Source organism: Mustela putorius, unplaced genomic scaffold (assembly GCF_011764305.1).
Source record: "Mustela putorius furo isolate JIRA1106 unplaced genomic scaffold, ASM1176430v1.1 tig00003845_pilon_pilon_pilon, whole genome shotgun sequence".
Classification (NCBI taxonomy): Eukaryota; Metazoa; Chordata; class Mammalia; order Carnivora; family Mustelidae; genus Mustela; species Mustela putorius.
This window is the reverse complement of record NW_025421998.1, coordinates 87,383,305-88,530,761: the sequence shown is the minus strand read 5'-3', so window position 1 is coordinate 88,530,761 and position 1,147,457 is coordinate 87,383,305. Positions and strand designations below refer to the sequence as shown.

At 41.8% G+C, this 1,147,457-nt stretch overlaps 4 protein-coding genes, 3 long non-coding RNA genes, 1 other non-coding gene and 1 pseudogene across 15 annotated transcripts; 5 read left to right on the top strand and 4 right to left on the bottom strand.

The window, feature by feature from the left end:
* Positions 1–6,814: 6,814 nt before the first annotated feature.
* LOC123387046 lies at positions 6,815–18,587 on the bottom strand. The gene is made up of 3 exons (XR_006601411.1): positions 18,504–18,587; positions 13,669–13,767; positions 6,815–8,065 (listed from the first exon to the last, which is right to left on the bottom strand). It is a non-coding gene; the product is annotated as an uncharacterized LOC123387046 (long non-coding RNA).
* A 30,884-nt stretch (positions 18,588–49,471) lies between these two features.
* AKR1B1 (aldo-keto reductase family 1 member B) lies at positions 49,472–64,772 on the top strand. Its single transcript, XM_004741734.3, has 10 exons — positions 49,472–49,629; positions 57,610–57,777; positions 58,388–58,504; positions 59,212–59,289; positions 59,578–59,700; positions 60,160–60,266; positions 60,578–60,659; positions 61,224–61,307; positions 62,180–62,262; positions 64,364–64,772. The coding sequence occupies exons 1-10, from the start codon at positions 49,528–49,530 to the stop codon at positions 64,404–64,406; spliced, it is 987 nt and encodes a 328-aa protein (XP_004741791.1). The 5' UTR covers positions 49,472–49,527; the 3' UTR covers positions 64,407–64,772.
* Positions 64,773–171,121: 106,349 nt separating this feature from the next.
* Positions 171,122–211,819, top strand: SLC35B4 (solute carrier family 35 member B4). The gene is made up of 10 exons (XM_004741735.3): positions 171,122–171,484; positions 177,235–177,348; positions 195,267–195,369; positions 196,951–197,000; positions 199,769–199,850; positions 200,068–200,128; positions 201,613–201,722; positions 202,750–202,825; positions 205,586–205,661; positions 206,521–211,819. Exons 1-10 carry the CDS (start codon positions 171,408–171,410, stop codon positions 206,762–206,764), a joined length of 993 nt encoding a protein of 330 aa, XP_004741792.1. The 5' UTR covers positions 171,122–171,407; the 3' UTR covers positions 206,765–211,819.
* Positions 211,820–245,465: 33,646 nt separating this feature from the next.
* LRGUK (leucine rich repeats and guanylate kinase domain containing) lies at positions 245,466–354,782 on the bottom strand. 4 transcript variants are annotated; one of them, XR_006601410.1, is made up of 21 exons: positions 354,222–354,594; positions 346,648–346,755; positions 344,207–344,288; positions 340,593–340,693; positions 336,962–337,043; positions 326,662–326,786; positions 322,479–322,622; positions 317,067–317,147; positions 315,364–315,450; positions 313,894–314,000; positions 308,568–308,687; positions 301,837–301,933; positions 297,489–297,602; positions 294,285–294,486; positions 293,562–293,657; positions 274,525–274,664; positions 262,936–263,024; positions 260,766–260,888; positions 254,231–254,382; positions 248,312–249,833; positions 245,466–247,065 (listed from the first exon to the last, which is right to left on the bottom strand). XR_006601410.1 is itself a non-coding variant. In XM_004741736.3 (20 exons), the coding sequence occupies exons 1-20, from the start codon at positions 354,528–354,530 to the stop codon at positions 249,703–249,705; spliced, it is 2,490 nt and encodes an 829-aa protein (XP_004741793.2). In that variant the 5' UTR covers positions 354,531–354,594; the 3' UTR covers positions 247,760–249,702. The 4 variants fall into 4 exon arrangements, 2 of the variants coding, with proteins under 2 accessions (XP_004741793.2, XP_012905777.2); XM_004741736.3 differs by lacking the exon at positions 245,466–247,065 and having other exon boundaries at positions 247,760–249,833; XR_198647.3 differs by lacking the exons at positions 245,466–247,065; positions 248,312–249,833; positions 262,936–263,024 and having other exon boundaries at positions 254,258–254,382; positions 354,222–354,596.
* A 39,517-nt stretch (positions 354,783–394,299) lies between these two features.
* Positions 394,300–1,124,836, bottom strand: EXOC4 (exocyst complex component 4). Of its 4 annotated transcripts, XM_045062998.1 has the most exons (18): positions 1,124,707–1,124,836; positions 1,098,942–1,099,131; positions 1,087,084–1,087,278; positions 1,067,380–1,067,564; positions 1,056,033–1,056,142; positions 1,037,451–1,037,694; positions 1,017,766–1,017,940; positions 921,924–922,069; positions 917,530–917,618; positions 792,177–792,273; positions 607,504–607,723; positions 549,380–549,516; positions 535,236–535,391; positions 509,310–509,488; positions 464,104–464,245; positions 456,243–456,421; positions 453,441–453,600; positions 394,300–395,819 (listed from the first exon to the last, which is right to left on the bottom strand). In XM_045062998.1, exons 1-18 carry the CDS (start codon positions 1,124,790–1,124,792, stop codon positions 395,582–395,584), a joined length of 2,928 nt encoding a protein of 975 aa, XP_044918933.1. In that variant the 5' UTR covers positions 1,124,793–1,124,836; the 3' UTR covers positions 394,300–395,581. The 4 variants fall into 4 exon arrangements, with proteins under 4 accessions (XP_044918933.1, XP_044918934.1, XP_044918935.1 ...); XM_045062999.1 differs by lacking the exons at positions 394,300–395,819; positions 453,441–453,600; positions 456,243–456,421; ... (3 more) ...; positions 549,380–549,516; positions 607,504–607,723 and adding an exon at positions 757,500–757,629; XM_045063000.1 differs by lacking the exons at positions 394,300–395,819; positions 453,441–453,600; positions 456,243–456,421; ... (4 more) ...; positions 607,504–607,723; positions 792,177–792,273 and adding an exon at positions 911,390–911,412.
* On the bottom strand, positions 401,083–401,216 carry LOC123387065. Its single transcript, XR_006601436.1, has one exon. It is a non-coding gene; the product is annotated as a U4 spliceosomal RNA (small nuclear RNA).
* Positions 460,160–463,693, top strand: LOC106004529. 2 transcript variants are annotated; one of them, XR_001177559.2, is made up of 3 exons: positions 460,160–460,566; positions 461,189–461,265; positions 463,465–463,693. It is a non-coding gene; the product is annotated as an uncharacterized LOC106004529 (long non-coding RNA). The 2 variants fall into 2 exon arrangements; XR_001177557.2 differs by lacking the exon at positions 460,160–460,566 and adding an exon at positions 460,838–461,049.
* LOC106004530 lies at positions 720,743–722,272 on the top strand. The gene is made up of 2 exons (XR_001177560.2): positions 720,743–721,154; positions 721,775–722,272. It is a non-coding gene; the product is annotated as an uncharacterized LOC106004530 (long non-coding RNA).
* LOC123394811 lies at positions 730,030–738,115 on the top strand (annotated as a pseudogene).
* Positions 1,124,837–1,147,457: the final 22,621 nt, after the last annotated feature.

Sequence of the window (1,147,457 nt, the reverse complement as noted above, 5' to 3'; positions counted from 1 at the left end):
TAAGCCTCCTGGAATCCTTTGCTCTTAACTGCCTTGTCAGTCCCCAGTGACAAAGTCAGCTCCCTTGTCTCTCTCCTTCTGGGCAGCCAGGTGCTCCTACAGAATGTTGGAAGGGTCTACACATGACTCAACTCTCCGTCCATAATATGTAACCTTCAGTGGGGACCTCAAGGCTGGTCACCATTCTTCTTTACGTCCTTAGTTAACCTCTTGGGGGGCATTGCTCATGGAAACAATTCTAACCCTGCTTCACTCCCTCAGGCTCCCTGGCCACATTTCAGCTCCCCGATCTCACATCCTCCTTTATCTGAAGGACTGAGACCATCCATCCCGTCCTTCCCCCACAGTCCTCCTCCACTGTAGCCAGAGCACAGGACCCACAGAGGCTTCCATGGGACCTTTCTAGAGGTGGCTCAGGAAGATGTCAGAAATGCCACCCTCTTCCATGCAGAGTAATAAAAGGATATCCTGCATCTCATCTCAGAATCAATGTGCTTCTCTGAAAGATACTTTACTGTCTCGGTCATCTCAGGCTGCCACAACAGAACACGACAGCCTGGCTGGCTTAAATATCAGCATTTATATCTCACAGTTCTGGGGCCTGGGAGGTTCCAGATCAAGGTGCCAGCCAATTTGGTCACTGGGGAGCATGTGCCTGGCTTGCAGAGAACCACCTTCTCTTACACCTTTACAAGGGTCTTTTCCTCAGGCATGCACCTCTCTCTTCCTCTTCTCATCAGGCTGCTGATCCCATCAGGAGGACCTAACCCTGTGAACTACCCCAAGCCCCGTCTCCAAACACCCTCACACATGAATTTGGGAGTGCACAAATATTGAGCCCAGTACAGTTATAAATGTTGATGACTGAAGTCTTCCCTAACTCACAGGAGGAAGCCCCGGGTGGCAAGTTGGACAATTCTCATCTGCAAAGATAATGATTGCAAATGCTTTTACTAAAAAATTAACACACAGACATAAAATAGATTCTCTTCTGGTAAATTTCAATTGGGCTTGTTTCCTCTTCAATGATTTCTGATTCATTTATTCAATCATTGAGTTAATAAATACTTACTGACTTGAGCCGAGACTCCTAACCACTGCTTCTGGCCAAATGCAGAAATGTGTTGATGCAGCACTTTTGCAGCAGATAAAGAGTATTTTAAAAGAAGAATCATTCATCCAGAATCTGTCAGAATCACCCTCCAGCACTATGGGAAGAGAGGTATGTCAGTGTGTCAGCTGTGAGCTCAGATGAAACAATAAAGTGCCTTGGGATGAACTTTTTTATTATCATTACTCCTGATATTCAAGTAGCTTTCAAAGGCTTTTGATCTAATGAAAAGATAACGTGTGGACGGAGACATGTTCTAGTCCGCTTGACGGGCACATCTTGTAGAACAGTGATGTCAACGAGAATTCCATCATTTTTATCAGTTTGTTATGAACTAGATTATTCAGGATCATTGCCGCCCCACCCCCATCACTCCTGAGTGAACTAACAAGAATGAATTTTAAAATCTACACTGCCATAGACTTGACCTTGGCCTCAGAATGATCTCACCAGTTTGCTGACTGGCATCCTCTGAAGTTCAGCCTGATCCTCCTGCTCCTGAAGCTTCCACTCTTAACTTAAAGTCATGTCCATGGGCGCCTGGGTGGCTCAGTGGGTTAAGCCGCTGCCTTTGGCTCAGGTCATGATCTCAGGGTCCTGGGATCGAGTCCCGCATCGGGCTCTCTGCTCAGCAGGGAGCCTGCTTCCCTTCCTCTCTCTCTGCCTGCCTCTGCCTACTTGTGGTCTCTCTCTGTCAAACAAACAAACAAATAAATAAATAAATAACTTAATAAAAAAATAAAAAATAAAGTCATGTCCATGTTAAACTGTATTCAGTGGGTTGAATTAATGCACTGCTTTAATATTAATAAATTAATTTATGGGATTATAAATTGAATTATTTAAATGAATGTAATCATTTTAAATCGTATCAATGGATAAAGGATGTTTACCACAAACAGGTGGGTATAATAACATGGGAACAGAACAGCTATATCAAATATTTAGCAGGTTTGCATGAGGAAAAGGATAAGACCTGTCCTGTGTGGTTAAAGCATATGAATTGAGTACAACAGGTGGAAGATGTAGGAAAGCGCATTTCAGTTTAGCATAACAACCTCTCTAAACACAAGATTTCTCTAGATACTCATGGGGAAAAGGGAATTCCTGGTCATGAGAGGTGGTTGGGAATTTGCCAGCCTCTGGTGTTGAAGACCTGGAAGACTTTCAATGCCCCCTGAGGCCCCGCGGACCCCGATAGTCTATGATCCCCGAAGTCAGCCCTGTCATTTCTGCCGCAGCCGGGGGTGCACAGCTGTATGAAAGCCTTGAGGCCTGCTCGGCTGCCAGCCCTCACTCAGCTTCTCCACCGAAGCAGGACGTGGCCCCAGGGACACACCAACATGGTTGTCAGAGATTAGAGAGCTTGTAGCTGTGAGGGTGCGGCTTTTCTTCTAGTAGCTTCACAATGGAGGATGTTGCAAGGCTGATCATTATGATAAAGCAGGTGTTTAAAATTCTTGTTTGGACTCTTGGCTCCCAGCTTCCAGGTAGAACTGAATTAAGTTATAAGGTGTCAGAACACAATTACAGCAGGCTTGTCCGCTTTAGAATATTACCTGATGGTTTAGAAATAAGTCAAGCAAAGCCGAAAGACAGAAACCACACTCTTACGGGGCTGGGATGGAAGATGAAAAGAGGAGAGGGATTCATTTTCCTGAGATCATTTGTGTTTCTCCCTCTGAAAGCGCAAGCAAAAGTTAAGGAAATTTATTCAGGAGTTCTAGGGCCTTTATAACTAACTTCATAGTGTTGCCAGGAAGTAGAGAGTGTGAGGTCCAGGAAGAGCCTTTTCTGGAGTGACAGCAAGAGAGGGAACTTAATTTTGGTGGATATGGAAATAATACTTCAGCAAGAGTTGTGGGTTCTAAAATATGGGAAGAGCCCAGAGGTGCATCGACAGATGAATGGATAAAGAAGATGTGGTGTGTGTATATAGTGGAATATTACTCAGCCATCAAAAAACGAAATCTTGTCATTGGCAATGCCATGGATGGAACTTGAGGGTATTCTGCTAAGTGGAATAAGTCAGAGAAAGACAAATACCATATGATTCCACTCATACATGGAATTTAAGAAACAAAACAGGGGCGCCTGGGTGGTTCAGTGGGTTAAGCCCCTGCCTTCGGCTCAGGTCATGATCTCAGGGTTCTGGATCGAGCCCCGCATCGGGCTCTCTGCTCAGGGGGAGCCTGCTTCCCCCCTCTATCTCTGCCTGCTGCTCTGTCTACTTGTGATCTCTCACTCTCTCTGTCAAATAAATAAATAAAATCTTGAAAAAGAAAAAGAAACAAAACAGATGAACACATGGGAAGGGAAGGAAAAATAAAATAAGATGAAAACCGAGAGGGAGGCAAACCATAGGAGACTCTTAACTCTAAGAAGCAAACTGAGGGCTGCTGGTGGGAGGTGGTGGGGGGAGGGGGTAACAGGGTGATGGGCCATAAGGAGGGCACTTGCTGTAAAGAGCACTGGGTATTATATGCAACTGATGAATCGCTTACTTATGCCCCTGGAATCATTAATACACTGTATGTTAACTAAATTAAATTTAAATTTAAAAAAAAGTTATGGGTTCTAACTTCACCAATTTACTAACCAATTTCTGGACCTCAATGGAAAATACTTGGTATTTGATTTATTCTGAAGAGATATATAGATCATGTATGTTGCTTTATTATGATAACTTACATCAGGAAAAGAGGTTGTTAAGAGAAAGAATGATCTGGGGTCCTTGGATAATTTTTCATCTTCAGAACCCTGCCCCCTTTGAGATCCACAGCCATCACCTTAGTGGGAGAAAGAGGGAGAACCCTATGTCTTGTGCTGACAGAAGGCAAAAGCCCTCAACCTAAGGACATGAGGAAGATGTATATGCAGAGTCATGGTGTCGGGGAACTCAGCCAGCAGCTTAACAATGGGGAGGATTGTGTTTGGATGTGATGGCACAGACTGCAGAAACCAACACACGTGGAAGACAACAGAACTGCTAAGGAAAAAAACAACAACAAAATGCAGGCTGTTTTTTTTGTTTTTGTTTTTCTTATAGAAACCAAAGAGTAGTCCTTATATATTTATTACATGCTGAATTCTAGGAGATATGTGTAAAAATAATCAATAAATATTAATTTTTTAAAAAATAATAATATGGGTCGCCAGGATGATTCGGTCAGTTAAGCAACTGCCTTTGGCTCAGGGTCCTGGGCACAAGCCCCACATTGAGTTCCCTGTTCAGCAGGGTGACTGCTTCTCCCTCTCCCTCTCCCTCTGCACCCCCTCTGCTCATGTTCTTTCTCAATCTCTCTCTCAAATAAATAAATGAAATCTTAAAAAAAAAAAAAAAAAGAAAAGAAAAGAAACTAGTACAAACCCTGCTATTGCTTCATAAAGGAAGGCCATTGTCTTTCTGTAACCACAAGGAGTGGCCCAGGACAGTGACAAAACTCTTGGCACTCTGTATAAAGTTGACCCCTAAACAATGCAGGGGATAGGGGCATTGACCCTTGGAGCAGTTGAAAATCCACATATACCTTTTGACTTCCCCAATAACCCACTGTTGATGGGAAGCTTTATTAGTAACACACACAGTCAATGAACACAGATTTTGTATGTATATATATTATATGCTGTATTGGAACAAAGCAAGCCAGAGGAAAGAAAATGTTCTCAGGAAAATCATAAGGAAGAGAAAACACATTTGCAGTTAAAAAAAAAAAAATCATATGTAAGTGGACCTTCTTAGTTCAAACCTGGTTTGTTCGGGGGTCAACTGTACTTTAAAAAAATGTGGATTACTGGAGCACCTGGGTGGCTCAGTCAGTTAAGCATCCAACTCTTGATTTTGACTCAGGTCATGCTCTCAGGGCCATGAGATTGAGCCCCACCACAGGCTCTGCATTCAGCACGGAGTCTGCTTGAGATTGTCTCACTCCTTCCCCCTCTGCCCCTCCCCGCCACCGCTTGAAATCTCTAAATAAATAAATAAAATCTTTTTTTTAAATGAATTTTCTTTTTTTTTTTAAAGATTTTATTTATTTATTTGACAGAGAGAAATTACAAGTACACTGAGAGGCAGGCAGAGAGAGAGAGAGAGAAGGAAGCAGGCTCCCCGCTGAGCAGAGAGCCCCACGCGGGACTCGATCCCAGGACCCTAAGATCATGACCTGAGCCGAAGGCAGCGGCTTAACCCACTGAGCCACCCAGGCGCCCCTTAAATGAATTTTCTGAAAGACTATCTGTACACTTTAGCAGGCTAAGAATTCAGATTTCTTTTTTTTCCCCCCCTAAGATTTTATTTATTTATTTGAGAGAGAGAGTGAGACGGAGAGATTGAGAGAATGAGTTGGGGGAAGGGCAGAGGGAGAAGCAGACTCCCTGCAGAGCAGGGACACCCCCCCCCCCCAACGTGGGACTTGATCCCAGGACCCAGGGATTATGACCCAAGCGGAGTGGCAGACACTTAACTGATTGAGCCACCCAGGTGCCCAAATAGATAAAATCCTTAAAAAAAAAAAAGTGAATTATTTTTTCAACACACTGGAGAAATGAATACTCCATTTTTCTGTCCCTGTGGGCTTCAGCTTTTCCATATCTAGACTAATACATGATTAGTCTGACAACCACTCTGACCAATTTTGTAACTGACTCTATCTAATTCAATTCTATTTCCTTCCAGTTAGCAAATTTTCCATTTTTACAAACAGATATCCTAAAGGGAGCAGACCTTTTCATTTTGTTATCATTTGATGTTTTTTGAATACCCAAAGTAAAACAAAATGGATTCTAAAAAAGAATACATGAGATAGTTGTTTTAGAGACACCTGGGTGGCTCAGTTGGTTAAGCATCTGCCTTCAGCTCAGGTCATGATCCCAGGATACTGGGACTGAGTCCCACATCGGGCTCCCTGCTCAGCCCGGAACCTGCTTCTCCCTCTGCCTGCCACTCCCCCTGCTTGTGTGCTCTGTCTCTACCTCTGACAAGTAAATAAATAAAATCTTTTTAAAATTATTTTTTATTATTTTATTTTTTTATAAAATATTTTATTTTTTCATTTGACAGAGAGAGGGATCACAAGTAGGCAGAGCAGCAGGCAGAGAGAGGGGGGAAGCAGGCTCCCTGCTGAGCAGAGATCCTGATGCGGTCTCAACCCCAGAACCCTGAGATCATGACCTGACCCAAAGGCAGAGGCTTTAACCCACTGAGCCACCCAGGCACCCCTAAAATCTTTTTTTAAAAAATCACTTATTTTATATTATGTTAGAAATCCAGCCTGCTTTTCTTATTTTTTTTGACTAGGTAACTAATTATTTCTTTCTTTATTTTTTTCTTTTTTTGGAAATGACTTAATTAATAATTGCAGAAATAGTAGGAAAAGCTCTCCTTTCTGAGTAATTTGCTGACATGATGCCCCATCACTCTTGAATACTTTAGCATGCAATTCTTACATACGAGGACTTACACCTATGATTACATTACAACCATCAAAATGAGGACATTAACTGTAATTTATTAATGATATTTAATTTCAGACCCCATTCAAGGTTTACCAGTTGTCCCAATAATGTCTTTTGTAGCAAAAGAATCCAGTTCAGAATCAAACACCCCATTTATTTCTTGTGTCTTTTTGTATTCTCAATCTCAATCATTTCTCTCCGCCTTTTTTTGAGTTTCATGACTTTGACTATTTTAAAATTAAAGACCACTTATTGTGTCAAATGTCTCTCGTTGTGGTATATATATATATATATATATATATATATACCTAACTATATGAATCTTTAGGTCTTCTGTGCCAGCCTATTTAGAAAACCATGAGTTCACACGAATCCTAATCCCATCCTAATCCCATTCCATGGAGTTCATTCTGGTTTGGGGTCTTTTCATAGTTGTAACCTTTTACAATGAGAAATCTGACTCCATGGCTATGTAATTTGCAGAACCAAATAGAAAATGCAAATGCAGAGTCGTCCCCTGGCAGGAAAAGAATGCTGTTAAAAGTACTAAAACATAAATTTTCTTTTTTTTTTTTTTATGGTCTCTCTCAACCATCATGGGGTTTCTTTTTATTGGTATTTCATGTCATTTTAAATAGGGAAAAATTTAAACTGGAAATTATTAGTATTCACTTTACTGTTCATTTTTATATTGTACAATATCCATTTTAAATGCAAATATGAGAGCACCTAACTCTTATGTAAAATCACCCAGTGTTACACAGCTATATTTTGGAGCTCATACACGCATATATATGTCATTCTCACCACAACAGTGGGAAGACTGCTCAAAACTAACTCAACTGTTTTTATCTCACTTCTTGACATGCATGCATTTTCCCCACATTTGGCTTACAGATGAGTAAGGATGTCCTAAAAGGAAAACGAACTACGGTTTGCCTCATATTTTCCTTTCTTCTAGATCATTTTCAGTGCAAGGGATCGTCTAATAAACAGAAGTAATGCAAGAACTCAAGTGATTAGGTCAGGCCCACCCCAGCGATCTCCCTGTCTTATGGTCTGCTGATTTGGGACCTTCGTTACAGCTGTAAAATCTGCTTTATCATACAATACCACATCAGTATTTTGGGTAATATCTTATCATATTCACAAGTTCCACACTCCAGGAAAGATGATACCAGAGAGGGTCACTGAAGGCTGCCTTAAAAGTCTGCCTTCAACAACTACCATCTTTTAAGATAGATAATGGCTGAAGCCCCCAAGGAAAGTGTTAAATTCGTTTGTTATCATGGAAGTGTTATCATGGCCTCTACCGGGCTTAGCTCTGGAGAAGGAAATAACTTTGTAGGCCAGATGGAGAAAGACCGAGCAGATGTCTTCCCTCATCTCAGGCCACTGGGCTCTTCTGCAGCATGTGTTGTCTTCTGAGGCACAAGGTTCCCGTCAGAGTACAGAGGCTGCCAATGGTCCAGCCTTCATGACACCGCTGAGAAGGCTTCACTTTGGATGAGATAATGCAGGTGGAGAGCCCCGAGAATGGACACAAACAGAAACAAACAGGCCGTTGAGAAAAAAAAAAAAAAAAGGCCTAAATATGACTCAGATGACATTGAGATGCTATTTGAGCTATTTCTTTCTTTCTTTCTTTCCTTCTTTCTTTCTTTCTTTCTTTCTTTCTTTTTTATTTATTTGACAGAGAGAGAGTGAGCACAAGCAGGGGGAGCAGCAGGCAGAGGGAGAGGGAGAAGCAGGTTCGCAGGTGACTCGATGTGCGGCTCCATCCCAGGACCCCGGGATCACGATCTGAGCTGAAGGAAGATGCTTAACCAACTGACCCACCCAGGTGCCCCCTATTTTAGCTATGGGGCTAACAATTTAATATGAAGAGTAAGTTCCGTTCAAGAAAGTGCATAAATGGGGTCCATTTATTCAAGAGATGGGATTAAAGAGCAGAGAGGGTTCAACAACAAACAGAACAGACAAGAAGTCCTGCTCCCATTGAATTTACGTTCTATTGGGAAGAAACAGAGCAAGCAAGCAAACAATAAATGTTAAATGTGATCTATTAGATAAGTAAGTGGTATGGTGGGAAAGAAAATGAAGGGAAAGAAAGTATCAGAGGAGATGGAATCATTTTAAATAAGGTGGTGATGGAAGCCCTCACTGTGAAGACGGTTAGTGAACAAGGATCGGAAGAATATCCGGCAGAGAATCACCCCCATGTCTGACGGGAGCACATCCCAGGCAGTGAGAATAGCGAGGGCAAAGGCCCTGGGGCACAAACCCAGTGGTAAATATGTCCAAATCACCTCTCTTGTGTTCTTTTCAGTGATGGTCTTCTCAAGGTCTCCTTCTTGGTCTCTACCAATTCTCCCCAACTTATCTGGGGGTTGACCTTTTTGAAACCATGAAAGTACTAGCAGACAGCACCATAAAGCTGAAGGGTGAAACACTTCCCTGGAATTTCTGGGAAAACATTTACCCTACTGAAAACAAATGAGGAGCAACAAGCTGGGTAGAATTTAAAATAATATGTGATCAAATTCCACTGGGTAGTACATTCAGAATATTTGTTTTCCGAAGTTGAAAGGCCAATTGAATGAAAATAATTTCAAGCAACAGTGTAGGTGTATGAACTATTTAATTGAGTTGAATCCTTATTTGTTATTTTTTCAAAGGCTTAATAATTCCCTGATTGTAAAAATGAATTTCCCATTGTAGAAAACTTGAAAATTATGTAAAACCATAACAAGAACAAAATTCACTTGTGACTATGTAGGAAAAAGAACTGTGTATATTTCTATCTTTCTAGATAGATTTTTCTTTTATTTTAAACTTTGTTGAATTGATAGTGAAAACAGCTTGTTTTAATTTGTTATTTTTGGGTAGTGGTCTGAACAACACTTCACAGAGGTTACTGGCCAGGTTTTGTGTATCAGTTTTGCTTTCTCTCAAACTTTTCTTACTGATTTTAAAAAGCTCTTTCATCATAAGAAAACCACGAATCCATTTTCAGCCATATTCGTGGTAAATGGTTTTTCCAAGATCCTTTACTGCCCATTATTTTTGCATAATTTTTATGTTCAGAGTTTGCATTTTTATAGTCATACATACTCAATATTACAGCCAAAAAAATACTTATTTCCAACAATGTTCACTAAGAGGGTCTTTTCAAATTTAATTGAAACTTATTTTCTATAGGAGACTCTAATCGGTACTACTTTTGCTCTGCAATGTATGGTGAAATCCCACAATAATGCAATAGGTATGGTCCAAAATTTAAATCGTGTAAAATGCAATTATCACAAGTTTAAGGAAAGACTAAGCTGGCCTGGACAGTTGGGCACTACAGGGTCTAGCCGAGGACTTCCAAGGGCTCTGGGTTCCAACTGTAGTTTGGCATCTGCTGGCCGGTGTTTGCAAGCAGGGGGAGCAGCAGGCAGAGGGGTCAAGTCCCAAGACTTCCTGGGAACTGCAGGACAGCAGCAGTGACTCCTGGAACTCCAGGTTTGCTGGTGCCCCGCTTTCCAGCCTAATCCCAATGGATGGAGGGGAAACGTACTCAGGACGTGAATACCCACCACTTCCCATGATAAGCTCCCTTCATTTTCACAGCCTGCCTTGGATCCCTTCCTCCCCAGCTACTCCCTTTCCCCTCTCTCCATAAGAAAAGACAAGTTCTCTACATACTCATGGAGTATAAAGAGTTCATTTAACACACACCTGTAGTGTATACATGAGACTCTTCATCAGGGTGGGCTCAGGCTTAATTGATGACCACAGAAGCTTTATTTCTAGCCATCCCAAAACAGTGAACAGATAGGGGGATGGATTCATTGTGTTTGTTAGAATTGCAAGATCAGGGACCCTGAGACCTACAAAGTTCTCATTCCTCGAGATGCAAATGTGGAAAATAAAATTGGGAACAGCCAGGAAGTTGCTCTTTGCAGAATACATTCTTTTCTCCGTATCAGCTTACTTATTTACCTCTTTTTAAAGATGTAAATGAAATGAAAATGCCATATAATTCATTACTAGGAATATAATCTTTTTATCTTATAACCTAAGCTTTTTAATTAAGGAAATCATAATCACCTGAAGGGAAAAAAGTTACACTATTTTAAAGGCACACAAAAACAATCCCATAGATTATTTATGGATATGTAAATAAATAGTAAAAATATCAAAACGTGCATGGGGAAGTGTATCTACTCAGGGTCCAGCCAGGAGAACCGAATGCAATCTAAGATTGTTGAACACTGGATATTTAATTCAAAAAATTGGCTACCCAGGGTGTGGAAGGGATATGAAATGGGAGAGGAGCTGGTGAGGTGACTCAGGAGTTAACAGCAGCAGGAAAGGACTCGGTCCTTGGGATGGAGCACATAGGAGTAAGTGATGTTCCTAATACCAGCTGCGGTGTCTTCTGGTGGGCATCAAAGTTGGGGCTGCCTGGCAAGAACTGGGTCCCCAGCACGGAGCTAAGCGCCTTCAAGTATCACCCGCATTTATTCTCACAGCAGCGTGAGGTGGGGAACAATGATAGAACAGTTTGAAGGCTGTTGTGAGCAGCTGATGAGGTAACTGAAATGACCCAAGCAAAGGGCTTAGGATGCCTGCACGTTCTGAGTTCACCCTCAGAAATGTAATGGGTACAGTCATCCCACATTTGTGGATCAAGAAGGCAACTCCGGAAACAGGGGTGGAGGGAGTAGAGTAGCCCGAGGGTGAGAAGACTATAGACCTCTAGAAGACCCATAGTCACACAAGGGCAAAAGCTCTGATGGAGCAGATGTTCCCATTACCATCGTGTGGGGAACTGCCGACCCTTGTTGCTGGGGACCTTCCCCCGGCCACACCCACATTCACTGGAGAGGTTCACATTGCTGTGGCCCGCACTGAGGCTTTAGTAGATAGTTTGTTGAATGACAGCATACACCCAGGCAAGTGCTCAGAATCCAGGCATAGGCTGGTGAATTTCACAAAGCGGACATGGCCATGTGACCACACCTGGAACGAGAAACTGAGCACTCTGGACGAGAGGTTCATGACAAAGGGTTCATGAAACCAAACATTGTGTGTTCTTCTGTGTCTGGCCCCTTTTCGTTGCAGAGCGGGTTTGGAAGGGACCCCTGCGCTGCCGAATGCGGCTGTAGCTTGTTTGTTCCTGTTGGCGTGGAGCGCTCCTCTGTCCGAGAAGCCCACGAGACGTGCAGCCAACTCCTGATGAGCAAGCACGAGGGGTCTTTCCAGGCTGGGGCTCTTATGAAGCAGTGAGGCTTTCTATATTCTTATATGCGTTTTTTGGTGAATCTGTATTCACATTCCCCGTGGCTCCAAGGTTGAGAAATCCTTCTCTAGACTTGAGAGTCGACCAAGCCCCATACAGATGTCTTTCGTAATACGGTCTACCACGCACCGGCACCCACCCCAGCTGCCTTGTTTAAAATGCAGATTTCTGCATCTGCTAAACTAGAATGGCAGCGGAGTGGGGGGGGGTGTCTTTGGGAATCTATGCTGTTAACAACCAGAGCCCACCCAGGTGATTCTGTTTTTTGTTTTTTCGGGTTTTGTTTTGGTTTTTGGTTTGGGGTTTTTTGGGGGGAGAGAAAGAAAGAGAGAAAGAAAGAGACCATGCTGGGGAGGGGAGAGAGACAGAGGGAGAAGCAGGCTCCCCACTGAGCAGGGAGCCCAACACAGGGCTTGATCCTGGAACCCCGAGCAGATGCTCAACGACTGAACCACCCAGGTGCCCCTCCCCCAAGGTGATTCCTTATACCAGAGTTGAAGAAATACTATATTAGGCCACATTGCAAAGATGAAGTCAATCCACACCCAGTAGTATTTCTCCATCCAAAATCTTTTAAAACTGACGAAATGCAGACACGAAAGGGAAGGATGGTTTTTTGCCTTCAGTGAGCACTTCTAGGTGAGAACAACTTCTCTCAAGCATTACTAACTTTGAAAGCTTGCTACAAGAATGGGGACTGTTTAATGAAAAATGTTTACGAACTCAGAGCGCCTGGGTGGCTCAGTCGGTTGAGCGTCCAACTCTTGGTTTTGGCTCAAGTCATGATCTCAGGGTCCTGGGATCAGGCTCCGTGCTTGAATCTGCTTGAGATTCTTCCTCTGCCTCTGCCTGACTCCCTACCCCTGCCCATGTGCTCTTGGGCTCTCTCTCAAATAAATAAATAGATCTTTAAAAAAATATATATTTTTTGCCAACCTTTAACACTTGGGCTCACCAATTCCATTCCCATGTAAAACCCCCTCAGATACGTGAACATATATTCATCCAAAGATACATATGAGGATGTACATATTTTTATAAAATGTTGTCACTCAAGAAAACACTCTGTTGTCGGGTGGCTTATCACTGGGGCTGACAGCATAGTTAAAGGTTCAGTTACTCATAGGATGCGAGAGGTGTGGACCCAAGCTTCTTATCAGGAATGGGTGAAGAGCACGTATCAGCCTTCTGCCTTGAAAGCCTTCCTGACTGCTTCTTTGGGAAACACAAACCCCAGAACTGTCCAGTCTCTCCCTCTGGGGTCCCCACACCCTGAGAACAGGATTCTTCTCTCTCACCTGGTCCTTGCCTGTAAGAATCCAGCCCCCGCCTCACAGTTCCCTGTGTTGCTGGTACCATTGCCTCCAAGCCCAGCATCTTATTCAGATTGGAAAGGACCATGGATCTCTCCAGGACCCCTCCTGCTCATGCAGTTTCTGACTTGGGTTCATTCTTCTCCAGCAACCACCGGCTTTCCTGAGATCCTTCTGGAACCTCCCAGGGCCCATCTCTTCCTCACATAGCCGCTCTGCATCTAAGCTCTTTGGTCTTCCCAACTGAACCCCAGCGTGGGCGCCAGTCCACACCCAAGTTCACTGGCTGTTAGGTTCCACCCCCACAGCAGGGGCCGAGAGTTATGCCCTTTTTGTCCCTGGCCATTTCCTTCTTCTATAAAAATATTCAAAAGTGTATTTTATGACAGCATTGCTAGAAAGACTAGATTTACGATGATACATTTGTTAACATATTCATGTTTTCCTTCTGAGTTTGAAAGATGACAACATCTTTGTGGGTCTCTAAAAGTATCCCGTACCTGCTGGGCTTCCGATGGGTCCTGCGTGGAGCCCTTTTCCGGGTGGGATCCCTCAGCCGTCATCTCCGGGCACGCTTTCCGTGAATAGGCTTTAATTTTCTGCACAGTTTGGGGTTTACAGAAAGTATGGATGCATTATTATTAACTCACATGCACAGTTTTCATTAGGCTCCACTCTGCATTGTACCTTTTCTGTTGCACACACGCGATGACATGTGTTAACCATTAAAATATCATACATGTTTTCACTGACCTAAAAATCCGCTGCGCTAATCATCCCTCCCCCTCATCCCCAGCCTCTGGCAACCGCTGATCTCTTTCCTGTCTCCACAGTTTCTCCTCCAGAGGAGAGTAGGAATCACAAAGAATATAGCCTTTTCAGATTGGTTTCTTGCACTTAGGGATAGGCATTTAGGTTTCCTCCATGTATTTTCATGACTCAGTAGGGTTTTTTCCCTCCCCCTGAGCAGTATCCATTGCAGGGATGAACTACACTTTGCCTTTCCATTAGTCTATGGAAAGACATTTCGGTGGCTCCCCAGTTTGGGCAATTGCAAATAAAGCTGGTGTCGACATTCACATTCAGGTTTTTGCGTAGACACAAATTTTCAGCTCATTTGGATACATACGAAGGAGCACAATTGCACAAATTACCTGGCAGGAGTGGCTCTTGGTTTCTTCTGACCACATGTCTCTACCGAAACCTTGCGTTTATGTTTTATACGCCCAGCGCACCTGTGTCAGGTATCTAAAAACCCACTTGATTTCCTCCGCACTTGTCTCGGAGAAGTGTGTGTTTGCTCCCTGTGGTGGGAGGGCGTCCCATTTCCCCCCCCCCCCCACGACCCGAACCCTCCTTTCCTTCTCCAGCCTGCTGACAAGCCATGGGGCTTCTCACTCCTCAGCGTCTTTATGGCTCTCTGGTGCCAGCTCTTAGCTAATGGAAACAGGGGAGAAGTAAGCCCTTAAATAAGAGCAGGGCCTCTTTCTGTTCAGTCAAGTTTCTGCAAATAGATCTGGGTTAAGTTACAGAGCCCCGGATTACCTGTATAATAGTATAATGGGGAAGTTCTCCAGCTATTATTTCTTTAAACTTTCTGCCCCTTTCTCTTTTTTCTCCTGGAAACCCAATTATTCTAACGTTTGTCCATTTCATTGGGTCCCCTAGATCACGCAGGCTTTCTTCACGCCTTTTCATTCTTTTTGCTTTGTTCTCCTCCGATGGGGTTATTGCACAGTGCCTGTCCTCTACATAACTTGCTCTGTCTTGTGTCTGATCTGCTCTGGAGCAGGGGGTTTCTACTGCATTATTTCGTTCTTTGAATTCTTCAGCTCCAGAACTTTGGTTTGGTTCTTTTTTATGATTTATATTTCTTAAATTTCTCTTTTTTTTCTGATACATATTTTTTTCCAGCTGCCATTGAATCATCTTTCTGTGTTTTCATGCAGCTCATGGAGCTTCCTCAAAATAGCTCATTTTAAATGAAGATCAAAGGATTCTGTGCCTTTGGGCTTGGTTGTTGGAGAATCATTATCACCTTCACGTGTGTGTCATTGATTCTTCATGCTCCTACAGTTTTGCATTGCTGCTTTTGCATTTGACTAGCAGACACCACCTCAGATCTTTACTAGTTGCCTTCAGATAGGGTAGTTGTACTATTACCGTGGGGGTTTTCTCTCTGACTTCATATGGATTGACCTCTCCACACCTCTTGCTCACTCCTAAGCTTTTTTTGTCTCCCCTGCTTCTTAAACTCACCAGCTGGCCACTGGAAACCTCTCTTTCCCTTTGCAGAAGGTGAACTATAGCTCAATGCTGTGGTTTTGTCCTCGCCTGCAGATCCTGGTCTGTTTCTCTGAAAGCACTCTTTTTACTAGACTCTGCCTAGCCGCTGCATTTGGACACATGCACAAGGAGCCAGCTGCCGAGTGGAGATAAGTGGGGGTGACCGGGCCACCCGGCAATCTGAGGGGCCTCTCCTCCCAGCAGCTTGAGGGTGCACCTGCAGTCGTGAGTGCAGTCTGGGCTTTGGTATTTTGTCTGCCCCCTTCCCCATCTCCAGCTACTCCCTAGCCACGGAGGACCCCACCCATACTCTGGGTGCTGCTGGAAAGAAACGGGTTTCTCTAGCAACTTCTGGCACAGCTGGAGCTAGTTCAGTCCCACACTGTGCTGTCTTGGGAAGGGGGTGGTGCTGGCAAAGTGCCTCCTTCCCTCTCCACTGTCTACACTTTTTTTTTCTTCCCGCTCCATAGGCGTGCTGGAATCTCCCCTCCGGAAGGCTGGACTTGCACAAATTCTCTTTCATCCGTGGTTATTTGCCCACGTCAGCATTCCCCAGGTTTCTCCCCGGCCGCAGCCAAGAGAGAGCATGTCCGCCAGCTCTGGTGGTCCAACAGCTGGAACTGAGGTCTATTACAGATGTGCAGGTGGGCCATAGGCCTCTTGGGGCCGGTGGCTCATCGGGCTGGATCCCGCAACTCCCGAAGAGGCATTTTTGGGCATGGACGGATGCTGTCACACAAAGCACGACAAAAGCAGGGATGTCCATGCTGCCATGATGCTGCTGTGAGAACTGTCACCAAAGTCCGAGAAAACTTAGTTCTCCGTTTTACCCCTTTATCCGCACCTTTGAATTCGTGACTTTTAAGTACTTAAAAGGAAAACAGAATAATCTTTAAACAAGGCAGAGAGAATTTCTTTGTAAACTTCAGAGTAAGCTTCAGTTAGGAAATACATTGACTTTTCCTGTTTGCCTGTAATTGCTTTTCACAGATCAGCTCACAGACTCTCCGTCCCCTTTCCGCGGATGCTGCATCGCCTCGCCCGTCCCGCCCCCCGACCCGCCCCCGGACCTTTGAAATAGCTCCTCACTGGTCTCCATGGACCTGCTTTGGTTTCTCCTGACCGGTGGGTTCCCCCAGCATAAGCCCCTGCTCAGGACAGCTCCACCTGCTGTCTTAGCTCGAGAGGCGATAAAAAATACCACAGACCAAGGCGCCTGGGTGGCTCAGTGGGTTAAGCCACTACCTTCGGCTCAGGTCATGATCTCAGGGTCCTGGGATCAAGTCCCCCATCGGGCTCTCTGCTCAGCGGGGAGCCTGCTTCTCTCTCTCTCTCTGCCTGCCTCTCTGTCTACTGTGATCTCTCTCTGTCAAATAAATAAATAAAATCTTTAAAAAAAAAAAAAAAGCCTCTGCCTTTGGCTCAGGTCATGATCACAGGGTCCTGGGATCGAACCCCACATCAAGCTCTCTGCTTGGTGGTGAGCCTGCTTCCCTTACTCTCTCTCTGCCTGCCTCTCTGCCTACTTGTGATCTCTGTCTGTCAAATAAATAAATAAAATCTTAAAAAAACAAAATACCACAGACCAGGGGGCTCAAAACCATGGAAATGATTTCTCACAGCTCTGGAGGCTAAAGGCCAAGATTAAGGTGCTGGCACAGCTGGGTTCTGGGAAGGCTCGCTTCCCGGCTTGCAGACAACTGACTTCTCACTGTGTCCTTACAGGGCGGAGAAAAAGAGAGAGCTCACGTCCTGGTGTCTCTTGCCCTAATCCTGCCATGAGGATCACACCCTCAGGACCTCATCAAAACCTCTAAGTACCTCCTGAAGGCCCCAGACCCTAATACCATCACACTGGAGGTCCGGGCTTCCACACCGGAATCTGGAAGGGACCCAGTTCAGACCTGAGCACTTGCTAGAATAGAACTTGGTAGAATAGCACACTCTTGGGGCCCACCCCAGACCTGCTGACTCAGAAACACTGGATAGGGGGCCCAGCAGTCTGTTTTCACAGGCCTCCCTGTGGTTCTGACACACGCTAGAGACTGAAAACCACTGCTATAAATCATTCTCCAGCCTCCACACGTCTCCAGTGAGAACAGATCATGTTCCTGCCTGCTTCAAAATCTAGTGAGTTCCCACTGCTCTGACAGAAATATACAGACTTCGGAGCCTCCAAGGCCTCTGTTCTCTGCCCCTTGACTGCTTCCCTGACCTCGTCTTGGGCCACATTCCCTTTGCTTATCATGTATCACACTTGTTTGTTATTTCTCAAGGATTCCAAGCTCTTTTGGGTCCCACGGCCTTTGCTGTTGCTTTTCCCTCAGCCTGAGATCACATACTCGCTCTCCGGAGGGCTGATTTCTCTCTTCAGGGCTTACCTCACATGTCTCCCCTGAGCTGACAGGCCTCCTTCCCTGACAGCCCGCGTGAAGAGGCAGGCCTACCCTCTCCCCACAAAGACTCTCTACCTCACATTCAGTGGATTTCTCCCCTCAGCTTATTAGAATCTGCATAAATGTGTGTTCCCAGGTGGCTTTCTTTCTCCCATGGCCACATGAAAACACCACATGGAAGAAATCTTGTCTGTCTTGCTCACCACCATCACCCCACTGCCCGAGCCAGTACCTGGTCCGTAGAAGGTGCTCAAGACATACTTCATGAGTGAACGAACGAAGGAATAAAGGAGGTTCGTGAAAGCCTGAGTCTTCAATGGAGTAGGCTCCAGAGCCTGAAATATTACCTTAAAGTTTAAGTCAGTAGACTTTTTTTTTTTTTTAAGCGGGGTGCCTGGGTGGCTCAGTGGGTTAAGCCTCTGCCTTCTGCTCAGGTCAGGATCCCAGGGTCCTGGGATCGAGCCCCACATCAGGCTCTCTGCTCAGCAGGGAGCCTTCTTCTTCCTCTCTCTCTGCCTGCCTCTCTGTCTACTTGTGATCTCTGTCTGTCAAATAAATAAATAAAATCTTAAAAAAAAAAAAAGTAACCAATAGCAATGTCTTCCTGCTTACTTTGTATCTATTATTTGTCATGTCCTGAGGGAATTACTTACCTGAGGGAATCACTTAGCCCTCTCCCCACAAGCTTGGCCTCCTAGTTCTTCTTTGTAGGCAGCTGCTAATATCCAGGGTGGCTGATAGTGGCAAGTTCCCCGGAGGAGAAATTTGCCATAAAAGCTGAAGGAGGGAGTATCCAAGCAAAAGTCACAACATCCCATTTGACCCCAGTATTTGGCAAACTTCCCATTCAAACAGTTCTGTCTGAGAATGTGCCTTAAGCCAAGGAGCTCCACAAGCACACAAAATCTCACTTTAGTTAAACAAATGGCAGGTGAAAACTGTCCAAGTGTGCTGACTGCACGGAGACCCCCTTTGCTCTTTAAGCAAATATTCAGGGAATGAATGGGCTATAGAATATTGAAGCCATCAGGAAGAAAGGAAGCATTGTCAATCTGGAAAACGTCAGGAAAGCATGACAAAAGGAAAATAAGGTTAGATAACAGATATTTGGTAAAACTCATCTTTATTATAATAGATATAAATATTTTGAGCTCACCTATTAAAAGTCAAAGTAAACTGCTATGTTTACATAGGCAAGGACTCTGTCTTTTTCACCATTTATTATTACGCAGACTAACCCTTACCAAGCGTTTATAATCCTTCTGAAATTGTGCTAATGCTTGTGAGTCACTAAATCTGGCAAAATGATCCTCTGGTATCCCTTGAGGATTATACTTAATAAGTATTTACTGAATGTGTATGATTAATTCAGTGCATGATCAAGGCCTATCAAATTCGGTAAAAACAATCTAAATCTATTTGATATGTTTTTAAGAGACAAACAAGGGTAATAGAGCAATACCTTTCAAAAAGTACGTATCTTTTAAAAATTAAAAAAAGAGCAATACCTTTCACTAGGTTAATGAAGAAACAACAAGGGAGTGATACTTCCTACAAATACTCCTACATAGAAATAAATAACCAAAAAAAAAAAAAAACTGGAAATACAGAGGAGAATTGTATAATTTTTGAAATTATTTGACACAATTCCATTCTAATCCAACTTAACTTGTGACATGTATGTATAGGTTGCTAAAATGTACTTAAAAAGGAATAGGAAACCTAACCATATACGGTATACATAACCGTGGAGAAAATGAGAAAATTGTCCAATAACTATCTCCTTTGCTCCCAGCTCCTAAAAAATGACAAGTCCAAAGGGTTTTATAGGCGAATTCACTTCCAACCTTGAACAAATGGATTAATTCCCCTATGTTTTCATGCTTTCAGCACCATAAAGAGAAGAAAAACTTCAGAGTTTCTCCCAAGAATTCATTGAGACCCTATTACCAAAACCTCACAAAGACGGATCACTAGAAGAAAGCCACAGGCTCTGTTCTACATGGACGGAACTTGAAGGCAACACATGAAGTGAAATATGTCAGACAGAGAAAGATAAATCCTGTACACTCTCACCTACTCGTGGAATCTAAAAAAAAAAAAAAAAAAAAAAAGACAAAAAAACAAAAAAACAAAAAAAACCAAGCTCATAAAAAAAAAAAAAAATCAGATGTGTGTAGTTGCCAGAGGCAGAGGGGAAAGGGTGGAGGGGGAATTGGAGGAAGGTGGGTCAGAGGCTACACATTTTCAGTTATAAGATAAATAAGTCCTGGGCATGTAATTTACAATAAGATGACTAGAGTTAACAATGGTATGGTTAACAATGCCATAGCTAACAATGTTCTTTTTGCAAGTTGCTAAGATAGTCTATCCTAAAAGCACTTGTCATAAGGCAAAACACTGTTTTTGTAACTGTATGAGGTTATAGATGTTAACTAAACCCATTACGGTCATCATTTCACAATATATATGTACGTCAAGTCATTATGCTGTGCACATAAGCTTATGCCAATTATATCTCAATAAAACTGCAAGGGGAGGGGCACCTGGGTTTGCTCAGTCGTTAAGCAGCTGCCTTCAGCTCAGGCCCTGATTCCAGGATCCTGGGATAGAGCCCGCATTGAGCTCCTTGCTCAGCGGGGAGTCTGCTTCTCCCTCTCCACCCCGGCCCCCGCCCCCGCTTGTGTTCCCTCTCTCACGCTCTCTCTCTCTGTCAAATAAATGAATAAATGAAATCTTTTTTTTTTTTAAAGATTATTTATTTATTTATTTGACAGACAGAGATCACAAGTAGGCAGAGAGGCAGGCAGAGAGAGAGGAGGAAGCAGGCTCCCCGCTGAGCAGAGAGCCTGATGTGGGGCTCGATCCCAGGACTCTGGGATCACGACCTGAGCCGAAGGCAGAGGCTTTAACCCACTGAGCCACCCAGGCGCCCCGAATAAATGAAATCTTAAAAAAAAACAATACTGCAAGGGGATAAAAATTATATGTCAGTACACTAATGGATATGGGTGTAAAGGTTTTATGGCATTAAAATGCAGAATCTAACACCCTTTTAGAAGAAGTTTACCTATGATCAGAGGAATCCCATTCTTAGATCGTGTATTAACGGTTCAAGGAGAGAAAAATATATGGTCCGGTGGCGGGGAGGGAAGGGTCTGGAAAGAGTGGCCGGGCCCCACGACAGAGCTCCCAGAGCCCTCCGAGGGCACCGCAGTATTATACAGGGAGTTGGCAACAGGCCTCTTGCGGGCTGGATGCGTGAAGAACTAGGGATCAGCCTTACAGGAGCATGGCATCTCCATACCTAGATGCCGGTGGTTTGGTACATTCCTCCCAAACTCTGCCATCCCAACAGCGTTAACTCTAGAGCTGGGGCCACGTGGCCAGAGGTCAGAAGGAGCCTCCCCTTCGGACTGCGGAAGAGGACTAGGGCGGAGGCTGGGCAATAGAACACCGCTACCGACTCTGTTCTGCCCCCTAGTGGTCAAAGGGTGTCGGTCTTGAAGTCGCCCATCAAGAGCAAGACCTGTTGAGGACGGGTCTCAGAAAGTGGGTACCCCCACCTCACCCCACCCCCGACACTTTTGGTAATAATCAAACATTTTCTTTGCTGAGCATCTGTGTTCAATTAAGGAAAGTCTCTTCTGAAATAAAATAAAGTAGAGCCCTTAGCCCAAAGACTGCCTCCTTTGAAGATGCCAGTCCCCTTGCCCCCTTTACCAATAGTTCTCACCTTGTGAGACCGTAGAGGGACAGGTGTGTGGGCATGGGGGTGTTCTGTAGCAGTCGCTGGTCTCCTACCTGCCAGCCTTCAGATCATCAAATTTCATAGGACTTCCATTTAATCAGATGCTGCTCTTTTCACTGTCAAAGAGGAGGTGCTTAATCATCACTTTTAATAATTTTCAAGGCCAGGAGACACAAGCCTGGTGTGTGCGCACTCCTGCTGGACTCTTCCCCTTCCCTGGACAGGACAGGGGACCAAGGGCCCCACTGGAGGGAAACAAGAAGACTATGTGTGCTGAGCAGGTCCGGGAAGCTCAGAACAGGAACAAGGGGGTGGTCATGTTGGTGGTGCTGGTGCTCATGCGCACCCTCAGACTGGTGAGACCTCGGGAGGCAGAATGTACGATGTACGTTACAGTCTAGGGATTGTGCGTTGGTCAAATGAAAGCATGAATCTAAGGTGTCGTTTTGTTAAGAATCTCAAAAGCAGGCCTTCTTCTGAAATGGTTCAGGGAAAATCTTCCTAAGAGAAGAAGACATTAAGTCAGAAGCAGGTACTTAGGAGAGATTGGACTGCGTTAAGAGACAGTAGACTGCCCACACGACACCAGTCTGCACTGCGTTACTGTCATGGTCATCCCGAGGGCAGTAGGGGCTGGCCCCCAAGGCAAGGCTGTCAGGGAATTTCCAAGGGCATTGTCAGCCCCCTCTGCTCACCTCCCAGACCCAAGAGCACCACATTCACTTTTTTCTCTCTCATAGTTTTGTCCTTATCTTATCCCTTGACCTTGCTCGGGGGACCTGACTCACTTGACATTATCAAGGCTATGCTGGAGTCCAATAGTCAAAGAATGTTGCCTTGCTTTCAACATTCTGCTCAAACACAAAGGACAAAACTTAGCAGATGCAAACCCCCTTATTACACATTTTGCACAAGCACCAACCTTCACCTTGAGTCACAGCATAAAACATGGGATATTTAAGAGAAATTCCTTGGCCATTCCATTACGTAATAAAAACCAATCTATAAAATGTCATGAAACAGAAGGAAAAAACAGTCATGAAGCAAAGCAGTGTATGCTTGGTGATAGGTTTCATGACGAGCTTATCAAAAGAACAGGTTGAGTTTTGCCTTCTCTCCTGCATGAGGAGAATCAAGGTTGCTTCATTCTTCAATAGGCTCCCAATGACCTATGATGATTCTAGGTCATCTACTTCCCCAACTTTCCGTGAATGGCAGGAACACATGCAGACAGTCTCATCAGGTCTGCCTTAGTCTACCCCGCTGATGAACTGGCCCAGACTATATCTCCACAATCTTTCCTATTTTAGCCATCCCCAGTCACTCCAATACAAACATATATACAATGATCCTGCTCTATCTCCCGGCTTCCTCCTCATATCCGAATATAGTTCTTGCACTGTTGACTCTTCCTTTAATATGTTTTCTCTTTTAATCCATACCCTTTGATCCAAACCTCTGCTTCAATTCAGAATGGTATGGAATCACCCAAGGCCATTGCTGTGGTCTTTTGCTTCCCTTTGGCTCATTCTTCCTCTTACCCACTACCATCAGATAGTGTGAGAAGACTTCCGAAAGAGTGGGCTGTGGAATAGCTGTTATGTGAAAACAAACAAACAAACAAAACCAGTGGATGCATTCAAAAAAGATAGAAAATTCTAGGTTAAATGAATTTAAATAGGTCTCTTTTCTACAGGACTTATCAGAGTCTTTAATACACTAAGCATGTGCATTATGAATCTTGAAGAAGAGGTATAATATGTGATTGTTCTAGGACTTTTTGATCATGGAGCATTATCCTTCAGCTCTTAGCCTTCTTTGTCTGTAGATCATCCTCAAGCTACAGAGTACACTGAGAAACAAGACTCAAGAAAACTAGTTTTTCAGAAGGTGTGTTCTAATAATCCAGAGGGCTTTTATGACATTCTCAGAATCTTGCATTATATGGAAATAGAAAGTACTCTTTGATATTTTATTTTAGTTTTAAAATTTATATCATATTTCATACCTACAAAAGAATAAACCCAGGGCCGCCTGCGTGGCTCAACGGGTTAAGCGTCTGACTTTGGCTCAGTTCATGGTCTAGGGGTTCTGGGATGGAGCCCTGCATGGGTGTTCCTGCTCAGCGGGGAGCCTGCTTCTCCCTCTGCCTCTTCCCCTCTCCCATCTTGTTCTCTGTCTTCTTCTCTCTCTCTCTCTTTCTCTCAAATAAATAAAATCTTAAAAAAAAAAATAAACTCAATGTACAAATGAATGTAAAGAAAATTATAAAGGATGCTTTGGGCCTCACCATGCAGCTGATGAACTAAATCGGGGGTGGGAAACTTTTTCTATAAAAAGCCAGAACTTGAGCTGCCTGAGTAGTGCAGTCCGTTAAGACCGGGACTCCTGGTTTCCGCTCAGGTCATGCTCTCAGGGTTGTGAGATCGGGTCCCGCAGGGGGCTCAGTGCTCAACGAGGAGTCGGCTTCGGTGAGGTTCTCTCTCCTTCTCCCACAGCCACCCGCACCCCTCCTTGTGCTCTCTTGCTTGCGCTCTCCCTCTCTCAAGCAAATAAATCAATAAATTTTTAAGAAGTAAATAAATACATACAATAAAAAGCCCAAACTAATCAAAAGAGCAGATTATGCTTGCCCTCTTTCCTGTGAGAAGAACACGACCCGGGGACCCCGCGTGAGGCGGCACGTGCCACCACTGAGCTTCCAGCGCCTTCTGTCCCGCCGTCAGGGCGGCCTGGGGCTCACCACGCTGGGCTCTGGGGGTTGTCACTCTCAGGATGGCTCCGGATGCATCGATCTTCCCTGTCTCCTGGGAGAAGGACTCCCAAGTCGCTCGGCCACACCCACCACCCGGGACACCAGGACCGTGAGGGCCCCTCGCAAGCCGAACCCGCAATCCCGAGAGCTGCCGCGCACGGCCGCGGGTCTGGTATGGACCAGACCAGCAACGCGGACGGAATGGTCCGATCGCCTTTCTGGGACTCACCTGGCCCCCCGCAGTTTCAGGTGCGGCTAAAAACTCCCCTGTCGCCGGGCCGCTGGTGGCGCCGACCGCGCACGCCCGACTCGGCCCAGCAGGGGGCAGCGCATGCCCGCGCTCGCGGCTTTCCCGCCGACCCCGAGCCGGGAGCTCTGAACAAGCCTCCCGGGGCAGGCATGCGGAGAAAGACCTTTGGAGCACGATCTGCACCTCGAGCCCAGGTCCCAGAGCTAGACCAAGGCCATGTTCAGAAGCTGGAAAATGTTGTCTCTGAATCCTCACGGCTTCCTGCGCTGTTCCTCTTTTGCTTCTCAAAGTACGGCTGGGGGAGTGGAGGCATCAGCCAGAACTGGGATTCTGTCGGAGAGGCAGCGCTCCAGGCCCTACCCGGGGCCCACGGAGTCAGAGTCTTCAACAACTTAAGTGCCCGAGCTGTCTGCAACCATGGCTTTTTTTTTTTTCCCCTTTTCTTTTTTAAGATTTTTATTTATTTATTTGACAGAGAGAGACACAGGGAGAAAGGGAACACAAGCAGGGGGAGTGGGAGAGGGAGAAGCAGGCTTCCCAAGGAGCAGGGAGCCCCATGCAGGGCTCGGACCCAGGACCCCAGGATCATGACCTGAGCTGAAGGCTCAATGACTGAGCCACCCAGGAGCCCCCAACCATGGCTTTTTAAATAAAATCTGTGCTTCCCTCAGGACGCAGGCAGCGTCTGAACATCAGTATGGCGTCTCCATGGCTCCCTTGATCACTTTCATAGCCTTAGTCTTATGGGTCCCCATTAGCACACCATGGTCAAACACAGCATGTGTTGTAAAAGAAGCCCCCATGTCCCCTGCCACCGCCCTTCTCCAGGTGGGTGTTACCCAGAGTTCTTTAAAGGAACCACAGAGTGATGCTGGGGCTAGGTGGTGACCTAGAGCCAGACTCTCCTGATGGCCTCCAGACTTGTCAAAGCACTACGTTGTAGTGGGGATTTAAGTGTTCGCTGGGTGTGAAGAGCCCTCTTGGGCGCGCCAGTCACAAGGGAGGCTGAAGCTTCATTGCTAGAATGCCAGATGCTAAGCCCGACTCTCTGATAGCAACCTCAGGACACCCCTGAAAGTGCGGACTGCCACGTCCCCCTCGCTGGTAGGGAGGGGGACAGATCAGCCTGGCTGGCCTACGGAGACACTGTCCCCCAAAGATGACCATGTTCCATTCCCTGGGGATTGTTTAAGATGCAGAATACAGTTTCAAAGCTTGAGCCCACAGCAGCTGTGAGGGATAAGGGGGCAGGAAGGGGAGATGACGTCCTCTGTCCTGCCGGCTGCCTCTGCAGCTCACTGCACCTGCTCCTCGGGTCTGGCTCGGCCCAGTTTGGGAGCAGCTCAGAAAACTGACAGGGGTGAGTGGGAAACCTAGAGTCGAGATTTTAAAACAATCCCGTGTTTATTGCAGAATGAAGAAGCAGCTCATATTCTCTCCCTCGGAAAAGTAAGCAAACATTCAATGCAGCGCATTTCTGTAACTCTAGCCTCTATCTTTAGCTGTCTTTATATAAGCACAGGAATTAGACGAACAAAACTAGATTCAGAGTTGGAGTAAAAATCACTCTATCTCCGTAATATACCACGAAAATTGTATTTGTGCCACTGAGCTAGGGTCTTGGGAATTATTATAGATATTTTATTTTTTTATTTGGAGTTAAGAGGAAAGGATTTGCTTATTTTATTTGCTTTTCTACTTTTTAAAATTTTTATTTATTTATTTGAGAGGAAGAGTGAGAGAGAGCACAAGAAGGGGGGAATGGCAGAGGGAAGTGAGAAGCAGATGCCCCACTGAGCAGGGAGCCTATGTGGGACTGGATCCCAGGACTCCAGGATCACAACCTGAGCCCAGGAGAGATGCTTCACCGACTGAGCTACCCAGGTGCCCCCAGGGTATTTGTTTTCCACAGGCAACCAAGAGAGCGTGGCATTTCACCACTGTTCCCCCCATCCTCGCTTGCTCATGCCATCTTGAACATGGTGGGTAGGTTTGAGCCCCTTTGGAGGAAGAGGTTAGAAGTAAACATTGAAGGTGTTTTGGTGAGAGACTTTGTAAGATTCAGGGCTCATACACTAATGCTTCAGGGCCCAAGTGACAAGTACAAGATAAAGTAGGCAGAGAAGTTCTGTCCACTTCAACATGGAACCTGGCTTCCCTCCGGCTCCTTGAAGACAGATGGCATTGGGAACATTACAAGAGGGCAGGCTTCCGGAGGACATCAGTGAGGTCAGCAAAAGCAGCAAAGTGCCCGTAGGGGGTGCTTTGAAAAGTGGCATTAAGAATATATTTATTTATGGGGCGCCTGGGTGGCTCAGTGGGTTAAGCCGCTGCCTTCGGCTCAGGTCATGATCTCAGAGTCCTGGGATCGAGTCCCACATCGGGCTCTCTGCTCAGCAGGGAGCCTGCTTCCTCCTCTCTCTCTGCCTGCCTCTCTGCCTAACTTGTGATCTCTCTCTCTGTCAAATAAATAAATAAATCTTAAAAAAAAAGAATATATTTATTTATTAAGAAATATATATCATTTTCTGGCTTGCTTCCTTTGATCATGAAAGATGATCCTCGTTTCATTCATGTTCTTGTTAACAGTGATTTTTTTATATTCACTTTGACTTAGTATTCCATGTGTAAGTACACTGCAGTGTATTTTTCCAATCTATTTGGGATACGCATTTGAGTTTCTAGGTTTCTGCTGTTACATCCAATGCTGCTATGAACATCTTTGCATACATAGACACTGGACAGTGTATATGTGAGTAAGATTTCCTCTAGGACAGAAAGTGCTGAGGTGCAAATATAACATGTTTTCAACTTACCAGGATAATAACAAGTCGTTCTCCAAAGTGACTGCACCAATATGCTTTCTCCAGCTGTCTCTGAAAACTTAGGTTGATTACCAACAGTAAATACCACCAGGTTCTTTCATTTTTGCTAATCTGGAAGGTTTGTGATTGTATCTGATTGTGATTTTAATTGGGACTTCATGGATTACTAAAGGGGTTGAGTATTTTTTATTATGTTTACTGGTCACTGGGATCTCTAGTTTTCTTAACTATCTGTTCCAGCCTTAGCCCATTTTCTCTATGTGGTGGTTGTTTTCTCGTGATTAGTAGGAGACCTTTCTATATTCTGGATAATAGTTCTTTGTATGTTTCACAAATATCCTCTAACACTCTGGAAGCCTGGATTTGTGTGCTCTTTATAATATGTTTATATGAAAAGACATTCTTAATTCTAATGTGATCAAATGTACCAATCGTTTCATTTAGTGCTTTTGTATCTTCTCTAAGAAACCCTTCCCTGACATGCAATCAGGAAGATGTTCTCTTTTCTCAGCTTGTGAAACCATATCACCCTGTCTTAATTACTGTAGTTTCATAATAAATCTTAAAATCAGTTGGTTTTAGGACATCTGGCTGACTCAGTGGTTAGAGTGTGGGACTCTTGATCTCAGAGTTGTGAGTTGAGCCCCACAATGGGTGTAGAGATCACTTAAAAAAATTAAAATCTTGGGGCACCTGGGTGGCTCAGTGGGTTAAGCCACTGCCTTCGGCTCAGGTCATGATCTCTGGGTTCTGGGATCCAGTCCCGCATCGGGCTCTCTGCTCAGCGGGGGCCTGTGCTTCCCTTCCTCTCTCTCTGCCTGCCTCTCTGCCTACCTGTGATCTCTGTCTGTCAAATAAATAAATAAAATCTTTTAAAAAAAATTAAAATCTTAAAAAAAAACAAGTGTTAATCCTCCAACTTCATTAGATTTCCAAGTTGTTGGGCCATTCTAGATTTTTCCATGTGAATATTAGACTCAGTTTGTCAAAGTCCACCAGTTTGTTAAAAAATCTGATGGGATTTTGAGTAGGACTCCATCGAACCTAGACATCACACTGGGGAGAAATGGCATCTTAACAATATCGAGACTTCCAACCAGTGAATTTCTTTAATATCTCTCAGCAGTGTTTTATAATTTTCATTGTATAGATCTTGCACATCTTTGGTCAGTTTGGTAGCTAAGTTTTTCACATTGATTGTGGATTTTCAGCATAAAAATTTGAGGTGTTAAAATGACCTGAATGGGACACACATGGCCGTGCTCTCCCACCGTGCACTTGCGAGACACTCTGAAGAGCTTGGACCCTTTGCCTTTGGCAGGTGAGGCACCGAACAATGTCACCTGGAATACCACAAAGCCAAGAGACCTGAAAGTTAACTTAAGATTTCCTGTGAGATAAATTCATCTGACGGCCAGGATAGCTATAAATACACAGTACCTTCAGTGCTTGAAATTAGATCAGGAGGGAAGGTGGATTAAGATAATTTGTTTAATATTTCCTTTGGAGATAAAAGCCAGTAAGAGACTTTCTCACGGTACAGATATTTCAGGCAATTTACCTAAAAGACAGTATGATTATTTCAGGTAATCCTGAAAAGACTGAGACTGCTTCCCACTCCAGCTTTTACCCTTTCCACAAGCCCTGAACCAGTAGGGTCGCCATTACCATCATTATTAAATGTCCTTATTTTATTTTATTTTATTTTAGAGAGGGAGAGAGAGATAGGGAGGGGCAGAGGGAAAGGGAGTCTCTTAAGCAGACTCCACACTCAGCACAGAACCCACTGTGGGGCTCGATCTCATGGCGGGGCTTGATCTCATGATCCTGAGATCATGACCTGAGCCAAAATCAAGACTTGGCTGCTTAACTGACTGAGCCACCCAGGCGCCCCTTAAATGTCTCTGTTTTTACCATAACACCAAATTGTTGCTTGTTCGCTTGCTTTGAAATTTCATACTCCAAGAACGGAAGGAGATAATAATGGAATAAAGTGTTGCCACTTCCGATGTAAGGGAAGATTTAAAAAACTATGATAGGCTAAACTTTGGAACCAAACCCAACACAATGAGGTTTGAAAGGGCATTAGGCTTTAAAGAATCTATTGCGTGAACACTAATTCTTGGAGAAACTCAGAAATAAGGATTTGCCACCAGCAATTCCATAAGACGTAATAGTGCGAAAAATAGAATGACAAAATCAAGGAAGTTGATGGCTTCATTGCACTTGGCTCTGGTTAGATCCTTTCCAGAGAAATTGTCTTTTCTTGTCGTGTTGTGCTGAGCCCATGGAAAACTGAATTACACTAAGGAGAAAATTAGAAACCAGGTCAGACAGAGAATCTTCAAAAGAGCAAGGGATGATGTGCTTGGAAAATAAACTAGGCAACATACGGCACTGTCTTCTGAATTTGAAGAACTGCCACATGAAACTTTAATGACTGCAAGCAAAAGACCAGCAAGAATGGCTTCAGGAGTTCTATGGAGCCCATAGTAAAGACATTATGGTCATTGAGATTGTCTAGCAGATTGTCAAACTGCCTTCCAAATCTCTGACCTCATCAAGAACAGAATTATTTTGTCCTGGGTTATGTGAACCACTATTATGGTTGCTGCAAATGATTTCTCCCTGGCTGGGGAACAATAGTAAAACTTTATGGCAGTGGTTCTCGAACTTTGGTTTCAGGATCCCTTTACAGTCTTAAAAATTATTGAGAACCCCAAAGAGCTTTACTTTAATGGGGACTACATGAACCAATATTTACTGTATTAGAAATAAAAACCATGAAATTTTAAAAAATAGTTATGTGTTCCTTCACTGAAAGATAAGAAAACCCCCACTGCATACAAATAACTTTTTGTTTTGCAAAAATATGACTTTTTTTCCCAAAACAAAAATTTAGTGGGAAGAGTGGCATTTTTTTCACATTTTTACTAAACTCTTCAGTGGAGAGTTTCATAGAAGACACCTGAATTCTCGTGTCTTCCTTTCTCTTTGCTCTGCTGCAATATTGTGTGTGGTGTAGCCTCTTGGAAACTCCACTTTTCGCTCGTGAGAGAATAAGAGTGAAAAAAGAAAACGCCGTCTCAGATTATTATGAACTTGTTTTGGTCCCAAACCCTCTAAAAACATCTTGCATATTCCAGTCATACTTTAACTCTATATGGTTTGATAATATCAACCCAATTTATCAAACAGACACTACTACATGAACAACTCAGGTTCTCTCCCCTTTCAGTGGGAGGATTCTACTTTGGAAGAAAGCATCCACGTATGAATTCATCAAAATCCAAAAAGACTGTCCATTGTTTTTTTCCCATATCAAGATGTAACAAAATTCTTCAACTAGTAGAAGTTCAACATTCTTGATAGCATCGTATCATCAGCTGGTATGAATTTAAATGATTTGCCTGCAAAGAAACTGTCTTGAAAACATTTCCTAACTGGGTCATGTCAACATTGATAGATGTATGAGGAAATTTAAATTTGAAGTTGTTCTAAAAGTAATTACTTGATTCAGAAATCCAAAAGCAATGTTTAATTTACAAGTAATTTTCACTGTTCTCTCAGTTCTGCATAAGCTTTATCATAATTACGCTCAAACATGTTTACAGCTGAAGAGAAAGAAACTCCAACTTGCACTGAATTTTTTAAACTAAATCTAAGCTTACATGTTTTCACAGCACTAAAAATCTTTGGATCATATTTATGAGAACACATTTCTTTCTGCATATTCAAATTTCTATTTTTATAAATTTGCAAACATGTCCTTATATATTATGTGTTAAACATCAGGCAGATTGAAATCAAAATATTGGGCTAATTTGTAAGCAATAAAACCTTATTGACACTGAAACTATTAAACTGACCTGTTTAAATATTTGTTTTGGGGGCGCCTGGGTGGCTCAGTGGTTTGGGCTGCTGCCTTTGGCTCGGGTCATGATCTCAGGGTCCTGGGATCGAGCCCCGCATTGGGCTCTCTGCTCCGCAGGAAGCCTGCTTCCCCCTCTCTCTCTCTCTCTCTCTGCCTGCCTCTCTGCCTACTTGTGATCTCTGTCAAATAAATAAATAAAATCTTTAAAAAATATATATATATTTGTTTTGGTGCTACCATATTATAAAAGGCCAAAATCCAAGCAAAATCCATTTCCCTACATTTTCATACTATGGAGGTATTTCTTTCTTTTTTTTTTTTCTTTTTAAAATATTTAATTTATTTATTTGACAGGCAGAGATCACAAGGAGGCAGAGAGGCAGGCAGAGACAGAGAGGAAGGGAAGCAGGCTCCCTGCTGAGCATAGAGCCAGAGGTGGGGCTCCATTCCAGGACCCTGGGATCATGACCCTAGCGGAAGGCAGAGGCTTTAACCCACTGAGCCACCCAGGCACCCCCTGCTGGGGTATTTCTATTTTTCTTGAAACAAACCAAGTTTATAGCTTAATCCATAGTTTATTCTTAGTAACTGGATAATAATTATAGTATTTGTTTACTTAAAAATGAATCTGTCTTATCATTTTCCAAAAAGATCCAACTCCTTAAACTCATTTGGCTTTTTCTCATGTGTTGCTAACAATTGCCTGATTTGCTAGTTTCTCTATATCTCTCCTGTGCTTTTCTTACCTAGTCATCTGATTTTTTCCTACTATAGTGAGCTAATTTTTAGGTAAGGCTGCCCTTCATTAATGCAATTCTTTAAAGTTTTTTCCACATGAAGTTTTCTAACTCAAACCTTTACAGGTCAGCCAATGTAAGAGAAGAGATTCTTTGGGATGTTGGGTCCCCCAAATCACACCAAACAACCTGCCGGTAAGACTAGGCTTATCAGGGAGGGTTGCCTTTACGGAGTCTTGTTAGCATCTCAGAGGGGAGACAAGGCAAAATCTGGATAGTTCTTGAGATGTTGAGTCTGGTCTTTTGAAGGAGGAAGGAGTGGTGATTGGCACCGATTTAGAATTGGGAGAAAAATGATGACAGAACAGACTAGGTTTGGTGGTTCTCACAAGGTTAAGATTTTAAGGAAAGTTTTCAAAGACTCTTGGGGAAACTGCCATTTGCTGCTTTGTATGAAAGAGTTGGCAGGCCTTTTAGGATGTTGCTGAAATGAACTATACAGTTATCTGCCATTTTTATCTTCCTGGGCAAGAATCTCCCTTGAGACATATATATTTTTTTAAAGATTTTATTTATTTATCTGACAGACAGAGATCACAGGTAGGCAGAGAGGCAGGCTGAGAGAGAGAGGAGGAAGCAGGCTCCCTGCTGAGCAGAGAACCTGATGCGGGACTCGATCCCAGGACCCTGAGATCATGACCTGAGCCGAAGGCAGAGGCTTTAACCCACTGAGCCACCCAGGTGCCCCCCTTCAGGCATATGTTAATGAAGAAAATAAACTCATATGAATGTAAGTTATGTGGTATAGATCATTCTTAGTATGCTTCTCATGAAAAGAACACAACTTTTGTAGAGTAAAGGATGCCTTGTGTATAAATAGTTCTATAAGTTGTTTATTTTGAACATATATCATATAAAATACTATAAAACATAAAAATAAATATACTTATAACTATTTATTGGTGAATGCATGGAAAAACTTCAGGTGGGGAGGAGAAGTTGACCAAGCAGCCCGATTCTGTCCCCCAGGTTCCTCCTTCCTATTGGAGCTCTAATGTTTTATGCCTTTGTCACCTCTGTGCCAGATTTCCCTGAGTACAGTTTATAATTCCAGCCCAAGCTGGAACAAAAATATCCTTTCTTTTCAATTCCCCGGCATAGTTCAGTTAGGCAAGAATTTTAGAAATTATTGCTAGCTACTAAGAAAACACTGAGAGAAGTGAACAAAGAAATTACCCCAACATTCAAACAAAAGAATGGCATCTGTAATAACCAATGGTATGTCTACTTCCAACAATTAGTGCTGAGCAAACAGAACCATCTGTTTACTTAGTACGAATTCCATGGTTGTTTCTTAAAGCAACATTGCTGATACTATCTTGACCGCTGTTTAACCATGTACACACTCTGATTTCCCGAGATAATTCCCACAGCAGTCCGCAAGATGAAGTTAGAGCTCCATTGCTCAACACTCAAGACCTACGCAGTCTGGACCAGTCTACCTTTCCACCACCTTCTCCAGCCCTTCTCTTTCCCTAGCGCCTCCCTGACCATCTGTGCCAAGATACCTGCCATTTCCCAACCCCACATCTTTATTCATGCTCGGGTGCCTTCCTACTTTTTGTAACCACTTCTTAGAACGACCTCCCCCAACACTCTTCATGTTGTTGCCCAACTTCAAGGCCAGGTATAAATAGAACCCCTCCTGTGTAAACTTTCCCATCCTCCTACTTCTGCCTGTCTTTCTTTCTTTCTTTCTTTCTTCTTTTTAAAGATTTTATTTATTTATTTATTTGAAAAAGAGAATGAATGAGAGAGAGGTGAGAGGGGAGAGGGTCCGAGGGAGAAGCAGACTCCCCACTGAGCAGGGAGCCTGAGGTGGACTCGATCCTAGGACTGCAGGATCATCATCTGAGCTGAAGGCAGCTGCTTAACCAACTGAGCCACTCAGGTACCTTCACCTCTGCCTTTCTATTGCCTGTGCCACACCATCTCACAGTTAGTTCTAGACGTCTGCTCTGTGCCAGGCGGTGAGCTCCGTAGGGTCTCACTGGCTGGGGCACAGTACCACACACCTCGGCTGAACTGTATTAATTTGACTTGGTTTGGTTTGATCTAGTTTTATTTAAGCCTGCCACTCTGCACACTTCTATGGCTTTACTGTACTTTCAACCTCTGTGGTGGTTTCCTTATTGCATGACGGGGTGAGCAGACACATGAGAAAAACGGGAGTAAAATAAGGACACTCAAGAAATTGAGCAGTGGGGGGGGCGCCTGGGTGGCTCAGCTGGTTAAGCGGCTGCCTTCAGCTCAGGTCATGATCCCAGCATCCTGGGATCGAGTCCCGCATCGGGCTCCTTGCTCAGCAGGGAGCCTGCTTCTCCCTCTGCCTACACTCTGTCTGCTTGTGCTCACTCTCGCTCCTCTCTCTCTCTGACAAATAAATAAATAAAATCTTAAAAAAAAAAAAAGGAAAGGAAAGAAATTGAGCAGTGGGGATAAAAATACATGTTTATAAAAAAATAAAAAATTAAAAAAAAAAACCTGGCGATTCACAGACCTGTACCCCTGGGGATACAAATACATGTTTATAAAAAAATAAAAAATTTAAAAAAAAAAGAAATTGAGCAGAACTACTCCCTGTTGAAGTTGTTTTTCTCTTGCTTCTGGTTTCAGGCAGGAGGTAAATAGATTCTTATTTAAAATATATATTTTAAAATATGACCTTTTTTTTTTTTCACCTAAAGTATAACTACCTCCCCACCTATAAAAATCAATCCTGGATGTTAGGAATTAATTCAAGGAAGGAGTGAAGATTTCGTGTTATGTGATCTGAGACCCATGAATGGCTCTTTTCCCTTTCCTTCCAGATAGCTGACTGGGGTTGGGAGGGCACATTAGACAAGAAGACTTTGTAGGCTGATCAGAGTGTTTGTTATTGTGGGGGGGAAAAGTGTTTTTTGGCCATGTCTCTCATCATCTTTGAGAACCCCTGCCTGCCTTTCTGGGCTCTTATTTCTAGTGCTTATGACAACCACAGCCCTCAGGCCCCTTAGTTGATACATATATCAAATATCACCCACCATAGTGGCTGCCATATTGGACAGCCCTGAAAGAGGGTTTAGGGGAACAAAGGGAGAAGGATACTTCTAAAGTGGGGACAAAGGGAGGAGGAGACTTTTACAGTGTTTTGTCTTAGCTATGGCAGACATGGGACTGGGGAGAAGGCTCCCCATTGCCCTGCCAACCCGTAGGAAGAAGGACCACTAGACCTACGAGAGACAGGTGGACCTTCATTGGGATCATCTAAGCCTTGAATCCCGGAAAGGATAGAGGCCCTCCCCTACTGAGGCTGAGGGTCTCCATCTTATGTTATCCCCAGTGCCTTCCAAAATGAGAGGGGGAGGATTTGTCCTTGGTCCCATTTCCTACATAGATAGGGAAGCCTGCCATCTGGGTAAGGCAAAAAGCTAAACAATGATCTAGAAAGGAATCTATTGTCTGTGTTGTCTATAACAATTCATACACTGTTGTAGTTGGTCAAGACACACTTCTTTTTACTAAGAAACAAAATAGAACTAAATGAATCTTGAGTACAAAAGGTATCACACATTTTTTTGGTATCACACATTCATATTCATCATTTTTACTTTCACTCATAATACTCTATTTTAATTATTGCATGTATCCAGATCTGATGCTCTCATTTTATCTTTTTAATGGTTGCCTTGATCTCCTTTAATCTTTATTCCACTACTCATGCATTCTGTCAATTTTCAAGGTTTTCCTCCTTTAATAATAACTAGTGGAAAAAAGAAAATCCTGAATTTCTCCTTGCAGATGATAAATAGAAGAGATGACGTCTGCTAAGGGGCTCAGTCATGTCATAAATGCGACTGTTGGCTATGGAAACAGAAAGACCTGTAGATTCTCAGTTTGGCCACACGAAGGCTTGTGGCCTTACTCTGAACCTTCATTTTTTCAGCAGTAAGACGAAGGTAATGAGAAACCTATTTCACAATGGCTTTGTGAGAGCTCCACAAGATGACAGGCATCACACACTCACTCCGACCGCCATTATTAGATTCAGCAACGTGAAACAGACATTTTTATATTTTAAAAAGCTACATTTTGGGATGCCTGGGTGGCTCAGTGGGTTAAGCTGCTGCCTTTGGCTCAGATCATGATCTCAGGGTCCTGGGATCGAGTCCCACATCGGGCTCTCTGCTCAGTGGGGAGCCTGCTTCCCCCTCTCTCTCTGCCTGCCTCTCTGCCTACTTGTGATCTCTGTCTGTCAAATAAATAAATAAAATCTTAAAAAAAAAAGCTACATTTTATAAAATTTTTTATGGTTCTATCTTCAGTTAGCTAGTGAAACCCCAACCCCAATCATCTGGGTCCCGGCCTTTGGCACTTTCCAAACCACGCTAACTTTCATTGCTGGTGAGATTTATTTTTAGAAGGACAAGTGCTGACAGTGGAATTATGAAAGAGCTTAGTACAGGAAATGTGTGAAGAAACCAACTAGCGAGAGTGGGAGAGAAAGAGTAAAAGAACTGGTACTAACTTCTAGATATTACAAATATAATGACTGTCCAGTGATCTTGCCTTTCCTAAGCCCAATGAAGTATATGTGGTGAAGATTCCAGTAAGCTCATCAATGTCATTTGTTAGGGATTGTGATGGTTAATCTCAGATGTTCACTTGTCTGGGCCAGGGGGTGCCTAGACATTTGATCAAACATATTTTTGTCTGTCAATAAGGGTGATTGCTTTTGTATCACTAGACTAAGTAAAGTTGATTGCCCTTCCTGGGTGTGTGGGGGGAAACTCATCCAATCAATTATAGACCTGAAAAATAATTTTTAAAAAAGGCTGAGTAAGAGGGAACTTTGCCTACCTAACTACTGGAGCTGAGACATCAGTCTTCCTTCGCTCTCTAAGCAGAACTTATGTCATCGGCGCTCCTGGGTCTCCATCTTGCGGACTGCTAACTACCGATTCTGTGCAGTCCATAACCACATGAGCCAATTCTTTGTATCTCAGGAGAAAGAGAGTGAAAGATTGCAATATTTATAGTATATCATTATGCATCTATACTCTATATATTACATTCTATTATATATCAACCTATATTTATATTTTGTGTGTATTGGTTCCGTTGTCTGGAGAACCCTAATGCAGGGATGGATACCAAAGGTTCTGTTAAGTCAGTAAAGTTATCTTTAATAATGCATTCTAAAGCTGCCATCCATAATTGTACCTAAAGGATTCTTCAAAGATAATGATGCCGCGGGGTGCCTGGGTGGCTCAGTTGGTTAAGCATCCAACTCTTGGTTTCGGCTCAAGTCATGATCTCAGGGTGGTGAGATCGAGCCCCAAGCGGGACTCCATGCTCAGAGGGGACTTGGCTTGGGATTCTCTCTTTCCATCTCCTTCTGTCCCTCCCTACTCCCCCAAATAAATAAATAAATCTTAAAAAAAAAAAAAAGATAATGGTAATTACTTAGTAGTTGTTGTTGTTTGTTTGTTTGTTTGTTTTTTTAAAGTCTGAGCACGTGAATCCCAGATCTGGCATTAGGCAGCCAGCTCTGTTCTGTCTGTGAAGTCATGACTCAAATCCAAAGGCTTCCTGTGGGTGAAGAGGAATGCATCTCGGATTTCACTGGGGCGGGGTGCTGGACAAGGTTGGAGGTTGGGTGTTAGAAGACCTGCATTTGAATATCAGTTCTGCTCTTTATTGGCTCTAAGAAGTAACCTTTAAAGCTTTGGCTTTCTCACCTGCAAAGCAAGCATAACAATGACTAATTCAAGGGATCTAGGAAACACTTAAGAAGACAATGTGTGGGAACTGCTCTTTGTAACTACATAGTTTAAGCATATTGGTTGCTGGAAGAGATTATTTTATGTTGAAAGGAGCATTGGTTTTGGACCCGTGTACTTAAGTTAGTTAATCTTTTTGAGCCCAAGGATCTTCATGTGCCAAAAATCAAAACATGAAATAGAGAGCAAGAGAGTTTACAGCCTACCTTTGCAAAATCTTGTTAGGATTAAAGGGGGGACAGTGTATGAACAGTCTCTAGTAGAACTAGAACTTCTTTCTGTAAAAGCATAACTCTTTTTTTTTTTTTTTTTGGTAAAGATTTCATTTATTCATTTGACAGAGATCACAAGCAGGCAGAGAAGCAGGCAGAGAGAGGAGGAAGCAGGCTCCCTGCTGAACAGAGAGCCTGATGTGAGGCTCCATCCCAGGACCCTGGGATCATGACCTGAGCTGAAGGCAGAGGCTTTAACCCACTGAGCCACCCAGGCGCCCCAAAGCATAACTCTTGATGAAATTTATCAGCCATTAGTTACTTCAGTGTTATCCTGTGTTTGTTTTTAAATAAATGAAGAAATTAAGGAGCTGCTCACTCCCATGTCCTACCAAGTGATGTTCACGTTCATTTTCCGCTGAGAGTCCTCTCTGTCTCTTCTAGCTAGACAGTGTTTCTCCTCAGTCCTTCTTGGCCCATTGGGAACCGGTAACTGTGTCAGTCAATTAAGAATCTGCCTTTGGTCATGATCTTGGGTTCTGGGATGGAGTCCTGCATCTGGCTCTTCTCCCTCCCCGCTTCTTGTGTGTGCTATCTCAAATAAAATCTTTAAAAAATGAAGAAAAAAAAAAGGAAACCTATAACTTCTATAACTTAAACACAAAGCCTCCAACTTGTATCTCAAAAAAATTTAAGATTTATAACTGACAGATTGGTATTATCTCTGCTAGGTGATACTCAAGAGTATTGCATCGTTATGAATTTTCTGAAGATCTCACAGGAAGAAGAAAACAGAAGATTTCTGCCCTGGATGGTTAAAGGAGCCAGGAAAAGAAATACTAAAGTCACCCTATACACAGAACTCCATCACCAGGGACCTTCTCTATTTACAGACCTTCTAACTCCTCCTACCAGGAAATCTTATGGTGTCATTTAGGGACCGTCATCCCCCTCAACCTGGTTCATGTTCTTAGGTGATGATTTTCTCTTCAGCAGTGAAACAAGGGGAAAAGCGAAGGGGCTTTCTAAAGGTACTTATTCTCCATCCTCCTTTTGGTTTTCTATGGTCTTGGGCAAGCCACCTAACCCCTCTGAGCCATAAAAACTCCCCTCAAAGATAATGCCCACCTACAAGATGAAGTAATAAAACCTGGACATAAACTGGCTGTGGGGGCGGGGGGGGAGGATCCACTTCTGACTAAAGAGTGAATTATATGTGACACTCCTTTAATGAAAGGGGCTCCCTCATCCAAGCTGGCTGTTAGTGACCGCTTGTCATGCACTGGGAATCCCCAGGCAGCGGGATGGGGGGTGGGGGTGGGGGGTGTCTATCTGGGTTCTTCATTACCCATCACCTTGTTGTACGAAACACTTAGCACTTGCCTTTCCCATGAGTCATCTTAGCAGGACCTCTTTGCTCTATTTCTGTAGATTCTAGGACATTCTGCTCCTGGGAACTCCTCAAAGGATAACACGCATTCCTTTTTACCCATCCCCTCGCTTACTCTTCTTTAAGGATGGTAGAATGACTTATTTGGTGACTCTCGGTCTTTTCCTGGATTTGAATTGTGCATGATTGGCACAGCCTTTTCTGGATTTGTGCATACTCTCCCTGTTTTTGGGTTACATGCATTTTCCACCAGGTAAGTGTCCTGCCTCTGAGAGGAAGACCCAGGGGTCCAGCTTTGCCTGATGCCGGTGGGCACATCTGGTCCTAGGGGGCAAGTTCAAACCATATTTTCCAATTCAGGCTTGTTGGAAACAAAGCTGATATTTTGATTTCCATATGCCTGATTTTTTAAAAAGATTTTATTTATTTATTTGACAGAGAGATCACAAGTAGGCAGAGAGGCAGGCAGAGGGTGGGGGGAACAGGCTCCCTGCTAGGCAGAGAGCCCGATGCGGGGCTCAATCCCAGGACCACAAGACTATGACCTGACCTGGAGGCAGAGGCTCAACCCTCTGAGCCACCCAAGCGCCCCCATATGCCTAATTTTTGTGGCTATTACTCAGCGTGTTCTCAACTCAGGAAAAGGAGAGCAATCACTCTCAAACTCCAAAAGAACATGACTGATATGTGTTGACCATTATTTTGACTTTTGTTTGCCCAGAGATTTCCATGCTAGGAACATAAATCTTGACATTTTTCTGAACCTCATATTAATGTGTTTTTGGTTTTGTTATTGTTATTGTTTTTCTTCTTTTTCATTTCATTTCATTTCTTTTTTTTTTTTTTTTTTTTTTTTTTTTTGTCAAGCAAGCTCTGATACTCTTAAAATAGAGAAATCTAACTCTTGTGTATGAGGGCATTAAATCCATTTATGACTTGGGTAGATATAGTTCTAAGTTTTGCTACTAAAGTTACCTCTCTGACATTTGTTGTAATGGAACATGAAGAGAGCTTTTGCAAATATTAGCTTTTGTCTTTGCCTCTAAAATCAATACCCATATATAGTCTTTACTTTGGCAATGCTATAAGGTTGATGCTTCTTCAAAGTCAGATTTAAATCAAGGTGCTTAACTGGGTTTACTTAAATGATTATCTGTTCGTGGGACAAAAGCAACTCATAAGCCTTTACCAGATAATGGTAAAGCTTTTGCTTAAAAGAAAGGAGTTCATCTCTGCTTCTGAGAAAGGCCATATCACAGAGTGCCAGAGAGGGAACCCCCACCCAGACTGGGAGCCCCGTTTTAGACCCAGGTTCCACCCTACTAGCTGTGATGTGTGGCACTTTTCATGGGGTACATGCCTCGATTTCCTCTTTTACAAATGGGGGGGTTGGGAATAACAGTAACTATCTTCAAAGTTTCTGGTGGGGATTATTTAAATTAATACTTTTTTTTAAAAGATTTTATTTATTTATTTGACAGAGAGAGAGATTACAAGTAGGCAGAGAGAGAAGGGGAAGCAGGCTTCCTGTTGAGCAGAGAGCCCGATGCGGGGCTCGATTCCAGGACCCCAAGATCATGACCTGAGCAGAAAGAAGAGGCTTTTAACCCACTGAGCCACCCAGGTGTCCCTAAATTAATACTTCTTAAGTGTTTGGGGAGATGCCTGGTATGGAGGAAGAACACTGGTTCTGGGGCCAGAGTGTCTAACAACGTGCCCCCAACTCAGCCTCTGTGGGTCTTGGCTTCCTCATCTATTAAACCAGTGTAACTGTACATACCACCTCATTGGGTGATTATGATGTGTAAGTGAGGTCATGTATGCAGTTTGTGGCAAGCAGTAGTATCGGTAAGATGGAAGTTCTCTTTCTTTCTTTCTTTTCTTTTCTTTCTATCATGAAAAGGAAGAAGGCAATCCAGGTCTGATACGGCAGTGGCACCATTTAAAGAATCCAGGTTCTTTCTATCCTGTAGCTTTACATGTGTTGTCTCACAGTTCTAACAGGCTGCTTGAGCTCCTGCCATTATATGCACATTCCAGGCAGCACAAAGAAAGAAGAGACAAAGAAAGCTTGTACAGCCCTTTACTAGCCACTAGGTTTACCAAGAAATGTTCTCTTAGGAAACTCAACTCCTTTTGCTTGGTTAGCGTGGAATTAGAACATTTTCTCAACTATAATTTTACTTCCTATAAAACGTGCTAGGGATTTTTCTGCATGAACAATCAGAAGTGATCATATAGTCTCAAAACATATGTTCCTCCAAACAGTATTAAAGATCTGTTGACAGTCTTACTATTCAATTTGGACGGTCACTTAACCATTTGCAGTCTGGATTTATAGTGTGTATTTGTATCATTTACATTTTCTGGAGGCTGCTGTCTGATCATCCTAACTTTTGGGAGCTCAGGAATCCGTATGGGGATCTGAAAGAAAGCTCTGGACTCCTTCCTGGAAAAATAAACATAAATACGCCCTCCAGATTGTGCATTTATGGATTTTTATTGCATTGAAAAGGTATTTCCTTCATAGAACTAATATTTAAAAACACATACAATAATTAATGACTCCTTCATTCTCATAAATGTTCAAGCTTGGCAAATTGTTTTGACAATGGGCTTTCCTTTCTTTTTAACAAAAGAAAAAAAAATGCCTGAAGTTTGATCATGTGGTCCTGGAAGGCCTCTGCAAAGGCAGTGAGTTGGAGTGTGCTCTCATTTCTTGCTAAAATCTTGTGATTCCAGTGGTGATTCAGAGCCCAGATTCTGATGAAACTGATGAGGACTGCAGCGGCAAACAAGACCTCTTTCAAGATTTTCGCAGAGTCCTTGAAATCGCTAAGGAAATGTGGAGCCTCCTCAGAGACCAAAGGAGCCCTTCCCTCACTCCCAAGCACTCTCCACTCAGTTACCCTGTTTTAACTCTTTTCATATTGTTACCACTATGTAGCGTCCAAGTCTCCATTCATTTAATGAATTTATTCCTTTTTAAAATACCGTATTAAAGTCTCATTTGTCTTGATATCTGAGTGTTCCTTGGTGCTGCCTTCAATGTTGAGCCTGAGGACATTTCTTCACTTGAAGCACCCTGATCTTGCCCCCTACCCCAGGCTGGGCAGCTTAAAATAGGTTTGGGGGAGGAGGAGTATTTACCGCACAGAAACTGGACCAGCACTGGAAATCGGAACTCCCCCCTCCCCCGCATTTTAGAACACAGAAATGTTGTTACACATTTATCCACAGATCCTGCCAACAAACCTCTTCTCTGAATGTTCCTTTCACCAACACTTGGTGAAGGACAGCACCCCCCGACCCAAGCTCTCTTAAGAGACAGCGGGTTTGTTTCCTTGTCAATCCTCATGCCCCCACCCAAAACCTAAAAGTGAGGTAAATATCCTCCTTGTATATTGGCTCTCAGTTCATTTCTTCTCTCAAGATCCACATACTCAGGGGCGCCTGGGTGGCTCGGTCGGTTAAGCTCTGCCTTCAGCTCAGGTCATGATCCCTGGGGTCCTGGGTTTGAGTCCCTCATGAGGTTCCCTGCTGGGCAGGAAGCCTGCTTCTCCCTCTGCCTGCTGCTCCCTTGCTTGTGTTGGCTCACTCTCACTCTCTGACAAATAAATAAAATATTAAAAAAAAAAAGATCCAGATACTCAGAAATGCAGAGCATCTCATTATATGCCCCACTGTCCCTTCCACGGAATTCAGGTCATTCTTCCTCCATGGTCAGACATATTATGACGTGCCCCTACCCCCTCTGTAATCATTCGGGGTGACTTACAACATCCTTCTAATTCTTTGTGCTTCCGATATCTGTTTATCAACTCTCTTGCTTGTTAGGAACTTTTTTTCTCTTTTCTGCCATTACCAATACCTCTACTACCATTAAGTCTCAAATTTTAGCATCCTGCCCAGGACCTCTTACCCCGTCTTATTTCCTCTAATATTCATACTTCATCAATTCTTTGACACCATAGAGACCCCTAATTCGCTAACCTCCTCTCATTTCATCATCTTATCACTACTTTCCTAGACAGTCACCAGCTTCTCAGCCTCAATTTCCTCTTTCTCTCTCTTAGATTCCGTGGTCTATCCCAATAATCACTCCTTGCATTTACGGTTTGCTGGCAATGTTTTCTGTTCTCATCAATAAAGAGGATCAGAGACAATTTGCCTTCAGACAGAACAAAAAAGAGTATGTGTTTACAGTTGTGTCCAGGGCTAAGTTAACTGTCTCGTCCTTTGTCATAGTTAAAAAATATCTGGGCTTTCTGGATAGCCCACATTGATCCACTACATCAATGACATTATGTTAATTGGACTGTCTGAGCAAGAAAGAGCTAACAAATTGGAGACTTTGGAAAGAAACATGCCTCCCAGAGGGTGGGAGATGAACTCTACTATACGTCAGTACCCCACCAGTAAAATTTGGGGGGTTCTGGTGGTTGGGGCATTCTGGGGCATTCCAACCAAGTAAAGGAAAGGACAAATTATTGCATCTCGCAACGACCATAATGAGGTTGCCAGCAGACACAGCAAGGGTCCCATTATAAGCTCTGACTATTGCCTAAGTTTGGGGATGCATCTTGTATCTTCTAAAGTGTACATCAGATCATGACATTCCACTCTTAAAAACCTACCAAAGGCTTCTCATCACGTTCAGTATAAAACCAAATTGTTATGTGATGGCCCTTTAAGGTCCTAGGTGTGATCTATGCCTACCTCTCCCACTTCTGCTCCAAGTTCATTTCCTAGGAACCTCCTGCTCACTCTCTCTGCTTTGCCCGTGCAGATGTCCCCGCTTCTCCCACCACGCCCCCTGCACGCACCCCACCCCCAGGTCCCATTCAGACACCACCCAACTCATTCTACCCTCAAGGTCCCTACAGGACTCTTCTTGCCTACTGGAATGTGTCTCTCTGGGTATGCACCGGCCTCATGCTCCCGCTCCGACCTGGTACTCATCTTTGCCCTGTTTGCCTTTGTTCATATCCCTTATCGTTATCAGGCCAGAAATAGCATCGGCTTGTTTTTAGGTATGTTTACTAGCTATCTCTCCCTCTAGAAAGGAAGCTTTATGTGGTCAGAGACTTTGTTCTCTTTATCTCTGTAATCCCAGGCCTTCAAACAGTACATGGCCGAATCGAATACTCTGTAAGTATTTGTTGGACAAATGAATGAATTTGTCGAATGAATACCGGTGCCAAATTTGATAATAACCCACACACTTTGTCTGTACATAGAGATCTTTTCTTCCAGTAGATTCTCCCAGCAAAGCTCTGGATCGGGCCAACACGAATGAAACAGGAGCTGGCAACCGAGAAGTTATGTACGGCCTCATACAAGTCCATGCTGATGGGAATGACCAGCGGCTGTGGGAGCTGCTTGATAATACCAGAGCCTACATTAGCAATTCCATGGTTTCACTGCCATCCACCCCCCCCCCCACTGCCACCCAACCAGGACCCCCGATCATTAAGGAGAGCCTTCCATCTCACCAGTAACCTGTTCCTAGACTGGAGTACAGGAGACTTATTTATTTTCACTGCGAGGTCTATTGCCTCACAACTATGTATATGCACGTCTCTCCTCTTGCCTCCTAGAGCCCTAAGTCCCCTCACTTGGGAAGGAGAAGCCACAGGTACAAGCGGTTCTCAGCCACTGGGTGGCTCAGTGGGTTAAACATCTGACTCTTGATTTCAGCTGTGGTCGTGATCGATCCAGCCCCGCATGGAGCCTCCTTGGGATTCTCTCTACCCCTCCCTACGTCCCCTCCCCTGCTCCTGTTCTCTCTAAAAGAAAAAGAAAGAAACAAACAAAAAAACCACAAAACCCTATCTTAATACAGGATTTTAAAGATCTAAATTAATGCAAGAAGAATCCATCATGAACAAAATACGAACCTTTTAAAGAATGGCTACTCACTAACTTCTTGGGCTTGGGCAAATGAATATTACCAAACCTTGGTTTCTTCAGTCTGAAAAATGGGAAAGATGGAAGGTTATGTCTTTTCTAGGAGTTTATAAGGATAAAGTCAAGCAACATGTTTCAAATGCCTAAGTATGGAAGGCACGGAGAAAATAGTGGACATTATTATTTGCAAGAATGTATTAATTAGCTGTGCTAAAAGTGAAAAATGTTTTTCTTTCTTTTCTCCTTCTTCTGCTTCTCTCCCTTTTTCTTCTTCTTCCATTTCCTCCTCTTCTTCCTCTTTTTTATGTTGTTGTGGTTGCTGTCATTCTCCAGTATCTATGGGGAAGGTTAATGTTGACAATTCTCCCAATGATGTTTGCCATCTAAACTTCAGCTCGCAAACAAACATGAATAAATACTGACACCCTGGAACCAGCTCCTCGGTTGACCAGTCCCTGAGGTTTTTTTTTTTTTTTTTTTTTTTTTTTTTAATTTATTTATTTGACAGACGAAGATCACAAGTAGGCAGAGAAGCAGGCTCCCTGCGGAGCAGAGAGCCCAATGCGGGGCTCGATCCCAGGACCCTGGGACCATGACCTGAGCTGAAGGCAGAGGCTTTAACCCACTGAGCCATCCAGGCGCCCCAGTCCCTGAGGTTTTAAGGCCAATCCCTCTCCCCAGCAGGGGCTGAGACCTCTGTCCTTTTCTTACAGCTTCCACACTTCCTCTTTTGGCTCATTACCTCTCCCGGCTTCTACCTACCAAAGCACTGGTCTCAGTTCTTACCCTACAGTTAGGACTGCTTGGCAGACGGTGCAGAAGGGTGAAGGGGGCAGAGGTGAGAAGAAAGACAGTTTTGCAGGCATGGTAGAAAAGCTCATGCTGTGGATTTCTCCTGGAGCTGACATGTCCCTTGTATGTGGTTGTCATAATTTTGTGCCACTTGAGATAAGGAGTAGTGGCAAGACAGAACAGGTGGAGGGCAGAGGTTTTCTAAACCTTGAGCCACAATCTACTAGCGGGTCATGAAATCATGTATGGTGCAACCAGGAATGAATCATGATTGAAAGCACCACTAAAGTAATCCAGGATATGGGGCACCTGGGTGGCTTGATTGGTTAAATGTCTTCAACTCAGGTCATGACCCCAGGGTCCTGGGATCGAGCCCCACATTGGGTTCCCTGCTCAGCGGGGAGCCTGCTTCCCCCCCCCACCCCCGCCGGCCTCTCTGCCTACTTGTGATCTCTGTCAAATAAATAAAATAAAATCTTTTAAAAAAATAATAGTACCCACTGCAAAGAGTGACTATGAAAATTAAGTGATTTGGTGCATAAAATGCTTATAGACTAGCAAGACCTTCCTATAATGTATGTAAAGTGCCTAAGACAGTGCCTGATATATAATAAAGGCCCAATAGTTGTTTGTCATTGTGGAAGAAACTTCTAGTGCTTACTGTATTCTATTACATTCTGTTCTCCTCTGCTTTGAGACTCTCCAGGGCTCTTTGGCCCCTGAGGCAGAGCCTGAAGATTTGGATCGGGACAGCAGGGAAAGCACAGAAATGTGGTAGAACCTGTAGCCTGGGACCTTGAGTGACTCTGTGAAGCAGGGCCCACTGATGCCCCCTTACCCCCCCGGCCTGTGTTGGACAGACTGCCCGTGACCTTATATATTTGTTTATAACAGCTTTATGGAGATATAATTCACATGCCCTAATATTCACCCCACTGAAGTATATGATTTCGTGGTTTTTCATATATTCACAGTTATACCAGATTTCACAGGACCTTGAATGCCAGGCTGAGGAGTTTAAGTTGTATCCTATGGGAATCAGACAGTTAGTAGGAAAATGTGTTGTAGTTGCAAAACGCATTTAATTCATTAATGATAGTCTGAAAAACAGCATTCCCATTTCCTTTGGCTTCTTCCTAACTTTATGTCACATGTTTTCTTCATGCTTATAATGAGACCATATTTAAAATTTTGTTCTCTACTTTCACCTTTGTAATATTTCAGGTACACTTTTCTCTATTCATCATCTTCATTTCCAATGGCTATATCGCGTCTAGTGCCATAGCGGGACACTTACAGTTTTATGTGGTTAGAACTGTTTCTCTCTCTCTCTCTCTCTCTCTCTGTCACACACACACACACACACACACACACACCCCACACACACAGCAAGTGAAGTGCCTAGGTGTCAAGTTTAAGGAGATGCTCACATCCAGGAGGTATCTGAATGGCACTCACTTCCCTTTTCATCCGGGATCAGGGTGAGGCCATGTGTACACATGCACAAACGCGTTGCTTTTGCCAGGATTCCTTCAGGAGGAGATTACTGGTTCTCATGATGGGATTACTGGTTCGGAAGATCAATATTCTTATTGCTCTTGATATGAAGAGCTGGAATCTTTCTTGGAAGGATCCCACTGAAGTTTTTTCGAAGCATAATTCTGATACATGCCCAATGGCATTTTTCCAAAGTTGACATGCAGTCTCAGTATGGGCCCGTGATCTTACTGTTGTTGCTATCAAAGGTCCCCAGGTATGACTTTCACATTTGCATAACCCACAGACTACTCGCAAGTCACAACTGGAGCTATATACCTTCAGGCACTCAGCTCCATCTTCGATCATCAGAGAAACAGCCAGATCTTCATACTGCGCGCACTTCCCTAACAGAGGACCCCTCTGTGTACACCAACCTGGTCACTGATGGTGTTACCATTTCCCCAAGGGATAGCCCTTTGGACAGCAACCTTTGGATATATTCTATGAACAGAAATCTTAAGAATGAAGAGTGTCAGGCTACCGCTGTTTTATTACCAAGTTCCCAGCTGAAGGTGCTAATTAAAATTCTATTGTTTGAGGGTAAGTAGCATCAGAATTTGCCAATTAACAGGTTTTCATAAAAGTCAAATGGAAAAGTATCTGGGCAAGTCGTTGTGTATAAATTTTTCCTCAGGGGCACCTTTTAGAAGTCATCAAGTGGAAAATCACCAGAAGGGAGTTCAGTGAGGCCTGGTTCCTGAGTCATTGCCCTGCAGATGTAATTCCCAATCTTGCATGATTAGGAAAGATCAGAGGGTGATGGAGCAAAGAAAGCAGGTTTGGGGTAGGACAAAGATCAGGGAGAGAAGTTGTTGAAAAGAAACCAAAACTGTCTTCAAAGCTCTTCCAGCAACTTTCTTTTGGGTCTCTTGGAAAATAATGTCTTCCCTGATAATTAAGGGCGATCAGTTTATTATTTAGCCCATCCTCATTTGAAATACTTGAAACTCCAATATTAAAGTTAACTTTTCTTCTCTGCCTATTCACTCTTCTAGAGAGTTTTGTAAAGTTACATTACCGAAACTTGCTTTGATAGTCTTAAAAATTTTCTGAAGACCGAATGTCTTCCGTGGGTTCTGGACCAAGCTCATCCGAGATTCCTAACCTCAAGAGATGCTGGCTTTTGGAGAAAGGCTTGTTCAACCCCACTCAATGCTACAGACAAAACTCGCACCTAGGGTGGGTGGCCAAGATAGCCCTAAAGCGGCTACACACAGGCTGTAAACGCCAGCCTCCAGTATGTGTTCTGCAACAATACTGCAAGCCACTTGTCTGATAGGCACCTTTCTAAAAGAAAGGTGCGCTGCTAACCTGTACTTGAAGTCAGTAGGATTCCTCCAGATCAAGGAGAGGACATAGGATAGGTCCTATTCTCCAGGAACGTGACTGGGGCTGGATCACAGCCAAATGTATCCTTCGGGGTCCCTTTTGGGAAAAAAAAAAAAAAAAAAAAAAAAAAAAAAAAAAAAAGTAAAGAAAGAAAGAAACCTGAACTCCTTCCCAGTCTACTTATTTATAGGACGTCTAGTACTTTCGCTGAAGCATTCCGATTTCCACGTGCCCCCCCGCCCTCCCCCGCTTGGCGAGGTCTCTACCTCCGCCGCCCGTGGGGCGTGGGCGAGCCAGGGGCGCGGCAGAAATCCGGTCCCTCTGGGACCCAGCGGAAGGCGCATCCTCGAGGAGCCCTCGGGCTGCGGCGCCCCCGCCTCGGCGCGGGCCGGTCAATCAGAAGCCGCCTTTGCGCAGCCGCGCGTCAATCGGACCCGCCCTTTCTGCCGGCCTCTTGGGCTATTTAAAGGCCTGCGCCGGGGCGGAGCGGCATGGTCTTCGGAGGGGGTCTGCGGAGCTCTGCCGTCATGGCCAGCCACCTCGTGCTCTACACCGGCGCCAAGATGCCCATCGTGGGGCTGGGCACCTGGAAGGTACATGCCCTGGGGGGCGCGCCCCACGGCTCTTCTCGGGCTCAGCGCAGCCTGGGGCGGTGGGGACCCGCCGTGACCCAGAGCGGCCCCTGCCGAGGACGCCCGGCCTCCCAAGGAGCCATACTTGGGCTGGCCGGGCCCTGGAGGGACGGGGTGGTCCCCGCGGGGACCCGGGCACCGGCCTGGCGTCCCGGGGGCTCGGGTGGGGGACCGCTGCGGTAGACGCTGGGTGGCTGGGATCCCCAGGCTGCACTTGGAATCCGGTCCCGGCTGGAAAACCACAGAGGGGGGTTTCCTGAGCCCCGGCGCTCGGGCCCCGGGGGCGGGAACCGGGAGGGCCCGGGCGCTGATGGGGCCGAAAGGGGTGTGGGACGCCGCCGATCGCCGTCGTTTCGCGTCTGAACCGCACCTGTGGCACCTGCGTCTTGGTCTCTCTTTTTAAATAGTTTTATTCTTAATGGTTTCCGTTTCTGCTCTCTCAGGAATAAGCACTCAGATTAAGCCCGGAGACTGCAGATAATTAAATTAGCTGCCGCGAGTTGGCCCAGGATGCATCTATCTCCGTGTCCCCAAACAAGCGACGCTGACCTCTTGTAGCCGAGCTTGCCGCTCCGGGTTGAGGGGGTTTGGGGGGCGGTTGTCCTATGCGGGGCAGACCTTCGCAGAGAATCTGGTCACCGATGGTGACCGCCCAGAGAAAACTGTGCCCCGGTCTCCGTATTAAAACTGTCTGAGGAAACCTTAACACCGCTGAAATCTTTCAGCAGCATCCCCAATAAATGGCTAGGAATAAAAAGGCTAGCCTGATGACCTGGAAAGTAGGGAGCACAGAAGGGTGGTATTATAGGCGCTGGGACAAAACCCGGTGTTTTTAAAATAAAAGCTCCGTATAAGTGAGTTTTGGGGCATTGTATATTAACATTCTCCAGCTATGACCCAGGTTTTCCCAGGGACTTTGAATGTGGGCCTGGGCATTGGATATTCACACACTGATAAGGAAACCTGAGACAACAGGATTGGGGGCACCGTTAAATGGTTTGATCTAGAATAGAGGGTGGGGCTTACCTCTACTCTAAAGGCTGAAGATAAGTAAATACAGGAAATAAGAAAAGGGTCATAGAATTGCTTCACACAAAGTCTGTTTCTTGGCCAGAGTAATCAGAGTGTGTGTAATTTGTGTGTCCTTCAAGAAGTCCAGCGATGGCTCTAAGGGTGTAATCAAATTATGACCATGATACCGAGTTAAATTTCAGCTGTTGAGGGTTATTATCTTGGAGTGGCTATGAAAAGACACTTTCTTGGCAATAGTAAATTATTGTAGTTTGTATAATGATGCAGGCACGCACAGATGTAAGCATATAACTGGAACAAAAGATCCACAAAACACTACTTTACTAGGTGGGATGAATTCCAATACTTTATTCTGTTTTGTGCTTTCAAAAATTTGGTTCCTGACCTTGGTTCATCGTTTGACAATTACTGTTCTAGGGTAAATAAGGAATAAAAGTTCTTAAAAAGGTTTAAAATTCTTTTAATTTTTTTCAAAAATTTATTTATTTAGAGAGCATGCAAGCAGGGGCAGAGAAAGAGGGAAAGAATCCTCAAGCAGACTCCCCGTTGAGCTCAGAGCCCAATGTGGGGCTCCATCCCAAGACCCTGCGATCATAATCTGAGCTGAAACAAAGAACCGGACGCTTAACTGACTGAGCCACCCAGGCGCCCCAATTTTTTAATTTTTTACTGAGAGGGCACACATGCAAGTGGGTTGGTGAGGGGGAGAGGGAGAGAGAATCTTAAGCAGGCTCTCCGCCAAGTGCAAACCCTGTTCTCAGGACCCTGAAATCCCGACCTGAGCCAAAATCAAGAGTTGGATGCTTAACCAACTGAGCTACCCAGGTACTCCCTATAGAGAGTTTTAAATCCTGCACTTGCACACTTAATGACCTGAAAAGCCACGTATTCATTTAAAATAACGTTATAAAATCTATACTTAGGTCATTCATTCTAGCAGACTACATTCTTTGAGGGCAAGGGTAGCATTGGTCTCGTTCACAAGTATTTCCAGCATTTCTCACAATGCCTGGTAAATAGTAGGCCCCCAGAGAAATACGTAGATAGGTGTTGAATTAATAGAAAGAAGTAAGATAACTTTGGATGATGGCGGAGGTGAGGAGATGAGGTTTGTACAGAATTGTGTTGAGGTGTGATGGGGAGGTAACAGCGTAACAAGTAGCAGAAGTATGGACTTAAGAGTGGAATCCTTTTTTTTTTTTTTTTTAAGCATAACAGTATAGATCATAGCTGTTCCCCCTTTCCCCATATGTGTGTACATATTTTTTTCACAGATGCTGGACAAAAGAAGGGGTGACCTAAGAAACATTTGCTTATCTTTGTGAGAAGTCGGGGAGGCTCTGCAAGCGGGTACAGTTGCTTGTTCTCCAGGATCTTTCCTGTCCTGGCATCTGTGTTGTACCGTCCAGACCCTTCGCTGGGCTCTAATGGTCTCCGGTCTGCTGTTGCATCAAAGGTCCTCAAATCTGCCCTTCTGTCTTTGGAGGGGAGGCTTTCGGGCAGTTGGGAGAACACCTCTGCCTCCAACCCCATGTGGCTTAGGGAGTGTTTCTCCCCGGCAAGCTGGCCTTCCCTGTTAGACTGGAAGTAAACCCACCAACACTGTTTTGCCAGGAAGCCATTAAAACAGATTTCTTCTGATACGCTCTTGCTAGTAAGTGTTCTGACCTTGTGAAAAATTGTTGGTAGTTTGATCATTGTAACGCACCCAGGTGCTGCAAACGGAGTGGAGTGCAACCGCGGTTCTTAACCTCTTTCCCATGTTCTCCATCCCTGCGCCACGCAGGAACCACTGAGACATTTTTCCCTAATTGCTCCCCATTTAAAAAATTAACATCAGAAATCGACTGTACATCTGTTCATGTCCTGAAGCCCTGCAGAGGGCCACAAACTGTTTTGTAAGCTAAGATTTATTTGGGTTTTTTTGTCCCCACTGACCCAGTTTTTGCCTCTTTAGGGATGATAGCTCCCCCTTGCAGAACACACGAGGTAGAAAATAATGTGCTGAGAAAGATTATCTGTCACAGGTTTATAAGGGCCCCAGGATCCCAGGTTTGGGGAGAGGTGCTGGCATTGGAGCTGAGACAGTAACTTGGTTTTACTGCTCACGTGCTTCCTTTCCCTGCGGGCCTCAACCTCGTCCCTCTTCAAGATCAAAGATCTTTATTTTAAGTAAGTCTTCCCCAAGCAGGGCCAGTCCCAGTCCATTGCCATCTCAACCAAGTGGAGATAAGCGTGTCTTAGAATTTGCAGAGATTGATTCAGGTTTTATTAGTTGGTGTGTGTTTGTTGCCAAGCCTGATTATGAGCTTTGATGCCAAATAGTAGCCAGATTAACTGTTTTCATGTGATAATGCAACTAAAAGGTGTTCAGCACCTTATCATTTGTACGGGGCTGTAAGATGAGGTAGACGGACTGATCATGAGGTTGGTTTATCTGCCCCAGACATTGAAAACGCACTTTCTGTTGACTGTAGATTGGACACGAGAGGTAGCATGGATTCTTCTCTGGACTGTCCCTCATGCTTGGTCTGTTGGAGCCTTAGGAGTACAGCAGACTTTAAGCCTTGTTTACACAAACCACCAAATCCCCAGTCTCCCATTTGTGCTGAGTGGGAGTGTTGAGTGCCCTACAGAGTGAGGAAGCCAGTTTGCTCAGATTTCCCTGAAGTCGATTGAGACTGTGTTGTCCACTGGTTAACACAGAACAGGCATTAACCGCTTTTGGTCACCAAAATACCCATGTTCACTGTCAGAAGACCTCACTGTTTGTTATCATGATGCTGAATTAGACACCAGAAATTTTATTTGTGAATGAGAGTTGGGACAAATCAAGGCTGGGCCTCTTGCCTAATCCCCATTTCTTTGTATGCTCTTCTGCCATGGGAAGGGCTTGGTAAACTACAAGCCGCAGACCATTTTTATAAATAAAGTTTTATTAGAACACCCCCTACGTGTACTCGTTACTTATGACTACTGTGCTGCAGCGACAGAGTGGGGCAGGTGCGACCCACCGTTGAGCCCACAAAGCCTCAAGTATTTCCTGTTTGGCATCTTACAGAAAAAGTTTGCCAGCTTCTTTTTCAAAAGATTCTAAGTGAATTAATCAGAAGTTCGAATACATTTTTAAGAAGTCCCTAATGCCTGTTACACTTGCTTCTGGTTAAAATGACTTAAACACTTAAAATAGAAAATTATATTGTAAGACCACTTGTATGTAAACAAACCTAATAATGAAAAATGAGTTTCTCTTAGACGAAGGTTAAGTTTCTCTAAATAAAAGCTGATTTAATTGGAAGAGGTTAAATCATGTTTGTGGGGACAGCTTTTCTGTGATCATGGTACTTTTAAAGGCTTTAGAGGTTGATGACCGTGTTTCTTTATTAAATCTAAATTCCCATCAGACGTTATGGTTTCCTACTCCTTACTCTAAGATCATCCTTGGCACACTGTTCTCATACATCTTGCCCAGGAATTTTTTTTTCCCCAAGGTAAAGTTTCCTTTGGTCCCATGCTCCCCTCCCCCATTGCAACATAATACCTGCTAACTAGAGAAAATTAAAAAAAAAAATACATCAGAAAGAACACAGTCCCCTGTTTCCAGAAATCCCCATGATTAATTCTCCAAGGGATTCAGCTCTGAAATACTTTTGTTTTATTACCATTGATGCCATTTTATAACCTGGTTGAACCTTGCAGAGGGAGTCGAGGGAGGGTTAGTATTTTACAGTAACAGGTAACAGGTAAGAGCTACATGTAAAGGGGAAGATGATTAGGTTTTAAAAGTGTGTGTGTCGGGGCGCCTGGGTGGCTCAGTGGGTTAAAGCCTCTGCCTTCAGCTCAGGTCATGATCTCAGGGTCCTGGGATCGAGTCCTGCATCGATCGGGCTCTCTGCTCAGCGGGAAGCCTGCTTCCTCCTCTCTCTCTGCCTGCCTCTGCCTACTTCTGATCTGTCTCTGTCAAAGGAATAAATAAAATTAAAAAAAAAATAAAAGTATGTGTGTCTAAAGAGGTGGCCACTAATATGCTCTGAGTTGGTATTAGCTGGCTGCCATAGAGGAGATGGGGAGGTCTATCTTGTGGAGATGGTGGGGGCCTTGGGGGCCGAGAGTTCTCGATGCTGTCAGCGCAGACTGTTGTCAAGTTGCTGTCTGAGCCAGTGCTCTCTGGAGCTCGAAGGTCCAAGAGAGTTGGGCATGCATGGATTTGACCAAGTCACAGGGCAGATTATTGGCAGAATCGAGTCAAAACATGATTTAGTCTGTAGGACTTGTACAGTTGGGTCATCTGTAATTTGAATGTTTCCTATAATCGTTTTCTGTAGATTTCCTGTGAAATGTATGGAAATACACCTTCATGATTTATTTTCTTTTTAAAGTTTCAGTTTGGACCACTCCCCGTGTTTGCATTCATAAATACAGACCTGAAATGGAGAGATGGTGTAATCATGTACTGGCATTGCCAAGTTTATTGTGTCATTTTTCACCATGACTTAAATTGGCTGATTCGTTAGTGGTAAGAGAAGTTTGTGTAGTGTCTTTCTGGGAAGGGTCAGGTTGAGATGATTAGTAGTATAATTCACGGACTCTGGTACATTCTCATTCCAGAGGATGATCTTTCCAAGGCCAGGACACTTATCCTTTCATTGACCAGTGTCTTGTGCCTCTTAGGGCCCACACGGGGGGGTCCGATCTCTAGGCAGAGCATGGCTCTAAGGTCCTTCTGCCGAGGTTGAGTCCTGACATCTTTGACTGACTGTGATCATGGGCCCCTTGCCTTACTTTCCTTCGCTGTAGAGATAATAGCGTCTGCTGGGCTTGGGATAGATTCACCGTATTAATGTATATTAATGTATTGAAGACTGGTAGAAATGAGTCCGTATTTTCATTTTGAGCCTGTATGGGCCAAATACCCCACTCGTCTCTTTCCATTCGATGACATGATCTGCCCCGGCACGAGCCTTCTGGTAACCAGGACGTCTGTTCCAGGGTCAGCCCAGGGGACGGCCATCAGTCACCCAGTGGCAGAGCACGTGGCCCCTTGTGGCCTTCCCCGTGGCTGCAAAATGTTCCCCCCAAAAAGGGAGGCTGGCACACAGCTCCCATTCCCAGGAGTCTTGTCACAAATTGCTACAACTCCTGCACATTGAATTTATAAAATGCCCAACAGTCCTTGCATGTGCTTTTCTTTGCCCTTGGAAAGCAGCGTGGCTGGTGTCCCAGCACGTGACCTGAGCTGATCTCTTGGTCATCTCTGCCCCGTGGCTTCTCTGAAAACATAGCATGAACTTTTTTTCAGTTTTGTGCCACTCTTTTGGCAGCCTTGATGATGCTAGTTTACACTTTCTGGCTCCAAGGAGCTGAATAACCAACTCCTCGTTGGGCAGAATGAGAAGTATGTCTGAGGTGGGGATTCATGGGCCACAGGACGCCCTGGGGCATACTAGCATGGAGGCTGTGTGATGTCGCTAGGAGCAGTCTCTCTTGACCCTCCTGTCTCTCAGCCCCGCTCTCATCAAGTAGCTCCTGGCTCCATTCCCCCAGCACCGTGACCCCAGCAGAATGGGAGCTTGTCTGGGTAGTTCCAGAGACTGAGTCTCACGGGCCTGGTTTGGGTCATGCCACTGCCTTTGCACCATTTGCTGTGACAGATGCAACGTGTGGCCAGGCTGGGCCTGGGGAGTGTGCCCGCCCCCTGCCCCGTCCCTTGACTCTTGAGTGGTGGGGAAGGCTGCTCTCCTAGCTTCCTCGGTCCTCTAGGGAAAAAGGAGGTCAGTCATCTGGAGATGTATCCTCTCTTACGCCTGAGCTTAGCAACCTGCCCCCTGCTCCCTCCTTGGGGGTGAACAAGCTCAGAGGGCCAGCAGGCTCCGCCATACACTTGTTCCCACTGATTCATAATCTACTTCCCCCACCCCTTACCCCCCACCGGGCCTGTTAACAACAGCTGATGTCAGAACAGCCAATGTCTGTTGAGCTGCTCATCGCCCTGGGGAGTTTTCCTCTTCATTCCCTTCTCCCCCAGCTCTCTGGAGGAATGCTCTGTGTTCGTTCCACAGTCGGCTGCACATGTGTGTATTTTTCGCCTCTCCAGTCTGCGTAGGATCAGTGAGGAGATGGAGTAAGTGTCCATGCGGTCAGTCTGGGTGCTGGCGGAGCTTGAAGGCTGTGGAGGGCTCGCACAGCTCATCAGTCTCTGCAGCTCTGCCCGGACATTACCGAAGCCCGTTTCCTCTCTCCTGCCAGCTCCCTTCTGCCTGCGGGCATCCCAGAGCGGCTGTCTCCCACCCCTGCCTCTTAGAGCAGGTTCTCACGTGGTTGCAAAGAAAGCACCTGCCTTTGAGTCCGTATCAGTAAGGTTCTTGACTTAACGATCATCTCCCAAAACTGCTGAAAAACGAGGGATTGCCACTGTCCGCCTCCACACCCAGAAGGAGAGAGTAAAGCATGGGCGTTCAGTGACAGCTCAGAAGCCAAATGGGCATTGGGTGAATATCTCCAGCAGTTATTGAACTACTCTGAGCCATTTGAAGGAAATGGCACCCCTTATTGTCTTGGGAAACTAAATGATTCAGATAGGGTGTTTTTTGTTTGTTTTGTTTTTATACGGTAGTTTGTAAATCTATAGACGTAGAGGAACCAGGAAGACAGCTCTGGCACGTGTTTTTAGGGTGGGCTGCGGCGAAGTGGTCTGAGGATGCTCAGGTCAAGTCTTGTGGCCTTTCATCTGGGTCGCATGCCCCCCCCCCCCCCCCAAGAGCCTATGGAAGCTCTGGGGGAGCGGCTGGCCATCTGCAGCCGTGGGAAAGAGGCGGGAGCTTCAGCAGGAGGCTCACACCGCCCTTCTTTCTTCCTGGGTTGCTTCATTGTTGATTTGAACTCCGTGCCTTCCGGTACCTTTCCATTCAGTCCCCTCCAGGCAAAGTGACCGAGGCTGTGAAGGCAGCGATTGACCTTGGCTACCGTCACATCGACTGCGCTCACGTGTACCAGAACGAGAACGAGGTGGGGCTGGCCCTCCAGGAGAAGCTCAAGGAGCAGGTGGTGAAGCGTGAGGACCTCTTCATCGTCAGCAAGGTGCTGCCCTGCAGGGGAGCCTGGGCCACGGGCCTCTCTCTCCTGTTTGTCCGAGGCCAACGTGGGTGCAGGAGCCGAGACCATCCTCTGGGGAAATGAGTTGACTACGGGCCATAGAGGGTTCCAGAGCTCACCGGTCCACTGTCTCTTGGGTGGTCATTCCGTGTAGAGCCATTGGTTAGAGCCTCTTGTCGGTGAGGCTTAGATTGAGAGATCTCTTTGAGGACAGAACTTGGTTTCCGTCTGGAGGCTGGGTCTCTACGGATGGCTGCCGTCTTTCACCTGGAGGCTGTCGGTGCCCAGAGGAACCCTGGGTGGGAGGGTGAGACTGACCCCACGGACACAGTCCTGTAGGAAAATGGCCGTGGGAGCTCATGTTTAGGGCCCGGGCCTTCCTGACCTGTCCATTCTCATTAGGCCTTCAGTTTGGTCCCTCTGACAGGTCTCCCTGACCCGATGACCTTGCCTTCCTTTGGAAAATTCGGGTCCATGGTGCGCAGTGGAAACTCCCCCACCCCGTTTCCAGCGTCCCAGCGAGAGGGGTGGGTGGTGTCTTGGGGCCGTCTGGCTGCCGGCTGCCGGCTGAGACGTGCTCTCTCGCCGTCCTCAGCTGTGGTGCACGTTCCACGAGAAGAGCATGGTGAAGGGCGCCTGCCAGAAGACGCTCAGCGACCTGAAGCTGGACTACCTGGACCTCTACCTCATTCACTGGCCGACGGGCTTCAAGGTAGGCGGCCGCTGTCGCTCCGTGCAGCCCGGGCTGTGGTAGGCCCTCCCGCTTTAGGGTACAGGTGGGCACATGCCCTATGTGAGTCCTTACTGGCCCGACCACTGTCCTGGGAGCTGTCAGCCCCCAGCCCCCAGCGCCTGCTGAATCCAAACCGTGGGCGACTCGGCTGAACGTTACTGAGTTGGAGGAGCGCTGCGCTGTGTCATTTGCCGGTGGTACCGTTTCAAACTGTGGCCACACACATGGGTCAGGGGGCATTCTGTACGTGGGCCGAAGACCTCTTTGGCTGTCATCTTCTGCCTCCGTGTGTGGGTACGGTCCGGCGTTCCGCACAGAGGCCCCATCCCGTGGAAGCCCGAGTCTCTGCACCAAACACACTCGCGTTATGAGTTCTTTCTAGCCACAGGGTCCGTTTTCTGCTTTGTCAGCCAGAGTGAAGGCATGTGGTTTTTGTCCTCTAGCCCTGTTGTGTTGTGCTGGTTCCATCGGACAGTCCGCTGTAACCCAACTGAAAGGAACAGGGTCTGGGGGCCTCAGGAATTTTCTGCCTGTTAACTTTTCATACTGGCCTGTGGGTTTGCCCTTGATGGTTTTCTGAAAGCTTAGCTATGGGAGTTAAGAGTCATTTTTTTTTTTAGAACTTTGCTTTTAAAGAACTAGGTCTGCAAAGGGCTGTCATTGACCATGTACTCTTGTAACAACAGCATGGGAAGGAGTATTTCCCGCTGGATGGGGAAGGCAAAGTGATTCCCAGCGACACCAATTTTGTGGACACGTGGGAGGTAAGGCAGTTGCTGACTCGGTCTTCTCCCTCCTTGCTGGTATCTCTTTCTCCTGTGAGTGATCCGCTGTGCTGTGTCTTCCCCTGCATTTTGGTGTTTGGTCACCATTTTTGCTCTTCCTGTCTTCTTAAAGCCAGCCGGGCTTTTGTTTTGGTGTCTCTTGGCTAGTTTGCCAGTGCTGGTTAGTAAGGGCAGGGCCCGTTAAACTGATTGGAGTCAGAGCTGCTTTTCTCATTCCTGTCCTGTTCGGCACATGTCAGAAGCAAGCAGCCCCTCTTTCCTTGGTAGGCCATGGAAGAGCTGGTGGAGGAAGGGCTGGTGAAAGCTATTGGAGTCTCCAATTTCAATCATCTCCAAGTCGAGAAGATCTTAAACAAACCTGGCTTAAAATACAAGCCGGCTGTTAACCAGGTAAACATGGTGGAGGGGAGGTGTGTGTGGGAGGCTGTTCAGTTACTCTCTGAACCTGGCAGTCCCTTCCGGTCTGTGTCCCCCAGGGAGCAGCCAGGAGGCGGGTCCCAATTTGGGACTGAGAATGATGATGACCCATCTGGGAGCGCACTTGCAGGAGAGACAGGGTGTGAGCCTGGCTTGTGATGACTCAGGCTCTCCGGGATTATCAGCTTGCGGCCCATCACAGTTGATAAATTGGCCAAAGCCAGAACAAACCCTTAGGGCCCATGGTCGCAGTCGGTGATAACAACATTATTGTTATTCATATCGAAGACACTTGCTGGGAAACAGGGATTGTTGTTCCACATATCTGGGAGCTCAGACGTTGGCTATACATCGTTTTCTGTTGGGGAGGGGGCTGTATGTCCCCACAACTGTGCCCACATGCTACCCCCAGCCCTCTGTTTGCATCTGCAGATTGAGTGCCACCCGTACCTCACTCAGGAGAAGTTAATCCAGTACTGCCAGTCCAAGGGCATTGTGGTGACGGCCTACAGTCCCCTCGGTTCTCCTGACAGGCCTTGGTGAGGTTCCCACTGGATCATGTCCATCGGTGAAGGTTGGAGATGACTAGAAAGAAAAATTGAGCATCAAGGGAAGTGCTTCTGGCGCCACTTTTCAGACCTACCCAGGAGCCTTTCATTGGGTTTCCTGGTTGTTCTTTCTATAGCAAGATGGCCGTTCTTTTTCCCAAGGATTGGCAGTTTGTACTTGAGCTTCAAATCAGGAGGAGCCTGGTGGGCTGCCCTCAAAGACCGATGGGAGTTAGAGCCACGGGCTGTCCCCGAGTGGAAGTGAGGCTGGGCGCTCACACAGGCCGTCTTTCTGTCTGCAGGGCCAAGCCTGAGGACCCTTCCCTGTTGGAGGATCCCAGGATCAAAGCTATCGCAGCCAAGCACAATAAAACCACAGCGCAGGTACCGCCCTCTCCACACGCCCGTGACTATTTCCTGAACTCTCTGCATTCCTATTTCCTGAACTCTCTGCATTCGTAGTGGTCCCCTTCAGTGGGGAGGGAGAGGTGGCCAAACCCAGCCAAGCCCTTCCTGGAAGTGCGGCTTGAGGTCGTGGAGCAGGTGGTAGACGGGGCACACAGACTAGGACCCCAGAAGATGCCCACGTGGTGGGGACGGGGACACCGGCCTCCTACCTCCACAGGCCGCCCCGGGGCCCGCATTTGCTGACGAATGTGGGAAGCTCCTCTCCCCGCTCACAGGAGAGCCCTCAGTTCAGCCGTCTGGGAAATGTTCTTTTTCTCCCAAGTGGTAGGATGGCTTCCTCCTTGTGACCAGGACACCTGGGAGACACAGCAGCACGTGGCGTGACTCGGGGAGACCCTGACCTCTCTGAGCCTCCGTTTCCTTACATGTGACCTTCTGGAATTTCCATCTTTGGGCAGTGGATATAGATGAAGATGAGACTGAGTGACATGATAACATAGGTTATTGGTGTACGTACACACTCGGCCCCTCTGTTCACAGATTCTGATCCGGTTCCCCATTCAGAGGAATTTGGTGGTGATCCCCAAGTCTGTGACACCTGAACGCATTGCTGAGAACTTTCAGGTAAGATCCTGGCTGCTTGGCTGGGGTTTTTACAGCAGAGCAGGACAGAGGGCCTCTCCTCATGCCTGGGCTGTCCGTGTAGGACCCCCACCATCCTGTCACCTCTCAGAGAGCCAGCAGGTGGAGACAGCAGGTGAGCATATTTGCCCACAGAGGTCACCAGCGAGTGTCCAGCAGGCTTGCTTTCTGGACATTCTGACATAAGGGCCTTCCCTGTCCCCACGTGTGCCACCCCTCCCAGGCTCACCGGCTGCTGGCCCCCCCGACGGCTGAGTTCTTCCCCAGCAGCCCGCAGCCCTCATGGGAATGGTTCCCCTCCTGACAGACCTTTCTTGTCCTCTGTCTGTGAGGGGCTGCTTAGGCCCATCTCAGGTACCGCCTCTGACAGCACCCTTCAGCCCCCAGCCGGACTTCGTTCTCAATTTCTCTGGCCCCTGTGAGGGTCGTGTAGCGTCTCCCTCCAGCGTGCTGCCGACCGGTCCTTGTGTGGGAGTAGTTGGTGACCTCTTTCCTTCGCTTCAGTGTAAAGGGAAGCGGAGATGCTTGTGGTCTGTCATTTTCTTCCCACCTGTGCTCGTCACAGAAATGCTCAACACTTTTGTGATTGTGACAGTCACAAAATGAACTAAAAAGTCCCATTTTACTCGGAGGCTCTGGAGGGGAGGGCCTGCCTCGTTCCGGGCAGGATCCCGGCGGCCTGTGGGCCTTCTGTGAAGAAACTGCGCTTCCGTTCCGTGGACCCTTGTCTTCCCGCCCTCCCCACTCCGAGCAGCCTCTCCTCAGCGGCCGCGCCCGGAGCTGTTTGGATACTTTGTATTCTGGGTTTGACCTTTATTTGAAGAATTTACTGGATTTTCTTTTTTTTCTTTTAGGTCTTTGACTTCGAACTGAGCAGCGAGGATATGACCACGTTGCTCAGCTACAACCGGAACTGGCGCGTGTGTGCCTTGGTGAGGTGAGTGTGTGCGGGGAGGGGAGCTAAGGCCGCAGCACGAGGGAAGCTCCCGGAGGCCGTGAGGTCCGCATCCCGTTAGCAGTGGTTCCCACCGGTGCACGTCCCCTTGCTCTCTCACCCGTGCACAGTGGGAGACGCTTGAACCCATGTCCGCCGAACTGCACACAGCCAAGGGGAAAATGCCAACCGATGGTTCTAGATCTCTCCTCCCACCCCAGGGGCACTGTTGGCCTAACCTGCAGCAACTCCACATTTCAGCATTAATTTTCAAATCTTAGCGGCTCTTCTGAAACCAGGTGATCCATGGGGCTCCTGGCCCACCTTCCTGGGAGAATTCGCCTGTGACTCTTACCTCATACTGACGTAATCAGAGGGGTTCAGTAGGAAGACTGTGGTGCTTGAGGCTGAGGCAACCTCTCGACCCCTCCCTGACTGATGGTCACCCAGAGCCCTTCCAGCTGCGAATTCACTGGTTTCTTGTGTTCCCTGCGATTTGTAGTGTGGAAACTGAGGGAGGTGACAAGGAAGGTTGTTGTGTCTCTCCCTCACCCCCCCACCCCCCCTTCTCCTACAGTATAGTAACCAAAGTTTAAAACTCGTTCTCTCTGCGTTGTAAGAAGAAACCTCCGTTCTACAGTGGGGACCAAGAGCTTCCTTTCACACTATGTGTGCGGCCTCTCTTACTCTTCCCCATTTACCAGCAGTTAGTCCTCTGAGCAAGACTTGGCCTTGCCCTGAGGTGTGGGGTCGCGTGCCAGCCTCCTCTTTCCTGCTTCTGCTCCCTCTCCATGTGGTTGGCAGCACTGGTGGCCCCCGCACCCCCACACCTGTCCGCCGGCTCTGCGTCCTGGGCAAGACTCTCTCCTGCGCTTGGGTGTGACTGTGCCTGTGAGCACGTGGCCATCACGGACATCACAGGCCACTAACCGCACTGGCACTGGCACACCAGGCTATTTCTGATGTCCCTGGTTGTGTTAATGCTTAACCTTTAGGCACTAAGATCCTTTTTGAACCAAGTGGGTGAGGGAGAGAAAAGTGAATCATTCAGCAGGTGATGCCTGTTCTCCTGTGAGAGTCTCCGTACCATTCGTTCACTTCCCACTGCTGACACCGCGTATTGGAGCTCTCCGGGCTGACAGACCGCAGTGGTTTTCCGACTGTCCCTTTTCCCTTATACTTACTCCCTCCGCTCCCCAGTGCCACTTCAGAAATAGCTGTCAGATGAGTCTGGGGGCTGCTGATGCTTCAGGGGGACAGGTTGGGGCTGGAGTAGGGAGGGAGAGGCTGTCTCCCACATTCCCAGCTCGCCTAGGCCGCTTTCTCACTACACATACACGTCCATTGCCTCATTTTGGCAGTTCCCGCTCTAGTGAGCCTCTGTTACCGAGGGCGGGGTCCTGTTAGTCAGGCTTGATGGGAGGCCAAAAAAGGGGCAGACTGTGGGCATGTTTTGAATGACTCCAAGTCTTGGAGCGTTCTGGGCCCTGTGCTGGGTTCTCCCTGGGCCATTCACACTATGCCCAGCCAGCCTTTCCGTTGTGAGTGCCAGAACTTGTTCCAGCACGAGCCATTGGCCATGTTCATACATACTCACCCGCCTCTCTCCTCCCCTCTGTCTCCTGTGTCCCACTCTGCACTGCTCTGTGGGGCTCCCTTCAGCTCCCACCGACCCCAGGCAGCTTCTGTGTCCTCAGAGCACTGGCTCTGTCACATGCAGACTCCTGACCCCTCTCTGGTCACCCTCTTACTGTTTCGGACTATGGGATGCTCTGGTCCTGCCAGTTAGCCTGAGTGACCAGAAGCAGGAACTGTGTCTTGGTGCCCCGCTTGCCACAGGCACGATGATGGGCACACGGGGGTGGGTGGTGCGGTCTGTCACACAGGTGCCAACTGATGACAGCCCATGGTAGAGGAGCCTGGAGGGGACTGCGGGGGTCCCCAGCCCAGACCCATGACCTGCAGTCTGGACACTGGCTCGTCTCTGAGGCCTGTATTTCTACCTATAATGAGACCCTCACCATTGCTTTTGGTCATCTCTTATGGGTAGAAATACAATCCCTTCCCTTGTAAAGCTAATGTGTTTCTCCTTTTCTCCCGACAGCTGTGCCTCCCACAAGGACTATCCCTTCAACACGGAGTTTTGAAGTTCTCGGTGCCTCTTCCCCCTCCCGGTGACCTGCTGCTGTGTTCCCCGGGTCACTTTCCCTATATGTAGTATAGTGTGGCCTCTGCCTTTCCTGGTGGGTCAGCGACCTGCAGCCAGGCCAGTGAGGGCTTGGCCCGCTTGGTGTCGGGTCTAAAGAGCAGTATCAGTAGGTTAGAAGCTTCTTCCAGTTCTCTTTGCCCTTCTTCCTGTCCAGCTGGGAAAGTAGGACCTTAGGACTCTTTCCTGACTAAGTTGAATCTACAAAGTTGAAATAGTGCCACTAACATCTGGATTTCGGCTGCCAGGAACTGTTGTAACCTTTTCATCCAGACTTCTTGCCTCAAATAAAAAGTCCTTTTGTGAACTTGTTGCTGTTTGTTTTACTTTGGTTTATCGAAACAGTGTAGCACCCTCTGTCTCACTCAGCCTTCATCCCCTCTGTGACTGTAAAGCAGCCACTCAGCTGAGCAACACAAAGGCGTACCTGACAGCTTTCCCTCTAGTCGGGGACCCCTCACCCCATTACCTTGCTCCTTTAGCTTTAGGGAGGTTGGTCTTACCTGGGTGCACACTTGAGTCACCCGGGGAGCCTTTAATGCTAGGGATGCCTGGATCTCACCCCTGGGGACCCATCTGATTGGCCCAGGGTGTCACCAGGCCCCCCGAGAGTTTGCAGGCTCCCCAGGGGTTCCTACTGCACAGCCAAGGCTGAGAGCCACCGCGTTACAGCTGAGAGGGTCGGGAATCCGTTTGTCACCCGTTTGTCACTTCACAAGTTACTTTGTTTTTCCTCCTGCGCGCGAAGCCCAAAGTCCTATGTTTTCTAAGCAGCGCTCTTCACAAGGAGCCGCTGTCATGAAGCTCATGGTCTAGACGAGAGGGAAGAAGGGAAGCATCAGTGAATGGCATCTGGGTGAGCTCCGGCCACCGGAACAAACCTCATAGACTGAGCGGGCCAAACAGACATTTGTCCCTCCCAGTTCTGGAGGCTGGAAGTCCGATCAGGTTGGCCAGCCGGGTCTGGTTCTGGTGAGAACCTTCTCCCTGGGTTGTAGACGGCCCCCTTCTCACGGTATCTTCGCATGGCTATGAAGGAGGAATGCTTTAAATAGGATTACGCAAGTAAAGGTCTGTTGTTAACGTTTACGAATGCTGTTGCCTATTTTTTATTACATTTCCTTTCCTGGAATTAAATTGACAAAGGCTGGTAAAGGCATGAGCTAGGTAAGAGTTGACTTCAGGGTTCATGGAGTTAATGGCTTGGTTACTGACTTCTTACTGGATGATGGTACGTCCTACAGGTGATGTTCACTGCTGTGCAGGTTACCCACAGATGAAATGTACCCCCGGGGCTTTAGGGAATTGGGCAACAGTGGTTACTGGGCCTCCCCCAGGGACGCAGGAGAGAGCCAGGCCCCTGCATGGCAGGGTTTGGGCCAGGTGGGGGACTCAGAGCCCCACCCGCTCCCTGCCACCCACAGGTTGCTCCTCTTCCAGCCACCTGTTCCTCACAGCGGTCCAGCCCTGCCAGGTCAGCAGGTCCTACTTTACCCCAGGTCAAGCTGCAGACCTCCGTAGTCACCCTCTCAACAAGGGAACACTGTCCTTTTCCTGTAAATTGAGTCAAATTATCTCTGACCTCGTACCGACCCTGTTTCTCCAGTTAGCCCAGAGCTGGTTTGAACACGCTTTGGAAGAACTTCAGGGTGATCACTAGTAAGCGTTCGTACCTGAGGCCAGTGTGCGGGATCCCTGCTTTAGGAACACGAGCAAAATAAGTGAATTTGAAAGTCAGTGGGTTAAGCCTCTGCCTTCCGCTGAGGTCATGATCTCAGGGTCCTGGGGTCGAGCCCCACATCGGGCTCTCTGCTCAGCAAGGAGCCTGCTGCTTCTGCGCCACCCCCCCCCCGCCCCCCGCCACCTGCCTCTCTGCCTGCTTGTGATCTCTGTCTGTCAAATAATAAATAAAATCTTAAAAAAAAAAGATAATTTGAAGGTCAGCAAGAAGCACAAACAAGTTGAAAAAAGGCCCTGTTCTGACCTTGGTCCCTACTTTGTAGCAGAGACTTGGTTCCTATCTAAGAACATGTCCCCGAGAGAGAGAAGGAGTCTTGGCTTGGGGTGGGGTGGGGATGGGGAGGAGAATGAAAGCTTCTTGATTAAAGAACTCCTTCTGCCTTTTAAAGATTCAAAAGAGGTGTGGGGGGCCGTCAGTGACCCGATGCAGGTGAGCGTCCGGCTTGCTGGTGCTGGAATGTGGTGTGAAGGAGCATAGGGGCGGCTGAGCAGACAGACAAGGGGTGGGGGTCCTAGAGAGGGGTGCTGCCTTCCCAGGGCGGGCCCCCTTCTCCCTTCCCATGGTGTAACCAAAACCCCTGACAGCTTTGCTCATTCCCGGGTTTGGGGGGTAGGAGGGGCAGGTTTCCAATCCCACCTTAGCACTCAGGACTTGTCGCCCATGAAGTGACTCTCCAGGGGGCCCAGGCTGTGGGAGTTCTAGAACAGCAGTGCGGGTCCCATCTCTGAGGACCTTTGCCAGGGCCTCCAAACACATTCACAAAATAGTTAGACTTTTACCAAAACGAAGTTCCAGCCAAGGAGTAGAATTGTTAATAAGATAATGAGACCCACTGAAGGACAGAACTAAATCTAACTGAATCACATCGGCGATGAAGCCTGCCCTTGAAAACCTCTCTGAACAATGCAGACTTGATTTCAAACAGGGCAGTTTCTCAAGGACCAGTTTTCGCAGAGCACGGTTTCTCAACACCGTCCTGTTTTGCATCGGTACAGTTGTCGAACAAGCTGCTTTGTGCAATGCCTGGGCTGTCCCCCGGAGGGACCCCGGGAGCTGGCCAGCCAGGAGCAGCATCGTCCGTGCTGGGTCCAACCCCGGAAGTCTACCTCGGAGGGCAACAAGGACTACCCTTGGGGGTTCATGGCTCCCTGGGACCCAGCTCCAGTTTACACCTCGTCTTTCTGTCCCTTGAAGGCATTTTCTAGCTGTGTTCCAAGAAGACCGGGGTCTTCAGGATCCTTAAGGAAGTTCACCTTCCCTCTCCCTTTCCCTCTTCGGAGTTTGGCTACAAGAGGGGGAAGCTACTGATGGCTTCTCAGGTCCTCTTCGACCCAGTGCTCAAGCTGGGCCAGAGGGAACAGAAATCTCTGCTTTCCTTCCCTTTCTGTCTACAGGGCCTACAATGGGGTCAGGGCACAGATTGGGCTCTGTGTGAACAAGTGACCAAATGAACGACGAGCTTTTCTTAGAGCGACGAATTATGACAACCTCCTAGTGTAAAATCAGTGCATTTCTGACCCCAAGAGGGGCTGAAACTGTGGCAGAGGGTTCTACAGACGCAGATGGACCGAGACTTCCTTGCAGCTCTCTTCCTCCGTTTTTTTTTTTAAAGATTTTATTTATTTATTTGACGGACAGAGATCACAAGTAGGAAGAGAGACAGGCCGGGGGTAGGCGGGTGGGAAGCAGGCTCACCGCAGAGCAGAGAGCCCAATGCGGGGCTCGATCCCAGAACCCTGAGATCGCGACCTGAGCCAAAGGCAGAGGCTTTAATCCACTGAGCCACCCAGGCGCTCCAGCTCTCTTCCTCCTCATCCGAGACTCTGGCAAACCGGTTAGCTTTCCGGCCCCAATTCCCCAATCTACAAGATGCCTACCTCCTAGTGGTCATGGGGATTGAACGAGATATATGGAACATAAAACCCACTATCCTGGGCCTCGCCCACATCGCTCAGTACCTGCTTGCCCTTATTCTTACAACAGAACATTGGCAACAGGGGCAAATCCGTCCTGCGGCTGGTGCTGGGGGATGGAGCTCTGCCCAGAGAGCAGCACTTTCTCCGCGGCCTTGACTCTGGCCACGTCACACACAGAAAGGGCAACCCTTGATACACTTCTCAGGGGGCAGTACACTGTGGGCCCTTGTTTCTAATCTCAGGGACAGTATGTCCTTCAAGAAGAGCAGATCCTGAAAAGAATGCTGACAGGCGCCTGTGTGGGTCAGTCAGTTAAGCATTTGATTCTTGATTTTGGCTCAGGTCATGATCTCAGGACTGTGAGATCGAGCCCCGAATCTGGCTTGTGTTAGCCATGGGGCTCTCTTTCCTCCTCCACCCCTGAAAAAAAAAGGAAAGAAAAGAAAAGAAAATGCTGCATATGTGTTTGTAAGAAGTATTTTTTTGTATGGATAGATGAAATCATTGAGTGTTGGAGGTCATCTAATCTAATTTATTTTTGGCTGCAGACTTCTCTCTTTGAAAGAATCCCATATGGATTCTCAATATTTAAACCAGATGGCCAGGCTGCTGTGGTTTAAGTCGTGGAGGAGTCTGGGAACCAAGCCAGTTGACACCCTCACAACCCCCTAACCATGAGGGCCTGAACACGGTTGCAAAGCCTTGGGATCCAACCTTTGTTGTTTACTTTTAAGAGCTATAAAGATTTCTTTCACACAGTTGTTGGAATTCAAGAATTCCAGAGTGGCTTACCTCCTTGTGGATGGGGGCCTCTCTTGAGGGCGCAGCAAATATGGCGGCTGGGATTGCATCCTCTATGGGCTTGACTGGACATAGAGGATCTGATTCCAAAATGGTGCATTCCCTCACAGGCAAGACAGTATTGCTATTGGCAGGAGGCCCCAATGCTCTCACCTCGTGTACCTTTCCACAAGATGGCTGGAGAGCTAGTGACACGGTGGCTGACTCTCCCTGATGGGTGATCCAAGCAATCACAAACTGGAAGCCATAATGTCTTTCATTACCTAACCTCAGAAGTCACACACCATCATTTCCATAGAAAGATCAGCCCTATCCACTGGGTACCCCTTGGAGGCTGGCCACCACAACTTGCAAACCTAGAACAACATTTATTTAGGAAGCATTTCAGAAGTAATTACAAATGTGCAAACAATATTTCAAAAGAATGTATGTTCCAATTGTCATGCCCAGCCAAGGCATGGTTTTATAACCACTTTTATAACCATGGTTTTTATAACCCTGACAGTCAAAGAGGCCAAGGGAGCAGCCAAAACTCACAGAGCAATTTAGTGACAGAAATGGACCTAGAATCCAGGTGTTAAAGTTAAAGCATGCTTAGGAGTCTTGTAATTTAGGAAGTCTTAAAAACCAGTGCTGAAGTAGAATGACTATTACAGATATTTCCACAAATACAAGATAAAGATGGTTTTATAGAGGTGTTGTTGTGTATTATAACATTCTAGGTACAGACAATGTCAATCTGACATAACCTGTTCCAGAAAGCAGAACAAGAGGGAATACTTCCAAAATCGTTTTATGCAGCCAGCACAAATCTGATACTCAAATTACGAGCACAGTTCAAGAAAGGAAAATTACAGGCCAATCTCACTGAAGAACAGATAGGTAAAAATTCAAAATAACATAGACTTAATCACATCCAATAATGTATAAGTGATCAATGCAATTTTATCACAGGAATGCCATGTTGACTTTATATTAGAAAATCATAAACATCATCTACCATATTAATAAATTAAAGGTATATGTAGTATTCAAATAAAAAATGTTTATACTTTAAAATAATTTTATGATAAAATCTTTGGTCAGACTCACAGTAGAAGAAAACTTCTTTAAACTTGGTAAAGGGCATCTCCACAGCCATCTCATAGACCTACTATGACGTATCCTTCTGGTATACGATCTACCACTGTTCGCTTTCACATGAACAAATCTCAACAACAGAATATTGAGGCAAGAAAAGTCAGTCACAGAGAAATACATACAATAAGAGTCTACTACTACAGGGGCACAGTCAGTTAAGTGTCCCATTCTTGGTTTTCCTCAGGTCATGATCTGAGGATTGTGGGATCAAGCTTCGAGTAGGTCTCCATGCTTAGCGGGAAGCCTGGCTCAAGGAGTCTCTCTCTCCCCTGCCCCTCTGCTCACATACTCTGTCTCTCCCTGAAATAAATAAATTAATTAATTTTTAAAAATCACAATGAGATACCACCTCATACCTATTGGAATGGTTATTATAGAAAAGACAAGAGATAATGTGTTGGTGAGGGTGTAGAGAAAGGGAAACCTGCATGGGCTGTTGGTGAGAATGTAAATTGGTGCAGCCATTATGGAAAACAGTATAAACATTCCTCAAAAAATTAAAAACAGAACTATGGCATGGTCTAGCCATCCTACTTTTGGGTATCTATCTAAAGGAGACAAAATCTCTGTCTTGAAGAGATGCCTACATCATTGCAGTGTTATTCATGATAGCCGAGGCATGGAACAATGTAGGTGTCCATTAATGCATAAATGGATAAAGAAGATGTGGCATGTACATAATGGAATTATTCAGCCATGAGAAAGAAGAAAATCTTGCCACTTGCAACAATTTGGACGGACCTTGAGGCATTATGCCAAGTGAGATAAGTCAGAGGAAAACAAATTCTATATAATCTCACCTATGTGTGCAACTAAGAACATCATACTCATAGAAAGAGAGATCAGAGTGGTGCGTGTCAGAATCCGGGGGAGAAGGAGGGGGAAATGGGGAGATGTTGGTCAAAGGACACAAACTTCCGATGATACGATGAGTAAGTTCCGGGAATCTCATGTATAGCATGGCAACTTTAGTTAACAATATTGTATTGTGTTTTTGAAAGTTGCAATGAGAACAGGGCTTTAATGTTCTCACTGTAACAACAGCAAAATAGTAATTATGTGTAAACTAACCTTATTGTGGTTAACATTTCCCAATATATACCTGCAACAAATCTTCACACTGTACAGCTTAAACTTACACAATGCAACCTGTCCATGATATCGCAGTAAAGCTGGAAAAACAAAGACCCCGAACCTGACTGAAGTTACCACCAAAAAAAAAAAAAAAAAAAAAAGGTTGGAGGTCAGGTGAGGTTTGATATAAGAAAGGGTCATGAAAACATTTCTAAGTTACTACTTATTTTTTGCCCTGCATTCTGGGAATATGTGTGTTTGTTTTATTTAGTCCTTTAAACGGGATACAGAGATCTTACACATTTTTTGTATATACATTTCATAAGAAAACATAAATGCTGAAAAAAACAAAGGATCTCATTTGATCCTTGCAACACTCCTGTGAGACCCATGTATCATGATTCTCATTTTACAGATGATGAACTTTGATGAACTTAAATCAAGAAAAGTTTTTTGCTATGCCAAATATCCCACAACTAGTCCACAGTTCTGTCTTCTCATTCTGGAACCTTCCTACTCAATCACACTGAAACTAACTTATATGACTACTTCTTTTATTTTATTTCTCTAAGTTCTATTTATTTAAGTAACTCTACACCCTATATGGGGCTCAAACTCACAACACAGAAGTCAAGAGTCCTGCACTCTACCAACTGAGCTAGTTATGCACCTCTTTATGACTATCTTAACTCTAGACACAGAAAACTCTGAGCACCCAACTGCATGTTATTGAGCAAAATAAAAGACAGGGTTATTTGCTTACTTGTTTGTTTAAAACAAAATGGTCTTTTCTTTTTTTAAGATTTTATTTTGTTTGTTTGTTTGTTTATTTGAGAGAGAGCACAAGCAGAAGCAGCGGCAGAGGGAGAGGGAGAAGCAGAACTACTGAACAGGGAGCCTGACTTGGGACTCGATTCCAGGACCCTGGGATCATGACCTGAGCCAAAGGCAGACACTTCACCAAATGAGCCACCCAAGCGCCCCAGAATTGTGTTTTGAAGACCTGTGTTCTCTCCTACTGTTCCTGGTTTGCTGTGCTGTGTAGTAAGGCAGTAGTTCAGTAGTTCACTAGTGATAAGCGAGATATGCTGATTTGCAAACCAGGAACAGTGACAGTGGCATTAGGAGTGAGAGGGGTGGTCAGACATGAGGCAGCAGATTTTACAAGAGAATTCTCAATGCCTTTCATGTGCATGTTAGGTAATCGGTGCTCAGGAAGGAAGGGTCAGCCTGAAGACTCAGGATAGAAATCAGATAGGTTTTCGTGGAACTGGAACACAGGATCCACGGGACCAGAGCCGGGGGCACTGAAGGTAGGGGGCAGGTTCCTACCCACAGCTCAGTGTAGTGAGGAGGCCACAAGGACCCAGCACAGGACCAGGACAGGGAGAGAGGGCAGAGGAGAGGAGGCTATAAACACATTCCTTTTTTTATTTTCTTAAGATTTTATTTATTTGAGAGAGAGATCCCAAGTAGGGTGAAGGACAGAGGGAGAAACAGGCTCTCCACCAAGCAGGGAGCCCAGTGTGGGGCTCCATCCCAGGACCCTGAGATCATGACCTGAGCCAAAGGGGATGCCTCACCAAGAGCCGACTGAGTCACTCAGGTGCCCCTATGAACACATTTCTGCTGCATATTTCCACCTGAGCCTGCTGTGAGGCTCCCAGCCTGGACCTGGGCACTGAGGGAATTGAGTAGGCTTCCCTCCCCGTCACCATAAATCAGCCAATTTGGACAAAAGCACTGGCTCTGGAAGGGCTCCTTGAGGTCATATGGTTTCAGTTTCTTTGTGTAGGACAGTCCAAGGGACTCTGTCAAGACCAGCTAGCCAATTGGTGGAACAGCCAGGATCAGAACTCAACGTCTTTGGATGTTTTATCCACTGTTCTCTTCCTATAGGTCACCTACGCTGGTGTCGTCTTAGGCTGGACACATCAGTTTGGAAACCTCAACCCCGCAGTTTGTGGCCTCATCTGAACATGAGACTACACTGGTTTGTCATCCATGGGTTTCAAACTGCATTTTTGAGGAAGGTTGGATTTGTGGGTTCCGGCTCAGGGTCAGGAAGGTTGGCACAGGGCTCCTTTTTCCTTCCTCTTCCTGCCTCAACCAGAGTAACTTCCTTTTCATCTGCTTTGTGTGTTGGAAACTGTGAAGACAAACCTTCATTTGTGAAGAAGGTTCTGGCCCTTAAAAGAAAAGATGCAGAAAAACTAAAATCGTTCAATGGAGATCTCTTGGGGGCTCTCTCTCTCTTTCTGCGTTTTAGTACCCCACGTTTTAGTACCTTTCAGTAAACATTCTTGAAGACTGAGTTCCACTCAGTTCCATGGCTAAGGGCCACCCAAAAGGAGATCACTCCATCCTCAAGGTAGAGATCCGTGAATGATTCCTAGGTTCATCAGTCACTTGGCGGAGGGAAGCACTCAACAACAGTTGATCGAATACTTGTTTGACTTGCCTATCTCATGCAGTGTTCCTGCCATCCTACTGAATTAATCTCATTTCTGGAATGTTCCGGGAGAGGACTGATGAAGGATAGGGCAATATGGTCATGACTCCAACAACTTGCTAACTCTCTGCTCTGTAAAACAGGGATGATTTCTCTCTACATGTGCATAGGTCACCCTAGTTCAAAAGCCCTCCAGATTATTCAGCACAGGACAACATAAGGCAATTAGTTCCTCTTCATGGAAGGAGAGGGGACAGGACAGGATGTCCTAGGTTGGACGTTCCTCAGCTGGGCACAGCCAGTGTGAACACTGTTGGTTCCTGGGACTACCTGGAGGGCAGGTGAACTGGTATATAACAAGATAAGTTTAAAGAGGGCGTAAGTGAGGGTAGACTGGGAGGTCCCCATTGTATGCAGAAGCATTCCCAGGACCCAATTATATGGCTCTCTCCAGTCACTGCTTGGCTAGGATGGGGTATGTACAAACAACTGGTCTCTGGCCCTAGCCTGCAGCCTCCTCAGAACATCCTGATGGCACCTTGTGGTCTAGAATGGGGACTAGGCAGCCTTCTGAGCACTGGGGCCAAGCCAAGGTGGCAGGAGGAACCTGGCTCATTGAGTTCATCCTGTGGCGCAGAACGAGCTCTCTCCGTCCACACACACCTGCCTGGTCCTCCTCAGCTGATAGTATGGTGCTTGCTGCCTCCTGCTGGCCACATGTGAGTCAACCCCAGTGCTTTCCTGACTTGCATGGCGCCCTAGTTGACTGCTGGGAAATGGGTCTTCATCGTGACTGCAATAACCAGGAGACTCTTGCTAGAACTCTTTGGGGAAAGCTTATAAAATCATATCAGAGGGGCACCTGGGTGACTCAGTGGGTTAAAGCCGCTGCCTTTGACTCGGGTCATGATCCCAGGGTCCTGGGATCGAGCCCTGCATCGGGCTCTGCTCGGCGGGGAGCCTGCTTCCTCCTCTCTGCCTACCTCTCTGCCTGCTTGTGATCTCTGTCAAATAAATAAATAAAATCTTAAAAAAAAAAATAGGGGCGCCTGGGTGGCTCAGTGGGTTAAAGCCTCTGCCTTCAGCTCAGGTCATGATCTCAGGGTCCTGGGATCGAGCCCCGCATCGGGCTCTCTGCTCTTCAGGGAGCCTGCTTCCTCCCTCTCTCTCTGCCTGACTCTCTGCCTACTTGTGATCTCTGTCTGTCAAATAAATAAATAAAATCTTTTAAAAAAATAATAAAAACACACCAGACACCACACCAAGCTTTGTATACACATCATCTCGTTTAATCCTTGGAGCAATTTTGTGCCATGGGAATTATTACTCCCACTAAACAGGAGAAACCGAGTCTGTTATACAGTTGTACAAAGTCCATGCTGGCAAACGGCCGGGCTTCGGCTGAGACCCAGGTGTGTCAGAATTCAGAGTCCACATTTGGAGCCACTGTGCGAATCCATGTTCCTGGCGGGCTGCACCCTGGATGGGCTATACCCAGCCTACTCTGTCGACAGAGGCAATGACAGACCCACAGTGTCTTTTTGTTCCAACCATCCACGATCTGGCAACCTCTCACATTCTCTTTCTCCTCTACCTCGTGTGCCCATCACCAAACCTACGATCTCTTCTTTTCTTTTGATCTTTGTGCAATTTGCCTCCTTCCGGGTGGGGCAAACATTCACCCTAGTGCAGGGGTTTTGAAAGTGGAGTCCACAAGAGGCCTGAATGGAAGGAATCACGAGGTCTGTGAACCTGGACAGGGAAAGAATTGTATTCTATAACAGAATACAGAAACCAAGTAGAAATACTGTGACTCGGTCACTAATGGAAATCATAGGCATTCTGTATCATGTAGCCATTGTTACAGAGATCTCAAAATATCACTTATGCTCATCACTGCTTTAAAATTACAATAGCTAGCAAACCAGTCACAGATCTGTTAATCACTGATAAAAGTATGTATATTATATCACAAATTCATTTTTTCCAATATTTTGAAATATTGAAATATTTCAGCATTCTCTGAAAGTTATGGAATTCCTCCATAATCCTATACATTTTTAATGTATTGAAAAACTGTGCTTAGAAATAAGTCTATCAGAGAAAGACAATTATCGTACGATCTCACTCAGACATGGAATTTAAGAAAGAAAATAGAGGATCAGAGGGGAAGGGAGGGAATGATAAAACAAGACAAAATCAGAGAGGGAGACAAACCATAAGAGAGTCTTAATCATAGGGAACAAACTGAGGGTTGCTGGCGGGGAGTGGGGTGGGGGATGGGGTCACTGGGTGACAGGCAATAAGGAAGGCACGTGATAGAATGAGCACTGAGCGTTATATGCAACTGACAAATCACTGAATTCTACCTCTAAAACTAATACAGTATATGTTAACTAATTGGATTTAAAAAAAAAAGCAAAACAAAAAAAAAATTATGCTTAAAAGGGGTTCAGAAGATTCTGCAGCCAGCCGAAGGGGTCTTGGCATGAAAAATGAGAGCCACTGCCCTTGATCCCAGGCCAGGCTTTGGTCTTCCAGACCCAGGTCATACAAGCTGCAGGGACCAGCTATGGGAGTATTTGCAGTTCTCCAAAAATGATGACCACATGGTTTCTCTTCCAGACCAGGAGGCTTTTGTATTGAAAGGAGCCACTATTCATGATTACACTGGGACAGCAAGTGTAAGCCTCACCCGACCCAAACAGCATGTACCCTGCAGCCGGAAAAATAAGACAGGAAAATGCCAGGTAATTAATTGTAACTTACAAACATCAACATAAAGACTCTATAAATATGCTGCCAATAAAACTAGATTACCTCCTAAAGTCCAGAGAAAATGAAGTATAACTAAGATAAAGCACAGGCTTCCCCTGCTATCCAAAAGTAGACTGGTCCTTCCTATGAAAACCTTCCTAAGCTGAAAGTGTGTAAATCAAAGGAAAGATTACCGTTAATTTACGTGGAAATTTTCTTGAGCATTCCCAGACCCCTCAAATAACCCCTGCCAAGCTTTTTTGGAACTTGAGGACACACCTTGCTAGTGGATGGACAAAATCAACTGAGATAAAGCAGGTGCTCAAAGAATTCACAGCTTGACACCCAGAGGCTGGATGTCCTTTCCTGGAAGGGGCTCAGGGGCCCCCTGCTCTCTGTGTGGGATTCGCCTTACCTCTATAAAGGCTCACTGAACACTGTTGCTACTCTTAGCCTTTTTTCGTAAAAGCAAAAATCCTCTTTGGCTTTTTTTCCCGTTGAAAACGGTACTAACGCAGGTCTTTTATAAAAGGAAAGCAGTGTAATGAGGACTTTTGAAAAGTGGGGGATACCTGTGCACTGGCTTTGAAGAAATACCTCTGTTAGATAATAATAATATCACTAATGAACCACTTCCATTGGATCAGGTGCTGTCTGTAGTCACAGGAATGTACTATGATTATTTCCATCTTGTAAGTGGGGAGGCTGAGCGGAGTCCCACAGCCACACCTGCGCTTGGGGCTATGGTCTCCAGAGCCTCTTTGAGTCCTAGTAACTGTAGGAATGTTCGTGTTGGGAATGGAGTCCAGCAAGAGGATAGATGAAGCAGAACATGGGTCTGGGTCTCTCCAGCACTGCACAGGTGAGCCACTGCTTTTATTCTCTGTGACTAGCTCCAGAGACGTGAAAAATATTCCCCGGAGAGGAAGGGGAAATCTGGACAGTTCCCATAGAGCGATAGAAGGATTCCTCTGAGACTCCAAAATTTTAAGTAATGGTCCCCAGGCATTCACCTCTTCTCTGACCACAAGCCCCCAGCTCCCCTGTGAGACACGGCATGGGGCAGTGATGCAGAGCTGGGTCTGAAGGTCAAGCCCCGAGCACCCACCTGCCGAGTAACCAGGACGTGGGCAGGTCACATCGCCTCCTGGGACTGACATTTCCTCACCTGCAGAATGCAAATAATAATAAACCTTACAGGTGATGGTGAAGAGTCAATGAACCCAGAAAACAGACAGAATACCTAGTCATGATGATTATTATTATTTTCTAAGTCTCCAACTGATTTATATCCCCAGACGCCGCATTCCTTATTATTCTGAGTACTTCCATGTGTTCAGGAATTGTCAGCGTTGCTTTCTCTTGGTCCTTCTGTGGCTACCTTCGGATGACTGCTAGAGCACTTCCTTCTGTGGCATTTGTGCCCAGTTTGTTGGGGGGATGTTCTCCTGATTACGGCACGTTCTCTGTCTGCCCACACCCTAATAGCATTTGTGCAGGAGCTCCTCATTTGCATTTTGCTGAGCGGATGTGACTTTTTTTTTTTTTTTTAAATAAGTTCAGGGGTGTCCAGAGAACGCTTCGGTAAGAATTGAGTTGACAAAAAATGGGATGGATCATTTATCACCTTTACAGAAACAAGATGAATTTCTGTTTTCAACTGAAATAAGAAATTACAAAAGGACTGCTGGGCCAGGCCGCATGAAAAATTAAAATGGTACAAAAGAAAGATAATTCAATACAAAAAAGGTGAGACGCAGTTTGAGAAATATTTACATCAATATGAAATGAACATAAATATGTTCTTTTAAGACCAACTTTTAAAATTTTGCATAATGACCCAAAACACACTTAAACTGAAACAAAACTTATGCACAAAAAAACACACTATGTGTGAAATTCTATTTTTATGTAATTCTGATAATATCATCAGACTAAGTTTTGTATGTTTTTAGTCTATTCTATTCTAATTTTTAATACTCATTATGAGCCACTTAATTGATTTCTTAATGACTAATGAGCTCTTATTTACAGTTTAAAAAAACAGTGATGTCAAGAGCTCTTATAAATACACTATTGGGGGGCTCCTGGGTGGCTTGGTGAGTTGGGCCTCTGCCTTTGGCTCAAGTCATGATCCCAGGGTCCTGGGATTGAGCCCCACATCGGCTCTCTGCTTGGCGGGGAGCCTGCTTCCTCCTCTCTCTCTCTGCCTGGCTCTCTGCCTACTTGTGATCTCTGTCAAATGAATAAATAAAATCTTAAAAAAAAAACCATTATTGGGTAAAAAATATACATAGGTACTTCAAAATATAACACAATTTTTTACTTTTTCTAAAACATGAAAAAACCACTTTTAAAAGATGGCAAAAATCTCAGCTTCAGTACTCACCCAAGACATACAAATGATAACAAGGATAAAATACAATTGCACTGACTGAATTAGCAAAAAAAGAAAAGCAGTGATGCGGTCTAATGCTGATAACATCATAGCAAAATTTTCCCTTAAGGCGGTTATTTCTGCATACCCCCACTTCAGATCAAAACAGGTTTGAGGTGGCTTTATGTACTGAAATTGCCAAAGACAGTGGGTGGCAGATTCTACTGATGCAATCTTGTTTGGGAAGAAACTGGGTAGTCAGTACATTTGTGGAGTCATAAAAATGTTCATACCCCAAAGTAATTCCACTTCTGGGAATTTATCCCAATGAAGCAGTTCAAAGAAAAAAAAATGCTTTACATAACTTTTTATATCATTACTTAATTGTGACAAATGAAAAGCAGTCTCTACAGCCAAGAATAGCACAATATTTAAATAAGCGATACTATGCTAATTCAAAATATTTTGCAGCCAATAAAATAATTATGGCTATGAAGCAACATGAGAAATGCTCCTGCTAACAAATGCAAGAGTTATAAAACAAAATGCGCTATGTGTTTCAGTTACCACGGCTGTATAAAAATTACCCTAAAACTCAATGGCATGAGACAACCATTTTTTTTTAAGATTTTTATTTATTTACTTGACACAGAGAGTGTGAGCGAGAAAGACAGAGAGCAAGCACAAGAAGGGGGAACAGAGGGCAGGGGAGAAGCAGACTCCCTGCTGGGCAGGGTGGAGCAGAGAGCCTGATGCGGGGCTCGATCCCAGGACCCTGGGACCATGACCTGAGTCAAAGGCAGACGCATAACCAACTGAGCCACCCAGGCACCCCCAAATCAATAATTTTTTATGGATCAGTAATTCAGACAGGACACAAGTGTATGACTTCTCTGGGGCGACAGTGCCTCGGCTGAGCCCGGATCCTCTGAGACTCATTTGCTCAGACGTCTGGCTGTCGATGCTAGCTGTCAGCTGAGACCTCAGCTGGTCCTTTTGGCCAGGACGCCTGTGTGTGGTTTGGGCTTTCTTGAAACCCGGTGGCTGGATGCAAAAGCTGAGAGAGACCCCAGCGGAAGTCAATGCACGTTATAGGACCTAGTCTTAAAAATTATGGGCTATCTCTTCTCTGTGCTTTGAGACAGTCACAAAGTCCCAGGAATTAAAATGACAAAACCTTGGGAATTGATCCCAGGGGAACCCCACTTTCCTGTGTAAAATTCCACTGTTCCCACTTTCAGCTGTCGGTGCTCAAGCCCCTGCATGGGCGACGGCCCTGCCGTTGATGGGAAGTGGGCCTGGGCACACGAGCATCACTCACACATGGCACTGTGTGCCTCCAACCCCATCACCTCCGCAGCTGGGTGGCCTCATCGACAGATGACCTCACTCCACGGTCACTACAGGGAGCAGGAGAGGGGGACATGTCTTGGAGAGAGAGGCCCCTTCCTCCTTCACAGACTCAGTCTGTCCACCTGCTTTCCTGGTCAGTCCTTCTCACGTTCTCCCCAAGACGTCCCGCTCAACCACCGCACCCCGACAGCCTCTCGCTTTCCTAGCACCTGGACCTTCTCTCCTTGGTGGTATCCCTCCTCTCTGCCCAGGTCTTCCACAGGACTGTGCTCGCTACCCCTCCAATCGTCATCGGGGTATTGCCTGCCTCTACCCCACGGACAAGCCCTTCGAAGGACACGCTGACTCCATCTGTTTCCGTCACCCACTCACTCAACACCGGGATCTACCCTGCAGCGCTCTGTCCTGGCATGACTTCCACCTGCTTCTTAAATGTCTCCACACGGTCAAATCTGATGAGCCTGCCTCCACCGTCATGGTCCCTTCTGCTGGCAATGGTGTGGCATTGCTCACCACGGGCTTCCGGAAGCCACGTCTCCAAGCTCTGGGACACCATCGCCCCCCCGCCCCGCCCCCAGGCTTCTGCTCTCACTGCACCCCCATTCCTCAGCGACGGCCGGTTCCTCTCAGAGTACAGACCCCGCCACCGAGCTGAACATGTAACCCACGTTACATCTAGGATGTGCAGGATCCGAACTGCAATTTTCAAATGACCCATGAAGCTTAATCAGGCTGGGTAACGATCAAGACCTTTAGGCATCTGTTCAGCCTTTCTTGCACTAAGAGGCTCAGTCTTTCAGCTGCCATGGCCTTTCTCTGCTAGGAGAAGAGGCCCCTTGCCGTGGGGGTGCTCGTCCAGTCCTCCAGTGGGGTCACTGGCTCTCCAGGGTGATGACCTTGGCCGGCCTCCTGTGTGCCCTGATGGCCTCTGGTCTTGGACCACCTGTGGGGTCTGCCCACTTGGGGCCCAGTCCGGCTGTTAGAGGACAGGGCGCAGTCTTACCTGTTCTTGCTCCTGCCCGCGCGACAGCCACCGTCTCCTTCTCCTCTTCCCTTAAATCTCCCCGCCCAGCCGGCTTCATATATTAACCTCCTTAAGTCACATTATCCTCTTCCCGATTTCTACCTGAGCCTAAAATTCGGGGCTGGGGAGCCTAGCTCTTAAGGAATCAACAGGGAAAGAGGGAAGCAGGGGAATTTGGTGAACCCTCCTTCAAGAAAGCACCCAGGCTTCAAGATTATTGTCCTGCGGCAATCCTATTTTGAATGTCCAAAGTGGAAAGGTCAGCTTAATGATCTGGTTGCCGGAGGCAGACTGTGTGTGAAGGTCACAGACTGGAGAAGACAAAAGAGAAAAATCGTGCGCAATTTCAAACTATTCCCCCAGTTGCAGTCCAATAGTGACATCCATCTAGGCCCCAGTGGCTTTCCTGAGCTCGAGCTTCTAATATCTAACTGCCTATTAGACTTCTGCAAACACCTCTAAAGCCGAACTCAGTATCTTCCCTCCAAAACTTGCTCTTTTTATTATGATCCCGGCATCAGAGTTTAAGGAGGCTGAGGACAAATGGGGTCGCGGCGGGGGATGCGGGAAGAACCCGGAAGACCTAGGACCAGCTGCTTTTCCAGCGCCGGGGGCTCTACCCTTTCATTCCCAGAGATTCTGCGTGAGGCTTGGGCATCTGAGACTTCTCCAAACAAGCCAGATGATTCTGATACCGATGGAAGTGGCGGTGGGGGAACCACGTTTAGAACTCACGCCCCAAGCCCCCGCCACCTGGGAGCCCAACCGGGATGGGGTGGAGCGACGGCCCCTGCAGAGTCCCCACCCCTCCTCCCGGGCTTGCTTAAGGACGTCACCACTTGCCACGTTGCGAAGCCTGCGAAGCCTCTGGCCTCCCCCTCCCTTCTCACTGCCGCCCCTGGACGACCAGTTGAGCCCCGTCCTCCAAGCCGTTCCAGCATCCATACCCTTCCTGGACGCCCCCTGCCAGCACCTGCATGACGCCTGTGCCACGTCCGCGGGATGACTGTGCTGTCCCACAGAGAGGTCTCGTATCCCGCCGGGATACCTTCCAGTCCAATCCACCCTCTCCGCGGGCTCCTGAAAGCTCTTATCAAATGAAACTCTGATCATGCGGCCTCCCCTCGAAGGCCCACGCGGCTGCCATTTCCTCAGACCCTGTTCCCCCAGTGTCGCGTCTACAAAACGGAGGCGATGCCAACAGCTGTGTCTCATAATTGTTTCGAAGATCAGAAACAATTGATCTGAGGCGCCGCCTGGCCCAGCGTGACTTCGGGGCTATCAAAGGCTCTGCGTCGTGGCTCCAGATGGTTCTCCGCTGGGATATGAGCCCCTCTTCTGAGCTGCTTCACTGACAGTCGGTTGCCCTGGCTGCAGGCCCTTCGCTGCCCTTCTCATGCTCTCCCAGGACCAAGATTTCCCGCAGACACAGGCTTGACTAGACAGACACCGGCCTCACCCTGCCCCACAAGCCCCACCTTGGAGACGGACTCATGGTCCCTCCCCCTGGAATGGCCTCCCTTCCTCTTCATTGGACCAAGTTGTGGCCACCATCTCTGGAGCCGGGTCCAGGATGCTCAAGTCTTACTTTGGCTCACAGAGCAACTGCATGTAGAAAGGTACCCAGATCCCAGTCCAGGGCGGAAGCCACGGATCAACCCACGGATGGAGCAAGATCTGGACTTGGGGAGGCTTAGCAGGCAGTTACCTCGCAAATCAAGTTCAGAGTCAAGTGTCAGAGTAGCCCTGAGGAGAGCCAGATGGTTCTAACTGTGAGCCAGACCCCGTGGGGACCTTTGACCAGGAGGAAGCACACTTCTGCCCCGTCATCCCGATCGATGCTCAGTCCTGAGAGCGGGACGCGACCCCTAACACCAGCTGCTTCTGCTCATGGAGAGTCCTGAACACTAGCAGGTAGGTCTCCCGCGAAGGGCTTGGTCAGTAGGCACAGGCCAGAGTGAATTCAGTATCTCTGTGGGTCCAGGGCTACCAGGGGCGTGAGAAGGACAGGTAGTCGGGGACCAGCAGAACGGACTCACAAACAACTATGAGCACTTTCAGCAAAGCTCAGAGAAATGCAGGGCCTGCAGACCACGCAGGCGCAGCCTGGGGACGTGGAACTGTAAGGTCAAGGTAGCCTGGCCTGGATTCACAGGCTGAGGGGACCCTGAGTTACATTCCCTCTGCATTTCTGACTGTGGGAGTAGCTGTAGCAAAGCACCCACCAGCCACCAGAGAACAGAATTTTGGGTATGGCGCTACTTTCCTCTCTTGCCACTACCCCCATGTCACGTTTCAGTTTTTTCTACTCTCTAAAGCCACAGAAGGGCCTGGACTGGCTTCTGAGGTGCCCCACGCCAGGTGGCCAGCTCTGAGCACCTCCCAGCCTGACACCCTGGGGTCATCCTGGGCAAAAACACTTCTGCCAGGAGCATGAGTTGGACCAGGTGGTCAACATGGTTTTTACCAGATCTGTCACTCTGTAATTCTGGGATCCATTTGGAAAGGATCACCGATAAAGGTCCTGCCTAAGCCCTTGGAGATGTGGCCCCTGAAGACTCCTTCTCCAAGACCCAGCCTCAGACATGGCTTCAGGGGAGGTCCAGGGGGCAGCGGAGACCAGCAAGGAAAGACACGGAAGGCCCCAAAGAGGAGTGTTTGTGAGCAGGGCCCCTGTTCAGGGTTGAGAGAAGAGAAGAGATCCCACCAACTCTCTTCCCCCAACTTTGGCCTGCGTTCAGGCCACAGTGGAAATCTACCCTCTAGTGGCATGGGTGGGTATGGGGTTTTTTTTTTCTCCTCATACCTTTGTGCTTTTTTTGGTTTCCTAAGTTTCTGAGAAAAGGTTCCTCTTGGAAAATTCCAACTCAGTCTCAGCTGAACAACAAAAAAAAAATGGGGGTTTTTCCACAAGAGGCTGTGGTGGAAAGGGGGACCCAGAGTCTCCCGCTGATCATTGCCTGAAAGCTGTAAAGAACCAGGAGCTGAGGTCCAGGGGAAGGGCCATCCCGGGAGGACTGGAGCTGAGGGGGGCCTGGGGAACGCCCTGCTCTGCGCTCCCTCCATCCAGTCACCCCCGAGAAGTGCGGTTCTCCCATGCTTCCCATGCTGACGTGTTCTTCTTCTAGGACTCAGCATTTGGGTTCCATTGCGACACACATTACCCACATTTTAATCCAAGGAAGAGGCCGAATGCACTCAGTTGGAATCCCTCCCCCAAAAGGAAAACCCTCAGCCCCGAGTGGGTCCAGCGAGTCTTGGACTGTTCTTTCCCTCCTCTTTACCCCTAAGAGCCTCCTCTGTGACTGCTTTCTCCTTCTCCTTCCTCCTCTTCTTCTGCTTCTGCCTCACCACGTATCTGAATCTTTTTAAAATTGAGATTAATTCACCCAACATAAAATTCTCCATTTTGAAGTGTGCGGTTCAGTGGCTTTTATGATATTCACGATTCCCTGTGACTTCTTATCCCCACTGACTGTCCCTGGGACAGAGGAGAAGGGAGCTGGGGCTGGACAGCTCTGGAAGTTTCCCTGACTTGTTAGCAAGGCACCCCTCTGGCTGCTGAGATGGTAAAGGCCTGTTCCACACGAGTGACACAGTCACACCCCTCTCTGGAATTTCTGGGGGAAATCCTGTCCCCGGAGCTGGAATTCTGCCACTGATGCCACCTGTGGGTTCTTAAGCAGTGTTTTCCATGTGTCACAGCCTCTTACATCAGTGGCACCAGGATCAACCCATAAGGGGTTGGAGAACCTGGACCCCGCGATGAAGTCAAGCCCTGAGGGTGAGGTGAGCAGGTCAGGGCCTCAGGCTGGGGGAGATGATAGGGTCTCAGGACCAGTCATCCTGGAGAAGAGAGCCTTGGGGATACTGGTAGAGTCCTCAGAGTCATATAGCTTAACTCCTTCCTCCAACTAATTGAGGAAACCCAGACCCAGAAACCACAATGTTGAACAGCCCAGCAATGGCAGACCCAAGACCCAAGACCAGAAGCCAAGTCTTCCAACCTTGGAAGTGCCTTGGGCCAGTGCCTTCTGTGCCAGCTAATTCATTCAACAGGCAATGATCATTGAACTTCCCTACTCTGGGCTAGGGACTCCACGGGGTGCTGGACAGGAGTGACCTGGAATTCCACAGAAGGCCACACCCCCCTCCCCAGCTCTAGGCAGCAGACCAGGGAGGACTTCAAGGCAGCCATTCCATGCCCAGGGCTAACCTCGAGAGGAAAGATCCAGAGAGAAAACCCCTTGCACGGCCCAGAAGCTGCCTCAGAAAGCCCTCCCCTGAGAGATTATATTAGACACAAAGGTAATAAATACTCAAAACTCATCACCTCCTAATTATTTTACTATGATCTGTGCTCTTGGGGTTGTTCACCTCTACACAGTAAAATACTATGAGATCCTCTATCTCTCCTGTGTTCAGTGGTGTTAACATCGTGGCTCGAAACGGGCCGCAGTGGGAGTGTGTATGCCACAGAAACAGGCAAATGCTGCACATGAAGGTTTTGTCTTGCTTTTACTTCTATCAGCGACCCAAAGGTCCACAACATCCTCGCATGGGCAGATTGTTTGCACATAACTTCTGAGCCTCCATAGTACAGCTGCTTCCTCCCCATCAGCCACTGTGGAAAAGGACCAAGCAGGACTCAAACCAGAGTTGCCATGGGGTAGGTTGCAGGGACGGACTGGAGAGGAGAAAAAGAAAGAGTGTGTTGAAAGGAGAGGACACACACATCTGCTCAGCCCCCTCCCCCCTCCTCCCTCTCTCCTGCCTTCCTTCCTTCCAATCACCTGCCCCTTCCATTCATCAAACATTTGCAACCTCTATCTGTCAGGCCCCTTCCTGGACTCTGGGAGAAAACGAATACCAAAGTAAGCACTGTTTTCTCTCTCCTTGGAAATAAATACAACCCATCGGGGTCTGGGAGTCCGTCTAATTGAAAGCTTGCAAAGGTTGGGCAAAGCAGATCTCAGTTTGGAGGGAAGAGCTAAAGGTCCCCAAACCAGATGACTCAGGGCTAAAACGCGTGGGAAGGACTTCAGCGTAAGTAGCTTAACTCGTACCTGATTTAGAAAAAAAAAAAAAAAAAAAAGTAAGGGTCTTAAAAATCCTGGGTCCCGCAAACAAAACCCCCACCCGCGTTCACGTATCCGACCGGCTGCAGTGACAGGACCGTGCGCGCGCGCAGGCTCGTGCACCTGCAGTCTAGGGTACGGTGCTCGCCTTTTTTTTGTTTGTTTTTCTCCCTTTAAAAGTAATCATTCTCCTCTGTTCCTTGTCTGGACTTTCTCTTTTTAATAGAATGAGTTCAGGAGACCTTCACGGCTCCTCATTCATTGGCTTCCGTTCACTTTCTGGTCCCAAATTTTAACATTTCCCGGGCTGCCCCCAGATGCTTGTTAAAAGTGCAGACTCTGGGGGCGCCTCGGTGGCTCAGTGGGTTAAAGCCTCTGCCTTCTGCTCAGGTCTTGATCCCAGGATCCTGGGCTCGAGCCCCACCTCGTGCTCTCTGCTGAGCAGGGAGCCTGCTTCCACCTCTCTCTCTCTCTGCCTGCCTTTCTGCCTACTTGTGATCTGTCAAATAAATAAATAAAATCTTGAAAAAAAAAAAAAAAGTGCAGACTCTGAATCGCCAAGCCCGGAGGCTTCTGGCTCGGAGGGTCTGGGATGGGTCCCGGACTCCGCACCTTTATCAGGCTCTGCAGGTGGTCCCGAGGCGGGTCTGGTGGAAGAACAGCGAGTTGCAGAATGCTTCCCTGCGTCACCGACAAGCGCTAAACAATACAATCATGTGCTGGTTTTCCCCCTAGACAGGATTCATTTCCGCGGCTCCATTCCCACTCTCTTGCCTGCTGTCCTCGCTCGCAGTTGTCTGAACTGTGGCCAGCGCCCGCGAGCCAGTGCATCAACCCTACGATGCGCAGAGCCCGGCCTCCGGTCAGGTTGCCAGGTTAGGGAGGTTCAAGAGCAACCCGCGGGTGACTCTGTCATTTTCAGTTTCACCACTTAGTGGCGCCATTGCTCCACTTTCCAATTCCGGTCACTTGGGCGTCCTCAAGAGTTCCTCCTGTTTTGCTGACCGTTTAGAGGGGATTACTGTTGTTCTGGTGTTTTTCATCCTTTGTCACAACTCTGATCCAGATACACAGTGACGCACTGACAAGCCTGGAAAGGGACTGCATTTTGTTTCACAGTCGCCATGGGACTGGGGGACACGTTCTGGATCGATGGAGGGAATATTGGCCCCAAAGCGGGGACAGAGATCGGGACTGGTGACAATGAAGTTGGGAGAGGCTGATCCATTGCCCGGGGTCATGGGGAGTCATTTTTCTGCCTCCCCGCTTGGCCCTAATGCAGAGATTGCATATCGGGTGTAAGGAAGAGACCTAGTGTTTGTTGGTCGCCTCCCGTGTGCCAGGCTCTTCATGGGTCACCCCATTTAATCCTCTCGCTGATCCTGTATGTTGTGTCTCTCTCGGGAGGGAAAATGGCAGGCCCGAGGACGAGGAGACAGAGATCTCTCTAAATCCCATATATTTTCTGTACACAACATGGTCTTTGCTCCTTCTCTGCTCAAACACTGATAACAAAGCAGATTTGCAAGCAATTCTATTTTAGACAAACCAGGGAACCCTCAGGCCTCTGCCTCCGCTCGGGAAGGAAAACACTGAGCCGGCATAGCTGTGGAGCAGTGGACACAGACTGAGTCACTCCTTTGGCCAAGGGTGGAGCAGATTAAAAAATTAATGCAAGGGGGCGCCTGGGTGACTCAGTGGGTTAAGGGAGCATCTGCCTTCAGCTCGGGTCGTGATCCTTACGTCCAGGCATCGAGCCCTGCCTCGTGCTCCCTGCTCAGCGGTGGGGAGTCTGCTTCTCCCTCTGCTCATGTTCTTTCTCTCTCTCTCTTGCTCTCAAATAAACAGGTAAAATCTTTAAAAAGAAATAAATGGAGGGAGGGAAATGAAGTCTTTTCTAATAAACAGGCAAACAGTCCCACCAGCAGCTGAAAATCAATGAAGCAATAATAGCATTTAAGCTAGGATGGAGGCATTCTGGGCCCAGAAGCCCACCTCTCCTTCAGTTTCTTAGGGACATCTCCTGTCCCTCTCACATCTGCAGACTTGGCTACGGCTCCAGAAGCCACTGGAGGGGCGTCCAGCGGAGGCCACTTAAACAGATAACGTCCTGTCTGTACGGACAATGTGAGCACAGGCAGGGCAGGGTTCCACATCAGTAAAAGCACAAATAGAACTTTTAAAGAGCTAAGTTGAGGAATGACATAATGTCATTAGGGGACAGTTAATAGCAGATATGATCTGGTAGGACATGACCGGGTGACACTGAACAAAGTGAGCAAAGAAGTATTGGATACAGCTTTTGATTCTGAGCTGGAGAGCCAGCAATTCTGGAGACCAGATAACCTAAGCAGTTAGGACCATCACGATGCTGCAAAGGCAGTTTCTCCTCACTGGGAAGTCTAGCTTCCAGAATGCACATGGATTTGCTCCGTCTTACAGGGCATTCCCCCAAATGGTCAAGGCTGCAAGCATTCCCCATTAACCTTGGCTGTTGCATAAGCATCTGTCACTTTGGCCTCCGCTTACCAACCACTTTATCTCTTCTCCATTCCTCGCTCCCATTCTTCTCAAATCCAACCCCCTTTCTCCTCCTCCGGCTTTCAAATGACTATTTCAAGTTTAGGCATAAAAGTCCTCAGCCTCTGGTTCCAAGACTTGTGTCCACGTGACACCAGTTTATGGCTGGAGATTATTTCTGTTTTCTGAATCAGCACCTTCCTCTTCTGCCCTTTCTAGGGTGGGCAGCCCCTAGATGCCATGCCTGGTAGACCAGACCAGCCCAGACCAACCCACTGACTGCTCTGGCTTTTATTGGTGAAACCCCCTCCTCCTGGCAGCCTGTGAAGTAGCCATTTCACAGATGGTATCACATGACTTAGCTTCTACAAAGCCAGTGATAAATTGCATCCCTGGAACATCTTTATTTCAGTAGTTGTATTATTTGCATTTTTCACTTATTAATCCTATTAGGAATGTTCCCTCCAGGAGAAGAATAAAGGTAGAACAAAATACAACAAGCAACTGTGAAAAAAACATCCCATTCAAAGTCTCGCTGTTTTCTCTTGGGCACAGATGTATATATTACCTGTGTGCAAAAAGGACATCTGACTTGGTGCAGACATAAGACCATCTGCTGCTCTAAGTATCTCCCGCCCCCCCAAAGAAACCACCTGCCCCCCCCCCCCGCAAAGACGCCAGGAGATCCCAGCCCAAAGAGTCCATTTTTCAAGGAACACTGTATCCAAGCATTTCTTTAAAATTCTGGGGACAGCCCTATCGAATGCTACAAGAAGTGTTGAAAAAATGTTGAAAACAAAATGTGGTTTTAAAAAGAGCCCCGTGGCAGAGCAAGCGAGTGTGGTTTTGTTGGGTTGGCTGGCTGGGGGTCATGTGTGCGATGGCCACATTCGGACCTGATCGCATTAGCAGTGTGGTGAACGTGATTGCCCTCATTGTAGCCCAGGGCTCGGCACGCAGTAAGCCCAGGACCATGAGTTCCTTAGCTTAGCTCCTGGGGTTGTCACCGCTGTCTCATCTGTCCAGGATCCGCGCGAGGGATCAGCACTCCCGCTGCCTCTTTGGCAAAGCCTTCCAGCATCTGTGCCTGCCCTAAACGCCTGACAAACTCTTCTTTTCCTTAATGTGGTGTTCTCTCTGCCTATTTTATGTCCCTTATTGGATGGCTCGCTCTTCCAGAACTACCTTTTGTTTAAACCCCTCCCACGGCATACAGCAGGGGCACAATGAATAAGCGACATGATCACGGAAGTTGACGGGTGCCATATTTGTGTGTGTGTGTGTGTGTGTTGTGGTTCAGTTTCTGCTTCCTGGCTGTTGTATGGTCGCTTCAGACATGAGAGGAAGAGGCAGGGGGAAGTGAAGGGAAATTCTCTTTCTCACTTGCCTTCTTGTTTTAGCCTTCTTGGATTTTGGTCAATTTTTGTAAAAATCAAGAAATGCAACCCATTCTTGGAATATAAGGCAGAGGCGTAACTTCCCAAAGTAGTGATTTTTTCTCCTCTAAGATAATAATTCCTCTTGTAGCCACCTCACAAGACTATGGAGGCTCAAATAAGATAATGTGCATCTGAAAGCTCTTTGCTAGTGGGAAAGCATGATATGGGCATAAGATATTATTATCCCTTTAATCTTTCTAGTCTCATAATGGAGAAAAATTTCCAAAGACAAATTGGGAGCTCATTTCAGGCTCTCAGCTGCCTCCTGCTACATGAGGTCCATGACAATTAAATGCTGCAGGAGAGTCTGGCTGAATTCAAATAAACAGCAATGTGAAATGCGTAGGTCAAGCCTCGAGCGCTATTGCAGACTGGCAGAACTCTCCTTCAGGCCTCTGGGACTCCCCCGGAGGGCTGAGATGCCAATTTGCATAAGACTGCAGATGCCATTCTGGGTAAGACCTTTATTTTATGTGCTCAATGTCCTGCTCTTACCATGCCACCAAGGGTCATTCTGCAGGAGAGTGTGGCTGTGCCTTGTGATCACAGAATGCAGAGCCTCAGGAAATGAATTCTGGGAGCTCTGCCCAGACCCTTCCACCCTTTGGGATTGAGGGACCCATTCCCCCAGCGGATGGGCGTCATGGCAGCTGATGGCTCTGAGTTGAGTCTCAATCGGGTCATTGCCCTAAGCCTAGGAGAGCCCCTTGTTCAAAGCCAGTCCCCTCTCATATCCAGTGACCGGCCAGTGGTGGGGAGGGGTGGTTTCCTTGGCCTGGCTTCTTTGTCTCAAAATGCACCACACTGAAGGGCCATCCCAGCTCCAGAGCTCCCCCATGGCATCTTCTAAGGTCTTGGATTTGGGGCCACTCAACTTTTTCCATTGCCCAGTTCTGTGCCCTTCATCCCTCAAAGTGTTGTTCTCCAAAACACTGCTTGATAAAGCCCCTGTGTGCCAATCTCCAAGAAACTTTACCCATGACACGGCTCAAATGGCGAATGGGTTACTGTTCTGTAGGAATATTGATCCTCTCACCCCTTGGAGAAGGGGGGTCGGTCCCATGTCAGTTCATGCCCACACGTGAGCTGCCTTGGCCATCAGCAGCATCCTCCACTTACTCCGGGTTACCATAAAAGCATTATTTTCTGGGTCCCATGATAAAAGGTTGGGAAGCACTAACGTAATGTGTGGAATACTCAGAAATAATCTATTCTAACACCGTAGGGTTGCCTTTCCAATGCGCATTCCCTCTCTTCCTTACTAGTGGAACCCTGGCTTTAACTCCAGGCAGTAATTTTTTCAGCTGAAAAAACAAAACAAAACAAAACAAAACGCACGTTTCCCAGGCTGCTCTGCAGCCAGGGAGAGCCATGTACTTAGTTCTTGCTCAGTGGAGAGAAGCAGAAATTTATGACTTTCCTAATAAAGGCATCTCCCCCTCCCCCTTCGTGGTCATCCTGCCTGGAACAGGAATGGGAGAGGTGACCAAGAGGAAGCCCATGTGTTGAGTGAATTCATAAAAAAAGTCATAAAAAATTGTCCCCACACTTGGAAACTTTGGACAATCATTGTCTGACAGTTCCTATGGGTGAGAAATCATGGGGACGGGGTCGCTATGATGTATTCTCTTGCTAATGCAGCCCAAATGTGTTATAATATGGAGGGCACTACCCAAGGATATAAATAAATAGTGAGAGGCGGGGATCATTAGGGTCATGATTAGAGGCTGCCTTACCACCATCCAACCTTGGGCCCCAGTGTTGCACATCCATCCATGTGCAAAAGTTACTCTCTGCCTCCACCTGTAGGGGTCTCATCCCATTCCAGAACCACGTCACCTAAGTCAGGTCCAGGTGTGGACGAGGCACCCCAGCAGCTCCCCCAAGACAGTCCCACTCCAACTCACGCGGTCTCTTAGCCTGACACTTTGGTTTCCTGACTTGCACGCGACTGTGTCAGAAAGAAGAGAAAAGAAGGATAATTTGGTAGTTACTTTGACCCGCTGCACACTACACTAGAGTGTGCCTTATGAGCCCGGACATACACACACGCACACTTTCTCCAAAGCACACTGCGACATGTGGCGCTCTAACCACGTACGTAGGCAAGACAAAGAAGACAGCACTCAAGCAGAAATACCAAAGCGGGTGTTTTTGCAGTGAGAACAGCAATGTGATTGGAAATGCCGCTCACATGTGGCCGATTCGGCAGATGCCAACCGGAGATCCAAAGTCGTCTTCTACCATCCCTGTAGCTTGCCATGGAAAGCGGTGACGGAGCAAGAGTGGGCTGGGGCAGGAGATGTGTGGCCAAGTTAGGACGAGGGCAGAGAGCTGGGAGAAGGAAAGGAATAACGGAGAAACGTGTAGGGCAGTGTGCCTGTCTCACTTCACCATTCCAAGGAGGCATGGCTCTGCCGATTCACATCGCTGAGTGAAACAGAGTTTTGCAAAACGAGGGCCACGGAACCCCCCCACCCACCCCCTGGTGAGAATATCTTCAGTTGCTGAATTGCATAACCACGAGCTGAGGTCTCTCATTCCTATCTAGCTGATGGCACATCTTTAGCCTTTGCATTCTTTTCTGATAACCATCCCAGGTGTGGCCAGCTAAGCACTTTCTCCATTGTGCTGTCTGTGTGAAGAGTCACTCTTGAGGGTTCTGGGAGGATGCTTCCAGATACGGATAGAAAAGCCAATCCAGAACACCACTCTACTGGCTTTGCTGTCTATGCAGATGTTTCTAGAGATTCAATCACTCTCTGCTTTTAAAGTTCATTGTACAAAATTAACATTAATAACCAACTGAAACTCACTTTTTTTTTTCCCAACTGAGGCCACCAAACCAGAATTTGAAGTTTAACCCTTTTCATCCTGCACCCAAGTAGGAGAAATTTAAGAACAAAAACCACCTTGGCTATTAGTCCCTATCTGATCTTGGTCTCTTGGTTCCAATAATTCCCCCTGCCTTTTTCCATTTGGCCAAGCCTTTGTCCTGAGCCCCAGTTCCAACTAAATCCTAGCCTTGGTTCCAAGAACTTCAATACATACAAGAACTTCTTTTGTAACCTCTAAGGATTGAAGTCCTATTTTGAACCCAGATTCCTAGAGATGGATGTTCTGGATGTTTCCTGATGAAAGTCTCCCCTAGTGTGTTCCAAACAGATTCTTCTTGTTCCAAACAGATCCTTATTCCTAAACTTGGGAAGCTCCTAAACTTGGGTTTGCTAGAACTCTAAGTGTTCTCATGTCAAGGTTGGTGGCCTTTCTATTATGCCCTTCATTTGTCAGACCACCTATGAGAACATGGCATTCATGGCTGGAAGGGACTTCAAACATCATCACACACCTTGCCTGACGGTAAACTCAGGGAATCATTCATACACACCTCAGATTCAGAGCTCTACCCTTATCATGCTAAATAAGAATGGCCTAAAGTCAAACATTCCATAAAGTTTCTCTCTAGTGCTAAGTAAGGGTCAGGGTTGCCTTGAAGGTCTAGGGACATTATTTTTTAGATCGTTTTAAAAACTGACTGGGAAAAGGGCAGAGGAAGCCTGGCCATGACTGTCAGACACACAGAGCCAAGTTGCATATTGCAAAGAAGGGACAGAGAATGAGAAGGAGGCATCCCCAAGTAGTTCTGACTTAGGGCCATGGCCAGCTGGCCCTCTCTGAGGCTGGATGTGGACACCCTGGTTGGCTCCTAATTCAGTCCCAAGACGAGGCCATCTCAAATACTGTAGATGAGGCTTTTGCCTGAACAAGGAGGAACAACCCTACGGTTTTCAGTTTTTTGGATTGTTGATGATCTAGGAGACTGTGGATCTGAACTGGTCCAGATGGCCCTTTATTATTTTTTAAAAAATTTAATTTAATTTTTTGTGTGTGTTCCAAAATTCATTGTTGAAGCACCACACCCAGTGCTCCATGCAATTCGTGCCCTCCTTAATACCCAGCACCAGGCTCACCCAACCTCCCACCCTGTCCCCCCCAAAATCCTCAGTTTGTTTCTCAGAATCCACAGTCTCTCATGGTTTGTTTCCCCCTCCAATTCCCCCCACTCACTTCTCCTCTCCGTCTCCCCTAGACGGCCCTTTAAAATTAAGAGGATCTTTCCTGGACTCATGGGCAGCTAAGGAGCTCTGGGCAGGCCACGGAAGCACACTCCCATCTCCACCCAGAGCTCTGAAGCTTCTTTGCAAAGCAATTTCTCTCCCACACTACTCCTAGTAGGTTTAGCCCTGTCTAGTCGTATAGCTGCACCCTGGTCCTTGACCCAGTCCTGGTCCATATGTGTCTGAAATTGCACTCTTATAGACCAGCAAGTGCCCAAGACACCCTGACAGGCCAGATGGCTACACACATTAGGGGAAGCTGAGGGTGTGCACACAGTGCTTTTGTAGACATAGAGAATGCCAATCAACTAAATCCGGGAAGCCCCTGAAGTGTGGCAGGTTCTGGGCAAAGATGGAATCAACAGGGACACAAATAATTTAAAAGGTGTCATGCTAGGAAGACCAAAGTTGATGCTGCTGCTTCTCCTTCCTCCTCCCCTTCCTCCTCAACCTCCTTCTCCCTCTCCTTTCTTCCCCTCTTCCCCCTCCTCCTCCTCCTTTTCCCCCAGAGTTTCTAATAGGAGGCTCCTTGACTTTACCTAAGCTCCTGAAGGTCAAGGGCACATTTCCCAGGGTGACAGCCAATGGCTGGGCAGAGGGAGAAAGCCATGGAAGCCCAAGGACTCAGATGCTTTGGCTGCGCCCCTTCTAGATCACTTATGGAAGCAGGTAGTTTGGAGGGAGCTAACCAAATAGCCACGAATTACTTAGTTGTTCAACGAGATGGGGCTCGCCCAGGACTTTTTGAGGGGCTGCGAGGGGCGATGACATTGTGCAACTCTGAGCCTGTGCGTCATGTGTCATGGGTCAGTACGGAGACCCCTGATGTCTGGGGACGAAAATACCAATGGGACCCTGAGCAAGGCCTCTGAGAACCAGGAGCAGAGCTGGCTCCTTCCAGGAGCGCCCAGGCGGGCGTGTGGAATCGATGGGGCGCTCTCCGAGACGCAGAACTTCCCCGGGAAAAGCGATTCCAGGAGGAGAAGGCAGGCCTGATTAATGTGCTGCAGCCTTTGAGAAGATTAATGTGTGGACAAGGGGAAACCAATGAATGTAATTTATTTAGACTTTCCAAAAGGCTCCCTACTAACAGCTATTTTTAAAAGTCACCGTGCGATCGGGGTTTTAAAGGACTAGCTTTTTGAGGTTAATGCCAACGAGGACACCCACATGTTCCTGCTGCCACCACCACAAAATATGGATGACGTGTGACTTGGATCCAGTGTAGTGGCTTCTGAGCAGATTCCCACCACCTCTCGCTCCTCCAAAAGTGACCTTCCATTCTCTCCCCTCTAATTCCCAGCTTGTTCCTCTCTTCCCTAACACTTCCTATCTTGTGTGGAATTTTACGTGTATAGTGCATTCCCTAATAGACGGGAACCCACCCAGGACAGGGACAGGTCTTAGCCATTGTTGGATCCTATGCCCCATTCGGACCAGGATTCCTTGACCTTAAGTCAGAGAACACAGGTGACTTCAGACCCAGGAATCTTAACCACTCCAGTTTACTCCTGGGACTATTGCACGAGTATCTCCAATTCAGCCTGGCCTCCTCTGCCCCTGTCATCCCCTGCTTCCCGTCCACTTGGAAGTGCGACTTCTCTTCATGCCACTGCACCTGGCTTAGCTTAGGCCCTCATGCTCCACCTGTATTATAACACCTCCCAATGGGTCAAACCTTCAGAGGCCCCAAGCCAGGGGGAGGGCTCCTCACGCCCCCTCCTGCTTTCCCCTCCAGCCTCATCCTTTGCACCACCCTTTGTCTGGCCTGCCCCAAGCTAGAGCCACTGCCATGCGGAGCCTCTGCAGGGGCTTCATAGCTATTGCTAACAATCCCACTGTCACCCCCACTTCCCCTCACTTCTTCCAGCTTCTTCCTGTAGTGAAATCCTACTTGTCCTTTACATCTCAACTCAAGGGCTGTCTCCTCTGAGAAGACTTTTCTGAATCTTCAGTCTGGATTTATTGCTTTTCCTATGTGCTCATGTATGCATTCCACAAATATTTCTTGAACAGCTACCATGTGGCAGGTGTTGTGGTAGGCCAGGATGATACAATGATGAACAAGACAGACACCGTCTCTGGTCTCACAGAGCTCAGCATCTAAGGAGGGGCACAGACAATTTTACAAGGAAGTGTAAAATATATAGTAAGTGTTAAAAATAAATGGTCTCTCCTGCCACAGGGCCTTTGCATAGGCTACTCATCCACTGCCCTCCCCAGAACTCTGTCTCCCCTTTGTCTAGTACTCCCTCAGATTTAAACTCAATTAATTCCCCAGGCTAAATCAAATCCCCCTCCTTTATGCTTCCCCCCCCCTACATTTTGTGCTTCTCTATCAAAGCATTTAACACAATATAATGATACATTTACATTTATTTGTATCATTAGCCAATTAATGACCACTAACTCCTCGAGACTGTAAGCTTCATAAATGCAAGGCCGTGTCCATTTTGTTCACCTGGATAAAGCTGGAATAACAGAAGCTCAATAGCTATTTGTTGTATGAAGAAGTGCTAGGGAAATAATAGAAGTACCAAACCTGATTTAAGTGGAGGCTAGACAAAGCTGCCCAGAAGACGTGATGAATTGGAGACCTTGATGGGAGTATAGAAATTAGGCCCTGAGTCAGTGGGCAGTGAAAGTGTTCCAGGCAGCAAACACAGCTATGGGAAGACTGTAGCTAGATGGCCTGATGTTTGTGAGCACAGGTTGTCAAAGTAGGGTGCTTATTCCTGAAGTAGTATGTAAATAATCCATGATGAAGCATCGTAAGTCACCTACTTACGATGAATTCTTAACAGAGTAAGAAATTAAGCTCTATTATTATCTAATAAGTGGGCTGAAGCCAGCAGCTCTCTTAGTGTCAGACGGTCACATGGCATGGGAAGTACATGGTATGTTCTGGAAGCAGAATGGCCATGACCTAATATGCAGCTCATAATGTGTCTGTTACATGAACTCATGGATTTATTGCTTAGTATAAACCTACACAATATAAAGTGTGGTTTAAAGAGGTTTCTGCAGGGGTGCCTGGGTGGCTCAGTGGTTTAAAGCCTCTGCCTTTGGCTCAGGTCAGGATCCTAGAGTCCTGGGATCAAGCCCTGTGTCGGGCTCTCTGCTTAGCAGGGAGCCTGCTTCCTCTTCTCTCTCTGCCTGCCTCTCTGCCTACTTGTGATCTCTGTCTCTCAAATAAATAAATAAAATCTTTTTAAAAAAGAGGTTTCTGCAAAGAAGACACAGATTAAAGGTATGTAAGTAGAAGTTAGCAAGAATTTTCTTCTGACCACTAACTTTCTTATACCATACACAAAAATTAACTCAAAATAGATTAAAGATTTGAATGTAAGACCTAAAGGCATCAATCTCTTAGAAGAAAACACGAATGGTAAACTATTTGACATTGATCTTTGCAATGGATTTTTGGATCTGACTTCAAAAGCAAAATAAAAAAATGGGATCATGTCAAACTAAAAAGCTTCTGCATGGAAAAGGAAACAAAACTCATTAACAAAATGAGAAGACTTACTTACTGGATGGGAGACAATAATGACATATTGATTATATATTCAATATCCAAAATGTACAATTCATAAAACATAATAGCAAAAATGAAACAATCCAATTAAAAAATGGGAGAGAATCTGAACAGATATTTTTCCAAAGGAGACATACGGATGACCAGCAGGCACATGAAAATACGTGATGCTCAAAATCACTCATCATCAGAGAAATGCAAATTAAAACCACAATGAGATATCACCTTACACTGGTTAGAATGGCTATTATCAAAAAAACCCCCCTAAGAAATAGCAATAAAGATGTGGAAGAAAGAGGGCCCTTGTACATCGTTAGTAGGAATGTAAGTTGCTGCAACCACTTGGAAAACAGTATGAAGGTTCCTCAAAATATTAAAAATAGAACACCATATTACCCACCCATTCCTTTTCTGGGTATTTATCTAAAGAAAACAAAAGCATAATTTACAAAGATATATGTACCCCTGTGTTCACTGTAGCATTACTAACAATAGCCAAAATGCAGAGATAACCTAAGTGTCCATCAGTTGATGAATGGATAAAGAAGATGTGGGGTTTATATATGATGGAATACTACTTGGACATAAAAAGAATGAAATCTTGCCATTTGTGACAACATGGATGGATTTTATTTTTTTAACATGGATGGATCTTAAAGGAGTTTTGCTAAGTGAAATAAGTCAAAGACAAATACTATATGATTTCACTTACATGTGGTATCTATAAAACAAAACAAGTGAATAAACAAAACAAAACAAAACAAAACCATAGATACAAAGAACAGAATGGTGGTTGCCAGAGGAGAGGCATGTTGGAAAGTGGATAAAACCCATAAAGAAGGTCAAGAGGTACAAACTGCCAATTATAAAATAAGTAAGTCATGGGGATGTAATGGACAGCATGGTGACTGAAGTCAATAATATTCTTGAGTATACTCGGAATTTACCAAGAGAGTAAATAATAGGGGCGCCTGAGTGGCTCAGTCATTAGGGGTCTTCGGCCAGGGTTGTGATCCCAGGGTCCTGGAACCGAGCCCCACATTGGGCTCTCTGCTCAGCAGGGAGCCTGCTTCTCCCTCTGCTCCTCCCCCTGCTTGTGTTCCCTCTCTTGCTTTGTCTCTGTCAAATAAATAAATAAAATCTTAAAAAAAAATAGTCAAAAAGAGGGTAAATCCTAAAAGCTAAGTTTGTATAATGACGAATGGTAGCTAGACTTACGGTGACCATTTTGCAGTGTATCCAAAAATTGGATCATTACACTGTACATCTGAAACTGATATAATGTTATCTGTTGATTATAACTCAATTAATTTTTTTTGAAGATTTACTTATTTATTTGAAAGAGAGAGAGAGGACAAGTGGGAGGGGCAGAGGGAGAGAGAGAGAGAATTTCAAGCAGACTTTGCATTGAGTGCAAAGCCTGATGCAGGGCTCAATCCCACGACCCTGAGATCACAACCTCATATCACAACCTGAGCTGAAATCAAGAGTCTGATGCTTAACTGACCATGCCACACAGGTAAATTTTAAAAAGATTTTTTTTTTAATTTATTTGAGAGAGAGACAGCAAGAGAGAGCATGAGAGGGGAGAAGGTCAGAGGGAGAAGCAGACTCCCTGTGGAGGTGGGAGTCCGATGCAGGACTTGATCCAGGGACTCCAGGATCATGACCTGAGCCGAAGGCAAGTTACTCAACCTACTGAGCCACCCAGGCGCCCAATCAGATTTTTTTTTTTAAAGAATTTACTTCTGAACTGACACTGCCTCACACAAGTTCTTTGTCAACCATACTATGATATAAAAACAGTTATTTAATCAGATCTGACAAGAAGTCTGCCAAAAGGATACAGAATTATCACGAAGGACTTTTGAAATCTGTATTTGCATCCTCTGTTATCAGTGTCAAATCTTTCCCTATTTATAGTTATCCTTGTCTTGATATATTAGTTAATGGTGATAATATATGTATATAATTTATAAATATACATATCTTGGAGTGTAGTATGTGTGTGTGTGTGTGTGAGTGAACCTGGAAGATTTTTGCTTATTTATCTGTTGTATTCTAATTGTGGTGTACAACCAAGACTTTGGAAACTGCTCCATTAAAGAAAAAAAGTCAGTATAGTAGAACTAAAGAGTAAGGGAAGATAGTTTTTGAGAAACTGCACCGAGGAGGTCAATAGGGAACATATCTCTATATAATATTTATATACTATTTATAATTATTTATTTTAGGGGTTCATAACCTGGAAATTATACCCAATAACTTATGTTTATAAGCATGATGATTCATAACCTTCTTACAATTCCCTAAAGGTTTATATCTTAGTGAATGTTAAGAAATATTGATTTAGTTAATGGTCTGCCTTCCCCACCTAAACTGTGTTCTATTGTCAAAGCCTCTCATCTTTTGGGTCATCATCATGATAGATATGAAACAGGGCCTCGATAATTATTAAATGACTCAGAATCTACCTATTGCTTTCTCTTCCAGTACTGGAAGACAAAGCAGCCAGAAAACCCCATGCCACTAAAAGTTGATTCTTTCATGAAAAGATAATTTTTTATAGATTCTATTCAACATACACTTACATGACACAAACTGTGCACAGATAGAGTCTAAGTCTTTTAGTGATGTAAACTCATTCAGTCCTCATGATGAGTCTGGGAGGAAGGTACAGTCCCTGTCCTGTTTTAGGGATGGGAAGCTGGGATACGGAGAGGTTAAATGGCCAGCCACGAGCGTACACCTGGTGAGTTGGAAGGGCCGGGATCCAACCCACACAATCTGGCTGCAGACTCTGCGCTTGTGACCATTATCCCACAGCATGACCTGCATGTCAGCCCACATGATGACAGGGTCAGTGTCATCAGAAGATGTTCAGTCTAACCTGACAGTTAAGACATTTAACACACCTGCTGTAACCTCCCTCACAACTTGGCCAAAAATGCCCTTCAAAAGCAAAATATCCAAAGGGCTTGCATTCATACAGCTACAAATGATAAGAGTTGAGTGGATAGCTCTACTTTTTAAGACAGCAAAGTGCTCACAAAGGGGTGAGATTTCTTTATGAGAATCCTCAAACATATCTAAAAGTGTAAAGAAAAATACAATGAGCTTCAATTTACCCATCACACATGACCAATCATGTTTCATCCATACTCTCACTTGTTCCCCCACTTTATTCTTTTTAAAGTAAGCTCCTCATATATGATTTCATAATGGGACTTTAAAATACTGTATTACTCACTTAGAAACTGTCTAGGATTGAAATCAGGGAACCTGAGTCTGAGTCTTGCCTCTATAATTTTCATTGGGTAACTTCTCTGAGCCTCAGTTGCAACTTCTGTAAATTATAGATGATAAGGGAAGCAAGGGCAAAAATGAACTATTGGGACTTCATCAAGACAGAAAGCTTTTGCACAACAAAGGAAACAGTTAACAAAACCAAAAGACAACTGACAGAACAGAAGAAGATATTTTCAAATGACATATCAGATAAAGGTCTAGTATCCAAAATTTATAAAGAACTTATCAAACTCAAACCCCAAAGAACAAATAACCCAATTAAAAAATGGGCAGAGGACATGAGAAGACATTTCTCCAAAGAAGACATCCAAATGGCCAACAGACAGATTAAAAAGTACTCCATGTTGCTAGGCATCAGGGAAATACAAATCAAAACCACCCTGAGATACCACCTCGCACCAGTCAGAATGGCTAAAATTAACAAGTCAGGAAACAACAGATGTTGGTGAGGATGTGGAGAAAGGGGAACCCTCCTATGCTGTTGGTGGGGATGCAAGCTGGGGCAGCCACTCTGGAAAACAGTATGGCGGTTCCTCAAAAAGTTGAAAATAGAGCTAGGCTGCAACCAGCAATCGCACTACTGGATATTTACCCAAAAGATTCAAATGTAGTGATCTGAAGGGGCGTTTGCACCCCAATGTTTATAGCAACAATGTCCACAATAGCCAAAGTGTGGATATCATACATGTGTATGATGTCCATCAACAGATGAATGGATAAAGAAGATGTGGTGTGTGTGTATATATATATATACCCACAATAGAATACTATTTCCATCAAAAAAAAAAAAAAGAAATCTTCCCTTTGCAATTATGTGGATGGAACTAGAGGATATTATGCTAAATGAAGTAAGTCAACCAGGGAAAGAATTATTATATGATCTCACTCATATGTGGAATTTAAGAAACGAAACAGAGCATCACAGGGGAAGGGAGGGGAAAAAGAAAATAAGACAGCCAGAAAGAGAGGCAAACCATAAGAGATTCTTAATCTTGGGAAACAAACTGAGCGTTGCTGGAGGGCAGGGGGCTGGGCAGAAGGTGTAACTGGATGATGGACATTCGGAGGACACATTAATGTAATAAGTACTGGGTATTTTATGAGACTGATCAATCACTGAACTCTACCTCTGAAATTAATAATACACTGTATGTTAATTAGTCAAATTTAAAGAAAATAAAAAAATAAAGTTTGGGTAAAACAGTAAATAAACAACAACAAAAAATTATGGATGATAATGCCTATTTTACATATGCTTTTGAGGAATAGAAAAGTCAATGTGTATGAGAGTAATTTTTCAACTGTAAGTCTCCTGACTGAACCTTAGCCTAACTCTGCTTTCATCTTGCTACATACACCACAAGGAGTGTGATGGTTAATTTTAAGTGTCACCTGGACAGGACTATAGTGGCCAGATATTTTGGCCAACACCAGTCTACATATTGCTGCAAATGTATTTTTCAAATGTGAATAACATTCCCTGTCGCTTGATTTTGAAAAAAGCAGATTACCTTCTGTAATCTGGGTGAGCCCCATCCAATCAGTTAAAGATCTTCAGAGCAAAAATCGGTGTTTCCGGAAAAGAAAAACATTCTGCCTCCAGACTGTGGCATGGAAACTCTGCCTGAGTTTTCCACCTTTGGACTCAAGACTGCAACATCAACTCTAACTCAAATTTTCAGTCTGCCCAATTGCCTTTATTTTGGACTTGCCAGCCACGTAGTCACGTCCAGCTTCGAACTGGGGTAAACCGAGTGGCTCTCAGCAGCAGGTGACTGGAGAGGGCAAGGAGAGGGGGGTGTCAGGGTATTTATTCCCATGGCTCTTTCCTGGTAGCTGATGTATGTCCTACCACAGTGGTCCTCTCCCCGTTGCCCGGGTTCAGTGCTACTTTCTTCAGTCCCCTCCAGATGATGGGGTGACGCGTTCCCTGTGTCGTTCCCAGCCCTGAGCGCTGTTTCTTGTGGTTTCCTCACGCTGCCCACGCCACTGCAGTCTTTTCATGAAGCTCCCCGAGTTCCCCAATGTGAGGGCTCCGTCTGTTTCTTTCTGGGACTCCAAGTGATACAGATGCTGGAGAAAGCCATTTAACAGAGACTCCATACTAGGTACGTGGATTAAACATTTCACTAAGAATTCCATTAGGAAAACTTCAAGTGCTCATCAGTATTGCTTTTCCCAAACTGTCGTGTCGTAAGCTGTCCCGCTCTCCGGGACACTCAGCTCATAATGCCTGCCTCCTCCCCGTCCTCCATCCTCTTCCTTACAAAGGTTTCCCCAGCTGGGGGCTGGACTCACTCAGGTCCTTCAAGTCTGCCCCGTGACCTTTCGTGGCATCTCAGCATGGAGGGGCGGGGGAAGGACACAACAGGACAAAGGTCTCCCCTTTCCCATAGTATCCCTTCATCTCCTGCCTTCCACAACACCCGCATCCTCTTTCCTGTCCTCTGAGCCTTGCTCCCTCTTGCAGCCTCTAACCCACAGCGTCTGGAGCCAGCTCAGTCGCAGCTGGTGGTTCCCCCATCTGCCCTAATGATCTATAGGGACCAACCTCACAGGCACATGCAAAATACTTCGGTTATTTGAATTGCTATTGTCACTTTCCTTTTAGACATGGTCGATTCACCAGCTCAGCACTTTCTGCAGCACTGCATGGCTAATTTCCATCGCAAGCTAATTGCATATCTTTCATTTCCTCCACAAGTCCCCAAGTGTGGTTCCCCACCCCTGCCCCCATAAATGCTTACAACTACACCCCAAATATTTACAGTATGTTTTTAAAAAAACACATCCAATTTTACCAGGACTCTTATATTATATTCAAAGTCAGTCACAGCCTTTCCTTCCTTGGCAGCTTATTTTGCAAGCAGGAAAACAACCTTTCTTGTCTCTCTCTCTATATATATTTAAAAAATAATAAAAATAAAAACTTGACTTCTATTCACCAGCTTAACGTTGTGTGGAAATTTTGCTTTAAATAATTAAAAACACTGATAAACTACAAAGTAGCCCTTCTCTGCTGCTATACCGAGAGATGTCCATTTTAATGAGGCATTGATACGATACAGCCATTCTGATGCTTCCCCTGATTCCATTAAAACAGGATTATGTATGGGCGGCTGTGTGTAGCCAGAAGAGCAAACTCGAAGACCAAAAACTACAAAAGCCATTTGAAAGCTAATTAAAATGGCCTCCAGGATTCAGGAGGGACAGATACAGTAAACAGCATCTCTGGGCCAACCACCCCGTCTGCCACGGACATACAGGACATAGTGAGCCAGCCTTTCTGCTTTGGGCTGTATAACTCCGCTGGTTAATGGCCTATGCACGTGAAGATCACCCACCCCGGAGTCACCAGTCTGCTGGGACCTCTTTGACTTCTTTGTCCCCCAAGTCTCCTTGAGAGGCCATGGCTCCTGGCAACGGGGGACCTCCCCTGAGCAAACCCACCCCGCTTATGCAGCCTGGGAAGGATTCTCTACTCAATCGTGAGGAGATGTAGCCCGAGACAAAGCTGAGAGTCTCTGGGAGTCGGACCTTCTGAGGACCAGAGCCCAGATCTGGGCATCTGGGCCCAGCCGGCCCCCACCCCAGCCTCACTGCCCACCCGGAAGAGGAGGCAGCAACCGGAGGGCCCACACGATCCTCACAGCTTCCAAGAGGAGAGTTGGCTTTCCTTGGTCCTTGTGAGTCACCAGCCTCCCTCCTATGGGAACCGCTTGGGAACAGTGGGTGAGGAGTAAAATCTGCCCCAATTTGCCTGTCTCTGGCACATTCCACGACCCTGCTCTCTAATGCTTTCCTTCCTTCACTCTCTCCACCGCGCCCCCCTCCCCACACCCACGCAGACAGAGGGCATCCATCAGCCAGAGGAAGGAAAAGGTTTCACCTGGAAATATTGGTCTTTCCTATTTTGTTTCTAGAACTAAACAGCAAAGTTGTGTGGAAGCACATTCATTGGGATGTTCGGTACTTCCTTAGCGGTTTGTCTTCACGTATCTTCATGAGGCTCCAGGGTTAGGAAGACGTGGTAGCTGGATGACTTCAGGATGGTCCTTGACCTCTCTATGTCTGCAGTTCCTCGTTAGTTGATAGGAAAAACAGTAAGGCCTAATAATGGGACCATGAGAGGATCAACATAGTTAAAGGCACAAAGTATAAAGGAACTTCAGGTAGGACTTGCAATGGATCAGGTCTTCAAGACACCACGTTAGCTGCTCGAATCATTATAGGAGCCCAGAATTCATGCTTTCTTGGAAACCAATAGCTAAGGCTCGTTCTGTATGTAGAAATCGTGACAATTACCAAGAGGGAAACCCCAGCCTGGGAACTCTGAGGGACACACAGAGTAGTTTCACCAAAATGCTAGGCTTCCAACCACTCTCATGAGAATTAAATTCTTCCTCCATTTTTCCTTTCTCTCACCTGCACTGGGAGCCAACCCCTTCTTTTAAATGGACCAGAACCTCAAATGAGGACATGATCCTGTTTCTGGGTCTAGCCAGGACAATTCTTCCCACCAACTTAAATTAGGTCTTCTGGTTCCATTCTTCCTCATGCTACAGTCTATTCTTCTCCCAAACATGAGAGGGATTTTCTTAAAAATAAATTAGGCAGTGACACTGCTCTGCTCACGATCTCCCAAGGGCTCCTCATCTCACTCAGGGTAAAATCCCAGTTCCTCAGTAAGTAAATCCCAGTTCCTGACCAGTAAGGTGCTCTATGACCCCATCAGTAAGGTGCTCCCCACCCTATCTCTACTATCTTTTCAAGCTCACATATGCCAGCTACATTGCCATCAAGCCCACTAAACATAGTCAGCCACAGGGCCTTTGCATGTGCTTCCCTTGACCTGAAAAGTGCCCCCCCCCACAACTAGAAGTCTAAATGATTTGCTTTGTCATTTCTTTTAAGACTTTTCAAACATCACCTCATCAGTGAGGTCATCCCTAACTTTAACCTAAAAAATAAAATAGTTTGTAACACTTACATACTTCTGTACTATGTGTTGCTTTAATATTCTTCACAGTACACATCATCATCTAACATACTATGCATTTTTAAATAAATAGACTTTAATCTAGAGAAGTTTACAGGAAATTTGAGCAGAAAGTAGAGTTTTCATATGCTCTTCCCTACCCAGTTTCCCTGTTACTAACATTTTGCATTAATATGATACATCAGTTACATTTGATGAACCAATACTGACACATTGTTATTAACTGAAGACCACAGTTTATATGAGGATTAACTCTTTGATTATGCAGTTCTTTGGGTTTTGACAAATGGATCACGTCTTGTAACCTCCAACACGGTATCATACAGAATAGTTTCACTGCCCTAAAAACCCTGGGCTCCACTCGTTCTTCCCTTTGCTTCCCCGTAAACCCCTGGCAACCATGAATCTTTTTACTGACTCCATAAGTTGCCTTTTTCAGAATGTCCTATAGCTGGAATCCTATAGTAGTTAGCCTTTTCAGACTGGCTTCTTTCATTTGGCAATGCAAATTTCACTTCCTCTCCCCCATGTCTTTTGTAGCTTAATTGCTCGTTTCTTCCTTTTTTTTTTTTTTTTATGAGACTGAGCGCTACCTACTGCGCTAACGAGGCACCTTCTTTTTTTTTTTTAATCATCGAATAAGATTCTACTGTATGAGGGTATCACAGTTTGTTTACCCATTCGCCTGTGGAAGGATGTTATGATTGCTTCCAATTCTTGGCAATTATTAACAAAGATGCTATAAACATTCATGTGCAGATTTTTATGTGGACATAAGCTTTCAGCTCATTTGGGTAAATGGCAAGAAGCGTGATTACTGGATCACGTAACAAGAATATGATTAGCTTTGTAAGAAACTGCCGAACGTTCTCCAAAGTTGCTGTATCATTTTGCATTCCCACCAGCACTGAGTGAGAATTCCTATCACTCCCCATCCTCACCAGAATTTGGTGTCGTCAGTGTTTGGGATTTTAGCATTCTAACAGATATGTGCGGAAACCTGTTTTCATTTGCAGCTCCCTGCCGGCATTGGGTGTTGAGCGTGCCTTTATATTTTTATTCCGAGTTCATCCTCTCTACAGCATCTTTTAAATGTTTGCAAAACAGATGAATGAATTCATCTTAAGAAGAGCAGGTTTTAGAATTTTTAGTTTTCAGTCACACCCCATGTCCAAGGAAACCCCTAATGTCTTGTGGGGACCAGGCTCCCAGCCACGGACCATTGCAGACGGACTTCGTGGGGCTAAACACAGCTCCAGAGGGGGGTAGGGTGACAAGGGCACGTTCTTATATCTTGGGGACTCTACTGAGCTGAATAATAGCGCCCTAGAGGTGCCCACATCCTCATCCCCAGAACCTGTGAGTATGTTGCCTTACATGATAGAAAGGATTTTGCAGGTGTGATTAAATTAAGCCTCCTGAGGTGGGGAGAGGAGCAGGACTCAGCCAGGTGTATCCAACAGAACCGCAAGGATCCTTATAAGAGGAAGGCAGGCGGGTCCGACTGGGAAGGGGGTCATGTGATGACAGAAGCAGCGGTTGGAGTCTTGCAGAAACAAGCCAAGAAATATTGGCAGGCTCTAGAAGCTGGAAAAGGCAAAGAAATGGATTCTTCCCTGGAGCTTCCAGAAGGAACACAGCTCTGCTGGCTCATTTTCGACTCCTGACCTCCAGAACTGTAAGAGAATAAATTCATGTTGCTGTAAGCCACGAAGTTAGTAGTAATTTGTTTCAGCAGCCATAGTAAACATACAGGGAGCAACAGCATAGAAGAAAAGAGGAAAATGTATGAGAAAGGCTAGAATTGAGACTAATCTCTCTGAAGGACTGATCTCGAAGATGAGGAGAAGCTCCGCCGCCCAGCCATGTGCTCAGAAGGTAAGGAGAAAGAAGGGGTCAGTCCCCTGGAGCCCAGCCCACCAGTGGGGCAGAGGAGGAAGGGTTCTATTCTTGTAGATGGCGTGTTTGTTGCCTCTGTGTGCCCAGAGCCTGGCGTGGCTTCAGGCACAGGTCCGTGCTCAGTGAATGTGTGCGGGAGGAGTGGTGTGACATGGAAGGGAGCAGAAGAGAAAACTAGGACAGAGGCAGAGGGCCTCCCGGAAACTATAGAGATTTCGTAACTGGCAGCTGTTAAGGTGTTGAGGCCCTTCTGAGCCTGCCGAGGCCCCTCCTGAAGAGAGAAGGAAATGGTACTTCAAAGATGGTCAGAGGAGGTGGTCGCTCCATTGGTGGTGTCCATTCCCAGTAGTTCCTAAGCTGGGTCTACCCTGGGCTGCAGACCTAACTGAGCTCACCTTCAGCCCTGATCGGGCACAGCTGCTTGGGGTCCATGTGCATAATCAAGGACCAGATAGGCTGTTCAGGTTTGAATTCAAGGGCAAGAAACCCGGTCTTGCTGTACAGATGGAACTGGTCTATCGCCCCTTCTTTTACCTGTGTCTGTGACCTCTGTTTTGCCCAGAGTGGGCATTTACACCATCAGCCCTATTCCTGGTTTCCATAAGAAACTCAATCGAGGGTGCCTGACTGGCTCAGTGGGCTAAAGCCTCTGCTTTTAGGTCAGGTCATGATCCCAGGTCCTGGGATCGAGCCCCACATTGAGCCGCACATCCGCTCTCTGCTCGGCAGGGAGCCTGCTTCCTCTTCTCTCTGCCTGCCTCTTTTCCTACTTGTGATCTCTGTCTTTCAAATAAATAAATTTAAAAAAAAGGAAACTCAATCGAAGCAAGCATTTTATGCTTTTTAATAGTATTGGCAAAGATGAATCCCACTGTGCAACACATGGTCTCCACCACCCACCTTATTCTTCCTCTGTTTTTATTCTCCTCTTTCCCTTTTCCAAGACAAAATAAAAACATAAATCGTTTGCTTATGCAGAATAACTTTGGCTCTTGCTCTGGAACCTTGGCGCTGGAGAATCGCTGTGCTTCAAAGGAACTGACTACACAAGTGAGCTTATCAAGCCCTTTTTCTCAAAAAGACAAGTCTCTTCCTAGGATAAATTATTCTACTAGCTAGTAAGTGGGTGACCTTTTCGCCATCTCATTATGCCTGGGATCTGTACCTGAGGGCAATAGGCATCTGTCACACAGACCATCTCTTTGGCAAATCAAATCTTAGCTATTTCATCATCCTCTCCATGGGACTCTGAGATCACAAGACACCGCCATATTGGATCTGGCATCTCTGGGTTGGTGGGAGAGTGGGGCTTCAGAAGTGCTTCAGGACAACTCCCTTGCTTAGGTAGATGGCCTTCACATCAGATACCAGCTTGTGGCACCTGAGTGGTGACTGAAGTGGAGAATCCTTGCCCAGGTGTTGTTTTGGAGTTGGCCCAATCTGGTGTCCTCCAATTAACAGGAAATGGAAAGCTGAAAATGCCACTGGGTAGCCAGGATAACTAATGCACAGAGTTCACAGGAGACCCCCTCACCTTCAGGGTGTCTTGGATGCTCCAGGAGGAATTTGAGCACTAAAAAGATTAACTGTCCTGGGTTCTCAGCAGGAGTGACCTATCAGGGGCCTCTCTGTCCAATTTCTGTAACAAATGGGAGATAATCCATGAAACAAAACATGTGCTTTGTTAATTTGTCTTCCATGGCACATAGCAATGTATCTTGTCTTGCTCAAGGTTATTTAAGAATAACTTCCAAGTGTGGAGGAAAGTGAGCTTGGCTTACTGTTCTCCCATCTCCCACTCTCCTTCCTCTCTGAGGGACATGAGTGTGGAGACAGTGGTTCTTTTTGCTCATCCAGGAAAGGACAGAGAACGTTCCATCTCTAATTAAAGATTAGACTCCTCGGATTTTCATAATGATGAAAATTCCTTCATCCTTCATCTTAGCCAGATCTCCCACGTGACTCAGATCATACCTGTGAGCTAAGATCTTGGTGCCTATGGATAAGTGAGGCTGAAGCTACTTCATTAGGTTAGACCTTCTGTTCCCATAAATCCACATCAAGCCAGTGGCTTTACAGCCTGCTGAATCCTATAGTCATTGTCCAGAGTTGAGTTGGAGCCCTTTCTTCCATCTGTGTTGTCATCAATATCCTTCTCAGCTCTTTAAGATGTAAATAGATGAGCCACAAATTGAGGAAGACAAGAAATATACTGGAAAGGAGTTGTCAGGTCAGTGCTGTTGTAAGCTTTACTTGCTGTCAATATCAATTTGTTTCATCCAATGATCTGCATTGGGAAGAAGCATAAAGAGGACAAGAAAGTTGTGTTCATGGTTATAATTCTTGTACTTGAGTTCATCGGTACCAGCAGCTTCCATGGAGACCCTCTTGTCTTGGTGCTCAGAGCCATTTAAGCAATTCCCCTGTGAAACACTGCCTCCAGATAGAGGTCACCCAGGGGCAGCAGCTCCCCCGACCTCATACCATCTACCTCCTCCTCTTAAGCAGGCTCCATGCCCAGCACAGAGCCAGATGCTGGGCTGGATCTTATGACCGTGAGAGCATGACCTGAGCCAAAACCCAGAGTCTTATACTTAAATGACTGAGCCACCCAGGTGACCCTAATATTTTTTATTCTTATTTCTCTGTCTTACATGCATCGACACAGAGTGCCTATACCCAATACTTCATGTCTTAGCGCTCCTTTTCCCTACACAGTTATACACTTCCCATCTCCCTTTCTACTGCCTATAATCACAACCTTAGACTTAAAAGGACCACAGTCTTTTATACCAAGTAAAATTGGCTATTATTTGTTGAGATCCATGGAATCCCTGAACTAGAGATGAGGAACTTGGGAGTCAGAACATTTGAGAAAACTGTGCGGCAGGTAGTAGAGCTGGGACTCACGTCGGGGTCTTTTTGACTCTGGATCATGTTGTCTTAACCCGTGCCCTGGTTCTGGCACTGAGTATTTGACTTCAGTACTGACACTAGCATCTGATTGCTATACCACTCCCCATATATTTCCAGACTCTCCATTTTTTTCTCGTATCATACCTGTATGTTTGGAAGGATTGGGGTGGGGAGGGGGGATCCTTGCCCATTCTGTTCCAGTTTGATATGGCCAGCTCCCCGTGTTCGGGGCTTAATCCCACCTAACAGTTCCCCCAGGCCATGCTTCCATCATCAATCCTTTCATTCGTGGGCCAGGCGAAACACCTTCCTTTATTTCTAGACCCTAGGTATAGAACCTCGGGTCCTTCTAGTGGTCACTTTGGAAATTGTTCATCAGTGGGAGTGTTTATCCTTGACCAGCAAAGTTAAAATTTGAACCTGGCCTTCCCAAACGTCCCAGCCTGAAAGTGAGGAATACTTAAGGACTGAAAATAATCAAAAGGACTTCTAATGACTCACGCATGCAAATTCCTTTTGTGATTAAAATAGATATTTTTGAAATGAATAATGAAATTCACTAAATACCCATGATCCCGTCTGAATAAGATCCAAAGGTATTTTTGTTTTAGGGTTTCACTATTTTTCTGGGCTTGGATCGAGGGGCGCAAGGGCAATTGATTCTCAACCTGTCTTTCTGCGCATTGATTTAGAGGTCTGTGCATCAAAGAGGCAAAAGGATCTAGAGCTGGGACTGAGAAGTTGTGGATTCCAGACTGAGCGCATTTAGTATTTCAATAAAGTACCAGGGTGACGAAGGCTCTTTTTATATTGATGTCTGTCTGCTCTCAAAATAACTTCTATATTGTTTGGATGAATTTAATATTACTAGAATGTTTTCAAAATGATCTTAGCTATTCTCACTTCTTCTCCAGATAAGCTTTATCATTACACCTCTGATTTCTTTAAAAAAAAAACAAACCATCAGAATGTTGACTGGGTCTTTAATAAATAGATATGCTAAACTGGGGAGAATTAACACTTTTTCTGGTATTCGGTCTTATTACCTAGAAGTGTGTGTCCCCATCTTTTTAAGACTTAAATTTATAAGTGGTGAGCATATTTTGCTACTTTACCTCCAAGTTATAGTAACTTTCTGCTTTTAAAGAATGATTTCTGCTTTTACCACTGCCATCTTATTCCTTCTACTTTCTTAAGGTTTGTTTAATTCTTATTATTCTCTTTTTTTCCTCCAATTAAGAACATTGTTTGCATCCATGAGTTTTCCTATTTGTAGAGCTTTGGCTGCTTTCCATTAGACACCATAGGTGACTGATAGAACTTTCCCCTTGTCTTGTAATCAGAGGTTTAATCTTCTGTTTGATTCAACCGTTGGTTAAGAATGTTTTGTTTTATCTTAACAATAGAGTTTAGAGGAGTTTAGGTTAGTTTCTTTAAACTTTTACTATTTGGGGTAAGAAAAGATGTGACCCAAAAATGACAGTTAGTAGTGATACCAATAGCTAACCTGTAGGGAGTGGTTATTACGTGCCAGCCACTATAATAGTAAGCTCTGTAGAAACTCATTTACTCCTCACAATACCCATAGAAGTTAGCTATTCACCATTTTACAGATTAAGGAACCAAGGTTAATAAGCCAGAATGTGACCCCAGAGTTTCTGCATTGCGTCTTCAATCCTTATAATAATTTTCACTCATTTGCATTTGTCAGTGTTATTAGGGCTTGGATAGCCCCCGGTGGAGCCTTTCCTCATTGTCCTCTTACTGCTGACTGTGTCTCCACCAAACTACGAGCTGTAAGAAGGCGGAGAGGTCTGCTCTCTTTGTGTCTTCTGCGTCCAGCACGGTGACCAGGAGCAAGGAGAACATTAGTGGCTCTGTGGGGTGGAGAAGTTTAGGAGATGGCTCTGTGGGTGGGATCCTGCCATGTATGCAGGAAAGAGGAAATCAGAGCTACTTTATGAGGATGAGTTGTAAAGTTCCAAAAACGTCACCACCTTCAAGGGCTCCCAGACTCCTTTACCACTGTGTTTGAAAACTTCCACTTTAGTGTTCTTTGTGAGAACTACTGGTTCCAGAAGGATAAAGCTGAACTGCCCTGATGTTTTCTGGCATAGAGAACCTATTAGCACACATTATTACAATGGTACAAATACAAAGAATTACTAATAGGTGTCTTCTACATTTGCAGAGCCCTTTGACTTATAAATGATGTAAGTTCCTTGAGGGTTTGAACTGTCTTTATGTATGTTTTTGTTTTGTTCCATCCCAGCAAAGTTCCTGAACATAATACGTGCTCAATAAAAGAATGTTGAGTAAATGAATGAATGACTTGCAAACCTGTTATCTCCTTAAATGCTCACCTACAAAACCCAACACCAGGAGAGACCTTGACTACAAACCTCCTGATGTCATTTACTGAAAGGAATGGGCTATTGAGAACCAGAGAGGAGATGACCCAAGATGACACACTTGTCTGATGGGTATGCATGCTCACTCACAAACTGGGGCTGGCAGGAATAAACTTCGTGAAGAGGAAGGACAGTGATGGATTTACATGAGCCCAAAATAGGTGCTGAGATACCTCTTCTGAATCCTGCCGATTCAGCAAGGGGTTAATGGAAGCTTTCAAGCAAGCTAGATAATTAACGGGATTAAACCTCTACCTGTCAATTAAGCCAATATATTTGAGTATAATGCTATTTAATTCTGTACCAGGAACAGTGCAATAAATCAAAGTTTACAGATGTCTTCAGCAAGCCCTTGATGGATGAAACACTGTAACTCAGAGGTGCATAGAAAATCTCAAATAAGATAACCTCCCATGTGATTAATATAGCTGTCTGCATTGGCATTGGCTCCAGAAGGTTCTAATCCAAACATGTTTAACATCACATACTTTATTGTGACAGATTTAGACACCTGAACTAACTAACCAGGCAAATGGTGCTTAATTATACTGACTCATTATGGACCTCAGCAATAAAGCTGGGACACAGAAGTATGTGTTAATTCCTATCTCACACAGTCACATCACAGCATAAGCAGCTCCGTGTCCAGAGGGCTTTACAGGTCTGGTACACAAAGCACAGGGCAGAGAGCTATCTGATTCCTCCAAGGGATGCTTTCCTTCTCTCTGTTCAGTGGTGCTTGTCCACATGCATTGTTTAGACTGACTGGCCAGCAAATGCATATCACTGATCACAGGCGGAAAGAGGCGATGTGTCTATGAACATCTCCCCACTTAAAAACCAAAAGAATTGGGGTTCAAGTCTTTTTTTCATACACAAAGGATGGCACCTATGAAAGTACATGTGCATTTCTGTAGCTTGTGTTTAGGAGGCAAAACCAAATGCTTATCAACCCTCTGCATTGATTCTGGAATGGAATGACCTCCATACAGGTACACAGTTATCAGAAGTGAGCTCAAAACTCCCAGATACAAAATTCAACTTTTCCAATAGGATCAAGTTGTTTGACTCCTTCTGTGCTAATGTCACAGTGGAACCAAGAGGAGTGGGTCTCTGTCATGGCTTGCTGATTGACTAAAAGATCGATAAAGTGTGCCAAATGTGTAAAGATGGTGTTGGACAGAAATGAAGCAGAACAATAGTCTCTGCTCTCAAAACCTACCTGATTTCTTTGGGAAGAGCAGCTCAACTCATACCAAGGATCACAATTATGGTGTTGGCTATACATGAAACAAAAATTCATTGAAGAGAGACTGGCATACGCTGGAATTAGCCAAGAAAGCCTTCATGAAGAAGGTGAGTTTGAGACAAATGTTTGAGGGATTTGGACCAGCAAAGAAGATGGAGTAGAATTCAAGATGAGAGAAACTACCTAGACGTACAGAAGCAGGAGTTGACTTGCTGGGTGAGCGAGGCAGTGAGGGGAGCTATTTAAAGAGTGCAGACTGTCTAGGAGCGGTGAATGGGATTAGCACAACAAAACACCTCTGGAAAAACACCCAGAGATGTCTGAACCCAAGACCAATGACATGAGAAGGACATTAATCATAATTGCATATAGATGTGACAACATGAGAAGAGGATTTTAAGAAACTTGATCAAGGGTGCCTGGGTGGCTCAGTGGGTTAAGCCTCTGCCTTTGGCTCAGGTCCTGATCTCAGGGTCCTGGGATCAAGCCCTGCATCAGGCTCTCTGCTCAGCAGGGAGCCTGCTTCCCCCTCTCTCTTTGCCTGCCTCTATGCCTACTTGTGATCTCTCGCTCTCTCTCTTTGTGCCAAATAAATAAATAAAATTTATTAAAAAAAAAAAAGAAACTTTATCAAGCAGAGGCATATGGACTGAAGAAAAATGAGATGAGCTGGAAGAGGCAGATGAGAAGTTATTGCAAAATTGATGAATAAAAGCGTGAGCACCTTTAGCATCTTTAACATAGTAACATTGGTAGTTTGGGAAGAATCAAGACAAAAGGAATCAACTCAGCAGAACCAAAAGGGAGAAAATGCCCCAGTATGTCTCTTTCTTCGACTGTAAATTGGAAATAGAGCTGATAACTTCTGTGATAGACTCCCCAACACCCATTCTACCCAAACACTCCTTGTCTCAAACCTGCTCTAATAGTTCTAAGTCAATCCTGACAATTCTGTTCTCACCAGTGATGGTTTCAGGATTGCACATGTGACCACTTCAGGCAGATGAGCAGTGGCTTGGGAGAAATCCTTCCTCTCTCTAAGTGAGAAACACAGGATGAGATGATCGATCTTCTCCCTTTGAGCATTGTCTCACGTGGATGTGATGTCTGGAATTGCTACCTAGAAGTCGCAGAAAACTGCCTCGTTATCAGCTTTGGAAAATCTTGAATCCTTGAGCTGCCGAATGACTTAACCCTGAACCCCACAAAATCTCCAGACTTTTAATAATGTGAGATAATTCACATCCTTTCTGTTGCACTAGTTTTGGGTTGGGGGCTTTTGCTATTTGTAGCCAGAAACATCCTAACTGATCAATAGTTGTGTCTTCTTGAATAGAAAATTTTTATAATGCACTCTGCAATGAAAAAGTAGGGGAAAAAGGATGGGGGAGTAATAATTCATAAGTTATAACACAATTTAAGTTGCAACTTGTTTTTAGGTTTTATTTCATGAGTCTATTGCTAAACAAAAGAAAAAGTTACATTATGGCACAAGAAACTGAAATTCTTCTTCAGATCTGCCAAAATCGGTATTTTTCTATTTCCATCAACAGAAGTGCCATTAGCGCACATAGGGATTAGTGTCCTCCTCGTCACCTTATGTGAACAGTTGTTAATGATGGCAATAGGTATTTTTGTTGTTCCTTAAGAATGTTGTGGGATGGTGGCTGGCCATTTAACTTTTAGTATGCTGTGTGATTTCAGTTTGTTTTGAGTGTTGACAAAAGCTATAGTCCGCTAAAAGCACACAGTGTACCAGTTAAGATAAGCTAGATGATGCTGTGGTAATAACACCAATATCTTAGGGGCTTAACAATAAACAGTTTGCTTTGGATCTGGAAAACTCTCCAGGTAGCTCTTTTCCATGTGGTGACTCAGTGATACCAGACACTTGGCTGTTGTGACCTTCTCAACACAGGATTCCATGATCACCATGGCGGGAGAAAAGAGAGCTAGAGTTTCTCACCCCAGCAAGTAAACATTCAGCCCTGATAGGATACCTTATTTGCAGCCCTTTGGCCTGCACTCGTCACACATGGTCAGCCATCGGCAAGGATCACAAGACGTGTAGCCCATCCACATGCCCCTAGGTATGGGTGAGCACCAGAGTCTCTGCCACGCATGTTGTAAACTTCTGAAGGGCGTTACCCAGTCCTGCTGGTTAGAATCTGATGAGAAAAGCAAGACCTTAAAGGGTCATTAAAGAAAATAGACATAAATTGGCAGTCAGAACCACTCCAACAAGGAGGTTCTTGGTGGACTTGCGAAAAACTGCCTTTCCACTATTAAGTCCCCTGGCTTGAACTGTTGTCCCCCATTGATTGTCTTCACTGTGGCTCTTAATTCCTCGAGCTCAGTACCTCATAAGGAAAATAGAATCAGGGAAATAGTAAACACAGATGGAACTGGATCTACCATGAGTAGGGGAGGTATTGGGAATAAATACCCAAGGACACCAGACATCCCACACTCTAAAAAGCTGTACGACATGGAAAACGTCTGAGTCTAGGCAGGCACTGCTCCAGATTCGCCCACTGACAAACTGTGAAACTCTGTCCATTGCTTTGTGAACGGACATGATGTAAGTTGGTAGATTCTCTCCCACATTGCTCAGAATTTGGAGCAAAAGAGCTGTTCAGGAAAAGTCAGCTTCCAGTCCAATGGGCTTCAGACTAGCAGGAAAGCTTCTCTAACCAAATTCTTGCAACACGGCCCTCACAAATGTCATACCCACTTGGTACTCACCAGTATCACATTTTACCCAAATATTTGCATCTCCCTGGCAATCTTTCCTTTACATCGTTAATAAAAATATAGAATAATATCAGCTCTCTGAGGGTTGAGGGATTTCACTTAAAAAAAAAAAAAGATTTTATTTATTTGTCAGGGAGAACAAACAAGAGGAGCAGCAGGCAGAGGGAGAAGCAGGCTCCCCACTGAGCAGGGAGCCTGATGCAGGTCTGGATCCCAGGATCTTGGGATCATGACTTGGACTGAAGGCAGACACTTAACTGACTGAGCCTCCTGGGCATCCCTGGGAGATTTCAGTCATTATACTCCTGCTAGAGTCCAAGGGAGATGTTGCTCAGAAGGGAGTGTGTAGATGGGCAGTGCAGGAAAGGTAGGCGGGATTTCTCTGCCCACCCTGGCATTGTATTTCCACCTCTGATCTCTTTGTGCTCTCCTTCCTAGCTTCTCCTCCCCAAGGCTCGACTGATCAGAGAATAGGACATTCATTGAGTGCATATTGACGGAAGTTAGGATCTGTGCATCTGCAGTCAGTAACCTGGGCTCCACTTTCTCTCCTGCTTCTTGGGGCCTTACCCAACCATCACTAAAGTGAGAAGTGGGTGGAAAAAGAGACCAAAAGTGATCTCTTCTCCCCCTGCAAGTGGCTAGAGTCTACAGAACAGGAAGTAGTTAGAAAACTCCTGAGACAAGCTCCAAGAGACATCTATTCCATATTTAAGGGAAGTTAATCTGCTGAATATGTGGCAAGAATCTCAAGAGGGTGCCTGTCACTTAATAGATGCTCACTAAACATTTCTGAACAAATAACTGAGTACATTAATTGCATCTGGTGATTGTTTTTCTTTCATAATTGAGACAGGCCTTCTGTGAATCTCAGCAGCTCTCCAACTAGCTTTGAGGCCTGGGGCAAGTTATTGAGCCTCTCTGAGATTAGTCTTCTCATTTATCAAATAGAAATTATGATGATAGTTTTAAAACCCCACAGTGTTATTGAGAGGACCAAGTGAGACAAAGTACATAAAATGCCTGAAAACTATAATAATAATTCTACGATAATAATGATAATAAGCCTTAAATGCTCTCTCCAACCTCTTTCCACAATTAATGGATTCGAATGAAGCATTTATTTGGTAGCTCATTTCCAAGTTCCTAATAACAGCGGAGCACTATTGTCATATCGGCAACTGTGAGTTTTCCCCAGGCCCTTTGTCACTAGAATCTCAGTGCTATCATTGGGCATTTGGTAAACTGAGTCAGCTTCCATCTCCATACTATAATTTCCAGTGTTTACTTGAGAGCAGAATCCCAAGAAGAGAACTAGTCTTGTTTTTCATTCTTTTTTTTTTTTTTTACCTTTTTTCTTTTTTTTAGTACATTAACATATACTGTAGTATTTGTTTCAGGGGTGCAGGTCCGTGAATCATCAGTCTTACACAATTCACAGCACTCACCATAGCACATACCGTCCCCAGTGTCCATCACCCCACCCCCCTCTCTCTCCCCCTCCCGGCCCTCCAGCAACCCTCAGTGTGTCTCCTGACATTAAGGGTCTCTTATGGTTTGTCTCCCTCCTGATCCCATCTTGTTTCATTTTTATTTATTATTTTGGTGTAGGCAGTACATAGGGTGACATATCTAAATGAATAAAAAGCCGTACATTGAACAGGCTAACTCTGTCCCTGTTCTCACCTACCCCCTCTCCCCAGCTTTGGGCCCTCTCTGGTAATTATTTATATTTTCTTATATTTTCAGTTTGCTCCTTTCCATACACTAAAGTTAGCATGCTTTATCAAGTGCTCTGAATCTTGCTTTTATCACCTAACAATGCATCGAAGCCTCTTCTATGTGAAAACATACGGAGATACTTAGATGCTCGCCGCCTCTTCTATGTGAAAACATACGGAGATACTTAGATGCTCGCCTCCTTGCTTTTTTCTTTTCTTTCCTTTTCTTCCTTTTGTTCCCTTCCTTTCTTTCTTCTGCATGGGATCCCACTGTATGCATGCACCATGGTTTAATTAACCAAGTGCCCTATTGTAAGCACTTAACGATACTTCCAAACTTTTGTTATTACCAATAATACTGCAATAAACAACTTGATACTTACGTATTTCACGGGTGTGGAGGTGGTAAATTCTCAGAAGTGGTTTTGCTAGTCCAAAGGGTAAGTGTACTTAAGATTTTGATCGATAACTGCCAACGTGGTCTTTACATGAATTCCACCATCTTCCACTCCGAGCAGGGTGAAAGAAGCATGCTTAAACCAATTTAGCAAAGGATAAAAGAAGATTAATAATAAAAGCAAGCATGGGGTGCCGGAGTGGCTCAGTGGGTTAAGCCTCTGCTGCCTTCGGCTCAGATCATGATCCCAGGGTCCTGGGATCGAGCCCTGCATCGGGCTCTCTGTTCAGCAGGGAGCCTGCTTCCCCCCTTTCTCTCTGCCTGCCCTTCTGCCTACTTGTGATCTCTGTCTGTCAAACAAATAAATAAAATCTTTAAAAAAAAATAATAAAAGCAAGCAGAACCATGAGTCAAGAGCTCTCAGGAGTGGTGGTGCCCTCAGGGATTCGGGATCCTATCTCCTTTTCTTTCTCTAGGAGACAGAACCAGCCTTGAGAATCAGATGACATAAAGCTCCATGGGGTCTGCCTGTGGTGCAGATATTTCTACAGAACAAAAATGAAGACTCACTGGAGAGCCATGCTTCATGACCTGCAAATTCCACTTCCGCTGCCCTTAAGCATCTTCTTCTCTTTCTCTTAGGGCTCCAGTCCCTGCACCCCTGGAAGCTGCAGAGAAAGTGGGCTCAATCACGACTGCATCTCGACACACACCAGTTTGTGAATGACCCATGGTCTTTAATGCCTGAGTGTGGAGTCCAGGTGAGCCCTGGGGAGAAAAGACTTGAATGACCCATATTATAATGGATTAATGTTGGCAACTTCAGTATGAATTCATGTTTGTTTAGTATGGGTATAGAAGGATACATATAGAGGTATTTATAGATATGTACATATACATGGGTTGGTATACACACCTATGTGCCCTTGCTCTGTTAGCTAAAAGAACATAGAAGCAAGGACACTGCAGCAGAAATGAGCACATCTAGAAATCGGATTTTGATTTCTAATACCATTCTAGTTAAAAGAAGTAAGGCTCCTTGCAGAAACGGTCAAGTCCAGAACAGGGGCAGGGAATACAGAATGAATCTGAACACCCTGTAGTGCCCAAAGCCATGGAGGTGCTGAAAAAACAGAGGCAGAACCAGAAAACTATAATGATAACTTCCTCAGTGAAAGAGAACGGGGGGGGGGGGTGGTCTTCTGCCAGCTTGCCGTGGCCTCGATCCAGAGTGAGCAGCCAGCTGGTAGATGGCGGGAACCGATGAGGGCATCCGGAGTTAGCATGCGGCTCTGCTCGATGACCATTGTGGGGGTGTTTCCTCAAAATCTGAGCCTACTCTGGAGAGTGTTGAAGAGAGAGCTTTCCCATTTGGCTTGACCAGTGGCTGCATTCTGTGTTAGGGTACAAAGAATTTGCTCCAACAAGAAAACCAATGCGCAGTGGAGTTAATTGTGAAGGAATGTGTTTCTTTGTGACTGCTGGGTCCAGGGTGGGCTGTTGTAGCTGGAGGGGCAGCTCTGTTCCGTCCACCTCCTCCTCGCTTGCTGTCCCACCATGCTCTCTGGCACTGGGTCTGGATGGCCAAAGCCGAGTCGTCTCACCTACCTCCCTGCTTGCAGAAATAGAGGAAAAGGAATTTTTTTTTTTTAAGCAACTGTCACAAATGGTGGGGAGGGATGTTCCATCTGCAGTCTCCACATCCATCTCAGCCAATTACCCTCCATTCCCTTCTCCTTGGTAGTTCCACAGCAAGGGTCAGTGCTACTGGTCAAGGAACGCCAGGAACCCAGAGGACCTGGGGGCAGGTGCACTACCATAAATGGAGGCAGAGTGTAGCATCCACAGTGACCGGCTGTTTTCAATATGCCAGTGAGAACAGAATATAAAGTATACACTTAAAATTCAGTACGGAGACACGTAATTGATAGAAGAAGGGGCTGTGGTAGACGAGGGGTTAAAACATGCCAGCTGTGACCCTGGGAACGGCTCTAGAATCATCTTTCCTGCAGGCCTTCAGAACCTGATCATTTCTGCCTGGAAACCAGAAGCCGGGCAAGGAGAACCCTTGAACTCCCTCCAGATTTATGGTTCTTATTACTGCCGCCCCTAATGGGCTTGTCATCCCCCCGCCTCCCCAGACCAAAAAGCGGGGGGGGGGGGATCAACTTAAAAAATAGTCTGTGTAAAGAGAAATGCTATCTGAGGGGGAAAAAATCAATTCCTAGATAATGCCACCTTTGTGTTAAGGAATTCTGTTCCTTTTATTTTTCTGACTTAAACTATTTGCATGGAAAAGGAATTACAGATGAGCTCCTTTGCTGGTGCCATTTCTCTGTGTGTTCATATTCTTGTCTTCCCTGTGACATGACAATCAGTCACCGTGGAGATGACTACATGTGTCAAGAATAGAGAATTTCATAATTTCAGGGGCAGGATGATGGCTCCATCCTTGGCTGATAGCTTCTCTGATCATTTTGGCTCCTCTGCTGCTCTTGTAAGAGCAAGAAAGATCTCCTTTTGAAAAGAATTCTTCTGATTAATGCTTTAAAACTTATTTAATTCTTTTCTCACTCTGGACTCATAGATTGGTACCCAACTAAAGTCACTGTCACTTTGCTGTTGTGGCAATTCCAAATGTCAACAAAAGCCTGTCCCCCGGTTTTTAGTCTTGCAGAAAATGAGAATATGCATTTGGGAACAAAACATCACCATTTCCCAGGGGCTGTAGGTTAGCAGACATCTGGCAGAAGCCCAAAGGTAACTTATTTCCAGACTCTGGGTAGATCTCTGTCTCTCCCAAAACATATTTCTTCATCACATGAAATTTCAGGATTAAAAATTCCTTCCTTGGATACCTGCTGAAGGGCAAATGTTATCTTAGAGTTCCCGCTACTCACCCAATTACCTGGAAAGGCTACAAAGAGTAGGGACTCTCGGGAAGTAGAATGGGTAGGGAAATACATGAAGCACAGGGAGAGAGAGAGAAGGGGGAAGCTGGGGATACAGAAACCAACATCCCTTTCTTAGAGTTTTCCCTGAAGGCAAGAAGAGCATATGGCAGAAGCTGACAGTGCCCACTCGTCTCTTCTCTGCACCTCAAGTCCTCCGGGAAGCTCAGTGGGAAGTTCCCACACAGGTGATGGCTAAGCCCATCAAACACCCGTTTCTCTTGTGGGTTTCTTCCCGCCTCATACTAGGAGCACACAAAGCGTACTCGTGGGGAGGCCAGATGTGCACCAGAGTTAAAGCCCAGGAGCAAATTCCAAGTCAGCAAGGTAGGAATTGGATGAACCAAAACCTTAGCTTCCAGCTGCCTGAAGTCTTACTCACAGCTGCATCACCGCTCAGCATCAGCCTTCATTGGAATGCTTTCTTCTCTTTGATAAATGCAGGGTTGTTGTTGTTGTTGCTTTTCCCCAGCTTTATTTTTAGATGCTTACCTGTTTGGGCAGTGAGGTCTAACTTTGGACTGAACTTCCTCGTGCTTCATCTAAGACTTGATGTAAGGCTATTTGTGAAGTTTGAATAAAACTCCATTACTCATTTTTCGTTGAGCGTGAAGAAAAAGTCATTGTATGTTTAAAAACTACAATTGTTCATTTTGTGATAAATGATCGATTCCATGATAAAAGAATACTTGGGTGTTCGTCAAGTCTGAGGACCCCATGGGCCGAAGCACCATTTGCCCACGGTGCCAACCCTCTCATTAATGCACCTGCGCTGGCTTTCCCTTACCCGTATCTCTTTCCCACTTGTCCACCATGCTTCCTGAGATCACTTCCTGAATAAACTACTTCTTCCCCTTGCCACACTCAAGGTGTGCTGTGGAGGGAACCCAAACCATGACAGCACATCTTCTCAAACTACAACAACTCATTCATATCCCAGCAGGCCACCCCCCAGCCTACGTCACATCCTCACGAGTCCCTACAGAAAAACATCTGTGTCAGACACACCCTTTCCCTGCTGTCCCGAGTCCCATCTGGACCCACATCCACATCTTTCTTCACACTCTCGGTCTCCCCGGAAGATGATTCCCTGGCTTTTCTCCATGCCTAACTTCTTCAAGACCCATGATGCCTGTCCTTGACGTGTCTGACAAGGTGATTTGCCAACATTGTAAATTCCTGGTGGGTTCCTGTTGTCTACTTTTCCTTGTGACCATTTCTCTGTTTGATGGCCTCATTAGATATAAGTCTGTGCCAAAGAGTCTATCAGAAGGTGCAAGAAAGAAATCCACTCTTGGCTTAATCTGATGACCAATGGCCCCTCTATACCCTCAAATGACAAATGCTAGTAACAAAGACAGCTGCAGAGATAAGCATGATAAAGACGAGGGGATCATACTGGGGGTGGGGGGTGTGTAATACTCTGTGAGAGGAGGCAATAGTGGGTTCTTATTTTCTATCTTAATGAAAAACTGTAAATTTCACACTCTTTCAGAACAAATAGAACTGTGACTTAGGCTTCAAAATTTATGTAATTGATTACTTGGATTTTTGACAGTTCGCTAGTGCTTTCAACAAATACCCCTTTCCTCCCTAGGAAGTTCATCATATGGTGGTAGAGGGGGGTGGTTCAGGGACCCCCGATTATTTTTCTTTCTTTCAACTGCAAGGCAATTACTGCCTAAAACATTTATTTGGCACTTAGCAGAAGCCACGTTGCATTTTTAATTCCTTTTTCTACTCACAAAAGCCCAGCTTCCCCAGGAAGGCATCTTGCCTTGTACTTCTCCTAGGATCTGATCATTGCCAGGCATCTAAAAATAGAAAAATAAAATTTTCTCATTATTGACGAGAATGTTGACACTTTTCTGAAAAGTATTATGAAATTGTCTGCCTTCTTGAAGAGAGACGCCGACAGAACTGGATCTCAGCAAAGGTGCCATGCCCTAATCCGGTTCTACCCTGAGTTTTGATTTTCTGCCTTCTTCCTCAGCATGAGGCCATTAGCCAGCTTTCCCACCCCATAACACCCATTTCGAATACCTCCCCTTCTGCACTGCAGGTCCCTTCCCAGTTCCCAGATTATAATCTGCAGCAATTTAAGAATCCAATATCCCAGGTGGGATTTGGCAAAAGGGGAGAAGTCACCAGGCACCTGTCCTTTGCTCCACAGCTCTGTATGTCCACATGGATGGACATATCCAGTGCTCGCAGATTGTTCCTTTCTTGTTTTCAGGTTGGGGCTGTCGATTGCAGAAGGCCAACATCCCTATGTACATGAGGTCTTGGGCAAGTGCAGACAGTGCCTGGTCAATGTTAAGTAACACAGACAAAGGAATCACTTATGCCCTAAAAGCCAGCATGAAAACCTCCTGTGCATAGCTGTGACTCATGCAATTCCACCCCCACTCTTGGTTTCCAGAACTGAAAAAACAGAAGAGATCTCACGTCCTCAGAATTTGGAAACACTTGTGACCAGCATCAGCTTTGCCCACACAGGACAACCTTCCTCAGTGCTCCCCTCCGTCAACTTGGCCTGTGGCCTGAGAACCTCACTCCTTGCAGACAACCTTGGGCAGCCTGGATCAACCATGGAAATTAACTGCAACCCGTGTCCTTCTTGAGGTGTTATAATAGTATCAAAATGTGCATTCCAGTGGGAAACAATAACAGCAACATAAAATGCATTTTAAAAATGTTCACTAGGGGCGCCTTGGTGGTGCAGTTGGTTGGGTGTCCAACTCTTGGTTTTGACTCAGCATATGATCTCAGGGGCGTTGGATTGCGTCCTGCATCAGGCTCCATGCTCAGTGTGGAGTCTGCTTGAGATTCTCCATCCCTCTCCTTCTGCTCATGCTCTCTCTCTCTCTCTGCCTCTCAAATAAATCCTTAAAAAATAGTTTGCTATCTTTGTCTTTTCTACAGTTGTTTGTTCTAGAGGCAATGTGCCATTGCACACCAATAGAGAGGCCCATCTAGCTGAACAACTGATTGTGTTTGTAATACAAGATCTTGGGAAATTTGAGTTAGCTCATTAGACACTGGGCTTCTCCATTTTAATGGACTTAGCCATCACAACACTGGATGCACACATCCCCTCCCGCAGTATTGAATCCCTACCAGAAAAGCTTGCTCTGGTAGAAAGAGAACCGAGTAGCAGTGTTGGTCTACTTTGATGGAAAATCCCAGAAAGTTCATTCTTCTGGCTATTTTAAGTGTTATACATACCCAGTCAACCAATCTGAGAAGTCTGCTACTACTGTGCTGGTAGTGAGTGTCAGTGGAAAGTTTCTGCAGTTGAATCCAGTCAGCTAAAGAATGTTCCATGTCAATAATGCCTTAGCTGTTGTTGGAAAATAGCAGTGAAACCAGCAATTCCTGGAAAAAATTCACCAGCTTTTTGGTAGTCAAAAAAGCTACGTGTGCAGGTATAAAGAATTCAGTGTTAAGCCAAGGTCTACCTGGATATCCCGTAACTTCAAGGCTGGCCAACAAGCAATATGGCACCTCAAATATACTTTGTGTGGACAAAGATGAGGCCAACCATATCTCACAACCTGCGTAGGTTGTAGGGTAGGTATTTCTTATTTGCATTTTATAAATGAGTCTCAGAAGATTTAAACAATCTGCCTAAGGTCATCCAACTAGTAAAAATTGGGACCAATATTAAAATGTTTGATTTTTCCACTGAAACTACTACACCTTCTGAAGAAGAGGTCTATTCAGAAATGAATCTTTTGGCAAAGCAAATTCTTCTCCTGCGTTGATATTCAAAATACTGACCAAAGCCTATGCCAGGGCATTGACCAACTGGAAGAGACCCAGCAGTTATTGTGTATAACCAGATGGGAGCATGTCCATTAAATATCTGCCCCTCCAAATTAGTCCTTGAATGAGACTCAGAAAAGTGCATGAAAGGTCACTGCCATCAGAATAATTTCAAATGATATTTTTGATGATAGATGTAGGTTGCATAAAATCATAAAATATTTAAAAGTATAAAGGAAAAAAATAAAAATTTTACGTAATTCACACATACAGACCCTTGCTGTAGGTAGGCTCTTGCCTTTTTCACTTATAAACATGTTTTCATGTCATTAAGAAAATCTTCACATTGATAGCTATTTAATTTTAGAGCCATTTAATTTTAGAGGTAACTGATTTCATCCTCTTATGGTAAATTTTGAGGATTTCAAAGCTTTCATTTATCTAAATAATGTGTTGGTAAATATCTTTGTGCAGCTGAATTTTTCTTTGCCTTTAAGTTTATGTCCTTAGGAAAATTCCTAGAACAATTACTGGTAAAGATGATCACAGAACCACCTTTCATTCAAGACAGCTACCATCAATACCAATAATTATCATCCTCATTATTATGATTATTACCTTTATGTGATCTCTCACCTAACCCCATCATGTTGTCTCACATCCCTGCAGGCTCCCCCATCCTGGTTCCCCACTGCTACTAGGATAAGATTCAGTCTCCTGCACATAGTTTACAAGGCCATGCATGAGCTAACCTTGTCTTGCCCTCTCTGTTTCTGTCTCATCTCTTGCTATTTTATTCTTGAACTTCATGTTCTAGCAACATTACACATTTCCTGAGTATACAGGAAGGTCTCCAAAATTTGCATATGTAGGTTTCTTGCCTGGGCCACTTTCTTAACCACCAACCCCCGAATTCACCCTCTGAGTTCTTGCCAATGTCTCCCATGTATGCTTTGGTATTTTCTTTAGTAAAGAAGCCGAGTCACCACATGGCATCTCATCCCAGGACCTCCTCATGCTCCCACCGCCCTGGGTAATGTCCACCCCATCATTTGTCTTCCTGCAGTGTAACTGACTATCTTCCCCACCAAATACTAAGCTCCTTGGGAATAGGAACTGTGTCATGCTGGCTGTTTTGTCCTCAGGCTTTTGCAGGTCTGACCTCTGGTAGGCAGGGAATAGATATTTGTTGAGTGAACAGAACACGATCCATGAGTAAAGTATTGGTTTGCTGCTCTGATTGAACAAATCTGAGAAGGTACTCAAGAGCTGAGCTATTGTGGACCCTCGAAGGGGGTCATTTTCTTGAAGGATTTTTTTCTGATTAGAAAATAATGCATCTCAGCAAAAATGGCAAGAAAGTCAAACCAAATGTGTAAGGCCCTGGTTAGCACAAAGGCACGGAGAGAGGAGGAAGGTGCATCCACCTGTCATCCCACCCTAAGTTTAGATGGTAGGTCTAGATGGTAGGTCTAGATGCTAAGTTCGAATAGGAAATTCCCATTCTCATGAATTGACAGTTCAGGAATGGATGGATGGTTCCTACTTTCAAAAGCCCACAGTATGGAGATCATCATCCTATCATGGCCCGAGGAGCAAACAAAACAAAACAAAACAAAACAAAACAAAAACCATGTCCAGGGAGGTGGCCTCTCACACTTTCCATACCTGCTTTCCAGATACTAAAAGGAAATGTCTTCTCATGTGTACCCAACACCTACGGATGAGCTACCAGAATGAGCTACCAGATTCCAGCACTTTCTAGACTCTTCAGAGGAGACAGGCTTGTGGTGACTCATTCAGCTGTGACCTGCCATTTCTACTCACCCTTGAGCTGATGTGTCAGTACAAATACTTCAGAGCTGGCCAGCCTCCAAGCTATTAGAAAGATGGACAGTGCAGTGGAAGAATACAGAATTGGACATCAAATGACCTGAATTCTGGTCCAAGGTTTGTAAGTAACTTGATTGTATCTATTTCTCTATGTGTCTGTTTCCTCACCTGGAAGTAGAGATATTTGGGTATAGTCCTTCCTGAGATCACCTCCTAACTCACAGAGTTTTCTAACTTGACTCCTACACAACCCTGTGCTTGGCACTGCTGGGAATCATTGAAATATACAATATGATTTCAGTCCCTAGGCAAATTTGGGGGTTGAGGGGAAGACAACCCGGAGTGGTTTACACATTCTTCCATTTCTGTAAATGCTAAATAAAGGGTTATTGTCACACCATTGGACATAAAGGAAAGGCTTCAGGAATGGACGGAATTTGAGCCTATCCTTAAAGTAACCCACTCAGCAAAGGCCCTTGGCAAGAAATAGTCCCTGCCATAAGCCACAGCCAAAGTCCTTATGTCATACAATGGACCCTCCACCAGGGGCCTAGAGGAGCACTAAGAGAGTAGGTGCTCAGTAAAGCTTGTGAGATGCAATAAGACAGGTGTACTCTTGTCCAATCTGCTCTACCACCATACTTGTCTGTAATACCTTATCCAGAGACTGAGTCTCTGTGACCCCCACTATTAATACTTTTATTTATTTTTATTTTTTTAAAAGATTTTATTTATTCATTTGACAGACACAGATCACAAGCAGGCAGAGAGGCAGGCAGAGAGAGAGGAAGGGAAGCAGGCTCCCTGCTGAGCGGAGAGCCCGATGCGGGGCTCGATCCCAGGACCCTGAGATCATGACCTGAGCTGAAGGCAGCGGCTTAACCCACGGAGCCACCCAGGCGCCCCACTATTAATACTTTTAAAGATTGTTTTAGCTTAGCATCGTATGGCATGTCTATATTTCCAAAAGGTGTTGCCATTAGTCCGTGAAAATGGAGTCTTCATCTCTGACCCTTCACTTTGGAGGAAAGAGGGGTTGAGAACAAAAGCTGGGCAGGCCCTAAGTCGGGATTAAACTGCACAGCCCCTCTGTGACTCGTACCTCCCCCACCTCTCTCCCCATTTGGACCTCCTGTTATCCAAATGAGTCATCTCCTACTGCTTAACTCATCTGGTAGGTTAGCGGCCCAACGAACCATGGAACTTTAAAGGCTAAGAAAATTTCCAATGGTTCACCATGCTTCCCGTCCTGCGTTCACCTTTGGATTTTTAAAACGAAAAGGAAATGGTGTGGGGGCACGTAGAAATGGAAGAGAGGGGAAACAAGGGGAGAAGGCGTGTTCTGGAATGTTTATCTGGCTTGGAAGTCGGGGACGGACATGAAACCAGTGGAGGACCATCTCTGTGGCACTCCCACTGGCCCCATGTCCCGCCTACGGCTTCAAGTCTCCATTGTGTACCTGGTCGCTGGAGAAGTAGCAGAGTGATCTGTAAATCATGCGATGTGGATTCACTTTCCTAATTGCATTTTTCATATGCTATTAAAATGAATTTGGACTTGACCTTATTAAACAACAGGGAATTCTCACGGGTTCTTAGTCAAGGGAAATACCTGAACCCAGCAGCTTACATTTTGTGGCAGCCAGTATCATGGGCAGGAAACAAAAGGCACATTCCAAAGGGGTGTTTGATGAAAGCTCACCAGAGGGACAATCGCCGATGATGGGGGTGAATGTAGGGAGGCCAGCAACGGAGAATGCAGGAGACCTTTGTGACTGGATGGAGCTCTAGCTTTGGGAGGCAGACAGCTGCCTGCCAGAAGCTGTTGGTAGAGGATCACAGTGTGGCTGGAAGGGAGGGAGCTGGGGGACTGGCTCTGATGTCCCTTTCCTCTCAACTTCTAGTCCCCCATGAAAGCCTCCTATTGACTGAACACAATGAGGTCCATGGAGAGAGCTGTCCCAGCTGATCCCGGAAGCTGTCCATTCAAGCCAGATTGCCAGCATCACAACACGGTGCAGATGGGAGGGGCCGGGTCTGCAGGGGCCATCAGAGAACACCTAGCCTACCTCTGCGTAGTACATTATGATATCCAGAGACCTAGATCTATAGATAGAGCTCTATTTTGTAATCTTGTTTGGTCCTTACCACAATCCTAAAGGGCTTTCTCATTTTTCAAACAAGGTCACCTTGGCTCTCAGAGATCAAATCACTGACCCATCTAGAAGAGGTGGCAAAGTGAGGACATCAATCCAGATTTTGACTCTTTGAGATGTCCCTCCTGGTCTGTCTTTTCTCATATTCTACTGTCCCCCCTTTCTTTACCTACCCAGGGTTTACTGGGCTTCATGTTTAATTCAAACCTACTTGAATGACGTTGCTCTGTCAATCCTGTTCCTTCTGGTTGGCACTTGGTGGTGGTCAACACCAAAGAATGTAACAGCTGTCCCTGAGTTCCAGAGTCTTCTTAAGATCAAGAGAAGATTCCTTTGGACACAACCTCCATCAGCACTGGGCACATCCTACCGCTCAGCAAACGATCAATAAATACTACCTAAATTTAAATACGCAGCATGGGAAGGTAGTCAGGAAATTGTGTGTGAACAAAAGTACACACACATCTGCCATGGTTCAAAGCAGGACACAGAGTCACTCTGACCGAAAGGGACTGGATAGGAGGAATCAGGCACTCTCATAATTATCGGGTGGGCAGAAGTCAGGGGGCCATCGTTAGGCAACTGGTTTCAAGATCAGATTACTCCAGTTGTTTTCATGGGTCAGGGAGCTGTTGCTACTAATGACACCAACGCTACTCCTCACACTTCCCAAGTGGTGACCAGGCCCTTGGAGTGGAGCGAAACCACCACACACGTTCACCTCTGACTGACCTTCTTCCAACAGCTACCGAGCAGGCAGACAGCCTTGGCTTGCTTCTCCATTACTCATGCAAATTCACTTCACTGGCTCAGCCTGAATTACACGGAGACCCCCTAGCTATAAGAAAGAGTGGGAAGGCAGTTTTTGGCCTCTCCTCCCTTGCAGTATTGAAGGGAGCAGAGAGGGGGGTGGGAATGGATTCTAAGTGCTAACAGACTGCCTGGCTATGAGGTGCAGAAAGACATAGGGCGTCTAGGTGCCGCCATGATCCAGAAACTCAGATGGTATCATGGCGGCTGGATACCTAGGAGGGTCAATAGGCTTGGTACAGATTATTTTGAGGTGTTTTATATTGAGTGCTTTTATTCCATTCTGTGAATTTGGTGGGTCCTTCAAGATCAGCCTTGGAAGGGAAGCACTGTCAAAGAAATAATCTGTAACACGAAGGTGTGGAGGGGAAAGGCAACTAGCCTTCCCTGGGAGCCGGCAGGGGTGTAGAGGAGTGAGGTCAGCATACCTGGTGCTTTTAGGAAGATGAACCTAAGTTTCTTGAGCACCATCAACTCATTCAAAGTTCCCTCTCAAGCCCTCTGCTCCCCTCAGCAGCCAAACCCAGAGCCAATGGGGGTGGGGGGAGGAAGGGGGTGTCACTGTCCTGAGCCTTTCTTGGTCAATGGGGCCCCCTAGTGGTGTAGCCAAAACACTGTGTTTTCTGTAGGGTCACGGCAAGTTAGCTCAGTTTGAACTCTACTTTTAGATGGAAAAAGCCCCCACAAATCTAAGTGAGACCATGAGGAAATCGGATCTGGAACTCTTAACACTTAGGTTACAGCAACAGGGGCAGCATTCACCTCTCCTCCTGATGTAGCAGGCTGACTTTAGCTAGTCATGACTTAGTGGTTCTCAGTGGGGGCTGTTCTGCCCGCCCCCCCCAAAGGCACAAAACGAGGAGACACTTGATTGTCACTACTTAGGAGAGGGTGCTACATCCCATCAAAATGCCAGTAGTCCCTCAGTGGAGAGAAGAGAAGAGTTTTCCCCTCAGGATGTCACCAGGCTCAAACCCTCTGCATTGCTTCCAGTTATCCTCAAACCCAAGGCCCTGAGAGAGATACAAAAAGGAAAGGACTAAAGCCCACAAACTTCCCAGTCATTAGGATGGTAGGATGGCTATTATTTAAAAAAAGGTGGAGGGTGATGCGGAGACAGAGACAAGCATTGGTGAGGACACTGGCAGGAATGTAACATGGCCCAGTTTCTGGGGTAAATGATATAATGTTTCCTCCAAAAGTGCAACATAGAATCACAGGATACAATCCAGGAACCAGCAGACAACCCAAGAGCTGAAAGCAGGGACTCAAACCGACACTTGTACAAACCACTGTTTATGAAAGCGTTACTCACGATGACCCAACGGAGGATACAGCCCAAATGTCCATCAGCAGAGGAATGGGTAAACAAAATATGCTCTCTGCAGACAATGGCATTTTATTCAGGTTTAGGAGGTGATGAAACTCTGAGATCTGCTATAACAGATAAATTTGAAAACAGTAAGTGAACTAAGCCAGACACAAAAGGACAGATATTGTGTGATTCCCTGCTCATATGTGGTACCCGGGAGAGGCAGATTCATAAACACAGAAAGCAGAACTATGGTTGCCAGGGACTGAGAGAGAGAGAAATAGGGAGTTCTTGTTTCATACAGAATTTCTGTTTGGAAAGATGAAATAATTCTGGAAATGGATAGTGGCATTGCTCAAAAACATTAATGCCACTGAATTGCACACTTGAAAATGGTTAAAATAGTAAATTTTATATTATGCATATTTTATCACAATCATCCCCTCCAAACTTGGGTGGGCCACAGCTCTTAGCTCAAATAGCAGCCAAGGTCGGCAGGGTCCCCTGCTTGCCAAGACCCTCTGCCTGACCCACAAAGGCCCAAGCGTGTGTTTGCCAGGACTTAAGCCAGGGCCTGACATATTAACTGAGGATTTGCTGCACATGGCTTTGACTGCCCAGGGCTCAGATTGGATTTTCCGGGGTTGGGGACAGCTGGCAGCAATGCAGCTGCCCCTTTGGTCACCAGGAAGGCATCACTCAAAAGTCTGAAATGGACACACAAGGAGCTTCTCGGAAGGCCTTCTGGCTTCCACTGCGGATTCAGCAGGACCGTCTTTCTGTGGGGAAGAAGATAAGAGAGCAGGGCTGGAAGGAGGGCAGTGCCAAGTCCTTCTGGCGGCCCCCGAGTCTCTGCTGCACCCGTGAGAGGTCAGCTCAGCTCAAGACAAAGCCACTTCACTTCTCTTAGCCCATGGCACTAAGGGGACATCTCAGGCTTTGTGGGCGTGCGTGTGTGCACACCTGGGAGGCTTGTTTCCCATTGTCCTCTGAGTGAATGATCTCGGGCTTTAGAACACAGGAAGGATGATTCTAAGGCTGTGGGTTCAATTCTATTTACAAACCAGATAGCATTACACAGTGAAAACTGCTTTGGGTCTCAGAGAGCACCCTGGTCTCCGACTGGCCCGCTGGCACAAGGAAATCAGTAAAGGAATAGAGAAGAGTCTGGACAAAATATCCACACCCAGCATTGCCCCGGCCCTGCAGGAGACGGAAGCCTTTGTACAGAGGGAGCGGTGCCTAGGGATATGGGTATCTGGCATGGCGCACATGCTGATTTTCACTCAGAGGATGCTGTAGACCCCAAGGATACCCTGCTGGCGGTAGTCAGCACTTCTGGCAGATGAGTTAACTTCATGATTCTCTTTTTGAAGTTGCAGGCAGGATGTGCTGTGTATACCCCCAACTTTTCCCCAATAACCATTTGGGGATCCCCACTGAGAGGAGTCAGTAGCCAGTGAGGGTGGTAGCATGGCGAATGTGGGTCCTCAGCTCTCAGGACTGAGGATGTCTGTATGTCCAGCCCCTGCAGAATCCACAGGCCATGGGGCCACTCTCCTGGTGGAGATCTTGACTGGCAGTGTTAACTGGGTGGCGGGGTTCTCCTCAGACAACCCCAGAAAACCCTTCACCCCGGGACCGAGAATACAGTCACAAAAGCCATGATTCTCTGACACCTGGACGCTAGGGGTAAGGCCACACCGTGGTGCATCCATCAAGCATGTCCCTGTCCATTGCCTACTTGTGCAAAGTTTGTGGCAATATGAGAAACAACCAATCTCTTGATATCTCTTTACCTCTCCACCCAAAATTCAGTGTAGTAATTTCCATCCCTGTGTTGTGTTCGTGTTATTCTCCCTGAGCAGGTTGCCTTCCCATTCTCACTCATTTATTCGATGTCTCCTGGTTTCTACCCATCTTTGTCCGTCCTGTTATTTAAGCAAGCCATCATATAAAACGAGTTTCTTCTGGAACCGATTATGTGCAACTCCAAAGTCTGCCACCAGGTGGCGGCAGCACACCGTGCTTTGCTATCCCGGGTCCCACGGGGAACACGTTTGCCAGGAACCCACCTCGGCCCAGAAGTTCACTTTACCCTACAGTGACCTTAGCTAGGTATTACCACTCCCACTTCACAGATGAGAAGACTGAAATTCTGAGAGGCTAAATAACCAGCCCAAGAACACGTCTGGCTGCTTTAAAAGACCTCAGTGTTTACATTGAGTTGTGCACTCGAGGCAGAGTTTCTTTCTTTTCTTTTTTCTTTTTTTTAATTTTAATTTTTTTTTAATTTCTTTTCAGTGTTCCAGAATTCATTGTTTATGCACCACCGCCAGTGCTCCATGCAATCCGTGCCCTCCTTAATACCCAGCACCAGGCTCACCCAACCCCCCACCTCCCTCCCCTCCCAAACCCTCAGTTTGTTTCTCAGAGTCCACAGTCTCTCATGGTTCGTCTCCCCCTCCGATTTCGCCCAACTCCCTTCTCCTCTCCATCTCCCCATGTCAGAAGCTCCTTACTCTCTGCTGTCTTTCTTGTCCTCGTGTGGGCGGCACACTGTGCATGCAGTCAAGGCCCTCTCTGTTCCCGTCTGGCCCCCGCCCTGGGAACTAGATTCCCACTTTCCATGTTCTGAACCTCCCCCACCTTCCAGGCTCCATGGGACTCCCAGAAAGCCTTCAACCCCTTGTAAGGGCCTGACTGGTGTGACTTTCAGCGTGGGGGGAAGGGGAGGTGGGTGCTTACTAAACTCTAGCTCTGGGGGGTAAAGTCGCCAGGGCTGCGGCGTATCACCTTAAAGAGGAGGAGGGGGGTGAGACTGTGCGGTGGGGGTTCAACCTGTCCGCACCATCCAAGATAGCTGCTGTCCAGCCCCAGGAGTGACCTGAAAACCCACCAACCTCCCCAGCTTCCCTTGGGCACTAGCAGAGGGAGATAGGGTGCTAAGAGAAGTAGCAAGGCTTCTGGTCAGTATCTTGGACGTGAAGAAGACAGTGAGTGTGGCCTCTTCTCAGTCTGGTGGCGATGATCCTCTCATGCTGGAGAGTCTCTTCTTACTTCGCAGTGTCCTTTCCACTAGGGATGACCCTGACCAAGTACTACTTACTCAAATGCCCCCCCCCCCCAAGGAGGGCAGAGTCTGACGGCTGGCCGGGGGCTCCTGCCAAGCTGGTGTGGGATGCTTTTCCCTCAATATCTGGATGATAACAAAAGCAGAGGCAAATGCAGCCAAGAGCCAAGCTCTGAGTGGGGCGTGAAAATGCAGGAGATGGGAGTGGGGAGCTTACAGGGCAAGAAGGGGCAAGAAGCAGAAAGAGAACACAGAGCTGGAACCAGGAAGCCACCGTGAAGGCAGCAGGAGCAGGGTGCGCATGGGAAATAAGGGGAGACCCCGCTTCCAGAAGGTGCTGTTGGCCTCACCTCCCTCTGATGTGGCTCGGGAGGGCGGTTGACAGGGAAAGTCAGCAAAGCACACGAGCTGCGTTGGGCCCCACACATGGAAAGCGAGGTTCTGGAGATTGGCTTCTAACAGCGGTCTCTGAGCCTAAGAAGAAACTCCCAAAGCGGACCCACCCCCCCAAATGCCAGGGCTCCCAGACTCCACCAGAGATAACCCACAGCTCTTGGGCACCATCATTTAAAGTGGTACGTGGTGTGGGCAGCAAAACCACGCAACGCTGGTGTGGCGGGAAAATACCGCAAAAGCTACTGGGGCTTCCAATGTGGCTGAACTGGGATGTGGCTGGAATTTGATGGTGGTGTAAATAGGGACCTCCTCCCCCGCCCCCCTTAAGATTTATTTATTTATTTTAGAGGCAGTAAGAAGGAGAGAGAGAAAGAGAGCACAAGTGGGAGGGGCAGAGGGAGAAGGAGAAGCAGGCTCCCCACCGAGGGCAGAGCCTGATGCCAGGACTTGGTCCCAGGAGCCTGAGATCAGGACCTGAGCTGAAACCAGGAAGCCAAGGGGAAGGTGCCAGAAAGAAGAATACAAACACCAAATAGGACAGATAGACACCAGCTTGCTCCCACCTTATGCCACCTTTGCTGTCAACAAAAGAGACATTCCTTGTGACCCCCCAAACCGACCAGAGTATCTTCTTCCTGCCACTCCCTTAGCCGTCAAACCGCTCTGTCGTAGAGAGAGAATATTTAGCCCCGCTAAGAAGAATCTCTGATAGGAACCCCTACTGTTTGAGCAGCCAGAGTCAAACCATCTTTCTTATATCATTTCAATATTATTAGGAAGCAGAGAAAATCAAGTGTCCAACTGAGCCGTGTGTTACTGTGTGGTTATATCCTGCCCGCAGGCTCCGGAGTCTGGGGGCAGCTGCCGTCTGTCTGTCTCCTGACAGCTCAGGAAGCCCTTTCCCACGTAGAGTCTTGCTTGAGGCTCATAGCGGTGGTGGAGTAAACCAAGGCCTAGGGACTGGAGGTGACCCAGCCCAAGCCACGGAGCTGATGGGTGAGTCAGAACTTGAACCTGGGTCCTTTAATTCCAAATATCACCCCCACCTCATTTCCTCTCTCTCTCTCTCTTTCTTTCTTTCGATAGGTTGGGGACAAGTGATATAAAATAAGATCAGTTTGAGCAGTTTTTAAAAAGCTAAAATTTTCATTTTGGAAGATTGTCCTGTATTCTGTGACAATTTCTTTCCTGCCTTTTTTTTTTTTTTTTTTTTTTTGGCATTGAAATGTCCTTTCTTGACAAAATGATGCTGATTGTGGATGGTAAAGTAACGCTTTTTAAATTCAAGTCTTCCTTGTCAGGATTCAAAAATGACAGCCCTATGTTGGCTTCCAAAATTTGTATTGGAAACTTCTCTGGTGTTTGACATCTGAGAGCCCCAGGGACAGTAGCCTGGGGTACACAATGGTCTCAGACTTCCAGGTGCTTGCAACAGCTGGGAACCCCGCCAAGTCCAAGTTTCCAGACTGTCCCCACTCTAGTCCACGTCAGGGACGCTGCTTTTTTGCCAAGGGAGTGACAGCGCTTCGGCTCCTTGGCTGCTGCCCATGTTAGCCCTGTCGCCACCTCATGGGTGTCAGCAGGTACGGGAAAGGCTCCCCTCAGGTCAAGCAGGTGGTGGATCCTTCCAGGGCCTGCAGTTGCTTGCTGGCTCTTGGGAGAGAAAAGGACCTCGCCGTACGTCTTGAGCAACTTTGTTACCTCAAATATTCTGTTATGCAAAATGGACTCAGTACTGCACCGTTTGGAGGAGGTTTATGAACCACTAGATCTCAGCTGTTACTCGCTTGGGCTGTAACCTTCCAATGTGTCCTCTATGCCTACACATTAAAATGGAAAATCTTAAATTTGGGTCATGCCCAGGCAGAGTTTGGCGCTATTGCCCTTTCCAGGAAACCCCAGCAAAACCCCAGCACTCCCCACCAGCATCCCACAGTAGCCAGGGAAGCCGGCCCATTCTCCAGCGCCCCGACAATTGGTCCCATCCCGCTCCTCACTTGTCATCACAAACTTTTTTTTTTTTTTTTTAAGAGGGAGAGAGGTAGGGAAGGCTAGAGGGAGAGGGGAGACTCTTAAGCAGGCTCCATGGAGCCCAAAGTGGGGCTCAGTCTTGTGACCCTGAGATCATGACCGAAATCAGGAGTTGGACGCTTACCTGACTGAGCCACCCAGGCACCCCCCCAAACGTTTTTTAAAAGTAAGCTTTACACCCAGCATGGGGCTTGAACTCGTGAGCCTAAGATGGAGAGTCTCATGATCCACTGAAGAGCCAGCCAGGCACCCCTACCTTCACAATTTTATGCTGAGTGGGGAGGAAGGATGGAGCTGTAGCTCAATCCCCCATTATCCAAGGATGTCTGCCATGTTGGGAATGTACTCAGCATCTCCCAATTGTGATGCTTGCTATGCAACTGTTTGCCTTTTTTTTTTTTTTTTAAATGACTAAACTCCACCAAACTACCCCCAATCAGATGTCAACATTTCCAGGGACCATTACTAAGAGAGTTGTAAGAGAGGATATTTGTGAATGGAATATGATTTGATTTGCTTTATGTCTAATCTAAAAACTGGGGTGTTGTGTGGGCTCCAGAACTCCCCTGCAATCCACTCTGGCCCCTTAAATAGGTGATACATGCTCATCTAGGCTTGGGGATTTGTTGGCAACCCCTTTGGCTGAAGTCCCTCACACTGGGAATATTATGTGGTCCCTTAATCTGATGACTTCACCTCCCCAAGTCCTTCTGTGCAGTGACACCCCCCATCCCCACCCAGGAGACTGTGTTGGGGAGAGGTCTGCTCTCTAGACTCTTGGTATTTGAAGACAAGGCTCCTTCAGAACCACTCACCTGTGCACCAAAGCTGTGATGCCTCACTGGATCCTTGTGGTACCCACTGTCCTTGCTGAAGGATCAAAGCCACCAAGCTCTTCTCTTTGCTATAAACCTTCTGTGATTATCCTTCCCGCTTCCCGCTGTGGCCAGGGCGGTGGCCTCCCCAGCTCCACTGCTAGGGGAGCTCACTTCCTGCATCCCATGTCTGCTTGAGAAAATGCTGCTGTCCTGTTGAAACTGACCCACCACTATCTTCCCTGAGGGTGGACAGACCCCAGGGAGAATCTTCTCGTTTTTTCTGTCTCAGGCAGATGGGGGAAGAGACCTTGAAATGCTATGTCTCCTGGGACTAGACCTGACTTGGGAGTCAAACAGTGTTGCCTGTCATTCTGAGAACCTCAAAAGGTTGTCCCATGTTTTCACTGTCTCCCATAGGAAAATATGAGCCAGGGCTCCTCCATAGGGAGGCACGGGAACAATCGGCTCAATTCACTTGAAATCGCTTTCCTCAGCCCCACATACGGCAGCTGAACCGAGGTGTCTTGCACCACTAAAATGTGTCCAGATGTACCTTGCTGATACCCACTCCCCATGACGTGCTGTAGAGAACAATGTCCTCTAAAACATCTTCCCCAGAATTACTCAACTCAAGGTTAAGGGCGCCTGAGTCCAAGATGCCAAGTTAAGTCTGCCCAAGATTTCTGGCACCAGCTGCAAGCTTGGGGTTTTCCCAAAACCATCCTCAGTTTTCGTCATTCACTAGAATGATTCACGAAACTCAGGAAAGTGCTATATTTACACTTACAGTCTTTTTTTCATAGCACAGGGAAATAAAACAGAGCCAACCAAAGAAAGATACACAGGGCAAAGTCTGGCAGACTCCCAAATGGGAAGCTCTTGTGTCTTCAGGAACATGTTACCCTCTTGTCCTCAATGTGGACAATACAGTGTCTTGCCAGTGTGCTCATCCAGGTTTCAGTGTCCATAGTTTCCTCCTGTAGACACGACTGACTGAATCTATTGCTATGTGGTTGACCAGAAGTCCAATCCTCTAATCACATGGGTGGCCTCTCTGGTGGGGCTGGTCTCACCCTAATTCATCTGGTTAGCATCAACTATCCAGTAAGACCCAAGGGGCCCACCGTGAATAATAAGACATTCCTATCACTCAAGAAACTCCAAAGATTTTAGCAGCTACCTCCCAGGAGCCTGGACAAAGGCCAGACCTCTGTGTGAATGAAGTAAAATATCCTCTACACACATCTCTAGGACAAAACAAAGTCTCCTGGGGTGGTTTGTTCTAGCATTCCACTGGGTCTCATAGACCAACAGCATAACACTAAACACAGGTCAGATAAGTCATCACACTGAGCAGAGCCCAAAATAATGTGGCCAAAGTGTGAGGTCCATTTTTTTTTTAAAGATTTTATTTATTTATTTGACAGACAGAGATCACAAGTAGGCAGAGAAGCAGGCAAAGAGAGAGAGAAGGGAGCAGGCTCCCTGCTGAGCAGAGCGCCCGATGCGGGGCTCGATCCCAGGACCCTCAGATCATGACCTCTGCCGAAGACAGAGGCTTTAACCCACTGAGACACTCAGGTGCCCCATGAGGGATAAATTAGAGTATTTTACAGGATATCTCCACTGCATGCCCTACGCCCTAGTGGAAAACTTCCAAAAATAGAATTTCTCTCAACTAAGCTTTTGAGAGCTATGGAGCCAAGTTACACTCCCTGATAACCATTGGAGAGCAGGTAGTTCATGTTGTGGCTAAGCATCAAACCATGTGTCTTAAGAGTCTGCTCAGTGGGGTGTGGGAATGACATCCTCTGATAAATGTAGAAAAGCTAGTAAGGATACATTCCTACCTACAAAGACCCTCCCCGCCCCAAATGTGACAAACTTCAGAGTATCCCTAGCTCCTAAATGGATTAAAAATATATCGCTTTCCAAAATGTATGGGATATATCAAATTAGTAGCATTCTTTCTGCCAAAAGAACTTTCCAAATCTATTTTTAAGTGTAACACTTTGGCAAGCAAAGGTATTCAAAACTCTGTAAGCTCAAGGAAACCTTGCAACTGTGCATCAAGTAACTTTTTAAGAAGTTTTGGCAATCAAAACAATATACTTTAATGAATCTCTGAAAGTATCCTATGCAGTTGACAATGGGGGAGACATAGTTACCGTTGGATCCATTTTTAAACAATTGTGTCTATTCCCTGCCATGTCTGATACTTATTTAGGAACCCATTGATTGTGTACAGTCTAAACGGCCCATGGAAAATAGCGTGAGTGTGTCATCACCACAGAACAGGCTTTCAAGCTGGGATCAGAAGACCTCGGTCTTCTATGAAGCAGAATTTATCAAGGTAATAACTGCTCAGGGACCCCCACAAAAGCCAAGAGCCAAGATCATCCTTCTGCTCTTCTTCCCTGTGCCGATGGGTTCCTAGCAAGTTGGCCGCAGTACCCTCCTGACATCTTGTCTTGTCCTAAGAGTGTGGTTGGCTCTAAGGATTCATTATCAGTGGACTTACCTCGTCTTAAGCTTCCCCTAGTCAAGTAAAGAAATGCTCAGGCCAAACTTCTTTCTGGCAAATCAAGAAGCAATGACCACCAAAGGAGTCTTTCCAGACCTTGCCCTGCTTTTGTGTTTCTATGATAATGTGGTACCGTAATGTTTAGCAGCATCACCATGCCACTTTCTAAACCATGCTGGGCATGTCATCGGCAAAGTGCAAGATTCTTTTTATAAATAATTCTCAGTTCACGTTGTGTGAATATTTACATATATCTGGGCTTGGCTATTACCTTGGAAGAACGTAATTACATGTATTCAGCATTCCATAGGACCCAACACTGTGCTTTATGCCAAACAGGTGCATAATAAATGATTCATTAAATCGTGGATGGGTTTTAAGTCAGCACATTATAGACTCCCCCCAGAGCGGGATCCCTAAGAGAACTTCTTGTGATGTTAGAGTTTGGATATATATAGGAAATATTACTGATGCAGTGCACCTGAACTCACTCTGAGAGGAATTTTGAAGGAGATCAAAGGAGATTCATAATGGTGGAAGAAATGAAATCATTTGAATTCCACTTGGCAGTTCCAGAAATGTAAGTTACTCCCACAGTATGTATAGCCCTAGAAGATTCTAGATCTAGCACAACCTTAGAACAAGTTGGCAGATTCCAGTTTTGAGGTAAATCCAGAACATCTCTAGACCCAAGCATGTAAATTACCACGGACCGATCATTCTTGTGCATGCTCCAAAAAATTTTTTTTTGCTATTTTAATCAGCCATTGCTGAAAATTGTTGCTAGTAGCCTAGAAGAGAAATAATATCTTCATGGTACACAGTTTACAAAACACTTTCATGTGCATTGTCTCATCAAATCCCTTCTAATAGCCAGGTTTCCGGACGAGGAAGGGATAGAAATGTTGCACCTTGCTCAAGCTGGGTGGGAAAATTGTGTCTCAGCACCAGGATTTCCACTTCAGAGCAGGCGCTCTCCCCACTCTGCCATGGCTTTAGGCCACCTGACCCCGAAGAACATACTTAAATGGATCAAAAGGATAATGTGGATCCAAACCCAATGACCAAAAATTACTATCTTGCATGTTAGTAATTTCAGTGTATCGTAGGTCTTGTTTTGCACCCTTAATTGCATGTCAAGGGAATTCTGTCCAATTTCCAAAGTTCTCTGGGGGAGGGTTCAATTCATTCATTCTTTACTGATAATTCATTCCCAGTCAGTGATCCTGGTCTCCCTCATCTGTAGTCACAAGATAGTGGAACAAACAAAATGTCCAACCACAGAGGACGTATCACCTCAAATCCACCTCAGTATATTGGCCTCTCTGCTAGAACTTGGAGAACCTCTCTCTCTTTTCTGTTCAGTCACCTGTGACATTCTGGAAGCTGAGGTCCCATTCCCTTCTGGTCTCAGCCTCTCCTTGCCCACCCAGGCTCCGGCAGGAGTCCAAGGGCCACATGAGCACAGAAGTGACAAACTGTCTGCTCAGAAACGCAGCTCGTCACTACCAGATCCCTGGTAGCAGGTGTCACTCCCACCAAATATCAAGGGCTACACGGTGATGTGCTTCTATACAAATTAAATTGTAAAACAGTAAAAAAAAAAAAATCTGCCTTCTTTACTAACTTTATAGACCAAGGCAATCTTTTTTATCCCACCTAAGATTTCCTACACTTTTCCTTTCCTCTTCTCCTACCCCCACCCTACTGTACCTATGTGTTGAGCAAACACACACACATACACGTACACACACACACATATATATATACATACATGCACACACACATATACATACATGCGCTCATTTCGGAGGTCTAGTTCTCACATGACAAGAAGGATTTAAAATGAGAAAAGCAGGAGCGCCTGGGTGGCTCAGTGGGTTAAAGCCTCTCTGCCTTCAGCTCAGGTCATGATCTCAAGGTCCTGGGATCGAGCCCAGCATCAGGCTCTCTGCTCAGCAGGGAACCTGCTTCCTCCTCTCTCTCTGCCTGCCTCTCTGCCTACTTGTGATCTCTGTCTGTCAAATAAGTAAATAAAATCTTAAAAAAAAAAATTCTAGAATGAGAAGAGCTGAGGTTGGGGAGTGGGGTGTGGCAGAGAAAAAGAAACAAGCTCGCTAGATCAACATGCCTCCAAATCTCAGGGGGCCTGGCTAATGTTAGTGCAGCTTGGAGACTGCCTAGTCATTTAATGAAACACAAGGTAGAGAGAGATGCATTTGCTATTCTAAAAAGCCCCAAGTCAGTGAATGCAAATGTGCCCTATTCAAGAAAACCAAATTAAAGGAGCTGCTGGGAATTCTCTGCATAGTTAAGCAGAACAATTTTTCGCCCTTTAAGGCCATGTTTACCCTTCAGAAATCACATACCCTTAAGCACAGAGACCTAGAAATGCATCAATTTTCAGGAAGGATGTGTTGCATTAGCCCAGCCTTGTCCTTCAAAGGAAGAAAGGAAAAATTCATCATTGCCCTGGACGTCTTCTGCCACTCTGCGAAAAGAGAATGGGCCCGAGGGCTCCCGTCTGACTCTGAGGTGACAGGTATCTGGGGCGGTCAGAGCCTTGGCCTTGCTCTAGCCTACGGACATGCTCCAGTGTGAAGACAGGTCCAGAGATTGTAGACTGGGAAAGCACCTTCCAAAGCCAGAGACAAGAAATAGGCCAATGAAAAGGTATGTGAACTTGCACCCCAGTTCCTGAAATTAGTCACTGGGTGACTTGTAATGATTGTTTCGAGATGTATGTTCTTTGCTTAAATGGCTAAGAGAATTTTCTCCCTATTATTCTGTCCTCATCTCCAACCGGCTCATGGTGATTTCCAGTTATGGAAATGCACTCAGCCTGGCCCAGAGCTCAAAGGGGATGGATAGGATGATTCAGAGATCTAGCTCCTGTGCAAAAAAAAAAAAAAAAAAAAAAAAAAAAAAAAAAACCCAGTGTGGGCAGGGACATCTCTGCCTCCCTCTGGGTGTCTGTAGGTCTATGTCTCTCTGTCTCTCCGTCACTGTGTCTGTGTCTCTCTCCTTGCGAGGAGTTTTCCTCTTGCTTTCTCCACATTGTCTTTTCTGGTTGGAAGGTCCTTCCCATAGGGCTTGTCTGCAATGCTGGCAACCAACAGAGACCAATACCAGCTCTGATCCTCAATTCCAGATTCCTAGAAAATAGAAGTTTGTGAGCACAAAGAACATATCCCTTGTCTTTAGGGAACTGTCATGTAATAAAGGGAAAAGGACTCTACTAAAAATAGGCACAGAAATTTCTAAGTTACTAAGTGAGAGGAAGTCGTATGCAAAAATACGGACTGCTGTGGTAGAGAAGAAAGGTTGGGGGAGGCTAGACACTGAATATTTGTGTTTCCCAGAATTCAGGTGTTGAAACTTAATCCCCAAGGTGATGGTATTTGGAGGTGGGAGCTTTGGGAGGTGGATTGGTGTTCTTATACAAGAGACCCCAGAGAGCTCCCTTGCCCCCTTTCCACCATGTGAGGATACAGCAAGAAAGCATCCATCTATGAACCAGAACGTGAGCTCTCACCAGACACAGAATCTGCCAGCACCTTGAACCCGGACTTCCCAGCCTCTAGGGCTGTGAGAAATAGATTTCTCTTGTATAAAAGCCACCCAGTCTTTGGCTTTGTTATAGCGGCCAGAATGGACTATGACGGGAGGATTATATAGACTGGGTGTGCCAAGATGTGCTATCCTGAGGGAATGACATTTAAGCTGAAAAAGAAGTAGGAATTAGCCATTCGAGGCAAAGGGGACTGGGACGAAGAACATTCCAGGCCAGGGAACCACATGAACCAAGCCCCAGGGGCAGGGAGGCGCTGAGCTTATCAGAGGACCTTAGATGCCGGTGTGGTCAGAGGTGGATGAGGTAGAGCGTAAATTGGGATGAACTACAGTGGTCTCAGGTGCTCTGTCATGCAAGGGCTCATGGCCATGTTTGAGATTTTATAGGAAGTACAGTGGGAGGCAATGAAAGAATCTCCAGAAGAGGCATCCCTTTCCTGTTTGTTTTAAAAGATCATTCTGGTGACAGCATGAACTGATCATTGGAAAACAACAGTGGAAGCAGCGAGGCCAGTTAGGAGCCCATCTGAAGGGTCCAGAGGAGAAACGAAGCTGGCTTGTTAGTTCAAGGTTATGACAATAGAGACAGACGAGAAGGAGTTGGAATAAATTTGGGGAATAGAAATAGCAGGTGTTGGGGGTATATTTTATGTGTGTGGGGTAGGGGGCAGCTGACATCAGGGGTAGGACTACGAATGCTCCCCCAGACGTCTGGTGAATGCAGGTGCCAGTACTGAGACCAGAGGTCCTGGAGCAGGAGCAGATGGGGCAGGAGGGGAAACGGTCCTGTTTTGGGCCCATGGTACTTCAGCTGCCTCCGAGACAGCAGAGTAGAGTTGAAGAGTATGTAATTGTGTATATGGATATAATGGTATATATGAGTCGGAAGAGAGATCTGGCCGAGGACAATGCACGTGAGGGCCATCAGGATCAAGGGGGTTTTTACATCATGGGCATGGGGGAGGTCCCGCAGGGAGAAAGTGCAGAGTGAAATGAAAACACGGCCTAGGACCGAGTGTGGGTACCTCCAACATCGGGAGCTTAGGGAGAGAAAAATCAACTCGGAAGTCTGAGAGGAAATAGCTGGAAAGAATGAGGAAAGCTGGGCAAACTGGCTATCACAGAGCAAGGAAGGAGAGGGGGCTATCTCCCCCTTCCAGTCAGTGCCCCAGAAGGTGTTAATTAGCTTTTATACGTAGCTAATGTTGACTCCATCCTTATTTTCCTGCCAGCCCCTTCCTGTTTTACAACTATTCCAAGTAGTCTTTAAACTCTAAATTGTAAGTGTCCAGTCATCCTTCTACTCACCTATTCATCCATCCATCCATCTGTGCATCCATCCATCCATCCATCTGTCCATCTATCCATCCATCCATCCATCTGTCCATCCATCCATCCATCCATCCATTCATCTATCTGTCCATCCATCCATCCATCCATCCATCCATCCATCTGTCCATCCATCCACCCACCTCTTCCATCCATCTACCCAGCCACCTATCCATCCACCCATTTACCTAACCATCCACCTATCCGTCCATCCATCCATCCATCCGACCGTCCGTCCGTCCATCCATCCATCCATCCATCCATCCATTCGCATCCAAATTCACACTAAGGTGCAGGGCATGCAAGAGTCCACAAGGAGGAGCCCTCAGTCTTTTTTGCTTTCACAGTTCCCTTTCCTTCTCTACTGGTTTTTGGTTTCTGGCTCTGAAGGAATTGTGCAAAATTTGCTGCACGTACATATAATGATATCCATTCTGGTAGTTGGTCTTGGGAAAGAGCCTCAGATCTCAGTTTAATTATATGGAGTTAGTAGTAGTAATAATAGCATTAATAGTAACACCGTGATTGGAACAATCTTCCTTCTAATGAAGGCAAGGACTATTTCAGCGTCCATGTTTCCCTCACTGTGTTCGCACACAGTCTAGATTGCTGCTAATGCATTTGAGCCCGCTTTCCCTCTGTTCATTGAGTTTCTTTCGACATTTTTTTTTTTTTCAGCCTGTCAGGGTGAAAAACCCTCACGTAGTGACGTGGTGAGGCCAGCATTGTACCTTCACAAGGGCTGAGAGACGATTTCTTGTTGTGCCACCTCATTCTCCCCACCCCAGCAGAGAGGCCCATCTTGGTTCAGCCAGCATCCTGCCAGTGGCCAGTGTCCTGCCTAACTTCTGCCGCCACGAGAACCCCGAGTGTTCCCATTTTAGTGGGTCTTGTCTTCCTGCCACCACCCAAATTCGCCTTTTATCATTCCTCCATCTGCTCTAGAATGGCGGTTGGACTTCTCCCCAGCTTCCCTACACGGAGCCACATATGCCTTGAGGACCCCTTGTGACACAGATGGTTCTACCAGCCTATCCTCAAATCTTCCACCGTGTCAACATTTGCTTTTTTTTTTTTTTTTAAAGATTTTATTTACTTATTTGACAGACAGAGATCACAAGCAGGCAGAGAGGCAGGCAGAGAGAGAGGGGGAAGCAGACTCCCTGCTGAGCAGAGAGCCCGACCTGGGGCTCCATCCCAGGACCCCGAGATCAGGACCGGAGCTGAAGGCCGAGGCTTTAACCCACTGAGCCACCCAGATTCATGCCTGGTGGCATGCAAATGTCCCTCAGCATTTGCTTTGTGCCAGTTTCTTCTTTCTTTCTCTAGACCGCTTCAGAGCAACTTGCAAACGGTGCTCTCGCTGTGCCCCTCGTCTCTGCGCTCACTGCCTCTTGGCTCCTTCTGAGGCTGCCAAGTCCAGCCTGGATTTTCCCGCGCAGAAGCCCTCCTTGGTCTTAATTTAGGGCAGTATATCACGGAGCCCTCGGCTCTTTTACATTCTCTTTTCCCTAAAGTCTGAGCCAACTCCCTCAGCCTGTTGCCTCACACCCATCTGGGAAGCCGATGGGGACGTAAATCCTCAGAAAAATAGATGCTTGCGCGTGCCCTGGTGGCTGATGAATTAAGGGGATGAAATTTCCAGCGAGCGAGAGCCCTTAACGCTGTCATGGCTCCACCAAGAAGAGGTTTTTGAGTGTCTTTCCCTGGGGGTCTTTCAGAATAAAATGAACCTCCGTCAGATGATTTAGGGGCACAGAGTAGATGCTCTTCAAAATTCCTTCCAGTGCTCAGTTTCCATTGGTCTCTCCCAGACTCCGCGTCCTCGGGTCGGGATGCCCTGGCCCCCGCCGTGCCCACCTGTGTTTTCTGTGGCCCCAGTTTCACTGACGGGGTGAGGTAACGTCTTGTAAATCCATCAGAAACATGTCTGAGGCATGCTCTGGGGCACATAGGAAATCTAGAAACCTGATGTCCTTTCATTTCTGTCTCCAAGAACACTTGGGCATCTATTTCCACACTTGGCCAAGTCTTGGATTTGCCTGTCTGATGATTTTCTCCGCCCGCGCTCATCTTACCAAGTGCTGAGTAAAGGGGCGCTTCTCGGAGCCACTAAGAGTCTCCGAAGAAATCGTTCAAAACGTGGAATGCTTCCCTCAAGAGGTTAACTGTGAGCCCAGATGTGTGCTCCCGTGAAGCCTTTTACATTTAAAAGCCAAAGAGGATTGACTGTCCCCATCTTGCTCCGCTGGGTGCCTTGTACAGATTAGCTGGGTGGCTCGGACTCCAACATTTCACTTGCTACGCAACATTTCTGAGGACCCGCTCCCACCAGGAGCTGCACCCCGGGCTAGGGAGGCTGCACAGCACATCCTACAGGGAGGGAGAGAGCCGGGCAGGGGGAGAGGAGGAGAGCCTGGACTCTGGAGCCAGACACCCTGACCCTTTTCTTTTTTTAAAATCCATTTGATGGAGAGCACAAGCAGGGAAAGCACCAGGCAGAGGGAGAGGGAGAAACAGGCTCTCTCCCACCCAAGCACCCCTGCACCGGAGCTTCTAACCAAACCCAGCCGTACAACTCCACAGCTGTGTCACTTTTCCAGTTCTGCTGGTACCTTGATCTTAGACTTCTCAGCCTCCAGAACAATGAGAAATAGATGTTTGTTGTTTGTTTGTTTATTTATTTATTTATTTATTTGATAGAGAGAGATCACAAGTAGGCAGAGAGGCAGGCAGAGAGAGGGGGAGAAGCAGGCTCCCTGCTGAGCAAAGAGCCTGATGCGGGGCTCCATCCCAGGACCCTGAGATCATGACCTGAGCCGAAGGCAGAGGCTTAGCCCACTGAGCCACCCAGGAGCCCCTGTTGTGTCATTTTTTAAAAGCCTGCTAAGCCTTGGTTTCTTACTCTGCGAAATGGGGCTAAATGTAAGATTACTGCAAGGGTTAGGTGAGCAGATGAACGTGAAATGTTCAAACGGCGTAAACAGTGTGCGGAGCCCATCAAGCACGTATAACTGCTCCCCAGCTCCTGAATTTAGCTCAGCTCTTTGATTGAAGGAACATCTCAGCCCAAGGCTATATGCAAAAGAAATATAATTCTCTCACGGAAGGTTTTTTGTTTTGTTTTGTTTTGTTTTTTAAAGATTTTACTTATTTGACAGAGAGAGATCACAAGTAGGCAGAGAGAGAGAGAGAGGAGGAAGCAGGCTCCCTGCTGAGCAGAGAGCCCGATGCGGGACTCGATCCCAGGACCCTGGGATCATGACCTGAGCCGAAGGCAGTGGCCCAACCCACTGAGCCACCCAGGCGCCCGTCACGGAAGGTTTTGAAAGGTAACATATGCCTTCCCTGAAAGTGTCTCAAGGAGGCAGGAAGAGAATCCCATTACACAATTGCAGGAGAGCTGGGCTCCCCAGCAAGGATCTTTATACGTTTCCCTCCCCTGAGCCCCACGTCTCATCTATGACCCCACCTCTCCACTTTCCTTAATCTCCCTCTCCCAGCCTCCTGGCTCTCGTGCCCTCCCTCTCACTCCTGAACCTCCCCAAGCACACCCCCATTCCTCCTACCCACCACCAGGAAACCTCCTAGAGCATTCTGAGCCAGTTTCAAGCCATGCCAGGCATTTATCAGCATCTCTAAGGACTGTGGAAGCCGTCAGCTCGAGGGAAGTGATTTTTCCCACTTGTGTTAAACAAAACTGGATTTTTTTTTAAATAAAAGATTTTATTTATTTGACAGAGAGACAGCAAGAGAGGGAACACAAGCAGGGGGAGTGGGAGAGGGAGAAGCAGGCTTCCTGCTGAGCAGGAAGCCTAATGTGGGGCTCGAACCCAGGACCCTGAGATCATGACCTGAGCGCAAGGCAGATGCTTAATGACTGAGCCACCCAGGCGCCCCAAAACAAAACTGGATTTTAAAGATAAAATCTCCAGGAGAATCTGAAAGGACAGAGGAGAAAGTAGGAGAAGGTGGAACGCAAAAGTTTTTGTCTGCTTTGCAAGACATAGCGGGCACTTGTCCTTCCAAGCATGGAAGGAATAACTCTATGTTCACCGTGGGAGGAAAGCAGGGTCACCAGTCACGCTGACATGTGGACGGCATTCATTTCCCAGGTTCCAAAGAGCCTCTGCTTACTCCCCACCACCACTGCGAGAGCAGGGCATTCTGCAGAAGCTCCGAGAATGCAGGGGAGCACTCCATGTCTCTCCCCAGGAACCCAGGAAAATGTGCACATTCCCCACCTAGGAAGAAAGCACAAAAGAGATGCGGGTTTGGTGGTGCCACTGGCCACCCAGCTCCCTGTTCCCAGGGACTTCCCCCAGATCACACCCTGTCTCCAATGAGGAACAAGGCTTTAAAGGATCTGGATTCAAAACAAAGTTGGTGTGCAGGGAGCAGCTGCCCAAAGCCCGTCCTGGGGCCCCAAAGGGTGTGTCTCTGGGTGTGATCCGGCCCCTGGACAGTGGGTGTCTGGAGACGCAACAGTTCTCTCATACATGAACAGAGCCATTTCTGTTGACCCTGGCTCTGCATTTAAGTGGATGCATTTTTAAGGCAGATGGAGGGTAAAGAGAGACTGAAATTCACTGAGTATATCCCATGTGCCAGGAGCTTTACATATGGGATTCTGCTGAATTCTTGTTATAATAGGGTTCGTGCTGTGATTCCTTTTTATTGATGAGAAACTGAAGCTGCGGGGTTTTGAATCACTCACATGAGGTCACAACAACTCAAAAGAAGCAGAGTTGGAATTTGACGCCAGATACATCTGATTCCGAAATGGCTACTTTCCCTGTCCCTCTACACGGGTCCCCTTCCTTTAGTGCCTTACATTAAAACAAAAGCCCGTCAAATCTTATAGATCAACTTACACATTCGCAAATTAGGGCTTGATGAAGAGACCCTCAAAAGAATCCTTTTCACAGGAACCAATCGGACATGTCGTGCTCCATTAGAATCATCAATCCACCCATGACTCCAAACACCGCAGGAACCGTGCATTTCCCATCCCCGGATTTATGTCTTTCCTGGGCGTGTTCCAAGTGGACGAGTGACCGTGACTTGTGACATGCAGATCACACAGGATCTCTGTGCAAATGGAGGAGGAACTTCTCTCTTTGAGAACATTAGGGTGTGGGTCTCAGCCCCACGCAGACTCTGAGACCGTTGGAAGACCTGGCTCACAATGAACAATTAGGCATTTAGAGCTGCCAGTCACCATTTCAGGAGCCAAAATAAACCTGCATAATTTTTCCCCCCACAAAATCTAGAGTCAAACTGCAAATGAATCTAATTCCTTCCCTTCAAAGCACATTGCCCACATGGGCTCCCTTTGCTCACCCAGTTAATGAACACTCCTCACTGCCAGGTAAAAGACCAAAAAGAAGGGGGGAAAAGATCTTTGATTAAAAAAAAAAAAAAGAAAAAAGAAGAGGAGGAGTCCTTTAAACATTACCCACCTTGTCTGAAAAGTCTGCTGAGGTGCCTCTATTAACACTTTCTTTTAAAAAAAAAAAAAAAAGAGTACTTCTTAACTGGCACCTGGCTTTTTTGTTCTTACATATCTAATCTGACCTTCACAAATCATATCTGGGTCTCTAAGGAGCTGGGGTGTGGCGTCTCAAAGAGAAGAATTAAGGGAAGTCAATGGGCTCCAGAATTTTTGTTCTTTTATCACTTCTCTGCCCCTCAGAAGTAGGACTGAAAGGTCTGACCTGACTTGCTGAGCTATTGAGCAGAGAGAAACCTGCAGAAATGAAGCAAGCCATGAACCCTTTGAATACTCGAGGACATGGGAGAGGAAAAGCCAAGCCCGAGTGTTCTCTCTGTCACACAGCCCCACTGCACATCCCTGGAAGTCTTGTGTCTGCCGCCTGTCCACCCTGGGTTGCTCTCGGCCACGTCATCACCCCTGAAGCCCTTACTGGGGGAAAAGGGAGTTTCAGCGGCTTCCCACACAGTGGAGAGCGCAGAACGGCCTCAGCCTCATTCCCACTGCTTCGTTCCCCAAGACAACAACGGTTGTCACTTGAGATTCAGCTTCTCAAAGCTCCTGTGACACTCTCCAGGGAGGCTCTGCCCAGGACGGGGTCTGTCCCCTTCCAGCCCCCGTATTGCTATCTGGCACGTTGTTGACTCTGTATTAATGACAAAATAGAAAAGGATGCTGACGCATGCCAACCAAGAACCAGAGCGGGGAGACCTCTGAATCCTCGTGATGCCTCAGCAACTGCAAGTTAAGGACGCTCTGAAAACTTGGGTTGGAAAACACATTACCGGCCCCGTATGCAGCCGTTAAGAATCCGAACCAGAAGGGAGGCAGGACAAGGACAGCGGCGGAGCACCTCTTCCTCTCTGACTACTTGGAACGGCGAGGTGCATCACCTGCTGAATTATATATAGTGCAAACAATGCGTGCCAGAGACTTCAGGTACCGGGAATTAGCGGCAGAGGGGAGTTGGCCCAGATTTATAGATTTCCCTATAATGAGATCATTACTTTCTGCACTTACCAAGTCCATGTGAAGAGTTTCTTTCTAATCTCCTCACGACTTCCTCCAAGTTCATGCAATGCGGGAGGCAGGGAGCTTAGAGACATAGAACTTGGACCCTGGCGGGAGATGATACTCAAGGGCTCCCAAGAACGGTCTGAAAACTCAGGAGCTCCGGGTTTGAACTGGCCTCCTGCGGTGTGAAGGGGTCTCGGGTTATAATGTTGTGCCTCAGTTTCCCCATCAGTAAACCAGGGAGAAGACCACTCGTGGATCCCACAGGACCATTGACAGGATCAGAATTCTAAGAGATTAAAAACAGGCTGCAGACATAAAGCACACAAGCAATTTGTAAGTTTCCCTTATTCTGAGACAATCAAGACTCATTGAGGAAACTCACTTAGGTAACGTTTACTGAGCCTCTGCTGTGGGGGGCCAGGAAGTGATCTGGCTGCTGCAGGTAAGGCAGGAGTGACTAGAACAGCGAAGTCCTTGTCCATAAAAGGCTTACATGCTAGTCTTCTGCCTTTTTTTTTTAATGGGGTTTGAATTGTGTGTACCTCTGAGCATGGCAGCAGGAAGCTTTCTAAGTGGTCCGACTTAACCAAAACAAGACTCGTCCCCACCTCCACTGCCCCTGGGAGGGGGGCCGGCTGCAGAGCCAAGCCAGACCCCCACTCTTTCCCCACCAAGTGCCCATTACCCTCTCACTAAATATTATTTTTGCAAGGGCTTTAGCAAAATTACCAGCCACTTTGCAGTCTGGACGCACCCCCACTGTACTGCGTCTATTATCCTAAGCCATAAAATGTTTTGAGGTTTCCTGGGATGGAATAGGTATAAAATTACAGTCCATTATTGTTATATATTTCTTTTCATTACTCTTTGTTATATTTCTTAAGTCTCACCAAAATAATTCTTGCCCCGCTGACGGTTTACAACCTTCCGATATAAGTAGATGGTCCCCAAGTTCCCCCCCAAGAACATCGTTTCTGGAGCTCTTCCTGTTCAGCTCTTTTAATCTTTCTTCATAAATTCAGTTCTCCTCCATCAGTCCCATTGTTTTTCCCCCAGGGTTCACCCCATTTGTCTGTACCTGGCTGGTAATTAGAGGCTCAGAGCTGTGCATGGCTTTCCAGGTGGGGTCTCCGCAGGGTCGTCTGTTACTCCAAGCGTTGCTTAGCAGATGTGTCTCCGTCTCCTCTTGGGCCCCACACTTCACCCCAGACAGGCTAATATGAAGGGAGCACAAAGGAGAACAACACAAATATTACCCCGACCCAGAAAATGGGTCCTGGGAGGAAGATTACAAAGCTGGACCCTGTTCTGTTTAGAGCCGAGAAGCAGTCCCAGGAAGGCGGTAGAAACAGAGCGGGGATTCATTTTCTCCTTTATCTTCAGTAACGAGAGAGCAGGTTTTACTCCACAGCAGAGACATTTTGTCTTAAATGTTATTAAAACCTGCTTGGGGCTGAGCTGTCAGAGGTTTCTCTCCTTCCAGAAGTCACTAGAAGGTTCCCCTTCAGGGAGATGAGACACAGGGAGGAGCTGCCCGTTCCAGGAGCCTGCTGAGGGCACAACTCAGGATGTCCCTCTTCTCTTCTCCATGCTCCTTCCCTTCTCTCCAAGCACTTTCCTCACCCAAGTCACACAGGGGCAGTTTTCCAGCTGCTCACGGACCGTGACCTGGGACAAATGCATCTTCTCATTCGCAGGTCTAGGTTTAGGGAAGGGGAGAAAACCATGTGGGCAGACAGCTTGCATCGGCTCATATGAGTCGGTCATACCTCTCTGGCCATTTTATCAGCTCAGTTTTCCCTCTTTTTTTTTTTTTTTTTGAAGATTTTATTTATTTGAAAGACAGAGATCACAAGTAGGCAGAGAGGCAGGCAGAGAGAGAGGAGGAAGCAGGCTCCCTGCTGAGCAGAGAGCCCAATGTGGGGCTTGATCCCAGGACCCTGGGATCATGACCTGAGCCGAAGGCAGAGGCTTTAACCCACTGAGCCACCCAGGCGCCCCCGTTTTCCCTCATCTTGTTTGTACACCCCAGCCCGGATCTTAGAGTAGAAATCTGACAGGGGCTGGGCAATGACCACAAGCAGTGGATTAGAACATGGTTTTGTTTTTATTATTTGTTGGTTAGTTTTTTAGAGAGAGAGAGAGAGAGCAGCATGTTTGTGCAAGTGGGGAGGGGGACACAGGGAGAGAGAGAGAGAGAGAGAATCTCACGCAGACCCCTGCAGAGCAGGAAGCCAGACTTGGGGCTCAATCTCATGACTTTGAGGTCATGACCTGACCTGAAATCAAGAGTCTGACACTTAATTAATGAGCCACCCAAGCACCCTAGAATGTGTTTTTAAAGTGGATTACGTTGGGCATATGGCCTCATTCTCCTGTGCCCTATGTGCTTTAGGGCAGGCAGCCTAATCAACCCAAGCCTCAGTTTCCTCACCTGTAAGATAGAAGCGTCTTACAGGGGTTTTGTGAAATGGAAGGGAGCGGGGCGTAGGAAGGCTCTTGATACTTAACAGGCATTTATTCAGTCTTAGTGTTTCTTCCCTGGGAGGGAAACCTATCATGGGGGGCCAGCTTTGGTAGAACTCATGACATCTCAAGCTTACAAAATTTCCGTAATTATCTCTACGTACGGAAAGTTAGTGTTTGGAGGGAAAAAAATTCAAAGAATACAGTTAGTCAAATCCATTAACAAGACAGCTTCGAAGTTCATAACCTAGCTTTGATCTGCAATTTAGAGGAAGGAGTTTCCAAATACTTGAGGGATCATTTTTCCCCCTTGATGTGATGTTGGAATTTAACTCCCATTAACCGTTACAGATATAATGAGTTGGCAGCCAGGGGAAACATACCCTCTAGTGCTTAATGAACACAAAATAAAACATTTCCTTTTATCTTCAACATCCACCAGAGTAATTTGAATGATGATATTCATATTCATGACGCATAAGACCCTTCCATCAGCTCCGTATTGTCACTAAGACTCCTATGGAATGACAATAAGTTTGCTGAGATCTTTTTTGATGATAGCATGGTGTGGTAGCTGCCGCTGAAGATGAATCATGGGGTCCCAGGTCAATAGAAAATAAGAAACATTCCACAGTCGCTGTGTCTTTCTACCCAAACCAATGGATGTTGGTGGCCTTGAAATAATCCCTTCCAAATAGAGCATATATCACCTTTACTGGAGCTCTACCACCTGATGGGATGAAGACAGGGCAGTGGCAATAAAGAAGACCATTCTCCCAAGCATGAGTTTCTGCAGTTTTCCCAGCAAGGACTAGAAAGGATGGACTTGGGAATTTGGAAAGGACCAGGGCTAGGGAGGAAGGCTGTCGGGCTGTGCTCCTGTCTCATACTGAATGTGAGAAAATCTCTGCAGCGAAGACAACACTCTCCTTCACGTATCTGTAGCTCCTTGAGGCACAAGACTACATCTTTCATGTCTTTATTTTCCCCACCTTTCTTAGCACAGGGCCTGGTGTACAGTGGATAATGTTTTTGAAGCCTTCGCTGTGGACCACGCCTTGTGTTGAGCATCTTTCATCATATCAACTTACCTGTTTCTCATTACAAGTCAAGAAGAGAAGAAGATAGTATTATTATTCCCTTTTTATAGGTTAAGAAACTAAGGTCAGTTCAGAGAATTCTAAGAACTTGTTCAAGGACACCCAGTAGATGTCAGAACTGAGACTTGAATCCAGGTCTGTCTGATGCCATCATCATCTGTGGTGAAAGGTGCCCAGTCTGAGGTGCTCAGAGAAATGTTTGTTCAACAGCACTGAAGTCAGTAATGGAGTCAGCATGTGTGAAGGCTCTGTGCCTTTTATGCATGAGTCTGGACACAAACAGTAATTCCAGTATGGGATAAGTCTAGAAGAGGTACAAAACATTCTGTAAAGGGCCATAGAGTTAATATATTTTAGACTTTATCATAACTACTCAGCTTTGCTGTTGCAGCATGGCCAAGGTCCAATAAAACTTTACTGACAAAAACAGGCAGTGGATGGATCTGCATGGCCTCCCCCATCTGGAATTTGCCAATTCTTGGTCTTGCCAACAAAACCAGTGGCTACATTAAGTTGGGGGATAGGGAGCCCCCAAAGAAGATGGAGCACAGTTTGGTGTTGTCTCTTTCAGGATCTCCAAGGGAAATAAGTAGCACAATCAAAGAGTCAACTAAATTGAGTTTTATGGCAGGACTTCCCACAGAATTGTGTACAGAGATAAGAGAACCAATGAAGAATGGTGACGTGCCCAGGGATCCGTAACACTGGGAAGATGTTACCAACCTGGCCCAAAGAGACAAAGGGAAGAACATTATTACTGGAAGATGGCATGAGCTATATTCATGGGAAAGAAGCAATCTGTCAAGGATTGTGGCTCTAGATAGGAAAATGGAGTCCTTGCTTGAACCAGGGCCCAACAGATGAGGGGCAAGGGGAATAAAGACCCAACCTCCCTCTCTCTTCCTGCCCTCTGGTCTCCTGGTCTTCTTTTTGCCAAACTCAACTGGAAACCAGGGAGCAAAGGAGCCTGGGTGATGTGTTCCGGTTGAGCACAGTTCCCAGGGCTCAAATCAGGACAAAAGAGTAGAAAAGGGACCTGAGAAGATAATGGAGAATGACCATCACAGTTTTCTATGATAAAGTTAATCACTGCTTTTCCACTGAGATGCTGACTAGTTTTCTTGAATCAAGCAATATTTGTCTAAACTTCCCTTTCCCCATATCTTTTTGGGCCACGACACTAGAACAATGCATTTCCTGGCAAACTAGTAGTGTCCTACAGAATGTAGCTCTTTTTGGAGAATAACTTTATAGTTCCCTCTCCATACTTGTTGGAAAAGGCTTCTTGTATACAGTTGCCCTGGGCCCCATCTGCTCAGTGCAATTGTGCAACCAGATAAAAACCGAACAATACATACTGGATCAATGAATACCAAAGAAGAGTTAATAACACTATTAAGAAAGGAGATGCTGGAAGGTTGTGATCTCTGGGTGATTTTTTTTTCTTGATAATTATCTGTATTTTCCTTTTATTCTATGGTAAACAGGAAAAAAAAAAACAAAAAAATAAAGAAAGAAGAAGAAGAAAGAAAAGGAAGCTCTGTTCTAATAACACACTTAATTGTTCAGAAAAATGTCAAGATTTACAATTCCAGGCTCTCCCAAGAATGTGTAACTGATGTTACTATCCAGAGTCACTAACTCATTCACTGAATCATTTCACAAGTGTTTATTGAGCAGCTACTATGAACCAATTAGGAAGCTAAGCACAAGGATGCCGGTGCTGAAAAAGATTAGCACAGCCCTGCTTATATGAAAGCACCAGAAATAGATGAATAAGGCACAGGGTCCTTGACCTTGAGGTCTCCCCAATTTGGGTACATTGAGTACCCAAGAGAGTACACAGTATGATCCAGGTAGGTAGAAGAAGCTATAAGTACCTCAAAGGGGCACTTACCCCAGTCAGGTTTAATGGAAAGTTTCCTGGAGTATATAATGCCTAAACTTCTATTGGGAGATACAAAAATTTATGCAGAAGAATAAGGATGGCAAGAGCAGTCCAAGCAGAAGGACAGGCACAGGCAAAATGGTGCAAAAAAGTGGGGGTAGATGGCTCTAGAACAATGCTGTCCAACAGAACTTTCTATAACAATGGAAAAGTCAATAAATCTATTCAAAATGGCAGCCATGGCCACTTCTTTCTGTTGAGTGGCTAATCTGATTAAAGAACTGAGGATTCCATTTTATTTAATTTTAAATATTTTAAACTTGATAGCCACACGGGGCTAGTAGCTTCCAAATTGGTTGCACAATGCAGTTCTAGAACAAAAAAGTTGGGGTAAGGAGTGGTTCACAGCAAGAGGGCCATCAACTGGACCATATTCAATGGGCAATGGGAAACCACTGAAGTATGTTTGGAAATGACCCATGGTCAGTTGTGTTCATGGCAAATCGCAGCATGTAGAGAATGAGACACAGGGCTGAGCAGACCCGAAGCCATGAGCAGACATTTGCCAGGAGGCTCTAAAGGCACCGGAGACCTCGACAGACCAGAGCAACAAAGGTTGTCACGCTCGTGCTCAGGGAGTCCCAGGCGGTTCTCATAACCCAGGTTCTGGTGCACATGGTGGTGGACGTGAGATAAGGCTGGGAAGATGGGGGATGGGGAGCCCTGGAAGGAAGTTTGGGGCTTTTCCTGCAAAGAGATGGGGGTCAATGAAGGATCGTAAGCAGAGAAGCAGATCTTAGGTGTGACCTTGAGTTAACTGTCAATCTATCTGAACGTCTATTGCGTGTTTGGGGAACTGTGAAACGCAGAAAATGAGCCCTCCAACCCCACATGGGTCTGTGTGAAGGTGAAACAGCTTTCCTGCAACAGAGCAGCTGCCTGGCCACCCCGCCAACCGCCAACCACCCCCCCACCCCACTCCCACTCCCCGCCCCCCCGCCACCCCGTTACCACATGACATCTTGGGATGTGCTGCAGCTTCCCCCTTCTCAGCTGTCACTGCCACAGGCTTGACGCTGAGCCATCTGGAACCTCTTTTCAAATCCACCCCCCCACGCCCCCCATAACACCCTACACTGTTCCACGAAATTATAGGTGTTGGCGTGGAGGAGGAAACCAAAGCTGACTCTTGAACAACAACAAAAAGCATCCATATCGTTAGAAGGTTTGTTAATAAAGAAATGCCCCCACTTTTCTTTGTAACAAAAACCCGGACCACCACGTTGGTGCCTCATGGGAAACAATGTTGGGATCAATTCTGAATTGTTTTAATTCTGCATGAAAGAACTGTCTTCCCTCACCCCTTGCCCCAAATACAATCTCAAGGGAATGGGGTAGGCTTGTTAAAGGTGGGGTATGATTATTCAACAGCAGGAGATTGGGGATTGACTCTCCACGTTCCGAGGGTGTGATGTAATGCCAGTAATCAGAGACCAGCCGGTAAGGCTGTTTGAAAAAACCACACTTGGAAAAAACAAAACCCAAAACCACCTGTTGCCACATCATTGAAAACTTTGGAAAGCCTTCTGCGTAGGAATGAGCTTTCCTTGTGTTAGAGACGGGGGCAGGGACACCCCTTCTCTCCCATGGGCTGCTCGGACCACTCTCTTTGTCACTGTTTGCTTAGCTATTATACTTTCTGAGCCATCTGTCGTGCCTGAAAAAAAAAGTGGGGGGATCTGAAGCATCCTGGAGGAAATCTCATCCCGGATAAACAGCTCCCTGGGGTGATCTGACCCTTGTGTGATTGTGTGCGGGTGTTAGGCCTATGCTTGAAAAGCCTCTGATCCGTTCTTCTCTGTCCTATTAGAACTTGTTGAAATGTTACCAGAGCAAAACGAAGGAGAAACTGTCTGCTGCATAAGCTTTGCAGATACAGCCTGTAACCTGCAAGGCAACAAACCCTGGGACAATGAACTTCCAGGACAGAATCCATAGCGGGGGGGTGGGGCGAGGGGAGCTCATCTAGATCCCGGCTCAGCCAAGGAGCCCAGGAGCACCTGTTCCATTTCTCTGAACTTCGGTTTTCTATTCTGTGTCTGTAAAAGGAGAAGAAAATGATATGCTTCTCTCATCGGGGTGTGACCAAGTAACACATGAGATAGCGTAATGTAAAACTTCTGGCAAGATGCCTTGCACAGAGCTGCTGTTCGATACTTATCAATTATCTTCAAGATAATTGCTGTGTAATAAAGTAATTTATTCATTTGGCAAGTATATATTGAGCGCTGCTATGTGCTGGGCACTGTTCTAGTTGCTGGAGGAACATACAAACATGCTGGTTTTCTGGAGTCTACTGTATAGTGGACGACACAGAAATTAAAAGTAAATCTATAAAAAGATAGCTGATATCAAGTTAGGTAATGATAAAATAAAGAAAATAAAGCAGGATACATCCAGAAAGAATGTCAGAGGATATTGTTTCAGAGACGGTGGTCTGGAACGGTCTCTCCGACCAAGTAATTGAAGCACAGAAGACAACAAAATGAGGGACATTGCCGCAGATAAAGCTAGGGGAAGAGTGTTCCAGGCAGAAAGAACAGCAAGGGCAAAGGCCCTGGGGCAGGACTGTGCTCAGCATACTGCAGGGACAGCAGGAACTCAGTGTGGCTGGGGGACAGGTTCATAGGGAAGAGCAGTAGGTGAGTGGAAATGAAGTACCAAGGTGCGGTCAAAAGCTGAAGTGTTTTGAGAAGTGCTGGTAGTTTCATATGTGTTTATCGTGTCTCTCTGATGAAACTGAAAATCTCTTGGGACAGGAGAGCAGAGCAGCTATGATTCTAGTCTCTAGAATCAGATAGATCTGGATGTTAGCCAAGCTTGAAACTTTATGTCACTTTGAAAAGGTCTCTTAATCTCTCTAAGCCCCAATTTCCGCCTCTGTAAAATGGAGATCGTAATAGTGCCTATCCCACTGGATTTTTATGAAGATTAAATGAGATAATTTTAGTAAAATGCCCGGCATTAAGTGCTCCATATGTTAGCTATTATTACTGAGGGCAGCGGAACATTCTCTGCACTTTTCCTTTATCAATCAACAAATACATATTAAGCTCTTACCTTTGCAAGCTCTGTGATATATAATCCCGTACTTCCCACGTGGGCGTTGAGCATATAACTCGACTCTTAATTAATTTTTATAGCCTTACAAGACAGCAATAACTTTCTAACCTAGCAGTCAGCTGACTGATAACTCTATGCAGAACCCAAGAACTAGAAGGAAAATAACGTATGTCTTTGAATTCCCAAAACACCTGTCAGAAAGATTATGCACCAAAGCTATAAACTTGAATCACAGGGACCTCTTCATGCCTTACACGCTTTTCAAGCCAGTCACATGCTCAGTCAGTCGGGCTTCTCAGGTTACAGAGGGTTGGAAGGGACAGTGGCCAGAGGCCAGCACGCTGAATGTACGGAGAGCCACAGTACAAAAGACGAAATTAAAACTGAAATGTGGAGAGAATTCGAACTATTCACTCCCTCCTTTTTTATTTATTCAGACATTCACTCACCTAACAAATATTTATGAGTGACTATTGTAAGTGAGGCACTGTTGGGATCCAGGTACTGGAAAGTACCAAGAACACGATGCTGGTTTGTCCTCACAGGGCTTGCAGCGTGGGGAGAAGAGAGGGACAAGGGATCCATCTCAGTGGCGAGCTAAGCACTAGGCTAGGGTGAGTACCAGACAGCAGAGGGCGCTAGAGGAGCATCCAGCAGTCTTGGGCCACCAGAGACCATTTCCTGGAGGAAATGGGGGACCCTTTCATATCTGGGCTCTCAGGCCATGGTTCATCCAGTGACTCAGTAAGAATCACCACATTGCACTAATGGCTGCTCAGAACCACGATGCTGTGGGCACAAGATAAGGGTAACCAACATTCACTGTGTGGGATTTGATAAGGTGGGGAATTTCATGAAGACATCCATTCAAAATGATTTCAGTACAATTTTTGGTTCACTTTCAATTCTAAAATTCACATTACCTGGAAATTTTGGCTTAATTACCAGGTTGAAATCTTGCTCTTGTGACATTAACATTTATTTCACCAGTGATAGTAGATCTCTGAGAAATTATTGTTAGGCTGCAGTTTTCAGACAATGCATGAGGTATACCATATAATATTTTATATTGTTCATAAGTATTAAGTTACAAATCTACTTTGGTCTTCTTCTTCTTCTTCTTCTTCTTTTTTTAACTGTGTGGCTGTCAGGAGAAGGCTTAAGAAGAAACATTCTTTACTACAGGAGTCCTATGAAAGCTTGGTACTACCAAGCCTGGTGCTTGGTACAATTTTGAATCAGTTATGATTCATGACTAAGTAATGGCCAGTTGTCCTCCTGTTTGGTTTACTCAGAAATACATGCTGTTGATAGTCAGTGCGATGTTGTTTGTTAGAGTAAAAGATTGAGAACAATCTAAAAACCCAACAACAGAGGACTGGTTAAATAAAAGATGGCAGATCCGGGGGGCCTGGGTGGCTCAGTCAGTTAGGCATCTGCCTTCGGCTCAGATCATGATCCCAGGATTCTGGGAGTGAGCCCCACAACAGGCTCCCTGCTCAGCAACGAGCCTGCTTCTCCCTCTACCTTTGCTGCTCCCCCTGCTTGTGCTCTCTCCCTCTCACACTCTCTCAAATAAATAAATGAAATATTTTTTAAAATCCATAAATGGACTATTATGCAGTCATTAAAAAATAAAGATTGTGCTAATATGGAACATTCTCCAAGATATATTGGTAAGGAAAAAATAGCATTTAAACTTTTAAAAAAACATCTATTTTATAACACATGCGAGGATGCACAAAACATTACTGACAATGGTGGTCTCAAAGCAGGGATACTGGGTGACTGGAGTTTAGGAGAGGAAGGGAAATTATTTTACACTGGTAAATTTTTTGTATTACAAATTCAAAAACAAATCTGCAAACAAAATTTTAAATGAAGAAAAAGTAAAAAAAAAAAAAGAAAGAAAACGAAAAAGAAAAAAGTTCCACCAATCCCAAAGGGAGCATGGTGTTGGGGCAAAATGGTGGTACAAACTGAGCAGGAGTCAAGTGAGGGCTCTCTCCTCCATGTCCTGGCACCGTCCTTTGGGGGTATGATCAATGGTCATAAGCCAGCAGTCTGCAGAGAGAATCTTTCTCAAAGATGGGTGTGTTCCATCCTTTAAAAATGTGGGTGCAATGGACTTGGAGTATGCATTTCTCCAAAGACATGTAAGTGGCTAATAAGCACATGAAAAGATGCCCAACATCACTAATAATTAGGGAAATGCAAATCTAAACCACAATGAGATACTGCCTCACATCTATTACGATGGCTACTGTCAAACAAACAAACAAACAAATCACATCTATTACGATGGCTACTGTCAAACAAACAAACAAACAAAACCCCAGAAAATAACAAGAGTTGGGGAGATAAATGGAGAACTCTGGCGCACTGTTGCTGGAAATATAAAATGGTGTGGTTGCTGTGGAAACAGTACACTATTCTTCAAAAAAACTAAATATAGAATTACCATGATCCAGTGGAATGATCTAGCAATTCCACTTCTGGGTACCAACCCAAAAGTATTAAAAACAGTCTCAAAGAGATATTTGCACACCTGGGTTCATAACAGCATGATTGCCAATAGCCAGAAGGTGAGAGTAAACCATATGTCCATTAATAGATGAGTGAATAAAAATGTGGTAGATGGAATATTATCCAGCTTTAAAAAGGAAGGAAATTCTGACGTATACTACAGCAGGAATGAACCTGGAGGACAGTACGCTAAGTGAAATAAGCCTGTCACAAAAAGACAAGTACTGTATCATTCTACTTTCTATCATTCTACTAGTCAAATTTATGGAGCCAAAAAATTAAGATGGTTGCAAAGGGCTGGGGAGAGAGAAGAATAGGGTTCAAAGGGTCCTGGGTTTCAGTTTTGCAAGATTGAAAGAGCTGTGGGAATGGATGGTGGTGTTGGTTGTACAGCCGTGTAAATGTATTTAATACCACCAAACTGTACACTTAAAAAGGATTAAAATGGTAAATTTTATGTTATGTGTACATTAAACAATTTAAAAATTTTTTAAAGATTTTATTTGACAGAGAGAGAGAGAGATCAAAAGTAGGCAGAGAGGCAGGCAGAGAGAGAGGGGGAAGCAGGTTCCCTGCTGAGCAGAGAGCCTGATGCAGGGCTCGATCCCAGGACCTGGAGATCATGACCTGAGCTAAAGGCGATACTTAACCAACTGAGCCACCCAGGGACCCCTAAAAAATTTTTAATGTGAATTTGAGTGTATCCGGACAGACTTTCTAATTCCTTAATAAAATTCTTACGTTCTGCAGCCAGTTTCCCACATTTACCTGAAAAATCGGTTTGGCACATATACCTTACCCACTGGCCCCACATGCATTGAAATTTGTGAGCCTTAGAAAATATATTTAACCTTCTTAACCCTCAAATTTCCTCCCAGGTATAACACTCCCTGTCTACCTTACATAATTGACGGAGGGGTTGATGAGTTACGTGTGGAAGCGTTCCTGGGCTGAAACTGTCAGACCACGTGATGTGCTGTCTTCCCTCCCTCCCTCCCTGCCCCCTGCCTCCCGGAACAGATCAAAGCATGTTTCAGGACGTGGGTTAGTGACAACGTCACACGCACTTAATACCTCAGTTGGGCAAAAGGGAACAGAACCCGTGTAGGGAAATTGAAATTAAATGATCCCACGGGTCAGTTTCCTTCCCTTAAAATCTTCTCTGTCATTGCGGGTTGGGCTGGGAGAGGAGGAAAGCATGGTGCGTGACTCTGAGACATGCCACACTGTGTAGAGAACTTGGTTCTCTGCTATCATGTTTAGTCGAAGTGGTATAACAGTGTCTTTTCCTCATGGTTAGATTATCAGCCTCAATGCAATAATACAATTTAATAAATACCGACTTAAATAGAAATGAAGGAGGAAACTGCAAAGCACACGGGTCATCAGATTCCTGCCATCCTGAGCTGGCCCACGGCCCTAGACACTGAGGACTGGCGCTTCATAGTACTTTCAGCCCCTTTCCTGTTTGTGTATGAGTCCCCTAAAGGGGACTTGAGAGGCAAAGTGGGGGGGACTTGGGGGGTAGGGAAGGAAAAACTGAAACAAGATGGGATCGGGAGGGAGACAAACCATAAGAGACTCTAAATCTCCCAAAACAACCTGAGGGTTGCCACGGGGATGGGGTAGGGAGAGGGGTGGGGTTATGGACATTGGGGAGGGTGTGTGCTATGGTGAGTGCTGCGAAGTGTGTAAGCCTGACGATTCACAGACCTGTACCCCTGGGGCTAATAATACATGTTTATTAAAAAATTTTTAAGAGTCGCTTAAAGGGATGGCTGGGTGGCTCAGTCGGTTAAGTATCTGTCTTCGGCTCAGGTCATGATCCCAGGGTCTTGGGATCGAGTCCCGCATCGGGCTCCCTGCTCAGCGGGGAGCCTGCTTCTCCCTCTGCCTGCCCTGCGCTCGCTCTCTCTCTCTCTCTCTGACAAATAAATCATCTGTTAAAAAAAAAAAGAAAGAAAGAGTTCCCTTAAAAGGAGCTAGTTTTACTAAAGACCCTTCCTTCTCCCGTCCATCCGCCCTGCCTTTTCTGTCGCTCCATCCTCCATTCCTTTTTTTCTTTCCTCCTATGTTCCTTCCTTCCTTTACTAACTAAACATCTGCTCTAAGCCCGACCTATCTAGATGTAGAGGATACTACGGCGAATAAGACAAAGTCCTCAACCTTTGCCACTAGCATTCCGGTCGGGAAGATTGCCTTCCTAGCCCGAACTCCAAAACTCTATGCGTCTTAATGCAGTGCTCTGAGAAAGAAAATCTGTCCTTGAATAACGTCCTTGAAGAAGCTAGAGTGCCTAAATCTATCAACACACTGGGGCATTGCTTGAATCTGACCTCTGAAACAAGCAACAGAAATATTTTGACTTTATAAATAATACCTGAAGCATATTTATAGTGTGTCTTTCCAGGACACAGCTCCAAGCATCTCAAGATTTATGTGATATAGAGAGAAGAAAATCATCCGCATGTAGTACATATGGAAAATAGGTTTAAAAAAAAAATCAAGTGACAAATCTCTGTAGGATGATCAACTTGAGGACACTTGTCAAGCAGTATCCCACAGGAGTCATCGTACTTAATTTTTTTGTCAACAACTTGGTTAAGTGGATTTTATAAGTGATTCAAAATATGTCTGAGTGGCTGGAACTAGAAGCAAAAATGATTTTTAAAACAATCTTGACAGCGCTTCCTGCTGACAATCAAGCGGGCAGAGATGATGAACATTCCCAAAGTGATAGGTCCTTCTTCACCAGGGAAGGGGGTCGTATGAAGGTTGGACTCATTGAGCCCGGCTGCTGTCGAAGAAATCCTATTCACTCAAGGATGCTAGAATTTTGAACTCAGGGGGAAAAGAGAAGAAAAATTCTGGGAGATGTAGGCTTGCCTCCACTGCATACCTCTGGTTTTACGATGAAACAATGAAAATATTGAAGATGAAATGACCCCCAAGACCCCCACCTAAAACTAGGATGTCCCAGTTGTTGATTTACAGCCTCTCAGCTCCATATTCCCTCTTCCTGGCTTCGCAGGGGCAGGGCCTGGAGCTTGATCCTGTGGACATCTGTCCTCTGCCAGGTGACCCAATGGGGAGCTTTGTCACAGGGGGTGCTCTGGGAGCAGAGCGGGAGGAGGTGGTCTGTCTTCCTGGTTCTGGTGTTGTCCCCTCTTCTTGTTCCTGCAGCCCAAGGGATACTCCAAGGCCCTCATCTCGGGGAATTTAGCAGCACCCTTACAGATGGTTACTAGAGAGTTCTGCCAGACCCCAGCCAACTTCCTAGAAAGTACAATATCCCCAAGAAGCTTCCTGATGGGTTGGCCAGCGACCCAGCTGGACCCCAGAGGATGAGTCACAGCAAATTTGATCAGCCGCTGACGGAATGTCTCTGCTGGCCAGAGGGCCCTAACCATACTCTTTCCAGTAAGCCCTGAATCTTAATTTGGCTCTCAAGAAGGCCCTCTTCCAGATTTGTTCCTTCCTTGGGTTACCTGCGTAGGTCCTAGGGAGTAGCTACTTCTCATATCTGCTATTTGTATAATCTTGGGAGTTTCTTAACTCCTTATAGTAATGAAGTCTCTGTTACTAGTTTGTAATTCTATCTTAAACTTTCCCCATTCATTACTGTGTGATTTCTGTTTCTTGACTAGACCTTGTTGAATGTGCTCATAGCCTCCAGAAATGTGTGCTGAAGAGTTTACTAGAAGCAATGTATAACAAATTCCAGAGTAGTACTATTCATAACAGCCAAAATGCCCATTACCAGCAGAAGAGAGAAATAATTTGTGGTATATTCATGGAAAGGAATGCTGGAGAGTGACTGGAATAAATGAACTACAAATATATGTGAAAACACAAACAAACAGAAACAGAATGTTGAGTGAAAGAAGCAGAAACAAAAGAAAATATGCTGTATGATTCCATTTATGTGAAGTCCCAAAACAGGCAAAACAAATTCTGGGGCTAGAAAGAAAGAAAAGTGGTTATTCCTAGAGGGGATTAGTGATTAGGAGGAGAAACAAAGAGCTTCTGGGATGCTGGTAATGTTCTGTTTCTTGGCCAGGGTCTGGGTTATACAGATGATCATTTATGCAAATTAATTGAGCAGTGCCTTTTTGATGTTTACATGTTTGATGTTTAAAAATTAGTCATGCTGAAAATATGTAATATTTAATAAAAGTATTTAATGAAACACACATATTTATTGAATTGATGAGGTACAAATTATTTGACTCCATTAATAAAGGAGAGCGCATTCATTCAACAAAAAATATATGTGCATAGTGTGTATCATATGATGCTAAGAATCAAGAGATGAATTCGTTAGTATTGGTTCTGTCCACAAAGGGGCGTGGTCTCCAGGGGAGACAGACATGAAAATGACAACTACAACACAACATGCTTCACGGATTTGTTCAGGTGGTGTGGATGGGGTGCTACAGATAGAAGAGGGAACCAGGAATGGTGTATTGAAAAGCTACACACAGGAAGGGGGCAGATCTGAGAGGAGACCTTCCCTCTGCACAGTGAGGATGTATCTACCCACTCCACCATCCTCCACTTCCATAAAAGGTTGAGCAGGAGAAAGGGGGGTATTCTGAGCAGGCAGAACGGCATGCACAGAGATGTGAATTTTAAAACTCACTGTAAACTCAGAAAACAGAGTGTTTAATGTCCTAAGAGTCTGGGTAGCACTGGGAAGAATGGCAGGAGATGGAACCACAGAGGGAAACTGAGGCTTGATTGTGCCATGCTTGTATACCTTCTACAAGTGTGAATTTTGCACAAGGTGCCAAAGAAATTCTGCATAGCTAGGCTTTAGAGATGCCCTCCCACCCAATACCCAACGGATGCCCATGTTAGTTCTCTTTCACGGAGAAATCAATGAAACCCATAGAATTTGGTACAAGTGACACTGTGTGACTTCTGAGGCCACTGCAGCTTCTGCTTTGATTTCTTGAAAAACTTGTTCTTGGGGTGTCAGTCATCATATAAGAAGTCCAGCTTGCCTGAGTCCACAGCATCTGTGAGAAAGCACCATGCCTAAGAGAGACTATGTGGAGAGGGTTGTCCCTCTGCCCAGTCAAGCGTTCAGGTGACTCTAACCTCACCTGACATCTGAACACAACTGTGTCAGAAACCCCAGTGGAGAATGGACTCACTCTGTGTTGAATGTGTATGACATAAAGAACTGTAAGAAAGATTTTCTTTTTTGGATCTACACTATATTTTGAATCATGACTCTTCAGAGTGGTCTCTTACGCAGTACTAGACAAGTAGACCAGATACTTTGGTATAGAAATATGACAGAGAGAGTATGAGTTTGTCTTTAGAAACACAGTCTGGAGGGATGTCTCCATCCTCAGTAGGCTCAGTAGGTTAAACCACTGCCTTCGGCTTAGGTCATGATCCTGGGGTCCAGGATCAAGTCCCACATTGGGTCCTTGCTCAACAGGGAGCTTTCTCTCTCTGCCTCTGCCTACCCCTGTGCCTGCTGGTGTTCATTCTCTCTCTCTCTTTCTCTGACAAATAAATAAATTAATTCTTTAAAAAAAATCACAGTCTGGAGACAGCATGGAGGAAGATTTGAAGAAGGCAGATGTTGAAGGTACCAAGACATGTTCAGAGGCTTTCACAGGAGGATATGTTGACGGAGAGGCTAGAATGTAGAGATACTTGTGAGGCATACTTGACAGGGTATCGAGATCAAATAATTATGTGGTGGGAAGGAGAGGAAGACTGGAAATCTTTCAGGTTTCTGCCCAAAGAGAATAGGTGGTAGATAATGTCCTTAATAGAAATTAGAGCCTAGTGGGGCGTCTGGGTGATTCAGTTGGTTAAGTGCCTGTCTTTGGCTCAGGTCATGATCCCAATGTCCTGGGATTGAGCCCCTCATTGGGATTCCTGTTCAGCAAGGAGCTTCTCCCTCTCTCTCTGCCCCTCTCCCTGCTCATGCTCACTCACTCACTCTCTCTCTCAAATAATTAAAATCTGAAAACAAACAAACAAACCCAAGAGCATATATGGAAGGATAGATGAGCTGTGTAGATGCTTAAACTGAAGGGGTTACAAGGATATAATGCTGAAGGAGTCAGATACGCAGTTGGAAGTTTTATTTAAGGCACACAGGAAATTGGGGCCATACATGACATTTATACACATATAGGCTCACAGTTACATATTAGGATGGTTGAAGTTACAGCGATGAGATCACCAATAGAAAGGGTTTAGGGCAGCAAGAAGAGGGAAAAATAATGGAACTTTGGTAGACTTGGGGCAGAGGCGGAAAAGCCCACAAACAAAACTGAAAAAAAAATAGGAGAAGTAGAGAGAGAAAACTGGAGACTCGTGTCTCAGAAGCAGATAGAAAAGAGGAGAATGTCAAGAGTATGGAGACTTTCATTATCAAAAGCCACCGCAAGATGGAGTAGGGTGTGAATGTGGTATATGGTTTTGACAGTTAAGAGGTCGTTAGGAATCTGAATGAGACTACTTTCCGGAATCTGGCTTGATCAGAGTAAAAAGCAAAGACTATGAATTTAGATTGCTCTTTGAAGATACTGGGTGTCCAGAAGAAAAACTAGGGTAAGTTTGAGCAGGATCGTAGGCTATGAGGAAGGAAGAGACTAAGGACAGGTTAGCTGACACAAAGTGCCTTGGCCAGTCAGAGAGGTGGGATAGAGAGGTCTCTAGAGTCATCTGTTTTACAGGCATCTGCTCTTCCAAGTGTGGTCCACGGGCCAGTAGCATCAGAGACACCTGAGAACATGCCAGAAATGCCTAATCTCAGGACACAGCCCAGTTCTAGTGAATCATAACTTGCATTTATTTTATTTTTATTATTATTTATTTATTTGAGAGAGAGAATGAGAGAGAGAGAGAGAGGTCAGGGGAGAAGCAGGGAGTGCTGAGCAGGGAGCCTGATGTGGGACTCAATCCCGGGACTCCGGGATCATGACCTGAGCCGAACGCAATTGCTTAACCAACTGAGCCCATTCAGGCGCCCCATAACTTGCGTTTAAACAAGATCCACAGAACCTGGTAAGATAGGCATTACTGTTTTCATCTCTACCAAGGATGAGACTCAGGCTCATAGAAGTTGACTGACATAGCGGAGCTGATTAGGGACTGAGCCAAGATTCTATCCCAGCATCTAATGATCTTTTCAAGAGGTGGACAGGCGAGTTCACAGGGATTTCTACTTTCACTCAATTCAGGGCAGTTGCTTCAGATGCTAACACCGCCGACAATCCATCACGGGTCTGTAGTTCTAGTGCCGTCCGCTACGAGTTTGTTGGAGTTTGTTGTTACCGCGATGGACGAGTTCCTTTCTGAGCCTTCGGCGCCCTCCCAGGAAACCACATTGACAGCATCGGAACTTCATTTCCCAGCAAGCCCAGCGGCCGCTTTCCGCGCGAGGCATGACGGGCACCTCGGCCCGCGGTCTTCTCTGGCGGAAGAACCTCGAGGAGGGAGGCCACAGAGCCTGACGTGACGGCGCGCAGCATCCTGGGATGTGTAGTCTGGCTCTGTCCGGGACGCCCCCTCGGATGAATGGGGCCCAAGCTGACTGCGAACTACAGATCCTCGGCCGGCTGCGTTGGTGGAGGCCGCGGGGGAAGGGGAGCCGGCGGCGGCGCTGCCGAAGGAGAGCAGCGCTGCGGCACGGAGGGAATGATCTGTGCCGCGGCGGACGCAGCGGCCGGGCTTCTTGGGGAGGCGGTGTAAGCGGGCGCCGCGCCTCTGCGCTCGCCCTCCGTTCCGCGCTCCGGCCATGCGCCCGGCCTTCGCGGTGGGCCTGGTGTTCGCAGGCTGCTGCAGTAATGTGATCTTCCTAGAGCTCCTGGCCCGGTGAGTGACCTCCGCGGGCCGCACCCCTGCTCGCAGCGCGCGGGGCCGCGCCGGGACGGCCTGGGACCCGGCGGAGACGGTTGCTCCGTGGCCCCGCGAGCCGCCCGCTCTCCCGCCCTCCAGGTTGCATCCCTCGGAGGGGAGCGCCGGGGGGTCCTGCTGTCCTCACCCGCTTTCCCCACGCGGCGGGATTGCAGCCTGCAGAGCTTTTCTCTCGTGACCGGTCCAAGGTCGGCGGGGAGCTCGTGGCAGAACCCAGGGCTCCTTCAGCGCTTTCCGCGATCCTGTTAATGCCACACGTCGGACCGGGGCAAAGCCCTACGGCTTCTAACGCAGTCTGATTTTGCACTTGCAGCCAAGAAAGTTTCACTAAATAACCCCCCCCCCCGCCGCCGTCCCCCACCCCAGGCATGTGTTTTCTCGGCCTTCGAGATGGTTCTGAGTGCTTGACCCAAACAGACCTCCCGGTGATGTAGTCCGGTGGAGCCTTACTTACTCAGAAGACCGGCCCCCTTGACCAGAGGGAGGAATTCCAGCTTTTAAGATATCTCAGTCTTTAGATCGAGAAGCGTGCATTTGGAGGCGTAACTTTATAAATTAAGAATGATTATGGCACTTTTTTCCCAAAGGGAAACTAGGTTAGCTTTATTGAGGTGGCTCTCAAATAATGTTGAGCAACGTGCAAAGTTCAGTGGATAGGAGCTGTTGTTACAGAAGACACGACAGGTGGACTAGGAAAGGTCCAGGACCAAAAATCTCAAGTCTTGGTTCGGTCCTCCTTCTCCTTAGCCGCGTTGGGTTCCCTTTTCTGTCTGAAGAATAAACAATGTGTGGTGTTCTCTAGGGCCATATATCTGAATCTACACATCTCCACTGACCATCAGAACAATCTTGTGAACCAAACAGGTCAGGAGTTACTATCTCTTTTGCTGAAAATGAAACAGGGCTCAAGAAGTCAGACGGTCTTCTACTACTTGTAGGTAGCAGAGCCCAAACTAGAATGCAAGATACCTGTATTCTACTCTAGTACCTTTTGCAATCTCCCTGTTGTTTTTGAACTTAAGCAGCCCACGGAATTTTGGTCAGTGCCTCACCTGGAGGTGAGCTCGAAATGTATTTATTTTGTTTCCATGATACCATTGATTAGTCATTCTAAAGCAATCTATTTAAGGTTTGGGTTAATTTTTGCTGTTGCAGAGCTTGAAATCTTATGCAGAAAGTGTTGATAAAGATCTGTCACTTATTTTGGGCATAGTTGGAGAGAGGTTTAAAAATTAAAAAAAGAAAAAATGTACCCACTTGTCAGTCTGGTATACGTCCAAGGAAGGTCATTTGGGAAATAGATTTAAAAATACTAAAAAAGTGAAAAAAAATCAGGCCAGCCATGGAATAATGAGAGAATAATATACTGTATTATAAATATATATAAATATAATAAAAACTTGTGTTGAATGTGCCATTAAATTAAATCCTGCCAAAGGCTATATGGCATCATGATATGCGATCACCTGAGGGCCCTCATTACTAAGTGTGAATTACTTGATCTCCTGAGTCTGTTCTTTGAACTGGGAAAGGCTCTACCAGCTTCACAGGGTTTTGAAGAGTTTCATGAAATGCACATGCAAAGCGCCTGAAGCACACTGACTTCCTTTTTTTTTTTTTTTTTAAAGAGTATTTATTTATTTATTTGATAGAGATAGCGAGAGCGAGGGAGGGGTGGTGAGGGAGAAGAGGGTTGTGAGGCTGCCCCACACTGACTTCCTCTTGTCTCTGACAACTTCGGTTTCGGTGCAGGTAAACGTTGTATTATAAGCTACTCCTGAAAAGTTGTGGATAAATCTAACTTTATGGAATGTTTTTGTGACTTAGAGGAGCTTCTATTTAGAACGCTTTGAAAATTTATACATAGATCTTCCTCGGTTGTCTTTTTTGTAAATCTGACTTTTTGCATAGAGCAGTAGGTTTTCATAAAGTGGTGAGGGGCACAGTTATTAACTTAGTGAGTGGTATACACCAGACCGAAGAGCAGCCTTTTCCTGGTTTGCTGGGGCAGCTCACAACTTACTCTGTAATAGACCAATAAAATAAAAGCAGGTTGGACCAGATGGTCTTTAAGGTCCTTTGTAGTTTTGGCCTCCTCATAATTTTTTACTTTATCTTGGGACATCACAGTGGAAAGCTCATAAATTTTTATAGAGCAGGAACTTGCTTCTTATATGGCTTCCTTGGGACCGTCATGTGCCCTAATACTGTGCCAAGCAGAACACTAGTAGAAATGGAAATGCTAGAGTGACTTGTAGGGAGAAGGAAACATTTTTCTCTGTTTTCCCCAAATTGGAAAACAAACCTAGGTTTCTTCTTTTTGATTTTTATATCTATAATTGGAACCTGTAATAAAATAAAAAGCAGCACACACTGTACAGAACAGACGTGAAGTCACGAATGGATGCCTTGACTTCCCTCCGGAAAGAGTTTGGAAACAGTTTGCACACACATCAACTAACTCACCAAGGTGGTGAGTGTCCTACCTCAGGAAAACAACCTGAAGCTTTTTTTTCCCTATTTTATTTTACAATTAAGTGTATCATGTTGACTCAAGTAAGGAAGTTTCCTAAATCTGGAAGAAGAAAATTAAAAAACTCAAAGTTGCTTGTCTTTGAAGTAAAAATTTGAATGTTTGCTAAAGAGAATTCCAAGTGAGAGATACTGCAGTTGGTGATTATAATTTGTAAGGAGTAAAGTTCAAGAAAACAAGTGATTTAGGGAAGAGGATCCAAGTTTTTACATTGAAGGTTTAAAATCAGTTGTTCAAGTTAAAACAAATAGTTCTATCGGTAGACATACAACAGTGTGTTCCCCCAAAAGCTAAGTTGATTTTGTAAAAAATTTAATTATGCGAGTGCATTAGGGATATTTTAAAATCCTATGGAAATAGAGACAAAATAGGATAGGGTTGTCAAGGGATGGGGGAGGGAGCAACGGAGAGGGACCCTAACATGTATGAAATGTCTTTGGGAAGTACCCTAAAATGGTAATAGCTGCAGAACTCTAAATATAGTAAAAACCACTGAACTGTAAACAGTAATACAAGGGAGTCTGCAAACCTCACTTATTTGCACTGTGCTCTGGGAGACTTCCCTGAGTCAGTACCATGTGGCCCTCAGTGTCTTTAGCAATGAAATAGGCATAAAAATAACCTCTGTAAAATAAAGATAAAATTAAAAATTATTATGCTTTTTAAAAAATCCTGTGAGGAATACACTTGTAAAGTGAATCATTTTTAGAAATAAATGACTTCTTTTTATCTTTCCTACAATATTTTAGGTCATATTGACTTAGAGAGAGGAAGCCTCACATTTGTTCAGCTGCTAGAGTGAAAGCCAGATACTGTGCTCAGAGAGCGAGGCATTAAGATGAATGGGACACCGCTGGTCGTCTTACCTTCCCCGTGTGGCACTGGATTCTTACTGTTTCATAGTCTCCTGTCTGCCTCACTCATTATTTTGTCACCTCCTTAAGGGTTCAGGTCTCCTTCACACTGGGAGCTTGCCAGCACCTAACTTTACCTGTGATAGGTTCTTTAATTGAATTGGCCTAATCCTTTGGTAAAGAAAAAATGGGTGGGAAGCAGGAAGCTTGATAAACCCCATTTGGGCTAAGTCTTGTGTTGGCACTTTACATTTTCTCCTGGGATCATCGCTACAGAATTAAAAATTTATCACTTACACTTTTATAGCTGAGAAAAATTTGTCAAGACGAATGTCTTTAAAAGGGTTACTGTGCTTTAATTGAAGACCTTTTAGTACACAAGGTCCTAATGTTCTAGTCTTTGCCTTTTTCCCCTCTGTGGCACACTTGAAGTGCTTTTCAGGGACGGGCTTATTTACTCTATAATAAACCAGTGAGATAGGCACTAATACTGTTCTGCATTTTCAAGATAAGGAAGCAAGACTTAGATAGGGTAATGAACTTCCACTCTAGAGAACTGGATCCTGCCTGTCATGGTGTAATTTTAACCATCTCGGGTGGTTCTCAGCCCTGTGACAGCATATGGGAATCACTGGCACATCTTACGTAGGTTTGCACACACACTCCCACACACATCTTCTGGCACTTCTCCCAGACCTACACCAGTGGTTCTCAGGTCTGGCTGCACCTAGAAGCAAGCAGAGACCTTTGAAAAGTACAGGGTCTAGGGCCTTATCCCCACAGTAGTCTGAGCAGATCTGGGCGCTGGGAGGACTCCTCTGACTTGTGGGTTTCTAAAGAGCAGCCTGGCCGGAGTTGAAAAGCACTGTGCCAGGAACTGGCTAGAGCTAACGTACCTTCTCCTGTCACTCATCATTAGGCTAATGGTTTTGATTAGCTCTTTGAATGAGGTCAGTGTTTTATGTGATTGTTTATGGCTTCTTGCAGTGTTTTTCCCTTGAACATAAATACTAAAAGAAATGTTGGCTGCAAAATGGTAGTTTTCAAGAACACCTTTGTAGCCACTAGAGCGTAAGGAGTAGCAACAGTTGCATTGCACGTGGTAAGCCTAGCTCTGCACAAGAGTGGCTTATGTTTATAGTTAACCTACTTTTCCCCCGTTGGGTATATTTCAGAACTTGTATACTTGACATTGCTATTTATTAATAATACCACTAGTAGAGAATGGGGTTGTTTTTTTAATAATTAGCAGTGTATTAAGTGTAATAGTACATTTATAATACAATAATCATCCCTCTAATCACTAGCCTCTGGTTAATAAATGTCCTTGAGCAAGATGAGAAAATATGAAGACTGAGAAGTCTGAAAGTTTCAGGGAAACAACGACAAATGGTACTTCTTCCAGTGACTGAGCAGAACCTGATAGGGGCAGACTCCAAACCACGAACATTTTAAGTAACCAGTTTTCCCAGTGTTTCAAGACGGAGGTCAGAAGGACTCTTTCTGCCTCTTAAATGTGTGCCCAGCAGTCACTGTGGAAGATTGCTCAACCCTTCCGTGGATCACTGAAGAGGTTCGATTAAATTCTACCGTTTGTGGAATACCTAGTGTACCTGTGTTCAGGGCTGGGGTCAGTTGATGATCGCAGGGTTCTTCAGCCTTTTCTCCTCGTTCTTGCTTCTTATCTCTCCTTACCCCTGCCGAAGACCCTTTAGCTGTAGACACTTTTTTCCTAATCACCCCTCCACAGATACATTCTGTCCTGGTTCATGGGCCATGTGTATACCCGTGCTTGATACTTCAAAAAAGAGAATGAAACTCCCCAGCCCAAGAACCAGTCGTTGCCCCCAGGGTGACCTTCTCTGAGACGATGTCCTAGTCACCAGCAATGGGTGCATGTCTTCTCTTGCCAGTAGTCTTGGTGGTTCCTGGTCAGGAGGCTGTGTAAACATCCCAGGAGACCAGAGCACATTTCTGTGTTGGGGCTTTGCTGCTGAAGTGACCAGGATTCACTTTAGGTGAAGTGAGTATCCCAAGGACATACGACCAATCACCCACTGCTTACTGGAAAAGTTGTATTGTAGTTCTGAGAATGAGAGTTATCAGAGTTCTTCCTCATGGCCTAGTACAGCTAGGGAAGAGTAAAATACGCTTGACATTTCTTCTCTGTGCGCTCTATTGTTAGACGTGTGTGATCCATGGGATGTGAAATCAGAGATAAAGGACAGTGGGTAAGAGAAATCGGTCCTCCCTGTTATTTTGAACTATTAATATAACAAGTCTTAGTGCCCTTTACCTCAGCTTTTTGTTTTACTACGCAGGAAGCACCCAGGATGCGGGAACATTGTGACATTTGCACAATTTTTATTTATTGCTGTGGAAGGCTTCCTCTTTGAAGCGGATTTGGGAAGGAAGCGGCCAGCTATCCCAATAAGGTATGGCACATTGAAGTCTCTTTTAGCCTTTGTTATTTTTGTTTTGTTTTGTTTTGTTTTGAAGAAGTTCAGGACTTTTCTGGTAACTAGGTAGAAGGAGGAGTATGAGATATCCTCTTGTAAGATCTGTGTCAAAGTTTTTAGGAGAATAATGATAATTTATTTTCTGAATTTAAAATGTTGTGACATTCCAGGGAGCCTGTTTTTCTAATAAAATGCCCACCACAACACAAAATAATTACGATGGAAACAATAATGTGTGTATGTGTATAATATATGATTGGTTAAAGGTTTAGTGTGTTGTGACCACAATGTTTTTTAATAGTTATGTATGCTAGCCTCATGTTGGTAAAGTTAGCCAATACATTAAGAGTGGTATTATTGGTCCTTTTTAAAAATGAATGGGTTTGGGGAATAACCAGAAGTGGTGCTTGTACAGCCTCGTGATACGCTAAGTGCCACCTAACTGTTCACTTTCACATGGTTGATTTTACGTTGTGGGCATTTCCTCCCAATTAAAACGAAGTGAGTGGCAAGCCAAGGCAAAATTGTTGATTCCAGACCTCCACGCATTAGTCCAGATTTGCATAACTGTACTCAGGGGGCCAAAGAGAAAACAAGACAGTTCTAATCAACAGTGTATTGAAAATTCAGTATTCTTGCCCAGACGGACTGGAAATAAAAGTATAATGCATCCCCTTGCAAGAGTGTAGTAAGATCAGGTCATGTAATCCTGTTGATAGGGATTTTCCGATGTCAATGTATCCAAGGGCAGGTCAAGGCTCGTGGTGGTTGTTCTTTTGCAACATTCCCGAATAGCCTGCTATAGAAAATGTGGTTGAATTTTGTTATTAATATTGCGCTTTTAAATTTCCCAACGTGTTGCTAAGTATTCTGAGTAGGTGGTTTTTTTCATTGGCTTTAGTATCTACATAAAACCTTCATTCCCTAGACCAGCATTTACATCATGGTAGACACCCCCACAATTTTTTTTTTAAATCTTTCTATTGTTTTATTTTATCCTATTTTCAAATTTTTATTGAAACTTCAGTTAGTTAACATATGGTGCAATATTGGAGTGGATTTAATGAGTCATCACTTATATGAAACACCCAGCACTCATCACAAGTGCCCTCCTCAATGCCCATGACCCATCTATCCATCCCCGACCCATCTATCCATCCCCTACCCACCTCCCTCCATCACCCCTCAGTTTGCTCTCTGTTGTTAAGAGTCTCCTGTGGTTTGTTTCCCTCTCTCTTTTTTTCCCCCTTCCTATATGTTCATCTGTTTTGTTTCTTAAATTCCATATATAAGTGAGATCGAATGGTATTTATATTTCTTTAGCTGATTTATTTCACTTAGTATAATACACTAGCTCTGTCCACATGGTTGCACATGCTAAGATTTCATTCTTCCTAATGGCCAAGTCCCTTGTACATATATATATATGCCACATCTTTATTCATTCATAAGTTCATGGACACTTGGGCTCTCTCCGTAATTTGGCTCTTGTTGATAATGCTACTCTAAACATCGGGGTGCATTTACCCCTTCACATCTGTATTTTTTTATCCTTTGGGTAAATACCTTTAGTACAATTGCTGGATAGTAGGGTATTTCTATGTTTAAGTTTTTGAGGAGCCTTAGTATTGTTCTCCAGAGTAACTACACCAGTTTGCAGTTCCACCAACAGTGCAAGAGGCTTCCCTTTCTCCATATCCAACACCTGTTCTTTCTTGCGTTGTTAATTTTAGCCATTCTGACAGGTGTGAGGTGGTATCTCATCATGGTTTTGATTGGTATTTCCTCGATAATGATGTTGAGCATCTCCTTATGTGTCTGTTGGCATCTGGATGTATTCTTAAGAAAAGTGTCTATTTTTCTGCCCATTTCTTAACTGGGTTGTTTGGGGTTTGTTTGTACATTGAGTTTGATAAGTTCTTTATAGATTTGGGATACTAAGCCTTTATCAGATATGTCACTTGGAGATATCTTCTAGGCTGCCTTTTAGTTTTGTTGAATGTTTCCTTTGCTGTGCAGAAGTTTTTTTTGTTTTGCTTTTTAAGATTTTATTTATTTGACAGAGAGAAACACAGGGAGAGACAGAATACAAACAGGAGGATAGGAGAGGAAAAGGCAGACTCCCCACTGAGCAGGGAACCTGATATGGGGCTCAATCCCAGGCCCCTGGGATCATGACCTGAGCTGAAGGCAGACACCTAATGATTGAGCCACCCACGCGCCCCTTGTGCAGAAGCTTTTTATCCTGATGAAGTCCCAATAGTTCATTTTTGCTTTTGTTTCCCTTGCCTCTGGTGACGTGTCTAGTAAGAAGTTGCTGTGGCCAAGGTCAGAGAGGTTTATTGCCTATGTTCTCCTCTAGATTTTGATGGCTTTCTGTCTCACATTTAGGTCTTTCATCCACTTTGAATTTATTTTTGTGTATGGTGTAAGGAAATGGTCCAGGTTCATTCTTCTGCACGTCACTGTCCAGTTTCCCCAGCACCATTTGTTGAAGAGACTTTTTCCCCACTGAATATTTTTTCCTGCTTTGTTGAATATTAGTTGATCATACAGTTGTGGGTCCCTTTCTGGGTTCTCTTTTCTGTCCCATTGATCTTTGTGTCCCTAATAGACCAAGCAATCTGGAAAAAGAGAAACGAAACTGGAGGCATCACAATTCCAGATTTCAAGCTGTATTACAAAACTGTGGTCATCAAGACAGTGTGGTGAGACAAGGATCCCCCACATGTTTAATTCCTCTGACCCTCTCCCCCACCCCCACCCTGCGCCATTATGTCTTTCCATTGAGGCTGCCACTAGCACAGTTCAGGAATGCATTCATTCTCACCATTAACTTTTATAATGGTGCCCTAACTGGCTGGCCTCTTGCTTCCCACCCCTCCGTACCTGTATTTCGACTTCCTACTATTGTCTTGTGACACCCCCCCTCACAGGCACTCAGGGGTCACGAGTAGGTTCTGAGGGAAACCCAGCTCCCTAACCTGCCCTTTCAGGCTCCCCGGGATCTTGCCCTAACAATCATACCTCCATGTGTGTCCTGTAGAACTGGCTGTTTTAGTTTCTATCTGTGAAGCTGCAGGCAAAACCTTGACATCATGGGGATGTCATTCATTCCCAGAAGCAATTTCTAGGCCATGCTGCGTAGCCAGCAAGGTGGAATAGTTGGAATTCATTATCCTAAAAGACCTGGATGAACTCTGTCTCCAGATGGCATTGTTTCAAGAGAAGACTAAGAAAATTTGGCAAGAAACCTTGTGTGAAGTCACCAGTAATATTTTAGAATCTGTGAAATAGCTGTTCTCAGTGTTAAAAAAAAAAATTCAGCTGAGTAAATTTGAAGATCTAATGGTTTCATTAAATGATTCATGAATCAGTATCCCATCTAGCAAGAAGAGGGGAGCTCTATTGAGCTAACGAAAGGAAAGACTTTTAAAGGTAGAGGGCATTTAAAAAAGCAGGAAGGAATTTATTAGCCAAATATGCATTGTTTAGGCAAGGTTGCCTTAAAAGGAGAGCAGAAGCCGCGAAGGGGGTGGGGGTGCTTATCAGAAAATTCCCTAGTATTGACCAAGGAGTTCTATGTTGACTGGATAAAGATGACATTCCAGGGAGGGGGGAATTGGTTGAAATTGCACTTGGGTAAGGAGTTAAGTCTTGGTTTACTGACTTGGGTCCTTAAACTTAGTGGCACCATTTTGGGCCTGTGGTTTTCTTTTGAGCAGTTACCCCCTTTTGATCAGACTCTCAGCTTAACTGAGAGATGTGATAAACATTTTTGGTCTTAGCACCACTCTCCCTTACTGCTCGGAAGTTTTCGAAGTTTTTGTCGTTCCTTTGTCTGGTATCCATAGATCATGACCTTTTTGCTTAACCTCTGGTATTTGTAGGTCACAGCCTCAGATTCACACTCCTCTTAAGTGGGTTATTTTCTCTGTTCTGTAAATGTTCCTGTCTTAGGGAGAGCATTTGCTTGATGCATTGTTGCATGTATCTCAAGCTTTCAAAAAGGAGGTTTATTATCATTACGTAAATGGGATAAATCCCAATATTTGGAGTGTACATTAGAGCCATGGTCCCCCAGATTCAAGCTAATCAAAATCAAATAAGCCAAAGAAAGACCCTGTAGAAGGAGTCACCTTCTTAAGCCAAGCGACTTGTTCTGTGACCTTACCTGAGTTTTAGGGGTCACACAGGTAAACTTGGCTTAGTTCAGACACCACCTTCATCAGCCAATAGAGAGTTAAGAGCTCTTCTGTTATCAAGAGACTTTAAGGATATTTGTTGGGCTGCTATTGCTTTAACAGGTTTTGCAGCAATTTTAAGAATTAAGAAGCAGTTCTTTTTTTTTTTTTTTTTTTAAGATTTTTATTATTTTTTTGACAGGGAGATAGAGAGCATAAGTAGGCAGAAGGGCAGGCAGAGGGAGAGGGAGAAGCAGGCTCTCTGCTGAGCAGGGAGCCCGATGCGGGGCTCCATCCCAGCACCCTGGGATCATGACCTGAGCTGAAGGCAGCTGCCCAACCAACTGAGCCACCCAGGCGCCTCAAGAAACAGTTCTTGATCCTAGCCTCATTTACATTTATCTCTAATCAGGGAAATAGGAACATGTGAAAAGGAGTGAATTCAGAATCATGAATGTTTTCCAGTGGGCCCTTAAAAAATTATGTATTTATTTATCTATCTATCTATCTATCTATTTATTTATTTTAGGGTAGTGGGCAGAGGAAGAGGGATAGAATCTCAAGCAGATTCCCCACTGAGTATGGAGCCTCATGTGGGACTCATCGATCTCAGATCCTGAGATCATGACCTGAGCCCAAATCAAGAGTTCAACTTGACTCAATGGCTGAGCCACCCAAGTGCCCCTGGTAGGCCCTTTCCAACTCAACAATGTAAATGTAGGGGACTCAACCAATGAGATGTCTTATTTTGTCTGTGAAAAGTTAGGGGCACAGTTAGATTTTTTTTTTCTGTCCTGAAATAAAACGTTGTCTACATTTCAGAGGTTGCCATGTTACAAGGACATTAGGATGACACAAGTCTGGCAGGGAGGGACTATTTTTGCAGAAGTAGAGTGGACTTTATCCACATGAGCCACAGTCTTACAAATACAGGATAAAGGCTTAGTGTTACTTTATTTTGACAGTGCTTCCCATGTAATTTACATATCAAATAAGCCTGATTCATTTACCAAGTCCTTTGGAATATTTTAGGTCAAAAAGACTTAGGGGAAAAAAAAAGGCTTCACTTAGAATTTGGTTTTAGGAAGTCAGTGAAACATATTTTTTTTTTAAAGATTTTGTGTATTTATTTTAGAGAGAGCGTGCACGAGAGCGAGCGTGAGCAGAGGGAAGGGCGGAGGGAGAGGGAGAAGCAGGCTCCCGCGGAGCAGGGCCTGAGCCCAAGGCAGCCGTGTAACCTACCGAGCCACCCAAATGGCCCAGTCAAAAATATTTTAAAAAAAAGATTTTAAAGCCCTTGCCTACTTTAAATAGGATCACAGATGACTACAAAATCTAATACTTAAAAGGTGAAGAGGTTTTTAGTCTTACCCAAATGACCAAAAGCCCAAGAAAACTTTGTCCTTTTAACAGAGAGAAAAACCAAAATCTAATTTTGCACCCGTTTGCTTTTGATTTTAAAACCCTTTTTTATAGATTTTATTTATTTATTTGTCCGCGAGAGAGTGTGCACACGCCTGCATTGGCAGGCAGAGGCAGAGAGAGAAGCAGGCTCCCTGCTGAGCAAGGAGCCCAGTGGGGGACTCTATCCCAGGACCCTGGGATCATGACCTGAGCTGAAGACAGTGGCTTAACCGACTGAGCCACCCAGGAGTCCGAAAAACCCTTTTTTAAAAACAAATTTGTTTTTTTAAATTTGTTTAATTTAGGTTGCCCGCACATGAAAGTTCCTGTTTGAGAAGATTTTTTTTTCCACAAACCTCCTCCAACTTGTCCCCCTATATTTCAATTTTGTCCTTTGTTTCTTCCCTTTAAACAACCAGCCTCATTTTAGGACAAAATTACTTTTTCTCCCCTTCACAAAAAATGTATTGAAAGAGGATTTTGGCTGCCTCTATTTTGACCTCAGACTTTCTAGTTGGCTTCTTTCCAGCTTGTCTCTTGGCTCAGACTGAAGACCCCTTGGATAAAGCATCCCAGGAGGGGAACTAACACTAACCCCTCAAGCAGTAGGGTCGGCCCTGAGCCAGCGAGCTCCTCCCTCCCATGATTCACTTCAAGACAGTGGTTAATTTGACTTTCACTGCTCACCTGTGCATATCCACCCACCTTTGCTCCGCATTTCTTACATGTTATCCTGGAAGTATTTTTGGTGCCTTGGAGACAGTCTCTCAGGTGCTAGGCCCCTGTCTTCCAGTGTTGGCCTCTGTGAAATAAATTCCTGTTTCTTTCTTCTTTTTTTTTTAAAGATTTTATTTATTTATTTGACAGAGGAGAGAGAGGCAGAGAGGCAGGCAGAGAGAGGGGGAAGCAGGCTCTCCACCGAGGAGAGAGCCCGATTTGGGGCTCGATCCCAGGACCCTGAGATCATGACCTGAGCCGAAGGCAGAGGCTTAACCCACTGAGCCACCCAGGTGCCCCAAATTCCTTGTTTCACCACCACTCCATCTCTGCCTTTGAATTTTGTGAGTGGCCAGTAGCCAAACCTGGTCTGTTTGGGAACCCCAGAGCCAGGTGTCCGTGAGCCCCCAGACCCTGGCCACATTATTTCCATTTCTCACACCTTTTTCTCCTGAAAACACATCCTACTTTCCTGCCATACACAGATATTGTCATTATTTTTAGTAGTTTTAATTACATGTATCAGAGTTCTTAACCCTAAGAAACCTTAATTTCCAGTGAAAACAAAGAAGTAAGCAATTATGAGCCGTGGGTTTTACCAGCATTTTTTTTGAATTTGAATTTTATGAATACATTTCAAAAATTTTAAAAGCATATGCCTTTTTAAATTTGCCAATGAATATTAACATATCCAAATATCTTTTAGTTGCTCTATAATAAGCCAAAAGTTGATCAACTTAGTTTTAGTAATTAATGTTTTAGTATTTTGTCTTTTTGGGAAATGATCTAGATTTTATTTTTATTTTCTTTTTTTAAAAGATTTTATTTAAAGATTTTATTATTTTTTTATTAAGCGCTTATTTAAAGATTTTTTTTTTTTTTTAAGATTTTATTTATTTATTTGTCAGAGAGAAAGCGAGCGAGATCGAGCACAGGCAGACAGAGTGGAAGGCAGAGTCAGAAGGAGAAGCAGGCTCCCTGCGGAGCAAGGAGCCCGATGTGGGACTCGATCCCAGGACGCTGGGATCATGACCTGAGCCGAAGGCAGCTGCTTAACCAACTGAGCCACCCAGGCGTCCCATTTAAAGATTTTTAAAGATTTTATTTATTTGAAAGCAAGTGCACAAGCGGGGGAGCAGCAGGCAGAGGCAGAGGGAGGGGGAGAGGCAGACTCCTTACTGAGTAAAGGAGCCAGATGCTATGCGGGGTTTCAGTCCCAGGACCCTGAGATCATGACCAGAACTGAAGACAGAAGCTTAACGACTGAGCCACTCAGGCGCCCTGATCTAGATTTTTTTTTTTTCAAGTTTTTATTTTACTTCCAGTTAGCTAAATAAAGCGTTATACTAGTTTTACATGTACAATATAGTGATTCAGCACTCAGACATGTCCTGTGCTCATCGTGACAAGGGCACTTACTTAATCCCTGTCACCTACCCCATCTCCCACCCACCTCCCCTCTGGTAACCATCAGTGTGTTCTCTATAGTGAAGAGTCAGTTTCTTGGTTTGTTTCTTTCTTTCTCTCTTTCCTTGGCTCATTTATTTTGTTTCTTAAGTTCGTTCCGTATACGAGTGAGATCATATGGTATTTCTTTCTCTGACTCACTTCACTTAGCATGACGCTCTCTAGCTCCATCCATGTCCTTGCAAACGGCAGGATGTCATTCATTTTTATGGCTGAATAATGTCCTAGTATCTGATCTGTATCTATACACACATCACAGCTTCTTCATCCGTTCCTCAGTCGGTGGGCACCTGGGCTGCTTCCATATCTCGGCTGTTGCAAATAATGCTGCTTTAATCATCCGGCGTGCATTTGTTTCTTTGATCTAGTTTTTGTGTATTCGTTGGGTAAATCCCCAGTAATGTGCTTACTGGATCATTGGGTAATTCTATTTTTAACTTTTTGAGGCCCCTCCAGACTATTTTTCACAGTGGCTGCACCAGTTTGCGTTCCCCAGCAGTGCCAGAGGGTTCCTTTTTCCCTACATCCTCGCCAACACCTGTTGTTTCTTGTGTTGTTGGTTTTAGCCGTCCTGACGTGTGAGGTGGTGTCTCATGTAGTTTTGATTCACATTTCCCTATGATCAGTGATGTTGAGCATGTTTTCCTTGTCTCTTGGCCGTTTGTATGTCTTCCTTGGAAAGATGTTCATGTCCTGCCCATTTTTTAATTGAATTATTTGTTTTTTGGGTGTTGAGTTTTTTAAGTTCTTTATGCATTGGCGGACTAACCCTTCATCAGGTATGTCGTTTACTGATATCTTTTCTCATTCTGTAGGCCGCCTTTTAGTTTCGTTGATTGTTTGCTTCTGTGTGCAGAAGCTTTTTATTTTTATATTGTTCCCATAGTTTATTTTTGCTTTTGTTTCCCTTACCTCAGGGAACCTGTCTAAAAAAAAGTTGCTATAAGCAGTGTCAAAGAAGTTACTGTTTGTGCTCTTTTAGGATTTTTATGGTTTTATATGTCACATTAGGTACTTAATCCATTTTTAATTTTTGTGCATGGTTTAAGAACATGATCGAGGCACCTGAGTCGCTCAAGTCTTTAAGCATTTGCCTTTGGCTCAGGTTATGATCTCAGGGTCCTGGGATCAAGCCCCACATTGGGCTCCCTGCTTGTCGGGAAACCTGCTTCTCCCCCTTCCACTCCCCCGCTTGTGTTCCCTCTCTCGCTATGTCTCTTTCTGTCAAATAAATAAATAAAATCTTAAAAGAAAAAAGTCCGTTTGATTCTTTCGCATGTTGCTGTCCAGTTTTCCCAACACTATTTGTTGAAGACACTGTCTTTTTCCCATTGGGTGTCTTTCTTCCTTTGTCAAAGATTAATTGATCATATTATTGTGGGTTTATTTCTGGGTTTTCTATTCTGTCCCATTGATCTATGTGTCTCTTTTTGTGCCACTACCATACTGTTTTAGATTACTACAGCTTTGTAATAAAACTTAAAGTCTGGAATTGTGAGGCCTCCAGCTTTTTTTTTTTCCCTCCCCAGGATTGTCTTGGCTATTTGGGGTCTTCTGAGTTTCCATAAAAATTTCAGGATTGTTCTAGCTTTGTGAAAAATGTTCATGGTATTTTGATAGGGATTGCATTGAATGTATATGTTGCTTTGGGTGGTATAGATGTTTTAACAATATTTATATTGTTTTTCCAAATCCACGAGCATGGAATGTCTTTCTATTTCTTTGTGTTGTCTTCAAGTTTCTTTCATTAGTGTTTTCTAGTTTTCAGAGTACAGGTTTTTCACCTATTCGTTTAGGTTTTTTCCTAAGTGTCTTACTGCTTTTATTACAGTTGTAAATATAATTGTTTTCTTAATTTCTCTTTCTGTTGCTGCTTCATTATTGGTATGTAGAAATGCAGAGATTTCTGTAGACTGATTTTGTATCCTGCAACTTTAGGGAATTCATGTGTTCTAGCAATTTTTGGTAGACTTTAGGGTAGTTTTTGTGGGTCGTCTTTATGGGTAGTCTTTAAGGTGTGGTGGTCTTTAGGGTTTTCTATACGTAGTATCATGTAATCTGCAAATAATGAGAGTTTTACTTCTTCCTTACCAGTTAGGATGCCTTTATTTCCTTTTCTTGTCTGATTCCTATGGCTAGGACTTCTAATACTATGTTGAATAAAAGTGTTGAGAGTAGACATTCTTGTCTTGTTCCTGATCTTACGGGAAAAGCTCTGATTTTCTCAATTAAGGATCATGTTAGTTGTGGGTTTTTCATATATGATCTTTATTATGTTGAGCTATGTTACCTCTAAACTTTGTTGAAGGTTTTTTTGTCATGAATGGATGTTGTACTTTGTCAAGTGCTTTTTCTGCATCCATTGAAATAATCATATGGTTCTCATACTTTCTTTTTGATGTGATGTATCACATTGATTCATTTGCAAATACTGAATTACCCTTGCAACCCATGAATAAATCGTACTTAATCCTAGTAAATGACGTTTTTAATTTATTGTTGCATTCGGTCTGCTAGTAGTTTGTTGAGGATTTTTGCATCTGTGTTCATTAGAGATACTGGCCTATAGTTTGTTTTTTGTGGAATCTTTATCTGGTTTTGGTATCAGGGTAATGCTGGCCTCATAGAATGCATTTGGAACTTTCCCTTCCTTTTTTGTTTTTTGGAATAGTTTGAGAATAATAGGTATTAACTCTTCTTCAAATGTTTAGCAGAATTCTGTGAAGCCATCTGGTTCTGGATTTTGTTTGTTGGGAGTTTTTTAAATTACTGATTCAACTTCTTTGCTAGTACTGGTCTGTTCAAGTTTTTCTGTTTCTTCCTGTTTCAGTTTTTGTAATTTATAGGTTTCTAGGAATTTATCCATTTCTTCTAGATTGCCCAGTTTGTTGGTGTGTAGTTTTTCATAATATTCTCTTATATTGTAATTCTGTGGTGTTGGTGGTTGTTTTTCCTCTCTTATTTGTAATTTTATGTATTTGGTTCCTTTCTCTTTTTGGTAAGTCTGGCTAGAGATTTATCAGTTTTATTGTTTCAAAGAACCACCTCCTGGTTTCATCAATTGAACTCCAAAAAGACTATTGTCTTTTTAGATTCTGTATCATTTATTTGTGCTCTAATCCTTATTATTTACCTCCTCCTGCTGGCTTTAGGCTTCATGTGTTCCATTTCCAGCTTCTTTAGGTGTAAAGTAAGGTTGTTTATTTGAGATTTTTCTTGCTTCTTGAGGTAGGCTTGTATTGCTATAAACTTCCCTCTTAGAACTTTTGTTACGTACTGAAGGTTTTAAACCATTGTTTTCACTTTCATTTGTTTTTGTGTACTTTTAAATTTCTAATCTTTTTTAAAAAAGATTTTATTTATTTGAGAGAGAAAGACAGTGCAAGAGAGAGAGCATGAGCAGGGAGAGAGGGAGAAGCAGACTCCCAGCTGAGCAGGGTGCTTGACAAGGAACTCGATCCCAGGACTCCGAGATCATGACTTGAGCTGAAGACAGACGCTTACCAACTGAGCCACCTAGGCACCTTTTAATTTCTTCTCTTATTTCCTGACTGACCCATCCATTGTTCAGTAGCATGGTATTTTAACCCCCATGTATTTGTGATCTGTACGGATTTTATTTTTTTCTCATAGTTGACTTCCAGTATCATAGCACTGTGGTCAGAAAAGATGCATGATATGACTTCAGTCTTTTTAAATTTGTTTAGGCTTGTTTTTTGGCCTAATATGTGATCTGTTCTGGAGAATGTTCCATGTGCACTTGAAAAGAATATGTATTCTGCTGTTTTAGGTTGGAATGTTCTGGATACATATGTTAAATCCATGTGTTCCAGTATGTCATTGAAAGCAATTGTTTCCTTATTGATTTACTGTTTAGATGATCTGTCTATTGATGTAAGTGGGGTGTTAAAGTCCCCTACTATTACTGTATTATTATCAATTAGTTCCTTTATATTTGCTATCAACTGTTTTATGTATTTGGGTGATCCCGTGTTGGGTGCATAAATATTTACAGTTTTTATGTCTTGTTGGATTGGCTCTAATATTATTATTATTTTGTGTTTTTGTCTCTTATTACAGCCTAATTTTCTAATTTTTTTTCTAATTTTTTTTTAAAAAATTTTCTAATTTTTTTTACTGTCTTTGTTTTAAAGTTTAGTTTGTCCGATATTAAGTACTTTCAATATCCATTTGCATAAATGTTTCTCCATCCATTCATTTCAGTCTGTGGATGTCTTTAGGTCTAAAGTGAGTCTCTTGTTGGCAACATGTAGATGAGTCTATTTTTTTTTTAACACATTTTATCACCTGATATCTTTTGAGTGTTTAGGCCATTTAAATTCAAAGTAATTATTGATATGTATTTATTGCCATTTTATAACTTGTTTTCTGGTTGTTTCTGAAGATTTTCTCTGATCCTTTGTCTTTCTTTCATGGTTTGCTGGTTTTCTTTAGTGATCATGTGAATTTTTTTCTCTTTTTTCTTTGTGTATTAGTGGATTTTGATTTGTGGTTACCATTAAGTTCATATATATATAACATTTTTTGCATATAATAGTCTATATTAAGTGGATGGTTGTTTAAATTTGAACTTACTCTTTAGTCCTCTCCTCCCCACATTTTAGGTATAGGGTGTCATATATTTACATCCTTTTATTCTCTGAGTTCCTTGACTGCTATTTTACAAAAATATTAGTTTTTTCTGTTTTTGTGTTTCCTACCTTCATATTGTTACTTTTGGTTTTTCCTTTCCACTCAGAGTCCCCATTAATATTTCTTCCAGGGCTGATTGAGTGGTCACAACTCCTTTAGTTTTTGTTCATCTGAGAAACTCTATCTCCTTTTCTATTCTGAGTGATAGCCTTGCTGGATAGAGTATTCTTGACTGCAGATTTATCCCATTCAGCACTTTGAATATATTATTCACTTCTTTCTGGCTCATAATGTTTCTGCTGAAAAATCCCCTGATAACTTTTTGGGGTTTCCCTTTTATGTAACTGTCCTCTCTTGTCTTGCCGCTTTTAAATTTTTTTCTTTATAACTATATGTTTTGCCATTTTAATTATTATATGTGTTGGTGTGGATCTCCTTTTGTTGATGTTGTTGGGATTTTCTGTGCCTCCTGTATCTGGATATCTGTTAACTTCTTCAGATTAGGGAACTTTTCAGTTATTATTTCTGTAACTAAATTTTCTGCCCTCTTTTCTTTCTCCATATGAGAACTCCTATAATGCAAACAGTAGTACTTTCGATGGAATCACTGAGTTCCCTAAGTCTGTTGTCATTTTGCATAATTCTTTTTTCTCTTTTGTTTAGCTTGATTACTTTCCATTACTCTATCCTCTGGGTCATTAATTCATTCCTCTGCTTCTTTCAGCCTGCATTCATTGCATCAAGCATATTTCTCATTTCATTTATTGAGCCCTTTATCTCTGCTATGTTATTTGTTATCTCTTTGTTAAGGGTTCACTCGTGTCTTCCACTTTTTTCTCAAGTCCAGTTAGTATCTTTGTGATCATTACTTTAAATTCTCTATCAAACTTGTTACTTTTATCTGTTTCACTTAGGTCTCTCTCCGTGGCCTTTTCCTGTCCTGTCATTTGGACAGAGTCCTCTGTCTTCTCATTTTGTCTAAGTCTCTATGCCTGTTTCTTTTCTTTTTCTTTTTTTTTTTTTTTTTTAAGATTTTATTTATTTATTTGACAGAGGGACAGAGAGATCGCAAGTAGGCAGAGAGGCAGGCAGAGAGATAGAGGCGAAAGCATGCTCCCTGCTGAGCAGAGAGCCTGATGTAGGGCTCGATCCCAGGACCCTAAGATCATGTCCTGAGCCAAAGGCAGAGGCTTAACCCACTGAGCCACCCAGGCATCCTCTGTGTTTCTGTGTATTAGGAGAATCAGCTACATCTCCTGTTCTTGAGGGTAATGGCCTTATGAAGAAGAGGTCCAGTAGTACCCTGCAGTGTAGTGTCCCCTGTTACCCAGGCCCTGCCACTTCAGGGAGTATCTCTGATGTGTGCAGCATGTGGTCTATTATTGTGTCCTTGCTACTTGATCCTTCAGGCCAGCCATAGAGGCTTTTCTTTGCCTTGTATGGGCAGTGTTTGGTGTCTGGACTGAATGTGGTGCATTTAATAGGTTGTGCTCTGGTCTGCTTATGAAATGAGACCTTTCACTACTGCTGCTGGGGCCGAGGCCCTGCAAAACCCCTGTCAGGAGATGTGCTGTGGGCAGGGGTTTGAGCTGGTCTTCTGGGGGAGGGGGCCTGTCTTGTTGGGTCTGAGGCAAGCATTACTGGGAGGGTAGTTCCAGCAGTGTAAGCAGTTTAGATTGAAAGTGTCAGTGCTGGGCTAGTTCCTGGAGGTGGTTATATGTTTATCTAAGGAGTAGAGGAGGGAAATGGCTCTGCTGGTTCCTTTGTTGTTCCCAGAGGGGTCTCTCTGTGAGCTGCCTCTCTGGAACAGGTCAGAGAGAAGCAACTAACCTCTTCACAGCGTGCCCCAAGCCCTCTCCCAATCCCTGTTTCCATGTTCTGTGTCCCGGACTGTCTGCCTTCCCTTTTCTCCAAGAGCAGCCCCAGTGCCTTGGGGCTTTATCTGAACCAAACCCCCAGACCTTCAGAACCCAGGCTTTAAGCCCCACAAGAACTCACAAAATTTAGCCCCTCTCACTTTCCAAGCCAGTTGCTATGGGCATTTGTTTTCTTCGTGGCTCTCAGGTATGTTAGTCTGTCTCTTGTCCTTCTCTGCAACAGCAGCTCCGGGAGTCCTTTCTCTCCCAAACCATATTTACACTTAACTACCTTCTTCCATGTGGCCCTTCTCTGCCTTTAGTTATGGAGTTTGTTCTGCTAGTCTTCAGATCAATTTCTGGGGTATTTAGGATGATTTGATAGTTCTCTAGTATGAGGTGAGCCTAGGGTCCTCCTACTTCTAGAAATGATTTAGATATTTAATGAATTTAACTTGATTCATCATTTAACCTAATTCAGCAAAACTTTAAAGTTTTTAGGTTCTAAAAAAATTGGGAAATCTGTTTAGATGTAATATTGTTGAAAAGTTCATTTATAAACTTTTATCTTGTTTATATCTAATTTACTTGTCCTTAATAACTATGTTTAGGTAACGTATAAAAACAGTATTAAACATTAGACAAAGTCAGCCATTATCCTAAGCTATTAATTTTTGTTGACAGATCTTGTAACGGACAACACGAACTTATTTGGGGGCTATTAAACTGAAGTAGAATAAAAGTTTTATATTTAGTGTTGGTAACCCCAGAGACCTGTCTTTATAATTAAGCCATCAGCCTTAAAATATCAAATATTTTTTCCAAACCATGTGACCTTGAAAAATATTTGGTTTAGTTTTTTTCAGAGAGTTTTAGAATGCCCAGTCCTTACAGGTGGTTGCCTTAAAACCAGCTAAATAGAGCTCTTGTACAAATTAATTGTAGCAATACCACCCGCAAGTAGAAAATACCACAGAGCGACAACACATAAATATAGACTCACATGAACATACAGAGAGCCCCTATGGCTTTCTATTTTAAATTGCTGCCATGAAGTACATACAGAATTTGCTAGTTGTAAAAGTTAGATCTCAGTTGTTTTTCTGGTAGATATGGAATAAGGTTATCAATCTAGATGGTCAAAGTTCTTTTAGTATTTGTGAAGACACTTGAGATTTGAATTTCTCCTGGCAAATCAAGTTCCAAATAACCTCTCCCCCTTGTGTTTTTCTTGATAAGAATGACCACTCTAAAATTTGTATTTTAAGGAGAGGGACTGGAAAGGATTTCCTGGAGAAGACCAATAGAATCTTGAACATTTACATTTTAAAGACACAGGGAAAGAATGCAAGCTTCTCCTAGAAGGACTCTTGTTCCCTTAAAATCAGAATTTTTACACTTACAATTTTGAGATAGGGGAGATTGGGGGATTGGTAAGGCTTAATCTGATTAACCTTCCATGCATGCGCCTGTCACCCAATCAGGTTTTTGTCCATACGCTCCTCTACCTATCCGGTAGTTCACATGGGAAGGGGTAGCATATAATCCTTTTGAAAGCAGTTTCCTCTTAGGGCAGGAGTGGGGGTGAGGGGTGGGCCTTGTCTTTATTTGTAAAGGAGGGGACAATGTGAATTTTTATTTTCCTTGCTCAGCTGGGCTCAGGAAGTAATGTAGTTACAGACTCTTGAGGATTCTCCCTAGGTTTAGGAAATTATTCACCTACGGACTTTAGTTTGGCCTTGAGCCAAGGAGTGAAGAGTATTGGCTGTAGCCTCAACTGTTCTTCTTCTACAAGTAACTGTGTGCTGGTCTCTTTGGAGTGAAAGGCAGTCCATGGGAGGCTGACTAGGGTGAATACTCAAAGGACAGAGGGGAATAGTAGCCATTATGTCAGTTCTACAGTCTTGTTTTAGGTACCTTTGCTCATTTTCATTAGCTGTTTACAGTGATTGTTTTAGTGAGACTGTTTTGGAATTTTGAACCTTTTAGAGGCTTCTGCCTCTAAACATTTAAAACATTTAAAACAAATATCCCACTCTATCAGTAAATTGCCTAGTACTGACCAGGAAATTCTTTGTTGACTGGTAAAAGGTTGCATTCCTGGGGTGGCAGGAGGAGGGGGGTATTGGTTGTAACTGCAGTTGAGTTAGGAATTAAGTCTTGGTTTGCTGACTTGGGTCTGTAACTTAAGTGGCACCATTTTGGACTTGTGGTTTTCTTTGGAACAGCAGTAATTTTGTGTGTGTCTAATACTCTGTCCTGCGTTCATTGTGAAGCTTCTGAAACTTGATAGACTGTTAATTTCACCCCAGCATGGTTGATGTTTAGGGCTTGTAGGTCCATATCTACCAGCAACATCAGGTTGGTTCTTGTCAAGGAAGATGACTGGACTCTTAGTGCTTTCATTCTTCTGATGTGCCAAGATGAAAAAGGTGGGGGTGATCTGTGCTCAAAGACCTTCACCATTTCCTGAAGGATACGGAACTACTTATTTTCCTTTGTCCCGCATTCTCTAGCCATTTATTTCAGATATTTTTTCTCTTTTTGAATGTTTTCGATTGAATCATAGGAAATTGCTGCTTTTCAACTCTTTTCGACCTCCAAAAAAGTAGCAGTTTTATAGGGTTTAATCTGATATACACGAATGGCATTTTAATATCTTCTAGACAAAAATGGGGCATACAAATCCAAATTTATTTAATTATTTATTCATAATTGTTCATTTATATTTATCCCTTCCCTTAAGTTATTAGGATTACTGAATTTTGGCTTTTGGTTTTTGCTTTATTATTAAAGACCTATAAACTGTCAAAAACAGGGGCCCTGATTTTAAATACAACTCCGTAACAGTCAGATAATATCCTCATTAATTTGGAGGCCACCAGTTCGGAATGTGAGGTAATTTCAGCAGTTGCTAGATTGAAAGTCACCCTTAATTTAGCACATCTTTTCTTTAGAAAGGAATTGTGAAAATTAACAGTAGAAACAAGTATATAGAGGAAATGGTTGGGAGAATTAACCATTACCTACAAAGAAATGATAATGATAATATTATCCATTCACTGAAAAACCTATTGATGTCTATCAGACAACATTTTTTGTTTTTGTTTTTTTGTTGTTTTTTTAAAAAGACTTATTTATTTATTAGAGCACGTGCAAAATACACAAGCAGAGGGAGAGGCCGAGGGAACAGGAGAAGCAGGCTTCCACTGAGTAGGGAGCCTAATGCTGGGCTCGATACCTGGATCCCAGGATTTTGACCTGAACTGAAGGCAGATGCTTAACTGACTGAAACACCCATACACCCCTCAGATAATGTTTTTTGACGTCTAGTTTCAAATTGCTTGAAAAATATTTTGAGTATACTCAAAAGATTAAAATAGTGTTTCTTGAAACATAGCCTATCATTCAGACTTTTTCCTTGTTAGTCTGGTTTTGGATGTATTTTTGTATGTACTTAGTACTGACTTCACATTATCGTAGCGATATAATCTTTTAATCTAGAGGGACTAAAACAAAATACTTTTCTAATTAAGCATAACTATTTCCTTCTATACTTGATTTTCTTGAACTAGTAGATTGTGTATGATGTGCTGTGATCTCTGCACTTCAGGTACTATGCTGTGATGGTGACCATGTTCTTCACGGTCAGCGTGGTGAACAACTATGCCTTGAATCTCAACATCGCCATGCCCCTGCATATGATATTTAGATCTGTAAGTGCTGCCCGCTGACGGGCGTGTGTGCCTCTGGGAAGCCTATGTGGGTCGATCGAACACTTGACAGAAGTAGAAAGGTCTTACAACAAGTAGAGTCCAGCATCTAAGAAAGATCTTCTGGATGTGGGATTAAAGGCTGGCTTTCATCTGAGAGGGGACAGTTGACTTTCATCCCTCTGAGGTTTTCTGGATGATCAATAACAGGAGCTAAAATCTCCCTGGATAACAGATTTCATGTTTAATTTCCTTCGTCTGATCGATTTTATATTCAGACTTGCTATGAATGTTATTTAACTTATTTCTCACCACTTTTGGTTTCTTTCATAAAATTATGTTTACTTCTAGTACATAAAATTGATACTTCCCCTTTTTGGTTTTTTAATTTTTTTAAAGCAAGAGACTTTTGAGACCATTAAGTAAAGGGAAATTCTTATATTTTAAAGTATTTACTTACTTTAGAGAGAGTGTGCGCATGCATGGGTGCAGTGAGGGGCAGAGGGGGAGAATCTCAGGGAGACTCCTCGCTGAGTGTGGAGCCTGACAGGGCTTGATCTCATGACCCTGAGATCAAAACCTGGGCCCCAACCAAAAGTGGGATACTTAACGGACTGAGCCATCCAAGTACTCTAAATAAAGGGAAATTCTTACAGATTTTTATTTATTTATTTGAGAGTGAGAGACAGAGCATGGGGGTGGGAGGGAGCAGCCAGAAGCAGAGGGGGAAGCAGACTCCGCGCTGAGCAGGGAGCCCGATGTGGGGCTCGATCCCAGAACCCTGAGATCATGACCTGAGCTGAAGGCAGACACTTAGCTGACTGAGCCACCAAGGCACCCCAATAAAGGGAAATTCTTGATGAAGATGGGGTTCCTCCCAGAGCAGCAGAGGTTTTTTTCTTCCTCTCACTCTTGGTGGGAGATCTGCATGTAGTTTGTATGTAAGTAAATAAGAACGGAGTGCTCCCTGCAGAGCAGGAAAGACTTCAAGGGGAATGTAGTTAGGATTGCAAAAGAATGCAGAATTGGTGACCATTGGAATTATAACATTTCTGTGTCCTCTGAGATTTCTGGAAGATTAAAGATACTATCCTCAACGGGTCTTTTCAGAGCTAATTATAATTACAAAAGTGACTTTCAAAGTAGGGAGCACATAATAGACTTTCAACAAACTCTTGCTGATTGAGTGACCAGAGAAGAGAATGATCCCAGCACGCCTTCTTTCATTAATTAAAACCGGGGGAGAGGAGAAGCTTAGCAAAAGCTCTCATAGATGGATGGAAAAATTTAACAAAATTAAGTCTACAGTATAATTTATTTCTGGTAGTCTTAGTTTCAGCTCTGACCAATATTTAGAGAATTGGTCATTTTTATTCTCATTGTTATCTTCAGAAGGTGTTATTTACATAACAAATTTGTATGCTTTATACTTGTTGCCATTATAAGAACAAGTGGACCTTACTAATTAATCATCCTAACCACTTCCTTTCTGGCTTTTTTTTGCTTGTCCATGTTCTTACTTATCTCCAGTTATTTTCTTTCCCTGGTGCACTGAAACTCTCTTACTGTTTTCTCTTTTTATAGGGTTCTCTCATTGCCAACATGATCCTAGGAATTATCATTTTGAAGAAAAGGTAAATAATACACTTTCATATTTTGTGTATAGGAAGGATATCCTGAGCCCCATCCCTAGGCTGGATTCCTTTCCTCATAGTGCTGATAAGTTTGCTCTCCATCACCTGGCTTGTTTCTTGGTTTTCTCTCTGCCGGGGCTGTGTATCCCAAGGCCGTGGACCAGGTTAGGGGCCCCATGTGGCTTTGGAACATTTCCTCTGTATAGAACAGAATAGCTCTTGTCATCACTGCATCTTTAGTACCATGACAACCTCCAAAGCCAGCTGATCTAGAACTTTACTGTCCCATGTGGTCTCCACTAACTCCATGGGACTCTTGACATTTAAATTTCAGTTACGTGGGGTGCCTGGGTGGCTCAGTGGGATAAAGCCTCTGCCTTCGGCTCAGGTCATGATCCCAGGGTCCTGGGATCAAGCCCCGTATCAGGCTCTCTGCTCGGCAGGGAGCCTGCTTCCTCCTCTCTCTCTCTGCCTACTTGTGATCTCTGTCTGTTAAATAAATTTAAAAAAAAAAGAATTTCAGTTACTTAAAATTAAATATTTTGTTTCTCACATTTCAAGTGCTCAGTAGCCACACGTGGTTACTGGCGACCATGTTGGAGAACCGAGATAGGGAACATTTTCAGCCCCGTGGAAGTTCTTGGACAGCACTGTCATAGAAGGTGTTTATCAGCACAACATGATGAACTAACAACACCCTTGTTAGAGAGAAAATTCCTAACAAAGACTGAAATGGCCAAGAAATGGGACAGAAACTTTCAGGACTATTCTATGTGGCTGTCACCAGTACCTCTCTCTGGGATATGACTAGAAAATCTCAGAAATACCTGGGATACTTTCTCAAAATATTTGTCTTTCACCTTCGTTCTGAGCCTTACCCCTTACTCCCAAGAAGGAAGGGCACTGGGGAGAGTCAGCGCATTCAGTCCGGAACATTTTTCAGGGGAAGTTCACCTTCACTGTTAAGATCACAATTGTATAAGCTCAGGCCAGCTTTTCTCTGTTTTTAGTAGCTAGCCCCAGGGTTAGAAGTCTCTACCAGCTTAGAAAGTGCTGCCAGTTAAGTTTGGCAACCTAGAGTATTTAAGTAATAAGAGCTGTGTGGTAAGGGCAGTTGTCCTGTCCTGCTAGGCTCCTTATCATGAACCCTTTATCTTTTGAGGCTTAGTTCCCAGATGAGTACGGCTGCAGCTGACTTGTTTTCCAAGTGTCCACATAAGTGTTCATATGTAATGGGTTTGTTACATTGAAGTGACCACTACCCTTCTTGGTAGTGTAGACTTGACGTTGGCGCAGACCTGCAGGCCTTCCAACTGTTGATTTTTCTCATAATAGGACTATAAAAGAACATATTCTCTTTTTTTATGATTTTATTTTTTATTTGACAAATCACAAGTAGGCAGAGAGGTAGGCAGAGAAAGTGGAGGAAGCAGGCCCCCTGCTGTGTAGAGAGCCCGATGCAGGGCTCGATCCCAGGACCCTGGGATCATGACCTGAGCCGATGGCAGAGGCTTTAACCCACTGAGCCACGCAGGTGCCCCAAAAAAACATATTCTAAAAGGAATGTGTTCTCCTGAGGGTGCTCTGAAATATCAGGGCCCTTTCTTAATCATGTCCGTTGCCCTGGAGAACTTGTATTGGGTCTGTCCTCTTGCATCTGTCCAAGTAAGCCCTGTTGACTCTCCTTGCTGTGTATCACCCAGAGAGCAGGAATTTCCCTCAGGTAACCATCTAATATCAGGAATTTGTAAGTTATTATCTCCTACTGTGTATTTTGAGTAGAGCCCCTTAGGTTCACAGTGTGTTCCTCATTCCGGGATTTGAAGACCAAGTCAATACTTATCTCATCCTGCCCTTTGTTCATTTTTCGGCCTGTATTACAAACCTCTCCCTGTCTTGATCTTTCCAGACTCCAGAGTGCCCTTACTTTTCCATCTGCCCCCTCAGGGCCCCTTCATCTCCCTCTCTCCACCAGCAGCTTGCTCTCGGCCCCCGATCTGCTGCTTAGCCAGGCCTGCTGGCCTGCTACGAGGCGATGTGACCAGAACTGTACAAAGTATTTAACTAGAAAACCTTAACTGGTTCATCCTGTAAATTTAATTCCTTTTTGTCCTTGCCTGAGTCCTTCCGCTTTATCAGTATGAGCCCAAGAGGGATATTAATGATGTTGTTTTAGTTAATATGAAATGCCACTGTTCTTACTGCCAGTAGTCCTATTAGTGTAATATTTCTTCCTTTATCCAACTGTGCTGACGTTTAAAAACATTTAGGTCAGTCAGAGGTGTTAAAAAAAAGTCCTCTCCTGACAATGGCCAGTTGACTGATTTTTCCCCCGCCCCCCTGACTGAATCCTGCTACTTGTCCCTTATGATCCGTTCTTCCTCTTGTGTGGTGTGTCTCTGACGCTTGGGTTTGGGTCCCTGAAGACCGGAAGCGCCACAGGTGGCAGTTCAGATGTGTCCACCTTTCCCTGGGACCCGAGCAGGATGGCAGAGCATGTCTGGCCCATGTCTTTTTTTGTTTTTGTGTTCTGACGAAACAGCCTCTCGGTCCACAAACCAACAAACAATTTTAAGCAACACGAGGAAAGGGAGTTGAGTCCCCAGTCAGCGTCCTGCTTCGTTCCTGCCCAGACTTCCGTGTGCGCGAGCCCGTCGTCTGGATTCCGCCGACGGGTCCTCTCACACAGCCTCTGACTGGGAGCATCGCGTGCAAGTTCGTATCTGTGCTTGTCTTCTCCTGACATCTTCTCGTTCTCGTTTTCGCAGATACAGCATTTTCAAATATACCTCCATTGCCCTGGTGTCTGTGGGGATATTTATCTGCACTTTCATGTCAGCAAAGCAGGTGGTAAGGATCGCTTCACAGATCATTTCTCTTCCCTGCTTGCCGTGGGGGCCCCGGGGTGTTTTATGGACGCGGTACATGGTCATGCTTATGCCATGGAAGGATTTGGGTCTCTGCGAGAGAAGAGTGGGGGGAAGAGGGCAACAGATCGTTCCTTCGTACCCGGGCACCTTGCATGTAGTTCTGGTCTCTCTACCTGGTATTTTCCTGTCTTTCCTAGACTTCCCAGTCCAGCTCGAGTGAGAATGATGGATTCCAAGCATTTTTAAGGTGGCTGCTAGGCAAGTACAGTGATTACAATAAAGCTAATTGCCTCTGAAGTTCTGTTTGCTGAGTTTTCTCCCAAGAGACGGGTTTCTTGGCAAGAAGCTTTGGCTAAACAGATTATGCCACAGAAGAGAGAGGCACCCGGGGTCACCTATCTCTGAACTTCGGTGTTCAAAACATGAAAAAAGAAAATATCCGCGTTCAGGGTAATGGGTTCTACAACATGGTTCCACGATTTCCGTGGCTGCCAGTGGTGTGGAGCGAAAAGCGCACATCCGTTTGCCTGTCACTCTCTCTGAGCGAGTGCGTAGAGTGTCCTCTGTTTCTTCTTGGTCTGTCTCCTGAGTAGAAGCAGTCAATTTCCAAGGGACTCATTTCTAAATCTTAGATTCATTTTCTTCATAAGTTAGCTCTTCCGTAATGAGTGTTCCCAGACCCGACTGATCATCAGAGTCTCCTAGGGAATTTTTTAAAATATGAGTATCTCTTTGTGGAACTCATTAGATCACTCCTATAGAGCTCTGGCCTCGTGTTGTCGGCTACGGAGGTGAAACTCTTTCCAAGTGCAGTCCGTGACAGCAGTAACAGAGTGAGAGTAAGCCGAAGAGAAATAGCAACAAAAGAACTAGAATCTCCCTGCTGCTTGGCCTTGAAAATTTATCCCTTTAAGGCTGCTCTTCTTTATGGGAAAAAAAAAAAATCATTGTGAACTGTTAGGAAACACTTAATCCAATAAGAAAAATTTCCAGAGGATATAAACATACAATTCATGGGGAAAAATTAATATCTGATTACTGTGTGTTCAGCCTCAGTACTCTTAGAATCAGAGAGATGCAAATTGAAACCAAAATGTAGTACCTTATTATTTTTGGCCTCTTAAAGTCGCAAGATAGTAAACAATTATCCTCATTGCTGTAGGGGGTGCAGTAAGACAACCATTTTTGTATAAACTGTTTATGGTAGAAATTGACATGGCCTTTCTGGAAAAATTTATATACTGTTTTAAAAATGTCTGCAACTTCTGACTGTAATTTCATTTAGGGAAGTTTACCCTAAGGAAATCATCAACATTTCGTTTAAAGATTTATGTACAAGGATATACATTGATTCCAATGGTGAAATAATTGGAAGTAATCTAATCATTCTCATGTTGTTAGATCTTTACTATGGTCCCTCCACATGATAAAGTCATGGAGCCGTGGGTTCATACTTGAAGGAAAAAAAGAAAAATCCAAAAAAATGATTGTGAAGAAAGCAAGGTGTACATTTGTATATTCATTATAATCCCGTGTTAGCATAAAATATATACATAAATATATAGAGAGAGCAAACTATCAAGGAGTGGGTAGTGATAATGTGGTTATTTTTACTTCTTTAGAAAATTTTGTACATGTTCTATAGCTGGTTTGTAATAAATGTAGAACAGTCAGTGTTCTTTAGGAAAATATGTGGAAATGAGCAAATCCTGTATCTTATCACCTGGTTTTTGTGTTTTCAGGGATTGGGGCACTGACGTTTGCACTTCTGATGTCAGCGCGGATGGGTATTTTCCAGGAGACCTTATACAAACAATTTGGGAAACATTCCAAGGAGGCTTTGTTTTATAATGTAAGCAATTTCTTGAGCCTGAGATAGATTAAAAAGTACTCAGCTGTACTCTGTCATTTCAAACGAAATATGCGTTTTTCTGGTGTAGTTGAAGGACCAAGTATTTTTAATAGGCTACAAGTGTGTATTCTGAGCCACTGTTCTCTGCATGAGCCACTCGTGATCGGTGTGTGGAGCCTAGCATGTCCCGTAACCAGGAACAACATCTGCGGATAAGGACCTTCATCCCCCCCCCCCCCCAGTGTTCCTGTAGATGAAATCGAGTAAAACTACTATGGAAACTTGGAACAGCAAAATAAGTTCCAAAAACCCCATGCAGAGGGGGCCGTGGGCAGGCGGACAAGCATTTGAGGGAAGAGGGGGGACAGCATCCCTCCAGGGAGCCTCTGTACTCAATGGAGAGTTCCGTTAGCTAATTCTCTGTGCTTCTGCTGCTTTTTTGGAAACTGCTAAGCCAGAGCTGCCCCCTCTAACTGTACTCTTCCTCCAGCCTCTCTCCTATGGAGAGAACATCCACAGCACAGCCCCTCAAGGCCCCGGGTGGTAGAGATGCCGCCGGCCTCAGGGTTCAGAGGTTCGTCACTGCCAGCTTTCGTACTGAAGCTGCAGACAATCAGGCTGAGATATTTAACTGGGACTGGAGTGTGTGGCTGGGAATTAAAAAAATAAGGAACAGGCTCTCAGGTTCACGTCTTTTTTTTAGAACAGTACCTGGCACGGGCTGAATGACTATGAGTTTAAGCTTCCCTTTTGCTGAGGGAAGGATGCTGGCTCCATTTTTTTGTTCAGTGCGTGATGATCTCTGACTCCAGTCCGTAAGGGCCAGAGCTGCGGCTTGGGGTCAGTAGCCTGCTGGACAGTGTCACGAGGTCCAAAGCCCTGGATACGTTTAACCTAACAAGTCTGAATTGCTTTTCCTGATCCTGCTTGTCAGAGAGCTTGTAAAACTGGGAGTCATTGTGAAGCTGCCCTGCATATTCTGTACTACGTGTGTATGTAAATTTACATGAGCTCTTTCTTCCCACAGCATGCCCTTCCGCTTCCTGGCTTCATTTTCCTGGCTTCCGACATTTATGACCATGCAGTTCTGTTCAATAAGTCTGGTGAGTGTGGGGTTAGCTGGTGGAATCACCTGGCAGCTTCTGGGGCCACTTCTCAGTTTCGCCATTGACTTGACCACAGCTTTTTTCATGATCTTATCCAAATCACCGCCCTATGGGGAGCCATCCCCACCCCACCTCCCGGGGATACTGTGCTGTTTGTCAGCCGTTGTAGTGGCAAAAGCTTTTCCAGATGCTTCTCAGTTATGTGCAAACAATGTAATAGAGTATCTTCACATTTTCTATTTTGCTTTGGAATTTGTGTGTTTGTGTTTGCATGTGGAATGTTTGATGTTTTGAGAATGCCAAAAAATAGCAGTACCACCCCACAGAGGTGGGACCATGAGAAACTGGGCAGCCATCAGCTCTGCCTGCTCCTGCCCTTCCTTTGCTGCAAAGGCAAAGGCAAAGGCAGACCCACTCACGCACACCCACATACACACACACACACCCACATACACACACACACATAGCTCCCTTGGAGTGAAGGGAAACAACCACAAAGGGGCTTTTTTCCAGGGTAAAGGGAAGGAAATAAAGCAGCAGGAATAAGCAAAATTCATTCAGATGTCTACAGGGTAAGTTAGCTGTTACTTGTTAAAGGGACTGTTTAATCAACTAGCTATAAATTGCCTATCTGATGTGATTGACTAAAAGATGTAGTGTTTATACAGACAAAGGAACACACAGGAACAAATAAACATATGTAAAGTTAAGGCTTTCTCCTTGCTCATATCTAAAATGGTAGGTGTATTTTGTGGAGTGGCGGTATGTGCACCGTAAACTTGTTTGCCCTCAGAACCTGCGTTAGGAAGTTGTGAATGCTTTCTGTTGGAGTTTGCAGTGTTGTCTGTCCCATTCACCCACAGAAAGTGTGTAATGAAGGTAGTGTGTCAAAGGTTTTTTTTTTTTTTTAAGATTTTATGTATTTATTTGACAGACAGAGATCACAAGTAGGCAGAGAGACAGGCAGAGAAAGAGGGGGCAGCAGGCTACCTGCTGAGCAGAGAGCTCGATGTGGGGCTCAATCCCAGGACCCTGAGATCATGACCTGAGCTGAAGGCAGAGACTTAACCCACTGAGCCACCCAGGAGCCCCTGTCAGAAAGTTTTTAGGGTTCTGAATTAATCATTTCTGACTTTTTTTTTTTTTTTTTTGGAGATGTAATTGACACATAGCCACTTTTGACACAATAATTTTTAAGGTCCCTTGAGAGTTTCCACATAGCGATGGACCATTGACATAAAAATATCATCAGATTCCTTGGGATTGATTTTGATTTAGTTACTAGAATGCTGCTTCTAAAAGTCACAGGAATGGTATTTATGTAAAATCTTTACTTTAGAGTATGCCTTCAACTTCTTCAAAATCATCCCTGAGTTAAGTATGTTTTCTTTTCTCCTCTGGCTTGCCTTAGGTTATCTTAGATGAACCTGTTATCCTTGAATTTGTTATGAGAATTGAATATCCACCTAAATATTTGGAGTCCTACTGATTGACTCTTACATAGCAAATTGATACAGTGGATCTCTGAAGCTGTTAAACAGTAATAATGTTACTTGTCTTTTCAGTGTTTCAAAGACAGTTGAATACCACATTATGGGGATTTGCCACTAGTCTAGACAGTTATATTACATACATTACATATATATATATATATATACACACACACACACACACACACACACACACACGGATTTTTATGTTTTGCAAAAGAAAAGTAACATTCCTTTACTAAGGAGATCTCACTGTCACTGTTAGAATTTCCTAAGTTACACAGAATAATTCTACCCCCCCAAACACCTTAGGATCCCAAATACTTGCTATGCAAGCCTCATAACATAAGGATGCATTTAAAGGAAGAAAAGTTACAGTTCTATAGCCTTCGAGGTCAGCTAATTTCATTTTAGCATTTTCTTTCCAGATACTGCTTACATACATTTTTACACAGTCGTCACCCTTGTGTGGATACATTTCATACTTGCTTTTTCACTTGCCTTCTTTTTTGTGTGAGTGTATATAATCTTCATGATTCTTTTTTCATCAAATGTGTCCCGCCTCATTTAGTGGAAGTTCCTCTAAGGCTTACATAGCCATTGAGACTGATTTGGTTTTTCCACATTATAAATAGTACTCCATCAACGGAGAACTTTTTTCTTCTTTTGAATTAATAAGGATTAATTCCTAAGAATGACTGTCAATACTGGTGTGGTCCCTTAATGTGAGCATTATGAAATGGATTTAAAACACACACACACACACACACACACACACCAGTTGATACTACTACCAAATGAGTGGCTGCCAATTCCACTACTGCCTTTCCAGATTAGGATTTTATACATTTTTAATTGCTGTTTTAATAAAGTCTAAAATGGCAGAACCCTGTTTAGTTTTGAATTCTTCGATTACTAGTAGGATCGTGTATATTTCTAAACAGCATTTATTTGTGGGTTGTCTTCACTCTTGGGTCGATTGTCAGGTAAGAGCCTGTCATTTGTAACTTCTCTGTGCCTCTCAGTGTTTCTTTGTAAAGTGGGGTCCTCGTCAGGTGGATGGTGAAGAGTTTATTTTACAGTTGCCATAAGTAATTTAAGAAACCAATGTAATGACTCTTGAGACTGATGTAGCCTGGAATCAAGGGAAGTAAAGCGGCGTACAGTCCAGTTCTGCTTGCGAGGGAAGTAGTGTTGCTGTCTCTGTTACGTTCGGTCTCCCCTCAGCTGTCAGGAATGTGATCGTCTCTCCTCTCCATCTTTGCAGAACTGTATCAAGTTCCGGTCATTGGTGTGACAGTGCCCATCATGTGGTTCTACCTCCTCATGAATGTCATCACTCAGTATCCTTTGCGCTCCTCTGCCATGAGGTCTGCTCTGTGGTCTTTTGACCGAGGAATGTTTATTCTTCTAACGGTATATGACATGAGTTCTGTCTCTGCCTTGAACTATTCTGTACTACCGGAGACAGAGCTGCCCATCCAGTTAGTGCCTTCGTGGGGGGCCAGAGGTTAGCGCTGCAGCAGGTCGGTAAGTCACTGGGCACCATAAAGGGACTGCTCTGGGGGGAGGTGTAGAAATCAGTGGATCACCAAGCAATAGTATAGGACGTGAATGCTCTGTGATTTCTGCCGGAGTTGTTCGGTGGCCTAGGATATGTCTCAGGCTGCCACAAAATTCTGCAAGAAATTTCAAACTAACTAAAACCTAATTTTTTAAATGGTTCCTTGAACAGCCTGAAGTAGGTTATAAAATTGTGAAGGGTCTGAAACCACGAAGCAGGTCGAGATTTGTCTCATTCCTCTGACGTCACCTAGTAGATTGGCCGGCAGAGTTCCTCTCTGGACAAAGAGGTGGAGCCCGGGTCCTTATATAAAGTAGGTTTGCTGACGTTTATTGAAAGTGTTACCTACCTTCTGTCACTACGTGGGAGGGGACCGCCACCGTACACTGTGTGAGGAACTCAGAGCGAGAACAGTGGGCGGTCTCCAGGCAGCTTCAGGGGAGGATTCGCAGATGAGTGGTAGGACGTTCATTCAGTGAGATGTTCTACTGAGGAAGAGCCTCCGAGCAGCCATAACCCACCCATGTCTTCTGGTTCTTAGAATATGAGCATTTAAACCAAGTGCGATGCCAGAATGTTCTGCCTGGTGTTCTCTCTCTAGTCTACCGAAACCACCTTAACCCCACCCCCCCCCCCAGGTACGTGTGCATCCGGGGCGTCTTCATTCTCACCACGGAGTGCGCCTCCCTCACCGTCACCCTTGTCGTGACCCTGCGCAAGTTCGTCAGCCTCATCTTTTCCATCTTGTACTTCCAGAACCCTTTCACTCTGTGGCACTGGCTGGGTACCTTGTTTGTCTTCATTGGCACCCTGATGTACACAGAAGTGTGGAACAACCTAGGGACCACAAAAAGCCAGCTTCAGAAGGACAAGAAGAACTGAGGCCTGCCCGGAGCAGAGACCAGGGTCGTGATGTGCTAGGGTCCGGTGAGGGCTGGCCGCCCTTCCACGTTCGTCAGCGCTGAAGTGTTGAACCAACCATGTACCAGAGAATCCTCAGAAGGAGGGACTTCTCAGATTTCTTAAGGCTGTACAGACAGTGTCTGTGGACTCCAAATGGAAACCCCTCAACCATGAAGTAGAAACAAGAACAGTTCTCTGCTCTTGAACAGCCAGCGCGTTTGTTACTTGTTTACCAAAATATTTAGTACTGTTACTTGTTTATTGAGTTCTGAGTCCCCACAGCTAGTAGTTTTATATCTGTGTTCGGTGGTGGTCTCTTGTTGCCATTCTGATGATTCTCTGCCACACAGTCATTATCATCCTGTGGCCTCGTCCCTTTTTTCTGTCACCTTTCCCCTCCCCCCCCCACCCCCTGCGGCCCTGTCAGCCAGTCAGATGCATCATCATCAGGAAACAGCTGAGCTGAGACACCAGTGACGCTGGGACTGGAAAAGAAGCAGTTGTCCCTGAGCCGAGCCCTGGTCACACTGGAGCAGGGCTGCGGGAATCCTTTTCCACAACTTGCCTTTTTTTTTTCTTTTTTCCTATGCAAAAGTCTGTTGCTTTCTCTGCTTAGAACAGACCTTCAGCGTCTCTCTGAGGCACAGTTAATAAGAAAGAAAGGCTGTGTATGACGTAGGAGAGACGTTTTCTGGCGTGAAGCCCTGTAGCTCCGAGTGGAGATGGTGCTGCCCGGTCGGCTGGGAGCGGCTGGCCCTCGGCGGCTCCGGGCTGGTGCCAGTGGGTGCCTTTCCTGCTGGGAAGGCTGCTTAACCAGAGAGATTGAGCTCTGCCTGTCGGGCTGACAGAGTCGTGGTCAGTCAGGCTAAGGAGGAGACTAGTACGGGGGGAGGGGGTGTATGAATCAGGTCCAGTCGCAACGAAAATGAAGGTGTTTTTTTCCCCCTTCTTTCCTATGAGGTATCTTAGTGTTCTTGATGAGTGTTTACAGGTGGTTGGGAGGTAATGTGTTTTGCTTTGTGTGGAAATATGATGCCCCTTTTGGCTAATCATTTCAGAGGTGTGGTCTTTCCTTGCTCGGTGATTTTGAGAACAAGGAACAGTATTATCAGTATCGTGTGTGTAGGAGTGTGTGTGTGTGTGTGTGTGTGTAGTTTCTGCGATAATATTGGAGGAGAAAAGAACATGAAAGTCTGTTCTTTTATTGCCTCATTTTTCACTCAGTTCCCCCCCACCCCCCATCATTAACCTCACAGGAGTAACCTGCCTCTTTTGCGCACAAAGACCTTCCTTTTGCTTTTGGGCACGGACTGTCTTAAATTGCGGTGTGGTTCTGCACATCTGCTTGGCTCACGCCGTGGTGTGGCAGGTGTCCGCCGCTGCCTGCCTACAGCTGGTCTCTGATGGGGTCCGAGATAAGTCCCAGAGCCTTTGGGTCGCTCTGGGGGAGTAACTTAAGCCGCCTCATTGTCGTCTGCACGTTAATCACGGGTTTTCAGACTCATTTGTTGCTCTAGACGTGGGCAGCTTTCCAGTGCTGATCACTGGTCTGCCCTAAAAGATGCTAAATCTGGCGTGAACCCATTCATGGAATCAAAAGGCATTTTCTTTGAAATATGTAGAGTTCTTCAGACTGATGGTGCTATAAGTAGCATGTGTTAAATATCCTCTTAAAAACAAAAGCTATTTTTTTAAAAATCACTTCATAGAAGAACGTGTCCCTAGGGTCTGTTGGATTGCTGTGTATCTGGAGTCTTAACAGGCTGTCCTAACTCAGTGTCATCCTTTTTATGTTAATGAAAATTTTTAGGAATTGAAATGCTTTGGTGCACACAGACAGCATTTAAATGAGTCTATTAGATTTTAGATTCTGGTTTTAGAAACTACACATTCCTCAGTCTGAACACCTCTACTGGTTTTATTAACAAGAGGTTATATATGGACAGATTATGGCACTTAAGCAAAAAATGAACGTGTAAGAACAGAATGTCTGAAATGCTCTGAGTTGATTTTCGCTCTAGTGGCCAGATGTAAGAAAATATGTCTAATGGACACTAGAACTTTCATTAACAACTTGTTTTTGGACCATTTATTTCCAGAAGATAACTGCTTTTTCAATCCAGGTTGAAACTAATTTCAGCTTTTATGAAATAGGCAAATAAACCATTTTATAAAGGACCAGACCCATGCAACAGAAGGAGAAATGTCTATTAAAATGCTTTTCCTCTTTCTCTGGGTCAAAACTGTGTAACTGTGTACCTCAGAGATAGAGTTTGTTTACAAAAGAGATTGGTGTTTAATAAGACAGCCAAAACTCTACCCTTAGAGCAAAGATCAGATAGCAGATGGCACTAGCCAGAAAGTATAGTGTGTGTGTGTCTGTGTGTGTACATGTGTACACATACCTGTGTACCCACTTAACAGCTTAACCAGTGCCATAGATAAATAGGAGAAAGCGGTGGATATTTTAGTTATATTAATGTAATACCTACATAGTTTACCACAATTCTGTCCTCTCATTGTAAATGCTTTTTCATTTTTTGACTTTTTTCTTGATCTTTTCATTTTGTTTTCCATCTAAAACAATCATTAATATACTTGGTAACCGTCTATCAAGTTTTAAAGTATTTAGACACAATCTGTTCTTCTGGGAAGCTTACATGACATTTTTAAAGCATCCTAATAACTTCAGGTCACTTCTTGAGCACCTGTCCCCCCTTCTGCCTTATTTTGTTCCCCTCCCGAGCCCCACCTCCAGTGTCCTCACCGCACTTCCTGTTCACTTGTGTACGTTTCCACTGAAAAATTGTATAGTTTCCCACACCTGTAATCTTGTATCTGTTTATGCCTCGATTCTCTGGGGCCTCTCAGATGTTTTTGTGGGTTTTTACAAAGTATTGATATCTGTGTAGCATGTATTTTGTTAGACATTGTTGTAAGTATTGGTACTTGGCATGTTAAGATCTGGCCCATAAGTATGAACATGAGGGTGAATGTAAAAATGTTTATATATTTTATTCCCTGGAACTGGGGCTGAAAATCTTGACCACCCTGGCCTGCCCTAGTTGGAAAATAATGTCCTGTTTCCTCCTTTCATCCTGTCTTGAGCTCGGTTTACTCAGCACTGCCGGATGCCTAGGGAGAGGGAAGGTGAAAGACCTCAGGAATTCATCCACGCCAGTGAATTAGCTGTTGGGCTGGAGGACCAATTGGCGGGTCAGAATGAAGGGGAGGAAGAAATTTTCCTGTCCAAGGTTCTTCCAGCTGGATTAGGAGTTAAATTTCCATGAGACAGATTAACAGGAGGAAAAAAAAAAATCAGTTTTATTTTGTACAGAGTCCCGATAATGAAACCGAAACCTAAACAAAAGACCAAAGCAGGCATTTTTAAAAATATACATTTTAAGGCCGTAAACCTGTCAGGAATTGACAGGATAAAGAAAATGGATGTTTGGGAGCTTTAGTAAGGAATTTGGGCTCTGGTAGTAGATTAGTAAAAATGTAACCAGGTTTATTTCTACAACTTCCTTGGCTTTAAATAAAGGTGGTGGGCTTTTTTTCCCCCCCCCTGTTTTCTTAGTGTGGGGAGGGTACCTTTCACAGAGGAGTGTCTGAGTGTCCTAGTACCTGTTGTTTCCCACATGGTTTCAATTCAAAATCCTGAGTATGCCATCGTGGTGCACTCTGGATGGCCTGCCCGGGGCCCCTGCACTTCCCTCCTCTGAAACTTCCCTGGAAGTCTCACACATTAAAAGTTGACAGATTGTTCCATTTCAGTGAACCAGTCTGGGTTCTGACGGGAGGTAGTTACACTCATTTCAGGAGGCGGTGATGTATTCTCAGTCCAATGGTTCAAATCAGGAATGAATAGGCCCATTTCTGTGGAAACAAAAGCAGTGGTTCATGATTGGATCAAATTAGAAACCTGTTTCAGAGTGTAGCCAGTCAAGTGGATTTCTGGATGACAGGCAGTGGCAATCTGATGTATTTTCTGGGTTTGTAAATTGAGTTTTATGGCGATCTTTTTGAATAGCCCATCGAGCAGCGGGCATGGAGATTGTCTGCATCTGAGCTGTTGTGATTTCTCTGACGTTTAAGTTGTTTACGTGCAGTTTGCAGGGCTTCAGGAGAAAGGGCAGTTTTTGGTTATCAAGTTATTCCAAGGAAAAAGGATGGTTAAAAAAACAAACAAACCCAAAAATGTTAGTTGGGGGAGCTGTAGCCAGGCCCTGGAGAAAACCAGAAGAAATCAGGATCTTGTCTAGTTAATGAACCGAATTTGGAAATAGTATTCACAAAGGTATGTTATTGAAACAGTTTTTCTCTTTATTTTCACACTCATTTTTACCAAATATAGCCCAGTTGAGACTAATTGGTTTGCGAAAGAAGCCTAGTTTTTTTAAAACTTGGTTTCAGTGCAGCAAGAATTGTGATTGATCTCATAGGCTCTTTTTATAAGGACTCTCCAGCCTGAACTTTACAGCCTTTCAAGGTTGGCAGCCAAGTCAAATACTTGCGAAAGACTTCAACTGTAACACCTAGAGATTTGGATTCATTCTTTCTCAAGGTCCCAAAAGTATCCCAAGTTTCTTGCATCTGCCAGGAAGCGACCTTCCCTCTTCACTTGGGAACTCTGCTGGGAACTCTGTCAGCAAGACATTAAGGCTCTTTTTTTCAGAGGGCTTCCTTGGTTCCGTATAGTCTACCTTAGTTCCTTAAGCTCTCTGGTAATACCTGACTTTATGCAGGTCTCCCTCAACTAGGCATTCTAGTCAAAACCCCAGTAATATAACCAGTGTTTCCAGTTGTGTCCTGTTACTCTTATTGAAGTTACACAAGTGAATATATTATGAAAATATAAAAATACTGGGAGTTTTTGAGTTCTGAAGGGATCAGGTAGAAGATAAATGTTTTATTTACAGAGGTATATTTTATCAAATTGCTGTAAGTTACAATTACCTTAATTTCTTTAAATCTGGAAAAACAATGTTTCAACAAAAGAAAGTCATAAAAATTATAATCATCTTCAACTCATTCAGTCCCATGGTGTTCTTGTTGTGCTTAAACTAATTCTTACCGAGTTCAGTTGCGTGATCTTATTATCAGAAACCTGTACTCTGATTTCTTTCCATGAGTCTCAGTGCAGATGAAACACATTTGAAGGAGAGCTTGTAAAAGCATCTGAGTATAACTGGAAACAATGAAAGCCTTAAAAGTGGCTGTGGTTAGAGATCTGATTAGAGTTCGTGACCATGCAGGTGACAAGGAAGTTCAGTTATTTCTGTGACACACACCACTTCAAGGTAACATATTAGGATATGCCTGATTTCTAAGAGTTTCATACAGTTTTTAATAACATTTCTACATATAATCCAAGAGGGTTCAGTATCACTCAGTGGACAGAGCTTCCCATGTAAGATAACAAGCCTAATTAGTGTACTCTTTTTATATAGGAGACGAAATATCCATGAGCCCCTGAAATATTTCAGTTAGATTGTGATGATAAGACTATAGAATTTGATTTTGGCAAGTGTGTCAATAAACATCAAAATGTCTGAACATTTTATTAAATAGGATCCCTGAGCCTTTTGGAATATTTAACCAAAGTGACAATAAAAGATTTTAAAGGCAGATACTGAAGGTTACATAATTGTGAGCAAAACTTGGCTCTTTTGATATTGAAGAGTCAGTTTTCCTGAGTGATCAAAGATCTGATGAAGACATAGAATCTGAGGTTATTGGTTTGCTTTTCATCAATTATAAACAAAACTCTTTAATGTTAGAACTTAAATTTATTCTAAGCCATTACTGACTATATATAAAGTCTATAAACCTACAACTTTTTTCACATTCAGATTTTGTTCTAAGTTTTCCCTCAACAAAAATGTCTTTGCATTCCTCCTACCTCTTACTGAAAGCATTTTCCTTGTATACAGAGTTGGTTCCTTTATTGGGGGTATTGTATTATTAATTCAAATTAATCCATTTAATTTGAATTCTTAAGTGAAGTTTGAAGTAGAAAAATCTTGATCTCCCCTTCTCTGAAGGCTGACTGGACAGCTTCTGCACAGCAGAGGATGGAGAGACCCCAGAGAGAATAGAGAAAGAGACAGACGTGGTAACAACTGGGAACCCCCCCCCCACCCCAGCACTATAAACTGAGGGACTGAACAGATTTATCTGCCCTGGGGCGCAAGTAATATTCTAGTTGCCTTTTTAGATCATGGCTTCTTAAAGGATTAGCTTCCCACCAAGCAGTAGGGGGCCTGCTGGAACATTCTCAGGTTAGAGACGTTGCAGCGTGTCCCTGTTTACACTCCTACACCTTGATGGTGTGGAGGTGGATAGGCTCCGGGCTGGCCTGCTGCTTCTGTGAGCCTGGGGCCCCAGCACACACTGGGTAGATCTGGACAGCATTGACTGTGGCTTCAGCTGTAACACAAGGTGACAGGGGCAAAGCATCTCGGGACACTCTAGATGACTTGCCTGGCCGCCCTTACACATACTGCTGTGGGACTTTCCGCCCAGGCTTCCTGTGGCTGCCGCTGTCTTACCAGGATGTCCCCTGCAGAAAAAGCCCCGGATCCCCCAGCTGGCCTTCACTTTCAGCTTCAGCTGTCCTGGTAGAGCGCTCTCCGCAGAGCCCTGGGAGCCCCAGCCCTCGCACCTGCTACAGCTCTGGCCAGGCCCGCAGTCTACACCAGACATCCTTGCACCAGGCAATTTCTTCAAGTTTAGAAAGGAAGTGGCTGATATACCTACTTCTTGGAAATAAATGCAAACACAATGAAGAATGTGCTCTAAGGAAAAGCACGAAACTTCAGGAAAAGAACCAAATGAAATGGAGATCACCAGTCCACCTGATAGACACAAGAGTGGATGAACTCAGAACTTCAACAAAGAAAAAATATAAAAGCCAATCAGAGTGAAAGACTATAGTAACAAATGAAAAATACAGTAGAAAGAATCATCAGCAAATTAGAGGATGCTGAGGAGTGGACCAGTGATCTGAAGCCCGGCTGATGGAGAGCACGCAACCTGAAGAGCAAAAGAATTTTTAATGAGATAAGAGATCGCTGGGACAACAGCAAGCATCTTGACATTCACATTATAGGACTCCCAGAAAGAAGAGAGAAAGAGAAAAGGGCAGAAAACTTATCTAACCTGGGGAAGGAAACAGACATCCAGGTCCAGGGGGCACAGAGAGCCCCAAACAAGATCAAACCAAGGGAGAGCCACAACAAGACACATAATTAAAATGTCAAAGATTAAAGATAGAGAATCTTAAAAGGAGCGCGTGAGAAGCAACTAGGCATGTACAAGGAAACCCCCCATAAAGCTGTATGATTTTTTTTTAGAAATTTTGCAGGCCAGAAAGAAGAGGCATGACACATTCAAAGTGCTGAAAAGAAAAAACCTACAACCAAGAGTTCTTTACCAAGCAAGATGGTCATTCAGAATTGGAGGGAGAAGAAATTTCTCAAACCAAAGGTAAAGGAGTTTATCACCCTCTCAACTGGTCTTAACAAGAACTGTTAAAGGGAATTTTTTAAGTGGAAATGAAAAGCCCATAATTAGAAGCAAATTAGGAAAAGGAAAAAATTTCACAAGTAAAAGCCAATATACAGTCAAAGTAATGTATCAATCACAAAATTAATATGAAGATTAAAAGACTTAAAAGTAATAAAATCGATTATATCTAATAGTTAAATTATATCTAAATAAGGACTAAAAAAATAAAAAGATGTAAAATATATACATAAAGTGAAGGGGTTGTAAAACAAGTTCTTTTAGAATGTGTTCGAACTTGAGCAACAATCAGCAATACAGACTTATGTACTTAGGATCTTATATATGAGCCTCTTAGTAATCACAAACCAGAAATCTATAATCGAGAGACAAAAAGGAAGCCAAGCATAACACTAGAGAAAGTCATCAGTTACAAGGAAAGAAAACTATAACCAGAAAATAACGAACAGAATTGCACTAATACATACTTATTAGTAATTGCCTTAAATATAAATGCTCTAATCAAAAGATATAGGGCTCTCTCTCCCTCTCTCTCATAAATGAATAAAATCTTTAAAAAAAATAAAAATAAAAAGGGGTGCCTCAGTGGCTCAGTTGCTTAAGCAATTGCCCTCAGGTCATGTTCTTGGGGTCCGCACAGAGTCTGTTTGTCCCTCTCCTTCCCTGTCTGCTCCCCGCCCCCCACTTGTACGCTCTCCTTTTCAAATAAATGAATAAAATCTTAAAAACAAAAGACATAGCATAACAAGATAAAACAGACCTACCTATATGCTGCCTACAAGAGATTTACTTCAGACCATTTATGGAGTGAAAGTGAAGAGATGGAAAAAAAGATTTCATGCAAATGAAAGGCCAAAAAATGGGGTAGCAATACTTACACAAAATAGACTTTGAAACAAAGCCATTACATAATGATAATGGGATCAATCTAGTAAGAGGATATAATGATTACAAATATTCACCCACCATTGGAGCACCTAAACACATCAAGGAAATATTAACAGAAGGAGAAATTGACAGTAACAGGAGGGGACTTCAACATCCCACTTGCATCAACAGGATAGATCATCCAGACAGAAAATAAGTAAACAGTGGCTCTGATGGGTTTTACAGATGTCTATAGAACATTTCATCCAAGAGCAACAGAATACACATTCTTTTTAAGTACACATAGAACATTCTCCAGAATGGATCACATGTTAGGCCACCAAACAAGTCTCAATAAATTCAAGAAGATTGAAAGCCTATCAAGCATCTTTTCTGACTACAGTAGTATGAAACTAGAAATTACCAGAATAGGGGGAAAAAAAAAAAAACATAAGCACATGGAGCCTAAACATGTTACTAACTAACCAGTGGGTCAATGAAGAAATCCAAAATGAAAACATAACAATCCAAAAGCTTTAGGACACAAAACACTTCCAAGAGGGAAGTTTCTAGTATTAGAGGCCTACCTCAGGAAACGAGAAAATTTTCAAACAATCTAACATAACATGTAAAGGAACTAGAAAAAAAAGTCAAGAAAGCCCAAAGTTAGTGGAATGAGGGAAATCATAAAAGTCGGAGTAGAAATAAGTGAACCTGAGAGTAAAAGAAAAAAGACCAGGGAAGCCAAGAGCTGGCTCTTTGAGAAAATAAACATAATTGATAAGTCAAGAAAAAAGACTGAAATTAAAATCAGAAATGAAGAAGTGTAACATCTGATATCACAGAATAACAAAGGATACTAAGAAGCTACAAAAAATATAAGCCAAAAAATTGGACAATCTAGAAGAAATGAATAGATTCCTAGAAATATACAGGCTTCCAAAAGTGAATCAGAAAGAAATAAATCTGAACAGATCAATTACTAGTAATGAAATTGAATGGGCAGTCAAAAATGATCAGAAGTCTAGTAACTGATGGCTTCACAGATGAATTCTCTCAAATATTTAAAGAAGAGTTAAGAGACGCCTGGGTGGCTCAGTCAATTAACCGTCCAACTCTTGTCTCAGCTTCGGTCATGATCTTGGGGTTATGAGGTCAAGCCCCATGTAAGGCACCCCCCCTCAGTGGAGAGTCTGCTTCTCTCCCTCCCTCTCTCTCTCTCTAAAATAAATAAATGAATCCTAATTAAGAAAATAAAGAAGAGTTAATTCTTGTATTCCTCAAACTATTCCAAAAAAGGAAGGGGAAGGAAAGCTTCTGAATTCATTTTAGAAGGCCAGCATTATCCTCATACCCAAATCAGACAAAGACTGTATAAGAAAACTACAGGCTAATGTCCCTAATAAACACAGATTCAAAAATCCTCAACAGGGGCTCCTGGGTGGCTCAGTGGATTAAGCCGCTGCCTTTGGCTCAGGTCATGATCTCAGGGTCTTGAGATCGAGCCCCCGCATTGGGCTCTCTGCTCGGCAGGGAGCCTGCTTCCTCCGGACTCTGCCTACTTGTGATCTTTCTTTCTCTGTCAAATAAATAAAATCTTTTTTAAAAAATCCTCAACAAAATATTAACAAACTGAATCCAATAATACATTGGATTAAAAGAATCATTCGTTATCCTGTGGGATTTATTCCAGGGATGCAAGTATGGTTCAATATCTGCAAATCCATCACCGTGATGCATCACATCAACAAAATGAAGGTTAGGGGCACCTACCTGGGTGGCTCTTTTGGTTGAGTGTCCAGCTCTTGATTTTAGCTCAGGTCATGATTGGGGTCCCGGGATTAGTCCCTGTGTTGGGCTCCATGCTCAGCAGGGAGTGTATGTGGGGATTCCCTTTCTCTTTCTCTCTCTCTCTCTCTTAAATAAATCTTAAAAAAAAAAAAAAAAAAAAAAATGAAGGCTAAAAAACATATGACCATCTCCAGAGATGCCGAAAAAGCATTTGATAAGATTTAACACAAACAGGTTTAGAGGAAACCTTTCTCAACATAACAAAGGCCATTATGACAAACACACAGCTAAAATTATACTCGGTCAGGAAAACTTTCAGTTAACAGCTTTACCTGTAAGATCTAAAACAAAACAAGGATGTCAGTCTACTCTTTGGGTAGATTGACATCAAGGATGTCCATCAAACTCACTTTTACTGAACATAGTACTGGAAGTCCTGGCCACAGCAGTCAGGTAAGAGAAAGACGTAAGAGGCATCAAAATTGGTAAGGAAAAAATAAAACTTTCACTGTTTGCAGAAAACATAATACTATATATAAAAACCCTGAGGACACCACCAGAGAACTATTAAGAGCTGATGAATGAATTCAGTAATGTCACAGGATATAAAATTTAGTATACATGAATCTTTTATTTCTGTACATTAATAATGAAATAACAGAAAGAGAAATTAAGAAAGCAATCCTATTTATAATTGTACCAAACGGAATAAAATACCTAGGATTAAACTTAACTAAGGAGGTAAAAAACTGGTACTTGAAAACTATAAAATATTGATTAGAAAAAAAAAAGGTGACACAACAAATGAGTCAGTAAAACCAGGAGTAGCTCACCAAATTTTTATGACGAGTAGCTAAGCCCAAGGAACTAGTTCCACAATATTTCCTCCTGCTAAGCTAAATTTAGAAAGAGAAATAAAGGTTCTTACCCCTCTCATCCCATTGAACTCTGTAGACAGATTCTGGGAGGCTGATGGGGTCGGAAATCTTACCTTCTGCCAGCTCTCTGTCAGATGTCCTAAGATCTCAGAGCTGCAGAATCTTCTTGCCAAGTATCCAGTGGAAGTGTATGCAGCCAACGATGCCAGTTGAAGAGGAGGAAGATATTTTCTTCTTCTGCCCAAGATTCTTCTAGTTGGACTAAGAAATTGACACCAGACAGATTAACAGGAGAAAAATCACCATTTTATTTTGTGTACACGGAGACCAAAAAATGAAACCGAAATAAATGAGCAAGGCAGGCAGTTTTTATACAATTTAGACAAAGAGGCAATAAATCTGTGAGAAATGGACAGGGTAAAGAAATAGATATTTGGGAGCTTTAGTAGGAAATTCTTAGTGGAATTTGGGTTGAGGTAGTAGATTAGTAAAAAAGGAGCAAGGTTTGTTTCTACAGCTTTCTTGGCATTAAAGTCCCTATTTCCAGTAGTAGGGATGTCTTCATAGTTCTTAGTACAGAGAGAGTACCTTTCATATGGGAGATTTATTTTCTGCTTTCAGGAGAAGAGGAGGGTCTGAGTGTCCTCGTACATGTTCCCGAAGTAGCGTCAATTCAAAATAATGAGTATGCCGCTGAGGTATATTATGGGGCCTGGCCTTGGCCCCTGCAGGGGAACATGGCAAAGACCAGGGCAGATGCACAAATACACAGTGAGAAGATCCCTATCAAAGGGACCAGAAATCAAGATCCGACACCACACTTGGTGTAGCTTGTTTCTCTTCGGCTTGGAGTAGATAGGATTATGAGTAACTCTGCCCTTAGAGAAACAAAGCATTTTGGTCTCAAGAACTTTATTTGGAAAAATGGGAGTAGATCTTACCTATGACCGTTCATTCTCAGGTTGAAACAACTATCAATGTAGATAAAATCCATTAACATATTATTACTGATTGAAGTGACATTTCAAAATGAGTGTAAACAATGTTTGTAAGTAGAAGCTAGTTATAAGTGTTGGGATACATTCAGTACACACAGAGCTAGGGCGGAGACTTCGAAGTGTGCTTTCTCTTTCCAGCAGCTTCCTGACAGTAGACACTGCAGAGAAGAGAGGGACCAGGGATCACATCTCACTCTGTTCTGCAGTGCCAGCCACAGCCTAATGTCTGACTCGTGTTAAGGAACTAAGTAAACACTTGCCAAGATTTCTTCTTCCATCAAGTTTCAGAGAAACCTTTCATCGGCTCCTGATAGCTATTTCTGCTCTTCGTTAGCTGGTTAGCAAGAAAGCAAATAAGAAGAAACCTTTCTGAGACTCAATTATAAGATTTCTAACGTTTCTAAGAAGGGATAGACGACACACGCAAGGGATTGCTGGCTAGTCTCGGCGGGCACTGGGGTGGGGAAGAGCCTTCTGTATTTAGCACCGTGTGTCATTTGATGCTTGGGCAAAGAGAGACCTCTCAGGGTAGCATTCAAGATTCTCCATTTCTTAAGCAGGCTGCCCGGGGTGGAGCTTACCTCTTCTGAGCTGGTATTGGCTGATGCCTGGAGCTTACTGTCTGTCTATGCTTAGCAGTACCCTGTTGAGTCACCTCCCCTGAGCTCTGCCTACTTAAATTGCTAACCATTCTACCGAGGATCTTGAATTTGAATCAAGTAAGGCAGGCTGTGAGGGTCCCAGACATCTGGGGGAGGGGAAGCTTGGGCTACACTGAAAAGAACTCAGGTCCATACCTTTTAACCAAAAAAGGTTGTAAAAATCTGTTGGCCTATTGAATTATTTATATCTTTCGAGATGTGAGAAGATGCCCGGGAACCAGGAGCGCAGCAGGGGTGGTTAGCCGGCACTCTGTGCCTCATTTGCACTCGCAAGTCATTTCTGTGCTAGTTGCTCTCGTCCAGGGAATGGCGTCATCCTCCCCAAGAGGGGATGGTTTTTAAAGTGGGATTTCTGAACCAGTTATATGGAGGAGGGGTGGGAAGAGACAGCGGGGATTTGATTTACCCAGCTTCCTGGCTTTTCACTGAGGATCGCGCTTTAAGATCAAAGACCCGGGGAGGAGAAGGCTGGGAAGCTGTAGGATGTATAGAACAGCTAAGATACATTAGCTCATATTCGGGTTTTGAGCCTGTGACTATCCAACACTGGCTTCCAGCCTTCTGAGTTATCTGAGCAGAGAGTTAAGGAGGAAAGGGAAATTTTGTAGAGTAAACTGTTTTGCCACACTGAATGGGTCTTTTTAGCATGATTCTTATAAAGAGTCATTTTCTACGTTCTGAAACAACTGATGAGACACCTGGTTTTTCTCTTGAATTTGTACATTGTTTCTTAATAAAAGTGATAAATTTCTTGCAGGTGTTTCCCATCACCGTTACCTTTCAAGTGCTTGTGTGCTGTTTCAGTAGCTTTCAATTTTTGCCTCGTGTCGTGGTGGTGGTGGTACATTTTACTGCAAACGGTTGTAAGCAGCCTGTCTTCCTGATGCCAGGCAGCTGGATCAATCATAAACCACCTCTCGGGCTATAGGTCTGCTTCTACTCCAGAAATTTAAGGAAGATCAGTCTACTTTTGGACGTTTAAAAGGCTCCTGGCAGTAAGTGGCCGTAACCACTCTCTCAAATCCTCTTTGCTTTACAGGGACACATTGATTTTTGTAATGCTGCAATGGCCAGTTCTCTTTATCTCTGATCTGTTGCTTTTAAATAAATCTTAACCTGAAAGCATCTTTCCAAGAAGTTGGCCACACCTAATCTATTATTAATGTTACTCAGTAAGCCCTCCACCCGGAACACTGAAAGAAAAAACAAAGGGGAGGTTTTGCATTAAATAGAGCATGATTAAAATTGGTCTTCTTAAAAATCCCAGCAAAGCCTTATCAGAAGGATGGGCCCTGATGTTCCCAACTGGCCCTAAGCCTCAGAGGCAATGCTGGACTGGCTCTGGCTACCTCTGAAGCCCCTGCATGCTGAAGTCATACAGGCATAGAGGAGAGGGGATTCTCAGATGGGATGGACTGCAAGCCTACAAAAAGGAAAGAACCCTCTGGGAGACTAAATCATGGCTTAGTTCAACACCTTCGCAAATTGTGTATCTCACCCGTGGAGCGGTCTTCTACAGGCGAGCCTGTGATCCCAGGGCCAGGAGCGAAGTGTAATTGCAGAGAACACAGCAGTGTCTCCATCTGAGATTTCCCTCATTCACAAGGGCTCAAGCACACAGGTGGATGTCAGAAAAGATCCAATTTCCCCGTCTCTGTCTTCTGTGCAGCATTCAGGCAACCAACAAAAAAGCACAGATCGAGGGCGCCTGGGTGGCTCAGTGGGTTGGGCCACTGCCTTCGGCTCAGGTCATGATCTCGAGATCCTGGGATCGAGTCCCGCATCGGGCTCTCTGCTCGGCAGGGAGCTTGCTTCCCTCTCTCTCTCTCTGCCTACTGTGATCTCGCTCTGTCAAATAAATAAATAAAATCTTTAAAAAAAAAAAAAAAAAAAAAAAAAAGCACAGATCGATGAACTGAGTGTGTATTAATGTCAAAACCTCCTAAAAGAAAAAGAAAGCCCATCTGGCCAGGCAAGTATTTGTTAATAGTCACAGCTTTTCAGTGATGTTTTTTTATCTGTAAATTAACTTAATAAAATCATCCCATCATTAAAATTAAGTTATGTTCATGTCTGATTGTTTCTTAATCAGCACGTCAAGAATTTAGCATCTGGCTTCATTATTGCACACGACTCTGGTACACAGATGTGTTCCGAAGCTAAGGGAGCATCTGATGATAATGATTGGAGTTTTATTATTTCCTGTAATGGCTTCAAATGAAGTTTACTGCATGAACATATTCCTTTCATGAAGGCCACACATCTGTGTCAGTTTCCCAGCATCTTTAACATGGTTGCAAGCAGGGATTTCGTTCCAGCAATTAAATGGAGTGACATGGTACTAACAGTATACATATATTTATCATGCGGGAGGCACTTTGCTTTGCCTAATCCTCATGACAAATAGGAGAAGTTGGAAAACTATCCCAGTTTCACAGATAAGGAAACTGAGGCACAGAGGAGCTAATGCCTCAGTTAATTTTAAGTGTTGGACAGAGATTTGAACCCATGAAGACTGATTCCAGAATTTATTGATCACAGTACTATGCCAGCTCTTAACTCTTGGTAAGAGTCCGGTTGGTATAGATCTCTATGCTAAAAATCAGCAATTTTTCTTGAGTTGGTTTTCTTGCTGTGATGTTAACATTTGTCTTCAAATTCAGATCTTATTCTCTACCTTCCTTTTGAGAGCTTATGATCTGTAATGCAAGCAAGAAAAGAAAAACCAGAAAGTCAGTAGCAAAACAGCCCTCTGAAATGGTTCTGGTTCTTAAATGTTCACATTACCTTGTATCTGAATCACATTGCTTTCAGGTTAATCAATAATATCAAATATGCAGTATGGAAACTTGGGAAATTAAATCACAAAGCCTTTATCAACAATTTGCTTAGATAGCTGTAATTTACAGACTATTTAATATATGCACTAACCATTCTTCTAGTTTCTCCGCGTCCTGTCTCCAAAAGCATTTAAATCCTGATATCTCATCTACCTGGATGCATGCCATCCCTGAATTATACTTTGATAATAAACCTTCAACCATTGTACAAGGATCATTACAAGAGCTTTCATTTTCAACGATTCACTATCTTTGGCACAAATGTAGTTTAATGCACTATCCGTTATCCACTGGATTATCTAATAACCCCCTTTCACACAAGAATCAATGTTACAGTATTGCTCAGATTTAGATTCTAGAAAACAGTGGTCTCTGCAGATATGTTTGCATATGTAATTTTATCAGAAAATGAAAACCCAACTGTCATCCTTTTTCTACAGATATTATCAGGATTAACTGCCTGTCACAGAGACCGAAGCCACAGTAACTTAACCTGATGGCTTATTTTTCACAGGAGGTAGGCACACAGGGGTTACTTGAGTCCCGCAAAGTCCTCAGCGAAAGCAATGGAAGCTTCTAAACAATGGCATGCTCGCGGGAGCCACCTGTGTGCCCGCCGTTGCCAGGGGGCCTGTTATAGGCCTCTCATTTCTGCCCCCCACATCACACCAGTACATGCCGTTGGAGAATCTGTCCCCCAAGGCTGCTGGCAAATATTCTGGGGAATATAGATTCCAAGACTCCCCTACCCTCCGGTACAGGGGCGGAGATTCAAATTAGAGGGGCAACCCCGCAGCATCAGCCCCCAAGGCTGCACTATTGAACAACAATATTTAACGTCCAGACAAGTAGTGGAGTGAGACAGCAGGCTTCTGCCAAGTAGATGCCCACGTCTCATCCGAACGCCCCAGCCAGGGCAGCTGCAATTCCCTCTCAGGTCCTGGAGCCTGAAACCAGAAATGAAGGCAACCATCCCGTGTCTTATGTAAAATGAAGAGGGGGAGGGATCAGTTACTCATCATAAAAGTAACTTGCTAATGTTACTAACATATTCATAACAACGCAAGGAAGAAAAGAGGCAGGCTTGGGACCGTCTTCATTTTCACAGCTGTCCGTGAGGCCGAGAGTTGGTGTTCACAACTTCCTTATGTGCCTGCTGTCCTCTGCCTGCTTCTCAACTGCTCAAGGGTCTTTAGCTTGTGGGATGACCCAGACCTTTAATCCTGAAGTCCTTGCTGGACCGGTGGTATTGTCCTCCATTAACTAGAACCTCTGGGCACTTAAGTGCCAGGAAGGGTCCTGAGGGAGTGCCCTGCCTTGCAAACATTTCTTCTCCTCCCAGTATGGCCAGACTCTTGTTTCCCCTTCGTAATCAGGAGCCAAATTCCCCCCAAACAGTGGCCGCGGTCCTTTTCTTTGCCTGTTGCTCCAAGAAGCCAAAACGACCAGGTGGCCATCCCAACTTCTTCCCCACCTGAAGCTTTGTTGCATCCCATGGTACAAAACGTTCCTCCCTTGGAATCTCAGACTCCTAGACCAGCCGCTTTTAAAGTTGTGCGACACAAGAAACCGACATCTTGCAAGTGGGCTTTGTGAGGGTGAGGGTGTGAATCCACTTCACATCCATCCCAATTCTTGGTCCTGTGTTTTCTCTCTGGGGGCAGAAAGGTACCATGTATAGGTCGCTGGTTCCAGCAGAAACAACATCTTGTAGGACCACAGGTTTTATGTTTTGTTATTGTTGTTTTTGATTGTGTTATGTTAGTCACCATAAAATACATCATTAGTTTTGACACAGTGTTCCAAGATTCATTGTTTATGTACAACGCCCAGTAGGACCACAGGTTTTAACGGCTCCTCCAAAAACCTGGAGGCTGAACCAGGCTGTGTCTACTTACCTACAAGTTTTCCTTCTGGCTGCCGCACAGGAGACCCGGCTCAGGTGGTGGTTACGGGGGTAGGCCGACTTGAGTGACGGAGTTGGCCTGGCTCAGTCCGTCTGTCTCCGGCATCTTCGTCCAACACTGCTTAGACACATGCAAATGAACACACACATTCACAGGATTTCTGGTGCGAATCCCGAAAGCTGCGTTTTCTTTTTTTCTCTTGAAGGCTCCCCATCGCCCGCCCCCCACTCTGTCTCTCTTTGGTGGGCGCATTTTAAATGTGTTAAATCTAGGAAAAGATGTCATCAAAGGGAGAAAAACAGGTGGGGAAGAAAGAGATGAAAACACTCTTTGACAGTTCACTTCTGTTTTGCAGCTGTGAGGAGGGCCGCAGATTTGAATCGCGTTACCTCCCTCACCAAGCTAATTAATTCTCCTTTTAAAACAAAACAAAAAACGTCTCCTTCCTTCAATCAGTGTCAACAGCCAATTACAATCTTTCATCACCCAGTGTAATAACACAAATGTTATCGAGGAAGAAAGCAGTTGGACTGACAAGATTAGCAATTCACTCCTTCCTTCTTAATCTTGTAATCACATGGGATGCGGCAGTTTACAATAATATATACCCAAGTTTGCCAGTAAATTACCGCATAAAGGCCATGTGTAAATTCCCCATCGTGTAATGTCTACTTTTGGCACAGAAGCACGTGTCTTCCTGTAGGAGACACGGGATAAATTAAGATCAGCTCCTTAGAGAGCTTTTTCCTCATCCATTAACCACTGCAGAAGGTTGTTAATTATGTAAAGAGGGGCCTACTTGGTCGAATATATAACCATGGGTGGCATTTAGGGGCAACAGAAAATGGAGGCAGCTGACAGCGACAGAAGGTATTTTGCCGGTGATAAGATCAGCACTTTGCCGTCATGTGCTGGAAGACAAAAGGCTTCTTGCCTTGTTGGGATCAAATATTTGTTGATATGATTTGGGTTTTTTCCCTGACATCTGTGGGAAGCCTGACTCTGTTATCAGTGCTGAAAAAACCACACTCCCTACCACGCTAGCAGTTGTGAGGGTCATGGGTATGAATTTTAAACCACAAACTGGATTGTGAAAGCATTGTCACAGAAAATTGATAAAAAGAAATGGATTTAACGGATTCCCAGCCCCCATCCTGTCAGGCTGGTGGGGTCTCATTCTCCGTCTTGGCTATGGCTACCACATCTCGTTGGAGTTGAACAAAGACCCAGGAAGCTTATGTGATATTTAGAGAATGAATGAGGGGGTTCTGATTTCTGTTCGTCCTTGGGTGTTGGGGTTCCTGAAGCCTGGTGACCCTGCAGCTCCAGTGCCTGCCCTGGAAACACTGTCTGGGTTTCACCCTGGCTGTGTTGCTCTCAACGTTTCCCTGGTCCTGCTCAGCTTACCTCAGGCGGGGGAGCAGGGGGCCTGGACAGGTAACTAAAACCACACAAAGGCTTCAATGAAGGAAAGGAATGGAAAGGCAGAGGCAGATCAGGGCTCTGTGGAAGAATGGATCTCGCTTCTCCTACCTTGGGTCTGGCGGAGGAATGGGGGCTTGGCTTAGAGTCTTCTGTGTGCCTCACGTTCTAGAGAGGACTCACCACGACCACCACTTCAGTCAGAGCGGGGTGCAGCTCCTGCCCAGTGTGGTCTCAGCACCCCTCTGCTTCTGCCACTACATCCACACTTGACTCTGGTCCCTGAAGGAGGATTTCTCCTTCCTGGGTAGCTATAGGAATTTTAGATCTTTTCTGAGAGCCATTGGACTTCATTCGGACCCCCTCTATTGAGGAAACCAGAATACATTTCCTACTTTCCCAAAGTTCCTCATCATTTCTGCCAGGAGGACCTGTGATCTCTAACTGAAAAGCCCAGGAAGACATGAAGAAGCAGACCCCACAACTAGCTGCCACTGAGAGTCACACACTTTCCACCCAGGATCAGATCTTAGTTGTGTGAAAGAAACAGCAAAATGGAGTCGGAATCGCCAAGAGAGCGATTTAAGATGGAGCCATTAAGGAAGCAGAGCTTATGCACATCCCCACCTGAAAGATAAACTTTAACATGTAGGTCGCTGCCAAACCACAAGCACCCTGGAGCACCAGCAATGCTGCCGTGTGTCAAGAAAGGAACTTTTTTTCTTCTACTTAGAAACCGACTCTTTGCTTAGTGATAGGTCTTAGCAACCAACCACGTGCAGATAAGAATAGCTTCAGCTTGTCAACACCAATCACAATTCTTGACAAAAAATTTACGTGGCTTTCCTGGGAGTCTCCTCTTGCCTTTATAAGCCCGCCTCTTCTCTCCCTGCTCCTGGAACAAAGTTTTGATTCCTGCTCTTCTGTGTCTCCCAAAGTGCAATTCTCGGGCCCCAGATGAAAGCTTTTCTTTGGTTCGCCTCCCAGTCTTGCTGCATTTCTTGTTCAACAGCAGTCAGCTGGGTGATATGACAAGATCAGAATATTTCTTAATGAAAACATATGTTCCAAATCTCCCAGTCATCCTTAAGTAGCCAAAATGCAATCACCATAGATAATTTATGGGAGCCATTGCAGAGCTCAGCATGCTTAGTGCCTTGTGTTTGACAACCTCCCACCAGAAGTGAATGGAAATATATTTCAAATCAAAGACTCACACACTCTGCATGTTGAGTTCATTTCACACAACTGAGGCATAAATTCCACAAAGACACTTTGTTGTGGCAGACCGCAGGCCATCAAAGGCTGGCCAAGTATGTGTTACGTGCCTCTGAGCTTCTACCATCTCCAGGCCCCAGAATGCCTGTGGGGGATGTGACCCACCAGCCACCCGTCTGCTCGCAGAAATATATGATGATAAATGAAATTTTAGAAGACATGATCAATGATAAGTTGACAGTGGGCTATAAAGGAGTAAGACTTTTTACTGTTTTTTTTTTAAGTGCATTTTCTAATTGTTGAATACCACAGTTCACAAATGCAATGCTAAACTCCTAAGGTAAGAAAAACCTTGGTACTCATTGTAAGGGGTTTCCAGTCTACTGCAGTAGTCCTACTTAACTGGTGATTCCTATCCCATCACCCAAAGACAGGTACTGCAAAATGCTGCTGTATTTCTTTTTTTTTTTTTTTTTAAGATTTTATTTATTTGTTAGAGACAGAGGGAGAGAGAGTGAGTGAGCACAGGCAGACAGAGAGGCAGGCAGAGGCAGAGGGAGAAGCAGGCTTCCTGCCGAGCAAGGAGCCCGATGCGGGACTCGATCCCAGGACCCCGGGATCATGACCCGAGCCGAAGGCAGCTGCTTAACCAACTGAGCCACCCAGGCATCCCAATACTGCTATATTTCTTTCCAGTTTTCTCAATGCCTGCATATCATACACCAAAATTAGGATCATAGTGCACATTCAGTTCTGTGTTCCATGTTACTTACTTAACACTGTTTTGTATGTGTTTTCTATAATCTTTGAAAACACGAGTTTTAATGACATCATGACATTCTTTTGTGGATGTCCCATAACTATTTCAACAAATTCATTATTGTTAAACCTTTCACATTTATGTTTTCAAAGCTACTTATCAATAGTGACTGCGCAAACATCCTTGTATATAAATCTGCCTGCATTGATCAGAATTCCTTCTTAGAATGCATGCCTCGAAGCAGATTTATGGGTCCACAGCCTGTGAACAGCTTTAGATTCTTAAAGATATATGGCCAAATTTTTGTGGATCTATAATTCACATAATTCATTAAGCAAGTATTTTATAAAAACAAGCTACTTGTGTGCCAGGTATGGTGGCCCAGGACAAAGAATATATTAGTGAGCAAAATCAATAGGGTCTCTCTCCTTAGAGAATTTGTAATCCACTGAAACAGAGTTTAGATATAACCTTAGAAGTAAAAACAAGAATCTTTGTAGATTTAATGTTATAGTTCATGCAGAATTAAGAGCTTTGGGGAAAGAAAAACTAGAAACAAAATGAAAATTTTGACTCTCGGAATGCCATTTAGGCATATAATTCTAACAAATGTTGTTAAAATTTTCTGAGCATTATAGCAGCTGTCAAGTTGCCCATAAATGATGCAATTACCCATAAATTGTGTTCAGTCAGTTAAGATTATAGAGGAATATTAGAAATTGGTTTGATTCCAAATGCTACTCAGTGGGAACAATAAAAATTATTTTACTTCTACAATTTAAAAATGAAAATGGATAACTCACATGTCAAGTGAGTTGTCTATTTTTCAAAAAGTTCTCTAGGAAAAACTGCCTTGAATGGTAGGAATGGGAAAATTTAAGAGGCAGAGTCTACCAGGAATTTCTGTCTGATGTGATGGGTTGAGATGATATGGATAGATCCACCTCTTGTTCCTAACCCATAGATATATCGGGGGTAAGAGTAACAAGGAAGGGAGGGAGGAAAAAGGAAAGAAGAAAAAGCAGGGTGCAAATGAGAACATATTTGTAATACATACAACTAACAATGGATTAATATCCAGCATTTATAAAGAACTCTTAAAATCAGTACGGAAAAGACAACTGAAAAGAAGACCAGATGACATGAACAGTATTTCACAGAATAAAATCACCCAGTGGCCCCTAGACATGAAAGGATGGGCAAACTCACTCCTAATAGGGTAATGCATCCTACAAGTGGAGTGACAGATCAGGTTACCTTCATCAGATGGACACTGAAAAGTTAGAAAACAGCAAGTGTGGACAAGGAGTATCAGCAGGAGCTGAAAATCAATATAGCCGACTTGGAAGATAATTTGGCATTATCTTTTGAAAACATGTCTATACGAAGACCAGAAATCACTCCTGGCTGTACCTATAGAGAAACAGAATGCCTTTCCTTGCCTTTACTGTTCTTTTTCTTTCTTTTGTCTGGCTTTCTAAATCATATATTAATTGGGTTTTTAAGAACTTGCCCAATTACAAGTAAGTGGATTTATTATTTAGGTAAAATTAGTGGCCCAAGCAAAATCTTTATTTAGCAGAACTCATGGTTAGAGCAAGAATTTTGCCACAATTTACAAGTACTGCCATTTCAGGAAATATTAGTGATTTTATTTATTTATTTGAGGGGGAGAGAGAGAGAGAGAGAGAATGAGCAGGGGGAGGAGCAGAGGGAGAGGGACAAGCAGACTCTGTGCTGAGCCTGGAGCCCAATGCAGGGCTCGATCCCATGACGCTGAGATCATAATATGAGTGGAAACCAAGAGCCAGATGCTTAACCAACTGAGCCCCCAGGTGTCCCTCAGGAAATATTAGATTCGATCTCTGCACCTAATCTCAGAGATCCAGTAAATATAAAACTTAATAATATTAAGTTAATATTATTTAAAATTAAATAATATTAATATAAAAACTTAATAAATATTCCACAGTGGCAATTGAGGATATTTTTGACTTTGCATTTGGTAGGAATTACTGTTCCTTATAGAGGTATGAATTAGAGAATTAGAGGTATGCATTAGGATAATAGAATTTTCAAGAGAACCTTATAAACTAGGGTGAAATTAGACTTGGGGCTTTAGTGTCTAGGATTCTAATTTAAATGCTGTGGAGTTCACCTAATCAAATTGCTGAACTAATCTCTCACGCCAACAACTGCTGGGGTTCATAAAAAACCGGGAGATTTTCACATATTAATAAATAAGAGAAAATATAGAACAGCAAACCTTTCTCCTCCTTAAATGCAAGCAAGTGGTACGTGACCTTAGCTGGGCCACTGTGATCTGATGGAGGCATTCTAATTAGTGGATCAAATTGCTCTCATTTTTCATAGTTCTTGTTCACAAGACTTGCTGCATATGCTTTTTGAAAAGGCAGTGCACTATACCATAGATTCTGTGTGGTGCTAGGCTGATTATTATACTGAGGAGTTGTTCTTTATGTGTCAATTTCATCATCTTTGTAAACAACTTCATTATCAACACAGTTTGGGATTGGAATGCTTTCATTAATCAGATACTTTAGGTTTTTATGCATAACCACTTTTCAGAAAAGTCTGAAAACAAAGCCATACAGTGCCTATGCATTTGGAGATCAAAGCAGCATATATTCAACTATGCAGTGTCTCACCAACACTGTTATGAGAAATGTTTAATGGGGTTTGGGAGAAGAGGATATCGACAGTTTGATTCATGTCAGGCCAGGGACTGTTATCCTACTGACTATGCCAACTGTCAAGGAGGAAGAATTCCCTCTGCCCTTCAAGGTTCTTCAGCTGGACTAAGAATCAGATTGCCATGAGACAGGTTAATAGGAGAAAATCAGATTTAATTTCATTTTTTTTCTTTTTTAAAGATTCTATTTATTTGTTTGAGAGAGAGACAGTGAGAGCGAGCATGAAAGAGGAGAAGGTCAGAAGGAGAAGCAGACTTCCCGTGGAGCTGGGAGCCCAATGAGGGACTCGATCCCGGTACTCTGGGATCATGACCTGAGCCAAAGGCAGTCACCCAACCAACTGAGCCACCCAGGTGCCCCAGATTTAATTTCTTAAGTATAGGGTATCCACACAGACATGAGATTCCAAAGGCAGTAAGGCAGAATGAGGTATATAGATAACCCTAAACTAAGGAGAAGGGTTACGGATTTGGGATTTTAAAGGCAAGGAATGCAATACATATATAGGAAGATGAAAGAATAAATGTTTGGTAAACACAGGTTTGCTGGGCCACTCATACACAATTAGACATAGAGGACTTCGACCACACTGGTCTTGTTATGTTCCTCCCTGTCTGCCGCACCTAGTTCATATCATAATATACTTCTCCATGGTGATGTCTCTCTTCCTGGAGCAGATCCTTTATCTGAATGATCTTTAGGCAGCTGAGGGAAAGTTAAAGAGTTTTTCCTGAATCGGCTGGGCTTTAATTGCTTTTAATTCAAAAATACTCTTCATGCCAAAGTGGCCCATCTTAGGGTAGCCTCCCCTTGGCCCCAAAAGGAGCCAGGTTATTCTCTGGGTGGTCTCACACCACCCTACTTTTTCCCCACCAGGGATTCTGCTTGGCCCTTGCACTTATGGGAAAGGGTCCTGACCACAAAATTGTTGCTATTCACTGGCTTCCTGTCATGCCCTGGTTTTCATTCCCCCACCCCTATTCTCTTGTAGTCCTTGGTTTGTTTTACTGAGATAAATATATGATGCGTATATATAAATATTTATAAATTTTAAAATATGTATATCATGTACAGAGATATGTACTGCTTTAGTTTTTCTGGATCTGTTTTTATTATTTTATTTTCTATTTATATTCTTATTCTATTTTACAACTTATTTAATCTTTGGATACTTTGTCTTTTTTTTTTTTTTTAAGATTTTATTTATTTATTTGAGAGAGCATGAGTGAGAGAGAGCATGAAAGAGGAGAAGGTCAGAGGGAGAAGCAGACTCCCCAAGAAGCTGGGAGCCCAATGTGGGACTCGATCCTGGAAGTCTGGGATCATGACCTGAGCCGAAGGCAGTCGTTCAACCAGCTGAGTTACCCAGGCACCCTGGATACTTTGTCTTTTAAGATTTATCACTAAATGTCTAAATATAACACTTTAAAAACACTTATTTTGAAATTTTACTTAAAAAGTTCTTTTATGGGTGCCTGGGTAGCTCAGTCAGTTAAATCTTGGTTTTAGCTCAGGTCACTATCTCAGGGTCATGAGACTGAACCCTGCATCACGCTCTGCACTAAGTGCAGAGTCTACTCAAGATTCTTTCCCTCTCCCCTTCCCTCCCCTTCTGCCCGTCCTCCCACTGGCAAATGCATGCAAGCTCTCTCTAAAATAAATAAATAAAATATTTAAAATAAAATATTTAAACATTGTTCTTTTACTATCTCAAATGTTTTTCACCTAACAAGTCCAATATGGTAATTTGTCCACTATGATATTTCTTATTTACTCTTTGTTTTCTATTTGAGTTTTTATTTATTCTTGAGGTCCTGGTTTTGAAATTCTTGTTCTTAAATTTGTAAGTATCTCACTGATTCAATTCCATATCTTTCTATATTTAAATTATCTTATTATTCACATTGTATGAATAGAAATGGAAAAATTGACCCCACATGATCCACATGTAGAGTGATTATATAAATTAGTATCTACACTAGGATGCTTTTGAAAATCAAAGTGTGCCCATTAATAATTTTGATGAGACAACAGGCACAAAGTGGGACAAACCCAAGCTACCCAGGACACTAGATCACTTAACCCATAGGACCAAGTTTTAGGTCTTCCCTTAACTCAACACTCCCAGGCACCATGAAACAGAGTAGTAGTTCTGGTTTTCCATAATAGATCCTTCATATCTTCCAAAACTGTCTTGCTAAAAATACTTATAAAAGTAAAAATAGTTATGTTTATAGAGCATTTACCATTTGACAGACACTTTATGTGGGCAATTCTGGAGGGAACACAGTGCAAACTTTCCCTGAGGGTAGATATAGCCTCTTTCCAAACTGAAATGGTATAGCTATTCAATCTGCCCTTTCCACGCAAGGTGGGTTTTTTGTGTGCTCAAACACAGTAGTCCCTGATGTCCTTGCTGACAATGTGCTACCACATTGTGTGCTACCACACCAGAGTGAAAGGTCAGAGGAAGGATCTGCTGGCAACGATTTCTCAATAGTCCTGGCTGATTTGGCAAAGCAAAACAAAAACCATAACCATAACCGCAACAATAGGGAAATGGCATTGGAGGGGACCTGGGCTGGCTGTCCACTTGCTTTCTACCTTCCTCTGAACACATATTCTTATGTTTATTTGTGGTTTAACTCCCCCACCTTGTTGAAACAAGGAGTTTTCTGGTATATGCAATTCCTTCATTATAAGGAACCTGGAAAAGATGGATAACATAAGCTGTAGCCCTAGTAGGCCTTCTTCATAAAATGGGAGAGCCATATATCTGCTGAACACCTCTGGAAGAATCCTAACTGGACAGCTGCAGCCCTCTTAGACTGCCAGAAGTGTAGAGGGATTCATTCTATCTCCCCAGTAGACCTTGGCTGAGGAAAAGCTGGTCTCTTCCATAATTATCACTACCATATTTTATTAAATCTAAGATATTATAAATTGTAATGTATAGCATCATTTTATATTCCACCAAGAAAGAAAAATAATGCTGCCAATTTGACTATGGCATGCCATCAATTTGAAAATGTGCCTTGATTTAAAGATCTTAAAATGCAAAAAAAGTGCCTCCTAGAATCAATATTTTTTTCCTTCAATTTTCCACCACCTGATTATTCATTTCCTTGTAAGACCCACCACAGGGGATTGGGGACCTGAGGCTGGAGACCTGCAGGCTATGGCACAATACATCCCTTCACCCTGCCCTCACACCACTCCCAGTTCTGTGAAGTGACATCTCCATCGGTCCCTCCAGGACTGAGCCTAGCAGTTGAAGAAACAGATTGTTGAGTAGATTGCCTAAGGTCAGAATGTCTTCACGGGTGGCTACCAAACATTTAAAGAAGAGTTGATAACCTTTCTTCTCAAATTATTCCAAAAAAATAGAAAAGGAAGGAAAGCTTCCAAATTCATTCAATGAGGCAGCATTACCCTGATACCAAAACCAGACAAAGACTCTATTAAAAAAAAGAACACTTCGGGCTGATATCTCTGAGGAACATAGATACGAAAATCCTCAACAAAATATTAGCAAACTCAATCCAACAATACATAAAAAAAATAATAATTCACCACAATCAAGCGGGATTTATTCCAGGGTTGCAGTGGGGGTTCGATATTTGCAAATCAATCAGCACAATTATAAGAAAAAGGATAAAAATCCATATGATCATCTCGGTAGATGCAGAGAATACACTTGACAAGTTACAACATCATTCATTAAAAAAAACCTCAACAAAGTAACATAATAAAGGCTACATCTGAAAAACCCACAGCTAGCATCATTACATGGTAAAAAGATGAACACTTTTCTCCTAACGTCAGAAACAAGACAAGGATATCCACTCTTACCACTTTTATTCAGCATTGTACTTGAAGTTTAATTCAGCATAATACTGGAAGTCCTAGTCATAGCAATTAGACAACAAAAAGAGATAGAAGTCATCTAAATTGGTAAGGAAGAAGTAAACCTTTTACTACTTGGAGATGACGTGATACTATATATAGAAAATGCTAAGAACTTTACCAAGAAGCCACTAGAACCAAAACACGAATTCAATGAAGCAGGATACCAAATTAATATACTTAAGTCTATTGCATTTCTATATAAATAATATAATTATTTATATTATATTATAATAATATAACATAATTATATAATGAAACAGCAAAAATTAAGAAAATAATCCCATTACAATTGAACCAAAAGTAATAAAATACCTAAGAATAAACAAGGAAGTAACAGACCTGTACTCCAAAAACTAGAAAACATCGATGAAGGGCACCTGAGTGGCTCAGATGGTTAAGCATCTGCCTTCACCTCAGGTGGCTCAGGTCATGGGATCGAGACCTACATCAGGCTCCCAGCTCAGTGGGGAGTCTCCTTCTCCCTCCCCCCCTGCTTCTTCCCTTGCCTGTGGGCTCCCTCCTCTCTCTCTAAATGTATAAATAAAATCCTAACAAAATTGATTAAAGAAATTGAAGATGGATATTCCACCTTCATGATTTATAAGAATTAATGTTGTTAAAATGTCCATACTACCCAAAGCAATATACGGATTTAATGCAATCTTTACCAAAATACAAATAACATTTTTTCACAGAGCTAGAACAAATAATAGTAAAACTTGTGGGTGCCTGGGTGGCTCAGTGGGTTAAGCCGCTGCCTTCGGCTCAGGTCATGATCTCAGGGTCCTGGGATTGAGTCCTGCATCGGGCTCTCTGCTCAGCAGGGAGCCTGCTTCCCTCTCTCTCTCTCTCTGCCTGCCTCTCCATCTACTTGTGATTTCTCTCTGTCAAATAAATAAATAAAATCTTTAAAAAAAAATAGTAAAACTTGTTTGGAAACACAAAAGACACCAAATAGTAAAAGCGATCTTGAGAAAGGAAAACAAAGCAGGAGGTATCATAATCCCAAATTTCAAGATATCCTACAATCCTAGAATTTTGATTACTACAGAGTAATCAAAAACAGTATGGTACTGGCACAAAAATAGACATATAGATCAATGGAACAGAATAGTCTACAAAAAAACCTACAAATAAACCCAAATTTCAAGATATCCTACAATCCTAGAATTTTGATTACTACAGAGTAATCAAAAACAGTATGGTACTGGCACAAAAATAGACATATAGATCAATGGAACAGAATAGTCTACAAATAAACCCACAGTTTATGGTCAATTAATCTACAACCATGGAGGCAAGAATACACAAAAGGGGAAAAGATAGTCTCCTTAATAAATGGTGTTGAGAAAAGTGGACAGCTATATGCAAAAGAATGAAACTAGACCACTTTCTTACACCACACACACAAATAAACTCAAAATGGATTAAGGAGGGCACATGGGTGGCTCAGTCAGCTGAGCATCTGCCTTCAGCTCAGTTCATGATCCCAGGGTCCTGGGACCTAGTCCCACATCTGGCTCCCTGCTCAGCAGGGAGTCTGCTTCTCCCTCTCCCTGCTTGTACTCTCTTTCTCTCAAATAAATAATAAATGAAGTCTTCTAAAAATGGATTAAAGATCTAAACATGAGACCTGAAACCATAAAACTTCTAGACGAAAACGTTGGCAGGGATCTCTTTGACTTAGTCAAAAAACGTTAGTCAGAGAAACGTTTTTTTCAAATGTCTCCTTTGGCAAGGGAAACAAAAGCAAAATTAAACTATTGAGGTTACACCAAAATAAAAAGCTTTTGCACAGTGAAGGAAACCATTAACAATATAAAAAGGAAACCTTTTACTGAATGGGAGAAGATATTTGCAATGATATATCTAATAAGGGGTAAATATCCAAAATATATCAAGAATTTATACAACTCAACACCAAAAAGATAATCTGCTTAAAAATAGGTAGAAGACCTGAATAGATATTTTTCCAAAGAAGACACATGGATGGCCAACAGACACATGAACAGATGCTCACCATCACTAATCATTAGGGAAATGCAAATCAAAATTGCAACGAGATACCACTTTACACCTGCCAGAAAGGCTAGCATCAAAAAGATGAGAAATAATTGTTGGTGAGGATATGGAGAAAAAAGAACCCTGGCACACAGTTTGTAAGAATGCAAATTGGTATGTGGAAAACAATATGGAGGTTCCTCAGAAAGTTAAAAAGACAATCCCCATATGATCTAGTAATTCTGCTACTGGGTATTTATTCAAAGAAAATGAAAACACTAAGTCAAAAAGATACATGCAACAAGTTTATTGCAGCATTATTTACAACAGCCAAGATATGGAAGCAGCCCAAGTGTCCACAGTAGATGAATTGATAAAGAAAATGTGGTATGTATACACAATGGAGTATTACTCAGACATAAAGAAGAATGAGATCTTACAATTTTGAATAACATGGGTGGATCTAGAGGATATAATGCTAAGTGAAATAAGTTAGTCGGAGAAAGACAAATACCATATGATTTCCCTCATGCAGAATTTAAGAAACAAAAGAACAAAGAAGAAAAGAGACAAACAAGATAAGAGACAAAAAACAAAAACAAAAACAAACACAAAAAAACACCAGACTCCAATACAGAGATCAAACTGGTGGTTGCTGGAGGGGAGCTGAATGAGGGGATGGTGAAATAGACAAAGGAGATTAAAAGTACACTTATCATGATGAGCACTGAGAAATGTATAGAATTGGTGAATGATTCTATTGAACACCTGAAACTAATATAACCTATATTTTAATTATAATTCAGTAAAAATATTGCATAAGGTCAGACTCTGAGCAAATGGCTGAATCAGAATTTGAACTCGGGAAATCGGATCATAGTCTCACCCCCTCCTACTGTTTAGACAGAGCCTCTAAAAAAATTGCCTTTGTTTGAGGGAAAGAGTGGCATGCAGGGACTGTGATTTTGTATTATATGGTCGATGCTGGAGAACATTACAAGAAATGGCTACATCAAACTCAAAACTATTTAATGCCTATAAGGTAAAGAGGATGTGGTCCACATTTATAGGGTGCCCCCTTTGGGACAACTAGGAACGAGAGTTCTCTGAAGTCTCACTCTGCAGAAAAGCTATACTGTTCCTGGGTAACCGCTGACTTCATCTTAAGGTAACTGTGAATCTTGAAATTGTAGAACTAATCATGCTTCCTTCTCTCCTGGGACTAACCAGGAAGCCTACTTTTGTGACCCACCTCTAAGAATCAGGCTTGCACCTGATATGTGAACCAGTCTTTTCTCTCTTTGCCCTAATATCCTTACTTGTCCATGCTCTGTCCAATTGAACTGCATTTACCACAATTTCATGTCCTCAAACCATTTTTGGAATACAGAGGTATGGCATATATCTAGAAAAGTTAATGTTTCTAGAAATTTAAATGCAGGTGTCCAGGTTAATATGGTGGCATATAAGCAGCTACCTATCCTAACTTCCCATTCAATGAATTCTGAAAGATGCCCCCTGCCATAAAATCCAAACAAACCAACAATAACAAAAGTAACTGGCACCAGGAATAAAATCTAAAGGTCAGACCATATGCCCAAGCCCTGTTCTTACCCACTGAACACAGCATCCTAGGGAGAGCAGAAAGAAAACAACAGAGAATATACCCTGGGAATAGAATAAATGTTAGAAAAATGTTAACAAGTTCAGTCACCTGTCACCTCCCATTTCTTCTATGGAATACAGAAACCAAGCAGATTCTTCCTTAGTATGCAGAACTATTTCTGAAATACTCTCCTTCCTCACTTGCCCTTTGCGCCTTTAGATTAAGACTGTGACCATGAGGAAATCCTCACATATAGTCACTGGTAGTAACCACTGAAAGTACTGAAAAATCCAGAGAGAAGTAAACACTTAATATAAGGCCAAAGCAGCTCTTGAAGATTTATTTGGCAAAAAGAGGAGTAACGTTCTATAAACTGCGTCCTAATTAAATTTGTAATTATGAATATGGGAAAGGATGGGGGAGGGGAATAAAAGCATTTTAAACTCCAGGATACACATCAGAGTACGGAAAAAATATATTTTCCAAATCACTGTGAACGAAAAGAGCAAAATGTGTGGGAAAAGACAAAAGCCAATAATAAATGAAACAGCAAAAAAAAAAAAGTCTCAAACTCACCATAAAACATAAAACAAAGTGACATGACTGAATTCATCTGTATTAAAAAGAAAAAAATGATTTTGCTTCATAACTGAAGTAAAATACAGAGACTCTGAATGAGTTAAAGAACATGCAACTATATGTTTCTTGTAACAGTGAGACCAAAATCAAATTATATAGAAAAAACAAGAATAAAATGTATCAGGCAAATAAAAATAGGAGATGGCACTGATATTATCAAAGAAAAGTACATAGCAAAAAGGATTCAATGAAACAAAAAACATCCTTGCATATTGAAACAAGCCAAAATCTGGGGAGCCTGGGTGGCTCAGTGGGTTAAAGCTTCTGCCTTCGGCTCAGGTCATGGTCTCAGGGTCCTGGGATCAAGTCCCACTTTAGGCTCAGCAGGGAGCCTGCTTCCTCCCCTCTCTCTGCCTGCCTCTCTGCCTACTTGTGATCTCTGTCTGTCAAATAAGTCAAATAATCTAAATAAAAATTTAAAAATAAATTTTTAAATCTTAAAAAAAACAAGAGAAACAAGCCCAAATCCCTAATTATATAGTAGTTTTGAGTATTTACGAGTTGATTAACATAACCTCAAAATTTATGTAGCAATAACTATTTAGTATATAAGAAGAGACAGAAACACAACTAAAGTGACATATTAAAATACCAATATCATCCATGACAGAGCAAGTTAAAAAGAGGATATATCTGTATAGTTTAAATAATGTAATTAGTAAAATTGAATTAGTAAATGTAGCAAAATTTTATGCCATAGACTTTCTTTTCGATTCCATTGAAGATTTTTTAAAATTAAGCTCATGCCAGGACATAAAGAACATGAATAAAATTTACAAAATATAATGACATAAAACATATTTTAATTTCTTCATTATAATTCACTGAAACTAGAACTTATAAGGAAAAAAACCTCTCAAAATAACTGTCAGGCCAATAAAACCCCAAACTGTGATGATAAACCCTTTAGAACTGTCCTTTTCCATATAAGAATCATGAGATAGATACATGTGATTATTTGCATCTAAGTTAATTAAAGTAAAATTAAATATTCAGTTCCTTAATCAAACTAACCACATTTCAGTCTTTGACCATATCTTAGTCATACCATAGCCACAGGAAGCTTGTGGCTGCCGTACTGGACAACGCAGATATTTCTATGCATTTCCATCATTGTAGAAAGCTCCAATGAACAATGTGACTTTTAGAAAATAGAACTTATGATAATAAATGGGGACCAAACAGTTAATACCCAGTAGGTACACATTCACAAGGATGTAAGAGAAAACACTAACATTCCAGGATAAAAATGTAACAGAGACATAAACTAATAATTCATTAGAAGGACATGTTAATCAAAACTAAGTCTATGAAAAATATTAGACATACCATTTCACAACTATCAAATTAGTAGTGAAAAAAATTATAACATGTTTTATACTAATTAGAGTGTGGTGAGTCACCAATAAACTGAAGAAGGTAAATAATAAAAACTTTTGACAAAATCATTCTAGAAAGCCCCACTCATTAGTCATTCTAGAACGCCCCAGTCTAGGAGTTTTGACACCTGTCTATACACTCTGGGGACTTTCAAGAATACACTGTCTGAACCTCCATACCCACAGATCCTTATTTAACTGCCCTCAGATGCAGCCTGGGCATGGGTGTTTTCAAGGTTATGGAGAGTCTGATGTGCAGACCAGATTGAGATCCATGACTCTAGAGTTACAGAGATAGAACTTCGGGGTCTGGGGTACAAAACAAACCTCATTTGAGTGTGGGGCTTTAAGAGCAGGGGCATGTCTGCCTACTGTTTGCCTCCCCTTATAGAGCTGTACCAGGTACCACTGAGTTCCCAACGTACCCATGTGGTGGGAACTCATCAGGGAAAGAAGACTGTGGAGGTCAAGGCAGAGAGGCTGAGTCAGGCCTCTTGTCCCAGAATGACACAAGGAGAAGTTGGTTTATCACGTACTTTCATGAAAAGAACCAAAGTTACATAAAAAAGAGGGTAGGCATACTCGGAGTGGCCAGAATGATATGGATGCAGCAGCAGAGGACATCATATTCATGGGCCCTGGTGAGGAGGCAAGACCCAAGGCTCTCAAGTTAATGTAGACACAGATGCATACCTCCCACCCCCATGTCTCAAAACTCTGTAAACCTCTGGAAGTTGGATGCAATCCCAGGTGAAAAAGCAGGTGAGGAAAGATAGAATTGAGACTGTCCCGAATTGACTGAGAATAAGATAAAATTTCTTTCACTTTGGATTTGAGCTTGAAATTAGAGAGTTTATGGTCTGCGGTATTCTTACTCACTACACATTCATTATCTAGTGTATTCATCACAAGAATTCCAAACAGGCACTCTTGTTGTAATCCTGGCTTTATAGGTGGTAATGCTTTGATTCAGAGAGAAAATAATTTACATTTCTAACACTTTTCACTTTATATACTTGGATGTTATTTGACTCAATTCATAAGGGCTCATGACTGTTATGCCTTAGTAATGAGATGCACCTGGTTTAATGTAAAGGGTGTTTTATGTATCATTTAATGATTTTTGTCCTGATTTCTTACCTTGATTATAATATTATATATTCAACTTGTGTTTTTTATTTGTGTGATGTTACTTTTGATGTTTGTATAAGCATTTCTTTTATGTACCACTAATTTTTTTTCGTCAGCAGGTAATCCAGGAAGGGAAGGAGGGAAGGAAGGAGAGGAAGGAACAGAAACTCACTCACTGTGAGTGACATCTCAGTGTAAGTGAGGAGAGATGGAAGACTTAGGAGATAGCAGATTGTTTGATTATGATGAATATGATTAAATTAATACATACCTCAATTTTTTGTGCCCTATAAAGAAAACCCCTTCTTTTCTATACTTACTCATGGTAAAATTCACAGGGAACCAGGAATTAAATGAAACATTGTTTTCTAAAGAGGTTTATCTGCCGAAAACCTATAGCAAATCTCACATTTATGAGTGAAGCATTAGACATATATATATATATTTTAAATCACAAGTGAGATTAGAAGGCCCACTATAATATCTTCTATTCACCACTGTATTGGAGGTCTCTTCAGGGTAGTTTTTTGGAAAAAAAAATAAAAAGAGAAAAATAATAAGAATAGAAAGGGAAAAAATGGCATCTTTTTAATAATACCTGGATGGAAATTCTGAAATAATCTATGAGTATATTATTAGAGTAAGTATCCATGATTTCTATATTTCAGTCACAGAAAATATAATCAAAGAATATTCCACTTACAATAAACAAAAAAAGCACCTAAGAATAAATCTCAATCATGCTAATGATACCTATGTTCTTTATGGAGAAAATTAGACAAGTTAAAGAAATTAAAGAAATCCTACACAAATGGAGCATGTTTCTAAACAGAGATATCCAATATCATAAAGAAGACAAGCCTCCTCAAAGTTATGAATTCAGTGTAATTCAATCAACTCCAAACAAGGGCATTTGTAGGGCTTGAAAAACAAATTCTAAAATTACTTAGAAAAGCAAACTGTAAAGAACAGCCAAGATAATTTTAAGGAATATGGAAGTACACAACTTGTCGTGCTATGTTGTAAGTCTTATTACAAATATGCTATAAGTAAAGGCCATATGGTCAGTGTAGCTCTCGTTATGTACAATTATGTGCATCTGGCTTTAAGCAGTAGGCGCAATGGAGAGCAGACTTTAGATTGGGAATGGAGATACCTGGATTCAAATCCTGGCAGTCCTGATCATTTGTAAAGCAAACAAAAATTATTTCTTTTTTCTATCAAAACAAAAAACAAAAACAAATACATAGTAAATAAAATAGTGAGTTAGAGGAGAGAGTCTAAAAAGACACCCAAGCATTTATGAAAACAATTTGTGAAAGAAATGGTTTTATAGATTAGAGAGAAAACGGGAAGGGAGAACTGGAGAAAAAATTCAATCCTACCTCATGTCATACACAAAAATCCATTCCAGGAAAAGTATAGACCTAAATTGGAAAAGCAAAATTAAAAAATAAAAGAAATTTAGAAGAATACCTAGGAGATTTTATCCATGACTACGGGATAGAGAAGGAATTCATAAGACATAAAAATAAAAGCTACTAACTATAAATAAAAACACTGACAAATTTAGCCATATTAAAATCTTTTATTCACTCAAAGATACTCTTTTAAAAAGTGAAAAGACAAAACACAGCCTTGGAAAAACACCTGTAATACACACAGTTAACAAAGAATTAATAACCAGAGTTCTGAAATAAAACCTGCAAATTGATAAGAAAAATATAGTAATCCATCGTAAAACTAGGCAAAATATATAAATAAGCAATTCACAGAAGAGGAGCTATAACTGGCCAATAAACTTACAAAAATGTTCAACTTTACTAATGATTAGAGGAATTCAAATTAAATATAAAAACGAGTTTATATTGGGACGCCTGGGTGGCTCAGTTGGTTAAGCGACTGCCTTCGGCTCAGGTCATGATCCCAGCGTCGTGGGATCGAGTCCCGCATCGGGCTCCTTGCTCAGCAGGGAGCCTGCTTCTCCCTCTGCCTCTGCCTGCCATTCTGTCTGCCTGTGCTCTCTCTCCCCCACCCCTCTGATAAATAAATAAAATCTTTAAAAAAAATGAGTTTATATTAACAGCCATTGGAGTAGCAATTAAAGACACTGTCAATCCCAAGATGCAGGAGAATGGGGACTTAGATGTTTGTGAAGGCATGTTAGAGTAACCAAAGTGGGAATGTCTAGTACAGTTAAAGATTAACATACTATAACACAGCAATTCAACTCCTAGACAAGAATGCTTTTTGTTGTTGTTGTTTGTTTGTTTTTTTAAGGCAAGAATGTTTTTAGCTGAATCCTTTGTGATAGAAAGAAAAAGGAAGCAAATTCAGCATTCATCAACAGGGAATTGTATAAACTGTGGTACAGCCTTACTGTGGGATATTACGAGTGAAAAAAAAAAAAACTAAACTAAAACAACATGATCCACATGGATTAATTCCACACACATAATGTGGAGAACAAAGTAAAATGCTGAATATATACAGTATAATATGAAGTTTAAAATCATGGTGAACAAAAGCATATATTGTTCAGGATAAATACGTACATACAGAAGTCTTTATGAAGTTGAGGAAGGCCCCCTCTGTTCCTAGATTTTTATCATGAGAAGGTGCTGGTCTTTGTCGAATACTTTTTCTGCATCAATTGATATGATCATCAATTTTTCTTGTTTAGCCCATTCTTAGAGTGGATTACATTGGCTGCTTTCAACTACTGAACCAACCTTGCCTTCCTGGGATAAACCCATTTGGTCATAGGGTGTAATTCTTTTTATGTATTGCTGAATTTTATTTGTTAATATTTTGTTAAGGAAGGGGGTGGGATTATGGACATTGGGGAGGGTATGTGCTTTGGTGAGTGCTGTGAAGTGTGTAAACCTGGTGATTCACAGACCTGTACCCCTGGGGATAAAAATATGTTTATAAAAAATAAAAAATTAAAAAAAATTAAAAATTAAAAATATTTTGTTAAGGATTTTTACATCTATTCGTAAGTGATATTAGTTTGTAGTTTTCTCTGTATGGGCTGTCTGATTTGGTATCAGGGTAATATTAGCCTCATAAAATCAGCTGGAAACCTTCCTTCCTCTTCTATTTTCTGGAGGAGACTGTATAAAATTGTTATGAATTCTTCTGTAAATCTTTGGTGGAATTCTTCAATGAAAGCATCTGGGCCTGAAGGTTTCTTTTTCAAAATTCAATTATCAATTAAATTCAATTTAATTCTTCAGTTTCTTTAATATATTTATGGGGTTATTCAATAGTGTGTGATCTGTGTTTTATTTTGAGGAATTAGTCCATTTCATTTAAGCTCTCAAATTTATGTCTGTAGAGTTGTTTGTAGTACTCTCTTACTGCACTTTGATGTCTATAGAGTCTGTAGTCTCATCCCCTTTCACTTCCAATATTGCTAATTTATGTCTTCTCTTTTTTCTTTGTCAGTTTTACAAGGGAGGGGTTGGCAATTTTACTGATCTTTTCAAAGAGCCAACTTCTTGTTTTACTAATTTTTCTCTATTGTTTTTCTGTTTTCATTTTCAGTGATCTCTGCTTTCATCTTCATTATTTCCTCCTGCTTACTTTTTTTTTTTTTTTTTGCTCTTTTTCTAGATTCTTGAGGTAGAAGCTTCTTGATTTAAAAACCCTCTGCTTTTCTAATGTATGCACTTAGTGCTATATATATATTTCCCTTTTCAGCACTGACTTGGCTGTATCCCACAAATTTTGATATGGTGTATTTCACTTTCATTTAGTTTAATGTATTTTTAAGTTTCCTTGAGGGTTTCTCATAGACCCACAGGATATATAGAAGTATGTCATTTGTTTTCAGATGTTTGGAGACTTTTCTGTTATCTCCCTGTCACTCCAGTTTGATTCTTTTTTGGTCAAAGGACATGTTTTATGATTTCAATTCTTTAAATTTGTTAAAGTTTCTCTCAATAAGAGGCAATATATCTCTCTGTCTCTGGTAAAAATTTTCACACCAAAGCCTACTTTATCTGATACTAATCACCAACCCTGCTTCCTTTTGATTAATGTTTGCATGGTATATGCAAACACGTTTCTATCCTTTTACTTTTGACCAGTATACCTTGTTAAATCTCAAGTGAGTTTCTTGTAGATAGCATATAATTGGGTCACACTTTAAAATCAAATCTGCCAACCTCTGCCTTTAATTGGTGACCACTTATTCTAATGTTAATTGCTATTATATAAGGGTTTAAGGCTGCTTTTGGTTTTTTGTTTTGTTTTGTGTTTTGGTTCTCTGTTTTCTTTTTCCTGCCTTCTTGTGTGTCACTGAAAAGTTTTTAAAACTCCATTTTTGGGGTATCTGGGTGACTCAGTGGGTTAAAGCCTCTGCCTTCGGCTCAGGTCATGATCCCAGGGTCCTGCGATTGGGCCCCGCATCGGGCTCTCTGCTCAGCAGGGGACCTGCTACCTCCTCTCTCTCTCTCTCTGCCTACTTGTGATCTCTGTCTATCAAATAAATAAATGAAACCTTTATTTAAAAAAAAACTCCATTTTTATTTATCTATAGTATTTCTTGGATGTATCTCACAAAGTAGCTTTGTTAGTGGTATTCTAGGTATTACATTATCCATAGGATTTATCACACAGTCTAGCCGTGTTACTATTTTAACAATTCAACTTCAACAATTCAAAGATTACCTCCCTTTAAGTCCTTTCATTCCTGCTTATAATTGCCTTAAATCATACATAACCTCTACACATACTGAGAATCATATTAGATGCTATGATTTTTCCTCAGTCATGAAACCTAGTTTACAAAACTCAAGATGAGGGTGACTGGGTGGCTCAGTGGGGTAAACCTCTGCCTTTGGCTCAGGTCATGATCCCAGGGTCGTGGGATGGAGGCCCGCATCAGGCTCTCAGCTCATCAGGGAGCCTGCTTCTCCCTCTCTCTCTGCCTACTTGTGATCTGTGTCTGTCAAATAAATAAATAAAATCTTAAAAAAAAAAAAAAAACTCAAGATGAGAAGGAACTTCTATGTATTAGTCTATATTTTTATTTTATTATTCCTTTCCCCTTCCTTTTGTTTCAAATTTCCTTTTTTATCATTTTCATTCTGTTTCAAGAATTTTCTTTAGCCATTCATTTAGGATACAGGTCTGCTGGCAACAGAGTCTGTTTTCCTTCCACCTGAGAATGTCTTGATTTCCCCTTCATTCCTGAAGGACATTTTCACTGAATACAGAATTCTAGATTGACAGGTTTTCTTCTTTTTTTTTTCTTTTAGCACTAGAAAATGTTGGATCTACTTCCATGGTTTCTAGTGGTACCATGATTTCTGATAAGAAATCTACTATCATTTGATTTGTTGTTTCCATATAATGACGATGTTTTCTCGCTCATTGCTTTGGGATATTTTTCTTTGTCTTTAGTTTTCAAAAGTTTAATCACAATGTGTCTTGTTGCAAATTTATTTAACGTGTCTGGGTTTCGTCATCTTCTTGAATTGGTAGATTTTTGGCCTTTGCCAAATTTGGGGAATTTTCAGTCATTATTTGAATACTTTTTCAGCTGCATACTCTTTTTTGCTCTCCTGAACTGCCAATGACATAAACATTAGATCTTTTCCCACAGTCCTACATGTCCCTGGAGCTCATTTTGTCCTTCAGTTTATTTTTTTCTGTTTTTCAGATTGGGTAATTTCAGTTGCTCTACAAGTTCAGACTTTTCCCCACTCTGTCCCATCCATTTCACTACTGAGCCCCCCCAATTTGTTACTGTATTGCTCAGGTATAAAATTTCCATTTCGTTCTTCTTTATATCTTCTATTTATTTGCTAAGATTTTCTTTTACTTTTTTTGTTTTTTTGTCAGTCTTTTACATTTTTTTCAATTGTGTTTATGATTGCTTCTTGATTCAGTTTTATGATAGCTGCTTTATAATCTGTCAGATCATTCCAGCATCTGTTTCACCTTGGCATTGGCATATGTTGATTATCTTTTCTCATTCAAATTGAAGTTTTCCTGATTCTTGATGAGTTTTGTTTTTCTTTAAAAAAAAAAAAAAAAGATTTCTTGGACATTTGGGAAAGTATATTGTGAAAGTCTGGGTCTTATTTAAATCTTCTTAGCGTACTTTCTTCGACACCATGCTAGTGGGGAAGGGACCACTGACCCATTCTTGCCTGGAGGTAGAAATCTAAACCCTTCACTCTCCACTCAGTCTCTCTTGACAGTTACAGTAGGAAAAGGGGGAATGATGCCTTATTGATACTGGGTGGGGTAGAAGTTTAGGGTTCCCCTTAGGCCTTCACTGACATATCTTGGCTCGGATGTTAATTATCCTTTGTCATTCAAGTTAAAGTTTTCCCGATTCTTGATGGATTTTCTTCTTCTTCTTTTTTTTTTTAACTACATCTTGGACAGTTGGGGTAATATGTTATAAGAATATGGATCTTATTTAAATTTTCTGTTCTCCACATGGCCTCCACTGGCCTTGCAAGAAGATAGGTCAGTGGCGAAAGTCCTGGATCTCCACAATTATATGGTTTCATTTACTTGTGGAGCATAAGGAATAACCCGGAGGGCATGGGGAGAGTGAGTTGGGGAAATGGGAGGGGGAGACAAACCATGAGAGACTGTGGACTATAAGAAATAGACTGAGGGTTTTGGAGGGGACAGGAGTGGGAGGTTGGGTGAGCCTGGTGGTGGGTATTAAGGAGGGCACGGATTGCATGGAGCACTGGGTATGGTGCATAAACAATGAATTTTGGAACACTGAAAAAAATTAAATTTAATTAAAAAAGAAGAAGAAGAAGAAGAAGAAGACTGCTTAGTAAGAGTAAAAAAAGACCTTCTCTGACACCACCCTGACGGGAAGGGAAAGAAATGCCTCAATACTCTCAGGTAGGGAATGGAGGTCCAGGTTCCAATGTAGCCTTCAATGACACTGTGGGAGGGGGTTCTCATTAATATTGGGGAGTGTTGCAGGTCCTATTCCTCCACAAGAACTTCCCTGACACTATCCCAGCAGGGAGAAGGAGGAAACCTCATTTTAGCCAGAAAAGCCTTTGCTGACAGGGTAGGGGAAAAGAGTGAAGTCACATTTTCAACCACAAAGACGTGAATGAAAAGTTTTCTGTCTTGCTAGGTTGCCCCTTTCTTAGTTCTTTAGCTAGAAGAAACATGCTTTTGGCTAGAGATGTGTGGTCTTTACTGTCAATGTTTTGGCATTAGAGCTTATCTAGCACCCAGTTCGGGATATCTGAGCCAATAAAGAAACCCAGGGAACTCACCTCTGTGTTGATTCTCAGCTCCCAAGGTCCCCAGCTGGCTTGTCTTCTTCCTTCTACCTCTCCATCTTCTTATGTTTGTTTTAGATATAATTTCTAGGTTTTGACTGTACTTAGTGGAAGAAATAGGGAAGAGTGTATCTCCTCCATGTTGTCTGAAATTGGAACTCTTATTTTTATATCTTCTGGTGTTTCTACAATATTTCAAAATAACTTTTTAAAAGATGAGATAATGCTAGAGAATATTAAAGTATCCCACCCTCTGCCTCCTCATTGCTGTAGAGAGGATTAACTCTCTTTTCCTGCTCAGCCTTGTCCCTTTTTTTCAGTTCCTCCCTTCCATCCCCTTCCACTAGCCCTAAGAAAAGAACTTTAAGCAGCTTCTGTTGAGAATAGGGCTAAGTGGCAGACAGAAGCCAATATAGCAAATCAAGTTACATCCAAATTTGATCATGAGGAAATAGGGCTATTAAAGGGGGTTTTAATATTTTTAAAAGGGAAGTCATTAAAGGGTTTTACTATTTTAAATATTTTAATATTTAACAACTAGTACAGTACGATGTGGAGGCTCTTGCTCCCAAGGATCAGCAGGCAGAGAGGATTCAGAGAAGAGACCATCTACCAATCCAGAGAGATGTGTTTCAATATTTTAAGAACCAGGATAGTCTTACTGGTACATGTCAGCTGAATACCAGCCTTATCTATAACTATCCAATTTTTTTTTTTTCTGCCAACAGTAGGTAGTGAAGCTATAAAGAGGAAGAAAGTTGTTTAGAGATATTTCTAATGACAAGAAGTGCATAATCACAGTCAGGAAAGGGTGAAGTAAAAGAAATATCTGGTAATTCTTATTCCTTCATATTGCTAAAGCAACTCAAGAACCATGAAAAAAATACATGAATTAATTCCTTTTGAGAGCTGCAGTCGAGATCCTTTTGGTCACTAATTAAATGGAACTCTACAGTCCTTTCATAATCAGAAGAACAAAATATTTCAGTCCCCTAGGGTATACACAGATGTTATAAATGGACACATTAAAATTTCAAAAGCAGAATCCCAGTTGGATATATCCAAAAATCACTATGCACACAGTAATGCCGAGATCTTGGGAGGGTTTGCCATCTGATATTTCAGAGCAGGAAGCAGCTGGAAACGTCATTAAGAGCTATGAGAAAAACTGAAATTACATTTCTAAAAGCTAAGAATAACTTACATTCTAAAAAGACACTACTTGAGAATCACAAAAGAAATTGATTGAGAGAATTAAGGCCCATAGAACATTCTTTTGTAGGTAGGTAGTTGAGTGGGAAACAGGATCCATGACCAGGTCAGACAAAGGGATTGGATATTGATCAGAACAAGTTTTGTACATTAAGACCAAATGTGACTCTGGTCTACTTGCGGCCCTGAGGGATTGGAGGGAGGGTGAGTTTGGTGTTGAAGCCTGGGTGGCTGATGACCGAGACCGTGTGTCTTCTGTGTTGGACAGGCACTTTGTCCCATGGAAGTGAGTGTTTATATAGCTCTGTAAAACATTAAGGAAACAAAAGATAGTACATAGAGTTAACCTCTTGGTACACAATACATTTTTTTGTTTACAAAGAAAATAAACATTGCACGATTGTAAGCGCCAGAATATTGTTTATACTTAATTCATAACAAACTGAAGGGAACAAAAGACACCCAGACAAGAAAAACAGGGGATGAGTTTCAAAATACATCATGTGCAGGTTTGGATGAGCCTTAGGTTGTGTGAATTTGTCCAGTGATCAGAAGTTGCAACCCCAAGTAGTTCCCATGCTACTTTTCTATCCTGCTCATACCCTCTGTAACGATGCCTGGCATCATATTCTTTTACAATCATACCTAACCAGACTGAACACACACACACACACACACACACACACACACATCCTAAAGTCTTCCCAAGAAAAGCCTTATCCACTGTGCTCTAAGGTTGGTTTGTTCACCAAGGATGGAGACACCAAAGATGGACCATGGAGCTAGGTTCTATTGGGGACTGTGGGCAGCAAGATGGGTTTGAAAGATTGAGACTGAAGGTAGAGCATGGTGGCCACAGAGGAAGCTGAATTCTCACTGGGGAAAAGCACTGTAGCAGGGACTGAGAAAGTAAGGCAGAAGATTCTACAGAGAATGAGAAAAATGGAGTGACCTATCTGGTAAGATCAGGAAGACTCCGTCTATTGCACAGACAGAAGCAACCTGAATCACTGAAAGGAAAATGGACCTTGTTAAGGTATATTCCGAGCAAGAAGGGCACATTCCGTGAGATGATTTTAACAGAGAAAAAAAGAGAAAGAGGGAAGAAAAGGAAGCGCTCCTCCTTGTTTGCTGCTGCGGCTTCTATCCCCCCCCCCCGCCCCCCCCCCCCCCCCCCCCCCCCCCCCCCCCCCCCCCGCGACGCCCGCCCCTCACCTTGGAGATGTTTTCCAAACTGGAAAGGGTAACAAAAAGGTCCTAAAAGAAGGAAGGCGCTGCAGTAGAAGAGACAGTGGAAGGGTGGGCCTCCTTTCTAAATCAGTTCACGTTTCCACACCCAGGTAAGTTGAATCCCAGCCTGCTGGGGTAAACTACAGAAGTGCTTTCAGAACTGGGTCTTGTAGAGCTCACTGACAGTAAGAAAAGACAAGTAACACTGCTCTTCTTAACATGGGAACAAAGGTTTACAAACCAGTGCACTTGACCTCAAACCTTAGCAAATTCAAGTTTGTGAAAGAAATGGTTTGTGCATTTATAAAACACCAGAGTGAGTGATAAGTGTTGGAAGGAGTTTGCAAATTATGTCAAATTAATTATTTTCAATTAACTCAATTTCCCTTTTCCTTGGGCAGAGGTCAACAAATGTATAGCCCATAGGTGAAATCTGGTCTGTAGTGTGTTTCAGTAAATAAAGTTACTGGAATCCAGGCTATGACCATCAATTTACATATTGTCTATGGCGGCTTTCAGACCACAATGGGAGGGCTGAGTCATCGCAGAAGGGTCTAGCCCTTTACAGAAAACTTGCTGACCTCTGAGTTAGAAAGCACCATTGTTACAGTCTTGTCTTAATTTCCACACGTATCAGAGTTTCTCACATAAAAAGATGCTAGAGAGATGTGAGTAGGAATGACAGGCAAGTGGACTCTCCCTGGAACTGAGTCTCCGAAGACTTGTCACAGGACACTACTGTTGCCCAAGTCCTGGGTCGTATTGTTGGCGGAGACTATGAGAAAGACTTGGGTAGCATACTTGCTGCAGAAACTTATAAAACTGTGAATATGGAGGATGAAACAAAACCCAAAATGATCGAATTAAACTAGAATGTGGTGCTGAAACCAAAATAACAAGAAAAAGAAAATAAAATTTGCCTTCACGTAAGAAGAAAATTAAGTACGTATGTGTTAGATGATGGAAACCTGGTCTGGCAGTTCATGTGCAAAAGACGGGGGAGCTTAACTGACTCGGAGCCAGTCGTGTGACTTACCTCGAAGAAAACCGCCCCTGAGAGACACCGGCAAGATGGCAGACAGGGAAGCTCCGGGCCCTTGCCCCCCTGTGCAAACACTGAACAGTGAGACTAACCGAAGCAACCTTGTAGGAGCTCTGGAAATCAGTGAAAGAGCCCTAGTGACCAAGTGAATGCCCAAACAAGAAAAAGCCACATCAAAAACAGTAGGAAATTTCAAGGTTTTTTTCCACTCATTTTTGCCAACCAGAGAGAGTAGAGCACTGTGCTAACGTGCGCGGGGGCTGCCTGAGCGGTCTGTGTCCCCTAGCTCGGCTTTCAGAGGGCCACAAGTGGCACAGCTGGGGGCCCATACAGCTGAAACTGAAAGCAGTGAGCACCCAGAGCTACGTATGCCTAGGGCGAGACACTGCTAATTGTAGAGGACAAAAGAACATCATCTTCATAAGGCCCCAAGAAGCAGCTGGGGTAAGACTGTTAAGGAAATGGAAGATTTTTGTTGTTGTTGTTGTTAATGGCTGTGTATGCTAGGAAACTGGAAAAAAGCATCCATGCAGGTCCAGAAAAAGTACATGTCCAGACAAGAACTGGAAAGACCTTACGCCTTCATACTTTACTGGTCCTGGGCTCTGGACAAGCTCCGCACCCGGGGCCGCCTGCACGCTTGAAGAGGTGGCTGCTTTTTCAAATGCTCAGTTTTCAACAAAACACCACATGGCACATAAAGAAACCAGAAAACATGACCCATTCAAAGCAACGAAGTAAATCTCCAGAAACCATCCCTGCAGAAAACTATCACTATCTTTGGCTTCTGTGTATACAAATTTATAATCATCATACTTAGTAGGTATCTAGTACCTGACTTCTTTCTTACACCACACCGCATCCTGTACGCTCTAGATGATACCATATGACACTAGAATATGCATACACATACATATTATATATGTGTAATATATGGTGTACAGGATGTTTCTCTATTATTGTAGGACAGGTAACACGCTCAAGGCTCAGACATCATCTGATTTGCCCAAAACTATGCAGTCAGACAATGGCAGAAATGGAGCTAGAACCAGGCCTTTGCATTTTGAGTCCAATGTTCTTTCCACGGGTCACAGCTCCACTTCCGTTCTGGCCGGACTGTTTGGAACGCAGTTCGTGCCTCTAAGCATCCCACTGAAGGAAGGGTAAAAGAGGACAGAACATAAGATAGGAAAGGTCTGGAAACACTGTCCTATGGGACACCAGACCATGATGGGCCTTGGTGACACATTTGGTCCAGGGCTCCTGGAGTTTTGTCCTTAGGCCCCTGAGTGGCAGGTCACGGTCTTGAATGAGTTTCTAGAACACTTCCCACAACCTGTGAGGTGACCAGGAAGTATCTCCTTCAGAATCTGGGATGACTTCCTGGAACCCTGGTCTTGGGACTCTAGTCCTTACTGTCTGTGTTCACTCTCACAAATAATAAAATCCTTGAAAATACTTTCTCTCAGGCTTCATCTGTACAGCTAAAGAGTCCCTGCCCTTGAGTTGGCTAGAAGCTGCCTGTTTAGGAACCCTGCCTTCTGGACATGCCAACTGCTGTGTCTTCTTGTCCCTGGCAAGCTAACAAATCTTTATTCTCTTTCTGGTTTCCCCACGCACCTGAGCAAGGGGGTCCTCACGTCCCCTCTGGGCTCGGGCAGAACTTCGCCACCAGCCCAGGCTACAAATGGTGTCTCCCCGCTAGCCTGCAGGTCCTACCAAGTCCTCCAAGTTACTCATTGTTTTATCCATTGCGCACAGAGCCCCGTCTTCTAGCCCAACACCAGGTTGCTTTCTCCCTTTCTCACTTCACCTCCAGCCCTTCAGTCTCGCAAACCCTGTTCAAGGTCTTTACTCACAGTCATGTGTGAACACCACTAGCTACTATGCCCAGAGACAAAAATGCAATGCCCACCTCGTCGGGGCCTGGAGATATGCATTCACCTGTGTGTTGAGGAGCAAGGGGCATGAAGGGGGTGACCTGGCTAGGCTGGGCCAGATCCTTTTAAATCTAAAACCAGCGGGATTCTGCCAGACTCCCAGAGCAGAAGATGGGCCAGCAACCTGAAACCTTCCAGGCTTCTCTTTACCCTCACTGAATGGAGCCCAAGTCATCTAAGACCCCCTGCAGAGAGCACATGCCCTTGGCCCCAAAAGATCCCTGCAGGCAGAGCAGCTCAGTGGGCCGAACAGCAACCTATTCTAAGCCCACTCTAAGTGGCCTAAGTATGTGACCTTGGGCACATTCCCGACCTTGCTGAACTTTGTTTTTCATCTCTGAGCAATGGGAGACCAAAAAACCCCACCCTATCTCAGAGGAGAGGGATGACTTAAACACTCATTTCATTTTTAAAAAAATCAGAAGCAGTGGGAAATAGATACAGTGAGGTTACTATGCGTATGAGACCCGCACGAAAGAGGACACATACCTTTTAGGGCCTGATCAGCCTCGCCATCACTTACTGCTGATCCCGGGCGGGAATAACTGCTGCCCTCTGGAGGCTGAGAAGACATTTCTTTCGACCATGGATAAGCTTGAAATATTGTAGAGTAGTTCTTGAGAAGGTGGGAATCCTTGCCACTGAAAAGTGAAAAGTAAAGGATACCGTTGGGATGAAAAGCTCCCGAGCACCATACGGTGGAAGCCTGTGACCGCACTGGGGCCCCTCTCCAGAGCCCCGTCTGGGGTGTGTGCACCGCTCTGCTGAGCTCAGGCATTCAGCGCGGTCTGTGGCAGGAGCTACACGGTAGCAGGCAGAGTAAAAGCTGTACATAGGGGCGTACACAACCGACAAAGCAAAGCACCTTGATGGGTACTGGATGGAGCACACACAAGTCGACGGAGTCACGGGTACTAATTCTGAGCACTTCAGAACCAAATGCAACTTACATATGGCAGTTCCTGCTATTTAAGGACAGATGACAAGCAAGCGTCTTAGGAGGCCACACACCGGACATACCTAATGCGGGTTTTGGGGACTGGGATCTTGTTCCCCCTTTAGGATGAGGTTGGGTTGTGATTAGTGTGCCCCAATACCCCTGTGTTTGGCCCAGTGAACTTCCTGCCATCAGGTTACTCTCCTTTGGGATTGACCTGCTTCTTGGCTTCCAAGGGTGGTGGGAGGTGGGGGGGGTGGTCTCCATGGACGGCAGAGGAGGGGTTCATCCTGAAGGGCACCGTGAAGTAAGTGAGCTTTGTTGCTTTGCTCACAGCAAGATTAAACGTTATTTCTTAATTTTTAGGTGCATTTATTTATTATTTAGCTTTTCTCCTGTCATTTATAAACATTTACCTTTGGAGGATTTAACTTCCTGTTTGCCCTATCAGTTTTATGAACTCTTTATTATTTTTATTTTTTATTTTTTTATGAACTCTTTATATATTGAATGTTGACTCATTTGTTACATTTTACATAGTCTGCCGTTTTTCCTTTTACATTTGTTTTGGACCTAGAGAAACTTAAGGTGTTTACATGGTCAAAATGTACTTCTCTTTCCCTCTGTGAGTTTTCTTATTTCTCCAAAAAAAATTTCACTTATGTTTTAAGCAACTCATTACAGTTGACCCTTGAACCACGTGAGGGAGGGGTTTAGGGGTCCTGACCCTCCCTGCAGCCAAAAAGCCACATGTAACTTTTGACTCCACAAAAATTTAACTACTCACAGCTTATTGTTGACGGGAAGCCTCACCGATAACATAAACAATTGATGGACACATATCTTGTATATGTATTAGATACTGTATTCTTACTCTTACAATAAAGGAACATAGAGTAAAGGCTATTAAGAAAATCAAAAGGAAGAGAAAATGCATTTATGGCACATTAGTGCCCTGCACTGTAAATAACCCGCAAATAAATGGACCCGTGCAGCTCCAACCTGTGTTGTTCAAGGGTTAACAGTCTATACATATAATTAAAACCAAGTTCTATTATACAGAAGGGCTCATAATTAAAAAGCAGCAAGCCAAGGCCTACCTCTCCCAATACCACTTTCACTCTCCTGAGAGCTAACCATTATTTATTTATTTATTTGACAGAAAGAGAAAGAGAGAGATCACAAGCTGGCAGAGAGGCAGGCAGAGAGAGAGGGGGAAGCAGGCTCCCCACCAAGCAGAGAGCTTGATGCGGGGCTCGATCCCAGGACCTTGAAATCATGACCCGAGCCGTAGGCAGAGGCCCAACCCACTGAGACACCCAGGCGCCCCAGAGCTAACCATTTTAACCATGTCTGTTTTCAGATATTCTGACAATAATTTTGTTTGTAGATAATACATTACTTTTATTGACTTACCAGTTTTAAAACAATCTTTGGTAGACATGGCTATCTGCTATAATCAGAAAGGATTCAGCTCACTTAATACCACTCCCGCTGTTTTTTCTCCCCCAAAGAGCTCTGCCGCCGTTTTCAGTTCCTCCCTCTGTCAGGCCTACATGGTCATGGAGTGTATCACCAACAACAGATGACGCGTGTTGACTTTCTACCTCTACTTCCTCAACTTTGTCATTAGAGCTCTACTTTTCACTGCCAGTGTTAATTATAGTAAGTTTTGTCATCAGACTGTTGTCTTTTCATGATTTAGCCAAAGATTAATTTAAGATGTTGAAAATTAGGAGGTAATTGTTTACTGCAGAGCCTGGAGGTCGGCTGCGATTACAGGTTCACTGTAGTTTCAACGCAATGACTACTCTCTCAGCAGAGAAGTACATTTCTGGGATCAAATGTCAAATTCAGGTCGACCTCCACTTGTCCACACTCCACATTTAACTTAAGTTCATATCTTTGCAGTAGCAAAGGCTGAAGCAAATTGGGTCTACTCTGGATAAAGCCTGTCATTTAATGAGGGTGTCTCTGTCTACCAAGCTGATATTATGACTGAGCAGAGTGAAAAGGGTAGAAGCAAGTTTTAATGAGGTGTCCCCCGGAGTTCAAGGCCCCATTACAACATTACAAGGAAACACAGTCCAATTAGCTATTTGGGCTTGCCCTTGACCCAAGAGGAAATGTAGGGGGTGATGTAGGCATCTGAGGGGGCACATCCAATATGAAGGCACTCCTGCTGTCTGTGTTATGTCTGAATGGCAAGCAGAGACTGCAGTACTTGGGTCATAGTCCATGGCTGGAATCCAAAATCAGCTCTCCTGGAAAGCTCCCACACTGGGCGTGGACACCTGCTTTCTGCTCAACCTATTAACTACAGCTAGGGCTTGATGGCACCAACATTTTCAGGCAGAGGTAGTCCAGGATGGAGCCATCTCCCTGCAGCTAAGGTTCTGCTTAGAAGATTGGAGGACTTGTAGGGGAGCACCTAGGAGGCTCAGTTGGTCAAGCATCTGCCTTCAGCTCAGGTCAGGAACCCAGGGTTCTGGGATCGAGCCCCGCGTCGGGTTTCCCGCTCAGCAGGGAGTCTGCTTCTCCCTCCGCCTCTCCCTCTCCCCTCCCCTGCTTGTGCTTTCTCTCTCTCTCAAATAAATAAAATCTTAAAAAAAAAAAAAAGGAAGAAGTTTTGAGTACTTATTATCAACAGGTAGAAAGACTGAATTGCTCGTTGGATCGTTGGAAGGAGGGGATCCCTCTTACCAGGTTGGACTGAGTACTTAGGTTTGTCTTTTTTTGTTAGACAACAGTTTTTGGAATCCCTTCACAGAACACTAGCCTGTTCCAGAATGAATACTGTGATCCTAGAAGATTTTGTTTTCCAACCTCTTGCCCCCACATAAGGTAACTGAGCTAAGAACCACTTCCTAAAAAAGTGAGACCAATAACTCCAACTTCTGGATTTCTCTGCAACTGAATAGCTCTTTCCTCTTGCAGTGGGCAAGTGACTTTAGTAACCTTGCTTGCGAGCTTCTCTCTAGAAGTATACTAGACTGAATCTTGTTCTGCTCAATAGAATGTTAGATGCATTTATGTGTTAGGGGCTAGATCTTCTATTCTAAACTACAGCACCATAAAGCTTTATTCCTTCTTTTAGTAAAAACCCACAATAAACCATAGATCTTATGGCCAACCTGTAAAGTAATACCAACATAGTATGTTAAAGAGAGCACAGAAGGAAAATGGCAAGAAAAAAAAATGCCACTGGATTTTTAATACCTACCATATTAGTTTGTTAGGGTTGGTGTAACAAAGTACTGGGAACTGAGTGGCTGAAATTTAGTGTCTCATAGTCCTGGAGTCTACAAGTTCAAGATCAAGGTGTCAGCAGGGTTGGTTCCTTCAGAATGCTGTGGCAGAGGAGCTATCCTAGGCCCTTCCTCTAGCTTCTGGGGTTGGCTGGCAATCTGGTGCTCCCTGGTTTCTACATCACGCCAAGCCCTCTTCTGATGCACATGGCTCGGTCCAAATTTCCCCTTTTTATGTGGACACGAATCGTATTGGTTTAGGGGTCTACCTTACTGTCTTATTCCAGTATGGCCTTATCTTAACTAATTACACCTGCAACAACCTTATCTCCAAATAAGGTCACACTCTGAGGAGACAGGACTCCAGCAAGTGAATTTGGTAGGGGGTAAGTTGGGGAGGGGGTGCACAACTCAACCCATAGCACATGTTCTGGTCTCTTATTTTTGCAAAAGTGTAGGTCTTCATTTAAAACAGACACCCCAAAAAAGTGGGGGGGTTGGATCACAGAGCAAGGTCTTTTAACAATTATTTCTTCCTTTTTATCAAAGAAAATATTACATGAAAATGCTTTGAGAGACTGATGTAAAAAATTGGTGGAGTTGAAAGACACACATGTGTTACCACCAGCGAATGGTCAGACTTGAGAGTAGGTCTGAGCCACCCTTTCACCATGGGGCCAGATGAGGTATAAGCCCAATGTGGCCTATTAAGCATTCTTTTTCTCTGTTATGGTCTGTATATGTCCACACTTTTCCTTCAATTAATACTAATTAGAATACTAACTAGAATACTAGGGTCTCCAGTAGCTAGTGAAATGTGTAGGCTTGAAGGAACCACTTAGAAGGGATGGTTCTTTTTCATCATCAAGGTTAAGGGAGGAAATCCAAGTGTTACAGCAATAAAACTCAGAAATAAAGGAAAACGTTCCTCATTTTTAAAACTGTCCTTATCAAGATACAGGCTCTCCAAAACTATCCCTTTGCTGGGGCAGACTTTAAAAAAATAACTTTTTAAAGTTGCACTAATACTTCAAAAATACTTCACCACTGAAAATATGGGAGAACAAAGAAAAATTGATCATAATCTCATCACTACAAGATAATAACTAATAATATTTTGGTGTATTTTCAGTATTTTTTTCTGTACATACACATGAATAATTTTAGACCTAATTATATCGGCTATACATGTGTATCTCAATTTCCACACTTATTATATTACAGGCATTGGTTCGTCTTTAACGCCTTATAATTTTAACATTTGTTTTAACATGTAGAGTGATATGAGGAACTTAACTAAGAGAATTCTAAAAGAATTTTTTCCATTTATTAAATATTTCAGCAAGTCATCATGGATTCTAAATAGTTTTTTTAGGATATAAAAATTAAGTATAAATTCTAAATTGAAAATTTGAGTAATAAAGTGAGGTTCCTATTTTCAGAAAGTTAGTAAGAACCTGACAAGACCTTAATTATAGCATTTAAAATTTTTCAATTTAGAAATTACAAAAAATGATAAAGAAGAAAATAAAAATAACTGTATTTCTAGAGAAATCTTCCCTGCTAATATTCTAGTGCATTGCATTCCAGTCCTATTTCTTGTCGGTTACATTGCCATGTGTTCAGATAGTGCAGAGACTCTGCCAAACCCACGTGACCCTTTCTGAAAAATTCTCTACTTGGTTCTCTTTCACTGGTCTGGCCACAGATAATCAGATAAATGATGGGTGCTTGATACAGGTGCAACCAATCCACAGACCAGCCTGTTTCCTATGAGGGCTCTGGCTACAGATCTCTATTCAAGAGTGGCACACCTAGTAGACAGTGATTGACCCAACCAGCCAGATCTTTTCTTGGGAAGTTTGGATTCAAGACCTATGTCAGGGGCGCCTGGGTGGCTCAGTGGGTTAAGCCTCTGCCTTCGGCTCAGGTCATGGTCTCAGGGTCTTGGGATCGAGCCCCGCATTGGGCTCTCTGCTCAGCAGGGAGCCTGCTTCCCTCTCTCTCTCTGCTTGCCTCTCTGCCTACTTGTGATCTCTCTCTGTCAAATAAATAAATAAAATCTTTAAAAAAAAAAAAAAAGACCTATGTCAACTGTAGAAGAACACACAGCGCAAGCAGAAACCAAATGTGGCAGATTGCCTACAAAGGCCAAGCACTAAAATCAGTGGTAGAGTGTCAGCTGTGGTCTGTATACGGTCTTCAGCTTAACACACACTCAGCTTTTGAACCACCTTTTGACATAGTAAGCACTGGAACCCTGAAATGTCCTTTTGTGTATTGGACACCAGCTGGTAAACATTTAGAAACACAGCACTATATTAATCAGAGATGTTAATTGCAAATTACAAACACCAACTCTGGCTCATTTCAATACCTAAAAAGGAGTGACTGAAAAGCTATTGTGTCGTTTATAAACTAATGAAAAACTGAAGGATCAGACCTAAAAACTGGGTAGGAATCAAGGTAAGCTAGGTGCCAAGAACAGAGCCAGGTCTCAATATGGGAAGAGATCAGTAGATCATCACAGCTTGCACTCCACAATGGATTCTGGATCCTCCACTACCGGTGTCTGGATGGATCTCTACCTGCTCCTGCATCTTTGTGTCCCCCCCACCCCCACATTCAAAATCCCAGAGAGAAGCTTTTAACTGGATGGACCCAGGATATATGCTTATGTCCTCCCCAGAGGGCCAGGATCTACTCCCTTCAAATTTCATGGTGGAAGGTGGGGTCCTGCTCCCCAGTTTCAGTATTTCTCTGAAGCGTAGGGAGGAGTGCCACGATCTTCACTAATCAGCACAAAATAACTGATTTTATTGCATAAAACTCAACTCACCTCCTCTCAGAATACAGTCCAATGGGAGCTTTAAAATAATCTTCACAAAGCTCAAAATTTTTCTGCAGTTCTGAAGCTGTAAAATAATGTAGACCATTGGTAACAGGTGCTGGCACTGGACCCCTGAAATCAGAAAAAAAGAAAAAAAAAAGAATTTTGTAATGATACCAAGCATAGACACACATAATACCTAAATACTGACTGATATATCCACATAAATGTAAATACCTGTAAGATATATTTGGAATAATGTAATACATCCACTCAAACATTTACTCCAGACTTGTCTTAAAACACTAGCATTAGTACATTCTAATTTGTAGACTAAGGGAATTTATGTTGTTTTAAATCTTCCTTATCTATGAAGTCACCAATATTGGCAAATCATCTTCGTACTGATTAGTATGTATTTTATGTATTCCATTATAAACCCTTGTCCATTTGTTACATAAGTCCAACAATTTATAAACCGCTATAAAAACTGAAATAGATGTTTTCAAATTTTGTTCCTAATCCAATGCTTTGAAATGATACCAGAATAAAGTATTTCTAAAAATTCCAATATTATACTCTCCACTGAACTCCAGTGTAAAATATTCTTTTTTCAACTCTACTAGCCTGTTTTCCCAGAGTGACTTGGAAGAATCATTAACCGTTTTTAGTGAAAAAATCCTGTTGCTATTCACCTCAGACTTGCTAAATAGAGTTGCTGTGTGCAAAGTAGCCCAATTGCATATAAATGCATGCAAATTTGAATCGGCTCTCTGTCCTGGTATGACCCATTTGGGAGCTCATATTTAAAATTGCTTCGGTCCTCTGTCCCTAGCGTTTTAATAAGCTTGGCCCTGCTGCTGATCAGAGTCACACAGACCCTAGCTTTGCTGCTCTAGAAGATACTGTCTATCTCCTGGCCATCACCTTCCTAGCCCTTCAATGGATCTCTGTGTAAGCCACACAGCCTATCTTTTGAATCAGACTATCCAAAGACAGTTTATCAATATGGAGAAAATTCATCACACTTTTTGGATATGGAACAAATAGACAAAACTTGGTTTCCTTTATATTGGTTGAAGATTTTTAACAGGTTAAAATTACAGACAATAAAAATTGAATTTGAATAAAACTTAAGTGGTTTCTTTATTCTGCTTCCTTGAATCTCTGCATTCTAAAAAAGCTTTTTAAAATGCATAATTAAGGTCTTGTCATGTTCTTGCTAACTTTCTGAAAACAGGGACTTCACTTTATTACTCAGATTTTCTAAAATGTGGCACAGGAAAGAGAATTCAGAATATCAAAGCTTGTAGCGTTAATGAGAAAATAAAATGCAAACATTCTGTAGCTATCCTGTGACCTACTTATTCATTCTGAGTAAATATTAAAGCCTAAATGTGCCTCTTGATGTGTAATGATAGTAAAATAATTATTATAGCCACTAACATCAGGAAGCCTTTACTATGCGGAAGGAACTAAGTAAAACCCTTCATATTAAGAATAGAGAATTCACAGATTAATAAAGATACAATGATTCCCACTCTCATGGAATTTACAGTTTAATATGGAAAGGAGGCATTAAACAAATGACTTTGCACATAATAAATTACTATTGTTTTGAGAGTCATGACAGACAAGAGCAAGAAAGTGAACACGATATAATGAACTTTCAGTCATGAACAGCCTTGGTGAAGGCTGATATATATTCAAATTCCACCAGAAATACCATTCCTTATAGTCTTCAAAGAGGGCAAAGAGGGTGCCTGGGTGGCTCAGTGGGTTAAAGCCTCTGCCTTCGGCTCGGGTCATGATCCCAGGGTCCTGGGATCGAGCCCCAAGTTGGGCTCTCTGCCCAGCGGGAAGCCTGCTTCCCCCTCTCTCTCTGCCTGCCTCTCTGCCTACCTGTGATCTCTGTCAAATAAATAAATAACATCTTAAAAAAAAAAAGTGCAAAGGAAAAAAAAAGCCACACATTTTTAATAGCTATGAGCACATTATGTCTTTTTAAAATACATAATAAATGAAAGGAAAATACAACTTCTAGAACTAGGTTTACTACTGAATCACTGGGTCCACTCTAGTACAGAGGCCTCTGTTATGTTGATGATTTAGGATTCATTTGGTATATTTGGATTAATCTAAAGATGCCCCGGTATAAGTAAATGTGATATATCGCTACCTTTGAAACAGGAGTGTGTGATGAGGAGATATCTTTCCCATCAGGGCCTGCCGGGCTGTCTCATATTGTCTCTCTATAGAATCTCTTTCCTAGGCAAGGAATATGATCAGAAAATTATATTGATGTCAAAAATAGGTCAGACGGCGAAAGTAGCTATAATCACTATCTTCTTCTAGAGATTGTCAAATATGTGGAAAGAAAAAGGGGGAAAAGGCCTAAAAAAAACAACTACTGGTTCAGTGGAAAGAACAAAAACTTTATAAATGAAATATTTTTATGAAGACCACAATTTATCAACTTTATTTGACATCTAAACAATAATGTGACAATTTCTTGTTCATGTTTATACATTTTTTATCTTTCCAATGAGATCATCTCTTATTATTGTCTTTTTGTCTTCCCAGATCTTTGCACACAGAATAGTCAAGTTATTGATTATATCCAACAGTATTTCAGTACAACCCTGAAATAGCTCCCCCGTGTCACCAGCACTTCACCATCACTATATACTTAGTAAACATTTGAGGGGGATACAGAGACATAAAAGACACAATCATCACCTTCAAAAGGTTTTTAATCTGGTGGCAAAAGGGGATTTAAAAAGACAGAGAAAAAACCAAGAGAGCACATGCTGTTTTATAAATAGTAAAATGGATATCTGTACATGGATTATGTAATGGAGTGTGATCTGTTTAGAAACTGTCCAAGCGCTGGATTTCCTCACTTTAAGCAAAGCTGACATATAAAATTCTCAATTTACAGAAAAGATAAATCAGCAAGTGCTTATTTGTTTTACATAAAAGTCTCATTTATAAAGGGATTTGTAATAACATTTATTTTTAAACAGCATTCTTTGCTTGCAGTAACTGAATCTGAACTAAAACTCTCTGATTTTAATGTCACTACCAGGCTCGTCTGTAAGTTGATATTTAGTTAAAATCACATAAGAAATGACGACAAACAAGTATGCCAAGAAAAATAAACACCAAAGCTAAGGTTGTGAGCTTGCAACTCCTGGCTAACCGCTTGTTTTAGCCTTGGAGGTTAGCATAGTTTCAAGCGGTTGTGTGTGTTTTAGGGGAATTTTTCAAGAATTAACTTTTAAGGGTTAAGTTGATGTGACTCTAAAGGCATTTTTGCATTACAGAAACTAATCTGCAGTAATGGTTCTACTCTGTGGTGATGCCAAGGTTGGTGCAGTGAACACCTCTGGGAAAGAAGTTGCACCCCAGAGACCAGAAGACCCTTTGGTCACTCCTGTGTTCCCCTGTACACAGCACACACACCTGAGCACGAAGAGGGAGCTTAATCTGTATCTTTAATGTACAACCGTATAAATTTGGGGACACAATATGAAGTGTGAATAGTGTCTAGCGTTCTCTGTGATCTGGAATAAAATTTGCTGTCGACGGTTGCCAGCTTAAGAAATTCTGGGTCAGGCTTTTGAAATTGTTTCTTAGACACCATGACATATGACAGCTAACAACAAAACTCTCAGGTGTCTATCTGGTCACCATAGGCTCTCGGGTGTCTATCTGGTCACCAAGACCATATAACAGTGTCCCTGACCATTAGCTCTGTGATTCTGTCTTAAGCAGGTCAAGAAGAAAGTAGCATTCGACTGGATGGATGGGGTTTGCAATGGGACAAGAGAGGAGGAAAGAAATTCTATGTAAATTTCACTACTTAAAACTATCTGTTTAAATAACCCCTAAATACACCTAAATGATTTCATATTACTACAAAATTACTATATATTGACAAACTCCACTATCGCACTCTCAGGTTAATTTGTTATTCTTGTTCCTCAATTTCTCCAAAGCAGTACACATATTTTCTATTGTGATTTTACTTGATACCATCTTCTTTTTTTTCTATATTGATCCTTGATTTCAATTACATCGTGCCTGGGAGGATGACGTAATAGTGGAAGCACAGTCTGGATCTTTCAGAATTCTCACACAAAAATAGAGCAAGCAATGGCCAAATAAAAAACATACCAAAACATTAACAAGAATACTAGATGAGGAGATACCCCCCTAAATCCCCTCAAACCCCAAATCAGAAGAGGAATCTCCCTCAAAGCCCAAAATACAGATGATCTTAGTGGCACCACCACATGGCACCAGTGACTATGTGAGAGAAAGGCGAAGGAAGCAACAGGGGGACTAAAAGACCCTCGTATTCACTAGGAAGAAAAGCAGCACAAATGGGCACCACAGCTGGAATCCAGGGGGTGCTTCTTTCTACCTTAATAGTGGGTAAGAATAAGGGGTTCACAGTAAGTTCTGAAGCAGCTGGCTCAACTGTGATTTCTTGAATCTGACCCATTATGGCTCTCTTCTAAGACAGAGCCCCACTCTAAAGAAAAGCTAATGGGATTGGAATCAAAATTAATTAGGTGGGACACCTGGGTGGCTCAGTGGGTTAAGCCTCTGCCTCGGGCTCAGGTCATGAGGGGCTCTGCTCGGGAGGGAGCCTGCTTCCCCCTCTCTCTCTGCCTGCCTCTCTGCCTACTTGTGATCTCTGTCTGTCAAATAAATAAAATAAAAATCTTTAAAAAATGGTTCCCTCTCTCTACTCCCCCCCCCCCACTTAAAAAAAAATTAATTAGGACAGCCAACAGAGAAAAAGAGAAAGTCTAGACCAAAGTGGTAGAGGGCAACAGAGCCCAGAAACCCCCAACAAAAACTGAAACCCTCAAAAGAAAACTGCTATAGGGGTGCCTGGGTGGCTCAGTGGGTTAAAGACTCTGCCTTTGGCTCGGGTAATGATCCCAGGGTCCTGGATCAAGCCCTGCATCAGGTTCTCTGCTCAGCAGGGAGCCTGCTTCCCTTCCTCTCTCTCTCTCTCTCTGCCTGCCTCTCTGCCTATTTGTGATATCTGTCAAATAAATAAAAAATAAAAAGAAAAAAAAGAAAACTGCTATATATTTTAACACAATTTGAAAAAACCATGATTCCTTATAAAAGTTTGAAAAAACTAACTTCACATAAGAATGAGAAATTTCCTAGTAAAATCTCAAAATTAGTATTTTAAAAGAGAAGGAGACTAACCCCTTTACATACAGTGAAAGCATTCATTAAACAGATAAAATCTGTCATCTACTATTTCAAAATTAATTAAAAGACATTAAGGAAATGGCACAAAACATTAAGGAACAAATAAATTACTTTTTTTCCCCCAGAGGGAGAGAGCATACAAGTGGGGGGAAGGGCAGAGAGAGAGAGAGGGAGAGAATCTAAGCAGACACCATGCCCAGTGCAGAGCCCCACATGGGGCTTAATCTTATAACCCTGAGATTATGACCTGAGCTGAAATCAAAAGTTGGATGCTTAACTGACTGAGCCACCCAGGGACCCCAATAAATTACAATTTTTAAAACTCCTAAGTGAGGTGACAGAACTCAGGAAAAAAATCAGAAATATAAGGGAAAAAAGTCACTTCAGAAATGAAAACTAAACCAGAAGTAAGAGAAGAGTAAAAAACAACAAATGACTTCAGAGGGATAGAAAGAGAATGGAGGAAATTTTTTTACACTCAAAAAGAAACAAAGAGGTAATAAGAGTCTAGAAAAAATGACAAATATTTAAGATAGACAAAGATGATCCAACATACAAACAATAAGAGCCCTTGATAAACCAAAACAAGCAAACAGGATAGGTCACAAAACCAACAATTTGAGTCTCAAGTATGACAGGCTGTCAACGGCAGGCAAGAACTCAGGATATGCTGCCCCCAGAACACTTCCTGGATCTAGTAGAGAATGTGCCTAGACAACAAAACTACTAGACATTGGCCTGAGGCCTAATGATGAGTATCAAGTGTGTATGTATCTGAGAAGTAAGACAAAAATGAGAGTTAAAAGGGAGCAAGTGTATGACTATGTGCTGAGAGTGTAGCTGTAAAACAATCACAAATAACTGGGTTATTGGAGAACATGTGCAAACAAATTTTTAACTGTTCTCAGTCTTTCTACTGGCACTAATCATATTGGTATTATTATTTGGAGACTCTTCTGGACACAATCTGGATGAAACACATGAGAAGTTTCACAGACATTAAACTACAGTAGACACCATAGTTCTATCATCTCCCATGTCTTTCAGAATCCGGATGCTTGGTGTGAAAGAAAGGTATGTAATAGAGAAGACGCATAAAAATCCTCAAGTCTTGAATCTGAATCAGAAATATTAACTTGAACTCATGAGGTATTTTATCTACAGAAAAAGCCTAGAAGCAATCAGCAACCCAGCAGCAACAAGCACTCCTGGCAACCACATGACCTTGCGCTATCAACTCCCACTTAAAGAAACCAGGGCTCTTTGGAGAAGAGATGGTTTGCGGGTCTGGGGCAGGTAATACACAGAAGAGTGTAGAAGATCTTGTCCTAACAGAGAGCAAGATAGCTACTGAAGTTGACATGGGTCATATTAAAGGACACAGGAGCCACCTAAAGAGGCTCTCAATGGCCTCTTTTGAGTTTCAATAGGATACAAAATGCAGTGGGTAGATACATTCAATATGTAGAAATCAAGAACATAACGATCATCAATGATATTTAAAAATCAATTGGTCACCTCCAAAGAATAATAGGAAACCATATCTTGAGAAAAAAAGCACTTAGACACTATTCAATAATGTGAGGGAGCTCAGCTCAGGGAGCTTGTCCAAGATCACACAACTTAACAATGTCAATTTTAACTCCAAAAGAAAAATGCTTTCTTCTACTCAGATGTAATTTTCAGGACATGACATTCACCAGATGTATTAGCTGCAGTGATACTATAAAGAGATGCTCCTCTCATCTACTGTGTGGCTATCAAGTGGCACAGATCACATTATTGAATAGAGTCGTCCTTAGTAGATATAGGTACCCAATATTTTGTCACCACAGATCCACCTTCTCACTGGCCTTCATACATTCAGGTACTTTGTGGGATTGGACAGGACTAATGTGCCATACACACACATTTGCTAAAGTGGCTTTGAATGAATCAGCCATTCAGCAATTTTTTCTGGAGAACTGGTTTTTGGTAAGCTGGTCTGCCCAGAAGTGAGGGTATCCCCTCAGGAGGTCAGGAAATCTGGTTGAAGAAAAAGATACAATTGAAGTTCAAGTGGAGTTTGAAAATCAATCTTCCTCTGGAAGGCAAAGATCTAGTCACAGTTCCAGAGCAGGAAATCTTCACTAAGCCACCATAGCTTTCATGCATGTCTTCCAGGCAGCCAATCAGGCAAAAAGAGGTTGCAATTAACAGAGAAACTAAAACATAGTGATACCTAACAAAACTCATTAACCCGGACTTCTATAATTAATAGTATATGTGTTGTATAAATAAAAACCTTTTACTGGCTAGTGTTTGTTACATTTTTTTGCAACAGTAAGAAAAGAGCTGTGTATTGTTTTTTTTTGTTTTCTTTTACTCAAAACTAAAAACTGCATTTAAGAAGAAAGGTTGATCAAAATTATATTTACAGTTCTCCAGGAATATTTCAGAAATGTTCAAATTAATATTCTCTGGGAGTCGTTCATCAAAGTAAGTATCTTAAGCTAAGAAGAGAAAAGAAAGCAACAAGGATTGTATAAGCAAGGTATGAGGAAATACACTGGGTACCTATTTAAACTCATATTAAATTATGGTCAAATCCATGGAAAGCATTTGATATTGATAAACTATTAGAGTCACAAGCAAGAAAAATGATGTTAGCGATGTTTTTCCAGACTTGAAGAACAAAGACTACTACTCTTCACATTTCTTCCTAATGGAGACAAGCCATGTGGGTCCTAGTGATCCCAGAGATGAGAAACAAAACACAGCTGTTGGTGTATTAGGCACCAGTAATCCTGAGAATGTCTCCATGCTCCATTAGCCCATTTTCTACTCAAAGAAGCAGTAGTAGAAGGGCTAGAGATACACAGACCTCATCCACCAAAGAGAAGAGACCAGAGGCATCTCTACCAGACTATTCCGTTCAGTAAGGGCAGGATCAGTTCTACTTTGTTCTAGGGTCTAGAACAGGGTCCAGTAAGCAAATACCTGATATCTACTGAAAAGCAAATCTAATCCTTATACACAGTAGGGATTCAACAAATTCAAGACATGTGAGAAGAAGGGAAGATGAATGAGTGAGAAAAAAGAAAGGGAAAGAGTTAAGGAAGGAAAGAGGGGAGAAGGGGAGCCTTCCACATATGGGAATGGACAGGATGGCTAGGAGAGCAAAGGCTCTTCGTAGGACTGCTAACCTACAATGTCAGAATGAACTCATCTTCCAACAAGCCGTCACACAGATTATGAACACTACTTTCCCACATGGCCACACCTCCTGTAGCTCATTATTTCCCTTTTCCCAGATTTATATCCAGGAGGACAGGAAGCGAAGTCTCAGCCCCTAGGAAGCTCGCACCCTACTGTGCTCTACTACTGTGGTCTGAATTCTTAACTGTCTTCCAGTCCTTCAGATTCATCATGTAGTTGTACCTCTGTCTGGTTTTGGTTTCAGCATCACCCTTGGATGAAAACCCTGTAGACCGCCCTTGATTTTTCAAGCTGTGGGAAATCCTACCCAACCCCAGAGAGGTTAAGTAACTCATTGAGGCTTGTCCAGCTAGTGAACAAATGGCACTCCTTTCACTACAGCAGGTGCCCTCCTAAACCCCCAGGTGCCGGCATCCCTTGCGTCCTTTTCAACCTTTACCACCTGCTTCTCTCTCCCGAGGTAAGCAGTCTCCTGGCTGCTATGGTAACCACTCCTTTTTTATACTTTTATCACCCAAATATGCATCCCCAAGTATTATGGTTTAGAATTCCCAATTTTTCATTTATATATTAATAGAATCATATAGCGCACATTCTTTAGATTCAGTCATTCTTTGGTTCAACAGGATGTTTGAGGGAGATAGCCATGGAGCAAAGTTTGCTCATTTTCATTACTATACATATTTTAACTACATGAATATTCAAATTTTCACTTGGCCTATTTATTGCTAGTGGACACCCGAATTTCCAGTTTAAGACCACTACACACAAGGCTACTATGAACATTCTTGCACATACCTTTTGGTGCACATGGCCCCACATTTCCATTGGAATCCCACTGCTGAGTCATGCTCAACTTTAGTGGATAATCCCTTTTATTTTCTCAAGAGTAAAAATTGAACCTCCCACCAACTGTCCTACAAGAGTTTCTACTGTTCACATCCTAACACTCAGCTCATGATTTTAGTGCTTCTAGTGTATGTGTAGCAGCATTTCACTGTGGCTATGATTTGCATTTCCTGATAAAGAGGTTGACTATCTCTTCGCATGACTATTGGCCTTCTGGATATTATCCCTTGTAAAGAGGTTTTTCTGTATATTTTTTCTTACTAATTTAAAAAAAGTTTTTTTTGTTTTTGTTTTTTTAAAGATTTATTTATTTATTTGACACAGAGAGAGAGAGATCACAAGTAGGCAGAGAGGCAGGCAGAGAGAGAGGAGGAAGCAGGCTCCCTGCCGAGCAGAGAGCCCGATGCGGGACTCGATCCCAGGACCCTGAGATCATGACCTGAGCCGAAGGCAGTGGCTTAACCCACTGAGCCACCCACGTGCCCTAAAAAAAAGTTTTTAAATATATTCTAAATAAAAGCATTTTGTTAGTTATATTTATTATAAATATCATCCTGCTCTGTGTGCTTTCTCTTTTTTCCTCTTCAATTCTGTTTTTTTTAATTGACATGTTACTAATCTTAATGTTCCTCAATGTTTTAAATGTTTCCTTCGTAAAAGTGCTCTTTGTATTACATTTAAGGAATCTATACCTGCCTCCAAGTCATAAAAGTCTTCTCTTACATTATCTTCTAGAAGTATTCTTGCTTTGTCTTTTAACATTTATATAGATAATCCACCTTAAATTTTGTAATCACATTTTGACATACATGTAGTTAGAAGCTATGCACAAGTAAAGGGTAGAATATTCAAATTGAGACAGAAAGACCTCATGTGCACAGGGAGTTTGGGGTAGATTGAGCAGAGAAGAAGAATGCTGTCTTCAATTCAATGGGAAGGAGCTTCAGAGAAACAGAACTCAAAAAGCCTAGACGATGGAAATTTCCACCTATCCATTACTGTCAAATGGTTCCCTTGATAGCTTCTAAAAGAAAATATGAATACATTAGACCTACAGTGAAGACACCCAAAAAAAGTGTAAAAATTTCTTCTTTTGGGAGGGAACAATTTAAGATACAGATTTTTGACAGAGGAAGTTGCTATTCCTTTCTTCAATCCACTGAAAGGTTTCAAAAAATACATGGAAATTTATGTTGGGGAAAGTAAAATGAGCAAAACAACATTTTCTCTAAAGGGTTGCAATGAAAGGTACACAAGATGATTTACACAAAAGCCTTTTCCAAATTACAAATGCTGTGTAAAGGCTATTTATGTTCTCTAACATAACATGATAACATCTTTCTAAAGCTTCCGCTGTCATATTGCTCATTTCGTCTTGTTAACAACTACACAAAGGTTAAAATCTGAAAAGTACTTAAAATTTAAAAATAGCATCGAATCCATCATCTTTAAAAGAAAACGAGACACTAAAAATAACCTTAGGCACATTCTGCCCCACATATATGACAGCAGCAATATGACAGCAGCAATTGAGTATTTTGTACCTATTTCTGAAGAATGTATTCTGGTTGTTGGGGATTTGATTTGCTTCTCTATGAAACTGTTGTTACATTGTTTCTCTACCAGCACTGACTGGCAAAGATATCAGAACCTCCAGGCACAAGGTGTTTGAGGATCGTTACCATCAGGGATCCGTCACTGCCAACGCTCTAACAGGTCTAGATGTTCTAGACCAAGCTATGGATTCCCTGGACAACTGGGCTGAACAGTTTTTTGGGAGGTGACTGCCAGGAAGGAGTGACCCATGGAAAAGTTCATGAGACTACTTTGACCCCAAGTGGCCTGCACTACCTTCCCCCTACCCCGTCTACCACCACCAACATGGGGGCCCCTCGTAGGATCACACCGCCTTTTTATCATACCCTTCCCTCTCCAGTTTCTCCAAACTTTTTATTAACCTTATACTGAAATGTTGGTCATGAATTACAGTGAAAAACACATTGTGTGTCTGGGTATTTTTTTTTTTTCTTTCCCCCATTTCTCTTCTTCTGACCTTCTTTTCTCACTCCTAAATACCTGATTGCCCTTAACCAGACAAAATCTGTCTTTAGTCAAGGCTGGAGGTTCTCTAACAGGTGAAATTCAGATTGGTCATATTTAAACACATCATGAGTACCCGCTCACGGGCAGTGGGGCACGGCACATGCATGGTGTGCGTTTCTCATTAGCGTTATGTGAGGTGGTGTAGCAGGACAGCAAAAGTGGGTTGTGAGGGGTTCTGGGTGTCAGGACGCAGACTTCATTATGAAGGAGTAAATGTGTGGCTAAGAATTTGTTCTGGACTTTACGTTGTGGGTCTGCTCTGTCCTGGGGACAGAAAGAAGAACCTGTATTAGCAAGCTAAGTCCCAAGAAGCATAAAGCCATCCCAGCCAAGAAGAGGGTAACGAGTGTAGAGAGAAAGGGGTAGACTGACCGGTAAAGAACAGAGATTTCCCCGGATGGGAAGATAGAGGCTGAGAGGCTCTTCTGGGAGAGAGAGCTCCCTAGGGGCCAGTCCTATGTGAGGGCCTGGTAGCAGAGGATTTGGAGAATACCAGTGCCACTGGCTCAGAGTGGAACTCAGGCCCTTAGACTAGGGCCATCTCCATGGTAACCATGGTTTTCTAGAAGCCAGGGTCTCTTCCTCAATCTTCCAGGAGGGTGTAACCCTCAGGGTTCTTGAACTTGACCCAAAGACTGGGAGTAATCCCAACTCCTCGTGGCTGATATTTGACTTCCCACAGATCCTGGTTGATGGCAACAATTCCAGAATTAATTTATTTTGGATAAATCAATATGATGTTTCCTGCATTGCATACCATGGTACAAATTCGTATTATTGATAAGTGTTCGGCGTGCACGCACCCTCTGTTCCTCCTAGGAAGCCCTGATCCGTACCTGAGCTGTTTACCCTTCTGCAGGGGACTGGACAGTCTCGCATGATCTCTGGGGAAGGGCTTGAAAAGTGCAGCCGGGCCAATTAGATTCTCTTGCCTCCCACAAAACGAATGACAGAGACCGAGAGAAGTGGCCAGGAATTGGGAGCACAGAGCCAAGAGGCCACAGAGAGTCAGGGCTGAGGTGCATGAGAATGGGTTTAAACGATGTGAGAGGGAAGCCTGTGTGCGTGGAGGAGGCCAGCCAGGAGAGACAGGACCACAGAACACTCGACAATCAGGAGCGGAGATGACAGGAAGTTGATGACTCTGGAAGGCAGGGAAACCTGAGCACCTCACTCGTTCCTTCTAGAGCCTGGCAGTTCCTGTGAGGTCTGTACTGCAGCCCTGCTCCTGGTGCACTGGGAATCCACTCGCATGTTTTCTACGCAACTACCTCTTATGTGAACTCACTTGCTCGGGCATCTGCTTCTTGCCCCTTGAACACTGGCGTTGTGGGACTTAATCCAAGTACACTGCACAGCTACACCTGGATATACTACAGCCCAAGACTTTTCATCGGAGGTAACCAGTCTGAGGCTTTCAGACATCACCTACAGTTCTGACTTTAGAGTCTGATGTGATTATTTGCCAACAACAGCCTCACCTTAAGGAACCACCAACGAGGACCTGACAACCAAAAGGCAAGTCCTATCGCATCTGTGGTGACAGCAGTGACTATGAGTTAGGCCTCTTCAAATTCCCAGACCCTCCTACAGAACTATGACAAAAGGAAACTGAGCACAACCTAATCTGCAATCAGAGCTAAGGCTGCACTCAGTCCTCCCACACAGACTGATTTTTCTGGGTGGTCCTGGAACCTGAACTGCAACAAAGTTACAGGAGTGGCTTGAGCTCTGCCAAGTTACAAAACAGGGCCTAGGAGTGGACTCGATTTCAAGTCTCAGCCCAAGAACACTGGACATTTTACCCCAACAGGAAAGCCAGTTTTCTCTTGAAATGCATATTTTACCACGTGAGCGCTGTCAAAGTCCTTTTCTATTCTTGTTAAAGAGAAGAGCTGAGTGTCCAAGTTTTGATTAAGGGCTAGGGAAAGGGACTCACGAAAGCTACGCTGAATATTCTTTGTAGAGCCCAAGTCTATTCGTACAGGTGTAGAAAGAGGCTAAAAATTTGTCTTCAAGACAAACCATAAGAAACTCTCAATCTCACAAAACAAACTAAGGGTTGCTGGGGGGAGGGGGTTGGGAGAGGGGGGTGAGGTTATGGACACTGGGGAGGGTGTGTGCTATGGTGAGTGCTGTGAAGTGTGTAAGACGGATGATTCACAGACCTATACCCCTGGGGCTAATAATACATTATATGTTTATAAATATATATATATATATATATATATATATATATATATAAATAAATTTGGCTTCAGCTCATACCAGTCAGAAAAGAATTTTGGTGAAACTTAGTCTCAAAATACCAGATCCCCTTTTGGTCTGAGCGGAGCAATGCTCGGCTGCAGCTCCGCCCACCCCCACCCCCCCTTACCACTGGGGTTTTTTTGGCTGAAAGTCTGGCCCATAATTTCACAAAGTAGTTTCTGTCTGTAGAATCCAGGAAGTCACATAGATTCAAAGTGGAGAGCTTCCGAGCAGAATCTTCAGATTTCAGCAGAGGCATCTTAGTCCCTGGGAGGGAAGAAGCCAAAGTTTGCAAATGAGAGGCACGACATAGCATCAGGGGACTTTCTGAAGTAAGGAAAATGCTTTGTATCTGGATTGTCCCAAACACAGAAAACTCAATACTTAAAGTCTGTGCATTTCAACTTGAGAGTAACACAACTAAAACTATGTCTGGGTGGCTCAGTCGGTTAACCGTCTGCCTTCAGCTCAGTTCATGATCCCAGGGTCCAGGAATTGAGTTCTGCTTTGGGCTCCCTGCTAGTGAGGAATCTGTTTCTCCCTCTGCCTACTTATGTGTACTCTCTCTAACAAATACCATTATCTTTAAATAAATAAAAATAAAATAAAATAAATAAATTTAAATTTAAAAATATCTTTAAATAAAATAATGTCTTAGAAAACAAGATCATAATTATTACTGATTATAGTAAAGTCAGGCCACAGCACCTAGTAGACATGTCCTGGGAGTACACTTGGTGCTCATCAAGATAGGCTTATAAAGGGAACTGAAGGAAATCTTGGCACATACGATACCTTCCAGATACTTAAACGTCACACTGATAATCACTTTCTGTTTCACAAAATTCTCCTAAAAGACTAGGAAGAAAATAAAACATGCAACACTGAGAAGCAACTTAAAAAAATAATGGAATGGATGATGAGATCACTGTTTGACAGACTTTATTCATAAATAATGCTGAAAGTGTCCTTTAAAACATTATTAGAATGTCCAGAGACCTAGGATATAAAGAATCTAAATTTCTATCACTGCTCATCTACAGAGACCCCTGGTGTAAATGCTTTTGGATATATATGAGCATCAACGATTTCAGGAATATTGCTTTAAAAATGCTAAAGTAAAAAATTTTTAAATGCCAGAATAAATGATCCCCTCATGTTCCACCAGTCAAATGGCTGACTGAGCAGACATGGGAAGCTCTCTTGACCCAAAGATAAGAAAACACTAGATGATATATAACAGAAATGTGTCATACATAGCACAGCTGAGAAAGCAAGAAAGAAAAATTTCCAGGTGCTGGAAGTGAAGGTTCCCAGTCAGAAGAGCGGGAATCGATGCCAAGAAATCCGAGTGCTCCTGCGGCTGAGGTTTCTGGACTGGGAGAGGCCCGTCCCTATGTTCCCGAGGCAGAAGCCCTGGGCTCTTGATACTGTGAGAAGCTGCAAAGCAGGTGTCTGGGAATGGCGGTGCACAGACTAAGGGACTGTGGTTGGACACGGAGTTTCGGTAGAACTGAGGATGGAAGCACCTGTAGGAAATCAGGCCCGTGATCCTGGGTTATGTGCTTGTATGGAGAACCTGAACTCAAGCTCCCACCAGATGGTGTGACGGTCCCGGGCCAGGGAGATAAGGAGAACACTGGTAGGCGAGTCAAAGTATTTAATCCTGTGGGAAAGTCTAAAGCTCCACAAACCAACACCTGCCTTGAGAAAGACAGAGAGACAGAGACAGAGACTCAGAAGATACAAGAAGTAAGTCTGCACCCGAGGAATTCCAGGCAACAGGGCAATCTGAGAAGTGCTGCGGGTAACTACGGTTGTGACAGTCCCAGTGACAATAAGGAATCATCGCATGTGGAGACCTTCTTTGTTAAATCTTCATGATGGAGAAACCACTCAGTCCGTATTTGTTGAGTACCTGCTGTGCCAGCCAGGGCTCTCGATGTTGGAGATTCGGCAATAGATAAAAAGTCCATCCCCTGAGCTATGGGAATTACAGCCTCATGCTGGAGAGAGACGAACTTTGCGTCAGATGCTACAGGCGGTAATTCGAGCAGTGAAGCGATGGGCAGCCAGATAAGGGGACAGAGCAAGAGAGGGCATGGCGGTCAGAGAAGATCTATCTAAGGGGGTGACATCTGAACAGGCAACTACAATCACAAGAAAAGCATTCAACTGTCTGGGACAAAAGCATTATCATGCAGAAAGAGATGCTTTTTTATAAGGACCCAGGAGCATGCTTAACTGAACTATGGGAAAGAATGGATATGGCTGAAGGAAGATTGGGGGGGAGGGGCATAGTGAGATGGAGATGATGGGGACTGTGCTCAAGAAAAAGAAAGAAAGAGGACGCTTGTCACCTTGATGGGACTCTGAGAACCAAAAGCATTGTGAAAAAGAGCAGAAGAATTTGAGAAAAGCTATAAACAATTAAAAGTTATAAAAATTAAAGAAATAGAAGCTATTTGCATTGAGAAAATTTCCACAAAAATTTCCAGTCTATGTGTCAGGGTTCTTTTTTCTACCTTTCTGAGCCATAAGCAATTTGCACCATGGTGTGAACAAGTCAATGTGATGATACAGTGGTAAAGATAATGTGTTTACATTACTATTAAACTACCTTGTAATGCCACCACGTTAATGAGTTGAACTCCTATAATGAAGAGTTTCATACAGTTCTGAAAACAGTTTCTACTGTCTTACTACATCAATGAACAAGGGATTTTGCTTTCAAAAAAAAAAATATATATATATATAATTACCACTGTTACAATAACCTGCAACAAGTTTCTTAACATAATCTTATTCAAAGTATCTACATTAAAGACAACCTTGAGGCAACATTAAAATATACATGTAAATTACAGTCCACAAAAACAACCAAGTTCTTCAGTATAAAAGCTAAATTTATTTAAACACCTACAATGAAGCACAAATGAATTTAATGATGCATGACAGATTTTAAAGTTATTTTATGGATTTATGGATTGTATGCATTATTAAATGCAGGAACATATAAATGAATTAACTGAAACAAGTGGAAGTACATCTTAAATTAATTCTAAGTAGCTTAGATCTTTTATTTAGACTTCTATCCCGTTGTAGTCAAGTGAATTAAAATAATATGCATAAAACATTTTAAAAGAAGCCGCATAGAACCCAACCTAAATAACAATTGCATTATGAGCCATGTACCTGAGAATAAAACATGTTGAGTATATATTTAATATCCTACCCTTACACAGACAAAACAAGGCCTTTTCCTGCATAAAGGAGGGAATACAAAATGTTGATCTGACATTATAGGTATGCAGCCACATAGCCATGTCAATAACTAGTAATAAAATTAGAATTTGAGAATCAGACTGTGAATATTTTGAGAAACAAAAATCCCTATTTGAATAACCAATTTTTCTACATTAATGAGATTAGTTATATAGCAAAGCAACTAAGTCATTTTCCTGTTCAAAAATATGAAACTAAACACTTGTAAATGTATATATTTTTAGCATTAAAAAAAAAACCCTGGGAAAAATCAATCAACTGGAATTTTTCTGTTTCAAAGCCATAGAAAATGTATGATTTGGAAATAGGCTTTAATTTTCAAACAAAAGTTCTCAGATAACTGGATGGTTTCAGAATCATTCATTCCCCCCCCCCATTCAAATGAGGTTAAAAAACAAACACACACATGTTTATGTAGGTAATAGTGAGGTGTTTTTTTTTTTTTTTAAACTAAAGAGAGTAATTTATTTTTACCATGATTAAACACATACACATATAAAATATACAAATACTTGGCAAATCACTATAAAGGAGTCAATAATGAAATATGTAACCATTAAAAAGGATAAAACCAAATTAAGGCACAATAATCTATGATACAATATTTATTTATTTTTAATGATAGTTACATAATTTTAGTTGAAAATTAAGGAAAACTCAATTCATCAGGAAGTATTATCATAAAACTGAAGCTTCTGAAAAAAAGCTATTTTTCTAGGACAGAATTAAATCTTGAAAGTCTTTTCTATCTGTGCTTCCAAGGAAGGAATAAAAGCAACTAAAATTTCACACAATATCCATAATAGTTTTCCATAGTAAAATAAGCTTTTATAGAGGAAAGCTACCAAGACCAAGGAAACAGTAATAATATTTATGTTCTAAATGGTAAAATGAATACACTTATTAAATCCTTCTTACAGTAAAGTGCTCTATTCATAAGTTTCCAATCAAAGAGTAATCAGCTACTTTAAATAGAGAACAGAGTCTTTATCAGGACAAAGGAAAGCATGTGAACGTATATTCTCATACAGAGAGAATGAGGTACACAAAAAAATATTTCTTTCCATTGAACTTCACACTGAAACCTCCTCAATATAGCTGAGCTAATGGGCTCAGTATTTGGTTCCTGCATTTACAATGTCCTAATTTGGACATATAACAGGAATGCCTGGCCAGCTTAGTCAGTGGAGTGTGTGACTCTTGGTCTCAAGGTTGGGAGTTCAAGCCCCATGCTGGGTATAGAGATTACTTAAAAATTAATATAAAAATAAACTTAAAAATAGAATAAAATAAAACATATAACAGTAGTACCCTGAATTTCTTCCTTTTTTAAATGTATGAGTTTATCATGAAATAGTCAATCGATGCTTTGAAGGAGATAAGATATAGGACAGGCAAATTTCAAGATGAGAAACTTAGTATGTAAGATCTGCATATGTCCAGCACTTGGGCAAGAGAAAGAAGCAGCAGAAAAAAGGAGAGAAATCTTCAGGAAGTTTGGATACATATGAAAGCCTTCTTCTAAGTAATATGTTTGATAATAAGGCTGGGGATGAGACTTCCATCCAGTCCTATACTCTCACCTCTAGCAAGCGCAAGGTGCTTCCTAAGGGATCATTCTCCAAGAACAGCTTTTTCAAAGATGGTACATCACTGGTCAACTCCTCTAGGAAAGACTTTTTTTGTTTGTTTGTTTGTTTTGCCTTTTTTTTGCCTCAACACATCACCAAAGGAAAACAGAATGCCTACTATCTGGTAGTTGATTTCTAAGTTAAGGAACTTGACAGTACTTACTATCCAACCAATTTGAAATGCAAAATATAAATGGCTTTGACTTTATCAATAAAGAAAATCATAATAAAATAATAGATAACATTTATTGAGCATGTATTATGTGCCAGCTGCCATGACAAGCCTTTCCCGTGTGTACCACCAGGAGATTTCATAACAACTCTAGAGCTGATGTTTCCCCAACTCAATCTCCAAGCTGCGATGCTGTGTGTGAACGCCCATCAAATAATCTCTTCATCTCTGTCATACACCACTTTACTACAATTTCTTCCCAACATTATCCTAATTCTGTTTAAGCTCCTTAATTCAATCAAGGTCATGAAGTTTTTTATAAAAGGATTTTCAGAGAAGACCATCCTATTTGCCAAATACTTCTATCTAGTTTGAATTGGGTTGTTAGGTTGTTAAATAAGATTAATGATAAAATGCTATCCTTTTTTTTGTGTGGCTTACATGTTAACACTAACATTCATATACAAACTTACTATGTACAGACATTTTCTTTCAATTAACTCATTTACTCCTAACAATAATCTGGAGGTAGGTCATCGTCTCTACTTGAGAACTCTGTAACTTTCCCAAGGTCACACAGCTAGACTATACTAGTGCTGGGATTTCCAATGATTATGTGGACAGTTAGTTATTTGAAATTAAGAATTTCTAAGGTTATAAACTTTTTTAAAAAGCCTCTGACGGGGCGCCTGGGTGGCTCAGTGGGTTAAGCCTCTGCCTTTGGCTCAGGTCATGATCCCAGAGTCCTGGGATTGAGCCCCACTTGGGGCTCTCTGCTCAGCAGGGGATTTGCTTCCTCCTCTCTCTCTGCCTGCCTCTCTGCCTACCTGTGATCTCTGTCAAATAAATTTTTAAAAAGCCTCCGGCTTTTGCTAATCATGCTCACAGTCTCATAATCATCTTGGAGGTGAAAGATTTGGTGGTCTGACATTATTGACCTATCATCAACACAAAGAAATTGCTAGGCTCTTATTATCCTTCTCCCTGAACGCCTCCTCAATAATAATAATAAATAAAAAGTGATTTCTAGAATCACATCTTCCAGATTGAACTGAGAAATTAATTAAATTCAGTTGTGAACATATTGTGCTAGACACTACATAAATAGCACAATTATCTAAAGTGGAGTTTGGAAGATCTTTTATGTTAACAAGATGATTTCAGGGTTGTCATGGAGCAAAAGGAAAGGGAGTCAGCTAAGTCCTTAGTCCTGAAAACACTACTGATCCAAAAAGTTTCAAAGTGGTTTTTTTCTTGCTTTACCTAAGAACTTATTTTTGTGTCTAAGATTTTTGGACATATCTTCTCTGGAGCCCTAGTACTGACAAAGAGTGTAACTGCCAACCCACTGGATCCTTGCTGTTGTCCCAGAAAGGAATTCAGCGTTCAGGTCATTCATGGCCACTCATCCCATCACACATGAACAACCAGCACAGGGAAGCATCTAGTCAAACAGGCCTCCAGGAACACCGCCAGACCAAAGCTCCAGAGAGCTCGGCACAAGGGTTTTCCAATCACAGGTTGCAAACTGAATTGTGGAATCTGCATTTTGTAGGATACGGCCAGCATTTTTAGAAATTGGGATTAAGTAAAACAGAAAACATCTGGGTTTATCACTATAGGAAGGTGTCTCCTACACATATCTGTGTGGGGGGTGATGATATTGTAAAATGTATTCCTAGTTAATGGATTTGGGGTCTGGAAGTTTGAAAGCCACTGTTCTAATGAGCCCTAAGTGCATAGATTTTCTAGTACTAAGCTTTATTTTTAATTAAATAGACTGCTGGATTCTCCATAGCCAGCCTGTAGAGCCTGTTGTAGTAAATGGATTAAATCATAAAAGCAACCTTAAATTTTATCCAGCCCAACTAATCGCCTGACATATGGAAGCTTCTCGTAAGATTTCCAACACAGAGCCTCCAAGATCTAGAGAAAACCTGTTTATTCCTTTGTACGTGACTTCTAACTTTAAGAAAGTTCCTCATTATGCATGCCAAACTGAAAGAGAACATAACATAACATAAGGTTGCGCTTTCACAGGACAGGTTTTCATACATGTGAATTTGATTCTATGTAACCTTTTCCAAATAAAAACAGGTTCATTGTAGAAAATTTGGAAAATACTAAAAACATAAATGAGAAAGTAAAAATTATTCATAATCTGACAACCCAGAACTCACAACTGGAACCATACTGGTTTTACCTCCTTAATCTGTTTTTTCCTTAGTATGTAACAAATATTCTTCTCTATATTCGTCTACAACATGATTATAATGGCAATGTAACATTTTAGCATATGGCTAAACCATAACTTTTCCGTAAGTTATTTTTAAAATCCCATTGGGTGGCTATATTACTTCCAGATTTTATTATAAAGACATTAATGGGAACATCGTTCTATGTCAATTACTTCCTTGGGATAAGTCATAGTTAGAATTACCAGTTTAAACATAGGCAATATTTACAGGCTCTGACGGATATTGCACAACTGTCCCCCCAAAAGTGGTGCCAACTTACTTTCTCAGTGATGACACAGAAAGTGTGTTTCCCCTCAACCTTACCAAGAATAGGCATTAATTTGCTTTCCATCTTTGCCAGTTTGGTACCCCCCAAAATCGAATCCATTTTAATTTACAGAAGTCCTGAAAGCTAAATGCATTTTGACATGTATTTTGGCCATTTTTCTCTCCTCTTTTGTGAATTACCTGATCATGTCCTTTGTCCAATTCTCTTTTGAAGCTTTAAAACAACGGATTTAGCTTTTTAAATATTTGAAGGAGTCTCTTAAGCCCAGTGGAACTATATTATCTCTGTTGATGTGAACACTAGCTGCCAGACTTCCTTTGAAAAGCTAAAGATCACATTAGCTAATAGAGGCACTAAAGTCCTGCAGTGTTTTTTGCTGTCCCATAAAGACCACTTTGCTGAGGAATACAGCAAACGGAAGTGATGTGAACTTTGTAAACGTAGATGGCAAATGACAATTCTTATACAGCTTAAAAGCAGAAGTTTCCGCTATACCAAGAAAATCAATAATAGCAGTAAAATACTCCCACCACAGAGGAGTGAGTGATCTTTGCTATTCCCTTCCTTGGACAACAAACAAAGTATTGACCAGCTGCTCTGAACCCAGGACATTTTTACATGCCATCAAAACACAAACCTTCTACCATCACGAACCCCCGGGAAGGGAGCTAGAGCTTCCTCTAAGTCAAAGGGAAACCTGGCTTTTCACTTCCCTTTAGAACCCTAAGAAAAATGCAATCTTGAATGCCCTAAGGCCTCAGAACCAGTTGCCCAAGGAGGAAACCATGTATTTTTCTAAAGTTCTCACCTAAGTGAGGTATCAGCGCTTCTGAGATGCACCATTCATGGCTCATAAAACAAGGGGTGATTATCCTTATTTTCTTCACATCTGTCCTCCCCAAGCCCCCACCATGTCCCACCCAGATACCTCCTGAATCTGTCTATTCCTGCCACAGTGCCTTATCACAGGCCCTCACCATCTTGTTAGAACTATCGCAATAGCTTCCCAGCCATCCTTCCTACCCCCTGTACTTCCTTAAAGGTATCCTCCATACCAACTCTAGACACATGCCTCTAAGATAAAAATTTAACTATTCAATGGCTCCCCACTGTTAGATCAAGTTTCTAAATTCATTATTAGCACAAAACGCTCTTTGGATCTACAGACACCTGACATCCGGGTCCTCAAAAGAAATGCTGCATCTGCTCTTACGGCCACACTTAGACATATGCTGTTCCCTTTTCCAAGAAACCTTCACTCTCTCCCATCATTCTAATTTTGCAACCTTGATGACTTGGTTGAAAGATAAGCTCCTTTCGGAAGTGTTTTGTGATCTAATTCTCCCATCCCAAGCTAGATTCAGTGTCCTTCCGTATCATCCTCATGACATTCTGGAAAAGTTAATAAATGGGTTTGCCTATTTAATGTTTAAACCTGGCCCAGTGTGCTGTGGGGCTTCCGGCTACCCCAATCACATGGTGTTGTAATGAACTCTCTTATCTGTCTCTCTGGATAAAAAACAGAGCTCCTCATCATCTCACTGTGTACATCTAGCAGCCAGCAGTCTGGCAGCTAGAAGGTGCTCAATCAATGCTTGTTGGATGACTGGACTAATCCATAAATGTAAGTTACGATATGTTAAAAAAAAAATTCACCTTACTATGGTCATCTTTGACAAATCAGATAAATCAAAGGGTAATTATTGGCATAACATACGCTCTTCATTTTACAAGAGGATTCCTGCCTCCTGGATTTTAAAAATGTCAATTTCCACTACTGAACTTGAAATAACATCTGCCATACATACAATTTCGTGGACACATACCTTTTGTATATGATAAGATCCATTTATACAGGCATTTAGTCCTCCATTTTTTCTCTTTTGGAAATACAGGATGCCAAACATAGTTTCCGATGCTGCTATCTATATAGTAAGTACTCAATAAATACCTAGTAACCCTTTAAGAGCCAGATCCCAGGTTAGCTGCTTTGCTCTTAGTCCCTGCTGTCCGGGAATGCAGTTGCCATGTACTCGAGGAGAGGGCACCAATGGTGACATGTATGGGACCCTGTCTCTGGCCAGAGTAGATTAGTTTAAGAATGAACACTTGGCCCAAGCCGGGCCAGTCAATATCTTTCCCTGAATTTTTTTTTTTAATTTTAAGATTAAAGAACATGCAAATTAATCCCTTTCTAGTAGTGGGAGCTGCCAGATGTAAAACCACATATAAGACTTGAGAAGTACTGGTGGCCGTGTTCCCTGCCATGTGCAGAAACTTCTATGGAGTCCGTTGGAACCAAAGATTAAAGAGCCACCATGGAGAAAGAAACAGAGAAATGACAAGAGTGCTGTTGATGACAGAAAATACTGGGGATGACAAGAGTCTGGGTTATGTTCAATAACTGGTCCCCAGTTCTGAGGTAGGCTCAGCTCTACCTCTACCCTCCCCATAATTTTGTTGTGGGAGACTTTCCACTCCCTTCTCGTAGATTCCCGTAAGCTACCTCAGGTCGGACCCCAGTCACTTGTCAGCAAAGGGATCCTGAATGGTATGAGTTAATGAAGGAAAAAGAACTCCGCTCCATCTTCTCCCCACTAACCCTTTTCACTGATTCAGCCAGGTGGTTTAGCATAATGAAGGCACGGGCTAATTTACATGAGATTCCTATTCGGAGAGAGAAGGAAAGTATTCATCCTGAAATAAACATTGAGCAAAAGTAAGTTTCAAGTCATACATGCCAACGCAAACCCGGAGGACTCAGCAATCACAGTGTCATTGTGCAAGGAACGTGTCCCCTGCCCTTCCAAAGACTCCCATGCATTAACTGCGGGTCTGGAACCTTGGCGGGAGTGACCAAGACCCAGAAACTGCAAAGGCTTCCTTTCTCAGAGTTCTCCTTCTGGATCCCTTGATAAGGCAAGAGGCAGGTGAGAATTTTCTCATCCAGAAGTGACTTTTCTTAATGGAGTCAATAAAAACAATGGCAACGTGACATTGCTTCAGCCAGAGTTCGAGCACATATTGGAATTCATACAAGTCTAGACACACGGGCTCCCTGCCGGCATCAGATCTGTTAAGACCAGCTCTACAGCTTGCTGGAGTACCCCACTCGAGGGGCTGCTCTTTGAGGCTACAGTGGCAAACCACAAGAATTTGCACAGACTTGCTGCCTTCTAAGAACCCAAAGGCTGGACAGGGCTGGTGCCCACCCCCTCATGCTTATGCAGGTGGCAGAAGGAAGCTGGGATATGGAGTCATGGTGGCCTGGCCATCACTTTCCTTTCTGTGACAGCACTGCCTCCAAGAGGCACAGATGTTAGAGACCCAGTGACCCAGTGCTCCAAGGGTGGCTCACACCTTGGTGCTCTGACTGCCCCTGGCTCGCAGTCTTCCTTCCCAGCTGTCCCGCTCCTCCGCAGACACGGGACTCTGGGGTGTGGCTGAACTCCTGTCCTTTGATGCTCCCCCATGTTTCCGGCTGTGTTTGTCTCTGGCTTGCTGCCCAGGAGCGCCGTCCCTTTGGACAGAGCTCTCTTTGGTCTGACTGGTCCCCTTCTGGGCTTGCGTACCTTGGACAAGCTGCTGGGTGGAAGCCTGCGCCGGGGAGTCCAAAACAGCCTCTCTCTTCGGAAATCTTCCCCTCTTATGAGCCTCTTCTTTTCTCCTCGGATGTAGCCTAGAAGCAGAATCATCTGGTCTGGACTCTGCAGAGGAAGTTTCACTCTGGAGAGGTCTCCTGGGCAGGGGCTGACCCTCCTGAGTTGGGGGACCACCACTGAGGGCCGCTTTAGCCTCTTGAGACAATCCTCCAGAATTCCTTCTTTTTGAGGATGGTCCTTTTTTGGACACAGTTCCCTTCTGAACCAGGTCATCAGTGGAGAGGCTGGCACCAGCCTTTTTTCTGGAAGAATGTTCCTTTTCCCGCTTCTCTTCTGGTAATTGGGGATCCTTAGCCAATGGTTCAGCATGGGTTGGCTCAGGGATTTCTGGTGCATGGACTCTTCTCCTCTGGTTCCCCTGAGGACTCTGAGGTGGGCTAGGATTAGGGTGGTTGGGAACCTTTGGGGGAGTCATCTTACTCTGGGATTCTGGCTGCAAGGCTGTCTGATGGCCTCTAGGTGCCTTTTTCAGATGCCCTGTCCCTTTAGTTGTCTCTCTTTGGACAGGGAGTTTTTTTTTCCTAGTTCCTATCTGCTGCACTGGCTCTTGGTTTTGGGGTACAGCCTGTACATCTGAAATCTTGTTGGAGGCGTGGCCTGCTTTTGGAGCTTGCCTTCCCTTTGCGGGCCTTGAATCATGGTGAGGCCCTGTGTTCTGAGGCAGCCGCTGTTCAGAGAAGGGAGTGGGAATTTGTGGGAGCCTAACGACCTGAGCCTCCTCTTCCTGGGGCAGATCAGGGGCAGGCTGTGGCATGTGCTCCTGGATGGGGGGGCTGATAAGAGGGAGCTTCACCTCCCCGACCTTTTCTTCTTGGACTTGCTGAGGACTATGGTCTGGATAGGAGCTCGGATTTTGCGGTGGTTTGGAATGGGGAGGGCTGATGGGAGGAAGTTTACTGGGGTCTCCTTCCTGAGCTAGTGGAGGCCTGGGAGGGGAAGTCACAGTTGGATCTGAGGCTGTTCCTAAAGCTTCCTCCCTGCTGGGTGACAGGAGTTTGGGGGTGGGCCTCCGGCTCTGGAGTGGAGCAAGGACCTGAGGCTGGGGCAGCCTGGTGGGAGCCAGGCGGCTTCTGGGGAGCAAAGTCATTGGGTCGTTCTTGTCCTGGGTCTGTTTGATAGCTGCTGAGTCCTGAGGTTGTGGCAATTCTGGGTAAGGAGTGCTAACCCGAACCAATTCTGCTTTGGGGATTTCCTCTTCTAGAGGTTGTTCTGGAGATGGTCCCGGTATTTTGGCCGCATTAGGGTGGGAAGGGTCTCTTGGAGGCTCATAATGGGCACTGTTGGGTGGCAGATCAGCGGACCTGGTTTCCTCATCCTGGGTTCTCTGGGGGCTGAGGGATGTTGGGCCAGACCCCGGGGGAGCCTCAGATGGAGGAAGGCCAGTGGAGGTTACCTTGGCCTCCCCTGATTCCTCATCCTGGTCTGGCTGAGGGCTGCGAGCTGGAGCTGGGTCAGGGTGCTGAGAAGCCTCCTGGGAAGGAACGATGAAAGACTGCCCTATTTTATCTGCTTTTGCCTCAGATGTCTGGAACTCATTTTCAGGGAGCTCCGTCGTTATTATTTTTGAAGAAAGATCTGATTGTTGAACATCCCCTTCCTTCTGGTTTGGGGATAAGTCTTGGGCCTGCTGGGAAATACCAGGTGCTGAGGAGCTGGGCTGTGGAGGGGGCTGTGGAGGAGGCTGAGCACTGACATGGCTACTGGGAGAATGTTCTTCTTGATGGGCTGCTCCCTCCTGGGTCAGCTCTTGGTTCTGGGAGGGGGCCAGGTTCTGATGTTCAGGGACCTGTGCGTGAGTCTGTATTCCAGAGAGATGCTCTGTTATCTGGCCATCTGCTTGCAGTTTCGCCAAGCGCCTTGGGGACGGGACCAGATGTGCTGGCACCCCAGAGGGGGTCTTCTTGCTAGAGGGAGCTCCTGCTTTAATATAAGAAGAAGTTAGCTAAAAATATCTTAACATGTACTATGCAACTAAGTAACTTTTGAAATAACAACAACAAAAAATTGTTTCCTTTCCTGATGCACATAGGCCTTTGAAAAGAATAAAGTTACACATAGAGAAGAATTATAACCTTTCCTTCCCCTTGGGGAGACTAGGTGCCTAGAATTCTCTCATTTAGTAGAATGTAGAAAATCTGAGTCAATGGAAATCATCAACTTCAGCAAATAAACATAAAGAGACTTATTCACAGAACCAAAATTTACATCCGGGTGAGACAGTGACAGCAACACTTTCTAAGTGAATGAAATTTTAAATTTCCACCACTTAGAGAGGTCAGTGCTGCTTTTGATGGTAGAAACGAGAGGGTGGACGTCTAAGCCAGGGGTAGTCCTGCTTGTTGAATGGCAGGCCCCTTCAAGAAACTGGGAGCTCTCTGAGGAATAATCAGCTTACCAAGGGAAGGCAAGGCAAGGCAAGGCATGGGAAATTCAACAGGCACTCAGTAAGTCAGGAGGGAACGGAAGAAAGCAAAAAATGGATTCCATGGAAGCATGAGGTGCCATGGCTCACAGGAGCTGCTCCTGATAGTCCCCCCACCCCCACCACCCCCAGGGCTACTCTTTTCCCTCGGGGTCTACTCCAGGTTTCAGCAATGGTTCTCAGAGGCCACTAGCACATTAACATTGCAGACGGGGACACTTCCTTCGCTCACCATGGGAGCAAGTTCTCCGTGTGATTCTGTTCTCATGGACTCGATCAGTGCAGCAGGCACTTGCTTCTGAGAGAAGTCCATACATATTCTGGTGGCCCACGGGACATCTTCACCTAGGCCTAAGGACATGGCTCTGAAATGCTGTAGTCAAGGGTGGCACACCAGTGTGGAACAGCCTTGAAGAAACTAGTCTCGGCCCACTTTGAGAGAAACCTGATGCTCAGAGACTACAAACCAAGTCAGACCTCCAAAGTGACCCCATGGTGGTCCATCCCCAGAAGCAAACCAGGCTCCTGGCAACAGTCCATTCTCCCCCACAGAGGAAGATGGGCTTGGACTACTCCGGGTCCTCCCTGAACCTCCTCGTCTGGAGAGGTAGCCTGTGCCTCCAGCTGAACTAGACATCTCTGGGGAGGGGTTAGGGAAGAGTGGGGACAAGGAAAATCTTGCCACTTGGTGGGATTTCTGAGGGGATGGCTCTGGTCATCATTCCTATCTCCCTAGTTCATGACAGTAATAGAGTAAATACAAATTTAGTCAAGATGCAAGGCTAAATTAAAATAGAAGAAAAGTAAAAATGTCTAGAAGAGACAAATTCATAGAGACAGAAAGTAGATTAGAGGTTACCAGGGACTAAAGGGGGGGGAGTTACTGCTTAATGGGAATAGAGTTTCTGTGTGGGAGGGATGAATTTGGAAAGAGGTAGCAGGGATGGTTATACGACACTGTGAATGGAGTTAATGCCATTAAGTTGTACACTTAAAATGGCTAAAATGGCTAATTTTATGTTTTTTTTTAATCACATGTGAAAAGAAATTTTGAAAAATAGAAAGGCAGGAGAACCGTAAAACCCAATGCTGAAAGCTCTTTCTCTTTGTAAACCCCCTGTTTCCTAGAATCAGACACACAAGGATTTTTTTCACCCCACTTTTAGAATTTGACAATTCACATCATTTGGCAAATGAAACCCTGCCCTTTAGTAGAGATAAAGACACCACGTGGGACCTAGTAAATTGCTCAATTTCCCCGTTTGACTCATCATCACCATCATTTTCCTCTCTCACTAGTCAGATCTAAATAATGATTTGCAAATATAATTTTATTTTATGATTTCTATAGCAGGAACTCAGGGTGATAGTTGGATCAGCTTTTTAAAAGCTTTATTGGGAGCACCAGATGAGTATTCCAGAAATAGGCTGTAGAGAGACACACAGAAGGTAAAGACATCTCTTACACTGAGTTGTGAACAAAGTGAGTTTTTATTTCATAAAAACTGTACTGTTTGCTCAGGATTTTATTAGTTATTGTGTTTTAGAAATGAATATTACCTAGCATTGCTATAAGGGAAAAAAAAAAGATCATTTGTACCATGGTTGATAAATATTTTTAATTAATGGCATTAATTATAATGGTATGTCTCAGTATTTTGAGGTTTTATAATCACTTTGTACCTAACACTACTATTTTGTATGTGCATTTAATGGAAATTCAATTAGTCTCTCCTCTGGTAAAGGTTTGCATTTCTGGGTCCAGGCTGATGTGCTTGCTATACTGATAGACTTCAGGCTTATTTTTATGATTTTGTTCTAGTTTCATCATTAAGAGTAGAAATTAAAATTGCATTCTCAGTTACAAGTTAGCAACATGAAATTACTGAAGATAAGGCTATGTATTATTACTTCAAATATCTAGTAATACTCAGTTGGCATTGGTACAGGATTCCTGCTTCCATGAAAACAAAGCCATTGGCCACCAGATTTCGGTTTGTACTGAAGCCTAACTTATAGGCAGTCTAATCTAAGGGCAAAAACATCAGCAAATTCCAGAATGTTCCATAATATTATATGTATGGCTTTGTTGTTTAGAAATGGCAGTTCAAAGTGATTTCTCTGATCAAATTAATGATTACTGGTGAAATTTGGAATATGAAACTAAAGCTTCTAATTTCCAGTTCAATTTTCTAATTGGTCTTTCATAGAACATTAAATATTTTTAATTTCAATTTCTTACCTTTGACAGCTCAATTAAATATTAAAAATATTTCAACTATGCTGAAATTACTGATCTTTTCTTTTAGGGGGTCTCATTTATACTTACATAGGTAATGTAAGTCTTTATGTAAACATACAGAACTACAGAACTTAAAATCAGAGGGACCCAGCTCAGAGTGGAAGCAAAAATGCAAAAGCCAGTCAGTCCTGGGGCGGTGACCCTGCTGGGACTCTGGTCCCTTTTCGGGGAGTCACGATGCTCATTTTGGGGTGGTTATGGTTGGGCCCTGCTCACCGGCAGTGAACTCCTGAACATGGGGGCCTGCCCTCCTTGGCATAGACTTCATGCCCTCAAACTCCAAGAGGCCCCTGGCTCTACTCTTGAGCCACTAGAGATCCTTTTAAAGCTTTATTAGTAAGGACCATGCTCATTAGAATTTTTAAATGCTCACTTGAATCACATCTGGCCTCCACAAAGTCACTTTATGTGCAAGTTTATCCTGAAACCATCGACAGAAGACAGTAACGTCCTCCACAGATGGACTACTTAAATAAAATGAGGTGGTTTGGCTTCTTAAGAAAACACATCATTTTCCCAATGGGGTTAGCCAGGAAAACAGGGTTTACGCAGGCCACTGAATTAATGCAATAATTATAAACCTTCCCTCTACTTTTTAAAGCAGAGGTTCCATGAGTCAGTAACCAAATGATCCAGTTTCTGCTATGCAGTGTGTCTGAGAGGAAGAACATTTTAACAAATTCTATAATTCATACTTTCCATTAAATCAGACAGGCCGAACCTAACTGGTCCAAATAAATGAAGTTTCATTTTACCCTTTAAAAACGGGAGTCTGTTTTCCTATGCACACATTATCTGGTCTATTAATTCACCAAATGGCAACTGCACCGAATCGTCAGTGTCCTGGTGGTCGCAGAATATGGAATGATGGAGAGCAGGGGCTCCGCTGGCTGAGATCCAGTTCAAACGCCACAGCTCACAGGTGCCCTCTGTGCAACGGACTGACAAACATGCTTCTCTCCTTTTCTCAGAACTGGTCAGGCTCCAGGGACGGACTCATGCTCATCTAAATCCACAAGGGGCTGATTTAAAAGCCAGAACACCAACTGATTCATTTACAGTGGGAGCCGGGCCCAGCTCAGGGATCAGGGCAGGGTGTTCTAACGTAGGAGCGTGCCCCCTGCGCAACAGCTCCACCCAGGGGATCAAATTAAAGATCAGAAGTTGCCAGGTTAGCAAAGATTGAAAGCAAAGAGAGGCAGATTTCCTCACGAGAGACTTCCATCCAGCTCTCGAAGCCTCATGAGATATGCCATGCCCCCTACCCAGCACGGCTTTCTAAAAAACTGAAGGGAGTTTACCCGTGTGGATCAACACACGGGCATCCTCCTCATCGAATGTCCCCCCTTCGAAGACTGGGCACAGTCCTCCAGTCCTCCATGAAGCCTGTCTGCACATAGGGTACACTTTCTTCCACTCCTCTGCAGGCGGGAAGTCCTACCCCGGTCACCTGTCTTCTAGAAGAAACACATGGAAGGATAGCCTCTCGCTGTGATCTGTTGGTTGCGAACCAGTGTCACAATGACCTTGTTCCAGAGGTCCCTGACCTGAAAAACGTGTGTAAAATTGCTAAAGGGCACCGCCAGTCTCAACTCTGGCAAAACCATGGCCTGGCCTGCCCCAACCCGGCCAGCGAAGTCCTACTGGGCCAAGAGTCACGGAGGCCAAAGCACGCGAATACACAGCAAGCAAGGGTCTCACATCAATGTTTTACAATATGTGATATGTGAGAGCAGTTCAGCCCACTGGAGGGGACCTTCTTTTTCTTCATTCGGGTGTCAAAAACTACACAGAACGTAAAGTCTGTCGTCCCCACCATTTTTAAGTATTCGGCTCAGTAGTGTTACGTATATTCACGTTATTGCGCAAGGAAGCCCATGAGCTCGTTTCATCTTGTAATAGTGAAACTCTGTAGTTGTGAAACAACAACACTCCATTCCTCCCCCCCCCACCCAGCCTCTGGCAACCATCCCATTTTTCCGTCCTTATGGATTCGACGAGTCTAGGTACCTCATAAAAGGGGCATCAGACTGTATTTGTGTTTCTGTGACTGGCTTACTTCACTTTGCAGAACATATCCTCCTTGTGGTGTGTGTCAGACAGAAGCCCCTTCCTTTTTAGGGCTGAATAACATCCCACGGTATTTATCAACCACATTTAGTTGATTCATTTGCCTGTTGACGAACAGTTGGGCTGCTTCCTCCTCTCAGCTGCTGTGAATAATGCAGCAGTTCACTGGGGTACAAGTACCTGTGCAAGTCCCTGTTTTCAGTTCTTCTGGGTAGATATCCTGAGGTGGAATTGCTATAATATATGGTGATTCTATTTCTAATTTTTGAGGAATGACTACACTGTTTTCCATCGGAGCTATACCATTTTACCTTCCCAATCTCTCAACATCCTTGCCAAAGCGAATTTTCTGTCATTTTTTTCATAGTCAGCCATCTGAGTGGGGATGAGGTGGATTGGGGAGAACCTTTAAAATACATCTCAAAATATCCATGTGCCAAAATTCTAAGTTAGGGCTTTAGAATTCCTGGATTCCGAGGAGAAACACTGCTCTACAGTCCATGCTGTTTGCTGTGCATGTTCCATGGGGAATTCACAGGGTTCTCCCTCAATGGAGAGCATCAACTCCATCTAGCACGATAGTCAAGTGAAGTTCTGAACAGCAAAGCAGCTTGCCCAAGGGATGGGAGGGCCACAACCAGGCTCACACCCTCTGACCATGCTCTTCCACTGTCCCCTCTAGTACCAGACATTTGGAGGACTGTGGCAATGCAAAGAAAAGGAGAAAGAAACCTATTGGCTGAAAACAACGCTAAACACAAACTTGCCAAGCAGAATGCCACCTCAGCTCCCTCAGGGAGCCCAACTTCTGGAAGGCTGAGTTCTGAACCAGGAGGCTGGCCCCTATTTACCATAAACACCAAGGAGGCACCGGCCAGCATGTCCTTGAAGGACAGCCCTGTGAGTGCCACTATGGCCACCCGACAAGGAGAGGGACAGGTGCAGGGGGCTGATCACGTAGCTCACTTGTGAAGACAATCACACGGGAGGAAGGAGGGGGATTAAAGCGTTAGAACCAGCTTGAGCCTGGCTGACGAGTACCCACATCGCAATTCAGACTGGTTTCCCAGGCACAAAAAGGGACAGCGTAGTACCTGCAGACGGAGCCAAATTCTTGGATGTTTCCTCAGACAATCCAAGGTATTCTCTGATGAGGTGACTCAGCTTTTGGTAGGCAACTTCCAGATCATCTACAGTAAATGAGAGAAGGTAATTTAAGGCATCAGAATCATACCAAAATACAGCCAATATGCAACTGATGGCGGTATTGATTTTCTAAGCTACATCTAAGTAACGACTATTGTGGTAGGCAGAATTCTGAGACCCTCAAGACACTTCACCCTCAGATAACTGCCTTTCTTCAGTGTGGGCAGAACCTGTGAATGTGAGGGGGTGTTACTCCTGTGATTATGTCATGTTAAATGGCAAAAGGGAGTTCTGCAAATGTAACGAAGGTTACTCATCAGTTGAGTTTGGGCTAGTCAGAAGGGAGACTCTCCAGGTGGGCCTACACAGGATCCCATGAGCCCCGTAAAGGAAGAGTATTGTTTGGTAGAAGAGGAAAGCAGAGACTTGAAGCATGAGGAGAATGTGATGTGCAATCACCAGCCTGAAGACAGAAGGGCCACATGCACACGACCTGGGAGCAGCCTCTAGGACGTAGGGCAACCCCTGGCAGAGAGCTAACAAAAGAAGCAGACACCCAGTTCCATAACCACAAGAAACTTCATCAGCCAACAGTTAAGATGCAGGTTACAGCAGATTTCCCCCCAGTGACAATACACTTCAAAAGCAAAACTTCACTGAAAGTTACCAACCTGCATTGATGATCGCATCAAAATATCCTGGAAATTTCTGATTGGTTTTAATATAAAGGTCCACTCTGGACACAGCAAATTCAATCTCTACACGACTGAATAATCCTTTTCTCCGCAAATATCCTTCATATTTTTCCTTGTCCATGGGCACCACCAGGATATATCGAGGCTCAAAATAGGAAAATTTCAAACTTCTTACACCCTATGTGTTCAAAGAAAAGGTGATAAATTAGAAACAGACACACAATTTAGAAATTATGTTGGAGGGGCGCCTGGGTGGCTCAGTGGGTTAAAGCCTCTGCCTTCAGCTCAGGTCATGATCCCAGTGTCCTGGGATCGAGCCCCACATCAGGCTCTCTGCTCAGCAGGGAGCCTGCTTCCTCCTCTCTCTCTGCTTACTTGTAATCTCTGTCTGTCAAATAAATAAATAAAATCTTTAAAAAAAAAAAAAAAAGAAATTATGTTGGAGACATCTGACTACATAGGTGTAATAAGTAGTCTTATATTATAAGATTTGGGTAATTAGCTATTATTTTCCTGTAAATATCTCAAAGTTGGATTACTTCCCTTTGTCCATCAAATATTGTTATTGGAAATAAAAGAACTACCTGGCCATCCTCTAATTAATTACTCTAATAAACATAATGGTTAAAAAAGAAAACTGCTAGGGGCCCCTGGGTGGCTCAGTGGGTTAAGTGTCCAACTCTTGATTTCGGCTCAGGTCATGATCTCAGGATCATGAGACTGAGACCATTGTTGGGTTGCACACTGGGCATCAGGCCTGCTTGAGATTCTCTCTCCCTCTGTCCCCACTCACATCCTCTTTAAAAAAAATTAAAAAAAAAATAAATTGCTAGATACAAACAGGTACATTCACAGTAGTGCTGTATCTTTAATACTGAAGAGAAATTTCTCTTTTTCTTTTTTCAGATTTTATTTTTAAGGAATCTCTATACCCATTGTGGGGCTTGAACTTATAACACAGAGATCAAGAGTCACATGCTCTACTTAATCAGCCAGGTGCCCCACTGAGAAGTAATTTCAAGTCTACATTTCAAAGAGCATCCTCTGCAGCTGCAGGACATAAAGATCTTACCAGAGAAGAAAAGCTCCTCTGTTCCCCCATTGTCATCTCCTTGGGACTGGCCCTATTCCTAAACCAGCAACCTGGTTGGCTGGTTCCTGCTACATCTCACAGCTTCTACCCAGAGCAAGGGACAACCAAGCTGCCAGGAGCTCACACCCAGAAGCGCGGCTGGGTGGTGGTCTGTGGATCGGGAGGGCTGGGTGGTGACAGACCACAGCTCCCCAGCTACTGCAGACCACGAGCCAATCCCACAATTGCTCCCTGGGCACCAATTTCCTCATAGCGGAAATGCAAGAGTCCTTCCAAATGAACTCTAAAGCCCCTTCCACCTCGAGCCCGTCATCAGTAGTTTAGCTCAATGTTCAAAATCTTTGTTTTAAACATGGGGTGGGGGGATGAGCTACGGGATCTTTTACAAAAGAATTTCTAAATCTGCCAATGACAGGACAACCAGGGACACCAGGCCTGGCTCACGGAGTCAACCTCTTGGAAATGAGTAGGAGAGAGTTCTCAGGGAGGAAGAGGAAGGAGGGAGCCAGCACTCAGAGAGCCGGGGAACCAGAAGAAGGTAAGCACAGGAAGCTGGAGAGTTTCTGCCTTGTCCAAGGAAGATATTTTTGGTGATTAGCATAGAAACCCAGAAAACCTCCTTAGAGAGGCAAATGCAGTCAACTGCAGAAAGAGGAGAATTGTGGGATTTTGAAGTTAGAAAAATTAAAGAGCTGGAACAGGCCCAATTTCACTGCAGTGAGGCAACACACGAATCCGAGGAGCCAAAAAGAAATCAGTCTCCTGTTCTGCCCAATTACAAGTTTTAAAAGAAGTTTCAGAGTCGATAGAAACAGAATATCTGACCAGCCCAGATTTTGTTTTCTGTAAGTTTGATCTAACAGAATCATTTTCCTAACTTATTTTCCTGACTACAAAACTGTTACACCACTCAGTGAAGTTACCTTCCAAAGACAATCAAGTTTCTTTAAAGACTTCACATACTTAATAAAGCTATAAATTTTAAAAACAGTTAAATAGGGGGAGCCTGGGTGGCTCAGTGGGTTAAAGCCTCTGCCTTTGGCTTGGGTCATGATCTCAGGGTCCTGGGATCAAGCCCCACATCGGGCTCTCTGCTCAGCAGGAAGCCTGCTTCCCCCTCTCTCTCTCGCCTGCCTCTCTGCCTACTTGTGATCCGTCTGTCAAATAAACAAATAAAAAATCTTAAAAAAAAAACAATTAAATAGGATAGTCATGGTTTTACTCTGGATCTAGACTGGATCCATATTCTAGTTACAGATTAGAATATGTAATATTCTGCATATTTTAATTATAGAAGATCACTGGGGAAGATGGGATATGGGGGCAGAGACAGAAATCTCCTGAAATTTGCAAGTCTGAATAGCTCCAAGCTGGCATGGACTGCAACCTGCAAGCAGCGGCCGTCTGACAGCACAGCCCACGCATCTCTCGTGAAGAATCAGAGAACAAGGGCGGCTGCACAGAGCGGCCAGGCAGGTCCCGAGGGGACAGTGTACCAGCTCCACAGCCTGTGAGGAGCACCTTTACCTGGATATCACTTCATATAAACAGAGACCACATGCCCTAAACGAGGAATATAGTGAGGAAGTTAACACAGAAAGTGAATCGTGGGGTGGCTCAGTTGGTTAAGCGACTGCCTTAGGCTCAGGTCATGATCATGATACTGGAGTCCTGGGATCAAGTTCCACATCGGGCTTCCTGCTCAGCAGGAAGTCTGCTTCTCCTGCTGACCTCTCTCCTCTAAAGCTCTCTTTTATTGCCTCTCTCTGCTCTCTACCTCTCAAATAAATAAAATATTAAAAAAAAAAAAAGTGAATCGTGAGTAGCACTTCTATTCCTAGTATATGTGCAATCCATGTCTTCTGTCATAACTCCAGTTATTTAACTGTGCATGTTTGGCCACCCCTGTGCCTAGCAGGGTGCTAGGTGCTACCCCCACCTCTTCAACCACAAATATAGATAGATAGATAGATAGATAGATAGACAGATAGATAGATAGATAAATAGATAGATAGATAGATATAGATAGACTCACTTAAACACACACATGCATTTAAAATAAATTGACTGAATGAAAAGACACTTACTTCTATTTCCATGTGAATACAGCTTGCCAAACCATCTCTTGCAATACCTTCTATGGTGTCCCTATTTAATCCATAACTGTGATTACCATAATTAAATGTCAGAATGAATTTCCCCTGAAATTTGAGAAGCACAGAGGTTTTTCATTTAACAGCTGCCATAATGAAACTGAATATAAATAAAACGATTTGATATCTTACTTTTCTATGTTTCCATAAAACTTACAAATAGAAGGCTGACGATGGGTTTATGAAACTTAATATCAAAATGTGGTAGAGAAATTTATTTAGAATTCTCAGCTGGAAAAAAAAAATTGAGTTTTTGGAGATCCCATAATCTGCTGACGAAACACGTGAGGAGAGTGAAGGCACTGAGGAGTGTGAAGCTGCTGGTAGGACCGAGCATTTTGCTCATTTACCTGCTTCCTTGCCCAACGTGCACCATAAACTGTCATTACTGAGAAAGCAAAACCAATGGCCCGCTCTTAGCCTCGGCCGTATTGGCTACGCTGGTAGACCAGGTACCCCAGAAAAAGCTCCCATTCTCGGAAGCCTTGCATTCCCAGATAAGCCTGAAGGCCATGAATTACAGGGACATCTAAAAACCTTCGCATCCTGAGATAAGCCATGAAAAACAGATCCAATTCGGTTTTTCCTTATAAAACACAGCTTCTTATTGATACTGCCCCAAATGTTTTTCAACAGAATTGCCGTGTGCCCTAGAGTGATCTGAGGTTTAAATACTGCCTTCCATCTAATTCCTGGAAGCCCAGTTCTTCCCAAAGCTGTACCCCCTTGCAAAACAGTCCAAGTTAAAACATGCCTCTCAAAACCGACCATTTCTTTGACGCTGTTATATTTATTAAGCTACTAGGTCTCATCTAAACTGGAAAGCTGATGACAAAAGAAGGAATAAAAATACGGATGATCTTGGCAACTGTGGCTCCCCACACACGGGATTTTGAAAGAAATGAAAGCTTGCAAGGCTGAATCCCGTCAATTGAATTGAATCCCACCGGATGGCAGCATCATTAAGAACAGGAGCCGTTAGGAATCCTTTATGCTACCTCTGCCTCCTGGCCCGACATGTTCCGGAGATTTGGGGATGGGGGACTAGGCCATCTGTTGGGGGGGTGCGTGGCATGGCTGTTGGAAGTCCATGAGACACAGAATACCTGTTGTGGCGCGGTGGGTCTCTAGTGAATGTGTCTGCTAGGAGTGATGAGGACAATCACACACTTCATAATCCAAAGGAGTTTATATCACGCATTTTAAAAGTTAAAAACTCTGCAACAAATATCCTAATATTTTATGTCTTCAATGTCATGCCTTCTTTGTTCTTTTTTTTTTTTTTTTTAGATTTTGTTTATTTATTTGACAGAGATCACAAGTAGGCCGAGAGGCAGGCAGAGAGAGAGAGGAAGGGAAGCAGGCTCCCTGCTGAGCAGAGAGCCCAATGCAGAACTCGATCCCAGGACCCTGGGATCATGACCCGAGACGAAGGCAGAGGCTTTAACCCACTGAGCCACCCAGGCACCCCGCCTTCTTTGTTCTTTGAAGCAAATCGTATGACATCTTATATATATACATATATCATATGTACGTATATAATACATATATATATTGCATCTATATAGATGGATAATATCCCTATCTGAATCTCCCACCAGGCATATACTCTATCTTGCTTACTGTGACTCACCCTGTTTTCAAAATGCGGGTTTTTTGTTTTTGTTTTTTTTTTGAAGGTAGGGGTAGAGGGAGAGAGGGAACCTTGTTCCATGCAGGTCTCCATGTCCAATGTGGAGCCTGACCTGGGCCTCGATCTCATACCCCAGAGATCGTGTCCTAAGCTAAACCAACTGATCGTGTCCTAAGCTAAACCACTTAACCAACTGAGCCACCCAGGTGCCCCTCAAAATGTACTTTTGAAACACGTTTCAGATAAATACTGTGCATTTGTTTACTTGTGTGTACAAGGGCCGCCCTCTGTGGAGCCCAAAAATCTCTTCTGGAAGAATGAAGAGTTGGGAGGAATCTGGCATTGTACTTTAGTATATAAAACAGGCTTTGTTATACTTCTTTTAAAAAAAATTTAGAGTAAGTGTCCTCCAGCTCCTGGCTGGTGATAGTCCTTTCACATCTTCCTGCTGGGAGATTTCTTAGTAAACAGCAATAATCCTATTTCAGAAGCCTCCAGGTCTGTGATCTTACTTCCACAAGAGAGGAAGAATATCTTCAGGGAAGTGACTGCACATATGTCCTTAAAAATGGACTGTGTGTCTGGGGCACCTGGGTGGCTCAGTTGGTTAAATTTCTGCCTTCAGCTCAGGTCATGATCCTGGAGTCCCAGGACCGAGTCCCATATCAGTCTCCAGCTCCACGGGGAGTCTGCTTCACCCTCTGACCTTCTCCCCTCTCATGCTTGCTCTCTGTCTCTCTCTCAAATAAATAAACAAAATCTTTTTTAAAAAATTAAAAAAAAAAAAAAGGATTGTGTGTCTGTAGGCACGCAGTGGGGTGACGATCCACATGTAGGTGATGAGGGAATGGAGGAGAGGGTGCCTCCACAGGAGGCATCCGGGGCCTGGGGATGCCAGGGTAGTCTGCCAAGGCGGGGCAGCAGGCTGGCTGGGTGGGGGTTCCGGGGAGCGGGGGTGTGTATACAGGAGGCTGAGTGTGTCGGTGTGACTGGCGAAGCTGATAGTGTGTCATGAGTTACAACCTCTCACGGTTTGCCTCTTCATGAAACAGTCTTGAGCTCATTTTAAGGAAAAGGAGCTCAGAAGCAAAATTCCAGTTGAAGAAAATGACATTATACTGAAGTAATAAAGTTAGCAGAAGCAGTAAAAACGAGCACTACTCACACAGACAAGGATTTTGTAGAGGGAGTCAAACTGTGAAACCAAATATGGAGTGTAAATACAGCGACTTCTTAGACTAGGAATTAAACCAGACTTAGTTACTACGGATCCAGTAAGGTATGGAACGTCAGGGGAGCATATGGGGTACTGAGAACAGATGAACTGAACCAAGAAAAAAAATGCCTCAGACTCTAACAAGAGAAATTAACATGAATTTCAGGAACTAGCTGTTTTTCAACCCTAAGAGTCCTAAAGGAATCCTTCTTACTAATATCAAGATAATGCTTCTTATCTCTGTTAAGGCTTTTAGAAATATAAAAATCCCAAAATACTCTTGATACATTCAGATCAACTACCAGAATACAGCCCTAGGAGAGAAGATTATAAAGAATCTCAAAGATGTTCTTTTGACAAGGTTAGAGGGGAAACGGCCTAGAGATTATAGGACTTTCTCATTTGGGATTCTCTGTGAATGCAAGAGAAAACAGGCACTATGTATAAAGCTGGGCATTCAAAATCAAACTCATAGAAACTGCAGATCCCATGCTTAACTCTACTACAGTTATGCACATTGATGTGTAACATGGAAGCTTAAGGCTACATATGTGTCCAGGACAGGCCAACTGAATGAGACACTGCGTGATGAAATGATGTTTAGGACCACAACAGTTAGAAAGCACCAGTGACGGGTCACCTGGGTAGCTCAGTTGGTTGAGTGTTCAATTCCTGGTTTCAGCTCAGGTCATAAACTTAGGGTCCTGAGATCAAGCCCCACATCAGGCTCCGCACTCCGTGTGAAGTCTGCTTGCCCTCTCCCTCTGCTCTCTCTCATAAATAAATAAAATCTTAAATTAAAAAAAAAAAAAAAAGAAGAAGAAGAAGAAAGCACCAGTGATGGCAAACAGGAGGGGTCTCTGGACAGAACACTCCCACAGCAAGAGAGGCTCAATTCATATCACACATCAGACTGGTCTGGGAGAACTGCCTATGTTGAATAAAGTCTGATTAATAACAGCGGCACATGGGGCACTTGGGTGGCTCAGTGGGTTAAGCCTCTGCCTTCGGCTCAGGTCATAGTCTCCAGGTCCTGGGATCGGGCTCTCTGCTCAGCAGGGAGCCTGCTTTCCCCTCTCTCTCTGCCTGCCTCTGCCTACTTGTGATCTCTGTCATATGAATAAATAAAATCTTTAAAATAATAATAAATAACAGCAGCACATAATAAGCACAAATCACAAGCACTTTACATAGAGGTCTTATTTCCATTTTCTTAAAACATCTACTCACTGAAAATTTACAATATTCTCTCCAAGATCCTAAAATAAAGCTGCACGTCAACAAGGATATACACATGGTTTAAGAAAAAACAACCCCAAAAGAACACTTCTCTCATAACAAACACAAGATTTTCCTCTTTGTTATCACTAGTTCCTAATATTCCTACCAGAGGATGAGTGTTTCTTGTGTAATACAGGGGAGAAGGTTCTTACCATGTTTAGCATTTCATCAAAAACTTCCTGAGAGATAAAATGGTAATCCACTCGATCCCCTTCTCCAAAGTAAGGCGGTCTTGTGGTGTGGCAGGCCCTGAAAGCACAGTAGATAACCGGTCGGCTTCCAGCAGCTTGAGATTGAAAATAGAAAAGGTTTGAGTAAAAGTAGGTTTTAAAAAGTTGAAACCGATCCACGAATCATGAATTGTGAGGTAACGTAGCACTGTGGTTTCGAAGTGCTAGACCACATTCAGCTGCTCCGCTCCTCAAGGGCTCATACAAACGGGATCGTCCACACCAAGTCCGGGTGCGCGGGTGTCCGTCACCTCCTCCCACGTGACTACTTCCGCTCATTACCTGTATATTTCCACCCAAGAGTCTTCGTGTCCTCTCTGCTCTGGGCATTTCCCCGGGCCCCTCCTCATCCCTCACCTGGCTGGCCCACCTGTCTTCCAGGACTCAAGGTAAGTGCCGCGCTCCACTCCCGCCCTCCACCCCCAATCCAAAAGCCTCTCCTGACCCCCTGTGGCTGATGATGCTGCTCTCCATGTGCTCATAGCCTCAGTGTCTGCCACTGGTCTCCACCCAGTTCCTTGCTCAGGATCCCACCTCCTCAGCTCAGCCCGTGCTATCAACACCAGATATAAGCCTCCCAAGAGAAGCCCTGGGTGGAGCTCTCAGGTCAACCAGAGAGACCCTTGCTGATAGCTGCGACAACGGCATCCCCTCCCCGTCTCCACACCCTCCCGCTTACTCCCTGTCACCTGAACGGTCTTCCCTTATCCACATTATCTGGTTGTTCCCTGTCTTCCCCAGCGGGACATACAACTCAGGAGGAAAGGACTTTATCTTGTTCATCTTACTTGCTACTGCATTCCCCATCACCCGCCTCCGTGCAAGCAGTCACCAATTACCTGTAACATGAACCAGTAAAGGGACCCTTGGGTGGCTCAGTCGGTTAAGCGGCTGCCTTCCGCTCAGGTCATGATCCCAGGATCCTGGAATCGAGTCCTCCATTGAGCTCCTTGCTCAACGAGGAGCCTGCTTCTTTCTCTGCCTCTGCCTGCTACTCTGCCTGCCTGTGCATGCTCTCTCTCTCCCTCTCTGACAAATAAATAAATAAATAAATAAAATCTTTAAAAACATGAGCAAGTAAATGACACCTGCAAGGTAGAAAAGAGGCAGGACCAACTCCATTTGGTGGAGGGCAATAAACACAACTAGTCTAAGGCCACAGAGCAGACCAGCATCAGTCCCAGAAATAGACAATGGGGTCCCAACTAGCCCATGACTCTCAATTTCATACCTCATTTCTTAGAGTGGAGCTCTGGGACTGCAGTGCAAACTCATCTTTTGTACTATTCTATGGTTTTCAAGGAGCAGATGAGACTAGCTAGACATCTGACATGGTATTTCAGGTCTTCCTCACAAGCAGCCATGAGGCGAGTGTTGCTGTTCCCATTTCACAGATGAAACTGAGGCACAGCAGTTAGCTGACGAAGCAGCAGTGCCAGGATGACCCCGCGTCAATTCCTCTTACTATCGGTTACGCAGCGTCATAACCTCAAAAGCTTCTCTGTCACAGAGCCCAATTTTTATCATTTCTACCACTGTTCCCCTTCCATTATCATCAAGAATTAACTAGACTAGGAAAGTTAAAGTCTTAACATTCTACTTAAATTACAGACCCAGGAAGGAGAGTATATTCCAAGAAGACACTGTCAAACACCATGGTATTTGTTTTGTGGTGTGACTACTCTGGCATTCCTTCACACACCTTGGCAGGGCCCTGGGACCTCTGTCTAGTGGTGTCCTTGACAGGCAGAAAAGAGAATTCAGTGACTGAGAACCCTGTACTGCACACCCTTCACATAGCCTTACGCGTGGTATTGGATTTGCATTTTCCAACAAAGGAACTGAGCGGCAGGAATTTTTTTCAGAATTTCTAAAAGGAAGACAAAGCCAAGAAGTAATATGAAGCTTCTAGGCAGGTAAATAAAGAGAAGACTTCAGAGAGGAGGAGAATGCAGATGACAGAGCCTGTATCCGCTGCAGAACCTTCTATTACGATTGACCTAAGATGACTTGTGGGTTTTTGAATCCTGTCATCCAATTTTCACATGCAGAAATGTTCGCTGTGGAGTAGGCTGCCCAAATGTGAACATCTTAAAAAAGAAATGCTGCATAGTGAGAGCAGTGTTTCACTAAACTCAGAAAAAAATGATGCCTAATTTTAGACAGAAATCTGCCTGGGCCATCACCTTCAGTGTCCTTTTTCTCCCCAGTCTCAATACAATTCCATTTGTAATTTAGAGTTCCATGAGTTTATTATTTACTAATTAATTGACTAGTTAAGTCATAGTTTGCAATGGGAGCCACACCAAAGAAGAACTGAGTTAGAGATGACCACCAGACTACAACACTGAGCCGGAGAGTCTGAGAGTGAGTTTGGACATTCGAAAGGCCTCTTCATGGGCCAGCTGTCCTGGAGAATCTTAGCAAATCAAGTCCATGGGGAAGAGATGACGATTGGGAGGGGAAGGAATCCACAAGGTCAATGGAATGGCCCAATATCCAGGGAAATGTAATAGGATGAGAAGATGCCGGAGAAGAACTAGCCAGTTGGATGAGGAGTAGAAATGTTTTCAGTTTGATTCAGAAGCATGCAGTTTTAGAATCTCAGTTCTGGACCAGATTGCCTCAGGAAATAACAAACTTCTTGCTACTGGAAATATTTAGGCAGAGGTTTGGCTGTGAGCACATCTAAATTCAAGCCCATGTTGTGATGAGTACAGGGTGTAATGCTAATGAATGGTTGAACACCACATCAAAAACTCATGAGGTACTAGATGCTGGCTAACGGAACATAGTTAAAAAAAAAAAAATCAATCACAAGGGGAAAAAAAGAAATAAGAAAGAAAGAAATTCAAGCCCACGATAGCACACCATCTTGTTAGTAAGGGAACTCTTTCAAAGGCTACCCTCAAAAGCCCAGGTCTTCCTAGGGCATTTGGTAGAAGAATTAAATTAGTCCTAACCCTCAATGCAAATATATGCCAATAACTGCTGAGCAGAAAGAGATCATCAGCATCTAAGATGTTGGCACCACGTCTGAGTATCCTATTCCAGGAAGCCACCACCCCGCCCACTCTCCAGTAACGACACGCCCACTTTCTAACTCACACCATGGTGAGCTGTGACTGTACCCCAGCTGGTCCCCGGGTCTCCGGTCTCCCCTTCCCACCCTCTGCCAAGCCGCCCACAGGGCGCACTTTCTAGAACTGCAGCAGTCCTCAAGACACTCCCTGCTTACAAATCCTTTCTACTGAGACTCCTGTCTGCGACTCTGGTCTTATCTTCTGCCGTCTCCCTGCACACTTCCGGTACTCCAGGCTGTACGTGCAGTTCATCAAACATGCCTGCCCACCCCGAAGGTGCTCCCGCTGGAGTTCCACAGCCCACGTGTCTTCCACATCTTCTATCCTGGAGATCATCGCAGCACCCATCCAACTATCCTGTGAACCAGCACTGACCTGCCTGAGTCCCAGACTAGATGCTAAGCTCCCAGGACAGGGCCCACGTCTGTTTGTTCGGCAGTTCCCTGCCGGCACACGGCTGGTGCCCAATAAACACTGATTAGATGAATAAATGAGCCGTTCTACTGGTTTGTCACATCTGGATAAGCAGGCATTAGGTTAGCCTGCATTAAGGTAGCTGCGGCTCATACAACTCATTTAGCTAAAGAGCTGTGGTCTTTTCCGTGACTGTGCTAGCGTACTAAAAGTAAAGATGTTTAGCAGTCGACATCAAGAAAAAGGTCATAAAGATAGAGACTGCCATAAAATGGAGATCTCAGAAAGAAGACTAAAGTTTTCTTTCATGACTATTCAGATCACTTTCCAGGCCTTAAATGGGGAAGGTGGACAGGTATACTTGTACTGTTTTATGTTTCTCTCATTATCCATCACTCTGCCAGGGAGCCACTGATTTGTGTGGTAATATTAAGGTTGGAAATAGATTTTGAAGGCAGTAAATTCCTATCCCCATGTAGAACTAATACAGGTAAGGAAAGAACCACCAACCTACTTCTAAAACCAAGAACAAATAGAAAAATCAAAACCTAACACGAGGATAAAATCTCTCAGCCATTCTAATGCTTGTTAGACCACCTTGTTATGATTTTAATATTGACATATCTGGATACACAACTTAGTGCATGAGAATTTCATTGAATGTCTCAATCATGGGGCAGTGTAATTTTAAAAGGAAGACAGAATACCACGAGAAAATGAAATAGATGGGAAAGAAAAGATTCAAGGAAAGGGCAGAGAAAGTCCCTTTGTAAATACTTGTATATTTCAAGATGAAACTGTTTTCATGCCTTTTTTCCCCATTTCATTAAAAATCAACAAAAATTATGTTGGATAAGGAATTTAAAAATCTAAACAAGAACAATGGCTTGCCTCTGAAGATGTGCTTTGGTTTCATCATTTGTTTTAATCAGAAAGTTGCTGCATATAAAGTAGTACTTTCTTACCTTCTCCACAGATGAAATTACTAGCTGTCTAAAATCTTTTTTTTTTAATCCAATGATACGATCTTTGAGCCATACCTTGATGGAATTTTTAAAATGATGTGCCACTGAGCAAGTTCTGAACTCTGCGTCCATGGGGACGCCAGTGAATGGTGGGACAATGCTTCGGAGCATGCGAGGGAGGTGGGTGAGTGGGTGTGTACTTGGCAGCAAGACGGTAAGGCGGGTCTTTCCACGCTGGCCGCTAATTCCAGCAGGAGGAGAAAGATAGCAGTAGCAGTAGTAACTGTAGGCACGAAGCTAGTTTTAAGGTTTTGTTTCACTGCCTTGTGCCTCCACACGACACTAATTAAAGGTCTGAGTTCCCCACTAGATTACAAATTCCATTAAGGCAAGGATATTATCAATCTTGTTCTCACTGTATCTTTAGGGCTTAGCACATGGGAGGAATTCAATAAATATTTATTGAAAGAATTGGTAAACAAATGAATGAATCCATCCATCTCTCCATATATCCATCAGTGGCAGTAATGGAAAATCACCTTTATTTCTTATCAGAGTAATTTCCCACGAAATGTGGTATATAATACCCTTAATTCATTCATCCCGTTCACTCAATCTGTCACTTGGTTAACAAGTATTTCTCATGTAGGTATTAAGCGCCTAGTCATCTCCTGAACACCGAGAACCAAATGGTGGGCAAAGGTGACATTGGTCCATACCCTCCTTGGATTTACAGTTGAGTAGACAAACGTTAAATCAGTCACAAGCATGGTGGATAAGCATTCTAATAGGGGAAAAATAGGATTTAATAAAAATGAATAAGAGGAAGGCCATCCAAGTGGGAACAGAGAGGCAGACTATCTCACAATCTTGGTGATTGTAAGACCTCCAAGAACACCTCCGAGAACACACCTGATCCTGCGGGCCTCCATAAACATGTGTCACAAACCATATGATGGACCTGGCGCTCAACGTTTATAACATAATTAAAAGGAATTTTAATCAGAGAAAGCCTTGGTTTCCGGAATTCTGGTTTGCTAAAAGGTTCTGGGTTTACATGTTGGACAATGGTTGGGATACACGGTCTGCCAACTTTCACCTTCCATTCACTGTGTTCTACTTATCTACTTATCTACAGGTTCAGCACCCCTATATAGGTAGGCATAATGGCACTCTATACTTTTTTATTCTAATGTTAAGTTTTAATTTATTTTTGTTACTTCAGGGTACTTAAAATATATTAGTAAATAAATCATTTTATATATTTGGATCCCGGAGTTGTTCAAATGAGGGATGTAATTTTAGATATCTAAATAAATGGACCTGTTTCAAATAGTATTTACATTGTTTGAACATGTACAGCTTAAGGGAAGGCGAGGCATTAGAAAATAATTTGCATTGATTTTTCTTGCTGTCTGAAAAATCTTTGCAGTCCCCTCCTCTGGTCACCAACAGACATTACTAATCTAGAAGTAATTGCTTTGCCATAGGTTAAAAATTAAGAGGAAACCAGTTCAAAAGACCACAGTGGCGGCTCTAAATCGGACTCCCAGAAACCTTTAAAAAGTCTTTCAGATCCCCCCCCCCAAAAAAAAAGTCAAGCCCAGCTGAAGAATTTTTTTAAATGATCCTCATTTGTTTGATATTCTCCTCTATTTTAACCAGACCATGAGGGCAAAATGTCTCCTCCAGAAAACTGGAGTGCCGTGAATGCTAGCCCAAGGGAAAGAAAAGGAAAAGCGTTTGCCGTCATTTCTCTTCCCTTCTCATGAAATGGGCCTCAGAAGAGGCCTCCCCATGTGGAGATGAGGCAGTGGAGGTGCAAGTGGCGGGAGCTGGGGGGGCGGGGAGGCGAGGAAGGGAGCTCCGGGCACCAGGTGCCCCACCCCCATCCTCATCCCTGCTGTCGCAGCCGGCGGCCACAGCACGAGCCTGGCCTCAAACGCCACCATGCTTCACTAAAAATGCACAGACTTTGCAACCCTTGGAGAGTGATGTCAGCGGTCAGTGAATGAAGGTGAACATTTGGGGGAATAAAGGTCGACAACATGCGGGGTCTCTCTCACACTGTGATAAGTGGCAAAGAAACCGATGAGCCTTCTCTGTGCCTTTTCAAGCTTGCTGAGAATTAACAGCCCCAAGCAGCAACAGCCGACATTTTACATCCTTCCCGGCCAGTGAGCACACTTACCCGTACCGGAAGTACGTGCTGAACTGTCTGCAGAGGCGGTGAGCAAGTTCTCGCTTCCCACAGGCTTCAGGACCGGCCAGAACCAACATGGGATACGGGGCGTCCAGGCGGGGGAGAGTGCTGGAATACAGGGCAGGCAGAGACGGCCGGGTCTGGTCACATACACAGCCAGCAGGCCGGGTCTCCATCCCAGTCAGGCCTAAGTCAGGATCTCCAGTCCAGTCAGGCCTAAGTCAGGGCCTACACCCCAGTCAGACCTAAGTCAGGGCCTACACCCCAGTCAGGCCTAAGTCAGGGTCTCTACCCCAGTCAGGCCTAAGTCAGGGTCTCTACCCCAGTCAGGGCTACGTCAGGGCTTCCACCCCAGTCAGGCCTAAGTCAGGATCTCCAGTCCAGTCAGGCCTAAGTCAGGGCCTACACCCCAGTCAGACCTAAGTCAGGGTCTCCACCCCAGTCAGGCCTAAGTCAGGGTCTCCAGCCCAGTCAGGGCTACATCAGGGCCTACACCCCAGTCAGATCTAAGTCAGGGCCTACACCCCAGTCAGGCCTAAGTCAGGGCCTACACCCCAGTCAGGCCTAAGTCAGGATCTCCAGTCCAGTCAGGCCTAAGTCAGGGTCTCCAGCCCAGTCAGGGCTACGTCAGGGCTTCCACCCCAGTCAGGCCTAAATCAGGGCCTACACCCCAGTCAGGCCTAAGCCCGTGACTGAGCACCTGCTACCTGCAGGCACTGGACAGGAGGCTGGTCCTACTTTCCCGAGCAAGTTCGTGATGATAGGTCAAAAATAATATTCAAAGCATAGGTAATAAGTCAAGTCCAAATACATGTAAATTTACTTTACCCACATTTTTAAAAGGAAAAATATGGTAAAATGTGTTAGTTCTTAGTTGATCAAGTATTTCCCTAAGAACTTCAACATGAAAGAAGGAAGACTGCTCTCTGAGAATTAAGTTTTAGTATCTATGCCCACTGAATTAGAACACAGATATGCAATGAAAATGGTAATAATTAAAATCTACCTGAGCAATCAATATGTCCCAGGCACTATTCTAGGAGTCTGATGGGCATTAGCTCATTTAATTACTACAGGAAGTGGATGAAGATGTTTCTGTCATGATCTATCATTACCCCCGTTGGATACACAAAGAAACTGAAGTACAGAGAGGTCAATTAACTTGCTCAAAGGAACAGCTAATGGCTAAGAGCTAATATAGGAATCAAGGCATGGCTTCTGGGCCTGGAAGACTGGACTACGGAGTGAAAACATGCTGGCTGATGTGTGTGAATTCCACTCGTGCCACAACTATAGAAATACAGAATAAGATATATTTTAAGAATACACGCTAAGGTATAGATTCGATGAAGAATGGAGGTGGTGGCGGTATAATTTTTCAATCTCTCAGAACATTCACAGGGGAAAAACACAAAAAAAGGAAAAAGTTAACAGCAAAAGCCCATGGATAACATGTGTAACAAAACCAGATGAAAAAGTTTTTCCATGAACCAAAAGCCCACAGAACCTTGCACATTGCAGGGATCCACGCGGGGGGAAGAAATGGGGCAGCAAGTGACACACCTGAAGACAAGGGAACCCCAGCAGGGCCAAAGGGTATCCACTGGAAAGCAAACAGGCTGAAACTCTACATGAACAAAATCTGTAGATCCGTATTCATAATAGCTGGATTTGTAATAGCCCCAAACAGAATCAGCTCAGAAGCCTTTCGAGAGATGAATAGTTAAACTAATCGTGGTACGTTCACACAAGGAATATGACTCGGCAAAAAAAAAAAAGGGAATGAATTGTTGGTATATCCAACAACTTGGGTGCATCTCCAGGGAATAAGGCTAAGTTAAAAAAAAAAAAAAAGCCAATCCTAAAATGTTATACATGATATGATTGTTTGTATCATATTCTTGAAATGACAACATGATAGACGTGGAGACTGGACCACTGGCTGCCAGGGAGTAGGGGAGTTGAAGAGGAAGGAGGCAACTGTGGTCCTAAAAGGGAAGCGCAGGGATCCTTGTGACAAAACTCTTCTGTGGGGGTGCTCATACGATCTAGATGTGTGGCAACACCACATGTAAGTAAATGCACCCATGAGTACATGCAAAGCTGGTGAAATCTCATCAGGCCGGTGGGTTGTACCAATGTCAAGTTCCTGGTTTTGATATTCTGCTGTAGTTATGCAAGGTATCACTCCTAGAAACATCTAGAAACATCTTGAATTTCTCTGTATTATCTCTTACAGCTGCATGTGAGCCTAAAATTATCTCAAAGTTATACACAACTTATGAATCATTGAACACTATGCCAAACACTAATGATGTCCTATATGTGGGCTAATTGAATTTAAATAAAAACAAATAAAAAATAAAATTATATGAAAGTACAATTTTTAAATGATTAAAGAGGAAAAAATTGAAAGTGACAAATATTGAGTATAGACAAAGGATATCTTCTATCTGAAGGATAAAACCAAAGCAAAGGAACAGAACAAATATTAAAGACCATAATTCAAGAAAACTGTCCTGAAATTAAAAAAATAAATAAATAAAACTATGCATTGAAAGAGTACACAGCATACCTGAGAGTATTAGCCCAGAATGACTAATATTAAGAAAGAAGTCTAGCAAAATGACCTGGCTTTAAAGAAAAAAAAATCACTCAGGTAGAAAAAGAGAACACATGACTTACAAGGGAAAGGTAATTGTTTTTAGATTTTGATAGATGTTTTGCACCGCCCCCCAAAAAAGAGTATCATCTTTTATATATTCAAGGAAAAAGTGTGAGTCATGGATTTTTAAATATAACAAAAATGACTTTCAAGTATAAAGGACAGAGAATATTATCAGCATGTAAGGTAAGGGTTCAAGGGATACTATCCCATAGCACATCCTGAGGAGTCTACAGGAGAACAAGCTTCGCACACCCAATTAACTCAGGAGACATTAATACAAAGGCTGACGGGAAGGCATAAATGTGCAGTTATCCATAGAACTAAGACAAATGACGGCAAAGGGGGAAGTATGGTGGGTGACGGATACACGTTCTGACAATATAAATACGGTACACTATTTTTAAAGTGGGAGATTGATACTTACATAAAATATATACAATAGGTAAGTTCTCAGGGATAGAAAGGAGATACAAAGTCTCCAGGGACCAGGAGTAGTGGTAGGAACTGGGCTGTTACTGCTTAGGGGTTACAGCTTTTGCTGGGGGGTGGAGGGATGAAAAATTTTGGAAACAGGTGGTGATGATGGTTGCCACACAGTGTAAATATGATTAATGCCACATACTTACACACTCTAAAATGGTTAAAATGGCAAATTCTATGTTATAGATACTTTACCACAATAAAAAATGGGGGCGGGGTGATGGGAAGAGCATGGGCAAAATATTATTTCAGTGTTTTCGGCAAGCATGTCAGTGGTAATATTAGGACTGATACTGTTCTGCTGCAATATGGGATTTTAAAAAAGTAATTATGGGATATTCTAAATCCATCTCCCTCTGTGTCTTTGATGTGGGAGGGAAGGAAGACACAATAGACAGGAGGATAAGTAAAAGCTCAACTATCGTCTTGAAATTGAGTTGTATCAGTATGAATTCAGGAGGTATTTTATCATCTACCTATAAATAAATATGGATCTATCTATATAGACTAGATATAAGTGCATTGAATAGATGTAGACAGAGACATATAAGTAGATAAACAGGATAGATAAAATAGACCAGTGGGTGACTGGATAGATGGGTGGATGGTTGGACGAAAGGAAGGAAAGAAATACATTCTTCGGTCTGTCCACTAAAAAGCCTAACGACAATGACCAACTCAGGAGCAATGATTACCTCTAGCAACCAGGTTGTGACTGGGAAGTACCATTTCTCACTGAAACCAACCAGGGCTTCTTGGAGAAGTGGTTAATTCCAGAGTATGGACAGGGCTTGTAGAAGATGAGCCTGGAGGACAGGAGAGCAAGAAAGCTATCAGTGACCACCAGGCCAGAGTCAAGATTCTGCCATGTAATTTTAGTATTGTATCCTCACCCTAGTCGCACCAGAGGAAGGGACAGGGTTCCCCAATAATGCAGCATAAGAGTGCCAAGGTCAAGAGTTAGGGTTCCCTGTAGGGCCAGCCTGGGATGGGCAATGGTAGTCTTGCCCCTGTCTCCATGAGTTTCTCACAACAAACACTGCTTCATTCTGGAGCATCTGGGACTGCTTGGCCATTTTGCTCTTGTCTACTCAGTAACCACAAATGATGATGAAATACGTGTTTTTCAGACAGTGCTGTAAATTTCTTTGATACATATTTTTATATAAATGTACCCTAAAGCATGAAACAACTAGCAATCTCATAAACTAGGAAAGAAATACAACGAAGACATAAATGCCCTTCTTTTAAATCAAATGTGCTTTTCCAGATGTATGCAAATAAATGATAAATCAGTTCACCTAGAGGGTGACCATAAATATATAAAACTGTCAATGTCTATATTATTAAATTACATGTAAAAAATCATGTCCTGGATGCAAAATAAAACATGTGCTCTCTGTGGGAAACCAACCATGTGAAGTACAGGAGCAAATACCACATAAAGAAGGGAAGCCATTTATAACGAAGAGATTTTACAAGTATTTTTAAAATGCCTTTGGGTATTGATAGAATTTCTGCAATATACTTATAGCATAAATGGCCATCTGCTCCAACAGATTGTTTAAAAAGAAACGGAGAAACTGTGGTAAATCTGTCTTTGAACTTAGATGTGAGAGACTCTGTTCATGCGCTCAGCTAAGCTGGGTGACTCACGGGCTCAGTGCAATTGATGTAAAGACGATCTCAAGTTTCCTTTGGGCTGGCTGGGCTTCCTTCTATGGACTCTCTCATAGTTTGCATTCATGCTCTTTGGCAGGGCTATCCAGCACTCACTCACAGCTAAGGAAAAACTTAGAGTGGACGAAATCATCACAATTCTCTGTTCATGAGGCAAAGGTCTATGGTTCTGTCCTATAGCAGGAAAACCGACACATTTTTTAAACATGGCGTTTCGCTGTCTATGTCATAGCTAACCACCATTCAAGGGGCCGGATGGTCAAGGGGAGACGAATCCACTCATCTCCACACCTGGGAAACCACCAGTGAGTGAACCCTGAGCTCAAGCATGTGACGATAACCCTAAAACTGAGACAGTCAAAGAAAGACCCTCCTCTCAGAGAAGGCGAAGAAGGAATGAGTCACAAAACAGAGGGCTGGGGCAGACGACGACGATGTCCTGGGCTCACCACCCTGAGTTCTACCCTGGGGATCCCTCAGGAATACCTGTCAAAGATCCTCTGGGGCTGCATCACGCTGTTGACGACATGGGTCAGGTGATCTTGGGCTGCGACCACTTCAGGGGGAGGGTCATATATATTCACAGCTGCAACCTTTTCCAGAATTAGAAATGCAAGAGGAAAACATGCTTCATTTCTTCAAAGAAGACAAGTCTTAAATTTTCTTGAGCAAAACATTCAAGACAGGTAACCGGGTGTGGAAAATCCCTTAACGCATACTCATGACCTTTGCACTCCATCTTCCTGTCTACTCTAACTTTCCCAAAACCTAAATAAGGAGGGTTATCTTAAAATACCAAGCTGGAGTCCACGGGTCCCCCACTTCTTTCTGGTCTCTGGTTTGGGAGGGAAGAAGCAAACACCAAACCTCTAAAGCCCAAGAGTACTTTTAATATAGTAAACACTCCCACTTTGAGCCTGAGAGGAAGGAATAAAATACTCAGTTCTAGATCCCAGGTCGTCGCTACCACGGGGACGTGTTCCTCATGCCATCTCACCAGGAGCTATTCCAATGATCTCAAATTCTACCCAAACCTCCTCCTCTTTCAGCAGAGCTTCCTGTATTCAAAGATAGGGGTCTTTCCCTCGCAACGCAGACTTCTCTAACCAAATGTCCTTGTCGCCCCTCTACATCCACGATCCTCGTGTACCCCACCTTTACTTAATGCAGGCTTTTGAACTGCACTCCCTTCACAAAACGTTAAAGAGAAAGAGAAATCTAGGAAGTGCCTCTGAGTTTGAGAATAACAAGGCACTACCATCCGTAACTATTTTCATCCGCAATTTCCAAGAGGCATGTATGAAGTGGAATATCTGCCGCTCTACATGCTTATAACTGTTTTCATGCTCACCTCAAATTTGCATTTAGTGTGAGAAATCCTTCGTTAATGGAGATTTCGGCTGTCACCAGTCACTAAAGCAAGACAAAGTCCCACCCCGGTAAGGTAGCAGGGAGGCAGGTGCTAGTGTGTCAGGTCCCATCACTCTGGAACTGTGTGTCCAGGGGGATCATGAATTTAAAAAGTGGAAATAAGGGTTTAAAATACCAGGAGACTGATCTGAGTACTTTTTGATTATATATGTAGAATGACATAATAATACATTTCATTATTAAATGAGTGTTTAGAGCAACACAAACAGAATCACACACCCTCCAGGAATGGTAGTTCTCCAGAATTAACAGACTGCCATCGTGCTGCTGCCTGGAGCCGTGGAGCGCGGCTTCCGACCCCACTGCTGGCCTGTTGACTGTGCAAGAGCAGCACCTTCGCTGCATCCGTGCTGATGCTCAGCTTCGCAGGGGGTTAAGCCACAGAGTAAGGAAACACTCCCTAAATAAGCCGTTACTTCCCATATTGTCACGTGCACCACTTATTGATTACACTGGTCCTGTGGTGGGCAGCAAAGCCCTTGAGCACACTAACTCTCAAACACATGGAATAATGTGATTACATACCTTTTCTTCCACTTTAATTTTCTTCTGGTCTAATTCTGTTAATCGTAGGAGCATAAAAATCACAAAGAACCAATATTCAGATTTTTCCTAGTTAAAATATGAAAAGGATTATTCAGTTGCCTTCCTTTCCCACGTAAGCAAGCACTAGCATGCTACTCCCACAAGTAGGCGTTTCAGCTTCTACCCTGTCGACATACACACACACACACACACACACCCCCCTCAGGGTGTTTGCACTTCCACGGTCACCAGTCCTGTCACATTAACTCACATGCAGACTGTGCCTTGTAGCTTACAAAGCTCTTCGAAGTTGTGATCTTATTAATCTCCCTGTGACATAAGCAGGGCGGGTATGACCATCCTCATTTCTAAAGAGAAACTAACCAAGCCTCAGTGGTGAAGCATTTCACCTAAGAGTCCGTGGCTGGGGATTCAAATCCTGTCCTCTAGCTCCAAAGAGGTTCATTATTGCAAATGATGAACATTATTTATGACGACTTTGTATTTGTTTAGTATTATTTTGAACTTGTACTGTTTGGAATTTATTTTACAATAAATAATATTCACTTATAGAACAAATTCCTTATTACTTCCAACCATCTGCCATGTTGGGATTATCTGGCTTTTAGAAATATAATTAAAGTTTTGTATTAAGAAGCAACATCTTTGAAGAGAAAGGTATTAGTGGATGATGCATTTATAGATAAGAAATTACATGAAATGAACATACAAAAGTACCCTTTTTGTCCTTTGTTGGATGAGTTGGGGGGGGTTGTGTATATAAGTGAGCTAATGCCCAAAGGGTTTGTGGTATTTATGCGCATGCGCAAACACTCCCCATGGCTCTAAAACTGGAACGGGGAGGAGGTTGGTGGCTACTTTGTAAGTCCTGTTCCTTTCTTACCAGAAATGCTTTTAAGTCGGCGGCCACTATTCCCATACCAAGGACTGGATTTATTTTTTAATCTTGTTTTTCATTTTTGCTTGTGCTTTATTTTTTTTTTCTTTTTGTTGGCCAGACATGTTCCTCAAGTTACACACACAGAAAAAGGTACCCGGAGGCACATTTAAATTCAAGAGTCTCTGGAAAGGGAAGGGAAGGGTATAGGTAGCAAAATGGAATGAAGGACAAATGGAAAAAAAGGGAGGGACAGAAGCCAGGACAGAGACTCTATCAAGGGTAGGAAAGACAGAGGCTTAACAAACAGTGGGTTTTTGAATACCAGAGGTGAACAAGCCATAGGAAATAGAGTATTTCTTTCTATAATACTTTTTACAACACCACCAATTTCCCCAGCTATATCCAGACCAATTACTATAGATATCTGAGACCTTTCCCCTCTTACACCACAGGAACCAGTAGCTGTCTACACCTCCGGCATGGTGCCTTGTATGACAGAAAAGGACATTGCTCCAGGGTCAGTGGCTGCGTCAGGTGATTTTTATTACCAGCTGGGATGAGTCACACATGAGCCCCCCAAACCCTCCCCACCCCCACCCCCCCAGCTCCAGACAGGGCACTCCAGGCTCCACTGTGGCCTAGGGCACCAACAGCCTCTCCTTTGCCCAAACCTCCTAATTGTTTCCTTAGAGATGGAGAGTGAACACAGGGCATCACATCCCTGATGCTCCTTATCAAAAGTACCTCTTGAAGAATTCCAAAAAGGTCCCCACCCCCTCTCCCCACATATTCTCTCTCTCACCTGAATTGGATTTCTTAGAAAATTGAGAACCCGGAGGAGAGGTAGATTTTCAATGTATTCTATTTCACCCAGCTCGGCAATCTGTTTAATCAAAGAAACAAAGTATTATCAGTAGACTAACTGTGCAACCCATAATACAAAGTTCTGTGAAAGGAGCTGACTGGGATCGTCTAACATCAACTTCTTTTAGAAACCGCTCTGTTGCGTAGCGCAGCCTTCTAAGGAGTATTCGGATCGCAGAGCACAGGAATGACCGTGTGCCGCCTCACTAAATGGGAACACACACAAGCCATGTTTTCTTTTTTCCTCTCATTTAAAGAACAGTGAGCTGATCCTCCTCTCAGCCATATTTATTTTAAGGCAGAGATAACTTGGTATGCAGAATCAGAGAAATAGGACAAAAAACGCAGATGGGGGCTCCGTGGTTCTCTCTCCTAGGCCCTAATCCTCCTAACCCTCCTGTTCCTCAGTCTCCCTCCCCAGCCTGCCTCTGCTAACCTGGCTATTTGGGACTGGTGAAGACTTCTTACTACGCGTGCATGTGTAGCTCTATTGTTTTTTCAACAAGAGGTAATTATTTTAAGGAAAGATAAAAACAGAAATGATAGGACACAGTTCTTGACATGGGTGTTTGCCTTACAATTTTTTGTTTACACTGTATCCTTATGTTTTATACTCTTTTCTGTGTAGGTTATGTTTCACAACTTTAAAAAAATGAAAAAAGGTTGCTGGTGAGTTCCTTAATCTGACCAACGAGAAAGCTTGGGTTGCAGAAGGCCTGTATTTCCCGCTAAAACACAAACAGTTTTATTTAAATTTCCTGTAGTTAGCATAATTGTAATTTTATTTCAAATGTGGCTATTAACTTTTGCAAAAAAAAATTAATAATCACATCATTTCTATTTCTCCCCAAGTCATTCCCGCGTGCGTTGTGAACACTCTCCAAAGGTAGTCACCAATAATTCCTGAGTTATCTACCACAGAATGCAGCTAAAATTAAACTACTCCCAGAGCTAAATCAGGGGAAGGACATATGCACCATGTTCAAGGGATGCCATTTTCAAAGACGTAATATAAAAGGTAAATTCTGAGTCATCATATAGAACCTGCATTAGTTCTAGATGTTTATTAATAAGCAATCATCTGCTTATACCAATGCTATGCTATCCGACACAGCTCTTTCAACACAATGGCTATATCCATTAGAGTGACATTTAGATCTTCTGCAAGATAAAAGGATCATTTTTTTTTTTTTAAAGATTTTATTTATTTATTTGTCACAGAGAGAGTGAGTGAGAGCGAGCACAGGCAGACAGAGTGGAAGGAAGAGTCAGCGGGAGAAGCAGGCTACCTGCGGAGCAAGGAGCCCGATGTGGGACTCGATCCCAGGACGCTGGGATCATGACCTGAGCCGAAGGCAGCTGCTTAACCAACTGAGCCACCCAGGCGTCCCAAAAGGATCATTTTTTAAATACCATGTGATTCAGGAAAGTGGAATAGTCAACTAGGTTCGCACTGCTTGGTCAGAGCAGTGGGCTGATTTTCCTCTAGCATACAGCCCCTGTGCTTGGGAGCCAACACAGATGCGAGAAGGGGGATGTTTTCCTGCAATGAGCATGTCTCACCACTAAGTCCTGGCCATGTGCCCCGGCACACACTGCTGGTGAGTGTGGAAACTGGCATGTTTTTCCTAAGAGGCAAGCTGATGGGTTTACGTGTACATAAGCTATGAACCAGCGGCCCCATCCTCAAGAGGTTTGCACTGAAGAGATCTCAGACTGGCAAACATTCGATAAAGAACACTGGGCCCAACATTTTTAGTAAAAGCTTAAAAATGCCTCAATTCTGAATAACCCCACCATTAGGTGATTAAATGAGTCATAGCACAGTCCCATAATAGGAACACTACACACCCTTTAGAAGGGTAGAGATATCTCTGATAACTGACATGGAAAGATCTTGAAATGCTGCAAACAACATGAATAGCATGATCACGGACTACATAAAATTAGAACTAAAATGTCAGCTGGGAGCATCTGGTCTTTTGAGAGTCACGTGAGAGGGACCCCGCTCCCTTCCCCACTAGCCCTTCCAAAGGTAGGAAGAGGTTGTTAAGGGGAGAGCAAAGCACGTAAGGGCTAGCCCGGCTTCAAGATCCTACGCCTGCTGACTTAGCCACACTGCACAGACACTGGCTGTCCCTTAAAATTGTATATATGGCTCACAGTGCCCTTGGTCCCTCTCCTGAAGACCTCACCCTACAGCAGACCCATCCTCATGTCTTCTTCTCAAATGCCAAGCCCAGGGCTGTGTGCCTTACAGACTATTCGTTACAGTAGGTGTCGGGGTACAGTGCCCCAAATGACTTGAAGTGAGACATCACCGGAAAGGTTCTTTCCTGGAGGACCTTGAGCGATGTCACACTGGCAGAGCTGATCCCCAGATTCCAGATGCCCCTCTTCTCAAACCTCCTCTGCCCCTGGGGGTTACTCCCGACCCCTAGCAGCTTGGCAACTTCAAATTCCTAGGGAGAATAGTTCAGTTGACTCATGTCGCCGTTTCCTCCTAGGCTATGCTCTCCCAGCCCCAGCATCCACACTTAAAGCCCCCTGTGAAGGCTTTTTTCTTTGATCGATTGGCTGATTGATTTGTGAAATAATGACACTAAAAGAAGGAAAACAGTGTTCTCTGAATAACTCCCCAACCAATGTCTTATTTCTAGAAGAAAGGCCTGAGGTTATCATAGTGTTAACATTTGGGAGATAAGTTTTAAATGGCAGAAATGACATCCACGCTAACAAGGACTATAGAGAGTGATAAGGGCCCCCAAATCACCCAATGATGGGAAATATTTGCAAAGGAACTTAAAAGAGATGATGAAATGATCGTGTGAGTGTACAGCCATGTGCCAGCCGCTAAAAGCAAGTAAATAATACTGACAGAAGTACAAATGATAAAACATCGAATTAATCATATGAGGAACAACAGCTAAGTTATGTTTCTGTAAAATGACAAACTTTCCATCCCTGACATGGTATTCTCAGTAGTACTGGGGAAACCTCTGAGGAAATCTGTGCAAGGCACGAAGAACATTTCAAACTACTGTTGGTTGCTCTCCAACCTGCCCAGTGGGGAGCTGGGGAATTATGTTATTGTTACGGACTCAATTGTTCCCAAAGGATTCCCTGCTTTGGGACACATGGCCACTTTTTCTTTAATAGAGTCTCCTGAACATTTGAAATTTATAAACTCCTTTACTCACTTAATGATACTTTTTTTCCCCTTAAACATTTTCAAATGTAACTTGAAATGCCTCTTGAAATGGAAGAAAATGATATATTTATTCATGAGGTCTTTCTAGAGCAGCACTATCCAGTATGGTAGTTACTAGCCACATGTGGCTACTTAGCACTTGGAGTATGGCTAGCATGAACTGAAATGTGCGTTAAGTACAAAATACACATCAGATGTCAAAAGCTTAGCATGGGCAAGAGGTTATAAAGCTCCTCACCAATGATTTTTTGTTTTTATATTACATGTCGACATGATGATATTTTGGATGTATTGGGCTAAATAAAAGGTATTATTGCAATTATTTTCACATGTTTCTTCTTACTTTTTTATTGTGGCTACTAGAAAACTTAAAATTGTATATATGGCTCACAGTTATGGCTTGCATTATATTTCTATCAGAAAGCACTCTTGGGGGCGCCTGGGCGGCTCAGTGGGTTAAAGCCTCTGCCTTCGGCTCAGGTCATGATCCCAGGGTCCTGGGATCGAGCCCCGCATCTGGCTCTCTGCTCAGCAGGGAGCCTGCTTTACTCCTCTCTCTCTGCCTGCCTCTCTTGTGATCTCTCTGTCAAATAAATAAATAAAATCTTAAAAAAAAAAAAAGAAAGAAAGAAAGAAAGAAAGCACTCTTGTAGAGCATTATACTCTAGGCTTTCCTGAAGGAAGAGTCACCAGCATTTCATTTACTGTATTATGCTTCAGCATCGAGAACACTGAGTCTGGAGGCAAACCATCCTACATTTGCATCCTGGCTCTGCTCTTCGCTAGGCGTAGAATTTGGGGCATGTTACACTTAATTTTTGTGCCCCAGTTTCCTCATCCAGAAAATATGACAATAGTAGGGATATAATAAGGATTAAATGGGACAATGGACATGAAGCGCTTAGAACAGTGCCTTGTGCACGGGTATCAGCAAATATCTCTAGATGATCCTTTGACTGCAATTATTACTATTATTAACATGAATCATTATTCCTTCCCCTGACTTCTGAGATGCATTCAGTTGGGATTTGATGAATGCATTTCACCTTTTCAGTACTCCCTGGATACAGGTGAGAACCATTTTCATGGTAATCTCACAAAAGGACACTAAAACCGTATGAAATAGAGACTATGCTGACTCCATAAGACACGTGGCACAGGGTACAAAAGTTAAATGAACTTTATAAGTTGACAAAACAATTTAATATACAAATCAAGTCAAAATAAGGACTAAGAGTTTTGTCTGTGATTAAAAGTCTCCTTTGTCTGTGATTAAAAGTCCCAGACCTAAAGATGGCCTTTTCTTGATGTTTAGACGAACAGGTGATGCAAATTCATTGGAGAAAGAATCCTCAGACATAACTGATAAGCACCATCGCATCTGAACAGAGAAAGGTCTCCACAGCTGCACATCTCCCCCCAGATAAGACCCATGCCTCTTTCAGGGCCAAAGTTTGCATTTTCAGGAAGAAATAGTCAACTTCCTTAGGATGTCTTTCCAAAAAATGTGCCAAAGTACTCAGAATAAAATTGTTTTGTAGACATTATTGCTTAAGTCATCAATAAACCATGATTACAAGCCCAAATGCTTCACTGAAAATAATGTATAATAAGAGTGAATGCCAATTTTTATAATTTGTGAAACAAAGTTTGTTTTAAACCAGATATGGAAAATTTGAGTTTATCCAATCCCCAACTCCTACAGATTAGGAACATACACTATTGTTACCAACAGAATATTGGACTATGCCTCTTCTCCTTAAATGACAGTCACGGGCAACACCAGCCTGAGGCTCTTCTCATGTTTCTCATTTCCCTGCTCTGACACTTCAGATACTCCCAAGGTTACCTTTCTATACAAAATTTTACATGAACACATCTACTTCAGAAAATCATGTCCACTCGATTGCAGATTAAACCCTGAAAACAATGTATTAGGAATCATAAAATTTTCAAAAATTAAGAATCATATTAATTACAAACAAACAAAACAGTCCTTCTGCAACTATTGCTCCTGGAGATTTTCTAGAATAATTCTAAGCTGGTATTTCAAGTAAGAGCCCTGGAGAAACTAATAATGGGTCCTAATATGTCCTCTTAAGCAGATGCTAAACCAGGACAGATGATGTGTGACGTTACCTTATTATCTTCCAGGTTGATCACCTCCAGGAAGTCATGGTTCTCCAAGCCCTGGAGGCTGCTGATCTGATTGTGGGACAGATCCATGATCTGCAAGGCTTTTAGGTCCTCCAAACCTGTGAGCTTCTCAATCCTGTTACTGCTCTACAATTGGTAAAATACATTCAATATCTTAAAAGCTTCTAGTAGGAAAAAGTGTAAGGCCAAGTTTTCATTCTGGATACTGCCCACATCTCCCAAAATCAACAAGCTATTCTTGTTCCCCTGCCCCCTCCCATTTCCACCAACCACCTCCCTAAACGCATATATGAATACCCCAGAAAGAAATCCTAGTATTTCAGCTGGAAGAATCAGAATGTCATATTTTCACTAAGGTTCATGCAAGATGAATGTTGGAATCAGTAGGACAGACAGAAGCTAGGTAGTATAAGCTTTTAACATTGTTTACCTAAAGCCTGAAGACAGCATGACTCCATGCTTATCTTCAGAAACAACATTTAATGCAAGTCTTTCAGCACCATTGTGTTACACCACTCAAATAGTGTGACTACCACACTAGTTTTTAGGAACATTCTAAATATAATCACTTCATAGCACAATGGCCATGGTAGTCTGATTCATGGCTTGAATTATTCATGTTCTTGTGCAGGTTCCTCCTCTGGAATCTAGGCCAGACCTACGACTTCCCTTAAGCAAAAGAATATGGCAGAAGTATGCCAGCTCCAAGACTAAGAATTAAGAAGGCCTAGTAGTTTCCCTTCTTGTGTCTTGGAGCCCTGTGCTGCCACGTAAGGACTCTACCTACTCTATTAGGAGAGGATTTTTGGAGAGATCGCATGGAGAAGAGGAGGTCACATGGAAAGGGGCCCTGACACTAAAGAGAGGAAAAATCCAGCCATTCCAGCATCCCTGCTGAGCGCAGCCCCCAGTCTGCTGGTTGAATGAAGCAAGAGAAGCAGAAGAACCACCCTGCTGAACCCAGCTCAGATTGCAGAATGGCTAGCCAAAACCATGGTTAGCGAGTAATATTTCTCCATGCACTACACTTGGGGTGGCTTCTTATTCAACAATAGATATCTGTGTTCTTCAATAATTCACACATAAGCATCTTCTCAGACAATGAGCATAAAACAAAGATTCAGAGATTCTCTTTCCCAACCCCCACGGACCATAACCAGAAATGACAGTGGCCACAATAATCTGTATTTTCTTGTGCATTTTCCAACATACAGTTCCTTGGGTTTCTTAGCCTCAAAGTGTAAGAACATGCCACAGTAAATTTACACTTTCAGTTTTAGTTGGGAATCATAAAGACAATTTTGAGGTTTCAATTAATGACATAAAATGCCCATCTTTAAACTTTTAATACTTTTAATAAGCACTTAACTGAAAAATTAAATTACAGCATGCTCTTCCATCTACAGTATTTTTCCTGATATATGATTCCTGGTACATTGTAACAGCAAGAGCTCATTTTCATCCTATCTTTCATAAGATTTCACTTCAGTAATGAGCAAGATTTGTAGTCATTAGTTTAATTCTGTGGCTCTTTAAAATATATTACTAGAATGTTGGTAATCTACAAAGCTGAGTGATAATACATGGGGGTTCATTAAACTATTCCCTTTTTAAAATATGTTTGAACAATTCCATAATCAGAAGGGAAAAATACTCATAACCCCCATTTGCCTAAGTTAAGTCGAATTTCCTACTATTCAGAGTTCAAAAAAGTTCTAAAAAGTGTAATAGGAAAGGAAAAGAAAAAACTGCACTAAAGTTAACATAATATCTATACTAATTTAACTTATTGAAATAAGACCTCAATATCCTATTTAAAATATGCCCATATGTAAAATTTATATACAATACAGTTCTTCCCAAAGGACTTTGAAGTGTTAAAACTGTGGAAGACAGACTGTAATAAATCTTTACAGCGTCTCTGATGGCTTTCAAAGTGGTAGATGCAGAAGAGTAGAGTGAGGCATAGAAGCGTTTAATTAGTTAGCCTATGTTCATAAAGGAAGGCCGAATGGGGAGATATTCAGAATCACAGAATTTCTGAGTTGAAAGTCATCTAGTCAAACCCTTTATCTGATGCTGAAAAACGGACACATTGCCCCTCAAAGTGGACATCCAGTTTCAGCAAGTTCTTTTCTGCTTTTCTTTTTTTGTAAAATCATGATTAGCAGGGAAAAGGAGGCCTATAGAGCAAAGCTATTTTCTTAAACAGATGAAATGGGAAATATTCTTCGTCTCCCTAATTTGGAAAGGAAAATATAAATGGCTCTTAGTAAGACAAAATGAATTTTAAAGTGTTGTCCTCCCTTGCTCAAAGAAGCAGTTGACAGAAAAGCCCATGAATGACCCACACTATCCCCTTCCATTTAGAGAATTAACTGGTGTAAAATTTATATACAATACAGTTCTAGAGAATTAACTGGTTTGTATAGCCAATTATTCTTTTTTCTCTAAAAAAATGTAAAATTATTTACAGTAGTAAAGCAGTTGGTTTTCTAATTCCACACACTAAAACACGAGAGCATTAACTGTTGAAACAAATGTGTATCATTTTATCTTACATATTTCATTAACATTGTGAAAGAAACCCTTACTCTTCTCAAAAATGTTAAGGGAAAATGAATGATGGCATGGTTCATATTTTCTGATTCATCTTGGGTGACTGGGGCAGGGACTGGGAACAATCCCCCTAATTTATTTGTAGAAAAAATATGTCTTTTATGCTTTTTCTAAAAAGCTGCTTGAGATGGGACAATCAACATGGATTACTTGTTTAGTTATTGAAATAAACTCTTGGGATAAAAGTGCTATGTGTTAATCTTCTTAATCATGAGTTCAGTTCTCCTGCCTCTAAGCACACCTCCCTATCTCTCTCTACATACCATGCTCCACTTAAAGTTAAGGGGAGTGCCAGTACAAAGAGACCTCTCCACATCTCCAGTCCATCCTTGGTACTGGAACCAATACTTTGCCCTCACCTAACTCACTGTGAGAAGTGAAGTCTCTTGAAAAAGTGTTTCAAGCTCAGAGAGAGAAAAAGAAATAAGACAGGAATAGTCTATTAGAAATGTCATAAATCTGCAGATAACCCCAAGATGTCATTTCAAAAAGCAGTTCAACAATCTCCCATGGGATAGTTCACATAAGAAATTAATAAGCTACCAGCCTTGTGGCTTAAAATCCTCCCTGCCCACCTGTGACAGATATAATAAAAAACAGCAAAGCCACCCAAAGTTAAGACGTAGGAGAGAGGAGGAAAGGACGAATCTTGAATAATCCACAAGTATATCATCACCTTTTAAATTAGTGAGCTAATCTGTTATTTCAAAAGCACTGTATATATCTTTGGAACTATTATAATTCTGCTGACTTTTTGATAAATTATCTGCATGTTTATTCATAGTTACAGTGCACGTCAGAGCTTAAGGAAAGTTCTATGGGAAAAAAAATTTAAAAATTTCAAGTTTCCGATTGGAATTGCTCCTTTAGTCTCAGCCGCAATTTTGGTTTTCTAAAATGGGAAACTAGCATATATTAATATAAAAGCACTGCCAAAATTCAGATAACATCTTATGGCTCATTTGAGAACAATAATGTGTAAATAACACTAAATATTATGCTTAAATATGCTTAAGTGTTATTTCATCAGTAAGACATTATGAAACGTATTTTTAATAGTTGTTAAAACTATTCTTTTCTTTTTCAGTGTAAAATGTCAATCCTTTAAAAAATTGAATTTGGACGCCAAATTCGAAAATCACTTTACTACAGCAGGAAATACTGATCCTACACATATACGGCACTGAAAGGAGCAAACAAAATGGAAGACAAAAACTTTCATGAAGGAATCAGTTCTTCATCTTGAAAAATCCTGATTTTCATTCAATTATCATTCATATACTTGCTAAAACATTAACTAGTACTTTTCATCAAGAATAACTTTTGGGGGCACCTGGGTGTCTCAGATGGTTAAGCATCTGCCTTCAGCTTGGGTCGTGATCCGGGGGTCCTGGGATCAAGTCCTGCATCAGGCTCCCCGTTCAGCAGGGAACCTGCTTCTCCCTCTCCCTCTGCTGGCTGCTCCCCCTGCTTGCACTCTCTCTCTGGCAAATAAATAAACAAAATCTTAAAAAAAAAAAAAAAAGTAACTTTTGGTTAGACTCACCAGACAAAGGATCTTGATTGGCAGCATGCCTAAGCCGTTAATTGACGTGATCTTGTTCCTGGCCAGACTCAGGTGCGTGAGGCTACTACAGAGCTCTAGCCCACTGATCTCCTCTATCTCGTTGTCTATACACCGTGACTATGTTTAAGGAAAATGTTATGAGAAACATTCTGAAGAGGGGCGCCCAGGTGGCTCAGTCGGTTCAGCATCTGACTCTTGATTTTGGCTCAGATCATGATTTCAGAATTACGAGATAGAGCCCCACATCGGGTTCCACACTCAGCACTGAGTCTGCTTTTCCCTCTCCCTTCTCGCCCTCCACCCCACACGCTCTCTCTCAAATAAAATCTTTAAAAAGAAAAAACATTTTGCAGGAAAAAAAACAGTGTCAGATCATCATTAGAAAAATCAAACGACAGCATTAATAAAGCACTAATACATGCTAATACAGGATGAACACTAAATGTTGAAATATATTGTTTTCATTATAGAAGTTAATACTAAAAAAAGGAAGTTAATACTGGCACTGCTTAAATTATTTTAAAGACCCAGCTTTTGAGTATGCTCAGTTGCATTCTGCATTCTTAAGTGACTCATTCCGTCAGTGAGGAGAAACATCTCAGGGTGCTTCAGAAGCTGCCTCCTTGTCAGTGATTTTCCTCAGTTCCTTAATGGTTTCCACAAGAAACTCCTGTGCTCTCCCCCAGTAGGGACTTCGGCTTCATCATCCTCAGAACCAGGGGAACAGCCTGGGAGATGTCCCCAGTGGCACACAGGTGGCAAAGAACCAATACCTGGACACAGAGAGGAGCAGCCTTTTCTGTCTCTGTTGGTTTCTCTTCTCACTTTCAAATAAATGAGGCCTGGGGCGCCTGGGTGGCTCAGTGGGTAAAAGCCTCTGACTTCAGCTCAGGTCATGATCTCAGGGTCCTGGGCTCAAGCCCCGCATCGGGCTCTCTGCTCAGCAGGGACCCTGTTTCCCTTCCTCTCTCTCTGCCTGCCTCTCTGCCCACTTGTGATCTCTGTCAAATAAATAAATAAAATTTAAAAATCTTTAAAATAAATGAGGCCTAAATTCCATCTTCATTTCCTCATGTTAAGTTTCTAGTCATTTTAAAATTTAAATTGCTTCTTCTATCCTTAAAATCACCTAAGATTGCAGTCCCAAAGTCACCAATTCTATCCCCCTCTCTCCGGTCTCAATGTCTTCAGCAAATTTTCAGGATTTAGTATCATTTGTGCACCACAACTCATTTTCCTTCCCAAGTAACTGAAGATATCACGGTTCTCTCAGCCATTTGTAATCCGCAGGGCACCCAATCAATCAGCAAGAGTTGGCATTTTTTTTTGCTTTAAAACATCTCTTTAATTATTCCCTTCCTCTCAGATCACTCCACTGCCAACTTAATTCAGCTTTAGCACCTATGGGTGCATCTAAGGTCCATTTCTTCTTGCCTCAAGTCACCTGACACACTGTAGTCAGGTTAATTTTTTCAAACTATTGATTAAATATCATGTTGCAATCAAAAAACTCTCACAGGACAAATTCCAAATTCCTCACTCTGGCATCAGAAGCCCCTGATTTTACACAAAGCCTATTTCTCCAGTTTCATCTCCGTTACAACCCAGTGAGAATTCCTTAATTCTGCCAGGTCAGTCTTAGCAGTTCTGGAATGTACCAAGGACTTTCTTACCCAGCAGTGTCTTTTTTATCATACTGCTTTCCTACCCTTCCTAAACCCTGCCCATTCCTCAGGACTTAATTTCAAATTCCATTTCTTTTCTTTCTTTAACATATACATTAAACCAACTTCTTTATGATCTCATTTTGAAAGATAATCTCATATTCTTATTTCTGTTGCTCTTAATTACTTAAGTACTCACAAAGGACAGGCTGGGAGAACATATCTGCAACAGAAATAGTAGATGAAGGATTATTATCTAGAATACATAAAGAATGACAATAACCCAATCCAAAGAAAGAGTAAAGATAGAACCACCCAACAGAAAATGAGAAAGAGTACAGGGAGGAAATTCTCAAGAGCAAACCCAAGGGGCTAAGAAACGTATGAAGTGACTCTGCTTCACCCTTAATCGGGAGAATGCAACTCAAGGCGCCATTCCTCACCTATCAGTTTAGCAAGCATTTTAAAGGGTTCTGAGGAACACATTGTTTCCTATGACTGAGGGTTCATTATGTCGGAGCCAACTTGAAAGCAGCCTGGCAGGGTAAATTTGTCACATCAACTTCAATTCTTGATACCCACTCTGGACAGACCATTTCTTCCTCGAAGCCTTTTCTGGTCAACTTCCAACCTCCTACCTATCTCCTTCCATTAATCATAGAATCAAAGAATTTTTTTTAAAGATTTTATTTATTTTATTTGACAGAGAGAGAGATCACAAGTAGGCAGAGAGGCAGGCAGAGACAGAGGGGGAAGCAGGCTCCCTGCTGAGCAGAGAGCCCGATGTGGGGCTCGATCCCAGGACCCTGAGACCATGACCTGAGCCGAAGGCAGCGGCTTAATCCACTGAGCCACCCAGGCGCCCCAGAATCAAAGAATTTTTTAAAGGGGAAGAAAAGATGATTAAGTATCACAAAAACAGGTATTTTGCCTCATAATTCTCTGTAGATCCCCTAACTCCACTAGTTACTAATTATGTGACTCAACTTCTCTCGGCTCAGATTTTTCACTGGTAGAGTGGGAATAGCAAACAATGGGTTGCTATGAAAACTGAAAGTTTGATCACAGAAAAAAAATAATTGGAATGAAGCTCACAAGCTATAAAGTTCCTCACAATTATAAGGCAGTTATCATTACCCCCATTAAAAGTGCCTGAAGCCAAGGAATCACATCCTCTACCTGTTTGCCAATAGCACAAAATGAAAGATTGAAAGCCAGCATCTATTCTGAAAAGATTTAGGCAAGAAAAAGAGATAAGTTCAGAAACCAGAAGCAGTGAGGATAAAGTACTACCAAATGAACCAGACACTCCTAATTTTTCTCCATTGGTTCCAGATTTGATCCTTGAAAGCATAGTTTCACTTGTCATCAAATATGCATTTTCAAATGTACTTTCATGAAGCTCTCCTGCCAGGAGAGCTCTACAAAGCATTCGTGCTCACCAACACCACACTCTTTCTGCTTCTGTTTCCTCTGGGCTGTTTAAATAATCATTCTCAAACCAGAACGAAGACCAGATCTTTGCTGATACAGACGGTAACAAAGGCCGTGAAATGTGGGAAACAGAGATTAAACTCTCCCACAGCTATAGATGAAATAAAATGTCCTTAGAGTGGCAATCTTTGGCAAGAAAAATTAGGCAAGAAAAATTTCAAATGGCCGTCTGCCTCCAGGTAGCACAGGAAGAAACAGTCCTTAAGTCCTATGTCAGGCGCACTAGTGTCCCGGTAGTTCTGCTCCAACTGATACGAAGATGCTCAATGGGGAAGAGTAAAACAAATGCCTGAGGGCACTGAGTCAGGAAGCTTTCCCATGGGAAGGGGGCAAGGATCAGGAAACAAGGACTTGGGAATCCTGAAACTGTCAAGAGCTAGTGGGAATTGACAAGGCAAGCTTGTTTATTGTGCATGCAATAATTTTCCGAGACATCTGAGGCTAACCCCAGTTCTCTTGGTACATCTGCTTCACTCTCCAGCTTTGACTAGTACAGCAAGTCAGGTTTTATGAAATTCGCCTCGCAAGGGCCAAGGGAAGAGGAATACAGGTGCCTCACTGCATTTGGGGGGCAAAGTTGCCAAGTTTCTGGAGTTGCAAAGGCTTGAGGAACTGACTACACAGTTCTGCTGAGAAATAAGTGCATTTCAGAAAAATTGTCTATTTCCCAAATCTTTACTCCCCTTTAAACTTCAAGGAATTTCAGTCTCTATAAATTAATCACATTCTTGACTGAAGAGTACTCTTTACAATGGCCCGACACCCCACCCCAACCCCCAACTCCACACTCTCAAGGTCACATCATCTGTGACCACGAGTAATGATAAAGGTCAGTATGCAGGAGTGGTCCGTACAGAGTTCTGAGTTCACAGCTCGCTTTCGGGAATACCTTTATCTCCCTCATCCCTCATCTTCTTATTTTAAGAACCTGCATGAAATGTTACCTGTCCTTCCTCTGAACGTTATTCTTTTGCATTCTTTCATATAGGTCTTGGGACTTTCCAACGAGAAGAAATATAATCTGGTAAATCACTAAGCCATTACAACGAATTAGCTTACTGGGTTAACCCTCTTAAGTACATTTTAATTTTCAAAGGCCACTAGCTATCAGAAGAAGGAGACTCAAAGAACTCAAAATCATCATACCGCATTCCAGCTCTAAAGTTTTACATTTCAGTGAATAAATCTTTTACGGTGGAACTTTAGGTCCTCAGAAACTGAGGGACGGAACCCAAAGGCACATAAGTGTAACTTGACAGCGAGGGAAGAGCCCCACAATGTAGTTTTACATCTTGGGTGAGGCTGCCAGCAGTTTGCTGAGCTTGACATGAATTATTCACTAGTTCCGTATTCGCTCTTATTCGTTTGTCTACAATCATAAAATATGGTTCGGGTGTAGAGAAAACAGTTACTGAGAAATAAGTAGGAAATCCATCACAATTCTCTTAGTAGGGAGAACCGCAATGATAGCTTTAATCAAAACCAATCCTGAAAGATCTATATCACCTTACCAGTGAAAAATGTTCTTCACTATAGGAGTGAATCTCTAAAAAATGAAACACACATACACTTTAAATAGCTAGGTGATAAAAGTAGTTATGACTCAATGAATTGCAGCATGGGGAAAACTGGAATTTAGAGGACAAATCTCAGTGCAACCACTGACCAAAGATCCTGGACAGTAAATGAGCCTCCCTGGGTCTTAGGCTCCTCTTTCATAAAAGAACAGTTAGTAGTAAAACATCTCTAAAGTCCAGTCTGGATTTTAAAATTATGTGAATCACTTTTTAAAAGCTCCATGGCTCTATAATCATCTAACAAATTCTAAGGAATAATCAATCTGTCGACACTTACTGGTAAAGAATACAAAGCATTCTTTCTTAAGAATATTCTTTCTTGACTTATCCTTGACAAAGTCTATCAGCTTGTGATTTAGGATGATTATCAATTAATCATCAGTTAGCCACAAATGGAATGACAAAATAGGATAAGATAAACCAAAAACTTGATTTCTTAAACCAGTCCACTTTGAGGCACTAATTTAATCTACAATCACAATGTCAGCATTAACTAGGTCGATTAACGGACTTGTATTTATTTTAAAGAAGTGCTTTTTAACGCTGCTCATTATAATTTTGTTGAATTATATTTTAAACAAAAGTGCACATGTTCCCCTCAAATAGAAAAGATGTATTCATCCACTAAGGAAAGCTTGAACATAAAAAGCACAAAAATGATAACCACCAAACCCCTAAAAAGGACACACGGAATGGCATCAGATTAGGAAAGCGTGCTCTGCGAGGTACGACAGAGGACTGGCTAGCTTAAAGCTGGGGATCTTCAGGTGCACGCCTCAGACTGGCAATATTGGCACCACCTGGGAGCTTGTAAAAATGCAAATTCTCAGGTACCACCCCAGACCTACCCCACCAGAAGTTCTGAGGATGGAGGCCAGCAAGCTTTTTAACAAACCCTCCAGGGGATTCTGCTACAGCTCAAGTTTGAAGCTTGGTAAATAACTATTTTCAAAGACATTAATAATTTTCAGATTTAAAACATTTTTAATAGACACAGGTACAGCATTTGCCCATACACAGCCTGTGTATATTTATTTTTAAAGGGACGCCTGGGTGGCTCAGTTGGTTAAGCAGCTGCCTTCGGCTCAGGTCATGATCCCAGCGTCCTGGGATCGAGTCCCATATCCGGCTCCTTGCTCCGCAGGGAGCCTGCTTCTCCGTCTGACTCTGCCTTCCACTCTGTCTGCCTGTGCTCGCTCTCGCTCACTCTCTCTGACAAATAAAATCTTTGACGCCTGGGTGGCTCAGTTGGTTAAGCAGCTGCCTTCGGCTCAGGTCATGATCCCAGCGTCCTGGGATCGAGTCCCACATCAGGCTCCTTGCTCAGCAGGGAGCCTGTTTCTCCCTCTGCCTCTGCCTGCCATTCTATCTGCCTGTGCTCGCTCTCTCTCCCTCTCTCTCTCACTGATAAATAAATAAAATCTTAAAAAAAAAAATTTTTAATAAAAAAAAATAAATAAATAAAAAATAAAAAAATTAAAAAAAAAATTTTAAAAATCTAGTGAACACTCTGGAAGTGGACCCCACCTTCAGCCCAAGAAGAACACGAACAGTAGCTCACGTCTACCTCACATGCCCCTCCTGTTGCATCCAACGCCTCTCTCTCAGAGATGGCCACCATGCTGAATTGTCTACTTCCTCTTCCCCTTTGGTTTGATACTAAAATTATATTTAGTTTTATTAAGATGTAGCCCTACTGCTCCATGGAGATATATTTCATTCATTTTCCCTACCGTAGAATAGGTTATTATGAGTATAACGTAAGTTGTGCTTTCTCTTACCAATGAGCGTATGGGCTACTTGAACTTTTTGCTTTGACAAGCAGTGTTGCTATGAGCATTCTTATACAAGCCTACATGCTGCTAAACTTCCCATATGTAGGAATGAAAGTGCTGGGCCACAGGGAATTTTGATGTTCATCTTTATAAAAGAGCATAAAATTGCTCTCCAAAGTGGTTGAACTAATTTCATACCCAAAGGAAGAAAAAAAAAAGAGAGAGAGAGAGAGAGATCCTCTTGACCTACATGTTCTCCAACTCTTGGTATTTTTAGATTTCTTAGATGTTGTCACTTGAATGGATGTAACATAGTATATCTCATGTGGTCTTGGGCTGCAGTTCTCTGAATACAAATGAGGCTGACATCTAGTCATGTTACTAGACTTATCGGACTCATTTTCTGTAAAACACTTTTTATACATCTTCTCCCATCTTCCTATCTGGGAACATGGAATAGATTTCTCTTTTAGGTCTTTACTGCTCTTCGATAAAGTTTTATTAGATTCCTCCCACAGGTCTTATTCATTGTTAATAAGATTCATTTTTATTACTCTTGTAAATGGGGTCTCTGTTTTAAGTTGTGCTTTCTAATTGCTTGTTTGTGATGTAGAAAAATGCAATTGATTTCCTTTTATTGAAGTCATATCCAACTACTTTGTTGAGCTCTCAAAACTATCATTTCTAGTAGTTCATTGCAAGTTATTTTTTATATTCCCTATGGACAATCATATCACTTGCAACAACAACAAAAAAGTCTTTTTATCTTCTCATTTCAATTTTTATACTTCCACGTTTTTTTCCTCTGGTTTTTACAGTCCTGGCTAAAACCACCAAAACAGTGATGGATAGAAGGGGCAATGGTAGAGATCTTTGTCTTGTTCCCAATTTAAAAAACATTTAGAACATGTCCCCAGTTAGGACAAAGTTGCTTCAAATATTTTTATAGACCTTTTCAAGTTGAGGAAATTCCCTATAACTAGTTTACTAATAGTTTTTATTGTAAATAAGATTTTAGAAAATTCTATCTATGGAGTTTCTAAACCTATTGATCATATGGTTTATTTCTCTTAATTGGTTAATATAGTTCATGACATTTACTGACCTTCTAATATTAAGCTATCCTAATATTCATGAGATAAACCAAACTTGGTCATGGTATTAACTTTTTCAAACACTGTCAGATTCAGTTTGCCAATACATGGTTAGGATTTTTACATCTAGATCATGGGTGAAAGAAGTCTGTCATTTTCCTTTCTCTTATCATTCCTCATCTGCTTTTGGATATTAAAGTAATCTCATTAGCATAGATTGGGAATATGCCTTCTATTCTCAATCTTTGAAAGATTTTGTTCATTATTATAAGATCTGTTCTTAAAAGTTTGGATCTGGGGGTACCTGGGTGGCTTAGTGGGTTAAAGCCTCTGCCTTTGGCTTGGGTCATGATCCCAGAGTCCTGGGATCGAGCCCCTTGACAGGCTTTCTGCTCAGTGGCGAGCCTGCTTCCTCCTCTCTCTCTCTCTCTCTGCCTCTCTGCCTACTAAAAAAAAAAAAAAAAAAAAAAACCTCAATTAAAAAAATTTGAATCTGGTGGGAGGTTTTTTTTATATGAGCATTTTAATTTAATTTACTTTATATGAATTGTATTTATAAATACAGGACTACTCAGGGTTTCTATTTCCAAATCAGCATATTTTTCTAAGAATTTATCCATTTCATTTAGGTTTTCAAATGTACTGGCAAAAAAAATGTTGTTTAAAAATTCTTATGCAAAGCTTTTCAGTCTTTTCAAAAATCTAATCTAATAACGTAATTATATACAGTATATATGACACTCTAAAACAGAACAAGAGGCATATTCAGTACTATTTAAAAATGAGCCTACTATCTATTCAAAACAGTAAGCTAAGAATTTGTTTCATTAAGAGTTTATGAAGGGTAGCTTGTTTTGGCTCCTTGTGTTTGCATTTTAAAGACCACAGGTGAGGAATGCTGCCATGTTACATTTTAATGATGTGTCCATGTTCTGAATTTCAATTGGTTCTGCTGTAATGAGGACAGCTTTTTATACTTTGGAGAGAAGACTGAGTTGCTACATCTAAAGTCAGGTTAAAAAAAAAACCCCAAAATCCTAGTTTTCTTCATGGTGTTTGACATTTACAAGTCGTAACAGTTTTTCACACAGAAAAATAAATTTATGTAGAACTTAAGTCTTCCGTGTTTTAAACCGCACCCTCTGTTTGGAGTCCAAAATCCTGTGGAGTTGTTTTCTCTGACAGTTCCATGTTATACCAGAAGGGTATTTTTCTGGGAGGCAGAGCCCAGATTGCCACGTGACCACCCCCATTCAGGGTGCCCTAAGCTGGAGCTCTGGATGCTCCCTCCTCTTTTCTGGCTGGTAGGAGTCTCCGGCATGGCTGACTTCTAGACCAGTGCTTCTCAAGCTTTACTGTGTATTTCCCATCACCAGGGGTCTTGTTAAAAATGCAGGTTCTCGTGTCAGGGGTCTGGGGTAGAGTCCCAGAGCCTGCATTTCTAAGAAATTCCAGGCAATGGTGTTGCTGATATCATTAATCTTCCCTGAGCAGTGCTCTTCTAGGTGGTCTGAGTGGACTTCTGAGTCAGGTGGCTTCTGGGTGGTCAGCCTCTACCTCCTTGCAAATTCAATATGTACGATGTCAAGCATCAAGTGAGAAGTTCTACAGACAGGTGCTGCCAACGTGTACTACTTTTAGTTTGCCATCAGAGCATTTCATTTTGATCATTTTCTCATTAGGATACATTTAGGAGAACTTGCTCGCTTCAAGAGCACCAGTTAAATGCCCAATAATGGCACATTCCACATACCAGTTCTAAAGAACATGGCGCTATGTTCGAAGTTTCCCATCATATATGAAAAAGGCTTTTCCCCAATAAAATACACACTCAAGACGATATCCCTTCTGTTCTCCCCACATCTGTCTCATTACAAGTGTAGTGTTCTAACTGCTGCCCTGTCCCTGGAATGAGGCACCCAAGGGCAATCAATTCATTCCCCACTCTACCCTGAAAAATCCTCAGGTGGGCAGAGAGATACCGAGAAAGAGAAGACACTGCTCCCTTAGCACCCAGAACACATCAGCCTCCGGTGTAAAGAGACTCCAGCTCATTAAACTCACAGATTCTCAATTAACCCTTTAGGATCTTGAAGCTGGTGTGTGCATACTTCAAGGTAGATGGTTCTCCATGGGAACCTGACTCATGCAGTGTATATGTTCCTGAAGTTGGCTGCTCATCAAAAGAGGTTTTTTTTTTTTTTTTAAACAAAAGTATATTTTAAATATGCCAGAGGAAATAAATAAATAAATAAATACGGCAGAGAAGCTTGCTATTTAAAGGGCAATTACTATGAATTCTTTGGGAAATTAAAAAAAGAATCACTTATTTTCCTTTTGGTCATATCTGAATTTCCAGATATGGACCTTATTATATAAAACAGGACACAGGTAAATTTCAAGAGTCAATTAAAAATAAGCCCAGGTTTATCAGAAAATGACTGTCTTATATAGCTTTTTCAGGTGGAGGATGCTCTTGGCAAGCTCTGACTTACAATCTTGCTCCTTGGTAAATAAAACATGTTTCTTCATTTTGTGAATATCAATTCTTAATCATTCAAATGAGTCACACATCTCCAGTAAATTGCTTATCTGGTACCACTCCAAGTCATCCAAGAACACAGTTATTAACAGGCCTATTACCCAAATTTCCCCTTTATTCATTCAAAGGATACTGTCCAAAATTAGTTTAGTGAGAGTCTGGTATTCTGACAAATCACGCATTTCAGAAATTTGATTGTAGGAAAAATCCACCTTCTGATGAGAAAAAGAGAACAATAGGTCAAAGTTTATTTCTTGTCCGCTTCACCACTATAATTGCTCGCATAAGAAGATCTTTCTGGCCAGGGGGTTAGAATCCATTACTGAAAATATGCCAAGGCTAAGACAGCCACCCATATCTAATCACGTTCTGTCTGGATCCTTGTCTGCTCAGTCTGGGGGACGGGGGAAGGAGTCCCCCAACCCTGGGCCCAGTGGGACACCCCCACCCCCAAACACTTTCCATTCCTGCTGTTCCTCTCTCCATTTCTGGCAATCACTTCAGGCTTGCTTCATCTTCCCACAGAATTCACCTCAATTCCGCTTTTACACCATTTCCTTCATTTTCTCTGCTGCCCCGCAAGTGGTATTCACTTAGTTCACGTGTTCATCTTTTCTCTGCCTTTTCTCCTCTCTCCATATATTCTCCCGAGTCACTTCTCAAGTGCCAGAAAAAGCTTTCTTATTCATCCCTCAGGCTACATCTCATCCACTTAACGCCCTTTCTCAAAATGGACTATTTTAGGAAAGCCTTTTCAGCAACATGAGTTGTTCTTTCTCCAAAACAGGAGACTAAAGAAAAACATTAAGTAACTTTTAATATTCACCCATGAGCAAAAGATGAACAAAAAGGATTTAAAAAAAAACTTTTTTAAAATGCTACATTGATAACTTGCTGGGCACATGTAATAATTCTCTGGAAAACTCTCAAACAATGTTCTAATGAGCACTAGTGCCCTTTAAAATGGGGTCTCCCTGTACAAAGAATACTTTATCAATGTATTAAGTACTACAAACTTTAAATATTAAAAAGCATGTTAAAAACTCAAGTGCCAAGAGAAGAAAACAGATTAAGTTGATTCCAAGTTAGCAACAGGACCACACTGTCAGTAAAACACAAGTGTGTGAACCATGTGAAGAAACAGTAATGTGCAAACAAAATATTATTAGTTCAAAAAACCCCAAACAATTGGAACACAAAAACTGACGCCAATATAAACTGCAACTATGTCAAACACAGAGCATGGCTGACCTAAAGCATTCAGTCTGATGCGACCGAATGAAGTTTCATATTCATTTTGGTCTTCTATGTAATTGTGACGGACCGGGAGTCAACACAGTGATCTAGGCTTACTTATAATTGACACTTTTTCCATTAATACCTTCTGTTCTTGTGCCACAGTCGTGTCTGTTCCTCTCAAACTCTAGCCCTCTCTTGGCCACATGCCCATACTGTGCCCTCTGGCACCTGTGTTGGTGCTCTGACTCCCCCTAGGAGTTCCACCGGACCCGGAGGCTTGCAGGGAGTCCCAGCCACCAAATGAACCTGCTGGACCTACTAAGAGCAACGCATTCTGGGAAATACAGAGCGTGTGGAAGAACAGGCCCCTGTGTTCAGGAAACGTGAGCCTTCTCTGGCTGGTGGCCCAAGGCTCACAGATAATAAGTGAACAGGATGCAGAGCTTTCTGAGAGGGTGGATGGGATACACAGGCCAGGTTTCCTGGGTAGACGTGGGCTTTGGGTGGCAGACTTTGGGTTCCATCCCAACCCTATTACCTCCCAGCGAAGACGGCATATGTGATTTGCCCTTTCTCTGCTCTGGAGTCCTCATCTGTGAAATGGGACCGTGCCAGCTGCCTCACAGCTTTACAGGGAGGACTAAGGATAATGCCCTGAAAACATCAGCAGGCCTGGGTCATGGCCCCCAGGCTGACGCAGCGCTCCTCGGGGCGGTCTGGCTCTTGGCAGGCACTTCTCTACAGGGACTGACAGATTTGCTCTGAACTCTCTGGGAGCTCAGAACCTTAAAGATGGGTTTCTGCATTGTTTTTGTTCATTGGTGAAGCCTTCTTGGGGGAGAGGGCGGGGAGGGTGAATGGAAGGAATTCCAAGGAAGTTTTTCCCAGGGGAAGGGCTCACGCGGTTGCCTTGACTCCTTACCCTGGGGCTTAGGACAAAGCAGAAAGCAACTCAGGGAGAAAGGAAACAGCTCTGCAAATCCGATTCCCGATCACCTGGAGATCACGGGGCCCCACACCAAGGACAAATAGGCACCTTGTATGGCTTATTTGGACAAAGGAATGTCAGCTTGGCAATAAGTATAATTTCAAAGGAGAAAAAATTGTAACCCAGTACTGAGAAAAAAAAAAAAAAACCGGGGTAAACATAAGAAAATTAAAAGAGCGTCTCACTAGCAGCATGGGTGATGTCAGATTTTGATTTCAAACCAATTTTCCTATTTGTGCAAACCCTACTACTTGGGATCCGAGTTCATTTGGTTTGTAAATAAAACAAAATAGATAATAAAAGGCAATAACTGATGTCCAATCCTAAAAATATTTAATGAAATACATTTGTCTACTCCAACACTAATCCCAAGCTCCCAGCCACGGTTCTCAGATCCGTCAGCACATTAGAGCCACCTGGGGGTCCTTTAAAAAAATTCCACACCTGGGCCTTATCTTGGGCCTCTTGAATCAGACTCTCTGGCAGGAAGATCCGGGTGTGTTTCAAAGTCCCCACGTGACTAAAATGTGCGGAAGAGTCTGAGAACCACGAATCTCTAACCTGTCTGCTTCAGTGTGGCCCACGGACCACCAGCAGTGGCATTCCTTGGAAGGCTGTTAGAAACCACAGTCTCGGGGCACCTGGGTGGCTCAGTGGGTTAAGCTGCTGCCTTCGGCTCAGGTCATGATCCCAGGGTCCTGGGATTGAGCCCCGAGTCAGGCTCTCTGCTCAGCGGGGAGCTTGCTTCCCCCTCACTCTCTGCCTGCCTCTCTGCCTGCTTGTGATCTCCCTCTCTCTGTCAAATAAATAAATAAAATCTTAAAAAAAGAAAAGAAATGAAACCATGGTCTCAGGCCTGACTTCAGAACCTCCAGGGTCAGAATCCCTGGTTTCCGCAAGAACCCCGGGTGACTGTACACACATTAAAGGATGAGACACGGAGGCACCTGGGTGGCTCAGTGGGTTAAAGCCTCTGCCTTAAGTTCAGGTCATGGTCTCAGGGTCCTGGGACCGGAGCCCCGCATCAGGCTCTTTGCTCAGTGGGGAGCCTGCTTCCTCCTCTCTCTCTGCCTGCCTCTCTGCCTACTTGTGATCTCTGTCTGTCAAATAAGTAAATAAAATCTTAAAAAAAAAAAAAAAAGGCACGAGACACTGGGCAGCTGCCCCAGAGCCAGTTGCTCCATCGACTCCCGTTCACATAGTTTGGTTCTGTGTCAGATGCAAAAGCAACTTCAGAGAAGCAAGAAGATTTCTTCAGAAGAAGAAATCACTGTTGGGGGAGTAACATATTTAGCTGTGAGAGAGAGAAGGTAGTTCTTCAGCCTGAACCCTATTAGCAAAGCTACCTAAGATTATCTGCAGACCGACCGTCTTCCCCTCTCATAAATGATACCCAAATCCCTTCTTATTTCATTTCAGACACTTACACTATCTGCTCCCGTATCTCGGGCTGTCTGAATTCCCTATCTGAGCACTGGTTTGCATGTTAATGTACTTTGCAGACCACTTAATGAATGAATGCGATGATCAAGTCTACCTTGAGATTTTTGGGTGGCTTGAAATTGAAGAATGTCGTCAACTTATTGTGAGAAGCATTAAGTTCTAGAAGGTAAGGCATACAACTCACACAAGACAGATCTGGGGGGAGAAACAAATACAGAAATAAGGTAAGCCAATAAAATCAAAATTAGACTAAGTCATTAAAAACAGCTTATGTTACATCAGAGCATTTTCTCCTTTTGCCAGTGGCAAGCACTTCTTAATTATTCCAAGCAAGTGAAATGAATAAAAATAGGAATGCATGAAACACAGGCAGTGTGGAGAACTCTCCACAAGCTCCTACCCTCACCTTCTTCCCCAGGGCCTCCCCTCCTCCTCAACACTTTTCTAACTACTGGTACACCCTCCAGGCCCCAGCCCCAGCTCACTTTCCCATGAGCTACTAACAGCCAAATTCTTAAAAAATACCAGCCTCAGGGTGCTTGGGTGGCTCTGTGGGTTAAAGCCTCTGCCTTTGGCTCAGGTCATGATCCCAGGGTCCTGGGATCGAGCCCCGCATCAAGCTCCCTGCTCTGAGGGAAGCCTGCTTCTCAACCTCTCCCACTCCCCCTGCTTGTGTTCCCTCTCTAGCTGTGTCTCTCTGTCAAATAAATAAACAAAATTTTAAAAAACAAAACAAAACAAAAAACCACCAACCAGCCTTGGAGGAAAGGACGAGAAACTAAAGCCATAGATAATCCCCTTGATAATTAGCCCCTAAGTGACTATATTAAGTCTTTTCACAAAGACTGAAAATGCCACAATGAGAGAAGTTTCTTTGTTATAAATTAAATTTTGTTTTAGTTGGACTTAGCCCTAAATCTCATTAATTATTTGAAGTGATTTAAATTATTGCTGTTATTTTACTTTGGCTCTGGATTGGTTCAGAAGTATGTCCGAGTTTTGCTCTTTATCCCAAGCAAATATTCTAAACCTCGAACACTAAGTAAAGGACAGCTCTGCTCTATTGACAGTAACATATAAAACATAAAAATGGTGAAGTTCTGTGTTGCCCTCCTCTGCCCATCTACAGCAGAGGCACATTTCGAAGCAGCAGGATAAATTAGACAAATACTCAGGAAGAGGATTTACAGCCCTGTCTCCAGCAGGAACTCCAGTCTCCCACCCGAAAACAGTAATCCTAACAGCTTTCCCTCTCTTTCCACTCTAGGTCACAGAAACAGCTATTACGTTCATACCCAGGAAGTCCTCCAGTGGAGCAGCGGGGGCCTTCCCTGGAGTAGGCGGAGAAGGCACCATGAGCACACCGCTCAGCCCACCTCCCCCTCAAACATCTTTCCTGCCAAATTCTACATCATTTCTCTAGTCTAAATCACACCCTTCTTTAGTCTGTCTTTATGGAATTCTTCTAAGATGGACAATACACTGAGGCTTAAACGGTGGGACTTAATGAGTGAATCAAGGAAGGCTGCCTGGAAAAGGAATCTTAAGGTGAAACTGTCATGACTTTACAAGTCTTGCCTATTTGTCCTTCCTGAGCTCAGCTCCATTTCTCTCAGTCAACTCTATTACCATCCAGCGGACCCCATGCCTCCTTAGAGCTGATCTTTCTGTGGGCAGGTAAGTGCTGGACCATGGAGCTGTCCTGAAGCAGAAGCAGCTGCTACCACTGAAAGGGAGCTACGGAAATGGCGAGTACCTCCCAATTCTGTAGATGACCAATCCTTTCAAATCACTCAGAGGAAAAAATGCAGAGTCTGATTGTTGGCCCTCTAACTCTGACCGGCCCGTTAATCCCTACTTGGTGCAGTGACCTCCGTGTCCACCAGATGGCAGGAGCTCCTCGCGTCTACAAGGGTGGTTCTCAAACTGTGGTCCTGGGTCGGGCACGTCGGCTTCCCAGAGGAACTAATTAGAAATGCAAATTCCCACCCCACCCCAGAGCTGCAGAATCAAACTGAGGGCGGGGCCCAGAGTGCTGTGTTTTAACGCCCGCCTGCCCCCCACCCCCCGTGATTCTGATTCAAGTGAAAATCTAGTCTACATCAGAACATGAATTTAAAAAAAAGAAAAAGAAAGAAAAGAAAATATACTGTGCCTTACACATAGGTTCTCAAACACTGGATGCCCTTAAGATTAAAGACTGATCTGAGAAAAGCTCCCTTCCCAACTGGGGAGTCCCAGCTCAAGCTGAGGGGTATGAGGCCACCACTGGGCATTGCTGCCATTTCCAGTCACGCCCAATTCCTTACCCAGGGATAGAAACAAACCTGGGAGTGGTGGCGGGCAGGGTAGCTCCTGCCGGTGACACTGAAAAACATTTCCTGATGACAGGATATCTGGGATTTGATTAAAAATAACCCTAGCGGGGGCACCTACCTCACTCACTCAGTTAAGAGTCTGCCTTCGGCTTAGGGGCTTGGGTCATGTTCTCCCTGTCCTAGGGATGGATCTCCCTGCTCAGTGAGGAGTCTGCTTCTCCCTCTGCCCCTCCCCTCCCTGTGCTTGGGCTTGCTCTAAAATCTTAAAAATAACCCTGGGGGAGGTGGTCAGGGAGGTATAGGTGAAACCAGATAGGCCACGGGCTGTTAAATGTTGAACCTGAAAGTTCATTACAATAGTCCCTTGTGCACATGTTTGTAATTTTCCATTGAAAAAAAAAAAAAAAGATTTCTAAAACTAGAAAAAAATAACTCACAAACAGTAGCATTAGAGGAAAAAATGATGTTGGACTGGTTCTTAGCCACTGAAGAGCACAGCTAGATTTTTTTTTTTTTTTTTAACGGCTGGATTTTAATTACTGCTCTCCTAGGAGGGGAAGAAATCAGAAAGGGGCCAGAGAAAACCACATCAGCAACATTCAACCGTCATGAAAAAGACAGGCTAAAGCCGCCAGTGGAAAGATGATTAGCAAAAAAGCAGGTCGAAAACAACAACTGCTGAGTTCCCTCCAAGTCTAACGAAAAGAAATTGGACACTCTAACTTCAAATAAGATCAGAAAACAAGAATCAAGGTTTGAAGAAAATGTGACTAACTGCATTAAATGTGAGCAAGATTTCACAACAAATACATTACGGAGAACCACAAATGGTGCAGTGGAAGAACCAGCTACATGTAAAGAGACAGTAAAAAAGAAAAAGAAAAAAAAAAGGAAAAATAAATGTGTGGAATCCCTGGGACTCCAGTAAGAAGAAAAGAAGTAGAATTAAAATGTAGATGCAAAAACAAAATTAAAAAAAGAATCTGGTCAAGGAAAAAAACGGTGGGAGGGACGAAGGACTAGTTCATCTGTACTGAATCAACTGAATCAATGGGGGAAAGACAAGGGAATCATCAAATATTCAGGAAGTATGAAAGAAGTAAGGAGGTGTCTCTTACAAGGAAAAAACAAAGCAGACATTTCACGGGATACGCTTCAACACCACTGAACCACTGAACGATTTGAACCACAGACTAGGTTGCATGTCAGCTGACTTTACTCATCACCCATGGTGCCTTTTTTAGATGCAAAGTAGAGCTTCCATATGTAAAGGGATCCATAGTAGCGCTGACACCAAGTTTTGCAGTATTAACCTCTATGACATACTGCACAGCTTTAATTTTGAAATAACTGTATGATCCATCAATCTACTCGAACGAAAATTACATACCTTCAATTTTATTTACTGAAAGATCCAACTTCTGTAGGTGAACATATTCACAGAGAATGCTAATATCAATTAAATCACAACCCTGAGAAGACAAAAGGTAAAAAGACTTTAATGCTGCTTTAACAGGTTAGTACTCTGTCATCTCCTAACATCTGGAAGTAAGAGTGGGCAGAGATCCAGAATTTCTGTAAGTATAGTAATGATAGTACACTTATACTATACTTAGAGTAGAAGTATAGGAAAGATATACTTACTTACAGTAGAAGCACAGTAGTTAAATGAGGGAACTACAGCTGAGGTCTCCTACTAACCGGAGCTCAAAGCAGTGACAAACCCTTTTTAAAAAATGCATTCCTCTGAAGAAAAAAATAGCTTGGAAAATTAGTGATATTAGCAAGAGCAAATACAACATGAAAAGGCAAATTAAAGCAGTGTTGGGTAGACCTTTAGAGTTTTATTATTTTTTTAAAAAGGAGAAGAAAAAGAAAACCCCACATAATAGCAGTAAGGCCAAATCTTTTCTCTTGCAGAAGAAAAGGCAGATGCCTAGAATTTAAATGAAATGCTAAAGAGATCACGTATCACCAGATCGTTAATAACACTGTTACCTACATTTTCACAAGGTCCTGTTCAAAGCTCCCTCACAGTAATCATATCTGACCAAGTAAAACTGAGATCCATAAGGCAGACTAGTCCCAATTTGGTGATGAGGAATAGGAGGGACAGAGAGGGATTGTGAATAACATAAATCACACAGCAAATTAGCAACAGAGAAGCAGATCCAAGTCTCCTAATCCCTCTCCAAGATTCCTTCCATGAAATTGTGGAGGAATGGAGGATGGAGGATGAGGAAGAGAATTTGATCCCTGGGAACAGACGCTTACTGCTGGTTTATGTTACAATGTCCAAATCAGAAAAAGTCAACCAATGAAGTATCATGATAAGCAAGTTCTCAAACACACTGATAAAATGTTTAATGAAGGCCACAAGAATAGTGTAATAAATATGAAAGAAACCCTATCCTGCACAAGCATTGTGCATGATGAGAAACACAGTGCAATGATGGGGTAGAGCTTAACTGTGCCCTTAAGAAACTTGGACTTTGGCAGGAGAGAGGCTATGTATGTAAGTAATAAGAAAAAGTAAAAAATAACATGTAACGTTAGATATAAGGGGGGAAATCACCAAACCAGGCAACCGTAAGAAAGCATATGCAGTAAGACAGGTTATAAAGGCAAAGTAATTCAATATGATATATCTCAAACGTAAGGAGGTCACGGGCAAGGTAAGTTAAGCGTTAATCCGTCTGGCTGAAATAAGATTTAAAGGATTGCTTTTTTTGTTTCTTTTTGCAGATCAATTTAAGGCATAGCCCTACATACATGAGTAGAATATTGATTGAAATGGACTTGTGTGGGGATGAATTGGGTGCTGGCATTCTCTACCATTCCAGGGCCTAATATAGGGCAGTGCACACAGAGGCTCCCGGTGAGTTACTGCTTACCTGGCCAACTCATCCAGAACACGTTGTAATGTAAAAATGGTAAGAGATTACAGCCTTAATATGCTGTCCTCGAAGAATATGCCACGGAACCAGCATGGGTGAAAAGAGCTTAATATTTCTTGGATAGTTTACTAGTTCAAATCCAAGAGAGACCAAGATTATAAATTGTATATGCTCATTATACATACTTCAGCCATATTATAGCACAGTAGCAAAATTTCAGTGTGCTTTTTTTTCCACCTACGTATCTGCCTTTACTGTGTGGCTCTCCAAGGAATATTTAATACTTCATAAAATAAGGAAGCAAAAAGAGTTAAATTATTTTTCTAGGGCTATAGAGAAACAAAAGGAAGAAAGAATCTGAAATACTACGAGTACCTTTCTATTATAGCTTTCCTTAAAAAGTGAAGCCAAGATTATTGCTAGTATTGATATCTTGAAAATTGATGAACAACACATTTTTGTCTTTAATAATGGGTATCTTGGAAAGTGAGCTGTGGCTCAAAGCACTTATTTCTTGATATACTTGGTGGGGGGCAGTCAATACCAAAATACTTTGTTCCCTTGGATTTAGATATTAATTTTAGTTCTGGCACTGATCAGAGAGAAAATTTTTAAAGAGTTTTTGATTGGTTTCACAGAGTCAAATTCAACTTCTGGAAAGAAAGCATTGATTACTATAATACAGATTACTTAAGATGAAAGAAACAGACTGATGGGAATGAAAACAAAGGAATTCAGGGGCTGATTACTGGACTGCCCAGAGCGCTTTGATGCCTCACATAACACAAATAACTCTTATCACCAGTCTCCATCAAATGAAAGACTCTGAGATCTAGGCCCACCACAAAAACTATGAATACCAGAAAAAATAGATATGATCCAACCAGTATTAAGATGTAGCCTAGTAAGCCCATGGTGATCTTATCATACTCACTGTTAAAGCTAGATTGAGATAGACCTGCTCAGTCCCGGAGCCTGAGCGCCCCAGCTGGTGAAGGGCATTGGCCACGACCTCCTCTCTCAGGACCCCATCAAATTTCTCCTGCAAAAAAAACAAAAACAAAAAAAAAAAAACAGGTGGATAAAGGACTTCCATTAGAAAAGAAACAGTCCAGGCGTGCCTGGGTGGCTCAGCTGGTTAAGTGTTGACTCTTGATTTAGGCTCAGGTCATCATCTCATCATCTCAGGGTCATGAGATCAAGCCCCACATCAGGCTCTGCACTCAGTGGGGAGTCTACTGGAGGCTCTTTCTCTTTCTCTCCCTTTGCCCCGCCCCTTGCTCTTGCTCACTCCTGCTCTCTCTCAAATGAACACATAAACCTTAAAAAAAAAAAAAAAAAAAAAGAAAGAAAGAAAGAAAAAAGGAAGGAAAGAAAGAAAAAGAAACAGTCTAACCCCTCATAGCCGGCATTGAGTATATTACATATTCAGGAGCTGACCCTTCCAGAATTTATCAGCCCTAAAGAAAATTCTATGTTGAAGACACATACATAGAACGTATAATCAAATATCTATCAAATAGGTGTTCTTATTGCCACAAAATTGTCGGGTGGTCACTTGCATTAGGTATTCAAAGTGACAACAGCAATGGAAACATCACTATTAGTGGTGAGAGCTACACTGATTGAGTGCTTCTCTGCTCCAGAGAAGAGCTCTTAATGATCAATTCATTGAATCCTCCTGACAACCCAAATGCAGACACTCTTAGTTCCATTTGACAGATGAAGAAACTAAGGCTTACAGGGGTTAACTTGCCTGAAACCCCATAGCTAGTGGTATAATACAAACGATTCTGTCGGACTGCAGGGCAATTCTAACGACTATCCCAGACTGCCGGCCTCTACCCGAAAGGATTGTTGCATCCAAATTAAGGATTACTTTGCTAAATCTGGTATTCTTATTGTGGGGAAAAAGAAAAAACAAAAAAGAAAACAGGTTTTTGCTTCCTATTAGCTAATTTTACTGGATTCATACAATTTACAAGATTTATTAAAAAGGTAATAATCAGGGCGCCTGGGTGGCTCAGTGGGTTAAAGCCTCTGCCTTCGGCTCAGGTCATGATCCCAGGATCCTGGGATTGAGCCCCACATGGGGCTCTCTGCTCAGCGGGGAGCCTGCTTCCCGCGGGCCCCCCCCCCCCGGCCTCTTTGCCTACTTGTGATCTCTGCCAAATAAATAAATAAAATCTTTAAAAAATAAGAAATTAAAAGGTAACAATCACTGCCATAAGGAGATTGGCCCTTGGTATGTAGAAAGCCATGACCAGTGATGCGTCAACATGCCCTTTCCCCAAAAATAAACAGAAGAGACAACAGGTAGATCCATATTAGCTCCGTACTGCCTTCAACCCTATAATGACCAGCACATCAGCACAAGGACACAATACCCAGTAATCCCATCAGTCACACTGATATAATTAACTGTGACTAGCGCCTGCGTATACAATGATGGCAAAATACTCTCTCCAGTTCTATATTAATTCAGGAACCAATGGTGCTGTTTGGGCTGCTGGTAATGAGGGCGAAGTTCATAGGCTTGTGCTAGTAGCCGGAGTTTCTCTGTGCCACCCCTCCACTAGTCCAGGAAAGCAAATATCGCTCATGCATATAGGGGAGATAGGGCACAAGCTGTGAGGCTGCACAGGCTTGGTTTGAACCCCTAATCGGCCATTTTGAATTTGTGACTTTGGGAAGATCAAGTTTTCTTTGAGCCTCTTATTCTTTATCTGCAAATAGGGAATGTTATTACCTTCTCTTAATGGGTTAGGGAGAAGGAAAAACAAAATACTGTAAAGCTCTTAGTGCTTTGCCTAGAACTATAGCAAGTGCTCCCACTGAATGACCGTTGTTTCCACTAACTGATGAAGTTGGAAAGTCTGCATCTTAAGGCTTCATTCTTCCATCCCAATCAACCTGTTTACAAACGGAGGAAAGACACTCACTTTTCTAAACACAGTTCCAACTTCTTACACAATGTCTGGGAAGGATTAGACATGGAGGTGTTACCTTCCTCTCCAAAACTTTCCATCGAAATCTCTCAATTTTTTTTTTAAAGATTTTATTTATTTATTTGACAGAGAGATCACATTAGGCAGAGAGGCAGGCAGGGAGAGAGGGGGGGAAGCAGGCTCCCCGCTGAGCAGAGAGCCTGATGCGGGGCTGATCCTGGGACCCTGAGATCATGACCTGAGCCGAAGGCAGAGGCCTAACCTGCTGAGCCACCCAGGCGCCCCTAAATCTCTGAAGTTTACCTGACCCACACCCTCTATTTCCTGGTGTGAGAAGACATTGCTCCCCTGCTGATAGTAGGTAAATGTCTGCCTTTCAACACAGACATGGATATGGAGCCCAGCCGGTCAGCATTTTCCCAGCTCCCCAAGGCAAGCGTCCCCATGGCAACCCCCTCGCACGTCCCTTGAGGTTCTTGCCCTTTATCAGCATCATGCTTTTCCCTTCTGATCTTTGGTCATTTTCAGACCTTTAAAAGCCCTACTTGATCTTGGGCAGTTTCAGAGCCTAAGGATGGCCCCCGTCCTACTCCCAAGCGCTCACGCGTGCACACACACGTGTTTCTTTTTCAACTCCAGACACTTTAAATTGATCTCTACTCGGCTTCAGCCACTCGTTGCCATGGCCACGCCCCGGACCAAGTCATCATGCTGAACGGTTCCACCTTAGAAACCTCAGACCCTAGCATTCTCCTCTGTGGTCCTACACTAACCTCGCCTTGTAAGGACAACATCTCTAGCCGGTTCATCCTTTCCTCTCTGAGCCTACCTGTCCCCTCTCACTCCCTTCCCTGCTTGGTATCCCCTGGGCCATTTCAATGTCTCTCTACCCTTAAGTCTCGGACTCCTCGTCCTCTGACTCAAACTACTGCACACGTACCCAAACCTGAATCAAGTTCACACTCAACTACTGCGCTGAGGCAGGGACTGTGTCATGCTCGTCATTCATCGGAGACAAACATCTTTACAGCACGCCGGGCACGTGCCAGCCAGTATGCTAGGCTCAGTGGATAGAATTATGAATAAGACATGGTGCCTGTCCTTAAGGGATTTATAGTTCAGTCTGGGAGACAGACAAGCACACAAACAATTTCAAGTCGTTTGATAAATATTACGAGTAAGCAGGGTGCTTTGACCATAAGCAGGGCATCTATTTTTTGCCAGATCTAGGGGGAATTAGGAGGTTGGCAAAGACTTGCTGGGGAAGAAAGCAATGAAGTGAAGACATAAGTAACTAAGTGACTCTTGCTAAGAAGAAGAAAGGGCAGGAGAAGAAGACCAAGAAGTGTACTGCAGACAAAAGGGCCACAGGTACAAAATTCCAAAGGCAAGGCGAGCACGGCCCATTGGGGAAACTAGAGTTCAAGACAGCTGAAGCATAAAATAGGAGGGGGAAGACGGTGCCTGGTACACAGTAGGGGCTCAGACACAGCAGAGTGAATTAGAACCGCCCCTGCCCTTGAGCTACTGAGTGGGCTGGGAGGGGACCCCCAAGCCGTGCACGCTGGTACTGCTCCAGTGTCACCCGTTAGCTGCACCCGCTGCTGTTCCAGGCCCACTGCTGTTCCAGGCCCTCGTTCTTCACCAGCTGCCTTTCAGCTCCCACCCTGGCTGTCAGATCTCCAACCTCTCCTCCAGCCTCCAGGGGCCTCCCCTCCTTTGTCCTCACTCTCAGCAGGTGGACTGCTTCCCCACTTCCCACAGAAGCGACCAGACATCCACCCTGCCAGCATTCTGCACCTGTCCGAACGCCCTTCCTTCAGGTGTCAGAGGCAGACTGCTTCTTTTCCACACTCAGGGGCCCCACTTGCTGTTTCCTCAGGGACCTTGCGCAGGGACATCCATGTAGCTCTCTTGGCCTGCGATGTCAGCCGTCTCTCTCCATCGTTACTCCGCACCCTGTCAATTCTCCAGCGACACAAGTCTGTGAGTCCCTTCCTGTTCCTTCAGCTACAGCTACGGCCTCCCTCAATAACCGAGCTACTGCAGAGTTGCTTTTGCATCCTTTAGGGCCTCCTCGCTCACCTCCCACTCACTCTTCGGGGCACTTCGGTTAGGCTTCCATCTTCAGGACATCACAAAACCACACGGGCCAAGGTCTCCAATCACCCTCAAATGGGGAAAGCTAATGAGCACTGTTTAGGGCCCTTCCCGTTGAACCTACTGGCAGCACAACTCCACATTTTTAAGAATCTTCCTTGCCTTGGCTTTCCCTCACACCATGCTGCTTTCTTCTTCGCTTACCGTTCCCTTCCTGTTGCCTTCCCTGATTTCTCTTCATCTGCTGCACCCCCTTGGGGTACATTCTTCCCTTGGCCTTCCTCTTCTCTTCCTGGATGATCCCACAGACCCCAACGTGGATGATGATCCCAGGTCTCCTATCCTGAGGCCCCCTCCCCTGATTTCCAGAATTATGTGATTCATCGCTCTACTCTTTCCTGTGCAGCCGCACCTGTCCCCTTTGAAACTGTGGTGGAAATTTCCTGTGGTGACTATGCCAGAGACCTAGCAGTCATTCTAGACTTCCAATACTTACTTAGTAACTGTCCCACCTTAAATATTTTACATGTCTTCATCTTTAGCTTCTTTTCCGTTCCCACTTCCACTTCCTTAATCCAGACTCTCGTCTCTCCGCCATAGACATTGCTAGAGGCTTCTCATGATCTGCCTGTCTCCAGTCTCACTATCCTCCAGTCTAACCCCAGTCGGGGCAGCTGCCAGAGGAGCTCCTCACTGCTTAGAGACCCAAGTCCATGGTCTGAAAACAGTGTAAAACCCTCCAAAATCTGGCCCACACTTCACCTGTGTGCCCACACACCCCCACTTCACCCAGACAAGAGTATGCTTCCCTCAAAGTCTGCCATGATTCCTGCAATCCAGCTGTCATCTGTACACACCTAAGTACAACACTTCAGATGCTCAACAGCTGTGATTTACTCACATCCTTAGCTGACCTTGAGCACAGGGGACACCTATGTCCTCAAGAAACTTCTCATTTTCTTCTATCATTACTATTGTTATTATGCATTACCTCTGTAACTTTTGGGAACCTACTCTGTATCAGACACTCTTATCAAGAACTTGAACAGGCTTTTTTTTTTTTTTTATCAGATTTGATGTTTATAACTATCCCATGAGTAGACATTACCCACATTAAGTTACTGGCAGAGTAGTTTCCATGCACAAGACACATGTGATGGGCCCGTGTGGAGTCAGAGTGGCTCCTATATAGTAATCATTCAATGAATATTTGCTCAAAGTCAATGAAATTTACCTAATCACTTAATAAGCTATATGTAGTTAGCAGATAAAAAACACATGTGTTATTATTTGTATCAGTAAAAATAACATATTATGGTAAGTATTTTACTTATGGTTCTCATCTAAGTCTCACAACTCTCCTATGAGATAGGTATCATTAGAATTCCCAGATTACAGAGGAGACACAGAAGTGAAATAACTTACTCAAAATCTCAAAACTAACCAAAGGCAGCATTCTGAACAGCTGGTCCACCTTCCTGGAGTTCACCAGGGGCTTCTGAGACAAATTATGCAGTAGGCACTCAGTAACAACTGTAACCATCATGGCATTATAAACCTTAGCCAGGTGAGGAGATGGACAATAAATATTTGAACATGAAAGTCTAAATTTTTCCTCAATTCCAAGTTTTCAGCTTATTCAGCCTATTAAAATTTATCGGATACCCCAAAAAGCTAAAATAAGATGTAGGAATACAAAATAAATATTAATATTTAGAACATAAGTGGAGGAAAAAAATAAACTTTTCCACACACAACCTACAAGCCAGGGATAACCAGTTCAAGTCAACCCCCCCCCTACGGTTTGTTAATGACATACTGAACACAGGTTAATACCAGCACTAATGAAACCCACAGCCCAAGAGCATGTGTTAATTAGAATAATAAAGTAAACCGGTGATTCATCTGTGAATTCCTTTGGGGTGGAAGCTGGTAGAAACCATACAAACATCTCAAAGTTGTAAAAACACTGCTACAGTTTTGCATTTATCACTGTTAAGGGTAGCAAAGTAAATCAACAAAAGATGAATAACTAAGTAATAACTTTCTATCATCCACTTTAAGAGAAACTAATGTGTAACCAGCCCATATCGAAGGAAGGAGAGGAGGAAATTCAAAATGGGAGAGAAGGGTGGAAAAATGGGCCAAATTTTGAAAGTGGATAGAAGGATGTTACGAAAGAAGGGAACCCAAGTGGGAAAAGAATGTAGGTGGTTAACAGTAAAATCAGAAGAACATAAGATAATGCAAATTACAGACAGGTGAAAATGAATAAACAGGACAAATGAGGAAAGGAGTTTGTGGCGGAGAATAAGACTAGCAAAGAAAATCATATTTGGCCTCAAGGAGAAGAGGGCACTAGGAAAATGCACAAAGATGCAGGGCAGGGAAGCCAAAATATCACAGAACCGGGGTACTGGAAACATTCTACTTTTTTTGTATTATATCTACTTGAGAAATGATTTCGCAGCAGTTTATACCATGAAGGTAGAGGAAAGGAGAGAGAAAAACCCCTAGAGAAAAACTATTAAAATGAAGAAAAATATTGATTCCGAGTTTCCCGGCAGCCAAGACAAAGAGGAAAACCCAACAGTTTATTGAAAGGAAGCGAATCAACTTGTGTTTTTGAAGGAAGGCAAACAATATATTAGAAGCCAAGGGAAGGAAGTGGTTAAGAGATGGAAAGGGACCCAAACCACCCCTGACCCCCAAACCAAAAAACCGGCCGTGGGGTAAAAACAAGGTGATCAGTGTAGGAAAGAGGTGGAATTGGGTGAGGTTTAGAAGATAGATGTACTGCAGAAAAGAGAATTTACAGTAATGTGAAGGCAAAGCCACACCTCAGGGAATACAGATTTCGGGAAGGTAAGAAACATTCTCCACCTGCGAAAACACCACCAGTGCGCCAGCTGTTTGTACGCTGTAAGGGGGTGTGTGTTGTTTGGTATATAATGCCCCCGGGCAGAAGTTTGGGTTAGCCCTTATCAGATTAATTCAGGACAGTAATTCCCCCCCCCCCCCCGGGAGGAAGGAGAATGAAGGGACTGGAAGTGAGGGAGAGCGTTGGGGTCCCTCACAATCACGGAAAAGGGTGCAGGGGCTGCCACGGACGAACTCTGCACGCTCCCAATACCGTCGAGGCACAACTTTTCAAAGCTAAAGCTGTCACTCCCCATACAAATAGGTGGGAACTTTTTCATCAGGACGCTGTGAAACTTGACTCGTAAGACACCCCATGTGCTGGGGACCAAAACAGGAGACACGTGGAAATAAATGCAGGCAAACGGCGAGGGAACGGGAAGAAAGGAGCAGGAGCCTCGGAGCGGCCGGGGAGAGGCGCCCCGGACGGCGAGAGCCCGAGGGCTGCGGAGGGGCGCGTGGTCCGGGAGCTGCCGCCCGAGGAGCAGGGCGCGACACCTGGAGAAGGGAGAGAGGGCGTGGGGGAGGGGGTAAGGCACACCTCCAAATCCTGCATCTCGGACTCTGAGGACTCCTCGGATTCCCCTTCGCCCTCGCCCTCGGCCTCGCCCTCGCCCTCGTATTCCTCTCCGTCCGCGTCCGACTCCTGCGAGCGGTGAATGAGCTGCTGGAGCAGGTAGGAGGAGGCTTTGTGGAAAGTACATTTCGATCTCTGCCCCATGGGAAAAGAAGACCAGCGAGACTGCCGCTCTTTTTCTGAGTGCGGCAGAATCCACTGGGCTCCGGTCGGTGACCGGCTCTGGAGAGGGGAAGACAGCGGCCACTGGGGACCGCTCCCGGCGGCCGCCATTTTTGTTTACCGGGGTTGCCCGGGAGACGGACGCCGGGGGAGGAGGCGCCGCAAGGGATTGTGGGCGGCACTCTCCGCCCCTCCGCGCGTCCTGGTTCCCAGTCTGAGCCGCCGCAGGCTCTCGGCTTTTTCTTTCTTTTCGTCTGACTCGTCTGGGTGTTTTTCCCCTGTCTTTTAGTGCGTTCAGTCGCTGGCTTTACTTTTTACTTATCTTTCTCATTTTCACCTCTTTTCTTCGCACCCCTTTTGTCTCCAATGGGTTTCTCCTAACCTGGAGGTCCCCACCCTAACGCCCCCCGTGCGCCTCCTTCATTCACCTGATTCATTCGCAGAGGCCCTTTCCACAGAGTGTACTTTGAAAGTGTTAGATGTCTCTAATGATCTCCGTCGAAAAGCTAATTAAGACTGAAACTTTGAACGGGCCGCGCGTTGTTAGACCAGGTTGTGCATAAATGAAATAGAAGGCACGGCTCCTGTCTTTATTATTTAATTGCAGATACTAAAGAAAAAGGACCAGAGGAGGACGGGAGCTGATTTGCAATTAATTTACATTTTCCCCTTGAAATGAGAAGCCATGTCCTTGGGGAGAAAAACGGGCAGTGGTCTAACAATCCAAATAGAAGGAAAAAAAAAAAAAAAGTTGTCAAATTGACCCTGTATCAGAAAGCCTCTGAAAAGCTATTAGCATCCCATAAATAATTGTATTAGTCAAGTGACCTGCATTGGTAATTATTTTTATCTTGTTGCATAGGTTCTCTGTGCAGTTAGACACTCTAGCAAGATTACAAAGCATGATTTTATGCTAGTGTGATTTTCTGTGACCCAAATCCCATAGCCTTGGGCTCCACTAAGTAGACTATGGAAAAGCAGAATGAAAATGATAGTAACTATTATTGCCATAGTGATGACAATAGAGACCCTTGCAGGGAAGTGCTCGCATCCTCCTGGCCTTACAGGGCTTTTTCTCCATGCTTCAATGATAGCAGTTGCAAATGCAAAATGATACTATCAATGGCTGTCAGGGGAGAAGAAGAAAAAAATCCTTATGGACACCATCCATTGACTATTATCTTTCTCAGTGCTGGAGGGACCATTAAAACTGACATAAAGCTTTCAGAATTACCTTCCTTCATTATCTTGCTAGTCATAAATGTAAGGGCCACAATGAAAGTATCTCTTTTTGCTGGGCTCCTCTTGCTGCTTGTTTATTTCTTTTTCCTGTGGGTGGAGACTCCTCCAAGGGGTTTTTCCTCATTGTCACCCCCACAGGACCAGGCTCTTGCTAACTAACCTAGGGAAGAAGAAGGGGGCAGAAAGCCTAAATATGGAAACCAGGTGTGGTTTTTGTTTCTTAAAATAACTTAATCAGCATTTCTAGCAAAGCAAGATTTGCCAGTGTGTCTCTTAAGGATAGTGTCTTAAGATGGAGTTAGTTAGGACCTGTCAAAGAATAATTTTCAAAAAATTAAAAACTTGATTCTCATACAAAAATGGAATAAAACACTTGTGAAAGATTTTATTCAACCTATTCATTAATGAGAGAACCAGTAATGTGATAACAGGGCATTCACAGTCCATAAAGAGAGGCATTCTGTTAAAGAGGAAAAAAATGGCTGATGCCCTACAGGACATTAAACTATAGCTTCTGGAGTTATGTATTTCTTGCTTTTTTTTTTTTTTTTTTTTTTTGAAGCTTTATTTATTAGAGAGAGAGCATGCGTGAGCAGGGTCAGGTGCAGAGGGAAAGGGAAAGAAGCAGATTCCCCGCTGAGCACGGAGCCAGAAACAGGCTCAGTCTCACCACCCTGAGATCATGACCTGAGCAAAAATCAAGAGTCTGACGTTTAACTGATGGACCCACCGGGGTACCCCTGGAGATAAATATTTCTAAGTGCTTTCTTTTCACCTTTACATTTATGTTGCGTCTATTCCCCACTTGACAGATGAGGTAACTGAGGCCCAGAGAAGTTAAATAACTGGCCCAAGTTCAAGTGGTGGTGCTGAAATCCAAGCCCAGAATGACCAGTTCTACAGTCCGCCTTTAAGTACCGTTTTTGCAGATGGAAAATATAAGTCAAGATGAAGGTACAGAGAGGTCTCAGGAGAAGGAACATGTATCAGTTAATGTTCTTCAGTAGAAATAAGAGAATTCACTCAGACAATGACCCTTTCATATAGAATTATGGCATGTCAGAACTAGAGAGAACTTAAAAGCTTATCTTATCGAATGTTCCCTTTTATAGGAGAAGAAAGCTGGTGGTCCACCAGAGACAATAACTTGCCCCAAATCACCTGATTTGTTAACAGCTGAGCAGGAATGAAGAGTTTAGACCTCTCATTGCTCAAACTTTGCTCTTGCTAGTTCACCAAAATGCTCCTGGGGCTAGAATTTTATGAATAGAACACTTTGGGGTTCTGGGCATCAAAATGAAAGACATTACCGCCATACAATTATGTTACCAGGAAGAGAAGACAATTAGGCAGAGGGAGAAGAAGTGAGAGGAGGAAATATTTTGTCTAAACTCTTGCTGGCATAAAACATCAACAACTGCTTCCACTTATGCTCTGCTTACAGTAAGCAAGGCTTACCCTAAGTGCCATCTACATATCTCAATGAATTATTCCAACTGCTTGCTGAAATAGGAATCGCCATTTCCATTTTACAAAGGGGAAAAAGGATGCTCCAAAATGCTAAGCGAACTGCCCTGTCACACAGTCTGTGTCCACATCAGAATTCCAACACAAGTCTTAATGGATCCAAAGTCTCTGGTCTTAACCAGTAGTACTCTGTCTTCTTGAGAAGGATGAATTGGTTTTTCAGGAAGTAATTGTGAGGCACAAAGAGCATGCCCATGGTGAGAGCCAGAAAATGTACTATATGTGTGTGCATGCGCGTGTATGTGTTGGGGGCAGGCAGGAAGAGCTCAGGATTCTGGAACCAGGGAAATAGAGTAGGCTGGGCCAGCAGCAGGATATGGTAATCCAGGAGAGCAAGGGCTTCTGGGATAGCCCTGGATCCTTTCCGCCACTGATGATGTCCCCCTCCCACCAAGAAAGTGGAATACTGTCACCATGAAGCTAAGAGCAGCTCTCTTGAGAGGACAAACAGAATAGGCTGTTGGGAGGAGAGTGAAAAAGGGGTCAAGAGCTGTAGTTTGAAAGAAGGTGCTAATTACCAACTTTAGGGACAAGGTAGCTGGGCCTCTGTACAGTACTCTTTATTGTACTCTTGACTTTTTGTGTAGAAGAGGGGTCTTCCCCAATCCGGAGCCAGCACTCTAAGGCAATTGACAATGGGAAGAAAAGGCAGGGACCAACCCTCTATTTCCCGTATTTGGGGAGAGTGGAGTGTGTCCTGGAGTGTGGACCTTGGGCAAAGCAAGGAATGTTTGGCTCCATCCCCTTCATGTACCTATGCCCCAATTTTGTGCAAGGAAAAACAGGTGGGACAATACTTCTCAGGTATGTTGAAATGGCAGCACCTTGAACTTGTGGTATTTTTTTAATGGAATATTTAAAATTTTACAGAGTATCATGAAATGGGAGAACAGATAGGCCATTGAAGGCACTAGTGATGTGAGAGTAACAATGAAAACATAACCATTACTAATAATGTTTAATGGGTATTTACTATTTAAATGGGTATTTGCTATTTACTATGTTTAATGGGTATTTACTATGTGCCAGATACCCTTATAAGTGGTTTACATATATTAACTCATTTTATCCCTATTAGGACCCTATAAAGTAGAAATTAAAATTATCCCTCTATTATAGATGAGCTAAGCATAGGGAGATCATAACCCACTCAACCTACTTTATCACACAGTGGCAAAACAAGGATTCAAACAGAGAAAGCTTGGTTTCCCAGCCCACATCCTTCATCAAAACACTACTTCATGGGGCACTTGGCTAGCTCAGTTGGAAGAGCGTGCCACTCTTGATCTCATGGCTGTGAGTTTAAGCCCCATGTTCGGGATAAAGATTACTCAAGTAAATAAAAACAAACAAACAAACAAAAACAGAACAAAATCTGTACTTCTGTTCAGCCACTTTTGTGAAAGTTTATGAAGGCTGTTAGGGACTGAATTTTTCTGTCCCCCCTCCCGCCAAGTGTCTGTGCTGAAATCTAATCCCCATTGTGATGGGGTAAGGAGGTGGGGCATCTCGGGAGTGATTAGGTCATAAGGATGGAATTCTCACCAATTGGATTATCTGAGGCCAGACAGCTAGCTCCCTCTTTCAGCCCTGTGAGGATACAAGGGGAAGGTGGCAATTTACAAGCTGGAAGTTCTTCCCCAGAACCTGAACCTGGCACCAAGATCTTGGACTTCCAGCCTCCAGAACTGGGAGAAGTAAATTTCTGTTGTCTATAAATCACCCAGTTCACGATATTCTGTTACAGCAGCCAAAATTGACTAAAATAGGGGAGACCCTTAAAGTTGAGATAATCCAATGCATTAATGTCATACCTCATTTACTTTGTTATCCCTTTCTATAAAGATGAGGTCATTCTCCATAAGAAAGTTCATTATCTAATAACAGCCAGTGGGACTGTGGACATTAAACAAAATTATACAATAATCACTTAATTTCAACTGCCATAACGGTTAACAAGGGAAAATATAGGAGCCATGAGACCATGACCTAGGGCCTTGACACAACATGGTATGGAAGGATCCTTCAAAATGTTAAGACAGACACTTGGAGCCTCACAACTATTATCAAACAGGTTGGGAAAGACAATACAACAAACGAGGAACTTCATTTGTTATCTTTATAGAAATCAATTGCATCTAGATTATGGTGGGAGTAATTAATCAGGCTGGTATAACCTGATAAAGTCCTGGCAGGACTTGACTGAGCAACATACTATGTGTTGTAAGTCGGGGTGCCTGGGAGGCTCAGTCGGTTAAGCATCTGCCTTTGGCTCAGGTCAAGATCCCAGGGTCCTGGGATCAAGTCCCACATCAGGGTCATGGCTCAGCAGGAGCCTGCTTCTCCCTCTGCCTGCCACCCCCCCCCCCTTGTGCTCTCTAACAAATAAATGAAATCTTTAAAAAAAAGAAAAAGGTAAACTCTTGATCTCTTTAGTCAAGAAATTTGCATTATAGTTGAGCAGCAAGATACAGAGATTTTAAAATGAGGGGGCACCTGGGTGGCTCAGTGGGTTAAACCTAGGTCATGATCTCAGTGTCCTGGGATGGAGCCCTGCATTGGGCTCTCTGCTCAGCGGGGAGCCTGATTCCCCCTCCCGCTCCGCCTGCCTCTCTGCCTGCCTCTCTGCCTACTTGTGATCTCTCTCTGTCAAATACAGGAAGGGAGTACACAGGAAGGGAGTGCCTGGATAGCTCAGTCAGTTAAGCGTCTGCCTTCAGCTCAGGTTGTGATCCCAGGGTCCTGGGATCCAGCCCCTTGTTGGGTCCCTGCTCAGTGGGGAGTCGTCTTCTCTCCCTCCCTCTACCTGCAGCTCCCCTGCTTGTGTGCTCTCTCTGTCAAATAAATAAAAATCTTAAAAAAAAAAAAAAAAAGGTACATAAGAGGGCATCTGGGTAGCTCAGATGAGTCAGTATCTGCCTTCAGCTCAGACCATGATCTCCAGGTCCTGGGATCAAGCCCCATATAGGGCTCCCAGCTCAGCCAGGAGTCTCCTCCCTCTCCCTCTGCCTCTCCCCTTGCCTGTGCTCTCTCTCTGTCTCTCAAATAAAATCTTTTTATTTTTTATTTTTTAAAAGATTTTATTTATCTTTTTGACCGAGAGAAACACAGCGAGAGACGGAACACAAGCAGGGGTTGTGGGAGAGGGAGAAGCAGGCTTCCTGCCCAGCATGGAGCCCGAAGTGGGGCTCGATCCGAGGACCCTGGGATCATGACCTGACCTGAAGGCAGATGCCTAATGACAGAACCACCCAAGCGCTCAATAAATAAAATCTTGCAAAAACAAAAATAAAAGCACATAAGAAAAGGTAAGTCCCACCTGACAGATCTGGAGGTAGTTTCAGGCCCTCGGGGAGGGAGCAGGTGCAGACGACTCCGGGCAGAGGGCTCACTCCTCCAGGCAGGGGAAGCAGTCCAGTCCACGGGAGCTGTGGGTTGAGAGAAATCTGCCCCCAGATAGGGATGTTCAGAAGCTTCGTGGATGAGGTAAGAGGGGAACGAGGCCTTCAAGGAGGCAGGAGACACGCCGGAGGAGGAGAAGAGCGAGTCCAGCGATGGGAAGCAGCACAAATTGAGGCAGGGAGGCTGGCCCGGACATGTTTTAGGAAGAGGCTCCGAGAAGTAACGGGTCTAGAAATAAAAACTGCTCACGGGAAGTCCGGAAGGAGGGAGGGTGCCGACCTCCTCAAAGAGGAGGGACGTGCCTGAAGGAGCAGGTGAGATTCCGTCGTGTCAAAATATCTTAGAATCTAGGGGATGACAGTAAAGAAAAAGAGGAGAAGAGATGGGCCTCGTAGGCGATTCTGAGAGCCACGCGGAGAAGGCAGGAGCCATACAGCTCTTGGTTTTACGCCCGGTCCCTTACACCCAGATGCTGCTTTCCCGCGGGAGGAATAGGGGCTCCGCTGGTCCCTGACACAGCGTGTCTTTTAGGCACTGGCCACAATTCCCATCCACATCTTGTGGCCAGACTTCCTCCGTTCCCATTCTCCACGGAGGGTCCCTCCTTTCCTTGCTAATGCACCTGGTACATAAGCTTTATGAGAAGTGCTTTATGAACGTGTAGTGACGGTTCAGAAGCTTAGCCTTGTGGTGAGCATACCGAATGCAGCTGCTGCCTCAGTCCTCCTGAATGAGTGTTTGGAATTAACTTAGGAGGACGCCCGTCCCAGCAAGGAGGGCCCGGTCTCTGAAGCCGCCAGAAATCAGAATTCTGACACCAACCAGAATTCCCAAACTCAAAGGAGTTCACAGGACTCCTTTAGATTAGACCTGGGATCTAACCCAAGCCTGTCCTAATGCCTACCTCCCCAGGTTCCAGGGAGAGTTCAGTCAGAGGAATAGGAAACTCGAAACTCGAAACTCGGGGCTTTAGGGTGGTAGTTGGCCAATACAACCGGGGATTCTCCTGTCCCTGTCCGCACACCCCTTGCCACGTGACTTCAGCCCCTCCCACTAAGGGGTGGAGCCTATTTCTCCACTCGGAGTGACACTTGCTTTGGCTCACAGAACAGCTGCACATGTGACAGCAGTAGAGACCGGAAAATGCTTGGGCACTGGGCCCGTCTGCCCACCTGCCTGCCTGCCTCCCTTCCTTCCTCTCTCTTTTTTCTTTCTCTCTTTCTCTCTCTTCTCTTTTTCTTTCCCTTCTTTCCTTTTTTCCCTTTATTTCTGTCTTTCCCTCCTTTCTTTCTTCCTCTCTTTCTTTTCCTTCTTCTCTCCCTTCCTTCCCTCTTTGCATTCGTTCGTTCTTTCCTTCCTTCCTGAGAGAGAGAGAGAGCACGCAAGCAAGGGGAGCCACTGAGCACGGAGACTGATGATGTGGGGCTCCATTCCAGGACACTGGGACTGTGACCTGAGCCAAGGCAGACACTTGACCGACTAGCTGCCCAGGCACCCCTGGACTGTTCCCTCTTGCTGCTCCTAGGAAGATGATAATCACCCTGCAAAGAAGCCAGGACCAGCCAGCAGGATGATGACAGACGCGGGTCTAGCTCCCTGGGGCTTTGGGTCGCTGCCTCCCATTACCAGGCACGTCAACGAAGCCAGCCCAGCTCAACCGACACCAGCCATCCTACCAACTGACTCAAGATTTCTGAGGAACCCAGCAAGAACCAGACCAGAAGAACCGTTCAGTTAACCTAAAGAAGGAGGAACTAAATAAATGGTTGTTTTAAGCCGCTAAGATCTTGGGATGGTCTGAAAGGCAGCAAAAGTGAATTTATACATACAGTGTCTGGATTGCCGATGGTCTCATCTCACTGGTTAGTGACACACTGATGTTAGAATCTTTATCTTCCGACTTCCACTCAAGTGATTTTTCTTCTTTTTTTTTCTTTTTTTGCCCTTTTTTTCTTTTCTTTCTTCTTTCTTTTCTTCTTCACATTGTGTGTGTGTGTGCGTGTGCGCGTGCGTGTGTGCGTGTGTATGATTTTGGAGGCTAGATCTGAAGCTGGCAAGCTGGAGACCTGAGAGAGCCCACGGCCTAAGTTCTGGGAGAAGAGCAGAGGAAGACAGATGTCTCAGCTTAGCAGTCAGACCAGCAGAGTTCCCTCTTACTTGGCCTTTTTGTTCTATTCAGATCTTCAATTTTTTTTTTTTTTTTTAAGATTTTATTTATTTTGAGAGACAGAGTGAGAGAGATCACAAGCGGAGGTAGGCGGAGGGTAAAGGGAGAAGCAGGCCCCTTGCTGATCCGGGACCATGTCAGGACTCGATCCCAGGACTCTGGGATCATGATCTGAGCTGACAGCAGTTGCTTAACTAAATGAGTCAGCTGGGCACCCAGGGTCTTCAGTTTTGATTGCAGGAGGCCTCCCATATTAGGGAGGGCAGTTTGGTTTACTCAGTCTACTGACTCAAATGTTAATCTCACTCAGAAGCGTTGTCACAGATGCACCCAGAACAATGTCTGACCAAATGTTTGGGCACCTCGTGGCTGGGTCTGGTTGATGCGTAAAATTAGCCAGTACAGTACAGCTAACATTTGTGAGTGGTTTCTAAATAAGGGACAGAAACAAAGTCCTTTGGGATCTGTCAAAGGGGAAGAACAAATCTCATACCTTTTCCCATCAGTGTTCCAGTGGCCCCATCAGACCATGCTGGATGCTCTGACCACCATCCTCCATTTCGTGCCCCACCGCCTGGGGGAGCACTCTTGCGTTCCTTAGATCTGGAGGATGTAAGCCATGAAAAATATCAAAAAGTCTAGCGTGGGGGCGCGTGGGTGGCTCAGTGGGTTAAACTTCTGCCTTCTGCTCAGGTCATGATCTCAGGGTCCTGGGATGGAGCCCTGCATCGGGCTCTCTGCTCGGTGGGGAGCCTGCTTCCCTCTCCTCTCTGCCTGCCTCTCTGCCTGCCTGTGCTCTTTCTCTCTCTCTGTCAAATAAATAAATTAAAAAAAAAAAAAGTCTAGGGTGTACATAGGAATAATAAGAATAACAGAGATGATTAAAAAATGGAAAGACCCACACTTACATGAGAAATACAAGTAGACAAGAGGTAGTGCTAGAATTCTATGAAACATTCAAAAGTGGGTAGAGGGGCGCCCGGGTGGTTCAGCTGGTTGAGCGACTGCCTTAGGCTCAGGTCATGATTCCGGACTTCCAAGATTGAGTCCCGCATCGGGTTCCCAGCTCCTTGGGGTGTCTGCTTCTCCCTCTGACCTTCCCCTCTCTTGTGCTCTCTCTCACTCATTCTCTCTCAAGTAAATAAATAAAATCTTAAAAAAAAAAAAAAAGTGGGAGGAGGATGATAAAGAAATCCTACCTGGAGTCATGTCGCAGGGCTTTTCAGAGTCACAGGATACAGGCAACATACATATCTGGAAAACAAAAATCAATAACCATCAGAAGAATAGGACCAGGTCCTGCCCTTGGGCCTCTCACTGCCTTTAGACACCCAGGTGAGCAAATCTGTGTTTGAATTATTTATCTGCTTTGTAAAGAGTCTTGCAGATACCAACAGCTCTGAATATGCTAGTATTTTCATGATAAATAAATAGAGGCTCAGGGTATTTTTCAAAGGTCATTAATTATTGAGGTCCCCTCCAGCAGCTCTTACTCTGTTTCATTTTGATTTTTGTTCCTGACCAAATCAAGTTACTAAAGAGTCCGTCTTGATTGGGAATTCAGTCAGGAAGTGATTTACGGCTTTTATAAAATTCCTTTGCATAAAAATCATGTTGGAGAAACTTGATTTTTGACTATTTCGGTTCTGAGTTGTTCTTCATACTACAGCCTTTTAAAAATGTGGCAAAATACACATACAATTCACCATCATAACCACTTAAAAGTGTGCATACAGTTCAATGATATTAAGTATATTTACACTGCTGTGCAAGGGTCGCCACCATCCATCCCCAGAATTCTTTTCATTGTGCAAACCTGACTCTATACCCATCCGACAATAACTCTTCATTTGCCCTTCACCCCAGCCCCTGGAGATCACCATTCTGTCTTCTGTCTCTATGACTTTGACTAGTCCATGTACTTCATGGAAGTAGAATCATAGAATTCTTGGTGACTGGCTTATTTTATTTAGCATAACATCCTCAAGGTTTATCCATGTTGTAGCACATGTAAAATTTTTCTTCTTAAGTCTGAATAATATTCCACAATATGTCTATACCACATTCTGCTTATCCATTTATCTGTCAGTGGACACTGGGGTTGCTTCCATCTTTTGGCTGTTATGAATAATGCTGCAATGAAGTGCATGGATGGAGACCCTGCTTTCACTTCTTTTGTGTATATGCCTAGAAGTGGCATTACTGGATCAGATGCTAATTCTATTTTTAAATTTTTAATGAACTGCTGTACTGTTTTCCATAGCAGCTGCATCATTTTACATTCCTACTAACAGTGCATAAGGGCTCCAATTTCTCCACATCCTTGCTAACGCTCGGTACTTTCTGGTTTTTGTTTGTTTGTTTTGCTTTGTTTTTGGATGATAGTCATCCCAGTGGGTATAAAGTTGTATCTCCTTGTGGTTTGGGTTTACATTTCTCTAATGGTTAGTGATGTTGAGCATCTTTCTGAGTGTTTATTGGCCATTTGTAGATCTCCTTTGGGGAAATACCTGTCAGTCCTTTGCCCATTTTAAAATCAGGTTGTTTGGGTTTTGTTATTGAGTTGTAGAAGTTCTTTATATATTCTGAATACTAATCTTTTATCAGACATATGACCTGCAGATATTTCACTCATTCCATGGGTTGTGTTTTCACTCTGTTGATTGTGTTGTTTGATGAACAGAAGTTTAAAATTTTTACTTAGTCCAGTTTATCTATTTGTACTGTTGTTCTCTATGCCTTTCCACATTTGAGAAGTGATTGTCATAGTCTGGAAGCTTTTCTCCTATGTTTTCTTCTGACAGTTTTATAGCTTTACCTCTTATGTTTATGCCTTTGACCCATTTTGAGTTAACTTCTATATATGGTTTCAGGCAAGATCCAACTTCATTCTTTGGCATATGGACATCCAATTTCCTCAACATTATTTGTTGAAAGACCCTATTACTTTATTTAACATATAAAATTATCAAAAGAAACAAGGATTACCTCTTTAGGCAGAGAGTATTACCACTGTACAAGATGGGACTAATTATAGGGCAGGCATTATCAAACACATTACCAGGATTAATTTAATAATCTGTAAGGCATAGGCCTTAGTTAGTCTCCATTTCTTCCCTGCCCCATCTCTTCCTCTCTAGCCTCCATATCTCTGGAGGGGCTGACCCCTGCAGGTGATATCATCTGGCTCTCTTGCCTTTTGTCTTTTAATTGATTTTGGCCAAAGCGAAGCCAGGTGAGAGAATGGTCAGAGTTTCCCTTATGCCACCTGCATCGCTCCATGACTATGTTCCGGTCTAGAGAACCCCGTCCATAGCTTTAGTTCTCGCTGGGTTCCATTAGAATATTGTTTGTTTCCCCCGATCCTTCCGTTTCTGCTTCAGCTAGGCCCTGGTATCTCAACATCCTTTGGTGGTTTCCTTAACTCTACCCGTAGTCTCTTTATTAAGTTCTATTCAGAAGCCTACCCAAGTGGGCCTAGTATTTCCTGCTGAGTCCCTCACTGATATAAAAGGTAAGTAAACATGAAGACAGTTTTTTATTTTTTCTTTTTAAGATTTATTTATTTATTTGAGAGAGAGAAAAAGCAAGCATGCATGCGAGTGCATAGAGGGAAGGGGCAGAAGGAGAGACAGTCTTAAACAGACTGAGCTCAGTGCAAACGCTGACCTGGGGTTTGATCTCAAGATCTGGAGACCATGACCTGAGCCACAATCAAGAGTTGGTCACCCAACCAACTGCACCACCCAGGTACACTGAAGACAGCCTTTTTTAAAGGAGCTAGTGAAGCTAATTAGTCTAGTGAGATATTCACCATGGTATTTACATCCTGTTTAGAAGTTGAAGGTTGAGTGAAAGAGGCTCAGGAGTCATCTCTCTTGCTTTTTTCTTTTACTCTTCTTTTTTTTGGATGCAAGGGAAGTCTAGGGCTATACCATCCTGAACATGCCTAATCTCATCCGGATGCAAGGGAATTAGGAAGGGAAGGGAAATCATGAGGTTTTTTTGTTTGTTTGTTTGTTTGTTTTAAACTAAGATTTCAAAGGGAAAACAATGTAAAAGACCAACATGCCTGCTGGGTATAAAGATAGCTATTATAAGCAGACTAGTAGTAGGAATTTATACTACTAGCAAATTAGAGCAGCCTGAAGGGTTTCTTCAGTCTCCCTTAAACTAGTCAGGAAGTTAAATGTTGTTTATATGCCACTCATCGGTAAAGACAGGTTTACTATTTGGGCATAAGAAGTAAACCCAGGGCTGAATTACATTAAGCAATAATTTATATCAGAAGTTAATGAGAGAGCTGGCTTGAATGTGAGTATTCTGTTACTTTTAATCTTGATCCTTTAGTCACATCTCAAAGGCATTGTCTCTTCCCTTGACTCATTTCTCTTCTATGCATGTGAACCTAACTAAAGGACAAACTCAATCCACACCCAAGCCTGCTTCACTTACTAAACCAATCTGACTGTGTCTGGAAGGGACCTCTGCCTGTAGCTGGACTTGAATGGAATCGTTCTGTAAACTACACCCACAATATTGTACCCTAGGGGTGAATCCTGAGAACACACTTCTTACAACCTTCCGGCTACCCCCATTACTGATTCCATCCATAAGAAAATGCTACTGTGTTTGTTTATAAATGTCCCAGCCACCTCCTGGCAGCAGCATTCAGAATGGGAGGCTTATAACCACAGAAGTAAATAATCCAGTGCACAACCTGTGGGGTAGTTTGTAAACCGAACCTCTTCTGAGCATGATAATCATCACAATTTAGAAGGTTACATGGCTAATTCCTAATCCTCTGCCATCTCAAAAATTACCTTTTACCTTAAAACTTCTTTTTAAAAATATTTTATTTATTTGACAGAGATCACAAGTAGGTAGAGCAGCAGGCAGAGAGAGAGGGGGAAGCAGGCTCCCCGCTGAGCAGAGAGCCCGATGTGGGGCTCAATCCCAGGACCCTGTGATCATGACCTGAGCCGAAGACAGAGGCTAAACACACTGAGCCACCTAGGCACCCCTTAAAACTTTTTAAAAAGAAGTAAATAGATTTGGATCACAGTTAAAAATAGGGAGAGATCTTCTCCATGTCCAATCAGCTCATACTTATTCAAATAATGACGAGGAGTTTGGGACAGAGGGCTTCCAATTTGATTCATATCTCCCCATTCAACCATTTCTCAAGGAAACTGCCAAGTCTTCTTAGATAAATCCTAAACAATATTTTATATTTTCATTATGCTTGTTTTTAAAAATGAAAGTAAAAAGACAAAGTATTTTTCACCCTGGCAATAAACCTGCACAGGCAGAGAATTAGATGTCAGAATCTTTAGTAGCAGCCACATTATTTAGCTGATGAATTAATAGGAATTTGTGGAAGAGGAGGTAGGATTTAAAGTCAAAGCTGAATAACAATTAGGTCTTAGTGTCATTAAAATTCTACTTTCAGCCACTACTAATTTTCTTTCTGACCACAAAAGACATTAGTTTTTCTGAGTAAGGAGGAAAAAGATCTATATTGTTTTACGACACTATGCACTGAAGAGACTGCCACTGTAGGAAGAGGTTGTCATTTAAACTGCCTAGACAGGAATAGATGAACAGAAAAGGGGGAGGTAGTGGGGGAGAGCACTGAGAAGCATGTGAGGATCTTGAAAGCATGAGCAAATTCAGTGGTAGAAAACAGATGAGGGAGTGTAAGAAGAAATAGCAGAGGCCAGCATCAGGACCTCTGGCTTGACAAAGCAGGCAGAGAGCACTGGACACCAGGTATCCATTATTGAGAGAAAGATTAGGTGTTTTGAAAGGGAAGGTTGGGGGTGTCACGCAAAGCCAAAGACAAGTCAACGTGTCTCCAAATGATAGTGTAGCTATTCGTGTTAAGCCTTTAGCAAATTTTCATCATTGAGATATTGGTTGGTATCTGGAACTCACTTGGGGGGCAGCACTTAGATTCATAGCATGATTATGCCTTACCACCCCCTCCCACCCCAAACAAATGTTGGTCTACTAAGAGTATCACCGGGAGTATCCACCCCCGTGATTCCTGGTTAGAGACAATTAATATGGAACCTGAAGGCATATCCCTATGAAGCAGGTCCCTTCATCTATTAATTGAGAGTTACAGAGCACTAACCTTTGAATTATGTGATGAAGTACAGAATCTGAGCTGTAGACTGTAAAGACTACAATTCTGAGCCCAACCATTCACAAATGGAATCATCGAAGGTGAGGAAACACAATAGCATCCGTAATAGGTGGAAATCCAAAATAGGAAGGAGATCCTCACTGCCAAACCTCAAGAATGTAAAGCAAATCTGATAAACACACAGCCCCTGGAGAAGAGCAGAAAAAAAAAAAAAAAAAAAGAAAAGAAAAAGAAAAAGCCGATTTCATAAATTCTGAGCTATTCCTACTAGAACAGAGGAACAAGAATCCCCTCTCAAGGAGCAGCAGTTAAGGAGAGCTGCCAAGAGAGGTTGAGATAAGAAAGGAATGACTCAGCAAGAAGATGGCAGCCCTTGACAACTGAAATGTGGGTCAGAGCCTCAGCCCTTCTGAGCCTTTTTGATGGCTCCCCCGAGGGCAGTTCTGTTAACTTTGAAGCCATCCCTGAAAGATGAAAATGAACATCCCATGACCTCATCACAGCACTAAAAGGGGTCACATTCTAGTTAGCAAAGGACAGGCTCTCTTTATAATTTACATGCTAAACAGAAGCTTCTAGATTCCTGGAATTTCCCTTAGGGAGACAAAATAAATAAGAAAATCTGCCTGTGATAACATCCGTGGTGTAGTAGGAGAAACGGAACTAAGTACAGATGATTCCTAAAGATGGGTGGATTTCTAATACAATGTGAGGGATGCTAATGATGGAGCGAGGACCAAGTACTAAGGGAAGGAAGGCAGAGGAGGCTGTGACTAACGGGTCCCATTTGGAACCCATCCTTCCTCACCATCGGAGGCTAGGGAGCAAGTGCAGGACCGAGTCCTAGTGAGGAGAGAAAGGGCACACCAATGTTTTCCCTTTTGTTTGGGTCCCTTAGTTTGCTAGACTGGCTCTAGGTGCCATCTGTCCTCGATATTTATGAAGAATACCTTATTGTACTTATTTTCTCAGAAGACTCTATGGAATTGTAAATCATGTCATAAGTGTCCCCTGAAAACAAATCCAGGATGTCAACGCCCTAGCAAATTACTACACAGCTGGCCTACCCACTACTGCTACTGTTTCTAATACAGATGAAGGGATTTCATAAATAAGACACCTGATATGTGGCATGCACTATGCTTGGCTTTTCTATACTTTCTCTAATATTTTATACTTTCTCTAATATTCACAACAGTAGGAACAATTATCCCATTTTGCAAACCAGAAGACAAGAGTTAGGGGGTCAGGTGACTTGCCTTAAGAGTACATGAGACCGTAGGTAGGTGGTCCAGCACAAAATGTAAACCTAGATCTTCTTGATGTGGGAAACAAAAGCAAAAGAAAAATTAGATTTCCTTACTACAGACAGCCCTTTTACAGGTCCTTAAAACAGGCAGAGTGACATCCCTCTTGGAACTCAGCTGCCTTGATGTTAGTGCTTCACTAAGGGTAAAAGGTCAGCCCAACCCCCAGGATCCTGTAAGTCTACTTTAACATATAAAGAGGGCATATAAACATATAAAGGAACTTTCTTTATCTCTACCTATCCCCTCTTCCTAGATACAGGTTGGCAATCATCCTTCAAGCCCATGACCCACTGATATACATCTGAAGGGTCTCATAACTGTTTACTTAACAATAACAAATGACCTTCTGAATAACAACTACAGGGATCCTGGAAACCTTGCTTGCCAAAAATACCTGGGAGGCTAGTGCTATCCCCAGCCCCCTCCCAGCTTGAAAGTCTAAAATGGGCCACTTTTCAGGACCCCAGTGCAACTCTTTCCGTCTGATGCTGCAATAAAACCACTTTTTTGCACCAAAGATGTCTCAGGAATTCTTTCCTGGCCTTCGGCTTCGAATCCTAATTGCCTATATGCTCTTTCTACCACATCCTGTGCATCCCCCAGAAACCTGAAATACAACCCGCACCAATGAAATCTCTTAGAAGAAAAAAAGTTGAGGCTTCACTGCTTTAACAAGTAGAACTAAAGCATTGGGTCGTGAAATACCCAGGCTGGAGCACATCACTAACCTCTGTAGACCTAACAGCTCTCACCCCCAGCCTCCACCCCACCCCTCCTTCCTCACAGACCCTGCACCTCCTTAGGAACTCTGCTTACAAGCACACAGGTGTTGCCTCCTGGAGCTTGGCCCCACCCAGCGAAGGCTCTGCTGGGGCCTTGATGGATTTCAGTCCAGCGGGGTCCCTTTCCTTGCTGGCGATTGGCTTAGGATGTTCACATGGAACCCATCTGGCCAATGATATGTTTCCACCGAAGGAGCTTCTGCGAATGGGTTCCCACTTCTTTAAAAAAAGGCTTCAAGGGGCGCCTGGGTGGTGCAGTGGGTTAAGCTTCAGCCATGGGCTCAGGTTATGATCTCAGGGTCCTGGGATCCAGCCCCGCATGGAGCCCCGCATTCTGCTTTCTGCTCAGCGGGAAGCCTGCTTCCTCCTTTCTCTCCCTCTGCCTCTCTGCCTACTTGTGATCTCTGTCTGTCAAAGAAATAAATAAAATCTTTTTTAAAAAAGGCAGAGATTGTCTCTTCTTCCATGGTTTGGGGGCACTCACATATAAGCCTCTTAGAACTAGGTCAGCATAAAATCTTCAGCCTTTGTAATCAGTGGGATAGGGACAGAGGGAGCCTGTTTTCTGAAAAATGGCCACCTTTGGCCCAGGTCAGGGACCACCTTGGGTCTTTCATTACTTGCCTTGATCGTGGGAACCATTCATGGATGTTTCCAATGGTTAACTGGTTATTTGAATTAGTTTGCCTTTTTCCTCCCCAAATCTGGAGCGGTTAATCACATCACGTTCATTTCTTTTGTAATTTAGAGAGCTTTTTCTGTGAAATGCAGAGCAATTTCACAGAAGCCATAGGAAACTTCTCTTCCCAGGGTCCCTTATAAGATCAAACAGGTACTGTCAACAAAGGGCAGTCATCCCTGCTAGAGCTCTTTAATGTGATAATGAGATAATGTGGTCTCTGATTTCTCCTGGGCTTCGAAGGGTCTGCACCCCGCCTGCACCTCTTCTGCCAATTCATCCCCTCTCAGCGTCCTCCTCCTACCTCTCTCTCTTAAATGCAAATGAATTTCTCAATATCCTCTCTGTTCTGTACATTCTTAACCCTTTCTCCTTATCACTTTGTACTTACAGGGCACCCCAGATCTTCAACCACACATTCAGGTCAACAAAGGCTTATGGAGTGCCTCCTTGGAGCAAAGCACTGTCATAAACAAAGTGGAAGATAAAAAGCCTGGTGTGCCTGGGTGGCTCAGTTGGTTAAGCAACTGCCTTCAGCTCAGGTCATGATCCAGGGGTCCTGGATCGAGCCCTGCTTCAGGCTCAAGCTCCCCACTTGGTGGGAAGCCTGCTTCTCCTTCTCCCACTCGCCCTGCTTGTGTTCCCTCTCTCACTGTGTCTCTCTCTGTCAAATAAATAAATACAATCTTAAAAAACAAAAAAAACCCTGAGTCAAGTCCCGGCTCCAGCTCCCAGTCCAGCTCCCAGTCAGTTTAGACTCTAGTGGCAGAACTAAGTCCAGGTAAAGTAAGCAGAAAATGCAAACCAGGCTTCAATTTTTGACCAGTGGCTGCCGAAAGGGCCGGTGGAACTGGGGGTATGAGCAGATGGGAGGCACTGGACAGAAGACTGTCAGCTCTGCCTGCCTCACGTCCAGTTTGCAGATGAGCTAGAGGACTGATTACAGATGAAAGATGCTTCTACCCCATCTTCCATCTCACCCTTTCTGGGATCCTTCTTACCCTGGCTGTTGACTCTTTCTGTGCATCCTTACCTTTTCTCTCAAACAAGGAGCTCTCTTCAACTACTTAAGAAAAAAAAAAAAGTACTGTTAGGATTGTCATTACCTTCAGCTTCCTTTTCCTCCTAAATTGCATATTTCCTGGGATCTTTTGAGGCTGGGTGTGAGACAGAGTCAGCTCTGAGATTCAAGGAAGGCACCATTCCTTAGCCTGTGGGGACGAGAGTTCAGTAAGGGGAAAGAGCTGAGGCTTTCCGGGGTGGTGGGCAGCTGGATTAGCCCCCTTCTATAGGTAATGTTCCCTGCCTGAGCACTGCTGTGCTCAGTGGGACAGGCTGCGGGGAAGTTGATGGGGTGTGGGGGTTTGGGGGGGGTTTCAATGACATGTGTGCCTCCATCAAAATGTGGGACAGTCTTGGTGCATCACGTAGGTTGCCTCTGTATAACTCGTTCACTGCAAAGGTAAGGAAACCCACTAAGGAGCACTATTTGTAAAGTTGGCTTTGGTCTGGTGTTACTCAGAACTAAAAGGACCATTATTACTGAAAATTAGGACTTCTTACTGGTCACACCCAACTAGCTGTTCTGGAGCAAGATACTTAGCTTCTTTTATCTCCAGTGTTCTCACTGAAAGCTGTGAGCAATGAACATACAGCCTGGGGTTGGCGTGAGAGTGATGTGGGCTAACGTAGATTTAACCCCTGGCGCAATACACAGCCCAGAGACAGCCCTCCGCGAGCGGTAGTTCTCCTCCAACTCCTCATATCCCTTTCCATAAACATTTCTACTTTGGGCTTAGTACAAAACACTATTTGTGAACTGAGTCCTACGGCCAACCTTTCAACAAGAGGAGATACCATAGAATATTGGAGAAATTTCTAGCAAATTCATCGGTCAAAAATTTCAATGTAAAGAAAAATTATCTATTTTGAAAACGAGGTGGAACCCCCCAGCTGACATGGATGAACAGCTTAGCAAGATGACGTCCCCCTGCTTCAGAAGAGGCAATGCGACACCCTCGAGAAAGGTGGCCACAGGTGGCTGCTAAACCCTTGAAATGTGGCCAGTGTGAACAGAGATGAACTGGGAGCACAGACAGACACTGGATTTTGGAGAGTTCAAAGCCAAAAAATCCCATAAAATACCTCAAACATTTAAAAATTAATTATATGTTGAAATGGTACTATTTTGGACATACTGGGTTAAGTAAGATATTTTATTAAAATGTTATGAGATTTTTATTAACATCAACTTCACCTGTTTTATTTTTTTACCTTTTTAAATGTGGCTGTTAGCAATTATTTAATTACTTGTAGCCCACCTTAGACGTTTACTGGATGGCGATGAGGTAATAAGTAGTTTTGACGACAAGCCACCATGTGGGGTCTTAGTTTTATTGGGCTTAATAAGGTTTGGTGAGGAGAGTGCAGGAGATAGTACTCACTTTTACCGGTCGGGCTTAATAAAGACTTCGGTATAGAAAGAGTTAAGTATGGTTTGCATTCTTCTCCGGAACTTAACCACAGCTTTTATACTCTGCTTTAAAAGAAAGTCGTTTCTCTCATTCTGTTGCAAAAAGCATCCAAGGTCTTCTTTCCAGATGCAGTTTCTTTTGTCTCTCTCTCTCCCTGACGCATCAATTAAGAATACTTTGATGACCAGAGCTTCCTCTGTCAGGGAGCTTGCTCACCAACTAATTAACTCTCCAAAGAAAGCTGAGAGCTTTGCTTTCTTACTCCCTCGGTGTCTTCACTTCCGTTTCCTGCCTTGGCCGGGGGAGCAAAGCGGGGAGATGGCTCTCTGGGGCTGCAGGGCCTCAGGCTTGAGTCCTTGCTTCTGTTTTTCCAGGTGGGGGAGACTTTCCCTGACCAACAGTGTATTTATTTCATTACTTCATCCTCTCACACAGAGACAGAACTTGGCTTTAAAGCAAGTTTCCAGCACTTTTGTCACTGACCAAATCTTTTCTTTTCTTTCTTTTTTTTTTTTTTTTTAGATTTTAAAAAAATTTATTTGACGAGAGAGAGAGAGAGAGAGAGAGAGAGATCACGAATAGGCAGAGAGGCAGGCAGAGAGAGAGGAGGAACCAGGCTCCCTGCTGGGCAGAGAGCCGGATGGGGGGCTCGATCCCTGGACCCTGGGATCATGACCTGAGCTGAAGGCAGAGGCTTAACCCACTGAGCCACCCTGACCTGAGCTGAAGGAAGAGGCTTAACCCACTGAGCCACCCAGGCGCCCCTGACCAAATCCTTTCTTTGTTGATAGTGATGAGGGAGCAGGAGGCTGGCTGAGGACAAAGCAAAAGCTGGCGCCTTGCACCCCCTCTTCACCCATTCCCCTCCATATGTGTAGCATTCCTCAGGTACCCCTGACTGCCATAAAATGATAAATAGTTAACGTGCAGGGATCGCAATCCTGCAGAACAGGAATCTCCCTTGCCCTACAAGATGTCCTAGAGACCTAAACAGGGAGGTTACCTTATCAATAGCACAAATTTCCAGAGGCAAATAACTCTTGGTTCCTGAAGCCCTAATGTCCCCCTTCCACCATAAACTGGAGGAGACTGGAGTAGAAAGGAATGTAAATGATAGCAGGATCATAACACCCCACCAAGAATCCCCCATTATCTTGATGTTAGTGCCTGACCTAAAGACGACATTGATCAAGCCATAAGGGCAAAGACACCCCCCCCCCCGCCCCGGCACCTTGTAGGCCCTCCTTAGTATGTGAGAACTGTGTCGAAATCTCCCATTCCTTCACCACCTTTCCCCAACCGTGGGGTATATAACATGCCACCCCTCACAACCCGGGGCAGCAGCTCTTCCTGCCCACGGGTCCTGTCCCCTTGCTTTAATAAACCACCATTTTGCACCAACGACGTCTTAAGAATTCTTTCTTTAGTCGTCGGCTCCGAACCTCCTCACCCCACCGAACCTGACTTAGGTTCTGGAACTTCATCAATAGTACAAAACAAAACAACAACAACAAAAGCACAACCACGTTTGAATAGATGAGAACAGTTTTAAAGTGGATTACCAGACGGTATTTTCCCCCCATTTCATTTCCTGTTTGCTAGAACTGTTATTGCACAGTTGGCTTCAAAATTTCAATTCTCACGTCAAGGTGAATGATGTCATATTTTCCCTCAAGTTCATTTTCTTCCAAGTTTAACGCCTGCCCCACAGATGACCGCAAAGTGAATGTGTGTGAAGGAATTCTTCAACTCCCTCTACATGGTCCTGCCTTCCTCACTGAACCGGTCAGTGGCACTACTGTCCTCGCAGTCCTCAGGCTCCAAACATTGACAACGTGTAGTCCTGTTCCTCTCTCCCCCTTCCTCTCCGGAGACTCACACATTTGCTCGGTCAACAGATAGTCTCATCACTCATCTTCATCCCCTCTGTTCTGTTGCCATTTTCCTGCTGCAGTCCTAGCTTCTTCCTCTGGGGCCAGCAGCAGCTTCCTGTCTCTCATTTCTCTCGGCAGATGTGCCCAAGTTTATCTTCCTGTAGACACCGACCAAGTCACTTCTTAGAACATAACCTGGTTCCCCACGACTTACAGACTGAAGTCAGACATCTCAAATCACTTCTGGTCAAAGTGGATATAAATAAACACAAAACAAAGGAGAAATAAAATCCCCCAGATAAAAAAAAAAAAAAATTCCTGCCATGCAAAGCTCTGTATTGCCTGTCCCAAAAATACCTTCTCATGGCTCCTGTTCAGCCTCCTGGTTCCAACAAAACTGAGCCGTTGAATGCTCCCGAGATACAAGTCCAACTCTTTTTTTTTTAAAAAAAAGATTTGAGAGAGAGAAGGGGAGGTAGAGAAAAGGATTTCAAGCAGATTCCTTGCTGAGCAGGGAGCCTCGACTGAATGGGGCTCTACTCAGGGCTTGATCTCAACACCCCAAGATCACATCCTGAGCCCAATCAAGAGTCAGACTTGCACCTGACAGAGCCACTCAGGTACCCCACAAGCCCAGTTCTTAACTCAAGAAGCTGGAGCTCTTACCTTCACCCGAGCTTCTCTTTTCCCATGTCTAAAAATATAGTCCTATAAATCCCTATTAGCTTGCTAGGGCCGCCATAACAAAGCACCACAAACTAGGGGGCGGGGGTGCTTAGAACATAAATGTATTGCCTGGCAGTCCCAGCGGCCAGTGAGAGATCAAGGTTTCAGCAGTACCACACCCCCTGCATAAGGCTCCAGGGAAGGATCTGTTCCAGGCCTCTCTGACAGCTTCGAGTTCCTTGGCTTAGAGCAACATAATTCCAGTCTTCGCATGGCATCTTGGGGTGTGTGTGTGTGTGTGTGTGTGTGTGTGTGTGTAAATTTCACTTTTTTTTTTAAGATTTTATTTATTTATTTTACAGAGACCACAAGTAGTCAGAGAGGCAGGCGGCGGGGCGGGGCGGAGGGAAGCAGGCTCCCTGCTGAGCAGAGAGCCCCATGAGGGGCCTGATCCCAAGACCCTGAGATCATGACCTGAGCCGAAGGCAGAGGCTTTACCCCACTGAGCCACCCAGGTGCCCCTAAATTTCCCTTTTTTATAAGAACATCATTGACACTGGATGGACGTCATTGACACTCTGACTTTATCTTAACTGATCACAACTACAATGACCTGATTTCTAAATAAAGTCACAATTCCTTAGCACTAAGATTAGGATTTCAGCAAATGACATTAAAAAAAAATATTTTATTTATTCATTTGAGAGAGAGAAAGCATGAGAGGAGAGAGGTCAGCGGGAGAAGCAGACTCCCTGCCGAGCAGGGAGCCCAATGTGGGACTCCAGGATCATGACCTGAGCCGAAGGCAGTCGCCTAACCAACTGAGCCACCCAGGAGCTCCAGCAAATGACTTTTGAGGGAACACAATTCACCCCATAATACTGTTGTCATAGCCAAGCTCAAATGTCACCTCCTTTTGGAAACACTCCAGAGCCACTGTCCTTCTCCCTATCCCAAACAGGATAGAGCCACTCTCCGTCTTTACCACCTCTGGCCTAAGTAGCCCCTACGACTTTTCTGTGTTTTGTGACCCAAGCACTGGCTTTGTGTCTGGTTTAGGCACTGGGTTGTCACGAGGCTGCTTTTTGAAAGGAATGCTGGGTGGCTCAGTGGGTTAAAGCCTCTGCTTTCTGCTCAGGTCATGATCCCAGGGTCCTGAGATCGAGCCCCGCATTGGGCTCTCTGCTCAGCGGGGAGCCTGCTTCCTCCTCTCTCTCTGCCTGCCTCTCTGCCTACTTGTGATCTCTGTCTGTCAAATAAATAAATAAAATCTTTAAAAAAGGAAAAAAAAAAACGGAATGCCAACCCCACTATAGTAACTCTTAACTTGCACACCCATCCCTCGTCCTGGAAGATGAAGGAGGAAAAGCATAAATGCTTCAGAGGACTCTCCTTGGTCCTGGAAACCCATTGAGTGTGACGAGGAGATGTCCCAGAGGCAACTCCTTGCAGGACAGTTGTCCCCAGAACAAGAGCTGGAGTTCTAAAAATACCTCCGTGGACGATGTCACCGCCAACAGCTAGAGGCTGTGCTTCCAACTGCAACTGTGGACAGAAGCGAGGTTGCTTCGAGCCCTCCCCATCCCTGCCGGCAGCTCTCCCTTCCAGAGCAGTTAATCTGCTATTTAAGATGCAGATCTTGATTTCTTCTCACTGCCTGCTCAGCCACATTTGGAGGTTTTGATTAGGAGATAGCGCCCTGTGTGCAAGAATTGGGTCGGGTCACACCATTTAATAAAGCTATCATGACTGATGTGAGCACTACACACAAAAGGGAACGGGAGTCATACAGCCGTAGTCCTTGTGGCATGAAATCATGCAGCTTCCGCTTGGGTAGGGACCTTTTTGATGTCACAGGGTGAGGGATTAAGTCATAATTATGTAGATCTAAATTACCTTCCAGCAAACCTACTGGCGGTTCTTCATTAACATCCCAGCAGGCTTTAATTCCAGCATAAGACTGATCACCCTTCAGCTGCCCGACATCCAGCCTGCAGAATATGTTTGGAATTAAGCAGGGACTTCGGTGAAAAGAACATCAGGTGCCATTTCTCTACTATGTCTCAGACTCGATTCTGATTAATCAGTGCATGTCTTCCTTTCATGATCTTGCTTGGATGTGTGCTTGCTGGTTTCACACATTTGACTTCACTACCCAAAGTCGTGGCACTGACATCGGAGAACCTAGTGGTGATGAGGGACCTTGGATGTCACTGATCATCTGAGTTTTCACCAGAAGGCAGTACAACTCCAAGTCAGATTTCTTCCAGAAACTTTCACAACTAAGGTGGCCCACTGAACATGAACCTTTGCCAGGCCCAAATTAGATTTAGAGCCACAACATCTTCGACATCTTCATGTCTTTTCTGGAAACACCGAGATAATGAGGAGGAGAGGTTTAGGGAGAAAAGGAATCTGCTAGGAACTTGGATGTTTCCATTCATATCAGGTTGTGGAGGTTGATCCCTGATCAATGGGCGGGACCCCTTACCACTGGTGAGTTGACTCAGCAAGGAACTTATCTCAGCAAGGATGTCTGTGAGCCACAACCATCTCCTCCCTCTTCCACCAGAGTAAATCAGGGAGGTTGCCTCCTAAATGTTAGGTGCGATAAAACAGCCTTGCTTTAGGAGACTTTCCTGCAAGCAGTAGACAGTAATATCTACTTCTCTCTATTAAGGAGGGAGATAGGCTTTCTCATGCTCATCTTCTGGGATTGGTAACCCATAGCCCTTATTTTTTTTTCTATCTGTAATAAGGAATGTTCTTCAGTTAAATCCAGTAATGATTAGGGGTACCTGGGTGGTCAGTCTGAAGCATCTGCCTTCGGCTCAAGTCATGACTTCAGGGTCCTGGGGTCGAGCCCCAAGTTGGGCTCCTTGCTCAGTGAGGAGTCTGCTTCTCCCTCTCCCTCTACCCTCCCCCTCTATGCTTTCCATCTTTCCCATGCACACACACACACTCTCTCTCTCGAATAAGTAAAATCTTTAAAAAAAGGTTAAAAAGTCAGGTAATGTTTAGCCCTAACAAAAGCATACAGAAGATGACAGAGTTGGGAGGGATAATCTGGGCCAGTGATTCTTCAACCAGAATTAGCTAGTGGCCTGAAAAAAGGGAAGATATTGTCAGGTCTCACCACTAGGGGAGGATGTCAACATCTCTAGTGATGGGGAGTGGAATTTTTTTCTTAAGCTGCCACAAAGCTTAATTTTAATTCTAGCAACTGTTCTAAGTCTTCTGTGTGGTTTCTGAACTCTGTTATTTTTATCTTAGCTTGTTTATGGATGTGTCATAATTCTAGACTACTTCAGATTCTTTCTGGAAAACAGATGGTAGTGGTAGTGGTGTGTGTGAAATTATAAGTAAATTTGAAAACAGAGGTCATCCAGAAAAATCTGGTGCCCACTAGAGAAGGAAACCACATTCATCATCTGTGAGAAATGGCCATCCATCCCTGGTTGAAAATTTTAAATGACAGCAGCGCACCACGGTAAAATGTGACTTATTCCACTATAAGCTGCTCTCATCATATAAAGTTCGTCCTCATATTGAAACAAAATTAGCTTCCTGGTAACATTTCTCTATTGATCTTAATTCTTTCCTTTGATTATTTTAAAGGACTTTTGCCTCTCAGTATTTATTAGTTACTATTGCTGAATAACAAATTAGCCCCAAACTTAGCTGCTCAAACGACAGACGCTGATTGTGTGAGATACACAGCTTCGGAGGGTCAGAAATCCAAGACCAAGTTACCTGGATGATTCTAGGTCAGGGGGTCTCATGAAGCAATGACTGAGATATCAGTTGGTGGGGCTACCGTCATCTGAAGGCTTGACGCAAGCTGTAGGATTGGCTTCCAATGTGACCCAACTACATGGTTGTTGATGGGAGGTCTCAGTCCTTTGCCATGTGGCTCTCTCCATTGGGCTGCTCCAGTGTCCTCATGACAAAGCAGCTGGCTGCCCCAGAGCAAGTAATCCAAGAAAGCAAAGAGAAGCATCAGTGTTTTCAGTATCTTATATGGTCACCATCATCATTTCTGCCATACGGTACTCAGTAAGATTACGTTGCTAACTGCAGCCCAACTAAAGGGGTACAAAATTAAGCTCTATTGATAATCTCTATTGATATTCTCTATTTGGTGGGATATTATACTTATGCTTCCATTTAACTCTTCAGATATGGTTTCCTTTAGTTCTGTAAACGTATTTATAGTAACTGATTGAAAGCCTTTATATAGTAAGCCCAGCATCTAGACTTCTTCAGGGACAATTTCTATGGACTGTTTCTTTTCCTGTGTATGGGCCATACTTCCTGTGTCTTTGTGTGTCTCATAATTTTTTGGTTGAAAATCAGACATTAAAAAATTTTACTGAAATACATCACATACCAACCATAACAATATTCACACTTTTGAACCACGCAATGCAATGGATTTAGTATATTCACAAGATTGTACAATCATCACCACTATATAATTCCAGAACATTATCATCAGCCCAAAAAGGAACTCCATACCCATTGAAAACTGGACATTAGAAATAATGTGGCAGTTCTGGAAATCAGACACCTTCCTCCACTAGGGTTCTTGTTGCTGTTTTTGTTTTGTTTGTTTGTTTTGGGGGAGAGAGAGAATCTTAAGCAGGCTCCATGCTGAGCACAGAGCCTGACACAGACCTCAGTCTCATGACCCTGAAATCATGACCTGAGCAGAAATCGAGAGTTAGACACTCAACTGACTGAGCCACCCAGGTGGGCCATTGTTGTTTCATTATTTTTTTTTTTTATAACTTTCCTGGACAGAGTCTGTATACAGATGTATATATGAAATCTGTATACAGATATGTATTCCCTGTCATGTGTGAGAGGGAATACACATCTGTATACAGATATGTATGTTAACTGTGTTCAGTTAACTTAATGGTCAGATGATGACTGAACAGAAGTTTCCATAAATGCTTTGAACCAATTAGTCTCCAGTCTTTCCCAAGAGGCACTGTGTGTGTGTTTATGTGTGTGTGTGTATGTGCTAGGGCACACTTGCAACACTTCTTAAGTATACAACTTCCTGCTTAAGTTTTCAAGTCCAGCGGTGGTGAGAAGTTGCGAATTTCTGTCCCTCTTATGCCTTTCTGGAGTGTTCTTACAGTCCTGCACATGTGTGTGGTGTTCCAGATCCTGTGATAATGTTGGAGCTTTTCAAAGGCTCCTATGAACAACTCATTTCTGAGATCTTCCTCTTAAAAGTTTTGGTCAGGCTTTTGTTGGCCCGAACTGGTGCTCAACCTTGGGTACTCACAATGAGAAACAATTGCTATTTATTGTTCTTGACAAATGCCCTAGGGATTGGGTTCCCTCCTCCCTCCCTACCCCCAATGAGCTCTGAATCAGGTCAAATAATGACAATGTCCTATGACTAGGGCTTTCCATGGAGCTATAAGACAGGTTAAATAGTGATGATTCTATGTGAAAGGGGCTTTTTGAGGGCCTCAAAACTCAATCCAACCCTCCAATGGTCATATGGCTGCTCATTCTAACAGCTACCATGATTCTGAAGCTGCTGGTTTTCATGACGGCAGAGCCGGGGTGAGGGGCACTGGAATAGTGTGAGTTAAAAATAATGCGAGCTACAAAAAAGGAAAATGCTACAACATTTGCTGTTCTCATGGAGATTCAGCAGTTTTTCTAGAATAAGAGCTCTTTGGGTTGTTGGAAGCCTTCGGTTAATTTCCAGTTTTTGGAAATGTTGATTTTGGCAATTTTTACAGGTATTCTTGTTGCTTTTATGGAAGAACGAATTTTCAGAAGTTCTTGCTCCACCATTTTGGAAGTCTCCAAGATCCACCTCTTGAAGAGAAGAGTACCAGAGAATTTGTGGCCATATTTAACACCACCACATAGCATCTGTCCCCAGAACTCAAATCCAAAGTCTCACCTGCCAACCTGGCACAGAGGGGCCATTAGCAGTGATGAGATGTGACAGCAGAATTCAGGGGTGGGGAGACCCATCCTTTGCGTGGATACATTTTTTAGAGCTGAACCAGATGCCTTCCCAGGGTAGCTCATCTTTGACCTCTTGGAAAGCCCGTAACCTTGGAAACCTCTGTAACCACGTGAAAGGTGGGGAGGCATCTACATTCAAAGAAGCCTACCGGAGGCTTTCCTGTTATGAAGATAATCCAAGGGCAGTGCAGACACTCACCTGTGATAAGGAGATCCGCCAGCTTCTTGGGACCTTCTCCCTGATCGACTTTCCCTGTGAGGTCACTCACTGTGCCTGGTAGCTAGCTCTTCTTCTTGCCTGGATGGTGCCCTACCAGTTGGCAGCCATGTTCTCATTTTTGGCCAAGCCCTCTGGCACTTTTTATGTAGTCCATGGTGTCTTGAGATTTTAATACTGTCTTTCATGCTGTCTTGAACACTAACAAGAGACAAGTCTCTTTTCTATTGGACGAATAAGGATGTGACCACAGCTTCTATGGGAGTGTTTTCGAATTATAACTTAGGTCTGTACAGTTGGCTCCTAAGTAGCTGCCTTCACTGTGGCCATTTATATATGGTGGTCGATGTAAGAACTGATCAGTGGAAACTCCACCCTCTTGGCTGAGCCATGCTTCCAGAAATGAACAGCTGAGACCAGGCTGTTTCCTTCTCTTTCACAGTGAAGGGCCTTCCCAGGAGAGCTAGGATAGCAGTTTGCAGGAACCACACAGCCTTGGTTTGCCTCATGTCTAGGTATCAGAATGACATTACAGGAGCTCTTTTTTTGTTTGCTATAATAAGCCTAGTTTTCTGTGGAGAAGGAAGCTGAGAGATTTTTCACTTTGCAATACACTTACAGGGAGGAATTGACACACACAGCAGAGGAGCAGGAGAATAACCAGAATGTACATGCTAGACCTTGCCCTCTTGGTGATCCTGAACTAAGAAATCTGACAAGGGCGCCTGGGTGGCTCAGTTGGTTAAGCGTCTGCCTTCAGCTCAGGTCATGATCCTAGGGTCCCAGGATGGAGCTTTGCATTGGGCTCCCTGGCAGGGAGCCTGTTTCTCCATCTCCCTCTGCCAGCCGCTCCCCCTGCTTGTGCTCTCTCTAATAAAGAAACAAAATCTTAAAAAAGAAAAAGAAAAATATAAAGGAAATGAGACAGATTAAAGATGGCTAAAAATTCTTCAATATTCCTCTGTTTGAGAGGTGGGATCTATTACAACCCATTACCTTTTGACCTTTAGAGTATAGCCAAAGTGATGCCAAGCCAGTTTTAGGGCTAGCTTTAAGAAGAACTGGCAGCTTCTGTTTGGGTGTCTTAGTGTCCTAACCATCATGAAAAAGTGCAGCTACTCTGCTGGAGAGCCCACATGTGGAGACGCTGAGACAATGCAGGGTGGAAGAGGACCCTCAGAGCCATTCCTGCCGAGATGACAGTCACGTGAGTAAAACCATCTCGAATGCTCCGGACTAGCCCAGCTGCCAACTCACTACCACAGCATGACCTTGGTAGATACCACATGGAGCAGAAGAGGTGCCCAGCTAATCTCTGCTCAAATTCGAGATTCAAAGACCCATGAGATCTAATAAAATGATTAGTTCCAACTATGAGTTCGGGTTAGCATGTTACACAGCAGTATGTAACTGGAACAGGCAGCCAGCGCCCTTCTTTGAGAGTATGCCTTAGGCTAAGCAAAGGACCAGAGCTATTATACCCTGGCTTTTCTGCAGCTGCATCCAGAAGGGACCATCACAGACCTTCTTAGGGTGCCGGTGTCGGAGGCAGGCCCCTGGCCAGGGCGGCCTCCGCCATTAAAAGATGGCGCCTGGCTAGTTGCCAGGTTAGGATTGCCTCGTGAGACTAAGCGGAACGCCCAAAGAGGAAGTAAACAGCATTGGTTGCTAGCGAAGTTGTTCGTTTAGGTGCACAGCCTGATTCGCTCCCTCCTGTACCCTGCTCGCTGATTGGTCATGTAAGCGTATATAAGTGTGTAGACTTGCGGAAATAGAGAGAAGAGAGGGAAGATGCATCCGAACCAGGGCGTCTTGTCGTCCTTGCGGGGCGAGGGCGATATGCCGGGACTAAGGGCCTGTCCTGTGCAGCACCGGGTGGAGTTCCTAGTTGCCTGCTGGTGTGCAAGCTGGCCTCGGTGTATCTTGTACTTATCAAGTAAGTATCTAAAAGAGAAACTGTTGCATCACCCAACATGTCCATTTCCAAGCTTTTTGAGACATACTGTCAAATTGTGATTCTGGAAAGGTCCTACCAGTTTCTAGCTCCTTCTATAGTCTGAGATTGCCTGCTTCCTGCCCCCTCAGTGACATGACTATCAGCTGCGGTAGTAAATGTCACCTTACGAGTAACCCCGTCCCTTTGCATGACTTCTTTTTACTCATCTTAGTATCCATTGCGCCTGGCAGAGTGTCTGGAATAAAGCAGGCACACAATAAAGATTTTTTGAATGAATAAAGCCTCAAAAGGCTGCGAAATCTATTCCTCCAACCCAAAGTTCTCTCTTGTCTACTCTTTTTTTTTTTAAATTTTTTAAAGATTTTATGTATTTATTTGACAGAGAGAAATCACAAGCAGATGGAGAGGCAGGCAGAGAGAGAGAGAGGGAAGCAGGCTCTCTGCTGAGCAGAGAGCCTGATGCGGGACTCAATCCCAGGACCCTGAGATCATGACCTGAGCCAAAGGCAGCAGCTTAACCCACTGAGCCACCCAGGCGCCCCTCTCCTGTCTACTCTTTTTTCTCTAGATGTCCCACAGTTGCTTCAAGTTTATCCACTCACTTCTTCACTTCCAACCCCGCTTCTCTCCTCCTCCACGGTGCTCCCGGTCTTACTGACTGGGACCTCACTCCCTCGGGTAACCTAGCCAGAAACCTGGGGACCTTCCTTTGCTCCTTTACCACTTCCTCTTACTTTCTCCCAGCCAACCAGTGATTGTGTCCTGGAATTCTAGTCATTCTTCACCCCTGCATTCATTCTAAAAATATTTCTTGATCATCTAGTATGGCCCAGGGATTGGTCTAGGTGTTGGAAATCCGGAGAACAAAAGATACAAATACCCCAGCCCTCAAAATGTATATCTTAGATGGTGAAAAAAACAAAACAAAAGAAATTAACAACTAAATTCTATGGGATGTCAGATGGTGATCAATGTTATGGAGAAAAATTAACAGAGAAGGGTGACAGGATATGGGAGAGGAACTTCTGCATTAAACACGTAGTCTGTGAAGGGTTCACTTAGGTGAAATCCAAGCAGAGACTGGAAGGAGGTAAGGGAGCCATCACGCGCCGCACCTCCTGAATCTGTCCCCTTCTGTCCATCTGCACAGCCATTGCCCTCGTGCAAGCCACCACCATCTTTCTCCTGGATTATTACTAGTCTCCCTGCCACCCACTTTCTAATTTATTAACCATCTTCCTCCAGGGTGATATTTCTCAAGTCGAAATCTGATCTTAACTCTCTTGCCTAAAACCCTAAACTCTTCGAGGTAAAAACCAAAAATTCATTCCTATCTACAAATCCCCAAGACCTTCTCTAACTTTTTGTTCCCCAGGTGCCCCTTGATAGCCATAGCTACTTACAGTTCCTTCCATAAGCATGGCGCTGAACTTTTAAAAACCTTCTTAAGCTTCTCTTTTCTCATTCCATAAAGAAAGTCGCAGTCCTCTTCTTGGTGTTGACTCCTTTTTATTTGGTTTGGAGATGCATTTCAGAGAGCCTGCCTCCCTTTAAAAGAGCCATTCATTCAGAAAAGGTAGGTTTTGGGGCAGGATGAAACTTTCTAATCAGTAAGGTAAGTGCTAATCATGCAAATGAGGGATGTCTGTAGTGTAATAAGTCAGGGGCGGCAGCTCTGCATTATTAATAAGCTATGGGCTGGTGCCATGGCCCTGGATATTAATAGCATAAGGTAGATGGTGTGATAAGACGCACCAAGCTCTCTACCCTTGGAGGGGGAGCCAGCTGGCGGCAGCAATAGGGGCCAGCTTTGGGGGCTCTGTGTACCAGCTGATGGGGTCTCTGGACCAGACTTCGTGATTGTGGGTGAGTAGGGTGGAGGGCTCAGGAGGTCAGAGAAGTGCCGCATAAAGGGGCCTGGACCTGGCTTTGTTTTGGGTGGGGGGGAACCTCGTCAGTGCCTTTGTGTTCTGAGGCAGACTGGGACTAGATCCTGGGTCCTGCCTGAGAAATTCAAGTTGTAGGTGCCACGGTCATGTGGACCACCCATTGCAAAGTCATGTCCACAACTAGGAAGAAGACCATTAGTAGATGTCCTCATGTGCAACATTAGAGAAATGGATCTGAAGGGTGGGATGTTAATGAGGGGCAGGAAATCCCAAGCATGAGAGGGGTTAGAAGTGGGTGGTAAGATGTGTTCAAGATATACACTTGGCTACGAAGACTGTTGGCTCTTCCACCTTTTCATGAATGAATTTTTAAAAAGGTAAAGCCAGTACCTACAGCTATGGACAGGCTTCAGAGAACTCAGAGAACTCTGTCTCTAGACCTGTCTAGAAGGTGAGTCTGATCCTGCTAACAAAGCATTGTTGTGTTTGCCTTGGAATGAATGTTCTGATAACCTTGGTGGTTGGAGAGCAGGGACAGAGAAGGGGAATTCACTGAACTTGCAGAGCATCTTGAAAGATGACATTCATCCTAGCTAAGAATGTTGCTAGTAAAGGTTGTCTGCGGCCTGCTTACTTTGTCACCTACTACTTGCTAGCAAAGTTGTGGGGAAGAGGTATATCACTCCTTACTTCCTATGGTTGAAGGCTGCTGATGTTTACCAAAGGAACCGGACAAATATCATGTCAAATTGACTTAGCTCCATGCTACGGTCTGAATGTTTGTGTTTTCCCAGAATTTGTATGTTAAAATCCTCATCTCCTACATGATGGTGTTAGGAGGTGCAGCCCTTGGGATACACTTAGGTCATGAGGGTGAAGTTCTCATAATGGGATTAGTTCCCTTAAAGAGCTTCCTGAGAGAAGCTTCCTGACCCCTTCTACACATGAGGACACAGTGAGAAGGTGCCATCTATGAACCACAAAGTGAGCTCCTTCACTACCAAATCTGCCAGTGCTTTGGTCTTGGGACTTCCCAGAACAGTGGGAAGTACATTTCTATTGCTTCTAACCTACCTAGTGTCTGGTATTTCATTATAGGGGCCAAATGGTCTAAGATAATCAGTCCTCAGTGGAGGGGTGGTATGCAGAGCAAATTACGTAGATACTTTTACTTCTATGCTCTGAGTAGGGTCTAGGGCACTGTGCAACCATCTCAGGGGTCTGCTGCGGCAGGACCTGTGCCATGACTTGACTTGCTCTATCTGGGAACATGGAAATAAAAATTCAAGGAAACGGTAATAGTTAATAAACCTGCAAAACTTAAGAATTTCTGTAACTCAATGCTTCCTATCTTGCAGATGAGTGAATTGTGGTGCTTTAAGTACCAAAGACCTAGTGACTTGTGCTTTAATAGTATCTTAAAATTAGCTGAGCTAACAGCATTTCGGTGTTATGTTTCCTCATTTTAAAATCTCAACTTCAGATCTCTTTCATAACCACTAACATTTACTTCCATTGGGACACCAGAGAAATACAAGAAACTCTGAGCTATTGACGAAGATGGTAGAAAAACAGAAAATTGATTTTTTTGCCAGTCTTTTCATGTTTTTGTGAGTGGACCTAGGTTATCAGAGGATAAAAACTCAATTCTAGGGACTGGTATTGAATGGCCCTGTGATGGAAAGCTTCCGAGGTAAAAAGGGTTGATCCAGTGAGATGATTAGACCCCAGAGAAAATTCAGGGGCAGAGATATATGGTCTCTTGTTTAGGCATTTTCAAGCTTTAAAATAGTTAATTGTAATGCTCTTTTTTTTTCTCTGTATGTAGTGGGTGTCTCTAGAAGCTTTCCTATGAATAATCAGAAATACTGAACTGAGAACTGTGTAGATTACCCACCAATACCAGGAGTATCAGGAGATCAAAGATGGGGACAGAAACATTAAAAGACATAAAGTGGGGGGTGGGGGGGGTCCAGGGTCACTCTTTGAGTGAACAACACATCCCTAGTCGTTTCTATCTCTAGCACAAATGTGCTGACAAGCTCTTGATCCTGGCAAGGCACTCTTCTCCCTCATGTCTCTAAATTTGGCTTCTGTTCCCATCACTCCACACAACCAGCTCTCTTTGATGACAATAATTTCACCCTTTTTTTTAAAAAAGGTCCTTGTTCTTTCTGCTCTCATTAGGGTCAGTCTCTTTGTCATGCATATTAGTCAGGACAAGCAAGGCTATGCTGCAGGAACAAACAACCCCTGAATTTTAACAACAAAGATTCATTTCATTCTTATGTCACATGTCAACAGCATGTCCGCTTGGGCTCTGCTCTGCGTTGTCCTCCTTCTGGGACCCAAGCACACTGAATGGTCGCTGTCTGGCACTTGCTGGATGTCATGGGGGGGAGACAATGAGCTCTGGAGGGTTGCACACAGTAATTAAATACTTTAGGAAATGTTACATTTCTACCTACAACTCACTGGCTACCTAATAACATTGTTCCATCCAAACAAAAAGGCGCCAGGAAATACAATCCTACTATATTCCTGGAAGGTGGAGAGCAGGAAATCAGGTATGTTTCCCTGTTCTTTACATGCAGACATGTCATGTCTTTGGAGGCCCGGTCTTGCCTTCTACCACTCTACTCGGCAGCTTACCAGCGTGGGGCACGTGTGGGCTCCCAAAGGCAGGGTCCCTGGGATTGACAGTCAAGAGATCTGGATGTGGTCCTGCCTCAGTCACCAAGTGTCTCTACTCTCTTCTCCTGGAACATCTTACTTGACCATTCAGAAAAGTGAACAGGTGGGGATAAATGCTCTCCAAAGTTTGATTCAGCTCTTACAAATCCACAATAGATTTGTTACTTGAGAAATTGAGGTCATCGCTCCACCCCCAATTAAAATAAAAGGGACATCCCCTCTGTCGGCCGGCCACCTTATGGGAAGTTTATCTGGGGACTCCTCCTGAAGCCCCGGTTCCCTTGACCCCGCCCCAGATGTCCCCTTAATAAACTTCCTGTTTCAGGGCAGAAAAAGAAAAGAAAGGGAAAGGACAGGAAGAGAGACATTTGGGAAACTCCCTTAAACAGACTACTGTCTTGAATGATCCAGGACATCCCCGTGGTGGAAAGAAAAACACACTTTAGCATTTGGTGCAAAGAGGGGAGAACTGTCCCACCTGGAGTGTCAGTCCCCAAAGCTAGGAAGAGACCTGATGTGGATTCCAGGCAGCTCTGGACCTGCACCTAGCTCACAGAGCCCCCAGCAGGCAGGTCCTTGGGTGGGGTGAGTGCAGGGCATGCAGGAGACAGGACTTCCACATCTGGAGCAGCAGAGGGTGTCCGGAGCAGGGGCGGTGAAGTGGTGAGGACACACAGATGACCGTTCTGTCTTCACCATTTTCCGACTGTGCTTTAGCAATGGAACCTTGACACAACCCAAAGGAAGGGAAGCCTCTTCCCTACCTCCTACCAGGAAAATACAACAAATTACTGTGTTTAAGGCAGCTGCTGAGAATATTAAGTGGGAGCTCAGAGCCAGATTTGGTGTACAGGGGAAAAAAAGACGTTTTTCCTGCTCAGTTTCGTAGATCCATTTACGAACTTCTTTTAGAGATCCCTGATCCGACACTGCTCAGCGCAGGCAGGAAGAGTGACCGCAAACTCAAACCTGGGCAGAAGGCTATTCTGTCTGTTAAGGCCTGGTCCCTAATGGGTCCTGGAGCCTTCAGTTTAATGAGATGCGCATCATCGATGGGCAGGCAATGAGATGCAAACTCACTAAAAGCTAAAAGGGAAGCAGACACTGGAGGGCAGGGGTCCTGTGCTGGAGAGGAGACTCAGACAATGCAGTGACAGACTCTGAACTGCTGGGGTCTGGCGGCTTCAGGCTTTAAGTACAAGGAGCAGCATCCGGGCCCTGCCTGGCATGTCCCAGGCCTTTCTGACAATACGCCCTGTCAAGATGGCTGCGCTCCTATGCCACATCCACAGAGCAGGTTTTCTAGGCATTGGGTCAACAGCTCCTCAAAGAAACAGACGAAATATTATTAGAATATTGCTTACGATGCATTTGTCATATTTATCAAATGGTAGAAGCTGAAAACCTTTTACTTTATGCAGAAACTGTGGGATAGGAGCTATCATTATTATTATTATTATCCCATTTCACAGATGAGGAAACTGAAGCTTACAGCATTTAATAGTTTATACAACAGCAAACCAGTTCTATAAGGCTGAGGTGACCTTCTGAGCCAAGGTATAGAGGATTCTAAAACCTAAACATTTAGTCCCCACTGCCCAATACTCCAGAATTTGGTCCAAGTAGGGGTCATCATCAGCCTCCAGGGACCGAAAGTTTTTTTTTGTTTTTTGTTTTTTTTTTTTTGAAATTATTTTATGGAAGCTTTGTGGTTTTTTTCTTTCTTTCTTTCTTTTATTAAAGATTCTATTTATTTAGTAGAGAGCATGCACATGTGAGAGAGTGAGAGAGAGACAGACAGAGAGCAGGAGCGGGGGAGAGGGAGAAGCCGACTCCCCGCCAAGCAGAGAGTCCGATGTGGCGCTCCATCTCGGGACCCTGGGATCATGACCTGAGCCGAAGTCAGATGCCCAACTGAGCCACCCAGGCACGCCTCCCCCCCCCCCCCGAAAGTTCCTGTGTCCAAGAATTTTGTACATATGCTGGCCAGAGGAAGCTGAGCAGCCCCAGAGGAGAGGGGAAAAGGCTGTCTTAAATCCAGTCTGGGAGTGGCTCCCCTTGGCGGCTGTAGGAGAGGATACAGCCGATGAGAAGTCCCTCGAGGCTCAAATACAGCTTGTGAGGGTCTCTCCTTTCTCCCTGCGGATGAGACGAGGCGGGGTGCCAAGCCTGAACTCTGGCGTTGGCATTGTCTGGGCCACGTCTCACTGTGAGCCTTGGTTTCTTTTGCAAAGTAGGGATGATAATAGTAACAGTCTATAGGATTTTTTTGAGGATTCAATGGAATAATGTGGTAGATAGCATTTAGCCCAGTGCTCAAAAAGTGATATCTAAAATACCATGATAGCAATCACAAAAATAATAGCAAAAACCAGGTGCTGACCTCCTGATCGCTTACAGTAAATACATTTGTGAAAGAACGCTCGGCCTGGTAGGTACCTCAGGTTGGAAGTTGGAGAGATGGGCAGTTTTTCTCCTCTTGCACTATGTATTGCAAAGTCAGCAGGAATCTGAGGCCACATTTCTAAGAGGGATGGAATATAATGGGAGCCACACTCACCCAACCGCTCCTAACCTCATGTTTTTCCCCCTCATTTCTAGGGACACACATAAGCTGTCTATATATTAAAAAAAAAAAAACCCATGTGCAGCCTTTACAGGTCCCTGCATTCCCAGGCCCCCAGGGGCTCCCGCTCCAGGTGTGTGACTGTCCCGGCAATACTTTTAATTACAGACACGGAGTCTTCGGCAAGGCTGTCGAAACAACCCCCTCAAACCAGGCACGCATTCCCCAGGCCTCACACCTCGTCCCATTAGCGGAGGCTTCTCCCGGGTTGGCCTCCGAGTTCCCCTTTTAAAGAGATTTCCAACTCAATTCCGGTGGCTTTTGCATCTCATTACACTCGTGATAATTAGCTCTATCTCATTACCGCGGGGCCGCGCTGGAAAAGGATTAGTTGTTTTCAGGGGTAGACCCGTGGTGGGCCTCTTACTACACCTCTTCAAAATTCCAGGCAGGCCGCCGGCCTCCGCCAAACGAGGACAACTCCTTCCAGCTGTGTGCACTTCATTACGACTTCCATTGCAGGGCAAGGCTCTGCTGTATTTCACATCTGGTCACACGTTTATTAATTATGCGCTTCTTATAACAGCCAGGCCTAATTAGGACAGACCTTGGCTGAGCCCAGTCTCTCTTTGTTTTCTTCTTCTTGGTACCTCGTTACCCTCCCTCCAAATTAGGCCCAATTTGTTTTACATCTCTGCCCCATTAAGACAATTGCTCTCAGGTGTGTGAATTTCCGCACCAGCTCTGCTGCTTCTAGCACATTCTGGTTGACTGGGACACTCCTTGTTTTCCTATCCCCTCCTGCTCCGAGGACAGCCACTTTGCCGGGCTTCTCATCACATCTGCCTCTAGTGGAGTGGAGACCAGCTAGGGCTCGTTGAAGCCTGACGGCTGTGTTTTCCTGTGGAAATTCTGCGCCCCGGGTGCTAAGTGGCAGAGAATCGGGAACCCAGTGGCCTCAGGCCGTTCATGGAACCCAGGAGGCACGAATCCATTTGTTCCATCCACACATGATAAAGGGGGGATCTTCTAGGTTCTGACGAGCCAGGAAGGGCCCAGTGAACTGCAAATAAAAACTCGGGGGAGGGCAGGATGAGGGGAAGTTGGTTAACTCTTCGTCAGAGTGGATGTAGAAGCTCCAGGTCCCAAGGGACTGCCCCTCCTGCTTGCCATTACATGAATCCCGTATTACCTGAGCTGTGGAACAGGCAATGGCATCTTCTTGACCGAATGAACGCAGTAGCGCTAAGACATTCATGGATATGACTTGGCAGGAGGATTGTTGGGTTTGGTTGCCAGTTCAGCTTGGCTAGTATTTGCGTTTTTCTCCCCATGCTATTTGAAACATAAATTAATGATGGTCAGGCTGAGCAAACATTCAGGCAAGAATGAGGTCTTGCTTCTATGAATGAAGTCCTCCTGTCTGCATCCATTTGGCCATCCACCGAACAGGACATGGGCTGTCCTGGACCTGTTAAAAAACGAGTGATGTGCCATCCTATAAGGAAATCTGCGCCTTGAATGTCTTGGACAAAGAGGCACAGATCACTTTTTCTGTGCAGAACTGACATTTTTCAATCCTATCATTATTGTAAGCAAAGCAGGGATTCTACTTTTCTAAACGCTCCCCCGCAGCAGCCCATCTGCCATTTTCCTGCTGGTTCTCAGTGTTCTTGGCATTCTACTCACTCCAAATCCATGTCCATTTTCACATCCAATAAAACTATCTTAAAAACTCACCAATTCCACCCCTAGCTCTTCTGGTATCCTTGTAACCACCCCAGAGGTCTATACCTAGAATGAAAGGAAGGAGAAGAAAAGGTACGGAAGCTATGCTGGGAAGCCATGGCCACCTGTAGGCAGCCTCCAGACCAAAGGGGTCAGCTCGAAGTTCCCTCAACTCCCCTCTCCCACCCCAACTTCTTGGGTAGACTACTTTCCCACGATGTTGTTGCTTCCATGGTTTTCTCCTACATGGATTCAACTTCTTTCTGACCAGACTCTGAATCACACAGATTTACAGTATTCCTTCTAGAACCCTCTGGAAGACCATCTTTCAGCTGCCTGCTGAATTCCCACTGTCAGTCCTGATTTCTAACTCAGCCATGAGTGTATATCCATTAGGGTTTTGGTTAGCATTCTGTGTCCACACCCTGTCTTAAAGGTAGACAATGAAGTGCCCTTCCTCATTGTCTAGTATCTGGCTGTAGGCCTGCAGCATTTGGCACACATTAGGAATGTTTGCTGAATAAAGAACTCAAGAAAAACAACACACAGCAGTTATTTCAGCTTCTCAAAAGATTCTTTAATTTCTGCCTTTCCCACAAAGACCAAACCTGTACAAACAGGTGTACAATTTTGGACCATCACAATATGGGGCATCACCATGTATCCTTCCTGCTCTACCCTCCACGTGTTTCCAAGGTGTGTCCCAATCAGTGCATTGCTTTCTCCTGTGACATATCAACCATGGGCAGCAGGAATACTTGGAGACTTGGGGGACAATGGCGGGGTCCAGTGTGCCAGGAGAGGTGAGCAGCCAAACCATCTGGGAACATTTTAGAAATGGCCTCTGCTGGTGGGTACACAGAGGTTGAATGTCATGCCCTCCCATCTTCCGGGCACTCAGCTGAGTGGACCAGGGCAACTTTCTAAGGTGAGGAAGACCTAGGGGCTCACATCGAGAGCAAGTAAGCATCTAAGAACCGCTCACATCCAAACAGTGTTTAACTGAGAATCAAAGTTCTTCACCCACAATTTTCTCTTGGAAAGCAGAGGTTAAAAAATCAAGAGAAGGGCAGACTGCCTTTCATTGTTCCATTTTTGTGATTAATTTGAAGGCTATTGGTTTTGATGCAGCAGCAGTAAAGACAAAAAGGCAATACGCGGACTACATTCTGTGTACAAGCTGCCATACACAGAACTTGCTCAGGGACCGAGATAAAGGACTTTTCCCCCTAGCCCCAGAGAGGTCCTATTTTGGTTAGGAAAACTTGTCGAAAATTACAGCCAGTTGAGAAGCCACTGATCTGAGGTTGGCAATAGAGACGGAAGGCAATGCACATGTGCTCATTTCATTGAACTGTAAACTGACAGGGTCGAGAGAGTCAGAAGCTACTGTCTGTGCAAGAGAACCCTATAAAGTGTTTTAGGAAGGGGCGAAAACTGAGGGAGCCAGTCTGCTTTCCAAAGACGGCTGGTAGCTGTAATTTGTGCACTCATTTTTTTCAGAGTCCAATTTGATAAACCTTCCTCTCACCTCACCCTCGTCACTCTATCCTTTGGAACCGACTGCGCTAGGGAAGACATGAAATCAAAACAGTCTGTACTGCAAACTCCCTTTAGAGTTTATAGGAAAAGCCCAAAGAGACACAAAAAAAATACCCTCACGTCTTCTCTCCACTAAAGCATCAGCATAGAGAAAAGCAAATCCACTCCGAATACACCCAATAAGATACCAGAGAAAGAAGCAAAGAGGACTGAATGAACAAAAATGGTGGCCCCCACCCTGCTCGGCCCCCCGCCCCCCGCTCCCCCTCCCCGCCCCCAGCAGTGCGCCCGATTAAACCGTAGTTATTTTCTTATCCTTGGTGGCCTGCTTGATGGCAGCCTGCTCGCAAATGATCTCCTTGAGCCGCTGCAGCCTCATGTTCTGGGTGGTCTGGTCTCCTACCCCAGTCTGACTGCGGTGCAGCAAGGTCAGGGCGTGGATGTACTCTAGCTCCGTGTACTTCACGCCCTGGTCCACCACCAGGTTCAGGAGTTCGTCGGCCGTGTTGTATAACATCTCGTAATACTGCCTGGGGAAGGAAGAGGGGACACCGTTCACCATCTCCACTGTCAGCCACTTGTGTGGTTTTCGGGGTAATGAACATGCTGTTTAGAAATCACTTATTCCACCGGGATTTGTCGATCACTAGACCTTGTTCTCGGTCCTATGCATATAAAGGAGAACAAGACACACACGATCTCTGTCCTCTTGGAGCTCAGCGGAGCTTTCTTCATGAGAATAAGCCTGAATGAAGGCTCTGGGAGACTTCCCATCTTTCAGGGTCTCCGTTCACTCGAGATTTGGCCTAATGCTATATTGACTTAGCAGGTTCCAAAGAAAAAGAAGTAGGGCCAGCATGGGGAGGGAGAGAAATAATCATCTGGCAGGTGCCGTGAAAGCTGGTTTTGTCTTATTCAACCCTCGTTCATTTACTTATTTGTTGGAGGCTCTGTGAAATGTGTGGTTTTCTCCTCCATAACGTGGGATAATAATGGTACTTACCTCTTCGGGTTATTGGAAGAATTAATTCATCCCTATAAAGCACTCGGAATGGTGCCCTACTAACATACATGGTCTGTAAATATTAGCCATTATTTGAAATAATAATAGTGTATTCATAGCAATGTAAGGATAGTCATGGAAGTATATAATGGCGAGCAAGATACGGCTCTCTCCTCAAATAGCTCAGAGGTAAGTCGGAAAGATAAGGGAAACAGGGAAATAACGGTTGAGTTTCTGTTGACAAGGTTCATTTCCAAGTACTGCGTCTTTTAATCCTCGCTATACTTAGGGAGCCTTTTCTCACATAAGGAAACTGAAGTATACCAAGTTACAGGACTCGCTCAGCGTCCCAAAGAAGGAGGGGCTGTGGCGGGATATGCACCCGAGTTTCTAACTCTCCTTCTTCATGGATACAGACAAAAATAATGCTCCACGTGACATGAAGTCTGTATAAATGTTATAAATTTATAGCAGAGGAAGGAGAAATCCTACCATGCTGAGGGGAAGGCGAAGAATCAAGGAAGACTTCATATGGGGTACGATATTGCCAGGCAGGGCTTCCAGGAAGGAAATTCTAGATTAAGGGAAAAGAGAAGAGCAGAAGCAGAGACTCCTCCTGGGAGGGGGAATGTGGTGGGCCTGGGGAGTGTTGGTGGACAGCAGAGTTGTGGGAAAAGCTAGTAAAAGTCAGAAGGCAGACTGTTTGACATCAGGCTAGTTAAATTAATAAAGACCCTTAGACTTAGTCAAGTCAGTAAAGGACTTCCCTTCCTCACCCCCCAAGGTTCTGTTGAGAACGGAAGCACCATCCAAGTTGTGCTTCTGGAAGATTAAGGTGATAGTGGTACACAGAATGGTCTGGGGGTGGGGGCATTAGCTGTAATTCCAGCAAAAAGTTGCAGACCTGAGATCCATTTGGCTGCAAGGCCACTGGCCTGGGTGAAGGAGAGGAGAATAGTACCCATAAGAGAAGCAAGCATTACAGTGAGTCGCCAGCCGCGGAGAGCAGATGGGGGGTGTGGTCAGGAAAGGAGAAGGCAGCCATTTGCCTTTCCTTTTTTTTTTTTTTTTAAGATTTTATTTATTATTTATTTGACAGAGAGAGAGATCACAAGTAGATGGAGAGGCAGGCAGAGAGAGAGAGAGAGATAGAGGGAAGCAGGCTCCCTGCTGAGCAGAGAGCCCGATGCGGGACTCGATCCCAGGACCCTGAGATCATGACCTGAGCCGAAGGCAGCGGCTTAACCCACTGAGCCACCCAGGCGCCCCGCCTTTTGCCCTTCTTAAAACCAACATGATGCCACCACTAACCCTTCTGGAATCTACACTAACTTGCATATTTACTACAAATTACCCAGGAGGTAAAGTTGAGTACAGGCCCTGTGCCAAGCGATGCTGTCATAGCTGGTTAGGCAAAGAACTGAGAAGCCTTCCCAGGCACAGTTTACTTCCTTCTCTCTTCCTGAAAGGAAAGGCACTTTGCCCCCGTGGAGGGCAGAAAGGCAGAAGGCCTAAGGCAACTCCAGAGAAGAAGGGATCTTGCAGACCTACCAGGATCATTGGACTTGAGTCTTGAATTTGTTTCTTGTTTATCAGGAACATCTTGATAAAAAAGAACATCCTCTGGGAGAAGTAAGTTATCCTTGTAATAAGGAATATATTCTAGGAGCTCATAATTTCAATAATATTTTATAAATTGTTGTTACAATGGGAATATGGTCAGTAATGGTACTGGTGTCTTTTCACATGGCTAGTAATTCCTTTTCCTGCTCTGCTAAACCTCCTTTTCTAATTAATATACTTTTAAAAAAAAAAAAAAGAATATGCTTTCATAAATACTTCCTAAATAGTGGCAGGAATAGTAAATGCTCATTTTATATTGGCAAGTTTATGAGTGATTTCAGGCAGCAAAAGGGTCAACATCCTTGCACAGAGGGTCCTCTTGGGGCTAGTTTTCTGTAAATGAGAGTTCACTTTCACTTCCTAAAACCACATATTTAGAAATCACTGGTCAAAGGTAACCTTGAAGGCAGACAGAGGTACTTCTAATATGAGAGGCAAATTGACTACAGCCTGCAGACTTCCGGGAGCCCAGTATCAGATACGGTCAGGAACCTTTCTGAAGCTTCATGTTCAGCATAAAACCTACACGAATTACCCATACCCCATAATACATCTGTTGGAACTTAAAAATACAAATTTTAAGAAAAACTTGATACTGTAGGAAGATGCATCTTTATCTGATGGCATTGCACATTCCTTGGCACACCATGGTTTCCTCCCTGATACCAGCCCCCGTGAGAAATGAGGCTCTGCATCATCTAATGTGGCGTCTCTCGGATGCACAGGTAAGGGAGAGAGCTGCCCATTTAGGGAACTACCTAAGAACACGTTTTAAAACTTGCTGGAAAAGAACACATATTGAAGTCTAGACTTACCTAACGGAATGACAGAAAATTGGGGGCCCGTGATTCTTTCAAGGTTAGAAGGGGCATGGTGGCTGCAGTTCTCGGCTGGTGGTTCTCCAGCTAGAAAGTGCCTCGGGAGCTTATGAAAAGTACAGATTCCTCAGGACCCACCCCAGCTGTTGTGATTCCCAAAGGACCTGAACCTAGCTGGGATTCTCACCCAGAGTCTCTCTGGTGTGGGAAGAGTTACAGAACCATTCCCATCTCCTTAAGCCAAGGACCTAAAAGCGTTAGGGAGGGAGAAAGAAGCAGCAAGTGGACAGTGATGCTTTTGACTGAGATTAATCCAAAAGAACTGGGTTTCTTTGTATTATGATGTTGATATTTTTATCATTTATCTTAAGTAACATTGAGCCCACCTAGCCAGATGAAATTGGATTTCTTTAGAAAAATCTGATGAATTGTTTCCAGGGATACTGGCTGGTTTTCTACAGAGACCATTGTTCCACGCTGGGAGCAAACAAGAAAACGAAGATGCTTGGATTTCCCGTCAGTCCTGGTTCCACCAGTGTGATACACGATAAACAGTGAGCCACTTAAGTCCTTAACGTTTCAATATCCTCTGTGCAATGAAGAACTTTCTAAATTCCAGAATGACACTCTGAAGTGGACTCAGAGACTAAAAGAGTCCTCAAGAGCCTCAGATGAACAGTGTCCCAGATTTGCAAAGCTGAGTTATTAAACAAAATTGACAGGTAACTGATGGTGTGTCTTCTGTAGTTAGGGAAAAAAAAAATTACCCATAACCATGATGATATATTAGGTCATAAAGAAACATAAATATTTAAAGATGGAATGAAATTCATTCATCTTGCAGACTAGTACCCAGTAGCAGAGACGACGCTAAATCAGCACAGCGATGGTGGTAGCGGGAGGCAGAGGAGGGGGGCGACAAGGTGCCCCAAGGAGAAAATAGGAAAATGCCCCAAACTGTACAATGAGAATGGGCCTCCATGATACACACTGACACGGTGAAATGAAATCATGTAACCCAATTGGGATAAATAATTTACCAGTACTTATCGAGGCTCCAGGAAAATGAAAGCTTGATCTTTATCATCGAGCATTACAATAGCAGCCGTGGCTTCCAGGCATCACGTTTGGTCTGAGATAGCGCTTAGCTGCTTGGATGGGAGCAATGAACACACATTTGATTTAGGCCTTTTCCAGCTCATGACTTGGACAGCAAGTCTCTTCAAAGCCCATGACATTCAGAAGCCAACTGCCAGACGTGGACCAAAGATCCTATTCCAGAAACCAGAGTTCCAGGTCACCCTAATGACCTGCTGACCTGGGTGGAGGTGGTTTCCTCCCATGGTTTCTCTCTTTGAGGTGCACCTTTGTGCAGCGGTTCCCAAAGTGGCCTGAGTGGACAGGGAGGCAGGTGGGGGGGATAGGAGAGAGCAGGGGTGGGGGGTGATGTCACCTTGACTGGTCTCTTGCGCCCAGTCGGGAATATGACCACGTTCGTACTTTGTTCTGGCACAAATTTTTAATTTCTAATTTCTCATACCTTCCTCACCTTCCCTTTTTCAATGGGCTGTTCTTCCCTGTGTGTTTTTCTTCTTACTTTGTTTTAATGGCATTGAACTACACCTCTTTCTCCCCATTGATTGCACTGGCAAATATTTACACTAGTGAGGACAGGAAGGGCATGTTGGTAAGCTGGGCAGGTCTCCTTTTTCAAGTTTTCTTTTCTTTTTTTAAAGATTTTACTTATTTTTGGCAGAGAGAGAGAGATCACAAGTAGGCAGAGAGGCAGGCAGAGAGAGAGGGGGAAGCAGGCTCCCCGCTGAGCTGAGAGCCCGATGCAGGGCTCAATCCCAGGACCCTGAGATCCTGGCCTGAGCCGAAGACAGAGGCTTAATTAACCCACTGAGCTACCCAGGTGCCCCCTTTTTCAAGTTTTCAAATAGAGTTTATTTAATCTTTCTCTGATTGGGAAATTAATATACATGTCATATGGACTATACAGACTCAACCCAAAGATTAAGCAGAAACGAAGATTACTCCTAGAAGTCCGTTATAAAGATGTACCATATTTTCGCATTTCTTTTTAGTTTTTGTTTTGTGTGATGTTCTACCAATTTTCTCTATTACAGTTGAAATATTTGGGTTGACAGACTGTTGGACACTTTGTTTCCAATTTTATCTTACTTATTTGTTTTGGTTTTATTTTATTTTTTTTTTTTTTTTTTTAAAGATTTTATTTATTTATTTGACAGAGAGATCACAAGTCGGCAGAGAGTCAGGCAGAGAGAGAGAGAGAAGCAGGCTCCGCTGAGCAAAGAGCCGGATGCGGGGCTCGATCCCAGGACACTGAGATCATGACCTGAGCCGAAGGCAGCGGCTTAATCCACTGAGCCACCCAGGCGCCCCTTTGTTTTGGTTTTAATTAGCAATAATCGCACCTCGGATAAACCTTATTGGCTACGATACTGCCACTGCGCAAAGCTTTTTGTTTTGTTTTAAAAAAAGATTTCATTTATTTATTTGGAGAGGGAGAGAGCATGAGTAAGGGGGAGGGACAGAGGAGAGGGAGAGGGACACAGAGGTAGAGGAAGAAACAGGCACCCTGCTGAGCGGAACCTGTGTGGACATGGGGCTGGATCCCAGGACCCTGGGCAATCATGACCTGAGCCGAAGGTAGACCCTTAACCAACTGAGCCACCCAGGTGGCCCTTTGTTTCCAATTTTAAACACTTTCTTTCCTGAGGATAGATTTTTAAGGCAGATTTAGTCAAAGGTAAGTACAGTATTTAGGACTTGGGCAATGCTGCCAAACTGCTTCCTAAAAGAGTTGCATTGATTTTTTTCTTCCTACCAACAACATCGGACTGCACCTACCTCCTCATAGTCTTTTAATATTCATGAAGTCAAACCATTTTTCATCTACTTACTGGTTTTTATTTTTATTTATTTATTATTATTATTATTATTATTTTACTTACTGGTTTTTAATGTACATAGATCTGTATGTGTTGTTGTTTTTTCTTAAAAAATTTTATTTATTTATTTGACAGAGATCACAAGTAGGCGGAGAGGCAGGCAGAGAGAGACGGGGCAACAGGCTCGAGACGGGGCAACAGGCTCCCCACCGAGCGGGGCTCAATCCCAGGACCCTGGGATCATGACCTGAGCTGAAGGCAGAGGCCCCAACCCCTGAGCCATCCAGGTACCCCAGGTGTGTATGTTTTAATGTACATAGTCTGTTGATATACCTTTGTATATCTGGAGTATAAGTGCTCTTCTTATTCAAGAACTCTTAAGAAATTTCCACAAACAAGAAGCAAGACCTTTCTAGTCTCTTGTCCCTGGTTCCACCTCCCACTCTACCACACTCATCATAAAAGTTATCACGGCATCTCTGAAAGCTACTGCCAAGTTTTAGCTCTCTTCGTTGTAAATGGAGGAAAGAAAGCCCCAGTAAAACCAGCAATTCCCACACAGCAACTGTCATTCTTGGACCTGCAGGCGGTCCCGAGAGTCTGGGGGTGGGGGTGGACAGAAGGTGCTAACTAGGGGCTGTCCACAGTCCCCGGGGAAAGCTTTGCCCTCTGCCTCCCTTTACAGGGTGGCGTCCAGAGTCCTAAATCCCTGAAGGAAATCTTCCATGGCTACCTAGTTATGTCTCATGCCGGGTGCGAGAATCTGTCTTGATTGAGATACTATTAATAATAATGTCTAGGGGCACCTGGGTGGCTCAGTGGGTTAAGCCTCTGCCTTCAGCTCAGATCATGATCCCAGGGTTCTGGGATCAAGCCCCGCATCAGGCTCTCTGCTCAGCAGGGAGCCTGCTACCTCCTCTCTCTCTGCCTGCCTCTCTGCCTACTTGTGATCTTTGTCTGTCAAATAAATAAATAAAATCTTTAAAAAAAAAAAAAGGTCTAAATTTTAGGTGCACTGGCATACACAACCCTTTGACATAGCTATGGCAAACATCCACACTGCACAAATGAGCACACAGCCATTTGTTGAAGGCCTCACAATCAAGGACTTTGAACTCTGTGTGTCATATAGACTCTACAGACTCAACACAAAGATTAAGCAGAATATGCCATAATATGGACATAATGGAAGCAGTACAAAGTGGAAGTACTAATTGCAAAGAAAAGTTACACAGCAAATTTTAGTCATTCAGGTAATAGGGACAAAATAAAATTCACGTACTAACTCAACTCTGCCTTCCATGGTAATGGAATATGCCAGTATTTCGGTAATTCGAAATTCATTTACACACTTTAATATTTAATATTTGAACAGCACTGGATTCGATTGGGAGTTCAGGGCTCTAAAACGAATAATGAAGTCATGCTGCTGATTCAGCATTCCAGAAGTTACAGAAATGAGTTTTGGCATTTTCATCGAGTCATGTGTTCCTCGCTTTTTGCCCCTCCAAGTGGGTAATGGACAAAGTCACCTTTCTTTCCAAAAGCTGGCTGCCCTTCTGACTGATTACTTCCTTGAGGAAGAGGGATAACTAACCAATGTCATTGTAAAGGCTTTATCATCTACTCCTTCCTGAGATACTGAAAGTAATAATGTCAACAAGACAACTGGGCTCTGAAGTAGACTTCTTATTAAACTTAAGTTGTGAAGGAGCAAAATTTTACCTGAATTTAACTTAGTATCGACAGTACCCCCCACATTCTTTTTAGCCAATAGTTGCAGCATTTTGAGAACTTGAATAAAAAAACCCAGCAGCAGATGGGTCACTAAATTGTTGGGTAAAACATCCAACTCCTGCTCATTCAATGGTATGCCACCCAATGCATGCATGCATGGTGATAAGCAGAGAGATGGAGAAAGAGAAAAGAAAGGAGCGGAATAATCCATAACTAGGTAATCATCCCATAAATAATTAAGAGGTAGTTAGAGCAGAAAGACTTAGAAGACTTAGAGAGAAGTGAATACTCAAGAGATCAACTAAGCTCAGATTCTGGTTAAGTCTTTCACTCCCTGCTAACTCGTTGTGTGACCTTGGGCAAAGGCTGTCGGCTCTTTGGACTTCTGCTTCCCAAACTGAAAACAAAGAGGTCAGAGCAGATGCTATTTAAGCATTTTTGGGTTTTAAAACCTTTATAGCATCCTCTGCTTGCTCCTTTAAAACCACGGGCTTCCATCAGAAGTAGCTGATGCTGATTTTCCCTGAACCGTAGTAGGTGAGATGCTGCAGTGATTGATTTGGAAATATTCTGAACAAGTGTAAACTTAGCTCAGATGTGTACTTTCCAGGCCAATAATAAAATGGATGGTAATCCCGCATGTCAGAAGAATAAATTAGTTTATTAAAAAATATAATATAATTGCTCTCATTTGTCTTCCCCTTCAAAGAGCTTAGAGTTTATTACAGACATGATTGAAAATTCTAATTTGAAATCGTGGAAGTTATTTCCATCGCGGGAATGAGAAAACTCAGGTAGAAAAAAGTGAAATAATTTTCAGAGAGGTATTGGCAGAATTGGATTTATGTTCTCTAGGGATAGTTCTTAGCATTCCTGACAACAGACTGGGGGCGACTTTTCTTCGGATCGGGGCATTCCAGAAGAGAAGCGTGGTCTTTAGAAAAGACAGTGTAGACATTCCCTCAGCGGGTGGCAGGAGAAAATCATTCAAGAGGTAGTCAGAGCCTGAGAATCTGTTGTGCTAGTCCTGTGCAGGCTTGATGGGTCATCTACCTGCATTTTCTTTATAGAAAGTGGCACACACACACACTGCTTTCACGGACAGCACTACCCTTAACCACAGTTACCTGATGGCTGAGTCTGGATAACCAGCACTCGTCAGTAGTACTGGAAGTGGGGGAGGGGGTCTCTTCTGAGGAGATGCTAAAAGCTAAAGTAGGCTGTGTTCATCCTTCTCAGGAACGTAGCCTCATATTTTGACAGCAGGCCCCAGACCCCTGCTTTATTTCTCTTCAGAAAACACAACCATGGGACGCCTGGGTGGCTCAGAGGGTTAAGCCTCTGCCTTCGGCTCAGGTCATGATCTCAGGGTCCTGGGATCGAGTCCCGCATCGGGCTCTCTGCTCAGTGGGGAGCCTGCTTCCTCCTCTCTCTCTGCCTGCTGCTCTGCCTACTTGCAGTCTCTTTCTGTCAAATAAATAAATAAAATTAGGGGAAAAAATTAAAAAAAAAAAAGAAAAAAAAAAAAAACACAACCAGTCCAAACAAAGGAATTCCTCAGAGACCCATCACTTGTGAGATGATGGTCCTCTCCCATGCTCACTTATAGTCCCTGAAATGGGAAGAAAATTTCTTCTGGTTCTCTCAGCTAGAAATTTTGCTCCTCACCTTCGCAATACTTTCTAAATTTATACTATCTGTGGCTGAAATTTCCTCCTCAGGAACTTAAGGATTCATATGTCGCTCTCCGCTCCATCAGATAATTTTTTAAATTAAGTTTTCTGCAGCAGGGCTAGAGGAAGATCTGCATTTTAAATTCAGTACAATTAAAACTGTGTCTCTTTGGTCTGGCACTGCCTTCGGTCAAACCCCATTTGTATGAATAATTATTCAGTCCATTAAGAAGTCTGCTCAACTCCTTCTCCCATTTTGAAGGTTTTAATAAATATTGATCAGGCACACTTCTGTTTGCACTTGCCAAAGCAATTCTGATGGATTCATCTTCTGATGTTATCAAATAATGAAATATGAAAGAGTGAATAGAATTACCCTCTTGTTCTGTGATTTTTTATTTAGGTCCTTCATTTTACTTTCATAATTGTGTTTGTCTCCTACTCCTGTAAACGCTCTTTTGATTATCAAAAGGTGAATCCAGGTTAAGGAGAGTTATGCTGTGCTGAATATCACTTTAGAGAGTTTTTTCAATTAAAAAATAATATATTGAAGATCATAGCTTGATAAAAGGAGATAGTATTACGTACTTTGGTGGTCTCCAAGCCACATATTATTTACCGATTAGCACAGGGCCCTTATACTGAGTATTATCTATATGGCCCAGATTAGCCATTTGGGAAGTGGTGGCTGACATACGCAGAAGAAAAATAATTCAGAGGCCCTATAGCTTTTTCAGTTTTAAGCATTTATCAACTTTTCAATAAATAATGCAAAGGATTTCTTCAAAGGAATATCTAGTGTTATTATCACTAGTACTTAGGAAGCCATAGTAACATCTTAAAAGCTAATATGGTAGTGTCCCCTTATCCACAGTCTTGCTATCTGTGGTTCCAGTTATCCATGGCTGACCACGGTCCACAAGCAGAGGACCCTCCTCTGGACGAATCACTAACAGCAGCCTCGTGCTATGTCACATGCCTATGTCATCCACCTCACTTTATCTCATCACACAAGCATTCGCCATCTCCCGTCATCACAAGAAGGATGTGCACGAGATATTCTGAGACTACATAACTTTTCTTATGATGGATTGTTATGATTGTCCCCCTATTTATTATTAGTTATTGTTGTTGGTCTCTTACTGTGCCTAATTTACAAGTAAACTTTGCCAAAGGTATTACATATAGGAAAAAGATAGTACGTAAGAGGTTGAGTACTATCCGTAGTTTCAGACTTCTGTGACATGGTCTTGGAAGTTATTCCTTGCACATAATGGGGGACTACTGTAGAACAGAGAAAATTATAGATGTAATCTCTTGGTTTCGAGAAGCTTCTTTTATCACCACTTTGAAAAAATACAACCATGACCCAGATCAAAGATATCTAGGACACTAGGTAAAAACTTTATAGTAAAATAAATCTGGGCTTGCCAGGCAGCCTGCCTATTCTGCTCCTCTCTCTTGGTCTGTGGGAAAGAAGAAAAGAGTTGGAGGGCGCTAGACAAAGAACCAAGCCAAGGATAGGATTCTGCTCCTGGGACTACCAATTAGTGATGGATGGAGAAGGGAAGGGGTCACTGGTGTTGGCTTCCCATATTTATAAACCAAAATCCTTTTCTACCTGTAAGTGTTTGGGGACAGAGGTCAGTGAGGGTAGGCATGGACTGCATGGCTTCGATGGAAGAACCTGCCATTAGAATATTAAGACAATGAGGCCAAGGTAATGGATCCATTCTAGTAGCTGCCAGTTCTTTCCTTCAGCCACTGACTCTGCCCTAACCAGATACCCCACAAGCGTGTTTAGACAAGGTCTGGGTGAGGCTGAGTGGGTGGTTCACTGTAAGCCATTATCACTGCTGGGGAGTCTGATACAAGAATTGCTAGTCGGCCATCAGCTGGCTAAGTTACTCAAACCCTTACTGATGACTTTTGGTCTTAGTTAGGGATCCCACCGCACTTCTCGATATTGTTACGGGGGATTTCTCTACTTTGCTGAGACAAAAGAACTATATCTTTTAGGATTGACGGGCCAGAAAGAAAAAAACGGGTTTGGCAGAGGAACAAAAAAAAAAAAATCAGCAGATTATTTGAAAAGCGAGAGCATATGCAAATCAGCAGGTCCTAATGGCAAATACTCCAGGGCGTTATTTACTAAACCCTCAGGTTATTTACAGAAGCAAGAAAACCTAAATAAACCAAAGCTACAAAATGGGCCACCTGAGATTCAAGGACATGTGACTCAGACCCGATGTCAATTAGAAAAATGATAGACTAAATCAGAAAGAGCTAATGGAAATATGTACAATATCCAGCAGGGTTTAATTAAAAACCCAAATACTCTGACAAATGTGATGGATAGCTTTGGGTAGCAATGTGAATTTGGTGGATGGAAACACCACTGTGGCTGATATATATTTGCATGTCAGTGAACCATTTTATCCAGTGCCTCTAAAAAAAATTTAACTAGCAAAACGAATTTATTTTGAATGGCTACCCCTGATGGGACACAGGCTGAAGAACAAACAAAGGGTAATGATAAAGGCAAATCAACAAATTCATAGAGAAAGCATCTAGCGAATGCTGAGGACAATGGCTTATAACTGATCTCACTTAATACCTTAATTAATGTGCGAGCACATACAGGTGCCGCCAAGGGCAAATGTTACTAAATGGGGAAGGGCTGTGAACAGCAACAAAGAAAGAGAAAGAATGTAACGGACTCCAGAGAATTCAGAGTTGGGGCAGAAAAGAATGAAATGAGACACGTGTAGGGAAAACCCAAGTGAATTTCTTTGGAAGAAATTCTACCCTTCTGTATTTCATGGTGGGGAGGAACCTTCGAACAGCACTGGTAAAATGGTTCATGGCAGGGGGAGTGTGTATGGGGGGGCGGATAAGAACATGGAACCAGAGAATTTTCTTACTCCTGTTAAAAAAAAAAAAAATTTTAAAAGTACCAGTTTTAGGGCAAGTAAGTGATGATAACCGCTCCTTTGTTGTGCTTCAGAGTTCTGTCTTGCTATAGACCCTAAAGCCAATGGAAAGAAAATCAGAAAAGAGCATCAAATGGGATTAAAGGGACAGAGGGTTGGAGGAAAAGAGAGGATTAAAAGATATTCGGTCCAGCGTTTGCTCCAGTGTCAGCTTATCAATAAGTGAGGTTTTCCCTGACTACCTTCTGGAAGGCAAGACCTGCCCCTCTCATCAAGCTGTGTCCTTTTACTGTCCTTCTGTTCAGCATTGATCTTTATCTAAACATAAGTATATATAAAAAGTGTTTTTTGGGGATAGTTATATTTCTACATCATATGTATTTATAAAATTTATATTATACGTATTTAAAAAATGTATCTACCTATGAAGTCAGAGACCCAGCATCTTCTAGTGGTTAAGATCATGGACTCAGGAGCCAGCAACCTCAGTTCAGATCGTAGTTCTGCCTCTTACTATTTTTATGCTCTTGGGCTTAATTTACCAATCTCTCTGTGGCTTCTCTTCTTCATCTGAGAAAGGAAGTAGTAATATGGGGTTGTTACCAGGATCAAATAATGAAGAAGAGTGGCTGGAAAGGAGTAAGTGTTGTTAAGTGTCTACTACGTGAATGTCTGCCGCCCCCTCCCAGAACATAGGGGCTGTGACAGCAGCGTTGGATTCGGTCTCACTCCTTGGTACCTCCTGGCCCGAGAACAGGGCATCTATGGGTGTGGAATCAATGGAAAGGAATGGGTGAATGAGAGATCCGACAGTCAGCCCCTCTCTTAAGTGACAAAGGACAAAGTAAAAAGCAACACTAATGAATGAAAGAGGTGCTCTGTGTAAAAGGAGGGGTCCTGTGACCCAGCTCTGGGAGCGAGATGTGGAGCACCTCTGCCGGGGGCACCTGGCTGCAAATAAAAAAGGGGGGACAGAGAGAAGAGACCCGTTTCTGGCTCATGATGTGCAATCCGCCATCTTCTCTTTCATCCTCCAGTGGAGTTAGACACGAATTCCACAACTTTTCACTGATGCATATGACCTCAGACACTTCTTGGTTTCTCTGAACTTCAGTTTCTTCATTTATATGTGGGTTAGGTCAGGTAACATCACAAGTTAAGTTTGAGGATTAAATCAAATGACATGGTAGGTATGCCTTTGATCCCAACACTGGTAGGACCCTGCTGGGGTTTTGTTTTGTTTTGAACTTGTGGGTCTAGTATCTACCCCTTTCCCTCATTCTTTCATGTCTGCCTTCAAACATCCTTATGTTTCCTCCTCTTTTGAAAACAAAAACAAGAGAAGAAAAAAACCCCAAATCCAAACAACAAACTCCACAAGCTTCATGCAATCCTCTGTCCACTCTGTCTCTCGTTTCTTTTCTCCTTTTCATTGTTAAATTTCTGGAACAAATCATTTGTATTCACTGTTTCTCCTTCTAAAGCCTCCATTTTGTGAAACTACATTTTAAAAAGTCACCAATGACATTCTAGTACATAAACACGATGGCTTTTCCTTAGTCGTCTTCCTCTTGGGTTTTCCATTCTGAACTCAACTCTCTTTAAGTCACGTTACGAGATCCTTCTCGAGCTGCCTCAGATTCTTCCAGTTCTTTCTTGGCTCCTCTTCTGTCTGTTGGCTGCAGGCATTCCTCACCGGCAGGCCTTGGCCCTTCCTTCTCCTCTCTCTGCTTCCAAGTCTTACCTGTGCATGAGATGTTTTTCCTCAAGATCTGGTCTCTTAACAGATCAAAGCTTTATTTTCATGGGTTTCTGGACATTTCTACTAGATGCTCTTATCAGGTGCCTAACTTCCAAAGTTTGCAAAACCTCAAAATATCAGTGTCACTATTGACTCTTGTCTAATCATCACCGGGTCTATCAGTGTAATGTCCCTTAAGCTCCTTGCTTATCTCCAATCTCATTACCACAGATCGGAGCGGAGTCTCTTCTCAGTAGGTTACGACAACTATTTCCCACTGGAGTCTCTCATGCTCACTCACTTGCCCAGACTAATATTCTCTGGTTCCAACCAGATCAGATTACTATTCTGTATAAAATAAACAAACAAATAAGCAAACAAAAACCCAAAACAAGGGGAGCCTGGGTGGCTCAGTGGGTTAAGCCTCTGCCTTCCGCTCAGGTCATGATCTCAGGGTCCTGGGATCAAGCCCCACATGGGGCTCTCTGCTCAGCGGGGAGCCTGGTTTCCCCCCCACCCTGCCCCCGCTCTCTGCCTGCCTCTCTGTGATCTCTTTGTGATCTCTCTCTCTGTGTCAAATAAATAAATAAAATCTTAAAATAAACAAACAGCCAAACTCAAAACAAAAAAGACTGTGTGTTCACTGATGTCAACAGGATCAAGTCCCCAAACTTCTAACACCGACATCCAAGGTGGCCCCATTCCGCCCGCTCTTCCATCTTCTCCCTGTGTCAACCTTCTATTTAAGTCAAACAGAGCTACTCATGTCTCTAGAACATACTTCATCCTTTTCGCACCGGACTTGTGTATCAAAGCCTAAATAACCCTCAGGACTGATGAAATCTGTTTCCACTATGAAGCTCTCCCCTGAACAACTTCTTCCTTCTCTGTTACTGCATGGGTCCGCCATTTAACATGAGACATTCCAGGCAGGATCTGCTTTTGAAAGAGGTTATTAAGATTCTTTAAGGAGAGTGATACAATAAAAAAAAGTTACTAGGGTCTAACAGGAGGCTATGATAGTACCTACCCCAAAGAGTGTTATTGAGCTAATACCTGTAAAGTGCTTAAAGCAGTGTCTGGCACCTAATACACAGATGTTCGTTGAAGAAGCAAAATAAAAGGTACAAACAAGCATATGGTACAAAGCCTTTTACTCCACTCCTCTCTCCCGGCTGGCAACCCTGTTTCCTTTCCTAGAGCCTATCACCACTACTAGTTTCCTGGGTAGCCTTCCAGATACATTTTACACATATACCTGTGTAGTTGTGTGTGTGTGTGTGTGTGTGTGTGTGTGTGTACATGCACGTGTGAGCATGCAGGCGCACATGTAATTTAAAGAGAAATGGTGTTTCCATGCTCTTCTGCACTTGGCTTTTCCCACTTAACTATATATCTTGGAGATGGTTCCACTTCAGTACATATCGACCTGCCTCATTCTTCTTAATGGCTGTGGAGGATTCCATTGTTTGGATGCACCATAATATGTATTTATTATCTTCTCCCAGAACGCGGGCCTCCTGACGACAAAGACGATGTCTTACGACTCTCCCCGTGGCTTCCTCAGTGCTGATGTGGTGCCTTTCAAAACCATTCTTGGTTTATTCGCTCAACAAACATTTAAGCATCAGTTAAAGTTAGGCATCAGGTAGTCTGCAATAGGTTCTGGGGCTGCAGAAGTGAGTTCAGGGGCTGCTCTCTGGAGAGGACTGTAGCCATGTGATTACAGCAGCGTGATAGTGGCCGTAACAAAGGTACACATGAGACTCCCTAAGATCACGGATGGGGAGACTATACACTTCTTAAGAGCAGTCAGGGAAGGCTGCTTGGAGGCAACGTCGGTGCTGAGGCAGACACAAGGGGAAGAAAGTGCTCCATGCGCGAAGTCAGTGGGATGGGAGAACTGGTTAGAAAGGTGGGATGAATAGGGTATTTACAGGGAAGGGGCTCCAGATGGTTGAGTCCTCACTGGGGTGCCAGGGGTACATGGAGGAGGAGGGAGGGACAGAAGGTCAGCGAGGTAAGCTGCAGCCAGGTCAACACAGACCTTGTGTGTCACGCCAGAAACCTGGGACCCACGGGAGGAGGAAGGGTAGGCGGAATGAGGGGAAGAGGGTGAGACTGACTTAGAGTCGCTAACCTTTTACTTTGCCTATGTTGTTCCAACTAAACAATCATCTATCATTTCCAGGATTTTTTAAGTAGTTATTCTAAAGATTTATTTATTTATCTGAGAGAGAGCGCATGCACACACAGGGAGGGGGAGGGCCAGGAGGAGAGAATCCTCAAGCAGACTGTCTGCTGAGTGCGGGGCCCCAAGGCGGGGCTCAAGCCCATGGCCCACGAGTTCTCAACGTGAGCTGAAACCAGGAGTCAGATGCTTAACTGACTGAGCCACCCAGGTGACCCTATTATGAGGATTTAATAAAGGAAGGCCTTTTAATCCTTCTCAAGTAGGAAGGTAATTATTTCAGAACAAAAACATTGTATTTTATTTGATGAGAAACTCACTACAGGACCATTATTTTTCTAATTGTCCTAAAGATGAGGGCGGTTTTGCTTCAGTTTCCAGGCTGGCATTGGGGGACCAGTGCTGGGGAAGGCATCTGAAGACAGAGGGTTGGGGAAACAAGTCAGATGTGAGGACAGCTGCGATGTAGAAAGACCTCTGGGGCTGTAGGGTGTACGTTGGCTCCTGTGAGAAGCAAGGGAGCCTTCCGGAGGTCCGATTACCCAGCTTCTCCCTGGTTTGCTCAATATCTCCTGGTCAGACTGTATCAGTGTTCCAGGTGTCCTCACCACATCCCCAAGCATACAGAGGAACAAAATTAATGTCCAAGAGAGAAACGAAGGCCAACACCTCAGCAGAAAAACACATCCTGCTGACCCCTCTAGTGCCTTCCATTCAGGTCAACACTGGCCTGGAACCGTGATGACATATTCGGCAGGATGGAGAAGAGGCAGAGAGGGAAGTCAGCGGCAGCAGGAACAGAAGACGGCAAGATGTATATAATCATATTTAAAATTCTAAGTTAGGAGTACGATCATCATCTTAACTTAATGTCTCGACAACCACACATAACGGACTTGATAACCTTAGTCTGGCAGATACAGAGAGAAATCTGAGAAAAAAGGTCACTCGTCTTCATGAATTGACGCTGGATTCCAAGCCTGGTCTGTGGGATTCTCTCCTGGTCTGGGGGATTCTCCATAGGGATTCCGGGAGCACTGGTAACTGACGGTGTCCTAGTGCAGGGCAAGAATTTACACCAGATTTTTCTTTTACAATCGGGATTTGAGTCTGGGGAGGGTGTGCGGAGGGATATGAGGTAAAACAGGATATAATTAGCCACAGGGAAATTCATTCTGAGAGTCTGCAGAGAAAATCCAGTGTGGAGGGACAGAATAGAAATTTTTATCAACAGGCCCTTTCTATATAAAAGACTAATGCGAGACTGTTCAACAATGCCGTTCTCCTAAGTCTATAAATAAAGAAAAGGGTGTTTGATGGGGAAAATATATATAGCATTTGCATTCTTTTTGTAGGAAGAAAAAAGTATCCGATTTGAAAAACCTCCCAGAAAGGGCACCATGGGAGAGAAAGGTCTTAGAGCCTGGTTAATACCTCTATTTAAATGCTAATGCTAACCTATAGCGCCCGACCACACAAAAATGAAAGTTTTTCAAAGACCATAAAGTGAATTTAAAATGAAAACCTAATTTCCTGAATAAAAGATTTTTTATTTCAGCAGAGAAGCGGATACATGGAATTGCACGAGAGGAATACCCTGCTGATCAGGGTAAAAACCAGCCGCAAAACCACAGCCCGCCAGGCTAACCGCAGGGACGGTGGGGGGGGGGGCGGGCTGCCTCTGTCCCATACCTGGGTTTCCCTTCAGAAGACTTCCCTTTGGAGCTCAGCGTTTGCCCCTGATGGTGCCTGATGGAGGGTGCGGCTCCCCACCCCCCCAACTCCACCCACCCCCCACCTCCAGAAGGAAAGATAGAGCCCCAGGTGCGGCTCCCCACCCCACCCCCCCAACACCTCCAGAAGGAAAGGTAGAGCCCCAGGTGCGGCTCCCCACCCCACCCCCCCAACACCTCCAGAAGGAAAGGTAGAGCCCCAGGCAAGGAGGAGTCACAAGGTGGGGTGGGGGGCGACGGTCACATGGTCGCAGCCAGGCTCTACAGTTAAGTCTTGTAGTTTTCTGTGCGCAAGTTGTATCTCAGTAAGAGCGCGCTACCTTCCTCCCCCATCCGCCTAAAACGCAGAAAAGAAAATGAGAGCTGGCAATAGGCCAGGTGTTGGGGGGGGTGCCCGGATACATATTTTTAACTCAGCCTCGCATCCTAACATTATGACAAATGCTGGTTTTATGAACCTTGAAAACAGTATGGGGGCAAAAGCAGCTCATCACCAAAAACACACACGTTCTAGGATTCCGTTTAAATGGTATCTCCAGAAGGCGCAAACCCACAGAGACAGAAAGGAGATTAGTGGCTGCCAGGGGTGGGAATCGGGAAACGAGGAGCGCCGGATAACGGATACAGGGTTTCCTTTCGGGTTGATGAAAATGCGCTCAAATCACCCAGTGATGATTTGACCGCCCAACCGTACACCGTCCAAAAAACCCCACGTGAACCGCACACTTTAAAAGGGTTAATGCTTATGGTATGTAAATTGTCTCTCAAGCTGTTATAAAGATGCTAATTTTATGAACTACAACCCTGACTTCTTTAGCTACACGGAGGATGTGCACCCACAGCCAATAGTGGTGTGAAGATTGATCCATTAATCAAGACATTTGCTGCAGTTCAATGTTCGCCCGGAACATTTGCAGCAAAGATTCTGTCAGCTGACGGATACGGAAACATTTCCACTAGCTCCCCTATCCACCAAGTTCCCCTGAAATGTACTGAAGCCGTTTGCAGGGCTCCATACTTTAGAGGTCCTCCCGCGACGCCTCCTCCAAAGCCTTTGCACAGAATGCCTTCGGACTGCCTCTAGTCGTGCACGCTAATCTCAAGACAAGCTAATGAATGAATAATGAACAACCCCTAGTAGAAAAACAAGTTAGGACTAGGGACAGTTTTATGCACATGGTTATGGAGTAACAGAAATATAACCATAGGGTGCCTGAATGGCTCCGTCAGTTAAGCGTCTGCCTTCAACACAAGTCATGATGCCGGGGTGATGGAGTCTAGCACTGGGCTCCCTGCTCAGCGGGGAGTCTGCTTTTCCCTCTCCCTCTGCCCCTTCCCCCGACTCATGCACTCACTCTCTCTCTCTCCCTCTTTCTCTCTCTAATAAATAAATCTTGGGGGGGGGGGAGAAATATAACCAAGCTGACAATTCACAATTGATTATTTTAATGTTTTGTTCAGGGGAAACAATGAGTATTTATTTAACAGTATATGGAAGATGCTTTCCCAGTACCTGGATTTCATCCTCATGGCCAGAACTCACAAAGGCTAAATACCTAAGGCCACCTGGTTGGTTAACAACAGTCTGAATTCTGCCTGCCTGATAATACACTACCCTAGCTTACGTTGCCCAGATCATTCCAGAAAAACTCTGAAATGGGATGTGAGAAAACAGTTTATACTCAGGAGCAAGCCCGGGGAAACACAACTGTTTGTAACAGAAAGCCCCACTGAGATGCTCCTTGTGACAGCCCTGTGCAAACCGTAAAGTGCTATGAAAATACACCTATTTGGCAAAAACACATTATTATTATTATTATTATTATTATTTGAGCCTGGATGTTGGGTGGGGGGGAATTAGAAACTGAGGTGCAGACGACTCCTCACCGTGTGGCTGCCGTGCTAGCGTCTGCGAAGTTAAAGCAGAAGAGGAGTCTTGCTGCCATGATCTGCTCTCCACCGGCTGCCTTTCGGGTCTTCATCCCAGTAATGAGTGACTTTCCAAGGCTGAATTGAGGCTGTGTGAGGTGGGAAGGTGGAGGGCAGGATGGCCTGTGATCCCAGCGAGTACAGGTTTGGAAGAAAAAATATGCTGAGTCTCCATAGGAAACACAGAAAGTTATTCCAAAGACAGCAAAATAGCCTGGCAACCTGAGCCCAGTGTTTCGCAAATATTAGAGAAGGCTGGGGGGGAAGGCTGAAAGGGAGTATTCCACTCACTTCATATTCACAACCTTCAGATTCAGTGTCTCCTAGTTTCCAGGGTTTTCAAAAATTGAATGAACCTCCACAGTGCTTCACATATGGTCTGGTGGGCCCTGGCAGTAAGCAGGTGTGCCTGTTGGTTATTCTGTGGCCTCGGGGAAATGCCGCTCTCAGGACATGAGGATCAGTGGAGGAAACTCAACAAAAGGAAAATGGCACAGGGGATTACTTGGGGTTATCCATGAGTCTGGAGAGTCATGATCACACCCGCTCTGCCCGGATCTCCAAGCTGCTGGTCCGGTCACTGGACTCCAGCATTATCAGGCCAGTGTCACTAACCAAGGCTATCCCAAATACCCTGCCTCAAATTAGGACTACGGGTTGAGCTGTGGACGCTAAGCCGGGGGGGGGGGTGTGTGTGTGTGTGGAAAAGAATGGGCAATAAACCAGTAAGCCTTCAGTATGCCCTTGCTCCTGGGCCAGTTTCCTGCCTCCCCTGCCTCCAAACTTCCATCTCAATGGTCTAAATGCAGGGGCAGAGGAGAGAACTCACCTGCTGCCCTGAAACTTACAAGAGCGTGTAGCATACCTGCTGTTAGAGTTCAAAACCAAAGGCCAAGACCATCTGAGGCTCTGCTGGGAAATGTTACATGTGACCTCTGGTCCAGAAAGGAACCGCTACGTCTGGAGGGCCCTGATGTGCCACCCAGGCAGCTGGCAGTGTCCCTCCCTATGCAGGTTTGTACTTCTGCTGAGAATCTGCTTTACCGGGAAACATTTCTAGTGTTTTCGGAGAGGAACATTTCAAGTGCAGTGGTGAAACACACATTGGTTGGTGACCCAAATGTCTCTGCAAATATTTTCCCAGGCTGCAGGTGCATGTGTTTACAAACCCCGTGGGCAGCAAACCTGCAGGGATGTTTTGGAAATACTTGCTTGGGGAGAGAAATCGCAATGCTATCAAGTGCAGCCAGGATGTCACGAAGAAAATGCCTCTGTGTCCTTTTATATTCCATGTGACAGTGTGGACATGACATCTCGTGTGCATCTGTTCCAGTCCTTGCCCTGTCACTAGCTAATGAGTGATCTCCATCACATCACGGTAGGCCGGAATACCTCAGTTTCCCTATCTGGACGCAGACATGGGTTGACTAGAAAGATGACATCTGAACACCATCCTAACCCATGACAGAGACCAGAGTGGGAGGAGGGGTAGCAGCGTTGTTATTATTTCCATTTTCCAGCTAAAGAAATTTACGCTTTGGAGAGATGAGCCCCCAGGTCTAACAGCTTATCAACAGGAGAGCTTCCAATCTTCATTTCCTAAGCCCCCAAGCCTGCAACTTTTCTATCACACCACACAGGCTCGTGACCAATTTTCTGGCTTCCTGGGTGTCTCTGTACTGAACCACGGTGTCCCCGGTCATAGATGGCCCACATTTATGATTGGGTCCACTTTACTTTGATTTCTTCCCCACCCATGCCTTATGTCACTCAATCTGCCCTGGGGGAAAAACCAACAACAACCATGTTTTTGACAAGAGCCTTGAGCTCCCTGGGAATGCAGGAGATGGGGCCCGATTTCAGTGCATATTCAATTGAAAGTAATAGCGGCTTCATTGTAATAAAAAGCTTTATTGTGCTTTGTAATGAAGACACAAAGCACTTAGTTGAAATCACAGTCTTTTAAACTCATCTGCTTTATACTCTACCACAGAGATGCAGCTACAAAGGGATTCAAAGGGAATTTTGCAGCATGACTGCCTCACAGTAGCCATAGCTCTGAGTGGGAACCTCGGCTTTGCCCGGGGACTACCTCTGGGGTCAGCGTTTCTCATCTTTTCTCTCCTCGCTGTGTTTATGGCTGGCACTCTCTGATCTTTCTGGATGCTTATTCTACTTGTGAGGATTGACAGGCTTCCCCCAAAGCTCCATTACACATTACACGATCTCAGGCAGGGTATACAAGCCCGGTCCCACCTACCTCTCTCTCTACACACACACACACACACACACACACAGCCACACGTGCACACCAGAATAAGAGACTACTTGCTCAGTGGGACGAGAGGGAAATGAGGATTTCCCAGCCCTTAAATAAAGATTATAACTGTTGTTGGGCTGTACAAAGATACAGAGTAATTAAAAAGCTCTTCAAAGAATGGAATAAGTACATTAAATCCAGTTAAATAATTTTCCAGAAACACTGCAAGCCGCCCTTCTTGCTGTTTCATTCTCTTACAATGAACCGAAGGAAGAATATCTCATTCTCCAAATGGAACTTTATGGAGTTTCAATAAGCCCCCTCAGCACTTATCTGAATCTTTAATTAGTTCTATAATATACTGATGATATCAAGCCTAATTAAATTTATATAGATAAGGCGCAATGAAATTCTAACCAAGTGAGCTGGAAAGCATATATTAAATAGTAAATTTAATGGTTCAAGCTGATAACTACAATTTTCTATCAAAAAATTAAATTCAATTTACATGTTGTATTCAAATTGATTTTGAGTGTGCAAATTATTGGAAAAATCTCCTGAATGTATCAGTAAAATTGCTAATCCAGTCTGTTTAAATATCAGTTATTAATGTCTGCATTTGCAAATAAGCCACACACATTTGCATTTTTACTGCATATGGTAAAAATTATCTAAACCTTATGCTATTTTATTAAGAATACTAAGTGATTTTTCTTTTAGCTTCCTGCATAAATTAAGGGGCCAAAGAAATGACTATTGGGTCTAAAGAAAAGTCAGCAATTCAATATACAGCAAGGCAAAGATGATACATATTTTTTGCTGACTAAAGCAGTTTACGTTACTCTTTGGGAACAAGCGATTATGATGGGAAAATCCTTCCTTATTTGGAATCCACTGGAATGGAGCCGTACACGAGGATCTGATGCCGTAATCCCAGGGACAGGAGGACAAGCACACGGTTTTGGGAGGGGAAGGGAAGCGCATTGTTACGTTTATCGGAGAGAAAGGTACACACCAGAAGATTACATTTCAGCCAAGAAATATGCTTGGGAAGCAATATTAACTATATACTGGATTATTCAAAGACAAGGCCCAACCACCTGTACCATACATGATAATCAATAATTGTGCCATTCTTGGTTTTCACAGGTGACTGGCTACCATTCAGAACGATCAGCACTGAATGTGCATCTTTTCCCTTGCTGACATACAAGAACATTGAAGATGTTACAGATATTGTTAATTAATCTTCAGTGACCTCAGAATTGGCTGTATGTTTGTACAAGTTTCTGCATTGATTACTTGGGACCAGCCATTATCTGCTTTCCCCAAAACATACCTTTATTACTCTCGGATTCCACTGGTTAGAAAGCTATCTTTGAAATGACCAAATATTTATTAAACATCTATTATACGTCATGTGCTGGCATTACGGAAGATACCAATAATATGCCAATGATGGCAGAGGATAGGAAAATGAGTGTCGAGGAGTCGAGCATTCCAGAAAAGGGGTGATAGGTAGTGCGACGCGTTTTGAGGAGTAGGAAGTTGGGGCGCCTGGGTGGCTCAGTCGTTAAGCGTCTGCCTTCAGCTCAGGTCATGATCTCAGGGTCCTGGGATCGAGCCTCACATCAGGCTCCCTGCTTGGCAGGAAACCTGCTTCTCCCTCTCCCGCTTCCCCTGCTTGTGTTCCCTCTCTCGCTTGACTCTCTCTCTGTCAAATAAATAAATAAAATCTTGAAAAAAAAAAGAGAGTGGGAAGTTTAAGAATAAGTCAGAACAGTCAGAACAAATGCACGGACTCACACGTAAGGAGCACTGTGATCAATGGGAACAGAAGTTTCTGGAATAAACAATGAGAGAAGAAGCTGGCCAATTAAAGAAGGACAATGAATAGGATAATTTTTATTCAAGCCTATAAAGTCTGGGCTGGGTAATTTGAAATAAAGTTGCTCTAAGGATGGAGTGACAAGTTAATTGAAGGGAAACAACATCACAAAGTATGGCCGACACTAGAAAGATACAAATACCCGCTGAAGGATTGTTGCTTTATTCCAAACGTGGGAGGGCAGTGATGTGGAAACAGTAAAACAGCAGCAGAAGCTGGAACCTTCTGGAGGAACAAAGAGTCTACGAGTCTTTGTGTTTAACAGGATATATGTGGTTGCCAAGACTGATGAATGTGCCACGGACCATGTTAGGAAATTTCTAGAAAGTACAGTCTAAGGTTAAGGTACTAAGGTTCAGCTTTGGCAGACCTTGAGCCCGTTTTTCCAGAGAACCAAAACCAGAGCGAAGGGGCCTGTTTGTCTGTTATTAAGAATTTGAAAACTTGGGCGCCTGGGTGGCTCAGTGGGTTAAGCCGCTGCCTTCGGCTCAGGTCATGATCTCAGGGTCCTGGGATCGAGTCCCGCATCGGGCTCTCTGCTCAGCAGGGAGCCTGCTTCCCTCTCTCTCTCTCTCTCTCTCTGCCTGCTTCTCCATCTACTTGTGATTTCTCTCTGTCAAATAAATAAATAAAATCTTAAAAAAAAAAAAAGAATTTGAAAACTTAAGAAGAAGAATTGCTCGGCCCTGATAGGATGAAAGAATAGGGGGCCAACGCTGATTCAGGTATCCCTCCTACATGGAGAATGTTCTTAAGTTCAGAAGTGGGAACTTGCTTTATGAGAGAATAAGATGAACTCCTCTCAAATGCAAAGTGAAAGCCTGTGGATTCTGACGGTGCCTTCCCCTTGTCCCAACCCCCCACAGCTGTTCATTCTGTGGGGGCCGCTGAGCACAACAGTCTGAACCGCTGGTGGGGGGTGGTCTGTTCTGAACGGGGAACTCTGAGAAAGGGCAGTGAAGAGCGAAACACGCAAGGCCCGGCAAGATGATAGCATTTCGCATTACTGTGACGGCCTGTTCCCATCCCTAACTTTTGTTCAGAATGGTCCAAGGATGAGAGAGCAAATACAGAGGGTCAAAGAAAAGGGACTGGGACTCTCACAGCGCTTTTTGAAAACTCAGTCAAATCGGGGACTGCCTTGCCAGAAAACAATGAAATCGACATCCACACGGATCTTGCATCTAGTTTTGCAGTTTATGGACCCCCTGTAGCTGCATTATGCACTCCATGCGAGGATTACCCGGTTTAGACTCCAAATGTTACACACAGACATCACCCCCCCACACAGACATACAAATATCTGCATCTTCATGTACAGACTCATCTCTTCTGCACCAGGCACACCTGCGCACACGCTTGCGCGCACACGCCTATCCCCCTATCAAGCTGTACGTGACTCTCTTCCACCCACTTGGAATTCTCATTTATCAGGATCTCTGCTCACACCAGATGGAAGCAGGGAACGTGGGGCAATTTAAGGTGGGTGGATCCTTCCATGTTGCAGCCAGGAATGAAAGGAGAAACCTCCTTTTGTGTCACCGCAAGCAGGAATGCAGGTTATGGGATTTATTGGTAGAGACACACACCTGCTTATCTTGACATGGGCACCTTGAGCGCTCTGAGACTGCTGGGTAAGCCAGTGTTCATTTACCTGCATTCTAGGGCCCTCTCCCAGAGCCAGCCAAGCCACGGAAGGGTTCGAACTTACAGCCCAGGGAGCGTACAAGAGCCCCTCGTTATTGCCGAGGGTGATATGCAGAGATAGAGGGCATCCTGCGGCTCTTGGTACAGACCTCCTCCCACTTCGCTACCTGGAAAGACGAGGGCATGGGGGCCATGCAGGGCAGCGAAGGAGCATAATGCAGAAATAGGGAAACAAGCACAACAGAGATGAGAGTAAATCAGAAGGAAGAGTCAGGGAGAGCCAAGGAATCACAAGGAAGTCACAGAGAATAAAATGGTTTGCAAGTGATTTCTCCAAAAGGATTAATGTGCCCACCTCATTCAGCTCAGCACTCTCCGGCAATTTAAAAGACAAATTAGAGAGGCCAACAACGTCCCAACAGCGGACTGCACGCAGCGGCTCTGGAAGCGCATCAAGGTAAATACGAACGCCAAGAGGATCAACCCAGCACTTGGCAAAACCAGTCTTATTCCACAGTGTGTCACAGGCCCTGGAATTAACAAAGGCTTTAATCTTTCTATGTGTTTCTATGTGTTTACTGGATCCCCCTGGGGGAGTCTCAGGCTGCCCCATCTCGGGCCGCATGTTAAGCCCGAAACCCATCAGGCAGAAGCTCCCCGTCCGCCTGGTGCAGATGCCTCTCAGCTCAACGAACTCAGACAGGCCCCATCTGCCAGATATGCTGATTCCTACATGATCAACATGCAGTTCCTGAGCCCTGCGCTTCTCAGACCTGCCTCTCAGAGCGTGATGTCTGTGCTGCGGCTCTGGCCACAGAAGGGGAGGGAGACGGGAGACGGATGCGGCGCCAGATTTTCATTTCCATCTTGACCTTTCGAAGGGAAGTTGTGGAAAGACAAGCTACCTTTTTTAGTTCCCTGGTACTCAGAGTGCTAGGCATTTTGCACAGAACTCCCTGCGTTCAGAACCAGTTGGGAAGTAGTAAGACGCCGAGGATTACTATTTTATAACTGGAAATACTAGCATGAGAAATATGTGCTTTTTCAAGAACTTCCAGCGTTCAGGGAAGAAATGCAGAGGGGAAGCTAGCAAGAGGAGGTCTCCATGCATGAGGAGCAATGGAGACAGCTCACTTCTAAATTGTGCCTGAAACATTCATGGCAAAGCGTGTGAAGCCACGGATGCCACGGCAAGACTGTCGTGTCTCATGGTCTTGGTGAAGGGTGCGACGGGTGCAGAGTCTAACACAGGGCCCGCATCTTGACAGATGGGTGTTGGAACTAATCGAGATGATACATTTGAACTTCTCTGGGTCTCTCTGCTAGAGAAATTCAATCATTATGGAATTATAATCCTCTAATGTATTTTATTCACCATCTCACGCTTTTTGATTATCTGAGCCTGATTTCTTTTTATAATTCAAAGTGTTCCAGGGAAGGAATAAAGTTACCGTGGTCTCCTTCTGTGAGGAATCCATTCCACTGAAATCCCCTTCAGTGGAGCTCCATAGGGTTCGGCTCAGGGCGCCGTGGGAGCAGCGTGCAGTCCTTTGATTGAGAAAACGTGGTCAAAAGCACGGATATCTTTACCTTTTGGTCTTTACCCTTGCTGCCTTTCATTCCTCCTCTTGTTACTATATTCAAGCTTCAAATGAGAATCAAATTCTTCTGCCTTGCCTAATTTGACTCACTTTACCATAATGTTGGCTGACCATCCAACACATAAAAATGGGGGGACCAAGCTACACACCCTCTTGCATGCTACTATAGGAAGAGTTAGCAACTGCTGACATTTTCCTTAAATTTATAGCATTGGCAGTTTCACTTAAGCTTTAAAACCAACCACTCTAACAGGGGCACCTGGGTGGCTCAGAGGGTTAAGGCACTGCCTTCAGCTCCAGTCATAATTCCAGCGTCCTGGGATCGAGCCCCACAGCAGGCTCTCTGCTCAGCGGGGAGCCTGCTTCCCCCGCCCCCCTACCGCCTGCCTATGATCTCTCTCTCTCTCTCTCTGTCAAATAAATAAAAAAATAAAATCTTAAAAACAAAAACCCCAAACCACCCTAACACGTAAGCCAACTGCCTCCATTTTTAGAAATAACTAAAGCATGGAAAGGTCTGGAAACTACCGGAGGCCACGCAGCTACTACTAAGTGGGAGGGCTGGGATCTAAACCCTGGTTTGCATTGTGTTTCCATTTTGCCAAGTTGCAAAACAAGGAATTTTTGAGAAGTAGCACAGAACCCTTCTTCCTATATAGACTCCATGTATTATCACATGGCTATAGATGATCTAAAGAGAGGAAGGATCTTTTAGAACCCATGAATTATACAAAGCTAGTTAATCAAAGAAAAAATTTACTTAGCAGCTCTGAGGATCCTGATTTGATACACAGCCAGAAAGAAGGAACCTATGTTTCTAGATCTTAAGAGAGAATTACTAAACAAGGCCACGAGACAGTCCCTGTGGTCCTTCTCCCTCTATGTCTATAGCTATGTCTATAACTGACATAACTATGTCTGTAACTGATATAACTATGTCTGTAACTGATCTACAGAGACAACAACTTTTCCTTGCTAGGGGATCTATCGGCATGAAATCTGATCAGTTAAGAGAGAGATGAGATAATAGTTGTCATGCCTAAGTCTTAGGTTCATGCTAGAATACAAGTTGCCATTTCCAGGGACCTTCCGCCAAGTCAAGTCAGCTGAGTAGCGATAAGAAGGCAGCGGTCCCTTTCTGTTGCCGGTGTCTGGTTTAGAGGAGGGTGTGTGTGTGAGACAATTAGGGCCAGTAAGTCCGTTAGCGAGACTGCTTGAAAATGTTTCCTTGAGACAAAACTGAAGCAAGGGAGGCCAACTGTCTTTTTCCACTTGATGTTTTTGTGATGCTTGGAAGTGTCGGATCCTGCCTGGGACGACAGAGGGGGCTGTGGAGCACAGAGCCAACGGACCTTGAGGAGGGAACAGCAGAGAGCTGGCAAGATATAATATACACTCAACCGAGTATTATTCGGCTGTTAAAGAAAAAAAAAAAGAAAAAAAAAGAACAAAATCTCACCATCTGCAAGCACACGGATGGAGCTAGAGAGGATAATGCTAAGTGAAAAAAGTCAGAGAAAGACAAATACCATTTGATTTCACTCATATGTGGAATTTAAGGAACAAAGCAAATGAACAAAGGAGAGACACACCAAGAAACAGACTCTCTTTTTCTCTCTTTTTAAACACTGTATTTATTTTTACGAGAGACAGAGAGAGAGAGAAAGAGGGAGGGAGGGAGAGACTGAGCACAAGAGGTGAGGGATGGGCAGAGGGAGAAGCAGACCCCCCGCTGATCAGGGAACAAGATGCAGGCCTTGATCGCAGCACCCTGGGATCACGACCTGAGCCGAAGGCAGATGCTTAACCGACTGAGCCACCCCGGCACCCAAGACACAGACTCTTAACTCTAGAGAACAAACTGATGGTTACCAGAAGGGGAGGTGAAGGGGGGGCGGGGGACACAGGTGATGGGGAGTCTCATCATGAGCACCGAGTCTTATATAGAGTTGTGGAATGTTTTAAATGTCTTAAGTCGCTGAGTCCCTTCCCTTTACTGTATGGAGTCAAATATATCTAACAGATAAACCTGGTGTGAAAGACAGAAAGTACAGCTCACTTGCAATAAATACCTTTCTCCTCTTTCTGGTATTTTATTACTTTGGTGTAAAAATGCTGCCCTCTATGATTTAAATAATTAACTATCTAAACCAATCTATCTAAACTTTCAACTGATCTGCTGCCTGCCCCCGCTTTTTTTTTTAATTTTTTTTTTTTCATTTATTTAACAGATAGAGATCACAAGTAGGCAGAGAGGCAGGCAGAGAGAGAGGGGGAAGCAGGCTCCCTGCTCAGGAGAGAGCCCGATGCAGGGCTCGATCCCAGGACTCTGGGACCATGACCTGAGCTGAAGGCAGAGGCTTAACCCACTGAGCCACCCAGGCGCCCCCTGCCTCCGCTTTTTAAGAGGAAGCTATTAATGACCCTTTTGTAAACTTTTCTTCCTCTCTTTATGGTCCATATTTCACCTTCCATTGGGCCTCTGGCTTCCATTTTCTCTTAGCTGCATTTTTACTTTTGCTTGTGTTGTCCTACAAGCACAACCTGGTCTCCCGTGCTTTGCCGCGTGACGTCGGGTGAAAACCACAGAGGACATTTACATCATTGCGAGTACCGCGTGCGGCTCGGTGCCCAGCCTGGTGCTGTGTGAGGAGTACACTTCGCTCTCTCTTGCTCAGTCATAACCGTGAGGCGTCTTCAACAGCATGCTTCTGGAACTCTGCTTTGTATTTGGACCATGAATTTTTTCTACAGTTTTTCTTCCCCCCCCTCAAAATTTCAGATTGGCTTTTCTTTTTCTTACATTGTTTATATTTATCATAGCTTAAGGGTTGTTGTTTTTTTTCTTTAAATTCTTAATCATGCTATGCATCTTCTTGAGTCTTTCTACTCCCAGAGCTCTTTTCCTGGGGGTGTTGTGTCCTGTCACTACAAATGGGACTTGATCCTTCTTCAAATCTCCTTCAAGGCTGCCCTTTTGCTGTTTTTCGAAGTGGAATCGAGAGCTTCTTTAGACATCATGTTTTTTAATTTTTTGGTTTATTTACTTGCTTTGCTTGAATACGCCCTTATTTCTCCAGGAAGGAGAGCATGTAAAGTAAACTCTCTGAATCCTTAAAATTCTAACCATGTCTTCCTCTTGCCCTCAGCATGGCAGATAGACCCTTTGGATACATGTTTCTAGGCTGAAATCATTCTTCCTCAGAGCTGAGCAGGTATCATTTCATTACTTCCTAGCACTTAGCGCTACGATCACAAGCCTGACGCTGGCTGACTTGTTTTTCTCCCTCTCTCGCTGAAGCTTTTAGGAACTTTACTTTTGGCACTGTGATGGTTCGCGAGGCTGCCTTTAGGTGAGGCTGTTTTTTTCATTCACCGCGCTGGGCTCCCAATAGACTCTTCTACTGTGAAGACCTGTGCCCTTAGTTTTAGAGAAGCGTTTCTACCGATTCGGCAGCACTTTCCCTTCCCTTTCATTTTCTCTTCTCTTTTCTTGTGACTCCAATTAGTGGGATGCTAGCCTTCCTAAAATGCCTCTCCTCTTGGTGGGAGAGAGTTCTGCCTGCGTGAGTTATGTGGGGGGTGCTGAAAATGCTAACAGGTAAGTCCGTTTCTCTTGTGGGCTAGTGGGTGGGGTGCCAGCTGTCAGGTGGGAAACCTCTTTTTCTGATGCCACATGAAGACGGTCTGTTCTGGGGCTGTGACAGCCATACCAGATGCCCTGACTTTCCCCAAATATTTCCCAAGATGACTCTTTCAGGGATAAAATCCGGGTGCTGGCGTTTTAAAGGGGTGAATAAAATGTGCTCTAATGACATTTTCATATTTATAAAATTTTCATTAATCCTTTTGCTTTCAGTCTCTCTCAGCATTCCCATTTTTAACTGTGGGTTATGAACCTGGAACTTCTCCAAAGCGCTTATTGCACATTCTAGTCAGAGGTCCCCCCACCCCAGTTTACCCATTAATTGTACCCCATCTCCTTCCCATCTTCCAGAAATCTGTTGACCACCTTTGTTCACTGGTAACCCCCCTCCTACTCTTTCTCTGCTTGAATGGATTCTTGTTTATTTTTCTGTGGAAGTACAGTCTTGACGGCTGCCATCTTGAATCCTACATATTTTTTAACCCTCACAGGCTTTGATAAATACTGGAGATGATGCAAAATGTTTTACCACAACTTTTAACGTACGGCACTGAAACTCAGTGTGTGCTCAGGGAGAGCACAGTATTGCCTATTGTGGGCACATGAGCAGGCCCATGGTGAGGGGACAGGGCTGAAGCTGTCCATTGGGCTTGGAGGAGCTTCAAACCGCTATCAACTCCAGAAACAAGCCAAGAAGAGAGACGTGGGGCTCGAATGTGTTGACTCTTAAAGACGCAGGATGCTTGGAGCCCCCAGGTCGAGTCTCACTGAGAGGCCCAGCTGCTTCCGCAGGTAGCAAGGTGACTATCACAGCCCCCTCGCCCCATCAGGCGGAGCCACCCAGCTCTGGGCTGGGCTGGTCGCAGCTGGCGCCACTGCTCTGAGGGCCGTAATGAGCCGAGGCAGTGCAGGGTGTCTGTCGGATGGCTCAGAGCCTGGGGTGGTAAGCAGCTTCTGCACCTTGATGTGGCGTGGAGAGGTGCCAATCAGCCCCATTAGCAGCAGGAAGACAGGGGCAGAGGCAACAGCTTGTGTGTGAGGGTGATGACAGCAGCCATAGTGACGACAGGCTGGCAGCTGCCACCAATACGAGTGGCAGCCGCTGGACAGTGACAGCAGCCACAACTGCAGGAGAAAGTGGTGACAGGCTTAGGGCAACACACACCTACCGCTTTGATATAATAGACGGAAAATCACTTTCGATATACAGAAGACTGCTTTCTAGGTAACGTGGTTCGAAGAAAAGACTTCACGATGCTTAAAGATGCCTATGACAAGGTGGCCTCTTTCTAACACCAAGGTCAGAGAACCTCTAAAGAGATTCTGTCACCCTATTTCTGTCACTGATTCCGCATTTCAGCTTGCAAGGGGGTGGGGGGCATCTGTTTCTAAAAGGGCCAGTACTTCCAGAAGGGCTGTACTCTTTGTTGTCATCAGGTGGCAATAATGAGTCATAATTTATAATCCCAGATGGTTTGGGTTACTAGGGAGAGCAGACATTCAGAATCTTAAATCATGACTTTGTAACTCCTCTCACTGCTGATTAAAACAAGCTAAGCGGAGAGATTCACGAACAAATGAAAACTCAGAAAAGAAAAATCTTTCTTGCAAATACAAAACAAAAGAATTTCCTTACATTTCTTGTGCTATTCTTAACTTAATGGGTCTATAATGGAGTCTCAGATTCTTTCTCTTTCATTAAATGAGTCTATTTTTACTTGGGGATTGCTTTTTCTTGAGCGGCTTTCTACAGCATTGCTCCTTTCCTGTAATAAGAATGGCTTCCTCCAGCTGGGATGCAAATGTTTGTCAGATTTTTTTAAATTAATTAAGTAATTTAAAAAAATTATTTATTTATTTGACAGACAGAGATCACAAATAGGCAGAGAGGCAGGCAGAGAGAGAGGAAGGGAAGCAGGCTCCCCCCTGAGCAGAGAGCCCAATGCGGGGCTTGATCCCAGGACCCTGGGGCCAGGACCCTGGGATCCTGATCTGAGCCGAAGGCAGAGTCTTTAACTCACTAAGCCACCCAGGCGCCCCTGTCAGATTTTGAACTAGTATTACCTTTCTCTACCCTCCCAAGTGCAATTTTCTCTTTGTCTAGCTGGAAGTTCTGTAGTCCTAATTAGCTCCATAATCAACTCTTAATAATGATTAAAAAAAAATCATCAGGAGCACTAAAAGCATTCCCTTACTTCCAGAGGCAGTGTCTGTCCTCAACCACAGACAGTGATTCCCTTTTGGGGGTGGGAGGGGGAGAGAGGGAGAGGAGGAGGAAAGGGAGGAGGGAGAGAGAGAAAAAGAGAGAGAGGAGCGGGGGAGGGGGGAAGGGGAGAGAGAGGGAGAGCGAGGGAAAGAGAGCCGCTCCCTGTCATTCTTTACCATTATTCTCAATTTTAGTTCTTATTCGTTTTTTTTTTAAACAGCTTTATTGAGGTGTAATTCACATACCATATAATTCACCCACTTCAAGCGTACAATTCAATGGCTTTTATCATCTTTATAGATAATGTGCAACCGTCACCACAGCTGAATTTGGAACACCATCATCACCTCAAAAAAGCCAGCCTGTACCTTTTGGCTACCACGCCCGTGCTCCCTACCCAGCCCTGGGCAACTACGAATCTACGTTCTGTTTCTGTGGATTTCTCTGTTCTGGACTCTTACATGAATGGAATCAGAGCGCATACGATCTTTTGTGACTGTCTTTTTTCACTGAGCATACTGTTGTCAGGATTCACTCATGTGCTTCAATCTTTTATAGCCAAATAATAATCCATTGTGTGGAGAGACCGCATTTGCGTATCCATTCATCCAGCGATGGACATATGGGTCGTTTCCACCTAGCAGTTAGTAGACATAATAATGCTATTTATGGACACGTTTCTGTGGGGACATATGCTTTCCTTCCTTTTGGGTATATACCCAGGAGTGAGTCTTATGAGGTTTTAATATCCTTTCTTATCTTAGTCCTCTCCCTCTTAATGGTTACCCCACTCATCCCTCTCATTACTGATCTCACCCTCCTCACCACGTACAAGCAGGAACTAGATCTTCATCTCTGAAGTTCTAGTAATGGTTAGCTCTCAAGTATGTTCAGGAGGTATGACCCCTTGCCAATGGATGGCCCCTTGAGGTACGAATGGACAGCGCCTTGCCAATCTGTCATAACCACCTCGAGCAACTGACTTCTTTAGGAAATGCTTCAGATATTGAAATAGTTCAAATTACATGCTTTTGTGCTTATATGTGGCTTTATTCATTAAGGAAATTAGTGGTAAGAAGTTCCCAATGGTACATGGTTCCAAAGATGTGTAAGAGCCTAAGAAGAGGCTGTTTTAAAAGGTCCACCGAGGTCCTAAGGCAAAACGGAAGCTTAAAGTACAATGAACACAGGAGATTATCAAGTCACATATTCAGGATGAGACTATCCCTAACAGCTTAGAAAAACCATTTGGGGCCTAAGGGTCCTCTCACGTCTGCTCACTAGATATGGCGAGGTAGACGAGAACGTTTGAGAACATTCTTTCAAGGAAGACAGCAGGTCAGACCAGATTCCTCTCAGGATCAAAGTAAGAATCTGAAGATTTTTGTAAGTGACCACAACACTAAACCTGTTCAAATTGGTCTGACAGCCGGATTCTCCCTGTCTACCCAGCACTTTAAGGTTGTTTCTCTAAGTTACTAGCATGAACTCGGGCTCAGGAAAAGAACTCAGGAAAAGAACTCATATACCCTGTGGAAAAATGTTCATTGGAAGCAGAAGATTATTACCCAAATTAGCACTTAACAAGCCAGTGACGAGACTCAACCTCCCATCCTGGGCAGCTGTACCGTGTCTGCCAGTACGGGAGTCCAGCCACCCTCCACACCGACGCAGACTTACGACATCCTGGTTCTTCTGCTAAGGATATGACTTCTGGCTCCTTAGCAGCAGGAGAAGTCTCCCCCTTCAGTCTCTCCCTCTCACATAATCACAGTCCGTATATTTTGTTTTGACTTGGAGTTTAGTAGAATTCAGATGGTAATTGTGTTATCATTTCTACTTTAATTTGCTTAAGAAAAAAGATTCAAATTGATGTGGGCAGAGCAGATATTTATAGCTAAGAGAGAACATGGTAATATCAATATCAAAAGCAAATAAAACGAATAATCTTTCTGTATTTACTTAATAACAAGGATATGAGTATGTGCAGATAGTGAACAGAAGTCATAATTATTATCACATGGTAATTTCTGTTTATAAAGAAGTGTCTGGCAGCAATATTATTCTAGTCTTAGAGAAGGAAAACATTATGGGGAGTGGGGTTAACAAGATATCCCTAGAGTTGTAAAAGAAACTAGGGAGAGGGGTTCAAACCACACAAAGATGGTGATGCTTCTTTTCTGGAGATTTTCTTTTCTGCCACTGCTCGAGGACAACGTGGCTTCCAATGGGAATGTCAACACTGGGAAAGTTGACATCAGCCTCCAGGAAGCCCTGAGTCTTGGGGTGGGGGTGGGGGTGGGGAAGGGAAAGTCCTGACGAAGGAGTCATGAAATCTGAGTTCTAGTCCTACCAGGATCCCTCACTGGCCAGTTTCTCCATCTCCCTGAGCCAGTCTCCTGTCTGTTAAAGGAAGGTGACAGATGACACCACCTCAAACCCCTTGTGAATGAAGACTTTCTAGGTTTCTGTGAAGACAAGGTGATGTAAGACTCTGACAGCCAACTGGGACTTCTCTTGACCAGATTCTACAGCCATTTCTCCCTTCTACTGCTTTCTCCTTTCCCCAGTCTCAAGGAAACTATACTTAGTTCAGTCAGGTCAGTTTTTGTTCCTTCTCCCCTCGTAGATCCCGAATCTGCGGCTCAATAGTTTTCAGCCAGGGCTGGGGAGGGAGCTGGGCTTGCTTTCCTTTCCTCCTTAGCACCCCAGAGAAGAGCTAATTAATTTACATAGAAACCTTCAGCCTCACAGGAGGGCTCTAAATACAAAAGTGCAGATTACTATTATTTCTGGGGATTTAGCATTTATTGTTAATCAAAGTGACAGAGGATAAGAGAATATATATTTTCAAAAGGCTTCTCTCTTAACCCTTCAGTAACAGTCACCACGGAACTTTATTTTTGTAGGAGCCCCTTAAATATTTGAGACACCCCACTGTCACATTCAGGGTTACAGAACAGCTCTTCCTGAGATCCAACTCAATTGGTAACTAAATGGTCCAACGGACTGTACGAACCTGATTTTCTTAAAAGTACAGTTTAAGGAGAGCAGCTGCATCCAAAAATTAGACTCTGGAAACTTCTCTATCTTTAATGGCTTTTGGTTCTGCAGAAAATGACCTTTTCTCGGTCTATAACATCATCCTCCTCTTAAATATCCCCTCTCAAAGTACAGCTCAAAACTGCATTTTTCTCTCTATTTCAGTCCACTCCTAGCAGCACTTCTGTCTAGCTCTTTCCATAAAATAATTTTGAAGTATCTGTCTCCTTTGGCACCTAATAAACTCAGTACTTCACTGCCTATGCCACTCACTTATTAAATTTCATTCATTCAGCACAATGTTATCGGGGGTAGTGATTTCTTGTTTTTGTTTTTCCAGGATCCATCCGACTTCTTCTGGTAACAGCAGCTTTCCTTTTCTCTAGAACACGTCCTAGGAAGTCCTGGTCTGAAGGATCAGCCCCTCGCAACAGGTGTGGGCACGTGGTGCAGACCCTCCCATCAGAACGCCCCTTCTCCCGGCCACAGCAATTGGTCCATAGGAAGACAGGGCCAACAGAGTCCCTCCATGACATTTGTCGTGCGGATTTTGGAAGAGAAAGGTTTTCTTTCCCTAACATTCTCTGCTAAAAGTATGATACTACTTTGCAGCTCTTATTTTGGGGAGGACAAAGGCTATACAATAATAAAGCCAAGCAGATGCAAACAGCAGCAAGAGTCTGATGGTTTAAAAAAAGACTGAGTCCAGGCTGATGTGGTTTGAATCCTTGGACCAAACTATGTCTAAACCAATCACCCCTTGAATATCTCAGTTTCATGATTCAATAAATTCTCTTTTTTGGCATAAGCTAGTTTGGATTTGGTTTCTGCTCTTCGCAATAGAAATAATCCTGACAAATACACTGGATGCCTACTGCACCTGGCACCGAACACTTATACTCTGCAGCCTGAAGTTTAGACACAGGAGAGCTAAATCCCCAAGGCAGCCCCTATGAACTATGCCTCCCATTATTCCTGCCTTTACATAGTCCCTTCTACACTAAATGTGGGCTAGCCCAGTGACTTGCTTTAACTGACAGAATGTGGCCGAAGTGATAATCCTGTGTCCAAGACTTAAGGCCTGGCAGCTTCTACTTTCATGGTTTTGGGAGCCCTAAGTCATCGTGTAGGAAATATGACTGCCGTGATGAAGAAATCACTTGGAAGAGTTATGTGGAAGGTAGAATCTCGGAGACTCAATGAGGAGAGAAAGAGAAGGAGCTAGTTACACCAACACCCCAGCGGAGCCCAGGCTTCCAGCAACCCCCACCAGTCACACATAGACAAAGGAGCGTGGATGCTCCAGGTCCAGCTGCCATCAGCTTACAGCCATGGGAGACATCCAAAGGCAATCCAGCAGAAGAACTGTAGAGCTGAGCCCCCGTCCATATGCTCAGTCAACAGAACTAATGTCATGGTTGCTGTACTTGGTACTCAGTTTGGGGATGATTCATTATATGGTAATAGATAATGGAAACAAATGTATAAAACTGATAATTAGGTCTTCTCAACTATGGGAAACAAGCTCAGGGCATATAAACCAGCCAGTTTTGCTTTCTCTTTAAAAAATTAAAAAAAATTTTTTTAAAGGTTTAATTGACACAGAGAGAGACAGCCAGAGAGGGAACACAAGCAGGGGGAGTGGGAGAGGGAGAAGCAGACTCCTCAATGAGCAGGAAGCCTGACGCGGGGCTCGATCCAGGACCCTGGGATCACGACCCGAGCAGAAGGCAGACGCTTAATGACTGAGTCACCCAGGCACCCCCCCAAAATTAAAATTTCTTGATGGATATTTAAGTATACTGTAGAATTAGCCAAGATAAAGAGATGCTGTGTAACTTTATATAAAAACTTTAATAGCGATGAGTCATCAAAGTTGACATTAGAACTTCAATAGTAATGATTAATAATGTAAAACTGAGCTTTGCTGAAGACTGAAAGAACTAAAAGTGAAAATTTACTCGATTCACTAGATTTTACCATGTATATGTATGTAACAATCAAGGCTGTAAGTTGCAGAGAAGCAATTATTGAAAAGCTACTGGGTAAAATTCTCAGGTGAGTCAGGAAGAGAGGAGAATCCGATTTGGAAAGTGAGCAGGAACAAAGTGAGGCAGCAGTTGAGACCATGGCCAGAAGCACTCCAGAATCACCCCGCAAAGACAGTTTCCTGAAGATACCATGGCTGCTGCCGCTTAAACACAGAACACTGTGTTTTGCTCATGTGCCGGCAGAACTGGATGTTGACTCTTCCATGGTCACTGCTATCGGCCACTACCCCAGGTAACTGGAAGTTCCACTACTGCTGGTAACACCTCATATGATTCTCCATTACCCCTGACCTTGGAGTCCCTAGTTCCCTGATTAGTTTGGAGTAGGAGCATCTGATTATCTATTATAGGCTGGGTCCCCATACAAGAAGCAAGCCTTGGCTTTGTGTTTTGATGATGGAGGATGGGCTCTGTCTCCCTCCAAGGCCATGCTGTGGAGAATTCTCTCAACACAGGAGGAGATTTAGAAGCTAACTGATCAAAAAATGACCAATGTCAATCATGGATCACTCCTTTTATTTTTCTTTTAAAATTACTAGGTTTGGGGCACCTGGGTGGCTCAGTTGGTTGGGCATCCAACTCTTGATTTCAGCTCAGGTCGTGGGATTGAGCCCTTTGTTGGGCTCCGCACCTGCTTGGGATTCTCTCGCTCTTTCTGTTCCTCCCCTCCCATTTGTGCTTGTTTTCTCTCAATAAATCAATAAAATCTTCAAAATGACTGGGTTTTCTATTGATGGAACAAAAACAGCTATCTTCTCACTTTCCCCTCTCTTCCAAATATGTAAAATTCATTGAAAAACTGTAATAGTTTTTTACAAGCTATTTAAGACAACTTCATTTCATTAGTCATTGTATTGCCACCACATGTAGGTGTTTGGATACTTGGGGAATTAGGGTTTGTAAGTGGCAGTGACCCCCCTCTCCATGGGCTGTCTGGTCCTGTCTTCCTACCTACCCTGGACACTCTCTAATGCTGCTGTGTGGCAGTCCTCAGAGGTCCTATACCCCTTCCCACCTCTGTTGGGCCTGACAATAAAGGTAATTATTCCTAGAAAGACAGTAGGTGCTGCGCCAAAATCCTTTCTCATAATCCTTTTGGCTTCCTTTTGTGTATCACTGCAACCTATAAAACATTTCCTTTCAATTTCTTGCAGGGAAGATAAAAAATTGTTACCCCTCCTTGAAGCCTTTTCAACGAAGAACACCCCAGCAACATCATTTAATAGAGTCTATAAAATCACTGAGGCTGTGGTATATCTTCTTGAAATACTAACACGTTTCATTGTCATGAGCTGTATAGAACAACAGCTGAAATGCAGATAGAGCTGGCTTTGAATCATGGTTCTGTCAGTTGCTAGTTGTGTAGACCTTGGGTTACTTAATCTTGCAGACTCCATTTTCCCATTTGTAAAATGAAAATGCTAATACCTAGACACACTAGGTTATTACAAGGATTTCATCTGATAACCTGTGAACATCACATAAGAAGAGGGCCTTACACAAAGTGGGTGCTCAATACGTGGTAGTTATTGGTAACTGTGTGTTAACAATAATAGAATAAAAGATATTTTGAGCAGTTTGTTGTTACTATCTCGCCTTACTTGTATGTGGAAAACTGAAATGCAATGATAGAATTATAGTGCTTTAAAAACTCCACGACACAGCATGGGAAGAAAAGAAGGGGTTACAGGTGTAATAAGAGATTCTGGCTTAAACTGAGATATCATATTGCCAACAGTTTTCAACAGACAGGATACAGTAAAAAATAGACATAATGCTAAAACTATACTGAACACAGTGGTATTCTTTGATACTGGTTGGGATTTTCCAGTCTTGGGGCAAACATCATGAACACCAATGATCGTTGTAAGAAAAAACTCAGAAGTCCCAGTAAGTATGATTTTCCATACAGAAGAATTCTCCAGTAGACAACCAATTAATCAGTAAGATAAATAATGAGACAGCCAATTCTCACTGCTCTTCTCTTTGATTCTAAATATAAATGACAGTTTGAAGAGAGAGATTAATATTGGAAAGGGAAAAACTTATTTTTCTACGTAAGGGAGAGCTTGATCCAGGAGATTAAGCAAACCTTTGAAGGTAGGATTTATGATGGCTCACCGGTCAGGAATGGACAAGATAGATTTGACGGAACAGAAAAACGTAATGCTATAGTAGTTAAAAAGAGATATGAATATGTGAAATTCACATCTTTAGGGGTGACCCATCTCTAGTGCTAACTAACAGTAAGGACCTACCTATGATAATGTCATGCTGGCCAGGATATCGTCCTCACTACTGTATCTGCTTGGATAAGGACCTCTTCTAAGATAGTTGTCAAAAGGAAATTTCTCTCCTATTCTACAGGCGAGCTAACAAAAGGGGTCAGTGTCACCCAAGCACATCTGCACAGGCCCTACTGAAGAAAGGGACCCCAGGAAAAAAGCTGCAGCTTTCAATGGAAACTTTCCCTTTTCTTTCTTTCTTTCTTTTTTTTTTTTTTAATTTAAAAAAGGGAAAAAAGCTATTAGAGGCTCTTTGGCTTCAGGGCCCATAATTTAAACATATGCTTTTGGTGGGAAGGAAGCTCAGAATGCCCCAGAGCACATTCTTTCCCTCCGCACCACAAACAGTAAATATTTAAGGCTCATTAGAGAAACTGGCAAATAGCTAATAGCCAACAGCCACAAAACTTAACTAAGGCAATCAGCTCCCTGGCAGACATATGCTTCCCTTGTTCAAACGTTAGTTATGTGTCATTATCATTTCAATACTTTCATCCCTGGAGAACTAGGAAACCAAGAAAAGAAAAAGGGGAAATTTCTGAAAACTGAAAAGTAAAAATGCTCCTATGCTATATAATTAAAGTTAACAAAAGACACAGACCCACTGCCATGTACGCAGAGCAGAGCGAAGCTGAAACTTCAGATGACTGATTCATCACAGCAAGTAATTACTTTATGTTTTTCACAAACATTTGAAACCTATTATTACTTTCACAGCAGCACACATCAACAGAAGACTGTCACCTAAGGGAGAAATGGGGGAACTGGGCTGTAATTAATTTCCGCTTGAACGTAGCCATGAAGCCTTTAATGTTGTCAATAACATGGTCCGGCCCCTAAAAAGCCCCAGCTGCTCCCACCTTCTTGTGTCCCCAGTACCCCCAAAATGCTTCACCAGAGTCTTTGTGAAAGAGATTGCCGCGAGGAGAAGATGATGGGGTGCTATTGCACGGAGGCGGAGGCCGGGGATCCACCATTCCCCAGACCTGCGGGGGGAGAGAGAGAGAGAGGCCAGTTAAGAGCCGGCCTCTCCTCCTCTGCCCACCATTCGTTCTCTCTCATGAGATTCCACTTGCAATTGAGCAAAATTGGAGGTGGGGCATTCTTGGGAGGAATTTAAGCATATAGATACCCCGTAATGGAAATCATTCCAGCAGCAAGTGAAGGCTAGATCTTTAAAGGTTAGAACACAAAGATTAAGAGTGCCTCCAGGAAAAAGCGAAATGGCTGATCTGAATAAAACCTTTCCATCAACTGGAAAACCACAGCACGGCAAAGAAGATGAAGAGCGACAGCAGATGTGACATTTATGTTTTTGAGCACCTACATGTTTATTTTTTGAATTACCGTTCTGAGCCTTATAGGACCTTTATAGGTCATGCAAAAGCAGTGGCCAGCTTCTGTTGGTCTTACTCTCCAGGAGGTGTGGTGAGCAAATGCCACAACTGGGAGCTTGACCGGAAGAAACTGGCCTCCCCTCCTTCTGTCTTCATTCCTTCATATATACACATGCCTTCATTTTTCTGTCCCTCTAGTCATCAAATATTAAAAGTGCCTGTTACATACTGTGTACATGAGAAATCTTTACAGTACTTTTATGGAATTAGACTGAAGTGTTGTTGTTTTTTTTTTCTTTTTAAACAGAAAGCAGAGATTTATTTTATTTTTTTTAAGATTTTTAAATTTATTTGAGAAAGAGAGAACATGAGAAGGTGAGGGTCAGAGGGAGAAGCAGACTCCCTGCCAAGCAGGGAGCCCGATTTAGGGCTCGATCCTGGGACTCCAGGATCATGAACTGAGCCGAAGGCAGTTGCTTAACCAAGTGAGCCACCCAGAAGCCCAATTAGAATGAAGTTAATTTGCTTCCTCTCAAAAGCCTTTCCTGGGGGCGCCTGGGTGGCTCAGTGGGTTAAGCTGCTGCCTTCGGCTCAGGTCATGATCTTGGGGTCCTGGGATCGAGTCCCACATCTGGCTCTCTGATCAGCAGGGAGCCTGCTTCCTCCTCTCTCTCTCTGCCTGCCTCTCTGCCTACTTGTGATCTCTCTGTCAAACAAATAAATAAAATCTTTAAAAAAAAAAAAAAAAAGACTTTCCTGGGATAGCGTCTTCTGAGAGCTGGTGGCTGAGGCGGGGCTCTGGACCTCTGTGCCCCATCTCTGACTCTACCTTGTGCCACTCTGGGCAAGTTGGGTCTACAGCAGATCTTCTACTCAGAGCCTTATTTTTAGATGAGGAAACTTCAGCTAAGAGAGTGGAAGTGACTTGCCCAAGTTTATACCACAACTGTGGGTTGAATCGGTTTATTGGCCTTCTACTACCTCAGCGAAGTATTAGTTGGTTCACCCCCAAACTTCCAAGACCACAGTTGACTCTGCCTTAAAGCAGTTGTCATGGATCATCGTCATGGTGCCTGTCCTGAGCGGTGATGCTAATGGAGCCATTAAGTAAAACTCACCAGAAAAGGGCTTTCAGGCGAGTTCTACTTTGACTGCCTGCAGCAGGAGGAAGACGGAATCTGGGTGGGGGAAGCGAGGGAGAACTAAAGAAAAATAAGAGGCTGAGAGAGGAGTGGCCTACTGTGAGTGTCAAAGAACATAGGAAAGGCCAGAATTTCTCCAAGAGCATCCAAGAACTACCTGCGTCAGGCTCTCCAGGACACTTGCTAAGTAAACTGCAGATTCCTGCTCTGTACCCTCTTCCCCAACCTGAACTTTCTAGATTTGAATTTTCAGGGCTAGAGTCAAAGAATTCCACTTAAAAGAAGTCCCCTCGACCATCTAGCCTTTGATAACCACTTGGTTTATCTGCTTGGTGTTTTAGGAGTACAGATGGGTGCATTTGGGATTAATGATGGAATTTACCCATGGTATATGCTAGCTCTAATCTGTGGTATGGTTCTGAGAGAGTGTGTTTTTTGTTTTGTTTTTAGATTTATTTGAGAGAGAGAGAGAGAACAGGTGCGTGTGCAGACTGCCTGCTGAGCGCAGAGCCTAACGTCATAGTGGGGTTCTATCTCACGACCCTGAGATTGTGATCTGAGCTGAAGTCAAGAGTCAGACACTTAACAGATGACTGAGTCACCCAGATGCCCCACGAGAGAGTGTTCTTGAATGTCAACTACTACTGCTCCAGCACATTTCCTTGGAAGGGGGACAGACCAACAATGGGCAGTACTGAGTACCAAATGGCTAAGCAAAACCAGCCTTCCCTCACACATTCCAGTGCAGGAGAGGTCTGCCGAGCCCTCTACAGTGAAACTGCTAATTAAAGCTAATTAAAAGTGCCAGAGACTAGAGCTTGATGGAAATCAAGCGGGAAAGACAACCAGAAAAAAAATAAAGGAAAAGAAAATGTTTGAGAGCCAAAAGCCTAATTGAAAAATGAAATCATATTTTAATTACACAAAGCAAACAGAGACCCAATATTTACCAAATGAGAACCCTGATTTCTCATGGCTAAGAACACAGAGAGGCTTTGGTGTTGGACTGATCAAAGTTTGAATCCTAAAACTATTATTATGTAAACTGAGAATTTGCTTAGCCTCTTTAAGCTTTAGTTTTTTTTCATCTAGAAAATGAGGTCATAATAGTTACATATAGAGTTTCATATAGAGTTTCAGTGAACCAATATAGGCAAAGCACTTCTTACAGTTCATCTCATGTACTGAGTTCAATTACATAATAGTAATAATACTTGCTCTGTGTAGAAGAACAAAACTCGACCATTCTCTTACAGCATACACAAAGATAAACTCTAAATGGATAAAAGACCTCAACGTGAGAGAGGAATCCATCAGAATCCTAGAGAGGAACATAGAGAATAACTTCTTCAACATCGACCACAGCAACTTCTTTCAAGACATGTCTCCAGGGGTGCCTGGGTGGCTCAGTGGGTTAAGCCTCTGCCTTCAGCTCAGGTCATGATCTCAGGGTCCTGGGATCGAGCCCCATATCGGGCTCTCTGCTTGGCGGGGGGCCTGCTTCTCCCTTCTCTCTGCCTGCCTCTCTGCCTACTTGTGATCTCTCTCTCTGTCAAATAAATAAAAATTAAAAAAAAAAAAAAAGACATGTCTCCAAAGACAAAGGAAACAAAAGCAAAAACGAACTTTTCGGATTTCATGAAGATCAAAAGCTTCTGCACAGCAAAGGAAACAGTCAACAAAACAAACAGAAAACCCACTGAATGGAAGAAGATACAAATGACAGTACAGACAAAGGGCTGATGTCCAAGATCTATAAAGAACTCCTCAAACTCAACACATACAAAGCAGATAATCACATCAAAAAAATGGGCAGAAGACTTGAACAGACACGTCTCCAAAGACGACATACAAATGCCTAACAGACACATGAAAAAATGTTCCATCATCATTAGCCATCAGGGAGATTCAAATCAAAATGACACCGAGATACCACCTTATACAAGTTACAATGACAAAATCAACAAGACAGTAAACAACAAATGTTGGGGAAGACGTGGAGAAAGGAGAACCCTTTTACACTGTTGGTGGGAATGCAAGTTGGTGCAGCCACTTTGGAAAAGAGTATGGAGATTCCTTAAGAAATTAAAAAATGGAGCAGCCCTATGACTCTGCAATTGCACTACTGGGTATTTACCCCAAAGATACAGATATGGTGAAAAGAAGGGCCATCTTTACCCCAATGTTCATAGCAGCAATGGCCACGGTTGCCAAACTCTGGAAAGAACTAAGATAGATGCCCTTCAATAGACGAATGGATAAGGAAGATGTGGTCCATATATACAATGGAGTATTATGCCTCCATCAGAAAGGATGAATACCCAACTTTTGTATCAACATGGACAGGACTGGAGGAGATTATGCCGAATGAAATAAGTCAAGCAGAGAAAGTCAGTTACTGTATGGTTTCACTTACTTGTGGAGCATAAGGAATAACATGGAGGACATTGGGTGAAGGAGAGAAGAAGGGAGTTGGGGGAAATTGGGCGGGGGGATGAACCACGAAAGACTGTGGACTCTGAGAAAGAAACCGGGGGTTTTGGAGGGGAGGGAGGTGGGGGGCTGGGCGAGCCTGGTGGTGGGTATTATGGAGGTCACGTATTGCATGGAGCACTGGGTGTGGTACATAAACAATGAGTTTTGGAACACTGAAAAAAAATAAAATAAGAACAGTAATACTTGCTCTTATATCATCACTGCAAGAAAGTAATTTAGGCCTGTAGGGAGTTTATACTGAAGCCAATTGTCTTCTAGAAGCTGTCCTTGTTTCAGTGAAATGAAAGTGTGGAGTCCTAAGTCTAGGCACATGTTTACTTCTTGGTAACGTACTTATATTTAGCTAAGGATGCTCTCTGAAACATACATGGAAATTCGTATTTATCAAACACTCTGAAACACAAATCACATTCATAAACATTTTAGATTGCTGTTACAGAGCAGCAGAGGGGAAACAGACCCACTGAGAAACCAAAAACAAAACACAATTATGGTAACTAGTCAGAAGAACTGTCGAACGAGAAAGGCGCTGGGAGGAAGTCAGGCCTTGATACGGTTTGTATGAGCTTTAGCTGTTTCTGTGGCTATCCCAAAGGCGCCTGTTTCCTACGTTTAAGCACCAAAATTAAACAGTGTATCTTCATTTAGAAAACAAGAAAGGTCATCTTCCAGCCTCAAGTTTTTCGGTAAGAATTCTAATAAAGTCAGTAAATGATCATTCTTGGGCTTGAGTCAAGAGCAAGCTTCATATCTTTTTAGTCCATATCTTTTTAGCACGATCATTTCCTGGCAGAAAAATGGCCTTGCTGGGTGAATTAATTTAATTTCCTAACTGTGACAACTACAAAGGTAGTGCAGGGTATATAAATAGCACAATTTGATGAGAGATTTTGGGCAAGTCACTTCTGATTTCCAGTCCTTGGGATCTTTATTGGAAATAATACCGCCTGTCATCTATGCTAATCTCTGAATCATTCCAATTCCAGGACATGTGCTACAAAGGGAAGACTACAGCTATTTGCCAGTAATCTTGAGGAACCCTGAATTATACATCGCCATTATATATGTACAAGGTATGGTGACATTAATTGAGCATAATCAAAAGAATTCTTTCTTAATCAGAGCCTCATACATAAGATATAACCAATCAAACATCAATACGGACAGGTATTACTTTTGAGAGCTTTATACTCATTTTGGGGGGTATTCTATGGGAGATGAAGAGCCCCCCCTTAGACAATTAGCGATCAGTTAATTGCTAGAAGGCATGGAACCTACTATGAGTGCCATAAACACAGGAAAAGTAGGTGAGTAGAAAGAAAGATGATCAGAAACAGTGTAGGAAGGTCAAATGAAGGTTTAATTAGGGAGATGTAATATTATTTGTGTCTGCTTATACAAATTTTAAAGAAAATTTTCTCAGAAATTAAGCCACATAAATTTTGTTTTATTATTAAATTTTATTAATGAGTATATTTCCTCCTACCAGGCAGCAAAAACTATTTAATGCATCATATTTTCAAATTTACTCTGGGCCCCAAGAAAGTCAGGGCTAGTGTTGTATCACCATTAAATTCAAGAGATATAATAGAATTTTTAGGGGGCACATCATTAAAAGAATTTGGGTAGCAGACAAATCTCTCCTATAAAATTTATCACAAATCCACATGATTAATAATCTTGAGTTGAAAATCTGGAGTTTTACAGGTAAGGGTTTGAAAAGGGATAGGTTATTCCAGGATTGGAGAAGCAGCTAAAACCAATGGCAGAATAAAGGTGGGGAAAAAAATTAGCAGAAAAAATATATGAAAAATACATACATATGTAATTTTTCAGAAACAGAATTGGTTTTCCGGCAATCAAATGACATTTTATTTAATTGGGGGGGGGCATTTCATGTTTTCAGCTGAATTATCTCCAAAGCCTACTTCAGAGCCAGTACCCACTCTTGATTCCCGGGAGTGATGGGGATTTACGGGACCACAGATATATTCATCTGTCTGGATGTCTGTGGGCGTTTCCAGTAGATGGCAGCATGTCACTGCTAATTCCTGTCAGGCTACACCCTGGTCAGTTCAAAGAGGAAAACCCATACCTCTGCTGCAGAAAACCAAAGGGCTGTTCCTGGTGCAAGAGGTTTTTTGTGAAGGAAGTCGGCCTAAACAGCCGCCTTGGAAGGAAATTCAAGATTTTCAGCCATGCCAGAGATCATTCTTGGCCTTAGATACAGCACAAGGTTAAGGATAAAGCAGGGGTCTGAGGTGATATCTATTCAGTTTCTAGGCTGAATCTGTCACCTGGAGGAAGTGCCTCAACAGTTTCCCTCATAGGGGAGTCCGAGAGGTTAAAATGGGACGATGCTTTAATTTACGGGGAAGAAAGGTGCTACATGAATTCATGGGCAGGGGGGAAGGACCAGTTCTTTGCAGCAGTCCTGTCCTTTTCTGCTTTTGTAACTTCCCTACCCTCTTCTCATGCCCTTTATATCCTGGCGGGCACGGTCCTCTGTCCGCAGTGCTGATTTCCCCTAAATGTTTTGAACCTCAGGCCTAGGCTGATGATTCCCCAGGTCTGTTGGTTCAGGACAGCTCCTCCCACCCCCAGCTTCCAGCTCACATGTCCAATTGTGTGTTAGACATCTCCACTTGGAAATCTCACAGGCAGCCTGCACTGATTACATCCACTGATGACCTCCATCAGACCTCCCTCTCCCCATTCCTGGAGGTTTACCTTTAAAAAAAAAAAAAAAAAAAAAAAAAAAAAAAACCTAATTGGCTTTATTCAGTGATTTCTGAATCAGGCAGCATCCTACCTAGCAAATGGAAGGGTGGTCCTAGGACCCACCCATGCCAGAAAGTACCCTGATTCCTTTTTCTTTATTCTCATGGTTCCATCACTCTCTAAATCCTGCCGATTTTAGCTCCTATGTAACTCGCAACTCCATGTCCTCCATCTCCCCCAGTTTGGACCTGGTTCAGGCCTGCACCCTCTTGACAATCACCTTCCACTTGGCCTGCAAGGCCTGTGGCTTATCATCCTCCTGTCCACTTCTCCCCTAGCTGCTCAAGTAATCTACTTAGAATACAGACTGACCATCTCGCTCTTACGCTGAATCCATTTTCCCTACAGGATCAAGTCTGAACACCTTATCATCCACCCCTCCCCCCAGAATCTTCTACCACTCTCTTCCTCAGGCATATGCCCCAGTCACCCTGAACTGCCCTCTCTCTTCCAAATGGCCCCCTCCTCATCCTGGATAATTCTGCTTCAGGTTAACATGAAGCATCACCTCCTCCAAAAATTCTGCCTTCATCTCCTACCTCCCTAATGGATTGGGGAAACTCAAAAAGTTAGGTATTGCCAACACAAAATCCCCCCAGAGATGTAAGTATAAAACATGGGCTACTTATTTCCTGTGACAGGAAGCTTTCAAGCTTTAAAGTTCAACCTCTTTTTAACAGCCTTATTGAGATATAATTCACACACCATACAATTCACTCATTCAAAGGGTACATTTTCTATGTCTTTTTGTATATTCACAGGATTGTACATCCATCAGCACAATCTACTTTAGAACATTTTCATTATCCCCAAAGGAAACCCATGTTCCCATTTTCTCCCGACCCTCCAGCGTTAAGTAACCGCTACTCTATTTTCTGTCTCTATAACTTTGCCTACTTTGGACATTTCCTATGAATGGACTCATATACTATATGGTCTTTCATGGCCAGCTTCTTTCGTTTAATGTAATGTTTTCAAGGTTCATGCACGTTTGTCATTATGGATCAGTACTTTTCTTTTTATAGCTGAAAAATACCCGTTGTGTGGGTTTATCACACTTTATTTCTCTGTCAGCTGATGGATATATCTGGGTTGTTGCCACTTTTTGGCTGTTACGAAAATTTGTATACAGATTTTTATGTAGGTGTAGATTTTCATTTCTCTCACGTAATACCTAGAAGAGGAATTGTCAGGTCATAGGGCAAGTGTGCAGTAAGTCTAACTTTTTGAAGACCCGATGCACTGCCTTCCAAAGCAGCTCTGCCATTTTATATTCCGGCCAGCAATGTCTGAAGGATCCGGTTTCTCCACATCCTAACACTTGCTGGAGTTGGACTTTTTGATTACAGCAATCCTAGTGGGTGTAATGTGATTATCTCATTATGGTTTTGATTTGCATTTCCCTAATAACATCTTTTCATGTGTGTATTAGCCATCTATACAACTTCTTTGGAAAAATGGCTATACAAATCATTTGCCTATTTTTTGATAGTTTTTTCCCAATAGTTTTAGACTTACAGAAATATTGAGAAGACAGCACAAAGATTTCCCATGTGAATTGCACCCAGTCTCCCTATTATCAACATCTTAGTGTGATATCTTTATCACAACTACTGAATATTGATATATTATTTATTTTTTTAAATAAGATTTTATTTATTTGACAAAGAGAGATCACAAATAGGCAGAGAGGCAGGCAGAGGGGGGTGGGGGGGAAGCAGGCTCCCTGCTGAGCAGATAGCCCTATGCTGGGCTCCATCCCAGGACGCTGAGATCATGACCTGAGCCGAAGGCAGAGGCTTAACCCACTGAGCCACCCAGGTGCCCCGAATACTGTGACATTATTAACTAAAGTCCATAGTTTATTCATATTTTCTTGGTTTTTACATAATGTCCTTTTTCTTTTCTAGGATCCCTTCCAGAACACTGATTACATGGAGCTGTCATGCCTTCTTAATTATTTATTAATAAAGATTTTATTTATTTACTTGTGAGAGAGACAGAGAGAGATCATGTGTGCACATGGGTGGGGGGAGGGGCAGAGAGAGAGGAAGGAGGAGACTCTCTGCTGTGTGGGGAGCCTGAAGTGGGGCTCCATCCCAGGACCCTGAGATCATGATGTGAGCTGAAGTCAGATGCTTAACTTACTGAGCCACCCAGGTGCCCTGCCATGCCTTCTTAGTCTTGTTTTGGCTATAAAAGTTTCTCAGACTTGCCTTGTTTTTGATGACCTTGATAGTTTCAAGAAGGACTGGTATTTCTTTCATAGGATCCTCCTTTACTGAAAACTCTGTGATGTTTTCCTCATTTATATGGGGGTTATGGGTTTTGGGGAAGATTACAGAGGTAAAAGTATCATTTTAATCCCCTCAAATCAAGGGTATATCCATCAACATGCTTTGTGTAATTTGGCGTTGACCCCTGATCACCTGGCTGAAGTACTGTTTGTCAGATTTCTCCACTATCAGGTTACCTTCCTCTGACTCCTTATGTACTCTTTGGAAGGAAGTCCCTAAGAATGATCTACAGTTAAGAAGTGGAGAGTTAGTTTCCTTATTTAGGGTAGTAGCTATGTCATTCATTTGGAATTCTTCTGTATAGGAGATCTGTCTCTTTTTCCTCACTTATTAATTTATTTAATCATTTTAATTGTATCACTATGGACTCAAATATTTATTCTGTACTTTGTGTCATTATCCAATACTTGATTTTGTTGCTCAAATTGTCCCAGCTTTGGCCATTTGGCTCTCTTTCAGTTGGCCCTTGTGCCTCTGTGACACATTCCTGTCCAAGTGGTGTGCGTGTGCATGTGTGTGTGTGTGTGTGTGTTTAGTACTTCCTTAACTTCTGGATGTTCCACGCTCATTTTATATATTTTCTGTCCTAGTCCTAGAATCAGCCATTTCTCCCAGAAGCCTTGGATCTTTCCTTGGAGAAGAGAATTAGAAACCAAGATCTGGACACTAGATGTGCTCATTACTGCTGGGGTGCCTTTACCTATTCTTTAATTGGGTTTTTGTCTTTGTATTATGGAGTTGTAAGAGTTTTCTATGAATTCTGGATACAAGTCCCTTATCAGATATGTGATACGAAAATATTTCTCCTATTCTTTCAGTTTTCTCTTTACTTTCTTGATTTAATCTCTTATTGAGTTAAACAAATATGGTGTGTTCTACTTCTCCATATAAACCTATGTCCTGAGGAGGCATTTCAAACAAGATTTCTTTCTCCTTTGGTTTCCAGATTCCAAATAGTTCCTTCTTTACCAGTGGGATTTTTCTATTGGCTACTGTGAAGATGTCCTATGTATGTGTATTACACATAGAAGACATAGGGCCTTACTGGTTAAGTAAACATATACAGAACAGCTCCAAAGCTAAACCAGAGTTGCTGGAAGGGGGTTGAGGGCTGGAGAAGGGAGGGGTGGAGCTTGGAGGAGCACCTTCCTTAAAAATAAAACCATTCGGTGTCCTTCTAAGAGAGATCGCAACTCCTCTTTATCATGGGAAACACATGATGAATAAATATGCTGGGAAGAGCAGGGCTTTCTTAGTAACCATTCAGTGAGAAAAGAGAGGGCGCCTATTTGGTCTTTTATATATTACACCAGAAGCCTCTAATTGCATTCTTGTTTGTCATGAATGCATCAGACCCCACCACAGAACTGAGCAGTGAGAGGTCTATTCCCAAAGCTTGTTTCTGCACTAGGTAAGTTGTGTAGAGAAGATTAAGGAGTGCAAACCAAAGCATTTCAGCCCTCTTGTCAGGTCCACCAGTACCCCAATTCTCTGTCCTGAGCTAACTTAAACTACTAGCACCATTTGACACAGATGAAGACACTCTCCTCTTAAAACACTTGCTTCTGGGAAACAGAATTCTCTCCTATTTTCTTTCCTGCTCCTTCTCAGGTTCTTTTGCTGGTTTGTCCTCAGCACTCCAACATCTCAACAGTGGAGTATCCACCCAAGGCCCAATTCTTGGATGGCTTCCCTTTTTCTATGCTTCTTGTTGTCAATAAGATCTCATTTCTCATTCCATCTCATGGCTTTAAATCCCATCTACCTGCTGATGATTCCCAAACTCCTATTTCTAGCCCAGACCTCTTTCCTGAATACAGATTTGTACGTTTAGCTCTCTCTTCATGATTTCTTTTTTAAAAAAATATTTTAAAAAATATTTTATTTATTTATTTGACAGAGAGAGAGAGAGAGAGATCACAAGTAGGCAGAGAGGCAGGCAGAGAGAGAGGGGGAAGCAGGGGGGCTCAATCCCAGGACCTTGAGATCATGACCTGAGCCGAAAGGCAGAGGTTTAACCCATTGAGCCACCCAGGTACCCCCTCTTCCTGATTTCTATTCAGATGTCTAACGTGCATCTCAACCTTAGTATTTCCAAACCCGAACTCTTGATATCTCCTTCCGATCTGCCCCATTTCCACCTCCCCAAACTCAACCTGTCTTTCCCAGTGTCTGGTGTATTTTCATTTCAGCAAATCAAAACTCCTTCGTTTGAAATGCTCAGAACAAAAACCTTGGAGTCACTGGTTTACTTCCAAACTCTCAGAAAATCCTGTCAGATCTGCTTGTAAAATATAGCGTAATCTGACCACTTCTGATCTTCTGCAGTGCCGCCATCTTGGCTTGAATCACTACTATCTTTCAGCTAGTTTCCTGACAGCTCCTTCTGTTTTTGCTCTTGCCTGCAACCTCCCCTCCCCAAATGTCTACTTACAACATAGTAACCAGGAGTGATTCTTTTACAGTGTAAGTCACATTATGGCAGTCTCTGTTCCAAACCATCTGATAGCCTCCTACCTCACTCAAAGTAAAAACCAGTGTTAACACAACAACCTTCAGGATCTCAGCTTCTTAGATGAAACCTGTGACCCTGTCCCTGACTCTTCCCTCTGCTCATTCACTTCATACAAACTGGCCTTTCTGCTGTTCTTTAAATGCCAAGCGTACTTCTCCCTCTGGCTCTTTCCTCTTGTGTGTCTTTTCCTGGTATGCCCTTCCCCTAGATATCCACATGGCTTGTTCCCTGTCTTCCTTTAGATTTTTCCTCAATTGTTACCACATCACTAAGGGCTTCCGTGACCACTCTACAATTGTGGGTGACCTTCGTTACCCTGGCATACTCTCTTCCCCTTCCCATGACTGATTTTTCACATAGCATATATATAAAATCTTTTTTATACTTTATATTTTACATTTTACTTATTTAAATACTTTATATTTTACTTATTTAGATACTTTATATTTTACTTATTTATTAGTCTGCCTTAACTGCCTGAATTACAATAGTGTAAGTTCCATAAGGGCAGGTCTTAAAGAGAAGACACACTCAATGAACAGCAGCTGAATGAGTGAATGAAAGAATGAGTAGAAGGGTGAGGAAACTTTGTTATGTGTTGGAACTTCTCCCCTTACCACTTCCTGAATCTAAGCTTTCCTTTCCTTATCTTTGTCGGATTTACGTACGAGAGATGCCAGTCTAAAGAAAATCAAAATGAGAAAAAAATCGAGGAGAGATGAAGCCTCGAAGGAAACCAGAGGTGGCAGGAGAGATGAAGGAGAAAGAGAACTGTAAAGGGACAGATGTCAGAGGGAAAATGTGGGGAGAGCAGGAAGGACCAGAAAGAAAACTCTGGACTCATCTGCTTGAATAATGACTTCACTTCAAGTACAAAGATTGTTGGAGCCACTTTGGGGACTTCAGTGCCTAGCCAGACTTCCCCCGCGGTGCAGTGCCTGGTCTCCCAGGTTGTTTCAGAGACTCAGTCTGGAGAAGTGCAAGGCAGCTCAGGGGAAGATGATTTCTCATGAAAGGAACTAAAAAAAGCCCACTCAAGAAGCCCTTCCATTTTCTAGTTAACCTGCAGTCATTTTCCAGGACAGAGTATCATCTTGACTCTAAAAATGTACAATGGGGTTAAAACGGTCAACACCATAGCAAAGATCATTGTCTGGGGGACAGGGTTTCTCTAATTCTGGTGATTATACAGGTTATGTTGATCCTTGGTCACCTGAGATTTATCCTCCTTAGAAATGAGAGTAAAGGTGTGTAGAAAAAGAGATCGACAGCAATGCCGCAAGTAGAAGAATCAACATAAATGGAATCACTCCACATTCTTCTTTATTACAGAAAGGGTGTTGTATTTTCCACTGGCCAGGGAGGCTGTGGACGTGAAAAACTACAAGAGCATTGCAACTTCTTGTTAAGTAAGTTTTCTGACACATGGCAACTAGTGATTAATTACTGTGTTAGAAGATAACATTCCTATAGAGACTTGCTGGAAGTACAGATGCTGCCCATGCTTGATTAGACACTGCTTAAGGAACGCCGAGGCACACTGCTGCAGTCTATTATTTCTGGCTATTTTGGTATTGCTGTTATATTCATTTTACATAGCTTCAAATTCAGTGGAATCGATGGAGCCCATTTCCGTGAAACCCATCCTACCAAAACCAGAAACAGAAAAAAATAAGGCCATAAAATGTGTCTATGTATGTTCAATGTGTGAGAGCAAGAGCAAATGAAGGAGAAAGAGACAATGAATCATAGGGATACATGGTTCCTTTTGTAAAATGCTTTATGCTCTAGGGAGATGCTGTTCCTTATAAACCTGTAAGAACACCAACCCATGTCAGCTAGTGAAAACTCTTAGGGCATTAAAGACAGACTCAACTTTGTCATTATCCAAGTTCTTCATCAGGACCAAAAGAAGCCTTGAGTATATACCTATCCATTCATTCAATACCCATGATGAGCACTTACTCTGGGCTCAGCACTGAGAAAACAGAAAAGAGTCTCGGTGTCTTGGGACATACAAGTCTAATAGGGAGAGGTCTTCTGAGGGGTGCCTGGGTGGCTCAGTCAGTTACACGGCCGACTCTTGGTTTTGGCTCAGGTCATGGTCTCAGAGTCATGAGACTGAGCCCCACGTTAGGGTCCCCGCACAGCAGGAGTCTGCTTGGGATTCTTTCTCCCTCTCCCTCTGTCCTTCCCTGCCACACAATCTCTCTCTCTCATCAAATAAACGAATAAATCTTTAAAAAAAGAAAAAAAGGAGAGGCCTTCTGAACCAAGATTGGAAGGACAGAATCATCCAATGCTACATATTTATGCTGCCTATTTCCTTTTATAATCCATCCAGAGTAAACAGCAATAGTAGCAGTATCTCTCCCAAGCGGTCACATTTCAGGTCACACCCACTGCCCTGGACATCAGTCCCAAATTCATCCATAAAAGGCACAGCTCAGTTGCCATTTAATTACTTCCTGAAGAAGCAGTGCTGGCACGCAGCCCACTGATGCTAACCTCAATACCGCCCAGTCAGCATTTCATTATCCAGGTGCTAGTTTTTTTAGGACGTGTTTGAGCCCCATACTGTCTGCCAAAACCTGTTAATTTACTTATTTCAGCTAAATAAAAAAAAAATCATTTAAAAAAGGATGATTGAATTTAAGAATTATATTCCTCCGAGAATTAGTAATGCTTTTCTGTATCCCTCAGGCCTCCATGTTCTTAACTTCCCCTTGTCAATGTTATTATGAACAGACTAATTCAATAATGAGATCATTCCCCATAAGAGCGACCAAATAAATGCAGCATTCAGTCACACCTGGTTTCCCTAATCTGAGCAAAGAAGGCTTTCTACCACATTTAGCCTAAAATGGGGAATTTAATGAACATGCAACACACACACGCATGCACAAAGGAAGAATAAGACAGGAAAGGAGGACCGAGAAGCAGAGGAACAGCACAGCAGTGGAACAAAGTCGGGGATAGATTGGAGAAGAAAAGTTAAAAATGAAGATAACATGGTTATAGGCTTTCAAAACAAGGATCCTAGCATATATGTCTTGATAACTGTCATTGTAATGTAATATTTCATTATTTCCTGAAAGGCCTTAAAAATGGTTTCAAATTTTCTGGAACTTCTTGAGGAATCCAAAAATCAAATGAAATGACACAGAAGTACAAACGTTAGGCGGTAGAATTCCAGACGATAAAAAACAAAGGACTTCCTGGCCATAAAGGAGTTTATGAAAAAATTCACCAAGGTACAAAGAGCAGTAAAACACTAAGATACCATAATCACTGTCTATCTTCTTCAAAACTGCTTTAGCTTTCACTGAGTACCAAAGGTCTGATGACTTAAGTAAGGTATACAGTGTTGAGACCGCATGAAGAGAGAATAAAACAACCCTTCAAATTCGCAAAAGTACATTATAAAGAAACGTTAAAAATTGAGATCCGCAAACTAGGAAAGAGAAAGAGTGCACTTTCAAAGGACATGGAAGGACATGAAAGGTGAGCATGGTTGATGATGAGTAACCACTGTTCACACAATGAAAACAAGAAGAGGAGAAGGGATTTCAACCGGGAAAGAGAAGAGATGAGGAAAAGGTTCATGAAAACATATATTCAACACGTGATTTATGAAAGACAAAAAGGAAATAATCCTAATGGATTTGTAAATTTGCAAATGACTAAATAATACCTAACTTTTACCATGAAATATTTGTTCAGGTATTAAAAGTGGTACAGTGGACCCTTGAACAATGTGGGAAAGAAGGGGTGCCAACCTCCCACACAGTCACAGATCCGTGTATAATTTCTGACTCCCCCCAAAACTTCAGTATGAATAGCCTACTGATGGCCAGATGTCATACTGATAACATCAACAGTTGATGAACGCGTTTTGTAGGTTATCTGTATTAAATACTGTTTTCTCACAAGAAAGTAAGCTAGAGAAAAGAAAATGTTATGAAGAAAATAAGGAAGAGAAAATACATTAATTGTAGTGTATGAAAAAAGTCTGCATTATGAATGGACCTGCATCGTTCAAACCCATGTTGTTCAAGGATCAACTGTCCTTTCAAGGGCTATCAGTGGCTTTGGGAAAAATAATGTTTTCAAGGGCTATCAGTGGCTTTGGGAAAAATAATGTTTTCAATGAAGGTTACTGATATGGAAAAATGCAATTAAACAAATATAAAATTGCATTAACATAGTTCCAATTTTGTACAAAGAGAAATCATATGCAGGCGTGGTATGAAAATTCACTTGTATCCCTGGCAGAGGCACAAGGCCAGGAGAAATTACACCAAATGTCATAGCCTCCAGATGAAAGGCTTAGGAGTCATGTTTACTGATTTTTTGTTTTAAATTTTATGTGACATATCTTATGCAATAAGCAAATATTACTTTTAGAATAAGGAAGTTACTGAAGTTTTGTAGTACAAAGAACTTAGGTTGGAGAACAGGAAAACTCCCTGCCTAAGGCAGGTTACACATCCAATAGAATCATAGAGAATTACCTTCTCTAAGACTGAGGAACATCTAATTGTTTCATTTTTTCTTAAATTAACTTTTCAAGTACCAAGAATCCATTTTTCTAAGGGATTTTGATAGGCAACGGGATCTCGACTTTGGTACAAGGGACCGAGCCCGGTCCTTCCTCCTACCTTGCAAAGTCCAGGTCTGCCTCCCGCGACATGGTGATGTTGGTCAAATTCTGCTGCAGGACAAAGATGTTCCTACACATCTTCTTGATGCCGGACTCACTGATGCGTCTGAAGTACTGGGCACCATTAATGAGGATGCAGGAGATCAGATGACCCAGGCCTGAGGGACCAGCACAGATCAGCAGGGGGTGGGGGTGGAGAAGAGAAGACAGATTAGTGCCACCTTGTGTGAACTTACATATGAATGTGCAAGGATGTCTGTCTTTAAATCCTCCACAGATTTAAACGATCAAAGAAGGAGTGGAGTGGTAGTTCTGGAGTACTTATACATCGTCCTAATAGCTACAAATGGAGAGGCTTTATGTAACATACCCACTGCACACCCCAAGCCACCATGTCAAGGGCTTAGAAAATAAGCCAGTTGGTTATAAACTAATGAAGAACACTGGAACTCTTATTTTTCTGTAAAGAGGTACTGGAAGCAGAGGAGAACACATGCAAATACAATGATCTGTTTGGTTTCCTTTTCCTCCCACAAAAAAAGACAGGGGTGTATTTTTGGCTCAAACGTTGATTTGGAACCCAATAAGCAAAAATATGTCAGTAAGAAATGGATGCATGCCAGTCACCATTCTTCAAAGCTTCCCCTGGAACCCTAAAGCTAGTCTGGCTAGTCACAAGCACTCTACTATCTTCATGATTTCCCTCTTCTGAAGTCATAGAGCCTCCATGGTGATGGTTCAAAGCGGGCCTTCAGGATCCATGACTCCCTCTGTCTGCAGAATGAGTTGCCCTTGACGAGGACGAACGCAGAAAAGGGAGAGGAGGTACATTCTCTCCTGCCTCAGCTACACTTGTGCAGTTGCTTCCAGACTACAAACTCACCTGTACGTGCAACTACTTGAAAGGGAAGTAAAAGGCTTTTTACTCAAAGAAAAGGAAACACACACATGGAGTTTATATTTAAAGCCACTGATAGATGTGAAAAATCTCTGTAGGTTAAGTTTGCGTACGATTTTACTGAGCCCATAACTCCGGGTATAATTTTGTTCTGCCATGGTAAAATGGAATTTTCCTAAGCAGAGGCAATGGGGAGGGTGCAGTGTTTGTAGAGAATAGTAAATAATAATAAATATATTAAATAAGTAAATTCAGGGGCGGCTGGGTGGCTCAGTCGGTTAAGTGTCCTACTCTTGATCTCAGCTCGGGCCTTGATCTCAGGGTTGAGTTCAAGCCCTGCATTGCATGGAGCCCACTCCCTGCCCAGCATGGAGCCCACTTACAAAAAAAAGTAAATTCATATGATAAATACACATAACAAATTATAATAATAATTTTAAAAACCCAATAGAAGTTGTCTGTTTTATATTATTACTATACACTGGCAATTACTATACACAAATAATATCTGTGATAAGATGCTCCTCTTTGCCACACCAAAGAAGACCGAAACCCTCTCACCCCCACTCCCCACCCCTTGGGAAATTCTGTATTATGCCTTTTCAATTGAGGAGGAAATATCACAGAGAAATATCTAGAGCTTTTTTAAACAGAAGGTCTCCAATTTATGATTTCTTCATCTCTATTCTATGTTAGAGCATTATACCCATATTTCAAGAAGATGCTGTTATTCATCAGCATTGGATGTTAAGAAATGTCTGGGCAAAATGAGAGGGAAAATCTGGGAACTGTGAATATTGATACACAGGGCTTGGAAGAGTCATGGTCAAGAGCAAGGAGGAAACAGTGTCGTGAGTGAGGAGTGACTTCTCAGATGGGCACCATAGCTCTACGCTCCAGAGGAGTGTTGTGGCCCTCAAATTCTCAGTGCTACGGAGAGAACACTTAACCTCTTAATCACTAACACTTTCTGGCTGAAGTCTTCTAGGAATAGTTCCTTTCAGAACATATCTCCATCTTTATGACATAATTTAATGGAAAAATAGGATTTTCAGTTTCTTGGTCCAAGTTTGCTGGGACATAACTGTTTCCTAAAGCAAGCAGTGGCCAAGCCTTTCTTTCCTATCTCCAGGTTCTACAGTCCTCTGCACAATGCACTTTCTTAACTGTTTTGAATAACATTGCTTTAATTCTAGAGACATAATAGATTCTTCTGGGACCCAGGACTATATACATATAAACCAAAACAAGAAAGGAGGGAATATAGTTTGAAGTCCAAAAAGTACCACCCACGAGAGAAATTCAGCATGAAAAATTACTCGGTTGGCATTGCATGTTTAACCATGTTGAAGGTGAATGCCTTTATGTGGAAATGTCTTTCGTGCCCTTCCTTGCCAGCCTGCCCCATGGCATTAATGGAGCCAGCCTTCCTAAAATCTCTGCTGATCAGAGGTTTCTTTTCAGACAACAGCACATTCTTTGAGAGAAAACTTCCCCTTCCACTGATAATTTTAGTCAATGAGATCTTTATTTGGAGTCTTCTCATTGTATGTGTGCTTCTTTTCCTTTTTTGAGCTTCTCTTGAGCTAACTCATGGTCCACTCTACATATTTACCCAACTCTCAGGAGCGGCGTGTCAGGGAGGCAGCCAGGCCGCCATCTGCCTTATGTTGGATGAAATCTTATCAACCAGAAGCAGATGGCAGCCAGACGGTTGTCTACCTAGCCATCCGCAGAGAGACTAGGTACTGCAGCTTTAATCCAAAAAGAGAAAAACCGAACCAAAACAAACCCCAAACAACTATAAGTTGTGAACTTCAGTAATAGGGAAAGATTAAAAAAAAAAAAAATCCTTCACCCCTTCTTCCTCCCCAAATCCTAGGGACACAGGCAAGGTCTGACCTTCAAATATATATTGGAACTTGTGCTGCTGAAGGCTGGCACTCATGGCCTCTTCAATGGCGCTGATGTCTTTGTTGAGCTTGACCACCAAAGGGTCATAATCCATACTTTCCACATTAGCCACGATGGCGTAGTTCCCCTCCTTTGCAAGGGGGATGAGATAGTGGAAACAGTGAACCCTGAAAAAAAGGCAAAGACGGAGAGGGCAGTTAGTAATACATTTTCCTGATGAAAACAATAATCTTGGGACAGATCACCTAAATATTTAGGGCAGCAGTGGCTCTGTAAATATTTACGTCGTCCTCTGCTTGTTCACTGGAAAGCCATCTAACGAAGAAAGGAGGGATCTGGAGCAAGTTAGCTTCCGTGAGCCTCGCCTGCTTGGTCCAAACATCGGGGGTGAGGAATAAATGAGCTCTAACATCCCCTTCAAAGACCGGATTATATGCCCAGTGTGAAAAGCATTCTATCTTTCAACAGACACGGCTGTAGCAGAAAGGTGAGGCAGAGGTCACAGAGCTCCAAAGAGTTGGCTCTGGAATGAGACCATTTTGGTTCCAGTTTCCAATTCCAACATCTGCTGGCTGCGTGGCTTTAGGCGAGTTACTTCATCTCTGTCTCAGTTTCCTTATCTGGGCATTTGGGATGACCACAACACTTACCTCTAAGGGGCTCTGAGGAGATACTGAACATCGAGCATGTGGCATGGATGCCCGGCACGGTGCAAGGGCACAGCAAGTGTTGGCTATCATCACTATGACTATAATTAATCTATTACTTCAGTAAAACACTACAATAAATTTACTTATTTATTTAAAAATAAATTTGTGCTGGGCCTTGGGAATGTGAGACATGGTTTGTGCCCCGAAAGACTCCATAGCTTTGTGGGGTGGACCAAAAAAAAAAAAAAGAAAGAAAAGACCGAAAGAGGGCAGTGTGTCACCACTCAGGAGCATGTGGTCCTCTGGTGAGAACCATGGAAGTCCGCCACTGGGGTGTCAGGAAAGGTTCACAACACAGGGTGACACTTAAGTACATAAGATGATCTGAATGAGCTTAAAGAAGGAGGTTCCCATGTTGACACTGCCTGAGTCATTCTGACCATGTACACTTCTTAGGTTCTTTTTGGTAGTTATTGGGAATTGCCAAAAAAGTCTGAGATGGGTAAGGATTGGCTACTCTATAACCTGGGTGTGAAGCTGTAACAAAAGCAAGTTTCAGTCCAAACAATTCTTCCACACATACAGCCATTTATAAAGAAACAAAACCAAAAACCAAAACCCTCCATCCATTGGCAGACCCAGTTCAAACAGGCTGACTATAAACTCAGTGAGGTAGACAGGAAGATGTTCAGAGTCAAAACTCTGTTACGCTTACAGTCTGTATCAGGTAATAGGAAATATTCCTAAACTAAAGGCTGCAAAAGCCTTGGGCATTATTGCTAATGAACTGTCTTCATGCTTGACTACCATCTTTCTTTTTTAAGGTTTATTGAGAAATAATTTATAAACAGTAAAATGCAACCTTCTCAGTGTATAGTTCTATGAGCTTTGACAAGTCTACGCAGCGGTATAATCACTGCTATAATCAAGTTGTAGAACCATATCATCTCCCCCAGAATTCCCTTGAGCCCCTGTGCAGTCAACCTCTACCCATACCCCAAGGATCTGGCAACCACTGATTCACAGACACTTCCTATACTTTAGTCTTGTCCAGAATGCCCTATAAATAGAATCATATAGTATGTGGCTTCTGGAGTTTGGCTTCTTTCACACTGCTTCAAGCATTTCTGTTTATTTGCCATCCATATACCTTTGTGTTCACAATTCTTGCCCAATATTTTTATTGGGTTGTTTCCTTATTATAAAATTTGAGACTTCTTTATATGTTCTGGATACAAGTTATTGATTAGATATACATTTTGCAAATATTTTCTCCTCCTCTTTGGCTTGTCTTTTCATCTTAGTGATGTCTTCTGAGGAATGGTTTTTAATTTTGATGAACTTCAGTTTATCATATTTCTTCTTTTTTTTTATCATATTTCTTCTTTTTTGGATGGTGTTTTTGGGGTCATATGTACGAAATCTTGGCCTAAATAACATCACAAAGATTTTTTTTTCCCTAAGTTTTCCCCTGGAAGTCTTACAGTTTTAGGTTTTAATATTTAGATTAATGATCCATTTAAAAAAATTTTTTTTAAAGATTTTATTTATTTATTTGACAGAGAGAAATCACAAGCAGGCTCCCCACTGAGTAGAGAGCCCGATGCGGGGCTCGATCCCAGGACCCTGAGATCATGACCTGAGCTGAAGGCAGCGGCTTAACCCACTGAGCCACCCAGGCGCCCTAATGATCCATTTTTAATGTTTTTTTGGTAAGATTTTACTTATGTACTTGAGAGAGAGCATGTGCACAAGTGGGCAGTGGGAAGGGGTAGACAGAGAGGGAGAAGAAGACACCTGGCTGAACAGGGAGCCCAACATGGGTCTCAATCCAGGACCCTGCGATCATGACCTGAAGGCAGATGCTTAACTGACTAAGCCACCCAGGTGCCCTGATTTATTCTGAGCCAAGTTTTGTATAGGATTGTGTTATATTCTAACAACTTGCTTATGTGGGGGAAATCTAAAGATCTTGACTACTAGCTCATTTTCATTATGGGTGATCATCTAACAGCGACATCAATTAATGACAAATTTTGCCAATAAAAATTCATACTGGCATTCCGGTGCTCATTTGCAAGGTGTATACTGTTAATCAAGACACCAGTAATTGCACTGGTTGTAGCCCCCTCTGGCATATGACCTTTCTAATATCATGAAAGCTGACCAATCCTGGAGTGGGATTCATGACAAGGGAAACTGATTACTACTGTGGTTGAAATTAAACTGAGTAGCTCTTAGCTGAAAATAAAATCACGCCATCAATGCTAAAGTATTTTTATAGTAAATTACACATGACGTAACTCCAGACAATGGGAAGACCTCGTACAAAGGCATGAGGGTATGAATGAAGGCCGGTTTTCAGGAATGACAAGTGGTTCCTTTTGGAACACACACATCACATGTGAAGACAGAGGCATGAGGTGCGCTTGGGGAGATGGGCAGGAGGCCAGTCATTATCAGCTTTGGAGGCCATCTATGAACTCTGGACTTTGAGAAGCCACAGGGGGCCTTAGGAGGATTTTGAGAGGTAAAATGATAAAATCATATGTGAGCTTTGGCACAATTGCTCTAGCACAGTATAAAGGGTGGACTGATGCTGAAGAATGGAAGCAACTGAAAGCAGAGAGACTACTGGGGATAGTCTCAGGAACTGGAGGCGAGAGCGTATCAGATCCTCAAGTGAGTGGCATGGAAGAGAAGTAAGACTACTTTAAGGTACTGTCTTCCTCTCCCCAAATGGTTAGAGATGAAAAAAGATATTAAAGTAGCCACTGGCAAATTTCAAATTCAAAAAGTGTTTCTTTTCATCAGAGTCTGGCATGCTGTTGCTGACCTTAAAATGACTTGGCATTAAGGGTTTCTACAAATATTGCTGATTACGTAGCAGGATGGGTAATTTTCAGAAAGTACACACTTCGGATCCCAATGGTAACAGGGGCTCACTGTGGAACCCACTTAGAGTCCTCCTGATGGGAAGAGAAATCAGCTGGTGACATTCCTGGCATCTTGGACTCAAATAGCAAATTAATTTTCTTCTTCTAAAGTTCAAATAGGGGGAAAAAAAGCCTCAACAATTTTTAATGGTCTCACCATTCCTTTCAGCTCTTGGGAGTGTCATTTGCCTTATGCTTCAAACTGTGGAAAGGGGCTCCTTTTTGGTTAAATGTGACCTAAGGGACCCGGGTAAAATGTTAAATGCTCTTTGGATGGGTCCTTCAACATGGAGCCTACTGGATTTGAGAACACCTTCTGGTTTGTACTTTAACGACGTTACATAAAAATACGGGCTGCAAATATGGAGGTATTTTGGTGAATAAGATAAATTTTTGGCATCTGAAGTTGTTCTTGCTAGCGTTTCTCACTATTTTTTCCCCATTAATTTCTTTGTCTATTCTATCTGTGCTCTCCAGTGGCTTCATGGGTAGAAGTACCAGAGGCAGTACCTAACCAGCCACTTCTTCATTGCACCAGCCCCTGAGGGACAGGGCCTAACTTCTAACTCTGTGTTATGGTCGGATGGGAACAAAACGAACATTAGGAGATTATGGTGATAAGGATGATGCTGCCGTACAACCTCTGGAACTCTTGGCGCACACACAGCGGACTGCTGGGTGAAAACAGAGCCTTCAAACGACTTCATTTCCTTTAAAGAGCAACAGGTTTTGTATGGACAAACAGCACTTCTTTTGTCTGGGTTTGATTTCAAACCAGCTCATTCTCCAGAAGCATTCAGATTTTTATTGAGCACTTACTATGGGGGCAGGACTGTTCCAGGTTCTGGGGCCAGAGGAATAAAAACGGCACAGCTGACTCCCTCCTTCTAGGAGTCATCATCGTCCACTGTGGATACGGGGGAGCCCAGCACACTCCTTACTTCAGCATTGCCACAGTAGTGTACAGATGCCAGCGATGCACTTTGTTCATTTTGTATTATCAACCGTATGAACACGCACACACACGCACACACACACATGCTTGTTATTGTGACAGAGAATGAATGAAATCTGTCAATATTCATTTCCGGAGCCATCCACAGTACTCTCTGCCTAGCTTTACTTGTCATACTTCAAAAGGAACAAAGACAGTATGGAACATATTCATAACAAAGCAACCTGAATGTTGAAACCATGTGATATGAGAAGGTAGGAGACATTAATTTAGAAACAATAAACATGTTTAGTGCTTTGAGCAAAAATCAAGGGAAGGAAATTCTGCATCCAGGACTCTCAAACTCAGTGCTTTTGTTATTCATTCGTACAATGACCTTTTTCTGTTTTTCAGCGATTGCTGAAGGAGATACAGCAATGGGTGTCATCACGATGAATGGTTTCTTGTCAAGTTAATAAATAATGACTAAGGTATGTTCAGCATTAAGAATAGTACCATCATGGAGTATGAAAATAAAGAGGGCAGAATAGAGGTTAAGGATTTAAAAGACTAACTCAAACATGTTGAAAAATCTCCCACTGGGAATTAACTACACTACAAGCGGCTAGTTCTGAACATGGAACACTTTGTGTTCCCAACACAATCGATAGCATAAATTCCAGGAGCTGTGATAGTAACTAATTTGATGTTCCCTTGCTTTTCTGTGCAACCCGGGTAACGGGGCTTCAGAATGTTACTGATTTTTGGTTTTGTTCCTGTCTATTACATTTATCTATTCATAGAAACCACCTGATTTATTTCACTGTCAGCTTGTAAGTAAACAGAAAACAAATCTAAAAATTATCACAAAACAAATCAGAAAACATAGAGGAAGGGCTTTTCTTCCTGGACAGCTGCATGTAAGGAATATGATCAGAAATGAGATCGGGTAAAATATTTCAAACCTGCAATGCTGCTTCTCTTACTCCACTCGCAAGGTGTGGCATAATTAAGAAGTAAGCCATTGGACAAGATAATGAAGAATGAACAGAGCACAAGGAATACACAAGAAATGACATCCAGAATACATGATCAATTATGCTTTGCCTAAGCACACCTGAAAGATATCCAATTTCTAACTGGAGCCCAGACATATGAACCAAAATCCTATTTATGTTTTTAAAACCTCAACCTAGTAAAGACTCCAAATGAAACAAGAAAATGCTCTATGAACTTTAATAATGTCTCATGGTAATACAGAAGATGTGTTACTGTGCACTTTCTGATCTCGAATTTTCTGATCCTGAAGTTCCAGAAGGCCGTATCCACCAGGGGTCTGATATGGCTACCTAGAGGTCTAGTAGGTGCCTCTAACTAACCATCTCCCAGATGGAAGTCTTGATTTTCTCCCTCCTACAACCCTTCTCCTCCATCAGGCTTTCTCACCTCCGTTAATGGCCCTGGCACCCACAGAGTTACGCTGGGTCCAAAGCTACTGGTTTTCCTCGAGTCCTTTCTTTTGCTGCCACCAGCCCCTGCACCCCACCCAGGTGATCAACACATTTCAGCAGCTCTGCCTTTGGAACAGATCTCAAACCAACCCTTTTCATACCTCCTCTCTGCTGCTCTGGAGCTCATAACTGGTCTCAACGCACGCTAGGCTTCCAATCCTACTCCTTCCTATAATCCCTTTTCCAAACGATAGCTGAAGTGCCCTTTTAAACATGAAAATGAATGAATGAAGGAAGGAAGGAAGGAAGCTCTCTCCCTTGCTTAGAACCTTTCTATGTCTTCATGATGCCCTTAGAATGAAATCTGAGCTACTCACCTGGTCTACATGGCAGGATGACGTGCCAGGCTTCACGACCACACGTGGTCAGGCCCCAGCTGCCTCTTTTGATAGTCTCACACTCCTCCTCACTTCCTTGTTCCCAGTGTTCTACACACCCTGACCCTTCTCCACTCCTCAACACTGCCAAGCTTGATTACCTTGGGACCTCTTGGTCTGAGCTTCCCTTCTCCTAGGTCTTTACACACGTGGTTCCTTCTTGTTACTATGTCACATTTTCTTTGGCCACACTATCTAAAAAACACTATCTAAAAGCCAATACCTCTTTGTAGTCAAGCCCAGCTACGCTCTGCCATGTCCAGAATGAAAACTAGCCACGTGCGGCTATCGAGCACTTGAGATGTGACCAATCTGAATTTCAATGTGCTCTAAGTGTAAAACATGCAGATTTGGAAAGACTTCGTACACAGAAAAATGTAAACTAGCTCATCCATAATTCTGACATTAGTTATATGCTGAAATAATATTTTGGATACACTGGGTTAGACAAAATATATCATAATTTATGTGTTTCCTTCTACTTTTTCAAATGTGACTCTTAGAAAATTTCAATGATCTATGTGGTTCAAACATATGGCTCACTTTGTAGTTGTATCAGCACTGCTTGATTTCATTATGGTATTTTGTTAGTTGCACTTATGTGAAATTATCTTTCTTTGTTCGTTCATAGGCTGTTTCCCCCATTAGAATGTAGCTCCATGAGAGCACGGATCTTGAGCGATTTTTTTTCTTTGCTATATCCCAATTCCTAGCACACCGCCTGGCACAGAGGGCACTTAGTAAATGTTTATTGAATGAACAAATGATTGAAGACAGTCTTTTCTTTCTACCATTTCCACAGGTGTGATAAGAGAGCCCACCAACACTAAGAATGTTCTACACTGCAAGGGAAGGAACAAGAATCCAAAATTACGGCATCTTTGAAACGCTTATCCTGAATTATGATTTAACGTAACCTCTTCTTAGGTCTCAAGTTCTTGAAGGACGGCTCTTGCATCTGTATACTCCCTTACCGATTAGCAGAGCACATTCGTGAAAAAGTCAGTGACAATAAAGTCACCATAATCACAAAGCTACCACATTCTGAGCATTTATTTTGTGGCAGGTATTGTAGTAATTATTATTTCATTTACAAAGTTTGTAGGCTAGGAATTATTGTTTTACTTTTATGATGAGAAAACAGGATCAAGAAAGGTGCATTAACTGACTTTAAGATGGCCTAACTAGCTGGTAGAGACATTCAAATCTAGAACATTCTGATGTCACAGGCCACGCAGACTCTGAATCACCATATTTGCGATACAGCATGTGCTTAAAACTTTTACAGTGATTAACACTAGAAATCACATTCAGTGTAAAAAAATTAAAAAGGACATCAGTAGTAAGAACCAAAAGTGACAGTGATATGCTCCAGAAAGACCAAGCGATAGGTGACGCGCGGCGCACTTCAGCTGCGGTCTTGGGCTTGCCTGCATCATACCTGACTTCCAGATGCAGCACCAGCAAGCAGCGGTCAGCCATATCCTGGAAAGATCTGGCAAGTTCACTCAGCGTCTGCATGATCTGCTCTGACACTGGGGGCAGATCCATGGTCACGTGGCTCTCCTGAGCCGGAGACTGCACTGAAAGGAGAAGAAAACACCAGTCACGGCACTGTGTGCCTGGAGATCTGCTGGAAATGACATCTTACTTTGCTGTTCATCATGTTTTTACCAATTTGACTAATGTTGATGTGGGCAGCAGTCAACATCCAAGACACAACAGGCTGTTTCTGTACTTGATTCAACACTGGCTGTTTTCAACCCATTCACAGATTACTAGAGCAGAACCTTGGCGTTGGAAATGGCCTGAGCAGGCATCCGGCCCAACCACGTGGTCGAGGCCTGTGTCTCTTGCACATGTTCTAGTGATTGCTGGGCGTCTGCTTACGTACTCTGATGGGTGTGAACGAAAACTCAGTACCTTTTAAGGCAGCCTACTCCATCTCGATCTACTGACATCTGTTGCCATTAACTTCTAATCATGGGCTCTGATTCTAGAACTTGGCAACCATTCTCATATGTGTTGGCACTTCAAGTATTCAAGACACCACATCTTTGGCTTCCTTCAAGTCTTCCCTTTTCTAGGCTAACTAACCCCAGTGTTTCAGCTATTCTTCATATAATCAGAGTGAATTGTTTCTTAATTCTCTTAATTTGCCAACAAAACCATTCCAATTGTTCTGGACAACATTTGAAATGTGGCACTCGGGACCAAACATAATAAATACCATAGAGTAGGGGCGCCTGGGTGCCTCACTGGGTTGAGCGTCTGCCTTCGGCTCAGGTCATGGTCTCAGGGTCCTGGGATCGAGCCCTGCATCGAGAGCAGGGAGCCTGCATCCTCTCTCTCTCTCTCTTTCCCTCTCTCTGCCTAGCTCTCTGCCTGCCTACTTGTGATCTGTCTCTCAAATAAATAAATAAAATCTTAAAAAAAATACCATAGAGTAGATCTGTCCTGTCTAAAGAGAATGATTAGTGCCCTTGTTCTAGATGCTATGCTGAAGCCATCTGCTATGCCAAGAAGATGAAATCTTCTTGGGTGGGGGGTAGGAAGAGTGTGCTGTATTCTACTTTATTTCATATACAGCCTACAGTCAGCTAAAAGCCCCAAAAGGTCTTTTTGGAAAATTTGGTAGAGTTACCTTCTGTATCTCTATCAAGTAATTAATAAATTATTTATGGTACTTGGACACTTTTTTTAGGAAAATATTGAACAGCAAAAATGCAAACTCTATTTATATCTAGACTTCTGTTGCATATCCAGTTCCCCACAACTTCTCAAAGATCACCAACAATGAATTTGGCAATTTCATTCAAAAGTTCTTTTAGTATTCGAGAGTTTCCAAGACAGGTTTTTTTTTTTTTTTTTTTTAATTTATTTATTTGTCAGAGAGAGAGGGAGAGAGAGCGAGCACAGGCAGACAGAATGGCAGGCAGAGGCAGAGGGAGAAGCAGGCTCCCTGCCAAGCAAGGAGCCCGATGTGGGACTCGATCCCAGGACGCTGGGATCATGACCTGAGCCGAAGGCAGCTGCCTAACCAACTGAGCCACCCAGGCGTCCCCCAAGACAGGTTTTGAATCCTGTTTCCACTACTCACTTATTATGTGACCAAGAGCTAAATACTTAAATTATGTCTGCCTCAGTTTCTCACTGTAAAATGGAGATAATACCACCTACAGCATGGGGTTTTGGGGAGCATTAAATGGGTTAATGTGGGTAAAACACATATAATAATAGTATATCAACCTCACTTAATATTAATATAAATAATAAGCAATTGTTATTATTCTTTAGCATGTGATTTGGCCAGGTTAAGAGTTTTAAGCTTAACTATAGTGACAAGCTACTTAAAAGATAATTCCCTTGAGATTCCATTATCAGTATTTTTTGCTTTTCCACCTGAAAATCCTTCTGTCAGAGGATGCAGTGTCTTTTGGAGGAAGGGCACTTGGGGCCTGTGAGATCTGGCAAAGCATCACTGACAGGTTCAGGAGGGGTTCCCCTTATAGGGTAGAGAGTCACAGGTGGCTGTGGCAGGGTCTACAGCCACAGGCTGTCAGAACTGCATCTGTTTTTGGACTTTGCTATGCCCAGAGAAGGGCCCAGAAAGACCCCAGCCTCATAGGGCCAAGTTCTCTGGGAAACCAGACTTGAATAAATTCAGGTATTATGGCAAAGATTAAACAAAAAACAAATTTGGGCCAAGGGAACGGATCTGTAAGGAAGAATGAAATGTAACGATGTAGATTTCAAATTCCTACCAGCCTTGGCATCACTCAAGAGGCTCACTAACTCCACCCACAGGAGAGTGGCTACGGCACGGCAGCCCCTCTCCATGGTGAACACTGCCCAGCCTGTAGGACTGCAAGACGAGATCACCGCCTTCGTAATGTTTTCTTCGAGCAGGCCACATGAAAGCAACTATAAGGAACACTAGTCTAATATTTCAAAGCATGTTAGGGCTTTGAGCCCTTGGACTCTGCTGCTGAGTGACACTGACCGTCGATTGAGAGCTCTTTATGTGCCACGATGGGGGCAGAAATCAGACCCCAAAGAGATCAGACTCGTGGCTTAAGGTCCAAAGTTATATCAATCTCCTAACTCCATCAAAGACATTTTGGACAAATTCCACCAAGAAGAAAAATCCAAGTAGATGAAATTAATGGAAGATAAACAGTCAAGATAAAACTTGGAATGAGTGAGGTAAAAGGAGTTTAGAAAAGCAGCACGTTGCTCATTTCACTGGACTGTTATTTACAACAAAAATGTAACTTTAGTAAAGCGACATGAAGCCTCATGCCCAGAGTTCTATAAAACTCCTGTGAGTTCCTGAGGGCTCCCTGAAACTTACAGAGTTTTCTTAACAAGAAAGAATATACAGAGCAAAAAAATGCTGAGCATGGCAAACAGATACAACACAAAACAGTGAACTCTCTCTTAAATGTCAAATGGAAACCTACAAAAAAGCAAAGCTGACAGAAGAGTCTGGGGATACACTTGAGATAGGAGGTTACTGGACACACACCTGATACATCCTTTTAGAGGCCATGTGGTGGTTTATCTTAGGGATTGCTCTTCATATCAGCAAAGCCCACATATATTGGACTTTAAAAATATCAGTACTTGGGGTGCCTGGGTGGCTCAGTAGGTTAAGCCCCTGCCTTTGGCTCAGGTCATGATCTCGGGGTCCTGGGATCTAGCCCCACATCAGGCTCTCTGCTCAGCAGGATCCTGCTTCCCCCTCTCTTTCTGCCTACCTCTTTGCCTACCTGCAATTTCTCTGTCAAACAAATAAATAAAAATCTTCTAAAAAATATTAGAACTTGATCATTTTATTAAGATATACACTTTGAGTTGTTCTGCTAATACTAGGGATGGGTCCCATCAAATCATTCATAATATCCTGCTCCTCCTATAGCCACTGTATAAAAGCAGGCATCTTGGAGATTCTCAGCTAACTAATCGTGGCAGTAGAACTGTGGCTTTCTGTACTAAATTGATCAGTTTATAGGAGGATGCTGAAGCTTGCTCTCCAGGGCAGGCACTCCCTGTTAGGTAAACCAAGGCACATTTCCAATTCTCCCTTGTTCACACAGCTATAGACTCCAGAAAGCTGAATGTTCGCATTTCCAGCCTTGCTCATAGCAAGAGGAGGCCACGTGTCCCCGTCTGCCCAATGACCTTTAATATAGATTCTTCTGTGGCAACTTGATCTAACCCTGGCTAATTCTGCAACTCATCTTTTTTTTTTTTTTTTTAAGATTTTATTTATTTATTTGACAGAGAGAGATCACAAGTAGGCGGAGAGGCAGGCAGAGAGGAGGAGGAAGCAGGCTCCCCGCTGAGCAGAGAGCCCGATGCGGGACTCGATCCCAGGGCCCTGAGACCATGACCTGAGCCGAAGGCAGCGGCTTAACCCATTGAGCCACCCAGGCGCCCCTGCAACTCATTTTTTTTTTTTAAAGATTTTATTTATTTATCAGAGAGAGAGGGGGGCAGAGAGCAAGTACAGGCAGACAGAATGGCAGGCAGAGGCAGAGGGAGAAGCAGGCTCCCTGCCGAGAAACGAGCCCGATGTGGGACTCGATCCCAGGACGCTAGGATCATGACCTGAGCCGAAGGCAGCTGCTTAACCAACTGAGCCACCCAGGCGTCCCAAACTCATCTTTTGACAGAAAAACGAATGTATGGATTGTTGCCCCTAAAACTCTCTGGATTTTAATCTCAAAAATGTCTTCAATGTCACTTGTCCATCTTTCCCTAGTGTTTGGCTAGCTCCTTTTCCCCTTCTCAGCAACTTTTCCCAACTCATGTTGCTTTGTCCTTCCTACTCTCTTGTCACTCCTCTTTTTTTTTTTTAAAGATTTTATTTATTTATTTGACAGACAGAGAGAGATAGATCACAAGTAGACAGAGAGGCAGGCAGAGAGAGAGGGGGAAGCAAGCTCCCTGCCAAGCAGAGAGCCTGATGTTGGGCTCGATCCCAGGACCCTGAGATCAAGACCTGAGCCGAAGGCAGAGGCTTTAACCCACTGAGCCACCCAGGCACCCCTTGTCACTCCTCTCTTAAGAAAGGCAGATTCTCATTAAGAATTCAAAGGAATCATCAACACTTGCTCTCTCTGTGGTCTTGCCTGTTAACTCTTCTACATGCCATAATCCTTCTGCCTCTACCTCCTTAGTACAGCATTATCTCATCATCACCAATGATCTCTTAATTGCCAAAACATTGGGTGCTTTACGGTTCTAACCTCAGAAAGGCCCTCTGCTATGTTCAACATTGATTGGCCACTTTCCTTTTAAAATTCCATTTTCTTTTGGCTTAGAAGGCACCCTGCTCTTCTGGGTGTCCGATAGCTGACATTGTTTTCATCATTTCCTTCCCTGGATCCTCTTCCTTTAGCACACCCATAAGTGCTGGGGTTCCCAGGACTTTTTTCTCTGTTGGTCTCCCTTACTTATCATTCTCTATGTTCTCCATGAGTGAGCTCATCCATTTTCATGGCTTTTGCTATTATCGAGGGATTGAGGACTCCTAAACTTCATTTGAGCAACTGTGCAAGCTAGCCTTACCTATATATCCCACAGGCATCTCAAATGCAATGTCTTCCAAACAAAACTCATTCTCTATCTTCAGCATCTGCTCTTTATCCTCAATTCCCTCTGCCTCAGTGGTGTAGCAATCTAGAAATCTCAGCTGCAAGCTTGAAAGTAATTTTTGAGCCTCTTTTCTCCCTCACTCTCCCCGGCAAAGACTAATTTCTGCCAATTTCATTTCCTAAACATCTCTTAATATCTTTTGTCTTTTCTGTACCTGCTGTGACTTTCTCGGTTCTGTCCGCATCTTTGCCATGAACTACTACTATAGGAGGAGGCCTCACGCCTGGCCCCTACCTTGATTCAATCCTCCATGTTTAGCTCATTAAATGAGTTAGAGAAGCAGTTATTCCTCAAAAACACAAATGAGACTTTGTCAATTTCTTGTAAAAATAACATCAGTGTTTCCCATTGCTTATGTGTTGACGTCCAAGCTCCTGAGCAAGGCTTTCCATTATTTTTGGTTTCTGTCCAACACTTCAGTTTTTCACCATTTCCCTAACTCCCATTTTCTCCTTCCTCTCCAACTTCTCTCCTTTCCCATCCTGGCCCATTAATCTGACACCTTCTTAAAGCAGATTCCCTAAACATATCCTGCTGTTTCAGGATTCTGTGCCTTGGATGGTTCTTAACCCTCTTTCTAAACTATTCATGCTTTCTGGCTCAGAAAGTGTTTCCTGATTCTCCAGACTGGGTCATTGGCTCCTCTGTTCACCCCCCCTCCCCACCCCATAATTCTATTACAGTAGTTACCATATACCATTGACATCTGTTTATCAGTATGTCTTCCTAGAGATCATTAACTCCTTCACAGCAGAGATTATCTATATATCTATATCTGTCTATATCTGTTGGGAGGCATACAGGAGCTCAATCGATGCTTTTTTATTAAACAGAACAAATATTTTAATTGACCAATGTGCCAGGACAAATAACTCACATAATAACAGATTGGTGAAAATCAGGAGAGAGAAGGCACAGCTTGCCATTTACAACTGTAACTTTTCCCTTAGTTTCTTGAGTATATTCTGGGGACAGAGTGGGTATATGAAAGTAGTTCATGCTAGCTGGTTTCCTGGGCTGTTCAGGAATCCTGCAGAAGTGCAGTCTAAAGGAATTCTGGTCAATCCCTACAGCCCAAGCACATCCCTATAAATGGTGTTGCCTTTAGAAGTCACTTTAATTTCATGAGTCTGCCTTGTGGCAGCCAAGCCTTGGGGGTCCTCTCTTTTCCACAGACATAAAATCCCTGGCATATCAAATAACCAGTATCTTTCAAGGGAAGCCAGTGTACTGTCATGGAGAAGCAATCAGCCTAGGACATTAGGATGTCTCAAGTGGTTCCACATCCTAATATTAACCAGACTGAAATGTGTTTAAGTCTTAAAATTAGTTGAAATTGGACTCATTCAGACCCAGAAGAGCATCTGTTTTCAAGGATGCAGCTGCTACACTTTCAATGGCAACTTACTGTGACTTCTTTAATTGATTCATAGGAGGATGCCCTTGTGCATCTGTAACATTATCTAAAATTGTTACACTGTTAGCTTAGACTGGTATCAGCTGTCATCAAAGTGATAAATTGAAAAGGAAAAGCTGGTTATTGCGGCAAGAAAAGAAAGGTTAACTGTGAATCCAAACTTTTTAGAAGATGGAAAAAAGACAATGAAGAATGATCCCATGAGATTTTCTCACTTGAAAACATTTTAGAAGATCACATTTTGGTACAATCATTATTTCTGACTCCTCTTGCTATTTGTACAGAGAAATGATAGACACCACATAACGATGTCTGCTTGAACCTGGGATACATTTATTTAATTTCCAATCTTCAGTTTTCGTATTTAGAAAATCGAGGTAATCGTATCTTCCTAACTCCCAGAACGGTGGGTTATTAGGTTCTGTAAATAATTTCGAGATCCTTCAATGTTGTTACCTGGCTGACATTTTTTAAATATAAAAATAGGAATGCAGATTAGGCTTGTGACATTAAGAATTTAAGGGGCTTATAGAAGCAGAGGGAACTGGGCCAGAAGACCCTCGCCCGAACTCTTCCCTCTCCCTAAATGCCTGCAAGATTGTGCTGCTATCAAGCCTAATGGTGGGGACGGATTGAAGGTGTCAAACACTCTCGGGCTGTGGTTCCAAGTTGGAACCTCAGTGCCAGCTAGCTCTGTCCTCCAGCTTTTCAATTTCTCTGTGCCACTATCCTACGTTTTATTCATGCTCTGGAATTATTTGTAAACCTATACAAGCTAACCAGCCTTGACCCCAGTGCTTTGCACACAGTAGTCACCCTTCTAAGTGCTTGTTCAATAAATCACTTACCTATTTATGAAACCGACTGGCTTCTGGAAGCAGAGGTGATTTTCACATGCTAAAGTCTCTACTGTCTTCATAGCATCGAATTTGAATTTTTTAAAAAAAGATTTATTTATTTGACAGAGAGAGAGAGAGAAAGAGAGAGAGCACAAGCAGGCAGAGCAGCAGGCAGAGGGAGAGGGAGAAGCAGGGTCCTTGTGAGCAGGGAGATCCTCATGGGGCTTAATCCCACGACCTTGGAATCATGACCTGAGCTGAAGTCAGACACTTAACTGACTGAGCCACCCAGGCACCCTGAATTCTGAATTTTCTTAGGATAGAGGTGTCCTTTCCTTTTTATCTAAGTCAGTTACTCCAAACAATGGTGTTTCATGGTGACTCTTTGATCATTCTTTCTTTTTCTGAGATACATTTTTAAACTCCCTGCTATGCTTTGCCAGCAGTCCTAGCTTTTGGCACGGTCATTTATCTATTTAGCAAGTCATCTATTTTGTCACTCCTTCCCATCCGCTGAACAATCCGGAACTTTCCCTGAAGCAGTTCTGCTGCGTTTCTATATAAGGATCAGGCTTACGTAAGAAACATGTCAGGTGGGTTCTCTTCAATTTTGCTTCCTATTTCAGAAGCACTGGTTCTTCTGTCCCTGAATAATACCTCGGTCTTTTTAGTCCAGATTTCCCTAGAAATTTTAAGTTTGGACTAGTGAAATCAATTGATTCCGAAAACCAGAATGCTGCCTCAGACTGTTCCCTGACCTACAGAATTACGATGGCCAAGGATGGGGGACATACTGGACATCATTCACATTAGACCTTGTGCAGGCGTACCTGTGGGTGACCAGCTCTGGAAATACAGCCCCCTCTCGGAGGCCTAACACCCAGCCCGAAGAAGCCTCTTAGAGCTAGCGGCTGTGCGGCAAGCATGCCAAGCCTTTTCCCTGCTGCTTTTGGAAGGAAGCTCTCTTTTGTCTCCTCTGAAGGGGAGGAGGAAAAATGGAAGGGATTTTTTTTTTTTTTTTTTTATAAATTGGGGTGGCTAAAAAAGGAAAAAATTCATCACTAGGAAGGACAAAAGAGATTAAGAATGGAGGAACTGGAGCACAAAGTGAATGTGTCTTATTTATGTTTGCTTTTCGAGGATCTAATTACCTAATTGATAATATATTTATGGTAAAAAAAATACTTCCAGTGGGTGCAGGAGGCAAAGACCTTCTTTCGTTTCTGTGCTACCATTTGTTATTTAAATGATCACGTATTGTATCTTTCCCCCCGTCAGTCACAGACTTATGAGCAACATAACTTCGTGTCCTTTGGAACAACTCTCTCCCTCACTCTCCTCTCCCTACCCCAAAATGTCTTCTATGACTCTAACAGCAGGCAGTGATGCTTTGGGGGAAGAAAAGGTGTGTTTGTGCCACTTGCAGCCCAGACTAATGGCATGGATGTTCAGTAACATTGGTTTAAGAATGTGTTATTATAAGACAAAAAGTAAATAAATAAAGACCAAAGATCAAATCTTTATAAAGAACTCAGTTTTAAGGATGCCGCTTAAGAGTAATTTCCATCTCTGTGAAACCATATTCTTCCCTGCTGGTTCCCAGAGGAACAGAACTTCTTCTCTCCCGTATTATATTACCTGTAGAGCACAGTTCTTAACAACAGTCGGCCTCACTGTCCTCACGTGTCTCCTCAGAGTGTTGTTGCGTGACCAAATGGGGTGCACGGCCCCTCCCATGGTGCCTGCCACAAAGCTAGGACCATGTGAACTCCAGTAACACTAGGCCTCCCTCTCCCCGTTCCAGTCTTGGCGCAGCTCCCCTCATGCTGTAGAGACCCCGGGAGCTTGTGAGATCTGTGAGAACGAAAGCCACAGTCTACTCTTCCACAGTTGAGATCCTCCTTACCCTCAGCAGTAATGCCTGTTGCCCTGAATTGGCAGGTTAAGGACAAATCAAAGAATTTTATGTCTTTTTCTTTTCATTATAGCTCCACAGTGCCTTTAACCCAGTGTCTTCCAAATAGCTTATTAGCTTGGAACATTATTCTGTTTCAGGGTAAGAAACTGAACCTCCAGGAAGGCCATGAGTGAAACTGAAGAATTATCCCAAATATTGACCTAGACAGAGAAAACAGGGCAGATCCCTGTAAGGCTCATGGTGAAGGGCAAAACAAAAATAAGAAGCGAGATTTAAAAAAAAAAAAAAAAAAAAGGACTGTTGTTCCCTTAGGCTACCACAGGATAAGAGGCCAATTCGGAGCCAACAGGATAAAGGACACGGGGCCGTGTTGTAGAGGGAAGATCACACCTGGTTTCTCATGAAACAGGGCTCTCTCGACAGTAACGAGCCTGAGCAAAGCCCCAGGTCCTCCAAGACGGTGAGCTTTAGTCTCGACTTCTCTACAGTGTCAACCAGCCCAGACACACTGGTTTTTATACCTCGAGAGTGACGGCACAGACCTCAGTCCCCTCTGGTCCTGGGGGGAGACATTAAGATTGATTTTTCCTTTATTCCGAATAATCCTCCCCGAGGCCTGGTAAAAACCTAATCATCTACTAAAAAGGCGTGTGGTGTGGCCAATTCAGCTCCTGCCGGATATGAAAGAGAAATGGAGGAAAAGCTAATGAACAGCTCCTGTCCTTGTGCTGAAAGGCACTATTGTGGGACTCTATTAGATTTCCGTGGACTCCGTAAGCCTTTTGTGTTTCTGTAAAACCCAGCATCAAAAAACATCTTAAGGTGTTAACAAATACTTAGCCAGATATTTTCCGTGAGTAAGCGACACAGATTTAAGTTGCAAGAGAATTGCAGACGCAAAAATATTATGTGGCAAAGAGATAACATTTATTCATGTGTCAACGGGATCCTTCCAGCTCGAGGATTTGTAAATCTTCCCGAAAACCTCCAGGGATGACTCATTAACTGTGTAAATTGGAAACAGGAGGTCCACTTGCAATTGGTGAGACTGAACCAAACAGAATAAGGCACACTTCCTGACAGGGCATGGCCAACCGTACCACACAGGGAGACAGAGCTGAGGGAGTTACACGGAAAGCCCTTGTTGGGGTGTCTCCTGCACGTGACTTCTTCCAGTGGCCTTTGTCCCCATGAATCTCCTCTCCAGGCAGCTGCATCATTCATACATTTGGACTTGAGTTAAGAAATAATCATCTTGACCTACAGCAGGTACAACAAGTTTCACTTTTGGGAGGATCACCTTACCTACTTCCCACGAGTCTGAGGATTCAATGAGAGAACACACAGAGGCTCAGAACAGTGTTTGCCTCACGAGCCCTTAACACATGGCAGCGACTATTGCCATCGCAACTACTATTAACACTATTATTTAGTCAATAATGACGTACTGAATGAAACAACAGCAGACCCCAGGATCCATCTCCTCCGGCCATAGCTTGGAGTAGGCTCTGGGGCAATCAGATGAGCTTTAGACAGGGAACAGCAAAACGTGGCGAGTTATTGTGAGTGCGGAACAAAACAGGTAGAATCCTAGAAGCACTGGTCACTCTGATTCTATGGACTGGGAGGACAAACACACAGACAACTGACTTATTAGGAAGCCAGCGCTGACCCTGCCACCAAGCACACAGACCAGCCCCGAGACTAGCTGTGTCACCGGCGCTGGCTCCCTCCGAAGCATGTTGGAAGTAAGAAATGCAGAGAATGAACCTCCTAACACACATGGTATAGGACTTGCAGGTGTAAATCTTGCTGAGAGAATTTCTCCTCCGTGAGTACAGGGGTGGCCACCTCTCCAGTGTGTGGTAAAGGTAACAGTTAACTAAGTCTCTCCCCTTTAAAGCTCTCTTGTGTCAGATATGACCTCTGCAGGCTAAACGGATGAGCTCATACCACACACATATTGACTAATGCCTTGTGAAGGTTAATATGGTACAGCCATATTTCTGTCTTTACACATTAGTAACACGTGAATACCGTTCTCACACGCATTCCAGCATTGCCCTATAATCTCCAGAATCATTAACAATCATATAGATGCTTCCAGAATCAACTGTCCTAAATATCAAAAGATTCATAATCTGTTTTGAAGCCAGTTAAGGGTAAGCTACATAGAGAAGCAATCGTTTTTCTATCAAGTGAGTATATAATCTGAGGATACATATTAACCCTACTGGAAATCTAAGTAACTTTCTTTCTCTAAGTAAAAGCACATGAGTGCTCTCATAGTAACTACGAACCCTATTTTTTCTATTGTTATATAACAACAATTCTCTTGATTGACCAAGTTTAGACTTAGAAAGTGGTGGCTAAATTCTGACTCGACTATCTACTAACTGAATGACCTTGGTTAAAACTGCAAAGACCCTGAACTGGGGGGATACCAGTTTCAGCCTCCAGGGTCATCATAAGGACTCAGGGTCTAGAGAGCACATAAAGCATCTAGAACAATCCATGGCACATAGTAAGTGCTCAGTAAATCTCAGCTACTATTGTTGGACTTCTTGCTGGGAATTCTGGAAGACTGGGACTCCTAGACTCATCTCCTTACTCATCAAAACACCTTCCAAAACACTGGAGAGATGTGGACTTAGCTGTTCACAAGACTAATGGACAGAAAGAAACTGATGTAGTAAGACATTTACACGTGTAAACTTCTGACATTGTGACCTTAAAATAAGGAATCACAAAAGTTAGAGAACACTACAGCATTGTGGTAATGGTCAAAGAAGTGGAGGCAAACAGGAGAAGAGGGGACTGCAAGTGGCAGGTTTAAATTTTACCGTTTCATCTACAAAGCGAGGAGAAGGACTTTCTCCCAAGTTAGTTCAGTGAAAGAGGGGGCATTTCAGGCAGGCACGAGGAAGTGAAGCTTGCCGGGCAAGCAAGGAAGGACAGCCGGAAGCAGCCTGGGAGGAGATAAAGTAGGTGTTTCTTACATTATTTTGAGGGAGGAATGACAGGGATCTTTCTTTTCATGGAAAGGATGTCTGTAGCACTTGGTTCTTGAGCAAAGGGAACTTGGGCATTATCTTAGGAATTCAGAAGGATATCCCACAAAGCTTGGAAACTGTGCTTTTGAGAGATTGGGTCTGCCTTCCTCACACAGGGCTTGGAAGGTCGGATTTGTACTATGAATCAGCATTTACTTCACGGGCACAGGCTACTTCTCCCTGGCCAAAGGCACAGTGAGGAGACAGGAGGGGAAATGTACATGGGTGTGTGTCCGCGTGGTACAGCTAAGCGAGAAGGTGACCAGGAATCCACAGAGTCTTGCATTTTGACCTGAAGTGATCAAAACTGTTATTTTTACCTGAAGAGTAAGAAACCATGTTATAAATTATTTTCATATGCACATAAAGACACTGACAAGTCAGCTCTTCTAGGGAGGCTTAAAACAGCCGAACGGGGCTTATTTGGGAAAGATATTTTTTATCTTCCCTGCCCGAGGGAGACTTGTCATTTTATTTTTTCTTGGGAATATGTTCCCCTCGATATTACCCTAGATTACATTTATTGTAGAAAGTGCGATGAGAAAATACACTTGTGCCCTGGTCCTTGGTCAACTTGGTATTGTCCCCAGCCCTTTTCTGGAAGCTCAGGAATGAACTGTATTTCCCAACTGCTTTCCGACAGGGCAAAGGTACTTAGATTTTGAGTAAGGTTAATACATATCCAACTCCTGCCAGCAAGAGGCATTCGCAGAAGATGTGGAAGGCAAAGAGAGAAGGAAGGCGCGCTCCTCCTCTTGCACTGGTAGAAAGATGCTCAGGCAGATGGCCAATAAGAGGGGTGCACAGCTGTTTGCAGGAGAGCTCTGGCGACAGCTGCTTCCTCCTGGCACTTGGTAAAACCTCTGGGCGCCTTCCCTCCACGTCCTAGTTTCCTGCAAGCTGGCAGCTACTTTCATTGCTCTTTGCTTCCTTCCCACTGTTTCTAAGCTTTTTAAAACCCTTTCAAAAACATCTAATTCCTTGTATTAAATTCCCTCTTGCTTGAAATACCTGACATGGTTTCTGTTTTCCCAACTGAGTCTAGAGGAAGAAATACATACAAACTTATATGCATGAGATATTCCCGAGACCATCTCGAGCAGGAGGGAGGGGGATGAAGAGTCGCTAAGAATCCATCCCTGGGCTCCCCTTTCATGGAAGCTGGTGACCTCTAAGGCCAGGATGTGCCGAACATGCTCGGCAGAGCTGCTAGTCTCCCCAAGCCCATTCTCTTGCTTTCCGCCAGCTCCCTTCATCAGAAAAGCTCCACTTTTATTTGCAACCTATTAAGATCTGGCAGCAAAAATCTGCTGACAGGGCCATTTACAAACCACTGCCCTTGAAGAGGAGGGATTTGGTCACAAGCAAACCATTTCCCATTGCACGCCAGCCTCAAGATAACCGCCAAAGTAGGGATAAAAGTCAAACACTTAAATTACGGCACAACTCCTACAGACTGAGGATGAATGGCAGGAAAGTCTGTATAAACATTTACTTGGAAACAAGTGGCCAGCTTTCTCTTTATTAGTTTAGCCACATGAATTCTAGTATCTCTTTTTTAAAAAATGTGTTTACGGAATACTGAACCAATTATAAACTGCTCTCATTTTGAACAACACCTGCCAAGACTCCCTTGCAAAATAGATTTGACCTTCCCTTTGGAAAATGTTTCACCGATCCAATGAGCTGTCCAGTTTTTCAGAAAAGTGTGCCATGGGCTTCTCTACTATTTTCTAACGAAATCCCAGGTTAAAGATGTAGACTGCCACAAAGCTGACTTCTTAGAGAGGTCACTCCATTCGGAGCTGCTTTCAAAGGCTATATAAAAAACTTCAGCTTAATACTGATTTTTTTTTTTTTTTTTTGAGAGAGAGAGGACGCACATGCATGTGCCCATGAGCAGGGGGATGGGGAAGGCAGAGGGAGAAAGAGAAGGAATCTTAAGCAGGCTCCATATCTAGCATGGAGCCTGATGTGGGGCTCGATCTTACCACCCTGAGATTATGACCTGAGCTGAAATCAAGTTGGATGCTTAACCAACTGAGCCACCCAGGCGCCCCAATATTGAGCTTATCTTCCAAAACAACTCCACATTTGTGAGCACACGAAGCATGTAACAACTTCCAGCCTCCACAGTTTGGATCGGTGGCCCTCAGACAGGCTGAAGTCATGAAATTTAGAAGGAACCCCCTATTGACTCCTAAAAGCTTCAATCTCTTTGTTCTTAGGCTCATTCATCAGAATATTTAGTTTTAAGTGGGTACTCACCAATTTTTACATCTTTCTCTGCTGGACCAAGGAGAATTTTATTTTCAGAGAAACACTAAGATGACACTGGTAAATCTTGGTTTGATAGGACACAAGAGCTACGCTGAAAATACATTCACATTCATTGGGAAATGAAACACACATGTTGAGATTACAGCAAAATGTAGTCTTCTCATTTTATGGATATATGCACAGTGCTCCTGCTCCCTCTATTACAAAGCCTGTTCAGTCTCTTCCGGGGGCCCTTGGGCAGCGAGGATCCTTTCCTTTTCCTCTTATGAACCCACGGGGGCTTCTGCCCCTCCTGGCATTCCTCTCTGGGTGCCAACAATCATGCTGGTTCTTGGGGTCACGGGCAAACTTTAGTTTACGATTTCTAGAATTTCTTCACATTTCCCCTGCTTGGAGAACCCGAGTACCTGCCGTAATCTGGTGTTAAGTCATCTTTCACGTGTTTTACATTTTCTCGAATTCAGCAAATTTCTTGAATACCCCAAGATAATCTATTTGAATTCTACTTTAAAACAGCGCCCCAGGCCATCTGATGTTTTCCTAGCACTTGTTTCTTACTATGACTTATCTATTATTTTTTCATTTGAAAAATAGCCCCTTTCTAAATAAAACAGAAACAGAAGAAGGGTGGTTCTGCTTTCTATTAGCATCACCTTTGTCATTTTGCGAAATGTGAGCCCATCCATTTCCTGTTCTTTTTGTGTCTAAATACAAGTAAATTTTATCGTTGGCAGCATCTCTAGTGACCCCTGGGTGATTCTGGGTCTTTGCTACCCTCACACTTCACCCAGGGCTCACTCTCCATCTTCCGTGCCTACTAGGCACGCGATCTTTCATTCTTACATCCTTCCACATGAGCTTATCAGAAAGCTCTTTGGAGGCGAGACCACAACGTGGTGATAAAAGGTTTAGACTGGAAGCAAACTGGGTAAGTTGAAATTCTGGCTCCCCCACCGACGGCTTCATAGCTGTGTGTCCTCGGGTAAGTTGTTTTACCTCTCTGTGCCTCAGTTTTTCAGTATGCAAAAATAGAGAGAATCATGGTATTTGCTTCATGGGGGTACTACAAGGATTAAATGAGAGAATGTCTCTGTGTGTTTAATAATACACCCTAGAATAAAATGTGTTTGATATTTTTTCTTGTTGAAATGATTTAGCCTTTTATGGTGTAAATTTTATCTTGTATCATCTCCCATAGATGTGAGCTATGCTCTCTTTGATAGGTTCTAACCATGGGATCACAGCAATATATTTTCTGAATGTCTGAAAATTTAACTCTGTGAAAATGATACATCCCGCTATGCCTGGTATTTGCTTTGCTGTGTAAACTCCAATATGACATGGTAACATTCTCCAAAGACTATTACAATGTTCACTTTCCCACTGAGTTCTTCCTTTTGGTCAGAATTACATACAGAATATTGAGTCTCCACGTTTTCTCCCTCTTGGGAAGAAAAGTCATTGGAAAGACAATTCAAGAACTTAATTCCCACCCTGCTTTAGCTGAATTAGACTTTTGGAAATGACTTGAAACCTCCCATCACGGCTGCCACCATGTCACTTTCATCATTTTATCAAGAAAACATCATTCAGAGCCTGTATTTCACTGAGTGGTCTGTAGTATACTTTTATAACAGTGTCAATCACTTCTACAGAACTCAAAATAAACATAGGAATGCCTACAGAGTTTTAATTTCCTTCAGTGCTACCAAGGTTCCCCATTTTCCATTCTGCCATTATCTTAGGTGAAATAGTTTATACAACAAAGATGTTGATAAGCAAAATCAGTAGTACAGTCAATTCTCAATAAAACTTGTACAGGACCCTGTATTTTGTTTTTCAAGATCTCATATTTTCATTTTAGTTATCAGCGTCCTGCTCTTCCTTCATTAAACCACTCACAAGAATGACAACAAAAGCTTAATTCCTTTAAGGGCATTCGGATGCTTACTTCCCAGGGTGAGCATCACCTGAGTCCTTCTCGGTTATTTATTTTGTAATTATCATAACATGTTTATCATTCCATATGCTAACGCATAAGCAGAATTCCTGGTTCACTCCATCTCCCAACATGGGACAAATGCAGGCTAGGAAACAAATGACTTTTGAATGAGTCTGTTTTGCTGCTTCTAGACTAATACCTAAGGTTAGATTTGTGTATTAGAGATCAAACACCATTAAAATAATTGTCTCTTTACTGAAAATAATTTCTATGACTCAGTCAGTTGAGTATATCTCCTAAGGAGAATTTTTTACAATCACGTTCTAGTTCAACTATGAAATTTGGATGGCTTCCTTTATTTGCTCATATTTATGTCTAAGCTGTACTACACATCTGTGATGTGCAGGTACCGTTTCATTTTAGTGAGCGTCACTTCAGCATATGGCTCTATTGGCAGAGCTAATTCCTTATCCCCGCCCAGGGCTTGGCACAGGCACAGTCCACCAGTTGCACAGACAAGGAATCTGGAAAGGCTTTTGATGTCTATATCCTACACTGCCTAGACTGAATTAGTGATGGAAGTCCGCTGATCATTCTTCTCTAATATCTCCAAACCATCCCCACAGCCTCCATCTTGGGTGGTCCTCCACCATTCATCACCTGTGTTAGCCTAGCAGGTTTTTAACTAACCTGTTTGCCTCAAGAATTCTTCCTCTCTGATTTATCCTCCTAGAGTCCTGCTGAAGAAATTACTCTAAAACACCATTTGATCATGGTTCTCTTGGGTCTAATGATCTTTCGATAGCTTGCCCTTACCTTTCAAGTAACATCTCAACTGGTCCTTGCCCACATCTCCAGCTTCATTGCCTGCTGCTCCCCTACCGTGAACCTATGTTCTAGGCCCAGTGAACCCATGAATGACCCTGAACTCATCCTCTTCTCTTTCACTTCATAGCCTTTTCTCATCCCCTCCCCTTTTTGGTTTCTCCTCCATAAAATGCCTTTCCATCTTCTCTTTGCCTGGTGGATTCATCTTTGTTCTTTAAGATCCGCATCAGCTGCCCCTTCTCCAGAAGGCCTTCTCTGATGCTTATACTCTCCTTAAAACATGCTTCATGCGTTCCCATTGTATGTTGTGTTGCCCAGTCACAGTATGGTGTAATTACTTTTCATGCCCGTCTTTTCCATGACCTAGAAAAACCCTGCAGGCAGAAGGTGGGTCTTGTTTACTCATGGCCCTGCGGCCTAGCATCTAGCTGGTACTGTGTTACCTGTTAAGCTGAGGTGATCCACAAATATTTACTGAACCAGTATCTTCTCTGATGGCCCCAAGAGACAGTGCTGCATTGATGCAGTTTAATTTCTATCGGATAAATTCAAAAGAACACATGATTTATGAATTCCTCTCTATGCCTCTAACCAGTGTGGCTCTCCAGCTGACCATGTGTCTTTTTGTCTCCTCAGTAGGGGATGTCTACTGGAGAAGATGAATGGAGAGGAAAGCAGCTGGCCAAGCCAGAGAGTAAAACAGGACAGTCAGAGGACAAAGGCAAAAGCAGAGGAAAGTCAAATTGACTTTTCTAGGACCACTCTCAGCACCTCCTCATTCTCTGCAACTTGGAGAATCCATAACACAGAAAATTACCCCCCCCAAAATCCCTTCAGACAATGCAAATTTCTGTTTCTGCATTTGCAGGGTCCATCTGAGTTGCTTTATTTAAACATAAAGACATGAAAATAATGCCCCCTCCACATGTCCTACAACAGTATACTTTCCAACATGCTTTGAACTTGATGAAGCAATTCTGGTTATTTCAAAGTTTGTTAAAATGTCACATCTGTTTTTATTAGATAAGGAAGCAACTTACACGATAAGGAAGAGAGGTAAAGGATTTTCTAATCCAGGAAATCGGATGCACGCCCAAGAATCCCCCAAGCAGATTTTCAGAAAGATAAAATGAAAGCCCTTCACATGAAAACTGCCATATGAGAAAGTAGAAATCATCGTTCGAGTGGACAGAGGAATCGTCGATAGTGAGGGGTGCTGCAAGAATGTACGAGAAAGAAAAAGCTAGAGAAGCTGAGTAACATTTCTTCTCAGTTTCATGAAAAGTCATGTTACTCCCAGAACAACGTCCCAGCTCGGCCACTGGCTAAGCCTAGATCATACCTCCATGCTTCAGCTTTTCCATCTGTAAAATGGGAATAAAGACACTAGCTTTATTATTATTATTTATTTCATAAGTTATTTATTTATTTAGATAAGTTTAGACTGTGGCTGTGGGGTTTAACCAAAAGATGAGTAGACTAGGAATCACAGATGTATAGTGAGAGAGTGTTTCTGCCGGGGATGTGACAGGGAAGGGGGGAACGGGAAACAAATACAAAATGGCTGGAATGACTTCTTGGGTAACCCCGGAGCGCTGAATTCAGGGAAGAGAGGAGGGATGCCCGACAGAGCTCAGAAAGGGATGGCAACTCATCCGAGATGAGCTGTGATAAGCAGGCCTGACTACACTGCCCTCATCAGCTCAGTAAACACTAACGATGAAGACAGCACAGACTACCATTGGTGATAAAGAGGCAGCTAAACACTCTATTAGTTTTTCATTTTGTGAATTAATGTCCTTCGTGGAGTGTGTACACTAACCAGTAATGAGTCGGCTCCTTAGAACTGCCTGGGGTACTCCTCTCTGCCTCTACAGGAAGGCATAAATTTCACATGGAAATCAGCACTTTTAAGGAGGCAATAACTCCTTTAAAAGAAGTTTGTTTTCAATTAGTTTCTACACACATCCTGCTTGAAGAAAATCTGCCTCTTTCAACCAACCTTCTATCCTTCCCTATAAAGATGAAAGAAGAAAGAGGCTAAATGGTCTTCCATAAGATTTTATAGATAAATAGATCACTCTGATTTCTCTAAAAGCCCACATATAAGCTGGGAATATTTAAGAAAACCAACACCTCTGAAGCCCTATTAGTCTCCCATAACAATAAAGCGAAATCAATCTCTTACTAGTCAAGTCTTGCACATTAAGCCTGATGATTAGGTTTCCTCCATTCACCAAGGCCCTGTGAACCTTATCTACCCCCGCAGAATTAGAAAGTCAGGCCGGGGACTCTGAGACACATAATCGTATTTCATTTCCCTGGGTTTAAAACCGCTATAGCTCATGAAGGACTCTGCGGTGAGGGCTGAGGTTCTCTTTTCAGCCTTTAACCAGCCTCTCCGTGAGTTTTTCAACTAGAAGACATTTCTTAAAGGAGAAGGGTCTGGGGAAGGCCCCTGGAACCTCCCGGCGGGGGGTGTGTGTGTGAGCCCTGTAGTTGACAATCCTGACCCAGTGAAGCCTGTACTCATACAACAAACTGAGTAAGAGCCTGAGACCAGAAAAAATAGAGTTGTTTCTTCAACTTTGTTGGCTTCCTTTTTAATATAAAAAGTTAATTTCAGGGAGATTGCATACTGACATAAACAAGTAGGTGAGGAGCCAAGAGGTCTGAATTCCATGACTGGTTCCTTTGCTGATTTTCCTTTGCTTTGGATTTATTTTCTTCTCTGAGATTTATATACTGCTTGTTTTCTTAAGAACTTGAAGTTGCTTCTCATATATTACCTTATATTAGTCTTGCAGATTTTAATTAAAAAGATATATTACATACATAATAAAAACCTCCCGAAATACATACCGCTATTTCTAAACTAACATTCTTAACACTCATCCCGTCAAGTCGAACCTATGGCTTTGTTCTTTTCTCCGTAATCTTCAGTATTTCCTAGATAACTGTGTTAATGCAGAAATTGCTGCACTGATTTGACAAGGCATCTGTATTCGTGTCCGATGTAGATAATGGCCCCACGAGGCTATCAGGCCCCAAATGACCGCTGAACTGACTTGCCTGACCCAGCCCTGGGCACAGAGCAGGGAATGAGGGAAGTGAGAGAATGAATGAAAGGATACGTAACCTTCCTTGTTTGGTTTCACTTCATCCTCCTTCCCTTCATGGGAGTTCTCATCTCTTTCTTTTTTTGATGCTTTAGGATCACGGATTCCTCTTTAATATTTAAGCATAAAACCAGTCCTTTCTTCAAATCCTTGACAAAAGTCATCCCACAGTGTGGGACCCACAACATTTATTATTTGTCCCTCCCCCCCACCTTGCCTTACTTGTCAGACAACCCTCCTGAGCTCTGGCATTCCTTTGGCCCCTGGACTGTCTCTAGTCTGAAAAGAAGTTCCTAAAAGCTCACAATTTCGTCTTCTCCTATGGAGCGTATTTCGTAGTTTATCGTGTCACAACAGTACTTAAGTGAGGCTGATGGTTTTTCTTGTTGCTCAGTTAGCATTTATAAAACACTTAGAGTATATGCTAAAATATCCTTTAAAATGAAAAGGCATTCACAGAGTTGGTTTAAAAAAAAAACTCTGAGCTTTTCAAAGTGCTGAGCCCTTCCAATAGGGCAGTCAGTCCCCTACAAAAAATGGGAGCCCCATCCCTACCTTTCTGGGCTGATGGAGTAAGTATAATTTCAGGGGGTGACTAGACGGGGACACAGGGTGCTAAGCGCCTTCCCCTGAGAGCCGGCTCCTTGTTTTGCTACTGCCTGCCACCCCAGCATCTTGGAGCCATCCCTACATAGCCAGCATGTGAAAACATATTGAAATCCTCCTCAGATCACAATACATCTGTTCTAAGAGGCTGGATGAGAGATGCCAGGGGAACATTAACTCAGAATTTCCTAACTCAAGTGCAATTAAAATCTCAGCCACAGTGAAGAATTAATGTAGCCCTTTGCATTTTAAATACATATTTTAATTAAATGACACCCATCTGCAGAATATGAGACTGCATTTTTATTGAGGATTTCAAATGATATAATCTGTTCCTATGAAGCATAAATGGCTTGGTTCATGTTTCCAGAAACCTCAGAAGAATTATATAGATCTGGCATCAGCACATGTGGTAACACTCAATTTTGCTTAAATTTAAATCTGTTTGACTTGCATGGTAAGTGTTGTTTGTATGGTAAGATTTAGATTGTATATGAAAGTGACGGAAAATAAGAGCACAGCCCCTTAAATATCTTGGATCATTGCTGCGGTGAGTCTGCCCCTGGGAATGCCAGGGTCAAGGGCAGGGCATCTCTGCCCCAGCTAGAGCTGTGTAGCCTTGGTGATAAGTTCTTAACTCATTTCGCCTAATGAGAAGCTTTCTCTAAGGTGAAAGATATACTAATGGGCCTAAAGACTGAAAAAGAGATAGGACAGCTACCTGGGAGCTGCACAATTCCATGTGACAGAAATGATTTCCAGCCGGTGTAAGTTTTCAGGAAACCTAACTACCCTAACGGGAGGTAGACAGCACATGCTCCCCTTTCCCTTTAAGCGTGATTATTTAGTATCTCTGCTCCGTGCAGCTGTTTGACCTGTATGTCTACATTAAGTACGGTCTTCACAACAGAGCCCCGAGAGAGGGCAGGATGGAACCTGGACTCTGGACCTGGCTGTGGCACCCCGCCCATGTGTGACCTCGGACAGTCAGACGAATGGCGCTCAGTTTTCCTGTCCATAAACTGTGTCCCACCTGGCCGGTGTGGAATCCATGCCAGCTGCTGCCACTGGTGAGAGTCAGGTCTGGGACTCACACCGGCCTAAGTCCTAGTCCTGGCTTCGCCACCTGCATGATTTCATGGAAGTTGCTCCATCTTTTGAACCTCACTTTTGTCAACTAAAAATTGACATGATGATGCTTATTGTATTAGTTTCCTGTCGCTGCTTTGACATATTACTACAGATATAGCAGCTTAAAACAACACACACTTCGCATCGTATAGCTCTGGAGATTAGAAGTCTGACACGGGTCTCCCTGCACTGAAACCGAGGCAGCAGAGGCTGTGGGTGAATTCACTTCCGGGTCATCGCTCGCTGCTAGAGGCTGTCCACATTCTGTGGCTTGTGGCACCTTTCTCAATCTTTAGAGCCAGCAATGGAAGGGTGAGTCCTCACAGGGCCTTGCTCTGACGTCTTATCTGTCTCCCCTTCACTTGTAAGGACCTTTGTAGTGACACTGGGCCCACCTGGATTACGCAGGATAATTTCTCTACCACAAATTGAGCTGAGCAGCCATTTTAGTTCCCCTTTGCTGAACATACTTGGAGGTCCTGAGGACGAAGATGTCAGCATCTTTTGGGGGCTACATTCTGCCTACCAAGTTACCTTGAGAGCACTGTAATAATTAGAGATAATGTTCTAAAACTCCTAGTGTAGTGTCTGGTGCACAGTAGGTTCTTGGTAAGTGGCAGTGTTCATCATTGGTACTGCCTAGTGGACTAAGGTCTTGTCAGTCTTGGACATTCTGTTATAAGTAAAATGTTTTGCTAATAGCTTTATGTTTTGATCGTTAAGAAGTAGGTTCCAAGATAAAAGATCATATATCTGTAAATATTTGTCTATTAATGGCCAGAATATTGTAATAGCATAGTATCTGACTTTCTAGTTAATCTGCTGGTAGAAATTTAATGCAAGTTAAATATTCTGGTGTGATTATTATGCTCTTAGGGGGATTTGCCTCAAAAACTATGTCAGATAGCTTGAGGAAATATCTTAAGAGTAAACTGTTTCTATTATTACTTCTGGGAGTATAATGTTGTAGATCCAAATACTAAATACACTTGAATTATTTTATCAGCTTTTCTTATGTGTATTAATATATGCACACACATGTAATATAAAGGCTTAATATTTCATTATATCTAAAACTGAGTAAATTATCCAGGTTCTACTATCTTATGGAAGTAGCTGAGACATAGAACCCAGCTCCATCTACTCTGTGGTAGGAATCCTCTTGGCTGTGGCTCTCTGATAGCCCTTAAGAAACCAGAAAACATCTTGATTGAGATAGTGTGTCTATAAGTAAGGCAGAGTATTGGGAGGCCACCTGAGATCTTATTAAATATTAGATAGGAGGGCTCTTATTTTCTCATCCAAACATAGGCAAATAAATTATGCTGCTATGACTTGGGTTTGGTGGTCAGTACTAGGAATGATGGCAGACTACAGTTACTCTCGTCTGTCTGATGACAGACATTTGGAAAGTCTGTTTTTCTCCAGTCCCTGGATGTCAGGAAGACTGGAACTTTATGGACCATGGGCTCTTCCTTGACTGGGCCTGCCTAACGTTTTCATGCAGGATTGTATAGTAGTCCTTACAACTGATCATAAACTTAACAGTGAAGACCCAAGGAGGACTTCCACTAGTGTAATCACTTTTTAGTTCACTTTTTAAATGTAATCGAAGCTACAGATGCCCATAAAGAGTCATTTTTAGAAGCTTTTTCAGAAGGCAACCACTTTCAACTCTTTTAGTTGATTTCCACAGTTCTCAGCCTTCTATAGTTCAGGAACTTGTCCACTTTGCTCCTTGATTTCCCACTTCTTGGTGTCTGCTGCCCTCCCGCTAGCAAGATGAGGACTTAGCTCCCTCCACATATGCGCTCTTCTCACTGCTTTCTTGCTACTGTTGCATCTTAACTTTGGCGAGATCCCTATGTTGCACTGGCATTATTCTTACTAAGTGCCCCAATATCTAAGGCTGTGTAGTAATCCCTAGTTCCCCACCCCACCCCAGCCAGGGACCACAGGCTTGTTTCCTCTGATGCTAATAATGTCCTTGCTACTTACTCGTTTGGTTAGTTTCTTATGTGCTCAGGGATCATTCAACCCCTAACACTTCCCTGATCCAACAATTTCTCCTCTCCCTGAATCCAAACACACTGGGTATTCTTTTTTTTAAAGATTTATTTATTTATTTGACAGAGAGAGATCACAGTAGACAGAGAGGCAGGCAGAGAGAGAGAGAGAGAGAGGGAAGCAGGGTCCCTGCTGAGCAGAGAGCCCGATGTGGGACTCGATCCCAGGACCCTGAGATCATGACCTGAGCCGAAGGCAGCGGCCTAACCCACTGAACCACCCAGGCGCCCCCACACTGGGTATTCTGAACAGATGTCTCCTGAGACCTTCTCAATGCCTCATAACTGGGACAGTTTCTCCCTATGCCTGCTGCATAGCTGCCCTTTTGGCATCTCCCGTCATGACCATGTTGGGGTTCTTTTTCTGTGTTAATGATCTCTGATCTCTGTTCCTTCTCACCATGCCTTCCTATTTTTATATAAACTCTTCAAGTTTGGTCGATTCTGAAGAAGGCTGAATGGAAAATATGTTTTCTGAGATCTTACATATGTTTGACATGTTTTTGTTCTTTCCTCACACTAAACTGACACTTTTGGTTAGGTATAGGAGTCTAGGTTGGAAATAGTTTTTCTTAGAACCTAAAAGGTATTTTTCTATTGTCTTCTAGCTTCCCGTGCTACTTCTGAGGAGTCATTGCTTTCTGTTTCTTGATTTTTTTTTCTATAAATCACTCCCCCAACCCCTATTTTCTCCTGGACAGTATAGGGCTTTCTCTTTATTCTGAGGGTTCTGCAATTTTGTGATGACTGCTTCGTTAGGAGGAACCTAGCTCCGTTTTCATCCCTTAAGAGACTCTGGTCTCATCCAATTTGAAAATCAATGTTTTTTGCTTTGGGTGGTTTTCTTCATTTTTCTTTGATGTTTCTCTTTATTTCTCTCCTCTCTCTGTGGCCCTATTATTAAATTTTTGGATACTGGACTGCTCTTTGGGTCCTTTTTATTTCTGCCTAGTTGTTATTTGTCTTTATGTTGTCCTTTTTTTATATATATATATTTCTTCAACTCTATCTTCTAACTTTTCCTTTGGTTAGGGGCTGTAATTTTCACTTATTTTTCTGTCCATGAGTTTTTCTCTGTTCTCTGAATGTTCCTTTCATATAGCATACTATTTTTGTTTTGGATGCACTGTCTTCTCCTCCTTCTTCTATAACTTCCTTCTTCTTCTGGGATATGAACTATAAGTGCTTTCTCCCCACCTCCCCTGGATAATCCTTGTTTTGTCTGAGTTATGTTTTCTGTTTATTTTGGTCTCTGTGTTTCATATTTGGTTTCCTCAAATGTCTCCTGTCACTGGCTCTCTGATCACAGTTCAGAAGGATTCACTGAAGTTTTGTGTCTGTGGAGATGGCACTTGTGGATGCGGTCACCACAGCGGGTGATCTGGCTGGTCTCCTTCATTGGGGAACTACAGATATCCGTGTTTTTGGGCTTTTGTTTTTGTTTTTCTTTTCTTGGGCTGCTCAGAGTCTTCAGACTTTCTAGTCTCCTGTCTAACGTTATATACCTGGCTGCCAGCAAATGGGAGAAAGAAGGCAGGTCTCAAGAGCCATTGATGTGAACCGTGAATTAGCCACCCCAGTTTCAGGAGGGTAGCCCCACACTCAACTATGACATATATCCCACAGCCCCAAGGAATCTCTACTTTACTATTTTTAGGAAACAAACCTCTGGTGTTCTATTTTGATTTGATAGGAGCAGTGCCACAGCTATGTGAGAGAGGGGAGAGAATCTGAGAGTGAATGTCTCACAAACAGCTTCCAACTAGTCTTCAACTAGTCTTCCATCTTCGTTCCTTCTTTCAGAGGTAGTTAGCCATGCCATTTTTTTTTTTTTTAAACATAAGTTCTATAACTCACTACTGGTTCAGAAATTAGCTTTCTTGGCTTTTCTCTTATGTTGTCTTTGTTCCTGTGGACTCAGACCTTTAAAAATTCCCCTCTGCCTTGTTTCAGTGGGGTTAATGGAGAAAGGATAGATAAATGTGTATGTTCATTCCATCACTTTTTTTAAAAAATAAACAATTATTTAGGTTCATGCTAAGTGACAATTATTAACTTTATAATTATATTACGATGTGGTTGGACCTGGGGTGTATTTTACTCAGAATGGCCTTCTTCCGCTTCCTCCAATCTATAGATCCATCAAACGTGCTGAATGTCCATCTCTCCTACATTCTAAAATTCTATGCCAGTGTCTTCCTCAGCAAACTGCATGCCTGGGTGTATCAAAGCGATATTTTATGTAAGAAACAGGCAGGCTTCAGACATCACAATTAATCACTGATTTCATTCCTATCTCAATGACTTGAGAAGAAATCTGCGGGGAACAACATCAAAGATAGAGATGGCAGCTTTTATTGATTCTACACAGCCTCTGACTCTGTGGACATGAACGATTCACAGCTAAGTCTATGAGTTGAGTTCAACACTAATCTTCAATTACAGCATCAAGTTTAGAAGGTTCTCTGGTTAGAGGAGAAGGTGGAAAACCTAGAACTCTGCTTGCTCAGGACCCTTCTAAGCTGTCTAAAAACCACTACTCTATGGCAAAAAAATTGGGGGGCATAAATCAACAATTTATTAGTCAACTGGAATAAACCTAGAATTGTTTTTTGTTAATTTTTAAATTTTATTATTTTTTAAAGATTTTATTTATTTATTTATTTGACAGAGATCACAAGTAGGCAGAGAGGCAGGCAGAGAGAGAGAGAGGAGGAAGGAGGCTCCCTGCTGAGCAGAGAGCCCGATGCGGGGCTCGATCCCAGGACCCTGAGATCATGACTTGAGCCAAACAGAGGCTTTAACCCACTGAGCCACCCAGGTGCCTCTAAAATTGTTTTTTTGAGGAAGATTCTGACGTGGTCTATAGCTTCTCCTTTAGCCCAACTCCAGACAGGTTTTCTTCACTGGATTTCACAAATGCTTACTGGGTCTATACCATAATATTGCCCTGGCTCTGAGAGAGGCTATTTGTGTCTATACATAGCGTTAAATACAGTCCATATCACATTATCTTAAATGTACTTTCATGGTAAGTAAATGGTAGTATAGGGGTAGTTAGTTGGGGAAGAGAGTTCTCTCTGACACTGTTGCATAGGCGATTGTGTTCTTGAAGTCATTCAGATAGAAATATATACTTCCCCACCAGAAAAATAATATTAATAGAGGTTAAGGTCAACTTTTTGGTCCATTTATGCTAATTGAAACAATCCACATTTTCCCCACCTCCTTCTGTGTACTGTTGGGATAAACAGGAAAGGAACCAAGTCCATATTTTCCAAATGCTTACAGTCTGGTTGGTAAGGCAGATATAGAAACAGACAAATGGTACAATACAGTGTGTAATAAGATGCTAGAGATAGCTCTTGGGTATGATAGACTCAGATGAAGGTTACTTAATTCAGTCTGAAGAGGCCCACAAAAGTTTGTTGGAAGTGGTGATGCTTAAGCTGAATTTTATTTTATTTTTTTAAAAGATTTTATTTATTTATTTGACAGACAGAGATCAGAAGTAGGCAGAGAGGCAGGCAAAGGGAGAGGAAGGGAAGCAAGCTCCCTGCTGAGCAGAGAGCCCGATGTGGGGCTTGATCCCGGGACCCTGGGATCATGACCCGAGCTGAAGGCAGTGGCTTAACCCACTGAGCCACCCAGGGGCCCCTTACGCTGAATTTTAAAGGACAAATGGGTGAAGGAAAATGGGAAAAGGTAGGAGAATGGGCATTAAGTTCAGAGGAGACAGCCTGAATAAAGATAAGGGGCTGAGACACTGCAGGGAAACTAAGGGCAGTCTGGTGCTCATAAAAACAGAGACACAGAGTGTGAAGAACATTCTAGGTCATGTTAAGGATCTTGGACCTTGCCCACAGGATGTGATGAGAAGTCACTGTAGCAAGTTGTATGGTCAGATCTGCCTTCAGACAGATCACTTCGGAATAGCAGTTGTATCGCAGGAGGGGAAGAATGGAAGCAGGCTACTGAGAGGATCTGGGTGAGAAACAAAGGAGGTGTCAATTAAGGCAGTGGCAGTAGCGATGAAGAAGAAATGACAGATGTCGAAATATTTAGGAAGAGACGCCGCAGATCTTCATAGCAACTATCAAAAATAGGCATTATTATTATACCTTATTTAGAGATGGGATAATTGAAACTCATAGAAATTAGAAATCATGTTGCATATCCCGTAACCAGAAATAACAATGTTTCTACGGGGGAAATGCATTCAGAGTTTTAAAAAAGAACTTCTGGATGGCAACACATTCATCATTGTGCCAAAACAGGTGCTGAAGAAGAGATTAAGGAAGGGAAAGACCAGTCAAAGGAGAAGGTCAGAAGGAACATTTTCAGTAAGTAAAATCCACATTTAGCAAGGGATACAATAGGTATGTAATTAAATATATTGCTTTAAATAAGGACATTAGAGGCTAAAAATACTGTGAAAATCCAAAGGTAATTGTACTGTTTAATCTTAGGAGAAATTCTTAATGGAGATAAATAGAGGACTTGAAGGGAACCTTCCTATGCCTGTAAGATAATTGTTATTATCAGTGTCTGAAATGAGAGGAAGCAAGAAAGGGAATGGGCGTACCTGCAGATGTAAGGAAAAGGGCTGGCTCATCTGTAGACAAAGATTTACCAGGCGGTTCAGCAAAGAGAAAGGTAGCAGATTTTAGGCTCTCACTGCAAGCGCTTTGTTAATTTAGCTTAATTTGATGAAATATTTACTGAGTGCCCGCTATGTTCAAAGAGCTATGCCTGAAGCAGTTCTATTACTGATACTGATAATTACACCGGCCTCGTCAATGTCTGTATCAGCACGAAGAACTCACTGGGCCATGTACAGTACACCAGGTTGGCTGTGGTTTCTACTCGGTGCTTTGGTTTACAATCCCGGCCGACGCGGAGCATTGATGAGGGAAAGCAGTCTTAGCGAGAGCTGATTTGGCAGTGGTGGCTGGGTTCTTAACTAATTCACGTAACTAATTCAGTGTGGAAAGTAGGAAATTAAGTGAATGGCAACATGGGTAATTGACCCCTAATGAATTCAAGCTAAATAGCTATTTTCACTATTCTTGTTTCTCAGTATATTACTGGGATGCATTTTTCAACCGTTTAGATGTTTCAAATGGCTCTGCTAAAACGAAAAGAAGCTCTGTGATAATGAAGCCTTTTTGTTGTTTCATGGTGTATGTGAAACCTTAAGTGATCCTTGGTAAAAGACTGGTGTACAAAGAAAATCTAGAAATAATCAATTAACCCAACAGTGGATGAAGAAAATACCATATTAGCACTTAAGGATCTTAACTTCCTAATCAAAAGACCAGGCTGGCTTGCACTCTTTACACTCTTGTATTTTTTTTTTCATTTTTTTTATTATGTTCAGTTAGCCAGCGTATAGTACATCATAAGTTGCTGAGATTAAACTTATCCTTTGCCATCAGGATTTTATTGAAGCCTGACGACTACAGTTAATAAAAATCAAGTACTTTAAAGTTATGGTAGATGTTTTATTATTTATTTATTTATTTATTTATTTATTAAGATTTTATTTATTTATTTGACAGAGATCACAAGTAGGCAGAGTCAGGCAGAGAGAGAGAGGAGGAAGCAGGCTCCCTGCTGAGCTGAGAGCCCGATGCGGGACTCGATCCAAGGATCCTGGGATCATGACCTGAGCCGAAGGCAGAGGCCTCAACCCACTGAGCCACCCAGGCGCCCCATGGTAGATGTTTTAAATTAATGCATATAGATATTTATTTATTTTTAAAATTTCTCTCTATATGGTATTAAAGAAGTGTTGGTATCCTTACTGTCCTAGGGGATATTCAAGGCCACCCAGACATTGAATAGTAGGTATTCTGCTCTTAAAAAATAAGACAGTTTGTAAGACATCTAACTGGAAAAAAATTAATACGCATAATCAACTCAATGAGACCTGTTGTAAGTTTTAACTCCTAATGAGAGAGAGAATGCAGATGAACACAGATGGGAGCTCCAAAAGGGCTCTGGGCTTAGATGGCCTGTCATTTTTGTTACAGGTTTTTTCTAAAACCACCAGGCAGCAGCCTCTTCATTTCTATGTCCCCTGACACACTCATGTGCACATTTACAGAGAAAGTCACTTAATGAGAGTGGAGGTTTAACCTGAAGTTTTGCTCACTGTGACCCTGAATGAACACCCCCTGACCCTAGGTCTGAGGTCCACGGCCACATGGCTTTTGGGAGGCTGTGAAATGTGAGGGCTCAAGGTCTAGTTTCAAAACGCGACCCACCAAAGGTCCCACGACAGTGAGATGAAACCCAGGCAGCATGGCTCAGTTAACAACCAGTGGGACAGGAGAAGGGGAGAAGCAAACCGGACACAGGGGGCATTTCACACTGAGGAGCATTATGAGCAAATACGGGCAGCAAAATGAAGACTCAGAAATAAAATATCCCCAGGATGACTAAGAATGGGGAAACAAGCTTTAAAGAGAAGCAGAAGGATAAAAAACCCTATCCCTGATCAAGAGGTCACTGTTTGCCAGACATTGTGTCAGGCGTTGGGCATAAGAATGGATCAATCCTGTGAGAAATTGATAATATATATAGACAATCCCAGGAATGACATCAGAAGTGCCTGCCCAAGGCCAAGCTCATGCTTTGTGTGTTGAGTTATTCTGGTGCTGAGGAACAAGAGTAAGGCAGGTGCATAACATGGCCTCCAAACTCCATGGGCAGGGTTGGGTCAAGAGAAGGGAAAATCTGGGTACAGTGCTGAAGAGAAGCACCGCTCCCGCTCATTTGTAGGCGTAGTTTCTGGCCACTGGTGGCGCGTGTGGCATGCCATCTGTCCGTCAGTGACCCATGCTCTGTTTCCCGGAGCGAGGCAGATACGGCAGCATATGCAATAGTCTTTTGTGGGGGCGTTTCTCTAGCACACTTCCAAGATTTCTGTGAAAAGCCCCAAGGCTGCTGGCTGGAGAAATGTGGTAATCGGGCTGTGGTACCTTTCAACAAATAACACAGAGGAGTTTTCCTCACGCTCCCTCTTTGAGAAGCAGAGATGACAGAAGTTCTGAACATCTCCTCTCTTTGAGTTAAGTTTGAGCAAATATTTTTCTTCATAAAGCTGACCCTAAAGGATGGCCTACGTAATTCGTGTATGAAGAGAGACTCTAATGCTATTTCTGTTTTGGTGCTTCCAATAATTCTCCATAAATCTTAAAATTAATATTTTGGTAATTTTCTGTGGGCTTGTAGTTTATACTGTAAAAAGTCAAAGTCTTGTCATCACAGGTCTTGAGTGAAGTTCTAGATTGCCCTAAAAATTGTGCAAGAGACTCTCTTGGAAGGAATGGACAGTTCCTCTCTGGACCCAATGAGTTTCCAACGAAGGAAGAGGACACATGACCACTTTATTATTCCGATCCTTTGTTCAGCCTCCCTCACCTAAATCTCCCAGAGAGTCCTCACTATAAAAAGAAGGCGGTTAGTTTAATTAGAAAATAACCCTAATACAGGACACTGTCCAACACAGAACCTGGAGTAAAAGATAAACACCTAAAACTATATGTTACAGATCAGTTCCAAGGCTTAGAAAAAATATATGCTTCTTTTAAAAATAATTCACTAAGAACCACAGAGAACTGAATTTTTTCAGACTTTAGAATGTTAAGATTCTTAATAATGAGCTATACAGAGAAAGCGATATTGTTTGAATTTGCATTTCTCCCCCAGGTATTGGGCTAATGACTTTATCATTTTCCTTTCAGGAAGTTACCCACATAAAGACAATCTTTACATATAGAGACCCACTTAAGTAGCTTATCACCACCTTTACTGAGGTTCTATAATATAATAATTCTGATAATACCTTGGCTTGTCTTTTAACAACATCGAGCTTCATAATACCTCATCTTTGCCATACGCTGTGTGTTTTAGGAGAATGAGGTTCCGAAGAGATACAGAATGCACACATATTGGAAAATAAAAAGAATAAAAAAAGAGGAAACCCTCAATTGCAATTAAAATGCAGCAGTCCTCCACGACATGTCCCAATGCTAGTTAATACAGACATTTCCAATAACTTTAATCTGTAAGTGGTGATTGTCCAGAAAAAAAAAAAAAAAGAAAGAAATCAAGTTTGCGTTTCTTAAAAAGACAAGAGGGAAGAAAATGACTTGTCATATCTGACTGGTTCGGAAATATAAAATCCAATTCTGAAGAAGTAGAGATAAGAAAAGTGCTGTGGAAGTACCATCAGCTTAGCAAACACTAAATAATGAACAATGCAGAGACTGTCCAGAATGATAAAATACTCTATTAGAGGGACTGTTTTTAAATGAGTGATAATTGTGGCCCATCCACAGTGAAAGGTTATTGAATTTTTATCTGTAGCAAGAAGCTTTTGACAGACTTGCTGAAAAGTCACCTACAAATAGTACCTTCTTTAGATGAATTTGACCAAAGGGGTTTTCCAGCATGTGACATCTTTCTGACATTTACAGGATTTTTGCTTCCTTGAAGAATCTGATCAGATATTCTTAGTTTCTAGGAAGACACTTAGGTTTTTCATCAGTTGTACAGAAAAGTCCTCATTATTCTTCCTTTCATAAAAATGGGATGAAGCTGTTAGTTGAAGACTCCAGTCAAATCCACCCAGGATTCAATGACCAGAGCTCCAAGATGATAGTACACAGAATTAACTGCTGTTAGTAAACAACACTATGCCTTGGAAACCTACACCATATCAAGTGTATCCTATCTATCACCATATCATATCTCCTATGAAGGAGGAGGTCTTTTACATTTTTATTGTATGATTTCTAATCCTGGATATACACTTGTAGTCTTGAATTTAGGACAATAGAGTAAACAAGAACCTTCCCCTAAATACAGGACTACAAAATTTGGTTCCAAATTAGATCCTCATTGTGGATGGAGGTGGGGAGGGGAACAGCTTTTAAGCTTTTGCTTCTTAAAATGGGTGGAATGTCAAGATCACTTACCCCCTTTAAAAAACCCATTTATTTATTTCTTATTCTTTTAAAATTTAAGTAGGCTCTATACCCAGCATGGACCCCAATGTGGGGCTTGAACTCACGACCCTGAGATCAAGACCTGAGACGAGATCAAGAGTCGGATGGTCAAACAACTGAGCCACCCAGGCTCTCCAACCCATGCCCCCTTTCAAAGCTCACACGAATGCGGCATCGCAATATCTTGCTGTAATTTGGGGAGACAGCTGAAGAAGAGCTTACCCTTGGGGGCAAACAGAGGCACGCCTGGTTCAGTGTTCTAAGCCACACCAGAAACAGGTGAGGAGGTTGTTTTTCTAGACACTGTGGTCTACACTCTGACAAACAGTCAGATTTTAGTTTAGATTTTGTCACCGTCCCATTCTGACCTTGGGCAAATGGTCAAATTTCTGTTTCATGATCATGCTTTGTAAAACTGAGAGAATGAAGGCTGGCCTGTCAACGAGCCTGAGGCAGGGATAAGGAATTAAGAATTAATGGTTACAAAGGACCTTGAAAGTATGAAATGCAATCTAAACACTGAGTCCATTACCATCATTGTGACGGCCCCTGGGACTGGCGCATACACACGCGGGCTCGCGCATAGCGCCCCGCTGCTACACTTCACCGGGGCTGGCCGTCTGCAAAGGGTCCTTTTGCGCTATTGATTAATAAGTAAGCTGTCTGAAAAAGCATATCCAGTTTACATTTGGAGCATTTTTCTAAATCCAATCTCCACAGATAGCAATTTCTTCCATTAAATTCGGGCCAGCCCTCTATCTGCTTCATTTTCCCTGACGGGGTTTGTCTCTCCTACCCACACTCCACTTTGTGGCATACCTAAACTTAGTTTCGTGGGTGAAGAAATTAAAAGACACACTCTTTGTCTAGTGAGGAGTTCATTAAGTCATGGTTAGTGGGCTTATCTCAAGTTTTAAAGCACCCAACTATCTCAGGGCTTCTCTAGATAAGAGCTTAGATTTAATAGTACAATCTGTGCCTTGAGGTTCAATCTTTCACTTGGTTCTCATTGCAAGAGGTTTCTGTATTTGGCAGCCAAATCAGTCCCCTTAGATTTTCTGCTCAAGTCCTGCTGCCCTAATGGCTACTCCTCCCCACCTCTGCTTGGTGTCGGCTCATCATATTCTCCTCAGTCTGAGTCCTCAGCACTCCATTTTAGAGTCCTCTCTTGTTTTCCAACCCCTTCTGGCCTCCCCCGCCTTCCCAAAGATTTTCAATTTTATTCTTCCTGTTGCCATTTTATAGTTTTGTTTGAAGATACAATAGTTCAGCTGGAAGCTCCCAGCCACCACACTTAAGTATCCATGATATTACCATATTTTAATAAAATATTTCCCTCATGGATACAAACGTTGGTGCTTTCAGAGAAACAGCCCCATAATTCTTTACGGACAGATACTCATAGCTCCATAATTACACTGAAATGCCCACAGCACTAGGCTTCTGTAGCTTCACAATTGATAATCACCTCTTTGCCGAGGGTGGTTAGGTAATCAGTCCTCAGGACAGGATAATGAACTCTACAGATGACCATCTGACTGACAGGAGGGGAATGGTTTTCGGTTCTGCCTTTGAATAATAAGCGAGCCCTCTTTTAATAGTTTTGAAGAACAAAAAGAGTATCTTTGGATGATTCAACTTTGACTTCTCAGACGGACACTTGTAGACAGGTGACTTTTGGACGCAGGTCCATTCTCAGACACATTCCCATGACCTCGGAAACACTGGGGAACTCTGTGCAGTGAGAGCCATGATTTACCAGGAATGATTCAGGAGCACAGATGTTAGAGTCTGAAAAGCAACCACAGGACTTGGGATCAAAGAGAAGCCCGAAGGGGCGGGAGGAAGGTCAGGGCCCAGCACTAAGGATGGGGAGCAAAGAGAGGGCTCTAGGGAGCAGGTTGAGAGTAGGAACCCCGGGAACCCCATACTGAGTCGCCATGCTGTGTTAGCACACACTAACACCGCCCAAGTTCATCATCTCATTTAATGGTTACAGCAACCTAAAAAGTTTAAATCATTGTTTGTATTTAACAGGTAAAGAGACTTAATTAGCTCAGAAAGGCTAATTAATTACCCTATGCTGAGACAACTTGCCTCACGTGCCTCCAAGTGAATCAGATTTCAAAGTCACATATGTGCTATATGCCTGCTAGGCCAGGAGAAGTATGGGAGAGAGTCTATGGACTAAAAGAGCATCATAGATATTCAGGGAGAGGCAAAAATGGCCCTGATTTAGGAGCTATGTGAGGGCCCTCAATCAGAGGAAAGAGAAAAAGACAGAGTAAAAATGTTTAAGAAGAGGACTTCCCATTGTGTATCAGTATTTAAAATGTACTAAAAAGCAAAGCATGGGTCAGCTGGAAGCTGGGGCGATAATCAGCACTAATAGCACATAATGCATCAGTATGGAGAAAGAGCTAGAAGGGTCCAGATGGTCTTCTTTATAAAATGGGAGACGCCCCAGCTCTCTACTGTTAGTAACAACAGGGCTGCAAGAGAGTCCTAGGAATCAGGTGAGCTCCCTAAGCCCAGGACTTTCCAGGCAATTCCTACTTAAGATGAATTTCAATCAGTTTATAAATAACAGAGTACAATTACGACGGAAAATGAACAAAATGGAATCATCATCAGATTATCATTTGGTGTTTTTTACTCCTACAAAACATATGATTAGTTGTGAAGTTGGGTACAACACGGAAACATACTTGGACATTATTTTAAAAAGTGATAAAAGCTCACATGAAAGTACAGGTAGCACCAATTAAGTAAGATCAAAATAAATCTGGAGTTGGACAGTGGACATGAAACTCATGAAGGAGATATAAGACGGAGGTAATTTAATTTTCTCAGAAAAGAGCATGGTCATGAGGGGCCCCTGGTGGCTCAGTCAGTTAAGCATCCAACTCTTGATTTTGGCTCAGGACATGATCTCAGAGTTGTGGGATCGAGCCTCGTGTCGGGCACCATGGTCAGCGTGGAGTCTGCTTGAGATTCTCTCTCTCTCTCTCCCCACTCACATATTCTTTCTCTTTCAAAATCAATAAACAAAAATCCTAAAAAATGAAAACAAAAACAAAAACAAAAACCACGCTCATGAAGTTAACTAGGGCAATGAATGTGGACGGTGCCACCAACAGAGGAAAGAGGATGGAAAGAATGAAGCCACAGAAGGAGAGTCAAGCAAATGACAACTAATAAGACCAAAAACGGATGATGGCCTAGAAAGCCTAACCTCAGAAAGACGATTAGAGCAACTAAATATGTTGGGTTGTGCTAAGCAGTGCCTGACAGGGAGCTGTCTGATAACAGTCGACAAATATTTGAAACTTGTAAATACTGCAGCAAGAGAGGAATTACCTCGTGTGGAGTTTTAATTAAAAATAATCAGATGAAATTATGACAGGGAAAACTCTGGCTTAATAGTTTGACAAATGCGAAGCTGAAACAGGACAGTGTCCCATGAGATCTTGCCTAGGGACGTTTTTATTCACATTTGTGTCAAGGCAGAAAAACATACGGTGGTAGGGGCGTGTGTGTGTGTGTGTGTGTGTGTGTGTGTGTGTGGAGGGGTCTGCATTTTATCTTTCATTTACCAGTAAGGCAGAAAAAGCCCTTGACAGTGAGCTCTAGCATGGGAGAATTCATATTCCATCTTCTAGAATGGAATGAAATGTTTTATTTATAAAAGGACAGATAGAGAGAAATAGGTAGACAGAAAAAAATGATAGAAAATGATACATTATCACAGGCAACGCATAAAGGCTTCCTGGTATGCCACAAAACCATGCATGTGAGGGACGGGAGTATGCAGACACCTGGACCTTTTCCACCCTTAATTTCAGTTACACAATTGACTTGTACACAATTTCGCATTCATTCAATCGGTTTGACATTTGCAGCCTTTTGTATTAAGGGAGACAAGGATCTTTGTGCCCTTCTCCTTTGACTGGCTTGAGAAGGGTAAGAGGAAAGTTTTTATTTTTAACCAAATTTGAGCCACAGTTTGACTAACTAAAAGACTACTAAGCAAAAGTGGGCTGTTGACTCTGGCAGAGACTCAAAGTATAACATTTTGTGCCTGGCGTTCTTGTCCAGAAAGTGGGAAGTCATGCTAATCCCGAGCTTTTGAGAATAGAAGAACTGGCAAAATAACTACAAATAATTTCCCCAACAGAAAGAGGAAGAGAAATTGAAGAAGACACAAGGGGAGGGCTCCCAGTCTGTGGTTCTCCATCTTGGCTATTTGTTGACTCCCCGGGGGAGATGATAAATGCACAGTGGTCTGGGCCTCTCCCCCACCGAGGGTCTGAGAGAAAGCTCCACAGGTGATTCTCATATAAGCCAATGTTGTGAACCAATCCTTTAAACCAGTGGTTCTCAACCTCCAGTCTGATTGGTTCGGGGATGCCCAGGCCACATGTGGGAACAACGAAATGGAAATCTCTGACAACAGGGTCCAGTATCACGATTATAAAAGCTCCCAACTGATTACAACTGATGTGCAGCCAGCTTTGAGAACTGCTACTCTATATTTCCCAGGAAGCAAGTCTTACTCGTACACAGGCTTGGAGTCAACACTGCACACTGACTTTTTAGTAAAGAAAATCCAGGTAACTCTTTTAATCTCAGCACGGCTTTGTCTGAAACATGACTGTGTATGTTTATTAAGTGGTGCTCGGCACACATGGCTGTAGTCTCTGATCAAGTAGCTCCGGGGAGAAAAAACAGCTCCTCCCACACAGAGCCTCTCAGACCCATAAGATTAGAGAATGTATATCAACTGCATAATTGTTGAGGGTAGACAACTATTTTCTTTAGCAGCTATTCAACTTGTCCAAACACTGGGCTTATAAGAGATGCATTCATCATGTCAAAAAATAGTCACTAGAGAGATAAACACACAAGTAATTTATGGTAGAAAAGTGGAAAGTCGCTCCAGAATTCAGGAGGAACTGTCTGGAGACGGCTACATGAATTGGAGGCATAAAAATCAATCCCAGAACTTCATCAGTGATAAGTCCCATTGATAGGAGTTTTTCTTGGTGAAACAATTTGATGAGAATTGCACTTTATCGCTGTGGTTTTCCCTCCCCAAACCTGTAAGTACAGTCTAATCATGGAAAGAGATTAGGCAAACCCATACTGAAGGATGTTCTGCAAAATACCCGACCAGTTTTCCTCCAGACTGTCAAGGTCATCAAAAAGGAAGAAAGTCTAGGAAGCTGTCACAGTCTAGATGAATTTGAAGAGATATATTGACTAAATACATTATGATATCCTACATGGGAGCCTGGAACAGAAGAAGGACATTAGGTAAAAGCGAAGAAAATTCTAATAAAGTAAAGACATACTAGTGATGTATCCATATTCGTTCATTAGTTGTGATGAATGAACCATATTAATATAAGATGTTAATGGTAGGGGAAACTGGAAACCCTGTACCATCTTTGAAACTTTACCCTGAATCTATAACCATTCCAAAAAAAAAATTTAAACATATCTTTTAAGATTTTTATTTATTTGAGAGAGAGTGAGAGGGAGAGAGATCACAAAGGCAGAGAGAGAAGCAGACTTGCTACTGAGCAAGGAGCCGGATGCGGGATTCCATCCCAGGACCCTGAGATCATGACCTGAGCCGAAGGCAGAGGCTTAACCCACTGAGCCATCCAGGCACCCCTCAAAATCAAAATTCTAACTAAAAAAAAAATCAATCCCTGGACCCCCACGATGGACATACTAGCATTTGACAACGAACTGAGGTGTGGAATTCTATTAGAGCGTTGGTGAACTGGGAGGAAGGTGCGCAGTGACTGGAGAAGTGTCAGTATCGCAACCAAGTTTGAAACAAGCAAAAAGGAAACCACAGTCATTTTACATTGGTTGACTCGAACATTTCTAAAAATGATTGAACAAATCAAATAATCAACCAAATTGCAACAGAAATCATCTGATGGTGTGCAAATTTGCCAATTATATGAAATTACATTCCTGCAATAGTAAAACAGCTGTCCTGTCCTGTGCCTCACTGTGAGGGGAGAAATCAAAGATTTTGAACAAATTATATAAATACAGCATAGGACCAGTGTTTCCCAGAAGTTGTTCCATGGCAGCAGAGTCCTAGGAGATGTTCTCTGGAGAGAGAATTCACTGCTAAGTTTGGGAAACACTGCATTGCTGTCAATGTGGCTGGTGTGACTGAGGAGCTGAATTTTTAGCTTAATTTAATTTAAATTTAAAGAGCCACCCAAGGGTAGTGGCTGCTGTGTAAGACCGTGCAGTATCTAGAATTTATTACGTAACGCGACAAGACAGGTGGAGTTTCTAAGTTAGCAAATACTTGTAGAACAAAAAAAGAGTGACATATTTGAGAAATGTCTTACTCTCAATGATGATGAAATTCAAAAGGGATATGTGCACTACTCCTGTAAATTTAAGGAATAGAAATTCTAGTTATACACTGGCAATGATGATCAGAAATGATCACAGGTTAAATGTTGGCATTAAAGTGCTTGCATTAAAAAAATGTCATGACCCTCCTGGGTGGCTTAATAGAAGCATGGCATGAATGGCCTCCCCAGCACTGCCAGAACTGAATCTTGTCCTGGTCAAGACAGTGATGGAGTGGACAGAAGATTAAATTGTGAGTTTGAAGACTTGCTTCCATCCATGCTCGGGCATAGACAGGTGGTGTGACCATTCTGAAGCCTCCACTTCCTCACAGGCAAAATAACTGAGTCGGACCAGATGATTTCTAAGATCCCTAACAATAATTTCATCACTTTAAGAAAGAAGTGTAATTTGCACACACAAATTTATGGCAGTACCCTTCACAATAGTCAAGAGGTGGAAACAACCCAAATGTCCACTGACAGACAAATGGCTTAAAAAAGACAGCAGATACATACAGTGCAGTATTGTATTTCCTTCTTGTCCGGTCACATACTACAATATAGAAGAGCCTTGAAGACAGTATGCTAAGTGAAATAAGCCAGTCACCAGAACAGAAATACTGTTGATTCCACATACATAAGGTATTGAAAGTTGAATTCAAAGAAACAGGAAATAGAAAATGGTTACCTAGGGCTGGGAGAGAGAGGAAATGGAGAATTGTTCAATGGGCAGAGAGCTTCAGCTGTACAAGATGAAAAAGTTCCAGAGATCTGCTGAATAATATATTTAATGCTAAACTAATGTACATTCAAAAATGGTCAAGATGAGGCACCTGGGTGGCTCAGTTGATTAAACATCTGATTCTTGGTCTTGGCTTAGGTCACGATCCCATGGGTTGGCATGGAATCAGCTTGAAGATTCTCTCTCTGCCCCTCCCCCCACCTTGGGCTTGCATGCTCTCTCTCAAATAAATAAATCTTAAAAAAATATATATATAAATGTAAAACTTGTTGTAAATGTAAAATGTAAAATTTGTTGTAAAACGAATACTACATTTCCTGAATAAATTCCAGAAACCAAAATTGTAACATTTACTCACCCTGGGGGTTAGAGGGATGTTTTAACCTTTTGGTTTCTCACACTGGAAAAGACTGGGGCATATTTTATTGCTTATCGTCCACCCACACTGCATGTGGGCTCAGCAAGAAATTCAGTCATGGTAACTGTGAGCAGAGGTGGATAGCCTGGGTCAAAGGAACGTACGGTTGGGCCCACATTCACGAATAGCCAAGTTTACCAACCAAGAAGGTGTGAGTGAACTTGGTCCTGCTCTGGGCTCCTAATTCTGCCATGTTCAGTTGCCCTTGATTCAGAGACTGGGATTGTCAGACCAAAGTCTTTAATATCTTGAGATGGGCAGGTAGTGGCCAGGGTATTTTCAGAGACATCTAGTATTTTATGGATAAAATATTCAACATCTAATTTCTGAGGCTGAAGAAAGAGGGTTAGACTGAAGTAAAGGGACTTAAAGAAAGAAAAAAAGAAAAAAGTGACCTCCCAGATGGTAAGGTTAAAGAGCAGAATATGTAATCAAGGAAGTTTTAGGATCTCTAGTCCTGAAGATTTTTTTTACAGAATCCAAGACAGACAGGAGGCCCCCTGAGGAAGCAGTACAGACAAAATAAACCCCTGGGCCCCTCTAGTTCTCTGTAGTCTATTTTTAAAAGCTACGCATTTCTGAAACAATACCATTAATTTTCAAATTGAATATACTCCAACAATTTTTATGTAGGTCACATTTGCTGAGAATTTTCTTAACCGGAACAGTTCATCTTAGAGTCTTTGTTTAGGATTTGTACACACAGCAGAGAGTACAAAGGGCAGATGCTATCTTGCATCTGTACTACAAGGTTGAAATTGTGATCCATGGGGACAAATACGTATAAACCTAGATTCTGAATGCCCAGTGCTAAATATGATCCTTCTCAACTTCTTTGCACTGAAACCATGTCCTGAACATAGAGGAGTTTTACAAGGTAGAGCAGGAGACAGAGACTGGGGTGTAGATGCAGAGAAAAACAGAGTCAGAAGACAAAAAGAATCGGGGGAACCCATGAGAGAAGGTCAAGCTGGGTCAATCCAAGGCCTTTCTGGAACTGTTTCCTGAGCTCTTAGAAAAAAAATGCTCATTTTTGGTCTGGGATCAATCCTGGGGCTGCTGGTGGCCAAGGATGTTGCCATATGGAAAGTGCTTGCCTGAGATGGAAAGCAATAAAGAGAAAATACCAAGAGACAGAGGAAGGGAGACAGAAGGGCTTGGAGAGAGGAGTGTGAGCAAAAGAACACACATGTGTAAGCATGTCTGGGACAGGATGCTATCTTGTAAACCTGGATCCAGCCACACCTGAAGCCTTTGATTACCAGTTTTATGAGTCAGTGCATTATTTTTCCTTCAATGCGTCTGTTTCTTTCAATGGAAAGAATCCTAAGTAGAATAGGAATGAGGAAGAGGAGGGTGGTGGGGGATACCAGAAGGAATGGAACAGGAACCACGGATGGCAGCAGGACGAAAGCAAGAGCAGTGCCTTCGATGTAGTCAGGCGAGGAGACCCTTTTAAGTGCAAACAGACAGAGTGACATTTAGGCAAATGCTAAAAGAGACAGAAAAATTATCTTTGAAGAAATGGTCAGCTTTCACCTCTTGGACCATTGGGCATCCACGCTCGGCCACTGAATTGCAGTCCACTTCTGTGGGACATGGGATGTTCTGGGTATGTGACTGTCATGCTATAATGTTTGGAAAGACATTCTACTATGGAAATCATCTTCTGCAAATTTCCTCTAGTCCATCAACACAAATAGCTTCATCATTCTATCAAAGCCACGTATCTCCCAAATAGTTAACAGAACGGGGAGCAAGAAATAAGCCTAAAATCTTCTTTTCTGGATTCCTTCCCATCCTGCTGAGTATCCCTGAGTGCTAGATAAAAGGCTGGCATTTTCTTCATGTTACCTTGTTTCCAGATTTGGAAACACTTTTGTGGAGGTAATCACTTGGTTCACTTTTCAAAGGAATAATAAAGAGCTTATCCCTTATTCCCTTTCTAGAGTCACACTGACACAGAGCCGTCAAAGTAACCCATTACCAGAGACTTCCCTGCTTTGCTCAAATCATAAACATCAGTGGGCATCTCTCCTGGGAATTCAAAGAACAGATGAGTGTGGGTGAGCCAGGCTTGCTGTTCGAAGGATGAACCAGGTTTGCTAAATGTTTTGTTTTAGCAAAGACAACATAAGTAGTGATTACGGTTCACTTGGGTTTTGTACTGATCGTCGAAATACTGACAGTCACTTAAATCACTCACTGGGTGGAATAATCACCCTGAAAAGAACGGGGAGAGTACAACTGGTATTATAAAATGGAACTGAACACAGGAAGACGAAGTAACAACGGGTGTGGTAGAAGCGATCTTTGTCAGAATAACAGAGATGATTAAAGACAAGAATTAGATATCAAGTGTACTGGGTACTCTCGGTGACATGAACACAACAGGCAAATCATGCAATCACAAAGCTGAGCCTAACTCAGAGAACATCTCTTTTTGAGAAGAGCTCGTGTCAGGTTGCCCTGTGTGCATCAACCCAGGGTCTTTCAATAGAGCTTCTGGACCATTTTGCTTTTGCAAAACCCTTTTCAAATGGACAGAACAGAATCTGGAATGCTGAGCCCCTGGAAATAAGAGACTGCATTATGAAGCATTAGATGTTGATGGTTTGCAAACGAGAGGACCCCTTCCAGATGTCAGTAGTCAACGGACCCCAGGCAGCCCTGTATTTGTAGGGGTCAAAGGAAACTGGGAAAAGCAGCATGTGGTCCTTTTACAGAACTGTTTATTCGGCAATTAGCAAAAGGGAAATGAGCTCTGACTTTGATTTTTGGTGGAGTGGGGTGGGGCTGGGAGATAAACTGGATAATTTCGGCCACTGCTTGTGACAGACTGCCTGATACTGACAGGATTACAAAGTTGAGGGCCTTTCAAGGATATCTCCAGACGCGGATCTGCTCAGACCCCACACTGTGCCCAAATTACCCTCTTCTTACAGATTCTGACACTGAATGTGTAATTTTAGCTTCAGATAAAAAGATATGTTAAATAATAAGCATAAAAATAAAATCTAAATGAAAAGTAGTATTTGAAGACGACTTCCAAGCAGAGTATATAATTTTGCTCAAAGGCTCCCTTCCTTCTGTCCCTTTCCCTACACACAACTGAGTTTCAGGAGAGCTACAGCATCAGCGAGAGGCTGGCTGGTGAGCGTCCGAGGGGATTCTGAGCCTCTAGGGGGTGCGTATTTCAGGGAAGAATTGACCCTGTGAGTTTCCTCCCCACCTCCTCCATCTCCAGGCTGGAAGCCGTGGGTTAACCAAATCATGATAATGACATGATAATAGACAATGATAATAAATAACTTACTCTGAAGTTCACAGCCCAAACAATGCAGGCTTTCTCGTTCTCATGATCTCCTAACAGTTAACTCTAATATCAAGTTCAAAGCTGATTCTGTTTCTTTCATGTTATTGCTGCTGTTTTACTTTTTTCCTGCTGTTTATTTATATATTCAAATCTGTCAGCACCTTTATTCCGTCTTCCTATCGTTTTTTCTTTGCTTCTATTTTAACGGCCTAACACATACTTCTGAACTCCTGCTTTTGATATGCCCTAAAGTATTTATTTTATCGCCAGTGAATAAAGTGTATGTGCCCTAAAGTTTTCAAACGAGTTTTCTCAGAGTCATTGCTCCTCAATAGAAAAAAGTTTCCCGTTTTTATTTCATATCCTCTGCCTGCCATTCCTTGAATTCTGTAAGTTCTCTCTCAGCTATCCCTTTTCGGGAATCACTGTTTTTCTCGGTGTCTCTATTTTCCAGCACCTTCGTCACTTCTATCATTCTCTTGTTGGACACTTTTTCATTAGCAGTTCCAGCGAAAACACGAGCCGTGTGCTCAGCCCTGGGACAGTTCTATGCCTGACAAGTGGTAAGGGGAACGAAGGCACTGTCTTCTGTTCTGGAGACACAGTGGTGCCTTTTCCCACGATTTTATGTTCCGAAGGTTTAGTACCAAGCTATGGTGAACAGGAACCCTTTTTGGCTTTCCGTGCTCCACACAGGCAAGGGGAGATTACTTCCGTTAGCAGGATCACGAAGTGAGAGGTGCAGCCTGCGCAGAGTTCTTGCACAGATCTAGCACGGACCTTCTGACAACTTGGGACACCCCTCCTACGGGGACATGTATATGCACCTGTGTTTCAAATGAAACTACCCAGTCTAGCTTCTTCCGCCATCCCCACAACCGCTGCCGTATAGGTACTTACTCTGGGACGTAGAAAGATTGGAGAAAGCTGACTTTGTTCGACCTGCTAGCCACTCCAGGCTTTCATGCATGTTGGCCAAAGCTTTGAGGTCACTGACATCACGGAGGATGTCTTGCGGAGGGATTAGCTTATCTCCCAGGTTCCCAATAAGGACTTCCGACTCCTTGCCAAAGGCTGCCCTAAGAGACAAATCAGAAACATATTTCACATATAGCATGAAAAAGAGAGGCATGGGCAATACCGTTTTAGGCAGGGTTGTCAGTATTTCATAGCATGCTATCTTTCCCCGGTTTACTGTTGTGAGAAAACTATCATATACCTGCTTACAATTGTTCCAGTAGGAGAAAGACAGTTCTTAGAAGAATGAACTTTCCCTGATGCTCGCACCTTCAACAGGAAACAGCATGGGGCCTCACCTAGACAGTGATGGTCCCTGGGGATGGCTTTGATGCCCGCTCTCTTGTGGCTTTTTCCTTGTCTCTTCTGCTATGGACACTGACCAAAAGCTTAGGGCATGAAAAATGTACATGGTTTGAAGGTTACTGTGATTAAAAAAAAAACCCACCAAGTTAATCAGCTAGAAAATGTTTTAAAATGCTCAAAAGCGGGGACACCTGGGTGGCTCCAGTGGGTTAAGCCTCTGCCTTAGGCTCAGGTCATGATCTCGGGGTCCTGGGATCGATCCCCGCATCGGGCTCTCTGCTTGGCGGGGAGCCTGCTTCCTACCCCCGCTCTCTGCCTGCCTCTCTGTCTGCTTGTGATCTCTCTCTCTGTCAAATAAATAAAATCTTAAAAAAAAAAAATGGTCAAAAGCAAAGAGGGTCTAGTCTTTTTAAGAGAGCAGATTATAGTTGAGATGGATGAGAAAACTCCTTCACTCGCTCCCTGACTTGTTGTAAAAGGGATCCGAAGCCATGAACAAGGCCTGAAGGTATGTACTATTAGAAAAGAGAGACGAATAAAAACCAGTGCTGGATCCTTTCACTGACTGGAAAAGTGAAGCTGGATGGTCTGCACACAAAATCCCACATGCTCATGATATCTGGTGGGGGAAGGCTGAAAAATGAAGTTCTGTGGGGTCACAGGAGGAGGGAGTTGGGAGGGCCCCTGGAGACCATGCGGTGCCGCCACAGCACGGAGGCAGAAACGCAGGCTCAGAAGGTGAACCGTTGTGCCCACATAACACGCGAGTGGCAGAGCTGGGACTCTGTCTAATTCCCGCAGCGCCCTTCCTTTCAGAAATACAGAGGGCTGAAATGACAGAAAACGACTGAGGCTGCTAGGGAGAAAAATCTTGTCTTTTAGGGACGCAGAGCCGCTGCCAGTGAAGGTTGGAACAGGCACCTGGAGAGTTCTCTCTGAAAGTCCCAAAGCTTTTTAAAACTCGGAACACCTTAAGTGAGCAGAAAACAAAGGCTTTATTTTGAGGAGCAGGAACCGAATTACGTTTCAAGCCAGAGGTGAGGAGTAACAGGTGACAAAGTCAGGACAATGCTTCATCGCTGGAGCCCAGCACCAAAGCAGACGTTCCACATGCAAAGAAACAACGGCTGTGAATTAAAAACGTATTAAAAAATGTGTGTGCTACTGAGTAGTGAGTCCCCATGAGGCTTCTTATTTCAACGCAGGGTTCCAGTTTTTTTAAGGACAAGTAGTCCTCGAGTGACTGAGTTGGGTAAGCTGTGGTCACGGAGGCAACAGAGACTCCGCCCAGGAACCGAAAGAGCACATATGAACTTGACTCAGCGGTCTAGTGAAAGGTCTTGGGGCAGATTCCTAAAGTCTGCATCTCTAACCAATTTCAGAAAGCCGCTTTCTTTGAGTACTAAGAGTTAGAGCACAGGCTTCTAAGTCACCCAAACCTGGTGCTGAATCCTAACTCCGCCATTTACTGCGGGAGGGACGTGGCTTCGCATCTCTGATCCTTGTTAGCTGGGGGTGAGGGTGCTGACCTTGGACGAAGTAATATAAACATCAGAGGGGACTTCAGAAACCTTTACTGGGACAATTTCAGTAATTCCAAAAGTAGAGAGAACAGTAGGATAATCTCCCACGGATCAGTCTTTTTTCTCCACACCCCACCCCTTTTGGCGGATTTGGAAACAATCATTCAGGTGATGTGAGGTGCGTGACCCAGTGCATGGAACTTGGTGAAAGTCAACAAGCTGTAGTTATTATCACTCTACAGGCTGTTGAAATGGCTGGTTTATTTGGCGTCCACCCAGGGTAATGCTACGATGAATGAATGAAAATAGACAAGTGATCGGAAGTAAGTCAATTCGATCTCAAGGGCTAGTTTTATAAATGGAACCTCGTAGCATCACAGCAAATGTCACCATGTCTCGGAGCCTGGATTTCTGAGAATCTTCAAGAGGTAAATTACTGTGATGGAAACCACTAGTTGCCTGCCCAGTATCCATCATCCTGTGCCTTCTTAGGCAAAGGACGCTGGAATTGTTGGGGTCAGCCATGTGTTCAACTTTAAAACGAAACAAAACAAAACAAAATAAATCCCCTGCTCAATTTCCCAGCCCTTCTTGCAGAAGCGGTGGTCAATCAGTAAGTGGGTTTCCAAGAAAGCCCTTTTGAGCAATCTCGGCTGGCAGGGACCTCTTGTGCCCCCTGCCTTTCTGGAATGCAGTGACGGCAGATGAAGCTGCAATAGTGCTTCTTCGAACATCAGATGACCTTGAGTATGAGAACAGTGCTGAAAATAATGGAGCCAAAGATTAGGAGGGCATGCGGGCCCCGACGCCACCACAGAGCTGCAGTGCAGGCCCAGACAATGCGCTTCTGGGCTTTGTGTCACCGGAGGGACAATAAAACCCTATTTGTTTCGGCCACTGCGATTCCAAGTTCCTGCCACTAGCAGCTAAATGCAATTTCTAACTGACACAATGATTGAATTAGCATAAATGATGTCAACCTCGGAAAACTTTCCCTGAATTTAGATATCCCTCAAATCAAGTTACTGGGAAAAGCAAAACAATGTCTCCTCCCTGATTTGGGCCTGGCAGACAGTTCTAGCATCTTCTCTGTGGCTGTCATTCAGTCAAGCTGTAAATATTTAGTTTTCTTAATCTGTCCTTATATATCAACTCTCTCAGCCCCTTAATCATCTTTGATAGATATAACACAAAAAATGCCTCCAAGCCGGGTGGTTAAAAGGCAACAGGGGAGGCAAACAGCTTTGAAAAACAGGCTCGGAGGCATTTTTATGCGTGTAGGTGTAACCCTGGGTGGAATGTGACAATCAAGACAAATGTATTTATGTAGAAGTCTAATCTGCTTGTGGGGGGATCTCTGGGCCTTGGGCATGTCTGTGGTGTGCTTCCTGCCCTGGGTGCCTATCCCATTTCCCTTTGGCTCACTCAGATTTGCTTAACCTCCTCCGACGGGAGAGCAACAGACTGAGAAAAATACAAACTGCCTCATGTGGAATACACAGGACACATCTCATTTGACAGGAATCCATAATCATCCCCTAACAACCTGGAGAGAGCACGGAAGCCATGACATCGGGAATAAATGATTGACAGTTATAACCACTTCACACACACAAATCATTCCTTGGAGGATTTGTGTGTGTCAAAGAGCTTGGTGGATGGTTTTTATGTGTTACAATAACCTTAAGGGGATGGCTTTAGCTGCTTGACTACAGATCTTTTCTCTAAACCTTCTAATTTCTTAAATAAATTATGGTATATCCACACTATGGAAAACTACGCAGGCATTAGAAATTATATAGTAGAAAACACTTGATACCATAGAAAAATGTTGGCTATGGCTTATTTTTAGCTACGATCCCCAGCTGAGTAAAATAAGCTGTTATATAACTATATGTACTGTAGGATATTTTAAAAAAAGATTATATGTCTATCTAAACTAAAAAAGGCCGGATGTCTACATATCCAAATGCTAACTGTGTAACCGGATCGTGCTTGGAGCTTTTTTGTATTTTCCACATTTTCTTCAAAGAGCATGTTTACTTTTTAATTAAAAACAAAACTTGGAAACCCTACCACAAATGAGAAAATGTTTCGAAGAGACACATCAAGAATTTTAGCACGGAAAATAGGAGGATGTAGATGTTACAGTTACTTCAGCCACCCGGGGAGGCACTGGGTGGTTGGCTGGTTCAGACCGAGGCTCCAGGCTTGCTCAGGACGTCGTCACTATCTGACATAGAGGATCTCACTTCCAGAACAACGACGGCCCAGCATCTGGGCCAATACTGTTTCTCTTTCTAGATCTGAATTTCTACATACTCCTCACCTTTTGCTGCTTCTGCGAGCCCATTAATGAAGGAAGACATTACAGATATTTGGCTGACGTGGGCAGCAGAATCATCGTTACCCTGAGAAAGAGGAGTAACAGAAATCCAGATGGGACAGGCACTCAGTCATGGCCCACAGGTCATCCGACAGAGCCGGGAACAGGAACCGGAACTCAAAACTTGTGTGGGCCAGCTACCAAGACCCACGCGAGGAGCCCCCTTCGCCAGCGGTAGGCCAACATGCTCACGTAGATGCCTATAAAAAACTACAGAAGTGTCAAACCTGTGAGGCTTAATTTTAGCACACAATTATAATCTTTAAGGAGCTTGATCTGACAAGAATTCATTTAAGAGATTTTTGCCAAGAGTGTAAAACCCGTTTAATTTAATTTTACCACACAATTATAATCTTGAAGGAGGTCTATCCGACAAGAATTCATTTAAGAGAATTTTGCCAAAGATGCTGAAAATTGTCTCCATTTAGTCTTTAAATGGTTCTGTTATCGGCTGAAATCTTAGAAAGGCCAAAAAAAAAAAAAAAAACAAAATCTGCATCTTCAGCAGACTAAATGCACTTAGGAAAGAAACATCACAAATAATTTGTTTCAGAATGACTGATCTGCAGATCTGGGCTCTGTTTGGTCCCATGCCATGTACACCCACATTCCCCTGCTTTCCCCTCAAATCTCCCCCAGTCTCCCCCATGGCTTCCTATCGCCCAGTAGCCTAGGAAACCTGCCGGAGCGCACTCCCCTCTGATGTGGGACCGAGCACGGAAGAGCAAGGACCAGTTCAAAGAGCGAACCGGACTCCCACAGGCTTCTTCCCTCTCAGAAGGGGCAGTATTGTACCCACTGCTGTCACAGCCACTTAAGAGAACCGCTTGCCTGTGTCCACTAGCACCACTGTCAGATTTCCCCAAGGTCTTATTGACAATCCTGCAATCCTATTCAACAGTATTTCTGGCCACGAAATTTCTTTTACAGGAAAAGAAGCGTAAGGCAGGGCTGATGTTCCCGGAATGCCCTTCTTGTTGCTTAGGCCATCCGCCCGCAAGGAGCTGGCCTGACAGAGAGGTGCGATGGCCCCTGCAGGGTTCAGCTAAGGGTCCAGTTGGAAGCTAACACTTACCAGGCTGGAGTGCTGGAGGGCTTGACTCAGGACTCCAGCCCCTTCCCCCCAAACACCCCCAACCCTTGCCACCATAATAAGAAAATACAGGCCTGGGAAGTTAGGAATAAAAGCAGGAATGGCCCTTCCTCTCATGATTATAAACAGTTACAGAGGTTCAACTCTTGCCCCCTTCCCCAACTTGGGGCTAGGTGGGTTTTCAGGTATTTGGGAAGGAATGTCTCCGTGGGCAGCTGCAATAATGACCCCATTAAAACTGGTAGCCAAAGAGTGGCACCTGGGTGGCTCAGTAGGTTGGGCGACTGCCTTTAGCTCAGGTCATGATCCCAGGGTCCTGAGCCCCATGTTGGGCTCCCTACTCAGCAGGGAGCCTCCTTCTCCCTCTCCCACTCCCCCTGCTTGTGCTCTCTCTCTCTCTTTCTGTGTCAAATAAATAAAGATCTTAAACCAACAACAACAACAACAAACTGGTAGCAGAGACTGGCCATCTGGCCTTTTGGCCTTCTCACCACTGAACAAACAGGCCGAGAGGGCCAACTGTGATGCCAAGGTGTAAGTCTGTGACTTCTACACTGTAAGCGCAGGCAGACCACGTCAGATTCACTGGGATCCATCTTAGCGTTTCTACGTCCATGGTGAAATTAAGGGGAAACCCAGGGCAACCTGATAAAGGCAGGAATGCTAAGAACTCAGCTCTTCTAGGAACAAAGGCTTATTAGTTTAGCACATACAGGTGGTGACCTCTGTCGAGCTGAGGTGGCAGCAGAGGCCAAGAGCGCACAGCGGGACGGGCGGATAGAAGGAGGAGGGAAGAAACAGCTCCTGCTGCCTGGGAACCGCTTGGCCTATCTGTGCATACATCAACCAATGGTTTCTTTTTGTTTTCCACTTTCCTTACTTGTTTTTATTTGTAGTAAAATCTACATAACATAGAACTGATCATTTTCACCATTTTTAAGTATACGGTTCCACGGCGTTAAGTATGTTCACAACGTGTGACCATCATCACTATCTGTTTCTAGATCTTTTCCATCAACCCAAACAGAAACTCTGTGCCTATTAAACGGTAACTTTCCCTACACCCCCCTCCCCACCAAGTCCCTGGCAACCCTTATTCGAGTCTGTGTTTAGGAATGTGTCTATTACATCTCACAGACATGGAATCATACCATACGTGTCCTTCTCTGTCTGGCTTATTAACAGGTTTTCAAGGTTTATCCATGGTGTAGTATCAGAGACTCGTTCCTTTTTTTAAGGCTGAATAATATTTTGTTGTTATGTTCATACCACATATTGTTTCTCCATTAATGGCTGATGGGCAGGCTGGTTGTCAATAATGCTTCCATGCGCACTGGGGTACTAGTATCTATGCCTCTGCTTTTGATTCCTTTGCGTACATATGGAGAGATGGAATTGCCCGGTCCTACGGTAACTCTGTGTTTCTCTCTCTAAGGAACTACCAAGCCGTTTTCCACAGTGGCTGCACCATTTTACATTTCCACCAGCAATGCACAGAGGGTCCAATTATTCCGCATCCTTGCCAAAATTTGCTATTTGCTGGCTTTAAAATTTCCAATTAATTTTTAAATAGTAGCCATCCTAATGGTTTTGAGGTGGTTTTTACCCCACTGTTTTATATGAGGAGCTGGTAGTGATCAACTTCCCAATTTTTTTTTCTTCTTCGTCTTTCTTTCTTTCTTTTTTTTTTTTTTTTAAGAGATGCAGAGAGGGAGTGGGAGAAAGAAAGAGGGGGGGGGGAGCTTAAGCAGGCTCCACACCCAGTGTAGAGACTGACTCAGGGCTCAGTTTCACAACTCTAAGATCACGACCTGAGCCAAAATCAAGAATCAGGAGCTTAACCAACCAAGCCACTCAGAGGCCCCAACTTTCCACGTTCATTCAGAAGTCACCAGATATGAGGAGTCACATCTGAGACAGGACCACGGAGGATAGTGGCAATCCTAGACTTGAGATGAATACAATGAGTGATGAGCCAGGGTCCCCCTTATTGGGGAGACAGGGAGGGAAGCCTTTATATGATGAACAGCAGATATCAGGCAGAAGTATAAAGTTCTAAAATACGGGCATAAGGGTGAGAATGGATACAGAGCAACACAAGGGGTAAGACTAAAACTCCTGGGCCTCTTTGCTTTAAGATCCATTCCTCATCTTTCCTTTGCTCTGATCTGTACTGGGGCGAGGCAGGGGCTGACCCTTGCAGCCTGCTTTCCAGGCTCCCAGCTGGGTACGGACACTGGGAGGCCCTCGGCCGGAGCGACATTGAAGGGCAAAGGGAGAGGAGAAGGCAGGGCATTCATCCCCTGCCCTCTCTGCCTTCTGGGTCATGTCTTCAGCAACAGATGCACCTTCTTGGCTCCAGCTCCTACCCAGCTGTGGTCTACAACATTCCTCTGTCCTTTGGCATTCCAGCTAAAGGGAGTGAGCGGCTTCTTGCTCTTGTTAACCTGTGGGTTATCTGAATGTTCCTGTTCCATAGGCCCTCATTAGAATGTATAACCAAGTCCTTACATTAAATTCTCTCGGAGGTAAATACTTGACATCATTTCTATTTTCCACGTTAGACCTTGACTTACATGTTAGATCTAATGACGACGTCTGGTCATATTCACTGCTATTGGGGACTGAGTCAATTATTTGGCATGGGAATTAATTAGTCCTGTTGTGTAAGCAGACAAACTGAGACATGTTAAGGTGACTGGTAGACATCACTTAGCCATTATCTGTCAGAGCCTAAACTGATGAAGGTTATAAAAAGGTCAGGTCACCTACCTAGATTCCTAATAATACTGACTGATTCTATTGAGATGTGACAATGACACATCCATTTATCACTTCTGCTTTCTACAACTGCTCCATCTTCAACCTTTCAAAACTTAATTCATCTGTGTCAAAAATAATGGGGGTAGCACGCATTCTGATGGGTTCCTTAATCAGGTTTTCAAAAATGTTTTTCTAAAATGATCTTGGCTAAATCCTCATAAATAAGAATAAAACAGCCCAGTTATCTTGATTACAATATTATTTCTTTCCTCCTAGAAACTGCTAAAACTCATCCCCAAGTCTATCCTTCACTCATTTTCACGCGTGTGCATTTCATCACACACTCTCATGGGAACAGCTATTTTTCACATTTAATAAGTAATTGCTCCTCTTTAGAAATTTGTCTCTGTCTGTAATCACAATCAAGGATTTTTTCAGTTGCTTTCTTTGCGTACTGTCCCTCCGCCATGTAAAAACTTGCATTGCTCCGGCCTGGCTGGATGGCGCGGAGCCGTCCACAGCTCTGTGCAGGGACAGACTGGGAATGAGTCCCAGAAGGGTCCGAGGGTGTTCTCTGCGATCACGGTGAATAGATAAAATATCAGCAATTTCTCAGCCCCGGGGTCCTGCTTGGGGCTTAGAACAATATTAGTTTATTGTTCTTTTTCGCCTGGTTGCAGGGAAATTGTAGTTTCTGGGTTTCTCACAGAAGACAGCCAGAAAAATTAATCAAGACCATCAAGGGGGTGGGGGTTTGACCACCAGCTCTTTCTCTTGTTTCTTTAAATCAGCTCACTCACCAGGACAGGAACAAAATGCTGGATGCGTGGATTTATGATATTCTGGTCATGAGGGGGAAGTTGGTGTTAGTGTAAACCAGTGGTTCTTGTTCTGGCTATACATTAAAAGCTGAACTAGAAAAGTGTAAACAAAATTCCCTATGCCAAATTCCATCTGTAAAAACTGATTTATTGGTCATGGGTGGGGCTCAGGCATGGGCATTTTTAAAAATAATGGCTTTACTGGGATATATTTCTAATGTCATAAAATTTGCCCATTTAATATGTGCAACTCAAAAGTATTAATCACAGTTATGTCGTTATATATCATCACAGTTAATGGGACCATACCACAATTTAGAGCATTTTCGTTACCACAAAAAGAAACCCTGTACCCATTAGACTTCATTCTTATTCCTGACCCTTGCCCTCCAGCCCTAAGTAAACGCTCATCTACTTTCTGCCTCTATAGAGACAGACATTCATGTGATTTATACTCATATAAATGGAATCACACTATATGTCCTCTTTTGTGACTGGTTTCTTCATCTATGTCCAAGCCTATCATAGTACTTCCTTTTCTTTTTATTACCAAATAATATTCCATTGTATGGATATACCATCTTTTGTTTGCACATTTATTGGCTGATGGACATTAGGGTTGGTTTCCATTTCTAGGCTATTACGAGTTTTTGCTGCTATGACCTTTCATGTATAAATCTTTGTGTGGTTATATGTTTTCATTTCTCTTGGATATATATACTTAGAAGTGCAACTGGTGGGTCACAGGGTAACTATCTATAACCTTTCCAAAAAAATGCCATATTGTTTTCCGAAGTGGCTGCACCATTTTCCATTTCCCACTAGCATATGTGGGTTCCCATTTCTCTACATCCTTGCCAACTCTTGCTATTATCTCTCCTTTTGAAAATTCCAGTCATTTTAGTGGACATGAAGAAATACATACATATACATATACATATACATATACATACACATACACATATACATATATATATTTTAGAGAGAGATGTGTGCCCAAGCAGTGGGGGGAGGGGCAGAGAAAGAAGAAGAGAGAGAATCTTTTTTTTTTTTTTAAGATTCACTTATTTATTTGACAGAGATCACAAGTAGGCAGAGAGGCAGGCAGAGAGAGAGGAGGAAGCAGGCTCCCCACTTAGTAGAGAGCCGATGTGGGGCTCGATCCCAGGACCCTAGGATCATGACCCGAACTGAAGGCAGAGGCTTGAGCCCCACCCAGGTGCCCTGAAGAGAGAGAATCTTAAGCAGACTCCCTGCCAAGCGCAGAGCCTCACATGGAGCTCCATCTCACAACCCATGAGATCAAGACCTGAGCTGAAATCAAGAGTGGGACGCTTAACCGACTGTACCATCCAGGTGCCCCGAGGAAGTATATATCTCATTGTGGTTTTGATTTTCATTTCCTTGATGGCTAATTATATTTAGCTTCTTTTCAAGTGTTTATTGACCGTTTTATGTCTTCTATAGAGAAATGTCATTTCTGATGCTTTGTTCATTTTTTAATTGGGTTATTTGTCTTGTTATTATTGAGTCAAACATTCTTTACTGGATATATACTAAGGATCTGTGCCGTTAGCTGGGCTCTGTCCTAGATCCTGTGGTGGGGGCAAAAGCCCCTAGGATGATTTCCTAGTCCACTAATATGCCATAGCCCAGAGTTTGAAAAGCATGGTGTTAAAGTCTGCCTACCTCTATAAACGTGTTCCTTGGCTGGGTGTCCCAAAGATGGCAGACATTGACCAAGCATTTTATAGAGAAACTAAAACACACAGAGGAAGATGTGAGCATTCACTCACTGTAGCAAAGGTGGGAACAGAGCCAGTTCCTGTCCTTAATTTACTAATCAGGGCCAAGCCACCACTGTCCCTCACAAGTCACAGGAACTTTAGGATTCACTTTGCCCAGGGATTCCATAGCCCTCAGTCCTGCTGCCTCAAGATATACAAAGGCTGCTTCTTATCAAGGAGTTAGACTTTCTTGAGCACTCCACTCTCAAGTACTGCTAAAAGGGGGAGACATACACACATCTGTCAAATCTGAGTGGAGTCCCTTCATAATAACAGGCACCCTTCTACTTTGTAAAACCTGTCTAATCACAGGAGTCCTTAAATTGGAGAACCTTCTCTGGCTGTGGTTGGGGAGAGAGATGTGATGATGGGAGAAGGTCAGAGAGTCCTTTGAAGGTGGAGGAAAGAGACCAAGAAATGAGGGCAGCCTCTAAAAGCTGGAAATGGCAAGGAAATGGAGCCTTCCTTAGAACCTCCAGAAAGGAGTGCAATCCTGCTGACACCTCGGTTGTAGCTCATTCGGACCCAGGTCAGACTTCGAACCTTTAGAACTGTAAGAAAATGAGTCTGTGTTGTTTTCAGCCACTAAGTCTCTGATAATCTGCTATGGGAGCAATGAAAAAAAAGAACCCGAAAATATGTGGTAATGATGTGCTCATGGAGAATGCCCTTATTGTTGACAGATGAATGCTCATATGTTTAAGGATGAAAGGTCACCATGTTGGTAGCCTACTTTTAGATGGTCTGGCAAGAGACAAGTTAAGTGCATTTATTTGGTGAGAACAGAGTGGATATGGCAAGATGCTAACAGTCAGTAAATCTAAGTCAAAGCCTACAAGCATTCACTGGATGGTTATTTCAATTTTTCTGTGAATTTATCATTGAAAAAAAGTTTAAGTTAAAAAAAAAAAAAGAAGTGAGGAAGAGATGGATAATTGTTGTGCTTTTCAAAATCACTGCCCAAAACACTTCCTAGGATAGCAGTCTCCCAGGAATCACTCTTGAAGTTTCTTCCCAGTGCATTGAGTTTCTGAGAATGAAGGCTTCGTAAAGGGTATAACGTAACACGTACGATGAGACTTTAATGTGCCAAATTAAAAACTTGAACAATATTACAAAAGCAATCAGAACTCTCACAAACTGTCTTTGCCATTCTTATTTCAGATCTGAAGAGATAAAATTTAGAATGACAGCCACTTATGTTTTGACATGTTTAATCCGTGCAGGCATAAATGCATAATTTCTTCTGTCAGTCCATCTTTCTGTCCTTGTATATGAATTTTGGAATAGTTTATGTGTTGTATTCTTAAGGGTGAGAAAAACTATTATGCTCAAATAACTTTCTTCTCGAAGAAGAGGGTTTGGAGCCACCAAGGTGACGGCAGGGCAAAGGCACCATTCTGCTAAAGGCAATTTCACTTCTACGTGAGTCCCCTGTCTAAAAGACAGACACTAAAGGATCACTTTTTTCATCATGAAGCCCATAGAGGCTGGGCTGGTAGCAAAACACTAGGGTTCAAATAGTCTCCAATTAGAGGCTAAGATTCTAATCACAGGTCACTAGAAGTGACTGGGTGATAGGTCCAAATACACAACGGGAGATTCATTATGTAAAAACACAACACAACTATGGAAAGAACCTAGATGTCCATCAACAGATGAATGGATAAAGAAGATGTGGTATATATACACAATGGAATACTGTGCAGCCATCAAAAGAAACGAAGTCTTGCCATTTGCGACAACGTGGATGGAACTAGAGCGTATCATGCTTAGCGAAATAAGTCAAGCGGAGAAAGACAACTATCACATGATGTCCCTGATATGAGGAAGTGGTGATGCAACATGGCGGCTTAAGGGGGTAGGAGAAGAATAAATGAAACAAGATGGGAGGGAGACAAACCATAAGTGACTTTTAATCTCACAAAACAAACTGAGGGTTGCTGGGGGGAAGGGGGTTGGGAGAAGGGGGGGTGGGATTATGGACATTGGGGAGGTTATGTGCTTTGGTGAGTGCTGTGAAGTGTGTAAACCTGGCGATTCACAGACCTGAACCCCTGGGGATAAAAATATATTATATGTTTATAACAAATAAAAAATTAAAAATTAAAAAAAAACACACAACACAACAAACCTCTGTTCCTATTTGATTTGGAACTGCATAAGTCATATGACAGTTCCTTAAATTTTTTCTGTAATTATACTTTCATCATTTATCTTCTCCAGCAGCATGACATTTCTTCTTTTGCCTGTATTACTAACAATATATTCTATACATTAAACAGTTAGCTTTTTAAAATTTCTGGCTCCTTTCCAGTCACTAATGTAAAATTATGACTCAGACTGTAGGCAAACAGCTAAGTATTTTCACCCCGTTATGGACTGAAGTGTATTCCCTACTCCTGAAATTCATGTGGTGAGGTCCTAAACCCCAAAGTGATGATATTTAGAGGTGGGATGTTTGGGAGGTAATTAAGTTATGAAAATGGAGCCCTCGTGATGGGTTAATACCCTTATACGGAGAGACATGAGAGAGATCTCTCCTTCACTCTCCGATGTGTGAGGGTATACCAAGATAACGGGCCTTTGCAAGCCAGGAGGAGAGCTCTTATCAGAAACTGAACTGGCCGACACCTTGGTCTTGGACTTCCCAGCTTCTATGACTGCAAGAAAGAAAGTTCTGGTGTTTAAGACACCCAATCAATCTATAGTGTTTTGTTATGGCAGCGTGAGCTGACTAAGACATACCCAATACTCAGAGACTCATTCTATGCTATCTTTTCTCTTCTTTAACTCCATTACTGTATCAAGTAGTACATGAATACAGACATACATTCATGCAACAAGCATTTCCTGAGCAACCACTATGTGGCTCATACGAGGTCTGGCATTCAATATCCAAATTCTAGAGCAATGATACTAGGTAAGTACTCTGGTCATTAATCCTATGCTTTTGATATCAGGTGTCAAATCCTACTTTAATTGGGACTTGATTTCAAAAGCCTTTAAGGCACCCTATGCTTTTATGACAATATTTTTCTGGAAAACAATAGTCATGAAGAATTGACCAAATTTTCTTGTAAGATCAGCTTAATAATTCAAGGTTGTGATTCAGAGATATCAAATGAATAATGAATGTTTGCAAAAAATATGCCATAAATGTAATCATACTAAAACCAGAACCCTGAGTAGAGCCAAAAGATAGTAAAATTATACTAAAAATTCTACAAAATGGACAGAATGTACTAGGTATTTGATTACAAAAGGGCTCCATCTACTCTAAAACGTAAACACACAACATGAAAATACAACTCTGCTGGACATTAAACATGACCTAATGTAGTAGACATTATTGTGCACACACATATACATACACACACACACACAGCATGTAAGTTCTAGAATTAATGACTGTCATTTAAAGAAGAGGGGCAGAGGTGTGGAGAAGGGGAGCTGGCTAAAGACAGCTTTAGCCTAGGAGCAGGGTGAGGCAGAAGCCCAAATCTCAGTCTTAGGGTTTTCTCCACATTTTTTACCCCCTTTTTGGAACCAAGCAGATTAGTACACTGATGTATCAGTGAGTAAGGAGAGAAGAATTCCACGGAAATGGATACTAGGTTGGGGCACCTGGGTGGCTCAATCTATTAAGTGACTGGCTCTTGATGTTGGCTCAGGTCATGATCTCAGGGTCCGAGATTGAGACCTGTGTTGGGCTCTGCACTCAGCAGGAAGACTGCTTGAGATTCTCTCTTTCTCTTTCCTTCTACCTCTGCTCCTCCCCTGCTCTCAACTCACTCTCTCTCAAATAAATAAATCTTAAAAGAGAGAGAGAGAAATTGATACTAGGTTACAACAAGCAAAGAGCTAATTGTGAACAGCACATTATTTTCAGGCTGATGGCACCTGCTCCGAGTTTTCATAAAGAATCCACTTGGAATAAAATTGCATTGAAGTGCTTTGATAGCGCAGAACATGCTTTGTTCAGCTAAGCCACTAAGTAAGCCTGGCTAACTAAGTTTTCTTTGTAGGATGTTGTCACTCAATTGTTGTCACTGGATATTAACAATAAGGCACACGCTTTTCCTATAGGTGCTAGGACTTCTAAGGTATACAGTTTTTCTGCCGGGAGCAACTGTAAGTTACGTATTTATACAAATAGCAATAGTTTTCCATAAAGAACATTTATTAAGCTTCAAAATAGATGATCACATGTAAGATTAAAATAACCAATAATCATAAATTGAACACATACTCTGGTTTTTCAACTACCGAGAATGATTGTAGATTTAAAAGTCAAAATTCATGTATCATTGAGCCTCCACACCTGAGTATTCCAGCTCACTGATCATTCTGGTTACTTCTCAAATTACCATACAATCTCCTTTTGAATAAATTAAATCTACTCAGGGCAGAGACACTAAACACCTGATCTTAAGCAAAGGCAATGACTCCCAAACTAAACAAGGAAGGGGTCTGTCTTCAAGGTAGCTTTCTTGGAACAGAGAAGGAGAAGGAACTGAGGAATGGGAGGGGTGTAGGGGATATATGGAAGTCCAAGAAAGAGATGGGGACCTCTGGGACTAACTGAGATAATTCAGAGAAGAGTAAATGCTTTGCATCAAATGGGCAGAAAAGTGAAGATGGCTTCAGATTAAGATTTTTTTGCAGGGGTAAACATAAATGTTAGAATGACGATGTATTTGTAGAAAGTTAGTGAACAGGCAGTGAACAGTACCATGGTTTGAGGATATGTGGAATTTTTTTTTTTTTAGGCAAACAAAAACTTAAAGCCTAAGTAATAATTACTCATAGTTAAGTAACTTATAATGCTCAGCAGTGATTCCCCTGTCCAGCACCTACCCACCCTTAATCTTGTGCCCGTGAAGAAAGCACCTATAGCTTACAAAAACCAACTATTTCTGTTCCAAGTTCTTCCAGTGGTTACATCCACGTGGAAAATTGCTACTTGTTGATGTGTTAATTTTAGATATTTTGATTCTGACTGCCCGTCTTCCCCCTCCCCCATTATATCCAGCTCCCCTTCTTAATGTAGTTACATGATTATGTTTAGTTAATCTATTGGCCTCTTGGATTTTTATCCATGTCTTTACCTCTATCAGACTCCCCACACGACAGATTGCTTATTTAACTACACTTCTAGTCTCTGAGCCCCTAAGGCAGGAGGGAAGCAGGGAGGGGTGCAGAGCCGGAGAGAGTTTTGGGGAGGAAATGCTGGAAAGGCATCTGATACCTGAGCTGAATCTTTTTTTTTTTTAATTTTTTTCAGCATAACAGAATTCATTGTTTATGCACCACACCCAGTGCTCCATGCAATACGTGCCCTCCAGAATACCCACCACCAGGTTTACCAACCCCCCACCCACTCCCCTCCAAAACTCTGTTTGTTTCTCAGAGTCCACAGTCTCTCATGGTTCGTCTCCCCCTCCAATTTCCCCCAACTCACTTCTTCTCTCCATCTCTCCATGTCCTCAGTGTTATTCCTTATGCTCCACAAATAAATGAAACCATACAACAATTGACTCTCTGCTTGACTTATTTCACTCAGCATAATCTCTCCCAGTCCCGTCCATGTTGCTATAAAAGTTGGGTATTCATCCTTTCTGATGGAGGCATAATACTCCATAGTGTATATGGACCACATCTTCCTTATCCATTCGTCCGTTGAAGGGCATCTTGGTTCTTCCCACAGTTTGGCGACCATGGCCATTGCTGCTATAAACATTGGGGTACAGATGGCTCTTCTTTTCACTGCATACATCTACCTGAGCTGAATCTTGCAAGCAGAACAGGACAAGGCAGAAGGAGGCAGGGGTGGGATGAGCAGAGAACATTCCAGAAAGAGCAATGGGCACGGCAAACACAAAGAGGGAGGAAAGAGCACGGTAGATGGAGAACTGGAAAAAGTTCAGTATGGAAAAAAAGAGGCGGGTGAGAAGGTGAGCGGTTCATCTTCTGGAAGGATGTCAGCCTGCAGCAGAGAGCGTCTGTGAGTAGAGACAGAGCTGGGGAAAGACAATAGCAGGCACAGGCCTCCTTGGCGGTGGTTTTAGACTGTCTCACTGTTGGCCGGTGTCTTAGGAACACCTCTTCCTGCTCTTACCTTGGCTAGATAACAGGTATCCCTCCCAACACAGAACACTATTCTCAGCCTCTTTCTGAAGGGCTGAGTGGGACTCATTTGGGCAGATCATTATCTTCTCTTTGATAAGACTCCAAATGAGAGAAAGAGGAATGGTGTTAAATGAACTAAAATCTAAGTTTAAAAAGTTAAGTAATTCCACAATCTGAAATTATACAAAAAAAAAAAAACAAACAAACCAAGGTAGAAAACACTCTATCAGCGACTTTTTACCAATACTAATGAATAATTATAATCCTCCAATAATTGTCTACATAGATTAGCATTTATGCAATATATAGGAGGGATTTTAAGGTCTTTTTCATTTACTGCCAATCTTAAGCTAGCAAGAGAGAGATCATTTTAATATAATAACAAAGTGCCTAATGCAATCGTCTTGAACATTAATTGATATGTTTTGTAGCTGAGTCTCCAGTTAATTACCTGTCTTTTTTGTTTAATTTTGAGATTAAGTCTGCTTCTCACCTGGTCTTGCCTGGCAGTGCCCTACATCCGTCTATGACCTTCAACTTGTTTGATCGAGGGGAAAAAAAAAACATTTTAGCAAAGCATTTTCTACCCTTGTACTCACTTAATATATTCATATTTTCTGATTCATCTTTCCTTTTATAATTATATTTTTAAGTCATATTAAGCCCGCAGAGATAGTGGAATATATGTCTCCATTCTAATGAACATTTTGTCCAAGCTAGCTAGCCTATTTTCTCCTGCACTGGATATTTTACTTGTTCCTTCAAATTCATCTACAGATTCTTCAATAGCTATAGTTACTGGGAATCTTTTTTTTTTTTTTTAAGATTTTATTTATTTATTTGAGAGAGAGCCCATGAGAGAGCATGAGTGGGGGGTGGAGGGCGGGCAGAGGGAGAAGCAGACTCCCCACTGTGCAGGAAGCCTGATGAGGGTTTGGAGGGGGCAGCGGGATGGATCCTGAGCCGAACACAGACACTTAACCAACTGAGCCACCCAGGCACCCTCCCCCACTTTTTAAAAGTAGGCTCCATACCCAATGTGGAGCCCAATGTGGGGCTTGAACTCAGGACCCTGAGATCAAGATCTGAGCTGAGATCAAGAGACTTTTAACCAACTGAGCCACCCGGGCACCCTGTTATTGGGAACCTTTTAACAGCTATTGCTTATACTGTCTTGAGGACTTTTTAAAATTTCCAGATGGAATTTTTATGAAGAATTATTTATGTTCTACTTTATTCATATCATGTTTCATCTAAACATATTTCTAAGCCCACTAGATTTCGGCCTCTCTGTCTAAACTGAGCTGGCTGAAGAAACAGAACAGGTTTGTAAAGACCTACCAAAGGCAAAACTGAAATAAAACAGACTAATGAGTGGCCACACCAAGAACTAGAACCTGGGCCTGTTTGCTTCCAAAAGGAACATGGTCCTACATGTGCCACTTTTAGGGAGGCCACTGAAGGCACCTTCCTCCAATTAAGACACTGGCTCACCATTCTTTACATTTTATTCTTTTCATTTGAAGAATGGGTGATTTTTCCTATTTTAAAATTAGTTTCATTCATCTAACATTTACCGAAGATCTGTGATGTACTATGGGGGTTTCATAGAAGGTAGGTGAAGGTGCAAACCTTTCTTATTTCATTCTCTTTTTTTCATTAACCATTTAATACAGAACTCATACCAAATAAAATCTCAGGTATGGCCTTGCTCTTTGAAATAGTATTTTGCTGTTCTTTAGTAACACTGAGTCCCTAATTTCCTAAGACAACAAAAAGCAGCCTTAATAAACATGGCACTCACTTGATTCTCCAGATAAAACAAGAAGTTATCTTCTAAAACACTCAGTAACTAAATATAGCTAAAATATCCTTACTCTCTCTTCCCTATTCAGGTCTGCATTACACTCTATCTGAAACCCACATAATTTCTTTTATATCATCTTTATATTTTCACTCTCTTTGTGTTATCTTTCTTTTTTCAACAATGATTCTTTTTCTTTTTTCTTTTCTTTCATTAAGAAAACACAAAACTCAGAGAATTCATAACAACGTAATACAATGAATACTAACAATTACAAACTAAATCCAGAGGAAAAGCACTTATATGACAAATGTCTGACATTAGTGTAACATGATTAGAAAACCAGTCAAGATTATAATGATCAATGAAAATGAAGGAATAACTCAAAAGTTCAAACCTATTAATTCCTGATCTATTTTGAGGCTGGAGGATCGTGGCGGGGTAGTTCTTAGAGCTAGACCTTCTGGGCTCAAATCGTAGCTCTGTCACTTAGTAGCTCTGTTGATCTGAGGAAGTTTATTAATTTCTCTACCCCAGTTTCCTCATCATACCTGAAAACTCATAATGTTGCTATACAGTGCCAGACACCATCAACTCAGACTGTTGTAACTGTTCAAACAGATTGTATGATTTTTTTTTTTTTTATCATTCATCTTACTGCCTGCTAGACTTCAAGACTAATTTGTAGGCTTTATATCTTCCTTGATTTCTATCACCTGAAGACTCTGGTTCTGGTCTCACTAATCACATCTATCTACTTAAGGATTTTCAAACCCGGCTCTAGAGAAGTGATTCTTGTTTTTAAAATCCTGGGTCACTGAGTGAAATGGGGGGTCACAGACTTTGGGGGACAGTCTTTTTAATATAGATGGTCTCCCCAACTCCTAGACAATCCCTCCTCACCCCTGTTACTTGTCCCAACACCTTACGTCTTCTGTTAATTATATCTCCAGAAAGTGGGACTGCTTTTATCAGTGGATATTCATTGATCTCAAAAGGATAAATATATACATATATATGACAGGTGCAAAGACAATGGGCTACAATGCCTGCTTTCAGCTTCCTGGGGAACAAAAGGATATTTTCTATTTTTCCTTTTTCTATTAAAACCCTGGCTTGACCTATTTTTTCCCCCTCTATTCAAAGTTAAGCCTGGAAATAACATACTTTATTTTTTAGCTAAAAAAACAAGAAGAGGAAAGGGCCTCATTTAGTAATGAAGGGAACATAACCTTTATTCAATGCAAAGGGCACTGGATTCTATATTCATCCATGTGCCAAATAGCCCTCTGAGCTTTAAAAACTAATTATAGGAGGGGAGTGTGACTTTTCAGTCTTTTTGGCTCCTGCCATGCTGTATGGTACTCTAACGTGCTCGATCAAGGCTCTGTCAACTCTACACATTGGCATATCAATGAAGGGTGTTCTGTCCTGCTTATCCTCGCTTTCAATGTATAATCAGGAGAGAGAAAGTGAAAGATTAAGAGGAAAGAATCACAAAACAGAACAGACTGAAAAAGTTATTTTTCTATCGTTAAAGTAAATATAATTTGTTTTCAAACTATGTCTACATGCCAAAGCATGGACGAATCTCTTGGGCATAATGTTCAGCAAAATAAATCCCATACTATGATTAAACTTAAATAAAATTTGGGGATACTCAATCTGATCTATGGTGATCAAAGTCAGAACAGTGGTTACCTTGAGGGTGGGCTGTCTGGGTGCTAGAAGAGTTCTGTATTTTGATCTGAGAGGTGATTCCGTGGATATAATCATATATAACATTTCACTGAGTTATATACCTTAGGTTACACTTGACTTCGTCTATATTGTAATTCACCAAAAATTTTTTAAAATGTATGTATAAGTTGTTTTACCTTCAAATTTAAGGTGAAAGGTGATATGCCTCAGTGAGCAAAGCAGGAATAAGGAAGTGAGGGACCTAATCTAGCTTTTCCATATCGGAAGCACGAGGTGATATACCGATATGCAGCTCTTGGGATTGGCATTCTCTTTTTTGGAATAGGGCTAGAAGCCCATCCCTTTAAGCTACCAGAGATACTAATAAAACTAACTGAAAATCTCTTTGCAAGCATAGAAGACAATTAAGAAGTTACATAATAATAAGCCGAGGAAACAGGAAGATTTACGCTCATTTAAAGTAATCTCAAAAGTTGGGAAAAAATAATTTATCCTCTAGAAATTGTTTCTCATAAAACGATTCAGGTTATAGATATGATTAAATGGATACACTTAAAGAGAAAAATATAGTCAGCACAAAAAAGGTTTTCGAGAAAAACATCTCTAGGACTTTGGTATGCTTACAGATTTCTAAGTATCAATCTACCTCTAACAAAGGAGCTGCATCCCGATATTTTAAGAATGCCTACAAATCAGTAGGGAAAAGACAAACCACTTTAGTGAAAATGGGCAACAGATATGACCAAATATATTACAAAAGAGCATATTCAAATGGCCAATAAATACATAAAAGTACATTAAAAGGTGCTCAATTTCATTAGTCATGAGAGAAATGCAAAATAAACCACAATGAGAGACTTCTACAAAACTACAAGGCGGCTAAAACTAAAAAAACGGGAAATATCAAGTACAGATGACATATGGAGCAACTGGAACTCTCATATACTGCTGTGAATATAAATTCTCACCGCCACTCTAGAAAACGGTTTGGCATCGTGTACCTAAAGTAAACATGTGCATACCCTATGACCCAGCAATTCTAATCTGAGAATATAAGCAACAGAAATATATACGTATGGCTACCAAAATACATGTAGTAGAATATACATAGCAACACTATATGAAAAAGTTCCAACTTATGCCTATCAGCAGAATAAATGAATGTATACACATATAAACACACACACACAGACACAATTTAATACAGACTATAGAGTAATGGGGACCTATACACAACAATATGGAAGAATCTTGCCAACAGAATGTGAAACAAATGAAGCCAGTCATAAAAGAATACATAAGTGCTTGATTTCATTTATATAAAATCCAAAAACAGATTCAATTAATCTCTGTGTTTAGAAGTCAGATGAGGGCAACTTTTAGAGATGTAAGTAGTAACTAGTAGCAGGAAGCATGAGAAGGCTCCTTGTTGCTATGCCTTCTGGGTATAGGCTACACAATAAAAAGTATGAAAATTTACCAAGCTGTGCCTTTGACCTATGCTCAAACTAAAACATAAACTTTTAATGAAAAATAAACTATAGGTAATGTAAACAGAGAAACAGAAACTCTAAGAAAGAATCACAAGGAAATTCTGGAAATCAAACACATCACAACAGAAATGAAAAGTATTTTTGATGAGCTTATCAATATACAGGGCATAATCAAGGAAAGAATCAGTGAGCTAGAAGAAATGTCAATAGAAACTTCCAAAATTGAAATCCAAAGAGAAAAAAAAGAATGAAAAGACAATAGAATATCCAAGAACTGTAGGAATAATCAAAGGAAGTATAGTATTTGGACAATGGGAATACCAGAAGGAGAAGAAGGAGAAAAAGGAACAGGAGAAATATTTGAAGAAATAATGATTGAATTTCCTCACACCAATGACGGATATCAAATCATAGATCTAGGAAGCTCAGAGCACACCAAACATCACACACACACACACACACACACACACACACACACACATCACTACACCTAGGCATATAATATTCAAATGGCCCAAAATCAAAAACAAAGAATAAAATCTTGAAAGAAGCTTGAGGCAAAAAGTTACTTACTGAAGAACAAAGATAAAAGTTATATTAGACTTCTCTTCAAAAACCATGGAAGCAAGAATAGTGGATTGAAATATTTAAAGTGTTAAAACAATCACCAACCTAGAATTTTGTGCCCTACAAAATTATTTTTCAAAAGCAAAGGAGAAATAAAGACTTTTTCTGGCAAACAAAAATTGAGGGAGTCTGGGAGATCCCCACTACTTGTGAGACGGGATGTTGCCCAAATTACGAATCATTTAACAAGCCAATTAACAAATGGGGGAATTTGTCCCTAGAGGACCTGCCTTACAGAAGATGTTAAAAAAGTTCTTTAGAGCAAAGGAAAATTACTTAGTTCAGAAATTTGGCTCTACTTTAGGTAAGGAAAAGCATTAGAGGAGGAATAATAAAATCTTTTATTTCTCTTACTCCTCACTGATCTATCAGATAACAATTTGTTGAAAAGAATAATAGCGGCATTATACGGAGTGATTATTGCTTATAGATAAATGAAATACATGAATGACAACAACGTTATAAGGAATGGAAGGGGAGAATTAGGAACACTTCGTTATAAGGTACTTGCATTACTGTTTTAGTGGGCTGGTGTTAAGTGGACTTGAATTAGTTATAAATGTATATTGCAAACTCTAGAGAAACCACTATAAAAGGTAAAAGAGAAGTATAATTTATATGCTAAGAGAGGGGAGAAAGTAGAATCATATAAAATAGTCAATTAAAACCAGAAAGCAGAAAAGCACAAGCCATAAAAGAAAAAAATACAATAAGCTGGACTTCATTAAAATGTAAAACATTTGTTCTACAAAAGAAGCTGTGAAGGAATGAAAAGGTTAAGTCTCAGACTGGGAGAAAATCTTTGCAAAACAGATATCAGATGGAGGACAGCATCCAAAACATACAAAGAGCTCTTAAAACTCAACAATAAGAAAACACAACCCAATTTTAAAAATGAGCAGTATCTCAACAAAAATATATATACAAATATCAAATAAGCACATAAAAAGATGATGTTCAACATCATATGCCATTAGGGAAATACAAATTAAAACAATGAGATTTCACCACACACCTGTTAGAATGTACCAACTCTGCAACATTAGCACCAAATGCTAGAGAGGATGGGGAGCAACAGGAACTCTCATTCACTGCCGGCGGGAATGTAAAATAGAACCACTTGGGAAAAACAGTGACAATTTTTTTACAAAACGAAATATACTCTTATACATGATCTGGCAATCACATTCTGTAGTATTTACCCAAATGAATGAAAATGAATCAAAACTTACACCCACACAAAAACCTATACACAAGTGTTTAGAGCACCTTTATTTATAATTGCCAGAACTTGGAAGCAAGTCAAAATGTCCTTCTACTGGTGAATGGATTAAACAAACCATAGTACATCCCTATAATGGCGTATCACTCAGGGATTAAAAAAAAAACATTTATCAGGTCACAAAAAGACATGGAAGGAATCTTAAGTGCGAATTTTTAAGCACAACAAGCCAATTTGAAAAGGCCACATGTGATTCCAACTCTAAGCTGTGCTGGAAAAGACAAAACTCTGGAGATGGTAAAAAGAAATCAGCAGTTGACAGGGCTTTGGGGAAAGGAAGTCATGGATGACTACGGGGAACACAGAAGAGTTCTAGGGCAGCGCAACTGAACCTGAATCCTACGGAGATGATCCATCCAATTATCTTTGTGAAGACCCATAGAATGTACAACAGGAAGAGTAAACCCTAATGTAAATTACAGACTTTAACTGATAATAATGTATCAATATTAGCTCATCAAGTATGACACACATACCACATTTAATGCAAGATGTTAAAAACACAGGACATTGAATGTGGTGGGTTAGAGTACATGATGGGAACACTATACATTTTGCTCAATACTTTCTGTAAACTAAAACTCTCCTTCCTCAAAATAAAGTCTATTAACCTAAAAAGTGAACTCTCTCTATATATATATCTATATATATAGTTAAATTATAGGTGAATTTGTGAGTTTCACGATTTTTATATGGTATTAAATGGTACTCTAACAAATTTTCATAATAAAAGGCTGGAAAAATGTGGTACTATCATTCATGTATGAATACAGGTAACCTTGTGAGCAGCAAAAACCTATTTACCTACAGTTACAACCCACATTCTGAGAAAACGATGAGCCCACAGTTGTATGGGAAGTTAAAAGTAAAATACTGGCCATTACTTTCTTTATTCCTTTTTTGATCTTTGCTTCTTTAAAGTACTCTGATTTTTTAAAAAAGATTTTATTTATTTATTGGACAGAGAGAGATCACAAGCAGGCCGGCTCCCCGCTGAGCAGAGAGCCCGATGCGGGACTCGATCCCAGGACCCTGGGATCATGACCTGAGCCGAAGGCAGAGGCCTAAAGCACTGAGCCACCCAGGCGCCCCTAAAGTGCTCTGATTTTATTTTTACTATTTATTTATTCACTTGGATAGGCAAAAAGCAATAAGGTTAAACCTAATTTTAACGTGACAAAGTACCACTTCATTTTTCTCCCTACTTTACACAGCTCTACAGCGACAGAGGTGAAATACTTCAATGTGGCCATGTGAAAATGAGTAGTGTCACTGAATAAAGCCACAGTGTCATGGCTATGTAAATAATTTAAACTGTACAAAGTTAAATGTTGAGTGATAAAGTTGAGACCTTACTTCTCTCAAAATAAGTAGGAAACAATCAGAGATAATACAATGCATTTGAACAAACATGAGAAGCTCATTTATATTTCCAGAAAGTTCCACCAACAGTCCTAGGAACTGCAATTGCTAAGAACAATTTTAAAAGACTCTGTATGGGCAAGAATTTTATGTCATTAATTGTCATCTTTCCAAGGTATGGCACATAATAAGGTCAATACAGTTTTGCTGAATAAATAAATACGTTAATGAGTAAATCACAAGATTCCCCTTAGAGGGAAAAATGACCTACAAATTAAAAGATATTTTAACTTGATTTAACAATTCTCTAATTTGATCCACATTAATCCCTTTTAAAAAACTTTTTAAAGATTTTATTTATTTATTTATTTTTCAGAGAGAGAGAGAGATCAAGTAAGCAGAGAGGCAGGCAGAGAGAGGGAAGAAGTGGGCTCTCCGCTGAGCAGAGAGCCCTATGTGGGGCTCAATCCCAGGACCCTGGGATCATGACCTAAGCCAAAGGCAGACGCTTAACCTACTGAGCCATCCAGGTGCACCCCTCCTAAAATTCTGAGTACATGGCATATTTACATGGGAAATGAGGTGTGTTAGGATAGAAACAGACTTTATTAATTGAGTTCACTGCTGCTTGTTATTTAGAATTGCCCCGAATTTCATGTAAGGAGGAATTAGCTAAACAGATGTTTTTACTCCCAATGTTTAATACAACATAGGAAAGAAATCTGTTACCTTATGAAATCTTCTTCCTCTTCTCTCTTTGGCCTCAGCTGTTTGGGCTGAGCCATGTTCACCCAGTTTGGCAGAGATTTCAGGAGTCTGCTGATGTCATCGTCTTTTGCCCACGATGCGCTGATGACAAGTTTCTCTTCTGACTGAACAATGCCCCTGAACACAATCAGTGGAAAAGAGATACTTCAGCACATTGCCTGCTGTCCAGTTAGCATTTTTCATCTACCTTTGCAGCAGCAGGAAAGAAAAAAATACCACCGCCATCTCTCTTATTAACATGACCCATTATCTGAGTTGGAGTCGTGACATCCATTAATAGGTCACGTTCCTGGAAAACCATTTCTAGATTTTGTTCGTAGTTTTTTCACTGCTGAGTAACTGTGAAAAGGTCATAATAAGATAATTTGTCACCCTTATCATAGTTAGTCCCTTAGGATAAACAAACACATAGGGTAGGTTTGGGGGGTGGATCTTTCAAGAAAGATGTTGAATAAATAAGAATGTTATGAAATGAAGTAACAACATGATTGGAACTGGGAAGGTGACAAAGTGTTACAAAAGGCCATTCTCTGACTTCTTGGTTTAAATCACCAACGAGCTCTACTTCAAGGTACTTTTTGAACTGGGGACACCCCTATATTCAAAGTAAATCTACCGTCATAGAGAAACCTTCTGCCCCTGATGTCAGGCAGAGAAAGTCTTTGATTATTGCTCTCTCCAGTGGGCTTTGACCGGTGACCTAGAGTGACAGGCTTCAAGTCCTTTAATAGGGCCCAGGGGTGAGCTATTAACACTGCGCTTCCCAGAAATTCCCTGTAAATTCATCTTAAACGGTCAGTTTCAACTTAATTAAAAAGCCTCTCCTTCTGTTCAACATTTCTATCACTATAACTAATTTCAATGGTTTAAAAATCATCAGCAACTCTAGGTGACAGGAATGACATTTATTGATGAGGGGAGTGCTACTTAGCTGGCTACCCCATCCCAAGTTGACCCAGACTCCAGAAGTTTCCCCCCCCCCCTCACAGGCGAGAATTTTTGTTGGGGTAGGAATCACAGCTAGAGGACCTTACGCACTTCTTAATCTACAATATATGTACGGTGGGTATGCACGATAAAACCTTGCCCAACAGACAACTTAATGCTTGTCAACAAAGGAAGCTGAAGCCTAAAAACTCTGACTCAAGGCAACCTGACTTGAGGTAATAGGATTTCGGGTTGTAGGGAGCAGTATCACTCTGTTCTCTGAAAATAGGCTAGAATTACTAGCTGACTTCTAGCATTCTCACGATAAGCAAAAGGTTCTAACAGTAACTATGGTCAGCTATACAGAAATTGGACTACAGAACCTTCTTTCTTCTGGTCTCTCAAATCACTCTCCCTGGTACTTCCTATTCTCTTTTTTCTGTTATTTTCTTGCATCTTTTCTGCGGTATTTATGGATGAGTCCCACAGTCTTTCACCCATTCAGATGTGGGGTGCTGGGTACCATATCACATTCATGATGTATGCCAGGTGGGCTGTCAATGTTCTTCGGCCTTCCTTTTACTCGCTTCTGCTCAACTTCCCCTCGCAGTCCCTCAATGCTCTTTTTTTAAACCTTCACCTTTTATCTCCCCCTTGCTTATCCCCTACAGTCTCCCTATCTGACACAGCAGGGAGGCTTCTTAATTATGTACTTGCAAACATTCCCCCTCTATTCCCCACAGAAATATCTTCAAATCTATCTCATCCTCATTCACTTCCAGTTAATCCTTCTACCTAGGCCCTTAGGGATCCTCCCCACTGCCCCTCAAATCCACTTTTCGATATCTCGTATTTCTCTTGATATATTTCCCAAACCCCCCCCTCCCACCGCCTTTTTTTTTTTTTTTTTTAAGAATGAATCCCTGTCTTCCTTGATCCCGCACTTCTCTCCAGGGAAGCTCTTCTCCACCCTTCACAGACACTGTCACCCACTGAATGGCCTTCACTCACCGACTTCTCTTTCTCACTTCTCACTCGTTTTATCCATTTATGAACTCTCTCTCCAGGATCTACTCTAGGATTGAACCCAACAATTGCTTTTTTGAAATGCTTGGCATTTATTTTTCCTTTCTAGATTTTCTTTTTAGCTCTTTGAGAAATCCACTGGCCTCCCTCCTCCAAAATGACCTGCCCTTGTATTACAGATTCTATTCTTTATCTTTCTGAATATTTTATTTTATTTTACTTTCTGAATATTTTCAAAGCGGCAATTTTAAACTTCCTTTCCTGTGGCTTTATATTTTTTGGTAGTTCAATGGATGTCAAGTGTCCTGTTAGTTTCATTTTCCTTTTTTTCTCATGTTAAGGAGTTTTCTCATGTCATCTGCTATTGGTCTTTAGCACTAGCTGAAATGAAAAAAAAGAAAAAAAAGCTTTATGAAATACTACCTTAAAAGTACCCACATTGTTCACTTACATATATTTTCTAAAGACTGGCTTAATTCAATAATCAATATTTGATTACTGGCTTCACTAATATTCATAGATCCTATTTTATTAAAAAAACAGAAATCAAGAGGAACTAAGATGCTACCTATATACTGCTTTCAACAATAAATTATTAATTCATACTGGAATGAAGATCAATCCTAAATGTCATTCCAAGTATTCGAATTTGAAATATTGACATTGATCAGCGACATACAATTAGCCCAAAGGGAATTTTTCACTCAAATGGAAAAGTCTCCATCCTCACTGACTGCATTTATTAGTTTATCATTTTGTATTAAGCTGGATGGTGTGGGCTACAAAATTCTAGGACATATCCAAATAGCCCCAAAAAAGAAGAGCTAAATTTCCAACAATTATTCCACAAGAGGAGTAGGGTTAATCACAGTACTAGAACCATAATCTACTAATTAATTCACAGCTCAATGGGCCACAGACAGAGCCATCTGTGTAACTATTTGTACCCGTTCCCAGGAGGAAGAGGAAAATGAGTATACCTCTTAAAACAGGTGATGAGGCTGCATGAGAAGGGTCTACCCTCTAGACACAGTTGAGTGAATTTCACTCAGAAAACATCTGCTGGTGTTGACTGGCTCTCGTGTGCATGGCCTCCTCTCTGGAGCAGTTGGGAAGTGCAAGTGTGCCTGGTCCCTGGACACAGCTGGGGTGCTGAGTCTTCCATGAGGTAAACAACCCGGGGCAGGTGGGGCTAATTGGATTCAACTGTTCGGTGACAGGCAGGGCATGGCGTTTGCTTTCCCAGGCTGAACCTCCCAGATCCTTCAAAAACTAGGAGCCAAGGTAGACAGATGAACCCCTGGTCACGGACGGTTCAAATTCAGCTGCTGCAGTGGATTTTCAGCTGGGAATGATTGGACCTACAGCAGGCCAAAGGGTAGTACAATGTCCACTAGCACAGTGATGGTGACAATGAGGCTGCAGAAATAAGAGGTCATGGTATACCGCCAATTCAAACAAAACAAACACGAAAACAAAACCCCCAAATCCCTTAAGATGAGACGGAGCAGAACAAGAATAGGCAGAATAAGCAAATTAGGCTCTTTTTATATCACTCTCAAGGCTGGTCAGAGAGCTTGATGACGGTCTGGATTTCTACCCAAGAATAACAACTTCAGAAACATCGGATTACTCTGGAGATGGCTCATGGGAAGCAGAAACAATTCAAGGGGAACTGTGGAAAAGGTTTTTTTTAAAAAAAAATTATTTATTTGATGAAGAGATAGAGAGAGAGCACAAGTAGGCTGAGCGTCAGGGAGAGGGAGAGGGAGAGACAGGTTTTCCGCTGAGCAGGGAGCCCGACGTGGGGCTCGATCCTAAGACTCTGGGATCACGACCTGAGCCAAAAGCAGATGCTTAACTGGCTGAGCCACCTAGGCTCCCCCTGTAGAAAAAGGATTTGAAATTTGAGAGTTTGTAGAAGGTAACTCTTGGGCATAATTTAATAACAACCTTTATATAGACAAGTTCTCGGAAGAAGGGTTATAGCTGGTATTTTTTAAAAAACAAGAAGAAAAGAACTATATTGGAACAGAGGACAACAAATTAATATAAAAATTGTCTCAACTGTCAATGTTTGGATTTTTGTTACAAGCACACTGAAGATTTTCATGGAAAGACCTCAGACCAGGTAACTGCCTGTCTCAACTCTAAATGCGTGCCCGCTGAGCAAAGAGCCAGATGCGGGGCTCTATCCCAGGACCCTGAGATTATGACCTGAGCCGAAGGCAGCAACTTAACCCATTTAGCCACGCAGGTGCCCCTAAATACATGCTTTCTTATTAGATTTAGAATAAAACTCAAATTCCCTGGTCTTGATATCCTTTGTCAATGCTCCTTAATTCTGGGATGCAGTAAAACACTTGGGAAGCATTTTAAATGTGTATCAATCACACATTCTGAAGTGGGGCTCAGCATGGATAGCTTTAAGCTCTCGAAGTTCTCGTGTGATTCTAATGTGTAGCCAGAAATAACCTGAATGATGTGCCCCTTGCACCTGTCCATCCTTCCTCAATATTCACTTCTCTCTCCTTCTCTCTCCCTCTGTTCCAGTTACACGAAGCTTAGTGCACATAAACTTTGAGTCTCTTGCCATCTTCACACCTCTCCCTCCTCTGCCTGGAATGTTCTTTCCCATATCGACACGTGGTTCCTTCTCAACCTTCAGAATTTAGCTCAAATATCAGGTTCTCTCTGAGGTCTTTCCTGATGTTGTCCCTCATCTCGAACCTTTTTTTTTAAACCACATCACCGTTATTTCTGAGAAATTTATTGTTTGTTACTTGATTTATTCTGTCTCCTTCATTAGGGTGTGAAGTCCATGAAGGCAGGACCATGCCTGGTGTATTTGCGTCTATACTCTTAGATCTAGAATAATGCTGGCCCCAGAAATGCTTCAAAATAACTGTGGAATAAATAAAGTAATGCATGAATGAATGACAGCAGAAACACAGGAAGTACCAGGGAAATAACAGAGGTTATAAAAATATCTTTCTTAGGGGAACCCTCCTACACTGTTGGTGGGAATGCAAGCTAGTGCAGCCACTCTGGAAAACAGCATGGAGGTTCCTCAAAGAGTTGAAAACAGAGCTACCCAATGACCCAGAAATCACACTACTGGGTATTTACCGTAAGGATACAAATGTGGTGTTCTGAAGGGGCATGTGCACCCGAATGTTTATAGCAGCAATGTCCACAATAGCCAAACTATGGAAAGAACCTAGATGTCCATCAACAGATGAATGGATAAAGAAGATGTGGTATATATATATACAATGGAATACTATGCAGCCCAAATGAAACGAAATCTTGCCATTTGTGATGACATGGATGGAACTAGAGGGTATCATGCTGAGTGAAATAATGCAACCAGAGAAAGACAATTATTATATGATCTCCCTGGTATGAAGAATTTGAGAGGCAACATAGGGGGTTTGGGGAGTAGGGAAGGAAAAAATGAAACAAGATGGGATTGGGAGGGAGACAAACCATAAGAGACTCTTAATCTCACAAAACAACCTGAGGGTTGCCATGGGGATGGGGTCGGGAGAGGGCGGTTGGGTTATGGACATTGGGGAGAGTATGTGCTATGGTGAGTGCTGTGAAGTGTGTAAACCTGGCGATTCACAGACCTGTACCCCTGGGGCTAATAATACATTATATGTTAATAAAAAATTAAAATAAAAAAAATCTTTCTTTGGCCATCTTATTAGTGAATAGCAATATTACCAATGAATTGATTTAAAAATAAATAATAAATACCAGCAACAATAACTATCAGCTGACACTTGGCATTTCCTAGGCATCGCTCTCAACACTTCACCTGTATTACTAACTCTTGCAATCCCGCTAACAATCCTGGGCGGTAGGTGGATGAGATCCCAAGGCCTGCTCAGGATCCAGCAGCTGAGGAGGACCGAGCTGGGACTGAGTCTGTACCCACTGCTCAAGGGTCCGCGCTCCTGCTCGAACCCATCTCTGAACCATCGGCAACACTTCTCAGGTCCTCCCTCTGTTTCCTCTTCAATTCCACTAGCTCTTCTCTGGGCTTTAGAGCCTGACATAAAACCACCCTCACGCTGTGACCTTCGCTGGGTTCTGGACCTTTCTGAACCTCCATTTTCTTATAGGTGAGGTCAAGGGAGTCCCGTCTTCTGGATGGTTGTAGCTGAAGAGACGGGTGAGTGACTGACAGCCCCCTGCACGGCGGCGGAGTGGGCTTTCCTGAGTGTGACCCCATTACAGCGCAGGTCGTTGTTACTCTGCGGCAAAGTTACTGCAAGAGGCTCCTGTCTGATGTCGCTGTCAGCTGACTTGTGGGGGAGGAACGATGACTGGCTGCTTGCTGTGGAGTCCGTGGGACACGTGGCTGCGTGGGCAGCATCTGTGTCAGCTGACGTGCGCCCGAAAGGCAGAGGGAAGCTACTCATTTCATCAGGAAAGATGGGGGAGAGGCATCCAGACAGGCATCAGGCTAAAAGTTGGAGATGAGTACGTGGGAAAAGACTATGAATTTCCTTCTGGATTTCCAAAGTTTAGATCATGGGTGAAGTTAACACCATGAGAATCACTTCTGGGACATTTTGAACGACTCTTTCCCCAGGCCCAAGGCTCAGTGGGCCCCGTGTGGGAAATCCTGGATGGGTGCTTTGATATCTCCCCAAATAAGTCGATGAGAATCCACAGTTGAAAAACAACGGTTTTGAAAAAGACACGTAAACCAGTAACTGATCAGATCGTGCATTGAAAAAATTTGTAAATTGTAATACAATGGGATGCCAGAACAGGGTCATGCATAGTAAGTTAGAGGAGAGAATGGAAGCTCTCGTCTGCTGAGTGCTTCCTCTGAACCAGACAATGCACATATTTTATGAGTGCTCCTTTGTATTTCCTCAGTATTTCATACAAATGAATGTATCAGTGCCACGTAAGCCAAGCGGGTAAGGGACAGAACATAGTTTCAAGAGGCAACCAGAAGACAGGCCTGCATGGAGCTTACAGAGAGTTCCCTTGGCTCTTTTTCTGATTCTTTTTTCCCCTTTTTTTAGATTTTATTTATTTATTCATTTGAGAGAGAGACCATGCACACATGAGTAGGGGGAGAGGCAGAGGAAGAGAGACTCTTGGGCAGACTCCACACTGACTGCAAAGCCTGATTTTGGGGGGGCCGGGGGTGTGTGGAAGGGACAACTTGGTTTCATGATCCCGAGATCACGACCTGAGCTGAAACCAAAAGTCAGATGCTCATCCAAAGGCACCACTGTGCACCACTCCTTGGCTTTTCTGAGGTTCAAAGTTAGTTTAGACTCTTGGTTTGGCTCAGATTGTGATCTTAGGGTCCTGGGATCCAGCCCTGTGGTGGGCTCCAGGCTGAACAGGCAATTTGCTCAAGATTCTCTCTCCCTCTCTCCCTCTGCCCTTCCCCCTGCTTGCACTCACTCTCTCTCTCAGATAAATAAATAAATCTTTAAAAAAAAAAAAGTTTAGGTTTTCCAGCTTTTTCTCTTTGATTCCATTGCCTCTTCTTTGGGCTTAGAGCCAGACTTAGTTTCTGGTGCACACAACTCCCACTCCCACCCCCTGTGTCCTTAGCTGGGTTATGAAGTTGGCAAGGCAAGCTCAACCACACTCTCATTCCTGCAGGACGCTGGCCTCTGGCTACTCCGGAAATCATGGGGCTTCAAGACCCATCACAGGTCCTGGTCTCTCCCTTCTATGTAACACAGTATGGCCACTGAGATCTTAGAACACCGCTTTGATCATGGAGAAGGCAGATCGTCCTCTTTACCAACACCTCCTTGCCAGGATAGTATTCCCATGCTTCGTATGGGAAGTCTTCAGCATTCCCTATTCTGCCCATTCCTACCCAGCCACACTGTCTACCTAGTCATTTTGATTTCTCAACCTCTCCCCAACACATCGCATCAAGGCATGCTACCCCACTGCTTGCTCCCCCTGTTCAGTCCATTAGGAGTTTCCTTATTCATTCAGCAAACACCCCGAGGGCCAGTGAGTTGCCTAGGCTGGGGCCAGACCTGGTTCCTGCCATCAGCGATTTCAAGTGTATCCCAATGTCACCCTTTCTTCATGCGCTGGCATAAGTTTTCGGTCCTCTGTGAACCCTAAGGATGGTTATACCTTCTCCTAATCAAAACATACTGGTGTTTTCTATCAGCGGAGCCACAAAGATTAGAAGAGTTTTATTTGTATTCTCTACCGGGCCCAACCAAGGCAGAAAGACAAAAATAAAGACAAGGCAAAAAATAAAATAAAATAAAATAAAATGAAATAAACAAACTGATGCTGAATTGGAAGAGGCAGAAACTTTTAAAAAACTGTGATTTCCAGTCTTTTAATGACTATTTTGGGACACCTAAGCTGCTGGCAGTACCCCAGGACAAAGAGGACAAGGAGAGGCAGAGAAGCTCTCAGCTCGGAAGTAGCAGGCTAATGGACCAACAGGCTGATGGCTAAGGCAGCTCATTGGAGAATCCACAGCTGAGTTTTCCTCTAAGCCCCAAGGGGTGGGGCTAATTAAGGAAAAGACTTCTAGTCCTCATTACCCTTTTCGGAAATCTCTCTTTACCCAAAGCATGTAACATGACATCATTAGACACTACAGTCTTTCTCTCCAGAGTGAGGCGCTCCCGGAAAGGTGAGATGTTCCTGACCTTCCCTCTGATCTCTCAACTCCCAGTGAATGCTCCGGTTCTCGGGGCAAACTTAGAAAACAAGCCAGCTCTCAGCAGAGGGCATTGTGAGCTTGTGGATTTGATCATTTCTGCAAAAGATATCTGCTGAGAAAGAATCAGATTTGCAATGTTTCCCCGCTCCCTTCTTCCTTCCCCAATGTTATATCATTTTGGATCATTTGAATTGTATATGGCTTTCTATTTAAGTCAGTCATTTGCTGGCAGCAAAACTAGAACATTTCCTGTTTTTCCTCTCACTGTAATCAGGATTTGGCTGTCCAAATTAGGACTGCCCTAATTACTCCACAGCAGGTGCCAATCTGGGGGAGGGCAGTAAATGGGAAGAGAGGAAGTAAGGACACTTTGCATCTTCAGAGTCAGACAGTAAGAAAACATTTTCCGTCTCGCTTGAAAAACCTGATTAAGTAATGGGCAACAGGCACCGTGGGGTTATATATGGGTGTGTGTGTGTGTGTCTGAGTGTTGCTTTGTAACAGCCATATAAACAATTTTCTATTTTTTCCTCTTCAAAGCTTCACAGAACTACTGTTCCCATCCCTGAGATAATTCATCCCAGGCCTGTAAATCAGCGACTGTGGTAGATCACTTCAGATAATACCTTGTGCACGAAATGATCTGATAATGGGCACCAGTAAGTGGACACCATTCCAGACAATTTGGCCAGGAGGGACATCACGGTGGTATGGACTCCTGGAGGCAGGAACCAAGAAGCTCTGTATGACCACAATACATCAGGAACCCAACCAAAAGCAAGAGCTGTGCTCTGAAAAGAAGTAATACATACAACGGCGACACAGGTGCGCTGTTTGGACAAAAGAGTGAAACGTAGATGGCAGAGAAAGTCCTCAGTCCCTGGAAGGACAGACCACAGCCCACAAAACCACCCACACTCCCGCCTGGGTCAGTTCCTCTGCCCGTGCGGTACATCCGGCTCCTGCTGACCAACCATTCGCCCCTTTCTGTCCTACCTCAGCAAACTTGCCTCTGTCTCAAGTAGTACTCTTCAAATCCAAACATGCACTGATTTCTTCTCATTAAAATAACATACAAAATGACAAAACACGCTTCCTGTGACCTCAACTCTCCAGCTACCACCTCCTTTCTCTGCCCCTCGTGGCGGCATAACGCACCGTAGGGGCCCCCCCCGTACTTCCACATTCCCCACTCTCCATTTCCTTCTGCAGCGCAGGCCCCTCTGGGTTTCCCACCCACGGGTCCACAGAAACCACTCTGGTGACGATCACTGACGACCTCTGTGAGGTCAGATCTGTCACTCCGTCCGTTCGAATGCTGACCCCACACTTCCTCCCTCCACTCTGCTCCTCGGTTTCCAGGACACCCGGCTCTGAATTTGCCTTTGCTGGTTTCTTCGCTTCTGGCAAACTTCTTCAAGTCCATGGTCCTCCTCTCTGTCATGTTTACACTCATTCCCTTGAGGTTTCATCTCGCCCACGGTTTTAAATACCATTTGCACATACTATTTATATGTCAATGGCCAGACTCCTCTCCTTTGGACGCCTGCTCCCTATCTGTGTGGATGCCCCAAAAACTACCCCCCCAAATCTTAAGTCCTCACTTGCTTGTACTGTGGTATCTTCCATCCCCATAGTGGGCAACTCCATCTCTCCATCACTCAAATAAAAAAAGTCCTAGGAGTCATCTTCGACGCCTTTCTTCCTCTCACACCTTCTAACTATGACAGGGAATTCCAAATATATTCAGAATTCAACCAGTCCTCACCAGGCCTGCTGCTACCATCAGTTGAGCGGTCTTCATCTCTTACCTGGATTGCCACCATAGCCCTTAACCGCGCTCCCGGCTTCCATCCCTGTCCCCATACAGCTGACGCTCGGTACAGTGTAGGTCATGGCGAGCATGCTGCCCCGGCTAGGGGGCTCCCGTTTCACTCAGAGTAGAAGTCTGTATCCCTACTGTGACCTACAAGGCCCTGCAGGGTCTGGCCCTCTCATTAAAATAACAAATAAAATGACAAAACATGCTCTGTGCTCTTGGTAACGTCCGCCTCATACCCTCTTTGCTCACTTTACACCAACCACACTGGCCTCCCAGCAGTGGCTCCTGGAAAGTCACATGCAGAGCCTTTGCCTTCTTCAGGGTACTCTTTCCAGATACTTCAGCTAACTCCCCAAATTCCTTTGAGCCTCTTTTCAAACCTCAGCTTGAGTGGCCCTCTGGAGCACCTTATATAAAATGGCGGGCTCCTTCTCCTACACTCCAGAGTCTATCTGCCCTATTGCATTCCCCCCCACCGCCTCCCCACAGTACTTATTATTTTAAAATTCTTTGTGTCTCTCATCCTATTTATTGTCTGTCTTCTCTCTTCCATCTCCAGAAGAATGTCAACTTCATAAAAGCAGCATCTTGTCTTTTGGTTCATCACTGTCTCTACAAACTCTACAAGTACTCAAGAAACATCGGCTGAATGAATGAAATCCTAGAAACCAGTATGTTGCTTTCAGGATGGGGTAACAAACTGTGTCAACAGTTACTGGAATTAAAGAATATCCTGACAGGCTTAATACATTTAGGCAAGGACCTTGGGGCACTAGAAATAACTCAGAGCAGAGAATCACAGACCCATTCTCGATCATCTTAGAGGTATATCCTGGCAAACAGTGAAAAATGCCCAAGAGCAAAGATGTTCATAAAAAGAAAAGAAAGTATATGACAGAAATCAGGTGAGTTTGGAGTTAAAGGCAGAATTCTAGAACAGATTATTCAAGATGGTTTGTGAACAATTAGGAAGTGGTCCTCATTCAGAGCCAGGAAGACCTCCCAACGCACAAGTCACATGCCTTTGTTCCTATCCTAACTTGGGAACTCATTGATTTGATATAGGAAATGGTAAATCTGGCTCAAGGTCAAGGTCAAATTACCCTTGGTTTCCAGAACTCTTAACAAAGGTTCTACACAGCAGGGGCAGTGGGTCCTGAAAGTAGAAGGATACCTTGTACCCTCTTTTGCACACCTGTATGTGCCCACTCTGGGGAGACCTGAGGGAGGGGGAGCTGCCTTGTAAAGGTTAGGACTGCAAGGACACCAGCAAGAAATCTAACAAGTCTCTTATGGGGGCAGATGATTAAATATAGGAAGTACCACCATGAATGGTGGTAAGGGTCATCTTTGTAATCAGAATCACAGCTAATCATTTTGGGGGAAACTTACTATTTTGCTAAAAACAACTCTAGAAGACTAACATTTTCAAAACAACCCTATGAGGGGAGATTTATTATTCCTTCTTGCAGATGAGAAATTAAGGTACAGGGAGACTGAGTAACTTGTTGTTCAAGGTCATAGGAACTAAGAAGTGGCAAAGTCCGCATTCAGATGTAGGTTCCAGAGCCTGCTGTTGAGGTATAGTCTGATTTCACATTTAGAAAACCCCAGGAACTCCTGAAATACTGGGTAACACAGGAATGAGAATCTCAAAGAAGTCTTGAGAGGTATGCCCCCAAATTCTCAACTTAGCCTTGTCCTGTTGAACATTTTTTTTTCCCAAATGACATACATAAAGAAACTAAAAGATTGCTTATAAAATCAAGAATGACAAGGAATTTGGGGAAGAGCTAAGATTTTCTGATGACAGAATGAGGATTCAAAAATATCTCAGAAGACTGAAACGATGAGCTAAAAATAACATTGAATTTAATGGGTAAATGTGAGATCTTGAATTCAAGTTAAAAAAAATTCTCTACAAACACAGCACAGAAAAGATAAAGCTAATTTCAACTACTATTTCTTCATAGATTTCCTTGCCCTCTACAGCCAACCAGTGGCCGCGTCCTACAAATTTGCCTCCTAGTGTCTCTTGATTTGTCGCTTCCTCACTATCTCTTTTGCTTCTCTTCAATTCAGAAACTCGTTGCCTCTCTTTCTCTCCCTCCTCCTCCACACTCTTGCCTTTCCTGCCCATCACACACAAAGCTGAGAAAAGTCTCCCTGAGGCACAGGTCTGTGCCTGGTACTCCCATTTATTCTTCATCAGTGGTTCCTCACTACCTAATCGTACAAGGCCAAGTTCCCTGAGTCTCTATTCAAGAGCCTCCATGTTGGCTCAGCCTTCCTTTCCAAAACCCAAACATTCATCATTTGTTCTTTCTTTCCCTACTCTTCCCACCTCCTTGTCATTGCTCTGGTTCCTTCCTTCAGCTCTTTAGCCCAAATCCCGTCTAAGTCCTCCTCATTCTCCACAAGGCCTACTTCCTACCTGTCACGGGGGGGCTCCTGTCCTCAAGTCGTTTGTTTCTTCCTCCTAGAGCATGTCTACTTATCTTATGTTCTCTATCATAAATTAACACCGTGGACAGTGGTCTCTGATTTCCTTTTCTATTCTCTACCAAGAAGACAAACTCATTCCAGTTATGATCTCTGATTGACAGACTACTTTATCCTCACATACTCACATTGTCTCAGACCTGGTAAATGCTCAATAAATCTCTGGCAAAGGCGATGCCAGAATGTACTAAGAATCCCCGTGTCCAGCACTGGGTCCTACACAAGGAAGGTAATGATTTTGCTGAACTAACAGGCAATGATACTGGTACTTCCCCTGTGTCCCTGAAATGTCCTATATTCTGTCTGCCTCCCTACATCCCATCGGTCTTTCTAAAGCCAGCACACACCCACACATCTCACCTGCGAAATCTTTTCTGACTCTTTTTCTCTCTCATCTTTCCTTCTTTCTGTTCTTTTGTCCCGTTTTGTGCAAGTAGCCCCTGATTACTGTACTTTCCTACCTCTCCTTAATTATAGATCACATTAATTTTAGTGTTTTATCATATACTCTTTTCTTCCCTAATTGTTTCAGGTCTTGTCAACCAGACCATCATTTACTCCTCTAATTTGCTTCTTACCAGAAGTGCTAGGATCTGTTCCATAGCTCAATGAGATGTCTGAGCCCAGAGAAAAGAAATCAGAGGGAAAACTAAAGGTTTTTCAGTTCATAACAATGGTGTTTCAGTTCTGTGGATGCTGGAAACAGGCCTAACTGTCCTGTCATTGTGGTCGGAAGGCTACAGATCAAGCATCTGGAGAAGCACATTTTAAGAACTAAAAAGAAACTACATTGCAGATTATTAAGGGATCCCAAGAATTTCAAATTGCTCTCCTTTAAAGATCTTTCAGGATCATGAGATGGACCGACCACTATTTGGCATCTCCCCAAAGACAAGTCTTAACGATTCTAGGTTTTCATGGAAGTCCAGGCTGACACCTTGTCTCTGCCATTCAGCAGTGGTCCTAAGTGGTTCTGTCCCTTGGTCCCTCCCATTCCCTCCGTTGGCGTGACCACACATGCATCTAGGAGGCACATGCTCTTGTCAATGCCCTTGCCAAGCGCAAAACTGGTCCTTTTCTAGAATGGTGGAGAAACAGTATCCCCAAGCAGGACACTGGTCAGGGTCGCCGCCGAAGGTCTACCTGCAGGCCGCAGTGCAGGTGTCCTTGTACTCCTGGAGTTTCACGCACACCATGTTGAGAAACTGATCTGAGTAGGCGCTCAGGTCGTGCATCAGGTTCATGAGGTCCTGCACGGTCTTCTCCACAATGATTGTGCTCTGCAAGACGACACAGAAATTCATGAGTTGTTCTCTCTCTCTCTTTTTTTTTTAAATTCAAGTCATGTGTAGGACAAGAAAGGCCAACTGCAAGAATGCCATCATCTAAGACACGAGCTTTCCTGGGGGAGACGACACTGACACATATCGATTAAAAACAACCAAATAATTAATTTGCATGATGCTGGTCTTCCAAAGGCCTGAGAAAGTTCTTTCTGTGGAGAGACACAGGACAGGGGTTTATGGAATGATTTTATGAAATTCTTGGCATCCACGAGATATGGCTATGGCTTTTAAGAAAGAAAATGCATGTTTGGCTGGAGACTGAGTTATTGCATCCAAGGCTGTACTTTGAGATTAGGGACCTACAAAAGGCAACTCAGAGAAAAATGCCCTCCAGGATCTGGAGGAACACAAGGAATAACACGGAGAACATTAGGAGAAGGAAAGGAAAAGTGAATTGGGGGAAATCAGAGGGGGAGATGTACCATGAGAGACTGTGGACTTTGAGAAACAAACTGAGGGTTTTAGTGGGGAGGTGGTGTAGGGGGATGGGTGAGCCGGTGAGGGGAATTTTTTTTAAAGGTTCTATTTTATTTTATTTATTTATTTTTAAAGATTTTATTTATTTATTTGACAGACAAAGATCACAAGTAGGCAGAGAGGCAGACAGAGAGAGGGGGAGAGAAGCAGTCTCCCCTCTGAGCAGAAAGCCCGATGCGGAACTCGATCCCAGGACCCTGGGATCATGACCTGAGCCGAAGGCAGAGGCTTAGCCCACTGAGCCACCCAGGCACGCCCCAGGGATGGGTATTAAGGAGGGCACGTATCGCATGGAGCACTGGGTGTTATATACAAACAATAAATCTTGGAACACTGAAAAAAAAAAGAATAAAAGATATAAAAGATGAAGGAATAGGCTTAGAGAATGAAGTCAGCAGAGCCAAGAGCTACAAGCCACACCCTTTTAACTACACCTCTCTGCCTTGGAGGTAGCCCTGAGTCTCCCAACTTGTAGCCCCACTTCCTCGTTAAATCAGAGCATTTCCTACTGTTTCCACCACTGCAGAAGCAGTGTCCAAAGGGACTCGGACATATTTTAAGAATGGAATTAGAGAAATTTCCCAGGGAAACATAATAATAAGCCCATCTTGCAGCTAGAGACTGATAGTACTGTGTGGCAGTCAGCGTTCTATCTGTAAAGAGGCATATTCAATCAACTTGAAATCTTGGATGAAGACAAGACCGCGTTGTTGAAACCATTAATACCTGCCTCTTTCAGAAGGAGCAGAATTACCGTGGAGTAAATATTAATCACATGCCTACTAGCATTAATCACATTCCCTCCACCCTGGAAGCCTTTGATCAACAATTGGTTTGTTGAAGACGTGTTTATTTACACAGAATTACAGAAGCTATGGTAGACACGGCCATAAAAGTAAACATTAAAAAAGAAATTTTTTTTCCTATGCTGACAGTGACCTGTTGGGGGGGAAAAAAAATCAAAAGCATTTTATTCTGCTTAAATGCAGACTATGGGGTACAGGGTCTTGGTTCATTTTTTTTTTTCTTCTTCTGAAAATACAAAGAATGGCTACGACTGGACAGCTTTTCTCAACACAATGGGGAGGATCAGCTTGAGTTATGAGTTCCCCATGCGCGCGTGCTTATTCAAGATTATGTGGCTACAGAGGCTTCTTATCTTCTGTCCTGCCCCCCATGACCTCCCCCCTCCCGAAGTAAAATAATCAGAAGGTGAAAAGGAAGGAACCGTTGTATTCTGTAAGGCTAAACCTCACAGGAAACCAAATTATGGTCTCCAAAGAATCCCCACAAGTTCAACTTCCTTTTCTGTATTGATTTTAAGAATAAAGCAGTGCAGCTTCGCCCTGATCCATGAATCCCGTGCCTCTGTGTTTGTGTGTGAGTGACAGGAATTGATTTGGCTTTGCTACATGTCCCCATGCTGCTCAGAAGCATCTAAAATCCTCATCCCGATTCAAAACACAGGATATCCTACAACACGTGGACAGCAATTAATAAAGCAGAGTGGAGTCAGCCATCCTAACAAAGCCCCCTTAAAATCTAAAACACCGCAGGGAAGAGGAGCACGGGGAAATTGTTCGGGTTTATTGAGAGAAAGGGCCTGGTTCTATTTCCAATTAAGCTATTGATAATTAACTCCGGGCAGGTTTGGGTAACCGCTTCCTTTCTTATGACTCAATTTAGTCTTTTAATAACCAAGGATGCTTTGGTGGCTCCTCGACTGGCCTTCATCACTCTGGGATTCAGTTGGCGGGCTGGTGCTTTTACACAGAGGGGAAGATGTCTAATTGTTCTCAGATCGTCTCAGGTGTGTTTGGTCTCCCTGATTCGATGGTCAACTTCTCGAAAGCAAGACTGGCGTTCCTCATTCCCTTTTGTCCATCTCCCATTCTTCCCCTCCCCCACTGGTTGACGACCTCTCAGGTCCTTCAGGACAAGGCAACTAATAAGGGAAACAGTACTAATAATGTTAGCACACAGAAATGAACCTCTCGAATGTCACATACGTCAGGGATCCTAGACACCAGCACGCCGCAGTGCCGCTGGGTGGGTTCAGGGTGGTCTGTGTTTATTCCTGTGACCGAATCAGAGGAGAAGGGAAAATGCAAGCACCTGGGAACATCCCTCTGAGATAAGGGTTTTGGGGTAAGTAGGCAGTACCTACAGGGAATGATTATAAGGTCGTAGTTTAATTCTAATGATCGTGATCGACAAAAAGCCTATGAGATGCTATCTGATTACACATAATTTTCCAGCTATTTGGTTGGTTTACCTTGTCATGGTAGCACTTTGGGTAATCAATCACTATATTCTCTTCAAGGAAAATGACACTGTAGTTTGCCAAATGATGGGGATTTTTACAGGGTGGGGGGGGGGAAGTTCCCATTTTCCAAGAATTTATTACAATTTCCAAATCAGTGGCTCTGACAGTTAAGTGTTGAAAATATCAAATTTTTAACAAGGTCAATTCTGTTTTTATTTATTTGATCTCTCTGGCACCTCAAATGATGTATTAACTTGTTATTAATTTTGGGATTTGCCAATGGTGAATTTAATGACTTTATAATAAGTAAAACCCTGATTATATTCATTAGAATTTCTACTAAACATATCACAAGTGATTGATATTTGTTTAGAAGCAATTCAATTCTCATTTCTTGCAACTTATTACCAGGTAATAAAGTCTGGGCATGACATGAAAAATGAGAAAAGGAAAAAAAAAATCCCAAGATAGCGGATGCAATAAAAAAGCCATTGCTATGAAAAATAGCTAAAGTTTCTTATAGAGATGCACCAGCGGACTAAAATAGGAAGAGGTATATAAGGACCAGATTTTTGGTTCTGTGCTTAAAAAAAAATTTAACAAATACATGAAGATGACTGGACCTTTAAGACCTTGTCCATTGTTTGCCAAATGGGGCTCTGCAACAGGATACTAATAGTAATATTAGAAAAAATGGAATCTAAGTTCAAGTAATTTGGAAAATGCTGAGAAAAGGAAAACTGAAGTGGTTTCTTTATCGGATGACTTTGGAAACTTTTACCATGCTAATGTCACTGTGAATCTGAAAGAGGCAAATGTGGTATTCAATCTTCCCTTAATTATTTAAGACAACATTTTTCACAGCACAGCATAGATCTTTTCACATCTGGAATGGTGTTTCCAGAACATGGTTTGGGAATGACTCTCCAATTCTCCGGTCATACTGATGAAGACCCTACGTCCAGCAACCTGTTTGAAGACTCACAGGGAGTCCAGCTAGGAACCCGGTGAGAATCTGAGCCTCCTCCTCAGTCCGCACCTTTCCTACATGCCCAGACTTTTAAGTTCTGGCCTCTGCTTACCTCTCTAACCTTCTCTCCCACTTCTCCAAGCATGCTAACCATAAGAAGCTATTAGTTATTCCCTGACCACATCAAGCTACTTACGGCCCCTGTGTCTTTGAGTTTCCTAATCTCTGGGACTGGCATGTCCTTCCTAGCACACGTCTGCCATTCTTGAAAAGTCAGCTCAAAGGCTACCTGCTCTGATTCAAATGCCCCTTGTCAGTGCTACCAGAACATCCTCGGCACAATTTAGTTCAAGCCCTCAATGGGGTATGGCACCCATTGGTTCACTTGACTGTCTCTTCTGCTAGACTATCGATTCCCTTAATCAGTGACTATACCTCCATATCTCTATGACCTAGGAGCAAAGTATCTGGCATATTGTAGGTGTTCAAGAAGTGTTGATTAATGAAAATGCACAGCACATTCAGGATGGTGAAAAGACAGATTTAGAGTAGAATTATGATGCAAAATAGTGAGCTAACAGCCGGACGTGTGCGGTGAAATCGGACCCACGGCCTCTGTATTACTATATTACTGTATCTTAATTCCCACAGTTCTATCGGCTGAATATTAACTGTGAGTACAGATTTTGTTTCTCTACAAAAATATTCTGAATTTCACCTAACATTTTCTGTGTCAATTTTAAAGTTTAAAGAAATATAAATAAACTCACAAGTCAGGAAAAACAAAACCAAAAACCTTGAGTTTGGGGGCACCTGGGTAACTCAGTTGATTAAGCGTCTGACTTCGGCCCAGGTCATGGTCCCAGGGTCCTGGGATAGAGCCCTGCGTCAAGCTCCTTGCTTGGCGAGGAGTCTCCTTCTCCCTCTCCCGCTCCCCCTGCTTGTGTTCCCTCTCCTGCTGTGTCTCTCTGTGTCAAATAAATAAAATCTTTAAAAAAAAAATCTGGAGTTTGGAGAATATAGTCTCTGTATGTGGGCTGTTTTAGTCCCTGGAACAGGAATGGTTCAGAGATACTGCAAGAACCCAAGGTTCTTGAAAACCACTTTGAGGAAGCATTTGAGAGGAAACAGTAACTTCAGACACACCCCCACACTACCACCCCTCCCACACACACACCAGCAATTATGGAGGGAGGGGACTTCACAAATGTTAGATGAGGACAATAATGTTTCTGTTTATTGGGACATAAATTCAACTACCAATCAGTAAAGCTTGTCACACCACGCCATCCTTCTAATTGTTATCAGGTCCACGTCAAAGCTTGCTGCGAACAATAACAGCTACAGTGATGACAATAGTGCTGCAAGCCAAAATGAAGTCTGCTTTTCGTTTTTTAATCTGTATTTTGATTTGTGTGAGGTTTAAAATGTTCTGAATGGGTCTGCTCCTTTAATAAGCTGTCTGGTAAAAATCTGTGCATCCAAGGAGCTGGCACCTGAGCAAATGCCCTTCTGCTCTCTTCCCCTCCATCCTCTACTTCACAAGCAGAGCGATCTGTTGAAGGCTTCCGTCTCCTACGGAAATGAATGCATAAGTCCATCAAAAGACAGGAACACCGGGAGTGATAGCAGTTGCAAAAAAAGAGGCGACTGTCGTGTCCGTCAGTAGCTGAAGGGGCAGAGACCACATGGTGTAGTCACACAGTGGAATACTACAGAGCAACGAAAAAGGGCGAGCCACCACTGCGTGTGATCTCGCTGACCGTGTGCCGAGTAAAGCATTAAGACACAAAGTGAAACAACTGCATATCGGCTTTTGTTGTAGTTCGAAAACAAGCAGAAGTCATCTCTGGTGGCAGAAGTCAGGACAGTGGCCACCCTTGGAGGACATGGGCCCCGATGGAGAAGGTGAGAACCTTCCAGGTACTGGAAACATCTTCACTGAGCAGCTGTTTCACGAGTAAACACATATGTACAAATTCTTCCCACTTAAGGTTTGTATGGTTTATAGTTTCTAAGTTTAAAAGTGATGTCTGATTATGTCTCTCACCAACTTAAAGCTCTTAAGTGCACAAGGGTTCACATTCTTCAGATCAGCAAGGCCCTTTATGACTGGGCTTGTCTCCTCCTCCAGCCATCGGCTAACCACCTCCCCTTGCCTCTCTGGGATCCTCCTACCTGGGGCTTCTTCAGTTCTTCGCTCCCATTTCAGGGCCCTGCACTTGCCTACGAAGTTCTGTCCCCTTCTGCCTTTCTTAGGGTACTCTTCCTTATCTTTCAGATCCCAGCTAAAACCTCCTTTCTGTAGAAAAACTCTTCCCAACTTCCATTAGGCCTCCTGTTAAAAACACCTAGAACATCTCTCTCCTGCCCCTTTGGTTCTACTTCTCTGGAGAACGCGGATGAATATACTTTTGTTAGGGGAGGGGAAGAGCCCAAATGGGAGGGACATCTGGTTGGTGGTTACGTACAGGCATGATAGATGTCAGTCATGCACAATTCTGTCCAACTATTATACAAAAGAATAGGTATCCTTCAACAACTTGTCTGACAGCACCATCTGTACGTGCATAAGTATTCTAGAGCAGTGGTTTTCACTCACGGGCTATGTTCAAATTGTGATGACACTATTATAGACCATTGGATGCCAACTTTGGGAAAGATGAGAAACTGCCTGTGGGTAGGGCGGGGAACTTAATTATTAAAGAGATACACATTTATTATGTAAATATCTTCTCTGACCCAAATATGAGGAGACAAAAAGAGATAACTTCAGGAGATAAAAAGCCAGATCAGAGAAGGTTTCCACCCTCCAGCGGTTTTCGATATTAGTAGGAGGAGACCAGTGAGTTCACAAATAAAAAGACCATAAAGTCTCATAGGCGCTACTATCCTGGGCATCTGTACTTTGTACAGCAGAGGCAGAGAGAAGGAAAGTTAACTGCACTGGGGTAGTGGTAGGGAAGTGGTGGGAAAGAGGAAGTTATCTTTGACTTGATTTCTGAAAGATCGATAATAACTTACAGATTGACAAAAATGGGGGGAAAGCACTTCAGGTAAAAGAGCAGCAAAAATGTGAAATAGCATGAGATTCAGGGAAGTGCTGTGATGAAGGGTGTGTGTGTGTGTGTGTGTGTGTGTGTGTGTGTCTCCATCGGGAAGGCTATGACAGAAGTCATAGAGTTAATGTCGGTGGTCCTTGCATAACAAATGTGTGCCTGGTACCTACCTACGTATTTGGAATATCCCTCTTTTACCCTCTCCAGCATGAAAATGCAACAGACTAATCCTGTCGGACGTCACTACTTATTAGATGATCCACTCCAACTGTAGGAAGGTAATTTCAAAAGGTTCTACTCTTGAGAAAAGACAAACTTCTATAACGAACAGGGAAACACATTCTGGCAGGTTGAAGAGAATTATAGTTCATAAATAGGCTTAAACAAAGAATACAAGGTCAAATTTTGGGCAATCAGCAATACTGTATCTCTTGAGAATTCACATAAGTGATCATAAAATTTACCTGTCAGTCAATAACTTGGAAAATGTATGTTACGTAAACTACTCCTAATATTTTCTTAACATTTTGGCTAGAGGATCACTCTGCTTGAGGAAAATCTGTGCCTAACATATCTTATCAGCACAGCTGGCTCTTTATGAGGTTTATTTAGGGGCTTGTGATTTCATATTCAAAACAAAACAATGTAGCAGGAGAGGGGGAAAAGTATACAACGGTTGTGCTTGGTTAGACTGTGAGATACATGCTTCAGATCAATATGACTGGGTCCAGGTTATCGGTTCCCCTGGATAGGTAAGGGAACCCAGGGAGCGGAAATACATTAATGAAAAGGTGGACATTGACACTTATAAGACTCTAGCCCAACACACACACACACACACACACACACACACACACCCAAGTACCTTAAGATTGCTATTCAGCAAAATACACAGTGCTGCAGAAGACACAGAAGTTCAACAACATTAGCAGCTGTAGTACTTCTTTTGTGCCAAGCAATGCTCTTGAAACAAGTAATATTCCAAGAGAAGACGCCAGTTAAGAGCAAAAAAAAAAAAAAAAAACACTGTAGGGGAAGAGCAGTGAAAAGGTGGGAAGAACTGAACCGGGACCTGGAAGACGGGGCAGGTTCAGAATGCGCGGGGAGGGAGCAGCAAGGCGTTTCAGACCAGGGAAAGGCTGGTCTTGGGTGGCAAACGGGAGTCCACGGAGGCTGGAAGGAAGGACTGACGGGCCAGAGGGCGCTCGCCCGAGGAAGGCCTGGGTGGCAGGCCGAGGGCTTCTTCCTGTGGGGACAGAAGCAGGGCAGTGGATAAGGTGGTGGGCGGAGCTCAGAATCCTAATCCTAGAGCTGTAAGCAACTATCCACAGTCCATTTCTCTGGCTTTAAAAAGGAAAACCAGAACAAATATTAAAGGGCCTGTCAAGGGTACACAGTTGGCTTAGGATACTTCAAAACCTAGAATCCAGGTCTCTGAGATCCCTCTGGCCAAAGCTGATGATTAGAGCATCAAGTGGAATCAATTATTGTAGTTGATGATTTTTATTGGGAAAAAAAAACCATGAAAAATCAATATCAGGAGACAGAAAAAAATTCGTTTGTCACCCTTTGAAGTGACTATTGAATCAAATTCTTTGAAAATTGATAAAGAGAAAGAATTACTCATTTACTCTGTCTTTCTGGTAGAAACCATATCTATCTCAGGATTACCAAATAGGGAAAAGCGCTCCTTTAATGAAGAATGCCAACTAGGAAGTAGGGAATAACAGAATTAGAAAATCATTTTATAGTCTCTAATAAAACAACTGAGTTGGGTAAAGATTATCCATTACATTAAAACAAATCGATGAAAGTTGATAGGGAAAATGAACGTTTTTGTAGTGGCAAAAATACACTGCAGAGATTACTTTCTGGACACACGAGGAAAACCGTAACTACACGGTGGAGAAACGAGATGGTTGCAATTCCCGTCCAGGGGTCAACCTTCACATCACTAATGTTAGGAAGGTCTGCGTATGTGATGGAACATGAAATCTAACATCATCCATTATATATTCTTACTGACACCATTTGACGTCAATCTAATCGCTCTTTTATTTTTTTAAAAAGATTTTATTTATTTAGTTGACAGACAGAGATCACAAGTAGGCAGAGAGGCAGGCAGAGAGAGGGGAAGGGAAGTGGGCTCCCTGCTGAGCAGAGAGCCCGATGCAGGGCTCCATCTCAGGATCCTGGAACCATGATCTGAGCTGAAGGCAGTGACTTAACCCACTGAGCCACCCAGGCACCCCTAATCACACTTTTAGATCTGTATCAAGTAAGAGGAAACAGGAAGCTATGAGAGGAATACAGAACATGGAACAGTGCAGAGCACAGGTAGCTGGCTCTGTTCAACACATCAATGTTGGGGGGAGAAAAGGACTGTTCTAGAATAAAAGAGCCACATCACAATTACAGTCGGAGATGGAATCCTAGTTCGGCTAAACTTATTGTAAAGAACACTTTTGCAAAATGTGGGAAATCTCAAATTTCTAGATATCAGAAGATACTGAGAACTTACTGCTCACACCCATAACCATGCCAATGTCATTGTGATAATGAAGAAAATGGCCTTATTTTGTAGAGGAGTAATACTAAAGTATTTTGGTATGAAATAGCTTGAAGCCTTTGCTTCAAACACGAGAAACCCAGAGGAAACACAGGAAGCACTAGTTCTCAGAAGCTGGAGAAAGTATACGAAGTGGGCCCTGTGAGTGCCCGGCTGGAGATTCCAGGCCACCATGCAGGGAAGGGGTGGGGGGCGCCCGTAGGGTGCCTGGAACTCACACTGAGGGGAGGACACAGAATCTGGAGCTTTGGAAGGTTAAGGGAAGGAAGCCTTTGTGGGGTGAAATACTTGAGGGGAGGGAAGCTGTACAGAAAAACCAAGGGAGAGGGAGAGTGCCAGATCTTTCTGGAAGTCTTTAGCAGAATCCCCTCAAATCTTTGGCTGAGTACTGATCTATGCCTGTAGGGCAGGAATTAAAAATGCTGGTCCAAGAACTACCTGAAAAAAGCAGGTGTTATTCCCAGACTTCACACAGGGCCAGGAATGGTTTGCATTAGCTAGAGTGATGAGCCGCCTCATAGACACGGCGTTGGACTGAGTCCTCAGGAAGGGACTGTGTCTCAGGTAGAAGGGGGAGTGGGGGCAAACTAGCCTTAGATTAAAGGTTGCCCTGGACATGTCTCACAAAGCCTGGAAGCACATCTTGAAATGATCAGCGTAATTCTATTGCTAAAACGTGTCCTAAAACAAATCTCAATAATATTTAAAGCACTACAATAAAATCCAGCACCCCAAATTGTAAATAATAGTAATAATAAATCAGCATGCCCAGCATTCAACAGAAGTCTGCCTGGTATGCAAAGATGTGGGAGAATACATAAGGAAAAGGAAAATAGTTCAGAAGCACAGTCCCAGAGATGACACAGATGATAGAATGAGTAGACAAGGAGGTCAGAACCACTGTGATAAATATGTTCTTATGTTCAAGAACATAAAGCAAAATGTGAACATGACAAGAGAAATGGAAGACACAGCAATAGAAACTACCCAAAATAAAACACGGAGGGAACAAATGACAACAATGAAACAGAGAGTCAGTGAACTGTCCATGGGACAGTATCAAGCAAGCTAATATATGTAACTAACGTTACAAGCTAATATTTGTAACTAACGTTCCCGAAGGAGGTGGAGGGCAGGAGAAATACATAATGGCTGGACATTTTCTGCACCTGATGAAAACTTTTTGCCCACAGATCCAAGAAGCTCCGCGAACCTCAAACGGAAGGTGACAGACTACAGCAAGACGCGTTATCACCAAATGGTTGAAAACCAGTGAGATTAACAGAAAAAAAATCTTAAAAGCAGCAAGAAAAAAGGAAATGAAGTCTGAAAGGAAAAATGAAGAATTCAGGCCTTTTGACCCCCATCTCAATGCTCTCTCTAGTGCCCCACACTGTGCCCGGTCCTGGGGACAGTGGAGGGGGACGAGGCTGACACGTGGCGGTGAGAGACGCAGGACGTGACAGCCAGCTGACCCTCTGAGGCCCTGGCAGGAGTCTGAGTGGCTTGGCCAGCGGTGATGGGGGAGCAGAGGATCCAAGAAAGAAAAGAAAGAACAGGGACAGAGACAAAAAAAAAAAAAAAAAAAAAAAAAGTGAGGAAAATGAAGTATGGAAAAAGCCAAGAAAGAAGAGTTTCAAGGAAGAGGGGTAGTGTCAAGTCCTCTGATTTTTATGAACAAACAAACCACTCACAAAATCCTCCACTGGAGACGGAAAACTCTCCAATGTTAGACTGTCTCCAGGTAGCCATGTGCCCTGGAATTTTACTCTCTTTCTGCTTAAAGGGCCCGTATTATTCCACGTGCTAATGTCTAATTACATACACATTAAAAAAAAAAAAAAACCACCAAAAAAGTCAACCGTCCTTCATTCTTTTCCTTAACCCAACCAACACAAACTGTTTTCTTTAAAAAGATAATTTATGGGGTGCTTGGGTGGCTCAATTAGTTAAGCGTCTGCCCTCAGTTCCCGTCATGATCCTCCCACTGGGGTCCCTGTGCAGTGGGAAGCCTGTTTCTCCCTCTCCCTCTGTCTGCCACTCCCCTCCTGCTCATGCTCTCTGTCCCTGTCAAAGAAATAAAGTCTTTTAAAAAAACAACAAAGGGAATTTACACAAAGAAGAACCTAATAGCAAGAAACAGAATAAAAGTAAAAAGGCATGAAAAAGAACAAATATAGATGAACTTACATGAAATTTATATATTCAAAGATAACCAAATTCTAGCCCCTAGCGACTTGATCAATGAAGGTAAAATACACAAGTACCCCTGTTTCCTTTCTCTTATTTTGGATATACCTGCAAAAATAAACAGCATTTGTAGAATATAAAATGAATGTGAGAACAAGCTACCTACCTATCTACCCACCTGTCAATCTATCCAATATTTACTGAATACCTACTTCGTGCCAGGCACTACTCCAATGCTGCATCGGGGAATACAACAATTATAAAGAAGTGGGTCACACAGAGGTCTAAGAGCTTTATAGGCATCATCTCATTTAACTCCTTATAAATTCTATTTAACTATCTATAAGATGGGTATTATTATCTTTATTTTATAGCTGAGGAAAATGAAGTACTAAGAGATCAAAGAGTTGTCCAAGGACATGCAACTAGAAGACTGTAGCTTTAGTCAGGATGTCAACCCAGGCAGCCTGAACCTTTTGCGGCTTGTAGTAAAAACAGGTACAGTGAGTGATGAGTTAATCTTTCCAGGCAGTCTAAGAAGCCAGGTGCCACCTGGTCAAGGTGAATAAGGAGTGACTATGGAAAGATGTCACCATGACCTTCAGACGATGGTTTCAGTGCTACAGCTGGCAGAACCAGAACCAGATTTATGGGAAGTTGTGAAGGCCCTGTGTGGTGAGGGGACAGAGATGCTCCTCTGAGACATCTGTCAGTGAGAGGGAGGTGGGAAGTCCAGCAAGCAGACAGGACAGAGTCAGGATAGGAAATGGAGATGGAACTCTCTTGCTGGTCACCAGGCTATTCTGCATGACTGGCCTTCTGGAGGTCAAGGCTACTCCAATGCCAGAAGCTCAGCCAAGAGACTCTTCAGTGACAGTTTTGAGGAAGCAAGGAATCTAGGCTCTGTCTCTTCATACTTTCCGATACCTGGACTCTTTGGTTCACCCAGAATGCCCATCTTGTGCGAAAGTCCTGGACTATGGACCTAAGAATGCCATACAGGCTCAGGCTAATAATCCAAACTATTTTAAAGTTATCTTTCTGAAATTATGTTTTTGCGTAATTTTCCATGCCCTGCTAACAACATCACCATAGCAATTTTTAACACCCTTCTTCCTGAGAACTCAGAGTACTTTGCAAATATCTCAATCAATATCCCAACAGATTGTGAGAAAGTAGAGCAGTCATTATCATCCCCACTTTTTAGCAAGTCTAACACTTAAAAGCAGTTTCAAGGAACAAGTATAACACTTAGGAAGAGGTTTTTAAAGAACTCTAGAACATCAAGCTGCCACCAAAGGTGGCCTTAAGTGTTTGCATTTCCTTATAGTTCTCAAATTCTTGTTCCACTCTGACTCGTTTCTGTCATGCCACAAAGCGGCTGTATCCACAGAAACCCTTCTCTTGAGGTAGTAGTATCCTTCAAGCGTTTTCTGTGATTATTTTGTCCTTTGAAAGATTTCACATCCTTCGCCACTCCATTTAGTGCCAACAGACAAACGAAGCTGGACATTCACAGAGCAGGACCTTTATATTTCTTCTTTTCTGCCGGCAAAGGCCGGGTCTCTTCAGCAGGAGACGCATGACCCACAACGAGGCAGGAGTCATGAGGGAAGAGTCATGGATATGCAAAGCAGCGTGTCAGAGGAGGAAGTGCGGCCGGACCCAGTGGGAGTCGCGTACACGCACACATTTGTTCCACTCCATGCGGGCTCACCTGTCTTGGGTGGCTCGTTCCACCCAACAATCAATTATGCTGACAAGTTGCCCTACACATTGTTTCAGCCTCAGTTACTCATGGCGCTCAGAGGTGAGGTCTGGGGCCCCCTCAGGAGAAGAATGAGCAAGGAGCCTGGCTTCCAGGAAAATAGAACATATGGAACTGTTTGAGGGAGAGAGTGTTCGAGCAAGCGTGCAAGCGTGCACACACAAGGGAAAATTTGTTCAAGGGTAGAGCTACAACTCAGATGTGCCTCATACAGAGAGAGATGACAAAATTTGTGAAGCGCGCATACGTATTTTAAAAGTAGGTCTTGTTTTTGATTAAACGGGCTGTTGCAAACCTAGCATTCCAGCCCATTCTAGGAATAAAGCGAATGAATGGGTCCATATGATCGCTGTACGTTGAGGAAACCAGTATGTGCCACTGGGCAAAAATCAAGTGACTAGGACCCAGGATTCTGAATGTGGTTTTAAGACTAACTTTAAGAACACTGAACTTCCTTTCTCCGTTCCCAAGGAGCATAATAGTCTGTGTGAACCACATCTCCAGCTGGCCCACCAACTTCACCTTTAACCCATTTTCCCAAGTTTAGGAGATGAGTCATTCGCATTTACCCTTCCTGGATTTTCATTACCAAAGCACACTACTGAGGAAGAGAGAGGCCTCCATGAAATCAGAAATTACCACAATGAATCCTGATAAACCAAACTCAAGGGCATCCCACCAAAGTCTTGTGTGAATGGAAAGGCAAGAGAACCATCCACGTACTGCCCAGGGAAGCAGCTCTGCTCCCGAATCAAGAACGGTTAGTGGTTAAAAAAATCAGAATATGGAAGCTTTGATGTATTTCCTTCTAAGACAATCTCTTCACACAGCAAACACCCACGCCACTGGGAAGGATACAGCCAACACATGTACAATAATTTCCCAACTTTAAGGTTTCACCAACCAGGAAAAATAAATGAACCAACATAGATCCAACTATGTTGCCAAGTTATGGTGCTTAAAATAAAACAAAATAAAAACAGATCACTTATAATACCACTGTCTTTATAAAAGTATGATTAAAAGCACGAGTATTTTAACACTAAGAAAATGGAGGAAAATATCAGAAAAAAGTCCTTTCTAAGAAAGAAAACTGGAAAACACACACACACACACACACACACACACACACGCGTGCTCTGACCTTAGTTTTCCCATTTCCTGTGCATCCTATTTTAGGCTGGCTGGCCCAGGTTGGACTGGACTGGGGACCACTGTGCTAGGATAGAGGGGCTAGGAATCACTAGCAGAGGACATGCTTTCCAGATCACTATGCCTAATGAGGCACAAATGCCAACAGACAATGTTCAATGGTTGTGATTGTGCTCAGCCTTGGGGTGGGGTAGGAAGGCTTTTGATTTTAAGTGGGAAGTCATCATTCTACCAAACTGGGACTTCATATTCATTCTAGAGTTTCTTATTAGACCAGGGATGAGAACATGAGACAGGCTTACATGTTTTTAAAAGCAAGAGAAATTAAGTACACAGAGATTCAGCTGTCACAATGTTATCTTTGGATCTTAAGTATAAATTTGTTTAAAACAAAATTAATATAAAACTCAAAAGTATTAAATGGAATAATAAAATTGTTCAAAGTCTCTTCCTGTGGGTAACTTAGAAGGCACTGTAAGAGCATGTGGATACAATTTGGAAAAAAAACTCTAATGATTCATAAAATTACCACAGTTCTCATGTAACTGGAAACAATAGAACCTACTGCAAAATACAGACAGAGCATTCAATTCATTTTAATGGTTTCTCGTTTTTTTTTTCTTTTAAACTCTTTGCTCCCTTTATCACTATGATTTTTTTTTTTAATGAAAAGTAGAATGTCCCTGCTGCCCATTTTCTTCTTGTATTGTTTCCCTTTTGTTCTAAAAATGAGGGTAAAATTAAGTGCTTAGATCACTAGAGATTTCCAGATGGTCAGACAAATGGGTCCTGAGGCTCCTGGGTTTGCGTTTTTCATAGACACGGGCAGACATCTCTCACTCGGTCTCCATGGCTCTTGCTCAATACAAATCTGATTTTGCCTAAGTACCTTCAGTGTGTGACAACCACATTTCTGCCCAGAATGAGGATCCAAATTGACTTCATTGCTTCAGTCAAAATGGGACGTTTTTATGTATTTCTAAAGTATCCCTTTATTTTCCAATTACATATATTTGCAACAAAAGAGAAAAAGTTTATATTACATATATTTGAATCTTTGCAGATTATTTGGAAATGTGACTGTTTTTCTTTTTATTTGTTGTCTCTCTTCCTGCTCTCGACTTCTCCTCTGGTTTATTTTGTTAACCTTTTCTCAGTCCCCTAAAGCTACTGTTCCTGCGCCACCATCCCCGAGCCAGGCTTTCTCTTCCTTATTTTCATGTGTTTCTTTTGATATTCTAGAATGGAGAACTTCAACTCTCTACCACACAGCGAGTGTGCAGGTCAGAGCTCGGTAACCACTGGAGGTGTAGATTTTCGTAAATCAGTATGCATGGGTTGCCTACTGTATGCCACACTTTATTCCAGGTGCTCTTAAATTGTTAGCTCATTTATTTATGTGGTAGATACAATTACCTCCACTTGCCAGATGGCAAAACTGAGGCAGACAAAGCTTAGGAAAAACTTGAGGTGACACACTATATAGTGAATGGTGTGGTCTGAGGAAAAGCCAGTCAGTCTGGCTCCAGAGTCCTTGCTTTCAAGAAGAATAAGGAGAAGAAAGAAGGAGAGGGAAGGAGGGGGAGAAAATGGTGGGGGGAGGCAAAGAGAGAATTCATGACTGATTCACTGAGAATGAGCAGGAAGGGCAGCCTAGGAGAAGCCATGGCTCTACCGTAAAAATCTGTGCTTGGCGTTCTTGAGGGCTCTGGGCAAGGAAATGAAAGACAGGCATGGCCATACTGGAGGAAGAGTTTTGTAACCTTGAAGATAAATGGTCACTCATGCAGTTGAAGATCATCAGTGATGGTACTGTTGGCAGCAGTAGAAGAGAGTCACGGGACTGGCAATGTGCTGGGAAATGTTTAGCCACTGGCTCTCCAGGGAGATGAGGGAGTCCTGATCAGTAGCATTTGCTGGTTTCCATGTGTACACACTCCCAGCATGGACGATTTCACTACCAATGTGATGTCACTGACCTTTGAGCCGGGGAGAGATGCCCAGCGACACCCAGAATAATAAGTATTTCTGGCATTAGCTCAATAGATGCAAAAACCCAAGAGATAGTAGTAAAGTGTGGTAAAAGAATCAAGAAGTGATGAGTTTGAGTATTCCCTTTGTTTTTAGCATTTTAGAGCTTCTTTTTTTTTTTTTAAGATTTTATTTATTTATTTGACAGAGAAAGACACAGAGAGGGAACACAAGCAGGGGACATGGGAGAGGGAGAAACAGGCCTCCCGCTGAGAAGGGAGCCTGATGAGGGGCTCAATCCCAAGACCCTGGGATCATGACCTGAGCCGAAGGCAGATGCTTAACAAATGAGCCACCCAGGTGCCCCAAGACTTACCTTGTAATAATGTCTAAAATTACAAAATTTCTGAAAATTTCACAACCAGCTCTTAGAAGCCTATAGGAGCCAGCACCCACAAACCACCCAGGGGTGACTCACTGAATACATCTACTCTCAGATAAGTGGATGGACAGGGGTCTGGAGACTTGAACCTCATCGAGTCCCAGATTTGCCACAATGAGGACATGAATGCAGGGAGAAGGAGACGAACAAATATGAGAGAGCTTAGGAAAAACAGAATATCTAAATCTAATCTGGGGAACAAAGAAAGAGTCAAGGCCAAGGGTGAAGTAGAGAGTTTGAGAAGGTAAGGTCAGAGGCCCGAGTCTGCGTCCTTGAGGATGCTACAGACCACGAGTGGCAAACCAGAGAACTCTGCAGAATCCATCCTCATGTTCCCCAAGCAAGGCTTCGTATCTTCATTCTCTGTTCTACGTTGACTCTATTTCTGGGTATGGAAAAAGGCCAAGCAGGAGACAGAGGACACCTCATGAACTGGCAAGCTTTAGGTGAACATTAATGATCAACTAGGCAAAAAGAACGTAAGACCAGGAATTCAAGAAATACTGTTTCTACCCACATCTAGATGTCACACAGAGAAAAATGTGCACGCAAAGCTCTGAACCGCACAGAAGAAAAGCTCAACTATCACAGGGAACTGGCAATCTTTGGGGAAAGCCAGTCTGTCTCACTCAGCAAGGCCTCCCCGGAGTCAAGCACAATCATACTCAGTACATGTATTTTTCACTAAATGAATTTCCATTATATCTGTTCCACGAGGTAACTGTCTTTGAAATTCTTGTCACTTGAATACAAAGGGACACTCTGTGTGTATGACTGAGAACTACTTTTTCATGGAAAACTTTCTGCCTTTTTCTTTATTGCTCAAGATTCTAGTAATACTTGAGAATTCATGAGCTCACAAAGGAAGGCACATTTAAAATGTCTGACCTCCGACTCTTCCTACCACCTTACTCGGGGCAGCATGATACAGAATTTTTATGTACATGGCACTTATCAAATGCTTGCTGAATTCAAAGATTAGTGGAAGATTCATCTCATTACTCCAAACTGCCAAATAATGGGCTATTTTGCTAATTGACACCTGAACATATAATTATAACTGGCAACCCTACAGAGCAGAGCACCTCAGGTCAAAAATCAGCTAGCTTCCAGATCCCAAGGGGCCGAGTGTGGATTGAATTGGAAGTTAGTTAACGTAGTTCTCACTTTTATAATTGCAAAAAGGAAGCCCAGCTGTAAGCCTCAGGATGGCTTTGGTAAAGCCAATACTGAGATTGAGGTCCTCCTGGTTTTATTGAATATTGTGTTCCTGCTCCCCTGGCTCTCCCTTGCTTGAGCGGTAAGGATTTCCTGCCATAAAACTCTGGTTGATGTGGTACGACTTGGATATAAAAAAGTGTAATGTCTAATGAAGAAGAATGTCTAACATTTATCAACTTCTTTTTTCCAGAACAAACACTCAGTGACTGTTCTTGAGCATTTACTACCAGCATCTCCTACTGTGCTACGGAGATGTAAATGCAGAAGTGGGGGGTGGGGGGAACCAAGCTTCATTAAATACCTTCTGGGTGCCCCAGATTATGCTAAGCAGGGCAACACGTGTCCTCTCACGTAATCCTCACAAAACTCACCTGACAGAGAAGATAGGGAGCTTGAGAAAAGCTGAAGTCCCTGTCCAAGATAACACAGTAGGTGGTGGGGCCCAGAGCTGCCCTCAGACTGATGGCACTCCAGACCTGTGCTCTTTCCAAACCCGTGCAGTTTCCCACTGGCAACTTAAATTCCAAATTCTCAGGTCAGGCAGGGCCTTAGAAAACTACAGCCTGGTGTTAGTCTTCTTAGAGAGGCTATAAAAGAGGTACACCCAGAAATTCAGCTACCCACACATGGTATAAACGAATGCTTTTCATCATGGCCTGAGATCCTCCCCAGGATTTTGTAGACAAGTTACAATCTGAGTTGGGGCCTTCAGGGAAGGTGGGTAGACAAGATGGACCTTCATGGTATGGGGAGGCGGAAAAGACAGGGGACAGGTATTCCATATTCCTCCAGCTACCTGGGAGGAGAGGCAGGGCAGGGCCTTCTGACTAAAGACACAGGTAGCAGCTGTGAGAACGACGTACCTAGGGGAGAATTTACTTCTGGGTGAGGAAAACAGATTTAACAAACACATCTATTCTCTCTTGCTCCCCAGATCTCTGAAGCGACAGTAAAGAGATTATTTTTGTCCAAGAGAAAACGTATAAGGATTAAGAAGAACAGGAGGGGAGAAGACAAAGCGAACACAAGTCTGGAAGCTGGAAAGCCCATCAGGGTGGTCATTGGCTGTAACAGACGCAGGAAAGTGCAATCCTAGGTCAGGACGTGGAAAGCTGAAAAGCAAACCGATCTCGGCTGCGAATTCCCGGCAGCCCTAGGCACCTCTGGATGTGGGGGTAACAGGGAAAGGGTGGTTACTAAAAGGATTAGTTCTAAGTCTGTTGAGAAAGTGGTCAGTTTCTCAAATCCCTTCCCCCACTGGAAAACAGGGCAATCTCTCCTCTACCCTGGTAAAAACCTGAAGGTTTAATTTCTGTAAAACAGATCTCTGGACTAGAAGACAGGATAAACAATTAACAGTGGGGGGGGGGGGGACACAACAACAGCAGCAGAATTAAGTGAATCTATGCATACCGATGCATAGGTGAGGCCCAGAACCTCCAGCCCTCTCTCCCATCCTCTTCCCATTTGGTTTCCTGGACGCTGGCAGGGAGGCCTCTGGTCTCCAGAGAGCAGATCAGAAAATCCTTCTCTGTGGAGCCTGGTCCAAGAATGACCTAACGATACTCACATTGGAGGTTTCCCAAACAAATGGCCCAATCAAATCATGGTTCTATGACCCCAGACCAAGCCAGGAAGTGAGATCAGAAGAATAAAGAAAAGGTAAAGAGCTCTTGCCTTGAACAGCTGAAAAATAGGATCTTTTTGAACCAAACACCATCTAGAATTATTACAAAAGACAATGTAAAGTATTATAATTTACCTACAACAGCAAATCCTTCTTATTTTTTACCTTCTGTGTTCCTGACAATTTTTTGATTACCGAATGGATGAAATGACCTCAAATTCATGCTGGTTTAAGTGAAAAGGCCATTAGCACACATGCTTTAAAGATCCCTGGGAATCATATAGTGAGATAACTCACAGAGCTCAGTGCACACGCTACCATCTTCCTTTAATTAAGTTAATCAATACACATTTGCTCAGGGTTCTAGTGAGAGGACCTGGTGTCTTTCAATGCACACATCTACCTCTGAGGCTTCTAAAAATTAGTCTTTGGGAGGTTTAAGTAAGTGATTAGCATTTTCCACTATTACCCTACAAGTCATACCATGTGTCCCCTTAAGTGGATGTGGCAGGATCATCTTCTGAGACACTAAATCGTGGTCTGCCACGGGAAGGCAGGGCTCAGGTGGGTGGGTAGAGATGGACTCAAGAGAGACTCTTCTCCTTCCCTACTCCCGCTGGTATAAAAACAAAGAATCAAATCTTTGTTTCTCCGGGGAAAGGATTAAGAGCTTCCTTTTGCCTCAAGGAGCTCCCCAAAAGCAAAACTACCACCCAGGTCTCTGCACAAGGCAGAACAAAGTCTGTGTGCTTCAAAAGGATGACGTCAATGATGGTGATGATGTCAACACCAAGCTTCTCCTGAGTGCCAGCCATGTCTTAGGCAGTGTGCATAGTAATAGCCAAGTTAGAAATTGACATGTTAATTTACTTAATCCTTACCCAGCCCTGTGAAGAAAGTACTGTTACTGCTATTTTGTTTCAGAGAGAGAGCACGCAAGCATGGGGGGAGGGGCAGAGAGAGAATTCCAAGCAGACACCCTCACTCAGCCCTACCTCCCTGTGAGCATGGAGCCCGATGTGGGCTTAGGACCCTGAGATTATGACCTGAGCTGAAATCAAGAGTCGGACCCTTAACTGTGCCACCCAGGGGCCCGCCCCTGTTACTGCCATTTTACATGCACAATAATTCTTCATTAATCCCTTTCATGTTTCAGACTGGGATTTCTCAAATAAAATCCCAATTCCTAATAGGTGGTTTGCTTATTTCAAAATAATATTTAGTGAAACAAAATTCTAGTATAGCCATACATGTTATATAATTCCTTACACTCCCATCTCTGATTTTTCTAAAATATATTCGAATACAGAAAAAAAGTGAATAAAGACACAAACGTTCACCTAAAACATAAATTCATTTAAAACAGTTCATATACTTAAATGTAAATGCAAAGCTATAAAGTCCAATTAAAAACATAAGGGCGTAACAGGCTCCTGCTCAGCAGGGAGCCCCACATGGGGCTTGATCTCAGGACCCTAGTATCATGACCTGAGCCAAAGGCAGACACTTAACCAACTGAGCCACAGAGTAATCAGAGAGGGAGACAACCCACGAGAGACTCTTAACTATCAGAAACAAATGAGGGCTGCAGGAGAGGAGTTGGGTGGAGGGAGGGGGTGATGGGCATCAGGGAGGGAACGTGATATGATGAGCACTGAGTGCTAAACGCAACTGATGAATTACAGAATTCTACATCTGAAACTAATAAATATATGGGCTAACTGAATTTAAATTAAAAAAGTAGGGGGAAATCTACATAAATTTTGGTTTGTGATTTAGATACAACATCCAAAGCTTAAATCCTGATAAAAATAATAATGTGGAATTCAGGAGGTTTTGACATTTGCCACAACATGGATGAACCAAAGGGGTGTTACGCTCAGTGAAATAAGAGAAAGACAAATAACGTGTGATTCATTCAAATGTGGAATCTAAAAAGCAAAAAAAAAAAAAAAACACCCCCCAAAAACCCCCCAAAAACTAAACAAAAAACAAACAAAAAGCAGAAATAGATCCATAAACACAGACAACTGGTGGTTGCCAGAGGGGAGGGAGGTTGGAAGATGGGCAAAATGGTGAAGGGGTGGTGACTTATAGGCTTCCAGGTGTGGAATGAGTCAGTCATGGGGACAGAAGGCCCAGTATCGGAAGTATAGTCAGTGATTCTGTGATAGCACTGTGCGGTGACAGACGGTAGCTGTACTTGCGGCGAACACAGCATAGCGTGTAGAGCTGTGGAATTACTATGTTGTATTCCTGCCTACTGGAGCAGAATCCATAGATCTGAATGTAACCTCATAACGACTCATTACAAATTAACAACTCACCATCATTAACATCAACCTTTCTATTTAGCAATAAACCATGCCTTTAAAGACTATTATACCAGGAAGAAAAGTCTGTAGCCACCAAACCAGCATGTTATTTTATGATTTTATATAGCTTTTCTTATAGAGAGCAGCAGCTATGAAACCTCAGTGCTTTGAATAAAAAGTAGCAGTAGATTCATTGCTGTTAATTTCTGCAATTGCTAATTTGCTGCTTAAAATATTGGGAACCAGAAAATCAGACACACTTGTCCAGAATAGGCTTTGACTAAGAGTCTGTGGGTAAAGCATATGGGCTCTGGTACCTAGCTTCATGAGGGCCACTATTTATGAAACTCAGAAGCTTTCAATTTTGCTTATACTCATCAACTTCTGGCACTTATTTTCTTAATCAATCCCCCACTTAGAGGCAGTAAAAATCAAAGGACATCTCTATCCTCTCCAAAAACCATGTGTGCAAAAGCCAAGTGTACACAAAGTACTATGAATATTTTGGTAAATGAGAGCGGATTCATGATCTAAATGTATTTTTCAGATACCTGTGATAAAATGTGAATTTCTTGAAAGCAAAACCCAGTCTTACTCATTTCTGTGTACCTCCGAGAAACTACACATAGTTAGCTATTGATTATTATTTATTTCTTGAAATAACCGCTGCCTTATGAGAGATGTGACAGTTGAGCTAGTAATATTTAGGTATTTGAAGGTGGGTGGAGGGGCATCCCAGTAGAGAAAAGCAAAGGAATAAGAACATAAAAGAATGCTCTCCACATATCAGGGACTGGCTGAGTTTGGCTGAGGTCCCCGAATTATTTCTAGTGATACATAGGAGAAAAAAAACATGCACAAGTTGATACCATGTATGGCTTGCATACAGTGCATTTAGGTCAATGATGAAATTACAGGTATGTTGAGGCTCTTGAAAAGTTTAAGTGCTGTCCAGCGTTCTGAATAGCTTCTAAGGAATTTCCAGATCACTTCTGGCTCTGCTCTCCAGATGATGAGTATTAGTATTCTTTCAGAACTACAGATTTTTTTTTTTTGAAATGGATAGGAAGAGCATGTGCCCAGCACGGAGCCTGATGCAAAACTGGATCTCACGACCCTGAGATCACGACCTGAGCTGAAATCAAGAGGCTGATGCTCCGTGGACTCAGCCACACCCAGGCAAGTCCCTTAGAACCTAAACAATTTAAATTTCATGCCTAAAAACTCGGAAATAAAGAGGAAAAAGAGCAACAACATCCATTAAGCATTTCTGTGCCTTGACTATATCCTAAACACTTTACTATTTGATTTTCTTCAATTCGCCAACATTTTTCTGAACTATTATGTTCCTTAGTGTGAAACCAAAACTATTAGACATCGAGATATTTGCCCAAAGTCACATGGCAGCTATACTGGCGGGGGGGGGGGTGGTGGGGTGGAGGGGAGAGGGGACAAGTTTTGCTTTTAATTTGGATTCTCTTTCTCTCTTGCGAATGGCCAAACACCTCCCCGGAGACCCCAAAGTTTTTCATTGTAAGTGGCACTTTTGAGGAAGGAGGAATTGCTGGCTGGCTTCTTTTCTTTTAGAAATTCTAGTTGATGGTCTCTTCTGCTCCGTTAGCTTGACTGCAGCTCGCAGAAGCACTGTGGAAAAAGAGGCTGAGTGAGGAGACATGAGCTGGCCGAGGCGAGCCGGGCTGCGTGACCAGCTGTTCCCAGCCCTGCAATGCTGAAGCCTATTTCTGACTCGTGCTGTTTACAGCTTCGAGCTGGGCGCCTCTCAAGGACATATGGGCACTGGCCTACAGGCTTTGCAGTTTTTCAAAGGGGAAAACATATCTACGGGGCAGCTGGCCTTCAGAATTGTATCTAAAAAGCCAGCAGAGTATAGCCTGGACTCCGTGAAATGGCCAATATTTGACCTTGTTTGACCTCTAAAAGGAGCCATTTTCTAACTTCCTCGAAGCATTCTGGATAGGTTCTAAGGAATTTCCAGATCGCTTCTGGCTCTGTTTTCTAGATGATGGTACTACTACTTGTTACAGAATTTCCTGCATTTTAAAAAGCTCCAGCATGCAAAACGATGACAGCTACACTTCAGAGCGCCCAGTGCCTTTTCCAGTCTGTGCCTCCTTTCAGCTTCAGAATCCAGCACATTGATCACACACACACACACACACACACACACACACACACACACACACACGAACTCCCTGCTTTCTCAACTCTTCAAGCTCTGGGACGAATCTCTATTGTTAGGTCATTTGTTCTGTCTCCAGAAGGATTTTTGCGACTTCACTCTCTTAAAAACAACAACAACAACAACAAAAAACAACAACAAAAACCCAGCAAACTGTCCTAACTGATCAAGGATGGCACGAAAGCAGCTCTCTGGTCTTGACTTCAATCTGATTTCCTCCCAGTGCTAATGACTGGAAGCCACTACCCTGTGAATAAACCCATTTAGGTCTCCTAACGCCAGCTGCAAGTAGGAAATTAGAGTAAATGGGAAGACATGCGCGGCGGCAGTTTCAGCGTGGGTACCCGGATCCAAGAGCTGCTCATCCATTAACCAAACAGCAGCACTTGCAAACCCAGCGGGAACCAGTGGCTCCCTGCTGAGAAACAGAAATTAACTTTGTGAGGAGATAATTTGTCTTTAGATGGTTGTCATATTCAGCAAAGCTCTCTCAGGGTGAGGGAGTGGGAAGAGAAGAAGGGAAGCTCCTGACAATCCAGCCACATATCAAACAAAAGCTTATCAGGGAGCCAGGTGGCATCGAAGATTGATGTTGTGCCCGGGCTACCTCTGGGACACGTCCCTAAAGTGTAGCAGGAGCTGTGATGACTTCTAATGGCTGCTTGGAAAAACGAAGACTGTACAAACAATGGTTGTACATTTAGCTCAACCAGAAAGAAACAGGAAGACAAGTGGACTGAGGCACTGGGAGAACACATCGGTGCCAGTGGGTGGGGTTTTGCAAGGTTTTGGGGGGAAGAGTCAAGTGGCCAGAGGGGACCAAAGATGGTGGCAGAGAGACCTGCTGGAGCGGAAGGCTGTCGCGGAATGAGCGATTAGAATTTGAAATGCATCCTGGGACCGGACATTAAGCTGCAACAGGATGCCACGGGCTGTTCCAAACAGATGAAGCAGAAGACATGCCTAAGAAGGTGACACCGTTCTGATTTATTTGAAAATACTTTAATACCACCGGGTGTGGATTAAGTGCCGTGCGGCAGAAGCACAGGAAGACTCTGGGGCCTGGGAACTGAAAAGAACCCCACTTAATTTCAGAATCAACACATCTTGAGCACCTGCAAAATGCCGAATCCCTACCCTCAAGGAGTATCCAAGTTGTTTTCCACAAGGCACTCGGGGCATCGCATCGTCATCAGAGCCATCTGGCAAACAAAAGATGTCTCAGGGTGTTAGAAGGCAATCATCCAGGTAGATCAAGGGGAGGTATTACTTTCCAAAATGTTCTACTTTTCCACTGAATTTCTGGCTTTGGATCAGAACCTACCAAGGAAGGAACTTGAATTTGGAGGCCTGGGGAGACAGGAAGGAAGCAGCCTTGTGGGTTTCAGATGAGCCACCTGAACTGGCCACAGCCCCACCAATTCCAATTGATGGCCACCTTTACAAACCAAAGTGATACAGTATAAAAGGGATATCAGATTAAAAACATCACGTATGTGTTTATTCAACAGACCTTTTCTGAGCCCCTCTACACGGCAGATAAGGCACTAAGGAGTGCAGTGAGAATACAGTCTCTCCAGCTTTAATTCCCACACTTGTGGGTGACAGAGAAGAAGATAAGCAATTACAAAGGAGGCGATGTCACAAGTTCGTAAATGACAGTGTCAGGAATAAGGCCTGGGCAGTCTGTCCCAGGGGCTTAACCAGCTCCAGTCACTACAGCACCACACATGTATTTTCCCATTTACGCGTGCGCAGAACTTGCATTCGTAATGTATTCTTTTATGCATTATTTATTTAATCCCCATACAGATGCCGCAGGGGTCAAATTACAGTTGATCCTTGAACGGCATGGGTTTGCATTATGTGGGTCCACTTATACATGGACTTTTTAAAATACAGTAGAGTACTGTAAATATATTTTCCTCTTACATATGATTTCTTTTCTCTAGCTTACTTTATCCTAAGAATACATTATATAATATATGCAACACAAACGGTATGTTACAAGGCTTCCTGTCAACAGGAGGCTCCCAGAAATTTGCTTTTGGAAAGTCAAAACTTTACATGGATTTGCTGCCTGGGTGGGGGGGGAGGTCAGCATCCCTGACCCCCACATTGTTCAAGGGTCAATGGCATAGGCTCAAGGAAGTATGGCTTCCTGTGGAAGGCCACCCAGCTTGTGAGTAGTAGGGGTTGGATCCATCCCCATTCTAATTTCAAAAGTCTTGCTTTTTTTCTTTAAGACTTTATTTATTTATTTGAGCAAAAGAGAGAGAGGGGGAGGGAGCAAGAGCAGGGGGAGGCACAGAGGAAAAGGGACACGCACACTCCATGCTGAGCATGGAGACCCACGCGGAGCTCGATCTCAGGACCCTGAGATCATGACCTGAGCCGAAATCAAGAGATGAACGCTTAACCGACGGAGCCACCTAGGCACCCCAAAGGCTATGCTTTCTTAACTATACAGGCCATCTTCTTAAAATCAATAGGCACCCAGGGTTTGGTCATGGTAAATATCTCGGACTACAGGCAAAGAAATCAAGGCACAGTGGTATTAAGGGATAGTATCCATTTACATTGGCTAAAAAGGGGCAAAGCTAAAGGCTCACAACCAGGTCCCAGAATCTGAATCAAAGCTTGTCATGCTATGGTGTACACATGCAATGACAGTTCACCAGCGTTCTCAAGTGTGAAGGGGAATGCAGGGTTAATTAGTGCGACGTGCAGATGAAACACAGAAGCTGACGTGATGCCTACTCTCCTGTAACTAGTTGTTTCTACTCTCTCCCCAAAGGAAAAGGTAGACATTATGCTTTTTAGAATCGTTCATCATTCTACGATAAGAGTATTATTACATCACCATTTGGGCACTTAGCACAAAGAACATTAATTTGGAGATTTGAAGGTTGTAGACTGAACTATGGATCTCAAGGCCCTACGCTCAGAGCCACATACCTCCAAATGCAATAGTGCCGACATCATGAAAATAGAGATCAAGAAGCAATCCTGTCCGCCCAGCCAGCGGAGGACATATGGACATGGCTGTTCTTCTATCTTCTTTTCATATCTTATTGGACAGGAGAGAATAGCAATTAAAATTCACAGGTGAAACTAAGTTGTTTTTCTGGTTCAGATTATTAGATCCATTCCAGGAGGGCTGGTGATTTGAGAGGGGCTGAACAAGGAATAGAAAGTGGCAAAATTACTCTCTATTAATAATGCCTGGGGAAAGCTCATAAAACATGAGAAGCAACTGCCCAGTTCTCTTGGGGGCTAAAAACAGCTGACTTGGCAGGACCCTAGGAATGGGGGGAGGTATTTACAATACCATGGTCAGCTGGAGGGCAGCGCTGTGTTACCTACTTCCTGCAAATAAGAAAGACACGGGGTCATATACCACCCGAGATTCTAGCTGATGGTCTAGATCACAGAGCTCCTTCTTTTTTTTTAATTAATTCCAAAAGACAAGTTCTTTTTTTTTTTTTTTAATTGGTTTCTAGGGAGTCAAGGAAAGAAATAGTGGGGAGGACATCCCCCCAAAGCAGCAGCTGAGAGGGACTATTTGACGACAGGGATGGGGGGAGGTTAAGAGGCTCCAAAGTTTAACGTGCTTTGGGGCCCCACAGAGTCTCTCAATTTTGCTGATGGCTGCGCTTGTGTTTTAAAAATAAAATATCTGCTGAGTGGATTAAAAGAGTGAATTGAATTCCCGAGGCTCCGATTACCTTTCCCTTTGCCAGTTTTTATCGGCAATGATCAGTCAGACTGTCAGGTCTGATGTAAACTTCCTCCCTCTTGCTCTCTTCTTAGCTTCAGAGCATATGAAGTACAGATTAATGTTTTTTTTTCTCATTTGAACAGTTGAGCCCAGGAGGAGAATGCGCTAGAAAAATACTCCGTAACCAGGATACCAATAAGAGAGGGCAAGGACGTGTGAGGGGATGCTGTCCTCAGGGTCTTTGGGTCCCTTCCCTGCATCAGTCCCCGGGGGTCCCCACAAGCCCTGTGTCTCAGAGCTCCACCCCCACTCACCCAGAGAAACAGGAAGCCAGATGGTCCGTGCCTGGAGAGGCAAATGTACGGGGACACTGCTAGTATGTCATCGTGAGTCCTCTCCCCAGACTCAAAGGGGATGGACTGTGTCACATACCCCCTCTCCCAGGAGTGCTGTCTCTTTCCACTGGGGCTGCTGTCCACCAGCTCCCCGGGAGGGCCGGGGCTTCTGTGTGTAGCCCATCTCGGGCATTCGACATTCTACCTCCATAAGACAAACGCAAACACAGTGTGACCACTGGGGACTGTGAACCGCCAGAACCTGCTAACGAGTGCCCGTGTGCTCCCAGACAAGCCAGGGAAGAACACACCCGGACAGGGGCTCTCGATGGGGAGGCAGGAGCAAAGCCTGCAGTACGGAACGGTGCAGTACAGACGCCGTTCAGCCGACATGAACCGACGGGTTCTCCTGAGGTTAAACCTGACCGTGAAGTGGGAAGGGTCTCTAGAACAGGATCTCTATGCCCCCAGAGATGGAGATGAACATGAGCACAGGGGGAGGGCTCAGTGAACACTTGCTGAACTGGACCAAACAGAGTCAAGATGTCTGAGCGGCGACATTTGTGGTCTGTGGGGCCTCGGGGTGCCCCAAGCCTCATGCTAAGCAACTCAGATGTTAAGGCAAAGAAAGATTTTCTTTTCCCATAAAATTGAGGCGGTGATTACGGAAACCACAGATGTGCTCTTGCCAATAACAAGGTTAAGAAGGAGCAGAATGCGAGAGAAGCCAGCCAGCTCCACGAAGCAGGTGCTCCTGCTGGTGACTAGGCATGAAGGCAGCCCCCCGCAGGCCGAAGAACGGCACCGCTCCCCAGAAGTCGAGCCCAGCCGTGACTGCCTGACACCCAAACGGACTGCGCTTAACCTCAGGCTAACTGAGGCAGCTAACTGACTCAACCTCGCTTCCAGGAACTTAGTCCATCTCAGATCTCCTAGGCCTATAAGGGGGGCACTTCAGAGCCAAGATACTGACGGTCCTGTGTGTATTTATTATTATGTTCTGTGTTCTTAACAAGTGACCGGCCCCCAGGTCACTGTGACAGGGCTCAACAAGTACCAGCTCATTTTGGGCGAATTCATGGGAGGAAAAGGTGTCAAGGGACAACGAGTGATGCTTCTCCTTTCTCTTAGAGACAATGCTTTTATCAGAGACGACCCCATGAGTTCTGCTTACTCCCTAACCTCCGCCTTGACTGGAGTCAGGAAGATGCTGTGATTACTGACTCGTTTTTTAAAATGGGAGAGAATGGATTTTAAGAAAGACTCGATTAAATGTCAATTATCTTTTGGGTCATAAACATTTAGTAAAGCAAATGTGATGATGTAAGAGCTATCTTGCATTCAGGAAACGGTTATGCTAATTTTCTTTTCTTACAAGATTAGTAGAGTGAGTGAGCTGTAGGTCTTCATGGATCTTGAGGGCTATGCTTACGGTAAAAATATGGGGAAGATGACAGCTCATGGAGTCAAGTATTAGCAGGCAGCTGAAAAGCTACCTACTGAGAAGGGTTGCTTATTGGGTTCTTTAAACTCGAAGGGACATTCACAATACACTACGGTCCTTGGAAATAACTTGTACAACAATTTTCTTGACAATTTTGAATAAGGACATATAAGATTTATTAAATTTTAAAAACCCAGTCAACTGAGACTACTGTAATCAGTATTGATGATAAAGCCAGCATTCAACATTATCCTGACAAGCAGGAAACCAAAATTATGGAATTTAAGAGCAACAAATGTTTTCCCCTTAAATTTCAAACAGCTGGTTTTGTCAAGAGCATTAAGAAAAAAAAAAAAAAGGCTGAGGATTTTAATTTATCAAATATCAACAGGACCTAGAATTTGATCAGGTTTAGAAAAATAATAGCAACAACCAAAAATTTCTGACCTGAATTAATAGCAGTAGACTATCCCATCAAACGTAGATCACTGTCCTATCAAGGGAGATCAAATAGATGAGAATTACCCTGTAGAAGTTCATTTCACTCTCTGCTTCTCTTACTTCTCTACACTCCACCATGTGGTCCTTCTTCCCCATGACACCACGACCCACAGAGGCTCACTCCTGGTTCCTCTGTATCACTCAAGAACAGTTCAAATATCACCTGAGAGTCTGTCCCTCACCACTGATCGAAAACAAGCCACTTTTTTCCGAAACACTTTCTGGCCTAACAGATGTTCCTGTTTTATTACCTATATACCAGTGTGGACTACTGGAGATCATCATCGTTACTTACTTATTTTCTGGTTTCTTTTTCCACTACTACACTATAAGCTCCATGAAAACTCTGACCTGCCTCTTATTGCCTGCTGTTTTCCCACTGTTTAACATGGTGCCTGAAGCAGAACAGTGAATCCAGAAGTAGTTGCTCAATGAAAAGTTAAATGTCTGTGCTTGGCAGACCACAGCTGACTGTGTTCAGCTTTAAGTATCTCATTTGGAGAGGGTGAATATCAATTATTCAGAGGAGAGTAATTAGGATGAGAAACTTCCTCATATGAGGAAGAGATGAATAAACTGGGAATTTTCCATTTAAAGAAGAGACAGCTACTGGGAAACATGATAATTATCTTGAAGAAACGGAGGCGAACTTGCTTTGCTAATACTCCAGGTGGCAAAACTAGAAACAATGGATACAGTATAGAGAAACAGAATTTTGGTTCAATCACAAGGAGGAACTTTGTTTAAAAAAGAAAACAAAAACAACAACAGAAAAGGACAGGAGTGTAGTGATGCAGTGGACTGCCTGGGGAGTGCCAAGATTCCTGCTAACGTGGGTATTCGGCAAAGTCTGGACGGCCATCTGACGGAGGTGAAGTAAAATGGATTCTGACAGATAGGCGCACTGGGGAGGTGACATAGGTAACCTTTAAGGCCTTTCAGTTCTAAATACTATGTTATTCTAGAAGTCTGTTCATATATAAGTGTGATACTTCTCGAACAGAAGGTCCTTGTGATACTCTTCTGAAAACATATTCATTGGGAAACAGTGTATACTGTGTCCACTTTTGGAATGTGCTACTGTAAAAATACCTGTTTAATGTTAAAAGTAATTTTGTCCCCCAGCTCATTTTTACCTTGTTACTGGTTCTCATGCAGCACCGTTAATACCCACAACTGGATCCTGCGGAACGCACTTTGGGAAATGTCAGCCTATGCTATGGATAGAATATTCTTCCTTCCTTAAAATGCCCTAAGTTGTTAGAACTTGCTAGAAGATGCTAGAACTTCTAATTCTGGTCAGTGACAAAGCTTTAGGCTGAAAACATGGGAATTCTGCAGAATCCAGAGGAAAAAAAAATTTTTTTTTAAGATTTTATTTATTTATTTGACAGAGAGAGATCACAAGTAGGCAGAGAGGCAGGCAGAGAGAGAGGAAGGGAAGCAGGCCCCCTGCTGAACAGAGAGCCCAATGTGGGACTCGATCCCAGGCCCCTGAGATCATGACCGGAGCCGAAGGCAGCGGCTTAACCCATTGAGCCACCCAGGTGCCCCAAGACCCAGAGAAAATTTTAAAAATTTTTGCAGTTTTATAAAGGTAAGTAATCTATGTATCACAGGAATTGGTAGTGTTTTGTTGGTTTAGAAGAACACAAACAGATCAAAGAAATTGACATTCTATTGAAAAATAGTTCCTGAACATATTTATATTATATGAGTTGTTTCTTTGAACACTGTGCCCATGAATAACTAACATATCCTTAGCTGCACAATATTGAAAACATTAATATTTTATATGCTGAAGTGCTGAGACATGAACATTCAAAAAAAGTATATTGTCAGAGCTGACCAAAGCCAAGAAAATAAAATGTAGGGTTTTCTTTTTTTTTTTTTTAAAGATTTTATTTAATTATTTGAGTGACAGCATGAGAGGGGAGAGGGTCAGAGGGAGAAGGAGACTCCCCACTGAGCAGGGAGCCCAATGTGGGACTCGGTCCCAGGACTCCAGGATGATCTGAGCTGAAGGCAGTCACCCAACCAACTGAGCCACCCAGGCACCCAATAAAATGTAGCTTTTAGGGAAAGAAACTCTCATCTTTTGTTTCATGGTGTGTTAATTTGGTGAGAATGCAAAAGATTGAAATGATTCATTCAGTCAATAAGTTTTTGAGTGCCTACCTTGGGCTAGAGAGGTAGTTACACCATAGAGATTTATGAACACTCTAAACCCAGGTTTGATTTAACTTTTAAAAATTTTTTAAAAAAATTTATTTGACAGGGGCGCCTGGGTGGCTCAGTGGGTTGAAGCCTCTGCCTTCGGCTCGGGTCATGGTCTCGGGGTCCTGGGATCGAGCCCCACATTGGGCTCCCTGCTTGGCGGGGAGCCTGCTTCCCCCTCTCTCTGCCTACTTGTGATCTCTGTCTGTCAAATAAATGAATAAAATCTTTTAAAAAAATTTATTTGACAGACAGAGATCACAAGTAGGCAGAGAGGCAGGCAGAGAGAGAGAGGAAGGAAAGCAGGCTCCCTGCTGAGCAGAGAGCCCGATGTGGGGCTCCATCCCAGGACCCTGGGATCATGACCTGAGCCGAAAGCAGAGGTTTTAACCCACTGAGCCACCCAGGCGCCCCCAGGGTTTGATTTATTGACCTCCTCTCCCTGCCCCACTCTTTCCCCCAGAGAGCAAGTTGCTGAATATTCACCAAACACCCCTGGATTAAAAACTACTTTCAAGTCCCTAAGCTTCAGATTGAAATAGAGGAGAGCATCATTGAAAGGTTAAAGCTACACACCAACATCTCTGTACTCTGGTATTCTTGGCTTCTAAAAGGTTCTCCCATACCCCAAAAATGTATTTACTTCTGACAAAACGTTTTCAGTCAAGAAACATGTATTAGAAATAGCATAGGCAAGACTTGAAGGGCTCAAGACAATGCAATGTATGCTTTTAAAGACAGCGATCAGACCAATTAGAAACTATGTTATACAGGATACTTCATTCTATGTAAGATACCATTATCTTCAACTGCTGTCCCTTATGAAACATGATGACAAGCCAGCTTCACTGGTGTTAAAATATGGAAACTGGGAACATTTCAGCATGGTATCCCCTGAGAATACCAAATCCTTCCTTGAAAGTTTAAAAGTTTCAAATTGAGAACATTTAGATGGTAAGGACACCATCCACAATACCAATATCGCAGCTGACTGTCAGGGTTGATGGAAAAGGTATCACAGACCACGTGGACATCATCTTCCTTCTCCTGCCTGACGTTCCTGAAACTGTATACTTGGACAAAAGGGGCCATTTCTGATTTCTTCCCTTTGCTATGTGATATGTTGTTAGGATTTCAAATTAGAATCATATGCATATGAACCTTCCAGGAACAGCCTATCTCTCTCAGTGTGGGGCTCCTGAGTTTCAAGATACAGTTTCCAGAATGTAGAAGGAAATACTGTTTACAGAGTACTTCCTAGTGAGTAAGTCTTATTCACCTTTATCCTTCCATTTAACTTTCTATGGGAGGCATGACAAGTGCTATTATGATAAATTTTATGAATAAATACACAAGTGATGAGACCCACTAAAGACCACATTGTGATGATATGAGTTTAAAGTCTATGTGAAAATCCAGCTCAAAATCCAGCAATCTTACCACTATTCCAGGGGTCAGTGGTCTTAGCTATGGTCTGTGGGCCAAATCTGCCTGCCACCTGTTTTCGTCAATAAAGTTTACTTGGAACAGCCACGTGCATTCATTACAAACCTTCCCGTTACAAAGGCAGAGCTCAATAGCTGCATGAGAGACCATGTGATCTGCAAAGGCTAAAATATTTACCATCTGGCCCTTTATAGAAAAAGTTTGCTGACTTCCACGTGGTGGGTGAGGGATCCTAAATTTCCATCAGCAAAAGCAGCAGCCCTTTCAGTCTTATCTGTAGTGGGGCAATCTACAGATACTGGGTCCTGCGAAGGGGCTCGCTAGACCCTGAGCACCACCAGGGGGAGGCACGTCACCCACACAAAACCACACCTCAGCTAAGGGTGGGCAGGAAGCTGTGCTTCCAAGATGTTCAACTAACGTGGCATTAACGGCCTATGATTTCCATTATCGCCATTTTGAGGTTTACAGGAAACTGCAGAAAATAAACTGAGTAGAAAGACAGAACTGAAGTCTTTAAAGATGAAGTGAAAGCCTAACGTAATGAAGCAAGCAGCTGACAGGGCTGGAAATGAATTTTATCAAATTCCAGGCTCAGCTTGCTTCTAGCATTGTCATTCCTCCAATTTCCTTTCACTCTAGCCTCTGTTTCTTTGCTTGACTGAAGCCCAACTATGGAGATATAAAATAAGCATCATTTTTTTTTTGCTATAAATTAAAATGTTCCCCAGCGTGTGCACACATGTGTGTGCATGTACACGTATGTGCATGTGTATATGTGCATGCACATATGTGGGGGGAGTGACGAGTTGAAAGCAGTCATCATAGAATTCATTGTAAGGTTTTCTTGGTTTCTTTCTTTCTTTCTTTTTTAAGATTTTATTTATTTGAGAGAGAGAGATAGTGAGAGAGGGAACACAAGCAGAGGGAGTGGGAGAGGGAGAAGCAGGCTTCCCACTGAGCAGGGAGCTGGATGCGGGGCTTGATCCCAGGACCCTGGGTTCAAGACCCGAGCTGAAAGCAGATGCTTACCAATGGAGCCACCCAGGCACCCTCTCTTGGTTTCTGATGGTGAAGAGACACCTGCCTTTTATGTTCTTTTAAATTCTCGAAGACTGACAAGTCCAGCCAGTCAACCAGAGACACTTCATATCCCCCCTCACAGCCAAAAACCAAGAGTGCCCCGTCCGCACTCCGACACCTCTGGGGCGAGACCAGATTACTGTGACTTGTGTTCCTGACATGATTCGAGAATGAACCTTTAATCTGTTACAGTATGCAGAGCCTCCTTTAACTCAGTGCATGGCAACAAGGAGTGTAGCGTTTTGTTTCAGCCAAGCTCCCAAGTGGTCTCTAGGCAGATGTGATTTGCTGGGGGGCAGGGGAATGGCGTGGCTGGAACACGTGGCAGGAGATGTGCACCAGAGGGCTGCCGCTCGTGAAATGTTTCTGTCAGGGTGAGAGCCCACCAAGACCCAAGAAAGGGTTTTCTGACCTTTCTGAGAGAACCAGATTTCGGATGGTCCGGGAGCAGTCTAACCCACAGATGTCCCAGTGAGTACCATGGACAGAGGCTCTATTGCCCACCCCGCTGTCTCTGGTGGTTGGCCACACTGAAGTACATTTCATCTGAATGGTATGTTCTGTCCCCTCTCATAAAACGGCCCAGGACACAAGATGTGTGTGGATGCTGTGGCAGCACTCCTGCACTAGGAAATCAGCATAAAGCATGTGCCTTCCTAGTCAGAGTCGGCCTCCACAGCATCATTCTAAAGAGATGACACTTCAGCCACTCCATTCCATATAAAGATAAAACACGCAGCATTCCAAACCGAGGTTCCCATGACGTTGAGGCTACCTACCATACCAATCTTAACTTCAAGACGTTTTAAGTTTGGACTTTCAGGTTTGAGTTAAGGAGAGGCTCTTTTAAAATAAAACAAAATCCGTATGAGAATGATCAGAATCTATCACCATCAAAGTAGAAAATTTTGTGTGGTTTTCAGGTAAAACACAGACATTTTCAGGAGGTAGTGCAGATCTTTCTAGTCAGGAATGGCCTTCTGAAGCGGATTTTAGGTCTGGTTATAAACATGGGGGGAGTGGATCTGAGGAAAAGGATGAAGCAATGCTGTTCCTCTTCTGGAAGCATGAGAGAGAGGGATGGCCAAGGAGACTGAGCAAGGACGGCCTCCGTCAGACTGGTAAGAACACAATGTGTGGTGGAGGAAACGCTCAGTGAAGTTACACTGGATAAGAACGTAAAATAGAGTATGTATCATTCAAGGTGACTGCTGGAACTAATGAGTGGGAAGATGGGCGACAGCGATTTTCTTGACAGGTTGTGGGGGAAAGTGGTGGTGATTTATACTCACCTGGAGAAGTAGGTATGAATAATGACCTTTGGGTAGAAAAAGAACGGGCCTGACAGGAGGGAGAGCTACAGCAGAAAAGGCTTCGCCCAGTATGGGGACAACATTCCTGGTCTCAACAAATGCCATCTTTCCAGTCTCCAAATTAAAAACTTGGGTGCATCGTAGACTCTGGCTCTCCACGCCCAACAGAAGCAGTGGCCATGCGATTCTACCGCCCGATCCCTTTCATGAACACTCTTCCATTTCCTACTGCCTATTTCAGGTTTTCATCTTTTAAAAAAATAATCCTCTTATTGTTAAATACAACCCATATATTTCACAGTAACATTTATATGAAAAGGCTTATGATAACATATGTTCGTGTTAACCATGAAGCAAACCCCTAATGGAACCACCAACACTGTAAAGAAACACAACCTTCCGGCGCCCCAAGCCCTCCCCTGACAAAAGCATCTCTCTTCCCACCTGTGGCAATCTTTATAATCATCTTTTTCCTGCTATTCTGTATGATTGTACCACTTGAGTTTTACCACTTCCCACAACTATAAAGTATAACTTTGCTTCTTAGGGATGGAATGATATTTACATATTCTTTTGTGTCTTGCTTCTTTTTCTGAGTGTTCTTTTGTTAGATTCATTCAGAGGGTGTGTAACATGCAGTTCGTTCATTTCTACTGCTGTAAGGAATTCCATCACAGGTATATACAATGTATCTCTGTTCCTGAATGCCCTACCCTCTATCATGCCTCTGTATTTTGTTCAGGTCTCCTCCTCTCCTTTGAATATGTCTTACCTTTCTGGACTCAGCTAAAGTATCTTTTCCTTTATGAAACCTTTCTTGAATGCCCAGTCCCCCTACTGAATCCCAATGGGCCAAGTGCACATGTAGACAGAACATGGCCGGCCTAACAGTGATTTGTGGATATGTCTGTCATTCTCTTCTCAACAATAAACTTGACAGCAAGACGCAGGTCCTTTTCATTTCTGTGGCTCCCTATCTTACACCATGCTCTGTTTTGAGTACCTACAAGATACATGTTGGCTCAACACATGCAAGGAGACGTAGACAACTTTCAAGTTTCACACTTGAAACCTCAAAGAAATAAAGTACACGTGACCTAGATCAACAGACAGACTTAAAAACTGAACTGCTACGCTGGCCTGATACTCAGGAGTTTGGGTTTCAATCTTCACATACTGCAAGATTTGGGGGCTGGCACGAGCCCTCCAAGGCTGATATCCTAAAGCTCAACACTCTTAAATCACTACCACATTTGGTTGTCATTCTTTGTTGATTACCAACTCATACGCCTATCTCTCAGCTGCTGGGAGACGGGCAAATGCTAAACGATCTCGCCAAGGAAAATACAGTGAAAATGAATTTATTAAGAGTGTACATTCTTCACCGGAGCACAATCTTCAAAGCAATATGCTGCACTGTCATTATCTCATTACAGTAATTTCAACACTTGCTCCTGTTAACTTATTAAAAAACATTTTAAATCATTTTCTTCATTGCAGGCACAACAAACTATCTCATTACCCAAATATGGATTGGTGCCAAATGATATGGCAAGGGATGTGATCAAAGAAATGCACACAGGCAGGCAAGAATCAGGGTTCGGAGAGAGACATGCCTAGAACAAGACAGAACTGTAAACCACTGCCTGCCAAAAGGGGAGTGGGTTTTCAAGTCGTTGTCATTGTACAACAATGTCGCGTAAACATTGGGACGAAAACCTTCAAGTTTTAGAAATACACACATCAGGGCGCCTGGGTGGCTCAGTGGGTTAAGCTGCTGCCTTTGGCTCAGGTCATGATCTTGGGGTCCTGGAATCGAGTCCTGCATTAGGCTCTCCACTCAGCAGGGAGCCTGCTTCACTCTCTCTCTCTCTCTCTGCCTGCCTCTCTGTCTGCTTGTGATCTCTGTCTATCAAATAAATAAATAAAATCTTAAAAAAAAAAAAAAAGAAATACACACATCATCTCAAAGACACCGTCTAAAGCAGGGGTTGGCACACTCTGGCCACCAGCCACATCCAGCTGCTGCATTGTTTTTTGTTAAGGCAAGTTTTATGGGAACACAGCCACGCTCCCCCGTTGACACTCTATCCGTAGCTGCTTTTGTACCATGATGGCCCAACTGTTCAAACACAGGCCATACGGCTCGCGTAGCTGCATGGAAATATTTGCTCTCTGGCCCTTTACAGAAAAAGCTTGTTGGCCCGTGGTGTACAGCCTTCTAGTCAAAGGAGGGCTCACAGACCGGCAGCTTCGGCATGGCTGGCGTGCTGGTTCAAAATGTAGAAACTCGGGAAAGAATCCCCCGGCAATGAACACGGGGATTAAAATTTTAGAAGCATGGTTCTGAGGAACACAGTACTGGAGATAAATAAAGTGACACAAAAGAGGAGGGCCTACTACTAGACTGGCAATATTTTATTACTGGACAATGGAAGAGAAGGCTATTGGCAGAGATCTGTATAACGACCAAGAGGAAGAAAGAGGTAGATGGAAAATTATGGAGAGCATTAAAGACTGTATATGAAGGGGAGAGATTTCTAGAATCCATTTATACCCCTACAGAGGATGGGACACACAGAAGCTACTTTACCCCAGATGGCGGCAGGTTATTTTGGTAAAAGAACCATTACTACTGAAAGCAGGTCTAGGTCCTCTCTCATCTCCCAGTGCAAAAACAACAGGTAAGTAAGAAACAAATTTGCCCATTTCAACCAAGTCCATTTGGTTGTCATATTCATTTCCTTTTTAAATACTCCATTTTCCCTGGGTAACAGGAAAATTGTTTTTCCAATAAGGCAAATGGGTTATGATTTGCTCCCTGAAATAAACATGTTATAAAGCCCACTTTAAATCTCTATTTTATTATGTGTTATTTGTGTTCCATTTGTAACAGGCTATATGCTGTCATTCTGGGTTTGCTTTATCCAACACTGGAAGGCCCGGACAGAGATGAATACCATTTCCTCTTAAGACTACGATGCCTGATCTATCATTAGGTTTATATTTCATATCCTCACATTTTCTAAGTTCTCGAGTTGGCAAGTTTTCACATATCCAAACTAGACACCTCCAAAGAGAAAAACAACAATATCTGAAGATGCACAAGAACCGTTTTGTGACCTTCCTTCCACCCAATGGACAGCGCAATTCGGCCTGGTGAAAACCACACGTTAGAATCCAAATCCTCAATGGAAAATGGCTTCGTGAGATGGAAAAAGGATGTCAGGCAGTAATTTGAGAGGAAAAGTTATTGCTCCTGTGGTAACAACTGGGAGTTGCTCGGAGACAGTCACTTTCTGCTCCCAAACATGTCCTGCGTTGGGCATGTTGGACACACCAGGTAGAAATTATATTCAGGCAAAGGCAATCCTTTGTTTAAGAACTTTCAGATGGGACTGTCTTTGATTTAGAGGTGACACACTGACTTCTGTCACAGAGAACTGATACTTTTTTTTACCCCTCCCCCTCTTTGAATTAGATCTGATGAAGAAGGAATGTGGCCGACACTCGATGGTCTTTCTTCAGAACATCAGGGAACGTAACAGCTGGAAGGACATTCTGAAGAGGACCAGTATCCCTTGTTTAGAGATGAGAGGTACAGGCCCAGAGAGGTTAAGGGTACTGCCCAAGTCATGCCATGAGTGGGTAGCAGATTATCAAGGTATGCAATCCTGGAGGACAGTTTCCGCTTTTAAATTCTGCACCTTTTTTTTTTTTTTTTAAGATTTATTTATTTGAGACAGAGAGAGAGAGAGAGAGAGAAAGAGCAAGTGCTCAAGCAGGGGGAATAGCAGGCAGAGGGAAGAGGGAGAAGCAGGCTCGCCCCTGAGCAGGGAGCCCGATGTGGGGCTCGATCCCAGGACCCAGGGATCATGACCTGAGCCGAAGGCAGATGCTTAAACGACTGAGCCACCCAGGCGCCCCTCAATTTTGCACTTCTTAACTCTCAGTCTGGAGCCTGGTCCACAGCAGCCATTCAGACCTTGTTTGTCCAGCCGCGCTGAGAGCCCTGAATTCCAGTCCCAAGTTTTTTCCACTGTACCAGGCTTGTTCGTGTTTAACAATGGATTAATCTCTCTTTTATCTTCCAAAAGAATCAGAAGTCATATTTCAAATTATGCTTTTACACAGGTGTAATTAAATCTTTAAAAGGTGGGATGGCAAAGAAATTAGAGGCTGGAGCATAACAGACATTTTATAACCTGCAAATGCCAACAGCAGGCAGCCCGCCCTACTCCGCCCCCCTTCCCCCACAGTATAGCGGCAATTATATTCCAGGGTGAATAATATAATTATCTAAATGAAACCAGGAAGGGGGGGAAAAAGATGCAACATAAAAGGATTAGCTGCTCAAGGACTTGTGGTTGGGGAGGGAGGAGGATGGATCTAGGCTGACAATTTCATAAAGTAGCCATCAATTATTTAAATCACTGTGACTTTTCAGACAGCACTCTGGACAGCAAGGGAAAAAACAGTCTAAAATGTTGAAAACCATAAATTAGGAGAGAGATGCTTGTTATTTGGTTTTGGAGTGGAACGTGCTTTGCCTTTAGAGGAAGGAGCAAAATGGAAAGCAAAGTCACCCGGAACAGCAGGGGCTGCAAGATGTTACTGTTGTTGGAAGTTCCGCAGAACAAAATAGTTTCCTTATGATACAAGCGTCGGGGCTGCTAAAAACCCAATGTAAGCACATTACTCAGTACGTGAAAGGGTAGTGGGCTTCCCACAATACCACAGGTAGACCCATAAAGCGGACGTGGTCAGCAGAAGAGGGGCCTGGATTTCTACTACTGGAGCTGCCACGTATCAGATACGTCACGTTAAACCAGACTCTGAACGAGCTAAACTTGATTCCAGTCACAGAGCTCTACAGTTCTTTGGGAGTCTAGTCTTTCTAGGATAGAAAATACGAGCACTCACTGCGGAAAATGTATACTGTACCACACACGATCTTTTTCTAAACAGCGTGAGGACACACACAGTATTTGTCTCACGTATATAAGTTCGGTTACAACCTTCCTCGTCTACAAAGTCGTATGTCTGTTATCTAAGTAAACCAGCATGTGCCTCTACGTTCAGGAGTTGAAAGGAGTAAGGAAGTAGAATTAAAATAAACCTAAAATCTGTGCCAATACCTGAAGTATTTGTATTTGCTAAGCTACCTCCATAGCAATGGGTTATTTCTATCCAGGTACAAGGTCTGCAGCTGGCTTAGAACTCAGGAGGTCAATCTGGTCCATAGCTTCATGAGTCAATTAGCTTGGTCTTTCCTAGATACAGTTAGTTGGGAAAGAGTTAAAACAGTCTTCGATCGAGTCAATTGTGATTTTTCTCTGTAAAACCACTCCATAAAAAAGCAGACATTATAAATATATAACTAGTCACATAAATATTTAACTGATGCATTTTAGACAAATATATGAACTACAGCAAGACTTTAAAAGATACAGTTACCCAGGGACTAATTAAAACCACTCACCAACTAAATTGTAACATTATAAATTACAACTTAGCTCTGAATTCTTTTGTCTTTCACTGAAAGAGAAATCTTTAATTTTCTCTTATTTCTGTTCTGTACATCAAAAAGTTTCTGATCACCGGCAGCTTACAAATTTCTTGGCATGCTGGGTGTTGCAGAAAGTTCTCTCTTCACTTAAAGTTTGGTCCCTCTGTCTATACTCCTTCTACCCTTTTAATTCCTCTACAGACAAAGGGGATTTGCTAACTCACTCAAGCTCCTGAGCTCGTGCTATTTATTTTTACTATTTATCAGATCACTGGACATTCAAGAGGGATGTGGTCGCACCACCTCTTGCCCATTCCACCTCCCAGGCTGTAAACACAGTTTTCTTCTGGATCCATCTACTTCCACACTGACTGGTACACAAATCGGGCTCCAATTGGCCCAGCTAACCCTGCTGTCTGACATTTAAAGAGGCCCCTTAATAGACCCCTGGTATCGCTTTCTGGATGTTAAACATGAAAGCTCTTCTTGAAAGACACAAGCTCCGCTCTAGACAAAGCAAGGCTTCATTCCCATGAGGCTAGTTCCTTTGGGGTTAGCTCCTTCCTGGAGCAGGAACCCCAAATCCCAGAATAAATATACTTATTGTTGGCACTGAGCGACCTGGGCAAATAATTTTATTTGTTCTTTTGGCCTCTGAAATCCATGTTTCCAGAGAGTAAAAAATCCCTAGTCATTTTTTCCCTCCTTCTTATGGGCAGCAGCTGTTTATTCAGCCTTACGTGGATTCTCTCTCCTACTATTTGAGTTGGAAGAAGACAAAGGGTTAAGTTCGGAAGGTGTCCATCACCAGTGAATTCCTAGGATGATCTTTGCAGACAGAAAATTTTTGTACCGCCTGACTCACTGTCTTTACTTTGGCTGTAGCAGCAGGTCTTTAGCAAGTTGGTTTTACTGGGTGGTGGGGTTGGAGGGAGAGTGTTTTTCCTGGAAAGGAATGCTAAGTATTTTTTTTTCAAAATAGAACCTAAGTGTTGTTTTGTTTTGTGTTTTTAGATTTTTATTTATTTGTCAGAGAGAGAGAGAGAGAGAGAAAGAGCAAGTGACAGAGAACACTCACATAGGCAGGGGGAGTGGTAGGCAGAGGGAGAGGAAGAAGCAGGCTCCCGGCTGAGCATGGAGCCCAACAGGGGACTCCTCCCAGGACCCTGGGATCATGACCTGAGTCAAAGGCAAAAGCTTAACCAATTGAGCCACCCAGGCATCCCTAAGAGTAAGTTTTAAAATGTTGTCTTGAATAAAAAATGAATAAGAAGTTGACTTAAAATAAATAAATAAAATAAAATAGTACTTAGGAGTAAATTTGAATATTCTTTTACTTTTGCCTTGTTCTTATATGCAGTTTACTGGTCATGTTCATACTTTTATTAAAGCCCTTACCACGGTGATATGTTTGTTTATTTATAAGTCTGTCCTCACCACTTTCACAACCCCACCCATCCTCACAACTTCCTGAAACAGCTAAAAACAATATCCAATAGATCTGAAAACTTATGATCACACAAAAACCTACGGGTGGGTGTCCATAGCAGCTTGATTAATAACCATCATAAATGAAAGCAACGAAGATGTCCTTTAGTAGGTGTGATGGATAGACACGCTGGTATATCCCCACCACATGCCACATGGAATACCATTCAGTGATGAAAAGAAATGAGCTATGATGCCTTGAAAATCCATGAATGACTCCTACGCATACTGCTAACTAAAGAATCCAGTTTGAAAAAAGCTAAATACTATATGGTTCTGGTTACATGAATCCTGGAAAAGGCAAACCCGTAGTTACTGTAAAAAGATTAGTGATTGCCAGAGAGGTGCACAAAGGGGAGATGCATTGAAAAGACCAAACACAGAGATTTGGGAGATGAGGGACGAGGGAAAGGAGTGGTAAAAGCCCTTTTGTGTGATGCTATAAAGGCAAACGTATGACGTTACTTATTTTTCTAAAAATTTTGTTTATTTATTACAGAGAGAGAGAGAGAGAGAGAAAGAGAGAAAGAGAGACAGAGAGAGCACAAGTAGGCAGAAGGGCAGAGGGAGAGAGAGAAACAGACTCATGGGTGAGCAGAGAGCTCGATGCGGGATTTGATCCCAGGATCCTGACCCGAGCTGAAGGCGGACGCTTAACCAAATGAGCCACCAGGTGCCCCTATGACCTTATGTATTTGTCGAAACCCACAGAACTTTTAAGCACGGAGAATGAACTCTAACGTATGCAAATTAAATACAATAATTTAGGGAGGTTAGAGGATCCCAGGATGTAGTGCAGAATGTGACAAAACCACCTAACTGCATTACAAAATGCACAAAACAATCTTCTTGAAAGGAGTAGGAGAAAAAGGCGCTGAACCAAGCAATTTGAGAAATCAGGATGTAAAACTAAAGGAAAAGAACTGTATATAAGAACTACACACGGGCTGATAAAGCTGCTTCCCACAAGGGCACGGACTAAAAATTCTGATACTGCTACAAGTTTGCTGGCTAGAACAGTCAAGCCAATGGGCGGCGGATGGGGGGGGCAGGTGGTTTACTGTTGGAGAAGGAGGTTTCAGATAAATAAGGTAAGAGGAGCAAGCCAGAGTGACCCACACACTAATGCATTACAGTTGGAGACACCAGTATGAACGCATTTTTAGCTTAGGATGTAAATGCACAAGAAGCGCCTGAGTGGCTCAGTCTGTTAAGTGTCTGGTTCAGCTCAGGTTGTGATCTTGGAGTTGTGGGATCGAGCCCTGCACTGGGCTCCACACCGAGGGGGGAATCAGCTTGAGATTCTTCCTTCCTCTTCCTCGGCCCCTCCCTGCCTCTAAAATAAATGAATCTTTTTAAAAATACGTAAATCCAAGTAGCCACATGTAGAAATATGCATGGATAAGAATACTTATGAGGGTTAGTATAAATGCATATATTTCTTTCCTCGATCAGTTGAGAAGACTGAGAAGTAAGGATATACCAAGTAGCAACCATCACACTGAGTCCCCAGATCTTGCCTGCTAATATTGTTCTCCAGTAACAGCCAGCTGGAGCTCCCTGGGAAAATGCCTGATTCCAGGACTGGGGCAGAAAACATATAGATGGGGCTTGGAGCATTTTGTAATGTCAGAAAACAAGGAATGCTAAAAAAAAAGAAAGAAAGAAAGAAAGAAAGAAAAAGAAAAAAAAATTACAAAGGTGGGGACACAGGAGAAACAAATACCTGCAAGAGCTCCCAGTGGTCAATGCTGGAACAATCTGAGCAATGAAAACAAGGCAGTCTTGCATCGTAAGCCTGCTGTCTCCAATGAAAACCCATGAATCCATACTGACATAGATTAGAAGGACGGAGGAAGAGTAACTTTGTAGTGGAGAACCCTGATGAACACTGACTCAGCCAGGTGCCCAAGGTTAACTTTTTTTTTTTTTAAGATTTTATTTATTTATCTGACAGAGAGATCCAGCAAGAGAGGGAACACAGCAGGGGGAGTGGGAGAGGGAGAAGCAGGCTTCCCGCAGAGTGGGAAGTCTAACGTGGGACTCGATCCCAGGACCCCGGGATCATGACCCAGCTGGAGGCAGTCACTTAACGACTGAGCTCCACCCACCCCCCCAACTTTGACAGTGGTAAGTCTTGTTGATAGCATGTCTTCTGATATGACATGTGATAAGAGTGGCACTTTACCTCTGGGGTCTTCCGCCTGGAAACACAGACCCTCTTGTCAAATCACAAGAAAAACATCAGATCAAACCCACATTGCTGGACTTTCTACACCATACCACCCACTGTCAAGACCATTAAAAAAAGGGAAAGTCTAAGAACCTGCTATATCTAAGGGGAACCCAAGAAGTTAAGACAACTAAATATAAGGTGTTGTCCTGGATGGTATGCTGGAAGAGAGACATGAGGTAAAAAAAACAAGGCAATTGGAATAACTATAGACGTTAGTAAGCACATATCAATATGGTTTGTTAAATGTAACAAATGCACCCAACTAATAGAAGATGCTAGTAACAGGAAACAAGGCATGGACTACCAGAGATGTCTCTGTAATATCTCGGCAACTTTTCTGTAAACCTCAAACTTCTTGAAATAAAAAAGCTTAATAAAAAAACCAAATACTTAATGCTACCTTCCTTGCAAACAAGACAGGTTTGCTTCTGCAAAGTATAACTCTGACTGTGTAATCCAGAGACCACCCTCTGAGATAACTGTTGGCAACTTCCGTTTTACTCATTCACCAATGAACACCTACTATGTATCAGGGATTCCTTTTGGCTCTCGGGCAAAATTCTAGAAGATGGAAGAAAAGGAGATACTGCTTGTTTCAAGAGGGAAGAAATGAACAGATAGCTCAGCCCTCTCTACACAGGCAGGCTGTGCCTTTGGTAAAGTCTTGGAAGCCAGGGGGCAAACATAGCGCCCAAGGTCACCAGGGCACGCCTGCGAGCACCTGATAGGCAGCCCCGACCTTGTAATGACCAAGGGGAGAACAAATGAAATGTGCTTTGTGGAATCAAAAGGAAGAAGCAATTAAGCTCCTGAGGCTGAAATGGGGGCAAGGAGAAGTCGTATGTGTCCAGTGAAGAGAGGTACAGAAAGCCTTTCATTTAAGTGCTGTCATCTGAATTTGACTTAGCTATTTGCAAGTGAATATATTCAGGGTATTCTGGGCTCCAAAGATATGACCATCCGTCATGGGAACAGCTGTAACTACGGAGGGAAGAGAAGCAGATAAAAATGAGGAAGAAAAAGAAAGGGAAACTAGAGGCCTAGATGGATTTTTTTTTTTCCTTCTCAAAAGACTCTATTTCCAGTATGCACAATCCAAAAAGGACATAATGACACACAGATAACCTGTTAATGAGCTAGCTGCATGCTGCCTTTTCCCCAAAGCAGAACTTTACTGACAGAGCTCCTGGGTGTCTGAAAAGGTAATAAAGGGGAAATATAGAGCTCAATCTTTAAACACACATGAACATGTGGCAGCCAATGACTGCTCCCGTGGACAGGGGCGGTGAAGAACCCCAGCCACTGTGCAGGTTCGAAGAAAAGCCTGGTAGAGCACAATGCTTGTCCGAGAAGGTCAGCCTGTCCGACCAACTGTGACAAGCAATCCAAACAACGACTTCAGATGCTGAGCTGAGCAAAACGTGGGAGCAGCCAGGAGGTCACCACCTGAAGCTTGGGTCTGGAGTGCAACACTCATAGGAAACTCTGTCTTTCCTTCTGAGTGGGCTCCTAGATCCCCGCCTCGGACGGCCTCTCTGACCCCAGACTTGTTACCCTCTAATCCCATCTGTGAACTGCCAGAGCCCACTGTCGCTTATCAGCTCATCCCCCCCTTAGGCAAGATCAGACAGGAGCCAATGAACCCCTTCACTAGAGCCTTTCATGACTGCTTTTCCTCCCACTTTAAACGTAACCTGTTCCACTCAAAGTTTAAGGCTTTCTTAAGAGTTTTGTGACCCCCGTTGACCCGCGTTCTCACTCCCCATTCATCCCCTCACCCAGGTGGTCTAACCTCACTGTCTCTTGAACATACCTTTTGTGTCTCTACTTCTGTTACAGTCCTCGTGCGGGTTCCTTTCTCCTCCATCCTCGCCGCTATTTCTACACAGCCTGCGATGCCCAGTTCAGGACCCACAGCTCACCTAACGTCTCTTGATTTCTCTAGCCCTCAGGGCTCTCAACTCGCAGACCACAGCCTTCTGGAACACTGCGCTCAGTGGTAGTTACAAGCTCTCCCCCATGGCTGCCGGGTCCGCAGGTATGAGGAATTTCGATTCCCTGACTAACCAGAAGACCCAATGAAATGGGGTCCCCCGTGAATTGGGGTCCCCTAGTGATGGCATCAAGTAGGTGTTTAATCAAGATTTATCATTTAGTGTTATCTACAATTTCAACAGTAGAAATTACTCAACTGCATGTCCCAGTTGAGGGATCCGATTTTTACTAGCTCGCCTTACAGTGTCTAAAGGAACATGAACGAATGCACGTTGGTGAGTATGACAGGATGCTCGAAGAGCCAGAGCGGGAACAATGGTTTTATTTGCATAGTTACTCTTGAAGGGTCAATGAACTTTCAAGATCAGATACTCTGCTTTCTCCCTCCTCATTTTCTCCCTAGAACAGCTTCGAGCCAGAGCTGCAACATTCAGACAGGGCAAAAATGACTTTGGAGAAGAACATCAAGTCCCCAGAAGCAGCAGTTCCGTCTGCACTCCTCTGCCTCCTACCAGTAATCTTGCCAGATCAGTGATTGTGCTGCTCCCAAGAATCATAACTACCATTTGCTTGGGCTGTTGAGCCAGCCTTTTCTCTCCTGGTATCTCTTGATGAGATGTTCTTCCTCTTCTCTAGCATTTAAGGAAAAGACGTACATCAGAAGACGCCTTTGTTAGCGAGTCAAGTGAAATATACATCGGGCCGAGGATCTGAGCCACAGAGTGTTAATGTAGGTCAGTCCCTGTCAGCAGACCTGTCCTAAGTCATTACCTTCTCTCTTGCTTATCCACCAGGAGTGGGCAGAGGGAAGATCAAAGCAGACAGCAGCCAGTCAACGTCTCCAATGCCCCAGATGAACCCTGTTTCATAGAACAGCTCAAGTGACAACTGAGACGGCCAGCCGTGGGCCTACCTTGACTTAGAAAATAAATTCAGAATCATCATTTAAGACCCAGGGCTTATCCCTAGATGGATGTCACTCTGAAACAGGCTTGTGCTCATACAAGTTTCTTAGTACCAAGCAAAGCTGGTAAACAAGTGTCACCAACTGTAATTACGTTCGCATTCAGCAGTCCCTCGTGACTTCTCTACCCCGTGGGCAAAGCCTTCGAGCTCGCTTTTTTTAAACTGACCTCATAACCCAGATATAATAAATTCTTGAAAAGTTGCATCTAAATTAAAAGCTGTTCCAAACACATTATGAGGGATGATAGATTGTTGAAGAAAACATTTGTAATTATAACTAACTCGTAAAAATAAACTTGGAAATCATTAATAATTCTTATACCATGCATAGGGCTGGTTGCAAAGATTCTCTACATACATACAAAAAAAAAATTCTTCATTTTTAGCTGCTCTGGGTGCTCACGTGTGCGTTCTCGCTCTGTCTCTATTTCCCCCCTCTCCTTGCTTTGCTGGAAGCTATTTTTAGAAGTCTAGTTAAGGAGGAACTTTCTAAGAAAACCATCTGATCCAGAGATAAGACTATAAAGATATTTGTAAAAACTCAAGTTGACCACATTGCGTGTCTGTTGTCTGCAAATAAAAATCACCTCCTGTTTTCTCACTTCAGTCTTTTTTCATCAATAGTTATGATGACAAATTCCCCTATAGTATCATATCAACAAAGGCGGTACTTACAGATTACTCAAGCATAAGCCCATCCATTCACTGTTCTCTGACACTATTTAAAGGAAAGCCTTTAGAAACAGAGTACTTTCAGAAATTGAACAAAGCGATGACTTTCCCACTTAATTTATTTCTCTTTATGGTCAGATTTTTCTAAGATATTAAAAACCTGTGAATGACACCACAGTTCAAGTGCTTAGGGAACGACTGGGAATTCACTTTGGAGATGGCTGAAGAATTAAAAATGACCGGGTCTGGTTAAGCTATGAAACAAATACAGCATAAAGTGTTAAATGCAGAATTTGGACAGTGAATGTGGGGGTGTTGACCACACAGTTTTTTCAGCCTTTTTAGGAATTTAAAATATTTGTGATACACTGTGGAAAAAATATTGCCAGGTTCTTACACCGGCTGTCTAATCATGCATTTGGGAAATCATACTTTTGGGAAAAACTCATGAAGCTTTTCACTTAATAGGAAACCTATTTCATTCCTGTAGGTTTTTTCTTAACACTATTCCCTTTAATGCCAACAGATTTTTCTGAAGGCAGTGATTAGGTGTGTGTGTGGACCAATAACAGGAAATTATGAACCACCAAGTCAAAACAGAGAGCCGTTCCCAGAGCTCTGCTGAATTCATGAACCCATACAGACTTTTCACCCTGGCGTTGTGCAGTAGCTTGAACATCCTCCGTGCTTAATAGATGAGGGTAGGGAGGTGGTGCCAGGGAAGAGAAGTGGCTTGGGCTTGTCTAAGGTCACTGAGCTGACAAGGACACTACAACCACATTTTAGATGCTTTTCCCACATGCCATGATAAAATTTATATTAGTTATGTTCCCAGATGGCGATGAAGCATCACAACAAAAATTCTAAAAACAGAATGTATTAAACTAGTAACAGAATTAATGCTATAAAACTAATACAGATACGACAATTTGAAGACACAAATGAACGTTCTAAGATTCTGTAAGTCCCCATTAGTCATGAAGGATTTCATTTGCTCAGCTGTCTCAGAAGCGAACAGGTTGAGTGCTGAAAGCCACAGTGACAACATAAACAGCCAAAGACAAGAATAAAGGCATCTCCTTCTCTACCTTCTTGGCTAAAGCCTGATGCAGCTACTAGTGGTTGGTTATTTGAGGTCCCCACTTGTCATAAAGAGACCAAATAATATTGCAAATGAATAAAATTGCAAGAGTAAAATCCCAAGAAAATCGACACTACAAACTATGGTAAATTAGTATTTTTTCAGTCGAGACAGACACTGAAGAATCAGATTAGATCCTGATGCATTTTGGTTCTAAGGCTTATTTTAACACAGTGGGGCCATCAGCACTGCCTCTCAGAGCATACATGGGGGTGGGGGGGATCAATTGATCAGCTCTCTTTTCAACTTAATGATGTTTGTGACGACTTCCAGCAGATCTTAAATGGGACTAATCTATTTACGCTAATAAAAGCTGAATCTATTCCATACCACAGAGTGGGAGGTAACAACTGGCCGTGATGCAAATACCACTTAGAGCAGCGTTCTTCGTATTAACATAATTTGATACGATGAAGATGCTATGCTCTTGCTTCTGGCTACACTTCCTTGGGAGACCAGCAAGAGGTTATCTTGGCTTTGGGCATCAGTGTAATCAGCTCTAGCAAGTCATTATACCATAGGCAGCTGTGACTAGCAGCCTTCGGAGAAACCCACTCGGAACGCCAGCCATCACGCGGCCTACTGCGGACTGTCATTGGGAACTTTGCTGACACCAGAATCTAGAGCACCCCGGCCTTTTGTCTGAAAAACAATCCCTGTACACTGCTTCCTGGCAGAGGGTTTTCAAGGAACAAATGGCAAATTAAATATACTGCATTCCATATAACTTGCTTCCAATGATCGGCTATAGTGGGTTGAACAGTGAACCCCCCAAATTCTACACAGAACCTCAGAATGGGATCTTCCTTGAAAAGAGGGTCTTTGCAGATGATATCATGGTAAAGATGGAGATGGGATCAGGCTGGATTAAGGATGGGCACTAAATCCAATGAAGCTGTCCTTCTAAGACCCAGAAAAGGACACACGGAGACACAGGGAAGAAGGCCATGGCAGGATGGAGGCACAGATCAGAGTTATGCTGTTAGAAGCCAAGAAATGCCAGACCCACCTGAAGCTGGAAGAGGCAAGGGAAGGTCCTCCCCTAGGCCCTCAGGAGGGAATGTGGCCCCTGGCTTCCAGAACTGTGACGGGACACGTTTCTGGTGCTTAAAGCCACCAAACTGTGGTCATTTGTTACGGTTGGTCTAGGAAACAGACACGCCAGCTTTCATGGCAATAAACACCACGTGCTACTTTGGCTGCTGAAAAACAACCAGTGGACCACCTCCAGGAAAAAGAGAAGGAGGTTAAATAGTATCCCCCCTCGCTGTCACGCTAAGGTTGGGGGAGGCAGGAAACAGAGGTTCCTGGGTGGGTGCCGGCGTACAAAGGACAGGAGCAGGGAAATACAAATTAGCGAGGAGGGGAGATGTGGGGGGTTCTGAAATCGAGACAGATGGCAGGGGTGGAGAAGTCAGCAGGTCAGAAGTCTGTAACGGCGAGAGCACATCACGCTACAATCCACACATATGTGACATGGGGAGGGAAGGAGCCACGTTTTACAAACAGGACTCCACCTAATCACTAGAAATAATTCCTGGGTTCTTAGGACACCTCTTTTATTATTCTTGTTTCATGGAGGAGGAAAAGTAGGTACAGAGAAATGAACAATTTGGTCCTGGCCGCCAAGTTATCAGATGAAATGGCTGTGATGTAAAATCATTTGTATCTGATTCCAAGGCTTACGTATCGAAGACGGTGCAAAGTATCAAAGCGAACTCTCTATCACAGGCCTCACTGAGTTCAAGAATGTCTCCACTGTAATTCTGTATACACTTCCTCTCAGGGCAATGATTGATCCTACAAAGTAGAAAGATCCAGACCAGTGGCCCTAGCCATCTAAGTGTCTTTCAGGGCACTGATGCCCAGGCCCCACTCCCGATCAACCGAATCAAATCTCTGGGATCTGGGCAGACGCTGTTTTCCGAAAGCTCCCGGGTGATTCAAATGGGCACCGAGGCTGAGAACCACTGCCTACTCCCACAGCTGCAGAAGAGACGGGTGTGGCGTTAGTGGGCAACTCTGGCCATGACACGTCTTGGAAGTAGTCTGACAAATCCTGGGGCAGTGAGGGAAATGAAAAAAAGGCTTTAAATGTTTCAAGAATGCCTGCATCCTGACTTGCACAGCTTCTGTGTATTTCCTCCAATGATGTGGGAATTCGAGCCTAGGCATTAGGAAATCTGCCTCTTCCTCTCATCCCTGCACGAGCCAGAAAATTGTAGGCTCATCCTGTGTTTGGAAAGAACTCCGTAAAAATCAGCAATGTGCTAGACTAGGAAGCAGCTTCTGCTGTCACTGCAAATATTGTTTTTACAATTTCTGGGCCTGTAGGAAACAAAGCTGGATAGCTTTGTGTGTGTGTGTTTTTTTTTAGTGACTTCTTTTGTTCACTGCAATGCTAAGAGCCCACAGCTTAAATCCTATTTCCTAACCTCCAGCTGGGCATGGCGTTGTGATGGAGCGCAGTACTTCCAAAACTTCAGTCTCTATCCAAATTACAGGGGGTGGGCGGGCTGGTTAGAACAAAGATTCCTGCAAGAACTTGCATTCCTCACCTGTTCAAGTGATGCAGATGCTGACAGCCCAGGGACCGCTCCCTGGGTTGCGCTGGGGCAAAGGAGTGCTTCCCAAGCTCTAAACGTGCCTGGAAGTCACACGCCGATAGTGTCCAAATGCAGAGCCTGACTCGGAGGACAGACTGCTGTCTATGGAGCACGGGTGTAGCCTATTCCATTGGGGGTGGGGGAGACAGCTTTCCAGTCGGATGCCCATTCAACAGTCTGACAGGTAAAAGACAAAACCCCTCACTCAGCATTAGCCTTCAAACCACCACCCCCCTTTTTTGGACAAAGACACTAAAGAAGAAATGAATTAAACGACCTCTCCCAGAACTGAGTGGGTGTTTCCCATGAAAACTGTGGAGACTCCTACAGATCCATAAAGTAACTGAAAGGATGTCCCTGTCAACAGACAGCTGCCATAGCTCCATGTCCAGAGTGCCAGGGTGCTCATTTCCTGTCTCCTAAGAGACTGCCTTAATTTGAATCAGGATGCTTCGCCTTGCAACAGGTGGAAGCCATTTTGAAAAAAAAAAGGGGGCCAGGAGCGGAGGTGGGGGCTGTGGGGGTTGGGGGTGGGGGATGGCAACAGAAGAACCAGAGAATAAGAACACGAGGTGTGCTCAGTTCTGCGTTCATGTGGATGCCATCAGAGGAATAAGAACGGTAACATTTTAATTTAAGGGTTGCCAACAATCTGAAACCCACAAGCACGAATCGTGGGGGGACGACATGCACACACATGTGCTTGCACTAAGGAAGGCCTCACTGATTCATTCACTTTCCATCACTCAGCCATTCGTCCATGTATTAAATATTGAATACCTCCTCTACAGCAGACACTTCTAGGAGCTGAGGACTTGGGACACAAGCCCCTGCCAAAATTATTCAAGCGACTTCATCTGTTGGAAAGTGCCTTGGGCACCAAGGTGAGATGATTGCTTTGGTGCTTTCACTCCTTTCTCTCTGAGGCAATATCACGGAGTAAGAGATGTAGGGCAGTGTGCCCCCAACTGTGGTGAGAGCCCAGCCCAGGCCCCCCAACACCCCATCTGTCATACATTGATACTTTTACAAAATACATCAGAAATTGATTAATAAAAAAATTTAAAACCACAAAGATATACAAAACACAAATTCCCCCCCCCCTTTTTTTGGTTAGTTTCAACAGGCAAATGTTAAATTCCTTTAAAAGGAGGGAGGGCATTTAATGCTTTCTCTCAAATTCTGTACCTCTCACAGCAGACTGGTAACAAATAGCTTGCAGACAAGCACACTCCTCGGGCTACATTTTCAGTAGAACTCATTTGGACACTGGACTCCAGGGTCAGGTTGCTTGAGTGTGAATTATAGTTCCAGTACTTGCTAGCTCTGTGACCGTGGGCATTTGATTTCATTTCGCAATTTTTCCATTTCCTCCCCATCATAAGAACACCACCCTCACAAAGCTGTTGCCAGTACACATAACCACAAGTCGACACGCAGCCAACAGTCAGAATTGTGTCTGGCTCATAGTACATGCTACCAAAAGTGTTAGCTGCTATCATTACTACTATCTACTACTAGGAATACAACTGTTACTATTATCACTATCTGTACGACGCGTGTACCATTTGGGGCCGATAGCGGCACAGCTGATTCACCTATAAGATGGCGTCTCTCATCTCCTTTCTATTCTCTTCCTTCCCTTCTGTGAGTTCTGTGCCTAGATGGTGAAATTACAGATTGGAAAGCATGTTATCACCCACGGAAATGCCCCCTTGTAAGAGATTATCTATACTGCCCAGATGACATTTCTCAGAGGTAAGGACAGACCCTCCTGGGGCCCCTTCATCCACGCATCACCAAACAGATGGAAGCAGAGCTGAGACAGCTGTCCTCCCGACCCCCCCACCACGGAGAACCCCATTGTGCTGATGCTGTGTGATGCTGGGAGCTGCCTTAGGGCAAAGGTGCAGTAGGAGACCCAATGGACAGTCTAGCAGCGGGAATGACTTAAAAGGACATTTTTTTAAACATCAAGTAACTGACTACTTTGCCCACCGCATCTTTTACACGTATGTGAGTTTCTCCAAGCTCCCTTCTCAACAGTTGTTTTGGATTCTCAGCAGAAATTTTTGGGAATTGTTTATTTTTTTTTCTTCAGATTAGTCACCTACAATTAGCTGGGCATAAAAATGTTACAGTGACATTTAAGGAACATTGAAACTTGACCATGGAAAATTCTGTTTGAAAACAACTTACAAAGATTAAAAAGCAAGAGAATGTCTCAAGGTGCAAGAGGAAAATAACCATCTCATTACTTTTTCGATCTCATTACTCTGAGGATATTAAATTTATTGATATGGTCTAACTAATTTACATTCTCAGAAAATAAAATTTTTATGAATTAAGAAAGGGCAACAAAATAAATACGAAAGCAGGTGTTTGGGTTGTAACAACACATTTGGGGATTAATAAATCGAATGACTTTAAAGATTTACTTACTTACACAGAACTCTATCTTGACTTGGTCAGGGAGAAGACAGGGGAAGTTGGAGTTCTCATCTATCCCTCAGAATGGAATAATCGATTGAGAAAACAAGAATCATAGTAACACTACGGCTGGTGACGAGGCTGGGAGTGACTTAATAAGATGGCAGTAGGCCGCCCTAAGGTGTCATTGAGCTGGCAAAGTGTGGCCCTGACATGGTCCAGATTATAGTCAACTAGTTCTGAGTTTTAAAGTGTTTTTGCTACTCAAGCTGAAAATGATCATGTACAACAAGCCAGCATCTTTAATATGCCGATATGCTCTGTAGTTCATTGTTGCCTTTGTTTTCTTAGGAATTCAGTACACTAAGCATATTAAAGTTGCTCTGTACAGCAGGGAGCGTGACACTGCGGGGACAGAAATACTGAAAGTTTTTTCTGAATGAGAGGAAGTTAATGATAGGGTCAGACCAAAGCTAGATACAAAAAAGGTTTTGTCACTCTCTATTTCTGGTCTTCCCGTGCTGACTCTGTAGTTATTTCTAACTCTCAGAACTTATCCACTGTGTCTATCCAACCAACCATCCATCCATCCATCCATCTATCCATCTCTCCAAGCCTGTACACATTCCTTCAATAAATTATTTATTGAACACCTTCCTGCTGTCTGGTACTGTACTATGCTTTTGGAACTTACATTCTATTGGGAAAAGACAGATAATAAGTTAGGAAATCAATGAACTAATAAATATGGTGGTTGTGTAAAGATGAAAGAAGAATCAGTGTTCAAATAGTGACTGGGGAGATTTATTCAGGATCTGGAGAAAAAAAAAGAGAATTCTATGCAGAGGATTCAAATGAGGAAACATTAATGCAGAGACAGAATTACAGAGGTATGGGCAGAATTGAAAGAAGCAATGAGGGATGGGTAAGGTACCCAGAGACTAGCAAGAGCAGAAAGCTCGTCAAGGGGCAAGGGGAAGAAATGGCGTTACCAGAGCCCGATCAGGGCTGGAGCTATGGAGCAGGTGTCACCTGGCAGCACGTCTGGAGGGATGTACGCACAGCCAGAACAGTGATCCAAAGTAGAGAGGAAGGAGATAAGAAACAGCCCTAATCTCTTTCTTCTCTTACCTCTCTGCCTGTCTGCCGCTGTTGGCAGAACCAGATTTTAAGCTACGTGGCAAGGGAACTTTGGTGAAACAGTCCAGGGAGTTCAGCTTCAGTGCTGGACTGGATTGGGGTGTCGGAGGGAGGGAAGAATGCAGAATAATCCTACTTAGGTAGGATAGTCAGGAAAAGCTGCCAGGGAGAGAGTGGGGTTGGCGGAGAGAGGGGATGCCATCTGAACGGAGTCTCAGAGAAGAAGGTCCCAGACACGCAAAGAGGCAGAGTTAGAGTAATCCAGTGGAGGGACCAGTGAGCGCATGCCTTTGCTGTTCTCCCTTCCCCGCACCCTGCACTCAGTACAGATCCCTCACAAGGAATGTATCTCAGACAGAGCCAGATGATCCAAACAAACCCTTTCCTAGGTGTGATGCTAGGACTCAAGTTCTGGGAGAGGCGAATGCCTCTACACCTGTTTCTCAACACCACAGAAGAGTTTGCCCATAAAAAAGAACACTTGTAACTAGAGCACTTGCCTATGAAAGGTCTAGGATTTATATTAACTCTAAGGTATAAAGAAGGCAAAACCAAGGAACACACATATAAAGGCAGGTAAGAGCAAGCAACTAAAGTAGAACTCTTTTCCATTTACACAACTTTTCTTTGAAGAGCTCAAGCCTTCCGTGCTTTGAGATGATATCGAATCATGCAACTTCTGTAAAAATATGCTATTGCACCCATCATTCGCCCAAAGGAAGAAACACTATAAAGATACAATCACAGTATGTAATAATAGTTAATGTACCTATAAAATTTAAACTCATACTCATGTTCTTTTAGTTTTAGATTTACCTTCAAGTCACTGGCTAAAATGGATATAAAACAAATACCTCAAGCCTATATATCCAAGCATCTACTAAAAATTGCTTCATTTCTGTTGCCTGGAAACCATTTCTTTATATAATCAAAGTAAAATTTTCAGTATTAATGAGCTCTTGAATTAAATGATCTGACTTCTAAAGGCCAGTTTGCTGGGAGGTTCAAATTCACTGTGAGCTGGCTGAGTTCTTAACAGTAAGTCTGCCCTAAAATGGTACTACAAGGGTTTCCTTATTGGTAGTTGAGGTTCGGCACAATAACTTCCTTCCCTGACATCCTTCATACGCCTGGTACATTCACCAGTGGAAAAATAATCCCCTTCAGGGACAAGTTCTGTGCAAATAATGAGGAGTTGCCTGCATGTCAATGAGACTCACCACCTTCCATATGCAAAGCCAACCACTTTTTTCTTCAAGATCTGAAGGAATTTCCATTATCTCTACGTTTGCTCTAAATTTCCCCAGTGCCGGTTTAATTTATTTCTTCTTGTTTCGTCTCTGATGAATATGGAAACAGATGGTAATTCTCTTTCTTTCTGTAATTTGTGTCTCTTGCCAAGTTAATGAAAACCGCTGACAAAAACAGTTAAGGTCAAAGTGTATTCTTACCTGTAGGAGAGGCCGCTGCACCCCCATCACCTTCATGGTGTCTGCATTAGCTAGGATCTTCAAGGGGTCAGATGTTTTGGTGACACCTTCAATCTCCTTGTTGATCTCTGCCAAGACCTGATTGAGGAAGATGTTTTTGATGTACATGGTGAGAAAGTCTCGAAGAGGGCACTGTTTGGTTGGGCCAAGTCCCAGGGCATGCTCGATCTCTTGAATAAATCTGGAGGACAACAGAAGAAAACAGTTGTTAAATGTATCAGAAGAATACTTCTGGAAATATCACAAAACACATACAGGTATTTCTAGCTTTGGCCTCTCTTTCCATGGAGAGGTGAGGGGAGATTCCCAGAATTCTTATTTCTTTCTGATTTTATTTTATTTATTTTATTTCTTTCTTATTTTATTCTGATTTATTTATTTAATAAATCACTTTATTATTTGTTTCAATATTAGTTGTTTTGCTTTCCTAAGTTATTTCACTAATTGAATAGAAATAGGACAAAACAGAAAACACAACTTCTAAACTCAGGGGGAAAAAAAGGGAGCCATCAAAAGATCAATAAGGCAATAAGAATATAAGAAGCGAGGAGAGGCATGATGAACAGTAAACAAACTAAAGGGCAAATTTAAAAGCACACCCCCAAATACTGCGTATTTCTCCCTGAGATCTTTATATGTATAGACAGAATGTTCCAAAAAGGGGAAGACTTGCATTTCCCTGAAGATTAGTGATATTGAGCATCTTTTCATGTGTGTGTTGGTCATCTGTATATCTTTTTTTTTTTTTTTTAGATTTTATTTATTTATTTGACAGACAGAGATCACAAGCAGGCAGAGAGAGAGGAAGGGAAGCAGGCTCCCTGCCAAGCAGAGAACCCGATGCAGGGCTCAATCCCAGAACTCTGGGATCATGACCTGAGCCGAAGGCAGAGGCTTAACCCACTGAGCCACCCAGGTGCCCCGGTCATCTGTATATCTTTATAGAAATGTTTATTAAGGTCTTCTGCCCATTTTATAGGTTTGTTTGTTTGTTTTGGTACTGAGTTATAGAAGTTCTTTATATATTTTGGATACTAACCCTTCATTGGATATGTCCCTTGCAAACATCTTCTCCCATTCAGCAGGATGCGTGTTTTCTTAATGGTTTCCTTTGCTGTGCAAAAGCTTTTTATTTTGATATAACCCCAACAGTTTGGTTTTGCTTTTGTTTCCCTGGCCTCAGCAGACATATCTAGAAAAATGTTGCTATGGCCAATGTCAGAGAAATTACTGCATTCTCTTCTAGGATTTTTACAGTTTCAGGGCTCACAAATAGGTCTTTAATCCATTTTGAGTTTATTTTTGTGTATGGTATTAGAAAGAGTCCAGTTTCATTCTTTTACATGAAACCACAAGGAGATAATCACCTTACACCTGTTAGAATGACTAGAATCAAGAAGAAAAGAAACAATAAGTGTTGGCAAAGACGTGAAGAAAAAGGAACACTTGTTTACTGCTGGTGGGAATGTCAACTGTACAGTCACTCGGGAAAACAGTGTGGAGTTTCCTCACAAAATTCAAAATAGTGATGCCATATGATCAGTAATGCCCCTCCTAGGTATTTACCCAGGGAAAATGAAAACACGAACTCAAAAATATATACGCACCCCTATGTTTATTGCAGCATTATTTGTAACAATGAAGACATGGAAGCAGCCCAAGTGTCCATCAATAGATGAATGGGTAAAGAAAATGTGGTGTATATATATATGCAAGGGAATATTTTAAAAAGATTTTATCTATTTATTTGAGAGAGAACGTGATGGGAGCATAACCAGGGTGGGAGGGGCTGGGGGGAGGCAGAAGCAGGCTCCCTGCTCAGCAGGGTTCAATCCCAGAACCCCAAGATTATGACTTGAGCCGAAGACAGATGCTTAACCAATTAAGCCCACCACACACACACACACACACACACACACACACACTGGAATATTACGCAGCCTTTAAAGGAGAATGAGATCATGCCATGTGAGACAACACGCATGGACCTATAAGGTATTACGCGGAGTGAAATAAGTCAGACTGAGAATGACAAATACCATATGATCTGCTCATAAATGGAATCTAAAAAAGATGAGTAAACAAACAGAAAGCAGAATCGGGACTGTAAATACAGAAAACAAGCTGATAGTTGCGGCAGTGGGGGAAGTGGTGGGAGGCAGGCAACCGGGGGGAGATGCAAAATAAGCCAAGGGAGAGGGAAATATAGGCCTCCAGTTATGGAATGAGTAAGTCACAGGAATAAAAAGCAGAGTGTAAGGAATACAGTCAGTGATATCGTAATAGTGATATAATGGCACAGATGGTAGCTACTCTTGCGGTGAGCACAGTCTAATGTATAAACTTGTCAAATGGCTAAGTTGTATATCTGAAATGAATGCAACATTTGTGACAACTATACCCAAATTAAAAAAAAAAAAAAAAGAAAGGGTGGAGGGGAGAGAGATGATGATAAATTGGGAGGTAAAGAAAGAGAACAGAAAGGAAGGTGGGGAAAAAGGAGAATTTCAACCTTATTTGTAATGATCTGTTTCCTTTATCGGGAACACTTAAAGCACAGGGAACAGAATGTCAGGAACTGTCCAAACCCACAGATGAGGACGCAGATGTTTGTTACATTCTTCTTTGTACTTTTTCTTCCTGCTTTATGTGGTTTTGCTATGCACAGATTTAAGTTACTGCCTCTTAGTTACACCAGTCCCCTTGAAACAAGGTTTAAATTCCAGTTACTACATATGTTAACTGTGAGTAATGGCAACGGCATAAGATGAAAACTTTACTGCTACTTCTCCAGTCCAGAAATTATGTAAATAACTGAAGTTCAGCACGATCAGCGGATCAATCATGTCACTTCTTTCAGAGTCTGACAGTGATTGATAACTGCACATCTGTTACTCGGTTCATGTTCAGGCAGCAAAGCGTGTAGTTGTGTTGTCTCCCTGACTCCCAGTGATAAGCCCACATGGCATTTTGCAAAAATGGATAATTAAAAGAGGGAACTGGCCAAAAGGGATAGAAATACAGACAAAAACAAACTAACAGTGATAACACTGGGAGTGAAATTTGAATGGAATGTAAGTGGATTTATAGAAGAAACAGCTGAGAACGTTGACACGCCCCCCTTTAAGAGGCAAACCCAGTCAGAGGGAAGGTGAACTTATCTACCTCACCAAGGAAAGTCTTTGTGGCGAAAGGGATGAAGGCATCCCAGGGGAAGTGAGGGAGCCCAAATTGTACCCTAAGGGAACACTTGAAGATGTTTCATAAAACTGAAAAGCAAAGAATAAAATGCTGGCAGATCCAGACCTAAGGCAAGTATGACATTTCACCAATACCTAGAAAAGACGCTTGCTGTGTATTGTAAAGTACATGACAAAAAGAAGGCAGGAAGCACTGGTCAAACTACACTGACCAAGATTTTAACAAAATGCTTTATTTCCTAACGTTTCTAATGTCACAGAGTGCTAAGTACATATTAGTTTTCTAAGTTTTCCATTTTTTGACGTATTTATAATGGACAGCAAGGGAGTTTTTCAAGTTTTGGCAAAAAGTTTCTGAAGTCAAGACACAATTGTGGTTATCCCCAGTGATTAACATTGTTTTGCACAGTGACTTTTACTTTTCCACAATGCTAAGCAAAGTATGGACTGTGTTGTATTTTAAATTTTCTTTGAAAAAAAATGGAGAATGAAAATGAAATGAAATCAAGTCAAATGGAATAAAGACAAAAACTGAATGATTAACTGGGAAGATATATTTGCAACTTCTATCACAGATGATTTAGGAAAAAACTCAAACAATTTAGTCAAAAAAATGATTAAAGAACAAGAAAAGATAATTTACAGTAAAAGGAATACAATGGCCATTAAACATGAGAACAAATTCTTAACTTTGTTCCCAATGAAAAAAATGAAAAGTAATCTATACTGAGATGTCATTTTTTATATCCACGCATTGAGCAGATTCCAAAAACTTGAAAAGCATAGTCTTTTGGCATATGTGTGGGAAGAGGCATTCTCATGCATTGTCGATGGGAATGAGAAATGGTAGGACCCTTATGAAGAGCAAGTCGGCATCATCATTCAAAATTACAAATGCATTTCCTTTTGACCCAGAAACCCCACTTGTGGGAAATTCTTCTGACAACTGTAGCTAAATATGATTACACAGATCAGTGTAGCATTGTTTTTTTTACAGCAAAAGACAAAACAACTAAAAAAAAAATTCATCATGTAGGGATTAATCAAAGCTACTGTAGTGTTATCTATACATTGGAATACTGTGCCAACCTCAACCCCCAAATGCAGAAGCTTTCGACGCACCATGAATAGATCTCCACGACAAATTGTTCAGCGAGAAAAGTGAGTTGCAGATCAATGTGTTATTTAGTAGTACTCTGCATACTAGTCTTTCTGTAGAAGTTATGCATCCTCATTTGTTTCTTATCTTTCCTTTTTTTTTTTTTAAGATTTTATTTATTTATTTGACAGACAGAGATCACAAGTAGGCAGAGAGGCAGGCAGAGGGGAGTGGGAAAGCAGGCTGCCTGCCGAGCAGAGAACCCGATGCGGGGCTCGATCCTTGGACCCTGGGATCATGACCAGAGCCGAAGGGAGAGGCTTTAACCCACTGAGCCACCCAGGTGCCCCTGTTTATTTTCTTATAAAGACAGCCTGGGAAGACCCACACACACAAAAAAACCTAATCAAAGGGAGTTCCCGCAGGAAGCAGGGATGAAGTGGGGTCTGGAAGAGAAGTGGGAGTTAGACTTTTCGATTACAACTTTAACGAGATCATCTTCGATTTTTTTTAAAGGTCAAACTGGCTTTATCCAACAATTTATGAATCAGACAGTGTCCCAGCTAGCAAACAGAAAAGAGCTCTTAGAATCATGGGATTTTTAAAGACTGTGAATATAACAGCTACTCAAATAACATTAAATTAGAAAATATAAAGAATTACCTATACATACCAAAGAATGTATTTCATAAACTGCTTTCTAATTAGAGCACATTTAAAGTTTGGTGTATAAATGTTCTTTAAGTTTAGCTGTTTGACCTAATAAAGAGCTTCCTTTACTTAATAAATAAATACATCATGCATATCAGCAGTTAACATTCCATTAACCTTTGGGGGTGTGTGTGTGTGTGTGTGAGTGTGAGTGTGTGTGTGTGTGTGTATGTGTGTGCGTGCGTGCACCTGGGGGGATGGAGGGAAGAGAGGGTTTATACGTACAGTATTATCATAATGACAAAGTAAGCCAAAGAATGGAGGAAAGAAAGCAGACATTGAAAAGCCAAGAGAAACCTCAATGAGGTTTCTTAATTGACTTTATCCACAAGGAAAGGGAGTAAAGGCATGACCACCACACAAGATATAATAAATCTTTAAGAAGGGAGGGAGTGGAAGAAGGTGGGGAAAAATGAAGAAATAAATGTGGAGCGTTAACCATAATTTAAAAATCCCCAAATCCCACATCCTGCAACTTTGACCCCTTCTGACTCTTCTAACCCTCAGAGAAATTTCCCCGACCCCAGGTGTATCTTTTCCCTGTGGTCTGCCTCTAAAAGAAAACCACTGTTTTTAATTTGCTTATGAGTAACCACACCAAAGACCTTTTCATTTTATAATTTTCTAGTATTATGGGACTCAATCATCAGAATGCCTCCTAACTCTTTTCAGAAAGAGTTTTCTGAGGACTTCCTACATTTTCAAAATCATTATCATTTGTTAAAGACATATTTTGACTAGTTAACCTGCTCCTAAACAGTGGCAGAAGGCTCTAAATTATCCATATTTTCCTTTTTTTTTCTAGTCCTTTGTTTGCCTTTGGTGTTCCCAAAATACGAAACTGCGCTGAGCAGCGCCAATGGAGGGGCGGGGCTCCCATCCCTTTCAGCGGCGTGACTTCTTCCCAATACAAATCTCTTATTCCGGATAGCACACGCATTAGTCTAGAAGGACACATCCAGGTTGATGTTGTCATCTCTAACTCAAGGGGACCCATGCAACATGTGCCCAAATCCGCATTCAGACCTGTGCACGCCCCCTCACTGTGCAGAAAACGTGAACCATGCACGAGAGAAGGAAAGAAAGAACATGGCTGTCTGATCAGCCCGTTTTTATTTTCATTAAAAGGGGGGGAGCAAATATTTGAAATGGGCAAACGGCTCTTTCTTGGGCAAGAAGGACACAGAAGACAGACTCTCCTAAACAGCCAGAAGGTAAATGAGACTTGGGTTACTGCAGAGAGGAAGAACCGAGGGGAGTGGAAAGGCCACAACAGAACGCTTAGAGTGGGTATTCCTGAGGCTGAATCGTGACTCCACAGTGTTGGGTGGGTTATCTAGCCTCTCTTGACCTTTCTGCTATATTGTGTAAATGGATCTGATAACACAGATGATTGTTTTGATGATTCAAGGAGGAAAATGAAAGTTAAGAACTCAGCACAGAAGTGGGAACACAGGAAATGCTGGGTAAATCGTAGTGACTATTATTGTGATTACTATCAGGATATTAACCTCAGTGAGACTGGAGAGTAGAGGTAAGTGGAACATATTTTTTATGATTTTTTTTCACCTTCCTCCTACCTTTTCCTGTTTGCCCATAATTGGCAATTTGGACCACTAGATTAATACCCTATTTCAGGAACAAATTGATAGAGGGAAGACCAAAGCCCCAGGTGGCTGGGGTCGTGTAAATTATTCACTTCTATATCCTCAGAGCTTAGTACTGCGTACTCTATGGCTAGCACATAGTAGGCTCTCGGGAAATATTTGGTAAAGGGAGTAGTGAATAAAATTAACAGGTCTTTTAACTTCAACCTGTGGTTCCTGAAACTAAGGTACGACCTCTGTGACAAATACAGCCTTCCTCCCAAGAACTGGGACTAGAGGTCCAAATAAAATATTTAAAAAAGGAAGCACCTCACTGTTAACAGTTGCCTTTTACTGAAAGAACGTTCTTGAGTCCTTGACCATATACCCAGCATTGTTTTTTTACTTAGTACAAGATGGTTATTCACACGACTTTATATTCTGTTCTTTTGCAGAGTATTATAGACTTATTCCATCCCACTAATGAACACAAGATTATTCAACCAAACATCTATTAGGGAATATTAATGCTGCCCTATGGCTTTATTATAGATAACCTTACAGGGAACATCTTCATTTTGTTACTGTTGAATTATTCCCCCAAGTTATCAGGAGTCACTCCTCATCATTTTTCATGGGCGACTCAACATTTTATTTCCCCCCAGATTGCCACAACGTACTGCATGGCTCCTTTTACCTAGTTTAAGTACTTGAAAACTGATCTGTTGAATGGGAGATAGGAGAGAGAGTGTCAACGGTGTGGAGGCAAATCATCAAAAAGCTCAGTTTTTCCAACAATGCTCCTAATCAGCTCTATGGAAGTAAGAAAGCACTGAATTTTTAACAGCAAAAAGATTCTCATTAGGAAAGAAAACACTTCACTTCAAAGTTAAGATGGAACCCTGTCAGAAGGGTATTATCTAATCTGGTGAAGTGCTTTCCCACTAGGGATTCCCAACCTGTGAAAGATGAGAAGGCAAACAAAGCCCAGGTACGCTGGTGTGTAGGGGAAGGAGGAGAAGGAGACCAAAGAAAAGAAGCTACGTGATGCCATATGTAGAGCATCTAATCACAGGATTTGGAGGACCCTTATTCAGATCAGCCTCCTAAACCCAAGGCTGTAAAGCAAGATAAACCAAAAAACACATGGAAGGAGACAACAGATTCTCATGCACTTGGATGTCTAAAGCATGGATCTCATTTCCCAAATTCTAATACTGCTATTCGTAAATATTTAACCAAAGGTTTTGCTTTCAGAATGCCACCAACTAGGGGGCCTCCTAAAATATGTCCATAGTCAGGACCTGTATTTTAAACTTGTTCTTTCTTACAGCAAGTGTGTGGCCTTTAGAATGCACATGGAAGGACACTACCCATATGTGACCTGGTATTTTCAAAATTTTTATCTTGATTTTATTTCTATCCAGGGAAATCATAAACTAATTAAAATTTCACTCAAGCTTCCCAAGCTCTGTGGATAGCCCATCCTCCTCACTGCAAATTCTGTTTCACTGTAAAGCTCCATTTCTTCCATTTTATCTCAGCCCAGAATTACGGCTGCCATGAGCTGGAAATACCCTTGAACATGAAGGGCCTATATTATATTTCAGAAGTTGCAATGTGAGCAATGATATTTTTTATTTGAATAAAAGTAGTTACTCACAGCAAATATGTATTCCTAACATTCACACCTAGCAAGTTTTTTTAATTCTATGGTGAACATTAGCAGCAATGGGACAAGCTGATATGTACCTCCTGAAAAGAGAGAGAACAGCACAACATCACTTCTCTGATATTTTTGCCAAAAATGCATAACTTGAACCCAGTTAAGGGGAAACATCATCTTTCCATAAAATCAAAACACAAAATCAGAGGTGCCGATTTCAGAAAATTCATATTCCTCTGGCTTTTGGAGCACAGGAAATTCAGTCATGTCTCTCTCATGAACAGTATGTTAGTTTATCGCTCATTACATTTTTAGTATATACATTTGTATATACTCTGTATCATACAAGATACAATACATTAATTCTTTTCACTTTGATACTTTCTAACTTTGCTGTATATTATCACATATATGTCCTGGTATTTTTGGCTGTATAATGCACATAAAACATTCGTCTGAAAGGCTTGAGGGCTTTTCTCCTGATTCCACATACTGGAACCAGTAGAAATGTGTAGAGGGACTTCTCCCTCTGACCACCTACCTTCTTCAGCATCTCTCAGAATTACTGGTTCTACTAGTGTACCTTCCAAGCTAGACTCTGCAGAGTTGCACTACGAAACTCTGACTCTTCTTCTTCCACTACAAAATACATTAAAGCCATTTAAAAAAAAAATCTGAGCTGTCTTCTTCCCTTCATTTTAGTCCCAGGTGTCTATGTAAAAAGTTGCATATTTGCAGGTCTGCAGAAGCTCTGCTAAGCTAGTCAAGAATACTCAAAGGTAAGTCCGCACAGTACCATGCTTCTGGCTCAATACTTCACTGTCACATTTCATCACACCACATGATGCAGATATTTATAAATGCATACATTAAAAACTTAGTTAGCAATCAACAGTGAGGCCCGGTTCATGACAGTGACATGGAATGAGTTACTCGTGCTTTCAAAGCCCAGAATTTGGAACTTGAATTTTTTGCACCTTTGATTTTGTGTCTTGGTTTTATGGCACCAATGCAAACAAAAGCATTAACAACAATCCTATCGCATGAATAACACAGGCATTACAAAGAGGAAAAAAAAAAAAACCACTACAGATCCCCCCCCCCCCCCCACCAAACCCAATCCGGTAAATATACAGAATCTTGGGACACACAGAGAATGGAACACTGAGGGCTAACCCCCACCAATAACAGAGGCCTGTGTACCGATGACACTGTTCTGCACTGGACTCTAATTGAATAGTAGACTTTTACGAGACCACAGTAGACTCAAAATCCCTGCCATGCATGATTTGTATGAAAAAGAGCAGTGGATAACCCGTAATGAAACCCATTCCCAGGCATGAGCCTATCCTTGCACAAACAACTGTACCCGAATGGATGGAGTACTGAGGTAAATGGGCCTTTGGAATCCAACCCAAGTGAGGCCATGCAAAAGGCTGGAAACAGCTCAGTGCACACAAAGAAGCTGCCTGGCAAGATTGGCTCCTTTAGGACATATTTCTTACATGCTCACTTATTCTCCGATGTGACATTTAAAGCACAGAGCAAATTAAAACAACTTGGGGGGGGGGAGAGAAAAAGAAAGAAAAGAAGTTGCACAGGAATTGATCAGAGATATATTCAACTTCCTTGGATTATCTGACTCAAAAAAAAAGATCATTTGGCAATGATTTACAAGAGACTCATTCAGAAACAGCAGCAACAGGCATATTTTAGACCATAAATCAGTGGAACATGAAAACTGAAGAAAAATCCATAAAGGTTAATGCACTTTGGAGCACATTTGCCTCTTAATTCATGGGAGTAAGTCATCGGCACATCAGGAAGAAACTCCCCAACAGTCTGTAATTGTTCACGCTGAGTGTAACTACTATCTGTGCCTTTTGTATATAAAGATTTTCTGGGTAAAAGTGCGAAATAAGCTCATCATGGCAGAGCCCAATCATGTCCTCAGCCCATACCCCTAGGAGACAATCTGCTGAACTAATGAAATAAAAAGGGATTTGGGTGCTCTTATTTGTAATGAGTAAAATTCACGCCTAGCACTATGGGGGGGGAAAAAAAGGTAAAAATCTTTTACATTAAGTAAAGGGAGAAAAGCAAATTATCTACAAAATTTGAATTCCACAGGCTTGTAAACAAATTTAACTTTAAAAAAATCTTACTGTGAGTACACCGCAAGTGATTTGTGACTGCATTTAAGTGTTCCCTCCAGACTGAAAAGCACTTTAGGTAAAATGAAGTAAGCCTCCTTAAAATGACAGCTGTTTAAAATTTTTGGGCATATAATTTGGAAATTGAAGTAATTCAAACTCTAACCCTTAATATCAAGCAATCTTCTTTTTTAATGAAAAAAATGCATATAAATACATTAATAACGGCTACTGATCTAAAACTCCGAGGCAAAATGATAATCATGCTTTTCCAATCGGCCTGGAATTCTGTTTTTAATCCCTTCTCCTTATTTGTAGTCAAGAAACTTCTCCTTTGTGTGTGTATATATATATTTACAAAAGAGAAGACTGTCTGAAAATTTTTCAAGAAAAATAGCAACTTTTTATAAAATGTCTATCATGTCACCTGGAAACTTACATGTAATGTATTAAACATGTTATATTTTAGGGGTTCCATACCAGTTTGGCCTTAGATATTCTAATGCAAGACACAGGGGAATCTGGTGAATCTGCTAGCTGTTGCTGTCAGTAGGAGCTCTATTAATAATTGCTTACATCCATTCAGTTCTTACCACGTCCTGATTGAAGAGCTTTATATGGATTCTTTTAAGCAATTCTCACAATAACTCTATGAGGTCTGCACTATTGCTGTCTGCATTTTACATACAATGAAACTGAGTAAGTAAAAAAAAAAATGATTAGCTGACAGCTACATTGTGCTTACAATAGGCCCGAACTGTTTGAAGCAACCACCATGACTTGCTTCACTTATTCCTTACATACGCTATGAAGAATACTTTTGTAACGCTATTTGGAAGAAGAAATGAAGGCATAGAAAGATTAAAGACTTTCCCAAGGTCATTCAGCTACTAAGTGATGGGGCCAAAATTTGAATTGGGGTGGTTTAGCTCCAGAGGCCAGGCTGGACTTAACCTCCACTCTATACAATGTACTCTTCTAGCACCGCTGCCTCCCAAGTGTCACCTTTAGAGTTAGGAGTCTTGAAGGGAGCTGGTGAGGGGAAAGCAATGAACACAGGTCCCTGTGAAAAGCCCTAGAATGTACTAATATGGTAGAAGCTTGTGTGGACTGAGAGAGCCTTGGTGCTGGTAAATGCAAATATTTGGATATACATACCAAGACCAAATAATTCCTCTTAAAAACAGTGAGTCTTATCTCCAGCCCTGACTTCCTCACCCAAGATCCTGATCTGTATTTTTATTTTTTTTTTAAAGATTTTATTTATTTATTTGACAGAGAGAAATGACAAGTAGGCAGAGAGGCAGGCAGAGAGAGAGAGAGGGGAGGAAGCAGGCCCCCTGCTGAGCAGAGAGCCCAATGCGGGACTCGATCCCAGGACCCTGAGATCATGACCTGAGCCGAAGGCAGCGGCTTAACCACTGAGCCACCCAGGCGCCCCTGATCTGTATTTTTAATCTGTTAGCTATTTCAACTGGATGTCCTTTTGACAATTCAAACTATCTCTAAAATGGAACTCTTCATAGCTGCCCTCCCACTATTACTTCATTTCTCTCCCTCTATGTTCTCTATTTTTGTACTATCCTTGTTCTAGTTACCCTGTGCAAACTTAATCACCTTCCACCTCTTCCTCTCTCATTTTTATTTTTATTTTTTTTAAAGATTTTATTTATTTGCCAGAGATAGAGAGTACACACAAGCAGGCAGAGAGGCAGGCAGAGGCAGCGAGAGAAGCAGGCTCCCCGCCAAGCAAGGAGCCCGATGTGGGACTCGATCCCAGGACCCCGGAATCATGACCTGAGCCGAAGGCAGCGGCTTAACCAACTGAGCCACCCAGGTGTCCCTTCCTCTCTCATTTTTAGCCTTGCTACTCAGGAAAGCAGCTTAGAGACTTAAAGGCATTCTCTTTCCATGATCTCTTACGGTCATGCATTTATTCATGCATTCATTTCTTCCTTTTTTTAAGCAAGTGTCTGTGGGGTGCATATCTTAGGTCAGGTAGTGTTCTAGGTTCTAAAGCATCCCCCATGAGAGTCATGGCCCAGGGACTGTCACTGCCACAGCTAGGATAGGAAAGGACACATCTCAATTAGTTTTGTGTTGGCTCCTGGACAGACATTCCTGTGCCTCCATTCGTAACATCCAGCACCACAATTCAGGCTTTTATTAGATTAGATGACGTAGATGGATGGACAGAACTTAATATAAGGCAATTTCTTTCCCGGGCCTCCTAAAACAATCTCCCAACTGGTGTCTTCCATTTTTAGTCCCTTCTTCGGCCAACTGATCTAATGGAGTCTCACTAAGGTACAGAGTATCTAACTGCTTGCAGCTTCGTCAGTGTGGCCTACTCCCTCTTGGCCCCAGGTCTTTGCCCATGCTGGTCCATCTGCTAGAACATGTTCTTCTCTGTCCTCTCCCCCAACAGTCCCCTGACCTACAGCCACTAGCTTAAGTACTACTTCTTCCAAGAGGCCTTGTCCCTTGAGTGTATGCTAAATGCCCTTTCACTTTGCCCCCAGAGGACCATAGGTCCCCAGAATATTCCTGCTGAGGTGTGTGTATTCTAAACATCTTGAAGAGGGGGACTGTGTCTTGTTTATTGCAGTCCGTGTTTCATACCCAAGTCCAATGTATTTGCACTTCTCCTCACCAGCAAACTTTGCTCTCTGTGTATTCTTTGCATGGAAAAAAAAAGAAAGAAAGAAAGAAATCCCATGTCTTTTCTCATGATGTCTATGTGGCCTACTTTCAGTGCAATCCATTTTCTAAACCGTGGTATATAAACTTGAGTGGAGGCTTGAGAAGCTGTCATTTTTTCTACAACCTTCCTTCAAGGGCCAATTTGAAGTTCACTCACTGATAAAGTTTTCCCTGATCTCTTTATTATTATTATTTTTTAAAGTAATCTCTATGCCCAGTGTGGGGCTTGACCTCAGAATCCCGAGATCAAGAGCTGCACACTCTATTGACTGAGCCAGCTAGGCCCTCCCCCACCCCTAATCTCTCTCAGCTGCTTTATTAATTTGAAATAGTTTACTTCATTACAAAGTATTAGCTCCTTTCTCCCTATTTATTTTCTCTCTCCTGTTAAAATTAAGCTCCTTCAGAGTAGCAACTGTACTTTGTACATTTTTGAATCTTACCTGAAGCACTTAACCCTATGTCAAATACAGTGGACACAGTTAATGTTTTAAGAAATGGTGATATTATGTTTCTAACACAACTTACTTAGGCTTTATCTTGAAAGGTCAGTGTTGGGTTTTTTTTTTTTTTTTTAAAGATTTTATTTACTTTGAGGGAGAGAGAAAAGAGTATGAGTGTGGGGTTGGGGCAGAGAGAGAGAAAGGGAATCTCAAGCTGTCTCCACACTGAGTGTAGAGCCTGACATGGCACTTGATCTCACGACTGTGAGATCATGACCTGAGTTGAAATCAAGAGTTGGATACTTAACTGACTGAGCCATCCAGGCGCCCCTAAAGGCCTGTGCTTTTTTAAAGGATTACAATGTATAGATTATTATAAGGCTATGTGTCCTGGGGAATAAATATGGCTGGCCAAAAAAGGTTAAAAAAAAAAAAAAAAGAACAAACAGATAAAGTGAAAGAAAAAAAGAGAAGATTGTGAAGATGAATGATGTATGCACTATGTTAAATTATCATTTTTTAAGGCATTTTAAGGCAACCTATTAGCAAACCAAAGCCTGCTCACCCTTCTGGTAACATGAAATTTAGTGAATCTGGTTTAATTTAGTGAATACTGCTTGGGCATCACTGACGGAAGTCAGAGACTGAAAGCATTTCATGTGTCAAAAACATGAATTGTGAGCCTGCTGGGATAAAATCACACTATCTGTTTGCTGGGAGAGACAGGCTGGCCACTCAGCTCTTTTCTTTACTATTCCTGAAAAGGACGATTTCATTACATTTAACAAATGAATGCTTTGAAAAACTCAGTTTGAATTATCTCTAATGAGCCTATTTGGCAGCTAGGCTTGTTCCTGAACTTAGCTTATGATGATTTCTTATCCCACTCTTGTTGTTTATTATCACTTGATTAGCTGTCACCCCGAAGGCAAGGAGCTCTAAGAAAAAGTACCTGGAAAACAGTGCATGATCCCCTAGTCAACTATGTGAATATCTGTGAGTTACAGACATCTCCTATTCCCTAAACTTTTCTACTTTTATCTCCTTTGTTCACATACTTGATTATTTCAAAGAAGGCATGATGGTCTTCTCATTGGTTCCCTTTTCTACGTCCACACTTTCCCAGATCTGTGTCTGTAATGATCTTGCAATAGTACTCACAAAGTTATTTTACATCATGGCTCAAAGTTCTCCTCAAATCTCCTCCTACAGAGCTCTTTCGTATTTGGGAGAGAGTTTTTGTTTTCTGGAGTCTCCTCTTGGCCATTCATCGTACTATCACAATCTCAAGAGGGTTTCAACATCAGTCACACAATGGGTTGGAGTAACAGCAACTTAACACTGATCACTTTTAAGCTGTCTCAGCAGCCATTCTACTATGGCCCTACTTTCCCTCCAGGGGCCTCAGACTCACGTCCTTCTTTAGAGTTAATTTCATCAATAGGTCCACTTACTGGACAGGAATTCAAGACTTTATAATTCCTACCATTCTGTTTCATTCAAGTTTTTATATTCTCTGGAAGGCTAAACCAGCATTAGCAATTCTAACAAATCTGACTAGCAGCAAAATATAGATAATTACATTTGTATGTGGAATAATACAGGAAAAAAAAAAAAAAACCAACCCACCAAAGACCCAGCCTCCTGCTAGCTGATTACTTGTAGGTGAATACCTATCAATCATATAGCCATTAGAATGATGGAATACACAACATTTTCCAAGAAAAACTAGATCCTATTGAATAATTTCGATTACAATGTAACCGCTATTCCTCTGGATTCTGCTGATGACAAATACCTAAAACAAACACAAGATAAAGCAACGCCCAGCAGTCAGTGTCAGTAACCAGGTCTCTCTGCTCTGTGGATTTACCCTCTTGGGCTGACTGCTGCTACTAATAACAGCTGAATATGCAAGACACAGAAAACACCCACAGAGAGTACTTCAAGGGATGCCTGGGTGGCTCAGTTGGTTAAGCCGCTGTCTTCGGCTCAGGTCAGGATCCCCAGGGTCCTGGGATCAAGTCCCGCATTGGGCTCCTTGCTCAGCGGGGAGCCTGCTTCTCTCCCCGCCTCTGCCGGCCTCTCTGCCAGCTTGTATGCTCTCTCTCTCTCTCTTTGACAAATAAATAAATAAATAAAATATCAAAAAAGAAATAAAGTACTTCAAACATAGAAGAAAAAAGAAAAATCCAGTGTAATCCTGGTTTCAAAGCAATGGAAAAAAAAAGGCAAGGAATTACATGTATTACATGAATTACATGAATTACATGAATTATTTCACAGCAGAACCCTGCTGCTTTATAGCAGCGCACATAGGAAGAACATCTTAATGGAAAAAAATTATTCCAGAAAACTGTTCGGTCTCATATAAAACCTGTGAAAAAATTTCTAGCTCATCAGACTGACAGCCAGTTTTTTTGGACAGTTTATTGAATTATGGCAGTATACATATTGACTATATGGCAGTATACATAAAATCGCCCATTTTTATGAAGACAACAATGTAAAATTATGGCCACAGGCATGGCATAGGCACACGACTTAGTTTTGCAAATAGCAACTATGTATTCAGGTTGTTACTGTGTACCTTATTTATTAATATATTGTAGTGTTTTTATGTCATCTTACCCACACGCATATTTTGTTTGATCAGTTACATATGTAACAAACTCCTCTTGCATGGAGGTATTCATTGTATTTTCTCTCCTTTTAAAAAGTATGTAGCATCATACCCTTTAATCTTTTTAATCTTTGTTTTTGACACATTTTTGGCAATAATCATTCATGCAAGTTCCCAGCAACAATCTGAAATATGATGGTAAACCTCCCAAACATTTAACTAATTAATTAATTAATTAAACCATTTACTGACCATGTATAAGCCATGCCCTATGAGTTAGGGATGAAAAGTCCTACAGGTCAAGAGGAAAGAGATGATCTCTCTTGTCTGTAGCATACGTTAGCTCTTGCTAATGACTTTCACATACTTGAACCTCACTCTGCTTTAGGGGCTATTTTGACAGTCATAGTTATTTCCATTTTACAAATGAAGAAATTGCAGCTCAAACAAGATGGGTAATTTGCTGAAGGTCACACTGCTGTCAAGGTTTAAGGCTGTGTCTTGAACCTAGATCTGGCTCCTAATTAGTTCACCATTCTTTCCTCTGTGCCATATCTCAAACTACGGGATATGGGATATGGCAGAGCCCATATGCATAGAAATTCAGAAGAAAGCAAACTAAATGGTTACAAATTCAATGATTATAGAAAATATCCCAATGTGCTCATTTCCAAAGATGGAAAGACATATTTTTCATAACTAAGTTTTAGATATTTTGGTAGTTTAAAAAACTCTGGAAAAGTCGAATGCATACAACTGTGTTGGAAAAAAATGAGTGGGCGAAATGCATCCATAAAAAAGAGTGACATGACATCTCCTCTTTACTGGTGTCCCCCTCTACAGGAAGGATCACAGAGTGTGTTAGGACCGGACACCAATGCCAAACACAGGCCTGAGCAGCTGGGAGAGATCGGGAATTTTGTAAGACTCCATCATAACGTTAGGCTGAGCACAAAATCTGCATCTTTTGCCTCTTAGTCCAACGTTCTATTCTTCAATGACAAAAGTGAAAGAGTGATTAGACTATGTGGGCTTCTCTTTAACCTGGTTGGCCATTTCTTCTAACAGCACAATTACCCTGCTAATGAGATTACATTTGGCTTAACTAGAGGATTATTTCACAGCAGAGCCCTGCTGACTCCAGTTCCCAGAGGTCCCATCGTTCTGTAGATGCGCCCATCTAACATTCGTTTGTCTTAATGAAAGCCAGACGTAAAAATTGGGCCTGCACAGTTGCGAGGAACACAAGGGCTTTTGTTTATATTGAAAAAGAGCCTCATTTAGTCCATCTGAATCTTCCTAATACCCAGTGAGATATTTATTAATGAGTATCAGCATAGCAAGCCAGAAAGTCTTATTTGCATTAATTTAAACCATAAATAATTGAAGGTAGATTTTGTTCCTTAAGTCACGGATTCAGAAAAAATCCGCAATTGCATGCTGAATAAAAAGAGACCGTTAAGAAAGTGAAATGTATTAGAAGTTGAGGGTGGTAGATAATTTTGCCCACCCTCGGACTACACGGATCATTTCTCAATATAGAATTCATTATCGTGCTTGTCGTCCCTTCTGTAGAGGTGATAGGACGGAACAGTAATTTTTTCTAATTTCTGTCAGTCAGGATTGTAGGGAATCTATCTGTGCTATGCATCAGGTTGGACCAGAAATTAGCTCAGTATATCTGGGTAACCACGCATTCACTCAGCCAACAAACATTAAGCGTGCTAACTATATGTCAGGTTCTACTCGCTAAGAATAAAAAACAGACAAAACCCAGTGCTCGTTCTTAAGAGAGCTCAGGCTAAAGCAATGCCGAACCCCAAACCACAATCCACATCCCATTAGTGGTTATGAAACAAAATTAAGAAGTTGCAATCAGCATTGAGCGAAACAGGGAGATGGAGAAGGAAGAGGGACTTGGTAATTTGTTCACACACCTTATCCCACAACATGGCTTAAATTCTTTGAGGGCAGGATACCAGTCAGCTTTCTTTCTTTCTTTTTTTTTTTTTTTTTTTTAGATTTTATTTATTTATTAGAGAGAGAGTAGTAGGCAGAGAGGCAGGCAGAGAAAGAGGGGGAAGCAGGCTCCCCGCCAAGCAGGGAGCCCAATGTGGGGCTCGATCCCAGGACCCTGGGATCATGACCTGAGCTGAAGGCAGAGGCTTTAACCCACTGAACCACCCAAGCGCCCTGGATACTGGTTAGCTTTATCAGTGCCTTCCCCTCAGTGCCTGGCATAGAAAAACAATGCCAGCCTCCTGCCTAAAGCAGTAAGTTAAGGTAGCTTTGAAAATGGCCCTGATGTAAACCAGCTACGTGAGGGCTAAGTACAGCTGAGCCTGTGTGAGTAAAATATATATTCACTTGCTGCTGGCCAGTGTTTATGGCCATTTTGTACTTTCATCTTCTCTAGCCATGACAATTTGAGTTAACTTCACTTGTGCAAGCTCTAATCAACACACAATTCAAAGTCTCTACTTTTAGGAAGTATTGAGAAATTACAAAGAATATTGCTGCTAAGACAAACTGTGCCTCCTATTGGCTGGGCATATACTGGTGTAGGAGGAGGAAAGTAGGCCTGTTGATTATTCATGAGGAGTGAACAGGACACACTCCACCAACAAGAGAACATCAGCACAAGGGGATGCTAGTAAATAATGTCTTGCTCACAGCCAACAAGAAGAAAATCATTGCCAAATACAGTCCATGCCTCTCGTCTCATTGCTCCCCTTGGAAATGAGCACAGGGGCAAACAGCATTGTTAAGAGAGTGATAAGGAGTGAAGAGAGAGTCCCCTTCGTGCTCTCAGGTCACCCCGGCCCCACATGCCAAGTCTTCACCTTCTGCCCTCACTGTGGTACAGTATCTGGTGAGTGTCCGCCATTCAGATTGTGGCTCTTGGCCACTGGCATGCGACAATTCTTGTTTTCATCTGAAAGGAAGATGGGTCTGATCAACTTTAACCACAAGGCCAAGCCATTCTATTTCCCAAGGTCATTTATGTGAGGTTCAATACTGGAAAGGAACAAAAGCATACGATGCTCCTAAAATTTGTGTCTCTGCCTCTCTGACTTGAGACTTTGTAGTGCTGCTTGACACTTTGTAGTGCTGTTACCAGAGAACAGAAGACACCTGTCTGTTAGGAATCTACACTGGGAAAGTTTACTCAGACGTCAACACTGTCGGTTACTTGGGTCACCTAAACCTGGAAAGCAATGAGCAGGGGATGTCGATGAAATGTTTTCATGAACAAACTTCCTTTGACTATTGTTCTGTCTGAACTTTTGAAACAAAAGATGGAAAACCATATCATCAGAGGATTGAACATTCAGTGCAGGAATATTACTCAATAGGATGATTATTACTTAATACTGGCATATGAGGAAAATAAAAGGGACATTATAAAAGAAATCAACACGACCTTTCTTCTTGGAGTTGTGACTTTTTTGTTCAGGGCATCAAAAAGACAATCCAAGTGATTATTTTGGGTCTTGGGAGGGAGCAGGAAGAGTTCCCTCCTCTTTGGTCAATTATCTAGGAGAAGGGATTGTCATAAAGATGCAGAAGGAATCATAATAATTAGAAACTGTATCTTTGAAGGATATATTTATTTTCAAATCTATAAGCTATACTATCTAATCTAAATATGATTTTAAGAGAATCCAAGAGAGATGAAAATAAAACAATAATAATCATAATGTTTCAAATTTGTCATCAGAATGAGTCACTTTCATATCCATTACTTAATTTAACGCCACCAACATCTTACAGGGCTACCCTGGGACTGTCCTCTGGGGAAGTAGTGTTTAGGGAGGGAGGAAAGAATACAGGGATGAGTGGGTGGGTGGATGGAGATTGCAAAAAGCTATCGCTCACCGATTCACTGATTTCTTGATATTCGATCTGTTCCTCTGGATGTGCATTACTCCTTTTAAATTACTTTAATGAGATAAAGTAAGGTGAAAAGGCAAGAGAATCATCTTCAAACAAATCCCATCTTTATGTCTGGTCTAGATTTCTCTGGTCTAAACCCTCTTCTAGATTAATCTGTGTCTAGGCTGACCTTTCCCATTCCCACCTGTCATCTACACCGAACATCTCTTTTGTAGTGCTATTCCATTTTTCAAACACCTTCAATAGTTTCTACTTTCATCACACGAAGCTGAAATTCCCTTTCCAGGGTCTGGCCCCATTTTTTCCCATGCCTCTGCAGGAGGCTCATTTGCTTCTTGTTTCCTTAAAATCCAAAATTATTCCTGCCCTGGACCATTCACAGTGAGGTTTTTCCACTCTTTCAGAACCCATCTCATTTCGGAGAAGTTTCAGAATATCCATATTTATACATGTATGATTCACGGGCGGAGAGAGGGGGCAACATAATACAGCACGGCATCCTGACTGCCATCCTACTTGATGGAATGTGTTCCACAGGAGGCAGGCGAGGGCAAGAGATTCGGATCCAAGTCCCTCCGCCCGACTCACCTCCTGGCTACCTTTTGTGGCATCTGCATCTAGCCCATTGGAGTGGGTCTATGTAATTTGGTACTTTAAAAATATGTATTTTAATGCAATATAATGTCCATTATTCACAGGGCAGATACTTCTTTTTGAAACATAACCAGAGAGAGGAAATCCTAAAGGAAAAGGGAGTTGCACTGTCGTTAGCATGCTGAAAGATGGCGGTCCATTGCCCACCTGCTAAGTGATTTTCATAGGTAATCACGAGAACATCCGGTTTTCAGCTTAGGTTCAGGAGTAGGTTCTCACACCCATCGAGGACCAGAACGCTACGATGCAGCCTACTGAACTACCTGCCTTCTAACAACTTGGCTTGGGGCAGCTTGTCTCCAGGCCACGTTCACCTCCTTCCCTTCCCTCCCTTTCATAGTCCAAGGAACACAATGATGTGTTTATACCTCATTTTCACTGTCCTGTGTTAGTTCTCATGTAATCATCTCTTCCCAGCTGTATTTTCATTTCTCTGAGTGCTGAGATTGTACGTTTTCTATTTCCCACGGTTCCTAACACCATGCGCCACTCCACTATGAAGAGCCCCACGACATGAGCTCTTGGACAATGTGGTGTGTGGAAGAGAGCATGAGGCCTGGGGTCAGAAGGCCCTGGGTTGGAATCTCCATACGTTCAGATACTTAACTGTAGGCCATCACTGACCCCTGGGCCCCCATCTACAGAACAGGGGAATAAAAGCTCCCTTGGAGAGTTATTGTAAGCTTAGCAATGATATACGATCTGCCTTCTATTCACCTAATGGATATGAACGAGTGCCTGAAATATAGTAGCATTCGTCATGAGGTAGTAATACTCTTAACAATCAATTCATGATAATTGATTCATCATTCAATAAATGGTAGAGTATCTGTATCATAAATGTTTTGTCACAACGGAGACTCTTTAGGTAGGAAATCTTTGGAAAATTTTAATGCCTCAGTTTACACCGATGGAGCTCTCCAGAGCTCCCTTGGAGCTTACCAACAATATCTTAGGTCTGTATATTGTTTAGAATTTACAACAGACGCTCAAATGCATTATCAGACTTTTCCAACTTGCAAACACAGAATGCTGGGGACTTTTAAGAGGCACCTAGTGTCTTGGTGGTGACACTGACAACAAGTACTTCAAGTGTGCTCTGGGTCTCTGAATGCGCTCGTCCCTCTGTCCACGCTGCTCTCCCTCCCGTCATGCCCCTCACCCTGGCCCTGCACCCACGTATGTCAGCCATATTCTGAAGATGTTCAAGGAGGCCCTGACATTGAAAATAGCTCTCTAATCATTATCTCCTTTAACTGCCTCTTTTTCTTTGTAGGACTTTTCATCGTCTAATGCCATGTTTATTTGCTTCTTTTCCACTGGAAAGCCCATGAGGGCCAGAACGTAGGCTGCTTCATAGCTGCTCACCTAGAATCTAGAAAAGTACATAACACATGGCAGGGGCTCCAGCGACACTTGGTGAATAAACGTGAACTTGCTGGACTCCTGTTTACATCTCTCCATGAACTCCAAGGACCGGGAACTCTAGGAGATCATGAGTTTCACCGAACCAAAGAGTAAGAATGGAAGCAAAGTCTGTCTTTACTATTTCTCCCCCATCAGACCATCCCACACAGCTGTTCAGAGAAGACTAAAGCTCCAGAGCCTAGTTCTGCTCCCAGATGGTCATATTTAACCCATCCAATGTGCCCCCTGGCCTCCAGTGATGCCACGCGGTAACACTGGAATCAGTGAAAGAAAAAAATAAAATGCTCTTATGCAACATGGCCCTAGACCTTGTCCCCTTTCTCTGATGCCTCGTTATGACTATCATTTGATGATCACACCTGAAAAGTAAGAAACAAGTACGAGTCTAATGACATGAGTTGGGCAGAATAGCTTACATTATTTTTTGAATTATCACCAGTAGCACATTCTTGCGTGTTCAAATCCTGCAGCTCTCAATCTGGCCCCCTGTAAAAAGTAACATATGCTCACAATAAATCTTTAAAATGGCTCTATTAATAGAGTGGCTGCAGTGACAGTTTTATAAATGGGCCCCATCTTTATGCAAACTGTGTTTTATTAGATTGCATTATAATGATTTGTAATAAGAATACAGAGATGGGTTGTGAGGGAAGGAACTCCAAACGTTCCCAAGCCGGTCAGGGGTTTCAGAGCCCACGAATTCTGGGTGGCAGACTGTGCATTCTGGGAACAACAGACATCATCAGATTAGTTTTGCTATAGTTGTAGGCTTCTCCGCCTGCTTTTTCCAATCAGATAATAACAGTCTAATAACTGGCTTTGTGTCTGTCAATCCAATTACTTCCTATTTGGGATGTGCTGACACTCCATTAAATCGGCAGACAGATGGCAAGGTCTTTCATTACCCTCCGACTGAATAATTAGCTTCCTGGGCACATAACTGGGGAAGGAGCCCATCTATAAAGTCAGGTGTCTTCCAAACAGAACCAAAGACACAGATCACTAAAAATAATCTTGTTAGCTTAATGTTATGTCACTGCCATGCCTGTAATAGGCAAAGCCGTCTGGTTATCCTTCACTCGACCTGGAAGCCTTTCTGGGTAGTGTTGACCAGGAGGAGCGGCCCTCTGGCCCCATTTCCACTAGAGTCCTCTCCCCATTAAGTTTGCTTGGTAGGCGCCCCAGGAAAAACACAACCACAGTCTGGGATCCAAATCACGTCACCTTGGGGAAGTGAATCTGTTTTTTCATCTGATCCGATCTCACTAAGAAATGAAAGGCACACAACACTCACTAAAACAAACTGCCTGTAGAGAAAGTTAGGTAGAGTTTAACCAGAAACTTTGAAGTCTAGAGGACTAGACACCTATGGCAAATTACTATGCAATTGTAACAGTTTTAATGAAGTTCTCTTACAACTGTGAATCTTGATGAGATGCATACAATACAGTTAAGGAAAGAGAATTTGAGAGAAAGCACCATCACGTGACTTCCATATTTCCCACTCTATTTACCATAATGAAATGCATTTAACAGGTATTCCATCAACTGTGAATCAACTCAGAAACACTTTTATAGAAGTTATTAATATCATGATGCTAACTGTTAAAGGGAAAGCTGTGATATAATTGGTGAAATTAGTGCCCCCAAATACAATGAGAGTTTCCTTCTAAGAAAGAACATGGCTGGCATAGATCCTTTGCTACTCCTCTGTCCAACTTGAGTAACTTTGTCACAAATGTCTCAATACCATGGTTCAATTCGAATAAGTCATTTGGTATTTCACGCTTTCAGTGGCTAGAATCTCAGACAGACTGTTCATTAATATGGAGGTGGCATGGTGCCGTGAAAAGAATATGGCCTGAGAAGGGAAAGACCCGGATCCCAACCTGCCCACCCTTCTCCGTTTACTCACTTAGATGAACTTCACAGATCCTTTGGCTACAGCTCTCGCATTTCATGATTCACTATAGGGTGCTGGCATGATTTGGCCCCATTTCTCAGCTTTCCTCCTTGCTAAGAGTAGTTCTCTCGGGGCCGTAAAAGGGACCTGGAGCATCACTGCTCTCTCGTCATGAATATTCATGCTCAAAGGCCACAAAGACGAATAAACGCCCAGCTGCAGGGAACAGAGGGTCAACATACTTACACAGGGCTAGAAGCAAGGCTACATTAGTGTGTGGAAGCACTAACTAGTGCACTAACTTTATAGCCCTTTAATGAGGATTAAATTTTTTCAGGGTTGTGGTTAAACGGAGGAAAAAACAGCAACAACAACAACCACCACCACAAGCCCATTAACCATGTTCTCTCTTTTCTAAGGGTCTTCATTCCTTCCTTGTTGAGGGTACTAGTTAGAATTCAACGATAGTTCTATGTGAATTCGGTTCTGTCAAACCTGATTCGTTGACCACCGTCTCTTTACTCAACAATTGCAAAGGCACTTGCAGGGAGGAGTTCCTCTGAAAACCAGAGTGCTTCACTGGGGGAGGTTCAGTCGGGGGAGACACAGAATGCTGGTCCAGAGGAAAGAGAAGTGACCTGTGGCTGTGGTCTGGGGCACAGTGGGGCTGTTATCCCCGGCCTGGACAGCATCCAAGGAAACGCATATAAAAATGGTAGGAACTCTTGGGCTCTAAGAATTGACACCTGAATGAACTGATTTGAAGGGTAAGGACCCTCAGGTGTTAGGAGAGGAGATGGAATAGTCTGGTAACTGAAGTTCCAAATTGGGAAAGACTTGATTTAATTTTGGGATTTTTACAAGCACTGAGAATGAAGTAAGAATTCCAAAGCAGAAGAGGGAGGCACTACGGCCAGGCTCGCCAAGGAGGCCAAGGAGTGTCTGTGTCACTGGGACAGATAACAAGGGGGCTAGGCTGCCGGTGGCTTTCTGAAGTAATTCACCATTTAAAACGTGAGGGATGCACATAGCCCGGGACACATCTGGACAGCAAAGATGAAAATACCACCCCAATTACTGAAATCACCTGAGTGTGTATGATGGAGGGTCTTTAAAGACTCATTTTTCCAACCATAAGTCAAAACATCAGAAGCCCTGCTGAAGGAGTCAAAGTCGACTACAGAAACTGGAAAACAGAGAAAGAAATTACCACACTCGGTAGCAAATGACAGGCCAGATGATGAGAAGAAAGTGGTTTCCCATGTCCCAGGACCTCCCATCTCATTTCTTGACCAGTCTCCCCCTGTTTCAGGAGAGCCGAGAGGAGAAATGACGTACAAAAGGCAAGGGGGCGATTCTCAGCGTGGCGAGGAGAATCCCCATAGAGTTGTGTGTTCGAGACCCCCAGTTCGAGAGCTATGCGAGGTACCTAAGAAACGCAGTCAAGATCAACCGAGTACTACTGTGTCTGTTAAGAGTCTCTTCAAATCCCTAGAATTAAGATCACCAGGGACAATGATGAAATGGGGTGAACAGGTTTCCTGCTCACGCTCCCCTTTAAGGATTTCAGGGCCCCACTTTTATTAAATGTCTTCATTTTTCAATGAAGCACAACATGTTGTGCTTGCTTAGTTATTGAAGTATTTTCACAAGAAAAAGGGTAGGCTGGGGAGTGGGGGAAAGAATGCCTCCCTTCATCATTCTAGCACCAGTCCCACTGAGGCTCCAAAGTCGAGAACGTGCAAAATCCATTCACACCACCTGAAGCTGACTTCCTTTTGATACCTCCTCCTGAACAACTATAAACGTCTCTTATTTGTAGACGCTTTTTTTTCAAGGCATCAAAATTGTCTCAGTTTTTACAGTTCCGTTTCAGAATAAAAATGCATATTCTACAACAGCCTCACTTACAGCTTCCTCATAGCACGGTCATTTAGAATTTTGCTCCTGTGAACAATTTTCTTCTACATCAGTTTTTTTCCCCACTTTCCATATTTTTAAAAAATGACAATGCCTTAGTTGTAAATAATCATTTTCAACGGACAGTGCGGAAAGCGCCTGTTGGGGGATTTTAAATGATGAAATATTATGGGCTGTTTAATTCTGATCTGAGTAGAGGCGAATGTGAAAGGGCTCAAGAGAAATTCCAAACCATGAGGGAGACAAAAGGAATAGCGGCACAGTTCCCTACACCAGTGTCCTTAACCTGGGCCCTGCAAATTGCCTGATACTGTGCGTAAAACTCCCCGGGTCTGGACATCTGAATATTTCTTCAGGGTCCGTGAATGGTATCAGATCCTCAAAGATACTGGTATTACCCCGCCACCCCCGACAAAATACCCTAATCCACACAAAAATCTCCTGAACAGGGTCTCGTCTGCATGTGAAAAAACAATGTTTAATTTGCTTTGCTTCTGTATTTCATACACATTCACAAAAGTAAAGGAGGTAACTACAGAGGTGAGTTTTATGTTGAGCCACAGATGTTTGATTTCTACAGCTCAGATAACATCTTTATTTCATAAAGATTAAAATATAAAGAAACACGATCTGTTTTAGATAATACAGTTTGTAGTGGGGAAACTGTGGACCAATAGCTCTAGATTCTCATCCGTGCTCTGTCTGCTACCACCGGGCTGCTCAAGCTGCAGCACGCCGGTGAGCTTCTCTGGGCCCCAGTTCAGAACTGCAGAAGGTAGTTTACACATCTAGGACTCACTTTACTCATCTGCTCTGAGATTTTGTTCTGAAGTATTTTTACTAACTTGACTACATTTGTTAAATCATCAACTTCAGGGGCGCCTGGGTGGCTCAGTGGGTTAAGCCTCTGCCTTCGGCTCAGGTCATGATCCCAGGGTTCCGGGATCGAGGCCCTCATTGGACGCCTTGCCTAGTAGGGACCCTGCTTCTCCCTCTGCCTGCTACTCCACTTGGCTTGTGCGTTCTCTCATTCTCTCTCTCTCTCTCTGTCAAATAAGTAAATAAATAATCTTATTTTAAAAAATCAATTCAAGTTTATATAACTGCCAAAAGAACTTCTGGTCAGTTCTTCTTGTACCCATGTGCCCAACCATCAAACTATTAAATATGAAGTTCTTAGTCATGCATGAGGCCATATCCAGGAACCAAGGATGCATAACTGAATTAGGGAGACCCAGCTCCTACAGCAGGTGTGCTATGCCTTGACTGGAAAGAGCTCTCGCCAGAATATAAATAAACCTATTTGTAATTTCGTGACCACATCGTAAACACATCCATACTCATGAGTATACCAAAAAGAAATTGTGAAGCTTATCACCAACTTCACAGATTCTAGAAGTGGGAATCCTGGATAGTCCGCTGGCTGAGTGAGAGCAGCTGGCAGATCTCTCCTAGTTGGAAAACATCGGGATCTCACCCAGAGCCACAGTTCAATATAAGTCCCTGATATCCAGCCCTAATAAAAATACTTCAATGATTACAACACTCCCACATCTCCCCAATCCACATAAATGTCTTCTTTCACTAAAACCCAATTATGTCTATAACTAAAGTAGATATTTATACTGATAATTCAATTTCTGTAATGTACCTCGTCCTCCATGCTTCAGAGAGTTGAGTTTAAATGCCTTTTTTGATTACTAATTATTTTCTAAGTGAGTTTAATGCTTGTGAAAGCTATGGGGACCACATGCCTGAGGACGGATGTTCTGTTTGACGAGCAGATTTCACGGAGCCCCCAGCAGTGTGTGTATGGTGTGAATCCCTACCTGCAAATCTCATTCTAGAAAGGCTTGTTCTGTGAAGCTGAAGAATGTTTCAGTCACGAGACCTTCCCCTCAGTTACTGGCTAGCTGTAAATCTTAAAGAAGAGATAACCTAGCTCTAGCAAGAGGGGATGCATTACACGAAGAATTCGCCGAACCATTTAGTTCAGGTGGAATGCATGCGGTCACTCACAGAATAAAAATTATGTGACACAGGGTGCCTGGGTGGTTCAGATGGTTAAGCATCTTCCTTCAGCTCAGGTCACGATCCCAGAGTCCTGGGACCGAGCCCCACATTGGGCTCCCTGCTGGGTGGGAAGCCTGCTTCTCCCTCCCCCACTTCCCCCGCTTGTGTTCCCTCTCCCTCTGTCTCTCTCTGTAAATAAATAAATAAAATCTTTTAAAAAAATTATGTGACATAGGGCTAATATGGGAACTTGCAATGAAAGCAAATAGCTTCTATGTATTTTCTACCCATCATTCAGTTCCGCAGCTTTGGTGTAATTTCAAGTTTTGTGGTTGTCACCCCCCCTAGTTCCAGGAAATTGAGTCGCAGTTTTGCATCCTTTGCTTCAGCGTGCTCGGTGCTCAGTAACATATAAGTGCCCCCAGTGGGGTGGGCAAAGACTCATTAGCAGCTTAAAGCTTTAGGACTATTAAGTGGTCTCAGGTAAAGACATCTCTCAGCCTTTTCCAGTGAAAATCAATTCATCAAATTCCTTTCCTGTCTACATTCTATTGCATGCTCTACTGCTCCTAAAAAAGCGTGTCTCCCTTCCAGCTGGGGTAACCGCAGTTCACTCAGCAACCGTGGATTCACTGACCACACTGCGGACTGTAAAGCAGGCTGACTGTCATTTCTGCTGGGGAGATCAGGCTGTGCTGGCTATGTGCTCATTATTTACCCAGGCTGGAGGAAGCTTCTGATTCCCTTAGGAGCTGCCGAACACTAACGGCGTCAGGTTTGTTACATGAGAATATATATTTCTTCTAATTATGTGGTCAAGGGGCTGGTGATCTTGCTCTCTCCAAAAAAATGGCAAGTCCCTGGACACTTCACATTAGGTCATCAATATGACGACTGTGGCTAAGATGAAGAGGTAGTAACCGTATCAGTACACAATGGCTTGGGATAGTTGACATGCCCAACTGGCAGAGGAAGTCACTCACTACTTTAAACAACAGTGTGTTCTTAGAAAATGAAACAAAAAGGACAAAGTCTTCTCTGTCATCTCCCACCATCTCTGCCCCAGTAACATTTTGCCTTTGAAATAAAGAAGACTTCAACTGTTAATTAAACTTGCAGTTGTTAAAAGGGAAACATGATCTTATAAGCTACTTAAGTAACTGAGGTATGGAGTTTTGCAATTTGACCAAGCGTATACATCTAGGTCAACACTAGTCCTAGAGCCTAGGACTTTCAAATCCCATTTTGATCTTCTTTCCAATACATTGCATTGTTTTATCATTAAATGTTAATCTGATATTGTTAGTGTAACAGACTATAAAATTATATTAGGAAGCTTCCTGGAAGTTACCCACTGAAAAAGTGAAATGCAGCAAAAGGAAAATATGTGTCATTTTGTAGTGGGGGAGGAGAGGCACAGAACTGAATAAAGGGCAGCAAAATACAAAGTGGCACAAAATGGAAAGTTCTTGGAAAGCTTTAAGACTGAGGAAAATTCTTAAGTTTTCCAGAACTTGTCAGATACAGACTTTCCTTCCTTCCTTCTTTGATTTTTTTTCTTCCTTCCTTCTTACATACTAGCGTTATTAAGATATGATTCAAATACAATTCACCCATCTAAAGTGATTTTTAGTATAGTCACAGAGTTGCGTAGCTATCACCATAATCCACTTGAGGACATTTTCATCACCCCCAAAAGAAACTCTATACGTATTACCAGTGACTATCCATCTCCCCCACGACTCTACCCCATCTTTGGCCCTAGGGTACCAATCATCTACTTCTTATTTCTACACATTTGTCAGTTCTGATGTCTTCATATAGAAATGAATCATACCAATAGGTAGTCTTCATGACTGGCTTCTTTCACTTGGCATGATGTTTCCAAGGTTCATCACGTTACAGCATGCAGGTGTACTCTATCCCTTTTTATGGAAGAGTAACAAGCCATTGGATGGACTGACCATATTTGATTTATCCATTCATCAGCTGGCAGAGGACCCTTCCTTTTGAAATGCTAAAATCCCTCCTTTGGGCTCTTCCCTAACTTAAAATCCACTGCTATGACTGTGTTTACTTTTCATTCATAATCGTTGATGGAGTAGTGTTTTTTTATCCATGGAAAACAACACAGTCCAAATATGAATGGAAAGCCATATGAAAGATAACTGAAAGGTCATGGATTAGTAGGAATAATAATCAAATGAATGTAAATCATTAATGAAATACCAAAAGAAAGTGGCGTGGATCTTAGGAATTGGATGACATGTTACCTAGGAAGACATGGGGATGTAGTTACAATGGCATCACTGGAGAGTAGTGACTCAGCAGAGACGGTGGCTTTCCCCTGCCTTTCTTGTGACTTCTCATACTTCATTAGAATAAAGCAATGGCACTGCCAGAGTCGATCACCAGCCCCTCCCATGTCTTACTACATCTTTGAACCTTCCCCAAAGCCTAGAAGAGCATCTGGCCGATCTAGAGTTACGCATGTTAAACAAGCACATAATCCAGCTTTAGGGTTCCTTGTGGAAATAAATACCAGGTTCAGTCCTAGAACTGGGATCTCACAGCAGACCTTCTAAGGGACGAGCTCTCTAAAGTCACTGCTGAGCATGAACAGATTTGATTCTCAGAATTGTACTTCAAATGACTGAACTGGTTAGTGCTGAAGAAACATCAGAACACAACCGCTACTCAGTTCACAGGGGCTTGCTGAAGATCCACTCCGCGGCGGGCGCTGCTCTAGACACTGGTGACCCAAGAGACAACGCTGCTGACCAATATGGCGGGCAGTCTCGTGAGGGTAGACGGACATGAACCAGACATGTACCCAGCACTGATGGCTGCGACGAAGCAAAATAAAGGAGACTAGGAAATGGCAAGTGAGGAGTGGCTGCTCTTTCAGAGGAAAAGGAAAAGCCAGGAGAAAGCCTCTGGAGAAGGTGGCATTTGAACAGAGACCAGAATAAAGTCAAGAGTGATGCAGATTTCTGGAGTAACAGTGTTCCAGGAGGCAGGGAGGGCAACTGTGAAGCTCCCGAGGAAGAACGGATTTTCAGCATTTGGAAGCCATCAACGAGGCCAGCATGGGTGAAGCAGGGGGGTGGAGAGAGCGATGAGAGGCAACACCAGGGGAATCACTGGGGGCTGGGTTATGGAGACTTTATCTGCTATGGTAATGAATCTGAATTTCCCCCGACTGGCATGATCTACCCTGTGTTTTAATAGGGTCACTCTGCCTGCTGTGTAGACAACAGAGTAAATGGGTGACCAAAGCAGGAAGAGCTTCGGGGAGTAGACTGTGGCAGCAATGCAGATAAGAGATTATGGTGGCCCAGATCAGGGTGGGATGAGTGTAGACAGTGCAAAGTGGTTAGATTCCCTATACAGTCTGAAGGCAGAGCACACAAGATTTGTCAAAGACCCACTGTGGGCAGGGTATAAGAGAGGTGTCAAGCATGACATGGAGAATTTTGTTCCAAACAAGTACAGGGATGGAGCTGGCATTGACCAAGATGAACAAGACAATAGGAAGAACAGGTTTTAAAGGAAGTTAAGAGTTTTGCATTGGACCAATTTAGATGAACTCATGAGAGAGCTAAGCGGGGAGATCAAGTGAGCAGTTAGATATATGAGTCAAGAGTTGAGAGGGCAGATTGGCAGTTCAGATAAAAATTTTGAAAATATTTGTGCACAGTTGGTATTTAAAGTCATCAGACTAGGAAGTGCATCTTCTAGAAAAGACAAGAGGCCCCCAAAGACTGAGCCCTAAGGTGCTCTAGTTTATAAATAGAAAAGATAAGGAGGTGCCAGTGAAGGAGAAGGCACAGCAGCATGGAAAGGGAAGAGCCGACGAGGAACTCAGTAATTCCCTGATGGGAATTACTGTGTTTAGAATACATATGAACTGTATTCCCTTTCCTCTTGGAAATTGCCTAGAATGTATCCCATAATGGTGAAAAACACACCTATTAGCTGTGTGACCTGGCACAAGCTCTCAACCTCTATGAGCCTGCTGCTCTACCTTCAAACAATACCACCTACGTGTTGAGCTTAAATGATACAATCCATAAAAAAGTGCTGACTATGGTATATAACAGAAAATGCTCAGTAGATGTTACCTATCATTACTATTATTCATGAAATCTTCCTCTTTTATGTCTAAAGTCCTTTCCATCTGTATATGGATCATTTGGGATTTATTTACAACCTTGAAGTAGAACTATTTCTGTGTTTGTGTCTTATGTTATCGACTAAAGGGCAGTTTCTTCTCTGTTTGCCTGGATGCATAGGAGGTAAATTTCAACATGGTGAACATTGTATGTTCTTTGAAGATACAGGAGTCCAAGTGTTATAAGAGCCAGGATGATGACATCATCGCTGTTGAAGCTCATGTGGCCTTCTGTTGGACTTCTGGGGGGCGGGGAAAGGAAGTGGCAATAAAGGTCAGCAAAATGTGAAATAACATGGAGTATAGACCTTCTATGTGGTCGTAAGCCTGAGGGAAACCGTTTTTCTAGACCTAGTGTTCCAAACTTCTCGGGTACTAAGCATATTGCTTTGAAAACTTTGCTCACAAAACTCAGGGAAAATAGTTACCTTCGATGCCCAACAGTTTACTAGAAAGAAAATAAATGAACGGCCAAATGAAGAGTACACAGACTAAGAGCCAGAAAGGTCCCAAGCGTAGGAGCCTCTGTCCCAGTGGAGTTGGGCTGTACCCCTTTTCTGACATGTTGTGTGTGCTCACGAACCTGGAGGCCCTCTAAATCCTGCTGTCTAGGGGGTCTTATAAAAGTTTCATTATGTAGGCATGATTCATGAAATCCTTGGCCACGGATGATTAATTTCCAATGTCTCTTCCCTCCGAGGAGTCTGAGGGACGGGAGGTAGGGGAGGGGGTCAGAGTTCCAATCTCTAATCCTGCCTTGGTCTTTCTGGTGACCAGCTCCCACCCTGAAACTATCCAGGGGAACCCAGTCACTGGTCATCTCATTAGCATACAAAAGACACTCTATCACTCCAGAGATTCCAAGTGTTTTAGGTACTGTGTGTCAGGAACCAGGGACGAAGACCACATAAATATTCCTTACTGTACCACAATATGAAATAATACTTTAATTTTAAAAATTGTGTCCTTAGCCAAGTAGGCATAATTGTCATGGTTTTAAGATGTCATTTCAATAGTGATGGCACTTTTGGGCTGATCAATAAGAGTTTCTTTCTGTGGATCCCTTTTGTTAAGAGGCAGTGAGATGGCAGATGGCTAACTAGGGCTGGAGACAGGATAACCGGTGATTTAATTTAGTGAAGTTAGTTGCTCCTGTGGGAACTGAACTCATGGCATTGGTCTCAAACTGTGCTCCAGGTAACTACAATATACTATTCTGGGGTCACGGGGCCGTTGTGAGCTACCGGGAGTAGCCCAGCTGTTTGGAGTAAAAACCAGCAGCTAAGCAGTTAACAGCATTTGAGAAGGGAAAAAAAAAAACCCATTTTTTAAAAATGCCTTCTCTTTTTAAAAGTTAGCCTGATTGCAGCTGTGATTCTTGAACAGCTTGTTCTGAACCACATGGCCTTACCAGCCTCCCAATCTTCCCACTATGTTCCATGCTCAACCGGCTTTCAACAGCTTTCCCGAAGCAACTCCTCAGCATACTAAACTTGGGATTCTTTAACACCAAGTAACACTTTTCTCTCTTTAATGGGATAATTTAGCCTTCTGACTTTCACAGCAGATGCATTTAAGGCTTAGTGATGTCATTTAATTACAGACTCTGAAGAAATCTGAAAGCATCATTATAACTAGCTGTGCTGTCAGCTCTCTGACGAAGCCCACCAGCAAGGCCATGTACAAGAACAGACTCCGGGGAGGAAGAAAGAAGAGAAAGAGGCACACAGGTCAAGGCCTGTGCTCCATCACTGGAATATTGATGTCCAGTCTTCTCCATCTATCATCTAGTCAAATGCAGATAAAACCCAGGAAGGCAAAGACCGAGGGTCCAAATTAGCAGGCAAATGAATGATCAGGTCAATATACCTAAAGAACAATCATTAAGGTGTATTTTCTCAGTTAGAGTGATCAAATTAAGATATCAAAGGTACATTTTTCTGTCCTCTTAATGGTCTCTTGAAGTCTTAACCACTAGAGTTCAATAGCTACTATGTGCCATTACAAGCACTTGCACGTGACCTCCTTGCCTAGTAAGAGAAACATGATGAAGATTAAGAGAAAAAAATATGAGCAAAGGAAAGCTTAGGTGTTAATCAAACAAGAAAGTGCCTTAAGAAAAAAGATTAAATGGTGTAATTTAAAACTTTATTGATTTGAATTATTAACATAATAATTATTAATTTTACAACTGAAAATGGAAGGACAGATAAAATAAATGTTTTAAACTGATGATTACTATTCTTTAAGAACATAAAGAATGGGGGTGTGAAGAATCTGTCACATTCATAAGTTGTCCCAAAAGAGCAAATCAAAACAAAAAAAAAATGTGCATCTCATCTGCTATGTAAAAACATTTTCTCTTGGTACTGACTGCCGTCAACTATGGGGTCAGAGCAGTGAAACTGTACAGAAGAGTTCATCAAAATGTAAAAGTATCCACAACCATAGATCTGTATTACCTCCTGTTACTGGTACATCATAAGCAAAAGAACTAAGTTTTCTCCATTTGTCAGAATCTGAACTTTCTCCCTTGCAAATAATTTATAGTTTTTAGAACTACCTATAAGCAATGATCCCATATACTAACTCTCCACACAGTGCAATGAATGCACACTTTATTACACTACTTACATGCAAGAGTTCAAGAGCACAAACATGGATGAGTACTTTGGTGTGGTGAAGGAGATGAACACTCTGGCCTTCTGCCGCCAGGAATCATATCAAATTCATCGTTCATAAAAGCAGTTATGCCCAAGGAGAACTGCAAGTGGGATGATGGCCGGGGCCATGACTGATATGATGTCACAGCTGCGCTTCACAGGCAAGCATCAAAGGCCACCTGGGTATGTGGCTATGATTCACTCTTTCAATAATCATCCATAGACAATCCCTGGTCTCTGGTTATCTCCAGCCAGCTAGTCTTGGCAGACTTTACAGCAACGGCGACTTAAGGATGCCATGATAACATGGACACTCCAAGTCCCCTACCACTGGGAAGGGACCAAGGGACTGGGGAAGTTTTCAAGGAATCCAATGGCTCACATCCATAGTAGAGGATATGGGCCACAGAAGGTTCTTTCAAAGTCATTTACTGAATACTATGAACCACAAGAATTACTAATACACTTTATTACTAACCCTCATCATACTCCCATGAGATACACACCCTTATTTTAAAGATGCAGCACAGACGTACAGAACTTGTCGAATGTCATTAGACAAAGAAAAATGGTGCAGTTGTGCTTCCAACCTTGGTCTGTCCTGGCACTTGGGTTTTTCCACTCTGTCACCTTGCCTTCCAATGGCTTCAGCCAGTGACCAGGGTCAATCAACCAATTCAGTGCAGCCTTGAAACCAGAAGTCAGGTCTGTGGAGACTTGTCTTTCCATATATGCCACAAAACATTGCCCAACCTTTGGTGCCACGCCCCTTTCCCTCCACATACAGTATAATTGTAGTTTGGTACCCAGGTAGTGGCAACATTTAATATAAGGGTAGTCATTCCTGGCATTCATTCAACCAGGTTTTATCTACAAAAAAAAAGTGATTCAGGGGACCCATTAAAAGTGTGATTTGCCCCAGGCTCCCCTCTGCTATGAATGATGCTGTGAAGAAGGTTCCCATGTTGAGATCATTTTTCTGCCCTGATTCGAGACTTATCCTTTGACAGCTTTCAGCCTGCCTGATCTGAGTCTCATCTGTTCAAGTAGATTATTGCAAAGGAGACTCCTTGCCTAGTGAGATCAACATGCAGGAAGCATCAGATAATTTCTAATTGAATTTTGCATCACTTTGATTAATGTTAATGCCCTCAAGGCCCCAAGGATGGGTGCATTTGTGTGATTTGAAATAATCCAACAATTTTATAAAACCAAGAAGGGATATTTGTTTATTTGTAAGCCCAGAGGCCCAGGTATCTAACTAGTTTGTAGCCCAGAATGATTGCATGCCCTCAGAGGTTACATTTATTTTAGTAAACCTAGATATGTATAAATATAACATTTCCTAATGCAGCATTTTGACAAATGACTAGCAGTGTCTGCACTGATGATTTCCTCTGAGCTAAAGAAGTTAACATGTTTTCTACAAAGGCTTAAAAGACACTGAACAGAGGCAATGTTGCAACCCTTGGAAGCATCTTGATACTGACCCAACTTGGTTGTATTCATCCCCAAAGCCATATCAGTAGAAAGACTCATACACATTAGGATTACAAAGGAATGATTTTTTTTTTTTTTAATTAGAAGCTGTAAGGGAATGATTAAAATTAGAAGAGGTGGATTCCAACACAACAAAAGCTTTTTTTTTTCGCATTGTCACTCCTTAAGTGGCATGTCTGGAAGAGTATTATTTGTGTTTTATAGCTGGTCGAACTAAAAATAAGTTAGACATCTTGCCCAAAGGCATAATAGCTGTGAAGCAGTCCAGAACACAATTGGGAGTTGAGTTCCTGAGCCCCCCCTACCTCTCCACTGATCACAGCGAGTTACTGCGGAGCCCCGTATGGGAAACTCACAAAGGCGCAGATGGCCCAACGCCAAGGCAAATTCTCTGGAGACATACCAAGCTCTCCCACATGCTTCAGGTACAGGGGTGGCTGGGCTTCAATGATCTGGAAAAACCCCACACACTGGTTTTAGAATCAACAGATTTTCAGAATTAGAAAGGGTCTGTGCATTCACTGATATTCCAATTCCTGAATTTTTCAGATGAAGAAACAAACCCAGAAGGATTAAGGTAGTGAAGGAAACACAACTAGGAAGTAGAAGAGCCAGGTCCCAAAACTCGGGTCTACCCACTCCTAACTCACTGCTCTGTTAAATCACCACTGTCATGTGTACAAACCATCTTTAGACTTCAGAACTGACAGAAAGCCAATTTATGTTTCTAGTGAATCCAGGAACCCCAAGAAGTCTAGTTTAATCGAGTTTAATGACCTCTGTAGGCTACCAACAAATGAACCAGATAATCTACAACAGCTTTCTCCACAGACTGTTCTGAATTTCACATTTCGAGAGGTCTTATTGTTGCTGTTGCTTTTTTTTTAAATTTTTTAAAGATTTTATTTATTTATTTGACAGACAGAGATCACAAGTGGGCAGAGAGGCAGGCAGAGAGAGAGGAGGAAGCAGGCTCCCCACTGAGCAGAGAGCCTGAGGTGGGGCTCAATCCCAGAACCCTGGGATTATGACCTGAGCAGAAGGCAGAGGCTTTAAGCCACTGAGCCACCCAGGTGCCCTTGTTGTTTGCTTCTTGAGACTCTCTATTTCCCTTATACAGGAAGATATATTATCTAATAGTTGTCATTTTCTCTTGAACCAAAACGTTGGAAGGAACACAGGCAGAATGTTCCATTCTCGTCAGTGCTGCTGACGCAATGGCCAGTGTCTCATTCTCCCAAAGACTAATTAAAAACACCATCTGCTCAGTTTCGTGATGTCATAGGTGCAGTCACCATAAAGCAGGCCTATTATAATCAGAGCACCTTCTAGAAGATCAAGTAATCACTTGGCATTTTAGGAGGCAAAATTTAATAATTCGTAGTTTTAAAAATACCAGCATGCCAACAGGGACTCTGGCCGCCACAGATGTTCTCCATTAGTTCTCCCTTTAAGAGAATGGGCTGTGGGGAGCAAAGGTGCTTGCCAGCCTCGAGGCACCACACCTTTGAATCTCTTCAGTGGTCACGCCAGGCCACAGAGAGAACAGGGCAGACACACTTAAACTGTGCCACTGCAGCCCAATGTGGGATTCCTTATGATGCTCCTATGCTCCAAAATGGGGGGGGGGGAAGACATTGCTCCTTGAGAATTATTCGCAATAATTCTGGTAGACTCCCGGTAAGTCTGGGAGTTGCTAAGTCCAAGCAAGACATCATCTCTATTAACATAAAAGGGCAGTTTAAAAATATATATGCATGGGAAGAAACCTGTTAAATGACAAGCTCTTAAAACCAGTTTTTGAGCTCTCCAACCCATCACGTCTCTGAGGCTGCTAATATCATGAATGCTTCTCTTTTCCGCATTGACATAGTGCAGCAATTGTAGGAAGGAGAAATTATTTCAAATATGAAGAAAATTAAGGATTTGGGGGGAAGGTTGTTAACTGTGAATGTTAAGGTTATTAGGGTACTGCTTGATGGCTAGAAGGAAAAACATCGCTAGTTGTAAAAAACCATCAGTGACCATCAGTTCTGTGCTAATGTCACTGTTTAGAAAAAAGCCAACCCCTTCAGCATCCAATGCTTGCTCTTCCAACCTACAAGGACACACTGCTCTGCTCCCCAGTAAATCAGGATAAGTCCTCTGATCTGGACAACAAGAAATCACTAACTGAAATTTCTCCAGTGATCCAAAGGCCCACTGAGTTCTGAAGCACTCCAAGGAACAGAGTTGCTAGGTTATTTGTTCCTTCTCTTTCCTCCCTCACTCTTTGCTTTTTATAGTACCATAAATCCATTCTTCTCATCTAGCAATACAGCAAAAATAAGAGTTAGTAGTATTGAGAAAGCCATTAAAAAAAAACCCTCATTTTTTATAGACAGGGAAATAAAATGCAGAGTATTTAAACCTCTCACTTATACAATGAAGATGGCAAGTAGATATAAATTTTACAGTATTTAAAAGCAAAACCCTGTCGCCTACCCAAACAAAATTACCTTTCTAATACAACTTTGCAAAGGAATGTCCAACTCCAAAGGTAATTTTGCCTCCAAGGTACTTACTGATATATGAATTACATTCACAAAGATGAATCAATAAAATTTGTTTGATAGCTTCATCATCTCTCCATTATCTCAAATCTTCTAAGGCAGCAGGAAAAATCATAAGGATGTTGGAATTGCCTATTTGAAGACACAGAGGAGGCCAAATCCTATCATACCTATTATAGAATAGAGCCTGACCATGAAATCTTAATTAACACCATAACAATTTACTTAAAAGTCTCTGACGCAGCCCATGTGAGGCGAAATCAGAAAGGAAATGCTGTTAGCATTTTAGAAGAATTAAATTGAAAGAAAAAAAAAAAGACATGGCAGAGGCCACATTACAGACTAATAAGGGATTCAATAAGGCAATTATTGCTTGGATATTGTTTCTGCTATGTGACAATGAAAGGGAAACAGCTCTGACACTTTGGTGAGATTATAACTTTCCAAATGAATAATGGTGGGAAGAGAGTAAATGGTCCACCACCTCTCGACCTTCTCCACACTCTAAAAATAGTGGAGAAGTCTTATGAGATAAGATCTCAAACCAAGTCGTTTTTAAAGTCAGTAAGGGAATCGATGAGGAACTTGGTTTCCTTTTTTTTTTTTCTCATTAATTTCCCCCTTGAATCAGAAACAAGAGATACAACAGGATGAAAGGCAACTTGGTGAAAACTCTTACACTCTACACTTTGGACCTTTCCTTTGTCTTAATCACAGTATAGTACCAGGAAGAATACCTACCATTCTCATCAATCAAGTACACTTTGATAAGGTACTTTTTTTTTTTTTTGAATGAAGGATAAAGGGTAATGATAGTAAATACCTAGGCTGTGAAAAGCACAGAGGTGTGGGAGAGACGTAGCTCCAGGGAGAACAGAAAATCACTTGGTTAAGGTATGGCGCCAAGATAATCTTCATAATGAATCAAGAATAAGAAGGTGTAACATATGATAGTGCTAGTTATATGTTAGAGACCATCTAAGAACTCCGTATATATTAACAGGCTTAATCCTTAATGACAATCCTTTAAAGGAGGTATTGTTATTGTCATCTCCCTATACCAGAAGAGGAAACTAAAAATAGGTTTAGCGACTTTCTCAAGGTCAAACAACTAAAAAGTGACTAGGCCAGGATGTGAACCTAGACAGGATGGTTTTAAAAGTCTGCATTCTTACCCACATGCCAATCTTTCTCTCTCGCCTATACTACTCATCTGCTTCTTACTATAATTCCACATCAGGCCATCCCTGGTTCTGTCAAAAATCATAATACTGCCTTGTTCATTAGAATGACATTCACCAAGAACATGAAAGCATTTGTCAGCTTTAGGGTGGCAACTTCTCACAAGAGCCTCTGTAGAAGTATTTTTACTATATTCTGTGCTCCAAAAAGAGATCCTCAGGTTATATGACTCAGTCCTAAATATACAATCCAGTAATGAAGTTCCCTGATAATATCTTCTGAAGATATAGCTATGAAAGCGAAGTTAATTGACAAAAAAAACTATATATGTATTCTCAAGAGAACAAGCAGAGGCCTCAAAGAAAGAATAAAGTGTACGCGGTTTTTAATCTCAGTAGAAATTCTGATAAATACTATGTTCAAAGAATTCTCCTTGATGAGGAACAAGAATCATTAAAGATCCTAGCAAAAACATTTAAACTCTACAATTTTAGCAGACTAAATGTAAGGAAATCGTTAGCAAAAGATAATTATAAAATAATGTCTCAAAATATAAAGTAAGTAATTTTCTTGACCCTCAAGTGGTCCTATATTGACAACAAAATTAAAGCTTGTGCTCTTTTTTGTTTTCACTGTAATTCCTTTCCAGAAGGCTAAAAGGTCCCAGTTATAAGACAACTTTGTCTCATATTTTTAATAAGGTAGTGAACTACACATAAGTATTCTTACATACAAAGCAGTGAAGAGGACACCAGTAAAGAAGGGAACACGTTTGTGGCAATAAAGAAACTTTAACAGCAATAAAGGGATAGAGAACTTTGTTAAGAACACCCATCCTGGGGTACCAGGTGGTGGGTATTATAGAGGGCACAGATTTCATGGAGCACTGGGTGTGGTGAAAAAATAATGAATACTGTTATGCTGAAAATAAATAAAAAATAAATTAAAAAAAAAAAAGAACACCCATCCGAAGATCCAAAGCAGTAGGCTTCCGAACTCAATCCAAATTATCTGGCATACGAATAGGCTTACTCTGAGCCAAATGTTAGCTCTTGAACATTTGATAACTCTTAAAAAATAAAATGATGATTTAAGAGGATACAAATCAAATATGACTCATATTTGTCATGATTTATACATGATCTTAAAAATGAGAGATAAGAACAAATAAATCCTGTCCACATTCGCACTGGAACTCAACTCCTCATTCATACTTTGCAGCCCTTCATTCACAAAGAGTTCAATTAGCCTTCTTTGGCCATCCTTTTTTCCACACAGACCTGGGGCTTGGGGGTAGCACATCCTGAAAGTCTACAATGAGAGACAAGATGTTCAGTTAATACCTGAGGGATGACGGAATAAATTAATAGAAGACTGAAGCTAAGGTATAAACCATGGCAGTGCAGCCAGCATTGGGAGAAGGAGAAGAGAAGTCTGTAAGATGAATACCACACTGCTCTTTATTGAGCAACAACATAAAGACACCACCATTTATATTCTTTGTACCAGAGGGTGAAGTGAGAAAACAGACTGTACAATCAGTAAAGAGTGAACAAAAGAAAACAAAAAACTCAACTTCCTCAGGTGACTAACTTCTTCCTTAAAATCATACTTGCAGTTTGAAGTGTCCACTTCTTTGATCTTTCTAGCCTGGCCAGAATTAGATCTCTAACTTTACTTTGCCTTATTTCTTTAAGAGTGCTTTTTAAAGAAAAAAAACCCCAAATTTTTATATTTTGACAGAGGATGCAAGCATGCATGTGGGTACAGAGGGAGAGGGGCAGAGGGAGAGGGCAGAGATCTCAAGCAGACTCTGCACTGAGCATGGAGCCCCATGTGGAGCTCGATCTCACAAGCCTGAGATCATGATCTGAACTGAAATTAAGAGTTGCACACTCAACCAGCTGAGCCACCCAGGCGTCCTAAGAGTGTTTTTATCCACAGAATATCTATAAATATCTAAAAAAAACTAAGCCCACCAAGACTGTAATAGGGAAAAGACGTATTTCCTTCAAGAGAACTGATGATGCAATTTTCTTCCAGCATCAAGTCCAATTTTAGACTTCCTAGGAATCCTTTTCTGAAGTGTCAGGAATGCCAAACTTGAGTTGCTCTTTTATGGACATGAGAACATCCTAAATGGTCTACAGCCATGACGTAGAGCCATGAGGGCACCATATAATAAACCTACTATCTCCAATGTATACGGACTTAGGATACGCAGCAGAAAAATCAATGAATAAGTTGGGGGAATTATGGGTGTCTCACAGGAGACACGGATAGGGAAAAGGATCTCACATTTTCCTGGATATTTTGATGTCTTCATTGTGTCTCAGTTTTCTCTATTGTATCAGACCCACAGAAAAGTAGAAGGAGAGTATGTCCCAGAGAACATTAGTGTGGCTATGCATATATTCTTCCAGATGCATCTGCTTTATGTTTGACAGAGAAAATTCATCTTCCTGTCAAAATTTACTAAAGATGATAAACCAAGGCAAGAGTGCAAGGACAGTGCTACACTGTGTACACAGATTAAGAAAGCCATGTGTTTGTACATGGCACTGTGGGTCAGTCCACTTGACTCCGTTACTGAATGGCCGAAAAAGTGGCCTGAGGTTATTTTGCCATGATGTGGGCTAAGAATGATCAATGCACACTTCTTCCAATTTACTTGAAAGTTTCACACATGGAAGCCGTACATTTCATCCAAATTGATTTCTGTTCCTTTTCCCCAAAGGGAAGGCATATTGCAGATTAAAGAGACAAAGAAACCCTGCTAGGTCGCACTACATAGTTAGGAGTTGAGAAGAAAAATGGAATTCTTCACTTCTGACATGACAAACTGAGGGAAATAAACCATGTAAAAGACTATCTTTTTCAAAAATTGTCACAATTATGATCCTGAAGAGTTAAATCCTCCTAAAACCCACAGACCTAGAGCTCTGACATAAAGTCAATCCTCTACCTCTGCCATGTGTCTGAGTCACTGCTGGAGGTAAAAAACTTTGGTCAGGTTAGCCCTATTTTCATCATTATCCATTATTTACTCAATTCATGGGGAGGGGCAAGTTAAGTGGAGGATTAGAATCTTCAGGGAAAAATATCATAAACTTGACATTGTGAGTTATCATAAGCCTCAGTGATTTTTTTCTTTTTAAGATTTTATTTATTTATTTATTTATTTATTTGGGAGAGACTGAGTGAGAGAGACACAGTGAGCATGAACCAGGGAAGAGGCAAGGGAATGAAGCAGCAGACTCCCCGCTAAGCAGGGAGCCTGATGCAGGACTCGATCCCGGGACTCCAGGATCATGACCCGAGCTGAAGGCAGACACTGAACTGACTTGAGGCACCCAGGTGCCCTGAGCCTCAGTGATTCTCAAAAATGGTCCAGCGGGGGGCGGGGGGGCTGCCTGGGTGGCTCAGTGGGTTGAGCCTCTGCCTTCAGCTCAGGTCATGATATCAGGGTCCTGGGATCGAGTCCTGCATCGGGCTCTCAGCTAGGCAGGAGCCTGCTTCCTCCTCCCTCTCTCTCTCTCTCTCTCTGCTTGCCTCTCTGCCTACTTGTGATCTCTCTGTGTCAAATAAATAAAATCTTTTAAAAAAAAAAAAAAAAGGTCCAGGGATGAGCCTCATACAGACCACTTAGTTCACCTGAAAACATCCAATTCACTAAATCCAATGAAAATATGAACTCAGAACTCACATCCATAAGTTAAGAACCACAGACTATCACATGCACAAATACAGCAAGAGTTAGACTTGAACTAAGCGGATCCGTAAAATTTCTTTTTTATAAGAAATCAAGTTAAATGTCTTTAAGGTAACTATGTTTAATACCATGGACAATATGCCACGGATTATCAGTAATGACTTGAGTTAAACAGCTATGGTTTAAGAATAATAGTAATGATCTCAGCTGGAGCTAATATTCACTGAATGCTTACTATGTGCTGGGCTCTGTCTCAGCTAATTTTGTATGTATTATTTCATTATCTTTGTCTTCTTCTTTCAACATCTTTATTCGATGTCAAGCTACTTCCTACTGGAACATCTTTAAACCTCTGCAAACATTAGGAGTCCACAGCTGGTAAGGAGGCTATATTCATTTAGAAAGCAAGTGAACCATTAGAGTAACACATATGGAATTGACGAAGCACACAGTTTCTGCTCATGCCAGAGAATAATTTAAGGTATCAGTCTAGATCTTCAGGGATGTTGATGGTCTGCACGCCTGTGCCCTTTCCAACTCTGCCCTGGGGCTGGGTTAGCTCACTGGATGCAGAATTATACAATGAGGTCCAGAATATGGCTTAATCAGCTTTCCAATTCCAGTTTATTTCACACAGAGAGTAATCACTCAGCATCACACATCGGATCCTTAATCCCAGCTACGTGTTTTGAAAATGTATCTTTGTGAGGAGACCAGCTGTAACAGGGAGTGGCTTCATATAAACTCAGCCCTATTATTAGGATGATGGGTATGGGGATATCAGAACCACCACAACCGTAACACAGAACAAATCTTAGATGCGTTCTCCACTGGTAATGGGCAGCAGATCTCTGCTCGGGGACACGGCTAAATGTCCATCCTAGATGGACAGTGTGGTGGAGGAGGTGGGGTGTGGGGTGCGGGGGAATGGACAGCAGGGCCAAGAGGCTGTGTGTACTGAGTACATAAGGCAAGGATAGGTAAGTCAGTACCTCCAAGAATTTATGTTATCAGCTTACTGCTGACATTTCAACTTCCAAAATGGAAGAGTCAATTAGAACCCACAAGAGTACCCAGAGATCTGAGTGGCTGTGGAAGGTAGCGCATTTTGGGGGCATCATCTGCTCTCATAAGTGGCATCTTCCAGACTGTCCACTAGGGAGCTCAAAGAGCAAAAATAAAACAAAACCTAGCAACTGTACAGAATCTCGAGGATCCGCTCCAAACCTACTTAAGGAGGTTTTTTCTCAGGATGCGCGCTGACAGGAGGAGAGAAATCCGACAGGAACAGGAGTCTGTACTTTAAAGAAAATCTCTAGCAAATTCCTACTTTGCTATGCTTGGAAACCACTACCCTAGAGACACTAGTTACGAGAATGAGAGTTGAAAAAGATCAAATTTCTGCACACGAATTGCTTAGCCATGTCCCTAAACAGGAAACAGAAACTTAGTGGATCACCTGTTAAAGAATATAGTTTTCGACCAGAAAGTTCTGGCAAGCCTTCTTAGGTCCTCATTGGGGCTTTATGAGGTCTAGGTATGCACTGGGTAAAGATGACATGTGATAAAAGCAAGGAGAGGATGGGGTGCCTGGGTGGCTCAGTCGGTTTAACTCAGGTTTCAGTCAGTTTCAGCTCAAGTCAAGATCTTGGGCTGCTGGGATAGAGCCCCGCACCCGGCTCTGCGCTTGGTGGGGACTCTGATTTGGATTCTCTCTCTCCCTCTGCCCCTCCTGCTCCTGCTCTCTCTCTCTAAAATCAATAAATGAATTTAAAAAACCAAAAGAAACCCCAAGCAGAGGGCAGCACAAGATTGTCCAGTGTCCCACAGATGACCCATTTACGCTCACTGCAACCCTACAAGGAAAATATTATTTCTATGCCCATTTTACATGAGAACACTCAAGGTTTTGACTTTGCACAGTCACTCAGATAATAGGTGGGAAGCAGTGTTCTAAAGGGAAAGGAGCCGCAGCCCAGAAGTCAGGAGAATGGAGTTTTAGCTCGGGCTTACTCTAGCACTCTGGGCCTCAAATGTCTTTGCATGTAAAGTAAAGGGACTGGATTAGACCATCCGTAAGGTCTCTTAACATTTCAACAATTTATGATTTTAGGCTATCATAAAGAAGGTTTCTGCTTAGTTTCTTTCCTGTTATACTTCATTGCCATGCTATAATGACATTCAGCAAAAGAGGGCATTAAAATCTTACATGAGAAAACACTGCAGGAGCTAACCAAATTTAAGGTTTCTATATAGGAGAATAAATAATTTCAGCTAAGGCACTGCAGTTTCTGTTTTAGGAGAAATGGTGGCAGGGACGGTGCTCACAGTTTGAGTGCACGAGCGTGGAAGATTCTCTGTGTTCTAATGCCTACGTTGCAATGATGAGTGGTATCTTCCATGAGCCCAGGTGTTAGAGAGTGCTGTGTGAGACGTTCCAAAATATCACCAGGGCTGCAGTAACAACTCTGTCTGGAAAACGCATGCCCGGCGTAGCCTGAGATGCATGGCACATACCAAGCAGGAAACATAAATGCGCAGAACGGCTGTATAATTGTTGAACTTGCGCCTCATATATTCATAGTTAATTTTGGCAAATGATTTGAGTTATGGGAAGGGGGAAAATGGGGAGGGGGTGACTTCTCCTGTCCTTCAACTTCCCAGAAATGTATTAGAAATGACAGCCTATGATTGCTGCAGACAGTATCTAATTAACTGTCATTATAAAACACATGTCAGAGCCTCGGGCCTATGAGGGATCTGATGTCTAATTTCTCTCCAGAATAATAAGAGTCTCCTTTGCAACAAGCTGGTGAATGAATTTTGTTGTCTTATTAATCAACTGATTTCAATCTGACCCCCTATGTCCCCTCCCATACCTTACTCTTTCCTGCTGCATCTCCCCGCCCCCCCCTCAACTACTCTGGAGCTCGTATTTTAGACAAGTGATGGATTGAAAACAGCATCCTGTCATCTTCTGCCTAGGCAATCTCAATAAAGAGCCACTGCAAAAATATGATATGGAAATGGGAGCTGTTTGTAAAACCTATTAACTCAATAATGAAACAATTATTCCTAAACAACCATGAAAATTACTTACAAGCCTTATTTTCTCTCATTTTGCCCTACCATGGATTACGATTCTATTTTCATTCCTATTAATTAGAACAAAGAATTTAATCCTTTTCTCCTTCTATTATGCAAAAACAAGCATGGTTATTAGGGAGCTATCTAGTTTCCAATTAATTTTATTTAGGGATGAGTTGCAGAGACAGAATCATTACTGATGTCTCCTAACTAGGGAGTTAAGATGAAACGGGGCCTGAGTCAACACAGAAAGTAAGTAATTTCCCTCAGTTCGTCTTTCCATTCACAAGATTACTCATCAGCTTCCCCCAAACAGATCCATGACAGTTTGCAACTGAGCAAGGAACATTTGCAAATGAGGCTGAACGAAACGAGAAAAAAGACGGTCGGTTGACAGAAGTTGTGTAAGATCCCGCATATAATATAATCCATGGTAACTCCCACTCAGCCCCTCCAGTCGTGGTAAAATGTACATCCAAATAGGGCTTTCTGGGAGCAGAGGCCACATGCTGTACCTGTTTAGGCTGTGTTAACTGATAATGACTAAGCAGTGTTTCTGAAACTGCGCATCAAAACCAACATGGAACGGATTGGTATGCGATGGAATAGGATAGAACAGAATGCAACGTATCAGAATATACTGAATATACAGAATATACTGTGTGCAGTAATATGTGTTTCTATACATCCGCCCATCAGTACACATGTACGTACACATACCTGCACACTGTTGGTTCTGGCAAGACTTCCGAAAATCCTTGGACTAAGACAAAGGAATTGCTCAACAAATACTCATTAAACACACATATGACCCCAAAAGCAACTGAATTAGCATACTGCTTGTCAGCTACTTAATGTACTTCAGACTCTACTCATGAGGCACACCTGCTCCCATCTTTCCTCCACGAGGAGAAATGAGACAGGGCAAGAATGATCCTAGTGTCAAAGGTCTGAAGATAACCCCGAGTGACTGACTGGCAAAGTCAGTTGCAGCTTCCGCTGAAGAATTAGCTGGGATCTGGGATGCTGGTAAATGTTGAGAACGCTCCACAAGGTGCATTATGGAAATGTAAAATAAGCCATAATATTTTATCTAAGTGATCAGAGCAGATAATTATGTTCAATTTTTAAAATGGTATGATCTTGACTCCACAGTCAGAAGCAGTCACTTAATTATGACATATTCAAGAGCCAATAAAACGCAGTAATCTGTGCATACATTAAATGATATTTACATCTGCCCATGAGAATACTGATAATTACCGTATTGAAAATCCCATTCTGGGTTTTCCTACAGTAGCTCTGCTTCTAATACCTTGTCCAGAGGCTTCTGGAGCTCGGGCCTTAGATGGTAAAACTGTCCCACAGGCTTAATGGATGTTGTGAACTGGGTTGCTATACACAGAGTTAGCTCAGGACCAAACTGTCCATTTGTCTCTACATCGATGTATGGATCCAGCGCCTATCTACTGAGGGATAACTACGTATCAGGCAGAGCGCTAGCTGCTCGGGATATGTGCAGAAAGGCATCTTTTTTTGTTCTCAAAAACCATACTATCACCTCAGCGGAAAATACACAAGTGCATTGAATACTCGCGATTCTGCAACACAGAGTCAGTGTCCAGTGGGAAGGAAAGGAAGGAGCAACCAGTTCTCAGCAGAGGCTCGCGGGAGGGCAGCAGAGCCTGAAGCTGGATGATGGCTGGAGGAGAAGAGGCCAGAAAACATTCAGGGATGAGAGAGGCACCGACGGAAAGCAGAGCAAAGCAAAAGAACAATCTGCGGGCAGAGGGCCGGATCTTCACTGGGAGAGTTCGGACTACACGCAGAAAAGCGGGAACGGTTGTAGGTAAGATAACAAAGTAAATGGCCAGCTACGTTTTACACAACTGGGGAGTTGCTCTGGGTGGAAAGTCTATACTCAAGAAGTTCATATATAAGTTACTGACTACAAATCTCTCAAGTTAGGGTTTCTCTCCTCAAAATTAGGTAATCTAGCTTCCTCAGAACTTAGTTATTTAATACCCTTCTGTTACTTCCCACCTACACGTCATCCCAAGTGCTTTGGTTGAGACCGCCTTTCCAAAAGGAAGAGGAATGTCTCCAGATTTCCCCTCACTTCCTTTATACTGGGGTCAAACACATTTGATTGGAGAATATTTCCAACAGTCACTATACTTGTATATGACTGAAGCACGGTATGAGATGCTTGCTTCGTAGATGAAGGAAGATTTAAATCGGGTGCTCGGGTGACCCATCTCATCCTTGATGTCCAACCAATTGTCACCCACCCCGGCCAGTATGCTCAGATCTCTCAGCCAGAAGTATTTCTCTCCCTCTTTGAACTGCCACAGCATTTTAGTTAAATTTCTTAATGTAACAGCATTTTATTTATTTTTTAGAAACATTTTATTTATTAATTTGGAAGAGAGACAGAGAGAGTACAGGGGGGCCGCAGAGGGAGAGGGAGAAGCAGACTCCCTGCTGAGCACGGAGCCCAACGTGGGGGTTCGATCCCAGAACCTGGAGATGATGACCTGAGCTGAAGGCAGATATTTTACCCACTGACCCACCCAGGTGCCCCCCTGTAACAGCATTTTATTTAAACTTGTTAATACACATGTTACAGCATCTTTCATTCTGTGTCTCTTCTACTGGGCTGTTAGCTCCTAAGGAAGCACTAGCATGGCACCGGCTTTTGAGGAAGACAAACCTGAGTAGGAACTTCAATTCTACCCTCGGTAGCTGTGTCAGCTTTGGTAAGTAATTTTTCTGAGCCTCGAACTCCTCACCTAAAGAACAGATGCAATCACCAGCCATCTTTCAAGACTGTTTGCAAGATTAACCGAAGAACCTAGGACAGAGCCTGATATATAGTTTGGGCTCAGAGACTGCTATTCTGTCTCCTCTTCCCTTGACAAGGGATCATACATCTTTATCTCTTAGCACTGCCTAGGAAGAAGTGATAAATATTGAAGATATGCAACAAATACTTGAGAGTGGAATAGATAAATGAAAACAGCCCATTAATTAGGAAATTTCCAGTAGCGGGGTTTGGTTGCCCTAGTCAACTCATGGGAGAAGGACTTCTTCTCGACATGGGAATGTCCGTGGAACCCCTCACATGAAAGCATGAATATGGCTGTCTCATGGCTTTCTGAGAGCCCTTCTACTAGGGCTAAAGAGCGTGAAGAGTCAGTCATGTAATTTTGTGGATTTCTTGGGGGTTGGGAGATATGTTGCTGATTAGTTGTAGAGTCATACTGAATATTACAGCCCAACTGCCTACTGGGGGTGCTTTATGAGTTTCGGTCATTCCTATTGCTCCCACCCCAATCACCACCGTGGTTCTGGAGATTGTCAACAGCAACTTCTATGCTTCTGGCTGAGACTTGGTTCTTTAGAACCAGTCAGTTTCCCACAGGGGCCAGGCATGACGCTTTCATACATAACAGGTGCTAATCATTCAGGATTTTCATCAGTCATTCATCAATGAAGACATCTTGTTCATAAGTTGCTGGAGAAGATGCATTTGGGCTGTCTTCTTCAGCAGTACAGACATGCCACAGGACAGAATTTTCTACTAGGTCACAACTAAGAAAATGTTTAAAAGAACTGATTCCCATAAAACCTTCTATATATAATGATGTACTGTTCCACAAAAGGTAAAGTAAAATATGCTGATGGAAACAAGACAAGCAACATTACTTTCGAGATATGAAGCTATCAGGCCCTGTGTTCTTTCTCAGTTTGGAAACTTATTCAAGATCCTCCTCTTACCATAAAGCTTCCATGCCTCCCCTAAAAATAATGAAGTTGCAACTGATATATTTTATCACCAAGTGACAGAAGTTTCCTGAGTCATAGCTGAATTCTTAAACATATATAATTCTACAAAGAAAACTTTCAAAAGTAAATTTAAAAGTAAGCTTCTTGGGGCACCTGGGTGCCTCAGTCACTTAAGTGTCTGACTCTTGTTATCAGTTCGGGTCTTGATCTCAGGCTCATGAGTTCAAGCCCTGCACTGGGCTCCCCACTGGGCACAGAACCTACTTTAAACAAAAAATACAAAAGGAAGTTCTAAACTGCTTGCTTCACTTACAGATTATTCTTGCTCTTAACCCTAGTCGTAGATTAGAAGCCCCCTTGGTAACTCATCCCGAATTCATTTCTTCAAATAGAATTCACATGAAAGCTTGTCAGTGGCACCAAAACTTATTTCATGGAGGCTTCAACTAAAAATCTATTCAATTATTTTCAAGTTGCACTGGAAGAAACATTCCAGGGCTATTCTTTAATGCATGTTGTTGGAGACAATGTCCAGAAGGCTTTAGATGGTAGGGTTTTCACTTTTGTTTACCAGGAAAAGAACAGAAAGTTACAGGCTACAGGTATGCTGAGAATAGTTTAAATTGCCTCTAGCGTGTTACTTTGATCATTCATTGCTTTCCCAGATTATGTGGGAAGAAGACATAACCCCTCCCCCTCTCTTGCACTTGAGTTATTTCTAGAGCAGTCTACACTAGCGGTTGATACTGCCTCAGCCCCCCGAATGGCTCTCACAGAACATGTTCACCTGAAAGTGATGGGTGATCTCATGGTAGTGCGCATCCTATCGATGTCTCCACATCATCTGACACCATCACCATCACCATCATTTGCGAGAAGCAAACACATGGCTATTTTCCTTGAATATTCCTTGAATATTTGCTCCTTCTTTCTCCACTCACTCTTTCTCTTTGATCTCTTCAGCTTCATTTCTTCCATCTCACCTTGAAGATCAGGCACCCACTTCTGTTTTTTTTACACTGCATGCCCACACTCAGTTCCATTATTGTAGTAGCTTCAAGGCATCTTCTACGCCAATGACTAAATACAAAATCCATGACTAGTGGATTCAGACACAAAATTTCAACCGCCTGCTGTACGCTACCACAAGCATGATACAGAGAAAGCTCCAACTCACAATGTCCACGCCACAATGGCATGGTTGCGAGCTCCTCTCTCAATCCAGACCCTTGTTTTTCCTACCATATTCTGTCTGTTCTGGTTAATGGCATTCCCACTGGCCCAGTTACTCAGTTTCTGATATGATATCCTCTCTTCTATTTTCCCATAATCTGCTCTTTATAGTTTTCCATAATTATTACAAAATTTTGAAATTATCCATTTACTGATCTGACTTCTTCACTAGACCATGGCTCCCTGAGACAAGGAGCCTTGCTTTTTTCCCTCTTGTATACAGTATAGTGCCTGGTAACTGGTACCTTCCTGTGAGTCTAATACAAATGTCCAATGGTAACAAGGAATCCCTCTCAAAAAACACTGCTGTGTTCCCATTTTGCCAATTAAGGTTCATTATCTAACCTTGGTGATAGTTTAAACTATACGCTTTACATATGACATTTGATTTTTCTTCTCTAGCCCTATTCGGCAGACACCACAGATAGCCCCATTTTATAAATAAAGACCCGGATTCTCAGATGATTGGCAATTTACCTGAAAAGGCATGTTTTAAACCCATTTCGGTCTGGAGCCAAAGCTATAAGTTCTTGAGAACTTCAGAGAGAAAAGGAAAGTTTTTGCTGTGAATTAGGTAGAATAAACAAAGAATAAATAATAAAAACTTGATATTTTAAAGAAAGAAATTAATTTTTAACTAAAGAAGGAAAACAGAAGAACCACGGTCTCTGAATAAAGGCAAGGATACATGCAAATGAAAGAGACCAGTTATGTAAATAAGAGTTCTCAGCTCATCACAAGATAAGTGGGACAAATTTTTTAAAATACCTAGTGGGAGGAAGGGTAGGAGGGAAGGGGAAACCTCTGGAGGAAGGGGAAAATGTTTGAAACTAAGAGATTAAAAGAATGAAAGAGAAAAGACCCAACTGTGTTGGGAATCTTATTTCCACTCTAATGATAATGATTTGCAAGCTTGAGAAAACCCTCTAAATTTACCAGGTACCATGAGTGATTATAACCTCATGATCTAGGCAATCTGACATTAAACAATTGCTTCAGAGAAGGTGTTAAAAGGTAAACCGCACTTGCTGGGCCTTTGAGGATCACTGTCAAGTACTAATTCTCTCCCTCTCTCTTCTAGAATAGACGAAAAGGAGTTTCAGACTGACAGAGAAGGTTTTCCTTAACGGGTGAAAATTTATCTTTTAGGTGTGGATAGCATCAGTTGGTGGTTTGGTATAATGTCGACCATTATATTCTAAAATTTTTTTTTTTTTATATTCTAAAATTTATTATTTCCAAATACAATTTGATACTAAAGTAACTCTTAAATTTTAGCCAGTCCAAATTCCATTGAGTTAGATAAATATTTTCCAACTACCATTCTAATAAAATGTCACTATTATTATTTTAGAAAGCATATTACATTGGAATTTAATTTAAATAGCAAGTGAGTTGCTTTCCTTTAAAGAATTACACTGTTTCCTGTGTTAAGCAAATAATAATTAACACAAGTACATACAGTTATAATTAGCAGGGAATTTAATTAAACAAATATGCCAACATAACCAGATGCATGACAAAGTAATTGTAATATGCCTTGCCAATGTATTCTTTCCCACTTCATAGTTCTTACATAGTAATTATAAAGCTATCTTTCCCTTTTTTATAAGCACAGAAGTTCTAAATATGAGCCTCCTAAAAGCAAGTAAAAGAAAGCAAAGAGAAGAAATCTTACTGAAGAGGAAGCATCGATAACACAATTATTTCACTCAGAACTCCTGGTAAGAGCTCAGTTGAATCGGATTCTTTCACTCTGTCTGAATTTTAACAAACTTCATTCTACTTCAGTTTTATGGGGTTGATTCCCTAGGCTAGGCAGAAAACTCCGTGTGCGTGTGTGCACATATATATATATATGTACATATATATATAGTTTTCTTTTAAAGCCTGAATGCCACCTTGTGTCCCCAAGAGTCTCAAGAGACAATAGGAAAATAAATTACAAAAGGGAGGGTAACTATAATTCACAGGTAAAGTTTAAACTGTGTAGGCTTACTTAACACTGAGAGGAAAGATGGTAACACAGAGGAAGGTGAATAATGCAGAAAAAAATATTTTACTGGGTCATTTTCAGAATAACTCCAAGTATAAACTTTATCACAATGCTATGTTACACTATGATCTTAAAATAGACCTCCCCTTTTATTTTTAAGATTTTTAAAAAAATTTTTAAATAATCTCTACATCCAAAGTGGTGCTTGAATTTTCAACCCTGAGATCAAGAGTTGCATGCTCCACCAACTAAGCCAGTCAGGTGCCCCAAAATACACTTTCTTCTTATATTTATACTATACTTACAAAAAAACCCATGATACTTACAGTGATTAAGAAACAAAAGATGGGGTGCCTGGGTGGCTCAGTGGGTTAAAGCCTCTGCCTTCAGTTTGAGTCATGATCCCAGGGTCCTGGGATTGGGTCCACATCAGGCTCTCTGCTCAGTGGGGAGCCTGCTTCCTCCTCTCCCTCTGCCTGCCTCTCTGCCTACTTGTGATCTCTGTCTGCCAAATAAATAAATAAATAATCTTAAAAAAAAAAAAAAGAAAGAAAGAAACAAAAGATCTATTCATGGTAAAATAACTACAATAACAACAACCAAAAACCAAAATCAAAAAGCACACATCTAGAGACATAGACACAACTTCTAATTCTTGAGTCTACCATAGTTAGAAATATGTCATTAACCTCGGGTTTTCAAAATGAGAACCAGCCATTTTCAAATCCTATCTACATTGCCAAGCTATTCAACTTTCAAATTTTTACCTAGCACAGGTTACATATAAACCAATGGTAAATTCAACCAATTGTAGGTGGGTTACGATTATATCTTCTAGAGATCATTTCCATTTAAATATTAAGACCTGAAAAAATAAATATTAAAACCTGAAATCAAGGGAGGAAAAACAGAGACTCTGATTAGACACAACACCCAGTTTAATGAAAGTACAAATTCTCCTGAAGCAAAAGGATATGCTTATTTTGTAGGAAAACAGAACAAAAGCCTATGTTCACATATAATATAAGATAAAGAGAGCAGACAAGAGCCTTAAAGTTCCACCTACCTGTGTGTAGGACTTCATAGATTATCAAAAGTTTTCACACATTTTAGCTTATCTGAGAGTCACAACTATAGATACCTAGTGATTATCTGTATTTAATTATGCAGGAATTGAGACCTGGAGAAGATAAAAGTCCTATCCAAGATCACCTGCCTAATAAATGGCACAAATGAGATCAAAACCAGGTATCTGAATTTTGAATTTACTGTCTTTCCTACTGGCTTGCAGATGTCACACAAAGATGAAAGGTCTATATGTATATATAGTAGATCTCAATGCTCTCCAGATTAGCAAAAGCTTGATGAATATTAAGCAACTCCTTAGCTAACAGCAAGTAACTTACCAAGATACTCAATACACTTGAAACTCCTAACTTGCTCATTTTTTCAAATATTAGGCAAAAGAACACTGAATGCAACTGTACATATCTGAGATATCTGAGATACAAAGTTTCTTTCCTGACTAATCTCACAGGAAATCAGCCCTTGCAGAATAGAAGTTTTTAAACTGAGAGCCTCAAACCAGACTCCGGTAGCATGTCTGCCTCAGGAAAATGCCCGATCCTTGGACCCAATCCTCGACCCAGAGTGTGCTAGAGCTCCTCTAAGAGGGGTCAATGATTTTGGCCGCAGCTTAGAGACGTAATAATGAAACATCCATGAGGCTCCTTGTACTAGAAGAGAAAAGAGGGCTTCGCATCTTCACTGCATGAATTAACTTCTTAGAGCAACTCATTTTTAATGGCAGGAGTATTAGAAGGAGAGAAATATAAATATATATATATATATATATTTTTTTTTCCCCAATTGCAACCTTCTAGAGAAGTTTTTAAGGAAGGATGCCAATCTTAGTTAAAACCACCTTGACATCTGTTCAACATTTGAAAACTACATAGAAGTTGTGGGATGCAGAAAGATAAGCAGAAGTGAAAGTCGGGAGATAAAATAAAATGAACGTTTACTAAGTGGAATCCACTGTTGGCCTGGCACTCTGCTCATTCACATGGCCACAATCCCTTATTTATTCTTCACATGTAACCTATAAGGGAATCAGTACTGTCACTAATGTACGAGACATGGGCAAAAGTCACAAGGTTAAGAAATTCTATTGATCCACATTATGTTTTGATGGCTACAAAAATCAAAAGAAAACTAAGAAACTTTGAAGTACTTTGGAGAGGTCCCAAAGTTGGTAAATCCTGGGACTGTGAGGGCCACTAAAAGCAGAAATGTCCAGTGGAAATGTCAAATTGCTTTCAGAGAACATTTTCTTCATAGTCCCTTCCCCAAGATTTGTTCTTAATAAAAGGGTTTTAATTTTCCTCTCTTAAAAGTGTGTGGTGTTGCAATGTTGGTGTTTTTTTTTTTTCTTTCCTTTGTTGTCATGGCTTTGCTGAATACTCAGCTAACTTTTCTTTTTTGGAAAACATTAAAAATGCTGTTGCATAAAAATGTTGTATAAAAGCAACAGCAGCTGCTCCCATTTATTAAGAGCTATTCTAAAACTTGTGTATTAACGCATTTAATCCTTCCAACAACCCAATGAAGTCATTTTTACAGATAAGCAAGCGGGCACCAAGAGGTAAAGGGATCTGCCTACTGTCACACTGCTAGCAAGTTAAGGGAACTAGGTCATCTTAATCCCTTTTTCAGGATTTCAAAACTATGCCCTTTACTGCTTAACTCATTCAATAAACCAACATAACTGACTACTTTTCTTGTTGCTAGGTACTGTGCTAGGTGAAGGGGATCCAGAGAGGAAAGGCATGGTGCTGAGTCCTTAGGGAAGACATATAATAAGACAGCGAAAAAACTATACCCCAGACTTTCATTTGCTAGAACTGGGTGACTTACAAAGAGATAGGCATTTATATTTGGTGCTCACTCCTGTTTTAAATAAACCTAACCACCATTCAGAAGTTTCCGTGTGGTCCCCGGACTAGCAGCACCAACTCCAAATGGAAACTTCTTAGAAATGTAGATGTCCATGGTTCTATGTAGACATGCCACCTTTGGCCAGGAAGACATCCTGACTTTATATATTGATGTCCAGAAAACAATTATTATCCTCCCACGTTTTAAAAGCAATACATGTTAATTGCATAACACCGTGAAATGTACAAAGGAAATAATCACTGTCAATGTTTTGGTGCATTTTCTTACTAGAGACTACATAGTTAAGATCACATTGTATATACCATTCTGATTCTACTTTATTCCCTTCTTATATCCCAAACCATTTTCAGTATCATTAAAAACACTTGGTATAGGGATACCTGGGTGCCTCAGTGAGTTAAGCGTCTGTCTTTGGCTCAGGTCATGATCCTAGGGTCCTGGGATAGAGTCCTGCATCGGGCTCCTTGCTCAGAGAAGAGTCTGCTTCTCCCCCTGGCAGCAGCTCCCCTGCTCAATCCCTCTCTCTCTGACAAATGAACAAAATCTTAAAAAAAAAATTTGGTAAATATCATTTTAGTTATTATATAACACTGCATCACATGGAAGTAGCACAATACCATTTCCCTATCGCTAGTTTCCAATTTTCTGCTGTTATAAACAAGCTGCTGCAAACATATTTGCACAAAAATATTTACTTACATATCATTGTGCTACCTGGATATAAATATCTGTAAGTGAAAAACACGAAGTTTAAATATTTCCATACTTAGTGGTTGTATCAATCAACGATCCTCTGGCGGAATGTAAGACTACCTGTTGGTTTACCATTTGACGCAGGTAAGGAAATGGTTTAAGGTTCAGTTTTTTGTTTCCAGTAATGTCTAATACTCACAATTTATGACATTTTTGCACATATCGGCTCTCGCTTATTGATTTTTACTATTTAACTGAAGCCATATGGAATTGCCCTTTTATAGGTAAAATATAGTTGAGAGTCAGCAATTTCATATTGTTCAAATTTAATAGATTAACTTTCAGGATGTGAAATTTTATTACTTAAATTGAAAATTCTATTGCTGTATACTGGGACACATGACATATATATATGAAAACAAGAAAAAAATTCTTGTCAATGATTTCAGTGACACAATGAATCCTCTTGTGTCCCACTCAGAGCTCTGCCTCCTTCTACAACCAAGTACCCAGCGGGATTATAAAATTTATAATCCCATCTTAATGTTTTCCCTTAATAGCATGTCCGTTCCTGGAGTGAAAAGGAAGAGGGAAGGGAGGGCTATCGAATTCCTGGAGATCCGTCCCCCTGTGGCTTCCAGAACAAGTCTCCATTCCTCTTACCTGTCTGCCTGATGTTACACCTGTGCTTTTTCTTTCCTGTTTCAAAGGTGAGAGAGAAATCCAGACATGAGAGAGAGAACTCAAGGAGGCAGTGGAGGACACTCACATATCTCTTCGTGTGCCTTTTGCCCAGGGCTCTTTTTTTTTCTCTTTTGAGAGACAGACAGAGAAGGCAAATGGGGAGGGGCAGAGGAAGAAGAGCCTGACACAGAGCTCGATCTCATGACCCTGAGAGATCAGGACCTGAGCCAAAATCAAGAGTCTGATGCTTAACTGAAGGAGGCACCCAGGAACCCCTTCTGCTCACTGCTTCTTGGCAAACCACTTCGGTGAAATTTCTTGTGAGGAGAGACAAGAAAAGCCTTCTGAAAGGAACTGAAATTGTCCACTCTGTCAGTCTCTTCAGGATAGGTAAAAGTCACTGTGCACGAGTGAAAATAGTTTGCTTACTGATTAGTATTGTTAGTAAATTATAATGGGAGGTGGTGAGAAGTGAACCAAGTCATACAGGGAATACACTTACCAGCTATCATCTCAATCAACAAAGTTGAATTCACGCTGAAAAGGAAGTCAAATTCCAGGCAAGCAATATGGTGGGTTGGGAAGAGCAGTCAACTCGTCATCTTTTTGGCAGTCTGGGGTCTAGCCCTAGTTTTTTTCACGGAGACTAGATATGGGATTTTCACAAAGGTGAGACCCAATCGATGTATCAGTTCACTCTTTGGTTAAAAAACAAACTAAAGGGGCGCCTGGGTGGCTCAGTGGGTTAAGCCACTGCCTTCGGCTCAGGTCATGATCTCAGGGTCCTGGGATCGAGCCCTGCATCGGGCTCTCTGCTCGGCAGGGAGTCTGCTTCCCTCTCTCTCTCTGCCTGCCTCTCCATCTATTTGTGATTTCTCTCTGTCAAATAAATAAATAAAATCTTTAAAAAAATAAAAAAATAAAAAAAAACAAACTAAAAAATATAGTACAGTTTAGAAGTGCTCTGAAGTCTCTTTCCAGTCCTCAATGCTACGAAGGTATTGACAATTGGATAATACTATATGTGTTTTCTTTTTCTTCCAGCTCTGGCAATAGTACATTTCTGCCAAGGGAATTTCATAACAAATCTTTCAAAGTAGGCTCTTAAGCACCCTTAAACTCTCACATATGCTAGAAAATACAAGGGTTTTTATGAGTTTCATGAGTCTATTTCAGATGCTTCAGAAGAAAGAGTGTTATCCAAGCTAATTAATTCATTTCATCTGTGTGGCGCTATGCAATTGTTGGGATTTTTCCAAAAATGCTCCTCAGGGTATCTTCTGCTTACATTGTTTTGTTCAAAATTTCAGAGGTAAACATCAACAGAAAATGCTAATCTTCCTTTAAGACTTCTTAGTTAGGGGAGGTTGAAGCCCCAGTAGATTTGTTGTTAATACTAAATTCTTAATTTATCAGTCTGTTTGCTCTCACTCTGCTCCTTGATAGGCTGATACATGCAAATTTTGGTGCGGGGTTGTGAATGGGCTGTTTTGTTTGCACCATCAAGTTGTAAAGATGGGTATTACAGGCCAAATAAGGATAATGGAAAATCCAAGAGATTTTATATATATGTATAAATTATAGATAATGTTATAATTTTGTTGTATCAGCTACTGCTTACAAATAAGGAGGTCACTTCCTAGGCCGTGTAAATATTTTTGTTACAGAGAACTTTCCATTATCTGGAAAAAAGACTTCTTTAAAATTAGCCCAATAAGACATGAGCCATGCCATGTTAATTCTAACTTCTTTCTTTCGGAAAGAAGATTTTGTAGTATAGTGGAGATAGTAGAGGAATGAAAGCCAAGAGACCTACCTGCCTGGCTTTGCTGCCAGTCAAGGTCTTTCCTAAATGAGTCCTAGGATGGCACAAGGTCAAACCAGCTGGGGAGAAGGGGAGTTACAGGGGCAGTGGAGAGAGAGCGCAGGTGGTAAGAGCATCAGGTAGAGAAGCTGGAGGCATGGTGGGGGGAGGGATTTGTCCTGGAAGACACTGGATTCTGAGATTCAAAGGGGACAGGTTTCCAGTGATTGGATAGCCCCCACTCCGGTCTTCACCCCTACTCTAGGAACTGACATTCTGCCAAGGGAAAATATTACAATACAGTATATCCTTCCTTATCCTATACCATCACTAAAACCCAATATTTTGAAAAAAATTTCTGCGTTAAGAGTCGTATGCATCTTCAAACATAGTTATTGTCCAAAAATGCTTCACCCAAATGTTACCCTCTTGCTAAAAAAACACAAGCCGAGAAAGGACAAGGCTTCCTGAACGTCTCTGTTATAAAAATCTGACTCAATACCATTTGCTGTGTCGGTAGGATCTATGAAGAGTCTTGCTAAATGCAATTGAGCATCACAACAGGTTGGGTGAAAACTCAAGTTCCTCCCAGTGATTTTTCCTGTAAGGGATCTGACGCATCCTCCCGTTTCCCTCTTTGGTCAGACTGATGCTGATTTGGAGGCAATGATTAATTTTTTTAAAGATTTTATTTATTTATTTATTTGACACACACAGAGAGAAATCACAAGTAGGCAGAGAGGCAGGCAGAGAGGAGAGGGAAGCAGGCTCTCCGCTGAACAGAGAGCCCGATGTGGGACTCGATCCCAGGACCCTGAGATCATGACCTGAGCTGAAGGCAGAGGCTTAACCCACTGAGCCACCCAGGCACCCAAGGCAATGATTAATTTTAACCTGTACTCTGCTCTTCATTTTTTCTGTAATTCTTGTGTCTTCTTTTCTTCTGCCTACCTCTAGACCAAACTGGAAAGCAGGCGCAGCATACCACTATCCGTGCACTTTACTTTTCTTCTACTGGACTCCTTCCTGAACTCTGGACCCCCGCCCCGCCATTCCCGGAGTATACCCTTTCTCCTTCTTTCCCTCTCCCCTCTTTGCCCATCAGGACGCTGACTCAGCAAGGTGCTTTCTGGCTCGCTGGCATGGAGAAAAGGGGTCAACAACGAAGTGCTTCTGGGCCATACATGTCTGCTAACTTCAGGTGTGGTACTGCCCAGTGAGGAGAAGAGAGAGGTCCCGGAGTCATGCCTGCATGGTCTGAACCCTGGCTCCGCCATACATTAGCTGCGTAACCATGACACATGTATGCAATCCTGATAAGCCTAAATTTCTTCACCTGTAAAATGAGGAAGGTCGCAGGACTGTGTATTTTATAAGGTGATACATGTAAAGCCACTTTGGATCTGTGCCTGGGATACAGTAAATAGGCACTGAAGCTTAGATACTGTTTTTTTTTTTTTAAGATTTTATTTATTTATTTGACAGAGAGAAATCACAAGTAGATGGAGAGGCAGGCAGAGAGAGAGGAGGAAGCAGGCTCCCTGCTGAGCAGAGAGCCCGATGCGGGACTCGATCCCAGGACTCTGAGATCATGACCTGAGCCGAAGGCAGCGGCTTAACCCACTGAGCCACCCAGGCGCCCTTAGATACTATTTTTATTACATCATTAATTTGTTACTAGTAATCATCATTGATTAGCTTCTCCCAGATCCATTAGAATTTTAAATTCAGAAAAACTCTGTCTTCATCTAATATTCCAGGAAAAAAAGAATTATGGGGTCCTATAAATATGGGAAGTACTGGTATAAATAAAAGTAAATGATTTTTTTTCTTACTATGGGACTTTTTAGGGTCTTTACTCTGTTAAGGAGTAATTAATTACTAAAAAGGGAGTTAATTATAATGTTTTCCAATCTTATCCTTATTTACTTATAGAACTATTCTCCTGTGTGGAACAGCTCTTAACATTTTGCAAAACAGAATTCTGCAGAGGCAACTTAGGGCAAAGTGCCTTAACCCTGTAGATGTTAACAGGGTAGTTGCTGGTACTGTTACAAGCTGGAGGGAGGGAATCTTTGGCATGGGGAACGATCCCTGAATCTCACAGAACTTCACCCTATTTAAAACTGCCTCGCCTATTAAGTTGTCTCTGCCCTTCTCCGTATTCTTCTCCACCTTCCAGAAATGCCTGAAAATTTCAACATTTCTTCGTTACCGTACTTCAAACTGTCAAAGCACTTTACAACGTGATCTTTATACTCTTTATAATCTTAAAGATTGAAAAGGCACAACGTATCACAGAAAAAAAATCTAATATATTTCAGTTACATTATTAAACTTCAAAGATTAAGAATCCCTTGGGTAACCAGGCAAGAAAAAAAATTAATGCTACTTTATATATACACACAGCTTGCACACATCCACTCACCCACACTTTTCAATGTATAACTACATACTGTGTTCCTGTTCTACATATTAAAAATCTGTATAACATACACAAAATAGGGGTGAAAAGAAGATTATGTGTTCATCTCCAATGATCTCACTGCCTTTGTGAGTGAAACTACCAAAACTCTCTTAAGTGTACCTGTGCTGGTTTGCATGTTAGTCTGCCCTAGACATATGGCCCCTCAGGGACAGACTCCTGGTCTTTTCATCTTTGTATTCCCTAGAGTCTGGCATGGTGCCTCAGAGATCACAGGTATTCAATAAATATCCATTTGATTCAATGAATAAATTACACATTGATTTAATTATTTCATACTAGCTGCTTGACTTTCCTTCTGGGTCAAGTATAAGCAGTAGCACTTTAAAGTTGTTTCCTAATGGGGCACCTGGGTGGCTCAGTGGGTTAAGCCCCTGCCTTTGGCTGAGGTCATGGTCCCGGGGTCCTGGGATCGAGCCCTATATCAGGCTCTCTGCTCAGCAGGGAGCCTGCTTCCTCCTCTCTCTGCCTTCCTCTCTGCCTACTTGTGATCTCTGTCTGTCAAATAAATAAAAAAAAAAAATCTTAAAAAAAAAGTTGTTTCCTAAAGAGCCCAGCATGTAGAATTCCCTGACTGAATAGAAAATAAAAGCAATGCTGAAAGTGATCCTCCCTTAACCTCTCCAGAGAAGAAAGCGGACCTGAATTCCAATCCCTGCTTCTCAACTTACTTGCTGTGTCAACTCAAGCAAGTTATTTACATTTTCTTTAAAGACCCAGTTTCCCTGTCTGTTTGAAAACGGGAATAATGATGGGACTCTATGAGTCAGGGATCTCCAGAGAAACAGAACCAATAGGAAGCGATAGCTCTTAGAAGAACCCATTATCTTGTTAGCGCAGTATCAAGAAGTTGCTCAGTGTTGACTCCCCAGTCCCTCAGGAAAAGAGCTGTCTGCTGATATTCTTCTAGCCCATCTCAACTAGGCCATTTCCAAAAGCTGAAGCATCCTCTTGATACTCCTTTAAACATCTAAATCACAAAGCAAATAGCATCTACATCTCAAAAAAATGAGCCGCTTCGTGGTTTTTTTTTCCCCTAAAACTACTTTTCCCTCCTGTCTTCTTGAACTCAGCAGAAAAATCCTGAGCAATTTAACTAGAGCCATAAAATGCAACTTATGTTCAATGGCTTACATTCAACATTACATCATTTCCCCACTGGAATCACATTTTAAAGTAGGAGCCACTAGTTTCCCATTTAGGAAGAGGGTCTTGGCAGAGAGAGTGGTCTCATCTGTATAAAGGCAGGATGTCGGAATCTGCTCATCTACCTACAGATAGCAAACAAAATCTCGACCAACCAATTGCATAGTCAGATTTAGCAATAACATACAATGAAGCTAGGGAACGATTTAGTCCTTAAATGCCCATTAAAAAAACAACATTTATTTACTTATTAGAGAGAGAAAGGGAGGAGGCAAGAAACAGGGAGAAAGAGAGGATCCCAAGCAGGTTCCCTGCTGAGCATGGAGCCTGACACAGGACTCGATCCTGGGACCCTGACCCTGAGATCGTGATGAGCCAAAAGCAAGAGTCAGTGCTCAACCGACTGAGTCACCCAGGAGCCCCTTTAATCCTTATTTTTAAATCACAGCCAGACAATTGTGATCACACCCATTTCCCCCCTTTTGTCCTGGAAGCACGAGTTCAGCACTCATGAAACTCCAACAGTCACCATCTTTGACTACAGTCACAGTGACTATCCTAAATAATCATACCCAAATATTCAAAACTTATTTTAGTTGATATTTTTACATAACTTTACAGTATGTTTGATACATTTTATTTTTTTAGAATTTCTTCCCATTTTTCTCCTTGCTTGGTTGCACAGTACTAGAGAAAAAGGATCCACATCATTTTTTCCCACCTCCCCAAAAGGAAATACTTTCTGAATCCTCTGTCATTTCCATAAATTTTTCCTGTGCTTAGAGCAAAAGATTCTTGGTCCCCAGATGGTCTTGCATGAAACATTTTTTGTGTGTTTGTGCATAATGGTATTTTTAAATGGAGAGGGTCCAAAGCTTTCACCACATTCTCAACGGGGTAGACAAAAAAAAAAAAAAAAAGGAAGAAAGAAAAAGCAAAGAACTATCAATGCCATCAAGGTCTGTTATATTAAAACAGAATCACAAACCAGCTACACTGTAGGAGGACTTCAGAAATCATCTTAGAGACAATAAAGCTCCATACCTTCATTTGACGGTTGGAACAATGGGAGTTCAGAGAGGTTAAGTGAATATGAAAGAACTTTTTTTTTTAGAAAGTGACATTATCAAAATAAAAACAAAGTGTCTGTGGAGGTTTTCCTAGCTATTCAAACATCCTCCCCCTCCCCCTTCAATTGTAACATAGGTACTTCGAGAAAACAAGCAAGAAGTGTCATCAAGATGGTAATTATGGGTGATTTATTTTCTGTAATGGGGTAATACTGTTTTTATAATGAAAATGATAATTATGAAAATTATATGGAAATATGAAAAAATATGATGTGTAAGAGGAAAAGCAGAATACAAATTCGTACATGTGGTATTGTATGAATATATATGCAGGATGAAAATGACTGGAGGCCCCGGAACTAAAAAAAGGCTGTTATGTTGTAAAAGAATGATGATTTTTTTTCCTCATCCACATATTTCACTGGTATCAATGCTGTTTTCTCGAAAATTTCATGGCGAAAGGAGCTGCCACGGAGACTTTGGGGAAATAAGCTCAGAGGACGAAGGGGTGCCACAGAGAAGGGAGGGCAAGGCATTCAGAGCAAACTTGCCACCTTGAGTCAAGACATGAAGAAATTACTAACGAGGACATTGGAGGGAAGAGCCTAAGAAGGTCAGCGCATGTGGACACTCAGTTGTGAGTGTAAGAGAGGAGACCTGTATAGTGCCTATCAGTATAGACCCTAACCCACAGGGTGCCGGGGTGACTCAGTGGGTTAAGCTGCTGCCTTCGGCTCAGGTCATGATCTCAGGGTCCTGGGATCGAGTCCTGCATTGGGCTCTCTGCTCAGCAGGGAGCCTGCTTCCCTCTCTCTCTCTCTGCCTGACTCTCTGCCAACTTGTGATCTCTCTCTGTCAAATAAATAAATAAGAGCTTAAAAAAAAAAAAAAAACCCTAACCCATAATAAGCATTCAGCAAATAGAATTTAGTGTTGCTGTTGCTGTACTGTAACACCTTTGGAATATTCTACACAGAAGGCTTACTGATTGCTTCCTATGGCTTTCCAACGTTGTGAAGAACCTTCTACAGCATCTGGTGGTCCTTGCAGTAACAATGTTGGGGAATGGGGGATTTGTTAGCGCCTGTTTTCTGGCGGTCCTTGGTCTGAGTCTCAGCAGCACAATTATATTTGAAATAGACTATGTTTCTCTAGGAAGGTGTATGGGAGAAATGCAGGGCTGACCGTTAGGCCTAGATTTTCTTTTCCTATAGGAAAATGATCCTTGTCAACAAACATTTACTAATCACCAACTAAAATACACTGCTTGTAAATCTATGGGAAAATGTGAACTATTCTTCCTTGTTTAGCTTCAAGAACATGTGTGAAAAAGAAATCAATTTGGTTTCTTTGAGCAGCATTAGACCTGATCTTAGAAACCATACTTGGTAGCCTCTTTAAATTCTAAGAGAGAAAAATAGTCAAATTTAATAATTATTAACTTACAATATATCACTAATTAGGCATGGGGTGTTTTATCATACTTGTTGGCATTAAACTTAAACTAAAACCAAGTTGGATTTTCAAATGTTACCATGTATCTCTCATAGTAGTCACTTCACATAACCAATCCATACTGTACAGCAATGCCAGATGGACATTTTATCGCAGTGAACAACTACAGAAGGGAGGCTTGGGTGGCTCAGTCAGTTAAGCATCTGCCTTTGGCTCAGGTCATGATCCTGGGGTCCTGGGATTGAGCCCCATATTGGGCTCCCTGCTTAGCCGGGAACCTGCTTCTCCCTCTCCCCCCGATTGTGCTCTCTCAAATAAATAAATAAAATCTTAAAAAAAAAAAAAAAAAGAATGGTAGTAGTTTGTGGGTTTGTGGTAATATCACTTGGTCCTCCTGCCTCTGACCATTCCTGAAGTGGGGGAAGGTATTCTCTAAGTTGTCACCCTTACTGAATACACTCCCTGGTCAATTTCGACTATTGTCATGGCTTCACCTACCACTCCAAAACCACAGACTCCCTGACATATGCCTCCTGCCGTAACCCATGTGAGCTCCTGAGAGGTATTCCTAAACAATGCACGCCTCCTGCGTATCTATCTTATTGGGACCCAATGCCCCAAGTTCAAAGCTGCACTTTTCATCTTTGTCCTAAAGCCTGCTCCTGCTCTTACAGTCTTGATTTTCAGAGAAAGGCATTGCCACAGATCACCTGCCTAAGGCAGAACTGGAGAGGCCATCCTGGCCTCCTGCTTCTCCTTCACGTCCAGCAGACAGCCAAGACCTGCCAATTCTGCTGATGAGACCCCTTCCCTCCAGCCTTACTCAAGCAACCTTAGTTCAAGACCCCACCACTTCTCAACCCAAATGTTATAATACACTGTTCCCCCTGACTTTGGTTTTCCCCAGTTCAGAATATTCTCTACACCACTGACACACTACTCTGGGAATTGGAATAGGGGATTCGGTGAGTTAGTATATGAGGTAGATACCGTCTGGCAAGTTGTTGTTGGGAACAATACCATTTCCCCTCCCTTTCCTCCATCCTCTTTACATTCCTACCACTCTTTGACTTCAATCCCTTCAATGCTCCCCAACTCAGAAAGCCCAAACTTCCTAGCCCTCTATGTAACAGGCCTCCAGTCTCCAGCCATGGCCCATCTCTCCAGCCTCAGGTTCACCACACCTCCACGTACGCCCAGTACTCAGGGAGTGACTTGTAGTTCTGCAAATGTGTGAGTGGCCTTCCAACATGCTATCTGCGTGTTCAATTTCTCAGGTTAGGATGTGATTCCTTCCTTGTTCACCTGAACAAATACTTGCCGTCCTCTAAGATTTAACACGAATAACTGCTATGAGCTGAATGCTAGTGTGTTGTCCCCTCCACTATATTGAAATCCCAGTCCCCGGAGGTGACAGTATTAGTAGGTGGGACCTTTTGGGGGTGATTAGGTCATAAAAGTAGAGCCCTCAAAAATGGGATTAGTGGGGGCACCTGGGTGGCTCAGCGGGTTAAGCCGCTGCCTTCGGCTCAGGTCATGATCTCAGGATCCTGGGATCAAGTCCTGCATCAGGCTCTCTGCTCAGCAGGGAGCCTGCTTCCCTCTCTCTCTCTACCTGCCTCTCCATCTACTTGTGATTTCTCTCTCTGTCAAATAAATAAATAAAATCTTTAAAAAAAAATGGGATTAGTGCCCTCGTGAAAGAGATCCTGCAGAGTTTTTTCTCCCCTCTCCCCCATGGTATCCTTGTGGTAAGGATACAACAAGAAGTCCACGACCTGGAAGAAAACCACTCGCCCATACTTGCTGGCACCCTGATCTAGGATTTCCACTCCCCAGAACCATGAGAAATTAATCCTGCTGGTTTATAAGCTGCCCAGTCTGGTATTTTCTTACAGCAGCCGAACCCATGAAGATAATGGTATAACAGTCACGTAGGCTCCCGGGACCGCCCCCCACCGCAACGTGGAGGCCATTTAATTCCTCCTGTGCATCTCTGTGGCACTAATGACATCTCACTGTACCAACCAGACACTGACATATCTCATTTCTGGAGTTGGGGATTGTTGTTTGGTGGAATCTAAGAGCATCCCTGACTGTTCATTAGTATGCTTCCTTACTTAAAAATGTCAAGTATCTTCCGCATGTCATACTTTTGGGTATGCCGGTGATCCAATAAGGAATATTTTCCAGCCCCTGCCTCAGTGAGATCAGATTTTGAAAAAATAAATAGGTACAATGAAGACTACAGGATTGGTCTTGGGAGAGAAGAGTTATTTCCGCTTCTTGGTGTCCACATTCCTAAGAAATGAAAGAATGCGCTATTTATAAATTTCGGTTGAAAAGATTCAGAACACACAAATAAAGTACTTCCTAAAGAGATTAAGCTTTTTGATCTATGAAAGAGATGGTCAACACAGTGGAGAAAAACATCAAGAGTCTTCCACAGGATAAAAGGAATGGTGTCAGAGTTGCAGGCAAGACCACATCACAGAGAAAGGAAGTAGGCTTCTCCTAGGCAGGGTAACACACTAACAAACACAAGCCTAGACGCAGGCAATGATGTGGGATAGTGTCTGACAGAGCCAGTGGAGAGTTCAAAGGTTGAGACGAATTGGAAAACCCAGACTCCGGAGAAAGATTTGCAAACTTTTCTAAGGGCATCAAAGCATGGCCTTACTGTAACTCCTCTTCCATGACAACATCCCAAGAAGTTAACATTCATTTACTGAGCAAAGTTGTCTGTGCCTTCTCTCAGTCTCCTTCCTCTGGCCAAAAACCAACCAAACAAAACTTTGATGGCTATAGACTGAATGTCTGTGTCCGCCTAAAATTCATATATTAAAACCCAACTGCCAATGTCATGGTATTGGAAAGTGGGACTTTAGGGAGGTGATGAGGTTATAAGGGTACAGCCCTTGTGAATGGATTAGTGCCCCTGTGAAAAAGAGACCCCAGGAAGCTCCCTGGCCCATTCTGCCATGTGAGATTCAGTAAGAAGAAAGCCATCTATGAGCCAGGAAGGGAGCTCTCTCCAGACATGGAGTCTGTCTTGATCTTGGACTTCCCAGCCTCCAGAACTGTGAGGAATAAACGTCTGTTGTTTCAGCCACTTAATCTAGGATATTTTGTAGTAACCGCCCAAATGAACTCTGAGAGCTTCTCTTTGTTTCTCCCTCTGACGCTCCTACAGTCTTCTGTACTCCCCCTTTTTTGCTCAAACAGTGATCGTGCTTGTAACCACTTGTTTTAACGTCCACTATTCCCACTATACTGTGCGCATCCTAAGAGCCTAGACCATGTCCATCCATCTTGACAGCCGCACTGTGGGCACAGAGCCAGACACAGAGTAAATGCTCCACACATACTCGGAAGAAAGGAATAAAGGAATGCACCCACGAAAGAATGAACAAAAGAAAATACAAACACCCCAGAAAGCTGGGTGCCACTGGTCCCATTCTACGATGAGAATATCCCCACTCTGCAAAGTGAGCTGACCAGACCAAACTCACAGAGACTGCGAGCAGCAAAGGCACCTGTGAACCCAGAACTACTCAGACTCTCCCCACCGCACCGCCCCCCGCCCCACGCCATTGCTCTTGCCTCTTAATCCCACAGCTTCCCTTCGATTTCAGCGCAGTAAGAGAAAGCAGCGGGGAAAACTAAATGCTTGAGTGTTGCGTAGACTTAAGTGAGTCCCCAGGAAAAGGAAGACTAACTAACTGGCAAATGAGAGTTTAGATGCTGGTCCTAAAGAAAATAAATTAGACAACTCAGCAGCTATGATAGAGGAGCTATTCCAAATGAAAGGAATGGTATGTAAGAGGGTCATTTCAGGGGCTCCTGAAACTAGTTAAGATAGAAAATTAGATGTATTTCACACCTATGTTTTAAGCCAACCTGTAAACCCCAGTATGACAAAAGGAGCTATCCGTGACACTGTGGTGTGGATGGAAACAGAGAACAAAGCCTAACAAGCCCTCAAACCAAGACGCCGCTATGTATGGACTTTATGAACTTACGTCACCCACCAACTTTTGCTTTCCTGCTTCAATTCAGTCCGTGAAAACCAATTACACGTGGATGAAATGGAAACCAAGCAGTTTCTTAGAAGATGTAACACCCTCTTACATGCTGATAAATCAAACTTGGGTGGAGGCAAAGCAGCAAGGAAATTTCAAACTATTTCGGGCAGTGTGTTCACTTGGGTCTCTTCCCTGACTAACCCTTCCCACCCCAGATATTGGACTAATTGGAACTCGAGATTTCAAGCGTAAGTCTTAAGCTGTAATTTGTTACATCTGCTTTAAAATGTGACTGGAATCTCAAATGATTTAATTGTAACATTTGGGACTGGTGAACACTAGTGCGATTACAAATAACTACCAGAGAAATGCTAATAAATGTCACTTTGTTGGGAAAGGCAAAAGACAGGATCCAACTTTATGCAAGCAATTAAAGGTGCTTTTGTGACCATCAAATACACTGGCCTTCCAGATATTTTAATGGTCTTTCAACGAAACAAGGAACTCAAAGGATTCAGTACACCAGTCAGATCAATTACTTTCTCCATGATGGTCCTCCTCCAGGCTAATCCACATGTGTGGATATAAAATACAAATGACTTCTCCAGGGAGTTTGACTTGCATTTCAAGAATCTTCGCATTTTTCCAAAAATTGGTTTTCTCAAGTTTTTCCATTGAAAAAGCTCAAAATAAGTCTATAATTCCTTCACATTCAGCTACTGCTCTCTCATGTCCCACACTATCTTACTTTAAAACTGGTTTCCCCACAGGATGATGCACCATAGGCATTTATGCTTTCTATGTATATTCATTCCAGAAGAAACCAGTGATCTACCAATGGTACTCCGAGACTCCATCCAGGGAGGCACATACAAAGTCAAAATGGCCTAAAACTTCCTGAGAAATTGGTGTTCAATGGACACACTGAAAAAAGTGTTTTAAGTCAATGATTCTTTCTCTTTTAAGATTTTATTGATTGATTGAGTGATCGAGCGAGCAAGCAGAGAGAGAGAGGCAGAAGGAGAGGGAGAGCGAGAGAATCCTTAAGAAGACTCCCTGATAAGCGCAGAGTCCAGATGTGGGGCTTGGTCCCATGACCCTGACATGAGGTGAGCCAAAATTAAGAGTTGGACGCTTAGTGGACTGACCCACCCAGGCGCTCCAGGCCAAGATTCTTAAGTATACTGGCCATTTTAAATATGCCTAAAATACAAATTTCCACTAATGTCAATAATGATGGGTCACTATTAAAAACATAGAGAATCCATGCTCCTGGGGACAATGGGAAGAAGACGCAGTAGAGAAACAGAAGCCCATGTGATCTGAATCCCCAGATAATTCTAATGTACACTCCCTTCTCTGTAGACAAGCAGAAAATCCTAGCACTAGGCCTTGTAGCTTTCCTTCACTTCAGATAAATTTCCAGAGATCTCATTTTGGTCTCAGAGGCCAGTCTGTTTAGTTTTCATGGCAACAAAATCCAGTGGCCAAGAAAAATCCAACTAACTTGTAGAAAAGACAACAAAGGAGGGCAAAAGTATGTCCCGTAAGTAGCTGGGATTCTTCTTCTTACACTGAACCAACCTCAAGGGGGTGCAAAAAGAGGAGCAAACTGGTGAGGAAAAAGAATCTACCACGGATACGATGTTAAAATACTCGTCACCCTGGAGTCTTCTTGGTGCTTAAACTAGGGAATTTTAGACACAATGTTATCCCCGTGAAGTCTGCCCAGATCAGAACAATTAAAGCAGAGGACTGAACAGAACTCAAAACAATTAATTCATATTTTTAGGATTCTTCAGTCTGATGAATATCTAAAGTCTTTTAATACCAGAGCCCATCCATCAGGATCTAGAGGCAGGGATCAAATGATAAAGTAGGTCACCTGGGGAAAATCTCTCCTTTTCATCCCCCGTTTGGACTTCACTGAAGTCTACAGCTAGGGCAGGGATTCCTAAAAGAAAGAAGAATGTGACACTAGACTCTTCTGATTTTAATTTTCAAGTAACGAAGACCTGCCAAATTCCCATCACAATGAATCATCTTACTGATACAAGAATGGAAATGTTTCGTATGTATGAGAACGGATCATGCCTACAGCCAACTTCATGGCTCCCAAGCCTTTACGTCACCTTGCCCATTAACTGTCTGTCTAGCAAAAACAATGAAGCTTAGTATGCTTGTGTAGAAAATGGCTAACACAGCAAGACTGAGGCTGCTATCTCAAGAAGGGCCTGCTTGTAAAGTTGGCCCTTGGCTAGTATTTGGAAAGTGTTCTCGCCTTTCTCTAACTGATAAGCGTGGTTTCCTGTGCCTACATTGTTTGCTGTACGATGGTTTACTCCAAATGCTGGGCTTTCCTTCTTGGGTCTGAAATTTTGGTACTTGCTAGGCAGAGAACGTCTATATGACCACGTGACCAGTCCCTGACCTTGGGTGCTAAATCTTTCAGACACGTTGTTGCATTTCTGCTTCTGGGAGTGGGGTATACTGTGTGTGACCCCCTCTCCCACATGGGAGGGAGAGAGCATAAGGAAGCTACATGAATTCCTACAGACCTCACCTGGGCTTTTTTCTTTTTCCTCCCTTATCACCCAAAAGTATACCCTTAGTTACTATATCACTGTAATAAATCTTAGCCATGGGTACAACTATATGCTGAGTTCTTCTAGTGATCTCCAAACACAGCAGTGACATTAGGGACCGCCAGTGAAACTATGAAGTGACTTCCCAGTCTGGGACTTTCCAATTGGGATTTCCCAATCACATGGTTTCTCCCATCACAGGGGCGCATTCATTGGCAGGCTTCATATTCTGTCTCTTGAAGCTTGTCCTCATTCACACCTAAAATGTATTACTGAAGAAGAGTCACTGTAGACCTCTGGGTCTAAGGTCTTAGGTCTTAGACCTCGATATAAGGTCTTCCTTCAAACAAGCAACCTTCTGAAGACAATATCCTCCAGTTGATTGACTAATCCAAGGAATTAATTCTGCTAGTGGACATGTAAGGTCAGGTATAAACATGTTAGCTTAATAAGTGATTAGTAAAAAGTATTTTGTCTATTTTCTTGGTTTCTAAATATTTTTTATAAGTCATCTCTCTACCCAGGGATGGGGCCTGAACTCAAGTCCCTGAGATCAAGAGTCGCGTGCCCTACCAACCGAACCAGCCGGGCACCCCTAATAGAAAGTACTTTGGAATGACACAAACTTTGCAGTGCCCCAGCTCAGACAGTTCCCGGATCTGCAAATAACGTGGTTGGCCTCGCACAAGAAGAAGATTTAAGAGAAATAGCCCTAGGAAGAGAAAAGCTGCTGGTCTCCGAGCCTCTGGGTATGGATTCTTCTTTTTCAGTGTGAGGACCAGGAAGAAAAAGTTAACGAGCAATTCTAAAACTAAAACACTCAAATTTCAATCAGGATGTAGATGTTGCAATTATGTGGTGATAGCTGATAGGCGAGAAAACAATAAATATTCTCCCTGGTTGCTGGTTTTTCTTGCTGAGTCATACATTTTAAACACTGCCTCAGAACAGGGACAGTTACGTTGAGTTGTGGGTAGAGAGGAGCCATGGAGAGGCTAACCTAGGCTGCATGCTCAGTGAGGGGCCAAATCGCTCAAACCACCTTTATTTTTGAGCAGAGCAATTCAAAACACAAAGGGCAAAACGTACATCAGTCACTTTACCAACAGACTTTCAATGTATGGGAACTTCAAAATCAATTCACGAATTATTAAATATCTTAAATATCTTGCCTTTTACCTTCAAAATACAGAATCTTTTACACCGACAATCAGAATAGACTAGGGGAAATTCTTCAAAGAAAAATTGGATTTAAATGGTATCTGAAAGAAATACGGAAGGAAGTCTCAAGGTAAACATGAAGAATTTGCCACCGAAATTTGCAATCGAAACAAGGCGCTTCTGCACTTCCCTGGGACAAACGTCAACTTTTATTATATCATTATGTTATGCATGGTGGTCGTCAGGGATGGGAGGAACACCGGTGGTCCAGGTAAAGCGAGCCAAGCCAACAGAGAACCACCATCTAGAAATGAAGAGGCTCTCTTTGCAACTTTTTATACTTCTCAGATTATCCTCAATCAATATCCTGATTTAGGATAAAGGTCAGCAGGATGTTACTAACCCTTTATTCTTGACTATGTTATGTTCTATAGTAAGAGCTCTGGGTGTGTTCAATGCAATGCAACCCAATATTATATAAAAACCCAAAATAATAGGTCTTAATTTAAAGTAATAATAGCATTTCAGGAAACAAAATTATTAGCAAGTTGGAGTTGACCTGACTTAAGGACTCAACAAAAAGAAGGCCATGAGAGCGACAAAATGCTACTGTACAATTTACTCCATGCATCTAATTTATGTCACTGCCGCCACGGGTGACGTAGATGTTTTCCCAAGTGCTAAAGTGCTAAAGAACATGTCTTCTGTCTTGACATCCCTGACTCCTAACTTTCCCCTGGTGCGGCTGTCCTAGGGTGACCACGTTCTTCTGAACCCAGACTCTCTCTCAACCTCTTTTCTTCTCTCCTCTCGGGCTCCTTTGTTTTGCCTCTCTCCAAAGTGTTTCATTGAGCCCCCATTAAGAAAAGAGAAAATGCTGGGCTGACTTCTAAGAACCACCAAGCTGCTGTCAGTCTGGCAGACGAATGAGGAATCATGGGAAAGATGGGCTGCATCTCAACAAACTGTGAAATTTTTGAGCAACAGATGAAAAGGTTTCTGCATTCTGTTTGAATTCCCTCCATACAAAAAACATGTGTGCATCATGACAATCCTCTTTTGCTGAAGTTTCTTCTTCAAAAATAAGCACTGAATGCTACAGCTTCCGGAGAGCCTTATGAATCTCGACCCTGAATGCAAGGCCCACTTTCACTGCCAAGCAGTATCTCTGGCACAGAAGCAAGGAACTCGCCCAACTCACACATGTACAAATAATGCGGCTGCAGGCAGAGGCGCACTGTGGCTCAGCAGGTTGAAAACACACTCACTAGCGACTCACTGGCATTGAGAAGATTAACACTGACTGAACCAGTGAGGGAATCCACGCTTAAATTAGCCTGGGTACAATATTTTGAATTTAAAAACTGGAATATTTCTTCATTTACAACAGGCTTTATGGTAATACGTAACCAGCGAAAACAACTGAAGCTCTCTATAGAACTTGGAACCGGCAATTATCGTCACCGAAAAAGAAGAGCTTTAGTATGTTTAAAATCAAAGTATGGAAAATCAACCCACGTAGGATTTTTCTAGATAGAGTAAAAAGCTAAAGAAAAAAAATTTAAAATAAATAAAGGCTGTGAGTTGGAACGGCCACTTCGAAAACACCAAGGCAACATGTAACGGGAGAAACATCTCCTTAGTATTTGTTACCTTACCATGAATTGCAGAGCAATCGTATGCCTTTAGGAAGGCTGAGATAATGATTTTAAAATAGCTTTTCCCACCCTAGTATAACAGTTAGAAATGTTCTATTAGCATAATTGGAAAATGCAGAACAGTAAGAAATAAATATACTCATTCAACAAACATTTATTGAGGGGATACCCTCTGGCAGGCACTAGACACAAAATATACAATGGTGAAAAAGACCACCAGGAGTTCTCAGAAAACCTCCATTCTAGAGGGAGAGACAATCAGAAATCAAGTAAACAGATCAATAAGACAACTGTGTACTGTGATAAGCACCTTAAAGTTACTAGCTGCCCCCCACCCAAATCCTAAAAAACAACAGCTAAAAATTAACAGGAAGCAATGGTTCTAAAACAAACCACAATGAATATTTTGGTCTATTTTATCACAGTCCTTTTAAAATATTGAAGTGCTTGTTTTCATAGTTGTAATCCTATGTCACTTTATATACAGTATCTTTCATGTAAAGTTCTCTCCCGAACATTTTCTATATTGTAATCCATTGCGAATGAACAGAAGTATAATAACCATTTTCACTGTTAAATATGCTAACACTTACAGAATACGGTGTATAAGACACTTCCTCTGTCAGCTCATTCAATCCTCATAACAAGCCCACAAGACAGGTACTTCTATTATTCTCATCTTATACATTAAAAAAAAAAACCCTAGAAAGTTTAACTTATTGAAGATTATATAGTTAATTTAAAGCATAGCTAAGATTCAGATGCGGTGGTTGGACTTGCACGGAAGCTCCTGTCATAAAACCGCACGGTTACTGCCTTAATGGTTGCATAATATTCCATCACTCTGATTTGGTACTTGCTACACGAACTTTTCATGGGACAAAAATGAAAACAACCAAGACAGAACATATGGAGTGACAAGGAAGCAACAAACACATTTTATTTAAAAAGCAGAGAAGCAGAAAAAAAGCTTCCTTTGCAATTTCTAAATAAAATGGGTCTAGGGAGAAGAGGAAAAATGAGCTTTCATAAATTATCCCCTTGGCAAATTTCTAAACATATCTAATCCAGAAGTGATTATGTAGTTAGAATAACTTTTTTTTTTTAAAGTAAAGGAACAAATGCTTATTATGTACTATTTTCACCATCAAAGCATCAGCTAGAACCTTCCAAACGTTTGGGATCACAGGCAATAAGCAGCCAAGAACTCAGCCACCAGATGTGTCCAGGCGTAGCTGCGTTTGCAATGTGTTGGCCTCAGCGAACAGAAAGGGTACATGGAATCTTCCGAGGGCCTTGACGCAATCTCACAAACATGCTGGACCCCAGTCACCCATCAGGACTGGTCTTACTTGCTGGAGGTTCTTTGTGTAGAAGGGATTCCCGTACCCAAGCCAAACCAGTGGGGGAACAACATCAGACCATTTGTAATACTAAAGATAAAGAACATAACTCCCCAGAATTCTAGTTCACCTGGGCCTCCTCATCTCACTTTTCAATGCCTTTGGGTGTGTGTTTTATTCGGTACTTCCCAGCCCTACACCGCAGTGTCACTATCATCAATGAGATTTGAGTTCACTGAGTCAAGGCCATGCACTTCCAACATTTCCTACTCCCCTAGAAAGTCTTTTTATTAAGTCTCAGGTAAAGATTAAAATGTAACAAAGAGTTAAGAGCTTTGTGCTTTGAAATCAGACTGTCCTGGATTCAAATTCTGACCCCATCAGTCACGTCTGTTCTACAAACCTGGAGTGGGGGCAGATAGTTTATGACTTCCTGTATCTCAGTAATCTTCTACAGTGCTTCATACATAGAAGGTGTTTGATAAACAGCTTCCTATTATATTTCTGCATATCTACATTTTCTGTGTATATTTAACAAGATCTAATTCTCTTCTCCATTTTTTTCCCCCTCTAGGAAATATGCACCTGGCAGATGTTTAACAGCTACATATCAGCAGTGAATGAAATGATGTTGGTATATAATTTGGTTGTAAAGTTTATAAAGTGCTTGGAGCTGACAGAAATAGTGCAAATGAAGACTGTAAATGGACATAAAACATGAAATATCTCTCACGAACCCTAGCTTTTCTCCCTAGATTTATCTCTCCCAAACTAGGGATTCCTGTTTGTTGTTTTTTCGCCCCCTTCCCCTAAAAGGAAGACACACTGTACTCATTTGTAGCAGGCAGCACCAGGATGGGTCTGATTCATTTAGGACTTCCAGCACCAGGGCACAAAAATGTCAAATTAGCTCCAAACCAAAGAGGAGGCTAATTCACTCCCGAAGCCCAATAAATGGGCGGTAATCCCTGTCAATTACAGCCACAAAGAACGGGGTCCAAAGTACAGTCCCCACTGGCAGGCATGAGATTTTTAATTATTTCATGGTTTTCTGGTTTTTCTGTTTTTGTTTTTTTCTTTTTTTAAAGGATGACATCTACTTTCCAAAAGGATCCCCTTTCTGGAAAAAAATCCATCCACTCTCTTCCTCTGGAGCTTTGATTCATGACATGTCACAGCGCTCCCGAGTGGGCTGCTGCCAGGGGTGTGAACGCCAATGGCCCGGGACAGGTAGTGACAACGGCGCAGCTGCAGATGAGGACACTGAAATCAAGGCCTATTCTTCCCACGCCATCATGCAAAGCCCCTTTGACTGCTCTGAAACAAATACAGCTTAATTTTATTTCCTGCCTGGCTTTGTCCAATGCTGACATGTCCTCAGTCAAACACGACCCAGTCCTTCAATCAGGCCCTATTTTTCTGGAGATGGGAAAACAAGAGGAAGCTAAAGTAATTATTGAAAACTCATAAGCAGCAGCTTTAGCCTAATTACCTTGACTTTCCTTTTTAATTTTTCCATCGATTGTCTCTTGTTAATATCCAAGTATTGACGGAGCTGGTGGAGCCTGGTGCCCCTATGATAAGAACAGATGCCGCTGGGAAGTGAAATGTAATTAGGAGACCCGATGTTCTGCCCTTCATTTTTCAGAAGCACACTTGTACAGCCCAGACTTTGGTTTGAGACCCTCTTAAGAATCACCAGCGGCAACACACAGCAAGAATCTTTGTTAAAGGCCTTTGCTGTCTGGGGTGCCTTGGCCACCAGGGGGCAGCCGGGGAAAAAGAAAAACAACCCCTTTCCCTTTGTTCCTCTTTTGATGTTAAAATATGTTTCCCCTGTTTTCAGCACACATTCTGTTAGAACTCCCAGGTCAACAACTCCAGGGGGGATGAACAACTCAGGAATGAAGGTGACATCCTTTTGAGCGGCACGTGTTGCCTTTTTAAATGCTGTTGTATTTAAAGTTTCAACTGGAAAATAACTAAGCAATACTGGGTGAGTGGCCCTGAATACTAATGTATCATTGACAGATGCTTTTAATAGCTCCTGATTCCTTTGTCTGGGAGAACAGTGAAGTTTTTTTGCTGTAAAATATAAAACTCATTTGAAAAATAATTATTTCTAAGGGACTTCCAACTTTTCAATTTCTCATGTATCTACATTTTCTAGAATGCTAATAATATGTTGTAGGCTGAGATTCCTGAATTGCTATCAAGGTGCACCTCACTATAAGCAGACACAATTTAGTACCGTTCTGCGTAAATCAGTTTTCTAGGAGCCAAGAAAACCTTGGCAAACCTGGGTGTCACGTTGCCTTCTGTTTTATATTTTAAAGCAACTCGGAGAGAAAATCAAGCAGGAGCAGTTACCGAGGCTGAAAGTAATCACAAAAACCGGAAAGGAGGAATTCTCAAAGAATAAGCCCTGGTTGCAAATTCTATTACATAATCCAGAAAGAAAGAAGCATTCTTAAGGACTGGTAATAGTCATAGAAACCAAGTTGGTGGTGTAAAACCCAAGAAGCATGGGGGATAGCGACGGGAGAAGGAAGCCAACGGGTATGAAGGGGGAAAAATGAACGCAAGAATCGTTAGACTATAGAGGAGCTTTAAGACTCATATTCGGCAGAAATGGTGCGCTGGGCAACAGGAGCAGAAGTAGCAGAAACGGTTTAGAACCTATAAAATGTATTCTGATGGCAACAAAGGTACATCAGCTATAAAATGACAAGTCCGCAGACTTTGGGGGGCAGTTAGTGAGAGAGCAAATGGATTTCTGTTAAAACAGCTTCACCAGTCCCTGAGGGCAACACTGTAATCAGCTAGGGACAGACATAAACAGATCATCAATCTAGATCAGCAAATGGCTAACACCTCATCGGGAAGGTACTGAGAAACAGTCACACTCTAATCTAGACAATAGTGCATAACCATAACAGGAGATAATCTGTGTTTAAGAAGACAAAGGTGGGAAGGGAGATAGAGACGCTTGCTGGGAGGCAACCATAAGAGACTAAGGGAAAGGGAGACCAAAAAAAAAAAAAAAGAAAGAAAGAAAAACACAGGGTAATCTTTCAGAAATTGAACTATAGCTCTTACTGACCTCCTAGACATGGTAAAACAGAAAAAACAAAAAACAAAAAAACACCCCAAAACCCAAGGATGTGTTGCCCCGGGACTTGAAGTGAAATCCTAGCTCCGCTATTTACAATGGATGGGACTGTTTCAACCGGGATGATTTCAGCTACAAATAATAGGAAACGGACTAAAGGTCATAAATAGTTTCATTCTAAGAAACAGGAACCACTTCAGTTACTTTAAGCAGGAAGAGATTTAACGTAAGAAATTTGGTGCTTACGGTGGTGTCATGTTAAGAGCTGGGGGAGCTGGGTCGAAGCCACATTTCCAGGAATGATTCCAAAATAATACTGAGGAACTGATTCACCGGAGAACTGGGACACCTGTCGCTCTCAGGAAAGTCAGGGATTAGGCTACAATGACCTCTGGGTAGTTTCGAAACTAGTCAGTGACTTTTAATATTGTTGCAAAAATGCCAACACCTCCACACTTGCTTCCAGAAAACAGCCAGACCATAAGAACACAGCTTTTACCTCAGTTCCCCCTTACAAATGTCACGTGACTCCTTGTAGGAAGAACCCACTTAATCACCTAAGTTCTGCCACAAGGGACACCAGAATATATAGTCATGGAAGGCAATGAGTTTGGAATAATTTCTGAGTGCCAAATCACCAGATGCACAAGCAGCTTAAACAACAGTGACAGACACTAGCATTCATGACAAGAATTCCTGAGACGAGGCAGTTTAAGAACTGATTAATTCAGAGACACTGCAATTTCAGGACTCAGGGTCTTACCATTTTTCTGTTCTCTGAACATCAGAAGCTTGTCCCTTTTTGTTTGCAAAATGGCTGCCATGGTTCCAGGTAACTCATGTACCTTTGACCTTGTTGACAGAAACAAACAGGCCTATTTCTTTGTATTATCCTTCAGTCAGAGAAAACCTTACCTCAAATGCCTCAGTAGACATTCTCCAGATTGCTGACCAGAACTCTATTGTTTGTATGCGGCCTAGACCATCACTGGCAAAAGAAATAGAATTGGCATGACTGGTCTAGACAAATCATGTTGCACCCTGAGAGCAGGAGAAAGGACCCTTCCCTGAGCACATTGCCTTGCGGAGAGTGTCACCAGAGGGGCACCTGGATGGCTCAGTGGGTTAAGCCTCTGCCTTCAGCTCCGGACATGGTCCTGGGATCGAGCCCTGCCTCCGGCTCTCTGCTCAGCGGGGAGCCTGCTTCCCCCCCCCCTCTCTGTCTGCCTCTCTGCCTACTTGTGATCTCTCTCTGTAAAATAAATAAATAAAATCCTTAAAAAAAAAGAGAGAGAGAGAGAGTCATCAGAACAAATTTAGTATTTGATAGCTAGGAATATGAGGGGGTGGGAACGGGGTGGCAGGCGATCAACAGGTTAAGCAAGTTGCTTGATACCCACTCTCAGTGTCTGACCCTCCTCAGTTCTCACATGAGGACGCTAGGATCTCCCCACTCAGCCAAGAAGGGCATCTCACCATGGTAACCCATGTCTATGATCTCACAGCACCACCATTCCTGGAAGATCATGTAAAGTGAGACACAAAGAACCCCCGTGGACAGTGTGAGCGATCATCATTATGACTGCTGGAGGAGTGAGGAAGGAGACTTCCGTCCTCACAAAGTACCACCCTTACCAAACAGGGTTAATTGACAGGGCAAATAATTGCCTTGAGGAAAAGCAATTTGCTGAGATGTGTGTTTCTGAAGCATTTTATAATGTCATTATGGACAAAAGGCTAGAATCTATCCGAAGAAAGATGACCAGTAAACCATGAAGCTTCCCAACAGTTGGAATGTCTCCACAGAACTTCTTTGTTGTTTTTAACAGAGACTATCTTGAGCACTGTCACTATGTTGATGAAGCAACTGCATTTCTGATGCATGTTAACCACTACTGCAGCATGTAATAATGGACAGGCATTACTATTAGCGCACATGTTAATATCCATGTACGATCTCAAATAGAAAATGCGCAGATAATTGCAAATTTCATAGTCCTTGGTTTTCGAAATGTCTTGAGCTTACCTGTTGCTTTCAGGGTATAAGCTAATGCATATCAATTCCTCCTGTCAAGTTCAAACTTTTTTTTGTACACTCAGTTGAATTTCATTTCATATAGGTATGTGAAGGTAGCAAGCAGGACTATTAATATGCCCGTAGTTCTTTCTGCTTGCCAAAGTTAATTCACTGAATCAAATTACATTATAATATAAAATATTATTATTGAGTTGATCTCATAAACTGATGTTGAAACTTTTCAAAGGAATCTCCCCTAATATTCTCATTTATTTACTCTACTTCGCTACATTGGAATCCTACACCTTCAAATATATTGAGTCATTATGTAAGACTCTCAGCTCCAAGGTAACATTAATGATGCAGTTACAAAATGGCTATCCCTGGCATTTTGTCATCCAGATATTATGAAAAGATTTGGAAAAGCTTTGACTTCTAGAATAGTACCCTTTTAAAATGATAAAGAAGTTATACAGAAGGCTAATTTGTTATTACGGTGATTTGCACTTGGCCAAGCTAAACTCCATTTCCTTGAACTCTCTTCCCTGGGTGTTTCCAGTTAGGATGGGCTACACAAAAGACATTCTTGCTTGAGATGGGAAGGACGGAAGTGAACCAGGAACGACTGTGTTCTGCAGATCCTGAGAGGTTGGGATCTTAATGTTGTTGCTAGTTTAAATCCTTGGTCTGGGGCTGCTCACTTCTCCTGATTCTCCTGGAGCTTCTTGGACTCCTGTGCCAGGTATGTTTTAGCTCAGTGGTGAAGGGACCAACACTTCCTGCCAGACACTCACATCATCAGGGTTGGAGACAAGGAGAAGTGATGCGAATTCCAACCCATCTCCGCGGGCTCCGGCTCGTGCTTGCTCTTCCTCACTTGCTATCCCACCCCCAGGTGCTACATGAGCTGTGAAGAAACTGTTTAACCAGAGTCCATGATTGCGTAAGGCCAAGTCCCTGTAACAAATTTTCTATTATGTGTTTTTATATTATATATGTACAAACCTGCACATTTCTGCTTTTCTAATTGAACAACAGTTTTTTTAAAAAGACTTATTTATCTGAGAGAAAGAGTGCAGTGTGTGTGTATGCACGCGCTCGTGTGTGTGTGTGTAGGGTGTGCAGAGGGAGAGAGAGAATCCCAAGTAGAACTCCCTGATGAGCGCACAGAGCCCAAAGCACAGGGCGTGATCCCATGACCCGAAGATCATGACCTGAGCCAAAATCAAGAATCAGACACTGAACCAACTAAACCACCCAGGTGCCCCTAAACACCAGTCTTGAATATCATAACTAATTTGACAAAATATCATTCCGTGGCATACTGCTTATAAAAATCTTTATTTTGAAGACAAATGACCAAAAACTAAGTTTTTAAAGTTCCTACAACCTAGTAACTGACAGATGCATAAATCGTCTGTGGATGGATAGCCTTCTGAAAGAGGCAAGAAAGATTCCTACACGTTTAAGTGAGATTTCCATTTGAAAAGATTCAAAACTAAGTTTTAGCATTAAAAGCCAAACTTCAATTATCTGCTAAATTCTGCTTTCAAAACTTCTTATTCTCTTATCATTCTATACAATTTTGCCATTGCTGTAGTTGAATTTTTGACTTTTAAAAACACATATATTAGAGAAAATTATAAAATGAAAGTAACAAAGAGAATGTCCAATATACAGATCTCTGTATGAGGGGAGGGTAATTGTTGGATCTGTTGGTCAGAAGGGTTCTAAAGAATATTAAACATTATTATGGTAAACGTGCACATATATGGTACTGCAATGTGAATATATCGAAAGTGGGGCGCCTGGGTGGCTCAGCCAATTAAGCGTCTGACTCTTGATTTCGACTCAGGTCATTCTCTCAGGGTCATGAGACTGAACCCCACAATGGGCTCTATGCTCAGCAAGGAGTCTATTTGGGTATTGTCTCCCTCTCCGTCTGCCTAGCTCACTCGCTCTCTTTCTCTCAGATAAGTAAATCTTTAAAAAGATTTTGCCTTATGAGTTTTAGATGTAACATTTTACCTCAACATACAGGGAAGACTCTATGAGCACTTCTCTTACACTAATGAGGGAACTAAGACAAGAGAGAAATAACTTTCCCGGGATCACCTAAATAGGAAAGTAGCAGGACATGGCACTGTGCCCATTCTTGTATTCCTACTCCTATGCTACAACTTTTAAAATTCATACAAAATGTTTAGAAATTGAGATACTGCTTTTAATACTCAATTACTCAACATACAATGTTTCTGTCTTATCTCAGCGGCCCACTCATATTCCCTAACGAAACCATCTAGGTATAACCAGTTTTCTCTGATCAGAGGGTAAGCTTCCTGAGGCCAAGTCCGTAACTTCTTCATGACACTTCCAGATACTTCCAAGTAATGTGCATACAGTCATGGTTTTTGTGAATCAACACTTTGTGGGATTTAAGCATCTGGGATAAGCCTCTTAATGCCGCAAACCACATCTTCTAATTCGAATTCTTCATGAACAGCAGTACTCAATAAAGCCCTATTAATTTTAATAGTCAGCTGCCTTTTTAATCTGACAACACAAAGCTGAAAACAGATAGAGACCCAGATTTTTTTTCACTGAAAAGATCTAAAAAAATGATAATGTAGACCCATTCACCAAATGGCTTAACTCTACAACAAAGGGTGGGGGGTTTCTCCTGAAACTTAAAGGTCATTTCAGAACAAATCTGAGGAAGTATTACACACAGGGGTGCCTGGGGGCCCAGTCCATTAAGCATCCGACTCTTGATCTCAGGGTCATGAGTTCAAGCCCTGCATTGGGCTCCACACTGGGCATGGAACCTACTTAAACAAAACAACAAAAAGTATTATAAACATTGGGTAGAAGATGTATAGAACTTGTTGTTATTCAAGAAGCAATGCAACGGTGTCTGGGTGGCTCAGTGGGTTAAAGTCTCTGCCTTCAGCTCAAGTCATGATCTCAGGGTCCTGGGATTGAGCCCCACATAGGGCTCTCCGCTCAGCAGGGAGCCTGCCTTCCCCTTCTCTCTCTGCCTGCCTCTCTGCCTACTTGTGATTTCTGTCTGTCAAATAAATAAAAATTTAAAAAAATCTTAAGAAAAGGCAATGCAGATTCAAAATAATAAGGACTGTAAAAGAGTTTTGATAAATTAAATGTACACACTCATTGTGAAAAAGGTTAGGTAGGCTGATGTCATGAAGTTCAATGTTGTTGTTTCACAAGATGTCTTTTGTTCCCGTTAGAAAAAGCAGAGTTCTACACTATGGTGGGTATTCTTAAAAGGCTGTAGAGGGAGGAATCTCCGGTTTCAGGCCAATACACATAATTTGCATTTATATTACACTTTATAGTTTAGATCGCACTTTTGGATCTCAGGTTTTGTTTTAGTCTCCATTTGGTCCAGGTAGTTTCATTCTCTTCCACAGCTATAAACTTTCTAAACAAGCAATCTGTTTTATTAAAAGTTCTATATATATGAAGGAAAACTAGAGGAAATTCATGTCAGTTGCTGGGGAAGAATTAAAATGGAGTGGAAGTAACAACACAACTTGGAGTTGGAAGGGAGCTTAGACACACGGGGGGATATGGTACCCCATCCGCAGCATCCCTGGACATGTCAGTAACATCATCCTCAAATTGGAAGAAGCTAATAGTTGAGACAATTTCTAATAATTACGATTTGCAAAAAGACTTCATACTGAATCACTATGACGTATACCTGAAACTAATAGGTTACTATATGTCAATTATCCTTCAAAAAAAGAGATAACTTCTTAATTAAAAAAAAAAAGAAAGAATTTAAGTCATGTTCTTTGAAAATGATGTTCTCAAAACACCAAAAATACATTTCCAAAATTATCTATGCAAACAGGTCATGATGCCTGGAACAGCTCAGCGTTTGCAGACATGCAGAATCTGCTAGTTAATCTCCAAAGAAGGCTTTGTGGCAGGAAGCTCAAATAGCAAGAAGTTATCAGTTTGTCATTCCATTATGCACACCTTCAAGTATAAAACTCATTCTGCTAAAAGAATTTTTTGTCTTTTAAAATGTTACACTAAGCACTGTGCTGCTTCCCGGCAATGCTAACCACAAAGGTAATGATGCTGTACATTTAATTTTTCCAGCCTTCATGTGTCTGCCAGCATTATAAATGAGTCATTAACAGTCTCAAATAGATTGACATTGTTGTTTGCTACTGCTGAGAAATCTCATTTCTTTCAAGACAGCAGGAGACAATTTGGGTTTAATAATTGAGGGGCACCAGAAAGCATGCCAAGTTAAAAGAATCTAAAAGGATATTGTTTCAACTTTCTAAGATATTTATTTTGTCACTGAACTCAAAAGCTAAATGGTGTATCTCATGAAAAGGTCGAGGAAGGGAAGACAGGCTCTAGCCCACAGGAAACATGGGAGTTGTCTCTGATGAGAAAGTGAAAAACTTATATAAGGTAATTATATAAGGGAAGGGAAGAGCAATTTGCTAGACAGGTCCCAGGATGTCCCGTGCATCACCATCAGCCACAAGCAGCCTCCTATATGTACAGATAGTCTTGTTAAATGACATCCAAGGACCCAGAAATCTGAAGCTACTTAGCTCCACACTAACTTTGGAAATCAAATAGCATGAGAAGGATCTGCACAGCCTAGAACTTCTATGGCAAAAACCTTTCTTCCTAAGGGATTTAGAAAAAAAAAAAAAATCAGAATCTTCATAAGGTAGGACATTTATACAAGATAAGGAATGTCAGTCCTTATCTGGGTGGCTCAGTCAGTTAAGCCTCTGCCTTCAGCTCAGGTCATGATCCCAGAGACCTGGGATGGAGTCCCACATCAGGCTTCTTCCTCAACGGGGAGCCGGCTTCTCTCTCTGCCTCTGCCTGCCATTCTGCCTACATGTGCGTGTGCGTGCTCTCTCTCTTGTGACAAATAAATTAAAAAAAACTTAAAAAAATAAAAGGAACATCAGAGAAAAAAAAGTTTAGAGATGAGAGAACAGGTCACAACCCAGCTTAGTTGGACCACAGATTCTTGTGGAAGAGTAAGGGGGACGGATGAAATACGCTGGCAGGGACCCATTATCAAGGACTTTCACAGAATGATCACTGTATTCAATTCCAGTCAACAAGGAGCCATAGAAGGTTTGAAAGGGTAGAGAAAATAATGCAACTATGACTGAAAAGTAACGTGCCAGCACTGTTACAGACCAGCAAGTGGGCTACTGTCATTGTGCCCACGCAGCCAGAAGAAGATTAATGACTGTGGAAGGATGAGAACAGCAAACTAAGGAATGATTCCCAAACTAAGGAATGATTCCCAAAATGGGATCTAGAGGACTTAAATAATAACTGGCAGTGACCTACAGGAAGATAAAATTGAAGATAAATAGGATGTTTATGACACGAGTGGCTGAAAAAAAAAAAAAAACAGAAGCTAGAAAAAAAAAATTCCAGGAAGATAAGAAGTTCTTCTTTGGACATGAGGACCGATGGTAAATGAAGGTAAACAGAGATGTCCAGAAGGCAGATTATCGTGTGGATTCCGGGTTTGGGGACAGAGTACAGGGTGGTGCTGCATAAGTATAAAGGTAAGGCAAGGAAATAAGATCACTGATCTAGATACTATCAAATAAAAGACACACCTAAGCTAATAGTTTGGGCCTAAGCAGTATTTTAGGAATAGGAAAAAGGAAGAAGAGACAAAAGAGGACAGAGGACATGAGAGTCAGAAAGGCAGGAGACCAATACAGTGTTAACTGTTCCAACCATGAACTCATGAGCTTGAGGAAAAGGTTTTCACCTGTTGTGAAAGAACCAATAACAAGTCAAGGAGAATACATATTAAGGAGAAAACCTATTGGGTTTAACAATTAGGATGTTATTACCATCATCATTAGGACCAGTGGTTCTCAACCCCGCCAGCACATCGTGATCTTCTGAGAAGATCTTTTTATCAAATTATCAGTAGAGACCCTCATCACTGACCAATTAAATCAGAATTTATCCAGGTGGTGCCCAGGCATATGAAGTTTTGAAAAGCTGCCCTGATGGTAACAGAACGCAGGGAGGGTTGAAAACCACTGTTCTAGACGGAATGATGGCAGCGACAATACAAATAAAGAAAAAGAAAGAAGAGGTGGAAGAAGAAGAAAGTTCACAGGTGGTAGAGAAGAAGAACACAGTCCACGCTGTGGATACACTTGGTATAAAAAAGAGATCAGTGTCTTGAGAAGACCTCGGGTCAGCAGGAGGTTTATGCAGGATAAGGAATGGGCACGTCTGTAGGCAGAAAGAAATGAGGAGGTGTCAAGAAATGTAAGTATCCTCTGGGAATGAAGAGAGGGCGGAGGGCGGGTAAGGATTAACAGAACAAGAGTCTGGAAAAGCTGGGAGGAAATAATCAAAAGCACAAATGAGGAGATGACCTTGACATGGCTGGAGAGGACTTACTCCTCAGGAGAAGGAATACAGGAAGAGAAGAGAAAAGTTGGATCGTACATCTGAAAAGGCAGAGAACCTAGGATCCCATTTAACTGAGGCAGGGGAACGAACTTCTCATGTAATTAATCATATTTCTTAGGAGAACAGACCAGGAAGATGACTAGAGTGACAAAGAAGACTCAGATAAACTTGGGAGTTGTCTGGTCGTGGCTTATAAACACTACGACTCAAGGTCAGAAGTCAGGCAACAGGAGAAGGATCCGCACAGCCTGGAGCTTTTATGGCGAAGGCCTTCCTTCCGAAGGGATTTGGAAGAAATTAAGAGGACTGCCTGAACCAATTCCAACTCTCATCTCCATTATGCCTGAAGAAAGTTAAGTTCTGATTGAAGTTTTAAGTTAGGAATGGCTTTAAAATAATACTAACACTAAAATTTACTTTAAGCTTCAAGAAATATTGACAATGAACTGTGTGAGTCACAATTTATTAAGTCCCTGCAACATCGAAAAGTTGCATGAAATCAACATGAGAAAATCAGAATGTCAAGGAATTTCTGGAAAACCTAACAGAAACTAGAAAAATAAACTCTAAATAAAAATTTTCCAATAAATGGGAGTCTAACAGAAATAATCAGTGATCACTTAAAGTTTCAACCTCATACCCATGTTACGAAAAAAAGTGAATTATCATGAGTAAGTGAACTCTGAAGATTGCATTTACATTCTGCCAGGTCCTATTTTTTAAAAAAATGGAAAACCAATTTATGATCCATCACCGTCTCCCTGCTTAATGTGATAATGACTGCACAGGCTTAAAAGGTTTAATTTTAAATTCTTTCTAGTACTTGGGATGTTCCCATCAATAATTTGAGTTTTTAAGGTGTCACCCACTCTCACCCTGGGCTGCTAAGGGGAGCTGTCCCAGTAACACAATAAAGCTCTCTTGTAGATAACAAACAACCTACCTATATAAATTTGATCTGCCAAAGGCGCTATTGTCTAGTGCTTGGTAAATGGTTTGTATAAAAATCCATATATTGAGTTGAGCAGAAATGAAATAAAGTCTGAGCAGTGACAGAATGTCAATTATGGAGTTGGTAAAATAGCCCCTTTAAAAAGTTGTTAACTTCTGCACTTTTTTAAATCTAAGAATTTTATTTAAATATCGTATTTTTCTGCCTCAAGCCACATTTTGAAAAACAGCACAAACTCTTAGGTGAAGGGGAGAAAAATTATTCTTTTGGGTGATTATCTTCTTGGGGATCCACTGAAAGTAAGTTAAAATTTGCATTTTATTTTATTTTTTTTTAAAGATTTTATTTATTTATTTGACAGAGAGAGATCACAAGTAGATGGAGAGGCAGGTAGAGAGAGAGAAAGAGAGAGAGAGAAGCAGGCTCCCCGCTGAGCAGAGAGCCTGATGTGGGACTCGATCCCAGGACCCCAAGATCATGACCTGAGCCAAAGGCAGCGGTTTAACCCACTGAGCCACCCAGGCGCCCCTAAAATTTGCATTTTAAATTGCATCTGCAGGACACGTTTGGAAGAGAGGTCCAACAGGCAGTACTCCCCTTGTTTATGTGAGTAACAACAGCTTGTATCTTGGCCATCTGCACAGTATCTTGAAGAAGGTGAAGTGACGGAGAGTCTCAACAGGTCACCCCAACATATGCAGAGATGCAGAGATGTAATAGGTTCGAAACACTGAAAAGGACTTTGTCATAGACATAAAAATTAAAGTTGGGGGGAGTGCCTGGCCTGGCTCAGTTGGAGGCCCATGGGACTCTTAATCTTGGGGTTATGAGTTTGAGCTCCACGTCGCGTGCAGAGATTACTTAAATAAAGAAACCTTTAAAAAATTAAAATTTAGGGACAATAATAACTAACAAATGACAGGTCAGTCAAATATAATGACAAAACCTTAGTGGAGGATGGCTAGATTCAGCAAGGAAAAGCAGGAAGAGGAGAACACCAGGTAAGTGGCTGAATAACATAAATTAACATCTGAAATACGAGCTCTGATTTTCGGAATACTTTGGCATAATTAACTCCTTGGTTCCTCAAAGCTTCCCTGTGACATGCGTAAAGCAAGCTTTTCTTAAACACCATTCTAGAGCTCAGGTAACTGTGGCTCAGAGAAGTTAAGTAACTTGCCCAGAAGCAAATGTGGGGGCCTGGATTCCAAGGGAGGTCTCATCATGCCGAATTCCACACTAGCCCACTGCACCAGCAAGTGAGTGAGTGTTTTATTTGGCCACGCAAATTGCTATTTCTCTCTTTATCCTTTCACTATGCTGTTTTGCAAATTAAGTAGTCCAAGCCCTTCCTACTTCTTCCCCATCGCATCCCAGCAGGAAGCAGAACCTCTTCAGTTGGCACTACTCCTTAGCCAAAAGTGCAAGGACAAAGGGCATTCTTTTATTTATGTCCCACGGAAAAGAAATCAAAAGCAGTGAGAAGGGGACTGAGGTGACATTGCTTAAGGGGCAGGATTCCATTTTGGGAAGAGGAAGGAGTTCTAGAGATGGGTGATGGTTGCACAACAGTGTGAATATTCTTTTTTTTTTTTTTTAAGATTATTTATTTATTTATTTGACAGAATGAGAGAGATCACAAGTAGGCTGAGAGACAGGGGGAAAGCAGGCTGATGCGGGGCTCGATCCGAGGACCCTGAGATCATAACCTGAGCTGAAGGCTGAGGCTTAACCCACTGAGCCACTCATGCGCCCCATGAATATTCTTAATATCCCAGAACTGTACACTTGAAAATGGTTAAAATGGCAAATTTGATATTACATATATTTTATCACCATAGAAAGCAATAACCCTTGACTTAAAAAAAAATTTTTTTTTTTAAAAATCATACTAACACTTCAAAATGTTGCTGTAAGAAAGATAAATTATTACAGGGTAATATCTACTGTTTTTGATTATCTATGTTAAATACTCTATGGTTCCATTTAAATGTGATGCATATTTTAAGTAAAATCTAAAGTCAAAAGAAAAAAAAACCCCGAAATCCCATTTTCCATTTGAACAACTAGATTCACTTTGTAATGATTATCAAGTGAGTCTTATCAAGTCAAATGAAATCTAACAGAGAAGAGTAGCATATTTAATCTTACTAAAAGCTTATGTCTTTTATAGCATTAAACATGAAATGACTGAAGCTCACCAAAGTAGCATATATCTATTAATGTGAGTTAATCCATACAAAATAGGGGGGAAGAGCTCATAATTCTAAATTGTTTAAGAGTCAATACTGGTATTTTTTGGACACTTTTTCCAAAATGCTTTTGATCGTCAGCTCCCTGAGCATGAAGACTTGTCTTACTCTTTGCTGTATGTTCAGAACGTAATAAACAACAGAAGGAAGGGTGGGGGTGGGGCGCAGAGAGGAGAGAGAAGGAAGACCAATGGCTTTATAAACACATCCAAACAAGCATCCAGAAAACTTGGGATCTGCCAAATCTGAAATAGTTGGTAGTTGAACAAGTTGACTTGATTATATCAAAAAGCTATTTTTCTAGAGCCATGCTCAGCAGAAATGGCAGTGCCATTAATAATATTTTGCCAATCTATCATCTGTTTGAAAGGAGTAATGGGAATTTAGAACATTTCAGTAAAGGTTCATCATAGGCAATTAATCCTAAGACTCTGTATTTGCAGATCCTGCTGACTAACCTCTAGGATTTCCCCTGTAAGGTCCTTGTCCAGGTAGAGAATATAATTTCAGATCCATTTAAGAAGATTCTCATTATCGTCACCAGTAATTACTGCCTTTTTTCCAGTCATCTCATTTGTCAGAAAGAAGGTCAGTAAAAAGTGACCTTGGCTGCCTTTGAGATCTATAAAGTGATTTCTTTTTCCTTTTTTGTTTTTAAAATCTTCTTCGCTTTGCAGTTGTTAGAAAGAGTAGCAATATTAGAATAACAGAAAATCAAAGCCATGCTATTATTTGAGTAAAGCAGACATCATTTATTCCTTTCACCTAAATCTAAGAAAAGCAATCACAGTCGCCAATGATTATTCATCTGAATGCTACAGTATTTAATTTCTAGAGGTCAATTACTTTATTTCTTGCTCTGGGAGATTTCCAGATTAAGATTTAATTAGTCTTATTCCTTTGACCAAGAGACTAAGCTATTTTAGACCTAGAAAAGGAAGTTTTCTTAGTGTTTTGTGGTACGGGTAGAATCTCGCTCCTGAATTCATAGGAGTGTTTAGAAAAGGAGAATAACATAAGTTGACTTTAAGTATGTCAATTTTTAAAAAATCATAAAAATATGACTCTGAGGCTTAAAAAAAAAGACTTACGAAATCTAATATTATATAAAAACATACAGCTAAAAATAAGATAGGATCAGGAAAGCTTGAGAAAAATCTTACTATGCCCCAAGGACCCAAAAAGATCTCCTGTAGGTAAGCACTCTCTTCCAGTCATGCCAAACATCATTTCAACGGGAAATGCAATGAGTCTTTTTTATTACTCCCCAGTGAGCGGACAGTACTGCCTCCCTCTTCTAAGTAACTATTTACCTGGCAATATGTTTTATGAATGTCTCCCTCCCCCCATTCCTTCACATAGCAGCTTGCAAAGTTCACACGACAGGCCAACATGGGTCCAAATCCAGCGTTTAGAGACGAATACGCAAGCAGGAGTGCTACAGAACTATCATACGAGCACCAGCGCAGTTACGTCTTCTCAAAAATGTAAGATTTTTTTAAAGGCCTACGTATATATTTACTCAACAGAGATTAACCAAGTCCACTGTTGATCATTCCCACATTTCTTCTTGCAGCCTTGCCCAAATTTATATTTAGCAAATAAGGGGTTTTGTGGGTTTTTTGTATTTGTTGTCTGTAACTTTTCCTGAAACTAATTCTAAAGAAAAACAAAGGGGGAGAATTCATCCATAATCAACATTATTGGAGAATCTACAGGGTTTAAGCAACAGAACCGTGTTCTTGTCATCCAAATAGTGAACGGACGGTTTTGTGGAAGAGGAATCCGACTACTTCCTTAAGAGCCGGAGGGTGAGAGCTGGAATGGACAGATAAGGCTGCATGGAGTCAGAGCATTTTGCATTAAAAGAAGGCTATCTAGGGGTGTCTGGGTGGCTCAGTGGGTTAAGCCTCTGCCTTCGGCTCAGGTCATGATCTTAGGGTCCTGGGATCGAGCCCCACATCAGGCTTTTTGCTCAGCAGGGAGCCCGCTTCTCCCTCTGCCTGCCTCTCCCCTGCTTGTGCTCTCTCTCTCTCTTTCTCTGACAAATAAATAAATAAAATCTTACCAAAAAAAAAAAAAAAAAAAAAAAAAGCTATCTAGGGGCGCCTGGGTTGCTCAGTGGGTTAAGCCCCTGCCTTCAGCTTGGGTCATGATTTCAGGGTCCTGGGATCGAGCCCAGCATCGGGCTTTCTGCTTGGCAGGGAGCCTGCTTCCCCATCTCTCTCTGCCTGCGTCTCTGCCTACTTGTGATCTCTCTCTCTCTGTGTCAAATAAATAAATAAAATCTTTTTTAAAAAAGGGGAGGCGCGCCTGGGTGGCTCAGTGGGTTGAGCCTCTGCTTTCAGCTCAGGTCATGATCTCAGGGTCCTGGGATCGAGCCCCACATCAGGCTCTCTGCTCAGCAGGGAGCCTGCTTCCCCCTCTCTCTTCCTGCCTCTCTGCCTACTTGTGATTTCTCTCTTTCTGTCAAATAAATAAAATCTTTAACAAAACAACAAAAAAAAAGATGGCTATCTAATGGGCCATTTCACTGAATGATGGAATGAGTTTTTTCAAAAGGTGGAGATATTGGAATGGATAAAATTCATGATAGAGAAATACTATAGAAAAGATCATACGTTGGAGGATGGCTGGATTAAGAAAACCCTAAACGTTCTTGTAAAATTACCCTAGATGGAAGTCATTCTTCTCTACTTGTTGTTAGCTAACAAAGAAGTGGGTAAAGAGCCCAAGAAGAGTTTACAGAACAGAAGAAGTATACATCATGCTATAGGGGAACATTATGTAGATTACGAATAACTAGACGGCAATTACTAGTCATTGTTAGTTGTCTTAACAAAAAGACAAATTACCAGCATACACAACCATTTTCCAAAAGAAGGACAGAAAAATGTAGCCCAAATCTGACAAGGGAAAGTACTCTTGGGTAGATTCAATGTAGTCAAAAAGGTTTGAGCCATTCTCTAACTCCCAGTGTTTTCTACAGTTCAGAAATGAAAAGCTGTCTTCAGTAAACACTGTGTGACAACATCAATGGAAAGTCTCAGTAAGAATTTCCCCAGTACACCCTGTCACAGAACCAAGCCTTTCAAGACAACTCCCTAGCAAATCGTTATTTTCGGGAAAGAACAGCTCTGCTTCTTGCTGCAAAGTCACTAAGGAGAGGTCCAGCTCTCCATATAACGCTCCCTGCCTCCACCTGATGCACTACCATAAATTTTTAACATAACGTTTTAAGGTCTAATGAAAAAGTTATAAGTATTGACTTTAGCTACAGCTTCTTTTCACTCAGAGACAGGCCGCTGATTAACGAGAGAAGTGGCATTTGGGGGCAAAGGAAGAATCAGACAGTCACGTACTTTTATCAAGTTAATAAACTGCCAAGTGGCAATTATTTAAAAGAACTTCAACTAAAGACCGTAAAATGAAAAAAAAAAAAAAATTCACCGATAATTAACTTCAGGCAGAGAAGTTAATGCTTAATCCTTCCAATATAAATAATTTAAGAGGAGGTATGTGCAAGAGAAAGTGATACACACTTTAAGAGAGAAAAACAACGATCTCTTTATGATTTTTCCTTCAACAAACTTGTTTGTTAAATTATTTACACTGAAAACCTCTTGCTGTCATCTGACACACAGTAAAGGCAATGAGGGCATAGATAAATATGACTGCCTCATTTAATTGTCACAAAACCTTATCTGTCTCAATTTACAGGTAAAACAGTGGAACCTCCAGGACTTGAAGCTACTTAGCGAAGTTGGTCCCTCTCCTGCTTACAGGGAGTCTGAAATATCAGGAGGGAATGAAAACCAACAACTGGAATCAAAAGGGTTTAAGAAAGGGTGACAAGGAGAGATGGGGTGGGGGGAGTGGGGAAGTATTAACAGAGAAAAGAGCATCTGCATTGGCCCCTGATTGCTAAGATATCGGTAGGTAAAGGACAGGACAGCATTTGAAACATCACAGAATTTGAAGAGGATGAGAAAATAAAAACACATGGAATGGCCAGGCTTACTGGAGCCCCGTGCAGAGGTGCTGCAGTTGGGCTCACAGCCCGATTAAAGTGCCAAGTCCTGGTCAAGGAGCTGGACGTTATTGTGCCGGCAAAGGGGATTCATTAAAAGCTTCTGAACAGGGAGTTTGCGTATTACGCCTCAGCAAAAGCCAGAAGAGAGTAGTGTGGGCCCGGTGACTCACCGCCTCCGGAAACGTACGTGTCCCCACCATGTCTGGTAAGCACTGATGAATCTCTCTTTGACGCACTCTCGTTTGGTTGCTGTGACATCACTTCCTGGGTTGCTCTGACCCTTCCTTATCTTCTTCTCGGCTGCGTGGTCTCCTTAGCGGTTTTAGCCCCACACTGGGGCAGGCCAGGGGTCAGCACGCAGACCTGTTCTCTTCCGCAGCAGATGCTCACTCTAGGAGATCTTACTCATCCTACTGGGTTTAATATCATTAATTTCAACGACTATCAAATGCATCTGTGCAGTCTAGACCTCTCTTGGTTTTCGGATCCCCTGGACGCCAAATCAGACATCTCAAACCTAACAAAGCCAAAACCAACTGGGCTTCTCCTTCCAAATCTGCTCCTATCCGGTCTTCTGCATTTTACCAGATGGCAACTCCGTTTCACCAGATGTAGAGGACAAGCCCCTGCAAGGTATGGCTTTCGTCTTCTCTTCCAGCTCCCACAGGCAGCCTCCTGTCAACTTGACCTCTGAAGCAAGGCCTGGCCCACATCACCATGCCCTGTCCTCCACATCACAGGTTGGCCAACAACAGCCCAGGGGCCCTACCTGACCCACCCATAAAGTATTGTTGAAACATGACCATCTGAGCTCATTCACATGTTGTCTATCCTGGTTTCATGCTACGGTGGCACACGTGAGTAGGGTAATGAAGATCACGTGACCTGCAAAGCCCGAATTTTACTATCTGGCACATTACAAAAACAGAGTTGCTAACCCCTTGGCTGGATTATTATAGTCGCTTTCAAAGTCTTCTCCCCACTTCTGTCCCTCTACCTCCCTACATACCATTCCCCACAAAGCAACTGATGTTTAAAATTTTTAAAACTATGCAGTCCAATATGCTAGCCATACGTTACTACTCAAGTTAAAAATCCTCTTAATAAAAAAGTTCAGTTCCTTGGGTGCATTAGCCCCAGTTTAAGTGCACAACAGCCTCAAGGGGCTGGTGGCTACCTTACTAGGCAGTGTAGATTCTAGAACATTCCCGAGATTACATGAAGCTCTGTTGCTCAGTACTGCTTTAAAATCTATGATCGTCTCCCTCCACCTCTCGAAATCCCCCATTAACTTCCTTTTTTATTCAATGTCAAAGTCTTTGCCTCGGCCCGTTCTTGGATCATCCCCCGTCTCCAGTCCCCCACGTATTTCTCCAGCCTCATTTCCTCTCGCTTCTCCTTACCATTGTGTTCTAATCTTACGGGTTCTCTCACAGAGCCCTCCAAATCCTAAGGAACACTCCCAATTTCAGGCACTGCACTTGCTGCTCCTTCTACCCAAACATCTGTCTCCAGCTCTCTGTATCCATCATTTCCTCTCTTCCTTTGGTCTCCGCCCAGAGAGCGCCTCCACAGAGGGCCTTCTCCGAACTCCTCACTCCACTTTACCTGCCTTCATGGCACTTGTCACCAACTGAACTATTACATCTCTATCTTAATACTCACTAATAAAATAAACATGGCATTATTAATATCCGTGACTCCCCACCAGAGTATAAGCTCCAAGAAACAGGAATTTGTTCTCTGACATATCCTCAGAGCCTTATGTGAGCTACACACTGGACACTCTACAAATATTTGTTGAATGAATGAATGAGAGAGAATGCCTTGCGTTAGAGGCTTCAGAAGAATTAAGATGTATGAGGTTCTATTTTGAAGTTCGCCTTGCTAACAGCCTATCTTCCAGATGTGGGTTTAAAATTTTGTCTGGTACTCCCCACCAAAGCTCAGCCTGACTGAGATCTTTCCATTGACTTTGGAGTAACTGATAAGTGAAAGTTTCTCAGTAGCTCACAGTGAGTCCTTTCTGTCTCGAGTTATCAGACAAGACAGGGTGTAAGACTGGAAACACAGCTTGGGAAAACCAGCCCTCATCTAGCAGCCCAAGGCTTGAGACCAAATTTGCAAGCCCATGGGCAAACCTGCCATTGCCAGATCTGCCAGCCTGAGATTACTTACTCAGTCTGATGATGGGATTTTGGAGTCCCATAATTTAGATTGCCATGACTAGCAATGACACGTAAGATTTTTTGTTTACTTTAGCCGGGGCTTCACTTTTAATTTTGAGTAAGTCTTAATGGAAAAAAGTTAAACTTCTTTAGTAACTCAAGATATAATTCATGATCAAGTCAAGACGTACTGTCATACTACTGCTGCCTAGGGGAGACACTATGTCTCTTAAACAGTGTTCTCTTTCTCCATCCCAAAGACATCACTGAGGATTTAATGAAGGAAACACATACGAGGTAGAAGGGTTATAGTGCAACAGCTCAAGGTTGGGGGAAACTGCCAGGAGGTCAGCAGGTACTGGCTATAGCAAGGTCGACTTTGATACGGACCACCTGCCCTCTTCTCTGCCCTTCTGAATACTTTGTATTTTTCCCAAACCAGCTCCTTTAATGGGTAACAGAGGAGTAGCACAAATAGATACATCCAGCTGACAGCTTTCATTTGGCAAATCTGTTAACGGATGAATTCCAAAGCAGGTAAATAATTTAAGATTACTAATGTAAATGGAGAAGTAACATTTAACTTATAAATAATACTCATAAAGAAAGGAATTTTTCTCCTCTGAGGCATACGAATAAAAGCAAATCCATGAGATGATCAGTGACCTAGGAAAAGGTTAAGAGCAGCTTAAATAATGAATGCAGAAGTAGAATTCAGACTGACATAAATTTATTTTTCTTGCTATTGCAACCATATGGCAATAATCCAATATGAGAAGCTGAATTTATGTGGTAAGGGCGTAACTCAAACCCTGCTTGTTTAAAAATTCAACAATTTAGGGCAGTTTGGAGTAGCGATATTATACACCACTTTGCATTTTGAATGGCAGGGAAATTTTACATTGATTTTCACAGAAGATGCTTAAATGAACACTCTAGTAAAAATTAATGGCTTATTCTCCCTTTCCTGATGACCTTTAAAATGCCTAGAATTCAAGCTTAAGTACCTAACAGTTATCACTCCTGCTTACTGCCCCAGTTACATTATACCAGAGACCATGAAAGTTTCAATAATGTTTCCAAATTGGCTACTGAAAAAGACATGTAATTGCCCAAAGCCCAGTTTAACAATAGCCAGTTTGCCTTTCCTTGTGAAAAGGATACATTTCTTCTTTAACATTTCTCAGTCTGCAGAATCTTGATTTTTTTTTTCTACAGGAGAAAAAAATTAACTATTTTTCTCCATTTAAAGAGCCTCTGATTTCCCCTGAACCCCAGATAAATAAAGAGCAGCAGTAATTTAATGGACCTAGGTAAAGTAGCTGAATGCGTGAAGCCAGAGAAAACTGGTCTTCTCTAGTGCACCTTTTACTTTCAAAATCAAAACGCCTTATCAATAGGTTTTCAACATTTCACGGTAATGAAACAATGGTTTTAATGCAAGTCCCAAACGAGGTAATAATTTAAGTCTGGGTAGCAATATATATTTTTTTCTTTTTGTTTTTTGAGAGCGAGAGAGCATGTGCAAGCAGGCACAAGTCAGGAGGAGGGGCCGACAGAGAGGGAGAGAGACTCTCAGGCAGGCCCCACGCCCAGCACGGAGCCCGAACTCACGCCCCCTCAGATCATGACCTGAGCTGAAATCCAGAGTCAGACACTCAACCGAACCACCCAGGCACCCTTGTTTAGCAAGAATTCTTAAAGTTACATTTTATATCTTGAGTTCTGACCTCTTCTTGCTTGTCAGATGTAGGCAAGCAAGAAATTACACGCAGTTGCCAACTGCGTCAGATGCATGACTTCATCTATGCACCTTCCTTCAAAATCAGTACGTTCAAACTCAGCTCTGTCATAAACTGTGATGGGTCTCAGTTTTTACCCTCCTTGTGAGCTAACAAGTTAGTATACCACACTTTTAAGAATGCTGGCAGAACCATTCCCCCCAAACCAAGAAAACCCTAGGCCCCTGGGTCAGAGACAAAGGACATTTTACTACTTGTAATAACAACAGTAGCCAGGCTACCATCATTTCCTTTCTCCGGTTCCCACTGAGTCCCATGACGTGGGTCAGGAATGAATGACATGTAGTGTGTACAGAACAAGAGGCAAATCCTAGGCTCAGGAAACCCAATCTTTTTTAATGGGCAGCAAGCAAACCTGCTCAATCTTTGCTCCCTATAGTGAGACATTATTTCTATGATACTGGACAGCAAAGAAACCTGTCCTTCGCTCCAGAGAGGAGACATTTTTTCTTACTGCAAGACTGTTCGCCGAACAGCCACCACTGAGAGGGCAGTCCACAACGGAAGTCCACAGTGTCATGCTTTTTTGTTCATAAGACGTGAAGAAACACAAGAAACCCATAGGAAATTGTCTCTCAGCCAACATCATCTTGCCATGTATGTACCTGCCCAGTGGATATATGTAAACAAGACACCTGACTCAGTAGGAGGTCACAAAAAAGACCTGGTGCTTTTGGTTTACTACAAAGGTTCTAAAACCTCACCTGACACTTGGCATTTTGTTACATTTGCATTTTTATATCCCTGAGTTTTACAATGACCTATGTCTTCTGTGATAAAATCTGGTCTCTGACACAGTAAAAATACCAGGAACAGGAATGAGACCTCTTCACTTCCAAACATATCTTTTCTGCCACACCACACTGCCCCTGTATGAGAAGAGATTCTCTATCTTATTAATGGTTCCAATTATCAGTTTTTGATTCCTGGTTCTTTCCCTAAGGAAACTCTATGAACCCCAAAGAGGTAATACTCAGAATATATGCTTGATGATGTTTCAAAGTAATTTTCTTTATAATAAGCTCCTAAGAGTATGGAAGATCATAAACTGCAAGGTGATGCCACTGCTGAAAAATGGACAAAATGCCGAATTTTTTTCTTAATCTTAATGGAAAAAAAATGGAAAAGAGCCACATCTTCTCATCTTCCCCTCCCAAACCAAGGCCAGTGCATTAATTTGGTGATAAAAAGAAAGAGCTCGCGAATTTCAAGTTCTCCATTCCTCCTTTAATTGGAAAGAGACAGTAACTGTAAGGACAAGCCCACCAGAAGCAAAAGGAATAGAGCAAAATGACAACGGTAACATCAAACTTGGTTACCTATTCACTGTAGGAAAACTGAAGGGTCTTATTTAATATAAGAAGCTCTACTTTAGACCCAACATACTTCTCCTTAACATTATCAGATAAATTTAAGTCCTCAATAACATTTCTCCATTTTTGAGGTGGCTCATTTTAAATACCTGTCAAGTCAATCTCAAGTTATCTGTCCCCTTGCTGGTATGTTAATTTTTCTACATCTCCAAGTGCTCTAGATTCTGCTTATCTACCATGGAAACATTACTGTTTGCTAAACACCACAGCTGGGTTGCTGTCAGTATCAGCGAGTTAAGCAAAATATTGTTCTGTTTCTCTTAAAAGTTTTGTTTTTTTTTCTCTGATATTTTAACAATAAAGAACTGAGAAAGGAAAACCTGCTACACTGTCAGAAATTTCTAGAAATTTTATAACATGAGATATCCCCTAAGTAACCATTTCTTATTGTTATATATGAATAAGAAAATAACTTCAAAATCAAATTCTAAGGTTGACCAGTTTGCTTGTGAAAGTTGTGAAGATGAAACCTCACTTGAAACAGCTTTAGGAGGCTCTGAGGGGAGCTCGAACACACTACCACCTGTTGTCAACTGTAGACCCCAACAGGCACGCATGTCCCTTGTGTTCTCCAATGAGAAGAACCTTACATTACTACCCAGCAAGAGGAAGAAGGTGTTCCTCCTTGCCCAGCAATAGCTCCAGCCAAATAGAAGACACTACTACTCAGCAAAAAGGAAGCTGCCACTCCTGATTTCCTCCAATGGACCCTTAATCAAGGCAACCCCTTTCCAACCATCCCTCTTTCTTTACGCAAGCAAGGTCTTCTCCTTTGTTCTCCAGATTTGCTTAAGCTTTGCTACAGTTTGCATGTCTCTAGTTGCAATTCCTGAATAAACCCATTCTGCTGGTGAATTAACCAGCTATATAATCTTCAAGGTAAAAAAAATGGTCTTTCTTTATTGGTGGCTGTGCCTTGAATTCTCATGGTTCATCGGCAAGTCATGAAACGATAACCTCCAGATTTAATTATAATCCTGAAGTATTTAAAATTATATTTTAACTACCATTTAGTAGCAAAATAGGTGTTATACGCATTTTTATAGATAAGGAAACTAAGGTTCAGAGAAATTAAGTAGCCCAAGGCTCAGAACGCAATCATTTATTGGTAATATGTTCTCTCAAAATTCCACATTTAACCTCATTTCAGGGACAGATTCACTTGTTCAAGAAATAATGAAAGACTACTCTAGGCATAAGCTAGGAACTGGGGATACACTGAGAAGAGAGGTACCATCTTTGCCCCAAGATGCCATGGTCCAGTGGGAGTGATGGTGGGAGACACATTAGACAATCATACACAATCAGTTATAATCCAGTGGAGGAAAGGTCATTGATTCTGGACTGCAACCCATCAATTCATTCATCCATCCATCCATCCATCCATCCAACCATCCATCCATCATTTCTTGATTAGTCTCTACTGAGCACTATACTAGGCAGGGAGTGGTTAGAGGGAGAAGCAGACTCCACTGAGCAGGGAGCCTGATGTGGGACTTGATCCTAGGACCCTGGGATCATGACCTGAGCTCTAGGCAGACACTTAACCAACTGAGCCACCCAGGTGCTTCAGAGAGAGAGAAAGAGAGAGAGAGAACCTTAAGCAGAGCCTGAAATGGGCTTGGTCTCATGACCGTGAGATCATGACCTGAGCCAAAATCAAGAGTCGGTTGGATACTTAACTGCCTGAGCCTCCCAGGCTCCTATTTTATTAAATAAAAATATTACTTCTTGAAAAGGGGGGTAGCACTGTTTCTAAGTTTCTGTCAATTCAATTTAATGAGAAATCATCAAAATGTACTTCAGAGAAATGCCGTTACATATATAATACACATATATTTATAGGTTTACAGTATTTTTGTTACTATACCTTATTAAATAGAACTTTTTAACTATTGTACGATGCTAAGCCTCAAGCTGGGCACACAATGAAAGATAAAAGCAGGAGGGCAGGTCTGAAAGCACGCTGCTGCCCTGAGACTGTGACCGACTGGATGAAGGCTAACGGCAGACGGAACAGAAATCAAAGTTCAAGCAACTCGAATCCACAGCTTCCTAGAAAATTAATTATTAATTATTTTTAATTATTAATTATTTTTAGCCTACAAGGTCTTCCTGCTTTCAGTTTCTTTACCTTTAAATAAATCTGGAGTGTCTACCACTACATTATTTTTCTGAAAAATTCCTCTACATGTCATGCTTAGACAAGAATAATCTTCGATGGCCCCAAACTGACTGGAAAAGGACTCTTCGGTCTTGCATTAGGGGAGCCCCCCCCCACAAATCCAGTCCTATGTCCCCCAAAATGAGCCTTTGCCCTGACAAAGCTGGTTCATTCACTGTCCCCAGAACATGCTTACTCTCACACAAACATTCTCACTATTCTCTTTTTTGGAGAATCATTATCCTTCCTTCATGGCTAATGCTCACTGAACATTTACTAGGTGCTAAACGTCTGTTTTATTCAGTCCTCACTACATTTCTACTGATTGTAGGATTGGGGAGGATTGTATGATTGGAGAATGAATTATTATTCTAATTTCAGATTTCAGAATACCAAGGCTTAGAGAAGTGAAGGGTCTACAGTCACAGAGCCAGTAAGCGTGCAAGCTAGGATTTGAATCAAGCCTCTTATTTCCAGGGCCCTAACTGTTGACCACTGGAGGGCAATAAGCAGGATTATCTGATGGTGACCCCTCAGAGCTCACTTAGTGTTGCCTGGACAAAAACCAGGCTACCGCCAGTGAACACCTTTTTCCCAGGAGAAGGGCCTGTACTCAGGATCAGTTACCCACAGCATCGGCGGCTCATCCTTCAGAAGGAGAGACTTCGCATAGGTCTGAAAGCATGTAGATACTAGGCAGCTGATGTTCCCAAACGACTTCTACAGGCATCTGGGCCAACAGATTGAACTGCTTGGACCTGAGCAGCCCAAGGATTCCCTCAATGACAAGGATGCTTTCTCTCATTCTTGAGTGACGGTAAGGCAGAATATCAGGGGAATTCAAACCCACTCTGCAGGGTCAGCAGAGCAGACGCCCCAGTGTACTTCTCTGTGGGATGATGGAGAATGGGAGGAACTGTGCCCTCTTCTGTCTTGCTGACTTAGCTGTGTCAGTTTTCCTTTTCCCTAGTAAAATCTATTCCTTGACTCATGCTGGGTGAGGTTGTGCAGTCAGTCTTTGCCTTGAGACCTGGATGGAACCTAATGGACAAAACCACCATCCACGGTGCCTTTGGGCATATATCAGACCAACTCTTGCAAAGTTGAGCTAAAATCCCATTTCTTCTATGGAAAAGTTCCTGATTCTCTTTAGTGAAAGGAGATCCTTGAGCCTCTAAACTGTAGCAAAGGCTATCCTTCAGCATCTCAACAAGGCATATCTTTGGTATATATCATTATTTAAGGTACCTTTTCCACAAATACGCATTTAGAGTCCATTGAAATTTTAAGCTTTCCAAATGTAGGGGAGGGGACCTATATATTTAGCATGTTCAACAGACTGTGTGGCAACCCTGTACACATAGGCACTTAATATATATTTGCTGGCTGTATGTATATAAGGACATATGCATGTTTTGTTCTTCAGAGGGCCACCTTTCACCCACTCATCACCTGTATCTGAGCGCCTAGTATACACTGAGCCCTGTCTGGGGCACTGGGTTTATAGTAACACTGTTCTGACACAAGGAGTTCCTCACACAAGAGAAAGATGGATGGATATATGAGTGGTATATTATAATAAAATCATACAGAACTATGGAGGGGAGTGGAGAGATGATCGTGGAGAGTATCACAGAGGCGGATGTGGAGAGGAAGCGGGGCAACCCACAGGCAGAACACTCACCATTTTGTTGGGCCTTGATGAACGGCTAGACTAGAAAGGAGAAAACTTCTATAGCTGAATGAGAGAAATACACCAACTCTTTAGTTACTAAATGAATAATGCTAATTTAAAAGGCGATGATTCCAATTACAAAGCTCACTTAATTCTCAAAAGTTCTTTTACCAGTTATTGACCTTGAGTTACAAAGAAAAGGGCAATTTTACTGATTTCATTCTTTGGCATTAGTCACCTGAAAGGGTAAGAAAGAGTAGTGACCCTTTCAGAAGTTCTAACAATTCCTCTTTGTCTGAGCCTCTTTTTCCTTTTCCTTTTTCTTTTCTTTTCTTACAGCTAAATCTGAATCTATGGGAAATATCAGAGAATTACTTGCTATCACACCTAAAAAAAGAACTTAAAATAAATTAAAAAATAATTCATTGTTGTGTTCACTTTAGTATATGTTCGCACATATACTAAAAAATAATTCATTGTTTATTTATATCTGAGTCTAAGGAACACAGAGCTGGTGTGAAATATTGGCAAATGAAGAAATCTACTTTTAAAGAATATTTTCTAAAACTAATGTAAAAAAAAAAACCTCTTTAATTACACAAAAATACTCTAGAAGAAAGCTCCAATCATGGGGAATTTTTATATTTTGTGGCAGGAGACCAGATTTCTATTAAAAATCACTTTAAGTCTTTAAGTCTTCAAGTCATCTGGCAAGGCCAGATGTGACAAATGTATATTTCTAGGGTGATGAGGGAGGATCTCTTCCAGAACCTTCCGGGGCAATGCTCCCCTCTCTCAGAAGTCTCTAAGTCCACCTTTAAAGAGAGGTTGTGTTCACACAAGAGTCTCTCTCATACACAGCTATTCCAACTCTCTGACAAGCCCTTGCAACCACCTGTTCAATTCGCTCTTCGTGCCATACTGAAAGCCACTTGAAGGTGGAGTCCCACGCCAACTTTTTCATGGCTCAGTCTCCAGCACTTAGCAGTGCTCTGCACTCAGGAAGTTTTCAATAAATATTTGCTGAATGAATCAATGAATGAAAGGAATGCTTCAAGAAAAAGACTATTAAATAAGGATCAATGCTAAACCTCTCTGAAGGTAGTAGTCTAACCTTGTCTTTGAGAACTTGCCTATAAGATTTTTAAGGAAAAAAAAAAATCTCGATTGGGATATGGTATGCTTTCTATGTAACTCAAGGCAAAGCTAACTGCTTTACCAATACATGGTGATCCCCATTTGAACAGAAATAATATGGCTATTTGACAGTAACTTTCCTATGAAGAAATATGCTTTCTAGAATATGACTAAGAATTGCCACAAAAAATAATCTGCCTACTTTCATGTGTCTACACCACAAACATGCCCTCTGCCCCAAATAAAATAATTAAAGGCTCTGACACCCTGGTACCCTCCCTCCCCTTTCCTCCCTGCTCCAAAGACCCCTAATAGTGGAGAGAAGACAAGCAATGTCTGGTGAAACAACACACAAAATGCAGAAGAAGGGGCCGTGAATTCATCATAGTTAATTAGGACACAAAGTCCCTAAGCAGCAGCCTAGGAATTAAGAGAAAAATAGAAAAGAAGGGCAGGAACAGGCCAAAAACATTTTAAGTCCCTAAATTTACTCAAATATAGGGGCCTTTATGTTTAAGACTGTAAATTATTCTAACTTTGACTTTTAACCTTTAGCCAGGGATCTCTCTCATTTATTGAAATCCCAGTATTACCCCCTCCGCCTCCAACCAATCACTGGAAAGCATTAAAGATGTTCATGGCTACTGCAGGGTCAGCAAGGAAAGGAGCCACAGACCAGATCCACTTTTGTCGTCTACAGCCAGGTGAAGAAAGACCACTTCCAACTGGGAGCGTTCCCTGGTGGCAGCCAGAAATCGGAGGACAATGAGACCCTTGAAGTCCCCCATGAAACTGAGCTGGCATTCTGAAGCCTAGACTACTCAACACAAAGCTACCAACACCTGCTATCCTCTGCCTTCTAGCGCTCCTCTATTTTCACAACCTGGCATGAAACTGTTGCTCTTTCGTGAAGGGTATGATGACTGTAAGAAAAGATAAGACAAACATGGAGAAAACACATGAATGGAATCAGGTTTATTAAAAAAAAAAATAAATGAATAGTAAAAATGGAGTAGGTTATGTCTGCTGAAGTCCGTTTCACAGAATAGAAAAATGAGGCCCAGAGATAGGCTGCATCTCTCAAACTCATACAGTGACAGAACCGAGGCTCAGTGTTATTTATTCCCTTGTAGTCCGGTGGTATTTTTACATGATGGCTATGATCATGATACGAATGGGAAAGAAAGCTAGAGTTACATTCCAAAGATGAGGAACTTTGATCCTGGCTGAGACTTAGACAGGTCACTTCAGCACTAAATCCTTCATTTCCACTCTGTTAAAATGGGTAGGGTGCTCCCTAACTTACAGAATTGTTTTCTGAAGTGACACACCATATATGTGAATGCACAATAGGGCAAGGCACAGAAACATCCACCAGCCTGCTTCCAGTGGCACCAGCAGAACGATGTATTTTCTCATACAAAAGTTAAGTCCCAAAGGTGGAGAGGGCTGAAGGAACAGTAAAATCAAGACTCTTGCTCTGCGATTCTCTTAGCTCTTCACTCCTCCATGGTCAGTTCGTCCTCAGGTTATTTTCCTCTAAAACTGCAAGGAAGAGAAAACCTCTCTCCCAATTCTGGAATAAAAATCCTTCCTTTTAGTCTGATTGGACCAGAAAATAATTTGGAATTCCATCTTCTTTAGTAGCTCAGCTCCCTTAAGAGCACAGTGTCAGAAAGATGCAAGGGCTAGTATTAGGGCACTAAGTAAAGGCAAGTGGAGCCCAGGAAAGCAGAGTCTGTGTTCCTCAAAATGCAAGGGGTCTTTGTCAGTAGCTAGTAGAGTCTATTTTCCCTATAAACATCCATGAATTGCTTAATACCATGTACTTCTTCGAGACACTCAGAAGTGATCACGTGTATCTTATCTGTGGGTTTCAGTTTGTGCATCCTTCTTCAAGAATCCATGAAACGCTCTACTTTGAGTTCCACTAAATCCATTTCTCTCTCATTTCAGCCTGAACATTACAATCCAGCTCCACAGGTAGCAAATTGAAATGTTTAGTGGCCCATTGCAGACAGATTGAATCTGAAAAGAATACGGCCATAAGAAAGAAGCAAGGCATCAATATCATATAGTAAAGCTCTTGCCAACGACAGTGATGATGTAGGTGAGTGATTGAGCATTTGTTAAACTTCTCCCATTGTGAAAGTAACCTATTATTTTCCTGGTTGTGCAATGAAATGCCTCAATCACCAAAAGAACAAGTCAGTAAAAAATGATATGGCTTGTTTTCTACAGCTGTTTTTCTATGGGGATGGGACCCCACTTGACCAACAGTGTGCTTAATTCATCCTTGTCTGCTGTTCATTCGGTAACAGGTTTCACATGCTGCTAGGGAAGGCTTTTCCCTCCCTCCCCGCTTCCTTTCTTCTTCTTTGATTTTTGTTGTTGATAAAATTAAGCCTGACATAGTTGAATTTTAAGGCTAACATGACACGGTTGCCTGATTTAGGATTGCTTATAAAAAAGAAAATAAAAAGCATGTTGCAATAGCGTCAAAGCAAAACTATAAAAAAACAAATAAGCAGGGATCCTGAAATCTGCTTCTTCATCTGACTGCACAGTAAAAACAGTTGAGGTTGGACAACAGGTCTCACGTGGTAGCATTTCATACCCACAAATACTGATTTATATCCCAACTGGTTACTATGTCCGAATCATCTCAGCACTGAGAAATCCCCATATACAACATGAGCCCCGGCAGCTACACTGACCCAGGGCTGTGAGCAAGAGGGGAGACATAGGTAGGCACCTACGAGATCAGATGCAAAGGAGATGAGCCTCTTCCCAAGGTCTACTCCAACCAGAGGCATGAACCTCAACGTTGCCTATCCAGTTTCTGCAGCACTCCTTCTCAAGTGCTATGGATTGAATGCTATGTCCCAATATGTCATGTTGAAGTCCCAATGTGATAGTACTTGGAGGTGGGGATCTTAGGAAGTCATTAGGTCATGAAGGTAGAGCCATCATGAATGAGATGAGTACCAATATGAGTCATGAGAAAGACAGTCTCTCTTGGCCACATGAAGATAGCGTGTGAGCAGGTACATGCGAATCAGGAAACAGGTCCTCCCCAGACACAGACCTTCTGGCGCCTTGATCTTGGACTTCAAGCCTCCAGCACTGTGAGACATATACCGCTGTTGTCTGCCACCCGATCTATGGTATTTTCATTATTACAGCCTCAAGGGGCTAAAATCCCACACATTGTGTCCTCGATGCCTGATGGCTACCCCATGCATTGTTTTATTAAATTCAAAGGTCTTCTGTGGCTGATATAAATCTGTCAACACTCATAGGCAAAGTACTGGGAATCTAAAAGTAAATGTTCTTCTTCACTGCCATTTGATGTTAAGAACACAAAGGTGACCAATTTAAATGTAACTTGATGAGACCTCTGTAACAGTAACAACAATCATAGTAATAGTCCCTAACACCTGTAGCATTTACCATGGGCTAGGTACTGGTGTAAGTGCTTCATTTGTGCAAATCCTAACAAGTGAGTTCTACTGTGATCCCTATTTTACAGATGAGGAAACAGGGACAGAGAGACCTAAGGCATCTGCCCAAGGTTTTGCAGCTAGGAAGAAAGCAGCACCAAAGCTATCAGGCCACAAGAGCCATGGGCTCTTTACAACACTAGATCTCACACCTCCCTGAAAAGGGAACAGAAAACCAACGATGGGAGTGATGACTCCCTCACAGGAAATCTTAAAAACAAGGCTAAGTTCCAAAGGCAAGGAAGCAACGGCAAAAACGAACTATTGGGACTTCATCAAGATCAAAAGCTTCTGCACAGTAAAGGAAACAGTCACCAAGACCAAAAGACAACTGACAGAATGGAAGATGATATTTGCAAATGACATATCAGATAAAGGGCTAGTATCCAAAATCTATAAAGAACTTATCAAACTTAACACCCAAAGAACAAATAATCCTATCAAGAAATGGGCAGAAGACATGAACAGACATTTCTGCAAAGAAGACATCCAAATGGTCAACAGACACATGAAAAAGTGCTCCACATCACTTGGCATTAGGGACATACAAATCAATACCACAATGAGATACCACCTTACACCAGTCAGAATGGCTAAAATTAACAAGTCAAGAAATGACATGCTGGTGAGGATGCAGAGAAAGGGGAACCCTCCTACACTGTTGGTGGGAATGCAAGCTGGTGCAACCACTCTGGAAAATAGCACAGAGGTTCCTCAAAAAGTTGAAAACAGAGCTATCCTATGACCCAGCAATTGCACTACTGGGTATTTACCCTAAAGATACAAATGTAGTGATCTGAAAAGGCATGTGCACCCGAATGTTTATAGCAGCAATTCCACAATAGCCAAACTATAGAAAGAACCTAGATGTCCATCAACAGATGAATGGATAAAGAAGATGTGGTGTATATATATAATGAATACTATGCAGCCATCAGAAGAAATGAAATCTTGCCATTTGCAATGACATGGATGGAACTAGAGGGTATTATGCTTAGCGAAATAAGTCAATCAGAGAAAGACAATTATCATATGATTTCCCTGATATGAGGAAGTTGAGAGGCAACGTACGGGGTTTGGGGGTAGGAAAAGAATAAATGAAACAAGACGGGATCAGGAGGGAGACAAACCATAAGAGACTCTTAATCTCACAAAACAAACCAAGGGTTGCGGGGGCTGGGGGGGGGAGGAGGGTGGTTGGGTTATGGACATTAGGGAAGGTATGTGCTATGGGGAGTGCTGTGAAGTGTGTAAACCTGGCGATTCACAGACATGTACTCCTGGGGCTAATAATACATTATATGTTAATAAAAAAATTTTTTTAAAAAAATACAACCTTAAAAAAAAAACAAAAAACATGGCTATGTTCACCTAGCCAATGAAGAGATGTCTGGGATTTGGCCCAATACATACTAAATATAATGATGCCCCCCCCCACCCTGGGCCAGATATAATCAAAACCTTAATCTGATAAGAACAATAAGACTATACCCCTTGGCAGGGGTCAACTCTAACCTTCTATGGCAGAGCCCAGCGACAAGCGAGGACGATTCAGGATATGAGAAACTGTCCTGCCTCCTTTTTATTTATTTTCTTTCCCTCTTGATGTCACCTCCTGAATTCTATTCCTTCACAAAACCTGTTATTTCTCTAGCACCCCCACCAAAGTCAGCCTCGGCAGACAGTGCCTGATTATAATTGGCTGTCCTTTGCTATTACACAGACTCCACTATTAAAGAGGCAATTGCCTATCAGAATCACATTCTGAAGACAGCGCCCATTAAGAATCTTCCTGTTGTTGCTCGGGGGGAAGCAGTCATTTGCACTATCAAATCAGACTAAACATATCACATGTCATTTCTTTTGAAGACATGGCTCAGCCCAATACTACAAAATGACCACTTTGAAAAAAAGCAAGCGAATGAGCAGCAAACCTAGAGGTTCTAACGTTATTAAATGCTGACGTTTGGAAAAGTATTCTCATAAAGACGATGACCTGGGGACAGTACAGTCGTGGAACTATGGGATGAAGGGGCCAGATAGAACAAGGTTTAATTACCGTTCCTGGTGCTTATTGGCTGTGTCATATTGAGCAACTTACTGAGACTTAGGTTTTTCATCTTTAAATTGGAAATATGATAATGCCAGAGGTTGCTGTAGGACTTCTGAGAGGATGTCAAGTATCCAGCACAAGGCCTGCAATGTGATTTCATTTAAGTCTATTTAAACATCTCTCCCACCAGCATTTAAGCCCCATGATGGCAGAATTCTTGTCTTTGTTCTCCAGAACATAATAAATGCTCAATAAGTATTTCATGAATAAATTAATCAATACACTGGTTGCCTTCTTCCTCAAAACAATGTCAATTTATGTCAGATCCTCTTTTTTAGTGATGCAGACATTCTTTTATCAGGACTCTGTCAGTTACCTAACCCTTTCAATGAGTATGTCCCTACCCCAGTGAACCAGAATATTTGTTCTCTCCCAAACTCAGTATCAACAACTCAATGAGAGCTTGTGATGATACATGCCTCAAAATCATCATTCATTTTAGTTTGCAAGTCACTTATGAAGAATTCCTTTTCTTGTAACAACCCTTATTTTACTTTTTCGTCTTTTTCTTATAATTCTTATGAATCAGGAGATTTTGCTGCATTCTAATAGTAGAACTAAGGGGTCTCTAAGTCAGAAACAGGATTTACCTTGGTGGACAGCTGGGTGGCCTTGTCCCCACAATTCTGAGTTGGAGGGTTTTTATTAGGTTCTAGCTTGAGGATTTCAAAAAGCACTTTATAAATAATATAAACTATAAAACACCATGCAAAAATTTCAAGGTTATCCCATTATCTAAGTAACTGTCCATTGTCACTTAAGATAACCAGAGTTTCAAAATTTCAAGTCCTTGGATCTGTCAGAAACAAAAATGGTAACATATTTTTCAGAAATAAGCATTTGAGAGTTGAGAAAAACAAATTTACAGATTTCCATAATCTACTTTTCTTTTTTAAGAGATTTTTATTTATTTATTTGCCAGGGAGAAAGTAAGAGAGCAGAAGCAGGGGGAGAGACAGGGCAGGCAGAGGGAGAGGGAGAAGCAGGCTCCCTGCTGAGCAAGGAGCCTGATGTGGGGCTTGAGCCCAGGGCCGCCGATCATGACTGAGCTGAAGGCAGACCCTTAACCAACTGAGCCACCCAGGTGTCCCTTCTATAATCTACTTTAATATAACAAACTGTTAAACAAATTAATTGGTATTTCACTGTCAACTTTATTTTTCCCTGTTTCTATTTAACAATTTTTGGGGGGGTCATTTTATTAAGTAATCACTGGTGTAAGTTGATTTCTATCATTTTAGGAGGAAAAGCATCAATGTAAGTCCTTCAAAGCAACTGACAATTAGTTTTATGCTAAATGAGTCTCTTGGCTTCAATTTTATGCTGGTTTTAAAAAAACAAAAACAGGTAGGTAAAGGTTAGTGACTATGTACACATAAAATAGCGTAAGAACACACTTGAGATATGAAAGCAGTCCCTCTGTGACAAAGTCAGTGTTTGTGTCCCCCCAGAATTCCTATGTTGAAGCTCTAACCTCCAGGGTGATGGTATCTGGCGGGGGAGGTGGGGCAGGGTGGGGGAGAGGTAGGTCTTTAGGTGGTAATTAAGTTTAGATAAGGTTGAAGAGGGTGGAGCGTCCTGATGGAATAAAGGCTCTTTTAAGAGGAGTAAGAGACATCAATGTTTCCTCTCTCTACCGTGTGAAGACAAGGCCAGAAGGTAGCCAACTGTAAACCAAGACCAAGGACAGGGAACTCCCCAGAACCTGAGTATACTGGCACCATGGTAACCTTGGACTACCAGTCTTCGCAAGGATGAGAAGTAAATCTGTTGCTCAAGCAGCCCATTCTGGAGACTAGGACATACCCTTCACATTCATATTAATTGGTCCTGAGCTACAGCAGGTGCAGAAACTTCTATTTGCCATCTCTTTTGAGAAGCAAATTGCTCAGGTAACTCTGTACCTCCCCTCAGAGCCCCTCTGGTCCCTGCCCTCCACAACGGGAATGTGAATTAGAGCTTCCCCTCTCTGCAGGCCACAGGCAGCCGGGAGGCAGGCAGGCTTTTCTTCCCAGCCTGAGAAGAAATCAGGGAGGAATGGAAATTTCTGTGGTCCTTATCCCTATTTTGAATTTGAAAAATTTGGCTTCTGTCAGCAAACAAAGAAAAATAATTCAGGCAGCTCTCTCGGCAGACAGTCTTTGTGTCCACATATATTTAGAAAGCTGTCTTTTCTTTCCTTTTATTTTCCCCCAGCCTGTGGTTTTTTTGAACATTCTATAGTAAAGAAGCAGTGATTACGGAAGAAGCTGTTAAACGATCTCTGATTTCATCCTCACTTCATTATTCTCGAAATCCCCACTCTCCTTGCCCCTCACACTGGGCGTCCACGCTGAGGATAAACCCCCCGCCCTGGGCTGTCCCGAATACCCGACAACCACAAGCCACATGCACTTCCACTGTGACTAGTCCAAAGTGAGATGTGCCTGGAGATTAAATACACACTGGATTTCTAAGATTTAGTGTGAAAATCAGAATGTAAAATATGCTATAATTTTTATATTAATTACAGGTTGAAATTGTGGAAAATTAACAAGAAATCTCATTTAGAAAGGAGGCCAGCGGGGGTGCAGTCATGCCTCACCCTTCATCAGTTGCAGACACAACAGGAGGAGAAGCACTGTGGCCAAGACACTTCATTCCTATCTCTGCCGGAAGAAGAAAGGCTTTCCTTTGCCCTAGCAACAGCCTAGCCAATGAGAGATAGTCACGACTCAGCCAAGGAAAAGCACCTGTACTTGGAACTCCCAGTTTGCTCCAGTCAACTTTTTGTTTTTAAGAGCCTTCTCCACTCCCCCCCGACCCCTTTTCTCTATAAACCAGTATATCCCTCTCCTTTGTTCTCCAGAATTGCCTATGGTTTTCCCACAGCTGTCCCTGACCCCAGTCCTCCACTCTTTCCCAAAAAAACCATTTTTGCTGGTAAAATAATGGCCAGTTTTATTTTTCAAGATGAACAAAATGATTATTTTGGATGTAATGGGTGAAATAAAAAATACTATTAAGTTTATTTCAAACTTTTCTTTACCAAAGACTCATATGTCTTTGGGAGAGTGCTGATCTATACACTTATTAGTTAACCAAAAGTTATGTCCAGTGTTGATTTATGTGTGTAAATGTAAATACAAATACTAATAATGTGTGTCTGTCAGCATTGCAGCAGGCACTTATAACTGATAAACCAAATTTGTAAATTCTTACAAAGGAGAAAGAAGATACCATGCTGAAAACAGTTTAAAAAATGTGTTCATCCTAATAATTTAATAACATCGTGGCAAATGGAATTAATAAGGTCTACACACGTATAATTTTTCACACGCACACAAACCTTCACGCCTACGTACATACAGTGGTCAGACAAGGGACAATTCAAACTAATTGGGAGGGAAGTTCATTCACACATTAGCAGAGGCCAAGTGAATAGAATACTATTATCTTTAAAAAGGCTCATTTCTAAAGTCCTATAAATGCAGCATATGCTCTGGCTAAATGTTGTCTATTAGAAAATATAATACACAAATAAATCACGTGTCTAATTGGCATAGCAAAGCCCCAGTGGAAGCAAGCTCTTAAATAGTACCTAAAATAATTTGATTGTTAGCTTTTGATCTGGTTGATCTTGTTTAATTGTGTTAATATTCAATTTCATTAAAATCCTTAAGGTACTATGCTTCAACTCAACTCTGATTCAGATCATCCTATCACAGATTGCAAATTATGCAATGCTATTATATTCTGCATAGATCTTTTTGAGGGTGTGTAAGAGCTATTTGAATAATGGAAATTTCTGAAGCCTATGACTACATTTTAATTTTAATTACTCAAAAATTCAATTTGGAAAATTATGAATTTCTAGGTTTCCTTTAACCCTTTGGTGGAATACCACTTGCAAATTTAAAATACTGTTTATTTTCATGGATACACATTTTTTCATTTGTATTCTCAAATCTCCTGCTTATCTGGCCCTTCCGGTTTTTGTTTTTGTTTTTGTTTTTGTTTTTTAAACCAGATAAGAATATGTTATAAGATAACTGCTATTCTAAATAGACATATGATAATGTAAACATCCCAATAAGAGTCTTTCCAAAATATTTGCTTATGCATGTAAGATATTTATTTGCCCTGAAGCTGCTGTCATTGTTAAAAATATTCTACATTAGGAAATGCCTTAAAAAAATGACATGGTGACATATCTTCATCTATTAAAGTTTTTGGAACATTTAAAATCATTTAAACCTCAGTCTAATGAATGAAGAACTAAATAAATTAGATACTATCATTTGATGTTACAAAAATATATGTGTGTATATACATACACATAAAATACATACAAGCATATATAAAAATATATAGTAATATATAAAGCAATTGCACTTAATTTTTGGGTCCTTAAATTTGCTCTAATGTAATTTCAAAGAAAATTAAAAAAAAAACTTTGGAAGGGAAAGATAAATAAAGTAAGATAAAAGCAGAGAGGGAGGCAAATCACAGGACTCTTAACTACAGGAGACAAACAGGGGTTTTGGAGGGGAAGTGGGGGCAGATGCAGTAATTGGACGATGGGCATTAAAGGAGGGCACTGGATGTAAACAGCACTGGGTATTACATGCAACTGATGAATCACTGAATTCCACCCCTGAAACTAATAATATACTATACGTTAACTAAATTGAATTTAAATTAAAAAATTAAAAATAAAATAAAAAGTAAAAACTTGAGGTAGGGGAAAAACTGTTGTTTGGAGCACTGGTGGCATTTTTTAATATCAAAAACATATTTAAGGGTGCACCTGGGGGGTTCAGTCAGTTAAACCTCTGCTTTTGGCTCAGGTCATAATCTCTGGGTCCTGGGATCTAGCCCCATACCAGGCTCCCTGTTCAGCAGGAAGTCTGCTTCTCTCTCTCCCTCTGTCCCTGCTCGTGCTCACTCTAGATCAAATAAATAAAATCTTTAAAAATAGATATTTAAGTATTTTTATGGATAAAATTCAATTAGATGATCAAATCTATAGTGTTTACTAAAAAAAAAGAATCAGTCCTTTTATGATATTTCTAACATGTCACCTAAAAAAATCAGTTGCAAAGACATGTTTACTCTCCTTTCTTCTACATTCCTAGCTTGGAATCCTAGAATTATAGTCCACTCCCTTTTAAGTAAATATAGAAAGAGAGCTGTCCAAAGTCATCAAGCGAGAAAATGGTGGTTATACTCTTTCCACACTAATTCACAGCTGGAGCTCCCCCTTTCCCTTTTAAATTCAAACAGGCCCAGTATTCTCATTCTCAAATTCACAATGTTTATTTTGCATGGATTTTTTTTTTCCAGACTACGTTTAACCAAATTAAGTTACTTAGTCCCTTGAGGAAACTAAAACTCAACTGTCCATCTACCATCACGAACTCCGCATAGTGACGGCAGTAATACTCCGACATACTGATATCCTAGACACTAATGGGGTCTTTTTCTTTACAATCAGTGCTGTGGATTCTCTCCCCAAATCCACAATCTCTATTAGCTTGCATAGGTTTCCTTCTGAAACTACAGCTACCTCTAACTGCCCTCTTGTAATCAAACTTTAATTCATATTAAGCCTAGGATTTGAATCTGATCAAATTAAATTTTCTGAAAACAGGTATTATTAGGTTAGTACTTACAGCAGAGAAGGGCTCTGGTTTTTTCCCTTTATTAACTAACAAATAAACTATATTTTGTAACAGAGAGTGGTCCCCACAATGTTCCTTGGATCACACTGGATAACTAAGTCTCTATATAAAAAGCAATTACAAAGCCAACGTACTTCAGGCAACAAAATGTACATGGAGTAAAATAAATGAATGTGGATTGTCCATTGTTATCTGTTATAATACTATCTGACATCTCCTCTTGACTAGGACCTTTTAGCACACCAACAGACTACAGGCTCAAACTCATGAAATTCCACGGTTGAGTATTTGACCATGTGTCTCCCTAGATATTCCCTTTATCAATGAATAAATGGAAACAATTTCCTGTACTTTTGGAATTTGTCAAAACTCACAAAGTAAATCAGAGACAAATCCAGGAAAGGAGTCCACAACCAACATCTTTCAATTTCTTTTGTTTACAAAGTCAAGATGACTTTTATATAAAGAACTTGAATCAACATCATACAGAATTCATTTAGTACAGCTTCTCTGAATTGTATCTTTTGGAACAAACAAACAAACAAACAAACCTGCCTCTCCAGAGAAGAGTAAATTTAAAGAGGGGGTTAACACATAACTTTGGAAATTACCACCTGCTCTGTCAATCTCTCCCATACTCTGTACTTCAGCATATTATAGTTCAGTCAGAAAAATCCTGGAGTTTAAAAAAAAAAAAACTATTAAAATTTTATTTAACCAAGGGTTATTTTCTCCCATTAAATGCTATCTTTTCCCTTACCAGCCATGACTCCAGTTACATTTCCTGGGGCACTAGTGTCTTGTGGAACAGTTTGGCAAATGCTGGGCTTGAAAGACAAATGAACACAGGGTAACACTAAAGTAGCTCTCTGGCTAATCTGGACCTCAGTTTTCCTAAAAATAAGAGTCTTATTAATATAGATCTGACAACAAATAACGTAAAATCATTCACTCTAATACATTTTCCACTGCAACGGCAAATAATAAACTTTATTCATTAAGCCAAACAAACATTTAGAGAATGTGCAACGTTTTGGATTCTGCTGGAGCTCCTAGAGATGGTCCTTACATGAAGGAGCTCACAGTAGTAGAGGAGACACACACTCAGATAAACCACTAGGGGAAGTGATTCAGCCTCTTCGCTGATTGTGCATAAAAACGGTCAGGCTGACCTAACCCTATGGAAGAGTGGAACTGAAGGATGATTGTCAGTTTGCTCCAGGGGTAAGGTGAAGGGCACCCCAAGGACACAGGACCCTATTTATTTTATTATTTTTTTTGTAAAGATTTTTTTATTTGAGAGAGGGTGCGTGTGCATGCACAAGCAAGGGGAGAGGCAGGACAGGCAGAAGGAGAGGGAGAAGCAATGTGGAGCATGGTCCTGGGATCATGACCCAAGCAGAAGGCAGATGCTTAACCGGCTGAGCCACCCAGCTGTTCCTATCAGGACTCTCTATTTAATTGCCATATTATGGACCCGGGACACCAACATAAAAATTTACCATCAGCCTCCAAACTTTAAAGTTCTATGCAAAATCTAAATACATGGCCTCAAAAACCATCAAGAGTGAAAAATAATAGCCAACAAACTTGACGGAAATAAGAAAACAAGACATGAGATGCTGGTATGGAGTAAGATGTCCGCTAAATGTTGGTAGCTATTTTCCTAAGTTTAAGAGATATATAATCTACAGGGCTAAAAAAAAAATAAAGTTGTACATATCTTTATGCATCTTCTTTAAGATTAATAGTTTCAACTCAAAAATGAAATCACTCACTTAAAACTATATATAACAAATACAGGGGGAAAAAAATAGCCTAAGGCTTTTTTTTCATGGAAAGGCATTGATGGGGTGTGTGTGCGGGAAGATATATGGGACTAGGGGAATAAAATCAAAGGCTACAAATATAAAAGCAACTTAATCTATAGAGCATTCGAGCTTTTTTTTTTTTTTTTTAAATGAAGCATCAGCTTATTTGTGTTTTTTTGTTCTTAAAACCAAACACAAATGCAGTTCGCACAGCATGTTTTAAAAACAGCTGATTTCCATCTTACAATACAGGTGGGTATATTAGGGGAAAAGAAGGTGGGCTCCTGAGTTACACAGCTCTGGGTTTTCAACCATGCTGTAGCACCAACTAGATGTGTGACCTTATGTAGGATTTTTTATGTTTTATGGGAAAAAATGTTTTATGGAATAAAAATGTCTTATGGAAAAAAATGAGAGTAACAGTAGTTACTTCACGGAAGAACTGTAATAGTTAAAATAATCTGTGTTAAAGTGCCTTCCTCTTCCTTCAGCATTAAAATAAATCGTCATCTCCCCATTTCACTCCCAGTTTCCTTTTTTTTTTTTTTAAGATTTTATTGTTTATTTATTTGAGAGAGAAAGAGCGTGTGCATGCACAGCAGCAGGGAGAGGAGCAGAGGCAGAGGGAAAGGCAGACTCCCCACTGAGTACGGAGCCTGACATGGGGCCCAGTCTCAGGACCCTGAGATCATGACCCAAGCTGAAATCAAGAGTTGGAGTCTTTTTTAAAAGATTTTATTTACTTGACAGAGAGAGAGAGAACACAAGCAAGGGGAAATAGGAGAGGGAGAAGCAAGCTCACTGCAACAAGGGGGCTCTAACCCAGGACCCCAGGATCATGACCTGAGCCAAAGGCAGATGCTTAAGGATTGAGCCACCCAGGTGCCCTAAGAGTTGGAGTCTTAACTGACAGCCACCCAGGTGCCCCTTCTAGTTTGCTTCTCTGAATGAGAACAAAGATAAATAAAAAGAGAAGCAAAGACAGTGACAAAAGATAAGGAAGAAGACGAACCAGTCTATGTAAAAACCATCTCTTTGTCATAAGGGAACATTGGAATTACCACTGGGAACTTTCCTAGACTAGTTTCCCAGGTCCTGGCTTTCACCTTCAGCATCTGAATGAGGCCTCCCTCCTCAGTTCTTTTGTTCCCTGGATACTAATTCTGATGAAGTCAATTCCAGATCAGTCCTTAGTATAAATTTCCTAAAGCAATAAACACACAAAGGCGGTGCTTAATAAATCTTTATTAAATGAATACATTGTGCATGACTGACTGATGGAACCATTTATGGTATCATTTAAAGAGAGAAAAAAGAATCCAGGAATAATGCCCTGGGTGGGTGTGGAATACTGACAAGACTTTAGGCTTTCAGAGTCTTAAAAAGGAGGCTGACATGTAAACAAATAAATTAAAATAAAATTCTGATAAATATAATAGAAACACAGTAAAAAGGAGAGGGGGATTAATGTGCTGTTCAAAAGCAGTTAATTTTAAGAACTCGGTACATTACGTCACTTCGATGTCAACTACAACAATAATGAAAACCCAAGAGATTACGAAGAAAAAAAAAAGACCAAAATTTAAGGGGGACTATCAATTTGTTTTACAGTTACAATGTCATACTTTAAATGCCCCATGGTCGGTACGATATTTTGTTTTTTAATGACTCAAGAAATAGTACAAATAACCTCCAAAATGTGGAAAATACACCAACCGGGTTTACATGTTAATCTTCATATAAGACAACATTATTTCAGCTGTCCTTACTACTGTCACATTTCAGTATAACAAAGGAAACTGGACAGTCCTTTGGCTTTTATTATAACAGGATTTGATGCACATAAACATAGCAGTTCAGATAAGCATAATAGAGATGCTTCTAGAATTGCACATCAAACTTGTAAAATGTGGAGACACTTAATGAACATCACTGATACTGTTGACTAAAAAAGTTGCTTTCACTATCAGTTTGACTACTGTCAACGAAGACTTAAACTGTTAATGGGTTGGTTCGGACCTGCCATTAAACGATATTGGAAAGAGGCTCAACCCTTGAGGGTAAAATGTTGACTCTTGCTATCCACAAAGTCTACGTTCTTGTCTAAAAATAAATAAAAAGAGAATATATCTTCAACAGTTTCTCTCCCCAGTACTATTGAACCAGAGACAGGCAAGCTAGGTGTGATAAAGACATAGCTCCATTCCTTCTGGTTACAAGGAGAGAAGTGAAAATACTATTCATATTCTTTTTTTTTTTTTAATTTAAGATTTTATTTATTTGAAAGCGAGAGATAGCAAGAGAGAACATGAGCTGTAGGTGGGTAGTGGGAGAAGTGGACACCCTGTTGACCAAGAAGCCTGATGTGGGGCTCGATCCCAGGACCCTGGGATCATGACCTGAATGGAAGGCAGACACTTAACTGACTGAGCCACGCAAGAGCCCCTAATATTCAAATTCTTGAAATTAGCCAGGTATTCTCACCTTCTGAGCATTTACAGTGGTTCACCTGTAAGGATTTGCAAAAATGCACACTGGAGGGCCTGACCGTCAGTGTTTCTGATTCCACAGGTCTAGGTGGGACTGAGAGTTTGCATTTCTAACAATTTCCCAGGGGATGAAATGGTACTGGGGCCGTGGGGACCCTGTGCGAACCACTTAAACCTTTTCTTTTCAGCCTTGAACAATCCTACCCAATCTGGCCACGCCCACTGAAACTTGGCTCAGCAATGATCTCTTCTCTAAAGCCTTCCCTAGCCCCTATCTGTGCTTTCCTATCCTGCTTCTCCCTTCTTCTAATACAAACAAACAAACAAACAAACAAACAAACCATTTTTCATGGCTCTTCTCTTTTACTGAGACTGAGTTCAGCATGGCTGTCTGGACAGAGACAGCATTACACACATTTTTACTGATTTCCCTGCCCGTGACTGTGAAGACAGCAAGCTTCGGTATCAGACTGCCTGGGTCTGAGCCATGGCTCCACAGCTTCCTTAGCATGTGATGAGGGCCATGTTACTTCAAGTCTCTGAACTTCAATTTCCCCCTCCAAAACAACAAAGATCTCAACAGGGCACATCACACAGGATTGCTTGTGCAAAGTAAAAATAGTGATATGAAGTGGTTAGCACGTCACCTGACATGTGACAAATGCTTAAAAAATTTGATTCAGTGACTTTATTATTAAGAAATACAGATTTCTAGGATGATAAGTTGCTGCTGGAACTTCAAGAAAAGAGGATCTTTATGGCTTCCTTTTGCTCTTCCCACACATCCCCCCCACCCTCTGCACACCCCCTCTCTGTCTTCTCTGCTCTGGGAATAGCTCTCCAGCTACAGACCCTCAACCCCTGAAAATGTCCGCCTGTGCAAAGTTCATTTCCACCGCTTTCTTGATCAGGAGCACCACTGAGCTGTTGAGCCCACCACGGTCTGCAGTGGTGCTAAAACCACCAGAGACACTGGCTGATCAAAGCCTCAGCAGCTGGGCGGCTCCATGCCCCCTGACCTCACTCATCCCTAGACACAGCTTCCAAACCAGCGCCATTTCAAGGGACATCAACACCACAGCCAAGTTCATCAGGGCTGGGGTTGCCACGGTTGGGGATAGCTGGTTCTGGGGCTGGCTCTGGGGCTGAGTTTGGGAGCCTCATCACTGGTTATGCCAGCAACCCCTCTCTGAAGCAATGGTTCTTCTCCTACACCATTCTGGGCTTTGTCCTCCCAGGGGCCATGGGGCTCTTTTGCCTGATGGAGGCCTTATTCATCCTCTTCGCCATGTGCCAGAGCCATGGCCACTTCCCACAGGTCTTCCTCCCATGTCTCATCTGCCCTGTACGTTTCTTTTCCTGTATCTCCCTACACAGCCTGGGGAAGGTGGCTGGTTCTGGGTTTGACAGAGAGAAGACAAATATTGTGGTCATAAGGAGGTAAAAAAAAGAGAGGGAGAGCGAGAGGATCTTTATAAAGTTTTGCTATGAGATGAATTCTGAAAAGTGATTTGTTTTTTCCTTTTCAGGAACATTGGGAGTAAAAGTCTTTATTACTTCACAGCTCTCCGGAATGGACTGGTGTGTGAAGCCCTGGGGCACAGGACTGCTCTGTGTCCCCGACTTTACTGTGCTGGAGTCAAGAGATAGGAGAGGAGCCGGGTGAACACTCAAGAAGGAAGCCTACAATGGCCAGGGGAAGGACCTTCAGCATGGTCATGAACACTCGCTCCACTCTGAGAATTATTTACCATGATACGGCTGGAAGTGTGGGCTGTTTTACTTGGAGAGCAAAACGGTTTCATGACGAGAGGTCTTAACTCTCTGACCTACAGTAATAAATGTGGAGATGAGGAGGACTGGACTGCATATGGAAGAAATTATAAAGACAGACAGTAATGAACAGCAAAATAACAAGAACAGTAATGAAGAGTATTATGACAAAAATATGTAACGGAAGAGGGCATTTCAACAATTTCAGCCTGTACACAGATTATTGCAAATGTCTGCCCGGTAGCGGAGATACCATTATTTAATTCCAAAAGAACTGGCATCCTTTGGTTTCTCAAGTACTCGGAGTGTAATACAAATGTCAAAACTTTCATCCAGGAACCAATGAACCATCTGCTGACAAAGAAAAACGGGCCTGGGAGCAGGGGGCTATGTCTTCTGAAATGTTAAAAATGACAGACAAGCTAAATTACGTTTGAAGGTTTTATTTTTCTAAGGCAGACAAATGACATTTTTACTAATACTGAAAGATAATTTACTTGTTTAAAAAAATATATTCAGGCCATGTTCTTCTAGTTCCAGAGCTTCCCATACCCTTATAACAGAGAATACTAATGACTAATAAAATTGGGCACCATTTCTTCTCTTATCCATCCCAAAGGAGCAATAATCATCACGATAGTATCATTCCAAATGTAAAGTAAAATCTCTAATCCACGGGGACTCCAAGTGGAAAGCTGCAAGGTATTGTTTTACTGCTGCCACTTTTTTCATGACATATTTTCATCTTGTGGAAGACTTCCTTCTAGTTAACTAAAGGCTGTGTTGATCAAAGGAAAAATGCATGTAGATATAAACTGTCTAATGCCTATTCTATATACTGTGTGCCTACACAAAGAATTCTATTTGCAGCTGGCTTCCCAAAAAGCCCAGCTCTTTCAGAGTTAATCATGCTAATAAAATTTACTACCTTCTTCTTGGCTTTGGTGAAGATCCCTATAAAATTACACAATGACCTCAGGACATTTCTATTTGCATTATGGGGTGTCCCCTTCATGATTCTAACTCCAAGTTCAATGGCATGTAAAGTGATGCTAAGTAGTTCTACTCTAGACCAACTATTTTAAGAGTGCTTCAAGGCAAATACGTCCTCTAAGCCTACTTTTAAAAAATAAATTTTACGTATGTCTATACACACACACAGCTTTCTAGATTCATACACTAGATTGTTAAGATTTAATACAAAAATCTGTATTAAATAATTACCCTTATCCAATAGGTTTTTTTTTTTTTTAAGTCACATTTCCTGGCAACTGATTAATAACCAGGCAAGCTAAAATAATGAACAACCATTCTGAATTTACTTTAAGGCCAGACTGAAGAATTTAACTAGCTTGGAGAAAAGTTAGTACTTGTATTAATAATCACGTCATTAGGTGGGGAATAAAGGTGTTAAGAGGCACTAGAGAGGGGTAACTATCATCACAGAAATTTAGAATCAAAATACATGAAACAATAAGGATACCAGAGAAAGCCAAATATTAAACTTAGTCCCCTTAACTTAGTACCAAATATTATACTTAGTACCAATGCTTTGCCCACAGATTTATCAAAACTGTGGTAGCCCTGTCAAGTCTCAGTGTGTGCTGGCTGGTTAGAGGGAAATCACACTCTGCTGACTGGATAGAGCTGGGCTAAGAGAAGACCAAGTAATTGCCACACTCACTGCCCCACCTACTCCACATATGGTCCCTGTTGGGGACCTGCTGGTTCCTACCAAGCTGTAGCGAAGTAGACCAAGGGTAGGCGTCCTACCCAATGGCCGCCAACTGAAAGGCTGGCTAGAAGCCAAGATCATATTCTTACTCCTAGAAAGCCAAAAATTAAAATGAGGTAAAGAAAAAAGCAAATGAAACATCATGATGTGTAAGTCCAATTTTTGAAAGAACCCAAACCATGAGGAGATAAAACTGTAAGGTAGGCAAAGCAAGCATGAAACTTGGTGGAGTCATTTGCTGGAAGGTGAGTATTTGTGGGCCATTTATCATTCACATTATTTTCTCCTGCTCAGCTTTGTAATGTTTACTACCATTCCTGTGATTCTCTTGTATTTCTTCATAACTCCCAAGTACATCATGTACTTGTGATAATCTTGTACTTTCGATAATCTGAATGAGTCTCTATTTGCAATCATCTGAATACGTAACACTTGCAATCATCTGAATGTCTATCTGCAAAGAAAAGATCCAACGAAAAGAGTGACAAAAATTTTGCCAAGGAATTTGAAAATCAAGTTAAATCTCCAAGTAAGCTGTTATCTTCATAACCCATTTTTCTCCATTTGACCAAACTGCCATAAGAGAGAAGAATAAAAGTGGCCATAATGGCCTCACAACCACCATTCTTAACAATTCAATAATCAGAAACCCACTTGGGTTTCTCTGGTATCTCCTCCCCACCCCATATACCCTTCAAGGACTTCATTTATGGTTGACAAATCACAGCAACTGACAGGTGTTTGAGAAATGAAAAAAAAAAAAAATTCATCTTCATCAAAACAGAGCATGGTATTTATTATTATAGATATTCAGAAGAGCAGAAGATTTTTAAGAATATACAGATTTTTCAGTGGTATTATTAATGATATAAAAGTTCTAATTCTACCTTGTTCGTTATCAAACAACATATCCCATTCATAAACAATTCCCAGCCATAAGGTTCTGTATCTATTGTACTTCTTCCTCTCCTTGACTCTTTATCAAGACTATCTAAACCTTTTTTTTCTTGACAGCATCTTGTTCTTTTATTTATTTTAATTAATTAATTAATTTGTCAGAGAGAGAGAGAGCGTGAGAGAGAGCAAGAGTGCGCACAAGCAGGCAGAGTGGCAGGCAGAGGCGGAGAGATAAGCAGGCTTCCTGCTGAGCAAGGATTCCCAATGCGGGACTTGATCCCAGGACCCTGGGATCATGACCTGAGCTGAAGGCAGTGGCCTAACCGACTGAGCCACCCAGACATCCCTTATTCTTTTATGTTTTTGATGCAGATTATATTTTTTAAATGTTTGAAACATACCCATTTTTATAATCTGTAACTAGTAATCCCATTTCTAAAATTACTGAGAACAAATTCAACCGTGTTTTGTTTCTGCCTGATTCTAGATCATGGTTACATATCCCCTGTGTATTTCTGTAATTTTGGGTTGTGAACTCATGTTTTAGGCAGTTTTATCCATGGGAAGAACCAAGGCCTAAATTTACGGCATATTCTTCTAGAAAAGAGTTGTTGGCTTTGCCAGGACAGGTTTCCTTGTCATCTCTCTATGCTGATAAGTGGTTTCTTTTTTTTTTTTCTTTTATTTTCTACTATTTTAGTAAAGTTACAACCCTTCAAAAAGCCTATACTTCATAGGGTGGTTTTAATTCTAAAATCCTCTCTTGAACAGGCCCAAGGTCCTGTCTCCAGTAGTGATGCAGCTGTTAAAACTCAAACCTCTTGCTTACTGGGACTGACAAGTGCCCCCAAGCAGCTGTGGTATCAGCATCAGCTTACTGCTCTGGTTTTGAGTTTTCTCTTTATTTTCATCCCCAGGAGACCTCTTACTAACAAGGTCAGCAATACATTTAAAAGGAAGTTTATTACATTACAGCCTGCATTTCTAACTGCTTTGTACTGGGAAATTTTCCAGACATTTTAGTTCTCAACCTTGACAGAAATCAAAGTCCCTTCCTTTTATTTTTATGTGGTCATTTCTAATATTTTTTTCTTCCCCATTTCCTTTAACCTAGGACCCACACATGTCTTGTATCATGCAAAATCGTTCCTACTTCATCAAACCTGATCATTAAAAAGGTGAGGTAATTTGGCATTGCTCAAATTACCAATTCTCCAAGTTGAAAATCAAATATTAATATGGTAATTTTGTACTAAAATTCTTTCTTTCTTTAAGTCTACCAAGTTTGTATTAGTACAGTTAAACCATTACTTTTTCATCTTTTGCAAAGTTACAAGACTGCATTAAAACCCAAAGAATAAAATTTTCTGGCATTTTAAGTACACTTGAAATTAAATAATTTTAATTCAGTAAATTATCATAAAGGATTAATGTTTTATCTTTCATTTTTAAAACACTGTGTCATAGTTTACATGCAGTCTTGACAAAGGCAGAAGAATGATATGACATCTAGAAGCTAGAGCTTCTGAGCTCTAGCAGCTATGAGCTGAGCTATGAGCAGACTCACACAGGTTTGTCTCTGTGTGCTAAGCAGCATCTGTTAGTCCAAGTTAGTTAAAGCATAGGTGTCTCAGCTAATTGGATAAACTGCATGTGTAATACTGGCAGAATAATATATTTTTAAAATAGCAAATGTGATTTTTGTGACTTTCTAAAATGATCCAGGACAGCTTGCTAAATGCATATGAAGTAACCTGGAAGCACATGATGATCATTTGCTTAATATGCCAAATTTTAATAATAATTTTTAAAAAGATGGATCAAATTTCTGTTTTCTAGGGATTTTATTTTATATCCTTATATTCTGGATATGTAGATGTATAGGTAAGATATTCACTAGCTTTTCATATATATATTTTTAAAGATTTTATTTATCCATTTGTCAGACAGAGATCACAAGCAGGCAGAGAGGCAGGAAGAGAGAGAGAGAGAGAGAGGAAGAGAAGCAGACCTCCCGCTGAGCAGAAAGCCCAATGCGGGGCTGGATCCCAGGACCCTGGGATCACAACCCGAGCTGAAAGCAGAGGCTTTAACCCACTGAGCCACTCAGGCACCCCTAGCTTTTCATATTTTGGTGTTAATATATATCACCTTTTTTTTCCCTCCATATGAGTGATGTGTCATAAAAGTGAATTATTTTAACAAAACTGGCAAGATTGCGTTTCTTGATTCAAGAATGCCTAAAATCTCATGAGTGTTCCCAAAACTCGGTAAGAGAGACAGTGTGTGGTGCAGAGACCATAAAGCTGTATGAGAGGCAGGGCTTTCAAATGAGGATTCTAATGAAAATTATTCTAACCTTCTACAATATTTAATGATCAGTGAAAGAATAATTATCACCATGTGTTTTTGTTCGATTCAAAAGCTAGAGATATTAGCTATAAGGGCTCAGATGAGCAAATTATAAACCATTCATTCTTGTATTGTCAGCCTTTTGACAGTTTAATATATATGTTAGACCCTGAGCCCCTGAGACATGAGGCAACACTCATATGAAATCGGCACACTGTGAGTTAAATTAACAAGTAAGATAAAGAATAAGCTGCAGACTGGAGACTGATCAATTATGCCCCCAGCGGAGCAACCAAGGAGTGCCATCTTTGAAAGTAAGCCTGTTGACCTGAAAGAATGAGAAACAACACTCATAGTGATTTTACTCCTTCTAATGTGTCTGATAACACTAACAAAATGTGTCAGCTGGAATGAGCCATGTAAAATCAACACACAGGGAAGGAGAAGCGAGGCCCCACAAGGAGAGAGAGGAGTAAAAGGAGAGGAGAGATGACATTCGAGAGTCATGGTGCTCAGAAAATGAAGGTGGGAAGGGCAATCTTTCAATCAGGTCCTCCCACTAGTCCCCCCCTTCCACAGAAGCGCAAAGTCTCGGAAAGATCAGGACACCAACTTGTTTAAAGAAAAGCATTTCATGGTGGTTGGCACAAAAGGGAAATCCATACATCCCTTGGCCATGTGTGGACCAACTCCTTTCCTTCAAAAGTGCACGCTGGTGCCTGAGAATGTAATGTGCTCTGGGACCCAGCAGGTGTAGTTTGTGAGTCATTCGGACTGAGAGCCTCAGCCCCTATGAGGTGGTAAAAGGGTCTGAGTGGTCTAAGTGGTAAACACCACTTAACATCTGGTACGGAACTAGCAGGCAATGAAATTATACTGTGTGCGTGAGAAAGGTGGCCCAAGATATTGCTCAGGCTCTGTTCCTCTTCCAAAAAGCCATATGTGGCTACCTGAGTGTTTCTTTAGTTAATGTTATGGTATGAACCTGGTATATAAGTTCTCAGAAATGGGGCAAAATGGGTGGTTCGTGGTTTCTTAAAATTTGGGCCTTATCTCTCTATGTCTCAAGTTCCTCATCTTAAAATGAGAATAATAACCACAACTCTTTCATGGGTTATAAGTTTTCATTATAAAGATTAAACCAATTAATATATGTCAAGTATTGAAAACCATGCTAGATTTGTAACATTCCATAATTAACTAGTCTAACAGTGTGGCTGTTATCATGCTTAACAGACTTACTTGTTTTTCTGACTTCTTTACATTTACCCAACTTGTAAATTTTTAAATTTCTCATGAGATTCCATATTTCAGCCATTTGGATGTAACATTCTTCTTCCATAGTAAATGAAAAGGTATTTGCTACATGTGCATATATTTTTTAAAATTTTTATTTTCTTAAGATTAATTTATTATTTGAGAAAGAGAGAGAGTGGGGAGGTGGGGCAGAGAGAGAGGGAGGGAGAGAATTTTAAGCCGACTCTGTGCTGAGCATGGAACCCGACACAGGACTCCATCTCAGGACCCTGAAATCATGACCTCGGTCAAAACTGAGAGTCGGATGTTCAACTGACTACACTTTTCAGGCACCCCGGTGTGTGCATATTTTCAAATGAACATCAACTAAAGGCAAAGTAAGAGCTGATCTGCCAGGAGAAAAAACAGCCCATTGAAAATGTGTAATAGAATTGTTCTAAAATGGGAACAAGAGATATTAAGTCAAAATTTCACAGGACAGCAAAATTTCATTAGATTAATCAAATTTTTAATCACACAGATTATATAGGTTCTCTCCCTTAATACAACTGGATATAGTATATAGCACACTATTTCTTTTGAATAAAGTTATACACATATATGATTCTTCCCAAGTACTAATTTTTTTTTAATATTGTATCTTGAAAAAAATGTACACCTACAGGAGAGTAGCAAGGACAGTACAGAGAGTTGTGCATACCCTTCATCCACTTCCCCTTACTTAGCCATGGTGTCATTAATAAACTCAGTCAACACTGGTACAATACTGTTTACTATAGTCTATATTCTGATTTCCCCCATTTTTCCGCTAATGTCCTTTTTCTGTTTCAGGGTCTAATCTTTGATGCCACATTAAATTTAGATGTCACGTCTTAGTCTCCTCCAATCTATGACAATTCCTCAGTCCTTGGCTTTCATCATTTCAAAACTTCTGAGGAGTACTCACCAGTTATTTTGTTCCTTTGATGTTTTCTCAGGATTTAGACTGTGGTTATGGATTTTTGTGAAGAATACCACAGAGGTGAAGTGCCTTTCTCATCTTATCACATCAGGGGATACATGATATCAATAGGTCTTATTACTAGTGATGTAAACTTTGATCACATGCAAGGTGGTATCTATCAGGCTTCTCCACTGTTACCCTTTTTCCCTTTCCAGGGGTTTGTTACAATGTCCAGCAGAGGAATTGGGTTTTGCCTCCTGGAGAGAGGAGGATCAAGACATCTGTGGACTTATGTTAAGCCTCCACAGTAATTAATAAATACTTTGGAGGAGATACTTTTTTTTTTTTTTTATTAAAGATTTTATTTATTTATTTGACAGAGAGAGATCACAAGTAGGAAGAGAGGCAGGCAGAGAGAGAGAGAGAGGAGTAAATAGGCTTCCCTGCTGAGCAGAGAGCCCGATGCGGGACTCGATCCCAGGACCCTGAGATCATGACCTGAGCTGAAGGCAGCGGCTTAACCCACTGAGCCACCCAGGCGCCCTGGAGGAGATACTTTGAGGCTATACAAATACCCTGGTTCTATAATTTAGATGTTTTCAAAAGCCATTTTTACATATATCATGTCCTTTGCCCTTCCCAAGAATCCTTTATTTAATGAATAAATAGACTGAAAATGATGGACACAGTTCACTATAATTAAAGTCTAAAGCAGAATCCTAAGTTCATGCCACAATCATCAACGCACGTGGCACTGCTAATTTTGTCGCTCAACACCAGCATTGGAAGATTTCACTCCAAATAGCAATGCGAGCATAAATAGGTACGCACACTCATTGGCATCAACTCGCCCTACTGAAGACAAACCCTGAATAATAGAAAATAAGGAACAATAGGAGACAATCAAGTATTTGATGCCTGGACTGTGTATGCACTTTATTGTTACTCTCCTTCTAAATCAAGAGTATTGTTTAATTATCTCAAAATGTCTACTTGGTTCTTTTCCCACAAAATAAACTGGACTCTGGACTACCTAATCAGTTCTTCATTGATGTCTCAATCCCAGTGGGAACTATAGTTTAGGCTTAAGTCTAAAATACAGTTTGAGATATATCTATTTTCTGTTGAATCATACTTCATTCATTCTTTGTTAAATATTTCAGTTAGTTAGTACCATATTTTATAACTGAAACTCCATAACATTTAAATTCTAAAAAGACAAAGCTTAGATGGAATATTTTGTATGTATTTAGATAATACTTATAAAGTACTTCCACATACATTGATTTCTTCATGTAATCCTTTCAAGCACACTGTCAGATAAACAGAAAAAAATGACTTTATTTCTCTTTTACAGATGAGACTTCTAGAGTTTCAAAACATTTGCCTATGACCAACTATCTAACAACTGGTAGGGTCAGGACTTGAATCTAGATAGAAATACATTATATTGTATGCCTACATTTGGACTAAACTGGTGGATATTTACTCTTTTTATTTATATCTGAATTTATCCTACCATACTTGGATGTATCAGGTCATTTCTTTTCACCAAAATGCATTCTTGGAAACTAGGCTGGAGTTATTGACACTTTTTCAAATCACATTTTTTTTTTCACAGCCTAGAACATATGCTCATCTGATGAAAACATTAAAAATACAGAAAAGAGGGGCGCCTGGGTGGCTCAGTGGTTTAAGCTGCTGCCTTCGGCTCAGGTCATGATCTCAGGGTGCTGGGATCGAGTCCCGCATCGGGCTCTCTGCTCAGCGGGGAGCCTGCTTCCCTCTGTCTCTCTCTGTCTGCCTCTCCATCTCTGTCAAATAAATAAATAAATAAAATCTTTAAAAAAAAATACAGAAAAGATTAAAAACTAAAGAGGAAAAAATACCTAGGGATAACTATGTTCCTTATTTGTTTTATTACTTCCTAGTAGTATTTGACATCGTTAAGATCACAGTGTGTCTATGATTTTGTATTCACTTGAAAGATATATACTTCTCTTTATTAGCAAAAGCTCTCCATGCACAACATTTTAACATACTGCTAACAAAAACAGCAAACAGCCCTACAATGTTTAATGCCAGGCACTGTTCAAAGTGTTTCACAAATATGAATTCATTTAGTCTTTCTCTCAGGCCTATGAGGTGGGTATTATTAGCTCCATTTTACAGAGTATGAAACTGACTTCATGACCATATAATGGTATACCACCTGAAAATACCGTAACCTACTTAGCCTTCCCACTATTTCTTGGTTTTTGAGGTTGTTTACGATTTGTAAAGCTGATATTGGCACAGGCAATGTTAAGTTCTAACTCTGCATGTTTTTAACATAAATGTGTGCTGGTTTGGCTGCAGCTATGAATTAGGTAATGTAAGTGAAGCACCATCTTTATTCGCCATTGCTGGAGTTAAGTGGTACCAAAAGGGAAGAGAAAGCAAGGCCGTCTTTCAATTTTCCAAAGTCTGGAAGAGCCTGTAACACCCGGTGTTAAGTCTCATGGCCAGGAACCCAGTGAATCACCTTTTTGCCTGAAGAATAGTCTTTACGGGTGATGTCACCTTCCCTTCATGACGGCACTTGGTGGTATGGTTTAGGTCAAGGAAATGGTGATGGAGCAAAGCAAAAGCACTCAGTACAGTCAGTCAATACACAGCCAGTGGGATCAGAAAAATTGCCTGGGTTAACTATTTTGGTCTGGCAGACCACACTGCCTTCCCATTTTAAAACAAAATAAGAACATTCCAAAAGTCCTTTCGAAATGTTTCTCTGTACGGCAGTGGGAAGACGGAGGTCCAAAACACCGAATAATACTAAATGTGAGCTGAGGCCCAGGGACTGCTTCCCTACTGCCAGTTTGGAATTGTTTGCAGGAATAAGTAGGTGTCCTGTTTTGTAGAAATCTGGACACTTCTTTTTAAATTAAAAACAATTCCCCTTCAAAGCAAGCCTCCATCATTCAAAAAGATATCCTGCACCGAAATGCCCTTTACCTGCTTTATTTACATGAGAAACACGACAGAAAGAGACTTTATGCTCTCTACCATCTAATTTCTCTAAGCTACAGCCATTGATTCTTTGTAAGTTTATTTATTCAAAACAACAGCACAAACAATTCTTTTTTCTTGGGTCAGCAGCTTACTGAATTAACATCAATCATCAAAGGAGACCGGGCTGAAACGAAGATGGAAGCCCATTTTCTCAGAGATCGATTTTTTTTAAGCCAAAACACACAGGCATAAGCAGGAGGCTATTTACCACGGAAAAGGTTCAACTTGAAAGTCACAGCCCAAAACTGGGTACTCACAGCACACATCAGTTCCCTTGAAATCTTTAAGAAGTGTTTTGGTTTTTTTTTCCCCTTCACTTAAATTTCTTTTTTGATGGCCTGGAGAGTTTGATTACTTCACTGTATAAAGCCCACCTGAATAGCTTAAAACAAGGGGAGGGCAGGTTCCAAAGAAGAGAGGAGTAGATCAATGTTGGTGTTATTATAATGATTTTCTAATGGCCTTTTCTACTCTCTTTTCCTACTTTGATGTATTTAAAGTGGGAAAAGTTCATCAAAGACCGCTGTGATTAGAGTCTTAAATGTGTTTAAACAACTACTTTTGGCATGTTTGAGAGGTGATTTGCTTCAGAGGCCCAGCAAAATTATTCTTTGAGAACCTTGATCTGCTTCTTGCTCGGAATTCGGCTCAATTATTTTTCCTTGCAAGGTGGGGGTGGAGGGTTCTTGCCTGAAAATGAAGTCAGAGGGGTCAGGATTCCTGAGACTGCTCTAAGAACTGCAAAAAGTAATTGGTTTATATCCATTTTACATCCTGTCGTGTCAGGGGAATGTGTTTCCTTCTTACAGCTTTTCTGGAGATTTATGTAAGGTGAGGAATGCATTAGACCCAGCATATATAAACCACTAGGCTCCTAGTTCAGTAGAATGTGCTATGTTCTTTATTTCAGACATTTGAAATGTATGCCATGTTGTTAAATCAAGTTTAAGAGAAAATAGGAGATTTTTAGTCCAGGGTACAAGTAAATGGAGAAGACCAAAAAGAAAGAAGAAAAAAAAAAGTCCCCTAAGCCTGATTTGGCTGGGCAGGGCAACCTGTGTTATCACTGTTTTTTCTCAAATTGAGACAAAATTTATTTCAGTTAAGACTCTGATATCAAAACCATCAATCACCCTCTTGTCTGAGGAGGAAGCAGGAATATCCACTTCTTCCCCAGATGTAAAACAGATTTTTAGCCTCTAATTCACAGGGATTGCTGAGGAGTAAAGGTGGTTCCTTAAAAGGAAGAAATAAACTCATTAAATAAAATCAGTAAGAACCACAAAGGAGTCTCACCTATTTTTTTTTTTAAAGATTCTATTTATTTATTTGACAGAGAGAGATCACAAGTAGGCAGAGAGGCAGGCAGAGAGAGAGGAAGGGAAGCAGGCTCCCTGCTGAGCAGAGAGCCCGATGTGGGGCTCGATCCCAGGACCCTGAGATCATGACCTGAGCCGAAGGCAGGCAGCGGCTCAACCCACTGAGCCACCCAGGCGCCCCTCACCTATTTTCTTTTTAAACACCCACTCCTTAACAATGAGATAATGTGATCTGTTATCCACTCTAAACTTGCATTTCTATTTTCTTCCATGCTTAGATCACATGCAAATTAGCAAACTAATGTTGTCCTGTATACATTATCACCTCTGGCCATTTCTGAGTAATCTTTTAGCTCCAATGTCCTCCAGAATGCTGTGCACTGAGAAAATGCAAAATCTAGAAGAAAAAAAAGCCCTACCGCAAATAATGACTGGCAATGTTGACCAATTATAAAGCATTATAGTTCCTATAATGTCTCCACCATTCCATGGGGAGAAGCTGGGATTGAAGCAAAGCTAAAACAAACCAGAACAAAACTAAACTCTCCAGGGCCAGTTCCTGGGCATGTTAGAGCAGTTTCCGTAGGAGCTCCTCACTTGTCAGGTACAAGGTTCTGCTCTGAGTGATAACTGATCACCATCCCTTATGAGAAGGAGAAATTAAAGACAACATTTTAATATAAATGCTTTGAGAGAAGGTAAGTTAAAAAGCCTGATTTGGAACAAGGGTAGCAGAAGGTTAAAAAAAAAAAAAAAAAAAGCCTTTGTAAAACCCGGAAAATAAAATTTCCTCTGGGTTTTGAAATGGTGCATTTGTGTTGATTTCTCTCCAAATGAGCAATGTACGGAGGAGAAGCATTAGACTTATGGGATAACAGGTGAAAATATGCTGTGCTTTTCCAACTTGGGGAATGTTGACAAAAACACTCCAGGGTAAGGGCCCAAATGATTAGTATGTGATGAGCCTGAACTAAAGAGAAGTCCTGAGATCAGTTTGAACAATGAAAGAATAACAAGAGAAATACAAAAATAAAATACCTAAGTTTTGAAAGAAGTAACGGAGCTCAACCAGGCAGGAAGAAGGAGGTAGGAGCCTTCAAGAGCTTGGGTGGTGACACAATGTGGAAATCCAGAAGGGGAAAAAACACACACCAGGTGTGTGATTCAACTTGTGACACCCCCCCCAAAATAAATAAATAAAAGTTTCAAAATAAACATAACCTTGAGAAATCAGTTACTTTAATAAAGGGGTCAGCATGAGGGAAACAGTTGGGAGTAAATTGCATTAAATTATTTCCCTTTGAGTGAACACACAGTGTAATAAGCTGTGAAGAGCGTAATTCTGTACTTACATTGTGTTTTGCAAGCAAAGTGGGAAATTGAGAATTACTGAACCTTGCTGAAGTTATTATCCAAATGAGTGTTTCAATTAGTTAACGAAAATTTTCCTATGTTTTAGAACTGGAATTAGTCTATGGAATAAAGCAGTCCATCTATGGTGTCGCAAAATGGCCCTGCAAATTTTGTTATACATGCGATTAAATCTAACCAAAAAAGCTTTTTGTATTTATAACACACAGCAATATTATTTAGAAAAGATCATGTGTGTGCACACACGTACACATATCTATATGTATGTGCATATATATATGCACACACGTACACATATCTACCTATATATACATACGTATGCACATATATAAAAGCTTTACATATATAAAAGCTTTACTAAAATATATTTAACACAATTTCCATTCCATAAAATTCACCCTTTTTTAAAACAGCATTCTACCTGGAGAAAATAGAGCCTTATTGAAAATGGTCAATGAAAGTTTAAGAGTACATTTATAGTGATGCATTTTAAGTCCGGTATACTGTTGAGCACATCATGGGACCTGAAATAAGCATTCTAATTGACTAAGTGATGCAGGCTCTGTAAAACATACCTGCGGACCACTGAAGGAAACTTAAAATGTATACAATCTTTTAGTGAACACTAACAACAACAACAACACACCAGAGCATTATATTCTGATGCTATTTAGCACAAAGGGAAGGATTTAAGACGGATTGCTTTTTGGGTTCTGGAAAAAGGAAAGGAGCTTTCATTTACCTTTTTAACTGTCAAGGTGTTGAATACAGTTCGCACATAGTGAGCATTTTTTTGAAAAGATTTTATTTATTTACTTGACAGAGATCACAAGTAGGCAGAGAGGCAGGCAGAGAGAGAAGTGGGGGAAGGTGAGGGGCTCGATCCCAGGACCTGAGATCAGGACCTGAGCTGAAGGCAGAGGTTTAACCCACTGAGCCACCCAGGTGCCCCCAATGTGAGCATTTTAAAAATATTTGCTAAATTAAAGAATAAAGAAAGCTGGAAATGTAGAAGGAAAGCAAAACCAAAGTAAAAAAAAAAAAAAAACTAAACACAACAAAACAAAAAACAGAAAAGCAAACTTTAAAATAAAAACCTAGAATTCCAAATTGAAGCTTTGGAATTTTATTATGGTTAAACTCAAAATAATGCTCATTTTTTCTTTCTTTCCTTTTTTTTTTTTAATGCATGGAGTGCATTTGACATATGAGAAATTCAGCTCCACATCCCTTGTGGGGAGATCAGTATGGTCCTGACAAAGATGGAAGTGTCTAAAGATGAAATCATGCATCAAATCAAGCACAGTAAATCACCTGGATAGGGTCATTTGACCCATGGATTTGGTAGAAGGTTTGTGCAATTGTAAAGACAAGGGGATTTGTCATTAGTTTCCCAGGAAATAGCAACACATCTTAACCATAACAAAGATGTCAACAAGAATATTTTAATTCTTTTTTCTAGAACTTAAAAATGAGAGACAAGAGAAACACTGAGAGTTACCAAGCCAGTTAGTTTTGTTTCATGCACAGGAAATAGGGAGATCAAATAAAACAATGATATTCTACAAGGATCACACAGATATTATCAGTATAAACGAGTATGTCAGAACAAGGGAGGCAAGAACATGGAGCCTTGGAAAGTCATCAATTTATTTTAATTTTTTCTCCCCCCACTTCTCTCTCTCTCTCTCTTTCGATTAAACACACACACACACACACACACACACACACACACACACGTGTGTATACTTACTTGCTGTATGTATGTGTGTATCCCCAAAATGATAGTTGTATATGACTTTTTGAAGAGCATTCTGTAATGCACACAGTAAGTAACTCCTACTGGAAATAAAAGGTCTTTTCACTAATGAAAATGATCCGGAGTATGGTTCCGGAGTATACAAACTTGGCTCTTACACAGACATACCGTATCCTATTAATTAATATATTTACTTGGTGAAAAAGAGAAAAGACTGCCTTGGGGGAAAAAAGGAGAGGGTGGTAGTTAATAAAACGCCTTATGGGGGATTCACAAATCCCAGAAAATACAGCACTCTCCTTTCTACTTTATATACTCAGACACCATTTTGAATCCTATATTCCCTCCTGGGCCAGACACATGACAAGGGCAATACTTTACTAGAGAAGAACCCAAGAAAGGCAATCAAACTACTCAGAAAAAACAACTGTTAAGAAACCAAGGTCACTTAAGTCTGCACATAAGGAAAATGTGACTAATTTATTTAATGGCTGTCATAAAGGGATTAGATCTACTCTATGGTGCTTTCCAAAATAGGCACACTCAGTGTTTTACTCATTTAAAAAATAAAACTTGGACACATTCTCAGTGTAACATGCTGTGCTAGATGAGGTGGGATATACAAAGGTAATCAGACAAAAATCTTGTTCTCACGGAGTATACAGTCGAAGGAAATTTAAGGCATCAAGTTAGGGTATGTGCGCTGCCGAGGATCTGGAACGGTGCGTGGTATATAACGGACACTTGGTAAATATTTGTCTGAATGAGTAAATGACTGCAACTCTCATCCCCATGGATCTTGCAACTCCCTGCCTGACGGAGTTCCATCAGCTGATGTGGCTGCCCCATGTTCTCCGTCAAAGGGTAGGCAACCTTCCCAAATGGAGACGAGCTATTCTATTCGTCTCAAAAAGCAGGAGGGGAGGGAGAGGGAGGGAGGGAGAGGGACTCTCAGCAGACTCTGTGCTGAGCAGGGAGCCTGATGAGGGGCTCCATCAAAACACCCTGGGATCACCCCCTGAGTGGAAACCAAGAGTCAAATGTTTAACCGACTGCACCCCCCAGGTACCCTGAGATGAGCCATTCTTTATTCACCATATAAGTACAAATACACAAGGCAGAAATGATCACCTGCCAGAGAAGACACCCAAAAAGTGCTATGTGAGTTTAGAAGCTGAAGAAATTAAAAATAAAAATTACAGGAAGGCAGATTTTAGCTCAGTCTAATAATTGAAGATGCCCAACCAAGAAACAAGTACTACCGAACTCCCAGCTCACCAAATTGAAACTGTTCCTTCTGAAGCCTCTCGTCTGAGGGTTACTTTACACTGTTCTGCCCTCCATTATCTGGAAATACAGTCTAGGGCTATTCATTTTACAGGGTCATCAGGAATACAGTCTGCTCTAAATCACAGAGTCTGCCAAGTAGAATGGTTTGCCTACACCAAAAGTGGGTAATGAACAAATCAGCCCTCCAAATCTTTCAGTATAAAGCTAATTCTTCCCTGATCAAGAACCACAGCTTCACACAGGCTCTAGAGAGTATTTCTGTTATCTGGGCCTTTCTAAGGTATATCACACATTCTTAGATAGAACTATGAGACAATAAGTCTTCAGAGATTGGTCACTATTACATACATACATCTACTGGTCTAGTTGCTACTAAAGAAATTTTATCTAGAGAACCACTGAGTTGTGTGGACAGATCAACCTGAGTTCTCCCGAGTATCGTATGACTTTAGCAAATGCCTTTAAGTGAAATGAAAAAATCCTTTGAGACCCGGTTTTTAAAAGTGTTATACTTAAGAGTTGATGCCTTCATTTGCTGACAACTCTGTGTACCATTTGCTGGTAGCAAAACACGATCCCCAAATCATCTGTCGATGACTCTACTTCCATAAAGGGAAACCTCAGCGTATCCTTCTATCACGTACATATTTTTAAATAAATAAGCAATAAAATGTAATTATCTTGATTTTAAAGACTGAAAACGCAATATAAAAGAAACATTACGTACTTTGTGTTTTTTGAGGTATGTACACCTCTACTTTGCAATACCTAACTTCATTTAGCACTCTTCCTTTACAGATGTTCTGAGTGATTTAATTTCAAAGAAAAGCCCTAGCAATGCGTCATGTGGCAACTGTGTGTGGCCAAGGAGACTCAAAATGGAGGCATGCTGGAGCTCGTAGTAAATGCCTCAAGCTAACAGGACAATGGCAGCCTTTACTGTATAAGCATTTTCATGAACTTACAATGTAGAACAGAACTATCACAGGCAACCTATGAACCCAAACCAGAATGCTGACATATGTGACAGGAGTCTATGCTCTTTAATTTTTAAAAATTAGGTGACAATTGAATGCATGAGGATTTTACACAATAATTAAAGGCATCTGACTTTCTGCTTGTTTTTCGAATTTAGACAATCTGGCACGACTGGGATTATCTTCTAAATGACAGTGATTAGCAGGACCCCACAGAGGCTAGCCCCTCCAGTTTGGCTAAGTCTCCATTTACGCCAAAGTCACTCATTTACGTTATCAGTCAAGCTCCTGTTAAGTCTGTGACCTTTTATTTCAAGGAAGAAATGTCTAATGAAGGGAGATAAAAGCAACGATAATACAAAGAAAACCCAGATAATCTCAATATAATCAGGTACACATTTACACACACAGAATTCTAAGCATTCATGAATGTTAACTCCTTCTGGACTTCAACCATGAAGCAGAATGGCCCTACTGACCAATGCCCACCATGAGATATTTCATTTGTTCACTTCACTGCGGATGTTTCACTTATGGATAGCTGACAGTGAGGGTCATCTTGAAAGGCTCCAGAACGATAAACTGGTAATGAAGGAATTATGAAACGGTGTCCTCCTCTGCCACCTTCCCCCACCGCCGAAAATCCAAGAATTTTCCATGGATGAAGATGGCAGAAAATACTAACCTAACATGTATTTATCACAAGAAATCATGTGTTGTGTAATTTTAAGAACACTTCCTTATTCCAAATTGCTAATTTGGAGTTGATATTGATATAATCTTCCAAAATGTTGCTAATATGATTGAGTCTTCTCCTTCCCCCAGCCTCCTTACATTCAGATGCTGGTACTAAGCATAATGTTAAGCATTGTAATTCTGCCTTTATTAGATTCAGGTATATAAATGGCATCCCAGTGAGCGTGGTGAATTTTGATCATTATTCCTCCACTCAAGTTATGTTCATCTTCCTGCTGGGAGGATGATCACAGAGTTTTACCACAAGCCCAAGGGACCCATTATTTATTATATTACATTTTATGGTGTGGAGTAAATAAATAGCATTAAAGTGCTAAATTCATTCACAGAGATGAACTGCATTCATAAACTGGAGAAATTCTTTAAATCAAGCCTATGCTGCTAATAGGCTCTTCATAAAAATGCAGAAAACATCCATTGTAATATGGCAGCAATAAAAGGAGGCAGCTGGGTTAACACACAGAAATATCAGAAGGCAAACATTCTAGGCAAGGCACACAAATGGCATATAACCAAATCACAAGGTTAAACACACAAACCTCACTTACTAATCTGTCGTTTTCATGTAAGTGGGCTGTAATAATTCACACCTTAAAAATAATATAATTATCATAACAGAATTCAAAATAAGCTAAGGGTAACAATGTGTGAAGAATTCAGCAACCCCAAGCCCTCTTAAGACATGCCTTAATTAGCCATGCATTTTGTCTTAATCAGCGTGTCTTACATTAAAAGGCCATTTAGAAGGGAATGTGTGTGCATTTGTCTTTTGTATTATATATAATCCACTCCCATTTCCATCTCTGATTTCTAGGGTCTCCCACATTGCTTTTGGTATGGCTTTTGACTATAAAAGATTTTCTTGCCACCAATCCAAAGGGATTTTCTTTCCCCATTCCTCATGTGACTTTTAATCACTTAAGGTAACCTACAATTCTGTATTTCTTTCTTGGTAGATATAAACTCAGTAGTGCTTGAGACTGACACAGATTTCTTGCCGCCCTTGGACTTCACTACGGAAAGTCACTGTGGGTCTCAAGCGTCAGGCCCCATACTACCCTAGCATCTGTTCCTCCTTATACAGTGCGGTGCCAACACTACCCACATGACTGAGTATTTTTAACAATAGGAAGGATAATGAATTTTCTGTGTCAATTACAACATTCACTGAGTACTTTAAGGTGGTACAATACAGAAATAAAGAACAAGGAAAGAGAGTATTAACAAAGTATCATGGTAATTATTTGAAATCATACTTAAGAGGAGAACCATAGAAACTATAATCAACATATGAAAGGGGGCAAGAGAAAGGCATGGGTGCTGTGTCTTTGTTTTCGAGATTCCTCTTTAAGCTCATCAGAGATCATCAGAAGCTGTGTATCAAATACAGAATGGAAGCTAAGGCAGAGCCAGGTGCCCAGAACGAAGTCAGAAGTCTGGAGGCAAGGGAGAGATTCCAAATGAAAGTGTATGAGGGAACAGCAAGACAAGCCAACAATGAGTGTGGGTAGACCCAGCAACAATCTGAGTTAGGGCGCACATAGGAACAATGAATGGAACTTTTCAAGATGGGAATAAATGAGGAAAAGAACAAGGGAAAAAATACACAAGAGAATAGGCAGAAGAAACCAAGTTGACATCAGCACAGAGTCCAGAAGAATGAACAGGGAATTTGGAAAAGGAAAAAAAAAATAGATTGAGATATCACCATAACCAACTTAGTAACTCACACCAGTGTTTCAGGGATTTGGGGTAAAATTACTTGCTTCTTCCCACAATCCTAGAAACTTATTCATTTGATCCGAAAGGCTGTGCCAAAAGGCCAAGCATAGAGTTTTCAACTTCCCTACCAGGAATTCCCTTTAAAAGGAGTTCCTTTAAGGAATCAACACTTGAAAGGCAGAGTAAGGAAGAGGGAGGCAGGGCCCAGGCAGATAATTGGTTCTTTCACTTCGCCTCCAGAGATAAAAGGTGCTGAGACAGTCTGGGTACCAGCTTCTCCAAAGTCAAGTCCTGTGAGGACCAGTCAGGGGAGTATGGAGGCAGGTCCTGCTGAGTAAGCAGGAATGAGCCCAGTGTGGGATTTCCAGAAGGGAGGTGTAAAATTTCAGTGCGCTGACATTACATGAGGGAGCATATTTCCTGAAAATGAGTTTGTAAAAGCTGATCGATTCATTTGTTTGTTCAACATTCTTCACTTTGCAAACATGTATAAAGCAACAATTGTTTGCTGGGCTGGAGGACAGCCGTTTTTCAAGAGGGAAGACCTTAAGTGATTCGCTGTGTAATGAGGGTGATGGAGAGCCTTGCAGCATCTGACAGAGCTGTCCCCTTTCCTTAAGACACCTCCTTCCCTTGGTTGCCTAAAAACTAGCTTCTCTTGGTCTTTTGCTTCCTCACTTCTGTTCCTTTTTAAAAAAGCTCTGTCAGGAGCTCTGCCTCTTCCCAACCTACACGATGGAGGTCACAGGTCTTGGAAGTCTTTTCTATACCTGTGCTTCCACCCAAGTGGATTGTATCCTGTCTCAGGGCCTTTCACAGCCCTGGAATGTTGGTGACTTTCAAATTTATATCTGTGGGGTGTCTGGGTGGCTCAGTTGTTGGGCATCTGCCTTTGGCTCAGGTCATGATCCCAGGGTCCTGGGATGGAGCCCCACATCAAGCGCCCCGCTCAGCGGGAAGCCTACTTCTCCCTCTCACACTCCTCCCCTGCTTGTGTTCCTTCTCTCTCGCTGTGTCTCTCTCTCTGTCAAGTAAGTAAATAAAGTCTTAAAAAAAAAAGTATATCTATGGTCTTCCATGCGGATCAGTACCGTAGCTCTAACTGCATGTGACTCTCCCATTTTTTTTTCCATTTAAATTCATTAAAATAAAGACAAATAAGAAATTAGCCAGTTGCACTAGCCACAACTGAAGTGCTTAACAGCCACGTGGCTAATGGCTATCATATCAGACAGTGAAGTTATAAAAAAAAGTTCTACTGGACAACGCTGGTTTAGTTCTCACTTCCAAACTGTAGAGTCTTGTATCCAACTAACCACTCAACATACAGACTTGGCTAATATAACAGGCGCCTCAAATTTCCATCTTCAAGACTGAACTCAGGATCTTACCCCCAACTAGCTCTTCCTGCAATCTTCACCCTCTTTGGAAATCCCGCCTTCATTCTTCTTGCTGCTTGGGTCAAAAACCTTTGAGATCTGTTTAACTCCTCTTTTTCTCACACTCCTATTCAACCCACTGGCCAGTCTTCCCAGTCTTCCCAGGACATCCAGAGTGGGACCCCCTCTCACCTACACTGCTGCCAACCTAGTTCATGTCATCATTTCTAACCCAAATTATTGCAGTGGTTTTTTATTCTTTGCTACTACTTTTGTCCCCTTATGGTACATTTATCACATGGCAGCCAAAGCAATCCTTTACAAAGTTAAATCAGATTACCACATTCCTCTTTTCAAAAGTCTCCAATAGTTTCCCACCTCGCCCAGGGTAAAATTCCAAATGCTTAGCACCATCTAAAAGGCCTTAGGGGGAGAGGATGGGGATTAAGAAGGGCACTTGTTGGGATGAGCACTGGGGTTTGTACGGAAGTGCTGAATCACTCTATCTATAAACCCGAAACTAAAATTACTCTGTATGTTAAGTGGAAATTAAATAAAAACATGTAAACTCTTTCCTCTGCCTAGAAGCCTTCTTTCCTAGGTATCTCATGGTTGGCTGCTTCCTAATTTCATTCAAGTCTTTGCCTGAACACTTTCTCCCAACACCTTATATAAAACAGCAACTTATCTGCCTCCTTTCCACCCTGCTTTCTTTTTCTTCAAGTATTTACCATCCTGAGGTATTTTAATTTGTTTATCGTCTGAATCTCCCATTAGAATATAAACTCCTTAAGAGCAGGGACTTCATTTGTTTCGTTGCTTGATGCATAATAGAAGCTAAATAAATATTTGTTAAATACAAACAAAACACTGTATCATGGTGGTGAATGCCCTCACACAGGAATGTATACGAATGTTCTCCAGATCCTTCAACCAGCTGGGACTATCTCCATTGGGCAAACAATACCCACAAGTGTAGAGACTCGGGTCCTATCGAACACACACACAGATCCCCCAGCTTAGCCCTTGTTTTCTCCCCCTGCCCCCACTTCACAACGGCCCCCCCCGCCGCACTGATGCCGAGGCCGGCTCTACACTCAGGCAGCCTCATCACCCACACCCCTGACCTGGGACGTCTGACAACTCCTCCTCCTTACCCACTGTTGGAAACATCCTTCCTTGTCCATCTCCGGGCACCACGGCAGGCTCCGCAAGCACCAAAGACAGCTTGCTCTGCCCCTCATCTCTCCCCTCAAGACATGGCCTCGTTGAAGAAGGGAGCATCTGTGCTGAGGCACTGGTAGGGCCAATGCAGAAGGGAAAGGTGAGCGCCATCTTGTCCAAAGAGAGGGAGTTCACCCAATACGCCTTGGCAACTAGGAAGGGGAAGACGACGTTGTAGGACACAAAGAGAGAGGCTAAAAGGGGAGAACAATCCTGATGGGCCTACCAAGAAGGACCTGCATCCTCCCCGCCATGCGCGGACTTGCCCTTCCCAGAACTGCCATTGCACTCAGGTCATGTTATGCTCCTCACATCACCCAGGTCATGTTATGCTCCTCACATCAGTGACCCCTGGAAACTGCCCCTCACCACCTACCTCTCTCAAGTATGAAACCTCGGCCCTGCTCTTTGGTAACTACAAGTAGGGCATGTTGAGGGTAATGTCCTTATTCTCTAAAATAAGAAGGTTGGACTGGATGATCTCTAAGGTCTCTTTTATTTACCAAGTCCCAGCAGGGCCTATGAACTTCTAACCCTGCTGCCAGGTTTCAGTAGAAGGAGGTGTGCTCCCAGAATCTCAAGCCGACTCTAAATCCATTGCCAGACACAAATTTTAGTTAAATCTGAGAAAGCTACAGTAAGACACTAGAGATAGATGGTGGGTAACACTGTTTTGCAGAGGTTTATACCAAATAAGATTATTTCTATGAGAAAATGCATTCTGAGTTCCAAACAACTAACTAATAAATGAACCAGACAAATATGTTCACAAATATAAAACTATACTGTTATGATGCTATTGGGTGCCCTGTTACAGAAAAGCTTCAGAAAATAGGCAGTTTGGCAAATGACTGTGAACATGACCTAAAGATGCCCACGGACTATTATACAATGTACGTGTACATTTTTACTTGACTTCCATGCATTTCTGGGACACATTTATGAGAAAAGCAAGGCCGTCTTATAACTTATCTTCCATTCATACATTTAATGGCTTTTATTAACCCTGCCTAGATTTATTGCACTTCTTTTTGACATTAAAAAACAAACAAACAAATAAACATTCAGAATATAACCTACAGAGGGCTTCTGTAGTGCACAGATTTTGACAGTGCATCACTACACTCATTTGCGGGGAACAAAGGAGGGACACTTCCCAGCGCCCAAGACACAACATGGTTGTTTAGCTAAAACACTCTAAACATGATGAGGGAATACACAGCAGCTGAACAAACCGCAAAGACATTCTGTTGGAAACGGGCAAAAAGCATTTATTGTAAAGGCTATCGTTCATTTATTTGATTATAAAGACTATTTATGTAGTTGTTTATACCATACCTGCTGGTTCTTAGAAGTTCCAAGTCTTTTTTTTTTTTTTTTAAGATTTTATTTATTTATTTGACAGAGAGAGATCACAAGTAGGCAGAGAGGCAGGCAGAGAGAGGAGGAAGCAGGCTCCTGGCTGAGCAGAGAGCCTGATGCAGGGCTTGATCCCAGGACCCTGGGATCATGACCTGAGCTGAAGGCAGAGGCATTAACCCACTGAGCCACCCATGGGCTCCAGAAGTTCCAAGTCTTTGAGGTAGAAAACTTGTGATCAGGTATCATCTGAGATGGGATCTGGTATCATGGAAGAGTCGGGAGACTTGGATTGTTTTAGGCTCTGCTATTTCTAAATCCTAGGTAAGTCACAAAGCTTTACTATACTAGTTCCAAATTCCTCTCAAGTTGAATATAGGGGCTAGACTAGGTGACTGGTAATCTTTTCATGAACACAAATCTATAGCTTGAGCTTAAGTGTGCTCGGCAGGGAAGCAGTCTATTTCTCTTCCATTGGCTGCTACGTAGCTGGGGTGAAAAGCAGCTTCACAGAATGAGACGGAATCTTTAACGGCTATTCTGGCAAAGTTGGGTTGTCTGCCCACGATCACTTTCAGCGCTGATTGGCAAGTGGATGGGCAGAAATGGCCATGTCATCAGTTGTTTCCAGTGTGTTCTAAAGAACACTAGCCCCCAAATCCTTGACTAACGTGTTTATTGTTCAGATAACCTTAAAAAAATGTTATATACACTATTTGCCTCTGGAAAGTCACAGAGAGCCATGTGTATGAAAGGCTCTGAAAAGTTCTGCAATAAAGAGCTGCTTATTTTAGTAACAGGCAAACAAAAAAGTATATTACAATTTTCATGGTACTAAAATGAATTTACTAAAATAGGGTTTCTTGGAAATAAGGAACTGAGTCTTAATTCACCTTTTGGCCTCGGCCCCGAGCACAGCATCTGATATATAACAATGCTCACGATTTCTGAAAAACTGAGTGATGAAACCTGGAAGAGCCTAGAATCTGGAAGCACGGCTGATGTTCTTCTGAGGTCTTATCTATACCTAAAGTCACCAGTAAAATGTATCAGGAAAGTGCAAATGCAAAAGTAAAATGTATAACAACAAAACAACAGCTTTCTAAGAGGACGAAAGAGTAAACTCAAGCCAGTACGTTCCATTGGAATACTCTCTTCAAGCAGTAAAGGAGGAAAACTAGAAACAAAATATACCGCGTGGGGCTTAGGAAAGTATTATGTTCCACAGGCGCTCAATCAACATTAGCTGATGCTTCCTAGCAGTGTCCGTAACTTATTTACCCACTCGTGCTCTCAATGCCTAAATTTCCCTGTCTATAAAACAAATATTTACTGCAAGATAAAACAGCAATCCATACTCTCTGAGGAGCTGGGAGGCTCACTTCATGGTACAGGAACATCTGGAAAGAGGCCGATGATGGATGGCATGTCCATCACCGTCAGCATCACAACTGTGATTGTGGTGAGCGGGCAAGAGAGGCAACAGGCCCACTCTCCCGGCTCCGGGGTTCGCTGTCGTGGGAGATGTGTCCCTTCCACACACCCACGCACTGCTCAGTTTCTTTTCTTTTTCTTTTTTTTTTTAAGATTTTATTTATTTATTTGACAGAGAGAAATCACAGGTAAGCAGAGAGACAGGCAGAGAGAGGAGGAAGCAGGCTTCTCGCGGAGCAGAGAGCCTGATGCGGGGCTCGATCCCAGGACCCTGGGATCATGACCTGAGCCGAAAGCAGAGGCTTTAACCCACTGAGCCACCCAGGCGCCCCTCACTGTTCAGTTTCTTAGGGCAGGGCGGAAAAGATGAGAATTGACTGCTAAGGCAATAAAAGCAAATGTAGCTCGGTTCCTGTTATTTGCATTAATAAAGATTTCCTTTTTTGATCTATGACAAATATTTCTGCCCACAAAGCATTTAGAAATTAAATTATTTACTAGTAAATTATTTACTAGCAAGACAGAATAGAATAGTTAAAAACAAAGCAAAACAAGGTACAGGTTGGGGCTTCGAACAGAGTTGGGAGAGGAGGGAAAAAAAAAAGGTTTGATTAGAATCTTGACCGAATACCACAGGTTCCTAATGCATCAGTTTGTAAATTACTTGAGAACAGGGACCGTGACCATCACTCTGACATCCCTAGTGACTGGCACAGTGTCTGGAATACATTACGCATGGAGGAGAGGCTGAAGAAAGGAGAATGCATGAATACCCATGCCTTAGTGTTTCATCCAGTAATAATGAAAACATATCCAGCTACGTAAGGGCTGACACTAATGATTCAGTTGTTTGCAAAATGCTTTCAAGGAAAATTTAAAATGTTTCAACCCTCATTAGCAGAAGCTTTGAAAGTAGCAGAAGAAGGGGGGAAAGCCCCCCAGCATCTGCATACTCTCTGTAACGTCCACCAGCTTCATGTAGGACATGGCTACCAAACTCTACAGCAGTCACCCCAATTCATTCTGGAGAAAAATCACTGCTTCCAACATAATACACTAAAACAAATTTATAAATGTTAATAAAATTTTTAAAAGGTCAGGTCACTCCTTCCTATAACATATGTCAGGGGGAACCTAAAACATCTCAGTATCAGGTCATTGGCAGGACAGCTATGACATTAAAGAATGGAGAAAATGGAATTTTTTTTCTCTTTTAAAATTAGTTAACCAGCACATCTGTCTGCTTCCCCCTGGCTGCCTGGTATGCAGCAAGCACTGTAACAGGGGAAATTTACTGAAACTTACCATTAAATCAATATGGCCAAGCTCTCTACAAGGGGCTGTAAGAGTCATGCATGTGAGAAAGCTGAAGGGAACAAATGGACACTGAAAATAAGAACAAAAATGTTTTTAAAAAGTAAAGGGGAAAAAAAAAGTAAAGGGACTCTTCAAATTTCCAAATTTCACAGATCAGGCAGCAAAGCCAGGGTCTTGAAATTTGCCTTATAATCCTTTCTTCCTAGGTTAAAATTAGAGATAGCTCTCTTATTCAAAAATCTAGCATGAAAATGATAGACAAAAGTGAGAGTTCTGGCTGAATTATCAGAAATTACTTTGGAGGAAGGTAATAAAACTGGATTTATAGAAAAAAACCATACCAGCATTTTATTTAGTGACAAATGGAGATGCTATTTCTTCTTCTTTTTTTTTTTTTTTTTTTCCTTTTGGCTCATCCATGGAGATTCAGAGGGCAGGGAAATATGTTGTCAAATAATTCTGCTGGAGAGTAAAATGTGTTCTGAATATCTGAGAAGCAAACAGTGAAAATACAGTCTGTGTAGGTCATACTGACATTCTGACTAGATTAGAAATAATAAATAAGTATATTTATATGTATATGAAATATATATATAAAAGATACATTTACTATAAAATCTGGTGTCTCCAAGAGCTGACCATAAATCCATACATAACCCAATTATCTAAATTTATAGAATATACTAGGAAGATTGCTTTGCAAGTCTTAGAACACTTCAGTTTTATAACTGAAAGGAGTCTTAGAGATCAACTTGGTTAATAGGGGCACCTGGGTGGCTCAGTGGGTTAAAACCTCTGCTTTTGGCTCAGGTCATGATCCCAGGATCCTGGGATTGAGCCCCGCATCGGGCTCTCTGCTCGGCAGGGAGCCTGCTTCCCTTCCTCTCTCTCTCTGCCTGCCTCTCTGCCTACTTGTGATCTCTCTGTCAAATAAATAAATAAAATCTTTAAAAAAAAATGTTTACGGTATTTATAAGGCATATTTATACATTTGTGTTTGATCCTCATAACCATCACGGGCAATACAGGAAGTTAACTGATTGATCCAAGACTCCCCAGCTGTCCAAGGGGAAAAGCACGTCTAGGTAAACAAACTCTTCACTAAATTAAGAATGGGAAAGGAATCCACGGGAAACAATCACTATAATAAAGGTGTAAGTGCCTATAAGTAAAAATAACAGGCAACTAAAAGAATCACTTTTACAACCTGCATGACAATACACTTACCACAGAAACGGAAACAAATGAACATTCCAGGTTGCTACTGAAGATAAAGAGGACAGCACTGCTATTTAATACAGCAGAGTCCCCCATCACTGTACAATGTCAATGGCGTAAGTATCTTTTACAGTCAGAATGCATGTGCTTACAGAAAGGAAAGGAAAAACAGAGATACCATGAAAATCACCTTGAACTTGGCCTGCGGGCTGTTTCTTCGCGTTTTTGTATGTGGTTCTGTTTTGTCTTTTTTCATTACCATTATCTAAAGAAGGAAAAATCCCCACCTTGCATGGCAGCCGAGCCCACAGAGACCCATTTTGTCACAGGCCATTAGTGTTCATCATTACATAGCTTAATGCAGTTGTCTGTTCCCTTTAGTGAACTCTGCATAGATTTATCTTCAGCTAATGCTGCAGAGGCTAAGGGAAGCTACGAAGGTCTCTGGGTTTGTTTGCCTTTATGGGAAGCATTTTTAAATCATTCTGGGCCAAAGGACCCTACAGAGTTGGAGAAGGTAATATGTGCTTCTCCCTTCATACTGGCTCTAACAGGCAATGTTCACTCACAGAGAAAACGATCTGGACACACTCAGAGGCACCTTTGTTCCGTGGTGGAGAGCTCTTATCTTGGCTCTGCAGTTCAGAAATCTAGAGAAGGTTTTATGCACAGACACACATATACGTGCATATCCTGAACTTCACAACCCTATCTGAGACTCTGGAACTTCACTCACTCACTCACCAAACATATATTGAAGGTCTCCTTGTCTGGTACCATTCTAAGTAATAGGGAAAAAACAGTGAACCAAACAGACAAAAGTCCCTACCCTTATGCAACTTATACTCTTAGTGGGTAAGTGGGGACAGTCAGATCAGACCGATACAAGATAAAGTATGCAAATGGAGACCAGGGAAACGGGGCGACAGGGACAGGCATATTACAAGTCTAAACAGGACAGCCACCAAAAGCTTTATTAGGACAGTAATACGTGAGAAGCGCCTTAAAAGCGTTAAGGTAGTGACTCACAGGGGTGGCTGGTGGAAGAACACTAGTGTTATTCAAAGGTTCAAGAAGTTCAAGGAGAACAGTATGGTTGGAACAAAGTGATCTACAGAGAGGGCTGCAGAAAATGCACTGAGCAGCAAAGGGTAGGGGCAGATCACATAGGGCCTTCTAAGTCACTGGGAAAAACTCTGGTTTTTCCTCTGCATGAATTGTTACCAGAGAATTTTGAGCCCCGAAGTTTATATGACGTAACTTAACACTGACACAGGATCGCTATGGCTGAAAGGGAGGAAAGCAAGAGATCAAGCTTGAGACTAGTTAGAAGCCTAATTCAATTCTCCAGGAAGGAATGATGGCGGCAGAGAGCAGGAAAGTAACTATGAAGGTGGTGAACAATGCTTCGATTCCGGGGTTTACTTATGGAAAAGTCCAAAGGATGTGCTGACGGACTGTATCGGGGGTGTGAGAAGAAGAGCAGATTCCTAGGCTTTTGGTCCGAGCAACTGGGCCAACGGTGCTGCTTTCTGTTGAGGTGGGGAACTCTGTAAAAGGTGGCAGTTGGTGATAGATGGTGCGGAGCACTGGGATCTCGGTTTTGGACATTTTGAATGTGAGAGTCCCATGTGACAAAGCAGCAGACGTGTCAGGTAAACCAAAAGACCTAGGCTTTCCGGCTGGAGACCGTGGCGGCAGTCCGGGCGGGAGATAGGAATTTGGCAGTCATCTGCTTGAGGTGGGTTTTAAAGTCCTAAGACAGGCCGAGCCCACCAGGAAGGTGAAGGTGGCTGAGAACCAAATCCTGGGCACTCCAGACCGAGAGGTCAGGGCGGTGCGGGGGACACTCACGAGGAGGGAAGTGAGCAGAGTGCGTTATCCTGGGGGTCAAGAGACGAGACGCTCTGAGTAGGAGAGGACAGAAGCCGTCCCCCGTACTGTAGTTTTAATGACGCATAGAAGGGGTCGGTCACAAGAATGGGACACTCTGTGCTGACTAGCAGGAAAAGGGAAGACCGGGAGAGAATGCACAGAAAGGGAAGCTGGGGGTTATACCTGCTCTCTGCCATCCCTTTCTCTGTTCCAATTTCTCCAGTGAGGGAAAAGCAAGAGGAAATTAGCCTTATTTCCTACACGTGTTATAGTTATGAAAACTGACCAAGCCTGCCCCATGTTTTGAGGTCTTGGGAAAAAAGCACAGGAATACTTACTCCCAGCAGAGCCCACGACTAACATTGATTCCACCACCTGTTGCCATCTGTCTGCTACTGCTCTGACTGCATCTTCTCAGGCCAGACAAAGACATTCTGATATTCTTCTGCTGTTCTCAGCAGAGCAGACACTCAGCTACTACCAACCCCCCCCCACAAAAACTTTTTCTTATATATGGACTTATTTATGTATTTTGAAGGTGAAAAGGAATGGGACAAAGAAAGGGAGTGTCAAATAGGCTCTCATTTGCTAGAAACTGTGCAGAACTATTATCGTCAACAAAGTAATGCTCTTGAATGGAACATCCAAGGATAATGATTGAGTCAACAAGTCCGAAGCTGCAAAAATGAACGACATATTGAGGTATGATTAAATACCGCACTCAAAATTGCTCCACTCCAAGCTCCCGGAGACACAGAATCGCTCTATCTAATAATTTCTCCTCTTCTTGATTTTTCGGCAGCTTTTAATAACTCTCTCCTCCTCTAAACCCTCTGGCATCGTTTCTGTAACCGGCTTTACTTGTTCTTTGCTGGCTCATCACTTCCCTCGTCCTCTTTACGTGGCGGGTTCCAAGATTAAATTGACCTCAGCTTTCAATTCTATTCAAGGCTTAAAAAATCCCCTCTATGCATAAAATACAGGGATTAAGAGCTCGGATTTAAACATCATCAAGATTTCCACTGAAATCTCACTGTAACACTTACTAGTTGTGTGACCTACAGCAAACTAGAAAAATCTTTTCTGCACCAGTTTCCTCATCTGTACCATTGCCCCATATCCTCATGGATATTAATGCTATCTGCTTTATGGAGTTCTGCGAAGGTTTAATGAACTAATCCACGCAAGGCTCAACATCAAGACTGGCATGTATTAAGCATGCAAAAAATATTGACTATTAGTGTGATTCCCAAATATAAATTCCTAGCTCTGGCCTCTCTTTATTCCAAGGGCACTTTCTCCTGCCTACTAGAATTAGTCATTTGAATCCCTCAAACTCTCTGTGAACTCAAAACAAAATAATTTAGTATATGTGGATTAAAGAAAATCTACTGTTGAACCATTAGTAGTCAATTACAGCAAATCATTCAATAAATGTTAGCCTAAGAGAGTAATGAATAAAATGGCATTTCACTATTGGAAAAATAACTTGAAATAAAGACAGTGTCTAGAAAGTATTTAGCCTATGCCTCCTGCAATGCTGTCCTGTCCCACTTTTTTTGCCTTACCGGGCTGCATCTGGTCCAGTTTCATTCTTACAAGTTTTACTAATAAAAACAGTATGTTTAAAAAAAAACCAAACACAGTATGTTTATTCCATCAATCATCTTTGCCCACCCTAGACAAAAGTTACTGGTCTAGGAAATGTCTTAGGAACTTTAGAACCCCATGATTCTAGGGCATTTTTCTCTTTTAAAAACAATACACAACAAAACAAAACCAAAAAAACCCCTCTTATTATTAATGTATTTCCAGTAACAAATTGCTTCCATTTCAAATATTGTATCCTGGGGTGCCTGGATGGCTCAGTCAGTAAAGCAGTCAACTCTTGATTATGGCTCAAGTCATAACCTCAGGGTTGTGGGATCGAGGCCCACGTCAGGCTCTGCACTCAGCAGGGCGTCTGCTTGAGATCCCCTCTCTCCCTTTCCCTCCGCACCCACCTCCACTTGTGCATGCTCTCTCTCAAATAGATAAATAAAATCTTTAAAAAATGTATTTTATTCTATTATCCTAAGATTGTTAGGGAGGTAGTACTAAGAACACGGAGCACCGACTCACAGTGGTCCTGGCGCACTTACGAACGCACTCAGAGGCACGTTCTCACACCACACTCCCGCTGGATACGTCGCTCACTGCTTCTTTTTAACGGGATACTCTATTTGCTGTCAAGACCTAAATAGGCCAATAATCTTATCTGAAATATAGATTCTCACTGCCATCACACTTCTTTTATTTCACAAATATATAGCCCTTCACCATAAACACTTGATAAAATATAACCACGGGGCCCATCAAATGTGTCTTTTACCATATCTGTGTGCACTTCCTATATTCTCCATAGCTATAAACTTTTCACTTTGAAGAAGGAGATGGATGGATTATCATGGTTTAGAGGTAGTCACTCAAATGCACAGATTTCCTCCTGAATTGCTCCGTGACCACAGGCAGTAAGATGTGTATATGGTTCACGGTAATTTTGTGCTTCTTTCCCTCCAATGGCAGGTTTTTTTTTTTTTTTTTAAATTCAAGAAGAGTTGACATACAATATCTTATTCGTTTCAGGTGTTCAACAGAGTGCTGTGACAATTTTATACATTACACAGTGCTCCCCACAGTACGTGAGGTCCCCATCGGTCACCACATAAAGGTAGTACTATTGACTATATTCTCTATGCTCTACTTTTCATCCCCATGACTTACTTGATAACTGGAAGCGTGCACCTCTCAAAGTGGGACTTCCCAGAGCCTTACCCTTGGAATACACAGCTGCTCAGGGAGCAACAGAGACTCAGAAAAGCATGTGAGTAGGGCGCGCTCACGCCCTCGCTCCCCTCCGTTTCAGCTATCTCTACCGCTCTTCCCCTCCACCCCGCCCCCCGTGAAAAAGCCCCGGCTGGCTTGAGCGGTGTGCTGGTGAGCACGCTCAAAGTCCGACAAATAGAGGAGTTCAAATTTTAAATTCACTGTATGGTATTGTGTTCAGTGACCTTGAGCAAATAATTTTAATCTCTTTCGTAGATTCCTGATTTTCGAAATTAAATGTGTTCTGAAAATGAGGAGAAGTCAAGGCGTGAAAAGTCAGTGGTATACAACAAGCACTTAATAAATAGCCGTTCCCGGGCACAGCCTGGCACTGGCACAGCTTCCCTTTCCACTAAACCTGCACTCGATTTTAATGACATGTTTGGTGTGTAGCCCCGCAGAATCGAAGTGGCATTGGGTCTCCCCATCAAGTAATCAGAAAGAAAAAAGAAGTTAAGAGAAGAATGGTGGGGCGAGAAGAAAGGAAAACTCTAAATTGCACTCAAAGGTTTAACACTCTTCAGACTGGATGCTTTTAACATTTGCAGGGTTCCACTAGGCTCATTCAGTGGAGACTGTGTACTTTCCCGTGGCTTACAGAGATCAGCATAAAACAAACCCACCAGCCATTCGAGAGCTGCCTCCTGCTAGCAAGGGGCCTTTCACATGATGCTGCAGAAACGGGACCTCAGAGGGACGGGCATCTTTATCAGCATTCTCTCTCCCCTTCCATTTGTTCTTTTTAAAAATTACTGCAGTCAACACAGGCAGCTGTCTCTCTACGCCTCCACATTTCCCTTCACCCGAGCTCCCAGACAGCAGTTTTCCCCTCCTCACCTCTGCCTGGAAAATACTCAATAAAGAAATGAGTGGAAACAAATTAGTCATTCTGCAGTCTATTGATTAAGCCCCATTAAATCAGGGTCGCATTGGGTGTGCTTTGGGGGAAGGGAAGCAATCAATCCAAGGCTGCAAAAAAAAAAAAAAAATTAATGGAAACACGCTCAGAAGTTTCAGTCCTTTTTACCTTGTTATTAACATTCAGGCGGTAAGTCCTGAGCATATGGCTCAAGGGCCCTAACAAACCCTACAACCGGGGAAGGGAAAGCGCATTATTAACTCCATACACCGAAGACTGGTGGTAGGCGGTTGCGAGCTTCAGCTTCCAGAGTTGTAGAGAAATGGATGCTAGTAAAAGAAGATGTCCAGAGTGGAAGACAGTTCAGTCAGATCTTACTTATCTCTGGGAAAATCTATGTCCTCGAAAGCTGCTAAAAAAGTAAATTGCCTCTTCCTCTGTCTGAACTAAAGCAAGGAGGGTTTTTCAGAATCCCAAGTGACACACAAAGCTTATGTAACAGCAAGAGTAAGAAGGTGACTGGTGGCCTTTCTGATGCACAGCACAAGAGAAGTCACTGAGACCATGTGATCCTACAGGTTGCCAACCTCCGTGTGTTGAGGAGTCTCCTAGAGAACCTGTTTAAAATGCTGATCCCTTGGGGCGCCTGGGTGACTCAGTGGGTTAAAGCCTTTGCCTTTGGCTCAGGTAATGATCCTGGGGTCCTGGGATCAAGCCCTATATCGGGCTCTCTGCCAAGCGGGGAGCCTGCTTCCTCCTCTTTCTCTCTGCCTGCCTTTCTGCCTACTTGTGATCTCTGTCAAATAAATAAATAAAATAAAATGCTGATCCCGTATGCTGTGGCCAGAGTTCTGACCCTCCAGATCCAAAGTAAGGACCGCGAAGCCAGCTTTTTAATAAATTCTTTTGATGATAATTTAATACAGGTGGTTCTTGGAACACACTTTCACAAACACTGTAAAAGGATAAGACAGAACCAAAATAAGCAATAGTTGTGATTTGTGGGGGGAAAAGTAGAGAGAGATTCAAGTGGCAAAGCCAGTCTTTCCTCCCAGCATCCAGGCTCGATGACAAGGCCCTTTGCGCATCCTCAGTAGACATCCACTTTGGGAATACATGAGTGAGTGTCCTTATTTACTGAGCACCTATGTGATCTTCAACAGCTCTAGGAAATTGCTACTACGACTGTATCCTCATGAGCAAGATAAAGAAACCAAGAGGAAACAACTTGCCCAGTGTAACACAAGCAAAATATCGTGCAGCTATGTCCACGCTACCCAACAGTCTACCTGCTCCTGTCCACTTCGGATAGTCCACTGCAAATGGTCTGAAGGTATTTTTCCTAAGAGAGGACACCACGGCGGCTTCTTTCCTGGAGAAATAAGCCCCAAATAATGGTATTTTCTCCCCTTTACCACAAAAACAGCTTCCCTCAATTCTGGAACTCCTCACCTGAACACAGGACAGGAATTTTTAACCTGCTAGTATTCGGTGAGACCCTAGAAATATACTGGGGAGGAGGCGGCCCATAAACACCTGGTTGGGCTTTCAAGCTAAAGTCAAGGAAGAGCAAGGGCTTAGTGACCACACAAGTTCATACCAGCATAATCTGGCGCTGGTAATAGGGAATCAATGAATTTGATAGTCAAGGTCTTAGACTCTCCTAAGTATTCATAGTTATATGTGGCTCTCTCTCTCTCTCTCTTCCTTCCACCCCTATGCCTTACTGCCTTTGCAGAGGACAAATTCTCTGATAGGAAAATTCCTCCCCCACTTCTAAGTATAATTCATACCCTGCAGGTCTTAGCATAGACATTTGTTACATTATTATAATATAGTATAAAATACTTATAGTATAGTATAATAATATTAATATATATAATATAATAAAGGCTGTCTCTACTGTATTCTCCTATTCTTTGTGGCACTTACCTGCTTTCTTTGGGAATGCTTATCCTCCCCGCTAGCCTACAAACACGAGGGCTGGGAGTGTTACTCCCTACTGGCTTGCAAAGGACCAGACACATGTATTGGTCTCCCTGTAGCAATACAAGGTGGCTAAAAGCAAAGACCATAACTTGATTTCTCCTGAAAGCACAGATCAAGGCAGACCATTGAAAGATCAATAAAGGGAACCCACAGCTCTTGGTTCTAAATTTTTCCATGTAGCCTCAGTGACCAGTTCCATTATCTTCCAACACAGATTCCACATTCAACCAAGACAGGATCCACACTGATTTGTAAAACAGTATTACCACTCTTGTTAGATGAGAAACTCAAAAACACACTTTTCCAAAATCATATGCTCAGAAAACTGAAGGTCATTTTTACTTAAACCTTTTTTAAGTAGTTTTTTTTTTTTGGTGTTTTTGGTTTGTTGTTTTTTTTTTTTTTTTTAAACTTTTACTCTACTTAACCTTTTTTAGTATAAACTAAAAGTCATGTTTATACTAAAAGTCTATCAACCCTCTTTAGTTAAAGTATATTTTTAAATGTGGAGCATCACTGAAATTCAATTCTGTCGAGGCAGTTGGGATAGGTTAACAGAACTTCCAAAGACGTTGGAGATCTATGCTAAAAAAAAAAAAAATGCTCTTAGTGAACAAACTCTATTCTCAGTAACAAAACCCTAGGAACTTAACAGCTATGAGTGGCAGTCTCTCGTTGGCGGTGAATGTTAACCACGAGCAAAGAGAAACTGAGGTCCTCGATTCTCTTCTGCCGGACTTCATTAGGTTAAAAGGAAATGATCGTCCTGTAGGTGGCATGACTTTTTTCTTTCTGTTTTTCTTTTTTAAACCCTGCCTCAGTTCCCACAAGAGATACCATTTTATCTTACTACACTCACAACAACAACAAATCAAACATCTGCCACTCTCCATGATCTTTCTGGCTGTCTTATCTTCACAGGATATGTTAGATTAGATGAACACATTTTTTTCCTAAGTGTTATTTATTCTTTGAAATGCTCTTCTGAATTCTTCTCAGGCCCCCAGATCAGATATTTCTCCCTGCTCTCGGGAGTTCGTTCTTAATTCTAAACGTCAAAAATAAAATATATGCAAATATCATACAAAACGTTGAAAGAAGTCACTACAGAGCTGGACTACATCATGTCATGGTATTGTAGTTGGTGTGACCTTCCTGTGCCATGTCCTGTACAGACTCAATCCGTTTGAGTCACTGCAGCTCCTGTTTTCTGGGGGGGCTGTTTCTGCTAAAATGGAACGTTTTCATCCAAGTAACTGCCTACCTCTTTTTTCTGTTAGGGTTCACCACAGTGCTCACTTAGTGTTAATTTGTTTAATGTAAATGTGTCTGTGATGGGTAATTTTATCTGTATTCTGCTGCCACTTCATTTGTAACATTACTCTAATTAATGGGTCATTCATCATTTTACTAGAGCTACAGTTACCTTCATAGTAGTTTCAGAATTGGAAAATAATTCTCGCTACTTCGGTCACATACTTCGGATATGTGACAAGACGAAATTCATTTTCCATTTCTCCCCATCGCCAATTTTGCTAATGTCTATTTATTAATATGAAAGTCCCCCCAAATGACAGTTTTGCTTTTAAAGCTTAAAATTCATCCCTTAATTATTTATTAAGTCTAAGCAATCTTTCCCTGAGTCCTTCTATACTAAAAATACAATGCTCGGAGCAATATATCCTATTATTTTATTGTGAATGAGCCCTGAGCAACAGGAAAGGGAAAGAAAGAGAGGTGCTCAGGCCAGGCCTGAGGTAAGGGGGCAGGGACAGACATTCCACACAGCCCTTCCCTTCAGTTTGCTCTACCTCTGACCAGCAGCCTCCAAATGTTAAGTCCTCTGGGACTGTCTAAAAATGGCGATCCATTCAACTATCCATTTTTAGTTTCTATGACAACAATCTCTATGAAACATCATTTATCAGGACCTTCCTGTTTCAAGTACAGGCTTGAGTAATCTATGTACATTGGCTCATCTTCTAACAATTCCAACAAAGTCCCTGGTATTAGTCTCATTCTACAGATGAAGAAACTGAGACCGCTGTTAGTTCAGTGGTTAAAATGGGAATGGAGTCCACACTGGTTAGACTCTGACACCTGAATGTTGATAGCATTTCTTCAGGGCTAAACCATCTTCCTCAGAGCTCTCAGCAACCTAATGAATTTAAGGCACTCCTTTAAATTCCCAAGGCATATTCTTTCATGCAGAATTGATTGTTATAAACCCTTGTTCACGCATGCATAGAACCAGTCCTGGAATGACAAGGAGGGCCAGTACACTAGCCGATTTCTTATTACGGAAAAGCTCCATGTATTAGAAACCCTATAAGTCCCAAACGGGGAAAATACATGATATCTAGGAAGAAACTCATCTCTTCCCATGACTGCCTGTATCTTTCCCAACAACATTTCTTTATTATAATTAGACTTCCTCACCTCCTATTCCTCCAACCCTGAATTCTCTGCTGTCCTGGGCACTCTCGTACCACACACATATAAAGACGGAGAGCTATGGACAGAGAGCATACCATTCTCACATAGTTCTCTTGTTCTCACTTCAATTTCTGCTGTGCAGCTCAGAAACAGAAGTTGTTTGGTAAATGACAACAAGAAGGTTCATAAAAATCAGGCTTCCTCATTCTTATCGGTCCAAAGAGAGGAAAACAGAGTTACACGGGGAAGAAAATGCAGGCGATATAGGGAAAAGTACTTGCTAAGCTTTAGAATGTTTACAAGGAATAAAAGGATGTTTGCAGAGCTGAAGACCCAGAGAAAAAAAAAGACTAGAGAAGGTACTTACCCTGTTAACCTGCCAGAAAGAGGTGAAAGTTCTAAGATGTAAACACTTAGAACTTTGCTACTGAAGGGGTTCAGAACACGTCTCCCTAAAATGTGCCACTTTCACAATGTGGACTATTTTGAGCCAAACGTAATCAAGACCCAGCAGATTCAAGAAAAACTTTTATCTCTCCCTTAAACTATTTAAAAGAATTTAGGTGGAGGGCCTTGACCAGAAACAGAACTGTTACCAAGAGCTAACCTTTTACCTGGCCTATGTGTAGAGCGTAATAAACATCTAACTACCACACAACTGCTCTTACCTGCGACTCACCATCCTTCCCCTCTGAAACCCTGAACCCCTTCCTTAGCTCAAGATGGCATATAAGCCTCAACTGCCCAGCTTTACCTTAGGTCTTATATTCATGTGAGGTCCCGCATGTATGTAACTAAATATTCCTCCAGTAATCTGTCTTGTCTTAATTTATTAGGCCAGCTAAACAGCCTGGAAGGATAGAGGGAAATTTTTCCCTCCCCAACACTGTGTGTGAGAGCAAATGCTAAGTAGTGCAAAAATAGTACAATACAGCTTTGCATACCCTTCAAATATTACTTTGAGATATTCTTTTTTAAATAAACAGATGTCTTGATACAGTGGGTATTTTTAGCTGTAACAGGCAAATACATTGAGAACTATTTCATGATAGTAAAGTGCAGAGGTTTGCCTTGGTCTTTAGGGAAAACAAAACAAAAAAAACTTCTGAAAGTTGAGTTATGGTTTTGGATTCCAAGCCAATTCAATGTAACAGAAAATATAATATCTACCTACAAACACAAAAATTATGAACACTAATAATGTTCTCCTTCCCTTCTGAAGTTTCATTAGAACACACCCTCAGGCCCATCAAAATCTACAGGAAAATGCTACATATGGAAGTAAATATAGAATTTCAGGTCTCAAAACCCTTAAAGGACACAATTTCACTTACTCACTAATGTTGCTCTCTTCCTAGAATTTTCCCTAATTAGAAAACAGGAAGTATTGCCATTGTTAATTGATAGTTTTGAATTCCTATAATTTCTTTGTTCTGGAGATTTTTACTCTGTTTTTCTTCTTTTCTACCAGGAAAAAGTAGTGTTAACATTTAAGTCCAAAAGGGGTCTACTTTAATACATTGTCTGGCCTATGAATTTTTAGGATACTGTTACAAAAGCAGTAAAGCTATCTTCATTTTTAAGTCTCTAAGTAAAAAATGAGTGTTAGAAATGAGAGTTTGGAGAATGGAAAAAGTCAAAATTCCTAGAAGAGTGAAAACAGTCATTAGCTCTGAGGCTGACTAACCCAGGTAGCCACGCAAGGCCCCTGGTCCTGGGGCTGCTGCTAGTCCTCAGCCGCCCGGCTGTATCCGGTTCTCTTACCCACTAGGTAGGTCTCTTCCTTGAACCGAGACTCATTCTTTCCCCCACTGTTCCTCCTTCTCTCTGGATCCATGTCCCTCTTCCCTTTTTTCTTTACTTGGCTTCCTTCCGCCATTCGCCACTCCTTCTTTTTGCTTGAGTCTCTCCGTTAGGTGGCTTAGTGTGGAACCAGGATGTTTTAACCATTTTTGTGCTTCATAAATAAAGCACTGAAATCTCTCTAGTATGTTAAGAAATTAAATATCTTCTATTTCTCTAAAAACATTAAAAGAAAAGAGAAAGGAAAATGTTTTACCAGTGTGTGGCCTTTAACTTGTTTTTGGATAATCAAGAGGGAAAGCGCTCTTCCCCATCCTCCTACTTATTTTCATTGAAAAGATACTGTGCCTCTAAAGTGGTTTGTGACAGTAATCACAACTCACATTTTTTCATAGATCAATTTTTAAAAATACATGCTTATATCATAAGCACTTATATGCTGGTAGCTTTTCATCTGCAGTGAGAATATCACAGGAAAAATGGCAGTTAGAAGCCATCAACATCATAGCCAAATTACCTGGAAAAGGAAATCAACCAGCTTTTCTGTTTATCTCTAAGCTAAATGTGAGGATCAATCTACCAAGCACTACCTGCCTCCTAGAAGTTCGGAGTTACACAGTGAGGTCCTTGTGTGCAATTCTGATATCAGAAAGAAGTCCTCAGAGTAATATTTAAAATCACCCTATTCAATGAACAAGCAATCTGTATCTTCATATTACGGTTTAATGCTATGAGGCTAATTCATACTATAAGTGATCCAAAGCCTATTTCTACTAGAGTCAACAACCCTTTTCTTATGATAATGCAATAATTTTTCAGACTAATGAATCATGATGTTTTCCTGAAAATGTTCAATTCAAAATAAATACAGGCTCTGTAGTGCTGAAAGATTTATGGGTGGTTTTTTTTTTTTTCATTTTGTTTTGATTTTTAATTTTTGGAAAATGTATCATCCTTTTCCTCTAGATTTATTCAAGTTTGAATGAAAAGTTCCTGCTTCAGTTTAGAGTTTTGATCTTCTTGGCTATGATGTCTTCCTCGGCCTAGACTCTAATGAGAGATTAAATCTCTATGCTCATTGTCAATCTTCTACATCGAATGCTGGGAGGGAGAAGAAAGCAACTTTTTATTACAGAACTGTGAGGCCTCTCTTTGGGGAGAAAAAGGAGGAAATGTCGTGTAACATTTCTTTTGGCTTTTCTTCTCACGTGGGGAGAATATGTACTTTGTATATATTCAAAGAACCTTTTATGGTCATGATAATTAAATCAGTAAAGAAACTCTATTCCCTCTTTTTTTCTTTCTTTATACAAGAAATGTCTACTCCAGAAATGAAACTGACCAATCACAGAAGAAATCTTTATTTATAAACCCAATTGTACCTAGTTAATCCCCCCAAAAGTGACTATCTAGCAAGGTAGTTATTGATTGTATCTTAGAATAAGAATACTAACTCCCAATTTGGGCTTCAGCACTTGATGAGAAGTCAGTCAGAATTCTTAGCATAAAGTCTTAACATATGATACATTTCCCTGTTCCAGGGTGTAATGACTGTGGTAAAGGACCTTGAAATGGCCACTCCATTAGTTTTAAGTGGCACTAATTAGGATTTATAATTTAGATTCTATTTAATACACAGAAACAAATACAGAGTGTGTGAAGTTTTGGCTCTTACTATAAGAAAATACCAATTTGAAGATTAAAAATAAGATTAAGTAGTCTTAAAGGGCACAATTTTCATTCTAGAAAGGAAATAAGCAACCTCAAGTTGCTGCCAGTGGGAGGAACAACTGAGTTTAAAGCTCCATTTCACAAATTAAATTCTGGCTGCATTTTTTAACACCAAGACTTTTTTTTTCCTCCCTCCACAGTGCCAAAAATACATTCCAGAGCCAATGTTCTCAAGTGAAAACATACAGTATTTAGACAAGCAGTAATTCGCTAGTAATGTTTCCACATAATCATTTCACACACGATTGCTAATCATGCCATGTGAGAGAAACCTCTAAACAAGGAAACATATATGGCCATAAAATTAAATTATCAAACTGAAAAACACAGGAGAAATGGTCAAGTAAAAGAGTGCATTCTAAGCTCGTTCAAAGTATTAATAAATTCTGTTTCAGATAACTTTGGATATTTACGAAAAGAGTAGAAATCTGGAAATAACCAAATCTTAGAAACAGAAACACTTTCTTTCTCTTTCTTTCTCTTATTCCTGAAGTACGTAGCTGAGAAATTGTTTCCCCAAGTAGTGATATAATAATATTCAAGAGGTTCCCAACCTGTCACTTATCATGATAACTTCCTACGACTAAGCTCTTCCAGAATTATTTATTGAGTTTCATGCCAACAGTGTTAGCACCAACCACACTCTCCCCCTTGGTCCCTTCACAAGCCATTGATGGGCAGCAAGAGAGAACTCCCAACAATATCAGAGCTTCCGAGTGCATTCTCCTGCCGAGAAGCAAGGCGTGACATTCGAACCAAGAACCAATTCCATTTCCCCCCTCTTGTTCAAAAGGAAAGACACAGATGGTGGTGACTGAAAGCATTAGTGGGGTTTACATAGAGGAAAGCCAAGAGAAACACTCTGGACGGGCACACCATGCCCTCCCTTCTCCAGAAACACAAATGAGCGTGGAGGAAGTCAAAGTTATATATAATCTTTAGTGGTAAAATAGTAGTAATGCTTCGCACATGGCAGGATCTGGCAGAGTATGTTACGGAGGCAGCTCATGAAATGCTTAGCTATCAAATTAATTCCAGTTGGCTGGGATATGAACCCTGTCACATATATTGAAAACTAGATGAAACATAACTGAATGTAATGATAAAGAGCAATGAAAGTGCTGCTGGAAAAATAATCATGAAGCTTCAGGCTTGTTCAATGGTTGTCAATATCGGGAGAAGAGGAATTCCATGGAACCCGAAGAAACCCCAGAGGGATTTTGCAAACGTTAGGAAGAAATTATGTGGAGGGTATCCAATGCTAGTACTTTAAAAAAAAGGGAGGGGGCATTATTTTATAAGAATAAGCTCAAGAAAATGCTAAACTAACTTCTAAAGTTTAAAATGATTTTTCTTTTACGACTCGTATGCTGAGTGCATGCTACAAAAAAGTCTACAGGAGATTCAGGGCAAAAATCCACCGTAGAGAAGAAATTATTTCTTTTTCTTCTTAATACTTAAGGCACTTGATGGAAAAGCACAGGTCTGTTAAGAGAAATGAGGGAAAACAAAAGAACAACCTATAAACATGGCCGTTGTTTTCCCTTTATAAATTATTTCTGGCATGGTTTCCCTAGAACTTCAGTTTTTAACTGCTTCTCAAAGAAAATATTTAATCAGCTCTCTCACATTGTTTTTAGAAAAGCATAAACACTAACTGAACGAATAAGTGAATTTTAAAAATTAATGAAATTTCTGAGTCAAAGTGCTAATCATTTACTCAGACTACAAAAATAAATATATAGATGTGTCTCTTCTTCTTCACAAAAGATTAAAGTTTAGCAAGATGGCACTAACAATTGGCCTGGGTGAGTCAAAACTGTTTTCCCTCTCCTTTTAGGGCCCCTACTATATCATCTTGCTCTAAATAAAAAACAAGGAATATATCATATATAAGGAGATACGAGTTTAAGGCCAATTCACAAGTGTCATGAAGACTAAATACATGAAAACGTTTACATTTATCATAGCTCATTGAAAAAAAGAAGGGCCCACAATCGCAGAAGTCATTTGAGAAATAATGTAAAACCACAAAATATAGGGAAATGCATTCTTTTTAGATGATAATGCCAAGAGGGGATGTTTATAAAGAAGACATCCCTGCAGGTAGCATAGCTCTCAAAAGCTTTCATTTCACATCATACCAAGACCCAAAGTTAATATGGAGATAATAGTGTTCTATTCTAGAAATACTCAAGTGCTAACTTTGTTCTTCCAATGGAGACCTCCCTCATCTGTGTAGAGAAATTTACCTTTAAATAAATTATATTTTCAATCTATTTTGAAAATTTACCTTAGGTAAATTTACCTTAGGTAAATTTATACAATAAAAGGCCTTACTGTTATGCAAATAAGTATGCCCAAATCAATGAGTTAAATTCATAAAGTTTTCTTCTGAATCAGCCCAATATTTTTAGATAATTATCTTTTAGTACTAAGACTAAGAGAAAAGCATAATGATTACAGTAGACCACCATTGAGAAAGTACTCTGAGGCTCTCATCTTGACCTGGCCTGCAATGTCTCTGGGACCCAGACCTGGTCAGATTGTGTCTTTCATCCGAGGTTTTTTTTTTTGTTTTTTTTTGTTGTTGTTGTTCTGTTTTTTTGTTTTTAAGAGAAAAATGATTTATTCTAATCCATAAGGAAAACTGTGTTCATGAACCACTTCCAGAGTGTCTTACTGAAGTGATATTCCTGACTCAACCAGCCCAGTTAGTCACCATCCAAAAGGCCTGGAGCCTGAGGAACTTCGTATTTTCAGGGTTTTGAAGGAAGAGTAAAAGCTAAGAGCTAGGGTTCCGGAGTCCATCTGCCTGGGCTTGAATCCTGGCCCTGCCATTTACAACAATCTGATCTTGGTTAGACCATTTCAACTCTCTATACCTCACATGAGATTCCTTAGCTATAAAGTGGGGATAATAATGGTACCTACCACAGAGAGTTGCAGTGAAGACTGAATTATACAGTAGATGCTAAGCACCAAAAAACATAGCTGGGTGTATCGCTAGGGCTCAATAATTTTAGTTTCATTACTATTTACTTAAATTGATGGAGACCTTTACAATATATAAGCCTACTATAAAAGTTAGACCCAGAATGTGCACTTAAGACAATTCTATTCTGTATTACCCCAACATTCCTGGAATTCAGAATGTTGTAAAACGATTACTTAGGCTCGTGTCTATAATCTAAAACACAAGGATTCAAGATGTATGCTCATTCCTATTTCTCCATACAAGTAGGAACTCATATTAATGTTGTAGAAATTCATTGTTCACATGGCATCAAACTTTTGGTAGCAAACCGGATGTAAGCAAGGCAAGCATAATCTCTGGGACTGCATCAGTAACCTGAATCCTTAAGGCTTCAGTGATAGTTTTCCTGGAGTTTGCTGGGATAATGAATCTAGACAGCCTTGATCCATTAAGGACCAGGCCTGCTGTCTTAATGCATTCCCTCAAGTAGTTCAATCATGTTTATTTGGGATACACTCTGAGTTATCTTAGGGACATTCAAATACCAGGTTTCTTGAGATATGCTAATATATTTAAATTATAGAGGGGCTTCCTGATTGCATTAGAAATGCATCCATCTTCTCCTTCTTGTTTTCGTAGAGGGCATGCCACAGGCTTTGTCACAACCAAATACAAACTCCTCCTAGTTGGGACTGCTAATTATATTTTGAAGAGCAACTTGTTTCTGTCTCAGTAGTTATGCATCATCCACCAAATAAAATAATATCTGAAATGTGTGTGCCACACATAAATATATTTCATCCAACTCCCAGGAAAATACATATGTGGATGCACGCCAAGAGTAGGTTTGGTAGAGAGTCTTGAAGACTGAGAAGAAACTAACGGGAAAAATAAGCAGACGTTTCAGAAATAACAAGGTTGGAAGAAAAAAATCTACTCCCTAGTAGTACAGTTCATATAAATTGCTAGAAAGATTTCACACTGTCAGCAGAGGCTTCCTTTTCCCGATCCAGAGGCTTCTTTCCTTTCCCCGATCCAAACTACGAATAAAACTTTCTGTAGGAGAGCCAAAGCCAATGACAAAATTCCCTAACATTTACATCTGTAATGGTTTTTCCTCTGGAGAGAAGAGAAAATACGGGGAAATGAGATATTTGACAGGCTTTGTGATGTTTAGAAAGGCAGGAGTATGTTTGCAAACTTCAAACCTGAGTGACTTATTCTAGTACCCTTTCTGACAGGCAACATTAAACAAATGTCTCGCATAGGAGGTTCCTTCGGTGTGTGTGCTTGGGCTTGAGGAAGGAGAGGAGGAGTTTCCCGTGCTGTCAAGGGAAATTAACAGTCTACCTTAAGGTGGTTTACAGACTATCATTTTTTATCAGACACAGGCAGCCCATCCACTAACATAAGCATTCAAGAGAGCAAAATAAGCCACTTTCCAGTAAGAATCAGTTCTCCTTAAGTAACTGTTACCACAGAGGCGCCTGGGTGGCTCTGTCGGTTGGGCAGCTGCCTTTGGCTTGGGTCATGATCCCTGGGTTCCAGGATCGCGGCTCGCATCAGGCTCCTTACTCAGCGGGGAGTTGCTTCTCCCTCTGCCTGCCGCTCCCCCTGCTTGTGCTTACTCTCTCTCTCTCTCTGACATATGAAAAAATAAAATCTTTAAAAAAAAAAAGTAACTGTACTGCAAAACACATTTGGAAATTTATCTTTGGAATTTGTTTCTTTGGGTATCAAAAGCAACTCCAAGAAGGTACAAATCTGTTTAGGTGGCAACGACCCTAAGGTACACAGGAGCACAAAACCGGAACCATGAACTGCGTAAGGTCACCTAACAACCGCTGTCTATCCTCATGATCGTGGTTCTGACAGTGAGAACCATAAGACATGGCCTTCATGAAAAGCTGACATCACTAATTTACTCAGCCAACATTTGTTGAGAACCTAGTGTGTGCTAGATGTCAGCAAAGTTCCGGGTATGCAAAGCCAAACACAAAAATGATCACTAACATCTTTCTGAGGAAGAAGCTTGAGAATAAATAGAGAATAATTATGTGTTAGCAAGAACACAGAGGGAAGGGGAGGAGGTGTCAGACAGTATCCCAGAAAAGATGTTGCTGAGGGATGAGTAGAAATGGTTTAGGATGGCAGAACAGACTACAGGAAGTGTGTAAGAAAATGAAGGAAATGAGGTTTAAAAGACAGTTCTACAATCCTGTTTTTCTCATCTACCTACTACTGTAAAGATTATGTCAGAGCCGAGATGTAAGAGGAACCACAAAATGGAGGTGACCTAGACCCCTTCATCACCTTGTAGTACATCCCATGAAGAACCTTAGACAGGCTCTCTTCATGCTGCACTCCTGTCCAACATGGTGCAGAAAGCACAGGATTTAGTCAGAAGCTGCAGGCTGACGTCCTCCTCCCAAAGCTTGTGTGGCCTCGAAGAAGGAACTGAAAGTTCAAGCCTTCAAACTATTTTTCAGGGTTGTTATGCTGACAGAGTAAGACAATATACTTGCAAGCTGCTGTTTTACTGTTAGCTATTTAATGCTATTACATAATTCATATAACTCAAGCAAACATATAATTATAGTAATAAAGTTATTATTTATGTCTGAGTAGATCATGGCTTTATATGCTGACCTCTCCCTTTAGACCTTTATAATTATAAAATAAATATAGTCTCGTTCTGATAAATTCAGAAAATATAGGAAAGTATAACAAAGAAGATAACCCCACATTTATTTCTAGGTATATATGTACCCATAAATAAAGGTATGTATGTATACATTTTGATCAAAATGTGGTCATGCTATATTTCTAATTTGCAACCAGCACTTTACTCAGTATATTTAATGTATCTTTCCATGTTAATAAAAATACATCTACTATACAATTTTCAGGGCCTGGATAATGTTGCATGCATAGAACATAATGTACGCAACCAATATCCTCTAGACAGGCAGCCCTATATATGAATACAGATCCTATAAACATTCCATGTGATCTGTCCATTTCAGTCTTTCATCCTTCCCTTGACCCCATCCTCCCCCCCACATACCTCTCTTATCCTTTTGCTTTGTTTCTTTGCCAGAACATTTGTATTTGATCTTGAGGATTTTCTGAAAGTCCTCAATTCTGCCTCATCTGATTCAGTATTATATTAAGCTTCACTTTATTGTACAATTATTCAGTGACTTAACCTATAAACTCTATCTCCACTACAAAGGCCGTTTAGCTCACGTGACTCCCACCTTTCATCCAGGAATCGCCTTCTTGTCCTTCACAAATACTCTCTCCTCACGCCCATCTCCAACTTCCAAGCAAACATCTTATGTTTGAAGAGAACCCAATTCGTTTCTCATCCTTAATCTTATCTTCTACCTTCTCCTAAAACATCACTACTAACTGTGGATGTTTTCTCCTAATAGGGACATTATTTTCCTATTCTAAGATTATTACTGAGTGTGGGTATATATTTTTTAAATGTTACTTATTTATTTGAGAGAGAGCGAGCGAGAGCGTGCACACGAGCAGGGGGAGGAGGGGAGGGAGAGGAACAAGCAGACTCTGTGCAGAGCATGGAGCCAACGCTGGGCTCTATCCCAGGACCCAGATATCACGACCTGAGCTCAAATCGAGTCTCACCCTCAATTGACTGAGCCACCCAGGAATCCCTCTTTCATGTGAGACTAATTATGGAAAGGGTGACTCTGGGGGCGCCTGGGTGGCTCAGTGGGTTAAAGCCTCTGCCTTTGGCTCAAGTCATGATCCTAGGGTCCTGGGATCAAGTCCCACATCAGGCTCTCTGCTCAGGAGGGAGCCTGCTTCCTCCTCTCTCTCTCTGCCTGCCTCTCTGCCTACTTGTGATCTCTGTCTGTCAAATAAATAAATAAAATCTTAAAAAGAAAAAAAAAATCCAACTTTCCTTAAAAAAATAGGTGATTCTGGATGTGTGGGAGCAGGGGGAATCGAGTTTTCTAGGTGGCCTCCTGGATTCTTGTGGTGTGGGTTATGGGAGAGCTGGCGGCATCCTCTCTCGAGACAGAACCACGTGATTTACATACCTGCTCACTAAAATTATGGTAGTGCCTCCAACCTAGCCCGAGCCTACTCACTGCTTCCTGTGATACTCCCACATCCCAATGGTTCTTGGGTAATCCTTCATGTAACACTTCTCCCCTCCCTCCTGGCTGAATTTGTTACCTTCCAACTCTAGCCTACCTACTGATATTTGTCTAAGAATGCTGATTTAAATTGCCAATTATCTTTCTTTTAAACAGATGGTTCTTAATTTCAAGGTTATATATATGTTTTTTTTAGTACACTCCACGCCCAGTATGGAGCACAGCGTGGGGTTTGAACTCAAGACCTGAGCTGAGATCAGGAGTCAGCTGCTAAACGAACTGAGCCACCCAGCCATCCCAAGGTAATATCATTTTTACTTTCCTTGGTGTTCTCATTCATTCTCCTTAACAACACTGGCAACCTATGTGAGTTCCAATTATTTTTTCATTGATTCAAAAATCTCAAAGTCTAGGAAATAGAGTCAATTAATTTTAGCTTCCCTGGCGGTTACTTCCAAGGCTGTAGGGCACCGTCTATATTCTTCATCTCATTAATCTGACTCTGGGCACCCTGGCTCACTGCCTGGGTAGAACAGAGAAGAGCCTCTAGGATTTCTTACTTGCCTGAGAAGCTCGTTGGCCCCCACAAGACAGGAAATCAAAAGGTTTCATGAAAAGTTGTTTTGAAGAAGTTTAAATGGTAAGCAGTATTTAAGGCCATAAGATCCTAATGAGTTCTCATTTATTCCAAAATAATGATTGAATATTATGTTCTTATAACTGTTGATTTCAGTGGTATATGGATACAGGGGCTAACATAAAAGAACCAATAACTGCTGTTACTACCAATGTGGGTGACTAACACAGACATAATGCTGCACAAAAGCCACCAGACACCAAAGAGGACATACTGTATGATTTCACTTATATGAAGTTCAAGCACAGGCAAAACCAATCTACGTACAATGACAGAAATCCTACTGATGGTTACCTCTTATGGAAAGGTATTGACTGTCAATATGAGAAAGTCTTCTTGGGCATTGAAAATGAGCTACATGAATGTTCTCTATTTTAATCTGGATCATGACTATACTTGTGTATACACACACAAAAATTAATACAAATATATGAATATATATACAAATATGTAAGTAAAGAGCTGTTCATCTTAATGTATGTATATCATATTGTAATAAACATGAAACATGGTGCCTGGGTGGCTCAATGGGTTAAAGCCTCTGCCTTCAGCTCAGGTCATGATCTCAGGATCCTGGGATCGAGCTCCGCATAGGGCTCTCTGCTCAGCAGGGACCCTGCTTCTCCCTATCTCTCTGCCTGCCTCTCTGCCTACTTGTGATCTCTGTCAAATAAATAAATAAAATCTTAAAAAAATAAACATGAAACAGATCATATTGTAAAAACACCAAACAGATTAGCTTTTAAGTTATTTATAGATTCTGGAATCTATAGATTCACAGAATCCAATTAAGATACTTCCATATTCTTTCATTAAAGAGGGATAGTCTGGGAACTTCCTGACATTACCCTGTTTTCTTCTTGCTATGTATCAAATACTTTCTCACCTTTTCATGAGGTGGTAGCTTACAGCAAGAGGATTTAGAGAGTGCTCCTTGAGTTTAAAAATAGTAACCACTAAATAATTACTCTTCTCTCACAAGTGCAGAAAACTACTTGTTTTCTATTTCCAGTTATCTATTCCAACTGCAAAACAAAAAGATTCAGCACTTCCAAGGTCAAAACCACCGCTCTTGCCACAAAATGAAAACAAAAACTTCTCTTGTGATACTTTTACCTGTATCCCTGTATCAGGTACAAGAATAAAGACCTTTTCTTTCTCTCTTATGAAATAGCAAAGTTTCAAGAAAATATTGTTTTTAGTTTGAGGTTTCTTGTTGTTTTTTTAAATACCAAAAGAAAATAAAAAGGGTCTTTGACCATGAAATGGAAGATATTTCCCTTGAAATATTACATATTTAAAAAACACAGTAGGCCATATTAATGATTAAATGTTCAAATGATAATTGTTAAAAGTAATAAAGTTAAAAATGACCAAGAGGAGCCCTTCGTGTTAGACAGAAGCCCTTCAAACAAAGTAAACAAAGTAGGAGTAAGAGAACAAAGTGAACAGGAGTGAGTGTTTAAGTGTGACGGAGGGAGAGAGAGAGTTTTCTGAGGGGCACGCAAGAGGGAAGAGCAAAATAATTTTCCAAATCATAGAGAGTATACAACAATGTATAGCCAACACCCAAAGGAACAGAAGTTATATATGAGAGACTGTTTTTTTCCTGTAGGTATTCCTATACTATTTTTTTTTTAAAGATTTTATTTATTTGTCAGAGACAGAGGGAGAGAGAGCGAGCGAGCACAGGCAGACAGAGAGGCAGGCAGAGGCAGAGGGAGAAGCAGGCTCTCTGCCCAGCAAGGAGCCTGATGTGGGACTCGATCCCAGGACCCTGGGATCATGACCTGAGCCGAAGGCAGCTGCTTAACCAACTGAGCCACCCAGGCGTCCCCCTATACTATTTTTAATACCAAGTTACATTATCAATTTAGCTTTCAAAATCAGATGAAAATGGGCCTGTGGCTAGACATAAGCATATTTCAATGAATGCTGAAAAGGTACACTGTGGCTACTGTAGTCCAAGACAAAAACATGTTCAGAATACACAAAAAGCAGCACACAAATTATGTAAACATGTTGCACTGAAAAAAATCTTCTCTGCTGTCTTTTATGTTAATTAATAATTGTAAAATTTAATTAGCAGAAAAAACTGCACGAAAAATATTGCATATTTAGGTCAAAATCAACTGCAGTCATGATGATTTTAGGTTTATTTGAAAATACAGTTTCAGTCTCATATTAGCTTTTAGCAGAAGAAAACCTTAAACATTACTAAGAGTTAACTTACACTCAAATGAACAATTATTGGCCCAGGAAAAAAATGAGAAAAATATAAACAGGAGAAGAGAAATAAAAAGGAAGGAGGAGAAAAGGAACTCCCTCGCAGGGAAGGGTGAAGCTCCTCTAAGAAGTGAGCTGCATACAACCATAACATGAGCTTCTCTCTTCCTCTGTGCCAGCGAGAGGAAAGTCCAGTCTACTCTAAGCCCTTGGCTTGCTCAATGACAATCAACAGCAATACACTGAAATATGAAAAAGTAACCCGGATGAGCAAGACCGGAAGAAACACAGAGTTCTGAGGCCGTGCGGTAGACCAGAAATCACACTGTATGAAATCTGTGACCTCAAGAGTGCAGACCTGATGGGTGAGCACCTAGTTAACTGCATCTCCTGGAAGGATGCTGCCTTCCAGGGAAAGCTTTCCTAGTTTTAGTTTTCCTAGTTTTAGCCAAATTCATTACAAAATTCTCGTTATGTAGACTCTCTTAACATCCAACCAACCAGCTAGCCATAATAAAAAAATAATTAATTAATTTTTTAAAAAGGAATGTTAACCAACTAGTTTTAATCTAGATTTGTGAAACAACAAAATAACTACTTTAACTCTTTTATGTGATAGACATTTGATACGTGAAAATAGGTGTCAAATATTGTTTTCCACTTTTTTTCCTCATAAGGAATGGCCTGTACTTTCCTTCTAAGTGGACTGCCAAGCCTGACTTCTCTTAACGTTGTCATTGAAATGTGCATTGATACTTGGGTTGGAGCCTTGATCATCCTTCCATTTTAGTTGGTAATATAACATGGTCGGTCAGTCACAATCAGTGTCCAGCCATACATCACAGAACACAGTTTGAAAATACAAAAGTAGGGGCACCTCACTGACTCAGTGGGTTAAGCCTCTGGCTTTGGCTCAAGTGATGATCTCAGGGTCCTGGGATAGAGCCCCACATTGGGATCTCTGCTAAGCAGGGAGCCTGCTACCCGCCCCCCTCTGCCTGCCTCTCTGCCTACTTGTGATCTCTCTCTGTCAAATAAATAAATAAAATCTTAAAAAAAAAGAAAAGAAAAGAAAATACAAAAGTAAAAGGATAGTTCTGAAAAATGAATTTTAATCTCTGAAAATTAATTTGAGGATTAAAAGCCTTTAACATTTCTCACATACATTTAAAAGCAGTTGCTCAGATGTGGGGCTTGAAATTTCAATGCCACTACTCACTGCTTCACAGACCTTCACGGGTCAGACAGTCTGAAAACACAGCACTATTTTTCATAATTCTGAGGACAAGGGGGAAAAAAAGGTATGTTTCATAAAAATGCAATAGGGTAGCCACATTTCCTCTGATGCATGAATAATGTATGATCTACAATGTTATTTGCTAGACTGTCTAATCACTAGCATCTTTCAAAATGTCTATATAAGCTTTAGCTCATTAAGAACAAACATGTATCTGTATAAAAATATCACATACCTGTGAACACTCCGAATAATATTCTGCCAAATACCAATATACATATTAAACTGACACAGATATCCTACTTTTGTGCATTTCTAAAAAATAAAAATGTTGGGAAATGAAATACAGAAGAATTATTTCAGCTTGGGACATTCGTGCTTACTCAAAATCAAGTTTAAATCCCTCTTTCAAAGCATCCACACACTCACACACTGTATTTAAATATATATATATATTTTTTTTTTCAAGGAATGATCCAGGAACTATTGCACATTTTCTAAATAAAATTGAAAAATAAAAAACTGGCAGAAACAAAAGAGGCTAAATAAAAAAGCTTTTAAAGCAAGGCTTCTTCTATTAGAAACGGTTTTATAATCTTGGAATGGGCTTCTATGATTCATGAAAGAATGATAAAGCAAAGGTACTTCATACAACAATAAGCTTTCAACGTAGTAATAAGAGACAGAAAAGGTGAAAGGAAAAAGTATCTGGGGTTCCAATAAATAACGACTAAAAACAAATTACGAAGCTGAGCTACAACAGTAGTACTTTAGGATTGATATTGTAAAAAGAAAGGAAATGTAAAGTTCACCTTTTTATTTCTGTATTCCATCCTCTAACAAACATGTTCTAGTCACAACAGAAGTAAAAAGAAACCAAAATACAAAAAGAACAAAACAAAAACCATCCACTATCATATACCACTTCTAGGTATGAAAGAAAGACTGACCTATTTCAATATCATTACTAAAGAAAATAAAGAATTTTCCTTTATACTTTTGTTGGTATCTGAAGGAAAAATAAAACAACAACATTCACTTCTACAGACATGTGCTAAACACCCTTCCAAGTGACCCATTAATTCTTTAAACAAGTATTTGTTCTGTGCCCCATTCATGTAGAAGATATATCTGAACCGCTCTGCTCCCTTCATTGTGGAAGTAATGTTAGGAAAGGAGGTGAGAAATTTAAAAAAAAAAAAAAGAAAAAAGACCATGAAGGCCAAAAATCTAGGCTGTTACAGGAACAGAGATTTGGAGTTCTGAAGACCTAGAATGGTCTTACCAAATTCATTCACTTATGAGTAACAGTTGGTGCCAAAAAGTTGGAAAGATCATTTGTGTCAGGTCAGATTTAGACTAATATAAGTGTTCAGTGATTGCCCAGACTTATTTTCTGAAAGAAAAAGATTAGATTTGTTGGCAAAGTTTATTACAAAGACCCCAGAGGGCCTTCTGCAAAGCAGCCCACCAAACCCTACTACTTCTTTTGGAAAACAATGTATAGCTCAGCCACAACTGCTCTGTGAAAAGTTTTCAGATAATTAGATAGTCACATGGAATAAATCCTTAAGAACATGTTGATAAGCTAATGGCCTAATAACATTTGCTCACTATCTCTGGATAATATTATCAAAGTGGACTACATATTTTCAGATTTATTTTCCATTTCTGGAGACACTACTGTCAGGAGGGACAGAGATTTTTCACTACAGCAAAGAGAGCTGTGCTAATAATGACTTCACCCTTAAAAACAGGGCTTCCTGAGTGCCCCACATCCAGGAAGATAAATCTCAGAAAATAGTTTTTGCTGGTAGTCATTACATCAGGCTTTCTCGAAGCCTTTAGAACCTTTGGAAGTTTCAGATCGAGTCCCCAAAGCTTCTTATAAATCTAAATAGAATGCCCTCCTTGCTCTTTTGACAAAAAAGAGAAGCTTCTACCTCGACTACCTGTGTACAAAGCTCCTCGCTTATCTGCCCCAACAGGCGCTGTGCGCCAGCAACACGCACCTGTCTTCATGGCAGTCGGTTCATTGTTCCTCCCACATCTCCCCTTCTGCCTTTCCACCTACCGTTTTCCCCGCCCAGGTCATTCGGCCCCAGAAAGTCACCCACCCGCCTCCCGCACTTCATTTTCCAGTCTAGCCAAATGTCATTTTCTCAGAAAGCTCTTCCAGCTGCGCGCTAACTCAAACAGTGCCCCCGCAACCACTAGTCACTACTCAAGTTCCTCCTTCCCATTCCTCGTTCTTCCTAAATGCTACCCCTAATGCTGTTTTCTGCATGTATTAGTTTACTGATTTTTCCACCAGACTAAAGGCTGCAAGGGTAGAGACTGAGATGGAGAGGAGTTGGCACAAAGAGCATGCTCAATAAATTGTATTAAATGGATGAGCAAATGAATTTTTATTATGCTTAATTATAACAATGAATTTTATATGCCTTTGATCTACCAGTATTGTCAGCGTGGTAAGTACTCTCATTAATAAAACAAAAAAATACAAAATGCAAGTGTTCATCACAATTGTCATTTACTTTGGAATATCGTTTTTAGAAACATAACCTACCCCACTAATGGCATAATCAATTTTGGTGCCTTTCATTTTTTGCGGTTTGGTTTCAACCACTTTCTGACCTCCTACCTTCGAGCCCTGCTTAACAATGACAGCAATTTCACAGCGAGTCCCCGGCAAACCCTTAACCAACTCCCCACAATGCTGCTAGCGGGCAGTTGCTCCATCTGAGATGAACTTTGATAAGTTACTCTCCTCTGTAATCAGAGACAAAGACAATTACATGCGATGATTACGATTTCTCATTCTACTGTCGTTTGCCTTTAAAAAGGCACAGAGCCGAGGTGCCTGGGTGGCTCAGTGGGTTAAGCCTCTGCTTTCGGCTCGGTTCGTGATCTCAGGGTCCTGGGATCTAGCTCCGAGTTGGGCTCTCAGCTCAGCGGTGAGCCTGCTTCCCCCTCTCTCTGCCTGCCTCTCTGCCTACTTGTGATCTCTCTCTCTCTCTCTGTCAAATGAATAAATAAAATCTTTAAAAAAAAAAAAAAGGCACAGAGCCAACCACAGAAATTCTGACCATCACCATAGCTCAAGATGCCAAGAAGTTCTATCTCCCTAACTAATCTAAATGCCAACCTACTCTTTACTGACCAATGAATATTTCATTTTTTGTTCCACCCAGAAAGCTTTTAATTGCTGTCTGATCCTGAAGTATGGCTGATAATAAATTGTGAAAAACGCTCACAGCACGGATATTCAATATTCGAGCTGTGTCCAACAGAGGAAGCATCAGTGACACTTTTGCAACTTTAAATGCCATCATCATCCACTATGTCTCCAGCCTCTTACCTCTGCCAAGTCACCCCAACTGCAAACATCTGTTCTTCAATTGTCTCAGAAGAAACATACTTCATATATGCAAAGTGATTATTACCCTAGAGCCAAATGTCTTTGAGAATCTAGTTGAAGCAAATAAGCAAAAGAAACGTATTGTCATTTGGACTTTTAAATTTTAAAATGTCAGCCCTTTGGAGTCCTTAAATATTATAAAGGGGATTTCCCAGTCACAAAATCACAAACTTGAGAGGTAGAAAGCAAAATCCAGGCCAAATCCTTGATTTTATAGACATGGAAAACTAAGACACACAGGGATTTGGCCAACACTAAAAATTAAAATGTGATCACTCGTATCTATCTGACCCCTGCCAGCCCACATTCGGTGGTCTATCTGTCTATCATGAAATACACAAAACTTTCCATTTAAACACTGGCTCCAAGTGCTAAAAGAACGATTAAATAAACCACTTAATAAATTAATTTCCCGAGTTTGTTCTAATTGCAAAATTTCATATACATTTTCTGCAAGAGATAATTAAGGTTATATGAGGTCATAAGAGTGGGACTGTAATCCAGAAAGGCTGGTGTCCCTATAAGAAGAGGAAGAGGCCATGTCAAGACACAGTGAGAAGGCTTCCCTGGACTTGGGGTCCTTACTCCAACCTGTCCTAGCTCTCATGACTAGAAATTTTTGTTTCTATAACAGTGATGGGTCACATGAAATCCCACCACTTTTCTCTGATGATTCCATCTTTGAAACCAAAGCCTCCAGCTGTGAGACGTTTGAATGCAACAGAGGAGGAAGCAGGCAGAGGCCCAACCCACTGAGCCACCCAGGCGCCCCATAACTTTGTTTCCAATAGCAACATTCCCCCACCAATTTGCCTTCCTGACCCAAAAATGTATGCAATCACAAATGCATGCAGTAAGTAAGTAAATAAGAGATTAATAAATCTTGAGAGTGTTTTTAAATACTTTAGTTAGATGCTACAAGCATTTAGATTTGTAAAGGAATAAATTTTGTTGTCTCTCAAGTTTTTGCTACATGAAGGAATGGTACTAACAATCTAAGGAACAGACATTCTCTGTTGGGGGGTTTTCAGAGTATAAGGAATAGCAATAAATGAAAAAACAAAGACAGAAATAAATTCTCTGACCCTCTCCACAAAATCCCACAAATAGCAACCACAAGGTAATTTCAAATTTCCAGAAATGGCTACATTATATATTAACTATAACTAAAAAGTGCTACTCTGTCAAACTCTGATTGATACCTCAACAAAATGTATTTTGTTGGTAAAGTTTATCATGATGTAACTATTCAGAAATAATTTGTGTAAAAAAAAAAAAAATCCAAATGCGTATCTGATCTAGACCAAAGAAAGGAAATATTATCACTTGAATCTCACCATTAACATATTTCCTGTGTGCTTCCAAAATTGAAAGTCTATAAAATAATTATTAGAGTGAAACCATCCATTCCTCTTGACGGTTTCCAGAAAAAGGTAAAAAGCAGCAACTACTTCAGTGAGTGGGGGACAAGTTACTAGGCCTGTCATTTTCAGGGTCTCTATTTTGGTGAAAGTATTTCAGAATCTACTTAGGTAAAAGGAACCTCTTCATTTCAGTATGTTTTGTTCACTTAGAACCAGAAGTAGCAAAACTGATTAGATAAACTCAGCATCAAAAGCTTACGTTAAGGGGTAAGTTTCACACAATGTCTCGTTAGGCTAAGAATAAAGCAGGCAAGATAATACCACAGACCTCATTTTTCTAAAACGTCATTCTCTGGGACACTTTTCTGATTTCTTACCCAGAAAGAGAATATGATAAGGAAAAGCATTAAACAAAGAAGTCAAGGGGACAGCAGAGTTAAGGGGTAGAGAACAAACTGGAGGTCCGTCCCTATACTCACCTCTGACTCCCTGGTGAGATTTCTTAGTGAAGAAACTGCAGGACTTAGGAGAAAAGTACAAAAATAAACTTGCAAGGCTGCCAGATCTGGGACCCTGTACAATGATTTTATGGGAGGACAGTAAAAATGACGGCTTAGAATATACAAAACAGCACAACAGGAATGTGCTGTGTGGTTTCCTGAACAGGGTGGTTCTGAGTTTTCAGTACAGAAAACTTTTACACAGCAACGAATGCACTGTCCACTAAATAAAAATGATGAGAAGGACAATTTTTAATAAATGACATATACACAAGCATCTTCAGGATTTCAGGAAGACAGAATACAAGTTTTACCAGACATAGGGAGAAAGTAGCAAAAGGAAAAAAAAAAACTCCTTTCCCACGGAAAAGATCTCAGCTCCCTGAGACGGCGCAAGAAAACAAGGACAGCACTTAAATGCATGACCAAAGCCAACTTATGCTAAGTTTCTTCTGAACTCGAGTTTGGGGACTCAGGAGCGGAAGTCGAGGAGTCATGGCATCTGAGCAGAAGCACAGGCAGAGAAGAAGTGCTGGGTCAAAGGTTATGCGATGGCTCCCTACTGGGTGCGGGAAAGGCTGCGGTCATCTATGTCCTACGTGCAAGAGCTCCCACTCCTCTCCATCCTCGCCAGTCATCGCTGTTTGGGGGCTTCTCAGATTTTGCAGCCCGTGCAGCTACCAAGGGAGTGGCTTCAAGCAAGGATTTGATGTTACTTTTTTGTTTCCTCAGGACCTCGCACAGAATCAGACTCCAATAAATAATCGGTGATTAAAACGGAACAGAGGAACCTGGATCTGAACCTAATTTGTTGTGGTTTTCACTTTAAATGTTAAATCCAGTGCTTTAATTCCATTCTCCTACACTAACTCTCCCACCAGGCTACATGGTCTTGTAAGTAATAATGTGCTAAATCATATCCACTTTGAGCTAGCATGGGAGTAACATGAGGGGCATTCCAAAGGATGGAAAATATATGTCTACATGTTTTATTTAAATAATCCCATAAAAATAAGAGTGATTATTTCTAAACAAAAGTCCACATTGAACTTAGAGAAGGGAAAACTTGCACTGTTAAGTGTTCAGTATGCATTTGTCGATCATGAATAAATGAACGGCTACAGGAGAAATTGAGAAAATTTTCCAGAGGAGTAAAACTGAAATGCACCAGTATGACAATGCACACTGACTCTCCTCATTATGAAAACTAGACTTCCAAACTTTAGAAGAAATAATAAATCTAATCACCAACAAATGCTGAAGTATAAAAACTAAAACTAAACAACAACAACAACAACTGTAAAATCTTAATCATTTGACATTTTATAAGCCAATAGTGAGGTTTCAGCTAAGACTTTATAATGGGTTTTTTTATAATGAGAAGCAAGGTTACAATTTACACCAAAGGCTAATCTAAAGTCTATAATGATCACTTGCTTAGAAAGGAATTAACTTACCTTGCAGACCACATAATATTCTGGTGACTTCCATTAAAAGTTACACAGAGAATGAATATACACTGTATCATGCAACAAAACTTTCACCCATTCTAATCAATAATAACATTCGGAATTAAAGTAGAGACCAATCAAGTGAGTAAAACTAGTGGGAGTAGCCCAAGTCTTAAAACATCTCTCTTACAAAGAAGAATAAATGCTAAAAAAATGATTGTTAAGAACTGCAATACATTAAACTCTACCCATACTTTAGCAAAAATGCATTTTCTTAACTGTGAAATAAGGGTAACTTTTCTTCCTCAATCTCCTAACTTCACATTTACAAAGGGGAAAAAAAAAGTTTACAGAGAAAAAAATCTCCTGAAAAGTGGGGACTGACGTCACAGCTAAGAAACTACCGAAGGTCTCCTTCCGTGCTTTGGAATGAACGTAAGCATAAGGATTACATTAATCCATGCCATGGTGTGATTTAGCAGTAAATTATGGCATTAAATCTAGGTTAGAAGATGCCTATAATGATTAAGGTATTTTCCCATTTTCCTAACAATTAGCAACTCTAACTAAGTAGAAATCAATTTAATTAAAGATGAGAGTGAATAGTAAACCAATTACCAAAGTCAGGTGTAATAAATATGAGCACTGTTACTTAATCCAGAAATTCTAGATGTTGTAATTTATGTATTTATATAGAAAATCAACTAAATTTAAAGAGGAACTGTCTTAATTCTCTTAATTCCATGATTTCCTAAATTACATGATTTACGTTTGCAAACGTTTGCTAAAACGAATTTTTCAGAAGATTAATAATACTTCTTTAAAAATCTCTTGTTATTACATGAAAGGATTTTTGCTGTTGTTCTTTAATTTGCCTATTTGTGTTTCTGCATTTAAAACTAATTGGGTGAAGTATTCCAGAAGAACTTCTAAACCTGGTTGCTTAGGTTTAGATCTCTTAGCTAAACAAGAGATCTAAATTGAACGAGTTCTAATGATTTCAATTCAGAAAGTCTTGATTAATGAGCAGGTAGGATAATGATAGTCCCAGTAATAAACTGCTTGTGTTTTAGAAAAATATATGCCATATTTATCTGGCCAACTCAGCAGTACTTCCTTAACTGTTATTTCAAATGCCTCAAATATTATAGAAGTTACCTGAGAAAGTTAATGTGATAATCAGAAGCACCTGACTTATAATGAACCCAAGAGTTTCTGGTCCATATTACATGAAAAAAGGAAAAATATATACTGGCTCATTGCAGAGAAAACATACACAACTAATATTATATGGGATTTCTACATTCAAAGAGTACCCCTTTTTTTTTTTTATTGCAGTCAGTAATGCTTAACATATAATTCACCATCTTAATCATTGTTAGGTATATGGTACAGTAATGCTAATATATGCACACTGTGGTATAACCAGGTCTCTAGAAATTTTTCATCTTGCAAACCAAAACTTTAGATGAAAAATAACTCCCTTCCTCTCTTCCCAAAAAGTTCCTTCTTAAAGGTATTTAGGGCTTAATGGTTTTTAAAATGCAATTATCACAGATTTTTATTTTTTATAGTCATAGTTCGACAATAAACTGAGCAATATAGTAAATTTCACTCTAGTCCACATCAAGTTGTCTTTAATATATAAAACCATATACATGACATCTATAATGTCTTCCAGTATTTATAAATTATATTTGTTTCAAGGCTTGCCAATCCTCAGAGGATATTGGAGCCATTAATGTAAATTAGGGAGAAAGGCCATGGGTCTGCCATTTTTTCCCGTAAAGAGCCTAAGTGTAAACATCTTGGGCTTTGTAGGCTGTATGGTTTCTCTGGCAAATATTCAACTCTGCAACATTGCAGCACAGAGCATCTAGGGACAATGCATAAATAGAGGAGTATGACTGTGTAAAAAAAAATTTAGTGAAAAAAAAAGAACAGAAAAACAGGTGACAGACTAGATTCCTCCTACAGGCCATAAGTTGCCAGTCCCTGAAATAAAGAAAGCAATGGAGGGACAATGACAGAGAGAGGAAGAGGGGCAAGGACAGGGAGTAGGAAACAAAGAAAACTATTTAAAAAAGTATTTATGGCGCATTACTCCAAAAAACAAATAGGTACTTAGCAAAGTTGACATTATTTGTTTTACTGACAAATTTTGATAGTGAAGCCCTGGAAAATGGAACAAATTTTTGTTTTGTGTGTTTATTGAGGACTTGTTTCAATGCTGACTGACCTACTGGCAGCTGACCTATGTCAGCAAAAATAATGAAAATAATGACTTTCAGTAAGTACCTAGGATTTGACTTACCTTAGTAATGGGTGGAATATGACAGTAATATTTCTGGCTCCAGGTTTGCAGACAAATTTGGTTCCTCCACCTTCAATTAAGTTGTCATCAGGACCCCCTTTCAGGAAAAATGAGATAAATTTAGTTTATTAGAACTTTTACAAAAAAATAAACTAAGGCTATGGGGATGAACGTGAGGCTATCACAAGAAGGGCTGCCATTGAAAACAGTTACCTTCAAATCTATACAATTATTTTGAATGATTGGATTCAGTTAGTCGTCCTCATTACATAAACTGCAGGGCAGCATTTTCACTCTGGAGCGAAAGGTCAGTAAAGATAAATAGTGTTTTTAAAGAAGCAGTATAGGGTAAACCCAGTTAAGCTTCTAGATCTGCATTCGTCAGTGTCTGTCTTAGACGGTGCAGCATGTGAAACTTTCCCAAAGAGGAAGCAGCATTCAAGGGTGTCGAAGGCTGTTCAAGGCTGGAGCAAAGACCACATAAACCTACCTGACCACACTTCATCAGTCTAAGCCCCAGGAATTTCAAGATACACTAAGTAACACTAAATTTTTTAAAAATCCTGCTAATGAAACGATACAGTGCTTTCTTATTACCTAGGGTTTTTTTCCCCTTCATTGAAAAGCTTCTTATAGTTTAAATATATACAAGAAGGTGATATAATTTATATATAAATATTTATTTAAGATTTTTTAAGGCTTTAAGACTTTCAAAATAAATAGATGTTTACCATAAATCTCTCACACACATTTTATACACAAAAATTAGAAAAATTAAGGTGTTCTTAAACCTATATAATTTTCAGAATCCAGCTTTTCTTAATGACCCAGAGTTGTCAATATCCTTGTTTGCTAAAAGGTGTCACTAGTGGGTTTCTTGAAGGAGTGCATCCAGTATTTTAGTCCAGCCTCTAATACTGATTCCACAGGGTTTAATGCTGATACGTACTTGATGCTACCAGAAGGCTTAAAGAGAAGGTGTTCCTACACCGACCAAGACCCATAATCTTTCCTCAAACGATCCTTAACAGGTTCATTAATTGAAACATTGAAGGCTCATGGTATGAGGAATACCCACTCAGCTCACACATACTGAGGCAAAAACAACTCATTTTGACTCTTTTTTGGGCCACAGCCGTGAAGATGCCATTGACTTAAGATAACATCCTAATTTCAGAGGTTTTAAAATGTGAAAAAATGTGTATCTTAGGATGTTGGGAGAAATGCTTTCCCTTCCCCACACACTACTCAGGTCACCTACTATGAGAATGAAAATTAACGTAATCCGTGGCCTCTATCTTTTACTCACTCCAGATGAAGTGAAGTAATCCCCTTGGTAAAACCAAGAAGACCGAGCTGAGTATGCCGGTCGCAGCAGCCTTCTTATTCCACTTTAGAGACCAGAATGCCCGCAGACGGCCAGTGCTGTCTCACAAAGTCAACAATAAAGCTCTTGCTTTGTCAGGGAAGGATGAAGTGGTCTAGTCCCTTCTGTAAGGGGGTGAGTCCATTTGTCTAATTTTGACGTTCATTTAGCAAGCTCAGTTGGCCCTCATAGTAGACCACATCTCCCAGGCTAGCTTATGTCAGTATAAAAGCTGATAACTCGCCTTCCATCTACCTTACTTGTGTTATTTAATAGTATCAGAAATCTGACAGTAAAGACAGATGCCATTTCCTGGGCCTCCTCAAAATCCGAACAATCCACGCTTAAAATATTCCATTTCTTTTTTCTAAATTCAACATTCTCTTTCCAATTACAGCTCTTTGCATGATACCAAACAAAACTAAATCTCATTTGATTTATTATCTATCTTAATGGTCTCCAAGGTATCTTGGAGACTGGCTGATAAAAACATGTGAAGCCTCAGAAATCCATACCCTGGATCATCAAGACTTCCCTGAGGCATCCGAGTCTAGACAAATCCCACTTGGATCAGTAGTTTCCACCAACTAATCACAGCATGGCTTTTCTTATGAAAAACAGAAAGTATAATGGCATATACCCCTCTTGATTCAAAATCATGAGCTATTTTTTCCCATTCGAAAAAAAAATCCATCTTGTATTACTATATTTACACCAGAGATATCAGTGTTCTGCAGTCAGTGGTTTTGCAAAAGGAGAGCATCAAGACTACCACAAACACGAGTCCTTTCACAAAATCCTCTTCTAAAGGGCGCATGTGTGGTTCCAAACAAACAGAACAGTACAAATAGATCGTCTTTATCAACACTTCTAAGATCATAAAATGAAGTCAGTACTGAATTACCAAGGAAACATGTGTGTATGTGTAGAAAATAAACAGGTTATATTCTGCACTCCAGGCACAACATAAATTACTTTCTATGAGGGGCACCTGGGTGGCTCAGTGGGGTAAAGCCTCTGCCTTTGGCTCAGGTCATGATCCCAGGGTCCTGGGATGGAGCCCCACATCGGGCTCTCTGCTCAGCCGGGAGCCTGCTTCCCTTCCTCTCTCTCTGCCTGCCTCTCTGCCTACTTGTGACTTCTGTCTGTCAAACAAACAAAATCTTTAAAACAAACAAAAACTTTCTATGAAATAAATCTACACAACAATAAAGTGCGTTCATGTATGGAATACAAGCATTTCTTTTAGGGACAAATATGAGTTAGACTACATGATCTCCAACGCTTACTAAAAATTTGTAGGTGCTATGATTTTTTTTTTTTTTTACGATTTTATTTTATTTATTTGTCATAGAGAAGCAAGAGCAAGGACAGGCAGACAGAATGGCAGGCAGAGGCAGAGGGAGAAGCAGGCTCCCTGCCAAGCAGGGAGCCCGATATGGGACTCGATCCCAGGACGCTGGGATCATGACCTGAGCCGAAAGCAGCGGCTTAACCAACTGAGCCACCCAGGCGTCCCTGTAGGTGCTATGATTTTTGATACTTAATAGTTACATACAGACCTGATAAACCCAGCTGCAGTCAAACTGGGTAGATTCGTGCATACCAAATGCACTGACGGTGCGCACACCGCCATGTCCTGCTCTACACCCGGCTTCCATCAGGAGGGCCCTGTCCCTTCCTACCATTTCTTTAGGCAGCAGGGCTAGCCTTCAACTGTTGAGTGGCCCTCTCCCAACGTCCACAATTCTGTTAGCATTGACTTTATATAAAATAACCTAAACACGGGTCACTTGTATTGTCACTTGCTTTCTAATTGCTTAGGTAACATTATCCTGCCTGGGATGGAACTTTCTGGAAAGTATACATTTGCTGAATGCAGGAAGACATGGAGACCTACCTGCATAGAATGTCATTGGAGTTAGATGAGAAAATATACATGCAAGTTGTTTGGGAACTGTCGAAGACTTAACAAACATAAGCAATTCTCTCTGCACCCCCAGAGCCTTACAGGTAACAGGTGTGCTTAATAAACACTTGTTGATGACAATCATATAGGGAATGTAGATAACAAAAGATACGATACCAGAAATAAGGCCCATGGGCCACGAGAAAGGTCAGCAAGAGGAAGATTTGGCTGTGAAAATGAAGGATGAGGACTAGCATCTGGCTCGAAACTAATAGTTGCATTTGTTCCCTGTTAGCACCAGAAAGATGATGATGACTGCTTTACAGAGTGGTGTTAAACAATAAAAAGTAAACTTTGGGCAGAAATACTTCAACCCCTCAACAGAATTCCTCCTACAGGAGCCTCATTTTATGCTTCTGGGCCCACTGCAAACCCCATCTCCCCTGCATTTGATGTGATTTCCTCTTTACTATGAGTCCGAATCCAGCTTACTCGATTACCAAAAATAGCACCAACCCAGTGAAAATGTTCTTGAAAATACACAGGTCGGAACCAAAAGTAAAGACTGTGGCCAAAGACCATATGGTCTGAGTGTCGAATCCTCTGAGAGTTCGTCCAGCATTTCAACATTCTGAGTGAGAAAACTCGCCTCTCCTCATCCGCCTTCCCGTAATCAGGTAATCTGGAACCGGCTGTCACAAGCGCTCCGAGGAAACATGTTCCACCCCGGGAAGAGCACGCAGGGGCCAGAGCATCTCCTTCGCCTTCATTCATTATGCTTACAGTCTAATCTCAGCTGTCAGCGGCTGGGTGATAGGCACCAGAGAAAATGCTGAATGATGATGGATGGTTGGGAAGAAAAGGAAACTGACAATGGTATTACAAGTAGAATATATCTTGTGCAGAAAAGAGAGGAAATGCCCCAGTCATATTTCAGTTTCAAACAATGAGGACAATGGTCTGACAGGCTCTTACAGACACCTGGCAAGAGGCACCAAGGCCACCAGTGACTGCTGGGATGACAGCATCTCCGGGCTCACAACTGAGGCCCTTCTTGGAGAATTCGCTACATGAAAGTCATCAGCTCCTCAACTTATTTCCTCCTTGATTCTTCCGAAGTGCAATTTGATGTCATTTACAATGAATACAGTCACTTTAATAAAACAGAAAAGGAAAACCACAGCCCGAGAAATGGAAACAAATGTCCTCACTACCTGGTCTAGGGGACAGTGGGGAAAAATCGCTAAGACCGGTGTCAGACCCCAGACGGCTACTTAATACTAGAAGTGTGATAGAATTACTTAAATTTTCTGAGCCTTGGCTTTCCCATTTCTAAAATGCATACTGAAATTAACTCTTTCAAAGACCTGTGGTGGTAACATCCTCCTGGGGATTCAGCACACTTACACCTAGTATACCTCAAATAAATGCTCTACTTTTCTCCTTAGAATGACCAAGCAGTTAAGGATCTACCTGATCACATACACACACAGAAAACATTCCTGGAATGTAAACTAAAACACGAAAGATCCAATCAACAAAATGCTACTCTTGCTACTTTAGGCAGCATTGTATGAAGTCAATACCATTCTCAGCAGCAATCAGAATATGTCTGTCTTATTTGGGGGAATTTTTGCAGAGAAAGATCAGAAAATTGTTGAGAACACTTAAAGCATGACAGAAAAAAAATAACCAATATGTTACAATAAATATATGGATATAATGATTATGAACTGTCTGTGCCAAGTGCTTACATGAAGACAGGGTAGAGTCTGGTGGTCAACGGGGCAGAGACACGGAGAGCCTTATCAGACATGTTTGACGGGGCTGGGATTTCAACTTGACCCTTCCACATTGTAAAGAGTCACAGTGAAGATTTTTTTTTGTTTAATAGCAAATACTCTGCTTCATAAACACTTTCGAAGGATTATGAGAATGCATTCTGATTGCATCAGTAAATAGGGTCTTTAATTGTCTCTAAGAGCCTGCTGAATGGCCTCAAAGTTCCCTGAATTCACAGCTGTCACCTTGTTCTTTGGATTAAGTTCTTTAGTGAGTACCCATTTAAAAGCACAGATTATCATTAGGACTTAATACTGTTGCTGCTGTTACCCCCACTACCCAACCTGTGACCAGGGACTATCTATGGGCTTGGGGTTTGGCACGAGATTAGGAAGAAAAGGGAAGTATGATACCCATTCTAACCCTTGAATCACTTACTGTTATGGTTAAGTCAAGCAAATCAAGATTGGTGGTAACTTTCTACTTTTCATGGTAAGTTGCTGTTGGACCTGGGAAGGAAATCTTGGCATTAAACTCCTTCTAGGCAAGGATCACCTTGTAGACTCAACTTGCACCAAGTCTATGATTATTAACAACAATATAATTTTGTTCATGGATGTATCTCCTGGGCTTAGAATAGTTTCTGGCACACAATAAGCATTAAGTAAGTATTTGCTGAATGAATATATGAATAAACAAATGAACAAACAAAAAGCGATAATGTCTCTTTTAGATCGTGTGAATTCTAAGTACAAACCACCTAGGAACAAACAGCAGTTGTGTTTTGCATAAAGTATGCTCAGTCAGGAATGCATGTTTCAGTAAAATGCTGAAAAATTATAAAGTATTATTTGTAGAAAACAATCTCCCAAGTAGAAACAAATTAGTTATCCCCACCATTAGGGGAGTAAATGTCTTGTCTATGTTTCTCTGCTCAATTATATTTTATTCCTGTGCAGCTCTAATATTGTACTGTGTACATAATTAAGACGAGTGTCAAGTATGACACAGAGTACGCAGGGAGAAGGTCAAGGGGCAGGAAGGGGACTCACATTAATAAAACATCTACCAGGAACCTGGTACTCTGTTGGACCTGTAACATAAAACATCTCGTTTAATCCTAGTAATAGCCCTGTCATATTAAAGAAATGGAGACTCATGGTCTTGGGAGAAGGAGTACAGAGTCTTGCTCAAAATCAAAATCACACATGCAGGTTCAGTATTTAAACTGTTTTTCCCAACTATATACACACTACAATGTGCTCGATATCACTCCATGTTCCAAGAAACTGAAAGGTTGAAAAAAATGTCTCAGGTGATGGGTGATACAGGAAAATGCTAAAACAGGAGGCAGTAAACTGATTTAATGGTGGTTTGACATATAAAATGCATTTTCCATGGTAATTGACATTCCATTTTCATGGAATCGACACTGAATTCAATAGTTGGTTATCCAAATCAATGAACAAAAAAGCCTCTCTGATCAAAAAAGAAAATGAAGCCTTACAACATTTTGTAGATAAAACCATCATATAAACAATGATTCTGGAGGGAAAACATTTAATGGTCTAACTGAGGCCAGAAAGCACACTTTTCTCTCTAATACTGTCCCAGCTGCAAAAATTAGAACTAACTTAACTTTTCCCCATTTGTCCTGACTGGCCAATGCAGGGTCAAACTACTGGTTAGGACTTCCGGGAGGCCCAGAAACATGCAGGTAGGAAGACGAGAAAGGGTCCAGCCCTTCAGGGAGGGAAATTTGGAGACTCTGCCTGTATCAATACCCAAAACACTGACAGAAGCCCATTTTTTTCCTGCCCCCCCCCCAACTTTTTTTTTTGCTTGTTTCTTTTTTTTTTTTAATTTTATTTATTTGACAGAGATCACAAGTAGGCAGAGAGGCAGGCAGAGAGAGAGGAGGAAGCAGGCTCCCCGAGGAGCAGAGAGCCCGATGTAGGGCTCGATCCCAGCACTCCGGGATCATGACCTGAGCCGAAGGCAGAGGCTTTAACCCACTGAGCCACCCAGGCGCCCCTGCTTGTTTCTTTTTTTTTTTAATTTTTTCAATTTATTTTCAGAAAAACAGTATTCATTATTTTTTCACCACACCCAGTGCTCCATGCAATCCGTGCCCTCTATAATACCCACCACCTGGTACCCCAACCTCCCACCCCCCGCCACTTCAAACCCCTCAGATTGTTTTTCAGAGTCCATAGTCTCTCGTGATTCACCTCCCCTTCCAATTTACCCCAACTCCCTTCTCCTCTCTAACACCCCTTGCCCTCCATGATATTTGTTATGCTCCACAAATAAGTGAAACCATATGATAATTGACTCTCTCTGCTTGACTTATTTCACTCAGCATCATTTCTTCCAGTCCCGTCCATGTTGCTACAAAAGTTGGGTATTCGTCCTTTCTGATGGAGGCATAATACTCCATAGTGTATATGGACCACATCTTCCTTATCCATTCGTCCGTTGAAGGGCATTTTGGTTCTTTCCATAGTTTGGCGGCCGTGGCCATTGCTGCTATAAACATTGGGGTACAGATGGCCCTTCTTTTCATGACATCTGCATCCTTGGGGTAAATACCCAGGAGTGCAATTGCAGGGTCATAGGGAAGCTCTATTTTTAACTTCTTGAGGAATCTCCACACTGTTCTCCAAAGAGGCTGTGCTTCCCCTTTTTAAGAAAATTCCAATAACTCTCCCTTCCTTTGTCTTTTACTGTTACATCTGATGGATTTCTTAATAATCCCTCCACACTGCTGAGGGCCCAGGGGAGATGAAATTACTGCAATTTGTAGCAGCACCATATTATTATGGAATATTCTAGAGCAGAAATATGAGTGGAGAAGAGAGACTTTGAGAGTTAGAGTTAAGGATTTACCAGCTGGTTGTAGCAGAAGAACAGGGGGAAAAGGAGTCAAAGGTTCTGATAAGAAAGAGAGTCAGATGATTGACCACAGATGGGTCAAGGCTGCATAAGAAATAAAAGAGACTTGTGAAGACATGACTGATGGTAAGCAATCCGAGCTGACATGCAGAGGTTTCCCTCGGATCAGAGTATTAATGGCTGAAGAGGGAGTGAGAGAAGACTGGAAAGGAACGGAGGGACAGGCTCAGAGTTGTATCTTTCCTTGCCTTCCCTGTGGGTCCCCCCAGGAAGCCCTTCCCTGAGTTAGAAATAGGATGGGCCAAAACAGTAAGATAGAGGTTTGGTAGTAGAGAAATACAGAGCAGCAAAGTTTGGAGGTGGGGTAAGAATGAGAAAGGAAAAAAATAAAGTCCAAGGACCTCAGCTCTGAGGGGAAAAGGAGAAGCTCTTTTTGGTCCCTTTCTGGTATCGCTCATACGAATAAAGCATATTGTACAGAAAGGAGGTTCTAAATTAGAGGCTGCCTAATGACAGGTTATTGCGAGACAAACAGTCCTTGTTGTGCAGTGTAAGGAGAAGTACAGCAGATGAACACGCAGTACCTTAGGTCTGTTGGAATTTCAATGTGAGTCGCCTGCAGGCAAGCAAATACATCACCCGAGTTTTGCTTCAGGTAAGATCCTCTCTCCCAGATGTTTGGCTAAAGACCATGAAATAATTACTTTCTGGTAACCTAACAGAGTTGCTTCCCCATGAAATAATTTTTATATAGAAATAGAAATAAAAATCATATTCTTTTATAGTTCAAAAATTGACTACAATCTAGTTCCCAAATAACAAGTAAATTTTTTAATAATCTATTATTCTGGGGTGGTATCCTGGCTTACAAAATGAAATAAGAAACAAAAATCTTTACCTTCCTAAGAATAAATTCAATGATGTTTTTGGAGGATGGAATGGCAAGGAACCAAAAAAAATTAAAAAACAACAAATTTTAAGGTTAATAACAGCTCATTCTACGCCATCAGTAAAATGCGCTCACCTGGAGATCTTCCATGAGCATAAGTCAAAGGCGGCTCCATTAGTAACAGTACTGACTGTTTCTCTAATGGTGTCTGAAATGGCATGCTCTACAAAGAGCAAAATGTAAGATATGAGCCAATTACCAGAGGATCCACAGTCACTGCATGCATATTTTTACATGGTTGATCAATAAGGCACAAGGGAACTTGAACTGACCATTTTTGAGAAGCATTCCTATCTTAGAGCCATTATCCTCCAACTCACTTTATTTGAAGGCTACATAAGGACACTGCATTGATTCTTTCTTCTCCTTCCTCTGTTTAACCGATTCCCTAGTTTTAATTATCTTGAATCTACTAAATAGGTTTTAGTGGCAAGCCAGGTCTATCTAGCTCAAAGATTTTCATGTGTGTAAGTCCTCTTACTGGAGTCCTCTCCCTGTGTCTGATTACTTTCACTTAGCATGTTTTCAACGTTTAGCATGTTTTCGACGTTCATGTTTCATGTTTAGCATGTTTTCAACGCTCATCCGTGTTGTGGCATTTATCAGTCCTTTATTTCTTTTTAAGGCTCATTAGTATCCCAATGTATGAATATGCCACAGTTAGTTCATCTATTTACCAAATGATGAACGTTTCGGTATTTTTCACTTTGGCTGTTATGAACAACACTACTACGAACATCCATGTACAAGTTCTGTGTGAACATGGGTTTCCAATTCTCCTCAGTATATACCTAGAATTTGAATTGCTGGTCATATGGTAACTCTATGTTTAATATTTTGAGGAACTGGCAGACTGTTTTCCAAACAGTCTATGCCCTAATGCTCATTGTTATTTTCTTTAATAAACTAATTGTTTAGAAGAAAACCCGTTTTGGGGGGGGTGGCAGGTGGGCGGTGGGGGAGGGGGAAGGGGGTATGTGATGAGCAGCAGAGAGTAGGAAAGTATGGAAAGCAGGAAGTATGAATAGTTTGTTCTCCAGAAAAACCCTTTCCCACCATCTGCCTCTGATAAGGGTGGCCCTGTCTGTTCTGAAGGATTGTGGAGGAAGCACTACTAGTGTAACAAGTGATGGAAGGGCAGAAGCCTCTGGAAATTGGTACTACTGGGAAACGCTCTGTGCTATCTGTAGTGTTTCAACTAAGTGTCTGTGCTGGTTCATCAACCATGATTAAAACCGACAATGAAGATTCTCTCCTTGCTCAAGTTTCAGATTGCCGAAGATTTTACTGTTTGCTCAGTAGTTCTTGTTAAAATACAGCCAAGAGTGCTATGAAGGATGACAGAGTGCAGTGAAGTTCTCTAATCAGATGAGCCCATCTCAGTGCTGACCTAACACGTATGTTTTAGTCAGGAGTCTTCCGATGATGGCTTGCCAGCTGAGTGGTGAATTTATGGTGCAGATAAGCATATCAAGCTGAAAACAGACCGCACCGGTCCATCTTGTTTTGCCTGTGAAATGGCCTACAATGGGAGCCCAGGCCACTGGAAATGACGGATGCACAGATATACCAGTTCATGTAGAAGAAACGATACTGTTAAATGCTGTCATTGTCTCCATGCTCAGACATGTGCTTAAATCTAAGAATGCCCAAAGGTAGACAGAAATTATTTTGAAGGGTCGAGGTGGCAGGTAGAAAGTATAATAACCTAAAATGACTATAAGAAGTAAGACAGATAAGGTCTCCTTAAAGACAAAGTTAGAGTGAGAATACAAGTTGCAAAACATGGTAGCATTTAGCTAACTGACAAAGTTAATGAGTGCTGGCATCCAAACAGAAACAGCATTACTTCATGGCTCATTGGAAGCATCTGGATGACTAAGGCACAGGTGGCTTTAAATAACTTTACCAGCAAACCCATAGTCACTCTTTAGGTTTAATCAGCAACAGTCAACTTTCCAGCCACTCTAGGCAACAAGTCTTGGAATATTCTCATAGAATTAAAATCGGTCTTCCAAGCCACCTAAGCATGAGCCATGACACGAGGACACTCAAAGTTACATCCGGCAGCGTTTGTTGTTTTGTTTTTTTTTCCTGTGTCTACATAAATAGATCATAACATAGGACTGTGCATGCCCTATGTTCGGCAAAAAATTGATTAAAAAAAAGAGTTTTAGTCTATCCAGACAGACTGCCCATCCCCTGCAGCTCTCTAATGTCTAATACCTTTTTTTAAAAAATCCAAACCAAACCAAAAAGCAGTGAATTTTTCTGATCTTATTTCCTCTACATTTATCTGGCATGCTTATAACTCATACTTCTCAAAAATTTTATTCTCCATTTTATCAGTCATGATTGTTAAAAAGCCCATGACCTTCAATGGTATTGTGGTGAACACAGCGAACATCATGGGCGAACTTAAGGTTTGGCAACAAGAATGTTTATCATAGAACAGTATCTTAAACTTAAAGTCACTTAAAATGTAAAATAATAGGGAATTGATTATAAACCTACACACATCTCAATATATACATAAGTTGTACAAACATGGATGGATGGATGGAGAGATAACTGGAATATGATACAGCCACTAAAAATATATATATATATATGCTTGTGTTCCCTCTCTCGCTGTGTCTCTCTGTCAAATAAATAAATAAAATCTTAAAAAAAATATATATATATATAGAGAGAGATACTGCAATAAGGCAAGAAAAAGACTTAACAAGCAGGAGTCATTATGGCAAAGTTATTAATGAAAATAATATTGTTAGATAAGCCAATATTATGTGTCTCATAACCGTAATACTGAATGTCTTTGCTGATTTGATTCTTTTGTCTTTTGTCTTGAATCTTGTTCCTGGATCCTTTTTTCTATAGGTATCATGTAACATATTTATTTGCACATGTATTTGTGGGTACATATGTGTTAGTTCAGTTCATATTCCTTAGAAATTTATCTGTAACAATTCTTAGAGAATTGGTTTAAAGGTAGGTACCATCAGAATACATTAGCAATCACGTCTGCTATTGGACCTAAGAGAATTATCAAACTGGAACCCATTTCAAACTAAAGACTCACTTTAAAATGTTCTCACATGAACCAGAGGATGTTTAGTTTGGCAACGAACCTGGTTTTTCTAGCAATTTTTCCTGCTTTCAGTGTATGCCAAGGTAACCAATTTTCTTTCAGTCCCTTAGAGGAGGTGCAAAGGTTATGGGGAAAGGGTTGGTATTTCTAGATGGTTCGTGTACTCTATATGGAGTTTAGGAGCAACATTCTATTAGACTCCTCAGGCTGGGTCAGCTTACTTGAAAGTGCCTTGCAAGGTTACTTGGGTTTGGCAAGTATCTTCAAGGTGAAGACTGGCTTGGAAGTACTTTCCTCAGTATCTCTCTGCAGTCCTGTTTTTGCTTCTAATAATCTGAACTTTCTTGCCAGCCCATCAAAGCTATTTAACACATTTTTAAAGGTTTCACCCAAAACTTTAAATTTATTCATGGGAAGATGAACAAAGATACCAGTCATACTGCTAGAGAGAGAAGTCGCCACACAAAATACTCTACGGAACAGTCTACAATGTCCCCTCTGAATTAAATTATTCCAGTGCAAGTATCTCTGGGTTGTATTCAGATATCCCTAGCACTGTCTGTTGTTTGTTTTTTAACAATTCTCATAGTTATCCAAAGAGAATCATTACAAATACAAAAAAAAATAAACAATGAAAATAATATAGCTTTTCCTTAAATGTTATCAGTTAACTTGATATAGTGAAATAAATGATACACAATAAAATGCAATTTGATATAGATCATAATCAGATGTTAAGAACGGAAGTTCTAACTTTGATATCAAGTTATTTTCTGGCAACACGAAAGTTGCTTAACCTCTCTGAGGCTTCTATTCTATTTTTTACCAAAAAAAAAAAAAAAATAGAGAATGAACCAGAGAGTATACTCTTGAGAAACCTTTCCATCTATGAATTTTTATTTCCTAGATCATAAAAAGTCCATTGGAATATATTCTGCTGGTAGGTTTTCTTTACATTTTCCGATACTGTAGAACATAATATAGTAGCACCTTTATCAAGAAGAAATTTATGCCAATTATTATAATCATTGAGATACCATATGTAATAATTCTAATGGGATTTTAAATGGGAATGAACTATATTTTTGCTTTGGGATATTAGTTATGCTTCAGGAAAAAATAATTAGTATCATTTGGGGCTGACATTTTTATACCATCTAATTATGATCATCTATGCTCTCTTTCTTTTATGGGAAGCATCTTAGATCCTGCCTTGATTATCACAAGAATTCCCTAATGCTGACAAAGAAAATGGGCAAAATTCATGCCGTGTCTGTGCAATTTTAACCTAAACTGTTTCTTAATAATTCTCCCCAAAGCAGGTATCAGAACTTTACACAAATCACTATAATCGATGGTTTTCAAAATAACAATCCTGACAGAAATTTACTTAATAGGGAAACACTACTTAATTTAATTCAATTCAATAGAATAATTAGGAACTAAGCATCATGGTGCCTAGGAGTAGACTCAGAATGACATAAAACCTAACTAACAGACCTAGTCCATGACGTCAAGAAGTTCATGCCTTCGTTGTGGTATGAAAAGGAACACACCAAAAGTTAGAGACAAAGCTATTATAAGATACAGCAAAATATTAAAATACAGCATTCCACAAGATGTAAGTACTACTCTTTAGTTTGAAAACCAACTTACATAAGCATAAAAAAAAAATTCACGGAAGAGGTAAGTTACAGCTGCTTGGTAGAGAAAATATGACATTGATCTTCTATAAAGTAGCCTGATATTAATAATACAAGAAAACAGATTAACAAAAGTAACACGTAATACAGAACTCCTAATATCGGCATAATTGGTATTACTGGTATCATAAGGTCAATTCTCCATTGGGCTGTGAAAAAACAGTGATTCAGTCACATAACAAAGGAGCTACTTATCAACATTTTCTAAATACATCATATAAAATTCTTGCTACAACTTTCTTCCCGGAAAAGTGCATTTCTTTTGTATTTCTTCAAAGATCAGTGAATTTGCTTTTAAAATGTTGTTTTTCAAAAGCCTAAAATATAGACAAGGCTTTTATTAAGATAAAATGCACAAAAGAATGACTTGTCAATGTAGGGGAGGAGGGACCAGAGAGAGGCAGAGGTTATTAACAAAAAGGCTCTGAAGATACTAGACAAAGCAACTTAGGATAAAGCAATGGTCTGCAGGCACAGCTTCAGTGCATTTTTTTCCCTAAACAATCAAGCAGCACCCCGACGATGGAGAAAAGAAGGGACAGAGAACAGTAAGACGGGAGGCCAGTTAAATTCAAATCCACTCAACAAATATTGATGAAGTGCAGATGTGTCCAGGTTCCACACAATGTGCTGGTGGTAGTAGTAAGAGCAACACCAACCTTGGATTCCTCAAGTCTGCAACCCTGATCTCCTCTTTATTCTTCAGTTTTGTTCTTGACTCTCATCCTGGCCACCAGCAAATCCTGAAGACACAGAGCCAGTACTTCTCAGGACCTTCACTGCAAACAGCGTTCTAAGCCACCACCATCTCTCTCCTGATCTCTTGTCTTCTAACTGGTCTCCCTGTCCCCCTTCAGGGGATTTTCAACATATAAGACAGAGCAATCTGGCTAAAATACAAGTAAGGACAAAATAGGACAATCTGGTTACTCCGCTCTCTAGAATGTTCTGCTTCCTATCTCATTTGGAGTAAAACTGGAACCCCTTGCAATGATCTCAATAGAAGAATCCATGCGATCTGTCCCCATAATTTTCTGGGTTCATCTCCTACTTCTCCTTCCCTGTCTCACTCTGCTCTTCTGTGAACAAACCATACACACACCTGTTTCAGGGCCTCTGTTCCTCCTGTTCCCTCCACTTGTCAACACCCTTCCCCACGGTCTCTGTGGCCTCTTCCCTCACCTGCTTCAAGTCTCCACTCAGCTGTGTCCTTCTCCGTAAACCCTCCATGTCATGCAAAATGAGAGTACGATACGGTATAAATAAAATCATTTAAATAATAAATTCAAATTCCAGCTCTACCACTTGCTCTTTGTGTCTCTCCTTCACTAAGGCATTTAAATTTTCCAACTGTTTACTTGTCTATAAAAAGAATAATACTCTTCTGTGCCCTCAAAAAATTATAAACAAATAAAAGTATGTGTGAAGGTTTTTGTCAAATTTGTGTAAAGCACAGGATAAATGATAGTTATTACACATGTGAAACAGCTATGTCTTTTGCTAATCCCCACTAGGAAGAAGCTCTAAGAGTCAAATCTTCAGAGGAAAGTGGATTCAAGTCATCGTTTTATTCTCAGGCATAAGAAACAACAGGGTTGAAGCAATGAGAAATGTTTGGGTTGGAGGAATGGGAGAGTGGGGAGGAATATGATGATCGTCTTTAGATATGTAAAGTGCTGTACTGTAAAAAGGAGTTAAGTTGTATTTTGTGGTCCTAGAGACAGGAATAGGACAAAGAGGTTGGAACTTTCAAAAAGGCAGATTTGGGTTTCTAAAAGGTCACATTTACCAAGGATTGGAAGGGCATGAAAAAGCAACAACTATTTTAGGGGACAGTTTCTTCCTTGAAACTGAAGGTCTTTGTTTGTTTTTTCCTAAAACAAGGTGGTTATCCATTTGTCATGGTATCTTAAAGGAGATTTAAAGCAATGACTGGAAAGCAAGAATCAGTCCCAGCAGTGAGATTCTGGCATTTCACAAAAATGTCCTGGGATTAAACCCATAAATATAATTAAGTCAAAGATCATCACCAAGGATTCTGCAATAGTCAACATCCCTAAAGAATTGACTATTATAGTCTGTCACAGTTATGTAGGATCATAAAAAAGGAATCAAACTTATAACATGTCTACTTATATCTAGTTATGTCCAGTCATATCAAGAATAAAAGGAAATACTGCACACATTAAATAGCAAATGCAACATGAACACTTTTTTTGTGTGTGGGGTTTTGTGTGTATGTGTTTTTTTTTAGAGGCTAAGAGTATAAAACAATTGAGCATCTTTGGGACTTCTCATTGTACAGGTAAAGTTTTCAAAAGACTATAACCAGTGCGGTGCTCGTAAATGCTTAATAGCCAGCTCTCTGTGTTGGGCAGAAGCCCTGATCTATAGCCTTGGCTGATTTCTGTGGGGTAACTTTTCCCAACAAGGTCAATTTTAAGCTACCAACATGGTATCCCTGAACACACAATTGGGTGGAAAAGTTCAGGGTGATCTCCAGCAAGCCACTGTGAGGCTGCTCTGGCCCACCTCTGAGTCTAAAACGAGCCTCATGATTCTTATGATATCTTTTTACTGTGACCCTACTCCTTTCCCCACCCCAACACACAAAAATAAAGTATGTAAAGTAATGATACCTCTTCTTTACATACAGGATTTCCCCATTTTTGCTATAACTACGTTTTACACATAGAAATTTCTATTTATGTCTTAATGTGAGAGCCGCAGTTTATAGGAAAATATTCCTCTATTAAGATTTTCCTCAGCTGACTTCCACATACTCCCTGTGCTTATCACACAGAGGGAGAACAGAGCCATTGCTATAGTTCTATCATGAATTAGTAATATCAGGAAATTATTAGTTTCCAACTCGTTGCAGGCACAGTATACATGTAACTGGCATATGCTAAATTCACAAAAGCCAAAATATCATTTAGTATAAATATCCAAATCAAAATCTTGAACAACAGCAAGTTCAATTTAAGTTCAACTATAAACTCAGTTTAAGCACAGGAAATAAGAAGGAGTTCTGTATTTTGATATTGGATTTCATACAACAAAAATGATTTCTTTTCTCTGCCACCTTCTTTTAGGGGATGAGCCCTATACAGAGGCAAAATATATGATTAGAGTTTCCAATGTTTCCATGGGGCTCAGGACAATAGTACATGATTGTCAGAACTGTGTACATCTAAGAAAGTATTCTTAGCATTTAAAGATTCATCTTCAGGTAGGCGGTGTACAGGGATAAGATGACATCATGTCTGGAAGCTGCTTTAAAATACTTCAGCAAAGAATGAAAAAGAAAAAGAAAACAGGAGATGAAGCAAATAAAACTGTAACAACTACTGAATGTGGATGGTAAGTACACACAAGATATACACACATACTATTTCCCCAACTTTTTTGTGTGTTTGCAATTCTTTCCCTGCCCCCCAAAATAAACAAAGCTTCCAGAAAGACAATGGTTATATTTAACACAGAAAACACTTATTAATTTTCTGTGGATCTACTAGAGACCTTACTAAATATCCTCCTAAATCCTGTTTCAGCAAGTCTGAATACTACATACATATTTATTGTTATTAACAGTTGAAGGATAATCACACGACTACTCAGGACAAAACTGTGGATAGTACTCTCAATTCCAAAGTTATATAAAGCCGTAAGGCCTTCCTAAGGTTGTTCATTTGACCGTGCAGAGGTATCTCTCACGGCATTCATAATATTAATTGTTCCCCTATTAAAGGAAACTCCCTCAGGGTAAACAATCACCCCATGGTTCATCATTTTAGATTTCTTTTGCTGAGATCTGAATTGGCCAATAGCACACACTCAGTTAGCCATGATTTTGGCAAAATTGGAAGACTTGACAGCATGGCACTCAATGTAGATCAGAAGCACTGGTTTGTTGTTGTTGTTGTTTTGAAGATTTTACTTATTTATTTGACAGACAGAGATCACAAGTAGGCAGAGAGGCAGGCAGAGGGAGAGGAGGAAGTGGGCTCCCTGCTGAGCTAGATCCCCCGACCCTGGGATCATGACCTGAGACAAGGCAGAGGCTTTAACCCACTGAGCCACCCAGGCGCCCCCAGAAGCACTGGGTTTAACAAAAAACGCTTAGGGGGTGGCATTCGACAGTCTCAAAGGTATCTGACTAAAGAAATAATCCGACTTAACATGTGCTTATGGTACTCCTGCAAATCACAGGCAGGCTGGAAGCAAAGCATCACAACTGGGTACAAGTTGGTCACCGTTTCCTATAACGGGAGCAAAGTTTCACATTCTAGGCCCAGGACGAATGACTGTCCTGCCAAACACTCTCATGCATCTTATACTTCAATATTTTATCTCATCTTTATTTGCACTGCATTTTTAAACAGTTAAATGTGTTTTTCTTCTCCCCCCCCCCTCCACCAGGGTCTGCAACCATCTCAAAGGCAGGGCCTTTTTGTCTCCTACTTAGGGATAATGCTTAAAGCTTTACCATAGCGTTTAACCGATGAACACAATAAATATAGACCTTTCCTGAGAAGGCAGAAAGAAACTGCCTGCAAATTTAATGAGGTAATCAAACTGTTAACCTAGGTATCTTTGAGGAATATGAGAGAAGATGTTCACTAGATTTGTCTTCCTGGTTTTTACAAGAGAAAATAAATTTCCATTCCTGTTCTCCACTTATCCAACCAAAAAAGAGTCCCAAATTCAGATTAAACTGTTCTATATTAAAGATCCAGAATGTAGCTTAAAACAAAATCCCAGGAAAATTCTGCTGTAAAACTTTGAACATCCTCAAGTTGAAACATATTCTATTAAAAATGTCTTATTAAAAAAAATCAAAGAAAAAATTCTCTTATTCTACTCATAGGTTAAAAAAAAAAGTCAATAAAGGACTTAAAATTACTTAATGATATCAATTTTTGCTTGCTTTTTCTCCCACGTATCTTCAGAGCCACGCTTGTTTGCCTTCCCCAAATCTATCTTATACAAGAGATATATATATAGTTTTACACAATGGTCCATTTTATATCACTCTGTGAACAAGAAATGATCATATGTTCCCAGCAGAAAGCAGGCTCGAAAGCACCGATGCAAAATTTGTCCATTATAATAATTTGCATTTCTCCTGTTAAATGCTTCTGATGAGAAGCCTACAAAGTGATTATAGTCTTCTGATCTTCTTAAAGCACAATAGAGAAGGAAACATTAGAATGATCACAGAATGCTTGTGGGAATACAATTTCACTCTGATCTCTTTCATGTACAACTCCACAGGGATCTCAAAGGCTCTTCTTGGCACACGATACTTATTTATTTACTCAGTTTCTGAGCCTGATGCCATGATACGGATTTAAATATTGTCATACAGATGACGCTCAGGTACAATGTCCTTCTAGTGATGCTTTATCTATTTTTGCTCCCAATACTCTCTTGTCTAAGATCCAACACCATATGCATTGAAATAAGTTGTTCTTCAATGTTTCAAAACCTGATTTATTAGCTGTTCCCATTCCATCTGCCTCTGAAAACCGCAATGTTTTACTTTCACTGGCTGCACAAAAGGTTGAGGCTCGATTTCTCTTCACTTTATCATTTGATCAGCATCTCTGACACATGTGTTAAGTTCTCCTTTCAACTATATAAACCACTTAAAATTCATGCTTTTTTTTTTTTTTTTAAGATCAGGTCAGTATAGCACGCGCTTGACTAATGCATTTGTCATCTTGCATATTTACTACCGTTTCAAAAACCTGGGCTCCAAAAGCCGTCCTTGCTATTGTGAAGCACAGCGAGGCTGGGCTGAAACCCAGGCTTGCCCAAATTGGGAAAACTACCATCAGCCAATACATATTGCATGATCTACAGCTAGGAAAAAGGTGGGACAATCCTAGGGTCTGAAAATAACTACAACAAGGAATAAGAACAGATGGAATTATCTGAGGGGATGGGACTTTCTAGGGAGAAAAGAGAGAAAATGGTCTGGAAAAGGCAAGGAAGACAGCAATCGCGTGTCTACATGGCACCGAAAGAGCCACTGTGTACAACAGCAGCGAGGGAAGCAGGCTCTCAAGGTGCTAATAGGTTCTAGTTCTAACTGCTCTTGGAAGAAGGTTAAAAGAACATTCAATAAAGATGTCTGGGATATAAGAGCTCTGCAACGATGAGGCGGGTAAATTCAGACAGAGGACTGGGGCAGCGGGGCGCGGGGATGGAAGCAGTCCTGGGGACAAGGGGCCTCACAATGTTGGGCAAGAGGGGGACCATGGGCTCTTCATGGTAACTGATGTGGCTGAGATACAGGGCACGGTGACATGGAACAGACTTTAGATACGAACTGGTAAGAGTTGTGGGGAAATGAAGGCCATGAAATTGCCAAGAATATAAATAGTTCTAGAACTCTCATGTTTATTCTTTGGAGGGTGGTTTGGAAGCTACCTTCTGGAAATGGTCTTAGTCAATGAACAATTCTCAATCTTCATCCTTCTCACTGGATCTAGCAGTATCAACTAACAAAATCAACTGTTCCTTTTTTTTAATTTTGAAGATTTTATTTATTTATCAGAAAGAGAGTGTGAGCACACTTCGGGTAGCAGCAGGCAGAGGGAGAAGCACACTCCCCACTGAGCAGGGAGCCCCATGTGGGATTCGATCCCAGGACCCCAGGATCATGACCTGAGCCGAAGGCAGACACTTAACCGACTGAGCCACCCAGGTGTCCCTCAACTGTTCCTTTCTTAAAACAGTTTCTTCACTTAGGTTCTGTGACTCTATATGATAATCTCTTGGTTCTCTACCTTATTCCCTACCAGTCCTTCTCCATTTTCTTGCTGATTCTTCCTCATCTCCCTGACCTTTTATCATTCAAGTATCCCTGTGCTGAACCCTTGAACCCTTTCTCTGTGCTAGATACAAGCCATAGAAGATTCTAGTTAAATATCAGCTACATAGGAATGATGCCTCAATCCCCATCTCTAGGCTAGCCCTCTCTCCTGAACTCCAGAATTGGGGGTCCAGCTGACTACTCAGGATCTCCAGTGGACTTCTAGTAGGTGTGACTCCAATTTAATTTGTTCAACAACACTCCGATCCACCTCCCATTCCCTCCTGCTTCTCCTATACTCTTCCTTTTATTAGTAAAAGGGGACAATGTACTGATTCATGCTACACTGGAGACTGAAACCAGACATAAAAGGCCACATATTGTTCCATTCAAATGAAATATCCAGAACAAGCAAATCAACAGACAGAAAATAGTCAAGGGCTGGGGAAGGAGGGATGGAGAGTGACTGTTAGAGACAGATTTCTTTTGGGGCAAATAAAAATCTTCTGGAATTATATAGGGGGTGGTCACACAGCTCTGTGAACATACTAAAAATCTTTAAATTGTACACTACAAAATGGTGAATATTGTGATATGTGAATTTTATCTTAATAACATTTAAAATTAAAATAATAAAAGACTGTAGAAACTTTGTTTTGTTTGCCCTTGAATCTCAAGCCCCTATAACATCATCTGACAACAGTGGCTACTCAAAAAATACTTGCTGAATAATTGATAAATTAGTCTCTAAAGTTCATACATATATACATACTTATTACTGTGTACATATTCTACGGTTCCCCCTTCTTTATACATCATTAATGATGTAGGATTATTTAATGATGTATGAAAGAAGAGCAGAGATAAGACCAGAAGTCCACTGTTCTATCTTGAAATCAGCCCTCAAAATTAAAATAAATATGAAAAAAAAAGAGCTGAATAAGAAGTACCAAGTGTGTTCAGAACTCTCTCAAGATAAATTTAGGTATTTACATAACACTGCATTTAAGCTTAAAAATTAAATTTGTAATTTAAATTTTGGTAGAGCACAATGGGCAAATTCTAAATCAACTCACAGACAGGTATCATAAAAGCATTTCTATATGGTACAGTGACAGAGAATAAAAAGTCTAAGATACAAGCAGAGTAGCGCAGCGGAAGCGTGCTGGGCCCATAAAAAGTCTAAGATACAGTGCCCGACCCTTAAGGAATTTATAACCTACATGGGTAGAAAATAAATACCCAAGTCCTAAAATTTCCAAAGATAAAGGACTAGCAAACACGGGCTGCACAAAGTGATATTATAAACTTTATTATCTATAAACTTTACTTATATTATCTATATATTATCTATTAACATTATCTATAAACTTTATAGAGGAACAACCGGACAAACCTGACCTCAGCCAGAGGATCAACGTAGTAGCGTCAACGGAAGTAAGTTATCCTGAGAACCTATACCTTTGATATGAAGTGTTGTGAGCTACATTTGCACTCTGTGTCTTCCTCTTCAAAAACACAGAACTCCAGGCTCATTATAAGAGAAACATCAGGTAAGGACCAACTGAAGAACATTCTATAAAATTCCTGCGAGGCACTCTTGAAAATTTTCAGGGCCATCATACAAACTCTAACCAAGAACGTCCTAACATGACACCACTGTTAAATGTAATAAGGAGGTATCCTGAATGCAATCATAGAAGGAAAAAGGTAAAACCAAGAAAACCTGGGGGGGGGGGGGGAAGAACCGTAGCTAATAATTGTGTATCATATTGGTTCATTAATTTGAAGAATAAATCATAATGATATGAGACTGTAATAAGACAGGAAACTGGATCTGAGTTAATGTGAAATCCTGCACTATCTTTGCAAGTTTCCTATAAATCTACATCTATTTTAAAATAAGAATGTATTAAGCCACCTGTTTACATTTAAAAAAAAAAACCAGCAAGGAAAAGAGTAAAATTATGTATGATTTTAATTTGGTATTAACTGAAAAAAATCACATATCTAATATTCTTAAATAAATTGTTAAATATTCTTAAAATTTTTTATCCGGCAGTTTTGCTTTCTATGTGGAAGAGAACGTATAATTAACTGGGGTGGTGGTAGAGATTTAATAATTGTCCTCATTTAGATGACCCTAATTTCACAGTGTATCTTAAAACCTAAGGAACCACATCCCTTCTCACACACATAAAAACACACCCACAAACACTTTGTTTTCAACACCATAGGAAGGCAGAGCATTTTCCATTCCCTGCTGGCAGGCAAGGAAATCCCTCCTAAAAGCAGAGGTCTCCTAGGTGTGCTGCTGCCTGGGGTGCTCAGGCCAAGGCAAGAACACACCTGTCAACAAGGAAGGCCCAGCTGAAGCTGCAATATCTGACTGCCTAGACTTCACTCTGCCTTAACTCATTCCTCAACCTGTTCATCCATAGGCTCTTTTGGATGGGCTCCTCTCCCTTCTCATTACAGCAGTGTTGTTTTGTCTGAAATGCAATCACAGATGAATTGGACTTTAGGAAATATTCCCATTCTAGTTCTGTAGTCATATCAGAAACCCTAGACCCCGTGTTAATTTTGTTACAGCTTTTAGTTCTCACATTTCAATGGAAAATCACTCTTCCCTCGAGAATGCCACTGATATTGGCAAGAAAGCACGGGGGCTGCCACACAACTCAATCGCCAATAACAACCGGGGAAACTCAACCCTCAGCAGACATTAGTAATCACGGGAAAACAGCCAGAACTTTAATCACAATTCTTTCAGAAACAGCCAGGGATTTCGAAGTGCTGTTATTCTAGGATATGACCCTGATACAGTGCTTAATCAAAGCCACTGCCAGTGCAAGACGAACCTGCAGACTTTAATAAAAACCAATTTCATAAAAGTCAGCGTGTCAGCATCATGCTGGACCCAACTTAGCAAAATTGTAAAAAGTTTACATATGTACACATTCTATAGATAAGACGTGATACCATATAGCAGTTGCGTACTTAGAATCATGTGTTTATACAAACACACACGCACGCACACGCATCCACATGGACACTGCCATTTAGACACGCAGTCACACAATTAAGGTTAGACAGTCAACCAAAGTACTGGAAAATGTGAACCTCTCTAACTGGGGACCAGCTGGGTGGGCAGGTGCAGGATATGGACTGGACCGCCTCCACGTCCCAGAGATGATCTGGAGGCTTTCTTCAAAATAGAAATTTGGGATAAAGTGTTTTTGGTGCCAAACCTCAGCTAGCAATAGACACAAGTCCCAGATGTTCAGGAAGCCGTGAAGCTTGACTTACTCTGCCATCAGCTCTATTTTTGGACTGTGTCCTGGCGAAATGGCAAAGGCCATGGTCATACCTTAAGATACAGCAGCTGCCAGAGCGGCTGGTGCAGCTGAGATGCTCAGTTGAGCTGTCTTCTGTCCTCCAGCAGAAGAAAAGAAAAGCAGACAACTGCTAGGCCATCTTCTCTGCTATACTCCCCCCTCACAGGGCTCCTCTCTTCTCCCTGACTAGGAGAACTGAGGAATGTGGCAGGGGAGAGAGGGGCACGGAGACTGACAGGCCATTTTAGAATGTTTTGTATATTTATAAAGATTATTTCCATCAGGGAATAAATGTAATATGTAATGGGATAAACAGTAACTCAGAATGATTTACAGCCTCTTAATTCTTAAAAAATACATATGCATATGTGTGTGTGTGTGTGTACACATATACATACATATACACACATACACAGACATACACATACATACATAACTCCAAACATTTTCACAGATAGCACCAAATATTTCCATCGGGTCTTTTCACTTATAAAAGAAATGCCTCTGAATATAAATAATGTGACTATGACTGAATGTTCCAGGCCAATGATACCAAAAAACATCAATTAACTAAAAAACTGATGAGATTTTTTAACCCTGGAAAATACTAACTCAAACACAGAGAGGTCTATGAAAAGAAAAAAACAGAGAAAAGAATGTGGCAAATAAACTATTTCTTAGTTGTTGTTTTAAAGGAACATATAAACGAGACAAAGAGTGTGGGCAAGGGAGTCTGTATCTGTCTCATTTCCATGGGCTGTTGCCAGGACAATCTTTAAGAGATTATCCCCAGGATAGGTGATTCAGAGCAAACCTGCTTTAAAATGTATATCAACAATATTTAATTGTGTACTTTCTTGGTATAATTTGTATACAGTTGATGCTTCTTTAGAAGCTAAGAAAAAGGCTATTTCTCAAATGTCTGTTTCTGACTAGACAGAGGTTTGAAATATTAAGAAAATAAGCCAACAATACTTGAAGCTAGAGCCTTTTACTGGTTAGAAACACAGATGCATTTCTACCCCGCAATAGTTCATAGGGGAACAAAGGGATAAGACAGTAAAGCTGTAAAGTTTCTTCGTTTCTTCTGGATAGGACAATTTTGTTGTTGTTGTTGTTGTTGTTTTTAAAGATTTTATTTATTTATTTGACAGAGAGAGAGATCACAAATAGGCAGAGAGACAGACAGAGAGAGAGATGAGGAGAAGCAGGCTCCCTGCTGAGCAGAGAGCCCTATGCAGGACTCGATCCCAGGTAGAGCCCTGAGCCGAAGGTAGAGGCCCAACCCACTGAGCCAGCCAGGCGCCCTGTTGTTGTTTTTGATTCTAGAATTATGAATTCTTCGAACATCAGAAAGACCCATATATAAATGCAAATGCTGAAATATTTTCTAAATGATTTTTCTGCCTTTTTGGAAAATGGGCAACACTGATTCTCTCCATTAGTGCAAATAATAGAGAGTACTCCACACCTAGCTGATTGGGCAAGGGGAAAACTATGCAACCCTCCCTTCCCTGAAGAAGAAAACAGGTCTACATAAATAATAATACCTTATAATAACACAGCTACTTAATGTCCAAACTGCTTTTGCAATCACACTCTCATCTGAGCCTCACAGTACTGAAGTCAATAAACCAAGTGCTACTAGGAGAAAAAAAATCAAGATATCAAAAGGGGAAGTACCTTGCCTAAGATCTTGACAGACGGTATGTACTTCCAAACAAATGGAAAATGTTAGGCCTTGCAAGGAACGTTCAAACCCTCAAAAGTCAAAGGACCTGTCTAGCTTCCAATACCTGCTCTATAATTAACTTGTAGTGTGATATTTAGGGGAAATAATGTCAAGCTGGACACGAATCTGTACTCAGCAGAATAAGAATCATACCACCTCCCCGCAACTATCTCACCACAGACACCAAAATAAACAAAATAATAAAAGCTAGCCTTTGGACTCAAAACATTCCAGAATTTCAAGAACAGACTAAATCTGTGCTCATCAATCTCAGATACAACCGAAATTCAGGACAAGGTTGTAGGTGACGTGGAAGTTAATGCGAGAAAGGCTGATTTGCTATCTGCCATTGAAGCCACAACGATCCACCATATTCCGTAACCTTTCAGACAGCATGGTGATCTTCCGTCGAAAAGCAATCAGTCAGCAAGTCTCATCTGAGGTAAGGGAGGGCCTAAGGGAAGCATCAGACAGGGTAAGGACAACATGGAAGAACAAGAGAGGAACAAGAGGAGAAAGAATATGGCAAAACACAGGTAAAGCGAATAGAATATAGTAGCATCCAGCAAGAACAACAGGACAAAAAAGATAAACCACGGTTCTCTCTACTCATCTTGGAATTTCTGCTTCCTCCAAAACCAGGAAATGTTAGCAAGGCTCTTCATTTGCACGTGGGGTCAAGTCCTCAATTGAAAGATGAGTGCTGACCAATGGAAACATGTGACCTCAACTGAGTGCTGACCAATGGAAACATGTGAGTCCCATGTCATTGAGAATTTTCCAGTAGTCACATTTAAAAAGTAAAAAAAAACCAGTGAAATTAATTTTACTAAGATTTTAACTTAACCCCATACATCCCTAAATACCACTTAAACATGTAAAACACATTAAAAATTTTGCAGGTTTTATATTCTTTTTTAATACTGCTTCTGAAATCCAAGTTTGCATTTTATACTTAGAGCACAACTCAATCCAGACATTAAATTTTCACCAAAAAAAACCCCTGAAATGTACTTGGGCTTCATAAAATCTCCAACTGAAATAGAAGATTTCATATACCCAAGCTATTCTAGATATAATTAAAAGTTTGCAGTAAATGAATCAGTATCAGTTTTTAAATTAATTAAAATACAATAAAATTTAAAATTCTGTCCTTCAGTTGCATTAGCCACACTTTAAGAGCTTACGAGCCTTATGTAACTCTTGCAACCATGCTGTGCAGCATAACTATATACACGATGTTCTGTATTTTCCAGAACGTCAGGCGTCATTTTGCCCACACAGGCACAGCTTTCATAAGGACATATGGAGATGAACAAAGTCCAGATACTAAATAACTGATCATCTGTTCATTAATAGTGATTAGACTGGAAGAGTGTGGCAAAGACTTAGTTGTAGCCAATAATCAATCTTCCATACTAATAGCTCTTCTGATTTTTAGTTGAGCATCTTGAAATTCAGATTGTATTTCTGGTCCTCTCTCTGAAAGTAAAGTGTGGCTGTATCACTAATTCAGGCCAACAGGATACAAGCAGAAGTGTTGTGCTGTAGCTTCTTACAATACAATTAAAAGACGGCTGGACAAGCCCTTTGCCCCCTTTCTAGTTTGTCTCTTTTTCATTCAGTGGCTGCAATGGCCATCATCTTGCACCATGGTTCTGCCACAGAAGGAGTTGGAACGTATGCCAGGACCATGAGTTGAATGAACCCAACCATGCATAGAGTTTGTGGAGCAAGACCACCATACACATCTGAATTACATAATTCATGACTCCTATGTAAAGGAGGGGGGAATGTCTACTTTATAGAAAAATGATTACCTTATAGAAGCCATTGTTATTTCATGTTTTTATTAGTTACACAGAACATAAGCCCTATTGATAGAGTGGGTATTCTAGTGGACATCAATTCACCAAACTTGATCTGTATGATCTAACTGACTGAAAGGATAGTCTACATATGTTAAAGAAGGTTAACAAAACTGAAAAGCTGGCTACAAATTCACATCCCAATTATCCCTCCCAGTTTCTTCTTTTCTTTTTTTTAAGATTTTATTTGACAGACAGAGACCACAAGTAGGCAGAGAGGCAGGCAGAGAGAGGAGGAAGCAGGCTCCCTGCTGAGCAGAGAGCCCGATGTGGGGCTTGATCCCAGGACCCTGGGATCATGACCTGAGCTGAAGGCAGAGGCTTTATTAACCCACTGAGCCACCCAGGTGCACCAGTTTCTTCTTTTCAAAAGAACTCTGATTTTGTTCTTCTGGACAACATACCGTATGGAAGGCTGACCCCTGTGCCCTTAAGGGTCAGAGCCAGATTTAAGGAAGGTTCTGTAATTCTAGCCAGTGAGATATGGCATCTTCTGAGAAAGGCTCTCTTGTTTTATACAGGAAATCCAAAGGAAGGTGGGCCTCTGTTGCCTCTAGAGTTCTTGTGTGGATGTGATAGCCATCAAAGCTTGGGTCCTTGGGTGACTGGCACCATCTTGGAGAAAATGTGAAGATAAAATCCACACTTGGAAAAGGGAAGACCCCATGAGAATAGCAGAGAAACAAAGCCGGAAGAAGCCCTCTGTACTAAACCAGAAGACTATCTTACTGGAGGAGCTTAATGTTGCGCTAACTGGGAAGCCCATTTATTAATGTGGAAAAGGCGTGATTCTATCACTAATAGCCTAAGTTATATAAAATGATATAAGAATTTCCCCCACAGAGGCGTTTGGGGGGTAGGAAAAGAATAAATGAAACAAGATGGGATCAGGAGAAAGACAAACTGTAAGAGACTCTTAATCTCACAAAACAAACTGAGGGTTGCTGGGGGGAGGGGATTGGGAGAAGGGTGGTGGGGTTATGGACATTGGGGAGGGTATGTGCTATGGTGAGTGCTGTGAAGTGTGTAAACTTGGCGATTCACAGACCTGTACCCCTGGGGCTAATAATAAATTATATGTTAACTTAAAAAAAAAAAGAAAAAAGATTTCTGTGGGGACATATACATTGCAGCCCAAGAAAATAAAAAAGAATAAAATTAAAAAAAAAAAAAAAGAATTTCCCCACAGAAGCATCCTATTTTTTTTCCCAAGCTCCAAAACAAACAAAACCTATGAAATTATAAACAACAACAAAAAAATCACTGAGTTAGGGGAACAAAGGGACTGATGATGAATGATGGAATTTAATAGCAGGAAAATCTGATCTTAAGTAGTTCTATCCATTTTACAAATATGAACAATTTAATGCAGGTTTTCCCTACGTTTAAAACAAAGTTAAAAAAAAATAAACTGAAAAGATAAAAAAATAAAGTAAAACAAAGTTAATATTGTCTATTTTTGTCTTTTCTTCAGAACAAGACAGCACATTAGGAAATTAAAAAAAAAAAAGTCTCACAAAATTTCTCATAAACCCATGTACAATTTCTTTTTGCAATGTAAAATAAAAGAACCAAAGAGCATTTCTGCTATTGCAGTTAAAGGACAAGAAAGAAATCCAGATTAGGTCAAGAATTGGGATACCCAACAAATGGAGTAGCTATACAGCGGGATAAGAGAAAATAAATGGCCCTGGGGGTCAAGGGGGGGAGATGGAAGACACATGGAGAAAATTGTGGGGTGAGAGCAAAGCTGGAGCAAGGCAAAGGATGGAGGGGAGGAAGTGACCAAGGCCACTTGGAAGATACATCTATCTCATCAGCTATGACAAAGACAGGCAGAAAGAAGTGCCATAATCTGGGCTTCAACTCCTTAGGAGCCAGAGAGGAGAGAGGTCTGATGGGGATGCGGAGGAACACGGGCAATCCTCAAATCCAGGACTCTCCATCGATTCCTTAGAAAAAAAAAATCGAAGACTTGAGAAGTTTGGTGAGAAGATACAGGAAGTGGGAGAGACAGGAAGGAGTCCATTGTTGGTGTTAGGCATGCTTTAGAATTCAATAGACCAAAATTCAAAAAACAAAGTTCAGGACACCTGGATGGCTCAGTCAGTTGAGCATCTGCCTTTGGCTTGGATCGTGATCCCAGGGCCCTGGGATCAAGCCCCACCTCGGGCTCTCTGTTCGGTGGGGAGTCTGCCTCTCCTCTTTCTCGCTCATGCTCTCCCTCACGAATTCTGTCTCTCTCAAATAAATAAATAAAATATTTTTTAAAAACCCAAAAAACTACAGTTCATATTGCTAGAACAAAGAAAGGGAGAAAAGTCTCCAAATGGAAACCTTTTCTCATTCTTTTCCTGCCCCATCTCTTATAACCAGCTTTTATTGTCTTCCCCTCTAGATTTTACTGTTTGTCTCTCTCATCTACAAAACCTCACACATACCTCTTGGTTTAAGATGCACCATTTCACCTGCATCAAACTGGTTACCCTTTAAGGTTTCTGTCAACTGTTAGGTTCTAAAATTCCTCTCTCAGTTTAGGCAAGCATGGTTTTGCTTCCAAGATATCCAAATTAGTTAACAGGAGGTATGTTTGCTTTGAGGGTGGTCTCTCTTCATTGCTCTGCCCCAATTCTCCTTGTTGGGAGAATATGACTTATTTTTATCCAACATACAGAGAGGCATCACAGGATCTTTTTTTGATAAATGCATTTTAAATTATTATTAAATTTTACTATGTCTTTATGTAACCACATAAAATGTGGATTTGGATAGGAAATTATTCTTGTTTTAATATTTAATAATTAATTTTAATATTTAATGATCGAAGCAGGTTTCTTTCTGTTTGCTTAATAAATTCTTTTGTATATTGTTTTTAAGATGTATATTTTACTACATTTGCTCAAATATGCTTGCTCATCTATTATAGAAACACACTGCTACAAGCATTTTGGAAAAGTGAGAAGCAGGAGTTGTGACTACTGGATATAACAAGGAAAAAAAAAAAAAGGATTGCCTTTTAAAGCCAAGCCTTCGATGTATGGAAAATACAGAAGTGAAAACTCTAAACAGGAGGGAGCTTCATAATTCAAGAGCTTCTATCCATAAAGAACTCCTAGGATTATTTACTGTACAGATCTGACAAGTGGACTTCATCAACTGTTCTCAATCCCTACTTCCAAAGACAAACTGATGCCCATTTTATAATTACATACACATTACTAATTCAGGGAGCAAGAGGGCCTCTGGCTTAAAGATTTCTAGCTGGATTATCTCAGGCTCTGACGGTTATGCCCAGTAGGTAAGGATTAGAAGAGTTAATTTCAGATAGTGAGCTGGAAATACCAAGACTAATGATGAAATGTCAGAGCCTACAACCAGAACAATGAAGCAGCATCTCCAATCCTACCTTGATAAATCTCTCCTTACCCAGATGTTATTCATTCTGTTCCACTCGTAGAAACAAAACAGCACCGCAATATTACCTAATGCACAGAAGTGGGAACTAGTCACAGTACTCTCTGCTGTGTATCTCATCAAATGAAGCCTGAGTAGTAACACCAAAATGGAAGACTTTGCTGATTTTTTGAAAATTTAAGCCATTTGATAAATAGCTATCAATTTTGTTGGTGAATGGATCTTTCAAGGGCTCTCCAGATAATTCCAGGTGTGAACATTCCTGTGTACAATATAGTGGCCTAAAAAGAATCCTTTCCAAAGGCTTCTAAGGCTTTGAGGAACTCAAGTTTGGACCTTGCCATACCTATGTTTGGCGAAAGAATAATCACAGGTTGGTGAATTTCAAGGGTCTGAATGGGAAAAATTACAAAAACTGGTTGGTCCCATCAGAATCAAATTATACTCGTAGGAACACAGTGGACAGCACTATCCACTTTGTCTATCCACTTTGTTGCCACTGAATGGGGCAAAAATGAACCAATTCTCAAACCTACATTCATTCAATCTCCCAAACCAAGTGTCACCTCTTGTAATCAAATGAGCTGCGCATTCTGTCCAGGAGGGTCCAAACCAACGAGAAATCACTTCTGCAAACTAACTGTTACAATAAGCCCCTTAGCAGATTCGTATCAACAACTTAGTTCCAGAAGGTGTATTTTTTTAACCAAGTGTATATGTTATTAACAATGAAGGAAAACAGGGAATGTTGCTAGGAAATTAGATGACTCTGTCTCTCTCTCTGTATCTACATATATGGAATGTATCCATTACTAATGTACCCATTAAAGTGGAATTACATCAAAACAGCTGAAAAGGGAGCAAAAAATACCAGGCCTTCATTGCTTTTTTTATTGGACATTTATATAAAATAGAGGACAGTGGCAAAAAGGCAAACTTTGTTACTATTTTACTTACTGGCTAATAAATTATTATGCTCCCAGACAGACAACCACTAATAAGCACGCCAAAAAGACTAAAACAAATGGCATTTTGTTTGCTTTTAGGATGCTATTTAATATTTTCAAAAGGTGGGGTGGGGAGGGCCAGGTGAGGAGGGAAAAAGGAAAGGAAACCATTCATTTTGTGTACACGGTATTTAATTTCTTCTCTGCACCGAGCGGAGAATCTGGGTCTCATGACTCTAAATGCTGCCACATGGCTCCGTTCCTAATGATTGGTCTATTACACTATAGTTGGATTTATTTGAACAATTAAAGGACTTGTCCAAAACAGAAGGCATTCCTGCCTTCCAGTAGATAAAACACACAAATTCCCGGAGGGGATGAATATCGGGCAGGAATACAAAGAAGTGTGTCTAACAACGGTAAAAATGTCAGGAACCAGAAAATGTCAAATCCCCAAGGGAAAAACAAACTCAAAGTTTGGTTAGAGCTCAGGCACCACTTTTTTTTGTGATTAAATTATAGTCTACAGACTCCCCTAAGGGAACAAAATGCTCGAGCTAATCAAAGTGTAGTGTTTGCTGGGTTTTCTTTTTTCAAAGTTCAAAACAGAAGCAACAGCAACAACATAGCTTTCGTGTCATTGTTGGCAGGAAATTTTAACTCTTCTCAGGATAACTTTTCTTTGGAAAAAACTGAACCAGAAGTAAGAGTTGCACATTCTGAGTTCCTCTTTCTGATTCCAAGTTCCTGCCTGGTACACTGGAAACTATAGCAATCTGGAGGAGAAATTTAACTGTTAATTACATATTCAAGCCATCATTTGATTTTGCTGATGAGTTCAAACAATGATGCTAAAACTTGGGCATTTTACTTGGTGATTTTTGTTTGATCTGATGCAAACACCTTGTAACAAAGGATTTGAATAAAACTGGCTGTGGCCTCCCCACCCAGTCAAGTTCAGTTCCTGTGTGCTCACAGCCATCCTCGTTCAGTTTCCAAACAACAATTAACAGCACCTAATGGAGGCAACTGGTTTTTATTCTTCCAGTTTCGATTTTGCAATCCTAAGTGCCTGGGCTGATAAAAATTGAATGGAACAAAGATTCAATATTTAACTCCCATCAACCTCCTCTTTGATAGGAAGGCCGGCCTTCTCCACCATTTCCAGCTATATTTTGATATTCTATCAATTCTGCTGGGGTGACTATTCTCCCTGCAGCATAAGTGGGGTGAGGAGTACAAAGAGCTGATACAAAGTGTCCTCAGCGCAATGAGCCCATAATGGAGCAGAGGTCAAAACTGACCACATGAGCACCTCTAGACGGACAACAGCATGTCATGGGCTGAGGACTAAAGACTAGGAGTCTGTCAAGCGTGTTTCCAAACTTCTAATGAGGAAACGTCTCGGAGAGGCCTTCTCCATGCACCCCATCTCCAATTTCAACCTTCCTTCATGCCTCCTTCCTGCTTTAGTGTCCCTCCTTAGCCCTTATCATTATTACAACATTAGACGAGATTTCTTATCTTACTTACCACCCATCTCTTCTAAGTTCCAGGATGGCTGGGATTTTTATCCATTTTGTTCAAAGCTACATCCCAGTAGTGCCCAGTACTGCCCAGGCAGCTATCCATTGAATAAATGAATGAATGAATAAAGGAGTGAGTGAGACAACCCAAAGGGACAGAAATCAGAAATATTAACTACGATGGTTCACATTTCACTTTTTCTAAAATTAATTCCCCCCTACAATAGCCTCGTTTACAAGTAAGGGATCTGAAATTGAGTAAATTTGTTCAAAGCCACACAGGTTTCGCACGAAACGAGGATGCGCACAGAACTCTTCACACAGCACCACACTGCCTCCTCCTCAAAGAGGAAATGAGACTTGAATCCTTGAGTTGGATCTTTGTGTGAGAAGGATTGATGGTAATAGAAACAGCCTAAGAAAACACAGACATGAAAACACACGAGGATCAAATACAGCAGAATGGCAAACCCCCAAGACTTGTGGAGATTTATGTTAAGAAGGAGAAATTAGAGGTAGATTCCAGAGGACCTTGAATGCCAGGGTCTGTCCTCTTACAAAGGAACACTTTCAAACCTTATTTTTCTTTTCTTTTCTTTCTTTTTTTTTTTTTAAAGATTTTATTTATTTATTTGTCAGAGAGAGAGAGAGAGAGAGCACAGGCAGACAGAATGGCAGGCAGAGGCAGAGGGAGAAGCAGGCTCCCTGCTGAGCAAGGAGCCTGATGTGGGACTCGATCCCGGCACACTGGGATCATGACCTGAGCTGAAGGCAGCTGCTTAACCAACTGAGCCACCCAGGCATCCCAAACCTTATTTTTCTTAAATAGTAGAAGTTTTCTTCATCATTAGAAAGCTTACATTGAGTCAATAAAAAGTCGGAGAGAAAATTCTTAAGAAGACAGGTTAAAAGAAAATGAAAACAGACTAAAAACAAAGGCCTAAAAAACAATGGCACAAGAGGAAAAAATAAGAAATGACAGGTTTGAAAAGTCTTGTAAAAGAAAAAAACAAAACAAGTTGGTAACAGATTAGGCAAAGATAACGGCCAGAGAGGACTCACAGTTTTGGATTCTAAATACATTGTGAATACTGCTACCTTGAGAGAACAGGGAAATTCAAGAAGCAAGGGGTTTTGAGGGGAGATGATGACTATGATTTTAAGTCAATATGCTCTCCTCCACACTTCTATCCGTCCTCGAGATTTTATTCTCCAATTCTTTGCTCTTCTTCCTCCCTCCCTGAATGATCAAAGGCACCATCATGGTATCAACTCCCACCTGAATGCTAATAAAACTCTTCAGTAGAGCCCAGACCTCTCTCCCAAATTCCAGATTTTACTTGACTATCTCAGACAGTTCAACTTCAACAATCCGAAAACAACTGGGCTTCTTCTGCCAAAACTGGACCCTCTACCACTCCAGTTCCCATGCTAGCACTCATCTCAGGACTCCCCCCCATCCTTCCTACCTTTTCCTTCCCACACCCAATAATCCCAGGAACTGAGGAAAGAGTTTCAATTTTACTTTATGCCTTTCTGCATTGCTTGAATCTCTACATAACTTGAAATCTATAAACCACAACCAGTGGTTGGTGGGGCTGTAGAGAAATTGGAACCCATGTGCAGTACCACTGGGAATGGAAAATGGAAAACAGTATGGCAATTCCATAAAAAATTAAAAAGATTACCATGTGATCCAGTAATTACACTTCTGGGTTTATTTCCAAAGGAAGCGAAGAGTTATCTGCATTCTCCCCCACCCTCCCACCCCCACCCCCGCACCCGCAAAAAGGAAGAAAGTTCTAACAACTGGTACAAAGTGAACAAACCCGGAGGACGTTGTGTCAAGTGAAATTCACCAGTCACAAGAAGACAAATACTGTGATTGCACTTACATGAGGTAACTAGACTGGTCCAACTCACAGAGACAGAAACTAGAATGGTGGTTGCCAGGGATGAGAAGGGGCAAGGGCAGTTACTGCTGAGTAAGTCTAGCACTTCAGTGGGAGGGGTGAAAATGTTTGCAGATGGACGGTGGTGAATGCATCCAGTGACACTACTGCACACTGACTAAGGTGGTAAATTTCATGTGTGTATTACCACAATTAAAAATAAATAAGCATTTAAAAGTCAATGAAGCAGCTAAAGAAACCCTAAGTACATAATAAGGTAAATAGACTTGCTTAAACAAACAAGAGTATGGGGACACCGAAAGATATTTAGACTAGGTCCATGCTCATTTCTTATCAAAAGAAATAACCGGCAAGGATAAACAAATCATTTACTCTTGTCAGATACTAAGTTTTCATTTCCAAGACAAAAGGCCAATAGCTTATACTTTGTTTAAATACCCCTTCACTGGTAATCAACTTTAAATGAAACTCTTTATGGATGACTAGAGACCTAAAACTCAAGTGTCAGTATACCATTAATATTTTAATTGATCCATGAATATTCATAGGCATTTATTTCTTTAAAGAACACAGTAAGATAACTGAATTATTCTAATATGCAAATCTCAGCCCTGACAAGACATCTTACCTTCATCTACATTACAAAAACCAATGCATTTTGGGCCCATTCATTATTTATGTAATCCTAGAGTTTTCCAGGTTAACAAGAGCTACTGAGCCTAAGTAACATTTTCTCAGATGGGGGCAGAGTAACTGTGGTGTTCCAAAGCCATTTTGTCCCAGCAAATCTGAAAGAGTTGTATTTTTATTTTCTCATGATTCCAAACTAATGTCAACACCACCCCCAACACCTGTTCTTCAGTCCAAGCCCAAGAGAACTAGGGAAATGCAATGTTATTAAAGGTTTGTTTCTCCGCTTTTTCTCTCAATGCCCTGGGACACTCCAGTTCTAACACTGCAAAAAATTTTAAGAACTTTGACAGCTATGCCAACTGTTTTATAAAACTAATTGTACATTCCTTCAATTTCCAATTATAAATTAATTTATGCAAATTGACTGACAGTCCCCCAAAGTGAAGTGACACATTTTGATGCAAAGGCACAAAGGCACACCCATTGATTCAATCAAGCAGCTACGCAAAATATGTCACCGCATCAGGTTATATATATTTTAAATCACGATAGTGTTGCAGGTTAGTTATGTTGATAAGAAATAAAACACCTAAAAATTCTATGAGATATTCTAATTCTTACTAATTTTGAGACGCAAAGATACATCTTAGGTTCAAAAGCCTTATGACCGGAAAATAAAATGCTGAAATTTTAATTGCCCAATAAATAATCAGCAATCTGGGAATCACCCCCACAGTTCTGTAGTATCAAGTAAGGTAAAAAGATTCTTTTCTAGGGACCAAAGACGGACAGGAAAATCTCAAAAATCCCACTAAGTATCTGATGAGATGTGAAACTGGTTTTGGAGGGAAAAATGTGGCCAAATGCAGGATACAGAACCATGACTTGCTTTTCTTTGAATCCCATGTAATAACCCCATGACTTATGTATTATAATTTCAAAAAATTAAGGCAATAGTATAAGAATAACAATTTCAAATGTATACTGAGTTGGAAAAAATTGACATCTACCTATTGGGGGGCTTATGAAAGGAACACCTGTACGATTTTCAAAATCTAGAATCTCTACCGTGCTCCACAATTTGTCTCCAGTTATGAACACTTAACTTCTGCAACATCATTGTGCTGGCATCTTACAAGGCAAAATACTTGCAAATAAGCAAGCAGATCTAGCTTGGATTCTTTTTTTAATTTTAATAGGGTTTTCTGGGGATTGGCATGGGGGAGGTAGGTCAGAAAAACTGGATATGCAAAACAAAACAATTAGTTTCAGTCAGTCAAAAAATATATACTGAGTATATAAGGCCTGTGGAAAATAATAAATTTGAACTTCATAATTCGATTACTAAAACATGGGTGAACGCTGATAATAACTGGTAGACAAAGAACTGTATCCTCTCTTCTTTTACAGGCAACTTACCTCATCGGGACTGAGAACACAGTGGAAGTACCACGACAAGAAGCAAGAGTTCTGAGCAGGAACAAGGAGATCTAAGTCCTTTTTCAGACTCTTGTGACTTAATATGTTATGCAATCTCAAGTCCCTGAATTTTGGGGGCCACAGTTATCCCCCACATTTTCCAAGATATCTTCTAACTTTAAAATAATCATTGGAATAAATGTGGGAAGAGTTATTTTAGGAAGAATTATTACCAGGAAGAGAATGAATATGTTTGCCATGGTGGTCCAGGAATTCACAAATTGGCATTTTTATAGTTCAAAATTTTTTCATAGACAACAGAAAAAAAATTTTTTTTTCACAGAGAAAAAAACACGTTAAATTGAAGGGGGAGGGCGCTTGGGTGGCTCAGTTGGTTAAGCATCTGCCTCTAGCTCAGGTCATGATCTCAGGTCCCTGGGATCAAGCCCCATGTCAGGCTCTATGCTCAGGAGAAAATCTGCTTCTCCCTTTCCCTCTGTGTGCATGAACACACTTTCTCTCTCGCCTCTCTCTCTTGCTCACTCTCTCTCAAATATATATATATACATATATATATATATATACACACACATATATCGATATATGTATATATATACATATACATATGTATATATCGATATATATATATATTTAAAGATTTTATTTCTTTGTCAGAGAGAGAGGGAGAGAGCACAAATAGGGTAGGCAGCAGGCAGAGGGGGAAGCAGGCTCCCCGCTGAGCAGAGAGCCTGATGCGGGGCTCGATCCCAGGACCCTGGGATCCTGACCTGAGCCGAAGGCAGACGCTTAACAACTGAGCCACCCAGGCATCCCTCTCCCAAATAAATTAAAAAAAAAAAAAAAGTCTTTAAATTGAAGGGGAAAGAAGATAAATACAAGTTTGTTACTTCATCATATATTTGCTAGCTTCCTAAAGTCTGATGAATGCAGTTAGCAAATATTCGAAGGCAAGTAGAGGTAACATATTTTGCTTTTCTAATCCAAAATACTATCCCAACTTTACAGAGTTAGATCCCAGCCCCATCATTTGTATAACTTATTCTTTTTGATTATGTCTACCTTTCAACTATGTTATAAGAGAGACTGCCAAGTCCAGCTTCTGTGCCTACAGGTAAGAACATCTTCTTCCATTTACTTTGAAATGAAAATATATATTCAAACCTGAGCATATGTTCTTCTCTCTCCCTCATGAAGCACTCACAGGCATACAGTGAATAACAGAATTAGAAAGAAAACATACAAACTAAGTTAATTTTAGCATCTTTTTTATAAGCAGAAAGAAATAACCGTAATCACCATCACAGGAATTAGGTATTACAAGACTGGTATACAGTTCCAATGCCTTCACAGATACTGAATTAGTAATTATCAGAACTAAGGATATTTTAAAGGTCATCCTATTATTTGTCATCACTGAAGTTACATAGGTGAATTAATCTACCCTATACCCAAGGTCTTCTATCAAGACTTGCTGCATTATACAAGGCTGTAAGGGTGCAAGACCCCCAACAGTGCACTGTGGTCCCAATACCCTTCTCCATGTTGCTTCCTAGAGGTCCCATTTCTCACTTCTAGATTCCTTTTCTACTGAGACTGCATGACATTACCTCTAGCGCTATCGGGATGGTGACTGGCACCCCCTTAAGAAACCATCTTCATAGATCTGGGATTATTGGGATCCCCTCCTTTGCTCATTTTAACTCTGCTGGCTGTTACTATATTGGCCAATGGAAGAGAATGTTTTAAATAACTCAAGCTCAACTGACAGATGCCCCCTATAAATGGGTTAAATAAGTTTTTTTAAACAGACATAGTAATGCACTACATAATGGTAATTTGACTGTGACGGAGACAGCAGATTAAAATGAAAGAGACAAGCCAACCAATCACTTTTCTTAAGGTGCGATCTGCCAATTATCTCAACCAACACAGATCCTAATATTATCATTCTAGGCCATATGTGTAATTCTCAGGCAAAAAATAAATCTTTTAACAAGTCTGTAAGAGCTGTTGGCACCCATTCATACCAGCCTGCACTAACATCTTGAGAATTTTGTCTATTCCAAAAAGTATATAATGAGGAGGGAGTCGAAGAGGTGGGAGAGAACCTAGCCATAAACGTGATTTACTTATAGGTTCTAAAAAGATGTAAAGACCCAAGCAATTCTTTTTAAATCTGCTGATAGATAATAAAAAAAATGCTGGCAGTGCTCACCATTCGTGAGCTGAAGAAGAATATGGAGGTCCAGAACATTTTCAATATTCACTCTGCCCATCTGTCAGCAACACAGTCACCGAACAGAACGAGCAATTACCAAAGCCCTTTTCAGATATAATCTGTCAACCACATCTAGTTCTCCTGCCAAAAGAAATCAGAACTGAGGAATGCAAAAACAGACTGGCCTTATGGGACCAAGGAGGGGTTCATTTGAGATGAACCTGGGGGTGAAGAAATGAAACAGGAAAATTAGAGGACTGTTAAGAGCACTCACTAGGATTTATTTGAACTGAATACTGGGCACAAAGAAGCATGAAAGGAGAGAGACACCACTAGGATATGTACTTATTACAATTTTAAATTCAAGAAATTGGTTTACTCATTCCCAGAAATGGTTCTCTCTGGAGAGGGAACATACTGGATGGACCCCTCTACAGCCACCCCATTCCCAGACACTCCCACCAAAACAGAAGTTTTAAATAAAGGACACCATTTCAATTCTTCAAAAATGTATTAAATCTTCTGAGCAGCTACAGCAGTATTTATGTGCTATGGCTCTAAAAAAAAATTTTTTTTTTAAGGCGGGGAGAGATTTTTCCAAGTTAATACTTTACTATAAACCAGCAGCTCCCTGTCTACTCTGTGATCAGACCCAGAGCCTAGATGAAATTAATGCGCCCTGAAGAAGGCAGTGTAGACGATAGATCAGAATGGAGAGAGGTAACATTAGGTGTATGTAACCTGGTGTAAAGTGACAAAGACTTGAACAAGGGGGCTAGCTGTGAGAGTAGGAGCCACTAGAGGTCAATCTAAAAGAAAAAGGAAAAGACAAGATGTGAAAATTCTAGGGGACCTAGTTCTAGAAAGATCTAGGGGATGAAAGAAACGTGGTACCTTCAAGAGTACATGAGATGGATACATACTGACTTCCTGGGGGTCGGGGTGGCGTGGGGCGGTAAAGGGATATCACTTTAAAGTGTTTTTAGCTGAGAATTCAGCACATCTCTTTCTTTTCAACAAATGTGTATAATCAAATAAAATTATTTGATTATTGGCGAGCGCTTCACTGATATAAGTAATCTAAGAGCACACGTTCATGAATACTATTTATTTCATGAATGGTACCATCTTCAGTACAATATTCCTTCCAAAAAGTTGGTTCGAACAGATCTGTCATCACCCCTGGAGATAAAGGACAATATTTTAACTCTTAAGAGGTTCCGAATCTGCACTAAACAGCATCTCTGCAGGTGTCACCTTTTCAGATGAATTTGGTGGAAAGGGCAGAGGCAAAGCTGTAATGAAAAAAAGATGAAGAAAAGGAGAGAAGCCCAGCGTGGGATCAAAGTACAACAATATTAACAAGAGTGAGACCATTTACATTTCAGAGAAGCAATGGTGGTGCTGCCTGGGAGCTTCATTGTTCCTACACGTGAAGAAGAGACACAGGCTAGAGGCGGAAATAGAAGGTCAGCACTCCTTTAAACAAACTGAATCACTGGGCATGCATACAATGGCCGGACCTTAACTGCTCTTTAGAAAAAATTCCAACCATACTTTTATGAAAGTCACCACAACCGGCGTAATACTTTTTATTCAGTGTCTAGTAAGTGAGAGGTCGAAAGAGGTAATTTTAAAATATGTCCACTCTCTTGGGCGCCTGGGTGGCTCAATGGGTTAAGCCACTGCCATGGGCTCAGGTCATGATCTCAGGGTCCTGGGATTGAGGCCTGCATCGGGTTCTCTGCTCAGCAGGGAGCCTGCTTCCCTTCCTCTCTCTCTGCCTGCCTCTCTGCCTACTTGTAATCTCTGTCTGTCAAATAAAATAAATAAAATCTTTAAAAAAAAATATGTCTACTCTCAAGAAGCTTACTATCTGGTTTAAAAGTTTATAATCTAGATTCATTCTAATGCCTCCCTAAATACTTAAAGAAGCGTGTGTGTGTGCATGTGTGTGTGTGCGCGTATTTAAATGATAGTTATGTATATAGATTTTACATATGTATACATTGTATGCATAATCATATGTATGACTATATAGAATTACATATGTGGGCGCGCACGCACGCACACACACACACACACACACACACACACACGCCTACCTCTGGTTCCATTCAAAAGCCAGAGCTACTTCTATATATTATATACTTTCCACTCATTCTTGTCAGATATTGGTTATAAATAATAATATTTAATTACCTAAACTATTAGTAAGAACCACTTGTTAGAAATCTTACCTAATAACCAATGATACTAACAAATACCTTGAAACATAAGATGTATTATATATGCTAAATAATAACTGGAAAAAAATTATAACATAACCGAAAGTACTTTAAATTTTTACAAGGCTGTACAATCTCTCTTCACAAAGGAAATAGCATCCCCAACATCTTTACTTTGTGCTTAACAAAGGAACATGCAATCCTTACAGCCTGCACCAAAACCCCAGGTTGGCAATTAAAGGCTCTAAGTCCATGAGTTCTACATGACTGTGTACTCTGGGGTGCATCACCACGAGCTTCCTGCGCCCCTGATTCCCAGGGCTGGAGTTGCCTCTTGTGATTTCTTAGTGGGACACAAAGTAGAAGACGGAGGTGAAGACTTGCCAGAGGCTGAGGAGACTAAACCACTAACTGTACTATCACTGAATCTGGTCCTGCCTCCATTTTTAGAACTTGTGCTGTGGCTTCTCTGGATTGGTGCCCAGAATACCCCCGGTTCCTACTTGTCTATGTCAATAACTAGTCAATTCGCCTCTCCAGCTCTGTCACTCTGTAAAAATGGGGTTCCTTTCAGCTCTAGTATTCTTTGTGGAGTGATGAGTGTCACATACATCACTGACCAGTATTGGCTTTCTTTTATTAATCAGAAACTCTGAAGTCAACATGTCAACTATATTCAAGATCTAACTGTTCGTGTGTTATCACAGCATATATGACCACACTCTTTTGTTCCAGAATTGGTATAGTTTCAGATGATCTATATAGATAGTAAGTGCTTTATCACATGGTCATATCCTTAAATGTTATCTTAGAATCTGGCTAGGGCTTCCTGGTATGTGGAAGATCTCTAAATTGAAAAAGTCAAAAATCGACTCTTCCCCGGTTTCCTCCTTGCCTCCAGCGCCTTGAGGCCGTGCTGCTCCTCCAATTCAGGCTAACCAAGGGCACTGCTCCACAGTGCACCCCTCTCTATTTCTGCCTCAACATCTCCATCACTACTGGCCCACCCTGAAATTCAAGCTGGTCAACCCTCTCACATCTTTAAAAAACAAAAACAAAAACAAAAAAAAAACAAAGTCCTTCTTTGTTTTCTCCTCCTCACATCACAATTCCGGAAACTGTCATCATCCACAGTCACCAAACCCAGCTCCCTAGTACCCATTCACTTCCTAAACAGGCTTCTGCTCCCAGCAGCTACCTACAAAGCTCACCCTAAGGGCATCAGCCCTCTCCTGCTGGAAAAAAAACAAAAAAACAAAAAGGCCCCACTCAAAAACCAAAAACCAAAACCAAACCAGAAAAACCCACAAATTCTCCATTTTTATAGTAGGGAGGTAAGTTTATTAAATTGTAGAATTTCTAGTAGTTATGAGTAGGAGACTGAGTCATAAGCCTTAAGTCACTATAGATCCTATTCAAATACCAGTATTCTTGGATTATTAATCAGCATCAAAGTCACACTGTTTCAGCAAGATGACATTGAGAGATGTCCCAACAGCTTCCCCAGAATCCCAGCAGCTCTCCAAATCAGTAACCTATCTTCACTAAAGTTTATTATTTTATTTCACTAACGTGATTTTTGTTTTGCCAGGAGGAATTCCTTTTATATATTTTTGTTTGTACTTCCTTTATTCTTCTATAACCTTTCAAATGCTAGAGATCTTTCATATACACTCACCAAAACCTATCAATTTTTTGCTTAGGTTGTTCAAGGTAAAATGATTATCCAAGCAACTTGATTGTTTATTATTCTTGATTTATTGCTACTTTATATTGAGTAAGCTTTTATAAGTTTTTTCCTACGCTTATTGATTTTTCAGTTCCAGTCTTCTTTTCCAGGCAGGGTCGTGTTTTAGCCTGCTCAATTATTCAGTGCTATGATTCTGATGTACTATTTACATTGCTACAAATCTGGAGAAATTTAGACAGCATTCTAGACAAGAATGTAGCCTGGAATGATGCAAAACAAAATAAAATAGGCTGGAATGTTGCGTTAAAGTACCTTGAAGCACAAATAAGTATGACCATTCAGGTAACTGTCTGGTTTCTCTAACATCTGCGGACATTTAAATTCTTCCTTTGTAAACAATACTGCCTTTTCCGCTGGATTCTCTCCACCATCTTCTAGTTGATTTCCACCTGCTGACTCAGTAAGACAGGAAATATCGGCATTACTTTCTCAGTGAATTCTAATTTTTCACCAACCTTTCTTCTAAATGATTCATTTTTATTAGTAATTTCCACTCTCCCTAGCTTCCTTCTGTCTGATGACATTCGTCTGTATGGACTACAAAAGGGACTTACCTGGTCACCCCTGTGACTCACACTTGTCTCTCCTGTGAACCACTGCGTGACTGAGAGCCACACAAGCAATCACTGGCTCATCACTGTGATATTCTTCCTTAATTGTTTATGGATTTGAGTTGCATGTTCCACAAAACTCTAAGTTACATAAAGGCCAATTTCTTAAACAATTCTAAAGTCCAGTGTCTAGGAGGGAAAGACCTTCTAGGATGCACAATGAGATAATGACTAGAAAGCAGGGAGATACCAATTCTTAAATTAGCATCTCTAATCAGTTTCAAAATAGGGGCGCCTGGGTGGCTCAGTGGGTTAAGCCGCTGCCTTCGGCTCGGGTCATGATCTCAGGGTCCTGGGATCGAGTCCCGCATCGGGTTCTCTGCTCAGCGGGGAGCCTGCTTCCCTCTCTCTCTCTGCCTGCCTTTCTGTCTACTTGTGATTTCTCTCTGTCAAATAAATAAATAAAATCTTTAAAAAATAATAAAAATAAAAAAATAAATGGCTTCCTACACCATCAGTTATCATAGTGTTATTTCTTTTAAATGCCTATATAAAGGTGGCTCGTGCAGAGCAATTGTACTTTGGTTATTAATAAGCATATGTCACCTAAAGCAGTGGGTTATGTGGATTTTAGCGGCTTGCTACATCTTATACTCAGCCTCTAGATGGAGTCAGTGACTTCACTTTCCATAACAGGAAAGCACACGTCAAAAGGACATGGAGAAGGAGCAAAGAATCCTGGTTTTAGCCACTTCCTACATGTGTGACCATGGATATAAAACATCTAAGTACTCAAGCTGCACACATGACGTGGGCCACGCTTCTTGAAGTAGGGCACCAATGCCACCTTCATCTGAGTGGATACTTTAAAATGTAGGTTATTTGGCCCAGATAACAGAGTTGAGTCAAAACTGAGTCTAGACCAGGAATCTGGATTTTTACCAAGAATCACCCGGGGCACTAAAACGGAGAGGCATGATGGCAAAGTAGCAACCCATGCTATAAAGGGCAATGAAGCAAGTCAGAAAACCTTTTGTTAATCATGTCTGTACCACCAAATCTGCCTTGTACACTGAGGGGGGAGGGGGACTTCTTTAGGTTTTACTCTCCAAAATTATTAAAAATAATTCCTGATCCCCAGTGTATTAGAAGTCTGCGAAGGCTCTAGATACACACAGCAGCAGCTATTCCAAGTTTTATACAGTGACACTGCTAAACTGACTTTTTAAAAAATAGATTTTACTTATTTATTTGAAAGACAGAGAGAGAGACAGAGTGAGAGAGCCTGAGAGGGGAGGTGAGAGGGAGAAACAGACTTCCCACGGAGCTGGGAGCCTGATGTGGGATTCGATCCAATGACTCCAGGATCATGACCTGAGTGGAAGGCAGTTGCTTAACCAACTGAGCCACCCAGGTGTCCCTCTACTCTGCTTTGAAAACAATTTGCTTCCTTTTCCAGCTGAAAATAACTACCTGCTGGTACCTGATATCAAATTTCACTTACTTCTCTGAAGTTATGTCAAGTTACACATTCCATCTTATGTTCAAAACTTAAGCCGTTCTCTTATCGTTTATGTCCTTTAGACGTATCTAGCATCTTCTCTGTCCCCTTCATTCAAGCCCCTTAGAGTGACTAAAACACTCTGCTTACTTTCAATTGTCCCAAGTACCATACAGTTTCCCACATGATTAAGCTTCTTTTCCTTTATTACCTCACAATTTATTTCACCACCTTTCTAGTTATCTGAGTTCTTAATTAATATTTTGGCCTTAAAAAAAAGTGGTTAATTATTCCTAGTTCTTTCTCAAGGGAGTTCCAAAATGATAAAGTTGGCATGTTACTATTCTTAGACCACCATGCTCTCCTCCATCTTGAAAGCTGGCTCTCTCAAATTTGTTTCCCCAGTCCTTTTTTTCTCCTAGCTACAAAATACATCACTAGGGATGCCAGGCTTATAAATGTGAATCGTATCATCGGTTAATCTATTCATACCACATACTCAACATCCTTCTAAATCAATCTTTCAATGAGTATCTCATAGAACAAAATTGTTTTAAGACACTAATTGGTTCAAAAATTATTATGGTCTGCATATTCTTTACTATGAGTCCTGTCCTTTCTTGGATGCAGAAAGAATTACTCATTTCTTCGCATTCCCAAACATCTTTACCATTGTACTCATTAAGCTCTTTGTGTTATTATTTGTAAAATTTGTTTTGGAAAACCTACCCACCTTTCTAAGCTCTAAGGTGATGCCCTCTGAGAGGGCATCCATCAAAGCTCCTTGCACATAAACAGTACTCAATAAAAAATTAGTTGAATCAGTGAGGTCAAAAATAAAGCAAAATCAAAGCAGAAGTCAAATGATTTCCCCATCTTTGTATTTGGATAATTTCCAAATGGATTGAAAATTTTAATGCAAAAAAATTAAACTAATGTAAGTAATGGAAGAAATGAGAAAATTCCTCATATTATAACCTTAGTCAGTAGAAGTCTTAACTGTGTCTCAAGAAATTCATAAAAGAAAAGCTTGTGATACCTGAAAAAATAAAAATCAAACATCTCTCATGGCAAAAACTATAATGAAAGTCAAAAGATAAATAAGAAAAAACTGGAAATTCATATCTCAAAGTGTTCAATGACCTGTTAAAGAATTCCTACAACTCAACCAAAAAAAAAAAAAAAAAAAACCCCAAAACCAAAAAAAAATGGGTGTGGGGAGGTAATAAGCCAAGTAAAAACTGCTCATAAATAGCTCACAAAAAAAGGAAATACATAAAGTTGTCCAGTTTGTAATAAAAGATGGACCCCAGGAGGAAAATACAAATTCAAACTAAAACAAAACAAAGTTTTTTGTTTCTCATCAGAATGGCAATGAGTCAAGAGCCTGGGAATATAACGTGTTGATAAGAACGCAAAGGAACAACTTCAAACATAGTTTGGTGAATGTATAAACTGGCACTACCATTATGGTGGACAGAATGTCAGGGTCCACCCAAATCACAAATGTCTGTAGATTACACCTCCAGGAATATATCTTTCAGATACGTTCTTCTACATGTGAAAGGACATTTACATCTGCAGCTCTGCTTGTGGTAAGAAAAAAAATCAGAAACACAAGTCGAATGCCCAGTCACAGAGGAGGAGTTCTCTAACCCATGGTGTATCAATACAACGAAATACTCTCACCATAACAAAGACTGAACATGAAAACAGCCATGTTCACAACAGTATTTACAATGTTCTATCATTGTAAAAGAAAATACATATATTTGCTTATTTATGTAAAAACCATCTCTGAAATGAATTATAAGCAGCTACTGTTATCAGAGGTCTGTGGGAAAGGGGATGGCTGGAATACAGGAGTGGCAGACGGAAGTTTACCATAGACATTTTTTAGCTTCTTAATACCGAATTATAAGAATGCATTACCTAATTACACTGCATTTTTACAATCAGTAAAATCAAAGGCTTTTTTAAGGGAACACAGTCTATCAAAGCTCTAGAAGAAAGAAAAAAAGCCAAATGACTTCATTCTTACATCAGTGCTTTTACAGAACACACAAACACGTGTGAAAACCTTTCTGTTTTTCTTCATACTCTACGTGATTCTGTATAGGCGCCCAGGTTTGTTATTTAAGATATTCTAAATCTTTATTTTAATATTATTATATCCACACAAACGTCATCTTCCAGCATAACAAGATGACCGATGCCTAACCATAACATCTTTTAAAGGTAGTTTATCGGAAACATTTGCAAGGGCAGGCATCCTTCATTCTTTCCGCAAATACTTATTGAGCACCTCTTCAGTGAAAGACATTGTTGAAGGCACAAAGAATACAACAGACAAGACAATGAGCATCACCCTGTCCTGACAGAGCTAATATTCCTGTGGAGAGCAGACCCAATCACTTAGTTTAAATATGCATCTTTAATCAACACATATTGATCATGCATCATGAATAAATGATGTTTCTTGGTTAAAAAAAAAAAAAAAAAACAATGTCAGGGCACCTGGGTGGCTCAGTGGGTTAAGCCTCTGCCTCCAGCTCAGGTCAGGATCTCAGGGTCCCGGGAAAGAGTCCCACATTGGGCTCTCTGCTCAGCAGGGAGCCTGCTTCCCCACCCCCTCTCTCTGCCTACTTGCGATCTCTCTGTGTCAAATCAATAAATAAAATCTTTTAAAAAAATTTAAAAATTAAAAAAAAATCTTTTAAAAAATAATTAAAAATAAAAACAACGTAATTCAGAGGATTTTTTTTTAACAATGGGTTAAGAATTTACTCACCAGAGAGACAATTTGAGTTTTATTAAATCCTAATCCTATTGAAGCACTTAGTACACCCTAAGTCATGCTGGACATGTACTCTCGTGTCTGTCATGTTCACAATCACCTTACACGATACGTACCATTATTATTTCCACTATACAGATGAGAAAACTGAACTTGGATGGGTTAAATACTATCGAACTCTAAAGCTCATGAAATAATCACTCTCTTACACTGCCCCTTGTGTTTCCAATTCCTGGTTTCTGACTTCAGAGAGATTACAGATAAAGTACAGATGAGTTTCAAGTCTGGCCCTTGGCCCTCTCACTCCAAACCAAAATATCGTTCCTGGCATTAGGGTATAAATCTAAAATTCATGAAAATGTGGCTAAATTAAAATCATGCTAAAAAAAAAGGAATCTATTATCTTCACTTCATTTAGGCCAATGCATTTACATACCTTCCTAAGTGATACTGAACTCATATTCTTTTAAAAAAGTATACTACATACCCAAAACCTGCACTGAACTGTCCCTAGTAGACATCAACGTTACTGCCTGGGATCTCTGACGTCCTTTGAACTTGCAGAGAACTTTACCTACATCTTGTGCTAGTTATTTGAAAACGAGGGTTATCACAGTCCTCAGTTCCACGCAGCTGCAAACACTGAGAGGTTCTCAAAGTGTGGTCCTGAAATGCCAGTACTTGCAGCTCTTCAGAATAACCTGACAGACAAACTCTTAGGCCCACCCAAACTAGAGTTGCCAGATTTAGCAAGAGCAAAACAAAAAGCAAGATGCCTGGCTAAACTGAAATTTCTGAAAACTTGGAACAAAGGACTTCTTTTATAGGGTAAGTACAATAGCCCCTCTTGTCTAAGGTTTCACTCTGCCTGGCTGAGTTACCCACAGTCAACTGTGGCCCAAAAATATTAAATGGAAAACTGCAGAAATAAATAATTCTACTTTTAAACTCTATACTATTCTGAGGAGCCTGGTGAGATCTCATGCCACCCTGTTCCATTCAGCCCTAGACTCATCCATTTGTCCAGCACATCCATGCTGAATATGCTGCCAGCCCGTTAGTGGCATATTATCCTAGCTATGTATGCACGAGAAGAAACAGTCTATATAGAGTTCCATAATATCCATGGTCTCAGCCATCTACTGGGGTTCTTGGAAAGCATTCCCCGCAGATAAGGTGGGGGGGCAACTGTACGTTCCAAATATTGCATGAGACATACCTTAGAAATTAGTTGCTATTTAGCTGGAAGTCAAATTTAACTAGGTCACTCTACATGAGAATCAAAACCCAGTCTAAAATCCTGAAGGTGAATGCTAGCAATCAGCTTTAACAGGTCCTCAAGGTTATGGATAAAGAAGATATGGTCCATATATACAATGGAATATTCTGCCTCCATCAGAAAGGATGAATACCCAACTTTTGTATCAACATGGATGGGACTGGAGATTATGCTGAGTGAGATAAGTCAAGCAGAGAGAGTCAACTATCATATGGTTTCACTTACTTGTGGAGCATAAGGAATAATATGGAGGACATTGGGAGAAGGAGAGGAGAAGTGAGTTGGGGGAAATCAGAGGGGGAGACAAACCATGAGAGACTGTGGACTCTGAGAAACAAACTAAGGGTTTTGGAGGGGAAGGGAATGGGGGGTTGGGTGAGCCTGGTGGTTGGTACTAAGGAGGGCACGTATTACATGGAGCACTGGGTGTGATGCATAAACAAGGAACCTTGGAACACTGAAAAAATAAAGTTAAAAAAAAAAAAAAAACAGGTCTGAGAACCACTGGCCTAGACTCAGCTCCCTCCCTCAGCCTCTCAGCCTTCTAACCTAGTCTGTGTCTAAGTTAAATCCTTTGAATGGGTAGCATCTATAATAGCCAACATATGTACTGAATACTGTCTATGAGCCAGATACTATTTTAAGGACTCTCCATGGATTTCCTCTTTTAATCCCATAAACAACCCCACTGAGGTAACTACTATTGTTAACTACTATAATTTCACAGATAAGAAAACTCAGAATAAAATACATTAAGCCCAGGATCCAGCATGGTGGATGGATCCAACATCCAACAACTCTGCCATCCATGTCCACTTCTTGGGATTAGCTTCCCTTTGGCTCCTAGTTAGCTGTGGTTCCCATTTCCATTTTCCAATGGGAAAACTCTTTCCCAAGGCCACTAACTGAGATTCTAATTCAAACTAAAGTGGGCACCCCAAACCACAATTCAGCAAGTTAGAGGTTTCTCCTACAATTCCCCACTCACCAGATTAGAACCCTGGGTTATCTACAGTTGGTGAGTTTACCTTGAACACTAAAAATTCAAATTACTGGACATGGTCTTAGGGAACGGAGTTCACAGGCCCTGACTTGAAGGTCCCATTGCAACCTGTAGCCATGCCCAAGGTTAGGACATATCAATTCATGTTGTTTTCCTCTTTGTCCTCACAATTACATGTCAAAGGCCATACATACTATAAACCTTGGGAAAACAAAAACAAAAACAAAAACAAAACAAATCCCTAAATAAATAGGGAAAATCTTAGCCTGCCTCCTACTGGTCAGTCACCAAAATTCAGCATTTTGACTGATCCAAACCTTTAAAATTGATCATCAGAAGTTGATTTAGTGAGGTATAGTTGAAAGTATGACATAAAGTGACAAAACCATCTCCTTGGGCATACAGGTAAGAACCTGATTTCACCCGCAACTGAGTAGGCAAAACACAAGAATTCCTATGAAGCAAATCATGTTTCCATAAAGCTCAATTTGACTCAGACCCATGTCAACAAAAATAAATTCTCAGCACCTTCATTTTTTCTCTAGAGTAACTCCATTCTACAGAATCATGCTCGAATGAGTAATTCAGCAGGAAAACTCAGATGGACAAAGTGGCTGATATCAAAGAGAGTGGTCTCAGTGTGCAATGAATTCAATTTCTGGCAATTTTGCCTCAACAAATTTCCATCATCGCCCAATTTTGCATTCATGTTGAAAGTGTAAAGCAAGTATATCTGAATCACTATTTTTGAAGCCTGTATTGTGCAAGATCTTCATCTAGCATTGGGTTTGTCTCATATTTTCCAACTCATGCCACTTATTTTAACCAAATCCATTTCCATGAAAACAGACAGGAAAGACAGACCATGTATCAGACACCTCCCACTCACACCACACATAATGAGGCTACAGCTGGTGCACATTCAATTCAATTGGTAACAGGTGTTTGGAGGAAATGCTCTAGCAGATAAGTGCACTCGTCTTTAGGTTCTTAAAAACAACTAGAGCATCTTAATTCTTCTATACAAACAAATCCATCTGACCCAGGCAACAGGAGAAAAGAGGAAATCAAGTGACCTATAACAACAAGGGAAGCAATGGAGAAACAGAACTGGAAACCTCACAGCCAACAGCAGCTGCAGGGCAATGGTACTCAGTGCTTACAGATGTTCACGAGAGAGCTAATGGGCCCAATTTTGAATTACTTTTTAAAAACATGCACTTCTTGAGGCTTCAGGAAAAAAGCCCGTTTAATTCTGGAAATTGTAATAATTAAAAAACTAGTTACCGTTTCTTCTACCACCACAGTCTCTTTCAATTTCGTATGCCAGTGGAAATGGCCATTAAAAATGACCACTAATGGCAGAGTGTGACAACCCACCAGGATAAATCAAACAAATGAAATTTAACGCTCAACCTCCCAAATGCTGACCACAACAAGTCCTCCTTGGCCTGAAACAGCCATTTGAATTATTGTTTTCCTTTTTTAAGTGGCACTGAAATGACCAAAATAATTTCATCTTCTTTTCATGACTTCATGAGTCACCAGCCTGTCCCCGTAGACCAGTACATTCCTGATGAGTCTTTCTATTATTAAAATTAATGAGTACTCGGTTTGGCCACCGGGGGGCTAGCAATACAAAAATGTGATGACTAACTCGGGGACTAAAAATTAAAAGCTCTTATTAAGAGGCACAAGGATTACTAAGGACACATTAAGATCCTTTTATTTTAGATTTCAGAAGTAACAAGGTCCCAGTATGATACATGAGCCCCGTAATGCATTAGTTGTATCATTAGAACTACAATGACTCAGTGCCCTCAATCCTTCTTTCAATTTGTTGCCGTAGCACAAAACAAGAATATTTCAGCTGTGCTTATCTGAAGCTAATTGCAATTTTCCACCTCTTCACACACTTGTGAAAACAGCTATGGCTAAACTAAAGCTAATATTTCTCCTAGGCGAGAAAGAACTCTATTTGTCAGGGGTATGCCATGACTGCTGAAGCAATGAGACCTTATAAAAGTGACAAGTCTGGAAGTGCCAAATGAATGGGATTTTAGAGAACCACGTGAACCAGAAGCACACGGCTGCTATTTCAGGAGGCCGGGGAACCCAGTAAAGCAGAACCCAAGAGTCAGAGAAGCTTTGGGCGTCTAATCCAGAGGTCAGGTGTGGCCCAGGGAAGCCCGTTTCGCTGCCTTCTCTATCATAGCAGCAGAAACCAATCCCCAGGCCTGGGCAGTCTGGAGCAGGCAAGCAGAACTGACTGAGAGCAAAAGCATCCTTCACAGAAATTCAACTACTCTTTAACACTACGAAGCAAATGAACAAACACAACGAGGGTCACCACTCCAGCTAAAGAGGAACGGCCAAGGCAATCCAGTCTTAACAGTCAAGGAATTAAGGGCATTTAAAACTAATGGCAACCATGTGTATGTTATTTCTAGAGTTTCCAGAGCCCTGTCCTGCACTATAAAGATGGCAGCCAAGTAGGGAGGAATGGCTCCTTAGAAACCCCTGAGGGGGAAAGAAATGAGGACTTAATTAATGAGCGGGCATGGGGAAATACTGGTTTAAGAAGAGATAGAGCAATGTAATCACCTTTGGCACAAAACTGGGTTTGTACCATTTAAAATATTTCCAGTGGTGACTCCCACTTTATTTGCAAAGACAGAGAGTGCTGACTGGCCATCCGAGGCCAATCCAACCTCACTGTGAAGAGACTAAAATGCTAAATGCTTTTGTCACCCTTATTTACACAGAGGAGTGGTCGAGTGGTCAGACATGAGCCAAGGTGATCTGAAAAAGCTTCCCTTTTTTCTGGCAACAAGGGGACAAACTGACACATGTCATCCTTTGCTCTTTTGCCTCAAACACAAATGTAACAACTGCGCTGCGGCAGCCATCTTATGGCCCTTAGAGAAAAGCCAAAAGAACTACACAGAATTAGCTCTGAACTTATTGAGTCATTGAACCAAATGCCCATTTCAGACGTTTTATGTGCATAATAATAAACTCTACTGTCACTGGGTTTCCTGTTACAACTGAATGCATTCCTAAGGGATACAAGTGCCATTTTGTTGTATCCTAAAATTCAACCCCTACAGAAGAATGCAGCCCCATCACGCACCGCAATGTACCTCAACTCTCCAGTGGCAGGATTATAGGAAATCTTTATTTTCTTCTATTACTCACATGTGTTTTCTAAATTATTATTATTCCATTAAGTTTTATTTGGTTAAGGAGAAATTACAAACAAATATTCATTTGACACCAATATGGCCATGTAAGATAGTTTCACATAAAAGATAGACTAACAAAAACAAAACAACCCACCCCCCCCAAAACCTGGAGAGTTATACCATGATTCTAGAAGGTAAGCTCAAAAGAAGAAACCCATTCTTGGCTTGTAAATCTATAAACCGAATATATTCCCATCAAAAAAAAAAAAAAAAATCAGACGTATAATGGAACTGGATATGCTAATTCAACTTTTTACCTGTTAAAGACCTGCCAGTAATTTTAAAAGAAAAAAAAATTAGAAAGTACTTGTCCTACTGACTTCTAAGGATGACAGCACCTAGCAAGGAACAGGAACAGACACAGGTAAATAGCTAAATTATAATTTCTAGAGAGCCCAGAACCAGAGCCACGCACCTTCGGTACAGTGGGCGTCTAAGGAAGTATTAGCCTTTTACTAGTCACTGCACTTTTATCCATACGACTCTGGGTGGGCCTATGTTCTTATATGACTTCATTTCAAGGACACATTGAAAGAGAGCTGACCCAAACTGAGATTTTCACACTGAAGAGCAAAAAAGAATCCGTCTCTTTCTGGGTAGATGAAAAGCCCAGGAACCATTTATAAAAAGACAGACTATAGTGAAAAGAATGAAGCCAAGATGATGAGAAATGGAGACAAAGAAGAAGAGAAAAAGAAAGAACACCTGATGGCATTTGAGCCCCTGGTCATAACTCTTTTCCCAGGGAAGGTTTATTTAAAAGAATTCTAAAGATCAAGAAGCTCTAGAGGAAGAAAAAGACAAAATTACCAGCACAAAGTCTTAAACTTTTGCATAATGATATTACGAACAAGGTTTAAAAAATGAGCAACGAACTGGGAGAAAATAATGTTGCCCTTATTTAACAACAATGGATTTCCAGAATATATACAAATCCATAAGAAGTCCAGAAAAATGGTCAAGAATTTGACAATTTGGAAAGAAGGACATAGAAATACATACCAAGTGCAAACCAAACTTGGGGGTAATTGGTTGAAGTACTTAAAATCTGATAAGCATTTTACATAATTACTATATATTCTCATACATTTCTCCTCACAGGTCCTTCAGTCTTTAATAAGATTTTTTAAATTTTATTTATTTGACAGACAGAGATCACAAATAGGTAGAGAGGCAGGCAGAGAGAGAGAGAGGAGGAAGCAGGCTCCCTGCCGAGCAGAGAGCCCGATGTGGGACTCGATCCCAGAACCCTGAGATCATAACCTGAGCTGAAGGCAGAGGCTTAACCCACTGAGCCACCCAGGGGCCCGGCCCTTCAGTCTTAAAATAGTAAAGAGTACTAATGCGGTCGGTCATATGGGATCCCTGGAAGTCCCTTGGCTGGGTATGGAGTTTCCTTCTTCTGCTCTTCATGCTTCTCTTGGAGGCCACCAGCTATCATTCTTCTGAGCAACTGAAAGTTTATTAGATGATTTGAAGAAGTATCAAAAGCACCAACTCTCAGGCATCTTAAATGATCTGGATTCCATTAAATACAATTTATATGTTTTCTCTCTTTGTGAATACATCTATGTCTACAGAGACTATCAGAAAAACATAAAACATCAATTCCTTTAAAACTGAAAAAGGAAGAATAGGAAAGAGATTTAAAGAATATGTGTAACATTTGTTTGTAGTTTCTGAAATTATTGTTCTAACATTAGAAGCAGGGAAGTGTTAGCTTAAACACATTTTTTTCCCATCAAAATAGTTAATGTCTACAGACCCACCCAAAATGCCTCAGGTATTTCATGAAGTTAAAAGAAACTATTATTCACACACTTAACTGAAGAAATTGGTTATTATGAAGTTATAACTAAAAAATACATGTAAAAGAAAATATGCAATCACTCTTAATTTCAAGTTATACCTGAACTCTAAGAAGCCACAATTCTAGCAGTGTTATTAGATTTCCCTTTCACACATTTCCTGGGAATCACATTTATAACAGATTCCAGGACAAAAATGTTTTTACTAAAAAAAGAAAGAAGAGAACCAAAATGTCAGCTAACATTTCCTTTCAGGAAGTATCTCACTGTGGGTGTTTTAACAGGCTTTGATCAAGGAATAAAAAGCAGATGAATTAACAAACATATGACATAGGTCAGAAGCAACTCGTGAGGGGAAAACACTTATCATACTAATTCCCCATGCTTGTGCACTTTTAAGTACAATGAAAAAATGGACTGCTGGATTTGGGCAGTTAGTATCAGGAGAATTTTCTTTGCTATTCAGAGCTCCGTAAGAATTATGCATGTTTTATGCACCACACCCCTGTATCTCAACATCCTGACAGGTTCTAAGGGTATGAATCTAGTAACTATTTATGTGAAATAAAATTCTAATTTTTTTTTTAAACTCATGAAAAATGGAAAGCTCTGGTTTTAAGACTGAATCACTAACACTGGACTCAGGAAATCCATAGGACATTCAGAGAATGCACATGGCAGGTACCAATTAAGTGGCAGAGAACAGATAAGCAACTTCTGATTTTTTGTTTGTTTCACCTGGGGAGGAGGAGAGGCAGCCAGGTGGTATATAAACAAGGGTGATACCTGCAACATTCTAAGCAAAAGGGGCTGAATCAAAGCTGTACGGTTTATGTTGAAGGGATGGGCATCTCCTGGTCCAACACCCCAGTGAACTGCTCTAGGTGAGGTTAGCTGCTGTTTTCTGAAGAGCTCAATGGCCCACATGATACTGAGGTCAGAGGTCCTCAAGACCCCAAAGAAAGCCCTCTACCTGACAATATCTCTCTCGGATTTAACTCCATTCACACCCACTCACTGCTGAAACACATGGGAGCAGAAAGGGTCAACGAAAGGGCCAGGTTGGAAACCTAACCAATTTTTGCCTATGGGCAAGATTCCCTTGCTTCCCTGGGTTCATCTCTTTTCAATTCTTCTTCACTGTGGGTTACCTGGAGACCAAGTCCTTCGTCCTCTGCTGTTGAATCCACCCAGTGCCTTAGCATTTCAGTCATCCTTTCCAATACCCACCAAAAACACTCTGTTAGGGTCTTCTTTTCCTCACATCCAGCCCCATAATTCCTCCCAAAGCACTTAATTCTCCTAAGACTCCTTCTCTGGGTCTCTGGCAGCTAGGCAGAAATGCTCAGCTGAAACACCAAAATTCATCCTTACCATGGTTACTTGTTTTGTTTCTTTAAAAATCAGTTATGGTGTATTCCATGAAACCTGACGACTTTTTCTCTCTGGCCAGTGTGCGAGTCATGAAGTTGGCAGTGATGTAGGAATGGAAGATGGAGGGGAACAATAAGGAACCGGACGCTGAAATCAAGCTCAACTTAAGAAAACGAGATAGGAAAAGTAGGGCAAGAAATCTCCTCTCAAAATAAGAAGAATTAACTCTAGATATGTATGGAAATTCCATTTAGGATAAGAATCAGCGACAGGAAACAGCCAGAAGGGACTATTTGTACTGAAATACAAGCCATTAACTTGAGCCAAGCTAACAGCAATGACTGCGGTGGCAACTGCTGGCTGCAGATAATTAGTTTAGAACCTATTTGAACATGAATATTTTATCATGCAGCACAGAACTCGTTATGGAGAAGAATTAGAGAGCCAGGACGTCTAAAGGCTCTGGAGAGGTGATCTGTCAGCTCCCAATAAAGAGCCTTCTAGGAAAAAGCAGGTTTAGTGATTCAGCAAGACTGGATTTCATTAAAGCTACAGCCATCCATTAGGAACATATCTGGTTCCAAGCTACACTGCGGCAATGTCACTGTGGGCAGCAACTGACAGGAGAAATAGAGTCAGGGAAAAGTCCCCTCCAGTGGCCCCAATTTCTCAGTGATGCACACAGCCCGTTTCTATCAGAATACAACTTAAGGGGTGCTGGGGTGGCTCGGTGGGTTAAGCCTCTGCCTTCGGCTCAGGGTCCTGGGATTGAGCCCCCGCAACGGCTCTCTGCTCAGCAGGGGGTCTGCTTCCTCCTCGATCTCTGTTGGCCTCTCTGCCTGCTTGTGATCTCTCTCTCTCTCTGTGTCAAATAAATAAATAAAATCTTGAAAAAAAAATACAACTTAATGTGCCTGGCCAGTTCCATCATCAAAGCCTAACTACCCTATGTGCTTACATATGGAAGGCGAAACAAGTCAAAATTTTGAAAATGAAAAAAAAATTGCACTTTGCCGGCTATGTCAGAAGTGTCACACTGTTACTTTTCCTTCGAAAATGTTGAATTTGTTGTCACTCGTTGGTCATCACCGCGAACAGCCTTTGGTGACAGTCTTACGTGCATTCATTTATGCCAAGAATTACTCTATGAGGTCCCTATCACTGTTGTCCTTATATTTTGTAGATGACCCAACAGGTAAACGATGCTAAAGTAAACTTGTCTGAACTCATGCAGCTGAAGGGCAAAGAAAAAATTTTGATCTTAAAGTCTGGGTTCTTTCTATGTGTATTTCTAGTGACCGTAGGGCTCCTGAATATAAACCTGGTTTATAGAAAAACAAAGTTCATGTCTGTAAATTTTATTTTAAAAATAAAATAAAAATAAAGGCACACAAGTATCACTAAAATAAAAACCTACTATTGTGAAGAAATAAATGTACCTTAAACATCAAATTATAGGTTATCTTTGAGGATGAGGCATGAAACATCTTGCCTGAGAAAACAGTTAACACATGGCTAATGCACTCCCTTCTTCTTAACCATGACACACTCAGCGACCAGCAAAGAAAAAAGATATTTTAATGACTGCTACTCTTTCGATCTATTCTCTGCACAGAATAGCCAAATCTCCACCGTTCCCTAGGCTGATGGGGGACTCAATAAATATTTGTTCATTGTTATTTAGATAAATAACTCGCCCAGGCCATTCTGTGTTAAAGGAATTAATCCATACCCCAAGGGTATTACAGGCTAGATTAATTTTCCGATAACTTCTAATCCACTGCTTGCTCAAACATTTTCCATCTACGCAATGTCTTGGAGGTTTCTATATATTTTATGTATTTTACGGCCATACGTGAGGGGAACTAGAAGATGAAGAATGTTATGCTTGTTAATCTACCTTTTTTTAAATTGAAGTATAATTAACATACAGTGTTACATTACTTTTAGGTATATAATACAATGATTCAATAATTCCATCCATTTCTCAGTACTCATCAAGGTAAGTGTACTCTTAATCCCTCCTTATCTACCCATCCCCGCACCAACTCCCCTCTGGCAACCACCGGTTGGTTATCAGTTAATCCATCTTTTGGTTCCATAAACATTGACTATATGTAAGTTGCAAGGCACAGGCGATTAAAAAAATTCTTAAGATAGGATCCGTGCCCATAAGGATCTCACAGTCAAGTTGGGGAGACAGAGATGTACAAATAAAAACCTGTAAGGCAATGTGATGGTTGTTAATGCGTAAGGAACTACTGAAACAGAAAAGAGAAGACGAAGACATTAAACTCCAAGAGGTCAGGTAGGGCTCTATTGATGAAAAGTGCTCTGTGATCAGGATTATGACTCAGGGTAATTTTGTCAGAGAATTTGACGAGATTTGAATCTATTTGGTTGTATTTTGAAGCACAGATCAGGCAGAGTACCAAAGACACCACCCTGGCCCTAGATGAAGGCTAAAGGAAAGAAGCAATGAACTTCTCTCCCAGAGATTAATTAATTTTGAAATTGACAAAAACCATAATAATTCCATTTCTGGTGCAGGGAGTTCAGGAATCTAGAATTTAACATATTTCAAGATTCTTCTTACTCAAACCTTATTACCAATAAAGACTTCTAAAGAACAGTATTTAATCTCTGAAAGCTATAGCTTAAAATCTAATACTGTGAGGTTTTCCAGCTTTCAGGAGAAAGGCCTGGGCTGCATTCCTATAGATCTTGACACAAACACAGAATAAAGCATGACTTAAGAAAAGCTGGCATTCAGATACCTAAATTTATATAACAGATATACTAAAGTTTTTCAATATACAACTGAATTCACTTTCAAGATCACTCACCTCTAAGCACGTTTCCTAAGGAATTTACATTGTAAGATCTAAAATCTGTATTATATGTATTTTATAAAGTAGGAATATTTATAGATCTACATAAGATCTACTTATTAGTAAAACAAAGTGTAAGCACCACGGAATAGACACGGGCGGGGGGAGAGGCCCTGGTGGTGACCTGCTGCCTGAGCTTTCAACGTCCCAACAGCCCAACAAACCCTGTGATCACCTCTCACCATGTGGCGAACGTGGAAAATCAAACTAGGTTCTACTGACTTCCCCGGGCTGTCATGCCCTACTCCCAGTTCCCATCATTGACTCCATTTCTAGAAGAGAAAATCTGGGTCTGGTAAAGTGAGAAAGATATTTAGAGGCAGAAAATCATATTTGAGATGGACTTTGAAAGACAGACTTTATTGACTGGATACAAATTAAGTTTAGAAGGATTCTAGGGAGAACTCATAGCACATGCAAAGACACCAGAGGTGAAAGGATTAAGAGCCCAAATAGTAAGTTCGGGGAGTGGGCCAGGAGGAAGAAGCATAAGGCATAATGAAGTCTTGAAAAGGGAAGAATCATATTTGGAATATTATTTGAGGACGACTCAATACATTCCATGAAAGACAGAGTTAAGGCGTTTCTTTAGAGAAGACAGACATAGTTCAAGTGTGAAGTAGCAAAAAGCCTGAATTAATTGGGGCAGTGGAAATGAGAAAAAGTAAATTATAGACACACTGTGATTTAATAGTATCATTTACATATATATCATACTTTATAAAATACTTTATATCCATTATCATATTTGATTCTCGTAATAATCCTGTAAAGTAAGTAGGGTATATAATACTGTCCCTACCTTATCACTGAAGAATCAGTGCCTGAGACCTGATTTACAGCGCCACCTGTCCACTAGTAAATGGCCAGGGGGGTATGAGAGCTCAGTGCAGGTCAACACCCAAGGATCCTTCAACTATATAAAGAAAGCAAATAGATCATACATGAGGAAGGGTAAGTTCTGTTCCTTCCTTTATTATCTCAAACACATTTTGTTCGAAGACTTATTAATCTTTGAAGGGAAGCACAACATAATAATAAGATATGCCTTGACTTCACAAATGCCTAAGCCTGAAAAAAATGGGCTTTATTATCAAGAGAATATGGTGGTTAGTACTTTGCACCAGATACTGTGCCAGGGGCTATGAATACCATGGCAGATACAGGCACATGGTCTGACTGGGCTGACTGTGTTGATTACATGCATGTGATCGGCTCCATCGCCAGTCCCAACTGGTGGTAGCCCTCCCTCCAACCCTGTTCCAAGTCACTATTGAGTCTCGGCAGTAACTATTCAATTTGCCATATGCTCCCGGAGGTGGCTGTGGTGGAAAAGAGGTAATTCCTAGCGTATCTGGCTTTTGAAAAAACTTCAAATACCAGTAATTAGGCCTCAATTTCCCTAACATGTGGGTATCAATGAAATACCCCCAGATAAAAGTCTCAAGTACCTTTTTGTTTTTACAAGACAACAGTCACACAGACATCTTCCATGATTTCTGCTCTATTAAAACACCTGCTTTGAAGAGAAGCTGAAACACAACAGATGCAATGTAAAACAATGCTAGCTGACATGTAAACCAGTAACTCTGTCTGGAGCTTAGAATAGTATTTTTATGAGGTCTGAAAACCAGGTTCATGGAGCCTGAGCTTTCAATGTCCCTTTCAATTTTTTTTTTTTCAAAGAAAAAAAAGTTTTTTTTTCTTTGAAAAAAAAAAAAATGGAGCCATTTTTTTCCATTTTTGAAATCAAAGATTCTTAATGATATAAAATAAATGCAATACCACAAAGTCAGAATGCAACAAATTTTATTACTTCTTATATTCACTCAAAATGCCAAATGCCATTCAAATACCATTATTCCTGAACCGTGAAAACATGCTTAAATTCCTTATTATTACGCTTAAAGATGTCCACAATGATCTAACTCTATCTTCTCATACAGACTCAATAAAACAAAAAAATTAATTTCCCTCCTCACTCCACAAGTCAGAAATGGATACACTGTTCCCCGCTGTTAATGAGGTAATAGAAACATTACTGCCATAGCACTAATGCACTCACTTAATGAATTATTTTTTTCCTTGGTAATTACTATAATAACAGTAACTCATCCCCAACTTCAGCATCTTAACACAAGCATATTATTTCCATCTCCATATTTAGTTTGGTTACCTCATGGACAAATTTAAATGAATGAAAATCAGCTAGATTACAGGTGGTAAGGACCCCAAAAGAAACACCATATGGAGAGCCATATGCTTTGGCACTTTATCAGCGTGTGACAGAATCCTGGAATCTATCTTCAGAATAACTGACATCCTCTCCGTATCAATTCTCTGTACTGGTGCTCTAGAACATTCACATTTTCAACCTTATGCTAACATATTCTATGTCTAACTATTGAATGCTGTAAATCCAAAGGCATAGCAGTTACTTTCCTCCTTCCAAAAAAGTAAACAGAGCAATTTCAAAACAACTAAAATTACAAAAACATTATCTCCCTATAAACTATCCTGGAAAAATCACAAGAGAAAACTTTCTTTCTGAAGAAAAACCTGGTGGGGCTGGTGGGGGGGTGGGGTGAAGGGGTGGGAATCAAATGTCAAAGCAGTGAGTAGCTACGGCAGTGCCATTGATGGCAGCTGTGGATTCGGGAAAGTTACGAACAGTGGAAGCTTCTCTCACCTAGCAAGGGTCACATAGCAACCGAATGACGTGTCACGAACCACGCTTCGCATCATACTTTTCATTGAAGATGATTGGAAACGGCCCTTCTGCGGGGTCACTTTTCAGTCATGGTTGAACCAGAGGAAGGCCACCAGAGGGAGGGAGAGGCGAAGAGATCACAAGGCAGTAAGCGAGGGCTGGCGAGGCAAGTCTGAAACCCACAGGGCAGAGGCTCTCGGAGAAGGGCAGGTGCTACCGCTCAGGCCCCAACTGCAGCTGTTGCCACAGACAGAATTTCTGCTTCAAAGAAGTGGCAGCTCTGCTCATAAGGCCTTTTGCTGGTGTCCTGGGGCCCGTCCACAGTATCTAAGATCTCCCCCTGTGAAAGCCAATGGATGACTGACTTTAATCATAGCCCCCAAATACCTTCAGAGCAACAGTCCTAGATTAGTTTTATTGACTTAACAAGGAACTGTAGCCTAATCAAGTTAACACCTCAAAAAGATCATCACGGGTTATAGTTTGGAAGCTGGCACTATTTCCTAATTTGTAGGGTTAGGGGACAGTGGACAAACTCATCCAGTTCTATCTCAGCTAAATTTGAATGTTTACGCTTTTTAAATTTCATAAAAATGGATGATACAATATAAAAGGCCTTATAAACTGAGGGTTTGGGAGGGGAGGAGGGTGTGGGGTTGGGTGAGCCTGGTGGTGGGTATTAAGGTGGGCACAGATTGCCAGGAGCACTGGGTGTGGTACATAAGCAATGAGTCTTGGAACACCGAAAAAATAAAATTAAATTAAAAACAAAAAAAATTTTTAAAGGCCTTATATTAATGACGGTGGTGGTGGGAATAACAGGAAGGCCCTGACTCTTGAACAAAGCTGATGTCATTAAATACTAGAAATTGTTCAGAGATAGGGGTTTCACACTCTTAACCAAGGAGCTCTGTTTTTCTAAAAAACCTTTATGACTTACATTCATGCCAGAAAACTGTTATTGTAAATGACAGCTATAACTGTGTAACGAAACAAGCATCATCAGGGTGCGGTACTGAATCAATCAGAACACAGTGCACTCCGCTACGGAAGGGCTGGGCTGCGGTCGAGATCCTGCACAGAGGGCGCCTACTGCGTGTCTGGCATCTGAGCGGAATAAGGGAGATGTGGTACCTGCCCACAGAGAGCCTGTCCTGCCAAAATAAACGGTTTACTATGTAACATCTCTTCCCTACCACTGCAGAGTTGTTTAACACCATAATGAAAGTGACAAGAGTTTTGTAACAAAAACCATGGCTTCAATTCAAAATACAGAAGCGTCCTATAACACACTTCACTAAAATTTTGATTTGTAAGAAAAAAATCAGTGGAGAAATGAAATTCACTAGGTTCTTACTGCTTATGGTTATGGTTAAGTACTGGGCATATATATATATTTCATATTTAAAGCTGATAGGGACAGGGCTCCTAGATGGTTCAGTCAGTTAAGCATCTGCCTTTGGTGGGTCATGATTCCAGGGTCCTGGGATTGAGCCCCACATCGGGCTCCCTGCTCAGTGGAGAGTCTGCTTCTCCCTTACATTATTTTGATGAACAATGTACCATATGATAGTTTCAAAGTTACATTAGTGGGCAGAAAAGGTCAGACTTTTTTTTTTTTTTTAAAGATTTTATTTATTTATTTGACAGAGAGAAATCACAAGTAGATGGAGAGGCAGGCAGAGAGAGAGAGAGGGAAGCAGGCTCTCTGCTCCGCTGAGCAGAGAGCCCGATGCGGGACTCGATCCCAGGACTCTGAGATCATGACCTGAGCCGAAGGCAGCGGCCCAACCCACTGAGCCACCCAGGCGCCCGAAAAGGTCAGACTTTTAAATGCAGGATGAAAACTGTGCTACAGACTTTCACCTGCCAAAGTTTCCTGAGTTGTCCTCAGTTACAATGTATGTGTAAATAGAAGCAGAGTAATGTTCTTGGACAGATGAAAGTACAACACAAAAGGAGACTGATAAGTATATAAATGTCAACTCAGAGAATGTTCCATAATATCAAACAAAAGTTCCGTTCTTTGCTCACCTCTGGTCAGCCTTTGACTTTTCCACAATGTGGGTGAAAAATACAGCCAAATGTCGATTAAGTTTATGCATGCCATGAGACTGGGAAGACAACAAAAACAATTAAGATTCCAAAAGATCATGACCATCTAGGGCTATCTACGCACCCAAGCTAAGATGAAGAAAATTTCAAAGAGTAAAGAGCAAGGTCTATAATAAAGAAAAAAAGCCATGTAAGAACACAAAAGTATCTCGAAAAGGCAAACTTACAGGGACAGGAAAGGTGCCAGAGGTTGGGGGTAAAGAAAGAGAATGACTATAAAGGGCTCTACTAGGGATGTGGTGATGGTTACATGACTGTATACATTTGCCAAAACTCATCAAATCATAAATTAAATTTCAATGAACTTGACCTTAAAAATAAAATGGACAAAACTAGCTTTGAAATAGCACCAATGAAGATCCCTTAAACGTCCATATGAATAAACACAAGTAACTAGTGAGAAGATACATCTAGAGTACTATTAAATTAACAGATGTACAGTTTCTAGAACAAGAGAAGTAAATCATCCAGTTCTCTGGACAGGTCAACTCACATCTGTAATGAGTATCCATTTTCTAAGAGTGATTTGAACCAACTGAAACTATCAAGAATATCAATCATTATATCAAGATTACTGGAGATCCAGAAATATAAACTAGGAACCGAGGATTTTCATCTGGAAAAGAAGAGCCTCAGTGGGAACAGGCTGGCCGTCTTCATGAATCTCATAGGCTGCCATGGGAGGCTGAGATGAGCTGGTTCTCTGAGCTAGATGAGGCCAAACTAGGACCACTGTGATTAAGCACTGATGCAGACTGGAAAACCAGCAGGAGTAATGCAGAGTGAATTCAAATATTAGGAGAATTGTCAAATCAGATGGCTTTTTAAATCCTTTAACATTGAAGATAGTTTATGTGAATGATGAAAAGAATTGGACTGGGAAACTGTAGCAAATATGGAAAGACAAGAAAACTATTTGAATGTAAAAACTAAATGCTTTGGGGACTGTAAGAACGTGAAGAAATCAGAGAAAGGCAATTAAATCAAGCTATCATATTCAATAGGAAAGAAGAAAAAAGCCAATGGCTCTCTGGTATCTAGTGTTGTTCTAGGTATTTCATACACATTTAATCCTCAAAATAAAGCACTGACGTGGGCATTATTGCAAGTCCTTCTTTAGAAAAGAGGACACTGAGGGCTGGAGAGGTTCAATGAGTTCAACCTCTAAAAATTGGCTGAGTTAGGATTCTTACTTGGATTTGACTCAAAAGCCCATGTGTCCTTTGAACGCCAATGTGATTCCCAGTGGTAAGAGTAGTTATCTGGAAAATTAACTTTTGAGAGAGACTTCATTTCTTTTTTTTTTTAAAATATTTTATTTATTTATTTGACAGGTAGAGATCACAAGTAGGCAGAGAGGCAGGCAGAGAGAGAGAGAGAAAGAGAGAGAGAGGGGGAAGCAGGCTCCCTGCAGAGCAGAGAGCCCGATTTGGGGCTTGATCCCAGGACCCTGAGATCATGACCTGAGCCGAAGGCAGTGGCTTAACCCACTGAGCCACCCAGGCGCCCCATGAGACACTTCATTTCTTATGATACTAACAAATGAGGCATTGCTATACGTTCTCTCCATAAAACAAGGGTTTTGAACCTAACATGTTGGATGGGTAAAATATCTCATTTAGGGGTATTTGGCAGAGAAAATTACCACACAAGCAAAAAAAAAAAAAAGTTTAAGTAACATTTTTATCCCTTGCAAATTTTCACTCATATCATGCTTTCAGCCAAGCATATCCACAGGTCCTTTGACTTTTAAAAACCCAAAGTGAGGGGAGCCTGGGTGGCTCAGTGGGTTGGGCCTCTGCTTTCGGCTCGGGTCATGATCTCAGGGTCCTGGGATCAAGCCCCGCATCGGGCTCTCTGCTCTGCAGGGAGCCTGCTTCCCCCTCTCTCTCTGCCTGCCTCTCTGCCTACCTGTGATCTTTCTGTCAAATAAATAAATTAATTAATTAATTTTAAAAAAAAAACCAAAGTGAAATGGAATTAAAAAACAAAATAATCAGAACAAAAGGTGAAGAGTTATCCTCCTACTCATTCAAGCCTTATCTATTATTTCAGGTATGAGATACAAAGCTCTGAAGCATGTGGACCAGGAAAAAAGAAGGAAAGAAATCTACAAATGGACAATAACAAGGTTTTATTCAGCAGTCAATCAACCCAGCACATCAATAACCTGCTGCTTTTGAAACAGAACATGAAAGGTAACTGCTTTAATTCTCTTGATTTGGCTGAACCTCAAATTTGACAAAATACCATCTAACAAACTTATTAGCATGGTCTTGGAGAACAAGGATAGAGGAAAGGGGAAAAAATGACAGTATTTAGGTTTTGAAATTTCGGTTAAAATGCAGAAGAAAAAGGCATTAGACACCGTGAGGTGACCTAATTTAATTTGTTCTAGGAGTTGATAAGAATGGGTTCTGAAGTCCTTGATCTTGACTGACAAAGAAAAGACAATTTCAAAACAAAGGTATCAGAACCATATGGAGAAGTAAGGTAAATCAGTTTCCTACTGGGAAAACAAATGAATGGTGGAAGTTACTATAAAAGTCACTTTACCAGCAGGAATTGAACTCGATTTCAATTTAACTTGATCTTTAAATGATTAGAGAACTAGAAGGAAGACAGATAAAACATTAGTCCTCCACATGCTGAGATTACCAAGATTTAAAAATTTATTTTAGATCTCAAAAAAAATATCAAAGCACAAAAACCTGATAAAAATTTATCTTATACATGCATTTTTCAGACCATTTGAGTATAATTTTTGAGTTAGGTTGCAAGCCGAGATGATGGGGAATCTTTTGTTCTCTTCAGGAAATGTATGCTGAGTTCTTAACACTTTCATTTTCCCAAAGCACCATTACTTGGTGCTAAAAGCCAGGCAAAAAATATATGTATATAATAATAATCAAAATGTAGCCCCTAGCCTTTACTGTTTAACTTCATTCAGAAAGGTATAATTCAAAATTTTCTAAGTAATGCTATTTCTTGGAGAAATAAGATAAACCTAATTTCATTTATAGGCTAACTAAAGACTGAGGGTCCATTTATCATTTTTAAAATGCTAGCCAGCAGATAAGATTAGTTTCTGTCACTCACAGCACTGTCAAGATGACTCAATATGATTGTAAAGTCGATTTTTATGGCCATATTTGAGCAAATAATAAATGTTCCCATAGAGGCTTCAGTTTGAAGATCTCCAAGAATTTGACTGATACAGAGGATAAACGACAAGCACACTTCCACCGGTAGGTTCATTTGATAATCTCATACTACTGTTTTCTAAAGAAGACCTAGAAGAAGCCACTAAAATTATTAAGGCCTGATAAAAGCTGTATAGAAATAAAGCTTAAAGAAGCTGCGATTATTGCAGCTGAAGAAAAGACAGCACACGGATAACCTAATAATAGTTATTAAATATATGAAAGCTTATTGTCTGAAGGATGGGTCAAGATGAGCAACTCAAGCAAAAAATGGAATTAAAGAATCAGGTAAAATGAAGAAAGGAACTTGCCCACAGTATAACCATTTCATATATATATATATATGGCAAATTTTTTAAATTTAATTTTTTTTGTGTGTATTCCAAAATTCATTGTTTATGCATCACACCCAGTGCACCATGCAATTGTGCCCTCCAAAATACCCACCACCAGGCTAACTCATCCTCCTGCTCCCTCCTCCCCTCTAAAACCCTCAGTTTGTTTCTCAGAGTCCACAGTCTCTCATGGTTTTTGAGATCTATTTATTTATTTGAAAGAGAGAGAGAGAAAGCGCATGTGCACACCCGCACACACACAAACATGCATGTGTGCATGTATGAATGGAGGAGGGGCAGAAGGAAAGAATCCTGAAGCAGACTCCCCACTGGACGGGCAGCCCTCCTCCAACGGGCTTGATCTCACAACCTTGAGATTATGATGTGAGCCCAAACTAAGAGTCAGATGTTTACTTACCAGACTGCACCACCCAGGCACCCCTAAATATTCAAAGTGTAAAAATACTTCCCTGAAACTCAACACTAGGAAATACAACTGAATAATAGCTTAAGTGGAGTCAATGGAATTAATGAGATTATATCTGGATACTCAAAGTAATCTACTGAAATTCCCAAGAAATAATGAAATAAGTAGAAATAGTAAATTAAATAGAAACATAAAAATCTGTCTTTAGAGAAAAATCTTAGACTACAGAGAGATTATATTGGGATACTCAATTTACATGCAAAGGGAGTTTCGGAAGAGTTATAAAAAACTTGATTGCTTTCTTAAATCATTACCAAAGGGAACTAAATATCAAAAACTAAACTGCAAAGCCAACTAAGAGTTTAGGGCCAAATCTAAAAAAACTTAAGTTTCCCAAAACACTCAAGCTATTATATTTGTGATCTAATGAAAATGAGCAAAAATTTATTTTGACAACTGTGGTCATCTCTATAGCTCTCAACTGACATATTTCCAGTCCAAATATACTTACTAATACTTTTAATCTCTAATTTTATTCTGAATCCATCAACAAGCTTGAAAAGAACAATTCAAATTTTTCCTTAGGACAAAGAAGACTAAAACTGGTATTGATAAGCAAATATAAAGTTAATGTCATTCACTATATCAGTCTGAAACTATTTCAAATCATTTTCTGAATATCTTTAAATAGGCATTCTCTCTTTATCATCAGGAAGATAAGAGATAACAAGTTGTTAGCAAGGGTGTTGAGATGAGAGAACACTGGTACACCACTGGTGGTAATGTAGATTAGTATAGGTATTATGGAAAACAGTATGGAGGTTCCACAAAAATTTAAATACAGAACTATCATATGATCCAACAATTCCATTTCTGGGTATATATATCCAAAGGAAATGAAAACAGGAGTATCAAAAAGATCCCTGCATTCCCATGTTTACTATAGCATTATTCATAATAGCTGAAACATGGAAACAACCTGTGTCCACCAATGGATGAAAGGATAATAATGATATACACACAATGAAATATCATTCAAACGAGAGAGGGAAGAACATCCTGCCATCTGTGAAATATGAGTGGACCCTAAGGGAATTATGTTAAGTGAGATAAACCAGACAGAAAAAAGCAAATACTATATAATATCAATTATATGTAGAATCTAAAAAAGTTGGACTTGTAAAAACATGGAGTAGAACGGTGGTTACCAAGGGCTAGGGTGATGGGAAAATTGGAAGATGTTGTTCAAGGGTACAAACTTGTCAACTAGTAGATAAATAAGTCCTGGAGACCTAATGCACAGTATAGTGGTTACAGTCAACAATAATGTATTATAAACTTCAAGGGTGCTAAAAGCCTAGATCTTAATTATTCTCACCACAAACAAAAGAAATTATAGCTACCATGACGGTGATCGCAAATCAACATGTTGGACACTTTAATGTTATATGTCAATGACATTACAACTTACAGGAAAAAAACTGGGCATTCTCTAAGTGACGTATTATTTCAAAACAATTTCTAAAATAAGTTTATAAAATGGAGTTACACTGAATGCTTTAAAAAAAAAAAAAAGCAGGGGGCGTCTGGGTGGCTCAGTGGGTTAAAGCCTCTGCCTTCTGCTCAGGTCATGATTTCAGGATCCTGGGATCAAGCATCACATCCGGCTCTCTGCTCAGCAGGGAGCCTGCTTCCCCCATCTCTCTCTGCCTGCCTCTCTGCCCACTTGTGATCTCTGTCTGTCAAGTAAATGAATTAAATCTTTTAAAAAAAAATTGTTTAAAAAAAATAAAAGGCAAAATCAAGAATCAAAAGTGCATATCCCCCGGAAGAGAGAAGTAAGCCTCTGCCTCCATCACTGTTAAGTTAACCACATGATGCAAATATAGTGTCGTGACAACACTTCTTTCCCGCACATTACTCCTGACACTGCCTAGATTTATTTAATCTTTTTTTTTTTTAACTTTATCATACTGCTGAAATATCCATCCACCAAATAAGGACCATGGAGAGGTCCACAGATAAGATTTTTCTTTAAAATACAAATGTTCCTACAAGTATTTGAGTTCCCTCAAATTTCCCCTTGTGATTGAGTTTGACTTTCAAAGCACTGTGGTCTGAAAATATGTAGGGAATAATCCCACTCTTTTGGTACCAGTTGAGATCTGCTTTGTGACCCAGTATGTGATCTATTCTGGAGAATGTTCCATGTGCACTAGAGAAGAATGTGCATTCTGTTGTGTTAGGATGAAATGCTCTGAATGTATCTGTGAAGTCCGTCTGGTCCAGTGTGTCATTCAAAGCCCTTGTTTCTGTATTGATCTTCAGCTTAGATGGGAGATGTTAACCACTACTGAAGAATGGAGCAGGGAACAGTGACAGACATTCAAACACACAAAATTAATTTGGGTGCCAATGGCAGAGATCTTCGGAGATGGCATACCTAACTTGGCCTTCCTAAGTAGTGTCCACATTCTCAAATTATTTGAAAAGATAGGTAGAATCATTTCCAATAAGAAAAAAAGTAAATAAAGACTATAATTAGCTTAATTAAACCTAACTATTTCATGTTGACATAAAAATTCAGAAGATGGACCATGAGTTTCTGCATTGTTATCTATTGTAATGTGAAATCTTTCATATTCCTAACTATATTAGAAATACATTTGTTAGTTCTGTCAAAAACAAAAAAATAACTAGCAAGATGTGCTCTGATTCATTATGTAAAAATAGCCCACACATCAAGGGATTCCAAATTTCAAAACAAAATATGTTTTTAAAAAGTTGTTTGATGAGAAGTAAATAGAAAATAAATCAATGTATTTCTGCGAGAAAGCCTTTCTCTGCTTTCCAAAAGGAAGCTATTAGCTGTGCAAGTGAAACTGGCAAAGTCTATCGGGTCAATTCATTGTTCGATAATATATGAATTGATAACTGCTGGCAGGAATCTTTCAGAGTAAGAGATGCAAAGCTTCTGAACAAGGAAGAAATGGTAATTTACCAGAAAAAATATACACACACATATACAATAAGCTATGCATTAGCAAATGAAAGCCACAGATTTGGAAATTATGTTTGTAAATTTGAAAGTAAATAAAAAGGCAACTTAGCAATCTAGCAATTGGTTATAAACATGAAGCCATGCATGGAAAACTTATTAATGTTCTTTTAATAGTTTTCTGAGGTAATAAGAACTATGATGGGGTAATCAGTTGGAGTTAGACTGATTTTTAATGTTTTCTTTTCCTGGACACCAAGCAGCATATAGTCCCAAGAAATTTCCATTAGGGGTCACTGACAAATGGGACAGAAACAGAATTCTGGGGCTGGAGTTTGAAGAAAAAGAAATCCAATGGCAACATTTAGATGGTATGTGGTTTACCACAGATGACATAATGACAAAAAATGGCCATCAGGAAGAAAATTGCAGCTCCTGTAAGCAATTGCATTATGAGCAGGTGGTACCTAAGTGATAACAAGTCATGACAGTAGGTGTAACAAAAAATACCTCATGTTTATCTAATGCTTTCCTTCGAAAGTACTCAAAACTTCCAACAGGGAATAGCTAACCACTCCTCCCAGGTTTTGGAGGTTGCTGGTGGTGATTTTTTCACAGGGCTGAATTACAGAATGCTTATCAAAGAATCATAAAGCAAGAAGGGATTCTGTGAGAGTATCTACAGTGAACCCATTACCTCAGAGCAGATGTGCCCCTACAGCAAGCCTCCTCAGAATTTTCCTGGAGAAAATCTACAAATTCCCAGATCTAAGGATTCGTAAGTTTCAGGGAGCAATTAACTTCCTCCAGCAGGACAACTAAATATTCAGCTTATATCCATGATGGGATCTGGGGAAAGTTTTCATACTTACAAAAAAATATTATAATTTCCTTTCCTACCTTTGAAAACTGCTAAGTCACCCTAAAAAAGGAAGAAACCTCCAAATTATAAATCATTACAACCTACGCAGAGATTATGGTTAGCTTTTAGAGAGAACCTATGCCTGAGACAAATGGCTTTTCTCGTTCCCTATTAACAGGTACTAAAACAGCCTGTCTTCACTTACATCAGCAAGGACCTGAAGGCACCTGAGATCCAGAACTCTGCGAAGCCACAGCTCTGCCAAAGAAGGCCGGTTCCTGAGTTCAAAATTTGAGTTCATTTTAAAGGTCACACGTTGGCAGTTAAGCAAAATGGAGCACACGAGGTAAAGTGAAGGACAAATGAGATACAGTGAAGTTGGTTATTTACATCAGAGAGGAGCATACGACAGTAAAGAAAAAAATTCTCTTACCTAATCTAAGCATCACAGTGAAGCAGAACAGAAGGAAGAAGAACACTAACCCCATTTCTGGGCAGCGGTAGGACACTGCCTCTGTCCCACCCTTTATAAGATGAGGAAGTGTGTTTGAGTATGAATCAAAAATTGTTCTTTCTCGATGTAACAGTAAAGCAGAGTCTTAAGCATACCACAGGTATGCAGCACCAAGGTAAAAGATAAAGAAAGACAATTAAGTACACATTTCTGAAAAGCAGGATGACAGAGCAATAGCGATTTATTTAAAAATGTGCAGCATAAAGACCAGTAAAAGAAAAAAACCATACACAAGCAGCAATTTCACGGAGACGGGTATGCCAGTGTGACCCTTTCCTCAGACATATATTATGTATCCATTAAGGGGTTTTAATCTCCTCGAGAGTATGGACACGATTTCAAAATATATAACAAATTCAATCCTAGAAGAAAAAGGACTGTAGGCAAAAGATTTTGAAGGAGAAGGAGATCTTTGGTCGGCTATGGATGAAGAGAAAGCTGTTTAACAGTAAAGGAAGGTAACCAACCCTACTCCAGCTGGACATTCTGACAAAAACAGTGTTTCTTCCCCCAACACTGGTCCATCCATTCTGGAAAAGCAGCAACAGGGAATTCTGAGAATTCAGTCTGCGGTAAGTAAGAATGCCCAGACTTTCCAGCTCATGTACCACGGCACAAAAGGAAGAGAATCTGGATTCAAAAAAATCTAGGTTTGAGGCTCAGGTCTGCTGCTTACTGTTATGTGACCTTGGACAAGTTACCCAACCTCTGAAACTCATCACCTCATTTATCAAAAGGAAAAATACTCTTATAGCCTCTGGTATCTCTCAATCCCAGTAAGTAATGTGAAAAAAGCAGGGGTTCTTGTAATTGTTGCTACCAAAAAAGGGAAACATTTATAAGCGAAAACAACATCAACTACTGTGTAGGAGCTACTGGGACCGACATACAAAACTGTGCACAACTGTACCTTCCGTGCAGTTCATAATTAGCTTTGACTACTGATACATCTTAAATATGGACCATATTTCCACAGATGCTTTGATAAAAATAAACCGAAGAGTGCTATACCACCATTATTTTGGTGGAAGGCAATCTTAAAATTCTACATATTGGACTACTTTCAGAGGATCGTGGAGAAAAACCCAACATGGCTTTCTGTTAGATTTGCCTGCTTAAGGGTGCGGCCAGTGATCACAGTAGCTGGTTCACACAGGAACAAAGAATCCAAGGAGTAGGGATGGTTTCCTCTTGGCAAGATGAGTAAAACAGATTACAGGTGATATTCTATTTCCACAGGTAGCATGCGCTTAAAAAGATGGTACGAGCTGTAAATGGGCAGCCACATAAATGATATAAAGAAAAGGATCTCACTTCCTCGGTCTTTCAGGACATATTTCACATCAGCCAACAAGGCGGACACTGCTGATATTTGCCCTCGAATGCCCCGTGCCTCCTTCCCAGCATATGGATGACTGAAACATAGTAGTTTCCAGAATCTTCCTTACAGCTAGGTCTGGCCAATGAAATGGACAAGGAAGTCGGTGTGGGAAGCTTCCAGAGAGAGGAGCAAGTCCCACTTTGCCTGTGTCTACTGGCTGCGGACTAATATGCAGATAAGACGGCAAGAGTTCAAGTCCTCACCTTGGACAAAGAGATCTTAGGAAGGGAGCACACACGTGACAAAACACAAAGAAGAGGGAGCCCAGGTCCTCAAGGATGTCATGGATCAAGCCACACACCAGGGCCTGATTACCAGACTTGCATGTGGGAAAAGAATAAAACGCCATCTTGTTCACCCCACTGGGAAGTCCCTATTGTGCACAACTACACCTACCCCTGCAGCCAAGTTAAACACGTTTGGCAGCAAGTCTCCCAACTTAATAGGGAGAGTTTTAAAGTAAATTGACCGGAGGACAGACAAGCTCAGATAAAACAGCAACAGAGGAGGCAATCGGTGTGACTGGGCAAAGTAGAAGTACAAAGACTGTACCCAGGAATAGTTTTGCTGAAGGAGAAGTCTGGTTAGAAACAACACTGATGACCCTTCTGGTCTAACACTCAAGACCAGCACAGGGCCCACGTCATCTTGCAAGTGAATGAGTGCGAGCTCTTAAGAACCACTACCACTTGGGGGTTGTGAACAGAATGGGAAAGACAGAGAGAGCGGGACCGAGAGATGGAAGGAAGGAAACACAGTGGAACACGCCAGTCATGTCTTTTTAGTTGTCCTACTTAATCCTCACAGTAACCCAACAAATCACTGTCATTACAGATTGGGGAAATGTGGCTAGAAAAAGCCTCGTAACTCAAAAAACCAGTAAGTGGAGGAGCAAGAATCCTAATTCAGGTCTTTGTCTCAAAAGCCCCCAATCTTCCCATTACACGAAGCTGCTGGTTCAAGGGAAAAATTACCAGGCTCAGAATAGAAGCAAATTAAACACCCAGTCTGGCATAACAGACAAGAGAAATAAACATGATAGCATCTACTAATCTGAGCCATCAGAAGAGAAAAAGACAATGTGATAGTAACAGAAGTGTCGGAAGAAAAGAAGTATGTTCATTCAGTTTAGAACAGCAACACAACGTATGCTGGAAACACCTGCACATGCACCCACTAGCCTTAGAAGAAAGGAAATGACAATAGGCTTCAAAGATACAATTTCAGGGCTAGAGTCTACATGAAAATAAAAATCTATACGGTAAAATTTTTAATCAGATAAAAGAATTAATACTGTAAAAACATGCAGGAAACTGCTACCTATAAAGTAGTACCAGATTCCTAATCCCCAAGCTGTCCTTATTAGTTCGACTGCAAATCCTACAATCCTCCCAGAAAATGTTGGCACAGACTTTGGTAACACCCTTGCTTTCCCCAATGTTGAAGTTAGGACTCACAATGGCTCTGGTCATTTAGGTAAGACCGTAAGCCTCAAGGTATGAGGAAATTTTTTAAAAAACTGAGACAGACCCTCGTCACCATTTTCTGGCATCGTATTAACAAGTCACAGAAGCAAGGCAGCTGCTACGTGATGCAAAGACAAAATCAGGGGTGCCTGAGTTGGTCAGGCGACTGCCTTTGGCTCAGGTCATGATCCCAGGGTACTAGGATCAAGCTTTGCATCAGGCTCCCTGCTCAGTGGTGAGCCTGCTTCTCCCTCCCCCTCTACTGCTCTGCCTGCTTGTGCTCTCTCGCTCTCTCTGTCAAATAAATAAATAAAAATCTTTTAAAAGAAAAAGAAAAAAAACAAAATCACCAGACCTGGGGGCAGAAAGACTTATGGGCAAGGCCTAGCTTTTATGTATGGGTAGTGTGACTCTGGGTGAATCACTTTCCTACTCACAACTTCATCTGTGAAGTCAGAATGACACTTAACCCACAAAATAAAAATGCTAAGGCAGAAGTCAGGTACACAAAGACATTAGGTTTTGAGGATACTCAATATACAGTGTTTTTTGAGTTGAACGGATGTGCAAAAAGGTTGTTTATGAAACATAAAATACACGTGGTTTCATGTGTTCAAGCACAGATATCACACAATGGGACCCCATCTCATTCCCAGATAAGGACTCCCACGCCTTTGTAACGTCTGTGCCTCACAAGAACCCACACGTGTGTTAACACATCCGCACAAGTCCCGCTGACAAGTGAGTGACCACTTGGGGTAACATCAGCTCTGCACATAAAACCTATCCCATCTGCCCCATGGTTTTCCAGTGTATGTCCCCGAAGACAGCACAGTTTCAATCAAGAAGCTCTTCAGCTGGACATGAGGGGTTCAGTGTGCCCAACGATGAAGATGCTGTTTACGTGTGCTGACTTGAAAGCCCAAGAAAAGCCATCTTCAAAGTCTAGTCTTTCCTTCCTTTGTTTGAGTCCCCCTGACTGACTTGGAATGCTGATGTAACACGACTTCTGTGTATGTGTATGTGAGCGTCTATACATGTTAATGTAATTCAATAGCACTAGGTTAAACCACAGAGAAAACATTTCTCAGCCCTTGATTAAGGCCTGCATTACACCATCAGACCCCATCACAAGGCTTGCTGATGAGTAGCTATTTGGACACACACAGAGCTGTGATTTCCATCCACTTTACTAATCAGCAAGTTCAGATTTGCTGCTAATGTGACATTGATGAACAGGAATGATGCTAATGTGACAGTGATGAACAGAAATGACAGCTCAGGGTTGATTAAAATTAGCAAAGGTTCTTCAACCCACGACCAGAATGGAAAGGCTCTGAAAACAGCTACAGCCAAACAAGCCTCTCTGAAACAGAGAGGAAACACCAAAAACATATGTTTACTGATTACACATAAATTTGAGCAAATACACACTGCAATGTGACATCGTTTAAAATGTAGGCAGTCATGATTCAAATCCTACACCAAATCAAAAATGGCAATAAACACAGATACACAGAAGCCAAGTGCCAAGCAAAGCACAATGTCAAAAGGTAGAGGATATGATTTGATTAGGAAAACACCGAGCATACTGGAAACACAAAGCAGGGGCTTAGCAGAGCTGAAATAAAATTCTCCGCTCTACGATAATGTAGGAAGAGCGTTCTCATCTGCCACGTGGACTTTCTGCATTTGTCACTGACTGGCTGGAGTCAGAGATCTTCTCCACAGCCTTCGGACAATCAGGTCACCTTCCTCCCCGCCCTTCCTCGCTTCCCCTCCTCTCCAGCTACTCCCACACCATGGCGGTCAAGTTCGCGTAGAAATAGATGGGGAAACAGAAGCAGCACCGAATGGGTGTGTAAGAATCGAAACGTACTCCTGGCAAAACTAAAGAAGCTGGGAACGTGGGACTCTTTCCCAACATGGTGCTCTTAACACCAACGTTTCTCGCAGCTTAATGCAGTCTCAAAAAACTAAAAACCAGAAACTAAACAAACCCAGAAAACCTATGCAGAAATGGCCTCGTCGGCTGTACTACCCTCGTCTGTTATGGCAAGAAGTTGACTGTAAGTAATCCATGCAGAACAGGCTACCCTCCCCGGAGCTACAGTAAAAGAGAATACAGATGTGTTTGGTCTGGTTTGGTTTTTAAGCAAAAGTCCATACGAGCTGCTGCTGTTAAAGTCTAAATAAAGTGGTCAGAGTCTCGTGTCAACAGTATTGAACTGAATTCCCAGAGACAGATTTACTCAAAACCTAACAGTGAGTCATCCTAAAAGGGTTGGTTATCGACAAGCCTCAGTGCCCTGCTACGGAACTTCATACTGGCACTGAAGATCAAGACGTATTTCCATGCAAATATTCACAGGTATGAGGTACTAAAAGAAATAAGAGTATCCTGTGCCAAAAATAGCGGTCTTGGAATTCTAGCAAATTTTAATTCGGGTTTTTTATAATGCTAACATATTGCTACCAACTGAAATATTCTCCTGGTAAACACGAAACAGAAATGGTTAAGTGACCTTCTAAGAATCCAAAAATCTATAAATAGACCAGACACATTTTACAAGCATTTCTGAAAGGAGGTAACAAAGGAGATCAAAGAATAAGACACACTGCTCCGAGCTTCTGTAATCAGATATTGAAAGTCAATCAACACAGGCAAATCTTCAATTACGGTATTCCCAGTGGCAATCATTGACAGGGCTGTTTCTGGGTCATACTCCATCCGTGTAATTTTCACCCTGAAATCTCAAAGAATAGACTATTTTCCAAAGAGAATCTCTCATTTTGAACTCTAACATCTATAGTAAGCTTACTTCCTTTTTAGTAAATAGTCTTTCCTCATGCATAATTGTCTAAATTATCCTTTATTAGAATTCCTTTGCAAAAGTAAATATTCTGAAATTATCTGAATCACCTTATTGCTTCTAAATAAGTCAGTTACAGGAGACTCTAAACAAATTTATATGGGAGTAAATAATTCGGGGTGTGTGTGTGTGTGTGCACGTGTGCGTGAGTGGGTGTACACGTGCAGGTGCTAAAGTTCAAAATCTAACATGGGTTTCCAAACTTACGAATAAATGCGGCCAATTTATGACTTGGCCACACCAGAATCTTACTTCTAAAAGCAAAAGGGTATCAGAAGCAGGCTTTCTCCTAGGTCACTGATATCTTCTAGCATTGCTCTTTGTTTTGTGACAATAACCTACCACCAGAGCACCATGTATGAAAAGCACTCTGGTAAATAAACCACCTACACACAACCTCCTGCTTACTCTACCCCTCCTTGTTTACACAGTGGGAAAATGCAATTGATATATTCATTTCCTAAGAGATTTTTCACTTAAGCAATTATCCTAACTCTTCTCATTCTGAGATCACCCTTTCTTGTATTTGTCTAAAATACTTAATTCTGACCAGCCATATGCTAATGAATACAGTTAGTAAGTCAAGTTCAGGCTAATGAGAAAGAAAAAGTTCAGAGAATTTTTGGAAGGAAGTGCGCTCCCCAAAACTGTTAGTAAACACTAGGTACTTGTAGGTCCACCAAGCCTAAAAACTATTTAAAATTTCTAAAAACTATCCAATAAAAATTAATTAAAAAACAATCCCATTATTATGAGTCAGATTCACTGAAGAGAAGGGGTACAATGGAATTCTCAACTCCAAAAAGGATTTATGTTCCTAAGGACTACTAGATTTTTCACAGAAAAAGAACTTTTTTTTTTCATGTGTTTTTTTCTTATGGAGTTTGATAGACCTGCTCCCCAGCCTTCTCTGGGCCTCTGAGGAATGACAGTGCTACAGGCCCTGACTGTAGCCAAGTCTTTCTTGGTTTTACCACAATGTTCCTTTGTCTCCCCTCCAGTTTCCATGTACTTGCCAACATTTTACAAATGAATATAAATTCAATTAATGAATCTGTAGTTAGAAGCCAAGGAGACCATACTCTAAGTCTAAAATGCTAAACATGAAAGAGTTTATTAGAGTAACACTAGTTTAAAAGGCATGGAGGGACTCCTGAGTGGCTCAATGGGTTAAAGCCTCTGCCTTCGGCTCAGGTCATGATCTCAGGGTCCTGGGATCAAGCCCCACATGGGGCTCTCTGCTCAGCAGGGAGCCTGCTTCCTCCTCTCTCTCTCTCTGCCTGCTTCTCTGCCTTGTAATCTCTGTCAAATAAAATAAATAAAATCTTTAAAATAAAAAAAATAATAATAAAAGGCATGGATACTCTCCAACATGGATGGTTAGTCTCCATACAACATGAAAGGCAGCTTCTGTGGCTCGGGAGTTAAACCTAGGAAAGGCCACATACATACATCTACAGTCAACAAAATAAAGATAACCTTCTCAGACAAAGAAAACATCAGCTATACTCTAAAAGCTAGGAACTGGGTACTACACTATTATTTTTAATTAAAATCTCTACTTCACAAGAAATGTTACTTTATTCTTTTCCTATAGTGCTATTTGCTACATAAAATGCATGTGTTAAGAGGTATGTGGTTGTATACATACACCTGGTGTCCATGACTCTATCCACATTTACTGTTCAGTCTCTACTAGGTCCTGCCTCTCCGAATCTTGCCATATGTCTCAAATATGTCTTACAGGGTTTCACGAGGGAAAAAGATGGTTAGGGTAAGCCCCTCTGCCATGCTCAAGGTTATACTATTAATAGGCCACAGCACCTGACATCATTTGTTCCTTCCTCACAGACGCCTTGGAATGGAAAGCGAATTGACTCACATCCTTTGCTTCCTTCTACCTTTGACAAAGCTGAACATGTCCAGCCTTTCTCTGTCATTGTTTCTGACTTTTCATTCTCAAAACCCTCCAGCTTGTTATGGACAGTGGGGAGGGTCTGTGCTATGGTGAGTGCTGTGAAGTATGTAAACCTGGCAATTCACAGACCTGTACCCCTGGGGAAAAAATATATGTTTATAAAAAATTAAAAAAATTAAAAAAAAAAACAAAAAAACCCCTCCAGCTTCATTCATTTATCCCCAACTCGAATGACTTAGAAATCACAGGACCAGGGCGCCTGGATGGCTCAGTCGTTAAGCATCTGCCTTCAGCTCAGGTCATGATCCTAGGTTCCTGGGCTCGAGCCTCACATCGGTCTCCCTGCTCAGTGGGAGGCCTGCTTCTCCCTCTCCTGCTCCCTCTGCTTGTATTCCTTCTCTCACTGTCTCTCTCTCTGTCAACTAAATAAATAAAATCTTTAAAAAAAGAAAAGAAAAGAAACCACAGGACCAGCTTTCTTAGATTAACCAAAAGTATACAGAGTAAATTTAACTTCCCTTTAGGAAATTTGTATTTGAAAAGGGATAAATGTACCTCTGTTTAAAAAGTATACTTAGCTGATGGGTAAAGAAAATAGCCAGGTGTCCAAATAATTTACCTCTTTTCTAGGCTCCAGTAGCACACCACTCCCATGTTGGAACTGCCACTTCTTGGCAGTGCAGCACAGATTCAGAGTGCGAACACTGGAATCTGACAGTAGCTCCTGCCCCAACCATGTCCATGCAGGCCATGGGAGCTGGGGCATATTACTCAACTGCTCAGAACATAAATTTTCTACACATATTCCCACACTTCCTAGAGGATTAAATGAAATAGTGGAAGTATGTGGTTGACACGTTGTACTTTCCCAATAAATGTTAGTGGAGAGGTTGAAATGCTTCTCTCTTCAATTACAAAGGAGGCTCCAGACTGCTATTCCTGACCACCCTTGCTTATTTCATTTGCAAAGACCGAATAACTCTCCAAGTTGAAAAATGATGACCTAGATATGCCTCTGAATCTCCAGACGAAAGTAGTATTTTAAACATGATGTCTCTAATTGTCTTTTTGTTCTGAATAATCGTGCCTCCTATGCAATGATGCCACATGAAAAATGAACACAGACACAGAACTCATCAAAAGGTAATAATAATAAAGATCAGAATCAGAAAGGCACAGGTTTGAATCCCTGTTCTACAATCTACTGATGGAGTTATTTGATCTTTCTGACGTTCAGTGCCCCATCTACAAAATGGGATAATACTTACACCTCATAGATTCATTACCGCCATCAAATGAAGTAATATGAGCGAAACACCTGGCACAAAATAAGGGCTCAAACATAAGCTCCTTTCCTCCATGAGCATAATAAACTTAAATTAAACCCCTGCCCCAGCAAAGTTGCTTTTTATCCCCAAGAGAGCAGGGATATCTGAATGCTCGGGATTTATCTGTGGGAATCTGTTCTTAATATTGTTCTAGTTACACAAACAAGTGATGTGTACTAATTACACTGGGGTTTTACTTTTTGCAATGAAGGCACACCATCCACCATACACATAATAAAAAGCAAAAGAAGAAGGAGAAGAGGATAAGAAGGGAACAGCTGGTATAAACTCTGCCCATCATTCAAAGAGGCAATGGGGCCAACAGAGTTTTTCAATAAAAGCAAAGAGAACACTAGGTGGTAATGAAATGGATACTTTAGATCTTGGGAAGCAAAACATATTCAGTACTCTTTGGGATGCCAAGGGAGGCTTGGATAACATCTCCTGTCTTAATGAGCTATCCTCCATTCCCAGCTGTTCAGAACAATGACAGAGTTCACTGCGGCGGAGAACCCACATACAAAAACTCCACAGTCCCTAGAGCCAGAGGTGCAGGGCAAATGCTAAATCATACATCTGTTGGTGTTTGGATGTATAAATGAACAGGGACTTGAAAAAAAAAAACAACAACAACAAAAACAAAACCCAACACCTGACACATCTGGGATCTTTCTTCTCCAAAACTGTCAAACCTATGTTAATCCCTTTTCCTTTTGTTCAGACAAACGTGTGGGCTCTGAGCACTTTTTATAAAAATTAACTTTATTTTTTAGACTAGTTTTAGGTTTACAGAAAATTGAATAGTGTAGAGAGTACCCATATATCTTCTCAATCTGAGCACTTTTTAGGGTCCTAGCTCATTTAAGATATAAATGATAACACAGAATTTGAATAAACCAATAAATTAAGTGACTAAAGAAGAGATTTTGAAACCCTAGTCCCCTACTTAGGTTTGCATAAACCAAATGAAATAATCTGTATGCAATACAATGATCAGCCACCAAAAAACCCCAAACAAACAAAAGTGTGTCGCTGGTAGTTATCCAGGGGAGCACTAAAGCCAAATTCAAAATCATAGTAACTGATAAAATATTAAAGTATGTCTGTAACAATCAGAACTCTAAGAGCCCATTAACAACATTAATATTTCCTTTTCCGTAACCTCCATATTTGCTAAGACCATAAGAAAACATTTCATAATGGATCAATCTCCAATCTAAAGAACTATGGATGTTCCTGAGATCAAGGCTCACAGCCTTGGGCCCATTAGACAGCCTCTTTTAACTATGGAAGCACTCCCTTCTGTTTTTAATAAAGGTGGTCTACTGGGTCATGCAGATACATTAAGCAAAAGATTATCAGGTAAGTCATCACTACCGCTAGGAAATAATTAATTGGGTAATACAGTGCAGAGATTCTCAAGTGTGGTACCTAACTTGTTAGTAATGCACATCTTTGGGTCCCACTCCTGACCTAATAATGCATCAGGAATTGAGGCAGGAGTGGAGGGGGTGGCGGGGAGTGGTCCCAGCAGCCCGTGTTTTAAGATGATTCTGATGCAAATAAAGTTCAAGAATGACTGATATATTCAAGCATGCCTGACCATAAAAAATAACTGAAAATAAACAGTAAATATGTCCCCTACCATCCTCTTTTATTTCTTTTTTCTTTCTTTCTTTTTTGTTTTTTTTTTTTTTTTTGCTAAAAATAGGAAAGAATTTTGATTATTTCTAGGACAATGTAGCATTTCATTTGGGAATTTTGATGACTGTTTTGTAGGGCTTCCTACAGTGGTCTACTGAACAGAATATTTTCAGCTGCTGCCATTTTTCTAAACCGGGGGCAATGCACATTTTTTTACTATATCACAAAAATGAACTGAAACCTTCTGCTTCATCCATATACAATTTCTTAGAATCTGAAAGCAATTCTGATCAGGGTTTTTGACCACATTTTTTTCTTTAGTTTTACAGTGACTTTCCAGCTTTCCCAAACTACACTCCAGCACACTGCCTACATCTCATTCCCCTGCCTATGGCTCAGGGCATAATACAACAGACATACCACAGTAATATCCTAGGTTCAGACAAATTAGGCAAAGGTCTATGTTTGTAGGCTCAAGCCCTTAACCAACATAAAAAACCCAACTACTGCATGACTTCTATATGTACACAATTATATTCATGAATACAGGTGCGCCTGGGTGGCTCAGTGGGTTAAGCCGCTGCCTTCGGCTCAGGTCATGATCTCAGAGTCCTGGGATCGAGTCCTACATCGGGCTCTCTGCTCAGCAGGGACCCTGCTTCCTCCTCTCTCTCTGCCTGCCTCTCCATCTACTTGTGATTTCTCTCTGTCAAATAAATAAATAAAATCGTAAAAAAAAAAAAACACCTTATATTCATGAATACATATACATATATAAATCTATATATCTATATATATATATTCATTTCAAACCAACTACAGATACAAAAAAATTCCAACTAACGGGAGTGGTATTATGATTAGTGTCCCTGAAACTCTGCTCCCTTTTCTACTGTCATCTAACTTCATTTCCCATGAAGTCTTTGTAGTAGAATTCGTTCTATTCTTACTGCTAATCCCCTCTGATGTGCCCAGAGAAGCAGAACGCCTTTGAGAATCGATGTGCAAAACTAGTCGTGATACATTTGTTTGCTGCAGGAAGCTTTATCCTGCGGAATTTCTCTCGTGAGAAACAGAATATAGGATCAATGGGAAAACTTTTATAGAATCTTAGAACATGTATTTAAAAAAAAAAAATCTCCTCAAATCGATTTGGTCTTTCTTCCACCAGTGAGTAACTGGCTTACTTCGAATTGCTGATCCTGTATCACAAATTCCGCACCTGACATCAGTGTGGGTAGAGGAGGAGTGGCCAACATTTATAAATGGGATTAACTTATTTCAGCAAATTGGAAAGAAAAAGGTTGGGTATTTCTGTCAAACTGATTTATGCTTTGGTCTACACCATCCCAAAGAAATAAGAATTTCTCAACAGCTTGGGCAACAACATCGTATTGGTCTCTGAAGTGAAGAAAGAGCCAATTATTGGGGAAAGGAAAATAATGCACCAAACATACGTCTCTTCTGGCAGAGGACGGTAAAGACACTGAAGGCTTAGCAGCATTATAGGACTCACCTGCTAAGGTTTAAGGAAGTTAGTCCTTCAGGAACAAAAGGCAAGTAAGTCTCTCTCTAACTTGGGAATATTCACTCAGGAAAAATATTGATGGGAAAGCAGGAACCCTTTAGGCAAGGGCTTCTTAATCTGGGATCCACGGATAGAATTCAAGAAGTGTATGACCTTGGATGGGGAAAAAGCTTATCTTTATATTACTAACTGCTAACTGAAATTAAGCATCCCCTTCCATTATGATCACAGGCAACAACGACAATAGTGTTCACACACCTGCAACTTGGTCACCAATAGAAATCAACAATATTCTCATATCCTCTTACAGTTGTTCTAAATATCGCAAAATTATGCTCCCAACTGCTTTGAAAATATAGTACCATCAGATTGCCACTAGATCTTCTGAGTTATTGTAACTGTTTTTCAACATAGTTGGTTCCTTTCGTACTCCTGTGCATTTTTAATCCATTTAACATTATTCTGAGAAGGCAAAAAGGTTCATGACTGAAAAACTGTTAAGAAACCTCCTTTAGAAAGAAGGTAGTATGGAAAAAAGGAAATACTCCCCAACAGTCCCAGAAACTCTAGCAAAAACCCCATTATAAAGAATTTTCTATGAAAAACAGGCACACTGTTCTCTTCTGAAATCCACAAACGTATCAGAAGGCAACACCAGCTCACTATTCTCACTTGGCAACTACAACAAGACCTTTAAAAGGTTCAGATGGCTTATTCGGTCCCAATAGGAATAATTTCCAGCCATCAGCTTGACCTTGGAAAGATCAACTGAACAGCAGTGGCTACTCTGGGAAAAGGAGAAGGCAGCTCAGTGATAACCCAGCAAAAACACCATCAGGAGCCACATTTTCCTCAGTCCAAGATATTAGCTAAGGTACCACTGTCAGGACACTGTGAGGCATTCCAAGAACCAACAGCCCTTGCAGTATTAAAGCAGTAACGAGCAAATAACCTATGGTGGATAATTCAAATGGCTAAATGTCACACTTACAAGATGGAATAGGTCAAAAGCTCTCTGTATAGAAAAGACTTCAAATGCCCTGACGACAGAATAACTTTGTGCAATTCCAGACGGGAGATGAAAACAATCACAAACCAACACGTTCGTAATGATCAGATATGCTCTGGTAGTTCAATCTCTGTACAGAGCGGATATCCCTGAAATAATGGTTTATAAGTCCAATACTTTCAATGTGCTAAGAAAAAGTGCATTATTGGAAGGAATTGTACGGTGAGATTTGAGCTGTCTGGGACCATGTTTTGAAAAACCATGTCAGTAAACTATGTTCTCCACATTACATGCATCTATCCAAATTAATTTATAGGGAACTATTAACCATAAATATATACAAATCCTCAGGAATTTAATATGTAGTGTCTGCTTGAACCGAAGTGTGCACTACCCAACTAGTCCTCTGACCTTAAGCTATTCTAAACCTGAAACTTTTCTTTCTGGCATGATCTCTTACTCAAATCTATCCCGAAGTGGGTATCTCAAGCAATCAATACATACAAAGCTGGGCGTATTATAGTCAGCTGGAAATGTAACTAAGAATAAATAACAATTATCACTATGATGCAGCTCTAGATTCATTTATTTATGCCACCAGGAAAAAGCAAACACAAATTGGAGAGTAAAACACTAGTGGGCAACCTGATTTGGTTCAGGAGGGAAATGTCACAGGTGCCCTTCACATGGGATAGTTTCTGAAGAGTTAAAACAAACCAGTTGGCCATGGCTTTCCAATGGCCATGTCATAGATTCTTGGGCAGACAGGCTTCAATTTCATTCTTGTCACCCCTATAATGAAACAACTTAAACTCATGTGTGTGCAAGGATTACAAAGGGATATTTCTGAGACAGATTCCGTGCATTTTAAATGCTCTGCAGCTGAAGAGAAACACTTTTTCCTTCTCTGAACAAAGAATTTTCTATTTTCTATACAACTGTGCTATAAGCCATCCCAATTCTTTAAAAATCTGAACACACAATTATGATTCAGTTGAAAACAAAGATAGTGCCACTATAATTGTGCCCAATGAGCCCAAAATATTAAACTTTTATTTTCAAGTATGGCTTTCATCACTCCTTCCTCTAATGCGGTATATATGATAATATATTATTTGTTATTCAGAAGAGGAAGAGTTCCATACAAAATGAATGACTTCAATTGCCTTATAAATAAAACATGGATAAATGTCTTGGCAAAATAAATTAAAGGAGCATTTGTATTTGATCACTTCATCATATTACTGTCTTTATCTACAAGCAGGAGAAGCTGTTGTTGCCTATTTCCTGAAATTCATTACGTGTAAAGTCCGTAATGGAGAAAAATTGCTACTCTGTTATGGCTGAAACTCAAACAAATCACACATATTATGCACCTCAGACACTCAAAACACATTAACGGCACAAAACTCAGAAGATAATGGTGGCCCACACTTGTAGTTTGGGGTTTGCATGTTTGTTGTGGAAGGGCTTTTGCTAGCTTGATGATGTTAAAAAATTATCACTGAAAACACATCACTGAAGATTGGTATTGAACTCTATTGTCTCTTTTTAAAATTTACCAAAATGGAGGAAGAGGACAAATATTAGTCTTGATGAAATACCTTTGCTGATTTTGGTTTAATGAATTAGAAGTCAGGAGATAAAATACTTAAATCCATTTTTAAGGAAAGCTGACTCCATATCACTGTTATCATATTGTTAAAGCTGCAAACACAGATGGAACTGGAATAAATCATAAACAATAAGGAGTATTTATAAACAGTATTTAAGTAGTATTTAAATTTAAAGTATTTAAAGAGTATTTATTACTGTGGGGGTATAATTCTAGGTTGTCTTTCATTTTTCCCCCCCATTATTAATTAAAAGGCATTGGGGGCAATACAAATCTCAAACACTATAGAAATAAGCAACACTTACTGTTTAAGAGAAAGCATTTTTAAACAGAGACGGCTAAACCTATTTCAGTGAGAAAATTATGGTGGGAATAAAACACCTTTTTTTCTTGTGGGCTCTGGTAGAGTGATTTACAAACCTAAAATCTTAATTACAGCCATCATTTGAGATTAGGTAAAATGAAAATCATCCAATTTCTAAGGATTTCAAGTTTTCAAGAAGTGTTTCCCATAGCATAAACAGCTCTAAAAGAAGATTAAAGTCACGATAGTAAGTATACTCAACGCAATAAAAGTTAAAAAGGCTGATTCGTATAAATGTCACTCTGCAAATGTATAAACACTATCATTTCCACTAGCCACTATTAAATTGGCTCAGTTTACCATCCAAATCATGTGATTTGCACATAGCAGCCCTGAAGGGTCAACATTCCACATAACATCCTTTCATTTATTCTATACATCAGCCGCAGTAGTCGTCCTGCTCAGGAAGCTTACCTCCCATCATCCTGGGATTATCTGAAACACACACTTGGTTGATTCTTACAGCCAAGTAGGGAAAAGCATAAATGGAACTCAAAAACTTCACTTTCTCACTAAGCTTGTTGTGGGGAGGGAATGAGGGCATGAGATAGGGAAAGAGGAAGGTGAGAGAGAGAGAGGGAAAAAAAAAGTGATAAAAAAAGGAGAGAAAGGAAGTAAGATCAGAGGCATGAAGGTAGGACATTAGGAACTGAAAGATGGAAGAATTAACAAAGGCAGCAAAAAGATCTCTTGTAATTTACATAAACTAATAATTTACAATATGACTCCAACAGCCCTTCCATTTTTTTGTTGAATATATATTTCATCTTTCAAAATCTTTTACACCTAAAGTCTACATTTGTATAATTAACTGGCACTTCTCTGCCCTTTACTCAAATCAGTATCATCAAGTGAAACATATTTATAAGCATTTCACACCTCAGTAAAGCAAGGGTCCTAACATCCACTTCCTTCATACTCCGACATTACTAAGTTCATTCCCTGGGCTAGATTTTGTTGTCGTCCCTAAAAATGCGAAAATGAATACATTACCCTGTGTGAGACAGACAGAAAAAGATTAAAAAAACAACAACACTGCCGTCAGTACATTAAAGAGATATACATCCATGTCATATGGTGCATCCAAAAGAATCTTATAAAAAAGGCAGAAAAACACACTACAAATACAGAGAACAAACTGGTGGTTTGCCAGAGGGGAGGGGGCCTGGTGGGACAGGTAAAATGGCTGAAGGGGAGTGGCAGGCACAGGCTTCCAGTGATGGAATGAGTAAGTCACAGGGTAAAAGGTACAGCTTAGGGAAAAGAGCCAATGGTATTTAGTAGCGCTGTGTGGTGATAGACGGTAGCTCAATGTGCAGTGAGCACCGCATAACGCAGTTTTCAAACCACTGTGTTGTACACGCGAAACTAACCTAACACATTTGTCAACTATACATCATCTTTAAAAAAAAAAAAAAAAAAAGAGAGGCTTGCATCAGGTGAGGACTTCTGTCTCTCTGCCATATTTGCTGCAATATTATTCGATTTCTTTTTTTAGCTTTTAATTTTGTTCTGATTATAAAATTTTTAACATTTTTATTTGCAACACTAAATTACCCTTTCCTTCAGTCAAGTCTTTGCATATCCAAACACTTATTATTTACTTTTACCTTCTAATTTTTTATGTTTTGTTCCATTTACTCTTTCAACCATCTGTAATTAGTTTTGTCTGACAGTTCACAATTTAATTTCTTTTCTAAATTATTCTAATACTGTTCATGCGCTATATATCCATTCTATGCTGGATTATCATATATAGTAAGTTCTTAAAGAAAATAGGAGGTCTATTCATTCCCACTGGTCTAGTGGTCTGTTTCGCAGTAAGGAATTCACCTGAAAACTGTTTCCTAAAGGCACAGGTTGGCAGAACAGACTTCCTGTAAATGCACAACTAGTCACAGTTCTCATCTGGAGGCTAGTCTGGGTTTAGTCAACTTGTGTCCAACTGTTTTGTTTGTTTGTTTATTTTCCATAAAGAAACCTATAGGAATTCCTCTCTGGTTTGGCTTTTCTACCTTCTGATTATTTTTTTCAGAAACTTCTCTCAGTTTGAAAGGGTTTTTATGTATTTTTATGTACACGTGTTTTTTATGTATTTTATTTACATGTTTGTACCAAATATATAACTTTCATTTATAACATAACTACTTATTAATACTCTCATAAACATTTAAATTCTATCTACTTCCTAAAATTTTGATGAAATATGCACTTTACAATTTCTTTATTGTGAAGCATTCGGGTAAGTGTCATTTCATTGCTGCAGTGAATATACGTATTTTTAATAAAATAATATATAACATAAAACTTGACATTTAATTATTTATTTATTTATTTTAAGTAGGCTCCAACACAGGGCCCAAAGCCACGACTATGAGATCAAGGACCTGAGCCTGCAGTTCATGAGGTCGAGTCGGACACCTAACCGACTGAGCCACCCAGGTGCTCCTAACTATGAGGAGGCGTACGGTTTAGCGGCAATAGAGTACACTCACAGCTCTGCAACCATCCCCACCATGTGTCTCCCAAACTTGGTACTTCAGTGTGTGGAACTCCTATAACTGTGTGAGGTTCTGATTTCGTCATTCCTGTCCGGTATCAATCCCAGTATGGTTAGAGCATACCTCATATTCCTTAGTTTGTGAGAAGGATTATGTAACTAGATATATGCATTTGGAATAGAAAAGGCTAGATTTAGGCGGATGTGTGTGGAAACTGTAGTTAGCGACTGACCCATGCCACAAACGGGCAGGTTCACACATTAGGAGAACAAAGACTAAACATCTCACCTTGAAGACAATGACCTGAAGCAAAAATAACCTAAATGATTATTTTCTATTGTGAATGGTTCAAATTCTGTAAAAAATGAATAGGTAAGTTGGCAGGAAACATAGAGTTACCACATCTTCCAACCTTTCAACTTCCTGGTATACACATAAGCAAAATGAAGCTTATGGCCACACAAACGCTTCCACACCAATGTTCAATGCAGGCTCATTCACAGTGGCCAAAAAGTGGAAATAACCCCATTGTGGAAATAACCCCAAAAGTCCACCAACTAGTGAGTAGGTAAATAAACGGCTACACAGCAGAATATTACTCAGCAAGGAGAGGCCACAAAGGATTGATACATGCTATAATATGGAAGAACCTCGAAAACATAAGTGAGAAAAAGTCATAAAATGCAAAATATTGTATAATTCTATTTACATGAAACATCCAGAGAAAAAAAATCCATAGAGAAGGAAGGTAGATTAGTGACTGCCAAAGTCTAGGGAAAATGGGAAGAAATTAATATTACACAGGACTTTATGCAGGGGATGATGAAAATGTTCTAATACTGATTGTGGTCACACAACTCTGAATATACTAAGAACCACTGTACTGTATACTTTAAACAGGTAAATTGTATGGTCATGTGAATTCCAATAAAGTTATATTTTAAAAAGTTAAAAAAAAAAAAAGCTGCCCCAAACTTTCTAATGTTCATACAGTTGCAGAGATAGTCATATGACCTACACTAGAGACTGTATTTTTAACAGTGATGTATCAAATTCCTTCCAGTATTTTAGGGACGCCTGGATAGCTCAGTCAGTTAAGTGTCTGACTCTTGGCTTTGGCTCAGGCCATGATCTCATGGGTCATGAGGTCAAGCCCTGCTTCAGACTGGGCACTCAGTGGAGAGTCTGCTTGGGGTTCTCTCTCTCTGCCCCTCTCCCCAAGCATGTGTTCTCTCTCCTTCTCTCTCTCAAATAAATATATCTTTTTTAAAAAAATTTCCTTCCAGTACTTTAAAAGCACTGCTATTGAGCAACAATTCAATTCAAAGATGTATTGATGAGAGGTCAATTAACATCAAAGACAGATTTTCTATTCAGATTGATGAAACCACAGTTACTGACAATAAGGCTCTTTAGTGGCATGTTTTCATTACCTTGATAATGATAATGATTATAAGAAGACTTGGTATTGGTAAGTTCTTTAAGAAAGTGACTGTACTGAAACATCTATTTTTGCTACAATAAAAAAACTGGGTTGTGACAAATAAATGTTACTGGAAAATTTAGTGCCCCATGCTACTGGTGGATCGACCTTCAAGGTCATTAGATAAACAGATTTATAGCCCACCTGAAGGAAGTATGCTCTGTAGTTCTTGTAATACACTGCACTGTGCTTCAATATTAACTGGCTGCAAATAAAATTAGTCCATTTCTTTATTACTCTCAACAGTATAATCATTAAAACCAATAATAGTATAAAGTCCTATCACCAAAAAATAAGCAACTAGTAATCAATGTCAACTACCTTGCAAAGACATGTGCAGGGTGCCTGGGTGGCTCAGTCATTTGCATCTGCCTTCGGCTCAGGTCATGATCCTGGAGTCCCAGGATCAAGTCCCACTTTGGGCTCCCTGCACAGCGGGGACTCTGCTTCTCTCTCTGCCCCTCACCCAGCTCATGTGCACGCGTGCTCTCTCTCTCTCTCTCTCACTCTTGAACAAATGAAATCTTAAAAAAAAGAAGACATGTACAAGAAAAACAACATGCTCTAAAAAATTTCTTTTGACATTAACAGAATAAGAACTAGAGTTTAATACTTGGCTTATCAATCTGAGCCTCTAATTATATGTAATAAATTAGTAATGGCAACAAAAAGTTCAGAATATCCTTAGTCTAATGCAGGAGAGAAAAATACCCTTATATACAGAAAATATAGTACAACAAACCAAATACTGGATCAAAAATAATCCCTATCTGTAGGACCCCAATTTTTCTCATTTTAGTGCTTAGTTCCCAGCGTCCCTAAGTCTAAGCTCTGAGAGTTTCTCTGCTATTAACCAACTCAAAAATGGCAGCGTTACTTTTAGTTACATGTTTTTGTATTTTTACTATCTTCTTTTTAACAACTTTGATGTTTTCTTGCCACCTCCATGGACGGTTTCCAATCTAGAGGAGGCGGTCTCTTATCAATAACTTACATATTGAAGAGGTTATCTGATGGTACACAGAGCACCTTTTTGTCCAATTTTCTAAAACATTCATTCCAGAGGTAGATTTATCAGCAATTACCTGGAGGAATTTCTATTTGTTGTCAATATAGAGATGTTCCTAAGAGTTAAATATCAGAGCAAAATTAATCAAACTGAGTTACATAATAGTAACAAAATATTATCACTACATATAAATCACCCAGAACAATGTTTGGATGTAAAACTCAAAAATGTTAGGTACTAGATAGAGCACCTGGCGGGCTCCGTGGGTTAAGCGTCTGCCTTGCCTTCGGTTCAGGTCATGATCTTGGGGTCCTGGGATCGAGCCCTGAATCGGGCTTCCTGCTCAGCAGGAAGTCGGCTTCTCCCTTTCCCTCTGCCTGCTTTTCCCCCTTCTCTGCTCTGTCATATAAATAAATTTTTTAAAAAATGTTAGGTATCACACTACATACATTAAGAAGCATGATGTAGGGCCCTGAGCCAGCACAAATGTGCTACAAAAATACCATTCAATGGAATAACCAATTTTGTCCTCCACCCAATTACCTTCCAGCAATTTGGACAGCAGATACAGCTCACATACATCCAGCAATTTCCTGACTCCAGATAATAATCAAAAATTGAAAGTAAACAAAAAAGGGCTCTCAGGGGACAAGATGGATGTTAAAAATTTCATAAGCCTTACTACTCACCTCAGGTCTATTTACTTTTACTTTACACAGAGCAACACATTCTTATATCCAATTTCTATGTCTAAAAAATAGAATGAAAACAAGATTAGCAGAAAGTAAGCTAAAAGCAGAAGAAAATGCCTGAAAGTAAGGAAACAAAGACATAAGGAATAAGTAAAAATTAAATTAAAAAGCGGAACCTAGAAAACAAAAAGGATGCTGGATGATCTCAGTCAAGGACAGATACACCTCAACTTGGGTATAGTACTGTTTCAAGTTCATAACAAAGACTCCGAGTTAGCAATAAAAAGTTGTATTCTGTTTAAAAAAGTCTTTTTAAGACAATGAGAAATGTATAAAATGTCTCAAAGTTTTTTCTAGAAAATGGATAAGACATTTAAAAATAAAAATAACATCAAGCATAGGGCAAAAATTTTCAGATACTTTATCTTCCATTTTAAGTGCTTCCCTAAATAAAATAGGTATTTATTTGCACAACTGCAATTTAGAACTAGACGATGGTTCTTAACCCGCCAAACCCTACAAACCAAAACATCACAATTTGTGCATTTCCAGAAGGATCCTTATACAGTCACTACAGCTTCTGCTGTGATCTGCACCACCCTGCCCACAAAGAACCTAACAAACTATCAGGACAATACTAATTAGTCATTTGCAACCCTATGGGTCCCATTATCACCACCCACAGTGCATTACTGAAAACTACTGTAACATGTGATTTGTATTTAACATATGCTCTTAAAACAATTTTATTGCTTATATGTCTCCAGTGTTCAGCTTTCTTAATAAATGATCTCTCACAGTATTTCATTTCATCCCCACAGCAACTCCACGAGGAAGACTGCGGCATCAGCTTTTTCATCACATCGTTCAGAGGTGAGCAGTTAGCTGATTTACCTGAGGTTACCAGACTCTAGGTTCAACACCAGGTGTGTCAAAGCCTTGCAGAGGAATATTCACAAGCAGCATTATTCAAAAGAGCCAAACAGATAAATAAATAAATAAAGGGAAGCAACCCAAATGTCCATCAACCCAAATGAATGGATAAGCAGAATGTGGTATTCCCATATAATGGAATGCTACTTGTCAATAAAAAGTAAGGAACTACTAATATACACGACATGAATGAACCTCAAAGTACTATGTCAACAGAAAGAAGCCAGATACAAAAGACCACATGATTGTAGGATTCTGTTTATATGAAATGTCCCCAAAGGCTAATCTATAAAGACAGGAAGTGCATTCATGATTGTCTGTGGCTGGGGCAGGAAGTCACTGTGAATGGTTCAAGGGATCCTGGCGGGGTGACAAACAGGTGCTAAAACTGGATTGTGGTGATGTTTGAACAACTTGGTAAATTCACTGAACTGTACCTTTAAAATGGGTGAATTTTGTTATTTTAAATGATACCCGAAGAAGGTTGTTAAAAGTAAAACCAATGTATCTGACTCTAAAACATCCTATTTCATGAGGAAAGAAAAAATAGAAGTCATAAGATGACAAGGATGAAGCCATAAGTAGAATCTTTTTTTTTTTTTAAGATTTATGAGAAGGGCGCCTGGATGGCTCAGTAGGTTAAAGCCTCTGCCTTCGGCTCAGGTCATGATCCCAGGGTCCTGGGATCGAGCCCTGCATCGGGTTCTCTGCTCAGGGGGGAGCCTGCTTCCCCCTCTTTGTCTGCCTGCTTCTCTGCCTACTTGTGATCTGTCAATAAATAAATAAAATATTTTTAAAAAAGATTTATTGGGGCGCCTGGGTGGCTCAGTGGGTTAAGCCTCTGCCTTCGGCTCAGGTCATGATCCCAGGGTCCTGGGATCGAGCCCCGCATCGGGCTCTCTGCCCAGCAGGGAGCCTGCGTCCTCTTCTCTCTCTGCCTGCCTCTCTGCCTACTTGTGATCGCTCTCTCTCTCTCTCTCTGTCAAATAAATAAATAAAATATTTTTTAAAAAAAGATTTATTTATGAGAGAGAGTGAGCGAGCATGGCGTGAGCTCGAGCGGGAGAGGCAGAGGTAGTGAGAATCTCAAGCAGACTCTGCAACAAAGCGCAGTGCTAGGCTCGATCTCAGGACCCCGAGATCACAACCTGAGCCACCACCAAGAGTCAGGCGCTTGACTGACTGCACCACCCAGGAGCTCTGAGTGTGGAATAATTTTTAGTGAACTTAGAAGGTCAGCAGCGAACGTCTCATAAAGAGAGAAAATGCAAGACGCCTGGGTGGCTCAGTCAGGCTGCTGCCTTCAGCTCAGGTCATGATCACAGGGTCCTGGGATCGAGTCCCACATGGGGCTCCTTGCTCGGCAGGGAGCCTGCTTCTCTCTCCACCTCTGCCTGCTTGTGTGCTCGCTCGCTCACTCTCTCTCTCTCTCTCTGACAAATAAATAAATAAATAAAATTTTTTTAAAAAGAGAGAGAAAATGCAATCTTCAATATTAACGATTTAATTGCTTGCAAATAACAGGAAACACATACAAATTGCTTTTAAAACAGAGACTTACTTCTGTCTCCAATCTGAAAGTGGACAGTCCAGAGCTGGAATGCCAAGTCCATGGGCATCAAGGGCTGGGGCCCCTCCCTGCTCTTTACCATCAGTACCTGGCCTCCAACCTGAACACAGCCTCATAGCCACGGCTGGCTGTTGAAATGTCAGCCATCACGCCCAAATTCCAGGCCCAGAGAAGGAGGAGGGAAGAGCTATAAAAGGTTTCCTTCCACCTGAGTCAGGCCTTTTAAGGAATTTTCTCAAAACCCTATCCAACCACCTCGGGTTACATTTCATTGGTCGCGCTTAACTGCAAAGGACACTGGAAAATTTATTTATTTAGCTGTGAACATTACCACCTAGAATATAATCAGAAGGTGGAATAAAAGAGAGAGAGAGAGAGACAAACAGACAATGACTAAGCCACCAGCAATTTCTACTGGATTTCTTTCAAAATTGCTCAGTACCAAAAACAGCCAAAAGAAAAATCTAGTCTAGAAACTCAAAGAACACTAATGTACAGTTAAACACCCAGGACAAAGATGGTATAGGTGTATATTTTATTCTTTTCAAGAACGTAGTATAGTCCTTCCTCCTTCTAAACATTCCTCCATCTCCAGTATGTAACTGATGCATAAAACCCCAATGAAGGAGACTTGTACAAACACCCAATTATAGAGGCTGGTAAGTGTTAATTTGTTACTATAGCTACACATTTTATGTCATTTGATAGGAATGTGTCTTTTCAAATTGCTCTAGGCCCAGGGGAAAAGGTATAAGGTTGATGATGATCTCTTAATGCACATCCATAATTCTATTAGGTTTGATCTCCAGGGGAAAGAAGAGAATTCCTAAGTGCTATGGTGTGTAAGAGGTAATAGATGCAGCTGGTCAGAGACAACAGGTCTACCCTGACTAGCTAGCATCACCATTCTTCATTTTATGGCAAGGGTTTTAGAGTAGTGGTTCTCAGAACGTGTTCCCTGGGCTAGCAGTATCAAGCACCACGTAAACACATGTCAGAAATGCAAATACTTGGAGCCCACCCTGACCTCCTAAATCTGAAACTCACGAAGTGGAGTCCAGGCTGTGTTTAACAATACCCTCCAAATAATCTCACATGCTCTAAAACTGGAAAACAATGTCTCGGGATACAGACATCATATTTCACATCTCTCACCAATAAGATTTTCTAGGACAAGTAAGAAAGGTCATTATACATTAAGCCAAGTGCCTTTATGGCCATAGATTAACATAACTGTATATTTGTTGATTTTTGATCATAAGAAAAGGGGACTTACAATGTCCTAGTTTATAATTTATACCTCACCACTAGCTGCTGGTGATAAAAAAAAGTCAACTACTCATACCACAATTTTTCCAGCCATACTCAGCGATGGTCCTCGCCAGGAGGAAGTTCTTCATGGAGGTCTTGAGGAATAGAACATAAAAATGACCACTGTGCTTTATACAGAAATACCACATGTTGGATCATGTATTGCTAGACAAGGTAACTATGTCCTATTTGCATGGCAAATGTGTTTTATCTTGACAGCATATCTCAACAGACTGAGATGCTCACTTCTGGGCCTACAGAGGTGCAACCTACAGCCGGTTACTGAACACCTGCTCCTCCTTTCTAAAAATTACAGAGGATGCCTGTTCACAATCGATCCAGAAGATGTACTAAGATGATCACAGTCTATAAAAGAGACTAATTTTCAGAAGAAAAATTAGAGTCGAGTTTCTACTTAGTATCTAAAGCTTTAAAACATTAATTAAAAGACAATAAAATTTTGAAAATTTATGTTGATAGGAAAATTTTTTAGACTGCTAAGAAAGATTAATTGACCATATTAAGTATACCTTAAGTTATAGGCTCTCTACTTGGTTCCATGATCTATGCATCTGTGTATGTGCCACTACCACACTGTTTTGATTAGTGCAGCTTGCTAGTATATCTTGAAATCTGGTTGTCCTGCCTCCGGCCTTTCTCTTCTTTCTCAAGTTCACTTTGGCTATATTCAGGGACTTTTATGATTCCATACAAATTTTCGGATTATTTGTTCTAGTTCTATAAAGAATGTTATTGGTATTTCAATAGGAATCGCACTGAATCTGCAGATTGCTTTGGGTAGTATGGGCATTTTAACAATATTAATTCTCCTAATCCACAAACATGGAATTTCATTGTGTCCTCTTCAATTTTTAATGTTTTGTTGCTTTCAGATTACAGGTCTTTCACCTCCTTGGTTAAGTTTACTTCTAGGTATTTTATTCTTTTTGGTACAACTGTAAATGAAATTGTTTCTTAATTTCTCTTTCTGCTACTTCATTACCAAAAGCAAGAATATATAATGGGTAAAAGACCATCTCTTCAATAAATGGTGTTGGGAAAACTGGACAGCTACATACAAAAAGAATGAAACTAGACCACTTTGTTATGCCATACACAAAAATAAAATCAAAATGAATTAAAGACCTAAACGTAAAATGTGAAACTGTAAAAATCCTAAAAAATAACAGAGGTCATAATTTCATAATTATTGCCTATAGCAATATCTTTCTAAGGTAAATAAACTATTGGGACTACAGCTAAATAAAAAGCTTCTGCACAGTGAAGAAAATGGTCAACAAGACAAAAAGGCAACCTATCAAATGGGAAAAAGTTATTTGTAAATGATATATCCAATAAGGAGTTAATACCCAAAATATATAAAGAACTTATACAACTCAACACCAAAGAAAGCAAACAATCAGATTGAAAAACAGGCAGGGAACCTGAAAAGACGTTGCTCCGAAGAAGACATACAGATGGCCTAGTGACACATGAAAAGATGCTCAATATCCCTTATCATCGGGGAAATGCAAATCAAAACCACAATGAGAGGGCGCCTGGGTGGCTCAGTGGGTTAAGCCTCTGCCTTCTGCTCAGGGCATGATCCCAGGGTCCTCGGATCCAGCCCCACATCAGACTCTCTGCTCAGCAGGGAGCCTGCTTCCCCCTTTTTCTCTACCTGCCCCTCTGCCTACTTGTGATTTCGCTCTGTCAAATAAATGAATAAAATCTTTAAAAAAAAAAAAAAAACAACACACAATGAGACATTGTCTTACACCTGCCAGAATGGCTAAAATGAAAAACAAGAAATATAACAAGTGGCAGCGAGCATGTGGAGAAGAAGAAATCCTAGTACACTGCCAGCAGGAATGAAGACAGTGGTACAGCCACGGTGGAAAACAATATGCAGGTTCCTCAAAAGATTAAAAGTGGAAACAGACTACTAAGGAAGCTGAACTGCTCTTTGGACTTACTAAGGATGTTAATTTTTCCTTAATTTTTCTTTAAGTTGGGAAACAAAATTTGTATGAACTGTGAGACACTAGAGGAGATTTCCCAAGGGAAACTGCAATGTCTACTTAAGAATCTTTTTAAAACATCTATCCAACTATCTGAAAGAAATCATACCACCAAAAACATTGCTAGTTTAATGGCTTTAAAATTATTTTTAGGGTGCCTGGGTGGCTCAGTGGGTTAAGCCGCTGCCTTCGGCTCAGGTCATGATCTCAGGGTCCTGGGATCGAGTCCCGCATCGGGCTCTCTGCTCGGCAGGGAGCCTGCTTCCTCCTCTCTCTCTCTCTGCCTGCCTCTCTACTTGTGATCTCTCTCTGTGAAATAAATAAATAAAATATATTTTTAAAAAAAAATTATTTTTAGAAAAATATTATTTTCCCCCAGCCCCACCACATTAAATCTAAGGGTCAGACTAGAGAGGAAAAAAAAAAAGCATAATACATTTACATCGAGAACATACAAAGAATACTCGATTTGATAAGGATGTCTTATTCTAGCAGAAATAGTATGGATGGGGCGCCTGGGTGGCTCAGTGGGTTAAAGCCTCTGCCTTCGGCTCAGGTCATGATCCCAGGGTCCTGGGATCGAGCCCCATGTCGGGCTCTCTGCTCAGCAAGGAGCCTGCTTCTCTCTCTCTCTCTGCCTGCCTCTCTGCCTACTTGTGATCTCTGTCTGTCAAATAAATAAATAAAAATCTTAAAAAAAAAAAGAAAAGAAATAGTATGGAAACAAAGAAGGCTATTTTTTTTTTTTTAAGGATCCTTATCGATGTAATTTAAGAAATCCAATATTTATGAGCTGATGGGCAGTGTAGGCCAGTGAAATGAAAGGTTGACATCTTGGGGTTCCAAGCAATGAACTAGGAGAGATTCAGGTCAGGAGTTGAAATAATGTGAGTCATCTATGTGGTAGGTAGAAACCCTGGGGTCATTGAGCTTTTCAAGTCAGGATAAATTCAAAGAAAGGCTCAAGACTTCCTTGTTTGACCACCTCACTCCTCGTGGAACTTGAAGAGTAAATTCAGTAAGTTAGGGAGAGGGCAGACGAATGGATAGTGAAGGTTTATAAGTGTAAAAATCTTCATCATCAACTTTTTAAAGACCAGTAACCATAATCAATTCCCAGTAACCATAATCAAATGTTGGCTTTTGATAACTATACCTTTGTGGACACAATGTATCTAAAGTATATCCAAAGATATTAAAGCTGTCTTTTCCAAACATCACCGGCAAAGACTTTTTTAATGGTTTAGTAGTTAGCTCTTGACTACAGGTTCCTGAGTTAGAACTATAGGACGTCTGCAGCCATTGCACTCATAATGGTCAGCGAAAAACAATGTTTGACTAACTAATAGCATCTCATCCTTAATGGAAATAACTTGTCTGATGAGATGAAATAAAATAGAGCCGTGAACTTTCTTTTTTTAAACACTGTGGATTTCTCTCCATCTCTTATATGAACCTTCTTTGAGGCCCAGGTGAGCGCAAGACCTCCCAGGTTCTTACATTTCTTTTTTTTTTTTTTTTTTTTTTTTTTTCCTTCATTTTTTTTTTTTTTTTTTTTTTATAAACATATATTTTTATCCCCAGGGGTACAGGTCTGTGAATCACCAGGTTTACACACTTCACAGCACTCACCAAATCACATACCCTCCCCAATGTCCATAATCCCACCCCCTTCTCCCAAACCCCCTCCCCCCAGCAACCCTGAGTTTGTTTTGTGAGATTAAGAGTCACTTATGGTTTGTCTCCCTCCCAATCCCATCTTGTTTCATTTATTCTCCTACCCACTTAAGCCTCCATGTTGCATCACCACTTCCTCATATCAGGGAGATCATATGATAGTTGTCTTTCTCTGCTTGACTTATTTCGCTAAGCATGATACGCTCTAGTTCCATCCATGTTGTTGCAAATGGCAAGATTTCATTTCTTTTGATGGCTGCATAGTATTCCATTGTGTATATATACCACATCTTCTTGATCCATTCATCTGTTGATGGACATCTAGGTTCTTTCCATAGTTTGGCTATTGTGGACATTGCTGCTATAAACATTCGGGTGCATGTGTCCCTTTGGATCACTACATTTGTATCTTTAGGGTAAATACCCAATAGTGCAATTGCTGGGTCATAGGGCAGTTCTATTTTCAACATTTTGAGGAACCTCCATGCTGTTTTCCAGAGTGGCTGAAGACCTCCCAGGTTCTTGACAGGACCCTACACTTCCTCAGATTATTCTAAGCATGAAGTACTGTTGCACATCACATCAATGTTTTCAGATTTCTTTCTAATTGCTTGATAGTATGATAACAAAAGCTTGATAGTATAAGAACAAAAAGCTTGCTGTTCTATAGCTGGTTTCTCTTAAATAATATAAAAAATGTTGCGAATGATTAGTGGCTTGGATGACTTCCCAAATTTCTCTCTGGGAGTCTTAAATTACTATGATTTTGGTGGCTGTGTTCAACTTTATTGCCATTAACCACTGCTGAGGTCTCCTGCTTACTCACTGTGCAGTCATTGCCCTAAGAGGCATTTAGTACAGGATGAATGAACAATCCCTTCTTTGTGTGTTCAGTGAATGTACAGATACTTTCAAATGGTGGTCCTCAACTAGAGTTTCTTTAAAATGGGAGACATGCTGAAGAAATATTTTCAAAAAGACTCTTTTTTCCATAGCAGGTGGCTTATTTGGTAGTTGTGTTATGTTTGGCAGTAGGCTGACAGGTTGTCTTAGAATATTTAAATGGCTAGGAAGATACATTCCTTAATATTGACATATGATTGATTTAAGTTAAAGGTCAAACTCCATGGCTGTGGTGTAAAATCCAAATGTGCTTTGATATATGTGACTAAAATTTGGATGGACTTCAGTGATACTAAATGCCTCAAAAACATATTCTCCTGCGGGACCAGGAAGTGTCTTCTGCGTTCATGTAGTCTCGTGGCTTGAAAACTGAGCTTATCCTCTAGTATATACACAGGCCCAAAAAGGTTGAATGGGCCGGTCAAGAAGCCTGGTTCTCTCCTGAAAGCTTCAGCCAGGGAGGCTGAAGTTCATTGTTTTGTTTGATATTTTGGGACTTAGATAAGATTTTTTTAAATTAAAGTAGAGTTGATGCACATTGTTACATTAGTTTCAAGTGTGCAGCTTAGTGATTGGACAGCTCTATATGTCACGCCGTGATCACTGTAAGTAAGTGTGTAAGATTCTTTTCTTTCAAGTGTTCCTCTGTATACTTCTTTGTTTTTTGAATTTTATACATGAAATTATTGTTCATGTTTGAATTTTTTTTAAAGTTAAGTAAAATCTTCAAACTTCTCATTCTTTTTTGTTTCTCTGCCCAGACTATCCACTGTAAGAAATCTGGTATGCCTCCTTCCAGTTCCCGCTCTCTGCACTGATACATGTATTACATGATTTCCCAGATATACATTTTCCAAATGTCGCTCTTTCAGAAATGTTGCCCTGAACACTTTCATGAACATTTGTGAATATCCCTTAAAATAGGTATCTAGAAGAAGAATTCTTGGTTAAGAGGATAAGCCTGTTCAAAACTGGAATATGAAAACTTGAATTTGAATAGATTATCAAATTACATTTCAAAAAATGTTTACCATTTTACATTCTCTCCAAAAGTCTATGAAAGCATCCATTTCTTGATTTTCTTGACACCACTGGACATTACCCATTTTTTAAGAACTTTGAGTGCAGGGGCGTCCGGGTGGCTCAGTTGGTAAAGCCTCCAGCTTGAGTTTCGGCTCAGGTCATGATCTCAGGGTCATGAAATGGAGCCCCATGTGGGGCTTCATGTTGGTTGTGGAGCCTGCTTAAGATTCCCTCACCCCCTCCCTTTGCTCTTCCTCCCCCATGACCACTCATGCGCATGTGTGTTCTTGCTCTCTGTCTCTCTCAAAAAAAAGAAAAAAAGAACAAAATTTGAGTACATACCTGAATTAGGCACTTTACCATCTTTTCTACAGAGAGAGTAGATCACAAGATAGGAGAGAGAGATCACAAGTAGACAGGCAGAGAGAGAGGGGGAAGCAGGCTCCTGCTAAGCAAAGAGCCCCATGCAGGGCTCGATCCAAAGACCCTGAGATCATGACCTGAGCCGAAGGCAGAGGCTTTAACCCACTGAGCCACCCAGGTGCCCCATCCATACTATTTCTGCTAGAATAAGACATCCTTATCAAATCGAGTATTTTAATGAAAAATAGGATTAAGGAATAGAGGGTTTCAGGCATTCAATAACAATGTAATTTTCCCAGTACAAATTTCAATAAGAATGAAAATTTTTTTTAAATAAGAATGAAATATTTACCCGTATACTTAATAGTTAAAAATCTGTATCTATACAGGAAGGTATAATCATATAAACACAGGAGTCAACCACTATCAAAGATTGACTATGTTATACTTAAAAGTAAAAGCTATCTTTTCCAAACATCACCCGCAAAGATTTTTCAATAGCCTACACCCAAGTCCATCATCCACCATGATATAAAACTGAGCACAGAGCAAAGCAAACAAAGCAGAAATGTTGCCAACAGAACAGCTAGAACAGCTGACACGCTCCTCCCACCACTGGGAATTTCAGATTGGAATAAGGTTATTAACAATTGTGAGCCTCTTAAAGCAAATCAAGTTCCTTAATTAATTATTTGATGAATTGAACTATATCAAACTGTAGTTTTTTAAAAACTAACATTAAAGGAGGGAGAGAAAAAAAAGCCATAGAATATGCTTGGTTTTCTACTCCACTAAACAATAAATCTTGCTTTCCTTAGAAAGATTCATATTTAATTAGAATGCCTCTCTTGATTAATTTTTCCAATTTTGATAAATTCAATTATTTCTCTTTGATACTGAAATAAATACTTGAATATAGGTATGTCCACACTTATTTCCCGTGCTTTTATTGGAGTTGTTTTATCGTTTTCTTCTATAGGTAGTAACATTGCTTTTGCAGTTAGGAACAGTATTTATATATGTACTTCTGAATTTATATATGTGTGTTTACATGTAATAACAGCATTTTACTACTACTATTATAACAGTAAATTTACTATTACTAATATAAGCATATAACTATCCCTAATAATAGCATCATTATTATTATTGCTATTATTTGCTATTACGAAAACTAGGCACCTTCTTCCGCCTTCTGCTACATATCTGCAGACAATGCTGGAGGCAGACTCCCTGAAAGCCGTTCACACACCACCCCTGACCCCATCAACATGCACATACAGTTATGAATCCTTCATTCCTCTGCTTAGGTTCCCCCTGTGTGGACCTGGAAATGCAGAAACATCTGCCAACAAAGAAAACACCTATAAACATAACCCTGTAAATTCTTTCAGCAAATACTTATTAGATACCAAAAAAAGCACATAATCATCAACATCTAAAAACATGAAGACCAGCATTTGAGGCTGAAGGCTACAAATCTGACAAGCTCAACTCTTCAGACCCTGATTGGCGGTTTTTCCTCCTCCTTTCCCCAAGATTAAACTGCAGCCAATTTTCATCCAGCCGGTGATAGATACTCTTCACCAACAAAGGAAGGGAGATTAAGCAAGACTGACAAATAAAGCTGAGAATCCATAGTGGGGTTGCAAGAATGATGGACTAGATCAATGAATCTTGTTCCCTAAATCAGAGATGCTTTAGGGAGAAAAATGCAATGACAGAAATCACTGACTATGTAGTCACCATATGGTCTCTTCCATTCATGGTTAGCATAGTCCAAAAACTGCTTATAAATCTGTTTTTTAAAATAACCCCCAAGTTTCTAACAAAAGCTCCAATATATAAATAAAGAAGATCCACACGGGAAGAGCATGAGAAAAGCCAGATTCCGAACCCCACCACCATCTCAGGCCTAGGTAGGGCTCATCACCCGTGTTCCATCTCAGTATGGATATGAACAATTTCCCTGATGTCAAAAAGCAGGCAGTCCAAAAATGTGTATACTGACAGCCTCAGATGCACAGAGCACCATTGTGAGAGCAAAAAAACAGGCCAGTGAAGAAAACGCTGGATGACGCAGAAGTATTAACAAGGTCCCTTTACTTAAAAATCTTAAGACTCTAATGTGCAAAGAAGAAAAAGGTAAGAGTCTCACCCTGGCAGACGGCGCTAACGCAAAAGATACAGTGCTCCTCCAGTTCTCAATTGAAATTAGATGTCTAAATTAAGAAAAGAGGGAGTAAAAATATTTTCCAGAACAAATGAATTTTCATTATGTTGTATTTCCTTGGGGAGCACCAATTAGGCTGATGACAGGATACACTGCTCTACCAGAGGCCTGGGGTTACATTTCTTCTTATCTCGGGCACCTACGCTTGACAAAGGTCACTTATCATTAAGTGGTAATCTATGTCTTGAGATAATTTGCTTCCTAGATCATGTCTCAATTGATTTAAAATAATTAAAAAAAAAAAACAATAAAGACACAAAATAAACAGACTCCCGAAATAGCAAACCACCATTTAGAAAAAATGGTTCCTTTTCTAATGGAAGAAAAGGTTGGCTTCTCTCCAAAGCATATAAACACTTTAAAAATTTGTTCAGCAACTGACTAAGTAAACGAAATTTATTAGAGAAAAACTGAAGAATTAGTAAGAATGCAGGAACAAAAAATATCACTGCGCTTGTAAAACCTATTCCAGTCAAACATTTAAAACAGGTACTTTGCATAGCAAATAGGCCACTGAAGAATTGGGCATTTCATGTTCTTGCATTTTCAGATTTCTTATTCTTCCACTTCTCTGAATTTCCCATTGCCTTAATGGCAATCTCAGAATTAAAACCAAAAGACAATTTTTTTTTCTTTTTTTACATATAAATTTCACACTCCCCCACCCCTGCTTTGCTGTCAAGTGTCTGACCCTGGTTTGATAATCTCATTTCCTGAGAATCAAAAAGCTGGAAATTTAAGCTTCCTAGAGTGTTAATTGCAGCCCTGCTCCATTGCTAATCAAAAAATTGGATGTTTTGCATGAAAATGCTTCTCTAATTAATTCTCAGTCATAAATCGCCCTGGTTTTAATAACCCCTCCTTGATTGGATAGCCTTTGAAGAGACAGTGCAGCTAATCCGCTAAACTAGAAAAAACACACGCAGAGGAAATAATAAGTGGGCTTACAAGGTATGAACTAGATGATTGCATTAACACTGTCAAACTAAAAGAAAGTGAGTCCCTTTCTGGGCTTTTCACGCCTCACCCTGCACCCCAGTAAAATAAACCATGAAACTAGGAATCATGAACAAAGTCAACTGTCACAGAGGCCATGCATCAGAAGTCAGATCTTTCACTCGCCTTCCGTAAAACAGCTATTCCTCTCATTTTTTTTAAAAAGAGGCTTCCCTTGGCATTTTTCCCCCTAGAAGCTGGAGATCCAACCACGTCCACTTGTCACACTGTCTATTTTAATAAGACAGGGTTTTTGCTTCCCTCCTTCCCTCTGCTTCTGACTGACAATATATTATCATACATATCTCCAAGAGGTGCTGAACTGGATTTTCATTATCCAAAATGTCAAGATTCGTTTTTGTCATCAGAGAACACAGCTGGTCTACACCAGCAGCCCTTTGATTAATTCAAATGGAACAAGTCACCTATACATAACTTCATTTTCCCTAGACTGGGTCTTGCATTCTGCAAATTTTAATTTACAGCTTGTCAGTATAAGATACTATTTGCTGCCATGGCGGCACTCAAAGAAAAAAAGCAAGTCTTAATTAGCAGCACTTTGCATTAATCCTATGATTACTAATAAGGCAACAATTGGGAATTTTTAGCCTCAGAGCAGGACTTATTTACAATTCACTCACTACCTGTTTAATAATATTGTACAAACTTTCAGAAGATGCTAGCGCAATACAGATGCACAATGATCAGTGTATTTAACAAACACTACTTTTAACATATAAATGAATATAAATGTGGCTCTCCCAGTTGACCTGTGAAACAGTTATGTCTCCTTTCTCTAAATTCATGAAAGTAGGTATAAAAAAAAGTTACACTAAAAGAATGACAGAGTAACAGGCCTGGACTAATTATTACAACAAGAGAAAAAGGACTTGAGGTAGATTCTGACTTGGATACAGAATGCACAAACCCACAGGTGTATAGCCTTCTACCATCAATAAGATTACATTAAAAAATTCACAAGCCATGATGAGTACCACTGTATACCCACTAGAATGTCTGAAATTAGAAAAACTGACAATACCAAGTGTTGGGATATACTGCTGGTGGAAATTTAAAATGATACTCTCACTTTAAAAATCTGGCAGTTTCTTAAAAAGTTAAGCATATTCCTACCACAGGACGCACAATTCCACTCCTCAGTATTCCCAAGAGAATTGAAAATTTATGTGCCACACCAAGACTTATACACAAATGCTTATAGCAGCATTATTCTCAATAACCAAATCCTGGACACAACACAAACACATCAACAGCTAGAAGGTAAACGTTGTGGTATATCCTATCTCTCCTGTGGTACACCCATACAACAGAGTACCACTCAGCAATAAAAGAGGAACAAATTACTGATAGATGCAGTAACATGGATAAATGTCAAAATCATTATGTTCTCAAAGAAGCCAGTCACAAAACTGTATACGATATGAGTCTATTTATATAAAATTTAGAAATTGCAAGCTAACCTATTGGGACAAATCACGTTGGTAGTCACCTGAGGCTGGGAATAGAGAGAGAATGGTCTGCAAAAGGGCACAAGGAAACTCTTGAGTGATGAAAATGCTTGGAATCATGACAGGTAAACAAACACATCGATCAAAACTCAACGAATTATTCATTTTAAGTGAATGTGGCCTACTGTATGTAAATTATCACAATAAAAGAGAAAAATGCACAAGCTATTTCAAAATCCAAGTTATTTTGCAAACTGTATATAATAAACTCCATGATATCAATTGTTCACCTCTACCGTTTACCAGTTGTGTGACTTTGGTCAAGTCACTTAACCACTATGAGACATGGTTTTCTTAGCCGTAAAGAATTAGAAAATAAGGTCTCCTTCACAAAATGATTCTGAAAGTCAAGCAGTAATCATGTACTGCAAAAAAATGACACCTCAGTAACTTCACTCTCTTCTCTCAAATATTAGTTTCCCTTAACTTCCTTCCTAATATAATTTAATCTGTGATATACTCATGTTTCCCTCAAGTATTACTAATATATTGGGAAAAGTTCTACGCTTGAAAAGACCTCAACTTCTATCTAGTTCACTGTTTGGTTAATGTGTAATACTGAATTTCTTTTCATTTGTAAAAAGCATGAATATTTATTGAGTGCTGACTACAGATGCCAGACACTGTATGAGGAAATTGAGATGTACGGTTACCTCAAATGACATGGCGCCCGTCAGCTTAAAACTTAGGATAAATACTGAACAAACAATTTTACACAAACAATAAGAAAGTACGGAGTAATTATAAGCATGCCATGTGCTACAAATGAAGATGCTAACCCAATCAGGCAGGGTAAGGAGGGACTTAAAAAAACAAAACAAAACAACTTTCCTCAAGGAAGTAAGAGTTGAGAGATTAAAAGAAGACACTCCATGTTAAAAGTTTTAGACTACTGATTGACACATGGTAAGTATTTAATAAGCATCATTTAAAAATCATACAAGGCAGAGAACTACATTAAAGTTGACAACTAGATATCAAGGAGAAAGGGAAGATGGGGTGAGCCAATTCCAGATATAGGGAGCCGCATATAAGGAGACCCCGAGGCCTGAATGGGGATGCATGTCCTCAGAAGCCCAGCGTGGCTGTGGTCGGAAAGTAGGCCACCAAGGGGCCTTGTGCAGCTGGTGCCCGAACAGGCAGAACACGGTTAGGTGTAATAAGGACATGGAACTTAGTACTAAGAGATATTTTTTTTTTTTAAATCACTGAATATTTTTAAGTCACTCTGGTTCCCAATATAATGAATGATTTGAAAGGAGTCAAGGTAGAGGCAGGACCAACCAAGAGGTGATGGCAATTAGAACCTGGGTGGAGGGGAGTCACTTTTAAAAAAAATAAAGAGTTGATAGGTTTGTAACAGTAGATGGGTTAGGAGACAGTATCAGCAGGATCTGGGAATCGATTAACTGCTTACGGAAGAGAAGGATGACTTCCAGGTTTAGCAACTGGTAAGCTGAACTGTTATTTAATGAAATCAAATGCGCTGAAAGAAGAGTGGGTTCTGGGCTGGTGGGGAGAAGGGGAATGATGAATACACAACTTTTGTATCAACATGGACGGGACTGGAGGAGATTATGCTGAGTGAGGTAAGTCAAGCAGAGAGAGTCAGTTATGGTTTTGCTTACTTGTGGAGCATAAGGAATAACGTGGAGGACATTAGAAGAAGGAAAGGAAAAGTGAAGGGAGGGAATTGGAGGGGGAGACAGACCACGAGACTGTGGACTCCGAGAAACAGACTGAGGGCTTTAGAGGGGAGGGGGGTGGGAGAATGAGTGAGCCTGGTGGTAAGAAGGAGAGCAACGTACTGCACGGAGCTCTGGGTGTTATATGCAAACAAAGAATCCTGGGACACTACATCAAAAACTAATGATGTATTTTATGGTGACTAACATAACACAATTTAAAAAAAAGTTCTAAAAAATTAATAAATGATTTCTTGCAAGAAAGACCACCTGAGAATCCTGGGTAAAAATGCATATACATAATCAGGCCTTCCTAAGAAGAACACAAGGTCATTTCTCTGTAAGAAGCTGTACTATAAATCAGTGAATTGGGATACAGACTATGCACTAAATAATCGTATCCAGAAACTCCTGCCAGATCCAGGGTAGGAAAAAAAAGTGGCACAATTAGGGAGAGCTCAGAAATCCTTTTTAAAAACGAAAATAACAGAGGCGCCTGGGTGGTGCAGTCAGTTAAGCATCTATCTCTTGGTTTTGGCTTAGGTCGTGATCTCAGGGTTGTGAGATTGATCCCCGTTTTAAGTTCTGTGCTCAACGCAGGGTCTGTTTGAGATTCTCTCTCCCTCTCCACCTCCTACTCATGTCTCTCTAAAATACATCTTAAAAAAGAAGAGAGAGAACCGTAAGGTAGACTACACATCATCAGCATGGCAAAAACTTAAGATGCTGATTAAACCACATTTTAGTGACAATGCAGAACAACTGAAATTCCCAAGCAATTTCTCATTCATTTCTATAATTGCAAAATGCCTATTGATATCTTCTAAAGCTAAACATGTAACTATTTCATAAGAGCCAGCAATTCCACTCCTAGGTATAACCCTACAAGAAATCAGTGTTTATGTACAAAATGGTTTATATAGCAAATTTGTCATAGCCCCGAAGTAGAAATGATAAATATCTATTAACAAGAGAATGAATAAACTGTCCTATAATCATACAATAAAATATACAGCAAGAAAAATAAACTGATACATAGAGTAACATGAAAGAATGTCACAGACAACATGTTGAGCAAAAGCAGCTAGAGACACAAGATGTTGTAAGATTCTAACTACATGGATGTAAGGAATAAGCAGAGCTAAGTGATTACATTATGAATCAGAAGACAGGTTACGCCGAGGGGCTGGTATTGACTAGGAAGTGGCATGAGAAAGCCTTCTAGGGGCTAGTTACATGGGTATATCTATATGCAAAAATTTAGCTCTATACCTAAGGTAAGTGTACGTGATACACTTTATTGTAGGTATATTCTACTTCAATAAAAAGAGAAATAATAAAATTGTGAGAATAAGAAAATAAGGCAGAAAAAAGGAAAAGCAGAAAGGATTCAGTTCATGGGGAACTAAAGTCCACATGCTAGAGGTAATCTGCTTACATGACACATATTCTAAAAATAACTGAGACAGCTATCAAAGTGTCAACAAACAATTTTGGCTAAAATCTCAGCAAACGCCATCTAAAACTGAGCTAATTGTTCCCTCTTGGCATTATATTTACCCAAAAATGTCCTAGAAGTGAAGGTATAAAGAGAACCATACTACAATTTCGGGAACAAAGGATTTCAATTTCTTGGGAAATAAGTCCAAATTCTGTATTGAGGAAACTCCATCTATTGAGCTCATCAGAGTAAACAGTTTAGAAATGATCAGAGACAACCGCTCAATTTAGATGCTAAAGAATTCTTATGGCACAAGACCTTCTCTTGAGAAATGCTTTTTAAATGACTCAATAAGGTGTTCAAGAAGAGTCAGGATTACGGATTCCCAGTAAGTCACAGAATCTAGAAAGGAAGATACTCCTAGATGAGTGGTGGGTCCCAGCAGCAGCCTCGCTTCTCCGTCCTCCTCCCACAACCACGCTATGGGGAATGACGGCCATGAACGGTTAACTGCCCACCTTCCAAGCCAAGCCAAAAAATGTCCCTTTTGGATTAGCCGCTATCTTTTCTTAACTAGTTTCAGTCACATACCTTTTATTGGTTTTAAGAATGTATGTTGTTTTCAAAAGATCATTTCCCTTTATGATACTCATCTGAGATCTCTGATAGCTCTAGGATTTTTTATTGACTAGGAAGTGGCATGAGAAAGCCACTGTTTTTTTTTTAGGTTAAGAATGGTTAGTAGGGGCGCCTGGGTGGCTCAGTGGGTTAAGCCGCTGCCTTCAGCTCAGGTCATGGTCTCAGGGTCCTGGGATCGAGCCCCACATTGGGCTCGCTGCTCAGCAGGGAGCCTACTTCTGCCTCTCCCTCTGCCTGCCTCTCTGCCTACTTGGGATTTGTCTCTCTGTGTCAAGTAAATAAATAAAATCTTAAAAAAAAAAAATGGTTAGTAAATTGCGTTTTTTGTTTTTACAAAAAACAACTTCCTGTTTAACCAGGAAGTGACTTCACAATGAAGCTAAGGGGCAGGCAGGCAAGACAACAGTGTTTGTAAAATGTCACCCAACGATCAGATGGAAAGTTGTTAGTTCATAGAAGAAATGACCTTTCCATTTTAACTTCCTATTTCGCCATCTACTAATCATCCTCAATTATTTACAGAGTAAAATGCAGTTAGTGGCACTGAATATCAAAATGATTTTGAAGAGAAATGGCCATTTTCATTATTGCCATGAGTATTTACCTCTGGGGCGGGGTTAAATGGTACGAACAGGTCACTGAAGAGTCGCTAAGTGCTGCCCACCCAGACCACTGCAGTGGACGCCACTTAACATGACACGATTGCAATGATCACTGATGTAAGCACAGGTTTTCTACACTCTAGACGACCTTTTGGCAAAAAAGAGAATGGGGAAAAAAGGAGCTTCTGAGGACCATTCTAGGAGATTTTACCGGAATGTATTTGACCATTAGCATATCTATTCATTAATTTTAAAAGTGTGATGCCAGGTGCTGGGGCAGGGGAGGCAGACCCCAGATAAATTAGCAATAGTTAACATTTAATCAGCATTTAATTCGTGCCAGGCACAGTTCTCAACCCTTTATATATGTTAACACATTTCATCCTCACGGTGGCCCTACGACATAAGTCATATGACAGAAGTATATTCAGTTTATAGAAAGAGAAACTGACAAAGGAGTTGTCTGTCCAAACTCACCCAGGCAGTAAGACTGACTGCGGAGACCATGCTCTGAACCTCTAACTAGTCCTCAGACTCCTACCTTTAGGAACGGACCAAATGCTGAGACTCAAGAACCTCGGGTTTTAGATGGACTGAGAGTCACAGAAATCATTTAACTTCTCTCTATTAACTGAGAAAACCAGTTAAGCGACTTGACACAAAAATCACAAAGCAAAATGTTAAGAAAGACGAATGGTAGCTTGATTTTAGTAATAAAAATACAGGTCCATCTAGGAATAAAAAATAAAGAATTCATATTCTTCAGAGAGTTTAAGAAGAGCACTCAGATTAATACACCAACCAAAGCCTAAAAAGGAGAAGGTGCTATCTGCAATTTAAAAGGAGGAGGAGGGAAGGAAGAAAACCCGAGCTCCAACATCAGACTTCGGAAGGGCAATGGTGCTGGGTAATCAGACACTGCTGAATGCCTTAAATATGAGGGAGTCGTTAACAGAGTCGGTTAGATTAGATGTGGTTAGATTAGGCTGGATAGATTAAAGTGCAATTAAGAGAGAAATACGAAAATATATGTTAAGGGGAAAAAAGATATCTTCACCCTTAATACTCCATAAAAACTACCCTCTTCTTGCATTTCCTATCTTAAATAAAATCATTACCTACCCAAGTCACCAGATTGGAAAACTGGGAATCGGCCAAAATGCTTACCTTTGTTCAAACTCCACACAGAAGGAGTCATCATGTCTACGTGATTCTTCCTCAAAATTGGCTTTTGGATCTACTCCCCCCCACACCCCCACTGTTACCTCTTAAAAAGCTGGCATGATCTTATAAGCTCTCACCTGAAATAACACCACAACTTACCTCACTCTACTCATCACCCAGAGGACAAAATCCATGTCCTCTCGCTGTTATGCCAGGTCCGCTGAGACCTGCCCACCGGTCTCCCTTCTCTAAGCCTTATCTTTCCCAACATTCTCTGCTTCAACCTCCAAATACCTACTATCCCATGAAGCTCTCACACATCAGGTGTTGTCTCCATCTTCTCCCTACTTGAGGTACATGCCACTCCCCCGGGCAGTCTGGTTAACTCACCTTTCCAACTGCAGTATAAAGATTCCTCCTTTGTGACATCTTCTAAGACTCCCTCTGGCAACGCTCAGGGTTTTCTCCTCCATGCTCCCCAAAGTACTTAGAACATTCATTAAAACTGTGTCTGCTTGCAAGTCTTGTCTTTGATGACACCTAGAACCTTCCTACATGCGGATATTCTGGGAACATCCCTGGAATACAGGTAGCCTAGAAATGCTGACTATATGTTGTCACCTCCGATTTGGCAATTGACACAACAACCCTAGGAAACAGGCAGGGTAAGTGTTACTAACTTCATTACACGGCGGAGCAGTCTAGGGCTCAGAAAGTTAACGTGACTTGCCTAGTAAAAGCAGGATGAGTAATAGGTACTCCTTCCACTAAACCACTGTGCTCCCCAAGCTCCTCAAAGCACAAACAGCTGCACCAACATTCCACATATGAACATCACTAACCAACTGAACAGGGATATGTAAATTAGTTAACTGGTGCTGAAATCAGACGTTAATGTGCAAACAAACAGGGACTTATTTGAGCTAAGTGGGCATGAATATGCAAATGAACTGGCTGCAATTCAGTAGATGTCATCACAATTCTAGCAATGAACATCCTATATTATGACTATTACAATATTCATGTAGCATTCATACATACTCTCATATATTACTGTAATATGGGCTTTTTGAGTTTAAAATTGTGGTGAAGCCAAAAGTAACTTGATGTATATTTTCATCCACACACTTGCAAGCTGGAAATCAGATGTGAGCACACAGAACTCGTCAATCTCCATACACAACCAAGCTGCCATTTGCAGGCCAAGCCAGGCAAGGTACTCTGGAAATAGATTGGGCTGGTCCTTCACGATCCCACCCTTGCCAGTATCTCCAGCCAAATCTACCTTGCACAGCCTAAGACGCTACAATAGTTGCATTTAAAACAGCTGTGTTTCCTCCAACAATTTTAATAAAGGGGCATAGCCTTACCATTGGAACACCTCTCAGAAAATCTAGTAGGTGATCACATTTAGCTTGTACTCAGGTGTAACAAGATTTTTACTTTCTTACCATCACCAAGACACCATTGGTTCTATCAATTCTTAATCTCTTGCTACCATGGACAATGGCCCAAGCCATCCTCAACAGCTTTGGTGCCCCCTTATAAATGATAATCAGTAGCAGTCTGTATACATAAACTGATTTCCTTAATAGAAAAAGTTAGGGACGCCTGGGTGGGCGCAGTTGAGTGTCTGACTTTTGGTTTTGGCTCAGGTCATGATCTCCAGGTGATGGGATCGAGCCCCGTGTCAGGATCCATGCTCAGTGCAGAGTCTGCTTGAGACTTTTTCTCCTCTCCCCCTGTCCCCCCACCTCAGTGTTTTTTTTTTTTTTCTCTCTCTCTCTCTCATATATTTTATGAGAGAGAGTTATATCCTTCTAACTCATGTTATGGAACGAGAAAAGCCTATATTCTCACACTTCCATACTTTTATTCCTGCCATGTCCATTGCCTGAAATGCCCATCCCTTTTTTATCTGCAAAGCTTCTCTTCTTCTTTTATAAGCAGCTTGAAATTTAAATACTTATGAAAGCCTCCCTGCCTTCCCAGCATTGTATACAGATCTGTTAAAGATCTACATAATTCCATCATAATGCCTAACACAGTGCTGTGATCACATGTCTGCACGTTGACTCAATCAGAATAGGGACATGTGGGTGGCTCAGCCATTAAGCACCTGCCTTTGGCTCAGGTCATGATCCCAGGGCTCTGAGATAGAGTCCCACATCAGGCTCCTTGCTCGGCAGGGAGCCTGCTTCTCCCTCTGCCTGCTGTTCCCCCCTCTCTCTCTCTAACAAATAAATAAATAAAATCTTTAAAAAAAAAATTAATCCGGATATAAGCAAGGCTGCAAGTAGCAGAGAACCAAAATGCCACAGACTTAAACAGGACCGTTTATTCCTGTCTCATGGAGAAGTCTGGGATGGTGCAATGACTCTGGTTATCAGAAGCCTGACGCTGCACAGTCTCTAACTCAAGCTGCTTCTATCTCACTGCTCTACCACCTCATCCGCATGGCCTAAGATGGCGCTCGCCACCACAGTTCCTTCACAGCGTGCTTCAGAACGCGTTCATGCACGCTGGGCTGTGAATAAAGGGACAGCCTCTTCCTTCCCTGTAAATATGAGACCCAGTTATAGTTATACACACCACTTTCATGTACATTCTATTGGCTAGAATTAAATTACATGTTCATGGCTAGCTGCACAGAAGGCTTAGAAATGTTTCTATTTGGGGTGGCCATGTGTATGGCTAAAAATCAGGGCTCTCTTCATGTGAAGGAGAGACAGAACAAATGCTGGGGGACAAGTGCCAGTCTCTGAGATATGGTCATGGTCCCTTTCTGCTCTTTTGACCTTCCAAGGCAAAACTTGATTCTGCTCATGACTGTATCCTAAAGGCCCTGCCCAGGACAAATATAGGTAATAAATCTGTACATTATGTGATAAATAAATAGAAAGTCTAGAAAACGCAGGACACAAAAGCAGACTAGCTGCTGACGTCACCTGAAACCGGGTTCTGACGGGTTAGATGAGGCTGGGGAAGTTGGCAGGGAGCACTCGCTCCTGCTCCTGGAGCTGTCTTCTCATGAACTATCTGAGGGACAGCTGAAGTTCAGTAGCAATCATGGCTGTGGCAGGGACCTGACATTGCAGCCTGGGGCAGCCATGAACCAACCTAGCTCTCCCAGAACACTCCAAATTTCCTGAAGACTTTCCTATAGGAACATTACACTACAGGTGGTTGTGTCTCTGGAGACTTAAGAGGCCTTGTACCAATTATTGTAATTGTACTTTTTATGAAATGTGTGATATCTGAATGTACAGGACACTAAGTAAGTTTAAAAAAATCCAACAGCATCTCCATCACTTAGCTTAAGAAATAGAACAGTACTATGATCCTTGAAGCCTATGCTCCTCTCTAATTATACCCTCTTCGACCCTTTCCAGAGGTGGCCCTTTCCCTGAGTTTTATGTTTGTGCTCCCTCCCTTACCTTCCTCATGTTGTCATCACACAAGGATAGACGCCTCACGATATTGTTCAGTCCTGACTGCTTCTGACCTTCGTACAGATGGGATTCGACTATATCTATAGTCTTTTGTGATTGCTTTTGAGATTAAACCAACTTAATATACAGTACAGTTCATTCATTTTCATTGCTACGTAGTATTCTACTGTCCGGCTAGGCCGAGACTGATAAATCCATTCTCCTGTCTATGGTATTTGAGTTATTTTCAGGCTTTTGTTATTCAAACAATGCTACTAGGAACTCAAGGGTCAGTCGGTTTTGTTTTCCACATTTCAGTTCTCCACGCACACAAAATTTATTTTCCTAACTGATGAGTTTCAAATTCAACTTTTTGGTTTGTTTATGGTTAATCAATTGTCTGACCACCCATCACTGACGCACCTGTCCCATCTCTACAAATCTGTAATGTCATCTGTCTTTTTATCAGTTTTGCTTGTATAGCATGCTGATTCTGGGAGTCTTTAGTTTCGCAATGGTGCCTCGGGTGCTCCGCGGAAGAGAGGAGCAGATGGAGGGGAGTCTGGGTGGGGAGGCTCTGGAGTCCCAGACCCCATTTAGTCAAACCACCTCCCCCTCAGTCTGCTTTCTACATTCAACACTGAAATAAAACATACAGAAAACAGGTTCTAGGACTAAAATAACGAATTTGAAAAGCACTAGATTAGGGGCATCTGCATGGCTCGGTTGGTTAAGCCTGTGCTTTCAGCTCGGGTCATGATCTCAGGGTCCTGGGATCGAGCCCCCAGTCTGGCTCCCTGCTCAGCGGGGAGTCGGCTTCTCCTTCTCCTCCTGCCCTTCCCCTGCCTCGTTCTCTCTCTCTCTTAAATAAATAAAATCTTTAAAAAAATGTACCAGATTATGAGTTCCAAGGCACCTGCTACCATTAAAATCTATTATTTTCTTGCCTAGACCTCATACTACATGCATGCAGACATCAGTTTCTTCTGAATTCTGATAACAAATCACTTCAGATAAGCATCTCTAACTATTAATATTCCTGAAAGGACTCATGCTTCATTCTCATAACATAAAACTATCTTACGAATTGTGTCTTATTGGGACAATGATCAAGTTGTTCTTCGGTGTTCTCATTTAGTCTAAAACTTAGTTTCCCCACTATACACCATGAATGTTTTTGGTCTTCTCTGTTCTCTAAAATAGCTCAAGTCAAAATTAGCTGCATCATATAAATTACTAAATTTGGCAAAAATATAATTTCTTACAATCTTAACGAAAATCTAAGAAAATGAGCAAAGCTGTTATTTTACATTAATTAAAAAGTTAATGAGCCAAATGATTAAAAATATGAGAGAAGCTAACTTTTAAATTTTCCTGAAACAAGTTAGAAATTTGTCATTTTTTCACATTTTTTATTTAAAAAAAAAAACTTTTAACTCCAGTACTATTTAAAGAGAAATTCCTATGTATCACTTTAATCTCAAATACATATCTCATTTAACAGTATTCACTCTTTTCCCACATCTGCATGGGTGAATGAGTACGTAGAACAAAGGATTCTTAAAAATAAGCTTATAGGTCACCAACTAGTTCTGCACGATGACCAAAGATCATTTCTCAAGAGTGAGGGTCAAAGGCTTTACTAAGGCTTCGTGACAGCTGTTTTGCACTCTCAGGACCCACTGTCCATCCCATGACCTCCAGGCTCCTCCACACGGCTCGGATACCAATGGCTCGTCCAACAGGAATTTGTATGAACTAGAATTCTTCAAAAAACAAACCCATGTCATAAATTAAACCCAGAAACAGAGAACATTTTTAAATAAAATGAATATCTACATTGCAACGATTATGGCAAAGAGGTGATAGAGTCAGAAACAATCTCAGCATAAAAATACTTTTATTTCCTAAATGATTTTAAATAATGCATTAGTCTATTCATGACCTGAGGAAAACATATTTATTACTTACTACTTCTTGGGAACATATAAAGAAATTAGCATTTATAAAAATTCTATTACAGTTTCATTATAAGACAAATCTTACATAGGAGGAAGTTAAGATCAGTCTTTTTAAAAAGCAAGAACATAAATATATAAAAGGAAGGGGAATCAATTTTTATTATGTTAGAACCTAAAACAGAGAGATAACTATGAAAGATTAAGGTTATCTTGAAATAATTATATGCAATTTTAAGAAGAAAAAATGTATTTTTTCATGTCCCCCGCATATTGCTACACAGTTATTAACAAAGTCATTACGCAAAATTTAAGACTACAAAGAATTTTCTAATCGTATTTCAAGATATAAAGCTTTACAAGTGCTTCTTATGTTTAAGGCTGTGGAACAAATGTGCGGGATGAGTATAAAATTGCTGTACCTCACTTCAGCCAAAATGTCCCTGAAAATGTGTGCATAAATGGAATCTTGCTTTAAATGCTCCATTATAGAAAAGCTTGCTATTTGAGAGACTTCTATTATAAATCCTTTTGTAAAAAAGGATAATCAGCTCATGGCTAATGTATTTCAAATATCTCCCTACCTTAAGGTGAGGTACCTCTAAACAGATTAATTACATATGATATCCTTAGGTATTCACAACCCCAGTCACCAACAACCCATTAGAGAGAAAACTCAGAAAATTCAGGTCAGTCAGTATAAGAGCCCAGTTTTCCCTGATGCCAGTGCTTCCATATTTACCATGTAAAGCAAATCCTCTTAGAGAAGTCAATTCTCAAGTGGTTGGAGCTTTACAGAATATTTTAATGTCAGGGCTACAGAAATGCCACTCATTAGACTAATGGGAATAAAAATAGCACTCTAAAGGTAATATTATTGAGTACAAACACAAGTACTAAGTAGCCCCAAGACAGAAAAGAAACTGTAAGCAAAACATTTCTACTTGGATCATTGACAATTACTGTGCTCTATTCACTCATTCGTGAGTTTTATTATCTTAAAAATGAATGAAGGAGAAAAATCACAGGACTCCTACTCTGTTCATTAAGCCTCCCACTAGGCTTTCTCATGTAAGTAGGCCTGTGCCTCCAAACAAGGGGATACTGAGGACCGAGCCCCCTCCCTCCTATACGTTTTGAGTGCTGAATTCAAGCCAAGCATTGCCCCAGGCACTGGAATGCACTAATGAGTAAGACTTCAGAGGCAAGTGCAGAAACTTACTAAGTGAGAAAGATATATAGAAATGAAGTATTATGAGGAAAATTCTTTAAAAATGTGAGAAAGAATGACAGGATGGTGTTAGGGAGTGGGCAGGATGCTAGAAGAGGTCAGGAAACAATAACCAGTTTGGGCAGGAGGCCCAATCTGGAAGTGGCCTGCACCTAGGCACTAAGCAAACCTCAATCTGGGCTGAGATATCGGGGGTTGTCTAGAGAGTGAGCACAGGTAAGGTCCCAGCACCAAACCTTGAGACACTCCAACATGTGGAGGAAAAAAGGAACATGGCTGGCCAGAAGATCAAGCGAGATGAACACAGGGAAGCAAACACTGAATCCGCCAAGATGGAGATCGCTGGTGACCTTGAGAGGAGCCAGCTCAGAGGATCAGCGAGACTAGAGGGACCAAGAAAACAGGAGATAAAGAAGTGGGTGCAGTTCTCCCAATTCCACAAGGTTGAATTTTTTAAAGCACCATTTTAATTTAAATCAATTACAGCTATTGTGTTTTTTCCAGAGTTTTAATTGCATAGTCAAATGAGAAAACCATGGCACAGTGGGACCGAGTAAACTAAGAGCTTATTTTGGTCATTAGTAGCAGTATTTTGAGGTCTTTTTTTAAAATATGCTCATGAGAGGGGCGCCTGGGTGGCTCAGTGGGTTAAAGCCTCTGTCTTCGGCTCAGGTCATGATCTCAGGGTCCTGCGATCGAGCCCCTCATCGGCCTCTCTGCTCAGTGGCGAGTCTGCTACCCCCCGCCGCCACCTACTTATGATCTCTGTCTGTCAAATAACTAAATAAAGTCTTAAAAAAAAAAAAGAAAAAAGAAGTAAATCTTCCAACTCAAGAATTTAAAAAAAAGAAAAAAAATGCTCATGAGATAGCCTTCATCAGTTACCTTATTCCCCCAAAGAAACCCGCGTTAAATCTGAGAAGCCATATTCAAGCTAAATGTTCTTTAAAACTACTATCTTTCTAACCTGTAGCATGTTCATTTAATGTTCATTAAAACTACTATCTTTCTAACCTGACTGCCTAAGCCGCACAATGAAGCAGTGGAGAGGCTCAAAGCAACAGGACCTCTCTGATTAACGGAGACACACAAGTTCGATTTCCACCTGTGCTGCTGCACACTTTGAAAGAGCATCCCCACCTCCTCGGCCCAACTGCCAACAGCACACCGGCTAATGGACCATCTGCACCTGAACGGAGCCAACTGAGATGGGTTGATGACACCAAAGAAATCTCATTTCTACGTTCTTTGCTCCCCTTGTGTGTTGTTGAGTAACATTTTTAATTGTGCGATGAACTGAAAATGTTGGGAGAGACTTAACTTCTATAAAACGGGACCTCTCTAATGTGACTTTGATGGTCTTTCTGGTGAATTTTCTTTGCCACAGAAGGAAAAGTTGACCCTTGAACCAAACTACTGGGAAGCGAAGGTTGCAGCTCTGTGGCGGGCAGAGGAGAGACAAAGTCTTCTGCCAGCCCCTTCTGCCAGTCCAGTGGACTGAACTATTTTCGATTATACCTTTTCAAAGATAAACTGAAATGCTGATCTCACAATGGTCCATGGACAAGTCAGATGAATAGAGTAACTGAGAAAGGCTGGCTGGTTTTTTAATGGAAAATAGGTGTGATTTTCCCCTTTTCCTGCTGAACTGTTAAAAGCATTCATCAGAGACACTTCTGCTCCTCAATGAAATACCATCAAACTTTTACAGAAACTCGTCAGCGGAGTTCTTCTCTCAGCATGCATGTGATCTGTCCGCTCAGCTAAAATTATGTTTTAATGATTATTATGAACATGAGATGTTTGCTGACTACTTTCTTCCTTGTAACCCGAGATAAATCCTCCTATTTTGCTGAACACTGGTTAAGTGAAATATACCATCACATATAGTTCCATATTTCAATTAACTTTCTGAAAAATGAGAACGTTCCCAGTTACAAAGAGTCCTCAATTAACCTAAACTTTCTCCATAATGAAGTTGGATTTGGACATGTCTCTCCATTATACACAGCAGTGCTGTCCTAGGCCAGACAGCTCAGGGGCAACATTCCTACTTAATGAAGCTACGTAGAGAACTACTGCAGAGAACAAAAACAGATCTACACACAACCTCTCCTTCTCCCTAACTTAAAAACTAACCGAACCTCTGAAGCCAATACTGCCTCTCAGTGGCCGCCTCTCCCTTCAGGGCCCTTCCTATCTCTCCATGTTGAGCTCTCTATCCCACGTTTGATGTCAACCGCCCTCATTGGTTCTGTCGCTGAGTCAGTCACTATTTACCGAATATTTACTACACCAGGCCCTACTCTAAGGATAGAATATAAAATGGTCTATCTCTCCTGAGCTTAGAGTTTCATGGTACACTCAAACAAGTGAGCACTGATCATGGGGTGCTGGACAGTCATCAGACTAAGTGACAACTGAATTTAAGTTGGAAAGTGGAGTAGATTTAGCTAAAGAGACAAAGAGAAGGACGACAAAAACTGAAGTGACCGAATGAGCGAGAACAAGGGGGCTGGGGGAGGAGGAAGACCTAACACTCCCTATTCGGTCAGCACTTTTCTAAACACTGCTCATCACCTACCTCAACGAAGCTTTCACAACAACCTCGTGAGGTGGGTACTGTTATTTCCGTCTCCATGTACAGGTAAGGAAACAGAGGCAAAGAGGGTACGAAACTAGGAAATGGGGAGCTAGAGTATAAGGGTTGGCCATCTGGGCCCTGAACCCTCTCGTCACGGCTTTGCTCCAGGGTCTCTCCAGAGACTGTGGACCACCAGGGCCACTGGCAGAAAAGCCATTCTGCATGGCTGGGAGCGCAGAGAAGAGAAGACAGATAATCAGTCATCTGTCTTGGTGGACTAATTATGCTAGAGTCTGAATGAATGATAGGTTGCTCTGTTGTTCCGTTAACTATGTGGTCTACCTTTTCATCTCTACACGTCAAACAAAAGGCTTCCTTGTGGCGGGGGTGTTGTAGGAAGGGAGGCGGTGCTTGTGTCAGGGCAAGGGGTATGCAGGAAGCCTCGGCACTTTCTCCACTCAACTTTGCTGTGAGCCTAAAACTGCTCTAAAGCATTAAGCGTACAGATGAGTAGAAAGTGGAATGATCTAGAAGAAAAAAGAAAGGCTTGCCTTGTCCCCATTAAAGAAACTGCTCGTACTACAAACCAAGTGGAGAAAAACTGCGGAGGTAAATTTAAAGTTTCGTGATGTCGACTCAACAATTACAGTAAGGCTACTGCGTAGGAAGGATCGCTCTAGTCCTGAATGAGCAGCTGCAGCCCGAGTGGCAGTTTGGGTACGATCAGCCCTACAGGAACGTGGGGTGAGTCACCACAATTTGTTCCAAGCTTCTCAGTCCACCCCACACTGCCACCAGGCAGCTGCTTGCTAGAGCCTGGGTCACCTTCTACCTTCGCTCCTCGACTTGCTCCAATCCTAACTACCCCCTGCACCCATGTACCTCATGCTTCCAACAATGTAGAGCAACACTACTACTAAATAAAATGTTGGCAGGCTACTTTCCTTTTCCTTATATCCTCAAACATATTTCTAGGCTTTTAATTCTGGTAACTCTACCCATGAGCTGTGGGATTATTACTATGGTATAGGCATGAGAGAGCAGAGTAGCTATCTTTGGAAAAATTTACAGGTATTTAGATTAATAATGAAGGTGGAGATAGAAATGGCTGGGTGGTAGTCTTTAATCCAGAAAGTTCTGGCTGGATGCTGCATAATGTTCTGAAACCTGATAAATCCTGAAGACTAAATATTTCAAGTGCCTCTAAAGCATTCCCCCAAATGAAGTGTTCTCATGCATCCCTTATACAGGAAGCCCATAGTTCTAAAATAATTTAAATCATCACTCCCTTCTCTCACCCTCTCGAGCATTTTCATGTACATCATCTACTTAGCTGTTAGCCCTGACTTCCTGGCACTATTACTGATATTCTTGCCTTACTTGCATAGCTGGATCTTAAGGCTTTATCTTTTCTTCCCTTCTACTCAACCTCCATCCCCTTCGATGCCTAGAATGGCAGGCACTTAGCAGGACTACATAAATCTTTCTAAATTGATTGCATTTACCGTGATTAGCATCTTTCTTGTCACAGAAGAAAATGTTATTGGATTTTTAATTTAATCAAATTTGCTTATGATTTATTTTCTCAAGGATTTTCTTCTCCAGGTTACAACTCTTTAGGAACCACATACGGGTATCAAATATCCTGTATGTCAAAGCTAGCTTGATTACAACATCTCACTTAGAGACACCTTTCTTCCCTTTAAATAATGACGGAGGCTGCATTTACCCTTTTCCCAATCCCAGGTGCTCCTGCTACATTCTAGAAGGTATGGAAAGTACTAAGTGTACCCGTGACGGCCATAGAAGACCAGCATTCCCCCAGACTGGACTTGTGTCTGCCACGTTTTAGCACGAAGAGACTGACCTCCTATCTTAAGCTTTGAGTTCTCACTTGACTGGTAGCAGGTCTATAAAATCTGTGGCCATGGCAATGGCTTTAGCTGCCTGACAGCAGATGCTGGGAAGTAACAGAAGAAACAGTTTATCAAGTCTTTAAAACTTTGCCATCTTGAAGGAATCCTGTGAAGGCAAACCACAAATTCACATGTGCCCAACACTTCAGATCCTTCTCCAGAAACTCATTTTTCCAGAGAGGTCAATCACCTACCTTGGAGTTCTCCACTGCGACTGTAGAGCTCCCGCCTCTGCTCTCGCAAGTAGGCACTCATACTGATGGCATGGGAGGATGACTCGAACCTGGGAAGAGACGCAGGGTAAACCAACAGGCAGTGTCCAGCCACGTAGTCCAAAAGTGTTCTACTCCAGTCTGTGGGGTGCTCCCTAATGCTCCCGGCCCCAAACATTCTGGCTCTCCCATGAAAGGGCCAAAGCAGGCTGCCACAGACCTTGATTTAGGAGCAATATTCCTAGCTAACGCCCCCCTCCACAACAGCCTTTGGATCATTTGCTCCTTCTTCATTTCAGCTGATGGAACTCTCCTCTGTCACCTCCAGACCCTCTGCCAGGATCCCTACGCACATGCGGTGAGGATATCCTATGAAGTCATTCTAATGGGCTTCTCTCCAGTTCACAAGGCACCACAGAAATACTGGCTCCAGAGGGCGGACATCTTGCTTCTTGAACTCCCCTGGTCAGAGAACTAGCACAGAAGGCATGCTAGCAACGCTGCTTCGGACACCAAACGAGGAAGGCATCAATGGTCTCTCCTTAAAAGTCCTCAAAAGCAGCATAATTTCTAAACAGTTTCTGACCTGCCACCTACAACACGAAATACTCTCCAAACTCTCAGGGGACAAAGTGTGTGTTCACCCCAGGAATCACTTCAGAGGTCAGCAACATGGAGGACAGGCGCCTGATATCTTAAAGGTGAAAACAAGAACGCCAGAATTAAAAAAAAAAAAAAAAACTTTTTTAAAAAGGGAAAGAAAAAAAAGTCACAGTCTTAAGTGAAACAGCAGGGAAGGGGGGGGTGGGAACAGGTGAACTGAAGACCGTATCAACAGTGAACCTTTGACGTGTTAAGAAATTCCATTTCAGGCCTGTGATTTTTCAAAGCCAGAGCAACGGGCTGACAGGAAGAATCCTCCTGAGAAGGATTGCCACTAAGTGGTAAACAGCAACATCACGGAAGAGCAACAGGGATAATGGCATAGGTTTCTGGCAACAGAAAAGGAACGCCACCACTTCCTTAATTCTGCCTTTTTTCCCCATTCTTTGACAAGGAAGATGAATATCAGTCTGAGGGAGACCCTAGGGTTTCTTGATCCTCTCCTCTGCACCCTGCCAAGAACTGAGAGGACCCTCGCAGCCAGAAGGAAGGCAGAGTGTGCAGTCCTTCAAAAGTGCCACCTGCCAGTCAAGTGCTGGAGAGAAGTCGCTGACCTCCGGAGAGCATGCTGACAGCTATTGATCAAACATGGCAAGGGAAAAAGAAATGAACTCTTGAGCCAAGAATAGAGAGGCACACAGGCTAGAATGAGAACTTAAACACACTTAATTAACCTTGGCTAGGGGCAATTAAAGAGAGTAATAAAGTCCTTCACGGGTGTCATAAAACAGATTACAGCTCACCCAAATCTTAATCCTTTATGACCTGATGCATTTTTGCCACTCAGGAAACCCTCTGTATGTTTGCTACAACTCACAGAGTGCTAAAATTTTACAGTAAAAGAGGCCCTAGGGATGATCTGGTCTCACTTCCTTATTTTATAGCCAAAGACACAGAAATCCACCATGACAGTAGACCCACTCTGGTTTGCATGGTTCATTAATGGGAGAACCAAGACCAGAAGGAGGCAAATCTGTAAGAATGGTCTAATTCGGTATGGGTGATGAGTTTCTATTACTATGCAATAGTAGTGAATGTTTAAGAATAACTTAAGTTCATTTATTTGGTTCCGATAATTTATATGTTTTTCAGTACCACAACTTCAGGTTAGGCTAAATGTGCAAAAATGTATACAGTGGCCTGAGGTTGAATGTTAAGGGTGATGGTTGAGAGCATGAAATCTAAACACCTTACAACCTGCTTTCTGCAGTACACCGAGATTTACCACAGGAAGAAAAAGAGAGAAAGAGAGAGGTAGAGAGAGAGAGAGAGAGAAGCACACCAGAGAGCAAGCAAGCAAACAAGCCAGCGAAGCAAAAGCCCAAGGATTAGGCAGCATCTCGGGCCGTCTTCGTTAACCACGTTTTCTCTTTCAGTACCTTCCCTGTCTGCTGCCAGAGTCCCCATTCTAGCTGGGCATTCTTTGCTCCCTCTTCCAATGGCTGAATGCTGAGGAAAAGCGGTTCCTCTCCAGCCCACAACTATCACCAGAGAAGACCCCTGACTATTTTAAGACAATCACTGGGATCTGCCAGGGACTGGTATAGGAATGCGTGTAAGACCCGATCCCAAGACCTGAGAGAAACTTGCAGGGGGGTCTTGACACTCGCAGAAAAGATGAATAAAGAGATAGTTATTAATTTTAAAAAAAGATCTGAAATGGTACAGCCATTTTGTAAGACAGTTTGGCAGTGTCTCGCAAAGCTAAACATAATCTTACCAAATGGTCTGGTAATCATTCTTTTAGGGAGTTCTCCACATGAACAGAAAACTTACATCTACACAAACACCTGCATGTTTATAGCAGCCTTCTTCACAATGGCCAGAAATTGGAAGCCACCAAGGTGTCTTTCAACAGAAAATGGAAAAAAACCAAGGTACATGCACACAATGGAATATTATTTAGCAATACAAAGAGATGAGCTATCAAGCCACGAAAGACCTTAAATCCATATTGCTAAGTGAAAGAAGCTCGTCTGAAAAGTCCACACACTCTATGATCCCAACTATAACACGTTCTGGAAAAGATAAACCACAGAGATAGGGGCTCTGGGGGTGGGGAAAAGAGGGAAAAATGAGTGGAAAACAGGATGTTGAGGGCAGCAAAAGTATTCTGTATGATAACGTGATGGTGCATATGCGACAAGACATGTTTTTCAAGGCCCATAGAATGTACAAAACAGAGAGTGAACTAGAAGGTAAACGACACACTTTAGTTAATAATGGTCAATATCGATTCATCAGTTGTACGAAACGTACCAGAGGAACGAATGCAAGATGTTAACATAAGTAGAAATTCTGAGGAAGGGGGATGTTAAGAGAATTCTTTGTCTTGTCTACTTGATTTTTCTTTAAACTGAAAAGTGGTATTAAAAACAGTCCACTAATTTCAAAAACAAAATTTGCAGAAGAATCACACCCTCTCCTTGGCTGCACCATTATATTGGAGTGGGACCAAAGGCATGAAATGAGAGTCGGGTCCTTGAGGATGATGCACTGTCGGATTCCAGACTCCACTTCGTTCCTCCTTAGCACGTGAGGTAAGAACTTTCCAATGGGGGCCTATGTTTGTTACCTGTGGACTAAAGCATTTTAACTACTAGTGCATCTGTGCTCTGAACAAAACGGTAAAACATAAAAAAAGAATGCACTCGATACACAGAATGCATTTTATTCCAGTGTAGGCACACTCAATCTCCTTTCCTCCAGATCCCAAGATGAACGCCCTGCTGGAACTTCCAGTAATGATTAAGAACTCTATGAATCTATGATATAAACAAATCTCAAAAGTGAATCAATAAAAGATACTCTAGCTTCAACTGTTCCAAAATAATGAATTCCAAACACAGAGATAATACTTCTGTAGTCACTTCATATGCTAAGATTTACAGGCACAACTGCTTAACCTGTTATCTCCTGACTCCTCAGAAGAACACAGAGACCGACTAAGACTTAAACCCTGCTTCTACCAATTGCTAGCTATGTGAATTTACGTAAGTTACTTAACCTCGCTAGGGTCTCAAGTTTTTGTGTGCAAAAAAAGGATTAAAAATAAGACCCCGAGAGGTGCCTGGGTGGCTCAGTGGGTTAAAGCCTCTGCCTTCAGCTCAGGTCATGATCCCAGGGTCCTGGGATCAAGCCCCACGTCAGACTCTCTGCTCAGCGGGAAGCCTGCTTCCTCCTCCTCTCTCTCTCTCTCTCTCTGCCTGCCTCTCTGCCTACTTGTAATCTCTGTCTATAAAATAAATACATTAAAAAAAAATAAGACTCCGACCCATAAGGTTGTAATGAGTAGATGAGACAATCCATGAAAAAGGCTTCATGCTTTCGCTAGGACTTAGGATTCAGCGTTAGCCACTACTCCTGCTGCCGAAATCTGACATAATCTGAAAGCTGAAGTATTTCATTTCATATAAAAGTCCCCAGAAACAACTGGCACGTTTCATTTCCCTTCATTTTACATAAAACACCACAGAAGTAAATTCCAAAATCTTTACTAAAAGTCCTAGACAGTCCACTCACCATATTTCAAAACAGCCATTTCCCCTTACAGAAAACAAAGGTATACAAAATAAAAAATATTTTCACTTTCTATAAGTTGCTTCAAATCAGCTTCCACTGGGTGAGGCACCAGCTGCCGAAACAGTAGAGAATATCCCACTCGGATCAAACACTCCTGATGCCTGCTATCTGACCATCAGGGAAATACTTACTTAAAAAGAGAATTTTTTGGCCTTTGAGGTTTCTTCTTGGCAAAAAAGGCTGCAAAATCGCGTCCAGTGCTGGCATAACTTAGTTGAGCTGATGGTTCAGAGGCCGTACGAGTATTTTTCATATCCAAGTACTCAGTCAACAGCATCTGTGCAATCAGATAAACAGTTTAATGCACACATTTATGATGGGCAACTAAGAAAAGCAATTTAAAATGATGAAAGCCTCATCCTTGACATTCGGAAGTATATTAACCTAGCTATTCATACTTCTAGTTGGAGATCTAAGGAATGATTCAGTATAAACAGAAAGTCATCTATTTGCCATCTACACTTAAAACTGAGAATAGGATGTTAGACATTTGAAGGTGGGGGTAACGGGGAACATTTTTCTTGAGGTTCCGCTATGCGCCAGGTACTGTGCCAAGAGAGTTAACCAACATTTATAACCCTCATAACTGGGGCACCCGGGTGGCTCAGTCATTAAGCGTCTGCCTTTGGCTCAGGTCATGGTCTCAGGGTCCTGGGATCGAGCCCTCCCTGCTTCTTCCTCTCCCACTCCCCCTGCTTGTGTTCCCTCTTTTGCCATGTCTCTCTCTGCCAAATAAATAAATAAAATCTTAAAAAAAAAACAAACCCTCATAACTCCCAATTGCAGCAATGTCAGCAGCAAGGGCGCAGTACTTACTGAGGGCTTACTATGTTGTAGGCAAGGGGCTAATTTGTAAAGTACAACATTTGATTAAAGGAATTCTCAGGTTACAGATAAGGAAGTGGTTTAGGGATTGCAGCATGAACCCTGGGATCCTCACTCAGGAGACTACGTCACACTCCTCGCTCTATAGTGAAGGGGAATAAGTGACTCTGGTGACTCCAACAAACTCGCTAAGAGGCACCATGAGCCACTGCAGGCTAAAAGGCGCTAACCTACAAATGATTTCTAGGGCCACTGCTCATCTTGACAGCTTCAAAGCAAGAAAACCAACAGCTTTTTAAATCATAAGTGCCAATGGGTAATACTTATAAAACTGATCCCTTTTACAGCCTCAAGGAGGGGAAGGCTTGGGCTCAAATCAGCTGCTCTATTTCTTTTTTTTTTTTTAATTTTATTTATTTACTTATTTTAGAAAGAGAGTGTGTGCACATATGTGCGCAAGAGGAGGTGGGAGGGGGAGAGGGAGAGAATCTCAAGCAGGCTGAGCTTGGAGCCGGACAAAGGGCTTGATCTCATGACCCTGCAATCATGACCTAAGCCAGAATCAAAAGCCGAATGCTTAACTGACTGCGCCATCCAGGCGCCCCAGCTGTTGTATTTCTAAGACGAGTGTTCTAAAAAGTTCCCACTGTTGTGAAAGAAAGTAGCAGATCTGGAAGAGAGATCACCATGGTTCCTAAGACTATCTAACGTGGAATTAAGTATGTCAACTCATTTCTGTAATCACTTGCCTCATTTAAAATTTCAGGATAATCAAGTGTTACCGAAGACGTAAGTGGGCACCTGGGTGGCTCAGTGGTTAAGCCTCTGCCTTTGGCTCAGGTCATGATCTCAGAGTCCTGGGATCAAGTCCTGCATCGGGCTCTCTGCTTGGCAGGGAGCCTGCTTCCTCCTCTTTCTCTCTGCCTGCTTCTCTGCCTACTTGTGATTTCTCTCTGTCAAATAAATAAATAAAATCTTAAAAAAAAAAAAAAATGTAAGCAAGCAATTCTACCCATGACTGAAATAAAAGCTTTGCAGACTCAAGTTCCAGTAAGTGTTCCTTCCATCTGCAGGTGTATATTCATTCATTTGCATATTCATTCAATAAAGCTTTGAAGACCATATTAAATGTTATCAGCAAAAGCATTTATGAACCACTCTGTGAGCATGATGCTGTCCCAAGTTTTAAAGCCAATTATGTCTGTTATGAGCATATATGTGTTACTAAATATTTATTAAGTATCAGAAATGTTCAGAAAATGACCCTAATTTGATCTTCCAATCTAGCAAGCCAAAGCTACTATCTATATTTTGGAGATGAAGAAACAGATTTAAAGGTTGGAGAGACTAGCCTATATCCGTGTGTGGGTGCAGGAATTAATGGGAAATCTCTGTACCTTCCCCTCAATTTTGCTGTGAACCTATGTATGTGGTCTTTGGGGAAAAAATAAATAAAACTAGCCTAAGGTCTTATAATTAAGGAACAACAGACCAGGATTTCAACCCTGGTGCAGTTGACTCTGTAGCCTGGTTCATCCCCACGACACTCTACTCTTACTGAAAGCATAAACTCTCCCAATGAGAATGGCTATGGGTGGCAGCAAACAGACTTAGTCACGTTTCTATACAAAGGAGATTTCACTGGGAAACTATAAAACATATTAACAGATTGGTCAGTGTTTTTCTTAATATGTTTACGAGGCTACCAGAATATTATTCAGCACAGTGATATAGTAATATACTGACAAATACCATCTCTGCTAATACGTCATCCAAACTGCCCAAGAGGCAAGGAGAATATTAAATTGGGTCTTGACTTCAGTAACGACTCAACTAAGGAACTTGATGACTTTGTAGATCTGGCACTCAATTACTGGGTAGATCCAGAGTTGATGCTAATAGTTTGTGGGAATTTGTGATCAAAAGAAGGCTAGTAAACCAGAACAGAATTTCAAATTGATAGGATCACAGAACGATGTCTATAAAGGCACTTGTTTTCATTCAAGTGTTGGTTTTAATACCAATCAGTGTGACAGAAATAGGTTTCTACCAAAGCATGAAGATACATTAAACCAGGAATTCTTTTGAGGTACTGCTTGTCCTAGAATTCAACGGTTGGCCTTGTACAGTAAAATATTGACTGATCAGGGCCTAACTGAGGAGCATCCTTAAAACTCAGGTAATTCAACATCGCTGTTCTTTTTCTCCAAGTCAGTAAAGTCCTCCTAAATATCACCTCTTACTTTATTATCTAGTCTTCTACACTGGCTTCTCCCCTTCTTTCGACAAACACATACTATTTCTACCTTCTTAACCAAAAATCTTACTTTGGTCCTCATTCTCTATGATCTTCTTTCCCTTCTGTCCTTAGGTTCCAGACGTACAAAGCAGCCTTCACATGTATTTCTGTTACCATGATACACTTTAGCCCTGACTTCCCTCCCACGCTCCAGTCCCACCTCTGTGACAGCACACTTGATCTTCTCTCACATTGCTCGGATAAAGTCAAGCCTAAATTCTGAGACCTAAATGCTTTTCCCATAAAATGGGCAATTCCTTCTGTCTTCTTTCTGTGAGGGATTTCTTGTTCTTACCAGCCTCTGGGTTTAAAACTTCAGAACGGTCCTTGGTCACTTTCCCTCACCTTTGTACCCATGCAGGAGTTAGTACCCCAGGGCATCAATCTTTCCCGACTCTCTATTATTTGTCCCCACTCATCATTTGACAGCCATCAACTTCAACTCACGTTGTTTCTCTGTCTGCCCCTGGTCTCTTCTTCCTCCAGTCCCTCCCATACACCACAAACAGAGTGGTTTTCCTAAAACCCTGTTGCCAATGCTGTCTTAAGGCTATTTTGTCCTCTGCGCCAATCTGACCTTAGTATCTACTCCTGATCATATCTTAGTGTCCACGACATGAACCCAGCACTCAATCAGAATCAACTACTTACCTCTTCCCTGAACATTCATGCCAGGGCCCTCTCATTTTTAGAACGCCTGACCTAGGTTACGCTCTTTCCTCGATACCCTAACAAACCCATCCCCAAAACAATTCCAATGTTTTCTCTCCAATGACTCCTTCTCAAGCCACTTTAGGCAGCTGTCCCCTTTTCTGAGCTCCTACAGTACCCATCTGATACACTGTTAAAGAAGTGTTCATCAAAAACTATCTGATATAATGACCTAACATTTAAGGAAAAGACACCCAACCACCCCAATTTTTACAGTTCTTTACTTTCATCATAGAGCCATGAAACACACCAGAAAATGAAATATATATACTGTGAATCAGTCAATTTTACAAAATGTGGTAAGAAGCCTTGATGTATATGTTTTCAATACACACGTTAGAAATATTCTCAAAAACAGAATGAGCCCTGTACATAACCCTTCAGTATAAAAATCTATAATACAAGTGAAATTAAAAAGGGATAGCTATGGGGCACCTGGGTGGCTCAGTGGGTTAAAGCCTCTGCCTTCAGCTCAGGTCATGATCTCAGGGTCCTGGGATCGAGCCCCACATCTGGCTCTCTGCTCAGCGGGGAGCCTGCTTCCTTCTCTCTCTCTGCCTGCCTCTCTGCCTAGTTGTGATCTCTGTCTGTCAAATAAATAAATAAAATCTTTTTTAAAAAGGGGGGGAAGAGCTATGATTTTAATCAAAAGCTTTGCCATATTTGGTTCCTTCACTGTATTTGGTTCTTTTTCTAATATCATTTACCACCAGTTAGAAAATACTGCATTAAAACAGGTAAAGTCTTATTTTGATACCAAATTGTAAAAAGTGTTTTTTTTTAAATACCTCAAAGAACAAAAAAGCTCCTTTTTCTAAGCTTGGAATTTGCCTGAATTAGGCAAAATCATCTACTACCAAGTCTTGACACAAACGTCAGACACCTGGTATTAAAATACAACCGTGTAATTTCTTGGTGATTCCACATCGTTATGAATAATGTACTCCATCTTCTAAATTGTACATAAACATTCTAAACCATTAACTATGGGTTCAAATCTCCATTTTTATGAGCAGAAATAAGCCACACGCATTGTCTTTTGCCTGGCGAAAATCACCCAAGACTGGAATTCTGAGACATTATATGAGCTAGCAATCATATCTTATCCATAGAAAACCTAAAGAAGATTATCCCATGTTCTTGTTAACTCTAAATTCCTTCATATCTTTTCTCTTTTTAAGCACAGGTAATTGCTATAAAGAGAGTCAAAGTTTATGGGGTCTTTTACCTTCAAAGGTATTAATTTGTAGTACCAAAGACAAGAATTATGAAAACATGGCTGGAAAGCACCAGAATATCCACAGATCCCAGGGATATTACGATTCACTTTTTCTTTTGAATACCTGCTATGCTGAATGGTTCTGTGATAGAAGCCAAGAAATATAATGCTTTAAAGAAAATACAAATTGGGGTGGTCTGGTATTTCTTCTGCTGTAATATTTGATTAGCAGTTGCAAAGATGCTAGTCAGAAATCTCATGATGTATCAAGCAGAGCCAAGATTTTGAAATTTAGAACTTGCTTAGCATTGGCAACATCATTCTAAATGAATCCCTCATTTACCATTCAACCTTCTTTATTTAAAATATTGCTTGTGGCTGCTTATGTCACACACCCAGAGTTTCCTAAAAATAAATATGGAATTTACCAGCTTATAGTGAACACATTTCCTGTCTTCAGCTTCTATGTTAATCTAAGTAGAAACATCCAGATCCCTCTAGGTAGTTAATATAGTAAATCCCTTTCACTAGCTTCGCAGCTTAGAAAATCCTTACCTCATCTAAAAATTGTTCCCCAACTACACAGTAGACTCTGGTTGCCATGCTTGTAACCATGGGAATGTCACCCTCTCAGCCAGAGCCTACTCTACTGGGGAGAAAGTCAACCCCCAGTTAGGCCCTCAGGTTCTCTTTCCTAGTAATGGATTAGTGGGATACAGTCTCTGTTGGTCAACGGAGATGAAAAGATGTAAATTCTTAGGGCAACCTTCTCATACTATGTGAATGAAAAACCAAAGAAAGCCAATCTGCAGAGAGGATAAAAGAATGAACTAGATGATGAGATAGAAACAGGAGATAGGTCTTTTATCCATTTTGAGTTTATCTTTGTGTACGGTGTAAGAGAATGGTCGAGTTTCATTCTTCTACATATAGCTGCCCAGTTTTCCCAGCACCATTTATTGAAGAGACTATCTTTTTTCCACTGTATATTTTTTCCTGTTTTGTCAAAGATTATTTGACCATAGAGTTGAGGGTCCATATCTGGGCTCTCTACTCTGTTCCACTGGTCTATGTGTCTGTTTTTATGCCAGTACCATGCTGTCTTGGTGATCACAGCTTTGTAGTAAAGCTTGAAATCAGGTAACGTGATGCCCCCAGTTTTATTTTTGTTTTTCAACATTTCCTTAGCGATTCACGGTCTCTTCTGATTCCATACAAATTTTAGGATTATTTGCTCCAGCTCTTTGAAGAATACCAGTGGAATTTTGATCGGAATAGCATTAAAAGTATAGATTGCTCTAGGCAGTATAGACATTTTAACAATGTTTATTCTTCCGATCCAAGAGCATGGAATGGTCTTCCCTCTTTTTGTGTCTTCTTCAATTTCTTTCATGAGTGTTCTGTAGTTCCTTGAGTACAGATCCTTTACCTCTTTGGTTAGGTTTATTCCTAGGTATCTTACGGTTCTTGGTGCTATAGTAAATGGAATCGATTCTCTAATTTCTCTTTCTGTATTTTCATTACTAGTGTATAAGAAAGCCACTGATTTCTGTACATTGACTTTGTATCCTGCCACGTTGCTGAATTGCTGTGTGAGTTCTAGTAGTTTGGGGGTGGAGTCTTTTGGGTTTTCCATATAAAGAATCATGTCATCTGCAAAGACAGAGAGTTTGACTTCTTCATTACCAATTTGGCTACCTTTATTTCCCTTTGTTGTCTGATTGCTGTTGCTAGGACTTCTAATACTATGTTGAACAAGAGTGGTGAGAGTGGGCATCCTTGTCCTGTTCCTGATTTCAATGGGAAGGACGCAAGCTTTTTCCCATTGAGGATGATATTTGCTGTGGGTCTTTCATAGATAGATTTGATGAAGTTCAGGAATATTCCCTCTATCCCTATACTTTGAAGCGTTTAATCAGGAACGGATGCTGGATTTTGTCAAATGCTTTTTCTGCATCGATTGAGAGGACCATGTGGTTCTTCTCTCTTCTTTTATTAATTTGTTCTATCACACTGATTGATTCGCGAATGTTGAACCATCCTTGTAGCCCAGGGATGAATCCCACCTGGTCATGGTGGATAATCTTTTTAATGTGCTGCTGTTGGATCCTGTTTGCTAGGATCTTGTTGAGAATCTTAGCATACATATTCATCAGTAATATTGGTCTGAAATTCTCCTTTTTGGTAGGGTCTTTGCCTGGTTTGGGGACCAGGGTAATGCTGGCTTCATAGAAAGAGTCTGGAAGTTTTCCTTCTGCTTCAATTTTCTGAAACAGCTTCAGGAGAATAGGTGTTATTTCTTCTTTGAAAGTTTGGTAGAATTCCCCAGGGAATCCATCAGGTCCTGGGCTCTTGTTTTTTGGGAGGTTTTTGATCACCACTTCAATCTCGTTACTAGATATTGGTCTATTCAGGTTGTCAATTTCTTCCTGATTCAATTTTGGGAGTTTATAGTTTTCCAGTAATGCATCCATTTCATCTAGGTTGCTTAGCTTATTGGCATATAACTGTTGATAATAACTTTTGATGATTGTTTCTACTTCCTTGGTGTTCATTGTGATCTCTCCCTTTTCATTCATAATTTTATGTATTTGAGCTTTCTCTCTTTTCTTTTGGATTAGTGTCGCCAATGGTTTATCAATATTGATTCTTTCAAAAAACCAGCTTCTAGTTTCAAAGTGAGACAGGAATCCATCAGAATCCTAGAGGAGAACACAGGCAGTAATCTCTTCGCTATCAGCCACAGCAACTTCTTTCAAGATATGTCTCCAAAGGCAAAGGAAACAAAAGCGAAGATGAACTTTTGGGACTTCATCAAAATCAAAAGCTTCTGCACAGCCAAGGAAACAGTCAAGAAAACAAAGAGGCAACCCACGGAATGGGAGAAGATATTTGCAAATGACAGTACAGACAAAAGGTTGATATCCAGGATCTATACAGACAATCATATCAAAAAATGGGCAGAAGATATGGACAGACACTTTTCCAATAGACATAGAAATGGCTATCAGACACATGAAAAAATGTTCATCATCACTAGCCGTCAGGGAGATTCAAATTAAAACTACATTGAGATATCACCTTACACCGGTTAGAATGGCCAAAATTAGCATGACAGGAAACAACATGTGTTGGAGAGGATGTGGAGAGAGGGGAACCCTCTTACACTGGGTTGGAATACACTGGTGGGAATGCAAGTTGGTGCAGCCTCTTTGGAGAACAGTGTGGAGATTCCTCAAGAAATTAAAAATAGAACTTCCTTATGACCCTGCCATTGCATTCCTGGGTATTTACCCCAAAGATACAGATGGAGTGAAAAGAAGGGCCATCTGTACCCCAATGTTTATAGCAGCAGTGGCCACGGTCGCCAAACTATGGAAAGAACCAAAATGCCCTTCAACAGACAAATGGATAAGGAAGATGTGGTCCATATACACTATGGAGTATTATGCCTCCATCAGAAAGGATGAATACCCAACTTTTGTAGCAACATGGACAGGACTGGAAGAGATTATGCTGAGTGAAATAAGTCAAGCAGCGAGAGTCAATTATCTTATGGTTTCACTTATTTGTGGAGCATAACAAATAGCATGGAGGACATGGGGAGTTAGAGAAGGGAGTTGGGGGTAATTGGAAGGGGAGGTGAACCATGAGATACTATGGACTCTGAAAAACCATCTGGGGGTTTTGAAGGGGCGGGGGGTGGGAGGTCGGGGTACCAGGTGGTGGGTATTATAGAGGGCACGGATTGCATGGAGCACTGGGTGTGGTGCAAAAATAATGAATACTGTTATGCTGAAAATAAAAAATAAATTAAAAAGAAAAAGAAACAGGAGATAAATTTATAGGTTGCAACCCAAGTTTTCCGTAATTTACAGGTCTCAAATCCAGTTGCTAAACATCTTAAATTTTCTACTCTAGGGTTCCACAATATATCCTTTTGACCTTTATACATTTTCCTTATTTTTTTCTTATGATAGCTTGAATGATTTTTTTGTTTCTTCACCAAGACACCTATAGATAAATGACTACACACTAACATGGATGTAGTGACATTTATATCACAATTTTTGCACAACACTGATATCTCACGATAATAAGAGGAGTGGTTTAAACAGGTTTCAATCTGTGCACTAAGAAACCAATTCTCCTCACTACTAACTTCAAATGTTCCATGATTTTACAGCAAAGCCATACTGTACTGATCCTACATGATGAATCTGAAAATTAGATTGCTAATGACTGGAGCAATAATAAGGTGAAAAGAAATCACTGTGCACTAAGACTACTTTTCTTGAGCAGTATCTTGAATGTACCTATATTAAATACAATAATTTTCATCTTACTTTTCAAACGCAGATGTCTAGGAGTTTCTGTTATAGGCACAGCAAAGTAGCTTCTTTTTGGACTAACCCTTATATCGATAATAATTATAAAAGCTAAAAAGATCAGACCAAAAAAATAATCATGGTATTAATTTGAAGGCCATGGAGAGAAACCAAATTGGGCAGAAATTGGTAGCTTTCACTCTTGAAAGCACACTAGTTGAGGCCCTCTGGTTTCTTCCCAGAGTGAACTTCCTACTTTCCATGGAGCAAGAGCAGAACTCAAGCAGAAACTACAGTCTCAATGGATGGAGGAGACAAGGCTACGTCCAGGGACACCAGGACATCCAGAATTTGAGAACAGAAATCCAAAGAAGGGGGTAGCAAAATCAGCATAATATGTCCCTCAAACCATTTCTTTGATTCCAGAAAATATTACAACAGGAACTGAAACAATATTTTAAAAATTAGGGCCATTAAAATTACTAAAAACTATCAGATTTCCCCTATGTATGTGGCTAGTGAATGAAAGGTTAACGACAAAGAAAAAAAAATTCAGTTTTAATGAAGCATTTTCATTTCCCTGTTGTATAAGGACTAAAATATTCTGCAGTAAGGAAACTAAAAGAAAAATAAACAGTCATTTTGCAAATGGAATGGCTGCCTGCTTAATTATACTCATTATCAACGGCAATTGTGTAATTAAAACCACTATTAGTATGATCTTGTGACTAGTTCCTTGGTGTTTAAAGCAAAACAAACCCAAAAATTCAATGAGCACACATGTGTTTTCTGGTCCTGTACCAAATACCTGAATCAGGAAAAACCTAGATCATGTTTAGCTCCCTGCCAACCACAACAGATGTGTTCTTAACAAAGAAAACCCAGTTAATATTTTCCAAAAAGGAGTTCTCATTTTTTTAATTAAACATATTTAATACCCAAAATATGCAAAGTATTATGCTGGATATAAAAACAAGATTCAAAAATAAATCTTTCCTTAATATCAAAATAAATCAATTTTACTATATACGTAAAATTTTATAAGTGTTAAAATTTGTAAAGAGTTAAAAGCCAAATCAATCAATCAGTCCTTCCCCTCATATGCTTATCTAGTGACAGACACATACATGAATGACTACAATACAAGGGAAAGTGGTAAGCATCAAGACAAAGAAATTGCTATGAGCACTTATCAAAGGACAAAACTACTCCTAACTGGACAATGAAACAAGGTTTCAAGATCATGGCACATGTAAAGACATAAATAAAATCTTAAAACATGTAAAAGCCAAAAACCAAAATGGTGGAAGGAATAGAACATACCAAGAAATGGTGCTGGGGAAATTCAGAGTATCTTTAGGTATCTTTAGCAGTGAGTAAATAGCTCAGGTAAGAACAAAATGAACAGTGAGAGATAGATCTGGAAAGTTGGTAAATGGACAAAGTTCTCAGGACCTTTAACACCAGGCTCCGGTACTGAAGCCAATACGAAAGTAGACGGCAATAAAAGGTTGTGAATGAGTCAGTAAAATGGTGATAAAAAATACTTTAAATAAATGAACCTAGCAGCATATGAAATAAAAGATTAGAAGGGGATGGGATTTGGGGTAAAATGAATGACTAAGTAAATTATGATTAAGGAAGTACTTAACACATGAAGGAAAAACCTACCAAGATAAAGAAAAAAAAGAAAAAGAAAAAGAGAGGGGCTTCTGGATGGCGCAGTCAAGTGTCCAACTCTTGTTTCAGCTCAGGTCATGATCTCAGGGTCTTGAGATCAAGCCTGGGGTCAGGTTCTGAGCTCAGCAAGAAATCTGCTGAAATTTCTCTCTCCCTCTCCCTATGCATGCTCTCTCTCTCAAAATAAATAAATAAATCTAAGAAAGAAAAAAAGAAAAAAGAGAGAAAGGAAGGAAGGAAGAGGAAAGAAAAGAAAAAGAGGTTAACTAAAGTAGTGAGAATGGGATTGTACAATTAAGGATACATTTGCAAGTCAATGCAGAGGGGGAAAAATGAACAAAATTTAACCAGTTATTCTGCAAAGGAAGGAGGAGGATAAATAAAAGAATAACCAAAAGATTGCCCATCTGAGCAAAGAAAATCCTGTGGTTCCATGAACAATAACCAGGAATGCAGGAGGAGTCTGCTTCGTATAGACAATAAATTTAGTTTGAAATATACTCCCTTGTGAAGCATATGAATATTCATATTCATGTGTACCCTCAAATGCATAATTGTGAAAGGGGAAATAATGCTGATGAAATTTCCATGATTTATACATTAATTAACTTGCATTAGGACTATTAAGTATATTTCTATACAGTCTCCAAAGGACACTTTGAAGGACACATGCCCTTGAATATCAGTAATGTGATTTTATCCCACAGTATTGCTTAAAACAGCTTTGTTGAGGTATAATATATGTACCATGAAATTCACCCATTGTAGTGTATGCTTTATTGATTTTTAAGTGACTGTATACAATGTAACCACCATCGCAATCATTCTAGAACACTCCTGACACCGCAACATTTCCCTTATGATGTTAGCAGCAGCTTTTCCATAGAGCCTTTCATCAGGTTGAGGAAGTTCCTTTCTAGTCCTTGTTTGCTAAAGGTTTTTGTTTTTTAATCATCATTGGGTGTCAAGTGCTTTCCTGTGTCTACTGAGATGATTAAGTGGGTTTGATCCTTTATTCTATTAATAATTATGTATTACACAGATTTTTAAAAATAAATCCCACTTAATCATGGTGCATAATACAGTTTTATGCTGACAGATCCAATCTGCTCGTATTTTGTTCTAGAAGTTTGCATCTATGTTTATGAGGGATATTGCTCCCTACTCTTCTGTGATCTTTCCCTATTTTATTAGGCTGATACTAGCTTCATAGGATGTGCTGGAAAATGCTCTTTCATTTCTCTGTTTTCTAAATGAGTTTACAAAGGATTGGTATTATTTCTTCTTTCAATGTTTCATAGCACACGGGTGTGGCTTCTCTACCGGGAAGACTCTGGTTTTTCTTTTATTTCCCACACCTCCTCACCCGTTGGCCCAGCCCCTTCCCTCCTCCCCTCTGGAACCATTGGTTTGTTCTCTGTACCTATGGGTGTTTCTGTTTTTTTGTTTTTAGGAAAATTTTTAATTACTAATTTGTTAGAGGACAACTCAGATTTTCTACTTCTTGAATCAATTTTGCTATTTTGTGCCTTTTTAAGATTCCTCCACTTCTTTTAATTGCCTAATTGGTTGGCATAAAGCTGTTTATAATATTCCTGTATAAGCTTTTTAAATTTCTTTAAGGTGTGTGGTAACGTCTCTTCTTTCATTCCTGATTTTGATACCTTTTAATTGATCAATTGAGCTAAAGATTTATCAGTTTTGATCTTTTCAAATAATCCGCTTTTGGTTTCATTACTTTTTTTCAATTGTTCTTCTGAGTTTTACTTCACTGATTTTTACTTTTGTCTTTATCATTCCTATTTCTGCTTGCTTTGGATTCTTTTTCTCCTTTTCTCCAGCTCTTAGGGTGCAAAGAAGCATGGATGATTGTAGGCCTTTTTCCTTTCGCTCATGGTGTATTTAGAAGTTAGTTGCTTTACTTCCAAATGTTTAAGAAGATTCGAACTTTCCTCCTGTTGTTTAATTCTGTTGTGGCTAGAGAACAGACTTATCCCATGATCTGGTGTACACTCGAGTATGTCCTGTGCAACAGTTTCTGTTCCAACAGTGTGGGGTAGAGTGTACCTTATCCATCAGTTTCACTCAAGATGCTTAACCCTGTTGTTCAAGTCTTACGTTTTCTGTCTAGCTGTTCTATCAATTATTGAAAAAAATAGTATGGAATCTCTAACTTTAAGCACTGAATTTTCCACTCCTTTCCATTTTGTCAGTTCTTCCTCCATGTATTTTGGACCCTATAATATTCTGATGGTTATTTTTAACTCACTCAGAAAAAACAGAAGACAAATAAAAGAAACCATGGTCTCAATGGTTTTTTTCTAAATGGTCTCAAATGGTCTCAACACCCCAAGGCACATTTCTATTTCAATACATTCTCTGCCCACTTCTTTCAAACATATTTTAAAGTTCATTCTACCTATTTCTCTCACTTTCTCCCTTTTCCTCAAACGTGACTACCAAGCTCCATGACTTTCTAAACACCTTTACAAAGTAAAACTTCAGCGACTGGTTCAGCTTTACTCTGTAAGAAGTCTAAGATGTCTCCTCACACTATGTTAAAATGATCCCTTTTAACATCACAGGGCCTTTCTCAGTCTCCTCGATTTCATTTCAACAATGTCTCCTCTATTTAACATTCTTGCTCCTTTGGAAATACTCCATCTCCATGGTCTCCAACTTTGAATCCCTTTTGCTGACCGCAATATCCTATTTCCTCCCAACTAACACACACCTTTCCCTTCTCAGTTTGGACTCAGATTTGGGAAAGACTGATCTGCATATTAGAATCACCCTGAAAACCACTTTAAAAATAAAGATTAATGTGCCCCACGTTAGAAACACAAAATGAGAGGGTGATATGGAAATGCGGAAAAAGTGACCTTGATAAGGGCTCTACAACTCAGCTAGCTGTACGGCCTTCACAGGTTGCTTCATCCAGCTAAGCCTTGTTTCCCTCATCTGTGAAATAAGGGTAACAGGATCTACTCCCTAGAATTAATATGAGAATAAAAGAAAAAATACATAAAATACTTAACACATAACCGTCTGTTATTATCTCTGGGGATGAGGCTCAGAAAATCTGCTATGGTTTTTTTTAATGCATCCCAAGAGCCATGTAACAAAGATATTATCTCCCTGTGCCTTAGAACTTTGGTTTTCTCAACTGTAAAACAGAAGGAATGATATCACCTGCCCCAAGGAACTAGCATCAGGAGTGAGTGAGTTAATGCTATCAATTACTTAGAACATTGCCTGGAGCACAGCAATGTTTATTTATTTACAAATAAATAAAATTTATTTATATAAAATATAAATTTTTATTTAAAAAGTACATAAATATACTTTATTCATTAAGTAAATAAAATTATCTCTACATCCTCAGCATCTTCCCACTGTTATTCCTCTTCTCTTTCTTCTTTCCTCTTCCCTTTCTCTCTCTAATAAAACCTCAATGGCTAAGCCTAGGTTTCTGCTAGTACTCTCCAGACTTCTGAAACACTTTCACTTCAGTGAATCTGACTACCGCGTTGTCCAATCCAATCGTCTGCACGCTGAATATCCTTACTTTTTATTCTTGTTCTCTTCCATTCTAGTTACTTCTGCATTTCAGATCACTCCCAGGTCTCCCTCTACCAGCATACTTTCTCTCAAGTTCTACAGATGCACTCCCATCGTCTGCAAGAGCGTCTGTCTGGTTTCCACACCTTTATCAAAATAAGGAGATGAAAACAGCAAAGACATGAACAGAGTGCCGAGGCATGAGGTCAACAAACAGCCTGAGCAGACACACTCTTTATCACCACCATTCTTCAAAAGGAGAGAGGGAGGGAAGAAAGAAAAGTCCCCTTAGCTCCCTTCCTTGTTGTTAATACCATTACCATTTCACTCAGCTCCCATGATGAAAATCTGTAGTTAGCTCTGATCTTCTCGGTCTGGTTGCCCAAATCACTCAGCAAGTCCTATAGATTTTACACTATGTGTGTCATGTCCATTTCCTCTTCTAAATATTTTTATCCATACACTCATCCTGTTAGATCTGGTCCTCATTATCTTTTCCATCAAGTGTTAACAGTAGTCTCCCAACCCGTCATTCTGCCTCACACGCCTTATGGCCATCTATCCCACAGCTAACGCAGAACTCAATGTCCTCATTCTTCTTCTCAAATCCTTCAGAGGCTTCCGCTCTGACTGCAAAATAAACCCCATCTCCTCACTGTTATTCAGCACCTTCCACAGTCCCCAAATGACCTCTGTAGACTTACTTCCCATTAATTGTTTTTACACAGCTACTGTTTGGTTAAACTAGATTTTGTCCTGTTCCTTATGTAAATCCCAAAGTTGTTTGTTTTTTTTTGGGGGGGGGGTCATATCCGAGTTTATCTTTTTTTTTTTTTTGTAACCTCAACTAACTTTTCCATCTATCAAGCATGGGGGAATGAGATCAAGAAAGTCAATTTAAGTAAAACTTGATTGATTTTATTGCTTTTAACTTGATTGATTGATTTTAACAAACTACAGGTGCTCCATTCAGATATGCCCAGAGGAGATATCAACCCTAGGTATGAAGACGCAGAAGTAGGTAAACACCTTTGAAGTTTTTCTTCTCATGGAGGTATAACCTCCATCCCCTTCTTTCAAAGTTCTTTTTGTAGCAGTCTTTTAATGTCACTTACCCTTAATCTTAAGATGACAGCTAGCTGCCTCTATCTTCACATTAGATGTAAATATGTGACACACACTGGTGGGTAGGATGGACCTTTCTTACCTTCTTTTCTGCCTTGAGGTCAATCTCCCAGTAGTAAGCTGACATCCAAATTGACACCATCAGACAACCAGTGAGCTTGTTTCCAAAAGATATTGGCTCTTTCTGGTTTTCATATACTTATCATACTCATTTTAGATCAACACTAGACATAGATCGCTTATACCTCACAAAGGGAAACATGCAAAAACTGTAAATGCTTCTGATGATCTAGCTCATGTTTTTCCTTTACATACTTGTGTGTGTGTACACACACACACACACACAGATACTTGTTCATACTGACACAGATATTCATATATACTGAGAAAATAAACATCAGTGGGCATGCTGCATGGACACGTCATAGGTCTCTGCCTTCTGAGAAGTCACCACCTATCTTAACTGAAAACTAGGATATCACTCTCATTGAAACCCATGGAGCCATTTATATCACTCACGGACTGATCTTGTAGTTAATCTGCCTTCTCTCCTGCCTCTTAGTTCAGGCCATGCTTCTCCTTTGTATCTCTGTTAACATCTAGAAGAGTGTCTTGAACAAAGTAGGTGCTCTCCAGTAGGTCACCTAAATTCAAAGTCAGATGCTCTAAAGGGCAGTTCCATATTGATGTTTTACATTCGCAGATGAGCTCCTTGGAGGCGAACTACAGCCCCCATGGTGAAACTTCAGGCTTTTTGAGGTACATTAATTTACTCACATCACAGTAATACCATTTATTAAATTTCTGCTCCAATGAGATAAGTACTACCCTAATGACCTGAAAGAGTTAATGCATCTTGGAAAAGACCCAAATTGCTCTCTGGAGACAGTTTATTCAATTAAGTGTCTCCAACCCAGAATTTTCAATTAGCAGTTCAGTTACTAAGAACTCCTTCATATTGGTTATCTGTAATCTGTGAACAACGACACACCTACAGGAAACAATGTTTGCTTATAGTTCATTCAAAATAGAATCTTTGGGATTTAACAAGTGCAGATGCAGATTCCATTAACATTTATTTTGTACCCACTGAGTGCCAGAAACTGTGTTAAGTACCTGCTCATGAGGATTCGAAGGGAATATTCTGAAAAGCGGAGGATAATGGGGCTTGGAGGCACTGAATACACAAAGCACGAGATCACAAAGACAAATAAAATGGCTCCTTTTTGAAGGAATCCACGAAGATCTTAACTGAACCCACCTAAGGCTTTTCAGAATCTGGTTTCAGGCTATCTAATCGCATCGCACAGTCTTCGTATGAGTTATGTATATGGTAAATTCGTACAGCACTCACTGCTGTGAATGTGTGCCTATTAGCCTTATCTCAAATGACCTTCCCCAATGCCTAAACTCCCACCTTCCTTCAAGGACCAGTTCAGCTCCTATCAAACACACAAAACCTTCTCTGACCAACGTCTCTTAAGTCATCCTTTACCATCCTGCAGGATCCACAGATGGTTACCCAGACTTGGTAATTAATCATATACTACTGTTTACCGAACTTCCCTGAATTTATCTCTTAAACTCCCAATGTGACTTGATAAGAAGGCACTTTGTCTAATATTTCCCTGTATTATCATAAATTCTTGTCACACTGAAACACCTTAACTAAAATCCTTCATAATTAAAGGAAGAACTTAATATCATTCATTTCTTAGCTTTGTCAACTCCTACATCGTAAGAAAGATTCTGTGATGTAAGCAAAATTCTTCTACCTGAAAGTGATGAAATACATATACTTCAGGAAAGACACTAATCGGATGACCTATACCTGTCGATGGCCTGGTTAAACAAAAAATAATCCTACTTAATCACTTTTGTTTCTGGGAAAAAGAAATACCACATCTACAACAAAATCTGTGATTTTTATACACTATTTTCCCTGAAATGTTCTATGTTAATTCAAAACATGGGATTAAATGATTTCACTTATCTACTACACTCGAGGTCAGCCCATCATCTGAAAGGTTAACCAAATTAACCGTGTTGCTGGTTTATCATAAATATAAAAAGTCAAGGGTTCAAAAAATAGATATTTTCTGATATTTATGGCATTAACTTTTAATTCTTTTAGACTGGATTTTCTACGTAACTTTAATTTTTCCAAACTGTTTTATTTTGATCTTTTATTTCAAAATAATATATGTTCATGACTACAAAAACATATAAACATATACAGAAACATATTTGAGTCTTTTAATAGTACTGTTGTATGCAATATATTTTATTGATTTGCCTTTGTTGGTAGTGCATTTCATAATTTTCTCTTGTCATTCCTCTCAATGATAATAAGCACAGTGTTCTGCACAATAAAGGACCTAGTAAATGCAATTATGTCCATCCAGAGGACCCAATTCTATCAGCAAGTGAAATAAAACCTGCCAGACTGGCAGCATATGGTCCAATAAGATCCCTTTCGCTCTCAATTATTTAGCGCCCATTTTCCGTACATCAGAGCACATCTCAATTTGTAAACCGTACTCCACCTGCCTGCTCCAACACATTTAACTCCTCCCTTCTGCCCCTAGGACGGAAGGGCAATGTCTGAACAGCTGATGCCAGAGTTTCGAAAATAAGTGGCCTATCAGAATCACCTGTCTCTGCAAAATCCGCATCTGTTCACTTTAACTCTCAGAAAGATGACCACGCCCAGCAGTGGGGTGTAATAAAAGGAAACGCGGTAGGATGGTTAATCGGACTCATTCCCATCCGCTTGACAGTGAATGTTTGTCAACGTGACTTCAGAACGTCAGAGGGAGGGGGAAGCTGAGCCCAAGCCTCCTGGCTGTGAAAACTTCACAGCTCAACCGAACTATCCCTGGCCCTATTCTCACCGGGTAATGAGCTCATACCATAAAAGCAAGTCATGGGAAGGAAAAAGACAGCATGCTGTTTAAATACCAACCGTGTTAACTCGGAAGCAATACAGCACAATTCGTGTACCTCATGTTCTCTGCTAATTGCTTAAGACATCCTGCCACAGAGGAGACAGCAACAGTAGCCAGGACCTAGTCTTCTTTAAATGCCAGCTCTTAATAACAAACTCCAAAAAGGTCTTAATTGCATTTTACCAGGAGCTCATGAACTTTAAAAGTTGTTAATCAGATTTCCATGTAAATGGAATGACGATTAAAGGTTAAGTACAGGTTTCTGAAATTTCAGGAGTTGAGAATATATTGCCCTTCATAGGGGAAAAAAAACGATCAGCCTTGACAGGAACCAAACATCTTAATTAAACATGCAGAAGTACCATGCTTATTTTTATGTGAAGTTCTATTTTCAAATGTCAAAGTTAATCATGCACTTGACTAAAAATGTGCACAATTCACTCAGCCAGCGAAGAAATGCCTCGGTATTCTTTCCTGAGACAACATCTGCAGGTCTCCGAAAACGTCTCATGGCCCCTCAGACCCGATCCCTGCCCACGCGACACAGAAACCGAAGAATCACAGTGAAATGCCTTCCACACAGAGATCTTAATTGCTCTCCATCTGAGGAGTAATCTAAAGCCACACGTTTTCAATCAAGTCTGCTTCATATTTATGTGGCTCAGGAGAAACACGAGATGCTTCCCCCATAAATTTGCTGCACCTGTGTCCCTGGAGTGACATGTTGACAAATGAACATGACATCTTCTCAAACTCCAATAAGAATTTACGATTCTTGGAAAGAATATATTTGATCAATTATAGTGTCATCACTGTTGAAAGCAAAACCGTGTCTTTGGAGTGCACTCCACAAAATTTGTGAGTGCTTGTATTCCGCAACAGGATATAAATGACAGGTTCCCCAAGCCCCGAGTCAGGTCCTCCTGCTCTAGCACTCCGTCTCAGATTCTCCAGCTTGAGAGGAGCTAGGAGGAGAAGGACTCAGGTGAATAGCTGTGTAGTGCCCTAGCCAAAACAACTGCAGGGCTGGAAATTGGAAAGTATTTGTGGTGTAATATCTAGCTCATAAAAATAAATAATTATTCTTTTAGCTGGTTACCTGCTAGTGGAAGGAAAAATAAAAATCCCTCCTGCAGCCCTACTTTTTCTGCTTTTTGTCCTGATTATACTTCTAATTCTCCCTTCTTTTATTCCTTCTAGGAGTCTGAGAAATCTCCAGTGTTTGCTCAACACAAGGTACCTACACCCCACTTTAATAGAAAAGCATAGGTGCTTAGTGTTCCTACCAAAGCTACAACCACAACTCCTGCTGGAATTATTTCTAGCAATTGTTCTAGTGTGATTACATGTGGCCACAGAGCCAACACAAGTTCTTGTGTCTTAAAGAAATCCAGAAGGGAAAAAGTAATACCGTATAATAATGAGCTCATTTGAGGTGAAAAGAGAGGAAGTAGGTAAGAGTTTTAAGTGGTTCTTTTTGGAAACTGCTCCTGCTGAACTGGGAGGTCCTCTGAGTAGAGTGTGTGCTTTTCAAGCACCAGCACTACCATGGCATCTCCCAACTTTCAACTATAAGGGGCTCCCTCTTCCTGAGGACAGAGTGTGAATTTTACTTTTGATTCAACCCACCATGTGTCAGTAAAGCTTTTAATAAGCAATCTGATTGAGAAAAAGATCTCACTCAATATGGCAAGGCTCTAAGGTGCTGGAAGACGGATGTGCTGAGAAACCACACTTGCTTCCTGCTAGGGGCCCTTTGTGACCAACAGCATATGGGCAGGCGGTGGGTCAGGAGTTCAGAGAGTCTGAGACAACATGTTCTTCTGTAACAGTTTCTCAGTAGAAAAGTATTTCATTCTCCTTTGTATTTCCCCAAAGAAGCTTACAGGGGGGTTGGGGTGTGTGTGTACATGCAATGAATGCCAACTGAATAAATGGTTTTTTGCGGACGAAACCCATAAGCTTGGGGGCGACTGGGCGGCTCAGTCGGTTAGGCATCTGCCTTTGGCTCACATCATGACCTGGGAGCCCTAAATCCGGCTCCCTACACAGCGGGCAGTCTGCTTCTCCCTCTCTCTATCTCTGCCCCTCCTCTGCTTGAGCATAGGCGCCCAGGCTCTCTCTCTCTCAAATAAATAAAATCTTAAAAAAAAAAAAAAAAAAGAGAAAGAAAGAAATCCATAAGTTTGTCCTCACCAGTACCCTGTTCTCCTAAAGTACCCAACAAGACAATCAGGGCAGGGCTTCAATAAAGACAGAACACAAAATTCTTAGGAACTGGTTTTGTTTTTGTTTTTGTTTTTTTGTTTAGATTTTATTTATTTCTTTGGCAGAGACAGATCACAAGTAGGCAGAGAGGCAGGCAGAGAGAAAGGAGGAAGCAGGCTCCCTGCCGAGAAGAGAGCCCGATGCGGGACTCGATCCCAGGACCCTAGGATCATGACCTGAGCTGAAGGCAGAGGCTTAACCCACTGAGCCACCCAGGCGCCCCAGGAACTGGTCTTTAAGAACAACTTCTCATCAACTATTATCACTGTGATATTCACTTCTAATGAGACTGACCTAGGCAGTGTCTCACACAATTAAGCCACCTCATCCCAATATTTGTGCTTTTATTCATTGAGCTGGACACAGCTGAACAACTGGCTGATTTCCTCCTGCTACAAATTCAATCACTTTTCAAGAACCAGCACAAGTATCCGCTTTACACTGATGTTGCCATTCCTCTCTCAAGCATTTATTGAATATAAGGCCCTGAGCATGTACCGCACACCCCAAGATGCAGGAGACATGGCTTGCCCAGGAGGAGGTCCAAGGATTGCTCAGTGGTCTTCCGTTCCTTTGAACCACAATGTTTAGCTTCTCTGCTAGCTGATACGAATAATGCTATAAATAAAATTAACCTTAAAAATATTACAGTATCACACCAAAAGTATCCATTCAAAAGGAGCACTTGAACAGCTATTTCAGCTGCAGACTTGGCTCTCATTTCCATTCTCCATATTCCCTGGCCTGTTTCTGTGATTTCTTTAATTCATTTAATCAGTATTTAGAAGTGCCTTCTGTAGGGTAGTCACTAACCGAAGTACCTTAGTTTGTCACTGGGCTGCTATGTGGAATGACCCAGTTCTCCAAATCACCTATCATGTCCTTTATCCTGGGCTCTGTGATGACTGATTCCATACCGGCAACAGCTGCAGGCCAACAGAGAGCTCCGAGAACCCGGGAAGGTACATCTGCCATCAGGTATGAGAGGGTCATCTGTACCATTCTGAGCAGCTTGCAGAGCTCAATCCATGATGTCTCCTGACTTGTCTCATACATGAGACACTGATTAGGTAGTCTACAATCTAGTTTTCTCTTATTACCCAATCTACTGGAATAGCCCCATTTGAAGTCTCTCCTTCCTCAAGGTGTTCAATTAATTATATGATCACATCAATGCAAACTACAATGGTGTGCTCCATTAAGCCAAGAGAGCTTATCATTCCTGATAGTGATGTACTTTGACTCAGTGAAGATATAATAATTAGTCCCTATGTTGTTGGCCCTAGTACAGCTATTCCTTTTTCTGGACCCACAAAGCCATTACCTAAACATTTTCTAGCCACACATTGACCCCTCAGAATCTGGTGACCCATATGAAAACACCGTGATTCTAGGATTCAGTTACAGTAACTCACAAGCAGAAATCAGAATTGCTAATACAATGTATAGGCTGGGGAACAGTTGCTTTCATTTCCTTTGCATTTACTTTCAACTGGACAACATGTATTTATCTTTAAATAATAGCCTCCATGGATAAAGGAGAATACACCTAGATTGAATGCAGAATGTAGCATAGCAACCAAAGACAATTCTGGTTTAGTGCAACATGGAAGGAAACAGACAGCTAATATAATTAATTTCTTATAATATATATTCTCAGAGAGTGATGCTATTATAATCAATAATACTTAAGTTAGTAAGTAACATAGTTAAAGAATATAAGCTTGTGATTTGGGACATGGTGGACCAGGGAATAGCTACCGGCACCACTGATGTTTTGTCAAATTCCATTTCTTTAGCGGCCTTAAACACTGCTAGGACCACAGATATATCATTCCATTCTTAAGTCAAAATAGCAGGGAGTTAAAACCCATAAATCTGTAGAACACTAATTATGCATATTATACTGCAGCTTCAAAGGTGTAGTCAGCACTTTCCCATTCAATCACTAGCTCATCCTTCTCCACTGATAGCTTCCTATGTGTGTATCTACCACCTGAAGTTTCAGATCCATCAGCTCTGAAACAGCTTTCCAAGAAACCCAGACTTGTCATAATAAAAGATTCTATAGAAGATAAAGACTATTATTTATTTCTCATGGGTCAGTCATGATACTTCAGGAGAAAAAAAAATCAATGGAACCTAGATGGGGGTATTCTTGAGCTTTGTCACAGATGGGCTGAAAATTGACAAGATAATCATCCTATTAAATAAACATCACATATTGCCACCTTAGAAATATCTTCCATTTGTAGCGCAGAAAAAGTTCTGTTTTTGTAACCTTCAGCCTAACGATGGACCAAAGCAAATCCTCTTAAGGACTGAAGGTAGTGCTGCAGAAATAATTAAGATATAATACAAAACATAAAAGCGGAGTTATTCTAGTATAACCAAAAAATTCTTTCTAGAAATGAATCAAAGAAAACACCTCCTAATCTATGAGAAACTGAATATTTAGAATGTTTTCAGTCCAGTTATGTGTGAACAGGGGTAAAAATGTAATAGCAGCCTGTCTCTAGTTTCTTTAAGATTGACATTTAAAAGCCGCCTGAACCACACAATTTAGAACTTAATCATATATTGTCTTGAAATGTCAGTGCTGTTAAAAATAATATTAGTTTGATCTCTACTAGGAAGCAATCTAAGAATAAGTACCATCTTACACTTTTTCTTTATTTCCTGCATTATAGAGGTTGCTCAATTCCAATGACAGGAATAAGGCACTTTTTATCTAAAAAGAAAATCAGCTGGCTTTCAAAATAAAGTTGTGTGTTTAACTTAGAACATGTAACTCCTAACCATGTGTTACATATTCCAAAGAAAACTTTCTAAAGAGAGGAATACCCTGTTTGTGAAAATAGATAATTAACCAAGACGATGCCTTTAGGAGAGAATACTTGCTTCAATACATGTTTAGAAGCTTACTAACTTATATGTTTAAGATTAATTTTCCTTAGAAATGTTATTAAAATACTTACAACAGGAAAAAAAAGTTAAGAGATTTTTTGGACGCTTTATCAGTAGCCCAGAAGTTAATCACTAAGTTTGGAGAAATGACTTTTTAATTAACAGAAAATGTAATGTTTGAAATACACACTTTCAAATTTATTTTTTTCTTCTTTTTTTTATTTATTTGACAGAGAGAAATCACAAGTAGGCAGAGAGGCAGGTAGAGAGAGGGGGAAGCAGGCTCCCTGCTGAGCAGAGAGCCCAACTCGGGACTCGATCCCAGGACCCTGAGATCATGACCTGAGCCGAAGGCAGCGACTTAACCCACTGAGCCACCCAGGCATCCTTCATGGTGATTTTTATACTCTCACAGCCCGCTACAGATTTTTCTTAGTGATTTATGTTAGGGTCTTTTAAAGCCTCATTCCTATTTATGGTTTATTCTCCTCTCGGAAAAGGTGACGATCCACTCCAGGTATGTGTGTCATGATAAACCTACAGGCATACAGAGGGTGGACACACGTGGACTTTACAGAGTGGAAAGGAGACTGACGAACAGCTAGCCCTTGTAAGGTACTTTTCACCTGGAAGAAAAAGACATGTGATCTACAGAACTCAACCAGTCTCTCAAGACAGAGTTTAAAAACAGACATGTGTTTCAAATGTCCATATACTGCCCATTTGCCCAGAGTAAACACAAAGGCCAGCAGTTCACACATGGAACATTTTGTTGGCTGTTCTGTCATTATTGCTAAGAACATGTTTCCACAGTGTACATTTGTTAGACTGTCAGTCGCTGTCAGTAACCCATAATGGTGGAGAGTCAAAGCCATCTGGTTAAAAATAACTTTTAGAAGGAAAAGAACTATTATCCACCCTCCGGGGCACGAGCTATTCTGGACATGGGACACAAGCAGAGAGCTGACGGGGTTGGGGTGTGGCGGTGGCAGTGGCTGCTTGGGCTGACACTGCTTCACACTCTATGCCTGGGCTGTGGTACTGGGCCACCTCTGTGGTCCCCAGCGTTCTCCTCAGACACAGCACGTACTGCTTCGCATCACTGTAAATGACTTCCCTATATTTCTTAGGCCCCAGGGTACCCACTGCCTCACATTTTAACATATCTAAAATAGTGACAACGGCTCACAAAATAATTATCTACAGTTGTTTTATATAAAAGATATACACATTTAAGTACTTTTCCTTTACCTTCCTAACCTTACATTTCTTAGTATCTTAGCATTAAGGACCCTGCTGTAACGTCTATTGCTAATGAAGCTCTATTCCTCTTCCCTCCTCTCTGCTTTTCTCCCCCCACCTCGCCCCTTCCTATGTCTTCAGCTGTTCTTCATGTACTTCTTTTTCACGGCGAACGCTGGGTTGTTCAACAAATCAAATGCATTGGACTAATTACCAGACCCTCACCTCTTCTCAGTAGGCAAAAGCTTAAAAGCAACACAGCAATGGGAATACAATTAACATTACAGAACTGTACACTTTAACATGGTTAAGATGGTACATTTTATGTTATGTGTCTTTTAATGATTACAATTTAAATAAAAAGAAGAGCAAGGCACACGGTCTCTCTGGAGTCGTCCTGTTACACAGTTATGTCTTCTCAACTCAGAATCGTTGACTTTGTTCCATCACCATCGGTCAGCTACAGGCTAAGCACGTCTACCCTAGTGACACACTGTTAACCAACATCTGGAGACCCGAACTGAAGAAACATCAGAACTGGGGGTCCATCTTGACCCTCATACAGCAGTTCACTGAGGGGCAACTGTCCATTCAAACCCCTCAATAAATGCCTGTGACTCTTTCTTCGTCTCCAGGTCTTAAATAAAATATGACTGGGCATGAGGGAGAATATACCAATAGGCAAAAAAAAAAAAAAAGAATGAGGTTCAAGAGTATGAGTCTATCAAATGAAAAAAGAAAAATTCATCTGGCCAAGAATGCAAGAAAGAAAATTAATAAGTAAAATGCTAGCAAGTTACCTGAGTTAATAAATATTCAATTAATCTGTGTTGAACATATACATTTATAATCCCCTTTGAAGCTAATGAAAATAAGATTAATAGAGGTTCATGACCTAAGTTGCAAGTCAATACAAAATCTGGAAGAGGAAAGGAGAAACAAACATCAGACTTTCAAGTTACCATGTTAAGTTGGTATCAGACTCTAGCACCCCACACAGTCTTTCCCATATTTGCACTAAAATATCCACGAGTGCGAAAGAAGGCCAAAAACCAGCTCACCGTGCTCAAACTCTGGCCCACACACAACTACTGCCAAAACCATTAAAGAACTTGTGCGAATACAAGGCTGAGGGAATGGGGTTAAAACCCACACCTTTTTGGTTTACACTTAATGGTTTACCTGCGACACCCCTGGAAGCAAAGTTAGTCTGCTCGCCTGGGAGTGGGTACAAAAAGCCCTCCCTCCTCTTCCACTGTCCATAGTCTCCAAATCAAACACAACTGAGCAACACTGATGATTACACCGACAATGACTTGAGGCAGCAGCCCTCCCGCTACCACCTCATTAGCAGCACGTCTTGTCCTACAACCATTAGAAAGACCCCTTCAGCACGTGCACCCCAATGTTTATGGCAGCAATGTTCAGAATAGCCAAACTATGGAAAGAGCCTAGATGTCCATCAACAGATGAATGGATAAAGAAGGTGTGGTATGTAACACCACGTAGCCATCAAAAGAAACAAAATCTTGCCATTTGCAAGGACATGGATGGAACTAGAGTGTATGCTAAGCGAAATAAGTCAATCAGAGAAAGACGATTATCACATGATCTCACTGATAGGAGGAACTTCAGAAACAAGACAGAGGATCCTAGGGGAAGGGAGGGAAAAATGAAACAAGATGAAACCAGACAGGGAGACAAATCCTAAGAGACTCTTAATCTCAGGAAACAAACTAAGGGTTGCTGGAGGGGAAGGAGGTGGGAGAGATATGGGGGGGCTGGGTGATGGACATTGGGGAGGTATATGCTATGGGAGGGGGGAGAGCCTTTCCCATGATGCAAGCTGCCAGCAAGTAGGAGAGGCCTAGCATGGGGCTCTGTCAAATAAAATCCTCTTAGGTAAAAGATGAGAGATAAGAGCAAAAATAATCATGGAAAATGCATTTCTGTTTATTTTCATAGGCCATCTATTCTCTACATATCAGGGAGTCAAGCAGAATTGAAGGCTGAAGATTCCATCTCCAGGAAATAGATTTGCATTATATAAAAACCAGGAACTGAGCTTGCAGATAGACACATGACACTGATTTTTAGCGGTAAACCCCAGAAAATGATTTCATTAGCACACAAATGTTTTAGTAATAAGCTCAAAAGCAGTCTTCATATTCCAATTGTCGGCACAGGTCTAGGGGGATTTCCTCTCCTTGGAGAGTGAGTAAATGGGAAAAAGAAAAAGTGAGCAAGAAAAATTTCAAGAAACTAGAAACGACAAAATGTCAATAAATTCTGCCATGTCCGGTAGCATACAAGAAGAACATATGGCCTCTTGTAACAATAAAAGGAATCTTTGAAAACAGGCTAAAAAGAAAAGACACCAGGATCAGATTTAAAAAAAAAAAAATGGACAAAGCAAAGATAAGAATTGCAAGGAAAACAGAAATGTTCTAACAAGAGAGAAACTTACAGTAAGTGTAGCAGGTTAATAATTTATATACTGTAAAGTTAAATCAGGGGTGCAAAAAACAAATTTGAGAAGTATTCCCAAATGTAGATGGAAATAACAACAAAGATTGAAAGGACTGAGAACAGATGATGGCCATCAAGATTTAAGAACAGGGATTCAACCCAAGAATTCTAGAAATAAGACTTAAAAAAAAAATCATGTTTACATATGTACACACACATACACAGAAACAACACACACACCATGAGTTATACTTTCTTAAACTAGGGGAAAAATATCACATACAAAACAAAAGAATCTACCACATCTGGGGGGGGGCACAAAGGGGGAGTTATGAAAATGAAATGACCCTTATCTAGTTGGATCTCATTTGTGATGTAAATGAAATTGGCCAGAATAAAGAACTTCTAAAATGAACAAAAATTGAGGATAGCTTTACACTTTCTCCAACATTATATGATAAAAGACTACCAAACACTGTCTATAGATTTTTAAGAGAAAAGAGAGGGTCCACAACAAACAAACAACAAACAACCTCTCATTTACAGAAACTCAAAGAACATAACTTGAGAGTCTTCAAAGAATAAGGAACCCGTGTTCTCAAGAGCACGCTGGTTCCTCAGGGCTGTGCTAACAAACCGAGTGGCTTAAAACAACAGAAATTACTCTCACGGTTCTGAAGAGATCAAGTACGAAATCAAGGTGTTGGCAAGTCCACAGCTCTCTGAAGGCTCCAGGAAAGCCTACTTCTTTGGCACCTCCTCGTCTCTGGGGCGACTTCGAGAACCATCACTTTAATCTCTGCCTCCAGTGTCACATGGCATCCTTCCCATCTCTTATCTCTGTATCCAAATTTTCCCCTTAAAAGGACATTGATCTTCATTTTTTAAAAAAGATTTTATTTGTCAGAGAGAGAGAGCACACGTACAAGCAGGGGAAACAGCAGGCAGAGGGAGAACCAGACTCCCCGCTGATCAAGGAGTCCGACGTGGGCTCGATCCCAGGACCCTGGGCTCGTGACCTGAGTCGAAGGCAGATGCTTCACCAACTGAACCCCCTGGTGCCCCAGGACATGAATCTTTAGAGCAGGGCTCACCCTAATACAGTATGACTTCATTTTAACCAGATTACATCTGCAAAGACTTTACTTCCAAATCCGGTCACATTCACAGGTAGCAGCAGCAGGACTAGAACCTATCTTTTTGGAGTACACAATTCTACCCATGATGTCACGGAGGGGGAAGGAGAGGGAGAGACTCAGGTACTCTAGGTTACCGAAGATTAATCGAAATTAGGACTCAGGACACAAGGAAGTCACGACACAAAGGACTGCTGGTCTTTCCCAGCCTTAACATTAAGAAAGGAACTGGACTGAGCGCAGAACACAGTGGGCACTGTGGGCTGAGAACACTCTGCTGACCTGTGCCCTCCCTCTTCTGCCCTTTACCTACAATCACTTATTTTGACTCACCATCGAAATGTTTCAGTTAGACACTTGAAACAATAGCAGTGTTATTCTTTCTACCACTAATAATGGCTCGACTATTTTAAGCACATTTGGGACAATATTCCAGGAGAGCTACTAAATAGAAAGTATATTGTTCTCTCTAAAAAAGAATAGCTACACAGAGCAACATAATAGCCTTTTTAATTTTTTTGGCCTAGAAACTTAAGAATTTCACATTTCTGAAACTTGTACTAAATTACTTCAATCACTGCAATTTTTTTTAAAATGAAGCTTCTCTCATCTAGGTCTAGGACTATGACTGTATTATATATGCTTAAAAATAATTAGGATCTAAATTCAACTACGCTTTTAAAAAATCAAAAATAAATAATACAAATGAAAGTTAAAAATTATCCCTGGGATATAGAATTCTGGGTGATTTTTAAATTTCATATTTTATATACTTTCTCTTTCTAAACATGTCTATAATGAACATACAACTACATTTATAAGCAGAGTAAAATGGCTTATTTAAATAAGTGCATATAATTTTACATTCCCAATAGCAGGACAATTTTATGACTTAATGAAGCAAAAGTTTAAAGAAGGAAATTCACTAAAATGTAAATGACACTTATTTCTAGGTGCTGGGAACATGGAAAAATTAACTTGTTTCTGTATTTCCTAAGTTTTCTGTAATGAGCATGCCTTACTTTTGTAACATGAAATAATAATATAGGAAGAAAGTGGGGAGGGGACGTGCCCGGTGGACTCTGCAGGAAGAAAAGACTGAATCCACCTTACAGATTTCCCATCTGTAAGATCTCTGTATATATTCTGGTTGGGGAATAAGCAAGCAGAAGTCTCTGATTGCCTAAAACACTGTGTAATAGCAAGGAATCAACAGTGATGTTTTCATGCCTCAATATGCTTTAGAAAATTATATATCTTCCAGAACATAATAGTGTAGAGCCAAAATACATCTGAATATAAAAAATGATGAAATGCTTAGTTGACTAGGCCAGACTCACTTTAAAATGGGAACCGAAGCTGCCAAAGCAAACCAAAAGCTGTTTTTCTCCTTTAGTCCTTGACTTGCGGTTAAAAATCCAACATTAAACCTGCCAAAATGTTCCTGGGACTTCAAAGAGCTAAATAAATCTATGTAAATTTAGAGGGAGCCTCAGGAGGACAGGTGAAAGTATCAGAAACAGAGAACTTTAGAAAGTTACGTAGTAACAAAGGCTCAGCGGGTTCAAGTGTGGAACTCTTGATTTGGGCTCAGGTCCTGGTCCTGAGTGGTGGGGTTGCTCCCTGCTCAGCATGAAGTCAGCTTGAGGTTCTCTTTCCCTCTGTTCCTCCCCTCCTCTGCCACTCTCTCTAATAAGTAAATAAATCTTAAAAAAAAAAAAAAAAAAAAAAGTATTTCTTAAAAAAAGAAGCAAACAAAGTAATGCTACGGAGTCTTGGTTCTAGACTCATTCCCATTGCCAGAATGTGAGCTTCACCTCTTGACAGTTTATCACTCCACACTCTCAAAATAGTCCCAAATCAAAAATATCATCACTGCTTATCTGGGAAAAAGTAGAGGTTGTCCTTATTTCTCTCAGAATAAGGACTGGGTTCAGATATCGAGTCCATGGCTTCTGAAATTATGTGTGAGGATGGATCGGTTCTGATACTATTATAAAGCACAAAAAGTAAAAATTTTAAAAACACGAAGATAAGAATCAAAGCTCCCAATTCATTTTTATTATTCAGAAATAAAATTACTTTGTCCAATCACTAAGAGTCTCTAGATGCTTAATCCCGTTTCTGTCTTTATTTTGTCCAGGATAGGTAGTAGCGAGCATGACTTGAGAAGGGACACCCGTCTGGTCAAGACAGAAGCAAGCATGTGTTCGCTAGCTCACAGTGACCAAACTGGAGAAGAAGCCACCTGCATTTCACAGATAAGCCTGCTTTAAAAAGCTGGGAATAACCATTCAAAATACCATCAAATCACCAGAGAGAAATTTACAGCACAAAGAATGGAGCACAAATACAAAAGCGGATCTCCCAATCCTAAAAAAAAACTGGACAAAGTCCCCTTTTAAATAAGAAAATCATTTTATTGACAGTTTTTGGTTGTCATTTTATTGGGCTGAGGGGAGAAAAGGGTTGGTCCAGCTTAATGGTCTCGGGTACACGCAGAGAGAATGCAGAGGCCAGAGAGAGAATGTGTGCGGCATTCCCACTCACAACCAGAGAGGGAAGGCTAATCACAGTAAGGGGGAGGGCTGGCTCTGCTTGAGAGTTTAGAGACGTCTTCTTTACCAATGTCATGAGAAAGTCATCACCAGGGAATGTAAAAACTATGTTTCATTGTCCAGGTCTCGGGGGGGGGGGGGGAGCTGTGCATAGTGAGTTGCTTTAACTCCCTACCAGGATTCTAATGCACAGCCCAGGCTGAGAACCACTGAGGTAGTGGAAAAGAGCCCCACTGCAGAAATTAAACCCCTAGTTTCTCAGACTGGCCCTAACAGTTTTTGGTTGTGTTGACCCACACAGTTCAAAGCCTTACACCAACACAACTGCAAGAGAAATCATATGTACAACTCTTTCCTAGCTCTTGAAGGTTTTAGAACCTCAGATGTGAGTTCACTGTAAAGCACTTTCACATATTCCAGCAATCCTTCTCAAATACAATATTTACTAAGAGAGAGATTTCAGGGACTCTTGAAGATCAGAAACCTATGACTGCATATGCACACTTGAGTGGATTCTATAATGAGTTTAGGAAAATTTCAATTTGTCAGAATATAAGTTGAAAACTTTGAGAGATGCTGTCTTATAGAATCAAGTGTATGGCAGGAGAAACTTGGCAATCAGTACACATGATTCAGAAACATGAAAAAAAAATACGCACACAGGAAATCATAGTCATGTCCCCAAAGCTGTGCCCAGTGCTTAAAAATCTGTTCTATTTAAAATAAGATGTTTATATGCAGTTAATCTCTAGGCAAACAGACATGATTAAAAGAACGTCCAAAATGTGTGAGTTTGAGATCTCCCCAAGTTGTGTGACTTTAAAAATACAATCTATCTGCTGAGATCTCTCAATCCATCAGCCCAGACCTTCCTCGTGAGCCCCCAGATGCCAGCTCTGTATCTCATGTCTCAAAACCACCACAAACTTAATATGGCCAAATAAAGCCCAAATCTCCTCTCCCTTTCCCCAATCTTAATGTGGCTCTTTCACAACATTTAGGACTCAACTCAAACGTCATCTCTTCAACAAGAGCTCAATGACCACCCTAGCCTAAGGAAGACAATTCCAGAAGAAACCACACCCTGCAGTGTTGTTCCTTCATAGTCTCTTTCCACAAGAACTGACCAGAAAGGGGTGCCTGGGTGGCTCAGTGGGTTAAGCCTCTGTCTTTGGCTCCGGTCATGATCTCAGGGTCCCAGGATCGAGCCTTGCATTGGGCTCTCTGCTCAGTGGGGAGCCTATTTCCCCCTCTCTCTCTGCCTGCCTCTCTGCCCATTTGTGATCTCTCTCTCCCTGTGTTAAATAAATAAATGAAATCTTTAAATATATATATATATATATATATATATTTATTTATATATATACATATATAAAAAGAACTCACCAGGAAGGAAATTATCGTCTACATGTGTGAGTTTACTGTCTCCATCTCTGGTATTCTATGCCATTCATTGCTGTAGCCCCAGCATGTAAAACAGTATCTGGTACAGAGTCAGTCCACAATAAAGATGACTCTCCAACTAACCTTGTTTGTGTCCAAATAGAGGCATTTAGGAGGAGGGAAATTCAAGAAGATTAATAGCAAAGGAAAAAACTACCCACAGATGGTCAGGCTTTTTCAAAGATTTTCTCTTTTATAGACCTGAGGCTCCATGTCCACCATATGGAGACACTCACTCTGGTACAGTCAAGTCCTTCACGCTCCACTTGCTACTTTCTGCTTTGATCCTTCCTTTCTGGTTTCCTTGGTCCATTATGCTATCTCTCATCCAGAATCTCCCTTGTCCTATTGGATTAAAAATTCCTTTGGTCACCAGCTTGACTCCATAACTTGGCTTTTCCTGAAGACAACAACTGGACAGAACCACTGGCCAACCACCGTCAGCGAGTGAGCTTACATTCTACTCGGATGCAGCCCTGCTTCTCAGCACACCTTTTTTACCATGCTACCAGTACTCGGGGCTCCTGGGAGCAAGAGAACAGGAAGTGATCACAATTCCCTGAACCACATAGTTTCTGGGGTCTGTCATTTGTCCCTGGTCCTGACACAATGGTCAAAATAAAGAAAATACTCCATCACAAGCTTCCTTTATTCCCTTACTGTAAACACTTCTGGTAGAGTTCAAGCTTTCTGTACATGGAAGGTAACACCTCACTTCACTATGGCCTTCCACTTTAAGGGGCCATGTTCCAGCTGACCTTTCTGGGCACAGAACTTTGAGAGATAAAGATGAAGCCCCAAGGCCCATAGTAGTATGCTTGGTTCTGGCCCCTCGTTGAAGACAGGAAGATGGGGGGAATTTTCCTGAAGGCCAACTAGTCATATCACCCACCAACACCCCCAGGGGGCAAGCCAACAGGCTTGCAAATGAATCTGCAGAGACAAACACTTACCCAGGGGATTGGCTGGATTCTGCACCTATAACCATGGGAAGGGTCACCGAGAAGTTTTTGATACTTCATTTCCACCACCAGAAGTGAGTGACGACTCAGGTGCAACTAATATGCACTTCACAGACCGAGGCTTTACCCACAGGCCTTTCTGATTCCATCCAAGCCTACCCAGCTGCTCTCCAAAGAGCAGAGCTGAGCCCACCACATTCAGCATTCCACATAAGAGTTTACCAAAAAGCAGGTGTGCTAATGTCCATCTTTCCCCTGGTGCTGGGTCTCTCCTGCCAGAATTTCTGCAAACCCATCCTTCTGCATCTACCACTTGCATTTCTTAACCAGTCTAGCTGGACAAATGCTTTGCCTCTGGTAGATTACCTGAGGACAAGAGCTGTGGGACACCCCCCACAAGGAAATGAATGGCTTTCAAACTAACTCCAGACCTCCTTTCCCAGCAACCATAGTTTCTCACTCCTCCACTTGCCCAAAACCCTCACCCCCAAAGACATGCACTTCCTACCGTAGAGTATGTTATCATTACACTCATTTCCGATCAATGGTGCTCTCCCTTATCTTTCACTGGTCAACCGTATCAACCTTCACTACCACCCACCTACTGGACCGCGATCATCTCAAACTCCAATGGGTGTAAACCCATTCATCTGCTCTTCTTGAGAAACAGCAGTACCATCCTTTTAGTTACACAAAGCTTGGTCAGCTTTTATTTATTCCTTTCCTCAATATCCAGCCAATCTTCAAGTCCCTCAAATGCCTTCTCCTTGTATCAAAATCTATTTACTTCCACCCTGTCCATATTTCACTTTGTCCACTAACCCTTCGATCACAAACCCCTCCTTATCTAATAGGTTCTCTCCTTGAGCTGTATAAATAGGCTCCAATCCCATCTCGAGCTCCCCTGCGTCCATATGCCACCCCCACTACGCTGAGGAATCCCTCCTGTTTCCAAAGCACTTCCGGACTGTTCCAGCATTTAGTACATCATGTTGTCACAATTTATGTGACTGACTGCCCACCACTGAGGGCTCTTTAAAGCAGAGGTTCCAGGTTTTCGACTTCAAATCTCCACAGTATTATAAATTTCAATAAATGTTTATCAAGAGAATAAATCCTCCCTATAAATCCTCTCTAATAACTGTCCCTTTCTAGTCTCATGGTCCTTACAAAAGGGTCTTTCTAATTGGCCTTGAGTCTTATCCCCTCCAGTTCATCATTAAAACTACATCCAACACATCCTTCCTAAGACAGCAATTTCATAATATCAATTCCAGAGATTTAAAAACATGTATATATGCAAGAGACACACACACACAAAAACAAACAATAAAAAAATCTCCAGTGGCTCCCACTGCTCCATGGCAGGACTCATCAGTGTCTGATCGTTAGTACTAGATCTGAAGGACCATGTGGGCGGAATTTCTCTCACAGCTTTCTAAGATGGCTTACGAGAGAACAACTCCGCCAACAGAGCTACACTCTCCCCTGCTCAGCCGCAGGCCTATCCCCTCAAAAATTCCCTCCTCTGTACCATTCACGGGCCCTATCCCTCAGAGGATGGATTAGAGCTTTACAGGGAATGATAAATGCTTCTTTAAGATGTTAGAAACTCTTGCTCCAGAAAATATAAAACTGAAAGTCTGTAGCTGGGATTTCTAGGCCCTCTGCGATCAGCCCCAACCTACTGACGGGGCTTGTCACTCATCCATGTCTTAGACGCACAGCCTCTGTGCCAGCTCCTGCCCTGTCGTCCCTCCCCCAACACACTCCTTGTCCTCTCCTGCCTCGACCTTTTTTTGGCACTGCTTCCCCTCTGTAATGCCGCTTCCATCCTGAAGCGTTTTCCAGCCACTCCATAATTTCCCCTTCCCTTTACTTCCCCAGTACCTGGAGTCCCTATGACTGGTTTGGCACCTACCACTCCAGCTGTTCAAGTTACAACTTTTGAAATAAAAGATTTCAACCAAAATCTCCCCGTAGGACTAAAATACCTCCAGTCAGGTCATGAACACTGATGGCCAAATGGAGCCTAAGAAGTTAATCCCGAAGCCAAAGTGCCTGAAAGGAAGAGGGAATTGAACAGGCAGCCAGGGGCGGAGATAAAGGTAGGAAGAATAACAAAGTAAAAGCCTTCATAAAAGTACCAGGCTGATTCTAGTACTTTCTCTGCATCCCTTAATATGTCACCCAGGAACAGTGAGACTCAGTAAAAGCATGAAGAGAAATAAGATAGTCCTTGTAGTTTTCAGGAACTACAGTTAACTTTTTTTTTTTTTTTCAAGTTTAAAAGGTAGTTGGTGTTACCGATGCAAGACCCTGGCTTGGGAATAGTTAAAATAGGGCAGGGGGGCGTGGAGGTGGTGGGTGCAGGTGTAGGAGAGGGTTGCCAGCAAGTGATTATTCAATTGAATCACTAAACTTTTTTTTTAAAATGCTTTTAAATGAACACATTTAATTAAAAGGAAAAAATAAATAAAGAGGCTCATGAGAAGCATTGTGCAAAGCTGACTTTGGTTTCTTTGAGCCGTCTGAACTGAGTGACAGATGGAAGAGTTACCCGCAGAGTTAGAGTCACCATGATTACTTTATTGTTCGAAATCTCTACACGTTCCACAATTCAACAGTGAGGCAGATGCGGGGGAAACACAGGAAGGGTCACCTGAGCTAGGAGACAGAGAGACTCCCACTACGTCTTTGCTCCTTTTGTCTTATAGACTTTATGTCTCTTAATAAATTGTGATTCTTTCACCAGTGCCAGACCAGTGATACATCTTTTTTGGTTCCAGGTAATCATATGTCAGTAGTTAGAAGACAGCTTTGTGTAGAATCATTATCATCATAAACACACACACACAGTCAGAAGTAAAAACAATCCTGGAATCCAAATCTCCTGATATCGGTATTGTCTGACGTGCTATAAGCTCATCAACAAAAATACTGAAGAAATGACCCAGTGTTACATGTAAATAATAGGATATCAAAAAAGTTTTTAGATGAGGAAGACATAAAGAAAACAATTCAATACACCCTAAGCATAAAAGGTCAGGGACAAAGTCACTTTTGGTCATTGTGACAATTTTGAGTGCCCAACACAGTGCCTTGCAAATAGCAGTCATTTCATAAATTAATTTGCAAACAAACATTTGGAGACGAAAATCTGGCTGTTGAACTTAGGGTCAAGGCTGGCAGCCTAGAACCCAGCCAGCAGGCCGCAGCAACAGTACACAGCAGCAGAGCCGGTGGATCACATCATCAAAACCTCTTGGATGCCTCCTAAAAAGGCAGTCATCTAGGCTCTTCACTGGCTAAATGTATTAGAATTTCTGGGCTCAGGACCCAGGAATCTCAACTTCCAACAAGCATTCCAAGGGGATTCTCCCTGCCTCAAGGCTTGAGATCCTGAGTGTATGAGAAATTAATGACCTGCATTGGAGGCGAGGGAAAGAAAGGAGCAGCACAGAAATCAAAATTTAAATCTAAAGAACATACGGTATTACAGAGAGAAGAGACAGAACATGAGCGATGGAGAGGATAAAAATAAGGGGAAGTTAGTTATCAACTAAGGTAAGAACCATTTAAATATAAATGTACAAACATTAAAGAAGCAGCTCTGAGGAGCCCTGGGATGAAGGATTAATTCCATTAGTGTGCAAGAGGCCAGGAGGACCAGAAGAGACATCATTAGGATAATTAAATAATTAACACACATAGGATTAAAATTCCTCTTGGGGAAAATGATAATGAACAAGAAACACCTAATGTAGTTTCACAAATGACTCTTCAAATATCTACAGACAAAGACAGATCTGAACTAAATATGGAGGAAAGTGTAAAGTATCTTGCTACAGTCAGCTAAAACTTACAAAAGAGTCAGAGGTAGCAAATTAATTCATGCTACTCAAATAAGTCAGACATGAGAAGATGAGCTTTTAAAATCACCAAGGGTGGGGGGTGGGGAGGAAGATGGGGGAGGGGGGAGAAAAATGCTGCTAAAAATGGAGTAGGGGATGGAATTAATGAAGACTAAACCAGCTCAGAAACTGAACTAATTCCTTTTAATATGTCTTTGACAAGAAAAATGAAGAAGACATATTTGTATAATTAGAGAGAATGAAGACTTTGCAGAAATAGCGGCTGACAAAAAGCAGATGGGGAACACTTGACAAAACTGAACTCCAGTTGATCGGCAGGCCTGCGTGATGGGAAGCGAGGCCTCTTAAGGGAATTCACTCACATACTTGAGGAGTCATTTACAATCGTTAGGGAAAGATCACAGAAAAATGGGGAAACAGAAGATCTGAAGGCAAAAAAATTCCAACAAAACATCCTATCAATCTTAAAATGGTTACAAGGAAAGATGATGGCAAATGTTAGTGGTAAAAGCAGTAACATTTCCTCCCGTTCAGACTGCGGGCTCCATGAGGCCAGAGACGTTCTTCACTGTGCGACATGAGCACCAAGTTCAGAGCAACAGCAAGTGATCACCAGATAGCAGAACGTGTATAAAGACAATGGTACCAAACTTCTGCCTTTCTTCTGAGCAGAAAACTGCACCACAGAGGAGGTGATATGCCCATTTTTTTCTCTTGTGTGTGAAATAATGTAATAGGAAAAGGCAGAATACATGAACATCTGGTAGCCAATTAAATCATAAACCATGGTCAGAATAAAACCCTAAACACTCTAGAAAGATAGAGTAAATCTGAGAAACTATAAAATAAAAGCAAAAAAATAAAAATAAAAATACAATATATACCATAAATTTGAGCAAATATTCTCAGTGCTTTCTTTACAAAGAAATCCTCCAAGGTATTTGGAGAGCATACTAAGCTCAAAGAGAGGCCAAAAGTAAACAGAAACTGTAAAATCTACCTTTACTCTGATCGTTATAAGTCAACAAATCATGGAAGTGTCTCACACACACATTCCATCCCAACCTCTATGCAACGTCAAACACCCAAATACTTTTTCAATTAATTTATGCTCGATTTATAAACAGGGCAGACAGCAAATTTATACAAAGACATATGCTTTCAGGAGGCTGACACTAAGCTAACGGGAAACGGTCTCAAAGTTATAAACAGACTAAATGCTACATTCCCCACAAGCTAAATTAAAAGGAGGAAGACTCCATCTCTGGGCATCTTTAGGTATCTCTTTATGGAGGCTCTAGTGTATTCCATGCAAGACGTAATGAAAACAACACCCCGTTTAAGCCAAATTGAAAGCCACTGAACTCCCATACAGGAAAGGTATATGACACTTAGGAAGACTGCTTCCGTCAGAGCTCAGTCCTAGTTGTCTGATCAGGTCCTCTATGGCCTTAAGGATTAAGCTAGCTGACTATCCCTTAAGATAAGAGCTCTGTTCAGCTTTTGTTTTTGACCATATCACCTCCTCTCAGGACAAAGGAGATGAAAAGGAATAGGAAAAGGGTAATGGCCCTGATCAATGAAATGGGGGAGGGGTTTTCATCACTGCTAAGTCTTTATGCCGAGTACTATCATCTATATGAATACCAGTTAGAGTCAAATTCAAGACCTCGCTCAGAGGGCCAAGCTCCATGGGGCTGGATGGGCAGGCATAGACGGGCCAGCCGAGAGAGCAGACAGGGAGCACAAGGAAGGCCAAACCACTCTAGGTCTGACCCGTGTCATATCCTGTTTGTCTAGAGGCCAAGAAAAAAAAAAATCTTTCAAAAACAATCAAGCTGATATAAGAGCATCGATCTCTTGAAATAACCAGCAAGGATAAATTCTATCTCCTTAAAACAAAGCAGAACAAAACACATGCAAAAAAAAAAAAGTGCTGTTTAAGAAAATTCAAAGACCCTTATTCTACCTCTAGGAGTAAAAGACTGACAAGAACAAATTAAGAGATTATTTCTATAAATTCACTGTTGTGAATAATGCTGCAACCAAAATGTCGATCGATGAATGGATAAAGAACATGAACACACACACACACACACACACACACACACAGTACAATATTATTCAGCGAGAAGAAAAAGGAAATCCTGCCATTTGCAAAACATGGGTGGACTTGGAGGGCATTATGCTAAGTGGATGTGTGGAATTTTACATGTGGAATCTTTAAAGAAAAAAAGTCAAACTCATAAAAAGGAAGAGTAAAAAAGTGGTTGCAAAGGGCTAGAGGGGATTAAGGGAATGCGGAGAGGTTGGTAAAAGGGCCCAAACTTCTAGTCATAGACGAATATGGTCAGAGGATCAAATACTTAAAAAAAGAAGAAAAGAAAAAAAGTAAGAGTTAATGGCGGGGCGGGGATGGGGGGGTGGAGAAAATCTAAGCAAGGACTTGCCACAAAGGAAAAGAAAAAAACCAAGCACTTTAGCAAGTTTAGTTATTCACCTATTCATTCAACACAATCCAGGTAGGCCAAGAAGCAATGGCAGAAACTTTTACCTCACCCAGATACTTCTGGAAATGAACACATTTCTAAATAATGAAGCACTGTTTTCCAAAAATGGATGTCCGTGGACCATCTAAAACTTGAGTGACAGAAATACAGATGCCTGTGACGAGGAGAGAGCATTCCATAATAAATGCGTTTGGAGTGTCATTTGACTGCTATCGTTAGCACAATATTACCTAATTTATCTGGTAACCTGGACCGCTCAGAACTTAAAGGACAGGAAAGAAAGAGACATCTCAACAGGCACACTTGACTGAAGTTATAAACCCCACTGAAGCGCTCAGGCAGTGGATGCCAGTGAGTGGTCTCCTGCTTACGTATTCTACCCGCGATTCCAGTGGCCTTGGCTCCTGCCTTGCAAGCTTACACCACAGTAGCTGGGCAGCTCAGAAGGGACGAGAAGCTTGTCTGAGACAGACATAATAAGTGTCTAGATAGGATAACCTACCAGCACACGGCAAGGGGAGAAAGACAGATGGCCTGAAAGACAGACAAGTGAGACAGAAAGGAATGTAAGTCTGGGGCTGGTTCGGAGTGCAGACAACAGTGTACGGACTTCTGGAGGGGACAAGGGGACCTCCGACACGCCCCAACGCACTGAGTCAAGGGCAGTATGCAGAGTGCGAATGAAGCATCAGTTCACCAGGTTCAAAATGACGGTCCTTCAAACCACCAAGGTAAGTCTCAATGCTCAGGATTTTGTGGCAAAAAGACCTGGAAGAGTTCAGAGCACATAACCCCAAAATATGCCATTTGGGCCTATCTTGAGTGAAAGCCACGTGAAAAACAGCAAATAGAAGAAAAACACTCTGACCCTCCTTCTTTTTCTTAAGAGCAGGAGACGAAACTCCTCCATGAAAGCTTCCTCCCTCGACCAGAAGGAGAGTGACATGCTGACCGTCAAGGGCGACCCGCTGGGAGTGAAAGAACTACACACGCAAATAGGTCTCGTTAAAACGATGCTCATCTTCCTAATTTAGCCTCCTCACACAGTTCACTCCTCCACGGTTGCCTTTCTTCAACCTCATATAACAAAGTGAGTAGATTAGCCGTGCCTTTGAGCCTTTCTTTATGAGGGGTCCCATGTCCTATAAAATTTCCATGAAAAACATTTGTATGCCTTTCTCCTCTTTTTTTTTTTTTAAGAATTTATTTATTTATTTGACAGAGAGAGATCACAAGTAGGCAGAGAGGCAGGCAGAGAGAGAGGAGGAAGCAGGCTCCCTGCCAAGCAGAGAGCCCGAAGCGGGACTCGATCCCAGGACCCTGAGGTCATGACCTGAGCCGAAGGCAGAGGCTTAACCCACTGAGCCACCCAGGCGCCCTGCCTTTCCCCTCTTAATCATCTTTGTCCATTTTCAAACCCAGCCAGGGACCCTAAAAAGGAAGGAAAACTTTTTCCACTCCTACACGGCTAATTTGAGAAATACATTTTATAAGCTTTTCCACTTAAAAATGTTAGAATACCACCTTTGGTACTTAAAGGAATGAGATCTTGCTTTCTGAAATATTAAGCTGCAATGAAAGTCAGGTTCCTAGACAGTGCGTAAGAAAGTAGACATTACCAATCTTCTTTTTAGAGAAAATAGGATACAATAGTTTAGAGTTTGCTTACAATAAAGCAATCATTCTCCATCAGAACTAAGACTGCCATTTAAGGAAGAAAAAAAAAAAACAGTAAGGATAAAGCTTTAATTACAAAAACAAAGAGCCATATGGATTTGGCTATTATGATAGCACAATCCCAAGGTCTGTGAAATGCAACTCATTTCAGTCCTGGCACACAAGCCTTAAAAAATGGTTAAATAAGCTCAAAGTATCTTTGAGGCAACAATTGCCCACTGGGTTTCCGATTTTTTCGGCACTGAATTAAAAGTTAATAGATGTTGCAGGCAGTTCCTGTGCATCCCTTAATCTGCAACCCCCCAAACTCTGAGAAATAAAAGCAGCTCCTACCATGGCTTTGCAGTCTGGAGGGGCAGCAAAATGACATGGTGGGGGAGCTTTGAAGCTTGTTAATAACAGAAAGAGAAATAGACCATGAATGCCAGAGGGGGGAGCTCAGAGCAAAGGGAAAGATCGTGTTTATAATGGGCAAGAAAGAAATTCTGAAAACCTTCTGAGCTTTCACACAATATCCTTTTTTTCTCTTTTCAGAGTTTTCTTTTGAACCATGGGTTCCAATACCCTTTGAAATAAACAATCCCCTCCCCCACCACCATCATTTTTTTTCCTAGGTAGAGGGAAAATAAATAAAAGTACTGCCGACAGTAACCAGTTTAAACACTGGGCAGGTGTCTGAAACCTCTGCTTCAGGGAAATCTCCAGCACACAGCCTCCCCTCTCTAATCAGTTTTGTTTGCAAATGAACCTACACAGAAGGATTGGCATCTAATGATGCTGGAGGCACAGGGAAGGAATTAGCCCAAGACAATCATTATTTTAAAGAGGTGTTTGGCTTCTTCCACATTCCTTTATATGTTTACTTCTAAAGACAAAATGGAATTTTAATAGGCTCTTTCCATAATTAAAGAGACTATCTTTTGCGTATTCACTGCCCTTTTCACCACTGAAAATGCAATGACTTCACCAAAGAAAGGAGCCACTGGCCATTATCTTCTCCTAGAAATAACTTCTAAGTACAGACAGGTTTGCAGAGATAGCCAGGGTCAACCAAGCACCCTTCTTCCAGCTCTGAATTGTCAGCATTCCTTTTAACTGGGTTTTCAATCCTGAACAATTTTTCAAGGACCAGAGACATGACATTGGCATTAAAACAGGTACAAACCATAAGGTATTGATTCTATAGGGAAAGTTAAGGCTCCCAAATCGTTACATAAAGGAAATCTTTATCAGGAAACGGCACCCTTTTGTATCCGTTAGCTTATGCCACAAAATTTGAGTAACGAACCGCATTAAAAACTCAACAACGTACAACAATAAGCATTTCTTTCTTAATCACATATATACTGGTTATCTGAGATTTGGCAAAAGACCAAATCCAAATGCACAAGTGCATTTCAAGCCTTTGCTAGTGCCATTGTCTGCTAATGCCATTGGTCGTGGTAGGTTGACATGTCCAAGGCCAGTGTCAAAGGAAGGAGAAAGGGGTGTCCCCTCACAGAGACAGGGGTGGGATGGTGGAGTTAGAGAAAACCTATTTGCTGAACAGTCCACCACATGCTCAGATACAAGCTGCTAGAGTTGTTTTCTTGTTTTCCCACACCTGGTACCCTGCTGTTAATGGAATACCAAGGTCTGCTCACTACATCCTCTTGGTGAAAGAGACCTAGTTTTATAAGCTTGCCATTTAGAGGATCACTAGAAAATAAGAACAGGAAGCGGGGAGCCTTTAGAATTGAATTATGTGGTATTTCTGAGTATAAAAGGACACGATTAGGAATTTATTAGGAATTTTATTAGCTCCTCAGTAATCTGTTGACTAATAAATTGTCTACCTTACACCAGCATCGACACTGTTTTATACAATATTAGCTTAACATAGAAATAGCCTTCTAGGGAGCAAAATTACCAAGAACAGAGAAGGTAGAAAAGATCATGCCAAGATTTCCAACTTGGATAATGTAAGCAATGGTGGTGGCACTGGCAGAAGCTGGAAAACAGTGGAAAGCACTTAACAGTTTTACAGTAATTTTTAACAAATCTTTAAAGTAAATAACATTATAAGATAATTTTAAAAGCCTCTGATTGTCCACATACTTTTAAGAGTTAATTTGTCAACCACATAACCAGTTAAATCCTACTGGGAACAAGATGTGGGATGGAGATAGACTGGTGTGTGTGCGTGTGTGTGCATGTGTGTGTTGAATTTATATATCTATGTATATATCTATGTGTGCCTGCACAGATATATAACAAAACTTGATTAGGACAGGCCACTAAACCCCAGATTCAGTTTCCACTAACAACTATGGAATGCCTACTATGTGGACAATACAGTATCTCACAAAAGCCACCCTCTGAGGAATTACTATTATCCGTGTTTTATAAATGAGTAAAGAGAGCCTTGGTAAAGTTCTGTGACTTAACCAAGATTACTCAAGACCCCTGAGTGGCTCAGTTAGGTAAGCGTCTGCCTTCAGCTCAGGTCATGATCCTGGAGCCCTGGGATGAGTCCTGATCCCAGTATTAGGCTCCCTGCTCAGCTCAGCTGACAATCTGTTTCTCCCTCTCCCTTACCCTCCCCCGACTCAAGCACTCTCCCTCTCTCTTGCTCTTACTCTCGCTGTCTCACAAATAGATAAAATATTTTAGATAAAATAAAAGAAAAGAAAATATAAAATAAATAAGATTATTCAACAAGTTAGTCACAGAGACAGAATTGGAACAATTTCCCCCCACCACCACTCCATGTTAATACCTAAAAATGCCTTTATTTCTTAGCTTAGCCAAAAGGCAGGTTCTTTTATATTTTCCCAATCTCAATACCCAACACTACGTAAATGGACTAAACCAGAAACACAATTATTACATTAACAGCCTTATAATGCTCCCTAGGAGATATCCTACAAATATCAACAAATATAACCAGAGTTTGGGAATCTGTTAAACCTGTTACTCTAATATCAGGTATCAATCAGCTGGTGACAAGTTACAAAAAGAAAATCTCAATACTTTCAAGTACTGTCTTCATACTCTGTTTCCTGGAATGAGTTTTAACTGAAGTAATAGAACTGTTTCCCATAAACCCTTATAAAATAAAGACTTTGTCAAAAAGGAAGTGAAGTATATACTCTATGTAATCAAAGGCTCTAGATTTCTACCTACAGTCTATAGCTTTTGCACAGTGATTCTCAACTTCATTAAGGGTCCAGTCTATAAACCTATCCTTCATGGCACACAACGCCACTTAACATGCAAATGTGGCTCCAAAAACACTGTCTCAGATACAGGGTAATCTATGCTTACTTACGCCATGCTACATTTAATTTATACATATATTACTCCGGAAGAGCAAAGTAGGGAGGAAGGACTGATAAAATGGATTCCTCCATCCACAAGGGTGATTAGAAAAGAAAAGAATACTAGTAAATAGATAGCGAACCTCCAGTAGCTTGTCTTACTTTTAGATAATTAGTTGTGAATTTTTTAAGGCAAGTGACTCACAAGGGAGAGTACAAATTTATTGTCTTCTACAATCTAATAATCTTGGCAGCTATGAAAGTTATCTATTTATTGATGGGCAACTGTAATTTATCTTCCGCAGGTAAAATGCAGTTATTTAAATGTTTTTCTTTTATGAACGCTGGCCTCAGCAGTAAACATGTAAATGACTTCTCAAGAACAAAAACACTCATTAAATGTCAATAAAGCCCAAAGTAAAGCTATAAACTGTCAGAAAATGCTATGAGAGGTCTGCGAGGTCAGCAATGGACCACCAAGCTCAGAGAGAAGAGTGAATTCAAGATGATTGTGATGCTAAGAGCTGGGCGGGGAAATCTGGACCCGGATTCCAGCTGTTGCTCTGCCATTAAGTCTCTGTGTGATCTTTAGAAAGTCACCTGACCTCTATGGGAATAATTTTTCTCATTAAAAAAAAAAAAAACTAGAGTTGGATTATACTCATTTTTTCATTCAGGAACATTTACTGAGCACCTATTATTCTACAGCATTGGCCTAGGTGGAGTGGATATAGCCATGACCAAAACAGACAAGGCACCTGATCTCAGGGACCTTCCATTCCAGTGGGAAGATGGACCCATTAGAAACCCTCCAGCTCTAAAACTCTATGACCATTCAAAGCTTCAGGTCATAACTCACTCCAGTATACATGATGTTCCAAAAGGCAGGAAACAAATAGTAAACTTATTTTCAACAGTATGTCAGTTACATTTCAAACACTATGCCCAATATGGTGGGAATAAAACAAGGTGCAGCCAATTTGGCATTTTGGCGGTTCCTCAAGAAATTAAACAGGGTTGCCCTATGACCTCAAAATTCCATTCCTAGGTATACTCAAATCCTAAATACATCTTCATGCAAAAACTTACACATGAATGTTCACAGCAACATAGTTCATTAACAGCCAAAAGTGGAAATAATCCGGATATGCATCAACGTACAAATAGATAAATCAAATGTCTACACAAAGGAATATCATAAAGAAATAAAAAGGAATGGTGCACTGATAATGCAATAAAATGGATGAACCCTAAAAACGATGCCAAGTGAAAGAAGCTAGTCACAAAAGATTATGTAAGATACCATTCCATGTACATGAAATGTCCAAAATAGGTAAATCCATAGAGAGAAACCAGACTGATGGTTGCCCAAAGCCTGAGAAGAAGGAACGGGAGGGAACTGCTAATGGTGAGTTACTGACAATGACTAGGTTCTTTTTTGGGGTGGGGAACATGTTCTGGGACCAGGTAGTGATGAGGAATGCCCAACCTTGTGAATATACTAAAAACTATTGAATTGTACACTTCAAAATGATGAATTTTATAGGATGTGGATTCTCTCTCAATTTTCTTAATCTTGAAAACTAAAACAATTACGGGAACCGATCCCAATATACAATAAAATCAAAGCGGCATACTGAAATACAAAGTAGATGACTTGCTAGTGAAATATTTACAATACTCAGATTAAGATTTCAAAGCAAATTTTACATTTTGCTCATTATTTCAGGTCCAAGGCAAACACTGTTAAAGTCAATTAAAAGATATGAAAAGCCATGTTTCTATCAGTTCTCTCTCTACTATTCTACTGTAAGCCTTAACTGTTCCAGTATGCTTGCATCTAAATCAATACACTCCCTATTTCTCCTTCCTCATTGTTCTTCTAACCCATATTATTAATTACCTCAATCCCTAGTCTCAAATCATATCTCTCTTGGTTAATACTTTCCCTGCCTCTCCAGTCTTTCAGAGGCATCAATATTTCTACTATCCCCCTTTAATCAGCTTTTGACTCATAACAAATTAGTATTCTTAGATACATTCCTAAGGTATCTTTTGATTAGTGCAAAAGTGCAAGAGATTAAACACAGAAGTGCAGAAAAAGTGAGGATACTCATGGTAAGCAGTTTCATCAAAATTAACTTAAGTCCTGATATTATCCAAATCAAAACTAAATATACACAATAAGCACCAGTAAATGCTGGAGGAATAAAACCAGCAGAGTAATGAGAAAATGCACTGATGTAGAATGTAGCTGAAGAAACCTGGAAATTGTTAGACAAGTCACAAGCGGCAACTACTGGATCTGCTTCCTGACCTGTAAATTCAACAGCAGCAAATTCTGAACATTAAATCTGTGCATACTTAGACAAACCTGTAGAAGCTCCAGGGATTTCTACAAGAACTATGTGCGGGACTGCATAATAAATACAATAAAATATTAGCATAGAGTGATGGCCATCTGTTCTGAGACTGTTGCTTCTTCCTGATCATTCTATGGCACATGCTCCAGTTTATGGCACCTGCTTATGGCCACTGGAATGACAAATGGCATTTAGGTGCCAATGAAAAACAAAGTCAAGGGTCCAAGAAATGTCAGTAATCCTTTGAGAAGCCCAAGAGGGAAAGAACTCCTTAGAGCTCAGGCTGCTTGGGCCTGACCAGAAACTTACTTGTGGTAGAGAAATTTACATTCTACTACACAAGACTACAGACAGGAGAGCTGCTCCTCACATCAGACCAAGTGAATAAAATTGGAAAATTTTAAATCAGGACATTCTCTATGCTGAGTTTAATAATCCGTAGACATACAAATCACTGTCAAGTGTGATCCAGCAATTCGGAGAGCTGAATTTTAAGCTTCCATTAGGCTGGAGCACTTTTACCACGATCCTATCAGTCATAAGTTGAGAAGCTAAATACCCTATTTCTCAAACTCTTGAAAGAATCACAGACTGAAAGCAAATAATTTGCAAACACAAGGAAGTTATGTCTCTCATCCTTCTCTATAATAAAAAAAAAATTATTTTATCCTCAAAATCTACCAATTGATTTTTCTCCTCCTTTTCATCAGGGTTATTAAAAAGTACTATAATTGCTCAATGTGAGAATCTTCGTCTGAAAGGAGGAAGAGCAGAACAGAGAATCCCCAAAGTATGAGTGTGTGTGTGTGTGTGTGTGTGTGTGTGTGTGTGTGTGCTGCCCTCACTCCCACCCTCCAGACACAGTAAGAAAATTTCTGGCCACCAGGCTTCTGAATTTTAGTCTCTACCATGGCAATCTATGGAAAGGATGACAAAGAGAGCCCCCAAAGGCAATATGTTGATTTACAGAGTTCTGCAATTCAATCTTTCCATGCCACCACCATGTTCTCCAGCACCCCAATGCACAGATAACCACTAGATGGCAAAATTAGGTTGGAGAGTAACAGATACAAACTGATCCAAGATACAGAATGTTTGGTTCTCCTTTTGGAGTTGATGTTAAAATTCCCCCTCTACCAAAAATCAAAGCAAAAGTCTTTTTGATTCTTCTTCCTGTTTTGTGAGCAGATGATTAATCACCGAGTTCGGCATGCCATAAGGTAATCATTTCTAAATTATGTCAAAATGTCAGGGTTGTTGACAAAAGTGCCAGAGGTGAGCAAAATGCCTAAGATTTAGCATACAGAGAGCGAACAAAAGAGTAAGCTACTGGAGGTGTATCTCACCCAACTGAGGGAAGCCGTCAGTGGACTAGGATGGCCTGGAAAGTTGGAGAGAAAATCAGTTACTCTTTTTCCCACCCAAAATGTTGCCTAGCCCATGAGACATATGATATGTAATCCAAGTGAATGACCCACAAGAACTGATAATCTTCAAAGAATAAAAGAACTCATCTAATCACCCCTGATGGACCTCAAGGAACATACACATTCAGGAAGACGGAAAGTGACGGCAGAATGCACGGGTTTCTTTAGAATGTGTGGGCAACAGAAAGACTTCAGAGTCATCTTTTCAAAAGGAACCCAATCACTCATTAGCACAAAAGGCAGAGACCCATACCGTGGATCACACTGTCAATATAAACCGTTCGACTCCCTGTTTTGCCATAAGAGAGGAAAGGTCTGAAGTTCACCAGGAAGCTGACATCAAAAGATGCTCATGAAAACAATCAAGAGAAAGTCAGTCTGGACTCAACTACATGAGTGATAAGAGCTTCTGTATGACATCATGATGCTGATGAGGGCATTCATTTAAAGCAAAAAAGCCCCACATGCAATTAACAATTCTTTCTTTACCATGTATATACACAGATACTATCTTTAGAGCTGCCCTTGGCAAGCAAGGATAGCAAGACAAAGCAACAGTTTGCACAATTTCAATAAAATATTTCTGAAACAAAGGCAAAGGAACCAAGCATTTATCATTTTCCACAGGAAAATTAGCAGAAAATTGAGTCATGTAAATAAACTTACCATAAACATCCAACAGATACTATTATTATCCCACACTTCATAAGCAACAGTTATTTGCATGTAATTAATTTGCTTATTTCTGGTGCCTCAGACAATATAATATGTTTATCAGCTTGGTTTCTCAACAATAAGTGTTTAACTCTTCCGTCTATATTTATAAGAAAATATTTATCTTGCTCTTTCCTTGACAGATTCGGAGCCATCTGCAGGCATAAGACACAGAGCTACTTCTGCGGCGACTGCAGACATCACCCCCAACTGGGGCATGACGTCACCGACTGGAGGGTGAACACAGAATTAGCGGAGGTTGAGTTCAGCAACAGCTCTTCTATCCAAACAAGTATGTTGACCAGTGATACAATCTGTGCCAAAGTCATCATGGCCAGAGACACAGAAGACATCTCATGGGTGGGATACAGGCACTTGGCACTAACCTTAGCCCTAACCCTGACCCTAAGCCCTATGCTCCCTTGAAAGGACAATGCCATGCCAACATCCCCCTGTCCCCTGCAGCTTTCATGGCTGCTCAGCTCACTGTCTGAGAGCCCCACTCTACAGTCCCCTACCCACAATCCAGTGAAGCATATCCCCTCCCCCAGGGAGCACCCTGACAATGCCTCACCCCTCTCCTAAGGTCTGGCCCTGGGAAAACCATGGTTTCCTCCACCACAGTTACTGTCACCATTGGCTTAGTTTGTGACTGTAAGAACTCCCCTACCCTTGTCTACCCCCTGGCCAACTGAGATGAAGCTTTGTTCACAGAGGATTTGGGTAGTAATTTGCCAAGTCATGGGTTAAAGATGACATACATCCCATATACTGATCCCTCTCACTTACTCTTCTCTTGCTTTAAAGTTAGCTTCTCTCTGACAGAATGTACGAGTCAACTGATCACTTTTTTTTATTTACTGACTATATTCATGGTGCTAAATCTCATATCAAATACAGAATATCCTAAGAGATTCATGTAGACGTTATGTGTAAATATTTCTGGCATATCTTTGTATTAGTGATACTTGTATGGTATAGGGTTATGTGAATAAACAACAAATATACACTCGTTTTTCAATCATTAGTGAGTGCTTACTATGTCTATGAACAGTGCCAGGTACAGGGTACCTACTGACAATGAGGTCATTACATGGTTCGCATTTTTTATGAGCTTAAAATGTAATGGGGTGGGGGGGAGGGTCCTGGGTGGCTCAGTCCGTTAAGCATCTGCCTCTGGCTCAGGTCATGATCCTAGGGTCCTGGGATCCAGCCCCCCACAGGGATCCTTGCTCTGTGGGGAGCCTGCTTCTTCCTCTCCTTCTCCCTCTGCTCATGCTCCCTCTTGCTCGCTCTTTCTCAAATAAATAAGTTTTTTAAAAATAAAATAAAATAAAAAGTAACAGGCAAGAACGTGACCAATGTGTAACATGCACAGTTTCCAAATGAGCAGAGTGACATGAAGGCAAGATAAAGAGCGCTATGGGAAAACGTGGCCTTAAAGAAGGCAAGAAGAAAAGGTGGGATAAAATATCTAAAGCCAGTATTAATTCTACCTGTGGTTTTACTCCTCTGTATAATGAAGTCTCCAGAACAATTCTGGAATTAATCTCTAGAAGGATTCTGACTTCAAAGAAAATTATTTGGCTCATCCTTGGGTTACTCCATTAATTCTCCTACTTAATCCAATGATATTTTCAAAATAAGACTAATTAGTTCTTTTCTTCTTAAAAAAAAATAAATAAGCATTTCCCACTGTATCTTTAGTAAGAGAAAGCTCCACATACTTCTATAAAATTCTAAGTATAGATTTTTTTTCTATTATTAAAAAGAATGAGATTCCTACTTTTTTTTTAATTGCTCCATAAATCCCCAAGGGATTTTCCACCAATGCCCATTTCAATCAACTGTAAGTTGAAATGTCATTCTGAACTGGGTCATTCTAAAAAACTGCACGAACCAGTAAAACGTGTAACCTATATAACCTCCACGTTAAGAAAATGTGGTTCGAAAATCAGTCCTCTGCAGTTTGACTACAATTCCGCCGGCTCCTGTACAGAAAACACAGAACTCTCATATTAGGTGCTCTTTTTACCATGCAGTGCCAGCTACATTAAGCACCCTTTCGTTACATAACATGAGTACAGGGAACACAGAACTCTTAGAATAACTGTCCCTCTTAGTGAACAATGCAAGCTACAGAAGTACCCTATTTATATGCAATGCTAGCTTATAGGAAACACAGAAACGCTAAGAGCAACCTTAAACATAGAAACGTTCAAATCACTCTCAGATGAGGGTGACCTCGTTGTCTTGGGAGAGCAAACAGCTTCCCTGAGCAAGTTTTTTTTTGTTTTGTTTTTTTTTAATTTCACATCACATCTTCTGTTTTTGCCTTGTTTCCAGTTAATGCCTACATCACTGCAATTCCCTCTGCCTACTCGGATCAAGAAAGGCGTTCAGCCTGGCCTGCTTGCGGTGCTCAGAGGCAAAAGGCAACAATGATAGGTCCTAAAGCAACAATCAGGACCTCTGCACCAAGTGAAGGACAAAAGGGTTTAAGCAGGGGGGTTTAAAAAAGCAAATGTCTAAATGGCTTTAAGTGATGCTACAGAGAAAAAGAGAAAGATTGCCTTGGGTACCTGGGTGGCTCCGTAGCTTAAGCTGCTGCCTTGGGCTCAGGTTGTGATCTGACTGGGATCTCCTGCATTGGTCTCCCTGTTCATCATCCAGTCTGCTTCTTCCTCTTCCTCCTCCTCCCTACGCCACACCCTGGCTCAGGAGCACTGGCTTGAGCTCTCTCTCTCTCTCTCACAAAAATATGTAAATAAAATCTTGTAAAAAAAAAAAAAAAAGATAGCCTATAGGAGTTGCACATAGTACTTATTTTTCTTTCTTCTGCCTAATATTATAGGTGGTCATTTATATGCCTATCTCGGTAATTAAAAGTTGCTTGAGCGCAAGGATCATATTTCTTGAGTTTACATTTCTAAAACATCCTAAAAAAAAAAAAAAACCCACCTCAATAAAGAATATAACTGGCCCTAAAAACAAATTATGTAGGGGAGAAAAAGGAGTAAGATGTTTGGGGATTAAAAAGAAATTTTAAGTACCATATTCACTGGCCTTCATTTCAGCTCTCTAGTTGAAAGTAACAGAAAACTCAAAATAGCTTAAATTAAAAAGGGAGTTTAATTTATGAATTTAGAGGTCTATTACACAACTCAAAGGCAAAAATACAGCCAGAACTAAGAAAAGCAATAGGGAAATGGGGAGCAGACAAGATCCCTCAGAGTGAGGCCTCTCTCTCCATTATGATCATTCTCTCTGCAGGTCTAAATCCCTCTACCCTCTGTGACAAGCTTGCTCTTTACTCCACCCAACAGAAGATAGCTACGCTAAGGCTTCCCTGGCTTCTAGTCTCTTCACATTAGATCAGCAAGGCCAGAACAGCTTTTTTTTTTTTTTTTTTAAGATTTTATTTATTTATTTATTTATTTGAGAGAGAGAAAGCACATGTGTACACACATGAGCAGGGGTGGTGGACAAAGGGAGAGAGAATCGCAAGCAGACTCCTCACTAAGCATGGAGCCCGATGCAGGGCTCGATCTCGTGACCCTGAGATCATGACCTGAACCAAAATCAAGAGTTGGACGCTCAACAGACTGAGCTACCTAGGTGCCCCATGAACTGTTATCTTCTGGTCCCAAATTCCAAATTCCAAGATGGGGAATCTGTGTGGTCCTGTTTGGTTCAGACATCCATCCCCGCTCTGGCAAACTGTGACCAGATGGGCAGGACCAAGACACCATCATGTCTTTTAGGTGCTCATTTCTGTGGGAAGAGGAGAGCACCGTGCATCAGGCACATACAACAGAAGAAGTCCACTGCAACATGAGAGAAGGCTTTACAGGTTGCCAACAACTGTCACATTCTTTAGGTCATACCACAGCCCTGCAAGAGGGGGATGCTAGAACTCACAAGAAAACAGGGGCTGAGGATATAGTTCAAGGACCATCCCAGGATTTCTCAGCTACTAGGACAGGGATAATAACCCACGTTCAGTACTTCCCACCAACTCCCACCATCCAAATCAAACAGTGAAAAAGAACAACGCTTTTTCAAAAAGTCAAAATCAGGAGCTCACAAACTCTGAAAGAAGTGTCCGACAGCAGGGGCGCCTGGGTGGCTCAGTGGGTTAAAGCCTCTGCCTTCGGCTCAGGTCATGATCCCAGGGTTCTGGGATGGAGCCCCGCATCGGGCTCTCTGCTCCGCGGGGAGCCTGCTTCCTCCTCTCTCTCTCTGCCCACCTCTCCACCTACTTGTGACTTCTGTCTGTCAAATAAATAAATAAAATCTTAAAAAAAAAAAAAAAAAAAAGAAGTGTCCGACAGCAACACAAAAGTGGAAAACACGACAAATACTGGAGGTGGGGGATGGGGTTGTTAGTGTAGGCAACAGGAGATACAAAATTTCCTCTGATGTGAATAAGCCTTTACATAGATAATTTTCGAGTCATAAAACAGTTTACTTGACTAAGCCAAGCCCAAAGAACTTTCTTCTCCCACCATGAAACTCTTTTGGCATCTACCATCTATTACACTGTTTCTCACCATGCACTCACCTGGGGAACAGAGTTAAGATGTAGATACTGATTTAGTAAGTGCCACAGACAGACTTCAAGATGGCCCTCATGATCCCTACTTCCTGGTATCCGCACTTTTGTGTAATTCCCTCCCCCTGGGCCTGTGACTTGCAGAATATAGCAAAGATGAAGGGATGTCGCATTATGTTCTATGAGACTGTCTTGCTAGTAAACTATCTTCCTCTCTCTCCACTATGCTCCCTATTAGTCTCCACAGTTAGCTGGCTTTGAAGCAGCAAGCTACCACAAATCCTGGGGCCGCAAGGAAGTGAATGTGGACAATAACTGAGGAAGCCTGGAAGCAAATTCTCTCCAGTCAAACCTCAGAGGTGGGCTGAAGGACCTCCCCTGCAGCCTGGTGAGAAACCCCGATGAAGAGGAACCACCTGAGCTGTCCAAATGCCGGACCCACAGAAACTGTGAGATAATAAATACGTGTGCTGCTTTTAGTCAGTAAGTCTGTGATAATTTATAAGGCAACCACAAAAACTGAGAGAGCAGGTCTAGACTGGGGCCTGAGAGCCGGGCCTCCCCACTTCGAACAGCACTGCTACTCATCGGACGCCGACGTGGGCTGCCTTCCGTTTGGGCTCAGCTTTCAAGTTGCTCTTGTCCCCATCAAACTACTGTCTCCTCATAACACGAAGTATTACACTCCATGGCTCCCAGGACAGGATTCAAGAAATACTCGAGGGCTGGCTCTCTTCATGTCACCGCTACCTTCCCGGTCTCTCACATCACTGGGAGGCTGGTTTTTCCTTTTAAAATCAGCTTCACCACAAAACACCACCATCAGGTGGTAAATTTCTTTACTGGCGGTTCTCAGAGATCACTTCGTAGTTCTCTCAACGATGAGTGCTAAGTTGGAGTTGGAGAATTTCACCCTTGCATCTGTGAAGAAGCCCTTAATCTGTTCCCCACCCGGAGCTTCCTTTCCTTCCTTGACCTTCTCCCCATCCCACGGACCAGACATCAGCTCACCTGCCCGCGGTACTGTTAGTCCATAATCACCAACACTCTCACCAGATGACTCATCGGATGTCCCTCAAACTGAAACCACCTTGTTATTTTCTTGAAATCATTTCTCCGCTCTCCCCTCTCTATCTCTACAGAGACACGCTGCGACCTGAAATAACACCAACATTCAGAGGAATCGGCTCTACTACCTCCCTTGAATTCACCCATACGGGAAAGATCATACTGAACCACTTAATCACTTCCACGCACGGCCAAAGATGACCTTTTCCTAACATTGAAAATATCAGTTGTCCTTACAATATTTCCCCATAAATGTCCATTTCTTTTCTTTTTTTCATGTAAATTCTAAAACCTTATCATGTATGAGGGCTTTTATCTAATCCTATATTCTACATAAAAGTTGCTATAAAACAGCTGGCCAATCAATTACAATGGTCTCTCAGTCCCAGAGGACATTCACCAGCACGACAGTTCTCATTTCACCTTATATTTGACAATATTTATGATAATCCCAAAAGCAGTTATAGGTAATGGTATACATAATGATTCCAAACAGGTTAAAATATATATATATATATACACACATAGAATCCAGGGAGTGACAGCTACAGCAGAACCTTAGAAGGCAGGTCATGTCTATTCAAAAAAGATTTTTCCAGAGATTTTGTTATGGTCCCTTGAAGACTGTGCTCCTACCCTCACCCTAATAGAATCAATGCACTGACCATTTTTCTTTTTATTTCTCACCAGCACATCCTCAATCTGTGCACACTTTAGACATTCTTCTTAGTGATTTCTAACACATTGTTTTCCATGAATGCTGTGACTTTGAGTAGTATCTTAGCAGTGGGACACAAAAGCAAGAGACTGATTATTCAGTGTTATGTAGGAACTGACCTTAGCAAGAGATAACTGGCCAACTTTATGATCCCAGCTATTTTTTCATTCCTTTCACTCACAGATGAAACAAGAGCTACTATGGTAATCACTGGTAAAATTTCTGGGCAATAATGGACCATATCCACCCCCCCCAAAAAAATGGTTGCGTTTGGGATCCTACAAGATCACAGAGTACAGCTTATATTTGCTAAGCACTGAGCCGAGAAAGAAACCAATACATGAATTCTGTACTGATCAGTTGTCCCTTATCCTGGACTTGACGATATGTTGGAGGACATTTTCTCCACAAGATGGATGAAACTGATAAAACTACTATGTTCTTTCTATGACTACGAGGAGATGGGGGTGGGGGAGAAAAATAGAAAACAATTATGTAGAAACCATTTTCCAGCAAAACAGAAAAAACATTCAGTTGTTAACAGTATGGCCTTAGGGGGAACCTGGGTGGTTCTGTTGGTTAAGCGTCCAGTTCTTGATTTTGGCTCATGCACGATCTCAGGGTTGTGAAATGGGGCTCCATGCTGGGTATGGAGTCTGCTTAAGATTCTCTTTCTCAGATGCCTGGGTGGCTCAGTCATTAAGTGTCTACCTTTGTCTCGGGTCATGATCCCAGAGTCCTGGGATCAATCCCCACACTGGGCTTCCGTGCTCTGAGGGAAGCCTGTTTCTCCCTCTCCCACTTACCCTGCTTGTGTTCTGTCTCTCACTGGGTCTCTCTCTGTCAAATAAATAAATAAAAACTTAAAACAAACAAACAAAAAAAGATTCTCTTTCTCAAAAGATGGGATCGGGAGGGAGACAAACCATAAGAGACTCTTAATCTCACAAAACAGACTGAGGGTTGGGGGGGGCGGGCGCAGGCAGGGAGAGGGTGGTTGGGTTATGGACATTGGGGAGGATGTGTGCTATGGTGAGTGCTGTGAAGTGTGTAACCCTGGTGATTCACAGACCTGTACCCCGGGGCTAATAACACATTATATGTTAATAAAAAATAAAAACTATTCTTAAAAATCAAGAGGAAAAAAAAAGATTCTCTTTCTCCCTCTCCCTCTACTCTTTCCCCACTCCCTCCACTAAGAACAAACAATATGGCCTGACCTCAAAATCAAAAATTCACCTACCAACTGATGCTGGTAAAAAGAAAACCATGCAAAAACTTGAAGTGTATTATTAAAAAGTTCATGTTTCACTGCACAAATTTTAGTTTTATTTCAAAGAAGAATTTAGTTTTTATTTCAAAGAAGTTGATGATAGTTATTCACTCTAAAATGAAATTTTCAATGAAGGTAAAACTACATGGAGGCGGAAGGTACTGGTGAGACGGGGAGGCTGAGAATTCCTGCGAGCAACAGCAGCTAGGACGGACGCGATCATCCTGTTCATGTCAAGAGTGAAGAGGCAGAAAAAAGGAGGTAACTATGGCCCAGGAATTCCCACTTGTCTTCAATCTTTGGCTCTTTTCTGCCCATAAATGAGGTCCAATCTAGCTTGGACTCACAATCATTGCGGGTTTTTTCTGCACTTAACTAGAAACTACATTTTCTTACGCCATCAACCTTGTGATCCTAAAAACCTTTTAAAACCCTACGAGGTAGAAAGTCATGCGGTCAGACCTTCCATCTTCACATCCGGCCCCCTCTTTGACTCCTTCCCCTGACAGGAGACTCCCTCTCTCTGGAAACACTGTATTCCATATTAGAGAGCTCCAGTACTGGTAAGTTCTTTTACTCAGCAGAAATCTGTCTTACTTCCTGTTACTTAGCCTGTGTTCTGTCCGCTCATAAAATAGAATTAAAAGAATTACTTACCCATATGGGAACTGCTCAAACATTTAAAAGGAAATCACGATGTCTCCACCAAAGCATCCGTTTGCAGCCCTGGGAACCCCTTCCTTTACACTGCACGTTTTTGGGTGCTTTTCTTCAATCCCGGCTTCCAAAGCATAAAAACCACATACTCACAGAGACCTCACCATTCACACTATCTAAATTCAAGTGAGCTCTCAGTGTTTGCAGACAATGCACTCAGTCATCTGCCTTTTATTTCTTCGCCCATACAAAGGTATTGCAAATGCTCTTCATTCTCTGTAATAACCTTACGTTGTCACCTCCAACACCGCAGGACCTTCACCATACACAGGGCACTGGCCACACAGCCCGTCATCCTTCTCGGCTCCAACACTGGCTTACCCCGCCTCCCTCCAAGCCTCCTTCACGAACTCTAACCCTGCCATCCTGTCTGCGGCTTTTGGAATTATTTTCCTCCATTATATCCTCCCAGATACCTGGGAAGGGAGGAGCGATGAAGAACGACTAACATTTACTGACCCCGAGTTGGGTATTTTGCCCACACTTTGTACATATGGTTATCATTCAATCACTCCAACTTTTTGATGGCTTTCCCATAAGGTCTCTCCATGCTAAATAAAGTTATTCCTTTTAAAATTAAGATACATTATTTATGCATCTACTATATGCAAAGTACTATGGTTGGCAGTGGTACAAAGATGAATAAATCACCCATTACGCCTTCACTCAAAGGATCTTAAGAGTTAGAAAGAGAAACAGCCAAATACGCAAATAATACATGCTTCTAACAAGGGAGGAAGGAGAGAAGATATGAATAAAGTAGTCCCTCTCGTTTCTAAATCAGAACACTGTTGCTGTGATGCCAGTTAGAAACTGAACCTGTTCCATGATGGTCCAGTACTATACCAAGTTCAATGCACAAGGCTAAATCAAGTGCTCCAATCTATCTTTCCTTTAAAACTATTGCCCTATTTCTCCTCTTCAACTCACCGACTTTTTTTTTTTTAATATTTTATTTATTTATTTATTTGACAGAGAGAGATCACAAGTAGACAGAGAGGCAGGCAGAGAGAGAGAGAGAGAGGGAAGCAGGCTCCCTGCTGAGCAGAGAGCCTGATGTGGGACTCGATCCCAGGACCCTGAGATCATGACCTGAGCCGAAGGCAGCGGCTTAACCCACTGAGCCACCCAGGTGTCCCCCTCCTACAATTTAAATCTTACTTCTAAAAATCACAACTCCATCCTTGGAGAATATTAATGAACTGATTACTAAATTAAAAAGTATTGTTTTTATTTAACAAGACTATACTCTCTCCCTCTTTGAAACACATGACATTGCTGACAACACCAACTTGTGTTTGTACTAATAAAGGATTCTTCAACTTATACGTGTGGACCAAATTTTACTTCTCGTATCTCACCAAAATGGAAGCATGCACCAAAGCATTGCTGAGATTTTTTTTTTTTTTTAATCCTTCCATAGAAAAATTTTCCACTCTCACTATATCCACAATCATTTTTGGATAGCTGCCTTTCTCTCTACCCCCTGCTTCTTTCTCTATGAATTTTGTTTTTACATAGATACACACAAAAAAACAGAAAATAATGTAGTGAACAACTATCTTTCTACCACCATGATTTAACAAATGTTAATATTTTGCCTTACTTGTGTCATGCCTTTGTTTTTTAAGAAGTAAAATGATACAAATATAGCTCAAGCACACTCTCCCATCTCTTCTCATTTTAATACTTTGATTATACATATATAATATGAAATAGGACATACTATTAGCCTGCATGCTTCAAATACACATTTTATACACAAACACACACACACCACACACACACATACACAGGAAAAAACGATCAACATCATTAATCATCAGGGAAACTCCAATCAAAACCACAAGGAGATACCTGTTCACACCCACTAGAATGTTTAAAATAAAAAGATATTTTTATTTTATTACACCCATTAGATGTTTAAAATAAAAAGGCCAGTAAGGACAGGAAGAACTGAGTTCACATATGCTCTTGGTCAGACTGTAAAAGGATATAGTCACTTTAGTAAACAGTTTGGTGGTTCCAACATAGTTGAACTATATATACACAGTTACCATATAACCCAGCAACTGCACTCCAATGTATACACCCCCCAAAAATGAACACACATGTCCACACAAAAACTTGTATACTAATGTCCACAGCAGCATTATTTATATTATGCAGAAAGTGGAAATAATCCAAATGTCCACCAATTGATGAATGGATAAATCAAACATGGTATATTCATACAATGGAAAATTATCTGGCGATAATAAAAGGAAGGACTGATACATGCTACATCACGTATCAACACTGAAAACATGATCTATCTGAAAGCAACTAGTCACACAGAAGCACACACAGTGTAATTTCATTTATACAAAACATCCAAAATAGCCAAATAAAGGGAGACCGAAAGATTAGATTAATGATTGCCTAGGGTTGGAGAGGATGAGAGACTTGGGAATGGGGTAGAGCAGCTAAGGGTTCCTTCAAGGGATAATGAAAATGTTCTAAAATTGACTGAGGCAACAGATGCCCAACTCTGAATATTCTGAAATCCACTGAATGGTCTACTTCGAATAGGCTAATTGTGTGATATGTGAATTACACTTTAATAAAGCAGGGTTTCTTACACATATAAAACTTGGTATACATTCTGTTATAACTCTAGTATATGCACTGCATATATCTTAGTATATAGACTATATACTCTTTTACAGCGTATTAATTCAGCACTACATTTCTGAGATTCATCCCTGTGGAGAACATTTATTTTAACTGCTCCAGTTCATGGGACATGGGGGTGGAGTGACAATGTAGTGAGTGTTCACTACTTTGATCAGCACCCCTACTTTTTTTTTTTCTATTAGAAGTGGTGCTAGCAAGAACATCCTTGCTCATGTTCCTCTGACGTGAGTTACAATTTTTTAGGCTAACACCTTAAAGGAGAACGGCTGAGTTGCAGAATATGTACATCTTCAACTGTACCAGGTATTTCCAGATTGCCTGCTAAAAATATTAGAGAACTGACTCCCATCGGTTATATGCAGGAGTTCTGGTTTCTTCTCATCCTTGCCAACACTTGGTGTTCGCAAGCTGATTAGGTTTCGCCAATCAATAGGCTTAAAATGGAATCTCCCCGGGGTTTTACTTTTCATTTCCCTGATTATTAGTGATGCCGAGCATCTTTCATCATAACTGGCCACTCAGGAAGTGCCACTTCCCACTGGGAAGTGCCTAGTCATATCCTTTGCCTGTTTTCTACAGAATAGTTTGTGTTTTTCTTACTGATCTGTAGGACTTTTTCCAAACTCTGCATACTTACCTTTAATCATTCAGAAGAGCTGCAAGTGTGTACTCCCGGTCTGTGGCCTGCCTTTTCATTTTCTTTTTAATGGCTTTTGTTATATTGAAGATTTTTATGTTAATGTATTCCAAAATGTCAGTCTTTTCTGCCAGCGCTTATAATTTTTATGTCTTAAGGAATTCTCCCCTATCACAATGTCATGGAAAACCCACTGTGTGTTCGCTTACAAAGTTTTTAGAGTTTTGTTTTCCACATTTAGACCTATAACTCATCTGGATCTTAGTGTTTTTCTGTAGGGTTAAGTGGAGATTTAATTTTATTTTTTCCATATAGATAGATCTAACTCCATTTACTATTTATCAAATCCATTCTGACCCCACTAATCAGTAACTCCTACATTACTTTCAAATCTGCGTTAGCTATTTTATAATCACAAGATAATCACTGATTCAGACTAGAATCAAAACGGGATGTGAGACCTGCCTGGTGAAAGGTTAAGAAAGAGGATAAACACATGGTCTCTATACGTCACACTACGGATTGCTTATGATACAGGAGATCTTCCCTTCACAATGAAAAGAGTTGGAGGAAATATTTTAATCAAGTGATCAAACCCAGCATCGCCAATAATAGAACAAGGCGATACAGACTTCCCGACATGAAAATGGAAAGCACACAACACCTCCTGTGGGGTATTAATACCGCAGCTCGCCAAACTGAATCTAATCGGGAGGAACGAATGAGACAGATCCAGATGTCGGAGAGTCTTACAAGTCAACAGGTCAAAATTATCAAAAACAGGGGGGGCCTGGGTGACTCAGTGGGTTAAGCCCCTGTCTTCAGCTCAGGTCATGATCCCAGGGTCCTGGGATCAAGCTCTGCATCAGGCTCTCTGCTCAGCGGGGAGCCTGCTTCCTCCTCTCTCTCTGCCTGCCTCTCTGCCTACTTGTGGTCTCTGTCTGTCAAATCAATAAATAAAATCTTAAAAAAAATTATCAGAAACAAAAAAGGTAAAAGGATTATTCCATTAAAGAACATTAAATAAGCAGAACAAACAAAAATATAATACACAATCCTTGCATGGATCCCAAGTTATCTTTAAAAGTCCAATTTAAAAGAAACTGTTTAATAACTGGAGAAATTAAATATTAAATAATATTGTACCAATATAGTATATAGTGACAGTACTGAATTCAGGCATGTAAACAAATGCTCTAATTATAAGAAGATATAGGCTAAAATATTTATGGATAAAGTGTCTTGATGTGTGCTATAAATACACACATTTTTCTATACCTTTTTGTGCAGATATATACATGATATATATGGAATATGTATACACACAGAAATTAAACAAATCTGGCAAAATTTTAAGTGGAGGCAATAGTTCTATTAATGTTTACTTTACTGTTCTTTGAATATTTGTTGAACTTTAAATTTTTCAAAAAAAAAATGGAGATAAAAGTTATACTGCCTCTCATAACTTCAATTTTGAACTATTACGGCCTTTTGCAATTTGGTCTTTGACCCCTACTGTCATTTTGATATTGACCTAAAATAAGTATCTTTTCCCCAGTATAACCTCCCTCTCTAATTTTCCAATTTCTATGTTGCTTTAGCATCACGTTCCCTATTTGAGTCAAAATCCTGTATTCAACTTATAGGATATTAGGAAGCTATTAATGAAAACTATATATTTATTGAGACCAATTAGGCTAATTTTCACAATTATGGTTGAAAAAATTAGTTTACCTAAATACACCAGAAAGTGGAGAAAGAATGTGTAACTCTGAAGAACTAAACTGATAAATCTATAACAGACAAGGTAAATCAAAGGAGGATTCTCTAAAAAAGCTGGTCCAAAGACATTCTTCATCAGAGAGACTGCATACGGGCTTGTTCCAACACCAGACATCTTGCAACAAGAACCCATCAAGTGCCAAAACATCTTGGAGTCAAAGGGTACAGCTGACAAGGTACTAGGATCTTCCATGAACCCAAAGTTATGGGATGAATCATCAGTAGCAAAGCAGACTTGCAAACCTCGGCCAGAGGAAGTGCTGAGGCACTGCAGCATCTGTGCCCATACCCCAGCATTGTGCAGTATTACCAGATTCTGTGACCCCTCAGGTGTATAAGCAAGTTGTCTTGACATCCTGAGAATTTGACCATCGCTGGCCCAATACAGAACCTTTTTCAACAGCCCACTTTTAATAAGGATTTTTTGAATGCCCATTATATGCCAGAAACACCATTCTGGGCACCAAGAAATCAAACATGAATACACCACAGGCCCGGGCCTAGGAAGGTCATACTGAAAATGGCTACATACATATGAAAGCCACCCAGTGTGCCAAGTCTGAGGAACAAATGTATACAACATCCAGACCAGGAAGTTAACAGTTCTTTTTAAGGAATGGGTTATCTGAGCAGGAACGTGGAAGGCTGACCAGAACTTCACCAGGTGGGCCGCAGACACAGGACACACGAGCGAGAGGAAACAGCAGGTTCACAAGCAAAGACGCCTGATGAGCAGGACACTTTCCAGCCTGCTGTGCGCATGGTGGGAACACAAAGGTTAGGAGATGAAAGGGGATACCACGATAGGGCAAAAGTTCTTGTCTGCTACACTAACAAGCATGTAAAAGGCAAAACTGAAAGGTTTTAAGCAAGAGACCCAGTGTCCGCTGTGGGTGCCGAAGGCGTGCGGGCGTGTGTGAGCGCACGTGTGTCAGTACGACACTGTTACGTGAATAATCCTATTTCAAGAAAACAGCACTTACTAAACACTAAATATGTGTCTGACATTATCTCATTTAAGCCTCTCAACAGGCTTATGATATCTATATTAATTCCCTCGCTTTACAGACCAGAAATATAAGGCAAAATAGAAGAATTTTCCAAGGCCACACAGCTGGTGGAAGGCGAAGTGCCATCTCTCTCTCTCTCCCCCCTACACTGTCAGTACCTATAGACTCGTGGCTTCATTCATCCTCTCATCATGGTTACTCCAGACTCCCCTCTGTGTGACTCCTATGGACGCCGGATTAAACATCCTAACACACTGCTTTAGCAGGTTACTTCTCTGCTCAAATAATCTCAGTGACCCCTTAATACCTATAGGTAAATATCCTATAATACCCCTTAATACATATAGGTAAATATCCTATAAATATCCATAATTTAGTCTCTGTCTTCCACACTCCCCAAGTGGACTCCTCAGAAAACAGCCTCTGAGACAGAGTTCAGCACGCAGGATGCTTGTTTAGGAGTACTCTTGGGATCAACACCCACAGCTTCCTTTCAGAGAAGAGAAACAGGATGGAGGAAAATGTCAAGCCACAGTAAAGGCCCGAGATGAGCATCAGCTGACACCACGGGGAGCGTGGGGCTAGAATGAATCTTCAGAGTTGTGAAATGGCCTCACCTTCATGCTCCTTCACTGGTTAATGTGCACAAACCCAAGAATCAGCACCTTGGGCAAACTCGGAGGGGGCTGATAGCCAGAGTCCTGGTTCTCTGATCTCCAAGATCTCTGATCCGATCGACAATGCAAGTATGAATGGTCCCCTATTCAAAATTCTTTAAAGACTCCACTGCCATTCCAACCAAGTCCAAATTCATTAAACATGGCCCACAAGGATCCATGAGGTTTATAAAAAACGAAGTCACTTTTGGGGTGCCTGGGTGGCTCAGTCAGTTGAGCACATGACTCGTGGTTTTGGCTCAGGTCATGGTCTCAGGTTGTAAGATCGAGCCCTGTTGTCAGTTCCAGGCTCAGCATGGAGTCTACTTAAGATTCTCTCCCTCCCCTTCTCCCCCTCTGCCCCTCTCCTCACTCACATGAGAGCACACATACACACATAAGTAAAATCTTTAAGAACAACAACAAAAAAATAGGTCACTTGCACAATATCCCAGAGCCAGCCAAGATGGCTAAACTGAAATCAAGCAGCAATCCGACACCAAAGTCACTTCTGATGTCTAAGGTCTTACCAACACAATGCCAATGCAAGGGCACAGAAGGGGATTCAACCTAGAAAGACCATCTACGGCAATATTTTCTTAAGGGCACTTTTACCATTTTACTAAGTCCCACCAAAACAAGACTATTAAATGAGTTAAGAATGTTCCCTAATAATTCCTTCAGATGTAAGCACCAAGCAAAATAACAAGGAATTTGGTTTTGAAACAACCAGATTACCAGTTTCAGCATGACGTCCATCGGAGCCCATAAATCAGAAAAAAATTCAACGAGCTGTGCTAAAGGAAAATCACTGAACTCAACAGAAGGAATCATTCTAACGTGGGCCTTCGGTAGATGGAGCTCTCCCCTCTGAATTGGTGCTGAACCACATGGAACAGGAAAATCTGAAGAGCTGGAAATACAGTCATTTAGACAAAGGTTCCGAACATTTGCACTGATTAAAATGCCAATCACCCTTCTCCTAAGAGCACTGGCATTAACCCTGGTGTACCAGCCACATTTCAACTCTGAATAATGTTATTATTAAACACGTACTGAGCACCAACAATGCCTTCAGCACCTGTAAGAAAGAGACCGAGCACTCGCCTGGTAGTTTGCCATCAACCAGTGTTTTGGGAAAGCCAGAAGAAAGACTATGAACCACTCCTGGATTTTATTTTCAGGGGGGAAAAGAAACCCTCAAAGTTTATCTCTCCCCTTAAATTTTAATATGAGTCAGGGGGTTATTTACGGGAAAATGTTCCTTGTGATGGTTACTTTTTTCTCATCTCATCCTTGGTGTGGTCATATGAATTAGGCTTATCACCAGGCTCTGCTTTAATTAACTCATGATATTTGATTCTACATGTTGGCTTGGGATTAACATACAATTGTGAAGTTGTAGAACTGGGCTACCCTTAGACAGATGCTAAAAAGGATATCATTACCACAAATAAAGATGAAAATATTAAAATAACGAAATACAAACAGAGATATATCTATTCCTCCAAATGCCCCCACCACAGTATGCTACATTTTATCAGCTAAATAAGGCCGGCCCACCAAATACTGGCCCCGCAAAAAAGCTGAATTCTGTATGGAAGCAGCTCAAGTGTCCATCAATAGATGAATGAATAAAGAACATGTGATACACACACACACACACACAAACACACACACACACTGGACTATTATTCAGCCATAAAAATGGATGAAATCTGGCCATTTGCAACAACATGCATGGATCTAGAGGATAATGCTAAGTGAAATTAGCCAGTTGGAGAAAGACAAGTATTACATGATTTTACTCATATGTGGAATTTAAGACACAAACAAAGGCAAAAAAGACACACAAACCAAAAAACAGATTCTTAACTATGGAGAGAACAAACTGATGGTTACCAGAAGCAGCGGTGGGGGGGGGGGGTGAAGCAGATGAAGGGGATTAAGAGTACACTTATCTTGATGAGCACTGAGTAATGCAAAAAATTGTTGAATTACTGTATCGTATACCCAAGTTAATACAACACTGCATGTTAACTATAGGATATAACAATTTTAAGAATTTTTTTTAAAAGCTGAATTCTGAAGTACTCAAGAGGTATCAATCAGAAATTCTGTGTACTCTAGAAACTCTTACAAGGCTTAAAGTTTAGACTGTCCACTACAGAGCAGGACTAACACTGGCCCAGCAGTCAAGTAACAACCCCCCAAAAGCAATATACACTTATAAACTAGTCACTAAAGGACAGGTTATTATTAGTCCATGATCCACTTAAACAGGGTCCTACCTCCTCCTTTCAAAGGCCACACTTAGAAGTAAACTACACTAGAGAGGAACAAAACACTTGCAATTCAACATCAAGGGGAAAAAAATGCTTTGTTATGATTTAACCCATAACTTTTAAAAAAGACAGACAGCAGGTAAGAACCTACATTCAACTAATTCAGTATAAATGACACTGCATGAGTTCCAAATAAACTATCACGTCCCACTTGACACTGGGACAGAGCTTTCCCTGGGCTGGCATACTTTTGTGACCTTGAAAATAAGTCTCTCATAATCTCACCATAATTTGTACTTACAGATGCCTTCACTGGGCTATTTGATGTTGGGATTTTAATTCAAACAACTTTCTTGAGAAGGTCATTATGTGTTTAGATGGAAAGTAAAGACCAAGAAATTGTTCTACTTTTGCTGATGCTGAGTCCTGAAAATATTAAATCTACAGATACAAAATCTGTGATAAGATCTAGTTAGAATTCTGCAAGTGTAAGAATGTGCTAAATGTACTGACAGAGGTCAGAAAAAGCACAGGAAGGGGGAAATGTCTTTATAATGAGTAAATGACTAAGAATATTTTCATGTAATAAGAACTCTCTAGTTTATTTCTAATGACATTTCAGAGACTGCTAAAGACAACTCTATGGTGCGTGAAGGGATTCAAGGAAGACCTAGGATCTACAGATGGTAGAAAGATGCTTCAAATTCCATTTGGTTAATGTTTCTATAGTCAACTATCTAAGGCCCTTTTCTTTGTATTCAAAAATGACTCTGCAGATATAAGACAGGGTATATTTTAACTGCTTCTTCTTCTTCTTCTTCTTCTTTTTTACAGAAGTGGATGAGTTGACACATTATTTTGCCAAGTTCCTTTTGATATAAATTTAGGTATCGTTAAGATGGCTGACCATAACAATTATTTTTACGTATTTTATAATGTATAATATGTAGCCAAAAAAGGGGAAAAGTAAATAACCCAAAGATCACTGTATCTGTAAATTTAGCCTTTCAAGAGCATAGGTGCATCCAAAAGTGCTGGTCCTAAGCTTTAGTAAGATGAGAGATGGTGACCTAGCATTATTTAAATGGTCTAGACCTACTGACACTAATGTAGATTTCAAACCAATTTTAGTACCATCTTTTGGAGACCTTAAATGTATTTATTCAAACAAAATACAAAATAAAGACAGCAGACAGATGCCCACATATGACCATTGTGAACACATGTATTGTCAGAGAAGACATTCCTCAGTCTTAACATTCTTTTGATAATCCTACACATAACTTTAACTTCCCTAATAGAATGCTTTTTTCTCAGACGCAATGCTTTCTTTTCTCCCTCCTCTGATATCCCGTAAGATGGATAAGTCCTGATAAGGAGACTCTGAGCTACCCTGAAACACATGCCCGACACATTACTATGATCCCTACAGGTTGACTTGTGTGGTGCTCATGGACATAAAGCCATTTCAAAAGTACACGCACTGTGTGTTGGCTCAGCAGGATGGGCTGTCTGGCAGTAGGGGGGAAAAATGAAAAGGCAGCAAGGCCCAGGTAAAATATAATTTCATTTCTTAGCCTGGAGAAGAGACTCCTTGCGAATCCATGTGCTTAGTCCTCATGCTTTTATTTGTTAAACAAGGTTAATAATTCCAAATATTCTCTTAAGAGCATCGTACACACAAGCTAGTTAATAATAATTAAGAACAAGAAAAATGTACAATTCTTTTAAAATGTTAACTGACAGCAGATTTCCCTGCGAGTAAGGTCCAGTAATTTCTTGTTCGTTCATTCAACTCTCCTCCCTAGCCGGGTAAGGTTAACTAACCCAGAGGCTGGAAGACCAAAGTACTTCCAACAGGCTAAATGTAACGTTCTTCAGAACACCAGATCCCTGGGGTAATTAAAATATATAGAAAAGAAAGACAGAATTAATTGAAGGATCACAGCCCGCCAAATATCTGAATAACACTAGCTCTTAATATGTTCCTCAGTAAGAAAGGTTGAGCAGGGGTCAGAATGAGGATAGAACAAAGTCATGCCCACTGCTCTGAGCTAGTGATCTCAGAAGCTAATAACCTAAATGCTCAGAGAAACAAAAGCAAATCAACTCCTCTGGCCTTTTCTGGAAATATCTGGAACATCAACAAAGAAATTTAGCCTCCAGCACATTCTGCCTCTCATAGCGGGTAATGCTCCACATGATTGCTTTGAGAAGATGGGGGGGGGGGCACTATGCTTAGCTACAATGTGTAGCACAGACATTACACTTGCATTTCTCCTCTCACTCAGGCAGTATGCAGGTTCTGTAAGAGGACTGAATCAAGAGAGTAAACCTAACACAGCCAAAATTCGAGGATTTTTAGACTATCAAAATGGTAGCTTTGTAGTAGGAAAAACAAGCCTCAATAAAGTGGGAATAAAGTCTGATCGTTCTGTTATTGTATTTTAGCTAAACATTTATAAATCTGCTCATTTACTGTACGATCGCTCATAAGCAATGCTCAGTCTATGAGTAAAAATGATGATGATTTTATCTATATACTAACCTACCAAGAGGTTTATCTGATTTTGATTACACTTCTCTTCTTAGGCAGTCACTCCAGATAGCTCCACCAAGAGAAACATTTACAGAAGATGGTCATAACACAGTCTATCTGTGGTGCTTCAAGAGGTCCTTTGGTCTTATAAAGCGTTAAATATTAAAACATGCAAAAGCAAATGAGAATAATCATGGATACCTGTTCAATTATCTTCTCCTAGCCCCACAGCCCCAGATTCCACATCAGTACTCCCTGAAAATACACAGGATTCACATATGATGGACTGAAAAGAAAGTAGGCAGCAGCCTAAGATTCCAGTGGAAGATACAGACACTGGCGTCAGACTAATAGAGATTCAAATCCAAGCAAACACGTCCTTTGGCAAAATCACGCAGTGAGACATGGACAGAGCATTGCAATGTAGGGGAAACAAGATTATCACAGGGCTCAGGATAGAAGGAATCCTAAGGAAAAGTAGCTGCCAACTCCACCCCCACCACCAGCATGACTACCAGCACCTACGTCATCGCCACCACTTCCCATCAATCCCCACCACCGAGACCACCACCCACAACACTACCATCACCACCGCCGTCATCACCTACATCAGCGCCACCAACAGCACCTCCCTCAAAACCTTCATCATCATCATCATCATTTTACTGGGTTTGCAGACAGGTTTGGGTTTAACTCCTGGCGGACCCTCAAATTATTTGATTATGTTTAGCCTCGAATTTCTCATCTGAGCAAACTGAAAATGAGCAATGATCTCGGTCTGGCATAACTGTTGAGAAGACAAAAAAATTAAATGAGACCAAGGATACATTTACAAATCTAGGTATTCAATACAGACCACTTCAAACCTAGATTCTACTTTCTGTGCTTGTTCTAGTTTCACTTTAAAAAGCATCTTTGCGCCAACTAAGTAAAAATGCTCCAGAGTTTGGTAATTCTGGCACTACCAACATTTTGTTGAAACTGCTCTAACTCTAGTAATTTATAGCAACCATTTTCAGTTAGCTGGAGACTTCATCTTACAAACACCTTGTCTTGCTGCAGGCTGGTATCCTTTCACAGTTTAATTTTCAAATATTTTATATTTTAATATAGCCAATATCCCCTTCCTTTAATGTTAAGGCACAGTGACTTTAACCTTTATACCCAATTGCAGACTTGATTACTTGAATTGCTTTTGCTGTTGTGACTCTGTTAAAAAGAAAATCATTCTGGGACACCCGGGTGCCTCGGTTGGTTAAGTGTCTGACTCCTGATTTCGGCTCCTGTCATGATCTCAGGGTTGTGAGATCGAGCCCCACACTGGGCTCTGTGTGCAGCAAGGGAGTCTCTCCCTCTGCCCCTTCCCTCCCATGCACATGCATTCTATCTCTCTCAAATAAATCAATCTTTTCAAAAGAGAGAAAAGCATTCTCATGCCTATTAAAATGGTAAGGGAGACTTCATTCAAGTCTATTGCAATAGATTTACTGCAACAGGGGAGAGAAATAGAGCTCAACTCTGAATACAGCCAAGACAGGTTGGGGATTTACAGATGACAAGAAGAGTGGGGAGGGGAGGAGCGGTGGGCGAAAAAGTACTAGACGGAAAAACCAAGGGTAGGAGAATTCTTGCTAAACAGAGGTCAAGGACTTAGGTATCAAGTCCTTGAGGATGATGAATTTGGATCAGTTATCAACAGTGATCAAAAACCAAAGGGTAGGGACGCCTGGGTGGCTCAGTTGGTTGGACGACTGCCTTCGGCTCAGGTCATGATCCCAGAGTCCCGGGATCGAGTCCTGCATTGGGCTCCCAGCTCCATGGGGAGTCTGCTTCTCCCTCTGACCCTCTCCTCGCTCATGCTTTCTCTCACTGTCTCTCTCAAATAAATAAATACATACATATATACATACATACATACCAAAGGGTAGGAGATTCTCCCTAAACTGATTGAGGATTATTGCTAAAACTGAACCCAGTAAGAACAAACACAGAAGCCCAAGGTCAAGGCCTAGTCAAGAAGATAGTTAGAGGAACCTTATTAAGGTTTACTTACAGATAGGGTCTTTGTCAAATCCAAGAGTAACCAATCCCCAAATGAGGGCAAAGAGTAGTCATCCTAATAAAGAACATGAGGCTCACTGCATACATTCTGGGACATTCACACCTTCAGCAACAGACTGTTTCCTGTCACTCTCTGTCCAAGTTCAGCGTTATAATACCGTTTTACATTCACCAAGCATAGTATACTTAATAAAACCAGTTACATTCATTTTTATGAATTGATAGTCAATAAAAATGACTATTGCCTAAATACTTTCTGTATAAGCAGATATAAACTAAAGTGAACTATGAGAACTACATTTTACTTACATGTTAGAATTCCAGTAATATAGTCTTTCTCTAAAGTTCCAGCTACCTATGAGAACTTAATCTTTTATATTTTACCAATATAGCAAAGAAATTACAAGAGGCAAAGAAAAAGAGTCAAAAGAAATTTTTAAAAAATACTACCCTTTACAATAAAATTAAAAATACAAACTTAGAAAACCAGTCAGGGTAAAACTATGATTTTAATGTTTTTAAAGCAATAGAAACTCAACAGGTAGTACAATGTACACATGTTAGGTTGTACTGATCCATAATGCCCACAAATTCTAAGCACTGGAACACATGCAGTAATTTTTTTGTAAGTATTTTTCAATCCACAATCTTGAAAACTTGTTGGGGTTCTGTGAAGTATCCCACAACAGCCCATGAAGAACAGATGGTTAAAGAAAATGTCATGGGATCTGGAATCAGAGTCTATCCTGAATTCCAGTTTACTTTCTCCTGGCTCACCATGTGACTTGGTGTAAATTACTCTCTGTCTTAGTTTCTTCGTCTGTGATGCAGAAATAAAAGGAGGTGAGGCAGGGGAAGACCTTTGCAAGCAGTGTATCATTATGTAAGTACTGACTACACTGAGAATACCACCACAGACTCATGCTTGAGATGTTTTTGTAAATTAGAGACATATTTTATCTTTAAGATCATATCCATCTTGCTGGCAACCCCAGCAGCGTCTTGCCCACAGTAGACTCAAATATATGCTCAGTGATGTGGATGGATTGGTAGGTGGGTGGGTAGAATTTCATTCTCTTGCTAGCACTAAACAATAATCCCATCACCTCCATTAGGTGGCACATTTGCCTCGAAAGGCCAAAAAAAAAAAAAAAAATCACATTCAGAAAACAAGAAGTTATACTATCAGTATGTACTGGTAATACTTACATTATCTGACCATAATCTAAATAGAAAAAACCACAAAAAGGAAAAGTAACCTTGTTTTTTTTAACAATTTCCATAACCTCTCTATCTCTACTCAAATATTTATTATTGGTTTTAAGATGATTATTCCAGATCTTTTCCCTTCTACTTCATATATAATATGGATCACTGACTGTATACTAACATAAAATTACAAGTTTTGTCTTATTGAAATTTGTTCTATATACACCATCAAATCTTTACTACTAAATCAATGTGGTATGATTTTAATATAAATTTTCCATAGCCTCAAAAGCACTATAATTTCTGCCTTCGGCAAAGGAAAGGTAATACTTACAACTTTTTTTTTAATTGAATATCTTATTCAATAAACACTTTTATGTGCCAGGCACTAAGAATACAGCTGTGAGTCTTTTTCACAAATGGTGCAGGGGAACCTAGATATCCACATGCAAAATAAATAAATAAATAAATAAAGTTGGACCCTTACCTAACATCATATAAAAAAAAAAAAAATAAAAATAGATTAAAGACCAAAATGTATGACCTAAATATACAGAACCCTTAGACAAAAACACAGGGCAAGGGTTTCATGCCACTGAATTTCCTGACACCAAAAGCTGAAGCAGCAAAAAAGCAGACAAATTGACTTCTTGAAAACTTTAAAATTATGTGCATCCAAAGACAGTAAAGCGGGACCCAATCAATAACACTGGCATCACTCTAGTGGCCAACTACTCTAATAGGCCACATTCTTTTCTGCTAACAATGGCAACCCACAGAGAAGTTCAGAACTTGCATTCTGGATCAAATGTGTTGCCCAGTCAGGAGTCTTTCCACAAACATGGTAGGCTCACAGTAACTAGGGGGAAAGGGTACTGAAGGAGGAGAGTAGAGATCACAGCCCTTTAAAAATGTGTTCCATCCCACAAGTAAAGACATTTCTTCTCTTGTTCTTGTAAGTATTGGAGTCTTGCTATTCAAAGTGTGGTCCAAGTGGTTTGGCATCACCTGAGAACTTGCCGGAAATGCGAACTATCTAGCCCCACCCACAACTATCGAATAAAAGTCTGCATTTTAAGAACAAGTAATTCATATTCATGTTGAAGTTTGAGAAACACTGAATAAGGGGACCTGTCCACAACTCACCTCCCTAAAGGTCAAATGAACATGACAGCATTGCTGCCCCCACAGCTGTATGGCGGAGTAACTCAAAAACAGCCTTTAAATTCTGCAACATACACAGCAGAACACACGGGTACTTCAAGGCAACTGGAACGAGTCAGAATGTAACCTAAGTATTTCCCGTATTCAGTACACCACAATGTTTAGGCAAAACTAATATAATTATGACTTGTTTTGTTTTAAATACTTTCTAGAGAAAAAATTCATTTCCACTTTATTGAGTAGAGTAATAGGTAACTTACATACCAATAACTCATCCTGGATTTTCTGGTTTCCCAAAGGGCTTTGCAAAGACCTTAATTACATACCAGTCTGGGACAACTATTTCATTAGCTAATTTTCTGGCCGCCCCCTTTTGTCAGGTGAAAATGTGTTACCACGGTTCCCAGTGAAGGCACAGTTAATGTGTTTTGGATAGCAATTTGCCTTAAAAGGGGTAATTAATATTCTAGTTTGAAAATAAACAACGCATCTATTAAAAGTATTCAGAAATATATGAAAAAGTTGAAGAAGCTAAACTTATGTCAAAATTTACACCAAAAAAAGGAAGTCATGCAAATGTCACTGTATATTTTATTTAATACGTTCAGTTATCTTTAAGAAATCTCTAATGAAAAGACTGATCATTTATCCTCTAATTATTAAAGAACATAAAACTAACCATGTTACGAAAGACCAAATTTTAGGACAACTAAGATCACTGGGAAGTTAACGGACTGAAGATGAGCGAAGACAGCTCCCTAAATTTGTCTCAGTATTAATACAAAAGCCACTACAAAGAGGCTCAATCTTTTCAGAACGCACATAAGAAGACATGTGCACTATGGCAGCAATGAACAATACCATAACGAGTGGGGACTATAACTTAGGCACGCCCAGAATACTATTAAAAATCGTGCAACTCTTCCAGGTGGTTGAAAGAACACTTGAAAGACATTTTTGTAACTTTCACTGCTTCCTGCACAACTTGGTAATGGGTTTCAAAACTGGATGTCAATTACGATCCTATGGCTACAGACCGCTCCTTGTGCCGCCACGCCGAGGTCTCGCATCTTTTCACTTTCTGGGTCTGTTTTCACCGTATGTGTACATTTCACTCCCCGCATCTTTCCTTTTTCTCTATCACGACTTTCCATAGTACCCACTCATCTACCCGTCAACATCCACCACCAGTCTCGATAGTCACCTTCCCATTATCTAGTTTATTAACCCACCATGTAACACAACACAGGGGAGAGGATCTCTCAGAGGAGTGCTGGGGTGGAAGGAGGCTCCAGACAAATTTTAGAGAGTTGCTATGGCCAATAAGTACTAAAACCGAGAGAAGAGGTCAAAAATAATTCCTCAAAGAAATCTGGCTTTGGTTCCTAAAATAATGGAATGAGAAAGAAAAAAAGATAAACCGTAAGGTAGATTCAACGACCTGACATTAACATGCTGCTTAAAAAAGAAAAGCAAAAATTCCTAAGAAGAAAATGGAGGGGAGAGCATTATAACACACCACCTTCAGCCACAGGGTGACTCCTAAGTGACCGCTTATCTACAAATGGTAGGAAGCCACTTTCTAAATGGTTACCCCCAAATTCACCAGTGCCAAGTGAGCAGAAGGGCGGAGTGAGCAACGCATCAAACCTGGTCTAGAGATGTCCCTATAGTCGGTGACTGATAAATATCTACCAGCTAAATACTCTTATCACCTGTTAACTCTTCTACTGGATTACACGTAAAATAATCAAGAAAATCTTAAGTTTCTACTCAAGTCTGCTTAAGTCTAGGTCCAGGGTCTTCAAGCAGCTGCATTTACACCTTTTAGAACACAGCCTAATCCGAGGTCTCATCATCTTAGGTCAGATCAACCACAGTGGCCTTCTAACTGGTTTTCCTGCCTCCAAGTCTCTCCGGTTCTCTCTAGGCTGCTCAGATGTGTTTAGTGCCACCACCCTCTGCATCCAGAGCCCCAGCTGACTTGAGTACAAACTCTAAATGTATATAAAAACACTGAGCACCAATGCCTAACACAGACAGGAATCCGTAAGCGTCAGTTTACTATGAAACCTTTGTTAACATTCATAAGCCTCAAAAACCTGGCCCCTACTTACCTCACAAATTTGAGTGGTGACGACACCTGTACAGGGCTCCTTTCCTCCAAACAAAGTGGACTACTACCTGTCACCACAACAGGGCCCATGCAAAGTATCTAATCTCCCTGCTGGGACCACGAGCCACTCCTTTTCCCTTCCTTTTTCCTTCTCATAACTCAATCTTCTTCTCCAAACTCTCCATGCAGCTCTGATCCCACTTCCATGTGAGGGTTCCCTAAAAGGGCCCAAGGTCTCATTTCTGTGAGGTCCAACACTGCATTTTGTCTACAGCGTTCATGAACTGTGTATCTCTTCTGTGAGTTTTAGGTACTACTATAAACGGGGGAGATAAAATTTCTGAGATGCAGAAAGATGACATTCATAAACGAAACATCTCAGCACGAAACTCATTATGCCCATAATTCCATAACTCTACTGATCTATCTCTCGTCTATAAGACAGACTCTTGCCCTCAAATAAACAAAATGAACAAGAGAAGGCAGGCTTCAGAGATCCAGCTGGTGTGTCATCTCTTGAGTTGGGTGTCGATGAGGTGGGTATATTTAGTTTGTGAAAATGTGTGAAAAATACACTCCTATGATGTGTACACATTCTCATCTGCATGAAAAAGGCAAAATAAACAGGTGGAAAAGGTGAAAGGGGGGGGTGGGGGAGAGAAAAACTTAAGAACCACAATCTGTACAAAGAAAAAATCCATTCTCACCTACCAGCCTGGCAGCCGTCATGGTAGTTCCAGGCCCTACTTACCTCCAAGGGTATTACAAATGTTTACCTTTACAGGCTCTAAATGCTATTCATCACTTTCACCCTTTTAACAAGGTATGGTTTGGCTGAAATAAAAATAGTAACTCTAAACTAAAAATGTCAACATTTCACAGGCTAATACCAACATAATTTACAGAAATGCCAGGAGGACCAGCTAATTTACACGAGTAAAAGCACTTTGGAAATGTAAGTGGTATACAAATTCTAACCGATGATGGTAATGATGGTTGAGTTATCAATATTTTAACCTTTATAAGTGTAATTAAAAAATAAGCACTTAAATACCGCTTTACATTCTCTAATCAGTTTAGAGATACTAATTAAGCCACAGGTCATCCTCCGAAATAAATGCAATTCCATTTAGAGAAAATGGAAGCCAGGCCACCGAGCTAGGCTCGCACTGAAGGACTAAAAGATACGCAGCTCTCCGGTGCTCACACCTCTGAGAATGTGGAACACAATGACATAAACAAAGTAGGACAAGAAAAAGTCAGTGGTCTTGCCTGACTTTTGGCCCCTGATGTAAATAAACCTTGCTTGAAGAATGAGGGGGTTGCTAGGGAATGTCTGGGGAGGAAATTTAAGCAAAATAAAGATCAGGCCCCACTCTGCTGTACGCTACACCAGAAGCTCAACATGACGGACCAAAGCAAATGCAGAGAGCAAGTGTGAACCACAGAAAAGGGTTAACATGGTGGTATACAAAGCCACTAAGATCCTGCCTGGGTTGAAAGGAGCTGCTTCAACTAGGAAAATGCTGATACAGCCCTACTTCCTTCCAGAGCCATGTATGCACCCTTCGCCTTGTCCCTACATTGTAATTTATTGAAAATGGCACCAAGCTTACGTATAAACTCGAGTACCGAGACAGTCCGACAAATGTGAAACAAATTGTAAGCCGGGAGGCTGTAGCCCATTATGGCTTCCTATGTGTGATACTCAGGTCCCTCCACTGGAAGATTCTCGAGATTTTATGTGCACAAGTTCTAGCCTGGAGGACCTGCCTAGTAGTCTCTACACATTTTTTTCTTTCTCCAACGGCAGCAAGCACCTGAAGCTTAATATATGAGCAAAATCCCATAAAGAAGAGGAGCAGACAAAGCCATCAAGGTTTAGACAAACTCGGAAAAACAATGGAGACAATACATTACAGTGGGCATGTATCCAACTGGAATTAGACAAAGCAGAGTGTGAATCTTGATCTCACCACTTAATAGTGAGGCAAGTAAGTTACTAGACTTCTTTAAAACTTGCTTTTGTCACCTAACACTAACAGTAACGGCATCATCAATGTGGGGATTCAGTGGAATTATGTAAGTGAAGTACGAAGTTTAAGCACAGTGGTAAACACTTGGTAATGTTTGCTGTAATTTTTAAACGTTTTAATTTCTAATGGAGAGATTAGGTTTAGAGAAAACCAGAGGATGGGGTATCTGCACTAGGGAATGGCAAGCACAACAGCTCCGAGGTAAGAGAAAGGGGAACTATGAATACTGCAAGATAAATGGAGTACTAGAGGACAGACGTGACAGTAATAGGAAAAGATGGCGAGATAAGGATCAAAATATTAATTCTTTTTGAAATTATTGAGCGTCTGCTCGGAGATGACACAGTATTAGTTTACAGATAAAAAAGAAGTCGTCCTCAGCGCTAATAGATCAAGAGCTATTAATTCACCAGCAGAGCCTGCGACTTTAGGTGACAGGTGTATGGGGTGGGTGGGGACGAACAACAGCAGAGGGTATGTCCGGGCTTAGGTAAGACGGCAAGCCTGGCTCTATGATAGATCCTGGCTGGCTCAGAGGACGTTAGGAATCAAAGCTTGAGATGGATGAAGCCATGATGGTTGTGACAAACAGCAGCATGGCAAGTCAAACAAATTCTCCGGTTTGCAAATGGACTCCTCCACCAAAACACACACAAAAGTGAACCTCACGTCTCAGTTAGTTTGTATTTCCTTGCTCTTTTGAAAGACTGGCAGCGAAGCTTCAGTCCTGCAACACTCACGTCAACGGAAGCAAACTACAGCTCTTCCAATGGGAGAGCAATGATGACCTTGAAAAAGTCACTCCACTATGCTAACTTTCCCAGTTTTGAAGTGAAAACCTTGCTGTAAAAGGGCTTGGCTCACTATCCTGGGAAGCCGGCCATCCAAGGAATCAAGGTTTGCAGGAGGGGCACGTTTTCCAGGGAGATTTTAGGCTAACTAAATGAATACAAAGAAATAAAGGCAGAGATGTGCTAGATCAGGGTTCTAGGTTTATACCCTGGCTGTTCTTGGCACCCAACTTGCTGTGGAGCCTCTTGGGTGCCTCCCTAACATAAGTTATTACAGCAGAGCCTGGGGAGGGGGGGTGCTCAGTTGGTTAAGCATCTAACTTCGCTTCGGCTTAGGTTGTGATCTCAGGGTCATCAGATCGAGCCCAAAGCCCCCTGCTCCTCTGCCCCATCACCCCTCCGCCCCATCACCCCTCCGCCCCCTGCTCCTCCCCACCACACACACACTCTTGCTCTAAAATAAATAAATAAAATCTCTGAGGGGGGGGGAGTCACTACAGTAGTCACGTCAATCATTCTTTTTAAAATCTCCCTATTGAACAGTAGTTAAGGCAATAAACATGGACATCAGACCAGGAACCAAAGCCTGACCCTACTACTGTTTACCAATCATGAGGACACAGTCCTCATGGGAGCTTGGGAATAATAACTCCAAGCTCTCTGAAATGTTGTGACCAATGAAAACAAAACAAAACAAACAAACAAAAAAAAAACTTATTTAAGGTTTGGCCTGGGTCACAGTCATTAGCTTAAGTGAGTATGAGTGCTTACGTTTCTAGAAGTAACGCCAGTGCTTCCTTGCTACACCTTAGTTCTAAAATTCCATGGTTCTCCTGCATGTCGGAATTCACCAGGAGGGCTTGTTCAAACACAGATCACAGAACTCCATCTTGCTGGAGTTTCTCAGTCAGTGTATGTGAGACCAAGCCCTAGAATTTGTACTTCTAACTGGTTCACAAGTGACTGATGATGCTAGTCTGGGGACCACACCATAACCACCGGTCTGTCTAAAGACATTCCTGATGTCCCTGTCTACCCTGAGAACTTTTCATGCTAAGACAAAGGAACGAACTTCTTCCAGAAGGAGTCAGAAAAGGCTAACATTAAAAAAAAAAAAAATTGTTGGCCATGTACACATGCAACAAAGAAAAAAATGACAGCATTGGCTGAACTGAGCTAACCAGCCCCTAAAGCGAAAGCTGGGGTACCCTCTATACCCCCTGGCCCTCTTTTTCATAAAATATTAGTGCAGGTTTATTCCATAAAATCCCAAGTGATTCGGGTCAGATTAAATCCCCATAGAAATGCAGACAGAATGAACAGATGGCTTTTTCCTTCCTAAATACTGTGTATGTGTATAATTTTTTTCTTTTTTTCTTTTTTTTTTTTTTTTACTTGAGCAGTAAAACTCACTGCCTTCAGAGTCACATGGGGCCTGAACATGGACAATCTCAGCACACACCGAACCACCACAGTTCTGGAATCCTGTTCACTTGCCCTTTAAACACCGGGAACTGTTGGAACCCAGTTGGTCATGAATGGAGGTAAGAGGAGACAGAAAATCAAGAGCATTATAGATCTAGAAGAGGAGGGATCTGTCAAGCTCGCCTGGTTGCTTCCGGGGTTTTGTTTTCAAGACAAGGGCTCTGCTCTCCACGGCATACACTTGCCCACCCCTCTGGTCCTCTGATTAATGACCCCAGAAGATGAACACCACCACATACTGGAATGGAGTTTCCGGGTAGGTACAGGAAAATTATAAGATTTTTTATTAAAAATGCCAACTTTCTTTAAACTGAACCCTTGAAGTGCCCCTATTTTGCCCTAGGATGTTCACCTTTACTCTCCTTCAAGTAAATGGATTTATCATCATCTCAATCACTGCCAGGTTTAAAAAAAAAAAAAAAAAAAAAAGGCAAAAGTACTGCTATTTGACCAGCAATAATATAAAGACTTGGTGACCAGGACAAAATTACACTAATTATCACAGACTAGCTGGACATCTTCAAATTGAGGCTCTCTGAAGTAATTTACTACAATAAACTGACTAAATTACAGCAATTTTAATTTCATATTCTTGTAGTCCCTTTTCCCCCCACTGTAACTCTGCTTGTCTTTAAAAAGGCCACTGTGAGGCACTTTGGGTAGGATTTTTTTTTTTTTATGCTACATTTGTAACAGGCTCTTGAAGCTTGAAATTAAAATTTCTTTTTCCCACCAATTTGGTCCCTTCCCATTTGGCAAACATCTTTTTTTGATTCTTGCATCTCTAATGGAGCTGAAAATTAATATGACTTTTTTGCTTAATTCTTTGATTATGCAAAAGAATCATCAATGATGTTAGCATGGTTCTTTCTGCATAGTAGGGAGTTGTAATAAAAACCTCACATTTCTATAGCACCTCATCTCCCAGGAGACCACAGTACACTTCAGAAACGATCCTCAGAGGGAACATCTCCACGCCACTCACTTGCAGCTGCCCCTCAGGTGAAATGCATGCTCTGATTAAATGGCATTTACTCAGAAGAATTACATAATACAAGCCCGGATGATTCTAAAGAAAGACTTAACACTTAAAAGAAGGTAATTACACACAAAAGACATCACAGAAAGAAGTGGATTTGATTTGCAGCAAGTCCAGTTCATTTACAGCAAGACATGCAGGGAAACTTTAATAAGGATAAGAAAATGGAAATGAAAAATCAAAATGTAAAATCCCTCCTTTTTTTCCCCCCAAAGAACTAAGGGCAATTTCAGATAGTCTCATTTTGACTTAACCTATTATCAAATTTGTCACCATTCTTCCAAATGTGTTGTCACACCCGCACTAGAAATGACACCAGTGAGCGAGCCCGGGTGAGCTAGGAACCATACTGTGGTCATCTCCATTATCAACGGTTTCTCTTGCCAACATTATTCATGCCCTTTATCTGGAAGCCTGAGCTAAGCGGCCTGGCCAACAGAAACCCTGGAAATGACTGAACTACCGTCCAGTTTAAGAGGAAGAGGTGAAATGCTCTCCTAGGAACACAGCAAATCTTCAGTTTCATGATTCCTCCGCTACATGATTTTTAAATCTATGAAGTTCATCCTATTTACAAGGCACTTAAAATTCAATCTGAAATCAATCAGTATCTACTGGGTATCAACCACTCATTTACTCAAGAAATATCAGGTACATATTTGACACACTTAAGCTGTGCCAAATTCTGGGGTGGGGAGGGGCGGAGGGGCAGGGCAGAGGGGCGGGGGAGAGAGGGGAACCACAATTCATAAACAATGTCCCTTCCCTCAAAATAGGAGTTGAAAAAAAAATTAAAACCTGCAAGTGCAAAAGCACTGGGACAAATGGTCCTCCAGAGCTGCCTGAGAAGGAAAGATGTGGATTCGGTAGAGGAAAAGAAGTAACTATGAGATATGCCAAAAGAGTAGTAAAAACAAGAAGCGCAACAAGTTCTGGAAAGGAAATCATGGGCGCTTCATGGATAAGACAGAGCTGACTGGAGCACAGGAACGAAGGTATCCAGGGCTGTGGGCAGAGATGGTGGGAAAAATGTGCAGTATAAAGCCAAATACTGGTGCGAGAAAGGACAGAGTCCAACTTGAAGGACAGACAAATTTAACCAGAGCATGTCTACGGGAAAAGGGTAAAACTAAGCATGGAAGAGAAGGCTCATCCCAACTGTGGAGGCACCTGAGTGCCAAGCTAAGAAAATCATCTCATCCAACAGACCAGTTTGTTACCCGGAAGCAGAACATTTGTAATGACCCAGTATCTCGTTAGTATTTTCAGTTTACTTTGATGAGGCAACGATGCTGCTCCGGACAAAGCCTGGCACACCCACCCATGCCACAGCACAAGGAGCCATGCTGCTCTTCAAGAGCTCTCTCCATGCCAGAACTTAAAATTACCACATTTCGGGGCGTCTGGGTGACTCGGCTGGTTAAGCATCTACCTTCGGTTCAGGTCATGATCCCGGGGTCCTGGGATCGAGCCCCGCATCAGGCTCCCAGCTCAGCAGGGAGTCTGCCTCTCCCTCTGCTCCTCCCCACCACTTGTGTTCTCTCTCATATGCATTCACTCTCCCTCTCAAATAAATAAAATCTTTAAAAAAAATTTTTTTTTTAAATAAAATTATCACACATCTACAGGACAAAGGACGAATCTGTGGTCATCTAGCTTGCCAGGTAACCTTTTTCTTTATAGTAAAATCCTGGGCAGGGTGGAGGGCGGGGGGAGTTGAACTGGCATTCATGCCTACCGCTCTCCCATTCCCAAAACAGCCCAGGGAGGCCAGCTTGCAACCCTATTGGATTATTAGGAATCTCTGAAGAACACCTTGACACTCTCACACCAGCCCTCTCTACCAAGTTCATCTGCCTTCAGTGAGGGACCCTAGGGACCCTACCTGTGTTGCGTCCCAAACATAGGAGTAATTCTATATAACTGGGTCAACATCAAGGCAGTGAATCTCCCCCATACCCTATACCAATCAGCAGAGCATGGAAAATGTGCCTGCGTGGGGAAAAACAATAGATGGTATTTCTAATCACAGCGGGTGAACAGATCATCAGCAAGGACCCAGAGTCAGAGAAGAAATGAGAAAGCCTGCAGGGATATTCAGTCTATTTCCCTAGTGATACACATTCAATTCCGTCAGGATCAAATGCCCAAGGAAATTCAACCCCATTCTCCTAGGGGACCATCCCGTAGACCCACAGTTCTCACCGTGGAAGGATTTCCTGACGTTCGGTTTGGTTTGTGTTAATAATTCCTTTCCGCTGCGCTCACCCCAACTGGTGTGGAAAGTAAATAATTCCCTTATTTCTTGTAAAGTCTCACCTTCATTGCTGCAAAGTTTACCTTTTGTGTTTGTATTTCCAATCAAAAGCACCTGAGCTACACGCTACACGATCGGTTACTAGTTTATATTCCTTTTTTCAAGAATACCAGGCACTGCCACATTTATTGCCCCTTCGATAAAAACACAGTTGACAATAAACAAGAACTTCCTTTCACTTTGCAGCTATCCCTGAAACAGCTTGGGGAACCCCTCCAACGTGCTCTGTACGTGCTAACTACTGAGGATTCAGAACTCTGCTGAGACTTTAAAACTACGATATTTCTTATCTGATCTCCAAAAAGGCTCCCGTCTCTTTGCTTCCGTGCTCACTGCTAAACACACCAGTTCTTCTCTGAAGCCCTTCATCACCGCAGATGCTCTGCTTGGGACCTGCACCCATCGGTCCATCGTTCCGGGGTACATGTGTCCAACAGAGCATCTGGGATGACGCCTCACCAGACCCGGGGAAGCAGGGCTGGTGGGCCCCAGCTCCGTGCGGAGATGCGGTTCTGTGCAGCACAGCCAAAAATAGCGCTGGCCTTTTTCATTGCCATATCACGTTGCTAACACATCTCTAGCGTGCTGTCACTCATCACCCCCGTGAGACCGGCTATTTCGTGCTGAGCTTTCGTCAGCTGCTATAGTGTGCTTGGCGGCAGCCCTTGGTTTTCCTGAGATGGAATCTGATCCGAGGTGGTGGATTTTGTTATCACTGTTCACTTTACATTCGCAAAATCCTTCAAAACTTGTAGGGAGCAAAACCAAAAAGGTTCATACACCAATGTGACAACTCCTTGGCAATACCAACAAATACTTCCGGGAAGCCCAGAACTATGAAAAAATAGTAATTATAGCCTTGAATGCTATAAAATTTGATATATAATCTTATAAAGGATCCAAAAAAATGTAAGGGATTTGTAAGAAAATCCCCCTGAAGAAGCACCCATTATCTTTTTCAGTGCCTCACTGTATGACCGACAGATATTTGACAGCAAAAATTTATTCTGCCCATCCTTCTACAACTAGGTAATACACACATAAAACACAGATGGGTAAATACAATGCTCTTAAAAAGTTCAAAACAGATATTGGAATAACACATTTTCTTAAGATACTTGAGTAAGAAAGGACTTCCTTTAGGACAATCTATAATTTTTGTGCCTTCCCATTAACCCCATTCTCCAGAATTCTGATGGATGTAAGACAAAAGAAACAGGAGAGGATACGAAAAGACTATTGGTGCCCGCCCTCAACTACCCGGCTCTCGGTCACGGTGTCAGCCAGGCTCACAAATGCAGGGATCACAAAGGAAGGAAATGTCAAGTCACCTCAACTCCGAAGTCTTTTTTCCTTAGGGCTGGCCAAATAAGTTTTTTGCCCAACTCATTCTGCATCTTCTCTTCCTTCCAGGCTTACTTCAGGACCTGTTAACACAAGTTTTATTCGCTCTGCTAGCTGTCCATCCACACCCCCGAGGGAATCTCCAGCCTGGGAAAGCTACCACCCCTGGCCTCAACAGCAGGCAGGTCCTGCTCAACAATTTGCCCTCCTAGCACCCGTACACTATGAAAAAATGCAGAAGCAGAAGAAAGGTGAGATGTGGCATCCCTGAAAGAAACTCCAGTCTCCGGGGACCGTGGAATATGCTGCTTGTGACAACTGTGGAGAGCTAACTGAGCAGACGAGCTGCTTACGGAAAGCACCAGGCACTAGCTTCGCTTTTACACTCCTGAGTTTCTGAACTGGTCCATTTTCCTGCTTTGGCTGTTAGTCCCCAAGCTGATGGGTGATCCCTAAATTTCTGTCTCCTGCCCTAAACTCTCCCCTGTACTCAATCGTTAGATCCTCGGGGTAACATAATGCTATAGGGATATTGTGCCAATACCTCAAATGTAACAGGCACAAAGTACCATTTTCCTGAACCTAATCCCCAACAACCCATGTACAAAACTCCACCCTGACTTATGGCTCTCCATTTGGTAGAGTCAATGTTAAAAGGTTTTTGAAAATTCATTATTCTTATAAAATCTCTTTCATCAGGGCGTCTGGGTGGCTCAGTGGGTTAAGCCTCTGCCTCGGGCTCAGGTCATGATTTTGGGGTTCTGGAATCGAGCCCCGCATCAGGCTCTCTGCTCCGCGGGGAGCCTGCTTCCCCCTCTCTCTCTCTGCCTGCCTCTCTGCCTACTTGTGATCTCTCCTGTCAAATAAGTAAATAAATAAAATCTTTAAAAAATAAAATAAAATCTCTTTCATCTCTGACCTCTTGCTTTCTGGCGGCCCTGTCCCTCGTCTCCCCTTTCTATCCTGCGCTGTTTGAGCCTAACCTCTAATTGGGATCTCTCCATCCATTTCCTTCTCCACCAATCCATTCTGCACACCGCTTCCAGATAGATCATCTTAAAAATAGGAATCTCACCTTTTTACTTTTCTATCAGAAAAGCATAATCTCTATCACCAGCTAGAAAGTAATTATACCCCCCCCCAAAATCAACCTAAATCAAAGGAAGTTTCTAGACCCAAGTTACAGGACAATAATAAATAGCAAGTGAACCATGGAAAAGCAAGCAACAGAAGCCAGAATATTTCAAATTGTACAGAACAAATGATGTGGTTTCTTCAATAAATAAATTTCAAGAGGTAAAAACAAAGTAAAAGTGCACCTGGGTGGCTCAGTTGTTAAGCATCTGCTTTCAGCTCAGGTCATGATCCCAGGGTCCTGGGATCAATCCCCACATTGGGGTCCCTGCTTGATGGGAAGCCTGCCTCTCCCACTCTTTCTGACCCTGCTTGTGTTCCCTCTCTCACCATGTCTCTCTCTGTCAAATAAATAAAATCTTTTTTAAAAACAAGATTTAACTTGTAGATTGATGGAGTTTTAAGAAAGTATCAATCACATTGCAATATTTAAACCTTATTTGGATTCTGATTCAAACAAACTGCAAAAAAATATACAATTACAACATCTGAGACAGTTCAAAATGTGAACACTGACTGGATTATTTGGTTTTTAAAAATTTCAGTTTTTAGGTCCTTTTTGTTTTTAAAGGAGTCCTGATCTTCTAGAATTCATATACTACTACAGATGAAACAGAATCACCTCTAGGATTTTTTTCAAAATAGTAAAAGAAAGGGAAATGGACACTGGTAGAAACAAAACAATATTGGGGTACCTGGGTGACTCTGTCAGTTAAGTGTCTGACTCGATTTCAGCTCAGGCTGTGATCTTGGGGTAGTGAGATGGAGTCCCAGCTTGGGAATCTGTGCTCAGCAGGAAGTCTGCTTGAGATTTCAGCATCACATAAAACTTTCCAAAGAACCAGCCAACCAACCAGAAACCTCCATTCTCCCCAGGCTTCTAACATACCAGCTGCATTATACGTTCAACCCTAACCAAACTGAGATGTGCAAGTCTCACCGTGACCATGAACTCAACTACTTTAGAGCATTCTAACCTCTTCCTCCTCTGGTCTTCTCTAGCACCAGTGTTCAAAATGAAAATTTTCTCATGGGATCATGAACAGCTCTGTAATTGTCCTTGATCAATGCTTTTGTCTTAACTCCCTACAAGGTTATGCTTTCTTAAATTCCTTTAAACGAACATGTTTAAAAAGGAAGAAATACCTTTTCCCCTCAGTTTAAAAAACAAAAACAAAAATTGAATTTCCATTAATATAAATCTAGAAAACTCATATAAGTAATGACTAGAGATGGGGGGGGCAACATACAAACCCCCCATTCTTAATAACAGACAGTAAAAAAACATTTAGACACAATTGCTTCTGATCCTAAAGTCTTGAATGAAATAATGTATTTGTCCAATTCTCAACTATTCAAGTCAAAAATAGGAATTACTTGCTAGCTGTCCTTGGGCTGCTACTCTATAGAAAGCTGTCCAAAAGGGGTGCCTGGGTGGCTCAGTGGTTTAAGCCTCTGCTTTCAGCTCAGGTCATGATCTCAGGGTCCTGGGATCAAGCCCCACATCAGGCTCTCTGCTCAGCAGGGGGCTTGCCCCCTGCAACCCCCGCTTCTCCACCTACTTGTGATCTCTGTCAAATAAATAAATAAAATCTTTAAAAAAAAAAAAAAAAAAAGCTGTCCAAAATCTGCGAATGGAGATAGGTGACAGCACAATCATTTAGGTGTTTTTTACCCCCCTTTAAAATGCGTGTATACTAAAGCATTTTCTCCTCATCTATATGGAGTTTCAACATCTTATCATTAGCTCTCTGTCATGGAACATAGACACTTCTAAACATGCGACAGAGACCTATCTTTCAAAATTAAACTAAACTCACTTTTTATCAATCTCTCTTACTCCTTAAGATTGTCTTTAATAGCCTTGGTTTTAATATGACTGAACCTCTAACGCATGCTAATCCTGGCTCTCCACTGGGAATGCACATTAGAATCAACTGGAATCCTACTGAAACAGGCTCTCCAGAAGTGGGGCACAGGGACGTCTGGCTGGAATCCTCACCACTGACTATACTGCCTCCTGGCTCCTAGCAGGGGCCCAGGCTCCGCCCCACACTCTGATTCGCACACCGTCTTGATAGGGACCCTGACAGCATCAGTAGGAGTACAAGCCCGAGGGGCACATGACTTGCAATGCTCCAGCTTCTAAAATCTCAGACAAAACCAGAGAAGAAAATAAGCTTTGGAAGTGGTAGGCTGTAATCTCTCTCACTAGACCAAGATCCAAGCAGACCCTGCCTAGGTAACAAGGCATTTAAGGAGAGCAGCCTTTCCATGAGATTGACTTATTCTGGAGTATCTATCTGCTGCTAAGCTACTATATTAGAGAGTTGGGCCCAATGTATTAGGATACCCATGACATTTACTCCAGTTTTCACTGGCATGAGATAACCTTGGCACTTGCCACATCTGTACCAGCAGCCAGAGGATCTCCTTGGCAGCCCAGCGTTTCCTGCTCTAAGCATTAACAGTAGTGAACATAAAAGAACAGAGGATGAGCCCTGATGCTATGGAAACTGGCTCCAATTTCGAGGAAGATTTCTAATGTAACTTTCTAATGTAAATGCAGCTCGGTTCACCAGGCGGCATACCACCCAGTGACGAGACGAGACACGATACAACTTCCAGGAGCAAGTACATTTTGGGAGATTCAGGGGCCGGGCTGGCAGTAACTCTTCTATGCCTCCCAAACTAGAGGCTAGCAAAAAGTTTTAAAGGCTGAGACATGAAGAAAAACTATTTCTGCAAGGATAATCTGACAAGTTCTCTGGCTTGGAATACTGAAAAAAGCGGGTTGTACTTTAAGGTCTGGAATCCTCAGCTAACAAAATATCAAACGAAACCAAACCCAAGAATAACCTAGTTTCAGACCTGGATTCAAAATAGAAATTGCATTTGTCTCCTTGAAAAACTCCTCTGGGTCATGGATCAGTACCAATAAGATCTGTGCATTTCCTACTACCTGACAGCAAACTTCAAGTTCTCTCTGTATGAGGTTAATTTTATCACTATTTAAACATTTATGTGCCAGTTAGCAAAAGCAAAATGATTTTACATTCTGTCTGTGTTGATCTCTGGAAAGAGGGATCAAGGCATGAAAACGTGATGTGACTTGTTCTGGGTGTCACCGTCAGGGGTAAACAGTGTAAGAAGAACCCAGAGAACCTTTACCGACCTTGGGAACACTGCTGAGCACGCCATGGGGCTACCCTTCCAGCCAGTAATAGCTAAATGGGCAATTTGTTTCGCAAGGAGATGCGAAAGAGGGAAATTTTTTTTTAGCACCTAACACCTGTTTAAAGTGATCCTTTCATTCCCTGTTGGGCAAAATTCCACAAGAAATAGAATATTTTGTTTCCACGGTACCTCAGTCTTATGCACCTGAAAATGTGCAGCCAACAGAAAGACAGGCATGTAACCAAGGAGGTGACATTTGGGAAGGTGCTGTTGCTGCTCAGAAGGGCAAAAACATGTATTTCTCTTATCACAGTTTCAATAAGAGTGTAAAACTGCAAAAGGAGGGCAGCAGTGTTTGGTCACAGGGCTGACACCAGGAGGAAACTCTGACACCCTGTTATTAGGATGACTGCAGCCTTGTCTCCCTCACAAGGCTGTCTCTAGACACAAACACGCTGAGACCAATGAGCCTTTCACTGGCAGGATGGACTCTGCCTGCCAGGGAAAGCCCAGGTTCCAGGGGAGAAAGGCCGCTGAAGTCTTTAAATGATCAAAAATTATTTTCTCTTCCAAGACTTATAAGCAAAAGAGCATTTCAATTTGTCAGCAAGAAACATCTTCCATTTGAAGAAACACAGAAACCCAAACTCTATGTATGTAATGCCATCACCTCGGCTCAAGGGGGCGCACACTTAAAGGCACGGGGCTACTCTTCTTGTTCCTTATTTCATTCTCCAGGAAGGATTTCAACCCAGAGGACATGCCACCGGCAAGTATATGAAAACTCAAGTGGCCTAAGCAGAAAACTCTACACGGAATGTAACCAAGAGTCTTTTTTAAAGTCTTCATGTTGGTTTAGGAGAAACAATGACGACAACAACAAAAGCATTCTCCCGTGTTTCTACTCCTGCCAAATCTCTAACAGTGAATTTAGTGCAGAAACATGCCCTGTAGGCTCCTCCTCACTTCACCAGTGAGCTATCTTGTGTTCATACTTATTCCCTAATGCCTAGCACATAGCTGGCTCCAGTAACTTAATACTAAACCATCATTAAAATATCTGCCATATTGGAATCCAGATTTCTGAGTCATCCACATGGTGTTATAGATTTCCAAGACCCCCGAAAGGTTTACAAATCCTTCTCTCCCTTGTATTCCTTTACCATGCCCCCTGAAAGCCTGTCTTGTTTATTTCACTATTAGACAATACTCAAGTATCATCCACAGACTCTCCATTTGTGTATAAAACAGTTTCCCTGCATTCGTCTCTAGCCACTCTGCTCAGTCCTTTTCAATGCCAGCACACTAATCCTACTTCGTCTCATCACACCCTGATCAAAATCTCCAGTGGTCCAATATTACTGCAAACAAAGGTCCCCAAACTTCAGCATGCATACAAATCACCTGAAGGGCTTGTTAAAACACAGATCATACAGCTGCATCCCTAGAGTTTATCATTTCGTTAAGTATAAGGTAGGGATAAAAATCTGCACTTTTAATATGCTCTCAGGGAACACTGGCCCAAAGCAATGGTTCCCAATTAGAGGATCATAAATAAGTAGAACAAAACCACCTTAGGAACTAAAACACAAAACAAAACAACAACGGAAACACCATCCCACCCAACACAGAAACTACAGAATCCAGTCCTTATCTGCAGTGATTCCCATTTGGAAGGTCTAGGAGGGGGCTAGGAATCAAGCCCTGGGTAAATTAAATGCATTCCCTGACTCAGAATAATCAGTCTGAAAATTATCACAAATGCCTCAAGGCCTTCCACAAAGCTGCACCCCAACCTACCTAGCCGGAAGAAGGGGTCCCTTACAGCGCAACCTTTCTCTTTCTCACTTATCTCTGAAGACCATTTTCCATTCCCTCTGGGCCACGTAACAGCCATCTCATTTGCCCTTCCAATTACCTGGACAGCCACTGCCATCTCCTCCACTCCTGATGATGAACCAGCTCATCATCACCCCCCAAGCCCTTCTTCGGTCCATTCTGCATGTTTCAGCGCAATTACAAGACACACTGTGCCGGGACGCCTGGGTGGCTCAGTTGGTTAAGCAGCTGCCTTCGGCTCAGGTCATGATCCCAGCGTCCTGGGATCTAGTCCCACATCGGGCTCCTTGCTCAGCAGGGAGCCTGCTTCTCCCTCTGCCTCTGTCTGCCATTCTGTCTGCCTGTGCTCGCTCTCTCCCTCTCTCTCTGATAAATAAAATCTTTAAAAAAAAAAAAAAAAAAGACACACTGTGCCAACTGCGTTCTTATATATTTGGCAACATTAGCTCATTGGTGTGCCTGCCACTGTACACCCCGTTTATGGATGGGTGTATAGCCTAGTATCACCCAGTGACTTGTGACTGTAAAGAATTTTTGAAGGAATCACAAAACACAGAGAGCTAAAAAGAAGGTATAAGTTGCAGAATAATTTTTACTGTATAAAAACAATTTAAAATATTTAGATGAACTTCTTATTCAAAAATACTTCATCCTCAAATCTGTGGGTTGATGAAGACTAGTAGAAAACATGGTTAAGAAACAACCACAGATTAATTCAAGTCATGACTAAGGTCATTCTTCCAACATATGTCAAAGAAAACAGAAGATGGGGGCAGGAGAGTAGATAAGTAAGAGGTGAAAAATGAACCAAAAAAAAAAAAAAAGGAGGAAAGAACAGTGATACCTTGATCTCAAACCAATTAAAATAATAAATGAAATGATATTTCTCTGTTAGACACCTCACCTTGTATTATTAGATCAGTTTTAGTTTTATATTCTTTATCTGTCAAGTAATGTATGCCAATGATACGCAAACACATTAATATGGAATAGTAACAGTATTTCCAAGTGTATGATTTGGGTACTACCAGTTTACTGAGAGCTGTAACAAACAACCGAGACCTCTTCTATGTCTTAAACACATCCTGGAAGGGGAAAGCAGTGGGGAACAGGAAGTAACTGCAATGGACACAAACTTTCTAGAGTGTTGAAAATATCCTAAAATTGTATCATGATGATGGCTGTACAACTCCATAAGTTTACCAAAACCACTGAAATCTGTACTTTAAATGCATGAATCTTATGCCATGCAAATTATCTCAATAAAGCTGTTTGGGATGGCTCAGTTGTTAAGCATCTGCCTTCAGCTCAGGTCATGAACCCAGAGTCCCGGGATCGAGGCCCACATCGGGCTCTCCGTTCAGCAGGAAGCCTGCTTCTCTCCCGCTCCCCCTGCTTGAGTTCCCTCTCTCTCTGTGTCTCTGTCAAATAAATAAATAAAATCTTTTTTTTTTAAGCTGTTTAAGTAAGCAAAACAACTCCTATCATAAAATGAAGGTAAGATCCCCAAATCACTTCATTTGAAACCACATGTGTGAAAGGTGTAAGTCATTTCATAAAGCCAAAACATGTATTTTAAATTATGTTAACATTTCAGCTGTTCCTGTCTGATGGAACTTAAAGTTCCTTAGTGTATTATAAATATTTTTAATACAAGTAGGTGGGTTTTGTTTTCAAAAGTGTGGGAATTGTATATGTTCGACAAATTCAAATGAAGTAAAGCTAAGTAAGGCATATGATTTCATTCATAACCATAATTAATTCTTCATGATAATGTTACAAATACAAACCTAACAGACATAAAAGCTGTTTTCAACTTACAGCATTAGTCTAAGCTTGTCAAATACCAGGGATCATAAGAACTTATAAAATATTGCATAATCTTGCAAAAGTAAGTTTAGATAGTCTGTAAATACTTTCTAGGGCTTGATATATTCAAGACTGAAATGCCATAAGTACTATGATACAAATAATTCCATATGATAATACTAAGTATCTAATAGTATCCAACATGTCTGCATAATACAAATTACTAGTATTCCATGGTATCTCTCTATTCATATACTTATAATCTACCTATATTTATCTATCTATCCATCTATCTATCTACTTGAGAGAGCATGCAAATGCGGACAGGGGAGAGGGGCAGGGGGGCAGAGAGGAGAGAGAATCTTAAGCAGGCTCCATACCCAGCACAGAGCCTGATGTGGGGCTCAAGTTGACAACTCTGAGATCGTGACCTAAACCGAAATCAAGAGTCAGACATTTAACCAACTGAGCCACCCAGGCACCCCAATATGTATCTTTGTATTTAAAGAGGATCCCTTAAACCCACAGTGACAAACCCAAAAAGATTGGGGTATATTCTTCAAAATGTCAGGGAGAAGTCAGTGGCCATTTTTACCACGGGTTCCTTCTAAGCACTGTGTCCTTTTCCCCTCCGGCTACCCTCTCCTTTTTCCCTTTGGCTATCTTTAAGGCTCTCTTCTTTGGCTCTCAGCAACCTGAGATGTAGCATCTGGGTACTGGTTTTCTTTGTGTTAATGCTGCTTAGGATTTGTTGAGCCTCTTGGGTCTATAGGTTTATGTTTTTCAATAAATTTAGAAACTTTTGGTCATTTCTTCTGATAATTTTCTACCCCAATAACTCTCTCCCCTCTCCTCTGTACCTGTGACTACAAAATGCTAAACTGCAGGATATGGGCCCATTACAGACAATATGGCTTTGTTCATGTTCTTTGCAATCGGCTTTCTTCCTATACTTCATTTTGGATCGTTTCCATTGATTCATCTCCAAGTTCTCTGACCTTTTCTTCTATAGCAGGCAATCGACAGCTAAAGGCATCTGGTACATTTTCCATTTCAGATATCAATTTTTATTAATTTTCTTAAATCCCAGCTAAAGTCGTATTCTTCTGCCTTTTCACAAACTTAAGAGTATGCTGGACTCTGTGGATGCTTCATTACTGAAAATGTGGACTATCTTACTCTCGAGTGAGTTCTGCTCTGGTCTGCCGCTAACATACAAGAGGATCAGGCTGATGCCACAGAGACTTGGTTAGGCAAGATCTCGGGTCACCCCTAACCTACAGCCAGAACAGTCCTCTTACCACAACATAACCTTTTTGAGGCCACATCGGAAAAAACAGGGTGCTCGGCAAGTTGAGCCCACTCTGGCCACTCTGAACTCCCAACGTTTCTAAGCATCTGGCAACATCTGGAATTGCCGATCAACATACAGCCCCACAGTGGCCATTTTCTGCCAAGCCTTGTGGTGCGTCTACGCAGCTTCATATTTGACCAAAGACCCAAGGGCTCTCTTTTCCAACCAATGAGGGCACCTCCTCTGGGCAATTCCCTCTTCTCCACCTCCACCATCCCACCCCACAGATTCCAGCTGCTTCCACATCCTCAAACTCTCACCTCTGCTTCCTCTGCTTAGGGAGCCTGCTGCTGTCTGCCTCGATTTCACTTCCCTATGCTACAGTGTGGCAGGTGTCCCCCGAGAGGAAGCTGGGAGGAATGAGGGACTCGCTTCATGTATTCTCTGCTCTCAAATGAACATGCTGACTGCCTCAGTCCATCTAGCTTTAGAGCTGCTTACAACAGGAGGTAACTGCATCATGGCTAGAACCAAAAGTCCCTCATTCGTACCACTTTTGAAATGGCCTTGAAGTCTATTTTCTTGTTTCATTCTTAAAATAAACATGGGACATGTTTGTGGGAAAAGTACATAGTTCTGTGATATTTATGAATCAAGATATAAAATGTTAAAGCACCAGTTTCTCAGCGATAAAGATACTTTGTTCGATACACAAATATTCATCAAGCAGCTACTATGGACACGTGGTAATAGACAAAGCAGCAGAAGGAATGCAGAGGATATAGCTGCAACTTGTATTCTTTTCACTGAGCCATCAACAGAGCACACAGACTGCACCCAAAAAAAGTCTAATGAATGAGTAGCCAAGAATCCATCATTCAATCTAACAGAAGCATACCTTATACTCAAAAATGACAACAATTTACATTCATGATTTATTTCTTCCTGCAAATACTCCTATTTGCCATGCAAGTAATTTCATTCCTACACAGTTATATTTTTCAATTTCCTACATGTACTTAATTTTTTTCATATTAGTAGGTACTATCTAACCAAGTCACTTCTATTTAGCTATGTCAAATTTGCTTCAGCTAACTCTTAATCGAATTTCCAATCCTCATCTGGCCAAATCAAATATATTTTCCTAGCACACGGAGAGAAAATATAATAAAATTTCTAAATACCATCTCTGCATCATCATACCAAACAGTAATATCATTTCTCCGATCTTCAACAAATCGAAGTGATACATTTAAACCTTACGGTTATTTTCATCTCTCAAAACACACTCTTGACCTGTCATTTACTCCAATATATGCAAGAGATGACTGTAAGAAAACAGCCATAAAACTAAGCTACATATGTTCATAAAATACTGTTTAAGAACATTTTAATACTGATTACCTTAATATACGACTCATTCCAGAGAAGTCAAGTACGTTACGACAGAAAGCTAAATACTATACATCCTCGATTGCAACATATTGTGAATCTCCTAATATGAACGCCTGGCAAAAAAAAAGTTGAAAGGTCTTTTTGGAAGATGAGGGAAGTTGATGACATCAGCAGCATCACCCTTAAATAGCATCATGGCTTTCTCACTGTTTATGAGTAAGGGAACATTTTAGGTGCAGATTTTTCATTCCAACCTGTTATTCCACATCAAGACGGCGCCGTATCTGTTAAAGGACCTTACCTGCAGAACATCTTGGATCTTCACCCACACGTCCGCCATATCGTACAACTTGACATCATCCTGCTGAGTCAGTGGGGCCACAACAGTGTCCTGCAGGTACCCCAGGACCACGGAGTGTGCAGTGGCTACAGCATTAAACTTGTCAAACAGCAACTCCAGCAGCTCCAGAAGCAACCTGGTGAAAAAGCGGGTAATATTTACATCCACACACGCATGCCCACGAAGATGGCTTAAGATGGCCTGCATGAAAACCATCAATTTTGGGATTTTCACAGACTGATCTCCAACAGTTGTAGGATCGAAGCAATTCTTGAAGCTAAACCTCAGTTTCCTCCGCTAGAGAATGGAGAGGATGCAAGAATGGAAAATCCAGTGGTGACGTCCCTGAACCAGCAGTAACAGCTTATGTGTCCTTTTTATCATATTTGAACGATCACCCCACTACTATTCTGTATTCACACAGGCAGTTTCTCCGAGAAATTCAGGCAATTTTTCAGACAACAGTTCCGATGTTACACAGAACATGCTATCTCCCAGCGATAAATTGGACACTTTGGTAAGGATGCTAATCCTTTTAGTCACGGAAAGCTGTGCCTACCATTCAAATGTATGGCCTGAGTTGCCTGAAAAAAAAAAAAAAAAAAATACACACCTGCCAAGCAATCTGACTCTCACCACAGGGAGCAGCTTAGGCATCTGCATTATCTCATTTTTCATAGTGAGAGATGCTGGACACATATTATTACATCCATTTTATGTACTCAAGGACACAAAATGAGGTTGCAAGGCAGCTGAGCCTAGAACAATAGTTGACTTCCGTGTCAGTGCATTTAACCACGTACCTCTTGCTGTAACTCTAGAATGCAGATGTGCATTCGGAGATAGCTTGAAGCTTTATGTCAGGAATGCCAAGTAATTCCTCTAACACTGAGCTTTACAGCTTCACTGATCACCTAGGCTTGGAATTAATTTTTCCTCCTCTGAACTTGTATTTTATCCCACTTGTAAGGAACCTATATGTGGCTCGTGCATATGACTCAATAAACGTGGGTCACAACCATTTACACAGAGATGTTTTACCTCCCTCCTTCAGTATTAGTCTTTCAATATGGGAAACTGCTTTATACATCCATATACATAGGAGCATTGAAAACATGATCAGCAAATATTTGCTGAATTGAATGTGTGTACCAAGAATGAGTCCAGAAAATTCTGGAATGTGACCTTTACTGTGTAGTGGGCCCTCAGTTCAGAGTTCCTAAGCAGACTTACAATGCAACCTGAAAGGTGGAAAAGGAAAGCAAAAGAGCTTATCAGCTATGTCAATTAACAAGATTTTATTACCATAAATAAGAGGTCGTAACTGCAATTTCATCAAAATGTACAGCCTATTATCTATTCCTATGGCTACTTTACTGCCCAATTACTATAATTAATGTGCCAGTGTGACAGCCAATAACTATCTTATGATAAAACCCTAATATCTGTTTGACATTTTAATTTAGATGAGCCAGAATCAATAAAAATTTATGTAGTACTCCCAGTTTAGAACACACATAATCCAGAAATTAGATACTGTATTTGTAAATAGGAGCCATTCTACCTTTGGGAATGGTGGGATTTTTAAAAAAATCTTTTAAAGGTCAAATCACATTTATACTGACATATACGTGAAACAATTCTTTCTCATCTGTTACAGGAGAAATTCTCAAACATCAGCAGAGGGTACAGAGGAAGATGTATCTAACGTAACAGCCAAAACAGTTAATTCAGTGTAGGAAAATCATCTGTATAAAACTGATATCTGGCATCATACAGAATAAATTCCTGATTAAGTGAAGGCTCTACTTTTCAAATAAAGATTTAAGTTAAGTATGTAAGCCTGATGGTTCCCAAATATCAATCCACAGACCCCAGAGTATTTTTCAGGGATAGACAGGAAAATAAGAAGAACAGGAACATTTATCAACTTTTCACAAAAGTAAAATTCACTTGGTATTTTTGGTACTCTCTTGATAGGAAAATCTCATTTTCTATCATGACGGCAATTAACCCTGCCAAATGTCCTTAACGTGACAAAATTAAAAATAACCTTATGCTATATTCTAATGGTCTTTGCCATCCTATTGATCCAGACATCCAGAAGCCTGGGGCACACTGGTGTCCAATTGCCCAATGGCATGAAGCTCCAGGTACAGGCCTGCAAACCAGCAATGAAGCAGAAAACACTGGAAAAGAGGTGGCTCCTCTGAATGCAGGGGTGCTGCTATCTGATCATCTCCAGGGCCACCAAGCTCCATGACTGCACGCCCTGACAGCCACTCAAGGACAGTGGCAGTGGAGCAAGCCGGGGCAGTGCTCTATTCAGAAAAGAGACAGAGCAGGAAATTGGGGTTTAGGATGAGATTCGTGGTAACTATTGACAACATGGAAATAACAATCGTTCAATAAAATGCTGACACATTGCCAGCTTCCCTCAATCCTGAACAATCTAGACCAAGACAGACTTGTTGTCGTAGGACCATCATAGCCCTAACAGAAGCTACACAGGAAAGAAAGGAGAAGAGACAGGCCAGAAGTGAAGGGAGTCTGGGTGCAGCTCTACCTACATTTGAAACATCGACCCATTTCAAAGACAGAGACACTCTCCTCTGCCTTACCACAACACAAGCATGGAAATATTAATAAAAGCCACAGTTCTTACATCAAAATTAAAGACTTCAACACTGCAAATGATACCATCAAGAAAGTGAAAAGACATCCCACGAAATGGGTGAAAATATTTAAAAATCATTCATCTGACAAAGGATTTGTATCTAGCCAATCTAAAGATTTCTTACAACTCACAATAAAAAGAATAACCAAATTTTAAGTAGATAAAGGTTTTGAAAATATTTCTCCAAAGAAGATATATGAATAACCAAAAGGCAAACAAAAGACATGCAACATCAGAGAATACAAGTCAGAATCACAAGATACCATCACCCATCAGGATAGCTATATTCAAATAGGCAAGCAATAAAAAGTCCTATTGGGGTCATAGAGAGAAACCAGAACTTTCAATACAATACTGGTGGGAATGTAAAATGGTAGAGCTGCTCTGGAAACGGGTTTGGCAATTCTTGAAAACATGAAACAGAAGGTTACCATATGAACCCAGGAATTCCATTCCTAGGTATATCCCCAAGAGAAATGAAAACATACGTGTACACAGAAACTTCTATACAGATGCTCATGGCAGCATTATTCCTAAAGTAAAATATTACAATAGTAAAGTTGTAAAAATGGAAATAATCTACGTGTCCATCACCTCATCAATGGACAAACAAAATGTTCTATACTCGTACAAAGATTATTATTGGTTATCAAAGGGAATGAAGTGCTGGACATGCTATAAGAAGGATGAACCTTGAAAATGTGATAGTTAAGAAAAGTCACAGAAGACTACGTATTTCATGATTCTATTTATACAGAATACACAAATGTTATATATATACACACACACACACATATATGTGTGTCTGTTATGTATATATATATTTTACATAGTTACTTAAATGGGTGGGAATTGACTATTAATGCATATGGGGTTTATTTTTTTAGGGCCAGGGGGACAAAAATGTACTGGAACCAGACAGAGGTGCTGACTACACAACCCTGTGGATACACTAAAAACCACTGAACTGTACACTTTCCATGGATGAACTGTGTAGTATCTGAATTTTATCTCATTATGTCTATTTTAAAAAGAAACCCGTCAGCTATGGCACTGAGTGAGGACAGCAGGGCCCACACCGCCTCTGTAGTGAGAACATATAAAATAGTGAAAAAGGAGGGCGCCTGGGTGGCTCGGTGGGTTAAGCCGCTGCCTTCAGCTCCGGTCATGATCTCAGGGTCCTGGGATCAAGTCCCGCATCGGGCTCTCTGCTCTGCAGGGAGCCTGCTTCCCCCTCTCCCTCTCTCTACCTGCCTGTCTGCCTACTTGTGACCTCTGTCTGTAAAATAAATAAATAAAATCTTAAAAAAAAATAGTGAAAAAGGAAACTGATGTCTCAAAAAGTGAAATATTATGAAAGTGGATTCCTTTGGAGTCTTACTATAGGAGGACATGAGCTTTTGTCTTTTGGCTGACTTGGTTTTGGTTTGTTCTTCCCAGTACTCCAAGTAACCTGTGAGAAATCAAGATTCCCAGGCTTTCCCAGCATCAATAATTCCTCTATTCTTTATGAAAAAGAAGAAAAAAAAAAAAACTCAACTTCTCCAAGTGTTCCCATCTATAAAAACAAAGTATTTACTAATACCTGTTTAGGGTTCTCACTGAACTGTTGGAAAGAGCACAGCAGAAAACAGACAGAACCAGGTAGAGGGAAGAGAGTTCAGGCGCCGTCTGTCTGGGTTTCTGGCTTAAGCAACTCTGAAGATGTTGGTTATTTTTCCTGAGAGTGAATGAATTCAAGCGAAGACAGAAATTTGGAAAGAGGGTTCCTGGGTTTACATCTGGTTACGTTTAAGGTGTTATTTATTTAAGCACTTGGATATGCAAATCTGGAGCTGGGAGGAGAGACTGACACTGGAAATTTTTAAGAATGATCAATATTTGAGAGGAAGCGATCACTCAGGATAATATGCAGATTAAGTAAAGCAAGCAAAGTTCACAGCCAACACTTTCCAAAACAGCAGCATTGAAAAGATGGTTAGGAAGTAGCTAGGGGGGAAGAATGAAGCCAGGAAAGGAAATTGTAGCAGACAAAGGAGAAGAGAATATCCACAGTCAAGACTACACTGAGGTCAGAGAAGGTAAAGACAGAATCGTACAACTCACAGGTCCCAGTGACCTTGGCAAGAGGACTGCAGAGAAGCACTGGAAGCTGACCCCTCCCCAGTGGAATGAGGAGTGAATGGCTAATAAGGAAAGAGAAACCGAAGTCGAAACACACTTCACAAAGGCACAACATCCCTTACCAACATATGCACTCCTTAAAAAAGAAAAAGTAAGATGACTCTCTCCTGAAGCATCAAAGAATAAGAGATCAGGAATCACTCACATAAACAGGACATAAATCCACACTAGTCTGGCCCAATTTAGAGCCACCAGAAATCAAGAGAAACAAGATGAATATTCATAGACACTCGCCAACTGCCCACACGACACTAGAGTGAGAAAACAAGCAACTGTCTTCAGCTGTAGACGTACTCAGGGTCACCCAAACACACAAAGCGCTGCTCAAGTTATTCCCCTCTCCCACCCCAAAATTTAAATAAATAAAAAAAAATAAACCATTCCATTGTGGTTAACTCGGTCACTTAAATCATTTTAGGCTCAAGGTTTCACCACTGATCTAAAAGACAAATGAGCAGACAGAATTAATAAAGTGCCAGAGACTCCTTAAATGGACCTTAACAAAAGGCCTCCCATACAAAGGAGCCTAAGAATCTCCAAGATTAAAATTTCAATTAATTGCCATTTCTACCCTTCAGAAAAAAAGAACACCCACTGTCTCTCTCACATGCACCACAACAGTCATATCTAGAGGCACAAAATAGTGTGCATTAAACAGCAATACAGCATCACAGGCGGCACAGTGACATGGTAATCCTGGGATGACCAGATAGTATAAATGCCACTGAGAACCACAGACCTGAAGCTGTCTCCCTGCTGCACATCCGTGGGACCTTCACAACATCATGAGGGTATTCCAAATCGCAGGTTCCTCAAACACAAACTTCTTTAATTACAGTTTCCTAATCACAGACACTGAGAAATAGATGCCAAAAATGTATGTAAAGTCCCAAAAGCTTCTGCACAGCAAAGGAAACAGTCAACAAAACAAAGAGGCAACTCATGGAATGGGAGAAGATATTTGCCAATGATACTATAAACAAAGGGCTGATAACCCAAGATCTACAAAGAACTCCTCAAACTCAACACTCAAAAAAACAGATAATCATGTCAAGAAATGGGCAGAAGATGTGAACAGACACTTCTCCAAAGAGATACAAATGGCTAACAGACCCATGAGAAAATGTTCATCATCACTAGGTGTACGGGAAATTCTAATCAAAACCACCACCTTACACCAGTTAGAATGGCCAAAATCAACAGGACAGGAAATGACATGTGTTGGAGAGGATGTGGAGAAAGGGGAACCCTCCTCCACTGTTGGTGGGAATGCAAGTTGGTGCAGCCACTTTGGAGAACAGTGTGGGGGTTTCTTAAGAAATTAAAAATAGAGCTGCCCTATGACCCTGCAATTGCACTGCTGGGTATTTATCCCAAAGATACAGATGCAGTGAAAAGAAGGGCCATCTGTACTCCAATGTTTATAGCAGCAAACTGTTGCCAAACTGTGGAAAGAAACAAGGTGCCCTTCAACAGATGAATGGATAAGGAAGATGTGGTCCATATATACAATGGAGTATTATGCTTCCATCAGAACGGATGAATACCCAACTTTTTTTATCATCATGGATGGGACTGGAGGGGATTATGCTGAGTGAAATAAGTCAAGCAGAGAAAGTCAACTATCATATGGTTTCCCTTACTTGTGGAGCATAAGGAATAACACAGAGGACACTGGGAGGTGGAGAGGAGAAGTGAGCTGGGGGAAATCAGAGGAGGAGACAAACCAAGAGACTGTGGACTCTGAGAAACAACCTGAGGGTTTTGGAAGAGAGAAGGATGAGGGGATGGGTGAGCCTGGTGGTGGGTATTAGGGAGGGCACATATTGCATCCAGCACTGGGTGTGGTGCATAAACAATGAATCTTGGAACACTGAAAAAAATAAAATTAAATTAAGATGAAAAAAAAAGTATGTAAAAGTAAACTGAAAAAGCAAACCTGAAACAACAGTAAGTTGTTTTTTGTATCTTTAACAGATACCATCTGAAAGGGGAGACGGGGAGAGACACAGGAGATGCTCCAGATGTCTGCATGGCCCAGGTGCACCTCTGTCCCTCCGTCAGCTCCATCAGTAAGATACAGCAGCATCATTCCAGGAAAACCCCTGCTTCAGCTTACTTGGATCTGGGGTCTGTCACTGATAACTGAAGGAGGCCTAACTCACAGGTTAAGAGCCAATTCCTTCATTCCTCTGTGATTCTATATGCCCTCCAAAAATAGACGGTCACAACAGACACAGAGTAGTGACAAAACAGTGACATGCATGGCCTGCTGCAACAGAAAATAAGGGCAGAAGCCTTAGTTTACATCTCCCTGAACCATATGTCTCCTCCAACACAAGGCCCAATGCCCAGAATGAGGTAACAGTCAAATGTCGTGGGTACCTGAGTCCATGAGTAGGGTGGCGGCAGTATTAGAAGTCTGGGACTGGAGACACTGACCTGAGGTCCTCAGCATGGGGCTGGTGGCTAAAGCTGGCACAGTGAAAGAGAGCTCTGCAACAGGAGCGCAGAGAGGATGATGACAACAGCGACAGGACTGCAACAAAGACCACTGCGCCGAACACAGCCACACGATTACATGCCGGGCACTGGGGGAAGAGCTTTACTTGCATCATCTCACTGAAACCTTCGGCCAACCCTATAGGGAAGGTACTGCTGTTATCCCCATTTTACAGACAAGGAAACTGTAACACAGGTCAGGTTTAAACAAAGGCCTCAGTTTTAGAGGCTGTTCCTTTTAGGGGTATTGGGAAAAAAGGAAGTCGTTTTTAAGAAGAGGCCACAGGTGCCTGGGTGGCTCCACTGGCTAAGGCTTCCACTCGTGATTTTGGCTCCGGTCGTGATCTCCAGGGCGTGAGATGGAGCCCCGCGCTGAGCTCCTCACTGAGCAGGATGTCTGCTTCAGATCGTCTCTCTCCCTCTTTCTCCGCGCACACTCTCTGGCGCTCTCTCTAATAAACAGATCTTGGAAGGAAAGAAGGGAGGAAGGAAAGGAGAAGGGGAGGGGAGGGGAGGGGGGAGGCAGGCAGGGAGGCCGAAGCGGTATCAGTACTGCACAGCGCCAGGGAAACCAAGGCTGGAAAAAATGTCAATAGAACTGTCCATACTGACTCTACCTTTTCACCATAAACTAGTTTTTACCCCTGAGATTCTACTAAAACAACTCTTGCAAAAGTCTCCAACATCATTTTGCTCCATCGAATAGACACTCTCCAGCCCTGATTTAAGTAAGCGCAGCACTTGTGTCTACTGACCACTGGCTCCTCCGTGAGACACCACCTCCCCCTGTTCCCCACCCAACGCTCTTCGGCTTTCCTTCCACCTCTCTGGGGGCTCCTTCTCAGAAGCTCATCCTCAGCCTGTTCCCAGAGTCCTGTGAACGCTTCCCAATCCTCACGCTCTCTCTGGGTGACCAACAACAAGATGAGGAAATACGTTACATATTATAACCTCCTGGTTTCAGAAGCCCATAATAAAAACATATTTCACATTTAACTACCCTCTCAAAAGGATAACCTTACCAATCTTAACGTGAGAATCAAAGGTATAGTTCAAGCTGAAAGACACATGTACTCAGAGCTAACTTTTTTTTTTTTTTAAGATTTTATTTATTTATTTGACAGAGATCACAAGTAGGCAGAGAGGCAGGCAGAGAGAGGGGGAAGCAGGCTCCCTGCTGAGCAGAGAGCCTGATGTGGGGCTCGATCCCAGGACTCTGGGATCATGACCTGAGCTGAAGGCAGAGGCTTAACCCACTGAGCCACCCAGGCACCCCACTCAGAGCTAATTTTAATAATACTGTAATAAAATCTGTTTTGTGTTAAAAAACAAAACAAAAACAAAAACAAACACCCCACAGAAGTGTGGGACTGAAGGAGATATCTGTTCTTTAAATATACAGCCAATTACCAGGCAGATTTTAGAAACAGCCCTCTTAAAAGTAAAATCTTACTTTTTTTCCCAGACCCTCTACTAACTTCCCACTGGCAGCTACCCCTGTCTGCTTTGTCCTCAAGAAATGTAAGAAAATGTTAACGAACCATTATAAGGAGACAAGGAATGTCTATGGTATAAAGCTGTATCATCAAGCTGTGAAAAGTGTTCAATATTTAAGGTGAGATACGACTATCTGAATCTAAATTTAACATCCAGGGAACCTTGAATTAGTCATTTGGCTGGAAAACCCATGTTTGCAGCCAAGGAGCTGCCTTACTTGGTCACGTAGCAAAGACACACACACCCAAGGTAGAAAATCGGTTCCGTTCTACTACTTCTTATCCGCTGAGACTTTAAAATCAGGATTCTGCATCTTCCCACTGATAGACAGTCAAAAACTACAGACTATTTATTTCCCTACCACTATGCTCTAAGAGATAAGAAAACACTGACCTCCGAGCTTGGGTCTTCTGTGAAAAATTGAAAGAAATTGATCATCAATTATTTCCTATCAAAATGGTCTTATGTCCATATGTCTCTATCTCACATATACAATTTCCTAATAAGCTTGGCTGAGCTAGTAGTCTTCATTTCAAAACAGGACAGGATCCCACTTAATCTTCAGGGTTGTCTAATATCTACTTTTAAAGGATAGAGATAAGTTTTGCCACTTATTAATAATAATCTTCATGTTGCTATTTGAGAAGTGCTGACTAATTCTCCATCTGCATGATGAAAAGAACAGGAAAAAACTATTAGCAACGTAGAAAGAAACAGAGCAAAAATAAAAAGCACACTGCGCGGGGCCCTGGCGCTGTAGGCTTTCTTCCTGTGTCACTTCCCCACTGTAAGTCAGCCTCTCGTGCTCAGTGCCTGAATTCCGGGTCGATGACCCCAGGGAATTAATTTTAATGTATGGCAAACTAGTGACTAAAATTAGAAAACAAACCTAGGCCTTCTTCCTTTTAATTAAAGAATTAGCATCATTCTTCACGAAGCCTTTCCCAGATAACCTCTTCAACAGAAGGTGCTGGGAATCCTGGAAGCCACAGGGAGAAGAGAGAAGCTGGATCCTGATCTCACACCATACGCAGAAGTCAACTCTAAGTGGGGTAAGGATTCAACAATAGACCTGAAACCACAAAATTCTTAGAAGAAAACAGAGGTAAGATCCTTGACATCGGCCTTGGCAATGATTTTTGGGGTTTGACACCAAAAGCAAAAGCAGCAAAAGTAAAAACAAACAAGTAGGACCACGTCAAATTAAAAAGCTTCAGCACAGCAAAGGAAACCACCAACAAAATGAGAAACAACCCATAGAGTGGAACAATATATTTGCAATTGATAGGGGCATCTGGGTGGCTCAGTCAGTTAGGCGTCTGACTTGGGCTCAGAAAAGGATCTCGGGGTCCTGGGATGGAGCCCCAAGTTGGGAATCCCCACTCCACACGGAGTCTGCTTCTCCCACTCCCTCTGCCTCTCTGCCTGCTTATACACGCGGGCTCTCTCTCTCTCTCTCTCTCTCTCTCAAATGAATAAAATCTTTAAGAAATACATTTGCAAACGATATATCTGATAAAGAATTAATATGTATAATCTATAAAGAATTCATACAACTCAGTAACCACAACAAAAAGGCATATACACACAATCCTATTTAAAAATAGGCAGAGAACTAAATAAGACATTTTTCCAAGGAAGATATACAGAAAACCAAAAGGTACGTAAAATGGTGCTTAGCATCACTCATCAGCAGGGTAATGCAAATCAAAACCAAAATGAGATAGCACCTCACACCTGGCAGAATGCCTATCACCAAATGGCAACAAAAGAACAAATACTGGCAAGGACGTGGAGAAGAGAGAATCCTTGTGCCCTGTTGGTAGGCAATGTTAATTGGTGGAGCCACTATTAATAATAGTATGGGGGTTCCACAACAAATTAAAAATGCAACTCCCCTATGATCCAGCAATACCGTATCTGGGGATTGAAAGGAAATGACAGGGAATGAAAACAGGATCTCAAAAAGATGTCTGAGTTCTCATGTTTGTTTCAGCATTGCTCCCAAGAGCTAAAATTGGAAAACAACATAAGTGTCTATCAACGGACAAGCGGATAAAGAAGATGTGGTATACGTGTGTGTATACACGCATATACATACACACCTATATACATACGTACAATGAAATATGATTTGGCCAGGAGAAAGGGGGACATCCTGTCATTTGTGACAACATGGATGAAATCTGAGGGTATCAGGATAAGGCAAATAAGTCTAGCATATACTATGTGTTTTCACATATGAAGAATCTAAAAAAAAAAAAAAAAAAAAAAAAAGCCAAACTCAAAGAAACAGATTAGAATGATGGTTGCCAGGGGCTAGGGGTGGAGAAAATGGGGAGCTGGTCAAATAGTACAAACTTGCAGCTGTAATTGTGTAAGTTCTGGGTAGCTAATGTATAGCATGGTGACTAGAGTTAGTACCATATTATGGACTTGAAAGTTGCTAAGAGTAGATCATAAGTTCTCCCCGCAAAAAAGAAATGGGAATTAACTGACGTGATGCAGTTGCTAGATAATGCTATGGCAGCGATCATTTTTGCAATATGTAAGGGTATCCAATCAACATGTTCTACACCTTAAATTTACGCAGTGTTGTGAATCAAGTATAATACCTCACTGAAGCTGGGTGGGAGGGGCGGAAGTCCTCTCCCCCGGGCCAAAATAATACATCATCATAGCAGAACATTAGAAAAAGTATCCATAAATCTACTGCTCAGAGATAACTAAAGATGTTAGATGCATATTTTTAGTACAAGAATGTGCTAGGTCCCTAGGGGGGAATGGCTTAGGTATCTAAGTCGTCAGTTTAATTCTCAGGTGAGCTAATTAAGATCCATTTACTCTGGGGCTGCTGATCACACTTTTTAACATGTCCAGCTATCTCTGAGAGGCCTGTCATCGATCACAACGGGGGGTGTGGGTGGGAGAACGGATGTGTCAGTGCAGATACGGCCTTTCTCTGGTGGAAAAACAAAAGCAGGCCCAGGAAAAGAACTGGGAGCGTCAATTTCATAGAAGACAGAAGGCAAACTCCCTGACAGAGAGAGACTACTTCTACTCTTAATTCTGCCACCATCAAGCTTTGTGAACTGTCAAATTATTTTGGCTTTCACATTTCCCTGAGTAAATCTGGGATTAATAACCCCCCACCTGGGGCGCCTGGGTGGCTCAGTGGGTTAAGCCGCTGCCTTCGGCTCAGGTCATGATCTCAGGGTCCTGGGATCGAGTCCCGCATCGGGCTCTCTGCTCAGCAGGAAGCCTGCTTCCTCTTCTCTCTCTCTCTGCCTGCCTCTCTGCCTACTTGTGATCTCTCTCTGTCAAATAAATAAATAAAATCTTAAAAAAAAAAAAAATAACCCCCCACCTCTGATGAGGCCAGTGGGGAGGGCCGCTCAGCTGAGGTATCAGATGACAAAAGCATAAATACTACAAAAGCAGAAAACTCTGTGATGTCTGAGATGTTGTAAGGAGTGTTCTCAAGCTCTGACAAGCAGGCGAACTGCCTAAGGCACAGACTCCTGCGGGGTGGGGGGAGGGGGGAGGCCCTGCCCCCACCCAGATACTCCACTTCAATTGCCCTCCACTTCCAGCTTCCAAATGGCATTGGTGCTGCTCCTTAACCCCACTCCTGGTACAGAAATTTTTTTTTTTTTTAATTCACTTCCTCTTATTAAAAAATTGTCAAAGAAGACATCCAGATGGCCAACAGACACATGAAAAAGTGCTCCATATCACTCGGCATCAGGGAAATACAAATCAAAACCACAATGAGATATCACCTCACACCAGTCAGAATGGCTAAAATCAACAAGTCAGGAAATGACAGATGCTGGTGAGGATGCGGAGAAAGGGGAACCCTCCTACACTGTTGGTGGGAATGCAAGCTGGTGCAGCCACTCTGGAAAACAGCATGGAGGTTCCTCAAAATGGTGAAAATAGAACTGCCCTATGACCCAGCAATTGCACTATTGGGTATTTACCCTAAAGATACAAACGTAGTGATCCAAAGGGGCACGTGCACCCGAATGTTTATAGCAGCAATGTCCACAATAGCCATGCTATGGAAAGAACCTAGATGTCCATCAACAGATGAATGGATCAAGAAGATGTGGTATATATACACAATGGAATACTATGCAGCCATCAAAAGAAATGAAATCTTGCCATTTGCGACAACATGGATGGAACTAGAGCGTATCATGCTTAGCGAAATAAGTCAAGCAGAGAAAGACAACTATCATATGATCTCCCTGATATGAGGAAGTGGTGATGCAACATGGGGGCTTAAGTGGGTACGAGAAGAATCAATGAAACAAGACGGGATTGGGAGGGAGACAAACCATAAGTGACTCTTAATCTCACAAAACAAACTGAAGGTTGCTGGGGGGAGGGGTTTTGGGAGAAGGGGGTGGGATTATGGACATTGGGGAGGGTATGTGCTTTGGTGAGTGCTGTGAAGTGTGTAAACCTGGTGATTCACAGACCTGTACCCCTGGGGATAAAAATATATGTTTATAAAAAATAAAAAATTAAAAAAAAAATTGTCTTCTTAGCATCTTTTTCTTATTCATTAACATTCTTGGGCAATTCAGTATGTGCCCAGCCCTAGGTCAGGCTGCAAAAACACAAAGTTAAGTCCCCTCTTAGGAACTCATTGTCCGGTCTGATTAGAGATGATGGTAATGAAATGGGCCAGGAGTCCGAAGAGCCCCCAAGGTACGAAATACAGCCTAAGAGACTCAAGACAATGCTTTAATCCCATCTGACATGACGGTAAACATCAGCAAGGGAAGGCTGTCACTTGACACAAGGTTTTTATTTGTGTTATTGCAATGAAAGACCTCATGTCAGTTTGAATGTGGAATACCTTTTCATCTAACACCAACAAGTGTACAGAAAATAGGACCTAAGGTAGCTCCCACCACCTGCAGATAGAGGAGGGGGTCTGGACGCAGCAGGAAGGCTGACACCTAAATGTTATCAATAAACCATGAAACAGATTTTATCTGCCAGTCCTTTAACTCATATGATCTCTAATTCGAACCTGTAATACCATGGAAAACAAGAGAATTCAAAGGCAGGTTCTGCTGATGGTGTGTGTTTGTTTGTTTTTTTACCCTGACAGATATAAATAAAGATTGAAGCAATCCCATATTAAGACCCGTCCCATTTAGCAAAACACCCTTGCTCTGAAGATCATCACCCAAGAACAATACACATCGGAAAGATAGCTGTCCAATTTCATGCTTACAAGAGAGTGAAGAACATTACTCACATTACTAATGACCTGATATGTCACAAAGCTATGACCAATTTATTTAAGTCTTAATAGAACATACATAGATTTGGAGCCAGTACTACCTTCCATGGTAATAAATTTAATGTTTTAGTTAACAACTGGTATATTAAGTCCCACATGTAAAGAATTAACTCCTTTCATTTGTTCTAAAAATACTGCAGTAAAGCTGCAGGGGATATGCTCTAGTTGAAGAATAGTGGAATTTCCTCTGTATGTCGTTGGTTCATCTATCATACTCTTCAGTATTTAACAGTTGAGTATATTTAAAGCATGTTCTCACTGATATGTGTAATCAAAAGTAGAGATTTAATCAAATGATATCATAATCACTGAAGTTAAATTTACTTGCTTCCCGCTTGCTTTGATTCGAATTAACGACTCCTCTAAATTACATCAAGGCCCTCCTGATTCCGAGCATGTCCAGGTGCTACATGCAGTGGCTGGGAATGGCTACACGAAGCCACAAGGACAAATGCTTGACCTTGCTTCAAAGCTGCCCCTAAATGACTTTTCTGTCCAATAAAATGACCAATCCCACAAAATCCTACATTTCAGAGACTTAGGAGAAAAGTAACTAATAGAAAAAGAAATAAATGGAAGGAAATGCTACTTATTTGAAAAAGACACATATGCCTGACTCCAGCCACAGGTCAAAAAAAAAACCCATGACCAAGTGTGTCACAGTAGTATGACCGTAGACCATAAACAAAGTCAAAAGAGAAAAATTGAGGGGAAATTATAAAATAAATCCCAAAGAACTCATTTTCATAATAGAGAGTTCTCACAAATTAAAAAAAAAAAAAATTTTTTTTAAAAACCCAGAAAAGTAGATAGTTCACTGAAAAGGAAATAAACATTTAAATCCTAAATTATTGAAAATTTCACATTTCAAAAATGAAGAAGAAGAGCATAATAAACTAATATACTTATTGAAAAGTTCTCCGATTAATGCCTTTCCTCCCTCTCTGGACTTTAAACTTACGCCTTATTTCTTTGGCGTTTCAGGCCAGTGTCTGGTCCACGATAGATATTCAACATATGTAGGAATTCATTCTTTCATTCAACAAATATTGGGTCAAGTGGGCACTGTGCGACACTCTGAGGACAGGGTGCTGAGCAAAGCAAACTCATTCTCTTTCAAGGCTTCCATTCTAGGAGCAGTTAGAAGATAACCAAAACCAAACAGACACACACACACACACACACACACATAACATAGAAGGTAATCTAATGGTCCAGATCCTGTTGGTCTCCAAACAGGTATTAATTACATGTTTCCATACTGATACCCTCATTAGGCATTTTCATTTTCAAGGATTTCTTCTGATTAAAGTAACTTTAGTACTTTAACTCTTAAATAATTAATTTTTCACTAGAACTTAATAACAGTTACAAAATAGAGAGGGAGGAAAAACCTACAACATTATCCAAATACAACCACTTTCAGCATTAAAGCGTATTTCTTTCCTGTATTTTCCACAAATCTTTACTATCCCAGTGGGCACAGAGCATGTAATGTTCTCTGCCTTTTAGATCAGACACTTCATCTTCCTGCATTCTTAACCAAGACGAAGGAACATGGCAAAAGGATCTCTTTCCAAAAGGAAAACGGGTTTCCATAGCAGCCATGGCTTCAACTCATTCAACCCCTTCTGCCCTCTTCAAGACCAGCAGTTTTACTAAAGCTGAGCAGCCCTCCAGCACCTCCCCCTGCAATGACTTGCTGCCTCCAAATTTAAACGGGGCCATTTGTAAATAGACCGAAGAGGTGCCTCACACATGCCAATCACTCGCTTTCCCCCTTCTTCCTCTCCTCCATATTCTTGACATTGAACCTTGAGAGGATTTTGTTTCTTTTACCTCTTCCTCATGCTTTTCCTATTTGTTAATTATTAAAGAACTTCTTCCAGCTTCTTGGAAACAAAAATGCTATGAAATGCTCACGGGCTAGATTTTGGGAAAGAAGCAGTAATTACACAGCAGGAGAGGAAGAAATGGGTAATGAGCTGCCCAGACTGTAGACCACATGAGCCATCTGAAACTGAAGACACTGCCTGTCTTTCAGAGGAAATTATGGGTAGCAGGAGGTTCTGGGAGATTAGCAAAGCACATGTTGCTCTTACATTTATAGCGAGTTGGCAACAGGAATTTTTCTTTAATAGTAAGCAGAGGTTTATATTCATAGATTATGAATGAACAGAAAGACTATCTCTCCAATAAATAGACAACAGATAGTTGGGGGGGAGGTCCAGTATCAAAAAATAAGTGGGTCACCAAAGTGATTTTTAAAAACTGGCTGCGGAAATATTCTGACTCTGCAGGAAGTGAAGCATGACAATTCACTAGCCTGGTTCCTTCTTCTTTTCTAGCAAAACAGCACACCACATTAATTCTCTTTACATAAAGACAAATGAAAACAGGCCTGCAATGCATCACAACCAGACTATATTTAATAATAAAACTTTTAAGGAAAGTTATAGTACTGGTATCTTGCCTCAGAGTAGCATTTATATGCTAATGATCTGGAAGAGGTTAATTCACTGGGGGGGAGGGAAAGAATGTGCATATCGGGGGTAAAAAAGGATTTATGGTTCTTTTTACCTACATTCCAACTTTAAGAAAACCAGATTCTTGCACTTTTACATAAGATTTCTTGTATTGTAAATAATAAGAAGTATTATGACTTCTTTCTAAAATAAACGCCACTAACACATCCCAGTACAGTTTGATGAACATAAAATACCATGCAAGCTTCAAGGGATAATCTGACAATATCCCTTCTAAAATTTTCAGCTTCTAGAAGCAACAAGGCCAATCACTTTTGAATGACATTTTCAAGGTCATTAGTCTGGGAATTTTAAGGCACCTGCAAGCACAGAGCCACCACAGACTAACTCAACATTATCGGTCATTTGGAATCCCAGCTTAAGACTCAAGAATAGAGGCTCACCCCCAAAATTTGTTGTCTCTCAACTATTTTATCTCTTAGTAGTTTGGGCTCAATTTTTCAGATTTGTACATTTTATAAAATGGGATCGTGTTATACACATGAAACCAAGACCAGCAGCTTGTTCACTTGCCAGTGTCCAATATATCCTGCCTACAAAAGCTCTGAATACCAACAACAACAAAAAACCTTACAGGGGCGGGGGGGGGGGGTGCGCTTCTGCTAACTCATTCCTCACAGAGGAAACATTTATTATTTCCTGGGGCTGTATGCTGAATTTCTACTTCTACAGCTGTAATTTCCACTTGTGAATACCGGAAGGGGCTTAGGGAATGGAAGAGGAAGGGGTCAAAATCCTATGAAAGACACATTGCTTTTAAGGGTACTGTAATGAGATTTGCAGAAAAGTTATTGATCCGTGCCCTTTCGTTTTATTTCCAATATACACTATAGTCATGTTATTTCCCTATGAAAGTTCAGTGTATTCATCTAGGGACTTGCAGCAACAGGGCAAATAGCAAGCCAGAATTCTGGAGTGTTCATTAGTAAGGAGGCAAAAGGTCTTCACGGAAATCCAGGCACCGGGCAAAGAAAGAAGAAAAGCAAAGTTCAATTTAGAACCATTCCCCAGCCGCTCTGGATCACAATGTGAGTGATCAAAGAACACGGCAGTTCAGGAAGGAAGCAAGAATAAATAAATAAATGCGTGTGTTCATAGATACCTAGGCATGTAATAGTTCTTCCTGGCGCTGCTCTACTAAACTGTAATCACGTGACCTCACGTAGGGCAAGCAATCCTATAAGATGGGGATTATTTTCTTCAGATTATAGAGCTGGCATTCAAAAGCAGGTCTACCTGACTCCGAAACCCATCAAAACACGTGCTTTGAAATGGTCTATGGCAGGAGATGGGTGGAAGACGGTTTCTTCACCAACTGCACTTTTTTTTTTTTTTTTTAAAGACTTAGTTATTTGAGAGACCGAGTGACGGGAGGAGCAGAGGGAGAAAACCCTCAAGCAGACTCCCCACTGACTGCGGAGTCCGATGCAGGCCTCGATTCCACGACCCATGAGATCATGACCCGAGCCGAAACCAAGAGCCCGACACTCACCCAACTGAGCCGCCCAGGCGCCCCATACCAACTGCACTTTTGAATGAAGTTCAAGGGAATTAACTTTTGAAGAGCTTTAAGGAATAATCAAAATCAATGTTATTTAGGTATTTAGATACATCAAAGAATATAGAAAATACAAATAGAACACATTAATTTTTCTAAAATATTTAAAGTCTGAGAAATTCTAAGTAAGCTCTTCTTTCTCCTTAAATTTGTTATTTGCTTAAAAAAAGAAAAAAAGAAAAAAACTTTTAAAGTCCTATATACAAAGAGCAGAATTCCCTTAACAACAGGTCCACGAGATTATGATCCCCTCCACATACTGTCTGGCACCCCCCAGGAACTGACATCATTTAAGAGAAGACCTGCTCCACTCTGCCCTCTGCCCCTACATGAAACTGTAGTTTCCAGTGGTCTCTCCCTGCCCCTCCACTGTGACAAATCCCTGCCCTGGTAAGCATGGAGGGTTGGGGGAGGGTAACAGCAGAGAAGGAGGTGACGAGGAACAGAGACCTGTGTAGAGTATGTCTTAGATTTTCTAGAAAAGTCCATTTCAAATATCTTGTCCCACGGTCAAGTGATATTAGTCTATTATGCCCTGAACTCTGGTTTGGCAGACATGATCTCTCAGTGTATGAGTTAGACAGAGTTAGGACTGTAGTACAATTTCAGTTTCTCCTTATGAAACAAGAATTACGAAATCCAAATCCTATTAGCTATTTTATTTTTTTTTTTTAAAGATTTTATTTATTTATTTGACAGTGAGAGATCACAAGCAGGTAGAGAGGCAGGCAGAGAAAGAGAGGAGGAAGCAGGAAGCAGGCTCCCTGCCGAGCAGAGAGCCCGATGCGGGACTCATCCCAGGACCCTGAGATCATGAACCTGAGCCGAAGGCAGAGGCTTAACCCACTGAGCCACCCAGGTGCCCCCTATTAGCTATTTTAAATAGATACAGGAATTCCTGAAACCTCTTTGCCTTATTGGCAAATATCACCACACATCAAAAGAGAAAGCTGAGGACAGAGGAAAGGCCACAGAGATGCATCAATTCCAAGGCCAGCCACTTCATCTGTGACCTTGAACTAATTATTAGTGTCTGAGCCCCAGTTTCCCTAATTGTAAAATGTAGACACTAATAAGTAGCTCATAGAGTGGTGGTAGGAATAAATGAAATAATATACATAAATGACTTGAATAATGCTTAGTATTTAATATTCAATAGTTTTTCTTCATTTGAGTATGAACAATATGCTTTAAAACTTTTCAAACCAATAATGCCTATTCAGCTATTTTCACCAATCTGAGTTTGTATGGGCTCTAGTACCCCAAGTTCAAGAAATAACATCAACAGAAACTTGTTCACCTAGCCCCCATCCTAGAAAATGTAGAATTCTCAAAACTACAAACTGCATGCCCATTTACCTTGGTTGGTTCTCCACAGTGAGGTTCTCTCCTCTCTGATAGCCACTGTCTGCTACCTGGGTTGTAGACCTCTTCACAATTTGCTGTAGCTCCTGCTCCAGGCGTTCTTTGATCGCCTTAACAGTCTCTGGAATCTTCTTCAGTTTGGCCAGCCCCTTGATGAGGATGCCCATAAAAAGGGTGCTGTTCTCCTCTGGATCCGATTCCAAATCCTCCTTGATGTCCTGCAGGTTCATCTCCCTTGCTGGAAGAAAAGAAAAAAAGAAAAGAAAAGGGTTCCATTGCAAGATTCAAAAACAGAGCACACTGAATAAATGGGATCACAGCTTTGATTACCGCCTTAAAGGAATTAGAGAAGACTTTTCAAGGGGGAAACAAACCATGAGAGACTGTGGACTCTGAGAAACAAACTAAGGGTTTTGGAGGAAAGGAGGGTGGGGGATGGGCGAGCCTGGTGGTGGGTATTAAGGAGGGCGCGTATTGCGTGGAGCATTGGGTGTGGGGCATAAACAATGAATCTTGGAACACTGAAAAATAAAAGTTTAAAAATATATATATATATCCCCCCCAAATTATATTCACATAGAGACTAAGAACCACAAAGTAACAGTTACATTCCTCAGATCATAGCCATCAGTTAAAATAAGAGGTGGAAGCCATTAAAAACAAGGAAATCTGCACAGAAAGTTTTCCACGGACAGCCACTTCCACAATGAGCCAGTCCGTTCATGACATTTATTAAGCACTCGCTGTTGATAAAATGCCATACTTGGTGCTATGGGAGAATTCCTGAGAGCCACAGTCTCAAAACTCTTATTTAATCCTTACAAAAGATAAGTAACTTGATAAAAAGAGGTAAGTTAAATAAGGAAATTAGTTTAAACAAATGACAAGAGATGAAGAAAACTGAAGAACGGTATGTGCAAAGTGAGACACGACTCTGAGGAAAAGAGTAATGAAGACTTTCCATACATACCAAAGAACCACCTTCTACTTTTCTCTAAACATAGGTCTACCATAACACACTCTACTGAAAATGGGTCTTGCAAATCCCTGTTAGTTTTCTGATAAATAATTTTATGTCAAAAGTCTCCATAGGTCTACAGGCTTTGGGACGGAAGAGGGCAGCCTAGCACACTGGTTCTTACCCCCCACTGAGAAGCTGGGGAGAGCGAGCGATGGGGATCTGAGACCTCCATGACCGACTGAAAACCACAGGCCCTCCCTTCCGACTAATGCACACACACACAAATATGTGCCCCAAAATACCCAAAAATAATTCTCTCGTTTTAACAATGGTTGGATTTAGATAGAATGAAGCGAAAGTGAGTAAAAGCCAGAAGATGGACCCTAACGGTTCAAGTCTTCCCCATCCTTCCCTCTCTATTCTTCAAAACAACTGACAGGTTTTTAAAATATGTGATATCCTGAAAGACTGCATACCTTCTTCTTTGGGGGAAGTCAAGCTCAATGATACTACGAGTCCACTTCAAGTGGTCCAGCACCACTGGAATGCACTGCAATCTACTGATTAGGGAAGAATGAAAATATCCCACTACAGGCAGTAAATCCATGTAACCACTGCACAGAGTCTCCAAAACCCCTACCTCAGATGATACGCACGCTATTCTCTTCAATCCCTTCTATTCATGTTCCCAACTCGTAAAATGCACTTCAATACGAACCAAAAGCATTTAAGGACATGCAGGATATAATTACTTCAACAAGCTTGTTTTCATTGAAGACGTTCTCCTCGTATTTATCCACGAGGCTGAAAACCATGTGGAGAGACAGAAGCACAGCAAGAAGAACCAAATTCCTAGGATTTTCTTTGCAACACAGAGCACATTTGAAGAGGTGGTATTTCATTTAAAAAATTGTAAGTCTAGTAAAGCCGGGAGTAGAACCAAAGTGACTTAAGCCTGTGAAGATTACAATTTTGACGGCAAAAAACAAAAACAAAAACCCAAAACAACAAACAAAAAAACAAAACATAAGGCATTGATATTTCCAAATGTGACATTCCAAAAATTGACATTTTAGTTACTGGTTTTGTTTTATACTTTAAGAACTGGACCCCTCAGGCCACAGACTTCTTCCTCCATCCTGCAAAACCAATCCCGGCAGCAAGAAGAGAGAAATACTTAGCAGCCAAGGAGCCATCTAAATTCAGCACGTTGCAGGTTGGGGGGCGGGGCGCAGCTGGAATGAAGCACAACTATAAGCAGAGCTTCAGGCAGGGAAAAAAGTAATAGAAATTTAGCCGAGAGAAAATGATCTTCACGAAGGAGCACATATGAGTCACAAACAGACACAAGCAAGGGGCCACCTGTGTGTCACGAGCATCTGCCACAAGAGTGATTGGTGAGGAGGTAAATGTAGTAAGATCCACGAGCCCCTAGACGGTGTGGCATATAGCTACTTATCTGTGCACTAATATGATAGAGAGCCTATTAAAAAATAACAAATAAGCAAGGTATGAATAATAACATGCCAGAGCCTCAAATGGCACATTTGTTTCGAACCTTATCTTTCTGAAATCTCCTAGAGCATAAACAGTGAGAGATCCAATATTAATTAATTTATATTATCTATTTCACTTACATCAGCTGAAAATTAAAAGGCAATTTAAAAGGATAATATAATCAACCATGAAGACTAGTCCAATAATCACGGTGAGGTCAGATAGAATTATTGGTGCTTTATGGAAAAAGTCTTGTACAAAAATAATATAGCTGAAATTCAGTACGGGCCTCCCACCATCATCAGAACAAAATGTACATACTTCCAAATAACTTAACACCAAACCATTCATTCCCTTGAATCTACAGTGATACAGTACTCAAAGTGCAGGTTTAAGAACACTTTATATTTAGAAATACTATACTCTCTCACCCAGTTCTCTCTGATCTTTTTGCTCTGAAGAGACTTGTTAAGTGAGGATTTCCTGAACCTGCTTTTGAAGACCCTCAGTGGCAAAACAGTGCTAAATACTAAGATTTTCATGTTCTTCCCCACTATTACTACTAAAATCCTATTGGCCCCAACTGTTTTTTATTACACGCATAGACAAGAAAGGAAGGAGGAAGATACGGATGTGTAGGTATACATGCCTAAGTGGTTTGAGGCTAAGCATGGATTCATGAAGGTTTAACAAAGACACTTTGGGACTCATGAAACAATTACCTGGATGCTATCTCCAGTCCTCCCAAGCTCCACAATTCCATGATTCTATCAACTTAGAGTAAATCTATACATCTCTGGTTCCATGGCCTATAACCAATTCTGTTCACCTAAATTACAGATAGCCCATTTTAAAAATTACAGAGAAAGTGAATAATCCACTTAAGCAGGTAAGTCTTCTGTAAAAGAAAACTACCTTTTGTTTCCCACTGAGTACAGGAAGCAACGAGACTAGTCCGTAACTGCTTTCTTTTCTTGGTATGTTTGGTAAGAAAATATGAGTAACATGCACCATGGCTATATATACATGTCATCAAATCTGCACAAGAACCCTGGTGATACACTTTAACTTTGTACTGAATAAGCTTCATTATTTAACTTAAGATTTGTACATGTTAAATTGTAAGAGATAATGGTAGTGTTTACCACAGAAACTCCTGGTAAATGTCATGCTTTATGCTATGCATGGTAACTAAAGTATACAGATATGGCAGATCTGATTTCGACCTACATCCATAACTTCATTTACATGTTGTATTCAAGAACATTATGTCTATATAACAGGAAAACTGTGTCACTATTGAACAGAATTCGATATAAATTCAATATAAAAAGGAAACTTCAAAAAACTCACCAAGCCTACTTAACCCAATAAAGTACCAAAAGAATTACATACCCACAACCTGCCCCCATAGGCAGGAATCTTGCCTCAGTAGAATGACAATGCTCTCAAATAGAAAATAAGAAAGTTACCACTTAATAGTAATTCTGGTCAAAATGGCACTATAAATTCATAGTTGAGATACCCAATCTCAAGATAGTTATACACAAAATAGAAACTAAGAAGTTATGAAGAAATAGTCTGATTCAAAACTGAGAGTAACATCTCTGTGGACAAGCAATAGAAAAAAGGAATGGAGCCAGAATATGTGTCCAACAATGTCTGTGTGGAGAAGCAGGCGGAGGCAGGCAAGATCTAGCCCACTGGGTGTTACAGAGACTTGACACGCACCACTGGCTAGATGAGCCCACAAGTCCTCTACGGAGGGCTACAAGCACAGGACCAAATCAAGCTCTACACCTACAGACGCTTCTGGTCTCATCAAATCCTTATCTTCCATCCACATCCCAGTGGAGATACCTGGTCAACTATTTATCTTAAATACCATTCATCTCACCAATGAAAAATTACCTCTAACATCTTTTATTCTAATTAATGCACCCACTGGTACAGATGCACGGGTTGCCCCTGGAGTATAGAATCTTGATTAGGGTCTTTCAAATGTTAACTAACTACCCCTGAAGTGTGGATTCCTGATTAAGGTACTTCAGAAATGTTAACTAAGCACCCCTAAGGTGCAGATTAAATTACTTTAAAGGAAACTACAGACAATATAACACCCTACTCCTGAAAGGAGGCTGCCAAAAGTTACTGCCAACTCTGTACTAGGGACCATCATTTACATGAAGCTAAGGGTTTTTATAGTCTCAGCGCAGGAATAGTTTCATCCCGGAAGTGGAGAAGGAAAGCACAATGAATGTGCCCAGGTCCGCCCATAAGTGAAAGTGGGCTAAGGGGGAAATGATGGTATGTTTCAAGGGGAGGGAGAGTGAAGGGTAGACTATTACGATAAAAACAACCAAAACGATACTGTTCAGTCTCCCTTGGGACAGCGCTTAACATACATGATCTCTTTTAGAGCAAGGAGGATGCATCTTTGAAAGTCAAGGAGTAGCCACCAGTGGAAAAGTGGCTACTAAAAACTTTAAGTGGGCAAGAGGATAAGAGAAGACACAAGGAACAGATGAAAAAATTGTTTATATTAATATTCAATAATATGTGTTGGGTTTTGTGAGTTCAATTGCCCAAAGAGATAATATGATGTAGTAAAAAGAGCAAAAGTGGGGCCTCATAGCGAACTTTAAATCTGATTATCAACTCTACCACAATCTAACTGGGTAAATCTCTCTGAAGTCATTAAATCTTGCAAGACTTCAACTTTCCCACCGGTAAAATGGAAATAATATTACCTACACAACTGTGTATATTAAAGGAGGTAATATGACATCAAAACACAAAACAAACCCCCAAGAAAGGGGGGAAAATGTACTTTTACAACACCTAGCTTTAGGAACTCCTGGATTGCTAGAGACAATGGAAATTACTGAATTCCCCATTTCTCCTTATTTCCTCCAAAAACAACACAGAACAGCCAGAAGAACAAACAAAGCTCATACAAATCATACCCTCAGGATAACCTGCAGATTGAAAATGCCCCCAAATTCACAACAACTATAAATAAAAATAAGAAAAAAACACTTAATCCCATCAAAGAATCTCCCAGGTTCCTGGCCCACCTCTGCTCTGCCACAAGGCTTTGTTGCAAGCAAAAGCAGGCTATTGAAGAACCATGAAAAAACTAGGACATTAGCGATGATCCTAAGACTGATTTTAAAAAGACTATGACCACCCTACATTTCAGATACTCAAAAAGTATCCAAAGAGATGAGAGCGTGGACTAGAGGGAAGAGAGTTTAAGAGAAGATAATTTGTAGGACCAGTATTTGAGACCCCCAGCTTCTATGGGAGAAATTAGACAAAAGGAAGAGAGAAATGTCCTTTGGCTACTGGATAGTGAAGGGAGAAAGAAGCATAAAGAGAAAATTCAGGACACCATGAGAGAGCCAAAATTCTGAGAACAACCTTCTCCTACCATCAAAACAAATAATACACTCAAGTATTTGGATTTTGCTATGCTGACAGAAGAGGGAGCCAATGATCTAGGAATTCAATTAAACACCCTAAACCCATAAAAAGAGAGCAGGAAAAAATGAACAAATTCTTATGAAGGTATGGGGGAGAAGGGTTGTCAGAAAATCCACCACACATTAAAAGAGGAAAATTTCTTGCAACAAAACTATCTTGAAGCCAAGAATATTAGTTAGCAACACTCCAGATGGAAGAAATATATTCAAACAAGAACCTGCAGATACGAAGCCATCTTGAGTCAGAAATCCCAAAACTATGAACAGACATGGACAAATAAAAGAAAGGTCTGAGAAGCAAATGGACTAAACTGAGAAGAGATAAGGGAAGAAAAAGGATATTATTTCAGGCAGGAATAAATTATAAAATACCCAAGAGAAAACAGACAAAAATGAGTATCTCATAAAGGGTATTAAGGAAATTCAGGGAACCAAAATAGAGAATAAAAGGGATATAAAGAAAAAACTACAATGACCAAAGAGAAAGTAGTAGAAATGGAAGACAGACAAAGAAAAAGGTAACATATTAGAAGAAAAACAAACAACAGGTTGTTTAAAATTATTTTTTTAAAAATCTTGAATCTACAAAATGAAAGAGCCTATTGGGTACCTGGGAAAATTAGCCATTCAAAAAATAAACAAACGAACAAACTCCAGGGCATACCCTATTACAATTGTTAAGTTCCTAGGTTAAAAAGTCGTCAAGGTCTATAGGCTCACAACTTACAAGGCCAAACAAGGCAAACTGGTGCAGCCACTCTGAAAAAACAGTATGGAGATTCCTCAAAAAGTTAAAAATAGAACTACCCTATGAGCCAGCAACAGCACTACTACGTATTTATCCAAAGGATGACAAAAATAGTGATTCAAAGAGGCACATGAACCTCAATGTTTATAACAGAAATGTCCACAACTACCAAAATATGGAAATAACTCAGATGTCCATCAACAGAAGAATGGATAAAGGAGACGTGATACATATATATACAATGGAATATTGCTCTGACATCAAAGAGTATGAAATCCTGACATTCACAATAACATGGATAGAACTAGAGAGTATTTTGTTAAGCAAAATAAGTCAGTAATAGAGCGCCTGGGTGGCTCGGTGGGTTTAGCCTCTGCCTTCGGCTCAGGTCATGATCTCAGGGTCCTGGGATCGAGTCCCGCATTGGGCTCTCTGCTCAGCAGGGAGCCTGCCTCCCCCCATCTCTTTCTGCCTGCCTCTCTGCCTACTTGTAACCTCTCTCTGTGTGTCAAATAAATAAATAAAATCTTAAAAAAAAAAAAAAAGTAAGTCATTGAAAGACAAATATCATGATTTCATTCATAGATGGAATTTAAGAAAAAAATCAGATGAACATAGAAGAAAGTAAGGAAAAATAAAACAAGGTAAAATCAGAAAGGCAAGCCATAAGAGACTTTTTTTTTTAAGATTTTACTTACTCTTTTGAGAGAGAGCAAGCAGGCACAAGCTGGGGTGGGGGGCGGTGGCAGAGGGAGAGGAAGCAGCAGTCTCCCCACTGAGCAGGGAGCCCAACACAGGGCTCAATCCCAGGACCCTGGGAATCATTATGTGAGCCATAGGCAGACACTTAATGGTCTGAGCCACTCAGGTGTCCCAAGAGACTCTTAACTATAGAAAACAAATTAAGGGTTGCTGGAGGGGAGGTAGGTAGGGATGGGCTAAATAGGTGATGGGCATTAAGAAGGGCACTTGTTGTAATGAGCACTGGGTGTTATATGTAACTGATGAATCACTAAACTCCACCAGGAACCTAATAATACACTGTATGTTAACCAACTTAAAGGTAAATAAAAAATTTTAATTAAAAAAAAAGAATTTTCATAAAACACACAAAGGAAGATAATAATGAAGTAGCATTTTATAATAAAAAAAGAAAGAATATCAATAAGTAAAAATTGTAAACTAATGAATTTATACCCATCTAAGCTGTCCTTTAAGTACCAAGGCTACAGGACCTACTAAAGGAATTCTGCACCCATGAGCCTTTTCTTAAGGAATCTTTTGATGAGCCAAGAGATACGTGGGAAAACTTAAGCAAAAAAGATTGATGATGAGCATTTAAAACAATTAAGTGTAGATTTAAGATAAAAACACCACTGGCAGGTGTGAATGGAAGATAGCTAAGACAAATACATTATAAACAATAAAAAGTAAAAAGTAACACAAATAGAAGCTAGCAGAAAAGAAAGGATAATGAAGTCATGTTGTTATTTAGGCAAAAGACGGGGATTAAAGGATATCCACAAAAACAGAAATGTGAGAGGGAAAGATTAAAGCATTAAAAGGGACTAGGAGCACTTTTCCTGTGTTTTTAAAACATTAAAAAGACAATTGCTAGCAGAAAAGAACACCTCCTAAACAACAACAACAAAAAAGTGTTTAAGGAACAAAAAATATCTCAGAGAAAAAGAAACATAGCAAATATACATATTTATAAAATACTACAATAGAGGGGCGCCTGGGTGGCTCAGTGGGTTAAAACCTCTGCCTTCAGCTCAGATCATGATTCCACGGTCCTGGGATCGAGCCCCACTTCAGGCTCTCTGCTCAGCAGGGAACCTGCTTCTCTTCCTCTCTCTCTGCCTGCCTCCCTGCCTACTTGTGATCTCTGTCTGTCAAATAAATAAATTAAATCTTTAAAAAAAATACTACAATAGAGCTGAGACAAAACATTAGTCTTATCATTATACATCAATGGATCATACTCACTTATTATAAGAAAAGGATTTTCAATCTGAGTCACAAAGCAGGGCCCAACAATAGGCTATACACAGATCTCAAAACTAGTAATTTAGAAAGGCTAGAAATATAGAATAAACAAAAGACACCAGTCAAAAATCATTAACCATTATGACAAAGGGCATCTTTTAATATCACATGCCACAATTCGCAACAAGGCTTACAAATACTGACATACCAAATTAAACAGCAGCTACCATTTTGAAACAAAAACTACAAGGGAGGCAGAGATACAGGGGAAAACTCACTAATAGAAAACTTGAATACATCACAAAAAAAAAAAAAGAAGAAGATCGAAGACCTAAACAATAATTAAATAATGCAGATCTTATGGATATATATCAACTCTATACCTGATAACCAAGAATGTACCTGTTAGGGCCAATTTAATGTTAAAACCTGTTTAACTATTAGGGCCTGCTTAGCCAGAGTGACTCCATATTGCCTAGGTAGCCATATTGTTCTTTAAATCCACAGACTTCATGCCAGGAATAAACGCCCCAGTAGTTCCTGGTATCGGTTCCAGGTATCGATTCCAGGAATAAACGCCTTACCAATAGAAGCCACGTACCTTGGGTCTGCGGTTACACCCTATAAAACCAGCCTGTGAGATCCAGAAGGGGTCGCCCTCTTCAGAGGCGGCCCTGGTCGGTCAGTCTAACTCCTAATGCTTGGCATAGAATCAAGTTTTGCATAACTTTCACTTTGTCTCAGTCTCATTCCTTTGATAACGGAGCCCAACAGTACCTTTTACTCAAGCACCCATGGGACATTCACAAACAGTGGTCATGTATTGTCACAGAGAAAATGTAAGTTCCATGAAGTAAAAGTATTACCAACAATACTCTCTGAACTCAACATAAAAAAGCTAGAAAGGATTAAGAGAAAATAAAATTCTTCTGTTAAAAACACTGTATCAAGGGGTGCCTAGGTGGCTCAGTCAGTTAAGCGTCTGCCTTCAGCTCAGGTCATGATCCCGGGGACCTGGGATCGAGCTCTGCAGCCATCAGTCTCACTGCTGAGTAAAGAGTCTGCTTCACCCTCTACCTCTCCCTCTGCCCCTCCCAACACACCCCCAACTCATGCACTTTCTCTCTCTCCCTCTCTAATAAATAAAAAAAATCTTTTAAAACAATGGATTTTTATCTAATACAAATTGAAATGAGACAATATTTTTTTTTAAATCTTTTTTTTTTTTTTTTTTTTTTTTTTTTTTATTTGACAGAGAGAAATCACAAGTAGATGGAGAGGCAGGCAGAGAGAGAGAGGGGGGGAAGCAGGCTCCCTGCTGAGCAGAGAGCCCGATGCGGGACTCGATCCCAGGACCCTGAGATCATGACCTGAGCCGAAGGCAGCGGCTTAACCCACTGAGCCACCCAGGCGCCCCGAAATGAGACAATATTTTTAAAATGATAATGGGAACATTAAATATCAAGGTCTATGGAATGCATTTAAGGTGTTGAGAAAAATTCTTGTCACTGAACACTTCTATCAGTAAAACTGAAAGAAAATATATGATTTAAGAAATAAATAAGAAAATATATGAAAATATATATAAGAAAATATATGATGTCTAGATCAGAAGAAAAAATAAACCAAAAGAAAGCACAAAGAAGGAAAAAAAGATAAAAGCAGAAAATGAGGTGGAGAACTGAAGAATGCCCTAATCAATAATCAAAATACTAGTTATTTATTGAAAATTAAAAACAAAAACAAAACAAAAAACCCTAACACAATAGACAAACCACCAGCTATTTTGATCAAGAAAAGGGAGCTAGTGCAAATAAAAAGACAAAAAGAGAAAAGGAAATTTCAAAAGCAGAAGAAAATACTGATCTCTGTATAGATAAAATTTGAAAAATTAAATGAAATCAATAATTTCCTAGAAAAACACACATTATTAAAATTGATCCCAACAGAGACAGAATGCTTGAAGAGAACAAGCTACACAGGAAAAAAGACAAAAAATTAACAAAAAGCAAAAATATGAAAAAATATCAGATCCAAATTTTCACAGGGAAATTCCCTAACCTTCAAATATCAGAGAATCCCAATGCCCCATAAATTGTTCTAGAGCACTGAAAATGAAGAAAAGCTTCCCAGTTACTTTTATGAAGCAAATTACTGTATTGAAGGCAAAATCCGGTATGATTTAGACAGTAGGCTAATATCCTTTATAAACATCAATGCAAAAAATCGAAGTAAAATATTAGCAAGCAGAATTTACCCCCACACTGAGAAAGTAACACACCATCATCAAGAGGCATTTATTCTAGGAAATGAAAAATTGGTTCAATATTAGGAAATCCATTGATTTGTAACAGAGTAAGAGATTTAAAGACAAAACAGAAAAAAAGTGGATGAAAGACAATGACAACTCACAAAAAAATCAAAATGGGCTTTAAAATTTCCTTACAGAAAATTGTTCAAACTGACTCATAGTAAGAGAAATGTAAATTAAATAATACTGTGATACCATTTTCACCCATCAAATGGGCACAAATTAAAAGGTCTAACAACATAATTTGGCAAGGCTGTGGGGAAAAGGAGCACTCTCACACACTTGTGGTACAATGCAAGCTGGTACCACCCTCCTGGGGAACTTAGTCATACCAAAAAAATACGTATGGCCTTCTCTTTTGACTGAGCTATCTCTTCTAGATGTTTACCCTAATGATACCTCCAACATGATGAAAATACATATGCACAATGTTATTCATTACATCACTACTTATAAAGGCAAAATATGGTAAACAATCTACATACCCTTACATAAGAGTGTGGCTGAACTATGATAAATCACCATAATGGAGAAGTATGCAAGGGTTAAAAAAAATAGTAAGAAAGCCAGCGCACCTGGGTGGCTCAGTGGGTTAAGCCTCTGCCTTCAGCTCACGTCATGATCCCAGGGTCCTGGGATCGAGCCCCACATCAGGCTCTCTGCTCAGCAGGGAGCCTGCTTCTCCCTCTCTCTCTTTGCCTACCTCTTTGCCTACTCCTGATCCCTGTCTGTCAAATAAATAAATAAAATCTTTCAAAAAAATAGTAAGAAAGCATCATCTATACAAACTAAAATGGAGTGATTTCTAGGATATAAAGTGAGAATAGCAAAATATAAGAGAGTATCTAAAGTAAAATTCCCCTTCATGGAACATTTAAGAAGAAACACAGGAAGAATAAACCAGAAACTCATGAAACTGATTAACTACAAGGCATGGGTAAAAAAACAGAAAAATGATTAGCATCCATTTAACTCTTATAACAGTAATAAAAAAATGGCCTAACAAAAACCTGGCAAATGACAGACAATTTATAAGAGACCAAAATGATTCATATACATGGAAAGATTCTCAACACCTCTAGAAACCTCAGAAATGCAAACTAAAGTTACAAACTAAAATAATAAAAACACAGAGCCTATCAGATTTGTGAAAATCCATTTGCAAAAATTAAAAGTCAAAGCCAATTTTAAGGGAAAGAAATAGAGAAACAAAAGCTCTTGCATAATTCAAAGAAATCTACATTGGTACAATAACTTTAAAAAGCTATCTGCAGGGGCACTTGTGTGGCTCAGTCAGTTAAAAGTCTGACTCTTGATTTTGGCTCAGGTCATGATATCAAGGTCATACAATCAAACCCAGTGTTGGACTCCACTTAAGAGTGTCTCTCTCTCCCTCTGCCCCTCCCCACCTGCTCTCTTGCTTAAAATAATAATAATAATAATAATAATAATAAAATAAATAGCTACTTGGCAAGTGAAGTTTAAAATGCACAACATTCCTATACAGATACAACACACATGGCCCCCAAGGAATAGGGCTTCTTCACTTCGGAGGCATCGTGGCACATACAGAAAATAACAGTACTTACCCAGCACAACAAGGATAAATGGGGATGGCTGCATGTAGCTAAGAGAACTTGCCTAGAGATTCCAATTGCCCCAAGACCAGACTGGTTACACCAAAGGCTGAAGAGTTCAGTATCTCCGATATATCTACAACCCATTTCCAAGAGATCAGTAGCTGGGAAACTGTCCTATAGTTTACAAACTATCCTACAGTGTACAACAATACTCACTGCTATCAGGTTCCTAATAATAAAAAACTGTAAACTTATAACTTGTCTATCAATAGAAGAATGGATAAATTGTGATTATATAATAAAATACTACATAGTAGTTAAACGAGAGCTACATCATAACATAAGAAAATCCAAAAAAGTGCAATGTTGAGCTCAAAACCCAAGTAGTAGAATGATACATTTGATACAAAATCAGTAAATTCATTAAATTATATCATTAAACTTAAGTAAATATGTAAATTAAGCTATACAATTTACTTACGCCCTAAAATACTCAAAATAATATACTTTGTATATATAAACAAACATACACAATATTGTAACACATAAAAATATATACATATATAAACATGTAAACTATACATATTGTTTCTGTATTTATAAATACACAATATATATATACATACATACACACAGTAAAAGTATGCAAACATACAGGAAAAAGATATGGAACAATTTCAAAATAGTAGTTACCAAAAGGGTAGAAGAGAGAAGAAAGGAATTGAGGAAGAATTCATGCATTCATGGGGGGGTTTCAAGTGTACCTATAAATTTTTTTTAAAGAATCTGAATCAAATCTGGAAAAATACTAAGATTTATTAATCTAGAAGGAAATACATAATGATGGTTATATTCATCACCTATTCATAATAAACACATGTATTTTAATTAAACTCTGGCCTTGCTTCATTTTTACCTTTATAAATATCTGAACTATTAATTCTATTTTGCCTCCATTATATATAGTCCTCAACTCTACTTATGATTAATCATAGAAACCAACCAACATATTTAATAGCAAATGAAGGATACTTGAGGAACAACTGATTTAAAATGCCAAGGGAGGCCCCAACCTCTGGACAGAAGTACCTCAAAAGGCATCACACTGTTGTGGAGAACTTTCACTATTCTAGATATGTGAGTTGCAAGAAGGAAAATTTCATCTCCTTTTATGTTAGGATTCATAGCTCCCACTCCATGTAGAGAGAATTTAAATATCAAATCCTAAATTTTTAAGAAAAGTATCAAATCCCAGAACAAGATTTTATGAAATAAAATACACATGAGAAAACAGCAGCAAAAGAAAAAAAAATCATTTAATTTGTGCTCTCTTTAGGTTTTATTGCTTAACCTATGCTGGTACCAGAAAGAAAGGAAGTAAGAAGTCCAGTTTCATTATAGTTACATTCACAGCAATCCCAGCAGGGGCATGCATAAAATGAATAAAGAAGCCACAAATGAAATGCCTGTGTACCCCGGGAGTAATTGCTCAGTCAAAACGTTCCAAAGGCAGTTTGCCAAATGAAAGGACATACTGGGAATCCAAAAGCTTAAACCAACATTTTACTACAATTATTGGCTTTTCTCCATACTTCTCCCATCCTTTTACCTAAGTTATAGTTGAATTACTACATCTAAATTAGACATTAGTTTCCTGAACATTACAAAATACCGTGACTGATGAGAAATAGGAGAAAGGCTTGCAAAATACATTGCTTACTCATTTAGAGTGGGAACAGCATGAGGCTACCTTCCAACAATTACCATCTGGTCAACCTGTACCGATCGCTCAACCTCTGTGAGCGGAATATATTTATAAAGTGAGTTTTAAAAATACCTGATTAACTAGAGTGTATAAGCAATCTCCTATATTTACTACACAAACTGCCTATTCATGTTTGTGCTTAATTTTTAATATTTCACATTTGCATATTTTTGCTTATTAGCTGGTTTTATTGATTTACAGGGGTTCTTTATATATTCGGGATACTTAACCTCTGCTGGATATGCGCCAATCTTTCCATGTTCTATGGACTCTTCTGTAAATTGCCCGTCATTTGCTCGATTCTTTCAAAGGCCATTTCTTTTCTTCACTAATGTGCAGGAAAACTAAGTGGATGCTAATCATTTTCTCTCACTGGATTTCTTGCTTCTGCCAACCTGTGCCTTGATTTTACATTTTGTAATTAAATTTTTAATTAGATGATACATACACATTTACAGTTCTATACTTTTATAACTTAAGTATTTAATAGACTGAAATAGGAGAGATACAAAAATAATCATCAGATAATGACAACAGTACCTGCCATAACTACCTCATAGGACTGCAGCCATCAGTTGAATGATGGAATATGCCTTACAAACCATAACATGTAAACTATAATGGAAAATCTCACAGAAAAGTCACTCACACCTCTACCTGTAAAGAAGACATTTGAAAAAGACTCATTTGCAAACAATCAAAATTCTTGTTTAATTGAAAGTCCTCAGGAATCACCTCCAACCTAAATTTAAGGCACCCCAATAAGATCTGTTCTATCCGGGGATTCCCTATTGGAACATCTGCTGTAAAAAACATCAGTTCTAATGGATTACACCCTCCATCCTACTATTTCACAAGATGAGAGGGGAGTTTTAAAAGCCTATGTTAAATTTCCTGCTGAAAATGACTATTACTTTCAAGGATGACTTGCAGGGCACTTCACAGATATACTCTTAGGACTTACTGTTCATTAAGAGTAAGAAAATCTCTGCCCTTTATTTATAGTGTATTTCATCAGCCTCACACTTTTATACATACTTGGTAACATTTTATGCAGTTCTCTAAATAATTTCCATCTTCCTCATTTACATAACCCCCTTTAATAATGTGACCCAGATTAATATAGTCCTTAAGACTGAAACTGCAATGATTTAAAAAGACTTCACACATAATTTTAAGAAAGTCAAAATTTTACATCTTGGCTCCTCAAGATAACTCAAATCAGAAAATAGGTAGTGCAGAATGTGGTAAGCAGAATGACTGTCCCCAAAAGATACCCATGTCCTAATCCCCAGACTCTCTGTATATGTCTCATGGCAAAAGGAGACTTCGCAGATGTGTTTAAGGCAAGGACTTGAACTGGGCAGAGGAACCTGAATTAGCCAGGTGGAATCAATCCAATCACTCACGTCCTTAAAAGAGGAAGGAGGCAGAAGAGTGGGTGAGAGAGATGTGACACACTGTCGCTGGTTTGGAAGAGAGAGGAAGAGGGCAATAATCTGGGAAAGTAGCAGCCCCTAAGAGCTGCAAAAGGCAAGGAAATGGACTCGCCGGTAGAGCCTCCAGAAGGAACACAGCCATGCCAACATCTTGATTTTTAGTTCAATGAGACCCATACTGGACTTCTACAAAACTGTAAGATGATAAACTTAGGTTCTCATAATTTGTTGTGGCAACAGGAGAAAACGAATACCCAGAGCATCCCTAGCTTTTTCGCAGGAAAACAAACCAGTTAGAAGAGCATATTCTGGAACTCAGATCCTTACTTGAAATCACAGTGCTACTCCTTGTCAGCTGTGTCAACTTAAAGCAATTGTTAATCCTCTACGCCCTGGTTTTCTTATCTGTAAAACGGAGCTCGTAATAGTAGTACCTACCTACAGAGATTCTTAAAGGACTGAACTAATTTATGCAAAGCCCTTAAAATGTTGTTCTACATATCTGGTAGGCACTAAACACATCTTACCTACTGCATTTCATCAGTAATATTTAAACCACCTTCTCTTTTGGTCACCCACAGAAAAATGACGAGAACAACAGCCTTCAACAGTGAAAGAAATGAGCCCTTCTAAAAAGAAAGGTTTGTAGCTTAGGTAACCATGATGGTCCCAGTGCCACTCAACTACCACTTGGCTCTTCAAGAGTCATCCCCAGGGCCACCTGGGTGGCTCAGTGGGTTAAGCCGCTGCCTTCGGCTCGGGTCGTGATCCCAGGGTCCGGGATCGAGTCCCGCATCGGGCTCTCTGCTCAGCGGGCACTGGAATATACAAGGTCTCCGTATAGAGGACACAGGATCTAGAGCAGATCTAGATCCCCCTCTCTCTCTCTGCCTGCCTCTCTGTCTGCTTGTGGTCTCTGTCTGTCAAATAAACAAATAAAATCTTAAAAAAAAAAAAAAAAAAAAAAAAAAAAAGAGTCATCCCCAATAAGGAACAGACTCTCAAAAGTGTTACCATGAACTCCATGAAGTGAGAAATGCTAACTCAACTACAGGACTTGACAGAAAAAGTACCCATCAAAGAGTAAGCTGTCTTATTAAAAATAATAGATGTAGCAAAATGAGTTTCTACAAATTTGCCATAACCATCATTTTTTTGACTTACTTCATATTTACACAGTGCTTTTCATTTGCAAAATAACTACCCTATCTTTTTTTTGTAAACAATTAAAATTTTTATTTCATTTGGCCATTGACTCGGCAACAATTATTTCAATTGCTATAACCAGGCTAAGCAGTGATGGCTCACGCTATAAAAACACAAAGATAAAACAACTGATAATTTCTTCTAGAGGAAGAGGTAAATTACAAAAGTATAAATGTATAATGTTTCATAATTCCATGCTCTACAACAGCTCAAAGCAGTGTCAAAACTCAAAAGAATAGCAATACTACATCACAAAGAAGAAGAAAATTTTTAGCTCCAGGAAGAGGCTTTACATACCTTTGAAGTGTCACAATAAACGTAAATGTTCAGAGTTTTTTGGGTTTTTGGCTTTTTTGTTTTTTGGGGTTTTTTGAATTATTAAGTAGACCAAGAGTAAAATCTATTACAAAAGAACTTCTATGCTTTTCCTACGGTAAAAGCAATAAACCTCAAGATTCCAAGCCTAAATAACCCTAAAACTTAATTAAATGATATTTTAAAAGGTAATTAAATATGCCCCAGCAACAACAATATATATAGTCAGGCTCTCAAAAGAAACACTTTCAATTAGTTACACAAAATGTATTGACTGACTCCAAATTTTTTTTCTGCCTTTCCACCTTTTCATTATTTCAAGCTCTATAGGACTACAGAACTAGAAAAGAACTATAAGAACTAATTTACACCTGCAAAGCCAACAATAATGGACATTCCTCATTCCTTAAAAGGTACTGAGGACTTTAGCTGTGACCCGAAGGCACCCGCAGGACATCTCACAGAAAAAAATCCCATCTCCTTCTCCTCAACCCAGCCCTGCCATAGTCGAAGGCTCTTTGCAGAGGCCCAGAGACGATCTGGGCCACGCTCAGCTGAACCCTCTGACAGGGTAGGTCTGAGCCATTCCAGAAGAAATCCCCTAAATCTGTGTTCAGATTCAAAGCATACTCTCCCTCTCCAACTTTAAATGCAGGCCAAAGTGGCTCTTATACAACAGAATAGTAGGTAGCCCAAGAAGAAACACGGCTAGTTTGTGGATATGACCTCAACGTACATTGTATGTGTGCACGTGCACACCCATATGTCAGCACATGTGGAAACAGGGAGGGCACTGGAATACACAAGGTCTCTGTATAGAGGACACAGGATCTAGAGCAGATCTAGAGCACTCAGAAGCTCTCAAGGACCAGAGAGAGCATGTAACGTGTACAGCAGCTGGGTAAAAGCTGACAGAAACAGCCAAGGTCATGAGGGGGACGGGCGGGTGGAGGGATGGCAGGGGTGAGACCCCCTGCATCAAAGAGCATTCAAATCCAACTTCAGAAACATAAACAGTGCTGGTCAAATAAGGCCTAAATAGATCTGGATTTAGAAGACGGGCCAGATTCAACTGCCAGTTTTCAAAGCTGATAATGCAACAGGCCCAACCAGTCATCTACTATCTTACTCCCTCTGGGGGTGGCACAGAGCTCACCAGAGGCTCCAAGGCACTCACCTCAGGACCTCCCAGGCCTGACCCCCCAGATTTCCCCAGGTCTTTACCGAGGAACTACAACATCATGAAAAGAAGGTGCGTGGCTAAAGAATTAAATACTTACCACTTGAGCTTCCAGGAGTAGAAAACTGAGAGGTATCAAGGAATTTTCGAGGCGTAGGAAGGTTTGTAACATCAATCAGAGGAACGGGAGAAGCATCTTTTATAAGGGAGCTGAAAGGGAAAGGTAGGTATTTACCACCTTCTCCAAAACCCCACTGCCTGTTCATCCCTTATCCCTTTCGGGGTTTTGGCATGAGCCTTCTGTACACTGATTTCAAGTGTCTCCCAAGTGTCTTTCCAGCGGTGACTGCACAGAGACAGGCACAAAGATGTGGTCTAAGGGCTCCAAGAATTCAAATTTTTGTCTTTTTATCTCAATGCTAGCTGGGTCTAAAAACATTAGCATTAATATATTCTGGATCAGGGGCACCTGGGTGGCTCAGTGGGTTAAAGCCTCTGCTTTCGGCTCAGGTCGTGATCCCAGGGTCCTGGGATCGAGCCCCGCATCGGGCTCTCTGCTCAGCAGGGAGCCTGCTTCCTCTTCTCTCTGCCTCTCTGCATACTTGTGATCTCTGTCTGTCAAATGAATAAATAAAATCTTTAAATATATATATATATATATATATATATATATATATATTCTGGATCATCTGAATGACTACCTTACCACCAAATTATGCCAGCAATTTCAGAACCCTCCTCTGTTCCTATATTAAGATTAATTTATCAGCAAAGAAAGATCACATGTGACCATATCATGATACCTGAACTAAAGTTTAAGTATTTAAGCTTTGTTTAACTTGTGTTTTTCAAGCTGGAGTTTTTTATATACTCTGGAAGTTCACTATATTTAGCTTTTTTTAAAAGAGGCTCACTGGGACGCCTGGGTGACTCAGTCGGTTAAACATCTGCCTGCCTTCAGCGTAGGTCATGATCTCAGAGTCCTGGGATCGAGTCCCACATCAGGCTCCTTGCTCGGCAGGGAGCCTGCTTCTCCTTCTGCCTGTTCCTCCCCTTATTTGTGCTCTCACTCTCTCTCTGACAAATAAATAAAATAAAATCTTTAAAAAAAGAAAAAAAAAGTTCATAAATTTCATCAAGTTGAGAATCATGACAATAAAAGATGATTTAACAGGTTAATTCAGTATTTGATTACCCATTTCACCTTTTCCATAAGGCCTTAGCAACTCATCTTAATGATTAACTTTAGCATCTCCAGAATAAACACATTAATTTTAAATGACATAAAGACTATAAAAAACAATTAAATTTTCAAGTTAATTCACATTTATAGCCATCTGGTAAGTGAAAGAAGTCGGCAGGTCCAACACAAGTCAAACTTATGCTCTACTCTCAAGAAACTGAATCGTCTACAGGGTGCCTGGCTGGCTCATTCAGGAAGCACAAGGCTCTTAATCCTGGGGCCAAAAGTTCGGGCCTCATGTTGGGTGTAGAGATTACTAAAAAAAATAATAATAATAACAAACTTAAAAAAGAATGAAACAAAATCATCGAATCATATGGTAACTAAAACAGAAAAGCTTCTCTAAGTTCCAAGGGTGGACAGGTCCAAGCCATAGCTCTCCCCTCTTCCCTGTCCCATCAACATCAGTAGCAGGGGCTGCCACAGACGTGATTCTCACAGCGGGTGGTAAAAGGTGGGCAGGCAGAGCGGGGGAAGCGGGGACAAGACTACAACTTAAGGAAAGATTTCTCCAAATGGGAAAGGCGGTGTACATTTTGAACACCGGCATCCGCACATCCCACAGGGACACGACCCCACAGTTAGTGAGGTGCCCCTGCTCCCTCACTACATGGAAGAAGGGATGGCGACACAATCAAGCAGGCAGCATCTCCGCGACCGGCATAGGGCTCAGCGCTGAGGGTCCAAGCAGCACTACGAAACGAGTGAAACCAAACAGCCAATTTCCAACTGCTGGAATCACTTGCAGACTCATGAAAAACCTCAAGCATAAGATATAAAACTAACAAAAGTAACGCGTACCCAGAATTCAACTGACATAGTTACCCATCATTCTTTTCCTCCATTATAAGGCTGTTTAGCTCCTCTTTACGCATAAACTATCGTAAGAAACAGAGTCTTCAAATCCACTGATTCGTCACAATATTTTGTCTATTTATAAAGTCAGGAAGGTCACAGATGTACCCAGTCCTCCTTTCCATACTGACCACCGCTCCATCTCCGGTGTTCCCTGGGCTGCCTCACCTCGTCCTCGGACCCGCACGCTGCTCGCGACCGCCCCGCGAGCTCCATACCCCTGTCTAGCCTGGACTCACAAACCCAAGGAGACGGAGGATCGTCACGGACATTTACAGTGCTGCTACTCACTAGTAAGAAAAAGTTCATTTCAATTCCAAATGATGAGAAAAATACACAATAAATATTTCTATAACAAAATGGAGAAGTTTGGGGCACCTGGGTGGCTCAGTGGGTTGGAGCCTCTGCCTTCGGCTCAGGTCGTGATCCCAGGGTCCTGGGATAGAGCCCCGCATGGGCTCCCTGCTCAGCGGGGAGCCTGCTTCCCTTCCTCTCTCTCTGCCTGCCTCTCTGCCTACTTGTGATCTCTGCCTGTCAAATAAATAAGTAAAATCTTTAAAAAAAAAAAAATGGGAAAGTTATTTTTGAAGCATTGGTCCACAAAGGTATCAGTTAACAGGAAAGTTCAGGTGCAGAGCTGCATTACAGTCTGCCATCTTATGAATGAAGTCATACAAGGAGTGCATATTTGTGTGCAGTGGTATGTGTGTTTTTGTGGGTATAATACAGACTTCTATAAACACAGATGTGCACAAGCCTCACGTTAGATTAAAACCTACAATTATTTTCTCAATTTTAACCTAAAAATATGTTTCTGTTAAATACAGGGTGGTAAATGTCTTGCCATTTTAACTCTGAAAAACATAACCTACTGACTTTATTACCAGAGCCAGAAGAGCCCTTACACTCCAACAATAAACTTTTAGAAAGTCAATTTACCGCAAGACTATTTTCATAGACTCATCTCTCTAAAATTCTCCCCTGGGCTTCAATTTTCTCCTTTGTGAACACCAACCCAAAGGCAAGTAACTCTGGAAATGACTTTTGGTTTTTCTCTTGTTCCGTTATGAAAGGACTTAGTCTCAGGAGTTCAAGAGAAAGCGGGCACACCCACTCATTTAGCTGCGACAGAAGTGAAGCTTGACAAAACAGCAGGCACTATTACGGGATCCTGCATTTAACTAGTGTGCACCTCTGTTTCCATTTCTGAAGAAACAAAGCTGGGCATATATGAGTACATCCAAAGGGTTCTGAATCTCTCTAAGGAAGTATTTTTGAAAGCAAAACACTAAAATCAAAATTAGCTGTTCTTATCAGGTTTGTAATTAATTTGAATGCACTGAACTGCTTTATTTTGAAAGAAATGTTGGTACAAGTTATTGTTCTTCTGAAATACCTATGATTATAAGTTTTTATTTTAAATCCATTTAGAGTCATTCGGAGCTAAGCTGTACAAGGACAGGTGACTACATAAAATACTTTGGGGCATAAGACCGCCCCCACCCCCACCCCGCCCCTGACAAATCACTAATTGCTTATTGTGATTGAACGAGGTTTGTTATTTACTAACCACAGGGTGGCAGACAGGAAAACTACAAAGCAAATTACACCAAAAATAACCCCTACCCACATAATCCTATAGACCTTCTATTAACTACCCATCCATCTGGTAAGGATCTACCTCTTCGCGTTTGACTCCAATAGCCATCAAAGGTTTGGGTTTTGTAGGGTTTTTTTTAAAGGATTAGAAGTACTAATAACTTGGGGTGCCTGGGTGGCTCAGTGGGTTAAGGTCTCTGCCGATCATGATCCCAGGGTCCTGGGATCAAGCCCGGGGATGGGCTCTCTGCTCAGCAGGGAGCCTGTTTCCCGTCCTCTCTCTCTGCCCGTCTCTCTGACAATTTGTGATCTGTCTGTCAAATAAATAATTTTAAAAAAAAGTACTAACAGCTTATTAAACATTTGCTTTTTAATTAGAACTCATTTCTGTTCCTTCACTTAATAATATGTTCAAAATTCACAGGGGCAGCTCCCTTGGCTGATTTTATCATCAAAACTAAAACTTGACAGAGGAGAGTTGAACTTTAAGTTGTAAATCTAGTAATGAATGGATTCACCTCTATAACCCCAACAGCTGGCACGGTACCTGGCAAAGAGCAAATGTTCATAAAAGTTTGTTAAATCAAACTGAGCTGAGAAAGAGCTGTCAAAGATAATATGCCCTTAGTAAGAAAATTTAACTGAATAATGAAACAGGAATGGCTGGCAAAGTAATCCTCTATAGTTCTAAGTTCTGCATACAGAAAGAAAAATGAATGATTCAGAGGGTATAAAAGTCAAAAACAGTCATGGTCTCAAATGACAGATAAGAGTGAAGACATGTAATACAAAATAAAGTGAAACTAAAATCCAGGCAAAGAGGAAAAAAGAAGAGAAAAACTGAAAGATAAAAAAAAACAGACATAAAAAGAAAAAACTTCAGAAGACAAAATAGGGAATAAATAACACAACAGGGTCAAGCACGCTCTTCACACCACCCCCCAGAGAAATATGGACATCAAAATCCATGAGGCTGAACTTTTCTCCCCCATGAGCCAAAGAGCATCCAAGGAAACAAGGTCAAATCAAGTTCTAACCTGGGATGCACGAAGTAAAAGGATGAATTTAAAATAAACTTTTTATTGACTTTATCAACTTATAAAGATATTACAGGTTTTTTTAAAAAATATTAAGAAAATAAAAATAATCTACTAATATAATTACAGTCTAGTGTCTTTCAAAACATTTAATAGAAAAGTGTCTGTCCATCTATCCCTGCCCCACTACACATACACACACTCATACATATAAAAATGTACACGCTTTCTTTTCCAACCTATTTGGATCATCCCATATAGAATTTGAAATCTAAATTTCATTTCAGCAGTAAGCATTTTGCCATTTCACCAAAAATGATCTTCGGGGTGGCTCAGTTGGTTAAGCGTCTGACTCTTGGTTTTGGATCCGGTTGTGCTCTCAGGGTTGTGAGAATGAGCCCTGCTTCTGGCTCTACACTTAGCATGGTGTCTGCCTAGAGCTTCTCTTGCCCTCTCCCTCTGCCCTTTCCATCGCCCCCCCCCCACCTATCTAAAATAAATACATCTTTAAAAAAATAAAAACAGGGGTGCCTGGGTGGCTCAGTGGGTTAAAGCCTCTGCCTTCGGCTCAGGTCATGATCTCAGGGTCCTGGGATAGAGCCCTGCATCGGGCTCTCTGCTCAGCAGGGAGCCTGCTTCCTCCTCTCTCTGCCTACCTTTCTTGTGATCTCTGTCTGTCAAATAAATAAATAAACAAAATCTTTTAAATAAATAAATAAAAATAAAAACAATCTCCAAAAGCATCACCAATAATTGCATTACTCTTAGAGTAAAAACACATGCTTACGATGAATACATTCATAGTCCTAAGGTGTGGAGGAGTCCTTCTTTTCTATTTCCCACCCACCATTTCCATTTCTCATAGGTGATTCTTTTCATCAGTGTCAGCACTCCTTCCAGGAATTTTCTATACATACGGAAACATCTACATCTACAAATAAAGGATACATAGTTAAGTATGGGTCCTCTCTATTCTTACACAAATAGAATCATCCTGTATATACTGTCTCTCAGTTGGCTTTTTTTGGACCCAAGAATATATCCTGAAATCTTTCTCTTCATTTAAGAATTACATTGCATTGAGAGGACACCTGGGTGGCTCAGTTGGTTGGACGACTGCCTTCGGCTCGGGTCATGATCCTGGAGTCCTGGGGTCGAGTCCCATATCAGGCTCCCGGCTCCATGGGGGGTCTGCTTCTCCCTCTGTCTTTCTCCTCGCTCATGTTCTCTCTCACTGTCTCTCTCTTAAATAAATAAATAAAATCTTTAAAAAAAAAATGTGTGTGTGTGTATATATATATATATATATATATATATAAAATAAATAAATAAATAAAAATTAAAAAATAAAAAATAAAAGAATTACATTGCATTGATATGCCATAATTCATTTAAAGATAAACATCTAAGTCCTGTATTTTTGTTTATCAATATCCTTTATCCTTTATCAAATACCCTTATCAAAAACATTTCAATGAATACCCTGTTACATATATTTTTTTATGATACAGTACTATATTTCTAGGATATGGGCCTCCTCCACACACATACGGTTCATTTTTTTCTAGTGGTAGTAAGTTTTGATTTTAAAATTGACTTAGATTTTTTTGTATAATTGTATACAAACATAAACATCTAAATTGACCTTCCTTAGTTAAATGTCTCAATACCAATTTCTAAATAGCCTTCAATCCCTCTACTTACTTGGATTATTGTTTATATTAAAGTCCCCCCCCCCAAAATATATTAAAGTCTGATACATCCTGCATCTGTTTCTAAATTCTGTTTGGCTATACCAATCTGATTTTCTATTTGCATACCTGTATGTACTGCTTTGATTAGTTTTAAAATATATTTTAATATTAGATAAGAAAGGCTTTATTATCTCCCTTCAATTTTATTCCTTTTTTTTTTTTTTCAAAAGGTTTTATTTAATTGGCGATTCACAGACCTGTACCCTTGGGGCTAATAATACATTATATGTTTATAAATAAATAAATAAATAAAGGGTTTTATTTATTTGACAGAGACACAGTGAGAGAGGGAACACAAGCAGGGGGAGTGGGAGAGGGAGAAGCAGACTTCCCACAGAGCAGGGAGCCCAATGCGGGTGGGGCTCAATCCCAGGACCCCAGGATCATGACCTGAGCCAAAGGCAGACACTTAACAACTGAGCCACCCAGGCACCTTCCCTTCAATTTTTTAAAAATAATTCTTATTCATTTATTCTTCTATGTGAACTACAGATCTAACAATTTCAAAAAACCCAACTGGGCTTTAACTGGGACTGATCTCTTTAAGTAAATGGAAGGTCTCCTCATTTATTTAGGTCTTGTTTCATATCCTCCAAATACCATTTTTATTACTTTTTCTATGTAGCCACACAACTCTTTCTTATTGTATCTACTAATAGTCTGTTTCTACTTCAAAAATATCCATTCTTGGGGTGGCTGGGTGGTTCAGTCAGTTAAGTATCTGCCTTCGGCTCAGGTCACGATCTCAGGACCTGGAATCGAGCCCCAAGTTGGGCTCCCCGCTCAGCAGGGAGTCTGCTTCTCCCTCTCCCCCTTCCCTAACTCATGCTGTGTCTCTCTCTCAAACAAACAAAATCTTAAAAAAAAGAAAAGTCTACTCTTTATACAGATGTGCCTTCATGTGATTTTTTTTTGCTTTCTCCCATAGTAGAAATGCGTTGGATGTTTATGTGTTTCTTTTTGGATACCAACAATTGGAACGTCTTTGCAAAGACCCTCCATTTTCTGGGTCGAAGCCAAAAAGAGGGCCCAATATCCTGCTGTAGAAGTTGAAGGAGGCCAGACATGTCTCAGGCTCAACAAACTGCGTGCTTTCACCAAGGACTCTGAATCTTGAGGGGTAAGGACAGATGCAGGGACATTTAGAGATCACTGAAAAATCCAGCAACCACAGGCATGGTGACAGTAGGGAAACAACCCCACCAGACCCTTCCCTGGGGCTTGTCGATGGTGTTCCGGATGTAGTCAGCTACTTCACCTTTCCTGGGTTTTAGAGCCTGACTTCAAAGCCTTCTTTCCTTTAGACTCTGTGAGCTACCTTACCATTTTCCACTTAGTTCCTTTCCTTGTTTGACTTATCAGGATTGATTTCTGCTACTTGCAAGCTAGAACACTGGCTAATAGATCATCCTTTGTCTGGAGAATATTTTATTTGCTTCTCCTCTCATGACTATCGACACAGAAATCCTTAAACACACATATCTAGGTTAATAAATATGAAGTTAAACATTTCCTCCCATTATTCAAATCCAGAACAAAGTCTAACTCATCTTATACAAGAATTCAGCATTCCTTTTTCTCTCCTGCCAGTCGAAATTTCCCAGTTTGGAACTTAATGTGGAGAGAGAATCCTGTGTATTGTGGAGTACTCTTTGACCACATAGACCTTTGTCAAAAATAGCTTCAGCTTACATTTTTGATCTCATAAAAATATATGTCAGTTATGTAAATGCAAATTTACATATTTAATGATGTGTAGTTCTTATAGTAGTTTCAACCTACCTACAACTTTATTGTTCTCAAGTTGCTGATTTTGGTTTGTACCATCTTTGAGTATTTTTCTTAGGAAAATAAAAACACTACTTCTTTTTGTTGTTAATTTATATCTCAGAATGTCTCTCTGCTGCCCATGCTTATTAGTGTCCATTTGGCTGGGTATAGAAATATTTGGTCCCAACTTGGCCCCATTCAACACTTTGTAGACTCGTGTTCTGCTGTCTTCTGAAGGCTTTTCTTGTTCAGCAAATCCTGGTGATCCTGATTTTTGCTCCTGTTTATCAGGCCTAGGTTTAACTGTTTAAAACAGAGGGCTTAAAATAGCAATGGTCTGAGTACAATAAAAATTTTTCCCTCCTCTCATGTAAAAGATGTAATCCATTTAGGAATACATAGGAGGATCAATGCTATTAAGCTGTTTAGGATGGGCCTTCTGTCCTCAAGGTCACCGACTATTCAAGATGGCTTGATGGCACCAATCCATGTCCTTGATAGGAAGTAAAGGAAGGCATGTGAAGGGTAAAAGAGTGAGTATACCAGTTTCGCTGGCACCTTTAAAGAATTTTCCTATGAGCCCTGATTCAAAAGCTTGCAAGCGAAAGTCTCACCCTTAGCTATGTAGCATGATGGGAAATATAGTCTATTAGCTGCTAGGAACAAAATGAGGGTTGTCATTAAAAATGAAGAATGAGTGAATGGATATATCAGGCAGGCAAATAACTATCTCTGTCAGAGAAGATAACAATTTTTCTTCCTATTCTGTACAGAAATTTTTTAAAATTCATAAAGATTTCCTGATCCCATCAAAGACTAAGTTTTTTTCATTAATTTTTACCTTAAATCCTTTTGATTTGCAGATCAAGGCCTTTTGGGTTTTTTTTAAGTAGGTTTCTTTATATACACTGTAATTATTCCTCTATTTCTCTCTGTATTCATTTGCTAGGACTGCCATAATAAGGTATCCCAGACTGAGTGGCTTAAATATCAGAAATTTACTTTCTCACAGTTCTGGAGGCCAGAAGTCAAGATCAAGGTGATGAGAAGTTTAGTTCCTTCTGAGGACTTGGTCCTTACAGTTGTAGATGGTATCTTAACACTATGTCTTCATGGGATCTTCCCTCTGGACAAGTCTGTATCCTCTTAGAGAGACACCAGTTATAGTGGGAGTAGGGCCCACCCTAATGACCTCATTTTAACTTCCTTACCTCTAAAGATCCTATCCCCAGGCTTAGTCACAGCCTGAGGTCCTGGCAGTTAGGACTTTCATACCCCAATTTTAGGGGAACGCAATTCAGCCCCAAACACTATCATGTTAGCATTGTTCTACAGAATAACTAAAATCACTATCCTCTACTATCTATACATCTACGATCTTTCTATCATCTTGTCTTGATTCCTCTTTATGATAAGGAAATTGCTCCCTCCTTGTCACTGAGCCAATTCTTCTCTCCAGTGCTTTAAACAACGACTGACTTTCCCTACTTTATTTCATCTGTTCTTAGATTTTGCTCATGTTCTAGTCAGTTCTTTTTGTATCTCTACCAATTTCATTCTTCTTGCCCCCTCCCCATCCACCTCTCACAGAAGTTATATGCTTGTTGCAAACAACCACAAAATCTCAGTTATGTTCGACAGGCACGTACTTTGCTGGCTGGCTGATCCAGGCTAGGTAGCTCAACCATCTTAGCTCAGTACCACGTGGCTCTCCTCCGCTCTACCTAACGCCATCCTGACAAGAGTCTTTAACAAGAGGGCGTGCTCCCTGCCACGGGCACATTTTGAGCCCCTCCTTGTGTCCCATGCTAACAGTATGCAAACGTATGACCCCATCCCAAAAAAAACCCCAAAACAAATCAAAGATCATATACTTCTCCCACTACAGTGGAAGAAGTAATAATTTTGAATAATCTAATCTATTACATCATCCTGCATCTTTTAGAGAACTCAAGCTTAAAAGCATCTTAAATTTTCATATTTTGGTTTAGAAAATTATTCTTTCAAATAAATGCTCTGCTCTGAGACTTCAAGGTAATGTTTATTTTCCATTATGTTACACAGTATTTTCACAGGACCCAGAGTGGTTTGGTTTTCGTTTTTTTGTTTTTTTTAAATCCTTACATGGGAAGCAATCAATTCAGACTGCTATTTGCCACCACACTCTACAGAAGGAATTTCCTCAGCGTTGGCCCCCACCGAACACTGCTCTCCACCAAGGAACTAAAATTCTATCCCAATCAGTGCTGAAGTCATGTCTCAGATACATAACCCTCAGCTCAATTTGTGTGCCCGGCAGAAGACTTTCTAGTGCCCAAATGCAGGAAAGAGATAGAAACTTCACTTTCCGTCAGAGCCTTGGACTAAACTGAACAGGACAGGACTTCAGAGACTTCATCCCTGGCATGCACTGCTTCCAGCACTCCTCTTGTCCGCAGCTAGAGGAAAAAGCACGAGCACCTGTATTCTGGCAGGGATTGCTGCAAGTGCCCTCCTAAGAGATCTTCTGACTATTTTAAAAGAATGTTAGAAAGACTAGGACATGCACAGCTGTCTGATATGTGTTAGTAACATCAGTATTCTACTGTCTTAACTGTCTTAAGATCTAGTCTTACTCCCCACCAGGTCTAGAATAACCTAATGAATTTCTTGAGTCCACACCCAGGCCCTTAAGTATAAGCCTATGCTACCATCAGCCCAGGGATAGAAGGAAAGTGTTCGCTCTGAAGCTTTCTTGAACTATTCTAGAAAGAAGATTATCTTAAGCGGAACACAACCCTAAGTAACAGGAATCTTTTAAGTCCAGTTCAGACACTGCTACTCCTTCATTATGCTGAACATACCATACAATTTAAGCATCTTTTCTCTTTCTTCAGAGGTATGCCAGAGTATCCCTGATCCAGTAAAAAGGCCCAGAGTAGATGTTTCTTATCTTTACATAAAACAACCATAATAAATGTACAACAAAGGAATGAAGAAACTTTGGATGTCAGCCTTTCAGAATATGGAATACTTGCTATTATAAAACCATCTTATAGCTTCAGGGACAGTATGTTAAAAGGTTTAAAAAAAAAAAAAAGGCAAAAGCAAGAAGTAAATCAATGACCACAGTATTCTGGGAAACAAATAACATTCCTTCTAATTCTGCGCTGCCATGAGACACCGTAGCCGGGAGCCTCTGGAACCAACCTCACTCTCCCTTTCTCCTTGTTCCGCTGCACAACCCGGCTGGTGGATCTGATGTACAAGTGCCGATGCAGCTCATCTATGAGAACCAGGTGGAGGTTCATCTTCTTGCTGTGAAGCTCCAACCTAAGGTCACTCAGTCCTTCCACCTGCAGCAAGGGGCCCTCCAAGGACTCGACTGCTGACACCTGCACAGGAGAGGGGGAAAAAAAAACGATTAAGTAGGACAACGACCTAACTGAGCCGTATTAGAAATAGGAAACTACTACTGTAGGAGACCTTCTTTTATGAGACTCTGAGACTTTCAAGAGGAGACTTGATTTTAGAAAAATATAAATGACCGTATTTTTAAAAGGTCTGGTCCAAAAAAGAGTTCCTGAGAACCTTAGTAACATATATCAGACTTCGAAGAGTGTACTGTGGCTAGGCCTCCTACTTTTGCCTTGGGACGCTCTAAGGTCTAAAGAGAAATAATGCTGGCGAAAACAATCCTGTAAAACAAGAAGGCATCTGAAGCGCCGCAAAGCCGTACATATTACCTGTTCCCACACATACTGCCTGTGAACAGACATGAGCGAAGTGACCCTCCCGATTAAACCATATCATCCACATTCTCGCAAGAGGTCCACATACTAATGATTTCAATCAGCTTTTCATCAAATGTAGCTTTTTTTTTTTTAAGATTTACTTTTTTAATTTATTTGGCAGAGAGAGAGAGACAGGGAGAGAGGCAACACAGCAGGAGCGTGAGAGAGGCAGAGGAAGGCTTGCCGCTGAGCAGGGAGCCTGATGTGGGGCTCGATCCCAGGACCCTAGGATCATGACCTGAGCCGCAGCAGACGCTTAACGACTGAGCCACCCCAGCACCCCAAATTTAGCTTTTTAAGACTAAGACTAAGTAAGAGCACACTGCATAAATTTTTAAATAACTCCCATGGTGCTCATGAGTCAGAGCTTCACTGACCTAAGTCCCCACGCCTGTCTACACACAGTCAGATACAAATCTCTCTAGCTCTTTCTAACGTACACACACACGGAGGGAAACGCATGGGTTACATGAATGCTACGAGGAGAAAATAGCAGTCCTCACCTCTCCTTGGCCTGATCCAGTTCGATAGAAGAAACAGGATATGAATGCTTAATAGGAGATTTTAAACTATGGAGACAAAAACACTCCTGGTGTAAAGTACAATTTGGGAGATTCTAAGACAAAAAGGACTGGATGAATAAAAATGGCGTGAGGATGCCTACAACGAATGAAGATGAGGAATTCAGGGAGCCTGCAACAACTCACTCTGAAAGGAAAGCAATGACTAAAAAGGAAAAAAAAAAGCAAGTATTATATGATCCCATTTATCCATGTATATAAAGATTATATTTGTATAATCTCTCTTTCTGTAGAGATTTTTTTTTTTAAAGATTTATTTATTTATTTATTTATTTGACAGAGATCACAAGCAGGCAGAGAGGCAGGCAGAGAGAGAGGAGGAAGCAGGCTCCCTGCGGAGCACAGAGCCCGATTTGGGGGCTTGATCCCAGGACCCTGGGATCACGACCTGAGCCGAAGGCAGAGGCTTAATCCGCTGAGCCACCCAGGCGCCCTAGATATTTTTTTTTAACCTGGGGCCTGAACTCACACCTGAGATCAACACCTGAGCTGAGATCAAGAGTTGGATGCTTAACTCACTGAGCTACCCAGGCACCCCCAGATATATATAGTTTTTTAAAGAAAATAAAATGTGAAGAGTGTACTCTAGGTACTATTCCTTAGGAGAAAAATAAAAGCAAGAGAGAAATACAAAGAATGTATAACAATAGCCATAGTAGTAGTAGTGATAATAGGAAAGAGAGGACTACAAGCTGAACTCAGAGGGAAAAGAGCCCTACCAAGCTCCCCAAAGGGACTCCTGTGCTATGGCAATCCCTACCCAGGTTATACTTGTAAATATGCCTAAAAGGTACAGATAAAGGTCATAATGAATGATACTTCAGGGTAAAAACAGCAAGTGTAATTAGGGATATAAATATGCATTCGCCTACGTGTCAGCATGTATAGAAAAGCAATAGACAATAAGAGCCACGAACCATACCAACCGTCCAGAGTGCTGACCACTGACCCGCACCAGTACCCACGGTCATGTGGGAGCAGGTGGACAGCGAATACAGAAAGCCTGGAGCGGCCAGAAACAAACTGGCCTGAGACGGGGAGGAAAATGCAAAGGCTTCCCCGCAAACACGTCGCTTGCTTTGTGATGTGCTATAGTCAGACGCCGGTAGCAAATAAGCTTCCTTGAGTTAACTGAGAAAGAACGGAGGCATGAAGAAGTGACAAGCCCCAGACCAGCTCTGTCCCCTGCAGCCTGCCAGTCCATTTTCATGCTGGCTGGCAACTGCCTCTGGGACGAGAGCCCCTGGGCCGCATGCGAGCTGCCAACGATTCCAAATGGAAAAGCAGCCTCACAAAATGACCGCGGCGTCCCCAAGGAGGAAAAACAACAACAAACTCATTTACACGTATGCTCTAAAATGGATTTTAACTCGGGTCTCTAACAGAGAAAAGAGGATGCATTAACCTTTGGTGACATCGAGATCCAGAAAATGAAAAATAATTTGGTAAGCCACTGGCCCATCATGTAGCCTTATCCCTTAAGGTAATTAAATCCAGCTGAGATATTTAAGCTTAAAAATCATCCACTGCACATCCACGTTCAATTTGTTTGTAGGAATTTGTATGTGGATTTTTAACCCAAATAGTTCATGTTCCAAATACAAAATTATAAGATAATGTCAACTTTCAAAAGGAACTTTATTTATATATATATAAAAATATATATATATATAAAAAAATATATACACCTAGATAGGTATATAGGTATATATACACCTAGATAGGTATAGGTATACCTATATACCTATATACCTATCTAGGTGTATATATATTTTATATATATATATATATATTTTATATATATATGTATATATGTATATATGTATATATATATACCTATATTATAGATATATACCTATATAGGTATATATATATATATCTTTATAGATATATAGGTTAAGCACTAACCACAGTGCCTGGCATGTACTGAGTGCTCACTGAAATTAGATTTTTAACAGAATCTATTTATTCTGTGGATAAAGCAACCTCACAAGGTGGGGAACCTGGGTGGCTCAGTGAGTTAAGCCTCTGCCTTCGGCTCAGGTCATGATCCCGGGGTCCTGGGATTGAGTCACGCATTGGGCTCTCTGCTCAGCAGGGAGCCTGATTCCCCCTCTCTCTCTGTCTGCCTCTCTGCCTGCTTATGATCTCTGTCTGCCAAATGAATGGATAAAATCTTAAAAAAAAAAAAAAAGAAAGAAAGAAAGAAAAAAAAAGAAACCTCACAAGGTGTTACTAACATTGCTTAATGCAACATTTTAAGTATTGTTTGTTCATAGAACCCTTATAACCACTTAGATGACAAACTTTCTGAGTGTGTTTTCTGCACCCAAAATACAAGTACAATTAATATATATAATCAAGAGTACCGTAAGAATTTCAAGACTTAAAAACCTTACCACACGGAACACAGAGTAGTCTTATTTTTATATGAAAATACAGTGCTCTAGTTTTCTGGCCCTCATTTATTAAAAGCTATAATTATGAGACCTAGGCAAGGCCACTGTCCTCCCCTACTCTAATCTCACTAAGTGGTACTAAAAGTGATTTTAAGAAAACAGTTGTCAGAAGTCGACATACGAATGGCTAAGAGACACATGAAAAGATGCTCAATGTGACTCAGCATCAGGGAAATACAAATCAAAATCATGACGAGATACCACCTCACACCAGTCAGAATGGCTAAAATTAACAACTCAGGAAACAACAGATGCTGGCGAGGATGTGGAGAAAGAGGAACCCTCTTACACTGTTGGTGGGAATGCAAGCTGGTGCAGCCACTCTGGAAAACAGTATGGGGGTTCCCCAAAAAGTTAAAAATAGGACTACCCTAAGACTCAGCAATTGTACTACTAGGTATTTATCTGAAGGATACAAAAATGGTGATTCAGAGGGGCACCTGCCCCCAAATGTTTATAGCAGAAATGACTACAATTGCCAAAACAAGGAGAGAGCCCAGATGTCCTGAGAGATGAATGGATCAAGAGGATGTGGTGTGTATATACCATGGAGTATCCCTCAGCCATCAGAAGAATGAAACCTTGCCATCTGCAATGAAGTGGATGGACCGAGAGGGTATTATGCTAAGCAAAATAAGTCAGTTTAAAAAGACAAATACCATACGATTTCACTCATGTGTGGAATTTATGAAACAAAACAGACGAAGATAGGGGAATGGAAGGAAATATAAAATAAGATATAAAAGAGAGGGAGGCAAACCAGAGGAAGAGACTCCTACCTCCAGGGAATAAACTGAGGGTTGCTGTAGGGGAGGTGGGTGGGGGATGGGGTAGCTGGGGGATGGAGGGGGGCACTTGATGGGATGAGCACTGGGTGTTACTTGCTACCAATGAGTCACTGAATTCTACCTCTGAAACTAATAATACCCCATACGTTAGTTAAATTGAACTTAAATTAAAATTTTTTTAAAAAAGTGGTACCAATATGTTACAACATGAGTGGAATTTGAAAACATTCTGCTCAGTGAAATAAGCCAGACACAAAAGTACAAATACTGCGTGATTCCACTTATATGATGTACCTAGAAGAGGCAAATTCATAGAGACAGAAAGTAGAAGAGTGGTTTCAGGAAGCTGGAGGGAAAAGAGGTGTTATTGTTTAATGGGTACAGAGCTGCAATTTGGGAAGATGAGAAAGTTCCAGAGCAGGACGGTAGTGATGCCGCACAGTGTAAATGTTCTTAATGCCACTGCCTGTACACATCAAAATGTTTAAAATGTGGCGCGCCTGGCCGGCTCGGTCAGTGGAGCATGCGACCCTCGATGTCGGGGTTGTGAGTTCCAGCCCCCCACTGGGTGTAGAGATCACTTAAAAAATAAAATCTTTAAAAAAATAAAATAGCTGTCAGTGCAACATATGATATCTAGAACATCAGTTTATAGAAACCGGACACTTACCTGGTTTCAAGTAGCTCATACCATAAAGCTTACACATAAGCAAAACTTAGTGAAGCAGAAACAGTCAACCCGACCAACTACCACTGATGGTCACACTGTTGTGTGTTTGGGGCGGGGCGGGGCAGTAGTGGGGAGGAGGGGACCTGGTTTCCAGGCATTTACTAACATTTAGGCTTTATTAGAAATCATTAAATATCCTTGGGGTGCCTGGCAGGTTCAGTTGGTAGAGCATGCAACTCGATCTCAGGGTTATAAGTTCAAGCCCCACACAGGACATAGAGATTACTTATAAAGTCTTAAAAGAAAAATCATTAAATAGCCACCCACATTTAGATACAAATAACTACTGGTAAAAATACAACTAACGAATTGTTCTGTTTTTTTCTAATGTGGTCATTTTACAAATCATTTCACTGTTTTCCAAAGTTAATGTCTACAGAGCACTTTTTAAATACCACTGATGAAACATTAACAAGAATTCAACAGATGCAGTTGGATTAAAGTGGACAGCAACAAAATGGTCTAAAATGGTCTTACAGGTAAAGTGCTATGAGAAATTACTAAAACTGGGTTTTTAAGTGTGACATACAACATCAAATATGTATTATTACAGAAGACATACCAGATGAAAAATCAAATAGACAACAATAAAGGAGGTTATTGGTAAATACTGTCTACATGGGCGCCTGGGTGGTTCAGTTGGTTGAGCAGCTGCCTTTGGCTCAGGTCATGATCCCGGACTTCCAGGATCGAGTCCCGCATCGGGCTCCCAGCTCCTTGGGGAGTCTGCTTCTCCCTCTGACCTTCTCCTCTCTCGTGTTCTCTCTCACTCATTCTCTCTCAAATAAATAAATAAAATCTTAAAAAAAAAAAAAACTGTCTACACCTCTCCCACAGAGGAATAACATACACTCATGCCCCAAATGATCTCTAGTATGACCTTCTAGAATTCTCAGATAGGCCACACCATCTCTCAAAGGTAGATTAGTATAAAATGAGCCAATTAAATGATTAGGAAGTTTTCTTACACATTTTCAAAAATAAAATTAGGGGGTTGGGGGAGATACTACAAGTAGGGATTGTTTTCATACAATTCCAATTACTACTCAAATGAACAATCAGTATCAGTATTCTACTCAGCACAGCTGGAAACTTCTTAAAGAACAGAACTCCATTCTAGACTTAAAAAACATTTCCTTTAGGATTATGAAAATAAGCTAGCATTTTCAAAATGTTTTAATACATAATATTGAACAGCATGTTTTGCTACTAAAAATGTATCCATTGAAGAAAATGAAATCCCTAAAAATATTTCCACAACTAAGTAACCAACTTAACTAAAGTACAATTAAAATGCACATAATCAGGAATGGTCTAGTATTTCAAAAAAAGTTCACCATGAGCTGAGAGCAAAGTTTACAACAAAGGCCATCTTTCTGATTAAGAACTATAGTACCCTTAAATTTTCTTTACCAAATGTCTATTTCTCAATTTCATTTTAAAGTATGAAATTATTATTTCACAGTTAAGTGTTTCATAGTTAAGTGTCTGTCTTCTGCTAATCTCATCCAAGTTGATTAGGTAAAAAGGTCTAGTTTTATGCTTTAACATAGATCAATCAAAATATTTTGGAGGAACACCAAAGTTGGCCATTCTCAACAGCTGTTTCATTGAAAAGATACTAGAAAAGAGATAATAGAAAAATTGATCCGGCAATCAAATGACCAAATTACTTATCTATTATTATTATTATTTTAGTTGGGGGACGGGAGAGACACAATGGTAAGGAACATTAGTAACTAACTAAACCATCTGCTAGCTAAGGAAAATGCTTATTTTGGCAATCACGTTCCCCTAAAGAAAGCAAATGTGTTCCTACTGCTGAGTCCAAAACAAGTGTTTCCTTCAGGACTCCAATAATTACATGGTTCCAAAATGTTTTATCACTTTTCAGTAGGTCTGTAGGTCTCCCTTAAGGAAGTGTTTTTCTACGGAAACGACATGACCCTATTCTGAAAATGTTGCCTTGTTTCAACTTATAGATGCAGTAACAGTAAAAAGATAAGAAATTAGGCTATTCCAGAGAACCAATACCCTCTCCCTTCCTATACTTAGGTAAGTAAGTAAGACAACACAAGTTAAACTTTTGGAAAAGTCTCAACTAAGAATACCAGAAATCTTTGGCTATGGACAAAAGAAGTGGGCCCTGAACTCAGACACTGACTTTAGGCCCAGGTCACTTGGCAACTGCCACCCGGGCTCCCAAATGGCTAGAAGACAAACTCTGGTGACTTCAGGCCCTATCCCTCACTATCCATCAAGACAGTCCTCCAGCAGGAAGTCTCCGTACTCTGTCAGGCTCAGGGAGTCCTACACGGACACAAGAAGTCTCCCTCCGATTGCGGAATGAGCCGTAGTACCCACACTGCACAAGCTCTGAAGATGTTTGCCACCAAGAATCCCAGATCAATCGCTTACCAAACATTTCCATTTGGCTACACCACACTGCCCAAAGCAGAAATTTGGCTCTCTATCAGACAGGAATTTTGAAAAAACCAAAAACCAAAAACCAAAAAAAAAAAACAAAACAAAAAAACCCAACAACAACTAAATGCAGCTTGAAACCTCGCCAAAACAAAAACACAATATCTTTCACGCATTAGTTTGAAATTTGAACCACAGCAAACTGTTTTTACAAGTAAAAAATGACCCAGTATTGGCTGTTTTATATGGTTTAATCTATTCGTTTTAGGAGATCTAAAAGCTTTGATGCATCTAGGACAGCATAGTGCTGTTTGTAGAACACTGTGGCCTTATAATAATAGAACCTATGTATTTAATCACTTCACAGAATCTACGAAAAATTTAATAAGTGTGTGTGTGTGTGTGTGTATTTTAGCATAAAACCACATAAATCCACAAAATTCTGTTAAACATAAACTTAAAGCAACCTCCACTCGACCTGTGTTTGTAATGGGACAGCAGCCACCACAGGGGACACATGCAGAGGACGGCTTAGTCTGCTCTTCATACTAAAAGGTTGGGGAAAGGGGAAGAGAAGAAAGGCGGGAGGCAGAGCATCGGCGTACAAAGCAAAATGAAGGACTCCATTCAAGGCCCAGGGCTGTAGTGGAGGTTTAGGGGAGTCTTAGGGGATCTGTAGGAAAAACAGAAGCCCGGATCCCAGCTTTCCTGGAGAAGATCTGGCTTCCTATGGCTCTGTTTTGCTACTGACTTGCAGGCCTCTGGGCGGTTAACAGCTTGGAACTTAACAAAAGACTTCCCAAGAAAGTGGCATCACAGGGCAAGGCCAAGGGCCTGTAGCAAGAACACTTTTTTCCACCCTATCAGGTCAGCCGGCAGCCAATCCACAGTGATCAAATCCGGCAGTCAAAAGTGCCCATTCTTAAAGTCAGTTGGCTAACAGAGTATCGATCAGCCCCATTCAGGTGCCCCTGCTCCCTCTGGAAACCCAATACCTATAATGCAGACTCAGCATGCTCTCACCATTAAAAACAGGATGCGGTCGTCTCCTTCCATTCTCCTTTCATTACTGCCACGGCTATTACATGTTTTTATTTAATAAACCTTCATCAGTTCAAATGAAGGGCTGTTATTAGTTGTGCTAACAACCAAATGATAATGCTCCAGAGAGGCATCCCAGCTTGTTGGTGCATTAGCAAAGAGAGGAGAAGGGCTGAGGTCAAGCATGTGTCAATGTAAATGAGGCGGTATTAGGTAGTAAAGGCTTAATGCAATAGACTGCCACGGAGTTAATGGAATTTACAGGATAAAGCAAATGAGATGAAGTTATTGATAAGTGAATGAACGGAGGGGGCCTGCAAGATAAAGCGCTGTCAAAGAAAAGCACTTTTTCTTGTGGATTTCTTCTTTAAAGTGTCTTCAAATCTATCTCAGAAAACAAAACTCAGGAGAGATCAAATGGGACTGCAGGTTTCACCACAGAGCTCAACCCACCGCTGCTGCAAGACACAGGCTTGTTCTCAAAGCATATATCATTTGACTAAGCTATTTAAGTCTTCTTCTTCTTTTTTTTTTTTTTTTTAAGATTTTATTTATTCACTTGACAGACAGAAATCACAAGTAGGCAGAGAGGCAGGCAGAGAGAGAGAGAGAGAGAGAGGAGGAAGCAGGCTCCCCGCCCAGCAGAGAGCCCGATGTGGGGCTTGATCCCGGGACTCTGGGATCATGACCTGAGCTGAAGGCAGAGGCTTTAACCCACTGAGCCACCCAGGCGCCCCTATTTAAGTCTTCTTTGGGCCTTCCCCCCCTCTTTTTGGTTTTGGGTTTTTTTTTTTTTCCTGAACATCAGGGTGTTCCACCACAAATAATTCCCATAACTTCAGCGAAAATCTTTGCTTTTTCTTTTTCCTCTTGTAACGTAGGGGTGGCAGCTCTTCTAAATTATTCCATCAGTCCAAGCCTCACAGAAGGACAGTTATCTGAGAAATGAAAGGCTGTATTTTCTATCGTAAGTAACCTTCAAAGGCTGTCAGGACAGCTTTAGGGTCCCACCCTAATTTCACAGGTTTAAAAAAAAAAAAAAGAGGCCCAGAAATGTTTCTTAACCTTTGTTTTTCTTCCAGATTATAAAAATACATAATAAAAGACAACTTGAAAACCACAAAAATCACAAAGGAAAAAGACGGTCCACATTCTCACTAATCAGATAACATGCATTTTAATTTTATTCTTTCCAAGTGTTTTTCCACACAAAGTTTTTAAAAAGTATTGTTTTTTAAATGTGCTTTTCCCATGTGGCCATATATTGAAAGCATGTGACCATTAGCCAAATATTTTTAGCATTCATACACATAAAATGAATATTCCACAAATGACTTAAACTATTTCCCCATACTAGATAATTGCTATTCTCTTATTTTCACATATCTTCCTGTGATAAAAATTGTATACAAGGATAATTATCATATAATTAAAATTCTTAACTCTTTCCTTAACATTCTAGAAGTAGAATTCCAAGTCCAAAATAACATACTTATTTAGAGCTTCTAATACATAATGGCAAATTAAGAGCCTTATTTGTTCTAAATGGACTTATAATGGATCAGTTCACAAATACTTTCTGATGAAATTAAACAATACCTCACACCTTAAGAGACAGTTAAGAATTTTAATTGCTTATGGAAAAGATCACACAAACAAAAACCCTTCACTGATCTTAGGGTCCCTATGGTTCCTCCAATTCTCAATGCCCATCAGTGCTCCATAAAGACAGCATTAAATCCTAGGTTTCTATTCCAAAATACAAGAGAAAAGACCACTAGATAAGATATCCTCATTTGATAAATGTTCCAAAGTCACTTACTTCCTATATTATATTTGTTATTCTGGGACAAGAAACAGTTACAGAGTTGGCAAAGCAGGTCTCTGAGAGTCACTGCAGACTCACACTTAAATCAGGACAATTTCCCCCACTCTCCAAGACCCCCAAATCCATTAGAAATGCTCTGCACTGGAAAAAATATGCAGTGGAAAAAAGTCTCTTTAATAAATGGTGCTGGGAAAATTGGACAGCTATGTGTAGAAGAATGAAAACTCGACCATTCTCTTACACCATACACAAAGATAAACTTGAAATGGATAAAAGACCTCAACATGAGACAGGAATCCATCAGAATCCTAGAGGAGAACATAGGCAGTAACCTCTTCGATATCAGCCACAGCAACTTCTTTTAAGATATGTCTCCAAAGACAAAGGAAACAAAAGGGAAAATGAACTTTTGGGACTTCATCAAGATCAAAAGCTTCTGCACAGCAAAGGAAACAGTCAACAAAACAAAGAGGCAACCCACAGAATGGGAGAAGATATTTGCAAATGACAGTACAGACAAAAGGTTGATATCCAGGATCTACAAAGAACTTCTCAAACTCAACACACACAAAACAGATAATCATGTCAAAAAATGGGCAGAGGACATGAACAGACACTTCTCCAATGAAGACATACAAATGGCTATCAGACACATGAACAAATGTTCATCATCACTACCTATCAGGGAGATTCAAATTAAAACCACATTGAGATACCACCTTACACCAGTTAGAATGGCCAAAATTAGCAAGACTGGAAACAACGTGTGTTGGAGAGGATGTGGAGAGAGGGGAACCCTCTTACACTGCTGGTGGGAATGCAAGTTAGTGCAGCCACTTTGGAGAACAGTGTGGAGATTCCTTAAGAAATCAAAAATAGAGTTTCCCTATGATCCTGCAATTGCACTCCTGGGTATTTACCCCAAAGATACAGATGTAGTGAAAAGAAGGGCCATCTGTACCCCAATGTTTATAGCAGCAATGGCCATGTTCGCCAAACTGTGCAAAGAACCAAGATGCCCTTCAACGGATGAATGGATAAGGAAGATGTGGTCCACATACACTATGGAGTATTATGCCTCCATCAGAAAGGATAAATACCCAACTTTTGTAGCAACATGGATGGGACTGGAAGAGATTATGCTGAGTTAAATAAATCAAGCAGACAGAGTCAATTATCATATGGTTTCACTTATTTGTGGAGCATAACAAATAACATGGAGGACACAGGGAGATAGAAGGGAGTTGAGGGAAATTGGAAGGGGAGATGAACCATGAGAGACTATGGACTCTGAAAAACAATCTGAGGGTCTTGAAGGGGTGGGGAGTGGGAGGTTGGGGGAGCCAGGTGGTGGATATTATGGAGGGCACGTATTGCATGGAGCACTGGATGTGGTGCATAAACAATGAATTCTGTTATACTGAAAAGAAATTTTAAAAAAAATTAATGAATAAAAAAAAAAGAAATGCTCTGCACTTACACAGCTCTTTACTAACATCAACTATTAAAATCCCACAAAGGAACATGAAAGGAATATTATTTTTTGCATTTTCAGAGCTAGGAACAAGAAGTCATCAGTACTGGGGTGAATCGAAAAGAAAACGGACTCCAACAAGCTCCTCCTATCTTGTCAAGCCAAGCAAAAGTTACCAATCCGCCTTCTCAGATCATTGTCAAGTTGACGGAGTGCTCCCATCAACAACACGTGTCGTCACCTGCAGCAATTTATACATTTATAGGGTTCCCATCTGGCCACAGAATTATAGGGTCCCACATCTGGCCAATCAGAAACCTGTCCAAGTAAGTCCATATATGAGTTTGAAATCCGGAATAGTGACAGAGGAGGTCAGCAAAGGACTCTTGTATTATTCTTGCCTGAGTTTATTACTCCTACAGACTAAAGTGTATAAATGTGTGTGCACACATCTGATTAAAACAACATGTATGTATCAGCAGATGGTAGCTCCAGGAGAGAAAGGCTACTTAGTATAAACACGTCCCAGATGACTGCTTTTTCTCTTACCTGCCACTGCGTGAGGGTAATGATGCTACTTATACTTTTTTAAAAGTGTATATTACTTTATGTTTTACAAAGCACTGTACTCTTACAAAATTGCATTTTTATTCTCACAGCCATTCTATAATCTAGTAAGGGTATGTATATATTGACTCTACAGAAGAGAATACTACAAAATAGAGAGAAAGTGATTTGTCTAAGCTCACGGAACTGGTGAGATGTTGATCAGGGCTAGAATTAACAACATCTGGCTTCTAAATCCATTTTCTTTGCACTATACCACAATGTACCTAGCCACCACTTGTCAATAAGTCAATTTTGTGCTCCAATTTCAACCCATGAAATCCCAGCGAGGTCAGATAAGAAACCACAGTAAGAAATGCAGGAACTAGAACACCAAGAAGAGCCCTAAAGAGTTCAAGTCAACCCAAACCTGGAGCACACCTGATTTAACCATTCACCAACGCTCCTACTGACCAAATCATCAGGCTATAATACCAGATAAGAGCCAAATACTCCGTCAGCTCTATCCAAAATCCGCAACAGAGGATGGCAACAAAGCAACTTGAAACTACAACATTTCTATATAAATGTGAGTATCAATCACAGTCTGATGTCTGTCGTATGCAAATACGTCGCTTCTAATTCCTTAGAGCTGGTGTTAAATGAAGTCAAGGACAATCAGTTTTACTCTGCTGCATAGCATAGATACCCTAAATCTACAGCCTCAAATTTATCTGTACAATGGAATCACCTGAAAAGTGTTAAATTACTGAACTTAGTATCCGACCGCCCGAGACGTCAATGTCATCAGTGCAGGGTGTGGCTTTAGGGCTTCAGAATTCTTTTTTTTTTTTAATATTTTTATTTATTTATTTGACAGACAGAGATCACAAGTAGGCAGAGAGGCAGGCAGAGAGAGAGGGGGAAGCAGGCTCCCCGCTGAGCAGAGAGCCCGATGTGGGGCTCGATCCCAGGACCCTGAGATCATAACCTGAGTTGAAGGCAGAGGCTTAAACCACTGAGCCACCCAGGCGCCCCAGGGCTTCAGAATTCTTGAAGGAGTCCCTAATGCACAGACTTTGGGAATCACTGCCCTACAGCCAAGCAAGCCAACTGAAAACTGGTGAACCTTATGAGGTTAGTTCAATCTAACAGAATTTCTATGTGCTTAAAACAGGCAGGGGCACCTGGGTGGCTCAGTGGATTAAGCCTCTGCCTTCGGCTCAGGTCATGATCTCAGGGTCCTGGGATTGAGACTGGCATCGGCATTGGTTTCTCTGCTCAGCAGGGAGCCTGCTTCCCTTCCTCTCTTTCTGCCTGTCTCTCTGCCTACTTGTGGTCTCTGTCTGTCAAATAAATACATAAAATCTTAAAAAAAAAAAAAAGAAAGAAAGAAAGAAAAGAAAAAGAAAGAAAGAAAAGAAACCCTAGCCTTCAAAAACCAAATATAAATAAAAGGGCATTGAGCACCAACAAAAATAGTTTACAAGCCCTGTACTTTTACTCTCCAGGAGAAAAGGGAAGCTGCCACACTAAGGTTACTCATTTAATTTTAGACAAACATTAAGGTTTCTTGCTTAATAACTTTGTTTTCTGCTATTCCTAAACCTTTTATAGGTGTTTGAGGGAATGAAGGGGTCATCTCAAATACAGCTCAAAGCAGCTACAACTGCCAGCCATATTATCCCACCCCACCCCCAATATTCCTGGCCCCCATTTCTTGTCGTGCTCATCATGACAGGAGACACTACTTGTTCATGTGTCTCTCCTTACTAGCATCTAAGCTCCTTCAAAGTTAAGGCCACATTCAGGTATGTATACCAACAACACAAGTGATCAACAAGGGCATCATCCCGTTCTTTGTAAGTCTATCAAAACATGTGCCTGGGGCGCCGGAGTGGCTCAGCTGGTTAAGGGACTACCTTCAGATCAGGTCATTATCCTGGAGTCCAGGATCAAGTTCCACATCGGGCTCCCTGCTGAGCAGGGAGTCTGCTTCTCCCTCGGACCCTCCCCCCTTCCATCTCTCTCTCTCAAATAAATAAAATCTTACAAAAAAAAAAAAAAGTGCCCAATTCTTCCATGTTATTAGTCTAGAGTATCAGCATTGGTCTTTCAAGTCAATATTCTACACTAGGAACAGACGGGCTTAATGGTATCTATTTCCTTATTGACCATGGATATATTTTTTATCACGTGTAGAGAAATCTATATGGAATATTGAAACATTTTTGCAGTCACTTACCACTTTCAGGTTAGGTCCAATAAGTTCACTGGAATGTTCCAGCTCTTGATATTTATAGAGCTTTCACCTCAAGACCATTCCCACATCATAATGAGAAAGAATAGTCCTGTGAGATCTTAGAAACTCTCAAACCAGATGAAAGGGATGTGCACTTTGGCCCCCTTTCTCTTACTTGTACATTAATCATTTGATAGTGGATGCATGATCACCCCTTCCCCGCCCAGAGTCTGAGAAAAGAATTCGTCTATTTGCTAATGACACAGTTTTAAGGGCAGCAGAAGAACAATCTCACTGCTCCACCGGTGCTGCCACCTCAGCACTGACAGAAAGAATAGCTTAACAGCAACTATTTTGTAACACTAAAATCAACACTATTGATAAGCACCCTCCAATACTGAACTGGCTTATACCCAATTACAATACTAGCAGAAAACCACATTTAGTTACCTAAGAATAGATTTTACAACAAACTGCTCCTAGATCGTTGATTGAACTGCGTTGCTTATGATTAGATAGCAGATACTATGAACTGTGAACATATACTCAAAGTGAGCCAAAAAGGTGATACAGACAATCTGAAATTTGTCCATGTCAACTCCTATATAGATGGCAAAGAACTTCAGGGTCCTCATCACCCTTCTGTGCATGTGTTAAGTCAGACTAGATTTGTTTTTGGAGGAAAATCTTCTCTGTGCCAGCAGGAACTCCTCTGTATACAGTGTAGGGTAGTCTTTCATTCAGAGAAGTGTCCATTTGAGGGAAGAAGGAATCAATAATGCTTAACCTAGCGAGCCTACTTCAACTCCATCAGCTCAAAAGAAGTCTACCTCCCACCAGTTTTTGAAATTGTAACAAGGGAGCAATCACCATATCCTTCTTACAATATCAATTAATCAATTCATTATAAACAACATTTCTAACCACTTACTGTATATACAGTATGGACTTTACATAAATAGCTTAGTATCTCATTTAATCCCTTCCACTACCCTCGGGAATACATGTAATTCACAACTCCAACTTTCAGCCAAGTCAAATTGAATATTAGCCCCAAGTCATCCAGCTAGTAAAAGTCTGTCTGACCCACACTAAGACCCATGCTGTCATTCACAACTTTGATTGTTTATCCAACAAACGCAAAGGATCTTGTGAGCTGAAAATATGACAAATATACTTTTATTACAGGAGCTTAGAAAACTATGCAACTAAGTTGCCTTACTGCCTTACTCCCTCTGTACTGGTTGTGGCCACATTTTCACCAGCAAAAGTGATATACCACACCATTCTCTCAAGGCCTCTCTGGGATTCTCTGGGAAGAAGGCAGTTACATAAATATTAGTTATTATTATAATAATCCTTATCTCACTATACAGCTATGACTTTTTTAAAAAAATGTAAATAAATGCTTAAGAGACATTCAAAATCTCTACCATCTCAGGAAGACTCGGAAATGAAAACATTCAGCGACAGGCCCTGTGACTATCAGCTGAAGTGCTTCAAAACCACTCGCACTGACTTAGTTTCCACTGATTGAATGCAATTAGGAATGGACTTCTATGGCTTGATCAATCCAAACTGGTGTATGTGGTTTTCAAAGCTCATCTGTGCAGTTTGAGTCTGATGCAGACTTCCATATAAATTTTCCTTTTAAAAAAGTTCATAAAAATATTAACTATCATAAAATACCTTCCTGGTTAGCTCGTGCCACTGGGAAGAAGCTGTTATTCTTATATTAATAATTCTTCCCAGAATTAATCAGTCATTGTACATTAGAACCAGCAGCTGGAGTGTTTTGAGTGATAATGAAACCTGTAACAAGGCATCTTCAGCCGTCTTTTCAAGACAATAAGGGAATTAAAATTTCAATTTAAATGCAGAGGTTTGAAACACGCTTCACTGGCAAAATTACTTCAATTAATGTGAGTGGAATACAAAGGACAGACTGCAGAAATGTGATGCAGCAACCAGAAATTATGTCATTAATGTGCTTGCATCAACCCAGCACAATGACTGCAAAGGTCTAATTTAAACCGTACATATCACAAAGCTACAGGCTACAATATTAATCAAGTCTCTGATTTCAATGTGACGGATACAGGCTTCTTGTTGGACCACTTTTAGCTTTTCATAAGCTAACAGCAGCTGTTTACCTTGAAGAAGGAAACAAAAGGCCATGCCTATTTGCAGGCATTCCCTGTCATGACAATTTAATTATTTTATGCAATACTCAGGTTATCATATCAAAAGAAGAAATAAATATCCCATCTAGGAGCCAAGTCTACAGCTATCAGACCAGGGTGAGGGTGAGGCAGGAATTGCAGGAGCTGACAGGAGCCACGGGTCGCCACTGATTTATTTACCCTGGATTTATGAACCTGAGTAGGGATTAAATTACTGGCCATCTGCACCTGCCTTCCAACGGAAATGCAAAATCTTTTGATAAACAAATCCAAGGAAATCGGAGAGTTTTGAAAGACTCGACTTTTTGTATTCACTTTCCTCTGATGTCTTTAAGCAAAGATTTTTTTCATGTGGACCCTTGAGGTGCCTGAAGTAGATTTTACTTCTAATACCACGTAACGGTGGGGAAAGGAAATGTGATTTTTTTTTTCCACAGGAAGTCTAATGAAAGAGCAATTACAGACTATACTACTCACTCATACACAAAAAGTCAAATTGAAGGAAATTTCCAACCTTTTACACACACGTTGAATCGTCATTGTACATTAGGACCATGAAAAGCAACTATCTCGTCTGGAAAATAGGGATCATATCAGAAGTCTCTCTCTTGTAGGGTTATTGCAAGAATTAAATATGTTAACAAGAAATGTAACAGACTTAAAACAGTACCAGAATGTAAGGAAAACTCAATATATTTTAGCGGTTAGTATAATCATTGTTTGTTGTTCATTTTAATATTGCAAAAAGGAAAGGTTAGAAACTAAAGAAACTTGCCGTTAAAACAAACACTGAAACCAGAGAAAAATCAGAACCATACCCCTAGAGAGGAAACCCCCTATTCTCTGTTTAATGATATTAAAGTCTTTCCCATAGTTACCCATTTGGCCAATGATCTGGGAACCCTGACTAGATGAGGCGCACTATGCTAAGAACTGGGCAGACAAAAATAAGTAAGATAAAGCCCTTGACCTCAATGACCTACCATACAAACAAAAGCAACTGTATTACAAGAAGTATACACAGCTTATGGAAACAAACAAACAAATAAAAAAGCATCTACTCAGGCTAAATATTCTTACCACAATAAAAACAATACATCTTTTTTTTTTTTTTTTAATAGAAAAGCATCTAATCACCTGGGACATTCAGAGAGCTAATGAAATTTGAGCCAAGCCTTAAAGAATAAATCATCATTTTCCAGGCAGACAGGATTGGGATTAGGTTCAGGGAAATACGATCAATTAAACAACGTCTATCATATTCTACATCAGCAACAAATAACTGGAAGTTGTTATTAATGAAAAGCCACTGTTCTAAAAAATGCAATAGCAAAAAATGATATATTTAATACCTCTAAGCGATATATTACTAAGCATTATTATTATATAGAACATAAATGAAGAAATCCATAAATGAGACCTATTCACTGAAAAGACTCAGTATTACAAAGATGAAATTCTTATATTGAATCCATCTCATGACACTTTTTGAGGAATATGACAAGTTGATACTAAAATTCATGTGGAAGAGTAACAGGCCAAGAATAGCACAGATAATTCTGAAAAGCGAGGTGAGGGAATGTCTCCACCTGCTATCATCAAGATAGATCATAAAATAATAGTAATTAAAACAGCATGGTTTCGGTGCTGAAATAAACAGGACCAACTGAACAAAACAAGGAGCTCAGGGACAGACCCATGCATACATGAAAAGTTGATATGGGACCAAGATGGCATTAGAAGTCAGGAGGAAACAAATTCAGCAAATGGTCCGAGCCACGTGGCTATTTATACAGAAGATAAAATTAGATCCCTAGTTCATACCATATATGGAAACAGATTCCAAATGGATTAAAGAAGACAGAGGAGATTCTCTATGCGATACTGGGATAGAAAAAAAAATTTCTTAAAATAAAAATTGGGCATGGAGGGGCGCCTGGGTGGCTCAGTTGGTTAAGCCGCTGCCTTTGGCTCAGGTCATGATCCCGGGGTCCTGGGATCAAGCCCCACATTGGGCTCGCTGCTCAGCAGGGAGCCTGCTTCCCCCTCCCCCTCTGCCTGCCTCCCTACCTACTTGTGATCTCTGTCAAATAAAAAAATATATAAAATCTTTTAAAAAAAAATAGTAACAGAATGGACTCAAAGTTTAGCTAAAGGCCAGGCTATGGAGTACTCTTGCTTAACAAAGTCCCTTCCAGAATTATTGCTCCAGAATTATTCTTCTTCTCATCAATGTATTATTTTCTTATCAATTTAAAGGGGGAAAGAAAAAGCCCTCACATAACAATTTCTTCAAAGAACTTGGAACATCAAGTTTGTCAATCTCCTAAAGCTGTCTCTCATACAGATTTCATTCTTTAAAATGGGATTCATTAGGGGAACCTGAATGGCTCAATCAGTAAAGTACACAACTCTTGATCTCAGGGTTGTGATTCAAGCTCCACAATGGGCATGGAGCCTCCTTTAAAAAAAAAAAAAAAAAATCAGTAAATAAATATATAAAATACAATGGGATTTTCATTAACCACCTTCCTCTGAAACTCAATCACTTCTCATTACCATGCCAATATGATCAAGGTACTGGATTTTTTTTTTTACCCTTATACGACTTGCCCTGGTTCCAAAGGCAGACAATACGGTAATAATTGTCTACTATTTCGAACAGTAGAATTAGGAAGAGAACCAGTCGGGCTTCAACTGCAAGAGCTCATGAGTCCCAAGAGGGCAGTTTGTAACGGGCGACATGAAAGCCAGCGCTTGGGGTACGAGAGCGAGGGCTCTCCTAGCTTAGCGGGAATGACCGTCAGTGCGACTGTGCTCTCACCAGCATGTCGGTGGCACTGAGGTAGTGCTTGCTCGCCATGCACTGTTCCAGCTTCTGAGGCACTTGCTTGATATTCTCAATTTCATCCAGCAGGTTCAGGACATGCTTATGTTCAATTCCTTCGATCCACAGTTTCCGAAGCTCGTCCCTCTTGCAGTGCAACAGCATCTTGCACGAAAGCAGATTCTCTTTCACCTACAAGAAAACAGCGTGAACGTCAAGTCAGCCCAAAGTCTTGCCATCCAAAACCTATAACCTGGTCAGTTGTCTTCGTTAGTGTCACTAGAAGGGAACTGTTCCTAATCCCCCCTCCCACTGATCCCCATGGCTGGTCGGCTTGCAAAATTCTCATCCTGGTTCTGACACTGACTCACCTGGATGGGTGGCCTCCAACTTTGGGTGTATTTTGCTCTCCTGTGAAATGAGAAAACAATTCCTAACCTACCTCTGAGTGAATCTAGAAAAAGGGACGTAGGACTAAGAGATCTCTGAAAATATGTTAAAATATCCACCCACTAAGGTTAAAATATCTAAAAGAGAATGCCTGATAGAGTCAATGCTATTATTCCTCACCCATTTTCTCTGCATGCTTCTTATTCAGCTGATAGGTCACTCGGATCATCCTACATCCCTAAGTCAGAGGAAGTTTATAGCCAAGGAACTGCGTATTCATCTCGACTGACATGAAAATAAGCCCGTTTTCCAGAAAAGAGTAGACACATCTAGAGATAATCTCAAAACAAGAGGAACTAGCACATACCAAAGATTTTTAGATATTAAATAAGACCATCGCAAGCATTCTCATCCATCTGCCGTTTGGTGACCAGTAGGGCACAGCTCAACAAAACTGGAGGAGGAGGAGTGGGGGAGAGGTAGTCACAAGGTACATGAGGAGCATATGTCCATATTCTAATTAATACTTTTAGATTTTTATGACAAGAAATAAAAAGAATCGTGGCCTTCCACAGTTCACAGAGCTACTCTCCTATACTTTTGACATTCCTCACATATATTTTTATTTAAATTAGAATTCAGTATTTGTTTACAGTGTTTGTTGTTTTTGTTTTTCTGAGAGAGAGAGAGAAAGAAGGGGGGAGTGTGGCAAGGGAGAGGGAGAGCAAGAATCTTAAGCAGGCTCCATGCCCAGCACAGAGCCCAAGGCGGGGCTCAGTCTTACTACCCTGAGATCATGACGTGAGCCAAAATCAAGAGTAGGATGCCTAACCGACGGAGCGACCCAGGCACAACACCCAACCTTTTTTTTTCTTAAGAGAGAGATAGAGAGTAGTTATTTTGTGTTTCATTTTAGGTAAGATTTATGAATACATGTCAGGTACACTATTTGATTAGTTTTAGCTAATGCAAGACACCGGTACAATCCAAACAATCGAACACAGGACATTTCCTCCACCCTAGAAAGTCTACCATGTTTCTGACTATTGAAAATCTGTCTTCTGCGAGATTTGGTGTGGCGGTGCACGTACTCAGAAATATTGTGCTTCTGGTCATTATGAAACTAAATTTCAACATTTTTCCAACACACATGGGAAACAGAAAGACAGAATGCTGAGACCAGAATGCTTCCTGAGAAAGCATTCACTCTATTCCACCGATAACTGCAGGGCAATACCAAATCCCACCTTTAAGAAACTCTCCAATGTAAAAAAGAACACTTTATAAATAAAGAGATTTTGCAATCTCTCTTGATAAGCACAGTGGAATGATTCTTCGCTTTGGGGGGAGTCATGGATCCCTTTGAAAATCTACTGAAGACAGTTCTAATTACCATCTTCTGCACTTCCAAAGTGATTAAAAAAGAAAAATCTTCTAAGCATAAAGCACCTAAAAAGGAGAACAGAGAGGCGGGAATGGCATATAAGAGATGGTAACAAAACCTTTGAGGCTGGCAAGAAGGCTGGAACGTGAGTCATTCAGCAGAGGAGAATAACGTGGAAGGCTTAGCGTGGAGTGCAGTTTGCTACCGTGGACAAGAAGCACCAAGAGCACCGAAGGCGGGAATACAGGGCTCACACCTTCCATAAGGCGTATTTGGAGCCCTGGAGCCTCAGCAAACCAACCACACAAATAGGAAATGCCCTCCCCGCCAAACGGTGGCCAAATAGAAGGTTTATGACCTGAAAATCAGAAAGGATCCGGGCTAAGGGAAGGGTGTGAGGCAGTGAACAGCAAACCCAAAAACGAGATCAAAGTGGGTCTATGGAACAGTAACATCCTCAGCCCCCTTGGCCTCTGGCCAGGGGGCTCTGAACACACTCAGCTGGACTTTCAGCCCCAACACAGGAAACGTGGGGCTCTCCCTGGGAAAGGTGACCAGGCAAAAAGACCTCGAGTTAGTGACATCGGGGGTTTCACCCAGGAAACCGCTGGGTCTCTGCCCACTCACCACTAGACAAGGCCCACAATCAGCTTTGCACCTCCTCCCTCTTCCATTCAGGTAGTTAGCCAAGGAAAGCCTGGAATATGCAAAGTCAGGCACCAAAACAAACAAAAAGGAAAAGGTGCTGGGGGGGGGGGGGGGCGGTCGTGGTATGGGACAAACATCTATACAGGAAACAAAAACTATAATTAAGATCCCTTAGGAAAAACAGGGGAAGGCATTTCATCAATGAAACAAGAATAGGACGTTATTAAAAAAAGACAACAACTGAGAATCAAAACAACTCTTGGAAATGAAAATATGATGGGAAAAAAATCCAATATAAAGGCTAGAAGCTACCCTTGAGGAAATCTCCAGAGAATAAAACAAAAACAACAGAGAGAAGATAAAAGAAAATGAGGGGATTGATCCAAGAAGTCTACTACTTGCCAAATAGGAGGTCCAGGGTAGGAACAATGAGACAAATGGAGTGGAGAAAAATACCAATAAAATGATAATAAAAAAAAGTGTCCCAGAAGACACGTGTTTTGAAATTGAAAAAGCACACCAAGTGCTCAAGAAAATGGAGTGAGAAAAGACCCAAGCCAGGGCACATTATCCTGACATGTGAGAACACAGGGATAAAGAGACAATCGTAAAAGCTTTCAAGGGCGGAGGGGAGAGGAAGGAAATCCATACAAAGAACCGTGAATCAGAATGCATCAGACTGTTCTCAACAGTAACACTAAAAGCTACAAGACAAAGGAATAATATAGCTTCAAAATCCTGAGAGAGAATTATTTCCCAGAAAAACTATCAATCAAGTGTGAGGAAAGAATAAAGAGATTTTCAGACATACAAGCTCTCCAAAAAAAAAAAATAATAATAAATAAATAAACCTTATATGCACGATATCTCAGCAAGCTAGCAAAAAACACACTCCATCAACACAAGAGAAAAACAGAAGATGGCAAACAGGGGATCCAGGGAAGGGGAAAACCAACGCAGAAGAAAGACAACAGGAACAATCAGTAATTACAAGGAAAGCAGCAACAACGAAATTGTAGAAGCACAAACAGTACGCTGGATGGCTTAGAGGTAAATATTTATGTGGTTTTAAGAAAATTAGCACCGGGGCACCTGGGTGGCTCAGTGGGTAAAGCCGCTGCCTTCGGCTCAGGTCATGATCCCATGGTCCTGGGATCGAGCCCCTCATCGGGCTCTCTGCTCAGTGGGAAGCCTGCTTCCTCCCCTCTCTCTGCCTGCCTCTCTGCCTGCTTGTCATCTCTCTCTGTCAAATAAATAAATAAATAATCTTTAAAAAAAAAAAAAAAGAAAGAAAAGAAAATTAGCACCATCTATTTAACCAAAACCTAGGATACAACCAGAGAGAGAGAGAGGTTGAGGGAAGAAGATGAAGTAGGGTAGGGAAAAGAGTGGGAGGCAGACCTAAATCCCCATCTTCCATAGCTAGAAGCTCTTACACCATGTCTAAAAGAGAAAAATCAGGGCACCTGGGTTGCTCAGTGAGTTAAGCCTCTGCATCCAGCTCAGGTCATGATCTCAGGACCCCAGGATCCAGCCCCACATGGGGCTCTCTGCTCAGCAGGGAGCCGGCTCCCCCCCCCCCTGCCTGTTTCTCTGCCTACTTGGGATCTCTCTGTCAAATAAATAAATAAAATCTTTAAAATAGAAAAGTCGAGATTACTGTAAGCATTTCCCTAAGAGTAATAATAGTCAGTACCTTTGAGGTTTTGCAGTTGGGACTGGGGAAGCATGAGATGGGGAAGTACCGTTTTTGTCATCACTTGTGGGTTTGACTTCTTAAATTTTTAACTGAAGTATAGTTGACATGTAGTATTGGTTTCCGGTGGACGACACAGTGATAGGACAATCATATACATTATAAAATGCTCACCACGATTAAGTGCAGTCATCCTCTGTCACCATACAAAGTTGTTATAATATTGTTGACTATATTTCCCATGCTCTACCCTTGAACCCTAATCAATACCCTACAACTGTGTATCTCTTAATGCCAATTATTAAGGACTACCGAAACCTATTTCTCAAGGCTGTCATTCCCAGATCCTCTTTGGAGTTCTTGGTGTCTGGGCTAGGATTTCCAGCTATTAAGTCCATTGTGTCTTAAATCTTAATTAAAAATCTGTTAAAGTTTGATTTCTAATATTCTACTCTTCTCGACTTGGTTCTATAATTCTCAGATTTTTTTTTTAATCATTACTATGGAAATTGGTAAAAATAAATTGCATGTCATGTAACACCCAACTAGGCTCTTGAGCAAGAGAGGGAGGAATAAACTTACTGTCAGTAAAGTTGAGCAAACTCCTTTCTCACTGGAAAAAAGACCATTAAGGCATTTTACACTAAGATACATACAATGCAGTCAGCTCACTTCCCCTCTTTGCCTACTACATGGAGGGAAACTAAAAGGAAGGTAGAACTTGAGTCTGTGTTTGGGGGTGGGGGAGTTGGCATCAGGCTATGTGGAAACTGTACATCACCAAAATTATTCCCTAAACTAAGTTATTAGCCAAAGTCGCAGATGTAAGAAGCTACAAGAACTTTTAATATTAGATTGCCCTGAGGCTTCAACTTTTTGATTAGAAAGTCCTAGTTATGAAGAAATGTTATTTTAAAACTTGGGCGACAGGAGGGAATACTACTCGGCAATAAAAGAGAAGAAATAAGAAGAATTTCAAACATTTTGATGAACAAATGAAGCCAGGTGCAAAAAAGTACATACCGAAGTTCTAGAACACGCAAAAATAAAAAATAATCTATAGTGATGGGATTTATTTCATTTTTTTTTAAGATTTTATTTATTTATCTGACAGAGAAAGACACAGCGAGAGAGGGAACACAAGCAGGGGGAGGGGGAGAGGGACAAGCAGGCTTCTCGCCAAACAGAGAGCATGATGCAAGGCTCAATCCCTGGAACCTGGGATCATGACCCAAGCCAAAGGCAGACACTTAACGACTGAGCCACCCAGGCGCCCCATATAGTGAAGGGATTTAAATCAGGAGTTGTTTGGTACAGGATGTGGAGGGGTTAGGGGATAAAGAGGGAACACAGAATTTTAACTCCAAGGAAGCAGGAGGGAACTCTCTGGGGTGGATGGGAATACATTCGAGGATATATAAATTTGCCAGAACTCACTGAACTGTACTCTAAAATACTGTATTTTATTGCAGGTAAATTACAGTTTGATAAATGCTTTTTATGCAGGAAAGAAAGAAACCGCACTGCAGCTATCAACGAGTAACAACATCTAAAATGTGAGAACAGTACCAAGTTACATCTAAACTTTTATTTCTCAGTGTGGTTACAGCATTTTAATTCCACTCTACTGAATTTATCAGGATCATTAAGATTGAAAACTTTTGCTACTGTGTGTCCCTGCAATAAATCCATAGTCAAGCTATTCAAATCAACACATTGAAACCCAAGTATAGAAATCATTCTTCAAACACAAGTTTCCTCTGCTTCCTTCAACTTCTAGTAACTTCATGGTTGTTCCTAATCGCCTGTGTGGCCCCAGCAAGAATTTCAGTTTCAATATACAAGATCCTCCGGTCACTCTAATTAGAACCTATTAGAAAAAGAGAAGATAACCAAGAGGTTATTGTGAATGGGTATGTGAGATGATACAGAAAGCAGAGAAACAGAACTATCTGCAACCTGTTCTGGGGAAGATAAAAGAGAGGAAAACTGCCCAGGGCCTCCGAGTTACAACATGGTCGCATTTGTGAGATAGAAACAGAGACAGATATAAGAGAGGCTGATGGATACAGGCCTCGCATCATCAGATTCAATGATTTTCTGGTTTTGTTCAAGGATAACTGGGGTGGGGGGAGGGGGGATGCCTTTGGGTGCGCATAGTATCTGTAATAAAGCATAACGAATGTGCAAGCCCCCCACTGCAACTACAGACTAGAAAGAGTCTACAAAGTTCCCCATAAGCAAGGGATGTTAACTGAAAATTAATGTAACAGTCGACGTTATTCTTAATTCTGAGAGTACAAAATTTGTTTTCTCTTCTGTAGCTAAAAATAAATCTACATATAAACGTGTTCACGGGTATTCTCCTGGCATGTGTCCAACCCCTTTTTTTCCATAGTCTTATACAAAGTATCTGGAAGGAATGACATGCAGAAACACTACTCACTGTTCTGTTCTAAAGCCCTTTAGAACTACCGATCACTTTTAAATTACCCTCAAACTTTTATTCCCATGCTTTTGTTCCCTTCAGGGTTTTTTTGTTCTGTTTTGTTTTGTTTAGCTGCCATGCTATGGTCTTAAATTCTCTGAGAGGCTCCACTGAACCCTTTCCAAGAGTAATACTTTTCCTTTGAGTCACAGAGTCTGGACATAGTACACAAATACAGATACACAAACTTATGGAAACACGACCTCATAATTCTTGTGAACGCCTTCACATACTCTACTGCCTAGATTTTAAATTATGCTTTCTCTTTATTGCCCACTGTCGAGCATGTCCCTTTCTAGGCTTTTCTTCCTTTCTCCAAGAAGCAGCCAGGGTTTTCTCCCCTTACCTTTGGGCTGTAAATAATTTCCTGCTACATCCATGTTGCTCTACTGTGACATTTTCTTGTATAAGGTATACTTTCTTTTTTTTTTTTTTTTAAGATTTTATTTATTTATTTGACGGACAAAGATCACAAGTAGGCAGAGCAGCAGGCAGAAAGAGAGGTGGAAGCAGGCTCCCTGCTGAGCAGAGAGCTCGACGCAGGACTCGATCCCAGGACCCTGGGATCATGACCTGAGCCGAAGGCAGAGGCTTTAACCCACTGAGCCACCTAGGCACCCCTCAAGGTATACTTTCATATAAAAGCCACAGACTTGGGGCGCCTGGGTGGCTCAGTGGGTTAAAGCCTCTGCCTTCAGCGCAGGTCAGGATCCCAGGGTCCTGGGACGGAGACCCGTATTGGGCTCTCTGCTCAGTGGGGAGCCTGCTTCCTCCCCCACCCCACCCCCTGTCTGCCTCTCTGCCTACTTGTGATCTCTGTCAAATAAATAAACAAAATCTTTAAAAAAAAAAAAAGCCACAAACTTATTTTAATTGTTAAGTAATGAATGTGGCACTACTCAATGATTAAACCCTCAACAACTTTGTTTGAATGATCACATACAGTTACTTCTAACTACAGGCAAGAGAAATGAGTTAAGAGCTTGATCTAGTACCAACTTGGGGCAGCTGAAACTGAGGTGAAATGTGAAGTGTGTGCATTCACCATAGAGACAAGTCCATTTTCCCTTCACCAGCTCCTGGGATGAACATGAGACAGATACTTAGTGTCTTTAAAGAAATCTGATGTCCTCTCATCCACGCCCCACAGCGCAGAGCAAACATTCCCATTCAAAGACCAGCAAGTATCACCTGTGCCCCCCAAGTCCCCAGCTTGTACCCATTCATATCCATCTATTTTGATGCTGCTGCTGTAACCGTCATTATTAGAGACCGGCAGAACCCACGGATTCTAGGTTTTCTAGCGCAGTAACATGTCATTCTGACGGGTATCAATACGTATTCAACAGTAATAGGATAGCCTAAGGATTCTGATTATCCACATTACTTGAAATGATCAGTCATACATGCTCTTTTATTTACATGTATTTTTTTTAATCTAGAAAAAAAATTCCCAGTAGACTTGACTCTCTAGGAAAAGAGTCAACTCTATCATCTCATTATCCTCAAAGACTTAGATTCTACTAATATACATCCATAGATGAAACTATTACCAGGGAAATGTCAACAGTTCTGTGTTCTCAAGCTCTAAAAGCATGAATATGAACATCTTCACCTGCCGTGGTCCCCAATGAAATCTACTCGGTGTGTCAGGTACAGTAATTTTAAATTTAAATATAAATTTTAAAATTCATAAATTGTATCATGTCATTCTTGTGTTCAAAAGTTTACTGCAGTGGATTCCCACCACATTCAAGAGTTATGAACCAAGTCCTTACAGTCACTAAAACCCCCGGTGACCTGACCCACCATACTGCACCTCATCTACCAGCTCTGTCTCTCCAGCCACTTTCCCCTTCCCTTCCCCCATCCCATCTTGCTCCAGCCCCACTGGCCTCCTAGCTGCTTCCCCCAAATTCCAATCATGTTCTTGCTTCGGGATCTTTCTGCACCTGCCAATCCTTCTTCCTAAGGTGCTTCCCTTCACTCTCCCTCACTTCCTTCAGGTGTTGGCTCAAACGTCCCCTCAGTCAAGCCTTCCCTGACCGATCCATTTATTTTATTTTTTTTTAAAGATTTTATTTATTTATTTGACAGAGAGAGATCACAAGTAGGCAGAGAGGCAGGCAGAGAGAGAGAGGAGGAAGCAGGCTCCCTGCTGAGCAGAGAGCCCGATGTGGGCCTCGATCCCAGGACCCTGAGATCATGACCTGAGCCGAAGGCAGCGGCTTAACCCACTGAGCCACCCAGGCACCCCTGACCGATCCATTTAAACAGCAATTCACAATTCTCCCTTCCTGGCTTTTGGCTCTGAAAGCACGGCACTGCTTACCATCTGTTATAGCACACTGTACTAATGTACAGTGGGTTTCCCTTGAATAGAATGGAAACCAGAACATAAACTCCACAAGGCCAGGAATTTGTTTTATTCACTTCTATACCCCAGAGCCTCGATCAATGCTCAGCACAAAACAGACACTTCACACAGAGACTCAATCCACGTGGTTAAACATCACCTACTTTGTTTTTCTGTCCCCGCCCACAGCACGTCAGTTGCGTGAAGACAGGGATAGGTGTTCTCCGTGGGGATAACCCCAGCAGTGAAAACAGAACCAGACACACGGCTAGTGCTCCACAGGTTTTGCTGAATGAATCCTCATTATATTCGTTTGGCAGAGAGCAGGAAGAAAATTTCAGCTCAAATCTGCACATGCTCACTATCTTACTGGATATAAAACAACACAGCACCGTCATGATTCAGTCATCCCCACTTTTATTTTAAAAATATGCATGATTATTTATAGGTGTGTAAATATATACACCTATATTTTGTACATAATCCAAAGTGCAATTAAAAACCAGAAATGACAGGAAAAGATGAATAAGAACACATCAGTGTTTCCTTGGTGATAAGAAATGGACTTTCACAGTACAAAACTGTCAAATTAGACAATAAAAACAAATACACATCCATTTTTCTTTCCTCACTTATCCATTATTAAAGGCTTTTTTAAAAAGAGCTTTAGCCCTTTCTCTTCCCAATATTGAGCTAATCCATAATAGAATTAGGTGACATTTACTTTGACAAGTGTCTGATGTAATAAAGTTTTCTTTTTGTTTTCTTTTGCTCAAAATTCCAGCATACTTAAAAATGAGGATGGCGAACAGACTGTGGCTGCTAAAACAAATGTGAAATAATCAAGAGGAGACTCTTTCTCAATATGAGCCAAAACTATCTGGGCAAAGAGGCTATCAACTCCAAGTGACAGGGAGTCAAGGCAGAAACCACTGCAGGTTTCCCTTGACATGAGGACAAAGTCCATTCAGCCAAGCAGACTAATCAGAAAACAGAAATACCAAACCTTCACCCTTACTGTGATTACCTAGGGCAAAGCCAGAAGGTCAGCAGCACTAGACATTCATTTTCGGACTCCTCTCGAGCTCAGTATACTGGGTCAAAATGGACTACCGGTGACTTTAAACTGATCTATAGCTTTGCCTAGTTTCACAGATAAATCCACAGGATGAACTCACCATTTGTAAAGGCAAAGAATTATAGTACCCCTTTTGAAAATGCCCAGTTAATTGTACAATGTAAAGAGGTCATCAAATTGCTTCAGAAAAGGTTAAGAGCTTGCTGATTCTCAAAATGGTCCTCTTAGAGGCTGAAACTCAAGTGTCAACAGCATTTTTCTAAGAATAATTTAAGAAAGTGCTTGGAAAACCTTCAGGTAAGGTCTAGAAGACAGACAAGAGAACATGTGGGAAAGCGATACACACAGCTGTTACTGGGCAGGGACAGTCCAGCGAATTCAGAACCAATCAACAGCACTGGCGGCTCATTTCAAATGGTCTGTGCAGCCCCGTGGGCACAGAAGTGCTGCAGGGGCAGCTGCAGAGTATGGAGGAGACCAAGCATGAGGCTCTGCATCTCACACCCCAACACCACATAAGAGGCAGCTAGGATGTCGGGGTTCCACGAGACAGCTCATTTTAAGAAGCGCGGTTACTGCCTAAAAGAGGTCTGAAAACCAGCAGCAAGGAGCTTAAGAGTTAGGGAGACCAGCGTTCAAATCCTAAATCTGTTGAGCGAGGAACAGTCAAGTGTGGCAAGGAAGCAGTGCTAAGTGGCAGCAGTTACCGTTAGGAGACTGCTACTAAAAGCAATTTAAGGAGTGATCCTCCAAACATGCAGCCAGAGACCCCAGGACTATGATACGACGGTCATCGATGGTCGGTTCATCCCTTGGCCATATACAAAAATACCCTTGAGGAACCCACTTTGTCCTTTAGGCAGTAACAACATGGCAGCCAGGAACCAGAGCTTTTTAAGATCCCACGACCAAAGGCAGGAAGAGAATGGGGCAAGAAGTAGCAAGAGAGAGAGGAGGAAACAAAGAATGAACAAGAAATCGCTGCAAAATAGAGAAAAATGACAAAACGGAAGTTCCTGCATGCTTGTCGCCACTAAGGAGGGGTATTCAAGAATTTCAGTATTCAGGGACGCCTGGGTGGCTCAGTTGGTTAAGCAGCTGCCTTCGGCTCAGGTCATGATCCCAGCGTCCTGGGATCGAGTCCCACATCGGGCTCCTTGCTCAGCAGGGAGCCTGCTTCTCCCTCTGCCTCTGCCTGCCATTCTGTCTGCCTGTGCTCGCTCTCTTCCCTCTCTCTCTGATAAATAAATAAAATCTTAAAAAAAAAAAAAAAAAGAATTTCAGTATTCATAAATACAGGTCTCCCTAATTCATAAGTCGGGGTTCCTTGTCACAATCATATCCGGAATGTCTCGTCAGTGCACAGAAGTCACAACCCACTTCAAATGAGGGGACACACTCAAAGCCCAGATATCAAAAACTGTTTCAAGGGCTACAGCAATACACGCACACAATGTGTGACAGGAGCCTATTAAATACATGGGATACACAGAAATGGGAGCCTCTAATAGTAAGAGGCCCTGGGTCTTCAAATAGCTCCCCTTTCATGTCCTCACGCGGAGGCCACCTTCCCCTTGTCCTTTTACAACGCGACGAGAAACAGCAGCAGAAGCCAAGGATAAGACACAGCGGGGAGGCGATTCTAGGACACCCTCAGTGCTCCTGTTCGGCCAGGCTTTCCAGACACGGCAAAACTCCCAGAAACTGTCATTATGAGTCCCTCCTCAGGCCAGTCACCGCTAGCTCGGCGCCTCCACACACTACGACCCCTGGCCTAACGGAGGGCAACAATCCCAAGAGGACAAGGAGGCCCACCTGCTTAATTTTGTTTCGGGAGTTGGTGATGCGCTCCGTGATGCTCTGGTACGTGCGGATGGCTGTGGTCAGTTCCGTGTAGTGCTGCACAATCAACTCGTCCAGGTCCCGGTCACACTTCTCATAGGCCTCCTCGAGACGCCCCTTCTCACTCTCTCGGTCTTCCACATCATCACTGGTCGACAGGGTCCTGGTGAAGACAGAGGCTGTATCAAGCTCAGTCACATTTAAAAGCAAAAAAGGAAGAGAGAGGAGTTAATCCACGAGCACATTCCCCTCCCTAAGGGGGTAGGAAGTGAAACATGTTTCTAACAGAAAACACGGACGCCACCTTCCTAGTACATTTCGGGAGCCCATCTAAGTGGATTTGGTGGTTGCCTGTCCGAGCAGCCTTTCCCTCCACTCTTGCCTTGGCACACGAATCTTAATTAGATGGTGGGCAGCAGGAACTCTGCGAGAGTCCGGGCAGGTTCTAATTTGCTTGTCTGAATCCCAGGAATTCCATTCACCATCTCAGTGACAAGACTGACCAAGGAGACCTGAAGACTTCCAGGTGCAGTTTTCTTGCAAGATTAACCAGAAGCTCGATACTGGGTTTTTTTTTTTTTTTCTGGACACTGGATATTATTTATTTTTTAAAGATTTTATTTATTTGACAGAGATCACAAGTAGGCAGAGAGGCAGGCAGAAAGAGAGGAGGAAGCAGGCTCCCCGCGGAGCAGAGAGCCCGACGCAGGACTCGATTCCAGGACCCCGGGATCATGACCTGAGCCAAAGGCAGAGGCTTTAACCCACTAAGCCACCCACACACCCCGACAGTGGATATTATTAAACAAAGCTAAGATACTCAAATACTTCACCCACCTTACAACCATGGAAGGAAAGTCAAGAGAAAAGCCAAACGACTACACTGATACCATTGAACCCCCAAAGCAGCCAACACCTTCTGCTGCTTTCCTTCGGGATTTCTCGTTAGGGGAGATAACAGATACCCATTAGTTTAAGTCACCCTCAGTTGGTCTTTCATATAAAGCTATAAGTGTACTAACTGATGAAATTACTTATACACTGAGGAACGGAACATTCCAAATAGCTCATTTAAATGAACTAAATTTGGTACAGAGCCCCCAGCGGCCTGAAAATAAGGTCACATCAATTCTAAAATACGTTACAACAGCAATAACAGAAGCTATACTACAAGAAAATCCTGACTTTTACTATTCATCACAGCACTAACAAGACTGATATGAGTCAACAATAACCAGAGAACGAGATAGATACTTATTAAAAGTCTTTCAATAACTTAGTTTGATACATTGGCCACAGATCTTTATTATCTTTTTTGGACTTTTTCTTTTTTCTTTTTTTTTTTTCTTTAGTGTTCTAATCAGTAACAAAGAAACCTTTTTCTCTTATCTGTTGGCTGCAGTAATTTAGAGTTTCATTAAATTCCCTCAGATTTGTCAGCTTATATACATTCAGCATCGCTTATTTCATTTATCTTTAATTTAGGGAAGGGGTAGTTTAGGCTTTCGATGACGGATGCAATCAATTATAAGTCCATCATTAGAGCTGCTTTCAGAGATGGTCTATCTGTGAATCAATCACACATCTATTTCCAGATATTCACAAGCAAAATACTGTAGAACCGTTTTTCCCCCCACTGTCATTGACAGCAGGAGATCTTAATTCATGAGCCACATCATATATAAAACTTCCTTCTCAATTTAGAGGGAGATTCCGCAGACCAGTCTTCGACATCAATCTAATCTCTAAAAAGAATTTCATAAATGTGTTAGGGATGCCAAGAGACCAGTTCTAGCAGGAAATGGTGGGGAAGGGGGAGTGGGCAGGACAAGAAATATAATGAAGGAAAATGCAAAGCCTCTAAGGGTTGTGCGGTGCACTCTGGAAAGCAACACACTAGGAACACCAAGACTTGAAGGAAGGCCTTTACCAGGCCAGATCCTGTGTCCCCCTCTGTCAATCGGTGATCCTATCAGACTACCTACCTCCAAGATAACTTTCAGGTAGAAAATACTGCACAAGTATTCGGCTAATAAAATATATCAGAGTGGACAACCTCGGAGGAATATGGTTTCAAAGATGGAGCTACCAATATCACTTGCAATATTTGGGTACAGAGAGCTAAGCGTGCCTTCCTATTGTTTCTATGATACATAACTTTGCTCTTTAAATCTGAAACCTTCCAGGCTGGTAATCTAAAGTAAAGCACAATCAGAAAATACCTTCGATTTATCAGCTGTCCCCAGGGGAAGAGTTCCTAAGTATTTACCTCCGATTTCCCCTTCTAATAGCAAACAGACACGGATTTGTCAGAGCTACACCAGATCAGTTTGCTATCTTTACAATGCTTTGATTTCCTCTCCACCGCCATTTGTGCAAGGAAACATGCCAAACATTTCACGTTGTTTACATTAACTAGGAGAATTACCATTAAAGAAAATGTCAGGCCCAGAGAGGACACCTTCTCGGGCATCAGCTGTCACTGTAACACATTACCGCCGCATTAGGAGTTATTTATGAAATAGAAAGGGTTACTAAAATGAAGATTAGAAAGTAAATTGGGTCCATAGGGGGTTTTAGCTCCTGTTTTCATTTTTAGAGAAAATATTTGTATAAAGAAAGAGCCTATGCCAGGTTTTTGCCCCTTTAATTTCATCCTCTTAATGGAAACTAGGCTGAATAACAGTTTGCCTTTAGTTGGAAATAGAGAACAAAACCACTGAAGGTTTTTTTTTTTTAATTAGAGAAAAGGAAGGCAACAAGGTTACTAATTACAATAATAGCCACAAATATTTGGAGAGGCTTACCACAGCTTCCAGAAACCCCCAGGGTTGCACACCGTACAGACTGCACACTGAACCTTCCTGACAGCCCTTAGGAGTAGTCCTGCTTTCATCCTCCCTCTACAATTTGAATTCTGGCTCCACCAGTTAGTACCTGTATGACCTTGGTCATGGCATCTCATTTTTTTTTTTTAACTTTTTAAATTTCTTTTCAGTGTTCCAGAATTCATTGTTTATGCACCACACCCAGTGCCCCATGCAACACATGCCCTCCTTAATACCCACCACCAGGCTCACCCAAGCTCCTACCCCCACCCCTCCAAAACCCTCAGATTGTTTTTCAGAGTCCACAGTCTCTCATGGTTCATCTCCCCCTCCAATTTCCCCCAACTTCCTTCTCCTCTCCATCTCCCCATGTCCTCCGTGTTATTTCTTACGCTCCACAAATAAGCGAAATCTCATTTTTGAAAAATATTTTCTTTATTTATTTGAGAAAGACAGAGAGAGAAAGCACAAGCAGAGAGAGGGAGAAGCAGACTCCCCGATGGGCAGGGAGCCCCTGATACAGGGCTCGATCCCATGGCCCTGAGATCATGACCTCGGCCAAAGGCAGACACTTAACCGCCTGAGCCACCCAGGCACCCCTATCTCATTTTGTTCATCTACAAAGTGCAGAGAATACGAATATCTTCCTTATAGGGCCACTGGTGAGAATTAAAGGCGATCCAACAAAGCCTGGGAAATCATCGGCACTCAACGAACGGCGGTGGCTATTGCTGGTTCTCACTGTCACAGTAGTAGCAGTCAGGACAGCAAGGGCGATAGCTGTGTTCCATAACGTCATGCAAAGGACATTCTTTGGAAACAAAGATTCAAATTCTATCACCCCCAAAATGCTAGGTCATTTGGCGCTCGGCATGAGATTTAACCTCTCTGACTCGCCTTACTCCTCCCTGACATGAAGAATTGTAGAGAGTCTGACATTTTTATCCTACTCACAAGCTAACAAGTTAGCCTGCCCGAGTCTCATGGATGCTGCCAGAAGACACAAAACAAAGGACTCTGTTATAGCACAGCAGGCAGCCGGGGCACTGGCATATCTGCAGTAGCCCCCAACCCTGCCCCAAGTTCCACGAGGGTTAGGCAACTGGACCCAACTTTATGCCCAGACACACTGTGAGTGACTAGAGAGGAACCTGAATGTGGAAAAAGTCCATCTTTTATATGGACAGTACACCTGACCTGCCTGCCTGCTCTTATACAGGGAGAGATGATCTCTCTCTTCCAAACATCCAAATACACAACCTTGGTGAGACTGTCTAAAACAAAGGGCTCTCAGTGCTTTGCTCAGAAGAACTTCAGAAAGAGCACGCCCAAGGAGAATGGGCTCCCAGCAATAATGGACCATAGTTCCCTGGGTTCCTTTGGAGACTGGGTGATGTCAGGTGATAGTAGATGATATCCCCAACGCCTGTTTTGTTTTCTGCAAAATGAGACCAGAAGCGCCATGTCTCCCACAATAAATATTTGCACCATAAATGAATGATACAGCATAAAAGCAGACCAGAAGTCTAGGGCAAAAGTATTCATGTCTGCTACCAAAACGCAGCAAATTTCAATGCGGAATTATTTTACTTTAAGCCAGTCACTTCACCTCAGCTGAGAGCAGGGTGGGAGAGAACACCTGTCATCTGAGTTCACCTCACCAGCCAGGTCAGGAACTCTCTCCCCAGCGTTCTAATAAGCCTCTGTGAGGGGAAAACTCACTAGTTCGCAAAGCCATTCACTGCAGTTTTGAAAAGCTCTCCTTATTACAACAGCTCGCCTTTCATTAAAATAAAATCAGCCTCTTTATAATTTCTACCCATTGATCCAAGTTCCACCTTTTTTCGGTTACATACATCTATTCCCTCTTCCATACAATTTCTCTTTAAGTGGTAAAAGGCTCTCGGTACTTCTTACTCAGATTAAACATCTCTAACTGCTTCAACGCTTTCTCCCACAACATGGCTCCCAAGCGCCCCCCCATCCTTGTAGATTTCCCTTCCAAAACAGCTACTGCTCACATAAAACTTACTATATGCCCGACATTCATCTGAGTGGATTTAGGCATAATAATTCACTTACTCCTGACAACCACCCTACAGGTAGGTACCATTACCAGCCACCAGCCCCCTCCCCACCTTATTACAGACAGGAAATGGAGTTGTGTATTAGAGGCACAGAACTTTTAAGTAGCAGAGCCGGGCCTCAAACCTGAGCTGTCTGATGTTAAAAGCTTCCCCATCCTGTGTAGTACCAGTGAATACGACACACTCCTAATACGGCCTGACCAGTCCAAACAGGAAGAGGTTTTTATATCCTATAATACAGGCACCATATTTTTAATAATCAGGCCTAAAATTACATTTTGGTAAATGCCGACACCAAAAACTATCCAAGATCCCCCCGGACAGTGAGTGCTGATGAGCCAGCTCTCACTCATCTACTTGGGAAATTTTCAAACTAAATACAGAAATGTACATCGATCCTTGTGTCCTACATTTGAGAAAGGGAAGAGGAAAGTGAAGCAGAAGATATCAGGTAGGGCCACAATGTGCCAGGGAATGCAGTGGTTATTTTGCACACATAGCTAAGATAATCCTCAGAAAGTCTGGTGAGATGAAATCAGAGGAACAGAGAGGGAAGGTAACTTTCACCCACATGCACAGCTAAGATGGGAACTGGACTTGACACGAAGTATACCTAACTTCACAGCCCATGCCTTTTCCAGTATGCCCGTTTTGAACTCCTACTCCTTGTGCCTTCGGCCCCTGATCAAGCTACAGCTCCCATGTGAAGAGAAGAGGAGATGGGCAGAGATGTAGACAATACTAAAAAACCTGCTAAGTGCTCCCAGACTCTTGAGTCTGGACAAGAAGCATAAACTTAAGGACATGAGAACGGGAGAAACGATCTGAAGTTGCCACCCCAAGATGCTTTCATGTTACTGAATCACTTAGATGTTCTTCTCCATTCCTATCTCGCAACCATTAAGATTTACAAACTATTGCCAAGTTCACGGAGGAACATTAAAAGCATACACTAAATTCTAGTTAAGCCAGACACAGAGACATTTCTGGATCACCAAGAATTTTGCACAAAGACAGCTCTGGCATTTGGCATGATGAATTACATCTCTAACCATGACTAATTAGTCCCCAGGAAGGAATTTATTTACCTAATGGGCTAAAAGGCCCACGGTGCACACATTAAGCTACTGTTCACAGCACCTAGTAGGAACACATGCTACATGGTTCTAGTGAATTCACAGCCAGCAGCTCCCAGTGAGCCTTCCACACAAGCATTAAACCTGAGGTAAGTAACTGCAGATCTGAAACTGAATTTGTCACTTTCCTTTTTTTTTTTTTTTTTAACACCAGCTTCTGTATTTCAGTCTAGCCGGTCAAGTGTTCTGAAAGGAAAATAACTAGCCACCATCATGGACTCCTTCTACGGAGCAATTTTGCCTTCACTTTGGACTTAATAGAGTAATGGGAATCCAGACAGGGGGAAGGCACACAAAAGTCTATATTGCTCTTAAAAAAGACAAAAGGAAGATCAAATAAAAGAGAAAGCACACCTATGAAGATAAGGTTAGCCACCCCAAGGTGACCCATCCCTCAAGAGAAACAATAACCTTCAGTCAAAGACAAAATGAGTGGATGCAGAAAAAACGCAAAGCAGAAACACTGCCAATTTGGAATATATCCTATGTTTCTGACTCTTCTCATCATGTGTCAACCATGAGGAGGTGCTGGCCACTTTCGAGCTCGTCGAGCAAGTCACTTAGCTTCTGTGTCTGTCTCTTTTCTCACCAAGTAGACAAGATAGTAAGAATACCTGCCTCACCAAGTGGTTGTGATGGGCAACGTGTGTGAACGTGCTCGGTAAAACATCAAGGGCCATTGATGTGTGGGCTGACACGTTATTAGGAACCAAATAAATCATCAGTGCATCACAATATTGTTAGCCCAAAGCCTCCCCCATTCGAAAGTTCCTGAAGATATTTATTCACGAACTGAGGTCAGACCTTTTCTTTATATTCTTAACGGTGCCTGGCACATTCGAAGTGCTCGGGAAAAGCTAAATAATGAGCAGTAGCCAAATGCAGGCTCTGAAGAGGTCAGGGAGGGCAGTTCTCTGCCTTAAGAAACAATTGCTATTAAATTATCTCACAGAAAGAAATGCCTGCTCCAAAATCTCTAGGAAAGGACAAATAATAGTTACAGCAACCCTACTGAGTTCATTTAGTCGTTCAGCCAAAGGTTCCTAGACACCTAGGACGTGGCAGGCAGGTGCTAAGCAGCCAGCGATGCAGCCAGGGATAAAAGCAATTCCTCCCCTCAGGAGGCTTACATCCTGGAGAAGCAGGTAACACGGGAGAAATACACAACACATGCAGGCCGGGAAGAAATGGTGATGGAAGAAACAGAGGCTGGGTAGAGGAGGGGGAGTGCACAAAACAAGGAGGCCAGAGAAAACCTCTCAGATAAAGACGGCATGTGAATAGAGCTTTCTAGAAAATGAGGGGGAGAGAGGCGGCACTTTCTGGGGAAACAGATTCCAGAAAGAACAGGAGACGCACTAGCCCTGAGGCAGGGTACTTGTTCCAGGTTCAAGGAACGGCAAGGAAGTCAGTGTGGCTTCAGAGAAGCAAGAGAGGGGACAGGGACGGATCAGAGAAGAAGCGGGGAGCCAGATCAGGTACAGCTCTGCGGACTTTTCCTCTCAGTGTTCTTGGATGCCACCGGGGGCTTAGCACCCAGGCAAATTAACAGCTTTCAGGGCGCCTGGCTGGCTCCAAGGGAAGAGCACACAACTCTTGACCTTGGGGTAGTGAGTTCGAATCCTATGTTGGGTGTAGAGAAATAATAAGAAAAATAAATAAAAACTTAAAAAAAAAAAGGAATGACAGCTTTCTTTTTTTCTTTAATTTTATTATGTTACTCACCACACAGTACGTCATTAGTTTTTTTTGTTTGTTTGTTAATATTTTATTTGTTTATTTGACGGAGAGCTAGAGAGAGAGCACAAGTAAGTAGAGTGGCAGGGAGAGGGGGAGAGAGAGAAGCAGGCTCTCTGCTGAGCAGGGAGCCCGATGCGGGGCTCGATCCCAGGACCCCGGAATCATGACCCGAGCCGAAGGCAGCTGCTTAACCAACTGAGCCACCCGGGCGCCCCACATCATTAGTTTTTGATGTAGTATTCCGTGATTCATTGTTTGTGTATAAACACGGCTTTCAGCCAGTATTTAATAATGAATACTGAATGCAAATATTCAACAATATTTCAAGTTTCATTTTACATCTATCCAACCTCTTTCTAAAAAAGATTGGAGACCATTTGTACAAAATGTAGGTAATACAAATGAGAAAGTGAACCTAGTTAAGGAGACAGAGGACAAAATGATGCCATGCAAATATGGAACTCGGGTATGCAGGGCATGGAGGCAAAAACAGTTGATAGGAAACAAGCCCTCAACGTGACCGTGAGGTTCCTAGCCATGCAAAAAGGGAACTGTAGCCAGTTAAGTCATTCTCATTATCAAAAAGATGGATTCTAGTTCCTCTATCGAGGAAGCAAACTTTAAGCTACTTCTAAATTCTAAAAGAAATCTTTCACTTAAAACAGTAAGGATGACAATATACAATATAGTGAACAAGGTCCTCAACCACCTTCTAAAAACAATAAATTTTATGTGGGCATTCTTGTAAGTTCCTTCCAGAATAGAACATTAAAACACAACTCAGACCAAGAGATTGTGACTCTGAACACAGTCCGAGCATGAAGCTTTTCCAATGATCCATTTTAATCTAAGAATGGAATTTGGGGAAAGAAGAGGATGAAATGGATCGAATCATGTTTCACTAATTTCCTCCTCTCAGCAAGCCCTTTGATAGTTCAAGCTGACCAGAGAGCAGTTCTTTGAAGAGCATCAACAGTACAAGTATTTGGTATTAGAGGATTAGTAGGGACTGTTAAATATCATAAGCCAGAAAAGCATGTAGGAAGGTTGCCAACTAATTGCAAAAAATTAACGACCTGTCCAGGGCTCTAGCCTGAGCCTCGAGATCACCTATACGTAATGACAGACCATCCCTGTGGAAGCATTTTAGGGTATTTTAACAAAGTAATAAGAGTCTCCAGAGTACCACCCGTTACAGACTAAATTGAGACACACTGTCCTCCCACTACCAAATTTATATTGAAGCAACCCTCAATGTGACTGTTTGGAGATTAGAGTCTCTAAAGGAGGTCATGTGGACAGGGCCTCAATGAGATACAACTGGTGACCTTATATGCAGAGAAAAGAGACACAAAAGAGCCCTCTCTCTCCACACACTCGCAGAGGAAAGGTCATTAGAGGACACAGCAAGAAGATGGCCATCTACAAGCCAACAAGAGGCCTTACCAAAAACCAACCCTGCTGGCACCTTGATCTTGGACGTCTAGCCTCCAGAACTGTGAGAAAAGAGATTTCTGTTGAAGCCACCCAGCTTGTGGTGTTTTGTTATGGCAGCTCTAGCAGCCTTATACCTGATCCTATGAAACACAGTAGTATTTTGCTTGGCTAAAATATCAAGGCAGATGTTATCGGTCACGCCCCTTCGAGCAACACAGATTCTCAACAAATCCTCAAGAATTAACTACCTGATTCAGCCTCAGATAACTAAACTAATTAACCTGCTATAAGAAATACTTAATGCAATACACCTGAATTTTGGTGACACCTGCAGAACAATTAGCAGTAAGTCCTGCTTTCTGAAAACAGTTAATACGCTTAATTGTCTACTAAAGGCATTCCTTGTTGGTATCCAGTGACCTCTCCTCCAGGAATAATAAAGATTAACAAAACAATTAATGTAAATCCCTTCAAACAACTCAGAAAAACTCATTACAAGTAAGGTCCCACATATCCAAAAATCAGTTATCAGGAAACTACAGCTCTACAAAGCTCAATCTACAATAGGAATCAAATCTCAGTGATACCCTTTCCGGAAAATACACAGAATAGGCCTCTTACCTGAAATCCCCAACTCCCTGCACTTTTTACTCCTCAGGCACCTAAACCCCTCAACCAGCACCACCTTCTCTCATTAGGGCATTTCTGATAAGTCTTTTTAGTCACATAATGGAAAGATAACCAGACAAGGGGTCCTCTTCATTTACAAAATATTGTAACACATTATCATAAGGCAAAAACCAGTATTTTTAAACTCAAATACACAAGGGTTAACTAGTTTCAGGCCCTCACTCCAAGTAGTAAAAAAAAAAAACTATTAGCTTATTGAGCTTTCTAGAATATTCCTTTTTGTTACTGATCCCAACACAGAAACAAAAAGTCTAGAGCATACATGATTCTTGAAGACATGTTTCCATTTTCTTTACCAAACTGCTTTTTCTGGTTAGGTTACACTATCCTACATTATCAGATCTCCTTAGCGCTTATTTCAAAGTGTGAGAGTCAGATTTTTTTTTTCTTTTAAAGCATGAACTAGCCAATGTTAAGAAATACCTGACAGTAACATGTCAGCAGGGGAACTAAAGACAGGTCTAAGTGCACCTGAGTGGCTCAGTCAATTAAGTGTCTACCTTCAGCTCAGGTCATGATCCCAGGGTCCTGGCTCCCTGCTCAGCAGGGAGTCTGCCCCCTAACACCCACCCCTTCTGCCCGCTCCTGCTCATGTGCACCTGCACCCATTCTTACTCAAATAAATACTTAAAAAAAAAAAAAAGACAGTTCTAGGTATGAGTATAAATCCAAACTAAAGAAAAGAAAAAGAAATCGCTAAGAATATGAACACTAACAAGTTGAGAAGAATCTTCAAAGCCTATTCTACTAAGCAGAGCACTTTGTCTATGATGATTCATCTACAAATGCTTCCAATGAATTACAAAAAAAAAAAAAGAAACTCATAATTCTGAGTTTGCATGGAAAAAATCAAACATTAAATGTTTGAGATGTGTATCACTACATAATCACATAAGATATGGCTTCACTCAAAGCATAGCTGAATCTATATTACACTTTTTAATCCAATTTCATTATATTCAATTATACACTGCGACTGCTTGTTTCTTAATTATGTCTTATTAGATCCCACAAAATACAAGATAATCCTATCCCAACTGATAACAATTCACGACGACAAGTCCCTCTGAAAAAAACTTTCCTGATGCATAAAAACAACATCTCTTAATTCACTACAAAAATTCACTTAATATCAAGTGACAGTAAACAATTTCTGCTTTAAAGTCAATTGAAAATTCACTGGTGTCTTGCTTCAGACGGCACTTAGGGCCAATTACTATACCCAACACATGCAGCTTTTCAATATTTCAATTAACTCAGTCACACAAAATACTTCTGGGGACCAAAAGCTCTAAGTCTTGTAACCAACAGAGAAGGCCATTATCTAAAATTAAGTAAAATCACCTTCACTACATGGGGAGATGGAGAGAAGTGAGTTGGGGGAAATTGGAGGGGGAGACGAACCATGAGAGACTGTGGACTCTGAGAAACAAACTGAGGGTTTTGGAGGGGAGGAGGGTGGGGGTTGGATAAGCCTGGTGCTGGGTATTAAGGAGGGCACGTATTGCATGGGGCACTGGGTGTGGTGTATAAACAATGAATTCTGGAACACTGAAAAGAAATTAAAAAAAAAATTTGCCTCACTACAGCATACACTGAGTCCAGGATTGACAGAGTCCATTTTAAATCTACCCCCTACCCTTTCTTAACTGAAGCTACCTCTTTGCCCACTTCCATCTGAAGCTCTACACCCTCCTCCAACCCTTCTCCACAGTGATCTTATTCTTCATCTCCAGGGGAATGTTTCCGTTACAACACAGTATGGCATTTGGTCACTTTAAAGGTGGAGGCTACTTCCTAATGTGGAGTTTCCCGTCGGTTCCTCAGAAATCCCATTTTAGAAGACAAGAGTAGGCACTGCATGGTACTAGGTTATCGTGAAATCCTGGATTACACAAATTGAAGCAAGTTTCTTAACTGCAGACATCTAGGAGGCTTTAATATGTTCGTGTGCCAGGTGCCTTGGGGAGGAGGGCAGAAGCTGAGTGGACAAGACATGGAGACTATGTAGTTATTTCTTAGATTTAGTCATCTACAGACCCTTGTAATTCCCACCCCCTTGTAGCTCCCCAGTCCGTAAACACACATGTGCATTTTCATGGAAATTTTCAAACACGTACAAAACCGGAGAGACTCCTCCAATAACCCAGCTTCAATGATTATCAACACACCCCAGTCTTGTATCATCTACACCCTAACTTGGACCCCTAGTTATTTTGAAGGAAATATTCAACATGGATATTTTTATCAGTATATAATTCACTATGTACCTCTTAGAAAACGGTCTGAATTCCAGTATAATTTACATAGTGTTACTTCGTTTCCGGGTGTCCAATACAGTGATTCAACAATTTTATGCATGACTCAGGGCTCATCATGGTAAGTGCACTCTTAAATCCCCATCGCCTCTTTCACCCAGCCTCTCCACCCACCCGGGCTCCTTTCCTAACCTTTTCTCTAGAGTTAAAAAAGTCTTTTTCTTTAGGGGCACCTGGGTAGCTCAGTCAGTCAAGCGGCTGCCTTCAGCTCAGGTCATGATCCCAGGATCCTGGGATCGAGTCCCACATTGGGCTCCCTGGTCAGCAGAGAGCTGCTTCTCCCTCTCCCTCTGCCTGCCACTCTGCCTACCTGTGCGCTCTGTCAAATAAATAAATAAAATCTTTAAAAAAAAAAAAGTCTTTTTCTTTATTCATGTTTTGTTACTTAAATTAAGAATCTTTTTGTAAAAATAGCCAGGATACCATTATCTCAGCTTTAAAAAGTTAATGCTAATTGATTTATTTCCCCAACTAAATTATGTCCTATGGGCTACTCAAACTCTAACTTGCATTCGAATCATCTGGTAACCCTGTTACACTGTGGAGCGGCTCAGCTCGGCCAGGTGGTGACAGAGGCTGCCTCCCCCTTTTTAAGATTCTACAATCCTATCAAGGTCTCAAGTGGTATTTTAAAAATAAAATGATGTCCCCCATCATATTTAGCATAATGACAGGCACCAATTTTTTTTTTAAATTTTATTTATTTATTTGACAGACAGAGATCACAAGTAGGCAGAGAGGCAGGCAGAGAGAGAGGAGGAAGCAGGCCCCCTGCTAAGCAGAGAGCCAGATGTGGGGCTCCATCCCAGGACCCCGGGATCATGACCCGAGCCGAAAGCAGCGGCTTAACCCACTGAGCCACCCAGGCACCCCATGCACCAAATTTTAAACGGAAAAATGCTTCTTGAATTATATGCCACTTTATTTTTTGCAAGGGCTGTATACTCAATTAATGAATCACTGACACTACATTAAAAACTAGTGACGGACTGTATGTTGGCTGACTGAACAATAAAAAAAATAAAAATTTTAAAAATTGAAAAACAAAATTTTTTTAAAGCAATAAATGGTCAAAAAAGGTTCTCCTAAGAGAAGTGTGGATATTCCTCAAGAAATTAAAAATAGAGCTTCCCTATGACTCTGCCATTGCACTACTGGGTATTTACCCCAAAGATACAGATGGAGTGAAAAGAAGGGCCATCTGTACCCCAATGTTTATAGCAGCAATGGCCACGGTCGCCAAACTGTGGAAAGAACCAAGATGCCCTTCAACGGACGAATGGATAAGGAAGATGTGGTCCATATACACTATGGAGTATTGTGCCTCCATCAGAAAGGATGAATACCCAACTTTTGTAGCAACATGGACGGGACTGGAAGAGATTATGCTGAGTGAAATCAGTCAAGCAGAAAGAGTCAATTATCATACGGTTCCACTTATTTGTGGAGCATAACAAATAGCATGGACAACAAGGGGAAATGGAGAGAAGTGAGTTGGGGGAAATTGGAAGGGGAGATGAACCATGAGAGACTATGGACTCTTAAAAACAACCTGAGGGTTTTGAAGGGGTGGGGGGTGGGAGATCCAGGTGGTGGGTATTGGAGAGGGCACGGATTGCATGGAGCACTGGGTATGGTGCAAAAATAATGAATACTGTTAGGCTGAAAAAATAAAAAAAAGGTTCTCCTAAGGAACTTAAAATATTAAGTTTTCCTACCTGTCAAATGGTACACGAGAACTTTCCTGTTAAATGGTGAGTTCCCATGTTTTTCAAGGCAAAATTCCCATCACATAAAGGACTGGCTACTAAAAAGACCAGAACTCATTTCATGGCTTGAAAGCAGTGAAAAATGTAAGTAGCTGCAGAGGAGAAGACCAAAGTGAGCAGAGCTCAGAGCTCACCACTGCAAACTGAAAAATGCAAGCAAAAACAAAAAGCAAAACAAAACCACCACCAACAAAAAACAATCTAAATGCTGTGCCTCCCAAAGAAAACCAATTACCAGCTCTAAGAGAGCTCAGGCTACCAAGAACAATACTATCACAGGCAAACAAACAAACAAAAAAAAAACCCATATTTTTAATAATAAAGAAATACACAAACAGACGCAAAATAGTTCCAAAGCATTTCTCGGAGTTCTGAAGGAAAAGTTCTTGGAAAAGTACTATATGAAGCAAAAGTGTTTAGCTGTTTAATGAAATACTCTGCAAAATGTGAAATACTATTAGGGCGGAGATGTCTAGTTCACTCTCATGCTGTACCTTTATACAGCAGACCCGTATAAATGATGACCTTGGGGCACCTGGGTGGCTCAGTGGGTTAAAGCCTCTGCCTTCGGCTCAGGTCATGATCCCAGGGTCCTGGGATGGAGCCCCGAGTCGGATTCTCTGCTCAGCGGGGAGCCTGCTTCCTTCTCTCTCTGCCTACTTGTAATCTCTGCCTGTCAAATAAATAAATAAAATCTTTAAAAAAAAAAAAAATGATGACCTTATTCTTCCATCTGCTCGTATGCAACTGATGAATCAGACCAATAAAATTCTTTAAAGATATTTTTCAAAATATGAAGCACTGACAGACTTCCGCTCTGATCTAGAAGAAATAACTGGGACTGGATTTGCCCTAGCATCTGAAAATAACAACAACCAAAAAAAACCAAAAACAAAAACAAAAAACTGATTTCAAAACCTTAAGCATTAAGGCAGAGTTTGCAGGGCAGGTGAGGAAAGGAAAGAACTAGAGAGCACTCTGAAAATCCCGCAGAAGGGCTCCCTTAAAGCCTCCGCTCACTATCACCATGCCTAGGAAAACTACCCAAGGCCAGGAAAAGAACCACCAGTAAGGATTAATGGGCACAAGTACCTGAAATCACACACAGCCAGAGGGGAAAATCTCAGGATTCACAGAGCATTGGGTGGAGTACTCAAAAGAATTTTGCCATATTTAGGAAACAAAACTGGCCCTAAACCAAATGTAGCTTCGTCCCCATGAGCAAAATTTAAAACAAGACGTGAAAGGACCACAATGTCCAAGTAACTTAACCAAATCCTAGAACAAAATTCAGGAATATTTACAAGAAAACAAAGACATCTGCTATCAGTACCCAAAAGGTAAAATTTACAATATCTAGTATCCAAAACATATGTAAGGTATGTAAAAAGGGGGGGAGTGGTTATTAATCAACTGAAACTAAGCCAAAAATGACATAAGAAGACAAAATGAGTAAACAAGAACATTAAAGGTATTATAATACCTGTATTTCATAGTCCAAGAAGCTACAGGAAAGACTGAATGTTCAATGAAAGCTATTAACGATTTTTTTTTCTAAAAAGACCCAACTCAAACTTCTAGAGCTCAAAACTATAATCTAATAAAAAATACATTACATAAGATTAACAACAGATTGGAAATTATAGAGAAGATTGAAGACTTTGGAGACACAGTAATAATAGAGGGGGAAACATCAGCATTCAGTGAGATGTGGGACTTGAAGTGCCTAAAATACTTAGATAAATCTAACCAACAATATGTAAGACTACATACTGAAATCTATTTTAAAAATTGATGAGCGAGGGGCGCCTGGGTGGCTCAGTGGGTTAAAGCCTCTGCCTTCGGCTCAGGTCATGATCTCAGGGTCCTGGGATCGAGCCCTCCATCGGGCTCTCTGCTCATTGGGGAGCCTGCTTCCTCCTTTCTCTCTGCCTGCCTCGCTGCCTACATGTGATCTCTGTCTGTCAAACAAATAAATAAAATCTTTAAAAAAAAAATTGATGAGCGAAATTAAAGAATTAAATGAAAAAATACACCTATTCAGGGATAAGAAGATTCAACATGACTAAGATGTCAATTTTCCTATGTCACTTTGTACATTCAATGCAATCCCAACCAAAAATCCGAGGTTTTATCGTACAAATTTACTAGCTAACTCAAAGACTGATATGGGGAAAAAAATAAAACGAAATAAAATTGATGCAGAAATGCAAAGGACCTAGAATACCCAAAATAACTTTTGTTTTAAGTAGGCTCCATGGAGCCCAATGAGGGGCCTGAACTCACAACCATGATGAGATCGAGAACTGAGCCAAAATTCAGAGTTGAACGCTCAACCAACTGAGTCACCCCAGCACCCCATCCAAAATAACTTTTAAAAAGTAGGGTACAGGGGCACCTGGGTGGCTCAGTGGGTTAAGCCTCTGCCTTCAGCTCTGGTCATGATCTCAGGGTCCTGGGATCAAGTCCCATATCGGGCTCTCTGCCCGGCAGGGAGCCTGCTTCCCCCTCTCTCTCTGCCTGCCTCTCTGCCTACTTGTGATCTCTGTCAAGTAAATAAATAAAATCTTTAAAGAAAAAAAAAGAAGTAGGGTACAGGTGGAGAGCATACACGGTCTTCAAGACTTAAAAAGCAACAATCAAGACTGTGTGGTAATGTCATCAAGATAAACAAATGAGTGGGGGCACCTGGGTGGCTCAGTGGGTTAAGGCTCCGGTGGTGATCCCAGGGTCCTAGAATCGAGCCCCGAGTTGGGCTCTCTGCTCAGCGGGGAGCCTGCTTCCTCCTCTCTCTCTGCCTGATTCTCTGCCTACTTGTGATCTCTGTCTGTCAGATACATAAATAAAATCTTTAAAAATTAAAAAAAGATAAACAGATGAGTGAAATAGACTAGAGAATCAAGAAATAGACCCACATTAGTCAACTGATTTTTGACAGATATACAAAAGAAATTCAGTGAAGCAAGCATAATCTGTTTAATGAATGGTGTTGGAATAATAGGATACTCTTGCACAAAAAAATAAACTGGAAAAAAGACATGGATGCTGTAAGTGTTTGTCTCTATCTTGATATGGGTAGTGGTTATATAGGTAAAAATTCATCAAGCCATATACTTAATATATGTGTACTTAACGATACATATGAATACCTCGAAAATGGAGACAAATAAAGTCAGCGTATAAGTTAGCATAGAGAAGGGTGCCTGGCTGGCTCGGTCAATAGAGCATGTGACTCTCGATCTTGGGGTTGTGAGTTTGAGCCCCACATTGGGGGACAGAGATTAGTTAAAAATAAGTTAGCATATAGAGTAAGCTCCCATATTTATTTTAAAAATAATATTTTTTGTTTGAAATAAAAGAATTTCTATCTATCCATCCAATATTTTGTACACGCATATACACACACCCAGAGACACAGCAAAGTCTGGAATGAGGTTCAGCTAATATCAATTGACAGTGACTGGAATAATCCCATCTTCCTGCATTTCCACTTTTTCAATATATAACAATATATTGTTTTAAATTATAACACTGTTTGAATTATAACAATACAGTCAATTTTTTATAAGTGGAAGCGAAGTTATTAATAGTGTTTAATTCTGGGTAAAGAGAATATGAGAGTTTATATTTTCTTCTCTGTAATTTTCTATATATTTTTAATTCTCCCACTTAAAAAATATTTATATAACTCCAAACACTATATATAGCAACATGAAAAAATTCTGTTATGCTAAAAAAAGTTGTTTGTTATAACTAAAACTATTAAACTTCTCTAAGTACCTAGACAAGATCCACACAAAAACCTTAAAAAGGAAAATAGGTTAATATTTAGGAAATAAGATTGTTGGACTTGTTTTCTTTTTAATAACTTTTTTTTTACAAGTTTTTGTGACCCAAAAATGGGGATGTGCCAATGACAAGTATGCACAAGAAGGGAACAAAACGCATGGAATGTTGTTGAAGATCCCACAAAGGTCCAACAATGGAAAACAGAAATCACCTTTTCTATAAATGGTGCTTGAACAACGGAACATCCACCTGCAAAAAAGTGAATCTGGACACAGATCTTACTGCCTTCACAAAAATTAACTTGAAATGGGTAGCCTGAACTGCACAGCCAAGTACAAGACATAACATGAAACTCCCAGAAGTGAACACTGGAGAAAACTTACATGATCGTGGGTATGGCACAGAGTTTTTAGGTTATAATGCCAAAGACATGACCCGTAACAGAAATCACTAATGATTCATTAAAAGTACAAACTTCTGCTCTGGGAAAGACTCTGTCAAGAGAATAAGACAAGCCACAGACTGGGAGAAAAATACTTGCAACACGCATATATCCGCATACCTCCAGCTGTAACACGCAACCAAAGGACAGGGAGACAATTACTCCCCTCTTACTCACAACGGACTTAATAAAGACAATCATCAGAAACATCCAGTTTCTGGCCAGGGCTTGGGAAAACGGGTGCGCGAATACACCACTCGTGGGAGCGAAAATGACCATCTTTCTGGAGGACCTTTGGACTCTCTAAAAATACAAAATGTCAAGATACTCGGGCGTGGCTATTCCTCTGCCACTGCCATGATTTTACACCACTGGTCTACTCCCTGATGTACATGAATGCTCACTGTTTTAACAGAAGATTTAAAAAAAGAAAAGAAAAAGAAACAAGTTAAGTGTTTGTTATAAAAAATGGATGGGAGAGGGACCACTAATCAAATAGATTATGGTGTATCCATATGAAGAATGCTACATAGCCACTAAAAAGATTGAGATAGACCTGTATGTGTTACTAGAAAAGATCTCCAAAATAAAGAAAAACAAGCGAATGAATAAAGGGTCAAAAATATGCATAGTATGATTCCATTTGTTTAAAGAAAATATAATTTTAATGAATATTCCTTAATTTTAATGAATATTCCTTAAGTGTATATAAAGTATTATATATTAAAATATTAAATACTAAAGAATGTATATTCTGGTTTAAAGATTATACATTCACGCATACTTAAAAACAATTTTCTATTCCTCTCAAGGAACCAAAGGTACATCAGGAAGGATATGAACAGAGTGAAAAGTCTTCATTTTTTATTTTATTCCTCTTGAAATATCTGAATTTTCTTATATAACTAAATTTTAGAAATTATGTATTTTAATGGCAAAAGGGTTATGTAGGCAAAGAGATGATAGGCCTTTCAATTCGCTGGTTTATAAACTTTCTGTCTTTAATCTAATAAATGTTTTATCCTTTATGTCTGTTTATATTTTATGTTTTACATGCACACATAAGCATATATATATTTAAATCTAGCTTCTGCAGCTGACTCTCAAATGATCAATAATTACCATCTTAATTCAGCTACACAAGGTTTCTTGGTTACAAAGTGAACATTCTGGCAAATGGAATCAAACATTCAAGCCAAACTGGAAAGGTTATTTCTGACAGAAAATTCACATCATATCCTGGGGGCTCTCTGTTGGACATCACAACCAAGTTTCTAACCAGAGAAGCGGCAGATCCTGAAAAGGAAGAAATAAATGAACACCGCAAGTGTTCTCTACACCAAACTGTTAGCCCCTCCTGTACCCTCTTAAATTTCCCCCAAAACCAAAGCCCATATTATTATCCCATTTCACAAATGTACTAGACACAGTGGTCTGAAGTAACTGGTCCAACGTAATTGTAAACGGGTAACACAATCCGGTAAGTTTCTTTTTTTTTTTTTTTTTTTAATTTATTAAAATTTTTTTTTTTTTTTAAAGATTTTATTTATTTATTTGACAGAGAGAAATCACAAGTAGATGGAGAGGCAGGCAGAGAGAGAGAGAGGGAAGCAGGCTCCCTGCTGAGCAGAGAGCCCGATGCGGGACTCGATCCCAGGACCCTGAGATCATGACCTGAGCCGAAGGCAGCGGCTCAACCCACTGAGCCACCCAGGCACCCCAATCCGGTAAGTTTCTACTAACTATACTTCAACGTCCACCGAACACTATGACCATATCTATCCACTGTAAGGAGTGGCTTAAAAAAACCCTGACCTATCACCCAACATTACACCTCTCTGCCTCAAAGCCTTCAGGAAATCCCAATGTTAAGAATTACACGTGGGGGGGCGGGGGGACGCCTGGGTGGCTCAGTGGGTTAAAGCCTCTGCCTTCAGCTCTGGTCATGATCCCAGGGTCCTGGGATCGAGCCCGGAGTTGGGCTCTCTGCTCAGCGGGGAGCCTGCTTCCTTGTCTCTCTCTGCCTGCCTCTCTGCCCACTTGTGTTCTCTGTCTGTCAAATAAATAAATAAAATCTTTAAAAAAAAAAAAAAAAAGAATTACACGTGGGTTTAGAAACTAAGACATGGATTCCCAAGATACTGATTCTTCATGTTTAGCAGGAAAAGGGGAGGGATTGTTTTGCCCCTCTATCCACATATACTGTCACATGTCCCAAGACTTCGAGGAGAAAAAAGTGTTTAGTCTCCAGACAGCCTAGCAGTAATTTTCAAACAGTACTGCATCCGCGGTGCCAAGATGTCCCAGGGTGCAAAGGGAGTGGAAACCCAAAAAACCATAATGAGCCAGGCTCAGATGAAGAGAAGAGGTGTTACTGGAAACAACACTAACCAGCTCACACAACTTCGTGGACTCTGCTCCAGAATGACCACATTTCTTTCTGCCACAAACTGTGTCATGGACCTCAAAGCTATTTGTTCAAAGCCCTGATCAAAGACTGGACCCCTTCAACAAAGCTTGCTTTGAATTAAAAGTGGGGCTGACCAAAACACTCTCGGAGGAGGAAGGGAATTTAACAGGTATCTACAATAAAGGATTTTCTTAGTTTTTGAAATTCCAACTTCTATGAAGACATGAAAGTTGATGAAAACGTGAGCCCTCAACTGCCTTCAAACCTCCTTGACATCTGTAACCAGAGTCTGTCCACAAAAGCTCTGCTCTGAGGTTTCCATAAGGTCGCCTAAAGTCACAGCCAAAGTTTGTCTTCCCAATTAAATGGTCTATTAAAGGCCAACTTATAAAGAGAAGAGAGTCAACATTTAATTGGAAAGCAAATCACCTAACAGTAAGTGGTAGACACATTTCCCAATTAAAAATCTGACAAGAACTCACAAAAATAAAACAGCAACTCCAAAATGCCATCTTGCCCATTTCCCCATTTAGAAAGGCTGCCTGCTCCGATTTCACACCAAAGAAAAGGTTAGGGGGGGAAAATCAATAGAAAAGTTGGAAAATGCTGCGTGTGCGTGCACACGTGTAAAACTGTCCAAATTTACATCAGTAGGTGATCGCAACTCTGTCCACCCAATTAGTTCCATTTTAAAGGGCCAGTGGCAAGATTTCAAACCAAAAGCTGCAGGTAGCAGTGGCCTCCGACAGACTCGGTCCCAAGCACCATCCATCTCCTCATCAAAGCCCCACTTCCCAGCCTGAGGACCTCTTCTGCAATACCCCGGGAGTCTACCCTTTGAAACATCTGACTGTCCAGAAATATTTTTATTCAACACTTTTTAAATGGTTAAGAATTTCATTTATGAGTCTCAAGGTACTTAAATACCCATCGACCAAAATGTAACATTTTCACTACTCCACACTAGACTTCTTGAAAATGTTTTGATTTTTAAATGCTTGAAAGTGACGAATGATCATACTAGCAAAATAGTTATTATTTAACTATTTGGTACCACAGATGGAAAGAGTGATGAGATTTGGCTAGTTCCCATGTCTATACTTAATGTGTCCTTAGGCTGAACCCTTAACCACCTGTTGTTTTTTTATTCAGTGTTAAAAGATGACTAGCAATAAATGCTGCTTCGGGGTGCCTGGGTGACTCAGTGGGTTAGGCCTCTGCCTTTGGCTTGGGTCATGATCTCAGGATCCTGGGATGGAGCCCTGCATCAGGCTCTCTGCTCAGCGGGGAGGCTGCTTCCCTCTCTCTCTCTCTCTACCTGCATCTCTGCCTACTTGTGATCTCTGTCTGTCAAATAAATAAATAAAATCTTTTTTTTTAAATGCTGTTTCAAGTCCTAGAAATAGCTTTAAATATATATGATGTGTTAGACTAGTACATAATAAGGTATAGGAATGACTTTTTAGAGAGATTTTTTGAGAGAAAGAGCGCGCGCATGTGTGTGTGTGCATGTGTACACCAGCTATGGCAGTTGGGGGGTGGGAGGGGTTGCTGCAGGGAGAGAATCTCAAGATTCCCCTGTGAGCACAGACTCATAGCCCTGAGGTCACAACCTGAGCCAAAACCAAGAGTCAGACACTTAACTGAGCCATCCAGGTGCTCCTAGAAATGACTTTTTTAACATATCTGAACAAAAGCAAAGGAGAAGTTTTAATATTCACTATTTAAAAAAAAAAAAAAAAGCTCAGTGATATAAAAAGATAAACAAAGGGGCACCTGGGTGGCTCAGTGGGTTAAAGCCTCTGCCTTCAGCTTGGGTCGTGATCCCAGGGTTCTGGGAGAGAGCCCTGAATCAGGCTCTCTGCTCAGCAGGGAGCCGGCTTCCTCCTCTCTCAGCCTGCCTCTCTGCCCACTTGTAATCTCTGTCTGTCAAATAAATAAATAAAATCTTAAAAAAAAAAAAAAGATAAACAAAGCTAAACTAATCAAACTAATCAAACTTTTCAAAGGATTACTACTGACTCACTTATATGGTGACAAAATGACAGGTCCAAAGAAACATAAAAGAGAACTGACATGTATCAATATATCTTCAAGAAGGCTCAGGTTTTATAAACATGAACCTAAAATGGATTCGGGAAAGCTTTGGTCTTTGAGAGAGAATCTGAAAAGAGGTTAAAGAGAAGAGGAGATAATCCAAGTTTAACATGAGGAATTAAGAATCATGAATACAGTGTTGCAAGAAGGGGTAACACAAAGAATACAAACTGAACAGAGAGACAAAGCAACTTCAGAGTAACAGAACAATTTACTAACAAGAAATATACATTCCCCATTTCCCCCCCCCCTCAATTTTGTAATGTAATTGACATATAACACCATAGTCGTTTAAGGTGTACAACATGATTTAATATATTATGTATATTGCAAAATGATTACAATAAGGTTAGTTAACATGGACCCATTGCACATAGTTACAATTTCTTTCTCTTGTAATAGAACCTGTAAGATCTACTCTCTTAGAAACTACATTCCCCACTCTATTCTCCTCTGAAGTACTCACCCCTGCTTCTCCCCACCCAAACACCAAAGTACTACTACCACCCTACTCGCATTAACTGCCACTGTTCACAAAGTTTAAACCATTGCATATGTTCAAAAAGCTCATCAGGGAGGAAACAACAAGGAGAGAGAGCTGGCAACACTCTCAGGCCAAACCCACAATTTTCCTGTGACACAAAGAAATACTTGAGAAGCAACAACAACTAGTCTTAAATAAGGTCATATGTAACCATGAATTCTAATCCTTAATAAACTTGCCCAGGGTGTTAGATCTGGACCCTCCATTATACTATGCTAGGTAACAGTAACGAAAGTATTATGCAAGTGGTCTGAGGTGGTCAAGGATAAAGAAGACAAATGAACAACATTAATACACAATAGAATTCAACATAAAAATTGTGTAGGCCTAAATCATGATGATATGTGAAGGTAATATAGATGGGCAGAAGATGCGGGTGAATAACCACAAAATCATATGCCACCCCATCCAGAGGGAGAGTTCCCCTGAAGAACAAAGGAACAGATAACCAAAGGCAATGTGTTTCTGAATCAGCATCAGTTTAAAAAACAAAACACAAAAACTTCAGTTTGGTTTTTATGCTTTTTCCAAATGTAGGATGTAGGGCATTTAGAATGAATGTAACTGGCATTTAAGAAAACTGATACACAGCAGAAAAGAAATGGGTGAAGCCTACAGAATCAGAAATGCACAGATGAAATGGTACGTTTATATACAGCTGTTACCTTCCCTAACCCCCACTACACTTGACCACAACTAATTCTGGATTTCCATCTTTCACTCCTTTCTTCTAGTCTTCTAGGCTGTCACAGTTTTTACTTCCATATTTTATCCCTCAAGTGAACTATACTCTGAAGGGTAACATCATGTCTGGTTCGTCTTTGCTAAACACAGAGAATTCACTCAGTTGCTCAACAAATATTTATAAAGTATGTATTAACTCCCAGGCACCATAGTACAAACTGGCACTAAATACATCGTGTAAGTGAATATTGACTATAAGGCAGAAAAAATAAAGAAGTTCAAAAAAGAATCCAAATAAATTCATATATAGAACTCCACAAAGGATTAAGATGGTATGCTACCATCTCTCCATACTCTAGTTGGAGTTTCAGTATCATGAAACAAACATTTACACTGCCTGTACAGTCACAAGAATGTGGGTCCACACTAGACCAGGGCTCCCTTTGCATGGCCCACCAAGTTTATGAAGCATTTCCACACAGAGAACAATTCTTATCTAAAAAACAAAACAAACAAAAAAACAGTAATAATTTCGTAGTCTTAAACTAGAAGCCCCTAAAAAACACCCATGAGATGGGTCTTTATCAGTCCGGGAGTATTAGGCTATTTTAAAATTCAATCTATTCTTATATTCAAACCCTGACTAACTACCAGGTACTGTTGAGGCTGAATTTTTTTTTTTTTTTTTTTTTTTTTTTAATCATCAGGACAGGGACGCATGGGTGGCTCAGTTGGTTGGATGACTGCCTTCAGCTCAGGTCATGATCCCGGAGTCCCGAGATCGAGTCCCGCATCGGGCTCCCAGCTCCACTGGGAGTCTGCTTCTCTCTCTGACCTTCTCCTCACTCATGCTCTCTGTCACTGTCTCTCTCTCAAATAAATAAATAAAATCTTAAAAAAAAAAAATCATCAGGACATTGCGGGGGCCCTCCTAGAACTCAACTAGAAGTTTAGCATGGGGCGGGGGTTTACTTGATGAAAAATTCCCGAGTTGACATTCAAATGTCAACAATGTAAAAACGTGTTATAATACATTTTATTCAGGTTGTTGTAATCACTTCCCGTATCATCCTTAATGATGTCCAAAAGGATTCCCCACCCTTACTTTATTTCACATTTTTAAAAAAGGAGCCCCTAAAAGCTCCACCAGTCCCCCTCCCACCATGCATATTCTGGAAAAATAACGTGCATAGAAGATAACCCGAAATTTGTTTATCCTTCCGGGATAGGAAGGCAGAATAAAAATGGAAAACGACTGTACGCCTTCCAACCCAGAGCCCTTCTGCAAGCTCACTACAGGCTCTGGTATTGGAGGCTGTGGCCATTCACAGGTGGTTGGAGGTGTCCGAAGTGTGAGAACACAATCTGCAACTTCGGGGCCTTCCACCCAGAAATCCAGGAAACAAGGCGCCTGCCCCAAGTGAGCGCTGCCGAAGGCAACCCATAAATAAACGCTGTGTGAATCAGTGAGCACACCTGGCTTTCTCTACCAAGCCCCTAACAGCGTGCTTCTAGGGCCCACGGACCCTAATGGAAAGCTCAGGTCCTAAAGACAAGACAGCGAGGCGGGGCTCCTCCCTTTAGTCCGACCCCAGAGAAAACTGGGGGGGAACTGCGGGGGCCCTCCGGAGGGGCTGGGGGGAGGCAGGGAGGAAGGAGGAGGGGTCGGCAGGGTGGAACCCAGCTAACCCTTCTCCCTTCCAAAGCGGAGGTCGAGCCGCTGCCCGCTGCCCCCTGGCCCCTGACCCTGCCTCCTGCCTCCCTCACCTGATCACAGAGATGAGCAGCCCCGAGGGGTCTTTGCTTTTGCTGACTGTGCTTCTGTATTTCCCACCAGCCGCTTCTGCCGCCATCTTGGTACCGGGCGGAGCGGGGGAACGGGTGGGTAAGAACGCACCAAGCGAACGTAAACTCTGTAATTGACCTCGCTGGGGAGTAACCAATGGAAGAAGAGAAATTCGGAGACGGGAAACTGGACAGTCCAATCGCTGAACTAAGGAGGTGGGACTGATGAAGCAAGTTTCACGGTCTCGCATTCGCTCTAAGCACTCTGGGAATTGTAGTTTCTTTCCGTGGTTCCTGGGAGCGCAGGAAGACTAAACCAGTGGCAACTTGGTGAAGTCTCGTAATGACTGGTTTGTATTTATTCTGATCTGGTGTGGGTTTTGTTTTGTTTTGTTTAACAGTTTCCCTTTTTTTAGAATTTTATCATGTTTTTCTTTTAACATTTTATTTATTTATTTGACAGGCAGAGATCACAAGTAAGCAGAGAGGCAGGCAGAGAGAGAGGAGGAAGCAGGCTCCCCGCTGAGCAGAGAACCCCATGCGGACCCCGAGATCATGACCTGAGCCGAAGGCAGTGGCTTAACCCACTGAGCCACCCAGGCGCCCCAAGAATTTTATCATGTTTCTAATCAAATTTATCTTACAATGCCATGAAGAGTATATAGGGGTGTGTTTTTACTTGGTGGGGGAGGAGGGGGTGTGCGTCTATGAGCAAAATTTGACTTTAAACACGAGTGGTTTAAAAAAACAGTTTAATACCTAGGGGCGCCTGGGTGGCTCAGTGGGTTAAGCTTCTGCCTTCGGCTCAGGTCATGATCTCAGGGTCCTGGGATCCAGTCCCCCATCGGGTTTTCTGTTCAGCAGCGAGCCTGCTTCCCCCTCCCTCTCAGCCTGCCTCTCTGCCTGCTTACTCTCTCTCTCTCTCTCTCTGTCAAAAAAGTAAATAAAATCTTAAAAAAAAAAAAAAAAAAACTTTAGTACTTAGTCGGGGCTTCATAAGTAGCAAAGCAGCTCCCTCGTTGCGATCTCTTGAAAATCAGCCCTCGACACACAGAAAAATGAAAAATTTAAATCAAATAAATAAAAACAATTCAATAAAATGTGAAAATGAGACACGGGAATGCTTTTCTTTAGAGAATAAACGCTTATTCTCTAAAACTAAATGTTTCTCCATTCGTTTCATGTGTGAGTTCAGCTATCTTCCAGTGTGCCTGTATTTCCAGGTAATTCTAAAAAAAAATAATGCGAAATAGATATTAACCGAAACACCAAAAAGCAAAACTGACCAATTTGCAGATTTTTTTTCTTCCCAAGCTAAATAAAATATACTTAGTAATAATGTATTTGTGTTTTCTTAATATTTTTCCCGGTAGGTTTTTATATTTCTTGCATTTGACTCTACTGGCTTAATCATTTATTCAGAAGATGAAATAAATAAGAAAGATTAGTGTGCATATGAAAAGCATAAATCAAGGAACAAGAGGAAAAATAAAAATGAAATAGGAGGGAAGGATGCTGCTTAGTAGCAGTAAAGACTTAAAGAACTTCAAAGATGAAGAGAATGCAAATTCAGATGTTCTAGAGTTGTAGAGTAAACACAACACATCAACTACCTTTACTGAAAAACATAGGAGTATTAAATAAATTGTAGAACATCCATATATGAGGCTATAACATATAGCCACTGGAAATCATAATTTTAATGGCTTTTAATGAAAGTGAGGTTTTCATGGTTTAAGTACAAAAAGCAGGCTAGAAAGTTAAATAACTTATATACAGAGAGAAAAGTAATTGGCCTTAGTGGCTAAGAATGCAAGCAGTAGGAAAAAGTCATGATCATTGCAGTTGATGCAGAAAAATCTTTACAAAATCCAATACCCTTTTCACAATGGGACACTTGGAAAACTAGAAATGGAAGGGAACTTCTTCAACATGATAAAGAATATTTATTAAAAACACACAGCTGGGGTGCCTGGGTGACTCAGTGGGTTAAAGCCTCTACCTTCGGCTCAGGTCATGATCCCAGAGTCCTGGGATCAAGCCCCATGTCGGGCTCTCTCCTCAGTGGGGAGCCTGCTTCCTCCTCTCTCTCTCTGCCTGCCTCTCTGCCTACCTGTGATCTGTGTCTGTCAAATCAATAAATTTTTTTTTTTAAATCTTTAAAAAAAAAAAAACACACAGCTAACATCATACTCAAAGGTGAAAAACTGAAAGAAAGCCTTCCAGCTATGATCAGGCACAGGATAAGGACACCCGCTTCTATTCAACATAGAAGTTTCTGGCTAGAAATTCTAGCCAGAGCAATTAGGCAAGAAAAAGGATAAAAAGAATCTAAATTGGAAAGGAAGATGTGAAACTGTTTGTAGACAATATGATTTTACATATGGAAATCCTAAAGACTTTTTAAAAATGATTAAAGCCAATAAATTAACTAAGCAGGAGTGTAGGATACAATGTCAAGAAAAAACGGTAGTCTTTTTATACATTAACAATGAACAATCCAAAAGAAACTTAACAAAGCAATTCCATTTACAATCACAATAAAATATTTAGGAATAAATTTAACCAAGGAACTGAAAGACTTCTACACTGAAAGCTACAAAACATTAGTGATATAAATTGAAGAACTAAGTAAATGGAAAGACATCCTGTGTCCATGAATTGGAAGACAATATAGTTAAGATATCAATGTTCCCTAAAGCTATGTATAAACTCAATGCAATTCCCATGAAAATTCCAATGGCTTTTTTTGCCAAATTGAAAAAACTGATCTTAAAATTCATATAGAATTGCAAGGAGCCCCAAACAGTCAAAGCAATCTTTAAAAAGAACTAATTTGGAGAACTGAGTCTTCTTGATTTCAAATTTACTAAAAAGCTATAGTAATCAAAAGTGTGACACTACAGAATTGTATCTCCCAATAAAGATTAAGCACACAAATTCTACCTTAGTCTGTCTTATTGAGAATTCGACTACAACAAACTGTTACTGTTGTATTATTATCAGCCAAACTCCTGTTGTTGTTGTTACATTGTTATTATTATGATGATTTGAAAAATTAAACCTGAGATCAAACAAATAATAAAGAGCTTGAGATTTGAACCTTGTAAAAAAAAAAAAAGTGTGGCACTTACATAAACACACAGATAAATGGTATAGTATGCAGAGTCCTGAAATGAGCCCAAATATCTAAGATCATTTGATTTCCTACAACGGTGCTGATATCATTCAATGGAAAAAGAAAAGTCTCTTCAACAATGATTCAGGGAAAACTGTAAATACATGTGCAAAAGAATGAAGTTGGATCCTGTCTTAGTCCACTCAAGCTACTATAACATACCACAGACTGGGTAGCTTATAAACAACAGAAACCTATTTCTTCCATTTCTGGAGACTTTGAGTCCAAGACAAAGGTGTCAGCAGTCATGTTCCAGGGAAGACTCCCCGCCTGGTTCATGGTCAGCACCTTCATCCTGTGTCCTCAGTGGTGGAAGGGATGAGGAACTTCTGTGAAGTCTCTTTTAAAAGAAAACTAATTCCTAATCACCTCTTATCTCCTAATACTATTGGCTTTGGAGGTTAGGACTCAATATATGAATTTGCAGGTCAGGGAGAATACAGTCAGACCTCACAGTGTATTACAAAATTTAACCCAAAATGGATCAAGACCTAGATATAAGAGATAAAATTCTTAAAAGAAAAAATGGGGTAAATCCTTATGACCCTAGATTTGGCAATGGATTTTTATATATCAAACCAAGAATATGAACAACAAAGGGAAAAATAGATGACATGGATTTCACCAAAATTAGAAACTTTAGTGTATCAAAGGACACAACCAAGAAAGTAAAAAAGACACCCCACAGGGTGTGAGAAAATATATGCAAATCATATATCTGATTTGAGTCTTGTCTCCAGCATATGGAAAGAATTCTTAGAACTCAACCGCAAAAGACAGAAACTCCGATTAAAAACTGGGCAATGGACTAGCGTAGACATTTCTTCAAAGGAAATATACAAATGGGCAACAAACGGGGCGCCTGGGTGGCTCAGTGGGTTAAGCCTCTGCCTTTGGCTCGGGTCATGATCCCAGGGTCCTGGGATCGAGCCCCACGTCCGGCTCTTTGCTCGGCAGGGAGCCTGCTTCTCCCTCTCTCTCTGCCTGCCTCTGCCTACTTGTGGTCTCTCACACTGTCAAATAAATAAATAAAATCTTTAAAAAAAAAAAATGGGCAACAAACACATAAAAAGATGCTCAACAACATTAGTCACCAGGGAAATGTAAATCAAAACCATAGTGAGATACCACTTCACACCCACTAGTATGGCTATAATTTTAAATACCAGAAAATAAATGTTGGCAAGAATGTGGAGAAACTGGAACGCTTGTACATTGTTGGTGGGAATGTAAAAGGGTGCAGACAATGTCGAAAATAGTTTGGTGGTTCCTCAAAAAAATTAAAATTACCACATGACCCAGAAATTTGACCCATAGGAATGGGACCCAAGAGAACTAAAAACAAGTGCTCAAAAAAACTTGTACACAAACATCCATAGCAGCACTGTTCACAATGGCCAAAAGGTGGAAACAACCTAGTGTCTATCATTGGATGAATGTGTTATAATATGTGGTATATGACTGAGGTATAAAGAAAATTTGACAGATCCATACAATGGAATATTCTTCAGCCAAAAAAAGGGAATAGAAGACTGATACATGCTACACATTGATGAACATTGAAAACATTATATTAAGTGAAAGAAGCTAGACATGAAAGACTACATAATGTATGATTCTATTTTAATGAAATACCCAAAATGGGCAAATTTGCACCGATAGAAAGCAGATGTCAGGGTCAAGGACAGGACACCCCAAGTGGGCCACTTTAGCATAATGATTATTTTGAGTTAAAAGGCAAACAAAACCCTGCGGGTTCAGGAAAATCTCTTTACCTCCCCCTCAATTGCTTTAAATGAATGTAGATAGAAGACCTGCTCCAGGTCCACGGATAACTAACTACATTGCAGTATGAACTCAGTGTGGTAGACAGGGAGGGACCTAGCAAGGCCTGTTTGATCAAAGTCTTCTATGTCCCATTGTTTCTGCATGCCTGAGAAAACATTTGTTTATCAAACATATGCTCTTGTTTATCTTCCTATAAACTTCATTCCCTCCCTTTGATGTCCTGGACCCCGATCCCCTTCTCCGTAGTTCAGGATGACATATGTACCTCATTCTGCCAGATTGCCTTTAAAATCTCATGTTTCTGTGCATTCCCTGTGCATATGAAACTAAATTTGTATTTTCTTCTGTTAATCTGTGTCATCTCAGTTTGATCCTTAGTCCAGCTGGAAGGATTTTGAAGAGCAGAAGAAATTCTTCTTCCCCAACACAGATTAGTGATTCCCTGGGGTTGGGAAGAGATAGGAATGGGGAATGACTGCTTTATAGACATAGCATTTCCTTTGGGGAAGATGGAAATGTTCTGGAACTTGATAGTGATGATTGCATAATTTTATGAATGAATTAAAACCCACTGAATGATACACTTTAAAGTGGTTAAAACAGTACATATTATGTTATGTGTATTTGATGGCAATTAAAAAAATATATTTTAAATGAGGGTTGTGCGGAAGGACCACCTAGATTCAATACCAGCTCTTTGCTTACTGGCTCGGCTACCTCAGGCAAGTTACTTAACCTTTCTGTGCCTTTCCATTTCCTTACCTATAAAGCAGGTGATAATAATGAACTCCCTTAGAGAGAGTAATTTGGACACTCTGTGAGATAAGCGTGATCTGCTCTAGGCAAACATCAGCTATTATTGCTAAAAGTAAGTTACTAGTTTTGTTTAAAATACACCTTGATGGGTATTATGAAGTTGTTTTGAGGAGCAAGAACACAGATATTTTTTTTCCATTTTTTAACACCTTTCTGCATCTTCCAAATTTTCTACGTGTAGGTTGCCTTTGTAAACAGACATAAACAAAAGAGCTTTTTTAAAAAGCAAGACTTGGATAAACACCAAAATGGTGGCTACTTTTATCATAAACTGGAAAAGCAATTATGTGATAATTAAATCAGCACACCCCAATTAAACCTTAATTCAATGAATTGCTTTTGCTTCCCTATTCTGCTTCCTTTATACCCCGCTTCCAGAAACCTTACCCACTGCACCTTTCGTCTTCAGGTCACAGGCATACCCTTTCATACTGCCTCTGTTCTAGGTGAGCTTCTAAACTAACCCCAAACTTGCACTAAACTGTGAACAAAGAGCGAGGGAAAAAAAAAATCAAGATAGGGCTTAGTGGGTCTGTCCATCTGTAACCACAGACTCCCAAACTCACCAGGCTACTTGGAACCAGATAAAAGGTATGAAGATCTAAGGGACTGATTATAGATTTTGCTGTGTGGGGGGCTAACCTGCTACACAGGGAAGTAAAAGAAAAGGAAATGATGATAAATCATAGCACCTTCTCAATGCCCAAAGAATAAAAGCAAAAAGGCTGCAGATGTTTCAATGGGAAATAAGCAAGGAAGATTAGGATGGCTATAACAGTCCTCGCGGAATAGGTGTGTTATACTTGAGCTGGACCAAAAGGAAAAAAAAAAAAGAGAGAGAGAGACTTAAACACCAGAACAGGAAGAAAAGGGCCTTCTAGAAAAGTGGAGGTGCAAAGTGCCAAAATATATTCTATGTTAAAAGAATAATTTGAATAGAATAAAGCATTCATGGAGAAGAAATGGTGTCATAGGGAAAGAGATCCATGCGGATCTATTCAGAAAGGACCTTGAACCCCATGGCCAGGCATTGGCTATGTTTTTTTTTGCAGTGACGGTGAGAAGCAGTGTATACTCAGGTCTTGTTTTATATTGTCTATTATATTGTAAACCAGGGAAGACTGTTTCTTATTATTACATTTGTAAATATACCCAGAGGCTCTTAAAGCCACGGGAACATCCAATTAAATTAAAACGCTTTGACCTCTTTGGATGAGAGGCTCTATATAAATCCAAGGTATTGATATTCTTATTATTGCGGATAAATGAAATGTGTGAATAAGGCTACCTCAGCAGCAGATTCATAAAAAAATGCCGGGCCTGGGAGTCTGCAGGATGCCTAGCATAGACCCAGCGGATTTGAAAAAGAGTGTTTCATAACATCAGCCATGCGGGCAGAACTCTGGAAAGAGAGTTTTTCATGTCCTCTTCAATGTCGCCTGCTTATAAGAATCAGCTCACCTAAGATACAGCTTTAGGCATGGCTGAGGAAATCAAGGCACAGTCTATAGGTTAAAACTAAAGGGAAAAAGGGAATGATGCTTTCATCATGGAAAAAACAATGGTTTTATTCAGGATTTCAACTTATCAGCTTTTTCAATGGCCTCAGTTTACATAAATCTTACGAAAATATAAGCTTAATTTGAGATATGCACACATTGTATTCTATTGGAGGGAAGTGTTATAAGTAGATCACAAGAACCTGTACAAGGTTTCACCTATTATTGTGTTTGCCACATTCTTGGTACCTGGTGCAGCCTGTGTTGTCTATGGGGTTTAATCCTCATGTTGCATTTGAGTTGCATTTGAGGTTGGCCAAGAATAGTCTTTTCAATAATAAAGGGCAACATTCTAGAAAGGAGAGTGTTCTTTGTTTCTGCAGGACACCAGCCTGACTGCTGGTAACAAACACAGTAACTGTCTCCCAGGTTCGTCCCAGATTCCAACATCCAACAAACGCCAAGTGCATAAAATGTCCCAGGGACCATGCATAGCCAAATACCTTCTGGGACTCTCCACCCAGATTTTCAACCAGGCCTCGAAATGAAACCACTTTTCCTAGCCCCTTCTATTCCCTACTGCCTATTTCCCATGTGTTTCCTGCTTCAACAAATGGCTCAAAAATCTGTTGAGTGAAAAATCATCCTATGCAGTGGGACCAAATATTTGTTAATCATATATCTGATAAGAGTCTAGTATCCAGAAAATAAAGAACTCTTATAGTTCAGCACAAAAAGACAAATAATTCAAATTTTTTAAATGAGCAAAGGTTCTAAATAGACATCTCTCCAAAGGAGATATACAGATGGCCAACAAGCACATGAAAAGATGCTAAACATCATTGGTCCTTAAGGGGGGGGATGCAAACCCAAACCATGATGAGACACTACTTCACACCCACTAGAATGGCTATAATTTTTTGAAAAGGAAAACAACAATTGTTGGCAAGTATGTGGAGAAATGGGAAACCAGTGCATCACCTGTGAGAATATAAAATAGCGTAGCTGCAATGGAAAACAGCTTGGAGGTTTCCCCAGACGGTTGAACCCCAAATTACCATATGACCCAGATATTCTCCATGGAGGTATAGACACAAAACAATTGAAAATAGGTGTCCAAATAAAAATGTACACACAAATGTTTATAGCAGTACTCCTCACCATATCCCAAATCGGAAAGAACAATAATGTCCATCAATGGGTAGATGGAGAAACAAAATGTAAGCCCATACAATGGATTATTACTCGGCCATAAAAAGGAATGAAGTATTGATCAATGCTACAACATGGATACATCTCAAAAACATTCCACTAAGTAAAAGAAGCCAGACACAAAAGGTCCCATATTGTGTGATTCCTTTTCTATGAAATATCCAGAAAAGATAAATCCAAAGAGAGAGAAAATAGATGAGTGGTTGTCAGGTGAACATAGAGAGTGACTGCTTTATGGGTACAAGGCTGCCTTTGGTGGTGATGGAAATGTTCTGGGCCTGGATCGTGTTGCATACCATTGTCAATATAGTAAATGTCACTGAATTATACACTATTACATATAGATAGTTATTATCTATATGTACATTATCTATATGTACATTACATATAGATAGATTACATACATATAGATAGATTACTACATATAGATAGATTACCATATATAAATATAAACTTATAACCTATTTTATGATTTTATAAGAATATAAAGTTATAATATATACATGTAATGAAAGAGAGAAAAAGAAGGAGAAAGACCAAGCAAGTTCTATCAATGTGACCTGCACGATGCTTCTTAATTCCATACCCTTCTTGACATTCCCTTCCTGTTGATTTAATCAGGTCTTTATCATCCCTCCTCTAAGACTCTCATCAGCTTCCTACAGGGGACTCCTTTCTCTTGGATCACCCTCATTCTGATCCACCCACTACACTAGTCAAAATCCGCCAGTTCAAATGTGTCGTACGTGGTGTCTGTGGCCTTTGCTGACTTGCAGCTGTTCTGTGAGGCCTGCTCATCAGCTGACGATTTAGTGGTCCAACTGTGCAGCACCTCATGAGTTCCAGATGTTAGAAGTTTTTTCTTATGCATCTAATCTACCACTGAATGAGTGGAAAGTAAGACTTTACGTACTTTTTATGTACTGTAATATTTCTTTTTTTAAAAGATTTTATTTATTTATTTGACAGACAGAGATCACAAGTAGGCAGAGAGGCAGAGAGACAGGTGCGGGAGGTGGGGATAGGAAGCAGGCTCCCTGCCCAGCAGAGAGCCCAATTTGGGACCCAATCCCAGGACCCTGAGATCATGACCTGAGCTGAAGGCAGAGGCTTAACCCCGGGAGCCACCCACGCGCCCCAGTGTACTGTAATATTTCTTTATATGAATCTCTCCTATACCCCACCCTCAATAGGAGGGATCTGACCCTTTACTCCTGCTTTAGGAACATCGAAGGACTCTCATTGCCCATAGCATTATTTTTCAAACTGTTTACTAGAAACCCAGCTCCAAATGATCTTCCCAGCTTCTTTACTGATTACTCCCCATTATATCTTGCTCTCTGGCCACGTCCCAAACACACCAGGTATTCTTATATTTTTCCCTTGTTCTACATGCTTTATGCTCAGCCTACAATGTCACTGAGTCCCAGATCCCACATCTTAACTATGGGCTTAAAACGTGGCTACCTATCTTCAGGCTTGTTAAGAAACTCAGGAAGATATGTATGTAGGACACTCAACATATGGTTATTTTTAAGAAAGAATGTCTTTCCATTTACCTGGTTAAAGTTCTGCTTGCCCTTTAAGGCCAAAGGTCAGTAATTCACCTAAGCACTCACACCACACAGGCACACACCACAACTCCCTTTATCTCCATTAACAACATTTACAGCAAGATGGTATGGTGGTCAGAGGGGCTGTGTCAGTTTCTTCAGGCTTTTTCATTTGTAAACCTGAGCACAAACACACTGAAAATGAATTGTATAATAAAATGAATACAATGAAATGAATTCATTTTCATACTGTCAGCACCTTCCACAGACCAGGGTCTCAGTATTTGTTGAATTGAAACATCCTTTATACTCCTTTAATATATACTGGGCTAAGACCAAATCTTCCAAAATTCCTTTAAGGAAAATTAACCAGAGCGCCTGGTAAACATCACCATAGTCATCAAACTAGTCAGTGATTTAAATACAGTAATTTCTTCAGCAACTTAAAATAGACTTTACCATTTTAGCTGAATTAATTCAAATTTAAGTTGTCTTTTGGGAACCATAAATGAATAGAAATAGAAATCATTTTTGATAGATTTATAGATTATAATATCATTTTACTATATAAAATCATGAGGAATGTTAAAATAGAATCAGCAACATCATTTCATATCTGTAATTTTTCATACTGCTAGACTAAAATCCTGTGTTGTCTCATGTTTCAAATATATAAGTAAAACTGTAGACAATACAAAGATTGATGTGTTTGTTCTGTAAAAATGCTTATAGATGTTTACTGTGGGATTAAACAAATATTCAAAATGCAAAAGCTTATGAATTTTAATTTAAATAATTATTTGATAACATTTCTGTCCTTAATTGGCCTGTCAGTTGGTTTAAAAAACAAAAAAGACACTTGTGCCAGACAATGAAACAATGGAGTTGTCTATTCCAAGATTTCAAGGATTAATGTCTCCAGAAGTTCAATCACCCTGAAATCACACTTCTATTGCAATGGAATCAACAGCAAGACCATCATTTATCGTCAAATGTTCTAAGAGACTCTTCAACCATCTACCAAGAAAAATTTGTTATGACAATGCCCTCTGATATCTGGAGACTGGCAGGTGTCACAGGGGAGCCCAATTCACAAATGGAATCAACTATTCTGTGTTATTGAACAGAGATTATCGAGTTGAATTGATTCAGCTAGTACATGAGAAACAGACACCTATATGGTGTCACTTGATTAGCTCTCTGAAAGTAACCTTCCTCTGTTCATCCTATTTCCTAGAAACCCTTTGAAAAAAGCCATTGTGTGTGGAGGGAGTTAGAACATATTAAGACTTATTTACATTATATAAATATATTTTCCCCAGTAGATACATGAGTACATGTGTACAAAGAGAACTGTGAAAGATATTCAATAGCAGCAAGATTCATAATATCCCCAAATTGAGCATTATAGGAAAATGCCCAACAGTGGAATGTAGAAACAGTCATAGTCAAGCAACAGACTACCCAAGAGTGGTGAAAAAAAAAAAGCCAATTTCAGCTACACACAACAATATAAGTGAATCTCAAAAATGTAGTATGGAGGACGCCTGGGTGGCTCAGTTGGTTGGGCGACTGCCTTCAGCTTGGGTCATGATCCTGGAGCCCCAGGATTGGGTCCCACATCGGGCTCCCTGCTCAGCGAGGAGTCCGCTTCTCCCTCCGACCCTCTCCCCTCTCATGCTCTTTCTCATTCTCTCTCTCAAATAAATACTATCTTTTTTAAAAATGTAATATGGAATAAACAAAGCCAGACACAAAATCATGCCTACCGTGTAGTCCCACCTACACAAAGTTCAAAGACAAGCAAAAGAAACTATATTGTTATAAGTCAAAATTGTGTTTATCTTCTAGATAAGTGGCACAAGATAGCAACTGGAGGGAGAGGGACCAGTAATCTTCTCTTTCTTGATAAGGTGATGGTTACATTAATGTTCAACTTTGTTTTAGACCTCATTTCTATTTTATTTTTTATATTCTATTTTATTATCTTTTCTGAAAGTGACAACAATGCATTGTCAAACATACTGTTCACTTTTTTGAATGTGACCATATATACTTGAATTTTTATATGTTCTAAATACATTATACCTACATATGCATCATATATCCTTGTAAGAATACAAGAAGCTGATGAAATAATCATTTGGGTGGGCCACACAGTCAAGCATCCAACTCTTGGTTCATCTCAGGTCATGATCTCAAGGTCAAGAGATATAGCCCCGCACCCAGCTCTGGGCTCAGCATGGAGGCTGCTTGGGTGTCTCTCTCCCTCTCCCTCTGGCCCTCATCCACCCCCCCTCCCCCATGCTCTCTCTCTCTCTCAAAATAAATACATAAAACTTAAACATATATATAATCATCTGGGTTGCCTCTTGGGAAGGGAACTGGGTACCTGGACGGTTGGGATGTATTATAAAATGCATTAACTGTTCAAACAACAATAATTTAAATACATTATTCCAAGCTTTATCTGACATAGAGTTTCTGACAGAATTTAATAGTTTCAAGATTCTGGCTTTTACTTCCTGTGGTTTGTGTTTGTCGTCCATACCTTGTATTACGCACTGCTCACACTGGTGTCTTGCTAAGGTGATGACAGTCCCTTGACGATTACCATCTACTTTAAAAATTTGATCCCATTTTGCTCTTCCCATTTCCAATCATTTTCCAGAATTTTGTGTCCATGTCTTATTTTAGCCTCCAAAACTCTCTCTTAAGATTTCACTGGCAATTCCAATACAGGTCTTTCAGGGTTCCCACACACAGTTTGTTCACTTTTATACATTCTTAAACTTTTTTAAAAGTTTAATTAAATGATTGCTCAAAACCTCATCAAATTCTTCGGTTATGTAAATAATTGCTCAGAAGTACCACTTTTATAAACACTTGTGTGCACTAAGTAAATGCTAAATAGATGACATTTGTTTAACTATACAGGTTTGTGAGATTTTCACACTTAATTTCAAAAATATTAAGTAAATAAATGCTCAGCTATGCACACAATTCTTAAGAAACAGTCATTACCACCTGCTACCTATTCAGTGCCAACATTTGTAAATTAATAAACATGGTTTTCACCTGAGCACTGAATGCTGGGTTCTTTGGCTGGAGTGATCATGGAGAAAATGTGCTCTTCTTTGGGGAAACATAAATAAGATTTTTATATATACTACATGAGTGTGTCATGAAAAGCAAAATGCCGAGAATTATGGGAAAGGGTAACAAGAAGACTTAAATAGTAAGACCTGCTAAATCCTAAACCTATTGAGTGGACTTGACAAAATAGCAGAAGCTCTAAAATAATTTTTAACAATAATCTCAGTTAACAGATGAGAAAACTGAAATAGACACAGAGTGATCTGGAGTGTATCTATTCAAGGTTTCCATTCTTCTGATCCAGGAGTGGTATTTTAAAAGTTAAAAATGATATGACATCGGGCCTGACCAAGTCTCAACCTTGGTTGAGAGGGAGGGTCATCTGCATGCCAGGAATTAAGACTTCAGGTGCTACCATGTGAGAGGTGTGAGGGAGAGAGCACATCATGGGGACTCCAGATAATAGCTATTTACCAACAATAAATAGTATTTCAGTATTAACATCATTGTGTAAGCTGGTGCATATCAGCAGAAGATCAGCCCTGTACTAATCCCAGTAACAATCCCGATCTTCCCAATAAGTGCCATATATATATATATATATATATATATATATGCAAGGCTATGTTCTAGAGTCTCTACATATGTTATCCTTAGTTCCTCTCTGATCTTTCTCGTTAGAAATGATTATTCCAGATTCTACCAAGAAGAACCACAAGACAGACAAGTGATTTTCAATTTCCGCATTCATTCAAAGTGACTTTTTGGATGTAAGAACAAAATGCAATCCATGAACCTTAATGGGATCTGAGATTTTTTTAAAAAGCAGTAAACCAATTATAGCAGACATTTTTGATACAATTCTTGAATTTTAAACATAGACTGTATATTAATCTCTTTTCTTAGGTGTCATGGTTGTATTGTGTTTATATAGGAAAATATTCTTGTGTTTAGGAAATGGGTCTTGAAATAATTTATGGATGAAAAGTCATGGTTTCTTCATGGTATTTCCGAATGGTTTAGAAAAAAATAAATATGTGTGTAAACAGATAAAGTAAATGTGGCCAGATATTAGCGATTGGTTAATCTAAGAATATAGTTTTTCTTTCAATTTCTCTGAAGGTTTAAACATTTTAAAAATACGATGTTGAAGAATAAAAGAAAAAGTATAAAACATGTATATGGAAAAGGCATATTTGTTGGGTATTTGATACATATATAGCAAGGAGCCAGACACGGAGGAACATAAAGAAAATGTGAAAATAGCGCTCACCTCATAGTAACACACTAGCAATGTGGGAAATAACACAACCATGGTTCATGCCTGCAATCTGATGTCACTACATGGTTTTAGAAACAAAGTATTTAATGGATAACACCTTCGGTCAATGGCATCAGAAGGAAGAGGATGTTTAATGATGTTATCTAGAAGGTACCATGGTGTAGCTGGGAGCAGTATGGTTAGCTGCCAAACAGGAAGCAATTCTTCCTGCCAAAGGGGGATGAACCAGCTCTGGGATCCATCACCAACAGACAGAATGTGGAATGTGCCAGAGCGGAAGCAGAGAGACCGAAGGGACCCAAGCGTGCAGGGCACTCTGAGTGGAATGAGAGACACTAGAGCACATGCACCCGTTTTTGTTAACAAGACATTCAGGCAACCAGCAAGTAATTTGTCTAATACATGGCAGAGAGGCAAGCCTTCTGTAGAAAATATGTAATAAGGATTGGTTCTTCGAGGTGAGACTTTGACAGGTCAGTGCTTCTGCCATTTGCGGCAGGAACAACATGGAACACAGAGAAGAGGGCACAAACCAGACCAGAATCACTCTCTTCAACACCCTGGTTAAGGATTTTGCCAGGGTGATAGAAGATTCGCTTTCGAAGATGCTTAACACAGGTGCCTAGAGAAAAATAAGCTATTTTCCTTACACAGAGTGTGCCCAGCCTTTCTCAACAAATCATTTCTGCCAGTTTTATAAAGTTCTGAGACAAGGAATTTGTCTAAGTATTACTATATTTAGATACCTGGACCCAACAAACCCCAAACCATTAAATCTGGATCCCCCCTGTCCTGAACAGGCAGAAGCTAAGCAGCCCTCTGCAAAATCCAATTGCCACAGTCTTATTTCTGCCCAGTGTTTTACACTAACATGGGGGGGGTGCCAAGAGTAGAGGACTTAAGATGGAAAGCTGAGAATGGGAGTAGAAGACATAAAATTGAGGTTGGGAGGGGGAGAGGGAAACATGAGTGGGAAGCCCAGAAGGTAATGTGAGGTTGTGCAGCAAGGAAGGGTTTGCCGAATAAGGATTATGAGTCACACAGGAATGAGTGACTGTGGGAAAGTAAATCCCTCCCCCCACTCATGTTCACAGCCTCACACACATACATGCACGCGAGCTCACAAGCACACAGTTTTCAAAAAAATCTGCAGACCATGAACATTCTCCTCCCCCCAGAAAGTCAGAATTGTTCTTCCTACAGCAGTAAGTGCTCCCGGGCTGACTCTCCTTCGCAGTCATCAACCCCACCTTTTCTATCCTTCTTTATCAGTAAAAAAACAAAAAACAAAACAAAACAAAAAAACATAAGCTTCGCTTGCAGCAAATTCTAAAAGGCCTTTGGCATAACACATTGGTTTTGCATCAAATTTATTGCTGAATTTCACTGGCTTCTCCTGATCTGGTTTATTGCTGATTTTAATCTTGTTTGCTTTAGGCTTCTGAGCCCCACTGCAAAATACCTAATATACTCTTTGTAGCTAGACACTGTATAAATAAAATGTATTATATTCCCATTATAACCACACTAGATCATCCACATCATGTAGCACCCATAGGTGGCCCACATTTTTAATTATTTCCCCCCAAAACTCTAAATTACTACAATGAATTTAGAAACGCCTCTACTTCTCATCAGAGTAAGTAATTGAATACTCCATTATGATAATAAACCATTTTTCGCTGGAAGTGCTCATTCCCAGAGGGCTTTGCTCTGTGCAGAAAGGCTGCAGGCAGGGCTCTGGAAGGGCAACGTGCTCTCAGATAATCACGTTTGTGATTTTTGCCTTAGATCGTAAACCGCTTTCACTCTAATGAACCCTCCCAGTATTCTGTTGCAAAATGGATCAGGGGAGCTCCATTTTCTGGGTAGAAAAGCAATTCCCAGTACAAGGAGGGCACCTTTCTCCTGGGAAATGTTAGACCTGTTTTTAGGTGGAAAGAGAGGAGGTCGAAGAGCCCTGTCTGCATCTCCTGCTTCTCGAGGATCTTCCGCGGAGGGGCGCCTGGGTGGCTCAGGTCGTGATCGGGGGACTCTGGGATGGAGCCCAACATGGGTTCCCTGCTCAGCGGGGAGTCTCCTCCTACCTCTCCTCCTGTCCCCCCTCCCCCAGTTTGTGCTCTTTCTCCCCCCCCCCCACACGCTCTCTAAATAAATATATAAAATCTTTTTATTTTTTAATCAAGTAGCTTAAGCTGAAAATAGTCGCTATGCCAACGTGGCATATTTTGGGGTGCTGTGTCCTCAACCCCTGCAGGAGGACGAGCGGCATGATGACGTCAGAAGCCTGCAAAGGAACCTTGCTGCACAGACCGATCGCCCCTAACAAGCCACAGGGATGAAAAATCACTCATCAGTCCGAGGCTTCACGTCAGAAATAATGACGAAGGGGCGGAGGATGACTCATCTGGTGGGGTCTCCCTTCAACAACCTGCAAGGGTTCCTTAGTAGGAATGGTAGGTAGGTAGAGGGCTGCTAGAACCCTCTGCTCGGCGCCCGGGAACTGCTTTTCCCACCCGAACCCTTGACGACCTTCCCCATTTAGCTTAGCTCTGGGTCTTCTGCTCATCGGGCTGTCGAAAAAGTTCATCCTAGCTAGAAATACTTCGTCTGAAGGTATCTTTTCTATATGGGAGCTCTTTACCCAATCTGGGCAGGGGGACGCTTGACAGCAAATATAAAGCTCAGTGACTTCCTCTGTCTATGCCTGGCAATACCTGAAGGGTTTTCACAACAGAAGGGTTGACTGCCCACCTGCTAGGGGGACACCTACATAAGTAAGTAACTAAGAGTTGATCTTCAGCATAAACCCAGCTGTAATTGATACACAATGTCATTGTTTTGCACTTCCTCTTTTACACTCAAGGGCAATGTGTGCTGTATAAGCAGCACAAAGGGAAGAACCCACTCCCTGGCGTGCAGGGGGGAGTGGGTGGAGGGCCTCTGGGGTGTGTGTGTGTGTGTGTGTGTGCTCACGCGCATGCACACCAGGGATATTAGAAGCCACAAGGCAAACAGAGCTTCTTTCTGAACCTTGTCCTTTGCACCATGCAGCCATTGTTGTTAAAGCACACGAGTGACTGGCAAATAATTGGTAGAACATTGGGCAGATAAGCCCATCTTCCACAGAAACTCATACGGATTCGAGACTTAGAGACAACTCTTTCACAGGAGAATGCAAAGGGGCAGGAGGGAACTTCTGCAATCTGGTTATGTTCTATTTCTTCTTCTTTTTTTAAGATTTTTTATTTATGAGAGAGAGAGAGAGAAATAGAGGGGGAACACAAGCACAGGGGAGCTGGAGAGAGAGAAGCAGGCTCCCCGCTGAGCCAGGAGCTTGATAGGGGGCTCGATCCCAGGACCCTGAGATCATGACCTGAGCTGAAGGCGGACGCTTAATGACTGAGCCACCCAGGCACCCCTGGGTATGTTCTATTTCTTGATCCGGGTGATAGCCACCTAGCAGTGCTCATTTTGTGGAAATTCATGCAGCTGCATACTTATGAGTTGTGTACTTTTCTATATGTGAGTTATACTTCAATTAAAAAGCTCATTAAAGTATTAAAGAAAATTGAATATATTAAGTGTATGCACTAGTTGAAATTTTAGAGGAATTTTAATTAACTATGTAAATGGCTAAACATTAATCAGTCAGTTTAAAATTTATTGTTCAAAATTTGCTAATTCTATAAAACAGAGTAAGATTTAGAAACTGAATTTTAAAACTCAGGGAAAATATCATTCCCCCATCAAAAGGAATAAAATACTGATACATGTTACAATGAGACCAACCTCCGAAACAGGTGGAGGGAAGGGAACCAGAAGCGAGGCCTCAGACTGTAGGATTCCATTTACATAAATGTCCAGAATGGATAAATCCACAGAGACAGAATGCAGATCAGGGGTTACTAGGGCCTGGGGGAAGGGGAAATAGAGGAAAAACTGCTTAATAGTAATCTGTGTAATCTGAGATTAATTAAATTAGGGTTGCCAGATTTAACAAATAAAAATACAGGGCATCCAATTAAGTTTCAATTGCAGATAACACGTTTTTTAAACCTAAGCCTATGTTATACATTGTTTGGAATATACGTATTTTTTTTTTTTTAAGATTTTAAAAATTTGGGAGGGGGTTTGGAAGAAGGGGGTGGGATTATGGACATTGGGGAGGGTATGTGCTTTGGTGAGTGCTGTGAAGTATGTAAACCTGGTGATTCACAGACCTGTACCCCTGGGGATAAAAATATATGTTTATAAAAAATTAAAAATTAAAAAAAAAAGATTTTAAAAATTTATTTATTCGAGAGAGAGAGAGAGAGGCCGAGCAGGGGAAGGGGCAGAGGAAGAGAGAGAAGGAGAAGCAGGATCTCCACTGAGCTGGGAACTGTAGGCCAGGCTTGATCTCAGGACAGGGAGATCATGCCCTGAGCCAAAGGCAGACGCTTGACGGACTGAGCCATCCAGGAGCCCCTGGAATATACTTAGAGTAAAAAAAAATATATTATTTCTTCTGAAATCAAATGTAACCGAGTATCCTGCATTTTATCTGGCAATCCTACGTTCAGGGTATGCGCATATTTAGGAGAAAGACCCCGAGGCTCAGGGAAGACCCGGTACTCTTCCAGTTTGCACTGTCTTAAACGCTGAAACAGGGTCTCTGTTCATTTTTTGCCCCAAGATGGTGTAAAAAGGTGAAATCATGGCCTAAAAAACTGTGCCATTTTCTTGATTCCTGTCTTTCCTGATCCTGCTGTCCAGCCTCTGTCTTTTCTGCTTTATGGCCAAACAGACTTCTAATTAACCTCTTCTGTCCCTTATATCGGCAATCATCCTCCTGGTTTATGTCTCCAGCGAACCTGTCCCTTTCTACCTGTTTTCTTATCCTACCCCTGAGGTTTAATTCTGTTCAAGAGTCTTTTCAAAACAAGTAGAAAGTAAATGAGGACTGTCAACTTAACTCAACCTGGACCATGCCTGGGGAGGGGGGCAGCAAAACATGAAGCAAGAGAGAAGAAAAAAAGTTCTTTTACTTCCCCTCTTTGGATATTTCACAGAATGTGGGACCGGCTGTGTCTCTGTCTATTTACCTTAGAAACAAGTTTTGTGTCAATGGGCTGAGCCTCTTGACCTCGGGTTTTTTCAACCATAAATACAAATAATCTCGGGGGCACCTGGGTGGCTCAGTGGGTTAAAGCCTCTGCCTTCAGCTCAGGTCATGATCCCAGGGTCCTGGGATCAAGCCCCGATTTGGGCTCTCTGCTCAGCGGGGAGCCTGCTTTCCTTCCTCTCTCTCTGCCTGCCTCTCTGGCTACCTATAATCTCTGTCTGTCAAATAAATAAATAAAATCTTAAAAAAAAATACAAATAATCTCAACCCAAGACTGTAAGCAGGAGAAAAGGGGTCAGAGTGAGAAAATGCCAGGGCTGGGGAAGTAATTTTATTTATCTTTATTGAGAGCTATGGGAGATATTTTAGGATGTGTTTTTTTTTTCCTCCTGGAATACCACATCTAAAACAGGCTTCGATCTGTTTTAAAAGAAATGTTGTCAATATAGTCTCTCCACCCGCACCCTAATCCCAACAGCGAGTCAGAGGTGTTATGAACAAGGATAAAGAAGCTTAGCTCAGGTGGGCCAAGAGCCACATCCATCGTAAATCGCCGACACCCTCCAGTTGCCCTGACTTAGGCCCCTCCATTGGAGAGCCAGTGATGGTCAGAGGAGAAGCCTTATTTATTTATTTTTTTAAAAGATTTTATTTATTTGAGAGAGAGAGGAAGAGAGAATGAGACCATGCATGAGCAGGGAGAGAAGGAGAAGCAGACTCTCCATCAAGCAGGGAACCCGATGCGGGGCTTGATCCCAGGACCCTCAGGTCATGACCTTAACCAACTGAACCACTCAGGTGTCCCAGAAACAGATTCTTTAAAACCACACTGGAGTCTCTAAGAAATGTCACAGCTTCAGATGCCTGAAAGGAAACGTTCTGGAGCTAAACACCAGGAAACATCTATCAAAACACAAAGGAAGTGACAAATTATAATATGCAGAAAAATATGCATTTGAATGATCATCTCTTAAGACTTTGGGGGGGGGAGAATAACACATTTATAGATGTTATGCAGGAGGATGGGTGACTGCTTTATTCTTCTATTAAATCTTCCCAGAAAAGGAAACTTTAGAGACTCAAAAGGGGCTTCCAAATCATTTCTTGCAGTTTCTCTCTTTAGCTATCTGGCTTTCTCTGACTTCTGCTCTCAACAGACATCACAAGCCCGAGGTCCCATCCATCACCCCTGTTGGGCCTCGGCTGCAAGTTTTAGGTTTTTTGTTTCTGAAACATTCTTCTTGTGGTCTCATCTCATCAGCTCCGCAGAGACAGCTAAGTGTTTTCTAGCCGTTTGTGTTCTTATATCCCTTGCATTTAATGTAGTGTTGTAAATCCAAGTTACAGGGATTCCCCGTCCTCTTACGAAAGGGTATGTGCCTCTCAGGAGCCCTTGTTGGAGGCCTTACATGGCTGTTTAACAGCATTTGCCAGCCTTTGTTGCCAGCCGAGGATTAGAGCAGAGGTCTCTAAAGGGAGAAGGCAGGGGAGACTCCTGATGTTCCAGGGGTTGCGTAAAATGGTCCATTGGTATAGGAGGGAAAATAACAAAACATCAATTTATTTCTCTTTTAAAAAGGAAAGGAGATGGGGTGCCTGGGTGGCTCAGTGGGTTAAAGCCTCTGCCTTCAGTTCAGGTCATGATCTCAGGGTCCTGGGATCGAGTCCCGCATCGGGTTCTCTGCTCAGCAGGGAGCCTGCTTCCTCCTCTCTCTCTGCCTGCCTCTCTGCCTACTTGTGATCTGTCTCTGTCAAATAAATAAATTTTAAAAATCTTAAAAAAAAAAAAGGAAAGGAGTTAAACTTTAATACTTCCTCTATGGATTGACCCTGCCAGCCTCACTTGGTCCGTTCGGGCATTTGCCACCAGTGGTCTACCAAGTGAGCCGGTAAGAGTGAGGGTTCTACGGTGAGTTGGGTTTGATGGTGACCCCCATTCTCATTCACTGTATTCGATGGAATTGGGAAATTGTGTAATTTGCATGCACACCGTTACATGATCTTGCAGATTATCTTGTGCGGATTTAATCCACTAAATTAAGACGTGGCTTTAAAATATTCTTATGGAGAGGCCATAAATTTGATTGAATTTTAATAATGCCAGCGCAAGGGGACAACAAGAAATTTGCAAAGCTGACACATTGCCTTCTCCTCACATGGCCTTTGTGTGGGCCACCTTGCAGGTGAAAACAGTGATGATCTAACGGGACCAAGGCATTTATTTTGCTTCGTACGTTTGTTTCCACTGAAAATAGAAAGTGTCATATCAAATAAATGGAATAAAATCTTTTTAAAAATACTGTTTATTTTGGGATGCTTGGGTGGCTCAGTTGGTTAAAGCATCTTTCTTTGGCTCAGGTCATGATCCCGGGGTCCAGGAATCAAGTCCCACATTGGGCTTCTTGCTCGGCGGGGAGCCTACTCCTCCCTCTGCCTGTTGTTCCCCCTGCTTGAGTGCTCTCTCTCTCTCTGACAAATAAATAAATAAAATCTTAAAAAAAAAAGATGTAAAAATACTGTTTATTTTTTCTTGATTTTATAACATATTAGTAGAGTACTGCATGCTATTTTGCAATTACAAACTCAAAGAATCATTCCTGATAGGTATACATAACCCCAGAAGTTTGGCAACCACCAGATGAAAGTCAGTGGGGTGCTGGAACTGGCTCATATAGACTCATGAGAGCTGACTGCTAAAATTTTACGAATTTCTCAAGTCTAAATTAAACACCAATATTAAAAATTTACTTTTATAAACTTATAATTATATAAATTTTGTTAAAAACAAAGATAGTAATTATTTAAAACTTTTCATTTCCTAATTATTTTACTACTATTATTTTACTATCTGTTCTTGAGGTTATTTACATTGATTTTTTTCTGTATGGTGGTGTATTAGTTACCTGCTGCTATGTAACACGTTACCCCAAAACTGAGCAGCTGAAAATAACAATATGTATTAGCTCACCAAAGTTCTAAATCAAGAATCTGAGAGCAGCTTAGCTGGGTAGCTCTGGCTCAGGGATTCTCATGAGATTGCAGTCAGGATGTCTCAAGGCTTGACTGAGGCAGAGGATTTGCTTCCAAGCAAATGTTAACCAACATGGCTGTTGGCTGGGGGCCTAAGTTCCTTGCTGCATGGGCATCTCTATCAGGCTGCCCATAGCATGGTAGTTAGCCCCTAAGTGAATGATGAGAGAGA

What these genes read in the sequence shown, in the direction of transcription:
- AKR1B1 (XM_004741734.3), top strand. Translation starts at nt 49,528, where the DNA reads ATGGTCTTCGGAGGGGGTCTGCGGAGCTCTGCCGTCATGGCCAGCCAC. An exon ending in ATTTTGTGGACACGTGGGAG is followed by an intron (nt 59,290 to 59,577) that starts GTAAGGCAGTTG and finishes TTTCCTTGGTAG; the next exon opens with GCCATGGAAGAGCTGGTGGA. An exon ending in GCATTGCTGAGAACTTTCAG is followed by an intron (nt 61,308 to 62,179) that starts GTAAGATCCTGG and finishes TTTTTCTTTTAG; the next exon opens with GTCTTTGACTTCGAACTGAG.
- SLC35B4 (XM_004741735.3), top strand. Translation starts at nt 171,408, where the DNA reads ATGCGCCCGGCCTTCGCGGTGGGCCTGGTGTTCGCAGGCTGCTGCAGT. An exon ending in TCATGTCAGCAAAGCAGGTG is followed by an intron (nt 199,851 to 200,067) that starts GTAAGGATCGCT and finishes TGTCTTTCCTAG; the next exon opens with ACTTCCCAGTCCAGCTCGAG. An exon ending in ATTTTTAAGGTGGCTGCTAG is followed by an intron (nt 200,129 to 201,612) that starts GCAAGTACAGTG and finishes TTGTGTTTTCAG; the next exon opens with GGATTGGGGCACTGACGTTT.
- LRGUK (XM_013050323.2), bottom strand. Translation starts at nt 354,530, where the DNA reads ATGGCGGCCGCCGGGAGCGGTCCCCAGTGGCCGCTGTCTTCCCCTCTC. An exon ending in CACTAAACTAATTTTGGACA is followed by an intron (nt 326,787 to 336,961) that starts GTATCCTTTGAA and finishes CACGGTGTATAG; the next exon opens with ACAACGAGATAGAGGAGATC. An exon ending in TTCTAAGAAATCCAATTCAG is followed by an intron (nt 315,451 to 317,066) that starts GTGAGAGAGAGA and finishes TATTTTAACTAG; the next exon opens with GAAAAATCTGAATATTGGTT.
- EXOC4 (XM_045062998.1), bottom strand. Translation starts at nt 1,124,792, where the DNA reads ATGGCGGCAGAAGCGGCTGGTGGGAAATACAGAAGCACAGTCAGCAAA. An exon ending in CCCGAAACAAAATTAAGCAG is followed by an intron (nt 1,087,279 to 1,098,941) that starts GTGGGCCTCCTT and finishes GTTTTCTTGTAG; the next exon opens with GTGAAAGAGAATCTGCTTTC. An exon ending in GTTCCAATATATATTTGAAG is followed by an intron (nt 453,601 to 456,242) that starts GTCAGACCTTGC and finishes CTGGTCCCTCAG; the next exon opens with GCCTGGGTCATCTGATCTCC.